The sequence below is a fragment of the Tauraco erythrolophus genome, chromosome 1 (assembly GCF_009769465.1).
Source record: "Tauraco erythrolophus isolate bTauEry1 chromosome 1, bTauEry1.pri, whole genome shotgun sequence".
NCBI lineage: Eukaryota > Metazoa > Chordata > Aves > Musophagiformes > Musophagidae > Tauraco > Tauraco erythrolophus.
Genome location: NC_141465.1, coordinates 78,218,770 through 79,280,555, shown reverse-complemented (window position 1 = coordinate 79,280,555; position 1,061,786 = coordinate 78,218,770). Strand labels below are relative to the sequence as shown.

General features: G+C 38.9%; 4 protein-coding genes and 2 non-coding genes across 7 annotated transcripts; 2 read left to right on the top strand and 4 right to left on the bottom strand.

The window, feature by feature from the left end:
- The first annotated feature begins 137,024 nt into the window (after nucleotides 1-137,024).
- Nucleotides 137,025-937,574, top strand: GPC6 (glypican 6). Of its 2 annotated transcripts, XM_086611383.1 has the most exons (10): nucleotides 137,025-137,379; nucleotides 372,676-372,834; nucleotides 566,291-566,682; nucleotides 713,694-713,859; nucleotides 862,563-862,693; nucleotides 870,576-870,719; nucleotides 875,198-875,227; nucleotides 927,641-927,777; nucleotides 936,779-936,954; nucleotides 937,372-937,574. In XM_086611383.1, the coding sequence occupies exons 1-10, from the start codon at nucleotides 137,025-137,027 to the stop codon at nucleotides 937,572-937,574; spliced, it is 1,893 nt and encodes a 630-aa protein (XP_086467509.1). The 2 variants fall into 2 exon arrangements, with proteins under 2 accessions (XP_086467509.1, XP_086467516.1); XM_086611390.1 differs by lacking the exon at nucleotides 875,198-875,227.
- Nucleotides 700,827-701,015, bottom strand: LOC147529426 (U2 spliceosomal RNA). Its single transcript, XR_015222675.1, has one exon. It is a non-coding gene; the product is annotated as a U2 spliceosomal RNA (small nuclear RNA).
- Nucleotides 937,575-959,874: 22,300 nt separating the features above from the next.
- On the bottom strand, nucleotides 959,875-982,481 carry DCT (dopachrome tautomerase). Its single transcript, XM_086611369.1, has 8 exons — nucleotides 982,085-982,481; nucleotides 968,656-968,955; nucleotides 967,086-967,186; nucleotides 965,828-965,994; nucleotides 964,047-964,226; nucleotides 963,806-963,941; nucleotides 962,239-962,440; nucleotides 959,875-960,056 (listed from the first exon to the last, which is right to left on the bottom strand). The coding sequence occupies exons 1-8, from the start codon at nucleotides 982,479-982,481 to the stop codon at nucleotides 959,875-959,877; spliced, it is 1,665 nt and encodes a 554-aa protein (XP_086467495.1).
- A 12,401-nt stretch (nucleotides 982,482-994,882) lies between these two features.
- TRNAF-GAA (transfer RNA phenylalanine (anticodon GAA)) lies at nucleotides 994,883-994,955 on the bottom strand. Its single transcript has one exon. It is a non-coding gene; the product is annotated as a tRNA-Phe (tRNA).
- Nucleotides 994,956-998,798: 3,843 nt separating this feature from the next.
- On the bottom strand, nucleotides 998,799-1,014,679 carry TGDS (TDP-glucose 4,6-dehydratase). Its single transcript, XM_086620063.1, has 12 exons — nucleotides 1,014,594-1,014,679; nucleotides 1,013,461-1,013,527; nucleotides 1,012,945-1,013,013; nucleotides 1,010,218-1,010,308; nucleotides 1,009,051-1,009,193; nucleotides 1,006,796-1,006,894; nucleotides 1,005,828-1,005,887; nucleotides 1,003,813-1,003,856; nucleotides 1,003,370-1,003,535; nucleotides 1,002,717-1,002,775; nucleotides 1,000,696-1,000,793; nucleotides 998,799-1,000,291 (listed from the first exon to the last, which is right to left on the bottom strand). Exons 1-12 carry the CDS (start codon nucleotides 1,014,668-1,014,670, stop codon nucleotides 1,000,191-1,000,193), a joined length of 1,074 nt encoding a protein of 357 aa, XP_086476189.1. The 5' UTR covers nucleotides 1,014,671-1,014,679; the 3' UTR covers nucleotides 998,799-1,000,190.
- A 504-nt stretch (nucleotides 1,014,680-1,015,183) lies between these two features.
- GPR180 (G protein-coupled receptor 180) lies at nucleotides 1,015,184-1,039,902 on the top strand. Its single transcript, XM_086611356.1, has 9 exons — nucleotides 1,015,184-1,015,319; nucleotides 1,018,031-1,018,189; nucleotides 1,021,402-1,021,596; nucleotides 1,025,068-1,025,248; nucleotides 1,027,405-1,027,454; nucleotides 1,030,983-1,031,140; nucleotides 1,037,414-1,037,605; nucleotides 1,037,965-1,038,042; nucleotides 1,039,715-1,039,902. The coding sequence occupies exons 1-9, from the start codon at nucleotides 1,015,184-1,015,186 to the stop codon at nucleotides 1,039,871-1,039,873; spliced, it is 1,308 nt and encodes a 435-aa protein (XP_086467482.1). The 3' UTR covers nucleotides 1,039,874-1,039,902.
- The last annotated feature ends 21,884 nt before the right edge of the window (nucleotides 1,039,903-1,061,786 follow it).

Here is a 1,061,786-nt window from a genome sequence, read left to right as displayed (position 1 = left end):
AGGCATTATTCTAACGTGTTTTATCCAGTTTCTAAATCTTAATTTAAAATATGCAATCATAATACAAAAGGAATTACCTAATAACGGTAAGCCACAAAACAGACAGATACTGATGTTGTATTATAACCTTAAGGACTCACCTGTTGCACTTCCGTAGGTGCTGCCATCTGTAAGTTCCCACATAGTGGAAATCATTTATTTTCAGTGACATTTCTTTCTGAAGACTATGCAGGAAAAGTAGCATAAAGTGAGATCAAAATATAAATTCTGTCATTAATTCTAGAAGTAACAGCAGTCCCTGCTTCCCTTGCATGGAATTTCTAGTGTAGAGATTCAAGCCTTTGTCATCTGTTTTGTCAAAATCATTTGCAAGAAAACAAACCTGACTAAATTCTATGAGGTTTTCACCAAAAAACCTAAGTAGTATATTGAAATCTATTAGCATCTTGGAAGATGAGTACCATTCCCTGGTTAAAAAACCTTAAGCTATTGAATGAAAACTTGGAGAAACAAATTCTAAAGGAAACATCATAGATGTTTTCCACTTTTCCACCAAATGTCAAAAGAGGTGGTTTGGACTTTTTTTTTTTTAGGATACATGTATGCTTAAAGGAAGTATACCAGTCTATGGAAAACTACCACAATAAAATTTTTATTTTGAAATCTTTGAATGAATACCTAGTCAAAGACCTTGCTGGGAATGTAAAATAAGTTGAGCTTGTAGGCGGAAGAGATAGAACTCATCTGACCTAAGCTCAGTCATCTGAAAGAAAAGTGTTCAGTCCAAAGTTGTCCAGACTCTTAAGTCAGCTGTGAGACATTTGCAGCACATCTCATTTTAATACAAGCTTTCATGACAGAAAAAATGAATTGCCTTCTGGAGATGCTTGCCTTTCTCAATTCTCTGTAAAAAGAGCTTCGATGACTAAATTACATAAGGTACCTAAGCTTTTAGGTAGTAAAACCAAGATTCATTCTCACCTCAAATGTCCAGCAGGAATGAGAGAAGTAACATTGCCTTAATCAATTGTTTCCTTCAACTAAAAGAATTCAAAATACAGTTATGATTATGAAAATATTTATTAGAAGGTTGTTTATTATTATTGTAAGGAAATTAAAAGGGAAATAAACTGATGATAAATACACAGATTAGAAATTTTTATGCCTTTCCAAGTTCTAGAGACTCAATAAAAAATACATAGCCTTAACTGCACCAATACAAGTATTTTTCCAATGTGTTAATTCCAGTCAACTAACACTGCAGCTATATCAGCAGGAATAAACTGGCAATAGGACTTTGGATAGGGCCATGATTAGACCAGGCAAATCAAAAAATTTCTTAGACAGCGGAAAGCATAACCTGGCCTTCCATCTAACAATTAGCATTACTACAAACTCAATTTGGCAGGAGCACACATAAATTCATCTTTCTGCTACTAGCTGTAAACTTCAAAAACAACAAAACCATTTCCAGGGGATATTAATGGAGATGGTCTGGACCTAAAAGAAAAGGTTGGCGCATTTTAGATCTTTGCTAATGAAATTAATGAACAAAGCCATAACATCTAATGGATTAAATATTACATTAGCAGTCCATTTCCAAAGGATTGATGAGTTCCTTGGTTGTTTCAGATGGTATTTTAAAACGACAAGTAAGAATGACTAGCAATCTGAAGATCTGAACATCTCTGATTTTGTTTACCAATAGGCACTATAAAAAACACCAAACCCACCATAACCAACAACAACAACAAAAGAGCAACAAGAAAAGGTTTTTGTTGGTAAAGCTCTGCTTGAAGGCAAGACTACAGAGTAGCGCTGCCTCAGGATATGACTCAGTATCACAGATGCCTTACACAAAGGCTAATGAGCCTGTTGTCAGTGCTGAAAACGCTATTTGCCAGTGGCAAACTAACAGCAAGTCTGTATTACTGCTAATTTGCTGGCTATTTTTCTTCATTCACTAGCTCATAAATTCCAACAGTGTGGCTTCTAGGGAAATATCAATTGCTATGGAAAAGGCATGTACATATGTCATAACTGTGAGTGCTTTTGTGACAGGATTATTAATATTTGCAATTCACTTATATCACTGAAGATATTAAAGTTAAACTTTTCTAAATTACTGAGTCAAGGAAATCTGTTTGCTTGGATTTAGAAATGAACAGTAAAGCGGAGTAAATGGCAATAAAAAATCCGAGATCATTGTAATATCTTCAAGTGATTTCTGGTTTAGTTGCTTGAGAGGAAGAAGAGCTAAAGGCTTGCCAACTTGCAAACACTAGTTTTCCTGAAGATACTGCTATACAAATATCCTCTAATAATGCTCAAAGGGTAAATAAAATATTTATTTCTGTGGGACATATTTTTGACAACTATTATTATCTTTATTGATGGAGAAGCCCTCTTAAAAAAGAACATAAAAGTTTATGACAGGAAGTTTTGACTATATCAAACAATTGTTGTTTTACTATGATGGAGTAGAAGGGAGCAAAGGGAGCTTTGTAGTTATTTTCATTAGCTTGTGCTTCATTTCCAAAAACTTTCCTCTGAAAACATCTAAGATCATCTTGTATAACAAACATGGTGTGAATTTAATGCTACCTAGTCGAGTATAGTTTTTTCTGTCAAAACAGCTTGGTTTAACTCTAAATTTAGATAAACATCTCTGCCAAAGAGTGCACTTGACAATGTGATTTCTTCCTTACCATAAAGGTTACCATATCTCCAGGGAAATATTCTCTGTAACATGTATTAACAGCTGTTGACAAATGTGGGTGGGGAAAGGGGCAATGAGAAAAGAAGAAAGAATGAGATGAGAAGGAAAGGGAGAGATGGGGGGAAGGAAGGAGTGAAGGGAGGAAGAGGAAGGAAAAAGAGAAAAAAACAGAAAGAAAAGAAAGATACAGAAAGAAGAAAGAAAAAGAAAGAAAAAGGAAAAGAAAAAGAGAAAAAAGAAAAAGAAAAAGATAAAAAGAAAGAAAAAGAATAGACGTTTCTTTTCTCTTGACCATGTATTTCAGAAATCTGAATATTGTTTGTATAAAGATCCTACTCTCTGAATTTGCTAAGATTTTGCCTTGGTGGTATTATGGACAATGCATTCCATTGGTTGATAGTGCATTTGACTAAAATTAGTATTTCCTTGCGTTTAAAGGTAATGAAATTTTATAGAGAACAGTAACTTTTCTTTTCTTTACATTTTTGCACTGTCAGAGAAGGGAGATAAACCTCCATTTTCCTTTTGCTGCTGCCTTCACAGGCAGGATAAACCTCTTGATGAGCATGTGCTGGCATCTTTTAAGTATTTCCTTACTGTATCTTCACTGGCTGGCTAATGTTACAAGATGTCAAGTAATATGGCGTTGAGAGAATATGTCATAATAAAAAAGGCATTTAAATAATACAAAATAAGATCTAGCAGTTTAGAGAGAGAAGGTAAGGCTCTTAGAAGAAGAAGGTTTAATATTTTTGAGGATGAATTTGGCATGTGTACTACAGTTCATGTTCCAAACTCCTGTAAAAAACAACTATAAAATCCTATAGTTCTCTAATGAAAGGGAAGCACAAAGCTCTACCAGAAATCACTGCAATAAAAGTATTTATCCCTAGATGACAGAAAAATTTAATAAGCAAAAATCAATTATATTCACTTATTTCCAGGTAAAAGAAAAATTTCTGCTGAGTTGCCCAACACTTTAAACAATGCATGCCTTGCCTGTTTTCCATTTACTTGAATAATAGCTTTAAAAACCTTTGTAAATCCTTTTGTTTGGATTTCCTGCATGAAATATTCTGATACAAGCAAGCTGAGTTAGGTAACACGATGAATCTTATAAATGCCCTCCATTTCTTTTAACCAAGATGTCTAGAGATTCCTCTAAACAGCGGGCTAAATGGAGATCACTGGTTTGATTGAAAGCATACTGGGGCAAAACGGACTACCTGGAAATGCATCACAAGTGACACTAGTGAAAAATACTGCTGAAAGTACTTCTTTCCCCTGGGTGGCATCAATTTTTCCACTACTGCTGGTCAGCACACTTCAGTGCATTCATCCGCAGATCCGTGCTTCTTGGAAGAGCCAAGCCTCCACATGGTATATTAAAGATCTTACTTAATAAATCTAACTAAGGAGACCTTTCCTTCAAGCTGTTTGTTTGTTTGTTTGTTTTATAGTACAGTTTCATGGTTTTGCAAACATCTGTGTCTGACAATGAGGACAACGTACATTTTGCAAAGACATTCTGAATCTCTGTTATCTGCATCATTGACTTTCAGTGTTAGGAACTATATTTTTCTGCTGATACATATCTGTCTTTATGCAATCCTGAAAAAATGAAGCATAAAATAAAATGTGGTATTGGCAAGCAATGAAGATACTTAGTGTTTGCTTGCTTTTCTTCCTTTTTTGTTTTAAATTTTTTCTCTTTCAAGTGTCATTCAGAAGGAAAATTTGCATTCTGATTATAAAGTCAGAAGTTAAAAGCAAGTGGTAAATTAAAAAGAAAAGGATTATTAGACAGGATACACACCAAGTCTTCCATCAAAACTGAACAGATATCATACTTAGGATTTCCAGGACAGCTGCCTTTTCATATAACATCTGAAAAATCCTTTTTTGATATGACTTCCAATTTGTCATATATTCAAATGATGCGCATGCACCTGTTTTGTAAAAACTAAATGGCCTCTAGGCAGTCATATAATGTCCATCTTGTGTGGAAAAACTATAGCTCAACACCTTTGTTGCTACATGTAAATTTGGAATTTAAAAATAAATGCTATCAATACAATATGCAAAATGAACTCGATGTGATTTTATTCTCTAATAAAAGACAAATCAAGCACAATAAATAAAATAAAATTGATCTTCAAATAATAACGAAACACAAGGGTCTCAGGTAGTAAGTGTTCATGGGTCTGATACAAATATTGCCACATACTTGTATATATTCATATTGACAGATTTCCCTGCACTCTGGTTCTGAGTGTCTGCTACACTGTAAAAGAAAATCTCTATTCTCTGCCTTTTCTTTTACTCACTTATCAGAATACAGCAAGGTATATATTTCTGCGGATATTTCTCAATTTCTGATGTACAAACATAAAAACTTCTAGATTTTTTCTCCATGAGGCCTCCTTACTGAAACATTTCAAGCTACGTGACACTGTATTTTGTGTTTACCTTTATTTGCAGCCATACCAGTTGCTCCTGGTAACTATTCACTCATCCTACATGTGATCGCTCGTGTAGTTCTGTTACTCTCCAAAAAAGCATAACACTGTAAGGCCTTTTACATGGTCCCCCATAACATCCCTCTCTCTAAATTGGAGCGATAGAGATTTGATGGGTGGACTGTTTGGTGGATAAGGAATTGGCTGGATGGTCGCATCCAGAGGGTTGTGGTCAAAGGCTCGAGGTCTAGATGGAGATCAGCGATGAGTGGTATCCCTCAGGAGTCCATACTGGGACTGGTATTAATATCTACCTGGACTTGTGCAAAGCTTTTGACACTCTCCCGCATGACATTCTTCTCTCTAAACTAGAGAGGCATGGGTTTGATGGATGGACCACTCGGTGGATAAGGAATTGGCTCAATGGCTGCACTCAGAGAGTGGTGGTCAACGGCTCGATGTCCAAGTGGAGACCGGTCACGAGTGGCGTCCCTCAGGGGTCCGTGTTGGGCCCGGCCCTCTTCAACATCTTTGTCGGTGACGTGGACAGTGGCATGGAGTGCACCCTCAGCAAGTTCGCCGATGACACCAAGCTGTGTGGTGCCGTCGACACGCTGGAAGGGAGGGATGCCATCCAGAGGGACCTCGACAGGCTGGAGAACCTCATGAGGTTCAACAAGGCCAAGTGCAAGGTCCTGCACATGGGTCAGGGCAATCCCAAGCATCAATACAAGATAGGGGATGAAGGGATTGAGAGCAGCCCTGAGGAGAAGGAATTGGGAGTGCTGGTTGATGAGAAGCTCAACATGAGCCATCGATGTGCGCTGGCAGCCCAGAAAGCCAACCGTATCCTGGGCTGCATTAAAAGAAGTGTGGCCAGCAGGTTGAAGAAGGTGATTCTGCCCCTCTACTCTGCTCTCCTGAGACCCCACCTGGAATACTGCATTCAGCTCTGGAGTCCCCAACATGAGAAGGACATGGAGCTGTTGGATCAAGTCCAGAGGAAGGCCAGATAAATGATCAGAGGACTGGAGCATCTCTCCTATGAAGACAGGCTTGGGAGAGTTGGGGTTTTTCAGCCTGGAGAAGAGAATGCTCTAGGGAAACATTCTAACAGCTTTTCAGTACCTAAAGGAGGCATATAAGAAAGATGAGGACAAATATTTTATCAGGGCCAATTGCATTAGGAAGAGAGGTAATGGTTTTAAACTACAAAAGGGTAGATTCATACTAGATATAAGGAAGAAATTTTTTTACTGTGAGGATGGTGATGCATTGGAATGGGTTCCCAGAGAGATGGTAGATGCCCCCTCCCTGGAAATATTCAAGGTTAGGTTGGACAGGGCTTCAAGAAACCTGATCTATTGGAAGGTGTCCCTGCTCATTACAGTGAGGGGTTGGACTAGATGACCTTTAAAGATCTCTTCCAACCCGAACTATTCTATGATTCTATGAAAAAATATTTTTGTTAAATATGTTGCTCAAAATGCACCATCTTCTAGCAATTGCTTTGTTGTTTTATTTCTGGTCTACCTCATTTGTTTTTTTCTCATTTTCTTTCCCTACTTTTCCAGCATGATAAAATGTCATCTGACCTCTCCCTGTGCCCACTGGCAGTGAGGCTTCCTGAGTACCTCAAGCCCATGTGGGACAGTACTATGCTGAAAGTGCCAACCTCCCTCCAGCTCTGTTAACTGCACATTCCTACTGCCTCCTGCATTTCAGCTAACTACGCAATGAGGTAGATCAATTTGTCAATCCTGCTGTAAATTTATCCAGCAAAAATCAACGTTTGTTCAGTCTTGGTGCCACTTGCTCTAGCAGTAACTTCTTGCAGGAGCACCACTTCAGATCAAGAAATGCACAGTATCCCCATCTTGGAAGTGTCTGTATCTTGAAAATTAAGGTGATGAAGACATTCTCCCAGATCTTAAAAGATATAAAATGGAACTCCTTTAGACTGTAAAGGTAGAGATCCTCCATTGATCGATCATTCTACCTGCTTCACTGTCACGTCAGAGTAAAACAGGTCTGCTATCACCACAGGTGGTTTAGCCAGGTGGTGCCCAAAATGTACTTATCATCTATGGCTCATGAAGAGACAAAAACGCACACATACACAAACATGCACACCTACAGCACTCCAGGGTACCTGGATTTCTGATATATCTCTACCGTTATCATTCCTACAAGACAGTCCCCAGTACAGTGTGTGGGATCTGAGGTCTTCATGTATATTGCATGGAGAAATTAGCTACTTAACAAAACCTGCAGTCTTAAATGTCAGGCCTTATAGAGAACTTTTAAATCCTTAATTGAATATTTTACTCCCAGACTCAAGAACTTGAGTGTCGTCTTTGAATAATTTCATTTATTATTCTTCATATCAGTCCCTTAGTAAAATGTGATATAACTTTCTTTTAAAGTTCCTTCAAAACCTGAGGGAGGAAAACACATCACAGCTAATGCTTTCAATGATGCTGTAGCTTTTTTCTATCTTAAGAATTGTGATCTCTTCATCAGCGTCTATCTTGTGAGGTCTGACATGCTGCCACTAAAATTATCTTCTATTCTATCATTCAGAACTTGTTTTCTGCCTTTCTGGAATCTGGCCACTGACTCCTCTAATTTAATTTCACATTCACTCACTTTAAAGCACTCTATAGCTCCACCTTCTCTGCTATCTCTTATTGTGTTTCTTTCTATTAACAGTAGAGAATCTTGCTCCTGACACAATCTGCCATGCGCTTTTTATTAAATAACCCTGTGTTGCAAGAGCAAGCTGATAATCATCTGCTATATGACCTTCTTCTTTGTCAAATCGCTCCCTCAACTCCACTTAAACTGTAAGAACTGTTCTCGCTGCTAAGTACATTGTTACGAGTTTCCATTGTCCATTACTTGCATTCATCGCAATGAATGTACCTTAAGGTTGTATACAGCAGTACTGTAATGACCACATTTTTTTGCGTTCCTTGGCTTTCTCCATGGTCACTGAAATCAGTACATTTTCTTTTTCTTTTTTTTTTTTCCTCCACAGATTTCAGTGTTTCAATGGCCTTTGGATTAGGACCTCATATTCAGTTTTCATGAACATCGACATTGTCTTCTGGATATGACATTTGAACTCAATGTGCTTTTAAACACTGAGTATGTCACCAGGGTAGTAGGGGTAGGTCATCTCAACAGGAGAGAAAGAAAGGGAATTATTCTCTCCACATTTTGAATGAAACCCTGTTAAAGAAATGGCTGAACTTGCAGGAGGTTTGTAAAGGTCTTAAAATATGAAAAAGTGCTGCATGGTTAGAAAGAATGATTGATGATAAAATTTAATATTGGACAAGTTAACAGCAGACACTTTAGAAGAGAATAGTTTCTGTAAAAGTTAAGCAGCTTCTCGATATACCAGCCTGGCACCACTGTGTCTTTTCAGCTGCTCATTGAAGTTATGCTATTATTTTAAGTCTTGGTACTGATGGCATTACTGTAAGTGCTACTGTTTGTAATGTTACACCATGAAAATTAGAGGTGTTCATCAGAAGAAGACTGAAAGGATTAAAAAACAGGAAAGGGAAAGAATAGTTATTTAGTGAAAATGTTAATAAATATTCAATAACTAGATAATCACTTAAATAAGTGATTCGATCATCATCATAATTTTAACTGTAACAATTTCTGCTTAGATCATGTAGAATTGTCTACAAATTACAGAGGAGTTGCACCTAGTATCTATTCCTAGCATAAGCCCATATTTATAAATTTTCTTAAGAACATTTTTAGGAAACCTTTATTTTATATTAGAGTTTTGCTTGTCTTTATACATACATTTTAGCAAGGTTTGGACTGGCATCTGGTAAACTTTCCTTCCCTGAAACCTTTCTTACTAGAAAAAGTGATTTTATCTGATATTTTGTCAGAACACAATTTAAATCTCCAAAGTAAACTGTACTTAAGTTCAGAACAATTTAAGATAAGGCTTAAGCATTAGGTCAATACCATAACAGTTTCTTCCTCATTTACATCAGGAATAATTTATTTAAATTGAGTGTAAAGTAAAATTTCTTGTACCACATGTACCTGTGAGCAATCTCTAGTGAAAATGTTTATCCAAATCACTGTTTTCCTTGTCCATTTTATTTTACATTCTTTTGGAATATTATAGTGGAATAATTTTCCTGAAGAGAGATCTAGTTAACATTTTATGAGACAGACAACTTTCAGAATTCCTTTTGAGCTTTGCTAAATTGAACATGTGCAAATAAAGTTGTCAGATGTGAAAGCAGTGGATCATTTTGCTAGTCTGGTTTGGAGCATGAAATCACGGGTTGCTGTTCTGGGAACACTGATTTTAGTCACTGTGAAGTACATCATTATTATTCACTCTGATTGATCAAGGAAACCATTCACTTCATTTACATCAAGCAAAGCCACCACCAAATGTCACCGCTTGATTATTTTGTACGCAGTCAGGCGCATTCTATCTCTCTCATCTAAACCAATCTAATACACTTTTCCATTTTGTTACTAAAAGTAGACTGGTTCCAGCAACTGAGAAGTAGTAAATAGATGATAAATAATTCAATGATTTTTAGGCTATACAAGCAGAAGAGAATGAAATAATAATAAAAAAAAAAGACAACTTTTAAATCTTGCAAGTTACATGGAAGTAAGGACACATTTCAGTTAATTTTATTTGAAACAGTGTTCATATCAGATAAATTAGATATACCTTCTGCCAAACTGTTCACTCAGTTTTGGAAGAAGATGGAATTTTTTTTGTATTTTCAGGTCAACCAGGTGAGAAATAGTCCAGTCTGGCTATTTGTTAGCAACTCTAATTCATTCCATTATTTTATGAGATAACTGTTAAGAGACTTAACATGTCATGTGATTTGGTTTTGGATGTGAAGAGGAAATTTCTGAGCTCCTGGAATGCTAGAAGTAGAGACAGTTGAATTTACAAATGTGTTTTTACAAATTTTGTTGCATATGTTCTTTAGAGTCATTGTCAAGAAAAATATATGTGTCGGAGTGCAGATCCTTGAAGAGACTGCACGAAGAAAAACCCTGTGTAAATAAGGACTGGAGCTCTAAAGTTAGGCCTCAGGGGCAGAATGCCCTTGAAGTTAAGGATAAGAAAACTATGCAGCATGATAAGGGAGTAGTGTTTGCTTAGAGCAGAGCTTCGCTAGGCGGGTACCTGTTTGAAATAAGCTGTTAAATATGACAAGCATATGTATCATCCAATAATGGTGTAGAAAAGGTGTGGTCTTAGGATTATTGGCAAATACTGCCTATATAAGCAATAAGAACTGCGCAATAAACGAGACTTCCTGCAGCTAACTCATATTGAGTCGTCTCAGTACTTCTCCAAATCCCTTCTCCGCATTATGGCGCCCGAACAGGGACGGGAAAAAAATGAGCTGGACTCACTGTCGTTTCACTCGGGACATTTATTACTTGTTTTGAACGAGTGTTATTTTAGCGGAGAAGGGACGGCGACTTCAGGCGGCCCATCGGGGAAAGCCGGGCGGATCTACCCAGGCGGCCTATACAGGAAAGCCGACGATCCGCAGGATCCATTAAGGCGGCCCATCGGGGAAAGCCGTGCAGATCTACATACAGGCGGCCTATAGGGGAAAGCCGGAAGATCTGTAGGATCCACTGTCGCGCCATACCCGAAAAATGAGCTAACCTCACGTTCGGGATATTCTCGGAGAATGAGCTAACCTCACGTTCGGGACCTTATACTTGTTTTGAACGAGTGTGCTAATTTCGCAGAAGGAAGGACGAGTGACTACAGGCGGCCTATAGAGGAAAGCCGGAGCAGATCTACTGTCACGAATTAGGAACCAAAGGAAAGAAGAAGTAAGCGACTGAAGAAAAAAAAAAAAAATAAGCGACAACTGCCTCAACAGGAGGAGGTAAGCGACTGGGAACGATGGGAAGCACGGCTTTAACATAAGTCTGTAGTTAAAGTGTTGACAAAGTGCTAGAGAAACCAGCACTACTAACAGTTCTGACTTGATAAAACTCCCGGTACTCCTGGTTTGGGTATCAGCCCATGTACCGGAGGCAAGCTCTTCAAATATATACATGACAAGGACTTGGGACACTATAGACGTTAAACTTTGGCGTGCAGCCACCTGTGGGGATGCTGCTGGCCTGGAAAAGTCATCATCGAATCTTTTGATCCAGGGCCCCGAACGAAAGACAGACTTATTTCTTTTCCCTTCTTCCAACGCAGTCGGTACACCGGCACCTCCGCGCCGCACCGCCCACCGCGCCCGGCGGCGCCCCGGGGACGCCGCTGCTGCTGCCGGCCGGGGCCGCGGGAGCGGCGTTGGCCTCGGCGCTGCCGCCCGTGCGCGGAGCGAGCCGCGGCTGGAAGGGACGGAGACGCGCGGCGGGCCCCGCTGCGCCGGTTCGTTCGCAGCTGATGGTCCCTCGGCGGGAGGGGGCGGCGGCGGTTACGGAGCGCGAGCGGCCGGAGCTGCGGCAACAACAACAACAACAACAACAACGACAACAAGGGGGGGCCGGCACAGGGCCGCTGGGTCGTCATCGCCACCCTGCCCCCCCGCCCGGCTGAGGCGAGGGAGGGCTGACCCCCCCCCCCCCCCCCCCCCCGCCGCTGCTGCCCCCCCACCTGCCGGCTGCGCCTGGCGAGCGGCCGCTTGGCCCCGCCCCCCCACCCGGCTGAGGCCCGGGGCCCAGGTTTTACCGAGAGACAGCGCATCTTAACTTGGATCGTCTCGATCGGCATCGCGGAAATAACTAATTCTCTTCTGTTCCAGCAATTTGAGCAGTTAATATCAGTGTTGCAAAACCGTAAACATGCATATTCCATGGTACATCTGCGAGCGCACACCACGCTTCCAAGGCCTATAGCAGAAGGGAGCAGGCGAGCTGAGCCTCTCACGAGTGCAGCTCTGGTACCAAACTCGCTCATGCAGGCAAACATCTTGCATGACTGCTACCATCAGAATGCTAACGCCATTAGGTGACAATTTGGTATAACAAGAGAGTAAGCCCGCTCAATCGTACAATTGTGTAGTACCTGTCAAAATACGATCGTGCCACCAGTGAATGGTGTTAATCCTCGTGGTTTACGCTCGCAGGAACTTTGGCATACACTTCTTATCAGACACATGTATTTTTGTCATCATAAGGTATTGAGCATGTTGCTGGTATTTCTTACAATCCTACTGGGCAACTGATCATAGAATACGCACATGGTACTTTGGAGAATATGCTTTCAAAACAGGAATGATCGGGAAATCTCCCAATGAAACAATAGCTAAAGTGTTATGGGTGTTAAATCTCTTAAATCGAGAGCTAAATATTTTGGGATGAATAAAATGTCACTCATGTCAAAATCAGGCACAGGCAGGGTTACAGCAAATAGCTTTCCAACAACTGACTGAATTGGCTAAGAGAGCATTAAGACGTGTCCCTGATTTTTGGGACAGGGGAGGCTTCCTTTGCTTCCATTCGGCAGGGAGCACAGGAACCTTATGACCATTTCTTTGATCAGCTGCAAATGGCAGTTCAGAGATAAACAGAAAATCTGGCTACTGCAGATGTGTTGGTATTCCAGCTAGCAATTGAAAATGCTAACACAGACTGCCAACAAGCTCTTGATCTTATCGGAAATCGGGCAAAGAACGATTGCAGATTTAGTAAAGGCGTGTCAGAATGTGGGCTCGGAACACTATAAAGCAGAGATATTGGCAGCTAAATGTTTTGGTCAACAGTAATCACTGACACGTTGGTGCATTTAATTCCTACTGGTGTCTTTGGTCTTATATCACAAGGATTATGTGCACTATTGCTGGGACGATCATCCACCACAAAATTAGGATTGTTTGTACTCCCAAGGGTAATTGATTCTGAGGAAAAAGTAGACAAACAAACAAACAAACAAAACACCAAAATGCTAGTAACTGCTTCTGCAGGGCTATAGTAGAGCTTAGGGTATTCCTTTGCATATAAGGGGAGATCCATGTACTATAGGGACTTTAAGAATATATTTCCCTAACACCACCATGAACTTAAGTCATAGATACACCCGGAATAGGTGCAGCGCGCATGCTTATGATAGCTAGTGTGATTCCAGAGCAGAATTTTGGGAACCAGCTAAAATCATTGCAGCTTCAATATTTGCACCAAGAGTTGGAGTGGCACAGGCGTTAACTATACTGAATAAGTTGGGTTGTTGGCTTGCAAAACAAACTAATGCTACAGCTTCTGCTTTATCAATGCTCTTAATTGACAGGATGGTTAAAATCTTTAGTAAAGCAGGCATTATATTGCTAGTAGTTCTTCTATGCATAGCAATAATCACCCCCTGCCTATTGTCATGCTCCCAGCGAACGGTACAGAGTATGGTTCATCAAGTAATGGTCATAGAAAAACAAAAAAGGGGAATTATGGAATCATACACACAGTTACAGTTGCGGTTTGACCTTGATGATTTAAGCCTGTGCTCTTTTCTGAAGTTGGGAAACACCGATAACGAGGGTGAGAAAGAAAAGGGAGTGTGAACAGCTGGTGCAGGGAGTGTGAGAAGCTGACATGGGAGTTTGGGAAGTTGATATAGAGTGTGTGAGAAAATGATGTTTAGCTTAACCAGTAAAAAATAGCTCCTTTTTAGGCATAGCCAATAGTAAAGTTAAAATAGGTGCGTGCACTATTGTTTGTAATCAATCACAGTTGGGTGAGGGCCGCGTGGACACATCGTGGCTAGAGTAATAATCTATAAAAGCTGCCTGTATAACAACAATAAAGGTCACTCTGCTATCACAAAAGAATTTTGGACACAGACAGTCACAGCTGCACAGCCTCCTTTAACAGTAATCATTAATGGGAAGGCTTTTCTGGCCTAGTTTACACAGGGGCTGATGTATCTATAGTGAAAAATCCTGACTGGCCGCCCTCTCGGCCTCTGATACAAGCCCTGGCAGCTGTGGTCGGAGTAGGTGGAACACAGATCCCACAGCAGAGTGTACAGACCTCGTTAGTAGTAGGCCCAGGTAACAAACAAGCTATTTTGAAACCATATGTTTTTGATGTCCCACGTACATTATGAGGTCGGGATTTGTTGAATCACTGGAATGTGATGCTAACCTCAAATTTTTAGCACGTCACTGATGTCCAGCCCTGACTCAAGCTGGCAAGCCGGTCTGGGTCGATCAGTGGCCATTAAAAAGCGAGCGGCTGGAGTGAGCTCAAAAATTAGTCGACGAACAGCTCAAATTAGGACATATAATTCTCTCCACTAGCTCATAGAATACTCCAAAATTTGTTATCTCAAAGAAATCAGGAAAACGGAGATTTATGTTAAAAGATTTAAGAGCTATTAATGCAATCATTTCACCAATGGGTGCATTACAACCGGGTGTATCAAATCCTACTATGATTCCAGAATGTTAGCATTTGATGGTGATTGATTTAAAAGATTGGGTTATTTCACCTTTTTACCTTTTTATTTATTTACACCCTAACGATTGTCCTAGATTTGCCTTTTCAGTTCCAGTGCTTAACAATGAACGACCCACGCAACAATATCATTGGATTGTACTGCTTCGAGGAATGATGAATAATCCTACAGTTTGTCAGTTGGTGGTAGATGATGCTCTCTGTCAGGTCAGACAGCAGATCAGGCTCAGCAGATTGCAGGTGCCTGCCCTGACCGTCAACATATTGTGCCTTCAAATACTCCAGCAGGAGTAAATCTAACAGGTTTATGTGCCAATGAATTATGGCAATCTGATATTACTTATATTCCATCGTTTAATCGATCTAAATATGTGCATGTAACTGTTGATATGTTTTCTGCCTTTGTTGTTGCTACTGCTCACACTGAAGAAAACCATGGGAGTACCAAAGAAAACTGGGACAGACAGTGATCCAGTATGGTACCTTTTTACAGGATCAGGGAGTGACTCACACTACCGGTATCCCTCATTTCACCTACGGGACAAGCTGTTATTGAATGAAGTCATTTAACATTAAAACAAATGCTAAAAAAAAAAAAAAAAAAAAAAAAAAAAAAAAAAAAAAAAAAAAAAAAAAAAAAAAAAAAAAAAGGGGCAGTCTTCCGTATATTTCCCCACAAGAGTTAAATTTATTAGGATAAAATTTGTAGGTAGGGCCAGCAACAACCATGTTACACAAACATGTTGTTTTAATCTAAGTGACCATAGTGAGTCCATCCACAAACAGTTGCAATGGCTTGGAGAGCATTCGGGGAGAATTGTGGTAGAGGATTGTATATTGATATGTAAACTGTCTTTATGTTTCTTATGATTTAGTATATTACGTGTGTGAAAGTTGTTTGTATATATTGCTTGTATATATGCTTTGTGTGTTTTTTCCAATCAGAAGTGAGCTACTGGAAGGAGAAGCATTAACTGGTACCGAATTAACGACAAGAGAATTACAAACTAGACTTAGTTGTGAGCACGTAACTTTGGAAAAGGAAGCTAGGAGAAATATGTTACAACTTAAAAAATCCGCTGTTGGCCAGCAGAGCACATACCTGGCAGCCTTGTTGCACGCACTGGCCACGCGTGCAGCAACGCCGTGTCAGTACCTATTTCATAGACTCTGCTGAGGGTGTAAAAGGGATGGCTCAGAGCGGAGCGGAAAGAGGCTGCAGAGCACACTGTGTGGATAAACAGGGGACGCCCTGAAGGTGCCGTGCCTGCCTCTCTTCTCTGCGATGACCCTGCTGAGTGACACCCTCCTGCTCAGCGGAATCTTGGATATAGCGGAAATAGTAAAGCCCTCAGAAAGGGAAGTAGTATGCTAGAAACTGCTTTGCAAGGCTGTACCAAAACAATATGCTAGTAACTGGGGTGACAGTCTCATGCACGGGGTTTTCTTCGTGCAAGAAAAGAAAGGGGGATTTGTCGGAGTGCAGATCCTTGAAGAGACTGCACGAAGAAAAACCCTGTGTAAATAAGGACTGGAGCTCTAAAGTTAGGCCTCAGGGGCAGAATGCCCTTGAAGTTAAGGATAAGAAAACTATGCAGCATGATAAGGGAGTAGTGTTTGCTTAGAGCAGAGCTTCGCTAGGCGGGTACCTGTTTGAAATAAGCTGTTAAATATGACAAGCATATGTATCATCCAATAATGGTGTAGAAAAGGTGTGGTCTTAGGATTATTGGCAAATACTGCCTATATAAGCAATAAGAACTGCGCAATAAACGAGACTTCCTGCAGCTAACTCATATTGAGTCGTCTCAGTACTTCTCCAAATCCCTTCTCCGCATATATGTATTCAAAGATCTATAATGCTTTCTCTTTCATGTTTCACAACAACATCTAATATTCTTTTACAGTATTTAAAACAAGGTTAAAATGTTTAAAACTCCAGTTTTAAGCTAAAAGGTTAGAATGTAAATAAAACATTATCATTTGTTACGTATTGACTCTGTCCTTAGCTATGTGTGAGAGCACAATTCATGCTCTAAGAAGCTTGCAATCAATGAGCTAAACCAGATAATGACCAGAGCCAGTTTCTGAAGAAAGAGAACACCTCTGTAGATCAATGTGAGATTTGATCCCAGATTTCCATCCACCTTTAGCAAGAACTGCATTTGAACCATTTTATCAGGTTATGCAGCTTTTGCTTTTCTGCATCAGTAACTGATATTGCCACACAGTACAAGAGAGCAGGAACACAATCTCGCTTCTTCTTGCACCTCTTTATGGTTCATCATGGATATTCCACATAAATAGACAATGCTGACCCTCTGCCAGTGCTTTTCAGTTCTGCATTTTAAGACAGAGATTATGATATCCCAACTGACAGACTAATAATGAAACAACCATAGAAATAAATTCTACCTGAAAGTAATTATCCTGTTTTCAGAACAAGGTTTAGATAAGTAGTAAATGGGGTATCGGGCACACCCTGAAGAACGGTGAGAGTAACATATGTTATCAAATGATCATTAAGAGTTCTGTGGAAGGTTTGTTGCTGTTACAGTTATACAATATTATTATGACTATGACAGCTGAGAGGAAGTGTCAAGCATGGTTAAATATTTGTAGGTGCTTGTCCACAGTGCTGGCATAAACATCTTTGTAAAAATTAGCTTCCTAGCCTAACTCATTAATTTTCCCTTAAAATATGGCCAATAAAGAAGGATTAAGGGATGGCAATGAACTTTATAGGATTAGGAAGTTTGAGCAGACTACTCTTTCTCCCAAACTTGAGTTTTATTCCACATCATCCGCCATCTCCACTCCTGAAGTTAAGCCATGGTGGAATTAGGAGTGCAAGATTTATGAGTTCAGAATAAAATCCAGATCCAGAAAGCAACTGATTCTCAGTGAGTATCTTGGACCTCCCCCCAGGGTTGCTGCATATTTTATAGTAGGCAGTCACTGAATGCAATACGGTTATACCTGAGAAGCAAAGACCTTCTTTCTACCTGCCGTGCGTGTTTAAGCCCATAAGTACATTTCTCTGAATAATTTCAGTATCTACTATCTGAACATGAGGATTTGGGGGTTTTTAGTGGGATTTTGGATTGGAATTTAGGCATTAAATTCCACTTTTAATTTCCTATAGTTCACCTTAAGTGTCTATGAGCAGTAAATTTTCAGAATAATGGAAGACTCCTTGTACAATCCAGAAGCTAAAGAATACATTTCATTTTAGGGGACCAAATGATGATCCACAGGCAGCTTTAATTCCAACAATTTGTATCTTCTTGAGTTCTTGGTTTTGTAACTTCAGTATTCTTTTAAAAGAACCATACAAAATATTTAAAATATGTATTTTTGAGTGGCAGATAAAATTACTAGAATTAAAAAAAAAAAAAAAAAATCATTACAGGTACTAAATCCAAGAGGGATTTATTTGATAATCCCATTTTACAAATAAAGAGTGGATCTCTTTTAGTGATCCATCATATTATCAATTCTCTCATTAGACATAAGGAATATAGAATATAAGACAGGGATATTCCAGTCTCTTGCTATTGCAGGCAATTTGCTAGCATGGAGGTTCAAAAGGAAACTTCCTAAATAGGTGATTTCTTCACAAAGATTAAGGAAAGTGTACTCAATGAAGCAGAGAGACACAGAAAACAGTGAGGATGGTGAAAAGAAGGAAAGGATTGAGATCTTTTAAGAGGGCTTAAAGTAAAAATGCCTGGGAGATTTCTGCTGATGGCTATACTTATAGGTGAAATTAGTAACATAACTTACATTTATGCATGCATATAGAAATAAACATATGCTTTCTCATGGATATATCAGGAAAGGAGGGCTTATTTATGCTCCCCTGTTGGGTCTGGAATGTTGAGAAAAGAGTTGTTCTGTCTCCACTGCGAGGAAGATGGTGTGCGCTTGACACGGAATGAATGAGAAGGGACCAGGACCCAACCTTATAGATGCTAGATGACGTAGCTTGGACAATATTAAAAGAAAGTTAACTAATGCCTACAGGAAAGCTGGAGAGGGGCTTTTTACAAGGACAGAGTCCTATCTCTACATTTTTACTATGTAGAGATAGGACAAGGGGCAATGGCTTTAAACTGAAAGAGGGCAGATTTAGATTAGATATAAGGAAGAAATTTTTCACTCAGAGGGTGGTGAGGCACTGGAACAGGTTACCCAGAGAAGTTGTAGATGCCCCATCCCTGGAAGTCTTCAAGGCCAGGTTGAATGAGGCTTTGGGCAACCTGGTGTAGTGGAGGATTTCTCTGGCCATGGCAGGGGGGTTGGAACCTGATGATCTTTGAGGTCCCTTCCAACCCTAACCATTCTATGATTCTATGATTCTATGATTAATCCAAGAATGGACAACCTCACTTATTCCTACCAAAAACATGTGGAAAAACTGAGAAAAACAATGCACAGTACTTTATTCCAAGCAGACAGTAAAACTAAATACTATAAACAAAACGCCTACTTGAACCATTAGTCCATGATTAGTCAAGATTAGTCAAGAATAACTCGGTGACTGAACTTATTTAGTTGTGATATAGATGCTACTTTCTCCTAACATCAACCACTGGTTGTGATCCATACACACAATTAATTTGTTTCATGTAAAGACCTCCTTTAGTATACCTCATCCCCTACGACTTGTCTTAAAACAAGCAAACAAAAAAACTCAAACACAAAAGCAAGTTTTTATAACCTACGCAAAAATACCCTAAAATAAGTAGTTCTACAAAAGCCAACCAAAGACAGACATGGCTTATAACAGGTATTGTCTAAAGATAGACAGTCTTTCCACATTTAACATTTAATTTAATCAAGATGAGTACATAAATGATTTATCGGATTATTTGCATTTTCCTGGTCTTCTGACATGACATAACTATTGTTAGATACAGAGCTTCCATTAAAGAATTTTTTCATCAGGTTTATCATTCTGAACTTGCTGATGCAACTGCTAGCACTACCAGTGAACAGCGAAATTGAGAACGATACAGCTGATAGGTTTTACCCTTTATCAGCTTCATGCTAATTTAATGCAACACAGAATATTATTTGCTTTACTTCAAAAGTAAAAAGATGCTTCCTGTGGGATTACATCACTATGAGACATTTCTTACTCTATTATGTGTGAGTCAACACAGCATTCGAAACAGGGATTGTACAAACTTCATTTGTCATAATAAACTTAATGAGCAGCACTGAGAAATGTCTAAAGAACTGAATTATGATGACATAGCATTTGCTGAATAGAGCTTTGTATTTTTTTGCCTATTGTTTCATTAAAGACACACTAGCTCTTTTGGCACGCAATTGAAAATGAAAATAGTAATGTGCATTTTAAACATCTGCCATGCTGGGCCATCATTGGAAGGGAAACAATCTCCAAAACAGATATAAGATGTAAAATCAGAACACTCAAACTTGTTCCTTATGAAATAAGATGGTTATAGTGTTTTGTTATGTTTTCTGTTGCCGAAGCAGTAGAATTCCCCAGTTTTAGTGTGCATCATTGACAGGGAAAAGGAGGAGGGATCAATATACAAGACCTGTTTCATTAGGAGATGTAATTATGATATCCCAGTTTACTATCAGAAGGAATGATTGAAAATGGTGGTACACCAGTCAAAGTGAATGGCACCTAACTCGATCATTATACGCAACCACAGAAGAAAATTAAGAAAAAGTCTTATAAGGCTTCATGCCTGCTGACTGGGTTTTGCCTGGTACCCAATAACTGCTCTGGGCCCAAATCTGAGGGGGAGATCCTCTTTATTCACTAGCTTCCGTGTCTGAGAAATTTGACATCTTGGAAGACATCATTCTGAAGAGCAACTTCACAAGAAACTTATCCCAGGAAAGAAATACAACACAAACTTAAAAACAAAATCAAAGACTTCCTACATAGGAAGAATAGAAACATACCACCTTTTACCCTAGGGGTATCTGATACTTCTGTATGGATCTAACAGTTATGACAAAAGATGTACAGTAGACTCTTGTCCTTCCAAAGTGGCATTTAAGAGCAGGGAGATACTCCAGAGAATTATGAGAAATTGAACTAAACTCTTAAATACAAAATTATGCAGATAGGGGTAAAAAAAGACACAGGGACAAGCTATATTAATTCTTCTACGGATTACAAGAGTTTCTATAATCTCTCTGGAAAATAATAATGGATGTCAGGAACATGAATAAAAATAGGATATATATGCCTCATACTTTAGAATTCATACTGAAATGATCTCAAATTGAAAATTTCTGAATTTTTTTGCTTCTATTTTTCATAAATGGCAGTATATTTTTCTTTAAAAAAAATCCATTCAACGTTTGATTTGCAGTATACCTTTTTTTTTTTTTGCTTACCATGCCTGACAGTCTTTCGGTCTTTCTTCTGTCATTGTGTTTTCTGTTTTGATATTTATCACCACACTCGCTGTCCTCATCCTTTTGTTCCCATTTCTGTCAGTCTGCTCTCTGTACACATAAGCACATCATCACCTATTTACTCTGAATGAAATAGCCAGCATGGTGGGTTTTGGGCATGTCAATAATTCATATTGCTCAGCAAAGAGGATTTGAGAAATACTTGTGATCTCTGTAAATCACCTTGAAAACTGATTATATCTAGGATGATAGAGATCAAAATGACGTGTGAAACACTGCATTTGGGAACAGAAAGCTGAGAAGACAGTTTTCCTAGTATGAAGGACAAATACATATTTATTTATTCATTTATTTTGTAGAAATAAAGGTGCAACTTTGACTGGTATGGCTTTTTTTTTGGTCACTTCCCAAGACCAATATTGTAGTATTTCTAAAAAAAATTTAAAAAGATAATATGAAGGACAATTTCAGACTACATTTTTCACCTGGAACTTCATGGCTGGATAGGTACATTTTCATTTTTTATATTTATGCAAGCTTTGCTCCACAGAACTTTGACAAGGCTGTGTATGAAGAATCAGTGTCTCCTGTTCGATTCCATATGTTTCTGAAAACTACTTATATGTTTTCCTTAATTTGTTAAATGCTTTAGGCAATTTACTTAAAACGAATTAGTCAGTGTCATGTGCTGAAGTTAAAGAATCCTTATGTGGGATGCACACAAGGTAGTCCTCCTCTACCAAAACATAGCAGAAGGTTGTAGTAGATATTAGATGGGCAAGACTGTGAAGAACTAGAAGTTGTGAGTTAAAGGAGCTGTGATCTGTGCAATATGTAAAGATGTTCTACAAAACCCAGAACGAATATGTGTTATAAAGTAACAATCACAAAACAAAAGCTAAAAAATAAACAGAATGATTAAATAATTTGTTGAATTTGCTTCTCTGATTCGAGGATTAGATCAGTTGGCAAATGTCCCTTGTCATTTGTATTGTAAATATCTCTGCCTGTCTTATAGCAATAAAGGTCTTGAACTATAAATTTTTCATTTATTTCATCACCAAATTCCATCTATGAGGTCATGTCTACATGCTGTACAAGACAGATTGTCTGTGGTTCCTATGTCTTCGTGAATGCCCAAGCCACATGGCAGCCATGTGTTAAGACAAGTTATCAGTATGTAATAGCCCTTTCCTGTACTCTAGTGACACAAGAGTGGACTTTTGGAGCATAGGAGCTACCACTTTTGTCAAATGAGTACAGGTCTGGATGTCTAGGATATGAGGCCCAGGAATGTGTCAGCCAAGGCTAGTGAAAGCCATAGAAAGCTAAAGGCAAGGACCAATGTTGAAAAATATTGTTATGGTTTGAAGTGGGGGGGGAGGTCCGGGTGGCAGAAGCTGCCCATCACACCGGACTCCCATCCCCCTCGGGGCTTGAGCCAATCGGCGCCTCTGCGAATTGCCCTATTTACGTCAGACAAAGGAACCGGAAAGGTGTGCCTTTGCCCAGGAGCAAAGAGACGGGAGGGGGGCACGACCCCCGCTCCCGGCTCCCAGCCGGGCCGGCGGCCCGGGCCCAATGCCCGATGCCCGCCCCGTCGAGGATGGCGGCGGCCGCTTGGGGAACTCGGGGACAGCCCCGCTCCCGGGGCGCCCACCGGGCCGAGTTCACCCAGAAAGGACTGAAATCTAAGAGAAACGGCCACACAGATAAGAGGTCAGTGAAGATGGAACGGAACAACGTGTGCCGCGGCTGAGTCCCTCTTGCGAGCGGCCCCTTGTAACAGTCCTCGGTGGAGCAAGCAGAGACCCACTCGCAACCAGTGGATGACCCACGTCGGGAAGAGATGCCTGAGCCTGAGACTATTGTGAATCATGGGCACAGGTAGAGACACATTTTACGCATTTTACACATTTACGCATTTATGCATTTAAAGTCTGTACGGAGACGCATTTAAGGTCGATATGACGACCCACGCCGGAGCACATTTAAAGTTTGTTGATGACCCACGCCAGAGCGAGTGGCTGCGGCTCCTTAAAAGCCCAGGACTGGTAAAGCCCGCACTTGGGACAAATCCGATGGGGTAAGGATTTGCCCCCCCAGCTTTCGCCGTGAGTAGGGGATCCGCTGGAGCAAGGGACAATGGTGTAAGGACTCCTTTTCCTTTAAGAGAAGCGGCAGTAACAACTTGGAATGAACTGACCTGCACTCCCCCATTCCCTGCCCCCCTGCACCGCTGGGGGGAGGAGGAGGTGGAGCCGGGAAGAAGAGGCATAGCGGGGGGGAGTGGTGTTGTTTTTAAGACCTGGCCTTGTTTTCTTGTTATTCTCTCAAGTAACCATTTTTGTGTGCTTTTCTCTTTTGTAGGTAGCTGTTAATAAATAGTTTTGCTTTAAGAAAACAGCCTCTTTTGCCCGGGACCGTGGTTGGTGGGTGCTCCTCTGTTCCTGTCTCGATCCTCAGCTCTTTTATTACATTTTTCTCTCCTCTCCATTTTACTGGACTGGGAGAGCTGCGTGGGTTTGGTTGCCGGATCAGCCTAACCCACGACAAATATAAAGCTTTCTCTTTTTTCAGGATTTCTACACAGACTCTTTGAGTCTATTGTAAGACAGAGTGAGAGCAGGAGCTCTTCAGAACTGCAGGTTTAATTAGCTTCGGTCTGAAAATAAACAAAGAGCAGATATAGTGTGACAAAGAGCAAAAGTTAATCTATGCTACAATGCAGTCAACAACTGCAACTAGGTTCTCTAGTTAATAAATCGATGATTTAGATCTTGACTGTGTCAAGAATTTTTGTGTTATTTCTGCAGTGCAGATTTCTCTAGTGAAGGTCTCCCAGATGCTTGAAAGTGGAAAATATTCAGATGCTTTTTGTCAAGTAAGAAACCATTTCAAAGAGGACTCGCTTTATGAATGTCATACCTGTTATATCACTAATTTTACTGTAATGTCATTAGCTGAAAAATAATTGTGTCCTAGTCCGAATTTGTCCTATTCTATGAAGTATAGTAGTCATTCTTTTTAACCTCATATTTATCAGCAATTTCACAAACATCAACTGCCAAAACACTGCTGTTACTTTTTCGTTCTCATATTCCTTGGATTTTATAGTATTTATATAGAAAAAAAAATGTAATTTCTCAGCACTGCAGGAATCATGGAAGGAAGTTCCTGCTTGTGCCTAATTTATTCTAGATTATTTTGGGACTCTCTTTTTATTCTTAAAAATAATCATGGTATTCCGAATACTACTTGTTGTGGTTTAGCCCTAATAGGCAGCTAAGCCCCACAAAGCCACTCACCTACAGCAGGATGGGGGAGAGAACTAGAAGGGTAAAAGTGAGAAAAAATGTGAGTTGAGATAAAGACAGTTTAACAAGCAAAGCAAAAGCTGTGTGCATAAGCAATGCAAAATAAAGGATTCATTGACTTCTGTCCATTGAGAGGCAGTTGCTTAGCTATTTCCAGGAAAACAGAGCTCCATCATGCATAACGGTTGCTTCGGAAGACAAACACCATCACTTCAAGCTTCCTCCCTTCCTCCTTCTTCCTCCAACTCTTATTGCTGAGCAGGACATCAAATGGTGTGGGACATCCCTTTGGCCAATTGAGGTCAGCTGTCCCAGTTATGTCCCCTACCAATTTCTTGTGCATCCCCAGCCTCTTCACTGGTGGGGTGAGGAGCAGAAAAGAACTTGACACTGTGCAAACACTGCTCAGGAATAGCTAGAACATTGGTGTGCTGCCATCATTGTTTTCATCACAAATCCAAAACATAGCACTATACAAGCTACTATGAAGAAAATTAACTCTAGCCAAACCCTATCAACCAATACCAGTACACCACTGTATAGTAGTTAATGGTAAGCCCTCACTCTTCAGTAGGGACCATTGCAATGCAGCATCAGCAGGATACAATTTTTGTGATCTACACCATTGCTATAGTCTACCAGGAGATTACATACAATTTATTAACATCTGGGTCCATCTTCAAACCTGGTTTACTAGAGTGTGTTATATTACTCCACTGCAGTCCACAGAGCTGTTTGAAAGAGCTATTGCCTGTTTTGATGCTGCATTGTGCTGCTAGGAAAGGTGAAGAAGGAAAATGAAAACAAACAGGTGGTTATAAATCACTTCTAATTGAGCCTGATCTTTGAAAATGACGTGTAAAAAGGTTGTGAATATACAGAAAGTTTAAATCTTGTTTGAAGAACAAATAGATAATGAAAAATATTTAAAAGGGGGAAGTGATGATCTATTTCAAACTATTTTAAAAGATTATGTCGATAACTTTTGACAAGTTAGTGTTTGAAAGAATCTTACTGAAATGGTACAAGAAACATCATAACAGAAATTTATTTTTCAAATAATCATAATATCGGACTTTTTATAAGGAGAGTCTCCCCAACAATATGTGTAGTCTTATTATCTGCTATGAATAAACTTTATTTTCACTACTACACAACTGATCATCTAAGGGTTTTTTTCATGTCATTAACATACATGTAAGTATTTAGATAATCCTGACATGAATTCTGTAGCCAAAATTAATGAAGCTGATTTTTTTCATTCTTGACTTTTGTTGAAATAATAATAAAAATTTTACCCAGCAATCTTAATACCTTAATTTCTAGATTTTTTCTTTCCAGCACATCAACCCATTTTTGGCCCACATAAGTATATGAAAACTGAGCTACACTGTCTAAGTATAATGCAATTCTGGGAAGTCATCCAAATCTAGGAATGCTGTTTTATGATCAGCACATCAAAAATGGATAGATAACTCATCTCATAGTCAACTAAGAAAAGCATACAACCAAGCAGTTTGAAGCTGAGATTTTGTATTTTATAAAAATAATGCAAGAGACTTTCCAGTTTCCTTACTAAGAGTGTCAGAGTTTGCAGTCTTTGAAAGAAGACATTCCTTTTACAGTTGTTTTATTAACAGGCAATATAGTTCAAACAGTCCTCTATGCAGCCAAGATTTCTTCTGTGCAAATATTAAAGATTTGCAGACAGAACCACAACAGAGTGGTGTTGTTTGCTGTTTAAAATCTGCCATAACAAAGCTGCAATTAAACAATGTCTCATTACTTTCAAAATCTTTCCAGTCTAACAGTCTTTCTGCTTCACTAGTTTACTGGTTTCCTCACCCTGGAATCTGAAGGTTATTTGAAAAGAAACAGACAGACAATTTGTCTTTGCAGGAGGAGTAGATTAGGGAAACAGTTTAGAAAGAATGAACTCTGGAAGTAGCAGAGCTGAGTGTCTAAAATAATATTGGAAATTGCTTTCCAGTGCTGTTTACTTCTCTGGCTTCAAGAACATGCAGTGCAGGATGATGAGTGTCAGCTAATAAACATGACAACTCCAAGAGGGAGTCATGAAATGACAGCAAAAACACCTGGTAAGTACAGCAGTACCCAGAAATCCCAGAACTTCAAAATCACAGATTTGTAATGGCTGTGGAAGGTAGCAAGATATTAAATGTGCAGCCATTCTTTCACAGGTCTGTAGCAGGTTACTTGCCATGGGAAATAACCTGAAAGTCAGGTTTTCTTGCTGTTGGGCTTTCTGCCTTTTTCATGTGGGGGCTTCTAGGATATCCAGAACACAGTCCCACATTTCAGGTTACATTACCATTTATAGAGCCTGTATCGATGAATCACCTTAAATAACACACTTAGTTGTAGGTACAATGCGCACTGATTGGCAATGGTTCTCTTAAAATCTTCTCTTTAAGCTATTTCTTGCAACTGAATGGGTCATTTCAAGAGCAAAGTTCATTATTATATCAGGTGGAAGAAAATGCTCATTTAATCTTTTCAAGTACAATTCGCTCCATGCAGATCACCCCAAATGCTGCCAAAAGCTGAAATGAGCCACATAATTTAAATTGTTTTTGCTAGAGATTGATTGACAAAGTCAAGTCTTAATTATGGAGAATAAAGTCCTCCAGAACTGTAAAGGAATAAAAGTCATAGGTCATCTATACTCAAATATTTTGGAACAATAGGTTGAGTATCATAAGCACACACACAAATAATCCAAACAACAATAACCTCCAATAAAGATAAAATCTGAAGTCTCTCTTTGGAGAAGTTTAATAAACTAGAAAAGATCAAACCAGTTGGATGAACTTGATTCAAAACATCCTTCACTCCTTATCATGGAGTTTAAATTAAATTCAAATCAATTTCTGATCTCATCTGTCCATCACATTCTGTGCAGACATTTCTAACCTGAGGCTAAAATTGATGAAACCAATAATTTGTAGAACAACTTGCCTTACATTTAACAAGGCTCATGCATATCAAAACAATAAAAAGAAATAGGGCTAAGGCCAGAAGCAGACAGGAGAAAAGAGGCAGCATTCCCAGCAATGTACTTTGCCGTTCTTCAGGAATGTTGTTTTTATTTCATCCCCCATAAATAAATGTCATTCAAAATATTGAAATTATAGACACGTAATGAGAAACTGTGCCAGCTGAAAGGGCAAATACGACTAAAGTGAAAGAGGTGAGGTGGGGCAAGGCAGGGAAAGGGAAAGGGAAAGGGAAAGGGAAAGGGAAAGGGAAAGGGAAAGGGAAAGGGAAAGGGAAAGGGAAAGGGAAAGGGAAAGGGAAAGGGAAAGGGAAAGGGAAAGAAGGCAAGGCAAGGCGAAGCAAGGTGAGGTGAGGCAAGGCAAGGAGTCTTCTAAGTGAGAACATCTACTGCTTTCTAAATCTCATCTAATGAAGTCATTTCACGTGCTATTTGAGACTACACAAGACACTCTGACCTCATTAGAGAGGAAAAATCATGAATTAGACATCCATATGGTGAATTACAAGGTTGAAGAAAACTGTGGCATATGCTATACAACATAAGACGGATGTGATACCATTTTAGCAATATAATTAAAACTGCAAATATTATAGCCAAATGGAAAGTTAAGTATGCCAGTTACAATTTGAAAGGTATAGAAAGAAGCTGAACCTCAAGAATTTGTTTGCACATTAATTTCTGAGTAGTTACCTATACAGTGCAGGGGATGTACATAAGTACAGGATTCTGAATTCAGTGTTATGCATCATTGCATGTCTTGATAAGTAAGGTAGAGATGGTGACTATTATATATAAATACTATATCTTTTTTAGTAATGACAGAAGTAAAAAAAATTCATATCTTAGTGAAAACATAGGTTGTCATGAGGAAGATACATATATCACTAGAGATAAATGGCAATGAAATTTACAGTACAGAAGGAAAACATGACAAGGTATGTGTATCTCAAAAATACACGGCATAATGAAATAAGCAAGATAATAAGTGAACTGAATATGTTAATGGTAAAGAATACAAGTGACATCCCAGCTGCTATTTCCATAGAATCATAGAATCATAGAATCGGTTAGGTTGGAAAGGACCTTAAAGATCATCGAGTCCAACTGTTAACCTAACACTGCCAAGTCCACCACTAAACCACGTCCCTAAGCACCGCATCTACATGACTTTTAAATACCTTCAGAGAGGAAGACTCAACCACTTCTCTGGGCAGCCTGTTCCAATGCTTGACAACCCTTTCAGTGAAGAAATTATTCTTCATAGCCAATCTAAACCTTCCCTGGTGCAACTTGAGGTCATTCCCTCTTGTCTTATTGCTTGTTACTTGGGAGAAGAGACCGACATCCACCTCGCTACAACATCCTTTCCCTTTATGTCAAAAATTCTTCTCTCCCTGTCTCTTCCAAACCTGTCTTTAACACTCATATATGCAGTTTCAAGACGCTGAAAAAGGAGTTTCAAACTTTCCTTCTGGAAAGAACTTCAGGATGTGACTACAGTACTCCAGACTACCAATTTGTGTACATTTGTCAATGTTCCTGAAAAACCAAATCAATTTGATTGTATATTTTGTACTTTGCTGTTCTTCAGGGATGCTGTTTTTATATTAAGTTTTATCTCTCAGAAATAAATGTCATTCAAAATATTGAAACGATGGACAGGTAATGAGAAACTGTTCCATTTTAAAGGGCAATATGACTAAAGCAAAAGAGATAAGGTGTCTTTTGGCAATTTTGTTGATTTATAGTACCTGAGAATCTGACCCACTATCCAAATTTTTGTTTCGTTTTGTTTACATTTACTTGTGCTCTGAAAAAGAATTCATGGCAAGCATACAGGAAAAAAATAATTAAAAGTCATCCAGACTCCTGTTTTCTCCAGATGTTGCTCAGGAATGCAAAAGAAGAAAAAGAGAAAGAAATGGATTGTTAGCAATGAGGAAATAATTTACAAACAATAGAGGCAAAACTGCCATTCGTGTGCAATCCTGTTGCAGAAGTTTGGCCTGGATACAAACTTCTGGGTAATCTGAGATTGAACAGTAATTTAGGAAGTACAGAAATAAACATCAAAGTATACTTGATGCCACAGCGTTAGTCATGCTACCAATCCCATTTATATTTATCTGGTGAAAAGCTTTAATGGGACTGAAGTTGTTATACTCTACAAGGCATGTTTTAGGGAGTAGACTCAAAAGCAGCTGAGCTTGCTAAAAATCACTACAAAAATGTTTTCTTTTTCTGAAAGCAGTCGGATTCAACGAGTATACTGTTCCCATGCCTTGCAAAGCGTTACAATAGCTAGTGCTAGCAGACAGAAGGAAATGTGGCTACAGGCAGAAAAGAAGGCTGAATCACTTCTCTCAGTAGGAACACTTTCTTAGTTCAGCATAAACTAAGTATGAAACCAAATTCTAGGACAAGTGGGGATAACTATCTTCTGAAAGTGTTTAAATCGGTCTATCAACTATGGAAGGTATGTAAATGTCTAGGCCAAAATGATCTAATTGAGGTTTCACACAAGATTACCTGAGCAAAATTTGGTTTTCAATCTCAAAATCAAGGCTTAAATGGTTCACAACTGAATTGCATTTTTCCCCTTTCTGTCCTGTTTGCCTTGTCCTCCATGCCATGGTAACAGCTCAGAGGGCATTCACAGCCCTGAAAAGAGAAGGGATTAAGATATATTCTTCTCATCAATATTTCCTATTAATTAGTTTGGGCTATACATTTAACACTCTGGCTGCTGTAAATTTCAATGCAGGTCATTGGTAAAAATGGTCCGCATTTAAAAGCTTGCTTTCTGCTTATAAGAATGGTCTAAGGTAACAAAAACTTAGTTTTATGTTCCTAAGTTAGGTATTACCGTACTTGAAAAATAGATGTTAGGGTGAGCCATGGTGATTCTGAAAATCTAATTCTGCTGTCTAGGTTCCCCACAGAGTCAAAAATTCAGAAAATATAGCTTTTATCATTGATTGTTTCAGGAGCCTAAGCACCTAAGTTAGATTGCTCAAGTGGAATGACGTGGGTAAACACTTTGAATAAATTACAATTCAGAAATCATAAAGGTTATTAAAATCACAAACCGAAGTAATGTGTTTTAGTAAAAATGGTTTGCTCACCTCTTTATGGTTGAAAAAAATATTCTTTCCTATTACTCAGTAGTTAAAACATCAGTGAGGGACGTGATATTCCTTCGTCAAAGGACTGAATCTTGCTCTTTTCCTGATACTGAAGGTTTTATATTTTGAGATTTACAGTTAGGCTGCTTCAATGTAAGGGATATGCTATTGATTCTGTTGCTCTACAGATTGCTAGTCATGTCATCACCTGAGAAAATTTACACTGCAGTTGACTTGAGCATTTCTTAAAATGCCCCACAGCAACGAGAATTTTAAGGCAGACCAGGCTATGTCTGAAGAGGAGACAGTCTGTGTTGTTACTCAGGGCTTAACCTTCTACATTTGACCTCAGTGCAGTCAGAATTAAATTGCCTGGACCTGGTCTACTGGAATTAATCTATTTGATGCTGAAATAATTGACAATTCGCAATTCTTCTGCTAATCTGGTGTTGCTCTGAACCTTTATTGAGATCTCCACAAATTTACAGGCAATCTGATTTGTATTATTTATCTTTTGAGAAACTGGAAGGATGGTCAAAAGAGTAGTCAATGCCTCATTTTTGGCCTGATATTTCTACAATGCATTGTTTTCCTTACTTACCCGAGGCAACAGGAAAGGAAATAAAATTAAAATTTCTCATCTCTCTGAAGGATTCTCCTTATACTGAAGATAGAATCACAGGCTCATATAGGTCAGAGAAGACTTCCAGAGGTCATCTAGTCCAACCTCCTGCTCCAAGCACATCCAGCAGGTTGCTCAAGGCCATGTCCAGTTGATTTTTAAGTATCTTTGAAGATGCATGTTCCATAGCCTCTCTGGGCAGACTGTTACAGTGTTTGACCACCTTTATGTCTTTTTTTTTTCCTTAAATAAAAGGATTTTATTTCATTTCCTTATCATGTGTTCCAACTTATACCTGTTACCTCTCGCTTTCCACTCTGCAAGTCTGAGAAGTTTGGCTCTGTCTTCTCTACTTTCTTGCATTAAATGCTTGTAGGTAGCAATAAGATCCCCCTTAGCCTCTCTTTTCCAGGCTAAACACATCCCATTCTTTCAACATTTCCTCACAGGGCATATGGATCAGCCTCCTCAACGATCTTGGTATCCCCCTGCTGATCTCGGTCCAAAACATCTTTCCTTAGGCCAGCTCTATGAAAAGAAGTTGGTATGTACCATTGGCCCATTCTATGTATGCATCTGCAGTTTGCTTGTCTTAATTCAAGTAGAAAGAAAATATTCATTCTTTTAATTGCATCCTGGATTGTTTACCAGAAAGATACTCCGCTCACCACTCCCTCTAACAGACCAGAGGTCACATATGTTTGATTATTATACAATCAACAAATGTCACAGAAAACTCTTGGAACAATTGCCCCACAAAGTATTTTGAACAAATTATGATGAATTAGTAACTTCTCTTAGTATTCTATACTTTTAATCCTCCAGTTACTAGGTATATAGAGCAGAATATATTATTTCCTACATACATGCATACAGAGACAACTTTAATTTTCATTTTCCTTTATTTCCAGTGCAAGTAAGCTAGAATAGCTCAGACTCCTTGGAGCCAGAGTTTAATGAAGGGCTATAGCTTAGACTACTTTTTTCATTAATTCTAAATTTAGCCCTGGTATTAAACTAAACACTGAAGCAATGGGGGTTTTTTATAATATCACATCTTAACTCTTACAAAATAAACTATTTGTACCAATCTACTCAGAATTCAAAACAGAGAACGACTAAAAAAGGCTCCTTTTTACAAGTTAGAATCTATTTTAATTACCTTTACATCAATACACTATTCCCATTTTTTTAGATTTATGTATTGCAAATATTTGGCATATTTAATGATTTGTGAGACATCATAAATTATAGAATGGAATCATACAATCATAGAATGGTTTGGGTTGGAAGGGACCTTAAAGATCATCTAGTCCAACCTCCCCTTCCATGGGCAAGGACATCTTTCACTAGATCATGTTGGTCAAAGCCTCATCCAACCTGACCTAGAACACTTCCAGGGATTGGGCATCTACAACTTCTCCAGGCAATCAGTTCCAGTGTCTCACCACCCTCATTGTAAAAAATTTCCTCCTCATACCCAATCTAAATCTACCTTCTTTCGTTTTAAAACTATTGCCCCTTGTCCTGTCACTACAGATCCTGGTAAAAAGTCTCTCTCTGTCTTTCTTATAAGCCCTCTTTTTATATTGAAAGGCCACAATAAGGTATCCCCTGAGCCTGCTGCAGCAGATCCATGTCTGTCTTGTACTGCGAGACCCAGAACTATATGCAGTTCTGTGCTGGTTTTGGCTCAGAGACAGTTAATTTTCTTCATAGTAGCTAGTATGGGGCTGTGTTTTGGATTTGTGCTGAAAATAGTGCTGATAATGCAGGGGTGTTTTTGTCATTGCAGAGCAGGGATTTTTCAGCTTCTCATACTGCCCCACCAGCAAGGAGACTCGAGGTGCACAAGAAGTTGGGAAGGCATCCAGTTAGGACAGCTGACTCCAACTGACCAAAGAGATATTCCATACCATATGATGTCACACTCAGCATATAAAGCTGAGGGAAGAAAAAGGAAGAAGGAGACATTTGGAGTGATGCTGTTTGTCTTCCCGAGTAATTGTTATGTGTGATAGAGCCCTGCTTTCCCAGAGAATGATGAACACTTGCCTGACAATGGGAAGTAGTGGATGAATCTCTTGTTTTGCTTTGCTTGCATGTGTGGCTTTTGCTTCATCTATTAAACTGTCTTTGTCTCAACCCATGAGTTTTCTCGCTTTTACCAGGCCAATTCTCTCCCTCATCCCAGAAAGAAGGAGTGAGTGAGTGGCTGCGTGGGACTTAGTTGCTGGTTGGGATTATACTACAACAGGTACTCCAGGTGGGGTCTCAAAAGAGCAGTTAGTTAGAAGGCAAAACTCACCTGCTGGCCATGCTTCTTTTTATGTAGCCCAGGATACAATTGGCTTTTTGGGCTGCATGTTCACATTGCTGGCTCATATCCAATTTTTTGTTCACCACCACCCCTAAGTCCTTCTCTGCAGAGTTACTCTCAATCAGCCAGTTCCCCAGTCTTTACCGATATTGGGGATTGCCCGGACTCAGGTGCAGGACTTTGTACTTGGCCTTGTTGAGCTTCATGAGGTTCACATGGGCCCATTCCTCAAACCTTCCAAGGTCCCTCTGGATGGCCTCCTTACCCTCAAGCATATCAGCTGCACCACTCAGCTTGGTGACATCTGCAAACTTGCTGAGGGTGCACTCAATCCCATTATCTATGCCATTGTTGAAGATATTAAATAGTACTTGTCCCAGTATGGACCCTTGAGGGACACCATTTGTTTCTGGTTTCCACTTGGACATTGAGCCATTGACTATAACTCTTTGGGTATGGCCACTCAGCTAATTCTTTATTCATCTAACAGTCCATCCATAACTCTCCAATTTAGCAGCAAGAATGTTGTGTGAGAAAGTATCAAAGGCCTTACAGAGTCCACATAGATGACATCTGTAGCTCCTCCTTTGTCCGCTGATGCAGTCCCTCCATTGTAGAAGGCTACTAGATTAGTCAGACAACATGGGCTATTTCTAATCAAATCCCCGTGTTCCATATGTTTCAATATGTCTTCCAGGAGGATCTGCTCCATGATCTTACTGGGCACAGTGGTGAGTCTGTCTGGTTGGTAGTTCCCAGGTCCTCTTTTTTACTCTTTAAAAAAATGGATGCGATATTCCCTTTTGTCCAGTCACTGGGGACTTCTTCTGACTGCCATGACTTTTGAAATATGGCAGTGAGTTGCTCGGCAACTACGTCAGCCAATTCACTCAGGACCCCGAAATCTATCTTGTTGGGTCTCATGGACCTGTGTACATTCAGATTCTTGAACTGATGGGAAGGACTTAATTCCCCTAGTCCCTACCTCGAGGTTCAGGGACTTAAGAGATGTGGGAAGAGTGATTACCAGCAAAAACTGAGGCAAAATGTGTTAAGTACCTCAGCGGCCTTCACGTTGGTTGTCACTAGTTTTCCTGTCTAATTTATTGGGGGAGGCGTGTATATTTTCTTTAATCTTTCTTTTCTGAGCAATATACTTGGAGAAGTCCTTATTATTATATTTCACATTCTCTCCAAATTCAGCTCCGGCTGTACATTAGCTTTTCTGATCCCATCCCTACACATCTAGGCAGCAACCCTGTATTCTTCCCAGGATACATGTCCCTGGTTAAACTGCCTGTCTAAACTATGCTTTAGTTTGACCAGGAGGTCCTTACTCAGCCACGCTCGTCTTCTGCCTTTCTTACCTAATGATAAACATATGTGTTATTTTACAAGAAAGCAGCCAGACATTATTCAAAGGAAGAAAGCTCATAGGAAAAGAACTTCAACAAAAAAAGATTCACCAATACAGTTAATAGTGATCTGTGGGACTGCGATTCCGAATATCAAAACAGAGTATACCTAAAATGCTCTTATGTTTTAAATGGCAGATTATTAATGGAAGGAAAAAGATTGCATGAAGTTCAGAAGATTATGCTTAAATATATTCTATTTCAATATGTTTATAGCAATAATAAACTGATTTGTTAGGAACTGAGAGGAATTTTTTTATCATTCTTATAAAAATCTCTTTAGGTATTCATAAGATTTATTTAAAGAAAAGAAGTGTCATAAACTCATGTTAAAATGTAATTTTTATTTCGACAACTAAGGACTTGATTTGCACAGAACATTGTATTTCTACCCTGGCTGTCCTGGTTTGGGTTCAGTTGCTTAAACATAAGCACCTAATGACATCTGAGGTCCCACAGGTATCCAAGTTGTGTGAGTAGGACTGGCAGCCTGGTTCCTGGAATTCCGAGAGATCTATGCCTTACTGGAAGAGATGATGGAGAACAGGTGGGGTGCCTTGCAGTCCCTAAAGCAACAGGAGACACCTAGATGACTAAAGCTCATCTCTAGGCTTGTTTTCTACTTACTCTCTCTTAAATATTTTATATTTTCTTTGAATACATGAAATAAATGAAATTTATTAGCGTAATGCATGCCAGCTTAAGTCATAATGTAAATTGCACTAAAAGTCACTTGAAGCTTTTATGTACTTTCTGTTGTGATCAATGTGTTACTGTCTCTAATTTGTTATGAGTTTGCAAGTCTGGCTGTTTATGTCTTTTTATTAACTGCCTTTACTTCTGTAATTGTTACCTGCATTAATGTTTAAAAAAAGGAAAAGAAATTTTAGTTAAAATCTCTTAGCTTTCTTTCAATGTATTAGACACTGTGTCAGACAACGAAGTAGTATCATCACCACATGAGACTTTCATTGCAGTTCTGTGTCACAGATGATACTCCAGTTTGATCACTGATTACAATGTAAACCTCTAAGTCTTGACTATGAATGAAATATTGTATTGATAATACTAAATGTATCATCTATCATAACAGAAGATCTTCAAAGAGTTCAGACAGTCATAGAAAATCCAAAATTTGATTTAGATCTTAATATTATTTGAGGACAGGTATAAGGTTTTACTCCTCAGTAATAGGGAACACAATTCATCAGCAAAACAAAATATTAAAAAAAGTTAACAATGGTGAAAACATTATTTACAGACTACAAAAAAGTTGTATCTTTCTACTTGATAAAGTTTAGAACAATCTATAAGGACAACATCTCTTTTTTTCTAAGCTATATTCTTAATCGGACACAAACTTGAAGCACTGCCAAGTGATAACTTCATCATTTTGTGCAAATGAAATATCTATCCAGTCATTCCAGATGGTTAGGCTGGGATATATCCCATCTAATTTTAGGCAGATAATCAAGGCACTATCTCTTTAGTTGATAGCGTTTCTTTTCAACCATACATGAAGGGAGCATAGACTTTATGCTAGCAGAAAGTATGAATTACCTTTGGCTCTTTTTCAGTTGTCTGGACAAAGAGATGGAGCCCAGAACACTAAACCCACAACAGTATGATTTGTAGACAAGACTTGGCCAAGAGAGCTCAAGAGAGTTCCGTTTTAAGGAAATTAATTTAAGAAAACAATATGAAAAGCAAAAATAACTGTAATAGAAGTTTAGGGACCTGGCACAAGAGTCTGATGGTCTTGAATATCAAAGGACATGTTAACTCAACCTTTCTTTAAAAAATTGTTTCAAGGGTATAGTTCATATAATAAATGCATGCATCTTAGAATCATAGAATCATAGAATCATTTAGGTTAGAAGAGACCTTTAAGATCAAGTCCAACCATTAACCTTACACTGCCAAGTCCACCACTAAACCATGTTCCTAAGCACCACATCTACACATCTTTTAAGTATGTCCAGGGATGGTGACTCAATCAGTTTCCCTGGACATCTTTTAAGTATGTCCAGGGATGGTGACTCAATCAGTTTCCTGGGCAGCTGGTTCCAATGTTCGACAACCCTTTCAACGAAGAAATTTTTTCTCATAGCCAATCAAAACCTCCCCTGGTGCAACTTGAGACCGTTTCCTCTTGTACTATCACTTGTTACTTGGGAGAAGAGACTGACACCTGCCTTGCTACAACCCCCTTTCAGGTTCACTTTTCTTCAAATGTTCTACTTGCTCTTAAGGTCAAAAAGAAAAATCTCTAAATCAAAGAAAAACACTGTATTTTATGAGATCAAGAAATGAAAGAAGGCATGGTAATAAATAACGGAATCATTTGGATACACAGCAGTTTCCAAGCAGTAATTCTCAGACATGAATCAGAAATCCCTTTGAGAGAAGCAAACCTTTCATTCTTTTACTACCTGTTTCTTCATCTCAGGTTTAGAAAGGACAGATCATTAAGCACAGACGGAAGACATTATATTGCAGCTACTCTATAGAGATTATATTGCAGCTACTCCCACTACAAAAGTATCTAAAGCTAGTTGCACAGCACTAAAGCGCAATACTTAATCTTTGAAGACCTTAGTTAATTGAAGTTAATGAGGAAGCCGAATGCTTGATATAGCTAAATATTAGGTTACTAAGTCATGGTTGAGAATATATATTTAATTAAATAAATATTGTGCACTATATATTATATCTATTAAAACTATGACAACTGGTGCTATGAAGTGGTTTAAATAATTAACATTCATACTGAAATGATCATTTATATATCTAATTGCTAATAAAGGATGGCAAAAAGAAATCTAAATTAGTTAGACTGCTTTATTTATGAATAAACTCTTTGTGCCATTTCCACTATGGTTCTAGTTTATGGAATGTTAATTTGATTTTAATATAATTACATGAATTTTATTTAATAAAAAAATTCTTTGTCTATGTTAGATCATTTTTTTATTTGTCAGAAATTGTCATCTTATAATTTTGAGGGAAAACATAAGTAGAGATTAGCACTAAGTAAATTTGTAAAAAGTGATTAAACAAATGAAGTAGCTGTTGGTTTTTTATTCCCATTTGTATTTCAAGAAATATGTATATTTTTCAGAGCATTCTATCTCAGTACAATACCTGCTTGCTCTTATTTTACTCAGTCTTGCAGTGAAGTAATCATACAGGACTGAAATTCTATATATAAAGCTGGCTGTCATGGGACTTATCATAGACTGCAAATAACACTGGTTAAAATCAGTTTCGTGGGATGAACAAGAAGGCAGCATCCTTAAGTATCATATAAACACATCATTTTCCTGTTTTCAGAATCTGTGTGAGACTCCCTAAGCAAATAATTGTTTCCTACTTGAATACTGGAAACTTGCAAAATAAATCTCTCTGTAACTTAACATGGTATCAATTAAAGGTTTGTAATTTCAAATTAAATTAATTCAAATTGCTTCTAGGCTAATTCATGTAAGTAAGGATTAGTCTGTAGATTCCATTTGAATCGGCCTTTTTAAGAATTTGAGCCTCGTTGACTACAATTTGACAGGAGAGAGTCACTAAGAGAATTTTTTTTCCCTGCATATGAATGCAAGTAATTCATATGATATTGCTTCCTTTCATCCATTGTAAGACCCATACTAATCTCAGTTTTATGATTATTTACTGTTGACCCTGCTTGGCGCAGGAGGTTGGACCAGATGACCTCCTGAGGCCGCTTCCAACCTGAATTGTTCTATCATTATTATTCTATGATTATGTAAAGCTGTACTTGCTGAGATTAATCCTATTGATTGCAGCTTGTTCTATTTACAGCATGTGACTTAAGTATGAATAAACATATGCAGTAACATTTTTTTTTACATATAAATTTAGTTGCAAATTTAATTCACAAGTTTTCTTCCGTAAAATCTTCCTACATACAGCTGTTTACAGGAAAAAAATATGAAGATAACTGGGATGTAGCTGATAAGGAGACAAGAGGTCAATAAAGACGAGGAAAATTGATTAAATTATTAAAAAAATTATGTGTACACTATGTGTTCCTCATGCATTTTCCCAGCCTTTAAACTATAAGCATCCAAAAAAACTCATAATTCGATCCAATATTTTAAAATATTATTGTTATAATTACCTTTCTTGTTGTGTGCTTCTGTCTCTTCAATTATTGGCAGCTCTTCAATTATTATGGACAGTGTTTGTTTAAATGAGTGATCATAGCTCTGATTACTCTTCTTACACGATATTGTTATTGCATCTATAGTAAGAGACAGTTTCATGCAAGAGGTGCCTAAGACACTGGTGTATTGTTTAAAAGAGCAAAGCTTTGAAAATCTAGGACATTGTGATGATGTGCTCCCTATCCCATCCCCCAGCGTGGGTCGTGACTACCAGTGGGGGTTGTCATGCCTGCCTCCCACTTGTGTCAAACTTTTGGGATGGATGGCAATGTGGTAGCCAAGGGTTGTCTGGACTGGTGAATCTGACATTTTGCTAGTATGTAAATATAAGTGAGTTATCTTACTCTATAAAAGGTGGACAGCCCAGGGCCCATTGAGCTCTCCTGCATGGCAGAATATCCCCTTGAGTAGGGACACCTTTCGATGTTACTCCTCGAGATTGAGAGAATCCTTGCTGAAACAGTTTCTCAGTGAGTGACTAACAGCATGCTAAACTTTGAAATCTTAGCAAAGTGATGTAAAGGATTGATTGCTCACATATAATCCTTTACACGTATACCATTGACCGAGTCTGGAACTAGGACTGGATCCACTCACACCTACACTCCTCTCTGAGAAAGAGTTTAGAAAGCAAGAGGGTCCCTTCTGAACCTCGAGACTCCACAGGAGGGTCTCCCTGACAGTTTTGTCTGACCCTGTCTTCTATGAAGTAAATAATCCAATGTAACTTGCCATCTCATTTTGTTAAACCACTGTCACATTTACCACTTGGTCAACTGTTTTATATCAACAAAGTATATTGTTGCTTCTCTCTTATGAGTGAAGTGCATCACTCTATCTGCAACAGGCACTCTGGTCACACTCAAAGAGTTTTGCTAAATGGTTCAATGTCCAAGTGGAGACCAGTGACGAATGGTGTTCCTCAGGGGTCAGTACTGGGGCCAGTGCTATTTAACATCTTTGACAGTGACACGGACAGTGTTGCACCCTCAGAAAGTTTGCAGATGACATCTGCATCTGTGTCATGCAGATGTGTAGTGCTGTGGACATGCTGGAGTGAAGGGGTGCCATCCAGAGGGATGTTGACAGGATGGGGAGGTGGGCCTGTGAGAACCTCATGAAGTTCAACAAGGCCAAGTGCAAGGTCCTGCACGTGGGTCGGGGCAATCCCAAGCGTAAGTACAGGCTGGACGGAGAATGGATTGAGAGCAGCCCTGAGTGCTTCCTGGACTTGGGAGTGCTGGTGGATGGGAAGCTCAACATGAACCAGCAATGTGCACTGGCAGCCCAGAAAACCAACTGTATCCTGGGCTGCATCAAAAGGAGCGTGGCCAGCAGGTCGAGGGAGGGGATTCTGCCCCTCTACTCAGCTCTCATGACACCCCACCTGGAATACTGCATTCAGCTCTGGAGTCCCTAACACGAGAAGGACAGGTAGCTGCTGGAGCGTGTCCTGAGGAGGGCCATGAAGATGATCTGAGGGCTGGAGCACCTCTGCAATGAAAACAGGCTGAGAGGCTGTGAATATAAAAGGCAGAATAGGGACAACAAATACTTCTGACTGAGTAAGCAAGTCTAGTCACTCAAGCAGCTTATACTGAAGTGAAAAAGAGAAAATAGAAATTTTATTTCCAAGCTTATATTTCTGGTTTACAAGACCCAGTAATCACAGAGGTCATATTTGAGCTATCTAGGAGTGTGTACTGAAAGACCCCAATGACCCATATTGATCACTGCTCTAACGTTATAAAATTCTCCTTTATTAAAACTTTCTAAAAGTTCAGAAGCCATTTCAGGTTCTGCAAGAACAAAACCCTATCAAAAATTGTTTCCAAGTTAAAAAATTGTAAAAAAAAAAAAAAAGCTTGATTTCCCTCTCTTTTTTCCTGCAGTAGATAATAAAGGTGAAAGAAAAACCTCTCTTTTGTCTGCCTGATGTTACAAAGTCTCCTACAGTATGCTAGTCTTGATGAAACCCTTTTATGCAGAAACATTTTGTGGAGAAGTGCAAAAGAAAATCCCTTTCATCATCTTTCAAGATTAAACATGGATTTGAACTAGAATTAAAAATGGAGTTTCTTCTTAGCAATGAACATCATTAAATTCTTGATTTCATTATTAGAGCCTGTGCTTTATAGGTTTCAATGCAACATGAGTTCCTGACAGATTTTGTCTGATCTTCGTAGCTACCACAAAAGCAAAACTGGTGTTACAGAAAGTTCCACTTTGTTCTGCGAATGAGCTCTTTCTGGTAACTTAGGAATAAGTGAACAGAACACAACACAATTAAATTCTGTCCATTATATGCCATAGTTAATAATAATAATGATAACAATGATGATGATAACAATAATAATAATATGGAAAAAAGAAATATTGTTCAGGAAATATAGTCTTGTCCTACAAGTTATTTTTCTAATAGACTTTTGGAATAAAAGTATCAGTAAAAATTTAGACATCTGCAGGTACATTAGTACATCAGCTCATTTCAAGGACCTCCTCACCTCCAGAATGATGCAATCTAGGAGAAATGTCTAGTCTACATTTTTACTTTTTAAGGAGCTGCACTAAAACATATGTACTCCTGTAATAATTTATTTTATTTTATATAAAATTTGCATAATGTATTAAAGCACATTGAATGCTTTTAAATCTTATATAACTCAACTGCATTCATTTATAGACCTTATTTTTAAGAAAGTAGCATTACAAACATACTCTTGTCTTTTAGCTATATACTTGATTTTTAAAGCATTTATTCATTTAAGTGCCAAGAATATTTAGCTGATTGTACACCTAGTTTTTTTCAGGAATCAAAAATGTTATGTCTCATAGTAACTCCACGGGTAGGTTTTTTGTTCTGCACATTTGTTAGGTTAGAAAATAGTTGTTTACTTCAGACAGATCGTCTCAAACTAGACTTGGAAGGCAAATTAGTAACTAAAGGTTTCATGCATCTCATAGCTGTCTACAGGATATTTCCTGGCTTTAAACTCTTCTCTGTACACAGTCCTCTTCACATCTGACACATCCTCCTCTGATACTTCTTGATGAAGTCCGACTTCAGCAGCACGCTCTTATGAGAACTGCAGGTACTCTCATCAACTTTACAGATAAGCCTGCATTTACTCTCCCGTCTGTGGTAATGGGGTGTTACGTCTAGTCATTCTTCCAAAAGGCTTGATTCAACAAAATCTTGAATCACCTGCATAACTGCAAAAATTCATTCATTCCAATTCTGGAGCTTGTTTTTTTAAGTTTTCCAAACTTCTTTTTTTTTCTTGCCATCCAACTATCAATAAGTTTACAGCACTCACACTGTGCAGAAATAGGCTGTATTTATAGAAGCCCATTTGCAAAAGAGAGTAAAATAAAAGTTAGAGTTCCCTGAAAAGAAGATCATGTAGAACATATTGTTATTTTTGGCTACAGACCAAACTGCTATTGCTCAGCTTCTTTTTTCTTTTGCTTGATTTTATTCCATTTATGAGCTACGGTTGCAGAAGAAGAAAATGTGGACAATGGAGATAAGAAGATAAGGAGGAAGCAAGTTCTCGGGCAGCCCTGGGACACGTAGAGTCTTCTTGCTCTTATAGAGTTAGTGGAGTCCTTGGTCTGTTGTTGTTCCTCTGCTCCTCACCAGGCCTTAGTGGCTGTGGTGATATAACAATCTAACATTCTCGAAGTAGTATCCAAAATGCCAAAAATTGAAAGATTATTTGGTCACATTGGAAGCATGGGCACTCAGAGTGTGAGCAACACACTTGGAAGGCTTGGGAGCAGGAAGGTCAGGAAGGGTCAGTGTTTTAGCTGTGAGCTAGGAGCAATTCCCATGAAGAAATGGTTAGCTCATTTTAAAAAGGTCCTAAGAGGAAAAGAGCTGAAGCAAGGCACTCCGAACCAAATGGCTCAGGGAATGAGGATGGCTCCCTGGCACACGTGATGAAGGAGGCAGAGGTTCTCACAGCTGGTACAACTGTCTGGAAGGAGCCATTTACCTCCCCTTGCCCCAGTCCTCCATCTGAAAAATGGGAATAATAATATTGCCAGATTTAGAGCTTGGAAAAATGCATAATATCTGACAGATACTCAGAAGGTATGACACTACTGTAAAAAAGGGGAAAACGTTTCTAATGGTGAATAGTATTTCCTTACCCAGGCTGTTAAAGGCTATTTAAGTGTTGTACACCAAGTTATTAGAAGTCCTGCCTCCTTTTCCTTTTCCCTTCCTGTCACAGAGAGGATTGAACTAGATGATCTTTAAGGTCCCATCCAACCCAAATCATTCTATGATTCCATTCTACGATTCTCTGTCCATGTGTTTGGTTTCCATCTGAAGAAGAGCATGGGACAGTGCACTTTCTCCATTGTTATTTAAATGTACAGTTAGTATATATATGACTACTACCAACAACAAAGGATTTGGAACTGGGAAGCATTCCCCTGCTCTGAGAACGTATGATGTACTCTTCAGGAACTTAAAACTCTCTTGTACATCTAATAAGTAATCACATGGCTCAGCCTCAAGATATTTTTGAGAGAAAGTGACAGCCATAATAAGGTTAGGCTCCACTAATTTTTTTTCCCCTTCTAGTGAAAGAAGAAATGATAGAAGACACGACAATCTTTCTTTCTTTTCTCAGTCACAAGCTTGAGACACCAAGACTTTCAAAGGAATGCTGACAATTGTGATGTGTACTGTGAACGCATAGACTTGTTTAAATTACTCACTATCTTGCATGTTGAAAAAATTATTTCCTGTCAAGAAAGATCAAATAACTTGTTATAGAGAACTACAGAAGACAAATATAACAAATTGCCTTGCAAATAGGCATATCAGGGAATTTCTCTGCCTGCAGTGGTTATAAAAGTACACCAGGAAGCCAGGAAGCAAGCACCTGTTTTTAAGACAAAACCCATTTTCTTTGGATAACTAAATAATTAAATTAGCGAATAATAATTATGTCATTAGAAAAATATCATGTTAGTAGCATACCAGCAGGAGCTGGTATGTTAGTTAGTTACCAGCAGGAGCAGGGAAGTGATCCTGCCCCTGTACTCGGCACTGGTGAGGCCGCACCTGGAATATTGTGTCCAGTTTTGGGCCTTTCGCTTTAAGAGAGATATTGAGCTCCTGGAGCGAGTCCAAAGAAGGGCAACTAAACTGGTCAAGGGGCTGGAAAATAAAACTTATGAGGAGCGGCTGAGGGAGTTGGGGCTGTTTAGCCTGGAGAAGAGGAGGCTGAGGGGAGACCTGATTACGGCCTATAAATACTTGAGAAAAGATGGGGGAGTTAGGGGAAGGGCTCTTTACATTAGTGATGGGTGATAGAACAAGAGGAAATGGGCATAAGCTTAGTCAGGGGAGATTCAGGTTGGATGTTAGGAAGTATTTCTTCTCTGAAAGGGTTGTCAGCCACTGGAATAAGCTGCCCAGGGAGGTGGTTGAGTCCCCATCCCTGGATGTGTTTAAGAATAGGGTGGATGAGCTACTTGAGGATATGGTTTAATGGGGATTAGGGATGGTTGGACTCGATGATCTCTAAGGTCTTTTCCAACCTAGAAATCTATGAATGAATATATTTCACACATACTACACTGAGATTTATGAGAAGTAGATGATGTCCAGGTTCATGGACATGCAGCATATGTCAACACAATGAGGTAAAACTTCCTTCTTTGCATCTGATGGAAGTACAGTGTATTGTAACATCTGAAAGAAATATCATAAATGGAAATAGTCACAAATTTTCATATGGAATTTTTCCATTTAAAAAGCCATGATTTATTGAAACAATCTCTTAGTAAGAGAGTGTCATTGAATTTTCTGGGTAAAAATAAATTTATGACTGTCAAAGCTTTTATAGCTTTTTAAAATCTATTTTCTGTTCATCAGAATAAAAAGACTTTTAATATTAAAATATAAATACAGTTATAAAGTGAAAAATAAAAGCCAAAACTGAGATGAAATGTTTTAAAAATTACTGCAGCAGAATGTTTTGATTAATCTTTACAGACGTTTTTCTTTCTTGTATTTTTGTCAAGCTACATTTCTCATATACTCAGTGGTTCTTTCCAACTCAAAAAGAAGCAAATTAGTTGTTCAAAAATGGGCAACAAATGCCATTATAGATGCCATAATTTGTAATTTTTTCATATAGTTGCATGGAGCTAGCACATCTGACCAAGGATCATGGCAGGAGAGAGGCAGCTGTTGGCTACATCAAAGAGCCCTGCACATCCACATTTAGGCAACTGAATCCTGCATTTTGTGACCTTGACAGTCAAAATTATTTGGTGAACATATGTAAACATGTTTTCACGTTTAACTGTGCCACTTCTTTTGAATTTTGTTTGGTTATGCCAGAAACCAAGTGAAAAACTCCAGTCTCCTTAAGTCTAATGCAAAATAAACAAGGGAATTTACAAAAAAAGATTACCTACTTTTACTTTGATTACAAGAATATTTCAGCGGTTTGTTTGGTTTTAGTAAGTTCATGTTATTGATTCCAGGTTTTGATGGGAAGAACTTGAAAATGGAAGCTTTGATATGTCACAGTACTGTTCTTTAAAAAAAGTAAAGTAAGAGTGCAAACAGGAATTAAGGAGAAAAAAGAAGCTAAACTCTTCTGAAGAGTGTTGCTCTGATTTTACATTTCATATCTATCCATAATTTGATATTATTAAGTACAAAATTTGAATGCACGAGGAAATCGGCTTTTAGACCTTTCTTTGGTGTGCATAGGTAGAAATATTTTTACTAAATCAAGTAAAAAAAAAAAACAAAACCAAAAATAATTGTCATTTTTGTGTTAGTGGTTAGTGTTCTGATCCTTCGTTCATAAACCATATTTTCCTCATGAGTATCTGAAACTAAAATTGGGATATTTAAAAAATTTTGATTCTATGCTTAGTTTCATGCTTGCTACAAATCAAGATTGTCTGAGATCAATACTCATATTTCAGCCATAACAAAGTAGAACACAACACAAATACAACATAAAATGTAGAATCTTGTTTTCATTTTTATCCTTAAAGCAGCTTATCTCTTTAAGATTTTATCTAAACCTAATTCTAAACACACTCTTTCTTTCTTCTTGACTATACATGTGTCTCAAATACAGACATGAACACACATAGACTGCCTCAGTAAAACATTTACAGCCAGTGTAATTAGAAAGAGTTACAACAGTATCCTCAGAGTATCTGGATCACTCAGGAGAATGATGTAGTTGCAGAACCAGCATTATAGTGCCTTAGAGTTAGAGAAAGTATGAAAACAACGGACAAAATGTGAAGAATTTGTTAATTTTTTTCTTCTCACTCCTTGGAAAAAAAATACTATTTTTTTAACATTTATTCATATTTTGTCCTGAACAGTTCAAGGAGATCCAGTGAATTATGCACTAAAAAATTAAGTACTTCCTCTAGATTTGTTTCATTCAAATTAATAATTGCTCTGAAACAATATCTCAGATCTTAATATATATATTTGCTTTCATTTTACATAGATTTGCAACTTGACAACATCATTTTTAATACCCATCATAGTCCATCCCACAGTTCTGTATCTCAGCTCTTACCAGCTTTGGACAAATGAGAACACAGCACTACTTTGCAGATCTAAATCCCTTTGGAAACTTTACAGTAGTGATATATTCAGACATATTCACTCTTTTTGAACTCAAACCAAAAAAAAACATGTATTTTCCAAGCAAATATTTTTTTTTTTTTTGCAACTATAGCCCCTGACTAGAGTCAGAAGAACATAGTTTCAACTCTACTAGCATTTGTGACAGATTTTACGTATTAATGAAAATAATTGAAAATCTTGACTGTGAACAATAAAAGGGTAAATGCTTTACAATATGCAGTTATGTCTGTAATGACAAACAAATGCTCCTAAAAATGTACTGTAGCTGAACTAACTTGTTGAAGGACCTGAAGGTCAGTTTGAGACAAAGGACTTGGTAAATGGAAGAAGTCACATTGCCCACAGAGTTGCCCTGTCATATGGGTATTTGATTCCAGAACTGACTCAAGACACTTCCTTTCCAACACAATGCATTCTTGATTTGTCAGGAATGTGACACACTCTATTAAAAGTGGATACTGGTAAGTGTCTTCACACAGCAAGTTCTGCTGAGCAGCCTGCAGAAGTGTCACATTTTGTTAGAGCTGCTACCCTGTCCTCATGTCTCATTACGTGTGGACAACTATACTGGAGGGTATCCGTTAATGAAATTAATGCTGAAAATGAAATAAAACCTCAGATGATCGCATGGCAATGCCACAACACATCTGCCTACTTTAGAACATGTTACAAAATAAAGGTACAGCTCTCACTACTTCAACAAGCTTCATTATATTGTAATCGTTTTTGATGTACTTGCAAATCACTTTAAATGACTGTGGAAGGAACGTATTACTTCTGTTGTTTAATTTATGGAAACATACCTGAATTTGCTATTCTCCTTTCCCTCTCCCTTATATCACTCTGCCTTTTTAACCTCCTGTTATGACCTGTTAGACAACGATTTCTTCCAGTGTTTGCCTTCCTTAACTTGTCTATGCTGGCTTGAATAGTCTGAGTCTAAGATGCATTGAAATCTACAGGCACTATTCACAATATATGTACTAGATAACAACACATAGCAATTGAGAAAATAACGCAAAATGTAGGAATTAGGGATCCATCGAACAGTTCTAAGTGACACTAACGTTGCTTTACCTGAATATTCTCCATGGCTGTTACGGAGTTTTTCATTTTGGAAGGAAGTATCTGTCACTGATGAAGGCGTCTGTTAGATCATATCTAAGGCAACATCCATGGTGTCTTTCGTAAGTGACGCCAGAGTGTTACTAGAGTTCCTGAACAAGGTGACATTAATCAGCAATTGCTACTTTTTGGAGCACTTAAGCAAGGATGTGTCCTCCGGTATCTTTAATACAACAATGGGATCCTGGAGGAGTATAACGGGTCCACTGCTTGCACAAAATGGGTTGGTTTGTATGGTCTTCCTAACTGGCAATTCGTACTGCTCTTGGAGAAAAACACTGGGCAAGATGAACCATTGATTTGACTTGGAGGGGCATTTCTTGTGTTCAAACCCAAATAGGGTTTGATAGGGTCAAACCCAAATCGCTCCAAATAACTTCCTCTTTCTTCTACCCCATCCTCCATTTGGAAGGTTATAAGGGAAAGACAAGCATACAGAAGAGTTTGCTGTTGAAAACTCAGCACTCAACTATGAAGTAGATGAGTTTTACAAGATAAGAGGGATCTTGACTTCACAGTTTAGTACTTAAAGCACTCCATCAGGCTGTGGAGTCCTGGATTATGCTCTCTGTTCTGTGTTTTACATTTAAGAGTCATTGATTTTAAAACACCTGGAGTAGTATAAAGGACTGATTCTCGTCTGGGCTTCCTAGTCACTAAAGTAGTTAATAATGCTTCAGGTCTTTAGCTCTGAAAAGAGTCAATGAAGTATTCTGGGACTGTTATTAAATAACAATATATATTCTTTAAGTTCTAAACTTAGATCCTATATGACTCAGTTCTACAGAGATAATAATTTATGATAGTCATAATCTTTGTTATCATCATGCAATTCATTTCATTTTCCCCTTAGCTCAGCACTCATGATTGTAACTTTTGTAAAGTAATTTCAGTCAATATTGTCCAGGACATTGATTCACAAGGGCATACAGGGATGGGGAAGAGGATGTAATATATCACATAAAAAACTCCAGATTTTTTTTATTGGTATTGTTTAACTAACTTCCTTTTCTACTCAGTCAAGATATGTATTCTTCTGGATTTTTTTTCTCTCTTTGTATCAGGTAAAATGGAATGGAGATCATTTCACAGTGTACAACATATTTTCACCTATTGCTTCTCAGGTAATGAATAAAGTTATGCATATTTGACATTTATTTAGCTTGCTCATGTGTTAGATTGTACTTTCTTGAATAATTCATTATGCTCCTTACACTGATGTAGACAAATTAGGATAGGTAAGAGAGTCTGAGAGAGAGACATGGAACTGTCTAAGAATTGTTATCAACTTAGCAGAGGTTATGAAACAAATCTAAACTTCTAATAAATTAAATAGGTAAAAATAGTGCAGAAATGCAAGATCTTTCCTATAAAAGCTATACATTGAGGAATTCACAATATAAAATTTTCAGGATGCAATTCTGTTAAGAGAAAAGTAGTAAGCTATTAAAAGATGGCACTACAAAAGCACTACACTATAACTGTTAGACCGCTTCCTCACAACCACTGCCTTTTTTAATCAGAAAGCAATCTACTCTTCCAGAAATACAAAGGTTATCTTGTGCAGTGTTGGCAGAATGGTTTTAATGTACATCATATTAAAAACCTAAACTAAGCATGGAATGTTCAGTTATTATTTTTGTGCTTTTCTATTTAGATTGTTTCCTTCCCTATATGTGAGCCGGTATAATTTCCTGAACCACTTGCTCTACAGATCACTGATAATCCAGAGATCATGCGTTGGGAAAAAGCCATAGATTTGGCTGCTCCAAGAGCTTCTTTGATTAGTCCTTCTACTCAGACGAAATGTCACAAGTAACATTGTCTGCTATAAATATTTAGGAGTTAATTTGTTTTTTGCTAGAAGCTGTTTGATAAAGCAAGGGACCAAGATCAGCATTCTATTACATCGCTAATGTATACTGTCCATCTTCATACACATACACACATGGTTTTGTGTGTATCTTTTACAATGTTTTCTCTTGAAGTTTGATGGAAGTTGGTTAATTAAAAAGATGTTCTCTGCGGCTTGATCCTAAGACATTAATGGTCTCTCTGAAGGTACTAAAGGCTTGAAAGTTGTAAAGCATATTCTGACACTTCTGAACTTGTGTCTAGAAATGTATTTCTGCAGCCATGGAATCTGTGGGGTTTCCTACTGACATCATCGGAAACTGAATTGTACCTTTATATTGAAGTAAACAGGGTTAGCAGAAAGACTGACATTCATCTGAATTCATAGAGGACTAGAAACTAATAATTATTTCATTCCATACTCAATATATTATGAGATGAGGTTTTGTACTGTTTTAACTAGTATGAAAGAAATAGTATGAGATGAGAGAAACATTCCCTGTTAAAATCCCCATGGAACTCATTATCAAGATGAATTGATTACAATACTGAAAAAAGAATGAAAAATTAGACTGAAAAAAAAAGTGAATATAACATCCATTTTGGCCTTATGTTTTAGGGCTTTTTTTAATATGCTCTTGTTTCATTGCATTTTGACATTTTTGTTCCTTGGCCATCATTGAAAATTTATTCGTGGTACCAGAGAAGATTCAGAAAACAGCAGAAAGGCTGAAAGAAGTGTAATAGAATTCAACAAGTCGAACTGATATTTTGGGGAAAAAAATAGATTTTCTTGTTTCTCCTCAGCAAAACTCTCATTTGGTAATTCTACAACATATGATCCTTATTGCAGCCACAATGTCAAGATATGCGGAAAAAAAAATGCAAAAAATAAGATAAGGGTCCTACAGAATTTTCCAAGAACAAAATTAACTCTCAGGTGATAAGGATGAAGTATTTATAAGCTTTTTTCTGTGTGTGACTTTGGTTACAAAGTCTTGGGCAACTGGCTCTAGGTGACCCTGCTTGAGCAGAGGGGTTTGACTGGATGACCTTCAGAGGTCCCTTCCCACCTCGACTATTTTGTGATTCTGTGGTTAAAAACTTTACCATCTGTGTTTGACATAAGTCAATGAACTGTAGTTTGTTTTTTTTTTTTTTCTCTTTAAGTTAACTGTAAGGAGAGCTCAGAGGGAAATCAGATTTGTGTCATTCACTTTGTTTCTGCAGAAAGAAATGAATACCTAGGCAGTGTAGCTGAACTTATTTTGAAAATGTCTGTCAACTCCGTAAGAGATGGAGTTTGGTAGGGTACAAGCATAGTATTTTCACTCTGGTGGAGTAGTGAAGCATTGTTCAGCAAAGTGAAATGGTTTATGAATGCCACAGTGTCCCTGTCCCATTCCCTTGCCATAAACCCTTGTAATGAATTTATATAAAGAGATTCCTGAATTGCAGCAATGTAGGAGAGATGAAGATCAATCTAACAATGCATCTACATGATATTTGGAAGGCAAGTTGTTCCAGTTTTAGCTGGGACAGTGTTAGCTCTTCTTTTTTTTTTAACAGCTAGAAGAGCTCCGTGTTTTGGTTTTACTCAGAGGCTCGCTCTGAGAAGAATGCTGATAGCAAGTTGATGTTTGTGGTTGGATGTGAAACTCCAAGGACTTTTCAGTGTGCTGGAGTGCAGAAGCACGGCGGGATAAGGGGGGAGCATAGCTGGGACAAGGGGGACACCATTCCCCTTGTGATTTGTGGCAAACTTAAGATTGAGGGCCAAACTGGCCAATTAGTATTCCATATCATGCAGCGTCATGCCCAGTATAAAAGTGAGGGTCAGCCGGGAAGAAGGGCTTTTGTGCTTTGGCTTTTGCGCTTTTGCGCTTGCTGTGTTTTTCGCTCTATTGCTTTTCTTTCTTTTTTTTTTCTTTCCTCTCTCTCTCCCAGTACTCCCACTCTCGGAGTACTATCTCTCTCCCTCTCTGCCCCTCTCTATTTCGGGGCCTCGCGTTCGTCCGGGATTGCAGTTTCGGGACGAGATGGGCTTCGCATACGAGGGGGTGGTGAGCACCTACATTGTATTAAATCATCTGTATTAAATCACTCTTATCTCAACCCACGGGTTTCACGTTTATCCTTTAATTCTCTCCCTCATTCCTGGGGGTGGGGGAGGGGGAGTGACCGGCTGTGTGTGTGGGGGGCGGTTCAACCTAACCCACGACACAAGTATAATCTTCATCTGCTATCCTCTACATTGGTGTCAACTTTTGTAGACTCAACCAATCCCCACACTGTGTTGCTGTTGTTAGCATGACGATTTCTCAAGCTAATGTGATAGTGAGTATTGATATTCTATATATATAAAAAAAAGAATTTAATCAACACGTGAAAAAAAGTAAAAATGTTTTGACTGAAATGATGGCTTTTCTTCTTATGAAGATTACTTTTTCAAATCAGCTATGGGAATGTTTTGCTTAATTTTAAATTATTTATTCATTAGATATAAAATTGTATTTATTACATTGCATTAGTTACCTGGTTATGAATGAAGATTTCAATATGCTTATCTATATCTAAGTGTACTTTTTCCTTTTTATTTCCTATAAAAATTAATTCCCTATAGTCAGTAAGGGAACCAATGATAAATAAAATCAGTTCATACTAACATACTAAGAATGTATTCTGTTTAATATAGTAGAATATTAACTCTTTTTCTATATCCAGGTACTGAAAGAATTTCTGCAAGTGCAAAATGCTAACTTTTAGGGTGAGATCCTGTTGACCAAACATAGATTTCAAGTGCCATTTGAGCTGCTTTGAGATATTCTTCCTGGTCTACAGACACTTCTTTAAAAGTGCACATACTATCCATAGATATCAGCTAGCCCAGTGTAGATAGCTGAAATGTCCATGAGTATTCAAAATGGTACTTGGCACCTGCATACAGGCACTCAAATCTTACTCCAAAGTTATTATTCACCTAAGTGCCTACCTTTCCATTACAGCCAAACGAGAGCTCGTATCATCTAATCAGTTGCATCATTCTGCAGACTATTGACTACAAAACAGTTGGTAAGACATTGGTGACTGGCACCATTTGAAATACCGTATGTTATTCTGTTCAGCCCAATCTCTTCCAGAAGGACATGGGACTTCAATAGATCCTGTGTACGATCTGCCAGTGTGTGACATTACAAAAGACACCAGAAGCCTTTGAGTAGGCACCTGAATCAAGTCTAAAATCTGTCACAAATACAGTGGCATCTTGAATACTAGCTTACAAGTGGACACCTAAATGTAGGTATGTAAATCTGCTTTGCAGCTTGTCCACATTAGCAATTTTCTTGCTTTCACTATAAAGGACAACACATACAACAGCTGTTTAAAATTGAGGATATTACATTTAGTTTCCCTACAATGCGTGATGTTTGTGTTATGTTCATGCAGTCACTGGCTAGCAGGACCCTATGAATTCAAAACAGATCATCAGCTGACATTGTACAAAATTATCTAAAGATCAAAAATTATAGTAGGATCAAAAATAAAAGATAATAACTGCTAATAAAAGTATATCTTTTGCAGAAGAAAGCTTCCTTGTAATGCAATCTAAATTGAGTTACTGTTGATTACAGATCCAAGATTACAAGAAGCATTAAACGTAGGCACCTTCTCAATTACTTTACATTAAACTCCTCAGTTACTTTGCCCTGAAGTCTGTATTTGTAGGTCATGGCATTTGTGCTTATCTATAGCTTTTATCTGTTGGAATAAAAGCAAAAATACTTATTTCCTTTTTTATTTGAAATAATTAAAATATAAAATTAATAAATTTACATTTTAAATTTCTTGTGTAGTTGGAAGCAGATAGGAATCTGAATTCTTTTATTCATTATGCTAGATAGTCATCACTTTATATGCACCACAAAAGCTTAAGTATAGTAAGTACCTGCAGCTGTTTTGTAGCAGATGGCTATAGTCAGGGTCTGATTTTTTTTTTTTACTGCTATCAAGTGCATAGCACTTGATTCAATGGCACAATCAAAAAAAAAAAAAAAGACAAAAAAAAACCCACAAAAAATACACACACACACAAAAAAAACCAAAACAAAACTGAAAATCCACTGACTGTTTTAGAAGACAGAATTTGTCTTTTCTCTCCTTTTGCCTTATAACTGCTATATAGCTTCATAACACGATTTCCTCAGCTTGGTTAAGATTTTTTGGGTTTGGTATTTTTCAATACTCCTGCTTGACAATTTCTGAATTAGCATTGTATGTATACCATGAAGACATTCTCGCCTCTGATGGAAACTTATGCCGGTAGTCATAAGACTTCATTTCACAGCTTCAAAAAACTTACAAATACTTCAGTCTTGTATGGAAAAGAGCTGGGAATCAGGAAGATAATGATCAGTTGAGATTTTTCCAAGCACACTATAAACCTAAAAATTTCAGACCACTTGGTCTGAAATGCCAGAAAATGAAACAAATTAGTCCAAGCTACCTTAGACAATTTCTAGCCCATTCCTCTTGGAAGGGAGGAGGGAGCCAGAGATTAAGAGATGTTGCTCTAGCAGTTTCTTCAGCTATAGTCTCTAGTCCAGTGCTGATCAGTAATGACATTTAAAGCAGATCAGAACAATATTTTCCTCATAAATGCTTTTTTTTTCCACAAGGAAATTCAATGCACAACTGTGTATAAATGTGTATATATGTATGCACACCTATGCAAGTCTTAACTGGGCAAAAAATAACCCCGTTAGACTGTACTTAATAATTTCGAGATTCATTATGACTCTGATTTTTTATGCTAAAGCTATAGAGAAATATCTTTTTGCTGAAGTTCCTTCACTGTGCTTCATACAGGTTTAGATTCATAGATTCATAGATTTCTAGGTTGGAAAAGACCTTATAGATCATCGAGTCCAACCATCCCTAATCCCCATTAAACCATATCCTCAAGTAGATCATCCACCCTATTCTTAAACACATCCAGGGATGGGGGCTCAACCACCTCCCTGGGCAGCCTATTCCAGTGGCTGACAACCCTTTCAGAGAAGAAATACTTCCTAACATCCAACCTGAATCTCCCCTGACTAAGCTTATGCCCATTTCCTCTTGTCCTATCACCCATCACTAATGTAAAGAGTCCTTCCCCCACCTCCCCACCATCTTTTCTCAAGTATTTATAGGCCGTAATCAGGTCTCCCCTCAGCCTCCTCTTCTCCAGGCTAAACAGCCCCAACTCCCTCAGCTGCTCCTCATAAGTTTTATTTTCCAGCCCCTTGACCAGTTTAGTCGCCCTTCTTTGGACTCGCTCCAGGAGCTCAATATCTCTCTTAAAGCGAGGGGCCCAAAACTGGACACAATATTCCAGGTGCGGCCTCACCAGTGCCGAGTACAGGGGCAGGATCACTTCCTTGCTCCTGCTGGTCACACTATTCTTGATACACGCTAGTATCCCATTGGCCTTTTTGGCCACCTGGGCACACTGCTGGCTCATATCAAGCCGGTAGTCAACCAAGACCCCCAGGTCCTTCTCCGCCAGGCAGCTCTCCAGCCACTCTTCCCCGAGCCTATAGCGATGCTTGGGGTTTTTATACCCCAAGTGAAGGACTCTGCACTTGGCCTTATTAAGGCTCATGCCATTGGCCTCAGCCCAACAATCCAGTCTGTTCAAATCCCTCTGAAGGGCCTCCCTACCCTCAAGCAGATCGACACAGCCTCCCAGCTTGGTGTCGTCCGCAAATTTACTGAGGGTACATTCAATCACTTCATCCAGGTCATTGATAAAGATGTTAAACAGAACTGGACCCAGCACTGAGCCCTGGGGAACCCCACCGGTGACCAGCCTCCAGCCGGATTTAGCCCCATTTACCACCACTCTTTGGGCCCGGCCATCCAGCCAGTTTTTAACCCAAAGGAGGGTGTGCCTATCCAGGCCAGCAGTTATCAGTTTCTCAACCAGAACACTATGAGAAACTGTATCAAAGGCTTTACTGAGGTCAAAGGCTTTACTGACGTTTTAGTAGGCTCTTCATGGAGAAAACTGCTCAGATACGGAACTTTGAATTTCTAAAGCTTTGCTGAAGGCCAGTAATTTCTGCACTGCACTGAAGAAGGAACGATTGGAGGCTTTGCAGTCAGGAGACATATCAAGTACAAGAAGATGACTACTTCTAAAATGCTACGTTCTGCCTCTGTAAATTTTAGGACCTTCATAACAGCAAAGTTAGTGTATCCCAAGGGAATATATTAGTGAAGTCTTCATGGATCTCTGATTAACATATAGTTTCTGTTCATCAGAGATTAGTTAATCAGCTGTCCACTTCATTCTAGAATAATTCATTCTAGGATAAATTGAGAATTATCTAAGAAATGTCTTAGAAACCACTCCTACTTTGCAGGCTGGTTGGCATTAGGCAGCCTTAGGCTTGCTATTGCCATCCTTGCAAACAGTATTTTCCCTTTCTCATTTATACTTTACAACTTGTTCTAGTGCAGTCTAAGCTAGTGCGAGTGTCATGAGAAAGAACAACAAAGGGAAAAACTCCAAATGAAAATTCTGCAGCTGTTTTATTCTAGTCCGTAGCACACAGACGTAGAGGGTCTGATGAACACAGAATTAAAAGCGGAAGAAATCATAGAAGAGACAAAGTCATAAGATCTATAAACCATACCAGGTGAAGTGCTTGCTTTAATACCAGTCTGCCATGCAAACTATTAAGTAGAACAATATCTTGCTAGCTGGAACCCAAGGTATCTTAATTCTACCTCTCTAGTTTCAACAACATCTTTTATAGTAATTTTAAAGTTATTTGAAGAATTGAATTATTCCTCCCCCGTCCCACCCAGCAGGTGAACTAACTTAACATATGGAGAAATCAAGATCAGAACTCCATTAGGAAAGTGGCTGTAACATAATTTGGGAAGAACTACTTTAAAAGACAGTTGTCATACTATCACTTGCAAAAACTTAGCCCTGCTTTGAGTGGGGTTTTGGAGATGACCTCCAGAGGCCCCTTCCAAGTAAATAATCCTATGTATTTGTGATTCTAAAGACTGTTTTGTCTTTCAGGGAATTTGTAGCTTAATTGAAGATAGATCACAAGGGCCCATCCTGGAAACAAAGTAAGGATCAGAGCAAAACAAGAGAAACTACCATAGTACTATATCATACAACGGTCCTCAGATGAAAACCAGAAGAAATGATTACCAGGAGAGTGAGCTGTAAGACTAATTTTTCCAACTGGAAAATTATGTCAGTAACTGTTATCTATTTAATTTAGGGCTTATGCATAGTCGAAAGAAAGGCAGACTTCAGTGCAACATCTTGTGACAGGACTTCTGAGAGCTGTCAGGCTTGTTACTTCACTGATAAATCCACCCAAACACAAGACTACTGCTTCCAAATATGTAAGTCCCCTGGTAGACATCACTGCATTGGCTGTCCTTGGTATAGGTTTTAGTGCTTTCTTTAATGTTGTGTGGGTTAGAAACTGAGCATGGTAAAGGGAGATTTTCCTTTCTGTTCGTACCTTCCTTTTGTCTTCTTTAATCAAATGTAGACGGTTCAAAAATCATTCAGACCCAGAAAGTAAGACCTAAGCTTAGGTTTTAATCTGCCCTTGGAATCTCAAAACATGATGAATGTAATAGAAATATTTTTTTCTTTGAAGTATCTATTGTAGTTATGCCATTCTAATTTAAAGGATATAGTTAACTATCTTATATAACAGCACTAAACCACATTGATCTTCTTGCAAGGTATCTCCCAATCAGTCTAGTTAAGAGTACACCAAATAACTTCATTCTGTAGGAACAGACTGTTATTTGAACATGCTTCTCTGAAATGGTTATGGGTTCTTGAGTGATAACTGATTGGATGACCTACCTACACTCTAATAATGAACAGAATATAGAAAGTAATGCAGCATGTTAAATTGAGGATATAAATCTCTTTCTATTACTACTGTCTTCCACAACACTAATGGAAAGTTCAGCTTTTTATGGCAGCTTAAATAAGAACTGGAAAATGATGAAGCAGGCAGGATTAATTGCATGCCCAGGAGACATCACTGTTGCTGGTCTGCCTGCTCTCTGTTGGTCTCCTGCACTCACTCTACAGTACATCTGTGTATTCACCCTCCATTTAAATTGCATATTTGTTGCAGATTGGGTTTCAAGTTTTTTTGCTTGAATTGTGTTTGATTATTTGATTATTTGTTTGATTATTAATGATTTTTTTTTTTTCAAACTACAGGGGCAATTCTTGTGTTGATATTACATGTTTGTGCATAAAACTTAAAATTTCCAGTTAGGATACTTGCCCACTCTGTAACCACGACAAATCAGCAGTGTCAAACTGAAAGCCTTGTTGCTAAAACCAAAAAGATTATGCTGGTTCTGTGTCCGGTACAAAAGTGTGTCTCAATCATTTCCCTTAACCTTAGATGCATAAACTGTCTTTGAAACTTAATGTTCTTGAGTTCACCCTGCATAATATCCCACCTGATGTGCATATAAATTAAATTAACTTTGTGAAGAAAAACTCAACTTATAAAGTTTAAAAGAAATAACTATATCTGATGTTGACAGTGTACTATTTTATAGAAGTTTTGCAGACCTTGTATTTTTTACAGAGTGAATTTGGCTTTGGTAATTAGAGAGATTTTTGTTGGCTTATTAAACTCTTTTGTTGAGGTATATTGACTTAGGGTTTAACACTAACAGTCAAGATAGGAGTTAATTACTATTCAGTACCTTTAATTGCAAGCTACAGTTCAAATACTTCAGGACAAGGCAAAGCAAATAACACTTGTCACCAGTAATTACAGCCAGTTTTCACCACCCTGCCTTGAAGGCACTGAGGTGCTGCTTTCTTAAGACATCACAAAAGATAAATGAGTAGAAAGGAGATTGCACGTCTAAAACATCCAAATAACACTTCACTTTGAGAATCCTGTTCTTTATCCTCAAATATTGCTTGTCTTTCTTCTTTAACACTGTTTAGACCCCAAAAATGCATTCAATTTCTATTCCTTTGTTAGGCATTCCAGGAAGTCTCCATATCATCTACTTTTGCTTACTGTGTAATACTCACAAGGTCTGAGGTTAGGAATGGTTGTGGCTGTGCTTTTTTTTTTTTTTAACAAACTCCCAGAAAGACCTAGTAGGCAAAGTACACCCTTATAAGCAAAACGTGCAAGAGAAAAATAAACAGAAAGCTCTATAAAAAGGAAATGGTCAAAGGGAGGCTGTGATTGCTTCTGAAATTCACAGATCTCTCTTTTTCTCCTGTGCAGCATGTGCAGAAAACATAAACAAGTAAATGGAAGAAGAAAATTTACATCAAGCTGTTTCTTAATTGAGCTCTAATGGTTCCCCTTTGAGACCCATCATAACAGAGAAATTCATATATAGTCTGATTTGCATCTGCGCATTGAGCTGGCTCACAGGTGTTTACCTTCACTGTCTAGCAGTGACAGCCAGTCTTTAGGGCTGGCATGTGATCTAAATCCTCCTCTCATCTCTTTCAAGCAACTTGGCCCAGAGCCTCAAAAATAAGTGTTCTAATAACTGTCTGTGAAACTGTGTTTCCCTTAAATATCTGCACCTAAGAAGCACTATTTTTAGCCTTTCCTCGCAGTTTCTACAATGTATACACAAGTTGGATAGTTAAGAGTAGAAGACAGAAAGCGTAAATTCAAAAAATGTCTCTGTTATACTGCCCGTACCATCACTACCAGCTGTAGCTGCTTTCTAGTGATTATAAATTGTCACTAACAGAAGTAAGGTGAATGTGTGGTTTCAAGCCACTGTCTAGTGAATTAGCAAATATATCACAAAAATCCCATTCACAATATATTTGTAATTTTCCTGCATATGACGGTGTGCGTTCATTACATACACAGTAATGTAAACAGTTCTCGGAAATGGATTGATCTGGAAAATGTTCAGCCTGTTGAGAGGTGAAGTACTGCAAAGAGTTAAGTAGAGGTTATATTTCCATTGAAACTACTCTATACCTAAAGAGAAGGCTTTTGTTTCAGGTGCTGAGCTCACTCACTTAGTGACCACAAATAATGTGAACTGACTCGAATTATTGGCACCTTCCTATGAGCTTCTTCACTGACTTTATTCAGATCACTCGGGTAAGTTATGGTCTGCTAGGATAGACTCTAAACTGCAGCTATATATAAGAGTATCCTAGCTTTTGGACTGGTTAACGCTCATTCTCCTTGGTCATTTTTCCCTCAAACTTTCATTGGCATCTCTAGTCAGAGGAGTTAGTTGCAAGCCAGTTCAATGGACTGTTGATTTCTTCCTGACTGCTCTCCAGAGGGAACTGTTCATGAAACCCGCGTATGCTAACATGTATGAATTTAAGAGGACATATTGACAACTTTAGAATCAAAACAGTCTCTTCTTATATGGAATCTTTTGTGTGCCTTCCTTCAAAGTTCATTATCCAACTTTGTTTTGAAATAATTTAAGTACTTAAGATGTTCAAATGCGCAGTTAATACTTTGTTAGAAAGGAACTCATTTTAGTCAGTTAAATAATCCCTATGAAAGTCTTTTTGACACAAATGTAGATTGAATGTTCAGAAGAATCATTATCCTCAAATTAATTTCATAAATATAGGACTAGACTTACAGTGATTTAGAGTTGTGGAGCTCATCAGATTAATAAATAAATATACATATGTACATATGTATGTATATAATCTTTTATATGTCATATATGTATATTCTTCTGATTTTACCAAAGTTTCCCATCAAAAAATAAAAATGATAGAGGATTGTCTGGGAACAAATGACCAGGGAATAGCACACATGAAAATCTGGGGAGAAAGAGAATGTCTATTTACCTTAATAGGCATTTCAGTTGTGCCATTTTGGGAAAGGTGCAGCTGATCAGACGCTTACATGTCAAGCATGAACAATTCAAATGAAACAGTTTATTAAAACAGGGGTCTTCAAATGAATTGTCAAAGCCAAAAAAAACAATGTGCTTTAACTTCAGTGGCAATCATAGTTTCCTGATATGTCTGAAGAGCCCGAGTGTTGAATCCCATGAATCATTTTCATTTAAGTAAAAAAAATGATCACAGAAATTGAGATACAAGCCAGAAGTTCACAAAATAAATAAGGTGTCTGCAAGAATTTTGAGGGCATATTTTCATCATAAATAAATGAATGTGCTGAAGGTACTAACCCAAAATCCTGCCAGTAATCAAAGTAGAACTTGTTTTAGATACTGTTTAAGATGTATTATAGTGCCTCTGGCAATTCACTGTTTAAATAAAGGCTATCAGATCCATTATTTTCTCAGTGAGTAAATGATTTATATATCAAAAAAAAAAAGATTTGCCTTCAATAATGTATATCATGAACATGTTTTAGAGACCTAAAGGTACCTTGTGTCCCTTCCATTTTCCTGACTTGTTATACAATCAAACATAAATTGTTAAGATCTGGACAAATATCAGACTAAGAGAATGAAGAAATCCTTGAAAAATAAAGGGATTTAAAATAGCAAGCTAGTCCAGGACTACATCTTACTTTTCTCATATCAATTTTTACACTCTAAGTTTCTGTGAATCACCTTACTGTGTGAGACTCCTCAGCACCCACAGCAGGGTAAAAACTTGTGGTGACGGTGGCAGTGCATCAAATATGAGCAGATGACAGACATCAACAAATCTGAGCTGATGTCTTCATCACTGATTTGGTTACGCCAAGTGCTTTGTCAGCAGAGCCCCTAGCGTATCTGCAGAGCACGGCAGCAGAAAGCGTTTTTCCACCATCATACTCTCACTAATCCTCTGAATGACATAAACTAAGTCTGACAAAGACTGTCCTATATCAGCATAAATGTCTCTGCATAAGGCATTTTTCTGACATAACAATTTCAGTAAGGGGTGAGATTTTTTCCACACCCTCAGCTATGAAAGCTCTACTGATACAAATTTTGAGTATAATTCAGACTAAGACTGCAAGACTAAGAAATCAACATTAAAATCCCTAAGAATCCTCTCTCCTTTGTGTCTGTGTTGAGGGAAAGCTGAGATGGCAAAAGCAGGATTTGTGAGCCACAGAAGGATAACTTCAGGATGAGTTTGATGTGGGGCTGTAAAATTAAGTGTTCATGTCACACTCATTCAAAGATGATGTCAAGGGGTTTGGGGACAGCTAAGTAGTGTTTGGGGACTGTAGTGATGTTAATCTGTGATGTGGTTATCAAGATGCCACATTCTGTACAGTGATATACTGGAAAGTTGTTTCTAGGAAATAGTCCATATAATGGAGGCTATTTTCCTTTACTTTCTACCGGATGCTTCTGGGCCTGTTGCCATTGCTCTTAGTCCAATGTCAGAGACAATTCTCTGTAACAAATACTGAATTATTATGAATAATGTCAGAAATTGTAGTATTTCATACTTTTCCCTTCTCAGTTACAAAGAATGTGCTATTCTAACCGATACATAAATTATAGGCAAATAATGTGCATTATATACCTCGCATACAGGTACGTACATGACTAGATACAGCATATACCATTATATTATGTATAGTATATGTAAACATATACATATATATATTGATATTGTATCTAACCCATGCCTTGAGATGCTAAGTTTTACCTGATTGTTTAGACTTATTTAATGAAGCATAAAATGCAATTTTACTGGGAAAGCTCTGATATTCCACTCCCTTCAGTGACAGATTCTGACACCATTAGAGATACTCTAAGGTCTGAACCACAAAATTTGTGCATGTCAGTTAGTGAAATGTTTGTTTATCATTACCATTATACTCATACATACAGTATTGTTCCAGTATATTCAAGACAGTACAATTTCTTTATGAAGGCAAGACCTAAGTTCAGGACAGCTTCTTCTCTATTACATTTAATTTTAAACCTCTAAAGTAACCCTGGAATAATTCTAGCAAAGTTCAAGCATTTTACCCTCATTATTTGCAATTATAGTTCATAACTAATGGTACTATTACGAGGCGTTGCTTTATTCACGGCATTTATTTCAAATTTCAGTTCTCTCCAGTGTTTGCTTTTGACTTCAGATGCATCCAATTAATGATCTGTATTTATTTAATTTGGCATGGCTGCTTATCTGCAATTCGTATACACTTTATTACCGCAACTAGGTAACTGAATTTACGAACCTGAACTCACCACATGAACAAAAGCAGAGATTTTTTGGCTTAAATGTTTTTTACTTGTTTTCTTCTGGAGTGCATATTTATTGCCTGAGTATTAATCTTCATTGCTATTCTCTTAAGAGTCTTCTGACACTACTGGCAAATGTTCACTCACATGCAGATCTGGCTTCTGATTCCTGTTCACTGAGCACTCTTCACTTCAGACAGTGCCTAGTTGTATAGAAGTCATTTTTATTAGTTCTGTTTGAATATCCCAGTCAGACCATATAACCAGCACTTCTTGCTGTCTGTCCCTCTGGCTCAATGTCTTTTGTATAGCTGATTACATAGAGAAACACGTTTTCAAAAGTGGAAAAGGAAAGTTCTTTCTCCAAAATACTCTCATACTTAGAGTACTACCTTAGGAGGTGAAAGAAGAGACTGAAACTCCTCTAGGGAAAGCTGTTATTCCAAAGGTGGGAACTTACAATCTTTGTGAGAGCTATTTCAGACACTTACTCTTATGGGCAGGCTTAATTCTCTGGAGCATGAATGGTGCTTAATAGACAACTCTGACTTGGGATACTGAATCTGGGTCACGCCTGTGCTCTGCCAGTTCTGTCTGTTGGATGTGAGAGGTCCTTCCTCAGCTGCAGGAGTTCCAGCATCCTCCAAGGGAGGCTCCCTGGTCTCTCTCTGGCCTGTAGATGAGAGCCTAAATATTGAACCTCTGAGGTCTGAACCATCACCTAGTGACAGGTTCTTCATGCCTGTGTCTGGTTAGATAAATGAATCTCATCTTTGGCTGATAGAATATACTATGTAGGGTCATATAATGAGACTTAGCTGGAGTATTCATCCAATTAAATGAATACATTGTCATTAAGAAATTACTGCCTTTCAGGAAAAATGGAAGGTGTTGAATACAATACCTAGAAGTCTCAGGTAAAATTTTATTTTACTGTAGCAACTATTTAATCTGTAACTTTCCTTAATTTTTTTTTTTTGTCTTGTATTCCTAGGTTAAAAGACATAACTTTTTTTTTTTAGTTGCCATCTATAATTAATTAGTACAGTAGTTTAGATAATACTGCTTTTATTTTTAATATATAACTATTTTAATGAAATGCTAATCAAAACTAATTATATTAGCAAAGACTCAGCACTTGCACAGATCAGATCTTCTTCAGGGATGTATTGATGTTTTATTTTTATTAGGTTTATCAATGATTTCAACATCAATAAAATCTCAAGTGCACCAAGACGAAGTTGCTGTGGCCTGCATTTCAAGTCCAGTTTTGAAGTTACAGAAAAAGAAGGGTTGAGCTAGTCTTTTCAGAACCTGGGGACAGAAATAATAGGGAAGGGTTTTCCTTAGAAAAGGTGCTCCTGGTGTTTGAAGACTGTGGACACTGCTGCTACAGCTTTTAAGCACATTAGCACAAAGGGCATGTGTTATACATTACTCGTGCCCTGAAACACAGCTGAACAGGAGGGCTCTGCTGAAGAGCCCCTCTCATATAAGAATTTATAGTTTGTGTTTGGACAGCACAGCATAGTGCAATGCCAGGCAGAGGCTGCGGCCCAGCTAGTTCTGAAACTGGAGGCACCCTCATGCTGTGCCTGTACCTGCCAGGGTTTACTTTAGTGTCCTTATGTTGCTTCCAAGGTCTAATGGAGCATAAATCTGAAACTGTGGTATGGTACTGCACTGTGCAACCACATTGCGTCTTTTAGAGCTAGCTGAGGTGTTTCTAACAGGTTGTGGTATTACTTCTTTTACGTATGTCCTTCAAGTCCTAAGACCTTGAACTGAAATCCATTACTCTCAGATACTTGACGACTCCATTGTCTACAATGTCAGTATTATGCTATAGTGGTTATGGTATTGCTGAATGCATTTTCTTCCTAGAAAGCAGAAACGGCAGTTCTGTGGATGGAGATTGCTCTTTGGTTCCTAAAAGAATATGTGCCACGTTAAGATGAATCTTCAAAATTAAGGACTGTCAGTGCAAGAGTGGTTTCTAGACTGTGCAACAAGGATTTGAAAATCAGAACTCAGCTAATAGCTTCCTTATGACTAAGATCAGGCACATGTTTAAATCCATTTCAGTAATTTCTCAAGAATGAGTAGATTGTCTCCCCTTTTTCATGTGCCTGAAGCTCTGAGATGTCCATTCTATCAACATCTTTTCTGTTTCTTAAATATAAGAAATATATTATTATATATAACATTATTAGACTCAGTTATCTCTCTGTTATGGCCAGTTACAATCTCAGTGTTGCAAGAGTATTTTGATTTGTTTCTTCTAATCACAGTTTTCTAGATGATATCCTTGTTATTGTCTCTGTATATGAGACAGTCAGTATTGTTTTGAATTGCAACAATAAAATTTCAGATAGTTGACTTTCAATACTCTCTCTCAGGCGTTGTTTCTTATAACAGTTACTTTAACAAATATAATATTCAGTTTCTAGAGTTATACATGGTTTTTGTTTATTTTCACCCTGATGGACCATTGTTCTTGTTCCACTGGTATTGGAAACATCTTTTATATCTTTTAGCTTCAGCAGCTTGAATTTCTACATATAATCTAAGAATGTGATACCAATGACTTTTAGAATTTTGTATGCATAATTTCAGACAATAAATAGCTTAGCAGCTACAAAACCTTTATAAAAGTTTCCCAATTGTTTCTTAGAATGCCATACAGTCTCATTTTCAAATTACTGTTTTTCAGAAAGCTGAATCTCTTTCAATATGCCTAAACATCAACAACTACTACCGTTTAAGACTAGGTGAAACATTTGCACAGAGTTGGTAGACAGAAGAATGGGAAGGTAGAGGACATGTAGCATAATTGTGCCCTTCTGGAGTGGCAACAACAGGCTGGGCAGCATGCTCTAGAATTATAAAAAGGGCTGCAGACACCTATCTTTAAGCACCTGAAATAGTCTCTAATTGAAATTTTGTCATGCATGTAAAATATTTGAATAACTGTAGTTTCAAAACAAGATATAAAAGTGTAAATCTCTCACAATCTCATACATTTAAAAACATTACTACAGAAGAAATTTCACGGGCAATTTTTATGCATTTAACACTTATTTTTCCTTCAGATTTTGTTCAAATATGTGGGGCAATGTGTAGTAGGGTCTTGTGTAAATGTATGTGTTAGACACTTAATGAAAAACAGGTACAAACTATTTCTGCAGAAAAAAAAAAACACATCTGAAAGGATACAGAACTGAGATCTCCTTGAAAATTAGAGATAAAAATAATGTATCAGACTTAGTAACCATTTAGATCTGTGAAATTGCAATTGTACAGGAACAACTGAGAATAAAGTCTTTCCTGTGAACATTAGTCGGAAGGTGATGAGGTGCATTATGGTTTTAATAATAATAATTATTTTTTTCCATCAACTAGAAAAAAGTCTCAAAAAAAAAAGAAAAAAAAGGAAAGAAAAAAATCTGGCATCTTTTGTCTTTGCTGCCATAAAAGTACAGCTCTCAGCTCCAACAAGAAGAATTTCCTTGCAGCAATAAATTCAATATTTGATCTTGCTGTCCAAATTCTACACAATTAAGCTTATGACTCACTTAGCACTTCTGAAACGAACACCATTTATACCTGGAACAATGGTCTGTAATTAAACTATTCCACAATCTCTATTATGCACCTTACAGAAAAGTTCAGAAGAGTAATCAACACTTTTCGTTACAGCAAAAAGAGTTATTAACCAACACTAAAACAAACACATGGAAACAATTGTAAATTAGTGGGTTTGTAAATTAAAAGGTTTGTAACGTGAAGATCTGTAAAGTTTAGCAGCCATTTGAGAACTTATTGTAAAAACATTGCAGTATTTTTCACCTAACAGCAAAGGTGAACTCTGTCTATCTTGTCTTAGGTAGACAGATAAACCCTTATGACGTAAAAATTTCAACACAGTGATGAACATTGGTTTGAATTTGCCATCTGATTTGATAGCCTTATTTCAGCTGTTTTATTTGCTAATACGGAGGACAAATTTTGAATGGTTCTTAAACTTCTCAGTAGTTATATGGGATTTATAATAATTTTCAACCAATCTGTAAGTATAACTAAGTATAATGAATGTATCAGAGAGTTCAGCTTCTGACTTGATGTGTCTAATTTCTAGTATAAAGTTTGATTTTTAAAGATTTTTTTATAAAATCATCGCACTTTTAATCTACAGATTTTTCCTGAGATTTTTGCTTGGCTTTTCTTGGAGATTTCGTAGAACAAGAGCAGAAGGTACCTACTGGCTACTTACTTGTGTTAAGTGCCCTTCCTGTGCTTTAATGCTACATTGAGTCCATTGCCCCTTACAGGTATATGTCCCATCGTTTCATTAATGGCGTTACTGGAGAAAGCCCAAGTCTGGCATCGTGGGCCTGAATTTGCACAGGGGGTCTACAGCCCTTGTCCATCCTGGAGGTCAGGCTGCCTGTGCTCAAAGCCAGTGTTGATGTGGTGCAGCCACCTAACCTTGCAACAAACCACTGGGAGAACAGCTTGGGTGACAGAAGGACCTCATGGAGGCCTTGCTGGAGGCCTCTACCCTATTACTCCAAAGCCGTGCTTATGCTCAGACCCGCATCCCTGTCCCTTGCCTGAGCTATGCTGTAGGTATGACCATGCCCAACCTGATCCTAACCTGCTGACTCAACTTATTGACTCCTCCTCAGACTTGAGCGGCTACTGCAGGCTTGCCCAGTGATTGCAGGACTGAACGTGGTGACCATCCCTGGTCCTGTTCTGCTCTTCTTGTTCTCATACTGCAGGGTGGTGCCCTTCCCAGCAAGAGCCCACTGCTCTGTCCACCTCATTGTCTCCTTCAGCACCAGTGGGGGGAGTGGAGAGAGTAACGTTCAGAGAGAGTCAACACAGCTGCTGAGCTTCCTCAGGCAGGGCAGCATGCACTGGATCAGGACTCTTCTCCTGGAGCAAAGGAGCTCCTCAGGTGAAGGTTGGGTACAGGCACAATAGCAATCTTGCACAGGTGAAGAAGAAGGATGAGAGCTTAAATGCAGCTCCTGAGCAACGAAATAGGGAGTCCCTCACGGGCTACCTGGCAGGTAGCTTATTCACTAGGCAAAACTGGGGACCACCTTCTCTCTCCACAATGATTTAACAGAGCTACTACTTTTTATGTTAACCCTTTATTGAAGATATGTTCTTGTTTTCTCAGGTCGGGCGGAAAGAATCAGATATTGGTTTTGATGCAGGGTCCAATGGCACTCAAAAACCATTCTGAATCATAAGTTAAGTTTGGAACCAGCTCTGTTAGTTCTCCTTTTGTCTTCAGTCTTCTTGATTTACAGATTTACATATTCAAGCTTTTCTATCTAATACTTTTCTGATTTCATGTTTCTTTACCTCTTTTTAATTAAAAGCTCACATTCTCAGATAATGATACAGAAGACGGGATATATGAAAAGAAAATAATGGATTTTGTGAAATCTAGTGACTGTGAGCAATGGTTTAATGGACTGTCATCTGAATCAAAGTTTTTGGTATAGTGAGTTCAGAAGAATCTTTTACCTGCAGTTATAAAATGCTGCCCCATCATCTTTACATCATATTGTTAACACTATGAATGAAAATCTGAGAAAACTTCCAAAATTTGCTTCGAAGTACTTGACTATCCTGTACACTGGCATGCCGCTCGCACAACAGTTGTTACTGCAAATGATTCCTTATGTGTCTGCAATTCAGTTTGAAGCCAAATCAGTTGAGTTGACCACATTCACATAGACTAGCTGAAGATGTTGGTACAAGGGAACTTATTTTTGCTTTCAGTCTCACCTCATACATGAGGTAGCAGCAGCTCTGCCAGTCAATACAAATGACTTGGAAAGGAGTATAAAACTAGCAGTTTTTACAACAAAAGTTGCCTTAAAAATGTCCTTCTATAAGGAAGAAATGATACACAGAAATGAGATACTAAATAGCTTCCATTACATTTCTTTGAGCATACAATGTATCAGTTTTATCTCCCTGGAGCAGTATAAAAAGAACACATAAAATGGTTTTAAAACTCAGATAAACACTGTAGATATAATTACTCGACCTTGCAAACACTATTATTATCCATTATGAACATGTCATCCTGAACAAAACGTTCACTCCTCTTTTTTGCTTTTTACAATAAAGGCATGCATACAACACAGATTCACGTTTTCCTAATTGTGTTTTTATGAGCAAATAAATAATTAAACTTTTACTTGATCATGAAGAACTAGGAAAATTAGTAGGGAGAACAGCATGTCTCCCACAACATCTAGAAACTTCTTTCCTATCCTAACAATACCTGGCAAAAACAACAGCAACTTTGCTCACTTGTGTTTTATTTTTACCAGTAACAGCAATCCAGCATCCTGGAAGGCTTTGGGAGAGCTGTGTTCAAATGTTCAAGGCACATAGAGGACTTGGAGGTCCACACCAAGTCCACATTGATCAGAGACTGGACTGAGGGGAGAACAAACGAGCTTCCCGTTATGATCCACTGGTGCATCAGTTTTCTGCAATGTCATTATGGCCTATGGTTGCATGATATTCTCCCATTTTCTTACCCCTCTATCTTTCTATGTACTATCAAATACCAGAATTGGAAGCCATACAGCAAGTTCCAAAGGACCTATCACCGAGATTCTCTGCTGGAAGGACATAAATGCATGCAGAAAACAAAAAAAGAGTCAGTAATGTAATCCTAAAGAATAAAGCTGTTGTCGTTACCAATGCCCATCCCATCCCGGCAAACAATCCTGAAACAGTTAAGTCCTAACACTGCAATCTTGGACAAGAGAAAGACCTGAAAAGAGAGAGAGAGAGAGAGAGAGAGAGAGAGATAACTCCAAGGGACCCAGAGTCTGAGAGAGAGCCCGTCGAGAGCAAGAGCGCCCAGAAGAGCTTCTGCCCGATCAACCCTCATCTCTATACTGGGCCTGACTTTGCATGATATGGAATACTCCATTGGTCAATTTGGACCTCAATCCTAAGTCTAAATTCAAATCCTAAGGGGAGTTGCGGGCCCTTTGTCCCACCTGTGGTCCCCCCCAGCCTATTGTGCTCCTGCACGCTGGCAAAAACACAGGAAGCTGAAAGGTCCTTGATGTCTCAGCACCAGCTACAATAACCAGTGCGCTATCAACATTCTTATAACAAATTCCAGACTAAATCCAAAACACAGAGCTCTTCTACCTGCTAAAAATAAAAACTAACTCTGTCTCAGGCAAAACCAGGGCAAAAGCCATACATATTCATCTGTGCATATTATAAGGATGAAAACAATGTGCCATGATTTAAAATATTTAGATGGCTGCTTATTCTTTCCATGATTTTTCATCACTGCAATACCATCACTGCAACCCTCTCCCGGCAATACCAAATTTCTACACGCTGTTCCAGATTGTTAAATTTCCTGACCAGGGTGTTTTGGTTTTGTTTTTTTTAAATGAGAAATATGAATCTCCCAGCTGGCTGCCTATATACCATTTTCTGAGGTTCAAAAGGCACTCCAGCAAAAGCTTGCATCTGTCTAAGCTGCGTTATTTTCATTTTTTAAAAAAACTATATGGAGTTATTTGATTGGGGGGGAATATGTTGTTATTTTTTTGTGTGTTGAATGATTCAAAATAGATGAATATCAGGGTTACTTGTTAAATACTAACTTTTTTTTTTACTTTACAAGAGAATTTCTCATTTTCTACAGGACTGTAGAAAATTTCATACTGTATTTTAAACTTTATTTCTTTTTCTATAGAAATGAAAGCAACATGATACTAACATGGAAGTACAATTGAGAAAGGATTGGAATATTTATTTCATATGATTAATGCTTGGACTCTTTTTTCCTTAATACAAGTAAAGCCAATAGTAAGACTCCTAATGAATTTAAATCTCATTTAAATATGAACCAGAAACTTTCTGACTTTTAAAAACATAATCTGTATGACAATTATTCCTAGTTATCTTTGATGTCTTAGATTTATTTTTATTACCTTAGAGGTTGCTTTGATACAGTAAAATCTTTAGGGATAATTCAAACTTTTATTTTACCTGGAAAATTTGTAACAATTTACTTCCTTACAAATCAGTCGATGACAGTAGATACAAATTAAAATCGTTAATCTCTGTATAATGCATACTAAGTTTGGACTGTATCCAAGAAGTATGTTATTTAAATATACCGGTCAAGCCAAAAATCTTGAAAATTATTCTGACTGCGGTTTGGATACAATAAAATAAGAAGCAGCTGTCCCATTTCTGCAAGTTAACAGTGAAGATGTGTCTTTCCAAAATCTTCATGTCTAAATTCAGATATAAGCTTTATATAATTTCAAAGTATTTCTGTTTCACCCTAAAAATTCTGCTATTATATAAAACAGATGGGTAAAACAGTTAAAATCAGTAGCTACATAGATCAAAATGTGCATAGCAGATGCAATAATGTTCATTGTTGCAAACAATCGTCATCTAGACAACTGTGTTCATACTTATCTATTTCCTGCCATGTTACTTAAGTCAGTTGAATAGCCAACACTTGAATAGGAGTATTTTTAGGGAAATGTTCTTCTTTTTGAGATTTTTTAAAATGTTTTTCTTCGGGAATTCCTCTCCTAACTCTGTAGATCCATGTAAGATACCTGTTTCCAGATTTGGGGTTGCCCGGGTCCTGTGACAGAAATGATCAAGTATTTCTGACTTCAGACATTGCATCTTTGAATTTTACTTTCCCTTTGCATATGGACATGCTCACATTTCAGCATACTGTTCCTCACATCTTTTATATCATCTTCCTGAGAGCAAATGAGGAGGACAGTATATCGGCTTTGGTAGAGTGCAGTGCTAAAGCAGTTGGACTGCTTCTGGTTTATAACGTAGCTCTTTCAAGCTATGTTTTTTTCTTGATTCACAGAGATTTATAAAGCTAAAATGGCTTCTGGAGTTTGTTCTTATTTCACTTGCAGCAGTCTAACTCAGACTTACTTCAGGAAATTTATACCTGCACTTACAACTTTTCTTTCCTAACTAATATTTTCTTTCTTCCTCCCTCCAGGTTTACTCTTGATAACCTTACAGTTGATTTTTCAGTCAGGAAAGGCCATGACAGTTTTCCACAAGATTTTTCAGGGATACTGATCATTGTTTGAATGCGAAGGAGTCCTGGAATTTCTGTGAATCAATACCTTTAGCTCCTTTGTGCAGCATTACTAGTTCCCTAAATTCATTGATATTTGACCTCCTAAACCCAAGAACATTTGTTACAGTACTCAGTTGGTTTTTTTAGATAATTATTTTAAATTGAATGATTTAAGGTTATTTGCTATTAAATCCTTACAAGGATATCCAGATCAATATAAGCTTAGCACCACTTCTTGTTGATTCATAATGACTTAGCAAAGAAATCTGCCAGCTGTCACAAATCTGAATAGCCAAGGCTATTCAGTACTAATACCATTATTAGTCGCATTTGTTCTCCAACACCGTATTTGAGAAGATAAATACTTCCATAATGAAACCGTTCCCAATTCGCCATCTGTTGAATGATGATTGGTCTTTATACAACACTTACAGCAAATTAATATTGAAGCCCTCTATGGTGATTAAAAAATAACTGTTTCTTGAGATATCAGCTATACAGTTTCACAAATGTGTCTTCAGAAAGATAAGAGAGAGAAAACAGCCTAAAACCTTTAAGAAGATGGTGAACAAAGAGTACAGCAGAAAACGTAAATTGGGAAACGCTGATGAAAAAGCTAAAAGACCCAGCCTAAAAAAAACAAGAAACCAAGCAGGATTATCCGAAAGTCCAATCACAGAGAACTAGGAATCACATTTGAACAACAGCTAGTTGAAGACTTTAGCTTAAATATGTTAGAAAGAAAAGGAGATACAGCCAGCTTCCTAAACTAGCTAAGAAACACTGAGGCATTTCAGAAAGTACTTTAAGGATGACCTGCATTTGTATTTTCTTGCCCTAAAATTTCTTTCCTAATGTTTTCCTTAACATAATGATATTTTTTTAGTTTCAATTCCTGTCAGGCAGAGAGTTATTTTTAGGAGGTCTGGTAATGATAACCGGGTAAATGAAGAATAGTGGCTGGATAAGTAGTGAACCCATTCTCCAGTAGAGGACTGACATAGTGCTCAAGAGTTTTTTCCCAATTAATTTCTTCGTGTGCTTGCAGGCTTACATAAGAAAAGGATGTTCTAGAGACCTGGCACATCTGCATACATCTGCAAAAGCTCATTTTGGGGTGAGACCTCCCAAACGTCTAAGTTGTGGCAGGTTTTTACTGCTGTTGCGACAGACAAAAAGGGTGTCAAAATGACTGTGGTGTGCATAATTGTCATGTTGGTCATCATATCCAGATCTGGTTTAAGGGATAAAAGAAGACTCCCAGAACAAATCAGTAAAACCTTCATTACTTTTTTCTGTTTTGTCCCCAAGAGATCGTCCACTATCCACACGTTCTGTGTGCTGATGATTCGACAGCTAGTAGGATTCCTACAAGAGAGTTTCTTATAAAAGGAAAAGAAGTATCTCACAAAGCATCAATTGGAATGGGTGATATAGGAACATCCATATTTTCCAGAGCTTAATCTTTCAAGATCAAAATTCCTGAAACAAGCCAATTTGTCTTCAAAAGATGCATAAAACATAAGCCTGTACTATTTTCAGGGCTCAACCTCTGTGTCAGACATAGATTTTCTAACCTGCTGTGATAAAGCAATTACCTCAAGCTTTGAAGTCAGCTATAAGAGAAAATATTTAAGGATTCCATAGTCTAGTGGAGACATCTGGCTGGAAGACAGAAATTAGTACAAATTTATTGCGCTAAGTTAAGATACATTCCAGCCAACAGCCTCAAGAAGGCACTTGATACTTTAAGGCTGAAAATATATTTTAGAAAATAGAATGTCTGTAAATATAGAGGATGTTTAGGCCCTAAAAATAAATGAAACTATCCACTTTTTTGAATTTTCTAAGCCACCTTACCTTAGGCAACAAAGCCACTGGGATGAACTGTTTAGTGGAATGTAAATTTAATTTTTCATTTTATCTTTTACCTGCAATTATTTTGTCCTTCATATTTCTTGAAAGTAGATCAGATTCCATTCACAACACAGGTGAAAATCCTCATGAAGTGTTCAATCATTTTCAGATCCCATAGGTGGGATACATCATTCTGGATGACCTCTCTCGTTGCATCACTTATGTAGGTAAGCCTTCCTATTTAAGGTTAAAATAAATGCATCATTTTCAGGGAGTTGAAAATGAGTGAGATGGATTGCACCTTTACTGATTAATTTGATATTTGTAAATTTTGCTAGCTTTCCTTTTATATTTCCATTAACATTTTTCAAGATGCTTGAAACAGTGTATCTTGATTTCTTCCTTTCAAAGAAAATTAAGAATCAAATGATGCCATCTGTAAAAGGTAATTTTCAATTTAACCTGTAACTCCCTTACTTATTAAACATAAATTTCAAACTCTGCAGAGGCACTAAAAAACCCAAATAAACACAAAACAAAAAAAGCCCAAAATTATCTTTAACCTGCAAATACACTCATATGGGAAACTGAATGGTTTTCCTGTCTTCATGAGCAGAGACATGAAGCCTTTTATTGGAGCAAATGTATGGAAATAATGAGATTAGTAGATGTAACCTGCTAGATTTCCTCTTTACTTCTGTATTTTAAATCATCTTCAATCTTTACCATAATCCTAAAATTACATGCTGTTAACATTTACTTTCCAGGTATTTTTAACTTGACCCTTTTTTTTTTAATCATGAATGACGCATAAAATAAATGTTACTACTTTTAACATTAAATTATCTAACTCGTTTTCCTTCTAAAGCTTCTGCTGACACTCACTGATTGTGACAGGACTGTACTAGAGCCTTCAAAGAGATTTTTTCCTTTGGGTGGTTACCTCTTCAGAAGTAGAATACCTAAATCTTTACTTTTTAATTTAGTGATTAACCTTAAGGTTTTAGATAGCAGTTTTTTAAAAGCTTAATTCAGAGTCCTGGAGTTTGTTTCATTTCCAATGGACAATGAATTATTCAATCACGCAGTTCTGATAAGGTTGATGGAAATTATTTTTTCTTAAGGCAAAAAGCTATTAACTAAACATAATATAAGTGCTTGTTTATAGACTATATTTGGTATAATATGCCAGTATTGTGGTTTAACCCCACTCTTAACTCTTAAACAACAGAATAATAAAAACTGTCAGTTTTTCCATGCTGTTCACAACACTGGTAGTAACAAGACAGGTGCACAGATTGACAACTGTGAAAGAATCCCTGTTTTCAGAAATGACTGTTTGCATGAACGTTGAATCATGACAAATAGGCTCGATTTCTAAAAAGTATTATGGACATTTAAAAGAAATGTTAATCACCTGTGAAAATCTATGCTTTATTATGAAAAGTTTAATGTGCTTTCTTGAAATCTAAACTTTTAGTTCTCTATTCCTTTAATTTTCAGCTGTGTATGTATACTGTGACCTCTATTACTCCCACTGATTCAGATGCTAGTGCCAGGCTGAAAAATACAAATAATCTGATATAATTTGACCTTTTAAAAACAACATTCATTTTTAGATTAAGAAGAGTTAGGTATTTTCATCAATTGTAGAGGCAGCATGTTATAAACTGCTGACCTTTTGTAACAAGATTGTATTCCTCTGTTTATTGGGGGACCAGAAATAAAGAACAGTTGTAAGGTACTTGGGGGCTAGCAAATTGATACCTGGTTTAAACTAAAACTAAAGGTTTTGACTCCCCAGTAATTTCTACTGAGAAACTATTTCTAAATACTCTGTATCGACATTGTGGTTTAGCATCTATATTTTCACTTCACCTGGCATCTAAGATCTGCGTACCTGCTTTGACAATGTAAGATGTGTATTTGCATTTCTGTAAAGCATGGAACCAGTAAAAAGATAAACATCTTCCCTCAGGTAACTTTTAAATGTGACAAAATAAGAAAACAGATAAAGAAGATGGACAAGGAGATGAAACTAAGATGGTTTAGCGTATTGAGTTTTTGTGGGAGGGGTTACATGGGCGGCTCCTGTGAGAAGCTGCTGGAAGCTTCCCCGGCCCCAAGCTGGACCGGCCTCTGCCAAAGCTGTGCCAATCCGTCATGATGGTAGCGCCTCTGTGATAATAAATTTAAGAAAGGGAAAGAAAAAAAAAATCAACACACCAAAAAGCCTGCTGCGGAATCTGCAGCAGAGAGATGGGTGGGGGAGGCGTGAACCTTGCTCCCTACTGAGAACCTCCATTCCGCCAAAATCAAGACTTAGGGAGCGCTCTGAAGCTCCCCACTCCCAGAGTGCCTGCTGGGCAGAGCTCGTCCTGTCGAGACAGCCAGGGTTCAGGAGGGAGGGACCCACGCTGGAGCAGTTTGTGAAGAACTGCAGTCCCTGGGAGGGACCCACGCTGAAGGAGTTTGTGAAGAGCTCCAGCCCATGGGAACGATTCATGTCGCAGAAGTTTGCAGTGGACTGTCTCCCATGAGAGGGACCTCGTGCTGGAGCAGGGGAAGACTGTAATTAGTCCTCCCCCTGTAAGGAAGGAGTGACAGAAACAGCATGTGATGAACTGACCACAACTCCCATTCCCTGTCCCCCAGTGCTGATGATGGGGAGGAGGTAGAGAATTCAGGAGTAAGGTTCAGCCCGGGAGGAAGGGAGGGCTGGGGGGAAGGTATTTTTAAGATTTGGTTTTATTTCTCATTATCCTACTCTGATTTGATTGGTAATAAATTAAATCGATTTTTTTCCCCAAGTCAACTCTGTTTTGCCCATGACCATAATTGGTGAGTGATCCCTCCCTGTCCTTGTCCCAACCCACAAGCCTTTCATTATATTCTCCTGCCCATCCCACTGAGGAGAGGAGTGAGCAAGTGGCCACATGGTGCTTAGTTGCTGGCTGATCCTAAACCATGACATTTAGTAATATAAGCTTGCTAACTTAATTAGCTGATCCTACTGTATGAAAATCCTTTTGCCAATACAAGTTAGAAGAGGTTGTGAGGTCTAAGACTGCTGCCTGAAAATTCCCAGTACACACTGATTCATTTTTCCTTTAAATGTTTTTTTCTCCCCTTGACTTCCATAACTTCAAGGGTACTCTCCAATCAAGAGTAGGCGCCTTCTTGTACCGAAAGAATGAGTATATACAGTGATGATACAAGCGACTGTTACTGTCTATGTGGAGGTAATATCTCATAGAATAAGAGCTGAAAAAAAAAGCTTTAAGTATACATAAAGACTGGAATCAAGGGAAAGTTTTGGACAAGCCTCTTACATATTTTACTGTGTGTTCTCTTTTATTAAAAGACAAGTCTTCAGGGAGTACCTCTATAGTGTTAACAAAGTCCAGTCCCCTGTATAATTGATTGAGAAAAAGTCAGGATCCTGCTTTGAATCATCCTCTGGAAGAACCTATCTTTATAGACTAAATTAGCAGCTGACAAGCCTTTGTCTCTCTCCATTGACTATTAAAGAAGAAATGAAGATCCGTCTCTCTAAGCACAAATTAATCCTTAAGAAGACCTTTCACTTAATTGAATCATGCCTCTAGATGATGTCACATCACAGGATGGTTCTTCAATGGAAGCCATCCCTGTGTAATAGCTGGCTCTAAGGACAGAGCTGCAAAGGCAGGGGATAAAGGGAATAATTTGCAAGCTGCATCATGGATAGAAAGAAAAGGAAAAACCCAGGATATTTCCGAGTGAGGAGAACAAGAGTTCTTTGGAACACAGGACTGATTTAGAAACACGAGATTTTTCTTACTCCAAATCGCAAAGCCTTTCTACAGTTTTATTCCAGCTGTGCACAGAGAAGCAGGACTGTGAAAATATTTTTTCTAAATAACCAGTACTGTACTGAAGAAATACAGATTTTCGATTTCCAATGGATCCAATCAAATATGAATTAACTGCACAGTCTTATGGCCAATATTTTCAAGATAGTTGACAATCTTAAATTTCCGTTCAATAAGATTTTATGAACTTGGAGCTGTGTGGAGGTAGGTTTTGTTTTCCTACATGTTTGAAGAGTTTAAGAAGCTCTGCTTTGGAGATCATTTTCTTCTGAAACAGATGGAATCAAAGGCATTTCCAGTCAGTAATACAGGTATTTGGAAATGAACTGAACATGCACTCCATTGCACAGAGAGGTGAAAGCTTTTTCAGATGGAAGCAATTTTTCTCCAGTGACACTCGATTTTGCATTCATATGAAAATACAGCAATAAATGCTTGATGTCCATAACCAGTCTCCTTAATCATGTGTCTCTAAGATAGATAAAAAACTTTGTAGACGTATTTTTCTCTGTTAGTATATCCCATCAAGACACTCACTGATTACTTACTTTCAGAAAATAAGCATTTCACTAATAGCAATTTTCACTTGCATAGAATTGTCATATTTGGTTAATCAATGCTACTGTAGGCAAGCTTTAAAGTAAAATTCACCAGATCATTGTATCCATGATTCATCATGCAAAATGTTCTTGGAACTGTGTAATTTCTGGCAAAATTTGGAAAGTTTTGCTTCCCAAACAGACACCCAAACCAGCCAGGCTGTAGCCACCCACTGTGAGAATCAGAAGCAAAATGTCACGTCTGCAGCACTCGAGGATCCTGTTATAGACCCATGGTTCTGCATCATCTGGGACTCCTCACTGCCCAGAAGTGAGCTTCTCTTTCTGACTGGGAACAGGGTTGCATTCTGATGTCCTGAAGTGCTCTTATTGCTCTTTTCTGCTTAGCGTTATTAGCGAGGTAATCTTGTGCCAAGAGAATAAGCTCTTGCAATATAAGTTGCATTCACAGTTATTTAGAACACATTTATACTTATTTAAACTCTTAATTGTACAGGAGCTATATACACTACAAAAGGATGATTTATACACTTCTGATATTAATTATCTAACAAAAGACCAAGTAAATCACACTTCAGTCTTAAAACGTGTAAAGGGTATAACTAACAGTGCTGAAACTTAATTACAATTATTTAATTGATATGGGACTTTTAGTATTGTGCAGATCTTTATGTTCCTCAATGTATCCCTAATTTGCTAAAATAGGATGTTTGCACCTTCACCAGTATGAAGAACATTGTAGCAAACTAGAAAAGTATAATTTTAAAATAAAAATTGTAGCTGGAATTCAAAACCAGACATTGTTCTCTTCTAAAACTGTTCTTTAAATGTTGTGTGTGTGTATTTAGCTCAACAATAAACATACTCCTACAACAAATCTCAAGTGAAAATTTCAATTATTAATAATGCTTATACTTATGGTAGTATTGTGAACTTTCACTGTTCATGTCTCAATTTGAAGTTGATTGAACCCCAATCAACTGGGGTTGAGCAGTTGATCCAAATATGCAACCATGGATAAAACTGGGAAGCTTTGCACATCAAAAAATAGTCCTTCTTTAAAGAGATAATGCTCATGATTAACTGATTAACTAAGATCAATTAATTGAAATTTAGCACAATGACATTTTCTGAGTTTATTTAGTGACAGTAATTTATCTATTTCAAACATCTGATGACCACCCAGTTTTTAAGTAATTAAACAGCATTTGAATAAAGGAAGTAATTTTTAGACTATGAAAAGGAAAACAGTGAGCTAAATTCCCATTTCCCTGACACAGAAGATACTAATTGAAATCTGGATATGTTTGTATGTGTTTAACCGGGGAAAAAAAAAAAAAAAAAAAAGACAAGTTAGAAATAATGTGTGGAGAAAGGAGGAATATAATACAATCTTTGATTCTTGGCTATTTTATCAGATATATCCCTAAGCCAAAACAAGAGCTGTGACAATGACCATGATAAAAGTAGCAGTCCATTTCATTTGTAAAATCATATGTTAATGTTTGTATTACAGATAATCACTTTATTTCTAAATATTAAATATTTTACAGTATATCTTTACCAAACTTTAAAAATGTCCATCTTGGACTTAGACATCCAAAATTAGAAAAGATATTTCTCATCCTATGCGATTTTGAAACAAGTTCTGTTTAGGCTGCTCCTGTTGCTAGGTATCTACCAAGAAGGAAGCTTTCTTCAGCCGTGAAACATTTTGTCCTCATGGGTAGGATACATCTCACTTAACTTTAGACAACTACAATTGAACTAGTTTGCAATGCGCCCTTTAGGAGTTAATAGAGATAAACAGGCATCTTGAATCAGACTCATTGTCTATGAAGACAGTCTGGACAACTAATCAAATGTAGACATCCTAATTCACTTATTTGAATCCTAAAATACATTGATAATTGTAGATATAATGTTTTCAGTGACAACCAAAGACATCTCTCTTTTCCCTTTTCTTTCTCCTCACAATTCTTATTCCTCACTATTTTATGAGGATACTTTGCAGTCCTATTAAGAGTGATTAAATACTAGTTTAAGTAGATAATCAATGTCTGCTAAGACAGATCACCTTATTAAGGAGAAATTTAATTTTAGCCATCTCCAAAACTGGGACATAGTATAGAATAAAAACTCAGGGCAGTTCATCAAAGTCAGGTTCAGAAATAAATTTATCCGATCAAGCAAGAGTGGAAATAACTACACACAAATAGTCCAAGTAAAAGTAAAAATCACAGACATGAGGGTAATTTATGTCTCGACATAGGCAGAGCACGACTATGTTTTATGATTCTCTTGCTTAACCTTAAATGACCTTCTGACTCTGCCCTTAAATTATCCCGAAAGAAAGAACATTTACTTCATTATAAGAGGAATTTTTTTGGTGGGGCTTATGTTAATGATAAGGTCTGCACTGAGAAATAATCAGTTATTTAAGTTGTCTGCTTGAATTCCAAGTATTTTCTTCCTTTCTGACTGAGGAAGTCTCCACTTTTCTTGCTTTTTTATGACTTCATGTGACAAAAAGAGACTCGACTACAAGGTCCAAGCAAACGGTCTATTCGGACTGCACTTACAGGTTTAACTGTAAGGTCCAAGATAACAGTTTACTTGAACTGTACTTGCAGATTCCATATGCCACTATTACAGGATCTTATAGATACAGTGGAGGAATGCACTAGTGCAATTTAAACCCAAAATATACACTGTTACAATACACTGTCACAGCACACAAGAGGGTCACGGCATGTGCTATTACAGCACAACAGAGTCACAGAATGCACTATTACACACACAGGAGCAAGAGAACACACAAGCACACTAGACTTAAAGCAGGCTAAAAAAAAAAATCACTTACCCCCTCAGGTAAGGGCTCTCAATCCCAGGGAAGTTACCTTGGCCGGCGTCCCGATCAAGGTGGGAAAGAATCTCCTCACAGACCAGCTGTGTAGTTGGAGAAGCAGCTCCCGATTCCCAACCCAAATCGTAAGGCTTTTATCCCCTGATGTACGTGACTGTGTAGGTACCATGCCCGAGGAGGGTCTTCAAGGGTGTGACAGGGAGTTTCCTCTTATCGATTGTACCGGGGCGGGGCGGGGCGGGGGAGGGGGGAGGGGGGTGTATTCTTTAAGGGTCTTCAAGGGTCTTTAAGGGTCTTTAAAGGTCTTTAGGGTCTTCAAGGTTGTGATAGGAAGTTTCTCCTCATCGATTGTGCCTGAATACCTTATCTCAGGCAACTGGACAATGTTTGGATTGAGACTCAGGGCATACTCTTAGTTGAGGGATTTCAAGGCTCAAATCAAGTTTTGGTTCTTTATATAACGCAGCACTGACCCATCAGACAACTCAGGGCTGAGCGATCTACACAGCTCCCCGTGGGTCATCTCTGCCTCACTGCAATACAAAGCCGGGTTGCTTCTACAACCCCCCTGTGTGCTGGGCATTGCCGAGAAACTTGATTTGGATTTATGAGCCGGATGATCCATACACTTCATATATCATCTGATCTATTACTTCAATGATGCCAAATTGATAGGACATTTTGCCACCTCTGATGTAAAGGTGGCTCCAGAGAAAACTTTCTAATGATCCCTCATCTATATTTAAAAAGCACACACTAAATGATGGGTAAGAATTGGTGCACCGTGAAACTGGACAAAACCTGAAATTCTCTTTGCTTATAGTCCTTGTGGGCATTAATAACATTACCAAAGGAGACCTTGAGCAGTTAAAGGGTGGTTCTAGTGTCTAACGTGAGAGGTACAGCTGCCCAGACAGTAACCTCCTTGATTCTAATGGTCAAAAGGAAAGGATAGGATCACAGAGGATGTGCCAGAAAGTCAATCCCCAGCTGCTCAGATGGGGGTGACTGGCAGATCTTTGTCTGCTCTGACCATTGAACTGTCTTCAAGGAATGAGAAATTCTGCAGAGAGAAGGTAGAAGATCATAGAATCATTAGGTTGGAAAAGACCCTGAAGATTGAGTCCAGCTGTTAACTTAATATTGCCAGGTCCACCACTAAACCGTTACCCAACAATAAAGGGGTTAAAGTTTTTGTGTAAAAGTTTCATGAAGGGTTTAGTCGGCAGTAGGTTATTTACGCATACCTAAAGAAACTAACAAGATGACCATCCTTGAAGCTGTCAGGAGTGATTAAAACAGAGACTCTTTATCAAGAACTGTCTGTCCCTGGAGGGAACATCCCAGAAACTGCATAAACTCTGTTCTCATGTTTTTCTGAACCTTGAACATGCAGTGACTTGGGGGAAAAGGTAATTCCCGCAGGGGGAGATCGCGACCACCGACTCACGGACCACCTACCCGAAATACACCCCGGACCCAAAAGAAAGGGGCAGAGGAGGAAAACTGAGCATGCGAAGTAATTTGCATGTAAAGCAAGAGAAAATTAACCAATTGTTTCAGAATATGTAAACATGTTATGAATTATGCATTATTGTAGTGTATAACTAATTTTCTGTCCAGAAGCCGGTGTGCACGCTAGGAGGAGAAATCCGCCGTGCACCCTGCGCTGCAATAAAGAATACCTGCTTTCTAGAACTCCAAAATGAGTCTTGGAAAGTTCAGTTTCCTTTTCAGGTATCAAAACCATGTCCTTACGTGCCACATCTACAAGCCTTTTTAATACCTCCACGATACTCAACTGCTTCTCTGGATAGCCTGTTCCAGTGCTTGATAATCCTTTTGGTGAAGAAAATTTTTCCTCATATCTAATCTAAACCTCCCCTGGCGTAAATTGAGGCCATTTCCTCTCATCATGTCACTTGCTACTTGAGAAAAGAGGACGACATCCACCTTGCGACAACCCCCTTTCACGTAGTTGTGGAGTGCAATAAGGTTTCTCCTCAGTCTCCTTTTCTCCAGACTGAACAACTCCAGTTCCCTCAGCTGTTCCTCATAAGACACATGCTCTAGACCCTTCACCAGCTTCATTGCGCTTCTTTGCACACTCTCCAGCACCACAATGTCTTTCTTGTAGTGAGGGACCCAAAACTGAACACGGTATTGAAGGTGCAGCCTCACCAGTGCTGAGTAGAGGGGAACAATCCCTTCCCTTGTCCTGCTGGCCACACCATTTCTGATGCAAGCCAGGATGCTATTGGCCTTTTGGCCACCTGGGCACACTGCTGGCTCATATTCTGCTGACTGTCGACTTGCACCCCCAGGTCCTTTTCTGCTGGGCAGCTTTCCAGCCACTCTTCCCCAAGTCTGTAGCATTGCATGGGATTGTTATGATCCAAGTGCAGGACCTGAGATTTAACCTTGTTGAACCTCATGCATTTGACCTCGGCCCATCCATCCAGCCTGTCCGGATCCCTCTGTAGAGCCTTTCTACCCTCAAGCAGATCCACCCAATAAAGGCAGGAAGAAAGATTATTTTTACCAGCAGGATTGCTGACCTAGTGAAAAGGAATTTAAACTAGGCTCAGTGGGGATGGAAGCAAAAAAAAACCCCAGAGAAATGGGGTAACAGGGATGAGGTTCCCCTCATCCCACTGCGGGGGTTCCCCTCAGCCCACTCAGGACAGAATGATAGAAAAGGGTCTCAGCCTCCCCTTGAGAGGGCAAGGTGGTTGTGAACTCATCTCAAGTGTCAGTAGCTTATGAAGTAAATAAAAGAAATTAGAAGCTTGCTCACAGCCATCGAGGGCCTATATCACTGGGATGAGAGAGATGTGGCAGGACAGCTCCATCACCAGGAGCATGGCTCCATCACCAGGAGCATGGCAATACATGGACATGGACAGGCTCTTACAGGAACACAGGTGGAAAAGACACACAGTTTGGATACTCCAGATACAAAGGAGCAACTGTGGAGCATGGGCCTCTACTACAGAGCAGCCTGTTGAAAGCTTATGGTTCAGGATCAGAGAAGGGCTTATTGTGTTTGGCTGGGAATAAGTTAACTTTTCCCATAGCTGCCCGCAGCTTTGTATTTGTAGCCAGAATAGTGTTGATAACACACAAACGTTTTGGCTACTGCTGAGCAGTGCAGCATAGCATCAAGGCCGTCTCTCCAACAGACCCACTCCAAAGGTCAGTTGGCTGGGAGTGGGCAAGAGGCTGGGAGGGGACAGAGCCAGGACAGCTGACCCAAACTGACCAAAGAGATATTCCATATCATATGAAGTCACACTCAACAATAAAAGCTAAAAGGAAGCGAGAGGAGGAGGGTGCAATCATTATTAAGGTTTTTGTCTTCCAGAGCAACCATTACAAGTACTGAGGCCCTGCTTCCCATGAAGGGCTGGACATCGCCTGCTGATGGAAAGTAGAGAATAAATCTTTTTTCTTTCTTTACTTCCCTGTGAGGCTTTTCTTTTCTTTATTAAGCTGTCTTCATCTTGACTTGTGAGTTTTTCATGTTATTTTCTCTCTCGATCTGGCAGAGAAGGGATAGTGACAGAGTGGCTTGGTGGGCACCTGCCACCCAACCAAGGTTAACTCACCACAGAGCCAAAAGGCAAGACACTGTGGTGCGTATCTCATGTAGTCTAAGCAAATCAACAAGAAAAAGTGAATAATGTCTTCTTAAACCAGAAAAAAAGTGTCCCATCACAGGCCCTGGTTCTCATAAGTAATGAAGAGTTGTCTGGGTGTGTAGTAGTCACTGGAAGCCTTGGCTGTGGTCACTATGAAACAGAGGAGTTTAAAATCCTAAGAAGAGTAAGGAAACCAAGTAGCTGACTAAAAGATTGAACTTTGGGTGAGCTGACTTCTTCAGTTAACTGGTGGGCAGTGGTAGCAATTGGAGGATATCTTAAAGGGCAAAGGAGTCCCAGAGAGTTGTTTAGTCATCAAGGACAGCTTCCCCAAGGCACAAGAATGGTTCACCTGCATTTGTAAGCAGAAAAGAAGACAGAGCAGGGAGCCAGCTTGGCTGACTGGGGAGTTCCTGGCTAAGACCAAATCAAAGAGAATCCTAGAGGAGGGATGAGCTTCACAGGTGGAGGGTGAAAGCATCACTTCTATTTTCTAGGATTAATGATGACATTTATGCACAGAATTGAGAATGCAAGTGAATGTAGATGAAAAAATACAGTACTTCTCATGTGTTCTTCTTGTGTCTACACTGTTGAGATGCACCTACCTTAGAGATTTATCTCACAGTACGAGTCTCTTTTGATGAAAACACCCTTGTGGCCTTTCTCGCTTCATGTTTCTTGCTGCACGAGTTTATACTTACAGGCACCTCAATGTGCAGATGATAATTTCCTTTGTGTGTAACAAAGTCAGAATATGTGCATTTCAGTGCCATATAGCTAGACGTACTGCTGACAGAGACACAAGGTACAGAAACATGATATGGATCATATCAGTATTGAGGTCTGCCAGCACTGTCTGATGGCATGCGATTTTGCTGCTGTTCCATAGGACTTGAGATTTTCAAAAGACTAGAAAGGAGATTCATCTTTTGCTATTGTTTTGGCACTTTGTGTGAGACAAAGCATTATATACATCTATCCCAGACACTTTCTCTCATATTTTGGGGATTTGTTATTACTCTGCATTCAGTACTGCCAAATTTCATTTCCCCAAATTCTCATCTCCTGTGTACCTCAAAGCCTTGCAACTTCTACATCTGCAATTAGATGTGGCAGCAAATGAAGAAATGAAAATGAAGAGAGGTACCTCTGTGGTGCCACGCAGACATCATGTGAGATTCTCATGCCTGTAAATCTTTTCAAAGAGAGAGTGTTCAGGAGTAACAGGAGAAGGAAGCACAGCTCACAGCACAGGATGCCAAAAATGCTAAACAACTGACTGCCATAGGCTACCTGGAGATGGATACTGCATAAAATTTAGAAATAAGAAGGCTGTTTTTCTAAAGAGAAGAGATGGCATACATGACCAAAAATTTTAGTCCGTAACTTCCCCACATGTTTTGGCATAGGTCACCACAGCCTCTGAGACTTTTAAATTAACTAAGGTAAAGTTAGAAAAAAAATAATCTTTTTGTCTCTGACCTTTGTATAATCAATGTTATCCTAGAACATGAGTAGAAACTTTTAAAGGGTGAGAGGCGGAAGAGAAACGATTTTTTTTTTTTTATCATGACTACTTTTCCCACAGCTTATTTCTACAGGGAGATACATACTACCTGCAGAACTATCACCTCTACACAGGTGTCCATGATGTAGAGCTGTGTTAACTGGTGGTCCCATTTTCTTTCAATCTCATGTACAGCTGGGACAGAAATTTTTCTTTTGTAAGTTTAATACCTGGAATAACAATATCTTATTTGAATCATAACAGAGTTGCAGAATAATGTGGCGATATATGCTCTAGAATATTGGCATCTCCTTCTTCTCCCTGCCCCCCGCCCCCAGCATTTCCTTAATTTATACTTTTTTTTTGTATACTTTAGTGATGTTGTTACCAAGAAGTAGACTGTGTCTACTTTTAGTAAATAGAGGATGGGAGAAGCAGAACAGACTCAATTTCTACAACACTCAGGCACACAGAACGATTTTTAGTAAAGTTACCAAAAGGAAATATTTGAACACATTTTAGTTCATTTATGAGTAAAAGCGTGTTGAGCAATAGACAACTATGGTCTGTTGTCCAACAAGTGAATAAAATAGAGGCAGATGGCGATTACATTAACTCTAACATGCTTATTCCAAGGCACCCAGCGCCAGCTGCGCTCACCAGAACTTCCCAATATTAACTTCCTTCTCCTTCATTGCCACGTGCCACCTAGTGACTTAACGCTGAATCGCAGTTTAAAAGCTATTGAGACTGACTGGGAATTAACAGCGTATTAAAAGGACAATCTTGTTTCTGAATGCTTAAGGACGTAAAACTGGCCATGGAAACAGCTAAAGGCAGAGCATGAAGCATAGCTTTACTTCTGAGTGCAATTTCTCTGACAGACCTCCAAGGACAAAGCAGCAAATCAAAAAAAATTAAATCAGATGTATCTGAATGATCCAAATTTTGTCTTTGATTATTTGTGCCCATGAAACTGAAGTACAAAACAGAGATCAGGTCATTCAGACGTTAAAATAAAATTGTAAGACAGCATGTTTGCTAAAAGATCAAGCAATAAATGCAGTTAATGTATAAAAATAAGAAACATTCCCTTCTTCTGACTTAGACTTCTTAAATATTTTACTTAACTTTCTTATTTATCTCCATATATTTTCAGCTTTTTAAAAGCCCTGGTTTTATTCATATGAGTTCTAGGTTTTATACTTTTATTTTCTAAGAGAACATAGTGGAAGAGAGCACCTCTTTCTGACTGTGATCTAAGGCCATGTTACAGAGATGTTTTGATTTCTGAACACATCATCACACTTCTTACATAGAACAGTGAAGAGTGTGGTCTTTGTCTCAGAAATTAGATATCTGTAAGACATTATTTTAACTGCTTTACCAGTAACAGCAGCCCTAGAAACTCACTAAATGATGTAACCATAATAGCTTCAAAATCAAAAGTTTTGTGCTTGAGCAGACACTATTAAGAAGAGATGTAGTGAGATGTGATCTCTGAGGATTCTTCCTGCTTAGGAAACAAAAAAACAAACCAAACAAAACTATGGGGTACTCATGATGCTTATCAAAATACTATGCCTGCTTTCTCTCAAGTGTCTTTTGATTGAACACTGTCTGAGAGGTTCTTCATTACACAGGCAGTCCAGACATTAGAGATTCAGCATGACTTTATGTAATGCAGATCAGAAAGCATTTGATGGCAACTTAATATTTGAAATGCAATGAATAATTCACCATGTGGATCCTGAACATCATTCTCAAACTTGCTATGTTAATAAAATTAAACTGCAAAGAAGTATCATCTCAAAACAAAACAGTATACCAGACCAAATCAAAATGACATTTATCATACAAGACTGTTAAAAGAGCTTGTAAATGAATACTGCACTATATTCTCCTTTGAGGGAGGGTTACCATGTGACTGCTAACATAAAAATTATGCCATGTTTGTCTATAGTGGTTTTTTCATCTTATAACTCTTGACCTGTTTCCCCAGAAGGAACTTCCCTTAATCTGCATCAGGGAAGCTGAAGTCAAAAGAAACAAAGAATTTGTTAACCATTTATCCGTTGCTTTATTCACCTGCAACTGTATAGTGTTCAGCACATTCTGTCTTTCAACAAGATTTAGGAATTCAAACCTGAAATATATTTCCTGCTCTACGGATTTTTTTTAAGGTTCATACATCACGTAAGTCCACAGTTTTAATGGCACAAAGTACTCCCTTGCCCAGCAGCTGAATGCTTACAGAGATTTCAGGCTGCATTCAATTGGCAGCAGTATCTATAATCCTATCCCATGTCACGATCAAGTGTAACTGCATTTGAGAATTTGATCACTTGGTCTGTTTGCACTGGATAGGACCAACAAACATTTCTTCTGTTATAGTGTTTAAGCTCTAGTCTTCCTCACTTATAAAGTCTAAGATTTACAGATAGTAATTCCAACATGTAATTCTGACATTAACTGAAAAAGTCTCAAATGTCTAAACAGAGCATGTTTGTAATGCTGACATTACATGAAAACAAAGCTGCACAGGTGCTACAGACCTAGGTTGGTGCTTCATCAGTGTTTGACAAAAGACAGAGCAGGGGAAAGGCAATTTTGGGTAGGCTTAGGCGTTGATAGCAAACATTCAAAATGCTCTTAATTCAGAGGCTAACTATGCCTCTACGACTGTTGGTTCTCCTTCAGCCTGTCACGGATATCAGCTTTGATAAATGGGAGGATGGGAGTGATTCATCCTTCCTAATGCTGTGCACTACAGCTGACCTCAGTCTCTCCTGAGAGTTCCCAGAGTCTGCTGAATTTATTGGTATCATCTATGTCTCATAACTAAAATTTTGAAATAATTTTTTACTGCAATTTAAATGTATTATATATATGTATCTTAGTGAAGCGATACCAGAGAGGGTAATGAGGGCAACATACACTGCGTTGCAAAGGGAATCTGCCTTTGAAAGATTAGGTGTACATCTTCTATTTAAAAACCATGTTTTACAGAGGAAGAAGGGAGATCACAGTGTAATACACCATAAGCTGCCAATGCTGTATTTACTAAACAAGGACAATGACAGTGAAATTTTCATGATAACCTATTCTCGTTGAAGCTAGACAGAACAGCATCCTCCAGCTTTTTTGCAGGTGTGGTAGCTTGGAGAAAATCTCTCAGGGTTTGACAAAATAGCTGAGTTGTTAATAATACCTTCTAGAAACCTCATGGAAGAAAAGAGAAAGAGAAAGAAAGAGAGAAGAGGGAGGACACTAAAGAGGAAGAGATACAGATTTTGTATTTTAATGACCAACTGTGGCAGGAGAATAAGATCCTGAGCTCCTTGAAGGATATTTTCCTAAACATTGAAGTTTTTCCAAATGGTAAAGAAACTGGCAACTGTCGCTTGGGATAGGTTAACTTTTTTGTTCATGACAGTAGCAGTTTGCTGCACTGAATTCACTGAGTGTTCCCTGTACATCATGTCTCACTTATGCCCTCTGAGGGATGAATGAGAGTAATCCCTGTGGTATTGTGAAAGTGTATGTTAATGCTGTCAAGTAATCACTGTGCTGGCCTAAAGGGGTTGCAGACCTTTTTACAAATGGGTAGTAGGCTAACAGCACGATTTAGGCCGCCTATATTCACCTGAGTCTTATAGAAAAATAGCATATTGTCTATATGGCAAAGCAAAAGAGGCTAGGGAGCAAACTCAAGCACTGGCCCCTGATTATCACATCACATAATTGTAACTCCCCCACTAGCTCACTATTCAACTGTCCCACTAGCTTTTTCCAATTTTAAACCCAAGCTGCATGAGGGATATAGTCAATTCCCAAAAGCATAAGAAGACTATACCAGGATTGTTTCCTACACTCTCCACATCCTCCAACACAATACAAGGACATCTTGCAGTCTCAAATGTGCCTGAAGACTCTTATCCCTTCTGCAAGGCATGCAGCTAACACTCTTAATTTCACACTAAGACACCATTCTGGTGAGCTGCATCATGGCCCTACATTGTTTCAGAGGCTCCTAATGGCAAGAGAATTGAGGGCAGTGCAGACTGTATGTGCAGACTGTAGGACCATATCTCATAGCACAGCCCAGTCTTCCCTTTCATAACACTACCAGTCTCCAGAGCAGTTAAAACAAATTAACATGCCATCATGCTGCACTTCAGGAAAATGCGCTTGCTTGAGCTATGTTGCAGTTCAGTGGTGGAAGTGGAGGAGCCTAAACTGCTCTTTAGTCTCTGGTAGGATAAAACTGGCACGCACAAAACATGTTCACTCAAAGTCCAACACAGCCAGGCAGCAGAAAAGGCTCAAGTGACTCTGCCAGTCACTGAGTAAAGAAGGTCAGAGCAGTGTAAGAAAGGCACATCCTAAAGATTTAAACTTTGTTCAGGCAGAAAGCTTGGAGTTAAGGAATAATTTATTCTACCACTAGTGGTACTTACGACTTGTACATGGGACATTACCATGCTGTGCACTAAAGAAAGAATAAATTGAAAACGCAAGTTGTGTATGATCTAAAGAGTATTAAATTAACTTCTTCTAACCTGACTCATTATTAATAATTAATGTTATATCACTACTATGCATCATTCTACATACACATTAGTAATCTAATACTAAACAAAATCAATAATATAAATCAGTTAAGAACTTTAAGTGAAATCAACATAACTCAATCATGAGTGTGTTTTTTTAAAAAAATGCAGTAGTTTAATGCATTTCAGCCAGAGGAAATTGAACAGTAAAAAGTAAGCAGAGAAACAGTCTATTAACTATGCATTTACAAACTTATGATGCTTACTATATCAAAACACAGTAGATTTGAAAGTGCAGTCAAGGGCTCACACAAATGAACAAGTCATTGTGGTGCAAGAACTTCACACATCTCAGCTGATTTGTGGCAGCTGCCTGTATACAGGCTCTTAGCTTGTGGTAAACTAATTTGAGCTAGCTTAGCCTTCTTTCATTAACTTCTTACCCTGTGGGAACCTTTTCATGTATTTAAACTTTCTGGCTGACACCTAACTTTCAGACTAATACACAACACTGAAACATCACAGCCAGACTGCTACGAAAGCCTATCAAGATTTGAAAATCTGCACATTGTCTTAGCTGACTGTCGTGATCTTTTTTGGACTGAGGGTCGAGACAAGAACAGAGAGGGAGCACCCACCAAACATGGTCCCGGGCAAAACATGACTCAGGCTTTCTTCTTAAACAAAACAATTTATTAACAGTTACTAAACAAGAGACACAAGGGAACGAAACCGATTACTTGAGAGGAGAAAGGAGAAAAACAAGGCCAGATCTTAAAACAACACCTCCCCACCCCTTTTCCTTTCGTTCCTGGCTCAACCTCCCCCCCGGCGGCGCAAGGGGACAAGGAATGGGGAGTGCAGGTCAGTTCATGCATGTTGTTAACTGCTGCTCCTTTCTTAAAGGAGGAGGAGCCTTTACACCATTTTCCCTTGCTTCGGTGGATCCCCTACTCACGAAGAAAAAAGTCCCCAAACTTTTCCAACGTGAGTCCTGCCCGCAGGATTGCAATCCTTCCCCATGGATTGTACCAGTTCTGGCTTTACCAGTCTCGGCCTCTTAGGGAGCTGCTGCCACTTGCGTCAGCGTGGGTCGTCCCACGGATTTCAGATGCCTCCACGACCTCGTCGTGCATTTCCATGCCCATTATTCACAGTACCTCGTCGTGCATCTCCTGCTCCACGACCTCTCCTGGGCTCAGGCATCTCTTCCCCGACGTGGGTTTCTCCATGGGCCACGAGTGGGTCTCTGCTCCGTCGAGTGCACCCTGGCTGCAGGCGGGCTGCCTGCCATCTCACACCGATTTGCAAGGGAAGCCTCAGCTCCAGCACACCTCCTCCTGCTCCATCCTTAACTGACCTGGTCGTTGTGGTTGTTTTCTCTTAGATCTTAATCTCCTCTAGAGGAGCTCGGCCCGGCGGGCACCCCGGGAGTGAGGCGCTTCCCGAGCCCCCCCCCATGCGGCTCCCCCGGCGCCATCTTGAGCACATGGCGCCGGCCCGGGCCCGGGCAGTCGCCTGGCCGGGAGCCGGGAGCGAGGGCAGCGCCCTCCTGCTCTCTCCTCGCTCCTGAGCAAAAAAGCCCTTTCCCGCCCCTTTGTCCCAACTTAAATAGGGCAATTCGCAGAGGCGCCAATTTGGCTCAACCTCCCCTGGGGGGGATGGGACTCAGATCTGGTGGCACAGGGAGCAAATCCCCTCCCCTGCCACCAGAACACCCCCCCCAATCAAACTATCACACTGACGCTGATGGAAAGAAGACTTCATGGGATCACATGATTTTCTTTGTATCTGAAGAATACAATCAAGTCTTACGACAAAGTGAAACATCTGAAAGTGAAAAAAATCCAGATGCAAATACTACACATATTTTACCAAACCAAGGGATAGCTTAGTAAAGGCAGTGTTCTCTAACACCGTTAAAACTCCTTCACCTTATGAAGCTGTCTTCAAGGATATATCAACTGATACAATTCATAGAATCATAGAACGGCATAGGCTGGAAGGGACCTCAGAGATCATCTAATCCAACCTCCCTGTCACGGGCAGGGACACCTCTCAACTAGATCAGGACACTCAAGGCTCCGTCCAGCTTGGCCTTGAACACCTCCAGAGAGGGGGCATCCGCAACTTCTCTGGGAAATTTATTCCAAAGTCTTACCACCCTCGTACTGAAGAATTTCTTCCTAAGATCTAATCTAAATCTGTTCTCCTTCAACTTAAACCCATTTCCCCTTGTCCTATCAGTGGACACACTTGTAAAAAGTCCCTCCCCAGCCTTCCTGTAGGTTCCCTTCAGGTATTGGAAGGCAGCTATTAGGTCCCCCTGAAGTCTTCTCTTTTCAAGGCTGAACAATCCCAGCTCCCACAACCTGTCCTCATAGCAGAGGTGCTCCAGCCCCTGGATCATCTTTGTGGCCCTGCTCTGAACATGCTCCAACAAATTTGTGTCTCTCTTATGGTGAGGACACCAGAACTGGATGCAGTATTCGAGGTGGGGTCTCACAAGAGCAGTGTAAAGGGGAAGAATCACCTCTCTCGACCTGCTGACCACGCTTCTCTTGATACATCCCAGGATGCGGTTGGCCTTCTGGGAATTGATAATTGTCTGACTGGCTGATCTATTGAGAAACCTTTCCTTCTGATGCTTCCACAGCCTTTTGTCAAAAATGACTGAAAACAATAAGTTAAACAAAATAATTACACAAAAAATATTCTTAACCTCAAGAGAGAGGGGAAAAAAACCCTTTTTTCCAAACAATCCCAATACTTCTAGTTTTACTTTTATGAAATATTTTATAAATATTTCTATTTTTTTTGTATTCCCTCAAAATAACAGTTATTTCCTGCTTAGCTTATCCCATTTTCACAGATGACTTATCTGTTTTTTCAAGTTCCACTGATTTTATCTTGTTCATGGAAGAACTAGAAAATGTCTCTTCTGAGTCCTGTTAAAACTCTTTATTCACAGTTCTGTTCCTCTGTGCCTCAAGGAGCAACCAGCTTTAGAAGGGTTGAAAACAGAAATGTGCTTGATGACCTAAGATATCCCACTTTGAAGAATGAGACAGGTGTGCATACAGGTCTTTATTTTATGAATATGGGTGGGACATGTGGAGGGAGGAGTATTATTCTCACCTGACTATAGACATAAAAATGTTATTTAGGTCTGTCATCATCAATTTTTATTGATGGCAGAGAGAAACAGAGCTCCAAAGCACAATTTAGCTCTCTTATGATGTCCAACTTAGACACCTAAGAGGCAAATGTTGGCTTAAAAATTATTCAGCCTTACTGAACTGATTAATTTCATGCTGCTGAGGGTAACATGCAACTAAATAAAAGCCATTACCTTCTGTAAATATTCTATAACGCATGTGTTCCCATTATTTTAACTAGTCTATTGTTTTCATAATTTATTTAGACAACTCGCCCAGCTACTTTTTGGACTGGTTTATATAGCTTCCCTTTCTTGCCTCATAAATGTAGTGTCTTTTTTTCTACCAGACTGTTCCATCTGGAATACTTTTCGACATGTAGCACCCTCTTCTTAGCATCCCTCAATTGAAATATGATATGTCTTCATATCGTATTTGAAAAGGGCATTATCTCTCTCTGCAATAATCTTAAACTAATATCTCTCAACTATCCAAAGAAGTTTGGAATTTTCCCATCGTAGCCAAACTATTGAAAGATGTCAATTAGTGCTGAGTAAACTATATTTTATATCTATATTACTTTAACTACTTCCTCTTATGATATCAAGAACAATTTTTTAAAGAAACAGTGCTTTAGTGTTACCTCTATAGAACATTTCTGTAGCTATTCCTTTAAGCAAAATGGACACTGACCAAATGAAAATATTTATGTGTGAGCAGGACCTCACAAAAAATATGTTATATATGACTTGGAAAGGAAAAATGAGCAGGGCTTGGAAGAATAACAGCAACAAGAGATATCACTATCAGAAATAAAATTAAGTGTAGACAGGAACATCAAACAAGAATGTTGTATTATAAATAACCATGTCCCTAACTGAAACCATAAATCAGACTTTACTTATCTTTAATCTCTCTCCTGAGCATTGTAGATGTAGCTTCAGCTGCCTAACTATAGCCCTGACTGGCATTTGATCCCTGTGACAGTCCAGCCAGCCTTGAAGCAAGGCATTCCGCCCCACATTAATCCATGCCCTGGACCAGATTTAGGCTTCATTTCTACTCTAAGCCATATCTCTTCCCAGGCTGCTTTTAAATGACTTCCCTAGTTCACCTCGAGGAAAATTTTGAGAATATGCATTCTGTACGACTCCTCCGCAATTGTCATGCAGCCAGCATACGGCACCCTGGCACCGGCCCATTAAGGCTCCAGTCCTGCCTCCAAGGTCTGTCCCTGCCTGCATTTCATCTTCGGCTCCCACTTCAGCCCAACGGCCTCTGCCAGTTCCATGAGCCTTGAAGGTCACCTGGTCAATAAAAAGATCAAAAGTGAATATTTTAAGACAGGTGAAAATCGCAAGGTCTAAACGTACAAAAAGGCAGCAGAGGCAAGCAATACAGTCGTACTACTGGAAATAACTGACAAGTTTTGCAAGAGAAGTGGATACAATGTCAGCTATAGGTAGTAAATACATGACTGCCTTTATGACTTACAGATTTCTTATGCATAACGTTTCTAAGTTAAAGCCTTTCTATCCATCCATAAAAGAAAACAAACAAAAAAATTTGGTTTTTCTCATCTCTCACTTTGATTAATTTAATTAAATTTTTGCCTTGAAAATTGCAATATCAGCCAAAAATATCCACTCAAAATGCTCTTGCAAAGACCATTCTTCTTGTGCTCAGCTTGATCATATTGCTTGCTTCTCTGAGTTCCTTACCTGACTGCCCATTCTTAGCTCAACTATAAGCTATTTGTCTTTCAAAAGGTTATATATGCACACTCAACTGCATATTGTGCTTTCCTGAATACCTACCCATTAATGCATTTGGGTGACTCAAATTAAACTTTTTAAGAGATTTCTGTTTGTTTCTCAGCATAGTCTAGCTTTCAAATCTTAATTTGAATCTTTTAATTGCTGTTCAAATACAACCCATTAAAAATATATAACACCAATAAAGTAAAATAGGGAGGGTTTAGAAGGAGGAGGAGTTTATAAATAGGAGGAGTTTAGAAGACAATAGAGCTGAGGAAAATAAAATCCAAAGATTTTAGCTCCTGTGGTGCGCTGCCTACTGTAAAAACAAAAATTGACATACTCTTTTTATTTGAAAAAATAATTGAATGCTGCACAATCTTTGGTACAAAATTATTTGCACTAATTGCACCACAATTTTAATAGCAACAAACCTATAAATAACCACATTGAAATTATATGAAAATAAATTAAATACGAAAAAATCATTTCAATTTATAAAATCTTTAACCAGTGAACTGCTATCAAGTCATAGAACGGAAATGGTGATAAACCTAATAAATAAGAATGACATATGTTAAAATTTAAGAGAGGAAATGAAGATGAAAAAAGGGTTAGATATACTACCCTTAGGATCATCAGTTTTTGATTTAAATTGATAAATATAAGATGCATGATTTTAAAACAACAGTTTTCCTCATGAAAAACAAAAAATAATCAGCAAAATCTGAGTACAAAAAGTATGTACCTCTGTCCTTTTTCAATGACTTTTCTCTACTGTCCCGACTAATCTGCAACATCATTGTGATGAATGAGTCAACAGAGGATAATATAAAATCAAAGTATTAGTTTTTGAGGAGTGTTGTTAGCAGCAGTCATATGAAGAGTGTGACGTGTTGATGGAAGAATTTGAAAAATAAATGTAAAGAAGAGTGGCAGTACTCAGAATCTTCAAAGCTTATAATGTTAGGGGATTGAAGAAAACAGAATGTACAACACCACTCAAAATCATTTAGTCTTGTCAAGTCAAGTGCTAATGAGAAAAATGCAAACCATGATAGATGCGTACTTCAGCTTTATGTATCAGCAAAGAAATCTAGCAGCAGGATTACCCTGTGGTTTAGCATGTGCTATGACCTCCAGGGATTCTATTAAATTTCATTCCAAACGCAAGGTAGCCATTTGCTTTCCTAAATAAAGTTGTACCTGTCTTAGAATCATAGAATCACAGAATCATTTAAGTTGGAAAAGACCTTGAAGATCACCAAATCCAACCATTAACCTAACATTGCCAAGTCCAGCACTAAACTATGGCCCTAAGCACCACATCTACACGTTTTTTAAATATCTCCAGGGATGGTGACTCAATCACTTCCCTGGGAAGTCTGTTCCAAAGTTTGACAACACTTTCAGGGAAGAGATTCTTTCTAATAGCCAATCTAAACCTCCCCTGCCGCAACTTGAGGCCATTAGCTGTTATCATATCACTTGGGAGAAGAGACTGGCACCCACCTCACTACAACTCCCTTTCCAATAGTTGTAGAGAGTGATAAGGTCTCTCCTCACACTCCTTTTCCCCAGACTGAACAACCCCAGTTTCCTCAGTCTCTCCTCATAAGACATATGCTCTAGACCCTTCACCAGCTTTATTGCCCTTCTTTGCACACTCTCCAGCACCTCAATGTCTTTCTTGTAGTGAGGGACCCAAAACTGAACACTACATTCAAGGTGCCACCTCATCAGCGCCGAGTACAGGGGGACAATCCCTTCCCTAGTCCTACTGGCCACACCATTTCTGACACAAGCCAGGATGCTATTGGCCTTTTTGGCCACCTGGGCACACTGCTGGTTCATATTCAGCAGACTGTCAACTTACACACCCAGGTCCTTTTCTGCCAGGCAGCTTTCCAGCCACCCTTCCCCAAGCCTGTAGCATTGAATGAAGTTCTTGTCACTCAAGTACAGAATCCAACACTTAGTCTTATTGAACCTCATACAATTGGCCTCAGCTCATCGATGCAGCCTGTCCAGATCCCTCTCTACAGAGCCCTCTTTTTCTCAAGCAGACCAACACTCCTGCCCAACTTGATGTTGTCTGCAAACTTACTGAGGGTGCATTCAATCCCCTTATCAGATCATTGATAAAGGTATGAAACAGAACTGGCAACAATACTGAGACCTGGGGAACACCACTTGTGACTGACCACCAAGTGGATTTAACTCCATTCACCACAACTCTTCGGGCCAGGCCATGCAGCTAGTTTCTTACCCAGTGAAGCATATGCCCATCCAAGCCATGAGCAGCCAGTTTCTCCAGGAGAATACTGTGAGAAATCATGTTAAAGGCTTTACTAAAGTCTAAGTAGACAACATCCACAGCCTTCCCCTCATCCACTGAGTGGGTCATCTTGTTATAGAAGGAAATCAGGTTAGTCAAGAAGGACCTGCCTTTCCTAAATCCATACTGACTGGGCCTGATCACCTGGTTGTCTTGTAGGTGCTGTGTGATTGCACTTAAGATGATCTGCTCCATAACCTTCCCCAGCACTGAGGTCAAACTGACAGGCCTGTAGTTCTCTGGATCCTCCTTCCAGCCCTTCTTTTAGATGCTAATTAACACTTGCTAACTTCCAGTCAACTGGGACCTCCCTGGTTAGCCAGGACTGCTGATAAATGATTGAAAGTGGCTTGGTGAGCACTTCCACCAGCTCCTTCAGGACCCTTAGGTGTATTTCTAAGTGGTGTAGCAGGTCACTAACCATTCCCCCTCAGATCTTGTGCATATCTTCCACACAACAGAAAACAAAGATACACTTTCCCAGTGAGTTTGATTATTATTAATAACAAATGTTTATTCAATGATGTTTTATGTAATTGTCACTAAAGTGACATAGTGAGAAACGCTGCCAGCAATTAAGATGTTTCATCATTAATTGGTTGAAATAAATAAACACAGGAATAAGGCTTCCAGAACTGAAGCTGTTAAAGCAACTGAATGCCCAGGATTGGGCATTAGCTAAAAGTTAACTGGAAGAACTATTTCAGGAAACTAAGTGTCCATTAATGACACTTTGATATAGACACTTGCTAAATATATAGTTAAAATGAATCATCTTCACTTGTTGCATATGCTATGGAGCTTATGACTTTGTGCTGAAAGACTGGAGATTACGGTAGTGAAAATAAAATTACTGACCATCTGCCAGCTATATTCCTGTCTTTTGCCAAATATTTTTTTTGCATAAAACACAAGCAGAAAAATATAACCTTTTTTTTTTTTTTTTTTTTCTTTATTAGTGCAACGTCTTGCATTGGTATTTGAGGTAACAGACATAAAGAACCTTTGAGCCAAACAAGTTGCCACAGCAAAGAACTGCAAGAGAGTTTAATCCCTTCATGGAAAAGTGTACAATGAATTAAAGAACGATTTGCACCAAGTTATTTGACAAGTGAACAGCAGTCAACTCCTGAACTTGGAACTCGAGCATTGTAGTTGCTGTCTGGGCCTTAACATCCATGACTGCTGAGTGCTCATTCAGTTCATTTCAGAAAATTCAGGACAAAGACTAATTCAGTTCTCTTACAAGCACTTTTGACAGTTGAATAGGTTTTATTCTAACACAGACATTAAAATCAACTTCGAAAACTGAAAAAAAAAGAATGCTTTTGACTGTCACAGTGGCAGTTGCTCTCTGATGGCTCCAATTCTAATTTGTGAACATCCTTATTGCAGACATTCGGTTTCTTTGCCATTTTATTTCTAAGATTAATTAACAAACACATATAACAAATACATAATTAACAAATGCATTTGCTTTTCTGTGACTGTAGGTACAAAACTTGAGGACAAAACCATAAGTTTATTGTAAATGTTATGGAACAAAAGGGTAAGTACATACTTAAATGTCAAAAATGATTCTTAGTGTGTCTCAAGGCAGTTTTAAATGCTCGTTTTTTGTTAATGTGATTAATGTGTTACCTTTGAAAAGATATTCACAGAAGAAAAGTGTGGCAATAAATTTAGTTACAAATAATAAGAAATATTTCAGGTTTTATTCCTGATTTTCATTAAAGTAAATGTTAGTTTCTATAAACTCTACCTATAATTCCCAATCAACATATATCCTTTGAAATTTCCAGAATAGAGATTCTTCAGTCTCCTCAATGTTTAAATTTACACGTTTTCATAATATATAAAATAAATCTTCTCTTTCAGAAATTAAACTTCACATATTCTGTCTAGAGAAAACACGGAAAAAATCTTTTTATTCACATCTAGCATTCACAATTTTATCTTACAATATTTTCATTGCATAACAGCAGCAATTACAGTTACAGGAACATTACAACTGCAGCCCTCTAGACACTCTCTACCTGGTGTTTATCTACCCTATGTTGCAGGCGAAAGCAGTTGAGCCAAGACCATATAAGAAGGAACTCAATCAAAAAAAGCAGAAAAAGGTGCATCCTTTACATAGGATTGCATATTGCATCCTATACATAGGAGATAGTGTTCCTATTTATATATCTGGATAACTACATTTTTTTCAATTGCATGACATTAATTGCTGTTGTTTAGCTTTGATCCTGATCCTTTTTTGCACAATGCTACCAAGCCTGTGATTGTTATCTTTGTGAAGTAATGCAGAACTTTGCATTCGTATTTGGAGAATTGCATCCTCTTCAGGTTGTGGATCTCTTTTTCCAGATTATTTATCTAGTTTATTAAGACAATTTTGAATTTTAATCTTGTCCAACAGTGTGCTTGCAGTACTTCCTAGGTGATAAAGATATATTCTCTTCTATCATGAAGTGTTTCAAAGCGTTCAAATTTAAACACTCAGGATCGAGAATTTATTTTTCTAAAATGAAATATTCAGAGAAGATTCTCAGTAACAGAGGTAAAAATGAATTAAAAATAACTTTGTTCACCTAATGGATTATTGTGTTGAATATGATCATTGTCAGTGCTAGATGACATTTTTTTAAAAAATACTTATTTCAGCAAGAAGTGACATTTTGGAATAATCAAAATAAAGTGCAAATTTCATGAAGAGTTTAAATAAAAATATTAAAAGATATATTTTGAGAATGAGTTATTCTCTCTTCAAAATAAAAAAAAAATATCTCCTTGATAGTTTTAAATTAAACATTTTAATACATTGTGGTTTTTGGATTTTTATCTCCATTAAAACCAGAAAGGGTTCAATAACTTGAAAAAATCAGTATTTTCATACGACGAAAAGAAAGTGTTTGATATCAGTCAGATTGGCAGATTTTTCATGTTTCAAAAAGAAATGAGAGGACGTGTGGTACTTTGACTCACAAGAAGTGTATTTCTCACAGCTATTTGGGGAAATATTTAGTATTAAATAAAAAAAAAATTCCTATCTAATTCACATTAGATATTCTACATTCACTGTCAGGTCATAGCGTTGAAATCAGAATATTTCCTTTCACATTTTTAAAATACTGGTAATTATAAAATTGATCTTTTAATAGTTATTTATAGACTTATTTTAAAAATCGTGGCAGATACTTTAAATAATATTTTAAATAAGACAGTTCAATTCTAGAATCAAAGATTAAACCAGACACAACTAAGATAGTCCTTCATACCCTTCTCCTCAGCTCTCCCAATAAATATTCTACCACTGCTACTCCAGGATAAATGTCATTGTTAATCAAAAAAATGTATAAGCAATTGTATTGGAATAAATTGAAAAAATATAATAAAATCGGCCTAGTGTGTAAACACTGCTGCACCTTTTCTGGCAAGTCTTATTTAATTATGGGCTGACCATTCAACTCTGGACAGTGATAAACAACAACCAATTCACCACAGCAGTAGTTAATTCCTCCTCGTTAGTTCCTTTCATTCCATTTCCTCCAATCTGAGAACTTAACTGCCTGAACACCCAAGCAACTACCTCTCCTTCCACTATTACCGCTAGAGCAGCGAGGGCTCTTTCAGCTGACAAATGACAACAGTCATCTTCTCTTACTCAAGTGCAGTGACACCGGTGACCCAGTCATGTAGGCTACGATCCCGCTGTGAGACCCAGGAGTCCAGCATCTTCCAATTGCATGTCTGGGCAAGTTAGGCACGTTCATAGTCCCTGATCTCTACGATTGCTATTGGAGGACCATCTTTTGCAACCACAGGTGCAAAAAAGAGACTTCAGTGTGCTCTAACAGTTCTTTTGGAGAGAAACCAGGGCTGCAAAATGAACTGGGGAGCTACACTACCAAACAGCTCAAAAGCAATCGCAGACTTTGGAGTTGGTCAATGCATTCATTTATGTATTTTAGTTTTATAATTTCAAGACACCATTTCAAAATTCCAGCCAAGTTTGTCTGCATGTAATAGGTTTCAGATGTTTGCGAGATGACTGTAGTGTTTCTCTCTGGTGACAGTGAAGAGAGGAAGGCTGTAGGAGCACTAGCCAGTATTATCACAATCGTCTAGAACTCAAAAATTTACCACAATTTGCTTACAAGAGCAGATGTTTACCAAGACTTTAGGGGACAAGTCCTCACATAAAAGCTTGAGCAAAGGCCTTCACTGCAACAACACAGGCTGAGACTTGACCTGGGACTGTACAGTTACTGTATTATAGATACTAATATATGGTTATTCCCAAGAGGAGCAGTCAGGGAGCTTGGAGACACACTGTACCACTGTGTGATAATAATTTATTCGGCTAGTGTCTTGTCTGAATTGATGCCCTGTTCTTTTTTGATTACTGCCAATACTGGCTGCTTTGGGTTGTTGTCAGGAAAAAGACAAAGGACTATTTATAGTTAACCAGTTATGGAAATAAGCATTGCTGAACTATGAAATTAATTGCTGAATTCACTTCTCAGATTTCAACAGCACCCTCTTTTGAAGCTACCATGAGCTATGTAAGGATTTGTAGCTATCATCAACAGATCTTATTCCCATATAAAAGGCAGAACTATCTCCCATTATGATTTCCTCCTGGAAATACTCCCTGCAGGCAGATAAACATATGGTAAATGTGAAAAAGTTAATTGGCTATATATTGGCTGTAAAAGTTAATTAGCTGCATAGTGTTCCGTATATTGATATTTTTAACAATTTACCTTCAGATGTCAAAACTGGTCCTTTCATTTTCCTAGGTCTGTTACCTCAAAATTAGCTTTCAAAAAAGTTTGAAGCAATAAACAGATCTTTCTGTCCAGAGACTGCGTGCACCTTACTGAGAAGCGTTATACCCTTTTGTTAGTCATCACAGTGAAAGAAGTGCATTCTTGAGATTCTTGCCATATGAATTCGCGAATGGCCAGTAAAAAGCTAACCTGGGAAAAACGTAAGTTTTAAGCCAAATCAGCTCCCTGAATCAGTCCATTGTCTTGCTACACAAGCGCAGGGACTCAAGAAAAAGGGTAGGAAGAGAGTGCCAGACATGATTTGAGTGACCTTAACATGCCAAGAAACCATGGTTTAATTCTTCTCATATTCTGCCACTATGACTGCTCTGCTTTTTAGCCTCCTGTGCTCAAGCTTAAATTTGTCTTGTATTTAGGATTTGAGCAAGCTTCAAAACATGATTTGTGGGGGAGAGAAAGGAGTTTTTACTCCAAAGATCCCTTATGACAGTACATCAAGGACTTGAGATGTACAGACACCTGGTAATGGTCATGGCCACACTCTTTCTATTTCTACATTTCTCATACTGCCAACAGATGCAACACATGACTAAAGTCAGGTAGATAAATCAGTAAGACTTCTTCATTAAAAGCTTAGTAAGACAAACCAGAATTTTTAATTTCTGGCTAGTTGAACAAAATCTGCTGGTATTACCATGCCCTGTCATAGCCCCGATTTTATGCTCCTGTGAAGAGCTGCTTATATAGAAAGCTGTGGATTCTACTGAAGATGTCAGATACTTGAAAGTCAGGTGTCAAATTACCTAACACTAGATCTTTTATTTGGTTTAGGTCTTACCGTACTCCAGAGTCTGAATTTTGCTACAAGGTCAACACTTCAAAATTTGGTATCATGCTGAACACTGCAGTGGTCAAAACTCGGGGTATTGCTAACACTGTCAAGACAGAACTCAAGACCTGAACCCCTGACCATTCGCAGTGCTTATATTTTAACTTATTTTAACTTATATTTTAACTTCGTGTCTGTTATGAACTGCTCCAGCAAGCTGTTTCCAAGGTAAAGTTGCTGTAGAGACAGATAGAACCAAGCAGTCTGGAGTCAAGATGGTCTACGTCACTTGGCTTTGAGGGCCTCTTCAATTATGACAATAACTTATTATAATAGACTAAGAATAACCTGTTTCTCTTTTACTTACTAGAGACTCTGGACCTGACAGTGAGACCAAGGAAATCTTCAGTCAGCAAGAACTGTAAAGCCCTGGGGAAGCCTGGTAAAATTAGATCTATGGGAAGGTTTATTTCTATCTCTTTTAGGCAAAAGAAAGGTAGAAAGGGGACTGCCACAACAAATGAAAGTATTTTTGCTTTTATAGATTTTTTTTTAATGCAAGAACCTTAAAGTATTTATGAATTTCATGTACTCATGCAACTTGCTCATCAAGGTTCACTTTTCCAGGAAGCTAAGGGTTCAGTAGACAACTAGCTTGTCAGTGGCAGAATACATACTAGATCGCCCAAGACACTCCTCCTGAAGCCAATTAAACAAATTATTTCAGGAAGAATAAAACACTGGAAGGTACATGTTCTTAATTTAGACTGTGATCTCAACTTTCATCAAAGCTGGAGCTACATTTGTAATAAAATTTGAAATATTCATTAGAAATTCCCCTTATTATATCTTCTTGAACTCTTCTTCAACTTCATGTGTGTGATTTCTTATACTATTGATAGATGTATCTGCAATTACTTTTCAAATAAAAACATCCTTTCATCAGAATCTAGACACTCAAAGATTGAGAATGTTTTCCTTTTCATTAGATGTCTTAGTGTTCATGAAAATGAGAAAAGCCTTAGAATCATAGAATCACTTAGGTTGGAAAAGACCTTTAAGATCATTGAGTCCTACCATTAACATAACACTGCCAAGTCCACCACTAAACCATGTCCCAGGCCTGTAGTGTTACATGGAGTTGTTGTGATGGCAATGCAGGACGCAGCAGGCCAAGTGCGGAACTCGGCAAAAATTAAATTACTATCGGTAGATGACTACCAAAATCTACCCATCTCTTCTCACCACTGCTTCTAGTCTTACTTAATTGGCTAGTATTTCCATGATGAATTTTTTTTTCAGATTTTAATTCCTTCTTTCTATGCAGATTATTCCCAAAGAAACAGTAGAATTTTCTAAAGCATGTTAACTCTGTTTATTTCTGCATATTTGAAACAATTCTCGTTGGATTTTATATACAATTGCAGTAAGCTTTTAAATCAGAATTTACATAGCCCAGAAAATCTGCCTTTTTACTGCCCCGTTGGCAAAACTGGAGCAGTGTAAAATGATCCTTCGATGGTCAACCAAAGCATTGACCTGTTTGTTTAATCCGTATTTGTCTTTGATAAAAATCGAGGTGTTAGACTAGAAATAGTTGAATAAAACGATAAATATGGACCAGCTTCAAGGCCAGGTTGGATGAGGCTTTGGGCAACCTGGTGTAGTGGAGGATTTCCCTGCCCCCATGGCAGGGGAGTTGGAACTAGATGATCTTTGAGGTCCCTTCCAACCCTAACCATTCTATGATTCTATGATTCTATGATTCTTAAGTCAGTATAACGCAAATTTTAAACGCACAGGTGCAAAAGTAACAGATGGCCATCTCTACAAGCATTTACAGCTGGGCACTTCTCTATGTCAGATGGTTTCATATCAAGTTTGCTTTGCAGCAGAAGCACTTTAGATCCCTGCAAGCCTGATGAAGTAGGTGTGCTTTAAACACATGTAGTACACAGGCCTTACTGAAGGCAAAGTACTGCTTAAAATACTGAGGATGAATATGTCCAGTATCTTATCAAATAGATGTAGATGGTCTAGATTCCTGTCCCTTCTCAGACTAAGGAGCCATAAATCCACATCCTAAGGCTGCTACTAGAGCATCAAGATAGAAACTAGTTTCCTTTTTATTCAATGAGGCTGTGCTGGCATGTGTTGAAGAATATAAAGTTCCAGGGGCTAGAAAACAAGCAAATCAATGTGTCCACTGGGAGATGAGGCTCCAATTTCATTCTAGCTGAGCAGGGAATAGAATTCAGGCTTTTTATTTTGTGGTTGAATGCCTTACTAATTTTGTAAACAAGTCTTGAAAAGTGGAAAGTGTGTTGCTGCCATGTTCCCCTCATCCTTCATCAGCTTACTTGAGTCTCTCAGTTCACAGTCATATTTGTGTGGTTTCCAGGATCTGGATCCTAAGGGGTGAAGGTGTTGGTGGTTTTCTTCTCTTAACTTTGGTTACCTAAGAAACCGGTAATTCTAAAAGAATTGGCATTTCAGACATGGGTAGCTATTGGCTACCTTTAAGCATGTGTCATGGTTTGATGGGGGGGGGGAGGTTCTGGTGGCAGGAGCTGCCCACCAGATCGGACTCCCATCCGCCTCGGGGCTTGAGCCAATCTGCACCTCTGCGAATTGCCCTATTTACGTCGGGACAAAGGAACCGGAAAGGTGTGCCTTTGCCCAGGAGTGAGGAGAGAGGAGGGGGATGGTGCCCCCACTCCCCAGCTCCCGGCTGGGCGGCGGCCTGTGCCGGGCCGGTGCCACCCGCTGAGAATGGTGGTGGCAGAGCCGCTTGGGGAACTTGGGGGGAGCCCTGCTCCCGGGGTGCCCACTGGGCTGAGTTCACCCAGACAGGACTGAGATCTGAGAAAAATGGCCACACAGACATGAGGTCAGTGAAGATGGAACGGGACAAGGTGTGCCAGAGCTGAGTTTCCCCTGCAACCGGTGTCGAGATGGCAGGCGGACCCCTTGCAGCTAAAGGCGGTCCCGGGGGAGCAGAGACCCACTCGCAACCCGTGGCAACCCACGTTGAGAAGAGATGCCAGAGCCTGAGCACGGTACGCATCTAGAGTCCGTGGGATGACCCCCGTCGATGGGGAGATGTTTTGTTTAAAGGAGATGCCTGAGCCTGAGACTATTGTGAATCCTGGGCACAGGTCGAGGCGCATTTACGAATTTATGCATTTAAAGTCGATATGACGACCCACGCTGGAGCGAGCGGCAACAACTCCCTAAGAATCCAAGACTGTGGTAAGGCCCGCACCAGAGCAATCTGTTGGGGAAGGATTGCATCCTGTGGGTAGGACTCACGCTGGAGAAGTTTGTGGATTTTCCTCGTGAGTAGGGGGATCCACTGGAGCATGAGAAAATGACGTAAGGACCCCTTCTCCTTTAAAAGAGGTGCGGCAGTGACAACATGGAATGAACTGACCTGCACTCCCCCATTCCCTGTCCCCCTGTGCCACTGGGGGGAGGAGGTAGAGCTGGGAAGAAAAGGAAAGGGGGGCGGAGAGGTGTTGTTTTAAGATCTGGCCTTGTTTTCTTCTTATCCTTTTGAGTAACTGGTTTTGCTTGTCTTTATTCTTTTAAGTAGTTGTTAATAAATTGTTTTGCTTTAAGAAAGCCGAGTCACTTTTGCCCGGGACCGTGGTTGGTGGGTGCTCCCTCTGTTCTTGTCTCAACCCTCAGTCCTTTTATTATGTTTTTCTCCTCTCCACTTTGCTGTAGAAGGAGCGTCTGTGTGGAGTTTAGTTGCCGGATCAGCCTAACTCACAACAGCTTGCCACTGCTTTAAACATTGAGATTTTTATTCTTTTTTTTTTTTGTGGAGTGGACTTTTTCCTCTCAGCTGTATTAAGATTCCCCTTCTGAGTTTCTCTCCAGCACAAAGCAGAGAACAGTTCTTCATGGGGTTTGGCCTCCATCTCTGGGAATGATGAGTTCAAGTTCAGTTGTAATATGGTACATGAAACTATGACTGACAGTCTTTCTGAATGAAAAGGAACTTCTCTTTAGCCTGTCTCTGTAACCTATATACATGTTAAAATCACCAGGCCACTTCATGCACATCTGTCCCAGTCTGTGAGATTTGGAACTCCCTCCTAGTCCTTCTCAGCTAAACCCTGAGCTCACTTCAAATATACATGCCATCTCCCTTCTCCACAGCCCATTTTTAATTTTTTTTTTATGGGAAGAAGGGGTTGCACTGCATTCAGGTGAGTCCCTTGGTCTGGACAAAAAGACCAAAACTGTAAAGTGCTCAGGGAGGGCATCTGCCTCACCTTCCTGGCATAGGGACAAAGTCTGCCAACAAGGAGTCTGGTTAGGACCTTTACAGAATACTGGTTACAAAAAAACCCAAATGACCGAAATGCAAGCTCCTATACCCTGAGAATGTATACAATGCGGTATGCAAACAGAAGCCCTCTGAGTACAAGCTACCTACCCTATAAATGGACTGAGAGATCTTTACAACACGTTTTTGTGAATTGCTCCTCACAAACCTATTTGGAAGAACTTCCAAAACGCTAAAAGCTGCCCACAACGTTTAGACATCCTACATTGCTATGTGTTAATGTTCTCCTGAAGAATGAGGGGTGGGTTCTATACTTCTAGTGAGCGATGTGAAAGGTCTTGCGGGTTTGCTAAATTAATCTGGGTATCTTCGACACAAAGAAAAGCTCTCCTTTTTCAGCCTGAATGAAGTCCTCAGATATGACTGTACGGATTTGTGTCAGATGCCAGGGTCTAGAGAGAAGTTTTTTGACACCTCACATGTCCACATGGAGGCCTGTGACGAGTGGTGTTCCTCAGGGGTCAGTACTGGGACCAGTGCTATTTAACATCTTTGCTGGAGACATGGACAGTGGGATCGAGTGCACCGTCAGCAAGTTTGCAGATGACACCAAGTTGTGTGGTGTTGTGGACACGCTGGAGGGAAGGGATGCCATCCAGAGGGACCTTGACAGGCTGGAGAGGTGGGCCTGTGAGAACCTCATGAAGTTCAACAAGGCCAAGTGCAAGGCCCTGCACGTGGGTCGGGGCAATCCCAAGCACAAATACAGGTTGGGCGGAGAATGGATCGAGAGCAGCCCTGAGGGAAAGAACTTGGGAGTGCTGGTCGATGAGAAGCTCAACATGAGCCGGCAATGTGCACTGACAGCCCAGAAAGCCAACTGTATCCTGGGCTGTATCAAAAGAAGTGTGTCCAGCAGGTCGAGGGAGGTGCTTCTGCCCCTCTACTCAGCTCTCGTGAGACCCCACCTAGAGTACTGTGTTCAGCTCTGGAGTCCCCAACACAAGAAGGACATGGAGCTACTGGAACGAGTCCAGAGGAGGGTCACGAAGATGATTCGAGGGCTGGAACACCTCTCCTGTGAAGACAGGCTGAGAGAATTGGGGCTGATCAGCCTGGAGAAGAGAAGGCTCCGGGGTGATCTTATAGCAGATTTCCAGTACTTGAAGGGGGCCTACAGGAAAGCTGGAGAGGGACTTTTTACAAGGGCATGTAGTGATAGGACAAGGGGCAACGGATTTAAACTGAAAGAGGGGAGATTTAGATTAGATATAAGGAAGAAATTTTTTACATTGAGGGTGGTGAGGTACTGGAACAGGTTGCCCAGAGAAGTTGTGGATGCCCCATCCCTGGAAGTGTTCAAGGCCAGGTTAGATGAGGTTTTGGGCAACCTGGTGTAGTGGAGGATTTCTCTGCCCATGGCAGGGGGATTGGAACTAGACGGTCTTTGAGGTCCCTTCCAACCCTAACCATTCCATGATTCTATGATTCTATGATTCTATGATTCTATGTGTTCTTAGATTTTATCAATCTCTCCGCAGCTGGAATAAATTTACAGAGGGCAACTGAGCCTCATTACCAACTCAGGCAGGCAGGCATGGCAGGTAGCCTGAAGCCTAGCTATAAGCCCACTAGCAAAAATGGCAAAGGATATTAGACTGGGCAGTAAGAGACAGAGATGCAGATCGGAAATATTACCTGAAGAGGCCAGAAGCTGTGTCATAAGGGAGTTATTAGTAGACATTTGTACACAGTTTGTTTTCCTGGAACATAGCTGAAGTTAGTAACATTAGATGCAGTAGGAATACTGCTTGGAGACTTTGATACTGTGAACTTCAGAAAGCTGCCAGAGGACTCTGGGTCTGCTGTCTCTTTCCTTGCTCGTCTGAGTATAATGTGGCTATTGATCCTTGCTGGTTTTGCTTATTACGGATAAACATGATCTTATTATAAACTGCAGTATATTTGGCTTCGCTGTCTTTCCAGAGTGGAAGCTGATTTTTGCTGTTTAATATCCTTTTGCTGTTTATACTTTTATATGCTCTACGCGTTGGGCAATACAACCACGTAGTACTTGAGTTATAGAAAAGTAGTCAAATAGACTTGTCCCAAGTCATCTAGCTGTAAATCAGAAAATAGCATTTGTATTTATGCTGAGAAACACTTGCATATTCTTACATCTGAGAACATTAATTTCTGAAGTATCATTACTTTCCACATTGTCTTTTTAACTCCTATTTTGTCATTTTATTGGTAGACAGTAGTGAAATGGTTAGCAGCATTAAACCTCTGTTCCTAACACTTACATCCCATAATCACTCAAATAAATGTATTTAGATCTAATTCTCTTCTTTACTACCTTTTTGCCTATCATCTCCTTCAAAGCAGACACATTTTCCAAAGACATATGTAAACATAATGGCACTCATATTGATCCTCTGTTCCAAATGTTTAAATCCTGTAATCATTCTAAGAAACAGCTTTAGATAAGAAAACATCTCTGCCACCCCCTGATATGATTTGGGGGCAGGTAGCCTGAGATTTTTTCCCAGTTCAAGATGAAAAAAAATCTGAAATATCAACATTTCATGGATGTCTAAATAAAACACTCTCATTCTAAAAAAAGAGTATGCATATGCACACTGCACAAAAATGAAAGAAAAACAGGATTTCAATTCTTATTAGCTTGACTAACCAAAAATAAGTCACTCTCAAGCTAAAATCGTTTATGTATTAGTTAGGGGTAAAATCAATGCAGAACTGTGAGTAGAAAAAAAACTCCAGAAGCTCAGAACCAATTTATTTTCCAGAGTTGAGGAAAATGGAAAACTGAAATAAGGAGTAGCTTATCATAGGCACAAACTTGGTTTTAATTTTTTTTTTTTAATTTTTCTTTTATTACACAACTTTTCCACTCTATTTTAAACCTGCTGACCTCATAAACTCTCAGAATTACTGACCTCATAAACTCTCAGAATTACTACAGCAGACTACTTTTTTAATGCATGCTTTTTGAAACAAATTTCTGGACAAGAAAGTGTTATCCACTCAACCTAGGTCTGTATTTGGAAATATAAAGCTGTCAAACATAGGACGGAACAACTTCATTGTTATATACTGGTTTATCATTCCTTCTGTTCATAGCTAAGTGAAAAACTCTATCTGCTCCTACGAAAATTAAAATAAAATTCCTTGGGCACATCTGTGACACTATACATCTGAGATGAAGGGGATCAAGCTGTGTCTTGTACTTTTCTTGTTTAAGGGTTTTGGAAGTTCTTAGAGTTGGGATCAACATTTTTTCCAAAAATACAGAACTGATACTGGAACTCAAACAGAATTTCGCAAGTAATTGTGGCACACTGCTGATGCAAATTTGTGTAGCACGTTGATTTTTTTTTCATGCTGTGTCTTTTTTTTTCTGCCTCTTTCAAATCATGATGTGACATATTTAATCCTGTATATTTCTTTTGATCCAAATCTTCAAATGAATGACACTTTCAAAATACTGATTTTGTACTTTCTGAAGGGCGGACTGCTTTTTAAAAGTTCAAAATTCAGCAACCAAAATTACTACTCTTTACAAAATCTAACACATATGCATAAAAATTCATATTTGAGTAAAACACTATCTTCTAGGCTTTTTGCACTTCCAGCTAAAGGCAATGCATGAGTAAACAAGCCTGACAAACTTCTGTGAATATTCCCTGATAATAAGTTCGTTCTGCTAAGCCAAGGAATTAATTCAATATAGCTATAGTTTTCATATTTTTCTTCAGGAAGGAGGATATTGCTACATACTGAAGTCAGAATTCTGATGAGTTCTAGCTTCTGCAAAGATTGGGTTTATTTTATTTAAACAATAAACTGTGCTCATCCCTTCAGAAGACAGATTCTGTCAAGGAACATGCATGGATTCAAAATCAGTTCCAAATGGGAGAAAAATGGAGATTTAAGGTGACATTAAGATTCATTTTCTGTAAATACTATTCCTGGACATTATAGAAGAAAATTAGAGAGTTTTCTCTGTTCTTTTTTAAAGTAGAGTCAATGCTTTTAATGAGGTTTTCTGCTTTCTAGAGATAGACTCAGGCAAATCATTTAGCTGAAGTTTAATTTATGATCTGGTTATGTCCATTTTGCATATTTGGATACTATTTGCATAAACAATGCAGCTACTATTATCAGCTTTTCCCAAAAGATTACAAAAATACCAATTAATCTAATTTACACGAGGATAAAGATAGTTACCTTAGCTCATTTTCTATTATTCTCTCCTTTTTTTTTTACCATAGTAAAATGCCATTTTTTGTTAAGATTCACAATGTACCCTTACAGACTGTGTTCCTATAAATATTGTTGTTTGAAGTTTTTGAAGACAGGGCTCAGTTCCCTTGAAATGGATTATTCTGTGATTATATTCCCTGGATATTAACTGATACCATGCACCCATTCAGCTCAAAATGAAATCTTGGAGCCCTGAGCACTCTCAGCACTATAAATAGCCTCCTCTTTAGTCTTATATTCTCACATGCTTGCTCATAAATGAGAAGTTTCTGGAGCAGGTTAACCCCACTGCTATGTTTGCCTTTGAACACTGAATTCCTCTTTTTTTTTTTTTTTTTTAACTTTATGCATCTGGATATTTTTATATGCGTGTTTTCTTCTCCAAAAAGGAGATGCAAGTCTATTTTAAAATTTGTGTGAGTGAAAAAACATTTACTTAGTTGAGTGGCTAGCAGAGTTCGATAGATTTAAACCCCTCGATGACTGACAGGTCCATTCTTCGCACTCAGCATCATTGTAGTCAGTGAGCTAAAGGGTTTCTGAGAGAGTAAAAACAAAGATCATGCCCAAAGGATTGTTTCAGCTGGTACCAGCAATAATAACCCTGAGTTTTATCCTTAGGCAACACACATGAAGAAAAGGAGTACATAAATAATTTACAACTATTAAACATTAAACCAGAAAAGATTTTTTCTTTTTGGAGGGTATGATGTGTCAATAAAATAATACAAAAGGGAATAGCAGCATACTTTGCTGTACTGTCTTACTGGCATCCAAACTAAAGGGAGGGTAGCAAGGACAGAATTTCCAAAAGTTAGCTATAAGTAGTTGACTGAGTTATAAGTGTGGGCATAAATTAATATAAATTAATTCTTCTGTAATTTATGGTACAACTTTTTTCCACGTGGTACACAGGTCACATTGTCTTGTGAGTTTATGGCATCTCTCATCACTTTCCTGGTACAATACAATAACTATGGCTGAATAAGTAAATTCTCCTGATTTTTTTGCCGTTGTTTAGTGTCATAGATATGAAGCAATCAACGTGTTTTATCATGAATTACAAGCGGAATATTTGCACAGGCCTAGCTGCATACTGTTCTATTTGTGGTGGCACCAGCTACACTTCCATTGGTGTCAGTTTTCCTTCTTTTGCCTAGCAAGGCAAAATCTCCCAATTCCCGTACTTTTGGGTCAGACCTCGTGTACCATCTCTTGCACTGTCCATCCCCATGGTTACCATGATGGTCCAAGTCTCGCACCTGGGATTCTGCAAGGATGCTGGAGCAGACTGATGAGGCAGCTGTCCTAATGCCAATAGGAACAAAGTTTCCTAAGGACATAGAAACAAGTAAAAAGCTTAAAATGTCAAAGCACATGGCTATATTGTCTTTCCTTAAAGCTGAACATATTTCTTTAGACAGCAATCTTGTTTGCTCAAACTAATTCATTTGGCTTTCTGGGCAATTAAGTGTGAATCTCTTCAGTCTTTGGCTTTTCTTTTGCCATTAAATACATCAAATGTGTTTCTTGTATGACTTTCTGCAAGCTGCAGCTTAAATTCCTGCTGTTTTCCTGAACTTTCTTTGGATTTGCTCCAATACCATGTGCAGTACCATGGCATTTCTATTGTGGTCCTTTAGAGACGCTGTGCTCTTCTATCTGTACCCTCTCCCTCCTGCCTCAAATCACCCCCAGACCCCTTCCTTTTGCTGACATTTTTTGAGAAGGAAGGTGAGGAAATTAGTTTTCAGTGGGAACAGGTCCCTGAATAAACAAACATGCTGCATTATTTTTGATGGACTAATGCACAAAGAGGTACGAGGTGATGGAAGAATGATCAGGCTTTGGCAATCATGTTGCAAACAAACATTTTCTAGTTAATAATTTTTCCATACTGCGTTGTGGAGTAGCTCCATGTTTATCAAAAACTATTCTGTTGTCTTCTCAGTAAAAATTACTAATGATTTTTCATTTAGTTTAATGTTGAATGAAAACAGCTAAAATTACTTTGGTTTAGAATAAATATAGACTATTTTACTAGAATAAAAATGCAGTAAGAATTTTGAGATTTTTAAAGATTGACTTTATTTATAAACAATGCATTTTCATGCAGTAGATATATTTTAAGTTTTATGTGCTGTATAAAGACTTATCTCTGAAATATTACCTCAGCATGCTTATTGGTCTGCCATTTCTGCTTCTTGCTTTAAACGCCTCTGTGAAGTTTCAGCCTGCACTACCTGAAAAAGCCATAGCATTTGAAGCCAAAACTTTCATAAAATATGAAGATGAATAATATATTGTACTAACAGGTGAGAATAAGATTCAGTTTCAGTAAGATTTATTTTCTCCTGTTCTTTTTAACCATAATTTCAGTCATGCTTTAATCGATTAGAAGTTCTAATTTTTGGTCTTCGTCTTCAATATATGCTAAAATGAAAGAGCCAATAGAAAGAACCCTAAATTTATCACAATTTTCAAATGGTATTATTTGAAAAAACAAACAAATAAATAAAAAAAAAACCTACCACAGCTCCATCACTCCTTGAAGGAACTACGAATGTTGTAGTCATGGAGTTTTGGGGGTTTTTTAATGCTAAATTATAATGCTTTCAGAGTTTTTTCTTAGTTTGAGCCTTAAAGTTGCTCTAGGATAGTACAGAGCAGCACAGTAACCAAGGAGGGCCAGATCTTCAGTCTCTTATCTGAAACTCTCTCTGACAATCCTGATGTTGTCAGACATTCCAGGGAACTTGCCATTATCGATGTCAGTTGGGCTACAAGTGCTTTCAAGAACGCATATATGTTATGGTAGCAAATAACGCTCTGCCTTCGAACGTGGACAGTACAGACCCGACTGCTCCTGAGCTGCAGCTGCAAGGAGAATGACTAGAAGGCTTCGAGATACTGAAATTCCTAGGCATGGAACAGGAACTATGTGGTCTGAAAGCCAGCACAAATGCTTACAGCCCTTGAACGAGAAGCATGGTCAAAACTAATGAAGCAATAATGACAAGACAATAATGGTAAGACTTTGGAATAAATTGCCCAGAGAAGTTGTGGATGACCCCTCCCTGGAGGTGTTCAAGGCCAGGTTGGATGGAGCCTTGAGCAGCCTGATCTAGTTGCGAGGCGTCCCTGCCCACAACAGGGAGGTTGGATTAGATGATCTCTAAGGTCCCTTCCAGCCTATGCCATTCTATGATTCTATGATGCTATGACAATGTTAATGTTACATTTTTTACTGCCTTAATTTCCATTCCATTTATTTATAAGAAGAAAAAAAAAGCAAGTGAGAAAATGTCTGAAAACTTTAGATTCAAATTAATTACATAAAACTTGAAGGCTACTTAGACCATGAGAAATATGTAACTTTTTCAAATGTATCTATTAAATACTCTTTTGAGAGAGAAAGACAAAAGAAATACTGGTTATTTCATGAATATCTTCTAGTCTTGAAAACCTGAGGCACTCATTAGTGCCTCATTTACTGATTTCACTATGATGATTTTATGCATGCAATGTGTGACTTGTACACAAATATTTGCTTGAAAATTAGACAGAAACCAAGTTGTCAACTGTTGTTGATGGGTTATTCTTACAACTTGATATACGCTAAGGTGGCTGCAAGTTTGGCAGCCAGAGTGAACCTTGAGCTTTAGAACAAAAACATCGGGGTGTTTGATTTGCAAAGTTTGAAAAGCTTTACTTGGTATAATGAGATGATTTAATAATGATTTAATAATGTATGTTTGCAATTATAAGCATGAAAAACATAGCTCTGTGTTCCCAGATCTCCTACCTGTCCCTATGAAAAATCAAGTCCTTAGTGTTACTCACTACAGATCCTGTGTATTTCTACAGAATTTGCATTATGCAAGTAGGTCATCAACAACCTCAAAGTTTCTGTGTTGTTTGAATGCTGTTGTGTGAATGTACAATTGAATTTAATTTGAAGATATGCAAAAAGATATTTACTAAAGAAATTATGCTAAACTATTGTGCTGTACTGCATCCTTTTTTTTTATGCTCCCTCTCCATTAGTGAAATAAGCTTGAACAGTCAGCATGGTAAATTATCTGAATCAGCTAATATTACATTTCTGTTAATTAAACTAATTTATAATTTCATCTACTTATTTTTATTAAGGTCAGTTCATATTTTTAGTGTTGTTTGATTAATATTCTATCTCTCCAATTATTAAATCAACTCTAAACTGTTAGTAAAAGGATATATTTCAAAGTATTCTGGTTATATCTTTTAAATCTCCCTCGTCTGTTTAACTGAATCCACAATGTATTTTATGTCAAGAAGTGACAGTCTTTACAACTTCACAATACAGTCAAGGATAACAAGTTACATGGATATAAAGTAAATTGATTTGAAATATTGTACTGTTATGGCAAGAATGAGTTACTGGTGTTTCTCTCAAGGGTCTGCTTCTGTACGTTGTCACACGCTACTGATGTATTTTTACATTACATACTGCCCAGTGAGTTAGAATCATAGAATCATAGAATCATGGAATGGTTAGGGTTGGAAGGGACCTCAAAGATCATCTAGTTCCAATCCCCCTGCCATGGGCAGGGAAATCCTCCACTACACCAGATTGCCCAAAGCCTCATCCAACCTGGCCTTGAACACCTCCAGGGATGGGGCATCCACAACTTCTCTGGGCAACCTGTTCCAGTACCTCACCACCCTCAATGTAAAGAATTTCTTTCTTATATCTAATCTAAATCTAAATAAATCTAAAGTTGTTTTCTTTTCTGTTGTCTTTTCATTACTGACTGAAACATAGCAAGGGCTGTGTTAAAATTTTATAATTTCAGACTGGATCAGGTGACTGAATAGTCTCTTTGTTGTTTTTGTTGTACTGGCCACATATTTGAGCCCAAAATGGTAAGAAACAGAATAAAGAAATCCCGGTCTCAAAGAGTATTGAATAAAGTCTGAAAAATAAAGAGTAGAGAATCAAAAAGCAGAGAATCTGAGGCTGACCAGGTGCTTTGAATCTGTCTCTTCTCTGCAGACAAAAGAGAAGCAGTACTGTTTAGGATAATGAGGAGTAGGTGTGGAAAAAGTTTTCTAATTTAGGATTATTTGTCATTCTAAAAAATCTTTCCTATAAATTTTCAATACACTGATTATCACACTTGTGTTCAGCTACTGGATCTCTGTAAGACTATATTCCATGAGCTGATTAATCTGATAAAATCTCTTTTGTAAAGGATAAGTACTCGCTCTTTAACTTATTATCTTTAACCCTGTAGTGGTTAGTCCATTAATATGTGACACATTAATACAATCTGATAGTGCAAGCTGCAGCCACTGAGGTTACAGCAGGGACAGATGCTGCCCTGTGGGGAAAGGGTTAGGGAGGTCAGGCATCTGTGCCAGGAGCACGCTCCATTCGCCGGACCACCCAGGGCCGGAGAGGGTAACGTGTGCTACAGAGCTTTGGGTGGCAAGAGGAATTAGGAATTATCCCTTCTCCCGCTAAAATGGCGACTGTCTATCATGTTTTCTTTCTGCTTGGCATTTGGTGACAAAAGAGGACCTGGGACCATCTGACGGCTACGTGTGAAAATCCAGCCTATGCAAATTATGATGTATCCGCTGCAGTGGGGCACATGCACACCCCCATATTTTCATCTAACGTTTCCTGGGTAAAATAATGGGATGCAGCCCCACCCTCTGCTATCTTAATAGTCTTTTTTCTTGCTCCTGTGTTGTTGAGTTGCCATCACTTCTCTTCCCATGGTCAAAGTTTGGGTCATTTTACATTTGATTTGTGATATTATGGAACTGGAGAAGGACATTAGTGGGCAGAGTGAGTTATGTTGGTGACCCACAATGTGGAAAAAGCATGAGAGTAAATGGGATGGAAGTAACGAAAATTCCCTCTGTTAATCGTCACCTTGAGGTAGAGCAAACTATAAAATTACGTCATCAGGAAGGATGAAAAAGAGACACTTCAGAAAGATTTAAATATCTAAAAAGTCATATCTAATAGAGTCTGTCGAAGTTCTTTAAAGCGTACACAATATGACAAAAATAAAAACCACATCTTCTAAAAGACACTAAAAAGTGGGACATCTCCCGGAATAAATCAGGCAAAAGTATGAGAAAGGACATTGATTTTTTTTGCCTTTTTTTTTTCATAACAATCACTTTGCATCATGCTGGATTGAATAGGTAAAAAAAAAAATTAATGTTGAGAGCCTTCTGCTGATGGCAGTACGTTTCCAGTCACTGATGGTCCCATCTGCACACTTTGAGCACACCAGAAGACCTCACTGCCAGGTGATAAACGCATCAGGGTGAAAGAATGGATTTACATTCTACCTGATAAATCACAGAATCATTTAGGTTGGAAGAGACCTTTAAGGTCATAGAGTTCAACCGTTAACCTAACGCTGCCAAGTCCACCACTAAACCATGTCCCTAAGCGTCACATCTACATATCTTTTAAATACCTTACTTCAGGGATGGTGACGCAACCACTTCCCTGGGCAGCCTGTTCCAATGCTTGACAACCCTTTTGGTGAAGAAATTTTTCCTCATATCCAATCTAAACCTCCCCTGGTGCAACTTGAGGCCGTTTCCATGTGTGTATGATGAATTATGCTTTCTGCATGTAAAAAGGACTACTAGGTTCACTGACAGTTTCTGCCCTAGCTCAGTTACATGCAAATGAATTCTTAAAAATAGAATATGCATTTAAATATCAACATTCTGATGCTGGCTTAACCTCATAACAGCATGAGATCCCACTTAATAATCTCTGTATCCAGTTTATAACTTTCATCATATTTTTAAACGTATACAACTGATTTAAAGATTTTCAAGTGATAAGGAATTGACCATCTCACAGTGTAAGCTTCTGAGAATTAAATAACCTTATCATAAAAGAAAAACTTATACCCTCTGTTTTAGATCTGTCCAACTTTGATTGCCTAGCATTGTACCTTGTAAAGTCTTTGTCTGAGCAATTGATCTGAAATATTTTCTTATATGGGTGTAGGTAGACTGTAATCCAACACTTTCTTAACTTAGATAAACTGAAGAAATGGAGCTTCTTAGATCTCTTACTATGAAAGATTTTTTTTTATGTTATGTTCCCCCCAATCCTTTAATGGTTCCACAGGTATCCTGATGGGTGAATACCAGAATTGCAGATGGTGCTTGAGCCAGAGTAATTTATTCCCAATACTAACTTAATGGCATAAGATATGTTTGCAAATAACTGGATCAAGCATTGTAATAAATTACCTTCCATGGTTAGAAAACACAAAAGTTGTTACCGATGTTTAAAAACCACAGTCTTGCAGTTCTGCTAAAGTATATTCATTTTATGAAAAGGAACCTTAAAACTTACGTTAACATACTTTGAGTATATTTCGATTTCCTTTATACATAATGTCTTAGGGTTGAGGGTTTTTTCAGTCTAATAAAAGTAAGTAGGTACAGGAAAGGGCATAGTGTGTTTTTTGTTTAAATGAAGGATAAGGAATATTTTCCTCAAAAAAGGAATGTTATTTTATGCTTTTTGAATCTTCTCCTTTTCCCATGCTCTGCTGTTTTCAGGAATGACTTAGAAGACCTTTGAATAATGGTGAAAGCAGGAAGAGTGATGCCACTGTAACATTTACATACTGTATCTTCTGTATCACAGAGATAGGATGTAATCTTTAAGACTTGTTCCTACATTGGAATTCTAAATGCCTTGTAAGCTGGGATCAGTACATTAAACCATCTCAGGTAAGTAATAAAATTGAGATGATTAAATAGTATGTACTTTTGTTGGTTTCTTTAAAAAGGTAAATATTTGTCAGTAAAACTCTGTCCTTTTCCAGCATCTGGAGAATTATGCTGTGACTCAAATGGCAGTATTCTACCACCCACAGAATGTTTTTGCTCAGAGTTCACTGAGAGATTGAGATGATAAAAACATATTCTAACAATGAATGTGTTAGAAGAACATTTCTGTTGCAACGATGGTAAAAGTTGAATCAAAAGAACATCTTCTTTAAGCATTTTTTTCAAAGAAGGTTATTTCCTTCTTTGTTTTCTATAAATCTCTAGTAAAAAGAAGGATCTATTCATCCTGTATGGTATTATTGTTGTGGAATAAATATTCTTTTTCCCATTTTCCTCCCATTATCCAAGGTTTTGATCACTTGCTGTGAATATTCATTCTATGCATTTTCAATTGTAATAATAAGATGAGTATTGTTATTCCTCTGTCAACATTTCATTCCATCAGCATACTCCTTAGTGAGAAACAGTGTCTTGGGTGAATTCAAACCTGTTAGTTTTATAAGGGTTTTTCTTCCTAAAAAAGAGCAGCTAGCTATGTTGTTTTTTTTTTAAGTTGATGTGGATGAAATTTGGATAGGTGTGCTCTGTACCTTATGGGTTGTGGCATTCACAGAATATCGTATGTAGGAAAATCAGAAAGAAGAAATCACTAATATGATGAGAAGTGGCCCCAAGAGGAATATTAATTCCAAGCACATTACATGCAGTCTTTTCCTTCTCAAAGTAGCAGCTGAGATAACTGATACTGGGAGCTTCGTAGGTCGAAATAGTATTCAATTTTATATTTTGTGGGATCTTCTAGCTGAAAATGTCTGGCTTCACTCGTCAACTACAAACACTAACATTCTGGATTTGCCCTTTTGGAGATTAAGATGCATTTAGTGGCAAAACAGATAAGGTAGAGCAGAAATATATGGAGTCACTGAATAGGTCACTAACGTTTTGTTAACAATTGTTTAAGCTGAGGTCATCCTTTTTCTATTTAGAGACTTCTATAAATATCACCCTCCCCTGCTGAGCTTAAATTTTGTATTTTCTTTGGAAAGTAACTAACTTGCATAATTCTGAGGTGCTAATACTTTGGCCAAGATTTGCTAGGTTCAGAATATCTCGTCTACTGCTAAAATAATAACTCTGTAAATAAGTCCCTGATACAGATCTGATGGTTATTTTACACTGAGAATATTTTTGCAGTGATCACTGTCGGGAGAGATAGGGTCTGATTAACACTGGTCACCTTTGTTAGTGGTATCTCTAATCACAGAGTCTGCAATAAACAAAGAAACGTAATCAATAGAGTTGCAGATACAATGAAGAAATAGAGATGGAGACTAAAAGTCTATTGATACAATCTGGTGATTATTTCCCATCAAGACTTCAGGCTGTTATCTTCTTTACCTGTAACACAACCCAGCAAAGTGAGTGGCCAATTATTAATAAACATTGCCAAGAAAAAAAACACTGAAGAAGTTCCTCTCAGGTAAGTTTCTTAAACCTTACTTTTATTTACTTGACCTATTTTTTACTTTAAGTATTTCTTATGTTCCTTACTATGTGATTATTTGGTAGACAAATCATTTATGCACAGTAATTTGAAGTTTCCATTATTCCTCATCATAATTTAATTGTAACTTAACCTTTCAGGTAACCAAATAACTTAAAGCATTTCTAGAAAGCAATCAAATATTTTCATTTAACAAAAGGATCGCATCTTCATTTTGCTTTCCAATACACAGATAAAATTATTGTTATTCTGAATGTTACAGTATATAACCTTTTTATAAAACCACAATCCAATTCCTTTATGTTAAGTAAAGTCTTAAGCCTTAATTTTCTCTTTTCCCCCTCAATTTTTGTAAATCTTAGAGGAAAAAAACACAACAAAACCAAACAACAACAACAAAAATCAAACAAACCCCCCAAGTATTAAATGTGATAAATGAGATTTTGAGTTACAACTCTTTTATTTCTTTTTGTAGAAGTTGCATGCAACTGTCAAGGATCTTCACAGAAAGAAAAAGGGTATTTGTCTTAAGTTTGACTTCTTTATTAGCCATAAATTTAGTAATAAATCTCTCTATGTAACAAATGTCTAAACTCAGGTCATAATCCAAAGTATATGTGCATCATATATACAACATGTTTGAAAACTCTAAACCTAAAGTATCGTTTTAAAGAAATAAGTTTATCATTCAAATCTCCTTTCAAAGCAAGGAATGGCACCATTGCTCTTGATGGTCAGGGAACAGATCAAGCATTTTCTTTATTTTTTGATCAAATAGGATAAAAGTATGATAAATATGTCTGCTATCCCATAAATTCATGATAAACTGCCATTCTTTTCCAAAAACAATTTATCATTGACAAATTTAAGCTAGCTACTTGAGCAAAAACTTCTTGGGGATAAGCATAGCTTCTATAAAGACACATATGCCTATTTGAAGTATTCAGTAACTTGTCATTAATTATCTTTAAAACAATATCCTATTTTTCTGTTCAAAGACCCTACACTATCTCTGCAAGTGCAAAGCAGATTTCTTTCTCATGTTATTAGTGCTTACTTCCTTACATACACTTTGAAAAATATGAAGTAAGCTGTGATTTTCAAATTCAGATGATCTGCCACTTTTACGAGAGCACATAAACATATTTCTAGAAGCTTTGCAAAGGTATTTCAGGGCTGAATTCAAGATGACAATGGAGCTAGTGAGTGAAATCTTTTTTACCCACCACAGCAGAAAATGTACATTGCACGGTATTCATTCTGCTCTCTTTCACTCCAGTAATCACACTGTATTTCAAAATGTCAGTGTAACTTTATTACAAACTGACAAAAAAGGGAAGATCATGTGATGCACAGATTGTGTACGGAGTATGGAAATGTACTCTTCAGCTAAATATTTGCATATGCCTTACATGTCCCCTGCGTTAAGACTTAAATTACTGAGGGTCCTGTTTAATCCTTGCATGTTTGCAAGATGTGTGTGGTTTAGCATTCCAGTGATTTTCAGACTTGTAGTTTACAGATACGATGCAGCAAAGCTCTGCCCCAAACTTCTCTGACAAGACCGTATGAAGTTTTTAGCTTGCATGCAGATTAAGCCCTTGGGTAGACGCACAGAGAGGAATCATTAGGATGTGGACGAACACAACTTCAGGGGCACCTTGAAGGTCTTGAGCTGTAGCACAGGGTACTCAGGGCATGACTCCTCTTCCCCACCAGAAACAAAGGCCACCTTTCATACTGGTTTGCAACACTAATTTTAAATAATCTGAAAGAGTGCATAGATTTATTAGTAAGAGGAATGTGCAAATTCTAGCAATAGCAAGGAATCTTTTTGGCTTTTCCTTCACTTTTTTTCTTCACATATTTTATTCTATGGCCTGGTTAGATATCTAAAGTGCATTAGTCCACTGTGTATCTGTCAATTGTTCTAGTCGTTACTATCTATTTTTTGGCAATATGTTTTGGCGTGTTATCTGTGACCTGAGTTGATTCTCCTGGCTATTGATCTGGAATTTTTCAGCAACTAGAGTCATGAGACTCCAGTAAATCTAAATCAAAATCCAGACAAAAGAACTTTGCACGTGGATAGACTATGCATGTCTAAATGCAGTCTACTGCACATGGCTCGACTGGCTGTACAACATTTAGCATACCCATTCAAACATATGCAATCTGCATACATATAGAAAGCTTCAAGCGGGGACAATATGTATGAAGAAATCAATTGCAATAGTTCTACTGATATCGGAGTAATTTAATACCTTTTTTTAAAAAAAAAATCATGGGTTTTGGAAGTGCTTAGCTTTTTGAGCTGTGGATTTAAAAATAAGCACATGATGTAGGAAAAGCATCAAGCGACTGTTTTTTAGCTCTTCCCTGGAAAAGAGAGAAATCAGATTTACAAAAGGATCTGCACAGCGCATGTGCCAAGATACCAGGGCTCTCTTATATTGACATTAAGATATCTGTGGTTTCTGAGAAGATCTCCAAAAGCACTCTAAGAATTGTGAGTTTTGTCAGATGTGTATTTTGTAAATATTTATTGTGATAGGATTAATACATGTTTTAGCTTGAAAACAAGCAGCAGGAAGCAATTTTAGTGAGACAGAAGAACATACTAATTAAAGAAACATAGAAAGGGTATGAGCTAATGCCTATTGTTAAGCTGAGATGTGTCCAGCCACTACACATGCACTGAAAGACAACAGGAGCCAATTACAATGTCTAGGAAGAAAAGAATATAGAAGATTGTGATCTAGGCATAGACATCGCAGAGTTGCTGCTCTGCTCAGCCTCAAAGAAGTACGTCCAAGTTTCAGTCCTCCCAAGCCAGCTTCATTGTTCCATTTTGACAAGCAGCAAGAAAGGAGTCATTGCTGTCAGTAGTCATGCTCGTGACTCCTATAGCTGAGATCTGTCCTATGGAACCACGAAGAAAGAGTCTGGCACCAAGTACTATTCGGAAATCTTTTTTTTGTTTTTTCTTTGTATAGCTATTTCTTACCCCAAAATCAGCATATCACGTTGAGTCATAGAATAATTTATGCTAGAAGGGACCTCAGAAAGTCATCTGGTCCCACTACTACTGAAAATAGTGACACTAATGTGCAAGAATTCCAAGTTTTTTTCTAGTAATCACAGAGAATAGTACAAAGAGCCTTATAAATGACCTTCTGCATATTCAGCAATCTTGGTATACAAAACTCCCACTGGAATCACAGATAACACAGAAAAATGCCTTTTAGATTTCTTCTGTTTATTCTAAATGAATTCATATCTGACTTGATATTTTGATTCTGCAGAGCAACTTATCTTCAAAGATTTGAGGCTGAAAGTGCCTTCCCAGCCATTGATTTCCAGGCTTTCTCTTACCTCAGCACCTTCTCTCTTCTAGAGAAGGCAGGGCACAAGGCTGTTGTCTTCACAAAGACACCACCCTAAGACTTTATCAGATAACAGAAATGTTTTAATCAATTATCTGCAGCTTGTCACGTTAGGAAAATGATCTTTCAAATGCTATCTGGGGGCAGCTGGCCACCTGCCATGCTGTGGTTACATGCCCACGGGGTCATAAGCTCCTAAGATATCTGTGGGGAACAAGCCATGCATAAGGAGCAGGTAGACTGCTGAATCCTACACAAATATGCACACCTTCATCTGCTGGCTTCCCACAGTGTCTCTACTGCGTTTTATCTGGTTTGGAACTGATTTGGTTTTAAGGGTCACAATTTTGTAGTTGCTGCTGAGGAAAGTGCGAAGAAGGACTTACAATGGGAAAACAAAGACTTCCGCTTATTTTTTTTTTGTCACTTTCTGCAAATAAACTCCTGCCCTTCCGACTCCTAGCACTTTTCTGAAATTGAGACTCTGAGCTTTGGAAAAAAAATAAAGATGGTGATATGATTATACTAATGATAATTTTGCTGACAGAGGCAAAATGTATCAAAGGAAGATACACTGGGGCATCTTGATGAAGGGTTCACGTAGGGGTAATAAAAACAACCTCCAGAGCAAGAGGCATTCTCCTAAAACCTAAGCCTGGAAATAAAAATAAAGCAACTGAGCTACTTAACAAATGCACATTTTATAATTAAAGACAGTTACTGTCTGAAGATTGGAGGCAGGCTGAATACAATATCTAACTTTCACAGAAGAGTTAAAGTTAACGCTGGGAACTACAAAGAAGTAGTGAAGCAGTACAGGAAAAGCTAGCTGCCACTAAATTAACCAACAAAGAATTGAATAAGGACAGATCAATACCCGTATCTGATTTTTCTGTATCAAAATTGTAAATCAAGAGAACTCCCTGAACATGAGCATTGTTAAAAGAATACTGTCCTTTCTTTTGTAATATCTTCGAAAAGTGTCCTGAAGGAAGTGGGGTAAACTTCTCAGGATTGTATGCTTGGATTTGTGTCTTGCTGAACATGAACATAAGGCTGTAGCAGACAGGTATTTATCTGAACAGTAGGTATGTAAATATAGAAGAAAGGTTCTGTGAGCTTTGCTCTCCCTAGGAGGAGTGATCCTTTTATTCAATTAAATGTGTGGAATTCGGTGTCCTGAAGATAAAAACCCCTAAGACTTTTACACTGATATTAATAAAATCTTAGCAGTTTTGCCATTTAAAGGTCAAATGGACATGAGCTGTGTTGAATCAAACTAGAAACTACCGCTGGGACTGAAAAAAAATTCCCTCCTATGGAATACCACTCTGTAGCAAGTCAGAGGGACTTACTGGAAGGGAGGATGGGAGGGAGGGAGGGAGACAGGGAGGGCCTGTGCTTTCCTATGAAGCAAATCATACTTTCAGAAGGAAGATACTGTATTTGTCCAGCCTGTGGTCTTGTAGAAGATGGCAATTCCTGTGAATTACCCCGACTGTGGGGAGTGGGAAAAAAGTCAGGTTTTGACAATCTCTATAACACTCGCAGGGTGCGGTTGGTAAACTGGAAGCCTATGAGGGATTTAGAAGGTTTGCACCTTCACAGGGGATCTGCACTGCTGCCTGCTGGAGTTCCGAGTTCACCGAAGGCACTTTAGAAACTAGTATGTTTTTCCAGACTCAAAGAGATAAACATTTACTTTATATTTAGGTTATCTTCTGTTCTAGGTACGTAAGATGAAAGAATATAACACACAAACGGCCATGCCAGCTTTGACAAAAGGGTGGACCTAGCAGGCTGTTCCTTCTCCGACAGTGGCCCAAAGCACGCGTCGATGGAAAGTAGAGAAAAGGGCAAATTTACAGAGATAATCTGTCGTCTTGAGCAACTGGTTGCTCAAGTTACTCTCGAGCCAGAAGTCGTCTCTGTGTATTTAGCAATTCTCAGCTAATTTCTTTTCTATTAGCTTGCCTAGTCTCTCCATGAACCCTGTAAATCTGTATTAAACACCCATGGGAAAGAGATCAAATTATCCATTCTTTTACATTCTACACAATACCCTATTTGGATTATCAAGCATGCCATGCCCACCCCATGGCGATGACATCATTCTATCAAAAGTGCCAAGAAAAATTAAATTATATAACTGTGCCTGAGGTGTATTTTCCTTTAATGCTCACAAGAGGTTTCCTGCTTATCTTTACCAAAGAACATGGCCTTTCCTTTCTCACAGGCTTCCCATACATGTGCATGTGCACAGGAATGGATGCACCATTGCAACCTCCTCCTGCATTTTGTTCGCTGATATTCCTAAAAGATATTTTGGTTTAGAAAACTAAAACGCTCAAGAAAGCTGACAAGGTGAGCATGCCAAGAAATGAAAAGAAAATTTATTCTCCAATAAAATCTCAACTATTATCATAATGCACATTTCAATTCAAGTCTAAGATGTCCTGTATTTTTGCCGAATGTATAAGCTTGTGTGATTCGTTAGGCTCCCATTCATTATGAAAATAGACTAGTAAATTACATCTTCTGCAAATGGAATCATTATAGCCGTAATTTACAAAATATATTAAGCCCTTTGATCTTTGTCAGAGAACATATAATAATACTTTTAAACACATTGCTCGGAAATTGTAATTTAAAAACTATAAACCTTACATTCACAGCTTTAATGCGTATATTAAACTCTACTTTTGTACCAAAAAAAATTTCCATGTTCTGTCTATTGCATAACATTGCCTCAACTTTCAGCTGAACAAAAAAAATATGATACTGCAAATTGATAAGATATGAATGAAAATTGTCACCAATGGACACCTGTTGGCTTTTGCTTTACTCAGGCATATAATCTAAATAAAGCTATATTTTCAACTCTGTAATATTGTTACAATATCCTCTGTAGGTTGGTATCTGATACACGCATGTTTAAAAAGAAGCAAAGTTTCTCAAAAATATCAATCTACTGTCGAATTGCTGTTTGGAAATTGTCATTTTTCTTTGACTTTCTATATAACTGCTTTTTTTATTTTAATTCTTACTTTGTAATGATAGTAAGTAAGATGGTGCAGGGAAACTAGGATAAAAAGATGCTTAGCCATTTTTGGGAATCTTTAGGTAGTCTTGTGCAGTTAAGAATGGAAACAGATGTTGCATCTTATCCATGGCTTAGCTAGAGAGGAGTGGATTCATAAAAGTATATATCTGAAAATGAACTTGATTTTGCATATATTTCTTCTTATGAAAAATGGCATTGAAAGATCTAGTACAATGTCAAAATCCTGCCTGAGCTGGAGACCAGTCACTTAGAAGGAAAGCATCGTAACAGCACAAAAGAAGCTGTACATAATATTTAAAATGCTAGTCCTTGGTCAGTGTAAGATCTGCACAAATATATAAATAGTTGGATTTTGGAACTTTGCCAACATTTATTCAAGCTTTAAAAATGTTTTGGACTTGAGTGAAATTGAGCATAAGAACAGAATTCATTTATATACGTGCCCTTCACTCTGATGGTTTCACTGTTTATTGTGATGAAAAGTTATGGTCTTAAAAGCCATTTCATTTTCCCCCTTTTTTGAGAACTGGCCTTTTCTAAGGAGATACAAACTGTAGACATTTTATTTAAGAGACAGTGCCACTGTGGTTCATTGTTTTTATTAAAAATGGGCAGAATAAATGACACTACTTTAAATAAATTGATAGAAAAATACAATTAAAAAAAATATTATTATGAACAACTACCCTGGATTGTTTACTGTAATCCTCACCTAAAAGGCACAGTGGTTCTGTCCAGCCTTCACACACTGTTGCTGCAAAACCCAGTCATTTCGACTTCCCCATTCAGTTGCTATGCATAAACATCTAACATTTGTTCACAAAAGGTTTCATAAAATGAACAGCTAAAATAAAATGCTGCTATTTGCCCAAAATAGCATAGCCTGCAGATTTCAAGAGCAACCACTACTGCTTATAATTAATATGATATCACTGATTACCACTTATAAACCTTTTTTATGACAGCCTAAGCCTCCTATATTATGCGTAACTGAGCATATGGAATCTTAGATCATTTTTTTACCTTCTGTCTCTGAAAATTTTCAGAGGAAAGAAAGCTAGTTGTATTTCATTATTCTGTATATTTAGCAGGTCTGTTTTCTTGGCCATGAGTCTGAAAACCTTTTCTAAGAGGACTTATCTAGCAGCTGTGTTGACAATTCTATTTTTGAGTGCAACTTCAAGAGCAGGATGAGTTCTTCACACCTGGGCCTCTAGAGCTTATTTTTTGGAAAGCACTGGGCTTTGCATTAATTTTGCAGCAAATACTATACAGTGCAAAGAAAAAAAAAGTTTCCCCTTCTAGAATAGAGTGATAAGGAAGAGCCGTTTGTGCTGTCTTCAGAAAGCTTTTCTATGAAGGCTCTGGACACAACATGAAAAACCATTTTAAATGGAAATTCTGATACTGCAATGTATGCCTTCATTGAATTGGTCTTTGGAAAGGTTTATTGGGACAAATTCATAGCTCAATTTCATTCACAGAGTGTTACTTCAGCACCATACAACTAATGTTTTCTGGGCTTTTAAAGAACCATGTCATGTCCACCTGGAGTAGTGTTGTGGTTTAACCCAGGTGGCAACCAAACACCGCACAGCCACCGGCTCATCCTCCAACCTCCCTGGGAAATGGGAGAGAGAATCAAAGGGGTAAAGGGAAGGAGGGTGGGTTGAGATAAGAACAACTTAATAATTGAAATAAAATAAATGTAATAAAGATGATAACAATAATAAAAATAATAACAGAGTATACAAATGAGTGTTGCACAGTGCAATTGCCTACCACCTGCTGTCCAACACCCAGCCCAGCCCCAGCTAGAAATCCCAGAGGAGAGTATTCCCGAGCGAGTTTCCCAGCCAACCCTCATCTATATACTAAGCACAGCGTTGCATGATAGAGAATATTCCATTGGACAATTTGGACCTAAGCCCACATACTAAACCAGGGATTGTGGATGCATTTCTCCCACCGTGCTCCTTCCCAGCTTATTGTGCACCTGCACACTGGCAAAGCATGGGAGGTTGAAAAGTCCTTGGTTTCTTAGCCACAACTATAAACATCAGTGTGTTATCAACATTCTTTTCATACCAAATTCCATACAAAATCCAAAACACAGCACTATCCTAGCTACTAAGAAGAAAACTAACTCTATCCCAGCCAAAACCAGAACAAGTAGTCACTGTAAACCTAGAATATAAAGATTTTCATCACGTGATTTCTTCATATGTGTCCACACAGTTTTATAGAAAAAGAAGCATGTTCAGATTTCCCCATTGGGCTGTACAGCCTGGAGCGTGGGTGACTTGGTCCTCAATATCCAGGATGTGTTCTGTACTCTAAAAAAATGCATTGGAAACCTGTGCAGGAATGGATTTCCCCCTAAAATGAAGCCAGAGTCCTGCCAGCCACCCCCCCCCAGAGCTACAACTTCTGTGATGCATCAGGGCCTGTTAGTGCTGACAGGGGCTAATTGTACAGAAGTAGTCCTCCTCCCCCAGAAATCAACGGAAATGTCAGAGCTGCTTCACCCACAGTGATTCTATTGGACATCCGAGAATCTCAGTGATTATTGCTTCAACCCGTGAAACCTTTGTGCTAGAAATCCATTATGTGAAAGCTGCAAATCTGCGGAGCGCATAGATTTAACGGTGAATCTAGAAGTCAACTGCTTTATTTTTTTTTTTGTGAAGTTGAGTTATAGAGCGTTTTGACATTCACCAAAGCTTTATTGTCAAGTCAGGTGAAAGATGCTTTTGTCTACGCAGTCCCCTTAATATCCATGACATCAATGAGAGTTTTTTGATAACACCTGATAATAAATCGGCATATCTTTCAGCGTAACATCATTTATCCTGTTTCTAAAGTGAAATAACTCAAAAATATGAAAAAAAAAGAGCAGAACTTCCTTGTGCAATCTCAATCTCACTCCTATGCACTACACGCTATAATGTTTAAAGTCCATAATCGTATATTTTTCCACTGCGTCCTTGAGTCATTCAGAGCTGAAGATGATGGTTGCTTGGCAAATGATGCAGCAATTCAATATTTATTTTTGTCCTTATTGTTTTGAGATTCCATAGCTGCTTTACTGTACACCATAAAACTGCCTCAGCCATGTGGGGCAGAGTGTTCCAGTGGTTGAAGGAATTAATGCTGGCTGCTGCTCCACTTTGCATTGATGTTTTTATTACGATGGAGTGTGAATGATTACTTTTAATCCTTTTTTTATAGAAGTATTTGGAAACAAAGGTTAAAAATCATTTGTCTTCCATATTTTTGGCACAACTTCAAGAAAAAGTTTGCAAAAAAATCAATCAGTAGAACTTGATACAAATGAACACCTTCTATTTGGAATAACTTGAAAAAAAAAAGCTTGCTTGTGGTAAACTTGGCCAGTAGATGCATTGCAAAATCTTCACTCTAAGCAATCATCTATGTTACTACATTGCAGATGCTTGGTGGAGGGAACTCTCCAAGAGGGTAAATGATTGATTTCCAACCCGACTGCCAAGCAAGCAAAAATACAAAAAATATATATTTTTTTAAGTGCTATTATTTCTTTCCACAGAAATGCAAAACAAGCAAAAACATTCCCCAGTGATTAAAATGTTCCATTTAACTAAAATAAAATGTTTCATTTTGGTGCTATGCAAATGAATCGAATTTGTAGCTTCCCAAAATTAATATAGAAAAAGCCAGCATTTTACCCAACAACTTAGAAGTTTGAGCACTCACTGGTATGCAGCAACTCAAAATCAAGTCTATTTCTGGAAGACACTAACCACCGTGTCAAGGAAGCGGATGGAGGACTTTATTCGCCATCACATACACATTAAATTGTTTCTAATTCAGCAACCAGTGGTTGCTTGTGCCTACTTCTGAAAGCACAAGTTAAAGAAGTGTTTTCAATAGTTGTCAGTTTTTATGAGGTAGGAAGGCTGAAAAAGGATGGGTAAGGTGTGACCACCTCAAACAGCCTAATTGGTGTGGGTCCTGAAATAGGAGACCTTTTAGCTCCTGCCTGTTATGCGCCTGGCAGAAGGTGTTACGTTTCTAAGGGACTGCCAAGGCCACTGGCTTAGAGCTCGTTCTGACTTGGGCTTTCTTTGGAGCTCTTCCACTTTGCACAAAATTAATTACATATATACTGAGAACACACCACAATTCTCCCCCGTGATGAGTAGGAGATTTGTTGAAGCGGTAGAAATATTTGTGTTTAAATGTGAGCTCTTGGGAGAGTAAGGTGTTCCTTCAACACGTGGGACTACGACGCAACGGACTGTCTAGGCCGTATACATCAGTGGCAGGATTCAAGGGTGGGAATGAGCCTTATTTTCCCATAGTAGGTTTCCTATGTTATATAAAGGTTATATCATGCTGTCATCACCTTGTATGAAAGTGCTATTGTATTACCAGTGGTATGAATTCAACTGGTATTTGCAAAAAAATGCAGGAGTGAATAAGCCCCATTTTTCCCTAGCAAATTTACAAATTTCTTTAAAAAAAAAATATTACGTAGTGGCACTTCTCAGTTAATCAGAGAATCTCCTTTGTTATTTCACGATGATTTGTGCACTTCAAACTAGGTTGCTGATTTTCTCATTTGCATATTTGAATTTGTGCCAGATAACTTTCCTGTGGGTTGAAGAAACGTTGAAAAAGATTGGATTGTGGGGGAGTCTGTCATCCTTGATATGTTGTAAGTTAATTGTCTGCCTTGACCATAATGTAGAGGAAAGTTGGAGCAAGCCAGAAGAATAAGAAGAATAATAATTTCTAACACCCTCCTGTACGTGTATTTAAACATCATAAATACACGTATCTCGCCTAACTTTTCATTAATATGGGGTCACTAACATGTACTAACGGCTTATTATTTGTAGCGGTCTGGTAACACATGGAGTTCTCTATTTGTGGGTTGCTAGAGCACTGACTTCCATCCTGTTCTCCAGGAGATGAGGCTGGGTGATAGCACTTGACACTGCTACAATACCTACCCATCAACCCCCTACTCCCCCAAAACTAGTGCTAGCAAGGATTGTGGTGTATAATCAAACCTTTGAAGCTAGCAAGTCCATGGAACTTTAAATGGCTTGTGGACGAGAGGAAATGGCCTTAGGACAAGAGGAAATGGTCTCAAGTTGCACCAGGGGAAGTTTAGATCAGGTATTATTTAATAATAAGGTTAGTAGTTCCCAGGTGAGCTGGCCTTCGGTGTCTGAGAGCAGGGAGGGAGAGCAAATCGAAGCTCCTGTGATCCCAGATGAACGGGTCAAGGAACCGCTCCTCCGGCTGGATGCCCACAAGTCTATGGGGCCTGATGGTATCCACCCGAGAGTCCTGAGAGAGCTAGCGGATGTCATTGCCAAACCCCTGTCCATTATCTTTGGGCAGTCTTGGCTCACTGGGGAAGTTCCGCTGGACTGGAGGCTGGCGGATGTTACCCCCATTTACAAAAAAGGGCGGAAGGAGGATCCAAGGAACTACAGGCCTGTCAGTTTGACCTCGGTGACGGGCAAAGTCATGGAACAGGTTATCTTGAGTGCTATTAATGAGCACATACAGGTTAACCGGGTGATCAGGCCCAGTCAACATGGGTTTATGAAAGGCAGGTCTTGCCAATCAAACCTGATCACCTTCTATGACAGGGTGACCCACCTAGTTGACGAGGGAAGGGCTGTGGATGTAGTTTTCCTAGACCTCAGTAAAGCCTTTGATACAGTTTCTCATAGTGTTCTGGTTGAGAAACTGATAACTGCTGGCCTGGATAGGCACACCCTCCTTTGGGTTAAAAACTGGCTGGACGGCCGGGCCCAAAGAGTGGTGGTAAATGGGGCTAAATCCGGCTGGAGGCCGGTCACCAGTGGGGTTCCCCAGGGCTCAGTGCTGGGTCCAGTTCTGTTTAACATCTTTATCAATGACCTGGATGAGGGGATTGAATGTACCCTCAGTAAATTTGCGGACGACACCAAGCTGGGAGGCTGTGTCGATCTGCTCGAGGGTAGGGAGGCCCTTCAGAGGGATTTGAACAGATTGGATCGTTGGGCTGAGGCCAATGGCATGAGCTTTAATAAGGCCAAGTGCAGAGTCCTTCACTTGGGGTATAAAAACCCCAAGCATCACTATAGGCTCGGGGAAGAGTGGCTGGAGAGCTGCCTGGTGGAGAAGGACCTGGGGGTCTTGGTTGACTACCGGCTTGATATGAGCCAGCAGTGTGCCCAGGTGGCCAAAAAGGCCAATGGGATACTGGCGTGTATCAAGAATAGTGTGACCAGCAGGAGCAGGGAAGTGATCCTGCCCCTGTACTCGGCACTGGTGAGGCCGCACCTGGAATATTGTGTCCAGTTTTGGGCCCCTTGCTTTAAGAGAGATATTGAGCTCCTGGAGCGAGTCCAAAGAAGGGCGACTAAACTGGTCAAGGGGCTGGAAAATAAAACTTATGAAGAGAGGCTGAGGGAGTTGGGGCTGTTTAGCCTGGAGAAGAGGAGGCTGAGGGGAGACCTGATTACGGCCTATAAATACTTGAGAAAAGATGGTGGGGAGGTAGGGGAAGGGCTCTTTACATTAGTGATGGGTGATAGAACAAGAGGAAATGGGCATAAGCGTAGTCAGGGGAGATTCAGGTTGGATGTTAGGAAGTATTTCTTCTCTGAAAGGGTTGTCAGCCACTGGAATAGGCTGCCCAGGGAGGTGGTTGAGTCCCCATCCCTGGATGTGTTTAAGAATAGGGTGGATGAGCTACTTGAGGATATGGTTTAATGGGGATTAGGGATGGTTGGACTCGATGATCTCTAAGGTCTTTTCCAACCTAGAAATCTATGAATCTATTAGGAAAAGTTTCTTTACTGAAAGTATGGTCAAACATTGAAACAGGTTGCCCAGGGAAGTGGGGGAGTCACCATGCCTGGAAGCGTTCAAAAAATGTGTAGATGTAGCAATTCAGGACATGGGTTAGCGGGCATGGTGATATTGGGTTGACAGTTGGACTTGATGATCTTAGAGGCCCTTTCCAACCTTAACGATTCTGTGATTTTATGATTTCTTCAATGAAAGGAAGAAAATCCCTCAATTTCACTAATCTACCTCCCAGTCTGATCTCACTGGGATTTGGCACCTGTCCCCTAGAGACATCTCACCTTAGTGGGAGGTTGTAGGGACAAGTGCTAACCCCATCTTTCTGACCAGATTGCAGGACTCTGATAAAATCCACTGCTCACCCACCCCTTCCCTCCCCGGCCCCAGCCCTGCACACTCAGGAACTTTGCTAGCAAGAGGGTGCACAAGGGCTGCACACACAACTGCTGCTTCTCTGCTGTGCACACAAGCAGTGTCAGGGTATCCCCACTCAGTTGGTGGGGAAAAGGGGAGGGAAGAAGAAGGAATGACAACGTGGGAGAGGGAGAATGGTAAGGGAGGCTAGGGGAACGCATATGAAGTGGGACCAGGCTGTGTACTCTGGCCCAGACCCAAGACTAACACTGCAGTTAACGTGACGCTGCAGCAGTATTGATGTCTAATAATTTTGGTCTAATCTGAATGCCTGTTGAATTATGATAGTGTCACGATATTGCTCTATGGCTCCTCACTGATAGGTGAGCCTCCAAGTTCACAGTCTTCTACCTCTTCTGTTGGCCTTCTTCACTTCATCCTGGGCCTGACATCTCTGTCTGTATACTTTTGGCAAAACATCACACTTCTCTACTGTGCTCATAAAAAAAAGCACTGCAATAAATCCTTTAAAACTGTAACTTTGGATTTTACTGTCAAATACTTCAGAATATTTTTCTCTCTCTCTAAGCAGAGACTGAATTCACCTTGCAGGAATTTTCTTCACTTCCCTTATTCAGTTCTTTGCAGATGCTCATTTGCGGGAGAGAATTTATGGTTTTGTCCCCTGCTCTCCTTTCCGAGGGTGGCACGAATTACCCGGGTCAAGGACTGCCTTTCTTATTTCCACCTCATTCTTCTCTGTCTGATGTATAGAAACATCCTTCCTTCTCTCTCCTTTAGACGATGGACTCATCCTCATTCTAACGCTTCAGCGTGGGTATTTATATGTGCAACAAATTATAATTCATTAAAAAAAAAAAAGTATTTACCAGCCCCAGTCCAAACCTAGCAATGCAGAGAGCAATACCACCGAAGAGTATCTTTTTTGACTTCTCGCTAGCAGGCGACTTGTAATTTTGGGGCTAGGAGCGGCTGGATCCGCGGTGAGGAGGAAGTTTTCGGGGCTGTGGGTGCTTTTCCTTCCTTCTGCCAGCAAACAGCGATCCACGCCAGGATTTGCTTTCTGCTCCTGTATTTCGGCGATGCACTGTGTAGCGCGTTTCTCTCCGTGTGTGTGTGTGTGTGTCTGTGTGTGTGTGTGTCTGTGTGTCTGTGTCTGCGCGCGCGTGTGCGTGTGTGTGTGTGTGTGCGTGTGTGTGTGCACGTGTGTCTCCCTGCTTCGCCGTGCCCGTCTCCAGGATTTCTCCCTGCCTGGCTCAAGAGGCTGCTCCAGCGCTGCGCGGAGCAGAGGTTTCCCCGGATCCCGTAAATACAGGCACACGCATCCAGTGCACCACACGCATGCACACACACACACACACGCACACACAGACAGACACACGGGCACGCACAGAGCCGCTGTCCAGTCCATCCCCACGCCGGCTGCTTTTCCCACCACCTCCAGCCTCGCAGAGGCGGCAGGCGCAGCAGCTCCGCGGCCGATCGCGCTGCCGCTGGCCCGGGACTCCGCTCGCAGCAACGCGCCCGCGGTTTCAGTCTTCACAACCTACAGCCAGATTTTTTACTTTTTTTTAAATTTTATTTTCCTTTTTTTTTTTTTTTTTTTTTTTTTTTTAACGGGGGGCGAGAGCGCCGTGCAGTTGGAGAAGGAGCCGGGGGGGACGAGGCTGCCGCTCTCCTGCCCCCGCCGTGCGCGCATGTGTGTGTGTGCGCGCCCACCTCCCCCCCGCCTCGCAAAAGTTTGCCTCGGTGGCCGGGGGACTCCCGGGCCGCCGCCCCCGCAGCCGGGGGGCGCGGCGGCGGCGCAACGGTGCGGCGGCGGCGCGGGACTTGCGCGCCGCGCGGGACTTGCGCGCCGCGCCATGCCGGCGGCGCAGGGGGCTGCGCGGCGCTGCGCCCTGACGGGGCTGCTGCTGCCGCTGCTGCTGCCGCTGCTGCTGCCGCCCGCGGCCGCGGGGGCCGAGGGCAAGGCGCGGAGCTGCGGCGAGGTGCGGCAGGCGTACAGCGCCAAGGGCTTCAGCCTGGCCAGCGTGCCCTACCAGGAGATCGCAGGTAAGGGGCCGGGCGGAGCGGGGCGGGGGGCCGCGGAGCCCGGGGAGCGCCGGCGGGAGGCTGCGCGCACTCCCCGCGGGAGCGGGGCTATGGATTGCCGCGTTGTCTGCGCGGCGTGGAGCAGCGCTGCCGGTTCGGGTGGTACCCGGGGGGTTCCCGGTGAGGCGTGTGTGTGTGTGTAAATAATTGAATAAGTAAACATAAAAACTAAGGGGGATATTAAAACAAAAAGAGAAGGGGAAAAAAAAAAGAAGAAAGAAAAAAGGGGGGCGCGGGCGAGCCTCAGCCGCGGTTCTGTTCGCCGGCAGCAGAAACTTCTTAAGAGTTGCAGCCGGGCTGCGAGAGGCAGAAAGCGGTTCCGCAGTGGCTGCTGCCCCCGCTGCCGCCGTGTGCGGGGGAATAACTTTCTCCTCTGCCGGCGGTGACAGGGCACGAGGGAGGCGGAGGAGGAGGAGGAGGAGGAGGAGTGGGGGGGAGGAAGGCAGTCCTGCCTCCCCCCCGTACCCCCGGACCCTGCTGCCACCGCCGCGGCCCCGGGGACCGGCGCGCCCCTCCGAGGGGGCCAGCCCGGCCGGGCAGCTCAGCTCGCCCCTCGGAGGCGCAGCCGGGCGCCTCCGCTGCAGCCCAAATCGAGCAAAGGCACCGGCTGCTGGGGAGAGACACCCACCCGCTGCCCCCGCGTACACACCCGGCTTCGCCGCCGGAGACACCAGGCAGCCTGTTACTTCGCTCTTCCTTCTGCTGAAACATGCCTACAACAGGTTATATCTCAATCTGCCGACGAAGATCTTGGGGTGTTTTTTTTTGTTGTTGTTGTGGTTGTGTTTTCCTGCGTTTCCCTACGAGCTTATCCATATTGCGTCTTTGGGACTGAATGAATAAAAATATGTCCGGGGCAGGTAATCCTTTAGCGATCGGAGAGCACGACAAAAAGAGAGAAATTATATGGGAAGGCATGAGCTTGGGCTGCTTAAATTGCACTGCTCGAGCCCTCAAGAAAAATTTCTGCTTTGCCACTGGCACTTTGCTGTTAGGTCCTGCTGTTTGTAGAGTGAATTAGATCCCCCTCGGTTTGCTTGCTCCTTTTTAAAGTTGGAAGCAGCAGATTTATCCTCCTTCAGGTGAAATAAAGCCACAGTTATTCACTGTGCAGTATTTAGCACTTTACATGAGGAATGATAAGTGTGGAAAATCTTAGGATGGCGAGGACGTAGTTCACGAAAATACAGGGAAGGTTGTTCCATGCTGCCAAGGCAGAACAGACCAGATCTCTGCAGAGCCACGTTGTTTCCTTCGGACACATAGGTCTGACCCACTGCCATGCTTTAGGTCTAGGCAGGAGAGTAAAGAACCTATGTGTATAACCATTCCACAGACATCGTTGTCCCTTGGGCTCACTGATTCTCTGGTCTTTCTCTGCTCTTTTTTTAAAATTTCTCTTCAGGTTGCTCATCACTTATATTAAATAATGAAATCTCTCCTGTGAGCCACAGACCCTTTGAATATGCAGTCATGCTTTCCCTTTGCATACTGTTACTCCATCTGCTTTGAAATGGAGTGGTAGGACATGCCCTGTCCCATTAAAAAAAAAAAAAAAAAAAATTTGTAGTGAATTTCAGACTTCTGGTAACTTTGGGTAAACACTTGTTGCTTTCAGCTCACAGAGTTTTATTGTCTCATTTTCTGAATGTGCAATGCAAAACTGCCATGCATTTTTTAAGGAATCCCAACATTTGCAAGTTTCTGCTAACGTGTATCGGTACTGAAAGACTCATGATAGCTAACTCATTACTTTCCTGCTAAGCTTCATAAGTAACGTTTACTTTTATGGTTAAGAAGTACATGATTTATACAGAGAGGAGTTATTTTTTTCTGAGCTTCCTGCTACAAGTTGTTTGTTTTGTGGTTTATCTGCCTTGTTACTACTTGGTGTATCAACTTTTGAGCAGTTCTGCGTAGCTATTGCAGCTACTCAGCTGTCGGAAGACTGGCATCGCTTTAGGTTGTGTTTTTGGGTACGCTCCTCTCGTACGGGGCTGAGAGGTTCTGTAATAACTGTTCGTGCAGCATGTGCTCTTGTTAAGGTGAAAGCTACCTATTGGTAACCCGGTGCAATGTCGGAAGTTTAATTAAAGCAATCAACATACAGGTTTCAGAAGATTTTTTTTTTTTTCATTCTGTCTTTTTCCACCATACGGACTTGGTTAAGGGAGCAATTTGTTACTGTCGTGAAAGAAGTGTAGTCTGTCAAATGCCTCATGTTTTAAACAGTTCAAAGAACTTCAATTGCAGTCGTATTTTTGAACAAACATTGTGTTTTCAAAAGATTTTGCAACAATGGTTTAATACTATGATGGAAAATAGTAATGCACAGTATGGTTTATGTGTTTTGATTTAACAGTAGTCGTATGTTTTCGTTTGTTGTATGTTGAAAAGCTACTTTCTAGCTGGGGGTGTGGAAACTTGATAAACTGAAGAGGCAGTGTGTATGTATTGACACAAAGCGTCTACGCACTGACGCAAAGAGTTGAAGAATCTGTAAATTAGAGAGGCTACAGACCCAGAAGTACCCCTCTGTTGAAGGGAACTGCAAAGCCAAACTTGTTAGATCTAAGTTTTGTAAAATTGTGTATACTGACACTCACTTTTGAATGGAGAAGGTAGAAGTTGCGGATTTTAAAAGCTGTTTCTCAGTGCAAGGCAAGGTTTTCCTACAGTATTTTGTAGCCAGTGAAATGTGTTGAAGTTGGTAATAAGGGATTACGGTTGTCTGCTATGCTTTTACAACAGTGCTACATTGTTAAATGTAATTATACAGTATTTGTTTGTAATCAACCTGCTGTGCCTGATGTCCTCTCTGATCACCAAATGCTAGTGCTGTAACCTATGCCGGAGTACAGAGTATAAAGTTGGTTTCCAACATAGGTTGTCAAAGTCAGTCCTTGATAAAGGAACTTTGCCTAGGAATGGAGGGAGGAAGAAAATTTGAAGTATACGTAATATGCTGCTGTGGGCTTGATTCTATGCATCAGTCACATGCAGGGTGGGTAGCAGTAGGTTGTGGTGTGTGCTGGGCTATCCTCTTCAAATCTGTCCTCTCGTAGAACTGCTGTGCAGTATCCTGCATGTGAAGAAGAGCTGAACTGTCAGACTCATGCTGCTGTGACCCAGCGTTCATGACCACTGAGTGGAGCTCCTAAGGACTTTACAGGAAATAATTTGCTGTAGGAAAATCTGTTGCTTGAAAGTCAGTTCAAAAGGGAAAAGTCACAGCACGTATCTGTTAGCATTACTTGTTTAACTCTAACTGTGATTTCAATAACTTACAGCATCTTAGGGGAAGCTATGAAAATGAAACATCAGAATTAAAGGTGGTGTGTGTCCGTGTCTTAAAGTTTTCTGAATGGAAGTGAACGTCTGTCTCTTTCACAGTAATGAATGTGTCTGATTTATGCCTTTCCAATTCCATTTGATCTACAGATTTTGAAAGGTGAAGGGTATGGGTTTTTGGCAGGTTGTGGTTTTGTTTGGGTTTGGCTTTTGGTTTTCTTTTTTTTTTTTTTTTTCCCTTCTCACTAGATGCTGAATAATAATGTATTTAGAGAAAGACTACAAGTGTTCTGGTAAAGCGTCCAACCGTAAAGGTGTTAAATTCTAAATACTGCATAAGAAGTTAGTGAGCTTTGTTCTCCTGTGCAGATAGTGAATGACGTGAGATTCTGGCAACACAGAGACACCGTAGTGAAAGTAACTGAAATGAAAGCAGAAGCAAACCCTTCATTTTGAAGGTCGGGAGTCACTTGAAATTGTGCTTTGATGAATGGGCTTCATACTGACATAACACAGAGACGTTGACTGAAGAAAGCTAGCAAACATAGTGCAGTTGCTTGTAGCTCTAAAGTGATAATAATAATAATAACAATAATAATAATAATAAAAATGAACTCAGTAGTCATTCATGCAATTGAGCTATTAGTCCATGTCAGATGTTCCCAACATACTCTTTCTGAATGTTTTCCCTTCCTTTAAGCAGCTCTAAAATGTAATGAAGGATTGACAGGAGAACAGCGGAAAATCCTCTTGACTGCGTCTATATCAAAGCGCTTCTTAATTAATGTCTTCTTTTTCTGTTTCTCTGCTGCTGTCCCTGGGAGTTGTGTGAAGAAAGCGCCTGTAGAGCAGGAGGCAAATGAGGGTTCACGGACACCTTGTGTGGTCATTTCAGGAGTGTAAAGTAGGAATAGCCTTACTGAAATCAATAATGTAATCGATGCAAATTTGTGAAATCTGAATTGGGCCATTAGAGATCAATTCACTCCTGATCTCAGTGACGACAATGAAGACGGATGCGGAATCGCACATAAATTTTGCACTTTTCCTGGTTTAGCGCTGCAGTAGCAGTGTCCTCCACACTGTGTGTGACTGCTCCTCACCTCTGCTTGGAATTTCAGTAACTGCAGCATCGAGAGACTCTCTGGTCACCCTCCCTTACGGCCTCCCTTATTTTCCTGTTGTGAGTGCATGGTGCACACTAATAAACCTGCCTGTGCATTTAGCTAGGAGGAAGTACAGCTTTTCTAAGACCTGGCTTTGCTGTCACTTTTGTACATATTTATTGGTTTGTATTTGACTGATGCCTTTAAAGGGAACACAGCTTACATATGCACATCTAAACCTAGAGGTGCTGTTTGTAAGATCAGGGCCTTTGAGGGGAAATAGCATGTTTTTAATGCTTATAAATAATTCATTTTTGACTGAGAATTTTAAATCTCAGCATCTGGAGTTTCCCCATGTGACTTTATGGTAGAGTATCTTGGAAAGAGGGACTTTAAAATAGAAAAGACCATGCTTTAATAATTAGCGTAATGATGAACTTCAGTGTACCGTACTCTAATCATCTTTTTTCTTTCTGTTGTTAGTCTGATTTATAATCAAAAAGCATACCTAAAGCTATAATATTTTCTACGCTTCTAAGCGCTAATGTATTAAACTGTTCTAATACTGTATTAGTACTTACTTCATCATATGCTGTTGTGAAATACTCCTGAGATTAGGTGGTGTTCAGACACCAGAGAGGTCAAGCACTATGTTAAAAGCTCAGGCCATTCTTTTTATATTACTGCAATAAAGAATATATTCATTTCATTTATATTACCACTTGGCTCTCATAAAAGGTCAGTTTCAGCTGAATGTACAATTACTTGCAAATGGCAAATCTTATAACAAGTGATCAACAATAAAAGCTTTTCTGGGTAATTTGTCTTTAAAATTACCACCTGCCATTTCTTTTGAATGACTTGAGCATCTTGCAGTATCACTCTGAGATCTCTGTCTTATTCCCCACGATACATGTAAGAAAACTATGCATACTAATCTTCCTTTCTGCTTAGTAAAGTAAAAATGCATAATTACATTAAAGTTTCTAGTTGAAATAACAAGCATGGTGCTTAAAACTCCATTACAGTATCAAAGTATCAGCACTCCCATTACTAGCAAAATGAAATTACATTTTCAATGAACTATGACTGTATGCTCCCCTTCGTACCTAGTTAATGGGTGCTATCTCCCTGGGAAGGGAACCTTCATTCTGTGGTTTTGACTGTTCATACTACCAAGCGTAATTATTTTAGCAGCTTAAATATGTGTAAAAGAATTAACACTTCTCCACAAATTCCTAAGAACACCATATAAAGGTTGGTGTTTAAAGGCAGAATAGTTATTATGCTAAACAGAGAGAGCACATTACAAGATGCAAAAGGAATTTAAAATGTGTTGCAGATGGCAGGAAAACATATGCCTGGTAAAATCCTTAGCACTTGATTCCTCTGTATGTAAAACCAGCCTAAAACCTACTGAAACCAGGGTGCGCGTTCGTCACTACTTACAGCTACAGAGCTCCTGCACGCATCCAAAAAACACGCTTCCCTACTAAGAAGTGCTGTAGCTCTCGTTACAGGAGGCTGGCACAAAGACCGCCAGCTCTCTCCAGTGAGCTTGTTTCGGCTAACATGACCTTTTCCTTCCAGCGAAGTGAAGCAGCGGTACTTTATTCCGTTGGCAAAACAACGGAGGGCACGGAGCGTTCGAAGGCGGGTGCCGCGGAAGAGGTTCCCGCGCTCCTGCTGGCTACGAGGGACCTTCTGCCACGCCCAGTGGAGCGAGTCTCCGGTCGGCAAAGTCGGGGGTTATTAATAGCCCCTGGGTACGGAGGGTTTGGCATCCCGCCAGCCCGCTGTAGGAGCCTGCATGCCTGGGAGGAGGCTGTACGTCGCAGCGCTGGCCCCGCGATGGAGACCTGCCGGCCGCCCCTCCTGGAGTCGATGTATCTGGGACAGGAGCTGCTTTGGGTCCGTGGAAAAGAAGCGGCGAGGGCTGATACTCCTAATGCAAACAGCAGATTGCTTCCGGCTCGCCTCGCCTGCGAGGTCTGTCACCTTGCGCATCTAATGGCCTTTTAACCATGTCTCCAGCAGAGCTGCAGGTGAAACGGGTGTCCAGCATCCCGAGCTGAGGGGTTTTGTGTTTTTTTTTTTTTCCTCCTGAAAGAAGCATTTCTACAGACACTCGACTAAGAATGGAGCCTCAGTCCTGCTCGCTGACCTGTTGGGTTTAAAACAGCAGGGCAAATCTCCCAAAATAAGTGGAAGTCTCAGCTGCTTTTAACAGGTGCCTTGTAGGGCTGTTACATTAAATCAGATACGCTCCCAGACTGACGCAGTCGTGTCTGTGCGTGTGTGTGCGCGCAGGGGTGAAATCACGGCTTTTACCTGGAGTGGCCTCAGAGTCGCATTTAAGCACTGAAAGGGCTAGAGAAGCTGCACGTTGCCAGGACGGGTATTTGCAAACCGGGTTGAAACTTTGTTTTATGGACTCTGTCTGAAAAACACGTGTGCAAACGCACATGAACGCAAACATATGCGCAATAAAAAACTACACAGGGCTCAGTTCATATATGTCAGAAAGATCAAAGGCTAAGTCAGCTGCGCTAATCCTGCTGTTTGAGGAGTCTAATTAGTTCAAGCCTGATGCTTGTCTAAGCAGTAGGTAATATAACCTGCCCTCTGCATCAAAAGCTAGACCTCTCTGTTCCCAGAAACAGATTGTCAGTCTCCGTAGCTGTAGCTCTTGCCACATCTATGATGGTAGCCACACATTTCTCTGATATTTTTGGCCACATCCATCTGACTTGTATGTTGAATTTTTAACATACTAAAGGCGATGGGGACACTCGTCTGGCTTTTGTCTGAGTTTGTTTTGGATGGAAGTCAATGCATGGAATGAAGCTGTTGCACATCTGGATATCAGAGTGTAGTACGGTGTAGTGTGAGAACGTGCGTGGATACTGCCATGGTTGTGAGAACTATGGAGGTTTGTAGAAGTACTCCAGATCTGGCAAAATACAGTCTGTGAAGGCCTCACTACAGTTCTCATGTCATACATCTGCGATATCCCTTATGACCCTGGAGTTTTGCTTTGAGAGCCCATAAGCAATAATTAATATAGGAAACTGAAGTTACTTTCTTAAACAGAATTATTTTTTAAAAAGTGAAGTCTTTCTGTTAGGAAAAGATCTCTATGCACTGTTATCCTACCAAGAGTCCGATGGTGCTGATTGATGGTCACAGCCAGGGAGGCTCCCATCAGGTCCTCTGCACATCTCCTATAGGTTCTTTTCAGTTCAGTATTTGGTTTCCTGTCTTCAGGAAATGTTTATCTTTGAGCTGCCCTTGTCTAGTTTTTGTTTTTCTGGTGATATCAGTCAAGTAGTAGAAGTAACATTTTGGGCAAAGCATTGATATTTATGATTGCAGCATTGGAATCTGGAACAACCATTTCTCTTGCCCAGAAGATGCCATATTGATCTGTGTTTTGGTTTTGGATAGCCTTTTCTGAAAGTAGCAATCCGTGGCTTCGAAGTCCAAATGTGCAGCTCTAGATAGAGGTAGTGAGGCTGGCAAAAACCCGACTCAGAGAACGGGGGAGAGAATATAGAGTGAGATGAATTGTTGGAGAAAGGACTGTTACTGGAAGATGAATGAAACGTGAATGGGAGTAATTCTTCCTCTCATTGCTTGAGTCACTTTGCATTCATTGTGTTAGGTATTAAGACCTTTCACGCAGTTAAAGCCCTGTCTAGGAGAAGGGAAAAAGACTGGAAGAGTGCTTTCATGCAAGGATTTGGATGAATAGAGTGCAAAGAAGGAGGGAGGGAGCAGACATGCTCCCTTTCTTTTTCTTTTTTTTTTTTTTATGTCCCACTTGGTCTTGGTCCCTACAGTCTGTCGATTTCTCCTTTTTCTCACCATTTAAGTGGTAAAACATCTCATCTCAAACAGATTGTGACGGCCTGACTGATCATGCTCCAGAACGGAAAAAGTTCTGATCAAGATCTATTGACGTTTCTATTGTTGAACGGTTCCTTCAGAGCTTGTTGCTCTGCTAAGTGGGCCGTTCTCAATAATCCAAGCTCAGTATCTAATATGTAATTGCCTCGTTGCAGAGAGAACAACACAGCTTTCACACGGTTCTGTCTCTCATCATAACTTTATGTGCTCCATAACCTGAGAGAGCAGGCTATGAGTTCCTGGCTTACACCTCCTTTAAATCTAAAACAAAATGTTGTAAAGGCTTGGGTCCAGACTATCAAAGTATGCTTTTATTTACACCTCACTCTGTTGCATGGGAGTTGGCTGCCACAAAAACTGTGTGTTCCCTGTTCCTGTCTCTGGCCGCTTCTCTTGTATCAGGACTAGCCGTCTGACACGCTGACCTGGACCAGCAAGTTGATCGGATAGCTAACCCACCAAAAAAGATCTGGAAGTTATACAAAAGAATATGTGGGAACTTGTGCCTGAAGTCATGATGAGAAAGGGGCTCACCATTGAGTGGTGGCTTCCAGGTAGATGGCTTACAATTATCATGAAACTGGAAGAGGAAGGTCGTCTGTCTTTTCTCACATGGCAGCAAAATGCAATGCGCCAGTAGTAGAGTACTCTTATAACTGAGAAGAAACTACCAGCAGCTGAGCATTCTTGGCTGTTATCCCCACTTTTGCACTTGACTTTCTAACCGTGTAACCAGAGTTTGAAAAGCTGTACCAGCAAAGTCATCTGTTCCCCAAAACTGAAGGAGCTGAACATCTGCCTGGGCTGAGAGATCACCCTGAGAGTGCTCCACTACCTTAGGGAAGCTCTCTGCTTGTTATCATGTTGATGTGTGGTAGTTAATGGGGTCCGTTTAGTGGGTGTCTGCTGATTTTATGGCACATAGAAATTTGAGGTTTATGAGGCAAATGGATCGGATTATTAGACTGCAGGTTTATATACTGCTATTTATTGTTGTTTTCATGTTTTAAATCTTTTCTGACCTGAGGATACCCATTCCCAGCTATACACAGCTTTGACATATAAAATAAAATTGCACTCATAGTAGTGCTGAGATATAAATTGTTAAAATCAGTAGCAGGACACTTCTTTGCATGTCAAAAGTATCCAGCCATCAGTCAGCAGACTTCAGAAACTGTTGAACAGTCTTTGAATGTCTTTTAATTTCTGAGAACCCTTGCTTTTAAGTGTGTGCTAGTCCCTAAAAAGCTTGATCGATGCAGTGACAAATCAAAGGCAAGAGATGATGAGCATCCAGTGTCCAGTGGCTAAACCTGAGTGGTTTTCCATCTTTTCTCTTAAACTGACCTAATGTTTCACAGAGAAAGGAGCTGTAAGTACAAACAGTGACTGCATCTTATTTAGTTACATGAAATTGATTCACAGTATAAACACATAATATAAATATTTATTTCTCTGATACTAGCTTTTGGCTTTACAACTTTAACATAGAAGATAATACTGCATATGAGCCATTTAGATTCCTTGGATGAAAATAGCTATATGTCATTTTGTCTGACAGTATTGTCTGTGTTGTAAAGAAATATGGAAAATACCTCTTGAACTGTTTCAGACTCAGACCACATTCTCTTTAACCAGTTAGAGTCATTGCAATTTATAGTGTTCATATCTGGTCTAAACTTTGCATTTCATGACTGTATTTAAAGCAGTTTCAAACATGTAAAAGGGAATGCCAAAGCTGGCCCACAGTAAAAATTTCCTTAATAATTTTTTAATTTTATTTTGTAAAGTAGTCTATCCTCTGCTAGCAGTCCAGCTGCAAAAAAAAAAAAAAAAAAGCAGGTCAGACAGATCATGCTAATCAAGGTTGCAAAATAGGTTTTGTTGGCTCAACAGAGATTTAGGTGTTTCTGAGCAGAGAAACAAAATCTAATTTAAAAATGAAAGTATTTAAAAGAACCACGCAGGGGAGCTTTATTTATTGAATTGGTGAAAAGCCAGGAACAATATTCCTTGGCCACTGCTGTTCCAAGATGGTCCATCATGCTAGCTATGGGCTGGCAATGAGTACTGTTAATTGAATACCTGGAATGTAACTAAAATGAATTGATTAAATACAAACACCTGTCTTTGCAATGTAGCACAGCTGATGAAGTGAAAGAACTCCCAGAAATGGCTTCCTGAGATTGAATGCTGAAACAGTGATTAGCTTGTTCTTAAAGCTGATCTTCAGAAGTCCCGTACCATTCTTTGAATGAGAACTCCAAAGCCTCTTTCTTCTTTAATTACTGAGACAGCATGCTAAAAGCCATGCATAAATTGAATGTAATCAGATTGGTTGTGGGGCATGTGCACGTTTCTGTTACTAGTTTTTTGAGTTAAAGACCCCCAAATCTGATTTCTGCCTGTTTCCATTGAATGCAGCTGAGAGCAGAATTTGATTGAGATTTAATTACAGGTTTTTTTTTTTACAAAAGAAAGTAAAGCAGTAAATGATCAAAATTCAAAATTAGAATTTAATTATGTTAAGCACTGAAGAAAAGAAGGGACAGTCTTGTCTGTAGCGAGCTTCCATTTTATATTTGTGCCAATATTTCTTCATGAGACTTAGATAATCATAATTTCAGTCATGTACGTATTGTTTAAAGCTTTTTCTGTTATGTAAATAACAAATGTAGTACAAATAAATATGAAAATTTTAATTTTTTAATTGTCCTTTTAAAGGACACCAGCTTCATATCCTGCTGCGATTACTAAAATAATTGATGGATCTTTTGTGGAAGCATCTTGGTACCTTGTTAATTAGTAATTTAGAGTGTGAGTTTGCTTTTTAAAGCAACTCCAGCTGGACACTGTAAATCATTGTCTAGAGCGCAGTCTCTGCTCAGTACAGAAACTGGCCAAACCACAAGCTCTTTGCACCTTGTAGACCAAAATCTGGTTGCTAGTGAATACCTGAACACTTACATACAGATTATTGCTCAAGTGGAGCTTTTCCATATCTGATGAATGGGTTTTAATTGCTCTTTTCTCACGATTTGCCCAAGAGACTAATACCTTCTCTTCAGTTGAGAAGAATGCACAGAAGTATTATGTCTGCAGTGTGTGAACATATGTACATACGTTCATATAACCATGTACCCAAACTGCCCCTAACGTTCAACAAAACTGCTGAAATTGTGTCATATACCAGACAGCTTTTTTCTAAGGTGCATTGTAACACTGTAGATGACTTTTGAATTATAAGTGAAGGTCCGATTTTCCTTTTAATATTTTCATAGTTTTCCTTTCATTGTTAGTTTTTGCCTCTTCAAGTATTCTAGAGTAACTTCCATTTTTCTGATGGCAGGATGGTCATTGCCATTATCTTCACGCCCAATGGACCTCTCAAGCTAAATCTGCTTTTGACAGAAGACAAAACTCTACAGAATTTCCCTGTCCTTTTTAGCTGAAATGCCATCAAAAATCAAACTCAAGATGAAGAAAATTATATAGTTAAGAGCAGTTTCATCCAGATTCTAGTCTGTAATGCTGAATAAATCCAATGCAGGTCATAAATCCAGTTGGGCTAAAGAATCACACACGTAACTTTGCTATTGATTTGTATACTCTAAGGTTATTTTTTATGGTCCTTTCAACATCATTATTACAGTTATTGTACAGCACAGACAATAAATCTTTTTAGAAGGACTGATGGAGTTGGCGAATTAGCATCATCATCATCATTTTAATGGCTGATAAGTAAGTGCTAATCTTTTTGTTCCGTTCTGTGTCTTGCCTGATATTGGGAGCTGATCAAACTGTTGCACCTAACGACTGTTCAGATGAGTCGTGTGGAAAGGACTGATGTAGGAGAATGAAACTTCTCAAAACGCTACATAGAGTTCCTATACCTTTGTGTTAATTCAATATAGAGATACAGAGATACAATCTTAATTAGCTTAAATTGGCAAAAATGAGATGAGTTATTCACAATTTTCAACAATAAGCATCTTGGGGAGGTGATAGAAACAGCTAGCAGCCACATTTTCTGGTTAATAGATATTTGTCATATGAAAGGCAAATTTGTAAACATTACTAATATTTATTTCACAAATATTTGTCTCTTTCTTTTTTTTTTTTCCCGGCTGTGATCTGCAAGTGTTAATCATCTGGGCCCCTTTGGAGCAAAGGTACTTACCAGGATGTGTTAGATATAGCAGGAACTCAATAGTCAAACAATTTTTTGTTGAAAAAACATCTTGGTCTCTCTGATTTTGCAAAAGAGCTGCATGCATGCCTTTCAACAGAGAGGAGTTAATTTGCAAAGGCAAGCTAAAGAATATATTCACAATATTTTCTCAGTTGCATATGGAGGACTCCTCTTCTTCCTTTTCTTTCTAAATCATTCTTTTCTATTCTGCAGGGATTATTTCATATTTATGCTACAGAGACACGTACACACCTCCGTATTTCAAAGGAAGAAGAAAATAACAGATAATTCATTTTTTAACATTACTTGCATTTGCTGGGACACCTATTGCTTCCACAAAGAGTTAGGCCACTGCTGTATTTACTGATACAGCCTCTTATTTTTAAGCAGCTTCCTGCCTTACAGGATAACATTTTCATATAGGTGCTTCAGGCTCCAGGATATGATGCCCGAGGAGAGGTGGTCACAACAACTGAGCAATCAGTCAGCGAATCTAACCTCGGAGGAAGTTCCTGCAAGTGATACTGTTGAGTGAGAGATCTGAATCCTCACTCCTCACCTTTTGGGAGAACATCTCCGAGGTCCTTTCTGGAGGGATGCATGCAATCTTTCCTTCTGATGCGATTCCTCTGTGCATAAATAATAGCATCTTCACTAAGGCAGAGAGGGTGTTTGGTTTTGCTCCTGTTTGTCCACACATCCGAGGACACTGTTTTGAAAGAGCTGAAACATTCTCTCCGGCTCTGGTCCAACAAATGCATAAATATTTTTGTGTAAGGTAGCTACTGGAAAAGAAACTGAAACTGGCATCCTGAATCTGGAACCCTTCTGTGAGTTGAGGCCGGCTGCACTCAGCTAGCTAGTTTCTTCACTCTGTTTCTGCCTAAGAAATAATTATTGCATGCAAAGCGAGAGCATTTTAGTAGAAAAGACGGAGAGCAGGTTGTCAAAGTTATTTTTCTTTGCGAAGGAGAACGCTGTCTATAGTAAATCTGTTTAAACATAAGGTAGCTTTGAAGTAGACTGACATTGCTATTTGATCTTGAAGCTTTTCTTAAAAAAAGGCTCAAACAAAGTTTTGATTGGTCAAAAAAAATTGGTCAGCGTAGAAGAACTTTTTCCCCCTTATTTTTTCCCTCTTGAGGAATATTTAAACAATTCCAACTTTCTTCCTGTGCTGATAATGTTATCTAAATTACTAGTAATCAAATACTAGATTGCAAGCAGTCAGCAATAATCTAAAAGATGTTTGACAAGTGCTTTCACTTCTGGCATAATCTTCCAAGTGTTTTGATGGCAAGCTTATTGCTTGGGCCATTTTATCCTAAATTAGACAAACTAAAATGAATTACGTTTTGCTGTCACCTTGTTATGATTTGTCCGTAGTGGTAACAGGCCTTTTTTCTTCAAGTATGGATTAACATGGTTCTCAGTGTTGGTGGCTGCCGACCCTTTGGTGCGTGGTTCCCAGGAGACCCAGTCCCTTTTTGATATATCGGTTTTGCGTCAGGCAAGCTTATGGCTTCACAAGGTACATATTGCCCACTCCCGTTGGGCAAGATCCTCAAAAAGTGGTGCCAAGTCGACGTGAAAGCCTATGCAGAAGTACTTCTGTTCTCTGCAAGAGTGAGGGTTTTGTGAAAAAGCAGTAGGGTGTAACTATTGGGAATGCACATGAATAATGTTAAAGGTAAGTTTTGGGTAGGCTGTAGTTCCAGAAATGATTTATTCTTCCTCAAACATGAGCATGAAACAGAAGGCATTCCTGGAAGGTGTTATTATTCTCTTATTAGCAGGAGTGGATGATGGTGCAGAGTGGTTCCTCATAGACCCCTGCTGAAGGGTTTAGCGTTTTGTATCCTATAAATATGTTGTTTAAAGAAAAATACTATAAAACAAACAAACTAACAAAAATACTCCATGGAGAATCAGCAGCAGCAATCTTAATGTTCTCTGCTGACGATGAAGCTATTCTTCTCTTAAGGTGTTCCACTGAGGTTAAGGTAAAAGAGAGAAAAGTCTCAAACATCCCATGGGTTCTGTCTATTTCCACTGTAAGTTTTATTTGCTTTCTGAGCCTAGAAACAAACTCGGCGCTGGGAATAACAGCAGCTTTAAAATTTTTCTCCTGGGGAAATTGCTTGACTTCAGAAGCACCTTAGAAGGTTGCAAAGGTATTGCTGGCCAACAGGCACAAAATAATTTGATATAACACTGAGCTCTAAGTTGCTGTTGGAAACCACCAGGATAATGAGTCCGTTTCAGAAAAAAATAGCTTCATTATTTTTTAATTGGGCTCCTTTTCAAGAAATCCAGGGGCTGCTCATCAAAATGCAAGAGGTGTTCCAAATATCATGAAGTTTAAGGAAATTATGTTCTGATGAATTCTATATACCTGACATGATGATTCTATTGATTGTACGCTGGTGACCTTCACTAGTGAGTTTTCCTACATCTTGACGTCTTCTCGTGAAAACCACACAAACATCAATTTAAGCAGTATGTAAATATGAATCGAAGTAAGTATTTAAAATGAAACTTTAACAAGACCAAAAGCATTTTGGCAAGATTATTTCAGGGAACAGTTAAAATAAATGAGAACAGATTCCCTTTGTGATTAACACCATTATATTCTCATTCATTCAGGACATTATATTCATTTAGGACTTGCACAGCAATTTTCAGAGGAGCTTTGTAACAACAAAATGAGAAAAGCAATAAAAGACATAGAACTAATAATGTATTTGGTTTTCAGAGAAAGCAGGATGCAGAGTGCGCTGGGAGGACCGGGATATGTCTACATTCGACTTACTGCAGAACTGTGATATAGGCAGATGTGGGAAATAAAGAATCGTTTCTCATGCAGTGACATAGATGTAACTGTGACTGAGGAGGTGGATACTCGGTGAAAAGCTGATGGGTGGACTTAGGAGGCTTTCTGAGATGATTGTTTTTTTGCTTTCACTTTTAAGTATGAATTCCCTCCTTATTGCCATCTATCCCCAATTGGCCAATTTGGGCCTCAATCCTAAATCAAATTTGTCCTGGCTGTGCTCCCTCCAGGTTGTTGTGCACCTGCACGCTGGCAAAACATGGGAAGCTGAAAAGTCCTTGTTTTAGCAACAGCTATAAACATCAGTGTGTTACCAGCATATCAACAAGAAAAACTAACTTTGTCCCAGCTGAAACTAGGACAGGAGAATTTAGTTATTTGCTCAGTAGTTAAACTGATATGTTAGAAAACTTTTACCCTTGGAGATATGGAGAAGAGTCCATTTAGTCTTTGTGAAGGAATAAAGTGTTGAGGAGCAAAAGCATGAGGCAAACAAGTTTGCTTCTGCAGAGCTATGTGAAAGCAGAGGAACACAGTCCAATTCCACCAATATCTGCAGGAGCAAAAGAAGCAATAATTAAAGTAAACTTTTATAACTTTGGCATATGTGTTGCTGTAGTAGTTTTGCTTAAATTCTTACAGTAGCAGAATCTTGTTTCCAAATTCTGATTTTATGACCCCACTATACTTAGTCCCTGTAGTTAATCTTAGACTGTGACACTTAAAACCAGTAAGTTCCCATCCTTTGTTGAGAGGGATCTGAAAAGCCGTGCAGCCCACTTGCAAATGATTTGACGTGGCCCAGGTAGGGATTTCCCACCTGACCTGCAGCTCAGGACGCCAGACCAGCCGACCTGTCATACCTACCTACCTACCTACCTACCTACCTACCTACCTACCTACCTACCTACCTACTTGTGTTTCTGAACTTCATAGAATGTCAGGAATGTAACCTTAAGAACACCCTTAACCACTCCTGTGCAGAATATGTTTACTTGTATTGAGGACAGCACCTCTCGCCTTACTCAGGAGTTTGATACTGTGTGGAGAATAATGCTCTGCGGAGTAGAAGAGGATGGTAAGATCACTATGAATTTGGATAGAACATCACATGAGGATGTTAGAAATGAGAGGTTTATTACCTTTTTTTCTTCATGTTTGAAGGATAAAAAATTATTAATAGCAAATAAGAGTACAGATGTATTTTTCCTTCTCCAGTATTAGCACGTTCGGAAGAATATAGACAAAGGACAAAACAAGGCAAAAGCAGCAGCAAGACAGAAGTGGTGGGATTTGTTGAAAAGGCACTGTCTTTGCCGTTCTGCTGTAGTCAGAAATGTCAAAATCCACTTGAGAATACAGGAATAAAAAATGACATTCTGCTAGACTGAAACCTGACAAAATTGCAGTGAAAATAAGCTAGCTCCAAGCAATCCACCATTTACCATGATGTTGACTTTTAAGATAAAAAGGATGATACTGTATTTGGGGAGTGGCAAGTTACTTTTTTCATTATCATGGCAGTTTTTAATGCTATTATTTCATAATTACTCCACCAAGTTTGGAGCAGAGACATCTGGCATTGCCAACAACTTTTTCAACCTGTTGAATAACACTGAAAAATAACCAACCTAATCAAATCCAAATGTGAAATTAATATGATATTGCCAAAGCTTTGCCTTTTTTTTTGTTTTAAACAGACGTGTGAGCTTTGGAAAAAACTTACTTTATTAAAAAAAAAAAAAAAGTACAAGTTCTCTCTTTTTATTACCAAAAGGAAAAAGTGGTAAGGATGCAGTTTCAGAATAATGCATGAAATAAATAAGCCATTGCTACCTAAACGTGTAGAACACCAGAGGCAGATGCAATCTCAGTCTAAATCAAGACTGTGCAGGCACATAATGTGTGGCACCACAGGGCTAACTGATCTACTTTCAGCTACTTTAATCTCCCCTCCTGGCCTGCACATGGCCAACAGGTGTGGACTTTGTTGACATTTTTTATGTTAACTGTGTTTTTAGTAACAGATTTTAAGAAATTTAGTAACAAATTTTAAGAAAGAAGCATCAAACCAGTTTTTTAATGTGTAAAAAAATATAATTTAACATGGTAGCATATTGTGGTTATGATCTGAACCCGTGTGATGTGAAAACTACTGCATCAGCAAAATTATTCTTACTTTATATTCTGGGTTTAACATTAAATAGTGGTGGTATTCCGCACCACCTTGTTTACCTGTGACTAATTTGCCTTTATAATCATGATATAAACCACACTTGGGCAAGGTACAACTATTTTGCTAACTTAGGTAGGCAAAACAGTCTGGAGTTCTGCTTTTTGGCATCATGCTGTATATCTGTAGAGCCAGGAAACAGTTTATTTAAAAATTAAAAATCCACTTCCACATTCCTTGCAGAAAGTTGGTAGCTATTACTGATTCAGATTCTGGGCACAAGCGATACAAATACACGTACTGAAGCAGGTACTGTGACCACTGTTGTTTAAAACTATTTCTTACACTACAATTCATGAGCAGATATTGGTAGAAGAAGAAACAGAAACAGGACTGGGAAGAAAAAAATTAGGAGAAAGAAGTTTGTAAAGTGGACTGAGGTGATGGTTGAATTTGTATTTCCGTATGATGCTAGGGGACAAGTAAAAGAGGCGGATCCGAAATGAAATATACTTGGAAGCCTGTTGGCGATAGGATCAAAAGGAAAGCAAATGGGAAATAAAAAGGACGGGGAAGGAGGAGAGGTGCATTGTAACAACACACAGCAGCATGGGGAGGGATGGGGAGGAAGTGACATGTAGCACCTTCCCTTCAGATGTGAGGCTTTTATTTGTTTTTTGCATGTTTTGCACATGAATTCTGTAGAACTGTATTTACTTTAAGAAATCTCATCAGGCACAAGTGCTTGTTGGAGTATTTCTGACAGTATTCTTAGTCTTTGAACTTCAGAGTTGCGATTAGACCCTTCAACAAATCTTCCATGCAGTTGCTTTGATTCTCATAATTAATCACTCTCACTCAATTGAGTACATTTTTCAAAGACTGAAATTGTTAAATATAAATTGTTCATGATGCCATGAAGAAAAAGCAATTTTAAAGGTTTTGATTCTCAGTATACGTTCCTGCTATGAAGAGAAGATGACTATCTGGAAAAGAATAAAGAGCCGTGTTCCAAGATGTTTTCCATTTAAGCATAGATTAAGGGATTTATTTTTTTTTAATACATTCTTAATGTGTTAAGATGCCAGTCAGTTTCCAAATACTTGTAAAATCCTGGAAGAGATTTATTAAAGATGGAATTCTGTATCATATTTGTGAAGTGCATATGTGTATGTGTACAGCTCTGTATATACAGTTGGTTAAAGCAGAGCTATTCATTTCTTGACGTTTATGAAACAACATTTTTTTACTATGTATGTGAGATTGGAGAGTCTCAGTGTATGAAATGATGTGTGATACTAGCAGACAGAAAAGCAAGAAAAATGAAAGGTGTTGTTCCACCTGGAAATGAAGCCTGGAGTGGAGGCTGTATTACACGTGTTTTATTGCAAATCCTGTAGTCTGCTTATGCAGGACCTATGCATATGTTCCTAAATTGGAACTTAAAAGGACTTTATGTAGAATTTAGATACTACAACCTTAGAGAGTGATTGAGACAGCTTATTCTCAAGAACCCCATAAGCTCTGTAAAAACAAAAAATCAGCCCCCTTTGCCTCCAACAATTGCTTTGTCTGTTTTGGGGTAGAAACTTCAACTTGCTAGCCATTAAGCTGCTGAGACAGAAGAGTGCTAGTCTCCTGTGTGTGTTTGTCGCCCAAAAAGAAGTGTTCAGCACTTTGAATCCCAGCTGTATGTAGGCATCTGCTTAATCAGGTTTATAAGCACTTCCGTGCCTGGTGTTTTGGTGTATGGGTGTATGGATACCCTGCAGTTTCCCTTGGAAGTATATAGGTTTCTATAGTCTGTATGTCTTCTTTTTTCTTCTTATAGTACATGAAAATAAAATACAAAATATATGTCTTTTTTATTTTTTTCCCATTGTAGCTATTTGTAGTCAGTGGAGAAGGGAAGACTTCTAATTAAGATGTTCTGCATCATTCTCTGGAAGCATTCAGAGAATGTACCTGCATGAGCATTTCAGTATGAATTAGGAACGTGCTTTTGAAGTAAAACTCCCCATTGTCTCTACTTGGTGTGCTTGGATTCACATCACAGAGCGGTCTTGGAGAACACAAGATGGACTCTTTTTTTGGGTAACCAGAAGATGTGCTCCAACTGTTACTAGATATTCAGATCCACGGGCCCAGATCAGAATAGGTCCAAAGCCTTTAATATGTATAGTGTAGATGTCGGGTTCTCATCACCAGTGTTTTACCCTGAGGATTTGCTCCTACTGCACTGCACGGCTTGCTGATGTAGATAAAAGCACAGATTTCTTCAAAGCTTTCTCTCTTTTAGCTGCAGGGTGAAGCTGGGTCCTCAGCACGGGCGGTCTGAATCACTCTGCTTCAGTGAGGTGCCTAAATTTGAGGCACTGAAACGTTCACAATAGTGTTCATATGATAAAATAGAGCAAGGCAGTGCAGGCAGCAGCAGTGTGTCACTTCTTACTTCAGTACCTTTCAGTGAGTTATTCTCCCTGGGGGAGAATGTGGTGGGGATAGCACCCCATCTGTGCTAATCCAGCTCTTGACTGTTGTTTTAGAGAGACATGATAATATTACATAAAATATGAACTAATAGAAAATAGGCAAAAAAACTTTTTTTTTTTTTCCTGAGACACGCCCTTCTCTCAGCTGCCCACTGTCGCTTGGCTAGTGCAAAAAAAATAGTTGATCTCTACTAGGAGTATTAAGTAAGCCATCTAAATTGTTGCTAGCATTAACTCCTGTTTCCTAGCTTGTTCTCTTGAAAGGTATTTGGTAAATCTTGTTTCACTGTCAATTTAGATATTGTTCCTCCTTCCCAGAAAACACAGACCTCTCAATTCATTCAGAGAATAGTTTACCATTGCAACATTTCTCATGTCAAGGCCATAATAAATCAAGTACGGAACAGTGCAGGCTTTAGCAATGTACTTTTCTATAACTTACTGATTCTCATATAATTTGTACCATATATTTCTACTTAAAACACTTAAAAAACTACAGTAGCTCATATGTAGGACCAAAAAAAAAAAACCCCACCAAAACCAAAAGGCAATGTACTAGCATATTATTAGAAATTTAGAATTGTAACATCAAGCATTAAAATTTAAATAATTAAAATTGTTGCAGGAGCTTCCATTTAGCTCCCTTGTATGTATGAGTAAAGATAGTTCTAGCAGTATAATCATGCACAAATCCTCATACGCGATCAATGGTACGTATGCAATTAATTACTTTCTTTGTCTTATATTAGATTTTATTCAAATTTTCTTCTGAAGACATGACTATAAATATTCTCATGGCCTCTTCTCTTATAACTACGATATCAGAAAACTTAAGTAAACCCCTTTATTTTTACAATACTTTCTGAGATGTTATTTCCTTTTACATATGAGAAAGAAACATATTTTTAAAGTTTCAGATGCTCAGCTTGTGCTGTGAGAGTACTCGGCACTTTTTGGTTTTAGGGCATTGCTAACACTGGTTTCAGCTGCAGTCTCTGAGTAGATCTTCTGTGTATCAGGCTCTATTGTGTCTGGTTTTGGACACCAGAAAGTGATTAATGTAAATGGAGAATAATTTCTGAAAATTTGGCTGAGATGCAGGAGACTATAGCAAGAAGAATGGTACAATGCAGTTCTCGATGGAAATGCTCTTGCCATCATACTCAGGAGATTATCCTTTCTCTAGCTGTAACTCTCGTCGCCATTCACTAAACACTTTCCAAGTTCGGCAAAAAAAAATGCCTTTTATCCTACAGACTGAATAATACCCAATCTTGCTCATTCTAAAACCAGTTTAGTCCTATACTGTTCACCATTGTGATGCATATGCATGCAGGACAGAAGACACAGTTTTATCTTATGAATGTTTCATTTCCTAACTTTCATAATGATCTTTAGACAGGACTCCTTAGATGCATATAAAAGTTACAGTGAAGGTGCTTGATTTAGACTTTCTTATTGCTATGTAATCTTTCTGTACAAAATTCACTCCACATCTGTCTCCCTGTAGTCTTTGTTCTGCCCAAATCACATCTTGGTTCATTAAAAGAAAAGTCCTTTATGGGCCCTTTGTATTGTGATAAATTTCCCTGATATTCATATAGTAGTAGCTTAGCGAGAACTGTATTAAAATGGACAGGGAATATGACATTCATTGAAAAATATGAGATCAACTGCACATTCTGTGACTTTGACCGGTTGATAAGATTGGGAGAGTTGTTTCAAATGATACCCAAAACAGCACCACTGGATGTACTATGTCACTCTTGCCTTAGCAGGGTAGGACGAACCTTAGAAGGACATTTAGAAGGGAAAAAAAATAAACAGATGGTGTACAATTTGATTCGTTTGAGCATCTGAGTGGAATTCAGGTCCATACATGCATGAAGAGGGTGGTTTGGGATTTGACTCACAGGTCCTCTTCGTGAAGCCTGTTCTGCTTCAAGACTGTTTGTCACTGGGGGACTGAGAGACAACTAATGAGAAAATAGATTTTGCAAGTGGAGCGGACTTGTCAGCAGAAAGGCTGGGGAAGGCACAGTTGAAGAACGAATGTTTGGTTTCTGCCCAAGCTCTTCCAGAGAGGGGGAGACACAGTTTGTTCGGATCAAGTGGCAGCTGCTGAAGTACTGCTGTAAGCGTATCTGAGTGCCAGGTTCATATGGGACACAGACTTATTTTAAACACTTTGCGAAAATGAGAACAATTCTTCAAAGTTGAAAGCTAAAGCATTCATTTATTTCAAATGTTCCTCTTAGAATGATTTAGATTTAGTAGACTAGACTCTTCGTTTACTATTGAGTAGTTTATTATTGTTTCTGTTTCCTTTTGAGAGTTACTTCGGATATTGTATTGAAGTTCAGAACCTCCCTGAAAAGTCCACGAGAAGAGAGAAGCCTGACTTACTTCCTTCTCCTCTCTGGTTAGTGAGGTTATGTGAAGATTTTGTTTTCATAAGTCTTGGGAACGTTTTTCATTATGCTGAAATTTGCAGCACGTAACGCAGCTTCTATGTGCAGCTCCGTGACCTTGTACCAGCCAGCAGTACCGCATCAGTAAGAGATGTCACTCACTGGCAACAAACGCTCCTCCTTCTCTGTACTTCTACCTGTCTCCACAGCAACTGACAGCTCAGATGGATTTCCCAGAAGCAGATCTTTCGTGTTGAAGGCTTAATTTCAAGGCTTAATTTTAAATTCTAATTCTAAAGTGTGTGCTCTGCCCACATCTAATTCCATTTGTGCCTTCCCTGCGTGCTGCAAAAATTTCATCTTCTCTCTTCTCCCTCTCTTGTTTTCTGACGTAATTGTAGTAGCTAGTGCCCCAGTAGATTTCAAGGAGCATACTACAGGCAAAACCTCAAACAAACAAAGCAAAACAAAATAAAAAACCACCCTAATACATTTTTCTCCAATTTAACCTCCATCCTCAATCTCTACAATAACATATAACTGAATGTAAAGCAGAGTCTGCATCGTCATCTTGAAAAGGCAGGAGTAAATCAGACAGAACTACATGGTCTACTACTTCAAGACACACATACAGCAGATAGTATTCCTAAAATAAAATCTAAATCTATCTGCTTTTTCAAATTAAAGTTTCTTAATCTTTTTAATCTTTTCAGAGATTAAGTACAGAAGCTTTTCCTTATGTTGATTCATTGTTGTCTTCCTTTTCTATACCTTTGCTAAGTATACTGTCCTGTTGAAATTGTTGTGCAGATGTTGTTCATCATAAAGTTACACAGTAAATAATTTCCTGTTTTGGTCTTATTTCCTGTTACTTAAAAATTCCTAAAATGGCATTTTGTTTATAACTGCTACTGGGCATGAAGAACGATAATCAAAGGGTTTAAACTGACTATTAATACTAATGAAAGTTATAGGAGTCCATGACTTTTTATCTGCAGTTAGGGCTGCCCCTTCTTGCCTTGCCTGTGCAGTACTTTGCAAACAACTACTTTGAATTTCATCTGTCATTTTTCTGCCAAGTGATTCAGTATTGTGAGATCCTTGTACAGCTCTTCAAAGGCAAGTTTAATTCTTCCTGTTGTGGTTAATTTTTTATCATCATACTTTCTTTTCACACATCATCCTATTTTTCTCAAATGCTAAAAAAGGAAGTTCAGTGGCACGAGAACCTGAGAGAGATTCTTGGGAACTCTTCTGTCTCTGTTGTGGATACTGATAATTTGTTTCTAAAATGCTCTCTATCTGCTAGTCAGTTATTAAGCCAGAAGAGACTCTTCCCTCTCCTCCCGTGATAATCGGGTCTAATGCCCTTTGAAGGATGTTACCAGAAAGAAAGCTTTCAGAAAAATGCAACTACTCTTTGGAAATCAGTTGCATCTTATACACACTTTGTTTATTCTTTTAGAGAACTAATAAGTGGTGAGACATGACCTTTTTTGTTACAATTTGTTCAACGATTTTCTATTCATTTGATTCGTTAGACAAACTTCTGTTAATGCATGTGATACAGAGGTTGGGATTCTTCTTTTGGTGTTTCTTAAATCCTGAGGGAGATAAAAACTCCCCTCTCTTCCAATTGCAGCCTTCCTCTGGCATAGAGCTTGATTTAACTGACAAAACTGGGTGTGTAATGTGCTTTCCCGTGCTCTGGACTAGTTTGAAGTGCTATGCAAGTCATAGGAAAGAGACAGCCAGAGATGCTTGGAAGAGTTATGAAACCGCTGTTTTGTAGACGGAGCATTACCAGAGGTCTCACGCTGCAAAGAGAAATCCTTCATTCAGAGCCATCTTAGTTCAAAGAGGAAACGGAACTCATCCTTACTGGGAGTCCTAGAAAGGCATAAGTAATGCAACTCTTTATAGAAAACCTAGAACTGTGCACTGATGGCCAGGATAAATAAGCAGAAACCTGTTTTTTTAGAAGACAGGTAAGAAGGACGTGTTGTGGTTACCTGAGTTAGCATGAAAGCAGTAAGTGAAGTTGCTATAGTGTGTTATCAGTATATTCACAGAAAAGCCTATTTCCTAGAAATGCCAATATCAAGTTCTTTCTTAGGGTTACTTCTTTCATTTCAGACCAGAAAAGTTAAGATCTTGGAGCATTATTCTGACAGACTCGTGGAGATCAGAGAGAGAAACCTTTTCAGAGATACCACTGTAAGGAGGTCTGTTTGACTAGAGAAGTATAACCACAATCTTCAAGCAAACATCAATTTTGAAGCTAGAAGCACTTACTGATAAGATACGGGATCGCACTATTAATTCAGACGAGTACTTGTTGTAACTCTCATTGCATTAATTTTCAAAGTAAATCCAAATAACATTCTTCCTTTCAGGTAAGCATCAGACCTTTTATAACGGCACTATCAATCTGAGGTGGAGAAGTCATAACTTCTATTTTGAGATCTGTGAATGCATGGCTATCAGTACATAAATTTATCATTTCTGCTATTGGTCATACAAAGTAGAGGAAAATAGAAATTATATATAATATATAAGGTTTGTTTTGAATTTCCATATTTAGAGTGTGATCTTGCTTTCCAAGCAAGATAGATCTTTCCAAGCTCATAACTGTGAAAAATTGCACGGTAGTTGATTTATGGACCTTAGTGTGATAGAAGGTAGAAAAGCGTAAACGTGCTTACTTGGAGATTTCCTTTCTTCAGCGATAAAAGTCCTCAGATCAGAATATTCTAGAAATGCTGTGTAGAAATATGGAGATTTATGTCATTATGGTGAATTCTTATGCTCTGCAGTACTAGAAATCTTTTTTCTTTTTTCTCAGTTCGTTTATTTGGAACAGTCTGTTATGTAGGAATGTAACACGAAATTAACTTATTTCTGAAAGTTTGCTGATATGGATTGAAACTTCAGGGAATGAAATGGAGTATCACTTGTTTGATTTTGCCTTCTTGTCTCAGGGACAAATCTGTGCCAGTCTTAACAGACTTGTGATCTTAATAAGGAAGGGAAATTTCAGCAGTTTACTTTGACTTAAAGTCACAAGGATGGGGATTCCTATTCTTTAACCCGTTCATTGAGAAAAACCTCGGGTTTATATGAGGCCCATTAAATAGCCCTAGAATATTCTGATTTTACTTTTTTTTTTTTTAAGTGACTGAAATGTTGGCACTAGGAGACATATGAAAGTTTCAAACATGCTTAGATCTGCTTTCTCTGTTCGCATTTCCCCTAATCCTGCGCCTGCGACTCAGCAGAGCCATTTTATTACAATATCCAATTATGGTATGTTTGAGTTGTTGAAATTTTTACGATAACGTTTGCATATATGGTATTTTTTCCCCTGGACTTTCCCCTTCTATCCTCACCCCATAAGGCAATATGTTAAGCTGTAGGTTTTGTTAGCCAACATTAATAGTAGCCTGCTTTCAGTGTGTTTTTTGTGACCACATCTGAAGTGCCAATAAAAAGTTATGAGTCCCACAAGATAAGGACATAAAAGATGCAAAATTCAATCCTCTACCTCATAGTCTTTTAACCACAATATTATTTGAATCAAGGACACTATCATTATGTGCCATATAAACCCCAGTATTTTTAAAGAGTGTTTCCCAAAGTAATTCTGACAGATGGGACAGACAAAATGTTTTCACTTGGTCATCACCTACCAGGGGCTTTTTAATACCTATATATGTTGTAAGAAAACAGTAAAAACAAGACTTACCACTGTAGATACTACAACAACTAACATGGTGATCTAGGCTCTAGATGACCCTTCCTCAAGACTATTTCAGCACAAACCAGTTGAAAAACTAATGTGCTTACCAGAGATTGCTGAAAAGCTATAGCCATGCCTTGCCTACATCCTAGTATAACAGTCAGGAATGGGTCTTAGGCTAACCCACAAAGATTCATCTTGAAGGAGTCTAGTTGAGACAGTTTAAAATAGTCTTGGAGTAAGATGCTAATTAAGCACTGTAGAATTGGTGCTTGAGCTCATTACATAGCCCTCTGTTTTTTTTTTTTTCCGATATATGTTAAATCCCAAATATTTAGAGAAGAACACTTCTAGGTGATTTAGTGGCCCTGATGTCCTTTCCCAAAGTACTAGCACTGAAAAATATCCTCCTTGCTCAACATTGTGATAACACTCCCCCTCTCCTCCCTGTGACAGTCAGCTGAGCACTCCCTCCAGAAGGGGAAATCAGTCGATGGGCTTGTTTTCTGTGGATATCAATATTAACTCTTCCCTTGCAATCTCTTCGTTATCAGGTTTATTTTCTGCTTGCAAGTAAGTAAAACCTTGATCAGCATCCGCCCAGCCCATTTCCACCAAGACCTCTCAGCTTAGTCCTTAGCAACTTCTTTAACATTAGTTTCTGATGACAGCTCATTGTGCCTTTTTATAGTCTAAAATCACTCTCCATGCACATAAAGTCACACTCCAGAGTTACCCTTCCACAATAAGAGCGTAAAAGGGATCTTGGGGTGGGACCAGATATTCCTAGTGGATAGAAACTGCACACTCACTCCTAACTTACAGGGTCTTGGAACGACAAGACTGCCCTTATATAAACACTTGTCCTGAAGCAAAATAGCCTAGTCCTAGTCCTAGCCAGCAGGACCACGTAACTTTAGAGTTAACATGCTCCCAATCAGTCTCTGAGCCTTAGGAATAGGTATGTATGTGTTTGCATATAAATAGATAGATAGATAGAGCTGTATCTACACCTATATGTCTAAGTATGTACACATACTATAGGTATATACTCCATCAAAGGATGACATTTGCACCAGGGATGCCTCTGGTCACAAATGAAACGCATTAGGAAGATCCCTCTCACCGGGCTGTGAAAATAAATGGCTACAACCCCTTTTTTTTAAGGTAGGAAAAAGCCCAAGAAATTCTTTACTCTTTCTTGGACCCTCTTTTCCCTAACTTAACTTTCTTACATAGGGGACTGGTCTACCTCTTCCACTGATGCAGGACCCTTGCCGCTCCTGTAGCTGGCAGTCACAGTTCCTCACTGATTCCCTAAACCCACAGAAGGTTTACTGTCAGATCAATGTTGATTGTTTCCCAGACTTCTTTGAGGGACTCATGTGCATCACTGCACTGGCCATTGCTGAAGGCAAGTTAACTGAGAGGACTGCGACTTCTTCAGTAATGAAATTACTAGTTTTCGAGTATGTAAATTCTTTGAGAAAAAGTGGTTTTTAAGCAGCAGTGTTTTTGTGAGCGACCTAATGCATGCACGTGATAGGGACTGTGCAGGCAGAGTAAATATAGCTGATGCGTTGTGCTCTCAGTGGAGCAGCGTGGATGCTACAGCTTGGGACTACAGAAAAGCGTGAGATCGAGTAAATAATTTGAGGTCCGGTAAAACGGCTGAGGTCAGAAAAGTTTTATCTAGTTAGACCACTTACTATGTTGTTTGCTAAAAGGCTGGACAGAATTTAATTCTTGGGGCGGGGAGATGTGCACATCTCAGAATTTGATTAGTTTGTTTTGTTTTAATCCTTCTGTCATGCACTACCTTAGTTTCTGAGTACGCTCTCTACTGCTATGCAATGTGACGGAGAGTTTTTCCTCTATTGCCAGCAAACTATTGGAAAATGCTTCTTCCTTTCCTTTTGTTTATTGTGCTCATTCTTAAAATACCCCATTTCAAAGAAGTATATTTGTTATTCGCTGAGTGCCCTAGAAATAGTCTGTTAGGGGGCTGTTTCAGTACCTATGTTTAAAGATTTGCCATGTACTTTCATCAGGAATGTCTTCTTGTATGTCGAGTCATCCAGGCAGCGTTCCCTATTTAAGGGCTAAATAGCATGTCTTTAAAATACAGATTTGCAGTAATGGAACCTAAATAACAATACAACAGAATTAAGATTTTGCTTAATAAGAGCAGTCTTCCTTGGCTTCTCCAGCCTCTCTGAAAGATTTAATCTCTCTTGCTTTTCTGTCAAGACGGAGTCTGCCTATATTAATTGAAGCTTATCTGCAGACCGTTTTTAGTTTGCTTACGCTGAAGAAAATGTCTCAAAATAAAAGCTAGTGCTTTCCTCCGCTGCCATCCTGGAGCTAGAATGCTTCCGTCTGTTTACTCGTTGTGTAAGAAAGGCTCTTTCTTTTTTCCTCTTTACTGAGCTCTCCTGGTGATGATGCCAGCTAACCGTTGCACTGAGGAAGAGGTGGAGGGATTGCTTTACTTCCTCCCCAAGGTTCTCAGACTAATGCTTCAGTGGCTGTTTACTTCAAAGTGGCAAACAGAGCAATGCCTGCTCGAGACTTGTGTGCTTAATTCCTGTGAGAACCATTCCTAAGAAGACTTACAAGGATTTGTCTAGGATCAACGGACTTTATAATATGCCTCTCATTTACAGAAAAGTGCATTTTGTGCCTTTTATTTTGTGTTAGAAATGTAATGACTCAACAGGTGTTTCGAGCTTTGGGCATAATACGTGATTTTTTTTTTAGGACACTCAATATATAGCTTTAGCTTTTATTGTATATTAGACAACAAAAGGTTAAAGCGAGTGCAAACTCTCAGACTGGAAAAATAAAACAGTAATATAACATCAAAAAAAATTCTGAAGCACAAAAGGTGTAAAAATTTTTGCAATGTACATAAATGCAGAAACAATTCTTAATCTTGATAAACTATCAGTGATGCAGGTGTTGTAATTGCTGTTTTCCATATCTTATTCCTAATATCAATAAATCATTTTAGTAATTGGGAGCTATCACCTTCAGCCACTGTTTTCTTCCTGTGTATTGCTTGAGAGAGACTCAGTAAATGAGGTCATAAAAATTCATCCATATTGCTTCAGAAACGGCAAGTCCACAATCACAAGAATATGTGAGGGAGTCCCTGATCATTGATCCCGCCAGTTTAATTCGTATCATAATAAGCCATTTGGGAAACCCACCTTGCATCCCCTGTGTATTTATTTAGGTTAGGCAGATGCTGGTACAGTTCAGCTTATCACACTAGATTCAGAAGAATTGCATGACTGCTGCAGAGGTTTTGATTTCAGCCAGTGGGTCTCTAAATGGGAACGTCACCAGACAAGCAATATTAAAACAAGACAAAACAAATCAAACTTCCTTCTCCACCAGCAAAAAAAACCATCTAGGAACATAGATTTCTCACAAAATGGGAGTGATGATCTAATGGTAGTTTTTACAACAAGGTGGGATAAAACATACCCTAGAGGTACGTTTAGATCCCTTTCAAAACCACTAGAGAATGTATGTAATTTCAAAAGTATTTTCTGATATCCCTTGCTGTGAGTAGACTGTACTCCCTCTTCTAAATGGGAACAAACTCTGTCCCTTCATATACATGTGTAGTTCCCAAAGAAAGTGATGACTTTATATAAGGTGGTTTCTTGAAAAGGTTTTCAGCTGCTGAGAAGCTTAGAAAAAAATGGTTGATGTACCCCCGCTGATGACCTAAAAGCTATACTTTCAGGATGACGTGTTCAAAAGCTCTTATCGAGGACCTCTGTAAAACTCATGGGAGCAACCAAAGATAGTTCTGTACTGTTTTGAAAATCTGCCCTAAACACGTGAGCTCTCCCAGTGCTTCATGAGAATGTGACTTGGGCTGTCCTGTCCCCAAGAAAACCCCCTGTGACCGCTACTGATATGCCTTTAGTCTGTCATGGGGGCATTTCTGTGTTCTTCAGGCAGTGCAGAAATGGGAGTTGCCATAGCATCCAAGGACTGTCATAAAATCAAAACCTAGCAATTGAATTCAAATGGCATCAACTCCATTTTCCTTTATTTAGTTCAGTTGTCTGCTTCTGTCTAACAATAAAACGTGTTATTCCTTCATGAGATTGTATTTCTACTGTAATTCCTTTAATTAAATGATACTAGATAGGTACCGATATAGGATAAAAACACTGCTAAATTAGACATTCAGGGGCACGCAGACATTCAAAGAGCTCCGGGCAAAAGTTGAAATTGTGGTCTTTTCTAAATTGGGATTTATTATTAGTGTCATCACACAAAGCTCACTGTACCTACTCAAAATATTGCATACTGTCTTTCCTGCTTCCTCAGCCTCGTCTCCTGGGCAGCCCTGGGCTGTATTTATGAGATACTTTTTTTTCTTTTTTCCTGTTTTAAACTTCTCAGTATCCTTTTTCAAAAAGTGTGGTCATTGCTATAGAGACAGTGGAGTACATAGTGGAATGGTCACTTGTGGTTGGATTTAATAATAACAGGAGGACAATGTGAGGTCCATTTATAAATTATTACAGCTTGAAATGCATTGTAGATAGTAGCTTGGGAAATACAGCAGATGTATTGCCCAAGTTCAAGAGCAATTGATTAAAATACTATCAAGAGAGACATACTTACGAGAGTGCAGTAACTCCAAGTCAGTGCTTAAATTCTGTTTTTCTGACTGCTGGATTCAACTTTTGTCTCTCATTTTCTATACACATCATAAAAGCTACATGAACATGTTGCTGTTTCTCTCGGCCTGATTGGTGACACTGTGTTTTATCAAGATACAGACAATAAATGTATTGCAAGTGAAAGAAGTAGTCGGTAACTGCTGCATAGATTTCACAGAGGTGGCATCACTTTCGGTCACGGTCAGCTCATTCATTTCATTGCTAGACTGTGCTTCCTGCTCATCTTCTAATTCCTCCTCATGCTACCTGAAGTCTTTTATCCTCTTGCATTATATATGGGGTTTAAAATACTATATTAATAAGTATTTGAATATTTTATAAAAATACGAGCTTTACAGTTAATATTGTTCCTGCTGCTTCTGTTAGTTGACATGTATTGCTCATTTGTTTTAGATCTGAGGACAGTTTTAGTATTAGACACGTGGGCTCCAGTGCTCAAATGGGGTCCACAAAACAGAGAGGAGGATCCCTGGAGTTTAGTACATGTGTTGCTTAATCACAAGGAAAACGTACTGGCTGTGGACTGCCCATCAGTACCCAGCTCTCACCTATCCTTCCTTTCTAAGTCAGGTCAAATTGAGCGTGCAGTGAGTTAAGGACAGTATCGTACAGACCTCAGTGTCTGTAAAAACCCTGCCTGCAGATTCCTTTTTTGGATGCCATTGTCAATGTCACAGCTTTTATATCCTAACCACCCCTGCAAGTATGTATTTCATTCCAAGCCTTCTGTACTTTTCACGACTGCTAATTTTGTCTCTTTTATAATGTTGTTATGTCATCTGTTTCTTTGGATGGCCTTTTTAAAGAGGTTGGAAATAAAGTTGTCTTTGCAGTCATGAGAAGAATTTTAAAAAAACCCGACAAACAAACGCTAATAAAAATAAGATGTAACTACTGAGTGCTGAGTGTAGCCACTGACTAATCTTTAAATGCCAAGATTGGAAATTATGTGAGGCGTTTCAGCTCTTTATCTCATGCATGAGAGTAGCATAGGCTGCAATGGTGGGCACGGGGTGCGAGACAGCGGAACTGCTGCCAGGCAGACAGGGAGTCGAGGGTTTCAAACCTGCCTCCAGCGTGGTGTAGTTGCCTACGCTAACCGATTGCTGAACCAATTTCACAAATAGTTATCACAGAAGAACTGGAGCGTGCTGCTCTCTCACCTGGCTGCCCTGCCCTCAAAGCTACGGAATCATGCTCTTTGCTTTTTCTTTCTCCTCTTGACTAAGGAAAAGGCTGGAGGGGACTTTTTCACAGCCAGAATCATACATAACCCTCTTGTGAAGACATTTTCCAGGGAACCTGGATGTTGGGGATAAAGCTTCAGCTCTCCCACCTCAAACAAGCACTGAATCCATCAGACAGGTGTATATAGGGGAACTGGATACATCAGATGGATTTTTACGGGTGCTGCCTGAAGGAAAAGAGTGTACATTTTTGAAAGAAAGAGTTTCTTCTTCTTAGGAAAGATTTTTACCTTGATCTGCAGAGATCTGGAAAGGGATAGCACCTAAGGTTTATATGGGTCCATTTTGCTAATTGCTGGCCACTTTCGGGTTAGTTTCAGCACTATACTCTGAGGTTAATTGGATTCTTCATCAGCCTGGATGGAGCATCTCACTCCTGTGATAATACTGTGCAGCGTAAGGAGCTCTGCTGCTGATACCCGATTTCTTACTCAAGGCACACAGGCTGAGGCTTTGCATAACCTGCAGGGCAGTGGGAGACAGGGGCTTGAATTGCAGTAGACGAAGAAAGAGGGTGAACCGTCATCTCTTGAAAACATCTTGAGCATATCCTTGACCCACTGACTCAAGAGTTAAAAAATTATTATTTCTTTTAATACTATTCTAGCTGAGATGTGTATCCATAGCAAACTTAAGTCTATTGATGACAGGTGTGCTGCCCTTAGTTATTTTTTATGAATTACACTGAGATAGTCTGTTCTTCTCTAATGTCTGCAGACTACAAATTGAAAATAGGTTAAGCTACATTCAGCTACTGAAAAACAGGGAAAACAAGCACTTTGTGTTAGATTTTAAAAGTGCTGGTTAACACTCTACTTCAGAGGTGCTTGATCCTGGTCCAGTGTGTCATAAGAACATCCAATGAATTCAGTTCTTCATGAAAGGCAGGCAGGAGATTATCGACCTGATTTTTATGTTTGGATTTAACTTAATGCTGACTTCTCAGTATTCCCAAACCCGGACAAAATCGCTGTATGTGCTGAAAAAAACTATTAGGCACCTGGGAACTTTTCAAATTGTAGAAGTAGATTCCTTGAGGAAACCTGAGTTCAGGTCTTCAGGATTATATTCTTGAGTATAGGCATCTCTGTTCTTACTGAGCCTGCTTTAAGTGCCCCATTTCCTTCTTTACGTCTTTTAGTTTTTTCCATCTGGCCCAACATGAATTGACCTTACAGCATGCCTACAAACGAGTGAGTTAATACCCAGTCTGCACTGCTAAGGGTGTTGCATTTACTGCTGAACTAGGAAGCAGAACAGCTACCTTAGCGTCTGACTGTCTGTGATCTGGCACCAAGTTTAATTGGACAGCAGCGGCTCCTTGAATTAAGAGGTCCTACCTGCAGCATGCACCTGATTCCCAGGATGAGCAGAGGGGATGCAAGGATAAAGAAATCTGACACTATGGAGAGAAGAGAAAAAAAAAAAGAGAGAGATGTTACCACAAAAATGAGTGAAAGTAAAGCTCATCTTTTTACTTTTTTTGCCTTTTTTTTTTTTTTTTTTTTTTTTTTTTTTTGAGAATTAACAGGTAGGAATCAAACATCAGTTATATTTCAGGAACTGCTAGCTGACAAATACTTTCTAGATTCTGAATTTTTTTGGCTGAGCACTTGGAATTTGTATCTTTTGTCTTGAGAAATCTTGAAACAGAGCAGTCTTATTTATAGTAAATACTGGCAGAATATTGGACATATAATGAAGAATTATGCCACTTCTTTGCATAACAAATAACTTGTCATACCACTTCCCCTAGTCAATGCATGCATTTCAGCATGGTATTTTTTCAAGTATTTTTGAACCAAGCCAGGAGAAATGACGGCACAGCTAATTATGGCAGACCATCTCAAACTAAACACTAAAGAGCTGTAAAAATGGGTTTGGTTGAGGAATCCCTGTTTTTTAACCATTATGTTGCTGCTTGGCTGTTGGATAGAGGAAACAAAAATTATTTTCAGCCTTAGCTCATGTATCTGCGTGAAAAAGTTGGGTCATTCAACACATTTAGTTGGTCACAGTTAAAAAGTGAAACTCGCAATCTCCTGTGTGCGTGTTTGTGTGTGCATGTATGTGTGTTTATGTATAGGAGTTCTGAACCTGGAATAATCGGAAAGGGATTTAAATGTACCTCAGTACGTAACCTTAGAAGCTATCCATCCTTGTACTGTAGTAGGTGATCAACTCCTTATTCCACCTATTCACTCGTCTCTGTTGGTATAATTTGGATTTTGTATGATTTTAGTTTTCAATTTGAACTATTCCTCCTTTTTATTTTTTATTTTTTTCCTTCATCAGCCTAGTATCTTGGCTATCTGGATAAAGAAGAGAAGTGCTAAAAGAACCAGAACTGAAGAGGACCAGTTTCTTATGGATTTATGTCTCTTGGTTAATAATTGAGTTATAGAGGGCTTCTTTTATCTCTGAATATGCATATATTCTGGTAATGGTATGCAGGCTGCCACACTTGACAGCAGAAATGGGCTGATAAGATTGTTAGCACCCTGTATGTTAATGCTAGGATCCTGGTCTCTCTTCTATCCAGCAGCTGCTGCTTTCAAAATTTATAAGAGCTTAACTATCTTTGAGATTTTTATCTTCTCAGTCACATTTGGTGGAAATTGGGCTGCTTAGTTCAAAAATTACAAGGAGAGGACACACGGACTGTACTATATTACTGTGCAGCCTTGTTTCCATAGGAAACCAGGCTAAAAACAGCCTGATAAAAGTCAACTTTATCTTCTGCAAAAAAAATCCACCTCCCAATTTATAAGTTATAGATTCATGACATAGTTGAGGATACTCTGAAGCAATTGCTTTTAAGGAAGACAGTATGCCTGAGCACACATCTGGGAATGCCAAATACCTTCTGTTAGAAAGTAGCTTTTCACTTGAGTAGTTGTAGATAGGAGTTATCCAGCTACGGAGAGCCTTCCCTGCCCAAACCTTTCCGTGCCGTCTCCTATGGGTGAAGGTTGACAGCTTGTTCCATGCATCTGTGCGGAGAAAAAGTAGATGAAGGAAGGGAGAAGAGGACTACAGAAAGGTAAAAAGTTGTTTCTTCCCTGCCGGCTGTTGAAGATCCAGATAAGTCTTTTCTTCTGCCTGCGCTCTGCCTCTCTGTTCAAAGCTTCATTTCTCTACAGGTGTGCAGGGAACGTTATAAACTAATTGGAAGTATATTATGAAAGAAATTGGAGGTATGATCTTCCAGTTGTACATAGCAGCAAGAAGAAGCCTTGCTTGTAGAATTTAACTGATATGTGACAAAGTGAAAGAAAGAGTATTTGGCTAAGTCGTAAAAGAACTATCAAAGTCCAGCATCCAGTAGAAATACATGATTCAGAAAGCAGGAACTTTTAAGAATAGTTTCACTTGAAAATAACATTATTTGCAAACCACTATTGAATCGTTTAATAACATGACTTCACACATCTCAGAAAAAAACAAATTGTTAGGGGAAAAAAACCCACCATTTTTCATAAAAATGAAACTGGATTACAAAGCAGTCAGAGTCTATTTACCAAATACAACTAAATTGAATAAATAAGAACAGCTTTACTTGAACAGTGCAAAATTTGAAGAATTTTGGCTTGGCAGACTTGTCAGAAGCTTGACTAAGTGTTTGCTAATTTGTTCTGTGTGCTAAAATAGTAACACATATGACAAGGGAAAATATATCAGCTCTGGACTATTACTGAATTACAGAGCCTTTGGGGTAAGTCCTGGTCACTTAAGTCTCTCAAAAATAATATACATCATATGTCCAGTACATGTAACAGGCAAGGTATATATATACCAGCTTACTACCTTCACATATATGTGCAAGCTAAAGGTTTAGTCACTAGAAGGCATCTGTATATATTTAGAAATCCAAATAATGTTTTTTTATATAGTAATACATTCAGAAGTGTAAAATTCTGGAAATGACCTAGTACATGTAACTGAAATCTGTTGCAAATTGAATGCTGGCATAGATGATCCATCTCATTTGTACTAGATGTGCAGAACGCAGCAGTCGTTTAAGGGTTAAGCATCAAGCCTTAAGTTAGTTGCCTCAGCTCTCTCTGTGGTCAGTGGAGAGAAAGGGGCATTTCCAGAGACTGGTTCCTCCCATGCCAAGTGTATGACTGGCATAAAAGTGGGCAAAAATGAAGAAAAGAGATACTCTCATTCTGAAGATAAGGAGCGTTTGAAAAAACTGTCATTGAACTTAAAGCATGTCTTTCACCTTCAGAGTGGCACATCAGACACATGCTGATTTTTGTTGAGACATACAAGCATGTTAAGACATGTTTAGGCAGTGGCATAGGAACTGTGCCAGGCGAGGATTTTTTTTGCTACAGCATTTTGCAGATGGACCAAGGTTATGACAAGATGCAGGCAGGATCTATCTTTCCCTCCAGTTTGTTCAGAGATACTTTGATTGGCTTCTTCTGAGTTCTAAAAATCCTTTTTTATTATTATTTAATCAGGCTTAGTACTAGCAAATATATTCAATAGCAGTTTTACCATCTGAGGAGCAGACTCTGATTGCAGATTCCTAGAGTAATGTATCCAAGATATGATGTTATGACAACCGCCATTTTTATTTCATTGATTGAGGACAATAATGAGGTCAAAATCGTACCTCTAAAACTGGTTCATTTAAGCCTCTAATGAGCTGTGTGATATGAAAGCTTTTTTCATGTCTTGTAATAGAGACACATACTGTGCAGTAGGAAAAATACAGAAAAGCGAAATGTCTGAAAGAAGTACATAATTTTTAAAGGCTGCAGAAATAGCAAGGTCGTAGTAATGTGTTTCAGATTTGTTAGTAATTCTCATAACATAAAGGAAATTTGTGGTTGATTAAGGAGCTGCGGGCCAGTAAATTGAGGCTGCAATGCCACGTTGGCTTGCAGCAAGACATTACTCGCCGTCATCACTGGAGGAAGGTGCGCACACTGAAATGCATGTTTATGGAGTTTGTTGCCGCCCACAGGTTGCGCTGCGTACGGTCAGGGGTCCGCTGTGTGGAGATCCGTGGAGATGCGGATCAGGAGAGCGATGCTGATTAGAGTCGCAGTCTGATTTCAGATGCAGTTGAAGAGGTAGGAAATACTTCTAGGGGGACGATTAAGAGCAGGAGACTTCCAGTACCGAGGCAGCAAAGCCGTGGAAACTAGCTCTGTGCAACAGTCACATATACGTGTTTTTATTTGGATATTTATCAGTGTTCTTATGCCATTTGTAATTATTTTTCAAAGTTTACTGTAAAATCATAGGTGCTTGCTTGTTTGTATCCATTAAGGGACAAGCGTGTTCACCTACCAATTCCATAAGTATATGACTTTTCAGGTATATTACTCGTCTTTTAAAGGACTGCATTCCTTTGGTTTGCAGCTTCTAATGGGCTGGCACACCAGCTATTGATATGGTCATACATACACTTCAGACTGTAGTATTTTGCAGTAGAACCACAGATATATGTTACTGTCTCAAGAGCTTATCTTAAAACAACCCTTCTTGTGGTACCTTGCTTCAAACCAGTGAATCGATCGGGTGGAAAACAGTCAGTGAAATTAATCACAGCTAAAAGAGCTGCAATTCAACTTTATCGTGTAGGTTAAAACCAGAAAATATTATTTTAAAGACAAAGATAAAAATTATTATTTTTATTCTTTTTTCATTTCGCATTTATTCATGCAATATAGTGGCTACGCAAGAAGTCTGGTCTACTAGTCCCAACATACCAATGATTTCATTCACATCTCCCAAATCCCATGAACAAGACCAGAAATTAATTTTATTTGGTTGACAGTACTTTCTCTTTATCTTAAAAGTAATTACTGAACTTCCAGTCTTAATACTTATAATAGGAATGATTAAAGAAACCCAATACAACCTAAAACCCTCAGGCTTGAGATTTGTCTAAGTCATAACACTATTAATGTCACATCCACCCACATTTTTCTGTAATTAAAATTATTTCATATGTTTTTAAACACAGTATGTTATTCTTTATTACCTTCTGTTCCTCCTATTGTTTCTCTCTGTCTTTTATGGAGATCACAGTCTCCTCATCCATTTTTTCCATCAAGTGGACCTGACATTTTTCTTTCTCAGTAGCTCATCTTTATCCTTTTTTTTTAAATGTATTTCAGGTAGATATTTTTAACATTGTTTTCCTCTTAAATGCTAGTTGTAGCATGGAGATCAAACTAAAAATCATTTAAATTAATTCATGTTGATTAATGAACGACAACAACTGTTGCACTCACCTATTTTCTTCAGATGATATACTGTAATGCAGAATATGTTGATTGTTTCAGTGCTGTGATTCAAAACAGTTGCATTACATTCCCATCCTGAAACTCATTTTTTACATTTAAAAAAATTCCCGTTAAGTCAACGCCATATTTACTGGATTTAAGTCTTCAAAGATGTCTCCTGAAAGACTGTCTTCCAGTGTAGAGACAGACTGCCACTATTGTTTCTGTTATATTTGCCTCCCACTGATATTTGTGGGACCACAAGTAATAAGGCACTGGAAATTTTCTGTGCTTAGAGAGGATATCGGCCATTATTATGGGATCATTCCATATATTTCAGCCTCCTCTAGTGGTTCCTTCTCTGAGTCAAAGTTAACCAGCTTGATCTGCCACAGTGGCCAAGCAGCAGTCATGGCTCTTTCTTAGGAGGCGCTGGATACCGGGTGAAGGAAAAGGACACAGCCAGTACTGATGCGACAGAAAGCTGCAAGACCAGAAAATGCCTTGCAATTTTGGTGGTGCCTCTCTTTTCCCATTGCCCTTTTCTTTTTTATTTTTGAAAACTTGTTCATATTTTAAGTTCATTCTCATCTCTATCCTTGGTTCTCCATGCCTGAAAAAGGAGAGGGAAAATTAAGACCCTTTTGAGTCACCTTCCCTCCAGGCCTGAGAAGAGGCTCAGAATGGGGATGGATGAAGATGGATGTGTTGGGTAAGGATGCAGATGGATGTGCTGAAGGAGCAGAGCTACTCTGGAGGCTCCCATACATCAGCTACCCGCTTTCTTCTCCTTACTTACCTGATAGAAGGCTCTCTGTCCCTGCCCAACATGTTTAGTGCTCCTCCTCATCTTCCACTTCCCTTACCCAGTCTTCCCACTCTTTTTTCCGCCTTTTTTTTCATGTGTGGTTTCCATTAATAAGCTATCTGTGTTGGCCTTGCACACCTTTCTTCCCTCCTACACCTCTCTCCAGTTAACCAGGTCTGTGCCAGCTTTCCTGTAGACTTTCCACCCTAATATATGTTTCATTCCAAGCTGAAAGCAGGGCCCAACAACAGATACTTGGGTTTCTCTGAAAGTGTCAGGCATCGCTCACATTTCTGAGAGGCTGATCGATGAAAAGACGTATCCCAGGGGATCATAGAATCATAGAATAGTTTGAGCTGGAAGGGACCTTTAGAGGTGTTCTAGTCCAACCCCCCTGTAATGAGCAGATGTACGTTCAACTAGATCAAGTTGCTCAGAGCTCCATCCAACCTGGCCGTGAATATTTCCAGGGATGGGCCATCTACCATCCCTCTGGGAAACCCGTTCCAGTGTTTCACCACCCTCATTGTAAAAAAGTTCTTCCTTGTATCTAGTCTGAATCTGCCCTCTTTTTGTTTAAAACCATTACCCTTTGTGCTACTGCTGCAGTTCCTACTAATGCCTTGCTTAACCACGGTAGTGTTGAACCGGGGCGCATTCAGGCACTGAGGGATTTCTTGGAGCATCTAGTCGCCAAATGCATTTCCACAGTGTATGTCAGGATATAAGTCCTTTAGAAGAGTTTGTATTTTGTTCAGAGTCAGTACTTTTTTCCTAGGAACCACATAAAAGCAGTTTTGTTTATACATTTCAGTTTGCTGCTTCAGAGTGTGAAGTGACAAGTTATCTGATGAGACAGGAGAAGGAATTCATAAAGCTTTGGCAAAGCAAATCTTTTCCTGCTTTTCAATCTGGAATGGAATATCTGAACAATTTTTGCACACTTAAACAACAAATCTCAACTAGATAAACAGGTAAAAGATTTTTTTTTGTTGAAAAATTATTGTCAAAATTGGAAATTCCTGGAAGTAGAGGAATGTCATAGAAATTTTTGAGCAATACAAGTGCTGAAACTTCCCATCTCCTGTAAATAGCTTCAAGGTTTTGCTTTTAACAGTGTCTAGAAATAATGAGAAATAGTGTAGAAGATTAAGCAGCTATTATCATAATGCTGATTATAATTAGATACACATTAAAATAGCTTCACATTGTGATTAGCTGTTCAGATTAGGATTATTGTAGGTTTAGAGTTTTTGAATTTACAAAGGTTTACTGTGGTAGTTGGTTGCTTTCTGTGGCAGATTTTTTTTACAGCTTTACCAAGATTTAACAGGAGTGAAACAAAAAATGTTCTTCTTTTATGCAGACTGCTGTTATTTGATATTCTGTTTCTACACTTATTATAGTGTCAGAGTAGTAGATCAAGAAAAAAAATCTTTTCTATCTTACATTTTAAAGACATTTGTAAAATTGCTGCATGCCAATTCCCTCTTAATAACACTATGGGCAAGGTGTAACAAGACTATTACAAGGCTACTGTTAATGAATAGTCCACCCTCCAGCTCTTTTGAACTTGCTTTTAACATGTGGATATGTATATAAATTGATACTAGAAAAATCTTTCCTAAGAATTGCTGGAGAGAGGGAGGGAATGAGAGAGACAGACAAGCGAACAGACAGGTGGCTCTAATATTGCACAGTTTGTGTTTGAGAGTCACATACCCTCCAGAACAGATCTGAGATATAATTTTTTAATGTATTCTGCATAATGCAGAATAGATGCTGTTTAATGCACATGAAAATGCTTTTTGTGTCCTGTCCTCAATGTTTTCATGCGGACTTATAATTTAGTTATTCATAATCCCCTGAGTTCTTTAGAAACCAGTGTATTTTTGGCTACCATTAATCTCTATCACTCTGTCTTCGGATTCCTGTGTTTTTCAATGGAAGTCCAAAAACCCAGCATGAAGTTTAACAGCCTCATTGAAGAACTAGTACTGTGCAATACAATTAATATTTACATAGAGACATCTCCACCAAATTGATACTTCATATGAAAAAGTACAATAAACTGGTAATTCTTTAGTGAGAAGACACCATGTTTTTCATGCAAAACCACTTTTAAATGAAAATACAGTCCTTCACAGAGTTTTTGTTGTTAATAGTTTATTTTAATTTAGAGGAATATAGGGAATGCATACGAGGAGCAAAGAGAATTTTAATCATTTGGTAAAAACACTGTATTACCAGATTATACCTCCTGAATAATCATGTCCAGTATCTGCTACAATCAGAACATCTTGCTGTCCCTTTTGTAAATATACTCAATCATATTTTAAAAATAATGAGCACGTTTTGCCTGCCTACGGTTTTTATCCTTCTTGCTTACTCTATTCACCCACACAGTGTTCCATTTTCACTTCATCTCGCACGGATATTGGGCAAAAGTATTTCAGATAAGGTGCATTATGAAATAGCACAGGCTTTTTTCTCTGTCTTCTCTGGATTTCTGCTCCATATACTCCTAGGGTAGTACTGTACTCCTTTTTTTTTCTTTTGGCTTCATCATCTTGTTGGCACCGCCTAATCTTCTGGGCTGGCTTTCAGTGTGTCTAATCTGAGTCACCTAAAAGGTGAGCATCCACTTTAAAATAGTTGTTGAGGTGGAGAGAAAAAGACGGGCAGGCATCTAGTGTATGTGATTCATCCCACCTAAGATAATCAATTTTAGTTCAATATGAATTGTGAGCTAAAGATACTCTCTGCTAACCACAGAGAAATCCTCAATGACCAGCTTAGACTAGACATCTTTTAGATGTCTGAACTGAGCAAGTTGAATGGGACAGACTGTGATCACTTGTACACAAAGGCTTTTTCTTGCTTCTCCCAGTAACAAAGAGAGTTCCCTTGTGCAAGAAGGCAATAAATACGCTTGTGGAAAGTATACTGCCAAGGAGGAAGCTACGCAAGAGCCAGAAGGTCATTGCCTTTATTCTTACATCTCTCTTCCCTTTTCACAAGGCCGTGCAACACCAGCTATGCTTGAATTCAGCGTCAGTCCACTGAAAACATGATTACTGTCAGATTTTGAAGTAGCACACTACTGCTCTAATAAAATGAATTCTTCTGTCTATAGATTTTCGCTCCAAAACGAGTCTTGGGATAAAGTGGTGGATTTAACCTAAAAATGGACAGCCTGCAAAGAGCTACATGGGAGGATTGAATACTGATATCTCGGCAAAACTGAGATAGCAGACTTCTATGAGAGCTGTGAAAAAATATCAGAACTAAGTTGTATCAGTAAAGCGGAAAGTGCAGTTAAAACACTTCTTGGTATGCACATTCTGAATAACTGAATTTATTAAAAAGAATCTACATCTAGAACTCTCTAATGATTTTCACATTTTTCAACATTTTCAGTCAGTGATACCTCATGTTGCAGAAATATTGGTGAAGTAAAAGCTAAATTTTTCCTAATGCTTTGTATAGTATTACCAACCTCAAATATAGTCTTTTAAACGTAAATGATCGTTAGAGTGTTTAAAATGAAGTTTTAAGATCAGTAACCATCAAATAAGTTACTGACAATTTTTATTTTTTTTTTTACTCTTGGAGAGCTCATTCTTGTCTTTATGAGCCTGGCAGCTTGCTTAAACATTGCCAGATGATTAACTAACTTCCCAACTTAAATCAGCATTTGATAGTTAAATACTGATACTACATTGATAATCAGTTATAACCAGTAATAATGTATAACCAGTAATAATGACCTTGTAGTTTTTACATATAAAACACCCTTCTTTGTGCCTGATGATGGCATTATAAAGTAGTGCTATTAAAAGCTGCAATAATTTAGAATTTGGAGGGAAGTAAGAGTTACTATCTTAATATCTGAAACATTCATTAGTAGCAAGAATTTCTTGTTGAATAACCCCCAACCCTAAACGTTCTTTGTAATATTAAAGATGTCAAGACTTCACAGACTTTATGATACACACCAACAGGAATTATAGAGGGCAAAGTTGAAGTCATTGCCTATTTTCGTATTGTGGGATGGATTATTACAGGTAAAAAACTGTAAGTACTGTGACATTCGAATATAGAATATCATTCTTTTTGGCAATAGGATATATAGATTATTTAAAAGTCGAACACTTACAAATGACTACATCTTAAATATCAGTTAGCCTTAGAGAAGCTTGTGATAAGGTAACTAGGAAAGAAATCAGTAGAATTCTAATTTTTCGCTAGTCTCACGTGCCGGCTTCTACTGCCAGACTTTTTTATGAGGTTTCTTCTGCTGTTCACTTGAACAGTGAAAAGGGTCATGCAAACCGTAATCTTACTAGAATAGGTAAAATGTGATGGCATGAGTTTCAGTGTGTTCTGTGTGAGGCCAGAGGGATTTCTACCTGCTGGGCTTCCCTTCCAGTGCTCATGGTTACCATTTCTTCTCTGCTATTGCTATAGGGTCACCTGGATTAAAGCTAATGTGAGCACTCCTGTCCCGATTGTCAGTACAGCAGTGTACACTGTTGCGAGTGCTCTGTTCCTGGTCCTGGGTCATCAGCTTGTCTTTCATAGTACTGTGGTGGGGAGAATCGCATTAGTATGAGGATAGTTGGTATTCATAGGATGTGATCATCAGCTGTTCTCCAGTTTCAGCATCAGAAATGATTTATTTAACTTTTATGTCAGTTCAGAATTTTTCTGCTTTAACTGAACTTTGCCACGTGCAATTAAAAAGCTGTGCCTGTACCTGGGTTTTGTTTTGTTTTTTTTAAATTTCTTTTCAAAGTTCCTAATTCTTTTTGTACTTAGAAAAAAGAACTGGTGTGTTTTATGTGCTAGTAATCTTTTTTATTCTTGTTATTTTTGGTTTAGACCATGTCTTTAACATTTATTATGCAATATTGCTGTTTCACAGAAATGTGAGAGCACTTGTACTTTGAATAATCAGCTACTCAGTAATTGCTCATGTTACAAACAGTAAAATAACTTGACTCATTTGACTCTACTTTTTTTGTTCTTAATCCATTTGAGCCCTTGGGTGAAGCTAGAACCTCCATAAAGATATGTTGTGTGTCTTCTTAGAAAGAAGAATATTTACGGGTTTTTTTAGACTCCCTTTTTTAAAAAGAAAAATGTAAATAAAACCGTGCAAATAGAACTAGAAAATTGTTTGGTTAAAAGATCAAAGTGTTGGGTGTTGTGGATCATCTAGAGTGTCTGCCCAGGTGCCCAGGAGACCTGTTTGAGACAGCTTTAAAACTAAAAAAGATGAAGATGAATATTGTACTGATACAGAAAAATACAGAAACAAACCTATAAAGGAAAGTTCTGAACACTGACATTGATGTAGATGCACATAGTATTTGTTTGTGCTTTGCTGCCAGTGGACAAGCAGGGAAATTGCTGGTAAGCGTGAATCGGAACTGAGGGACTCATCGAGAAATATAAAATAGTGGAGATCATTCACCATGACTTTTGTGGAAGAAGGTTACGTCACTGTCTGCTAAAAGTCATCTGAAGCAAGTAAAGGAGCGAGTGGACCACAGCACATCTAGTGAACGTAGTTAGCCTGAATTTACAAAAATCTTTCAGCAAAATTCCTTACCAAGTCTTTAATAAGAAATTAACCTTCTGTGGAATAAGAGGAAAGATCTTCCCATAGTACTATGTTTAAGGATAGGAAGGAAAGAATAATTATGAGATTAAAGAATAAAAATTATCAATATTTGCAATAGTGGGATAGTGGAATTCCACAGCTATTTATCCCAATATAAATAGATGATAAAGTTTTCTAGTGATACTGAACTATTCAGGGTAGTACTCTCGGAAGTGAACTCAGGTTTTAAGACACTGAGTAAGTAGGTGATAAAATAGCAGATGAAATTCAGTAATGATAAATCCAGAGATAGGCGTGCTGGGGAAAACCAGCCTTACATATTCATATATAGGAATTGTCTCTGAACTGGCTGCTAAAACTGTGAAAATGGCATTTTCAAGCTTGATATTTCTATAAAACATTGGAGAGGGATGACAGGCTTGATCATAGTTATGGAGCAATGTCTGCGCAAGGAGATCTACCTAGACTAAGGCTTCAGTAAGAAAAAAGTGACTAAAGATGGATAAGGTAAAAGTGTATGAAATCATGCTGGAGTTAAGTAGAAAAATGATTATTCACTTTTTCTCGTAAGCATCATGGATCATTAAAACAAATTATCAGGTAGCTGGTGTAAAATGAAGAAAAGGAAATATTTTTCATACAGTGCATAATGAATTAATGGATTTAGTTTCCATTGGAAGTCCTTGAGTCCAAAAGTACACAGAGGATCAAAGAGTAACTGAATTAATGGAAGAAGATTCCCACAAAGAGTGTCAGACCCTAAGGTACAAAGTGTACAAAGTCCTGTAATCACACATTTCTAGGAAGTGGGAGCAGATGTGGAAGTCTTGCTGTGGGACTGTTCTGCATTTGGTAGATTTGTAATGATGGTTATATTCATTATACTCTTTCAAACACAGGATACCTTGAAGGATCTTTGTTCTAGCCCAATGCTGCTGCTCATACAATCTTACAACCTCATCTAGCTGCTTGTATTCCATGATTTTAAAACGTGCGATAACCCTGGGGTACCGGATTAGACCCAGTGTCCACCTTCCCCAATCTCTTGTGTCAAACAAAGCCCAGCTGGGAATGCTTAGAAAAAGGTTTAAGATTTGCACCAGCACATAGTTGTGCTATTACTCTTAAACTCTCTATTGCCTGCAAACTGTGCTTTGGAGATTTTCTAAACAGGAGCTTTTATAGTATTTTTTTTTTTTTAATACTACTTGTGGATTTTCTTAATCTAAATGCATCTAATTTTTTTTTTGAATGTACACTTCTGGCATCTATAACCTACTGCAGTGAAGTTCAACATTACCCAGATGTGAGAAGTATCTTCGTTTCCTTGTTTTGGGTGAACGACCTGATAATTCCATTTGCTATTCCAGGCACAGTGTTTCTTATTCACCATCTCTATAATGGTACTGATTTTACTTTTTTTTTCTGGTGTCTTTATTTATCTAATGTCAGACAGACGCTGATCCATATGTTTGCTTATCTTTGCCATCTCCATCTTCTGTCCCTGCAGAGGCACTTCAGACAGATCTTACAATGGGCTAGTATTAGACAAGTTTTTGCAGCGCTACAGAGGAACAAAGAGAAGTCTCGCAATGCATCTTGTATCACTTGCAGGCAGGCCCCTGGACTTCACTAGGAGCTCTTCCAGAGCAAAGTAACCAAGTGATGTAAATTAACAAACGTAGAAATACAGAGATGTCTCTCACTACTCTGAGCAGAGATAAACTGATACATATACAATACTGTCATCATGCCGAGCTTTGCATCAACAATAACAGAGAGGAATGCAGGAGCAGAATACAAATAGCTTAACTGTCTTCATGAGAACAAGAATTTGGAAATGCTTCTTGTTTCAATTTTTGCAGTTACTTCTGGTAGCTGAAATGTACATTTCTGGTAAATTGGAATTTAAAATACACAGGTTGGTGGAGGTAAGGGTCCAAGAAGTGTTGTCTTCCTTCTTCATATGACAGTGTACTGGCCAGCCCTGGTTTCAGATTTTAGCAAGGTACAGGTATTAGCTGGCTTTTTTGGTTGCATAGGAAAAAAGGCAATGGCTTACAGTACAGCTGAAGAAAAGACTGAGGAAGGAGATCTCGGAGGTCTAAGGGCAGAGGTCTTCTGCCCTTCTTGTACCTGCATATGGGTGTCATGAGGAAAGTTACTGAGGGCCTTTCTTCTCCAGTCCACAGCAGAGAAGCTCTTACTTGTTGAAGCACATTGTAGCAGATCTGAGACCATAATTTCGGTTTCTCAGTCTTAATGCTATACTCTGTGTTAGGTCTTATATCATTCCTGAGCTGGGATTAATCTTGGCCAACCTGAAGGATCATGATGTTCTTATGTTTCCAGTGTTCATCTATATTGTTAGCTGTACTTATCTTTATGCAAAAGTAGTATTTTTTCCTCATGTTTTTGCGCTTTCAGAACAGTATCTATCAGGAAAAAGATTTCTCCTCCTTTACACTGTGTAGCATCCTTTGCACTATAAATTATCTTCTTCAAGTCCGTTACAAGATTCGTAAAATCCTTCATTGCAACATTTATCCTGTCAGGACTTCTTTTTTCTGATTTATTCATCTTTTCATTTTTGTATTTTCTTAGATCGTAGGATTTGAGATCAAATAATATACTCAAAAGTTATAAATCAGAATCCGCTGATTATGAAATTGTACTGAAAACAACTTTAATGTTTGTAGTAGGTCTTTTTTTTCATACATGCTTCTTAGCATTTTTTTTTCCTTATAATAAGAGTGGTTCTTTTTTCAGATGAAAGTTCAGTCTTGAGTAATTATGTTTAAATGGATATCTAAGGAAAATACTAAATAATGTAAGACTTCTGATGACATTGCATAAGCTTAAACCACTGATGATATTTCATGATCTGTTTGAAGTATATTTTACATTTGCACTCTGCAAATTTTCTGTATTTACGTAACAATGAAAATAATGGATATGACTGGAAGTTTAAGGTTTGCAGACAAGACTCTTCTCTTAATCAAGATCTTTTTAATTTGGATATTCGTAAGAATTATGAATAGATGATAGAAAGATATTCAGTCAATGAAAAAGAGTAAGACTGGACTTCCTCTGTTAGACCATTGGCTCCAGAGCAGATTTCCTGACTGATGTAAAATACTGCTTGTGCGTTTTGTCCCTCGAATGCTGGAATGTCTTTTTTTTTGTTTGTTTTTATCCTTTGAGGAGGAACAGCATTTATGATATTTATGGCATAGTGGAAAATGTAGACATTTTGATCTGTTAAGGAAAGGGTTAAAGATCTGTTGGCACCAAAGGCCAGTGTTTTCTTAAAGGCTCCTTTGTTCCGTATGTGCATTTCTACAGTAATAAATAAACTCATTTTTGATATTACAAAGGGAAGAAGCCAAGATAAGATTTAAAATTTTAAATTGGTTATTTCATGGTATACAATCATCAATTTAGTTTCAACAAATTGCTGTGAGTATTTTTATGTAGCATAGCATACTTGCTAAATATGTACTCTAATTATATGCTAGGCTAAACTTTGGGTTTTCTTTTTTGCATAAATAATAGTACTTAATAGAAGTTGTATTACTATATTAATGTAAAATTAAACTTTTTTCTTTTACATTTGATTTACTGTATTTACTCAAACTGACTAGATACTTTAAATATGTAATTATACAGTATTTTTTAGTGTGTGCAATTTAAAGCACACTAAAAAAATAATAATAAAAAGCTGGAATGATTCCCAATCTTCTTTGGCAAATGTGTACAAATACTATTTTTTAAAGCACAAATTACAACTCTGCAAAAATAATTTTTCAAAATATTTAAAACCCGATATTATATAGGTGTTACTGCTTTAAATATTGGTATTTGTGAAAGGTGAAGAAGTAAAATTCAGGAAATCTGGTGTCAAGACTGAGACCCTATATTTATATTTTTGTGATATTTTCTATTCAATTATATGAAAGTAAATTTTTCTTGAGATTGTACTGATTTTTGAGGAATTTAGACTACATTCTTTAAGAATCAGTTACTCTGAAAGTATCAACCCATTGCACAGGTCCATCCCTTGCTGACATTTTTACTTATTTTTACGTCAAACCCAATTTGACCTGAACAACACAAAACAGATTTTATAACGTGATTAAGAGAAAATTACATTGGGGGAGGGGAAAGATTACATTACCTGGAGTGGTACCAAGGTAAATAAAGACACTTCTGATATTTTTTCCTTTTTTCTCCCCTTAGCTTTCACTGCTTCATGATTTGTGTCTTAGATTTAAAAACAAACAAACAAACAAAAACCAAAAAACTGCACCAATAAGAAACCTAACAAGAAACAAAAAAGCCTATAACTGCAGGTTCAATTACTTTTATTGTGTACTATGATAACAATAGTTACGGTTATGGTTAATGCTCTTAGGCAGTAGACGGTGATCTGCCCACATCTCCATTGGTTTGACGTAAGACTGGGAACACAACTGTTACTTCAAGTAAGTGGAGGGAAATTAAAAACTTCTCTTTCATATTTCCAATTGCTGTGAACTCTACGGAAGGAATTTAACCTCTAAAAAACCTTTGTTTGAATTGGTTATATAAAAATTAATTAAATATCAGTTTTCTTGAGTTGCTTAAAGTTGTTGCAGCTTTTCTTTTTTCCCAACCGCAAGGAAGCTCACTTGTTGAAATGGACATTGGACTTTGCATGTAGGATTTCAAGCCATCATGCTTAGCAAAATGTTGCACCAAAATGCACGGCCAAGATGTTGTGTGGATGGCTGATCTGATAAGGTTGGGATGACTTTGGTGTATAGAAGATACTGAAGCCTGCTAGAGGGCTCACAAAATATTTGAAGACACTGAGATTTCCTATACTGCTTATTCTTGCCTGCAGGACCTCACAGTGGGCCTGGAAAGCGCCTGCTAGCATCTGGAATGCAAGTGTAGTGAGTATAAGTAGTGAGCTCTTAAATTGTTTTGAGGATTACTGTCGTCTACAAATTCCCAATATTTTAGTTCATGTACCAAGCCTCAGTAGTACCTTCGTACAAATGGCATTTCCTAAGAACCAGATTCTGCACATACTTGTGCATATGCACATTTTCTTTTGCCAGGAGCAGTTCAGTTTTCTACTCTGCCTCCTACCACATGATTGAAAATTTCATAAAGATCAGATTCAGCTTCAGAATAAACATTGAAGAGTGAGCTAGGGATCCAGGCTCCCCATATAGACGACATAATTTTAGGCATATCAGTCAATGTGGCCAGGAGTATTATTCAGCTCACATTAAAGTTAACACATTGAATATGATTCAGTTGGCTGTAATGGTCCCATTTGAGATGCCCTGCTAGTTTACAGATGCTGCTTCAGAAGGTTGCAGGTGTCCTATCTGCCAGCCCCATTTGAGTAATTTGGACATGCTGTAAAACCTCAGATGGCACAAGGCTCCTGTGCAGGCAGCTAAATTAATCACCTTTGATCAGCTGAGTAACTCGCATCCTAGAGTAAGTTACATATTTCTAGATCATTACAATTAGCAGAATATCTGTCTCAGTATGCATACAGTTTTTTAACTAAAGCTACAGTAATTTCTGAAAATTGATTTCTGCCCCGCTATTACTTTCCACAGAGAATAAATGATACACGTGCTTAATTTCTAAGCATGTTTAGTATAATTCAGTCTCCGTCTATTATTAAAGCAAAAATTATTGCTGGTAGGATGAGTGGACTGGAGTTCCTTATCCCACCTATGCTGGGCAGTCTTCCCCACAGGACCAGGACGAAAATCAGCAGTTCTTTGGAGAAGAATTTCATTGACAAAGGGAGAGCTTCTTTTGTAACCAGGAAAGCCCTGTATATCATTTGAATAACATTTTAAAACCAGTATAAGTCAAGGTCATCAATAATCCTCTGCTTCTATCTGAAAAATTAAATATGAGTATTTGGAAAAGATATAAATGTTGATAAGCATCTAAACCTTGCTATATATAGCATCTCATACGGAAAGGTACTACAATACAAGTATCGAAGTGAGACATAATGAGCCATTATTAGTTTGTTCTGACTGATGCTAATGATACTATTTTCATTTTTAAAGCTTTTTTTTACCAGTGGCTGCTGTGTACTTTGGAGGAAACACAGCCTGTCTTCTTAAATATCTTCTCGATAATTTCCACTTCAGGAAGAAAATGATTTCCAAGTCCTGAAAAAGCATTTTGGAGGCACATAGCTCAAACTAGAATGAACTCAGGGTAATCCTCTGTCCTTTATTATGCAGCAGGTCAGATTAGAGGATCACAGAGATCTTTGTGGCTTTATAATCTATGATTAACATATTAATTTTTAACTGTGTGCTTTGATCCTGTTCTTTGCAACAATGCATATAAGCATGTGTTTGTTTTGAGCAGGTGGAGACAAAGCAAGGGGTTAAAATTAAGCGATGTTGAAGTGCTTTGCAGGCTGAAGTTTGAATCTTGACATCCTGAGTTCTCTTTGTCTTTCAGAGTGTTTGCAGTGAAATGTCTTTTTTTGACATAGTGTTTTTCATGCCTTCCATTTTATTTAAAAAAACCCCACAAACGTACAAGTATTAAGGTTATAGTACTTTTTTTTTGCCTAAAGAAACAATGTTATTAATTAAGAAATGCATTAAAGTAAGTTTTATTTAGATGGAATAATCTGCTTTTCCCTAGGTTTGATTTTTTAAAATTTTACATTTTCATAGAATCATAGAATACCAGGTTGGAAGGGATCTCAAGAATCATCTGGTCCAACCTTTCTTGGCAAAAGCACAGTCTAGACAAGATGGCCCAGCACCCTGTCCAGCCAAATCTTTAAAGTGTCCAATGTTAAGGAATCAACCACTTCTCTGGAGAGATTATTCCAATGGCTGATTGTTCTCATTATGAAAAATTTTTCTCTTGTGTCCAATCAGAATCTCCTCAGGAGTAACTTGTACCCATTACCCTTTGTCTTTTCCATGTGACTCCTTGTGAAAAAAGGAGACTCTATCTTCTTTGTAGCCACTCTAAATATTAGAACATAGCAATAAGGTCTCCTTGAATCCTTCTTTTCTCAAGGCTGAACAAAGCCAGTTCTCTCAGCCTTTCCTCATATGTCAGGCTTCCCGGTCCTTTGCTCATCTTTGTGGCCCTTCTCTGGACTTTCTCCAGCCTGTCCACATCTTTTTTTTTGTAGCAGGGACCAAAACTGGACACAGGTATCATTCCAGGTATGGCCTGACAAGTGCTGAGTAGAGTGTGGTAATGACTTTATCTCTGCTGGTGATGCCCTTGCTGATGCAACCCAGCATTGTGTTGGCTTTCTTTGCCACAACAGCAGCACACGATTCACTCGTGTTGAGCTTGTTGTCCACCAGGACTCCCAGGTCCCTTTCCACAAAGCTGCTCCTCAGCTGGGTAGATCCCAGCCTGTGCTTCATTCCGGGATTGTTTTCCCATGTGCTAGACCTTACACTTGTCCTTGCTGAACTTCAGAAGGTTCTTGTTAGCCTACTCTTTCAGTCTATCCTGGTCTTCCTGCGGGGTGGCTCTCCCTTCTGAGGCGTTCATGTCCTTGCTTGGTTTGGTATCATTGGCAAACTTCATCAGGGTACATTTCATCCCATTATCCAGATCAGTTATGAAGATATTAAACAGGATAGGGCCCAATATGGATCCCTGAGGGACCCCACTCGTGGAAGATTTCCAGTTTGAAAAGGAGCTTTTTACTACCACCCTCTGTGCAGACCACTTGTCTAGACCATAACGCATCAGTTTCTCTAGGAGGAAGCTGTGGGAAACTGTATCGAAAGCCTTGGACAAATCCAGGTAGACAATGTCACTGCTCACCTCACATCAACTGAGCAGGTTGCTTTGTCGTAGAAGGCAATCAGGTTTGTTAAGCACGATTTGCCCTTCGTGAATTCATGCTGGCTTTTCCCGATCAAATGCTTCGTTTGACTTGTGATAGCCCCCAAGAAGATTTGTTCCGTAACTTTCCCAGGGAAGTAAGACTGATGAGCCTATAATTTCCTGGGTCCTCCTTTAAGCCCTTCTTGCAGATAGGGGTGACATTAACCTTCTTCCGGTCTTCTCGGACATCCCCCGATCTCCACAACTTCTCAAAGATTTTGAAGAGCAGCCTCACAACAATGTCAGCCAGCTCTCTTAACACCCTTGGGTGGATATTGTTGGAACTGTCAATTTGTAGGAGTCAAGCTCCTGCAATAGTTCACATACCAACTCTTCCTTCACTGGTTGTGGGTCTGTGTTTGCATCAGCCTGGGATTTTGTTCTCAAGGCCTGGAGCCAATGGTGCTGGTAAAGATAGACGGGAAGAAAGTGTGGATAACCTCTGCCTTTTCAGTGTTGGTTCACTTCTCCTGTTTAACAGTGGACCAATATTTTTCTTTTTTTCTTTCATTTTCAGTCAAAATAGACATATCACCTGTAGAAATATTTTGAAAGTTCAGTTTTTCTTGTCGAGATACATTAAGATAGTGTAAATGATGGAAAATTAACATTATTAACCTGAATTCTGTACTTCTGGATCTAAATTAAATCTATGAACAGTTAGAACACAACTAAATAATATATCTTACAATTCTAATAACCTATTAAAGATTTGAAAAGTAATATAACTGAGGATATTAGTCAGATTGATATCATTCTTAGTTAATTAGTTAAACATCAGCAGTAACATTGAATTTAAATATACTGACTCCTGAAGAAGGTATCTTTGACAGTAGTAACGTGAAGTAGCAGGCTTACAAGATGCAACTAATTCACCAAATATGTATCGGGGTTATTATTTCCATTACAAAGTGCCTATGCCAGCTAAAATCAATACATTCATAGCAGTGTGGTACAACTTGAAAAGTATCGAGGAGAGAAATAATAAATACATATGTCTATAATAAAAGGGACCAACATCTTTCTGTAAGAAGGATTCATCTTTCCATCTCTCATCCTTGCTCTCTTTGGTACCGTAGTTTACATGTCTCCAAATGCTTCTATTACAGGTAGAGTTGCAAATGTAACTCATAGGCATGGATATGATCAACAAATTTATTTCCATTTGCAAATTTCTGTCAAGTTTTCTTGAATTGATTTGTTATTCATACATCCAGTACTTCCAATAATGTTTTTGCATGCTGTTGTCATCAGTCTTCAAGAATCTCAGATGTGTTTGGTTTACTGGTTCTCAGGCAGTTTTCAGCTGCTGTTGTAGGTGCTGCCAGTTTTTCAGACACCCAGATGCTGTGAGTTTTGCTGGTGGGACAGCTGCATCTATTCTGTTTCACCAGTGAGATACAGCCTTTCTGCCTGACTTTGTAGTTTCTGCCATCCTAGAATTCCCTCACAATTCTTTCTTTCTTCTCCATCAGTCTCCCTTCCTGCCATGCCTTTTCTTTCTCCCATACTCATTCCACTGCGTCCTTTCTGTCTGCACTTCCACTTGCCACTGCCTCTTTCCTGAAATCTTATTTTCCTCCTTGCTTGTCGCATCGTTTCTCTTGTGTGTACCATTTTGCTCTCTGCATAATTATGAAGGTTTAAAGTGTTTTGCCACAACGCTAACTGTTGACCAAAAACCTGTTGACGAAAAACTAAACCAGCAGATGCCCAGCAAGAGAATGACCAAAATTTACATAGAAGTGTGGGTGATTCCAGATGGCTGGCTGATTTGGAAAACCACCCCGTGACAGTCTTAAGACATTATGGTAATGAATAGTTTTTAATGTCCTGTTTCTCCTTGTAGGAGCAAGTTCTGGATTTTGAGCTGGTGAGCTATAGTTGTCAACTGAGATGTTATTTGGGACCATGTGCAGGCAGCGATGGGGAAAAAGAAAGCATAGAAGCAGCAAGAGAGTTTGTCCTGGTCTTTGCATGCCTCTGCATTTTGGCAAAGTTGCACTTTTACAGCCTGGTGATAATGTTGATTTGCAATTCTTAGCAAGTGTACATTAGCTGTCCAAAAGTCTACGTCAGAGCTAGGGTTGCCAAGGGCACTTTCAGCTCTTGAGTTTGTACACTTTAAATTCTCATGCAATATAGTAATGCAGTTTATAACACCAGAAAGTGATGAATTAAAGTAATGCTGATTTTATTATGAAAAACACTTGCAGCTATGCCACAAAATATTCTAATACTGCCCACCTGAATCAACCAGTAGTTACTGGGCACAGTAATAATTGCGCAATAGTACACCTAAGTAGCAATGGATTTACTTGTGTTGTATGCCAACAGTTTGCAGCGTATGCCTTGTTGGTTCTCCATCTTCCATTTACAATATTAAGTGCAAATGTACTGAGTAGTGGGGGATTGGTTGAAGGAGGTTTTCAGTGTCATGAATGATGTATTAAGACCATAGTGGAAGCCTTAGGTTTCCAGTTATTGTCATCTAAATATAGGTGTTTGCAAGTGAACTTTGTGAGTAAGGGTGGAATTGGACTCAGTTACCTCCACTTAGGTGTCTAAGGCTATTTGAGATGTCCTTGCATATCTGAGGCAGGCACATGTGTGTGACGAAGGCCCAAATGGAGATTGGAGCAGTGGAGCTGGATTCTCCCCTGTGTCTTCAAGAACATTGGGGGCATAATTTGTTTCCTGAGTGCCATTTGAAGTGGCCTAGTACATCCCACTGATGGGAGAGTAGTAAAAACTAATGAAGATTTAGAGGTCTTCCATCGAGCCTGTGTTGTGTCTGTGTTGTATCATCTCCATGCATGTGTTATGGGTATCTCACCTCTTCTCAAATGACTTTATGTACCTCCACCTGTATTGAAGTGATCAATTCTATATGTAACTCTGTGTTTACAATGGTGGGGAACTTACTCATATTTAGACACCTAAGTGCATGTCAATGAAGAACTGAACATATCTTACTTTCAGTACTAAGATCTTTTATCATTGAGAAAAACAGTGGCATTTTGTCATCGTGATGGATAACAAAATAGTAATATGGATGATATAGATCAATGCAATAACAACATGTAAATAAAAGCAATTTGGGAAAAATGTTCTTGTACAAGGGAGAAATGATTAAGTTTGCAAGGGCTGTTTGATGAGTAGTAGGTTCAGAGATAGAGTGGAAACCGTGCTGAGGTTGTTTCCTTTTAGCTAGGCACATTAGCTTGTGCCTAATGCATTCGTCTTGCTTTCATGTAATGCTTTCTTTTCCCATAATGCTTCTATACTTTTATGTAACATCTCTAGTGGAAATGTTCTGACCTCATTATTAAAGAGGTTACATTGTTAAATCTTCTTTCTCTGATTTTTTAGAGACTTGGGGATATTTTAGTTTCAGATTGTGACACTAACAAGTGACCCTGACTATGCATGAACTGGTGGGTTAACCTTGGCCAGCAGCCAGATGCCCACCTTGGCCTCTTGCCACAGAGACCACCCCTGCAGTCCTCTGCATCTACCAAAACCTTGCCACCTACACCTGATACAGTCAGAACCGGTAATTTCCTTTTTTTGGCCAATGAAGGAAATATCCGTTCTTCCCTTTTACTGCCTGTAGTGGTTTGAAAATAGTTCTGCTGGCCAGAATTAACCCTTTTCCTACTCTTTCTTTTATCTCTACTTACTGTTTGACCTTCCTCTTTGGAGGTGAGGAAGTGGTGTGAATAAGTAGGGTTTGATGAGCTAAACAAAAGTGACAGGGAAATTAGAGAGACTAAATGAGATCAGTGGTGACTTACTGTTTGCAAGAATGGAAGGGAAAAGGAGATCATTGTGACATGTACATCAAACACGTGCAGACTTACTCTCCTCTTTATACTGTCTTGCGTTGTGCTGGCAGTACCCTTATCCCTAGAAGTACGTTCACTAGCAATTATGAACAAAAAGGGAAATTTGGGATTCTTTTTTCTAATCAGAGAGCAACAAAGGATCCTCACATGAGATACTGAAGCAGTTGCTGAAACAAAAAAAGCAATTATGGAAAAATAGAGTTTGTAAAGGTGTTAATGGATGAAAGTCTTTTGTTTCTTTCTTAGTATTTATAGTTCTCCTCTGCCAGAATTCCCAGAAAGCAAAGGCCATTTCAGACTTTTGTTCATTGATGAGTCTTAGAAATACAGTATTTTTGAAAATCTACTTCTTAATTAAAGCCATAATTACCGTTTTGAATTCTCAAGAGCATAACAAGGAATATCCTTAATGCAAGTACTCTTGAGCCTTGCCTTACAGCATCAGTGTGAGTTGTAAATCAGGTTCACATTGAGAGAAGAGTACGTTGTTGCTCTATCAGTATTGTTATCCACGTGGCACTAGAAAATTACTATAAATGATATCTTTTGAAAGAGCTTTAAACTTTTGAACTTAAAGTCTTGAACTTTAATCTTTTGAATTAAAAACATCCCAACAAATTTTGTGCTACTTTCCAAAATGTGAACATCAAAATCAAGGTAACATTTAGTAATGTTGTAAATATGTCTTAATACATCTGAAAGTAGTGTTTACTGCCTTAGCTGCAGCACCACGTGTAAAGTGCATGTTTAGTTGGTCATTTACACTTAATTTTTAAGTCCTTCTCAACTTCACTGAATTCCATTGAAATTCCTCTGGCGTGAGTATAATCTGCATTATCTGTTTTGAGATGCAGCCTTAAATTTAAGCCTCTGAAATTCATATTGGTCTAGATATTCCACATTACCAAGGAATCTAGGTTTTCTTTATAGTTGACCTATTCTTCATTGATTTATGTCTCCAACGACTTTGGATTATCTACAAATGTTTTCTCTACTGATTTTTTAACTAGCAAACACTTTTTCTTATCTGGGAACTACTGGGATAATTTCTGATACTGCACTGACATGAATGCCTAGAGAAACACTCAAGTTGAGGAAAACTGAAATAAAATATAGTGAAGTAGATTTTTTTTCCCCCAAACAAATAGATTTTCTCTATTTTTGGTGTGTCATTTAGGTGTATTTCTTTTAAAATGTTTCTATAATTATGCAGTTTGGCTGTGAAAGTACTTTGTATTTATGTAGAAAATAATTTATGAGAAAACAATTACAATTCATAAGACAAATTCAGATTTTTTTTAATCAGCTGTTTAAAATCTGAAATTTCAGATACTTGACCAGGTATGTAACATTGAGTACTAGAATAGTTTGCATGTTTAATCAAACTTAATCTTCATTGCATTAAGTTATCTTGCTGAGAACAACAGTATGTTTGTATACATGTGGGAAAGGGATAAAAACCTTCAGTTTCAATCTAGAGAAAAAAAAACAACACATGACTGCAGCTATTACATTTTTGCCGGTTGTGCCATAAAATATATATTTTCGATTACGTCTTTCACTCAAATATTTCAGCATCAGTACTTTAGTCATTTATTCCAGCTGAGGATATCACCCATGGTCTCAGGTGATAGCTGGCATTTTCTCCGTACTCTCCGAGATAATACAGGGAACTTCAGTCATTTACTTTTCACACAAGCAGGATTTTCCCATCAGTAGCTTTACAAGGTTATCCGTTTATAATCCTTCCTCACTTCTTGAACATAATTTTGCTCTTAACATTAATGTTGAATCTTCTTGTAAGAATTGTCTTCATCTTTTGTTACAGAGGTTTTAAGTAGGGTAATAAAATCTAGTGATGTGGTCATTGTCATATACTAAAAGCCTATAGTCAGGCAACTTCTGCCAGAAGCGAAATTGGAAGCATTATCAATGATGATGTTTTGTAAGATAAGATGGGTTTAATTATGTTTTATAAGCACTGATGAGGAAGAAGTGTACTTGTTAACTACCATTTCAAACCATTTATTCACTATGCCTCCTCCAATGTACTGTATACGTTTCACAGGAAGCTCTCCAAAGACAATATTTTGAAATTAATTATTGTTATGACTTAAATCTTTTTGCTTTTAAAGAAATAGCACTGCAAAGGATCCCTGGACGTCCCAAGGGTGCAGTACTGGGAGGTCTTTTGATGCAAGGAGGGTCGCAGGACACTAAGAATAGTACTTGCTCTTTTCCCTGTTTACAAATCCTACAGGAAGAAGAGGATTAGTGAAACTATTGCTTAATCTGCTTGCTGGTCCCTCTGAATTGTGTTCCACTGAGGCTAATTCCTATGACTCCTTGTCCACAAAGAAAAACTGATTTTTTCAATTTGATTTTTGTGAATTGATGATGCACTTCTTGGTTTGTTTTTGTTTGTTTGTTTGTTTGTTTTCCTTTTACCCGTGAAAATGCTAGGTACATTAACTGTTGTTTGGTGAATACTCTTGTTACTCTCTTTATGTTCTACATTGTAAAGCTTGCAACATAAGGTCTAAAATCCTCAGATAATGTAAAATTTATTAGTGGGGATAAAAATCCACTGGGGACTAGCAGTAAATTGAAGCCCTGATTTTTCTTTTTATAGCTTGATAAGTGGGTTAAATTTTTAATTCTATCTTGCCAAAACATTCCCGATTTGTTAGTGTTTATACAATGCTCTTCAGAAGTACACTGTCTTTGCCAGAAGCTCACCTTGTGTTGGCTAAGTTGTAATGGTGATAAAGTAGCAGGGACACAAAAAGAGCTCCTCTGAACCTAACTTTAGATGTCAGCATCATAGATGAACAGGGCAGTAACTGTAAATGCCATTTAATGGAAAGAAATAAACACTTTTCAAACACTGTTAAGCTGGTCAGCATTAGAATGAGAGGCCTTCTTCTCTCCAATGACTAGAAAAAGGGCCTACGATAGATTCCTTAGAGGTAGATGTTTATGGTATAAACATCAGGACAGATAAATTCCCATTCAGAACATCTGTCATTTTACACTGATGAAAACACAACACTTCATTAATGCTAACTCATATTTTGCATAAATATAGGCAAATATACATACATAACCTACATTTTTTTGTATCGTTTAAGGAGATATTTTTATTCCAACTAAAAATTCTATTTAAAGATGAGTGCTTCTGAAAATCAGGTTTGAGCTTGTTTATGGGAGGATTGATTGAGTTGAGCAGATTCTGCATTTAATGACAAAATAGCGTGAAGTTGTAATATTTTAATTCCAATGTAAGTCTACTTGGTAAAATATTTTAAATATGATTGGAATGCAGAGGAAGATATTACTAAATGAAATGGAAATGTTTTAGTGACACAGAAGCACCAGTTACGAAGTGAATGAGTGTGTTTAGGGAACTAAACCAAGATCCAAACTGTTTTTCAGGATATATAAAATGTTAAAAGCTCCTCATTTTCAAACATTTATATATTGAGTTAAATGCGGTATGTATGTAAACAAATCAGCAAAGTTTATGTGACTTGCATCTTCTCAAAGCTTAAGGCCATGTGTCAAGTGTATGCCAAGAAAACAACATATCTAACTTTGAATTTGAAAAGGTATGTCAGCAGATTGTGATTTTTTTAAAATAATTTTTTTCTTTTTCAATACTTTTTTTGAGAAAAAGTGGTTTTGATATGGAATAATTTTAAATTAGAATGTTTGAATCAAGTAGCATGAATTTAATTCCACAATGCTATCTGATACTTACAGAAGGTAGCAATAATACTCTTCAAACAGGGATTATGAACTGAAAAAAATATGTTTTAGTAAAGCTATTACTGGAATTGGTAAGGGCATTCATATGTAGATAATAGATACCAAAGAGATCACGTTTTTAAAGTAAGTTTAGTTTAACAGATATCTCCAACAATTTGCAATTTCTTCAACAAATTGTTCAATTTAATTTTGTGTTCTGAGTCAACAATTTCCAGGAACAGCAATTTTCAAAATGTCTTCTGGGTAAGCATGAAGTTACAGTAAATCCTATTATATATAAATAATCATATGCTGTTTATACAATATTTCTGTTCTATCAAGAATAATCAGAACCTCTACTTGCAGGAATAAAAAAGACATAGCTTCTTCCAGGCCTTCCTGGGTGTCCAGCATAAACAGGGTATGAACCAAAGACCATGGACATTATCAGAAGGATTCTCCTATACCTCAGGACCTTGGATTTGGCTTGCTGTCCCATGACTCTTACAAACTAACTGCATCTTTTAATTATAGTTTTTTCAACTGCAAGAAGTGTTTCTCTGTGATGAAGAAGAGAAAGGAGTGGCATTATTTCTGTGGCAGGGCTTGCTTTGCTGTCTGAATCATACTGAGCTGTTCATCTTTCAGGGGCTATTTCCAAGCCAAGCAAAACGGTTGTAGTGCTGACAGAGGCGTTTTTTTTTTTTGTCAGACTGTGACATGCATCAGCTTTTGGAAAAAGGGGATAATAGATGAATGTGACATCTTCCTTCCCTACTTCCTTTGGACCTTTCTTGGCCACCTGACAGCTGACTAGCTCCTGGGTTGGGAAGGAGCATAGGTATCTAGTTCAAACCTGACATTGATGGTTCATGTTTGACTTTGTCTTTTTAGAATCACGGAATCATACAACAGCCTAGGTTGGAAGGGACCCCAGAAGACCATCTGGTCCAACATTTTTAGCAGAACCCTAGGTTGCTCCACTTGGTTTCTCTAGGCCTGCAATACTGATCCTTATCAAAAACACTGCTACTGACTGATATTCTCCTACACTTCTTGAAAAGACCAAGTCTGCTTTGTAGGGTGCTATGTTTACGGGAGGGGTTGTGGAAATGGCCCTGTAAGTAGCTGCTAGAAGCTTCCCAGGCTCCAAAAGCTCTTTGGACCGGCCTCCGGCCAGGTCAGAACCCCCATCCCCTCAGGCCGGGGCCAAGCCATCAGCGCCTCTGGGAATACTGTATTTAAGACAAAGGAGCCTGAAGGGAGGCTGGACCAACACTGAAGAGAGAGAGGAGGCGGGGGCTGGTCCCACGGCCTCCGGGCCAGCGGCTGCCCACGCTGGGCTGCCCCTCCCCAACTGGAGGTGGCCACGGCAGCGCGGCTTGGAGGGGCATCTGAAGCCCGTGGAGAGCCCCACGCTGGAGCGGGTGACAGCTCCCTAAGAAGCCGTGATTCTGTGGGGAAGAAGCCCGCGCTGGAGCAATCTGATGGGTAAGGATTGCATCCTGTGGGAAGGACTCTTATTGGAGAAGTCTGTGGACTGTCCTGTGAGTAGGGGATCCATTGAATCAGGGAAGGAGTGTAAGGAGTCCTTCTCCTTTAAGAAAGGACCAGCAGAAACAACATGTGATGAACTGATCTTCAACCTCCTATTCCCCATTTTCCTGCACTGCCGAGGGAGGAGGTAGAGTCGGGAAGAAGGGAGAGGTGGGAGAAGATTTATTAAGAGCTGGCTTTGTTTCTTGTTATCCTCTCTGAATGAACCTCTAATGAATTAAATTGATTTGTTCCCAAGCCGAGTCTGTTTTGCCCAGGGCCATGGTCGGTGGGTGATCCCTCCCTGTTCTTGTCTCGACCGCTCATGCCTTTTATTCCGTTTTTCTCCTCTCCACCTCACGGAGGGGAGGAGTGAGCGAGCAGCTTTGTGGTGGCTGAGCCACTGGCTGGGACAAATCATGACATAGGGCAACATCAGGAGTCTTTTCAGCGAGACACAGAATCACAGAATGGTGCTTTTCCACACCTGAATATGGAATCACGGCCCCTCTGAAGCCCATGGTACAGAAGCTGGCCCAGTACAAGTTGGCAGCATCATACAAGATTGTGTAACAGCACGTGACCATATTAGCTTGTATCTGAAGCCTTCATTGGGTCAGTTTTGTGCCCCGGCTGATAAGCATTAGTTCTTCATTGTCAGTCTCACCAGGCAGATTGCTACGGTTGCAGCACTGCAGTAGTAAAACAATGTGACTTCTGGCTTTGCACCACGCGTAACTACCGTGGCCGTCGGCTTGTGCTGGCCATCACTTTTTCCTTGATAGTGGTACCTTTAGCTCATGTATGTCTACAGCTCTTAGAGATCTCCCCATTTGTGGTATCCTCAAGCAACTATTTATTTAATTATTTAATTAATTAATTTTGCATTTTCCCTTTACTGCTGGTGAATGTGTCATCTTCTAAGCCATGGTTACGTTCATTAACAGTTATGTACAGTAAACTGGCAATTACATAAATTGTAAGAAAATAATTAGTTGCAATATGTAACTACACATTTCGACTTCCTTTAAACTGCACTAGTGGATAGAAATGCTGTTGTCTAATTTTAAATAAAATGACTGAAAGTACAGAAAGATTAAGTGCTTTGTCAAGGTGACATGACACTGCAAGTCTTTGGTTAGACCTATATCTTGGATCCAGTTAAACCAGGAAACAGTTATAGTGCTTCCCAGGTACGTTTTATGCTCAGCTGAAAGACCAGAGAAAAGCTAAGAGATTTGAATTCCATTACAATATATATATATTTTCCATAGACATAAAACTAAATTGTAGCTAACTATTCCTTTACAACATAGGAACTTAGAAATAGGCATTAAGATAATAGTTAAAATCAGAAAGCTGCACAAAAGAAAACATTATAAAGCTTATGTTTACAATAGAAGTGCAGGATTATGATACAGTAAGAGAAAGCCTATAGGGTAAATAATGGTCGCTAATAGTGTGGCTTCATATGATTAATGTGGCATTCTGTTGGCTGTAATAACTGTATTATGCTCTGTACATTGTTTTGGGGCATATCTGTGAAGAATACATAAAACGCAAAACAATATCATGTGAAAGTGGCTTTCAGATAATATTCAGGTCCTCTTACGTATTTTATTGATTTTTGTGTGCTTTTATATATTACATAAGGTTAAAGTTGCTTGCTTTTGAGAATATAGTTTAACATACAATCCAAATATTTCTGTAAAATGGATTGTAGAATACTAACCAAAAGATTAAAAACTTTTTTTTGTGGTAACTAAACTATGAATAAGATAAATTCTAGGAAGTGGAAGTTCTAAGAAAGGTGCATTTACTGCATTGATTAAGTTGGAGATTGAACAATTATTTTAGATTATGAAAAATACCAGGTTTTAGCAGTATTGTTTACCTAGAAATCACTGTGGAACACTTATGCCTGCTAAACAGGAAGTTCCCTAAGTCCTTAGTACAAATGAATAAATTGGTTTAGGGAAGGAAAGGGGCATCTGATCTCATTGATAAAAGCTTGTTGGTTTTATTAACAGTTGAATACTTCAGCTACTTCAGATGAATGCTGCCTTAATTCTCAGACCATTTTTCTGAAATGAGTGGGCTTTCCTCCTGAAAGAAGATGACAAATATGTTATAAGGTAGACCTTAATTTTGCCTGATAAGATGAAAATATATCATTTGTTTTATACTTATTACTCTAATTCTCCAAATGTTTTGTGAAATAGCAATAAACCATCCATCTTTTAACGGATTTCTGGTGCGTATATATGCTTTGCATGTACATTTGTGCAATTAGGTGCTGGCGGTGGGCAGTAAAATGGCTATTACATACTCTCCTTTCCATATGGGAATGAATTTCAGAATTAAATTTAGCTTATTGCGGAGGAAATGTGCTCATTCACCGGCAGAAGAGTGTCATTTGTAGCAATGACTGCCTGCTCCTTGGGAGAACCGGGGCACTGGAAGTGCTGGCTCTGGTGCCCAGCAGGTGCTGACACAGCAGCCAGCAGCAACACCTGGGGAGTGCAGGAACACTGACGGGAGGAAAAGGGTGATCCAGGCAATGCTGAAGCAGTATTTATGTTGCCTTCAAAGGCAGGAGGGGGGAGCAGAGAGAGAGGTGGGTTTTTTAATTATTTCTCTTCTGAGATCTCACATTAGAAGAAGAGTTAAAACATACTTGACCTCAAGGAGAAAGGAGAAGAGAGTCCATTTAGTTGACACTGATCTACAAATGGACTAGAAAACGGACTTTAAGGACAGGCAGCAGAACCTGCTGGCACATCTGCATCCAGCCTCTGGTATTATACAGGTCTCCAGTTCAGCGGCATTTATGAAAACCCATTCACTTATTTTATTATTGAGTTGGCCTATACTGTGTAAGTCTTGGCCTTCAAAAGGTTCTTTGCCTTTCTCTGAAGCTACTCTGCTCTGGTTTGTCAAAAACAGAGTGCCCCTAATTTATGGCAGTAACTCCTAAAAGACTTTCCTCCATCAGGAGTCCTCAACCCACTAACCTTAACTGCCGCTCATACTGAATTCAAGGAACTGCATTGCTGCAAATCAACCATCTTTTTCTAAGAGGAATGCATTTGGAATAGGAAAATTCATAATTTTCATTTGATACCATTCTAATGTTTAAGCTGCTTCTGCAGAAATTTTGCATTGAAAAAAACCATATCACGGTAATGAACAGATGAGATGAAGCACATCAGAAATTATGTGCAGCTCCAATGATGGAGTAACCATCATTTATTAGCTTTGCATAGTAAACATTGTAGTGGTGTTATTTTTTTAAATTATGAGTTGAGCATTTGTGATGACAGTACTAACAATGTTTGTCAACAGAAATCCGGCTTTGATACATCCAGCCATACATAAGGCTGAATGGTTGACAGGATTAGAAGTGGGATAAAGAACAGTAAGCTTTGCATTCCTAATTCAGGAAGATTGCATTATTAGTACCTATTAATTGGAATCCTGGAATTTGGTCTTCTGGCTAATTTGCAGTGGAAGCTATTTTTTATAACCAAATATTCATATCGCAACTCATGAGTTTCTCAGACAGCTGAGATCATTAAATCATGGAAATGAAAAGCTTGGACTGACTTGAAGAGATCATCTAATTCATCACCTACACTGAAAGCAGGATCAAGTACATCCATATGTGACAGATGCTGGTGTATATTCTGTTCTTAAAGTGAGAAAGCTTTTCCTGAGATCAGACATAAATCTTCTTTGCTGCAAATTAAGGTAATCTCTTCTTATCCGCCATGGCCTCAAGGAACAATTGATTGTCGTGTTTTCTACATCAACTTCTGCATACTTTAGTCAAAAGATTGTCCCCTTGCCCCTTCCTGCTGCCACTTCCTCTCGGCTATACCTCGTGGGCTCCTTTCAGTTCTCCTTCATTAAAATTATATGTTTTGGTCTTTTAGTATCTTCTTGTTTTCATTTGAGCTCTCCAGTTTGTCTAGACTAACTTGCTCCAAAATGCTGACGATTCTCTGGAAAAAGTCCACTAGTGCAAAGTAGAAGAAAGTAAATACTTCCAGTAAATATTTCCAAATAAAATATTTGTTTGTTAACAAATCCAAAGCGATACTGCTTTTTTCCTCCTGCGATGTCATGTGCAGTTAGTGATGAGTCACATATATTGAGGGATCAGTTGTAAACCCCCAAACCCTTTCTATGGTACTGCTGAGTTTCCAGGCTGTTGTCGTTTTGGTATTATATTTGAACCCCCTTTATAAGTATCACACTTAGGACTATGTCAGTAGATTTCTTTGGCTTGCCAGGTTCATGTGGCATTCTGGTTGTCTGCACAATTACTTAGAAGCTTTCCCAGAGGGATACTGTGCCCTGCGAATGGTGTAAGCAAAGTCTCTTCTGTACCACACCACAAATGCTGGATGAAGCTGGTTCTAGGACAAACTTCGGTAGAGTTATGGCTGTCTGTTGTCTCACAGTTCATTAATGAAGCATCAGCAGCATTTTGTGTGTTGTTTCAACTCATTTTGCACCATCTAGGGCTTAGCTTGCATGTCCTGTGTAGACGTTAGATCTCTTTGAGACATCCTGTGTTCTCTACCTGGCTTCTAGCTGCCAGGTCTCATGGTCCAGCAGGGTGGAGCACTCCCAAAAGACCTATATCATATCTATGAACCTTGTGTCAGGAGACTTATGTGTGCCTGGATACCTCTCTCTCTTATTCCTCATGGCTTTTCAGATGTTACCATAGACTATTGCCTCATTCTTCCTTTTGATTCTCCCCCTATTTCAAAAGCAAATCTTTGTTATGACCAGACGTTTGATTTCTCACAGTGTCAAAATAAGCATAAATATGAAAAATTATCCTGTAGGCTCTTCTTATCAGTTTTCTTCAGACCTAGTTGTAGTCTTCTTTATGGATTTTGGGAGATTTGGCATGTTTTTGTATTTCCCTCAGTAGTGGACAGAGAAAGAATCCTCTGCTCCAGGTTTCCTTTCTTGTGCCTTTTGTTAAGATATATTAGTAAAGATTTTCTGAAGATGTTACTCCACTAATTTGTTAGAGTCACATGAATTCAAAATTAAAACAATTTAGTCTATCAATTAGAAATACACTTTTTATCTCCTCAGCTGTAAATGGAAATGATCCTGTCCGAAACATGGCAGTAACCTAAGTGGAATACTGTTAGACTGTAATGTCAGTGTGTACAGAGATGTCATACATAAGTAAAAGATTGGAATCATTGATATTATGTGAGTTTCTATTCTTCTGATATTAGTTTTTCTTTACCTTTACAAAGGATCAAGTGCTTTCAGAAGAGATTCTTTCAGACTACGTATAAGCCCTGTGTAAAGACAGCAAAGTTGATAATTTTAGAAATGAAGCTGCATGACTCAGTTTTTGCTATGAAAGAGATGTGTAACTTCAATAAATGAGAACATTTATATTTGGCTTGCGGGAAGAATCGTTTGATTTAGTTGAGGCAGTTGTTGCTGATCTTACAGTTTCATTTTTTAATATAAATTGAAACATTTCCAGTAATGACATGTATGTTGATATTAAACCTTTCACTGAAGATAGTAATCATATTGATATAAACACATTGCACAAGGATAGTAACTCTTAGAAGTAGAGCATTTTATGTTAATCCAAAATGGGTAGCTAGAAATAAGTTGAAAACCCTTCTTGGGTATCATTTTTCAACATTATTTGAAATAATGGGGATTGTTTGAACCCTTTTTTATCAGCATGACTCCAGAATATATGCATTCATTTTAGTTCCCTTTGAAGATGATTGCCACAGGAAATTAGTCTTTATTATTGCATTGGCCTTATGCAGCAGAATAAGGCTTAAAAAAACAAAGTTCAAAAAAGAAAAAAAGTACTTTGCTTACTATGTCTTCATTTTTTTCTCCTTCATTTTTTTCAATGGAAATCATTGGTTAACTTCTGTTTAAATTACTTGTTTTTCGCTTGACAATGTTTCTAAATTATGTTTGGGATTAAATGAACTAGCTATAGATTGGGTAGATACTGCTGAGATTTAGAAATTGGATATGGATTCTTTTAAACATTTAGTGAACTCCTATTATCAAACCTCTGAAATCTTTGTCAAACACTAGGATTTGCCATCTGCATAAAGAAATTTTAACCTTCCCAAAACATTTTCTTTTGCATTCAAGAGTTAAACCTGTGTCTAAACTAAGAAAAAAAATCACAGGAACATCTGCAGCAAAAAGCACGTTTGCTCCTTGATATGTTTCAAGTGATGGCTGAATTTTGTTTCTGGTATCTTTATCATTTCTGCTGAAAAAATAAATGTTAGAGGCGTTTTAAAGCCTCTGTACGACAGACACAAACCAACACATCTAGATTGTTGTAAATTAGCAAATTCTAAGGACGTCTCCACAGTGTGCCAGAGAAACCTTCATGAAAAAGAGAGGGAGACCAGATGTAGTTCAAAGGACAACTTCTGGCTGCCTTGTCAGGCTCCAGTCCTGTTTTGAACTCTGAGCTGCAGTGGAAAAGTGTGATTTATGACTGATGAAAATGGATTAATACTGTGATACCCAGGGGTATCCAACAATCATTTTGTCTGTGGAGATACTGGACCGCACAGTCACAGTTGCTGTCAGTGGCAGGATAGAGAGCTGCTGGGATGCACGTTGTCCTGATGGAGAATTACACAGCTTCACAGGCTTCAAGTCTTCAAGTTGCTTGGTTCACCCTCACCCCCTCTGTCATTTACTTTGACTTCAGTTCTTTATTCATTTATTTCCAGTGCTTGGCAAAATCCATGTAAAATATCTAAAGCTGTATATGCATGAGGAAAAAAGTAAGTTCACATGATGTTTCCTAAAAACCCCACTGTATCAAGGCTTTATAGACCCTTTATTCTGGTTCTAATGCAGAAGTGAATATTCAGTTTTACAAAGAAAATAAAACATGTTTTTATAGCAAAACTAATTATGCATTTTAGGTATGGATACCTCAGCTATACATCCTTCATGTTATATTATGCCATAGACATTATGTTTTAACAAAGATATTTCAATAGTAAAGTCATCTTTCTGATGTTTTACTATTGGCTTAGGTTTCAGATGAAAGTTAGAAAATTAAGTTTCTTTTTGGCATAATAGGAACATTTTTGTGATGAATCTTTAACATACTAGCCTCTGGCAGGTAATGCAGTTGCCTGGAGGAAATGTTAAAAGCTTTTTAAAGTGCAGTGTTATCAGTAGATGGTTTGCAGTATCCCAGTTTCCCTTTTAAGACTAACTCAAAAATGTACGATGTTCAGTCATTATGCACAAAAATATATGCTAGTTTATGTCTAAAGCAAATGAGGTTATATAGAACGAGTTAAGCAAAAAATTCAAACAGACAACTAGGAACTTTGTAGAAGTGCTTGAAACAGAGAGGGAAAACGAGAAGAATAAAGAAAAGAGTGTTCTTCTCGTAATAGAAACAAACTCAATTAGTCTGAAACTAAGTTTTGTACAGTGAATTGCAAATAATAGTGCAAAAATTTCATTAGGCTTACAATTTTAATAGTTACCTGTACATTGAAAATTAGAAGTTGATGGATGTGACCTCCCTGTCCGTGGGGATGAGGATGTTTCATGAACAACTGTTTGAATTATCCAAAGCGTAAATTCTCGGCTAATGGTAAACTCCAGTCATCTGCTACGAGAGCAGCACAGCAAGATGTGGAAGTGTTTGCAGCATAACGAGTTAGGGAACATCGTGATGCAGGGCAGGGAGGAGACTGCAGTATCCATTTCCTGCTTTGTGCTGGGTCTGTGCTGGCAAGGCTTATCTCAGGTCTATCAGGTGTAGGAGCAAAGTTTTTGGAGAAAGATGCTGTCCACTGTAGATGAGGATGAAGGTAAGGACTATTCAGGTAAGCTAGAAAATCCATGGTGGGCAGTTGGCTGATGTTATTGCAAGGTTGCTGTATTTTTGAAAGGTTATAGCAACTAGAGGACATCCTCATGAGACAAAGGAAAATGTTACATCCATTAAAAAATAAAGGAAAATAGGGGAGAGTATCTGAGTAGCTATACACCAATAAGTTTCACCTCAGTCCCTGGGGAAAATATGGAGCAGCCATTGTAGAAACCATTTACAGATGTATGAATGCAAGAAGATGATTGGGAGCAGCCAACATTTTGCCAAGCAAAAATCACATTGAATCGGCCTGATTGCCTTGTATGATGAAACAGCTGTCTCTGTGTACAAGAGAGCAATGGTTGCCCTTTACCTTAACTTTAGCAAGGCTGTCTATGCTGCATCCCGTTAGCCAAATCAGGGCATTGTGGACTGGAGGAGTAGACTTCAAGGTGAGGGGAAAATCACCTGAACCATCAGGCTGTGAGAGCTGCAATTAGCAGTACCAAGTCTTTAGCACCGCTTGCCATTATGCATTATTCTCCTCTCTGCTGCCAGAGGGGTGTTTCTTGGGCCTGGGACTGGGGATGATACTTTTTAACATCCTCATTGGCAGCAGTAGGAGGTGCATTGCCTGCTGGTGACAGGGACTGATCAATCCCTGTGCTTCACACTGGTCATAGAGTCATAGAATCATAGAATGGTTTGGATTGGAAAGGACCTTAAAGATCATCTAGTTCCAACCCCTCTGCCATGGGCAGGGGCGCCTTCTACTAGATGAGGCTGCTCCAAGCTCAAAGACTCAAACCACCTCTGGGAAATTGTGTCCAATTTTGGACTTCACTGTAAGAAACACTGGCAAACTGGACAGTGTCCAGTGGAGGTCCATCGAGGCTGTCGGTAGGCTGGGGAATGATGTGCAAGGAGAAGCAGAGAGAAATGGTGTGTTCGGCCTGGATAAAAAAGTGCCAGGGGCGGTCCAACTGCAGTTTGTCACTACCTGTAGGACGTTATAGAGAAAACAAAGACTGTTTCGGAAGTGCATAATGGAAGGACAATAAGCAACTGTCACAAACTGCAATACAAACTATTTCAATTGAATACAAGGAAAAACAATAATTTAGAGCAAAGGTCGTTTGACAAAAGAAAAAGCTGCCCACATTGGTGGCAGAATCAACGTCAGTCTTTTCCTTGGAGATGTTCAGAAGTCTGCGAACTTGAAGCCCTGAGCAATCTGATCCAGCTTTGCAATTAGCCTTGCCTTGAGGAGAAGCACGGATTAATCGCCTCCAGAGGTCCCTCCTAACCTCAGTTGCTCTGTGGTTCTATGAAGGCAGCTAGCAGAAAGCCCCTAGAAGAAATGTAGTTGAAAATACAATGAGTATTTTCTTTAACCTGCTTAGTGAAGGCATAAAATGATTTATTACATGAAGGAACAGAAAGTGCAGATCATAATAAAACCAATAAATTACAAGAGAACAAACTAGGAGGGCTGATGAGTCAGATCTCATTGCAAATAAATCTAAGGCAAAAACATTTACAAGCACTGGCATTTCCCCCAAGAAATTATCTGTAAGGGAGAAGCACAAACCATCTCAATACTAGTGAAGCCTAGGAAGCAGGTTCCTTAAGTAAGCCCTGATTTCATTGTCCTAAGGCCCAGGAAGAAAAAAAGTCCCTCAGAAAGTGGAAACAAGATCAAATTACCAAATCACTGTAAATGAAGTAGCACTGATATGAAGAGTGACGAAACTGGGAAGGCCAAGACACAGAATTATGCATGGCATAAAAACAGACGTAAAAGGGAACTAAAAGTCGTTTTATAAACACATTAATAACAAAAGCAAGTACAAAAAAGATTGATATGCTATCGAACACGGAAAGAAAGAAAATGAAAAATTATATTAAACCTGCAAAAATGTTTAATATCTTTTTCACTTTTCCTTAACTGGACCTACTGTGCTCAGTTAACACAACTACTAAGCCTAAGATAGGGCTAAGATGTCAGACTGGAATGATAGAATTGCTTCTCAAAAAGTACATAGAAAAAGCAGATATTTTTAAGTGAGCTGGGTTTAATGAATTTTATTGTATAGCATTTAAGTAACTAGATGAAGCATTCTCAAGATCCATTAGCAAAATGAAGAAAATTTCAGAAAACTCAAAAAAAGTTGAATCAGTGCCTGCCTTTATGATGGGGAGGAAGGAAGAACTGCGAATTACAGACCCATCAGCATCATTTAAATTTTGTAAAAAAAAATACTGAAACAAATAACCAGATCAGATAAACTGTAAACACCTGCAGAATACAGGGAGATGAGTAAAAGCCAAAATTAATTTATCAAAGAGAAATTGTGTAATACCAGTCTAGTGTTCTTTTGTGTCAGGGTAACAGTTCTGGAGAAGAGGAGGAACCAGGACATGTCATCTGTCTTGACAAATAAAAGCTGCTGACATTATCTCACATGACATTTTCATAAGAAAGCATTAGGAAGAAAAAAAAGAAATTACACTACTATTATGTGAGTGTGTAATTAGTTGGGAAACTATGCAGAGTGCTTTGTTCCCTGTCAAGCTGACGTTTGTTCTGCAGGAATCTATCCTCGATCTTGTAGTGTCGCACATTTTTAGTAATGACATGGACAATGGAATAAAGACTAGTCTAATTCAATTTCCACCAAGATGAATGGGAGGGAAGGACAAGTTGAATCAGCAAGCGGGATGAGAACTTAAAAATTGATAAGTTAAAAAAAAACCACTCAACAACACAGTTCTTTGATGACAAAGGCAAATTCTTATTTTGGGTGAAAAAAATTCCTTATACAAATACAAGGAGAACAATGTTTAGAATTGAACCTTAGAAGACTTGAGTTTGTCTTTTACAGTCATTGACGTTATTTCCCTGATTGTAATAATAATTCTTGGTCTCATTTTTTAAAAAAAGTTTCAAAAAATGTGGATGAGATACTTTTACCATACATAGTTTGTTATGAAGGTAAATATGTGCAAATTTCATATAGATACTTCCATATCTTTGACCTCTTCATAAGGTTGTTACTAGTAAGAAAGATAAAGCATACACTTTTGAATTTTAGGAAAACATATTTTACCTCTTTCCAAAACTTAGAATCCAGTACATTTTCATTCTGCCCTCTTAACTTCTTGATTTCTAGGTAATAATTATAATTTTTCACATGCTCCTCTGTTATAGTCATGCCTGGTTTATAGTCATGAATTTAGACTGCAGTATCATCATAATCATTTTGGTAACTAATCAAAAAAATCATACAGCTTTTATAGTGTTTTCAGTCAAGAATTTTCTAGAATATATTCCTGAGAAATGTTAAGGGCTCAGTATTTTTATCAAATCCTCACAGATGCTTTAGAAACTCTCTCTAGTGGATGCGAGCCCAAATTTTAGGGTACAGATTTTCATCATTGGTGAAAGACTATAATGATCTTCGGTGTGAGTTGCAAACCTATTAGAAAGAAATCAGTGTTAATGTTGTAAAAATGATGTTTTTATAAGTGTGGTTATTATAGACTATTTATTATTGACATTTTTATTAGCATTGCCTAAATTTTTCCATTTCTACAGAGGTAATTTTTTTGTATTTGTTTTTTCTAAAATTTTCATACTATAGCCATCTTCACTATAGGTTAACAAAGTGTATTTCCAAGAGGCATCTCATGTAAAATACAAAAAGGAGAGTAAAAATTTCTTGCTAATTTTATCTAGGCTGAGAAAGATACATCAAATAAAATTATATACAATTTATTGGTGCTCTTAAATTTTATTGAAGCTAAGCTAACCTTATTCTAAGATGAGTAAAGTAAGAAAACTTTCAAACTAAGAATTCTGCAATCTCTGCTTGAAATGCAAAGGAGCTAATGATAAATTTAGAAAAGAGGCATTATCTCTGGTTCATATTTTGCAGTTAAATACCGCTGTGTTCTTTAAAAGGAGTGCAAAGACATTGAAGTTCCGAATGCTTTATTTCAGGCACAGCATTTGGCTCTAAATTCTCCAGATTCAAAGCTGCAGGCAGGGAAAAAAGCAAGCTGAGTAAAGATGTTTGCCTCTTGCTTTCTTATTCCAGAACATTTGTATGCACAGATAGTTTAACATTTTTAAACCTTTGAGCAGGATATGCAGAGGACCAGGAAGGGAAACAAGAAGCTCACCACTGAAGTCAAGAAGAACTTTGCCAGATTAGTGACATTGAGGTTAGACTCTGAGGCCTGGATTTACCTCGGTAATTTTAGACATCTAGATATCACACCTCATTTAGGTCAAGATGGATCACTGTCACTGGAAAATAATTAAAGCACTGGACCTCAGTTACTTCACCTAGATAAGATCTTACTTTTAATCCAGCAGGTCTTCAGTCAGCAGTAATCTTATATCTTGTATTGCATACTTTATACTGCAGATTATTTGTTTTACTACATCACCTTGGGTACAAAGTCATGTGATTTCAAAGATACAGCATAGAAAGCAGTCCAAAAAAGTACAAATGCATAAAAATAATAGTAATGCTCTACAATAACAACATAATCATTACCAATTCCTTTGGAATTTGTTTTAATAACATTAATCGAGAAGTACTCATTTGGGATTAATCTGGATGAAGTACTTAAAGGATTTTGGTGTTAAATTGACCATTATTTTGGAAAGTTCCGACATGAATTTTGAACTCAGGGGCACCACACACTGAAGATGACTTGGTAGTAAGACCAGATGACTTCTGCAGAGCTACAGAAGTATGTTCTGTTTGAGTGTATGATTTAGGTCTGTGGCTGGTTCTGCATCCATATTGCACAAACTGAAAACTGCATGTAGTGTCTTTTGTGATTTGCTTTAAGACTTCATTGAAGTTGCTGAGTCAAGTAGTGTGGACCTATTTAAATCAGTTAGTACCTATGCATAAAAGGACTAAAAGTTAACCAGCAGGAATGAAGCATTTACAGCTATATTGCCTACATTTTAGGTAAATTATCAACCATTGACTTTTAAATGTTGCTTTGTTTTTAATAACTTCATCTTGAAACTAAGCTTTATAACTTCAATACAGATTTTTGAACTGTTAAACTTATTGTTTTGGTTCAGGACCAATTTCTTTCGTACTGAGCACTTGTCAATGGGCAGTAGATTCAAATAACCTGAAATCGAATGGAACAATCGTGGTAGTAGCTGCAAGTGGTTATCTTTATGCTTGAAGACTGGTTTTCTGTCTTCATGTTTTTATTATGTCTCTCTTACGACTTTCTGAAATTGTCATCTTTTGGACTGCCAAAATTTAGTTCTTCCTGAAAATATGTTTACCGTTTCTGTTTTGGAAAATCTTCAGTGAAGTTTGAGGTCTTCCTGTGGAGTAACACCTTTGACTCCAAGGTTATCATTCATCTTGTGTCTTTTACAATCTCTACTGAATTGGAAAATGTATGCTTTTGTCTGAATTTGGTCCATTTTTTTAAAAATAGCTAAAAGTAGATATACACTATGCAGCAGAATGCCGAATCAAGGTTGCTAACCTTAGTCTGGCTTGCATCTACCGTGTGTCACAGTGCAGTACTCTACAGAGGCACTAGCTGGTGTCCTGAAATGCATATTAACTGAAACAGTTAAAATAGCTACCCTTTCTAACAGAGATATTGAAAGAGAGATGAGTTTTCAAGAACTAATGTCGATAAAGGGGAGAAAAAAATTAATCCCCAAAAATCATGCCTGGCAAGTGATTAAGGAGATTGCTGGAGGGTGCTAGAGAAGCAAACAGAAGAGGTTATCAATCATATAACCCAGAGGCCAGAAAGGTTATGTGTTATCTCTCTCCATTGCCTGAAAGGAGGTCTACTGTTTGTGTGTGAGCGAGAACATGTATTGTATTCCATGTTTTTGTGCCGAAGTAACAGAATCCTGCTTTTGTAAGCGAGAAAGTCAGAAAGTAGACTAAAACCATAAAGCATTGTCATTGTTTTGTTTAAAATCTCTTGGTTTTAATCATATCCTTTGTGATTGACAACTGAGAAGAAACTTGAGCAAAATTCAGCACTTGCAATGTTGTAATTAAAAACAAAATCAGAACCTGAAGATGACAGTTGCTTAGGTTTTTCTCAGTTGTCACAGTCCACAGGCAAACTAAGCTGTCCGTTTTATCAACAGTCAAAACAAAAAGTATAAATCTAGTCTAGGGTGACTAACTAAAGTTTAGAAATTTTAGTTAAAGAATTCAGGTCAGGTATGGCATTAAAAAGAAAATTTATTGCGTTATTTCACTAGAGTATGAAATATTATTTAGGAAAGCAGAGAGCATTATTTATCGTTTTGCATACCCTCTACTTTACTCATTTTGCTAAACTCGTTCTGTAACATAACATGTAGTAAATGTTTCTGGGTAGACTTTATGAAGAAATGAAGCGGTAAATTGCATTATGTTTTGTATTATCTCTGTCTGCCACTAAACAATGCAACATCCAATTGAGCTCATATGTACAACAGCTTTTACTAGAAAAAACATCAGTTCTGATAAACTCATCCTGTAAATAGCAGGTTTTGTCCCTCATGCAATCTCAAGTTGTTTCTCTCTGCACTCTTTGAGTGTATTGCACACGATTGTGAGCCCAAGTGCATCAGGCTTTGAGGTCTGCAAAGGTATTTTATTTAGACCATCAAGCCAATCATGTCCAATTCCTGGGTGCTGCCTGAGATGGGGAGGGAGTATGTTGCGTTCCAGCTGAATCATACTGGCTGTGGCACCCCAATGAATGCCCTTTTACAAATGGGTCCCTTAGCAGCCCATATAAGCTGTGGGTAGCACACGCTCAGCATAGGCATCAGTGCTAAATGCTCCGGTACTGCACATACACTGCAGCCTTCGTCATGCGTCAGGAAAGGGTCTGTAACCCACCATCCTCAGCTGCTGCTAAGAGGCTCTCAAAGTCAAATCACTTGGACCGAGAGTAAGAATTTAAAACGCATTAGCTGGAGAATGTTAAGTCGCTATCTGGATATTTTGGTAAATTAAGTGGTCTTTCTTCACAAGAAATTGGTCTACATCTGCATGCAACATGTTTTTTATAAGTATTAAAGATACACCCGTGGTCAATTTGCTTCACGTCCTATCTAGAAAAAATTTATTTGTTGTGGAAAAGAAACGGTGTAGGATATCAGACTAGTGAATGATTTCTCTAAGTCCCTGCAAAGGTCAGAGCAATCGTAAAGCAATTGTTTGGAGTTACTCCTTTATCTGTCTCCGAGCAAGTCGGTCTCTTCTGGAGTTAAACTGTCATGGTCATACTGATGGCAGTAAAAATTGGAAGACGATCAGGACATGCTCTAGGCAAATAAATAAATAAAAGGAGCTGGAATTAAATTCCTGACTGTGATATACTTTAATACACACTGTTCATGGCAAGTCACAAGTTAAGAGTTGACCAATTCCAGTCATCACAGAGTTCATTATTCTTCATTACCACCCATTTAAAGATCATAACTGTAAATAAAAAGCACTTTTAGAAACAAAGAGGGATGAGTGAGACTTAAAATGATAAGCACCCAGGAGATTTTATGTTTCCCTGTTGTGTGCCACTTTTTAGTGGCCCTTGTGGCACTTACTCTGCCATTAAACAAATCACTTCTAAAAATTTGCTACATCTTTCACCTTTAAAAATGAAGATGCAGTGCTCTGTATCCCTTAGTTCACACAAAAGTACCTTGAAAGCTTTTCCTTTACAATATCTGTTTCAGCCTGTGGGATAGGAAGAGTAGGAGACGAAAATCTCTGTGTCATTGGTCTTCTAAGAATTTGAAGGAAGCCTTTCTTCTTGGTTGCCTTTTTGCTGTGCACTTCATTTCCATGACTTCTTTATGCATGTTTCAGAAACTTCTCTGCTTTAACTGTAAGGACTTTGAAGCTGATTTACTTCTTTTATTATTTACAGATAGTTCAAAAATTCTGAGTAAAGAGGCCTATCAGAGCAAAGAGATTGGCCAGATACTGCAATACTACTATACTATTGTACAGATACTATTATTAAATATAATTAAATAATTAACGATGTATAAATAAATATAAATAGAATTAAATAATTGAAAATCGTTGTTGTATTATAAATAATATAAATAATATAAATAAATAAAATTACATACAAGATTTGAGAATTAAAAACCTTGTAGCAAAATCATTCTCTGAAAGCTGCAGTACTTCTGTAAAAAAACTACCGATGTGAAACAATTTAACTATAAACCAGCTGTGTGGTCTGATGGCTGAAGAAATTCCCATTTTAGTGTAATGGCTTATATTGTTGAAAAACTCCTCTAAAGATGATGGGAAAAAAAAGAACAGTAAATGTTTTTTATTATAAAATATGATTAACTTTTCACATGATTGGGCCATATGAAGGAGATGGAAGAGGAAAAGGCAATTTAAAAAATAATTAAAATTGATATTTGCAAAAGGTTTATTACCTTGATTTTTATTAAGGTTTTCTGCTAGCTGCTCTACTCCCTGCTGCTCCAGATCTTTCTGCTAGAAATCAATCATAGATTTTAAAAGTAATTCACCTGTCACCAGGAATTTTAATTGTCAGTGTGATCATTTATTAAAATACAGAGGTTGATCTGCCCTCTGCTATGCAGCATGTATTTCCATGGATTCAAATTAAAGCAATTGTGCAAGCATGTGGCATACAATAGAAATAACACCACAGGAAGAAAAGCTGCTATGTATAGGCAATTTTCTAGTACTAATAATGCTGACGGTCTACTTACTAGAGGATACCACCAAGGGGTTTGCTTCTAGGGGCTACAGTATATGCTAACCTGGAGGAACTTCTTTTGTATCACTAGGGATATTTGAAAAGTCGTTTCACCAAAGGAGTCTGTGCACTAAGAAAAAGGGACTTTTGGAGAGACTGCCCTTCAGCCCAGCTCTGCTCCAGGCAGCAGTGGAGCAGGGGATGGGTGGGGACAACTCTCCTGGAGTAATAGGTGCTTGGGGTTGGAAATGAAAACATACGATCTTGTCTAAGAGGCCCCATGGTTAAACTTACATAGATCCTCATTGATAAAGGCTGAAACTAAGTTATTTTTGCAGCGAGGAAAAAAAGGAAGACCCATAATGAATGGTAAATTGAGATCGATCTTTCAGGAATTATGACTTCTAGTCTTGTTATTTAACCATGGGAAAATGCTGTTCCTCCTTTGTGTATATGAATTAATATTAAAAAATCTAATTTTGCTACGAAACCTATATGCATAAAGAAAAATGAGCTCTTAATTGTTGGCAACTGTTCTGGTTTCAACTGGGATGGAGTTTTCTTCTAGTAGCTAGAATAGCGCTGTGTTTCAGATTTAGTATGGAATTTTTCATGAGAAGAATGTTGATAACGCACTGATGTTTATAGCTTTTGCTGAGACATCAAGGACTTTTCAACTTCCCATGTTTTGTCAGTGTGCAGGCGCACAACAGGCTGGGGGAGGAGCATGGCTAGGACAAATGGCCCACAACTCCTGTTTTAGGATTTGAGCTTTGATTTAGGATTGAAGCCCAAATTGGCCAATGAAGTATTCCTTATTATGCAACATCATGCCCAGTATGTAGATGAGGGTTGGCCAGGAAATTTCTGTCTTAGGATCTCTCTTTGAGGCTCTCATTCTTCCATGATTGTGATTTCAGGACTTCTCTGTTTCGGGATCGCTTGCCAGTAAGGCGTGTTAGTCAGGGAGTGGTGAGCAATTGCACTGTGCATTGCTTGTTTGTATATATTATTTTTCTAGATATTCTCATATATTATTATAAATTTTTAAATTATTTTTATCATTATTACTTTTACTTATTACTATTAAATTGTTCTTATCTCAACCCATGAGTCTCCTTCCCCTTTCCCCTTTAGTTCTCTTCCCCATACCCCAGGGGTGGGGAAGAGTGAGTGAGCAGCTGCATGGTGTTTAGTGGCTGACTGGGTTAAGCCATGAACTCAACACAGGCCAGACTCATCCTTAACTTTACTTTAGGCACCTTCCAGCACTGGAGCTGGAAGGGTAGTTGCTAAGGGTAGTTGCTGGAAGGGTAGAAGGCTAAGAGCCCGCTACCATCAGAGGAGTGTTGAGACCTGAACTGCTCCGAGGAAGAGCATGTATACCCTTCTTTGGCTCTAGAGGGAACTTCAGGTCCTTAAGCTTCAAGTGTAGATATTTCATAAATGTTTCATAAATGTTTTCATTCATTTTCATAAATGTTGGACATTGTAGCCACATTTGGGGCACCAGACTCTATGACTCTGTATTGAAATCTAGTCTCCTCTGACTTTATTTACTTCTTTTCCTGAAGATTTCCTATATAGTAATAGGTAACATTCAAGGAACAAGGAAGAGAGAATACAAGGATATATATGTGGAGAGAAATCTTGTTTACTGATCTCAAGACTACATATTTATACACCTTGATGGCTTAATGAAAACTGTGCAAGTAGTTCTGAGTACAAAATGTCGCCTGGCTCCCATATGAATGGAGAATCCAGCATGTACATCCAGCCGAGTAAAGACTGAGATTGACTATGATACTTTTTAGTCTATGTAGATTGACTTTCACGTTCTCCTTACAACAGTCCTGTACTGATCTGATTCTGTTAAATCAAATGGAATTTGACTGAAGTGAAACTGCAGCAGCACTCATACAATCCAACATAGTCCTTCGAAATCACACAAAGGTGCTTATTCAAACAGGTCACTTTTTACTAAACATGCAAATAAACAGGCATCGTGATTTAGTGGCCTAGAATGGAACTTTTAGGGTAGTTCTCTGCACCTGCGGATGTTGTAGCTTTCTCTGGAAAAAGATTTCCTTTCATTGTGGTCTTCATGGAGTCCTTCCTATAAGCCAGAAATCTGTGCTGTGATAGAAGGAGGATACTGGATGTAAAGTATGAAAACACTCCTGACAAGTTCTCAGAAGTGTGTATGCCAAGGACAAAACACCTAGACCAGAAATCAATGCATGCCTGCTTTGTAATATCTGGAAGTAGCAAACTACAGGGACGATGCAATGTCAAAGCAGAGATCTCTTTCAGATCTTCTAAGTACGGGAGAGGGCAAAGCTGCACCACCCATGCTATCAGCTAGAACAGCCAGGATTCGAGGTCTTTTAAAAGACTCATTATGAAGGAGTTCCACCAGGAACTTCTTTCAGAGGTTTGGTTTCATCAGAGATCTCCCTCCTCTACCCAGGACAATTATCTAGGCACTAAAATATATCTACCGTATGAAATAAAATAAAACTTGTTCCCATGTCCTACATTTACCAGGTTTGGGCTAGCAGGATATTTAAACTGGGGAGTTTGAAACATCCCTCCAACAGAGATTTATGTTAGACTGGCAACACTGATGCTCAAATAAAAAATACTACTGTGCAGCGTGATGTCTGGAGTCTGCAGAATGCAAAATGAGTTCAAAGAGCTGAGGCTGTAATTTTATCTTCTCCTCTGGACACTAACCAGGTTTGCATTTCCCTCTCTGTTGGTAGACACTCTTTTCTGTTGTTGTTTTTTATTCTTTTATGCCTCATTAAGGTTTTCGTGCAGTATGTACTGAGGGCAGGTTCCCATGCACTTGGGTGACTGCCAAGAATTCAGAATTTCACTTAGCACCAAAAAATTAATCTAGTTGTGATCAGGAAAAACACTTTATTGATGGAAGTGATAGTTGGGTAAATTCTAAAAGGTAGCGTTTATTAAACCCTCTCCTTTTCAAAGACTGGTTTCAAATTAAAACCAAAGGATTATGCAATCTATTTTATTATTTGTATGGAACATCACTTCAGTTAAAATTAAAAGGAAATGCTATTAAACTAAGCAGTAGTCATTTTTATATGACTCTTAGCTCTTAATAAAAAGATAGCTGTTCGCGTAACTCAGTATAACGCTGGATAGCAATAAAATGTCTTCCTCATTACAATCAATACCTATGAATAGCAAAGACCTGCAGCGTGCCACGGCCTTTCTCAACAGGCAGCCTTACTTGGTGGTAGGGAAAATAGCTTCGTCTTGTATGAAACCATTTTAGCATCACCCTGAGCTTAATAGAGCGTTTTTTCATTGTCTGTTAACAAGCTGAGCTATTGCTGGAAAGTGTTTAAACTGACAAATGTCGTCAACAGTCTTTCCTTGCAAAGATGGTGTGTGTGTGTGTGTGTTTTGGTGTGTTAACATTGGTTTGAATTCTGTCAAACCATATGTTGATGATTGTTTTCTTAACAAACCAATCAGTCCATTGGTTCAGGGTACAGAAAGCCTCTGAATAACAACAGCCAGGTATCAGCATACCGGTGGTAAGTCGGAGCCTGTGTGCTTGCAGTTAATGTCATCATGGTTTTAGCTGCATTAAAATGCGAAGCAGATACGAACGTTAAGGGCTGTGTTGTGTTGCCCAACCTTTTGCTCAGTAGTCCGTCGTCATTCCTATGCGATGTACGAGATGTTGCTGTTACAGCGACATCCCACATGCATCAAATGTGATGGAATGATGAATGTCTCGTAAAGGCCAGACGTGCTGGCATTCTACAGACGTTTATAATCATGTATGTACTTGCAGCTGCATATGATGCACACTGCTAATAGCATGCAAAAATTGGGGCAAATGAAGGTACATGGTGTTTAAAGGTTTTGTGTAAGGCGAACGGTCTCATGAAGAAATTCAAGGAAAGGATCGTTCCCTTGCTCTATACTCTGGGAAGGAAAAGCTGAAACCTGAAACTGTCCAAATTTGTTAACAGGAAAAAAATGAAACATGAAGGCTTTTGGGAACATACATCAATTTTATGGTATCAGCAGTTGGGAGTGTAATAAAGATGCATTATTTGTGCTGCAGTGACTTTCAGATTACACAAATGGTCAACCTGGCTTTGACCACTTGCCCTTCATTTTTGTAAAGCTTTCACGGGCAGTTAGAGACAGGAAGAGGCAAGAGGACGCACTGAAGAAGGAGATAGGCTGGTGTATGCTGCTGTAGACAGCTTCCTTCCTTCTTTATTTTATTGCGACCTCAATTCCACAATTTACCACAAGGTAAGCCCCTTCATCTCTCATGGCACAAAGCTATACTGTAGTGTCATGCTTACCCAGCTGCCTACTTTGCTGAGTACACTTTAGGTAGATGTGGTGGATGATATGTATTCTTTTTTGAGCGTCGTAGAACTAGTAGTGGTTTTGCTTGTACACCTTACAGTTAGGATTTTACTTTTCAGTAAGCCTGACAAAAGGAAGTAAGAGTTTTTGCTTTATATAGGAAATTTTCTCATTTTATTCTCTGCGCCCTCCCTGGATCCTGTAGCTTCATCAGATTTCCTAGATTGTAAAATGGAGTCAGATGTGAAGGAGAAGGAAGATGTAATTGTTAGTCTGGACCCTCTAATTTTAACTGGTTTTCAGGAAATAATTATCAAATTTATTATATCTCTTGATTTGAGCTGGAACAAACAGTTACTAGGCTCTTTGGAGAGAATCTTCTATTGTCATGCAGTCGGGAAGTGACCAAAAAGACCCTTGAAATAAATTAAGGATCTTTCACTGAGAGTTACTTTTTCTTTCCCCTTTCTAATATAAGCTAAATTGTAGTCTTTCTGTGGCATGTGGTTAATGTGTGGGGAAAAGTACTTCTTTAAAGATAATTGTTTTTCTTTATGCTCTAAGGAATAACTGGAATACTGTAGTGATTAAAAAGGAGGAAAAAGAACTAATTAAATACCTTTCTTATGCCAGCTCTGGGTTCAAATCCATACTTCTTGCTACTTTTCTCAAGATACGTAGACCTAGAAATAAGGCTTCAGAGCAAGAAAAAAAGCTGAAATATGAAGAGATACAGAATCACACAAAGGAGGGAATTGTCTTCCTTTCATACTTGAAAAATCACACGGAGTCAAAAGGAGGACAGAGCGGTGCTATACAGTCCCCTGAGAAACAGTCCTCTTCTATATCCCGGGGAAGGAGGATTGTGCATCGAAATCAGGCTCGCACTACAGCGAGCTTCAATACAAGCACTGTATTAGTTGAGACATGGGGAAAATGAGAGGAGGGAGCAATCAAAAGGGAGAAGATACAGGAAACTCCCACTTCATTTAAAACACTTCCAAATTGCTAAGTTCCTGAAATAATGTTTGAGACAACTGTGAAATTTCATGCATTAGTATTACATACAGCAAAGTAAGACATAAGTTTTTCAAGAATCTGATCTCTGTTTTTCCTTTCCACGTCTGTGAAATGCCAGTGGTGGTTGAATGTACAGTCCTCTAGATCAGCGGATCGAGTTAAATTGAGTCCTGTTACTGCATAATAACTATGTTTTTCTTCATAAAAGATTCGTTATATTATGGGCCAAGGGTTTCCTGTTTCCCTGGGATTCAGCTATGTTGTGTTAGTGCTGAGAATTTTATGCAAAACCCAGTAATTTCCAGTAGCTATGCTTCTGGTGTCATAGAGATAGCAAAAATTTTAACTAGCTACAATTTGTGCAGCTTCTGAGAAAAATTTGGGCACGCATAATTTAAATTCTACTTCTCCTTCCCAAGCAGTGTTTGTAAGGCACTTTCTAAAATGCCAAACTGATTTGTTTTTTGGAAATAAAATTTGGTTTTGTTGATTTATTTATAACCTTTTACCTGAGATATCTCATTTTGAATGTGTAAATGAAAAATGGCCCAAACCAAATGATCAAATATAGTGCCTATGGGTACATCAGGCAGCTAGAATATAAAAGGTTAGTATATTGTAATAAGTTTGCATACCACTGGGGATAAGACCAATGTTTTTGACATCTGGTCCTCATGACTATTTAAAAAAAGTGCAGAAAACATTTATATACAATGTATCATAAAACAGTTTGGAAGCAGAAATCTTTTTCTTCATAATCACGTAATTGTACTTCTGTTCCAAAATATGTTTATCCATACTCGAAAGTTTTTGAGTCTGGTTTTTTGTAAGTTCTGAATTGGACTTACAAACATTTACACTTAGTTAGAGCAGATTTTAATTTTTGGAGAAGATTCTCAGTGCTAAACAGAAGCATTGTCATTGAACATTGCATCTGCTTAAAGGAACAGCAAATGGATGTTAATATCAGTGAACATATTTGTGGGTGGGGGTATTTCTTTTTTTTTTTGTGAAGTTTGCATAAAGTGTCTGGAACATTTCTCACCTTATCTTCCTGCACCAATACAGTAAAGCTTTTCCAGAACAGCAGGGACGCTTTCTTAGAGTTTGCATTGTGTTCATAAAATTACCATCAGATTCCTTTTGTTCAAGTAGATCTCACATGATCTTTCTGAATAGCTGCAGAAATAAAACCAAACAACTTGCTGGCCACAAAAGGAAAGGATTTGCTGGAAATCTGAGGGTGACCCTGGCAGAAGAGTCCCTAGAGGGAGTCTGAATCAAGATCAAATAACAATCTCAAAAGTGGAAGTAACAGGGACAAACACAGGAGCTCTGTCTTCTGAAAACTGGACTCAATCTCTTTATTAAAGACTGCCATGCTAATTGTTAGATTGCTTTTGACTGCACGCTGAAGAAACATCATCATTTAAAAAGCAAACAAAAAAAGTCTGCTGCAATTTCAGGTACTTTGTGGTCAGTCTGTGGTTTCTGCTATTTTATGCATTAAACTGTAAGCAGTATAGTTGGCTGAAGAGAGGCACATGCAAATAATCCTATGGTTTGAAGCATATAACTGAAATCTGCAGTACATGTTTATTTTCCTGCTTCAGTCATTCAGTCTTTTTTTGAGAGATAATTTAACAGTGCTATTACAAGAAAATGTATACACAATTTCATGTTAACCAAAGTAATGCTGAGGTCTGCTAGGAAGGAAGAGGATTTATCTTGGAATCTGTTTATAAAAATGTGTCCTAATTAATATCTCAGGACTGTCTGGAATTCAGTTTCCTGTTTTGACTTCCAGTTTCACAGGATCTGCCTGTGTGAGAGCTGCATCTCTCAGAAATGCTGACATTAATTTTCAGGCTTTAAACCCAATTTTGAGGGAAACTTTTACTGTGGGGAGTTGAATTAGAGTCTATAACCTGTATAGTCTGTGATGACACACCAAAAAGATGTAGCAGCTTTTCCTAATAAGGGCTTGTGTTTTCAAATACCTGACACTTATTGAAGCTTTATGAATGCAATCTCTGTTTTTAATTGCCCTCTGAATTCTTGTTACCTGATGCAAACCTTGCCTGGACAAAATAAAATTCTGATCCTCTCTTTATCTGGAAATATTGAATGGAAACAGAAGCCCATGCTACTCAGGTGAATGTCCAGGCTTTTGACCAGGTTGTGAGGAGGAGCTTTAGCTGACAAACACGCCGTCTTGTTGCATTACATCTAGAAATGGGGTTGCCCTAATAAGCTGCAAAACCTCTGCTACTTTTCTGTTCATTTTTATGTAAAGGTTGCATTTCATTGCTATCTCAAAATCTGTAGCTTTTGGTAGCTCTTCATATAGGCTGCAGTTTAGCTGTGATAATAGATGTGTAACTTATTAATATGAATATGATTTTGAGCAATGATCATACTGGAAATCCTTGGTGAAACTGTGCAACTACTGGGCTTCTGAATTTCCTTTCTAAAAACAGAAATTCAGAAGCCCAGTATCTTCAAGGTCAGACGTTTGAAGCAGTTGCAGCTTTTTTGTTGATGAAATGCTGCAACAGTAGTATATAAATGACGGTTAAGTGTTATTGACAGACATTGGTAAATTATTGGCTTGCTTTTGCTGCTACTGCTAGAAAACTTCAATTTCTGCAGTCTTCTTACAGCTCCGGTAAACAATTGTACATAAAAATGCAGTGATCACATAGGGAGCTGCTTACAAATATGTTAATAAGGGTTAAATTGTGTCTCATTTATCAAATACGAAGAGGTGGCTTTTGTGTTGCAAGATTCATCCATGTTTCTAGGGATTTGCGGTTATGAATTCACGATACTATCAGATAGTTCACTAAACATGCCAACACATATTTAATCTTATTTCAAGCACAAAAATAATTCATCTTTTGTCTTGGAAAACTGCTTAATCCAAAGCCTGTTGAACTCAATGGGAGTTATTTTACTGACTCTTTTAACAAAATGAACTTTTGCTCCATACCTACCATAAATGCATTATGTCTCCCATGATTATGAACAGATTCACATACTGCATAATATAACAAAATATTCTTCATGGCTCTTCTGACTGTCATCCACCTTTCTTTTACTTGTGCAGCCTCCCAAAATTGTCATTTTCTGGTGTTTTCTACATAGATCACATTTGTTCTGACAGATGTGCTACATCTATAGTAAAAGTTGGTGTGTTGAAGCCCTTCCATGATTCACTATGTTTCTTAAATGTAGATGATGTCAGGAGAATTAACCCATCCGAACTACTAGAAATGTTCATTAAATCCATGATCATAGAAGTGCTGTGAACAGATCTTTATCCATCTGTCGAGAAAGAGATCTAAAACCAGCACCTTGGGAATGCTTTGGATTTCCCAGTGCAAAGCTGTGTTTTATAATCACTGAAAGACATGTTTTCATCCCTCAACCCTATCATTGCAAGCTCTGAAGCTGATCCAGATATTTTCTAAGGAAAGAAAGGTTTGTTGCACTTTGGATATTCTGGAAATTGCGCAGAGGAGATAAAGCACTTGTTAGCACGTTGCGATATCCACTTACAAATCTGCTAAGCAATCCTAGATGAAAAATCCTATTAATCACCTCTAGCTCAAATCTGTTGAAAATAAAAATGGGAAAAAAAAACCAAACAACCATGGTTTGTTACCATGCCGTCTATTTTGCATGTTGTAAGTTTTTCTAAAAACTGATCAATAAGTGAAAGAAAAAAATGCTTGATTTTCTGCCATCACGATTAAAACTGAAAAGTGTCTCTATGTCTGTACGCATTACATACAAGATTGTATTTTCTACGTGCCATTCACGTTCGTTTTGAGAGAGAACTGCTTCTTGGTGGGAGTGTTAGCTTTATAGCTATCTTGAATGTCAGTCGGACTTCGGATAGATTTACTTGTTCTCCTTCAGTTCTTTCTGCCTTATTAACTTCCACTTTTTTTTGGGACTTAGTTTTGCTGTTCTTCCAACTAAAATAGACATTTCCTTAAGGGAGCAAACATAACTTTGATGAGTCAGGTATCAATTCCTGCATTTGACGGTCACCTCTGAGTGAATGAGGTGGGGTGTAACACTGCCCTTCTGTCTGGTGACTTGCTGAGAAGTGTCTCCATCCAAGAAACATCCACTTAAGTCTTGTATCAGTATATACTGTGAATACCTTTGATGCAAACATGTATAGGGAATAATATATGTAATCTTTACTAAGTCATGACTGTTCCTAGACACAGTGGTAACTAACCACTTTGAGAGGACAAGGAATTTACGTCCTTGACAATCTCCACCATATTTTTTCTAAATATACCCCTTCTGAATCCAATAAACTAGTAATGGATCTAAAACCTATGAGAAACTTACAAGGTTCGTAACACCAAGGTGTGGGTCAGCACAACATACTGTGCTTTCCATACTGCTAATGTGAATAACCATAATTCATTCCAAAGGTGTCACAAATGTTTAGACATGAAACAAAGCTGTAGTTTCACTTAAGCAATAAAAGCAAGGAAAAGAAGGTCTCAACAAGACAAATGAGGTAGAGTAATGCTGAATGACAGCACTAAATACAGTAAGATTCAGCTGGAGAGTGGAAGACATTATAGCGTCTTTTGTTTCTACTGTCCCTTCTTTCCTTTTTGCCTTTTTCTCTGCCAGCCGGGTAAAACAGGAGCATCCATGCTGCTGTGCAGCCCTGTATTTTTCCCACCAGCCAGCACTGTAGCTGGGTTAATTCTGCCATCTGTAATTATTCCTTCATGATCTGTTGTATGGGAATCGCTCCATTCCAGCCAGTAAGGCGTAAGATTCTAATTAATGACTTCACTGTTTGTGTTGACAGAATTACCCACAGATTAATATTCTTTTCAGTAGGATAAAAGTTTTACTAAGGCAAAATGAGATTTTGTATGCCCTCAGACTCTGAAAATGTCGGCTACTTTTACACAGAGTTTTTGAGAAGGTGACCCTTAAATTTATTAGGGGTGAAATTTTCTCAAATTTTCCATCTGGTTCCTATAATTTAAAAAAATTTTGTTGGTCAAGAGATTCTAATTAATGACCTTAGATATGATTGTGAATCTTTGTAATGGGCAGATGGTAACTGATACTTATATCTGGTAGTAAGTCAAGAAGTTTATATTATGCTATTTAAATATATCAGAGAGAAAGGTTTTGGAACCGAAGTCTCTTTTAAACTGGTTTTCATTGTTTCTCTGTGTGATGGATCTATACCTTGGAATCTTGTGATGGAAAAAAATTTAAAAGTTACATTTTAACTATGTTGCTGGAATTAATTCTTCTGTAAATGGTATGAGAGTGTTAGATCCAGTATTAATTGCATAGTGATTATTTTTGTGTGTGTGTGTGTTTGTTTATTTGCTTTTAATCATTATTATTTTCTCCAGACTTCTAATAAGCATGGTGGGGTAGATCTCATTTTATTTCATTATTGTTCCATGTATAAGACACAGTATAAATATGTGCATTGATATAAGGAAGGTAGATGGCTTCAAATATGTTGAATAGTAGATGCAGGAATGCTATATCATAAAAATATATAAAAAAGTATAATTTTAATTAATAAAGAGGTTAAGAGTTAAGTGACAATAGTTAGTCTGAATTTTTTGGATCAATCTAATGTTGCAATTTAACATGGCTCAGTTGGTAAAATAGGTGTGATAACACGGTTCTGTAAAAATACTCTCCCAATCAACTATACAGCATGATTTTCCATATGCCATAGTAACATAACTGTATTTCTAAGGACACAAGTGACCAAAGAATGCCTGAGAAAGAAGCTCCAATGACTTTGAAAAAGAGATGGTGTGTCAGCAAGGTGATTGAAGAAAGATGAGGCTTCCTCAGTCATCTGGAGAATGGAAACATCATACAGAAGCACAGGAGCTAGACATGTATAGATTTTTTTAAAGTATATCTATCTTATTTGAAAAGTTAGGTTATAAATGAAACTACAGTTTTTTCAAGGAATGCAATCAGGTACCTGTTCCTAAGTAGCAGATGTAAATTTGATTTGTATTTGCTGAGGATAATTTGGTTATTACCTATGGGGACTGCAGTCAAAGATCATGTCTGACTACAAATTTGGGAAGATACTCTTTGGCCTCTGCTATGCCTATATAACCTGGGAAGCTGGAAATTGACTGAACTATTCCAGGACTAGTTGGAAACATGATTGCTTCAAATTTATACATGAAAAGAGCAAGGAAGGAATAACACTTCTGGTGATCTGAAGGGAAAAAGTTCCCTAAATTCTTAAAGTTAGTTTGAATTCTCATGAATGCCATCAGGTGCCCAGGTGCTTAAATTGCGTACTTTAGGAAGCCAGTCAATCATATTCCAGCAGTGCTTTCAATCTGTACTTTTCACTTTATGCTCCAAGTAGAGGAATGAAGTTGTACTTAAAGGAAGACTATAAACATTCAGATTGCCTGTAACAGGAGTGATAGATTTTATATTGTACATCTTTTCAGAGAGTTTTCTCAGGGACCCTTCCCCTTCATAGTATTTTAGGATTTTATGGATTGATAAATCCATACTAAACTAAAGCTAAAAAATCTGTTTCAGGACCGTTTTTGCTGCATCTTGCTCTTCTGTCAAATTGATACATGGACTTTAGTACAAGGAACTTTTGAGCTGTGTGAAAACTCTTCCTTTCCTAGTATAAAGTGCATACAATTATTTCAATATCTCTTTGCTTATTATAGAGAAGAGTGTTTTATTATAGAGAAGTAAATAAGCAGATGAAACAGCATTTATAAAAGATGGAGAACAGGATGTTGCACCTATGAAGATCCAAGTTCAGAATCTGGGGAAGGCGCAGGCTGTGTCTTTGGATATGGAAGGCTATGTCTCTTAAACGGCTTACTGAAAAAGTCTGCAAGGTGGAGATATATCCTGAATATAAGGAACTAGAGCTATCACTTGTGATAATTGCTAGGTTTTGTATCTCAGGAGGAGGATGGAATTATTCACAGACATATAGAAAAGGAAGAGTAAAGAGTTCTCAGGCTGAACAGTAGAATTCAGAGTTCTCTTTGAACCATTTTTATCTCAAACCAGTAGTTAAGCCTTCTTGAAACACGTCAGAGTGTTACGTTAAAGCAAAATTATAGAAGTGGGAATAAAAGCAGAAAGGAGTGATCTCAGAATCTGAAAGATGACTGTATTTCAAGAAAAATCTTGTGTCAGAAATATTTGAAAAATAAGAGGGTGAAAATTCGGTCTTGAGTCTGCTTTTGGCTAAGAAAAAGCATAGGGAACATTTCTGGGAAAGATGCGTCCATGGAATGCAAGAGCAGAAGTCATGCTAAAGCAGAGGAACTGCAGACACAAAGTATAATTAGAGAAAAATATGAACTCAGACATAACTATAAGAGAATATTTAAGATGCTGGTGTCAGGGAATGTAGCTGATTGATTATGACTTGTTTCTATTGTGTTTTTTTATAAAACAGAAAAGACTTAGAGTTTGGACAGATAAGCTCTGCCTCAAGAAACTACCATATCTATCTTTTGTTTCACTTCCATTCTAATGCGATATTAAGGACTAGAAAACAGCTTATGCAAGTCTTAGTTTTCATTATATTAATATTGTAGCTCCAGGGTAGAGAGCACTATTAAATACATTAAGATTTTTTAAAAATAAAATATATCCTTATTATAATTTAATAATTATCGAATATTAATTATACTTATTGTGTATATTATTAAATTTATTAATAATTATATATTCAACAATTCAAATAATTTATATTTATGATTATAATTTTATTTATTCTTATAAATAAAATATATATTTTTATGTGCAATAAGAACATAGGCGTGATAGTGCTGGATCATTCCAAAGAGAAATGTAGTATAATACTACACCACCATCAGATGCTGAAGGAAGAGTATGAGATCAAGGGAGCATGCAATGATGTCCCCGAGTACTTGCCCCGGCTCCAGCAATTTATAAGTCTTGAGTCTTTTTTTTTAATAGTTCTTCACTTAATTTCCTTCCACGATTTAGACAACATTGCGTACCACATTACAGTAAATTTGATGATGAGGTATAGCCTGACATAATCCTTTCAGTCCTTTCTGTGTGGAAAACATAGCTATAGGTAGAAGCTGACATCTGCCTCAGTTGTGATCCTGCCTAACCTCTTGTTGGAACACAGAGCTTTCTCTTAGAGATGTTTGACTTGTGCATTTCTCTTTGCGTGATTTCCTTGAATAAAGTACTGTTCTTTTTTACTTACTATGATTTGTCATGATCAAAAAAGACAGGAGAGATGACAAGGTTTCAAAGGGTGACAAAGGATTAGGATTTTGTGCCTTTGTTTTGTGAGAGGTGAGAAATTAAGGGATAGGTCTTTTTGAAAATGATTCTTTCACCACATGTTCTTTTTTTTTATAGCTTTGAACTTTAATAACTGTGTGGTTACACAGCTAAATGCTTCTCAGATTCAAGGATTTGGTCTGAGAATCAATATTTTAGTGTCGGACTTTCAAACCTATTTCTCAAATCCCAGGTCTTAGAATAAAACCCCTAAACAGCTGCATGACATAATGCACATCATATTGCTCCTGTCTTGAAATGTTATGAATCTTTTTTTTTTTTTTTTTAAAAAAAAGGGATTTTGAATGTGTCATAGTAACTTTTTTAGGGTTTTTCTTTAGTTAGTTTTGTTTTTGAAAAGTCTGTTAAAACTTTATCTGTGGCGTTTCTCACGAGTGACTTTCTGAGTGTCTTTTGGAAAAGCAAATCCAGTGTTTTTTCTTCAACCAACTGACTTTCCAAGAAATGGTATTCTACTATATAATATTCTACTATATAATGCATATATAGTGTGCCTTCTGAGCACATGATGCTTTAATATCATGTAACAGAAAATTCTTCCTTCTATCTTTTTTGGTGTAGTTATCTCTTCTGTTTTTTTGACAGGGAGATTCGATGTAGTTCATTGAAAGTATTATATGGTAAAGACTAGGAGGGTTGAAGAGCAATGTCTGCTTTTGGAAGTCTGTCATGTCATCTTTGCTTAATCGTAAAAAATATGTGTCCGTTTCCCCCAAAGTCAGCATTTACTGACAGTCCGACTTAGTATCTTAAAGATTGCTTAGAATCTTCTGCATTTTGTCAGTGAAGATTGTAGTGGGCTAAATTTAAAAAAGCTAAGTCCATAAAACTGCTCAATCCCTTTTGAGCAAGATGTGACAGAAACAGCACTAATCCGTGTCATTGATAGCAGATATGCCTGTACTTGAGTGAAGTTCAGACATTGATTTTAGTATTGATAAACCTAATCACATTGATTATGAAATGTTTTTGAAGCCATATACTTGCAGTTTTGACTTTGCTCCCACTACTTCAAAGAAGCAATATGGCTAACGCAGTCAGAAGATTGCCTTGTTTTGGTTTGGTTTAGTTTGAATCCCTGAAATACTAATTTGGCCATGGAATAAGAGGGCTGACTTTAGCTGAGTTATATCTACATTTACACTATTTGACCCAAGTTAGATGATGCAGAGAAACACCATGTTGAACAGTAAATCTGTTTGAAAAATATACCTCTCAACATGCCAAGGACCAAAATGCCAGCTATAATGTGGAACAGGGAATCAGAATGAAAGACACAAATATTACTAAGGCAGAAAATTTTAAAATGCTCTGGGATTCATTCTTTCTTAAAAAGCCCCAAACCTTCTTTCTGTAACTTCAGTTTAAGAATCTTTGTTTCTAATACAAACAGTTCTTATCAGTAGAAGTAAGGAGAAAGCAAATGTAGTGGAGCATGCAGATACCTTAGGGACTAAAGATTACTATATAACTAACATGACCTTCTTTAAGTGAGCATGAAAAATGTGACTCTCAATTTTGCACTCACTAGAATGCAAAACAGGCTATGTAGCTGGAAAAATACACTACCAATAACAGAAGTAAAAAACAGTACCACAATCCAATGTAACAGTCATTGCAAAATAAATCTTGAAGCTGTCACAAACAAAGGAAGGATAATTTCTAACATGTGCATAAGTTATTTGAAGTGCCTTTAGTAAATGTTTGTACTTACAAGAAAAATGGAATTCAAGCCCATTTATTTCCATATATCTTAAGTTCATTCTTTGTTGATACTGAATCATTTTGTAGTTTCACTATGTTCAGCCTGTTTTAAGGAATTTTTATGTTGGCTGCCAGACACCACTTTAAATTAGTTTATGCAAGTTCATAATATTTGGTTGTATTTTATTTACAGAATATGTTTGATTTATAAATAACTTTGTTACGAACACCGTGGCAGACATAACCTGCATTTATGATAATTTTTTTTAGTTATATAAACCAGTTGTTTTACTGTACTATGTACGGAATCTATAAACCCACTAACCTACAATTTGATGAAATTCTGAAATCATTAGGAAATTCCTTACAGGCATCAGAGAACCTGCCAAAGCCAGTGAAGAGTCTTAACCGCACATGGAAATTATTCCCTCAAGGCAGGCATCTTTTCAGTTTGGTGAAATTTATCTGAAACTGTAATTGTGATTTCATCGTTGCTGATGCCCCTTTTGCATTATTTTATAATCTGTGGAAGCTGAAATGGTGGACTGTAGAAGGATACTAAGGCCCCTGGCTCATGTTTGCAGACATTTTGCTGGATGACTAAAAAAGATCTTTTTCTCCTTTGCTGCCATACCTAACACTCGACTTTACTAATGTAAAGTGCTGTTGTTTTCAGTTTAGAAAATGCACGAGGTTGTGAACAGCAGTGGGGTAGGAAGGCTTCTCTTTCTGCTTTTCCTTGTGTAACTTCCAGCAGGGAGAGGAGCGTCCAGCCGGGACGGTCACCTCTTCAGTGGTTTCAACACATCTCATTTGCAAGCATTCACCATGCAAGCCTGAATCCTAGTTTTTAATTCCTTGAAATACTCCTATGGTTTTGAAGGCTGTTGAATTCTCAGGCTCTCTCTACTCCAGTAAACGTACATTGAGGGTCATTCTGTGGCACTGAGGCCACTGGGAGAGGAAGACCACGTCCAGGCCATCACAGCCTGTCTCTGCGGTCATGCGTGCTCCCAGGGAAGTAGTTGGAAGAATGCCAGCCGGCACAGGTGAAAGCCGTGAGAGCAGCCATCCTAACCATTTCACAGTGCAGACAGTCAAATGATCAGTTGTTTGATAATTTCGGAACCTGAGTCTCAGCTAATCATCAGACATCATCCATCTGGACTTGTACAAAGCATTTGACATTGTCCCACATGACATCCTTCTCTCTAAATTGGAGAGATACGGATTTGACGGATGGACCACTCGGTGGATAAGGAATTGACTGGATGGTCACACTCAAAGAGTTGCGGTCAATGGCTCGATGTCCAAGTGGAGACCAGTGAGGAGTGGCGCTCCTCAGGGATCAGTACTGGTGCTGGTGCTGTTTAACATCTTTGTTGGTCACATGGACAGTGGGATCAAGTGTACCCTCAGCAAGTTTGCAGATGACACCAAGCTGTGTGGTGTTGTGGACACGCTGGAGGGAAGGGATGCCATCCAGAGGGACCTTGACAGGCTGGAGAGGTGGGCCTGTGAGAACCTCATGAAGTTCAACAAGGCCAAGTGCAAGGTCCTGCACGTGGGTTGGGACAATCCCAAGCACAAGTACAGGCTGGGCGGAGAATGGATTGAGAGCAGCCCTGAGGAAAAGGACTTGGGAGTGCTGGTGGATGAGAAGCTCAACGTGAGCCAGCAATGTGCACTGGCAGCCCAGAAGGCCAACCACATCCTGGGCTGCATCCAAAGAAGCGTGGCCAGTAGGTGGAGGGAGATGATTCTGCCCCTCTACTCTGCTCTTGTGAGACCTCACCTGGAGTACTGCGTTCAGCTCTGGAGTCCTCAACACAAGAAGGACGTGGAGCTGCTGGAGTGAGTCCAGAGGAGTGATGATCTGAGGGCTGGAGCACCTCTCCTATGAAGACAAGCTGAGAGAAATTTGGTGTTGTTCAGCCTGGAGAAGAGGAGGCTCCGGGGTGATCTTATAGCAGTCTTCCAGTACCTAAGGGGGGCCTACAGGGAAGCTGGAGAGGGACTTTTTACAAGAATATGTAGTGATAAGACAAGGGGAAATGGCTTTAAACTGAAAGAGGGTAGATTTAGACTGGATATAAGGAAGAAATTCTTCACTCTGAGGGTGGTGAGGCACTGCAACAAGTTGCCCAGAGAAGCTGTGGATGTCCCATCCCTAGAAGTGTTTAAGCCAGGTTGGATGAGGCTTTGAGCAACCTGGTGTAGTGGAGGGTTTCCCTGCCCGTGGCAGGGGGGTTGGAATTAGATGATCTTTGAGGTCTTTTCCAACTCAAATCATTCTATGATTCTAGAATAGTTATTAGCAATAATTTGTAAATGTTAGCTTTGCTTTATATATTACAGGAGTGTACTAGTAGAGTAGAAGACGTGTACCCTATCACATACTGCATACCTCAAAAATAATGTATAGGGCACTGAGAGCTGACTTACAAGTTGGGAAGCCTGTAAGGGTGAAGTGTTGTTGTCTATCACATTGTTCAGTCACCAGGAATTACAGGAATTATTACTTTGCCCTTTTTTTTTTTTTTCCTCTCTTTCACTAACAGCCTCTAGGGAAAATGTGTTTGTTTAAAAAGATATTTGGAGGAACTATTCAAGGTTAAAAAAACAACAAAACAAACAAGCAACACCCAAAAGACGTAACAATGAAGTCTTTTTGGTTATTTCAGTGTCCTAGCAGGTAACAGAATAGAAAATGCTCTGCTTTCTGCTCTGGAGTCCATAGCTTGAGAGTTTTTAAGAGACATTTTATCTCTTTCAGGTGCTAAAAATTGTCCTTGAGATGCTAAGAGTGGGTGCTCTAGTGACTAGGTCTCTCTCTCTTTCTCTTTTCCTAAGAGCATTTCCTTCCTTCCTTCCTTCCTTCCTTCCTTCCTTCCTTCCTTCCTTCCTTCCTTCCTTCCTTCCTTCCTTCCTTCCTTCCTTCCTTCCTTCCTTCCTTCCTTCCTTCCTTCCTTCCTTCCTTCCTTCCTTCCTTCCTTCCTTCCTTCCTCCCTCCTTCTGTCCCTCCCTCTTCTCTTGTCCCTTCATTTCCTATGAGAGACAGGGAACACTGTTAGTGACTAACTCATTTTCTTCTCTGTTAGTCTTTCTCAATAAATATTTTAATATATATGTATATGTATATTTTAGAGAAATGCAAGTATATGTGTGACATTTCATATGTTTATTTATATAAACATATATATAAAACCGAGAAGTGTAAAAACACATATATTAAAAAAAAAACATTATATATATAAAATGATAAATATATATATACACAAAAAAAGTCTTGACTTCAGGCTTCTTTCCCCTTTAATTCATCTTCTAAAAATGAAATCGACAACATTTTGTGTACTGTATCATGAGAAACATTAAACATTGGAGCTAATTCCTTTGGCTTTCTGCCATGTTTTGTCTGTACACAGGAGCCGGGACAGGTAGGAATGAGCAGTTAGGTGTGCAGTAAGAAGACACGTTCATCCACCCATATCTGCTGTTAGTTTAGAAGCTCTTTTTGCGGACTGTCTAGGAACTGGACCAAACAGACAGACTGCATAAAGTCTGTGCTGATTATAAATCAATGAATAAGATGTTACTGCCCAAGCTGTGGTAAGAACTAGCAGGGACTGTGAGGATGAACCACCGCCCACTGTACTTGAAGAGCAGGTTCGGGAACATCTGAGGAACTTGAAGGTGCACAAGTCCATGGGACCTGATGAGATCCATCCGCGGGTCCTGAAGGAACTGGCGGATGAAGTTGCCAAGCCACTGGCCATTGTATTTGAGAAGTCGTGGCGGTCTGGCGAGGTCCCTGATGACTGGAAGAGAGGGAACATAACCCCCATTTTTAAAAAGGGGAACAAGGAGGACCCGGGCAACTACAGGCCGGTCAGCCTCACCTCTGTGCCTGGCAAGGTCATGGAGCAGATTCTCCTGGGAACCATGCTAAGGCACATGGAGAGCAAGGAGGTGGTGGGTGACAGCCAACATGGCTTCACCAAAGGCAGATCGTGCCTGACCAACTTGGTGGCCTTTTATGATGGGGTGACAGCATCGGTGGACAAGGGTCGACCAATGGATATCATCTACCTGGACTTGTGCAAAGCTTTTGACACTGTCCCGCACGACATTCTTCTCTCTAAACTAGAGAGGCATGGGTTTGATGGATGGACCACTCGGTGGATAAGGAATTGGCTCAATGGCCGCACTCAGAGAGTAGTGGTCAACGGCTCGATGTCCAAGTGGAGACCGGTCACGAGTGGCGTCCCTCAGGGGTCCGTGTTGGGCCCGGCCCTCTTCAACATCTTTGTCGGTGACGTGGACAGTGGCATGGAGTGCACCCTCAGCAAGTTCGCCGATGACACCAAGCTGTGTGGTGCCGTCGACACGCTGGAAGGGAGGGATGCCATCCAGAGGGACCTCGACAGGCTGGAGAGGTGGGCCCGTACCAACCTCATGAAGTTTAACCAGGCCAAATGCAAGGTCCTACATCTGGGTCGTGGCAATCCCAGGCACAAATACAGACTGGGCGGAGAATGGATCGAGAGCAGCCCTGAGAAGGACTTGGGAGTACTGGTGGACGAGAAGCTCAATATGAGCCGGCAATGTGCTCTTGCGGCCCAGAAGGCCAACCGCGTCCTGGGCTGCATCAAGAGGAACGTGGCCAGCAGGTCGAGAGAGGTGATTCTTCCCCTCTACTCTGCCCTCGTGAGACCTCACCTGGAGTACTGCGTCCAGTTCTGGAGCCCCCAACATAAGAAGGACATGGACCAGTTGGAGAGGGTCCAGAGGAGGGCCACAAAGATGATAAGAGGGCTGGAGCACCTTTCCTATGAGGACAGGCTGAAAGAGTTGGGGCTGTTCAGCCTGGAGAAGAGGAGGCTCCGGGGTGACCTTATAGCGGTCTTCCAGTACCTCAAGAGGGCCTACAGGAAAGATGGGGAGAGGCTATTCAGGAGGGCCTGTTGTGATAGGACAAGGGGTAATGGTTTTTAATAGAGGGAGGTAGATTCAGATTGGATATTAGGAAAAAATTTTTTACTATGAGAGTTGTAGAACACTGGAACAGGTTGCCCAGAGAGGTGGTGGATGCTCCATCCCTGGAGACGTTCAAGGCCAGGTGGGACGAGGCCCTGAGCAACCTGATCTAGTTGGAGATATCCCTGTTCCTTGCAGGGGGGTTGGACTAGATGACCTTTGAAGGTCCCTTCCAGCCCTAACCATTCTATGATTCTATGATTCTATGATTCTATGTAGGACTGGGTGGAATCTCCTTCTGTACCGTATGTTCGGACTAGTATCATACAAAGTTTTAAGATATCAGGAGTTCCTCTCCATTTTCTGTAATTCTTGGAAAACTCACCCCATATCCTCTCTCTCAAGGAAAAGTACTTAATGTAAACTTTTTAGAGTTCATGCCACCATAATCATGGATACCATAAGCAGTGCTCTGTTTCTTTTGAATTCATTAATGAATTCTAGCTTTTGGAGTACAAAAAAAATCTTCCAAGAAGTGGTGAGTTTAGTTGCTTCTGCAGATTTCCTGAAAAGTGCAAAATCACATTATTAAAGAATGACTGAAGCGTTGAAGTGTTAGAAATTACTTGCATTTCTACATCTCCATCTTAAAACAGAAGATACAGTTAAAGAGAATTGTCTGCCATCTTATTGTTTCTGTTTGAAATTATAAGGTGTGGCATAAATATGTGGCCATAACAAAGGTGAAGCGTTTAAAGCACTGAAAATCTTTCAGTAGGGGTCTAGACAAGCTGAATTCATTTGTCTTGTAGTCATAAAAACTATTGAGTGCTATTAAAACAAATGATCTGAAAAAAATGAGAAAGTATAGATATGGGGCAGGAGAGAAGGCACTGAAATTGTCTTGTGAGGTAACTTACTTGAGTTCTAATTTCCATTAAGAAAACGGAATGATTACTACATTTCTACATATTCGAATTTTGGTAAATATGTTGACATATTTTTCCCAGTGCCATGAAATAATATCTATTTGAAAAACATTTTATGCATACCACACCCTCTTTTATGATTTTTTAAGATTTAATTTCATTTTCTGCATTGATATCTTTAAGTTGAATTAATCAGAACTTAGAATGAAAATTAGAATAGTTCTGCACTGGATTGTATGGTTTAATAACAAGAATAGAAAAAGAAATGAGTTTATTCCACTCTAGCTGTGCTGAAATAAATGTCCAGTTTTACAGTATCTGCATATATTCAGATTTTCTGAATATTAAAAAAATATTTATTGGAATTGCTATAAAGTTTAATTCATTACAAGGAGACGTTTCAAAATGCAAAGTATTGATGTAAAAGTATTTGCATCGGAGACGAGGAAAAGCAAGCCTCTAACATGGCCTCAAAACGTTACAGCGCCTACAATTTATGTTCATTTTTGTAGTGCTTTTAAGATTACTTTAGGGACATTGTTAGATATGTACTTAAATTTTTTTTTCTAGTAATGCTACTTTCTGATCTGACATGTACAACACAATCTTAAAACCACTATGAAGATACATGTCTACATGAGAGTGCAGTTAATATTATTATGCATACATTGTGAAGCAGAGGGTGTTTTCAGTAAGGTATTTGTGAAGGACATGCTTTGCATCACCACTTGGAAGAATTGAGTATCTTGTTTGCTAGTCATATCCTGTTAAAATCTTTTTTCACCCTTTTGTTATTGGTATAAGTGTCCAATGGGATAAAATTAATCCCTTCAACCGTATGTGTTATACAGCACAGAGATCATGATTTTTTTACTTTTTCAAGGTAACTTTTATGATTTTTTTCTGTGTATAATCCATGATTTAGTAAGCATATGGTAGTTGAAGTCCTATAACTTTTCTTTTGACTAGTTTTAAAAATAATGTCATCCTTTTGATCGTCAAAAATACAAGAGATTCTGAGACATGTTTGGAAATGCCATGTTCCCTAGCAGTGTTTCCAAAAAAATGCTATAAATTAATTTCACATCTTCTAACCACATTGTTCAAGTGGGTAATATGATAAAGTGAGCTTTATTGCTAACCTCGATGTGCAAATTTTAGCAGAAAGAGCAACAATCTGTCTAATGTGGACAGCTAAAATAGTAAAGGCTATGTAACAGGGCGATTTGAGACAGGGGCACGATTTGGGAGGTTTAGCTAAATAAGATCTTATTTCTGTGCTTGAAAGAAAGTCTTAGAAAACTTAGGTTAGTGCCTTGGCCAGGTTGTCCTCTGGTTGTGAAGTCTATTTGGTTTTCTCCCACTGCGTGAATGAACCCAGGAACCAGAGCTGTTTGCTATCTACAGATCTCTGCCGAAAGTGGATCTCAACCTGCAGGACCTTTTACCTGCAGCAATAACCTAACATAGTTGTTATCATTTCCAAGCAGAAATAACGTGCCCTTTCCAGCTGTTTTATTTGGAATGACAGCTTTCAAGCTCAGTGCCATCCTCCCTAATTAGGAGGCCTTGAAGATCTTAGCCTGGGGGTTGTTCAAGCAAAAGGTATTCTCCAGCACAAACATATTTTATCTCCAATAGGAGTATACTTTTGTGGTCTAACTGCAGTTCGTTATTATAGAGACATACACATTTAGCTTTGGGCAAGCACCGTGACCAGCATTTGTATTCAAGACAATAGGCACTCATCAGTGTAAGTTCCTGTCTACTATGCAAGGTGCATCTTTTGATCTTTTAGAAAGAGCTGGAAAATTGGATGGTATTTGCAAAAGTCTTTCAGCTGAGAAATGTCAATAAAATAATCATGTTGAGACCAGTACATGGAATTGACTTCTTGGAGGGGCCACAGGGATGGTTACAGGTGCAGGAATGAATTATGTAGCTCTTGATTACATAGACCCAAGTTCACAGATGAGAAACTGTGCACAGGCTCAGCATCTCCAGTCTCTCATTCCACGTGACAAATTGGGAGTGGAAATACTGGGATACCATTTTTCACACTTTTTTATGCAGTGTGTATGGAAATGTTTTGTAAATACTTTGCCTTTGTAAATACTAGCACGCTAGTAAATACACAAGGCAGCAATGAAGTGTGATTGCACTGTTGTGGTTGGCACATGTTAACGAATGGGAGTAAATGCATAACGTAATATCTTTCTGAAATGTTCTTTCACAGTCTGGCTCCCCACAAACTTTCTTCCTCTGCAGACTTTTGCAAATTCTGCGATACATTTTGCAAATCTGCAGAGTTTAATGTGTCTCTCTGCAGGTCACTGCTCCCTATCCACACTTTGGGCAACCTGGTGTAGTGGAGGGTTTCCCTGCCCATGGCAGGGGGGTTGGAAATAGATGATCTTTGAGGTCCCTTCCAACCCAAACCGTTGTGTGATTCTATGATTCTGTACTTCCATAAATAAATAGAAGTAATTGCCAGTGATTTAAGATTATTATCATTCATCTGTTGCATGTGTTTGTTGTTAATCCATTAACTTGAAAATATCACTGTTGATCTATTTTTACTTTTTTTAAAATACATCTGGATGTATTTAAAATCTAATGAGCATACGTAAGTCTTTTCTCCTCCTTAGACATGCTACCTTGAATGCAACATTCTTCAAAGTTTATTCTTTTAATAATCCTATAGAAACAACAGGATGTTTGTGAAGTACAAATGCAAGTGCTGTACTCAGTGCAATACTGCGGGATTGCCAGGGTAAGGTGATGGTTCATTAAAAGGCTGGTTTTAATATAGGAGAGAAGTAATCAAGAAGTGGAAATGAGAAAATAATCCAAATGGAAATACAAGGGAAGGGAAAAAAAATCAGGTTTAAGGGAACTGATAACTACTGATGTAGTATCAGTGCTTCTTTGCTAAGAAGGTGAGCGTATCATATGTAAAAAGCAGAAACTGGTAGATTGGCGACTCCATTGCTAGAAATACAACGTGCAGATTTTCCTGATATCAAATTCAGATCTACAATTTTGCTGATGGATATGTATCTTCTTTGCTGTTCCTGAAGTAGCCAGCAGCATGTAGGAATTTAGCAGTGCTTACCTGAGCTGCAGAGGAGCACTTCAAAATAATCTCTCTGTTGTTTGTAGGTTAATATCTTCCAATAATTTTCAGTACGTTATTTCTCAGGAAAGGTTCCTTATTCAGTGGCCACAAAGGAAAGAAGTTGATGATGCTACAATAGCTGTTGAAGGTACACATATCTAAAGATGACATCTAATGCTCGAGACTGATTTCCATTTTTTAATTTTTTTTTTTTCAATACAGGGGATCTTTTTAGCTATAGGATGTACTCACTTGCTCTTTGAGATTTTCACATGTGAGTTCTGGAATAGAAATATTTTATATTTTTATTTTGATTTCTGTAAGTATTAAGTAAAGATAATGGTTAAAGAATGGCAAAACACCCCCCACCCCGACCCCCCCTAGAAAATAGACATTGTTTTACAATACTTGGAGATTTCAAAGCATAAGACAATGACATAAGAATATATGTAGGGGCTTATCAGATTAGACCAAGTGTTCAGCCAGTTCATCTTGACTAAAACAGATTAATGATAGAGTATTGACAGCCTAGGGAAGAGTCTAAGCTGAAAACAACATTGCACAGAAATTTTCCCAGGACTTCCTGAGCCATAATGATAGGTTTGTATTTAATGATTCCCAAATGTGTATTTTTTCCATGAATTTATCCAGTCAGTTTTGAAACCTTTGTGAAAAATTTGCAGAGTTCCTTACCTTAATTTCATGTTATGCAAGACAAGTTATGTCTCCTTTCCTTCCTTCCTTTTTTTTTTTTTGTGTGTGTTTTGTTGTTGTTGTTGTTGCTGTTTGTTTTGATAGCAAGTCATTCCTTTACTCCCTGTATCAGAAGAGGGTCTATATGCACCTTCTCCAGACCACAGAGAATTTAATAGATCTCTATTGTATCTCTCTCCTCTGTTTCTTTCTTATCCAGGCTGAAGCACTGTTTTGTAGTTCCAGGTACAGATAACCTGTAAAGAAACCTAATATATTTCATGCAGTTTAATAATCCAAAAAGGCAAAACTGCATATTTTAAGCAGCTGAATAGAAAGAAGTCTCTGTGGACTTCTAGAGTTCTCCCTAGCATTAGCTGATTTTGCTCATTTGAGGTTTATTCAATACTTCGTTGCTCATTTAGGAAGTGTATACATCTTTGAGTCTGTCCTCTGTAATTCTTACAGGAAATACAGATTTGCTAATAAGAAACAGTGAATCTAGATGATTTAAATGTGTTCCTTGTGGTGATTTGAAATTCAAAAAAATCAAAGTCCCTTAACTGTGCTCTTTGACACGCACATATCCAAATAGGGTAAGATCACCTTACATACACTGAAGTTCATTAATTGTCACGGTATGCTGTTAACAATGACACTTCCAAACTTCATGTTACTGACAGGAGCTTTATTACTTAATTGAATTGTTCAGACTTGATTTTTGGAAGCTTTTGTTTGAGTTTATGTGAAAACGGAGATGGAAATTAATGATGAGACCAGGAGTGGAAAAATGAACTTCGTCTACTTTTAAAGTTTGAGGTTTTTTTACAAGACAGTAAAGCAGAATTAGGGAGATTACATTTGTTGGCAGATGTCACACAACAGGATTTGCCATTTCCCAACTCCTAGTTTCCTGTTGAATCTTGTTAAACAAATACTACTTAGCTCTCAGTTTGCAATTTGAGCTGGATTTTAAATACATTGTTGCCAACTCTTTTTATATATAAACTTACAGTTTTATGGATTCTGTGGAAACCCAAACTATGGGAAGGTGAGAAAGAGAGTTAGTCATTCTGCTGTTCATGTCTTGTTGTGATTCCTTACCACAACACATCTTTCCTGGGTGTGCAATGGAAGAAATAGCATTAACACCCTCCTCTAGCTGTTTGGAGAGCTTAGCCAGATCCACACCTTCTCTGAATAATGCTTCTTTGATGCTAAGTAATTGTTGCATGGACAATTATGGACAGAGTACTTGTTTGAAAAAAGCATACTTTGGACTTGGTGTACAGTAATACTTGTGTTGGGAATGAAATCAGCCAGAGAGTTGATAAATGTCTGGGTGGAAATGGGAGTCTTCATTGCAAGGGTCTTTACAATGTTATTGTTAGATTGGACAAGACTCCTTGAACTGCTCTTCTACTGGCTTGTGGTGCTCCTGGACCATTCCAGTGCACGCATGGTCCATTTTCAGGAACTATATTAAATGACATAGAAAACATCTCCTAACCATCTTAAAAGATTGTGTGAAAGACTTCCCTACATGAACATTTCTGCATCTGTGGGAAGTTTCTGTAGGCTATTTTCAAGTGGCTTACCTATGTAAGATTTGATCAATTCACCAGTAGGAGCTGACTAGGACACTCTACTCGGGATGTTAATCAAGACATTTAAGCTCACCAATTGAACAAGGCGTGACACGAGCTGCCTGGGGGAATCTCTGCAACTCTCTGAAATTCACACCTGGAGAGCTCCTGTAACTGCAGCTCCTCCATCAACTAATTAATCATGACGGACAGTGACTCTAAGTTCAGTCAGTCACTTAGCTTCAAGTCAGTTCCTGGTCTCCAGCCAGTTCATTAGCTCATCTGTGCGGAAGACTGGCCTAGGAAGTCCTGGACCACTCAGAATATTCATTACTGGGTGTGCACACAGGCACCGCTGTGATGCCCAGCTGCACCACCGTTGCAACCGCGGACCAACTTCGGCTTCATACTTGGAGTTTACCTTCCATAACCCGTGACACAGAACAACAACAGGGGAGGTGCCTCAGATGGAAGGGACATGGAAAGACAGCAATCACAGGCTTTTCTGCTCCCCTAAACCTCCTTGTCACGTTATGACACAAGGTCATGTCAACAGAGATCAGGGAGCAACTTGACCAGTTTACCAGCTTCCCAAAAAAGATGAGACCCTTGTACCTGACTCTCCTGCCCTCCCTGGGCAGCCCGCTAAGTTGGAGGGTGTTCGCCTAACCTATTCAGGGACCCCACGGGCAGCGCAATGGGCCAAACCCCTTGTATTCTCTGTATCAATTATGAAGTTTCTGGAAACTTATATTTGTATATATATGACAAATTTTATTACATATGCTTGTGACAGAACGCAGATTCAAAGATAGCCGGTGATAGTACTGACTGTGAAAACACAACTTATCAATAATAATACCAAGTAGCTAGCAAAATGTTAGTAATGAAGCGTGCGTAACACACAGCTCTTACCCAATAGGTGTCCCTATCGGGGGGAGAAGAGGGGTCCAGCCTGTCGACTGATCCCAGACGTTCCAATGGAGGTCTTCTCCAACACCCCCTTTCTCTTAAATAATTTTTTATATTTTTGATGAGGCTTGAGTGACTCTAGTCAAGCGTATCTTTTGTCAGGATTGGTCCAAATTTTTCTCGCTTTGATTTAAAGGTATAGACAAGAAGAAATTCGAGACGCATGCTCAATGAGGGGTGGTCGCTACCTGGAGGCGGGTAGTTTTTGGGATGGAGGTGTGCTTTGGTATTATAATAATTTTATAATGAGCAAAGTTTACCCCAAGGCCAGCCGTCTGGCAACTTGTTAAATATTGACATGCCCAAATGGCCTAGGTGAATGCTTGGCTAGGTTCACCATTGTTGAGGCCAGGGCCACGATCTGTCTTTCTTGACAGTTATGCGGTTCCCTTCGCCAGCCATTCTTCCATCCCTGAGAACAGGGATGAGCCTTCGTACCACTCTGCTCCCCATTTCAAGGACATTGTATGTTCTGTTTGGCCAGGGCAGGCCTTGGCCATGCCAACCGCATTGTGTTCCTGGGAGCAGCAGCTGCGCCTTACCAGAGAGCGATCTTTAATATTGCAGCTTTTGAGCTGAACTGTGCGAAGCAGTGTTTTTCCATTTCCCCAATTTGGGTTATTTTCCCACACTTCTGAAAACCATTACTTAATATCTGCAACCAAATTGCCCCTCCACCAGCAAAAAGAAAATGTTTTCCCTTCTTCCACTTACTAATGTGACAGTGTTTCTATTCCTGGCTGTAAAAATTGGGCTGTATCCCACTGAATTCTTGCTTTAGGACCCTGTGGCATAATGCAAAATTCTGGATTCCTGATATTTGCATTGGCATTACTGGAGGTCTGTCTTCAGATTTAGGGGATTAGATATTGGCCCTCAGTTCTTTTTACTAAATTATGCGAGTTTTGCCAGTTATCAGTAGTAGGACTGGGCCTAGCTGGTTACAGAGAATTGTGAGTATGAGACACAGTGGTGAAGTCTTTTACTATTATTATGTCATTAACAGTATACCTCCTGGTTTGTCTTTAAACTAAAATTTGGATTAAAATATCCACACAACATCACTCAGAACACCTCATAGTATATGTCTCTTACTAGTGAGAGCTGACAGCGACACAGTTCTCCAGTCAATTACCAGTCTGTCTGGTTTGCTTTCATAGATTCAAAATACCCCCAAAGAGCCCTGCAACAGTTAGACCTACTCTCTGTGTCCTCTTGTGTTAGTGAGGATACTTCAGCCATCGAATGAAGCTTCATTTGGAATCATCTGCCTGGACTGACAGCTTGACATCTAAAATGAAATGTGGTCCTTTCAGAATAAATATTTTAAAATATATCCTTTGCTTTGCTAATGTCATGATCTTAAAATTAAAGTATAGGTTCATCACTGTTTCTGAGAGCTCTTTTTTTTTTCTTTGACTTTTATTAGCCTGGATAGGTTGACACATTGTTATTATTATTATACTTTAGCAATACTACTAGATGTTTCTTTCCCACTTCTACCATTCCTGCAACTAAAAATAGATAAATAAATAAAAATTCTGTTATTGAGGTATTACACATTATTTTGTCCTTGCTTGACAATCTTTCAGTAGTGCACAAAATGTCAGTGTGGCTCCTTTAAGGTTCTTGCAGAGGTGGTGCACTTCGAAATACATTCTTCCAGACAATTGTCTCCCTACTGAAATTTGAACCCTGTTTTGTCTGGGATTTTGTTAAAACCTCCAAATTCCCATTTCCTTGAGGATGCTACTTAAAATGACAGTTCTTTAACTGTTAGATTGGTGACAAGATGCCACAGATGGAATATTTGGTATCTCAAAAAATATTTTGCAAACCTTTTACTCCTCTGGGAATGTTAGCTCCTGTTTGCTACGCTGAGCTTCAGAAACAGCTAGTAACATGCCACAGCTGAATTATCCTCAGACATGAATTCTGGTTAAGTGCATGCCTTGCTGTCAACCATGTTAGTTGACACAGTAACTTTTTTTTTAATCTGAGCAAAATTTAAGTTTAACATAACCTGGAAAGTTGACCCCTTCCTAATTGGCAGATACGTCTGGGAAATACTGTAGCTTTTATGCCAGAGAAAGAACACGAAGACTGTAAATGAATATGAATATAAATTGATATGAACTACCACACGTTTGCCTAGATTAAGAGTATGTCTGTGATATATTGAAGCAATTAACTATGTCTCTCAGTTTCTGGTCCAAAGACCTTTATAGATTTGTCTTTTTTGTTTGCTTTGTGTTGTTTTGTCTGACTGGTCCCTTTCGATTTTTTTAAAAAGAGATGATTCCAGTCTTGCTGCTGTGTCACTAATTGGTTTTGTTGCTGAAGTAGCACAATCTAAAAGTAAAACATTCTGTACTTGAAACAAGGACCTCTCACATATGCTTCACTATTGCTGGAGACATACTCCCTTACATTTTTTTAAATCTGTACAAACTTTTACTTTAATTGCCAAGATCTTTTAAATTAGTGCAAAATATATTCACTGGTCTGTAGGGTTTTTTCGTGATTGATTTTTGCGTATGTGCTTCTAATGACTTGTAGTGTAGAGATATTAAATCTTGATGGCCCAGTTATATAACATTTTACACAAAATGTTTCTAGTGTGTCCCACATTTTATAACTTGGCTCATAACTTTTCATAAGCAGGTTCAAGCTCACTGCCTGCAGCCAGAACGTCTTGCATTCATTTGCTCCCCTCCTCCTCCCCTGCTCCATATCATTGAAGCCCTCATACTCCATCCTTCCAACTCATCAGTTTTTATCCTTCAGAAGGGCAGCATATCCTCTTTTCCCACCTCTCCCTCCTGCATTGATGCTGTTTGTTCCTTCACCAAGCAGAGCAGCTTCATGTATGCATCCATCCCCACAGTGCTATTTAAATTCCTTCCCTTCGATTTTTACCCTCCCTGCCTCTTTTCAGGGGTCTTCCGTGCTTCCATATTGGAATGTCCACAAAACTCCAATGTGTTTCCTGATGGCAGTTTTCCCTGGCACAGATTCCTGAGTCTCCCTCACCCAGGACATCTGGAAATCTCCTATTCCCCACCTCCCTAGTGATGGTGGCCATGCAGTGTAGGTTTTCAGTGTTCGTTTGACAAAAATAAAAAGGATTTTCTTCAGAAAACTCCTTCTTTTCTGTCACTCTTCCCCTCCTTTGTCCATTGGGAAGGGGAGACCAAAGCCTGTGTTAATGCCTTCTACTTTTGATTAAGACACAGTTTTCCTTACTGAATGGAACTTTTTTCTCTAAGCAAAAAGTGTTTACAAGACTCACATTATAGGTAGAAAATTTAGGATTTAACTGATTAATCTATACAGTAACTTCTTAAAAGTCGTGGAAATATCGGAGATGTGAGCAAAAATGGGGGCTTTATTTTCTTGCTATGCATATTTTGGTTAAGCTGTTTTCACTGTCTAAAATCATGTGAGTAATAATATTTGAATGTAATTGCAGTTGTTTTTCATAAAGAAATGGAGGAAGTCTGGTCTGAATTGAACAGTCAGAAGAAGAGATAGAGTAGATTAAAACTGTATGAAGCAGAAATCCATATAGAGTGATAGGAATTGATCAGACCCTTATTGCCAGAAACGTAAACATGAAAGTGCCTCCCACAAACACATCTATACTTGCAAATACACCAAAGCAAATATGTCAGCATATAGTACAGAACAAACTTTTTTTTTTTTTTTTTAATTGGTGGAAGGGCAGTTGCTCAAAATACAGATTATCTGAAAGTGCAATAAAGACATTTTGCCAAGGCTAATCTAATCTTGCATTGACAGCACTGTACAGCTATACTGCATAATGGTAGCCACTGCAGAAACGCTGAATCTGGCAACATCTCACACCGAATCTGGAATCATGGAGTATAACTTACAATTAATTTAAAAGCAATGCAACTGCATTTGTATGATGCCATATCCAAACTGTATTCCTGCTGAGAAATGTTCTGTCTTAGGTGTAAGGTTGCAGTTTTGTTAGGACGTGCGTCATGCTGAGCTGCCTTGTGCAGACACAGGAGCTTGGTCAGCATTAGCTTCAGGACCTCAGTGATCTGCAGCATGGTGGAAGGATGCCCTGTGGAGTCCCTTGCTTACACATAAGAAGAGTACTTTCTCTGTCTCTTTAAAAAAGATGTGTTTATCGAGTGTGCCACTGAGAAGTCTGTGTGATAATGACTTCCCTTTACTTTCATGTTTTTGATGAATTACAAGTTATCAATATTCTCAACAATTTACTGAGTCTGTTTACATTTCTGTGCTCCAGCAGAACATTCATCTTTGGTCAGCTACATCTGGGCAAGACCTCTTGAAGCTGAAAACTGCAGTACTTTTCACTTACAGGACAATGTCCCACTGGGAGACATCAGCAACATAAACACTGTACTGGGAAAAAATTAAAACATAATTATCACTCCTCGTGTTGACATTAAGCTTTGCATTTGTCTTCTCCCCTCTAATTCTCTAATTCGAATTTCTGTGCATCAGCACAGCATCAAGCATACAATGTACAGAATCTTGTAACATAACAAACTGGCATGTGAATCGAGTTGTGCAGAGAGCCAGGCTGCTGTGCTGGGAGAGCTGTTCCTGAAGGACATACCAATTTGTGCATTGTGCTCGTATGTAATTCTGCCGTGACTAGACAGATGGGTGGCTATAAATGAAGTATCTTCCTATTCCCTCTGAGACGTATGCGGTAATGTCCTTCTTTAGATGTTCTGTCATGGCAGTGCACACAATTAGCTACAGAATATTAGTTACTCTGCAGGATGCAAATCAACATCTTTCTGTAAGTGTAGTAAAGGCACAAACCTATCAAATGATATCAAGATACTAGATTTTCACATATACCCAGCTTGCATTAGTGATTTGGTTGTTCACCAGCTGAGTCAGGGGGAGAGAGTATAATGAATGGACAGTCTTATGTTTATTTGTAATGAACCACAATTTAATGTTTTCATCTCCTTGCCCATTTAAATGCAAAAGAGCACATTTCACTTTGTAATGAACCACATACACTGATGTACAACTTCACTGAAATATCAATTTCTTCCAAAGCTTCTCATTGAGATGTAATAGCTTCACAGTGGAGACTGACATTGTGGTTAAACATCAGTAAGGATCTAAGTCAGAAGTAGACTCTTCTTTAATGTCCTTTATATAGGAAAGAGAAATACATCCTGCTGTTAAATTTAATATTTTTTTCAACCTGGAGGATTTCCCTGAAACTATTTCTGACCTTAGCTACACCAATAGGTGTCTGGCTATCTGTTACGAGCTTGCTGGGTAGATTGCTTTCGTTGAACAATAGATGGGTTTGATTAAACACCTTAATCTGATACGTGCATATAAAGAAAGATCTGATCTCTGTCAAGGAGCATCAACAGACTGAGGATCTGTAATTTTATTCTTGGACATGAAGTCTAACTCATTTCTCTTGCAAAATCCTGCTTTGAATTGGAATGCCCAGTGGGTGCCTTGCACCCCAGAGAATCAGGCTCTAAACTGGGACCTGAAAACCCAGGAGATGACATAATTTTGCAAGCACAGAAGGCCTTTGATAGCTGTAAAAATGGCTACCTTCCTCAGGCTCAGTGCAAATGTAGCAGTTCTGTTCACATCTGTTTTATTGTGAGCCATGTTGTGGAAAGATCTAGATCACTCTTCTTGCATCAGTTCTGTCCTGAGCAGTTAGTCATCTCACATTTCTCAGACAGAAGAAAGTTAATCACCCTCTAGAGGACCTAATTTCTCCCTTATTGATTATAAGGTAGCATAGGGATGACCGGCTAGATGAAAGTGTCTGAAAGCCTGTTCTGTAAATTTGTGTTTGATAACCATACCCTTAAATATAGCAGCCTTTTAATGATTACAGTCTGTGTCTTCATAATCTACTTTCTGTTAGCATTTCACGCAACAGAAAAAATACATTAATTCTAAAGCTTGGCTATGGCTTTTGGAAGGACTAAGTCATCAGCAATTTTTAAGTCATTATACAAGTTTATAACTTTCTTTATTCACATACACTTTTTTCACTGCATTCAAGCAGTACCCATACCCATAAACAGAGCTTCCTCTCACCTACTCCTAGATAACAGTTCTGCGTGTTCAGATCTGTTTTATTTTAAGCTTTCTCTTGATATGTGATGAAGCACCACAAATTTGCATCCAAATCCTAAAATTTATCACATGTTAAGACAGACAATATTATGTTGTTAACAATCCACTTCTTTCCTATTTCCACAAGAACTTGCCAATGAGCCTTGATGATACTGTAAAAGTAGGAGAGAGAAAATATATCCATAGCATTTAAAATGAGAAAGCCTTTAAGAGAATGAGTCTTCATCATGATATGCCAGGAATGATCTTGAACGTTGGGTCCATATTTCTGGAAAGCCAGAAAACTCATCTCTATATCAAAGTCAGATATAGACCCTTTACAGCCGCGTAAACCAAATTTTAAGACACTTCAGGGAGTCTGAGAGTAGACTAAGCAATTCGTGTAGATATTCCTGCTATACTCTCCTGTCGCAGTTAGAAATGTTTGATTGTATTACTCATGGTAGATTCCAAAGCGACTGTGTTTTCCAAGAGTTTCTTCAGTCAGTTACTAACAAGTCTACTAGAGTTGTGGTGTTTGTTTATTCGTTTGTTTGTTTCGTACCTACTTTGCAGCAAACTTGCATCTGTTTTGGAAGAATTTTTTGTTCTGTGATTGTTGAGACAAGTAGCCATGTCTTCTGGAGCACAAGTGTTCCTTTCAACGATGAATTATTTGTTCTTCTACTTAGGGCAGTATTTATGGTTGTCCAGTGGGAGAACTATTGAAGGGTTAAGGCTTCAGCATTACCCCACTTGAACTCAAGCCTGTTATATTACTGCAACACTGCAAAATCTCAAACCATCTGTTAAGTTCCTTCTGAGATTCCTGACTCAAGAGAGTTTGTGAAAGAGAATAAAGCTCACCCTGGCCTCAAGCTTCTTCCAACATAGATAACACTGAAAGCAGTTTAATAACTTAAGTATTACCATCATCTTGTGTTGGGTTTTCTTCTCTAAAAAAGAAAAAAAAACCACAAACACCCTCAAATCCATATTTTTATTGTAAAGAACCTTGTAAATTGCCTTCTCATGCTCTTTTTCATTCTTGTGCTGTGTTCTCTGCTACATTTGTTCAGCTCTACAAAGGTCTCTAAAGCAGCAATGCTAAAACAGAAGCACCTGCAGGAGTTATTTTCAGGAATTAACTTTCTCTGCTGATAACAGAAGTGGTTTCTGACTCAGTTTGTGCAGAAATTGATGTAAGAATGGCAACCCCACGTATGCACTAGTAAGGTTAGAATCATATAAAGCTCTTCATTTCTGCAAGGATCCACTGGGTCTGGTCATTTTGTACCATCTCAGTGTTCATTTTGTAAGCATAAAAGCCATGTGAACTACTACTTTGAAACAAATTTTGTTTATTTCCATTCAGTTTGAAGACAGGTAAATAGACTAACACAGTTTTTTACATATATTGCTTTCAGTATAGCTAGAGTACATTAGCTATGTCTAGGTGTAATAACCAGGCTAAAAAAAAAAAAAAAGCAAGTCATCCAGTAATTCTTTGTTTTATGCACATAGGCTGGTAGTGGGTGTATCACGCTGAATTTGTCAGTACAGCCTTTGCATTCATTTCTCTTGCCTGACAGCAGCTTCATTCTCTTGTTTGGGCTTTGGCCAACTGAAATTAACTACTTAAACTGAAGCATGTATTACAAAGATTGTGCCAGATCTGCATGGTATTGGCAAGTTTTTGGAGAAAGCCTTGTGCCCCAGAGGTCTAACATGTCTAGCCAATTTCGAGTAACTGTTAGGAATCCCATTCCTGTTCTCTACAACCATTCGTTCTGGCTGTAATTCAAAGAAAGACCTTCCTCTGGCAAAGAGAGAAAAAAAAAAAGATTTTTTGAGTTGGAACAACCTCATGTCTGGTTGAGTGTCAGTATGTTATGAATAGATGTCTTAAAAAATAAAATCTGTTGCAGTATTCTGGCAAGCTCAATTTTGTATCCAGATGACTGACTTAAACTGTATTTATGAAACATGATTTCTGAGCTTTTAAGTTCAAGTTACAGGTCACTTTTATTAGCAAATTCAGAACAAAAGTTTGACTAGCATTGGTTATTTCATGGAAAACTTTTTCAATTATGACAGGCAGGCTGCTGGTCAGTTCATCGGTTCCTCTGATGGTTTTCTACCAAAGCCTTTGATAACTGCGAATCCAACAAAGGTTTAAAGTTGTTTTTAATGTCAGCTTCTCATTTTCTCAGAAACCACCAGATGCTGCTTTGATCCCCTTTTCCAATTCTTGTCTTTTAGTCTTATTTAAAATTACTTTTTCTGTTTTGGAGTTTTTCAAACATACTCACATCTCTTTTGTGGTTCATCAGAAAAACCTGCTCATGATTTTATCTTCTTAAAATAAATTCCATGTCTCCTACTAGCATTTCCCTTTCTTGATGTGAGAAGTTAACTAGTAATTAGAGTCCCGAGGATCTTTTATGTTAGAGTAGAAAATGACAACGAGGTTGAATTCCTCTTTGTACTTCCTTTGTGAAATAAATAGAGTTGTGTCAAAGTACTGTTCCTGAGGCACAGTATGGTAAGGAGATGTACTTTTATTCGCAGATTCAGTTCTTCCACCTGACTGCTTTGTTGCCTGCTGCCTCTGCTTCTCTCTGCGTTTTTTTTGTCACCCTGCCTGAGGGATAGGCAGGCCTTTGTACAATCCAGCAGAGCTGTTGAAACACTGTGCCCACGTCTGCCTGGTGTCTGCCTGTGGGCAAGGAAGTGGCCCGTGTTCAGACCTGTTTCAGCAGTCTCTTTCAGTGGAGCTGCTCAGGGGCTGTCTCAGCCATTTGGGAAATAGTGTTGGCAACAGCTGCCCCCATTTCTAAGTCATTTAACTAAAGCAAAACCTATCTGAGAAACTATGTATGAAAAGCAGTTGGGGTTGGGCAAGATGACCTGAAGAGGTTCCTTCCAACCTCAACCAATCTGTGACTGGTTCTGTGATTGTGAACAAACTCTGTGCAGAAATTCGTGGATGGGAAATGTGGTGGTCTTCAGCTATCCACATAAAAAGTGGAAGCAGATACTCATCTCCAGACAATGACCAACTGAAGATCTAATTGCTGTCTGCAAAACACCGCCTTCCTCCTTGTTGACAATAGTGGAAATGTCCCAACTATTTCTCTGTTAACACTTCATTTTTAGATTGTATGACTCTCCCTTGATCTCTGGTATAGATGTAGGTATTAGAGTAGAATTGTTTTCATGAATTTTAAGGGTTGTCCAATTTTAAAAGATGTGTTTGAAGGATTCCAATTACACTCTGGAACGAAGGACCTAGAAGCCATCTGTATTAATTCATCTTCTTATTTGATCTGATGACTAAATAAACATCTCCATCCCCTCCTTCATAACTGAACTTTTTTCTGCTAGAGCATTTGTTTTCTTTTTGTGGCATTCTACACATCTTTTTCTATTAAGAGGTTGTCTTAATCAGTTTGAGTATTGGAACAAAATAAAAGGCAATTACTGAAACCTGAACTGTAGAATAAAGATATATTCTATCTTTAATAGACCATTTAGAGTAAAAATTTATATAGTTAAGATGAACATTTGTAGCATGAATTTCTTTTTCATAATACCCCTATCTGAATAATTTGGGAATAGAAAGCAGATTGTAAGTCATATAAATTCTTCTGTATCTGTAGGCAATTTTAGGTCTTGAAAGCAAAGCAAGAAAGGAAACAATTTTTTTCACTCTTAAAACATCTAGTATTTCCGAGCTTTTCGCAGTACTGTACTGGAGTAAACCCAGTATCTTTTGAAATGAAAACAAGAGTATAAAGATGAAGTTATACATCTGAATCAGGGAGAAGAGCAGTGTGAACCTGTCTGTCAAACATCACATATGAGCTTTGTGACCACCTGCCTATTGGATATAGGTGTGTATGTGCTCCCTTTCACAGATGATGACCACTAAGTCCATCTTTGCTAAAAGCAACATCACATTTCTCTGGAAAGCTTCAGTTCTTCAAGTCAAATGAGAAATTACTTTTGTCCAAAAATTCCAACCACCTTTATCTGCAATATTTTCCTTTGAGATAGACTAATATGTCATAGCAAAGTGGAGATCCATGCTTTTATCTTTTGCTGCTTTTAAATACATTTTAAGTATCAGTTTCACATGTTATTACCTGAAGGAAATACAAAAACAAAAGCTTCTTCTTCAAATTCCCTTTTGTAACTGCTCCTCAGTCTTTCTCTATGTTTTTAGTCAGTTGTTCTGTTTCCATGGAGCTGTAAGAATTAGTAGACATCTGGGTAAGCAAACAAGAAAAAAAAGCACAAAAGTAGAGTGTGTATCTTATCTGACATTTTCAGAAGAAAAACACTGCATTTTCTTTCACTATCAGGAATGTAAAAATGAGCACACTTTGGCGTTTTGAAAGTTTCAGTTACTCTTCAGGCAGAAGTATCACTATTGGAGCACTTCAGCAGAGCTCTTTTCTCTCCATTGAATTGTAAACATTCAGTAGATTATGGCAGCTACAACAGGGTTTAGATTTCATCCCTTTTTTCCTTGAAAGCAAAATAATTCCCTTACAGTGAAAACAGCACTAACAATACTTCTCTATATTTGTGGGGCTTTTATCATCTTTTTGTGGTTGAGGACACTGCTCGTAACACAAGCTTTCCCTTGTTCAGTTACGCTGTGCCACGATCACAGTGAAAAGTTTCATCGATTAATCAATCAATCAGTCAATCCATCTCTGTATGCCTATACAATGATTCATCACTTAATCAGTGTGCTAATTTAATTGCTACTTGCCCCTTGCCAGGTTGGTAAAGATGCCATTCTGGTCCCCATAAATTAAAAATAGTATTGTGCTAATGTAATTGCAGTTGCAATTAATTATTCATAAATTCTTATTTATGTGATTATTCTTTTGACTGTGATGTGAATTATATTTAAACCCTAGGCTCTATTTTTGGAAAACTTAATGGCAAAGAAAGAACTGCCATTTAATCTGAGGTAAATTGAATCTCTAAAGAATAAAGGGAGGAAATAAAAGAAACTGTGATCCACATCCTATTCTTTTCTTCAGATCCATGGACCATTACATAGTGAAAAGGTTAACAATTTGCTTCTAGAATAACAAGCTTAAGATTGTTCCACTTTAAAAATGCATTTATCTTATCGAGTGCTCGAAGCTACCTAGACTTTTATGTCCTTATAGCCTTCAAATAATACTGAGACATACACAAAAAGCAAAAAGGTGGGAGTAGTACCCATTAAAAATAATTCAGGACAGAAATAACTAACTAGAGGTGGCAAGGTAAGACTTTCTGTCTGTGGACTTTTGTACTTTGCAGTGATTTTCTGCTGATTCTAGTATTAATATCTCTTGTAGCAAGGTAGGGCTCTCCCTGCTACCCCCACGCTTCCATCCACAGAGGATGCAAAGAGACCTTGTGGTATTTCATTATTAACATATATATATAAAGGAGGGACACATAATCTTTGTGTAGTTCTGGGGTTTTGGGTAACACTAGAAGGGCTCTGTGTAATTCTGGAGTGTGGGGTAATGCATCTGTCATGCTAGAAGGTGCTGGAGTTATTCAGGGTGAAAACTGATCAGGATCCTTAATTAGCATGGACAATGTGGATTGTTTCTTGAGCAGTGTTAAGATTTACTGTAGAATAGATCCCTTGACCCTGAATCTCAAGCTGTAGTATAGCTCTGCCTTCCAATTTCCTTCTCCTTTTGCATTATATTCCTCAAAATGCCCAAATTTTTACCTAAAACGTTGAAGTGTCAACCACTCAAAGGGGTGCATTGCAACTGCACTCACTTCTTTGCTCTCTCTAGTTTCCAGAGAATTGTATCAGAAATCCAGGTTGACAGAAAGCTTGAGGCGCTTCAGCAGAAGTGTTGACATGATATTGGTAATACACAAAAGTGGCCACTAGATACAGTAGTCCAAAAAGAGCTAAACAAAGGAAGATGGCAGAAGATTTCCAGTGCTGCTGAAATTTAGTTTTGCTAACTCTCTTAAGGTGATTATCTATAGCATTCTCACAACATGAAGATCAATGAAGACTGCATAGTCTGAACCCAAGGAATATACTTTTTTTTAAGAGCTGGCAAATATTCTAATCAATATAATAAAATTGAATCTCTTCTGGGGGAATTACCAGACATAGAATGGATAAATTATTTTTGTGAAGAATCTGCAAAATCGTATTCATTTCTGCTGCTTTGAGTTGCTATCATAAATACATGCACTTTTTTTTGAAATAAAATGAGTAATAATGTTATAGAAAAAAAAAAACGTAATAATGTTATAGGAAAAAAGAAGTTTTCTCTTTTTGATTAAAACCAATACCTCACATTTGTCTTGCACTGCCCCAAAGTGCAATTGCAGGCACTTCACAAAGTCTTTTTTGGATTCGAAACACTACATCCCTTCCCAATAGCAACACGGGAACAGTGGGATTTGGGTTTTTCTCCTTATAACTGTTAAAAAGGAGATGAACTCTTTTCCCTAGCTGCAATTTAAGGGGAGAAAATGAGGGATATAATGTAATTACCAGCACTGGAATCTCGCCAGGATGCTGGACTTTATTTCCCTGAATTCCTCAGAAAAAGTGCCGTGGGACCCTCTAATTATAAGCAATCAGGACCACAGTTGCATATCTGACATGAAAGACTCTGCCTCCAGCAACATAAGAGCATCAGTCTGGGCATTTGCTCAGTACTGACTCAAAAATGCCATCTAATGACTCATAGTCATATTTTCTGTTGTGTTTGGGTTTTTTTGTTGTTGGGGTTTTTTTTGAATTTGCTAGGTACCTGGAGCTTGTCACAATATCTTAATAATCCACACATGGACATTTTACAACAACGTTCTACAGTCAGTAAAACAAGATCAGCCAGTACATATAATCCAGTCTATACTCCTTAACACCATGTTGTAACAGAAGTGTGTGGAAAAATGTAGGGCAATATTTTTATCTTTGTTCATGTGGTTTCATGTGATGGAAGGTAGGATGGTGTATTGAGTTTGCGTGGCAAGATTTCGGCAGTGGAGGTACTACAGGGATGGTTTCTGTGAGAAGCTGCTAGAAGCTTCCCTGTGTCTGATAGAGCCAATGACAGCCGGCTCCAGGGTCTGGCCAAGGCCAAACCCATCAGTGATGGCGGTAGTGCCTCTGTGGTAACGTATTTAAGAAGGGGAAAAAGTTGCTGCACAGCAGGAACTGCAGCCAGAGAGAGGAGTGAGAATATGTGAGAGCAACAACTCTGCAGACACCAAGGTCAGTGAACAAGGAGACGGAGGAGGTGCTCCAGGTGCCGGAGCAGAGATTCCCCTGCAGCCTGTGGTGAAGAACATGGTGAGGCAGGCTGTCCTCCTGCAGCCCATGGAGGTTAATGATGAAGCGGAGATCCACCTGCAGCCCGTGGAGGACGCCACAATGGAGCAGGTGGATGTGCCCAAAGGAGGTTGTTACCCTGTGGGAATCCTGTGCTGGAGCAGGCTCCTGGCAGGACCTGTGGACCCACAGAGAGAGGAGCCCACACTGGAGCAGGTTTGCTGGCAGGGCTCGTGACCCCGTGGGGGACCCACACTAAAGCAATCTGTTCCTGAAGGACTGCACCCCATGGAAGGGACCCACGCTGGAGCAGTTTGTGAAGAGCTGCAGCCTGTGGGAGGGACTTACTTGAAGAAGTTCGTGGAGGACAGTCTTCCATGGGATGGACCTGATAGTGGAGTAGGAGAAGAGTGTGAGGAGTCCTCCTCCTGAGGAGAAAGGAGCAGCAGAGACAATGTGTGATGAACTGACTGCAGTTCCCATTCTCTGTCCCCCTGTGCTGCTGTGAGGGAGGAGGCAGAGAATCAGGAGTAAAGTTAAACCCAGGAAGAAGGGAGGGGTGGGAGGAAGGTGTTTTTAAGATTTGGTTTTATTTCTCATTCTCCTACTCTGATATGATTGGCAATAAATTAAATTAATTTCCCTGAGTTGAGATTGGTTTTGCTCATGACGATAATTGCTGAGTGATCTCTCCCTGTCCTTGTCGCGACCCACGAGCCTTTCATTATATTTCCTCTCCCCTGCCCAGCTGAGGAGTGGGGTGATAGAGAGGCTTTGGTGGGCACTTGGCATCCAGCCAGAGTCAACCTACCACAGATGGAAATGGTATTTTAATTGCAAGGAGTTTTAAAAACATTCATGTATGATAAACAGTTACAAATTCAGCAGAAAAGAACTTTAAATTATAAAGCAATGTTCCATCATACTATCCTGGCTATAAAATGTGTCAGAGACTCTGTTTTACAACTGACTGGGAAAAGATATATCCACACTCTGGTGATGAAGCTAATCAACATCTACCAATGAAAAAAATTACTTCTCGTGAAATTTGAGTTTCCTCAGAATCTTGATAAAACAAACCCTGTTACTCTTGTGTAAAAAGAAGTCACTGGAATTTTCAAAGAGGAGGATGATAAACTAAAAAAAAAAAAAAAAAGTGAAAAAGGACATTTAATGGACTTGCTCTCATAGGATTATTTTTACAACATGCAACAAATAGTTGATGAAGATAGAATATATGGATCATGGCTCCTGTGCCAGTTTAATGAAAGAACTGTAATTTCCTTGAGTTGTGGTGTCTAGGTGGAAGGAAATGTGTATGTGTGAAAATCTTCCCATCCCAAACTATGAATAGCTGTAGTTTTTATTTTCAAAACGGAGAATTGGTAACAGAATATCAATTGTAGAAAGCATAGAAAATATCTTTATTCACATACTAACTAAGTAGAAAAAACCACAGAAGTTATAAGGTAGATTGTATATTTACTTTTTAATTTATCTCATTCCCATTTATATTCAGAGGATGTGGTAAAATCAATGATCTGCATGGGTAAATGAAATCAACATCAACATGTTGACTTCATCAACATGAAAACAAAATCATTAGCTCTGCCTAGTGAAATAGTTTTGGAAATTACTTTAATATCTCAGGTTGTTTTTCCATTTTAGAAATCATCCTATTTGGTCTTTCCTTTTCTAAAACCCCTGTTAAGCTGTTGACTGTATAAACTAGAAAAATCTCAGCTAGTGGATGCTTGGAGAGAAGGGGGTGGGCATCTCCATTATTCTGCTGTCTCAAGGAAGAGTGTGCATAAGGAGATTCCTTTCTTCATATGAGGAATCTACATCAATTTTAAACCTCTGTGTTTCTACCTTACTACTGACTTCAGCTTAAGCCTTTGGTTTAGAGTAAGTCAGCTCCTATGCACTGTAAGGCAATAACAACATAAAGTTGTATAATAATCATTTTAAACAAGAGTTGCAATACTTTTGGAAAACTGATTTGACGGCTGAGGTAAGAATATTGTTGTGTCCAGCCTTGAATAACTCCTGTTTTTCTGTCTGGTGATCAGTGCAGTAAGAGCCTTTTTGAAGTCGTGTTGAAGCATGGTAGACATCAGTACCCTTAAAAACCTGATCTTTGACTTCAGAATTTAGGAGATTCAGGCCCCTAGCTTTGTTACACACAAAGTCTTATAAAGACACTTGCGTTTGTGAAAATAGGACAGAATAAGATAGGCTTTCATCTGAATTTAATACTTATTTTTGGCAGAAATTCACCTGTAGCAACATGGTTATCCAGGCAAATTCTTGTCTGTTTGTATCAACTAAATTTAGATTATATTCCTCTTTGTGGGGATGTCAAGCTGAAAGCAGGTCACGACAGACGTATTCACAGATGTAATTCTCAAATTTTCAGGGTATATGTAGGTGGCCTCCTAGGAGGGAGATCAAAATTTAACAAGCTAATAACAGATGAATAGAAAAAGTGGCATTCAACAGAAATGCAATTAAGTGTTCTGCAAAAATGTTAATAATCTGGAGAAAGAAACCTGACAGCGTGATGTTATAGAGAGAGTAATACCAAGTGCCTTGGTATGCTTACTTGAAGCAAGGGTTGTTGTTTTTACTACATTGCTAACTTTTAAACGAACAAACTATAACCCAGCTCTGGAGCATTACCACAGTGATGCTCCAGGGAATTATTTAAATGGATTAAAGATATATTAGTCTGTTAATTGTTAGTGATGTAGTTGTAGTTGTGAAATATTACTTCGCTGGAAGAGCAAAAGAAAAGGGCAAGTAATGAAAGACATGCTTTTACTGGGAGGACCCACCTCCTCATTTAGTCAGTCAAGGGTTGTTATCCCTTTATTACCCTGTAATTTGAGGGCAAGTTCAGTGAACAACTGTGGAGGCCATTAGGAGCTGTCATGGAGAATTTATTTGCCATTGAATGGAAGGTGGAAGCAGTACAGCAGAGGCTGTGTTGCTTCAAAGTGGATAATTCTCCTTTTGCAAGCTTTTTAATACTATGTTTATTGTTTCCTAGTATGTCTCCCTAGACTGTTCTTTGTTGCCTTTGCTGCTCTTGTCAGGAATAAAATTTATACAAGTGTGGCCCAGGAGAAACAATCTTATTTTGCGTAGTGACTATGCTAGCAGCCCACAGCGTGTCTTACTGGAAACTTGCAGAAAAGAGTAAAATCCATGCCTCTTCAGAAACTAAAGGTCTGATGACATTTTTTTTCTTCACTGCTGTAAAATAAAGGTAGTTGTGGTAAAATAGACTCTTTTTTACACCGTGTTAACTCCAGAGAAAGTCTCATCAAAGTTTGTACAAGCAAATTAAGTCAGTTAAGTTGTTACATCCTAGTTTAACAGTGTAAGCATCTGACTTGCTAGGAAAGCAGTTGTTGCTCTTGCGTTCCCTGAAGTGCAATAGACGTCTTGAATACAAGAGAAAAATCCAGTCCTTGCTTTAAATAATGCATATAGGAACTTAAAAGGCATAAGAAGACATGTTAATTTAGAGAACAGACTGACAGCAATAAGTTCTTCCAGTTGCAAAGGTAGGGGACATTTGTCCTGGAAGAACTGATTCTACTCAAGAAGTGGAACCAATAATTTTGCTCCAACTCTGTTTTGAGGGTAAAAATGGAAGAGAGGGAGATCCTTTTCTAACGGACATGGTATATTAAATGTGAAAGGTATCTGTAAGTAAAGATACAATTTCCAAAGCTCATGTCACCAGTACTTTATGCAATTCACATACCCTGTGGATGTGCTGTGCTAGAGGAATATTTGAGGAATGTATTTTATTTATTTGAAGTGAAAACAGTCTTTGGGTTTTGAGCCACTTTGTAGGTATGCAGTTTCCTTATGAGGGTTCCTTTTAAATGTTTCTCTTTGAGAAAGAAAATTTTAAAACTGTAAATGAATAAGAAAGTATCTGAAAAAAAACCACTTTTCAGATACAAACTCAGCCAGTGAGTTCAAAGACCGTAAGTTCATGGTCATCTAGGGCTAAGTTTGAGTCTTGTGTATTTCTCTTTGCTAGTTACTGCTGCTCTGGTTACCACTCAGTATTAAAAATTTATGGGATCTTATTGTGCATTGATACTGTTTATTCAAGTAAATCGAAATTGACAGCTGCGGTGTGTCTGTGTGGATTTATACCGACTAATTTACTCATTCTTCGTAATACTTTATCAAAACGGGGATTTTTAAATGAATGTCTGTGCATTCACTAACAGGCTTACTCTCTGATTTTAAACACAGTGCAGTGTTGTTGAAATATTGCCGAATGAATCTAAATTATCTAAAAACTAGCTAGACTAAGTCTTTGCTGTCATTCATCTGGAAAAAAAGATGTTTGCAGACACACAAAATAATTCCTGTTCATAGATGTATTTCCTGCCCAGTAATGCTCCATAATTATAGCATGAACTTTTAATAATGTTGATACACTGAATCTTCTGGTCCAGACAGAAGAACAGAATCACAAGTACTTTGTTAACTGATCAGCTGCATCCAATCCATTACAAAGATTCTTGCACTAATTATTTTTTCCTCTTAGTTTCTTTATTAAGAAAAAATAATGAACATGAACTTTTCAGTTGGATATTTCCTCAAGTCATGGACTGATTCCTTTTATAAATACCTAGACATCATTTAAAGCATTTATTTCAACCACTGGCTTTTAAGGCATACATTTCCATTTTGCTTTTCTTCTGCTTTTCCTTCCTTCTTTCATCTTCAGGGTTTTAAACAATTTCTAGAGAAACTAGCAGAGGCTTCTTGTGATGTTATTGACAGCCTAAAGGGCAGTTTATGGAAAAGCAATAGTAGGTACAGCCTTGGGCAGAAAAAAGGTTGGAACAAAGTTGAAGATGATAAATATTTTAAAATTGAAATTACATCATCTTCCGAAGGACAAGCAGCAGTCATTTGCTAACCATCAGTTATTAGTGGAAAGGTTGTTTGGGTTTTTTTTTAAATTTTATCCCAAACTCTCTGTAGCAAACAGCTGCAAAAATGTAGCTATGTAGCTGTTATCCTCTGTGTTTAGTACTGGTGAACAGCAATTCCTAAGTGAGCAACCCACTTGCATAGTGGTAAACAATTAACTCAGTAATGAGAGAAGAAAAAAGAAATCACTAAACATATGAACAAGCATTATCTGTCACTCCCAAGTCATCACGAGTCTAGGCTGACCTTTCGTGTACTCGTTTTTGCAGCTGTTGTCATTTGCAGGCTACATCTCCAAGGCTAAAAGCATGGATTCCCGAAGCATTCCCTGGCTTCCCAGCGGAGTGATGCGGGATGGTCTGGCCCACACTGGTCACGGACAGCCTCCACCCAGGGGGGGCGACTGCACGGCGTGATGCAGCGCTTGGCTGTGGGGTTCCTCAGAGCCCCGCGTAGTGCCCATGCCATCCTGATACGTTACTCTTACTCATGTGTGTACAGACGTGTGCACGTGAGCGGTTGTGAGAGGCCAAAGCTCTTCTCAGTTCAAAGTATTTGAAATTACACAATGGTTAGTTTGCATTCCAGTATTTTTATAGCATGTGATGGCAGGTACACCATGCTCAAAGCCTGGCAACCCTCTCAGTCTGTATGTTGAGAGTAGACTACAGTTGCTCATGTGTTATTGACCATTGTGCAAGAGCTGGGAGTACGCTATATCCCTGTTAGGGGCACAGAGTTGCCTTCATGGTCTTTATGTTTTTAAATAAACAGTACTGGACCTTCACTACTGGTATTCATGCTCATATTCCCAGATAGGCTGCTACCCCGAGGGGAGCAGTACTTTACATCAACTCGCTCCCATCTGGCGCGGTTAAGAGCGACAGGAGATGGCACTTCCACAGTACTAGTGTGAGCAGTGTTAGAGCTGCCAGGTGAAGCTCATTTCCGTCATTGCCAACCACCACAATCTTAACTGTCGTGGCACCATTCCCCCCTCACCGGCCATGTCCTTAGCTGTGCAACCCTCTGCTCCTGCCTTCCTGTTTTACAGAACTGCTGGCACGCCAGATGTTTACTTAGACAACTGGTTCCTGCAGCTTAGGTCGAAAAGGACAATTTGGATGTGTTGGCAACGTCAAATAAATCAGCTGCTTCTTTGTGAAGTGGTAGATGCATTACTTAATTCCCAGGCTCTCCAGTGAAGCAAATGGAAGTGTTTCTTCCCTCGAAGGTGAACCCAGCTGCAGTTCAGGAGATGCTTCACTCTGAGGACAAATCGTTCCTTGGCCAGGACCATACCAGGTTTGGTTTCTTCTGCCCTACACAGTCCTCTACGCTGTCCCAGTGGGCCATGTACTTTCAAACACACCATATGTTCTGATGCCATATCCTTCATTCCCTTAGCAGCGTGCTGTGTACACACGCTCTACGCTGACAGATTGCTCAACAGACTTCCTGTTATTTCAGGTATTCGAACTGAAACAACTTAAAAAAATGTCAAACGATTATGACTAAGGGCCACAAAGATGCTGCATGAGGGAGCGAGGCTGGACTGCAAGCCACTACAATGCCAGCCCAACTGAGAGGGAGGTTATTCCTTGCGTGGCCTGGTGCCCAGGGACGATCAGCAGTATAGGCGTAGTTTTGTCCTTAACTGGCAGATGCAATTAATCTATCTGCTGCAGGATATTTACTTGCAGAGTGTAGCTACGTTAGCAGAATGATGAGAAAAAGCATATCGTGTATCAGAGGAGGAATAGCAACCTTACAGTGTCTCCTTTTTGTCAGCTGTCCACATTCTGTTGTAGGTGGCCAGTATCAGGTCTCCTTAGATCTCCTCACCTCCCTTATATCAGTGTGCAGAAGTAGGATTGCAATCAAAACGTGAAAGAATAGCTACTTGGAAGTCATGCTCACACGTTACGCCTTTTAATTGCCTGATTTTCACAGAATGAGTTGCTCTTGCATGTCCACGGGGCATACCAGTGTCGCTTTATGGTGCATCATAGCTTCCTAGTGCACTCAGAGGGAAAACCACTCATTAAAAAGATGAACAGTGCCTGCTTTTCAGCGCCTATTACTATCAAGACGTGTCTGAAATATGCAGTGCACATTCTTAATGGATACTGACAAAGTACTTTTAAGCACGTTGATGTTTTAAATGTATATTTAGACTAATGAACAAGATGTAGCTGAAGATTAACCTTTTGAGTCTATCAAATCAGTGGAATAGCCTCCCTCACTCCTGAATCCCACTGTTTTCTTTCTTAATGTTTTACCCATACCGTGATACATTAGGGAGATGGCGAGGCTCCAGCTTTCCTTGAAGCATCTCAGATCATAGGGAGAAAGAGTGGTAATTCACCAGGGTAAAAAAGAACTGCATAGTAATGATATAAAGGACAGAACACAGTCAAGATTATTGAAAGCAGGATTTCGACCTCGACAGTGACTTTGCAAAAATGGCACAGTACACCTCCATATTTAATATGTGTCTCAGTTTTTTCAGCTAAAACTTGCGTAGATGGAAATCAGTGTTGCTCTTTGAGACTTGTTCTCCCTACTGACCCTGCCTCAGCTCTACCGTCCCAGCTGAGCGCTGTCCGGCATAAGCCACTTTAGGAGCAAGGGTGCTTCAGCTAATCGCCACTCACCCGTGTGTAACCTTCGTCTAAGAGATGATTTTCTGCAGTTCCTCTGAAAGTCCACCAGAAGACTATGACCATGTTTTTGCTGCGTTCGCTGGATGGGCCTGAGCGCAACAGGTTTTAGTCATGCTATGAGTAGCACTAGCAGTCTCTGGGAGCGTATAGATTGAAGGACAGCCTTAAGGTGATATTGATGGCAAGGCATGATGTGAGCAATCTGTCTGGGATTCTTTCCTTCTGTGCAGGCTAGACTGAGGGCACAATTTGGTCTGTCCTGGCTTGCAACCCTTATGCATCCATTTAATTAGGAAAGAAAACAGAGCTTTGATTACTTGACAGTAAAAATAGGAAGGGATGTATGTATTCCTATTCAGTCTGAAGTACTGGTGGCTGTAGCAGTCATTGTAAGAGCTGAGTGTCAGAGTAATTTTTTCTAAGCCCTGGTTTGGGGAAGAATATTCTAGCTCCCTAATTTCTTTCCCCTGTTGTGGAATGCTCAATTGTTTCTGCTAGTTTCTAGATCCCACTTTCTGATACAGTTTACACTTTTCTTTACTGCTATGTGCAGACGATGTTTGTAAAACATATCATGATGGGACTTCTAGGCAACCGGTTCTGAGTCCTTGGATCACTTGTCATAAATGCAGATCATCTACCAAGATAAAACAATGTGGGAGAGTCCCTAGATCATAAGTGGTATTGGAGTTCAGAATACCTAGAGATAAGCCTTGAAAATAGGTGACTTGGTTTACTTACCTTTCTCCTCTATTTTTTGTCTTAGTAGCAATTTTCATCACACCTAACTTTAGGAATATTATTGATGTTCCTAAATTAGCAGGTCATTTGCCCTAGGCTTCCTTAATAATAGCTGAGGGATACAGGCATTTCTAACGGACAGGTCAGACATCTAAGATCTTCATGCTTAAATGTAAACATTAAATCTTATCTTTTCTTTATCACTGCAGAGAAAGAATAAAAGTAAGTTTAGACTAAGTATCTATTAAAATGTGTGCCTCAGAGACTCTAATGGTAAGACTCGCTGTGCTGCATCATCTTTGTGTTTGAATTCTCAAATATACAGAAATATGAGTCTTCTGACCTAGCTAGATCCCTCTGAATATTAGTAAAATAACTCATGATATATGAATATTAGTAAAATAACTCATGATATATGAATAGCTGTTTTTTACATTTGCTGAGATAATAAAAAAAGGTCATTGTAACTAAATACCTAAACTCACATATATCTATACATGTGACATTCTCATCCATTCTTTTTTTAAAAGTATGGGATCAGAAGAGGCTCCAGTAGCGTTGTATACACTGGATGTTTGGAACTTTCGTTTGCAGTGTTGGTGTTTATTTCCAAAAAAGCCTCCCAATCCAATGACTTAATGAAGAGATTTCCTTTATGTAAATTTGGTGAGAAGAAAATGTTTATGTCTGATGGTAATCTCTGTGTTTGTAAGTTTACCAGATTTTATCAGAATGTTTTGTATGCGACAGCTTGATCTCCTAATAAGTGGGCCATTCAGCCCAGATTATTTCTTTCTACCTGAAACTATCTTTTCTTTCTTGTACTGATTTTCTACTTAGTTGCCTATTGCTTTTCCAGATACATGTAGTTCCTCAAGAGTGTGGAATCCAGAAGACTAGAAGTAGTCGTAAAGGTCTGCCTTTTGGTTGATGCAGAGTTGGTAGCTTCTATGACTGGCATGTCCTTCTGGGACATTCAGTGCTTCAGGTTAACCCAGTATAAGTGTTTGACAAAACCTTCTTAAAAGGACTTCAGAAAAAAATTATAATTTTCCTAATAAAGTACGGAAGATATAAGAGTTTGATTCCAACTCCATTTGCCTCATCTTACATTGTTTAGATGAATAAGAACCAAAACAAGTTACAGAGAAAATGATCCGAGTGAGTGTGCAAATTTCATTGCAATAAAATCCTATTGCAAACAATCATAGTGAAAGACTTGTTAGTTAAAAATTGAAAGACAAATCAATATGAAATTCGAACCTCTCAGATTCTTCTCTATTGTATTTTTGAAAAATTGTTAAAATCTGAAGTTCCACTGAAGAGTTTTGTATAACAAATAATCGTATTAGATAATGCTATTTTTTAATCCCACAAAATACCCCTTTCTTTTAAATTTACACATATTGTTTACTGATAAGCTTAATGTAAACTCTAGATAAATGTCCTATTTCAAACTAGAAGTCTTAGGCATTTTGTTCCTGATACCAATTATCATTTACTTTACCAGAAATTGATGTTTCTCATTCAGTCTCCTAACTTGTGCAAGTCTATGTGAAGTTATTTAAATCTTCCATACCTCATTAGCTGAAATGATCACCTGAAGGCTTCAACTATTTAGTCAACTTTCTCTTCCAGTACACTAATGAATAGATCTGCTTAGCATATTGACGTTAACTGTCTCTCAGAAGAGCAGTCTTTTATAGAGTGTCTTGAGTTAACACACCACAGGATTTTCATTTATTTATTTGATAAGTGACCATCTCACAAATTAGTGATTTTTAATATTCTTTTGCATGCTGGACCATATTATGTTTGCATCCCTTTCTAAAAAGAAGCAGACGTTCTACTATTGACTATGTAGTCTACAGTACTCTATATGCTAACTGCTTTGGAAAAAAGGAATTTTTCCTGGTGCTGAATATATAGGGAAAAAACATTTTCATTTAAATAGGGCCATGGTATTTGGCAAGTTAAGAAATGTGGTTTCGGGTTGGTTTGGTTTTTTAGCAACTCTAAGTGCAAGGACTGCTCTATTTTGGCCCAATGTACTGTCTTGGGAAATATGGGCATCTGGTTTTGAAGGCATCAGTTGATTTGGGGAATAATTGCCTCTTATTAGAATGGTACTTTCTCAAACAATGGCAAAAACACTGAATGTGTACACATTTTGCGATTATTAACTTCCTAATGATCACTCGAAACCAGACATCATCAGAAATCTTTAAAGGGAAGTTGTAAGTCCATTGCACAAATGTTATGAAACAAATTAGTATATGCTTTATTTTATTCGCTTCTCCATTTTTTAGTTTTTATTTTCTATTTAATGTGTCCTAGCTGGGATGGATGAAGGAGGGGAACTGTATGAAAAATACTGGACAGTTTAATGTCTTGAGCAGTTATTTCTTTCTCTGCCTCAACCCATTACATTGATGATCTGATCTGAGACATGGCATTTGCATTTATCAAGTTGATGGAAATATTGTAGGTTGCTCTAATGATTCCCACAAGGAAAGCAGCCTTAAAACCCACCTGGGATTACACAGCGATCTCACTTAGACATGTAGAGAAGAGGCAGCAGGTTGAACCTTTTCTGCCAACTCTGTTTCAGTCTCTTTTTGGGCTTGAACAAGTCACTAATGGGGCTCATGCGCCTACGCCTTGCGCTCGCTCTCTCTCAGAACTTTTGGCAGAGTTCCTGCTGCCAGAGGCCTTTGTTCTGCTGTCACAGAGATTGAAATCTGCCTATAAAAGTGACAAATGTCTCCCAGGCGTAATTCCCCTGGCTTCAATAGAGTTACACAAGGGATGATTTTGGACATTTTCAGCAGTGCTTTGTGATTTTAGTACCTGTATGCATACAGTTTGGAGCACGTATTTAATCTGCACAAGCAATTTGATAGCTGTCCCAGAAAGATAAGTCACCTTTTGTCAGAATTATTGCTCTGTATATTCCACAGTTAAGAGACTATTAAATCATTTACTCTAAAAGCTTAACATTCTTGAACTTTGAGACTTTGCTTTCTTCAGGGAAATATAATGTCTAGTCCAGCATAATGTAAATTTTTTCCTGTTGTTTATTAATAAATCCTTGAAGAACTAATTAATTAATAATACTGCGGTTGGTTTAAGACCTAAGGCAAATACAGTTTATCAGGCCAAAAAACAGGGACGGGAAAGCTCTTTTTCTCTTGGAGTGCTGCATTTCCAGGATATTTTTCAGACTGTGGCCTGACATCCACCAGTCTTGTGACTGAAACCAATTGCTGTATCGAGTCCTCTGTATGTGACTGGAGCCAGGAATGAACTAACAATTAAGCAATTAAGTGGGTGATGAGAGATCCCATGCTTGAGCTTTATCCTTGCCCTCTTTTAGTTTGCAGTATGGATATACTCAATTATTCAATCACAGAAGCTTTTAAGCTAATTGTAACTGGATGCAGTCTGCATTTTTAGGTCTATGAGGCCAAATTTCAGGTTCAGAAATCCTTTTGGAGGCTCTTTCTAATTATCATTGAGTAGCATTTCCTCAGCTCTGAAAAATAATGTCTGATGCATCTTGGTACTCTTCGGGGTTGTAGCCAGGCTTTTGGCACTCTGCAAAGCCAGTCTGGTTTATGCATTTAAAGATGTTAGGCAGTAAAACAAGGCTCAGCAAAGGCCGACTCACCGATGTCTTCAGGGTGGTGCAGGCCTGTAGCGTCACAGTGCCCCAACATTTTTAAACTCAGACCCAAAAGAGACTGTAAGTCGATTGAGAAGATCTATTCTGTAACAGCTGTTTCTCTTCATATTGGTGTTACAGCCTCTAAAGCACTGTGAGCTGTTTGAAAAGTGAAGATGCTTCATCCAGATATGGGTTTTGACAATCGGAAAACAATTTTCAGTTTGATTTGAGTGATTTTTTTTTATTAGAAAACCACAAAGAAATGGTCCTAGAAACATAAGAAAATACTTAATGCACTAGGTGCTTACAAGAAGGCAAAGCTGCCTGAGCAGAAGTAAAGATTTCATTGCCATTAGCAGCAGCAGTGCTAACTATTCATTAGGATTCTCCATCACACTGGCACACTGTATGAGAACAGTTTATTTTGTATTCTGGGTTTAATTACCGCATTAGACCTTAGACCTCTCAGTGAACGAAAGCTTCCTGCCATTCTGACAGCTTATTTGATAGCAGCGATTGTTAACCTTGAAGGCACCTCAAATGACATTTGAATAGTGTTATGGATTTATACCGCACATCGCGCTGTTTTGCTCTCTCTCCATTAAACCAAACAAGACACCTCCAGAAGGCTGTATTGATTCTCGACCACAGATCCTGGCTCTGCAGGATACTAGTCTATTCTTCAGAAAGGTCGTGCTCTCTCAGAAATCTTTTTTGCAGAAAATACACATTGCATTGCAGCCAAGAGCTGTGCAGATGACCGCATAACCTAGTTTTAATGAAGGTTACTGTCCTTCTGCTCCTGCTACATCAATAGTGCAATACCTTTTGCGAAATATATGTATACATGATTTTTCAAAGTCAGCTTTATTAGTCTAACAAGTAGCAGTAACATTAAACCCGTTGCTGTTTCGTATATGCTTCAGTGAGCTCTACCTGAATTTTAGAAATAGAAACATCTCATTTGCTTTTAATGTATTTTCTTCTGGTGCCCTTTACCTCTGCCAGGTAACACCTCCTCCTTATGTCTGTTATCTTTTCCTGTTTATGTTCTGTTTCTTTGCTCTTGAGAAAACACCGCTGGGAGAAGTCACTACTCTGTTCACTTTTGACTCACCTTACAAAGGAGAGGAGCCCTAGGTGTACCTTTATATCTTCTTTTGTACTTTGGAGAGGTTTGAAGACTTTTCTGCTGTAAATGGTGCCCTATAGGCATTTGCATCTAGCTTCCTTTAGACTTTTTTTTTTTTTTTAAATTAGTGAGAAGTCCATGTTCAAATAAATGCCTTGTGGAACATGTTTTACTGTACAGCAACCTGTAAAAGCAGACAAGGCAAAAGAAAACAGAGAATCATATTAGTGATAAATATCTTCCTGGGTTTTTTGTTTTTCTGTATTCGAACTACACGCATTTCAGCCTTGCAGTCTCAGTTTTTGTTTCCCGTAAGAAGTGCTGCATCACCTGCTCAGACAGCTCCTGATGTGTCATATTCTTTATAAAGCTAATCCCTCATTCCCACAAAAAGATGCAACTTTGAATTTCAGTGTAAATTGTCCATACACTTCTGATGGACATTTCAAAAGATAGGTTCATTTTTGGCTTTCTAGGCAATACTTCCCAGTCAAGAAAATGATTTCTTGACTTGCACAGTATGGATTCTGATGCAGGTATCCATTTGCTTTTATAACCCCATTGCAATAAACCAACATAACATTTCAACCTTCTGTCAAAGCCAAATGAATATAATTTTCAAAAGAACATACTAGTCCTTGAATGATTTGTCCAGGTTGAATATTCAAGTTGGTGGTGCCAGTTCATTTGTATATATAGTTCTAAATCTGATTTGCAGTTGCTGGAATATTATCTAGAGGATTGGAATTAGTAATAGCTACAGGAACATGGTAGTCTGATAACCTCCAAAGACTGGTGAGAAAGAGATTGACTTTTGGAGAAAAAAGTCAACTGACTTTTTACAAGTTTTTTTTACAACTCCAAGGAGAAAAAAGCCACTGACTCTGCACTGCTGCTTAAAATAGGATCAGAGAATTAGTGGCAGTACCCAGAATGTTAAAGATTGATCTTCAGAATGACTGCTAGCTCTTGACTTGTGTCAGTGCTTTTGACCAGACATTATCAGTTTTTTTAGTTATGATGTTAATTATTATACTAAGCTAATGATTTGTGAAACACTTTATTTTCTTTAGTGATGTGCCAGCAGTTTTTCAACTACTAGGCAGCAGTGGACTACAAGCCTGTCTGCTACATTTTTCTGAAAACTGTGGGTGGTCCTTTGCTAAAGCAATGTCTTGAAAAAACTCTTCTATGGATGGTGAGGCTTGTTTAATGTGACATTTTAGAGCCACTGAGGGCATATGCATTTACAATTCTTTTCTAGTAATCAATAATGACCTCTGGGACTTTTTAGTTGTGTTTATCAAGCTAAGTCCTGAAGTTTTAGTGTAAAGCACCTATTAAGAATGAAAGCATTGAACAGAAGTGTGTGGCTATTGATGCATAGAAAAAAAAAAATTGTGTACTACGCAAAAAAGAAACAGAAAAATATTTTCCAGAACTTGTTCAGGTTAGTTTTCTTATTTTTATGTTATAGTCAACAGAAAAACTTAAAAAAAAGAAAAAAAAGATGCTTCAACTCTGAATACACAAGTTCAGGAAGCTTGATGGAACACAAAGCAAGAAACTAGAAAACTTCTAAGGTTATTTCTTCTTTAAAAAGATATTCCAAAGCGAATTATTTTTGGACTGCAGTCCTTATCTTTTGCATCTGCTATCTACTTAAATATGTGTTCATTTGCTTTGATGCTAATGACATCATTTCCCTATTTATAATAATCTAATGTGATAAGGCTAGTGAATCATGGACTTTATTTCCCCAAGCTCTGGAGTCTTTTGTATGTAAACCGAAGCAGTTGCTGATACAAACAGAATAATCAAAGCTACTAATCTGAACATCAGGCCTGAATTAAGGCCATTAAGTAAAACAATGACATTAGAGAGCTGAACTATAATTTATTTTAAATTAAATTAAATTGAAAACGTTAGCATTATCATACTGTGAGAAATTAAATACTTCTACCTTCTAGACATGCACAAATACTGCTGAATTTTCCTAATTGGTTTTTATTGTTATCATTTTAGCAAAAATGCAGTGCAACATGCATTTTTTGGCTCACTGAGTATAAAGGTTTGAAAAAGCAAACATTAGAAGTGACTATCAATTGAATAATGATATTATAAAAAGATGTAAAAAAATGGAGAATAGTAATAGATAACAAATTATTTAAATAAAATCTTCTTAGAGGGAAATATAATTGACTGTGATCTTTGTCTGCATAGTGCTACTAATTACTGCGTAAAGTTAACCAGAGATAATTAGAAAATCCACTTACTTTTTTTTTTCTTTTTAAAATTGAGATTATTGGGCAATTTTGAAATTACCCATGGAAGAAAATGGAGAGCTATAAAAAGTAAATTGGTCATTCTCTTATTTTTTTTTAAATTAGAATCTTGTCTTCAACTTATAAAAAATTTGCACTTTTAAAATGTAGAAATATGAAATTAAGTTATTAATTATGAAATCTAGGAACATGTTCATATTTACTCCAGCAGTTATTTTTCTAACCAAGATTCACAAATATTTCGTGAACATATTTCTCAATTTTTAAGAAAGTTTTAAAAATTTTTCAAATTTCTCAGGTATTTGTTTTGAGGGTTTTATACTTTGGGGTAAAACATCAAATTTTAATGTTATTAGCTGGCTATTTGGAAGAGAAAAATTTTTCCACGCAGAATTCAGAACCAGCTGTTTACTGCTAGTCTTCCCAGGTCCTTGCTAGTGATAGTGCCAGGGTAGTCAGCCTTTTCCCCCATCACTTCTGTGCTAAGAAAAATCAGTGTAACCGCTGTGTCAAGAGAATTGATCCTTCAGCCTCAGAATTTGGCCATGCTGCAGACAAACTGTTTATGTGAGCTGGGGACAAAAATCTGTGGATATTGTGTTGAGACAAAGGGACTATTCAGCTGCTATCACAGCCTGCTTCTTATCACAGCAAACTCCCACTGCTTTTCCTGCTGACATGTTTAGTTGTTTGAGGCGTCCAGTGTTTTATAAAATTCCTCTGGTCTCTCCTTGACTCTTCACAGCTCTTTCCAAATACGCATGCAGACTCTTTTACACACTGAAGGGATGTCTGAGAATTACGAAGTGATATTCATCCAAAATAATCCATATTCAGAAAAAAATCACCTCTGTTCATGGAGTCTGTGGTAGCTCACAGGGAGAGAGCTTACACATCGCTTTGTTGAATAGTAAGTGAGATTGAAGACATGTGTACAGATATTTCTTCTGTTGCTGTCTCTATTGCAGTTTACACAGTGAGTCTGCTTCCCATGTTGCAGATACTGCTAACATCACCGTATTAAAAGGTACAGGTAATACTCATCTGGAAACACCGCATATATATCATAAATGCAGATAAAGACAAATTTGCTGATCTGACACAGTAGTTCACTGTTAATAAATGCTTTATTGAGTTGAATTTAAGTAAGCATATTTGCTCCTTTGTGTGAGGAAGGTGATTATAATGAGTAAAGGAAGTATCAACTTGCAATATTGAAGCTTTCATGCATTGGATGTAACAAGTAACAGATGTAACAGTTAAAATGATATGCATAAGGAATGGAATAAGTGATGACAATAGTTAATAGAAGTATCCTAATATTTAGGCAGCCAGGTATTGATTAGTAGAGTATATTATGTATTTCTCAGAAGAAATGGAATCATTCTGGCCAATTAGAGATCAGTATTCTGGGAAAAAAAAAAACCCACATAACAAAATCACCTTGTCTCAAAGAATATTTCATTATTTATTTATTCATTGGGCTGTTATTACTCTTTCAAAGGAGGGAGGCAGGCGTCTCTTCCATTGTACATGCTGGCTGAGCACTCACTCCGTGTAGGATCATGATGCTCCATGCATGTCCTTCTTGCACATGCCTTGCACACCAAGCAGGTCTTACTCAAAGGCATTGGACGCCACACACAACACTTTGTAGTTCTGATGACATTTAGGAGACACAGCTCTTCTGGGATTAGAAGCTGGAGGTCATGAGAGGTTGGTTCTCTGGGGTATGTTAGATGGCACCAGACACATATGTGCAAGCACGTAAATTGAACACTTGATTAATACTGAGGAAAAAGAAAGACCAGTGAGGCTTGGGAGTGCTCACCTTGTGGCTGACACTGCTTTGGTCGGGAGGTTGGACTGGAGACCTCTGATATCCATTCCAAACTGAATTATCATGGGACCCTATGAAAGAAGTTAAATTTTGCTTTTGCACTGGTTTCTGATTACAAAATGTCTCCAGAGTTGAGATGCTCCTGAGAGTTGGGTATTAGTTCTGAGTTCAGATTCCTAGAGAAGACTGTCCTTCCGCCTGACTGTCTTATTTTAGTACTCATATTTATGCACAAGTGAAATCAGAGATTCTGAGATTCTGCACGGATTCTACATCGCTTGTATCCCCTCTGCTGGGAAACTGAAATGAAGGGTTTGTGCTTTTCCGCTGAGATCAGAATCGTATGTTACGGTGCTTCCTGTCACTGTCGGAAAGTCTACCCAGGCACCATAGAAAACGCAAGACCTGCTAGTCAGCCGTTAGGTTTTCCTCCCACAGCTACAGAAAGTTATCTCAGATAAGCAGCTTGCTAACTCAATTTCTTTTAAGTATCTAGAGGAAGATTGCCGTCATACAGCTGAAAAGCTAGGAATGAAATCACAATAAACTGAATTGAACTGTGTTCCTATCATGAAAAAACAGCCAATATGAGCAGTCAAAAATACTTGGATAATTAATCATCACTTGATGAATGGCATCCTCCTATTAATTTCGTTTTAGCTAAGCTGTAACTTGGTCAATAGAGAATTGATATTTTCAAAACCACACACCTGAATTTTGTAATGCCTGTAATTGACGTGTGGATAAAGTGTAAACTTATTTCTATGAAAAAATTTATCTCATATCACTACGAATAATTGAGCCAATAAAAGCAGTAAGAATGCTGCAACCGTAAAAATTGTTACACGGAGTAGTACATTGTGCAAGAAGGCAGTAAAAAGTCAGCAGAAACAAAGAGCGCATACTTAAGTATTTACAGAGTAGAGATATTTCACTCGCCTGGTCATTTCTGATGTCAGCAGTTCAGCCAAGACGTGCACAGAAAGGTCATGTAGGAATCACCATGCAAAGATCTCAGGAGGCTGAGAAGATGAGCCAGGGTCATATTAATGTCATGGCTATTGACTTCAGAGATTCCTTCTCATCGGTGGGAAATGATGAGTTATGAAAGAAATAATTGCCATCACCATTTAAAGCAAATTTTAAAACAGTGTTAATGGAAATCTGTGATTAGATGTGGATTATTTGTATAGGGGAGTGTCAAGAAAAAAACCACTCTCTAAACCACTGGTTGTTATATTTGAGATTACAGACCTTGATGAAAACATTCTCGTATCACAAGAAACAAAATAAAAATAGTCATTTAATTAAATAGACCATTTACATTCTCGACTTTCAAATAATTTAGAGCTGAATATTCCTTTTTATTGACAATTTTTAAAGGAAATGCTTAAAGAATTTGCATTTTCATAGTGATGCCAGAACTGCCTGTGCAGAATCATACAGCTTTACTACTGTGTGGCAAAAGTTAAAGATAAGAGTGCAATATGATCCTTGTATAATTTATTATTCTAGGAAATTTGATTCAGTAGTGTAAGACAGATACATTGACGGAAGACACTCCTGTTTGAACACTTAAAAAACTACAGAAAGTAACATAACCATTCTAGCAAATGTTAACAATTCTTATTAATAACTTATTATTTATCAGACACTTATTTTGAGATAATTTTTTTGTTTGTTCTTACAAGCAAGCTTTCTTATTACATTAGTGATAAGGATATATCTTTTTTTAATTTGAAATAACTAATTGTTGCTGTAAACCTGTTCTCATGTGCTTCTGGGTTTTGTTTTACCATAAAAACCTACTGAAATAGAAAACTATTTTAGTGAAGGTAAATAATTAAATCTGTAGGTAAGCCAAACTTTTTGGGATGGTGAAATATTTTTTTTTGCAGTATGCAATTTTGAGCTCAGTGAAAGAATTCATGAATTTGGGCCAAAACTGGTGAACAGGTTTCTCCAAAACATTAATAAAATCATAAAACAAAATTTAAAAAAATCTTACTTTCTAAAGACACTTTGAATTTCCCTATAAAATATTTTGAGCCACTAACTAGGTAGTTTATTTCATTAAAAAATCTTTACAAAAAGCTTTACAGCAGATATCGATTGGAAATGAAACGTGAAACTGCAGAAAAAAACTATTCCCATGCTGCAATGAAAATTAAACAATGCTTGTTTATTTTTTTGCTAGTTTATAGAAACAAAATACTTAATAACACTGAGCTCTTACCCAGAATGTTCAATTAACAGATCTCAAAACATCTAAAGAGGCTTTAATTGCAGTTATATTCATTCCACCCAAGACCTTTGAAAATAATCAAGTATTAAAAATCTGAAAACACAAAAGAAATCAAGGAAATGTCTAACGAGACATTAGGTGTACCTCCTGAGGGAAATTTCTCTCTGTGACAAGTTTTGTGCAGAGTTTTTTCAGAACACGGAGAAGCAAAAAAAAAAAAAAAAAAAACCCCAGTATTTTGTCTTGTAAAATGTATTTTATTGGTGTCTTCAGGCAAAAACATGTACATCAGAAGATCTGTGACCAGATGTCTAGTCTTTAAGGCACTGATCATAAGTTACATATGTAAAGGCAACTGACTGCCTACGTTGCAATGCTGAACATTCTCAGTTCTTCTCTGCTGGAGATACTCCACTGTTTATTTGCCATATTTCTTATTCATCCTATTTACCAATTACCCTTGATGCTTGTAAATAAAAACTATAGTTTATCTTACCACTGATACAGGCGCTCTGCTTAACGGTGTGGTCTGTTGGCGCACCATGTTGGCAAAGGCCATAGAACAAATTGACTCCAAGAGTATAACACATACAATGTATTGCTGCAGGGTTGAAGAAATGTGCAAATTCTGTTCTGCTGCAAGAATTGTTTGGTTAAGCAACCCATATTTCTGGCAGTAAATGTTGTTTCTAGACATCTTTCATCCAACTGTCCTATAAGGGACAAAACAATTAAGTCATCTCCTCTGCCGTCATATTCTGGATTTCGGTAGTGTGTGAAGACTAGGGCAAATAAAGGTAATGGGAAACGTTCAGTTTACGGTTAATATTTCTTTTGCATTTGGGCCTCTCAAAGGCTAACTTACATTTATCCCTAAAGTTTTTTCTTACCCACATCTTTGAGAAATGCTCACAGTGCACTATGTAGCCATTCAGGATAACTGATGTAATTGCACCTCAGTTAACTAATTTGTTCCTTTGTTTCACTACAAATAACAAAAAATTGCAAATCAATATCTAGACAGAGATTCTTTCACAATATTCTTAGGATATTAGTACCAACAGTGTATTTGGTGTATATTAGAAGCCTCAGTTAACCACCTTCAAAAAATCTAACTTAGTGATACATTTGTTGCTTCTTTGTAGCAAATTCATGGTGGTTTTGTTTTAAGACAACCTGATTTTAGAGAACTCTGAAAGGAGGTTTCTGCAGTCACCCAGTCTTCCCACTGGTGTCTGTTGGGAGCCCACCGGCTAATTTTCACCTGAGCTTAAAGGACAGTAGAAATCTGGGGTGCAGAACTTGGGGTAAAAGCAGTGGTAGATAATAGGAGAGAAATTAAAATTTATTTTCTTGATGCAATATTCAAGAGAATTGAGCTCGGCAGTGTCTGAGTGTAATTTTGTGATCACTGCAGCACTGGTCTTCTCTGCCAGTGGACATAGAGGAGGAGGTGAAGGTTACTGTGGTGGAGGATAAAAGGACAAAAATTCTTTAGTTCTTGGTGCTTGCAAACAGCGTGTTGCTCTTCTACTGCTCTTTTTCAGGTGTATCACAGAGGTCCAGGTGGCACCTGTCTCTAATATTTATATGTAGTGTATCCATTGGAGTGTTAACTATATGATGGACATACAACAGTCCCATTGAAGAATGCAGTCAGTAGAAGTTTATTAATTCAGGAGTGGGCAATTCAGGAAGATCAATAGGTTCCTGACCATGTAATTGATTGTGGGAGTACCAAAACACTATGCTCAAATACTATTTTTGTTATTATCTGCCAATTTTAACAGCATCTCTGGGCAGCGGACTGAAGTCCTCTTTAAAAATAATGTATAGGTTACATTTCGCAGGTCTTCCACAGGTGAGCACCCGTTGAAATCAATAGTGAGGACAGAGATACATTTCCTCCAAGGAAGAAAGACTAATGAAGAAATGAGCAAGGAAATAAACATTTTTGTTTCACAATGATATTTTACATTCAATAAAAACTGTGACATGGTTGAGGCTGGAACAACCTTCATACAGAAATATATCTGCTATTGTTCTGATGGCTAGTTCATGTTATGTAATGTGCCAGAGAGGTAAGAAAACAATGACAACGTACCTGTTCCTCTGTCAATTAGTGGAGATACACCTATTGCGCTATTCATAAAGCAAGCATTATTGGTGAAAGACGTCGTTATATATTAGGGAGCTCATAGCCTGAAGACCTGGTGTAGAACTGTCATTAAAGTGAATACTAAATGAAGTTCATTCAGCCTAGTTCGTACATGATGCCGATGATTGATTTTCACAGTCAGGCTAATAGAACAATTTTATTCAGTCCTGCAATTACATTACTGCTAGAACATTCTTAGGTTTTGTTTTCTCTGGTATTATGTTTTTAATAGAATTTTTGAGTCTCTTTTGTTGCTTGTAAATTTAGATTTAATTGAATCTTGAAATCTCAATATTGACAATTTCACCTTTTATTCTTCGAAAGAAAAACTGCTTTTTGTATTCACACCCCCTCAACTGACTGACCTCTAAAAGATAATCGATGCTTTCATGGTGGCAGATATTTCAAAAAGAAAATGCCTGTGTAGCTTAAACTCAGTCATATAATTTATCAAAGGAAACACTTTATGAAAAAAAGTAAGATAATATCTTTCTATCATTTTTACTAGTATTAGGAGTCTGCAAGTTTATATCACAATTTGCAATGAGAACATATTTTGTCTTAGTATTTAAGTGAACCACAGACATTGAACAAATAGCATTTGTTTTAACAGTTCTCCTGAAAAAGCTTTTTTTTTTTTTTTCAAATAGAACAGACCAGACTGGTCCCTAACAGAAAGATACAAGAGTCCAAACAAAACCAAACAAAACAAAAAAATTTCAGACTCATCAAAAAATTAGCGATGATGCATGTGATGTTCTTAGCTCTGAAAAATCAGACAGGTGCAAATGAGAAGAAAAGAGAGCAAGGCTGACTGGTCAATCATACTGTGTCATCAGGTGCATGCAGCTGGTCAAGTACTTGCATATTTGTGCACTGAAAAAGTGGCAGAAAAAATTCTGTTGTTACATCGCTGTTTCATATATTGTATTCTTATTAAGAGTCAGTCAATGCTGACATCTTTTAATAGAAAGTGTTAAGAGCAAGAGTTTGCAAAGCAATGCATAGTAATCAATTCACTGAAATAACATTAAAATAGTATTTTGATTTTTTTTTTCCTACTTCTACTTGAAGAATACTTCTAAACGAAGTTAGAGGCCCATGAGTGAATGCACGGGCATCATAAAGCAAAGCAAAGCCAGATCTAAAGGCACTATCTGTAATGTCATCACAATCCAAAGTACAATTGGTACACCCTGCATGGTGAAAGAACAGAGTGTCACCTTTGGAGTCACTTGAACTCTGTGGTTTATAACCAGTGAAAGCCAAGACAGTGCTGAATGAGAGAGGAATGTGAGTATGCATTGAAAATAAACTCTTCAAAGTGAATACAGATTATGGTTTCGTTTGTGCAAGAGGTACAAATGATCACTGAAGAAAAGATTTGCATATACTAAAGCAAAAGTCTTCTGTGCTTCACACTATTGAACCTGACACAATAAGAAGGTAAAAATGAAACAACAACAACAAAAAAGAACGTGTTTTACATGGTAATTTTTACAACAACTGGAAGTAGCTCCTATTTTCTCCTTAGGTGTTTGAACAGAAATGGATCCCAGGACGATTTTAAGAAGAAGCCATGTAAATACACTGGGGGATGGTTTGTATCATGTAAGTTATGTGCCTGGTGCAAGTGACTAATAATCAGCTGTACATTTGCCAGAAGAAGCAGTGTGACCTTTTGAAAAAGTATTTGGGTCTTCTCCTCAGCTGCTAAATCTCACAAGACCGCTTCATGTGCATTTACACACTGTATTTGAAGATGTTTAAAATTACAAGAAGGTCATTGGTTTGAAAAATAATTAAGGCAAAAGAATTTAATCTTTTAATGCATCTGCACCACGCAATTTCAGAAGGCTTGATGTGGATAAAAATATAAAAAGCAAAAAAAGTCAATACATTTCTTTAGCGATTGTGTGCCAGTCAAACCTAGAAATTATTGGGGTTCCTTGTCCAAAAATATCTGTATAATGATGAGAGAGGGCACAGAAGTTCAACATTATAGGTAAAAAAGAAAGCCCTCATTAGACTGTATTTTCTGAGTTCCCTTATAGCCGTCCCTCCATTTCTATAAGTGTCTGCCCCAGGAAGAGTTCTCCATTTTCAAGTTAAGGGATACAGGGAACCTTCGTGTGGGCACTGAGCGTGACCAGGAGGATTGTGTTACTGCTACAGGAGAAGGAGCTGCACACCGAGACCTGTGCCCTTAGGTCTTGCAACTGTCACACGGGTGTTTCTTCAAGTCCCTGAAATAAAGTGAGGGCCAAATTGCAGCCCAGCAAAGTGATATTTTCATAGCAGGATGGTCAGTGTTGCCTTGCATACCTTGAGATGTGGCCTGAGAAGGGCAGAGGTTCAAGGGCTGATGATACAATGTCAAAGTGCAGTGTACAGAACAAGGAAGCTGGTTGTGTATACTTCCAATAGGAAGCTCTTGGTCTAAGTGACATATACCAAGGATGTTGTCTGGGTTTTGGTCTCAGAGGGAGTTTGTTGGTTCACTACAAAAAATAGATAACACGTCTAGACTGCTAATTACCATGTGAGAAGAATCCAAAAGTGAGTTGAGGAGTGAAGTTACTTGAGCCAGTGGATCCTTACAATGTTCATGACATTGAGATCACCATTGGTACTAAGTCATAGCTTTGTGAAGGGCTCTAGCACCTGAATCTCTATCTCCTCTCTCTTTCTATCTTTCTTATCAGATCTGGAAAATTTCCTTGCACCCCAGAAGAGATAAATCTAAGATTTTTCTTTATGATCACTTGTTGCTGCAAACTGATAAATACTTTAGGGGATCCAGCAAAAGTTCAAATAATATTTTTAACATTAAATGCATGACATGGCATTACAGATTATGCTAATCCCTAAAATAGATTCAGATTCAACTGTAGACCATTAGTACAAGATGTTATTGTGAGACTCAGGCCAGTGATTTATTATAAAACAAATATAAAAATTATTTTGGCGGGTCTGATTTCATGGAGTGTATGTATCTGACATTTATGACCAATAAACTTGAAACAACAAAATGGAAATGTGTTTTATAGTGCAAATTCAGGTTTTTGTATTACAGGACCATGCAAAATCAGAAGATAGTCTGAATTTTTTTTGAGGACTTTAATAAATTTATAGTCAGCAATGACATCTGAAATCACTCCAATTCCTGAAAGATTAATAAAAGTTTAATTTGATGCATAGGAGGGAAGGTCCACATAAAACTAGTTTAGAACATTGGCAATATGCATCCCTGGTTTTGTCGTTATATTGAGCTGTTAGACCCAGTGATGCTAGGATGCTGTCGCTTGACAATGTACAGGTCAGATTCACTTGAGCGAAATACTGTTATCATATTTTAGTTTGCAGCAGTAACAGGGGACTTGAGCTCGACACACCGATCCAAGTCAATAGCCTGTGGAATAAAGAGGAGCCGCCTGCTTCCCTCCCTTCTTACCTATATCTCTCTTCAGGAATGATGCCTGTTTAGTTATTTTTTATGAGACTCGATGTCACTGTTACTTCCAAGGACAGTTGATGGGTGATGGGGGATGAGCTGCTTTGCACTGGTGAGAAATGTTTCTGTGCTGTGGCACCGTTGGTGTTTCTGAGCACACTGGACCAGTCGTGGGGTCCAGCTCTGCTCTGATGCTGATGAAAGACAAGAATAACTTCACCAGTTCATATAACCGCATTAACTTTAAATTTGGGCAAGTACGTCATAGGCAGGCTTCTGAGTTTTCTCTGATGCTCGACAATTTTCTTGATGTGCTAGATATGGACATTTGTGATTGTAACATCTGAATATTCTAAAATGAGGGAGTATTTTTATATGCAAGGAAAAAATAGCACTGCAAGAGTTGTAAGAGTTTTCGAGCAATCAGGTATTATTTTTCATAGCATGAGACGCATCACTCATTGATTTGCTGTCACATACTTTATTATTCTTATGTCTACGTACTGCTATACTATCATTCTCTCCCTTTTAGGATAAATATTCAATACAACAGTAAACCAACATTGGAAGAATCAAGTGAATTTTTGAAAACTCAGTGAGTAAAATGATCAGACAGTCTTTCAACATCCTCCTGACTTCACTAGGAGTGGACATCATAAATAACTCAGTGTGAGATTCTAGTCTATTCTTTAGGAAACCTTTTTAAAATAAATGGGCATGCATCACATTTTGCTGAAGAACCTCGTCAGTGTGTTCAAATTATGCAAGCGATTGCAAGAAGCAAAACCAATCATGAAGTCAGACCAGGGCTACAAAGAAAATTCACATTTTAATTAAAAATGATCCAAACACCCACTGTTAAGAGCTTTTCTCAAAGGGAGCTCAGTGGGAGTTAAAGTCCTCAACATACAAGTTATCTCCCCTTAACTAGAATGAAGAACTGTTGGTCATTTTTCACTTGTCAGTACTTTTTCTCTTTTGAGTTTTTAAGGGTCTGATAACTATGAGTATTAACATAAGAATTTTTGAGATCAAATTTTATTTCCATTACTGAATCTTTCCATGACCCAGTCTGTCTGTAAAATGGATTTGAGATTTACCAAACAAGGATAATTAATAGAAACAAATTTACTTTCTTAAACCCAGTAAAATAAAATTCATTAGCATATGTAATCAGTGTTTTGAACACTTTTTTACATTGCACTAATATGCTTATTTCCTCTGAAAAACTCCTTCAATATAATTTGAATATCCTATGGGTAATTTTGGGTAATCCGGGACCTTTAAACACTGATTACACCTAAACTCTTTTACATAAATGATTTCGCATCGGTAAATGCCAGCAAGATGGGTATCACAGGGTATGTGGTCTTCAGTGGGTTCATCTTCAAAAAATAAAAAGAAAGAAAGGGAAAAAGAAAGACAATGTCTGTGCTTCAACAGTGAGCCCAAAGTCTTGTTTTCTTGATATGTGACAGCCTTGAACTCCAGCTGTTCTTCATGACGAGACCGAAGTATTCACTGTCTCCGAACATATCCTGATTTTCTTCAGAGGTTTGTGCTGCGTGGGCAGCGAGGGAGCCAGGACACGACCCACTAAATGGTGGGTGGATGTGTTGCAGAGTTCCCGTGGTCCCTCACAAGGTGAGAGCGTGCGGCACGGGAACTCGTGGCACAGGCAGCCTCTCAAGATGCACACAGGGCGTGCATCTGATGTGAATTCTTCATGAAGACAAAGCAGACTGTAATTGCTGTGTCAGCTGGCTAATGAAGTTAAGCCCTTGGCTTCTGTTGCTCCTTTCTTGTGTCAGAAGTTTCTGGCAGAGCTGAACATGCTCTTCTTGAAACATTACTGTGCCTTGGTCGCTGTGGACCTTACGCTCAGTTCTTGGGTGAATCCTCATCATCCTTCTTCCAGGACTGGGGGAAAGGAGATCCCAGTCACTTCACTGGTAATAGGGGCCTCAGTGAAACGTAAAAATTAAAAAAAAAACCACATTAAAAAATAAAAGATCAATATAGAAAAAAATCAAATAAAACATCAATATAAAAAAAAAAAGAACGAAGTAGTTCTTTGTGCAGTCCATTGTAGCCTGTAAAACTGTTTGTCATAGGACATTGTGGATACTAAAACTGTACAGGAGTGCAAAGGGCAATCCCAAAAGTTAATGAAATCAGTGCCATCAAGAGTTCCTAAGTGCAGAGCTGTCATCCCTGGATCGGGAAATCCGCATGCTGCAGATGCGCAAGGACTGACTATTACAGTCTCTCACTGTGTGCTTACCTTATTCATGTACTTTGATTTTGGCCATTGCTGGAAACGGGTTGTAGGGCTGAACAGAGCAGTTTATGTCGTTATTGTGCTCAGCAGAGCCAAGGTTTCCTCCTGGGTCTTTTGGTTCTCTGTGTGGAGGTGCCCTGCGTTACCTGTGTTGATTTTTTGCTGGTTTTAAGAGGCAGTTGCTTATCTAAATCATTAAGAGAAAGATGTCATAATTAATATTTAGGAACAAGGGCAAGCCTGAGGGCTGCACTAAAGAGGCTGCAGAATCCTGAAACTGTATTTCTCAATTTTCTTTGGGAACAGAGGAGTGTTTAAATTAGTCAAAACATGTCTCTGTGGGGAGTTAAGTGAGGAGCAGAAACTAAGAAAGCAACGATTGGTCAGCAACGACTCTCCTAAGCTTTTGGGGCAACATTAGCGAAAATCTACTTTCATGCAAGATAGAAAGCAAGTGTTAAGGAGAAGTGAGTGAATGCAACAAGAATTTTACAGGAAGTGGAACAAGTAGCAATTGTATTTATGCTATTGAAATTCAAGAAAAGATGTCTCTATATGCCTGTGGCTTTAAATCAAGTGTTTCGATTACAATGTGAGAAGTACAGGACATTAACTGTACAGGATTTTAGCTCAAAATATTTACTAACAAACATGCTTTATATACCTTCATTATGGTAGTAGTTGTAGATTTAAATAGTACTTGCAGTTTTACATAATGATCAATACTGATTAAAATGCAAAAATGAAGTAAGTTCACAGTAGAGGCAAATTTACAACAATAGACATTTGGAAGGAGTTTTTGAAGGTATTTTTGAAGCTAACCAAAAAGAAAGTTAAGATTAAAAAAAATATGGCAAAGTGCCTTATATCCCTGAATTCTCAAATATCCTAAGTAATTATAATTTTCCATAACACTGTGGGGATATTATAGGGTGCACAGCACATCTGAAAATCGAGTGTCTTATTGAAGACATAATTCTTTTGGATTTTTTCAGCAAGGGACATGAACAGATGATTTATTTTTTTTTAGTTTTTTTTTTTTTTTTTAATGTGACAGAGGTCATCTCAGGAAGATTGCTGAAATATTTTGTTTTCTGTACTAATTATGCATTTAGATACGTTTTTATAGCTGCAATTGGCCACTACAGCATCAATAAAATAATCATAACGGTCTTCCTACGTACAGTACTTTGAAGTACTCTTAAGAGTTAAAGAAATCATAATGTAAGTGTAAAATAATCTATATGGTCATGATACAAACATTTTCAACAAATGGTGATAACAATTGACATTTCATGTGTCTACAATGAAAATGTATGGTCTTTTGGAAGGCCTGCTCAAACATGGTAGTTGTTGGAGCTGTGAAAAAAATGGAGGAAAAAGAGAGAAAAATTATAATTCCAAGAACATGCTTCATGCAATGAAGATTTCTGAGAAAGTTGCTTCACTAGAAACCAGAAGGAAGAAGATGATGGCAACAGACAACAAGATGAATAGATACAATCAACCACAGATCTGGGGGAAAGTAAAGCCAAGGTGTATGTGCACTTTCTGGAGCATAACAGTAAACAGAGTAGACTGTCAGGAGGAGTACATGCTCTGAAAAACGTGAACTGAGAATGACTGGAACTAACTTTAATTTACTGCCTCATAAATGAGGGGCTGCTTTGCTTTTAATATTAAGAGGATATAGTTATAGCTCACTTTACGTAATGTAGATGTTCAGATAAGTTAATATAATTTTATTGATGATAAACTATAGTGCTTTTAAAGTAGCCATTTATTTGTGTATTTAAAAGAAAAAAGTATGTATAAAGGGAAACAGATAATTGTGAATTTAAATATAATAGCACGTATTTATTTGGGAGGACTTTTTTTAGAAAAAAAAATTAAAAGTGGCTTCTGAGAACATAGTTATAGGTCAGGAAAGCTCTTTGCAAACAACTCTGCCTATCCTTTTAATCCAGTTCCAGTCCTCAACTCTTTTCTAGGAGAGGCTTTTTTTTTTTTTCTTTTCCTGTACATTTTTCAAATATACATATCAAAAATGTACATTTGAAAATTAGAAGACAGAGCGTGCAAGAAAGATGCTCTGAAACAGTGGGAGAGAGAACCAAAACTGGCTGTAAACTATTTCCTATGCTGTCAAGTTTAGCTGGCCATTGAAACAATTTATCTAAGCTTGTTTTCATGCTTCCATTTCACTTTATTTTGGGTAATATAATTTAAAATCCATCCAGATAGCTCTTCTCTGACATCAGAGGAGGAAAGGCTAGGTTATCATTTCATATAGCAGAGACTGATATCATAAATTACTGGCTTTAGTAAGGTCAAATAAAACCCCTCATATTCAGACTCAGGTTCTGCATCTTTCTTCCAGCACTGCAATGCAGGCAAGTGCTTGCTTGAAAAATACCTCAAAGTTAGTGTTTATGAAGTGTCCACTTGTCCTCACATCATTTTAAACCTGCTGATGGTGTCTCCTCAAACTGGGATGTTCCCACACCACCTTTTGGTGGTTCCGAAGGAGAAAGATCTCTGTTGGGATGCAAAAGATCTCACAGTGCCAACACATTAAAGTGTAAGCTTTACCTTTTCCCTTCTGTCTTTGCTTTGGAGGAGTCATCTCTGCCCTTAAATCCTGGCATTTTGGATACTCTAGGTGAAATTGCTACTCATTCAGTGTTTAAAGGTAGGTAGGGAGGTTTCTTTGCTCATTCAGCAAGTGTTCAGAGCTGTTTTTTACTGGGAGATACTAGAAATGCTAGAAGCAGGCAGCACTGCAGGATACAATATCAGGCTATTAGAAATTGTGTTGGGTTGGCAGAGATATATTTAAGACTATCCAAATTTTGTAATCTAGGAGAACATTTTATAAAATCCATATGAATTTTGACAGTTTTGAAGTGTTCTAAACTGTTTAAAATATCTGGCTTTTCTAAACCAGCAGTCTTTAAATGCTGGTTAACAGAGTTTGCGTCTTTGCATTGCAAATCGATGACAATTTTTACAAATTGGCACTCATGATAACTAACAATATTTATTTTTCTCTGAAAAATCAGTAACTTTTCAAGGTGATCATACAATCAGAAGGGATTAGCTCCAGCAACGGGCTGTGAATGTGCTAGTTCAGCAGTTTGACCTGAAACCTCTGCAGAAAGCATGAAAACAAACAAGTCTTGTGAATCCTTGCAATTTGGAGCTTCACTTTTTGATTCAATAACACGTGAACATTTGTAAGCTTGGGGAAAAAAAAATTTATAAAAGGGATGAACAGTTGTTTTCTGGAAATTTTTATTCACAGAAGTCCAAGAAATCTTTTTTCCTTCCTGAAAACCTATTGGGAAGCTCGACCTTCTTCTCTAAGACTGTTTAATATAGTAGATTTGTTATCTGTGTTTTCATAGTGTTTAATAGCATGAACTGAGCATCATAATCCAATTTTAATTGGTGCTGTACAAACACAGATGGAAAAAAGAAGGAACCCAAAATATGCAGAAGATAAGAACTACCAGATGGACAAATTTCGGTTGAGAAATACAAGGAAAGAATTAGCCAATGCGAGTACATATTGCTGGCAGTGGTTTCAGTGCACTCTGGGATTAGACAGTGATTTCAGATGAAAGTTTGTTTCTAATCTCGAAGTGCAGTTGATTGGGTTTTGGTGAGTCTGAGGATTAGGCCAGTGAATGTGGATGCAATTTTACTATTCAAAGATTATGTAAATGCACTGTTTTAAAATTTCTGCTTTCTAAGTTCCTGTGGTCTTTCTAATTATTTAAGTGGTTCCCTTGCTGAAGTTTTGTGTTTAGTTTATCACATGGCAAGAATTAGTAGTAAACAGAAGAAAGGTGCAGGTAGCCTGAGTATTTTGAAGTCAAAATGAAGTAGAAAATTAAAGATATTTATCTCCATTATTCTTTTTTAAACTCATTATTAACAAATCCAAAATACAGAGAAAATTATAAATTATTATTCAGACTCTGAGAGCAATATATATTTTAATGGGAGGAGAAATAGCCTGATGCTTGCACATTGTGCTCCCTTCATTCTTTTCTGTAATAAATGAGGTTGCAACTGTTGTGTGGACATGCCTTTCTATTCCAAGCAGTCGTTACATTATGGGATGTACTCTCATGGCAGACAGTACCAACTGGTGCCAACAGAGAGGTCAGTAATAACCAAAGCACATTACTGGTGACAAGAAAACATTAATTGCCTCTCAGGCTCAAACTATTAATGTCATTAAATTAACTCACTGATTTTTAAACAATTAGGAAATAAATGTTAGATAAATTTTAAAGGAAAGAGTCAGAAATACCTTAAAAATTACATTCCTGAATATGTGGTTGGATGATGTGCTTTTAGCTTGCATTCAAGGCTGCTTGCCTCATAAGCTTCGCTCAGTGAAGGGATTTTTATCATTTGGTTGCCAGCTTTTTGTCTGTCTCAGAAGAAGTTGCAGACTGCTTCTCTGATATTCGTATCTTTAAGTCGTGTTTGATGGACACGTTTACAAACACATGTTGTGGCAGCAAGACTGTCTCCATAAATTGGTGCCCGTGCTGTCCTGGCAGGCCCCCCCAAGCCCTGGCGATGCCTTTGGTCTGGCAGGGAGGTTGGAGGGAGTTGGGTGTTATGGCGGGGTCTCCAGGACACGAAAACAGACCTCAAATCTCCTTTCTTTCACTTGCTGATGCCTGTTATTAACTGCTGCAGGGTGCAATACGTGGGCGAGTATTTGGTTCTCCAGTTATCCCTGGAGAAACATTTTCCCTGAAGGGTGGTAGTCACATGGATTAGAAACGTTTTGAGCCTCCCAGGGCCAGGTGGCCACTCAACTCTTCTGTCTCCCTCGGCTTCAAGCTACTCAAATACAGAAGCTTGGACCACTGATTTAAATAACTGGAAAGTAGTGCCATAATTTACCAGCAGCAATAGTAGTCCTTTCTCTGAACAAGAGAATTGTTAGTAGCCGTGCTTAAAATCAACCTGTTTGTTGCCAGTTCAGCTGGCTCAGCTGGCATATTTTTTATCAGTGATTAGTGTACATCAACTGCTCAGCTGCAATTATTTTTTTTTTTTATCAAAACAGCTATAGCAGTAACCCCTAAAAATTGTTTCAGCTCATGTTGTACTGATTAGATTACTCCATGTTGTATTTTTAAACATTCTTTGTTAACCTCGGTTGTAACACCCCATATTAATACTTTAAAAATAATCTAAGTAAATTGTCAGTCGTCCAGGAACATTGGACTATCAGGTAATCCTGGTGGATTAATGTGTTTGCTATAAGTGTAATGAAGTGTATTTTACCTGAAAAGGTTTTAATTAGGAAAGCATCAGAGATTTGTATAACACCAACCCATTAATCTGAAAATGAAATTACAGCAAAACCAGATGAACACACCTCATCAACTAAAAACAAATTTTCTATAATTATAGAAAATGACATAGTCTCTTTAATACATAAATTGCAAGATAATAAAATTAGAGGTCATCTACTTGAATAATAGTGATTGTTTTTGGAAAAAAACACACTACTGCACATAATGGAGTGGAAAAGGGGTTACGGTAAAAGCTTTTCAGTCTCTGCTGATGATCATAAGCTGAAAAAGACAAACACGATTTTTAAGAATATTTCTAGAAAGACAGACTTTGATCATTACTATTGCATAATATACTGTTGTGCTCACAATATGATAGATTTAAGAAGTTTTGGTAATTCTAACAGAAAGAGGTACTAAAAAAGGTTTTGAAGTTCATATTCTGTGCATTGGTTTGTATTCTTCTCTAACTTCTTTCAGTCATAAAATGTACAATAAAAGGGCAAAAATTTCCCTAAAGGAAGGAGTGACTTAGTGGCAAAAGTAGCTCTGAAAGTAGCTGACTTAAAATGAGAAAAGCTAAATGTGTTAATGATAACACTTAAAAGTCTGTCTGTTCTATGTACTCAGTATTGTTTACTTATTTAATGAAAACCGTGTCTGTGAATATCCAAGTGGATCACAAAATAGTTACCATTATGTGTAACCAAGAAAGTTCAGAAGACCTGAGATGATTTTTAACTTCATATTATCAGGGCTTAATTGTTCATTAACTTTGTGTTGTAGTTTTCATACGTCTTGTAGTGATTTCAGAAAACTTGGATTTTTTTCCTCTAGCATAGATGTTTGAAAAGTAGTAAGACATTTTATCACTTTTGCTTAAGTACAATGTCCTAGGTAAGATGAAAGATTCAGCTGGTGACCTCATACAAGATTTTGGGACTTTCAGTGATTCTGATGCAAACCCAGACTCTGAACTACCATTTCCTTTTTGCACTATCTTAATGGTCAGTAACCAAATCCAGAGACACTGGAACAGATTGCCCAGAGAAGTTGTGGATGCCCCATCCCTGAAAGTGCTCAAGGCCAGGTTGAATGAGGCTTTGAGCAACCTCGTGTAGTGGAGGGTGTCCCTGCCCATGGCAGGGGGTTTGGAATTAGATGATCTTTGAGGTCCCTTCCAATTCAAATCATTCTACGATTCTATATGTATGTATAAAATATATAATGTGTATGTGTATGTAAGATAGTTTGAATACTTTGGTAAATATCTCACAACATGCCAGAGTTAAAAATGTTTGGGTTTTGTTTTTCAAAAAGGAAATCTTATAAGTAAAACCTGTGCGCACTGGAAACTGACAGATGTTTCATGTCTTTGACTTTATTAGGGCCTAAATATTATTCCGGAGTTCTCTAAACTGAAAACAGGCAGTAATCAAGAACTAAGTACTTTTTCTATTACAGACAGGAAACATAAACCTGTTTTGTTATGTACATCTTTTTAAAGTGCTGTCTAGTGGTTTTTTTTTTTTTGGTTTACTGAAATATTTAGAATGAAATTTACTTCTGTCACAATTAACCAATAAAATCAACAGAAAATCGGTTCCAAATTTAATCCCCTCATTGTAGAAATAAGATGAGCGTGTTATTGTGGTTTGACCCTGGTAGACAGCTGAGCCCCACAGAGCTACTTTCGTTCTGCCCCCACTGTGAAAATGGGGGAGAAAATGGGAATGATAACAGTGAGAAAACTCATGATTTGAAATAAAGGTAGTTTAATATGTAAAGCAAAAGCCACATGTGCAAGCAAATAAACCAAGGAATTCATTCACTACTTCCCATCAGCATGCAGGTGTTCAGCCATCTCCAGAAAGTAGGTCTCCATCTCATCTAGCAATTACTTGGGAAGACAAACGTCATCACTCCAAATGTCCCCCCCTTCCTTCTTCTTCCCCTAGCTTTATATACTGAGTGTGATATCACATGGCATGGAATATGCCTTTGGTCAGTTGGAGTCAGCTGTCCGAACTGTGTCCCCTGTCCGAACTGTGTCCCTTCCCAACTTCTTGTGCACCCCCAGCCTCCTCTCTGGTGGTGCTATGTGAGGAGCAGAAAAGGTCTTGACACTGTGCAAGCACTACTCAGCAATAGCTAAAACATTGGTTTGCTATCAATCAACACTGTTTTAGTCACAAATCCAAAACATAGCTCCATACAAGCTACTATGAAGAAAATTAACTTTATCCCAGTGCAGTTATGTAACTTAAATAGTGACATAAGTGCTATGAAATTAAGTATGTGTCACTAACGTCTCATTGCCATTTCTTTCACGATGGCCCAAAGTTGTCTAGATAACATTAGAAAATTGTATGTCTTAATATTTTTCAAGTTTGATGTGTTAGAAATGTTCATCACATGGTTACAAAGCTTAAGTTGCTTTTTTATTTCCAAATATTTTATTAGTCATAGATATCAACAGTAGAGATCGGTACGAAAAAAACGTGTTTTCCAGATACATAAGTGGAGACATGAGTCTCGGGTGTAACAATATTAATTCATAAGCCTTTATCAGTTTTAACATAGTTGTCTTTCCATGTCACACTAATACCATCAGCCGAAACCAATATCCAGTTCAAACTACTAAGATCTACTGTTCTTATAATTGGCCTTGGTATTGATATATCCATGATACTTATCATGTACGTATCTAAACTTTAGCAGATACATAGGATTACTTCCAGAAGCTGTGCCAAAACATTATTTTCGTGTGCTGTATTGATAAAATATTTACCACTGAGCAGCATTATGTGTTCATATAAAAGCAGAAAAGATATAATGCCCGTAAAGAATTTTAGCTTTCTCTTCAAGCGTGTTATTTTCCTGTATTAGAAATGGATTTTGGAGACAAATCACAGCTGTCTGTGTAGAGTTGTCTACTTAGGAGTAAACTTAATAGGTCTCTGAATATGTTGATCAGTCAGTGAACTAAGCAGAAAGTAATCTTATGCCATTTTAATTTCCTGGGGCGTCACAGCTGGCCTCCAGCTGCCAGTTCAGAAAGTCTTGGTGCTCACATTGCACCTCTGTCATATCTGTGGCTGGCTCAGGTACTCTGAGGTCTCTCAAATGACACTACATGCGTATATTTGGGTAGATGAGTCAAGCACTAGGGTTTGTAAGCTGGAGCTGAATTGCAGCCGAGATGGCATTGATTTGACACACATTGCATTAGCCTTTACCAGGAGCAGATTTGTGGTCAGGCTTTCTGCCTCAGCCAGAGATACAGTTTTTTTCTGCATTGTTGCTATTGTTTTTTATATAACATGACTTTTCCCACAGTAATATGCATGGTGTAAGAACTTAAGCGGATAAGGAAAGGGAATACAGTTATATCATACTTGAGAAAACTAATAAGAAAATTGTAAGGCAGCTAATATACAGAAATACTGAACAGACGCAGCTGCTTTGAAAAGGACAGGATTTCTTGTTACTGGACACAGAAGGCAGTTGGGTTCGTTAAGATTGCCTATTTTAGGCCTATAGTGATTCTAACAGTTTACTTCATCCTGATGTGCTTTGGCTTTAAACATGAGCAGTAATACTGTTTCTGTTCAGGCATTACGAACTGCAGCATCTGAGAGACGGAGATGTTTAGCCTCAACATTGTGATTTTGGAGGAATTTTGATTCCTCCAGTCATTCACGGAAATATCAAGGAACTCCAAAGGTCACTGAAAACTGATCTGGAATATCCAGTTGCTGTCTCTTTTTTTTGTCTATTTAAGGAAATCAGGCACCTTTACATAGTGATTCATTTCTCCTGAGTACCAAAAAATGGGCCAGCTAAGGTCATACAGCGAAATGTTCAAACATACATTGGTGAGGAAAAGAGATAGAAGCAGTATTTAAATTATATGAATTATTATGTGGATTTAAATTATTAAATTTTCTAAGAATATTTTTTCTTCCTTGTAATAAATGTTATAAATATTATAAGAACTCTTAAATGTAGAGAGCTGCTTCAGAACTTCATTGTGTGTGTTTGTCCCTAATGCCTTCTGGCCACGGTGTTAATCAAATGAACTAATGTTTATTGCGGCTTTAGTTTTTTCTCATCTCATTTATGAAACGAGATGTCTGCTGCTCACTTACACAGTCTAGCACCTCTAGGCTAGTGACATGTTAGAGTGACTACACAAGTGTAGTAGAACATATGGGTCCACAGCAGCTGTGTACTCTAGACAGTATTAAACAAATTGATTGTGTACTTTTTTTTTTTCCAAATCAGCCAGAGGATATTTATTTCATTGTCTTTTGTTGAAAGTTACATAAATAGAGAGATTCTCAGTTCCCAAAAATGGTCTGTCCTTTTATTTTTCTTTATTTTGTTTTATTCCAGACTGTAATAGAAAAAGATTATTTTAAAAGAATCTGTCTTGCTAGATAGCAATGCTGTGCCTCTCATCTTAGAAAAAAAGTTTATTTTTTATTCCTGTGTATTTCCAATGTTACTTTTTTTTTTTTTTATTAGAAGCAGGATTTTAGGTTAACATTAAAGAAAACTATGCATCATGAACTATTCTAAAACTACTGGGTCATCTTAATCTTGTCCTTGGCAATGAAGAGCTTAGCACAGATTGCAAAAATTGACTAAGAAGCAGGTAGACTCTTTATAATGCACTGTGCATAATCTTGTGTCATCACGGCTAGATCTGAATGGAAATGTGAGCTACATCTTGGACTGCAAAACGTACGGTTATATTTCTTTACCGCTTCATTCAATTCACTTTCAACCATCTGGAACTGTGTGCAAATTCATATCCATTATGAGCTAAGATTTGACAGAAAACATTAACTCTGTTATGAGAAAAGTTTTGTGTACTATGAGCTGTTCCTCAATTAGCCTTCTGTACACCAGTTTCCTCCACTAATTTGTTAGAGGTTTGCATATGTAAATGCCAGCCTTCAGTAAGGTCTACAGAAACACTCTGCACAGGTCAAACAGATATGCACGCTCAGCCTTTCCTGTCAATCAAATCTGGGATAATTGAAACCTCCAAATTCATGAGTGAGTGCTTCATGGAGACCAGTATTTGCTTATATCCTTTCTACCATGAAGTCAGTTTGTCCTCACAACAGTAATTGAAAACATGTCCCAGGAATAGCAGCTAAAAAGAACATATAATCAAATAGCAACATTTTAGAATTTTCTCTCAAACCAAAATATTCTCATGTCTTTAATCTTCTCCAAATGCCCTCTCCACTTTTTCCCTTCATGACAGTTTATAACAGAGAATAAAATTTAAAAAAGAGAGAGGAATCAGATAAAGTTTACATTCAAGGTCTTCAAATAGAAACCATTTGTGAATCTACATGAAGAATAGCAAATGCAAAGGGTATAAGATGCAGAACTGGATAATAATTAATATAACTGTTTACAGATATTACAGAAGGTCAGGAATTTATGGTCCGTTTCAGGTCATTTTAGAACACACCCTAATTACAGAGTAGCTATTAATCAAGAAAAACAGATGAAACAGCATGATTCTTTAAGCAGTCTAAAATTACACAGTATACATCCAAATGGGATATTCACCATTATTCAAATTGTGGTGTGTGGATGTGAGAAAAGAAAAGAAAAGAATTTTTGTTTATACGTAATATAGACTGATTTTATACTAAATACAGTAACACTAAGCTATCACTATTAGAGGAATGTAATGTGAGGGAAAATTTCACAGGATGGTTCTGCATAATATTAATAGTGAAATAAAATTATTCAGAATGACAGGATGAGGCTGCAAGGTATGAAAACTGTGTGCAGAGTTGTACATGAAAATGTGTCCACAAATTTGTTTTTATTTTTTCTGCTGATGTTTTTCATTGAAGAACAGTTCTAAGATGCCTGAAGTGTTGTCAAATGTAACTCAGAAGATTTGAAAGGATCACCACATGGTATTTTTTTCACTTTATTTCTTGAAGCTTCAGAAAACGCTATGGATGCCTGTAGACAGACACTGTGTAACCATCCTGGAAGAGTATAAAAGTATAGTTAGTAACAAGAGTAGACCACATATAGTAATGATGATGCCTTTCTGGCAAAGGAAAGTGTAAAGGCAAAGGGAGCTGTTGGGATACAGACTTGGCAGTCTCCTGGATGTCAACAGTAAAAATACCTTTCGTGATATATGTCAGGCCTTTCAGACTACCCTGAATATTCCAGATGAACTGAGAAGACATTTGGATTTCATACTTTAACTGAGAGAGGTATTTTTAATGGGTTTTTTTACTGGCATCTTATTGAGGCTATTTGTCTACTCACCTGAGCCTGGAGAAGTTCTCAAACCTGTCATTCACGAGACTCTGCTGTGAAGGCATGATTAGATAGCTCCTAGAAATGAAAGATGTAAGCAGTGTCATTAATGACTACTGTCTCCCAAGACATCCTCATTTTGCCAGAGGAGCAGAATATTGCAACTGGACAAATGCAGTCTCATTCTTGATTTCAGTTGAGATGATTTACGAATACAGGGAATAGGTAAACATGCTGTGTCTGGGGGGCACATAAATATGACCTAGTAATAATAAGCAGCAAATCTCCTTCACTATACCTCAGAAATACAGTTTTTCTTTATAAAAATTCATGATGAGATAACAAGTGGTAAAATGCCTATAGCATGCTTAAGGATGGTAGAGTATTTTCTGTTTTTCCATTTGCTGGGTGTGCTAACATAGACTTCTAAATTTACGGATTTGCTGTGTACTTGTACAAAACTAGAGATTATATGGCTTGTAAACTCTGATAACCATTCTTTTTTTTCTTTCTTTCTTTCTTCATTTCTCAAAATTATCACTTAAGTGATATTGTACCTTTTCTTTTCCAAAGTAAATGTTAATTGTTAGAGATTAAGGATAAAGTGCTGGCCAACACAAAATTGTCAGTGACTTCAGTGTGCTTAGGATTTATATCAAGTTATTGAGGCTTCCTTTCTATCAGGACATGAGGGAAGATTCTGAAGCAATACAGTACTACTAGTTATTCTGAATTGTTATTTATTGTTGATAACAAAACCAAACCCTATTGAATGCACCAAAGAGAAAAAAAAAAATCCAAACATTACATTTTCTTGGCTTTATCACCCTAGGTAACTTAAAGTATGGAGTTCTTTCTATCTTAGAGGAGGGTTTTTTGTTTACTTTTCAGTCTTTTATCTGAATGTATTCAGCATATTTTCAAAATTTCAGGGTTTACATTTAGGCCAAAGATCATGATTAGGGTGTCTGTTGCATTTAGCAAGTGTTTTTAGTGTCATTCAGACAGAATGGGAACCAAAGCAAAGTAATCATTCTGTAATAATATTCCTAGAAAATCTGTGACCTATCAGAAATACTGACATTGCACTCACCATAGCAAACAGATTCTGAAAACCAGCAGGAAAGATCGTTTAACAGATAGTTTTAAGAAAATGTTTTCTGATGAAATACGAGTAAGAACCAACTCAGCCTTAAACAATGCTAATTTAATTCTAGAAAAAAGTTATTTTTACAGTTGATATTATACTTTAATGGTTCACTTAAAAATCTCAATTTAGTTTCCTGTAGAAATATACCTGAAAACATTAATAACAGAATTGCAGTTTTTTAATATTTTTATAGTCTTTGTTGGCTTCATAATATGAGAGAAGTGTATGAGATATAACACTGGTATCAGGAAGCATTGTATTTTATAGGTTTATTTTAAAAATTGTAGCTGAATTTAACACTTCTGAACTTGATTAAAAAAATATTAAAGAATAGCACTGCCTTGAAAAGGTCCTTACAGATCTTCCAATCAGTGTTACCAGTGTTCCCATTACTACTATTCTCAGCTGCTTTAGTACAAAGACTGGTTATGGGAGTGGTAGTTCGTAATCTGTGAAACTTGAAGCAATTAGAGCACCATCAAATGCACTTTTCCCTTTTTCCTCTTCGAGGACTAGACTTCTCATCCAGAAGCACAAATCTAGTATTCTCGCTCTGCAGGTCTCAATTACAATGTCAGGAGACCATTTAGTGGTGGAGACTCCTCTTCCTAACATCTTGGTCCTCTGGTGGAATTTGAGGCTTTATACTGCTTTTTACTCAGTCACAGAAGTAAATGATCAAACTGGTTTTCTGTGCTGAAGGATGGGTAGAATAAGATCTAGTAAGAACTCACATACTGTCCATGTAAGTGCCCTGACATGGCAGTTACAGATACTGAAAGGTTCTCAGAGTTATTATTTTAGTTGGAAAAAAAAAAAAAAATCACTGTAAATCCCATACGGATGAAAAGATGCCAAATGAGAGAAGCTGGTCAATACATACAAGAGAAAAATTATTCAGGACTCTATCAGCTCACAAACATGAGATAGACTTGGCTATTTTACACTCTGCAGTCAAGTGTAAGTTTCTTAGCCAGTAGCCTCCAACCCATCTCTTGAACGGAATCACTCAGCAATATTTTGCGCTGGTTATTCTGTCTTCCCTGCTTGTCTTATATTATTCTATACTGAGAATGGAAAAGAACTATGGAACAGTTACTTTCCATGACACTGAATAGTTGATTTTTGGTCCATTTTCTACTATATTCTCCTTTTTCTACTCTATTGACCACTATAGGGATACATAAATAAAAATACTCTCTTCTAGCAAAGTCAGAATTTAAGAAAACAGTAAAGGAACTTTGCTCAAATGAATGATGAAAATGTCCTTTTTCTCTGTAGATTTTAATGCTAAATCTTCTTTCTCTTCTTCTTTCTCTGTTCTTTGACATTTAGCTGTAACATTCAATAGCTATCATTAGGACAAAGGTACTATTTCTGAAGAAGAATGTGACTCTTACTTTCCTTTTGCCTTAAGATTTGGCACTAGCATTATTTATACTTTTGTCCAATAAAGCAAAGCTTTCTAGAAAGTGATTCATGTTCTATCTGTTTAAAGAATGCAGAGGCATATACTCCATTCAAAGGAAAAAAAAAAAAGATTTTTAGGCCTTTTTTTGTGTCACGTCTATCCTCTTTATATCATTTTAATGGTTCCTTCAGTTTTTATGGAATGGAGGCTTTATTGACTAGTCAGCCTAAAATACAGTGGTAAATATTATATATGAGCTAAATAAGTTGATTGTTATTTTGCCAACTAGATGTCTGAAAAATCTGAAACTCCCCATTGTGATCATCTAAAGAGAAAGCTCATTTAATTTCTGAAGAAACTACAGCAATGTTACTTTTTAGTTTTCTTTGCACTTATTGCCAGAAGCAAACTGAAGAAGTATAAAAAAAATCACATCTGGGGAGAAAAATCAATGTTTTAGGTGACATATTTGTTACTTTGATTAAGTAATAGTTAATTCCTTCCATTTTGTAAGCAGTTATTTAGATGACCCTTCCTCCAGTAATCTGAAAAAGGCACTTGGCTGTAGAAGGGAAATCCATTATATATATCCTCATGGTATAGCAAGAATTAATATTGACTGTTTGTATGTTGTTTTCCTTCTCCAAAAGCACCCCTTAAACTGGCTAGTTACTTGCAAATGCGAAGGAAATAAAAGCAGCCTCCAAATGCCCAGCATCCTAAGCCTATTCCAACCCTTGAACTACCATCTTTCTAGAGTTATAACAACTGTAGTTGCCCTTAGGACAGCAAAGTGAGGAAAAGATTAAGGAGAAGGAGCGCATGCTAAAGGCTACTGTAGATAAGTTTATTTGCGGATGGAAGTTAGGTGTTCCTTATGTGATGGATATGTATTTTGAAGTCTTTGAAGGTCTCTCTAGAAGAGTTTACAGCTGCAGTGTTCCAATGTTGGTGAAACTGGACGCTTGGCTTCTGTCTCTGGAGTCAGGATACCAGGCAACCAGTAAAATTTAAAAAAAAAAAAAATTGCCAATTGAGAAAGTTTTCAGGTTTAGGCATTTAAGATTCACATTATCAATTTTTATATACAGTTGGGTTGACTGGTCTTTTTTTCAAGGAAAGCTGTAGTGGTTATGGAATCATCTGACTGCAGGTGTCTGTGGGTCTAAGGAAAACATTAAATACTATAAAACTCCAGATAAACCCACAGCAGTGACTGCCCTACAGCTGAGACTGTGAGGCTTAAGTTACATTTCTTCAAATAAGGGTTATCTATCAAAATATCCTGAGCCAGATGCTTCAGTCCCTTCATCACTTTGTAGCCCTTTTCTGGCCTTGCAACTTTCAAACTGTTCTTCTTTTCAAGGTTGTATGTACAAATAAGAGTCAAAGCCAGTCTATAAAGCTGACCGTAAGAGGAATTAGACAAATTACAAATGCTCCTTTAGGAATCAAATGATATCTTCAGTAAACATGTATGGATAGACTTTGGGTGCTCTTAACCAGTCTCTTGTCACTTGAAAGGCCAAAAGAATGATGGGGAGAAATTGGTCTGAGGATCTTCCGTGGCTGGGAAAGCGAAAATTATTAACTCATGTGATTGCTTAACCACAAAAGAAAGTGGGGCCTAGCTAGTGCTTTTGAAGCTATTTCAATCTATTCCTTCTTTCCATTTTGAGCAGTACTGTTTTGGAATGAGTTGTGAAAGATGCATGGGTGGAAGTGTGTAAGACATATTAACTGAAGAGTTCATAGCTTCTTGCATCTTCCAAGGGACTTGAGAGAGGTCAAGTTAAAGAATGACTGCATATGATCTCTTGACAAGAGACATATCTATATTAGCATTTTATTTAGGATGAAAAGTATTATTTTGAAGCAGATGTGCTGACCATCCCACCTTTCAATGTTTTCATGACTATCTTGAAAACAGTGCTGGAGCGTAAGAAGTGAAGGCTTTTTGGATGAAACTTAACCAGATGTTTTTCTGCAAATCTCATGTGCACCACAAGAATGAACTAGAATGAATATGTAGTAAAAGCTCCCAAAAACTCTGTAGAAAGTTCTTTGATCTACAGAACCCTCTGTTGCAGTGCACTGCTTACTAATGTAAAGGTAACTCACAAGGCAAGCACAGATACAAGTCCAGGAACGGATTTTCTGTGTTGTTCACAGACAGCTAGACCATTTTAAGGTGGGAAGCCCCACTTTTTTAAGAGACAAATTAACAACATGGTGGATTATTTGTAGTAACAGCTTCTTTGTATTTGAACCCGTACAAAGCGTTCAGATGAAGTTTGCAAGCTGGAGTTCAGCCAGCACAGGAGCTAACTTCACAAGCATCTGGGCAGATGTTTGATTTCCTTCAATGCTAGGGTTGTATGTATGGGAATATGATTTGTTTGCTTTGCAAATGTTGACACTGTTAAACTAATGACCTTAGCAAACTTATCATAACATATTTATGTGTATACACACATACACACACAAACATATACACATGCACACCAAGTGCATTGTAGTGTTTGTAACGCCCTGTACTCTTAACTGCCTTCCTTCAAGTTGTTTCTCACAGAAATCTTGCTGAAGGAACTTCTGCTGGTACACATGAAAAAAATGTGTCCTCAAACAGATGTTTCTATGTAAAACACATTAATGTAGTTAATTACTATTGACCTTTTAGAATATTCATCATGCCATTGCTTTATTATCCTGAAAGTTCACTTTAAAGGAGGTATAGCTGGTCCTGCAGGGAGAGGTTAAAAGAAATCTCAGTTGGGTTTTATTTTTATGCTAATGTTAGGAAAAATAAATGATGTCTGCTGGGTACCCCTAATTTGCAACATCATTACACATACCATATGTATTTTGTCCTATTGTAAACTTTCTTAGATTATATTACTCATCAGATGATTGCTTGTGTAGAATATGAAAATTATTTGTACTGAAATTGCTTAATAGTAATGCTTTAGCATATTTTCTTGCAGAAAAAAAAAGGGTCTTTATCCAAATAAGCAACGCTCTAATGTTCCCTCAAATACCATTGAAAGTCCATTGAGAATTAATAGTCAGGAGTAGCATTAGGGGTCTTTTAATACAGTATATGAATGATTTCTTATAAATCTTCAGTCAGTTTGTGTAAAGATACTTGTGATTGTTGTTGTTGTTTACTTGAGTTTCCATGTTTTCCGTTAATATTTTTCTGGAGCTCTGCCGTGCAGATTTCATCTGCTGTTTTATGAAGAAACTCAAACCTGATGAACATTTATAACTCAAATGTGATTTTTCATAGAAAACCTATCAAAAAAAGAGTCAGTGCAGGTCACAGCCATGGCTGGTCATTTTTGTACTCCCCCATGAAAAAGAAACAGTATTCCACATGAAAAAGAAAAGCAATCTCTTGAGATGTAGTTTCTGTATCTGCTTTATCCAAGTTACAGACATAGGTGCCAAGAAATAAACTTAAAATCTGCATGGCTTCTTATACATATATTATTTTTTTCAGAATTTTCAGAGTGCTAAGATATGCTTCCCACTGCATTTGAGGCTTGCACCTTGCAAAACTGTAGTCTGGATTTCTACAGTTCAGAACTTCTTTCAAATTCCTCTTGCTACATTGGGGTTATTACAGTGTTTCTTACTTAACTAGATGCTGTCACTACTGGATTCCCCAGTTTACAAGTTACTACGGTGCCTACCAAAGACAGCTTTAGAGGACAGGCACCCCAGAACAGCTGCCATCTCAGCAGAGTTAATGCAAGTGTTCGATATTCGTCTATGAGGTCATGTAATAAGCTAAACACATTTATCCCGTTTTTGTATTAGTATCAAGTATATTTGATAATCTCCAAGTTACCACAAAAAATGCATCTGATATTCTAAATGTAAATGGAGTCACTGAAATTTCTGCTCTGACATCTTTACACAGGCTGGAAAAGGAATTATTCCTAAATCAAAGATACTGTAGTTGATCGGTCAAGTGCAGGAAGCAACGTTGTTCTGCCACATCAGTGCTTGCATCTCTACAGCAGCAGCAGCAGGACAGCCTTCTTTTGGTTGGGAAGGCTGTCTAAATCATCTTCCCAATAAGCCAAAGAGGTAAATAAATTTGAGAATTGGGAAGAACTGAATGTGTGTGTAACTCCCAGAGAGCACCTAGAGAAACAGTCTATAAAACCTAGTATGTTTCAGTAGGAACAGATGCTCATTAAAGACGTGCAACAGGAATGCAGGACAGTAGGACTCCTGAGGGTGTCTCCAGGAGCTGGATATATAGAGAAATCTTGTAGGTTTGATGTTCATACATCTAGTTTAAGTATAGATTACTATAAACATTTGCAAATGTTTTCTATTTTACATTTGGTTTTAAGGGCTTTTATTCTACCCTAAGTGAATTAAAGGAAATGTTGAGGTACATCAAAACGCTCCTCACTCATTTAGGGCAGAAAGAAGACTTGAATACAAAACCTGGACTGCTGGAGACACTTTTACAGTACTCTAGCATTGCAGCAAGTTGTTTTCAGGCTTGATGCATAGGAGGAACTTGGCCCAGTCTGAAATTTGGCCCCATAGAAGCCAGGAAAGGGACTTTTCCACTCAGAGATGAGTGACATTTAGGAAGGTTCTTTAGTGTGAAAGTACCAAAGGTGCTCACAGTTCTACATACTCGAAAACAGAAGCACAGCCCTTTACTAAGTGTATTTTCAAAACTTACCACAGAGGGGCCACACTTTGTCTGCAGTCTGTGTACTGCTGTTCTGCTGAATAAAACCATTTCTGCTGAATCACATGAGAGTCAAAGTGGGCAGTTTGGGCAGAGCCAGGCAGATAAATTCATTGTTGTATGGAGATACGTGTGTTCCCTTGAACTAGTTTGTTCTTTGGTGTCTGGTTTCGGTTCCAGGAGCAGGCAACCAATACAGCATAATTAAAACTCCTAATCTGATTTTGCCACTGCTGTTGTTGCTGCTGCTGCCATTCATACTGTCAAAGGACAATTACTCTCATTAACCAAACGAAAGTACTGTTTAGGGGAATGTAAATTCAACGAATCTTACTCAGCGCTTGGCCTGTCATAAAGGTAAGCAATCTCTGACTGTCTGCTAAAACTTTACGCTTCCCATGGGCAGTGGAGTGGTGAATTTTCAATCAGTGTCATGCTTCTTTCTATACCTGGTGATTAATGTGCTGGTAAAAACTTTATGCACACTTAATCATTCATAACCAAACATATCTGATTCTGTGCTGCTAAAAGCTTCAGCATTTATAATTAAATGACATCAGCAGAAAGAAACCAGCTATATCTGGAACTAGACAGTTTGAAAGCTTAATGATGATGTTTAAATCTTCCTCCATATTGCACTGTGGCATTTAAGGGGGATTCTTGGTGGTTTTTATCATGAGGGAGGGAAGAGATGATAGCAGCTCCTTCACAGTGTTTTTATGGGTGCACTGTGTTTTCTTGGCTAGGGAGAAAAAAATTGATGCAGCGCAAGAGCAGCCTGAACATTTTTACAGGAATATATGTTTGAAGCCATGAGCATGAATTTTCAGTGCTTAAGTTTGAAGAAAATACTCAAGAAGACAACTGTTGGCTGTGAAGATTGTAAAGAGAATGCGAGGGACAGTCTTCAGATTCTACTTTATCATCTAGGGACTGTCTTTTACGAAATTAGGGTGTTAATCAGAAATAAATTAATGTCAAAATTACAAGACAGTCCCATCTGCTATTCCTTAACATGGCTTCCCTTAGAAGAGAAGGAAATTGAACTTTAATCTCCCAGCCTGTGAGAGGGGGCTTGAACCTCTGATGGGCTGGGTGAGAGTTGAGACACTTGTGCTTCCTTGTCAGGCTCTACTTTTAATGGCAAACAGGGACTGCACAGCCAGAGGGTATGTGTGATCTAAGGTCACAGCCTGAATATGAGCTCAGTCTAGAAATAACACAGTTCATGAATTTTGGCTAGATTTTGATTCAACTGTCGTTTGTCATAGAGTAAATTCAAGAATGCAGCCTCATAATTTCTTGTATTGTTTTTTCCTATAACTTTTATGATTGATTATAACTCATCAAATTTAGCACATATTAAATTTAAAAAAACATATTATATAAAACACATATGTATATTTATGACAAATTACCTATGGATATAAGGTGTTATTTGTGAATGTTTGGAAGTAGATTTTTGTATTTTCATGTAATCCACTAAATAAGTAAAAAAAACCTCCACTTTTAAATCCAGGGTTTTTAATCAGATTTTTCACTGTTTTTTTCAGCTGAGAAAACGTTAAGCTACAGTAACGGAGAATAAATTACAAGATGAAATGTTTCCACCTTGATATTTTTTTCCTTTTTTTGTGATCCCCCAAAGCAGGTGTAATAGTCAGATCAGTGGTCTGATTTATTAATTCCCTGAAGCTTGAAAGAGATATCTTAGGGCAAAAGAACGTAGAAGCTATCTGAAGCAATGCAGTATTCAATTATTTATTTGTCTCTCTCCTTAAAGACTGCTTCAGTTCCAGATCTTCCCATTTCTCCTATATAATTAATGGGAAGTATAAAACACAGCTCAGAAAAACTTGGCTGTGTTTGAAAGCATGTATGCACGTCATTTCTTTCATTCATCATAGAGAGTACATAGGCATACCCATACCAGTTTCTGCTTATTTGTTTAGTGAATACATAATGTGTTTCACTATGTGCTGAAAGTGAAGATAACTGTTTTGCCAGACAGGTCAGTTGTAAGTAAAATTTGCAGGAAGATATCTCCACAGACATATAAAATGGTTTTACCAATTTGTAAGTGGATATATTTAATATTTTTAGGCCTAAACCATTATTTTCACTTAGTAGTACTAAGACGGATAGACCTCAGAAAACTACATCTTCGTATTTGTTTACTCACTATAGACAATGCTTTACAAGAGGAGCAGAAGTCTTCACACTAAATTACAGAAGGGGTGTTCTTGGAACATAAAAGGTTTAAGTATATTATCCTGGCTGAGGAGAATATTGAACCCAGATCTTCCAATTAAAGGGTAGGGTCTAAGGTGAGAAATACCATTGCATTCTGCAGCTGCTTCTTTGCTTCTGTTTCTTGAAAGACAATGAAGAAAACAACTGATTGCCTCAAATGTGATGTGTAAAATCATTGCTGTGTCATTGAGAAGATTCCAAGTGGTTCATCCTAGTCCTTCATAAATCTCAAAATAGATTCCAGATCATGTTCTGCTTTTGTTTTTTTGTTAGCTTGGCATCATCAACCAGTCAACAGATGCTTCATTCCTAGACACTCTCTTTTCCCCACCAAGGGAAATGCCCAGATGGGAATATATAGCTTCAAGCTCCCACTGCCCATGCCCTGAATCAACTTGGCATCAAACTCGTGAAAGTAAAACTTTCAAAACTCGGGGGCTAGACTTTTAAAGTTGTGTATGTGCCAAAGAGTATTTTAAATATCAGACTTTGCACAGCTGAGGATCTGAAACTCTACTGTTTCATGCCTGTGGAACTTTGGCTCCTAAATACACAGAGGTTACTGAAAACCATTGACTTGTGTGTCCATTTATTGCAGTAATTTGTAGATAGTTGTTAGATCATAACAAAAATAAGCCTGGGAGTCACACAAGATTTTAATAATAATATAAAAAATGCTGAGGGTTTTTTTTAAACTAATTTTTGAGACAGATACATGTGATAAAGTATATTTAAAACATTATAATTAGATTCCTTACTCCTGGTGTCATGTGTATTGACATGCCATATTGAGGAAAAGTGTGTGTGTGTGTATGAAATTTATAAGCTGATTTGTAGACTAAGAATTCTGCAAGAAATACAGAAACTAAGTTTTATGGTTGAACACAGGATATGCTTTATATTTGGATTCCCTATGTAGTTTCTAGATAAATAAAATCCAGTAAACACAGGATTTCATTACTGATGAAGTCTTCAGCTTCTAGAAATCACCCATTTCCAGTAACTGAAGACTGGCCAGTCTTGTTGGTAACACTTGTTTTCCACAACAAATATTCAGTGTATATGTTTTGCTTCTATCTCAAAACCTATGATACAAAAAAAAAAGTGTTTATGGATAAATGTGTTCTCTGTCAGTGCAGCCCTCTCCCAGGTCTGTTAGACTGATCTGCGTAACTCACAAGATTCTCTGTAAGGAGACAAATGCTCTATTGAGGTCACAAGCACTACTGTTTTCTTAAAATTCAGACCCTGTTTTACATCTGATGTACTAATCCGAGCCTTTCAACAGGAGCAAACAGATGCAAAAATCTTACTATTAAGTGTGGTAAATATAGTGATTTATAGAAATTCAGTCCTTGCAAGCTTTTTGTACAGAGGTTAATAGAATTATTTATTTTTCTATGTCTGAAGCTTATTTAGCACTAACAAACCTCAAAGTAAATACAGTTTGCCCTTGAACAGTAGTATAGTTTAAGAATGTAAGGCAGTTTCTTTATTTTGAAAACTGCATGAGCTATATGGATAACAGGTTTCTTAATTTGCACACATTAAGTAGATCTTTCATGTTGTTTTTAATATTTAGTGTACAGCATCCCAGCTCATGATGTGTGATGCTGGAAGCAGGGTGAATGAAAGCACAACCTTTCCCTCCCATTTATGAGAAAGGAAAGAGTGGGGAGGAGAAGTGTCTTAACAGCTGTTATTACCAAAGATTATTTAAAAGCTGTAAAAGCCTTCATTTGCCTTCAGGAGTTGTGACATATGGTCAGAAATGGTTTGAAGATTTATTGTCATCTTCGTTGGATGAGATTCAAAGTGTTCTTTAACAAGGATCTTGTCCGTCATCATCCTTGGAAAAATCCTTCAGAAGTTGTAAAGCATACAGAAAGCAGACAGAGAATAACGAGCCTTAGATTTTTTTTGTTTGTTTCTTTCTTTTTTTTTTTTTTTTAAGGAAGGCAGTAAGCAGATTTTCCAGGTAAAATAAAAGAAATATCCATGGTAAAAGTGAACCTTATTTTTCACTTGCGATCCAGTTTTTTACATGGCACCATTTTGTCATATGCATCAATGACAGATTGTTCCTTACCCGGTTAATTGAAATTTCAGGTGCAAACTGTGCACACTACACATCACAGGGTCATTCAGTTGTGATTTGGAGGCATAAAGCTTCTCCATGCAATTAACGGCTATCCATTTTGCCTGGCTCTCCCTCCCCCCATGTTTAGCAGATGTGGATTTCACATTTTGAAGGCATGAGACCTTATCACCCGTAAAAGCCCATCAAAACTTGTGAGGCTAAGAAAGCGACAGGAAGATACCAAATGACAGGACACCTGATCCAGCCAAGCAAAGGCTAATGGCAAAGGGAAGACAATTGCCTGAGAGTAGAAATGCTTAGAACCAAAAATAGCTCCAGTTGTGTGTCTTAAAATGGTAATGGACAAATCTTCTCTAACTTTATTTTCCAAGCTGAAGCTACGTGGAACAATACTTCAGTGGGGCTCCTGCTCCCACTGACTGCTGCACCTGTGGGAATTTAGCATAAAGCCCATCGCAATGAATATTGAAAGGCACATTGATCTCGAGGTATATGAGGTACCAGTGAGATATGGCAAAGGGCACCTTTCTTATCCCTCTTAAATTTTGCATAAGTCAGACTGATTTAAGCTTAGCTGAATAAAATCCTCCAGTTTTAGCAGGCTTGACAAGAATTTATTGGGTTCCAGTAAGAAAATAACACAGAAACATAATACTCCAATCATATTTTCAAAGGTAGCTTCACAGTATAAAGTTATGGCACTTGCACGGTAGAATTATAGTTACTTTCAGATTCAATGTCCTTGGTTGTTTCCTGAATAACAATAATGTATCACATAAGTGGGAGATGAATCGTCTTCATATGTAAAACTTCTCGCTGTCTCCTAGCTGGGGTTAGAGCAGAGCCATGGCAAGCAGGATGGGGATGGGAGATGGTCGCCACATTAGTGCTTCGCTGGCTCATGGTGGGAGGAGGCAAAAGGCGCTGTGCAAGCGTCCCGCGTGAGGAAGGTCATCCAGCAGTAGTGACAGGTGGAGAACCTGAGTAAATGCATTTTCGCTGGGGCTTCTTGGAGCACAGGGAATCTAGTGAAGAGCATTAAGGGGAAGACAGACTTGGCCAGGGAGTTTTATCACTCCCTTGACTTTGTTGTTGTTGTCACTGGAATTTTCTGCTCCTTTTGAGAGGAGGAAGAGTATCCAAACAACTGTCTGTTTCCAGGCTGGATGAAATATCAGCATTCCAGCATCTGTTTACCATGTGAGACAAAACAGAAACTACTACATCAAATGTGCTGGAAAGTGCTGGCTACACAAGTGGTAGCAAACTAGACCTGTCCAGAGATGTCCTTCAGCAGTGGAGCTGACGGACCTGTCTGTTCAGCTATCTTTACCTCCAGTTGTTGCTCCGTGCAACATGCACAGTGGCTGCTGTGTGCCACTCTTTACTCATGTTTTCCATACCTTCCACTGCAGGAAGGAAAACCGGCCATAACCCCTCTTCTTCAGGGTTCTTCTTCTGATAATGTTTTTACCTGGTTTATTCTTTCTTCAAATGCCCAAAACTTTCTACAGAGCTTCATTTGTCCTGGCAGTAGCTCTGTTCTCCTGGTAGCAAGACCTTCCTAACCCTCAGGCTGTATTTTTAACTTTTGATTTGCATGAATTTGCATAAACCCACCAATACAGGGCCTCCCATCTGCTTGCACTATTATCGTTGCGTGGTAGGAACAACACAAATGTTCGAAATGGAGCTGCCAAACCTGCCTGAGATGCTCTCCTCTCTCACACAGAGGCTGCTGCGGTGCAGCAACTGGAAACCAAACTTTCAGACATGAACACCACACACCATGGTGAAAAATGCCCCATTCCAATCTATCCAAGGGGTTCAGACCAGCAAATGTCATTGCTAGAGGAGCACAGAGGCAGTGGGAATGTCACCAGCAAGGAGAAGCCAAGCAGTACATATAGGTCCTCATGGACTGCCCTGGTACTCTTGATTGTGCCGGCAGAGAATCTCCTGCTGTCAGAGAGGCACAGCTGTGTCAAACACCTGATCAGCAAGGCAGCCACCACTTCTGTGCCCCTGGAGAGGGCTGTCTTCCTAGTGACCATCTCCAAGTTAGGACTATGAGGTGGAAATAAGGAAGGAGTGTATAAAAACAGTGATGTCTGCTGCAGAGTGGAAGGACAACCAGCCTTGGTAAGGAGGAGAAAAAATCCTTTTCTCTCCACACCTACATCCTGAATAACCAAGATGGGCTGTGCAAGATGACAGTGAAGCAGTCTTGGCCTTTTGTGAGAATCAACACAGGCCTGTGTATGGTGCCTCAGAAATTGCTCCAACAAGATACGCTTCACAGTATTATTCACGGTTTCTGAGACGCAGAACTAAGCCCTAACAGTTTTCTGAAACACGTGAGATTTGCTCCTTATTAATGATAATTTAAATCTTCTTGAGGGAGTTGGTAGCAAATCCGCCACAGGCAGAAAATCTCCCTTTTTATTTTTATTTTTTTAAGAAAAGAAAGATTATACTTGGAAGCGAATCTTGGTAATTTTCGTTTTATTTTTATGTGAATCACTGAGGTACCACTCCATGACTTAAATTAGCCTTGTTGATACAGTTATATAGAAACTCCTATTCTCCAGTGGCCTTTAATTCCTACCCTTTCTTCAAACACCTGTTTTTGAACACATAGCCAAAGCATATATATGAGATATAATGGCACAAATATATTACTAGGAACTTCAAATATCCTGTCCCATGGATACTTATTGTCTCATTAAATAACTCGTGAAAAGGAGTTTGAATTATCCACGTTAAATGATAGCTAGGAGACATGCATAATGAATTTATAAGTTTACCTAATCAAATGCTGTTTTCAAGATATAATTTCTTGACTGAGCCCTGGGCTAAGGACAGCTCAGTAGGGGGCTAATTATAGTGGTGCCACTAGTATGAAAAATAGTTGCTTTCCCTTATGGGAAAGTTTCTGTAGACTACTAGGTCAAGATAATGAAGCACTGTTTGGCAGTCTGGAAAAATGCAAATAACAGTTGCTTTTATTAGAAGTTGATGGAGATGATTTTAATGAAATTTGTGAAATTCTGTGAAACACTTGCCATTGCTTTCGGAGAGTAATTCCAGCGAGCAGGACAAATAGGCTATTGTACGTTATTTAAGATATTGCATTACATATGTCAGCATGCATGAGAATAACATATAATGTGGGTGAAGGAACCATTGCTTCTAAAAGGAAATCAATATATAATAACCGCTAATATCAAACCTCTATTCAGTGTAATGGAGGACAACAAAGAGCCTGTCTGCAAGGAACATTCACTTAGCACTCCAAGAATAGGTGCTATAACTGATCTTGCCATTCATGTATCATAATACCCAATTTATCCCTTACATTTTGGGGTTTACACAGTGAGCTGTAACTCTGTAGATACAGAGGAAAGCGGAACTTTTTTGCAGCTGTTCAAAAATAGACACTAATTTTACTTTTGTGCATATATTGTAAGAAGGGAGCAGAATAACAGTTACAATCTCTGGATCTAGGATAATAAGCATGTTGGAGAAACCTGAATTATATGGATTACAGAATATTAGGACAATCAGGCTTTTGGCTTAGGCCTTAACTGCTACATAGTTATTAGTGTGTCGCATACCAAGGTTAGGGAAGATTTTATCTTACTTTTTCTGGAGTGAATACGTATATTTATGTGGTCTCTGAGCAGGAAAAGGCAAGCAGATCTGTGTTTGAATTCTTCAGTATTGGTTAAAGTCTCTGAGGCTGAGTTCTGAAATTATTTTGCATGTTTTTTGTTGCCACTGCGTCTAGACTGTTTTAGTTTTGGTTTAGGGAATAGCTTAATATAGTGCTGTCAGTGAAGCATTTGTTTCCTGTTAAACATTGCCAAAATTTGAAGTACAGAGTGTAAAGTTAATGAAAAAAATACTGGTATGTGGTTTTCTAACATCAGCTGCAGTTCATTGTAGTTCTACAACTACGGTGTCTACATGGTGGATGAATGAATGTGCAGGGTTTATAATGAGATTAGGTCATATGAATCTTTCTAACATCTTTTATGTCAAAGCTCTACCCTTATCTCTAAGGAATTTTAGTGAGTCAAAAATTGTAGAAAAAGAGCATGATATTCCCAATATGCAGAAAGTGTCAGGGAATATCTTTCTTACGATTGGTTTGGTTTTGATAGACTCATCCCTATTTTTCTCTCTTATTATTTTATTACATCTTTTGTCTTTAGGAACTATTTCTTAGAACAAGTTCTATGATTTAACCTTTCTAATTGTTATAGATGGTTGGAGAAGTTTTGACTTTCTTTCGTCTAATGAAATCTTGCAAAATTGGACCTTTGAGATATATGTAATTCTGTCTCTTCTTGTCGGAGGGTATAAAGAGAAAAAGGCTGATAAAATATAATGGCATTCACAAATTGGAATGAAGGGCTGTTTTTCAAATGCAATATGTAGCCTGAAGTGAATATGAAGAGAAAAAATGCACAAAAATGGAAAACCACAGAAATACAGTGCATGATTCTTGATTATAATCCCAGAATTCCTGTTTTACCTTAGGAATGTTATGAATAGTCGTTTTTACTTCTGTTTTATAATTAGTAAAACATTTTCAATCCTTACTAGGGGCAGACAAAAGCCTCAGAAAAAAACCCAAACTTATCCAAGTATGCATACATAAATACATATTTTCTACTGTGATGGAAACACGGACAATGAAGTATCTTAAATTAGAGGTGAGGATAAAATAAAGGGGTTTGTCTTTCATTTAGTGTTGTTGAAAGTCTTCCTAAGACTTCATCACACAGCTCTGAGGATTACTTTTCTGCAAATTTTAGACCAAATGCAATTTCGAAGAATTGGTACGACTCCCTCATCACTGGATTTAAATGCCAGTAGGACCAGAGGTGACTGAGCATTTGACAGTCTAGTTGAAAGAAATTTGAAGGTAACAAGTGTATGTTTTTCTCTTTGTTGCCTAGGCATAACTGTAATGAGCTTTGGAGATAGTGAGTTTTGAAGCAAACCTATTTGCTTTCAAAAGTATGAAAAACAAACTGATGTGCAGGTCTCTACAGTATATGCAAGGTATGAGTAACCCTGTCAGATTTACTCTTTCAGCATTCAGCAGACTACTTAAGGAAAGAGATATTAATTCATTTTTAATGTTAGGAAAATACAGTCATTAAAAAGCAGATAACATAAAATGCCAGAAATGCTTTTAACATTACACGAAGTGCACTACTTGCCTAAATAGCTTGCTACTTTTGGAGATCTAGATATGCTGAGGTATTAAATATTAAAATAGAGGTTGCTTTTTAAAATGCAGTGTTTCTTATCAGAAAAACAGTTTGAACAAGCAGTGCTGTTGTATAATGCATGATGTTGCTAATAAGAGAGTCTTGGAAAATCATTTTTCACGCTGTAAGAGTGACTAGTGTTTTGAATAAGAAAGATTCTTTCTCTCTTCATGTTCTTTCAACATATGTATAACAGTGCTGTCAAGCTGCATGCGATTATAAATTTGCAATACATTCTGAGTCACGAGGTCCATTTTGGGCTTTTATCCTATTTTTGTATATTTACTGGTTATCAACTCTGTTAGCAGGCTATGCATAACCTTGATTGGAAAGTCATTCTCAAAGAGTGGTTATCAGTGCTTCACTGTTGGTTTAGATGAATGTGTTGGAAGGGTTCTGCAGGGTCTGTTCTATGTCTAGCGTTATTTAATATTCATGGTATTGATTTGGATGAGACAATAGGAACAATGCTTATTCAATTTTCCAATGACGCTGACCTGTTTGCAGTTGAACCTGCAGCATTAAAGAAAAAGATTCTGATATGTTGGAGAAACCATTGGGAAGAAAATAGGGTGAATTTTAATGAAAAAAAAATCTAGGAGAAATAGCAGTTTAAGTACAGGCTAGGGAATGGTTGATTAAGTAGTATTTTAAGGAAAAGGTATTACAAACTGAGCAGAAGTCAGAAAAGGCATGACACTGCCAAAAAAATCCCAACAAATCTCTGAATTATGCAGTGCAATGGATGGGCAGGAGCATTTTCAGAATATACTCTGTGCTGTGAAGCAGGAGCATTTTTTGTCCAACATTTTTTGTCCATTTTTTGACACAATTGAGAAAGATGAAGTCAGATAGTCCAAACAGAGTAATAAGAATTATGAGACAATATAACCTCTGAGAACAGGTGGAGGAAACGTAAGTTTTTCAGTTAAGAAAAAGTCTTGAAGAATAACATATCATGAACTGATATGTTGAACTTATGTATTTGATAGTAGTTATATATATATAACCCATACCGTGAACTGATATAACTGAAAACCTGGAGATTTTCAGTTAAGAAAAGGTCTTGAAACATGAAAAAATTAACCATTAAAAAAAGAAAATTAAATTATAAGTTCTCTAGATTTATGAAATAAATAAATAAAAAAGGTATTTGACATCATAAATTTTCTAACACTAAGGCCATTAAAGCACTGGAATGAGAATTCAAGAGCAGATTAGACAAAAATCTTCCAACTATGGCAGAATCATTGATAAGTGGGAGTCAATGAGAGCTGTGTATTTGGTTCCGAGAGAGATTTCCTAGGCACAAAGAACAGTTCTTGTCCAGCCTGAATGTCATTCTTCATCCTGCAGAAGACAGTAAACCACGATCTCACTTCAAGATGGATTTGGGATTGATAGAGCACCCAAACCTTTGACCGTATAAATCAGTGATATTTAAACTTTGCTATGATTTTTTCATGGTAGAAGTTATATGCTAGCAAGAATTAAGTAGTGTAGCTGGGGGAAGGTGGGGGGGGGGGGGCAGGGGGCTTTTGGGGCGTGACTTTGAATTTGTATTCAAATAACTGACTAACACACTTTTTGCCTATGCATGTATTTCTTTTAAGCTAACTCCCAAGGCATTGGAAAATTGTCAGACCAAATAATTAGGATGTGAAGCAGATGGGAATACTGCATTTGTTACTGTCTGTTTAAGACTATGTATGAAAGTCTATTTTCTGTTTGGTTGGTTTGGTTTGTCTTAGTGATAGCATGCAATGATATGGCTTAAGAGCAAGTACAATAACATTTTCACTCAACATTAAATAATAAATGATCACTATTATGGGAAAGTAAGAGACTTCAGATAAGGCCATAGGATAACAGGGAGCTAAATGACTTGAGAGCAAGGGACATCAGACTGAAAGGACCTGGATTCAGGTTTTGCCCTTGACTTGCCACTGACTTTGAGCAAATCACTTTGCCTCTTCCTTCCTTTCCCCTTGGCCTCACTAGCCTTATGGAAGCTAATTCTTTGGAAAGCAGGACGAAATGTGCCTCTCTCTGTGTGTTTAACAACATGGCCACCCTTGTTCCATTGGGTTTAGGGAACTATTATTATTTAATAGCAACAACACTGTAAGACAGAAAAGGAAAGGTTGTAAGTAAGGTTCATATTCACAGTACATATCTACTCTGGTTAGACACACGAGGCCTTGCAGTGAGAGATTAGTACTATTCAGCCAGAATTTGCTTTGCTGCTTATTCCCTTTGAAATATTAATATTCAACACTTAATGTGTTATTCACAGCAAAAACAATAAAAGGAACTGAGTAAAATATTTTCATAATAGTCATTCTAGTAATCTGCATATATTCCTTCTGTAATCCTGATCCTGTTGTCTTTCATTTCTTCTAGTATGAGAAAACTCTTTTTCAATAAGTACTTTAATTAAGAGATAGACTTAATGTTATAAATAGTAATCTTGGACACTGTGTGGGATAGCTCGAAGAAGGTAGACATTATCCCCAGACCATTTTATGCATACAGGTTTATATTTACATCTTCCCTGCATTTTTGTTCTGAGTCAGTAGTGTTGATGTGGTAATTTTATAATCCATTGATTTTAAAGTCTACAATTCATAATAAATGTAAACTTTCCAGTAATACATTATTTGCAAGCACTGTAAGTGAAATTTTTGGCTGCCCATGAAAGGGATTACGTCCCTTGAGGCATTTTTTGGGTAACAGAGTTACCTCAGTGTCAGGTAAAATAGCTTTTCTGAATTATTTCAATAGACTAAGGCCTCCAACCTAATCAGTTTTGCTGATTTAAGTGGTCCACTCCGGAACTTATTGTGAGTCACAGCCAGGATTTTCAGATTCAATAACACTTATGACTTTACAGGAGTCAAAATATTGTGGATTCTGGTGCATTCTTGACCAGTAGCTTAACTGAAAGTTTAGGATGAACTACTCAAGAAGAAAATTAGAGCTTATGAGACTGTATTAACCTTTTAAGAAAAAAGGTCTAATTGGATCTGAACTATAGTGAAAAAAAGCAAATAAATCTGTTAGCTTTTATAGCATGTAGCATTTGGGGGAGAGGGGCTTGGAAGAGAGAACACCAAAAGTATAAATTGCAACTTTGAGTACTTTCTTGTAAATTTTTCAGTCTGTTTTCACTTGTTTCTGTCCAAAATTTAGTAATATGATAACATATACATAATAACATAACATAATAACATAATAACATAACATAATAGTTAACTAGATGATCTTTAAGGTCTCTTCCAACCCTAACCATTCTATGATTAATATTCATACATGGAATGATGATGATGAATAGAAAGCCTGAAATCTTTACTGACGATTCATTGAACGTTTACTACGTTCAAATAATAAACTGCCCTGCTGTGTTGTCCCTCCAACAGATATCGGGGCAATTGAAGTCCCCCATGAGAACCAGGGCTTGTGAACATGAGGCTGCTCCTATCTGTCTGTAGAGGGACTCATCCACTTGGTCTTCCTGGTCAGGTGGCCTGTAGCAGACCCCAACTGTAATAGGACTATATCATATATGTCATATATTTTATATTTTTGTATTACATTATATATTATACATATTACATATTAAATACTCTTACAATAGGGCTATATCAATGTGATAATGAAGCAATGTGGCTTGCAGATCATGCTTAGACTAAAGAATTCAAAAACTGGCAGATTTCTTAGAGGGAAATATATTTTAGAACATTTTGATACTGCTTTTAAGACTTGGGTGCTACTGATAAGAGGTTTTTGTAGAACAGGCTCACAAAATTTTTTAGATATTTATAATTTTAATTATTCTCAAACATTTTAGTAGATTTTTCCTTTTCAGAAAGATTTCTCAGCTACATTTCTCAAGATTAATGTTTATTTTCTGTGATAGCCATGCACTATAGACTGTTTCAACTTGGTGCTTTTATACTCACATCAAGTGTCTGTTGTTTGAACAGTCTTTTGTATCTTGTGGTCACCATGGATAGCTTTCAGCCATAATTTAAGTAACTGAAACTTCAGTGTCCAAGCTTGAACTCCCAGCTTCCCTTTACAGTCAAGGAAGAAGTATTTCCAGAGAGCAATTCATCTCATTAGGATATAGGTATATACATAGGTCAAACAAATTTCCTTCTAAGGAAGTCTGTTTTTCTCCATCATCCATCATTGTATGTATTATAACACTCAAATTTAGACATTTAATTTTTGGATGTCTGAAATTAAGAGATCAATCATATCCCATGAGAAAATCAGTAATGCACATAGAAAAATATTTATTTAACAGAAAATTGTTACCTGGAATTTCAAATGTTGTACTTGATAAGTTTTTCTAACTCATTGGTTGAATTTCCAGTGAGATCTGTTTATATTTGTCACATACCTGGTACTGAGAGCAGCCTGCAGTATTCAACAGCTGAGAAACATTTTCATTTCCTGCTTTGAAGTATCTGAAGTCACTTATTGCCAAGATGTTCTTGTATGCCTGAGTTGGTGAAAATTATACAGACATTTTTTGTGGCCAATTTCAGAAGATGAGAAAGTTACACTTTTGTTTCGTATCAACAAAGGAAGTAAGATTTGATTTTGTACTGTCTTTCAATTGGTAATCATTTACACATGTGCCAAGAACAAAACTTTAGCAAGTCAAAATAGTTGGCTCGGTGTAATTCAGATCTGTCAAATCTCACACGCTGAACGTGAGATAGCTGCCTTTCTCCTCTTTTGATTCCTGTCTCATGCGTGCTTACCACTGCACCTGTCTATTTGCCATGCAGTGCCATGGTCTCTCTCCGCTGGTGTCAGGGCACTGGGCGCACTGGGATCACTCGTGTCAGGGCACTGAGAGCGCTGGATCTCCTTGCTCTGAATTCCCGTGCAAGAAGTGCTGCACCACCTGGTCTGACATCTGCTGACCAGCTGCGTATGCGATACGAAATCAAGAAATAAATACGATATCAAGAGCGCTGTACTGCTGCCAGGGCACTTCTTGTAGGCTGCTTTTGCTTCAAAGGATCCATAAGAAGGCATTTTGCCTTTTTGCAGCCCCGTGTGCAGTCATGTAGCAGTCGTGATAACGTACAGAACATGTAATCAGACGTTTTCTATAATAGCATAGAAGAAAGCTAAGAAACATGTACATTTGTCTTTACTGCAGAGATGAAAATGGCATCTAAAGCTGTAAGACTCTCATGACTCAGATCCAGTTTTCTGAGGTTTTATGGCAATACAGATGTAAAGCAAATCTGAAACAAAATTCTTTGATCCTCTAGGAAATAGCACATTCGATACATTTTGTCACATGTGAGTAGCAGTACATGGCTAAAAGAGGCAATGTGATGTATGACAACATAACAAAAAGAATTTAGTAAAGGAAAGAAATTATTACCTCTTAATCCAAAGCAAAACTACTGCGTAATCACCCAAGACCCGAAAGCAAAACTGTAACAAAAACAAATCATTGAAGCCACTGCCTATCCCTTTCAGTGAGTGAAATCTACCCACAAGAAGGATTTCTTTTCCTGTATGCATGAAAAAGAAATAAATGAGACGTTGGAAGAATGGAAAAATCTGCATATTCATCACTTACACGGAAATGAAATTTGCTATGCAGACATGATAAAAGTTGCGTTTCAGTAGCGTTGATAAGTGAATGTCAAAGCATACATTTTTAGGAAACAATCTGGTTACTTTGGCAACTCAAGCATTATTAGTCACTTCTGATAAGGCATCCTTCTTTCATTACTGCCTGTGGCCTTTGTTGCTCGGTTTCCTAGTAACATCAAATTGTTTTGATAAAAAGTAATTAACATATTCAGTTGTAACAAGACTATACATACATTTGATCGCTCTTTATTGTGTCTTCGTGAGACAGCGTAACAAAATTTAAAAGTAAGCATTGTTTCCTTTTCTTTTTTTTGTATTCCTAACCAAGCCTGAAAGAATTACTCTAAATTGCTGAAGCATCTATATATCCAAGCCCATTAAAATAATACAATTAGGTTTAAAAATGCCAGTTTGGATTGCTGCTTTAGATCAGGAGATATTTGATTAACAAGGAGAAAAAATAGCCTGGAGTTATAATAAAATATAAAATTATTACTGTGAGAGCTTTGAGAAAATTGTAACGATTCAGAGATATAGAAAATAGTTAAAACTCTTTTCAAAATATAGTTGTGAATGATTTCTGTTATGAATTACCTTGATTTACTTAACCATGTTTTAAAGTCCTTATAATCCTAAGTCAGAAAAAACACTAACTTTTATTTTGTACAAGGAATGTTATTAGGTTTTATTCATATAAATACTTGTGTTAAAATATAGAAAAAATACATGTTCATATGTATGAATATATGTGCTAGGGATTCTGTTTTTCAAGATGTAAGTTTCTTTTCTTGCTGATGCACTTAATATGGCAAAGAAGTCAAGGCAGGGAAACTATACTGCTGGTGGCAGCAGCAATTCCCTGAATTAAATTATTGATTAATATATTACAGACTTGCAGAGTGGTTGAGGTTAGAAGGAGTCTCTGAAGACCATCTAGTCCAACTCCTCTGCTCAAAGCAGTCAACTACAGCAAGTTGCCAAGGATGGAGTCCAGCTGGGTTTTGAATAACTCTGAGGCTGGAGTTTCCACAACCTCTCTGGGCAACCTCTGAGGCTCTAGTCTGTACTGGTGCATGGAATTATTTCTCCCCAAATGCATGGCATCCCATTTCCCTTTGCTGAACTTCATGAGAGTCCTTTCAGTCCATTTCCTCATCCTGTTGAAGTCCTCTGGATGGTATGACAATCCTCTGGTTTATCAGCCACTCCTCTTTGTTTTGTATAATCTGAAAATTTGCTGAGGGTGCAGTCTCCCATCATCACGTCATGTCCTTATTGAAGTCAAGATAAAATGCATCCATTGTTCTTTCTTTCATCCACTAAGTGAGTCATTTCACTGTAGAACGCTATTGGTTTGGTCAAGCATGATTTCCCCTCCATAAATCCATGCTGACTACACCCAGTCGCCTTCTTGCCCTTCACAGTTTTAGAAATGGCTTTCAGGATTATTTCCTTCATCACTTTCCCAGGGTCTGAGGTGAGCCTGACTGGCCTGTAGTTCCCAGGGTCTTTCTTCTTGCCCTTTTTGAAGGCAGAAGTCACATTTACTTTCTTCTAGGTCTCAGAAACCTCCCTGGCTTGCCATGACCTTTCAAAGATATTCAAGAGTGGTGTTGCAATGATGGCAGCCAGCTCCCTCAGCATCAATGGGTGCATCCCATCCAAGTCTAGATTGTGTATGTCCATTTAGTTTGCATGGTCCCTAACCTGATCCTCCTCCACTGAGGTTAAGTCTTCCTTGTTCCAGGTGGTCTCACAGGTCTCAGGACAGGGATTGCTGAAGGCTGGTTTTGCTACTAAAGACCAAGGCAAGGAAGGTGTTGAGCAGCTCCCCCTTTTCCATGTCTTGTGTCACCAAGTCCCTCTTTCCATTCAGCAGTGGGCCCACACTTTCCATAGTTTTCCATTTGCTGTTGATATACCTGTAGAAGTCCTTGTTGTCTTTCCTGCCATGGCGAGATTCAGCCTCGGGTAGGCTTTGGCTTTCCCTGCCAAACATGCTTTAATTTTAGATCAGCTAAAATTTTTAGGGGAAAAAAATTATGCAAAATATGTTAGTGTATGTGTGGGTGTGTATTTATGTATGTGTATTAGTGTGTATATACATATGTGCCTGTATATATTTCATATGACTGAGTAAACATAAATACATTTTGTTGGCAAATTCTATTGACCATTCAAACAGACTGAAAAATAAATGATCCTATTCCATATATTTCACAGATTTCAGGGGCCTGAAAGAAAATAAACCCTAAAAACTAGTGCAGAAAGCAGAACTGAACATTTCACTGCCTGCCAGATTGCTGGTGTAGCAAGAAGTAACCATTCCTTGTCCTCGAAATGTGACCTCCCTGCTCTTGAAAAATGGGTGTCATGGAGGGAGTTCCTTATTTAGACTAATGTTGGTGGAAACTTAGTGGTTTAGGAGCCTATTCTATAAAATATTTTCCCAGTACAGGAGCAGATGCATATAATGACAGAAATGTTAAGTATCTACCAATATCATATATATCCCGAAAGTTTGTATGTAAGTCATGAAATTAATTTTAAATTTAAATAGGTGTAATTCAATTTGTAATGTGGAAACAGCAACTCAACAACTGATCAGTCAACACCTCATACAACATTATATACTATGCTCATGAAACACATAAAATAGAAAATTTGTCTCTATGTGAATATGAGTTGGCACTCTGGAGTGATGTATATTAGAGTGTTGGCAGTATCAATCCTATTGATTACAATCCAATGGCAAAAGTGAATAGCACTTTACAGAAAGATGAGAGGAATACTTTTTCAATAGCTCTAATTGAAGGAAGAGAAATTAGAAAATATTTTTTTCTGTTGCAATTCAGACAGATATATTAAATATTTTCAGTTTGTGGGGCTTTTTGGTTTTGTGAAAAGTGAGAAATTCTGAATATGTTCATTCACAAAACAAAGCACTCTATTAAAACATTGTCAAAATATTTACCATTTTATGATGTCGCATAAAGCTTTTTGTTAGCAGTCGTTCACATTTGCTTTTCTTTTTTTTTGTGTAGATCTGTATAGTTGCGAGAAAGTCCTGCCCATTGTGATCATGGCATTTTCTGATTGATTCTCTTTTTTTTATTAACACACTCTGATTTTATTTGCGTCCAGAAATGCATCAGTAAGTTCCTGCTGAGAATCAGCACTTGCTGATTGCCCTGGCATTTTTTGGTATGTAATCTAGTTCTCAAAGATTACAAAAGATTAGAAACCAATTTGGGGGACTCTTGTGAATGTTCTATGTGAAGTTTAGTCCTCTGGGCAGTTCTCTGTAAGACGATGGCATAGGGTAAAGTAAGAGTTGTTATGGAAATTGCCATTGAGCAATATTCTTTGTTAAGTACCATTTATTGTTTAACTTCCATGATGAAATAGTTTTCAGAAGCTTGATTAGCAATTTCCACAACTTTGTATTATTTTTTTCTGATTAGCTTTGCAAACAAAACTCTCCATATTCTTTGGAAGGAATGAAAGGAAACAGCTCATTTTATGTTATAATGTAGGAATGAGATGATTGCTTGCCATCATCAGCTTTATTTCGTATTAATAATAACTGGGAATATATTGCAATCATATTTAAAATATTTTTTCAGGTTTTTTCTAACAAAACAAAGAACATTTTCTCTAACTAGATATTTCTCATATTGGACTATGCTGCAACTGAACTGTAAAGAAGCTTGATGTAACTTGTGAATTGTGTACAAATGCTACATAGTATTTGCAGAAAACAAAACATTGCGATTTTGATTTTTTCACAAATGATTCCCTTTGCTCATAAAATATAATGTAAAATTCTAGTCAAAACTTGTTCGAACCAGAAATACTAAAATATCAAATAAGTCACAATTTTTTCAGAGTGCAAAGAAACATGTATTATGAATTTTCTGTTGCTCAGGCTTGACTGTTACCTTCGAGAAGAGTATGAAGTCTTCATGACCGGAGAAAAGGACAAAATTCATCCAATAAATTATTCATTAAAAATGATTGCCCATCTATAGTGATATCATGGAGAGTAATGGTCTCTTTTTACATTATACTGTTCAGGCCAAACTTAATCCACAAGTGCATTAATATTTGAATTTGATATTTGGAACTAATTGAGTCAGCATTAGGAAGTTTAATGGAAACAACAATTTAAGACGTTGATCTTGCTATCTTGTTCTTAGAAATAGGCTTTTACACTCCTCATAATGGATTCTTCCCAGTCTAAGTCACTACAGGAAAGACTGGCGAAAATTCAGAGTAATGTTGAAGCTGTGATAAACAGGGGAACTTCTACACAACGATTGACTCCAAAATTATTATGTCATTTTACTGAGTACCTTGGTTCAAATTAGTGAGATCAGCAGAGGTCTTTACTGTTTGTCGCAGTGTTGAATTTGTGCCTGGAGCTGTTGGGAATGATTCAAACACACACTAGCATATGTTCAAAAAGACATTTTCTTCTCAGCTTAGCTAGAAGTGAGCACTATGATTTATCTCCTCTAATTTCTAAGCCATTTAAATTAGTCATTTTATCTAAATTGTCAGCTAGGATGCATTTGTAGGAGAAGGTCAAGAATTTCTGGAAGGCAGCTACATTATCCCCATTCACTACAGAGAAATGACAGTGGTGAATGCACATACATGTACATCTGGTAGACGAGAAACAAGAGATGCTATCACATGTGACTTGGAAGATTGGCAACATTTCTTTCAATAATGTTGTGATCAAACTCATTTTACCAGATGTAGTCTTCTCTACATCAGATTAACACACACACACCTCCTCCCCAATATCACTTATTATCTTCTCTGACTTTGAAAAGTTCTGTAGCTTAGGTGTAAATGTGGCTAGGCCCAGTGTAGACACCTACAACATAGAGAGATACATAGCTGGAGTAAATAAACCCTACCTTTTTTGTCTGTGAAGTTAAATTATGTTTATAAGAAGGGCCACTGATTATGTTATGGTAGAGCGAATCGAAAGTTTGGTACCGAGTTCCTTGACTGCCTGGTAGAAGGCACTTGATGTGAAATCTCTGTGACTGTCAGCAGCTGGTTTTTCGGTCTCTGTAAATGGCAAGGGATATTTTACTGTGACTTGGACTTTAAAAGGATATCTGTGATTATATTCTAGAGAAATACCTGCTACTTTGGGGACAAAAAAAGCCAAAAACTGAGTAAATTTTAGCTTAGTTCCTGATCCTTTTGCAGCTCTTTCAGTTTTGAACCGTGTGGGAAATGAATTTACCCAGTATCTGCTAAAACACTGCAGCTATGTGGAATGAAAAAAAGAACTAAAAACTTACGTGTGAATTTGCATCTATATTTCTATCAGAATCTTGATCTGAAAATCACATATCCAGAGCCAAATCCTAAATACAAATTATATATACTCTTAACTGTGCTCCCATATGAGATGTGTTGAAATTAAAGGGCTGTAGGCATAGTGTAATTTTAGAGATATAATTATGGATCAGGACTTATAATTGGAAGCAAAAATAAAACAAACTTGTCAAGCTCAAGCCAATCAATCTCAGCATTCAAAAGATGCTGCACAAGGAATTCCATCCCTTTAGACTGAGAGCTGTCTGAAAAATCTGTCTCCAACTAACACAGTTTTGTGGCAATAAATTCAAGTACACTTTTAATCCAGAAAAGAAGTTACTTGGATAAAGGAGTAACTGAACTGCAGTGCATCTCTTTCCAAGGTGTAAAGGGATAGAATTGAATATTTATATATGTGAAGGGGAGTGTTACATTAATATTCCATAATTTGATTTTGTTCTCTGTAACCGGAAACCTGATTTTGGAGTTATGTCAATGTTAATAATTCCTCTGTTTATTCATTTGAAAATAATAATTTCTCTACATTTTTCTACAGAAAGCTGATTAACTTACCTTGTATGTTTGCAAGTCTTATTTCTTTAAAGGGAGTCCATTCAAATGACACTGCGTTGAAGTGGAAATTTTATTTAAATGTTACATCTACAACAGTATTCAAGTTTTCAGCACTAAAAATGTGTTGTCAGAAAGACTATTTATACTTTGAATTTTTTTTCTTTGTAACTACAGTATTTTTCAGTTTTATTTGAAGCTTGTTTAAATAAATAGTATTTCACAGACAGTATTTCCACAAAAAGAGCTGAAGACAGTGATGATATCAACATCACAAGAAAACAGTTGCAATATACTTAATGCAGCAATATCACCTTGAGATATGGAAGCTGTATTCAGGGGACAGCAGGATATTAGGAAACCTGAGCTATGACTATAAGCAGTTGTTTAGAACGAATGAGGACTATGGTAGGAAAACAGATATTCAGCTTTATCCTTCTGTGTGCCTGGGAGTTGATGCAGTGGAACAGAGTACTCTGCTGGGATCAAGGAGAGATGGCATGACCATCATCAGTAAGATGAGATGCAGCTGACTCAAGAAATTCCCTTTGCAAATAAATCAGACTTCCAGGTTAAGAATAGGAAAACAACTTTGCTAATAGTATAGTACCCCAAGAACACAATGCTCCTGCCTCATCTGTGGGTATGGTCACACTCTTTGGTGGGCTGATGGGCAGTAAGTTTGTTTAGCTCTACTGACTATTAAGTAGGTGGTAGCAGCTCCAGATAGAGGCCCAATAGATGAAAAAGAGCAAGGAAACACAAAGTAGAAGGTGAATAAAATTTATGTTTGGAATTGGATGTATTATGATTTTACTAATTTCTGTTTAGGTTCTGCTTTGGAGTATTCCTCTACATAGTTTTGAAAAACACTCCAGAGGGAAATACAACCAAAAACGTGAGAATATGAGTTGAAATTGAGTGAAATTGAGTGATGACTTATTAAAAAAAAAAAAGAAAGAAAGAAAGAAAATAAACAGAATGCACGTAAAATAGAACACAGGCAGAAGACCAGCACAGGACTAAATGACTCTCCATTTTATTTAAATTTACTGCTTTCTTTCCGGGGATGGACTTGGAAGGAACTGCTTCAAATTTACATACCAGCAAAAAGTACTGTTAAAAACTAACAGTAATTGTATCAGATAGCACCTTACTTGCCATATATGCTGTTTGCCAGTATTTATACATGGTTTACCATCTCTAGGTGTTGGATTAGGATTACAGATATCATTTTGCTGTGTTGTACTGTGTGGTACTGATAAAATCATGGGTAGCAGGACTGATTTTGTATCTGTATTCAGCGGTGCAAAAGGGAGCAGTGGTGCAGGCTTAATTTCTGTACTTTAGGCACTGTCAACATTCTTCTTATACCAAATCCCATACTAAATCCAAAATGCAGTGCTATTTTACCTACTACGAAGAAAACTAACTCTATCTCAGCTGAAACCAGAACAACCCTGTTGCTTAAATTTCCTCAGTTTCAGAGCAATGGGAGATTACAACTGCAAAATAACTGTTTAAAGGTGACGTTAAAAGATTGAGGGGAATACAGTCCTGTTAGTTTTACTTCTCTACTGGAAAAGAAGTTGTAAACATATAATTATGACAGAGAGAGAATTATTCATCTTTTGTTTACAGAAGATCACAGAGAATTGATTTATAAAGGTGTTAAATATACTTGATTTTCAAGAATAAACTTTACTCAGTCCTTCTCAAGTTTTCTAGGGGAGTAATAACTGTTTAAAGGATAGGAGACTAAAGTTAGGAATAAATGGTCCATTTCTCCAAAGGATAAGGGTTCTGCTTAAGTGTGAGATGAAACTTGTGCCCTTTAACCTCTTTATGAATGACCTAAAGAAAAAAAATGAGGTAGCAGAGTGGAGATAAAAATGAAGTGATTAAGTTGTTGATCCTATCAAATTATTAAGGGCGATGAAATTAAAATAAACCTAACTAATCTATATTACATTTATAGCTGTATGTAATAATAAGTATGTGGGTACACAATGATGATCTATAGAGTCGATACTACTTTTCAGGAAAGAGTTCTTAGAGGAAAATTATTAAATCTCACTTCTCAACACTGTAAAAAAGAAAAATAAAACTTTGGGAATTTCTAAGAATGGCCAGTGAAAGAGAAGCATCATTATACTAATGTCCAAATAAATGTTTTGCCCTCATCTTGAACATTCTGTTCAATTCTGTTCTCCTTTAATAAAAAAGATTAGAAAAGCTTGAAAATGTGCAAAGGTAGTTAGGAAAAGATCATTAGCAATACAGACTTCCATACAACCGTAGGAAGGATTATTAAATAGACTAAGAGTCTTCAACATTGAAAGGAGATGCTGGAGATCTCTGTAACATATAGAGAAAATGGCCAGGTCATAATGGGTCACCATGTTTTAATGTACAAGGAAAACTTATTGGCCTTCAATTAAATTGTCAGACAGTAAGTTTAAGAGAAAGATATGTAAGCACTTTTCTCACATGACTCACAATTGTGGAACAAGTGTGGAACTCACAGGATGTTGCTGTGGCCAGATGTATAAAAGCATTCAAAGAGCAATTGCCCAAGTTACCAGCACAAAGTCTGTTAAAACTGTAGTGAAGCTGTTAAATGCAGTTATATACAGGGGATCAGATTGTTCTTAAACCACAGGCTGCTGGCAGTTGGAAACATGTCAAAGGGAAGTATCACTGTACTGTTGCCCTGTTCTTATACTTCTGTAGGCATCTGCTATTTAATCATTCTATCTGTGACGCTGAATGAAAGAGGTCTAGGGCCCTTAGGGTCTGGTGGTTAAGTCGCTCACAGACTGGGCTCCTGTCCCTTTTTGCATTAGCCCTTCCAAAGCAGATTGGTTAAATTTGGCTACATAATGCTGAGTCTTTTCTCAGCCCTACGTAGTGCTCCTGTGGCCCTAGCAGACAATTCTTATTTTATGTGTGTGTGATTTTTCAGTAAGTGTGCCTGAAATAACGTGAAGACTGTGTTGCAGCCTACCAGGACAGGCTCTTCTGGTACGCTGTGGAGGGTATGGTTTGCATGCCAGCAGGTATGGGGAACTCAGTAACCATGAGGCCACATCTGGAATATTGCATCCACTTTTAGGATACCCGGTTTAGAATAGACATCTACCAAGACCCTGAAACCATCTTCCGAACTGCTGCAATTGCATGTTGTTGTTCCATCTGAGATGAAGGACTTGGTATTTGTCTTTGTCGAGTTTCATGGGGTTTATGATGGCCCATTTCTCCACCTCTCAAAGTCTTTCTGAATAGTAGGTCTGACCTCAAGCACACCAGATGTTCCCTCATGTGTCATTTGTTAACTTACTGGAGGTCCATTCTGAACTATCATTAACATCACTGACAAAGATTCATTGATTCAATCAGTTGATTCATTAGCCCCAGAACTGACTCTTTGGTACTTCAAATTGGTTGCCACTTAGACTTCGAACCATTACCTTTGATTTTAATTTGCACAGCCAGTTTTTCATCCACCCTGTAATTCACACATCCAGTCCATCTTTCTACAGTTTGGCTACAAGGATGCTATAGGAGACTTTGTCAAAAGCTCTACTAAAATCAAAATAAATGTCTTCCAATGCTTCCTCCTCACCACCTCCACCATCCACAGAGGCTTTTAACTCCTCATAGAAAGCAATCAGGTAGGTCAAGTACAGTTTGCCCTTGGTAAATCTGTGATGGCTGTTCACAGTCACCTCTTGTCCTTAATGTGCTTGGAAATGGCTCCATGGGGACTTGCTCCATAAGCTTCACAAGGCTTTCATATTTTCAGGTTAAACAAACTGAAATATAAACCAGAGTAAAAGTTCTCTTCTGAACATTCTTCTTTCATTCCAGTAGGAATGTATCCTAAAGGATATGTACATTTTCAGAAATCTTGTCCTCTCTCAAAGGTTTTACATTTGCTAATGTCTAGTCGTATGAAACACTGTGCAAAATGCTGATGTTTCTTGCTAGACAAGTGAGAGTATCACAAAAACCTAGATAGAGAATTACCAAGTCTTCTTTATTTTCCTATAAAAAAATGAGATTGGGCAGGAAGAAATACAAGGTGGGGCACCTTGTACCAGACAACATCAACAGAAGGAGACAAGTCTGCTCTCAGTTAACAAGACATGTCAGATATCTGTTGAGGATACTTGGCTTGTTTTCACTTGCCCTGAAAGGCTGAGAACTATCCTGCCTTCTTTGCATCTGCGTGATGGATGTGCCTATTTGCCAGACCCCAGAACAGATTTAGGGGAAGGGCAGAGTGTGAAGGAAGGTCTAGCTTTTCCTGTTGATGCCTCCAAATATAGCACAATAGTGTGTTGCGGTTGTAGCTACACAGCTGCAGGGTACAAACTGTGACTGTACCCAGCACAAAGAGATTACAAGTACAACTGTAATTGTACTTGTTGGGGTTGGACTAGATGACCTTTGAAGGTCCCTTCCAGCCCTAACGATTCTATGATTCTATGATTCTAACTGCCCTCACAGGGCAGGTAGAAGAAGAGAGGGGAAGAGAGGTGCTGTATTGCAAATTTGTGGTCTGTAGAGATGCCTGGGATATCCCGCTCAGGCTCAACACCTGCAACTTAAAAGGATCGTGATCCACACTTAGTCAAACCAACTACATTATTTGGCATCCCATATATAACATGGCTGTAGCAGCAAGAATCATGGTGCAGGTGCAGGTACACCAGCGGCAGCATTTCGTCCTTCATTAAATCAGTGAGTTTTAACATAGAATTCAGCAGGTAAAACACGGCATGATTTTGAAAAACTCACCTGGCATTCAAATACTAACACTTTCTTTTACTGGAATTATTAATCAAGAATCATTAAAAGTTGATAATAAATAGAAAATGTATGAGAGAATTGCCTTGACTACCCTTCCCAGATGTCTTTATTCATTTCACTTACAGAGAAAGCCAGAAAAAATATCTAAACGCTTCCTTGTGGCTAAAAGAGTGTTATCTTGCTTTCCTTTCAGACAAAATACTGGCTTCTGACATTTACATTCAAACAGTGTTCGGATCAGTGAAGTGGAAGTAAAAGTAACAGGGTTGTTGGGTTCTTTTATAATTGTGTGAAAGGAGCAATCACGTCACTTTATGAACAGCAAGTTCTTAGGTCAGGGAGCATTCAGAGCCAAGCCATAAAATAAAGAATAATACAGTGAGGATATCAGTAAAATAGTAGAATCAGCACTTCTTACTCTATTTAACTGGAAAAGGATGAGGCCTGCCTTGGGAACTAATGCTTCTTAACAGTATTTGGGCAGAGAGCCAAAAGGAAAATGTATTTCGGAAAGAGAAAGACAGGATGATAGTCGGCAGGATAGGTAATCACGGCAAGCCACCCTAAAGCAGCTAAATCCAGGATTTTAAATTGAGCATGAATAAGACTTTCAAGTCCTTGTGGATGAAACTAGAAATCAGGGGTGTATTTATCAGATTACTAGTGAAACAGAAGCTTGAAGTTTAGACATTGGCCTACTGTCCAATCCAAAATTGAATTTATGTAAGTAAACTAACTAGTTACATATAAATATTTTTATAAAAATACTGACTTTGATAATCAGTTAGGTCTACATGGGCTTTGCAAGGTGCAACTGAAAGATGTATATTACCTTAAGGATGTGTCCGTCCTTGAATAGTCCGTGCAGAATTCACAAAATCCAGTTTTTCAGTTTGTTACTGCTTCATTTCATTGTGAAATTAGTTTATTTGAAATTTATTATAAACAGCAATCAATTCAAATAGTCTAAGTGTAAATGCAGATTACTATCCCTTCATCCTTTTCTTCCTCAAGTTGTTTTCAACTTTAATGCAAGATTGTAAGCTCCTTCAGAACAAACAGCAGGCATAACTCTTTAGGTATATACTAGTTTGTTTGTTTTTTTTTTTTCTCAGAATTAACCACATTCTCAAGTTCAAACACATACAAAGAGCTGTTGGAACAGAAATTGTGTTCATACTGATGAAAATTTTACTATAGTAGCAGTAAGTGCTCTTATGTTATGTAAATAGCAAAGGTAAGACCTGAAAACTGCTAATATTAGAAAGAGTGATAAGTAAGGTGCAGATGATATTAGAAAATTTATTTCTTTTTAAGAAATATTTGACATAGCTTTTCGTTTGACTCCTGAATAGTGTTAGGCATTAAGCAACTTTGGAATCAAGACTAATTTTGGTTCTCACGTGTTAGTCTTTTTAAATAGAATATGTCTTTTATGTCTTCATGTTTATTCATATATCTATTAGCAGCATACAAAAGAAGAAATCTAAGGGTGTCAAGTCTAAATCCATCCTAATATTATATAAAGGTTAGCAACCTGCCAAACATGCTAACTTTCATACCTTTCCATCCAGTAACAAGCCCCCCCCTAATCTGTTGCCCGTTTCTCTTCAAAACAGAGTTTAAACAGAGTTTAGAAGTATATGCTTTTGCTATTTTGATCCAAAAGATCTCTCCCACCATTGAAAAACTACGCATGTTTTACGATAGGTTTTTTTTAGACACTCTGTTTGTACTTATTTGTCTTAAAAACATATAATTATCTTTTTGTTCTGTAGCAGTCGTAACAGTCCTTCCGTCTACTGCCAACAGTTCTCTTGTCAGAGAGAAAGAGAACTGATTCTCAGAAAAGAATGCTGCATATTTCCCACAGCACCCTGATATCTCCTTAAAACCCAAAACTGCATTGTATCTTGTGACCTAATGTGTTACCAGACCATGATGGAATTTCTCATTTTGAAAACAGAAAAAAAAAACCCCTAACAGTCAACACTGAAAATTTCACAGCATCTGTAATTTTTCTTCAGCAAGAAGGTGCAGTTTTCCTTGTCACTGAAAGTGATCTTGTAACCATAGATTTCACAAATAAATAGATATAAATAGGCATATCTGTCATCAGTTGGTCTTTAGAGTTGAAAGATTCATAATACTGTGAATTACTAGGGATGTTTTTAAATATAATAATCATTGAGTTTTGATTTTGGAACTTGTCCTCTGTTCATTTAATTTGGCATCTATAGATATAGCAAAAATATATGCAAGCAAACATTCTTTTTTGAATAAGTTCTTGAGTTCGTTTTGTTCTTTTGTAATAGTAATTTTCGTAGTAAATTATAGCATCGATTTTAATCTTTCTGCAACTTAACATCCATCTTATCCAAGTCTAAACGCTGTTCCTTTGATCTCACTCTCGTGTGTAATTCTGCACAAGCTCAGGGGGAAGCCAACACACAGCTGTGTCAAATACATGGGGTACATAATGGGCAAACTTACGGCTCGCTCTTATGCATGCTTGAGGCGTTGCACACTGAAGTTTTTCTGCAAGTCACCAAACAAAAAGACTGAGCAAATACCTGGAAATTTTCAAGTCAGGCACTGTCTCTTTTATGAAGATCAAATGTGGCAGTAGAGAATTATTACAGAATCTTTGTCGCTCCTCGCTAAAAGGATACTGGATATTTTCTAGAGAAATATTCTGAAGAATTGAAATAATTTTTAAGCATGTTATCCTCATATTTACTTTTATTTGTCTTATGGCTTATAAAGATTAACAAGACATGAACTGTGCTTTGTTTTGGTAAAAGAATCAAAAAAGCTGCTAATCCAGATCTTAAGTAAAGGTCTTAAGGGATAAATGTACTGAGGTCTCCTGATTGTAAGCATGCTGTAACCTTTCTGCTGAGATATCTTCCACAGCTTCATTTTTCATTATCTTCCTAAGTAAAGCAGCAATTAAGTAATTGATTATAAGAGAGTGTATAAACATAGTTAAATCTTAAACTTTTTACCATCACTTCAGATAAGCTGTGTATATTATGCTGCTAGAACGAGACTGAAAAAGAATAGGGTTTAACAACCCTTTTCCTGTTTTATTTAAAAGCAATATCAAAATGAGTAATGTGGCTTATTTGTCAATGTTTCTTTTGCTTTTAAATTATTGTAAAGGATTTTCAGTAGGCACAGCAATAGCGTGCAAAAATACAGTTATGTGTAAAAGGCAGAAATGGATTTCATGGTAGTTTTTTGTACACACCTGTAGAAGAAATAACGCTTTCAGCATGAGAGAAAACGCGAAGTACTGCCCATAAACACTTACTTAAACAAAAGTTCTAATCTAAAATTATCTAAATATTTTCATGTAATTTTTCCCATAGCATTGTGTGTGTATTATAAATGTGCAGTTGCAGCACAAATGCCTGCATGCTGATTTTCTAATCTATAGAATCATGCTGTTAGTATCCATCTTACATAAGATATTTAGCATATCTTACCTGTCTTACATATGTTAAGCTATTACACAGAAAATTGAATAGTTTCAGGAGGGGAAACTGAGAGAATCAACATTTGGCATTAAATACCCTGGCTGGAATTCATCTTATGAAACTGTAGGTGTTGAAGAACTACTAAAGAGTTTAGTCTGAAGCAGGATCTTGATTAACAGAAAGAATTAGATGACAGTGAAAAAATAGAAATAGCCATAAGTTAAATGGTTCCATCCTAAACTGGTCTTCAAGAATAGATTGCTGATGTAGGTACTGACATTGACAGCTAATGACATTTATACAGCTAAATATAGATGAGATGTATCCAGCCAGTTTAGAATGGGTAATTTGAGTGCCAGAAAAATTTGGATCAGGTTCCTTCAGGCAGAGGTAGAGAACTGAACTTGGTTCTCTTTCATCTGGAGTATAGTCTCTATCCACTGAAATACTGACAGAGAAGCATCCCCAGCACCACAGCTCTTGCTCTTCCAAATTGTCTCTGCACCACATAAACCCCAATGCCTCTTAAAACACCTACTTGCTCTGTCACTTACGGAAGACAAATGGAGGGATACTCCGTTTGTGAGCCCGACAGTAGTTAGATATGTGCCAGAAACCTGCCTGCTTACTTCGATCAGTAAACATGCAGTCTGAGTCTGCTCAAAAGGGGAGACTTTGGTGCTGGAAACACACCTGTAGTAGTTTAGGTACTTGAGGAAGTCATGTACTGCCAGGATTAGGCAACAGTGTTGTGTGGGTTTTGAGGAGCTTAATTTTAGATTTAGGCGTCTGAAAATGGCAACTGAATGCTTATGTCCCATTTGGGAATTTAGTGTAAATGAAATAAATCTGTTCTAGCTCATTCCTAAGTCAGGTGAGAATACAAAGCTGTTGTTTTGCATATTATTTCTGATATATTTGGGGAGGATTTTTGCTGTACCTTATGGCATTCCCAAAGGATGATGATAAGAAACTACGTGCTTTAGTCCCTAGAAGAAAAGCTGCTGTTTTTTGTTTTTTTTTTTTTTTTTTTTGTTGGTTTGTTTGTTTGTTTGTTTGTTTGTTTTGGTTTTTTGTTTGTTTTTTTTTTTTTTTAAGGAAGTATATCCAGAGACTGTGAGTATATTTAAGTACGTCCTTAAAAAAGAAACACACAACAGGACAGCTCTTTGCTTTGGCCACTAAAAGCAACAATTGTGTTTTAGTCACTGAAATTGTGTTAATGTAATTCACGTACTGTAAACTTCTGTGTAGTTTATGCAGTTACTGTTATGCTTTTAGATATATAAGTGTCTTTGCATGGTACAGCAAACCTAAGAAGCTAATTTTGTATGGTGCATTTGAATTAGTCACCTAAAAATTGGAACACATCAGATTAACACTATTGCATCTCTTATTCTTTAGTTCTCAGTGATGGTTTTGGAGAAGGGAGGCGGGGAACACTCATTTAACATAGATTCTCTATCCTCAAATTTACAGAATGTCTTAACAGCCTCAGTAATGATCCATATCTTTTCTTCTCCCCTCAAATCACTTCATACTCAGTATTCAGAAATACAGCAATTCCCCAGCTGATTCTGATCTCTGACATTAATTTTGGTGTCTGTTGCCAAGCCAAGGACTATATTCTGTGGCTACACTTTAGTCCTAGAACCTCGTAGCCAATAATAATCAAAAAAGTATGTATGGGAGGGTGAAGATAAAGAACAAAAATAGCATATAGAAAACTAATATCTAGTGGAGCAGTTCAGATGTCAATATTTGATGCCATTATCTTCTCTCTCAGATCATTAAACAGCTGATGATACTGAAATGCAGCAAAGAACTGCTTTGGCAGTATTTGTGTGTAACTATTATGCTTCCCTTCCTAGACTATCTTATCTATTTGTGGAAGCATTGGGTGGAGTTCTTACTTGCCCCAAGGAAAACTTCCTTTACAGTTCATAAATAGTTGCTGAATTAAATGCCTAATAATTTTCAAACTTTCTGGATATTTATTGACTGAGTCATTTTATTCAAAGCTTTAGAAATGTACAGACATTTGAGTAAAATACAGCTATTCCCCTGTTTTTTCCATCTTTTCTTCTGGAGGAGAGATTATATGGGAAGCAACAAATAAACACTCGATAAAGCGTGTGTATTCTAACATTAAACTGGAAAATGTGAAAACACTAAAATAAAATGGTACCGAAGTAACAAGAAATGTAACACCATGGCCAATAACTCTAATTGTACAATAACAAATAGAAACTTAATTTGTAAAACTGTAATCTAATAAATAGGGCTGAAAATATTTTTAAAATGGGCTTTCAAAAGAGATATGAGATATACAATATAAAGATATTTAGCCACCTCTATTTTCCATAAGGAGACAGTGCCTGGAAAGCCGAATTAAGGCAGGAATTTAAACAAAATGCCATTGCATTTTAGGATTGGATTTAAAACTATGGCATTGTCATATAAATTTCTCGAACTGTCAGTATGACTGCAATGTTTGTATTCTCGTGTGTCCTTCTCATTTTCAGCGAATGAGATCAATTCCGTTCATGTCTTTCTCTGTCCCGTGAGATGCTTCAGAAAATATCAGCTGCTTTGTTTCTAAGAGGCCTTTGATCCCAATGCAAGCCACAGGTGATGCACTAAACATTCTTCGAAGGCCATGCTTACAGCCTTATGACTGTACCAAACTGATGCTATAAGCAAGCAAGAACATAATAATAAACCAAACTACCAGATAAAATTTGGAGTAGGAAAAAAAAATCTTTTCGAAATAGGGAACCAACATTATAAAAATGCAGGTCCTTACTTTACAGCTGTTGAGCTGAAGAGATAAAGATCAAAAGAATCAGGAAAAAAAAAAAACAAACTAGAAGGAACTTCAAAGGTTCATGTTCCCAATTTTGATCCAAGACAGAATCCTATACCTACAACATTGCAGATTTAACCTTTTATTGAGGATGACTATTTCATAATTTCCACAGACAATCTGTTCCTATATTCAATTAGCTTTACTATTAGAGAATGTTCGTTATTTCTTAACCAAATTTTCCTTGTTGAAATGTAATGCCATGTTTTCTTTTCTTATACACTGAGGGCATGGAAAGTGGCGTATTTCCTTTCTCTTTACAATTACTTCTTAATGTTGGAGACTGTTCTTATATTCCAGCTTCATTCATTTTTCTTCTATGAACAATAATCTGGCTGTTTCTGTAGGTTATGATTATTAGACATCTGGTTGCTCCCCTGTAAGATCTCTTTAATTGACCATTTTTTCTTTGAAATGCAATGCCCAGAACTAGACTCAGTAGACAGAGAAGGCTTTGCCAACACCAAAGAATTATTCCATGTGGCTTGCAAAAGTTATTTCCCTTTATAAATCTTAGTGTTATAGCCTTTTTCCAGTCACCTCGCATTGGCAGCTTACTATCAGCTGAGAATTCAATATATGGCTTAAACTTCTCCCTTCATAGCTGCCACTCTGCCAGTTGTTTTCCATCTAGTATTTTTGCAGCTGATTATTCTACCTCTCTGAAGAACATTGTGGGTTGCTTTTTTTTTTTTTTTGTTTGTTTGTTTTTATAATGAATCCCATTCTGTTCCTTTCAGACCACTTTGTCAATTTGTTGGTCCTGTTTTCGAAACCATTTTTTTAATTTTGTTGTCTGTGAATTAAATAGATATATTGTCTATTCTGTCACTCAGGCTGTCAATGAAGTATGAAGACTATTGATGTATTACTGTTTCTGCATCTGTTGGTCATCATGTATCCATTCAGTCTTACAATGAACTATTGATAACTACTCCCTGAGTGCAGTTCTTAAACCAGTATTGCACATGTCTTAGAATTAGTTTTGTCTGTAACACTGCTTGCTTTTAAAAATGTCTTCTGAGGCAGTGTCAGAAGTATTTTTTAAGTTAGTATATCTTCTGTTACTCTGTTTTTCATAAGGCCTTATTCTTAGAAGGAAATTGAATTGGATTTGTTCTTGACAAATATATGTTGGCTGCTATTCATCTTTGTGTTATCTTTCAAGTTTCCAAAATTCTTAATTTCTTCCAGTATTGTTTCAGGAACTGAACATAAGCTGAGTAGTTTATAATTCCTTGTCTCTTCCTTTTCCCACTTTCTAGAGATAAAGGTTGTGTTTGACCTTTTTAAGTCTTCTGAAATGTCATCGTCCTCTTCAAATTCTGAAAGATAACCACAAATGCTTCTGACATTGTTGTAGTCAGTGTTTCATGTACTCTAAGGCAAATTTCCCGAGATGCAGTTGATTTGACAGCATCTAATTAAGCCAGATATTCCCTCCTCAGTTCTTTCTCTGTTCTCACCTGATTTCTTGCCTCTCTGTTAAAAATGGTAGCTGCCTGATACCTACCTAGTAAATGCAGTAACCACCCTCTGATTTCTCCAGTACTGGTATGATGGGCTTGAGCGTAGGAAATCAATACAGACTGGTCTTCAATGTTTTTGTATCTTCTTAAAGCAAATTTGAACCTCTGCTTACAGTTACTTTTCATGCTTAGACAGAACTAATTTCTCTCCGGGTAGCCATCGCAAAATTTTCTAGAGACAGGCAGAAACTTACTTATGGTCCTTGGTATGAAGTGGTGTTGATTTTGTCAGGATTTTGTTGGTTTTTTTTTTCTCGTCTTTTTTAACTGAAATTCCAACACAGAAATAAAACTTCAGTCTCTGAATTGTTACTAAAGGTAGGATTCGAACTGTGATTCAGACACCTCGTTTTAGGGGCTAAACGCACCTGCCTAAACATAACTGCGCAGATCTTTCTGCTACATGCTACGATATCCAGAACGTCCTTATAAGACAGGACGGGCACAACAGGGCCTTCACATGTCAGTTTAGGTCAGGTGTCTGGTACCATCTGAAATGTCCTACAACATCCTGCTTGGCCTTCAACTGCAAATTCAGATTCACACATCTCCCACGTCTTCTGTCTTTTCTGGTAGGTCGTGCAGATATCCCAGGTATACCAGAGTATCTGAAATGAAGCTTGGCACCTATGTTTAGGCAACTGATTCCCCCATACCATTACATATATAGAGACGCCTATACCCTGTAAATTAAATGTCTTATTTACAACTTAAATCTCATCCCAGATTTCAGAATAATAGAATTAATACTGGTCAGAAATAATCCTACTTATCATGAAACGTGCTTACATGTCCTTTTCTTCAGAAACAGTTCCATGCTTGTATATATTTGATTCTTTTTCTGTACTTTTTAGTACTAGGGAAATTCAATAAGAACACCCCTCCTCTAGGCTATTTCTAAGAGTTAATCTTCTTGCAGCTCTTTTGTATACTGGAGTCATAATCCTCTATTTCTGACACTAAAACTGGTTGCTGTGGAAATAATTGCAATGTTACCAAACCTGATTAAGAGTTCAGGTGGGGAAGCAGCTGGAGAAACAAACAAATCCTTAGAAATAAAGATTCTACTTTAACATTAATATCCTAGGTAATTAATACAGTATTAAAACAAAATTGTTTCTAAATAGAATTATTTTTTTCCAAAGTTCTCCAAGGTGTATGACTATTTTTTAGCCATCGTCAAAATTCTATTTTTCCCCATATTCCTATGTAAATATCTTTAATAAGAGAAAAAGAAACAAAACAGAGAATACATAAAATACAGTGAACAAAAGTGTTTCTGATATGTGTTCTGAAGTGGTAAAAAAATATCCCTGAGCTACAGTTGCTGCTGGCATGCATTATTCCTGCTCCTCATTCTGCAGATTAAAACATTCAAAAGTACTTTTCTCTTAATCCCTTTTTTCAGGTTAGTGACTTTTTTTTTTTTTTTTGAAAAAGCATATGGTTTTTATTAATGTATGATAAGCCTAAAATTAATCTGGGGGAAAAAATGAAACAAAGTAAACCCGATCACTTTAATACAAAACTGCAATAAATAAAAAGATTTCTTAAATTGCATCCCAAAAGAACTGCTTACCTTAGGGTGAAGTGAGTAATGTTACATATTTATCATCATATGTAAATAATATTGGCAAGCTTATCTCTTGCACGCTGAGAGCACCACTAAACATTCAGTCACAGAGGTTTACGCTAAAACCCTTGGACAGCTTGCAGACATTTTAACCCAGAGACAAGTATCTCTGTGTGACCACTAATGATTCTGATGCATGAAAACCAGCGACCAAGCTGAAACACTAAGAGAGGTAGACAAAGCTGCCAAATTAAACGTAGCTATCAGATACTTGAAAGCATAGCTGATAGTTTCTGCAGTAGATGTGCACCCTAACTATGAAGCCTGAGATCCAGACTAAGTGCGTATGATTTATTTGTACTTAAAAAGTAAATCATGTTGGTGTTCTGTGCATTACTTTGGCTAAAGTAAAGTCAAGAGGAGGTAAAAAGTCTGAGGTTTTGTTCGATCAGATGTGCTTAGCATACAAATGTTAGAGAATTCAAGCTGGCAGTAGCAATCTTCAACACTTAGCTGAACTGACTGATCAAGTGTAATTAATGTATCTTGTGTCGTAGGTGGAATACAGGTTTAAATATACTGCATCCGCTAGCTGTAAAGCAATATCATATTTGTTATTTGAGAGGGAACTATATTCAGCACTCAGCTGAGCAGTGAAAGGAGTCAGTTCCCAACACGGAGGAATTTACATTGCAGTCAGGTTAACTTGTTCCCGTTTCTTTGTTCCTTTCAGTTGTCGGTATCTTTGCTCCTCTGTACCGCTGTTGCTGTCTCCCGCTTCTGCGTCAGTACCGCTCCAGCTGCAGGAGATGTTCTGCAGACATGCACAAAGAACGAGTCCCAGGGATCCAAGAATACAAAGAAAAAGCAAAACGTGAAGGCAGGGAAAGGAGACAGAACCTAAAAAGTGTGGAAGAAAGGGCTGTTATGTTTGTGTTTCATCTGTGCAAATTCATATTCTGGACAAGGCGTTAAAGACAAACTTTCCCAAAATCATAGTGACTCTTAAGCCATGCTAGACTCCCTCCCCTGTTGCTGACTGCATCATGAGCACCAGGCTGTGTTTCTAGAATCTACCTGAAATAAAGAGTTTGTGTAGCAGCACCTGATTACTATACATCCGCACGCTTAAGCCTGAGTTATCTTAAACTGTCTCTCCAAGTTCCAGTATAAATCACAGGATTTTTAGATTTGCTCAAGTGAAATGAACCTCAGCATTTCTACCAGTACACACAGGCAATGCAAAATTTCTGACGGTCATGAAGCAATAGTGACCAATCTCCCATCCTTAAACTTTGTAGCAGTACCATAAAAATGTCTCTAATGGTAGCATGGAAAAATTCAAGTTTTAACAGATTTCTTTTATGAAATCTGTGTGCAACTGAGTAAGGAAGTTAAAATGGGAAACAAATTTCAGCCTATTGACTGCAATTAATTGCTGATTAATTGTCAGTCAATTAATCTTGTCGCTCCTTTATTAGGAGCATGTTTTAGCTGTGGAATACTTAAGAAAAGTAATAATCTGAACTCATTTTGATCTGAGAAGTGTAAAATCCTGAGTCTGTAGTAGATCTTGATTTCTCGCTTTGTGGTATAATAACATGAAATTATTAGGTCAAACCTTACCACATCTTAAATTGAATTAAATTGAATTTGTACAGATGAAACAAAATGTTTTCTTTTTAAAGTTCTACTCCATACTTTATTTCAAGCTTAAGAAATGCTTGGTTGTTGCAGCCAGCTTGTTCACACATATTTCCATTGCTCCCTTGGGATGTTGTAGTATATTTAATTTACAATTGCCGACCCTGACAGTCAATGGTGCCTTTTAAATTTGTGACTTCTAGCACTGCCAAGAGAACATTTGTCATAACTTTCCTATCACCACTTTAATTTTGAGCCTTCTGTTAGTTTCTGTTTTTTTTTAGTTTAATTTTATTAAAGTCAAACTGAAACAAAACAGCTCATTAGTGGTTACAAAATAAGGGTTGTGACTATGTCAGCAAGTAGTGCAGTCCAGTAAGAGTAGATCTGTAGAGTGAAATAGCTGCTGCTGAGGACATGATGTCTATATTATATGCATTTCAGGGTGTTTATTTCATTCTAGCTGTAATGGTTCTGTAGACTCTATTTCTGTTAGATGCTGGAATATCTTAGGTAAAGTCCTGGAGTGCATCTTTTCACTTGCTGCAGTTTAATTGGGAAGCAATGCAGTTTGTGCCTGCTGTCTGAGACATGACATGATCCAAAGCACCGCAGGTGCAGGCACTGCAAGACTCACTTCAAAAATCTCACTCCTGATCCAAACCAAAGTAGCACACTCAAGGATTAAATGCATATAGGACCACTATGAGGCAAAAATACCTGGGGAAAAATGTTCTTTTTTTCAGAAGACAAAGTGTCCCATGATTCTTGATCAAACAGTAGCAACTCTAGAATATCCAGCCTGTGTTCAAGGCATTATTCAGCTGTCTGTAGAGGCACACAACAGTACTGGGAAGCTTGCTTAACTCGGTATTTGGTGGATTGTGTTTCGCTCTGCTTTGAGGATACTAGTGGATGTTTGCTAGGCACCGCCAGAAAGCCGTCCTGAAAGATACAGTTATTAAGCAAACTGAGCAGCTAGGGAACTCTGAATCTCCAGGATCTGTTGAAACTGAATTCAGGGTACTCAGCTTGAAATAGAAAATGACTTTGTGTTATGCTTGACAAAAAAGTTACGATAATGTGACAAGCATGGAATGACCTGTCTACCAGTAAGATTTTCTGATAATCTGCGGTCTGGGTACTTTCTGAGCAGGAAATTGCATCTGTGTCAATATGTTCTGTAGACATCTTATTTGTCCAGTAACTCCTGAACCCATTTAGAACTTTACCACCCAAACAGAATATGTGGCAGTGAGTCAGATACCGAACATCCACTTTTCAAAGTCACTACTTGATTTGATGCCTTCTGGTTTTTGCACCGTAGGATATACCTACTTTAGCAAGTAATACAGTGCAATGGAAGTGAATATGTAGAATGAAATGATTTGTGCTGATGACCTGATACCCTACGATACGCATTTGAAGGGATTTTACTTCAAACTAAATGTAGTCTGGTTCCGTGAACACCTGTTAGTGGCTGAATCATTTTAGGTGAGTACCTAGAGTGCATTTTTCAGTATATTTTCCTTTTAAAGGAATTTATTCCATGTACACTGAAGCTGCTTTATAGCGTGAACCAAAGTGGGTATTTGCGACAAGTGTTCTCCAGATAGAAACAAAACACTAATGTGGATTCACGTTGCCAGCAAGACTTCCCTACTCTTCTTTCTGATATTCATCGTTTTACAGATCTCCTTCACATATCCTCAGTAATCTCTTTTCCTAGCTGAAGAGCCCTTATTTGTCTATTTCCTCCTTGTACGAAAGTATTCCATACTTTTTATTATTCATCTTGCCTTCTTAAGTTTATTATCTCCTTGGGAACTGAACTGCAAAATTCAAATTCTTCACTGCTAAGGGAGCTCTCTGACTGTGCTGTAGCAGGGCCAAATGAGGCAATTGCTCTGCCTCACTCATGGGACCCCAGCATCAGTCCCTGGAACTGTAGGCTTATCATGGTCTTGTTCCTTAGGTTGGCACACGGTCACTGTGGAGGAGAAGCCTCCTTCAAATATGGGGACGAAGTGGAGGAGAAGTGGAAGGAGACAGTCAGGAAACTGGCAATTTGCAGAACTAAAGGAATAAAAAAAAAAAAGCTAGGTTTTCAAGTAAATTAAAGATAAGGGAAATGGGAAAGACAGAGCAGGGAGGTCCAAAGTCACAAATTTTTTTCAGAGTTTTGAAGAAAAGTCAGTATTCCTCTGCAAATATCTGTCAAATAGACTGGCAAAATATCACCCTGCTTGCCCAACTGGTTCCGTTAGGTTGTGTCTACATTCGTTGTTTTTTGAGGCAGAGCTGAAGTTCAGGGCAGAGCTCCCAGGCCATCCCCACTTGCTGCACATCAGAGAGTTGGGTCAGAGAGCTGTTTGCATTTTCACAGAAAATCAATAAAATCTTCAAAATGTTCCCTCTCCAAAAAAGGTCCACTCCAGATGGTGGTGCAAGCCAGATACACTCCGACCCTTCTTGGAGAGTTAAGGGTCCTTACCAACAACCAGTCCTTTGGATCAATCAGTTCCCACAGGTCTGGTGGGAATGCTGAGTCCAAGGGACTAGATTAAATCTCATCTGACGTAAAACTCCTGTACTAGATATATCATTGCAGAGGCCACAGTGCCATCTGTTTTGATCTGCTGATCATCTTCTGTTGCTCCAAATTACTTGCTAACGTATACATAGTCTGCAGAACTGATAATTAGCTTGAACATCCAAATGTTAGTGTCTAACATTTAGTACAGCACTCATTATAGTTTCACAAAGCATTTGTGACATTTACTTTTCTTTGTTTATATACAGAAAAAAAGAGTGGCTTTTAAAAGAGGGATAGACCCCTGTAAAGAGGGGCTGGAAAGGCTGAAAAGCCACATGCTCAGATGTTTGGAAATGGCAATGTTACGGTTGCAGAGGTTCCCACCAGGCACAAGTGCAAGTCAAGTCAATCATAGTGATACGACATAGGTTAAGTGTTAATGCTATTAAAAGTCAGGTTCTATGTGACTTTAAGAAAAATGTAGGATATACTTTGGATGGCTTTATTTTAACAAAGTTCTTATTATTGTTAGTTCTCTAGCACTTTTGGAGCAACTCTGCTGTCAGGGATGCGTGCATATATTGTGGCATAGACACATATGTATAGCTCTGTGAGTTTTACCATCTTAGTCACTGGCAATCTATACCAAATTGCAATCAGAGCATTTTTGAATTACAGCCAAGCAATTGCAGGACTGAGAACAGCCCTGAATAGAAACCAAGCTGTGCTGGCTGTCCTGCTGCGATGGTGTCTGCCCTCCAAACAGAGCGGTGCGCCGACACTGGCAACACGTTGCTGCCGGGTCACGGTTTTGCTGTTCCTCTGCAGCACGGGATGCAGGCGTCACTGGCACTTCCCATGCCGAGTCTGTCATTTCTGTTTCAATAAAAACACACCTTTTAGAGGTACTCTCAAAATTTGTCCGTTGTGGCCATGCTTAAAACATCTATTCTTTCTTTCACATGAATTTGTCTAATTTCTTATTCTAGCTGAGATGAGAGGGAGAGGAGAGAGAAATGGACACGGATCTGTTCTCAGATCATATATTCATAGATTCATAGATTCATAGATTTCTAGGTTGGAAAAGACGTTAGAGATCATCAAGTCCAACCGTCCCTAATCCCCATTAAACCATATCCCTAAGTAGATCATCCACCCTATTCTTAAACACATCCAGGGATGGGGACTCAACCACCTCCCTGGGCAGCCTATTCCAGTGGCTGACAACCCTTTCAGAGAAGAAATAATAATCATGTTCATAATTCTCAGATTCGATGATCTTTAAGGTCCCTTCCAACCCAAACCATTTTATAATTCTATGATTCTATGATTCTCTTTTATGTCCTGATTTTTTTTTTTTTCCCGGCAGTAATATTAGCTGAACTGATGGTATCATCATGTCAAGTTTTCAGTATGTGTTTATAGACATAGTGTGGAAGTGAGTCCAGTGTATTTGCTTGCAATTCTTCTGTTGTCTGCAATTTGCTATTTCCTCTAATGTTCCCGTAATTGACTGTGCTATAGTGGACACAAATTTAAAATATACACCCCCAGATTTAACTAAGTACTTATTTGGCTCTAATGTTCGGGTTTTGGGGGGTAATAAAATACAATGTAAGTCAGGTTATGAAAGGTCTTTTAAGGAGAATTTTTAAAAGTAGGGAAAGATAATGTGCTTTTTCAGAGGCACTTCTAAAAAGATGTTTAAATAAATCTCCTTTTGTGTAGGTTTTATGTGTTTGTGTAGTTTTGGAACAGAAATATAAATCAAATACCTTTGTAAGTCAAGTAAAAGACATAAATACTTTTTATATGGAGGACATGCTTTCAAATATCCCCAAAATATCTGCTATCCTATTTTAATTTGCCCTAGTAAATTGACTCTTTTGTTATTTGCTTCTGGTTTGCGTAATGGTTACTTCTGCTCAAACTGTTATTCTTCTAAGGAGAGTTTGCAGATTTTATAAGCATGTTGATTTTTTGATGACATATAAACTGAATTCCTTTCATAAAAAGATAAAGATTACTTTGTGGTAAACACAGTCATGCTGAAATATCAGGTTTCTTTGGAAGATATGACAATCTTAATTGCCCGGTCATTGTGAATGTTCAGCTATAATAATGAAAAAAGCATATTCGAATTTTGAGGGTTTCTTCCCATTTTAATTCACTATGCAAATGAATTCAGCAATCCGAGATGAAAGGATATATATATGGTGTGTCAAGAATTATACAAATTTTCTTGAACAACTTTCTATCTTTTATTTTATTTGACATATTTCTTTAATCGTTGCAAAAAAAAATCTGATTAAAAATCTTCTATGACATGAAATTGCCACCTAAGTCTGCTTTGTTAAAGCACATGCTTTTTTTTTTTATTATATGCCTGTTTGACTTTCTCATAAAGCTTAAGCCATGCCACCCCAGTTTCATCAGTGATGCCAATCCTAAAGCCCAGCTGCTCTTCTGTCACTTTTGTCGTGTCTTTGCATGCCTCTGCAATGCACTGAATATGTTGCCAATGAAACACATCAAGTACAGCCATCTGCTTGTGCTAACACAACAGGAAAACCTCCACTGGTTTATTGTCACTTGAAGCAAATCTCCTACCAGATCAGCGCTTCCTTGTTTGTCACTAGGTCTTTGTCTGCCTTTGAAATCCATGTCTCAAGGGGGCTTGTGTGTAACAGCTGTCTTTGGTCCCTACTCTTGTAACGGGAAAAATCTGCTTGTAATAGGCTAACATCTTAGATGGATAGCTGAAGTATTTTGAGAGCTAAGGCGTGGCAAAAGAGAATCTCATAGAATCACAGAATGGTTAGGGTTGGAAGGGACCTTAAAGATCATCTAGTTCCAACCCCCCTGCCATGGGCAGAGAAATCCTCCACTACACCAGGTTGCCTAAAGCCTCATCCAACCTGGCCTTGAACACTTCCAGGGATGGGGCAGCCACAACTTCTCTGGGCAACCTGTTCCAGTGCTTCACCACCCTCAGTGTAAAAAAATTCTTCCTTATATCTAATCGAAATCTGCCCTCTTTCAGTTTAAATCCATTGCCCCTTGTCCTATCACTACATGCCCTTGTAAAAAGTCCCTCTCCAGCTTTCTTGTAGGTCCCCTTTAGGTCCTGGAAAGCTGCTATAAGATCACCACAGAGCCTTCTCTTCTCCAGGCTGAACAGCCCCAACTCTTTCAGACTGTCTTCAGAGCAGAGATGCTCCAGCCCTCTGATCATCTTCGTGGCCCTCCTCTGGACTTGCTCCAGTAGCTCCATGTCCTTCTTGTGCTGGGGACTCCAGAGCTGAACACAGTATTCTGGGTGGGATCTCACGAGAGCTGAGTAGAAAAAGGGGTCAGTGAGGGGATAGCCTGACTTCATCTGATCCAAAGAAGAAAAGTTCATACTATGATGAAGAAATTACATCACTATACAAAAAAAACATTAAATACATGCTTCAGCATACATCCTATGTAAATCTTAGAGTAACCACTGAAACAATTATTTTTCAAAAAGCAGTGAAGTTTCAAATAAGTATTTTAATATATCTATTTTATCCACTTTTCAACATTAATCTATTCATTTTTTTCAGTTTCTGATATTTTATATAATCAATTATATTACATCTAATTAGGTGTTAAGTGCAAGTAATCAGAGGAGTCGACCTTTTAATTACAAAGTTATTGTGTTGTGCAATCACGTATTCATCCTCATTAAAACTAGCACATGGTGTATGCATAAGCAAAATTTCTTTCAAAGTTCGGTATTCTCACAATTTCAAAAAGTCAAGAATAGTTAGTCTAAATTATAGTTTTAATTGCCTTAGAAATACAAAATACTTACAAATTCTGGATATGAAACTGTATAGATGAGCTTTGTAATGATTTCCGACTGATTCTGTAAGCAGAAAGACAGTTGACACAGCTTCAGGTTTTTTGTCTTTTTAAATTTTTGAGTTTATATACTTATTTAAAAAAAATCTCTTTCAGGACAGTCAAGTTTGCAGCAAAACTTGAAGCACTGCCAGCACTCAAAACCATGAAATAGTTTCCTGTTATTATAGAATTTTATTTAGAAAACAAGCTGCATCGAGCTGCAGGACAAAGTGGAGTGATACGTATCTGGTCATTCACTACTGCTTTGGAAGTGCAGCAGTGCAGTGCAATTCTCAGAGTAGGTATAACCAGTGATGCTCCACAGCAGCTTTCAAGAGCAGTTCCAAACCAATCCGCTAGCAGATGGGCTTGCTGGCTTGATCAGCAGACAAGCTCCAAATCCCTGCAGTCACATCCTCTTTTTGTTCCTCCTGACTACTATATTTCATACCATGCTCACAGCTGACAAAAATTTACAGCAAGTGATTAGTGTTGATGAATGCTTCTTATTCCAAATACTTTGCTGCACAGACTTGTAACATCTTCATTGTGGTGATTAAAGCAAACTTTTTAATTAAAGATTGGAAAGGAAATCATGATTTGGATTGAAATCTCCATTTTATAATACGTTTGAGATGTGAAGCATGCTGGGTTGTAGCTTTGTCTAAACGTGGGAGCAGCAGGAAGTTGAAAGCTTGACACTTGGTGACTCAAAAATCTAAGATCTAAGCAATAACTAAAAGGATTTCTCAAACTGTAATCCAAATGGCCAAAAAATAGTTGTAATAAGTAGTATTTTTAATTGTCTCTGTGATTCACCTGTGATGACTATCTCAGTTTTTTTCTGCTTGCTTTATTGATGGCAATTTTCAGAAGAGTAGCCTTCAGGTATCATTTTGAAAGAGCATTTCAGTACAAACCTCAGGGAATAGTCTCATTCTTTGACTGTTTCAGAGAGAGCTATCTTGCTTGACATATTGTGCAAAGAGATAAATCCCCTCATGAAGGAAAACAAGCCAAATCATGATATTCCTACTTCTCCATATACCAATGCAAACTTCTCATATGGGACCTGTGTTAGGAACCTTATCATTTACAGATATCTGGAGAAGAGTTAGTGATGAGTTGTTGATCACTGGAAATGAAGAAATTTTTTAAGTGTGTGTTCATATGAATGAGATAGACACCTAAAAATGATCACAGTATTAATGTGACTTAAATTGACTTTTGACAGTATCAGTATGGAAAAATAATTAGTAATGTGTTTGAATCTTTTATGGAATTGTATTTTATTCTTCTAGTAGCATGTAAAAAACATAATAAGCAAGTATTTTTCAGTGTGCTTATTATTGCTCTAATTAGACCAAAATTCTAATGGTGGAAATGAGAAATTGATGCTACGGTGAACTGATTATCCTCTGGAAATAGTGTTTAATGGGCCAGTTTTGCTTCAGTTTTCTGCTTCCTTCTACGAGAAAACTTACTCGTTTCAGGCTGCCTTAAAAACCATAATGATAGAATTCCCAGAAACCTATGTATGAACTTGTGCTGGGTCAAAGAGGAAAAACATCAAGAATTCAGATTACATCTATGATATCGTCATCAACTGAAGCTGGAGGTTTAAGGAAATAGTGCTTGTAGTATATAAACTGGTTTAGATATTGATGAGAGCAAAATTCCCATTGTTCAGAAAAGCACTTCTTATTGATGGGTAGAGTTAAATGACTGTGCCAATGCATTGTTCAGCATCCTTAAAGCAACAAGATGTATATAAGAAAACTCTCATGGAAAATTTATAAACAAAGGCAAACCAATTAGCTCACAATCTCCTAAATCCCTGAATTCTGTATGAGGCACCCAGAATTGAGATTTACTGTATAGTTCAAAGGTACCATAAAATTTAAACACCATTAGCTCAACCTCAGCCGAACTCCTCAAAAACTTAAGGTTCCTTCTCTGCTTGTAAATATCAGTGTGGCAGATAATGATATTCCATAAATAAAAACTGGTGTTTTGCATTGGGGAATAAATTTCACAGAAAAGTAGTATTATTGTCTGATTTTTTAAAAGCTTAAAACACTGTGCAAGCTCTGTTTGTAGACCAGGCCACAGTATGTGTCGTGCTCAGGTTAAGAACTAGATGAGAATTTCCTGGCTATGAATCAGAACAATAAATCAAGTTGAAGTCCACTGAATTTGTGTCAGTGGAGAATATACACATCAGAGGTAGTGAGCAATCCGTGGAAAAATGCCTTTGAGCCTGTCTGCACATTTCTTGTGGCTCCTCCTTGACCTCTCCAGCCCACAAGTGATATGTGTTTTAAAAACAACATTAACAACAGCAGATCCAAACGCTTGCAACTCCATGGATTTCTGAAGAACACAGATCAGAGTTAAAGGTTTGCAACTAAACTTTGATTGTCTTGTTCCTGAAGAAATCCCACGAAAGAGGCATATTGGAGAAGTACTAGCTGTTCATGGGTCTGACTAATAAATAGGGAATGGTCTCTTTCAAAGATGGACAGTGATTCTTCAATACCATTTTAAGGACATCAGCACAGATAGTGATATTTTTGACAATGCTACTGCTTCTCTGTTTTATCTGCTGCTGGCTGCTTCCCTGCCATTCATAAAAGGCTATGTTTATTTTCTTCATTTGTAACTATTACTGTGCCCTGTACAATTAAAATTTTCTCTGAGTTGGTAACTTGTATCCTTCAGTGTAATGAAAAGAAGAAAGGGAAACCTGCACATACCTGCTACTTGCAGGATTAGCTTTCTCTTGGGGTTAGGGAGGTTATTCAAGTATGTCTATTGGTAAAAACTGAGCACTTCAGCGCACTAACCTCAGCTGGGATGGCAATTTTGATGTTCTGAGGTAGAGTCTATATACATCTAATTGTTCTCAGAAAAATATATTTAATGAGTCACAATGAAAGAGGAAATAACATGAAGAATCTGCTAAAGTGTAAATGAGGCTTAATACAATAATCATACATATGTATTCTGTACCCTTATCACAGACCATGGAGGAAAGCATTGCTCAGGTGTAGTTCTGAGAAGAGAATTTTTAATTTGTCTTTTTTTCAACATGTACTTAGAATTGGGTCAGGAAAAGAAAAAGGTATTTTGTAATTTTTTGGTTTTGTTCTAGTGCCCCTACATGAAACTAATGACACTGTTTACTGGCAAGTTCTATTTACAATACAAAATTTGGCAAATATGAAATAGAGCGTTCAGTTCTGAAGCATGTAGAATGTTCTTTTTTATCTGAAAAAGTGCAAACTTGATAAATGTAAAAATGTGCATAAAAGACACTTTTTTTCTTAGTTAATTTTTTTTAAAGACAGTATAGATGCATGCTTCATAAAGAAATATCATATTGTGAAGATAGTATTAAATATGCAGTTTCCCAGAGACTGTTTCTGGGATAAGATAAATATTTTATTCCCCAAAGTAATAAGCAGTGCCTTGTGCTGACATATGAAGTAAAAGGTGTACAATGTCAGTTTTTTATATTGTCCAAGATACTTTTTTCCTCACCCAATGGAAATTGGAATTTTATCTTATATTTGAAACAGACACATTTGGGAGTCTTTTTTATTTTCTTTTTCTGCTCTTAAATCTCACAATCTGTTTTTTTAAACTTTTATTAGATATTGCATTTCATGATTTACTTGTAACTAATAGTCAACAATCAGGAACAACACTGTTACATGATACTTTTGACTAACGTAGATGGTATTTTATTACTTGACAGGCAGAGGAGAAGGAGGTTTTAGAAGATAACTGACAGCCATACAAAAGTAGTTTCAGAATGTGTGCATGGTTTTTAATTTTAAAATATTATTGCGATAACCTGGATATTTGACAACAAATTGTCACAGTTTAACCCCAGCCGGCAACTAAGCCCCACAGAGCCACTCACTCACTCCCTCCACAGTGGGATGGGGGAGAGAATGAGAATGGTAAAAGTGAGAAAACTCGTTGGTTGAGATAAAGATAGTTTAATAAATAAAGCAAAAACAGCAGGTGTAAGCAAAGAAAAGCAAGGAATTCATTCACTACTTCCCGTCGGCAGGCAGGTGTTCAGCCATCTCCAGGAAAGTAGGGCTCCATCACGCGTAACAGTTACTTGAGAAGACAAATGCTGTCACTCTGAATGTCTCCCCTTCCTCCTGCTTCCTTTGGCTTTATATGTTGAGTATAAGATCATATGGTATGGAATATCCCTTGGGTCAGTTGGGATCAGCTGTCCCAGCTGTGTCCCTTCCCAACTTCTTGTGCACCCCCAGCCTCCTTGCTGGTGGGGTGGAGTGAGAAGTAGAAAAACTCTTGACTCTGTGTAAGCACTGCTCAGCGATAACGAAAACATCTCTGCGTCATCAACACTGTTTTCAGCACAGATCCACAATATAGCCCTATACTAGCTACTATGAAGAAAATTAACTCTATTCCAGCCAAAACCAGCACGCAAGTCCTCTAAATATTCAGAATTCAAATATACAATAAGTCATGAATTTTCAAAACATTCTATCAAAAAAAAAAATTCTTCCAGCATTTTGCAGAAAGTGTGTCTATGAAGCTCCATCATCAAGACTCAAATCGAAGTCCTAATCTATAACACTAGAGATCTGTTGGCCTATGTTAGGATAGGACAAATTGGTAGATTAGAACATTTAATTTTCAATCAGCTACTGAGTACAGACTGCTCTGCACTGATCTAGCATAAAGAAGTCTGATTATATATAAGGAAATACAGTTTTATTTATATATTTAAACAGTATTGACAGTGACACGTACTAACAAGCTGTGAGTTCAAGTTTTAACAACATGTATACTTCTTTAAGTCAGCTGAAAAAAAAAATTTACAAGGGACTACCTTTTCTCTCTATAATACTGTGAGTACACATTTACAAGTTACAAATTCTTACAAAAATTAAGATGAAGTTGCTAAGCTTTGAAAAAGCAATGTTATCTCATGGGGAAAAAATGACCATGTACCAAGAAATTACAAAATACAAATAATTTCAAATTGTTGACAGTTGCTTTAAGTTACAATATAAGTCTTAATATTGATGTTGGATTCTGTGGCAAAATACCATTGACTTTAACCGAAGCAAACTTGGCTTCACATCTGTAAAGGAAATGCAAGTTAATAAGTCAAACTATCAATAAGAGATCTGCTTTTGGAGTCATGTTGTACCAAGCAGAACTTTTACTATAAAAAATATACAAAGCAAATACAGAGTTTTTTGGGTTTGGTTTTTTTTTTTATGTAAAATCAGTGGTAGCCTGTGAAAACAGAGGATGAAATGTGCTCAGAATATAAGGGCAACCCAAAGAGAAAGTTGCAGCACCTTTCAAACAAAGAGAAAGCTGTCATTCACAGGTCTGATTTTAATAGGTTCCTTTAAAAACAGCTGGGACAGATAATAGTACTGCTCTTTGCATAGATTCATGGTAAGAAACTTGTCTTTCCCTTCAAGCAATCTAAATTGTGAAGTGTTAGATTAAAATTGAAAATGGCAATAAGTATTTTGAACCATACATTCTTTAAGAGTGATCGCACAACATGTATATTTAAGGCTGGTGGCAACTGGCAGGAACTATTTCACAATTTGGCATTATCTGTAATTTCTACTTGGAGTTACTATTGCAGATACGTAGTGCGATAGACTCCGGTTACTGACCTGGGAGAGAGTATTGTACAGCTATCAAATAGGAGCATTATAGTCTTAATTAAACATATATATTTGAACAGTGTATGAGAGTTCGGTATATCGTCACAATTAAAGCTTTCCTTCTGCTTTGCAATAAGAGTTAAAACAGATACAATTACAGATGTAGACATACTATAGAATAAATGTAAGAAGTACCGTTTAATGCTGATTTTTACTATTTTAACTGACTTACTTAACTAGCTTAACTAACTTAACAAAATAAATAAAAAGATTTAAAATTATTTATAGTGAAGCTTATAGCAGATGAGTGAAAGCAAAATATTATTCTTGATTTTTTATGTCTGTCTAAATACAATTTCACACAAATCTCAAGAGGATTTGTTTATGTTTCCATTGGATTAGCGCACAGTAACTGGCATCTGCCTTAAAATTATTTCTTTGGGAGGAATGATTTCTTAGCATTTTCCCCACGTGTCTTAATTTCCTTTCAGCTTTTTCATTTATACAATTTATCCTACATTGTCAAAACAGTAAGTACATCCTCCAGGATCAAAATATAAACATATCAATACAGTGCTATTTATTGCCACAAATGTATTGGTTTATGGTGTCTCTTTTCTTTTTTATTATCTGAATAAATGGATAAATAGATCTTTGGCCTTCATTGTTTCTTTCTATACTCTTAGATGATGAGTCAGCTATGCACCACTGTGCCTAGGAAATGTCAACAGTTTACCACTGATAGAACTTTCTGTTCTTCGGAGAATATCCAAGTTTACATGTAAACACTTATGAACGGAAAGAAGAGCATATGTAGGTTTCTCCCAGCTGCCAATTCTTTGCATTCGTAGTGCCAATTTACTCACATTAAATTTATACGTTTGTAATGCTGTATTCTTACAGTGCCAATATAAATAAATTCATGAACCATCATTTAATTTTTGAAAAAGAGCTGCATCTCAGAAAAAATAATTTCTTATTTCTATGTGACTCTAACTGCAAGTCTCTACTTTTCTGCTAAGCTTTATATCAAGATGAACACATTTAATTTACAGGGAGAAACAAATGAAAAGAAACATGTTGCCTAACTTTGAGCTTTGTTATGGAACTGGTTGTCAAAATGACAACACAAATGTATTTTTTCTCTGTAGTCACTGAGACAAAATTTAGTAGTTAGACAGTAACTGGCAATCTAGCAAGATTCCCAAGCCAGGAAGGGAATGTCAAGGATGCCTTGGGAACTTCCTAAATTGTAGGGGGTTCCCGAAATTGTTCTTGCAGTTATACTCAGGGAGATGTTCTTGCTCATCTTGTAATTAGCAGAAGTTGCATCTGTTTGAGTGCGTGTTGAGAGTGTTCATAGAGAAAAATTGTAATCAAGCATGTCCCAGATTGCATAAGCTCCCAAACCATAGTGAAAGGAATTCATGCCCTTCTAAAGTGGTGTATATTCAAGCTGGGCAGTATATGTTTCTTCTGAAATGTGTTTTAAGTGAAGTAGAATGAAGAGTCTCCCATTAGCTTCCTTGTTGATAGCATGTTTTGCATTTTTAAAACTGAAATTTGAGTATATTTAGCAGCATTTTTTCCCTACCTTCCTTCCTTCTTGTTTATGCAACTCCTCCTGTCAATAAAGAAATTCGCAGTAAATACGCAGTAAATAAACTTTATAATAATGCATTTAGGTGCATAAAGGAAATTATATTGAAAAAGTGTGCAATTTTTGTTTTTATTTTACAAAAAAAAGATCATCTAAATACTAATTTTATATACTGTGAATGGGAAATATCTTAGACTTTCTAAGTTTTTTTGAAAATTAAGTTTGGATCAGTATTAGCCTCTACTTTCTTGCATTTCTGTCCTTGACATAAATGCTTTGATATGAATCTTTGCACTTTGCTCTGCAGAGATGTAAGTCCTCACAGAGGTAAGTTTATAGTTTCAGTCTCTGATTCCAGCAAAATGACTAATCTTTTGTCTGCACACTTGTGAAGATTTTCTGTACAATAAATTGAAATCAAACAGATCTTCTACTGTGTAGTAAATATGATACTTCATGTAGATAATATGTGAGAACTTCTTTCCAAGTACTGTGTGCTCTTTTTTTGTTTTCAAGGACAGTGAGATAACACAAAAAGAATAAAATAATTTTCAATATCAAAACAAATTTCTGAATATTTATAAGAGATGTAACATGGGGAGAGATGAACCCAGTAGCCTGTCACTTTAGCAGACATCTTATTTTAGTCAGTTGTAAAAAAGTTGAAAAAGAGTTGAAAATGGTTAGATCTTCCTATTATTTAAATGCGTTACTTAGACTGAATTAAAGAGTGATCCCAAGTGAATATACAAACTGTTGGCTGTTGTCTGAAAGAAAAAGGGAAACAGAGCACTAGGAGTCAGAAAGGTAACTTTTCTAAAGTCTCAAAAGAAGCAGAATGCATATGGAAAGTATTTGTGCAGATGAGGTTTTATAAAGTTATAGATCTTGAAAACTGGTAAGAGAAAAAAATTTTCAGTCTGGTGAGTCATGTCGATCACCATATCTGTAGTCTGCTTTAGAGAACTGAACTGAACAAAAGATACAGACCAGGAAACTCTTTTCTTTCTGTTTGCATTAAATATTACTTAGTTAAAAAGTCAGTGTACTGAGAAGAAAAATAAATTTTTATTTTCTCTCATCGATCCTTGATGAGAAAGGATGATGAAACTGAAAAGCATCTTAATTTATTTTGCGACTGAAGCATCCTAGGTAAATTTATCCCCTGAAGGCATCTACAACAACATAAAACACTCAGCATGTAAATCTTTGCATCTTGGGAAGACCTTAGCATGGTTTGACAATGACGACTCTTGTCTTCATTTTAATTTCTTAGAAATATAAGAATATGATAATGGAAAAACATTTTTAGCTTGCAGCAGTATTTAAGTGTATTATTTCAAAACACTGTATGATGAACTGCAGTGTTTTTACCCACAGCTTTTGCAAAGCCCCAGTTGCCTGAGCTGTAGTCGACAACTGAGTTGCTTGGTTTCAGCCTGCTGCTGTTAGATAATTTATAATTTTAAAAAACTGATTGTCCTTGAACCTAGCCCATGTAGTAGATTTCAGTTAGACCGAATAGTCAGTTCTGAAGGCATGTATATGTAGGACCATGTGAATAAGTAAGTCTGTATATATGAAGACCTTATATGTATCATATATCTAAAGTTGCATGTTTTCGGTTTCGTTATTGTAATACACTGGCAAATAGCAATATAGTTATAAATGCAACTTTAAGGCAGAAACATCAGTCAGAAAAGTAGAAAGATCTGAATGAGATTGTTTAAACAAATTCCAGAAGTCTGGAATGCTACAAATTGCATCTAGAAAAATAGCACCACATTTTTTACTTCTCAGTGTTTCAAAAAAAGGCTAAACTTCATATGAAGAGTTATCTGCTAGCTCTTCTTCAATGATTTCACTCTTCTTTTTCACACTCCATATGCTTGATTTGTCACCCGTATGCAGTAATACGAGCTCCTTGCTGTTATCCTCTTTTGGATGCGTTTTGGCATGAAAAAATATGCTAATCAACACAACCTTCTCAAAGTTACTGTGGAAACAAGGGTTCTGTGAAAAAACATCAAGGTATTGCATTCACAGCAAAGCTATACAACATTGGGCAAAATTTTGGAAGCAGAACAGAATTACCAGCTGCAGTCTGTGTGTTGCAGAGTGGACGCTAAGGAAGGACGACTGACACTTCCTGAAGATCAGAAACTGTAAAGCTTCTTCTAGATTCAAACCATTCAGTCTTACATTGGATCTTGCTTTCTTAAGAACCATGTATGAATTAGGAAGATGTAGAAGACCTGGAGATGTTTTCTGCTTGCAAGCCTGACTTAACTAGAGAACTGCTAATAAAAGGGGCTGATTTTTAGCTCCAAAGTATGTGGCACAGTCAAGCTTATACGAACAATACTCCACCTCTTCTGGAGAAGCAGCTGCCTACCTGATCCCACACTTCATATTCCTGAACCTTGATTCTCCTGTGGTCCCATAACAGGGTAATGCTGTGGCATTATCGGTGTGTTTATTTAAGCGGCATTTTTGGTGCGTTTATGCGGTTCAAAGTATCTGAAAGAATGTGAGGTTTTGTCCTCTCTAAAGAATTAGTGTGATTTGCTTTTATATTCTACTTTAGTTGAGAGCTTATGAAAATTAAAATAGCAATGACATGTTTTTTTCTGGACAAACGTTACATTATTTATACCCTTTATTATTAATATTTTTTGTCTGTCTCTCTTTGTTTCCCTTTCTTTCAGTCCCTCTTTCCTTCTCATATTTCATAAGCATTAGGCCATTGACAATTTATTACACTATCTAAAGTCAAACTGAGACTATGTGTTGTGATCCAATCCTGGGTCACAACTGAGCCTCAGAGTTATGCAAACTTAAGCATCGAGTAAGCAGCCAAATAAGGAAAATACAAGAAGTTTGACTGAATTTTCTTTTTGAGGTTTGTGGTTTCTTTTAGACTTAGAAAAGGGCAACTTAGGCAGATCAGAACTGAAGATGATATTAGTTTGACTCCATGAAATGAAATAGGTGGACTTTGTTCAGTTCTGAGTAGTAGAAATGATCATGCGATTCTATGGGAGCATAATAAAGTAAGATGTAGTCACTCAGAGACAATGTGATTCCATCGTATTTCTCTGATCAATCACACTTTCACCAGTGTGGACATCACTCATTGTATTACTTCCACCTTTCATCTAATTAATCTGTTCTGATGATACAGTCCCTTGTAGAGTAAATTCTGCAACATTCAGAAATCTGATTTGCTCATAAAATAAGTGACACAATTTCAGTTTGATCATTTTATACTTTGAATGTGTTTTGTCAAACAAGTCTTAGTGTCTTGACTCTGAATGATGCATCAAATTAGCATTAAATCACTGCTTGCTGCTTCTCTTTTCAAAGTCTGTATTCACAGATCTGCAGCTTGACATTAAGTATTTAGTATGTGCCTTTAAAAATGCAGGAAGCTCAGTTGATATCTTTACTCTAGAATTCATTCCTGAAGGAGACAGATTAGCTAAAGCTTTGCATCTCTTTCTGTGTTACTAATTTCATCTTCATAGCTATAGTAAACTGCAAATCAACTTAGAATTATCGTTGTGGGACCTTACAAGATTCTGTCACTAGCACACGTGCCTAAGTCTTATTATTATATGATTACCAATATTTTGAACTTTTTAACATAGCTTTATGTTAAAAGTAATAGTAATAATAGTTTTGGATTATTATAGGAACTTAAACTCTTTATTGCACAGTATTTCCAGTTTCTTGCACCGGAAGCTTGCCTTAAGTACCACTTGAAAGAAGAGGACAGTGCAGGTGCTTAATTTTATATTTTCTTAGATATCTTAGATATCAGTACGTTAAGGTTGTCTCAGTTGAATTTATCACGAGGTTATGTATAAGTAGTCATTTAAGTGTGACCACACATTTATAGGTTATAATAAGGAAAGGCTGAAGCAAGGATTTTGATAATGTGATACGTGAATCATGCTAGTTAGTTGTATCCCAAACAAAGCTTTACCTAAAAGCCAGTAGGTTTGATTTATTTTAGAACCTCTTTAACCAAAGTGAAGGAGAACAGAGTCTCAGTTTCTTGCGTGGAGCTCATGATCATCCCTGGAGCTTCCAGTATATGAGAGTGCTATAAAAAAGGAAAATCAATAATTCAATAATCAATAAATGATCAATAATAATTCAATTATAATTTTAAAACCCAGACATTAATAAAACTTATGTACTCCAGGAGCTTGTGCTGCTGAATTTTATTTCTGGCAGTATTTGTGGATGAGCAGCTTCAGGTGTGTAAGTCATCTGATAGTGCTTAGTGGAATTTTCAGGCACAGAAATTATTGCAGAAGTATTATTATTGTCATCATCATCATCATCAACGTTTCAGAAGTTTATTTTGAATGTTGTAGGTAGCTTTTCATATTTTAGGAAGCAATGCTAACCTGAAGTAGTTACTTTACGAATTGTCAGATAACTGTGATTAAATGACAGGAAGGAGTAGCCTAGATGGCTGTTTTATGACTTGATTTTAGTAATTTTTACGTAAAGTTTTAGAACTTTGTCATGGGACTATGCAGTACTAATTTTGGATGATAACTCCATTAAGATAGAGTTTTAGCTTTAGATACTTTGTAACTGTATTGTGAGAAGGCTAAACCTACTCAACCATGCTATGTTGTTTTTAAAAAGCATGCTGTGAAAGTGGAAGGGGATTGAGAGTATTCCTAAAGAGATGTTAAAAGAATGCAAGTAGTAATCTGATTCTCCCTTTAGGACATTAATCTTTTAACAGTAGTATCAGCTAAAATTGGCATTGATAATTCAATCACTCAAGAAGTGAATTTGCATTTGGTGAAAAACGGTTGGAAACATCTGCAACAAATGCTTAAAACTGCTCTTGCTGAATGGATGTAGGAAATAGCCATAAAGTTTCAGAGAATATTCATTAAACACAGTACTCATTAAGCAATTCGTAAACACCACCAAATTAATTATACTACTTAGAAGACACCTGGAAACACAGACTTTTTTTCTTAGAAAACAGTACACGATGAATAACCTTAACAAAATGCTTTTGTATTTTCTGTTTAAGAGTTTGCTTTTCCTTTTTAATGCATAGCTTTTAGTGAAGTTAATAGCACCTGCACTATAATGTTCCTCATTATAAACCTATAAATCTCTTTCAAAAACATAAAATGCTGTGAGAGCTATTAACTAGTAGTATATTGTTTTTATTAGGATCATGAATCCCTAATTTGTAATTTAGAAAACCGCCAACTCAGTGAAGAGCTTATTTACTGGCAGATGTGTATATTTTTGTATATGTCTTTTTAATAAACCGCTCTGACTTGTTTTGTTCATGAATGAGTCTTAGCTTTTACAGAACATGACTTTTTGCTTTATCTCATAACTACATTATAAGCCGACCAATCTTGGTATTTTTTGTCACAGAAGCAGCCAAACTTGACTCCAAATTTTCTGAGAGTGGCTTTCAACAGTTTCACAAGGAGAAAGTATATTTTTTTCATGCTCTGCATTTAATTACATGTGTAGTTTTGTGCAAATGTTCATCATTTGTACATGCTGTTTCCAGCCTGATGGTTTAAATTGCCATCCCAGAGTGATGTTCCATCTCCTGGTACCTCCTTATTGCCCATAAATCAAACCAGGAAAGAAAGACTACAGAGGCTGACATTAAAGAAAAGTGACGTGGTTGTGCAGTAACTTAAAGTCATATATAAATAGAAGGGCCATTCCTGTGACAGTCAGTGGAGACCTTCTTTTAGGTGCTTTACACAGTTTACCAGACAACTTAAGCTTTTTTCCTAGTTGTTTTTGGTTTTTTTTTTTTTCCCCTCTGTAATTACAGACATTGTCTTTACTTACTGAGGAGACAGATTCCCTGGAAAGACTCGAAAAGACAGTTTAATGTTGTTCACACATATAGTTTACTAGATATATTCCTTAACTGAAACTTGTCAGTCATCTTTAACTGTACTTGTGGTATACAAAGAAAATAAAATATATGTGCCCTCTTTTTGATAGTCAGTAAAGACAGTGATAAGAAAAAGCATAATGTGAGTTTTATTAGGACATTTTCTATTAAAAATAATTTTAATGACAGTTAAAGTCAATACTGTGGATGGAAAATATCAACATTACTAGAATTTAGCAATTACTAGTAACTTGTATTTGAAGAAAAAAATCAGAGGTATTGCCTAGTACTCTTTTTCCCTCTTTTCAAGCTTTTTGTCAAGGTGACCAAAGAAAAATATTTCAGGCAAAAGATTTTAGGCATGCATTAGTCCAATGCAGCACCAGAAAGTACTGTAATATATTTACTATTGCTGCTGTTGAGCTCAGAGTAGAACTATGTAACTCATCCAGAAAATAAAAATAAAAATCAAAAAATATTACTCTTTCCTAAATATAAATGATTTATTTGGAATTATGTGCATTTTAACCTAGCCCTTACTTTACTGATTTATTCTTGCTCTTTGCAGAGACTTCTATAGGTAACCATAGTCATTCCCTGTTATGGGTATAAGTGATCAACACTTCAGTTCAGAAAGCACTGCAACTTTGAGAAAGGGACAGTAGCATGCTGCACAGCCCCTCCTTGATAGTGAGGGCCACAGGGCAGTGATAGTGAGGGCATGAGGACAGCCTTGCAGGAGGAGAGGGGAAGGAGGGCAGGAAAGCAAGGCAAATTCAGCTCGTTTAACCCAAGGCACCCAAGGAAGGCAATAGACACTTCCACAGAGAATGAAAAATCCTTACATTTGGTCCTCCAGAGTTGCTAGTAAGAACAGCTGCATCTGCAATGCAGACTTGCATGTTTTTATGAGTTTTACAGTTGTTTTTTCACAGTTTTTGGAATAAGGTGGGCAAAGTCATTTGAGGTTTGCACAGACATGCCCGGAGATTTCATTAAATTTCCACCTGTCATTAATGCAATACATCTTACTGTGGCTCCATTCATGCAGCAGAGGCTAGGGAATGCCTTATTTTGAGCAGTTTCTGAGAGAAGGAACCAAGAGAGAAATGTTTTCAAGGGGCTCTGAATTTAGACAGATGCCTTAGAGTCTTCCTTCTACTAAAAAGAATAAGCACAAACAACTATGACATAGTCTTTGCCTACTTTCTTCCCAGCTCCATCTGCTGTAGGTCTGCAGAGAGTTTCCTCCATCAGAAAAGTATTCTCTTTGGATGATATCTGTACATATTATGTCAGCTGAAGTGCACAGAGTAAATAGGACTAAAGAGAGCCTTGTCATCTTTATAGGAAAGAGCTCATTTAGTCATAATGAAGAAGGATTATCAAGCGTCTTCAAGGAAAATAAAGTGCCCATCAGACCCAGAATATAATGTTCTTTCTGTAAATAAATAAAGGAAAAGGTTGGTTGTTGTTTTGTTGTGGTTTGGTTTTTTTTTCCAAAAGTCTGGCATGCAAGGTAATCACAAGTTAACCAGAGGTCACTGCTATCAGCAGCCAGTCAAAAGCTGTGATTGTACTGGACAAATGTGCCAAAATGGCCTATTAATAAGATAACAGTAATTCTCTAAGGAACTGATAGAACCTGTCTAGCTTATTACTGTATCCTTTTATATTTAAATGCTTTGATTAAATCTATAAAAGTGCACAGAAGCCTTTTGTTTTTGCAGTGAAAAATGTCTATTCAAAAATACAGTTACATAAGAGAAAACTTCAGATATAGATAGGGATTTCCTTTCAAGCTGATCTTTAATCATAAAGGTCAAACCTTTAACATTGAAACACTTGAAGGGCAAGAAACTCTGTTACATTCAGTTACTGATTTTGAAGACCCTGACCCTTGCCAAGTATCACAGGCCATAGAGGGCCTTGACAGAGGGCAAGTACAATAATAAGAAGAGCTTAAAAATTTGTTCAGTCTTTTTTTGTGTCTAAATCCAATAAAAAAAAAAATAGAAAAAAAAAACCACAAATGAAAATCCCTGCTGTGTAGGACTAAAAATAGATTCAGATTTCAAGCACTACTGAGAATAGTGGAAATCTGCAATTGTTGCGGCTAAGCTACTATCCTCTTCTCTAAAAAGCTTTCATTTTCCTTTTGGCAGCCATTACTGTGGCTGGTTGATATTATGGAAACATAGTTTCTGTTAATTAGAGTGAGCTAAGATTTTTCTGTCAGAAAATATTGACTTAAAGAAATATCAGCAGGTTTTTTGTTAGACTGCATGACTGCCCACACTCTCAAGCTTGCAGCATCAGCAGTGCAGGGCACACCTGCCCTGTGTCCTCCTTCAGGCCAGGAGACCTCTTAAAGTCAAGGACAATGTCATGCCTGCTTTGCCAGGCTCCCTGAATGCAGAGTCCTTTGACCTCTGAAGGACCTTACTCTAATTGACTGTTAGAATCATAGAATCATATAATTATTTAGGTTGGAAAAGACCCTTAAGATCACCAAGTTGAACCACTAACCTAACACTGCCAAGTCGACCACTAAACCATGTCGCTAAGCACCACATCTAGACGTCTTTTACATATCTTCAGAGATGGTGACTCAAACACTGCCCTGGGCAGCCTGTTCCAGTGCTTGATAACCCTTTCGGTGAAGAAATTTTTCCTAATAGCCAATGTAAACTTCCTCTGGTGCAACTTGAGATCATTTACTCTTATCCTATCGCTTGTTACTTGGAAGAAGAGACCAACATCCACCTTGCTACAACCTTCTGTCAGGTAGTTGTAGAGAGTGATCAGATCTCCCCTCAGCCTCCTTTTCTCCAAGCTAAACAACTCAATTTCTCTCAGCTGCTCCTCACAGGACTTGTTCTCTAGACCCTTCACCAGCTTTGTTGCTCTTTTCTGGACGCACTCCAGCACCTCAATGTCTTTCTTGTAGTGAGGGGCCCAAAGGTTTGGCCTTACCAGTGCCGAGTACAGGGGGATGATCACTTCCCCAGTCCTGCTGGCCACACTATTTCTGATACAAACCAGGTTGCTGTTGGTCTTCTTGGCCACCTGGCCACGCTGCTGGCTCATATTCAGCCAGCTGTTGACATTCCCAGATCCTTTTCCGTCTGGAAGCTTTCCAGCCACTCTTCCCCAAGCCTGTGGCATTGCATGGGGTTGTTGTGACCCACGTGCAGGACTCGGCACTTAGCCTTGTTGAACCTCATATATTGAACCCTTGACCCATTGACCTAGACTGTCCAGATTCCTCTTTAGAGATTCTCTATCCTCAAGCAGATTAACAATCCCTCCTGTCAGGATCTTTGTTTGAAGTAGGGCTAAGAAATGAACTCGGTCACTGGACTCAAAATCTCTAGGTCCCACCCTGGCTTTTTTTGACTGGTTCAACTACTTCGCTCCCAGATTCATTGCATAAAGAGAGAATTTGCCCTAAGAAACAGGTGTGAGCTCCTCTGACCACATAGATCATTTGCTGGCCCTTTTTATCTAAGGGTATAGGTATAGCCTTTGGTTCACATGGAAGGGTACAGAAACCTGATAATTTGACCTGAACCAGAAGCTGAGAGGATTTCTATCTCCTGTCAGAAAATGTGGAAGCCTCAGAGGTTTTCAAAACTAGCAAGCTCTGAGAAAGCCTTGGGATTGTAACAGGAAAGAAACCACATAGTACAGACTCAGGAAGCCTTCAGGAGTTCTCAACTTCTGCTGAAGAGTGACGCTGATGTTGCCTGAACCATCGTCAGTCCAAACACCTCCAGGCTTCTAGGGACTGATACCAGTTGCTTCCCTGTTCAGAGGAATGCCCATGAGTCCAGCTTGCCTGAAAGGTGGAAGGACCTGGACATGCCAGCCCAGGCTCTAGGAGATCTGACAGCTGATTATTGAGATTGAGAATCTGATAGCAGCAATGAACAAAGGATTTCAAGAATGTCAGTCTGCATTGCTGAACTCTGAGATTCCTAAGAAAATATCATTTATTGAATTTTTTTCAGAATTTCCTGCTTATTCACCAAAAGTTTCCATATCCATGGTGTTAATTATAGACTGTCTAGTCTCAAGCTATAGTTGACAATATCCACGGAGAAGATTTAGATGCATATTGATAATTAGAAGCCTTGTAATTCAGAATATTTTTATTCATATGTATGAGTTTTTTTCTGTTCAGTGAATCAAAACAGTCTAAAAATAGTCAAAGTCAATAGAAAATATCTTGCATATGAAAATTTTCCACTGACACATTCTGAGTGGAAATCTGTACCCGTACTTTTTCCTCCTGTGTCAGCTGTTATCCCCTGTCACTGAAAGAAGCTCATTTCGGCAGCATGAATTTTGGTAGGATTGGGCAGAAAAAGGTCTGAGTTCCTTAACTGCACAAAATTTACTGTGGGAAGTCACAGAACATTCTCTTATCCACCTTTACAAAAGAACTCAATACTTACTTCTGTAGTTCTGAGTCCCTCTCACCTGAAGGAGTTGCCACTGGTAATGAGCAACTTGCAGAAGAAAAGCACTCCCCTACTGTGGTATCTTCTCCCACTTGGCCCATCAGGAGGATCAGCTGGAGAAGTTTTTCACTTAACCCCTGGCAGTCAACGCTCTCTCAGTCACTGCAGAATTTGCCCACCTGCAGAATATGTACAAGAGTACAAACAAAGCAATCATTTTCTCGTTATTACACGTGATAGATAACTAGAACTAATGAGCCATGGGTCTGAGTAATAGTATGATTGCCACCAATGATAAGACACCCAATAATTCTCAGGTGGTCATGCAGTCATCAGTCAGGTGGGGAATGGGTTGATCTTCCTTGTTGCTGGGTTGCTACCCTCCAGTTTGTCACATTTTTTTCCATGGGGTTTTATACCTTCCCATGTCGGTAGTTTTCCTCTTGAATCCTTTAACTCCCACAATCCTGTCTGTGGTTTTGCGTCCAGTACCTCACTTGGCTTTAGCATAGACTTTCTTACTCTGTAACAGCAATTGGATCTGTAAAACTGAGCTAAGAACACGCAAACTTGCACCAAACTTGGCTCACAGACCATGGAACTCCTGCATGGGGGTTACAGGACATTATTTTTTGCATGTTTTCGTCTTTCTTGCGTGAAATGATTTCACTGTGCATTCCACTTGTGACTAGATTCTTAGCATGCTTCTGTGGAGTCAAAGACACAAACTTGGAGAAAGTGATTTGCCTTTTGCCTTACGACTTGTGACACGGCAAGGTTAATACTTAGGAGCTGGTAGAGGCAGTTTGTTCTTTAGAGTGGTTGATTCGAAATAGAAATGAAAGGACAAACGCCAGCCTTTCTGTCCCTGAAGTTTCATGGGTAGACCTTGAGTCAGTGCCGTAACAGGACTCTCAGCTACAAAATTGTAGCCTCCCTTTTTGTGCCCTCTTTTCCTTAAGCGACTAGGAAGGAGATTAGGCTGAAGAGTATCTCAATAAAGAGCTCATGGCAGAAGCACCAAAATCTTACCACCGACGTGCCCATTACAGCCTCTGACTTAAGACCAACACGACGTATATCGTGGTTGTCTTTGTAAACTGTTTCTGTGACTGGCATTGCAGAAAAGCGTCTCACTGTCAATCAGAAGACAGAAAGGCAGATTCATCTGGTTAATGGTAGCATGAAAAGGTTTCCTTGGACTGACTGAAGCCATATGAATAAGAGCAGAGCACAGTGATTAAGGACTTTTGAACAGATGTTGCTAAGTTCAGTATTTTAGAAGCATGGATTTTATATGTGATGATACAGTGATCAGCAAGGGATCTGCATGGCTTTAGAATATACTTGACAGTGCAATCAAATGGCATGACTGTAGCTCATGCAGCTTTAACTTTTGCTGCATGTATATTGGTAATGGTGTAACTGTCTTAAGGACTTGTTTTGGCAGTACAGCATACCTAGTTAGCCTCAGGCAGCTAACTCCACTCTGCCCTACTGTGATTGTGTTTCTGTGGGTACGTGAACTAAATTGTGCTAATCTGGCTCTGATACATCATGTGCTGCAATCGTATCTTTGGATTTCAGTTTTATGGGATGAATGTTGATTAAAATCTTTATAAATGCGTGAATGTGTACGATCTCATCCAGTTATCTTAATAATAAAATTATTCTGAGAGCAGCTGAAATACAAAACCTGCTTGCAGTGTGTTTTATGGTCATGGTAAAGTGATGTGCTGCTTGTATTCTACTTCTCACTATAATGCTATATAAGGTATTTCTACTATTACAGTAGGGGACATAATAAACAGCAAAAATCAATTGGGAGGGAGGGGAAGTTGGCTGCCGTTCCCAGGTGGAAGCATGCTTTGAAATCAGAAAATTGCAGCCATGTAGCCAGCAAGATGATGAAACTATACAGTGCTGAATCACAGCTTTACTATTTGCTTTCCACAAGGCACTGAGCGCAACGCCGGTAATATACACCCCAAGAGGTAACTAAAGAGTCTTCTCACAAACTGTGCTATCAAAAACCAATTGTCTGGCTGTGTATGCCTGGAAAATAAAATGAACCTGAGTGTTGGAGTAGTGGTACTGCTTCTAGTAGTTTAGTTAGGAAGACTCTAGGGACTTCAGCTCTTTCTTTAGCATCTGTATAGTCCTAGTCTGAACAGGTTTGCCTTGGCCTCTGCTTCTGTAACTTATTACTGAGGGCTTCCCAAGGACAACAGGGTCAGGGCTTCTTGTAAATGAATGTTCCCTGTGGGACCCGTAATGAAGAGACTGTTAACTAATTATCAGTCTGTTTGGAAGGCATTCATTTTTTAATTGACCTCAAAGCACTCAAGGAACAAAAGGATTCTGAGCAAAGATGATTTGGGTCCAAGGCAAACAAATGAGTCATTTTCTTTCATGGGGGTAGTTGCATGGGTTTATTGGAGTCCACTGGACATACAGATTCTTCAAGTTCAATATGATTAAAATTAGGAGAGTTGTGTGTGACAACATGATCTGTATGTTACAGACAGCTTTCCCTCCCTTCCTTCAGCTGTCGTTTTCTGTGCAAACATTGCTCCTGTCATCACTTGTCAGGCCAATATTACAATGGAATTAATTTAAATCATAATCTGTTTCTTCTTAGTTTGAGTAGGAAAGTTCAATTCAGCGACTTGAATGTCAGGTGCAATTTAACAGAGGCTGCTTGCAGGGCTGTTATATCCCACAGAGAAGATAATTACAAAGTCAGAAGGAGTCTTGGGATTTTTTTGGCTAGGGAACAGGTTTTGTCCAAGAAAATGATATTTTAATTTTCGCTATTAGAATATAGGCTGAAACGATTGTCATGGTTTAGGCTCAGTAGCTGGCAACTAAGCACCACGTGGCCACTCAGTCACTCCTCCCCCCGGTAGAATGGGGAAGAGAAAATATAATGAAAGGCTCGTGAATTGAGACAAGGACAAAGAGGGATCACTCACCAATTATGGTCACGGGCAAAAGAGACTCAACTTGGGGAAAAAAATCGATATAATTTGTTACCAATCAAATCAGAGTAGTATAATGAGAAATGAAACCAAATCTTAAAAACACCTTCCCTCACCCCTGTCTTCTTCCCAGGCTCAACATCACAGCCGGACAAGCACTGAGTTGAGTGGGATGATCATGTCTCTGTCTCTATTAATAATGCCCCTGCGGATACAGCCCAATATCTGATTTGCCTTTGCTGCTGCAGCAGTGCACTGCTGACTTATGTTCAGGTTGTTGCCCACCAGGAGCCCAGGTCCTTTTCAGCAAGTCTGCTCCCCAGCCGCACAGATCCTGTCCTGTACTGGACTCTTTGGTTATTCTGTCTCAGGTGCAGGACTTGCACTTGTCTTTGTTGAACTTCTTACTGATAATAAATTACACTTCCTTCTCTATAAATGGCTGAATATGAGCAGGTCTGAAGCAGGTCTTTCTAATTTTAAAGAACATGGTTAATGAGAAAGCCCAATCACATTGATCTAAGCTGCAGAAAGAAGGATGCAGAGCTATCTTCTCTTCCTTTAGGCACTGTGGATGCATACAGAGTGACCAAGTGTGAAAGCACACATTAAATTTACCCTTTCTATTTATAAACTTTTATTCATCGCTGGATTTATGATACAGTGTGGTAACTGTATGCTTCTGTTCTCAGTAGTCATACAGTTAGTTCTACCATTCTGTCAACATAACAATATCAAGTTTTTTAATTTATGATTAGAATAGAAACTATAAAACATCGACTGCCTCAGAAAGATTTTTTTCTGAAATTGTTAAACTTGCAACATGACCCATAAAAAATTCTGGCTGATGTAAAATATTCAATGTGATCATGCTTCCAGTTCTGATAATATAACCAATGCTTGCATCACATATTCAGGAAATCTGGCAGTGGAATTGTTAAGGATAATGTTATACTCCATAGGGTTTACTGCTCCTTCAGATTGTATCTTCTGCAAGGAGCTACCACGCTCAAGTCAATTCTGGCATTTCGATACACAGTAAAAGCATTTTTTCAGCTTGATGGTTGTAAGTTTCAAATTTTTAAAGACTCTTGTGAGGTTTGTAGCATGTTGTGGGGACACCAAACTGCAATATATCTGAATTTAAAACAAGTGCTTTATAAATTATCACACTTCAAAGCAACACGCTAGCAGGATTGCCAAACTCAACTGCAAAACTTGCCAATTTGGATCCTATGAAGGCAGGTGTGAGATTACAGCTGTAATAAAACTGAAACTGAATACTGGTGGCTGAATTTGTAGTAGGCAATTGATTTGATTTATATAACATAAGCCACATGAGGAGAGATATGTAGGTCAGCATCCTCAGCTGGAAACGGTGGTTAGAAGAGTTGTGGTAGGTCGCTGGGAATTGCTGAGTTAATACTTGTTTAGTCTGGCAAAATGCTGGTGCAGCATAACTACTTTTGGTCAAACTTGTCTGGGGAGACAGCATTTGCAACAAGGAAAAAGTAGTCAGTTATATCCAATGCCACTTGTGCCATAAAAGCATTTGCTAAAATTAGCATAAGAACGTAGACCATATGGAGTTTCCCAGGGCAAGAATTGGTACATTAGCTGTGAGCCCATTTTCAGCCTGCAAAATACTTAAGGTGTGTAAATACACAAATCAGTGATTAAACTCCTTTTAGAGTAACAGAACAATATATTAAAAAATGGAAACGGTAAATGTTCCTGTTCAGGGAAATAAAGTACAATCAAATATAGCCTGCAAAGTTATTTCCAATTCAAGCAGTCTGTTATATCACAGATTTACACAAAAGAAGCAAAAAAATCCAAAATAAAGCACACAGCCCTTAATCAAAAGAAAAAACAAACTCAAAAAACCCCACACCAAAAAACCTACTTCTGTTTTGATAAAATCCTGTCCTCTTTTTTATGTCCAAGGAGTGAACTAATGACCTGGGGACTCTAATATGAGTTCGAGGTTTAGTAAGAACAAATGCAAAACGATAATCACTACTTTCAAAAAAGAAACTAAGATTAAGCATACAGAAACATACAGAAATGACTGTTTGTCAGAGAGCTTCCAATCGCCATTCCCTGGAAAGGGCCCAAGTTTTTTTCCAAGTTGTGAGCCTTTGGAGGCTGCAGCCAGTCATGATCAGTACAAACATGCTAGGGCTAATGAGCCGCAGTTTCTGAACACTTCATCTTTGCAAAGTATACTTGAACCCCTTAGGCCTACAGATGCTCCATTGGCATGGAGCAAAGGAAAATGCTTTTGCTTTATCTATAACCTGACCTGAGCCCCCAGTGCATGAAACAAGAGGAGGGAAAAAATCTTGAAGCAGAATATGAAGAATATTTATATTATTTACATTATTTACATATTTTACATTTACATGTTTATGTTATTTCTTTATACCAAAATGCAGGGAGTATATGGCAGGGGAGGAGAGAAGAACAAGAAATGTTGTTTTAAAAAGGCTGATCATAGTTCAGCAAGGTTTTTGTGATGAAGGCATGTGCTTAGCATAGACGATATAGAAAGATGCATCGCTAGGAGAGGAAAGCAATGAGGTGGTGTAGAAATGAGCATTTCTGATAAATGTGAGTTTCATATTTCATCAGTCAAGAGCCTCATGAATGAAGATCCAGTGAATTAAAAAGAAGAAACTTAATGAAAATACATGTATAAGAAATAAGTATAGTAGGAGTCTGACTGAGTTTGTAGCAGCCGAGATGGGAAGTCGTAAGAGAAAGTAAGACCATAACTAAATGAGAGAAAAATTAATATTGCTACAAAAATGACTGCTATACTGAGTTCAGTATGCTTTTTTTTTTTTGTCATAAAATAACCTAATGTCTTAAAAATCTAGACCCATGGCTGCTACTGAGCACAGTGCCTTGATGATTAGCATTAATTCAGTTGATAGTCTGGCAATTCTGAAGAAAACAAAGGCAGACAGAAGAGAAAAAGATAAACTTGAAATGAACAGAGGAAATAAAATTTAATTTTATAAAATTTTTGACTGCACCAGCACTAGAGAATATTATCATTATAGAAAGCATAAACTAGCACTATGGCTGGAGCTGGGATAGTAGGTCTATCCAGTGCTTTCCAAGGAGCAAAAACCCTTGGGTTTATTAAGGAAGCAGGATACAGACACTATGGATGGGGTGTATTTTTTTTTATGCAATCAAACACATGAAACTGCTTCTAATGACACGATATTTCAGCTTTCCTTGTCTTTCTGACATCTAATAAAAACTCAGAACATTACTGCTACTAAAAGAATTCTTATTGTGTCTTACTGTGGTACCTCCGCAGTCCCACGTTACCTGTTGAATAGTTTCAGTTTAATGTGACAGCGATGTAGAGGGTAAGGCAACCATTATTTTGCAACTATCATTTATGTTTGACAGCAGCTGGCTCACCAGTCCCTGTATGTGTTGTTTATGGCTTAGATGCGTGATTTTGAGAATGGAGAGGAATTAATATATTGTGTTGGGAGGGTGTAGGAGACACGGGAAACAATCCTTACAATGTTTTGATGGTCATGGAGTATCTCTTTTTCCAGGTCTATACAGTGTTTTATATCGTTGTGCCTTTGGACACAACTGGGACTTGTAGGTAATACTGTCGAACAGTAGCTGATAATAATGAAATGATCCTTCCTGAAGATGTATAGCTGTGAGCTTTTAAAAAGTCGTGAGACTGCTAAAAGAAATCTCATGGCATTATAGTACATATATTATGAACTCTTGCAGAAAAGACAAATTAAGACAGGGGTGGCGGGTCAGGGTTGAGGAATGACTAAATTTCAGATTAGAAGACTTCATTCACAAACTGAAACAAAAATTGTAATAAGGTGAGGGCAAACTCAAGACAATGTTTATTCTAAGCATGTGCAAACGTCTTCGATGCTGTTTTCAAAATGATGCAGCAGCTAAATGTATTATACCCCTGGGAAACATAAACCTTAGGGCCTGATTCTCCTCACTACATCGTAAGAACGGTGAAAAGTAACCTTAAAGTAGGTATAAATTGCATTTAAATCTTCTTTACGGCTCAGCAGTGGTAGAAAGGAGCCTCAATATAAGTGAGAATCAGGTCCCCAGAATTTATTTAACCCTTGGGCTTTGTATATCATTTGATTTGCACCTTTAAGAGATTTGCAGAGGGATTTTTAATCAGGATTCGGTGTACAGCAAGCTAAATGTTTTCATTGCTTTACAAGTAACTTTAATCATAGAGGCAGATCATCCTTTTTATTTCTCAAGAGGGAATGGTAGAATTTCCTACCTTTGTACAAACTGAGCTAAATGTTTCTGACACCCATAGTACAGTGTCAATTGGAAATTCACATTTCATGTAATAACAGACCATTTTAATTTCATGAGCTAAAGAATTGGTTTCCACTTGCAAATTGTACCGAAGAAAGCAATATTGTCAGAAGAACTGGCACAGTGCTTCAAGAGATAAATCTATTGAATTAAATAAGAAGCTTTCATTACCTTTTACATTGCATTTCCGTATAACATAAGCATTAATTAAACTCTTCATTGCTTTCTCCTATTCAGCAGAGCACTTGCTCAGTCTGACAAGAAATGCTGCCCAAGAAAACGTGGCACCCAAACACAGTCATTAAAATACACTTACTCAAGCAGGAGAGAAGGAAGGGTAGAAGGAGAGAATGTTTTGGTGCATTTGGGCAAGTGGGACCTATATACAGAAATATGTAATTTCTCCAGGCATTTTGAATACAAACAGAAAGCAAGCAATTGTCCTTGAATTTTAAAGTATATGACTGTTTACGAGGAAGGCTTCTTTGGCGTGATGAATCGCTTTTTGCGTGAGACAGTTCTACCTTTTGATGATGCAAAACAACTCTGCAAAGTGTGTCTCACTTCCTGTGCGTGCAATGCCCAACTATGGCAAAGTCGTTGATACGCACTCAAAGTGTTCCTAATCAAGCAGTCAAGCCTTAAAGAGCTCTTTGGGTAGCCTTAACTGAAGAGACGTCATGTATTTTTGGTTCTGATGTATTTCTATCTGTGTTCAAATATTTCTAATTCCTTTTTCCTTGTGATTCTAGGGGAACATTTGAGAATCTGCCCTCAGGAATACACATGTTGCACCTCAGAAATGGAGGACAAATTAAGCCAACAGAGCAAACTGGAGTTCGAAAACTTAGTGGAAGAGACAAGTCACTTTGTACGCACCACTTTTGTATCCCGGCACAAGAAGTTTGATGGTAGGCTGGATATAATTTACTTATTTTCAAGGTTATGGGATTTAAAAGTTAGTTCTCCAGAATGAATTCCAATGTTCTTTTCTTTGCAATTAGATATCACATTTGCAGTTGTCAGTTTGGCTAAGATAAGGGTTAACTTACAGCTGATAGGCTTATCAGCCTTGTGAGTATTGCCTTTAATTACAATAACATCAAGAATCGGACTGTTAAGCGCCTGCAGGCTTGGCTAATGTTGAAAAAAGAGATTAGATATGCATAGAGGTTTATAATTTTTGTCTCCTAGTTTCAAATGCAAAATTTAGGTTTGCAATTATGTTCACTGTTGCAAGATGAACTGTGGCTCTCCCATGATTTTTGTTATTGCAAAGCATTTTTTTTGTAGTCTGCCTTTTTGTAGCCTTAAGGCTGTAGTTTTTTCCCACATGATTTTCTTGTGATGTACGGAGTCTCTTAGAGGGCTTCTGGCTTCCAAACACTCAGGCCTCAGCTGCATTTGAGAGGGATTGTCATGCAAGCTACTTAAGCAGTATCGAACACATCTTTTATACTTACAAAGAATTGACAAGGACAGTTTGGGGTTTTTGTTTGTTTCTAATCAGTACTCCAATCTCTTCTGGTCCTCAGCCTTTGTAAAATCTTTGTAAGATCAAGGGTTCAGTGTCGCAATTTGCAAAATGGTTGTCTTTAATAATGAACATTAAGCAGTTTTTATGGTTGTGTCTGTATTTACAAGTCACACTGTACAGAGCTTTTCTTATAAACTGCAGATTAGCAAAGAGTAAAAGAGCTTCAGAATATTCAGTCATGGCGTTATCCAAATATGAAATCTGTATTTGTGTTGAACATGTCCCTCTGAGCATTTCTGTATATGTGTAAGTTGGAAAGGATCCGGCATTGAGAGGTGTAAATGGACATTGCAAAGAGAATTGCAGAGCTGCGTCTTTGCATGTAGGTAGAAAGCCTGCAAACAGGTGCAGTAAAGCTGGCACACATGTAGGAGAATGGTGGAAAGGTTATCCGTGAAGTTGGAAGCTTAGTTAGAAACTCTGAGGTCACATTCAGAAAAAAGTGAAGACGACCCTAACATCTTAGAGTAATTCTGTATCATTCTCTTTATCCAATTAAAGATCTTTTTTTTCCTCTGTATTTATTATTGATTCTCTCAATATGGCACAGAGGGGAAGAAGAATTATAAAAGGAGAAAATGGGAAATATATAATATGAGGATGACCTGCAGAAAAGTCTCCAGCAGCAGATCAGATGCTAATATAATTTAGGAAGTGTCCTTAGTCCTTGGAAAGACTGCGGTATGGATGACTGTGCAGTGCTCTGCATTGTGATGGCTTTCCTTTTTAATGTGACGTTGGAACTTTTTGTGTAGCAGATTTTTAAAATTTTACTTGGCTTCGAAGGACCTAAAAAACATCCAGGAGTTGTGCGCAGTATTGCAAGATGGGTATGCAATCAGAATAGACATTTTAAACCATCTATGGCACATACAGGGCTTTTCTCTTTTTATGGAAGGAAAACAGGATGATCACTGGTGTTCAGCGAGCAGTGAGGTTTACTGAAAACACTGGGCTCGTTTACCACAGAGCTCAGATGGTACATTACTAATTTTTTGGCAACTTGAGACCTTTTTATATTGCAATGAACTTAAGCACATTATGGCTTTTTCAGTAACCTAAATTTCTGTATCTTAATACCGATGGTAAGGGATATAGCTGAAAGTTACTGACCTGATGCATTCTGGGATTCTTATGGACGGGCTCTGAAGGAAGTTGGATTAAAAGACTAAGTGGTTTCTTCTGGCTTATCACTGATGTTTTAAAGGAAATTTGCAATGTGAAGTCTTATCAAAGAGCAATTGAAATTTGTGTATACTTTCAGTGTTTTGATACTATTCTAAAACATTCAAACTATTCCATTTCACTTATGTGGAAAAACTACGTAGTCTTTCTAGAAGGGTAAATACATTACTGGAAAAAAATAGATTCACCCAATAGGTTGTCTTTCAATGTAAAATCAGCCAGATTTGTTGCAGTTTGAAATAGGATGACGCTTTTCAGTGTAAAGCAAATATTGGATTGTTAGATAACGTCAATGTTTTAACTCTTCAAGAGTAATCCTTGTTTTGTTTTAATCTGGTACTTGGATTGCACAAGGGAGTTCTGATACATGACTGCCATTTGATGCTAGTACACCAGAAATAACAAAACAAATACAGCCAATTGTGATGATTTTATGGAAGTTGTGTACAGGACCTGTGTTTAACAAGACCAGTGTATCTAAGCAATAACAGAATATATAAACATAGAAGTAATGTTGATGGAGAGAGTATATTAGTATTGCTCCCATGAGGAGTTAATTTGAACAAGTTTTGCTGCCAGCCTCTTTGTTTCTGCAGACATTTATATCATTTTGCAAACTCTTGAAAGGGGCATGGAAGGTCTTGTAGATTTTTTGCAAATTTTTTTCTGCTGTACAAGGCATGTCTTGGGATAATGCTAATCTTCACAACCTAAGACTTTCTAGGGGTATGTGCACTCTGTTGAATTATGATCTGATCTTCGTATACCTTGCTTTTCTCATCTTATTTGCTTTCTGTCCCACAACCATACATTTAAGCATAGATGGAATGATTTTATGATTTCCATTTTGAGAGGTAATTTGAGGTCTGTTTTCCTTTTCAGGATTTTGCCTCAGATTCTTATTCATGATCTAATCTTCAAAGAACCTCAATCTGCTGTAACTTAAACATTGTCTCTTTAGCCTCTGATCAGACACATTCTTACACAGAATCACAGAACCAGAGCATGGCTGAGATGTGAAGGCACCTTTGGAGATGGCGTCGTCAGCACCTCCCTGCTCAAAGCAGGGTCAGCTACCATAGGTCACCCAGGACCATGTGCAGCCAAGTTTTGGATATCTCCAAGGATGGAGACTCCACAGCATTTTTGGGCAACTCGTGTCAATGTTTGATCATCCTCACATTAAAAAAGTGTGTTCTTGTGTTTAGATGAAATTTTCTTTTCTTTTTTTTTTATTTTATTTGTGTCTGTTGCTTCTTGTCCTGTTACTAGGCTCTATTGTAAAGAGTCTGGCTTCACATTCTTTACTTCTCCCATCAGACATTTGTACACGTCGTTCAGCTCCCAGGCTGAACAGTCATGGCTCTTTCAGTCTCTGCTCATATAAGAGATAGTCCAGTCCCTTCATCATCTTACTGCCTTTGCTGAAATTCCACCGGTGTGTAGATCTCTCTCTTGTACTAGGGAGCCCGGACTTGGACCCTGCACTCCAAATGTGGCCTTACAAGTGCTGAGCTAAGAGGAAAGTTCACCTCCCTGAGCCTACTGGCAACGTTCTTATTTCATTTCTGTGTTAGTTTTATATTTCATTTCACATGAAGTTCAGTACTTTCCAAATCTACAAGAGCTAATTTCTGCAAAAATATAAGCAGGAGAAGCTAAATATGAAATTAGTAACAGAGAACTTAAGAAACTATTAAATGTTTTGGAACCAGCTATGATCAGAAGAAACCATGTCTTTTTTTTTAACTGGCAGTCAGTTCTTCCATCCTAAACCCTTGTACAATCTTACTCATTTCTTATTTGTTTGTCCTCCACGTTTCTAAGGAGCTGTCACTGTGTTGGGACTTTTAACTGCTCCAGTCTTCTAGAATCATTTTTGACTAAGTGTTTTATTCCTTATAATACGTGAGGTTTGAAGATGCCTCAGAGCCAAAGGTCTGACAACAGTATTTTTAATTTAGTTTCCATATTTTAGACAATCGGTGTGAATTAATACGAGTCACTACACACTGTAATAGCAGCTGCCAGTTGTTTCTTGGCTGAGCATTATGTGCAGATGTTTACATCTGTATTGCCCACATCTGTGTATTTGCCATTGCATTGCCATACTTGATGGTCATTTCAAAAAAGTCAATATGTGCAATTTCAGTAATGGGTGCAGGAAGATCCAGGGAATCTTCTCCTGAGAATCAGGCCTAAGAAAGAAAGCCTTGAAATGAGAAAAATTCTTTTGAAGCTGTAGGTGTTTTATGTTTCTAGCAAAAAATGCAGTATCTGTTTCAGCAATGGGACTCACAAAACCTTCCAGAAACTAGGAAAAGGAACAAAAAAACCCTTCCAGCAAACAGGAAACATGCAGGAAGTGAAGAGTTCCAGCAGATAAGGATTTTTCTTTTACCTCAAGGCTTTTGGTAGGACTAATCCAAATAAGTAGCCATGTAATGATCAGCTGTTTCCTGTTCCTAGCAACAGGTAAGCAATCATGCCCCTATTCTTAGACCCCCACTGCATACCTCAAAGTGGCTTCAAATATATTATGCTCCCAGTGTAGCTGCAATAGTATCATCTTATTATCACTGATTCCCTTGCATAGTGGCATTGCTGAGCAGCTGTTCCACAGACAAGCCAATTTCTTTTAAGCATTGCTTCATCAGCAGCTGAAACCAGCCTTACCGGAAAGTTTTGTCATGAATGTTAATGAGGACACAAGTAGCTGTTCAGTGACATTTTCTCACTCATCCTTTAAATAACTATAGGAAAACTATAGCAAATAATTTTAATTTAAGCTAAATAGATCTGAACCTGATAAAAGAAACAGTCTCCTCATTCTCATTGAAAAAGTACAATAGTAGTCTTGGTAATGATGTTAAAAATGAAAGAATGTCTAAGAATGGCTGTCATGAACTTGAATGGATATGGATAGCCTTCAGCAGAATGTGTAAGGCATGATGCCATTTAAGGAAAATAACCTGAATAGTGCAAGAACCAATCTGCAGCTGCATTGATCTATCTTACAGGGTCATCGTTCCCCATGCTCCTTTTTTTACAGTCTAGGAGAGCAGTGATCCATACCCATTAGTGCTGCTTATATTTCTTATAGTCATTACCAGCAGTAACCATGTAAATTATAGGGCAGGAAAGAAAGTTTCAAAGATAATCCCCTAAAACAATACCTGCAAGAGTATCTAGCATCCCTGAAACCCTGTATCCCCTTTTCATGTCTTGCACAATTTATGAGACAACTTGGAGAAAAAACACTGTTTATGAATCTTTCCTGATATTGGAGCTGGCAAAAATGTGTTTTATGAAGCTGCTTTCCAACAAAGTAAGAACTCTTCAATGAAATGAACTCTTGTAGCCAGGTATAAGTATCTCATTAAACTTGGCCAAAAAAAAGTGTGGAAAGTAACCGTGAGTAAAAATAAGGGAGGTACTGGAAGTCAGAATACACTGAGTTTCAGTTGCATGGCCAATGCAAGTCTTCTGCCGTCCGCTCCTCCTTCCTCCCACCCTTGCTGCCCAGCCCGCCAGCTCAGCTTGAGCCCCAGCTCACGCCTGGAGCTGCACTGACCTCCATGGTGTTCTGCAGAGGAGGGCGAGTGCAGCAGCACAGAAGCCCACTTGCACACGAGTGATGTCATGGCTAGCGGGTGAAGGATGGACTTCCAGCAGGATAGTTTTCTCATGCTTTGCTTATCCTGAATGTGAAAGGGCATGGTTTTCAGAGGAAGACTTTTGGTTCGTTTCTTTGTTTTCTGGAAGCAGGGAATCAGAAAGGTCTGCCTTTTCCACAGACCTGTTCGGCAGGCGGGAGGTTTCTAAGGAGTGTGAAAAAGTCAAAAAGACATAGCATAATCTGTGTACTTTATGCAACTACTCGTATTATTCTAGTGCTACCATGTCTGTGACAGAGCATAGGCTCCAGCATATGAAAGCTGGGATACCAGATACTTTGGGATTTAGTTCCCGGCAAGGTGGTGGTGCTTTGTTTTCTTTCTTCGTGTTACAAGATTGCAGTGTCGCTTTGCAATGTGTTTCCCATCAAATGCAAAATCCATTGCAGGACAGGTGGACTTTTAAAACTCCCCAACTGTTCGTCTGTGACGGTGCTAGCAGGGCCACAGTTTCCATATAATTCATCTACTGTTTTAACACACTGCATAACTTCTGCACTTGCCAAAATACAGGCCTTGGAGCAGTTAGAAGCTTTAAAAAAAGGTAACATCTGCTTGCTTGTCAGACATAACTGCTTGCAAGACTTCGTTGGACATCTGGCGGAAGTTTCTAAACTTTACAGGGATTCTTGATAAAAGATCCCTTACCTTGTATTTGACAGCAAACACCAATTTGAACAGAAAATATTCTACACCTTATCCAAATCCTATCAGAGCTGATAGTAGCCTAAGAGGAATATCTAGGCCTACAAATGATTTTAGGGTCTAATTCTGTAAGATTTGTACTGAAATTACTGTTTATCTGTTTCACATATTCTGTCCAAAATTTGTGAATTAAATTAGATTAAAATAAACTTTTTTTTTTTTTTTAAATGAACCAAAAGAGGAGAGGTGGCAAGTCTACAAAACTTGGAAAGGAAGGATTGGTCTAGTAGTAAGGACAGTTTCCAGCCAGGGGTACAAATTCCTGTAACCTGGTCAAGTCCCACACTGAAATCAGCGCTGTGGGAACTAGTGTTTTCTGCACACTCCCTGCAGCTGGAAATGCACTTTGTGCACTTGGATGGCTTGTTCTCTCTACTCTTCTGCAGCTTCGTTTTCTGAGTGCAGATGGTCAGTGGAGTGTATAATCTTCTAACTAGCTGCATCAGGTTTATGAAGCTGCAAAGCAAAGGACAAGCTGCTACCCTGTGCTGGAACAGGCGGACATGACCCCCTCTCAAATGAATCTCGTTAAAGACCATGTTGTCCAGATATAGTCAAATTCAAACAGGCTTTGAGAGGGCAGGGGTCCAGTGTTTTTCCTGTGAAACAGAAAGCAGAATTTGCCTTGCTGAATATTAGATGTCCACGGTGTAGGATACTCCTGTGGGTTCCCTTGGTAGTCGATAGGGAATGATGGGTGCAAGTCATGCTGGTCTAAAGTTTACACCTCAAATAGGTCAGGAAAAATCTCTCCCTGAAGTGCTTATTTCTCTGTATTGATTAGAGAGGGTAATTAGTTCAGATGTAGATGCCTATACTGTGGACTTTCACGTTTGTTCAGGTAAATTCCACCCCGAGGGACATAATATGAGTGAAACATCTGAAACACTCTTGAAGCTGCTGTTGTGCTTTATCCACCTCTTTTACAAAAGTCATCCCATGTTTATTTCTGCACTATTTTGTGAGGAAAAAGACTTTAAAAAAATTGAGGCAAGTAAGCAATATGGTGGTGAATTATTATCTTATACTGGCTGGAAAAAAGCGCTGTCCCATTGAATTCAAATGACATTTAATCTGCGCTGAAGCTCTGAATAGTGTATGTTTTTCATATTTTACAATGGAAATTGTTTTCTGAACTTAGTGTCCAAGCCTTAGAAATACTAACCCATAAGTAAAATTACTGATTTACAAATATTAAAATCCTGCAATTAAAGATGCTTCATATGCATATAGACAAGAAAAGGATTAATAAAGGACTTACCCTCAAGTCCATGACACTGATGAATGGCATTAGCCACCTGACAATCAGCTGTCACTGGCTCTGTTACTCACATCTGATTCTTATTGTGATGGTAGGTGCTCACCTGACACACAGCAAGGGCAAACCATGCTGTAAGAATGAAAAATAGGGACTGTATATAAAAAGCAAGCTACAAAACAAGGGTATTCATACATAGTGTCAGCATCCCAGATAATAGGAATTGTAGCATTATCATTTCTCAATTGTTGTCCTCAACCCTCAATAAATGCAGAAATACTATTTTTTAGATGAATCTCTTGACTGTAATATGCAGGCATTGTTGTCTTTTTGCTGCTCTTCTTTTCTCAAATCTTTTGCCTGTGTGTCCAAACAACTGGGAAATTAAAAGCAAACTTAAAATAATATATCATTAAAAGGATCCTGGAATATTTGAAAAATTATTTACTGAATCTCTGTCCCTGTATCTCTGTTTATTTAAAAGACTTAGAGTTTATTTTAAATTAAAGTTCTTTTTTCTTCTTTTAAATTAAAGTTTGGGTTTTTTTGTCCTTTTACCTCAGCTCTGTGGTTTACCATAAAAACAAGGAAATGGCTCTTTTTTTCTGTGAGGAGTGTAATAGGAATGTCACTTTTAGCAGTAAGATAGATCCTTTAGGGAGAGAAGGGAACTGTATGCCTATGTGCCATAAGAATACTTTTAGAGATCGTTTTAAACCAGGCATATTAAGGTCTACTTGTGCTATACTTAGTGGTAAGTATGAAAATTCCAGATATAAATCAGAGCTGCCGGATCTTCAGGGAGAAGATAGGAAAGATGTGGCACAGGGGTATTGCTTCTGAAGTCTTCCCCGCTTGCTATATGTTCGCTCTCATTCTATACTCATAGCTGAGAGATGAAAATAAGCATATGCTGCCTGCACGCCCGTAGTGCAATCTAGCTGCTTGTCTATGTAGGTGCTGGTAGAAAGGAGTAGCAGTCCCGTCTCTGCGTGGGCAGCCCCCCTCGGTGCTGGGGAGGGCTGACAAGTGCTGTGCGGGCAAGCTGGGTAGCGTAACAGCACGCTTGAGCGCAACTGTCATTAGATGTGACACCGTCATAACTGGAGCAGTTGCTGCTGCAGACTGCTACAGACAAAATAAGAGGAGACCACTAAGGTATAGACTCTGCTAGGTTATCCGTAGTGCAGTATTTCTTGCTTGTTGGCACTGTGCACGAACATTCAGGTATCATTTCTGAAACCTTGGGGCTTAAAAAAATGCGTGGCTCGGTAGATAGAGGCGCCTAGATTACTGAAATGTTCTGGTTTTCCTGAACATAGCTGATTCAACATAGCTGTTGAACATAGCTTTCACTGATTGTTCATAAATTTTTAAATGGATTCTTTTTCTGAATATTAGTGATGTACTTCCCACTCTTTCACTTCTTGGGATATTTACATAAATTAAGATCTTTATTTCCAACTTTCCTATCTTTTCCAAGGTATACTGAAATGATTTTGCTTAATGTATTAATTGTACATGCATCACATGCTCACTTTACTCTGGGATATGTATAGATTCATTTATAAGCTGTCTCAGAAATAAACTCTTTAATTTCCTTCTAGTTATAACCCGTGTTCTTCATGCATTCAGAATGATATGTCACTGAAACATCAGCTGAATGTTTCAGCAACATATAGGTCAGTTACCTATCATTGACAGCAGTGATATTGTAAGGGTAATGCACAGAGCAGGAGATTAGTCAGGAAAGGGGAAGAGGGAGAGAGAGAGAGAGGTAAGACCAAAAATACTGTTCCATGAGCTATCTTTTATGACTATAATCACGGAAAGGACAGTATATATCTTACAGGCGCAATCTTAGATGGGTAACTTGATGCAGTCTTTGTGGAGGATAGTCTTCATATTAATGGAGAGACACATGGTGGACACCATTGCTACTTGAAGTGTGCTTTGAAGCTGTACCAAGAATTTTAATAAAACAAACAGCGAACCTTAAGGCCTGAAATATGTCTTCTTTAATATATAGCAGGTTATTAATTTAACATTCTTAGGTGAAATTGTTTACTGTGAATTGATACTTTTTTTTGTGGTTTCAAAGGAGCATCTAGAAGCCATTTACTGTTTCTGAGTTAGAAAATTCAGCAACACACAGCTGAAAGTCTGTCCTTGCTCCTAAAGATTTACACTTGTAATGAAAACATTAGACATATGTAAAGCAGGAAGGAGGTGAAACCAGCTCATTTCAGTAACGTAGGACATTTTCAGTCAATGAAATCTCAGCAAGATTATGGCCAAAAAAAAAGCCAACAGGAGGTAGTTGTTGAGTACTAACTTCAGTGAGTGGGTACAATGTATGTGATTTAATTTTTACTCCGATGAGAGCAATTTGACTACTCAAGCACTAAAACTGCACTGAGGAAATAAATTCTGTTGTTATCTGCTTTTGCCTTCTTCTCAAATTGAAGCATTTTCATGAGGGTATGCATCTTAAGGAAGACATCAGTTTATACATACTTGTTATATAAAACTTGAATCAAAGTTTGGTAACACCAAGGAGTAACTGCTAGAAGATAAGGTGATCTCTGCTTGATGTGAATTAGTTTTTGGAGCATGTGAAATCTCTAGAGGGGAAAAATATGACAAGCTTTCAAATCATAACGAGAAATGGATGCATGTGAAGGAAATTTACTATTTTCTAACAGCAATTAACTGTGAAGACTAAGCAAATAATGACTGTTTGGGGTTTTTAATTTTCAAAAGCTGGAAGCAATTGCTTGAAGAAAACACTTTGTTTCAATCACCACCCAAAGCAAGAAGCAAGATTTGAAGTTGAAATGTCAACAAAATGCTATACAGATTTAGTTTTGAATTTCAATATTTCCTGTATTTTAAAGGATTTCAAATGAATGCTAAAGGTTATTTTCAACTGAAAAATCGAACATTTGCACTTAAAAATGAGGAAAGAAATTATTATAAACTTTTTTCAGTAGTATATTTTATGACAGAGTGAAGTTCTATGAATTTGTGAAAAGCATCAGCACTGCATTTTTAATTTTTACAAGTTTCTGATGTTAACACTTTGATCAGCTTTAGAAGCAAATCTCAAACACTCCCAGGAAAGTAGTGTTTTTTCAGTGTCTACTGTTGTATGTATCTCCGTAACTTTCCTGACACCCCTACAAGTAAATAACATATTAGTTAAGTTCTCATTAAATAACTTGCAGGGGGAACCTGTCTCACATTCTCTGGTGCCTCATGAAGTTTCAATACTGGCCATGAGCTGAAGATGCTTCTAGGCTATGAGGAGCGGATCCCAAAGTCTCAAACATCTCAGGATCATTTTTGGACTCTACCCAAACCCAGCTAGCTGGGATCTGCTCCCTAGTGAAGAGAGCTACAGCTGTGAAATCAGTCTGGTTTTTTAGTGTGATGCCCAGAAGCCATCTTTTCTCTATATTTAGTATATATTTGAGATTGAGTTTCCTGTTTTGATATCAAAACGTATATCATATGATATTTCAAAAGGCCACTGTGTACTTGTAAGCATGTTGGTATTCAGCCCCTAAAAGCGATGTTTTATTTATTCATGCATTAGATTTTAAGACTGAGTAAAGGTATACAGGCTTAATCATTCTAATCTAATTGTATATCAATAGGGGAGGAGACTTTTTTCTTTGTTTTTATTAGCCAGAAACTTGAACCAGTGAAAATCCAATATTTAGTGAGGTTCATTACATTGCACATGCCACTTGGTCCAGTTTTGCCACATTAACTCAGAATCCAATCATTCTTGGAGTTTTACTTCTTTAGACTCTTCTTCTAGCAATGCAATCATTGGGAATGGCGACGTTTCAGACAGAGGCAAAATGCTGCTAAATCAAACAACCTTCTTAACTACTCTCCAGTTGTATAGTGCACCCTGTACCACGTGTGGCATTCTTCTGTGCCAATGTGGAGCTTGAAGTGCCATGTCTGAAAAATCACAGTGGCATGAGAGCAGTTTGGAGATAGGGCAGAAGAAATGGAGAGCTGAGTGGTGATAGTAATGGTTTTCCAAATAGGCTAATGAGAGATCCCCACTATCACACATTCCTGTCTCTAGGATGCTTCCTGGGATTTGCTCTTAAAATTTTATCAATACCAATTATTAAGACATTGTAAAGATTCGATTCATTCTGTTCATTTGGTTGACTTAAAGATATTATTTAGTGGATACACAGTATTTAAATATCAATCAATCCATGTCTATGTCACATTCTTTACACTGAGCATAGATACAGCTCCAAATGCCAATAAGTGGACTGAAACAAATAAATTAGTATTCTGTGGAAGCTCATGTCCAAGCTGAAGTTATTTTTTTCAACAGTCCACTGCCAGAGTCTGGCTTCTCAAACAAGTTATACAGTGACATAATTAAAGATAGGGATAAAATAAAATGCCTTGCAGAATATGCATCCCTATGTGACAGTTTCTCTGTTAAATAAAAATAAGATGTTAAATATCAAGTGATCATTAAAGAAATATAAACTAAGAATTTATACAGCGCAGAGACTGGAAATTACCCTACAACGGACTTTTCTTTCCCCCATATTTTACAGTCACAGTATCACACTCCTTGAATAGCTATGGACATATCTTTAGCATTTTTGGCAGTTTCAGTATCATGGAAGCTCTGTATATATATGATCATTGGATCAGGACCTGCCTTATTAAATCTGTATACCTTGTATAAGTACTTCTTTTCATGTCAAACAAAATATAGTGAAAATAGTAGAGGCTTTGGAAAGTGAAAGAGAAACGGGAAAAATAGCCCTTCAATAATGTTCCTTGTGGAAGGAAGGTACTGCTGCTCTGAGGAATCTGAGTGTACCTGAATTGTGTTTTTCTCTGATTTTACAAAGTTCTTGAAAAGGAAAAAAAATATTACTCTTAGTTCAAAGTAATAATTGACCAGTTCTAACAACAGAGCCAGAGAGATAATATTATTCTTGCCAGGACAATATCATGCTTAACTGTTCGCAGGGAAGCCTAAAAGCATGGGGATTTATTTAGATTTTCTGGCATCTTACATTCCTGCATTCTCTTCCTTAACGTGACTGGGTTTTTTAACTGCTTTCTTTCATATGCACTGAAACCCATGACAGTACATAAAACTAGAAAAATCCCAGTTTAGTTCTTAACCCAAGGATAAGTCTGTGTTGGACCTAAGTATACGCAGGCTTAATGCCAGGCCTTTGCGTGGGGATCAATTGCATTTCAGCTAATGCATAAAATAAAATGCAGCAAGCCAAAGCAGTGTTGTGCCCACCATTTAAAAAAAAAAAAAGCATTTTGAAATAAAACTCCTTATCCTCACCTTCACCTGAGCTATGCTCGTGATTTATGTAGCTACATTGCTGAGAGATGTGTTTCTCTAGCAGGATCTGGTTTTCTACTTACGCATCAGTAGGTTGCTCGCTAAAACTTTATCGCTGTTGTAGCGGTGTGCCTGGGAGGAAATGGTTTTGTTCATCTGTTTCTAAAGAGGTGCATGGAAGAAGAGCAGTGCAGAGGAGGAAGGGAAGATTAGAGGTGAGAGAAGGACAGATGAAAACTGACTATACTTTTACGGTGGCCTTAATCCCATGAAATGATGGTTAAGCGTTGAAACCTGGTGGCCCAAGGAAGGCCACCTCAGCAAGGGTACCTCACTGGGCAACGCATCGGGCTTTATTGCCATTGCAGTCAGTGGGTTTATTTGTCAAAGGTTACAGGATCTGATAAATCATCTAAAGGTATGAGCAGGAGAAGGCGGCTGTTACCTGAGGATTGTTTACCAGCAGGAAGTTTTTGTTGTTGTTGAGTGTTATGTGGTATGTAAATCTACCCTCCTCCCGGCACCTGCTTTTCCTCTTCATCTCGAAAGAGGCTTCAGAATGCAAGGAGTATCTGTAATTAGGCCTTCAAATGCACAGCTTGAAAGGAAACAATCTTAGCACAGCATAAAAACAATAGCGATTTCCTGGTTTGACTAACGTTTCTAAATGTCTTAGTATCTTCAATTTTCTTCTCTAATGCTGCTTTTTACAAATTCCCTGAATAGAAAATATGTAACTATGCAGACTGGCAATGCCCTTATTGATAATCTGTATTGTGTTTATTTATTTTTACTACTTTAAGCATACCCGGGAAGCTATAATCCATATTTAAGTTAGGAGTAGCAGTGATGTGAGAGGCTTTTTATGTAAACTCTGGAATAAAAACAAATACAGCTTTAGGGGGAATAAGCATAGGTCCATTGACCATTTACAGGGATGATTCGTGCATCCCCAATGCAAAGTTATAGGTTTTCAAAAGAAGGTATCCCTGGACATTCTATCAGTAGGTCTCAAACTGAGACTCAGGTGATAATATTGTTTGTGAGTTTGTGCAGTGCTGTTCATGCCCATGTGAAATTAAAAAGTTAGTACTGCAGTTATTTCTTTTTTGTTGTTTGCTCAGTGTTTTTGCTTGTGGCTTACAGAATCTATTTATTTATTTATTTGTTTGTTTGTTTGCTTATTTATTTATTTATTTATTTATTTATTTATTTATTTATTTAAGATAAGGAAATGAATATTGATCTTGCATTTTAAGTGTTGTACCATTACTAGACATACTGGTAGCAAGATAATTTTCTGAATGGCTATGGGGTGCATACATAAAAGGGCTAAACAAGGCATCTTTGTAACAAGTACATTTTTTTCAGATCAAAATATTAAAAATAATTTAAAAGAATGATTTTCCAATGAAAAAATAAAAAAATAAATTACTTCTGCTTGCAAAGATTTAAAAGTTACTCTTGTTTGAATGAGTGTCGTGGGTTAGGTTGAACCGCCCCCCCCCACACACAGCCGGTCACTCCCCCTCCCCCAGCCCCAGGAATGAGGGAGAGAATTAAAGGATAAACGGGAAACCCGTGGGTTGAGATAAGAGTGATTTAATACAGATGATTTAATACAATGTAGGTGCTCACCACCCCTCGTATGCGAAGCCCGTCTCGTCCCGAAAACTGCAAATCCCGGACGAACGCGAGGCCCGAAATAGAGAGGGGCAGAGAGGGAGAGATAGTACTCTGAGAGTGGGAGTACTGGGAGAGAGAGAGGAAAGAAAAAAAAGAAAAGCAATAGAGTGAAAAACACAGCAAGCGCAAAAGAGCAAAAGCGGCAAAAGCCCAAAGCGCAAAAGCCAAAGCGCAAAAGCCCTTCTTCCCGGCTGACCCTCGCTTTTATACTGGGCATGACGCTGCATGATATGGAATACTAATTGGCCAGTTTGGCCCTCAGTCTTAAGTTCCACACAAATCACAAGGGGAATCGTGTCCCCCTTGTCCCATCTGTGCTCCCCCCTTATCCCGCCGTGCTTCTGCACTCCGGCACACTGAAAAGTCCTTGGCAGCTTGTTATCAGCGTTCTTCTCAGAGTGAGCCTCTGAGTAAAACCAAAACATGGAGCTTTTCTAGCTGTTAAAAAAAAACCTCTGTCCCAGCTAAAACTAGGACAATGAGTGACCTTTGTTTTCCTTTCATACAACTTGTATACAGGACCTTAATGTTCCTAAGTGTGGGTTCTTTCCTTCTGTCTTTTTTTTAAATCTCCTTTTGCTTACTCAGACCTTACATATCCTTCTCACTTGAAATTTCCTTCATTAATATGGTGAACATGTTTAGGCTGGTTACAGTTAAACTCATATTGTTCAAGAATTTTAGATGTCAAAGTTTAGGATCAATGACAAGGTCACTTTGACGATCATGCAGACCATCAGTCAACTTTAAACCAACTAAACTGATCTGGCTTGTCGAATTGGCAAAAATGTGCTGTGGTTTCTTCAGATGAAAGAAAGTGGAGGAAAGGATAGAAAGAGAGAGAGGTGAAAATTCAGTGGTCTGACCATGTGGTGTGGCAAATAATTCTTGGAGATAAGAACAAAATACTGCCAAGAATGTAACAAAATTAGGAGATGAGAAATTTGAGAAGGAGGAACTCGATAACTTTGTGTTTGGCTGTCTGCTTATGTTTGGCCGTGACATAAAAATATCAAAGTACAAATGCAGATTTCAGACTCCTAGGAAAGGGCCAGACTCAGCTCCCACTAGTGTCTCACCACTTAGTCTATTTAAGAGACTTTATTAGACTACTCAGCGAAACAGCACACTATCAAATTCACTAATAGACCATCTACAAACAATGCAGCAAGTTCTGCAACAGCTAAAAGGTTTCTTCTCAGCTTCTGTTTGCAAAACATGTGTGAGTTAATGGAGTATCACATTTATATAGTGCTGGGGCATTGACCTGAAGTCTCTTCAGGAAATAGATCTAGATTTTACCTAGATATACTGTGCTTTACAATGGAAACAGCACACATTCTCTAATAACACGATAGTGTTATTTGTTCATTAAATAATAAAGGTGGATGACAACTTTTCTATGCCTGAATCTCTACCATCTATACATTACTATGCTGTTCCTTCTTGAAGAGAAGTTATCTTCCAAATAAGTCTCATTTCTCCGTGTTTACCAAATTAATTATTGAGTAAACTAGAGCAGCTAAAAGTTTACAGTAACAATCCCAGTTTGTATGACTAGGGGAAAGAAAATAATCTGGTTTTGTTTCCAAAGAGTTCAGAGGCATTTGGGAAGGAATTTGGGGAATGATTTAGAAATATCTGGAGAGTAGAGCACTTCTAAGGCCACATTCCTTGTGAAAGCATGATTTTGATATTAGTCGCACAGACAATTAACATACAGAAGTTTTTCTGATGCTGGTGTCAATCTATCTGTCATATTTTAACTGCTGAAAATAGAACATGCTTATGGATTGTCAGGCTTCCCTGTTAATGTGACATCTCTTCTTAGGCAAGATATGAGACAGGCTGAAAACAGGTTAGCAATTAGAATTGAGTAGATAAATTAACATGGTCTGAAAAATACTATTCCCAGTTTTCAAATCTACATCTGCTTCAAACATTTCTGAAATTAGACTCAAGACACTTCGCTGAAAAGAAAATTTGTAGTCAGATTTTTCAGAGTTGTCCTGCATTGTCACATTTTAACCAAATATATAATTCGCTCTAGCCTCAAAGAAATACTTCACGCATACTATTCACAGGGGAATGAATATGAAAAGGTTCATTGTCCTAGAATGGTAGAGATGGAAATCATAGGTGTTAAATGAGAATGTAAATCACATATCCCTAAACCTTTGAACAACAAGGATGTTAACACTTTCTTTTAAGCAGTTTAATCTATCCAGATCTCTCTACAGTTCTTCTGCATCTGAAAATATCTCAGACGTATTTTTTCACCTCATGTATTTTCATTCTACTGTTCGTATTTATATTCTATTTATATATTCACTTAAATGTTTTTAATAATTTAAACCAAGATTCTTTAATTAAAGTCTTGCAACTTCATTGAATCATAGAATCATAGAATCATAGAATCATAGAATCATAGAATGGTTAGGGCTGGAAGGGACCTTCAAAGGTCATCTAGTCCAACCCCCCTGCAAGGAACAGGGATATCTCCAACTAGATCAGGTTGCTCAGGGCCTCGTCCAACCTGGCCTTGAACGTCTCCAGGGATGGAGCATCCACCACCTCTCTGGGCAACCTGTTCCAGCGTTCTACAACTCTCATGGTAAAAAATTTTTTCCTAATATCCAACCTGAATCTACCTCCCTCTATTTTAAAACCATTACCCCTTGTCCTATCACAACTGGCCCTCCTGAACAGCCTCTCCCCATCTTCTTGTAGGCCCCCTTGAGGTACTGGAAGACCGCTATAAGGTCACCCCGGAGCCTCCTCTTCTCCAGGCTGAACAGCCCCAACTCTTTCAGCCTGTCCCCATAGGAAAGGTGCTCCAGCCCTCTTATCATCTTCATGGCCCTCCTCTGGACCCTCTCCAACTGGTCCATGTCCTTCTTATGTTGGGGACTCCAGAACTGGACGCAATACTCCAAGTGAGGTCTCACAAGGGCAGAGTAGAGGGGAGAATCACCTCTCTCGACCTACTGGCCACGCTCCTCTTGATGCAGCCCAGGATGCGGTTGGCCTTCTGGCCGCAAGAACACATTGCCGGCTCATATTGAGCTTCTCGTCCACCAGTACTCCCAAGTCCTTCTCCTCAGGGCTGCTCTCGATCCATTCTCCGCCCAGTCTGTGTTTGTGCCTGGGATTGCCACGACCCAGATGTAGGACCTTGCACTTGGCCTGGTTGAACTTCATGAGGTTGGCACGGGCCCACCTCTCCAACCTGTCGAGGTCCCTCTGGATGGCATCCCTCCCTTCCAGCGTGTCGACGGCACCACACAGCTTGGTGTCATCGGCGAACTTGCTGAGGGTGCACTCCATGCCACTGTCCACGTCACCGACAAAGATGTTGAAGAGGGCCGGGCCCAACACGGACCCCTGAGGGACGCCACTCGTGACCGGTCTCCACTTGGACATCGAGCCGTTGACCACTACTCTCTGAGTGCGGCCATTGAGCCAATTCCTTATCCACTGAGTGGTCCATCCATCAAACCCATGCCTCTCTAGAGAGAAGAATGTTGTGCGGGACAGTGTCAAAAGCTTTGCACAAGTCCAGGTAGATGATATCCGTTGGTCGACCCTTGTCCACCAATGCTGTCACCCCATCATAAAAGGCCACCAAGTTGGTCAGGCACGATCTGCCTTTGGTGAAGCCATGTTGGCTGTCACCCACCACCTCACTGCTCTCCATGTGCCTTAGCATGGTTCCCAGGAGAATCTGCTCCATGACCTTGCCAGGCACAGAGGTGAGGCTGACCGGCCTGTAGTTGCCCGGGTCCTCCTTGTTCCCCTTTTTAAAAATGGGGGTTATGTTCCCTCTCTTCCAGTCATTAGGGACCTCGCCAGACCGCCATGACTTCTGAAATAGAATGGCCAGTGTCTTGGCAACTTCATCCGCCAGTTCCTTCAGGACCCGCGGATGGATCTCATGAGGTCCCATGGACTTGTGCACCTTCAAGTTCCTCAGATGTTCCCGAACCTGCTCTTCAAGTACAGTGGGCGGTGGTTCATCCTCACAGTCCCTGCTAGTTCTTTCCACAGCTTGGGTGGTAAGACAAGAGGCTTTATCAGTGAAGACTGAGGCAAAAAAGTCATTGAGTAACTCAGCCTTCTCTATGTCCCGGGTAACCAGAGCACCAGTATCCTTCCGGAGGGGGCCTACATTCTCCTTGGACTTCCTTTTGTCCCCTACATACCTATAGAAGCATTTCTTATTGCTTTTTATATCCCTTGCCAAATTCAATTCCTTCAGGGCTTTAGCCTTCCTCACCTGGTCCCTGGTCACTCGTACAGCTTCTCTGTATTCCTCCCAGGCTATCTGTCTCCTCTTCCACTCTCTATAGTCTATCCTCTTCATTTTCAGTTGGTCCAGGAGCTCCTTGCTCGTCCACGCAGGCTTCCTGGTCTTTTTGCCCGACTTGTTCTTCATCGAGATGCACCTCTGCTGAGCTTGGAGGAGGTGCTCCTTGAATGTGGACCAACTTTCCTGGGCCCCTCGTCCCTCCAGGGCCGCCTCCCATGGCACTTTGCCCAATCATAGAACGGTTTGAGTTGGAAGGGACCTCAAAGATCATCTAGTTCCAACTCCCCTGCCACGGGCAGGGACACCTTCCACTAGATCAGGTTGATCAAAGCATCACCCAACCTGCTCTTGAACAATTCCAGGGATGGGGCAGCCACAGCTTCTCTGGGCAACCTGTTCAAGTGCCTCACCACTCTCGTTGTAAAAAATTTCTTCCTTATATCTAATCTAAATCTCCCCTCCTTCAGTCTAAAGCCCTTGTCCTATCACTACATGCCCTTGTCAAAAGTCCCTCTCCAGCTTTCCTGCAGGCCCCCTTCAGGTACTGGAAGGCTGCTAGAAAATCACTCCGGAGCCTTCTCTTGTCCAGGCTGAACAGCCCCAGCTCTCTCAGCCTGTCTTCAGAGGAGAGGTGCTCCAGCCCTCAGATCATATTCGTGGCCCTCTCTGGACTTGAGGTCCATGTCCTTCATATGTTGGGGTCTTCAGAGCTGAATGCAGTATTCCAGGTGGGGTGTCATGAGAGCAGAGGGGCAGAATCACTTCCCTTGACCTGCTGGCCACATTTCTTTTCTTTCAGTTCAAGTTTTTAGTGTAGAAGCATCCAGACCTATATACAACATTCAAAGAGTCCACCGTGTTGCCATAGAAGGGGTTTCTGGTTTACAATGTCCTTTGCCTTATGAAATGAAACTGATTTTTTTTCCTGCTGCAACACGGTGTTGCACATTCACATTGCATTTATTACCCTCAGGTCATCTTTCCCCAGGTATTCCTGTTGAAGTCTTTCCTATTTGTCTTACATGCATTCACTTGCATTTTTCTAGATAGACCCTACTTCACTACTCACTGCCAGTTTTTATTTTCAGTCACTAGAGGTTTTTTGTCTTGCCTCTATATTAGTTGTTGCAGCACCTCCCATTTTGTAATCATCTACAAATTTAATTAATGTGCTGTTTACTCCTTCTTCCAGGTGATTAACAGATGATTCATTGGAAAAGAACACCCATTCTTTATCTGACACAAGCTCTTTGGAATATACTACTAATGTAAATAATTAAGCTGCTGAAATTCTGCCGTAACTCTCTCTCATCATTGATCTTTCAAAACAACAGTGCTCTCATTGTATCAAATTTCTGCTGTGCAAATTCATGCCAGTTTCCCACAGCTAGAGTGGATGATTGTACACCGGCTATTTATCAGAAAAGGCAATCCTTTTTCTTCAGATCTGTTACCAACTTGCAGTAGACTTGCAACCTTCTTATATTCATTGTTCATAAAAACATTTAAGGTTGGCTGGCACTAAAATTGTTTCTGTAACTATCATTACTGCATTGACCACTCCATTTTCTGTATATCACTGAGTATTAAGGCTCCTTGTATATCTCTGAAACATTAAATAACTACTCATCCTTGATTTCCTCAAATTTTCTCCAAAATGAATGACAAATAAATACGTTACTTCACTAAGCCTGGCTGAATTTTGATTTTAGCCAGTAAATTCTGTCTGAGGCACCAAGGCATCATTTTCTAGTGAGCTAACAATAAATCATGAATATTAAATTCCAGCATATTTTGCAGCACTTTTTAGCTGTTAAGCAGAACCTCCTGACTGAAGGCTCTGTACGTAAGGACTTCAAATACAGTATCTCTATTAGAAGTTTTGTTTCAGGTGCCAAATACTTTAGATATACCATACTTCTATACAGAATTGGAAAAGCAACGTTATTCTCATGTCATACGTAACAGTGAACAACTGTTCAGCTCAGTGATACGTACTTATTCCTCCTCTTAAAACTATGTCTTCTTCATAAAGGCAGGAAAACACTGCCTTTTAGGCTGGAGAGAGATTTTGTGTTGCTTTCTTCTGGCGTGTGCATGAGTTCCAAGACCCAGCTTCGCTCATAACTTTCAGAAGAGGCAGATTATTGCTTAAAAACACGTGCACTTAGTAAAGTACAAATTCATTTTGTGGCAGCTTCTGTCTTTTACTCTTTCTTCTTCCTCTCTGGGTATGCCAGGGAGGACATTACTTGTCCTCCAGGAACAGGTTACGATATCACAGGTACTGGAAAGCGGCAGGTGTTGCTAAATAATGGTGTTTAAATGATATCGATACTCTCTGATAAAATTAAGTACTACAATCACTGTTTACTTGATGTGATATAAATAGTTGTGACTACACACCCAGAATGTCAGCATATCTTTATAAAAACAGACAATCAAGTAAACAAAAATATTTACAGGCAAAAACAATAGAGAAGAAGAAACTAACTATTGCATCTCCTCAGGACCAGAAGTGAGTCCAGAGGTGAAAGCACAGGTGTACCTAGCGTAGTCCTGTGGTCAGAAATATTTAGGAAGAAAAAATATAAACAACCAGAAAGCTGGAAAAAAGAGATGTATTCTATATTTTCAACAGATGACAAGATGATAACAAATTTGTTTGCAAATGCTACAAATACTTTTAAACATCCATTCCTTCTACTGACAGCATACAATACATGTAATTAGTTTGCTGACTGGCCTAGCACCTGCCTGTTACAGCACTTAGCTCTGAGCTAACCAGCATCTTAAAGCTCTGTTCTCAGAGGACTGATGGGAATCAGGATAGTATCCTGAGCCTTTTCTCTTGAAATATCTGTGCAGAGAATACCAAGCTAAATGTTCTTCTATTCCTTGTACAGCTATTGCTTGAAGATAGCTTATTAGTGAAATGATTGATTTATGCTTTGACCTTTAGCGTTCAGTAAGTGATCTGTTTGTCTTTGCCTCTGAAAGACAGAAATGCATGTCTTATAAGGTAGCCCTGCCACGATTTCAAAACATGCTGTTTTAAATGGAAACAATGAAACCTGGTATTTGTAGATGCTGCATGTGGAATATTTTTATAGAGATGATGGTATTGACAAAAATACTAACAGCAATTCCAGTTAATGTACCTTTATGTGACATGAAAACCTGTCTAAGATGTGTGTGTATCATGTATAGCTGTATACTCTTGCAAACATGAATAGATGTTGTCATTTATTCACAGAAGATTGCGGTAAGGAATGCTTTCAATCGGATGTCTCATAACTAATGTTTAGAACATCTGAATGACTGAAAACACTTTCTCTGTTTATTACTCAGCAGTTTCAAGTTAATTTGATTTAGCTTTAAGGCTTGATTTGGGAAATAAAAGACACCTCCAAAGAATGAGATGTGGAGGTATTTAGTAATTTAATATTTCTATTATTGCTTGCTAATTTGCAAGTATGATCTTACAGAGTCTATTGCCATCCCTAGAAACAGCGCTCTGAAAAAATGAATACAAAGCTATGATGTCCTGAAGTGCAGCAGGTGCTGGCTGTGTCATTTCAACATCAGTTTGGGGTTCAACAGCCTTGTAGGACTGAGATTGTCAGTTTGCAGGTGTTAAAATGAAAAGACTGTGAGGCCAGCTGCATTCAGGCACCGCGAGCGTTCGCGGCAGGCATTCAAGGGCAAATCATGCTTGAACAACCTGATTGCCTCTCCGACAAAATGACTGGCTCTGCGGATGAGAGAAGAGCCGTGGAGGTAATATACCTTGACTTTGGTAAGGCTTTTGACACCGTCTCCCACTGTGTTCTCATTTGGTAGCTGAGGACACCCTGGCTGCCTAATCTGCCTGCTATGTGGGTAGGAAATTGTCTGAGCTGTCAGGCTCAAAGGGCACTGATCGGTGGCTAGATGCCCAGCGGGCAGCTGCTGAAGAGAGGGTAGCCAGCACGCTAGGGGACTAGTGCTGGGGCCCATAGTGTTCAGCATCATCATCTGTGACCTCAATGGTGACACAGAACAAACTTTTTACATGGCACAAAGTTAGGAGGAATGGCTGAAGTGAGGAATCTGGACTTTGGTCCAGAGGCTTATCAAAGTAAACCTGGATTAATTTGAGGAATGAGTCAACAGGAAGCTGATGAAGTTCAATGAGGAGAAGGCAAAAGCTCTGCACCTAGGGATGACAAGCCAATGTGCAGGCTGGAAAGCAATTGCCTGAGAAGTAGCCATACTGAAGGCACATAGAGGTCAATGTGGATGCCAGGCTGGATATGAACAGTTTGCTTTTTGCCTTACTGCAACAAACGTGTACTGGGATATATAAAGAGAAGCATAGCCAGTGGAGGGAAATTAGAACACCCCTTTACTTGGTTCTGCTGAGGCCACATCTACAATACCTCATCCATTTTAGGCTCTCACTTCAAAAGAAGCGTGGAGATACAGAAGAGGGTCCAGGAATGGGTTACAGAATGGTTAGAAACTTATAGTATGTGTTGTACAAAGAAAATAAGAGAGAATTTGGTTTGTTTAGTCTGACAAAGAGGACAAAAAGGAGAGTTGGAATAGCTGCTTATAATTCCTTAAAGGATATCTAATGTCAAACATAATAGAACCAAACTCTGTGCAGAAGTACCAGACGATATAACAAAGGACAATGGCCACCAATTGCAGCTAGGCACCTTCAAGTAAAAAAAATCTCCAGGAGGCAGCACGCTCTGTCTCTCTTCTTTTTGAATGGAGATGTCAGCCAGCGTGTGGATGACTTCATCTGAGTAAATTGCCTCAACTCCCTTGATAGTCAGTGGAAAGAAATAGGAAATCTCAGGGCACACTGTATTTCCTACTTTAGAATAAGTTAGATGAATACATCTTATATGAGACTTCTTTTCTCTATTGACTACACAAGAAATGAAGACTAACCCTCTCAGATGCATGTTACAGGTATCTAAAGTTAGGTAAGATGATATCACAATAAATCAGAGTGATCAGAGCCAGAAAGAACAATGCTGCCACTATCCCACAGTAATAGGAGCTATTCCTTCTTTGTGTCGTAAGGACTTGTCATTCCTTCCATTTTCAGTTTCTTCTACCTAAATTTCTGTGCTGGCTTTTGTGTTTCCCCATATTTTTAAGGTTTTTATTTACAGACACAGTGTATGGAGAAATTACTCCCTTCCTTTTTGTGCAGCATCTTGTGTGTGCATGTATCAGAAGGTTTCAGGCACTTAAATAGCTTGTCACACAAAAATGATAGAAGGATCACAGTACTGGGTACCTCACTGTTGGGTCTGTAGATGCAGATTTCACCCAACAGAAAAAGAAGAGATCAAATACTTTTATTTTTTTTTTGTTATGTCCTCTCCATCTTTTGTAGTTCAGTTAACTTATTGGCCTCTGTTATGTTGAATACCATCAATGTTCCCCAATCCGAGAAATATTATGATGTTACTGGCTGGTACAAAATGTTTCTGCTGTGTTTTAAGTATAGCAATATATGGCCAATGAGATTTTAATGGCTCTTTATCACAGCTGGACTATAGTAATAAAAGCATCAAGACTTCAAACACTTACATTCTCCTTATATGTGGCTGATGACATTGAGAAATGCAAATACATGGGAAATATAATTAGAGTATTTTGATTTACAATAAAGTAACCTGTGTTGTAGCACTATTTTCAGTCTCCTCAGATTTCAACTTGGCTTACTTCAGATTTTAATGCACCAGAAAATCAATATTAGGCTAATTTTATAGGCATAGCAGCAAACCTCCAAATTTTTTATTTCCAGATATTCATGAAATCTCTGGTGACTCTTACAAGATGAGCTTTTCCAATCATATGCAATAATGAAATCATCTGCTTTAGAGGTATAAGACCATCAGGAATCAAGTTTCCTACTCTTCCAGATTTCATTAAAACTAGGATTTAAAAGAGGAAAATTTGACCTAAAAGTTGTTTATTGATTTGGTGACTGACTTTTTTTCCATTTTCTTATTACAGACATGTTTTCATCCTTTGGTAATCATTCTTGTAGAAAAAAACAAAGCCAAAATAACTGACATACATATGTGGGCATATTATATATATTATTAAGTAATATTGCACAAATGTGAACACATTTGTCATTCATTCGTGTTGAAAAGTATAGAATTGAAAAAGTAAACTTGAAACAATTCTTGGCCTGCAAGTTATTTGAAGTTTCAGATCACTGAAATTAAAGTCACTTTCAGTGACAGTGTAAACAAAGTTAAATGTTAAGTTAAATGTGAAAGAGCAACTTTTAGCTGTCTTCACACTGCATTTTACAAAACAACCTGATAAAAGCAGATTTTTGCTGCCTTTTATGAATTTCATGTGAGCAGCACCGCCAGAGACAATTGCAAGTTGCGGAAAATACAAGACGATCTCCCATAATGGAAATTTCTCATCTTGTTTAGTAAATGGTAATAACTTTACCTCTGAGATGACACCATTCTCAATATCCCATTACTGTTTATCTCACCGAGACCTTTGGACTATATGGGCTCAGAAGAGGGTCTGATGTTACTAATCCTGCCACAAGCCTTATTTTGCATTCGGTTACTTGATCAAAATGTTTGAGTGTGACAGTAGAAAGAATGTAATGCTGCCCTAGCATAATGCTGAATGAGCCATACTGGAGATATTTGATCTGTATCCTCAGGAACAAACATGCAGTGGTATCTTTGGGTTAGCCCCATATTTTGTGTTTGGTTTTGGATACTCAGGAAGTGTCTACATTTGTGTTGTCTTTGATTTTCACTGCAAAGAAACATCCTTCTTCACTGAATCCCTATCTGCAGCATGCAGACATGAATCCATGTCCATCTCTCTTAGGTTAATAGATTTGCATTTTTTTTTGTCATGTACAACTGGTTCTGAAATCCAAAGAATAAGCCTACTCTATGGTATTTTAACTTTTCTAATTCCAGTCAAATATGATATCCCCAAGCAGCGATGGTGGCAAGTGTTGCAGAGTTTAAATGTTATTGTTGTGATTTCTCCAGCCCATTCTATCTAGGAGGGCTTCCTTGTTCATTGTAAGGGTGGTCTGCATTGTGGAAATGGCAGGACAATGCTGCACAAGCTTTGTGCTCCAGAAAAAACACTGATTATTTTGAAGTTCATGCTATAATAGACAACCTGATAAGTGAGTATTTTATAACAGGCAAGGTGATAAGTCAGTATTTCCCGATCACAAGTACAGGCTGGGCAGAGCATGGATTGAGAGCAGACCTAAGGAAAAGGACTTGGGAGTGCTAGTGGATGAGAAGCTCAACATGAGCCGACAACGTGCACTTGCAGCCCAGAAAGCCAACCGTATCCTGGGCTGCATCCAAAGAAGCGTGGCCAGCAGGTCAAGGGAGGTGATTCTGCTACTGGAACGAGTCCAGAGGAGGGCCACGAAGATGATCAGAGGGCTGGAGCACCTCTGCTATGAAGATAGGCTGAGAGAGTTGGGGCTGTTCAGCCTGGACAAGAGAAGGCTCCGGGGTGATTTTATAGCAGCTTTCCAGTACCTAAAGGGGGCCTAAAGGAAAGCTGGAGAGGGACTTTTTACAAGGGCACGAAGTGATAGGACAAGGGGCAACGGATTTAAATTGAAAGAAGGCAGATTTAGGTTAGATATAAGAAAGAAATTCTTTACATTGAGAGTGGTGAGGTACTGGAACAGGTTGCCCAGAGAAGTTCTGGATGCCCCATCCCTGGAGGTGTTCAAGGCCAGGTTGGATGAGGCTTTGGGCAACCTGGTGTAGTGGAGGATTCCTGCCATGGCAGGGGGGAGTTGGAACTAGATGATCTTGAGGTCCCTTCCAACCCTAACCATTCTATGATTCTATGATTCTATGATTCTATGATTCAGTTCTGGGGCCCTCAACATAAGAAGGACACGAAGCTGCTGGAGCAGGTTCAGAGGAGGGCCACGAAGATGATGAAAGGGTTGGAGCACCTCTCCTATGAAGACAGGATGAGAGAGTTGAGGTTGTTCAGCCCAGAGAAGATAAGGCTTCGGGGAGATCTTATAGCAGCCTTCCAGTACCTGAAGGGGACCTACAAGAAAGCTGGAGAGGGACTTTTTACCAAGGCCTCTAGTGATAGGACATGATGCAATGGCTTTTAAACTGAAAAAGGGTAGATTTAGATTGGATATAAGAAAGAAATTTTTCACATCTGAGGGTGGTGAGGCACTGGAACAGGTTACCCAGAGGAGTTGTGACTGCCTCATCCCTGGAGGTGTTCAAGGCCAGGTTGGATGAGGCTTTGAGCAACCTGGTGTAGTGGAAGATGTCCCTGCCCATGGCAGGGGGTTTGGAACTAGATGATCTTTGAGGTCTCTTCCAACCCAAACTATTCTATCATTCTATGATTCTATGATTTATAACAAAGATGTTACAACTTGAGTTAACCGAGGATGCTGTTTTCCTTACCACTTCTTAAATAGCTGAGGTGCTTTAAGTGTCTGACACCTGAGTTTGAAGCCCTTTTTTCCCTTCCTTTTCTGACTATTACATACTGTTGCAGGTAGTTTTCCTAGAAGTTATTGCTTAACCGCAGACAGATGTTTCTTTGCAGTACACACAAGTGGGAGTTTTGGCCTATTTTTGAAATTTGTACTTTTGTATCTTTCCCTTTGAAAAGCGAAATGAAACTTTCTTGGCACTGGTTCTCTTATCCCTCACTTTTTTCTTTTCAATATCTAAAAACATAATTAAAACAAATACTAATGATTTTTGCTTTCCAGCACATTCACCCAGGGTAAAGTGTTTGGTCTTTTAAAATCTAAGTACTTGCATGCCAAATGTCAACTATTAGATAGAGTAGACTTTGTTGTGAACATATCCCAGTTACATCTCACTAGGTCAGTCTTAAGCTGCTTTACATGGCTCATTGTGGCATCACATGTGATTTTTCTCCTTCGAGAAGAATAATATGTTGATGAAGAATGAATTAAATTTGTAAGGAAGCAGAGTTTGCTAAGGTTTGCTTAAGGGCAGAGGTGATGTGTTTGTCTATAATTATATTCACCATTTGTTCCTTGTCTTTATGGAGTTAGAGGAGTTTATTGATTACCTCTCTTCCCTAAAATTAACATAACAAGTTTTTGTCATAATAAAATTGAAAGAAAGAGTATGCTATTTTAACTCATTTGAGCCTCAATATTTTTTTTTTTCTAAAAATTGTGATGAATACATTGGAACTTTAAGTTATTTGGCCTTAAACCAAAATTCTTGGGGTTTTTTTTAATGAAAATGCGGATCTAGGAAAATACTATTGCAATTGCATTGTCTTGTATGTGCTGGTTTATGCTGTTCTAAATAGTTATCAAAGTTAATCAAATATGTTGAAACCGTTTTGTTGAGAGAACTGTGCCTGTGATTAGCTTTTGTTCTTTCAGACTCTCGGATTGCACACATGGAATTACAAGGAGAGGATTTCACTCACCTAAAAATCGATGTATTTGTCATGTTTCAGGGCTCCCAAGACACATGCAGAGATTGGCAAATATGATACAGTATGTGTGGGAGACCTGGAGGGGCAGCTGAATGCCAGAAGGACCCATCTCCCAGTGTTCAAAATAATACCATACTCATATATAATTCGGCAACTGATTCACATGCTGAATGTCTGCTTATGAGCAATATTTCCTCCTAAATACACCTAATACCCTATGAAATGCCCCCATTTGTCCTGCCTGGCCTTCAGCTGCCTCTTCAAAAGGGCCAGAGGTCATATGCCAGCCTTGTTACCTCTGTGAGAACATCTTGCGTACCCTAAAACACCTCGAATGACATCAGACCCGTCTACATGGATAACTCAAGCGAGCCGTCAGCTTTTTCAAGTGCAAAATAAGACTTATGGCAAGGAGATATGGACTGGAAACCTAGGAACGGTGGTTTTCTTTAAGAGAAACAGAAAAGGCAGTGTTTCTGTGATCAAACAACAAAAGAAAACACACAGCAGCTCAAAACACAGTAGAAAGAGTTTGTGAGTTGTCTGTGGAGCAGTCAGGTGTGTCAGGTCCTTTACCAGCGCATGGCAGACATAGCACAGTAGAAGTTGATCAGCATTTATATTTTTAATTGGTGAGTACAAAAGGTGTGATAGTTCCAGCTGATGTCTGCAGAATAATTATGTGAATACCAAGGAGTCCTGTGAAGAGGATGTTACAGTGATTCAAAGCTGGAGTTGTGTAGGCTACGGTCAAGAGCTAGAGCGGCCAGGGACATTTTGCCTTCTGATACGTTGTGGAGGATGTTGAGGGGAAATTAGGTATCACTTTTAGATATAGAGAGAGGTAAAACATTATCTCAAAGTCAGAAGCCTTGGAGGTCAGAAGGATATTTCGCTTAGAGCAATAAGCAATAGGGAAAAGGCCTGAGGGAAAGTAATCAGAAGAAGACAATTGGGATGTTTTTGAGACATTTTTGCCTGTCGGTAAAAAAATAGCAACAAAGGAAATCCTCTTGGGAAGGTGGAGTTGCCTATCAGTAGGAAGCTAATTCATGCTTGATTAGAGCTGACGGTTTTTCTTCCTAAGATTTCTTTTTTGAAGCAATGTTTGTTTTCCTACTCTTATTTCAAAGAATGCATTTTCACTGAGGTAAAAGTCAGAATCTGCATATAAATGGAAATCCTTCAACATCATCAAAGGAAAATTTTCATTTTCTTGTGCAAGGTTAATATTATTATAAACACTTCTCAATACTGAATGAAGTATATACCAGAATATTTTATTTAAATGTAAATTTTGAAAAATGAATGCAAGGGTATCTCTAAGTTCATTCAGCATCAAAATGCTGTTACTGGGTAAAATGAATAAACACTTAAAAACCTTATACTTCAGCTTCTCTCTATATATCTTTTAATATAAAATTTTTGAACAAGTCTAAAAGCAATGCTACTCAAGACATTTTTATTTATGGAAAGCGATTTTTGACAGGTGGGATAAAAGTCTTTAGTTTGCTTCTGGTTTGTGTTTGAAAATAAAAAGAAAGAACTTTCGTTGTCCTTCTCACATAAGATATTTATCAAGGACATTACTATTGGTGTGGCTGCCAGTATGGTGCAAGGACTGTGCTTGTCTTAATCCCAATTTCCCTCCAATTAAGTATTACTACTTACTTTCCCTGTTCTAGACATCTGCTATTATATACTTACTGTTGGAGACAATGCATAGAACTAGATAAACCTTTTCTGTTGAGTTGTTTTGTGGGTTTTTTTCTTACATTTTTATTTATAGAAAGAACTGCTCTGGATTGTTGAATCCAGATGAGGATTCACCCAAGAGCAATAAAATGGTAGTGCCCGACACTCTTTCTCTTTTCCTTTTGCCACAAAAAAAGCTGATTGAATAATAGTTTCTGGTATATTCAAATTAAAGTAAGGTACTATTTTCAAGTCTCTCTCTTCTTGCATTCAAAGAAGAGGAATGAAGCTGGAAAAGGGTCTAGAGAACAAGTTTTATGAGGAGCAGCTGAGGGAACTGGCATTGTTCAGTCTGGAGAAAAGGAGGCTGAGGGGAGACCTTATTGCTCTCTACAACTACCTGAAAGGAGGTTGTAGCGAAGTGAGTGTTGGTCTCTTCTAGTGATAGGATGAGAGGAAATGGCCTCAAGTTGCACCAAGGGAGGTTTATATTGGCTATTAGGAAAGATTTATTTAGAGAAAGGGTTGTCAAGCATAGGAACAGGCTGCCCAGGGAAGTGGTTGAGTCACCATCCCTGAAGGTACTTAAAAGCAATGTAGACATGGCACTTAAGGACAAGGTTTAGTGGTAGACTTTGCAGTGTTAGGTTAACGGTTGGACTTGATCTTAAGGGTCTTTTCCAATGTAAATGATTCTGTGATTCTGTTTGTAGTTATGATGCACACTCAGTGTGGTGTTCAGAGTCATACTTGGCAGTTTCAATTTGACACTTTTAAATTGGGGTAGTATTTAGAAACCTGGTTAAGCTCATGACACACCTTGGCTGAAAGAATCATAGAATAGAATCATGGGATCATAGAATGGTTTGGGTTGGAAGGGACCTTAAAATCATCTAGTTCCAACTGCCATGCAGTGGGCAGGGACACCTTCAACCAGATCAGGTTGCTCAAAGCCTCATCCAACCTGGCCTTGAACACTTCCAGGCATGGGACATCCATAACTTCTCTGGGCAAGAAAAGTTGTGGATGAAACAGGAAAGAGACTGCTAGGTATTGCTGATATCTTTTTCCTGGCTTTAGGAATTGAAAAAACCACACTTTTTAGTCACTACTGAGAACTGAGTTGCTAAATGTGATGTTTTACATCTGTAAACAGTAATTAAACATCTGTGAATAATTGTACATTAACAGACTAGCATTGAAATCTAAAAAAATAGAAAAGTGTCATTAAAACACAAACTGTAGCAATACACAATTATAAAATTCATCACTGCTGTAAAATAACACTAACAAAAAGCAGCTGCCATTCAGAGGGTTTAGTGTTGATCCATTAAAGCTTTCTCACCTTCTGTATTTTGCAGGGATGTATGATGGTCCACTCTAACTCTTCATCTATCTGCAGTACTGAAATCTATCACCAAACCTGACTAGTGCTTTTAATGTAAAATCAGTAGATCACCAGGTCAACTACCTGTTCCTGCAAGTAGAGACACATTTTGTTTAGAAAACAGAGCCTTCAATAGAAGGCTTTGAGAGCCTCAGAGTCTGCTTCTGGAGTTCTTCTCTATACTGTCATATACTGCCTTACTTCTGGTGCTGCTCCAGTTCTTCTATATACTTCAAGGGTATGAGGATCAGCGTGTGGCTCCATTAGATATCTGAGAAGGTCCATTCTGTAGGGAGTGCTTATGCAAGAAAGAGAAATAAATGTCTCATTGGACCATGGAGGGAGATTTCACAAAACCATTGTGAAAAAAACAAAGTTACACAAACATAATACCTGACATGAATATTCTATGACAAATATTCATCTTCTTACTAGCAATCATACTAGTAATCTGTAGTATCATATGGTTCTCTCCTTTTTTTTTTTTTTTTCTTTCCCCACTCCCCTCCCCTTTCCTTTTCTTCCTTTTCAAAATTGAAACTAGTGTTTGAACCACAAAACAAACGAATATTTTTGAGTAGCAGTATTTACCTGGCTACAGTTTTTAAGTATCAGGTAGTCTTGACATGTTACGTTTCTTAAAAGCCTATTATAAATCAAGGAGTAAGTGGAAGTTAACAGAAATAACAACTATGCAGTGAAAAATGATATAAATTGACCTTAATGGATCTCTTTGGGTTTAGAGAGGCTTTTTGTTGAGAATTCAAGTCCAATTTTTTTATAGTCAACAGGAGCCTTTCCACAGACCGCAGTGAGCTTTGATTTATTTCTTGCTACACAGATATGACGAGACAACGTTAAGGATACCTGTGCTTTCAAATCCACAGGTTTTGCTTTCAGGTTATTAGGATAACACAGATATTAATATTTTAGCCAATTGTAAGCTGGTAAGAGCATCCATATTATAAAAAGTTCTGGAACTTATTATTGAAAAACACCAAGCTTTATAAGCTCTACTTAGTGAGCTCCTGTTCTCCTGTTATAAATTACCAACTCCAGTATTATTGCAAATCCACATAAACTCCCTGGTGATTACAGATTACAGTCACAAATCCAACAGGTACAACACAATATACTTTTCTTAGCTAAATTAATTATTTCAGTTCTGGGTAACTCAATAGTAAGAATTGAACCACCAGCTGGCTAATATGTACAGTCAAAACATTTAGCAGCAGGTTTTTACATTAGTAACAGCAAGAATCCATTTCACGGAAGACAACAGAGAATAAATGATTCTCATTTTAAGAGTCCTTAAGGCTAAAGTGCTTTATCCTCCTTAAATGTTCTGACTAACTAGCTCTACATGATGTCATCAAGATTAATTTTATGTAGGTAGTTTCTACTGCAGAAGTAGAGTAGAAATGTGTACAAGGCTATGGGAAGTAGGGGAGATAGAGCAGAAAAAATCATGTAAAACAAAATTGTCCAGTTTCATAACCAAGCCTTACAAGTCTTGATTCTCTTTTAGAGTGTGAGGGAATCTCGTTTTTCCAATTGCTGATGTTGTGATTGTAAGCTCAAAGATGGAATGTAGTGAACTCCTCCCTACTCTTAGAAGTTTTCTTTTCCATGAGTCAATGTGTAGGCTGGGCTTTTTTTAGAGACTAGTTTGCAAAGAAGTGATGCCAACATTCTTCTGGAAAGCATGCAAAAGACAATACATCCAGGAATGTGCAATGTTAGTTTGCTACTCAACTGGGCCAGCAAAGCTATATGGTAGGTTGGGTTTTGGAAGGGCTTTTTGGTGTCCCATCTTCACCCCACCGCCCTCAAAAACACCTTTTGTCATGTAGCTTGAGGAAACTATGCTAGTTGTTAAAAAACATCTTATTCAACAACACAAACAGCTTTAGCTATCTGAACTTCCATTAAAGTCCAAGGAAGCACAAATCAGTTAGGTAAGCATCAGTGTCCAGTTTCATTGCAGAAAATCCAGAATAGCCAAAATGTATGCACGAGAGTAGCAGGTATGACACAAGACTTCTTAGAGACGTTGATGGGTCTGCTTTGTTTTATGTTGGTCTTTTTGATGAGAACTCTGATCCAGGCTTGTTGCAATCGACAGGTATTTGTCTGTTAATTGCAATGGGAAGATAAGACACAGGAAATTTTGGAGACCCACATTCTTCCGGTGTGACAGTTTGAGGCTAGGGAGATTACAGTAATGCGTTTCAAATGACATTAGATGCCTATGACAAAGTTGAACTGAGTGCTTGCAATCTAGCCAAATCATCAATGGATGCTGGCATTTCTTCAGCTATCCAATGAGATAAACCGAGTAGCTCTCCAGATACACTGATTCATTTGCCTGAACATAGTTATCTAAATACACATACGAACATTAGATAATTATCTAGTTGCCTGTGTCAAATTCTATGTGATATGTCCTGTATGGTCCAAGATACATCCTGGGTTATCTCAATGACATTAGTTTTTAGCAACTGGTTTTCAGCAATTACACCGAGACCCATCAGCTTCTGAGAGTTACAGAATTTAGCACAAGGTCTCCAGAAGACTTGCATTCTTCTAGGGAGGTAGCTGGAGGCCAGGACCACTGTCTGAAATACTGTTGGGTTGGGCAACTAAGTCCCTCCACAGGTTAATATCCTCCATATGCTAGCTCCTCAATAAGTAAATGCAGTCCTAGTGAAGTCACTAGAATTTTATCCAACCTAAAATTGAAATTCTGTCAAACTGTGTCTAGAAATCCTAACCTTACAAGACATCAATAAATTAATTGTGAAATTGTGCTTAATGAAAAAAGTTGCAAGAAAGATTTTTTTTTTTTAATGAAGAACATTATGTATATTTTAAATTCCAGACATATCACAGTGAGAAACAGTGACAGGGAAGAAAGTGGAAATATTTCTGTGGTGCACAAATGCATAGACATCTGGAAGAATATGTTAGAAACACTGTTTTTTAACATGTAACTCATGTTTTATATAACCCACATTCCTCTAACTATCCATGAAATATCTCTAAATTTTTTCCAGACGGGAGGATTTTGCTTTGTCTTTTGAAAGAAAAGGCTGGGAAGGTTGCACCAAATGCCAGCATATAAGATTACATTATTGTAAGGAATAGCAAGAACTGATGTATTATCTGTTCATTTTTTACAAACTTGCCTTTGCATTACCTACATATAAGCATATTAAAACATTGCCAAATTAAAAGTTTTCCCAAAAGTAACCCACTGGCTCTGAAATTATGATGAATCAAATAACTAAATAATTGTCTTACAGAAAATTAGAAGACTTTCAGAATGTGATGGAAGCAATTTATTACAATATTTTTCTGGCCTACTTCTTTAACTTCTTGATGGCCTTTTTTTTTCTTTCATCACTGGGAGAGGACATTCTTCCACTCCATGAAGAATGGAATGAAAATGAATAGAAAGTTCATATTTTAATGTGGTGGAAATTATTTGTAATATTGTCATAATGATGATGATAATATTATGATCTTTTCCTTTCCTTTCCTTTCCTTTCCTTTCCTTTCCTTTCCTTTCCTTTCCTTTCCTTTCCTTTCCTTTCCTTTCCTTTCCTTTCCTTTCCTTTCCTTTCCTTTCCTTTCCTTTCCTTTCCCGTCCTTTGTCCTGTCCTTTCTCCTTTCCTTTCCTTTTTTCTTTCCTTCCATTTTTCCTTTCCTTCCCTTTTTCCTTCCCTTTCCTTTCTCCTTTCCTTTCCATCAATAGATTTAGAATATTTTATATAGATATCCAGTTAATAAGACAAATCAGAATAGATGAGGGGAGGAAGTATCAATAAATATACAATATATTTTCTGCAAATTTTTAGTGAATCTGAGAATTGATAGCTTCAGCATGAAAATTTCAATTAATATTAAACATTTTGTGGAGAATTTAGGCATTTTAGTATGTTTCAAATAGCATTTTAGAGAAATGACAAAGCACAAAATAATCTCAACTTCAAAAAAATAATATCACACTTTATTTGATTTTTTTTTCTGAGTCCACTCAGTTAAATTGCCTGAAATTCACAACATGTTTTATTTTAGATAAACCTTATATTTTTCACAAAAAAAAGTTGAATCCAATGTTTGTATTTTGCTGCTTTTAGACAGGGATATCAAGTAAGCACATGCTGAACTAGTTTGCTGACTTGAGGGGTCAATGTTTCAAATATCTCAGGTATTGAATCCCGAAGTCAATTTTCCAGATATTTGGGCAATAAGACATCATGAAGAAAATTCAGAGTTTCACTGGGAAAGAAAAAAGTTAAAGTAGTGTCATTGCATGTAAAATATTTCCAAAAGTTGAAATAGAAGACAGATGAGCACCAAAACAAGTTGGTGCAGAAAATCCTAGTAGAAAGAGACTTTAAGCAAGAGAATAGCAGTAATTGTATAGTCAATTTGTCCAATCATATATGGTTTATTTGATATGATTTCTCATTTGCAGATAAATGAGCCATCAGAAACCCCAACTAGAAAGAAAGACATAAAACAGTGAAGTATGATTTTAATAGCCAAAATGCTAGTGGCGAATATAAGGAAATCTAGCTATTTATATGGAAATTAATGTGAATGTTGAAATAATGTAATATAAATTCATCTTTGGAATATAGCATTAGGAATAATTTGTGAATTCTATGATCCTATATAAAAATAATTAAAGTTAATCACTTCTTCCAAAAAAGATCATAGTTTGGAATTTGGTTTTAGTTTGGTTTGGTAGGGAAACATCTTACTGGGGGGTTGAAAAAACATATGGAAGGACACCCTGCCTACTCCAAACCCTATGTGAAAAACAGTGCTCTTCAAAAATGAACTTACAGCCTTCTACAGAATGTTAGCTCAGGGCTGTTTTGCCTTTAAACATGTACAGTGTTGCACACAAAATTTTTTTATGGTCAAAAAATAAATAAACCTTTTATACAGAGCCACCAATATATTGTGAGTCTAGTACAAATCTTACCAGTCTGAAGCTAGTCCAGGTCTAATTACAGAAAAGAACAAAGTCATAGAAAAATGTCCCAATAATAATACAATCAAAACGTTACACTCACTCTCCCACTATGTGTACATGTGTAACTGCTTCTTCCCTGGGGTTATGCTCAGCCTTCCTCTGTTCCTCTGAGTGTTATGGCCATTAATACTCATATTCCTCAAGAGGGAGGTGGTGGAGGGAGTGTGGTGGTCAGATCTCAGCATCCCAGCTCTGTGCTATCAGAAGGCCACTGCTGATGCTGGGCAATTCTTCTTCCCTGCTCCTGGGTTTCCTTTGGAGGATTTGCTGCAAATCTTCCTAAAACTTCTGTTGAGTCTGTTTGCTTGTTCTTCCTTCATTAGTTCTAAAGCACAGCTGTATATGAGGTTCTGCATAGGTATGCTTGATCTTTGCTTTGTGTTGTCCTTGAACTAAACTCAGCTTTGCTCAGCTCCCAAGACTATATCCCTGTAGTGACCAGGAGTTGATCATTGGTGATTTATTCTTAGTGTTAGGGCCTCCATTACCATCCTATGTCAGCACTTCCGTGATCATCCTGTGCTTGCACTGCTCTACAGAACATTTTTATTCTAGAGCCAGAGATACTTCATTCTCTGCCATTTTTGTTTTAAAGCCATGGAAAATGTTAATTCCATACAGAATTACTGCTGGCTCTTACTATTACTACTACTAATTACATATGTATATACAAAAGTATATGTATATGTACAAATCAAAATTACTATAACTATTTGTGTGCCACCGTAGAATTGCACAAAGCTAAAGCTAGAAAAAGTTTAGTTACAACAACCTGCTTGTTAGACCACTGCTGTTAGAGATAAACCAAAAGTCTGACCAAAGTCCAGGCCAGAACGACAATGCCATATCAAATGAAATACACAACACAATCACTTTGCTAAATGAAGAAGCTTAGTTTGTAATCTAGTCCTTGGTTTTCAAATAAAAACTTTAACAGACTGTTGTCTAGTTTTGGCTCCTCTGAAGAAGAATTTATCTTATTTTTGCATTCTTTGTGTCAGTAGAAAGGAAAAATAAGAAAAAATCCCAGTAATGAATGTCAGATTAGCAGATGCTCAAGAGAGATCTAAGAGCAGATGTTGGAAAAAATGCTTTGAGAGATAGAGAGAGGTGGGTTTTCAGAATTGGTCTTTTCAAGATCAAGGTGGTAAAGTGCGAGCATAGAGTAGTTGTTTTAAGGAAGACTTGAAGGAGTATGACAATTTTGCCCACAACTTATCTTACATAAATACTGAAGATTTGTAGTATAGCTTCTCTCTCCTTTGTGTCATTTGTTGCAAGTCTGTTACGTGATGAATATGACTTTGTTTCTTACTGTCATGTGGCAATATATGACACAATAATGTGATGATCACATGGCTTCATATGGAAAGTAAAAAGGAAAATGGAAAATTTTGAGGTAAGGGAAAAAATATTTAAGTGTATGGAGTGACTTTTAAAAATGTCATATGGACTTGTAGAGAAAAGTTTTTTCTTGAAAAAAGAGGTTTAAGACAAAATTGAAAAGACGAAGAATTGCGCTATTTCAGATACTGGATTTTGACTCTTTTCCCATTGCTTAACTCAAGTTTTTCATTATTTAGGCTGACATTTAAACAGTCTCACTTTTGGATAAGAGGAGGAGGAGGGAGGCATGGATTTAATACCGAAGAAAGAAATTTCACAAACATACAAAGTTTACAATGTAAAATCCCTTGAACTCTTTCAAAGGGCTGTGGTACTTTAAACTCTGAGAAGTTTAAGCTTTCTGATAGTTTTGACCTTTCGGTTGTAGTTTTCCAGAGTGTTATCTCAATGTAATTTGTTTTAAGAATAAAAGAAAACAGGAGCCTGATGCAGTTCAACAAATGGAAGTGCAAAGTCCAGGCATCCGCACTGACTGGGGGCCGACTGTCTGGAAAGCAGCTTTGCAGAAAAGCACCTGCAGGTATAAAACATGGGCATGCTGGAGCAAGTCCAGTGAGGAGTCACTAAGATGACCAAAGGACTGGAGCATTGGACATACAGGAGGAAGCTTAGAGAGCTGGCAGTGTTTGGCCTGGAGCAGGGAAGGCTGGAAGGGGGGAATCTTATCAATGTGTACGAATACCTGAAGGGAAGGTACGAAAAGGATGGAGGCAGGCTCTGCTCAGGGACAGGACAAGAGGCAATGGGCATAAACTGAAGCATGGGAGGTTCTCTCTGAACATCAGGAAAGACTTTCTGATTGTGAGAGTAACCAAGCACTGGCACAGGTTGCCCAGAGAGGTTATGGAGTCTCCGTCCTTGGAGGAATTCAAAAGCTGTCTGAACATGGTCATGGGTAACCTTCTAGGTGGCCCTGCTTGAGCAGTGGAGTTAGACCAATTGACCTGCAGAGGTCCCTTCCAACCTCAGCCATTCTCTGATCTTTTTTGCCTCTTGTTTACAGAAGTGTTTTGTGATTGTGAAAGTAAGAAAAAAAAGTTGCTGTAAGAGATCAGGAATTTCAAATATGGATTAAAAAATAAATATGCTCTGCATAAATGGGAGTGTGCAATCATCTAACGATTTTTCAGTGCTTAGAAGACCAAGTTTTGAGTTTCATCAGCATTTTCAATTTAGACAAGCAACTTAAGAAAATGCAGTTGTACAGATAGCAATTAAAATTGCTTGGCATTATTTTGTAATACAATTGTAATTTTGTACTGTTTTTTTATACAGCTGAGATTTTTGTCTGTTTAATTTGAATGAAATAGCTGTTACAGGATCAGAACAAGCAAAGTCAGAAACTGAAACAGGTCCCTTCCATCACACTTCGAAGTACAAGTATTCTCTTTCATCTTACAATTTAAATTCTTGTGAGAAAAGTTCCAGGGAAGTAAGAAATATATGTACTTCTATAGAAGTACAAAACAGGTACATTTAACTTTGAATGGCATGAGCAAAAATGCTTTTCAGTGTGTCTTTCAATTCGTGCCAATTTGCATTAGAAAAGTGTCTAAGTATTTAACATATTTAAATAAGAGCTTTGAAGAGAAGCTTTATATTCTGCATAAAAGATAGGTATTCAGCAGTGTTTGCCGAATTTTTTAAAGCTTTGAGTGTAACAGAGTATCTTTCAAGAAGAAAAACTATTTCTTCACATACATGCATGAAGGTTTTTTATGGAGACACTATGCTAAATGCTCAAGTTTGAATTGATAATTTATAGAGACAATCAAACAGTATAAAAGTAATTTTTTTGAAAGTCTGTGTAATTAAGCTTGTCAAATGCAACCTCAGTAGTATTTGGGGTTATATTTGTAGTTGTATTTATTCATGGAAATGTTACTGAGAAACCACAAGTATTATAGATTCTTAAATTAAATTATTATTAATCTGAACAGTTGAAAGACAAGTGGTCTCTCTCTGAGACACCAACTTGAATTTCAAAAAGATAATTAGCAGCACCTCACTGATGTATACCAAATATCTGTTACAGCATCCACTTCAAATCTAAATACTATTTTGAGGAAAAGCTTGCACACTGTGGGTAGATGATATACACATATTTGATTGTATCCTGTTGACCCCATTTTGACGGGACATTAACTTCCATTATGCAGTTCACTTGTGTTTCACCTGATATGTCAGCCACAGTCTATAGTAAAGACTCAAGGCTTCGCGGAGCATTCAGATAATATAGCCAAGATTTGCTGGGAGATCAAGACCAAGTATTTGCTCTGAAGCATAGAGCAGAATGGTTTTAGTGTAAATAAAGTTGTGCAAGGAAGCATGAAATTGAGAGAGTTCTTGAAGCCTCTGGGAATGGAGGGAGCTAGTGCTTCTGCCACATTTGACACTCTTGGTTGGGTGATTTGTCTTCAAAATGGGGTGAAATGGGGTAAGAAATCAAGAAGTGTCCATTATGCAGACCCTTTAACTTCTTAGAAGGTTATAATGTTGGGAGCCAGTAAAATGCATGGCCAAGGGAGAAACTATTCTATCAGTAAAAGCTTATGGAGATATGAAGTGAGTGTATAAAAAACTTTACTGCAATTTAGTTTTAGCTGGTGGTTTTTCGTTGTTTGGTGTTTTTTTTTAATCTAGATTAACTTTTATTACTAGCAGAATTCTTCACTATTATTAGTGCTGCCTTGCTTTACTTCTTTAAGGCAGTTCAAAAGTGGTACTTATAAATTGTTTCACAGAACTTTGAACAAGTTCCTTGCCTACTAGGCATATCACTGCAGCTCAGCTAGAGCATGCAAGAAAATTAATTAACTCGTGTTTTCTGAAAGAAGCAATTTTAGAGTGTATGAACAAAATGCATCTGTGTGAAGTGATACAAGGGAGGAAATGGGCAGGGTGATGGTTGGAGAGAGCTCATCCAACTGTAGATTTAATCTCAATAGATGTTTACATTGAGGTCCTAACATTTAATTCAGAATGGATAACCAATGATTATAGGTCAATTAATTCATCATAAAGGGGAATTTTCAAGGCTCTATTTCTTGTGTTTTAATAAACTGAGCTTATAGTCTTAAAGTGGTTTTGTTTGAAAGTACAATATAGAGAAATATATATTTCTTTGCTCACCTACTCTATGGGCTTTCTCTCTTCAGTTTGGCTTCTCAGCATTTAGCCATGCATGATTTTTGGGGAGGGAGGAGGGGTTAAAATAAAACATCTGTGATCACACTGGAAAAGAAATTGTCGATGGCTTAATTAAAGTGCCTTTTTATAGTCATCCAGTGCCATTTGAAATGCCATGGGATACTGGTTTTGACCTCCAGCTGTCACTTCAGAAAACCACAGGCCTCGGTATATTCCATGGCATAATGCCTCATGTCTTGATTATCCTAGAACAAATAGCACTAGACATCTTTGTTTAGGTGCCTGAATTGACACCAAAGTTGTATTACACTCTTGGAGAAGAATACAGCTGCTTAAACAGAGATGTGTGATGTCATTCAAGGTGCATGGTACTATACTTACAAGGTCACTAGAAACTTATGTTTAGGGAACAGTATTCTTAGGATGGGACTCAATTTCAAACTGGAATTTATTTGAATACTATACAGGTGTTTATAAGTGAGTCAAGCGTCTAAATTCCTGTCATCGCCAATGGACATCTAGTAAATACAGACAATGGAATCTGACAACCTGTTTATGGTCTCAATTCAATGTCCATGCTTGACATCTCAGAAGCAAGTAGATACTGTTTAGGTATTTGAAACAAGATTGGGGATTAGCTCTCAAGGCCCTGACTGAATTGGTCAAGGACACCTTCAAGTTCCTGAATATAGGTGCTTAGTGCTCTTGAACCACTGAGGGACTTCTGGGACATTTTTCCAGGGCTGGTGGATATGAGACAGCACCTATGTCACTTCTGGAGTAGCAGCTGAAGGGCAGACAGAATACCCTAGAGAATTTCAAATGGTGCTAGATGCTTATGCTCAGGCAAATTAATTAAAATTTTCATTCCTGCTGATGATAATGGAGGCTGGGACATGTTAATAAACGTAGATATCTTTACCTGAGAATTGAATCTCATCCTTCATATCTGGTACTTTTTGCCCTAATGTGGTTGTCTGTGCCATTTGAGATGCCTGTGGTATTCTGCCTGTCCTCTAGCTGCAAGCCCAGAAGGGCATGGATGTCTCATAGGTCTTGCATTGCTTCGACCAGGATCATGACAATATCTCTAATAAAATAGGGCATGTTGAAAGGCCTAGACACTTTGGGTTAGGCAACTGCGGGAAATCCTTAATATGTATGTCAATGAAGTGATAACACTTCAAGAGCTTCAGAATCTGAAAGTGACCCTAAATTGAAGTATAATGGTAAGTAGTTTGTAAGTTTAAGTTTGTTAAGACCTCAGAGCATTCGGAAACAGGTGGGGAAAAAAAGTAAAATCAGTCTTACTTATCTGTACGTTATAAATTATAATTACAATTTTTTGTAATTCCGATAAATTAGATAAGTCAGATATCCCTTAAGTAATATTTATTAAGGTTTTCAAAGTGGAAATGGGCATATCATTTAATATGTGTACAATACACAGTTGTTTACTATGCAAACAACCCAAGATTTTATGTGATCTGGGAAACAATCAAATCAAAACACTAAGGGCTCAGAAGGAAAGAAACTTGTATTCATCACAGAAATCATAGAATGTTGCTATTTTAAAAGTTGAGTGATAATCCAAAATACTTAAAGAGGGTACTTCTCACCTCAAGGTGAGGAGTGAAAGGACAGGTAGTTGTTTTCCCACCAACTGAGGTGTCCATGCTGCCAGCTTTGTTCTCGGATGTATTTTCTGTAGCATTCTCCATCGAAGTACTTGAGCAAAGACCTGAATCTCATCTGGGAGCATATAAGAAATGAACTGTGACTTTCTTAGTAGGTATTGAAAATAAAGAGCATTGATACTAGTAAGTTTTACAGAGAAAAGAAAAATTTGTGTTTGCACTGCACATTGACACCCATGTATATTTGTTAGTGCACATGCTGTTTTTTCATGTGTTTCCTGCGTTTTTCATCTGTGGCCTTTATAGTAGCGTTAACAGTGGTATGGTGTCAACTAACGAAGAAGAGCTCTTTTGCTAGTCAGAGAGGATAAACAAACTGACAAAGAGGTATTTTTGGCTTTAAAAGTTGAAGCCTAGGTAGAGCCTTTGTGAAAGGAGAAAAAAAAATCAGATGTTGATATGCGTAAAAGTAGATTAGAGTGTAAGGACGTTGCTCTGTTATGGTTCAGAGGTCTATGTCTTTTACTTTGTGAATACTTACTGCCATCACAAACTATCAAGACATCAAGCAGCATGAATTCTAACCTCAGATGCTCTTTTCCTTTTCTTCTTTGTGAAGTTCTTGAGCACAATCTATTACCCCCAGTAAGTCAGACGGTCCTGTCCTATCTCTAGTCTTCGCTGCTGCTTGGAAGAGTCTAGGGTTTCATTATATTCCAGCATAGAGCTACTGGAATTCTTTTATAACCCGTCCATTACTCATCATTTCAAGTTGCTGTCTGTTTCATTGCAATTAACCTGGCACTAATTGCCTTAGGTTCTCAACAGTCTCTTGCCTTTGCCATATTTGTTGGCTTTGATTTGCTAAGTGTTTTCCTTAATCCTTTGTCCCTGTAGGTTTTGTTTCTTTAAGCCTGCCGTGTTCTTACAGACTGACTCTGGAGCAACGATTTGGACGTGTTATCTTTACGATCTGTCCTTAGTTTTCTTGCACTCGGCCTTTACCTTGGTGCGAAAGCTTGGTTCCTATCTGCGGCTTCTTCCATTGTATATGTCCGGTACAGTTATACAGAGCTGCTTATCTGTAGGCGACTTTAGGCTCTGACTGACTGACATTCATAATCAACCATAAACTGGAACCGAAAATTGCCTGGTTTACAAACTGTACGTCTGTCTTTAGACAGAAGTATCATTTTTATAATTAGACTCATATTGTACTAGTAGCAAAGTTTTGGTTCTACAAGCAAGAAAAAATAAATGTTTTATTTGACTACAGAGAGACTAAAATAAATCCACAGTGTTTGGCTCTGATCTGATAATTTTCTGCATTTTTCGTTTTGTTTTGTTTTCATTTCCCTAAACTGGCTCCATTTAATACTGAATTAATGTATTGTCTCTCCCTTGGTCCTAATTTCTGCATCAGAAATTCTGCTTCTAATGCCACACGTTATTGTATTTCCAAACTGCTGCTGTTCTGGGCAATGTGGTTTGATGCCATGTGTGAAGGACTTGGATCAAAGTAGACAAGGCGGGGAGACTATATCCAGTGAGACTCAGAGGCTTATCCTTATTCATTTATTTTTAGTTAAATAATTATGCTTTGATACACACTCTTTGAGACCCTTTGTTCTTTAGTGGGAATTTAGAAAACCACGCCTCAGCAACTTTGCGTTATGTACATTTTCTGCCTTTTCTTTACCTACACTGCTTAGGAACAACGTATAGCCCGGTTACCTATGGCTATAGTCTCATTGTTTGGCGACTTCTGCTACATTGCTATGGAAAGGCTGATTCCAGTGTCTACTAGCTTTCCATTACATGGATTCTCAGAAGGTATAAGCTGTGATTATACTCAACCTTCTCAATCTCTTTCCTAGCACAGGATGGCTAGAGAAAAGAGTATGTGAGGACTATGAGACATCAAAAACTTGTAACCCCTTCCAGTAGGTTTAACTCTGTGGTAACACCATAGAGCTGCTGCTGAAGAGGGACTGGTGGTCCTCTGCAAGCTTTGTGTCATTTCAGAACTCACCTACACTTGAATGCATGGGTCTTGCAATTATAAGTACATAGAGATATCTATTATAAGCTGTAATAAACTTCAAAATGTCATCTCTAATCTTTTGCCATTGTTTTGTTTTGCTGTGCTTTATTTTGCTTTGTTTTGAATGGTATTTTTTAAAGCGATGCAACCTGAATTGCTTGCAAGGTAGAGAGACACAGATGGCTATGAACTGATCTTGTTAGAGTTTGTTAAAATAAAATGACAGATGTACCTTAGAAATTGAATACAGGTGCTACAGAGAGAAAGTTATTACTTTGTATCTGACTTTGTCTGGAGACAGCTGGTGCTGCATCTTTTTTTCATTTTTTTTGATAATGGGGATTTGGGCATTTTATTTGTTCTCATCTGATATGTCACTTTCAAAACATAGTTAAATGGTTCTAAAGATTACTACCAACTGTAGTAAATAAAGAAGAACTTGATTTTCAGAGTTGCCAAGTACCCACAACTCCCACAACAATTTCAGTATGTTTTTTTCAAATTGAGGCCCTTATTAAAAAAAGTAAAATGGAAGCCGTTTGTTTCAAATATGTTTCTGTATTTGCACCTGAGTCCAGGCTAATCAATATAAACACAGTCAGGCATAATGCCTATATGTTTTGCAAAGGGGATGATTTTTGAAACGCCAAAATACTGAAAATTAAATAGTTCTGTGCTTCCTGCACAGTACTTAACCATGTCATGTCTTCAACTCCCATTTCCTCTGAACAGAGCTAACTGTAGAGTCATACCTTATATTATTAAATCAAGAAGATTCTGTGGGACTCTGTGTCCATATGTCATGACAATTTATGAATCAGGGAAAAAAAAAAAAGAAAGAAAATTAGTGTCTTTTGTTATATTTACTGACTACGTTGAAGAGAAACAGGGCACTAAAACACATTGTTTAGATGTGAACCAGAAAGTGAAAAGTGAAAAATTAGCTACTGGTTAGAAACATTCTGCTAATCAGTAAAGCAATTTGAGAGAAAAAGGTGGGTGGCAGTTGGTGAAAGAAGGGGATGTTAATAAAGCAGAGGTGGGAAGATCATTATTCTTCATGGAGCTGACAGAAGCGGGTGGTGAATGCCTATGAAATGTTCAGAGGTAGTTGGCAGAGTGTCACAGGGAAAAATGGAATGTGCAATATCTTTATTCAGTCCATAACTTTTACTGTCCGGTGTAATAATGTGTTTTAGTTCCCATGCTCATCTGTTGAAGGTATTTTATAGGTCTCACTTGAGGCTCAGGACAGAGGGAACAGTGATAGAGAGACTGTTCTGTGAAAAATGGTTTCCTCTAACGACTGGACATTTCTGTCCTCTGCCAATTGGCTTTTCCTTTTGAGATGCAGCATTCATTTGGTTTCAACTATGTGGCTTCTACAAGGACATTCTGTGCATTGACTGAAATGTATTACAGCCTGGGATGAACAGGTTATGGAGGTGTAGCTTTTGATAACTCAGATGTCCAACTAATTAACTGTGGTAGCCTAGGAGATAAGTTGAGAAGTTTTACACTCATTGGTCTCATGTCACTGCTGTTTGTTAATTTTGCTGAATTCTCCCTCTAACAGTGTTGGGTGAAGTTAAAAGACGCTTTCTAGGCTAGGCAAAAGCAGAGTGCCAGGAAATTTTCTTCCGATACATGATCTTCTTTTCTGTATAGATTGCAACAGGTTAATTACTTTTTTTAAAAAAGAGGTTTCAGAATAGAATGATATGTAACACTAAAAATGCTCAGTTAAGCAAGATTGGAAGGTTCTTTTTGTGGCAGGGGTCGGTAGTGTAATAAGGATACGTAAAATTCATATATAATTCATCTCTGTTCTAAGAAACGATCCTGTTTGCCAGAGGAGTACTGAGGTCATCTTCTGGTTATTAAGGTACTGTCCTCCTCAAATCAAATGCTCTTGTGTTTGAGAACCTAATTGTATGACACTTTTTCTTTGATTTGTCTGGGTGGTTATGCTCCAAGAGAATGCTTACAGGCATTCAGTAGGCATTGAACTAAAGAAACTTTCAAACATTCTACCAATGCTGAAGAAAGACCTCATGACACGTACTTAACTTGGAGCTCCTCAAAATGAAGGCATCTAAAATCATCAGTCCTCTTTGAAACATAACAGCTTGGTCATCATTAATTTACCCAAGCATCTTTTGAAATTAATATATAGAAATGCAATGTGAAATTCTTTTTTCATGTTCTGAATTTGCCTATATTTTATCCTTTGGTAGAAATCAACATCACACTAAAAAATGAAATATCCTTTGTGTGAAATAATAAAATATTTTAAATAAGTAGAAAAAATACATTCTGGCGTATCGACATATCTCTGATAATGATGCTGGCAGGTCTAAGCAAAATCATACTTTGTGAATAGTACTGTGAATCACTGGGTATTTTGATTAACCACTGGATTAAGAAGAGCTCTTTGAAGTGCCGGCAATACAATGCCTATATTCATATAGCCCAATAGATACAAAGGCCCCAGAAATTAATTTCCATTTTCTACCTAGATTTTGGGTAAGTGGTACAGAGAAAGAAATATTAGGATGGGAGCAAGCTTATCAGATGGTTATTTTTTTTTAAATTCACAGTGATGCATTGAGAGTATCCAAAATCTGTAAATTTTAGGCATAAATACATGGCTTGTGACTTATTATTTAATTCAACTGTATTTTTCCATCCTAATTCATATTTTCTTATGATGGGAATAATATTTCCTACTGAAACTATAGACAAAAGTTTGCTTTTAATCCTATTACATTAGTCGCTCTGAATATTGTTGATTAGTTCTGCTTTTTCAAGTCACAGAATCACAGAATCACAGAATGTTAGGGATTGGAAGGGACCTCAAAGGATCATCTAGTCCAATCCCCTGCCAGAGCAGGACCACCTAGATCAGATCACACAAGAACGCGTCCAGGCGGGTTTTGAACATCTCCAGAGAAGGAGACTACACAACCTCTCTGGGCAGCCTGTTCCAGTGCTCTGTTACCCTTACTGGGAAGAAGTGATAGCATACAGTCTGTTTCCTGTAAGGATTGTAAGTAAAAAGAGTGAAACTGATTTTTCAGTAGTCTCACGCTGTACTTAGTGTGTATCTGAATTACACTATATCAGCAGCTGAAGACTTGCTATTCTTCACACTGGCTGTCATGTTTCCAATTGGCTGCAATTGTTTTAAAGGATTTAAGAGAATGAGTGAGTATATTAGTACCAAAAGCATGAGAAGTAGTTTAATTATTAAAAAAATAATTAAAAACCCCACCATACAATCAAACCCTAACATGACCAGAATTAATATTTCAATATGACAAATCTACTGTGGTAAAGGTGCTGGAAATTAAAAGAACCAGTGCAAATGTTCAAAAGTAGCTGAATGAATGAGAAGCTGCAGGGTGAGCTCTGGGAGGTTACAGCGGGATGCGCACTTAGTAACTCGCAACCAGGGTACTTCAGGCACTGGATCTCTGTAGGCAATTAACGTGGTGATAAAGGTCTGATATAGGTCTTTGAAATGATAATGATAATGATAATAATCCTTTAAATGTGATAGAAAAATGGCTAGGGGAAAGGCAGGACTGCATAAAAAAAGTACCTTGCATTTTTGAGTTTGTTTGCTGCATTCATATATATATATCTCTGATGGCTGGGTAGAATTTTCAGCAGTTGAACTGAAGGTCAACAGCACCAATTTAGTCATTCTTATCCCAGGAAAGCTAAGCTAATTGGACAGGTATCACACCTTCCCTTCCTCTATGTTCTAGTAACATTGCATTCTTGCCTCATGAACTGCATTAAAAAAAAAAAAAAAGAGATTCCTATACTGGAATAGAGTTATCCATAGCATTAAGATTATGACGATATCATTGTGACAGTTTATATGCATATCTTGGTTTATATGCATGCAACTTTTCTAGCCAGGAAAGTCTCTCAAGTTCCTTAATAACTGAAGCACTCCTAAGACTGTGGCTTCAGGACTACCAAGGATGCTAGTTCATATGACTTGATCTGAAGTCCTTTGGAGTTACGGGAAGCCCGTTGACTTCACTGTAATTTCTATCTGACTCATATGCAATTATGAGCCTCTGTGTAATAAAAATTAGAACAATCAGTTATCTATCATTTTTGCAAGTCTAGTAACTGTTGACATACTTGGCCTCATAAAGGAAGACTGGTAGAGAGATTTGAGAAAGCCGGATGGACTTGCTCAGGTGTTGACAGGGAGAAGTGGCCTTGAATGCAATTCTTTTCCTTCTTTAACTCAGCAAGAATCATTTATCAGCTATTGCTCTGCCTTCCTAGAATATTATACCATGACCGCAATGCTGAATAGCTGTTTGCGTACTGTTCCAGACCATGACTGTTGGCAAATCTGTCTTGCTTCTGTGGAATTTGAAGATTATTTTGGAGGCAAATATGTCTTTGCTCATACTGTTCAAAGTGGTTTCTTCTTTTTTTTTTTTTTCCCTTTTACCTTTTTTCTTCTGCTCTATTATGCAGAGCCAGAAACTTTTTTTTTGGTCCCTTCGTATTTCATTATTTGTGACAGAGTGTGCCTCAGGAGACTCTGCATCACTCCAGGTAATTTCATCAGTGTCGAAACGGATGTTAGCCAGTGGCCTTGACACTGCAAGTTAGTCTTTTATGAAAGATTTAAAGAGACAACAATAAGGCGTAGAGTGGTATCTTTAGACTTAGACCATGAAGAACTCAAATGTCAAAAGCATACAGCATTCTCTTTAGTGGTTTTCAAATTTTCTTGAAGGTTTTACATTTGCAACAAGACTGATACTTTGAAAAAATCAAAGCAGCAGTGGTAATTTCCAACGAGTTGTCAAATTTACATTTCAGAATCTCTCTTCCTCTCCTCTTGCTTGGATGTAATAAAACGCCATAAAGTCTAACAGTCACCCACACATACTAATACATTAAGTCCCTGTGAAATAAAACCACAAACTTTAAAGTGCTGACTTTTAGCTCCTGCAAGTGCTGTGCAGTAATCACACAAACGCAGTATTTTATTTGTACAGTAAAAAAGTTAACTTAGTATATGGAATATGGCAATACTGAAAGTAATTCTGAATCTTTAAAATATTTAAACTGAAATGTTGTTAAATATTACTCAGTTTGTGTCATTAATACACAGGATAAACAGACTTCTACAACTGAGAAGCTTGTGATGTGTGTTGTTGGAATTTTCTATCTTGTATTTCCCTTTTTGTAATAAAAATGAGTCTAAAATGTGGCTTATTACATAATGTTTTGGGACATATTAAATAATAATCTGATTTTTTTGCATATACTGATAATTCTTTGGACAAACAAACAAGTGATTTCAAGGTGTATAAAAATATCAGAAAATTTCTTCTACACTTGAGTAATTCTGTTCCATTTATAAAGTTGTTTTTCCATCATAATTTCTACAAAGACAGAACACACTTCTACACTTGAGTAATTCTGTTCCATATTATTTGTCATAAATAATCTGAGTGCATGAATAGGGAGTTATGCAAGTTGATCTGTCACGTCAGTATTTTTTCTAAAGAAACTCACTGTAATAGGTTAGTTTGCCTCTTTTTAGGGATCAGTAAATAAAAATGATGCCGCCCTAGCTGATTAGGGCTGCAGATGCAGAAAAAATAAGTTCAGATAGGCTCAGGATAAGATTTTGTTTAAGGAACAGATGCAGATTTTTGGTCTCCAGACTAAGTTCTGTTTCCATAACTTAACATTATATCAGGGACTGTCTAAGATTTAAAATAGTAATTATACAATAACAAACAATAGAAAAGCAGTCCAGAAAAACAGAATCTATGTCACTTACACAATTGACTTCCAGGGAGACCTCAGGAGATGAGACAGAATGGTGGTGGCTGAAGGGACACTTCTTCCAAAATATCACTGTTTATATCTGCTCTCTTACTTTAGGTTTTACCAACTTGATTTACTTACTTTAAAAGAATTTTCTTTTTATCAGTTTTGATTATGAGATTAACTTTTTAGGGTCCTTATTTCTGACAAGTTAATAATCTTCCATCTGTTAGAACTATTAATGTTACATTAGTTGGTTACCATGGAAAAATTGTCTACAGTCTGTCTACTCTTTGTCTGAACAGATCCCTTCTTTATATTCATTACCCACAGCACTCTATAGCACTTCTGGAAGAATGCTGAGAGCTTGTATTTGAATCTTGGTTTTGGTTATTTATCCAATAATTCCATAGTCCTCTGGTACACATTCATGCACAGTTATGCTATACTTACATTATTACTATTCTTACTGTAACATAAACTTTAGGTGAAGTGCATCAATGCTCAGTGATGATGATCTCTTGTAAAAGTTTTTTTTTGTTGTTTTGATGGTCAGAGAAGCAGTAAGAGACCTTTAAATTGTGCCATACCTATATCAAAAAGCAAAACATACTTGTAGTTAGTCCTTCCAACAACGTGACTCATACCAGAAGTGAGCAAGGATACAAAACCTAACAAGGCACACTGAAACCCATATCAAACTCATCCATTCAGCAATGGAGCCTTTTGACTGACAGACGAGTGACAGCAGTGATCAGAGAGGTTTTGTGTAATCAAGCCGTTGCTGGGGCAATCTCTTCCTTTGTGACTTTGTTTTGTTATTAGATTTGCAAAAAACTAGACCAATCAAGATGCTATCGCAAATCTTTCTTCCTTGGAATTATTTAGTTTCTAATGTAGGCAGAGGCACATTACTTGTTGATATGTAATATGCATGCATTTGCAGGCTGGTTGGTGGTTTTCTGGGTGAAAGACATCCCAGTTAAATTCATCTCGGTATAAGTTAGTATAACAGTATAAAGCATATATTAAAAATAATTAACAAATAATTAAAAATAAGAAAGAGAGAAGAAGAAAAATGAATCATTTCAAACTGTGTGGAGTTATCTGGAGATTTCCCTCAATATGAAGTTTTCAATTCGGGTATGGCTGACACCATGTAAACCAGAAATTATTCTGCCTTCCCATAAAGAGTTCCAGGCTCATCAAGAGACAGCTGTCAAAAAAAGATTTCTCTCTCAAACCCTCTTCTTTTTTGCATTTCTTATATTGAGCTCTTAACTTTTCCTTGTGGTTTATCCTTTCGGCATATTTATTTGTGACAGTAGTACTCTCCTCTCTCAACTACTGGAATTATGTAATATATTTACAATTTTTATATATTGTAAAGATGAAAAAAAGGTACAGCAAAACAGTGTATTTAAAAAGAGCAGGAAACATGAATGGATGTTTCGCTATTTTTAACTTCTCTAAGGATATATAGGATTCAGTAGCAAAAATGGAAACACTTCCTTATGTTTTTAAACAGAAACTCAGAGAGGAAAAAAAAACAAACCAAACTTGAAAAGAGAGATTAATCTGCCCAGCCTTGACACATCCGAAGCATGGATGTGTAAATCTCAGCCACTTCCCTAGGCTTCTTTTAAAGTCAGCAGAGATAAGCATTCCAGAGGGTAATTCATCTTACTCTTCTTAGATGCCTTTCTTAGCATGAGATTAATTTCCCTTCGTGGATTGTAAAGGGAGCCTAGGACGACTAGTTGAGACATAAATGCGCAATCTGGAGATGTCTAAACTGGGGCTAACTAATCTGTCCCATCAATTAAAGCAGAAGGCACTGTTAGACCATTTAGTCTGAATTTCTGTATATCACATTTCACTCAGTGGCTGAATCCAGCAGCTTCAGCTGAAGTTGACGTGAAGCTGGGTGGATATTAAGGTCAGTTTTAGCTCATCTATCGCAGAGGCTCTTATCATCACACACCAATCTGAATTCCATAACCTATATTGGAACACACAATTCCGCAAGAAAGTGGATGATGGTTGAACTCACAGCCTTCTATTTTTCTGTCTCTGATGCTGAGCTACAACAAAATCTGTCTCCTATGCAAGTAAGCTGGGTTTTCTGATTGTAAATGATGAATATAGAGAATTATTCTATTCCAGTGACTAAGACCCTGTTTCATCCTATTTGATTGTCTGGCCTACCTGTGGCCTGGTTCCAGACAAGAAATAATTGTTGCAAATCATTGCTCTACTTCAAATAGCTTTTTGTTCATTTCGCATGCAGTAACTTTGTTCCCTCCCAGGCAATAACTTTCAATATCCTCTCAAAACACCATTTCCATGTATTAGGTGTGAAAAAGTCCCTCTGAATGCTATGGTTTCCAGTCTATTTTTGAGAATCTGGTGTTTGCTGTATCTTAGGTTTCATTTCCCACCTTCAAAATATTGCCATATTGAGTCTCAGTTAATATCAAATGCAGCAGCTTAAATCTTGTCTAATTCTAGTCTGTCTCATTACATTACACCTGTTCAAAAAAAATCTCTTTACTAGCTTGCTATAAAATTGCTTATAGACTTAAAAAGTGGCTTTTCTTTCCTCTTACAAATGCTTCCACAAGAGTGGTCCAGTGTGCTGTGGCTCTCTGACCACCTTTTATCACACGTCACTAGTTCTCCATCTAGGCATGTATGCATCAGGCTGTTATTTGAAATGTCCTCATTATCAGCTGGAGTTAGATTTCAGCAGCTATAGCTCTGACTGTAGAGTTACTCTATGATCCAAATTCAGCAAACTGACACCATCCTGTCTTTCAAGTCCACATTTAAGGAACACAGGTATGCTGGAGATTTTTAATGAGTTTTTAGCCTGTCAAGCACACAGTGTCTACTGTGAAGAAAGCCCTTGATGTCTGTGTTTTTAGTACTGAGAACATCTAGGATTTAATTTATGATGTAATAGCATTCGTCAGAGGAAATCACATGCCATGTTTTGAGTTGGTTCTTAAAATATGTTCAGTTTCACTAAATCACCAACTTTGTCTGGTTTCTGAGATGAGGGAAATTCAAAAGATTAACCGGTCATATGGTATCATTGTCTCAAAATATAGGATAATATAAAATATGCAACAGTTGCAATACATCTGGGAGTATTTCTCAGCTTGATAGTTGACAAGCTTCCTATTCCTGAAGATTGTCCTTTTTTTTTCCCCCTTGTTGTTTGTCATGTTTTCATACTGATCTGCAAGTATGGCAACAAGTTTTTTTCCTATCGTACTAATTTCAGTCAACTTTTGACTCCTCAAACCAGAGTTTCCCCACCAGAATGCCTAAGAAACAGCTGCTTGCAGATATTTTTTGTATAACTGGGATTTATGTGGTCTTGTTTAGCTCCCCTCACCTTTCACAAAGCAGCTTAATCTTTCTCAGCCTCATCAACCATCACTATCATATGCATACAGAGTAACGCAGGGGTGTTTACAGCCCTTTCACCCCTGGATGCTATCCTAGTTGCATCCTGGATGCTATCCTACAGCAACTAAACACACTTGGAGTCATGGGGTTAATCAGGGCTCAGATTTCTGCCAAACTTAAGCACTGCAGATGATACTTGAGTATTGCAGGACACAAGAGGGAAACATTTAATGAAGAAAATCCTCTCCTCTTCAACCTTTACCGTATCTTAATGTTAGTTATTGTTTTTATCTCTTTCCCTCTTACTCAAGCCCAGGTCTATTTATTCTGACATAAAATAAGGATTGCATCAGTCAATCAGCAATCACATTAGCAGCCTGTGCTGTGGTGAGAGAGGGGATGTCCCGTGGCACCTGGGAGTAGGAGGCTCTCGGCTTGGGCAGCAGCTTATCCTTCCCACCAGCGATGGCTGAGGTGCCAGTGGGAAAAGTAGATGCATGCTTATGGAAAAGAAACAAGGAACTACATAAGACTAAATGAGAAATACAGAAGTTTGAATCTACCAGGCTTGCGTACCTTCAGAAGTCTAAGAAGTCCAAACGGCTACATATACAGCAGAATCACAAGTATGTGGAGGAAGGCAGAAATGGGGGAGCAAATAACATAAATTCAGGTGAGAGTTAGCAGGAGGCTGGCCGTCACCTGATCTAGTTAGTTCGTATTTAGCAGGAATACAAGTACCTGGTACAAGTAGGAAGTTTGGTTATTTTCTTGGACACATCAGTTCCCTGTTTCTACCAATCAGTGTGTTTTGGCTTACTTTCTACCTTCATCCATTTGCTGTTTATGTAGTAATGTTCATTCAAAAGACAATGTGCTTCATACTAAGCAATGGGAGTGACAGTACTAAAATGTCTTTTTAAATGTGCTTCCAGACGATTCAGTGAGATTTGCTTATGTTCATAGCTAGCCAATATAAACATACAAATGAGAGTATAGGTCTATATATACTTTGAGATATATATGTAGTTTACATGTAAATATGCAAACACCTAAAAAAGCTATAGTAGGGGACATTGCTGAATTTTTGCTTAGAATTAGAACTTAGAATACTTAGCATTAGGGAATGCTAAAATTAGGGTCTGCACACATGAGTCTTTTCTTTTGTGATCATGTACATTTTTAACAGAAGGCTTAACCCAATGCCTTGTTCTCTCAGGAACCTATGCCCTTGTTCCATTCTTAGATTGAAGCAGCAGATTTTAAAGTTGGATACTCCTATTGAGAACAATTGCTCAGATATCTATCAGTTAGACCATCTCTGGTAGAAAGATGTAGCCTATGGAGCACAGAGCCACAAGAGGAGAAAGTGAGAGGTGATAGACTAGTTATCTCCTAGGGGAAAGAGAGAGACAAAGCTGTAAAGCATGGCAGAGTCTGGAGGGAAGGAAAAGGAAATTCCTGGAACCCACACCTGAATTTCAAAAATACATTTTTCCTTTAGTGCATGAATGTTTCGTAATTTCTGGGTACACCATGAAAAATGTGAGGTCAGATTTGCAGAGCTGTTGTGTTTCCAATTGTAAATATAATCACTTAAGACTGCTCTGAATGAGGACAATATTATAAATTAGCGTATGAAGAAATCGGGTCTCAAGTGATCAAAACTGCATACCCCAAACTAGTGAGCATGTTCGTACAACTGTGATCAATTTTCAAGCTGAAAAATGGCTGTAATAAATTGAATTTTAGGAATTTGTATTTATGAAGCATTCATTCACTATAGCAAAAACACCAATGAAGTAGTGATGAAGAAAATAATTTTATTTTCTATACAAGGTTTGAATAATGTGTGCTAAATAAAGTATGGGGTCAAATGCTGAATAAGGAAAACAACAAAAATTGCCACCTTGAATAACAATAAACGCAACCAGAAGCTTTGAGAAAGAAATATAATGAGTCATGTAACTAAAATATTATGACGGATGTGTCAAAGAGGCTATAAAGTTGCATATGCATAGGCAATTTTTCTGACAAACCTCTGAGTGTTTGAATACATAACCATGACATTCTGCTCACAAATGGGTGTGCGTACTCCAGATTAATAGAATTTTGCGTATTTCTAACTTCTTAGAAAACAATCTGCCATCTGATTAGCTATAACTGTGTTGGTAATAAATTAGGATCATCAGCATTTTTCCAATCAGTGCCACAAACTGCTTCTGCTTCAGGCAGTGGAGTAACAAGTAACAGTAGTAGACTATGCATCATCTATGTACCAGCTGCTGTGGATAATGCGACATAAGGAATCCAAAGTATAAAAATATTAAGGACCTTTGAAGTTCAATTACAATTTCTTTAAGGAAATGTACCTTACCGATTAGAGGCACTTCTGCCCATATAACACCAGCTAATCTGGTCCTCTATTGCTATATACCCGCATATCGTTTTTTCTTTATCACAATTCCTATTTCTCATGCTTCTGCAGAGTATTCCGGCAATTGCCTCTACTCTCCTTTTACATTTATGCCAGGGAGTTATAATAAATAATTTTAGATTAATAGCTGAGTTCCCAGTCATAGACAGTCCTCTCATCGTGGAACACTGTCAGGCTGGTCAGGCACAACTCACCCTCTGTGATCCCAAGCTGACTGTTCCCAGACTCCTTTTTGTCCTTCATGTGCTTGGAAATGGATTCTAGGAGAATTTGTTCCATAACCTTCTCAAATACTGAATGATGCTGACCAGACTGTAGTTTCCCTGATCCTCATTGCTCTTTCAGAAACTAGGTGTGACACTTTCTGCCCTGTGGGTACTGCTTCACTCCCACAGACTGGGACACCTGAGAGCACACCTGGCCAATGGAGACCGAGAAAAGTAGGTCGTTGAGTACCTTGACCTTTTCCATGTCTTTTCTCACTAGTTTTCCTGCTTCACTGAGCTGCAGACCTCTACTTCCTTTAGCTGCCAATATACATACAGAACCTCTTCTTGTCACCCTTGACCTCTCTAGCTTGTTTCAACTGCAGCTGAGCTCTGCCTTTCCTAACAGCATCCTTTCATGCTTGGGCAGTGCCCTTGTATTCTTCCTGGGTAGTCGATCCCCACTTCTACCTTCTCTGTACTTATTTTTTTTCTTTTGAACATAATGAGGTGTCTGCTGTAGATCCATACTGGCTTTCTGCCCTGCTTGCTTGACTTTCTTCACATTGAAATGGACCATTCTTGTGCTCTGAGGAGATTGTCTTCAAAGATGAATCAACTGTCCTGAGCCCTTGCTCAGATCTCTGAGCAAGACAAATTCCTTTGAAGTTCAGTATTGTAGCTATTTGTCTTGGTCACTCCTGTGAGCATTTTAAGCTCCACAATCTTATGGTTACTGCAATCAAGGCTCCCCTCATCTCCAAACATTGAGACCACCTCATCTCCAAACATTTCTTGCTTGCTTTTGAGTAGCAATTCCAGGAGAACATCTTCCCTCGTCAGATTGCTCATCACCTGTGTTAGAAAATTGTCTTCAGTACACTTCAGGAGTCTCAAGGGTTTACTTAATGTGCACAACTATTCTTTTCTGTTCTGTCCTATTCTATTCTATGCTATTCTGTTCTGTTCTGTTCTCAGCTATTTGCCCTTACAGCAGATATCAGAGTTTTATGTACCATAAGTAACAGGACCTGTTATTGTGAGGCTTCATCCAGCTTTCTAAAGAAAGCTTCATCTGTTTCCTCTACTCAGTTGGGTGGGCTGTAGCAGAAGCATACCATGGTGTCAGCTGTGTCAGTCTGTTCTCTAATCCTTACCTGTAAGCTCTGAACTGGCTCATTACCAGTCCCAAGGCCAAGCTCTAGGCATTCATTGCACTCCTTTGGACTGAGCTCTCCTCCTCGCTTTCCCAGCTGATCTTTCCTCAACAGCCTGTGCCCACCCCTCACGGCTCCCATCCACTGGTGCAAGCTCTCCTGCTGCATCTCCTCACTGAACATGGGATCATTTCAATGGTAATTCCAAGAAGTAACACAGCCTTTTTTAGATTACTTTTGCAACTCAGCAGTGGTTACGGTAGCCACCAGATGCAATGATTCCTGTTACGAAATCCTGTAATGAAAAGGTAACAGTACTCTAGGGAGTCAGCAGCTGTTTTGGAAAGCCACAGAGTGATGAGGACCTCAGTCAGTCCGTAAGTTTTCAGCTGGTCAACTGTATAAGCTTAAAGATTTGAGCTTTCTTAAGAGTGAGAATGCACTTAATGGTAATTGAAAGCCTCTTTCTAAATAAGTAAAAACTTGGTGTTTAGAATCATAGAATCATAGAATGGTTAGGGCTGGAAGGGACCTTCAAAGGTCATCCAGTCCAACCCTCCTGCAAGGAACAGGGATATCTCCAACTAGATATTTATAACTAGTTTACATTTAATTAAAAAAAAATCTCTAATGAATTAGCATATCACTAGGGAGGGAGAGACTAGCTATAAATATAGGACCTCTGAGGTGTCATAAACCCCCCCCAACAAGGAAATTCACAGATATGATTTAAGCTGTTGAATTATTACTGTTAGTAGTATTATTACTAGTATTAGTAGTATTATTACTACTAGTAGTAGCTACTTTGTATGCAGCTTGAATGTATATATTCATTCGTTTTACTTCAAAATAGAGGATCCGTCAGTTAAATCACAGACTATATTGTAACATGTTGTGAAGGCTGATAATGTATACAATATGAGAACTTGCCATTAAAACTTTCTTAATATTATCACATAATATCATACAAATCTGTGGACTGAGGAAAATCAGAGGAGGTAAGATCAAGGATAAATTTGTCTCATCTGATAACTTAAGGGTATTCTGGGGATGTACCATATAGATTTGGCATATTTTGTATGAATATATTATGAACATTATGAAAAATAGCTATGTAAGGTTTCCAGCCTCCATCATAGTGAACACAGGAAACAGAGGTGGTACAGAAGAAAAAAAAATATGGAATTTTATATGTTTGTGTAATCACAAATTATGAGATAAAAAGATAATAATACCAACATTTTCATGACATTCTGTTACCTTAGGCTTAGCAATATGGTGGTTGATTAAAGCATATAAGAAAGTGTGGGGAGAGAAAATTAAGATATGTTGAAATCTATGTTCTGAATTCCATGTCATCATGGCAATGTCATCCTGTTTTGTTAAGAAGAATAGTGTGTATCTGGGACAGAGTGTAAAAGTATCCTTAAGAATGTAATGGCATACAGCTGCTCAGTCATCATATATGACAGTATTCTTTTATGACCATCACAATTAAAGTCCATTCATCTTGGACAGCCAATGAAGATACATTGAATTAGAATGCAATTTAGATCTCTGAAGCACCATAATTTTTATTATAGTTTTAACACTGTTCGAAATGTCACCAGTTCTCAGATGCAGCAGAATATCAATGTAATGACTGGCTCACTGTCAATATATGATCTAGTATACCATGTAGAAAATAAACATTTTTCCTTTAGCTCAATGTGACACTCTTAAAAGAAGCAGTTGAAAGGTGATGCATTGTTTAGAAATAATCTGTTGTTTTCCCATTCTTTCATACTTCCCCTTTTAAATAGTTTACAAGTGCGCAAAGTAGTGTTATAAATTCCTAAGTAATTTTAAAACTACTGATGATCCTATAGGTTGTCTTGTCCCCATGTATTTCACACCTTGTCAACCAAAATCAGATACTTCATTATGTTAATCCTGCTCAAACATCTGGCAGACTAAATTCTCATTCTGAGCCCCTGATCTTCTGATTATGGGATATATTAGAATGTTTCTGTTACTATTTATAAGTCTTGGAACACTGCACATTTAATTTTACATAATATTTGGTACTATGCAATCATTCTAGGAAATATTTTTTTTCCAATTTTAATCATAGAAACCATCTCTTTCTCTCTCCTTAATGCAGGAGATAAATATAGATTCATATGCATTTTGGTTTGGTTGTTTTAGGGGAGGAGGAAGTTGTACTCCATTAAGTTTCTTCCCACTCCCTTTAAATCCAATTTGTATTTGTTTTACTATGTGTAAGCAAGGAATTTGTTAATGCTTTTTTTTTTTTTTTACTATGTGTGCTGAGATGTATCCCCTATATGTTGGAATGTAAGTCACAGTACGATCAGAGACATAATTTATTTCAGAGAATTATTAAATATATCAAATTGCCTAAAGTAGTTTTCAAATATTTGTCATATTTGAATTACATCTTCTGCAGTGATATACACTTGATTCAGGGAATATTGGAAAGAAGGAAAGTAACCAACAGGACTAAGATATCTGGAGGAAATATCACACCAAAATGAAAATAAATAAATAAATAAATAACTAGTATGTTACAAATCCACTTTTAAATCAACTGTTATGTCTTTCATTAACAACGTAACGTGAACATTATTTAAGGGCTGCTTATCTGACTCCTATAATAGGTCTGTTTTCATCAGCTTAGCAAATTGTCACAAATCCCCAAAGTCACTGCATCTTTGAGGCAAGAGGATTGTCTCCAGTATGGAGTGGAGATATGCTGCTAACAGCAGGCATGTAGATTTGAGTAAAAAGAGACGTGGTAACTATTACTATTTACAACACAGTTTATTTACTAAAGTGTCATAGAGCTTAAACCCAAACACAATAAAATATCCAATCTGGCTTTTAGGTCTTTGTCTTGGCAATATCTGATCCTTGATTAGATCTCAAGACCTTGAATGCGATGCAGATATTCATCTATAAAGCTATATATGACAATATAATACCTATGCAAGGCATTAGTTAGATAAAGCCACTCAAACCTAGGAGACTAGGCAGTGTGCCAGAGGGAGAAAACAGCAGGCAATCAGAAGTGCAGCAAAAGAAGATTATTTAATGAGATGTGCAAGATTTGAGTGTGGCAAATCTTGCCTTTTGGAAGAAATGAGAAAAAAAAATCTGAAATCTTTGCCTAAAGAGGGGAAGAAATTCCTTCCAGATCTCAAATTAGCATTCAGTATGATGTTGATTTTTTGAGATATTTATATGAAATGTCAAGCATCCTAGTTATGATAACGCAGCAATACTGTATTGAAAAATTATTTTGCCAATTGCTGATAACAGCCACACAATATTTCCCAGAAGAACCTGCAGCAGCCTCACGATTCCCTCTGTGTATCTAGCACGAGGAGTAGGTGGTATCAGATGCTCCTGAATGCTGTACTGGAATGTAATTTGTAAACACGCGTTAGATCTGCATGCCTATTCCTGACATCCCATGCTGCATTCATTTTAGTGTATCAGTATGTTCTACTGGATGAAATTAATTGTACTGGGGACCATAGTTATGCAATAAAAGAGGGAATTTTAAAAATGTAGGAATTGCTGCTGCAAATTTGAAAGTAACTGTTCAGGGAACTTGTGTGTGTGTGTGTAGAATTAAACAAAGAATGTTACAAATGTGATTTAACACAGCTAGCTCGTCAGTACCTTTATGAACCTTTCATGTGTTCATTTCATTTCAGAACTGTAAAGTTGGGTAAGTCTGATGAGGTTTCAGGAAGGTTTCCAAACCTTTGACGTTTACTGCTACGGTCTCTGAATCCAGGTGTAAATGTGCTAGTATATGTTGGCTCATCTGGACTTTTGGCAATGCCTGGGACTAATTCAGCGCCTCCTCCTATGTGTATTCTGGCAATGCCAGGGGGCTGGGCAGCCATATGCTTCTATATTAATTTTGGCAAGGCTAGCATTGCTTCAGAGCACGTTCCACAACACATTCATAATGTAGAACCTACTGTTGTCCCAGTGGTGCTGCTGGTGACATTACTTTGAAATCCTACAGGTAAGGTAACAGGGTTTTTTTGTTGTTGGAAGGAGGGATATGATTTTTATTTTTAGTTTTAGTTTTTAGTTTTAAATGTTAAAAGTAAGCAAAGGAAAGATGTCATTTGTAAAATACTCAATGTTTCTGTAGGACATGAGAATTCAAAGTCTTAGTTTTGCCTGTGGAATCAGTGCAGCTGAAGTTAGACCTTGACTATCCGAGTCAGTTTAAAATAACATTAGTAAATATCCTGGCTGTTAAGGTAAAAATGGCATAAAGTTTTAGTGTTCATTCTTGTTCCTAATAAAGATGAAACTGTTATTTTGCCTAAACACCCTTCAACACAAAGTAGGCTTCTGTCTATGTACTTTTGGTAACTGAATTGAGTCAACTGTTGTTCACATTAAATAATAAAAAAGATATATTTTTGATTTTTCATTATTTTACAATTAAAAAACGGTATCTGAACAGGTCAAATCAAAATAAATTTTTGATTGATGAAAATCTGATATATATATATTGATTCTTTTGGTAAAATAATAATTTATGAAAGCAAACTATATAGCAGAGAGGGGATAAACATAATGGACTTGAAAGTTCTTGCAGATTTCTACTTTTACTGAACAATGCATCATAAAAACAAATTCAGATTGACTGTGGGAACTGTGGTTTATGGCTTCTTGGTCTCTAGGTGTTAATAAAATGTGTTTTAAGAGAGCACTTTATTTTAAAGGCGTTTCATTCTTAGCATGTCTCCTTGCAAGGTAGTTTTTATTTAAATAAGAACTGTCCATTTTATTTTATTGCACATGCAGTTAAGAAAAAGGTAGCATTTTAATGCTGTATGACAAATAATGCTACTGAGAAGCTGAACATATACTTGAAAAAAACTACAAAAATCTAGTTACTGAAGCATAATCATTTTACCTATTGTCTTGGCTTTTACTGGTATGTGAAGAAACCAGCAATTTACCTTAAAACACTGTGGAGCAGTAAGGGACATTTTAGAAGTTATACTTCTCTACATATTCCTACTCTTTGCCACTAATTATATAACATTAATGTAAGCATTTTCATGGCTACCCTACTCACTTCCTTCTCACTAATTCAAGTTACAGACTGTAGCAATCAGCTTGGTCAGTAGTGTGGTCACTGCGGTAAAAAGTAGACCATAGAGAAGGAGGAACATACTCTTTCTGTTGAAGCAAGATATTGAATTACGTGGTTTAGTATCCATAGCAGTCAATATTTAAAGAATCTTTCTGAAGTTTCAGAAAAACAAAAAATCTACATTATACTTTTTCAATATTCTTTATTTCTTGAACCCAATCATTTGCTTTTAATTTATGCATAATACCATGAAGAAAATTCACTCATCAATCCTGTATTGAAGTTCATCCAAATCGTTTGATTCAAGGAATGACTTGGAGAGGAAAATCTACCTGACATTTCTCTCTGCAAATTAATGCAAGTTTCAGTGTAGTCAGATAAAATCCAGTTTCCATATATGCCTCATTAAACCAAGAGGAACGGTAGAACTGTATTTTCAAAAATGTAAAATTGTCAAAGCAAAAGTGTGCAGTTGTTCAGTGGAGAAGAATGTATAGGATCATCATTCATGGGAAATATCTGGGGTAATAATATTATATTAATTTTCCCTCTCCTTCAGAATTTTGCACTGCAGACTTCCAGCTGAAATTTCCTTGTATTTCTTGTATTTTAAGTTCTTGCTGTTAAATATAGATTGGCTTGAGATCTCTAAGGAGTGAGGCTGAGAGGGTCATTGGGTCTTTTATTTTGGGCACAACAGCTAGGCATGTATGGTTAGTCTTTTTATATTTCTTCCGTTGTATAAACACACATCTTTTAGCTGATCGCTTTTGTTTTTCAACAAGTAGCAATCACAAAGACTAATGGGAAATTCATTCAGAGATGTGTGCTGGGCTGAGTGAATATTTACAAGAAAGGCTTTGGAACCACAGCTGAACCAGTACTTTCCTATCATACTTGAATTTTGATTTGTATTACGAAGTAAATCTTGCCACTGAGCATTGAAAATGAGTTGCACAGGAAAATATTTGCTAAGAAATATGTCTATTTCCACTGTATCACTGAGAGCAAAATCAAGGTAAAACCTCTTCTCCATTGCTGGGTAGCTCTGACCAATCTAAATGAGTTTCCCATTTTCAAAGACAATCATGACACTGAGGAATGAAGAAGTATAAAACGTATTATCACAAACCAAAGGGAGCTCACTGAAGGAAGGACAGACCACAGAATTGCATGACTTTACAGGGTGTAAAGGCAATGTCTAGGTGACAGTTGCTTGTTTGTAACATTACAGTAATCTAAATCAGAACTGTACTCTGTAAATTGTGCTGAATGTATATCTAGTGTGTAGCTTATGAAGAGTAAAATGCCCCACAGTCAGATTTCTTGCAAATAATTTAAGGTTGTTGCTGAATTGCCTAGTTTCTAGACATGAAGCATTTTAAAAGGGAATATATTGAGTGAAACATTCCCTTGACATTTTATTTCTCCTTGATTCTGTCCTTATAATGCTACTGTTGACATTCCTTCTTTGTTATTTATTTTACTCCCTTCAGTAGTTTTGTAATTCTCTGAGAAATTAACAGATTAACAGATTTCCCCTCTTAGTTTCATTCAGTATTATGTTTTTATTGGCAATACTGCTTATTATTTAGGTGAAAGAAGTTTATCTTGTTTCCTGCTCAGAAATAAGTGTTAGTTAAATGATGGAAACCCAGTGGGATAAGCTGGTCTAATTCTCAAATGTTTGTACTAATCCAAACAGGTAAATTTGCTTAACCGCAGTGATGCATCCAAAGTCTTAAGTTAGGAAGAGTTTGGACCTTTCTCTAATTAACAATGACCTTAAAAGTCTTTATGTTTAAAAACGGATTAAATATAATGCACCACTACACTAAGACAGATTCTGTTCATGATAACTCAGAATAAAAATGGGAGTGATATGTAATACATTTTTCTTTAGTTGGTTTAATAACTTTGAACATACAGCTTTCACAAGTTAATTAGCAGATCTGGAGTAGCACAGGGCTGTTTTTATTTCCAGAGGTTAGACTGAACTGGATTACCATTTTTGTGCTTTAAATTATGTGATTATATATGGACTGCCCTGTGGATTTGTTGGTTTTGGGTGTTTTTTTTTTTAATATTTGGTTTTCTCTATTTAATTTTTCTATGGTTTCTTCTTAACACTGGTTTTTGGAAGTCATAATTTTGACTTCCAAACCTCAGCAGACATTGTTTGTTAAACTGTTGTTTTTCCCTAGAGATCATATGTAGTTTGATTTTTCAAAGCTTTTTTAGCCCTAAGAGCTTTTGGCCTTGTGATGGCAGTGACATACCTGTTTTCTTACAGAGACAACAAGGGATAGGAAGGAAGGGAAGAGAAGGGAAAGGAAGGGAAAGGGGAAGGGGAAGGAAAGAATTTTCAAAGAAAATAATCACAATTTTATGTGCTTGGCATCTCATTTCTTTACACAAATATTATATAATATTTGGAAGCTCTCATCATTTCTTTCAGAAAAACTACATTACTTGTTAGATGTACCTCTGTGTATTATATTTTACAATGAAGTGCCATCTTAACTCAAAGATAATGATTCTGAATGTAGTTTTGAGAAATGTATGTTGGTCAGTATCTGCATCCTCCCTCTCTCTAAATATTTTTTTCCTATTTAAAAGAATAGGCATTAGCAGTATGTTTATTAATGATTTTATTTTCTTGAACCCTTTCCTCAGCTTTCCCAACTGCCTCATAAAATGTTGTGTTTGAAATTAGGTTCTGAAATGAACTACCAGTCTTATGGGCTGTAACTTACAGATATTCTACTATTTGAAACACAGTTCAATGAAATATTTTTTATTTATCTTCAGTTTTCTTTATTTCTTAATAAATAAATACATCAATGAAAAGATATGTTTTTCTCCAGTCACCCCAAAAAATGCAGAAAATTATGCTCCTTTAGGGTAATTTCAAAGGAAGATGAGTTATTGGAAGATTTATTCAATATCTTTCTGAGAGCTGCCTTCCTGAAAGGTTCTGATGTTGTTGGTGTTATAGACACACGGGAGAACTACCGACCAAATACAGCGAGTTGAAGGTAACTCAGTGATCAGAAAGGCTTCTTCCAACTGCCTCCCTAGTCTGAAACTATTTAATCTCCTTAAATTTCTCACAATCTGGGTAGAGGTAGAACTTTATAGGCACAAATCTCCTCCATATCTATCTAGATCTGCTCCATAAATGCTGTCCACCTCTATGTGAGATGGAGAAACAAAATGTTTTCCAGAGACTCTGTACTCCTTCTACCCTTAGAAATTCTCAGAATGTTTCAAACACAGATGGGTATGATTGGTGATGTATAATGTGTGGCAGCACCTTTTATATAACATAGTGAAGCTTATCCAGGAATGAGAGTGTCAGAGGGTGTACTCAGGAGGGAACAAGAGCTGGCTGGGATGCAGGCTGGGCGTGGAAACTTTCCACTGCTTGTCATGAAGTACTTCCATTGTTTAAAAAAATTCTTCAAGTGTTGTTAAGCTAAAGAAAGATTATAAAAGCAAACATAAACCTGTGACCCAGTAATTAAGGAATGCAGCTGTAAGAAGGGACCTTTAGTGGTGCCTGATGCAAGGATTAACTTTTGTACTTTACATAAAACAGTCACAGGAGATAGTATAAACAGGAATAACCTTTTCTGACACATTTAAAAGAAAAATAATTTCTCTGAAAGATTTGCCAAAGATATATTTCTAGACTGGTGGTAGCAAATGAACAAACAGTTTTGCCTAAAGCTCAGAGCATGATATCTGACTCCCATACAGGAAAGGACAAGAAAGGTTTGTAGAGGTGCCCACTGCATAGTGTTTCCTACAACCTGGCTCAGGTTGAGCTTCAGAATGCTGGTTCATTGGGTCTCCTTGGCTCTTAATACTCTAGTATCATGAATTAAAGCTCTTAAAATTCTCCTTTGGAAATAAGACATAATGGCAGCTGATATATAGGTAACACAATCTACTAGACTGTCATCATTGTTGGATACCTAATGTTTCCGAGAGCAGGCCACATATGTAAAAAGTTATGCCTACAGACAGAAGGATTACCTCCTTAATTTCCCGTTGTGGAAGGGTCTCCAAAAATCTGGAGATCAGAGGTTTACAAAACAAAAACCCTAAAAAATACAAAAAAATAAGAAATAAATAGTGGAATTGGACTATAAGCCTGCAGTCAGGTTTTCATGGTTACATAGACTCCCCTCTTCAGATGCTGCTGTACAAACAGTGATTTGGCATGGTACAACTGTAAAAGGTGTCAACATGTTTTTTAAAGAAACAAAGTTTCTACTTAATTAGACAAAGTGATCAAATGTAACAAAAGAGATCTTACTGCTGTTGAAATTGATCAATATCAAAATCAAACAAAAATCATAAATGAAGATTGTTATAAAGAGCCTGGAATGTTGCCCAGTTCTTTAAAAAACACAAGTCAGATAGACTGTCTATGGGGCATAGGCTCAGTTCTCATAAGAAGAAATTAGTGGTATTTCAAGCAGATTAATTTCAGACTAATATACTTAGCTATTTCCATTCATTTTGAATCTGATTGTCCTCTATATCCAGTCTCTCAAGTACTGCTCAATCCATTATATCTTCTTTCCGTGAACTTGGGGGTGGGGGATTATGGCATCCGGTCATTATTACCCAGCTGGACTGAGTTGAGATAATGAACTAATTACTAATCAACTCAAGGTACCGACCCTGCCTACAAGAGGCAGGCCATTTCCTCCTGGCTGTGGAAGATGCAACAGTGTCCTTGGTGCCGCAGCCCAGGCTGGTGAGCAACAGGGGATGTGCTTTTAAACTTGTCTTGCTCTGACAGGTTTTGTGTGTGGAATTGGTGAGGATGAAGAATGCTTCAAGCACTCTTTGCTGTTGAGATGCCATTCCCATGTTTATCAGGGATTGAGATCACTGTGGCTTGTGGCTTCCTCCATGGTAGGAGAAGGTACTGTAGTAGCAGGAGGGTTTTCAGGGTGAAGATTGCTTTGACAAAGGAAAAGCATGGATGGAGAGTTCTGTCAAGTTACTGCTGAGAAATGGACAAGTAGGAGGGCTGTAGCACTCCTCCTAAAAAGGCAGTTTATTTTAAAAAGCAACAACATTTTTTTTATTAACAAACGGTTGATTAGAAGTTGAATGACTGAGAGGTTACAATAGTGGTGTATTATAAAACAAGACATGTGTGCCTCTGCATTATTCAATACCTTTTACTAACCCAAAAGAAAATGAAACAGAAAGAAAAAAAAAAAAAGATAAAATACCAAAAAAAAAAAAAAAAGAGAGAGAAAATAACCATGGAATGGTCAGTTATCTGTGATCACTTAAAACTGCAGTTTCATCTGAGCAGTATCTGCTGTAGTACATTTAAATATGAAAAACCACTTGAAATTGACACTGAATGTTGTACCTGCTTGGTGCATCCTCAAGTGCAATGACATGGAAAAAGATCTTGAGGTCAGGGTTGAACATGAGCTACCAGTGCAGGACTACAGATAAGACTGTAACTACTGGGAGAGATGTCCAGTAACCAGGACAATAAATGGAAGTAGAGAAGAAGTATTGCTTAGTATGCAACATCGGTGATGCTGTTACTAAAGTACTATGTTCAGCTCTGGTGATGATGCTTTAAAAGCCGTTGATGGAGATGAATTACTAGAGGATTAAAAGAATGCTTAAATTCAGATTTATCTCTCATATTATGAATTTAAAGTAGTTCTCTAGTTTAACAAGTAAAAAGCGGAGGGTAGCTCATTCTAAAGCTCCAAGTGAATAAATGATTTCTGGTAATAAACAGCTCTATAATGTAGCAGAAGTAAAAATAACTTGTACATGGAAATTGAAACTAGATAAAAGATCAGTCTAGATGAAGGCACTATACTTTCACACGTAGTCATTGGGAAAATGTGTTCAGTGATATGTTGCTCTGTGACTTTAAATTCAAGCCCCTGCATTTCTCTCAGACACATATGATAACCCTAAAAGAAATTAAGGGCTTAATTCCTGAATTATTGCATGACTTTTTTATAGCCTGTGTTATGAAAAGACCAGATGACTACAAGACTTCATTCTGGCCTTTAAATCTAAACCTCTGCAAAGAGGCTGCTGAAAAAAGAGCTCACTGAAATTGGAGCTGACACTGGAATCTAAACCCCATGAAACAAAGTGAATGAAATATTGGTCCACTGGAAAAGACAAACATTCCCTTTTATTCACTAATTTCATCCCACATACCTAAGCTTTTTAAATTATTGTCCAAATACATACAGAAACTGATTTTTGCTGATTGTCAGAGCATACAGGTATATAATATTGTCATCTAATTAAATCAGTTTCTAGGTCTGCCTTTATTACAAAAAAATATTGGATTCATACTTGTAAGAAAATACTATACCCAAAATTATCAGATGTTAGGTGTGTTTCATTAAATTGAATTCAGTCATTTTGTATTGAAAATTTCATAGGAAGATGAGCTGGGATGTTTGAAGGTTTCATCAGGAAGCCGTAGCTGTCTGGTCAAACTTGCACTTTTCAGATGGTTTTGATACTATGTCTAACCATGGTTTGTCTAGGAACAATAGGTAGATGATTTAGAATTGTGTTGTTCATGATCCATCCAAGCTGAAGTGAGGTGCTGTGAATTGGTAGTATTAGCTCTTATGTAAAACCAGACAAGTGCTGTAGTATTTATTTTGCTAATTTATATATATGACTGAGCTACATAAATACATAAAGCATTAAGTAAGCCTTATGAAGATGAGCTATAGCTCCTCCAGTAACACCGTAAGTACTGATGGAAACTGGGAAAGAGACTCCCTTTTTATGTTAATTAAAAATCACCTTGACAACTGAAGAAATCCCTTTACAGACTTCTTAGAATTCATTTGCATGCGATTAATCAAGGTGTTATTTGAGAAGACTTAAATTCATTTCAAGGAAACATGCAAGTATTATTTCCTGTTTTAAAAATATGTTTGAAACATTGTATGAAATGCAATTTTTTTGCTAGTGACGCAGGTTTCCAAAATTTCTTTGCTGTCAGCAAATGAACAAACAGTGGGACATTTTCGTCAATGATCTTGTAAAAATCTTGTTGATGAATAGCTATTTTCTCTTTTATGGAGAACTTTTAGCATATTTAAGGACAGAACCAGATACACAGGACCATCCTGAAGATCATCCTCTTTGGATGACCACAGTTTAAAAGAACAATTAAAACTATTATTTGTTTCCTACAACAGGAATTACGTTCTGTGCCATTTGTTCACTTTCCACAAGCCCACAATCCACAAGATTGAAAAATCTATTAAGAGTCACATGTGAGTGAACCCACTAGCCTTTAATGTGCAAGAATAGTCATCAGTCATTTCTCTATCCCTTCTTTGTTCTAGTTTTACCCATCGACTAGGAGTGAGTGCTGCATGAGTAGTATTATGCATAGGATTACCTGTTTCAGTACTTAAAGTTAATACTGATGTGTGAAAGCTGTGCAACGCAAGCTCTTTTGCAGTTTTGCAGCTTTGCATGTTCAAAGTAATGTGTGTTTATCCCAGCTTAATTATTTGTGTGATAATCCAAGAAATTTTCATAAAGCCTAATTAATTTTATGGTTGAGTATAGAATTAGTCTTTTGTGGTTCTGTAGATGCAGTGCACACATCTCTTTGTAAGCAAGGCAGGCATCACTGTCGTAAACAGTTTGCAAGTCTAAAACATAAAGGTGTAATATAGACAAATAAGATGAGTCAAGAAAGCAGAACTAAAGCTTGTTGGAGAGAATATGATTTCACGTTCTCTTTAATGTGTCGAAAGCTTTAGTGAGTTAAAACAAAGATCTACCTAGCAGTGGTCAATTGGATGTTCAGGGAAGAACGTAAGTAGTCTTAAACTCTTTTAGATCAAGCTTTTCCAATACTTCACGTTGTATTCCAATAATCCTATGATCCATAATCAGGTACTTAATGAGACCGGGGTATTGTCTTTGCATTAAGTCGTGCGATGGATTTTTCATCGATAGGGCCCTTTTTGGCCCTATGCATATGCCATTCACAGCTTTCAGATGATAGAGAGGTAAAAAGAGGAAAATGGTTATTAAAGGAGCTAATGAACATCAATTAGTGCAAATGACGGAGCGGGACCTCCCAAGTGTAGGAAGCAGAATTTAGGAAAAATATATTAACACTGCTTTGTATGTGTAGCTCTTCAGTTTATACAAAATATTAATGAGCTTTCAAAATAAACTAAACACTTAAATATGAAAACTAAATATAGCCATCTATCGTACCTTTACTGAAAGGTGGCTATTCCAGCAGCTCACATCATCAGTACAAAAGGTTTGACAGGAACTCAGCTGAATTAACATAACCAGCTGCAATCAAGTGTGTTTTCAGTTAGCAAAGAGTAAATTATCGTATTTGCCTATGATACAAGAATTGATGCCTTTAAATGAAAACACGTAGTGTAGTTTTACTAACCAAGCTTGGCCAGGACTGGGATTGTATTTCAAACCTGAAATATGATGTCCCCTACATCACCGTCCTGATGCCACTTTCTGTATCTGACAGGTGTTTTATCAAAACTGAGGAGCAGCTGCACTCCCTGAGCATAGAGGTCTGTCTAGCCCAGAATTTGTCTCTGACAGTTACCAGTAATGGATGATTATAAGAGCGGGGCAAATAGTGATCAGTCACTACCTTGTTTAGGTTTTAGCCTACCGCAGAAAATAGCAGTACTGCAGACTAACGTGCTGCATTTTGATATATTTTAGAGCTAGTGCTTTCTGATATTAGAAACCACACGTATCACTTCAGCTGTTTTCTTGAGCAGTAGGAATGCTGACAGCAGCTGTACAATGAAACCTGATATAACCATTGTGCGTTCCCTGCATTTGTTGAAGTGCTAGCTGCTGGTATTTAGGGACTCCTCATTTCTATTTATTTTTTATTTGAACTGCTTTTGCAAGTGGGCGAGGCCGTAGACTGAGTAATTTTCCCCCCACAGCTTCTGATGATAAACACCAGCTGTCAACAGCGAATGCAGTGAAATGAGAAGCATACAATGATTTTCAAGACAAGGTCAAATGACAGGTAGTTAAATAATGTAGAAAGGATAATCTTCTGAACAAGCAAAAATCTGAGGTTGGCGCAATGTTTTTCATAAAATTTACAATCAGCAGATGGCAATGCAGAGGTCAAGCTCCCAGACAAAATATATCATGTACCTGAATAAATAATTTGTGTATAAATGATACTCTATGAAAACTAATTTTTGCTTTTGCGATACCTGCCTGACCTTGTGATGTTACTGTTAACACTCCTTAAATTGTTATCTGAATTGCATTATGAGGTAGTACTTGAAATCATATGTTGCTACTGTAGTCACATATCTATTGTTATACACATGTGTTTAAAGGTCTAATAATTTTGAAAGCATGAAGTTTAGCTTTTCTGTGCTTCATAAGCTGCTGTGTATCCCTAAAAGTGTCTTATGATGGGAACATGACAGAAATCATATTCTTCAGAATTTAAGCTAAATTTAACTGGTTCTGGGGTTTTGTCTAGTCGATCTAGTGTCTTTCCTTGCATGTTCCTTTTTCAATTATGTCTGGCTTCCTGTGTTTCGTAGTGTCTCTTGAGAGGTGTTCCTTTACTTTGTCCAAAAACCTACATTTAACTGACATTAAATTATCAAAGTGTTTTCTACTATGTCCAGAGCTTAATTTCAATTCTTTATTAAGCAAGAGGTTCTTTAGATTTCTTTTAATTAAGAGCATCACATACACTTACTATGCAAAAGTTTAATTGAACTCAGTAAATATCTTCTTACTACCCTTTTAGAACAAAAACAAATTAATGTTTTTCTAAAGTGGACCTCTTGTGTACATTGAAAAAAATGCTGTAAAGTGATAATGTAAAATCAGTATGTAACCATAGAACTCACAGCGAGCTGTCACAGACATAATAATATAGCACTAGTGGAAGATTTTTTTAATGGAAATGTCAAATACAATTGTATTAATAGGAAGTTAGCTCCCTATGACAATGTAAGTACTGTTTCATTGTCAGCTGGGAGCTTAAAAGATTCCTTTCCTTTTATATACTATATTTTAATAAAGGAAATTAAAATATCAATCAAAATCTATGCTAAAATCATGTTAAGGGTTTTAAGTAATAGGCAATGTAGGAAAATTCACAGATAAGGCTGCCACAATATCCAGAGATTAAAAGTGGTGAAAAAAAACCCAGGAATTGCTTGCCTTCCATGAATTGTCACTTGATGTGCTGATAGCAAAGTGAAATATTTCTTCAGTGAACTGAAGGTGGGACACTGAATTTTGAAGGTGCAAATATTACTTGATTACGCTGAATTTATTCTGAATTTGATTTCTAGTTTTAAAGAGACAATATCTCTTTGACTTAATGGAATATTAGTAAGCAAAACCTCATACATTATATTGTTTTTAACACCCAGGACATTCTCCAAAAGAAAAGAAGCATTTATGAATTAGTGCAACTAGATTGGTTTTAAAGATCACAAAATCTGCTTTGACTATCGTGACAAAGAGGCAGTTTTGAAGATGGTGTTTACAGCTACCCCGCTTACTGTTCCAAAAATAATCTTATGACCTTGGTTTTGAAAAGGAAGTTAATACAGATTATGAAGAAGTGGCGGAATTTTTCTCAGTAACCAAAATAAACGATACTGCATTCTTTCTCTCTGCAGTCACTTTGTGCTAGTTGCACTCCTTCACTGAGCTAGAAAGTTTAAATAAACTGTAGGGTACATATCCAGCAAAACAACAAAAAATGTTATTGACAGCTTGAAGATTATAAAAATTTCTGGCTTTGAAAGTCAAGTGTTCATGTAAGTCAGAGGAAACGTTGCTAAAATGGCATTATACTCCAGTTCTACAAAACTTATTTGCAATGCCACTGTCAGCAGCTACAACTTGTTCAAATACAATTAATTATTCTCCTTTTTATATCATTCAAATAAGATGAACAAGATCCATCTTACTGAAATAATAAAGAATGAATCATCTTGTAATATCACATGCATCAAGAGAAGCAGAGAGGATATCATCAGGTTCTCATATTGCTGTTTCTGGCATTTAAAGATGACCTCCAATGGTTTTGCATATGATATTTTTATGAGCCTCTCTAGCTGGAAGTAGAGAAATTTTTTTTAATATATGCCTTTCTCTGGCTTAGCTTAGAAGGTTTGGGACTTAGATTAAGTTTTTTGCTTTTTAATCCAAACTTTTATTGTCTTTTAAGTTGTTGCAAAATACTTGGAAGCTGACATTTCAGATAACCCAACAACAGTATAATAATCATTTGGTACTGGACACGCATTTCCATTGCTACTATCGGTGCTTCTGAAGTATCTGTTTATTAACATAGGTTGGAAAGTATTGAAAAGATTGGAAATCGTAGTTGTTGCAGTGAGAAGAGAGTCTTGTCTGCAACCAAGAGGGTTACATGTAAACATTATTTCTCTTGACATATGTTACCTTTTGTGGCGCAAAGTTGCCAGCTGACTCAACTTGTGTGCCAATGACAAACCTGAGCTGGTAAAAAGCAGTTGAGAAGTCAGCAAAGGGGTTCGAGTTGTGTGTTCTGCATCTTGACTTTCTGAATGCAAGGCAGTTTTTAACAACCATATTTCCTCCACTGTTACACAAAATATGTACAGATCACATTTTAAGTTCTAATAGAAGTAAGGAATCGTTATCTTCATTTTTTTTTCTGAATCCTATGTCTTCGTATCTATTCTCCAACTCAATTTAGCAATGATTATTGAAACAAAAGACCAGAGATGAGGACGTAGTTGTGGCTACATCAGAAGTGAAATTCACAATGAATTCAATTGCTGTGTGACTATTTTCTCCCCATTTACTGATGTTGGTGAACTTGGTGCTCCTGAGACCTTAAGTGATAGTCTTAGAGAATGAAGTCTTCTATTTAACTGCAAAATAGTTATAACACAGAAGCAACAAAACATGTGACACATAGTGACTGAAAATATCTTTAAATAATGGAAGCAGAAATTTCTCTTCATTGCAGTACCTGCTAAGAGCAGTAAGAGAAAACAGTAAGAAGGAACATTTAACACAACAGCATATCATGCTTAGTGTTGCTGAGCATAATTAGCATCTGCTGCGATCCATGTTTTTAAGAGTTGTTAGCTTTTGTAAACCTTTCTTGTATAGAAACGTGACTATGAGGATATTTAACAGTAATTTTGCATATTATGTTTTATATAAGGAACATTTCGGCATCAGATTGTCATAGACATTTCATCAAGTAAGTCTGTGGGGAAAGATCAAGAAGATATTGGTCTGAGATGTGAGGGAACTCTTCCATCCCACTGTCTTAAAAATAAATACTAAATATTGTTAAAGGCTTTCTGCTGCTACAAAGCAGATTCTCTAACGCTGCCAATAGTGTAAAATGTAGTGCAGGTGGGGGGCTGTTACAGGGAACCATAGTTCTCTTGTCACCCAACTTATCCTTATTTTTCACCTATTCCACCAGAATTATGTCTTGGCTGATAGTCATTTTATATGATTCCACACAATATTTTTGTAATATTTTCTGATCATCATTCTTATGCATATACATTACAATTTGCAGTTGTACTGATTTGTCTTCTAATCAAGGTTAATCTAGTGTAAAAATAGTAATATATATGTTTTATGATGAAAGCATTCTAGAGATGTCAGTCCTTCTCTGTTGGCTGGAAATGAAGCCTACGTGATCAGTTTTGGTTGTCTACCACCAGTTATAGAACAATTACAATTTGCAAAGGTTAATCCATACCCATGGTGATAATCTATGTACAACAATATGTTTCCTTTGAAACCTGAATATCGCATAGAAATTAGATTTTGAAAAGAATGATTCATATTGGCAAAAACATATCCATGTATGAGATCTTCTGTTAACATAGAATATTTTACAGCTCTGTTTGTAAGGGTAATTTAATTATAGAGAAGATTTATCTCCTATCATTTATGATAATGTTCATACTTGAGTTTCACTGAGATCTTTTAGGGTGTTTTTTCTGGGGATTTTTAAAATTTATTTCATAGAACTACACATTTAATTATGACATAATGATTCAATATCGTGCTGTACAATGAAGAAATAGCCTTCTACAACTGTTTAAGCATTCTGAGGTTTTACATCTTGAAAAAAAAAGGTGAGTGCAAGAAAAATATTTTGCTATTGCATGATGAGTTTAATAGCTGTGTGAGTTCCTGAATGTTTGAAGAATGCAAAAATATAAGTTCCAACCTGTTATACAAAAGATGAATGTACAAAGAGGTAGGTAGCATCCTGTTTCAGAAACAGATGACAAAGAGCTGTGAGATCAGACTGATTAACAAGGCTAAGGGTAACCAAAATAATAGTTTCATGTGAGAAATGTAACATAATCATGAGTAGGTAGGCAAAAGTGATGTATTTCTGGATGTGCTTTTTGGAAAAAATGCTTTGCAAAATTAAATTTAAAAAAAAGAAAATATTTTTTATGGATTTTTTTTGTTTCTTATTACTACCATATGTTCAAATAAAAGTGAATATAAATTAACTTGAAAAGTGAAAAACAACAACAAAAACTGCATAAAAAAGCATACCCCAGAATCAGTTTGGAAACAAAATCACAACACCTTTCTGTAATGCAGTAGTGCAGCAAAGGTGAATGAACCCAGTCCATCATACTGAAGTTCCAGGGGAATGCTCAGTTCAAACTAGAGCTGATATGCTGGAGATTATCAGAAAAAGCCATTCACCCTCCATTAAGTGTTCTTTTCTTTTGGTGTTTTTAGAATATGGCTCATGCATGCACAGTTTATGCTGATTTACAGAACAGGGTTTTTCAGGAATAGCAGTCCTGCCACAGTGGTGATTCAACTGTCAGAAATGTTTGCACTATGTGGTGGAAGGGATGTGGTCAAGGCTCCATTGAAAAGCAGTGATTAGGATCACAATTTTTGTATTTTCCACAGAAGGAGCAACTGTACAGTCAAGCTACAGTTTCCATCTTCATGTTCTTATGTGGCAAAATCCTGAAGAAAACATGACTAGTATTTTACTTTATCTTTCACTCTAGAACTACTATCTGATACATAGGAGATAGCATGGGAGGAGATGTACATAATTCGTGCTGGATATGATTCTGTATTTCGAGATAGTCTATAAAGAGGCACGAAAGTATGCAAAGAGGAAGTCTTAACTCATTTCCTATACAAAGCTCCGTCTTCACATTTCTTATTCAGAATAAAAAAAGGTTTTTATCAGCTTATCTACCTTTAGCACCAATTGGTGGTTAAACATGCTAAAATTATAACACATGCATGAGCTCATCTCCGACTGAATGCATTCTGTTCAGCAAGCTGCCTTCATATCCTTTGCAGTCACATTTTTTCTATGCTTTAAGTGTTTTTACTTTTGCATGGAGAACATTTATGTACAAAGATATCCTTGTAAAACGGATAGTGCTCTCTTCTATTTTTATTCCTTTAAAACACTCTAAATATAAACATGTAAAAAATAGAAGTAAAAAGGCACAAGGAGAAGAGAAACTGAGTTAAAAATACTTCAGCAGCAAAGAAGATATTCTGTCAGCAAAGCGGAAGTTATACTTCTTGTCGTATGTCACTTTGAATCTTTGGAGAATACTCAAATACCATCATGATGGGCATTAGCGTAAGAATACGAATATAATTGCTGTTAAAATGCATCAGTGTGGGCAGGACTCCATTTCACTTATGCAAGGAACTATGAAATAGCCTATGAGCAGTTTCTGGGGTGATAAGGAGTTAAGAGAAAAGGTAAAACCCTATTTCTGTCAGTCAGGATTGTAGTTGTTCTAGGAAACTGGGCAAAAGATGTGCATTTTGTTCTCATTGCCGTTTGTAAATATGTAATAACATATTCTTCATATTGCAGTTGTTGGTGATATCCAAGTAATTACATAGAGTAAGCATCTAGAAAATCAGATCATCCAAAAGCATACTGGTTAAACAGTTAGAAGCAGCTCTTAGGGCGCAAATCTAGGCTGTAATATGGGTAAAATGTATAAAGAAAGCATATAATCATATGCTATGAATCCAAACCAAAGTAATTACCATCACATATGTAAATCACAGCTTTCTTCGTGTAATTTTTATATGTTCACATGGACTGCATGCAATTAGTGAAAACCATGTATTTTACATGTATTAATCAGAAATAGAGTCACTGCACCTGGTGCATTTACACTTCACAAAGCAGCATTTACAGGAAAAACTACAAACTTTATCTAGGCCACTGTCAGGAAGTGATGAATGAGGTCAGTGGCGGTGTAACCCCATTTCTTTTCCCATGGGTGCTATTGGCTCCCTTGGAAACATTTGCTGGCTGGTTTCAGAATGTGCAAGGTTTTCTGCTGGATATCTGTGGACTCATAGCTTTTACATGGCTTTTGAAGTGTTTTCTTGGCAATCAGGAGAGAACAGTGTGTGCAGTAGAGTACTACTTTCAAAAAGCTGTGTAGCAGTATATGTCATTAATAGAGGTTGGATAGAGTTGTTTGTTGATGTATGAACACATACAGATTCACAGCCTCGCCTATCAATTTTAAAAACTAGCTTTTGCATTACACTAAACCAGAAAGTTAACATTTGAATAATTTTTAAGCAGTCTGCTATACTACCTCTCATGACTTTTTGAAATACCAACTTTATGCTAGAATCAATGGAGATATGCTAAAAATCACAGAGAGTAACTGATATAGCAAATTTGCTCTAATGTTACTCGATGTACACTTTTCTCAGCTGTCCTGTTTTCTATTTGATTTGTGAGTTGCGTTTTGATACCAAACTGCTATATTTATGCAGTAGTGTAAATGGACTACAGAGTAATACGAAACTAAAGTTTAGTTTGCAATTTGCCAATAGTCAGATCAGAGTTTAAAAGAACAAATAGGTAAGGATTTAGGACCTTAGGACCTTTGACAAATGGTCTTTTGATATGTTGATTTCAGATCAGTGTAATTCTCTCAGGGAAATTGACACCTATCTATCTCCAGAAAAGGTAAGGAGATAAAAGATTGACCTATGCTGGACTAGTTTATTTCATGTACATAGAAATTACTTCCACATAATGTGTTTAAAAGGCATCACTAGTATATGTGAATATAAGGAAAACATGTGATGTAGATCTATGTTTGCATATAGCAAATATATTTAAATTCTTGTGATACTCAAGTTTGTATTTACCAATGAATACAAATGCTCACTAACTGTGCTCTACGGCTAGGAATGTGTTATCATTGCCAAAGCCATAGTTTTACAGAAAAGAAAACAAATCAGATGATAAAAAATTAAAGCATTCATTATAGTTGTCTTTTTTTCTCCCTACTGGAGAAATCCAGCACCTGTTAATAGTACTTAGACAAAGAGGAAGAGGGAGAGAAAATGTAATTTCACTGCACTATCCATTAGCAGTAGTTTTTAAATCATCAGCAGAAAGATGATGGTATCCTTTGATTTCCTACATGCCTATGGAGGAAACAAAAGAAGTTTACAGTGAAATCAATATCTCTGATTATATGGTGATAATCTAGTTTGAAAAACAGAGCTACCCTTATCTTGTTCATTCCAAATAAGAAAAAAACAAATCAACACCCCACAGTCCAATCAAAACACAATTGAACAAAATATGGAAGTCAAAACAACAACAAGATAACCACACAAGGACTGATTTTTAACAAGCTGGACAAGGGTAAAAGTAAATTGCTCTAAAGTTGTGTCAAAAGGCACCTAGTATTTTAGCTCCTGCCTCCTTATTTTGTAAAAATTTTGCCTTGTAGAAAATGAATCGTAAGAAAGAGGAGAAAGGAGATAGAGGCCTCGACTAAGTACTGTGTTTCTGAAGCCCTTCTGGCTTATTGTGCCCATTAATGACATACCCTGTCTATCCGTGTCACAGCTGATCTTCAGCAGCTAACAAAATTGCACACTCTGCTAGTCTCATACCCTGTAGTGCATGAGGCGAAGCGTGATCACGCTGTTATCAGAATCAGCAGATTTAGATGTCAAGTGTAAGAAGTACACTGAAGTCTTTTACTTTCCATAGCAGAGTAACAAAAGGTAGAAGCATGCTTTAGTGATGCTCAAAACCACGTCTTCCCACCAACCTCTAGTAAATTCTGCTCTGCTAAGAAGGGCATATTCAAAATCATTAAGAGCATTTTTCCCCAACTCCCTTTCTGTCAGTCTAATTTTCTTTTGTGAAAATGTGCCCTACAGTTTGTTTACAGGGAGTTTTTATGTCTTGGCAACACCAAGACACATTGTCTTATTTCCTTCCCAGGTAGCATAGGGCTTTGCTTCATCATCCAGTCTCTTCAAAATCTATCACAGGGAAACATTTGTCTTTGGTTTCAGCATCCTCACTTTTTATGCAGTTCTGAGAACACTTATTAATGCTAAATGTTGATGGAAAATAGATTCCCTTTTCCCTCTGTCAAGAACAAGATGCTTGTGTTCTCAGCTCATGTGCTCTTATTCCTAGGAGCGTGCCCACACATTCGTGCTGTCTCTTTTTGTATAGGTGTGTGCATATATACAATGTGCAGTCAGAAAGCACAGAACTAAAAGACCTTGCTCAATCAAATTGGTGCTGAAGATTAATGAAGAACCAAAAGGTCATGTTGTTTGTGTTGTGAGAGATCTTAAAATGAAATGTTCTGAAATACTTTCTTCCATTTTTTATTGCAGATGTGGCCTGATAATTTGAAATCCCTCGTCCTATTTTTTTCTTCTATCTCTCTTCCAGTACTCAGCCCTTTTGTACCAATAGTCCCCTGAGTCAGAAAGAACCAACATGACCTTGAGCACAGATCAACGCAGATGTAGTAAATTTACATAGTATCATGCAGTTTTTCTTGAAAATATATCACCTAGTGGAAAATGGGGACATGTATATGCCTAGACAACATGAAATGAAGGATAGCTTTGACCAAAGGCTTGTGACATATTAAACTGTTCTTTATGAGAAATTACAAACTCGTTGCACCTTTTTTTCCCCTCTGAAACTCTGAAATTAAAGGAAATAAGTCAGTATACTGGAAAAGTGATGCTGAGTGAGTCTTGTTCATGCAAGGAGGAACCACAGGGTTTTTGTTCTTCTATGAGGTATTTGGCCTCAAAGATTTAAAAATCAAGTGACTTAACACAGTCTCTTCTTCCACTTCCTGCCCGTTTGCCCTTAGTCCAACATACACACGCCAACATCCAAAATGTTTTTCACATTTATTTTCATGTTCTTTTTAATTAAATGTGACTGTGAGCCTGTATTTTTTCCTGCTGACCAAGAACAGCATCAGCAGACTGACAGCGTGAAATGTGATGGTGCATACCAGCTGGGTGATAAGAGTCCTTGTGAAACAAGTTGGCAAAAACTACCTATTTTTTATGTTAACCTCACTACAGCACTTGACTTATACAGTAGTCAGTAGCAGGAATCTTTCAGGTGGCGGAGAAATAGGAAGAAAGCAAATCTCTTGTGGCTACACATGATATCCCGGAAGTACCTCTGAAATCCACTTATGTTTTGAAGGTTCAGATTGGCCAAACTGGCTGAAGTTTAGCTGCTATTAATATTATTAGTAGCAAGTGGCAGGCAATGGAGGTTTCCTGCATGGGTTGGTCCACATAGTTCATCAGATAATTGGAGAGAAGAAGAAAACCTGAAGATGTGTATTGGAAAATCTTACAGGTGGACAAACAGGGTTAGGTGTGGGTGAGTCAATTAAATGAGGAATACTAGTTTTGACACAGTGCCGTTGTGTATTAAATCAGTGCAATGAATCAGTCAGTCAAAAGTATAGTTTGCAGAAGATAAAAAAATCACGTGTCTATTTTTTTTTATTCATGTGCTTTGACTATAATTGTAAGAAAATAGGAATAGGCAACTGTTCAGTAGCTGAACTGCTTGCATGCAAAACGACAGAGTTAAGCACTGACCTTCATTTTGGATAAACATCATTTTTCCCCATGTGGGCTGACTAGAGTCTGCCATTTTGCAAAATGGAGTTTGGAAACTGTTCTTTACATTTCAAATCTTAAGAAAGGAAAAGCTGGTATGTCAATGCTACAGGTCAGTGGATACTGTCAAGAATTGTAAAAGCCAGTACTATTTACAAAATTTACAAATGCCTTGCTTCTGTCTTTGCGTTGCTCTTCACTATTGCTTCATACCATAGACCTGAAATACCAGGCAACAAAGCATAGTAGAGAGCTCAGACTTTTGGCCAGCTGAGTTATATTTGCCTAGCAAGCACATTGAGCTCTAGCAGGGTATTTCTGCAGGATGCAAGGAAGATAAAAATTAATGTTCCTCTTGAAATAGAGTGGTACAGGTGTTTCCATGTTACAGCTACCTTCAAACACCAAATGCCAAACTCCTCTGAAACCAAAAAAAGATCCCGTGAAAGTTGAAATATAATCTCCTCATGGAATACTCTAGATTACTAAATGTTTCCTGAAACTTTTACAATGCTTGTGTTGAAATTATGCACCAAGCAAGTTGTATACTAATGGAAGTAACGTGACAAGAGTCAGAGGAATATTAGCATACATGAACAAATCATCTGATATTCCAACATATTTGACTATTATATGGTATTGTGCTGGGCAGTTTCTGGAGTAGATTAACTTGACACAGAAATGCTGGGTTTTCTGAAAGTATCCTTCATACTCTGCTTATCTTTAACATTTGGAAACACAGATAGGGGCTGAAAAATTAATTTAAAATGTTATGTAGGTTAGCATTGAAAGGCTATTTATTTGAAACAGAGAATAAGTTGGTGCTAACTAATCAGGTATGACCTATATATCTGGCATATGTTTATTTTAAACATGTAATCCTGTATTATTTTATAATCTGGTACTTTAAAAATGATTTATTCTGGTGGCTGTATTGGATTAGTCTTTATTCTTTAAACATCTGATCCAATGCCCATTAAAGAGTAGAATCAGGTACTAACAGAAAACTAGTTAGCTCCCCCAGGACTCAATTTATGTAAGCAGCTGAAAAAATGAACCTGGGTTTGTGTTCATTGTTTTGAGGGGAAAAAAAAAAAAGTGCTTGGAAATTAAAAGGAAGAAAAAAAGAAAGATTTAATTTGTGTCTTATTTGAACTCTGTTACAGAAGGAACTTAAAAATCTCTAACAATTCAAAGATTTCTTAACTTTATACAGAGATATTGGCAATTGCTACTTATTAGCAGTTTCATTAATTTTTCAATTTAATTAGTCTATGTCATAGGTTCCTTTTCTATTACTCTTTTTATAACTATTTCTCTGGTTTATTTATCTGCCAGCTGTTCTTTTTCATGGTCGTAGGCTTTCGAGGAGCTGAACTTCTATGGTAAACTAAGCCGTCGTAGAGGCAATATACTATTATATTTGTATTTTTTTCTTCCTGCCTAATGCAACTCTCACTCAGCATAAGGATTCTCCACGTTTAACTGGAGAAACCTTTAAAATAGATTGTACTGGCCAAAGAGTTGGGGGCGGGGGGGTGTTTCACTTAAAAGAAGAGTGGTCATTTAGACAAAGATTATCTTCATCTTTAGGCAGGGTGTGAAGACAGAGCCAATAGATTTCTTATAGCAGGGAATGATGTGAAGAACTCTCAGCTTCATTGCTGCTAGTAATGGAGGAGAGTAGGAGGAAGAATTCCAGCAGCTTTATTCATTGATTTCCATCAGTGAATCATATGTTCCCTCTTTGGAAACATAAGTAGTCCTGTACTGATGTCGTCTTAAAGGTGTAAAATGAAAACCAAATGAGAAGTTGGTCAACTTTCAGTCAAAGTCACACTGAGATCCTTCTTCATCAGGTTTATGGCCATAACAGCATGCCTGAGAGCAAGAGCATGACGAGTAGCACACTGGTGAGAAATGACAGGTATGGGCCATCCTGTATCACCCCGTCCTGGGGAAGAGCTAGTTTAGGCCTTACGGACAGGCTAATATTGCTAAATCAAAGAGGACCACTTCTTGCCCCTGAGAGCAAGCGACATGGGCTGCCTCACAGCTACACTACCTATGACCTCTCACATCATTCCTCTCTTGAAAAAATCTGTTTGGAACAGTTCAAAATGGAATCAGAAAGTAGACTAATGACAAGACAATTTGGTGTCTGATGATATGACTTGCTTGACCCTTATTTATGCCCTTAAACCCACTTTCAGAGGGCCATTGATGTCCGCATCAGCAGCTGCAGCTGGCTTATCTTCCCAGGCCCACCCAGAACCTCCTTTTCCTTCCAGCTAGTCTCTTTGCCAGTGACATCGTTCCTCAGCACACATCCTACCTCAAGTACTTGGACACATTTCAGCAGGTGAAGTTTGGTTGTTCCAGTACAATGGCTTGATTCCACAACAGCAGCAACTTCAGTTTATGAGGCTCCGTAGTACATATATGTATTTCACCTTGTGTGCTTCCTATACATACATGTGCTTGTGTGCAATTATATCTTATGTGCACGTTTTGTGGCTATGACATCTTAAGGACTAATAATACAGATCTCTCTATAAAACCTAGAGACTTCATCAGATTCAAAAAAGTAGCTGGATTTGGTAACCTATTAAGCTTTTCCTATCTCTGAGTTTGTAGTTAAAGGTCCTGGTAGATAGTACTTGTTTCCAATAGACTCATATGTATTAAAACAAACATAGAGCAGGCAGTATCCATTCTGCTGTTACTGAAAAGTTTGGAAATATTAGTTCTTCATTTTCCAAAGCTTTCATTTTCCCATATCTTGGAATGAAAATAAGGAGACCACTCAATGAAAGAATGAACCAGTGAAGCAGACCTGCTAATTTGGTTTAAGAGAAAGAGAAAAGAAATCTGATTATTAAAAGGCAAAGTGAAATCTTCACCATTTCCTGCAGCTACAAGTTTATGTTCTTCTTCTCTAAATTGGAAAGGCGTGGATTTGGTGGATCAATCACTCGGTGGATAAGGAATTGGCTAGATGGTTACACTCAAACTCTTGTGGTCAATGGCTCAATGTCCAAGTGGAGACTAGTGATGAGTGATGTTCCTAAGAGGTCAATATTGGGATCGGCGCTGTTTAACATCTTTGTCGGGGACATGGACAGTGAGACTGAGTGCACCCTCAGCAAGTTTACTGATGACATCAAGCTGTGTGGTGCAATTGACACGCTGGAGATAAGGGATGCCATCCAGAGGGACCTTGACAGGCTTGAGAGGTGGGCCTGTGAGAACCTCATGAAGTTCAACAAGGCCAAGTGCAAGGTCCTGCATGTAGGTTGGGGCAATCCCAAGCACAAGTACAAGCTGGATAGAGAATGGATTGAGAGCAGCCCTGAGGAGAAGGGCTTGCAGGTGTTGGTTGATGAGAAGCTCAACATGAGCCAGCAATGTGCACTTGCAGCCCAGAAAGCCAACTGTATCCTGGGCTGCATCCAAAACAGCGTGGCCAGCAGGTCAAGGGAGGTGATTCTGCCCCTCTACTCTGCTCTTGTGAGACCCCACCTAGAGTACTGTGTTCAGGTCTGGAGTCCCCAACTTAAGAAGGACATGGACCTGTTGGAGAGTGGCCAGAGGAGATCCACAAAAATGATCCAAGGGCTAGAGCACCTCTCCTGTGAAGACAGGCTGAGAGAATTGAGGTTGTTTATCATAAAGAAGAGAAGGCTCCAGGGAGACCTTCTAGCAGCCTTCCAGTACCCAAAGGGGACCTACAAGAAAAGTGGAGAGGCACTTTTTACAAGTGTGTGTAGTGATAGGACAAGGGGTAATGGCTTTAAAGTGAAAGAAAGTAGATTTAGATTGGATATAAGTAAGAAATTCTTCACTCTTCACTGGAAGAAGTTTCCCGGAGAAGTTGTGAATTCCCTATCCCTGGAAGTGTTCAAGATTGGGTTGGATGAGGCTTTGAGCAACCTAATCTAGTGGAAAGTGTTCCTGCCCATGGCAAGGGTGTTCGAATTAGATGATCTTTAAGGTCCCTTCCAACCCAAACCATTCTATGACTCTATGATCCTTAGTTGAGAATGGGGACCTGTAGGAGCACTCTGCTTTGCCTCACAAAAGTTTCTCAATCATCAATGACAGAAGTATTTTAATAAAGTGTCAGGGCAGAATCGAGTGTTTCTCCATCTGGAAGTAGTCTTGTTAGGTAGGTCTGTTTGCAAAAGGATCTTCTACAACGTAAGTAAAGAAAAAAATCTTTTCCTTTGGTACAGGAGATGAACTCTTAAACTTTAAACATTGACATTCGCCTTCACTCTTTTGGGCTGCTCACATACACTCATCACAGCAGTGAATGCACTGTGCTTGGAACTGCGCGTGCCCTAGGAGATTTTCTTGCAGACAGCATTGCTGTTCCTGATCTCTCCTTTGTAATCTGGGACACAAAAGTGATGGTGCAGTTGATTAACCTGCAGGGTTTAGAGCCTTTCTTATGCACAGCTTTGGAGTCCAGAATGACACCAAAAGACACCAGATCTGGCCAAGGCAGACCTTTTCGGGGAAATCACAGCTGTGCACTCAGAAAACTGGCCAGAACTCTTCCTGCCTGTGTGGTAATGGTGACATGTAGAGCACTTTGTATGACCAAAGACAGCCAAGTTTCAGAGCCTTCATCTAAAGAGTCTTCAGTTTCATTAGGATTTTCGCAACTTTAGGGTTTAGGGAACACTATATTTCTTTTATTGGTACTGTAGACAATTTGTGTTGGCCACTAAATCAAGAAACTTCCAACAGTTTTCTCTTATTTCCACCCATTTTATTTTCCAGCACTGAGCTCATGTCCCAGTAAAACCTCTCACCCACTAAATCTGAACAAGTATAGTTGTTTGCTTGTCATTTTTTTTTTGGGGGGGAGAACTCCGTGAAAACATACTGAATGTTTTTAGACATACATAATAATGAGTATACGTAGAAATTAATTAAATGATCTTTCTGAATAGGATACTAGCAAATTAAAACATAATTATGAAGTCAAATACAATTTTCAGTATATAGATCAAGTTTTAATTGCTAAACTAATTACAGAAAGACAGGAGACCTTTGAAATTATTTGACTGAACAATTTATCAAATGTAGGGTTTGTATTTTTCCCTCTCCTCTCCCTGTTTCTTTGCCAGTACTATCAGTCTTCACATAGTCATGTAATAAAAGCTTTTTATTTAGTCATTTAGAAGTTTAACTTCTTGGATAAGACCAATGAACCACTGCATTAATATGCTAATTGGTACTTTAAAGGGTCTTCAAATTATTAAAGTCTTTAAATATTTATTGCTGTTTTGCTTTCAGACAATGTAGGAAGTGAGCACAGTCTAAAGATTTGTTTGTGAAAAGATTCTAAAATGGAAATAACTTTTAATTGTATTACAAAAAATATTTCTGATTTGGACATTTCAGCCCCTGGAATATTTTTGACTGAAAGAAGAAATTTCCTGTTGGGTATAATTTCATTCTTTTGGGATGTTTTTACTAATTAAGCCAGCTCAGAAGTGAGACAGTGTCATTCAACAGCTCAGACTTTTTCTCTGACTATGAAAAATAATACATAATCTTAAGGAATGACCAGATCTATTCTAATGAGAGACTTTTCCAGTAGTCCAGGAATGAGTCTATGGGAGCTCTGCTACAACTCATGATCATAGAGCGTCAACATGAAACATTATACAGAAGGGTTTATAATTAAATTACAGAGGTAAGTTGGAACATAAAATGTTTTACAGCTACAGGAACAGTAGCTGCCTTTTGAAAATCAGGATTAAACTGAGTTTTCAATTTCTTTCAAAAGTTAAATCATAATTTAAATTCTGATATTATATTTTCAATAATCTGTGACAACAGTATGTTCTCTAAAATAGGAAATACGTATTTGAAGTAGGCACTGTAGGATTCATTTTTATTAAAAGGTACAGTATAAGGTCCACTAATCTGGTTACATAAAGCCATCCCTATGGAACCTTTCTGAACCTGTTTGAAATAGTACACATAATATACAAGGAGCATGCTGCAGCTCTTTGTGAAGGTGGCTTGTGGAAGGAGGTGCCTTTTTTCTCTTTCGGAGGGAGAAACAGGTGTGGTGATTTTCAGATTACAAAGAGGGAAATACAAGAGACAGATGTTGACTACGATAAGGAGATGATGATGTATATATGATTAATATATCACTAAGTATGTTTTGAGACAGTGCTGTATGACCTCTTTATTCAGATTAAAAGCGTGTGCTCTAAATAACAGTAGGCTTTTAATTTAATCAGCATTTGCCTTTGTACTGCCAGGACACAAATGGAAATGTCATGGGCATTTAGGTTGACAAGACCTTGCAGCTACTATATCATTCTTGTTAAAGACAGTGAACGACTACATATCTGACCTTTCTTGTTATATCCAGTTACACTGTAGATTGAAAAATTATAGGAGCTGTAAATGTTGTCATCGTGTGCTTAGCTAATACAGGTCAAATCCTATTTTGTGAATATCCGCTTCGTTGTCTTTCTTGAATACTATCATCTGTCGTTCACATGGAATCGTAGCCCACCCTGCTTTCATAAGACTAAGATTAAACGTATGTGAAATACATTGTTTAACATAAATGCTGCATACCGATTCTGAATGAAGCCATATATTAGAAGTTTGATAACACAATACCAGATTGTTCATAAACCCAGCAGAAATTCCATGGCTTGGAAATTAGATTCCATGCCTGCATATTAAAGCCCTGAGTTTTATTAAAACACAACATAAAAAAAAATCCAAAATATATGTTTTCCATCAGACTTCACCTTACCTCAAAACGCATATAAGGGCATGTTGTATATAACTACATTTTGGGATTTATCTTTTTTCTTATTCAAGATTCATTCAAAATCTGTCTTGGTACATAAGAAAAGTCCAGTCAGCATTGTTATATGTTCTGTGAGTTGTATCATGTGATATTGATGCCAGAAAGAAAACCACATTTTAGAAGCAAAACATACTGATAGAGCTTTCATGCTACGTATGCACCTCTGTGACAATGCAGCCAGCTTTTAAAAACCTGAATAGTGGCTTCTGGAGTCTTGCAATGAATCACTACGCTGGGCCAGATAGAGATATCTAAAGGTAAATGCAAACATTTGAATTAAGTGTCTAAATTATGTCGTAATTAATGAAAATCTAGAGTCACTTCAGATGCCTAACCACGAGATCCAATGCCACACGATCTGTCTTCTGATACCCACTCTCACACCAGATGTCTCTCTGTGGTGCTTTTATAGATCTTGCATCTTATCTGCTAGTCCCATGTGACTATTCTGGATACGGCACGGCTTCTCATAGGGCGTTGGAAGCCTGTGTACTGCCTTTATAATCAAGAGAGTGACTCATCTACTTAAAAATGGGAGAAATTATCTCTGGAAACACTTCTAAAATCAATGGCAAGATGGGTAACATACATGACAAACTTACACGTGGGCCTACATCTTAGACGGATAAAAATTTGAGGAAGTGTAGCCTATCCTTTTTGCTTTTTTCTTTACCTCAAACATTTTCATAACAGTAGACAACATGCCACTGACCTAATCATTTGTTTTCCACCTCACGTTATAGAAAATATTATGATTCTTGAAAGAATTGAATTCATATCAAATGAAATTTTTGTACAACGCATTTTTTAATCACTATCAAATTCCTTTGATTTTAAAAAAAATGCTTATGCAAATCACTTTTACGTTATACCTGCTTTCATTACTGTGGCTTTCATTTGTAACCCTAATACAGATAAATAAATATTTCAATCATGAGGCACTGATGTGAAATTCCAATAAGACAAAAAAGTCAAAGGGAATTTAAAGTTGGACAATCAATCATAAGACATTTAGCTACTGAGAATACAAACAGAATGATCACAAAGAGAAAGAAGGGGACAAATGGCTGTTCTGAGCTAAGAGTTTCCATTTTTCTGATCTAAGAGTTCTCAGAGGTAAGAAAAGAGGGGAGGTTTTCCCTGGCCTTTCTGCAAATAACGATATTATTTTATTTGATAAAACATGCCATTTTAGCACTCAGTCTGTTTTTCCAGAATAGAGTCTCCTGGAGCTCTTCTGGGCTTCTTTTTCTCTGGAGATAATGTACAAAGCCACTGTGGGTAAAGAAACTGTCAAGTGACTGTATATCCAATAAATTGAAGAATAGGGAAAAAAAACTTACTCTTGAAATATCTGAATCCACTTAATAAAAGTTTTCAAAATAAACCAGAAAATATACTAGAAGTAATTGAAGCCTTTAAACAGCCTTATAATGAAGTTCATGCAGACCTTAATTATGCAATGCTTCTGTGAGTATTTCCAGGCTAAATACCCATTACAGTAGGGTTGGGTTTTTTTAATGTAATGACATAGCTAAGAAAAATCTTTTTAATAAAATACAAAAACATGAGTTTATGGATTTCAATTCATTTCTACTTGTCAAAATTATTTCATGTTATTTATTCTGAGTAAACAGTCTTCCTAATTGTTCTGACGTATAGACTTTACAGTGGGTTTTAAGAGCACAGACCTCTCTGTAAATCTGCTTATACAGACTGCTCATTTCAAATTAAATTTGGAATTGTGTAATACAAAGAAAACTTCACTGGTTTTGTCAAAATACAATAGAAGAGATGCAAGTTAGATATAGACCTACTGTAAATCATGAAAATATTATCTAAAAAGACAAAGAATACTATATAAGTCTGTATCAGCAGTTTGAACTGAAGCTATTCCTTTTAAAAGATCTCATTATAACAATATGTCTTTTGTTTTATTGCTTCTTACAAGGTTTAACTTTTCTTTTACTGAGGGGAATCTCATCATTTCTTTCCTCTCATGCTTTGGAGTTTTGATAGACACAAGCATGAGCATGTGCCCTAGTGAGAAAAAGTGATTATCTGCATGAATAAGAGATAGGTCGGGCTTAGCATAATAATGGCTGGTTTTGTGTATGTTGTAGCCGTATAGATGCAGAGGGCATGCATACCACTATAATAATAAATTGAAGAGCAAAGTACTCTGGACCCAGAACAGACCCCTGAGGGACACTGCTTGACACTGGTCTCCATGTAGACATTGCACCATTGACCACAACTCTTTGAGTGCTATCATCCAGCCAGTTCTTTATTCACCGAGTGGCCCATCTGTCAAACCCGTGTCTCTCCATTTTAGAGACAAGGATGTCATGTGGGACAGTGTCAAACGCCTTGCACAAGTCCAGAAAAACAACATCCGTTGCTTTACCCACGTCAACCAGCACTGTAGCTTTGTCGTAGAAGGCCACTAAATTAGTCAGGCACAACTTGCCCCTAGTAAAGCCATGTTGGCTGTCACCAACCACTTGGTTATTTTTTATGTGCCTTAGTACAGGTACCAGGAGAATTTGTTCCATGATTTTACCTGGCACAGAGGTAAGGCTGACTGATCTGTAGTTTCCCGGGTTGTCCTTGGTCCCTTTTTTAAACATGAGGGTTATGTTCGCCATTTTCCAATCTGTAGGAACCTCACCAGACTTCCAGGACCTCTCAAATATGATGGCTAGTGGCCTAGCAACTTCAGCCGCCAGTTCCTTCAGGACCCATGAATGTATCTCATCAGGTCCCATGGACTTGTGCACCTTCAGGTTCTCTAGGTGTTCCTGGGGAACATGTGGGTGGATTCATGAAGCTGAACACAAATATCTAAAATATAGATGTCTTCATATGGGTTAATCATACTTACTTCCACTTATCATCAGTGGAGAACTTTTAGAGTGTGATTCCCTGCGTACTAAACTAGACTTCTGAATCTGACTCTAAGATTACAGTGCCTCTTTGACTATACAAGGTTCCTGTGGTGACTAGCACAGATACAAACTATGTTGCAGATATCTTGGGTCAGAAATCCCATGCTAAATGACCAAAATAAATTCTCTCTTAGCACGTATGAAAAGGATCTGAGTTTCCCTGGAAATACCACAATAATGAATAATCAGTGTAGGCATTAAAATACCTAATTAACTCTATAATGGTAACATTCCTACTATATGTTTGTCAAAGTGCTTATGAAAATGAGAAATACTTTGAACATTTTCTTAAAATATATGGTAGGTTTTCTTCAAATTATATTAAGAATTTTCAAAGCAGAATGGCTGTACCAAATAGTGTCAACGTGATATTGTGTTCAAACAGTCCCAGTGGGTCAGCTCAAGTGAAACCGAGTGCCTATGACAATAATATTAATAATAGTATAAAAATAATACATAAGAAAATTAGAGGAATTGTTATACAAATGAGTGGCCATGGACTGTGAAATTTTTCTATTTATCTACTAAGTGTCTGGACGAAAGGATGACTTCTCTGTTAGCAAGAGAGATTTCTGGCTATACTAAAGCAGTCTAGCAGTAGGCCATTGCCTATTATTTTTTCATTTTTCTTGTCTCTCACATACCTTTCTGGTGTTGAAGTGCTTGATGCAAGGGATCATATTTATAAATAACAGCACGTTTTTATCAGAAGAGTCCAAGGAAGACTCTTCTCAAATTACCTAATAGTGTTTATGAATGTACTGATCATTTTTCCGGTATGCAGAATGATCTGACTTAAAACCTGAGACCTACAGTCTCAATGCCAAGCACCTGTTTCTGGTCCTAATATCATGGGACAGTATGTGTAAACATCTCAGTATACATAAATATAAACTGTCCTGTGAAAAATATGCTGCATGAGGGTAGTAGAGGGCAAGGTAGCCACTGTGTGGGGAACATTTAAGGGTATTGCTTAGACCTAATAGCAGCAGTCACCAGCCCTAACAGATGCCTAAAAGTTCCATGTCTGAACTTCAGCTAATGCCTGTAAGTTTTAAGGTAGGCATCTCTAAAAGCCTTCCACCTTTTGGGCCCTCATTTTAGAATAAATTAATTTCTTTTTAGATCAATCTATTTGTGTTCAGAGACTATGAGGAGAGTTTAGGTTACTAGTTCAGTTTTAAGTAGTTAACTTACATGTCCCCGTATGTTGGAAGTAGGATGCCCAGAGTAGAATTCAGGTGCCTAAAGGCCACTCAAATCAGTAGGAGTCAGGTTCAGACTCATTTGCAGATGTATTATTACTTTCCATGCCAAAACTGAGCTGGGCTGCTGCAAAAATTATGTCAAAAGCAAAGTGATCAGACCCATAGCAGTCAGGGTTATAAATTAGCCAGAACAGGGCATGGACTATCCCTTGAAGCTATTGTTGATATTAGAGTTTCTTCTGCTCCTCTATCTTAGCATGGAGGCCTTATTCTTTCTTTCTCCTATTCTGTGCCCTTTTAAAGCTTTGAATTATCTACCTACATCTTGCTGTGAGCTACTTTTCTTTTGTTGTGCTGAGTGTAGTTATCATCATTTCCTGGTATCCATTTCTATGAAGAAAAACTACATTGCTATTCAATATACAGTCCAGCAGTGATTTTGTACTCTTGAATTTGTGTATCTCAACATCTTGTATAACTCTCTGTCATGAGAATTTTTTGGTAGACAAAGCATAAATGGGAGTTTTAAACATTGCTCAACGTACTAGTGAAATCATTGATACTGAAAATATAAACAAGCTGTCTTTGTGGTGAATGTAAATCTCAGGGGTCTGAACTAAAACTATGACATGTTATCATAATCATTCCATAAAAGGGAAGGATGGTAATAATGATGATAAAAGAAGCCTCTAATAAATGACAGCTGAAATGATTTTCATCTCTGATGTTAAATATTCTTTCAAACCCCCTTTTTAGCACTCTTTTTCATAAATCCTATACACCGGAGTGGTGCAGTGAGGCAAGAGCATTTTTAAAAAGAAAGAAACCCTTCCATTGTAATTTGTAATGTAATAAACAGTGGCAGAGATTGTCTCTTACTCTTACTCAATCTCAAGATATAATATTTATATTGCTTAGTGCCCAAGCAATGGGCATGTCAGTTCAGTGAATCTTCAGCAGAAATCAATAGCTGCTTATGTACACAGAGGTAAATATAAAGAGGTTACATATAAATAAACTGAGTACTGGAATTATTTGGTTACTGGCTGCTTTTATTGTAGACAGAGCTAACAATGATGCTAAAGCATCACATTGCAATCAGTGTTTTCAGTGGGTTGAGTAGCTGTGAGACATGAACCATTTGGTTTCTGCTAAAGGTAGATATTAGTCTTTTAAAAGTTTTATTCAGCTTGCTTTATGGCACTTTCTAAGCCTTGCATTCTTGAATTTGAAGTATTACTCTCCTTATAAGAAGGTTGGAGGTTTTCTCATTGTATATAGCAGCGTAATTCAATAAGCAGGAAAATACCTTGTTAGAGGTAGCTATCAAAACGCGTGCAGTGTTTACTATGCACTTTGCTACTGCAATATCTAGAAAACTTGCACACTTGATTTCAAAAGAAAAAAAAAAAAGTAAAAATGTTGTTATATAGAAATTTGTTGTGTTAGAATATTTTACTATTTTTTTTTGATTCTTTCATGAAAATTTATTTAGTAGCATTATTAAGACATTGAATCAAATGGAAAAAATTCACTTTTCTTACTAAAACCATTTGCCATACTTTGCCCCTCTCTTGCACTCTCTCTTTAAATGCTTATCTTCAGTATACAGATTCTATAGACTTATTTAGATTGTCCCTGTTTTATCAGGGTCTATCTTTGCAGGAAGGATGACTTTGCAAGTGCTATTCTGTATTGCTTTGGAAACTTCCTTCTCTAATATAGGGGTTTCTTTATTTATTGTGTCTGATATATCACTGCATAATGATACAGTAATAGAAATGCATAAGTAGGAAGATCTTTCTGCCTGGCAAGAGATGGAAGTATTGAAAGAGGTAAAACTTGCCTTTTGTGTTGGAATAAAATACCTTACCACTTCACAAAAACTCCTGTAATTGTCATATGTGGTAGCATTTGAGAGGTAAGAAGACATTTCATCCGGATATGTTATCAAAGGGACTTTGCTGATACTGTAAGTGAAAAGGAAGGGGAAATTACAGTGAAATATTAGAAATGCTAAATATCTTCTGAGAAATAGAAAATCAGCTCATCTAATGATACTTGTGGTTAACCTTGGAAAGAGAAATAAATTAACAAATACCAAATATTTCTGAAATGCTAGAAATAAATACTTTCTTGTGGATAGATCTCATTCCTTCAATAGGAAGGGGGAAATAGCTAATTCTGTGGTATAGAGATGCCTTTTTTGCCTAAGTGGCCAGAGTATTGTGTTCTTCGTGTTAACTCTTACCACTGTTCAGACATACTGCTTGCACAAGGCGTAGAACATCAGGCAACCTATTTTCTAAATGTTATTTGTTCTTTTATCATTGTTGTGATATCCTGCCTGCTTTCAATGGTCATAGTAAATAGATTGTTTTTAGGGAATGAAGGAGAAATCTAACAAACAGGTTATCTTCTTATACCAACTACAGGCAAGCCAGACTAAAATATGAAGTGGTTTATGGAGCACTAAATTGAAACTGTCTTGGTTAAAATACAATCAAATGACAGTGCAAAGGCATGCTTTATTTTAGTTCATTTCCAGCCTGCCTGGAAAAATTGGGGATATCAGTCCTCCTCTCTGTTTGATTATTCTGTTATCGAAAGAATGGGGAGTGCCAGAAACATACATGTTGATTTAGTGTTGCGCTGATGAAACCATTCTGTTTGTGTGATGTGTCATTTTTCATTGCTTTCTTATCAAGGTGTTTCAGCTGCACCCAACCCAGGTCTTGTAATTGCTTCAGTTGCTTGTGGCAAAGTTATGTCAATGTCAATCGCTAAATAACTTTTGACTGCTTCATGTTGGATCAGTTAGAAAAGAAAGACAGTGCAGAATGGACTTTTACATACTGATGGTGTGTCACTCCGGGTTGTTAAAGAAAACTATGTACCAAAGAATGTGGCTGCTGGTAAATATATTCAATATAAAGTATGAAACATTAAACCCTGATATAGGGTTTAGAGGAAGGAAAGAATACATTTATATTAAAAAGAACTATAAAGCCATGAGGAGATCAGAGAACACACTCAGAAAATATCAAGTAGAAATCTAAAGGCAAACCCAGTTATCCATACTAGGTAAAAGTCTTGAATTTCAGCAAAAGATATGCCCCTGGTTGAGGCTTAGTGGACGTGCAATACTCACCTAAAGGCAGAGTTAACACGCATTTGGGTACTGCCTGCAGCCATTCCCACATTTCGTTGAAATGAAGTGGTGGTGAGGCAGGGAAGGGCTGTGCGTCATTGGTAATTAGTAGTTACTGGAATGTGGAAGCTTGTTCCTCCTGCTGAGTAGACAGCTGCTGAAGCAGATTCAGGAAGACACCATGATTTTTCCTGATGCCCATTAGGTACAGGCCGTGAGAATTTCAGATTCTCATATCAGCCCTACATTATTTTAGTATCATATATCAAAATGAAAATGGAGTAAGTCCAAAAACCAAATGCGCCATGTGTCAGACAAATCAATGCAATATAGTATTTCACTCTTGAAATAGTCATGTTAGCTACTTAACTTACTACAACACAGGGTTGTATGTAAAATATAAGAGGCAGACAGGCACAAGTAGCTGTTTTGCTGTTACAAGTTTGGAACAAAATGTTGACCATCAATTCTCAAATTACATTTTTCAGTGACTGTATGTCAGAAAACTAACTGGAACAGATTTGTAAAAATAATATCCCTTTTTTACCACTCTGAATTTTTCATGTCTATGACATTCACAAACTGCTATAGCTCAGGTAAGAACATGCTCAGCTTGAAGTGATTATATTTAGGAGCCAAGAAGCTCTGACGTGCCAGGAACTGGGATCTCAGGCTGTCGTGAAGACATGCAGTATAAGCAGATACAGGAAATCTGGGGGAAAAATATAGGAAAAAAAAAAAGAAAGAAGGGTCAATGGCAGACTGGTTTTCAATATCTGTCTTTGCTTTGAAGATATGCTTTGAAAGTACCTCAGGTGGTCTGAAGTTAGAATAGAGTTCAAGCCAGAAAGAGAAACAGATTTATTGACATGACCACCATTGGTGTGACCATCTAGCACCAGTCAGTGACCTTTGCCTGTAATCATCCAGACTTTCTCTGCATCCTAGTTTTGGCATGCCTTAGGAATGAAAGCTACTCAATCTTTGTTTCAGACAACGTGAGAACCATGAATTATGAATCACTGAGTTTCTAGACCGATCACACAATAAAAATAGTAAACACATACTGCCATAGGTGGCTTTGCACCCTTGCTTGAAGAGGAGTGAGCTCTTACTGACGGAACTTACAGGGCTTCCTGAATACTACTCATCTGTGTTTTCTTCTTGTCGACTGGGAGACATTTACAAAATAGCTCTTGTGTCCTTGTATTTACTATGAACTTTGGAATCGATTAAAGCAACATGACTCATGAGTACATGAAGGTGAGATCACAGCTAATATTCAAAGAGGAATAGAAAATGGTTTCCATTACACAGACTGGACAACACATTCTGGTAGAGGCAGTATTTCTTGGCTCTGTTGCATTCTCTGAGGCTGAAATCACTACAGATGTTGAGTTTTGCAGAATCTGATCTTTAATTCAAAAATGATGTGTTTCCTACACACACACAGACACGCACGCACACAAACACACACAGGGCACTAGAACAGAGTTTGCCTCCTACTGCTTGCCTATCTTCTGAGGGAGGCAATTATGAATGTGTTGTACCTACTCGAACAGGCTCTGTGATCCATGCTTTGATGGCAAGTGCAAGAGCTAACTAGTAGTACTGCCTGGGGGAGAATACTCCCTATTACACATGCTTTCTTTCAGTCAGGTAAGGAACAGTAAAGATACAGAAGACAAATTCTTCTGAATTCATCTGTATGAAGATGTCAGTCTCCCAGGCCATCCAGGTCCTCTGTCAATATGACATCATTGCCTTCTGTATCTCTACTTAGCAGCCCAGCTCTGCACCATAGAGCAGGACAAATGATCTGATTTCAATTTCCTGACCCTGCCAGACACACATTCATCCTGATTTCCCCAAATCAAGTTAAGCATCTTCCAGAATCCATTAGCTTTTCTCTAACCCCACCCACCCAGCTGAGTTGCTACTGTTGTCATAAATTATTATTGCATATATATTATACCATCCCCTAAAGTAAAATCAGTAGAGTAACTGAAGATACTAACATAAATATTTTGATGGTAAGGTCCTTCGGTAAGGATCCATATTTGTGCTCTTTTGAAACAAAAAAGAACCGTTCCATCTTCTCCACATTGGAACAACATTAGAGATCCAGTTGCTGTACAAAATAGTGATGTTTACTACTTAGATGATTTGTATTTCCAAATTAACACAAAAAAGGTCTCAGAGTTTCTATTGTGAACTCATCAGAAAGTTAATTTAAGCTTTAATCATAGGAAGACATTTAAAAATTCTTTAAAATCTTATTTAAAGTGTTCCGAATGATTGTTTTGTTATTTCATTCCAGAGATGTGGTTTTAGAAAGGATATTCTTCAGGTTTTAACTGAACGGGAAATAAGTATTTCAGGCTGCCTCCTTTGGCAGGATTTCATTTCTCTTTGTTCATTTAGGATTTCTTCTTAAGTCTTCAAAAGTCTGTCATTTCTGATCCATGAGATGCATACAGAAACAAAGCAAGTTGTGTCTCAGTTGGATCAAAGCAATACAATATTTCTTTCTTCATTTTCAATGTTTTTATTAAATAACTCTATTCTTGTAGTCCCAGAGTTTCAGGATAACCCTACTTTTCAGGTTTTAGAGCATTTAACTTACCCATACATTGATAATCTTTATATGTTTCAGTGACTTCCAGACATTTTTTGTGTGCTCTATTTTCTTATGTTTGCTTTTGATACTTTTATATTCACTGAAGTCCAGTTAATTGCATTGATTCTTTGAGTTAATAATTTTAGAACAGGTTTTCAGTTCTTTGCCTGAATAATTTAATTTTTTTTTTTCCCGGTGATTTTTAAATACTACCTTTACTTTGATATGTGAAAATTTGTGCATGCTCCAAGATGTTTATAAAGCCGTTTGAGACCAAGAGAAAATGGGAGATTTAAACATCTCTTTCTAATCTGTATCTGCTTCTAAGCTAAAGAAGCTGTCAGGACAATTTAATTAAGCCTATCTTTTGTTTCTTAGACACATTTTGCTGTGCAGTATCAGTAGTTTACACACAGGCAGTGAAAACACTTCAACATTTCAAAAATGTTGAAAATACTTTATTTTAGTTGCCTATCTTTTACTTAATGTGCACTTCTCAGCTGCTCAGAGTGGTTGCTGTGTATTTCTAGAGCAGATGCCTGAATTCCTCTTTCCTTTTCACGGTAACTCCACAGTTCCGGTTCGTCATTATCCTGCTTCTGAGAAGGAGGCGTTTAAAAAGGTGTAAAATGCTGAGTGTTGTGGACTGTGATGTACTTTGAATAACCATAACTGAAAGAATAAAACTTTTTTTAGAAATTAGATATTAACCCTCATTTATAAGATGGATAAATGTCAACTGTTGCCATAACTGTAAGACAATATTTTTAAAATAGAGCGAGGTAATTTTCAGACATTAAGTCTATCACTGTAGATCGTACAAGAGAAGATCTTGTGATTGTTGCAAACAGCAAGACAATGATAGCTAAATATATATTTGTAATGCATATTCTAGTGAAGTCTTGAGGAGAACTTGACACCATTTCAATCCTGACTGGAGTCACACGTTATAGCCTTCCATCAAGCTCAGACAGGAGTGATGTGTGATGAAGGGAGTCTGTTATGCCAGTGCTATGGATTTATGCTGCTCTCACAAAGGCTGCACCTACACTGTCAGTTTGAATCGTTCAATTTTTCAGTCCACAAACCTGTTCTTCCTGATTGTTCACACTTCATGCATGCAGAATCACTCCTGGAATCCCTTTTGGAGTGGACCAACTGTGTCTGTCTGCAGATAAGAGTCAGGAGGGGCTCTGTGCAGACTGGTCCAAGGATTGCTCCAACAGGCAGGAAGGTTGCCATGCCTTTTGGCACACACAGCACATGCTTTCAACTTCCTGCCATCAAATCAAATACTTGACAGGCATCAAGGAAGCCATTTAGCTTCTCCATTTCATATAGATATATCAATTTTTAATAATTGCAAAAATACCACTACAATGTTTTATACTCTAAAATTAAAGTGACCTCTGTTAAGCCCTCGATGACAACTGGTGTCACACAGCCAGAGAAATGCTATATATGGTGTGCTGGGTATCTGGGAAAGATTTGTGAAACACCTATTATATCCAAAATATATATTGCCTGAAGGTGCATCCAAGCTAATTTAAAAAGAGCAGGATGGGCTTGAATCATTCAGGACTCATTTAATTAAGGGAAGGGTCACTCCCTGGAGCGTATCACAAAGATCGCATGACCCAAGTGTGTACATATAACTATCTATCTATATATATGTATACACATATAAACAGAAAGGCAAAGTTTGGTTTTGAAAATCTAAAAATGTGGGCTAGTTGCAGGCATGAGGAAGTGAATGGTTCTTTTTTCTTTCAGTAGGACTGAGGTATCAGTTTTAAAGACACTTATAAAAGTCATAATAATGTAAATGTGAATTACTTTCTTAGAGAAGATATTTTAGATATTTTCCCTTTCACCTGTGACTTTGCTGTTAATAGTGTTCATTTGCTTATCCAAGGTAATAGTGGAAGTTACGCCAGATTAATTAGTGTAATTTATGATTATATACTCATTCTATCTATGTCAGCTGGACCAGAACCAGCCCACAGATATCTAGAGAGAAAATAGACTCTCTGGGAATGACAACATAGGACTTATGATTGGATGTGAAATGGTGGGGTTTTGGTCAAAGCTTCAAAATTCATGTAACAATACACACTTCTTTTTAACTACGTAAAGCTAACATTAGAGCTTCAGTGCATCTTAGGAGACTATTAGTTTTGCTCTTTAAAACACAGTTCTAAGCAGCAGCACTATATATCACTTCTGAATAACACAAAACTGTTTTAACATTCAGTACTAACAATTAAAAAACACTGTATAGAAAATATTTTTTAAATTTGGAGGAAAACAATGAGGGGAAGGTTGCATAGACTTTCCTTAAAACATGCCTAGGACAGTAGCTGCCTAGCTCTGATTGCTGAAGTAATATTATTTTCAAGTGTCACTCTTTTGCTTTATATTCTTTTGTTACTGCATATGTACTCATGTGTAGCTTAGTGCCCTGACTGAAATGACTTATTTATTGCCATTCTTTAAATTTCATTAGACAAAGTGTGAGCTCACAAAATAAACATCTTCCTGAGTTGACCATAACCCATTATATTCTTTTTCCTGTTTTATATGTATGTAGGTCTTTTCTATGTAAAAAAAAAAAAAATTATTTAATAAAATTTGATATAATGCCCTTGTATTTTTTTTTTTCTGGGAACAGATTAGTGGATCTTAATTAAGCACCAGTTAAAGAGTTGAAATGCTAATGGAGAGTGAAATTATGAAAAAGATTAACGTTATATTACGGAGTGCTATCAGTAGTGTCTGGAGAAAAACAAGACCAAACATTCTCTCATTTCTGGTTTAAAGACCTTTACTAGATTAAAGTGGTGGATGAAGAGAAACGTGATGGCATAATCCATTTTCACTTTGAAAGAGACTCCAATGAAGTCCTTCAGAAGTGGCTGTTAGCAGTAGGGTGTCAAGGACAAGATTCAGAAGTAAGCTCAGTCATGTCTGACTAGTAATGCAGAAGAAAAAATTCCTTATTTGAAGGTGATACAAAATTATTCAGGTTATTCAAGAAAAAAAAAGAAATTAGTAGAATCTCAAAGAAAGCTAGACAGATTAACAAAGTAGGATCATGGTTTCAGATAAGTTCACTGTTGAGAAATGCTAGGAAATCTATACAAAGAATATGTAAGGTGTTTAACTAGCTCAAACTTAATTGCACAGATTCCGGACAAAGAGAAGACCAAAAAGACTTAATAACTTCTGTGAAGAAATCAGAGACAATAAAAGGAAAGGGAGAGAAATGATACAGACAAGTAGAATACAAAAAGTTAATGGGACACTGTGGACAAGGTAGAATGATCTGTCCTATACTTTAGAAGTTGCGAGCAACAAACTAGCAATGTTTGTACACGAAAAAGTAAATATTGTATCAACCTATGAACTATATAACAACGTTTTCTTTCAAGTTCTTCCAAGGAAGTTGAATTTACAACTGCAAAAAATGAGTGCAAATACTTGCAGAAATCATCACACCAGAAGTGGTTTACCTAAATTCTTTTCTTTGCCTCTTTTGCTAGCCAGCCTGGGAACTGTAGCCATCTCTTGTGATGTTCGTGACCAAATAAGTAGAAAGAACAACGGACTTTTGTTACATGCCACAGAGAAAAGCTCAGAATCTAATTGGCAGAGATACTCTTTTTTCCATGAGTATCCAAGGACATGATACATACATATATGCCAGCTTAACAAGATAAACTTTATTTGCAGATAAATGTAAAGTGAAAGAGAAGTTACATTTATTAAATAACTTTTTCATTTTAAATGGGAATTTTTTAACAGTAAATAACTTTCCTAATATGCATTCACTGGAATTGCACATGAGCTGAAAGTATTTTTGTATGTGTGGGAAATTGAGAAATTTTCCTGCTTCACAATTATGGTTTTTATGTCTGTGCATTTACCATATTACTTTCCCTTTCTTCTGTTTAATAACTCTCAAGAAAAAAGTTGGTTGGTTGTTGGTTCTTTGAATAATTCCTGGCTTTTTTTATAACTTAAAATCTTAAAGAATACGCAAGAGTACAAGTAGATGTATAAATATCTAAAATCATATCAAAGGTGTTTGCATAAATCTGTGTATCAGTTTATACTCATTGATTTCCTTTCAGTTTTCCTTAGGGACTTTAACAATAGTGAGAATAATAAAGATAGCTGAGATCCCACCTTTGCTTTTTACCCCCTACTTTGGTCATGCCTGAGTTGAATTGAGTCTGTCAACAGTAGACAGAAGGGAAATTTTTATCAGAAAGAAACCCTTTGTGTGCTTTCTTTGTTAACCCTAAAAATGCAATTCTGGGAGCAGACTTCAGCTATGAACTGTAGTGTAATGGGTAATAATAGTCTACCAGTGGAATTATTAAGTTTAATATATATAATATATATATATATACTTTCTATGTACATGTGCATGGTGCCCATCACTGTGTTGGGAATTTTTTGTTAATACTCTACTAATATGAAGAGTTATACAAAAGAAATAAATGTTTCCTACAGAAATAGTCATTTTTATTAAAGATTACAGTATTCTGTTATTATCATGTCTCTCCAGCTAGACTGAAGTTTTATTTAGGAACGTTAATTTTGCACTGTTTCATAGTGGTTTAGGAACTGTGAAACCGGGTACAGACTAAAGTGGATTGTTGGTGTTTTTTTCAGGAAAGTCTGAAAGATATTTGCATTCTATTAATTTTAATGGCAGATGTGTTTAATTTTATGAGGGCTGGATTTGTTTAAAATAAGACTTTATAGATATGAGCAATGAAAATGGATGTGATATCTGGAGATTTACATGCATTGTTCTCTACATTCATTTTGTAGAAATAACAGAAGTCTTCATGTCTCATTGCTTTATATTCTGCAAATTTACATAACACATACTCTCCAAGCCTTCAATTTGCTCTTCACTGTAAGGCACAAAGTGGAGAAAAAGTCAGAAGAAAGTGATAGAAGGATCACTACAAGCATCAAAAAGTTAGAGGTGTCAAATACCAGGTCCTCATAAGGAGTAAAAGTGTTTATGGAGAGAGAGAGAGAGAGAAAAAAAAAAATTAGGGGAAAAAAAGTAATATTTATGACTTGGGAAAAATATTTTTGAGAACTGATAGTTACACCTTCATATAATTGCTTTTGTTACCATGGACTTTTCTGAACCCAACTTGTGAGAGGTCTAACTCAAAATAACAGGGGTTTTTGTTGATAGAAGTGGAACATTTCAGGTAAATGTTGATTAACAGAATAATTTCTCACATAATACTAGTAAAAAATTCTAGTAAAAATACTAGTAAATACTAGTAAAAAATTCTTCAGTGTTTACCTCCTCTTTAGACATCGGAAAAGCTAAGCATAATCAGGGTGGTTCACCAAATATAGGACAATGAGCTTTCATGATTGTTGTCTGTTATGTTTGTCTTCAAAACTGGACTATGTTTATTTTTTAAAAAAGACAGGTCATCTATGCCTAGGAAACCCTCTTTATTTTTAATGTTTCTTTTAAATATTCTGAGTGGTTCAACATCTAACAATCTTTTTAAAAATCTAACTATCTTTTTAAAATATTTTTTAAAATATTTTAAAAATATTTTCATTCCTACTATATTTTTCAGGCTTTAAATACAATACAGACTCATTTATGAATAACACCATCAGCATTGTATCTCATCAACAATTAAAAAAACACACACCTATTTTTCAAGAGTTTATTTATTAGGTAAATATTAATTTATGGAGTCCATCAGCTATATGCACAGTACAACACAATTAAAATTCTTTCTAGATTCATTGCACAATTATTCTTCTTTATGCTGTAGATATTAATCTTTTTGTGAACTGTTTTATTAATATAGGGCGAGTTTAGGAAAAAAGTTTCTTATTATTAAAATTTATATTCAAAAATGTTAATCTTATGCTGTTAATATTCTAATAACCGAGGCTGAGGTATTTTTGTCTGTGAAAATGTATTCAAAAGCATGCAGTGGTTTGCTGCTAGGCTTAAGGTAAAGGAGTTTCTGAACATTCTGTAATGAGAATGTAATCCAGGAAAATTATTCATTCTTAAGCATAGGTTCTTTAATACAGTTTTGTAACCTTCTGAATATGGTGAGTGTACTTGAAAGGACAGAAATCATTATTTGCCAGAGATATAAATGTTTCTCTCGCTGAGACTGAGAAAACTTTGAGTAATTGGGGATTAATAGAATAGATGGGAAAGTCATAAACTCATCTTTTACACACAGTTTAACTTGCAAAATGTATTTAATAACTGCCTGGAATAACTTTGTGGAAAGGACACATTTTAAGAAGTTAGAAGTTTATATTAGCAGATGACCATTTAACATATGAGCTTGAAATGCAGTATTTATAAATATCTTAAGAAAAATATTTCTGCTCAAGAAAGCATACACAAGGGTGCTTAAAGTAAAGCTGACCGAAGTTCAATTAGAAGTAATTTAAATGGAAGGATGTCAGTAAATTCTTCTCTGTTTTAGGGAAACACATACACTTCTGCTTTGCACTCGAATATGCAATGAAGTTTTTTTCCCAAATAGGATATATGAGCCATCATATGTCTCAACCAGGGACTTCTGTCCATACACACATTATTGTGTATGGCGTTATACAAATAAATTAACTAAATTTATTTTACCGCTGTTTTTAAGGAATGAAACCATGCATGAAAATGGACTTCCCGAAAAGTGTAAAGCTCTCAGGTGTGAGTTGCAACAGGGTAGCACTAAACTAAGTTCCAAACCACATTATGCCATCAGAGGCCATAGCATGATTTAAGGAACGTTTCCTTTTTCCTTGACAAAACTTGTTCCATTTCCCTTTCCAGTCCTGACACTTGCCAAATGCTTCATATTCAATTAGGTAATCCTACAAAAAAAGGAATTGCTACATTATGAGTTTTGGAAGGTCATTTGACTTTCATAAGTTTTTGTTCTTGCAAATATTGGTCCCAAAAGAGTACTCCCAAATATACTCCCAAATCAGTAGCTGTCCTGACAGTCATAAAAAAATTTTAATACAGATGATGGAACAAGTAATCCTTAATTAGAGAGTAGATTTTTTTTTCTTAGATTAGATTTCTAAATTACTAAATTATTACTAAACAACCAAATTGTTGAAAGATGAAAGGTGTACTTATCGAACTTGCATGCTCAGAATGTGACGTTTTATGTAGCTAATATGCCCACTGCCTTTGATTGTGCACATCAGATGGGTTACCCCTTTGCTAGCTGAGTCAATATGAAGTGGCATTTGGAAGGCTTATAGATTCGTTTCTACTTTGTCATTTCAACCTTGATTTGAATTTAATTGTCCATTGTTTTGAAACTAGCAATCAAGACTTCAAGTATGAGGACATAGTAAAAGATAATTGATCAAAAGAAACCAAAATCAAACCAAATTTAAAAAAAAAAAAAAAAGATGTTCCATCTACTAGGATTACCGTTTCACCAAAAAGGGACAACAGTCTGTAATCTCACATCTGTTTTCAGATTTTTCAGGATGCAGAGCAGGAAAAGCATTGAGATCAGACACTGACTTAACTAGCCTCTTCAAACAATAAAGTCTGAGGATAGGACAGTCACAGTGTGTATAAAAAATAATAAGGTCCGATCCAAACCATTGTCTGCATTTCAAAACATTACAAATGCTAGTGATGGTGCACATGCGGACCTTGTGTCATTTTCAAGTAAATGGCTTAGTTGCACCAATCTTTATTGTGTATTCCACGTGTGAGACTCTCATAGAAGAGATAAATTGATTTGGAGAGTCTGATTAATGTTGTGAGTTGATTTATTGGCTTTGCATATGCTTTCCTAAATATCCCTGCCTTCTTGTTTCACTCTTTGTCTTCATGCATCCTATACCTACTTCTTTCTTAGAGAAGTTCTAACTTCTTCCTACTTTTTTTTATTGAGCCATCAGATTTAGCCAAGTATCTACTTTTGACTGTCACTGGCTATGTCTCTACTGCTTAATAAAGCATGGCCATAGGGTGGGTGTGAGAACCGGAGTGCTGCTTATCTTTACTGCACATTCCTGGCATGGTTTTGGCCTATGCCACCTGGTTCTTACTTTGCAAGACAGTGCCCAAGAGTTGTTTGTGGAGAACATCTGAGGGGCCATTCCCAATATGGGATATGAAAAGGACTGCACCAGGCCTGGCTCTCCATAGCCTACACAGTACCTGAGCCACATGGCAATGCCAGTGATGTCCCGTCTGCCCTTATGTTGCCTTCTGGCACTTGTTTCATGCTATGAAAACATCATTCTAGTGAGTTGCACCTCAGAGATACATCATCCCTTTGAAATTAAAAAAACACATCCTACAAATAGCAGTAACATATAAGGACCAGTAAGATAAGGGATTCAAAGGAAACCAGTAGCTAGGGCCATGCAGTGTGCCAACCTATGCCACTTGGCCTGAAGGCTGGAGGGCTCTCCATGACCTGGTTTCTTTCAGCAGTGCAGGTATTGTCTCTTTACGCTGAAAGAGAAAAACAGGCACTCCCTAAGTGGAATTAGTCTTGTTCTACTGTAAAAGTTTAATTTGGATTAGCTGAATTCTGCTGTAGGAGAGACTATGAGTAAGGTTTAGGTGAAATCAATTGCACTCCAGGTGCTGCAGTTCTGTTGCTATTCACTCTTTTGTGTGGTTTTTTTTTGGTGCGAGGTGGGATTTCTAGGGGCTTTTACACATAGCCTTTTACAATGGCTAGCTGGATTTCCCCTATTGGCAAAATTGTGCTGGTTTGGGGGAGTTCCTTCAGAAAATACATTATATGCTGAGAGTCTGCTCGTAACTACTATATTTTTGTATTTGTGCAGCAGAAGAGAGCTTGCCCTTGCTTGAGAAAGGGAAATTCAAAAAACAAATTTCAAATTGTGCTGTCACAGGTGTTGAATCTTATCTTATTGGAACAAATGTACAGATAAATCCCTACGGTGTGATCTCAGGTTCAATAAACAGCTTACTTATTAAGGTTAAACAGTGCTCCTGATAGATATGCTAATGTCCACCTTATATTTAGCATACATAGTTTGAACAATTTTGCAGTCTGAAGGGACACTGGGTTGGAATGGCTCACATAGGGACAGTTAACGATTGGATCTAGCACTGGAAAGCAAAAGAAATTATTACTATTATTGAGAAATTATTTGTAAAAAAGGTTTATGTAGCAAATATCCTTTAAGCAGATTGCTAAAAATCAATTGCATTTTACTTAGTAATCGAAATGTCTTGTATTTTTTTTCTTAGTCCAAATAAATACTGAAAAGTGTACACCTTCATTAGAAGTGATTCTCTGCAAGGACTACGTTTTCAACCAAAGAAAAGTCATTTTTCCTCTAGTATTGAGAATGTAATACGGTTAAATACTGTCATGAGTTCAAGGTGTGAATTGAATTAACATTAATGTGGTTTAAATAATGCATTGATTTAAAATTGAAAATATTTAAATACTGAATCTGTTGTAAAAAGTAGAAGGTTTCCTAATACCTCTGCTATGTCAGTGGTGGTATATAAACGCAGAGCAAAGATATTGCAGGAGGTAAAATACAAGTATTTAAAAGCTTTTAACATAATATTATGGTGTACCTTAGAATAGAAAACATAGCTGCATTGTAACAAATATTCATAACTCCAATACTTTAATAACATTCTATTGAGTAGCAAATCTTTCTTTAAAATATTCTTAACTAAAGGGATTTATGTGGCAAATTCTTAACATCTAATGAAGCAAGTCATTCTTTTGGTGTGGAGAAATGACAGTATAAATCACTGAAGAGCAACTAAATCTTCAATTGTGTAAAGACTGCATATAGGTTTAAAAGTAGTTTGCAAAATCAACATGAGGGAGTTCAGCGATATTCATGTCTTACTATTTTTCTAGACAAATTGGTCTTTTTGCATTTTAAAAAAAAAAAAAAAAAAAAGAGGTGGTTTTGTAATTGTCAGAGCTCCAGAATAACTCCAGACTCTGGTCGTCAAGGTGAACTATCTTCTGCCATGCACCTGCTTCCAGAAGGCAGCAGAGCAGTTGCACAAGTTTCACCAGGGACATATGTTGAAGACAAGTGTTGCTTAGCTGTAGGTCAGGCATCATGTAACCAGATTGCTGCCTACTGGGAAGGTGGATGGGACGAAAAATACCAGTTTTGGTTCTCAGATCACATGGGAACATATGTAATCAAGTCCTATGCTGCATTTTCATTTGCAAACTGTGCAATTTTTGTGCAAGATGAGAACCCCCAATGTCCAGAAAGCAAGAAAAGTTCATTTTCAGGTCCAAAACTCTGTTTAAGATTTGTGTCCTCAGAAACTGTCTTAAAATCTCAGTGCTTAGACTTGGGAAATATAGCGAAACTGGTTCTCTCTTGATGTAAATCAAAGTGACAATATCGAAGTCAATAAAGACAGAAGCATAAACATAAGATTATGCTGTCTTATTTGAATTCATGATCAACCTCAGGTATTCACTCTTGCAAAGTGTATTTTGACCTAAATGATCAGGTCTTTAAGCAGAGATATTAATTTATTTGTTCTCATGACTTTATCATCAGATAGAGGATGCTAGTGAATGAACTGTAGCAGCCCTGTTTCCGAATCTGTAAGTGATGCTAGCATCACTCTTAGGAGAGCAAGCATCCACCACATGCTATGCAAAATACCATGGCTTTGGAACTGTCACAGCAATACAGCCATAAATACTATAAATCAGAGTTATTTAAGGCTGTAATTCCACAGAAAAAGACAAAACTAACAAAAAAAATTGGTCAGATAACTTCAATATCCTGATGTTCTGTCTTTCTACATGTAAATTCTCTTACTGTGCATACTGGTACTGTATACAGACGGATACAATCATAGAATCGTAAAATCATAGAATGGTTAGAGTTGGAAGGGACCTTAAAGATCATCTAGTTCCAACCCCCCTGCCATGGGCAGGGAAACCCTCCACTACACCAGGTTGCCCAAAGCCTCATCCAGTCTGGCCTTGAACACGTGCAGGGATGGGGCAGCCACAATTTTTCTAGGCAATCTGTTGCAGTGCCTCACCACTCTCAGAGTGAAGAATTTCTTCCTTAGATCCAATCTAAATCTACCCTCTTTCAGATTAAATCCATTGCCCCTTGTCCTATCACTACACGCCCTTGTAAAAAGTCCCTCTCCAGCTTTCCTGTAGGCCCCCTTAAGGTACTGGAAAGCCGCTATAAGATCACTCCGGAGCCTTCTCTTCTCCAGGCTGACCAGCCCCAACTCTCTCAGCCTGTCTTCAGAGCAGAGGTGCTCCAGCCCTCGGAACATCTTCATGGCCCTTCTCTGGACTCACTCCAGCAGCAACATGTCATTCTTGTGTTGGGGACTCCAGAGCTGAATGCATTATTCCAGGTGGGGTCTCACGAGAGCAGAGTAGAGGGGCAGAATCACCTTCCTTAGCCTGCTGGCCATGCTTCTTTGGATGCAGCCCAGGATACAGTTGGCTTTCTGGGGTGCAAGCGCACATTGCCGGCTCATGTTGAGCTTCTCATCCACCAGCACTCCCAAGTCCTTTTCCTCAGGGCTGCTCTCAATCCATTCTCTGCCCAGCCTGTGCTTGTGCTTGGGATTGCCCCGACCCACGTGCAGGATCTTGCACTTGGCCTTGTTGAACTTCATGAGGTTCTCACATGCCCACTTCTCCAGCCTGTCAAGGTCCCTCTGGATGGCATCCCTTCCCTCCAGTGTGTCCACAACACCACACAACTTGGTGTTGTCAGTAAACTTGCGGAGGGTGCACTCAATCACACTGTCCATGTCGCCAACAAAGATGTTAAACAGCACCAGCCCCAGTACTGACCCCTGAGGAACACCACTCGTCACCAGCCTCCACCTGGACATTGAACTGTTGACCACAACTCTTTGAGTGCGACCATCCAGCCAATTCCTTATCCACCGAGTGGTCCATCCATCAAATCCATGTCTCTCCAGTTTAGAGACAAGGTTGTCATGTGGGACAGTATCAAATGCTTTAGACAAGTCCAGGTAGATGATGTCAGTTGCTCTTCCCTTATCTATCAATGTTGTAACCTCATCATAGAAGGCCACCAAATTAGTCAGCCAGGATTTTCAGGCAGTATATTTCATATGGTTCAACATATGAAAGTTAGTTACTTAGATAATCTCACCATCTCATTCATTCTGTGAAAGTGTGACATTGCAGTTGTGGAAATAAGAAGATTGTTGCTAGTACTAGAGTTTTACTATTCTGATTGTCAGTGTGAAATTTACAGCATGTATTTGTTTCCAAAGCACTTGAATACTTTATGAATGTAACTAAGTAAATTAAAAGATATATTGAAGCAGCCTCCTTATAAATGTTGTTTAACACAAGTAATCAATGCAAAGTAAGTAAAGTGAGAATAATCCCGGTACAGATTTATACTTTGCTTATCAGAAGTTTCTTCATAAACCTGTCAAAGTAATTTCTTTCTCCTCCCAGTGGAATGAGAACAGTAGATACATCTTTTCTCTTTATTTCAAACAGTCATCATTTCAGAGCAGATTAATTTTATCTTTCTTTTTCGTAACAATCCAAAAAAAAGATAAAGCTTTGCGTATAAGGATGTATATTTATGCAAATATGTGTAAGAATAGGGATTATCTATGTGAATATAGCTTCTTTTTTAACATTAGAGTCACTGTGAATAGGCAGAAAACACATTAGACAGAAAATGCATTAGAAGATAGAATGGGCAGTGTTACATAATTTATATATGAGGGAAAAAGAAACTATGAATCCTTCCCTTAAATTTAAAAAAGCCTGACTTCTTTTGTACAATGCCATAATCATACAAAAACGTAGAGAATTCTAACTTCCTGCACCTGGATGGAAAATCTTCATTGCTTTCACAATGAAGTCAACTGCTTTAATTGGGATTTTTTTACAAGAAAATTAGTAAATATTATTCTGTAGCAATGTATATAGACTTCCAGTTAATGACCACTAGAAGATACAAGAATCCTCAACAATTAGAGTTTCCATTAAGCAGAACATTGAAGAAATTGGGGAAAGGAGGAATGAAAAAGGCTTTTTTGCTACATTCCTTTTCTTACTCTGTAGACTCACCATTCAGGAATTCAAAAGGTTCCTCACTATTATCTGATAGTCTATTTAATGAATGAGATTTAATTTTTTTAATTAAAAAATTACGCACATATAACCCTGATGTAAAAGAAGTAAAAAGTAAAAGAAGCTCATAACTAAAACAACTGCATACATGTTGGTTCTAATCACAGTTCGTGTCCTGGTTGTGTTAGCAAACTCCAAGTTTGTCTAATTATCGTTGATAACTATCAGTTATCTTCTTTAGGAGGGTATGTGATAATCCTTAGATCCTCTAGCATTTCACTTCAGAGTCTGACTAATCCTTGAGAAACCCTTCTTAGCTTCCCAGATTATCCTTATGCTTGTCTCCGACAGTTCTAGAGGAATCAAGGTTTGACCACAGACTTTTTCTAAGAGTTTGAAGTGATATACTTACGATTACTCAGACCATTTGGTATTCTGAAGTCAGGAACTGAGGCTTTGAACTTTATAGATGAAATGCGGAAGGTATGAGAGATCTGTTTTATAGTTGTTGAGTAAAGGACTGTACTGGAGGCGTGACCTGCCACTTTTTTGTTCTTGATGGATTTGCTTTAGTGATGGAAGTTTCCTGTGTAAATAATTTGTGTTGATGTAGTACAGTTGGGAGATAATTTCAAAACAATCAGATTATGTCAGGTCATCATCTACCAAGAACAGAATAGATTCTTCTCATCAGTGAAGAGGGCATTCTTCATTCATTTATGAAATCTTCTTACCGATGAGTAGTCTAAGAGTTTTCCTAAACTGTGGATCAAGCTGTGGACATGTGCTTTAAAAGAAAGATAATGATTCTACAGCTTTTTTTTTTTCCCCCTATATCTTTCCTTGGCATATTACTCACAGTATGCATACCATTCTTTCCCTGATAATGTGATCTTTTCCTGGGAGCTTTTGTTAATTTATTTCAGTCTCATAAGAAATGGGACACAGTGGTGTGGAGAAAGGCTTTAAACGAAAAGTACAGTTGAAGGTATACGACTCCTTAATTTCATAAATTATTTGTTTATGGTGCTTAGCTGTGCACTGGAACAAACCATCCATTTTGTTGATACACCTTTAAAGAATGCTTAGGAACAGCTACAAAATATTTGCAGAAGGAGTACACAGGTTTCAAAACAGTATCTTAATATTGTGTGCCTTGGGATGCTGAAAAGGACAAATGAGCAGGAAGGGCAGTTAGCTACTTCAGGGTAGAAGCCATATTTCCTCCAGGTTTATTCTATCAAAGGAGAACACTCATGCAGGCAAAGCTTAGAAGAAACACTTGTAGGAGAGATTAATGAAATAAATCAGTCAATAGCACTAATTGGAATTTGAAAGAATGAACAGATGGTCTTTATGTGACTGGAAGTATCAGGATAAAAATCAGCACATGTGTTTGCTAACACAGCTCTGCTCCAAGAAAACACACCTGTTTACTTTTCTGATGACAAAAATATTGTTAATACAATTTTTATTTAGTTATCTTTGCAGTTAAATTACTCTGCAGAGTTCTAGTCCCTTTTGTAATCAGACAGATAATCAGCTTTAAACTACTTAATATTATTCATATAAGTGTTTTTCCCCATGGGTCCAATAATATTAATCATAACATCAAAATAGCAAGGTGATATTTCCAGTTTCCTTAATCCTATTTACAGCATATGGCAAACACAGTTCAACTAGAAATAGAACAAATGTTGTATCCTCACAACTATGAAGTAGAGCTTTTTCCAAGCAATAACAAATGAAATTCCAGTTTTCGCTGGAATGTATTGATAGCAGATCTCCATATCATTTATCTTGCCAACTGCAATGGAATCAAAATGTGCTGCAACAAACTTTTCCTACATTACCTGAAAAAGGAATGGGCACTAAATATTTTTCTTTGACTTAACCAAGACACAAGTGGTGCTGTAACAAAAGGGTTCACCCTATATCCCCTCTGACTCCTTCCTAAAAACTGTCTATCATCAAAAGGTTTGCTACGGCAAGACCTCAAACCAGTTCTTGGAGTTTAATAGGAAACAAGACCCAGTTCCAGTGATTCTCAAGCTCATTTTGATTTTCAGAAACACAAGAGGTGTGGCTGCAACATGGCTTTATTTGGAATCTGAGAAAACAGATGGCCTTGTGTCTTCAGATGGCCTTGTGTGCTCATTGACAAGTCTACTAAAGTGAAAACACACTTGACTATAAAATAAATATCTAAGTGTTTAACTGCTAAGTTAGAAATGCACTTGTTAGAAAACAAAATAAAATAACGTGAATCTCTGCGTGTTCTCACTGAACTCACTGAAGATCTTCCTTTATTGCTTTCATGTTCCTGGTAACTTTGAGAGAACTGTCACCTACGGTTTTCTGAAATTGCATTTTCTTACCAGAATTGTTCAGGATATAAATGTCCTCTCCTATCTTACTCATACCTTTTAAGAAATTTCTATTTCATCTTTATTCTATAATTCAATTAGAATTTAACATGAATAGACCGGATCTCTTAAATAAGTATAATTCAAAGTTAACCCCAACTCTGGATTCTTTTGTCACTGGTCTTTAAAAGGGAAAATGCAAATGCATTCTGACTAGGCAACTTCCTTGAATGTACCTTTATCATATATCTTTATTAGCCTTTTCATGCTAAGCTGTGTTCATACTATTCAATACACTGTCAGATGTAATAAACAGTAAAGAAGTAATAATAAAAAATAAATAAATTGTATATTTTCATGAGAGTTGCCTGTACACATTTCATAATAAAATAAAGTTCTAGTCATTAGTGACTGGAATTAGATGAAGACAATACCTGCTAGCCATAGAATTAACCAATTAGGAGTGAGAGGATGCTTTCCCTTTCCCTGCCTTCTTCTATCCCTTTACCAGTTTTAAAGCTCCTGATGTCACAAGAAAAACATATTGTGTCTTTTAGTCCAGCTCACATAAATTCAGGGGAACTGTAGATACTTGCCAAATGGATATACATGATAGCATGCTTTCTTAAGATAGCCAGCTCTGCAGCTCTACTCTTAGCCTTGATAGTGATGAAAAGTCTAATCATTTGTAAACTCAATTTTATATGTCGTAATTAAAAAAATACACTTCATTAAGCACAATACTTTTTAAAGAAAAAAAAGATGGTGATGTAGAGCTTCAGCTTTTAAATTTGCAACAGAGTGGCTGCTACAGAAAGAACAACTGGTACAAGTTCTACATTCATAAAGATTCTCTGATTCAGGACCAATCAGAGACCTAACTCAGACCGAAACCAAAAATGCTGTGCTTTGATCCAGAACTCAGTAGGTAGCTCAAGTGATAGAGCTTGGTTTTACATTTTACATTTAAAACAATAGCCTTTGCAGGCACGGTGGCTGGCAATGATGGAAGGGAACGGCACTGAAGGAAAACAATACCTGTGAAGCATAAGTAGCCTGTGAAACAAAAGGAATCATAGAATCATTTAGGTTGAAAAAGACCGTTAAGGTCATCGAGTCCAATCATAAACTTAACACTGCCAAGTCCACCAAAATGTTGTGTAATATTGTTTCTAGGCCTGACTTCTACTCAAAGATCCTAAAGAATCTCCAGGTCTCTAAGGTATTTTTATACTGGGTTTATCAATATTGTATTGAAACTCAGTAATTCAATTGATAAAATTTGATAAATAGTGATATTAAAACCTTTCCATGCAGACTAGCTTTTACTACAAAGAATTTGTCCATGCACCTATAGTTGTTTTGTTTATGATTGCATATGAAACCTGTGAAAATCAAAATTAATGGTTATATGCACGAGTAGTATGAAAATGGCATTTAATATATTTTAATAAGATAAATGAAAGAATAAAACGACTAGACAGGGTTTTGAGAATTGGCAATCCCCACAACTAGGATGAATTCTTGGTCCAGATCTGAGCTCTTCTTATACATGACAATGAATGGAAGAAACTTGAATCCTAATAGCAATATTTTTTCTAAGTTGGTGTATATTTTTTGAAGAAATTATGAATATATAGTACTTTCCAGCTGCTAGAAATTCTTCAGCAAGAAAACAGTTAAAGCTAATTTGTAATTAGATCAGTAGCAGTTAACACAGCAAAACTTCATGGTTCATTGGGTAGTTGGTCCCATTTCAAGTAAACAGTTCAGAAATCAGGTCAGAAGCAAATCAAAAATACACGTCATGCCCTCAAGCCAAAGAACCTGTTCGCTATACCATTTACCTCATTAAGTTACTTACAAACCATGGGTAGCAAGTTATAGCAAAAAAAGTTAGAATAGAACAAAAGTAATTAGAAGATAATTTAGCCCCACATATGCCCCACAGAGCTTAGCAGTTGGAGAGCAGCCCACACTGTGAGTGAATTTCATTTAAGCTTGCTTGTCTTGCTTTGGAAATTAGAGAGTGACAAAAATATACCTTGTTAATAGACATCAAATTACATTTCACCCAACTGAAAATTTTCCTTATCCTGTGCTAAATCTTGTTATCCATATGGTTGTCATTTAGGCCACAGCTACCCCATTTGTCTTTTATTGTTCTTTAATTTTTAGCCATAAATAACAGAATTTCAGAAAACTTCATTCTTGTTATCTATCACTATATGTAACGAGCATAGAATTAACTAAAGAAAACCATAGCTTTGCACAGATGGCCAAGGGCTGTCTGATAATGGTTCACATGATTTCTTTCATCACCACCTGGATATATATTGCTGCTTAAGTAAAATTACATACATATAGCCCTTCTCGTTGAAATGCTCTCGTCTGCCTGGCATGAAACCTGATTCTAATAACCAAATCAGCTTCTTTGTATTCCCTACCACAGCCCCAGTTCTACAAGGCACTTAAGCCAGGGATAAAATTAAGAACACGAGCATCATTTGACTCTATGGGATTACATACAGGCTGGAGGCAAAATATATTAAAAATTAGAAGCTTTCTTTTGAAAGGGTTTGGATGTTAATGTTAAAAATGCCCTAAGTGTTTGGCTGAATCAGAGCTGCTAGGGAGAGTTTCAAAGGGTGAAGAAGTGATTGCTTCCATCTTCTAAATTTGATACCGTACCATTCTCTTCTACACAGCAACCGTTGTGATGGCTTGCAGGAATTCTTGATAGATACATAACCCATTCAATCAATTAAGTAGTTATCACCTCATCACTCTTTTTTTCACTTATGGCTCATTTTAGAAAAGCAGTTTGTGTTTTCAGTCTCTTTAAATGCTTTTAGAAGTGCTCAGAAGATGTTCTTTAGCAATTTCCCATGGGGGTAATCTGTACTTTATGTATTATTTCCATGGTAACTTCAGAGAACAGGAACAGTGCTGTATGCTATGTTACATCCATCTTAATTTAGCTTAGGACATGTTGGGTTTTTTTCCCAGGGTCAGTTTTCATTTAACAAAATATTAAACGGTCTGTAAAATGAAGATTGAAAAGGCAAATGTCCTTTAATATAATACTATAGTGAAGTTCTTTTTCACAGTACATTAGTTTTCATCTTTGAATAAAATACCAGGGATCTTTTTATTATTATTATTTTTAGCAAAGCAGCAACCGAAATCTGTTGTAACTTTTCTGTGACAGAACTAGAATACAATGCTGTGGAATTTATCCTGAATCACTTGGAAACTTGCTCCCTGACCTTTTTGCTGTGCTATTCCTAGTTAATGAAAGTACTAGTCATGGACAGAGGCAACTTTTTTCAAGTGAATCCCAGCAGCTGTTTGGTTTGATACAGCCTCAGGAGACATCCTCAGGTGCTTCTGTCTTTGCTTCTTTTTAAATTACAACGTTGAAGCACTTTTCTCCATTCCTACTTATCTCTGCAGCCCACACATTCTGTCAGTATAATTAACAATTTTTGCTCTCTGTATCCTCTTTAATCCAGCCAAACATGCTTTGATGGACCACAATATTTTTATAACCTTTCGGTTCCCAATTCTGTAATTAATTCATTAAAAATAGATACATACTTAAATAAATAAAGGGGACTACCTATTCCTAACCAGTGTTGTTACTTAGCATTGTTGCTGTATTGAGTTTGCATGGCAAGGTTTTGTTATACAGGGATGGTTTCTGTGAGAAGCTGCTAGAAGCAGCCATGTCCAATAGAGCCAATGCCAGCAGGCTCCAGGATGGACCCACTGCTGGCCAAGGCTAAGCCCATCAGTGATGGCGGTAGTGCCTCTGTGGTAACATATTTAAGAAGGGGAAAAAGTTGCTGTGCAACAGGAAACCGCAGCCGGAGAGAGGAGTGAGAATATGTGAGAGCAACAACTCTGCAGACACCAAGGTCAGTGAAGAAGGAGGGGGAGGAGATGCTCCAGGTGCCAGAGTAGAGATTCCCCTGCAGCCCGTGATGAAGACCATGGTGAGGCAGGCTGTCCCCTGCAGCCCATGGAGGTTAATAGAGGAGCAGAAATCCACCTGCAGCCCATGGAGGACCCTGCATGAGAGCAGGTGGATGCCTGAAGGAAGCTATGACCCTATGGGAAGCCTGTGCTGGAGCAGGCTCCTGGCAGGACCTGTGGACCTGCAGAGAGAGGAGCCCACACTGGAGCAGGTTTGATGGCAGGGCTTGTGACCCCGTAGGGGACCCACGCTGGAGCAGTCTGTTCCTGAAGGACTGTACCCTGTGGAAGGAACACATGCTGGAGTAGTTTGTGAAGAGCTGCAGCCTGTGGGAAGGACTCACATTGGAGAAGTTTATGGAGGACTGTCTCCCATGGGAAGGATCCTGTGCTGGAGCAGGGGAAGAATGTGAGGAGTCTTTCCCCTGAGGAAGAAGGAGTGGTAGAAACAACGTGTGATGAACTGACTGCAACTCCTATTCCCCATCCCCCTGTCCTGCTCTGAGGGAGAAGGTAGAGAAATCGGGAGTAAAGTTAATCCTGGGAAGAGAGAGGGATGAGAGGAAGGTGTTTTAAGATTTAGGGTTTTCTCTTATTATCCTCCTCTGATTTGATTGATAATAAGTTAAATCAATTTTTCCCCGAGTTGACTCTATTTTGCCCATGACAGTAATTGGTAAGTGATCTCTCCCTGTCCTTATCTTGGCCCATGAGCCTTTTGTTATGTTTTCTCTCCCCTGCACAGCTGAGGAGAGGAGTGACAGAGCAGCTCTGGTGGACACCTGGTGTCCAACCAGGGTCAGCCCACCACAGCTGTATAAGTATATGTAATTCTCTCCAGAGTCAGACTTTTTATTGGTTGTCTTCATATTTATATCCTTTGGCGAATATGTATTCATTTCTAAGTAGATTACATAAGAAGTATTGAGATAATGAAGGACCTGTATTGAATCATGCTACAAGAAATTAAAGGAGCAGATACTACTGTTGGGGATAGTGGCATGCTAGCAAGAGATGTTTATTAAAAGATTAAGTTTCATGTCTCTCTTTGCATGTGTGTCCTCCTAAACATTACGAAATACTATGTAGGACACTGTACAACTTCATCATGAGGTTGTCAGGGTGCAAAAGCACGCTTTGCAGACCCTGAAATATACTGGATGGAGGCATTTTTACAAAATATCAATAGAAAATACACTTCAGGGAACAGTTGTGCTGTGTAGAGACAGAATTACATTATAGTCGTCTCCATTAAGATGTCAGCAGTCACCGATTGATTCCATGAAGTCATATCCTGTTTGCAGTGGGGGGAATAGCCATCAGCTGTATGATGGAAACAATTGCATTTAATTATACATAATGTTAACTTATCAGCGGTTTAATGACAATCACTGTATTTCAAGTACAACGTCAGAATATTTGCATGTTTACTTCACAGTGGGGCCATTTTTCCACTGGAAAGCCTTGGGGTTTTTAGTATAAAACAACTCTTCATTTTGAAATTCTGAGTGATTTAGAACAGACATTTTCAGAAGGGTAAACATGAAAAATGAAACACATTTCAAGAAAACTTTTCAAAATGGAATGTTTCTGTTAGACTCCTCTTAGTTTTATAATTTCTCTAGGGAGACTGACTTGAATTTCCTGATTTGTTAATTCTTTTTTTCCATCTTTGAAATGTTACTACATGTTTCTCACTCACTTCTGTTTTAGAATGCATTGATTTGGGCACAGGTTTCAAGTCCATGAAAGAAATTGTGTGCATGAAACTTCTGTCTGAAGCAGAGAAACGTGGAGATAGGATTTTGTGGGAAGTGTTTTCTGTAACAAGTGAAATCTACATCTGTAAAGATGCTTTTAGCTCTCCTCACCTCCCTTCTCCTACTCCTTGCAGCCTTTTCTCACTTCTTAGAGTTGCTCCCGCTGTTTGCTCAACTTGGTGCCTAGAATGGGGCAATGGAAGGCTTGTGCATACTTTTGCTCATTACGTGCCATTTATTGTGTGTTTCCTTCTCATACTGTATTTAAGATTAAAAAAAGGATAGAAAACCGCAGCTGACACCCAGGCTTACTTTCCTATTGAAAAATGACCCCTCATGAGTAGCTTTGAGAGAGGACATTGAAAGCAGGATCATTGCATCTCTACAACTGCAATTTCAAAAAAGGAGAGGAGAGAATCGAGATAGTTGGTTATCAGTGGAGGGACCAAGTTCGTATATTGTGAATATATTGCAAATCCCACAGAACCTACAAGGTTTTGATATTGTGATAAAACAAGAATATTAATAGCAAGCACTGTAGCAAAATATCAAGGGGTTTTGTATCTTTTTCTGAGTCCTTGTGAATAATTTTGCTGCCTATCCAGAAATAATGTCTTCATTAATTAAAAGAAAACCTCAACATAAGACTGAAATTAACAGAAAGGTAACGTTTTTCCTTTTAAGTATAACGTTTGATTTAGCTATTTCTTTGAAATCCATGTTTTGTTGTTAAAGTGCAGGCAGACCACGAATCTAAGTTAACTTTCCTAAGTTTTGTGAAACAATTTTTGTCTTGAGTTTTTTATGAAATCAGATAATAATTATTAAATGTTAACCAGGGTGGCATTAAAGCAAAATGTAGGATCACATTTTGTTTGAAGTAAATGCAAGCTGACTACAGATATCTCCCAAAGATCACCTTCTTGAAATCATTTAACTTTACATAATCTTTGGCTTTCAAAATGACTGCTTTACTCTCTCCTTTCAAAAAGCTGTTATATCAGAGGAGGCGTCCGATGTCTTTTATCATAGAATCATTGGATCATTTAGATTGGAAAAGACCTTTAAGATCATCGAGTCCAATAATGTAGCATTTAGGATACGTGCCAAAAAGTAGCAGACCTGGATTTTCTTACCTGCTTATTCTATAGGTATTTAATTTCATGTTTCTCAGGTCTGCAGTAAATTCTTCTTAAAACTGGGTCTTTATATTACCAGAAATGTAAGGCACATGGGGCCATGAAGTGCAATCTCAGAAAGCCTGACTTGGTAACGCTGTATGCAGGTACCAAGATTGCCTTTCAGTCTGTGAACCTTCACAGAACAGAATAAGGGATTCCTGCAGTGTGGATCATAATGTAGCATGGCATTTCTCCATGGGAACCTTTCATTCTCATAGCTTATCCTTTCTGGTACATGAGTTCTGTGAAAAATGACGTGTTTGCACATTTAATGATTGATGTAACACATAAAGAGACAAACCTTAACTAGCATGTTACCGCACATTTCAGAAGAGTAGACAGAGGAGACCTCTAAAGTCAACCTGACCTACCCACATCAATCTGAACTTCAGCTGAAGAAAAAGCCCGAAGGAACTCTGCATTGTGCCATAAAACCTTCTGAGAATTTAGAAGTCAAAATCTAAGCACCTGCTGAATGTACAAGAAATGTAATTTTTCAAAACTCTGTAATTTTGACGGAATGTGAGCATATCTATGTTAGGAGTGACAGGCAGAGAGGCTATGCAGATGTCACTGTATTCTGTTTGCATTAGATTGTGGAAGTGGGGTCAGCATCTCAAGTTTCAACTTTTTCTTTTAACTTTTAAAATTATCTCTGCTCTTGAACATTTTGTGTTCTAAATCAGCTTTTGGGGCCGTTCTCACCTGCAGCGCAGTGACTGTCTGCCAACTCTCATTAAGGTGTATTTACTATCATTTGCCAGAGTAAAACTAGGCCATTAATCCTCCCTTATAGCATGACCTCATTGTATATTGAGATGGTGCTGCTGCTATTGCCAGTATCAGTGTTTTCCCCCTGAAGGTGACAAAATGCCTTGAAGATGCTAATGAAGTAGGAGTCCCAACACCCCTGCAAGATAATTAGGTAACTGTATTCTGCCTTATAGGTGGAAGAAACTCAGGTGCACAGAGGACTGATGATTTTCTTCAACACGCATAATATTTTGAGACATAACAATTTATAGGGCCAGGGTTGAACGAAGGCTGCTGTATGGCACCATTCACTCCTATCATAGAAAGATGTTACAGTGCCATATTTTCGGTGCAAAAATGTTTGCTTTCTGCTTTTCCAATCATCCCTTGCAAATTCAAATGTGTTTCAAGATGGGGTTTTGAATTGTCAAAAAATTAGACCCAAAAGAGTTATGGCAGTAGGTTTAACTTAAACAAAATTAAATAAATGTAGGTAGCATCTCCATCTGTGGAGATTTTCAAAACCAGACAAGGTAAAACCCAGAGCATAGAACCTCATCTGACCTCATGGCTGACCCTGCCTTGAGCAGGAGATTGAACTAGAGATATCCTCCATTTTCCTATGTACCGATGTCTTTTTTCTGTTTACTGCTAGAAACTGCATGCCTGTGACAATTACATGCATGTATCATTAGCATAATATTGTGTGTAGGAACTGAATATTCAAAATGAGATTAATGGAGAATGCATTCTTTTTATTGTAATATAATACCATAACACTTGAACTTTTTAGCGTTAAAGGAATGATAGCATCTTGTAGAACCTCTCCTGCATTAAATAAGCAAATGACTTAATTATAACTAAAATGCTTGCTAATAGAAACAAATAATAGTCATGGAAGTTGGAACTAGAGGATGCAAAATGTCAATGGCTTAGAAACTATTCTGGGTACCTGTAGTGCACATTCTCAAGTTGATTTTAAAGATATTAAAAATCTGAAATCAAATTATGATTTATCTATTGCTTCCATAATAATTGTAAAATACGTTTTGTCTGTGAGGTTACAAAAAGTTATACGTAACATTTATACAATGAGTGTAAATGAGTTTACATTGAGTATAAATTTATCATTAGCTTGCACCGTCCAAACCCTAGAAACCTAGGGATCGCATCTTAAATACCATGTCCTTTCTGCAGATTAATGCATTAATTGGCACACAGTGTACTTAAGCTTGTTTATTTAATGAAGTTCATGATGGTCTCTGTGGGTGAATGCACACGTTAAAATACTACAAAGCATGCCTGACGCTTTTTCTTCCTTTAATTCCTGGAACATTTTTGTGTTAATTCTTGGTTATTTTCTAGATTCTTCAAGCTTAAAACAGAGGTAATCCACAATTAGGCAAATCTAGGGAACCTCTGAAATCAGGGTTGTGCTCTCTGTCTCTCAGCCTGACTTGCACTGTGTCAATAGGGAACTGAGAAGAAACTATCATGACACTGTGGAGCTTTGACAGACGAGAATGCTGCCCTTCGTATTTGAAAGATTATTTCACCTCCTGCCTGTGTAGGCAAGCTATCTTAAAAGTCCACTGTCTGAGGGTGAATAACTAGATCCAGGCTCTTTTGCAAGGTCTTTTCACAGACAGGAAGACAAAGAAAAAGACCTAATGCCCCCATTTGAATGTGCAGTTCACAGTGCAAATACTGCAGCCTGTCAATCTAGGGAGAAAATTCTGCCAGTGAAGGTTGCTACGGAAATCGGTACAAAGAGACGGCCAGAAAAGTAAATTACTTCAGAAAGCAAGAATAAAGGAAAAGTTGAAGAAACAAAAATGTTGTACCAGGATAAGCATTTGTTGCCAGCTGCTGTAGCATGTTACTTGTAAAACTTGATTCAGAGGTCGAACCCATTTAGTGGTGACAGCCTGTAGGTAGTGTCAGGATCTCTTCTTCAGTGAGCGACTGTAAAACGCAGCGTCTAAGAAGGCATTAAGGGAGAAATTAGTCTGACTCTGATATATCTGAACTGTGTCTATCCTCAGTTGTCCAAGTAAAACCAAAGAGCGTGATCTAATTTTGTTTCCACCAAAGAGTGGTAAAAGAGAATAACAGAATGCAAATCAATTGCCTCCTTTGATTTTACTTACATGAAATATTTATAACTTGCATTCACTTTCTGTTTTCCACTCATGTTGAAAGCATAAAGCTTAATACTCATGTGGAAAGCATGCACCTCACTATTTGTCATCTTGTGAATGGACCACAGTAGCAGTCTGAAATCTGACCTCCTGTCTGTTGTCTGGCTACTTAATTGGAGCTGTTGTGGGACAACTCTACATACAGAAAAACGTTTGAAGTGCTCTGTTGGTTTTCATGTATTATGTATATTTGATTATCATAATATTGGCGAGATTGTAAATGCAGTGGATAAGCGCAGTCCATATAGCTATGGCCAACTGGAAGCTTCTTTTTCCTAAAGGGAGACATTTGGGTGCTGCCTGTCCTCTGATAAGAGCATGCTCTGTGACGGAAGGGCACACAGTGCTCAGGCAATATGTTGACTGCTCAGCTTGGGTATCCTAGCCTGTTCATTAGCTATTCTCTGAGTACATCTGGACAATATGAATATTAGTCGTGCAAATAACGCGTACATGTTTAACACTTTGCAGACTTCCAGGGTCAGGTCCAATTAACTTAAACCCATGGCAACAGCTAGCAAGAAACCTTTGCTGGAGCATTGACTTCCAGCACTGAAGACATCAGTGGACCAGAATCAAAATCAGCAAGGAAGGCTAATTTTAAAGAAATGGTCCATAAACATGACCTTGAAGAGGTTTAGTACACAGCAAGACTTACTAATTTTTTTTAAATTTTTTTTCTCAAAGCAGAGCAAGATAACAGGAGGTGACTACAATTAATTACAAAATTAATCTGCAGCACAGATTCTCTGTCACGTTTCTCCTGACACAGCTGCACCAGCCCAAAAAACCTTTTCTCCTGCCACCACTACTCTTCCCCAGCTCCCAGGCACAGCTCTGGCCGCCATGTTCTTCTGCCTTCCCCAATTTACCTCTTTCACCTTCCCCTGTGCATGGGGAGCACGCATAGCGAGTTGGGTCAGCCTGATTGTCCCTTATTCCTAATTCCTTCAGAAGTGGAACCCTTGAAAGAAATCATATAGTGGGTTTTTCTTTCCTCTGCATGATAATGGGGAGCCCTCTGGGTTTGGGATATGCAGCCTGAGCAGCCTCCTCAGTCCTGGTTGTTTGCTCGGTCTTCAGAGAGCAGACCAAGAGGGAACAACAGGCAGCAGAAAGCTCCAGCCCTCGTACTCTCTTCTTGCAAGGTGTTTGGTCACCACCTCAGTTTTGGGGATTAGAGGATTTTGTCAGGATAGCCGTGACTTAGAAAGTCCCTTCACGGATCTGATGCGAAGGCTTTGCAAGCCACACATACGGATTCCATGGTAGTGAGTGAATCTTTCTTTCTTGTTTTCTTTCTGTAGCAGCCAGCACTCTCAACACAGATCAATAAATTTCAATTAGCTACAGAGGCTTAAAATAACCAGGCTTAAAATCTGTAGAGCAGCTTTTAGCACTTTGCTTTGTCATTTTTTATCTCAAAAAAACTTAGTGAAAGTGGGGTAGAGAATATTAGTATCACACAGTTAGATAAAAAAATTCTTCATTTGAGTTCTTTTGGACTTCTTAACTGTTATGCTTTTGATTTAACAAGACACCACTGAGTTTCTGTAGAAAAAACAGCATGCAACAAGCAAGCTGTTCTTTGCAAGGTATTGGGCTTGATGGGTGCCTTTCTGTTCTCTATTGGGATTTAAATTGAGGTTAGACTTTATATGGGCTAAGCTGATGCTTCATATACGATACTGTTGGATTTTTTGCTATATCAAATAGAGTTGATAGGCAAGGTTTAGCGTGAAAATTGTGTATGTGTTTCTGCAAAACCAGATATTTGGAGAAAGAGAAAACAAGAAATAACCAAAGTCCAGCATTTACTGAGACAGCAGGCGATGTAAATTCAAATCTCTTATTTTTTGACTATTGGGAGCTTACATTTGTGTTTCCCTATATCCTGATCATAACCCTGGCTTTATGGACATTCTTACAAAAGTCTCTTTCATTCTTTGTTTTGAAAAATCTGTATTAATTATGAACTATTTCTTAAAGTGCCAACTTTGTAGCTGGGCCTCCTACTTTTCATAAGATTTCCCTAGCTGCATGGATCTGTCTATCTAGAAGCTTTTGAATGACATAGGTTTCAGCACAATGGAGAAGAAGAACCTGAGACAGGAGGGCAGGTGTTCTTTCTTTTCTGTAGGATAGGAAACTTTTCCTTTTCAGGTTTTATCTTCAGTGGATCTTTCTTCATTTCTGGATATCCCACTTGAATTAGACAGGCAGAAGCTTAAATAACCTGTAGTGGCAACACTATACTACTTAATGTTTCCATTCCTACTTTTTCCTCTTGAATACATTTCAAAGTTCATATAAGATTATCATATGTCTAAGTAAATTTTGCTATATAGAACATTGCATCAGATCCTATGCCTTGCAAGTTCTCATTGTAAATTCACAGGGATCCTTTGTGCTTAGTGGTTTTTGGAATACGTAAAAAAAAAAAGGAACAATTTGTCAACATGGAAGTGCATTATACTGGTGAAACTTCCCATATTAGCTGGCATAATGGACAATAGCAAGTCACATATCCATTCTGATCTCAGATGGATGCGGGAATAAGGGTGACGTGATGTCCTTTTCTATCCCCAACTGAAATCCATACATCACATATTTTCAATGGCCATGTCTATTGATATTCAATGTTGATGCACAGTTTCCATAACATTGGTTTCAGTTTTTAATAACCCACAGTTAGCTGAATCTCTAATCTGTCTTCTAATGCTCTCTTATCTTTGTTAAAAAACATGCACGCTGATGTATTCTTTCTAGTATACATTAATATGCTGTTTCCAAGATACTTCGATTTGCCATGCTGGGTGAAGCGCCAATTGTTTAGAAAACAATCTCTGCCTCTCATTGCAAAGAAACACACATAAAGAGCTGCCTGCAATGTGTGGATAGATGGGCAGTGACCAAGCCAGACTATGCATCAAATTTATGTCTCAGGAACTTTACTATTAATAATTTTTACTATCAACTTTTAATATCAAAGAAGAAAGTACAGCACAGTGTTTTAACACACTCCAGAACACTTTATTAAATAGCATAGCGGTATGCTGTTGTAAATTGAGGTCAGGAGGAAGGGTAGCAGTACTTTACAGGCTTAGGAACTCGATACTCTGGTATACCACTGGGATAAGAGTCTCTCTTCCAAGACTGTGTGCAGCTGACAGTGCTATCAACAACTGCAGCTCATTAAGACAACAATAACAATAACAGGATGGGGGGGGGGGAAAAAAAAGGGAAAAAAAAAAAGAAGTATCAGAGATATAGGTAAAAACAATGATTTCGTTTGTCTCGAGCAAAAAAGGCAACCAAAGGGACCCCTGGGACACCTGAGGGAAGAAACTGTAATGCTAATTGACATGATTTAAAAAGATGACTCTATTATTGCCAACAGTCTAATTTAGTCATTAGCTTCCCAATGTTGAGGCATTCAAACCAGTTGTTACAATTTTAGTAGATGGATAACAAGGTATGCCTCAGTGTACAGATGTATATGCTAGAAGGCAGGCTAAAGAATGTGAAAAGTGCTTTCTAATAAATACGTTTTGTATACCTCCTTATGAAACACCACTCGGTAACGTTACTTGTCTGCTGCATGAGCTTCATTATATTTTGTGCAAATATGCAGTAGTAATTTGTCATGAGGCCATAGAAAAACAGCAAAGCCAAACAAAACTATCTACATTGCCTTAATTTCACCATTTCTCAAATTAAAAAGTTTACATTTTTACATGAAAATAAACATTTGTTAGAGGGAAAATGTTTTGTCGTTTTTTACCTCCCTGAACTATATGCTTGCTTTGCAGCAAATGCCCCTGTCAGAAAGAACTCTAGTGCTCGCATGAAAGTTGTCAAGGATATAAGAATTAAAAAGCACTTGTACTTACTTCCATGGCAGATGTTACCGGCTATCCGAGCTCAAAAGTTTGCTGCAATACTGTTCTCACATCTATTCCCTGAGTACACTTCCCACTCTGGAAGTGTCCTATCAGTATCATGCATTTTTACTAAATGATGTAACAATGTCCTGTAACAGGTTATACCTGCTCTAAGCAGCCTCTTTGCTAAATTGTACGTAGTTCAAATGAAGAGTGAAAGGGGGGAGGGGGTAAAAAGGATATCTCTCTCTCTCTCTCTCTTTTCAGACCTCTCTGCTGCCTGGAAAAGCTCTTAGTGCCTCTCATATAAAGCCATTGTCCTCTCTTGACTTTTCTCTTTAAACTTACTGTAAATTTTTACCTTTTTCCGTAAGTTTGCTGCAACAAAAAATGTCTGTCATCATAAGAATAAGCTTCGAGAGAGGATGCTGGTGCTTTGAAATCAAGACTGTCTCAGTAACAGGATTGGGTCAGTCAAGGAATGAATGTCTGCGTCAGAAGGGGAGTAGCCAAAAGATCCAAAGATAAGATGTTCTTTTGCCTTATGGAGACCAGAGATTCAGTCTTTGAGTCAAGCATATGTACTTGACAAACATATATACAAATGTCCCTGTTTCCAGGTTCTTTAATTATAAAATTGCGAAACGTCTATTTCAAAAGTTCTAAACAGTCTTTTTAAATTAAAGGAAAAAAAAAAAGTGCAACCATCAAAAATGTTGCAGTTTGAAATTAAATGTTTAACACTAATAAAATGTTAATTTTGCTTACACTCTGTTTTGGGCAAAGCAACATAAAAATATTAAACATGAGCTTTTGAAAAAAAATCTCTTGTTTGCTTAGCTGGTATCTGCCAAGAATTCTAGCAAATTCGATACAATTAATGCCCTTTTTATGACATTACTGCACTTTATCCCTGGATGGTGTAAATGGGCCTTAGAAAAGAACACTACCAGGAATGGATTAAGAGAATTAACTTGCATAAGGAGTCAAATCTCTGACCTCTGCTTTGATTCACCTCTCATGAGTGCCACAATCCACTGGGAGAAAGATGGAAGTGATAGCCTTTAGAGAGCAGAGCAGATGAGTGCTCTCGTACACAGAAGGGCTTTTGAGGAGCTAGATTGCATGTGGGTCAGTCCAGTCACAATTTACTGCTGTCTACTGCTAGGGCAATTTGCATAGGGGAGATTTTTATATAGCTTGTTAAAACAAGTGTAAGGGAATCATTGTCAGACAGGAGACTACACAATGGGAATATTAACAAGCCAGCAATCTGTCATTTGCTGTCTGATTTTTTTTTCCTGATAATATCTTAGAGTATAAACTAGTCATAAACTACAGTGTACAGTATGGGCAAGCGCCCTGTGATCCCTCCTTCCACACAAATACCTCCAGCTCTGTTTGGGAAAAGACTAGCCTCACAGTAAAAAGGAGCCAGTATGGCAGAAACCATGTCCAAATGACAGTTCTCCACTTCACTAAAATTTTTGCCAGTGTGCTTTGCTGGTGCCTCCAAAAAGAAAAGGAGAAGAAGGACAGGAGGAAGGTTCTGCGATTGTGAGCACAGTCATGAGTCAGGGTTGAATTTCTGTGAGATTCACAGTTCTGGAAGTGTAAGAACATGCACAATGTGGATGAGATACAGTCATTTTAGCACGAGTTAAAAACAACCATAATTCACACCTGGATGCCAGCAAAGCCTTTTTATCCCTTGATATGAATATATTTTCTGTAGATGGCGTATGTGCAACAGAGGGCTGCAAGCAATTAAGCATATGCTTTCTGACATTTGAACCATGTACACTGTGCCTGATAAGGGAAGCGTGCCTGTACCTCAGGTAGAAGGAGATTTGTAAAGATTTCCCTACTGGCTCTTGTGTAGAACTGTAATGGATTACAATTTGTTCAGTATCAAGAGGGGATTGAGCTAGGACTTGGATCTAACGGTTCTGGTACTTGTAGTTGTACATCACAACCACAGCTGAATTTTGACTCCAGGAAGCAGTTCCTCAATTTACTGAGAACAGACATCTGTGCTGCGGAGAGGAAATGTGCATTCCCCTGGGCAAGGGAAACCCTTGGTGGTGCTGCAAGTTACCTGCCAAGTGGACCCTTGATGTCTCTAGAGCATACCTACCCTGCTATGGTTTTGATTATACAACTCCTGCGAAGGAAAATGCTACTGCTTTGGGGAGCTTGTTACTGTATTTCTCTACTCAGAGCAGTGCAATTCTCGCGTGTCAGTGCCGTCAGTGCTCACTCGTCCCATAACTGGTGTTCCCAGCCCTAACCTCCGACTGAGGCAACGCACACCTTGCACTATGTAAGTGGCTGCGCAAACTTCTAAACCCGTCAGTTAGCCTGTACTATGAATGGCCACAGGACAGAAATAAAATACTTCTCACCACCAAAGAAATTTCTAAACTTGTCGTTCAAAGCTAAACCCTGTTTGCACATAAACTATGTCTACTAGTAGCTTTCTTTCACTTGTTTTATATTGAGTCCCATAGATCAAAATGCTTGGGCTTGCTGCTAAAGGAAGGATGTGAGACAACATTTACTTGTAACCGCAAACTCTTTGCTACAGCTTTCAGCTTTCTGGTATGGGCTGCACCCTTCCTGTACCCCGTAGAGTATCACACATCTCACCAAGCTCCTAGATAACCAACACAGTTCTGCACTGCTTAGCAGCTTTGTCTTTTCCTAATTGCACTTTGGGATTTATATATGAAGTGCTAACACGGAGAATGGGTCACTCATTCGCTTTTCAAAAGTGCCCTCATCCAATATAGTCACCTTAATGAAATGCCAGGTACACCAGTCTCATCATTGTCATAGAGAGTTAGGTGATTGTATGAAAATATGACCTTCTATAAAAACCTGTCTAAATTATCTTCCTGGAGCTTTTATGGTATTACTGATGACGAAAAAGGTAAAGGACTGTTTTTAAGGCTTATTTTTTTCAAAGTGCTTAATCAGGAAAGAATTAGAGCTCATGATTTTGTTATTCTTTATTCAGTAAAGCCCGTAGGAAGACACTCATATCCTAGATCATAATTTTGAAGGAGAAAATTTCCTTAAAATAGGACTTTAGAAAACAGTTTTTCTGGGATTGCCATTAAACAGTAGAAATGCATACATCTTGCCTGTTTTTGATAAGGAGACATATATTAGCCACTATCAAGAAAACATTAGTGTTTAGTGTAATTTAGTCCTCAAAGTCTCCAGTAACTTGCATTTTAACACTAACATTTATATAATGCCTTGAAAGTACATGAGGGGCTATATAGACATGCAGTAATGATTCTGCCTTGGAAAGTTAAAAATCTGTCTGGGTGCCAACAAGTAAGGGACAGAACAATACACTGCGCTCAAGGATGTATGTATTTATATATGTTTTTACACTTTAAAGCTACACAAATTTTAATACACTTCAAAGATCTGTAGTATACCTCTAAATTGATATTTTTAGAGTACATAAAAGAGTATAATTTAAGTCTTACAGCTAAAATACAGGGCTCCTTCTGAAAGAAGTCTAGTTATGACAATGACCAACCCCTTAAATTAGGTTTTTTTCAACTACTGACATTCCAACTGTCACCATTTGTACAGTGTCTAGAACAGTCGGGGCTCCTACTCCACAGGTCTTTAAGCATCGCAAGAATTAACATAATTAATCACGGTACTTATAGAAGGTGTATGCTTCTTAAGCACGGTGCAACAATTGCACAACGTATGACAAGGGGACTGCCAGTGGTAAAGCAGTAAGCAAACAAACGGGGCAACAGCTTTGTTTTAATGTACTACATTACGAGATGAGAAAGATAAGCCTGAGTGCAAGTAGATAAACAATCCAATACTCCAGTGGGATGTTGTGCATCGGAGACAGAATACAGTGCAGATCCTTTGAGATAACAAGTGATCTGATCGTATTTCTTGACTCTCAGCAGAAAACAAAGAGCAGTATATTTAAGCATGCAGATTGATATACTGTATTTAGGAACTGGTTGAATGTCAGCAAGAAATGGGCAAGGCAGAAATATGAAAGCAGGGAGAACATGACACTCTCGTTCTCCAACCCACATGCATTAAGGTGGAAGAAAGTCAGACCCTATGGCCGTTTTCATCTGAGAAATATATTTATTAAGATAAAATGCAGTCTTCTGTAAATATGAAAATCTGCAAATAATCAGAGACCAACTGCACCATTTTAGTGTGCAGCAGATTAAACCATATCTTTCAATCATTACAATTTTCAAACATTTTATTTAAACAATGAATTGCAATGCTATTTATGAAATATAATTGGAAAAAAACCTCACTGGTTATACCTTGGTAGGCCTTTGAATTTTTAGCTGAAATTTGTGCTAATCCAATACAACTACAGAATATTTTTATGGTTTGATGAAGTGCAGGGCAAAATGACAAAAGAAAGTAATGATATTTCTTCACATTTTCCTTGTCATCTCCTCCATAAGAGAAAATTTGTGACCATTAGCTGTTAAAGTGACCTGCATATCTTTTTAGAACATCATCATATCCACAGGATCTGATACTTATTGCCAGTAAGACACTACAGATTATTCTCACATAAAAGGTTAATCATGTGCATAAGTGTTTGCAGGAAGAAGCTATTAAAACGTGCACTGTACGTGCCCCAGTAGCAAGGCAAACCTTGAAGAAAAATGAGGCAGAAGAATTCCATTCTTTAGACCTTACTGCTTATCTCACAATTTTTAGCCTTCAGCTCACACAGCCTCGTTCTGGAGGAACATCAAAGGGAGAGAAATCAGCATTACAATTATTTGGAATATTTCATGTCAAAGCTTATAAAACGACTAAGAAGCAATCAGGACCAACGTCTCACTGCTAATACAGGAGTTGGCTCTTCAAGGTTGAACGCCCTTTACCCTCAGTGATATCAGAAACAGGATACTAAATTACGTGCCTTTTGCCATAGGTTTGGAGAAAAGTTGCTGTGCATCAGCTAATACACTGTTTACATTCTTGCATGCTAAAACCTTCAGACACTGTTTTTAACCCACTGCTCAATAGAAGTGGCCACACAGGCCATTCTCACCTTCAACTAGCAGTTCCCTCACCTTAATTTCCCTCCTAAAATGTTTTTAGAATCCCCAAATCCCCCAAGGAAATTATCTTTCATTTTCTCTTTTGAAATTAAATAGAGAAATTCAAAACCTCATGTAGAAGCATGAGCCACAAAAGCTAGGCAGAGATTGCCTTTATTTCTAGTAGATATGACAGTATTTTATGTCATTATAAATATTTTCATTGCTGCTTTTCTTATAATCAGACATTAAGTGGAGGCTGAATCCTACATCCTACATTTCTACCCTTGTGAGTTCTCATCTGAGGAGTGTCACGATAGCAGAACACAATAGCGTATGCCAGGTTAAAATGCTTGATTTCTTAATGGCTATGAAAGATCTATTGTACACAAAGCGTTCCAGCCTTCAGGTATTTTCCTAGTATCTCTGTGCCTTAGTTTTATTGGTTTGTTTGGTCTGGTTTGGGTTTGAAACCAGTCTTATGTATTTTCCAAATTAAACTACAACTTTCTCTCTCCACATCCATACTTGATGGAAGAAATTGAGCACATTACTTGATATATATTGTGAAATATCTAAGTAACACTGTGCAAATCTTTCAAAACACTTCTTGTGAATCTGCATTTGCCAGACCAGGTTTGCTTTCCCTTCAGGTGCACTGCCTGAGCCACCACAAATGCAGGGACATAACTTGACTGTCCAGTCCAGGCAGAAACTAGTCTGGGTAAGGCTGCAGGGTCTTAACATAAAAAGCCTAAGCCCAGTGGGGATTTTCCTAAGGCATTTACAGCCCTGATCATGCTCATGTGTTCCAGGATGCTGAACAGCATTAGAAGCAGCACACTTGTCGTTACACAGAGAGCAGAAGTCCCCTGTGCAAGAGAAGATGCCATATACTTTCTGAAAGCAGGAACGGGCTCAGCAACAAACGTTTTCACACAGCTGTGCCCACACAACTGAACAGATACACGCACTTCAGATTCAAATATCAAGACCTGAGTCTGTGCAATAAGCTGCCACCATGGAAACCACCTTTTCCCTCTTATTAAACATGCAAAAAAAGGAAAGGAAGAAAAATCTCAAGTGCCTGAAAATGCACGATATTCAGTAGGTCTTGCAATTCTAATGACCTCAAGAGTTTCTAGAAAAAAAAAATCCTTTCTGCTCCACAGTTTTTAGATAGTAATTCTGATAGTCATTACTGGAAAAGGTTAGCTGAGAAGGACTGCAACTTGCACTGCTCCGTTCTGTCTCATTCCCCTGAAGACAAAATAAATCAAACACATGCAGAAGTGAGAGGAACAGATAGCCAGAGCAGAAAATACAGCATCAGTGATGAGGGCTGAACTGCACACCATTGCTTTGAATAAAAGACTGGTGTTACACACAATCTCGACAGTTAGTCTGACACCTAGCAAACTTGTGGCAGTGTCAAGCTGTTTGAGATATTATCATTAGCTGCCTTTCTAGTGATAAGCTTGTTGCAATCGAACAAAAATAGAACATTTTGAGCAGCCGAGGCTAGCAGACTTGCAATGAAATGGATTAGAAGTCGTAATCTGCTAAACACATCTGTTTTGACATTCCCTGTCAACAAAGTGTGACCACTCATCGTGTCGCTGTGGTAGCTGTAAAAGGTATTTCAGCCATTAGCAAAACCCAAAACCTAATATGTGGAGTGTTTCTATCCTTCAAGTCTATGAAGTAGAGTCCTACTCTGGGGTGGAGTTCATCACACCAATAAGTCACTGAGTTGGTGGATGCAGTTTTGCAAATACAGTTCAGGTCATCTCTCTCTGCCTTCCTGTTTTACTCACACCTAATTTTAGGTCTGTTTTCTACTGCAGTGTTTTTCATGTTGATGGAAAACATGCTAGGGGTTGCTGGTGTGGCTCTGCAATTGGAAAGGTTTGAAGAGAAGAAATATGAGGTGAAGATGAAAAGGATACATGAAAGCCAGTGATATTAGGAACATGTGTCACATTTCAAATAAAGCTTGACGTCTGACTGAGGCCAGGGAAAGTGATGATGTCCTCTTTATGCCTTTTCACCTGGTTAGGTCATTTCTGAGGTTCAGGATGAGGAAGAGTGGTGTTAGGTTGCAGAGGGGAAAGAGAACAAACTCCAGGAGGCGGCATGATCTGTGGGTAATTCTCATTCTATTACTGACAGACTACAGATCCTGATGACTGGGACACTCTGACATTGTTTTTATTTTGTTCACTAGTTAGGTCCCATATTTTATATCAATTTAAAGTAAATAACTTCTGATCCATAGTACATAGTTATTAGGTGATAGATGTAGAAAATTTAGCTTTGAAATATTCTGGTTTCATATTGTAATAGCTGACTGACTTTATAAATCACTTTATGCGAGTAGATGAGATTTTTTTTTGTTACCTTGGACAACTAAAATAATAATTTTACAAAAATATGGTGTCCATTAGTTCTCCACTGTGAATTTGTCTACAACTTCATTGGAATAAAGTTAGATTAGGCACCATTTCCTCTGTAGTCTCTCTGAAGAGACTCTGGGAAAGAATCCAGCCGAATTCGAGATACAGCTACTGAGCAAAAAATAAGCCGAAGTTTAGCATTAATTAGGTTAATGTAAAATTGAAACAAACCTAGCATAACAGCAGCCCCTAGGTATTGAGTTCAAAGTGGAGAAGTAGGCCAAGAGGACAATGTTTGGTAAAGCTTTGAGAAAAAGGAGAAGGCACCTAGAAGAATATCCTTATTATATGCCAAAACACCTGGCCACCAAGTCTTGCAGAAGGGCTTGTTGCCTTGAGAGATGAAAAGGCCAGGAAAAAATATTGCCATTATAATTCCCCTGCTGAAGACAGCAGGGAATTCTCAAGGAATGTGAGAGAAGATCCCATTCAACTGGAGACAGAGGTAGACTGATAAGAAAGTTTTTATTTACTTTACTTTATTTACGATATACCTCATCCAACCTAGCCTTGTACACCTCCAGGGATGGTGCAGCCACAGCTTCTCGGGGCAATGTGTTCCAGTGCCTCACCCCCTTCAGAGGGAAGAATTTCTTCCTTAAATTGAAGAGAAATCTCCCCTCTTTCAGTTTAAAGCCATTGCCCCTTGTCCTATCACTACATGCCCTTGTAAAAAGTCCCTCTCCAGCTTTCTTGTAGGCCGCCTTTAAGTACTGGAAAGGTGCTATAAGATCACCCCAGAGCCTTCTCTTCTCCAGTCTGAACAGCCCCAACTCTCTCAGCCTGTCTTCACAGGAGAGGTGTTCCAGTCCTCAGATCATCTTTGTGGCCCTCCTCTGGACTCGCTTCAGCAGCTCCATGTCCTTCTTGCGTTGGGGACTCCAGAGCTGAACGCACTATTCCAGGTGGGGTCTCACAAGAGCAGAGGAGAGGGGCAGAATCACCTCCCTCGACCTGCTGACCACACTTCTTTGGATGCAGCCCAGGATACAGTTGGCTTTCTGGGGTGCAAGCGCACATTGCCGGCTCATGTTGATTGTCTCATCAACCAGCACTCCCAAGTCCTTCTCCTCAGGGCTGCTCTCAATCCATTCTCCGCCCAGCCTGTACTTGTGCTTGGGATTGCCCCGACCCACGTGCAGGACCTTGCACTTGGCCTTGTTGAACTTCATGAGGTTCTCACAGGCCCACCTCTCCAGCCTGTCAAGGTCCCTCTGGATGGCATCCCTTCCCTCCAGCATGTCCACAACACCACACAACTTGGTGTCATCTGCAAACTTGCTGAGGGTGCACTCGATCCCACTCTCCATGCCGCCAACAAAGATGTTAAATAGCACCAGCCCCAGTATTGACCTCTTAGGAACACCACGCGTCACTGGTCCCCACTTGGACATTGAGCTGTTGACCACAACTCTTTGAGTTTGACCATCCAGCCAATTCTTTGTCCACCAAGTGATCCATCTGTCAAATCCATGTCTCGCCAGTTTAGAGACAAGGATGTTGTGTGAGACAGTGTCAAATGCTTTGGACAAGTCCAGGTAGACTATGTCAGTTGCTCTTCCCTTACCTAACAACACTGTAACCTCGTTGTAGAAGGCCACCAAATTTGCCAGGCACGATTTGCCCTTAATGAAGCCAAATTATCTGTCATGAATCTCCTCCTTTTTTTTCATATGCCTTAGCAGCCTTAGCATAGTCACCAGGAGGATCTGCTCCATGATCTTGCCGGGCACAGAGGTGAGACTGACTGGCCTGTAGTTCCCTGGGTCTTCTTTTTTCCCCTTTTTAAAGATGGGGGCTATGTTTCGCCTTTTCCAATCATTGGGAATTTCACCAGACTGCCACGACTTCTGAAATATGATGGATAGCAGCTTAGCAACTTCATCTGCCAGTTCCTTCAGGACCTGCGGATGCACCTCATCAGGTCCCATGGACTTGTGCACCTTCAGGTTCCTTAGGAGGTCTCGAACCTGATCCTCTCCTACAGTGGGCAGTTCTTCATTCCTCTAGTCCCTGCCTTTGCCTTCTGTGACTCAGGCAGTTCAGCTGGAGTGCTTGCCAGTGAAGACTGAGGCATGTCCTGGGTAGCCAGGTCTCCTGTTTCCTTCTGGAGAGGGCTCACATTTTCCTTATTCCTCCTTTTATCCCTGACGTATCTTTAGAAGCTTTTCTTATTGCCCTTGAAATCTCTGGCCAGATTTAACTCTATCAGGGCTTTAGCTTTCCTAACCTGACTCCTGGCGGCTCGGACAATTTCTATGTATTCCTCCCAGGCTACCTGTCCTTGCTTCCACCCTCTGTAGGCTTCCTTTCTGTGTTTGAGTTTGTCCAGGAGCTACTTGTTCATTCATGCAGGCCTCTGGTGTTCTTACCTGACTTCCTCTTTGCTGGGATGCATCACTCCTGAGCTTGGAGGAGGTGATCCTTGAATATTATCCAGCTTTCTTGGGCTTCTCTTCCCTTCAGGGCTTTCTCCAATGGTACTCTACCAAGGAGATCCCTGAAGAGGCTGAAGTCTGCTCTCCTGAAACCCAGCGCAGGGAGCTTGCTGTGTGCCCTCCTTACCGCCCTAAGGACCTTGAGCTGCACCATTTCATGGTCACTATAGCCAAGGCTGCCCTTGATCTTCACATTCCCCACCAGCCCCTCGTTGTTGGTGAGAACAAGGTCCAGCATAGCGTCTCTCCTCGTTGGTTCCTCCGTCACTTGGAGAAGGAAGTTATTGTCAATGCATTCTAGGAATCTCCTGGATTGCTGATGCCTTGCTATGTTGTCCCTCCAACAGGTATCGGGGTGGTTGAAGTCCCCCGTGAGGACCCGGGCTTGTGAACGTGAGGATGTTTCTATCTATCTGTAGAGGGCCTCATCCACTCTGTCCTCCTGGTCAGGTGGCAAGTCCAAACAGAGGACTTGCTAAAATGTAGAGAAAGGATAGAGTACTATATCCAGAGAAGAAAAAAGGTAATAGAAACCTGGAAGAGTTACGAAGAAACTATCAGATGGAGAATTGTAACTGTAGTGTAGAAGCAGCAGGTTAATTGCCATTCCTCTCCAACTAATAGGTGATGAGAGAGACTGAAACTGAGCATCAACGTGCTTAATTTATTTTTTTAAATTATTATGGCATTTTGAATTTATGTTTCTATTCCTTGTAAACATTTTATAAAGTTGGTCTTGGGTATATATTATGCTCCTAGTCATTATGTTAGTACATTTAATATTGAAAAAAGAAAAGAAAAGAAAAGAAAAAAGTCAGTTATTTCTGGACAGAATGTTTCATGACCTGTTTAAGATCCTCTTAAGACTAAGAGACTGCTAGAATTAAATGTGACTTTTACCTCTTCCCCAAACAGACCTTAGGCCTCTTCTGTTTCAAACCCCAGTTGATCAAATTCCTCTCTAGGCAAGCTCAAGACTTGCTGAGGAATACACTTGATCTTTCTGCTCTCCTTGATATTATGTCTCCAGCTGTATTAAATTCCCTTTTAAAAATCAATAATGATAAAGGAAGAATGCAAAACTGTATCATCCAAGTTTCACTCCACTGAAGCACCCTGTCCTTCTATTTTCCCGTGCATTGCTGCCTTAAATCACAACAACTTGAAGTGCCTTGTCATTAAAGTAGCTGACTCCTTCCTTTTTCTGAAGACATGTAAGATCTGTGAACAAAGAGGTAGACTTTATAAGAAGAGATTTCTTCATGGCAAAATCCAAGAAATCTTTCTGCTAACAGTGATGAATAGGGATTCCTAACTGTTTAAAAAAGGAAATGAATTAATGGGATTTTGAAAGAGAAAATGGTCTCTATTAAAAAAAAAAAGAAAAAAAGCTTGAGAATCTTCTAGGTTGAAAATTAAAGAGAGAGAACTCGGGTTATAGAGAAAAGGGTCATTAAAGTAAATAGTAATTCCAAATTTTCTGGTTACTGCGAAGTGAATGAGATAATCGAATCCCTGGCTCACTACAAGTTTTATTACCCCAGTAAACAGACAAATGCAGATTTTTGGGGAAAAAAAAGTAAAAATCATTAATAGCTTGTTCCTATTTCTAGAAGAGCCACTAGAAAACCTGTCAATTCTATGTCCACTAGTGAATGGAATGTATAATTAATTTGCTCTTTTTACTTGGAAGCTATCATCTTTTTCCGTGACAGTTTTGATCAGAACAAACCATCAGACCCCTCAAGCACCTCCTGCTGTGAATGATTAACACTCAGCATTATAATCAAGCCAAAAAAAATTATTCAGCATATGTTTTTCATAGCTTTAGCTTAGCATACCAGCCTCAACTTACGTCGTCTGTCACATTAAGGGCTATATTTTTACACTTACAAATGTCTCACAATTTCAACAGAATCATAACAAGCATAATGCATAATTTACTTTTCATTGTCAATTTTAAGCCTTTGTAAAGGTGTCAAAGGCTTATACTGGATACTTGCTTGGTGTTATAAATAGATGGAAAACAAATCTAAACATTTTAATATTTCTGTTATTTCTTTTAAACAATTGTATTGTGCATAATTGGTGTAGAGCAGTATCTTTCCACACATTTCAGTATAAATTCATACTTAGTTGTATAAATGCTCCTTGTGGCTAATATTATGGCTCTTTGTTGGGGTTTTTGTGGGGGATTTTTGAAGGGTAGTATCTTGGTGTTGACTTCATATCATGAATACTACAACCTGGTCCCAGATGGAAGTAATATAAAAAAAGTCCAATATAAAAATATTGTCTCTGTACAACCACATTATTTTTTAAAAAATCTTCCAAATTTTTACTACAGTTTACTAGTATTGTATAGTTAGCGTATTATGTGTTGGTAATTTATAAACACTCATGTATTTGTGAATATAAAATTATTCTCAGCTGGGAGTTCAAATCATCAGAACTATGTTATTCTGCTTCACTTTGACATCTGGACCAGTATTAGCTCCTTTAAAATTCAATTAAATGTTTCAGGGCTTTAGAAATTACACATATTTTGTCATTGAGATAAACCAAGGCAAACAAATGTGTATTAATGGAAACTGACTGCCAATAGAATCAATCCATATTGCTTCATTAGTTGAATAAAGTATTAAGCATTACAAATTGTGATGGATTTTTGAAACTACCTTAAAATAGAAGCAAATGGTGACATCCGTCGTTCGAACTTTATCTAATGTATCATCTCTAATGTCCAAAAATATTTAACTGCATTCAGCTCAGCGACCCACACATACAAATTCTGTATTGGCTGACATGCTTGCTGGATCAAACCATTGTTTGGATTGAATTACATATCCAAATATTTGTCATTTTGTTACCAATTTGTTTTCCCCAGTTCCTACCAAAATATACCTCTGAAATACTGGCTTTATTTACAGGTCTCTTGCCATTTTATCTATTTCATATAAAATAAAGTGTTATTTACAGAAGTTTAAAGTATTTACACTCCTTGAAATTGAATTTTACCATACAATGTGACTTTCTAGAACTACATGCAGTGAATAAAACTCTAATGCTCAAAGTTAAGATATCTTACATGAGTGTGCCCATAGCATCCGGCTTGGTGTTCGTTCTTGTAGATGAATAACAGTAATTCTGTTTTCTAACTTGTGTTTGAGTCACTGCTGTGACTATCAATAGGGAGCTTGTCTAATTATTCTCTGAATTGATGTGAGGCTTGGATTTCCATTATACAGCTGATAGAAATTCAGCATGCTAGCATTGTGAAATAGAGATGCTATTTCTAGTAATTAGGTCTAATCAGATGTTTTTTCCCTAAACCACATATACCTGCTTCTTACAATATAACATTCCAGTTGCTGAAAGACAGAATTCTGTTTGTTTTTCACTTGTTTACCCGGTCTCATCATTCTGATTTTTGTAAGTATTTGTGAATCAATGGATTCCTCGTTTGCAGGGTCTCCTACAGAGCTTGAGTATAAATCTTCTTATGTGATTCAGATCTTCTGTAAATTATCACACATTATGATAAGCATGAAGAATTGACTAATGTTCATTTACACTGTAGTCATCTTACATTCTATTAGACATATTATAAAAATCTCACTTGGGCGCTCTTTGAAAAAGTCGAGGCTATAAGGTCACAGATTTCATGTTAAACAAACCTCGTATTAGTCACAAAAGAGACAGCCTGTAGCTGTGCAAGATCTTGTGGGTTTTTTTTTCGAGGAGACCAACCACTAACATACAGTATATGCATCTTGAAACTTCATTCTTGCAATGATATCTTAAGGTTAATCTGTACTGAAACTGAGTTTTCTTCAACTAATTGATATTCAGTGAATGGCCTGACCTGCACTGCTGAAGAATCCTTAATCAAGTAGTTTTTTCATTCCAAGTCTTCATGTTGTGAAAAAGAACCCATCGGTTTTGAAAAGGAATTTTAGATTATTTTCTCTCTCTTCTCAGAACCCAGAACAGAAACTCAGGTTATTCCCAATCCCATCAAAGACCATGACTGTTACTGGCTAGATACATACTTACAGTGACACAGTTATTGGATAATGTCACAGCATGACCAAGCAACGTACCTGTCAAATTGAAGTTTGTGAATTAATGCTCGAATCAATTCAGCAAACTGTAATACATTAACTTGTAACTGATCTTAATGTTAGAGATGGAATTGGTCCAGGAGTTGTTTTGTGTGTATTAGAAGTGGCCAAGAACTTCCTGACAATGTTTTGTTTGCTTTATTTCAGTTGGAAAATTCAATTAATTGAAACAGGAGCTCATTATTGGTTTGTGTCTGTGTAAGAAGGCTTTTGCTGCCAGAGTCTTCTCAGCTCCCTAATGGAGTTCCTGGTCAACACCAGTAGTGAGAGAGAAACTGGATTTAATGTGTAGGGTTATGGTCTCCAGCATGAGAGGAGAGTGACATGATGAAGAGGTTCTTCATTATTCTGGATTAGTTTTTTTCAGATTTTCCTGTTGAAGCTGTTCCACTTTGTGTGACTAATCATGTATTAATTGATGAATCAGCGTTAGCAATGTCCCAAGTAACTCCCCTGCCTCCTGAATTTACTCTTAATAATTTTATTCAAGGTAGAAGTTCTTCAAAAAGGGACAGGCATACCCAATAAGATGCAAATCCAGTAACTTCATCGAATGGAGCATCTGTGAATGGGGAAACAAAAATGGACATGAGTCAGCCAGAGCCAACAGGAAATGTTGGTACAATTCAGAGCGTGCTGAAGGCCAGACATTGCACGTCCTCCAGTCATCAAAGCAGTGATGGCAGTAGCACTGATGCACAAAAGTTAACTTGTGTGGAGATAATACTGTATGACACCTGAGACAGCAGAGAGTTAAACTCAGCTCTGTTTGACATTCTTCAAAATTAGTCCATTGAGTAAGGATCCCTAGGCGCTACTCTGCTAGCCTTCAGCAATCTCTCCTCAACTGAGGATTGCTGGTGCATATTATGCCCCCAACTTTATTTCTCTTCCTTCCTTTCTCAACATTTTGGGGCGTTTCTGCTGCCACTCACCAATCGACATTTTTCACTCTACTCTCACGCAACCAAATAGAAGAGAACTTGAATTTCTGGGAACTACAGCTCGAGCTAATCCACTAAGTGGGTTTAGCAGAATGACTGCAGGATCCTGGCTTAGCTGCTTCCCCGAATAATGACTATAGATTAGATGTCATAATAACAGCTGTCAACAAGCAGTGTGCAAAAGAGTTTTCTGAAGTCACATTTACTCGACAACCTCTGTTCCCCTCAGGTAGCAGAAGCACGTTTGATGTGCCGCCTGTTGCCCTCCCACCTAGCATTACCACTGCTTTGGGCACCGTACATGCCTGCTGCTGCCTGCGAGATGAGTCACGCAGCTCAGCAAAGCATATACTTCAGCTGTGGAAAATGAATAAAAGTGATACCAGCTTGCTGGCTACATGAGATGTACTTAAACTAGTGCCTTTCAGTTCAGCAGGAAACTGTTTTCCTTTGCATGTGGGATTGGTGTTGGCAGGAGGTTGGAAGTGACCGCTCCATGATAGCTTTTGTCTGTAATTGGCCTTTGCGATCCTGACATAGTTGATCTCAGTGGGAATAATTAATCTTTCACCCACTCAGGATATTGACTGGGTAGTCAGAGCTTAGAGAGATCAGCTAGAATTGTTCTGAGTCACCAAAAAATTGGCACAGGGAGCGGCAGGATGATAAAGGATAGAGGTCCTCTACAGTCATGAATGTAAGACCATGCAGGGAAAGAAAATAGTGCATTCCTTTGCTTTCCTTACAGAGTAGCTGATCAAAGTGTTTTCTAAATAACCATCTAAAACATTGGACTGATTAAGATCTGCCATATGGAGAAGAATACTGTTTGCTCTTGTGTAGAAGGCAGATATCTAATACGGAAAGGAGAAACATGATTTCCTGCCTTAATATTGATAAGATAGTTACCTAAAAATAGATTCTCTGTAAGATGATGTGTAAAGAAAAATACACACATTTTGACTGTGCAGTAAGCAATATTGATTCAGCCAATTCTTCACAAAAAAAAGCAAGTGCAGGAGGAAAAGTCTCTGAGGTGTTGTTTCTTGTGCTCCCCATGTTCCAGTCTTAAGTTGAGGAAAGCTGTTTGTGGGTGTGGGAAGTACTGGTTTGGGCCCCTGTTACAGCTTCCCACATGCTGTAAGCAGCCATAGATGACTAAGAAGAGAGAAGATGGTGGTTTTTTAACCTTTAGCTAATGGTGTATCCCAAGGATGACGTTACCTATCACTTCAAGTACACTCACAGGAAGCATCAGATCTTTTACCCTGTCCGAAAGTCTTAGGGGGATTTTGGAAGTCAAAGCCTGAGTGGATCAGGACACACTGTACTGACCATCTTATCTTAAAACTCTGTTTAACTCTTCCATACAGATTTAAATGCACGAGGTAAAACTCAGGTCAAGTCAGGGAAAAGTTAACCACCTTCCTGTCTTCCAGGCTTTGAATGCATCCAGAAGTCCTCCTTGTGACTATGGGAGTTTGGACATGAATGTGGTGTTTTCTAAACCAACTCACTTGTCTGGGTAAAGAGGATTTTCCATACAGAGTTTCAAGACTAGTATCATTACCAAAAAAAAAAAAAAAAAAAATTTCACTTAGGCATACATGGCAGAAAAGGAATTGATTTAGTTTCCTTCTCTGTAGATAGTACAACATTAAGTTTGACTTAGAAGCTGGGGCTGGTCCTAAACTGTGAATTTTTGTTGGGAATTGTTTTCAATTTCCAGATCATTCTTTATTTAAAATTTATTTTATCTTTATTAAATGAAACATTTGTAAACGTTTTCTTTGCAAATGAGATTTTGCTTTCAACATGAAATATCTTTATTTTTTTTACTTGATTAAAAATTAATAAAATATTTAGCCCAAATTGACTTTTAATTTTTTTCCCATGATTCACCAGCAAAGCACAAAACCATTGTTTGCCAAGCTCCAGTCACGAATTATATAGTACATCATACAGAAATAATACGATGTGATTTTTACTTTTTAATGAATTTGGTTCTGAATGCATTAATCTTTATATTTCAAGGCAAGTAGCTCCAACAGCTTAAGTGCATGTAAAATACCGTTACAAGGAACAGATATTTTTGTCTTTTGTTTCCCTCATTCAAATTTCATGATCTTGCTAGCTGGACTAATGCTAACAAATTACCAGTCACTGGTAGGTTTGTGTTGGGTTGGAGAGGGAGGAAAGGTTTGATTCTCAGACCTTAGACACTTACACATTTTTTTTTTAATGTATTTTATATGATTAAAATAATATTTCTAGTGGAATGATCAAATGCTTAAACCTTCTGGATTAACTCTTTCAACTAGACAGGTATGGATAACTTATAGGGGTAGTTACATAGTGGATTTATGTATTTTCTATATGAAAGCCTTACAGTCTTCATAAAGTAATAGATAATCATAAAATAGTAGATAACAATGCATAATTGAAAAAAATCAACTAAAGTAATGATAAAATAAAATACAGTGGTATACAGAATTCAATTATTTCCATTTATAGCATGTCCTTCTGTTCTACTTTTCTAAGTTCTGATTAATACAGCTTCTAAAAAACATGATATATTTTAAGACTGTCTTTCAACTAAAAAAAAAAAGATGTTTTGTTAAGAACTCAGAGTTTGACCAGGTTATCCAAGGTTCAGATGAAGGTCATGAAAGTGAAACTTTACCTCAGCTATTTTATTTCTTTTTAATTTTAAGTTTTAGCAACATCATTTCTTCACTTTTTTGTTTAAGCTTCCTTGGAGACCTTGTTAAAGTTTCACAACTTGCTCCTTCAGCCCTGCTGAGGTTTATTGTTTCTCTATGCATTTAACAAATAAGGGTTTAAAACTTTAGGGTTTGGGATTTCTCTCATGTATGAACCAAAAAATCACATTTCTTTCCAAAGTCTTCTCCACAGACTTCCAGCAACTTGTTGCTATTACAGCTTCACATATTCCTTTATTTTAAATAACTAAAATTTGAGTTTTATATCTGCACACAATTAAGGTAAAGAAAAGAACATGCTAAACATGAAAGTTAGAGACAAGATATACCCTATAGCCATGTCAAAACTATTAAATCTCCATCATAAAGCTTACCTTTCACTATTTTTCCCCTGAAACAATGAACTGTGATCTTATTGTGCTTTATAAGCTAAGAAAGGTCAGACCAGCCTCCTCAATCTTTAGATGAATGAAATACTAAGAACCCCTCTATACTTAGGATGATGCTGATTAAGTTAGCACAGAGACTCACAAGATCTAGCTAGAACAATTTGAATTTACTTTTCACAGCTATTTATTTATTATTCTCTAGGTAATAATTACAGCCCACGCAGCTGAAGCCCCATAACAGCTTGTGGGAATCCTCCCACTCTGTTTCAGTGCAAACCAGCTGTATTAACTTAAGTCACCATGGAAGATGGGTCAGGCTAACCCAAATGGTGACTTATTAGTGCAGCTCGATATGAGGATGATAAGGAACAGCTGTTAATACTGAGATCTAAAGCTAGTATTGCTACCTTCAAAGTGAGTATGTTATGGTTCTCTAAGCTACTTTGCAATGGAAGGGTAATAGCAGGGGGAAGTCCTATAGCATTGTGGGTTGTTTGGGGAGACACAGTTCTTATTTTTAGGAGCTTTAGCCCATTAAAACACCACACTGAAGACTTTCTGTGTAGTTAACAGTGTTAAGTGCCAAAGAAGTTCAAATAGTTTCATGTTCTGCTTTGTGTTATAAAAATGGGTCCTCTCTTTTTCTTAAAAAAAAAACAAGTGAAAAAAAACATTTTTCAAGTGAAATTAAAACTTAATTCATGTTACATTGGATTGATTTTTTTTTTGTCCATGCAAATATAAAGCAATGCTTTTTGATAAAAGAATAAACAGAGCTCATTTCTTTAAAAATCATTTAAATTTCTCTTACATATTTTTTGTCCATGATTAATACTAATGCTAAATTTCTGATCAAATATGGACTACAATACAGTTTGGTGGGAGTTTTTTGGTTTCGGAAGTATCAACTTTATATAAATGGGAAATATTATTTCATGTTTCCTTTCCACGTTACTGCATGCAGTTGATAAATGCTGTCAGACATAGCCCTCATGATCAAAGATAGCAATGTTACTAAATAAAAGAGACCCAGGAAATCAGCTTAGCATTCAACCTCTGTTCATCCACACCATTTATTTTCTGGGTCAGTCTTTTGATCTGTTTTGAACTTCTCTAGCTAGCTCTCTTTGAGAGCCCTAAACATTGTGGACACAAGCCTCATCAGTAAGAACTTTTTTTCTTTTCTTTTTCAACACGGATATTTTAGGATAAGTTAACTTACAGAAGTTTGTAATCAGTTTATTAGGCTATTTGTGCATCTGTTTACTAAATTTCAGCTATGTCTTATGATTTCTAATCATCTTTTTTTCCTGAAGTTTCCTGAAAATAATCTCTTTCCTGTGACGCCCCTTGCCTCTACATACAAAATTATTACTTTCAGAGAACAAAAGGAAGAGGTAAAGCTATTGCTTAGATAAGTTTTGCAGAATCAGGAACAGATGATAGCTTTTTTTGACTCTTGCAGATGACTAAGTATATGCAATCTTTGCAGTAATATAACTACTTATTATTTATTATCTGAGAGAGACACCAAGCCTCTGGCAAATGAGGAATGGAGTTGCTGCCAGTACCATCTTTCCACTGGCCATCATTGAGGGACAGAAAATATTTCTCCCCAGGCTATTTTTGTCACTGATTCCTATGCAAGGAAACAAGAAAAAAAGATATCTGATGTGTTTCTCCCATATGATCTCAAAGAACTCTACGAGACTCTTGGAGAGATTCTTAATTCTGTTTATAATGACTGAATTGCAGTTTCTGAATTACTAAATAGTGCTTATATATACATTCCTGTGCGTGTATATATATAGGTATACACATATATATACCTGCGCGCATATATATATGTATACACATATACATATCCGTGCATATATCAGACAAGCTGCACTGATATCAGGGAAATAAATTTTGTGCTAGGCACTATCCCTTTTCTCCTAAATGAGTTTTAAAATAACTATCAATAGTAGGCTATTATTAAAGCAGCCATTTGATTAATGCTGTATTTTGGAGATGGGTTTCAACTAAAATTGCTTTAATTTTTTCTTATTTCTCTCAGACTGGAGAGAGGGCCTGCAACGCTCTGTGAATCATTCTCTTAGTTCAGTTTGGGGCACTGATGAACAGCAGCTCCATGATCCACCTGTGCAGAAAAGACCATACTAATTGTGATTCATAAATATTATCCCCCGTTGTGCTATTTTAGAGCAACACTCAATCCAGGTAATTATGGTCTGTTGCCTCCACGGCAAGCAGACACTGTATAAATCCTTCAGCCGAGGTGGGCTTGTCAGGCTGAGAATAATGTGCAGATCCTCAGAAAGGATTTATATTCAAGGTCCGTTCAGGAGGTGTGTTTTCCAGTTTTTCATTTCTCAGAACTGACAACAAACTGAACTAGTTGGCTATTCCCCACCGATGCTGTTCTAGTGATAGGATGATCGATAATCTGTGATTAATTTAGAGTCACTCATATGTTAGTACTAGGCAGTTTCGACAGCCTTACTTTAAGTATTGATTTCTTGTGTAATTTACAAAAGAGAGGCATACCAGATATGATGATGTTTTAGAAGGTGTTGTTTGCACCCTTCTTGTAGACATGCCCCTCCCCAGTCAGAAGAAGCCTTGTGGTAAAGTTCATTTGAACCAAATAGTCTTACCCCTGCTCGGGAATGGACTTATTTTGTTTCCTCTGTCTTTCATTAATGATGGATTTAAATTCAGTTTATAAATAAATAAGTCTTTCAGCAATGTATTAACAAGAGTCTGTCCCAGCAATATAATGTACTAGTCCCTTGTTACTGCATGTTTTCTAGTTTTACAAGGCCTCACTGTCTCAAGGGCTGAGAGATCAAGGCATGTTTTCCTTTGTTATCCATTCAAACAAAAGCCCTTTTTGGTTAGTGTAACTGAGGAAATATATAAGGCCATTCAAAAAACCAAATGCACGTTATGGTCATATTTTAGAAAGTAATGTTTTCTTTTGCTGGGGAAACATACAGTGCTAAATTCAGTTTTCTTTTTTAAAAAGTGCAATTTCCTTTCAATTCAATACCTTTATTATGACTGAAGAAAAGTATATTAGTAGTATATCAGATTGTATGGTTGGAAGACATGGAAGCTCATCTGATGGGAATGAAGGATAACAGAAATTGTCATGGAGAATCCAGGATTTTTGCCCAGAAAAACATCGTTTTGGATAATACCTTATATTTGGAAACATCAGACAAACAGTGTGGAAGGTTTAATGAGGCCTAAGGATAATAGCCTTTAGTACATGGAAAAAAATAGTGAGTCAGTTATAGCAAGAGAATGTTCCTCTCTATTAATTATGATAAATGACTGTTTTAATAGCGGGTTAATCTTCCCTGACATCTTCAAAACTGTGAAGATTTTTTAAGCAAATAGTAAAGATTTGTGGTGAAAAAGAAACTAATTCACTTCCCTTTCTTACTACCAAAATCATCAAATTGCAAGATATGTTAATCATTTTGCAAAAAGATATCCCCCTTGGGAAATTTGCTAAAATGTATTTATTTAATTATTCAGTTTCATTTCAATAATGAAATTATTTATATGAAGCCGAATCATAACAAAACAAAAAACCCTCTAACATTACATGAAAAACAATGGACACGAGTTTAACCAAACATCGAACAAATATGCTTCTGATAATATTAAAAACAGACCTCATTTTCTGGAGGTTTTTTGGATTGGCAAACTGCCCTGTGGGACACAAAAAGAATATAGGCATAAACTAGTTTAGGGTTGGTTTGATTGATTGTTTCTTTGTTTGGGTTTTTTTATCATCAGATATCAAGCTGAATGCATTAGTACTGTATCCTGCTGTTTTGCTAATATCTGTCAAACTACTTATATTCCGTATAGCACAATACATAATATCACACAATCAGCAGGTAAATATGCAGCCGTATATACAAGATGAAATCAGAACACAGTATGCAAAGCAGCCATCCAAACCCATCGAGAATAGAGATGCATTTAATGTGATCCATAGAGCTGACATTTTCAGCAGGAAGAGTGATACATTTTCAGCAAAGATGCAGTATACACAAAAAATACCCAGCTCACATTGGCCATATCTTGTGACCTTTTTTGATTAAGTTTTCTTTTGCTTCCTCTTGACCAAACTGAAGGCATCAACCACTCAGCCTTGGTGAGAAGAACTGCTGTCTAGTAGAAAGGCTGCTGTATGTTGCTGCAGAAATAGAAAGGTCCCCTCATCAGCAGCCAGTGGCAGGAGGGTGATAAAAGAGTTTATAATATAGTTTTGTGATTATGGCTCTCTCATGAGTACAGTGGTTTTAGTTCTTTCCTAGATGAGAATTTACCCTCTACTTTGACAGCCATGCACAACTCAGGTGATTAAGGCTGTGCCTTCTTTCTCTGTGGTGCTGCAATTTATTTACTCACTGTATTTAAAAATATTGCGACACAAATTCCTGTGTTATAAAGGTAAGTAAGGGCATACTTTATCCACATTTTGCTGTTCGTTATGTGTTTCTTCACTATGAAGGTGGTGAAGCACTGGAACAGGTTGCCCAGAGAAGTTGTGGATGCCCCATCCCTGGAAGTGTTCAAGGCCAGGTTGGATGGGGCTTTGAGCAGCCTGATCTCGTGGAAGGTGTCTCTGCACGTGGCAGGGGGATTGGAACTAGATGGTCTTTAAGATCCCTTTCAACCCAAACCATTCTATGATGTCAACTCTAAGGCTCTGATCCCACCACCATTTGCTGTCTAACATAGTGATAATGTAAAGCAGCACTGCAGGACGTTACAAACAATATGGAAATTTTCAAAGTGCTTGACTTAGGCCATATTTATTTTAGGGCTTTACTAATAGGAAACTTTATTGTCTTCATTGATGCACTGAATACTAGGTTTATTCCATATAATTCAGGCATCTGATCAAAATATTTAAATTAGAAAACATTTTCCCTTTAATCCTACAAAGTCATTGAGGAGAAAGAGATGCAATTACAGAGATTTAAATCTTAAATTTCAACCGATTCCAGAAAACTCCATATTGTACAAGAAGCCTATAGAAGTTATGCTCTTCATTTACACTCCTAAAAGGAAGGTATGTGAATCTGATACCAGTGTACCTTGATCTATTTTGAAGACCTGTACTTATATCAGTTGCAATAACTGAAATAATTCGTAGGGATTAACCAAAGGAATTGTTATCTCGAATCACATTGAACATAATATTTGTGTCAAAATTCTGAAGAAGCAGGCATATTTCTATGCCCCACAAATTATCATGCAGAAAGATCAAACTCTCTTACTAATTTACATGTGCACTCAGTCGAACAATGTATGGTGGCCTTGAAAGTATTCGCTAGTGAGTGAGTCACTAGCAGAAACTTCTGCAAAAAAGCTGTATGTCACATTTTGCAGAACAAATGGATTAAACTGTCAATTAAGTTGTACTTTATGTTATAGGGGGGTTCATGGAATTCATGAAGAAATGAGGAACCTGGTGGTTGGTTTCCATCACAGACTTGATATTTTTCTAGTTAGTATCTGTTACATTGGCAGCTGGCTTTGGCTTCCTCCACAGCCTGCTTCTGGGGGTTGGGCAGCTGGGTAAGGGATTTACACAGGCATTGGAGAGGAAGCTAAGGGTTATGAGAGTGATGACCACAACAGCATGAAAATCCCAGGCAGGGATTTTCGTTATCATGTTAGCTCATATTTAGTGCTGTTCCAGAATGTTTTTATCTTAGTTATTCCGTCTCTTTTTCATCCTAAAGAAAAGGAAAGCATGGTATTCTGCATTTTGTTTGTTTAGTCTGCAGAAAATACAGTTAATGAAAGGGAGATGACAACATTTAAAAGGAAGATGAGACTAACAGGAAGGTTAAGGAGGCTTTTATCTTCAACATGGGTCCAGCAGCCAAGGTACTCATGGGTTAACACATTTACCAGGGTATGCAAGCAGAAGTCCATCTGATGTCCCAGTAATGAAATGACATGCAATATTCTATGATTGCCCTCAATTACCCTATGCAAAGCAAGAATTAATTACTAGCATTGAAAAAGTTCACCTTTGTCCCTCATTTCAGGCTCTCATTTATACTGAGTGTTTCTCAGGCAATATTAATAGAGGTTTAAGTACTCAATAGCTGGGTTTTTTCGTATTTTTCCTTGTAATGGGAGTGATCCTTTTACATGATAACTAAAGTCTAATCAATCAATGACTGGAGTAAGCATTAAGACATATACAGAGCATTTTAAAAGTGCTGAACCCACCCATGTACTGTTTGGCACTTTGTTATCCAGAATCGTAGTACACAGGATGGTTAATTTGATCCATTTGCTTTGCAACAAAGACTGCCACCACCAAGTTATTTTAATGTAATGCTATAAATCAACTTGAAGGCCGCATAAAAAAAAATAAATAAGCCAAATAAAAGAGACCTAGAGATTCATCACATTTTGTCTGTTTTTCCTTATGGAATCAAGAGAGACGTTTCTAAAATAAAACAATGCTAAATGATCGTTACCTTAGGCTCCCTTCTATTCCCAAGTTGCCGATATAGTGTTATATTGGTGGAATGAACTGGCTGCTTGCTTGTGATTTTAAAATATATTCTGTCTGTGCATATTTAGTACAAGTCTAGGCATAAATGCAAAGCCACAACCAGAAACTTAAAAAGAAATTACTCAAAAAAAATTTAAGTTATGAGAATGATCATCTTCCCCTATGTCATATTTATTTCACATTGAGGTTGACCCTTTATTCAGGTCTAATTTAACAGGTAGAAGTGACGCTGTAGGAATAAAAAAAGAGTGCAATGACATAGGAGAATATACACTAACATCTTTATTTGGTTCTAGACATTTTCTTGAAAAAAAAAAAAAGGCTTAGGGAGGTGTGTATCCAGATGGTTATGGATGATACTGAAGTGCACTGAGATTTTTTGTGCACTCTGCTATAACATTTAGGTGCATACTAAGGCTGAAGACGTAAACATGACGGAGGAGAAATCAATTCCAGAGTCTCAGTAACTTTGAAAATTTCCACTCCCCGATGTCAGCTGAGGAGAGCTGGTAGTGAACTGCTAGTGAAGCGAGTGCAGCTTCCGAAATCAGTTGTTCAAATTAGCCTGCTTGACTCTGCTGTGAAAGGTACTGTAAATACTCATTCACTCAGGAAAGAGTGGGAGGAAATTTCAAAAGCCCTCTGTATTCTTTCAGCAAAAATCCATGGAAGGAGGCCTCTCGTCTATGTTGACATCTGTAATATGCTGGCAGTGTCTGAAGTGGTTGTTCAAGCTTCCTCTATAGAAAAAAAATAGGCAATTCATAGAGTGCCGTTTCCCTCATTTCTTAGGTAGAGATCTGATACAGACCACTTTAATTGCTCTTTAAAACTTACTGCTTCTCACTACCACTAAAAAAGGAGCTCTTGAAAACTAAATCTGTTGTAGGAGTCTACTAAATCTGTTGTAGGCATCTACAGAGATCTACAGGAGGGTGAGAGAAACCCCATCTCCAGTAAGTGACTTACGAGTGCTTCAATCCCATTTGGTGCTAAGTCAAACTGGTTATTTAGAGTGGTAACTGAAGATTTAGGAAGCTGATCCTAGCCATTTCCAATAGTTAGAAGATTCCAAGGAAAACCATTTAAAATAAGCTGTTCACCTTTATATAGATGGTCTATGAAAAGATGATGATCTATGAAATCTATGATGATCATCTTTAACTAGATGATCTTTGAGATCCCTTCCAACCCAACCCGTTCTACATTGAAGGGGACAAGAATATAGCACACACCAGTTACAATCAAGAAATACTTCAGAAAACATCTCCCATCAAGAAAGCAGTATTTGACTGTAACAGACTGGGTAGGCATCCATGTCAGTTTGGCGTATTAACCAGAATATTGTGAATGAGTTCAGGATAGACAGCCAAGTCACCTAATCATGTAAATATATTCTTAATTGCTTTCTAAATAAACAGTAGCAACAGAGGTGCTCAGACAGCACAGAAACATGATCAGGCACTAGTCACAATAAAGACTCACTGAAGACTAGCTTTATTTTATATATATACTGCATTTTGGCTCTTTTTTGACAGTTTTTAGTTTGTTGTTAGCAAAAGATACCATAAAAATTTGGAGATTTTCTTTTTTCCAATAACTCAATATTTTATTCAAACTCTATCTTCTTTCCGCTTTCTTATGTTCCAACTTAAAGGACTTTTTTCAGGATTCTTTTTTGCTGAAAATGAATATTTTTTATTTTTTTAGAAAAGGTGATGTATGTAAAACCAAAGGATTATAGAAGTTAGGCCACAACTCTGGAGTTGAGGTTGCATTTTCACAGGAAGGAGGATTAAAATCCTGCTCTTTCACACAATACAAATCGAAGTCAGTTTTTAACCTAAACTGCAGCCTTCACAGAAACATGATACAGCTGAAGAAGAAGGCAAGCTCAGAAGTTGTGCATGTTTTCTTATTATTGCTTTCTACCTATATTATTATGAAGCTAAATGGAGAAAATATACACCTTAGACTGTGTTAGTTGTTTTATTGAGCTGTGATCTCTGCAGTAACTGCACTGACCACCCTCACAGATAGGCATACTAGAAGTTTGCTGATCTGCAGAATTTTTAATGGAAGCACAGGCATCAGAAAAATAAAAAAAAAAGATTAACAGAAAGAACTTAAATCCTTGGATGTTGTATGCCTGTGACTGAACATCCTCAACACAGTAAATTTGTTTCTATACAAGAAAATCATGGGTTTATGTTTTGTTCCTGACTTTACGTAACAGAGAAAAGTTGTAGCAGGACAGCACTGGACTTGGTGAGAGAACCAGGCTGGCACACTGGTTGACCTAAGGATATGTGTAAGAGTAGTGCTAGCAGAGCAACTTCTAACAAAGGAGCTAACAGCAGGTATCAGCAGAACATCATGTAAGAACACTGATGCTGAATGAGTCAAAACTACAGTGCTTTTTCCCTGGGCAATACACGGCGTTAAAAGCTTCTTGGTTAATCCTTAGAGTCGGAAGAGAGAAAAGAGTGAAAGGAGAGCGACTGTGTATATTCACAAAAGCAGGTGGCTTGGTGTGGTAGGGCAGTGGAAACCTTTCAGTTATTCTCATCCTGCTTAGGAATCCAGCAGTGCTGAGGCCAGCAGAGACTTGTACAAAAAATCTGATGTTAATTTCTGAATTATTCCTTTTTTAAAGACTGTATACTCTGGTGCGATGGTAGGAGACGCTGTAGGATTCAAATGGGAAATAAGTGTTTGCAGATTTTTGGTTATGATATCATTATGGTTTAAGGGATAAGGAACAAATTTAAAGTCTAATCCTGAAACTGTAAGCAATAAATGCTTCTCTGCCCTTCAGGATGAGAATAAGATGAAAGTTTAGAGAGAAATTAAATGTGTCATTAGAACATTGGTAATGTCTGGCTGTATTCCACGTGTAAATGAGTATCTTTCTACATAAACAAATGGTAAAAGTAGGAGTTGCTGAAAGAATAGATTTGTTTTCCATAGGTTTCCAGGAATCTTTATATGCAGTGAGACATCCTTAATGAATGTCCAATCTCAACACAAAACAGTTAAATGAGTAAAGCTCAGAGCAGTAAATTGTGGGCTACATTGATTTTCTGACCTGCATACACAGTAAATTTTTCACATTGAGGCTTCCCACAGTGTCTTTGTTTTCCACTTCTCAGATTTCAGTTTGAAATAATTGAGAGGAAGCTTTCAGAATCTCCTTTCTGAGACATCTTTTGGAGGTGACCTTTGACTTGGAAGGGACAGTTAAAGCAGTTCTTCGAATATTGCAAAATTACATTATTTTCAGGTAACTTTCACTGTTTGACCTAGTAGCTAAGATGGTGAAAATATAGTATTAAAATTGAAATTATCCAGAAAATCAGTAATTCTTTTTTTTTTTTTTTTTTTTTTCATTTCCCTGGATGACAATTGAGGAAGGAATTAAAAATGCATCTCACTGGAAAGTCAGATTCCTTCCATTTAATATGCCTGCATAATCTCTTTGTAATTGACACAAGAGTTCTGTCCGTAAAGGTATAAAGGTTTTGGTCAGGACACAGAGAAGACTGAAACAAAGGAAAAAGAACTGATATCAAGGCAGAAAGCAAAATTTTGTATGAATGCTTAATTTTTCAAGAGAGATAGTTACATTCCTTCCAAGATAGCAGTAGCCCTTTTGTGAGTTTTGGCTTTTTTCAGGGAAGGGAGGGAATAATGTGAATAGTTTGATTTTAAAGGGATTCCATCTCATTAAAGCTGATAGGAAGACAGGAAGCTTTGTGTTTAATTTTCGTACTACAAATAACCAATTTGGATCTAGCTGCTCAGAGCCAGTTCTTTCCCTATGTCTGTTTAACTTTTGGGAAAATAGTCTGCCGTTTGCATCACTGACTTAAGATGCATGTTTTGACAAAATTACATGTTTTCAGTATTTTCCAGTCTTCACTTGTCATTGTAGGAAACTAGACTTTAGGAATTTCTAAGGAAGGTGAGAGAAGGAAAAAATAAAACTAAAATTGAGCACTGAATGCCTTATATCCATGAGAAGACTCTTTTCTTTTCTGAAAAAAGCAATGATTCTTGAGACTTACTGCACATTGTCCATGCATTCACACTCTGATTTGGTGGGAGAGGACATTTAGGGCTAATCTGATAGTCAGATCCTTTTTCACAGAGATTGTAAACATAGTTTAGGGCTTCGCTCCCATGGAGAAATATCAAATGTGAAGTATAATATTGAGGTAAAGACAAGCCAGTGTTATTTTATTCGGAACTAAATTGAGAGCTCTAAATGCCAAATAATTAAAAAGAAGAGTAGCTCTACCAGGAATTCAAAATCAGTTAGTGAGCAATTGTATGTGAGTATTGCCATGGTAAGGAAAAAAAAGCCCTACCCTTCTTCTCTCTAGAAGACAGGACTAGACCACGATGGAAATTATTTTATTGCTGCTTTTTTCCTTTAGTTAGGCTGAGCCTACACTGATGCTGATAGTAAAGAGCTGCAAGTTTTGATTAATACTTCTTAATATTTTCCACTGCGAGAGTAAAATTTTCCACTCAATTAAAATTAAAAATACTTCTTGTAGCTATACAAACATTTACTAAAGGAATTCATCTTGTCTTCTCATGGCCGCATCCTAAAACAGACAAAAGTTTGAGGCCCAAGGCTTGAAATGCAGTCTGCAGCCTCTAGCAAACAGAAATTTCAGCAGCTGGTAGCAGGATGTCCCCTTCCGTTTACCACTCCCAGTTCTGATGGACGATTCTTACGGATCATCACTCCTTGGTTGCATTTATTATAAACTGCATTTTTGTTTCCAGATCAATTTACGTCCAGTTGATACTCACCTGATTTTGCGCCAATATGGAATTTAAGCTTAAGTTCTTTTCCATCCCTCTCTGAAAAGTTATAGAGCTGTAAAACTGTAAATATGTTACTTTCTACATATATATGTATATATATTGTACTTACGTGTAATGTAAAGCACAAACATGTATTAAAAAATTTTAAAATTTAAGGTAGCAAACTGTTTTGCCATTTGAGAAATCAGGCATTTAAAACCTGTGCAGTATTTACATTTTTGGATCAGAATCACAGCTATAAATTAGTCTGCAGCTAGCAATTAACTGTTAGCTGATGAAACAGCTTATGCAGAAGGGAATCTTACCTTTACTTGGTGTTCATGGGTGGCACTTCAAAATTACTTATTGTGCAGAAACACAGAATTGCTTTCATCCTGGTTAACTTCTGAAATGTGTATCTTCTCAGGCTCTGATATGCCTCTGAGACATTTGGACTAAGTCCAGGTAAAATATTTTCAGTTCAGCAATTCAACTTCCTGCTGTGGTACATTGTTAGGGAGTACTGAAAGGTGCTTTCAGATTTGTAAATAGCAACAGATCATATGAAAATGATTCTTTTATTATAGAAGTCTTTATGTAAACCAAAAGTATTCTGATTGTATGAATGAATGGATGAATACTTGGTTATGTAAACCAAGTATTCATTTCAATCTTTGGATAGGTATGGTGATGTGGGAGAGTGCAAGCATCTGGACAGCCTTGTTAATAGAGGAAAGAAATCCTACAGATTATATTGTTAAATGTAAAAGTCACTAGATTTTTATTTTTCATTAAAAATGGCCTCAACTCCTACGCTGAAAGTGATGTTTCAGGAATACAGATGAGCAGACAAAATATGCCTGTTAAAGCCATTCCAAAAGAGAACAAAGAAAAGATACTGGATTTTGGCAGCAGACTTTTGAAATACAAAACTGCACTTAGTCCCTGTGATGAAATTTCCACTGACTGTGCTACTTGTCAAGAAGGTCTCAAAGGCCTAAGGAGCTCCGTAAGTTTGCTAAAAATGATTACACCCATGAAGAACAGCTATGCCTTTTGAACATGTTCATAGTACTGTTTTGCACTAGTCCTTTTTTAAATTGATGGTGTCATAAAAATAAGGAGAGCAAATGAAAATTATTTTCTCTTGAGGACAATAACCCACTGGGGAAAGTATATTAGCCCATGATCCTATGCTTATTTATAAAAGATATGAATTGTCACAGCCCTCAGATACAAACTTTTGATGTTGTTATTTCAAGCTGCTTTCTTATTTTTATTTTTTTTTAGAAAGATCCAATAAAAGATCTAAGTAGGATTTAGACAGTATTTAAGCACATGCATGCAAAATTGTAATTCTGAAGTTTTGCCTTATTTTCCTGCTCTGTACTTGGAGAAATGGAGCTCCCGTTACATGCATCTTACTTTCTGGCCTTATATTTTTCCACTTCCACACACTCTGAATAGTGCAGTGTCCCAGACCAAGTCAAAATTTCAAAACATAGGTCCTTAACTGTCCAAAGCCACAGAAGCTGCAGCTAAAGGTTTGTCCTAGAGCATCCCTAACACAACCTGTAGGATGGGCTTCTCCATAAAATATAATGGTAATTTCTGCTCTCTTTCTTCATATAGAAGGCAGAAGCAGCAGTAGTTGCCATAGCAGTGCTCTCTGCTGTAGATGTTTGTAGCTATAGCACTCTCTTCCAAGGACCTAGGTTCTGTTATCTGCTTTGGTATACATGGACACGGCTCTGCATTACTCAGGTCCCAAGGACATTGATGTTTCAATGTCACAATATTGATGTGTTTCGCCTGGTAGCTGTGTGGCTGCAGAGTCAGAGGGGGAACCTATGTATAGAGGGCCTAAGCCCAAGAAAGGACTGAAATTTCAACTTCCCTTGATTAACCCAATAATCAGTAAAGTAACTCAGACCCTTGCTTATACAGTGTTTTGCATATCATTTTCCAAAAGTATAACTTCTCCTACTGTGGGTAGCTGGATTTTGGATCTCTCTACAGACTTTCCCAGGACCTGGCTCTTGGAAATCCTCTATTCATTCAGTCTATATTCCATAGAGCAAAAGAACAGAAGTGGTCATGATCAGTTTGCCTACATTTGGGATTTTATTAAAGATTATTTGTTTTTTCTTTTGAGAAAGAGTAGTTGCTCCTATTTGATAAGTATATTTTAAAGCTAACTACACTTAAGCTTGAATAATTGTCATCCTTTTTCAAATAAAACACTAGAAATAAACTTGCTTTGTATTGAGAGGAACCTGAGAGTAACCAAAAGTAGTAATTAGCACCCTTTCTTATCTCTCAAAAATACTTTGCCATGATAAACATACGAGAATTACTCTTTAATTTGGACACTATTCCTGAATATCTCAATCTGTTGTGGTTTTACATCATATATTTATTAAAAAGTGAAAAGATGTTACTAAAATTAATTTCTTCCTTTCCTGTCTGCTCTACTGATCAGAATATGAAAATCTCTGTTGTCTTGGAGACATTCTGCTGATTGCTTAGATTTTTCAAGGTAGAGGTCACTCAGTGTTACTTTCGGACATAGATCAAAGTAGCTTTGGTGCTAAAAATTTTTTGTATGTCGACAGTGAAGAACCACTTATAGGGAAGACAGTACAAGGAAATGCTTCCAGGTAAAACAACTTCCTTTTGTTTCTAAGTAGGTTACCTCTTCAAAGCTCATTTCACTGTGCTTCTCACCCCCTTAAATGTATTTTTAAGGAGATGAACATAAAATGAAGATGCAGACTGAAAAAGGCCACTGCTGGGAACTTTCTGTTATCATGCCATCTATTAGAACAGTTATTTTGTATCTCGAAAAGAAGAAATATTGTCCTATGTCTCTACCTTTTGACACTATAAATATTTTCTAATGTTGCCAAGCATATTTCAAGAAGGAATATTTAATAACTGTTTGAATAATCTATGACAGACAAACACAACGACATCCAAGAATGAATCCATTAAATTAATGTACTTTCCATGTGATATCATATAACATTAACACTAATGTAATAGAAGTGGATGTTGCTCTTGCAGCTAGTATCAGTTCTTGTCTCTACAAAGCATCTTGCATCTACGAACTCCTTTCTGCTGAGACGATTCACAGCGTAAGGGAAACATTCAAATTAATGAGTATCTCCTTAAAACATCAGCTTGTAGCCATAAACATTTCTTGGTGACAGGTGAAATGCTTTTGCCAACTCAGAAATATCAATGATATGGCTTAAGAGACAATATTTTCATTAAAGAAGAAAATTCTAATGAGATCGATATAAAGGGTAACAAAGGTTATCTCTTAAAACAGAATTGTGACAGTTTTTCAGTCCTTCCCTCTGAGCTAGGTGGCTACCTTCCTTTTCCAGAGGAGGGCCACAAAGATGATCCGAGGGCTGGAGCACCTCTGCTATGATGACAGGCTGAGAGAGTTGGGGCTGTTCAGCCTGGAGAAGAGAAGGCTCCGGGGTGATCTTATCCCAGCCTTCCAGTACTTAAAGGGGGCCTACAGAAAAGCTGGAGAGGGACTTTTTACAAGGGCATGTAGATCACAACGACAAGGGGCAATGGCTTTAAACTGAAAGAGGGGAGATCTAGATTAGATATAAGGAAGAAATTTTTCACTCAGAGGGTGATGAGGCAGTGGAACAGGTTGCCCAGAGAAGTTGTAGATGCCCCATCCCTGGAAGTGTTCAAGGCCAGGTTGCATGAGGCTTTGGGCAACCAGGTGTAGTGGAGGGTTTCCCTGCCCATGGCAGGGGGTTGGAACTAGATGATCCTGGAGATTCCTTCCAACCCAAACTATTCTACGATTCTACGATTCTACGATTCTATGATTCTATGATTCTTGTTGCAACCTTCACTCACAGTTTAAGATTTTTGAGTTTTGCTGGTTAGCGAAGCACGGTTGACACTGAATAGACCTCTTGGTGTGATCAGGTTTTGCTAGCCCTTCCCATCTCTTCACTGGTGGCTTCCACTTGCCATGCCTTGCACTGCTCATCCCTCCATGAGTTGTCCCTGTTGGTGCCTTATGCTGTCCCACGCTCCTTTTCTCACTGTGCCATCCATGCCTTGCTCTGCTTCTCTTTTTCTTCTACCTGGACCAGCAAACCCTGGCAGCTGGGCTAACACTCTGTTACGACAGCTCTTTTAAGAGCATATATAGAGTGGAAAATCACAGTTTTTCATGTTACAGGAACATCTTTAGCAACTTCTGTCTCACTCCTATTTCCCTCTATACTTTGCACTCTAGTGTCGAAAACTGTCTTAGAGTAGGTCAACCACTCACTCCCAGCTAACGAAGACCATGTGTTGGTAACTGCAAATTTTCCTCCTTTGTAGTAGTCATCTTTTCACAAGACAAGAGCAACAATATATGTTTCATCTCCCTTTTAACAAATGTGTTTTTCTGACTTTGTAAAGGGGGTATACAAAATGACAACACCCTAGGGTTTTTTTACTCATCTCCTTTCTCTCCACCAGAAGCCAAAGGAGAGTCCTTCTGCTGAGGCTCTTTCACTCAGGGCACTACTGAGGCAGGGAATGTAGAGATGGGTCTGTGCGGAGAGGAGTTTGTCTCAAGCCCTGACCACCCAGCTTATACACACTTCAGATAGCTTGCTGCTCCAGTATTGAGGGTTTGTAATTTGTGCAATATTATTGCTACTGGTCCAGACCTTCTATAAATGTCTTTAAAAGAAGAGAGGATACCTGAGGTTGATGCATTTTGGAGGCCTATATCAAAAGCGAGATCATCTTAAGCACCATGCAAATTAGGTCTGTTTCCAAGTAGAAAATCCTCAAGTAAGAAATCCATAGAATATAGATTTTTAATTTTTTATATAACTACTATAGTGTCTTTAGTAAAGGACCACAGAGCACTTGAAAAATAATACATTATTCACTGCAAAATTCCTTTAACGTTAATGGTACTGCTGTCCATGGCTATTGCATTGGAATCATCATGACTGAGGGAAACATAGGTTGGGAAAAGAAAGGAAAGGAACATAGTCTTAAACACATTTTATAATACACATCATCACTGATTTTTTTTCACATAATAATGATAGCTTTGTATTTTTTTTGACGTGCAGCCCAGGTTTATAGAGATGATTCAGATAACTAAGGTATAACTGATAGAGGGGCTTACTTCGGCTTAATTGATTACATTAATAATATACTAATACCAGAGGCCACTTCAGGGTCTTAATGGATCTCACACCTCTGACCATCATCTGCTGCTTGAGCTGTAGCACAGTCTTTAGATGAGTTAGGAAGGACCTTCCCTAGGCTAGAGCAATTTGAGACCATTTCAGTATGTTCTTGTGACAGTTTTCAATCCCAGACTTAGGTGTCCACATTCAGATATCTAAAAGTAGATGTCTATATGTGATATTGTGTCTATGGTGCCATTTTAGTTAGGAGAGACCTTGGCCTTGATTTAGTTGCCCCTCTTGGCCATTTATGCCCATTTGAGTTGCCTTAGGGTACCCACAAGTTTGGCAAATGTTACAGAATATCTAGAGCTATGTATAGCACAGTAGCTGTGACCTATAATTCACATCCAGAATTGTAATAGAGAGCACATAATCTGAGATACTATGTGATTCAGCTACAGTCATTCATTCTTAAAAAAGGGGCAGATAAATAGGACCAGAAAAAATGAAATGATTCCTGATAGAAATAGTGATTGTCTATGAGTGACTGTGTCTCCAACAGAGCCATAGGAGCAGCACATTTATGCTTCAAGAGTTCTGCAAAAGATGAGATAACGAAACACATGGAATGAAAATTAGTCAGTGTCAGAGGCTACCTGAAGTGTAGGAGAACTAAAGAAAATCTGTACTACTGCATTCCTTGTAATTCACTTTGTTATTTTGTATTTTTGTAAATGTTGTACTCTTATAGCAGGTTATATTTTTAAGAAAACACATCATTCTAACCTTATGTCTTATCTCGAAGTGCCGCAACTCAGCATTCTATTGCTGCAAGTTTTCAAATCCTTAGAAACCAGAGTCAGATACAATCAAATGAATCAACGCTTTTACTCAGAGTAAAAGAAGCGAACGTCTCTGAATACACTGCCACAGAAGCTCATTTCAGGGTAACTTGGTTAGATGGTATGCGATAAAGTGTGACTGTCATTCAGCATTTGATACGGGATATGATGTGCAACTGGGGATCCTTTTGTGCTGCCTATTTCATAGGATCCTAGTATTAATAGCTAGTAAGGTAGGGCTTAGCATCAATTTCACTTCTTTGCGTACATGCATTTCAGCAGTATTTACATTAAAGAAAAAACGTTGAGATTTTTTTTGCCTTGGTAACTTTACTGGTTTCCCTCACTCAGGAAGTCTTGCAATTGGTGAAAGGAATAAAATAGGAATTATCAACAACAATGCATGCTGAGTGGATTTGAGTACACTGAGGATCTGTGCTGAAAAGATTTGCATGGAAAAATATTTAGGGCTATAGAAAGATATGTGATAATTTACATATAAATTGATTTTTTTAAAGAAAAAGGTTAGCTTTCAGGAATTTGAGGGAAGAGGCATAATGCAAATTGCATTTTGTTGACTGCTGAACAAACTCAAAAATTAAATTATAAAAAATGAAAATTAAAAACAAAAAGACATTTTGAAAAACCTGTTTCCATAAAAGACATGGAAATAAGTTGTTAAAACAATGGGCCTCAAGTTTCAGAACTTTGACAAAAGTGAAAGTTCAGAGGCTTTCTTTCCTGTGAGTTTTCAGGAACTGGGAGTAAGATATTTTAATACTGGTGAAATTTGCAGTGAATATAATTTTATTTTCTGTAAAGATTTAGGATCGTTCTTTCTTTTTATATTATATGATAATGTTTAATACTTGTGTTATGGTTATTGTGCCAACTCAAAAACAAAGCTCTCAAACTCTTTTTTTTGTTGGTGTTTTCCAAAACATTTCTGTATTTAGGAATGTCTATTGTGTCTCTGTATAAAAACATCTTGTGAAGTACAGAAGATGTTTCAGAGGGTATGGTACAGAAAAACTGATATCCCAGCACCAGTCTTCTATTCTTTGAGAAATAGAGAAGCAATATCCAACAGACTAGCAACCCCTTTTTTTCCTTACTGGAGGACATGATCTTTCCCTAGTTTCTCTTTAAGAACATGCACCAAATCATGTTACCTCTTCCTGTACCGTGCTGTAGGTTTATTATGTTAAAAAGAGCTAAGAAATTTTATATAACTAAAAAAAAATAATTTTTAAAAAAAGATCTCTCAGTGCACAGCTGACATTTCTCAGGCTTAACCAGTAGGAAAAGTCTTTTCTCCCCTCCTGTCTCTCCTTAGAGCAATCGTCTTGTTTCAAAAAGGCAGCGATTGAGGATTTAGTGAATGCTTCATCACTTTTTGGCCTGGCCAGAAGTTCAGTTTTTAGTGAAGTGCTAAGCACCTTCAAATGGGCCATGAGCGAATTTTGCTGCTTGACGATTGCTGAGAGCAAATGATGGCTTTCCTCAAGGATCTTCTCTCCTGCCAAGGAGGAAACTAGAACTCAACTCCAGCAAGTGAGGAGCAGCTGAGCAGCCTCGCCGCAGGAGGCTTGGAGAAGATTAACTGTTAGCTGTTGTCTTGAGTGAAATGCACCAGCAAAGCTGCTTCATTTGGGCCATTTTCTGTTAATGTGAAAGGAGTGAGACAGCCTTGAAGTGTCCCATGCGAGTGTCACGGTGCTGAGTAGCCAGCAACTACATGCCAGGCAGCCACTCTCTCACCCTATCCCAGCCACTGGGGAATAGGGAAAGGAATTAAAGGAGAAAGGGAAGGAGACTCATGGATTGAGATAAGAAAAATTTCGTATGATTATAATTATTAATATAAAATTAAAATTAATAGTGTTAGTAATAATGATAATATATGAAAGTATATATATTGCTAAGAATATATACAAGCAAGTGGTGCACAGTGTAATTGCTCAGCATCCAGTGACCAACGCCTGTCCCGTCCTGGCGAGCGATCCCAAAAGAGATAAGTCCCGACACCACAATACCAGATGAGTGAAATGCCTGAAAAGAGAGTGAGAGAGAGCTAGAGCTCCGGGAGTCCGAGAGGGTCCCCAGAAGAGAATTCCCAAGCTTCCTGGGTTTCGGTTCTTCACATCAATTTCTGGCTGGCAAAATCTCAGAGAAGCACTTATCTTTTCCAAGACTAATCTGATCCTTCACTGAAAGTGACGAGATTCTTGCTAAGGATTGATAGTAATCGGTTTGGGTGATCCTTGCGATGGGTCTGCAGTTACACTCCCTAGCTCACCCCTTCAAACTTTACAGATTCTTTCAGCTTCACAGTGACATTATAAGAATTTGTTACTGAAAATGTAGGGCAGAACCTTATCCAGGTTTCTACTCCTAAATCAGAAGGTGGGATTAATATTCTGCATATTTAAGAGCGAAGAGTTAGTGTTGGACTCGTACTTAGCAGGGAATGCACCTGGGATTAGTTACCAATTCAAACTTTGAAGTGGAAATAGGAAAGCCCATTTTACACCGATCATGAGCTGCTTGAAACATGGTGCTGTTCAGAGGGATTGGAAAATCCTTATGGTGATATTAACTTGGAAATATGACCTATTTTAAAACAGATTCACTCAGGGAAGATAGTACTAGGAGTTGCCGAGCAGCATGTTTAACACAGTCCGAAGAAAAAACTGAGAAAGAGGTTTTCAGGTGGAGATAGTGACCAGATAAAGACATCTAGCTCTGTAAGCAAAGTGATTTTCTGTGCTTTTTGAGCCCTGTGGTACTTCCAGAAGCTCCTGCATTTTTGATAAATAAACAGGACTCTTGAAAGTAGCACTAGTCATTATGTCTTTCTTTTGCTAATGCAAAAAATTCCCCCCACCTCTGAGTATCAGTTAACGCCTTTATTAAGAACAAAAGTCTTAAATAACTGCTTTCAGCTTCTGATTTCTGAGTAGGAGTAAAATGAAAAAATAAATTTCCTACCAAGACAGGGTTGTTATTTCCCCACAGTAATTTCAGCTAGCATTTCAGAAAATATTGGGCTAAGTATTCTATCTTTTTCTCTCTGTTATGGAACCTGAACTTTGAGATCTGTCTGTTATTATTGTTATACACATCTAATCCCGAGTTGGACAGCTTAAATTCCTAATTACCTGTTCAATTGTCAGTTTTCAATTGCACAAATAGCATGTAATGTTTCCCAGTGTGTAGCCATGTAGGTCTTTCTGAACATGACAGGAATGAATGTTTACTGAGACCGCTAATCTCAATGACTATGCAGCAGGTCTTATTTCCTCTCCCTCCTTCAAAGCTGTGAAGTTTAGTATCACTATTAAGGATAAGAGGTTTGAGTTTTAAATCCTTTAAAATCAGGTCAAGCAACCAACACCTTGTAAAACCAAGATTAAACAGCAAGTGATAATGTTTAATCCAATTCTGTTAGGTTTTACATCAGAAGAAACACATAAGCAATATAAATCTTGTGCTGCATTTTACTGCGAGATCCAAATTTGTTTGCTGTTCCTTCCCCAAGCTATATTAAAAATGTTAAAGCTCGGCTAAATTAAATGTTTGTACAGTGCTTAACGTTTAGCTTCCTGAAGTATACTTTATGACTGCTGTCATTATAATATATAAGTACTTCAGAGATTGGTTGGGTATGTTGGTAAGGCTTTCAAATCCTCTGTGAGGCATGCAAAGTCTGATTGGCTCCATTTTTGTGATGAGCAACTAAAGCATAAAGTTATGTATGGATGTTTTGCAAGCAGATACCTCACTCTGCTGGACCTAAAAATAGCCTCCTCAGTAGGATCTTTAGGTAAAGTTAATGTACTTTGCTTCAGCATCTGCCGAATCAGAATACAGACAGACGTCAATTGACTGCTTGCAGGAAGTTGTGTGAACAACTGCAATGAAAATCAGGGTAAGAGCTAGGATTTCAGTCTTGAGCACCTACATTTGAGGCTACATGAACACTTGACATTGTTTTTCTCTGGCGATGTTTAAAATGAGACAGAGGTACTTACTGCTGCACGTGCTCTAGTAGCAATAATCGTTTAGTCCTGAGGGGCAGTGACACGAAATGCTGCGTATAGTTGGATTCCCATACCCACATGTGTCAAGGGGATGAGTCGTGACTTTTCATGGTCAATACCTGCTCTGAAAGTGTACAGAAACAGTCTTTTCTATCTGGTTACTGTGATTTCACTCACCCTTGTTATGTGTGGTATCAAGTTCCTATCTTCTTAGAAGACAGTGACCCAATAGTAATTGAAATAACGTATGGAATTCCAGCATAAAAGGCCTTTCCATAGTTACAGCTTATTTCTCAGACAAAATTACTACTCATCACCATTTCCTTAAATTTTAAACCACTATTGCTTACATGGGCTGCTTAAGTGCTTCTGGATTTAACCACACAGTCAGAGAGCCAGGCTTTTTGGCTTCTCATGATAGTACGTCAGAGACGCTTAGTAAGGATAAATAGATAACTGCAACATGCATCACAAAGCTTAAAAACTATTAAAAAAGAGAGAAAATTTGCATAGTGTTAGACATTTCTTGTGCTAAGCTTTGACTTTGTGCTATAGAAGAAAAAAACAAACCTCAAAAAAAAAAAGTAAAATTCAGGAACTAATCCATGTCTCTTTTCCTTCTTGTTCATTGCTATTCTGTCTACATTTTGGTTCTTAGTAGCTTTTGTTTTGGGATGTATGTCTTTGGAAGAACCAGATGTTGCATCAATTGCTGTTGATTTCTCATAGGGTGTCACGTTGTTGTAAAATCCTAATTACACGTTTTTAACAATTGCTGAAGCTAAATGATGATTTTTCCTTCTGCAACGTCTTTGTATCTTTCTTCCTTGCATACTGTAGTAACTTAACATCTTCCAGCAAAAATGTAGTTGAAATATACAAATTTAGTTCCATAGCTAAAAAAATGTAAAAGGCTGTTTTCTTGGCTGAGGTCCCATTACCAGTTGGAGCATGTTAGCTGTGCTCAGAGAGAACATCTTCTGGTTTGGTTTCATTTCAAAGGAATCTAGTCACACAGTCCAAGACCATCCTGCCATATGAAAGAAAGCATGGTTAAGTAAGGACATGGAGCTACCGGAGCAGGTCCAGAGGAGGGCCATGAAGATGATCGAAGGGCTGGAGCACCTCTGCTCTGAAGACAGGCTGAGAGAGTTGGGGCTCTTCAGCCTGGAGAAGAGAAGGCTCCGGAGTGATCTTATAGCGGCTTTCCAGTACCTAAAGGGGGCCTACAGGAAAGCTGGAGAGGGACTTTTGACAAGGGCATGTAGTGATAGGACAAGGGGCAATGGCTTTAAACTGAAAGAGGGGAGATTTTGATTAGATATAAGGAAGAAATTTTTTACATTGAGGGTGGTGAGGCAGTGGAACAGGTTGCCCAGAGAAGTTGTAGATGCCCCATCCCTGGAAGTGTTCAAGGCCAGGTTGGATGAGGCTTTGGGCAACCTGGTGTAGTGGAGGATTCCTCTGCCCATGGCAGGCAGGTTGGAACTAGATGATCTTTAAGGTCCCTTCCAACCCTAACCATTCTATGATTCTATGATTCTAAGTGCATCGAAAGTACATGCCTGATCCAAACTAAAACTTCTGATGTAGATTCACCCCTGAAATGTAAAGAATAGTGTCCCCAGACAAGCACAAATTTCCTCCTTGTGAAATCTGCTGACTTATCACAAGTCTTAACTCTTACAATAATGATGGGTTTGGATGGATGGAAAAGTAACTGAGATCCTTAGGTTGCCTACCAGATATGGATGAGATCACCTGAGCATACTATCAATATACTCGATGTTATGTCAGAAGGTGGCTTAAGTAAGTGCTGTAGGGAAGAAAAGGAATTCACCTGCAAAAGAGATTACAAGGAAGACATTTTTTACACTGAGGGTGGTGAGGCACTGGAAGAGGTTGCCCGGAGAAGTTGTGGATGCCCCATCCCTGGAAATGTTCAAGGCCAGGTTGGATGAGGCTTTGGGCAATCTGGTGTAGTGGAGCGTCTCCGTGCCCATGGCAGGGGGGTTGGACCTAGATGATCTTTGAGATCCGTTCCAATCCTAACCATTCTATGATTCTATGATAAAAAAGTGGTGATGCTACCTTACTGAAAAACTAATTGGTACTTACACGGAATATTTTATGAAATGGAAAATTTTCTAAAATATCTTTTTCCTCACTTATATCTACAAAAATGTGGGGGTTTTTCTTGTAAATTTCTGTGAACCAAATATGTGAAATATGTTTTGTAAAGTAAGGACAATTATCAGTTCAAATAAAATCAGTTGACACCATAAGTGACGAGTTAGAAAACTGGCTCCATTTTGCTCTATTTCTTGTTGTCATAGGCAAATAATTAATTTTTTAAATTGTTATACGTATTCATAGAAGTAGAAAAAATATTTTAGTGTTATCCATTACAATTTAATGAGTAGTAAAAAAATCTGCTATCTGTTTTGGTCTGCTAAGGGATCACTGTTTTCCACTAACTCAAGGGAAGGTAACTAGAGTGAAAAATAGTCTTTCATTTGTGTGCGTAATCTTTTAGTGTTGCCAGTATTTTCAAATCATCACTGTATTTAATGGTCGAGGATAATTTTTTTTAATCATGTGTGATGCAATATTTTGTATAGATAGTATAGATCAGTTTTCAGTGTAAATCAAAAGAGCGTTGGTCTTCCATGTGTATAGCACAAACTTCTCTTCTTAAAAGCCTTCCTCAGCTTTATTGCCCAGTTACTTTTATTGGAAATTTGTTGCAGACACTCTCTATTCTGTTTAATAGAAGTCTTCTAATTCCTAGACAAGCTATACTAATGGCCTTTTGTTCTTGTACGTGTTTTATTCGTCATCTTAAACAGCTCTTTTTTCTCCCTGCTGTTTAACACTCATATGTACTAGAGAATAATCATATCTGGCCCCGACCCAGCCTTCATAATGTTAGTTAAGCATGACATGCTCTTTTAGTGTCCTGTGGTATGATGGGTTCTTTGTTCTTTTGGTTATCCTAACAGTCACATTAAAATGACCAATAAGTCCCTTGATGATATGTTTAATTTGTTATTATATTTCTTTTCAAAGTGCTAAGACAACTGTAAATAAATGAAATCCATTTATTGCACGTTCCTTCCAGTGGTCCTTCCTGCCTGACCTTATTTTAATAGAAAACCAGATTCCCTAACTAGCAAATAACCCCTAAACACAATTATGGCATTTGTAAGTTGTGGTTATAATCAAATGAACATCAGGAGGCAGCTATGATTCACCAGCTTGTTGCTGCCTGCTGGGACTCTTCACTCTTTATCAGCCGTCAAATCAGCAACTACTAGAGCAGTTCACACAAATGTAACTCTGATACACTACGTTCCACCTTATTTTAAGCTGGCCCTGGCATAACACTTGCTTAACAGTTTGTTTCCCAAATTGCTATCACCCACTGCGCGTTTCCAGCTACAGGTTGACAAGGTCTGTCCCATGGAAAATCCCAAATCTAATAGTTACCCTGAAGTTAGAAGTAATGTTTCTGTTCCCTGAAGGGAATGGCTCGTGTCATAGAAGCAGACTTGCTGGTCCATCAAACCAATTAGCACATGCCTATTTGCCTTTCTCATCTCCCAGGGCTTGTAATGTTTCCTGTCGCCTTTGGACATATTTACCAGGAATGTGATTGCCAGAATCAAACTCCAATGGTAATGGCATAAAAACAACATACAGAACTGCCAAAGCTACAGTCTTGGTTTAGGGGAGCTTTTTTTGTTTATAGAAATGTCTCAGAAGCTCCCATAGTTGAAAACAGCTTATAAAGTGCTTTAAGATCTTTGGATGAAGAACAGTAAATAAATGCAAACTATTAGTTGCTTTTCTTTGGGCTACAATCATGCATGACAATATTATGCTTATTTTAGAAGGTGGAAGAAGAATTTCAGTACAATATACAAACTAAATACCTTATAAATACTATGGGAGTGATATAGATAATAAGAAATGACAATGTATGCACAAAAATACAGTTTTAGTACCGTAATATTTCTTTTCTGTTCTAATTTATGTAAATGAAGCTCCTCCAGAACTCTCTTGAAGGGGAAAGTTTGGGAACACTTGGTCCCAACTGTTAACATTAGCCTAAGTTTTATCTGAGCAATCTAGGTAGATCAAGCAATTGAAAGACCTGAAGAATCTAACTGGCAGATAATCACAAGCTTAGCTTTTCAAACAGGGAGAGCAAACATGCTAGGGCGATTCACGGCACCATGTACATTGTAGACATCTTCATCTGCCCTGGTCGTTTTTGGAATTTTTATAGTCAATTAAGAGAAATAAGCACTTTAGGGTGCAGTTTATATGTCCTTAATATGCACTCCACCTCTGTGTTCTAAGAAGCACTAATCCTGTTAACTAAATAAAAAGGGACCCTATTGTGACCAATTTGCATACAGATATCAGCATCCCAAGTGAGATGATGTGAATCCAAACTTTTACATGATTAAGTCACAAATCAAACCTTTTCCCAAACTCACTCTTTACCTTGTGGTATAAACAGAGACTTGTGAAAGTGAATACTGTATTACCTGTGCTTCTGTGTCAGCAAGTGTGACAAAATAGTGAAAATTGCATTTCCAGACCAGTCAGACAGCAACCATGTCTTTAATGAGCTGTGCATAATTAGCACAAGCTTCCCCCACCTTAATACCTTCTCAGTGAAGGGGTTCACACATGCACATCTGTGCACACTTCTCTCCCATGCAGCACAGTTTACACTAGCTGAACATGTCTCACCATGGGTAAATTCTACTATGAAAGAAAAAAGGTGGTTGTTTTTTGGTGGTTGTTTTTTTTTTTGTGGAGGTTTTTTTTGTGCTAGTTTCATCAGGAAAAAAAAAATAGTTTTTTACTAGTTTTCACCCGTACTAGTTTTATCAGGATTTTATTCTTCTTTACAAGCTGGTCATTGTAACTTGAACGCTTTGTAACTATAATAGCTAGCAGCTTAGGGAAATGCTCCTCTCTATCACACTTATAAGGTATTTCTCCAGAGACAATTTAGAAGTGCTATATTAGGGAAATAAACATTTAGACTCTCTTTTCCTTCAAAAAAAAGGAAAAGAGAGTCATAAGTGGTTAAGAACTCAATAAAAATGTAACATTCAGTCATTGACTTTAAGTATTTAAAGTGCTATTGACGATGATAAATGAAGAAAAATGGCTATCAAGAAATAATGTATCAGTCAGAAATTCTGATTATGTATTTGTAGAAATAAACATTTTCTTGCCAACTAGGCACTTTTCTAGAAAGGAATTAATTTTTTAATTTTTTAGTCTATATAGTTAGAAGAGGCCCACAATGCCTGTTAATGCAGGGCAGTGAGTTTACATCAAGATTTTTACCATTATTTTTATTGTAGCATGAATAGATATGCACTTAAAGTTTACAAGTGCGGATCTAAGTAATGGTAGTCTTAAAAGATGGCAATGAATCAGTAATCATGTCTATTTTTAACAGTCATAGATTTATTACTTTCTGAGGTTTTATGAGAAAGATCTAGAAATACTCTGATTGATGAACGGTTCTGTATTTCATGCACACTTGCTGAAGATTGCTGTGGCTAAGTATATTAGTGTGCATAAAAATGTATAATACTGACTTTAAAAGTTACATCTCTAGCACGTGCACAAACATGCATACATGAGAGACAGCATAACATGGAAGACGTCATAATGTCAGGGTCATCAGTAGCTTATTATATGTTTTCCTCAAAATTTTAGAACCACACAATCTTACACCACTGGCTTCTTTAATGGTGTAAGTGGTATGTCAGAAGTCATGCCGAGAGGGAAATTAGAAAGAATCAACTACTTTGATTTCTACGACTCGCTCTGCACAGTTGGGTTGATTTGGACCTCCTCCTCAGCTCCTGGGTTTTGTTTGTTTGTTTGAGGAATGGGGTTTTGGTGGGGGTTATTTTTTGTGGGGGGAAAGGGTCAGCCATGTGCTTGATGGGTGTAATCTTTCTTTCAAGGTTCGACACCTCCAGCTCCAAAAGGACTGTGTGGATTATCTTCTCTCTGTAATTTGATATAAACATTTGCATTTTAAGTTCTTTATACTTTTCTTTTTTCTTCTGTCTATGCACATCTTGAATTGTGAACATTTTTAGCAAAATTTTCATGGAGAAGAAAACTGTGCTCTACTCAAAATTAAGGGAATTTGATTTTTATATTACATTTGAAAGTGATCATGCTAGCAATACAAGCAGTTAAGCATGTTTGACAACAATTGTCTACTGAAGTATGTGTTTGTTCTCAACATTCAGACACTGCCTTTAGAGCTTGCTGGAGGAAAGTTATAATACATAGGAACAGAGAAGAGAATTTTATTAGTTCTCTGGCCAGCCACAAGTTGCTGACACAATCCAACTTTTTCAAAAGCTTGTCCAATGTGTGTATTTTTATGGATATTTCATTAATGGCCAAATGTGAAAAACTAATAAAACTGCTAAGAAAACTTGAGATTGTAGATGAGTATATCCAAGTGTTGTTTTTTGGTGCTTTTTTAAATCTGATACATGACAGTCTTTTTCAACCATAGGCACAGTAAAAGTTCATTCTTCCCACATTTGTGTTGACCTATGTCTTCAGTGTAGAGCCTATTAGAGAACAAGATGGCCAGCCTTCGGTATCAACAGCTACATCCCCAACCCATACCTGATCAACCATGCTTGTTGCTATACAATATACCATATTGTACTATATGCCTATCTGAATTAGTACTGTGGTGTAGCCCTCAGTCCGAAAAACTGGTGTAATCATTCAGTTGTTTCTAATGAAGAAGCATGAGGAACTGAAACTCTGTCTTGGTTGGTACATGGAGAATAAATCTTAGCAGAGGTCTATAATGGTTGCTTTGTGTCCACGTGGCAAAGTGAAGAGACCACTGAGGTTTTAGATTGTATTGCTGACCTTGTAGCATGCCTGTTAAAGATAACCAACTCAGGCCACAGGACTTCATGTGCAAATGAGAAGTAGAATGAGACAGCAGATGAGTAAAAGATAACTTTGAAGGGTAGGAAAAATTTCTGGCACTTCAGAGGACCAGCAGCTTCGCTTTTTCCTCCTCTGATCCTTCAGAGCCTCTGTCCTCCCCAAGCTAATCCTCAAGGTGCATCAGAGACAGTCTCCCACATCGCATCATTAAGACTCACCTCAGGAATTTAAAAGCATGTCATTAGCAGTTTCCTGAAATAGTGGTTAAAAAATAAAATAAAAATCAATTCAAGGTCAATGCCTTCTTGGACAAGGTAGGGAAGAAAAGGAAATAGTTTTCTGGATGCTTTTTGTCTTCTTTCAGAGAACGACACAACAGTTTACAACAGTGAAAAGTTATTTTCTGAACTTTTTAAACCTATGTGTAAAATTCTCTTTAATATCAGCTGCTACAATTACTTGTTACCGTAACGAATTTTTGTCATTTTGTCATTTCGTAGTTCAACCTAGGACAGACATATCATTTGAGGGCAGCAATTTGTCATCAAGTCCATGTCTGTTCATTTAGATTTTTTATTTTCTCAAATTATGGGTTTAGTAGCTTAAGAAATCTGTATTCGTTTTTTGTTGCGGATGTTGTTTGAGCAGCCAAAGTTTTATCAGACGTGTAAGCCTAAGGTGATATGTTCCTTCAGCACAAGTTTACCAACAATGTGCATTTTGGTTCTGCAGAACTTTTTCCAGCATTTGCTCAAATGCCTGTGGCCAAAAAAAAATTGATGTCAGAATATTGTGCTAACAAGAAGCATTGCCAAATGATAAAATATTAATTCTTTTATTTTATTTGCAGATACGAGAGAAGAAGCAATTACCCCTACTTTAATTGTTTCATAGATGAGTACAATTATGATTTTATTCATTCTGTTAGCAGACTGAATGTAAAAAATATCATCCACATCATACAGTCAGAGATTTCATTTTAAAGTAAACTTTACCAATGTTAGATATATTAAAGCAATAAACCAAGAGATTAAACTTTCATAAACAGTAAGAGCTCATTGTTTTGTAAATGGATGTATAATAACGTCTTTGTAGCTCAAATGAAACCATAAAACTGACTGCGCGCTTTAGTCTTTCTGCGAACTTTTGATTTATCTTTTTAATCACTTGTTAGCTTTTTTTTATGGCAATTAAACATTGAAAATGGGCTCCAGTCTTCTTGCCGCATTACTCTTCTCTTATTGAACTGCTGTCATTTCTTTATGATGGCAAGCAATTTAGAGGTGGAAAAAAACAATTAAAGTGTATGTGGATCCCGCTGCTACAGGTGTTTGTTACTAATGAATGAAGTGATGGCTGTTGTTGGAATGTGAGATTTATCTTTCTTTGTGACTCGTGCAGCAGAGAGTGGATGGGACACCTTTGAAAAGCTGGTATAAACAGTGTGCAGTCACAGACAGTCTGTAGCTAGAGCTTATATCCGTAATACCAGAGTTAATGCTAGGAAAAGGTTACCTAGATTGGTTAACTAGATGGTGATTTTGAAGGTTGCTGTAGCTACAAATTAAAAAAAGGTATTACAACAGGTGTTATGGTACATCCATTACAGATACAGTTTGTTTAAAAAAAACTCACCTAGTACTTAGGTATGCCTCATTAAGAAAATGCAGCATAATGAATGATAAATACCACTACTGCTCTAAAAAAATTAAACACTCTATAAAACTGCTCACACATGTGCTGTAACAGCCATTGATAGCAGTGGCTATACTTAAGATTGGGAAGCAGTTTCTGCAAATCCCCCCCTTATCTCCCAGTTCTCCAGCTGTGTCTTATGATCAGCCATCTTCTTTTTTTTTTTTTTAGAGAGAGACTGTTCATGCCTAACGAAAGTTCCTAGGACCCTCTCTGCCCCCCTCTGTCATGTTATGGCTTCAGGGCTAACAGAACTAAAGAGTGCTAAGAACATATTTTGTCATTGAACAAATCTGTCGACTCAAACTACCATTTTTTATGTGATGACTTCTGAGAGTCGAACAGCACCCTAGAGAAAACTGCTCTCTGGAAGAAGAAAAGTAAGAACAACAGCAGAATTTCACTTCTCATTTCCCATTGCAGTCCAGCTGCTTGGAAATATTGTCCATCTCTGTACATAGTCCACAACAAGGAGGGAATTGAAACCTGGGAAAGTTTCAGTGCTTATAGGATTGAGTCTTTCATGTTTTTAAGTGCTAAATGCCCTCAGTGACTTTTTGTTTCTTCCTTTGCTTTTAATTTCCAACATCCCGTCTTCCTATTTTTTATTAAAGTATTTATTGAATTTCACATTCATGTATTTTAAATGCATGATTTTAGTCTATATCACATCAATTACTATCTGCATTCATTAATGATTTTTTCTGCCAAATATAATCAGCATAGCTCTGCAAATAGGCCTGGCCTAAAAATAAACCGGAGAATTAACCTCTAGATATCATGGAAGAAGGCAGTAACTCCTGAAATAGCGTCAGCTTCGAATTCTGCCTTTTTAGATGATTTTCCATCCACAACTTGCATCACTCAGTCTGTGTGTTGCTAGGGTATCCCTACTGTATGGTATTCATTTAAATGCTTTTAGTTGTGTGTTGTTTATGTAAAATGGAATGAACAAAGGAGAATTTCAGGGCCGAGTGTGAGATTTTTGCTTTCATTTGTTTAAGCTACAGACACTATTTGCATGTAGCTTTTGTGGTATAATTGTTTGTTTTTTTCGTTCTGCTGACATTGTGGTGGGTTAGCAGTGCAGATAATAACAGATGACAGTTCCTTTTGTGGAAGTTAAGAACTAGCTGATTAATTGTTATTATGTTACACTCGAGAGGAAACCTTGTAATTAAACCACAAAAAGCTACATTAACATAATGTTAAGGGTCTGACTTAATCCCACGAAAGCAAGAAAATTCAAAGTTAACGATGAAGAGCATGATGTTGCGTGTTTTAGGCCAAGTGCTGTTGTTTGGAAAAGAGCTTAGTCTGACTATTGCGGTTGGTTGCGTGTGCGATTAGGGCAGCAGCATTTAAATCAAATTAAGTCCTTTGACTTTTCTTTGTATGTGCTTGCAGATTCAGGCTTTGTGAAAGAGATTATTGAGCACTCAGCTCAGCAGTTATATTTGGGCGTAGGTCTGATGCTAGGTCTCATGCTTCCACGTACCTAGTCCTGTCTTTAAACTGGAGGATGAGCTCCTCAGTAACTCTTTAATTCACAAGTTTATTTCCTGAAAGCCTATCAGACTAGCATAAGTACCTTTGTGTGGCATATTTTGATTTGCAGTAAAATGCTACTTCTTTACTTATATAATTTGGAAGAAGAGGTACTTGGTTTATTTGAAGGAATGCTTTTCTAAAAGCTAAAATCTTCTGAGTTTTAATACTCACGCTGTTCTGGAGATCATTTTAAATTATTTCTGCGGCCACAATTCCCTGTCTTGCTTCATGTGTCTTCAGCTTTTTTTATCTCACCCATATATACTGACCGAAAATTTCAAACCCTGTAGAGAAGTCTGTGCAGACACACTACTGGGATGAAACGTACCACTAAAATTTGTGCAGTTAAGTGTTTGAGGTAGAGTTGGTGGTTAGTATGACAGGCTGATCACAGTGACCGCTTCCCCATCTCTCCTTCTTCCATCCCAGCCCTTGACTCTTGGAGAGTTGCAGCACCTACCTGCAGCCCGGGTTGTTAGTTGTCATACTCTTCTCTACGGCAACTGATTGGGAGCTTTAGTATTCCTGAAAGGTCTTGATTTGATGTAGTCCCCTTTTATGTGAACAATTTAGGTAGTACAGACCTTAATCCTCTCTTCTCTAGCCTGTATGATCCCGTGGCAATTTCGTAGCCCTTTTTGCATCTATCAGGGACAGAAAATTACACATAGGTTGATAGAGTGAAGTGGCAAAGATAGATGATTATCTGAAAAATTCACATCCTCTAACAAAAGACTTAATTCCTGAGGCATGGGCATCCTTCCGTCTTGTATGATTAAAGATTACTTTCACATATATTTACAGAAAATTGATGTGCAATGCTTAGTGTCGAAACCAGAGAAAGGAACACGTGAGTTCACAAGTTCCTGCATCGATTGCAAGATTCATGTGCAGTGACTTACTTCTTGGCATTTTTAAAAACATGTACCATAAAATTAGTTTCAAGAGCTTCTTACTATAAAAGACAATAATGACAAGTGAACTGTGTATATTAAAACTTTATGAAAACAGAAACAGTTTTTGAAATATGAAGAACTCACTCAATTATGAAATTTAAACAGTGTAAATGGACTCCAGAGATATGATTGCAATTCTAGGAATAGACTATTTTGTGAGCTGTAACAGCTAAAATATTCAAAATGAGAATATATTTTTCATGTAGCTCTAAGGCTTTAAAAACAGTAAAAAACCAAAACTTTAACTTTATTTTTTGGTTTCCAGATTTCAGACTTAGTCCAGTACACATTTTAGATGCATATTCCATCAAATCTGCCCTACTTAGTTATCATGCGAACTCATCAACCACTGAATTTTAAATATGATGTAGTTGCCCTTGTTTTGGGAAGCTAAAAGAATGCAATCTTCCTTCCAAAGGGTTTATTATTCTAAACTCTTTCCCTTATAAATATGCAAAAAAACAAGTTCTGTAGAAGAAAGACAGGGTTTAATATTTTTGAGGAAAAAAATATAACATTTTCATTTCTAAAGCATACTGGTTTTCAGTGTGGTCCTGGATCTGGGCGTACAGCTCTGACTTTCTCTGAGCTTTCCGGACTCCTTTTATGTGCACTTCCGAAATGCTTCATTTGCTTTTCATCCCCTCTGTCACTCTCTCTGCTGGAGAGGACTCCAGCTGCTCTCATCCACCCACACAAGCCAGCCCCCAGCCTCCAGCCTCCTCGCTAATTCATGGAAGTGCTGTAGTTCACATGCAATTGATTTACCTGCAGCTTTCACTGTCTGGTTGATGTGGACCTTTTAATTATTTTTATCCTTCTCCTAAGCGAAGGCCAGACATTAAACTCACTAGCTTCAATAATATTTGTTCTCTAAGCAGACTAGTTATAATCATTTAATTTGCTTTATAAAACCACAGAGCTAGATCGATTGGTGTTTTTGAATAGGTGCAAGCTACAGCTTCACAGATTGCAGGAGATTTTACCTGTTTTATCTGCATAGGAGCCTAATTGATGTGTGTAACACCAAACACCGAAACTGTCATCTAGAGGAATCCTCTTTCAGCACCTGTGAGAGCCTTATCTCCATGTTTGCAGATACCCGACTTAAATATTTGATTTGTAAGCACTTTTGCATAGTTGCGCTTGACAAGCACATTAAAAACGGTCACTCATGAGCTACAAATCTCTTACCTCACAGCTACTGCATATATGGCGCAGCTGGCTGTCGTGATGCTAGCAAGATTTTTGCTCCGTGATAGAACAGGAGTTTAAAATTCAAAGCTTTCAAGATTCTTGTCGTTATTGTCATCTTTATGCCTTCCTGAAAATGTGAAGAAAAACTTTTCCACCATCCAGCACCACCCACCTAAGATGCACTTTTAGCAAAGTTGCCGGCTCCATACGGAATGAGTATCTTGCTATTTTCACTGAAGCCAGACCCTTGCCGAACTCTGCCTGTTGGGGCCCACTTAATTTGAAATAGTTGGAGCACTGCACAGAAACCAGACGCAGAAGGACACAAAAACTACATTGGCAAATGATCTGTCAAGTGACCCATGAACAAAATCGAGATTGAATTGCCCTTTGAAATAAACCTATTTGAATTTTATTATCTCTAGAGCACCTCGTGTCTCTAATCTTGTGAAAGGTTAGTATTCCATCCATCAGAGCAAGATTAGAGCCTTAGTTGATGCCTGTGCTTGATGATAACTGAATGCAGCAGTTGGGGTTGGAGGAAGGAGATTCATTACCATCAACAGTTCAAAGAAAGACTGGGTAAACAGACCCTCAGGGAAGCAGGTTCGCAAGATAGACCACATATATTCCAGGTCAGGATTGCAGAAACCAAAGGAGCAGAATGTCAGCGAAGATTTAAACCTTTTAACGATAATCCAAGCAAAGCAATGTTACCTTATTCCCATCCTTTTATTTTGTGTCGCAGATTAGCAGACCCAAATGGCTGCTGCCTACTAGACTGAAATGCTAATTGCTTCCCTGGCATATGTATCAAGAAAAAGCTAAGACTGAAGGAATACATGAGAAAATAATAAAACAAAAAAAATCCAGGACTCATGACCTGGTTAATGTTCACCTGATTTGCATAGACAGAAGCAAAGAACGCATATTCTGTGATGTTAAAAAAATGCTCTATTTTTATTAATTCAGAAGTTCTCCCTCTCCTTCCTCAGGTAAAAATAATTTCTTAAGTGTTATGTCTTTTTAAAGCTTATCTGACATCTTGAAAAAAGCTTTAGTGAACAGGCGTTGGTTTTGCATGTCCTTGTTTGCCTGAACTTTCTAAATTTTACATTATGCTCTGAATTATATATATGATTAAGTTAATAACAGTGATGACTTTACTTCTTGTCTTAAAAACAGAAATACGATTCAATTCTTCATTGTTCTGCTACAATGTCAGCTCCAGCCCTATTCATTGCTTCAAGAATAAAGGAGTAATCCAAAGGATTAAAATGTGTATATTTTTCTAATCCTTTAGTTCCTCCTGGTGGGTCTGGATTTGTGCCTCTGGCTTTTCTATCCGTCCAGAGCAGACCATGTATTTATGATCTCACATTTGGCTTTGAAGAATAATAAGAGGCCCTTCGGACCTGATGCCAATGTATCAGCCAGCAGCAAAATAACATGAGACTGAATTTTTTATTTGCTGTCAAACTTCATAACATCACAAAGGAAGAAGAAACAGAGTATAGGAGTGAGATTTTCCAGAGGCAGGGGTATGTTAAAGCACTAAAAATGGTTGTATGCAAAGTAGGAACCTGTTTAGTTCTTAAGTAGTACGCACATTGTAGTTCACAGAATCAAAAAAAAAAAAAAGAAAACAAAACCAAAATCCAACAACAAAGTAAAACTATGACCAAATAAATTTCCATTTTTCATAGATTATACTGATGCTCATAGTATAAGAAATCATGACTTTCAGCTAAATCAGATTAAATCAGAGACTGTGACAGAATGTACAAACTTTGATGCCTTCTCAGAATAAGTAAAAATATTTAGAGAGGCCAATTTTAAAGCAAAACCAGTTAGTAACAACAACAAAGTCCAGGGTATTAGTGGTGTATGAAATACTTCTGTACAACTCAATTCCAGAGACAAAAGCTGCTGTTCCTGTGTAATCAACAAAAAAAAAGGTTTTTCAGTCTACAGTCACATTTTCAGCTACTTACCTAATTTTTGCTGTATTGTGGATCTAACACTATAAACTATACATGGATGTGTAGTACTAGTTAAAAGACTTAATGACTAAATACGTATTAGGAAGGTTGTATGGTACCTATTGCAATTATTGTGACATTAAACATAAAAATTTCGACTGAAACGTATTATATATATGTACACATTATGGGCAAGTCTGAGTGAACATGTGGTCTTTACAAGTGAGGAACATGTGACTAATAAAATAACGCTTCTTCAGTAAAATTGGAAAATATTTTCTAGATAATGGGTTGAATGAGCAATATAATTTAATGCTGAACCCTAATATAAAAGTCACCTATTGGGAACACATTTTTAATTAATTATATGGTTTGTGAATGTGAAAGCACTTAAAGTATAAGACCATCTAGGCCACATAAAATTATAATGTACTTATGAGGTTTCTTATTATGCAAAAGGAGCAGTGCAATTAGTGTCACCTAATATGTAACATACCTACTGTTTGTGTTTTTCAGGAGTTATCACTGGTTTAGTGTGGGTTCGAAAGTCTTCTCACATTTATTTAGGCCTTCATTCAAGGAAGTATGTTGTCTCAATTAAAAACCAGAAGGTGTGTTCTCTCTTGTGTCCTTTTCAAAAAAATCCCTATTTTTTCTCGCTGTACTGAGGTATCTGCCCCTTATTGTGTCATATGTCTGAATGTTTCTCTCAAATGACTAAGCGTATATACATTTGGAAAATATAAATAAAGAAGTTATTAGATTAAAAGGTTTACAATAATCTCTTATAATAAGTATTCGTTTTACTTCCTTATCTCACCAGACTGCTAAAAACTTTAGTGTTTCAGATAATGCTGCAGTGGAAGCCGTAAAATCACCTCATCATGCAATCATGCATATTCTCCTATGTGTATTAAATAAAAATACTAGCACTGATCTAGTGGGGTCAATACGAAGAGACAGGCTCCTGTGGGGTGTGAAGGGGAGCCCCCAGTTAGAGCCCAAGCCAGATTTCTGATCTAAAGCCTTTGTTCTCTCCCCACGGAGAATATAGAGGCAAAGCTGGAGCAGGGCTTCATGCCAAGGTTCCTCAGTTGAGTACTTGGAGTGAAGCAGTGTGTAGCCTGGACTACAGGTCCTCTTGTGCTTGACAAGGTATAGTTTTCATGACCTATGTTCTGCCCTGTGTTCACAAGGGGTGATTTTAGTGGTATTGAGAGACTGTGTCTGAGGAACCTCTGGAAAACTGAAGTTTTTACTTCTCTTCTTACTGCTTTCTCCCTTTTATTCATTTGCTGTTTCCCTGTTTTTCTATCTTCTCTGACTATTTTTGTCCTCTCTAGCTCTTGCTTTCCTGTTTCATCTGTACTGCCTCATTTGCAATGTTTATCCTTCCGTATTTTAATGTTTCTGCAGGAAAACAAATACAAGGCCTCTAGTCAACATGGGTCACACCTTCACCACCTGCTGCTCTGTAGCACAGGTCACCTTTTTGACTTGTTCCTCAAACCCCATCTCAGAGGGCTGCCAGTCTCAGCTGGCAAGATTTATATGAGAAGAACAGTTAGTGGAAGTTTCAGCTCAAACATGACACAGTGTTAATGTTATGGCCAAAAAGATGGAGAAGTAACAGAATATGATACAAGGACATAGTATCTAGCACTAATTCTAGGCAGTGAATGGAAAGACTTTGCCAGAATCTCCACTCCACTAGGCTCAGGGGGAAACACTGGATACCAATGAGGAAAACATGGCCTATGCCTACATTCCTCCATCAGGCTGTCAGATAAAAACCATATAATGTGAGGACTTACATCTGTCTGAGAGAGAGAAATGAAGATTGTGTATTAGGGAAGGCAGGCAATTTGGTCTCAAGGCTGCAGAGAAGATGAAAGAAGCTGTAAATGGCAGAAGTCCTGGAAGTCCAGTGACTTCTGTGGAAAAAAAAACAACAAACAAACAAACAAACAACAAAAACCTCCATACAAAAATCCAGAGACAGGCTCTAGATCTCCTAGCTCCTGCTGAGTCACACCATTTAACCTCAGGACCATAGAAAGAAGTCAAAGCTATTGTTTCTTTGCTTAAAGAGTCAACAGCTTGTGGGTTCATCAAAATATTCTTGTCAATATGTTCAATAGATTCAGCAGCTAGTCAGCAGACCAGCATAGAAGCACAAAACTTTGGTATCATTACATGACATATCCATTTATATGGAAACATCATATGCAATACTGCAGCTAATAAATGGGAACAATTCTGAAATAAACTTGTCCTAGGAGGTTAAGGTCACTCGTGTGTAGTTTGATCAAAGAAAAAGTAGCTTATACAGGTTGAAATCTAACATAGCCTTAAATATATACCAATCTTGCAAAGATAATTTTTTCAGTTCATTGTATCATATCTTATATCTAAGTTTTCTTCTGACTGGAAAACTTTCCCAGTAGACATACTCTTAGGAGAAAAAACAAGGTTTCTGTTGAGAAGATAGGTCAGATAAAAATCAATCGTGCAGCATCTTGATCCAGTGTGTTGGTGTCTGCAGATGAAGATTTGTGTTGACTTTAAAGCTATTCAAACACAAAATTTCCTTTTTAATCCCTGATCTTTGAAACACCCAGGTAGGAAAGTTTATTGACTTCACAAAGCCCTGTAGGGGACCCAAGGTCTTTCTACTAGCACATGAATGCAGATCCAGGATCTGAAAGACAGTTTTCTTCAAAAGTAATAGATCTTTTCCTACATTTGTAGTTTCTTTGAAGCCAACTGTATTATCCTTAACCCTAATCCTTAACTTTATCCTTTATCTATGATTTTATGCATTGCCTTGTTTTAAGTCACTGATTGCCCAAATCTGATCTCTGGGACCATTGTTGTTGCGCCTTAACTTTCCTAGTATTACCTTAGAAAATAAAAAATCATCCCTCTAACAAACAACATTTAATTTGATTTTCTGACATTTAAAGTTTGCCATTTCAGTAAAGTTTGACTGCGTAGTCCAATTCCAAGCAAGAAATTCAATCATACCTCTGTGTTATTACAGTAACAAATAGTACTTTGCTCAGTGTCCAAATAGTCAAGAAACAACTGGGAAACCAGCCTGGGTTTAATACTGCTTGGCCTTAATGGTGCATGGGATTCCTCTGAGTGTGGATGTAGGGAAATTGGATAAGCTCAAAAATAAGTAAATTATCTTGGAGGTAGTTTTTATCTTTTTTGTTAGCGGTGTTAAACCGTAAAAGAAGTTATTAGCTGCATTCAGAGGTGTCTGGAAAAACCATCAACATTACTTCATTACCTCTTAAACTGCGGACTTATGTACAGAATTGTTTTTATGTGTATAATAATTTCAATAGGAAGTCAAACTTCAAACTGCTCTTACAGCAGGCTTCTGCCGGTTAGCTCAAATAGGAGTCTTTTCAGTTATTGCAGTGTTATATGTCTCAGGTCTCACATCTTAGAGGGGTTTTTGATGTAATATACTGATTTCTTTATAAATACTAAAATGAGCTTTTTCAAAGAGAGAGAAAGGTGAAATGAGATGGAAAGGAAAACTGCAATGGATTTACAGCAGTTACATTATATAAATACAACTGTGCAAATATGTCTTAGCTCTCTGCACTTGCAAGTGTAATGTGAAAGTAGCTGCAGTTCTAATTTTAAACATGTTATGGTGCACCCAGTCCCAGTCTGAACTGTTTGATACCTGTCTTTCCACACTGTGATTCAGGAACTGCACTTCCTACTGGGTACTTCACTGAATGGATGTGACCCAGCAGATGCTTCAGAAAACACCCCCTTCTTGAAGCTGAATAGGGCCCAAGAACTGGTTTTCAAACTCCTCAATGACAGCTCTTCACAATAGTCTATTTTGTTTAGAATGGGAGGAAGAAACAAAAAAAGACACTATTCTAGAAGAGATGAAGAAGCCCTCCTCAATCCCATAGATGCCTAAATCCAGGTTGAGATTTCTGCCTCTGAAGCCCAGTTCCAAAGTGCCGCTGCTGTCAGGTTGTAGTTAATCACCGTGTTGTAAACAAAAGTCAATGAAGATTTCAGTGTTTTCCTCTGGCCAGTCAGAGCCTCCTTCCAGATGAATGACTCCAGCCCTTAGTCAATTCAAGCTGTCTGCTGCGAGAACAGGCATGAAAGCGTGCAGTGACTTCAGTGCCACATTCCTCCCCAGCACAACATCTGACCTCTGAACACTGCAGGACTGCATCTAATGATAGCAAATACCACCTCTGGTTTGGGACCTGCTTGTCAAATAATTATCTTTTCTTTCTTTTTTTTTTCTTCTAGCAAGGCAATTTATTGTTAATTTTCCTTTGTGTCTTCTGATTCACCTTACTCTTCCCTGTATTAAAAGACAGCAAACTTTTAATGCATTTAAAGGATTATTCTATATTATAGGCATGGCAAAGAATTTTCATACAAAATGTTAGATGGTAAATCTCCTTAACTATTGAACTGGATATTTAATAGCCTCTAGTGGTGCATAGGGAAAAACAGAACAGTCTCTATATTTTAAAACAATTGTTGCGCTGAGTCCCATAGTTTATATATTGTTAATATCATTTTCATGAAAGCTTTAAATGTTTTTCTGAAGAAACTATGGTGACTCATGAATTTTTCATGAGGCGTTGTGCATTTTTATGAACATATGATGTAAAATTCATCATTCTGAAATTCACAGATATCGATGAAATGCTGCATGTCTCTCTTTGGTCTTGGATATTCATGACAGTACTACTGCTGTAAGCATTTAAATGCCCATTCATAAATATTCTAGAACGTTGCCTTCTGATGCCATGTAACATTTTGCTTACGTTTTATGAGTACTTCACTTGGGCATTTTCCACTTGATAATGAAAGTAGAACCTTCAGGGACGGTTATTAGTGTATATATAAATTATGTGTAAAGCTATCTCATTGCTTTGTTTTTATTCCTAGCGTTTTCTTTCCTGGTTATTGCTACAAGTTCAATGAATTCTTTGAGAGGATCTCGGGAATTTCAGGTTTTATATTTATAATCAAGGATACATCATCAATATAAGATACCAGACGCAACAGAATATGAATTGAGATTCTAGAGAGCACTAAGGATTTCAAAAAGTATGTGTTAATATCTAATTTAATAGTTCTCAGTTGAAAGTGATGTATTTCGCCTGGTTGCAGGATTGTCGGTATAGAATCAATGGCAGGATCCAGTCTCCCTTTTAGACATACTCAAGGGTTAGTAAATGACGTTTTGCAGTGTAGAAACAGTAAGTTTAGCATTTAAACATTCCTCGAAGTTGTTGATGATGTTCTCATTGATTTCAGTGTTGCAGAATAAAGTCTTATAGACTTTTATCAATGCATATAATCAGCTTTGAGTAGATGACAGATCCTTTAACTGTGTATTAGCATTCATTTGTACAATAACTTCTTTGTACATTGGCATTAAATAATGCCTTAATTCTTTGTCGGATTAGGTTCCCATTGTGATAATGGTATTTGATGTAGAAATGTCAGCCTAGCTTTTTTTCCGTCTGCCTGCACCTGATCTAACGTGTCCAATCTAGCCCATGATAGATGTGTTTGTTTCCTCCCCGTCTTCTTGTCCCTCATTTTAGCACAGGACAGTGCCATTTGCATTGTCTCCATGCTCCATAGTGGGGAGTGGGTGAGGACGGAGCCTTGGTGGTCTCCCCTTCCCCTGAGTCTCCTTACTTCCTTGCAACAGCCTGACCCATAAGGGGGAAGAAGCCACGGACTCTGGACGGGAGGCAGGGAAGAAGACTGCGGTGAATTATCTTCTATTATCAAGTCTTAAGTAGCTGGAGAAATGGAGACATAAAATAGGGGAGAGAGACCCTCATCTTTACTCACAACATTTGAGACTGCACTGGCTTCCAAAAAATTTAGTAGAATCCAAAAAATTTGTCATGATATTTACAGGTATAGGACATCCTAGAAAGGTATCGATATCCATTAACAGCTAATTCATTTTACCCATAGGTGATTTTACCCAGGACATAAGTAGAGCAATTTTCAACAGACCTCATCCCACTGCAGCTTTAGTTGTTCCTAATGGGAGCTGATATTTGTTTCCTCGTTGTGACTGTTGAGTGTTTCTAAAGGTCAAAACAATAAGGGAATTTTAAAATTAGTTAGTCAGACTCACTAAAAAGGAATACCAATGCACTGGTAGCCTTATGCATATGATTTGTTCACACTTGAAAATACATACAAATTGAATGTCAAAGATAGGAAAAAATAGGAAAAAAAAACATCTCTGGTACGTGATCTCTTTACAGCAATTTTTTCTCTATCAAAAAGTTGAATTGAATTTTTTTTCGTTTTGTAAGGTTAGTTATTGTTAGAAGAAAGTCTCTGGAAATCTAAAAAAATGATTTGAAAATGAAAAAGTATAGAAGGCACAAAAGTCAATTTCACTTGAATTTCCTTGAGATAAATCACAACTTTCACAAATTCATACCATTGTGGAATATCTTTTTTAAAAAACAGAAAGAAAAAAAAAGCCTTTGCAAGAATCCTGTGAAAAGATGAAGAGTTCACCAAAACATGTTTTTTCATGAATGATTTCATGAACAAAGAAAGAAAGACAGAAATAAGGCAGTGACAAAAATAAAAGGCTGCCTTTGATGTATATCATGAATGTAAGTATCTGTACCTAAAGAACTCCCACAGAACCTTTCTGTCCAAAAAGGTGGTCAGTTTACATGAATTCTAGTATCCTTCTTACCATCACCCTTATCGGGACTGGGAAGTTCAAAGATGTGAACTGAAGTTAGATATCTAAAGGCCACATAGGGTGTAAACACGTGTATCTTCACAGTAAATGGTAGATCACTAGAATTTGCATGTCTAAATCGCCATAGATCTTTGAAAATCAATGCCCACAAGCAAGAGAACAAGGCTATAATGGTGAACTGCCTGTATGTTTTGGGTGGCGTTAGTTGATGATGGATGAAATCAGTATGCCACCCTGAGCAATGTTTTCCACAAAGGCTGATGTAAAATCAGACATATATCCCTGTCCAGAACCTCTGAAGAGCTCTGTGCAGCTGTGCTGTTTTTTCTCAGGTAGCAGTGAGATTGTATGTACAGTACATCAGGTGCCCCACAGTACAACATTAAGATCTCAAGTTCTGCTAAAAAGGAAAGCTAAGCAGAATATAGGGTAGTTAAATGAAATTTCCTTTTGGTCTTTTTGGTCTTAAAGCTCGTACATGTCTCTTTAGTTTTAGGAATTGGACAACAAACTGTTTCTAGCTTTGTATGTTGTCCTACAGTCAGATGTTGGTTTTGCTTAAATGACAGATGGAAAAAGAAAATAAAAAGGAATTTATGAGGCTGGGAATGATCATAGAACATCAGCTTCAAAATAATACAACTTTATTTATCTAATAATTGCCTTTGAATGGTTGTGATTGTATTTTGTTGAACATACTTATTACATCATGTCATGCTGCAATATTATTCCCACTCCTGATCCACTGACATACAGTGAAAACTAGTCATCACTTTGGAATTAGGGTAGCTCCCAGGTTGAATTACGTTATGACACTAGATTACCTATGTCAAAATAGAGTGAGAGGGTCAGCTTTCAGTTGACAAGGTATTGTGAGAGCTAACAAGACCCTGTTTTTAATCTGAGAGCAGTATTTAACCATTCATTCAGTAAGAGACTCTAGCAGTGCATTTTGTCCTTTCACTTTGTAACTGAATTGTCTTGTCATAAACAAGATGTTTAATAACAATTCAGGCTTCATTTGCAGAGACTGTTATTATCAGTCTTGCATCTTAAATTTACAAATACTGTTTAAAAATAAAAACTAGCTAAAGTTTTGTCCATTGACTGGAAACTCACCATTTAAGCCTATATAGAGCGTGTAATGGTTTCAAATAGCAATCTTCTCTCTCTTTTCAGTAGCTCAGTGTGCCTTAGATCTTATCCTTTCCAGCTACCTCATAAGCAGAACTGAACAGGCTTCCTGAGACTCGCAGGCTAATAAAGGAAAGCTGTATAAAAACGTGCTTGCAACATAAGACATACCCAGGACATATTCTGTCATATAAATGAATCACCACTTAAAATTAGGAAAAAATATTTCCAGCGTTAACGCTGCTCATGACAGCCTATTTTGGCAGCAAAAAATTTCGCAAGATACATATTTTAAAACACTGTGCAGCTCTGTCTTATATAGATTCTCCTCTCCCACCCTAGTACTTGAGTTCCTTCCAGAAGCACATTAAGCAATGTGACTAATATCTGTCTCATCTTCATTCTTTTACTTCAAGCTGAAATGTTATTTTTCAAAAAATACCTCCAAGTTGATGAAATACTATCTTTGCAATCAACATAAAATCTTTAAATTACTGTGAAGACCATTGAAAAATTCAACCTTTGTGGAAGCAAGTACAGCTTCTCCTGATGTAACTGGACAAGTGCCTAGTTATGCCAGGACATGGTTTCTGTATATAAGTAGTGCAAAGTAGACTGCCTTCTTGATGTATGGAAGACCAAAAAATCAAGTGATCCTTCACAGCAGCATTCATTTTGCTGGACAGGAGTTGATCAAGAATTTTTCTAATTAGTGCAACAAGGGGCAACTCTTTCTCTCTAAAACAAAAAAAGGTATCCAATTTTGTAGTTGTTGCTGCTTTATTATCCTGATCTTGCATAGGTTTACTGATGCAGATAACTCTCTTAAACTAACAGGCTTTTGTATCAAAGCATACAGAAGACTAACAGTCTAACTTTTTAATGGCGTAATAACTTACTCTAAGCAACAGCTCTCAAAGACTAGAGAGCTATGAGAAGACTAAAACTTAAATAAATGTACTATTGTTTAGAGGACATTAGCTTTCCTACAGAATGCGTATGTAGGGCATCACATTTGGACTAGCATGAAATTTAAACTTGTGGACTTACTAATAATGTTTGTACCGCAGTATAAATAAAGCCTGTGACCAGCATAGACCACATTGTGCTAGATACTGTGCAAGCACAGAGTAAATGTCTGCCCCTCCCTGAAAAGTTAGTTTGGCTTCCAACAAACTAACTGAGATTGCTAAATAATAACCCCCCCAAAAAAAAAATAGTAGGCTGACATTCTCAGACAAGAGGAGCTGTCAGCAAACTCAGTTATGCTTTGCTGCGACACATTATGCAATGACATAATCTTTTAAGATAACTAGTGGGATTCCTGGTATAGCTATGGATTGGGAGGAGCCAGCATGTGAATTGCTTACAGCAGCCCCCCAGCATACAGAGCCTCATGGGAGAGAAGTCGAGGGGCCTGGGTTCACTGCTTTTGTGATTGTCTTCCCCAGTTGCCATTCAGTTGCACTGATCTGAAAGCCTGGCTTCAACCTTAAAACAAATTTTGGGTTCAGCCCCAAGTTCTCTGCCATCTTTTTGCCTTCCAGATTGTGTGACTAGAGAGCTAAATGTATTCAGCAGTACAGCCAGTATGTATTAGTTCTTAGAAGAAGAAATGCTGAATGTATAAAATAGTAAGCAACATGATTCAGACATCAAGGATACCACCCAGTCAGGGTTAGGGGTGAAAAACAGCTTTGTTTTGCTTTTCATAGAATCATAGAATCATAGAATCGTTAGGGCTGGAAGGGACCTTCAAAGGTCATCTAGTCCAACCCCCCTGCAAGGAGGGGTTGGAAAGGGAGCCTTTTCTTTAAAATGGCTTTGTCAGAATTAGTGGATAATTTGGAAAAAACAACAGAGAAGACTGTATGTTGCAGACCTCAAGTTATTCTATTTGGCAACAAAGAATAACAAGGATTTCTTTTTGGTTGTGAGTGTTGTGGGTTATTTTTTGCTTTTCCCTATGTAAACTATATGGTAAAGACATATTCTTTTCCAGATGGAATTTATTCCGTATGAAGAGCTGTGGTTTAAATGACAGTTCAGACATTGATACATTTATTAGAATATATTTTCTTTTTAATAAATGCTTTGATGTGGCGAGTATGTTATCAATGTTCAGTGTATACGTTTTCATGATAACTCCTTTGCAGTTACCTGGGAGATCAAAGACTGCATCTCTGCACAATTTCTGCCGAAAAGAAGAGACTCTTTTCTTACTTAGTCCTTGTAGACTAGTCCACAATGTTCAGTAGATTCTACTTGCAGCTGATCACATTTGCAAATCCTCCAATTTAGTGTAGATTTTTTCTTACGTAGTCTTAATTGCCATCCTGTCTTTGATATTGCAGTAATTCTACATTTTTATGAGTCACTGTAGCCACAGCAGGGCCCTATGTTAAAAGAGTATTCACATTATAGCATTAGCCAAGACTATAAGAAGTCAGCACGTCTCTGCAGTTAGCACATGCAGATGTGTCTACAGGCAATGACCACATATTTAGAATCTGGTATTGCAGAGTTGGCTGTGTGATGACTCCTGCATCAGCTCAAATCATTTAATCACAGAAAATATACCAGTTTGCCAAAGACATAGCCATCTCTGCCTTGCTGACTGCAATGCCCCATTTACAGGCCGCAGCAGTAATGGAACGCTTTTCCAAAGGAGGTTTAAGAACGTTGACAAGTGAACCCTGTAGGAAGATGAGATCGTCTAAAGACCAGGAGAAGCTATGCCTGCTTTTGTCAGATGTTTTTAAAGAACTACTGTACATGCTTAGTGAATTTCTTAGGAAAACCTTAGCATCACATGACAGTTAAAGGATCTTAACAGAAGAGATGATTACATTTTTCCACTCTATCCCATGGGCTTGGTTTCCAGTAAGAACAAAGTCCACAGGCCAAAATTTAGAAATAGGTTATGATTTGGGCCTGAGTAAATAAAAGGCACAGAAGTCTGAAATGCTTTTTTTTTTAAAAAAAGTGATTTCTGCTGTTTTAAAACCAACAACTAGCACAAACTGGAATTAGCAGGCTGGCTGTCACATGACTGGTGGAGGGTTCTAGTACTGTTCTTCAGTAGAGTAGCAAAATACTGAAAATGCTAACGTTTTCTTAACGTTACCTAGACATAATACTTTTAAGAGGGGTTCTGCTCATTTCCACTCAGGTCTCTTTCAAGTTGTCTTCAAGAACTTTTGCAAATAAGTTTTCAGATTTATTTCTGTGGTGTTCTTCTACATTGTAAGAACTTCAGAAAAATTGAACTTACCATGATCTAGCTATTCTAAAATCGTTACATTTTCCATTAAATCATCATATTAATGACTTTACATTTAGCATAGAACATTTAGTATGCTGGCTGTGGAGGATATCACAAGGGACTGGGATCACTATGTTCAAATAGTACATGAAGTAGTGGAACTACCCTCACTGAAGTTCTTTCGAATGGGTTTTTCATGTTCAGTATTATGGGTTCTACATCTTTCTATCTTGTTGGGGAATTCAGGTTATACTCTATTTTTCTTTGCCTCTAAATAAAACTATTTATTTCCTATCCAAAGAGATGAATTTCACTAGAAAAGAACTATGGTAACGTGTTAAGACAAACTTTACTAACGGTAATATAGGAATGCAACCAGAAGATCCTTGGTGCCTTACTAATATATACGTTAACACTTGCTTGTTTTCCCTGCAGAATTTTTCCGAGAACTTCTGGAGAACGCAGAGAGATCCTTAAACGACATGTTTGTCCGGACATACGGCATGCTGTACATGCAGAACTCGGAGGTGTTCCAGGACCTCTTCACAGAGCTGAAGCGGTATTACACAGGAGGCAACGTGAACTTGGAGGAAATGCTGAACGATTTCTGGGCTCGGCTGCTGGAGCGGATGTTCCAGCTCATAAACCCCCAGTACCATTTCACTGAGGACTACTTGGAGTGTGTAAGCAAGTACACAGACCAGCTGAAGCCATTTGGAGATGTACCCAGGAAGCTGAAGGTTCAAGTGACTAGAGCGTTCATTGCTGCACGGACCTTTGTTCAGGGGCTGACAGTAGGCAGAGAGGTTGCAAACAGAGTATCCAAGGTAACCTAAAATCAGGATTTCTAAAACTTGAATCTGTTTCAAACTTACTAGACAATTGAAAACTGATTGTGCACTTCTTTTTAATGCAGGGGGGGTTATTTGTTTTGTTGTTTTTTATGTCTACTTATATACCCATCCTAAGTTTATAAATAGGGGAAACAGTTGTTTTTCATTCCTTCTGGAGATATTAAGGCAGTACTGAATGGAAAGTGTTTCTCTATGCTTAGGACACAATGAAGTACCACTATACATCAATGTTATAGCATGGTAGTGATTGTCATTACTAGTTCAAAACTGGCCACATATATAGATGATGATGATTATGATCAGAATTTAAATGTTTCAAGCAAATTTATGCTGCTGCTCATTAGGGCAGTACAGCCCTCACCGCATTCATTCATCACGCAACTGGGTGATGGATTTTGTTAGAAATTTTTAGTCGTGTTTTTGATGAGAAAATAGACTAATAGTGACACCTCTGGAGCTTGAGCTTTCCCAAAGGATGGTTTGACTCATATTTATTTTAGTTTCAATTATTTATCTATGCAAATATTTATGACGATTATAATCCTTGAGGGCTTCACATAATTAAAGCTATGTAAGAAAAAAACATACACAAAAATAACCCATCTGGGTACCAGAAATGTGCCTGAATGGCTTTCCCTTACGCAGTGTTTCAAACTCAGGTATATTTTTCCAAATTGCTGGTCCAAGTAGATGCTTGTTCTGTGGTCTGACTATTTCACAGTCCTGGTCTGCAGTATATTTGGACCCTAACTATATTATGAATTCTGAAGTGATCTAGTGAGATCCACTATGAAATGTCCAAATACTCACTTCTGGACAATAAACGCACACATGATTTTGATGCTTACCCCTTCCAATACTTCCTGCATTTACAAGCTTAAGCCATTCCTCTTCATTAAAAGGACTGGCTCTCCTGCAGTTGAGACATTGTACAGTAGACTGGAATTCAAGCACTCAACAAGATGAGGCTTCTTAACTTTTCTTATCCTGTATGATGTGATATTTTGCAATTACAAATTCAGAAGCCATGAAGCCAGAGATGTAGTCAACAAGTGAGAGTCTCATTTCATGCCTAGGAGACTGCATGGGTAGAAGGGGTCATTTTGCACTTAAAAGTCAGTGAATGAAATACATGATCCTGGTTACCCAGCTAGAACCAAGGTCTCTTCCTCCCAAGTGCCTTCCTGGTCTACAGGGTTGCCTTCCCTTTTTTGCTGGCACTCTCAGTTCTTGCAGTCCTTTCTGAGCAATGACAGGGCATCAGCATGATGTCCCTGCCTGCCTAGTCTGGTTGGGGGCAGATACAGCTGTTTAGCCTCCGAGTGTGTAGAATGCATATATCTGCAGACCCAGATATCCTCTGAAAAACAGTGATGTCTCCATGAGTCAGCTTTTAAGTGAAAGTCCTGAGATCTGATGTCATTGTTATCAGTAGACATTAGATCTTGCTGCATCGACTGAACCAGATTGTAGGGAGTAACTATGTAGTTCTTGTCATAGATGTGTAATTTGTGGATCCTGAACAGATTAAGGTATGAATTGTCTGCTGAGAGGTCACTTTCCCTCTGTATGTACATGAATGTACAGAATGTGCAGGTGTCTCCCCTCTCACGTGCCCAGGAAATGTTTTCATCTCACCTCTTTGGTTTTGGGCACATAAGCCATTTCAAGAATAGGGCTTATCACAAGATTGCTAAATGATCCTATGATCCTATAATGAGAACTACTAGCTCTGTAACCATGAAGTGAGCTTTTTGTAGTGTCACTTGAAGATGATAAAAATAACTCAATAATGTTTCTGGATTCTTCTTTTAAAAGGAAAGCAACACTTTAAAATCTTTAAAAGTGCTTGGTGGTTGGTGCATGATACAGAATAGGTTCTTTGTTTTATATATCATAAATAGTGATACTCTATTAGACTACATCTAGAATACCACGTTCAGTTTTTGGCCCTCTCCATACAAGAAAGACATTGACAAACTGAACTGAGTTCGGTGGAGGCCACCAGCATGATCAGGACTGGATTAGTTGCCCTGTGAGGCGAGGCCAATGGACTGGGGCTTGTTCAGCCTCAAGAAGAGGTGACTTCAGGGGCACGTACCAGCAGCTCCAAGTGCCTGTAGGGAGGTCATGAAGGAGATGCATCAAAGCTCTTTACAGTGGGATGTGCTGGAATATGAAGGGCATGAGTTAAAACAATGGGCAGTTCAGACTGGATATAAGGAGAAGCTTAACCACAAGGATGTTCGAGTGGTGGATCAGTTGCCCAGAGAACCTGCACAGGCTCCATCCATGGAGGTCCCAGTTGTACAAAACCCCTTGAGATGTACAAAACCCCAGGTCATGCTAGTCTGAGTTCAGAGCTTACTCTGCTTTGAGAAGCAGATTGGACTGTTATCTGAGCACCCTTCCAACTTGAATTATCATGGAATAGTTTGGGTTGGAAGAGACCTTCAAAGGTCATCTAGTCCCACCCCCCTGCACTGAGTAGGGACATCTTCAAATAGATCAGGTTGCTCAGAGTCCCATCCAACCTGACCTTGAATGTTTCCAGGGATGGGGCACCTGCCACCTCTCTGGGCAACCTTTTCCATTGTTTCACCACCTGCATTGTAAAAACTTTCTTGCTTATATCTAGTCTAAATCTACCTTCTTTTAGTTTAAAACTGTTATCCCTATTGTTACCCCTGCTATAACTATTGTTACCCCTGCTAAGAAGTTTATCCCCATCTTTCTTATAAGCCCCCTTAAAGTACTGGAAGGCTGCAATAAGATGTCCTCACAGCCTTCTCCAGGCTGAACCACCTCAACTCTCTCAGCCTTTCCTCATAGAAGCGGTGTTCCATCCTTCTGATCATTTTTGTGACCCTCTTCTGGACTCACTCCAACAGGTCCATGTCTTTCTTACACTGGGGGCCCCAGCACTGGACCCAGTACTCCAGGTGGAGTCTCACAAGAGCAGAGCAGAGGGACAGAATCATCTCTCTCATGCTGCTAGCCAAGCTTCTTCAGGATCATTATCCTATGATCCTATTAAAAGATTAATAAAATGAACATTTTTGCTTAAATAAAGAATATGCTTTGATTGCAAGACTGACTGTGATATTAAGATCTCAGTGGCTATATTCATACCCACAGGAAACTGTAAATGATTGCTGGTTTTAGGGACTTTGTGTCATACGCAGCCTGGTGAGGTGGATGTGAGGAACCCCAGGTGACACCAAATATTCAAGATTATTAAATATCCTGTGGAAAGGCCGTGATTACTCTGAGATCCAAGCTTTCGTGATCATATCATAACTGTGGATTTTTATGCTGGTCTGTCTACTGTAGAAAATGACAAATCCTTTTCTTTAAACATCATTTTAAAAGACTGCCACCGTTCCTTAGATTTAGCATGAGTTTGCAACCAAAAAAGAGGCAGGTAAATATTTTTTGTTGTTGTTTTGGAAGTCATCCAGATTCAGCAGGGATTCTGTTTTCATTGTACTCTAATATTGAGAGATTTTGTGATAAGAACGCCACACCTGGGTAAGTCAAGAGAAACGAAAAAAAGATACAATGAAAAGAAGAACTGTTGCGGTTCTTTTATATAAATATTTGTCCATTGTCTGCACTGGCTGGGAACAGGGGAGATTTCCTAGCTGCAACATCACAAGCTAAAAAGATTTTTGCTTTCTATTGTGGACCCATTATCTCACTGAACTGCCACTGTCCAAGGCCACTTGCATAGAAAAAAGTGAACCTATACCATAAACGCTGTGAGAAAGAGATTTATTAAAGAGAAAGTTGGTAATGACATCTCCTTTGGACCTTTACTTTCTCAGCCTCTTCTGGCCCGTTTCTGAAAAGGAGATGGTGGGTTACACACTCAGAAGGATTTGTTCCCTATCAAATGTCAGGGACACATCCTTTCTGAGGATTTCTCTTCAGAGAGGGTGTAGTGTTGTTACTGACTGAAAACGATACAGTCAGCATATTCCTGGCAAAGGAGCTATACTCCTCTCTTTTTCCAATGAAGTGTGTGCTCAAGCGTACTCAAAATAGGCAACACATGTTGCAAACATTTTCCTCTTACAATAGTATTTTGCAATTTGCTTATGTCAGTGAGATTATAATTCGGATAAGTCCCATCTAGATAAATGGGGAAGGAGGGTGGTTAGGACATGTCATTTTTTTAATTTTTTCTAATATTATATTTCAATTGTAAGCAGACATAGTTGCGTTCCATCTATCTGAAGCTGTGCAGTTTTAGTTGAACAGTATTTTCATCTCAAAGTCCAATTGCACTTTTTAATTTTCAGCGATTTTTAAATCTTTTTATTTCTCATACTAATTAAAAATTTGTCAGTCTATATTTGCTAAGGGCTTGTTGAATCTCCACTCAGTGCAGTATATTTCTACTGGCTTGAGTAGACTTCAACTCACTAAATTCTGTATATACTTTGTAAAGCTGCATATGCATATGAGTAAAAAATAATTACAGTATTTCTTAAAGTGAGAGAAATGAAACCTATTTATTCATAAATACAGAAGAATCATAGAATATCTTAAATTGGAAGTGACCTGTAAGGATCATCACGTCCAGTGCCCTGGTCATGAAAGTTAAAACTAAACCATATGACCAAGAGCATCATCTAGACACTCCTTGAACTCTGTCAGGCTTGGCGTCATGACCACTTCCCTGGGGAGCCTGTTCCAGGGTCCGACCACCCTCTTGGTGACGAATCTTTTCCTAATGTCCAATCTGAATTTGCCCTGACACAATTTCAATATGTAATGTTCAATATATAACAAGAACTACCATTTTGGTCACACCAAAGGTCTGTTTAATTGATTTTTATCTCAATGCCCAGTAGTTTAGAGGTCAGTAGAGGAGAAAAGCTTCTCGCCTGGTATACTTTCTTAAGCTATAGCTAGTAGATGTTTATGGACTTTCTGAGCTACAGGCTCAGAAATAACTGTTAAAATTTTCTACCACCTGTTTTTCCATTAGTTTGTCAGATCAAAAAAACCCTGTAGAATAGGCTTTTCTGCTTTGTTACCATTTGGTGTAAAAAAAAAATGCTATTCTTTTCTCCCATAAAAATACAGCATATTCAAATGTCAATGTTTTTCAATGTATTTTGTTTTTCTCAAGTTTTTCCTGGAGAAAAAAAAAACAAACCTTCCTGTCCAGCTGTGATTTAGTATTTAATGTTAAACTGAAGAAACTACTGCAAATATTTCTGAAGTTGCTGCCAGCTGTGATTTCCAATAATGTGTTAAAAAAGACGTATGCTTATTTTTCATGTTCATCTTTTACTGTGTCTGAGCTCTGGATGCTTTACAAGTAAATAATGCAAAGTTATTCTCTCTGACTCAAAACATTCTCAGTGATCATAATACTCTCTTTGAACTGTTACTGAGTGGTGGAAAATGTAAGCAGAAAAAAATGGGGAGGATAAAGCAATTAAAATTAAAAAAACTGAGGGTATTTATAATTTTCCAGGAGCTTAGGATTCCTGACATACTTTTCCCAAATATATTCGCAACTGAATTACAACAATTATAAAGCTTGTTGCACTGGAGAATTTTTTCTTTTTTTTAAATAAGGAAGAATTCTGGACCAAACACAGCATGCAGAAGATAGAATTCACTCCCAAGAAAAGATTAAGACTGAAACTAAGGGTCTTTCAAAAGATAGTGTACATCTCTAACTGGATGCAATTTTGCTAGAAAAGAGGTACTAGTTGTACAGCTATCTTGCTTCCCTCACAGAGTGTTAGTCGATCAGGATAGCATTCCACCCAAAGAAAATTTTTCCTGGAAGCATTTTATTTTCAATATACTTTTCATTAAAAGCTGTAGAAATCAGGAGACAAGCACGTAATTTTTATGTTTCACGATCATGACTTCTCAAGCCTGACTTGTGCCAATGTCATGTTTTAACCTGGATAAATTCACACCGAGAATACAAGAATTTAGTAGAAAACAGCAAATAATGAAGTATGACTGGTCAGTCCTATCCAAAAGCACAGTTGTTAGCCAGCTGTCATTACCCTACTGCTGCTCAGAGCTCTAATTTAATCCCAGGCAGACAGTTACGTCTTCATTGGCTCTTGCACTGAATCTGGCTCACCAGGGACAGCAAGTGAGTGCACAGTATTTTTATTTACGTAGATCTAGAGTTTTAGTTACTGTTTGCTAGTTTCGCTTTTCTCGAAGTTTGGCTGGTTTGTGGTTTGTTGGGTTTTTTTTCTGAATTTGACCGCTCTCTTCACATTATATTCTGGGATAAGGACAAGAAAAATTGTTCTTAGTTTAACTTTCCCTTTTACACTTGCAAATTCATGCTACTGGCAACAAAAGCAGTTTCTATACCGGGAGTAAAGTGAAGCTTAGCTCAGGGGCATCATTAGGAGCAGTTAGTGATTTTGTTAGCGGCATAAACATTGAAGATTTGTGACCCAGCCACTAAGAACTTATTTCATTAATGCATTTAAATATTAATTATCATTTATTGCAAAATAAAAAAGGCTATTACAATACTTTTCTCATTGTGTGGCATAAGCTATATGTCTCCCTTTTTTTAAACCAATTAAAACCATTCTTTCCCTGAATATTATTAAATTATGTTAATATCAGGCTTCTTATTAGGAACCTGGTGATATATGGGCAAAGTGAAACAAGTTCAGTAATACAATTATAAGGTTAAACCCAAGATTAGTAGTGAAAAGCAGTCTCTAGTAATTGCCTGTGATTACTTCTACTTGTAGAATGCCAGGCCACTGCTTTTCTAATATGCTGAATCAATACTCTTACAAACTGTGCTTTTCATGGTTTATAAATAAACATTCGACACTTTGTGAGAGCTATAAATAAAGGTCAATATTGAATGTCACACTGATTCAGAATGTAATTATTGCGGGGGGGTGGTGTGGAAATATGACATGCTGATAAGTCAGGTAATTAAAAGCCAAAACGAATAGTACTTTAATGCTGGAAAATGTGATTTGTGGGGTATGACAGATAAAGAGCTACGTGTCCTGTATATTTTAACTTCATTGGCTGTAGAGATTTGGCTTGTTAAAGTCACAGAGGGAAAGGAGATGTAAAAAGGACTGTGGTTTTCACTAGACTTTAATCATTAGTTCAAATTGATAGTTTAGGAACAACCCAACTGAGCAAGCATAGCTTTTATGATTGTTTCTGTGTCTATTGTGTTAAGGTTTTTTCAGTCATTTGTTCTTTGTGTTTTAATTGAATTAATATATCTTTCCAAGAACTGGATCATACCGTGCCATGAATGGGCCACGTTCTGTTTTCCTCTTCCTGTCCCTTGATGGCAGGGAGTCCAGGGACTATCTATCCAGGGGGATTTCAGGGCTCAGAGATGTCTGTTGAATAGAAGCAACAGTAGATGGTGTCGAGACTAGAGTGCTTTTCGGGAAGTATCCTTTCAATTGAGGTTCTCCAGCTATGCAGAAAATCTTTCCTCCTTTCTTGGAAAGGAAAGGGATATAAACCAATCATCTAGTTAATTTGCAGACATTTCATGGGAAAATAAACCAGATACCTTCCAGATGTCCCAGACTTACTGCAGGTGCACTGATCTATTTTCCACTTTGCATGCGCTGGAACATCAGATATCCCAGAGAACAGCTCAGGAGAAAAGGTGTAAAATGAAACAGTGACTCCAACAAAATGAAAACGGAGGTAGGAGGTCTGCAAAAGCTGTGTTCCATGTCCGATCTATTAGAATTGTCAGATGTAATTCAGCCTGGCCTCTCCATTTCTTAGGTCCTTAAATTTCATTCAGCTAACTCTGTATTGACCTTAATAACCTGAGTTTAACTGAGTCATACTGCTCAGTAAGACACTCAGTCTTGCTCAGCATCCCTTAAGTAGGTCTACCAACCTGGTTTATTCCTACTATGCACCACTTCACATCTCAAAATTTGCAATAGTCTTGTCTTCCTGGATTATTTGTATCATTCATGAGCAAAAATCTTCCAATTACAGTGCTTTTGCTCAGTTTGTGCTTTTTTTTTAAGTGCCCGTGGCACAGAATATACCCTTTAGTTCAGCTTTACATGAAACTTCTACCTATATATTAAGAAACAAAATGAGTATTTTAGTTTAACAATGTCATTAAACACTGTCATGACACATTAGAAAAATAAGTTTTCATACCAGTTGTATTTCCCACCTATAAAAGATGTTGGTATGTCACCTGCAGAAGGTATGTAAAGAGAAAATGTGTAACTTTTTCAGAGGAATTCCTAGAACAAAGGATGTATCCTAATGCATGTCATGATACACAGCCAAGTCATGATAAAAATAATGGTAAAGAAGAAAAACTCACCTAGGAGCTTGCTGACCCTGCAAGATTTAGATCTTCTCTACAATTAATCTTACTGCAGGTTTTACGTTTTTGCTGTTTTAGCACAGAATTCAGAAGAATCAAATGGAAATAAGGAGGAGATTAAAAAGTCTGAAGGTTAAGCAACGCAAGGAGATCTGTATCATCTTGCAACATGCTGACTTTTTAGAATTACTCTTTTTACAGATTGTCTTCGTCCTGTTTCTAAGGCAGCCTATGGAAGTGCTGTTTTCCAATCACAATTTGATAAAAGCAATTTGTTTTATTTCTCGTGTGAGCCAGAAGCACAAAAACTAATAGGTTCTTCTGCCTTCAGGTTTCTACAGAAAACATTAGTCAACAAAATATCTGATTTACCTAAAACTCTTCAGGAATACTAACTGGAATTTAAATGCATATCTGCTTAAGTGCTATAGTCAACAAAGTCATCAGTAACACATTGAAAATGCCAGATTTCTTTGAGACTTTAAAATAATGAAGTCTGAAATCAACTATTTGGATCTAAGTTCAATTCTTAGTTATTCAGAAGTGAGTGATAGCTGGCTTCATTGTCTCCTTAAGCCTTGCATCTCAAAATGTATCTCAAACAAGAGAAAGATAGTATGAATATAGAAATATAAGAAGCAACATTTCGTTGTCAGGAAAATAACAGTTCTGGTCATCTGTAAAATTTTAAACTTATCCCATCCTCCAGTATCTGCTTCTTATGGGAGTTTTTAATGCCACAACCTCGCCAAGCTTTTTCTATAATCTTTTCTGAAGAGAAAACATCACTTTTGTTCAGTCTACATGTCTAAGGCTATCATTGCTCTTTCTTCTTCTTCTCTTTTCCTCCTTCGCCTTTTTTCTTTTTTTTTAAGCCCTTAGGAAGAATTCATTTCTTGAGTAAAAACTAAATGTACCAGACAGAACGGTGGAAAAGTAGAGGTTTAAATAAGGTTAGGAGGATTTAGTTGACCTCATCTATACACATCTGTCACAGTTACATGGCCAAGAGCAGAAACTAAGTTTATAGAGGATTTTAATACAAGAAATGCCCACTTGTCCTTGATAATGGTTTGCCATCCTTTGGCAGCTGACGTAAAAGGCTTTGCCTTTCCCTAACACCTCAGTGCAGTTTTAGCCTGCAAACAACTTCCTCATTCTTGGTTTTGCTTTTAAAACTGCCAGAGGTGTTTTAATGTTCAGGTCTGTCTTGGTACTGTGCAAGTTTGACTTCTGGTCTTTGGTTTCAGAAGGTTTATCAATTTTGCATGAATGCACCACTGGAAAAATTACTGGATTTATTCAGTAGACATGTACAGACTCTTCGCTTCACCCCTGCTTACATGGTTTTCAGTATCACCAGGCAACAGACTTCCATCTACACTTACCTTTTGTACTTTTGGTCCCATGATTCTTTCATTCACATCCATATGTTGGCATTATCCATGGATCCAAAAGTAAGCGTGCATGAGGCAATATCTGGCAAGCTGACAAAGCTAAGCAGGGCTAATACACTTAATTCGCATTTCCTGAGCAAGTGCTCTGCATGCTGAGTTGTTATGCCAAAGCATCAGTGGTTCTCTCCACAACAGAAGACACCGATCTAATTGTTCTGTTTCAAATGGAGATTTTATGCATCTGGTTGGTATGAGCCACCAAAGATAGACCTGAATTTCATAAAAGTAGCCTTCATTGTTGAAGTACAGGAAAAAGAGACATTAAAAATGGAAATAACAAATTTCTTCTCTTTGACAATTTGCAGGCTCAACAATACCACCACGCACTGTAATGTTATGGCACACTGCGGTGGCTGTTCCGAGCCCTGTTTTTCAGACATGACCCAAAACGAATGCATATGGATCTAAGCACTTGGTCTTCTCTGTTTGAGGAATGCAATAGGTGAAAAACTTTGATCTGTGGCATCTAAGCTGTATGAACTCAAACCAGCTCAGGGCTAGGAGTCATGGAAACATGAAAGGAAAAACTTTTCAGCTCAAGCACCATCTTCTTTTAGCTTTATTGTCTTCAGTGTTGATGGAACAGGAAATTAGGTTGGAGCAAGTCTGACTTAATTCTCACTCATATAGATGTGACCATCAGCGCCCACCTCTCCCCTTTCACTATGCCGGAAACCAAACCCGTGCTAGATGACAAACTCCTCTTTGTGGATTCCACACCCAAAACTGATAGCTTCTTGCCGCATCTGCAATTTTCCCTATAAGATTGTCATGTTATTTTCAGATCTGGCCACAACACCTTTTATACTTGCCTGTTTCCCAGTGGAAGAGGGAACTATTAGAGGTGTTTATGCATCTAGTTTCTTCAGGCTAAATCTAATATTTTGTTATTGTCAGCTTTATCTTATTATGTTAATATTAGACTGCCAGCCAATTCATTGTTTATTCGAAACAACAATTTAATTTTGTACATTACTGTGCCTGAACCAAAAAAAAAAAATCTGTTTTCTTCCAATCTGAGTGTTAGTTTTGAATTTACACTGACATTTTCTTTGCATAATTGGTGGCTATTTGAACAGTTAGTTTGAAATCCAGCACAGAAACAGCTCACAGAGACACACTGCAGCCTTTAGTCCTGGAGATCTTAAGGTAAACTTCAAGGGAGTAATCTGCTACCACACAGGGTATAGGAAGGCAGAACTGAAAGATGTTCAGATAGCTCCTGGCAGCCTATCCGTCCTGCCAACCTATCCATCATGCCTAAGATGTTTTGTAGGAAAGATAAGCACCTGTGTATCTTTCATCATCACACATTTGCTTGTAAAGAGCAATGCACATCTGCTTTTTAAGACAAACATATAGAAACCAAACCACAGGACAAACTGCTGTCAGAAACTTCCACACTGATCTTCAAAACTGAAGTTCTTTTGGAATACCTCAGGATGTTTCCTGGCTATAAGTATGAGGCTAAAGAAATCTCTTAATTCAATACAACTTTTTTATTGCTACATAATTCATTGTGTGTAGCATTCAGCATTTAAACGTAAGACATAATGTACCAACTGGAAATGAATGCAATTCAGGTTTTTACTTAAATCAAACCTAAAATTTTGCATGAAGAGTGTTTGCAGATTAATTTATGCTCTGGAGTCTCCAAAGCTAACAGAGAAATCTGGCAGCCAATTCCTACTGCTATATATTTACTTTTTTTCTTCCATTTTATTTTACAGTCTTCTATATATAGTTACAGGGACACCAAAAAAGCATCCAAAATGTAAAAAAAAAAAACCCAAACAATAAAGTTTATTAAAAATTAGATAAATAAATAGGAGAAGAGCAGCAGAGGTAAATGTTAAACCCAAAATGATTCAGCTGTCTTATTTTTACCCTGACCAATGGCCATATCTTATTTTCAATCTGATTCCCCGAAACTGCTTCTGAGAGAAGTGTCTTCCAGATTTATCCTGGTACTGAAGCACTATGAATGTACTATCAGTACAGTGCATATTTTTATATGTAAAGATCAATTCTCTATCAGGGAGTCAGTCAGTGCCTCCCTCTCCTTCCTCCAACTTTCCCTTCTGAATCAGTAAAAAGCCCTTTAGCCATTGACTTCAATCAGAACTTGATTAGGGTCTGATTGTTCAGATCTATATAAAAACAGATAGAAAACAAGGTTTACTAAGGCAAAGGCCTTTACAGGGAGACTGAAGAACTTACTGATGGAAACTTATTGCTGAGGAAATTTGGGTGGAATAACAGATTTTCAGTCAAGAAATGACTATTTAAAGGCATAAGAACAGCACTATGAGTTAACGTAGGTAAAATGTTTATAGACTACCAATATATGTAGTTAAATTCACATAAAATCATCATCAGTGAAATTTCACCCATGCGATTTAAACATACTGTAGAAGTTTAATACATTTCTGAAGTGTATAGCAACACCTCCCACCAGAGACATGTTCCAAACTGGGGAGCACAGTTTTCGCAGTCCCCTAAGGGTAATTCCTGTGCCCTGTGGCGATTAATTACAAATAGAAAAGCAGAAGAGATTACATAAATGAAGAAGAACATGAACAAAATTCACTTCTCCAACTGATTTGGTACATTATTGCAGTGTTACAGTCATAAATCGAGCCTATTCTCAAAGCTGGATCTATCATTCACATTATAAACATCGAAGCCAATGCTATAGGCACAAAACCTGGAGCTCTTTAAATGAAACATTACTGAGCGTATTAAGCCTATTGCAGCAGCCCAAGTTAATGCATAACTGAGCAGATCCAGGAGTAGAGGATTCAGGATCACAAATATTCCCACGATTCTGAAGACTTTCTTCAACAAATTTATATAATGATGAAAAAAAAAAAAAATCAAGGCCAGGTTAGATGAGGCTTTGGGCAACCTGGTGTAGTGGAGGATTTCTCTGCCCATGGCAGGGGGGATTGGAACTAGATGATCTTTGAGGTCCCTTCCAACCCTAGCCATTCTATGATTCTATGATTCTATGATTCTTGTTCACTCTAGTGAGTGAACTGACTGCCAGGTTGGTTTGGTACTTAAGGATTGGTACAGGCACAAACTGTGTACAAAGCACTGAAAAGGGTATATCTATGAAAACGAGTCTCTTCATTGTCTGCTTTTTATCCATCAGTTATTTATTTGTAAGAAAGTTTTTTTCTCTGGAAGTTAAAATAACTTACAATGGTTCTGTAAGCCACTTTTTCGAATAATAGCTATACAGTGACAATACAAAACACTATTCAAAAGAGGAGTTGGAAGAGAAACTCTGCTAGAGACTGAACTTTAAAGTTTTGAACATTTCTCTTTTATCATCCCATCTGCAGAGATTCAGTGCTACAAGGACGTTCCCTTAGGCAATATCAATACAGTGTGGAGGTTTATGAGCCAAGATACACATCAAAAAGAATTTTAATAAGCCTTGACAGATATATTGCATTAATAGTGCTGATGTAGTGAGGTAGGACCTACGCAGCAGGGTGTGCAAAGCACTAGGTATTCTTACTGCTGGCTAAGATATGACATAGAACAGACTGTCACTTGGTGGAAGAAAGAAATGTGGTAACTAACTGTATTGAATGGTTTTCTTTTTTCATGATCAAAATTCTTTTCCTGGTGACTATGTATTGCTCCTTAGTAGGAGGAGTAAGTACTTATCAAGGAAAGATTAGATCTCCGTGAAGTGAATGAACTTACTGCTTAATCAAGTGATGATCCATTTCAACACTTTTTTCTCTTGTCCTCTCTTCACACTCATGCATGCACGCACTCACACTCACACACATACAGATTCACAGGGTGCCATGTTGGCAACTAAAATAGTGGGAGAACTCATTGTGTTATATGAGAGGTGAATTGGACTATCTTCCTTTACGCAAATTAAGAGTAGTTGAGGTCCATTCACCTGTGTTTATGCTCAAATATATCTCAGCATACAAAACGAAAGAGAGGACTAGAGTGTGCATACACATATGGGCACACAATTTAACTGCAGGTAATAGCATGCAAATTTTGCTATTTGAGCTTGTAATGACTGCGTTTTGTTACCATCCAATTGATATTTATTTCACTACGTGAAATGTTGATATGTATGTACATAGATCATAGAAAGCACTTGTTGGTCCGCTGTCTTTGAAGGCAATCTTAATATAGAGGAAAACATTCAGTCGACAAGTACAGAAATTTACTTTAGGTTTTCCATACCACGCAGATTTAACTTTTATAGCTTTAGTTTTGTCTTTCTGGGTCAAAGCTGAAGCACTGCTGAGTTATGTTTTCTCACTCATTTTTATCAGTGAGTAAGAATTTGCTATGCTGTCGAGCTGACATCCTTCAAAAACAGTGAGAATACAAAAATGCAATCTAAAGGAGTGATTTTTCACTATTATGCTTTTTCCTATGTGTATTTGTAGCACGATCCAAAAAGCCTCAGAAGTAAAATGTTTCCTAAATGCTCTAAGATACTCAAATATAATGCTATGTTTAACATGAAAGTGGCAAATGGACAGGCATGAGAAGAGGAATGGAAGTTTTGGCAGATGAAAATGCTTAGAAATGTGTTTATTAGCAAGAAAAGTTAAGGGCTTACAGTGCAGAGAATATTAAATGAGTTGAGAATCTAGAAAGAAGCAGAATGCTTGATGTGGAAAAAGTAGAGGAAAGGTGTTCTTGGAAGCTAAGATCAAGAGTGATATTTAATAACAAGAAATTTATATTGCCTAGGATAGGCACTTATCTGATGCAATTAAGCTAAAAATGGAGTGAGATGATGCTGTTTCTACAATCCCTGGAGAAAAACAGGCTCTTCCAGGGGGAATTCGCATCTTGTGCAGGTTGAATCCTGTTCTACAGCTGACAGTCTCTCTCCAGTGAAGGAGAGGGAACAGAGAGAACCACTAAGTGGCCATCCAGTTCATGGACCAGCCTATAACTACTCCAAGGTAAAACTGCCTGATAATGTGGACATCTCACAAACTTAATGAAACTTCCTCTACACTCAAAGATGGGAGTTACTTAAGGTGTTCTTGCCAACGTTTGCAACAGAAGTCTTATATTCTATTCTTTCTTTTCTCTCAACTGCAGAAAACTTATCTATGCATTTTGCTTGTATTTTTTTTTTAAATGAAATTCTAGTTCATATTTTTAAATGACTCTTTTAAGTCATTTAAATGACTTAAATGACTTTAATTTGTTTATCAGGGTTAGGATTTCATTAGAAAATTCAAGAATAGTTATGTACTCCCTAAGAGCCCAGAAGGTTACTCTTTGCCTCCTACATAGATCTGTAGTAGTTATTTCTTACGGAAAAAAAAAAAAAAATCTGATTAAACTACAAGTACAGTTTCTTCTTGTATAACCTGTATTCATCCAAGTATACAAAATCTCAGTGATCAGAAGCTAATTTTGCAGGTGATAGATAGAGATTAAAATAAGACAGAATCAACCTTAATTTCCTTTATATGTAAAATGTGGTGCTTCATAATTCATTTTCCTGAAGTCGGACTATAAAAAGTGAGATTGCTGTTGAATTGAAATGGAAAATGTCCTCTTTAATCTGTTGCTCCAGGTGTATGTAGATTATTCATTATTAGAATAAGGAGACCTTGTAAATTAAAGAACAAGTGACATGACAAAAGAGGAGAGGAAGTCTATGGTTTATAGAGTTCAGGTGCTCTGCATACTTATAACGGAATTGCAATTTGATTTTCTTAGCAATCATTAGGGAAAAGAACCTTTAAATTAGTGACATTACAATATTGAAAGAAGAAGTAAGAAACTTGCAGCTGTTGGTCAGTACCTTCTAAGACAGGAAATGCCTGATTATAGAAATTTCAGTCTGCCTGTTTAGATTTTTGTCAGCATTAATATTATTGACTTACTCTTATCCCAAGGTAGGAATATATATCTCAATGCAGCTAATTTTGTTCTAATTGCTGTCAAAGGTATTCACTGATTTTTTGGCACAAGGTAAAGGTGTGGATTTTTGAGCAGTTGCCTCGAATGAAATGGTGGTCAGACAAAAATAAAGGGAGAGCAAAAGTGAAAATTTCTCTTCCCTGTGCCCTTACTGTGAGTGAAGCGGGTCAGAAATAGACATTGGCAACTCTCAGGCATAAAGCATCCAAGAACTGCTCCTGTCAGTATTCAAATGGTAGAGTCTGCTGCTGGTAGGATCTGAAAACGGGTGTAATTTCAGGAGAATAAAGCTGAGCTATTTGTAAAAGAAGGGTTTTTTCCAAGTGTCAGATTTTTTTAAAGCAAATATCCTCACTAAAAAAATGCGAGATAAATGTGTTACTTGAATATCAATACAGTTCTGCCTTGGTATTTTTAGTTGCCAAATAGTTATGTTCCATTTAGCCAGGTAGATTTGCCTTTGAGTATTATTAATTTGTAGAAATGGAGTGGTTGTTTTTTGTCCTGGGACTGTAATTTTCATTAGTTGTGGTTTTTTCTTTTTTCTTTTTTTTAAGTGTTGATAGATTGCTGGGTTTTCTGTTTTTTACAGAGCATGAAATGAACGTAGCAGAGGAGTTACTGCCTCAGTAAATACGAATAGCCGTTTTCAGGATGTGTATTTTAATGGGTCTCATCTCGAAGCATGTGGTTTAGCTAATGAGAGAATTGACTTCAGATTGTTCCATAAATTGTATTCTGGTGTAGTCAGAAAAGTGTAAACTGGTTTACTGTGAGAGAAATCTCTTCTGCCTCAGGAAGCTGTGGAGATGGTAGGCTGTGTAATTCCAGCCTCCTTTTCGTGAGGTTCAAAGGGGAGCTGTAGTTGGAAGTAACAGCCTACACTAGCCTGGTCATACTGCGAGGGGGAAAGAGCTGTTTGATCATATAGTCTCTTCTCTGCCCCCTTATCAGTCACCCTTCTTCATGATGTGGTGGATTTAAGAGTACTTAAAAACGTTTTTATCCGTCTGATATTATACGTATGTCTGGTAATAGAGCTTCAACCAGGTACTCAAGAGACTAAGACTTTACATTTTGTCAAAACTTACCTTCTGAGCCGGAGATTAATTACACAAATTGAAAGATTTCTTACCTCTTTGTTTCCATAACAGGAAAAAAAATGCTTTCCTGTTTCTCTTATAGAAGTTTTGTACCCTTTACACAAGCTTTAGTGTATATTTCTCATCAGAGGAAAAAAACATCTCAGAAGCCTTGCTAAACTAAGAAGTTAAGAACTGTAGATGAAAGCTGACCTTTACTGACTTATTTATTTTTCTAGGGATTTATTCGGAATCACATTTCTCCAAACATGGAGCCCCCTTGGGTTAGCTCAGCTAGTCTGGTTCATTAAGCAGAAGAGTGTTACTTTCTTCAACAGAATTTCAGATGATCCTAGCTTTAAGTTAATCAAGATATGTAGGTTTGGAATGTATTTGCTATAGGCTTCTTCAGTAAGCAATGAAAAGAGATAAGCATCTCTAGAAAACAGTTCCCATCTCCAGTCACACGAATTGACCTCAGGATGTTGCTATCTTTCTTTACCAACTGTAGAGGAGAAAATAACTCTTAGAAGTACTATTTTCTTCATTTAGATTTTTTGGTTACGTGCACAGCATTAGGTGCGAAAAAAATCCAGCCTGTCAATATTAATATGCAATATAGTATTTTGTAACTATTAAGTTAGAGATTGTTAGGATTTAGCATGGATTCTTATGTTTAGCTAGTCTCTCTTAATTAAATAACTTAAATACATCCATGAGTGACATTTTATTCCATATTTATTAGTTAGTCATTGTGGAAATTATTTCTCAAAGGAGAACAGACCAAGATAATGATTTTCTGTAGAAATCAGCTGGTTTAAAGGAAGCAAATATACAATTTTAATGCAATTCAGTGTTCTGATGTATTAGCAGAGTGGACTGAATAGTAAAAAATAGATTGTTGAATATGTTTGAGTAAAAGTAGACCAATTTTACTTTATTGGAAGAAGTGTTTCTGAAAATGCTTTGAAATCCTCAGTTTTGTAAATTGCAGATGAATTAATCATAGCATTTATGTGAGGAACCTGCTGTTAGTTGGTCAGCAGCTGAAGAATTTTGGTTTTCAATGAAGGATCTAAATACATGGCTAACTAGTCAGTCTAGTCAATGGTAAACATAATTTTTTAAATTCTAGTGTGCAAATACTATTGAATAATGAAGACATTAACAGAAATAGAAATTGATCAGCATTAGAAAAAACATCCTGAGCCTCATAACCTAACGACTAGTAACAATTCCCAATGATATTTTATCAGGTATACTGATTAGGGTTATGACATAGAGTGCCTATGTGGTTCTAGCTGTGTAACTTGTCGAGTAACATATTTTCTGGTTTTATCATGCTCTATATCTCACATTCTTCTTTTTGCTTCCCCACATCCAGATAAATCAAACATTAATTCATGAATTAAGCTGGGTTGGTTTGGTTTTGTTTTGTTTTGTTTTTAAGAGAAGACTTATTGACTTAACCAAATTTGGATGGCTTATTGACTAGGAGCTCAGTTACTTCCAATCAGCAGTATAGATATAAACAGCTGCAAATCATTAAATGAATCAAGCTCCAGACATGGGTTCATGCAATACTGCAATACCCTACTTGTTGATCATATTGGAAGTGCTTAGATTTTATTCATCTTTTTACTGACTTTTGGCGTGTTCGTGTTTAACATTCTACAATTAGCACAGAGGTCTCTGTAGCACTTACATTAAAAGCATAAAATTAGCATGAGTGTTAAATATCCTGGGAATACCGTTCGTGTCTGTACAACTTAAGAATTTATATTGCTAGAAAGGTTTTTAAAACACAACTTTAAAGAGTTATATAAAAAGTTATGTAAGTACATAAAAGGATACATGACTTTGGTTGGCAGAAAAAGTCATGACCAACAGGAACTGAAAACATGACTAAGGTGTGAATAATGTACCTATTGAAGTTACTTTTTTTGATATCTGGTATGGCATAATCAGCCACAGCACGTGCTTGGACTACTCAGTTTTCTCAATGCAAATGTAATATGTGAATCCTGGGATCTGCCACTCCAGCTTGTCAGTGCTTGAGACAGCTTTCTCCCATAAATGTGTATGTATGAGCACTTGAAGATTGTACCCTTTGCTGCATATGCTGGACATCTGTGTTCTTCATGGGCTGCCCAGGGCACCTACAGCAGCTCAGCCTTTATCTGGCAGAGTCAAATGCCTGAAACCACCACGTCATCCTCTCCTCTATTGTTCGTGTATCTCATTTTGGCTTGGGCATTTGGCACTGGCATGCCACTCTCTCAAAAAACAAAGCTCTTCATGCAGATGGGATGGTCTTGGCAGTGCGATATACTCTCTCCACCTCAACCCACAGTTGACTGGCAGCTGTGTCCTGGAAAACTGGCATATTACCTTGCAAGGGGCATATTGCCATCCGTAGACAATCAGGAACCTCAGCAGCAAAATGATCACAAATGTATATCAGCTGTTAACGTTCAAGAACTGATTCCAAGTCATTGGGGTTGGCTAGAAACATGAAGTCTTTATTTTTTTTATTGCTAAATGCAGAAGTCCCTGTTGCACACAGCCTGCTGTCTTCCGCACAAATAAGTCTAGATTGAAGACTAAGTCTCCATGCAATATTTACAGCACAGATATCTGTGCTTTTTCATGAATAGATGAAGATATGCAGTTTTCAGGAATATTTTGAATTGAAAAATCAGAAAATATGTTAAATGTGCTTGGCTTTGATGTCTTATCTTACCCATGCTTCTGAGAAGCCGTTTGTGATCAGTAGTGAATTAGGCTGTTATCAAGGTTAATAAATGAATGTTTCATACCACTGTCTTTTCAGAACAAAAGATAAGAAAGAAATGAATGACCTGAGTCTTGCCCACAGTCATGGGTGGAGACCGTATCTTCTTAATCAAGAAATCAGATAACGCAATAAAATCATGCAATAAAAAGCGTATGTCAGGCAAACTTAGCTACCATTTAACAATGTGATTTTGATCAGAAAAATATGTCTGGAGCTATTTTAAGTTCATTTTTCTCCACAGATTTATTTATCATATTTAGTCAATTTCAACGGATTTCTCAAAAAAAAAAAAAAAAAAAAAAATTTGAATTAGTAAACCTGAACATTAAAATAGGCTCAGTTTGGCTTTTATGAAAATTTACTGAGCCAGGGTCCCTACATAGCTCTGTATTGTCTCCAGCTGGGTGGAACATTTGTAATGAGGAGCAGGATGCTGCACTCATCAGTGGTGGAGACCTAGAAGCAAGAACAAAATTCAGCTCACTCTTCCACAGTTCTGTGCAGCTTGTAGTGCTAAGAAGAGTGAAAAATACTGGTCTTTGGTTTTTCTTACCCGGCAAACGTGACACTCAATGCATGTAGCTGGCTGGAATGTTAATAATGTGATGACATTTTTGCATACTGTATTCTCAGACTGGAAATGGATTTTGATTTATCACACAGTTTTTAGGGCAATTTTATTTGACCTTTTCTAAATACTACCTCCATTTATCCCTGGGCAGCTGACAAAGTCTCTTTTCCCTGTGACATGGTATTTGTTAGAAAATATGAAAGTCACGTTTGGTTTTAAATTACTGGCTTCACACACCTAGTTATATTATGAAAAATTCGGGTCAGCCTTAGCCTATTTAAGCAGGCTAACGAACCACCCCCCGAAATTTGTTCTAATATTGTTGGAACATTTTAATTGCCTCTCTAGCACTTTTCCTGGGTACTTTTAACCAGTCAGCCCCAGCTACCTGAATAAAACAGAAGGGGTAGGGGACTGAATCCTGGCTTCAAAGTTAAGTGGCACAGATTAACTCGCATTTGCATGTCTCTGTCACTATGTAAAGTGAACCGTGCCTTCCACATTCCTGCACAAACTAAATTTCTTTTTTTCTGACAGGGATGATTAAGCTTGCATGGTGGAAAAACAAAAAAAAAAAAAAAAGAGAATGTTATGTGCTGGTTTTCAGCACCTCTCCCTCCTTTCACAGGAAAGAGTGTTATCATGATCATCCTGCCGAGTTTCGGCTGGGCTTTGTGTTGTAATCGCCAGCAGAGTAGTGATACATAATAAGCTGGCTGCCAACTGGGCTGAGAAAGCTCGCAGCAGGGTGGGCAAGCGCACAAGAAGCCCACGTGGAAGGAGGCATCTGAAATACAGCTCTGGTCCAGCCGCTCGGAGGGTCTCCGGGGCGCAGTCTCTCCAGCTGCAGGTTTCTCACCAACACAGCGCAAACAGTACGAAATCTGCGGGCGTTCCAGCAAGTGACGAATTTACAACGGGGAAAGAATACGCTGTCAGCACGCTGCTCGCAGCCCAGTATAAGGTTATGAGAATTCAGCCTTAAAAAACATAGAACTGGCTTTTTTTCAAAATAACAGGAATGTCAGTACGTGGAGGCATCCGAGTTTATGCCCTTTTGTTTTTATAAAGTCAGCCCGTATTACCAAGCCGACAAGGTGAGCTCATCATGAGAATTAACATTCACTGTTTGCCAGGTTTTCCAGGCCTTTATTTGAGGGAGTGGAGATGGTGCTAATCGCTGGGAGGGGGACGTGCACCCAAGATGATGTGGGAGTGATATTGTGCGTGGGTACCTATTCCACACACTAATGGGAAGGTTAAACTTTCCCTGTGCCCGTCGTGATAAATCCACATCCGTCTAGGCCACTGAGCCGCTCTTACAAGAGAGACACCAAGCCTATGAATAGTTCTGGCGATGTTTTAAAGTGAATTACAGTTTGGCTTTATGGCGTTTTCCACACTGTCCTCACACAGAAAGGATTATAGATGTCAATTATTTTACCTTTTAAAGAGAGAGGTGAGATTTTCCATACATTTCTTGATCCACTGCATAGATGGGAATGCTGTTACCATGAGTTTACAAGACCTCTAAAGATGATTAACTGCACATAAAATAGTAATATATGAGAGCATCCTGTTAAGAACAAAGAAACTATAAAATGATCCAGATGCAGCTGCATCTCAGAATTACTCTGTATGCTGGCTGTTAAACATCTTGCAAATGCTGTTGACTCCTCTTGAATGCAGTTCTTTTTAACTGTACACTAATCCTATTTGTATGCAGTGGCTATGTAAATTTCTTTTTATAAGGGTTTCTTTTCCCTGGCAAATTGGACTTGTATACAAGAGATCTTGATGATGTTATGATTCATAGGAGGAACCAATATATTACAAACAGAGAGGCATGACTATCAATGCAAAACAGTGTTATGAATCTCAGGTGGATTTCTCAGAGACTCTTTAGCTTAAAAGAAACAGAAAAATTTCATAATAAACTTTTTATCTGAATATGAAATTCATCTTTTACTGCTCTCTCCAATGAGCATTCCATGTTTTCTGTACTTGCTGTTGTTACTGTTTGGAACATATCTCAGAATATTGACTTTGTACATTAGTTCTAACCTGACAAAAGACCTAAAAACATATTCAGCTTTAACTTTGAGATACTAATTCAAAACTAAGAAGGTCACTTAAATAGTTTTCTCAATCAGGGCCATGGGCTTCACAAATGGAATGTTATATATATATTGAATTTGCTGAAATATCTTTTTCTCTTTTTAAAGTGAGTAAGTTTTGTTAATGCATTCACACAGCGGTTTTGGAGTGTTAAGCTACTATTCAGCAGAAAACTCATAGAAAGAATATGTGTTTTTTCTACAACCAGTGATTCATGGCTTCTATCACACCAGTGCAAGATGACATCCTTATCAGAATTAATGTTAAATGATTACTGCCCAGAGTATACTGTCATGTTCATTGTTATGGCAGCATTAGTAGGGATTAAAGATAAAATTTATTTTATTTATTTTTTTATAAAATAAAAAGAAAAAAAAAGATTGCTAAGCCTAAATCTTTCCTATTTGAAATAAAAGCAGTGGTTCTTTTTGAGGCTAATATGCTCAAGAACTGGGACTAATAGGATATTTACAATAAACTGATTGAAAAAAAAAAAGATGATTGAATTATGTAGAATGATTTTTTCTAGAAATAAATTTATTCTAAATTTTGAGAGAAGCCTGAATCTCTCTAATGCAATTTGTTAGTCTTTCAGTGCAATCACTAAATTAAGGTTCACTTTTTCATATTACGTAGATGCCATTAAGGCTAAGAGTTTTAAAAGCAGCTAGAGATTTGTGCAGTTCAGTCTGAGACACCACAGAAGTGGAATTCCCTGAATTCTGAAACTACACAGCAGTTTCTAAAAATTTAGACTCTGAAATGTTCGTTGTCTGGGCATCTGGGTCCTCTAATTACTTTTCATAATCTTGGCATATTCTTTAATAGAAACCAGACACCTCAGAAATCGCTCTAAATCACTAGCTTGAGACAGAGGTGGGTTTTTTTTCTAGAATATGTAAATCTTACATCAGGAAACTGCAGGCTATCTAGAGTACAGGCATGCCTAGAATTCTGATCTATATCTGTTTCACTAGGCTTTGCAAGCTGACATGATAGTTTTGGGCAGTTCTCTTTCTCCTTGTTTTGAAAGCATTTGCATGTTTACACAGAACAGTCGCAGAGCTTTTTTTTTTTCCAGAAGAGTTTGGTAGCATGAGCACCAAATTGGGGTGTTTTGAGAACCAGCAGCTGGGTGATTAGAGGAGGGGATCTTAGAATAAAGCTTGATTCTACTGATTTTTCCTTTCTGGCTTATTCTTCTTCTTTATTTGTTGTTTTGTGTTTTGTTTTTTTTTCTTCTACATCGACCCAAACTGAAAACATTGATTTATTATTGATTAATTATGAATCATCCTATCTGTAAAAATTGGGCTAGTGGCCTTAGAAGAACAGAGTCAGATCTCTGTACAATAGGAAGTTTACGACAGCAGAGATATGGTGCTAGAAACACAACTTTTCAAATGGTTTTCTGTAAAATGTAGGGAAAATAAAGGAGCATAGGAGACTCCTTTGAAATACATGAAAAGTGCAGAAATAAGTATTTTGTTTCTAAAAAACAGCAGATAGCAACTACCTGACTCAAAAAGGTTGCACTGGATGAAAAAGGATTGCGTATTGACAAATCAACATGAATTGATCATAAAATGAAAGGATAAAATTGCTCAGATTCAAGTGAGTGTAACTGGATTGTATTTAGTTCAATCTGAAAAAGATATGGCCACAGCCTATCTTGAATTGAAAAAGCGTTACCAGTGTCCATGTGTCAACAGTCCAAGAAAGATGTTGAAACAGTGATGAAGACTCAGAGGAATGTCATAATATATTTAGAAGTAATTAAATTATACCCTGTTGGAAGAAACTGAAGGGGTTAAGGCTATATCTTTAAGAAAAAAACTGTGTAAAAGGTGATTTAATGGTGGCTTTTACACATATATGTGTGGAACAGCAGTTTGATGATCAAAGAGGCTTGCTTTTAATTGACTAAGATACATGAATTTCCCCTGGCTGGAAGCTGAAACTAGGCAAATTCAGGCTCTATTCACTACACACATTTTTAATTGCGAGGGTAATTATCCATAGAAACAGCTATTCAAAGGTTATGATGGCCTCCTTAGCATTTGAAATTTTGCATATTAAATTAGATATTTTTTAAAATAGATTTTTCAAAAAGCTCTGCTGTGTTTTTAACCTAGTTATTTGACTTGAAGTAGGCATTCATTCCAAGAAGACTTATTGGCTGTATTTTGCTAGTCTTTAAAACAGACGACTGTGATGGCCCTTTCTGGGTTTAAAATGCTATCAATAAAAAGGGAAAGGACTGAACAGAACTACTTTAGTAAGCTTATAAACTTAGCCCAATCACACTCATTTACTAAATAATGTCACCTCACTTTGAGCACCCAGGTAAGACAGCACAGAATAGGTTCAGTGAGGGAAACTTGTCTTGAAATAATTTTTGTAGTATTTTGATCCTATGCTCAAGGGAGTTGAAAGACCCTCACAGAACAATTTAGCAGTCTGTAATTCAGTACAAAGTATGTGACCTATGTGGACTACCTGCTATTATTCTGAATGCTGATAACAATAATCTGTAATTTTATAATATATAAGCACTCAGTCCTAGACTACAGACCCCATGTGCTGGTTGCTCTACAAAGCAGATTTTCCTTTCACAAACTGTGTGTGTGAAGGGACAAATCTCCATCTTGCTTTGTCCACATAACTGTACCAGGACAAAGCAAGTTTCTGCAAAGCCTAGCCTATGACTCATATTGTTTCTAATTTAGGGATATTATTTCCCATCCAGGGTAAGTGGATTTTATCAGATGTGTCCAGGGCCCACGAAAAAGAAAATCCCTTCCTACTGCTTTTAATTTCGTAATGTAAAATAGATTTTTAAATCATGGAGGGCATGATCTCCAGGACCTCATCTCCAGGGTAAGCCTGGTGATAAGATGTAGGGCCTTTGTGTTTACCAGCCAGGAGCTGTGGAGCTGTATTGCAGAGTATACTGCTGGGATTTCAAAGCATACGCAAGTTTGGAAGTGAGATTTGGGAAAGTGTATCATCTAGAATGTGAGGCATGCGAGGTACGCCTCTGTATTCACAAAGAAAGCATTCGAAAAATAAACACTTTTTGACTTTGATATGACCTTTGCTTGAATGAAAATGTAGAACAGCTTCTCTTCTTTCAGTTCAGCTAAACCTTTTCAAGAGTTTAGTCAAATGAGAAATGTCTTTATTCAAATTCCTCCTGCACTTCATGGGGGCTAATTAATAACTTTTCTTTGGGGGAAAAAAAAAAAATCACCTTGCTACTTTAAAAAACCCTGTTTTGTCTAGTGAGGTACACATATTTCTTGTTCGGTGAGTCAGTTCTTGCAATGTTAGGTACACAAACTGCATGTCAGACTTACACAGGTAAAATGATTATGGAGTGAACTAGGCTAGAAAGATGTTTCCATGCAGTCCAGATTAGTTTAAAAAATATTATAAATATATGTTTAGCATTGGTTACTGGGCAAACATGGATATTTGAATCAGAGGAACAATTTGTTATTTATGAATGTCAGATTACATAAATAATTTGAATATCATTTGTCACGCTAAGGTTTAAACAAACATCAACCTAAATGTATGCCGAAAAGTCCTTATGAGCATTTAAATAAATGACATCATCCTCGGTACTTCAAAAAATCAGGTCACTTATTTCAGGACCAATAATCATATAGGAGATTTGAATGAGGCATTTGTTATTAAAAACCTTGCATAGGATATTAAAATTACTTATGTAAATGGCATTTGCAAATACATCTGGATATTAAAGCAATGTAATCCATACAGTAATGTGTGATCTTGTATCATGTTGAACATCTTGCCTCTGAGTGGGAAGCAAAAGGTATATCATAATAAACGATGATTGTATTTGGATTGTTTGCTGAGAAGCAGCAGGATTTTTTTTGTGTTGAAAGCAAGAGCAAGACAGAGACAAGGCTCTGCGGGAGACTTGTAGACACTGAATTATCATTTATTTGGAAATACTCAATAATCACTTGCGTGCAGGCTTCTGTAAAGCTTTTGTAAGTGCTCTAGGTACAATGCAAAACAGCATTTTCAGCCCTCTGCTCATTATAAAAAGGAATAAAAGGTTGAAATTGTTGAAAAATATGCAGTTGGCTTTATAACAGTTACTCTTCAATGCACTTAAAAGACAAATGTTTGAAATGTCATTAAATATTAGCTAAGTAAAAATCCAGCTTTTTCTTACAGAGCCTTTGTTAAGTAATCCAAAGAGAAACAAGATGAGAAAAAAAGGCAAATAGGTAACTATGTTTAAGTAATCAGATAACATAATTTCAGAAACACTCATTTTTATATATTTATTTATTCCCTTCTGCATTTGTAAGTTTGAAAAATAGAGCTACTGAAATAAATGCTGAGTGCAGGTTACATTACTAAGGGAAGAGACACTGGCTAATTTGATGTAAATTCGTTCGAGCATCCTGCTCTTTGCAATAAAGGTTACAATTTTGACCTGTACTATTCACAGAGCCTGTGCTATTTGCAAGCTATGGAGGCTCATGCTCAACACTAGCACCTTAAAAGGCAGAATTACAATGTGCTGTCTCTTGTCCACCACAGGAAAAGGAAATGATATCAGATGACCTTTAATACTGCAAGATGTGATTGCACTGGTCCTTACCAAGGTGCAGGCTAAACTTCGTTTACATCCTTGGGACCCTTCAATCCCAAGCTGTCTCTGGACAGGAGCACCAATTTTGTTTCATTATCCTAACATGTGGCCCTGTTTACATCATGCTTTCAAGCAAAGGTTCAGTTGTGGGCTGTGATGCTTCCAGGTAGAAACGCATCCAAAGTCAGCAGGAAGGCAGATGGCAGCAGATTCTCCAGGTTGTGGCAACCATTAGTAACTGTCGCTTTTCAGCTCAGCCCTGCATAGTTTTCTGGTTCCAGATGGCTTCATTTAAGCTTTTGGGTTTAGCCCTTATTCTTGATGGCCAAGGTTGCTGGTTAGTTCTCAGGAGTGGTGTGGGAACCAAACCTTTGCACGACAGGGCTCACATGTCAGCCCAGACGCTGTAAACTAGTTCCCAGACGGGACAGGAACCTGATGGTGCTTGTCCTCTTCCTCTGCTCAGTGCCTGGAAGGTCTTTCTGTTTCAGCAATGATGTCAGGTTAGAGAAGAGGCAGTTAGCAATTGTCTCCCATGAATGGAAAGGACGGAAAGTGCTCCTGTAGCCATGTCCTCTTCTCTGTTGGGAAAGGACAGATGACAGCTGAGACTTTCCATCCACTGTGTGCATCAGAGCTAGACATGGATGGCAGGTTTGCCTTGATGATTCAAGGGATTTCAAAATAGGTACTTAAGAGCTTAGCAATGAAATTGTGTGCACACTTAACAAATTAGGATTTAAACCCAAGCTGTGGCCCACTGTAAATATATTATATTGTGGCAAATATTGTAAGACTATACATATATATTAATCTAAATTATAACACTGCCACAGTCAGATAGCCTTTATTTCTCAAACAGGGCTTTTCTCCCTCCTAAAATTATTTTCTCTTTTTCTTGTTACTCTCCTATCCTTCATGTTTTCTTTCTCTTGTGTGAGTTTTATCGGACATTGAATCCTCTAAGTATTCCCTTTCCCTTACCTATTTCATCAACTACATCTCCAGCCTTATCTCCATCTCTATTTTTTTAACAGCTTTGTTCATCTGTTATTTTCTCTGCCACTGTATTCTCTCTTGACCTTGACTGCAAACCTTCTGTTTGCAACTGAAGAGTGTTTTGGAAAGTAGCTTTCACGCTGTGAATAAGCTGTTTTACAAGAATTATTTTTCCAATGTAACATACTTTGACACTGGGATTATTTTATATTCCTGGAGTACTTCCTTGCCCCCTCCTCTGGTTCCTTTCTGCTATGATACCATCCCTCTTTAATTAAGATTTTATGCCGTCTATCTGTTTGTTTGTTTCCATTTGGTAATTGATCATTATTGCATTAATCCAAAAATATCAGTGTGACGTGTGTGACAAGTAGGACATCCTAAAGTCAGTAACATTCTCTGATTTCTGTTCTTCCACTGTCTATATCATTGGCATCATCCTTCAATTGTCATTTCCCCGTTCACTTTGCAAGCTGTCTACATATACTTTCACTTTGAGAAGTCTGACTATTTTAATTCCTTTCTTGTGGACTTATCAAGATTTACCTTAATCTCAAGTGCTAGATTGTGCTCTTAGTTTCAAACACCAGAAATAACTACAGAGTTCAAATCAGTATCACTTTTCTGCGCTCCAGATGCATTCTCCTCATGCTGTATAGACTGTCAAGGAGTTGGTAAATAAAGCAGAAGACGTTGCTGTTATTCATAGATAAACTGCACACTTTGCTTCTTTGAATTTCGTCTGGTCAATTGGCAATAGAACCTCTTTCCAGAAAACTAGCCTTACTGTCCTCACTGACCATTTTGTACAAGTGTTTTGAGAGGGTCTACTCTTCACATTTGTCCTGTATTGAAAACCACTGTGCTTTTTACAGGTTCCTGTCTAGTGATTTTTTTGAGGTTAACAAAACTGGAGCTACTATGTTTCAGTCAGAAGAATAGTAAAGATAAATTTTCTCAACTTCAAGATCAAACTATTTTTACAGTATCAGTGCGAAACACTTCTGATCTCACTTTATCATTTTCTGCCTTTCTTCACTGGGATAAAAGGCTGGTAACATAGCATTGCCATCCTGTTATTCCTTCCTCCTACGAAACACCTATTTCTACTGTAGGTGGCAGTTAACATTGTTTGTCCCACTTTATCTCGATTAAAGTAGTGGGAGGAAATCATGTGTCCTGGGGAGCTGCTGTGTATATAGCCTCTTTCTCTATTAGCCTAGTGAGTGGGTTGCACTTGAAGTTATAACATGCTTGCTTTCCTCCACTTGAAGGTCAATGGGACTCCCTGATTGTGAGATAATGTCTTTGTCCGCTACCCTCATGCAGTTCAAAATCCCACTTCTCAGAAGGGAAGAAAATCAGGAGCGAATTGAGTCTGCTTGTCTTTTTTTTCCCCAGTCTATCTTTTTGATGAAGAATAGTAAATTATTATAATAAAATGCTACTGCTCTTAGTTAAATTATTAGTGCTACTTGCAAGACAAATTGCCTGAACAGGGACAGCAGAATGTGAAATGTTATCTGCAGAATGGGAAGTATATCATGGTCATCATGACTTTTAAAATAAACCTTCTAGTAAGTAATAAGAGATACACAATGAAATCATGAAAGGAACTTACTCAAATAAGTGATGTGAGGGCTGGAGCACCTCTCCTATAAGGAAAGGCTGAGAGAGTTGGTGTTGTTCAGCCTGGAGAAGAGAAGGCTCTGGGAAGATCTTATAGCAGCCTTTCCATACTTAAAGGTGGCTGATAAGAAAGGTGGGGATAGACATTTTAGCAGGGCCTGTAGCAATAGGATAAGGGGTAATGGTTTTAAACTAAAGGAGGTAGATTCAGACTACATATAAGGAAGAAATTTTTTATGAGGATGGTGAAACACTGGAACAGGTTTCCCAGAGAAGTGGTAGATGCCCCATCCCTGGAAAAATTCAAGGTCAGGTTGAATGGGACTCTGAGCAACCTGATCTGGTTGAAGATGTCACTACTCGTTGCAGAGGGGTTGGACTAGATGACCTTTAAAGGTCCATTCCAACCCAAACTATTCTATGATTCTGTGATATAAGGCCAGGTTGGATGAGGCATTGAACAACCTGGTGTAGCAGAGGTTGTCCCTGCCCATGGCAGAGGGGTTAGAAATACATGATCTTTGAAGTCCCTTCCAACCCTAACCATGATTCTATGATTCTATAATAAAACTAGAATCCAAACCAGTCATTTCCTAACATTTCTAAACAGATCAAAACCTGACTTGCTAGAAATTATTAATATTATCTGCTCTTCAAATTTTCTAAGTCACTTAAATATGAGAACAAACATGTTTTTCTGTTCAGTAAAGGGTAAGGAAGCAAAATATACTTTCTCCTCCTCTATTTGGAGTGGATATTTAGATTTGAAAGTCTGCTTTGTATATTTTATTAATGTAACTACTGAAATATTTATATCAGATGGCACTGAAGATATCCTCACAAAGGTAAACTGTTCATTTCTTGCTACCTACAGATTGTAGGTATGTTAAGAAAATATATATAAAAATCTTCGAATTCATACTTCAATCTTCTGATGTTTATGTAAAATTATCACAGTCCATTAAAATAAGAGTTTCACATATTAACTTTTCTAAATTAAGCAATTTTTATTTCATATTCTGTATTGGTGAATTATATATTTAAAAACAGATATACAGTAAGGTTAGGAAAGGAAGAAATTACCTGTGAAAATAATATAACTAAACTACAAATAACAGGTAAGGCACCACTTTTCCAACTTTGGTGTCTAATGTTAGGAGGAAAATAAAAGCAGTCTTATAAGACAAAGTAAATGTGACTTGTTTTTCAGAGGAATTGAAAAGTTGTCACATCTGATGATCATAGAAGCTGGCAGGACTCAGCATTTTTGAAAAGTGGGACATACTTATTTAGGAGTAGAAGTACAAATTTAATGTCTGCCTTTCTTCACCTAAGCAAATGGTGGAGCCAAAGAGTGGCAGAATACCTTTAAAGTTTCTTATTTGATTTTATGCATTTGTTGCTGTACCATTCCTCCTCCTGTAGAAAACTAACTTTCACATTAGGGTTCAGATCCTGGGAATGGAACAGCAGGTCTTTGTATCTTGAGCTCAGTGGTTATTTTATATGGCTAGGTCTATATTCAACAGGCAGATAAACTTGCCTACCATGGTACCTGGGACGTGGTGAGTGGTCGTCAGGATTGGTCACCAGATGGAGCATGAAGTGAAATCTCACTGAGGCACTCTCTGCCTCTCTCTCTTTCTTTGGAGAGGAATGGAGGGAGGGGAGCAGAAAGGGAGAGGGAGAGCGGTGCACACCTGGATCTTCCCTCCCTGGCTTCACATTCAGACATGGTAATTTCAGCTCCTGTGGTGCAGAGGTAGCCTAGATGTCACAGAATCATTGAATGGTTCGGGTTGGAAGGGATCTTAAAGATCATTTAGTTCCAACTCCCCTGCCATGGGCAGGGACATCTTCCACTAGACAGGGTTGCTCAAAGCCTTATCCAACTGTTCTTGGACGTTTCCTCTGCGCAACCTGTTCCAGTGCCTCACCACACTCACCGTAAAGAATTTCTTCCTGATATCTAATCTAAATCGACCCTCTATCAGTTTAAAACTGTTAGTCCTTGACCTGTCACTACACTTCCTCATAAAAAGTCCCTCCCTATCTTTCCTGTAGGCCCCCTTTAAGTACTGGAAGGCTGCTATAAGGTCTCCCCAGAGCTTTCTCTTCTCCAGGCTAAGCAATCCCAATGCTGTAACACTGTCATAAGCCGCCAAATTTGTCAGGCACCGTCTGTCCTTAGTGAAACCACATTGGCTATCACCAGTCACCTACTCTTTTTTTTCATATGCCTTAGCATAGTTGCCAGGAGGACCATGATCTTGCCGGGCACAGAGGTGAGACTGGCTGACCTATAGTTCCCTGGATCTCCCTTTTTTCCCTTTTTAAAAATGAGGGTTATGTTTCCCGTTTTCCAGTTGGTGGGAACTTCACCCAGACTGCCATGACTGCTCTAATATGATGGATAGTGGCTTAACAACTTCATCCGCCAGTTCCCTCAGGATCCTCAGATGCATCTCATCAGGTTCCATGGACTTGTGCACCTTCAGTTTCCTTAGGTGATCTTCAACCTGATGTTCTCCTACAGTGGGCAGTTCCTCATTCTCCCAGTTCCTGCCTTTGGATTTTTTGAATGGGGTGGCATAGCTAGAGCACTTGCCAGTGAAGACCAAGGCAAAAAAAATTGTTGAGTCCATGTTGTTAACGTCTACAATGGACATTAAACAACTCTAGGGACTCTCTTTTGACATGTGTGTATTGTCACTCGTGTTTCTACTTGCTGAACGTTAAACTTCTGCAATCTGGAGGAGGATATCACTCACCAACTTCTAAAGCATTTTTTGTAAATTTTATCTAAAATAATATGTTGATTGGATCCTGTGTTATGACATCTGGAACACTAACCCCAGCTGCCTTTGGAACCAGTTCTCGTATGGCATCAAAATTAAGCAAAGCAAGCTTACTCATTTACATATTTTGCATATTTATAAACCAACCATTTTCCTGTATCAGTAAAAATCTGGGTGCAGAGACAAATCAGCCCAGCTCCATTGATTTTAAAGGACCTGATATGGTTGACACCAGCTGAGATTTTGGCCTGCTGTGTTTAGCTGTGGTTTACATTGAATCACATAAAGGCAGAAATGTGATGTGCCAAATACGTAGAAGTGTTTTAACTCTTCTCTTGAGAAGTTTCTACACAACAGTACTAATTTCAAATCCATGAAACTTTACAAGAAAAAGAGCTGGGATAAAGCAAAAGCAGAACTCGACCCGTGAAATAAGCCTGAAAATTATTTCTAGCAAGAGTATTGAGACATAACGAGTAAAAGCTGCCACAGTATCTGAAGTTACACTGCTGTGGCCACTGCATAGGTGGAATGGTACCTCCAAGATATATTTCTGTTGGAATATTATTTCTCGATTTACTTTTCAGCTTCCCCTGCAGCTGGTGACTCTCCCTCAGTTTTAATGAAAATAAAAACACAGCTGGGTAGAAACATCATCTCCTGGAAAACAATGAATTCTTCACACTTCATGGAATAACATAAATAAAGAAAAACCACAGTAGGGTATCAAAGATTACACACAGGAGTCAGTGACTGACAGAACTAAAGGAAGGCGCTCCAGCTAAAAACACAAGCTTGGGGAAACACGGTTCTCAGGGGAGTTTTTTTCTGAGGAATAACGGGGGTGGCTCCAAGCAAGGTTTCCTGGCGTGGGGATGAAGTGTATAACCGCAGCTGCATTGATGTGCAGGCTCCCATTGTTCTGGTCACCTGCAAAAGTCAGGACACACCTGCAGCATTTGAGAAGTGATTCAGGAGTGGTAGTTGTTCGTAACCATATAACTACTCCTAATGGACTTTACTGCAGATGTTTTCTTATACATGTGTGTATGTATGTGCATGCATGTATTGTATAGAAACATGGACACATGTCCATTAAGATTGTTTATATGGTTACCAAAAGTTTAACAGCATTATGTTAAATAGGGGGAAGTACTGTGTTACTGGCATGACTGCTTGATACGTTAATAGATTTAAATATTGTTTTTATAAGAGGACATCATCAACTTGAAACCTCACTTGCATCTGAAAGTACTTTTGCTGTTTCAAGGCATACATAAAGATATGATAACTGTAAGGTAATAGAGGTTGAAATATTTCACCTGTTGTTCTATTGTGTGTGGACAGCATTTCACATATGGTGGGTTTCTGCAGCTATTCAGTGTCACCTTTAGTTGTAGAGATCTTGCTGAAAACAAAGAGAAAAGTCATTCTCACAGGGAGGATTTTTCTGCTTTTCTCTCTTCACTACCTGTCCCCAATCCAGCAATATTTTTAAACATGATTCTAAATGTAAGCATGAAAACAGTTGAGGAAAATTATACTATTTGTATACTTTAAAAATAACATTTCTGTAAAGTTCTCTGCTAGATCAGGCCCATTGCCAGGGTAATTAATGGGCAGATGTAGTCCTTGAAACTACTTTTAACTCATCTCATGAAACTGATTCCATTTTAATTTTATAATCTCCCTTTAATGGGGCTTATTGTGCAGTCAGTGCTAGTTAACAGGAATATTCACTTCTTTGCCAGGAAGCGGTTTCATGTAAGGTATTTAATGGATATTTCAGACCTCATGCCAGATATTATGGATACCTGAGAATTTATTATTACCCTCATATATGCAATAGTCCCTTGAATAATATCTTTGAAATTTTTAAAAATGTTGCATTATTTTCAAAGATGTGGAAATACCACGGAAGGAAATAGTGCTATCATTACAGATTTAACAATGCAGCTTATATTTCTTCCGTTTTTACAGCTGAAAATGAGCCGTGTTCTACAATTATATCTTCTGATCCTTTTTATGTGACAGAAGGGCATATTTACATTTTATCCATCATGATGAACTAAAAGTAAGACTCAGAAAATGCTTGCAATTGCTAGAGTTGACCTTTGGTTCACATTAGAAAGAAACTGAGGCTTCGGTGCTCCGACGATGGATTGCCTTTTATAAGCGGAGCTGTCTCCGTACAGCTGTGTTTGAGATCTGGTTTGAGCATGGTAATGATTAAAAAATGTAGAGGAAAGGAGGCAAGTGATTTTGAGAAGGAAATGGACTAAAGTTTATTTTTTCTTGAAACAGTGTGAGATTTGGCTCTGTTCTGAACCTCCACAACAGAACCTTTATTACACTCTCAGGAATGGCATTTTTACCATCAGCTTCCCACACTCAGTTTGTCAGCAACATCTCTTGTTAATTTTCTTCTTCTTTCTCATTTTTAATTGGCCTTTAAAAGAAGACTGCCAACACTTTCTAACCATATTTAAAATTAGCAAGTTAAGGAAGTAGAAGAAATAACTTATTTTTCCCCTAATTTTCTCTCTTGCATTGAATTTTTGGTTCATTTTAGGCAAAGTCTTCCCCAAATGATGGAATATTACACTCTTACTTGTAAATGGAGCAATTGCAGTTTGTCAGCCAATTAGTTGTAAGTAATTTTTTCAGTAAGATTGTGGGAGGAATGACCCTGGAGTGAATGAGCTGCATGGAAGAGGGCAGTGGCTGTAATGGGAATGGGCTATGAATTACTTTGTTGTGAACAGAAAGGCTTCTGTTAATCTGTTCAGAAAAAAAGAGCAAAGCAGTCTGTTTGCAACTTCCTATATGGTTTATTTCCATTTTCTTTTTGTTTTGAGAGACTTAGTTCAGATCTCGGAGACTATTTGTCCTCTTGGCTTTACTTAATGTCTCTATTTTATCTTCATTATTTAAATAACTGACAAGTCTTCAGAGTTCAGGATAGCAAGACCCTTGAATTGCTTCTTGGTTTCAGTTTGGCTTCCAAATAATAATAAAAATGTGCAGTGCTTGATTAGTTACATAGCAGTCGAAGTATTGTCAGACAAAATAAGAACTTAGTGTTCCAGGATCAACTTACATAATAAAAAAAAAAAAAAAAGAGAAAATAGGAAATACATATTTTATTAATTTGTTATTTAAATGGCACATCTTAAAAGCCTGTTTGCTTCAGCAAGCCCAAAATATAATTTATACGTTATGTTCGCTTTATAGCATTAGGCTGCCTAAAGCAATAACACCCAACAGCTGAAGTAAAATGTGTTGTCAAGCAAATAGTGAAAGAGGGAATTAAAGGGAACACCTGTGTCTTGTTATTAGAAATCATATCCATGCTGGACTTGTAATAGCCTAAATAATACAAATTTAGCTAGAAGTAACAAAGCAGATGGAAACATCTGTATATTGTATGCGGTGACAGTTATTGGATGGTAGAGTATCTGGCCCTGGTTTTCATCTCAGTAAACATAATTTGCATAGTAGTTTTCATCCTTCGCGTCTTTAACCCTTGAAAAACTTTGATGTCTGATGAAGATAGCGTAGTTTATATTAGGAGATTAGTACAGGAAGACAATCTGGTCCTGATATACATGCACAGGTACAGATGTAAGTCATGTAACTGTCCACTACGGAAGTATAATGAACATACTGATTGGCATAAGTGGAAAATCAAACATTAGAAGTTCCTCGAATGTAACATTTTCTCACTAAGTGAAAAACTCGGAGGAAAAGGTGTTGCAACCCCAGGTATGGCAGAGATAACAAATAGAACATCAAAGGCAGCCAGATTGCCCCATCATCATAAGTCAAAGCTTAAGTCAAAGGAATTTAGCTCTCTCAAACATCAGGTGTCTACACTGGAGGTACAGAGCCTGCAGGCAAGCTGTCCCGTTCTAGTCAGTGCAGTCCGAGGAATGGGGAAACCATTCAGCTGGGCAGGTGTCAGTATCTGTTTTAGTGTGGGCTGAATATCTCTGCAGCTTCCATCAGCTGTATCGACTAGGTGGCTGTCATGGGAGCTTGGACGTTGACCTTGCTTACAGACACTTAGGCTGTAAGACTTCTTAAGCTGAGTGTCTGAAACCCAAAGCTGAATCCCACTTCTCTAGTTCCCTTACACACAGATTCAGTTCCTACCATCAAAGCATCTGCAGTACATCAGTCACTCTAATTCTATCTTAACTTTTAAGAGAAGTCTGTTAGACACTGCCTGACCATGGTGGGAAAAGATATTTTTTCTGCCAGAGTCACACTTTTTTGCACCTAATGTTTTCTCCAGCCAAGAGTTCCTTGTAGAATGGAAAGAAATCCAAAAGCAACAACAAAAACAGATCATATGTAAAATATGAAGCATACAGGACCTTAAAATGAAATATATGACTCTGTAAGATGAATTTGAGTGAAAATTCTGCAAAGGAGAATTCTTAAAAAGTGTTCCCTCTTTATAAAATACTTAAGTGAAATCAGTGCAATAAATCTCTTGGATCCAGATTTTCTTTTTCATCCTTCTAAGATGTAGCATTAAATACTATTTCTTTTTTTCAGCTGGAAAGTGTTCTGTACTTTGTGATCAGGCTGAGATGATTGCACACAGGGCACATTGGGCCAGGATATCTTTAAGATGCCACAATGGCAGATGCTAAGCTAAACCTTGAGGTAGACTGAGTTAACAATACATGGGATGATGACAAAATACTTTTCTGGAAGTGCTGAATGACATGTATTATGCTATTTGAGACAAAGTCTTCCAAGAGGATGTATTTGTAATGGGACTAAGAACTGACTTCTTGCCTATGTGAACAAATGAAGTTTCATGAAGTTTCTAAAGAGATGATCTGCTTCACTCTGTGGTTTATATCTAATGCTTCCAAAGATAAAGTTGCCTAACGCACCTATCCGATTGTGGAACTTCCTTCTGACAAAAGAATTTCTTCCTCAGATCGTGATTGCATTCATGTTTCTGAATTCATTTTTGTGACTCTTTTACATAGGTATAACAGCTTTAGATGTTACTGTTGATTGTATAAATACAGAATCCTTTTTAAATTTTCCCCGTGTAGTTGTCTCAATGATTTCTTACAGATGACCTACAGAGGTTTTGCTTAACTTGATGGCTTTGAGTTGCTTTCTGGGGATAGCTACAGCTAAGCACACTCGCTGTTAAGAGATTCTTTTGATGCAGGAAGAAGTCATTGTAATTGCAGAAACAGTAATTTATTTTACTCTAGCTTTTCCCTTCATTCCCCTGACTTTATTAGCAAGGAAGTAAGTCACGCACTCTTCTATTCTTCATCCAGCTATTAAGCATGTTATATAATAAAAAAGGAAACATACTACTAATGAAATTACATTTCTTAATGTATTATTCACCAATCTCCAGGGTTTCAATGCTATTTTGTATTGCTAAACACTTACTATATTCATTATTTAGCATGCAACAAAAATGCAGATAAACCAGGCCATTTGGGTGGTAGATCAGAAGACAGAGAACATGAATTAGCCAGGAATGTTTTTTCATGTCAAAACTTATTATGCTCTACCACCAAATTTTCAGAAACACTGCCAAGAGCAAATCTCTATTTTTAAAAACGCCTTGCATCTGTTGTATTCTCACCTATTTACCTTCTTCCTTATTTGGAAGGTAGCCATGTCTCTGTCCCATCTTTAGCCTCAGAGACCACTTCCCTGTTTTCTGACCTTCTTTACACTGCATTTCCAAGATGCTAAACATCTTCCTAGATCTCTGAGTCTTGGCTTATGTGTCACCCATACATATCAATGACAGTTGTCCTCTTGTTCTGTGGGATAATGCTGTCTGGTGTACTTTTTTGACAAGATTCTGTTTGTGAGTCTTTGTGTACTGTTCTTTAAGTCCTTGGTGGCAACCAACCTGGTAAAGCTGATGAAGACAGGAAAACTATAGAAAAGGAAAAGGAATGAAGAGAAAAAATAGTAGTGCTTTTTTTAATCCAGTGAAGTTTACTGTTGAAAAAGGGAAATTTAATGTCTTCTGTGGTTTGTATCACTTGTGTATGGCAGAATCCAAGATTCATACCTCACATACTGCCTAAATGTGTCCAGTAATGACAGTGTCCAGTTACACTTTTTACAGAAACTCGGGTTTTTGTCTAGATCCTGTGCCATTGGTTATGTATGGGCTATGCTCACTTACGGCTTTAATAACCAACCTTTTGTTTCAGTCAGGGTGTAACACTCCTTTAAGGACTTCAGTCTTCGAAAAGCTTCATGGTATGTTGAGATGCCCATGGCGGCTCTTGTCCTAGACACTGGTATCACAGTTTTTATTCAGTCAAGAACCAAAGCTACAAGATATTTCTTTATGAAGTCACTATAAAACCTAAAATTCTTTCCTCTTGAAAGCTGTTTCTGCATCAGATGATCTGGTTGAGGCTATCATGTTCCTTTATCTTCAGAAAACCTTGGGGCAGAGTTCCATGCCACTCCTGTGTCCACGTTCTTTCTGCCTCAGCTTCCCCCACCATTATTTGTTCATGTTCTGGTTCCTACAGTGCTCTGAATTATATTTTACTCCTCTGTGTGCCCTTTCCTGATCTTGGTGTGTTTTCTAAAAGTCCAGTGTTTGTCGACCTGTGTGTCAGAGTATTAGCTTTCATCTAAAAATAACATATTTTTAACCTTCATAGTTAATGGGTGCAGGAGGGAGGAAACAACCCCAAACCACAAATTATGGCCCACCTATGCCCCAGAGATTCCAAACTGTGACGAGAAAGACCTCCAAAGCCACCAGTGTATTACCCAAATCTGAAATTTAAAAAGCTGTTGAATAAATATGAGCCTGATTTTGGAGGAACTGACTCACGATTGCTGAAGGCTTCTGGCTGGCAAAGCAGCAGTGGGAGCACCTGCAGTGGAGCCCCCGCTGTGAATTTAGCCTCCTTCCAGCTTCTCCCTGTGCAGAGGGTAGCAGCAGAACCTGCAAATGCTCCACTGGGACTCCTGCTAGTAAGTGTCAATGTATTTCATTTTGCAGGTGAGCCCCAGAGCAAATTATACTAATAAGGATTCCCAAAATGGGTATTTGGGAAGGACAGCATTAGAGCATAATGATGGATCTTGCAATGGATATGTTAATACTTAATTAGATAACCTACTTATAGACATCTCTATAGCACTCATTACCAGAGCAGCTGTGATCTGATTATATCAGCGATCTGGACTTTATCAAATCATTAACTTATGGCATTAACAGTTTGGGAAGAGAATCACAACATAAAATGGCTGGCATTGCTGTTATTGTAATACATGACATAGCACAGTTGCAACTGGTAATTAACCATGTGATCAATCCTTATTAATGTTAATACCTGTGTGTTTGTCAACCATGGAGCATTATAGTTTCAAATAACGTGCTGCTTAGGATGTGATACTCTGGCTGAAATATAATCTCTTGGGAAGAAGCTTTGAAACTGTGAGTAGTTGTCGTGGTTTAGGCGGCCAGCAGCTAAACTCCACACAGCCACTCCCTCACCCTCCTCCACCCCCCAGGGATGAGGAAGGGAATTAAAGGAGAAAAGGGAAAGAGACCAGTGGGTTGAGATAAGAACAATTTAATACTACTACTAATAATATATGAATACATACATATATGTACAATGATGAACATATACAAACGAGTGATGTACGGTGTAATTGCTCACCACCCCTTGACGGAGGCCCATCTCGTCCTGAACTAATGATCCCAAAACAGATAAGTCCCGACACCACAATCCTGGACAAGTGAGAGGCCCAAAAATAGGGAGCAAGACGGATAGCACTCTGAGAGTCCCAAGGTGAGAGTCCCAGAAGAGCAAAGGCCCTTCTTTCCAGCTCACTTTTGTACTGGGCATGATGCTGCATGATATGGAATACTAATCGGCCAGTTTGGCCTCAATTCTAATTCTAAGTACAAATCATAAGGAGAGTCGTGGACCCTCTGTCACGGCCATGCTCCCCCCTATCCTGTTGTGCTCCTGCACACTGGCAAGAACATGGCAGCTGGAAAGTCCTTGAGACCTCAGTGCCAACTATAAACATCAGTGCACTGTCAGCATTCTGCTCAGAGCAAGCCTCAGACTAAAACCAAAACACAGAGCTCTTTTGGCTGCTAAAGAGAAGAGCTGACTCTGCCCCAGCTGAAACCAGGACAGCAGTCTTACACTCTTTAGGAAACAAAAGACCATATCTTGTGACATAGTACATGAAATAACAGGTGCCTCGTTTGACAGTGTCACCTGGAATAGGTGCCAGAACACAAGTGCTTAGCAGTCTGTGAAAGAAATCATGCAAAGAAGCTGAGACTCATGTCTTCCTGAAAACAACTAGAACATGTCCGACATTACTATAATTTAGGAAGTCTGGAATGTGGATTGAAAAATACACTTCTTTCACCCTTTCTCAGTGTGATAGTTCGATGTGGGGAGGGGGTTCTGGTGGTAGGAGAGGGGGTTTGCTCCCTGTGCCACCAGATCGGATTCCCATCCCCCTGGGGGTTGAGCCAATCATCGGCGCCTCTGCGAATTGCCCTGTTTAAGTTGGGACAAAGGAACAGAAAAGGTGCTTTGCCCAGGAGTGAGGAGAAGGGAGGAGGGTGCTGCCCTCGCTCCCTGGCCCTGGCCGGGCGGCTGCCCACGCCGGGTCGGTGCCATGTGCTCAAGATGGCGGCGACGGAGCCACTTGGGGAACTCGGGGAGCACCCCGCTCCTGGGGTGCCCGCTGGGCCGAGTTCACCCAGAGAGGACTAAGACCTGAGAGAAACGGCCACACAGACACCAGATCAGTGAAGATGGAGTGGGAGAAGGTGCTGGAGCTGAGTTTCCCTTCCAACCGGTGGTGAGACGGCAGGTGGCCCCCCTGCAGCCAAGATGGGCTTGGCGGAGCAGAGACCCACTCGTGGGCTGTGGAGAAGCCCATGTCGGGGAAGAGATGCCTGAGCCTTAGAGAGGTCGTGGAGCATGGGATGCACAACGAGTAACTGTTAATAATGAAGCTTGGGATGCACAACGAGGTTGTGAGGCATCTAGAGTCCCTGTGATGACCCACGCCGAAGCGAGTGGCTACAACTCCCTGAGAATCCGAGACTGTGGTAAAGCCCACACTGGAGCAATCCGATGGGGAAGGATTGCCCTGCGGGTAGGACTCACGCTGGAGAAGTTTGTGGAGTTTTCCTCGTGAGTAGGGGATCCATTTGGAGCAAGGGACAATGGTGTAAGGACTCCTTCTCCTTTAAGAAAGGAGCGGCAGTAACAACATGGATGAACTGACCTGCACTCCCCCATTCCCTGTCCCCCTGCGCCGCTGGGGGGAAGGTAGAGCTGGGAACAAAAGGAAAGGGGAATGGGGAGGTGTTGTTTTTAAGATCTGGCCTTGTTTTCTCTTTATCCTCTCAAGTAACCGGTTTTGTTTCCTCTTTAAGTAACTGTTAATTAATTGTTTTGTTTTGAGAAAACTGAGTCTGTTTTGCCTGGGACCGTGGTTGGTGGGTGCTCCCTCTGTTCTTGTCTCGACCCTCAGTCCTGTTATTATAAAACCACGACACTCAGCTGCTGTGAAGAACTTGTCTTTTGCCATACTGATGGACTGATGCATTAGAAATTCTGATTAGTGCCTACCGGCTTTGGGTCTGGAGGGCAGAACTCACCTTAGGTGGGGCTGAAATCTAGATTTTGTTTATTTTTCAAAATCAGTTGTGTAATTATTCAAGAACATTTTTTTCTCACTCACTAGAATTGAATGGCCTCATTTAGGGTTACCGATTGAGTCAGCTTTCTGCTGACATCCCATGAGTGAAATGTACTGCTTCTGAAAGGGAGTTAGACTGACAGCAGTAGAAGCTGAAGTCGTTTGCTTATCCACAAAAGAGGTTTTGTGGAATTAGTGTAACAACACATTTGCTAACACATATATCTAGTCTTGACTTTGTGTTTTCACACTTGGAAAGCACGATGTCTAAAGTAAATGGAGTTTTTCAGCCTCATGACCCATAACCTGCTGGTCATTCGACTTTGAATCTGCAGCAATCTGCACCTGTGGTTTTTTGTGTGTGAAAGAAAAGAAGCTGATTCATTGAACTGAGACCATCAACTCATTTTATGCATGCTCTTAAAAAAGCCTTGTTCACAAATATCATGAGAACTAACATTGTGAAGGCTATGTCACAACATCATTTATCACTATCCTTCAGCAGATCCAATATTTTTTTATGTTATCCTGTTTGTAATCTTTCTAAAAGAAGATCTGAAAAGGACAGCATGATTGTTAGCATATTCTCAAACTGCATCCCAATTCAGTGCTTTTTCATTTGATCTTTAATATATATTGTTTTAATTCAGAAAGAGATTGTCTTTCCTGTCTGTACCGCCCAGAAGATATTGGTTCTAAATCACGTTAAGGCAAAGACTTTATGTCATTCAACAGGAATAAAGGTATAAAATCCCAGTAATTACATTCGCTCTTCCCAGCACTGGTGTCCCTCAGTGAAACAGAAAGTGTAGGACATCCCACTGGGTACCTTATAAAACCACGCTAACATTACAGAATGCCAAAGGCACAGGAAAATGTGATCAAACTGTTAAGATAAAACCTATGTTTTATTTGTTCATGAGAAACGTGTAGGTACATGTGACACTCAGGTTTTTATCTCACACTCCAAAATACTTCTCTTCTTGGAATCTAGCAGAACATTTCTGATGATCATTTGGACACCTTGGCATCCAACTGAAAAGATGACTTCCTTACATAGCTCAGACTGGCAGAGCTTGTTTTGTGGATGACTGTGCAAAACCAATGCCATTTGTTATTTTCCTATCTGTTTTTTTTGTTGTTGTTTGGTAACATTTCAGTGTTTTGCAACTCTCTTATTTTGGGTGAGTATTTTGTGAATGAGCTTCAGTTTAAATGAACCAAAGGCACTCACCATTCAGCGGATGTTGTGGTGCTTGCAATGATGCTGGCAAGTTTTTGCGATTGGGTGGCATATGCATGCATATTAAAGAAAATCTGAATGGCCCCGGTCCAATAAAATGTTAATAGGAGTCTAACTGTAAGAGTCAACACTATCTTACTGATTTCAGTAAGATAATACAAAGATTAATTGTTTTCTGGATTGAGAGTAGAGTTGATTGCTGCATTTGGTGTATAGATGAGATTGAGATACATTCTCCATACTTATTATTTTTTTTAAAAAGAGTATTTTGTTTTTGTATACATTTCTGAGGAGTGAAGAACATTTCTAGGTGCCTATGCAAACATTTTGGTTTGCCTAAGATATTTTCTAAGAAAGGAAAAAAGATTCAAACTACCACATCCTAAATTAAATTTTAAGTTTTCATTCAAAAGATGCAAAGATAGGATTTTGGTTCTGTTACTACTAAACCAGGAAAAAATAGGAAAGAAAGTCTTGTGGGAGCCTTGCCTTCCATACCTGTTCATCAAAAGATGGCTCTGAGATCATTAAGGGACACTGTAGAACTAAGCATCCTAGGTATGTTTGAGCATTGATGTGAGAGGCGTGCATGGATACTCAACACCCTTCACACCAATCAGCTTCAAATTCACTGTACTTTACAGCTATAATAGGAAGAACATTCACCTCGTACAACCACAGAAACTGAGGAGCTTAGTTTGTAGTCTTTACTCCGAAGAAGAAAGGAGATGAATCATCTTGGAGTAAAATTGACAGTTGAGGGGGTGGGTTTTCTTTAAAGATGTTAAGAGAGAAGGAACACTGTGCACCCTTACATTGCAACACGCTTTATGGGTTTGTTTTCCTTCAAGCACTTGCATTTGTGGTGTTAGTTTGCCATCCATCCCAGGTTTTGCTGCGGAAATGAGCAGTTTGTGAGTGAAGAAAAAAGAAAAGTTATCATTGGGGAGATGGCACAGAAATTAAAAATATGGAATGAAATAAATGGCAAAATCTTCTCTTTGTTTACATGCCAAATTCTAGCTAAAGAAATCAACTGCAGCTTGAAAAAGGTCCTGCCAGAATTTCTCTGCAATCGAATCAAAATTCAAACTTTTTCTTGGAGACCCTATGATTTTAACTGCCACTCATGTGGATCCCAAGTAAGCCACCAGTGTCTAAACATTTCATACACTGGGAAATTTGTCAGATTCTGAAGATGACATCATAATTCTCATAGCATATTTTTGTACTGAGTAATGTTTTCTGCACCTTATTCAGTACTGCATGTTCTGCATACAAACAAGCTCCAACATTAAATGCTTTGGTGAAGAGATTTTCACTCTATTTGTAAAAAACTTCAGAATAGGGACAGGTGGAGGTGAGTAAGGGAAAGAGCTTCTGTTTTCAATAACTAACATGAAATATGCAATAATCTCCTGAGCTTCTGCAGATTTCCTTTCATGTTCACTGAATACCAACTTTGAACACTACTGGCATTGGGACATTTTGCAAAGGCAGACCAGAAGAACACAAATAGTAGATAGGAGGTGACAGCCCCTCAAAACTCAATGGGAAATGTTTTTCCATACAGAGGAGGGATGGATGCGTCTTAAACATCATAGCACTGCTGTGTACTCATTGCTTTGATTGATTCTCAAGCTTTCATTCAGTTGAAATACGGGTTTAAAAAGAACGCAGCGTTCATGTGAGCAGAATACAATTAGAGGACGTTTCAGAGTCTGTTGCAGACATCTTTGGTTTTGGTGGAGTTTTTTTATTTCTCAAATCAGGAACTAAGTTTTAGAAATACAAAGAGAGTTTCATGAGCATGTCTGATTTTATAATGACTTTCTCAAACATCCCTTTCAAAGGATGTCATAACTCTATGTTATCTCTGTTAAAATGAAATTATTTAGCTTCACAGCTGATCCACAAGATGTGTCTTTGTGTTTTATTATGTTTCCATCAATATGCCCTTCCACCTCACCGTGTAGCAGTTGCAGGACTCACACACACCTACTTGCTTCTTCCTTTAAGTAGAGTAAAAGTTGCAATTTTTTCGGGCCATAGAAGTAAATTGAAAAATTATTATTCTTTCAGTTGTGGAAATGCTTACCTGCAAGACTATAATAAAACTGTAGGAAGGAATGTAGTCTTCTGAAGTTTACAAAAATACTTATTGGAATTGAATGAATTCAAATTTTCCTAAGCAAAATTGTTTTCCTATATTCTACTGTCAGAAACTGCAAGGAGTTCTAGTTGCTAGGAACATACATACCTACATATAGTATTCCAGTGTTATTTTGTGGCTTTAAAAAATGGAACATCTAAATATGGTTAAGTATTTGGTATGAAACAGCTGGCAGCCATCTTAAAACCCTCAAAAAGTTATGGTAGGTTTTGAAACAACTCTGCTCAAAATTTTGCACATGTGAGTAGAAATTGAAAACAGATGCTTACAGAAAAACACACAGTGCAAAACTGAAAAATAAAAGGTTAACCTTGTTTCCATATGAAAGGGTTAAAAAATACCGAAGTTCAGTTAAGTGAAAATGTTCCATTTATGTTAACTTGTATATTTTAAGAAAAAAACCCCACTCCTCTAAGGACTGCAGTTTCATAAATTGAAAGTAAAACTATTCACAATAAGAATTATTGTAGTATATGTTACTATGGAGTTCACTTGAGAAAGGAGGTATAAAATTATAGCTTGCTTGCTTTTAGGAATTGAAAAAATAGTTCTGAAAACCTTTAAACGAATTTGTTCAATTGCAATATTTAAAAGAATAAAGTAATGGAAAACATGTATCTACTTATTCACAGAATGTCACAAAGTGAGGAGATCTTGATGACAGAGTTATGTTTTTGGTGATGGGAAAAATAGGCATCTTTTATTTTTCTAGTTAAAACTGATGGAAGATGTTGTTAGTCAACAGCACTGGAGTATTCAAAAACAATTCATAGGGAGAGGTTTGCCAATCCAAATAATGCTTACAGGAAATTGTATCTGAGGCTATTTACAAAGCTCATTTATTTTCTGGATATTTATGACTGCTATATGTACTCTGAGAAATTATTCTAAGTGGAAAATCCCAGTTCAAAGAGGGCAGAAGTAGATGAGTATTTTTTTTAAAGGGTGTTCTAAGTAAATAATTTCTAGGCTTAGCCTGTCTGTATTCAGTGACATAAGAGGCTGCAAGTAGCATAAAGTTTTATGTTTTATCTTTCTCTTTAGGTTTATTAGAGAAATATCTCACTGTTCACTGGGAATAGAGTGTGGGAACCAGTGAGTTCCGAAGGGATACACATCTGAAATTACCACATACTGTTATGAAATGCAAAGGTGCAAGAAGAGAATTTGGAGCAAAAATAAAAGTAAAAAAGAAGAGTGAGAAGAAATTTGTTAAAAGATGGAGAAGTGAAAGTAAAAGAAAGCAAAGGAAAAGGAAAATAAAACATAAAGTTTTACTGAAAGCTATTTCAAGTCTTCACTTCAGCAGTGGTTGTTTCTAGTCTTCATTTGGCTTGGTGCTTTTTTCGATGGACTTTGTGACAGTTCTCTTTCTTGGCTATTCAAATACATCAGAGATGTTTCTCTCCATTTGTCTTTCTTCTTCTTTTTTCTTCACATTTATCATCTATTTTCTGAAGAAAAAATGTGTCTCCTCAGGGTATTTCTTCACTTCTTTTTCAGGATTCTGCTAATGAAAGGGTGGTTTCTTAGAAGCTCTGATAAACAAACCCAATTGTTCCTGTGCCTAGTTTTCTATCCGATTTCCAACATTCTTTCATTCTGGATGTTTTCTGAGGCCTCAGTTTCTGTTATTGCCAGTATGGCACCATGTTTTGTGTTCAGGCTAGTTTAAGGTTATGGTCTGACCAGTACTGCTGGTCTTCTTAGTAATTTTGAAGAGGATTTAGGATAAGAGTACTAACCTTCCTTCTCTGGAAGCCACATAATGAAAAAGCTGAAGCTTGTCTTCTGATTCAGGCATAGTTAAAGACCATGGGCACAGCCTGCATGGCACAGTTAGACAGGGAAAAGAGAGCTCCAGAAGCATTTCTAATCCAAAGAGGACAGTCATTCTCATGTCATCATGGTGCTGAAACGGGGCCTGAGAGCTGGGTGGGGACTATTTGATTCCCAGGATGACCAACCCCTAACACCATCATCAGAAGCCCTCACTGTCTTGTGTCTTCCCACAGGTGTGAACGACTTTACCCAGTAGCACATGGTATAATGAGAGCTTGGGAGCTACACTTGAACATCTTTGTGAGAAGGAAAGAAGAGCATATACAAAAAAGCTTTATATTTTGGCCAAAGTTTCGGTAGTTTGAGATACTTCATGCTCACTTGGTAGTTAAACTGAGATGAATTAACCTTCAGCCAAACCAAGTCATATAGCTTTGTATTTACTAGGGATCAAAAGCATACACACACGGAGTTGACAGTGACTCAGCTGAAACTGCAGTCTAATTTTCCTTATTTTGCAAGTAATTTATTTTGCACTAAGTTCAACTTTTCCCTTCTCATAAATGGAAATAAATTCAGTTTAAGCCAAAAGATGTCCATTTAATGACTTTGGTCACTAAATTTATCCCCATAGCTTCTTTGTTTATAATCTTAAATTGAGGTAGCTCAGCTTTCTTTTGAGAGCAAAATGGTAGTCAAGGAGAGAATGGATTCTGAGGCACTTGAGAGGGAAATAACTGAAACGAGGTATTTAAAACATAGAAAAGGAAATACAGTGCAGATAAGTGTGAGGTACTTTACATTCAAAGCAGAGATGAAAGCATTGTGAATTTAAATTAGTATAATGACCTACAGAAACTATGGCAAGGTCTCTGGAATATTCAGCCCTGGCAACCAGAAGGTGTTCAGATTCTGTTTTATTTACAGTTCAACTTAAGCACAATCACTGCTAGCAGTCATTTCACCCTTCGCATGGCGGAAGCACTGTGGAGAACTTTGTTTTTCTGAGCAGTGCCTGTTGCAGTTCTCCACATTGTGGTGTTGGAAAATAGCATTGCTCTATTTTTTCCTCTTTTTTCCTATTTTCTTTTCTCCTCTTTATTTTTTCCTTTTTCCTCTCCCTTTCCTCTTTCCTCAAGTTATAGAATAAATCACAGAAAAACTCAGGTTGAAAGGAACCCCAACAGATCATCTAGTCCAGGGAGCCTAGATGAGATTATCTACCGCCCTGACCAATTGCATCTTGAAATGAAAAGATCTAACTCCTTCAGTCTTTCCTCATAGGGCAAGTTCTCCAGCCCTTTGATCATTTTTCCAAAAGCACAACTTGAGGCCATTTCCTCTTGTCCTATTGCTTGTTACTTGGGAGAAGAGACTGACACCCATCTCTCTACAATCTCCTTTCAGGTAGTTGTAGAAACCGATAAGGTCTCCCATCAGCCTCCTTTTCTCCACACTAAATACACCCAGTTCACTCAGCCGCTCCTCGTAAGACTTGTGCAAAGTAAAATGAATCAGATTGCTATGATAAAAATAATTACACTTGCTTTCTTTTAAATATAAAAGGTGCCAATACTTTTTGCATTGAAATCGAAAGACATCGCGGCTGGCAAAAAGTTTAGAACTTATATTTGCTTCTTTCCCAAGAAGATTGTAACCCTGGATAACCAACCTGTAATTAGCAGCATTAAGGGGCACAATACCCAAATCAGTACATAAAAGCTGTTTGGGTATGACATCTACACTATTTGTACATGTGATTAAGTTCTGAATTAGCTGTAATCTCTCAGGGAAAGAAAAAAAAGATTTAAATGTCACTGTGGACAGTTCAATGAAGACATCTGTTCAGTGCACACCTGCAGCCAAGGGGAAAATGTTATGTGCCTTTTATTTCAGTGGAAGTTTCACACAAGAGAGATGACAGAGATGTCTTGTCTTTGGCCCCAGTAAGAGAGATAGAGAATATGAGACTAGGTGACCCATTGTTTTGTCCCAGCATGACAATTTCTATGTTTCCATAATGCAAGGAACAAAATTGTATGTGCAAGAAAGAACAAAGAGATCTGCAGATAATAGCCAATTAGTGGATCAAAGGCTAATTAGGTAAGTTCTAGAATAAAGTTTTGAAGGTGATACAGGCAGCTAAGCAGGGAATTGCCATAGGAGAGGATAATGATGCTCTCTGTACAGCTCGGGAAAGGACAACCAAAGAGCTCAGTGATGCTTGAAATAGTAAGGAAAAGAAATATGCTTAAAAAAATGTACCAAAAAAGAAATTCCTTAAATGAATGGTTCTGGAAGTCACTGCTGGAATTTAAACCAAATGAATGATTAGACTGATGTATTCTATTTTAAAATAACTCATGTTCTATTGTTTATTTCTTAGATTGGAGAATAATCAACACACAGTAGAACATGAGTTATTTTATAAATATGCAGAGATAGATATGCGTGCACAGATATGCACACACCCCCACATACACACCTTGCCTGTAATTATTCTGAAGTATATTATTTGAGACTGAAGGCATAAGGCTGAGTTCACTCCTGAATTAATAGTTAAGAGATTTTATAACATTTAGAGAAATACTCAAACAGGAAGGTAACTTGTAGAATGATTTATTCAACTTTTACAGAATCTTAACGATTTAAGGATAATTTATCTACTGGAGGGTAGGAATTTTGAAAGAAAGGAAGGAAAGAGGGATGATTATGCCGTGTGCAACTGCAAGCATTAGACATCCAGGCAGGTATAAAAGTTGTTAGAGGCAAGTAGTGCCTAAATCAATAACGAAGCTACAGAAAGGACTCCAGACTCTCAGTCTGGAGAAGAGAACGCTCCAGGGTGATCTTATAGCAGTCTTCCAGTGTCTGAAGGAGGCCTACAGGAAAGCTGAGGAGGGACTTTTTACAAGGGTATATAGTGATAAGACGAGGGTCAATGGCTTTAAACTGAAAGAGGGTAGACTTAGATTAAATATAAGGAAGAAATTCTTCACTCTGCAGGTGGTGAGGCACTGGAATAGGTTGCCCAGAGAAGTTGTGGATGCCCCATTCCTGGAAGTGTTCAAGGCCAGGTTAGATGAGGCTTTGGGCAACCTGGTGTAGTGGAGGGTTTCCCTGCCCATGGCAGGGGGGTTGGATCTAGATGATCTTCGAGGTCCCTTCCAATCCTAACCATTCTATGATTCTATGATTCTGTATGTATGCATTGCCATTCTTCATTTACATAAGCACACCTCCTGCCAGCAAACACTGGCACCAGTCCTCAGCAGTCCCCTGCTCAGATCCTGCCGCATGCGTCTTAGCGCTTGCGAGGCTGCACTGCCTGCCAGAGCATGGAGCAGACCCACTTGAAAACCCAGCTTTTCTGAGCTTTTCTGCAGGATTGCTTTTCAGATGGAGTATCTCTGTGGTCATGCAGGCACATCAGCTATGGTGCCAGCTCAAAGTGAATGACAGGAATTGGCCACCGAGGTAGGGCTGTAGCTTTCTGCCTGCGTATGAATTGTCTTCAGCAAATGGTGAAATGTCACCTTTATGTGTTCTTCCTTCTTTAGTCTCCCAAATTTACAAACTAGTTTCATTTGCGTACTCTGATATCTTTTTTTCTACATGCAGCCAATATTTGGCTTTTCATATGGTAATCCCCTTTATAAGAAGCAAATAATGGAATATATAATATTTATGAGTTATTATAGTCTGGCTCCAAAAGTCACCATGTGAATTAATGTCCTTCCTGGTTCAGTGCTACAGCATAAACTACCAGACAGCTTAGATGCTAATATAAATCAGCTTTTCATCAAACTGATAGCCAGAGATACCAAGCCAACTGAATTACATTCGAAGATGCTGAAAAGTTTCCCTCACTGGATTTTGTCTTGTAAAAAATTTGGGTGTTCTAAAACTTTGAAAAATTGGATTTGTGAATTTTATTTTTGTAGCTGTGCTTTGTGATTCAAACCAATAATAAGTTCATTCCTTATTAAAGAGTGTATTACATTGCAGAGTGTGTGCGATCACTCTTCTTTCTAGGTAAGAGAAAGACTTAGTAATGTGGTCCTGGGGCCACCAAGGACAGACAGTGCTTTTGAGAAGTGGCCCCCTGCATCTTGCCTAAAGGTCCCTGTGACTTTCAAAAAGAGCTGCTAAAATATACTGTATAAATGGAGTATTTCTAGGATATTCCTTTTCACATTCAAACATAAGAAAATATTCACCATTAGGGAAAATGTACTGTCTGAGCTCGATGTGTGGCAAACTTGACACTCTAAGAAATATATCAATCACCAACACTATGTTTATTTTTATTTAAAATATGCAACTTCTAGCACAAAGGTCAAGCTTCTTCTCACTTAACTGTAATAATCTGGAAATTAGACATTTAGTAATTTACGCTAGTTATCCATGCTTGCTGCTTCAGTGATCAGAGCGAGATGGCACCTCCAAAAGCAATTTGGTTAATCCCAGTATAGGTGTCTAACAGAGGTAGAAAGAGTTTCCCTCTGGGACTGTGTCTTTCATAGAGAGCTTAAATTAAGTGAGATGAAGCACACCGCTCACAGTTAACTGTCTTTTCTTATAAAATGTTCTACTGTTAAGGGGAAATAGTAAAAATAGGGTTTATATGGAAAAACTATACCTTTGACAATGATTAAGATATATTACACAGCAATAGGACAATATCAATAATGCTGTATGTCCTTTTTTTTTTTTTAATATGTTGCCAGATTACTTTTTTTACACTTTAATTGCAATCTGTGTGTATTTATTTTATATATATCTTTATCGTTAATTTTTGCAGACCACTACACAGGTTCTTTTGTATTCTTTTAAGGGAGACAGATGATGCATAGTATCTAATTAACTAACAACTCCATCTTTTTTTTTTTTTTTTGCAAAGTATCCTGAGCTGATGTCTAGAAAGCAAATAGGTACTACCAGTAGTTGAAAATAGATGGGGCTTTGCTTTGGTTAAAATTTGTGCAGTTTCTGCTTTTTAAGTTGGAAAGCTCTAGTTTATACTTCATATATGTCATTTAGACAACAATCATGATCATGACTATGCATCTTTTTCTCTGTCCGTTTCATCTTTCATTACATTTTACATAGTGTGTCTGTTTTGGAGTTACTTTCTTGAAATCCAGATCTCCAAAATGCAGTTTAGGAGAACTTACGTGTTGAGTGTCATACCAGTGTGGGGATTCTTTTCATAATTTTTTATCCTATATATTTCTTATGTACATTGTAACTGCATATTAAAGTCTACATTCAGGTGACATATTCCAATGTATATGAGCAAAGTTATTCATGTAAGGTGAAATCTGAAGTTGTTTAATGCTTTGCATTCTGTATATGCTGAGAAACAGCCTCTAACATCTGTTTCAGGCTTTTTAATGCTTAATATAACTCCTCCATAGTAAGTTCAGACAGTTCTAGACTCATCTAGTAATGCTACAAATTATTTGCTAGCCCCTCTCAGAGTGACAACAGCTGCGCCGAATGTGTTATTGGTTTTTCAAGGCCCTGGACACTGTACAAACTTTTGAAAGTGAATTTGTGCACTTTTGAAGGTGATGGAACAGTATGCACCAAGGATGTATCATAAAAGATCCATTATCCTGCAAAGTATGTTAGATGTATTTTCTTGTCATAAGAAAAAGAGATACAGGGCATTCTTAACGTGTTGCTCAATTCCAGTGATTTTATGGAGCATTGCAACTGTTTCAGTGTAGTGCTTTTTCATTCTGAAATATTATTTTCTTCTTTATAAATATGCCATTGATGGACTTTCCACTGCCACTCTCTTTTCTGGACTAGCCATAATTACACCTCTCTTTTATGAAATGATTACAACTATTATTGAGATGCTTTCATCTTTAAAAGCTGTTTCTCATTTTCTTAACCAAATGTGTAAACCTCCTACCTTTGTATGTGCTATTCGTGAAAAAATAGCTCTTATTTTATAAGCAGAGTTCTTTTTCACTGTTTTGGGTTAAGCGGCTTCGCCAGAAAAAAGAGCAGAAACACAAACCTTGAAACCAAACTCAACATTTAAGAAGCTCAGGAAATAAGGAAAAACTGAAGAATAAAAGACATTGCTTCTCTTTTGATCATTGGATACTAACTGAAATTATAGAGATATAGTATAATACTATGCTAAGTTTATGTAGCAAAAAATAGCTTTTACATTGGTTAAAGGGGTCATGATTTTCCTCAGTCTTCTACTTTAAAGAAAAAGTAAAGGTGAATTCAAAAATATAATTACGTGGTTTTTTGGTTTTTTTTTTTTAAATAAGACCATGAAGCCTGTTGTAGAACACTGTTGACGGGGGGGGGGAGAAAAGGACAATAAATTAGTTTTTAAGACAGAAGACTATTTAACTGAAAAAGAGGAGAACTTTGAGTCTTAATCTTGGAGAAAAATCGACAACGTAGCTGAGGTCAGTGCTGAGTAACATATAGGCTAATGATCTGGATGAGAAAGTAGGCAATGAGTCGGATGTTTATTAATAACAGTGCTGTAAGTTGTTTTACTTAATTAACATGACTGGGCAATTAAAAAATAAAGCTATACAAATGTAGACAACTCTGTCCCTGATGTCCCCTATGAAATTCAACCAAGCTGAGTATAATGCTCATAGGTGAAAATAACTGCAATAACTGATTTTTTAATTATTTCTTTAGTCTGAAAGACGAGAAGTTGTAAGAGGAGAATGGAGAGAATAGCGCTTCTAAAGAAAAAGTTTTCTTGTGAGAGTTTTGTGTTTGACATTATTTGTGCTGTTTGTGACAGTTTAGCTAAAAAATAACCCACAAAGGATCTTCTCAAATAAGAAAATAAAAAAAGCCGGAAAGCAATAAAGTCATAATGATGACGTTGTGAACCAAATAATGTTACTCTCTTGCTTCATTATGTCTTATATCTTTGATCCTATGACTTTAGAGCAAACATTGCTGTGACTGAAACAGCCATCTCACAAAGATGTATATAAAATATATAGCATCACACAGGAATGTCCTAGTCTAATGAGGAGCTATTATATAGCTCTAAAAATAAAAAAAAAAAAAAAAAAAAAGGAAAAACAAAAGAAACAAACCAAAATCAAAACCCCAAACCAACCAACCAAAAAAACCCTCACATCATAAAAGCAGAGATATGGAAAACAGGAGAAGTTGAGGGGGGTGGGGAATGAATCTTATTTGTATTATTGAGTGGGGTGTTAGTCTACTGAAAGAACAAGAAACCTTTTGGTAAACTTGGATGGGAAGACTAGGACACGCTGAAGGCTACAGAAGAAGACACAGTGACGATTTGCCCCAGACTGTCCTCATATTCTGCATTCATTGATAGGAGCTGTTTTGATTTCTGTGAAATCAAGCATTTATGCATGAGCTACTTCAAGATACTTGTTTCTTTGGTGGGAAAGAAGAATCAAGTTGAATAATGAGCACGTGTCTGGTTTTACGTACAAGTAATCCTGACTTGATATCCATTACCTCTCTAGTTAAAGAATCAAAAGCAAAGTCATAATAAAATCTTTAGCTTCAGGGAGATAATCCATCACCTATGGAGGTCAGGAAGGCATTTTCTCTCCCCTATGAAGAATATTGCCTTGGGTGCACTAGGCATATTTTGTCTTGCTCAAGAGCATGAAGTGTTTGATCATTGCCAGTGGCAGGCAGGGCACTGTTACAGACTGGTTGTCTGATCCAGTCTGACAAATGCTGTGTTTCTAGGTTTAATTTATTCAGGTTTAAAGTTTGCTTATGAAGTTGATAGGGGCATAGCAACTAGCGACACAGTATCATTTCACTTGTCCTGGAGAAACAGTTACAGCTTTAGAACACACAGCCTCTAATTAGAGTAAATTACTCCTGATGGAATAAGCAATCTCAGAAAAGGGAGAAGAAAAAGTGAGTTTAATTTCTATGCCACAGGGAGGTCTTGACTGTTCAAAAACTGTCTTTAAATCTTAGGAGCTTTACTTTGAAGTGATAGCTAATAGCACTGGGCAAGAAATAAGGCTGATTAACATTTTGCTAGTAACTTTGAGCACAGAAGATGTACTTACAACAATAGCCAAGACTTATCATCTTCAACTGAACTTGACATTTGTTTAAGAAAAAAAAAGTAAATTGAAGCCATTAAAATGACATTAAATAAATTAGGATATTCATTTTGTACATTGCTTATTATTTTCTCATTTAAAAAAATGTGTTTGGAGATCTCCAGATCTAACTAAGGAGAAAGGGTTACCATTGATTTAAATGGGTTATGACGCATTTATATACGTTATTTACCAGTTAATATTAATTCATATCACAACAATCTCTGCCGCACTTTAATACAGCAAATCAATCAGCAATATCTAAAATAAAAAGACTAGGAGAGATGTATTAGGTTTATTGCAAGCAATTTACATCTGTAACCTTAAGGTCTTATTCCACAGGATTGATTTTAATTCTTTTCAATGCATGAGGCAGTAGTTACAATTTTTTTTGCCCTACAGAATAATTCAATGTAAAGCTGGGACAGGCCACATCTTTTTCTCTTTGGATTCTCGTGGTATCACTACAGTGAGTAACTGTAAATGGATTTGGGAAGGAAACGAGGTTTTCTTGTTGCTGTTGATTTGACTTTTGGTTTTCATATTTTTAATGAAAGTATTTCAGAACAATTGCTCTTCTGCTTGTCTTTTTTTGTTGTTGTTGCTGTTCAATATCTGTTAGCTCAATTTTGTGTTGAACACAGACGGCAATAGGGAAAGCTCACAATAGTGAAGAGAAACTACTTGCCCCTGCATACAGAACAGAATAATCCCTTCAAAACCTATAATCAGTATATCCAAAAGGCATAAACTTTTTGTGAGCACATCGCTTAGTTGTAGACACGGACTTTCAGAACATTTGGGAAAAAAGAGAGAGGGGTACGGAGCCAAACATTACTTTAAAAATATATTTTGTAGACTTTTGTAGACAACACACTTTCCTGTAAAGAAAAAAAAATAAAAAGAAAAAGAGGAGTTTGAGAAATAGATGGAAAGGAATGTAAGTAAAAACCGTGGAGGTAGATGAACACTAAGGTATTCATCAATGTGAGGTTTTCTTTCTGGGTTTTTTTTTTCCTTACTGCTTTACGGTTTCCCTGGTAGTTTTGCTGTCATGTGGAGGTTGCTCTCAGTTGTCTTCAGTGGGCTGAACACGATTAGCTGGATTCCCTCAGTGTCCCCAGTTCCCCTGGCTGCCTGTGGACCATTCATTTCTGTCTGAAGGAGGCTTCTGAAGGCTGAGCAGGAGGAGCGAGAAGTCTGTTGTTGCACTCAGTAACAGGCAGCTATGTACTGATAATAGATACATATTCCTCTTTAATGTGGATTTTATAAGTTTTATATTTTATTTTCAGCTTTACACCTTTGTATTAGCATCTGAATTTCTCCAGGAATTTCTTTCCTTAGACTTGTTGTGGCTCAGGTGTGCAATATGCTGACTCCGTTCAAGTCCTCCATATTCCAGAGAGAGATTTGTTTAACCTAATCCTCCCATGGTCAAACATGAACTTTCCTAGCCAGATGTTCAAATCATTGGCTTGAAACACTTAGAGGACCTTAGAAACTCTTTTTTTTTCCTCCAAGTATTAGCATTCCTTTTATTTAACGTGAGGGCCAGGTGGTTTGTAAGAACACTGACTCCTTTTGTTTCAAGTCATTAATTATTCAAGTTTCATCCATTTACTTTAAATTTCAGTCTAAAGGAGTTCTGATTCCTCAATGAGGAGAGGGACCACAGAAAAACAGAACCGTTGGTACAAACCTAGTACTTTTTAGTACTCAGTATTGCAATCTGTTCAGAGAAGTGAGTATAACTGTGCAACCTTCTTCTTCCTAAAAGAATACAAAAAACATGCAGCGAGTTGAAGTGCTGAAATTTAACTTTTTGTGATCCAGTGTTTTTCAGCTCTGAAGAAATGATGTTCAGAAAGCACATATCTGGGAATATAATCAATAACTTGTATGTGTACAGTATATGTGTGGTGCCTTGGGTCCAGTGAAAGTTTGGTCTGCGTCCGACAAGGATGCTTTTAAGAAAACCTTCCAACTCTTCTCTAGCCTCAGTCAATGTCAGTTTTGCTCTTTTGCTAAGAATTACCAGTACAAATAAGGATTTGCTCTACTTTCATATATCCTTATTTAAAAGATCAATATAGAACTGGAAAGCCAATAAAATTGAGTCATTTTGACGTGGTCATGCACTAGAAGATTATACCTCCAGACATAGACTAGAGACTGTTTTCTCAGATGCCTAGCTTTAGGTATAACCTGACATATTGCTGTCTTGCCAAAAATAGCATGCTCATTTGCCACTATGTGACCAGTTTCACAGTGCTATATGCAAGGGTGTCTATATGCAGACTCTACAAGTTCAAGGTTACATTAATTTCTTAAGGGGAAATGAATCTTAAATTGTTCTAATGGATATCATCAAATCATGTGGTTTTTATTGTGAAGCAAAACAATAATCCTGTGTTCTGTCCCTGCCTATCTCAGCTGCACTGAGATACTTGAAGGGGATGAAATTTCTCCTTCTGACACCTCTTATCTCCAGGTTTTGAGAAAATATTTTTCCTCAGAATATTTTGCCTTTTGCTTCCAGCTTAGTAATAAGAAGAAAGTCAGACCATGGCTGCAAACAGACAAAGCTGACCCAAAATCTTCAAGAATACTGGAAGTGTTATATTGTAGGATAACTGTAGCCTAACTTGAGGCTGGATGAGAACCTGCCCTGGATGAGATGATAGGCACTAGCTGTGCCAGGCGAGAAGCGAGGATATAGTCTCTGCAGACTTTGGCCCCTGCATTAACATTGCTTATTGCAAAGATTCTTTCTTTCTACCCCTACTCTAAAAGAATGTACCATAGCCCTCAGGGCAGGCTAATTCACAGGTTTCCTTCCTGGTTCTCTGTACCCTAGGGCATGAAAATACATATCCATTGCAGGCAAAATGTATACTCTATTTTCTATTTTCAGAAGATATCTGTTATACCGTCCTACCCATTAAGGAAGAAACATCCCTCAAAAAAGAAAGCATGCAGATGCAAGTTCAGCTTTAAACTGTGGCATTTAAATTCATACCTGGTGACATCATTGAATCAGCGAGTCTCTCAATAATTTTTAATGCTCAAACAAGAAGATTCCTATATGGGGCTATTTGTAGACCCTTTGTATCCAGAATGATGAAAGTCTCTCACACTGGTCCCAACTTGCAGTTATTTTCTCCAGACCAGACATGCCCTGGGGTCAGAGTAGAGTGAAGGGAATGTTTTTTTCTAGTGCTTTAGAAAACTAGGAGTTGGATTTGTTTCTCAGCTTGACCTTTCAGAAAAAGGAGTTGGCTGTCCTCGTTACTGACTGTGGGATTTCCTTAACAGACATGGATCAGTCAGGTCAAAAAGCAAGAGATACTGAGGCATATAGAACATGAATGAGAATCGACTATCATCATTGGCTGCTTTTCTCCATTCTTTTGCCTTGAATAAAGAAATCTGTCAGCAAAGTCTCTGCAGTGCACAGAGCTGCCAAATTCTGGGCTATGCCCTTTTTATTAAATCAGCCATGGGAAATATGAGAGAACAGGGAATCCAGAATCACTTTAGTTGCTGTCTTGTTTTTCCATCTCAGATGTGGGAGTGTCACCTAATATATGCCTTAAATACTTTAACCATTCTATTCTATTGTATCTGCTTCGATAGTCCATCATGTTCCAGATAAGTGAATTGTGATTACATTTCCTGTATGTCAAAGTCAAAATATCTTTTCTCATGTATTGTAAATACACTCTAGGATTGTGACTACCCTGTAAATTGTCTGGATTGACTCTTTGGGTAAGGCAAGAAAGAGTAAAAGCAGGTGTTAAGTCTGTATGGCACAATGAAGCCTAGAGCAAAGACCCGCAAGCTGGCCACATGCGAGTCACCTCCAGAGCCAGGAGCAGCACAGATGCAGCTGCGCCCTGTTCTGAGACAATTAACCCATGGAAAGCAGAGCTCATTTGAGAGGAAGGCACAGCATCAATTAGGGAAAAACTGCTAGGTTTTCTTGTTTCAGTGTCTCATACAGATATCATTTTCTATATGTATAAAATATTGAAAGGGTATCTTTTTTTAACTTAGGCAGACACTACTTTGTGCTTATATATGCACTTCCACACGAGCTGAAGTTGATTCCCCATTGTATTCTCTATATCATAGCTCCGATAAAAGGTTTGGGAAAGCTTTTCTGCTCTGTTTGCTTCTCTTGGTGTTAATAAGATTGATCTTTTCCTTGCTTCTATTGCATCTCAGACATTCAGTGAGCAGCAGTAAGGGCAGGGAGAGAAAGAGGACGGCCTTAAAGACATGCGTCGTTTACTTCACAGACGACTATGGACAGACAAACTTTCTCTTGATGACCTGGAAGGTCTAATTACACCAAAGTGCAGTGAAAAAATGCAGAGGACGCTAGTCCACCTTGGAAAAAAAATAATAATTAAAGAATTATCCTGGACATCCTCACACACACACAAAATTATCTTGTAATTCAAAACCAGTAGGAGACTCCATACTAAAAAGTCACTTCACTCTTCAATTATAAGTTAATAACTGGTACACCTTTCAGTGGAAGAGGAGGGTTGACAAATCCAACCTATGGAAGTGAGAAGCAGATTTCAAAGAAACGCAGCAGGAAGACTGCTGTCGATAAACTGTAACATTACTTTTGTAAGAATCTGTTTATGAAATAATTTATTCTTATAAATGTTTGCACAAGCTTGTGTGGCAGTGAATAAGTGGCATACATAAATAGTAAAACAATACAAAGATATATAATAATAATATTGTATGAGTGGAGATTGAGAAGCCTTCCTCAAAGGCTCCTGTTATTTGCAAGCCTTAACTCATAGATAGCAAAATAAAGTATGCAATACTTAATGAGATTTAAAATTTTTGGTTCTGAATATTCCATTTAAATTTCCTGAAGAAATTGTCTTTTCTTTTCTAGATTCACATTTTTCCTGTGTTTACCTCTATGTGCTTCCCAGTCCATAAGACATTTATACTTCTATCTTAGTAGTGTTTTCTATAATATCTGTATTTTTTTTTTATTCCTTATTGATCATCCCAAAAAAAAATCTTTGCACTGCAGTGGAGTTTGGTTGAGTAGTTATTTCCCTGCTCTTGTTGACACACATCTATTGACGGGCTGCTACTTTTGCTAGAGGTATAAAAGCCAGATCATTTAACCCCTGGACAACTGTAACACAAATCCAAGAGAAGCACAAATGTTTGCTTTCCTTCTTGAAGAAGCACATTGCAGGGATGCCAGAATTCTTTCCGGTATTGGTCTTAGCCTGTATACAGTGGTCATATTGGAATCTTCTAACTGGTCATTGATCCATCTATTGAACCACTTGATCGTGTCAGTTTTGACTTATGTGTCCAGTAAATGTTACATTGCTCTGGCTGCAATAAGGAAAAAAAAGATGAATCTTTCATTTCCTCCCTTTCAGGTCAGCACTGATATGATCAGTGGCTAAACCAAGGAGATAAAAATAAAGTGGTTACAATGCCTTTAAACTGCTCGTAAATGTTTCAGAGTGGCAATTAAAAAAAAAAATAGATTTTTTTTTTTTTTTTTTACTGTTGCAATTTATCCTCAAACAAAGCAAAACCTATGAGAAGGAGTAAAATGACTGGATGTACAAGCAGTATTGGGTCTACAGGATTAGTAGACAGCAAAGAATTTCCATTTATTTTTGCAGATTTTCTTCTTCATAACTAAAAATTGAAATGTATTTCACTTATGAGATGAATTTGATTCTGAAAATGCTCATGGTCATATAAAGAAGAGTAGTTTTCCAGCTGGTCCCTTTTTTAATCTATGAGTGCATAACAATAAATAAATATTTTATTCACTTTTTTATTTGCCTGTTTCACCCAGCTATATTCGTTGATATGATGCAGGAGAGGCTGAGAGAACAGCTTTTGTTCATTCTTGAGAAGAGAGAACTTTGTAGGGATCCTATTGCTGTCTATAAATACCCAATGGGAGCTTGCAACAGCAAGCCAAACTCTTCTTAAAGGTACACAGTAGGATAAGAGGCAACAAACTGCAGTTGCAACACTGGAAATTTTAATTAGATATTAGGATTTAATTTTTTTTTTTCCCATGAGAGAGGTCAGGCACCGGAACAGGTTGCCCAGGGAGGCTGTGGAATCTCCATCCTTAGAAATATTCAAAATAAAATAAATATAAAAATAACTTACCTCTATTGAGTAGTAATACCGTTAGCAACATAACAGCTGTATCTTCAGTTCTCTGGGCAATATTTTATTGTATTTTTGGCACAGTTTGTCCTACATATGATAGTTAAAGCAGATGGATTTCAAAATTATCATTAGTTGAGGAGATGTGGAGCTGAGATAACTCAGGTTTTATTTAGAGATACTCTGGAAATAAAGTAGTTTACTGATTGCTGCTCAGTGTTTATCTTCAGGTCACTGTAAATAAACAGTAAATTGTGATGAAATTATACTTTTTATGCATTATCTCCTTTAAACTTTTGCTTCAGTACTTAGTTTACAGAAACGGTGAGAGTCTGTAGCTTGCCAGCAAAATCAGGAATCACTGAGCATGCTGAGCACCATTGCACATCAGTAACAGAAGACCCAGTGCAATAAAAGGCAGACACTGTTAGTGGGATTTCTCTAGAGGCATAACCGCAATTTTAAGGAGTCCTCATAACTTGATACACAAGAGGCAGAGAGTGCCGATGGCAACGCTGCTCTTCATGTGAAAGCGAACCAAGCTTAAGAACTGGGATTATGTTTTGTGTCTCTGACTACTGCGTACTTCAAACCGCCTGAAGTAACCAAGAAGTTTTTTCTTGTAATATCAGTAGTACTGGTCTCAAGTGCTTTGCTGAAGTCTGTCTCTGAGATCTGCTTGCAGTTGCCAAGCCTTGGCGTGAGCTGGTCCCAGTGTTACGTTTGCCCCTGTGCAGCTTGCGCTGATTCTGCATCAGTACTGAGCACAGCAAGGTCGGTAGTGAAGCCTTGCAAATACTTCCTCCTCTTCTCCTATGCCATCCGTCTCATCCTGAAGTAGGTGGTTCAAGCAGAAAAGCAAACAGTGTCACAGAGGTGCCTTGGACTTTCCATTGGGCTAGTCCAGATACTGGCTCCTACACTCGAGACATCAGAAATGAGGAGAGATCGTCTGGCACTCAAATGAAATAAATAAATGCCTAATCAACTCTAGAACCATCAGTCAGATATTATTGTGTGAAGCAGCCTGTTTTGATCCATAAAGCAAACCAAAAAAGGGTTGGAGGGAGAGGATAGGGGTAGGGGAGAATGGAATTAAAACTACAGGAGCAAACAGTAAATAGTGATATAAATCACAAGCTCCACAGGACACATACTTGGACAGGAATAAAAAAAAAAAAGGTATAAGAGGACTCAACTTAGATTTATATTTTACAATGCAAAGAAATACAAGCAGTCTGTAGAGCTGTTCTGTACAAATCTTCATAGCTGTCTCATATGTTTTAATCTTATCTCATCTTAGAAAATGTTATGTCTTACATCCAAATAAAACCAACATGTTTTTTTAATTAGCTGCAATGACTTTAATTAAATGAGAACAGTAAGAAGACAAGATGACTGCTGAAATGAATCAATCCAGCCAAACTTCACCAGTAAGTTGCTGCTGGTGCGCTTCAATCCGAAGGCAGTCTGCAACGATGCAGAGGCTGCCCCTAATGACGTGGGTTTCATCTCCACTACAGAAAGCCCTGTAATAATCACCTCATTTCAGGCAGTTGTTGAGGATAAAGAGCATCAGAAGAATCGGTGAAAATTGTTGTTAGTTTCATGTGAAGCAGGTAGAAGCAAAAGTGGCTCTTTCACTTTCAGCGGCGCTTTGGTTGTGGTTCTGGGAACGTGGGCTCCTGACTGCCTGTGCCCTGAACTGAAACCGTAAAAGGCACTCCATGAACACTTAGTCCTTAAGTATCCTTTCATTTCAGTAAGACTTCTTTTCTCCAAATGTTCTTTATGCATTATACATCATCAGTACTATTTTTGTTTAGGCACATCAGGAATCATCCCACAGCGATTAAAAATCATTATTCCATTAACTTTCATGCCTAAAAAGAATTAATGACTCCATGAATCATAATTAAGGCTTCTACTTCTTTTGGCAAGCTGAAAGCCAGACATTGAACAGACCTTCTTGTTGTCTGTTCTGACTGTTCTAATGCTTCATTTTTCATCTTGCTTTCATGCTAACTGAGATCTCCATGATTTCCCTTCATATTTCCTTTACAGCCTGTGCTTGGCTATAAAGTTGTTGAGCAGCAGAGCAAAACCAATGAAGGAAAAGCTGGCTGTATGGATAGGCAAGGTCCTTTGGGTGTTTTTCTAGTATTCTACTGGAAAGCTTAGAATCAAAAAGTGGTGTGTTGTATTTTTTAACTTTTATCTTTAATTGTAAGGTTGGAAAATGTTCACTGTATTTTCCCAAATGATCAAGCTGATTATTTTTCTTACTGTTGTCCTGCAGATTTTCCCCAGCAATCAATGTTTTATCAAATACATTTCTTAGCAAGGTCATAGTTATACTCATTGAAAGGATGTGCTACCACTCATATGTAAGCAGGTAAGCAGTAGTCTTGAAGCAATCTTCAAGTTTATTGACTTAAAACATTTACAAGTATTTATACATTCATTTAAATTAATTAGATGAATCAACAACTAAATATTAATCAAAAACTTTCTTGAAAGTATTTTCAGGAAAATCACCTATGGCCCAATGCAGTGACATGTTTTGAAGTTCAGAGGGAAAAGCATGTATGTTCTATTAAAAAAAAAAAAAAGTAAAGCGATGTTTGTTTTTATCACAACAATCCAGGGGAAAGCGTAATAAATGCTAACGTGTATAAACACTTAATTTGCCACAAATCAGATAGTTTTCATAGAATCATAGAATGGTTAGGGCTGGAAGGGACCTTCAAAGGTCATCTAGTCCAACCCCCCTGCAAGGAACAGGGATATCTCCAACTAGATCAGGTTGCTCAGGGCCTCGTCCAACCTGGCCTTGAACGTCTCCAGGGATGGAGCATCCACCACCTCTCTGGGCAACCTGTTCCAGTGTTCTACAACTCTCATGGTAAAAAATTTTTTCCTAATATCCAATCTGAATCTACCTCCCTCTATTTTAAAACCATTACCCCTTGTCCTATCACAACAGGCCCTCCTGAACAGCCTCTCCCCATCTTTCCTGTAGGCCCCCTTGAGGTACTGGAAGACCGCTATAAGGTCACCTCGGAGCCTCCTCTTCTCCAGGCTGAACAGCCCCAACTCTTTCAGCCTGTCCTCATAGGAAAGGTGCTCCAGCCCTCTTATCATCTTCGTGGCCCTCCTCTGGACCCTCTCCAACTGGTCCATGTCCTTCTTATGTTGGGGGCTCCAGAACTGGACGCAGTACTCCAGGTGAGGTCTCACGAGGGCAGAGTAGAGGGGAAGAATCACCTCTCTCGACCTACTGGCCACGCTCCTCTTGATGCAGCCAGGACACGGTTGGCCTTCTGGGCCGCAAGAGCACATTGCCGGCTCATATTGAGCTTCTCGTCCACCAGTACTCCCAAGTCCTTCTCCTCAGGGCTGCTCTCGATCCATTCTCCGCCCAGTCTGTATTTGTGCCTGGGATTGCCACGACCCAGATGTAGGACCTTGCATTTGGCCTGGTTGAACTTCATGAGGTTGGTACGGGCCCACCTCTCCAGCCTGTCGAGGTCCCTCTGGATGGCATCCCTCCCTTCCAGCGTGTCGACAGCACCACACAGCTTGGTGTCATCGGCGAACTTGCTGAGGATGCACTCCATGCCACTGTCCACGTCACCGACAAAGATGTTGAAGAGGGCCGGGCCCAACACGGACTCCTGAGGGACGCCACTCGTGACCGGTCTCCACTTGGACATTGAGCCGTTGACCACTACTCTCTGAGTGCGGCCATTGAGCCAATTCCTTATCCACCGAGTGGTCCATCCATCAAACCCATGCCTCTCTAGTTTAGAGAGAAGAATGTCGTGCGGGACAGTGTCAAAACCTTTGCACAAGTCCAGGTAGATGATATCCATTGGTCGACCCTTGTCCACCGATGCTGTCACCCCATCATAAAAGGCCACCAAGTTGGTCAGGCACGATCTGCCTTTGGTGAAGCCATGTTGGCTGTTACCCACCACCTCCTTGCTCTCCATGTGCCTTAGCATGGTTCCCAGGAGAATCTGCTCCATGACCTTGCCAGGCACAGAGGTGAGGCTGACCGGCCTGTAGTTGCCCGGGTCCTCCTTGTTCCCCTTTTTAAAAATGGGGGTTATGTTCCCTCTCTTCCAGTCATCGGGGACCTCGCCAGACCCGCCACGACTTCTCAAATACAATAGCCAGTGGCTTGGCAACTTCATCCGCCAGTTCCTTCAGGACCCGCGGATGGATCTCATCAGGTCCCATGGACTTGTGCACCTTCAAGTTCCTCAGATGTTCCCGAACCTGCTCTTCAAGTACAGTGGGCGGTGGTTCATCCTCACAGTCCCTGCTAGTTCTTTCCACAGCTTGGGTGGTAAGACAAGAGGCTTTATCAGTGAAAGATAAAGTTTGTTATAAAGTTTGTTTGTTTCGAGAAACAAACTAACAGAACTTGTTGGCTTTCACATAGCTAACCGGTGCAATGATCCTTTCCTCTTGAAATCTGGCCTTTCTTTCCTGTTTGCTTACCACTCTGTTTACGTTCTGCATCTTTCCCTATTTTCTGGTAGTCCTGTGAGCCCAGCCACGTCAGGCTCCTTTTGGATAATCCCTAGTGAAAGTCAAGCACTGATAACACAACACCTAACACAATGGAGGTCAAGATTGGTAGTTGCTTTTAAATAGCAGTGCTGTGTGCCTGAAATAATGGTAATAACCACAGTGCCTGAAATGGAAAGCGCTTCCTGCAGAGGAGACATAGGTTGTTATCTGATAAAGATCAACTTGCAGTTGGAATTCTTGCATTTTTCAGTTGCAGCGTAGGGCTTTTTTTTTTTTTTTCCTAAAGCAGTTACTAATTATAATGCACATGTATATATAATTAAAATTATGATTATGTCGTATTTATACAAAATATATAGTTAGAATACGACACTGGTGATACTGGCAGACACGAAGTTTCTTCCCTGAAGCCTTTTTCCTTGTGGGTAGCAGGAATCACTCATTTATCTCAAATACCATCTTCTTACTACACTTTTTACCCAGCATAGCTGATCAAACCTTGCAGCATGGCAGAGGTGTGACACTGCCCTCTGTTTCCCAATTGTCTACTTCTTTCTCTTTTTATCTCTTTTCTTTCGATATTGGAAGGTAGTCCTGTCTCCCTTGATTCATTAGTCAGCTCTGTCTCTCTGCTAGCAAATAATACCCACCGTGTCACAGATCTTCATAGCTGAGACTTTTTTTTTTCCAACTAGCAACAAAAAGCATCCTGTGAAGATACTTCCTTGTGCTGAAGAAGGAATTGCAGGTTAGCAGGACCTCCTCTGCTCTACTGTTACAAATTCTGTTTCCACATTAATTCCAAAGAAGGAGACTGCTGAAAGAACTGTTTGTTAAAGAGTGGTTCTTTTCATTGTTGTTTTAGTGGATGGTGATGCAGGCTTTTTTCCCGCAGTGCTCTAAGATGTGAATACAAATGATTTGTCTTCTTTTTCCCAGATGCCCAGTGAATTCACAGTGACAAACTCACTTTGTCTGGTCAACCAGGAATTTACAAACGTACCTTTGTAGCACCATAGTGAGAGCTGTCTGTGTCCTGGGTGATGTTCAAAGATGTCCATAATTCTTAAACTCCAGATGAGGGTTTTTACAGGGTTTTTGCATTCCACACCTCGTCCTTGAGTCTTAGCTCCTGAGTGACAAAATACATAAAAGACTTTGATTCACTTACCATCTGACAATACTTTTTTTTGGCAAGATAAACAAGCATTGCCAAAACGTAGAAGAGATCAAGCACTCCCTTGTCTGAGTGGAGGTACAGTCTGGTCACAATATGGTTTCCCAGGATGTTTGCATTTTGTCCTGTGCCCATTTATCATTGACATTTATTACCGTTTTGGTGGGAAGGTGCTACAAGGTTTGCATCTTCATCCTCTTCTTATTCTTCTCAAACTTATAAAACATTTTTATCATAGAATCATAAAATGGTTTGAGTTGGAACGGACCTTAAAGATCACCGAGTTCCAACCCTCCTGCCGTGGACAGGGTCGCCTTCCACTAGACCATCTTGCTTAAAGCCCCATCCAACCTGGCCTTGAACATTTCCATGGATGGGGCATCCACAACCTCGCTGGGCAACCTGTTCCAGTCTCTCAGCATCCTCAGAGGAAAGAATTTCTTCCTTATATCTGATTTAAATCTCCCCTCTTCAGTTTAAAGCCATTGCCGCTCATCCTATCACTACATGCCCTTGTGAAAAGTCCCTCTCCAGATTTCTTGTAGGCCCCCTTTAAGTACTGGAAGGCTGCTAGAAGGTCTCCCTGAAGCCTTTTCTTCTCCAGGCTGAACAGCCCCAACTCTCGCAACCTGTCTTCAGAGGAGAGGTGCTCCAGCTCTGGATCATCTTCATGACCCTCCTCTGGACCCGCTCCAACAGCTTCATGTCCTTCTTGTGTTGGGGACTCCAGAGCTGAATGTGGTATTCCAGGAGGGCTCTCACAAGAACAGAGTAGAGGGGCAGAATCACCTCCCTCGACCTGCTGGCTACACTTCTTCAGATGTAGCCCAGGATGAATACAGTGATGTTCAGTGAAATCTAGTGCCAGAATTTCCTGTAGATTTAACAAGAGAAATCTAAATTTACACAGAGATAAGAAGCAATAATTTACTATGTCAAGTGTGGAAGTTAGTTGTTATCATAGTTGATTTTTTTTTTTATCATCTAGTGTTGCCACTCAGAGAACTTTTTTGAGCAGTAACTTGAATAAATATTATGAGCAGCAAGTCCCCTTTCCCTTGGGGACAGAAAATCTTGTAAAGAACTTATCATATGTATTCCGATAAGTTCCTATTCAGAAGGGAACAATACACCCTAAATTCTTTGGAAGATATAACAATGCCACAAAATAAAAATGAATAGTAGGACATTGAAAGATCCCCCACCTCTTGCCTTTTCTCCCTCCCCCAGTAAAGCAGAACATTTTCTAAGTTTCATCACAGCAGCTTTCAGCAGAGATGATTTCTTGCCCAAAGGCACAGGAAGATTAACCAAGTATATCCAACTGCTCAACCAATAACTCATCTGAAAAAGAGTCTAAAGAGCAATTGTAAGCTTCACAAATGCAATCAGTTTATCAAGGTCAGATAAGGACAAGAGCCTGAATAGATGTGATTCAGGATAAAAATTGAATAGATACTGATACTGTATGATTAGAACGAAAATGAGGCCACCTGCTGAATCGCAGGGGTGAACTATCACATTCTGCAAAAATGCACTATCACTAGAGCATACACAGGCTGAAATCCCTGCTGATGATGAGAAATTAGCTTTGTAGTCAACAAATACATTGATGCTTTCCTTTTGCAAATCTACAGTGGAATTACTGGTGAGATTAGAAGGAAATTCGTAATGCATAAATGAAGAGCTTTTACGAGCATTTTCCATTGTGTCAGTGAAATGGCAGTAAGCCTCCGACAATGACCTCTGGTATAATCATCATTAGGGATGGGGCAAGATGGCATCTGCTGAGAGGCTGGCACCTGACAGGTGAAATATGGATGTCTTTTATGTAATTGAGGGCAACATTTTAATGGAAAAATGCTGCATAAATAAAATAAAGTCAGCAACCAAATCGCTGTACAATCTTGAATGTGTAAAACTGGGAAAGAAGTGGCCTATCCTCCAGATGATGCGAGGGAAGAAAGAAAGTCAAAGGGAAAAGGGTCATCCCAGCATGAAACCTGAGAAGAAGGAATGTGTCATGGCAAATGTGCCATTCAGCGATAGTAGAAAACAACAAACAGGCTAAGGCCAGTTAAAAATATTTCTGATCTTTGCAAATCTATCAGTAGAAATCAACTGCTTCATTTTTGTTGTCTTTTTAATTGATAATTCACTAGAAAGTATGGCCTGGTAATTTCCTGAATAAAGTCCAATAAAATATACTTAGATAATATTTTTGCTGTAAAGCTGATTGTCCCTCGGGATAGTTGCAAATGAGCACTTAGGCTGTCAATTTGGTGTAGTGCTGTGCTCATCTACATGAGTCACTAGGACTTCAGGGTTCAACTGCACATTTCTTACCATCCCCCAAAAATAAAATACCCCTAGGAATCTTTTTCTGAGAGATTTTGTCTTCCTGAACATGTGGATGGACCGTCAAAATGCATGAGAAAAGATGATTCAACACTTGTGTCAACATTGTCTTTCTTCTACCCTGCTGCCTGGGTGGGTAACCACCTGTATTCCCCAAACTGTTTCACGTTTTGGTGGGAGAACATAGCTGAAGTCACCTTTATGTGGTGGCATAAGGTCTCTTCTCTAGAGATGTGAGACTTTGACACTACTGAGATTACTGTGAAAGAAACCTGTCTTCAGGCTAGTGTTTTGGTTAAAGCTTACAGGGTTTTAGAAAGTAGAGTTGAGGTAACTGCTAACCAGTGCCTCTTGCTCCTTTCATATTAGCAATGCCCACTGATATATGGACATAAAATTACCATTTTAAGACTGTTTTAAAATAATGGAATATGTTCTTAGTACTTAATCTTGCAAGGCAGCAGTCACTTTAGATGCCTCTGTAAACAGATAGACATTGAGTATGATCAACATCTTTTTTATGGCTTACCTACTAAGTTTCCGTAGTTTTCTGGAAGCACTGGTAGTAACCCTACGGTTAAGTTTTCTGTTACAAGTTTGACCTTTTCTTATGATGTGCTCTCAGTCTCTCAAAAAGAAACTTGCTACATGAAGCTGTTCTTGAATGCTCTTCAGCCAGAAAGGTTTGTGTGTACGTACACGTTGTACATCCAGTACAAAGAGGCTGAGTTTAGTCAGACATTAGTTTGACAAGAGGTTGTACAAATCAGAGGCATAAAAGGCAAATGTTTTCTTTCAACTATCATTTGGTTCACATGCTTTATTTCCTTTTCCCTGTCAGTAAAAGCTAGGCCATTACAATATTTTGGAAAACATTCCTTTTTCATTTACATATCAGCTGCAGAAGATTCGATAGTTCTTCATTCACAATGAAGCATACCAATCTTACAAATACAACATAAAACCATGTGAAATATGTTTTTATTCTGTCCCTCTTACATAAGAAAAATGACAGCTTGCCTTGTGTAAATGCACAGTTCACTGCAGTTCTAGCAATGGTTTCTCCAACTATACCCTAGAAAAATAATCCTACCGTATCCTTTTTACTATATTTGTACACAAAATGGTCACTCGAGGGAAAAAACATATTTAACAAATATGGAAAGCATTTGTTTAGGTGAAGCTTCTGTTGCTCTTATTCTACTAATGGATAAAATACTACCCACTGCCACAAGTGAAGAGTACACTTAATATGAGCGAAGGAACAAAGTTAGTTTTTACCTATTTAATTTTACCTATTTAATTTTACAAATAAGTTTCAAATGGCTTTGTGCTTTTAGTGTACCCAAACACTTTCACAATTTTTGCTTTGTCTTTAAGAAGAATTAAAGGATGATATATGTCCATCAGTTAGCTTTCTATTAATAAAACATAACAAGGACTGGAGCATATAGAAAGTATATTTGTAGACACAAAAGACAAAATCTCAAGCTTGGATTATATTACTGGAAGAAAAAAATAAATTAAACTGAGCTTAAAATGTCCAGAAATAGAATTAGATATCTGAATTCTGAGAAGCTAGAAACAGTGAAAATTCAAATGGCATGATTTAAAAGTGTTTTTTTTTCCCTGGAAGTCCTGAAATAGTGCTGGCAAATTATTTTTTATCAGCCAAACGTGGAATATGGAAGAAATCTCAAAATTACCTTAGGAGATCACTAGGAAAAAGAACCATATAGGGAGTTTAAAATCCCAAAATTGAAATTCTCTTTACCAAAAGATATAGTCATAACAAGAAGAAACTCTTAACATTAAAGACTACGTAGTTCGGTCAGAGGTTTGCAGTTATATCTCTGCTACATTTGGATAGCCCTCAACACTTCAAAGTACTGGTGCTCTGAAAACTTCCTTAGAAGCAAGGTTGTTTCAAACACTGATACAGAAAGTGATATCCTCGAGCAGTTGCATTGATGTAACCTACCACTGCTGTTAAGGTTCTATAGATTGACATGATTCACCTTCTAACTAAACTGATGTTTTTTTGGAAAAATGCAAGGGCAATGGTGTCTTGCTCATTGGAGTCAAATGGTTTCAACCATGTATGGAAACTCTCATATCCGTAAGTAAATTAATTTTTTGTTTAATTTAGTTTTGAAATTTCTAGATTGACTAACCAAGCAAGAGAAAGGTTTGATTGGATGAAGATCTGGTCCTATGAACAAAATAATCAGAATGTATTATACCTTAAGATAAAAAAAGTTAGAATAGAAACATACTACTTCAAAAAAACCTACTTTTTAAAAAGCTGCAAATCTTTGAATGTTTTCTCATTCATGTGGACCTATCCCTTCACAGAACCAGGAATAGGAACACTGAGGCTTAGCCCTTGTTGCAACAGGGGCAATGGTTGTACCTTTTTTGTCTTTTTTTTTTGTTGTCTTTCTTTTTTTTTTTTTTTTTTTTGTACAGGTGCTTTTTGTGTATCAGGCAGAAATAAAAGCAGAACAGATACCACGGTTTCAATTAAGAATAGAAGTTGATGCTTTGCACAGTGGACCAATGCTGATATGGTGGTAATCAAGTGTCAGACTTGTGCTGTGCTAGTAAAATAATTGCAGTTCTGTACAAAAATGGTATATAATGAAAAAATAACATACAAAACAGACCCTAAGTGCATATGAAATTTTCAGGCACTGCAACAGCTACCATTCAGCGTGCTGTGCACAGCAAGGGTGTACAAAACAGATCAGATCAGTGCACCCAAAGCAGACTTGGGTGAATTTTGTAGCAACAAGTGATCAGATAGTTTTTAAAATAAAATATAGAATAATATTAGCTTAACATAGATTTGTTATTAATTCTCTTTTTTTTTGTTATTATTTTTCAGGATTTAAACTTTTTCTTGGTCACAACAGATACTTCATCCCTCTGCGCTATAGTCTCAGATGTAATATCCTTATATGAAGGAGAGAGGCAGGTAAAAATATTAGGAAAAGTCTGTGGAGAGGGACCAAGGGTATAGAAAAAAATAGTGTAGCTATAAAGACCTGTGCTTAAGCTGGTGAAAAAAAAAATTCTAATACTGAAAAGAAATTAAAGAGTCTTTGACCCTCTTCCCATAGACAGTGTAGTCAAAGCCAACTCATGGAAGAGCATAAAAAAGAAGAGAACAATGACCTGAAGCCAGATTTACACAGATCTTTGTGATAGGTTTTCTGCCTTAATTTGTGCATATAATTGCTCTGTGTCTATGTCCCACTTCAAGTCTATTGAAGCTCCTTCCAGAGTTTGATTCATCATCTCTTAAAATTGATTAGATAAATTAGCTAGAAAGAGAGCCTAAGGTAACTTGCTCACACTTAGATGTCTAATCTTTGAGCAGCTGAATCTCACTTCACGCTGCCAGTAAAGTAAGATCACAGTGCATATGCTTTGCAATTGCCATGCTGAGCTGTTTGCCAGTTCTTTCTTGTAACCTTAATCCCACTCTAATGAAGCAGCCCTGATGAGAATGATTTTTCAGAGCTGACTTACACTATAAGGACTTTTTTACCTCCTATTTTTCCTTCACTTTCAGCACCTCTGTCTTCTTCTTGAAATCTTTTCAATCTCTGCTGCCAGGCCTCTGTTCTTTTCTGATTCTCTGCTTCTTTATTTCCCTTCCAATATCCTAGTTTTAGCTGAAGGCCCTCTAGGGTCTGTCCTGGTCCATTCCCTCCTTCCACTATGCCATACCTTAGGGTAATCTCATCTAACAGCAATCTAATTTACTATTTTTTCTACTGGGAAGGTATGTAATTTGCTATCAATAACAATCCTATTTCCTTCCACTCAAGATAAAACCTGTTTCTCTGATATCTCCACATTACCTGTTCTTAAATTTACCTGCAAAATCTTTCTCTATTACCTTTCTCTGTAGCATTTTGAACCGCAGCACCATCATTCTTATCAGAAGGTCTTGTATGAACTGCAGGTATTAGTCTCCATTTGGAATTTCCTCCAGGTTACATCCAAGTATTGTAGATTAATTGTACATTATATCAATTATACACCCTTTTCCTGCGTTCACATGCTTTTAGCCAGGCTCCCAGCATCATGCGTCATCCTTTTCTGGATTTGACCGATACAATCTTGCTTTGTTCAGCAATCTTTCTGATGTTTCCAGAATGCTGTAAAGGTTTTTCTTCCAACCTGCTGTTTTGGGATTTTTATAATTTCCTTTTGCAGTCCTTCATTGGATCCCATTTTTTATTAAATTAAAGATAAGCTTTCTGTTACCTTCACAGCTTATCACCTGCTCTCATCAGGTCACTTTAAACATGCAGCTGGCTCACAACCAGCCTCCATCATTGGTCTGCCCCTGGCTCTTATTAGGAGTATCCTGGAATAAAACTCTTTCAAATCTGCTCGAATGATGCCATAAAGTAACAGCAAAATTGGTATAATTTGTGCTATTCAAGTGCAATGTATTTCTTTTGCCTATTACACTTATCAATTCTTGGTTCAGTCCTTGTGAACAACTGCTTCTCTCCAGTCTCCTGTTACGCCCAGTCTTTCTTTTGTTCTGTTTTTTTTTTTTTTCACAGTCTTTCTTTACAACAGGGTCTCGATTTATGGCTAGTAAATTTAAAAAAGAAAAATAAGGGACAACTGCAGGATTTGATGTAATATAAAGCAATGCACTGTTAACAGGGAGGGACTTTCAGCAGGAAATACTAGAAACTAATTTGTATTTATTTAATGTAACATCTTACAATGCTGTTCTTTGGCCAAGGAATATTTAATTGATATTGCAATATCGTAGTTTAATTTTATTCTCAATGAAACATCTGATGAAAAATTTTACTGCCATGAAAATAAAATAATGCAAAAAAATCCATAATAATAGCAAAAAATTTCCATAATCTTGAAAATGAGCATACAAGTTTAGAAGTGATCATATGTTCCTTTGAACATGGCATTTTGATGAATGTCACAAATTTATCATGTCCCTCATAGCTCCTGAAGGGACACTATCCACTCAGGCTGGTTGACAGTGGATTCACAGTTTTATTCTATATATATCTCAGCTGTATTGTATTATATTATTAGTAACTTTAAACTTATAAGAGGTTTCTATGTGCGTTAATATATAGTGCAGCAAGAACTCCTTCAGTCAAGAAAAGTATTATTTCTGAATTACCATTCTCCAATAACAAAATTCAGCAACCATGCTTATTAAATCAAAACTTTAGAAAAGAAAGCATAAAACCAATAGTCCATATAGATGAGAAATATGTTTCTCACGATTTGAATTGCTCAGATGTGAAATCGGTGCAAGTTAGACAATCGCTCTTATACTGTGCTTGTAAAGGGATTTTCATAACAATATGATCTTACCAATTGATGTTTTATTGCTTCAGGGTAACAGTACTGGCTAATTTCAAATCATTTGTAGAAGGTGAAGATATAAATCCGAAAATGTTACATTTTGTGATGCATAGTGAAGGATTGCATAACTGAACCTGCTTTACAAAGATGGGTTACTACATCAAATTAGGGAGGTTTTTTTTTTTCATCCCTCAAAATTTAGGCAAGAAAATGTCAAACTAATGTGAAGTTTTAACACATAATCATGTGGGACTTAGATACCCAGATCATAGTTTGATCTTCTTTTGGAATGGACCCACAGGTTTTGTCTGCATCGGACTTAAAAACATGATTCAACTTCCAACTTTTTTTCTAGTTTGAAACAGTTAGATTCCTACAGATTATGTCTCCTTGCTGTATAAGCTTTTCATTAGAATTCCTTCTTTCCCACTACTTTTTTCCACAGGCGTTTTTAATACCCATGAAAAGCCACTTTGCATTGGAGTCTAGTTGTCAAACAACAGAATTCAGATGGCCTTGAAAGAAGGCAAAACAAGATAATTCATTTATTTTACAAACTGCCTAATAACAATAATTCCAGCAGATGCAAACTGAGAAATCTAATGGGCTATGAAAGCAGGCAATTCTTCAAACCTAGGAAACGAGTAACTGATTTAGTCATGCTCTAAATAAAATCTTGCAAGGTATTCTAAGCATTTGTTTTATTAAGTCTCTTTTATATATTATATTTATGCAATAGGCTTGTTTACAAAAAGTCTTATTTCACAGTTAGAATGTTGTAATGTATCATTCAATATGTTAGAAAAAAAGAGATATCCATGAAAAAATGCTTGTCATCTCCGTAGTGCACTGTGTGTTAACTACAGCTAAATTCTCTGCTACAATCATTTTGCTTGCCCATCTGAAGATTTCTTTGCACTTACCCCTCTCTGATATCTGAGGATTCTTTAAAAAAACATGCACAGCTGCATTCTCTATGGGAAAAAATTTCTTTTAAAATTCATCTGCTAAAAATTAAAGGTCCTCATTGGTAGCACATGTCCCATGTATGACTCTAGATTACCATTTTCTAAGGTATCTTATCACAAGCACTTTATAACAATTGTAGTTAATCACCCATCTAAACATTCATAATGAGCTAGCAACAAAATACAAGGAAACAGCATGTTCTACAAAGGCCGTTCTTGCAGACACCCTATTCCAGCGTGCCCATTTCCTTCCTGCCACCCCCAGCTCCATGCCTTCAGTCTCCCTAGCTGCAGGCTGGTCTGTAAAAGATGCTTCTCCTGAGAGAGAAGTCAGGGAGTTGGGAAGATCACTGGAGCCACTGGCCTTGTGGAAGATCAATCTCTAGCCCTCTTTATTCTGCAAACCAGAGAGCTCAGGTGGCTGCCCTTCTGCTCTTGTAACACAGCTGATCAGCTTTGCAGGGGCAAGGAACATTTTCAGTAATCGTGTTGTGGGGTCAGGTGGAAATGGGGAGAGCAGATGAAGTGCTGAGGACTGCAGAGGTAGCAGTTTTGCCCTGTTGATGTATAAACAATTTAAGAGGTTTCACATCGACTCCGTATTTTTCTACTGCTGTGGCCTGTGAAACAGCAGGAGTATGAGCTGTCCCTCACTGATACGTTAGCCCATTGCAAATAGTAACGAGTAAGCGTGTTGGGAGGAATATTCCAAGCAAATATAAAAATAGAGATCTTACATTTGGGGTAGGATGTTTGCTTTAGAGAAGCTTCAGATTTAATTAATTCCAATACCCTGAAAGCAGGCAGGAAATCACAAAACATCGACTTTGGTATGTTTTGTGTGTTTAGTTTGCCTGAGGCTAATGCCTGAGGTTTTTAAAGATGCATGGAAATATTGAACCGCAAACCAACAAAAGCAGTGAAAAATTAATTCTAAAGAACGTATGTGCTCTGTCTTTTTCTTTCCCAGTGAGAGAGGTGTTTTAAATTGAACTGTCTGTACTTGAGGTCTGCAATTCTTACCATAACAGCTAACCACTACTAGTGACAGTGAATACTCAAGGACGTTCCTCTACTTTGAGAACTGGGTTGGGTAGTTTTAAGCTTAGATTGTCCATATTTTATAGCACAAATGTTATCAGAACAAAAATGAAGTAATCAAACCAAAGAATCATAGAATCATTTGGTTGGAAGAGACCCTCAAGATCATCGAGTCCAGCCATTCACCCTGCATTGTCAGGGTCCCTAAACCATGTTCCTCAACACCAAATCCACAGGGTTTTTAAACACCTCCAGGGATGGGGACTCTACCACCTCCCTGGGCAGCCTGTTCCAATACTTCACAACCCTCTCTGTAAAGAACAAACGCTCAGTCTTAATTCAAACTGATTCTTCTCACAAATCCCTTTTAGAGTTATAATTTTTCTTCTTTATAAGGAAAACTTTTTAATCCAAAATGTTTATTTTTTTTCAGTTAATTTAAAATGAGTTTGTAAAAAAAACAAATGAACAAACCCCCACAAACAACCCTATGCTAAGATGAAGAAGAGAACCCCAAAATTCAGAATTTTCTAAAATCTTTCCATATTGAACTATTGATATTATTTACTAAATTGCATGCATAGAAATCAAGAACCTATTGAAAATATTTGCAGACTTATCTCCTAATGAAAAAGTAGTTTTTTGAATTTTGTACAGGGATATAAATAAAAGGAGGCTAATATAATATTTCTATCAGCTATCTTGCACAGAGATCAAGCAATCGTGGGAAGTGAAACCATTTTAAGGAGGAATTATTACAGTTTCGTATATGTTCCATAAGAATAAGGACAACTGTCCCTTTTGACACTGCTCTGCTGGGTGACAGAATATTACGCAATCCTGACATGCTGTGACTATTAATCTCTACAATCCTGTTCTTACAGGCACTTAAAACCTTTTGAGATGTTTTGTTATATTTCAGCCACAGATAAATGAAGCATAAAATGTCTGTGTTAGAGACTTGTCAATTAAAGAAGGAAAAAAATCTTCTTTGCCTTTTCTGCCCTTATTTTAACAGATTTATTTTTGTTTCTCTAATAAAGGATATTTTTTATCCAGAATTTAAAAGACTGAGTAAAAAGCCTATATGTGGAAATGAAACTCAGTTTTGAACAAGGGAATAGAATTTCTGCTTAGTACAAGCATGTGGGATTTGTTAAAATATTTTTTCAGTCCTCTCAGTGGTAGTGTTTTACCTCTAAATTGTGTTGTCTAACGCATTAAGGAGTGAGGTACATGTGCTCTGTGCAGTTGCTTTGAATCTTTGACGTACAAGTAAGCATTTTAAAAAATGTACCTTGGGCCAATATCTATCCACTGCTTATCTTACCAGGATATGCACAGCACAAAAGCTACAATCGACACATGAACTGCAAACAAAAAATACTTGTATAGATGGAGAAAGATCCTCTCTCTTCCCCTCCTCTCCCCTCCCCTCCTCTCCCTGATGTAGCAACCTGATGTAGTGGAGGGTGTCCCTGTCCATGGCAGGGGGGTTGGAACTAGATGATCTTTGAGGTCCCTTCCAACCCTAACCATTCTATGATTCTATGATTCCCCTCCCCTCCCCTCTCCTCTCCTCTCCTCTCTCAAATTTTTGGAGTCATTAATTTATAACACATTATAAGCTATTTTTAGTAAAAAAACCCATCAAAACAGATATTGCTAGTGTAACCCATCCCCATGAACTGCACAAGTAGTTGACAGTTCATTATTAGTGGTTTATTGTTAATATGGAAAACCCATAAGCTTTCCAGCTTTCCAGATTGGGTGCATAGACTTGGGATTTAGGATCTAATGATTGAGGTTAAGGTACAGCTTCCTTTCTGATTTTGGGCATGGAATGAAGATGGTCTGTATGGTATGATCTTTACACTGCTAAGTGCCATGAGATTGACTGGCTTACTGGTAGCCTTTAGAGTGAAGAGGATTTTTGGCCCCAGGTTCACTGTTACTTGCCATGTCTAAAGAAGAACATTCCTGGATGTACTTCTTTTAAGTCATCTTCTTTCTAGATAACACTGCAGTCACATGTCCATGTGCAAGAAATTTCTTTTCTCACAAAGTAAGGCTTAGAAGATACTAAAACCAGCTACTGCAAGGTCAAGTTTCCATAGTTTACTACTTGCTCTCCCCTCTACAGTGTGTACCATGCACCACTGCACCAAAAATCTGTCTAACAGGAGACAGTAAGATTCATCAAGAGGAAAAAACATTCCTTTCCATGTCTGATCACGTGTATTTTCTCATATATGTTTGAAGATACTGTTACACTTTGCAGGATTCAAAGGTGAAAGTCTCACTAGAGAAGTTCCACTGTAAACATGATGTACAAGTGATAGATTTTAGTCTGTTTCAAGAAACAGAAACTAACTGTAAGTGAGAACTACATACAGTTTTCTCTGTTTTCTTTCAAAACCAGAATGGCAGAAAGAAACTAAGTTTCTTGCAACAGGCAACTATCTGTTTCTCCTCACTTCAGCCCATTTCTATCCCTAAGGTTATGTGGGTCCATTATCTATACATTTTCTGTATTAAGATAGCTGTGTTCTGCATGTTTTTCTATCAGAGTGAGGAAAACATTTAATAATACTGCCTAGAGCTTTCCATTTCAATTTTCATTGCACCTGGGAAAGCTGCTAAGTGAACGAACATTGACTTTGTGAGATAAAAATAAACCTATAGTGCTTTAATTTTTTTGGCAAAGAACCAGCATTTCATAATTTTATCCTTTTGATTTGTTATGGGCTATAACTCAACTTTAATGATCTGATTCAATGAAATGATAAAATCCCAGCTTCGCTCCAGCTTTTTTGCTTTTTAATAGCCAGATTTATTGGTTCATACACAGGTTTTCCCATCTGCAAGTCAGACACTATCAAATTGCTTAGACCAGGGTATGTGTTTGTTACTTGGGCACTAGTGAACAGATAGATTTCTGTATTTGAATTATCAAAAAACCAATGATTGTATCACTAGTGACATAGCAAGGCTCATGATTTTGTAATTTGCAAAAGATGACCATATGGTCATCTGCCAGGTTTTTTATTTGCTTACTTCTTAGGTACTGTCACCTGTATGTTTAGCGCAGAAGAAAGCAGTTTTATCAGAAGCAAAATGGACAGTCTGGGAGTGGTGTTTGAGGAATTGATGAATATTTATACAAATGTGAGGAAGGTGAAGGAGATAATTAATTGAATATTATAGTTTCAATTATGCTTGTTTAGCAGATGTGCCAGAAATAATGGAAATGCCTAATATTTCAGTCAGATAGAAAAAACAGTTAAGAGGAAGGCATGGAATAAAGCTGTTTTGAACTCAAAATTGAAAGAGAAATTGTAGTTGTCAAAATTTACATCCCTTTTGACACATTTTTTTTCTTTTCATCAAATTAGGAATAGAGGGGAAGGGTAAGAGTAGAAGGGAAGGATCACCTCCCTCATCCTGCTAGCAACAATCTTCCTAATGAAGTCCAGAAGTCAGTTGACCATCTTTTCCACAGGGGCACATTACAATCTCATGACCAATTTGGTGTCCACAGGATGCCCGAAGTCTTTGCAAAGCTACTCTCCACCTGTCAGTCCCCAGTGTGTCCTGGTGCATGAGGTTATTCCTCCTCACAGGCAGGACTTACCATTTGCAGATAAGGTGCCTGAACACTGCAACAGGCTTCCTAGAGTGGTGGTCAAAGCCTGTCAGTGTTTAAGAGGCATTTGGACAATGCCTTTAGTAATATGCTTTAACTTTTGATAAGCCCTGAGTGGTCAAACAGTTGGACTAGATGATCATGTCTGCCAACTGAACTAGTCTAATCTAGTCTAGTCTGCTCTATTCCATTTCATTTCCCTTTGTTGAACTTCATGAGGTTCCTGTTAGCCCATTTCTCCAGCCTGCTGAGGTCCCTCTGAACAGTAACACAAACAACTGATTTATCAGCCACACCTCCCAGTTTTGTATCACCTGCAAACTTGCGGAGGGTGCACTCTGTCCCGTCATTCAGGACATTAATGAAGAGGTTAAGTGTATCACGCAGTATCAACTCATGGGGTACATCACTGTCAGCTTACCTCCACCTCAACTTTGTGCCACCACTTGCAACCCTTTGATCCCAGCCATTCAGCCAGTTTTTGATCTCAGCCACTCACCTAGTCTGTACCTCTAATGTGACCTTTCAAAGGTAATCAAGACTAGCCTCACAAAAACATCAGCCAGCTTCATCAGCACCCATGGGTGCAACCCATCAGGTCTTATGGACTTGACATGTGTGTCAAGTTTGTTTAAATGTACTCTAACCTGATCCTCCTTTACCGAGGTTAAGTTCTTCCTTGCTCCAGACTTTCCCACAGGTCTCAAAGGCCCGAGATTCCTGAAGGCTGCTCTTACCAGTAAAAAACAAGGCAAAGAAGGCCTTGACTACCTCAGCCTTTTCCAGGACTTCTGTCTCCAGGTCCCATTCCCATTCAGCAGTGGTCACTCAGATTTCCTTTAGTTGCTGCAGAGATCCTTTCTGTTGCCCTTCTCATCCCTTGCCATGTTCATCTTCAGATGGGCTCTGTCTTTGCTAACCCCATCGCTGCCTGTTTAGAGACATATGCCTCCATGTGCCTCCTAGGTCATCTGTCCCTGCTTCCACTTTTTGAATGCTTCCTTTGGGGATATGAGTATAGTCAGAAGCAACTTCTTCAGCTATGCAGGCCCCCTGCCACATTTGCTTGGCTTCCTGCACATGGGGATGGACTGTTCCTGAGGTCAGGGAAGATGATACTTGAAAATTAACCAGTGATCCAGAATCCATTCCCTTTCCAAGCCTACATCCCCTAGGATTCTTCCAAGCAGGTCTTGAACAGGCCAAAGTCTGCTCCTCTTCTGATTGGAATTTCCTTTCTTACAACTTGCATACATTTTTTGCTGTCTGACCGTTATCCATCTCCAGAGTCTGGTCAATCTTCTCTACAATTCCCAACAAGCAGATGTTGACAGCTTTTTCTTCTCCAGGCTGAACAAACACAGTTCCCTCAACTTAACCCTTCCTCATACATCATATTCTTCAGTCCCCCTTACCCTCTTGGTAGCCCACCCCTGGGCTCACTCCAGTATGTCAATGTCTTCCTTGGAGTAGGGAACTCTGAACTGGACACAGCAGTCCAGATGTGGACAAGCGTCAAATAGAGAAGGGAAATCATCTATCTCAACCTGCAGGCTACACAGCCCAGTATGTGCTTACCATTCCTTGCTGCAAAGCAAAGCGTGTAGGAAAGTGAAGAGTTACTGGTCCGTTTAGCAATATCCTTCCTCAGTAACTGCTGTTATTAACGGTGAATTAGATAAAATACTCAGGCTCCAAGCAGAGAAAACTACCCATTCTCTTTATTACTTTTAAACTAAGAGAGATCTAGACCACAGTTCCAGGAGGGCAACATCAGACAGGCCAAATATTAAAATCAGGGTGGCATAACTATAGCTAATGTGTCAAAATGGGCTCTGGATCAAGAGCTGCTCATAGGTCTCTGATCAGGAAAGATTTGTGTAAAACAAGAGCACGGCATCCTGTACTCTGCCAGATCAGCTAAGACTGTCATGAGGAAGAGGTTTATGGTGATCTCCAATGGCCTGCAGCATGACAATGTTTTGCCTCTCTGGGTGGAGCATTCCTCAGTTTACCTTTCTGAATGTGTTCCCACATTAAGGCAACTGCTAACAAGAAGTGTGATTTGCCAACTTTTAGAGGCGATCAGATTCAGTGGACATCAGGATGCAAAGGATTTCTCCAACATTGATCAGTTGGAATTGACTTTGGTGATCTCTAAGGCACAGGACAGCTGGAGATATTTCAGATTAATTAGGCAAAAATGTGGTTGGTTAGTTGGTTCATGCGTGGTCCGGACCTACTTTGTACTGCCCTATTTTGTACTAGTGGTTCAGCAGTGCTCAGACTTGGTATTAATGTGCATGGATCCATAATCTTAGCCTCATTAGTGCTGTCCCTCTCCAGTGGGAAAACCAGCTTTCCTGGAGCTCTAGGGGCTAAAAAAGTTGCTTCTAATAGATATGCCTCTTTAGGCTCCTAATAGATACTCCTCTTTAGGTTCATAACCTTGTTTCACTTACGCTTTAGTCATATGAAGAAGCTCTTTTGTACTATGCTGAAGACTAATTCATCATATGTCAAGAGATTAGATCATACTTGCACTCACAAAGAAAAAAAGCTACAAAAGAAAAAGCTTAATGCAACACTTTGTAATCATATAGTCAATACAGAGAGGGGCTATGTTGCTTTTGTTCTTTCAGTGAAGCACTCCACTCCCCTGTAATTTCTGCTTCACAGTATCCTGTTACTAAAAATTACATAAACAAGGGCTGGAGGCTTTTCCCCTTGATTTGTAAGTAACCTTTCACCAGCAAGGTTGTCTGCAGGAGCAAGGACTGTGCACCATTGAGTGTGATTAATCTTCAGATGATAGAGTTAAATCCTAATATTTTTTTCTGCAGCCAGTGGAAATTATGCATTCAGCCCTTGCAGTCAGCACCTGCATTTTCAAAATTAGCAAACGTGTTGAGATGACTACACAGAAATCAACATCTTGTGTGGCTAATATCTGTCTTTCATTGAGAGGTATTTTATTTTTAGCAGGCTGTTCTTTTCGCTTTTCAGAAATAGGCTTTCAAACAGAAGTCATAAAGACTTCCCATCTGACAGGTGCAGACACCTGTGCACTTATGCATGCATGCATACATGAGCTTAACACCGCATATAAATTTTTGTCATTCCAATATGAAACAGAAAAGAACATCAGCAGGGCTGTCTCTCAATGATTAGTTATTATTGAGCACAGCATTAGGCTTTCCCAGATCTTGCTCATGGATAATTCTCATCTATTTTGCAAGTGTGTGAGTTCTCCAGTAATTTCTCTCTATGTTTTTGTGCACAACCGTTCTTTAAAAGAGGGCGAAAACCAGGCTTTTGGGGGCCCGTTTAACAGATTCATATTTGAGGAATCAAGTGTTTGCAAATCAGAACAGTTAACAGGTTCAATTTTCATTTCAAATTCAAAGTCAGCTTCATTCTTATTAAATAGGTATTGACTTTCTGCAGAGAAAATTCTAATCAGAATGTTCCTGAAAAAGGAAAGGAAATTCAATGTAGAAGACAGAGTATGTGAAAGAAGATAGGATATTTAATGCCTCCTGTTTTTCTGAAGAGGAATATGCTTTTTGAAGATTTGAGCTTGATGTCCAAGACTCTCTTCAAAGCAAAGTCTGTGAAGATGAAATTTTGGACACTTTTCTAGCTATCTAGGTTTTGTAGTAGTGACATACTTCAAACTACAGTGACTATTATAACTGTTGGAGTCATGAATACTTCTGTGAGATTTAAGGCCAATCCTTAAATTTAATCTCCTTTTTGCAGGAGATTTGCAAAGACCTGGAAGATTCTGGGAATGCTTGTTTAATACTGGCAGGAGATTGCCATTCACAGAGGTCAGAGTGAGAAAGGAATACTAAGATCGATCAGATTTGGTCATGGAGTCAAGCTGCTGTAGATCTTGGACCTTGTGATGGACAGAGTCCTGATCAGTCTCACCTATCAGCTTAGAGCAGGGTGTTATTTCACACAACTTCCAGAGGTCCTTCCAAACCTAATTTTTTCCCTGGCACTATGATAATCAGAGAAAATAAACCCAGTACAGAACCCAGCAACTTCCAGCTCTCCAATCTGGTCTGTATCCTGGCTCCATATCAAGGCAAATTTTAGACATGCTTTACTCCTTCCTCCATCTCCTCCCTTTCCAGTTTCCATTTGTAAAGACCTGGTGAAAGCAGCAGTGTGATCCAACAAGTCCCAGCTTGTCAGGAGCACAGAACTAAAAGGTTTGTTTAGTACAACCGGATTTGTCTGCTGACTGTTGCCTTAATGTGATGTATTTCAATCTTTCTACCTAAAAAATATGACAAATCACCTTCCCAGTGGCCATGGCTACGTGGTATTTGCAATCATGGTCAGCAGCAAAGAAGTTAAAAGACCAGAAAAATGCAAACTGTCACCCCGCCTCCCCTGCCACCCAAGGGCTTTATGAATGGACTTTTATGAATGTTGTTAGCTTTCCAGCTACATGACATTTTAAATGATGGATGAACAAAAGCATCATCTGTGCAAACACTGGGATATTTGAACCCAGAGGAAGGTTCAATAATTAGTCATGCAGAATATTAGTAACGCCCTTTGGTCATATTCCAAGTTCCTCCTGGATTACAACGCAATGTCACAAATCATCAGCTGCTGCCACTGGTATTTTCACAGAGGAAAATCTTCCTGGTGGTAGTACTGAACCTTGGAACAATATTTAACTCTGCTTCTTACCTAAAAACTGAGAGTATACAGTGAGCATTTGATTCAGCAAGCAGATTTTTCTGCTTGAACTTCTGGAAAATTAACTAGGTTTTTTTTCCACTTTCCCTTCTAATTCCATCGTCCTTGCGGAACTGACTGTGTTCAGCAATTGAAAGCGGGGTAGTTTTCTACTGTTTGTGTTATCAGCATAACTATGAACAGTTAAATATGCAGAGTCCTTTCTGTTATAGCTTCAAATGAGTACTAAGATGCACCTTTCCACCCTCACTGTGGGCCCTAGGCTACATGGAGGGAGGTAAATGAGGACAGGATTTGAAAGCAAGGCTTTTGTCTTTCCCAGTAGTACCTGGAGGAAGCATTTGCCCAGTGGAAAGGATTTGAGATGATATTGTGCATGGAAGAGAAACAGCATAGTTTAGTTTCCAGACTCCAGGAAGGTTTGTAGAACAGATGCATAGATAAAAACGACCTTTCATTCGGCAGCTAAGAAAATTTGATCTGGAAATCATTGAGATATAACAAATGTGGAATTTTATGCTATCACTTTTTGCAAAAGCACTTTCAAAGTAGGACTGCAATTTAAGTCATTCAGTCTCAAATAGAATTGGGCTGTAGGGGCAGTATGGAGATAGGCATGTAAAAAGCAGTAGAAAAAATAAAATGTCTTTCTCTTTAGCTTTAAGGTTCTCCAGCAACTAGCAGATTTCACAGTTATTGTTATTGACAGCAAAGGCCCATATGGCGTTAAAGATACCGACACAGTGCTGCACATTACTGAAAAAAAAATGTTATTCACCTAACATTCTACCTTTAAACTGGCTCATTGTGCTCTTAGTATCACTTCAAGATAAAAAAAAAAAAAAGCAGTTTAGGCAGACAGGTTGAAAATGGAACTCAGTCAAGCACGCTTCCCTGGATAAATCAGGCTAACTCCAATGCACACATAGCTGAAACCTCCTGTGATTAAATATTGGCTCTGTATGGCAAGGCATTCTGGCTGTGACTTCAATTGTCTATTTTAAAACACAAGCCTCCTGCAGAAAAAAGATTATTTAGTTAGCTAAATAAAGTGCTTGTTGAAAATCCAAAGAAATCATTTGTGTTATAAATAAGGTTGCTTATTACCAAGCTAGGATGATTATAGCTATTTTATGAAATTTTAATTACATTATGTGGCTGCTCAAATATTGGTTTTGAACATTAATCAAGTTACTTGGGAAGCATTTCACGGAAGGGAAAATAAAAATGAAATGGCTTATTTACTTATCCCAATGTATTAAAAACAAAATTCAGTGGGGAAATCATGAAAAAGCCATCAGGGAGAAAGTACTGCCTAAGAGTGTTCACAGTCAATAGAAGTCTGAAACACATTTTCATTTGAATGATTCACCAGCACTGACTCGGTAGTATCTCCATGCTCCAGACAACACAGTGTACTTAAAAAGCCATGTGTATAATTTTATAGGTAAATTTATAGCCTGAAACATTTAGATATTTTACATGTTTAGGAAACCATAAGATATTCTCATGTTAATAGATAAACAAGATGTCGACCAATCTCGTTCTTCAAAATATAAAGCTATTTATGGGTTCTGAAAAGTCAATAAAAATTCTTGGTCAGAAAGAGAGTTTGAAGTGGGAAAGGTGAATATAAGTCTGAATTAACTAGACAGATACAGATTGATGCTGAACTGATGTGACAAGTCCCATATTTTGTCACTGCATATGTTTCCCGTCTCAGTGATTTATTTCTTGTGGTAAATTATGCAGGACAGAAACGTCCCCAGAAGTCTGCTGCATTATTTCATTTTATGTTTTTATTAGCTTTCAGAAACATTCCAGATTTGTATTGCTGTGTGGAATAGCAATTCCAGAGCATTACTGTGCATACAGTTTTATTTTGTACAGATCAGCACTGATGGTGGCAAAAGTCTCCTCATGGTGCTTCATCATATACATCCATGAACTCAGAGCTGTACTCAACAGAGCCTGTTAAAAGAGATGTAGGCAAGCATCTCGTCTGTACTGCATGATGGAAGAGACCACTAAATGTGACCTAGCTCTGCTTTTCCCTTATCCACAAATGGGGTGATGTGGAAGAAAAGAAGCCTTTTCCCTTCCTTTTTCCCCTTGCAGAAGCTGAATGAAGGCCCAGCGGACTTCTGCCCAGTTAGCCCAGGAGATGCAGCTTATTGGTTTCCTCAGGCCCAGAAGGAAGAGGGAAAGGACAAAAACAAGACAGCAGATGCTGTTTTGCATTTCTGTCCAGCTGTATGAATAAAACATGTCTTACATCCATGGTACACATGCTATTCACTCATCAGGAGCCCCAAAAGCCAGTGCTTCACTCAGTTACCCTCACGCCACGCTCTTGGACATCCTTTCTAGCCAAGTGCTCCGTTTAGAAACTCTACCGCATGATATTGTTTATACTAAAGAGACGGGATAATATGAAGTACAGTCAGAAATACAGCTAGTCACTTCACAGTACTTTGATTTTAATTTAAAGGAACAATGTTTAGCTTTCCTGTGTAACTAGCTATGCGAAGGTGATTGTGGGTCACCAAAGGTGATGAGAAAAATAATAAAAAGGAAAGTATCATAAGTTTTCTTACACGATAAAATGTAAACTTCAAGTATATCAAAGTTATTTCTTAAGACATGTCCGCAGTTTTATTTCAAAGCAAATACAATGTTTTGATTAAGAAATTGTAGCACTACATCAGGCCATTTGACAATGAGAATTGCCCATTATTACAAACATTGTTGTCGAGCCCTTTAAATGTAAGTCAATGTTCTTCCTGAAAGCATTTTACTTGTGTTGTACAATATATACCCTATCAAGATAAAATATTTCAATTTATTGATAACAATTTCAATATTAATATCTGATATGATTTGTGTTATTTCTTTTCTCTCCTGACAAGAAAAAAACATCTGAGAAGATAAAAAAACAAGTAGAGAAATCTGGAGTTCGGATAATCAGATAAAATTTTGAATCTGAATATTTTAATTGCAATGAAGGATAAGATGGTGTGAAAAACTAAGGGAGAACCTAGGTACTCTAAACATGCTTTACACAACCATTAAACTCAGAAAACCCTGACTATTTAATTGCTTTTCAAAGACTGACTGTCAGCTGTCTATTTATGTAGATCAGAATATTATTTTGATCACTTCAAAACTGCTGCCCAAGATTGTATTATCATTAAATATCGGCTCAGATCTTCTCTACTGGTGGAGAGAGAGAGTGGCATTCAGGATTAGACGTTTGTATCACCAAAGCATGAATATGATCTAAACGTACAGCGGCAATAGTGTATATATGAATTTCCAAATACATAAATTCATTTAGCATGAGATTTATACAAATTGCCTTAAACTGAACTTGTAATTACAAATATTCATCCTTCTTAAGAAGCCTTAGCTAGCTTTAGTGACAAAGAAAAACTATTTTGTACCAATCTGCGTAAATTTGTCTCCTTAGTGGAATTTTAACTTCCAAATGAAAGTTTTGATTCAGTGAGATCCAATAAAAATGTTCTTGCTTTTGTCGGCTTATTTTTAGGCTGAATTGTTTACTTGGGTACATCAAGCAAACTGCCAATTCTTGCCTGAATTATTAGCATCCAAAATTTTGATTCCAAGAGGAGAAAATGTTTTGAGCTCTTATGCATATGTGTGTTTCAGCTTTTCAGATACCTATTTAGCCAAATCAAAACATGGTAAATCTTACAAGGAACACAGTAAAATAGCTTTGCTGAAGACTGTTGAGGGCTATGCACATTTCATATCTTCTGAAGACACTGTTAGAGATAGTACTTGTTCCATTGCATTTCACCTGGGTATGTCTTAAATTGAACTTTGAATAGTGGGAGATTGAGGGAAAAAAGAGAAACTTTCAAACAAAACTAATTTTCAATGCAAGGATCATCCAGGTCCAAGGACATCCACATTTCTGTCTTTTGCACTTTTTGAAGTTCAACTGAAAAGAATTGAGTAAGAATATTTTATGTCCCTATAATTATGTAATTATTTTGGTTTATAATACCTTTTATTCTAAACAATCCCATGAAACTTCAATATCCCTATGAAGGAACTGAGAGACATTTTGCTGAAGGGTACCAGTGAAAGCTGGAGAGCAAATAGCTTTTTGTTAAGTCAGAGTTTTGGGATTTAAAAAACTTTCTCCAGTCTTTTCCTTCTTCATCCCAAACCAAATGCTTATTTACTACTCTGAGAGGAAAGGAAAGGAATTTGCAGCATCTCCTGTTGGAACTATTCCATCTTTGATAAGTAATTAACCTTTCCCTTGAAAAGGCACCTGAGCCTTTGCTTCCACTGGTACCTCAGGACAAGACTGAAGCTGCTGAGAGTTAGAATTAATATATCTTACATTTTCTCTGCACTATTGAGTGTTTAACTGTACATATTAACTAGAAAAAATCAACAAGAGAGATTGTCAGAACTGATTGGAAAAGGAGGAATCTCTTGCTCCCTTCTCTTGCTCTTATTTTGATGTAAAACCTAATCTTTGACATTAAAATGTTCTTACTATAACTGGTTTATCAGTGTGGTGGGTTGACCCTGACCAGCAACTAACCACCCACCCAGTCACTCATCCACTTGTCCTCCACCAGGGTGGGGGAGACAGTTCGAAGAGCAAAAGTGAGAAAACTTCTGGGTCAAGATAACAACAATTTAATAAGTGAAGGAAACAGAAAAAAAAACACGCAGGTTGAAATGGCAATCACTCCCCATGCCCACAAGCAGACTGATGCCCAGCCAGTCTCCAAATATCTCTAGGGTCAGCTGTCCTGGCTGGGTCCCCTTCCCAGTCTCTTGCGCACTCCCAGCCTACTCACTGGGGAAGCAGCACGAGAAACAGAGAAAGTCTCAATGCTGTGCAAGCACTGTTCAGCAATAGCTGAAACTGGTGTGCTATCAACACTGTTTTAGTCTTGAATCCAAAATATAGCACAATACAGACCTCTGTGAAGAATGTTAACTCCATTCCAGCCAGACCCAGTATAATCAGTTAAAGCAAGAAATCTCAATTTTGATTATTCAGCATTTCCCAATGGAAAAGCTAGTTTACTGGAAAAAAATCCCAAATTCCCTACCAGCTGTATACTAATACATCTGTTCTAAAAAGTTCCATGTACATGAGAACGAACTTTGATTTTCTTCTGAGGAAACCACATAAAGTGTGTGGAATTTATTTACTTTGAAGTGACAAAATTGCTCAGTTGAGTTCCTCCCTAGATTGAAAATCGTCATTCCTTAGAATCTAGGTTTCCAAAATTTGTAGACTATGCTACTAAATTATGTCCTTCAGGATGTTTCTCATAGTGTTGTATTCTCAATAAATGGACACAAAAAATAAGGAAGAAATAAGGAAAATATAAAACCATACGATTGTATATTTAGAAGAAATACTTTTAAATTAGTAAGTTGCTCAGCTTGCCAGGGTATTTTGATTATTTCCTATGCTTCTGTTATTTGTTGCTATATTCTTCACTACATAACTCAGTGTTCTGCAAACTCAGTATGATCAGCATGTTCTTTTAGTAGATATATTACAGAAGGTAATTTTTTAAAGAAAACAAAAAAGCAAAAAAAAAAATCCCTCATGCTCAAAGAGCTCTGAGAGGTTACAAAGGGTGTATATTATAAATAAGAAGTAAGCACCAGATGTAGAAATGAAGTTTGAAACAGCATTTTCAAATAAGTGATTTGGACCTATCTAAGGAGAAATAATGTGCCACAATACCTGAGATGAAATTAAAATTGAAGGAGCTGGAGTAACATTGAGATCCAGAAATGGTCAAATTTGTGGCTACTCTTTGGGCTGTGCTTAGAGGTTTGGAAACCAGTAGTTACACTCTTGTAAAATCAATGTGAAAGGGAATCACATTACAGAGTATAGTAAGTAATGCAACATAAATAACAAAACAGAGCAGGACCCCTGTCCATCTTTGTCTAAAAGCTGATCTTTCTTCTTCTTCACAAACAGTTTCACTGTGCATCTACCTTCTCCTTCTCTTCGATTCACCTGAGACGTTCCCTATGTTTCTTTTGCCTTTCACAAGAGCCTTATGCTCTGCACATTCGCTCTGTACGTTTGCTGAAAGACACAACCTGGTTTAGTTGTTCAGATATTTGAATCACAGAGGACCTTTCTATGTCACCTTCAAATCCTACTCTTCATACAAGAGAAACTTATCTCTGATATCCTTCCTTGTAACATTTGCCTTTTTATCCCCAATACTCCCCTCCCCACCACCCCCCCCCACGCCCCCTACCCCCACCCCCCACCCCCACTTCATGTCTAATACTCTGTTTACTTTGCCTCCCTCTGGATTTTGAGTAAGATCTCCAAACATTCCCAAACAACTTGGTAAGGCCTCAGTCCCATTAAAATTCAGTAGAATGTAAGCTAAAATATCTAAAGATGTTTTGTAAGTGGTATTCCTTTCTAAAGCTATTTTCAAAAATAGTGAGGCTTCTGAGATGGGAGAGCTGTGAGCCATGGTGACTTACTTCTTAGGCTAGATTTTTATTACTAGGCTAATGAAATACACTAATGCAACAATACAAGCCAGGATAAGTCTTCAAATATTTTGAAGTCGTATATAATAGAGCCAAATAAATTGCTAATCTGAAATAGTTCTTAGCCTGGAGAAGATCCTTCTCTGAGAATTTTTCTCAGTTGGTTTAGACATCCTAGCATCCCAGTGATATGACAAACCTGGACATCTCCGTCTCTCCCGTTTCACGTTTAGAGGGTTGCAGGTGCCTAAATCAACATTTTGAATTCTGCCCCAGAATCAGCACATTGGTTTTGCCAAGTGACATTCAAATCAATTCCACTCTCCTGTGGAGTAGCTTCATTTCCATCTTTAAGTTGTCTACTGTTAAGTATCTATTATACATTTTAACATCTGCTTCAAGCTGCTTTCAAAGTAGAAGAGTCATTGTATTTCTTTGAACCAATTTTTCAACAGAAATCTCTTTTAAATTATTCTTCATTATTCTGTGGAAGTTTGTTGACAAAAAGAAACATTGATGCAGTGTGCCTAAAACATTTGGCTTTGAGAATATTTTAGCTGAAAATTAACAAATTCAAAGAGTGAAAGGAGTAGCATCTAGAAAAGGGAGATATGCAAGAACAGAGAGGATTAATCAAGATTCACATAAAAATGAGTGTTGTCCTATTTACTAATTCCATTCCAAATTGTGTTTCTTGAAGACTGTCATTAGTTTTCATCTGTCATTGTATTTGCTCCGTTTTTCTAACTAAGAAGTCAGAAGGAAATGAAAATAAGATTGTGGCTTATGATAAAGAGGAAAAAAATCCAAGACCATTGTGCGTGGTCACATGTTAAAGATTCATATTTGATCCTGTGAGTTAGGTGGAGTGTTGACAGCTGTTAGAAAACCTTATTTCAAGAAAATGGGCAAAAAAGTTGAACAAAATGGTCTTAATAGCTTTTGATGTTACCCTAAGCTTCCAAACACCTTCCAAATGTTCAATCATGGTGAGTTCTTATGGCTTCAAATTTGAAGGGGCTACAGTTGCTGCCTTTGAAATTTCCTTGCATGACCTAGTGAAAGATGAGGCAGCTACTATCTCAATACATTGTATTTATTGGAGTAGTGGACATTTTTCTAACAGCATTACTTTATTGGGTTTCCAGTGTAGTAGTCATTCTCCTTGTGCAAAAAAAAAGAGAAAATATTCTGCTCACTCACTCACTCAAATGGAACCTTCTTCATTTAAGTTCTTTAGGTAGCATGGGATGGATACATTCATTGTAACTTAATCAGAAAGTGTGAACAGCACCGGTGATTAAGTGTATGGTTCTTAATCATGCAACTTATCGCTCTTGTAGTGGTTAGATTTTAAACCAGCATCACTTCCTGATCCTCAAGGACAACGTGAAGGCTTATCCCTTTAGATGTATCTCATATTACATTACGTTGTTGAAAGGACACATATTTTCTATATAAGAATGATGGGATTTTTTAGAAATCGTGGTTGTTTTTAAGTTGAGCTCCTTTATTACACATGCGTTTGCTTTTGATATAGTCATTCACTGTATCCCTTCTGAGAGCAGTTGATTTAATAAACTGATTTTTATTTTCTGAAGAAAACATCTTACCAAACCAGAGAAAGGAAAGCCCTTGAAAGAGTTGCTTAGTTTTCTGCAGCATGTCATGGAAGGAAAATACCAGGCCATCTATCACTCCTGTCAGCTCTACTGGATCAAACCATTGTGGGCAAGCATTCAAGCCTTAGCAGAATCCCTTTGGCAGGTACTGAATGAAGCTGTTGATACTACTTTTGCTGGGAAATTCAGTCTGATCATCATAGGGAGGTAGAAGGTCAGATTGCATGTGGCTATCTCTAGCATTTCAGTTCCTTTTATTGTGATTCAGTTTAAATCCATGCTTAAATCCTTGCTATTGCTTGTTATTTCAGTTTTCGATGGTCTTTTGTGTTGTAACTTTTAGGGTCTTTTACTGATAAGAACCTATTCTGTGTAGGTTTAATACAAGAGTCAGTTCAATATTAGTCAATTATCAATGAAACAATAATTAAGAGGATCTTGGCTTATACAATAACAACTTGCTTATATCTTCTTCCAAAATAAGATTTACCGTGAAGATAAAAGCACAGAATTTTATTACACTAGAATTTCTATGGAAAACTTAGTATTTCAGCAGATTTTCCACATAGTAAGGATTTCCTTTGTTTCCCTACCTTCCTTTTTTTTCTGTTACAGACTCTTTAATTTTTCTTCCATCATAACTTCACTCATTCTTATAGCTCAGTTCAGGGATATGTTCGGTATTTATAGCTGTATTTCTTATTATGTGTTAAATTTAAATGTATTTTCTATACATTCCCAAACTCTGTACGAGTTTGTCTAGATTATTTACATTCTTGTCTGTACAGTCATGTTACTTTTTGCAGGGCTTATATTTAAATAGATACTACAGAGATAAAAATATATGAACAGACTTTCAAAGATGCTGAGCAGCCAAAGTTTCTATTGCCTTCAATATGACCTTTGTGCAGGATCTTCAAAAAACACGTCAATAGAGTCCTAGCTGAAGTATTTAGTACAAGTTATCTAAAATTTCAGGACTATACAGGTGTAGTATCTGAATGTTAAGGTATTCAGATAAATGACTTCTGTAGTTTAAGAAGGTGGGTGAAGCAGTAGATGTCTTCTGCAACTATGGTAACCACTAGGAGTGGAATGGTATTTTATTTATGTGAAGTTGGAAGCTGGATGGGTTTTTACTGTGTATGTGTAAAATAAGTTAGTGTTATTGATAGACCTATTCTTGACATCTTTTTGTTGTTCATGTTGTTTCTCTCCATTTTGTGGCAGCCCTTGACAACCAAAATTGGTTTTACTTCATCCATCCTTCATATCAGAGAAATAAAATAGCAAGTACTGACATGTCCAAGACAAGTTTATCTATGTGATATCACTTCTCTTTCATTTTGATCTGTCACTTTGTTTTCATTCCACACTCATCTTCACTCCCAATGAAGAGATACACATAATGCAATAGTTCTGCTGACTGAATGCAGAAAACCAAGTTTTGTCGTCAGTTATGCCCCATCTAGCTCGAATGATGAGACATACTTGAAAACATGATTTGAGTTCCATTTTAAAATATGTTTTTTCTAAATGTGTTTCATTTCCAGAGTGCTTACTTAAAGACTACCCGTTTTCATGGGATTTTGGCTTTGATGTCGTTCTATTTATGTCAGGTGAATTGTTAAAGATGTTGCCTATTGTTGAAGTCATTGTTATATATATGAAGGAATTGTTATATATTTCACCATATCTATGGCTATTTCTTTTTTATACCTACACTCTGTAAGGCTGAATTTTCAGAACGGAACAATGACTAGCTGCACGTTGGTGTGAGTGTGTGTGGCAGAGCAAGAGATAGAAACCTGACCTACCACGCACTATTCCTGACATCATAAGTTAACCATTCCAACTAAATTTCTCATCAGTGAAGATCTTATTCTTTTATGACACTAACATCATCGTGATCATCAGTATTGTTCGTAGTAAGCTTTGCAGAGAATTCAGCAAGAACTAGTGAGACTTTGATACCATTTAGAAACAGGCTTAAATTTTGCCATTTGTTCCTATTACATTTATTCACAGAGTCGGATTCAAAATGATTGTTTCATCTTTTTTGTTTATTAACGTGGCAACATACAAAATTAAATTGGTCATCACAAAATCATCAGGTATATTCTCAAAATTTAGATTGCATTAGTATTAGTCATTAATAATCAATCTCTGTACTAGTGAAAATCATACTAGATGTAAAATGACTAGTTTATAGCATTGTATTGTATTATATTAGTAATTCATAGAACAGTGTAGTGTTATAATATCAGCTAGGGTATACACCCAGGATAAAATTAAAATGTTCCATCAGAAGTGGCTTAAAGAGAAGTTGACAAAGTTACAATATTAAGGATGGAAAATGACATACAGTAGGAAGGTTCCTTTGCAAAAAGTTAAATTTTGTTGATTTTTTCAATAAAGTTGAACTTTCTGCTATAATCTCATATAGGCATGTATGTTTACATTTCACTTTATATTCTAGTGAAGGCAAGTATAGTTTTTTTCACTTTTGTGCCACAGACCACTTGTATTCTAGAAGGAAGACAGAAAAGCAGACAGATGTTTTAGGCAATTTAAAAAGAAAACAGTAGCAATTATTTCCTGCTTTATGAGAACATAATCAGGGAAACACAGTAAATGTTTACATGGAACTTTGTTGTCCATAGTCTTGCTCATATTTAATACTTTCATTTAAATATAAGCACAGGGGTTACATAAAATATTGATGTATATTTTGTCATCATTAGACCACTCCTCTTGGGATTTTTGTTGTTGGATGAACTCCTTTTGGTTCCACAGGTGCGTTACAGGTGCGTTACAGGTGCGTTAAGTCATTTACACTACATTTTACCTTCTAAAGGAAGGCAAAAGCATGGATACATGAGCTAAACATTAGTCAAGCAGAGAAGGTAGCAGTTGTCCACTGTGGTAACCTACAATGGGTAGTAAATTGTGTATGTGTAACGATCAAGTGACCTTTTTTCATTATGTTTTGTTTTAAAACGTCTGGATGGTATAAATGAAAGAAAAATAAGATTAAGTCTCTATCTGAACACTACATTGTATTGCTGTTCATTTATTGCATCAATTAACTTGAAGTTTTAAACAAGAGTGAGGGAGGTATGTTGTCAATCAGTTCTCCCTTTTTACCTCTTTAATAATAGTCTTTTCATCGTCAATATTTTCATGAATTGCAATGCAAATGCTTTCTAGAGCTTTATTTTGCATGTTTGGAAAATATTGTTGACTTTTTTTTCCAAATTTATTCATTGTCATGTTTGCTTTAGAAAATGCGTCAGAGATGTTTTTCTAAAAACTTCTTCACACAAGAACTATACTGATCAAAATTTTACTTTTGTGCATGTTGTGGGTTAGGCCGCTCCGGCAACTAAACCCTACACAGTCCCTCTCTCACCCTCCCCCACCCCCAGGGATGAGGGAGAGAATCAAAGAGGAAAAAGAAAAGAGCCCCATGGGCTGAGATAAGAACAATTTACTACTACCACTACCAATATATATATGTACAGATATGTACAAGTATAAACATATACAAACGAGTGACGTACAGTGTAATTGCTCACCACCGCTTGACTGAGGCCCATCTCGTTCCAAAGCTGCAATCCTGAAACGGATAAAACTTGATACCACAATCCTGGATGAGCAGGAGGCCCCAAGACAGAGAGCGAGAGAGAGAGAAAGCACTCTGAGAGTCCAAAAGTGAGAGTCCCGGAAGGGCAAAAGCCCTTCTTTCCAGCTGACCCTCACTTTTATACTGGGCATGACGCTGCATGATATGGAATACTAATTGGCCAGTTTGGCCCTCAGTCTTAAGTCCAAGTACAAATCGTAAGGAGAGTCGTGGACCCCTTGTCCCGGCCATGCTCCCCCCTATCGTGTTGTGCTCCTGCACACAGGCAAGAACCCGGCAGCTGAAAAGTCCTTGAGACCTCAGTGCCAACTACAAACATCAGTGTGCTGTCAGTGTTCTTCTCAGAGCAAGCCTCTGAGTAAAACCAAAACATGGAGCTCTTCTGGCTGCTAAAAAGAAGAGCTTACGCTGTCCTAGCTGAAACCAGGACAGTGCACATTTATTATTGCTGCCAGGATTGGCAAGGAGAACTAGTTTTTTTAAACAGTTTTGCTTCAAACGGAACAAGGCCTTCCACATGCATAGTGTTAGAAAAGGAAGAAAAAAAAATTGTCATATCGATCAGTTCTATTGCAGTAGTCATTCTATAGTCTTGTAGTTTGCTGGAGGTGTGCTTGGCAATGCAGAGCTATGCATCGTGCCTGTGTTAAAAATACTTTGAAAGAAATGGAAGCACTCTAATCATTAAAGCCTAATTCCTGTGAGCACCAGGTGTGAGAGTCACCATGTGATGAAAAACATATTCCATATTTCCAAATGTCATGGACTCCCAAGATACAAAGTTCAAGTAATATAATCTGTGGCTTCAGCTGATGATAGAAATCCATACAGGATATTTCATAGTTGCTGCTCTCTGGGTGTTTCGATAACGTGTCAGGAATTACAGAAACTATATATATGAATACAAACTCACACATTTGTGTGTGTGTGTATGTGTAGTTTTTTGTGCTGATGAATTTTATGTTTAGAAAGATACATGTTTGCTTTTGGATCATCTCCCTTAAACAGATGGTATCTTTGTGATTGTTGTGACACTTCATTGTTGCTGCCGGCTGATGACTCACCGAAGGAAAATCCCAACACACTCAGTAGGAGAAAATAAGGCTGTTTGGTGTTCTTTGCTACCTCTAATTTTCTAGCAGAATTTCAACAGATGTGACAGTTTTGCTGAAATGTTGTCAAAATAATAGCAACAAGTTGACAAATCAAATCTGGCTCATATTCAGTCCCCTGGTAATATACTGGTTCATCTGCAATAACAAGGGAGTTTGTATCAGTGTCATCCTTGACAACTTGATCATTTTAGATGGCACATTATCAATTTTTTGTCCTTCCCCATTCTTTGCTTTTTTGGTGTATGCTATTCTCTCTGGTATTTTTTACAAACAAATATTACCAAAGGTAAAATAGTGTTCCCTGGTCCCCAAATGGCAAGAAAAAATAAGGAAAGCATAAGCACAGGAACTTAAAATCTGAAGTCAAGATATCAAGGAAAATAAGCTTCAGTAGAGAATTTTCTTATTTTATGCTATTTGCCAAAGTAAAACTGGGAATCACAAGACCAAAAATACTCAACACCTGTAGCACTGGAGTCCCACACTTAAAAAGTGCCAAACAGTCATCTTTGGGAATGCAGTCTGGCTATTGCATCTAATGAAATATGGTAAATATGCTTTGTGAAAGAAGTAATTTTGCTCACTCCACCAAGCATTCCTGTGTAAAGATATTCTTGTGGCTCCATGATGAGAATATTTTTATTAATCTTTTTCCTCTCTTCCCTGAATAGAACTGATTTTGACAAAGATTTTGCTGAAATGATGTAAGAGAAAAGATAGAAACCAAAAGGATGCATGGCTTCTTTGGAAAATAAGTATAAAGATCCCTGCTGTGTCTGAATCTGAACACAGAAATACCAAAATCTCGCTGCCTACAGCCTGAATAAGAGATTTGCAATACAGTCATTGCTTATATATTCTACTTCTCAGCTTTGTCGCTGTTCTATTTTACATGGGAGACTAAACAGTCATCAGGCTGAGGCAAAAAAAAAACCTTACTTCATAAAATTGGTGGTCATGTAGAAGAGGGATTTGAACCTTAGCCTTTCAGGCTCTGCCTCTCTGCCTCTCAGGGGAGGGGTGGGGATCTTCAGTTTCTTACAGGCTCAGTTACACTGTGTTGTTTTCTACAACTGCTGAATTCTCTAGATCATTGTCAGTGTGAATTCAAGAATCATCAATGCACCTAGTGCATGTGCAGGTTCACAACTGATAGCATGTTTAAATGACTAAAGGGTTATAAATCAACCAAAACTCCCCACATGAAGCACTGTTAATTAATCCATAAGGTGTTTCAAAGTCTGAAGCTTGGTCTTTGTTTTGGAATGAGAACAGAGCTTTTCTTGATTTCTTTTTTTCTCTGAGCATGTTGTTTTAAGATTTCAGTGTGAAATTTGTTATTTGTAGGTAAAGTAATCCAAACACAAGCCTGATGTGTTGTCTGGATTCTTTGCCCAACGCAATTTACTTTTTGAAAGAGACTACTGCATTTACAACAGTATTTTGCAGTTTAGTAAACACAGTATGTATTTATACGAATTCATTCTGGTAGGCTATAACTATTCTGCTGTCAGTTCAGGTCTCAGGGTATAAACATCAAGATCAGAAATGACATTAATTGATACATTTGTTGTCACGCTCTGTAGAAAGGTTAAAGGCTAAATAGTCATTCTTACCTCAAAACCATAGCAGTGGCCTGATTATCAGGGTATTTTGACTGATTCATCCTTTTGCAGCGGTGAAAACTGAAAGCACAATGTTAGAGAAAACAGAAAGTAATGTTGACATCTGAATGAAGAAAAAGTATGCTATGTCATGTGAATTTTAGTGTCACTGTTCTGCACTCAGATGATGTAAGAAGAGAACATGAAAACAACATAGGCAGATAGAGAAATTGACCATTCACATCAGGAGTGAAAAGGAGTGTGAAGTTGTTTAATATGTGGCATACTTTATGTAAACAAATAAAAAAAACTAGTCCTCACAGCTGACAATTTATTGCTCTGTAAAATAACTGTTTTGTATATAAAATACTAATGAAGATTTAAAACGGATCTGATGCTTGCCTTTCTAAAGCACACTGGGTAATGTCAAAAATATCATTTACAATGGTCTGGCACCTCTAAATGTCATGATAGTGTACCATTTTCTGTACCATATCTTCTGACCAACTGGAGTGAATGTGATCATAACTCTGTCATGTGATGACAATCAGCTAGGGGTAGAGTACTAACAAAAATAATGAGGAAAAGAAAGGATTAAATTAGAAAAATTAGTCTTCTGAAATAATCATCCTGATCCAAAATAAGGATTTTAACTCTTTACATATCCGACTCCCTTTCCTCCTTTTTTAGTACAAATTTGAAAACGTAAATTGAAATATACCAGATATGCTGATTAAATTATTTATAAATGAAATATTTTTTATTTAAAAAAAAATAGAAGAAGAACAAGTTTGGGTTAAAATCAGATCTCAAATTCAAGTTAGATTATCATAGTCACAGTCTGCAGCATTCTTACCCCTGTCTCCAAGTGCTTCCAAAAGCTGAAGAGAAGAGCATGCCCAGCACTGGAGTTTCGTGCTATTTGTGCTGTCTTTCAGCAGCAACTTTATGGAGAATCTAGAAATAGCCTGATGCTAGTGAGGATGCTCCGACATGGTCTGGGCCTTGAATAAAATTTCCAAAAGTTTTCTGGTGACTTGAACTTTAATTTATCAAAATTCAATGGTCTTCAGATTTCTAAATTACTTTGAGCCAGAACAGTTAAGCTCCTGAATGGCTTTGTAGATTTTCTCATTGGACACTTTTGAACATTTTCTCTTTTTTTTCTTTAATTGCTTATCATCCCGTTTCTCCATGTAGCCAGAGAGAACACAGACAAGCTATTAACAGCAACTTAGAAGCAATTGCAGTGAAGGAGCACCTTCGAAGGAGTTCAAGGACTAGAACCTCAGCCTTTGCAAAGAAACATTTTGTTCCTTCCAATCATCTAAGAATACTGCTGCATTAGTTCTGCAAAATGCCTGAAAAATGCTAAACTAGAAGAATTACATGTGCAGAGCCTATAGATTGTTACAGAGTTTATAAGAAAACCACTTTGTTTGGGTGCAATCGCGTTTATATTCTTTAGAGGAGAATAAAGATATGTAGAAACAAAGGCACTTCCTCCCAGCAGGATAAAGTCCCTTTTATTTACTTCTGAATTTGGTATGGGTTAGAGACGAATTCCTTCTCCCCTTCTTCTCCTGGTGCAGATTATCACTGTTTAGATCCCTAAACCCTTCCTTCAATGCAGAAGAGGAGAGGTTTTCCTGTAAATGCAGATTATCTGATTAGTGGTGATTGGAAATAGTGGGGGGTTTCTTCTGTTACGAGGCGTCTGAAGAACTAAGTATATTTGTGCAATACAGTACAAGGATTTATTTTCCTTCTCTGTTTTCAAATGACTTTTTTACAAATAATTTCCAAAATCCAGTAATTTGAAGATGGCCTACCAGTTACATAGTATAACAGTGATTTGCACTGTGTGTAGTTTTATGGTACTTTACATGAAAGAAATCTTATTAAAAAAATAGTTTAGCATTTTATCAGATAGGTGCATTCTGACTCGGAATAGTTAGTATAAAGATGCATACATTTGCAGGGTTGAAATCTGTAATATACATTTTATTGTGCTCCAGTATAGCTGATGCAGTGATAAAATGCAGTGGATTGTGGCATTTTGAAATCTTTAATCATTATTAAAAAGGGAGAAAGACTTGTGTGAATCACTTTGACTCACAGAACCTGCTGTTCTGTTCTCATGAAGCACAGAGGAACTTATGTGCTGTTTTTCCTCTCAGAAGAAAGAAATGTTTTATTTTTAACAGCATTCTTTAAAGATCTGTAGGAAACCATCAGGCTTCATGTATCAGTTTTCCTTTTCCTTTTCCTTTTCCTTTTCCTTTTCCTTTTCCTTTTCCTTTTCCTTTTCCTTTTCCTTTTCCTTTTCCTTTTCCTCTTTTTTCTTCAGAAAACAACAGTTGCTGTCTATATTTATATTCAGGGCTTTTTGAATGACTTTTTAAACTCCATCTCATATCTTTCTCATGAGTATGATCATTTAATTGCAAGGTGATGCAATATGGCAGAAGATAATGTTTAAATAGAGAGCCAAGGCAAACATCATGCATGGTCTCTTGAATTTCATTTATGTCAGAAGGAAAAACTTCATAATAGAGATGATGTTCTGAGACCAGCTGAGGATACTCTTTCTCTACATGATAGTAGAGCTGGGAGGAGGGAGGAGGAAACTGGCTGGATCATGACCTCTCCTCCTTGGGGTGCTGACTGTGTGAAATTAGAAGTCTTCCCTTGTTGACTAATCCTTGAAGTGACTATGATTGCTCAGAAGAAAGTGAAATAGGTCAGAGCATTGGTGACATTGAGAGAGGAACTTTGACTGACTCCTGATTGACCTTTGAGCCCCACCACAGACCAGGGCTCAAGTCTGACCTTGAGTAGTTCTGTCTTTCGCTGTATACCTAAAACACGAGGTTGCTCTGCAAAGTTAACATTTACATTAATAGACATACCAAAGGGACATATTTGCCAAAGCCAGGGGCAGTGAACTTACCTACCTTTTTCTAGTTCTTTACTTATCTATATTTATGTAGTCACTGCAGGCAAATCTTTTGAGACATGCGGGTTCATTTGCAGGAAAACCATGCTGGCAGCACTGTGTGATTAGTAACCTTCCATCTCAAATCAGAAAATGTAAAAGATATACAGATTGAGGTGTATTAAAAGCAAATATACAAAATGCAGTTTTGCAATGACTGAGAGCTTGAAATAAAGCAGGATTTCAACACAGAATTCTAGTTATTGCAGTTATTGTTATTTTTACAGTACTTGTGGTATGCTAGACACCTTACTGTCCTCAAAATAAATCGTAATCCCTGGTCCTGTAAAACTTTAAAACAAATTTCAGCTATTACTCAGTGAAAAGATGGAAGGAATGAAGTAGAGACAGTAGGACAGTAAAGACAGTAAAGGAAAGCAGGATGCATATCTGTATTTTTTCCAAACCCTTAACTTCATATCAGAAGTCCTAAAAAAAACAGGATTGATTTAAGAATAGTTGCCTTTAGTGACTCAATATTTCTGTGCGCAGAGTCACTCAGAAAATTGAGGACCTAAAAATAGATGCATCCCAGTTCTGCACTGCTTATTTTGTAAATATATGTAAATAAGCTGCAGGGATATCCTTGGCGACATTATAAGTGTACAATATCTTTCAGAAGACTCATTAGCTTAGATGATAGTACTACACTGCTACCAGTTCCAGAGTTTAATTATCTTCCAGCTCGAGTCTCCATGCTATGCTTTACTATTTACTTCAAGCATATACCTAAGCAATCAGCATGTGTTAACAAAACTCAAATTGCAATTTCAGTGGACTGCAAAGTCATAGGAGAAGATGCAGCCCTTTGGAGTATACTATTCATAAAAATCTATCCAGGAAATACTAAAATTAAATTGCTTTAAAGCCAGCTACTAAATTCTGCTCTCCATGAGAAAGCTTAGCTTGTTTATTACCAGTTATGAGTTTTAGATCCAGTGAAGATGAAGTGGACAATTCCTGATATATATCCCTAGATTGATTTCACTAAACATCATGAACCTTTACAATGGTCTGCATGTTATCCTGAACATGCTGGGAATTTCATCATGTGTTACATCGTCTCTCTCCTCTTCTGATATTTCTTTCACCACCAAAACATCTGTTTACTCTTCCGCTCTGTATTAAGCTGGCTTGTGCTCTATCTTAAAATGTAATAGAAGCTTTCTTATTCCTTGATCTTAAAATACAAAGAAGGAAGCAGTAATTTAAAAACATGTGAGAAATTAGTCTAACTGGGAAATAAGGTAGAATCAAGTACACCAATATTATGATTTGGTTTATTCTATGTGTGTCTGGAAAGAGAAAGAATGATCGTTTTCAGTCAATAATGACCTTGTTTGAATGACCTGTAAGACAAACTGATGGGTTATTCAGAACATCATTTCCATCTCTTTGTCTCTTCTTCCCCTCCCCCCTGCCCTTTTTTTCTTTTTTTATTAATTGACATTTCATAGCAAAAAGTAACTAAAAGCTGTTCGTGAACATCCCAGTGCAACAGATCCATAAAATCAGGGCACCTTCAGGTGACACCAAATCAGAGAAAACAGCTCATGCAGCACTCCCCTGGTAGCACCTACATTTCCACTTGAGAACAAACACCAAGCAGAATGTGATATGTTCCTGAAATCCCAGAAATGGTACAAGACACGTAAAACCAGACACTGTTGGCGGTTGCCTGCTAGTGCCTGGAGTCAGGAGCTGTCACAGACATCCCTCTTCCCCTTTCCCTGCATGAGGGTCACTGCAGGGATGCAAACTGGCTACCAGGAGCTGCTACAGGTGGTTTCAGTCTGCTCCCTACAGGCAGGGCCAAGTTTTGCAAAGAAGCGGCTGTTTCGCTTCCCATGCTTGAGGTTGGCCCAGGAGGTAGAGTGAAATTGCTTGATTTAAATGTGCACTGCTGCAGAATTTTCTTCTTTTACTGGAGGTCAAACCATTCAAGTGATTTGCAAAGGTCTAGAAATGGTCTTTTTTGACGTGTACTTTGGGGAGGTTATAAACTGAGGAAACAGAACAGTTGATGATTCTGCCCCTCTACTCAGCTCTCGTGAGACCCCACCTGGAATACTGTGTTCAGCTCTGGAGTCCCCAACACAAGAAGGACATGGAGCTACTGGAACGAGTCCAGAGGAGGGCCACGAAGATGATCAGAGGGCTGGAGCACCTCTGCTATCAAGATAGGCTGAGAGAGTTGGGGCTGTTCAGCCTGGAGAAGAGAAGGCTCCGGGATGATCTTATAGCAGCTTTCCAGTACCTAAAGGGGGCCTACAGGAAAGCTGGAGAGGGACTTTTTACAAGGGTGTGTAGTGATAAGACAAAGGGCAATGGATTTAAACTGAAAGAGGGCAGATTTAGGTTAGATGTAAGAAAGAAATTATTTACATTGAGGGTGGTGAGGTACTGGAACAGGTTGCCCAGAGAAGTTGTGGATGCCCCATCCCTGGCAGTGTTCAAGGCCAGGTTGGATGAGGCTTTGGGCAACCTGGTGTAGTGGAGGATTTCCCTGCCCATGGCAGGGGGTTGGAACTAGATGATCTTTGAGGTCCCTTCCAACCCAAACCATTCTATGATTCTATGATTCTATGATGAGAAAATATGGTTTCAGTGAGACTGACTGCACAAGTACGCTCAGAGTAAGGGAGCCAGGATCTGGCCATCTGTTGTTATGACTGGTGAAATGTGTGCATGCTGTTGGAGGGGCGTAAGCAGCTTGTGCAAGTGGTGTGTAGTGAAAACGACATTTCAAAAGGGGTAAGAAGTAGAGGGAACAAATTTGGTTTTCATTTGACATTAATATAAATATAAGAAAAAAATGGAAAAAGAATAAACTGCATACTCCAAGATAAAAATTCTGACCTTTCACATCTGGAAGGTCTTTTAAGGGACACGATCTGGTGTCATACTGAGTTAGGTAAGATAATTGGTAAAAATGCTTTGGAAGTTTTTCATCAAAATGCCTCATCCGTATACAAGTAATATGCTCTGTTAGACAGTGTCACCTGACCTTGTTATGTCTTATTCATTCCTAATTAGAAACCAGGCACTCAGATGTGAAAGGTCATTACACTAGTTTCTATGACACCTATCATGGTGTATTTGTGTCACCTAGGTTTTTATTAGAAACGCTCTGAACAAGCCCAACTCTCTCTGCCATATGTTTATTGCCATGTTTAAGGACCCACAGGTAAAAAGAATATTTTGTCTACCCAGATGGTTATTGCCACATTTGGTTTTTAACTTCCACAGCATCTCATAGTGCTAATTGATTCACACTCTGATGTTTACAGAGATGTTATTTTTGGTAATAACAGCATTGATAGCAATTCCTCTATAAGGAACATCTCTGTACGGAATGAAAGAAAAAATTTAGGGACATTCCCAGGCAAAACCAAAGGCCTTTTTTTTTTAATACTAATTCATATGAAGTATATTTTGAGTGTGCCATTACTTAAGCACAAAAGAGCATAAGTTGTAGGGATTTCTTTTCCTTTTTTCCTGTTGTAGCTTTTTGAAAGGTCATTTCATACATGTTTATTGAAATACTCAGAAGAAAAAGCCATAAAATGACCAAAAGGCTCCTTTTAAAACAAAAAAAAAAACAATTTGTCTTTACATAAGAGCATTTATATTTAAAAAAAACCCTTCATCTTGTATTTCAGCATACATGAAATGTCTAGCAGTCATCATATTTTTCGTTTTCAGTTATGGAAGGTGACTTCTGATATCCTATTTAGGATAGTAATTTCTTATTTGGCAACTGACACCATTAAAATCAATTGTGCCACTTGCTAAAAAAGGTACCATTCCACCTGAATCCAGGATAACAGAATCTGGCTCAGAACTGATACTGTCAGAATTGATTGATTATACCTTTGTCTCAAACTCACTTGAATACCAAAAAAATCTGGGCCTTTTCAAAGTTCTGGAAAATATGCGTATAATGGCTTCATCACTCTCCAGTAATGACATGTATAAGGGCTATTGTTTGTCAGTTTGGAAGGAAAGAGCTATGATCCAAAACATACACTATTGCATGAGCACCAATACACATCAGCAAGTCAGCAAATTACTTATCCAATGTTAATAGAAGGGCATTTTATTGCCTACATACTAGAATTAAGTTCTCCCTTTTCCTTGAAAACAAAGATGGACTCTGTAAGGATTGCCATGTGTCCATCTATTTTTCCCAAAGTCGTAGAATGTGATTTGTGACGGAATTTTCAGGCAATTTTCAAATACATCTGTTGCATTTTCTTAGGGTTTCAACATGCAATGAAATGACAGTACACGTTAATCTTTATTACAGTTCAGCAGAGAATTTCAGTTAAGACATCCAGGCTCTTGCTGTAATAAAGTTTATGTGTTATGTACCCTATGTATGTATGGCAACAGAAGTGTCGATGGGACTGAACATGTCTCACTCAGCATTTTCACAGTGTCTATACCCAGTAGTTTAGCAAGCTCTACTGAGGATACAACAAATGATAACATTGCCCTGTTCGTAGCTCAGTCGAATCTGAGCAGATTTTCCCAAGGACAGTCACAGACATTTTTCTAATCTCTTCCAAATTTCAGATCCTATCCACGAATGACAGAAGTCTGCTAAAGACTGCTTTGAGGATTTTTAAAAGCCAGAAATATGTTTACGATGTCAAGGGTTGGGTAACCTCAGCAGGAGGTCATTTGACTGTTAAAAAGATTAGTCTGTAAACCAATGTCATTTCCCATCAGACCATATATGATGAAGTGGTCAACAGATGTAGAGTAGACGACACATACACCAGGGAACAGGTTCAGGGACTATTCTCTAGCTCGTAGACGGTGGTGGCGTAGCATAGTTCATGACATAAAGGTTAAACTCTTTTGCACTCCAAAAACAACCTGGCCTTTTCAAAGGTGCCTTTTGTAAATAGATATTGTCTGGTAAAGCTTCAGGCAATACAAGCCATTCTTACGTTTGCCACATGGCAACTGCGTCAATAGTTGGGCATATTGACACTTGTGCCAGCCCTCAGCCTGACCAGGCTCAGGCTGCAGTACAGGCTGTGACACTCTGCCAGAGTCCTCCTTGGGATGTGCCAAGGTAATGTGCTCAGGAGACCTCATCTCCCAGGAGTCCAGATCCCCTTCCTATCCTCATGCCTGAGATTCTTTAGAATCTGGAATTGCTCCTGGAATCAGTAATACAGATGCTAAATAACAAGAGACATTTGTGATATTAATGATCAAAGACTGCATCAAAGAAAAAGTTGTTCTAGATTTTTTTCAAATCAATGTACAGTACAATAAATTGAGAGCACTTTTATGTGTCAGTAACTAAATGAACCCATGTACATTAAAATTGAGGGGGAAAGATGGTATAAATCTTAAGGTTATCGTTTAAAAATAAAACTCGATGTGACGGTAAGGCAGAGACTCTCCAGCATTACAAATGCCTTCCTCACTCAACCTTAGTTTAGAATCATAGAATGGTTTGAGTTGAAAGGGACCTTAAAGATCACCTAGTTCCAACCCCCCTGCCGTGGGCAGGGACACCTTCCACTAGATCAGGTTGCTCAAAGCCTCATCCAACCTGGCCTTGAACGCTTCCAGGGAGCGCTTCCATGCACAGCTTCTCTGGGCAATCTGTTCCAGTGCCTCACCACTCTCAGAGGGAAGAATTTCTTCCTTACATCTAGTCTAAATCTGCCCTCTTCCAGTTTAAAGTCATTGCCCCTTGTCCTATCACTACACGCCCTTGTAAAAAGTCCCTCTCCAGCTTTCCTATAGGCCCCCTTTAAGCACTGGAAGGCTGCTAGAAGGTCTCCCTGAAGCCTTCTCTTCTCCAGGCTGAACAACTCTCCCAACCTGTCTTCATAGAGAGATGCTCCAGCCCTCGGATCTCTTCATGGCCCTCCTCCGTCCACACTCCAACAAGTCCATGTCTTGATGACTGTTATATGAAAGTTCAATAGTTTCTTACCCATACAGAGTGAAATTTTGTAATATAAAATCTTCAGCCATATATTTTATTGTTAGCAACAGGAATCGCTCACCCAAATCCTTTATCTCTGATATCAAATATCTCAGTAGTAGACAACTCCTTGTGGTTGTTCAATATCTGCTGTCTCTAGGCCCACCTTTCAAGAAAAACTGGACACAAAACTTAAAAGCAATTTAGCCCAGATGAAGCTTGGGCTTCAATGAGTGATTTAAATGAATAGAAGTTACATTAGCTCTTTAAAAAATGAAAATTTTCAGGATCATTGTGCTATGTAGTTAGTCTGTGAGAAATTACATTTTACTACAAATGTGAAAGGTAGATCTTTCTCTGAGCACACACTATTTACATTAGTCTAATTTCTGAGTTTGAGGATTTTTCACATTTCTTAGTGTTTATTTTAAACTACTCATTTATTTTTAACAAAACCTGTTTAAGAAATCTCTCAGATGTTTGAAGAACTTCTGTACAAATTTTAAGTTATTGACTACAGTTGCTTCAAGGGTTCTTTTAATTCATTTTCAAACATCAGTTGGGTTTTCTAAGGACGTCAAAATGTTGATCATTCTGACTGAAGTTTTCCTTCGCGTTTCCTATTCCCCTGGGTTTTGAAGGAAAAAAAAAAAAAAAAGAAACATGACTTGAATTTTTATATTATATAGTAGGGTCAGAAGTACCATTATTTGTCAAAATTGCCATAGCTCTTCTGGGTTGCTGATGTGTTAGAAGTTTCTTGTTTAAGTACAGTATCAAAAATGAGAAAGGAACATGAATTACTATCTGATTCATTTGCTTGGAGATTGTGAGACAAATGATGATCTCAAAAAAAACATATTTTTTTTTTTGCTACCACTAAGTTTATCAGCTATATAGCAGGTTTTTCCTGTAGTGTGGATCAGTTTGGTCTAAAGCAAATCCTGAGAGAGGGTGGAAGATGAGAGGGGCAAGACAGAATGAAGTCAGTATTGTTCCAAGATGTACGTCAGATTGGATTTGTTTAAAAAGGGAAAATACAGTTCCCTTTCTCTTCTAGCTCCATTCACCTTCACTTAAAAGAAAGTTGCGTTAGTATTGGAACTGGAACATAGGCAAAATACTGGCTCCAGAAGCAAGCAGGAACACTAGATCTCTGTGTTGGCCAATATGTGACTTGAGCTAGAGGAAATTATGTCCTTTAAAAGAAGTTTAACAGTGTCTAAATTATGGTGTTTTGTATAAAATGTACATTTGTACATTTGTACATTTTATCCTAGATTTGGAGGCTGAGACTTAAGCACTCACTTGCTGGTTTTCCCACCATCCACCTCATCAATAGCATTATGACAACAATCAGGGAGAGATTGGTCCTGTCAAATGGCACAAGCTTTACTGCCCCTAACTTTGCATAGAGCAAAATTTTTTATGTTGTATATGGACACCTCAAGGTTTCCAGAAATCAGCACTGTAATCTGTACTCCTTTTTTCAGGCTCCTCACTCTTAGGAAATAATTATAAGAGTGAGTAGTCCTCATTGCCCAAGGAAAATGGGAGGATGTAGAGCACGAGGCAAGATTTTCTTTCTCAGTCCTGGTTAATTAATCTTTTATTTCCATCGATTTTGCTTAGAGATTCTTAAAGTAACCCTTGGAAAGCTCCGTCCAGAATTTATTTGAAATCCAGTTCCCCATTTTTGTGAGTTTCTTCCAGTAGCAAGTTCTACAGTGGCAGAAATGCTAACGTTGAAGATTATTACAATACTTGCAGTTTGCCATAGATGGGATTGGTGCTACAAAATATTTGGTAAGAGTGGAAAAGAAGGCATTTAATGTTATGAGATACATCAGCCTCTGTGGGCTTTTTATTATTAATCATTAGATTTTTTTTTTTATAAACTGTCATATTTTAACTCGAAGTCTAAAAGGAGATGGCTTTCACAATTTGCTCTGTAATTCCTAGTCAAGTAACCTGAAAGTAATGTTTTAGTCCTTCTTAATCCTTTCCCATCAAATCTCTACCAACTTGAAATAAAAAATTATTTATTGAAATGCATTATAGGAGACTTAGTATGTTCAGCTGCTCTGCAAACTAACTTTGAAAACATTAGCATATGACATAGTGCACCTTCTGTAATTCAAGATTTAGCCAAGTTCCTGTTTATCTACACGAGGTGGCTCTGATACGTGGCATAACTGCAGATGGACAACAATAGATTCTTCTTGGCAGACAGATGAGCAAACTAAATATAGAAATTATTAGAGTGTTGACTGGAGGAAACATATGTTGTAAGGACTTGGAAAGGATTTTATCTTATTTTCTTTTCTGTTTGCGAGCCATCCAGTAGTTACAGCAACCATAGTTTTTTGTCCAAGTTTAAATGCGAAAAGATAAGATGGGTGGGAAGAAAAAGGGGAAAGGGTATTTCTCCCATCATTGCACAAATGCTATTTCAGTTCTCTTTTTAAATCAAGTTATAGGGTATATAAGATAGTTTTAGGATATGTAGGTCACTGGCATTCAGTGGCATTTCTGTTTTCTGTTCCATGAGAACTTTATTATTACTGACTGGAAGTCAGATGAAGAAATTGTATTTTGATGGCAATCACACATGTTGGATCCATGTTTGCTCAGAAAGAGTGAGCTACATGAAATTTACCTGCTGATTCACAAAGACTTTACCAGTGTATGTTCATTTTCCTCTGCTCCCAAGTATAACCACTCTGTTACCATGTTGGCAGCTGGAGATGCTTGGGAAAGCAAGCAACAGACTCAGTTTTAACGGTAGACCAAAGCTTCCTGTTATCCATCTGCACAGAATAGAAAGAAACACCATGTCACTATGCCCAAGCATTAGAACAGTAAAATATATACATAAAGAATTAAAATATAGTTAATGTTTAGCAGTTTTCCTACGGTATCATCCTTCCCCTTTTTATGTGCATCAGTATACACTGCTTGATGAAATTGTCCGCTATTACCAGAATTTGAAATTACGAGCTTTTGAGCTGACACTCTGCAAACATAAAGATTTACAGTATTTATTTAGCACTTCGCCTTCCTAACTTCTCGGACTTCGCTTCAGATATTTGGCAAGAATTTCTGTGCAATGGTAGATGCTATGGAATTGGGGCCAAGATGTTAAGGAACAACGATCACTGACATGCTACATGGGTGATTATTCCTAGTTATATTCACATCACATCAGTTTTGATTTAGGACCTCGTTAAATATTAATCTGAATGAATTTGGTCTTAAGTTTCTACCGACTTTAGGTAATAAGTGGACCTCATTTTTCTTTATGTGTTTAAATTAGCTGATATACATTTATCTATGCAAATAAACTTCATTGCAAATGGATGTTTTGTGAAATCCTATGAGCAAGTATTAAAAGCAGCATTAGGATCCTAAAGAGGCTGTGGCAATCTTAATTAGTTTTATAGACTGAATCCAATTATTCTTTATTGGAAGCCATGCTGTGTAATTCCAGTGCTTGCTCTTGGTAAAAAGTCTACTTCACTACTGTAAAAAAGAAAACATTTTTAAGAGATTATCAAAATATTCTTTACAGAACTGGAGAACTGTTTGCATGAATGCGATGCCTGTCATTTTGACAAAATGCCAGGGACCACCGGGACTGAAAAACATAAACTGTTGCAGTTTGAAAAGAAGAGCCAGGACCGTAACACCAAGGGCAGTCATGCCTTGTATCCCATGCAGATCAACCCACAGCAGCAGTGCACAATTTCCAGTGGGTCATGTTTTTGGCTGCACAGGCAGTGTTTTCTCAGCACTTGAGACCTACCACTCACCTAATCCCAGGTGATCTCCCAGTCAGGAGACTCCCTGATGGCCAGCACTAGGGTCTGAAGCACAGATCTCCAAAGCTAGCAGCACGAGTCACTACTCTTGGGTGTAAAATCAGCAGAGGGTAGGAAGGGGTGAGGATTAGTATCAACTCCTGTTGCCTGTTGAGGAGGAAAACCAGTGGTTTAAATAAATGTTTGCAATTCTAATGAAGAAGGTACGATTGCATGTAAATTAAGAGAGACCAGATCAGCCTTGTTGTCCCTGGATAGTGAGAATTCAATCTTTTGCTATTCAAATACTAATTAAAAAAAGTCTTCCACTGATTTTAGTGATAATAATTTCACTATATCTCTTTTCTTTACAGGGCTGAATGTCTTAACATTTAATTACTGTTAACAAGACCTTTATGGGCGGAATAGAAAATTTCTTGTACTGTAATAGCATTAGCATATTAAATGTAATTGTCAGGTGGCCCTCTTAGGATTACTGCTCCTGATTGAAGCCTATTCAGCTTTTTCTTTATTGCCATTCAATGAGTATAAAAATTCATTCCTTTTGCTCCTTTCCATGGCAGACTTGCAATTGAAGTTGTGTGAGCAGATAATTCATTTTGTTTGGTCAATAGAAATTTGATCTGATTGCATTCTGATTTGGAATGGTCTGAAAGACAAGTTAGATTTTCCAAAGGGAAAATAACCATAGAAATAGTTGTTCTATGTAGAAGTAAATAAATTAGAAACTATTATGTCTTTTTTTTCTTTTCTCTCCTTTCAAGGTGTTCATATTTATAGAAATTTGCCCTTACGTACTGGAGTTCAATATTGCTTCAAATTTCTAATAATCTATTTCTGTTTTGGAAGGACAACTCTGATTAGTATAAAGAAGCAAATTTTTTAAAAGTCATTCTTAAGGTCATAAAGCGTGACTGAAGTAGATGTTCTACAGCATCAAGGCTCCTGTAACTAAGCGAACACAGTTCAGCTTTCCGTAAGTAGTGTAGTAGTGAATTTCACTGTTCTCTGGTTAAAATAGCAAAAACAGTATGAGAAGTTGTTTTCTTTAAAAAAGCATGTAATATGCCCCATGCTGCAGTATTGTCAAAAAGCTTCTGACACTTGGAAGAAGAGAACAAAACATTGATAGCACTGACCTTTATAAGATGTTTATAACAACTTTTTAGTTGTTCTGCCACTAATTACGGTTAACATCTAAACATTATTTTGCATTGTTTTAGTTGGCAGTTCTGCTAAGATTAGGACAAAAAGCAGGTGAGGTTGCCATGCATAGCTGCTTTTCTATTATTTTTCCCAGTCTCATTTGCTTTGTCAAACAATAATGTCTAGGTTCCCTTGGCCTTGTGATACAACCATAGCAACTCACATTTTCAGGTGGCACAACACATGCTGGTTTAGAGCAATGAAACAGACACATCTTTTTTTCATCTGATTTGATTTGCACAGTTCATGATGATCCTTAAGGAAGCAGTGAATGCTTTGCTTTCAGGAGATGGCAGCTTTGGAGCACAAGGTCATGTTTGTATCAGGAAAGCATTCATACGGGACAGTGATGATGTACCAGCCTGCAAAAGCATTGCGTGCACAGACAAAAGGTCTTGGCTTTGGTGTCACAAAAAGAAAGCCCAAATTGATGCAACACATGCTATGACTTGATAAAAATAAAGCTCCCTTTTTCCACCTGAGTCTTAAGGATTTGTTATTTAAGATTATTTTAGTTAGTCATTTTTGTAAAGAAGCCTTCTCCTTCTGCAATTTGATTTGACTCTGTCATTTTTATCTTTGCACTGTGGAGAGGAAACATTTTTTAATCAAAATGTATACATTTGGTTCTACAAAGGGCACCAGCTCATTATTTTTTCCCCTCTTTCTTATTTAAACTTTTTGAGGTGTGTCAGTTTGAGTAAACATGACAAAGACATTGATGGATAAAGCAAGTTATCTTAACTGTATAGCAAATGTCCTATTCTGAGACAGTACCGTTGAATAATAAGGAGACGAAGATTGCCATGAAAACATTAATTTTTTTTTATATGGAGATGATAGAGCTTATTATTATCTAGTTATTTTACTTGACATGCCATCAAGACATCCCAGAGCTGTTTCTCTCTGTATGCGCTGGTGGTTGCGGCTCAGCCGGGCACTCGTGAACACTAGACAGACAAGCCACAGTTGACACCTCAGCCTTGGCATGGACACTGCGTTGAATGTGGCGTGTCACGTTTTCATCATCTTCACTAGACCTGATGACAGTGGACAAAGAAATTAATCACCTGAAGCTAACAATTTGGATTCACTCTGCTCTTTTCACCTGAGCTAAGGGCACAAATCATGGAAGTGGTATGGTCCACTGGACCATGGTCCAACAGCCTTCGTCTTGGAAATATTCAAAGCCTTTTGGGGATTCACTTTGTGTCTTCTTCCTGCTTAGTAAGTGAGTAAAACTCAGCAAGATGCTTTTGTCTACAGACAAAATGCACACAACTGCCCTTACCATGATAGCAAAGAAAAAATGTCCCAAAATTCCCATGTCTTCTTGGCAAAACAATCAAATTTACTTCACCTGTTACACTGTAGCAGGAAAGGGGGAGTTTGCCTATAGGGATCATTCTGGAAACTTCCTCATCTCTGAGTTCCTAAAATGAGGCTACTAAGAAATTTTGTTACGAGGAGATATAAATGGTTGATGGTTAAAAGCGCAAGGGACCTGAAAACCACTAGTGTAATGTAGTGATCTCCTAAATGAGCACAGGAAAAGGAGCAGCAAATCCATGTGTGATCAGTAATGCTTCAGATCAGTATCTTGTATTGTAAACAGGTAGGGAGAAGCACAGACAACTGGCTCTGTTTTGAATATGGGCTATGGTTACCAAAAAAAGCTAAAACTGTCCAAGCCCAATACAATATTGAAGATTAAAAGATTTGATTTATTAGCTCAAAGACATAGTATTTGTGATCAGTTCAGAGATCAGAGGTGAAGAAGGATGGACCAGAAGACACTCTTATGATAAGAAAGTCAATTTTATTACAAAAATATTTTTCTAAATTATCTCAGAGACAGAGTTAACACTGTGTTAGTGAAATCTGTAAGTGTCATAGACTGGGACAAAGGCTAAGAAATAATTACAGGGAACAGAAAAAGATTGGAAACATGGGCAAAAAGTCCTTTCCCGAGGCTTCATAAGGAAAATGAACAATCACACACTCAAAGAAAACAAAGAAATTAAATTCCCAGGCAAAACTGTTGAAATTAGAGTTCTTTAGAATCATAGAATCATAGAATGGTTAGGATTGGAAGGGACCTTAAAGATCACCTAGTTCCAACACTCTTGCCATGGGCAGGGACACTTGCCGCCAGACCAGGTTGCTCAAAGCCTCTTCCAGCCTGACTGTGAATACTTTCAGGGACAGGGCATCCACAACTTTTTGGGGCAACTTGTTCCAGTGCCTCACCACCCTCAGAGGGAAGAATTTCTTCCTTAGATCTAATTGAAATCTACGCTTTCAGTTTAAAGCCGTTGCCACTTGTCTTATCAATACACACCCTTGTAAAAAGTCCCTCTCCAGCCTTCCTGCAGGACCCCTTTAAATAGTGGAAGGCTGCAAGAAGATCACCCCGGAGCCTTCTCTTCCCCAGGCTGAACAACCTCAACTTTTTCAGCCTGTCTTCATAGGAGAGGTGCTCCGGCCCTCTCATCATCTTTGTGGCCCTCCTCTGAACTCACTCCAAGAGCACCATGTCCTTGTTATGTTGGGGACCCCAGAGTTATTATGCAGTACAGCAGGTGGGGTCTCACAAGAGCAGAGGAGAGGGGCAGAATCACCTCCCTCGACCGGCTGGCCACACTTCTTTGGATGCAGCCCAGGATATGGTTGGCTTTCTGGGCTGCAAGCGCATGTGGCTGGCTCATTTTGAACTTCTCATCAACCAATACTTCCAAGCCCTTCTCCTCAGAGCTGCTCTCTGTTGAACATCATTACGTTCTCACAGGGCCACTTCTCCAGCCTGTCAAGGTTCCTCTGGATGGCATCCCTTCCCTCCAGCATGTCGACCACATAGCTTGGTATTGTTGGCAAACTTGTTGAGGGTGCTCTCGATCCCACTGTCCATGTCTTTAACAAAGATGCTAAATAGCACTGGCCCCAGTACTGACTCCTGAGGAACACTCTCGTCACTGGCCACCACTTGGACATTGACCCATTGACCGCAACTCTTTGAGTGCGACCCTCCAGCCAATCTCTTATCCACCAAGTAGTCCATCTGTCAAATCCAAGTCCCTCCAATTTAGAGACAAGGATGTCGTGTGGGACAGTATCAAATGCTTTGGACAAGTCCAGGTAGATGATGTCAGTTGCTCTTCCTCTATCCATCAATGCTGTAACCTTATCATAGAAGGCCACCAAATTAGTCAGGCAGGATTTGCCCTTAGTGAAGCCATGTTGGCTGTCACCAATCACCTCCTTATTTTCCATGTGCCTTAGCATAGTCACCAGGAGGATCTGCTCCATGATCTTGCTGGGCACAGAGGTGAGACTGACTGGCCTGTAGTTCCCTGGGTCTTCCTATTTTCCCTTTTTAAAAATGGGGTTGTGTTTCCCCTTTTCCAGTCATTGGGAACTTCACCAGACTGCCACGACTTCTGAAATATGATGGATAGTGGCTTAGCAACTTCATCTGCCAGTTCCCTCAGGAACCACAGATGCACCTCATCTGGTCCCATGGACTTGTGCATCTTCAGGTTCTTCATTCTTCCAGTCCCTGCCTTTGCCTTCTGTGACTTGGGCTGTGCATCTGGAGCTCTTGCCAGTGAAGACTGAGGCAAAGAAGTCATTGAGAACCTCAGCCTTCTCCATATCCCGGGTAGCCAGGCTCCCTGTTTCCTTCTGGAGAGGGCCTACATTTTCCCTAGTCCTCTTTTTATCACTGACATATCTATAGAAGTTTTTCTTGTTGCTTTTGATGTCCCTGGCCAGATTTAACTCTATCAGGGCTTTAGCTTTCCTAATCTGATCTCTGGTTACTCGGACAATTTCTCTGTATTCTTCCCAGGCTACCTTTCCTTGCTTCCACCCTCTGTAGGCTTCCTTTTTGTGCTTGAGTTGGTCCAGGAGCTACTTTTTCATCCATGCTGGCCTCCTGGTGTTTTTACCCGACTTCCTCTTTGTTGGGATGCACTGCTTCTGAGCTTGGAGGAGGTGATCCTTGAATATTAACTAGCTTTTTTGTGCCCCTCTTCCCTTCAGGGCTTATTTAATGAACAGTAAAACAATATAAACCAAAATTTATTAAAGGAAAAAGAATAAGCTAAATTAGCATGAGTTTACTAGCTATATTAGACAGAAACATCTGATGTGAAGAGCTAAATTTCAAACAGAAAGAGGACATATTTCGTAATTGTCAAAAGGGTATAAAAACTAGGTAGAAAAATACACTTCAGAAAAGGAAACTAGCCTACCAAACATGACGAGGAAATAAATTCTTCCTGCAAGAGAGGGATGGAAGGGATTTGCACTGAGAAGAAAAATCTAGATTTTCAAGAACATGCATTAGATGGCCAAAGTTTTTTGTCTTTAGCTTTAGTAGTTTTCACGCAAAAAATATCTTTTCAATGAAGTATGTATTCAGTAAGTTATAATTTGGAAAGAATAGAAAACAACCATCTATCAATAAATTTCTAATTTACAGAGATTAATCTGTAGTTTCTTTTAAAATTATTGTAAAAAGCTATCCAGAAACTTCAAAGCAGGAGAGATTCATTTCACCATGCCAGAATTCTTTGATATTTTTTTCCCAACGAATTGAGATGTAAGTCATTTTCAGGTGGTTTCTCCGATAAGCTTAGGCAGGTGTAATTTCATGCAGTGCAATTCAGACTTACATTCCCACTGTGAAAGAGAGCTCATCAGTCTGTCTTCTGGACAGAAACGCAGAACCCTTCAGAATTACTTAGTGTCAGTTATATTTTCTTTGCAGTGCAACATAACTCTTTCCTGGGAATGGAATGTACCTTGTGCTTGTTTATGGTCAAGAATAACCAATATAATTTTAACAAAGCTTTTATAATTATTTAAAGAACTACGTACTTACGAATAGTGCCATATTAATTTCACAGAGAATTAAATGCTCTGTTTAGCCAAAGAATGAAGATTTCAGTGAAAGTTTATATCCTTTTTTTCTGGAGGTTAGAATAGGCAACAGACTGATTCAGTATCTATAATGTAGCTTTTCATTTGAGTTTGCCAGGAAGAACACCACTTAATGCAAAATATGATGGCGGTGGTGGGATGGAGGGAGCTCACTAACTTGTCTCCTGGTCTCACGCTGACCACTAAACAGTCATAGAATCATAGAATGGTTAAGGTTGGAAGGGACCTCAAAGATCATCTAGTTCCAACCCCCCTGCCATGGGGGCAGGAAAACCCTCCACTACACCAGGTTGCCCAAAGCCTCATCCAACCTGGTTTTGAACACTGCCAGGGATGGGGCATCTACAACTTCTCTGGGCAACCTGTTCCTGTGCCTCACCACCCTCTGAGTGAAAAATTTCTTCCTTATATCCAATCTAAATCTCCCCTCTTTCAGTTTAAATCCATTGCCCCTTGTCCTATCACTACACACCCTTATAAAAAGTCCCTCTCCAGCTTTCCTGTAGGCCCCCTTTAGGTACTGGAAAGCTGCTATAAGATCACCCTGGAGCCTTCTCTTCTCCAGGCTGAACAGCCCCAACTCTCTCAACCTGTCTTCATAGCAGAGGTGCTCCAGCCCTCGAATCATCTTCGTGGCCCTCCTCTGGACCCGCTCCAGTAGCTCCATGTCCTTCTTGTGTTGGGGACTCCAACACAAGAAGGACATGGAGCTACTGGAGCGGGTATCAGATGGTATAAATAGAAAGCAGGATCCTGCAGTGATCTCTACATGGAGAGAATATTTTGCAGGACTGGGGCCGTAATATAGCCATTATAAGTCTGCCTTCAGACTGGAGACTGAAAATTAAATAGTCTTTATTTTCTTATCTAAGCCTAAGATGATAGGGCTGCTTGAGGGAAGATTTTATTTGTTTCTTGTAAATCATACAAGAATGAGGAAAAAAAAAGTTGATCACTTGATTAGTCTTTTAAATGGTCAATATTTGGCAAATTTTGTCAAGCTGATATTCCTATTTTGTTATTGACTAAGAAGTATCAATCTTTTGTAACTCTTAAAAAGGGTAAAGAGAGAGTTCATTCCACATTATTTTCATATTACTATCTTATTTTTAATTATTTTAATAATCTTCATTTCATTACTTTATCTTTTATTCTAAAATCTCCACTTTTAGAGGAACGGCCTTAATATCATAGAACTTCAAGGTAGAAGAAAAGAATAAAAAATGGTGGCAGAGGCTTTTCATTTTATGTTTCAGTATTATTTTGATTTCCACGATATATATAAAGCAATAAACATGTATTTGAAGATTCATTGCCTTTCAGCCAATAGCCTTATAAAGACACAAAACTGCCAAAATTTTGAGAGGAAAAGATTGTTGTCATGAATCAATCATCCTGATTTATTCTCAAACTATTAATAACATCAGAGTGTGTGTTGAGTGAGTTATCATAGATTGTTTCAGTATTGAATTGTGAAATTAAATTTCAGTTTATGAAAACTACATTTATATAAGAGAATTACCTGTTAAAAAATTGAATACTTCGAAGTTAAGAAAGTTGATTAAGTGGTTTATTTGCATGAGACATTGGCAGGAATGAGGAAGTCCCACAAAGGGTAGGAACAATCGTCCAACAAAAGTGAAGAGACAAGGCAAACACAGATAAGAGATTATTTTAGGAGATACTGTGGCACCACAGGATGGATTCAAAATATGAAGACTACTATTTGAAATAATTTTGCCATTTGAGTTTAATTTCTGTGTGCTCAGGAAAACATTTTTGTACAGTTGTTGAGCTGTTTGAAAGTAATTCTAAAAGTGCTTGTAGTTCAAGGAGAGTTCTATATGTTTGATTGTTCCCTAGTCCATTTCCTAGTGCCTAATGGGCCTACTGTTACCTTAAAACATAATGAACACCAACTTCCCCATCCCCCACCCCAAAACCACCTTATGTATGTACAACATGTGTGAAAACAGCAAGGAAAGAGTTGTCAAAAGAGCATTCAGAATTTCAGTCCTACTGCTGGACTTGAAGAGGGCTTTTCACAGGACATCTTCTTGGCTTAAGGGACTGGGATGGGCAAGAGGGGTGGGATTATTTAATTTGGACAAAGATAGATGAAAGAGGTTCTAGACAAAAACAGCTTACTGTGTAAGTCTGCACACACTGCAGCCAAACTACTCACCTCTACAACTGTATAATGGCTTCACTTCTTGACGAGCTATTTTTCACTTCTTGTTGCACACTATTGTCATTGATCGCTTACCTTCTATATACACAATCACTTCTTCTACTGCTTTATTTCTCTCCTTTTTCAGGGAATTTTTATGAAATTTGTGGCATCACAAATGGTTATATCACTCAAAAACACTTTGCCTGTGTGCATTATAGTAGCCTCTATTATATTACAGTTCATTGCACTCTAAAAGCATAAAAGCTTTCAAGGCAGTTGACTCTGTTAAGGTTGCATTTGCCTATTCCACTGGACATTGTACACTTACAGGATAAAGCAGCAGATAAGTATTTAGCCTGAAGTAGTCTTCCTGTTTCTCTAACTTTATGGGATACTTGTACTGAATGTTTTCTCAGTTGTCTACAGGAGTTTCTATGTGTTGTTCTTTGTTGTGATTTTCTGGTACCTTTAAATAACAGTCCTGTTTTGAAATGATATAAAGCATTACATTTCTTTTTCAATGGATAAAAATTACATACTGGAAAATGTTTTTTTATGCTCTAGTTTGTTTGTTTGTTTGTTTTATTACAGGAACCTGATGATAAGGTCTTAATTTCATATTTAGATTCTAAAGTTTAATCATCTAGTTTTCAGAAGGCCTGAGCAGACATGCAAGTTAATAGGATTTGTTAGATGCCTGGTCATTTTGAATTTACCCAAAGACTCATCTTTGTTACAGCTTCGTAGTTGTTTGGGTTTTTTTAAACCTTGGCCCACATACCTGGCTGAATTTTTCACATAAATTATCGAGTTTAAATTTATGGATAGCTTGTAATTTATCATCTGTTTCTCTTAACGCCCACCTTGTGCTCATAATTTACAAATAATAATCAAAAGGCACAAAACTTGGCATCAAGTATAAAGAAAATCAAATTTAAATTAAATAACACTAGAGGGAAACTGTTATCGTGCCAGAGAATTCAAATAAATTGGGCCTGTTAAATGAGATGAACTAAATATATACAGTAGCACTCTCCAGACAAAGCTCAAAATTTGCAAATCCTTCTTCTCTTCTTTGAAATATAAGTGTACTTTACTTCAACAAAGAGATAGGCCTTTTTATCTTCTTTATGAGGTGTCATATGCATTGTCTAATGTAAATGAAAAATTGTACCATGTGGATTCAAAATTCCTTTTCCTTTCCTGCACATGATTTCCTCGCTTCTGAAATCTAATGCAAATAAATCATGATATCAATGAAAAACAACGAGCAGAAAAAAAAAAAGAGAGGAAGGAGGTAGATTTTTAGAATGTGTATGAGAAAAGGCATCTTCATGACTTCAAGAAATAAAAGATAGCTTTGTCTGATACTGAGGATCTCCTCCCCTTTGACTCAGGAGGGACTTCTGCTTTGATTATGTACTTTCAGAGGTCTTTTTTAGCAGCTTAGGTGAATTTCCAAATGAAGGCAGCAGTCTGGCCCTTGAAGCCAGGTAATGTCTTCCAATCAAATTCACACAGGTCAAGATTTCATTCCTAGAAGCTGTTTGTGGCTTCTGGTGGTTTTCATCTTCTGTGAGTATGAGGACTCCTTGTTACACCTGTAGCAGGCAAATACTACCATTAGGGTTGTGATTGTCTTTCAAAACCTGTGTCCTCTTTTGTTACAGCTGTTTCTGTTCTATATGGGATGCTTATGAGAGATGAGCATTGGTGTGTATAATATAGCTGTTAGTTTAATGACTGGGAAGGTATTGTCACTTGGGAATCTAATACTTCTAACCCGTAAAAGGGCTGGATGGATCAACTATTAGGTGTTTTTCTAATATTTCTCTTAGCATTTCTCAATTATTTTTGCAACTGCTTCCAGGTTAATTGTCTCTGAATCAAGAAATACTACTGGATGTAAAAGATGTGATTTCAGTCACAGCTTTTTCAGCTTCCAGACCCAATGAAGACTTCTGTTGCTTCACCACTCTTGACACTAACTGTTATGTATGCTCAACCTCAGGCTCTTGTGCCAATCCTAGCAAAAGGGCTCACTGAAAACAGTGGTTCATTTCGACCAAAGCAGACTGTCTGATGACTCTGCCACAGGGAAACCTCAATCACACTGAGCACGACTGGTTCAGTCTCAGTGATCTCCCTAAGTGCAAATGAAGTATTGACTTGTATTAAGAACTAGCCTCATTTTTCACTACAGGTGTGAAAAGTCCAGCCTTATTGCTAATCTTCTTGTTTGAGCGTAACTGTCAAATTCATGTCATAAACCTAGAGCAAATCAGACACTGGCAGCTGTGTACAAAGTAAGACGGCTGTGCATTTGGGGCACGTCAATGTCTGGCAGAGTTTGCCCTCGGTATTGTCATAGGCTTGCAGCTTTTTAAAATCTGCTGTTGTCATGGGTTAACCTACTTCCACAGCCACAGCGTTTTCTTCAGAGGGAAACCTCTCATTAAATAGCTTCCAGGCACTGTAACTGCACATTAGCTTGCAGAAGAGCTCTAGCTCTCATAAGGGAACCCAGAGGAACGTAAGCCCTGTGAAGAGAGTAGTACCTTCATTTCAGTGAACCTGATCTTCAGGCCACACGCAAAAAGGTGTTGCAGGAAGGGGAGCTTTTCGATCACTGGAAATTAAACCCTCCCTTAACGCTTCATAAAAAATGACAGGCTTACACTGTATTGTCTTCAGTGAGCAGTTCAGTTTTGTATCGGCAGAATTAGGATAATGGAGATAACAATGTGAATTTTAGTTTAGAGTTTGTAGGGCAGAAGCTATAGTACTCAATCACAGATAAATGCTTAGATGAAAAAGAAAAGCATATAGGGAAGACAGAATTTATATTTCCATCTATGATAATCAGAAAGTTTTGTAGTCAGGTTTTCCGCTGTTCATCTTTTTAAAAATATTTTGCTAGCTGAAAGTTTATAGCAGAAGAATTACTATATGTTTAGAAAAGCTTGTTTGACATAAAATCTCATTTGGGAGAATAAATCTTTTCTATAAAATTAAAGTTGAATGTCCTGTCAGTTTCATAGATTTTTCTGTTATGATTATCTTCATTTACTTTTCACGAAGTTAGTGTATACATCACAATGGGAAAATAGACTCTGGCACCTATCAGTGGTAGAAGAAATGCACTTACGAGAGACAATAATGAAGATTCATAAGGACCTGCAGTAACACGTTTTATACAAATGGTCTTTCTGTAAGTTTGTTGCTTCTTGCTGAATACCAGTCACTAGCTGCAAGACATGGCTGACTTCATGAAGAGTTCTAGAAAGGCTTGATTCATCGTCGTGATTTATTAATATGAAATTGTGAACCTGAATTAACCAACCAATTTAGATAAGACCATCTGTTGTCTAATAAGATATGACTGTAAATTGAATAGTGGTTTTGTAATAAGTGTATTATGGGATGAAGGACAAGCAGATATTAGCTTTGTCTCATTAGCTTCCATGAAAAAAATGTAGTTAGTTTGCCAGTATGGAACATGGAACATTTTTTTCTTTAACCTTTAGCTCATCCTGTGTACAAGTAGACCTCCCTGCCTGTATCTTCTCTACCATATAATGATGTCAAAAAACAAAAAGACAATGAGGTATAATGCACCGTTTGGAACACTCTTGTGGTCATTTATTAGCGGCAATAAATCTCTTTTGTTCTGGCTTGATTCTCCCTGGTGCTACTGGATACTGACTGCTGTGAAGATGAAATGGCAGGCACTAGCTTATCAACATTGCGTCAACATTCCTTGGTTTTGCTTTGTTTAGTTGCCCTCTCTGGGCTAGTACAAGAAGCTAATGTCAGCTAAGTACTGAGAGTGCTAGAAAATGGTCCTTTTATGCTTGAATGTTTGGCAATAAGAAATTGGACAAAGCTCATGTAATGCTGACTTGTCAGCTCAAACTCTCCCAACGGTTTTTTATATGGATGTTAAATAATACTGTAGAGTAGATTAAGCTTTACTACTCACTATCATGCTTTTATTAAAACTCTAAAACTGAATTTTATAGAAGCATTGTCCAGTTAAGTAACAAAGATAAATTTTTTCGTTGGCCATACAAAACCAGACATTAATCCATATGCATCAAGATTAAGACAGAAATAAGTGTAGATCTGTGTGGCAGTGACTTTTCTAAAAACACATTTAGAAGAAAAATGTTGTGTATTTTGTACTAGTTTCTTGTTGAGCTGTTGCCTTATCTTATGTCTGAGTGTCCTTGAATACAGGAAAGCAAAACAAATGGTTAACAAGGAATATAGTACTACTGATTGGAAGATTGGATTAAAAATGTGAATTATGCTGGATGAAACATAGCCTTTCAAAAACTTGTTCATATGCCCTTAGGACTGTGTCATTTGGAGTATTCCGTAGATCCTGGCCAGCTGAGTTCCTATTTGCTTAGTTTTGCAAGTTTAAATTTAGAAAACAGATGAGTAATGAGTATTGGGAAAAAACACAAAACAGACTGGACTTTTATGGTTAGCGTGACATTGGCTTGTGTGTCATACTGTGGGTGTTGGATATCAACAGCCGTGCACCCTGGAATGGTCATGGCTACTAATACCTGAGAATCACCGAGTTCTTGAGTCTCTTAACAACAGGTTGCCCAGAGAATTTGTGGACACCTCATCCCTGGAGGTGTTCAAGGCCAGGTTGGATGAGGCATTGAGCAACCTGGTGTAGTGGAGGGTATCCCTGCCCACGGCAGGGGGGGTTGGAACTAGATGATCTTTGAGGTCCCTTCCAACCCAAACCATTCTATGATTCTATGTTCCGACATTTATTTATACAGGTATTTCTACTTCTAAACTACCTGAAACCACACATAATACGTTACAAGATAAAACTGCTGCGAAAGAAAATCATGAAGGAAGCCTAAACATGCAACATACTAAACCTCCTTTCACTTCTCATGACTGAATTCCTTGTTATGGATACTATGATGTGAAAAAACAACATCAACACGTTTTGCACTTCCATGTATCACTACATGTAGATATAGGAATATAAACCAGCAAATGATACCAAGTGCTTCAATCTCCCTTTCTCTCTGCTGTGTTGGTGTTGTCTTTACAGTCTAAATGTGGAGCTTCAGGGACCAGTGCGGACTCTGAAAACTAAGGTACCTTTCGGGTAAACAGGTGGCTACCCCATTTCCTAGCCGAAGGCAGAAAACAATCCAGTATCTTGCTGAAAGCAACCTGGCCAGGTCTGGCACTGCAATCATGGTGGGCTGTAATATGTAGGACAGGGCCCTCCATGGACCTCAGACCGAGAAGAAAGTGAGGGCACACTGAGCTCTGAAGGCCAGGGCGCTTCTGAATCTCTAGGAAAGCAAAGAATCTGAAACCGATTCTTTTAATAAAAAGATACAATTATTGTATTGACTTTTTCAGAGTGGGAGGATAATGAGATTTCTGTGCAACTTAATGAAGTATAGCCAGAGAAGAAATTATATAATATGAAATCTTTAGACAGGATTGAAAGAGCACGTTTTGTATTTCCAGAACAGTAAAGATTCATTGCAGCTTCTCATTTCCTAACAAACCCTGAAGTGAAAATGCTGTCTCTCCATAAATCCCACTCTATCAGTCTGGACAGGGAGCTGCTTTATGTTTGCATTCATATGGCTTTAAAGCTGTGAAATAGTATCCACAAAATTTTCTGAAGCAATTCATTTTTTAGTAAATCTGCAAAGAGATGTAAGGAGCAGGAAGCCTTCTCTATTTGCAGGAGCACAAAGTCTCAGACAGCAAATACAATCCAGGCAAAATGAAAATATATCGCAGGTGCTGATCACCGACTTGTAGAAAATCAGAAGGTTCTTTGCACATGAGAAAAAAAAGATACACATCAATAGTAGGCCCCAAAAAAACTTACAAAAATAATATTGCAACATTTTATTCATGTTCAGTTTGTTTTCTTTTTATCTTTGTATATTTTTTTTTCTAACACATTTTTGAATTTACGACTGAGATCAAAATGCAGTATTTACTTCTAAGGAATATGCAAGGCTTAAAGTAAAAGGAAATTGTTTTTCAGCAAAGGATCAAATAAGTTAAATACGTAACAGTTTTCATTATGTTGTGGAAGACGTTTTGGGGCAAGCATTGTTACATCTGTTACATCTTTTAGAACTGAAGACCATGACTTGTATATGTGAATTCTGCTGAATATGATTAGTCCCAGAAAGCAGCCATTGAAGGCTTTGGAGAGGGGAAGGAAAAAAAAAAAAGCTTCTCTTTTAAAGCCGAGGTTATGGTCAAGGTTAATTCAGTGTGTCATGAAAGTGTAACTGTGACAAGATTTAGTGACGATGTAAGGGCAAATTAATGCAAGATCAGTGGCCTGACTATTGATTCTTATCATGGGATCCTGCTGAAATTAAGTCATTATTTAATTACACTTTTACTTACACTATAAATGGTTCCCAGAATAGACTGCACTCGATTTTGATGTCTGCAGCTCCATCTTCACTTTTCTTTTGTGTTCATAAGTGAGTAGTAAATGGGAATAAGCACTCCAGAAAATTTTCATTTATTAAATTGCATCATGCTGTCATTTTCTCACAAAAAGCAAGCAATCACATGTTTTCATTCCTTCATTCAGAATACTCTGTGATCTCAAATAATTCTGAGTACAGGAAATACATCTTGAAAACTCTGAAGATATTCAGATCAAAATTTCTCTAAATTTAGTTCAAACAAATCTATGTTCAAATGGTTTTCTGGCTCTTCTTGAGTGGTTTAAAAAGTTTTTTTTCACTGTCTCTAGAAGTAGACTCTAAAGTCGCTGTTCATACTAAAGCAAGTAACTTAATCAGGACCTATAAGAAGTTAGTAAGTACTTTATTAGGACTTAGGATACAACACCAAGGGCTTTGCTATAGTAATCTATTAGGAAAGCCGAAGCATCTATGAAATGACACCAACATTCACATTCACTGAAAAATCAAAATTTCATGGTTTCCCTATTGTATCCTTGATTCTCTTGATTGTGAATCAGATCTGTTTGTCAAATTTGTGACCAATAAAAAGCTGTCATTAATTCAGGTTTAATTTGTCTTGTGGACCAAGTCCCACACATATTTGAAGACTCAACAATTAAGAAAATGTAACTGGTTATCATTATAATGCTATTGTCTAAAAAATAATATGTAAAAATGGGCAGAATTCACATTTTAAATGCAGGATTATGTTTGTCGGTTTAGAACATGGAAGCATCTAATTCTGTGCTTGTATAATACACAGTACAGTGCAAACAGTCTTGCTTAGGAAAAGAATCTTAAATAAATAATGATTGTATTGAGGGAAAAATCACAACTCAGTGGAACTCAAGTTTCATTAAAAGTTGATGAGAGACTTAGATTCCAATTAATCAAATAAAGGGAGTAGAATTAAATTTTTGTTTTGGATCGGAGTAATAAGTAAAAGCAATCTGCAGAGTTTAATCTGATCCTCATTGTATCCCGCCATGTTTATGAAAGCTTCATCTCCTCAGACTCTTTTTTGTATTGCATTCTGTATTACATTACTTTTACATTATTTTTAAAGAAAAGAAAAATAAAACCATATAATTCACAGAACATAAAAGATAATACATGTAAAGCATGAAACAAACATAGCCTTCTGCAAGACAGTGTACTGTACTCTTAGCAAGATAGTCAAGGGTTATTTAGTCCATGGTGTGGACTTTTCTCCTGCAAATCTTACTCTCATTTTAAAACTTTTCTAAGAGAGAGAGAGACATAAAAAGTCAGCATATTAGATGAATAAATAACGTAATAGCTTCTTGCAATAACCACCTCTAGTTGCTGCTTACTAATCAGACATTCAAAAAATAAACAAATATAATGCAGTGAGTAAGAGATTTGCTTGCAAGTGGAGAATCATATGATTAGCCATTCTATGATAATATAACAAGGTCATTGTGTTAAAAAACAGAAGATTAAAGAAATTTCTTTTCTGTCTTGTGCATCTATGTCCATAAGTAATAATATCAAAGTTTTCACATTTATTTTTAACTGCTACAGAGGGAACATATACATCTAAATTGGAGAGATAATATATAACGGGTTTTGTTAATGCTTTTTCTCTGAATGAAAAAATCCAGCTATAGTGAAATTATTTCTCGTTCAGGTCGTCTTTCAGTGCCCTTGACTATTGTAGGGTTTAAGAGAGAGGGAGAGAGAGAGAGAGGCTGCTTTCTGTGCTTGCAGATTTCGGTCTTGGCTCAATATGTTTCTCTTTGTCAAGTCATATCTTTTTTTAATTTCTTTAACTTTTCCTCATCATAATAGGTCCCCAACAGTTCTTTTCATCCAATCTCTAGCAGCAGCAATGTCACTGATCTTACTATTTTGCAAGAGTGTTCATGCAGCCAGTCAGCAGTGTGGTGGGTAGAAGGCGAAATGGGAAAATGAGTTGTAAAGGGTTGGTTACAGTAGGAACCCACTTCCAGGAGTCATTTTGTACAAGGAAATATTTCTGCAGCATGATTTTGTAATTTGTTATTCCAACGGTATTTGCCAAAACCATCTTTGAGTTTTACACATGCAGTTGTAGCCAATGGACAGAAGAACACCACGATCAACTCTGCTCTTTTGGCACATAGCGAAGGGCAGGTCTGGCCCACCTGACATATCCTAGTCTTGTTACTAAAAACTGACTTTTCTATATAAGAAAAACATTGGCCACCCTCACAGCTCCATTTTCTATTCTCCTTGAAAGCCCAGATGTTCTCTTACACAAGGAGAAAATGAACAAAGTGTTTCTGACGTTGGAGGATAGTCAGCAACCCACTGATCAAGACAGCAAAGAATAATACAGGAAAAGCGTAGGCAAATATATGTAGTGTTTGGTGTCGACATTAAAAGAACTCCAAGCTTTTTAATTTGCATGTTTTAGAATAATTTCTTGATTGTTCTAATTAAAATTTGAGACACAAATACCTACTTAAATCTGAGATTGACTAAGCCCTGTGTTTGTTTCTCTCCATTATCTCTAGAAGGGTTCCAAATAATTATGTCAGATGTTGATGCCTAAATTGTAGATGTAACATCTTTGTCAGTGACATGGACAGTGGGATCGAGCGCACCCTCAGCAAGTTTACAGACAGCACCAGGCTGTGTGGTGTTGTGGACATGCTGGAGGGAAGGGATGCCATCCAGAGAGACCTTGACAGGCTGGAGAGGTGGGCCTGTGAGAACCTCATGAAGTTCAACAAGGCCAAGTGCAAAGTCCTGCATGTGGGTCGGGGCAATCCCAAGCATAAGTACAGGCTGGGTGGAGAATGGATTGAGAGCAGCCCTGAGGAAAAGGACTTGGGAGTGCTGGTGGATGAGAAGCTCAACAAGAGCCGGCAATGTGCGTTTGCAGCCCAGAAAGCCAACCATATCCTGCGCTGTATCAAAAGAAGCGTGGCCAGCAGGTCGAGGGAAGTGATTCTGCCCCTCTCCTCTGCTCTTGTGAGACCCCACCTGCAGTACCGCATAATAAGTCTGGGGTCCCCAACATAACAAGGACATGGTTCTCTTGGAGTGAGTTCAGAGGAGGGCCACAAAGATGGTCTGAGGGCTGGAGCACCTCTCCTATGAAGACAGGCTGAGAGAGTTGGGGCTGTTCAGCCTGGAGAAGAGAAGGCTCCGGGGTGATCTTTTTGCAGCCTTCCACTATTTAAAGGGGTCCTGCAGGAAAGCTGGAGAGGGACTTTTTACAAGGGCATGTAGTGATACGACAAGGGACAATGGATTTAAACTGAAAGAGGGGAGATTTAGATTGGATATAAGAAAGAAATTTTTTACTCTGAGGGTAGTGAGGCACTAAAACAGGTTGCCCAGAGAAGTTGTAGATGCCCCATCCCTGGAAGTGTTCAAGGCCAGGTTGGATGAGGCTTTGGGCAACCTGGTGTAGTGGAGGATTTCCCTGCCCCCATGGCAGGGGGGATGGAACTAAATGATCTTTGAGGTCCCTTCCAACCCTAACCATTCTATGATTCTATGATTCTATTTATACACTTGAGATTAATCCCATATCTATCTATCTATCTCATAACTGACAGCAGGAATGATCCATTCTCTTGCTGTGAACCACAGGACCATATCTACAGTGAATGAAGCATTCTGGGACATGGCCCAACAGAGCCACTATTCAGACCATCCCACTTATGAAAGGTGTTTTAAGCGTCGAACATTTTCAGGTTATTTTTATGACCTAAGGACCAGGCCCCATGATGTGCACATGTAAAGTTCTGTGGCAAATAACACAGTGTCTTTTCCTTTTGACTTTTTATTCGACATTGTATGTTGTGTTCCTCTGTTCTGGCTGCTCCAGAATGCACAAAAGCATCTGAGCATGCTGTGGCCAAAAGGCTTCTGGCACTGCAGGAACAGAGAGATGGAAGACACTCAGCAAGACAGGGAGGGATACTGCAAAAACCAAATGGATGCAATAAGGGAGAGTTTTCCCATAGACTTAGGAGGGACCTTATTCCTCTCTACAACTACCTGAAAGGAAGTTGTAGTGAGGTGGCTGTTGGTCTCTTCTCCCAAGTAACAAGTGATAGGATGAGAGGAAATGGCCTCAAGTTGCACCAAGGGAGGTTTAGATTGGATATGAGGAAAAATCTCTTCACTAAAAGGGTTATCAAGCATTGGAACAGGCTGCTCAGGGAAGTGGTGGAGTCACCTCCCCTGGAGGTATTTAAAAGATGTGTAGATGTGATGCTTAGGAACATGGTTTAGTGGTGGGCTTGGCAGTGTTAGGTTTGAGGTTGGTCTCGATGATCTAAAGGGTCTTTTCCAACCTAAACGATTTTATGATTCTATGACTAGTTGCAACTAGAAACCAATTTTACACTTGCTAGACTAAGTTAGAAAGAAAGTTTAGCCTTTCAACTGATAGCAACCATTCCTTACCTGTGCTCCTTATTCTGGAAGGTTTGCTAGCATTAGACATATGGTTTTACAAGCTCTAAAATCTGTTGAAGTTCACATCTCTTTTCCTTTAGCCTTTTTCTTTTTAAATTTTGCTTATTTAAGGTCCATCGAGATGATAGAACAGTGTCCACCAAACAAAACTTTTGACAAATACCAGCTTATTTTATCTGATTGTCTGTGTGCTGTTCGTGGTATGGGTCTGTGGGACTGTGGCTTGAGGTGCAGAGTGGTGGTGGAAAAATTAGCTGTAAAATAAGCAATGGCAGTGTAAAAGGACTACTTTTATACCATGATTTTTCTTTGTGAATTGGAAAACCATCCTTTGATGAGAGAGGAGAAAACTGGATGTACCCAGTTGAAACTGATCTCAGTAATTAATTTTGAGGCCATCTATCAAATGGCATTTTACTGACATGAAGAATCAGCAGGTAATCCCAGAAATACTCGTGCTGCAGAATCCAGTTACTGTTGGCTTTAATTGGCTATTATGTTTAAAGTGCCTTATATAGGGATTCTGAAAATCAAGTAAGCTTAAGCAAATTTACACTTTCTCTTGTTCTGGAAGCCATCCTTTTAATCCAGGCAGTGGATGAGATGTTCAGGAGACCTTGCACAGCTTTGAATCTCACTGCACTTGCCCATGTAAATAAAAACTTGGTAGTTGTCAGTGCAGCATCTTTTCCATTCATTCCACTGATGTTTAAGAAAGAAAGCCGATTATCTTCTACCCTCTAATTTTACATTAAAAATGTTTCAGCATCCTTATAAGACATAGATCTTTAGAAACTAGTATTCTACTTAAGACATTTATTTCTAGAGATACTGTCAAAAACAATATACTCTCTGCTGAATAGACAGGCACAGTGAAATTGTACTTTTTAGGATGGTTTGTGGTACCTGGACCAAAGTTGTCAGGTATAGAATCTGTTCCAACATCCATCTTTAGATACAGAGGACACTGTCAAGTTTGTGGAATTTCTGATATCCACTGGAAAATTTGGCCTCTCTGACTGTGCTGATATTGGCTGGGATAGAGTTATTTTTTTTCATAGTAGCTAGCATGGGGTTAAAGGTTTAAAGTAGTAATAACTTCACAGTGATATCCCTGTTGTCTTCTCCACTGAAGGTGAATGACATTACTGCACTGATGAGGACATCTCTCCCAACTTGTGAAAAACCTTTGTGTTTTGGACGTGACTGAAACATTCCTTACTTTTAAAAGGCTTGGAAAGCAATTGTGGTAGTGTAGCTGACAGCTGATCCATACCGGAGATGGTAATGATGAGACATCTTTCAGCAGGCATTATAAATGGATATCTGGCATTGAGAGTGCCTTTATGGTTTGAACATGTTTATCCTTGTGGTTCTGGAAACCAGACCACTAGGTGGATTATATGGCTGTATATAAATTGTATTCCAGCATGTTTTATAAATCAGGTGGCTTAATCAGATAAAGACAAATGGCAATGAAATAGCTTAAATACAAATTTACTGCCAGGTAGCCATTATGCAGTGCTGTATTTTACTTTTACTGGATTTTCTGACTTAGCTGGCAGTAAATTCCATCATTTGACACTTAACTTAGAGGCATGGGTCAAATTGTCATTCAGTCCAATCTGTGTGGTCCTTTCAGGTTCAACATGAATGGAGGTTTTGCCATCTGGCAAGAACCGACATCTTATTTAAGAAGCTATAGAACATCTTTCACTTTGTTAAAGAAGAACTTGGCATGCGGGGGGAGAAATGCAAAAATCCTTCTCCTAGTCTGCCTGCAGATGTATTCAGGACCAGTTCAGTCCACAGCACAATTAAGTCTTCTTATTCTTCTAACTTATTTTGGAAAGTCTGCTGGGAAGAGTGACAGCACCAGGGACAAGGCGGTCACAGTTACAAGCCTTCCCCACATATGCTGTGTCTCTGACTCAAGATTTCAGGAGTCCATGAAAAGCATAGCTGCAGTGGCAGCATCAGCCCCATGGAGTACATAGGCTCAGTGGAGTGGGTAGTGTTGTGGCCGTTGATTGCAACACCAGAAGATCTGTGAAGTACCACGGATCTGGATTCCACCTACAAAAAGATCAAAGCACACAGGGTGGCTTTATGCGCAGATACTGCATCCTGTCACGTGGTCACAGTGTGGCCGTGGTACCTGGAAGCACTGCAGTTTCACGTTGATGCATGGAGTGGATGGAGGAAGCTGTTACTCCTTCCCTTGCCCTCCAAATCCATTTAATATAAAATCTTGAAGCTGAGGATGTATCAGATATTAAAGTGATAAGAAAAGATGATGCAGTTGATCTTGGCCAACAGCTGGGAAGTGTGCATCAGGGACAGGGGCTTCAGTGTGTACTGCAGAGCACTTCTATCCCACTGAGGATGATATAGGATCAGTGCTTTCAAAGGCTGTCAACGGATCTAAACCATAACACATAAATGAGTGATTTCTGCACTTGAGAAAGTGAGAACTGTAAATCAAGGCAATTACAGAAGTTTGCAGTCATAACTGAAATTGTTGGGGTTTAAATTACTATAGCAAAATGTCCAAGCAAAAGAAATTAATCTTGGGCTATATTTTTCCCCAGTTTAATATCTTCTTTTGATTTTCACGTTTATAGATCTGCTACCCTTTAGGTCCTAGTTAGTCCAACACAATGCATTTTCTTGCTCGGTTTTGCGTAAAGAAAAAAAAGTTAAACAAGAGCTTACCTTCTGAGAATTTATGAGAAATGAAGTATTAAAAGGAGTGCTTTCATATGCTTGTAGACTACTTCTGTTTTGTACATCAACCTAAAATTCATAGTAGATTAAATGAAGATTTAATAGTAAATTTCACATTTAGTCTTTGTCTACATAAAAGGAAAAAGCACATCTGATTGTCAGATATATTTTTATAGTGTAGGTTTTGATCTACTTCCTGCAAGTGTGAACAAATAACCAGTTTAAACTCAACAAATTTTCTTTCATTGGGGACTTGCTTATTTTAAACCAATGCTACAATGTCCTTACTTTCCATTAGAATACCTTCCAAAAAATTGTAGTACCTAAACTATAATTCTATAACACTAGGTATAATAGAGGCATTTTGCTTCTGAAGTTCATCCTTCCATTAACTATCAGGGAACACGACAATGCGTCTAATTTTACATTACATGTACACGATTTTAGTTTTTGTATGTTTATATGGACATAGATGTGAAGGAAGAAGAAAGCTGCATCTTTTACACAGGACTAACTTGTTTTAATACAATCCAATAAGACATTCTCAGGAAAATTATATACTTGACTTCATATCATACACTCATGCAGTGCTAGCGCTTTGGACCGTGTTTTTCTTTAGTGCACAACTTAGAGAAAAAACACTGAGAAGAATCACTGTTCTTACTGTAGAGACACTAATTCCCCTAGTTATTCTCAATTGAATCACCTTCCTGTGTTTGTCTTATAGTGACTTGGAAGTAGGACACACAGACACTAGTGAGGACCCCTCTGTTACCCTTTTTACCTTTTGTGTTTATAGGGAAGGAGTTATCAGGAAGGGATTTAAAAGACAATAAAAGAAAATAAAATAATGCTTAGAAGATGGGATGAAGATGCAAATTTACTTTCTGCTATGCAGTTCCAAAAGCTACAAGTGCAATACTCAGCAGAAACGTGGGCACACATCCCATAAACAGGTCATTCTAGACCATAGTCATCATCCCAAGGTGCACTTGAGCATCTGTTAAATATTTTATATATGGTATTTATGTTTACAAGTAGCTTTGTGAAAATCTAACAAGAGCATTTGAAAGACCATAAAAGAGGAAATGTTAACATGGAGCTATAAGATGATCTCACATGATTTGGGCCCACATAATGCAGTGGCCATTTATTAATCCCATAAATAGATGGTGAACTATTTATAAAGTATCCCTCTGCTTCCGTGCTACCCTGAATATATTACCGAGATATAGTGTATTGTATTGAGGAGCCTGTGGTTGATTATTAGAACACAACAATATATCTGACTAGATTCTTGCAGGGATACCTTTAAAATCTGGCACCTTTCTTCACTTTAAAAGTCAAGAAAATAGTTTAAGATGTTCCCTGTCAATCCCCGAACTTGCATATTATCCACACAGACTTTGTTTTACTGTCCTGTCTATTGTGCTCCATCTTGTCCTTCATTCATATCGTGAAATGAAACAGGAACAGAAGCAAAGCATTATATTCTTTTATGTCTTAGATAACCAACATCTTGCTTTCTGCCAGGCTGGAGAGTCGTCAGCAAATGGTCAGTCTTTAAAGCAGGCTTTGCATTCCTTGCTGAAGTGGTGACTGTATTTTTGTGTCCATCTTGTCCCTGACAAGGTGTGACCAGCTTATTGCTAACAGTCAGATTTAATGCTTCATTTCAAAACTCAGCACTCTTTGTTATTTGGCCTTTCGAATTTCATGGAGAAGGACCAAGAATACAGGCGATTTGAAAAATCATGTTTTGTTTCTATGGAGATTCCTTTGCTTTTTTTTCCAAATAGCCCAGGGCTACTTATGGGATTTTACCCTTTGAACTCGCTTGAAAAATGTTCAGTGTAGGAATATGATGAAGCTTACCAAGTACAAAAAGCTATCAACCTTGAACTTGCCTGATTCACTATCCCTAAAATTTTATTTCTCTGTCTAGTAGAATACCCTCCTTTTAGTACTAGTCCACCCAGTCCCTACCCTTCAGTTGCTGCTGATACGCAGACCAGACAATTCATCAATCACGTGGGAAGGCACCTGTAAGGAATCTGCATATCCTTACTTGCTGTATCTACAAGATTGCCATTGTTTACAGATTCAGATAGTGATCATCTTGCTATAAACTTTGAAGTGTCTTTTGCATCATGACTTCTTCCGTATTTCTTAGAGCAGGAAGGAGCTGGAACACGTTGGGTCAATCTGTTGTCGCTTGTCACCTCAAATTATTGCATAACTTGTCATTGACCAAGACTGTCAATATTATGTATGCATTTACTTCATTCTCATCAGGGCTAGTGTGTTCTTGCTGACACCACACAATTCAGACATCCCACAGTCCTCTGCACCAGTCTGAGCTTCATGCCCTTTTTAAGTCAGTAAAACAATTCACAGGTCAGTGAACAGCAAACAAGACTTACTTTTGAGTACTTGTGAGTATTTATGAGTGATCAGAACAGTTTTACTGCTCTCTCTCTATTTGAGAAAACTGATTTTCTTCTCGGGTGCTTTTCTGTTTTGCACTGTGAATCATAGATAGGCAGTCAGACAGACTGCTCTTGGGTATGTAGTGCCTATTTCAAGCTGCTTGGGTGTTGTAAGTAGGACTGACTTTGACCCTTCTTCACATCATTTTCTTATCCAGATACTGCTGCACAACATGTTTAACTGCTTGATTTGAACATTATCTCCTGCTGTGGCAGTTCTTCTCTTTTTATATCTCAACCTTTCTCAGAGTTTTCCCTCCTGCTTATCTGGAGGTTTGATTTTCAGGTTATCAAGGACCTCCTCTTCTATTTTAGATTTGTACGTGGGCAATTCTTAACCTACTTCTTTGCAACAATTTTTTTCCTCCCAGTAAGTACAAAGCCACTTTTTCTTGATGATGCAGAGCCTAGTCCAGCATCTTTTCCTCACCATTCTTTCTTAATACCTCTTTCAACTTGGCTCTTCTTCTGACTATTCTGCAAGGCAACTGAACATCGTTGCTCAGTAACATCTTCCTGCTTTTCTAGTTGGAAAAAAAATGTGGATTCTTCTTGCTTAACTTTAAACATACACATAAAGATATTTGACATGGATTAATCATTATAGTACCACGAGAGTATAATAAGCACCTGTTTTTAGGTGGAATTGAATTTGTTTTGTAAGGGAGCATAGGTCATTTTGGTATGTATCTAGTCAAGTAAATCATATTAAAGACATTTTCTAAAATGCTGGACTTTATGGATTTTCTTTTTGCTCTCCTAATTATTTGAAGTAGCCAGTTTCAGGGGATTTTCTGACACTGTTTCTTACAGTCATGTCCTATTCTATTATCAGCCCTGGAAAATTTAGCACATGCTTTCCTCTGAAACCAAGGCTCTCTTATCTGGCGGAGGCCATAGACGTTTCTACACGAAGCTGGAAGAAGTAAGCACACTCCCTTTTAAGTAAGATGCAGTGTTGGTTGTTTTTTCTCGGGGAAGAAAGCAGAGGAACTACTTTTTATTAAGAGAGTATCTTAAAGTTTATGTTCCAGAAGAGATGGTGGGATTTGAAATGCCTAACAGCTGTGAGATTCTTTCCTTATTTCTGTGTAACAGAAAACTTCTCATCTTATGGGAGTGGAAGGAAGAAATTACTTCAAAGATTTTTCACCTTAGCTTTGCCCTTGAAATGCTGGGAATAGCAAATGCAATCCTTAGCTCAAATTCTATTTAATGGGGGATTACTCTAACAACAGATGAGAAAGATAAATATTTTTCCAGAAAATTTGCATGGCAAATTTTTCAGCTCAATAATATCTCATGGGATGTAAACCCCCATATCCTGGAGTATTTTCTCAGCTTGCACTATTTTCAGTCTAAGAAATTCTAGTTTAAATCAAAGTTATAATCAAACAGCATTTTTCCACCCAGTTTGTTTGAAATTCATTATGTGTCTCACAGGTAAAATGGGATTTAAGAAGAACATTTTAATATTTACATCTGAGTATTCAAACATTTTATTTTGAAAAACCTTAAATCGTAAAAAGAAAAAATTGCTTTAAAACATTACTCAGAAGTGATTAAAGAGATTAAAAAAATAGCTTTACATAAAATATCCTTCTGACTGCAGCTTTTTGAGTGTATTTTTAAATTTAGATTTTTTGTATCAGATAATCTAATAAGTAATTTTCAGAGTTTTCTAAAAATAGGAGAAGCCATTCTTTTCCTCTGTAACTAGAAGTCTAGCCTCACCCAAATAAACATCTGAAGATTTTGTCCTTGTGGTTTTTTGCCCTTGACTTTTGTGGGAAAATTGTGAAATTCCACAATTAATCTCTCCAACAATGATTTATTATTTGATGTACAACCTCCTGATATAATCACTTAGAGATTTGTGGTCCTTATTTTCCTGTAGCCAGTTTCAGAATTATATGTTATGATAACTTAGGCAAATCACAGAGGAGAGAGATATTTATGAGCAGTGTTGAAAAATTCTAGTGCATAACTTTTAGGGTTTTATCCATCTAAATACCATTAAAAATAGCTTGTGATGTTTCCTTTTTCCATCTGTAAAATGGAGAAGCAATGTTTGTCTACATTCCAGAATTATACACGTACTGGAACACAACTATAGACATACTGAAATGAACGATTAAGTGCGAAAAATGCCTCAAATTTTAATAGGTGTTGGAAAAACATCCAGTCGCCGTATTTCTCATGATTTCAAAATCACAGATAATGGAAAAGGACATCTCCATTGGAAAAGAACAATGGCTAAATCTTTCTCTTTTTTTAGAAAAAAATAAGGTGGTTCCTCTGAGTTGGAGTGGAGTAAGTGCTTAATGCTGCACAGTTTGTATCAGATAATAAATGTGTAATTTCTTTTTTACATTATGAATCTTTTCTAGGGTTCACCTCTATTTCCCTAAAATTGTTTCTAATAGTTTAATGAGCATATTGAACTATAAAATGTGTGTTTTCTAGAAAAATATTTATTGGCTATGAAAATATTACAATTAAATTTACCATGTTTTATCTCATCATATTCTCAAGATATGCTATCCCAGAATTGTGAAAATCTGTTTAACTAATTGTAGTGTTTTACTTTTATTTTAGTGTAATTCAAACACAAAGTCAAAGACACTAGTACAAAGCTGTAGTACTCAAACCAGGTTTTCTACCTTTCAGTCATCTGGGATGCTATGAATTGTTAAAAAGATAGCTATTTTTGTCTTTAGGAGGTTAGTATCAGACTAGACTTTTGGTTGATATGAGCAAGTATTCTCAAATTGACCTTCTACAACATAAATTCCCAATTGAGTATGGCTGATGCAGTATTTCCATTTTTATAGTAGACTGTGCTATAAAAGCAGTGAACTGAGATCTTAGCATCTAAGAGCCAGACTGAAACAATGAAAAATACTTCAATAAAGTGTTCAAATATCTTATGAATATTTCTATGTAGTTCTAATTAGATACACACAGATGTATTTTCAGCTGATATCCAGATTATTAAGCGAAATCAACAGTTACACAGTGCTCATGAAAACAGCCAAAATACAGAAAAGGAGAAAAATACATCAGTTGGATCCAGCAGTGGCCAAATCTTGTTTGAAGAAAAGAAAGAGCAAAAGGAAGAAAAGTTTCATTGCCAGCAAAGCTTTACCCGCTTTCCCCAGTATTAAAAACAAACAACAACAAAAAACAATAGGGAGTAATTGTAACATGTTGAGAATATAGTGTCAAAGATATTTGACAAAAAGAAGTGAGTGATGGGACTGAAGTTTAGTCTTCCTACTGAAGTTAATTCAAGATGTCAGGAAATAAAAAAGGACTTGTAGCTCTTAGGGTGGGTGATCCAAAGTTTTGCGGTAATCCTGGATACCCTATAAAGTGTGTACTTCGTGATACGTCTCAGTCCGATCCCAGTTACATCACTGTTACAATGGGTTTACACGCATTTCATGAGATCAGAAATGATGTTTTTGTGCCTAGGAAAAATTTCCTCAGTTCTGGCAGTTTGAATGCAACAATCAGTTATTTTTAATTAAAGGTTTATTTTCTTCCTTCTCTTCTGAAATCACAAACATTAACTTGTAATCCTTATATCCCGTTTGATTTGGAATACAATTTTGGATGTACTGTGGGTGGTTTTGGACAGGAAGTGCTAGAATTGGACTATTGAGTTGTCCACAGATAAATTAACCTTTTGGTGGAAGGGGGGGGGACACTGTTACTCTTAGTGGAGTTTGCATTTCTCTTGGAGTTGGTTGAGACATGCCAATGTGTATTCAAGATCAAACTCTGACCTGGCCGCATATGTAAACATTTTATTGGTTTTGCCCCAGTCCTATTTGAAACTCTTGAGATAATTAGGCTATGAACAAAATTATACTTGGGAGACATATCTCATTCTTCCATCATTAAGTTGTAGATGGACTACACAGAGATCCAAAAACTGATTTAAAAATGTCGGTGCCCCAGTTTCTCAGACAGTCCACCATGACTGTACAGAACACACACCAGCTTGCTGAGTGGGGAACTGGATGATTTAACCAAGATGCAAGTGCTAAAGACAGAGATTCATTTAAAAAATCTTTACAGTTATGGGCCATTTATATGAGATTGTAGGAATATGCCTCACCCTCTTGTATAAAGCAAAGCATTTGGTACCTCATCTTGAACACCAAATGGGAAGGAAGTACAAGTTTCCACTTTTTATCTAGCAGCCTGGTTGTCAATGCATTCATAAAGCTTGTGAGAAATAAAAGACAATCCTCTTCTTCTCAGACTGTGGGTTGTTTTAGTGTAGAGGCTTTTAAAAAGAGTACCTACTTCCTGGGCCAGTTGGCTAGAAATCAGCTGGGTTTTCCCAGCAGTTTTCCCCCAATGTCTTCAAGCTAAGGAGTGACTCCATGTGATTCCAAATGAGATCAGTTTCTTAGGGTGCATAGGAAATGTAGGAAGCAGTTGTGTCCCCTGTTTTGGTCTCTGGAGTGGCACTCAGTTTTTAATTTTGCTCATATTCGACAGATTTTATTTTATGCCAAGAAATGACAGGATCTGGACCTAAATATGGCTTTATGCTGTGAGTTTAAGTACATTCAATATTACTTTGGCAGAACACCCTTGCTTTATTACCAGACAACATATAACAGCTACTTCATTAAGAAATCTCCTATAAATACGAGTAGGGGAAACTGCATGTCAGTGTGTTTGATCCTTCTAAAGGTGACCAGTTGTTTAATCAGTTTGTCTGATTTTTTGTATCAGAAAAAAAGATTTATGTTTGTGTACTGACAGAGCAAAGGCTTTTGATCATAAAAACAGGTCATGTACATAAGAAAGCAGTCTTTGCAAATGTGGTGTTACAACAGAGTACAATTTCATGGCTTTTACCCAAAGAATTTCTCTCCTCAATTATTTATATTTGCAAGTTCACCATTGCAAAAGCTGTCTTCCAGATGAAATAATATTCCTCCTAGATTTTCTGAAAGGGGAAAATAAGTGTTCAGTAATGAAGCCCTTAAGAATCTTGCTTTTTGGGGGTTTTTTGCATGTATGCAAAACCATATGTTTAGATAAAGCTGAAGCTGTCAGAAAATGTTACAAAATGCAGTAATGTAACATGTCCTGCAGCTAATAGGCTCAATCAAAGCCCAGAAAGGCACTTTTCTGATGTGCTGCATTGCACGTATGCCTATACTACAATGAAGATGTCCTAGGCAGTCATAGAGACAGCATGATATAATTAATGACTCCTCTATAGCAGTTTCTCCAGTTGTGTCATTCAGTAGATTCTGATTGATTTATAATATATGATTTACATAAGGAATAGTTACTTCTAAACTTTGAAGTCTATGCAGGTTTCTCTGCTGCGATTACTGTGGAGCCAATTGCAATGTATTTTAAAATACACACACACAAAAAAAAAAAAAAACAAAACAAAACAGAAAAAAACTATATCCATCTACAAATGTAACAGAAAAACCATTGAAATTCCTGAGCTGAGGAACAGCTGTCCTCAGCAAACACAGGTTTTGAGTACTTCTGAATGAAATGAATATCTGCCTTTTTAATGGTCTACAGGAAAGTATTATTAGGTGTGAGAGATTCTGAATTTTTTTTTTTCAGATGGGAATGAGAAATGGACTTTGAAAGCACATTTCATAGAATTTGCCAGCAGAAAGAAGTAGCAAGCCAAGTACAGGTGGTTGAAAAATCAACTTTCTGTGATAATCTCTAGGTTTTATGTGTTCATAACTTTCTGAAATACACACTCTGTAAGCTGAATATTTTTTATGTTTGTATTTTTACCAAGATTTCAGAATGTTAAAGCAGAATTTGATTATTTTTGGCATGAAAGATACTTCAGCTGTTGTTGAGAGAGGAAAAAGATCTGACTGTATTCTCTGAAAATAAAGCTACAGAAAAAACAGCTGAAGCTGAAAACTGAAACTTGGCTGCTTACTGAAGGCTAGATTCACAAAGGCACTTAACTACTGTAACACAGCATTTAACTTTTAGCCTTCAAACTTCCAAAGTAGCTGAATTATTTTAATGTTTCCCTATGCTAAAAGCGGGAAGGTTCAGTCACCTAAAGGTACATGAGTACTGCTAAGTGACAGAGGAATATGGAGCAAGCTTGAGAAGGGGACTTATCATGTGCTCAGGTCAACAGCTTAATTGCTAGCCCTCCTCCTGGATGTGTTTTGGACCTCTCCATCTGACTCTGTGCGGTGCCTCTGCACTGTTTGGAGGACGGAGACTGCCTCCAGAAAGCTGTATGAAGATGCTTGTCTTGTTTTGTTCCCCTCTCTTCTTTCCATCACTAACCCAAGTCTAGTCTAAGCACTATCAAACTTAACCTCCTATCTTCACTTCAAAACATGCAACATTATATTTAGCTGCTTTTTACTCCCATTGCCTGCAGTATAGCTTTCTATTATTCCAAAGGCTTTGAGCTGAAAAGTAACCACACAAAATAATCATTATGTATTTTAGTCACTCACGCACCAGGTGGGACCCAGAGGAGATGTAGTGCCAAATACTATATAGCAGTATGGGATGTAGCCAGCTTGGAGTAGAAGGTGCTAGCAGTAAGCAATGTGAACGTGAGCCAGTCCCTGCCAATCGGCCTCAGAGACAGCAATTGATCTGTGCTTGTATTTTGTTTCACCAGCATAGCGTCTTCTGAAACAGAGGTCTGCAACATCCAGCTTGATCAGCAAGGAGATGCTTGTGTTGATCTTTGTCAAAGGCTGGTACAGATATGTCAGAGGTTTCTGTAGAAACTTTCTCAATCTGCTTTCTGCTTGGTGTCTTATCTTAAAGACTTCTCTCTAAACAAAAGCAGGGCACCTTCCTTTCTTGTAAAATGCTGTTGATGATGCCACCATTTTTTACAGGGAATATGAGACACCTGGGTCCTGCTTATTCTTTTTGAGTGGTAAGAATTTATCCTATATATAGTTCACGGTCGACTGTGTCTGGGAGTATTCTGGTTAAAGATGTTCTGTAATGCAACAAGAATTCAAGATTAACTGTAAATAGATATTCTAAGGGGCCTATAGGGTCCTGTCTTAGCAGATCAGGGATGTGATCTGGACCTCTGGCAGAGAAAGACATCATAGCTAGTTACCTCTTAGACTTCACTTGTGATAAAATAAGGCTCATATAAATATTTATATAAATATAATATAAAGACAGAGACTGTTTTCTCTCCTCTAGCTATACTTTTCAAGAACAAAATTGCCAGAAAGTTTTTGTGCAAGGTCAAGATCCTATAGGCATATGTGCTGTCAACACAAGTACCAAAGTGGGCTTGGGAAGGTGTGGATGGGAAAACGTGGATTCTGGCTGAGCTTAGGAGTCAACCAGGTGCTGACAACTTTGCATTAACAAGATTTCTGGGCATGGGAAGAAGCATAATTTTGAGCATGAAAGGAACTTTGCTGATAAAACTCTCAGTGCCCACAGATAGAAATATCTCTGGCTTTAAGCAGCGATTCAAAGTAATTTTGAAGATTCCATTGTTGCCACAAGTGTATGTGTTCTGCTTACATCTCGCTTTTGGTGCTAATCTTTTTGTAAAACTGGGTGTGTTCTAGGTTTGGATGTATAAAGATAAAACAGTTGGATAAATGACTCTAAAAAGTATTTCTGATCAGTGGAAATAATGAAGTCCAGCTTTCCTTGTGTTTGGATTTTCTGTTGGTTAATAAGGTGAAAGCTCCCTCTGGTGCTTTTTAACCGTGGGTCACTCATACCATCATTCCTCCACATAGATTCTTTGATATATGTGAGGAACTGACCTCATGCTTCAGCCTTTCCTTGATAAAGGTAGTAATAAAGCCTCTGTCCTTTTCTTCTCCAAACTGTCAATTTTCAAAAAACTTGTAGGGTCTTAATGTACTGAGACATAGAGTCCTCAGTCAAATTTGAGTGAAATTGGCTGATAGTTCAAAAACTGTTGGAAAAGGATGGGTAAATATACCTTCACATGCACCGTCAGTGTGTTGTGCTAGTAAACTGCATTTCCCTGGGAAACCAAGGCAAAAAACACTTTTGAGCATACTCAGAAATATCTGCTATAACTCTTAACAGAGCCATTTTCATGTAAAAATGTCCAGTGTAAAGAGTATGTACTGCATAGTTCTCTAAAAATCAGTGATTTAACATAAAAAAGGGAGAAAGAAGTTCCAGAGAAAAAGAAAAGAAGTGCCATTTTAGTACAATCCTGACAATACAAACCACATCAGTCAGTTTAGTATGTACTGTTATAGTGCAAAGTCAGATTCATGCTTTCAGTACAAATTACCAGGAACACAGAAAAACAGTTTAATCCCTTCAAACTCATATTAGAAGTGTTGCATTTATTCATAAACTGACAGATTGAGTGAAAGGAGTGCCATTGCTTTGCACTCTCCTGTCCAGGAATTTTGAAATCACTGAGGAACTTGTAGCCCTTTGTTATCACTCGAGATTGTCACTCCAGCACAAGAAACTTATGCTCCACTGCTCCATGACAAGATGCTATAGCAAGTAGTACCTAATATGCATTTTTAATCCAAGATAGAATTTCTGGCCTGAAAATGTACATTGTAATAGTACATACAATTTTAAAAGTCTGAGATGAAACAATTAAATACCAAAACAAGAGGGTGAGGGAAACAATGTTTACACAGGGAACTTCTCATGATTGTCAAATGTGGCCAATTTGTGTAGTTTAAAATTAGATATGGAGAATTCTGTGGATGTCCTCCAGAAGATGATTTATCCTACTGTTCATGAGGTGGGACAAGAAGCGACCCAAAAAATACCTGTTTCTCTGCATTGGACATGGAAGGCACATTGCTGAATAGATGCCCAGCATTTTGGTGACTAAAAAAGATGAGGTGAAGGATCATTAGAAACAATGGAGAAGCCTTATGTAAAAACCTTTTACTAAACTCCATGCTCTCTCTCCAGGAAACTCATACCCTTCTAGTGCAAATTCTAACACATATCACTAAAAATTTATATCTACACACTACTTCCTTCTGTCAGCCATGCCCAGTGTTAATGACTTTGACTGGAAATCCTAAACTCATTGAGTGTATTTCCATTGACTCTGGTGGCTGTTTTAAGTTCACCATGTGCAGCCCTCTTGTGCCATGCTGATATATAAATAGAAATGCATTAGAATGTTGTCTATAATGATTTTTGTGTCTCGAGATGTTGAAAGTATAGAAAAAAACCCCTGTTTGATCTCTTTATGAAACTGTCTGAGAAGACAGATGGGTATTTTTGTCTGAAGACAGAATGATATTCCTTTGTGATGGTGCAGTTCTGAATAATTTCAGAGAAATCGTCATGATTATTTTGGACTTACTGTGCTTTAATAAGGAGGAAACTCTGATCCAGTGACGATGTGACTGACAGTTCTAGCTTGAGTAAGAAGAGTGTGGGGTCTTGTCAGGATCCTCCATGTTAGGATCAGTCAGTTACTGTCCAGCTGATTCCTTGGATGTTTTTCCTTTGCTTTCCAGTAGACTTTGTGTGGGAGGGCTGGGAAGGAAAGCACTGCCATCAGTGAGGGAGTGTTGATTTTTGCATTCCTGAAAATCGCTGCTGGCTGAGCTAAATGAAGATAATTGGCAGGAATCGATTAGTCTCCTAGGAGGGTGTTATTAAGGGTTGAGCTCTTTTCACAAATTGCCCCTTCTGCATTTACTGCTTGAGAGGCATAATCTCAGTGATCCCAAAATTCACAGAACAGGAGATTGATTTCCTCCTTTTTCTTTTTCTTTCCCCCCCTTAAACTCTGCAGGTCAGTCCCACCCCAGGGTGCATCCGGGCGTTAATGAAGATGTTGTACTGCCCTTACTGCAGAGGACTTCCCACTGTGAAACCTTGCAACAACTATTGCCTCAATGTAATGAAGGGCTGCCTAGCAAATCAGGCTGATTTGGATACTGAGTGGAATCTGTTCATAGGTAAGAAGAGTTTCAATATTAGTGGAAGGAAATGCTGGTGATAGCAAACATCTGCAGAGTTTGGTGAGGTTAGAAGACACTCTTGGTCAATACTCACAATGAAGCAACTGCAGATGCATCTCACTTTCTAATTCACCTTCTCGGCTTGCAGTAAGAAATGACTCTTTCCCCCAACTCCTGAACCACTCACGTCTTGCATTTCTTATTTCAAAAGGAATGGTGTGGTGTTACTGCTTCTGAGCTGAATTATTACCTGATATGTGAAATGTTGAGAAAGCTTTGGTTGAGGATTTGATAACAAGCTTAACATGGCAGAAATAGTGTGTATTACAACTGAAAAATAGACTCTTGCAAGCTGAGAAGGTAATAACATTGCATAGCATCCAGTCAACATAAATCACAACAGCTGCTGTCCTTAATTCTGGTAGTATATAGGCAAAAAAACTTAAAAGGTTGCATACATGAGAAATTATTAACTCCTTGTTCTTGATTAAAATATGTTAACGTCCCCCTTTAAGTGTGCTGAATACAAAGTATCAAACATGCAATCAAAATGTTGGAATGTAGTATAGAATATGTATTTAAAGAAAACTGCTATTACAATTTTATTCACATAATTCTTCACTCAAGTAAAGTAAGAAAAAACAAGAAAGAAATCTCCTTTAAACAGCCATTCAGATAATCCTGTAGAAAAAAAAAAAAATCCCAGGAGGCTAACATTTAACAAGAAATAAGAGCTTCAAGATTCTTTTGATGATACACAGGATTGGATGAGGAACTAGACAAGGCTAATGATAATATGGGAAGAACAGAAACAGCTAGTTACACCAGTCACTAATGAGCATCATAGCCTAGACAGGATTTCAGGAAAATAAAATCAGCTGGAAAACATAGGATAAAGCTCTCTTGATTGTAACCAAGAAAGGAAATGTTATTTTCTACTTTTGGAAAGACAAAATATGAGCAATCTCATTTTGCTTAATTTCAAACCCCACTGACCAATGTGACTTTGAAAATTTGACTCTGATTCATTAATGGATTTCCACTTTACTCAGCACAGAGATGACGCAAGATGGATAGGGAGAAGAAAACAGGGTGAAAGATGAATCAGAGTATAAAAAGTGAAAAACAGCATAAGCCAAAAATTCAAACAGCAATAATAAACAAATGATGCAAATAAATATGCCTTCTCAGTCTGTTGCACTGGTTAAAGGAGCAGACATCGAAAGCGGCGCTGTATGGAGGGTTATCTGTGGGATTACCGGTGTGAAAAGAAGAGTCAGTTCATCATCAGAAAGCTAAGCAGGAGCTGATGAGAAAATAATGCTAACTTATTAAAGGCATTGCATAAGCTACTTTCCCTTTGTCGTTAAAGAGTAAGTCAGAACTGAATTGTCACTAATTCTGATCAAAGAAAATAACACAGGCTTTTAAAAGCAAAAAAAATACCCACTTTAACTAAAATAAACAACAGTTTCTATTAAGGCAAGCACCTGTTCAAATCAAAAGCTGAAAGGTAAGATTTCAGGTCTTAGGAGAAGATTTCCCTTTCTGGTGCTTTAAATTCAGTAAGCATGCTGGGCAGGGTGAGGTATGTGCTGGAAAGTGTGGAGACGCTTACAGATTCAGAGTTTCAGAGTCTTTGATGCAAAGCCCTTGTCTTCATCAGTGACTTTCAGATTTCGATTGTTTCTGCCCTCAGAAAAGAAAAACTGCATGAAAGCTTGTACATTATATTAAAATATAGAGCTAATTTATTAAATACTGTGTAACACAGTGTGCTTCCTTAAAGGAAAGCAGGCTGCTGTGCAATTATCCCTTCAGGTCAGTGATGACAAGGTGGTATAAAGTACAAATACATCAAGACATATTTTCTCTTTCTTCTACCTATACAACTTCCTCACTAAAACTTGATGGGTGAGGGAATAGAGAAGGAGAGACAGAGATTTTCCTGTGTTTGCAAAAGGTATTCTGTTTTATCCCATTTTTGAGGCCTCTGACAGCTTTGCTGAAGATGAGGGTCCTTAGTCCTTCCATTGTGAAAGATTGAAATGGAGCAAGTTGTCTCTGTCTGTGACAGCTGTCAGAGGCTTTCTACTAACACACGCAATTCCCTTAGTACTAAACAAAACTTCTACTCACTGAATTAAAACAAACAGCAGCACTTTACAGCACCGCTGAGCTATGAAAGATTGGAAATTATGCATGAGCAGTTTTTATCCCTGTTCCGATACTAGGAACCATGCATAAGGGGAAAAAAAAAAAAAAAAAAAAGGTTATTTTGTGCACTAACAGTCTCTGCGTAGGCAGGAATCCCAAATGTTAGTGCATATTCATACACAACGAGATAGTTTTGCTTAGCTCATAATCTGTGTGTTGTAAAGTTGTTTTGGCAAAATTTAGTACTAGGAGAAAACTGTCAGCTGTATTTGTCAGTAACTAAGCAAATACTGTAGTTTGGACTGCATGTTCTGGTATTGTACTGTAGTTACTGTAATTGTCCAGCAACACCCAAGATCTACAAGTGAGGAGGAGCAGAGGAAAGTAAATGTGCTCTCTGACAACAGGATGTGTTACATGTTCCACCTAGTTTATAAATATGAAAGTCAGGACTGAAATCACATTTATATAGCAGTAATAAATCTTGCATCTACTTTCAAAGCTAGGGAGAGTGGGACAGCTTCCCCTAAACATCTGGTGCTTTCCAAGATTTTATAGACTGTGAAAATTGGTAAGAGGTGAAACAGCTGCAGCAGCATGACACATGGTTTATTATATTTTTCCTGTTTGTGCCACCTTAAGGTCTGTGTCCTTTTTGTGTAACGTTTCATTATAGGCTTTTTGTATTTTGTTGCCTTCATTATTGCACAATAAAAGCCAAATGTAGCACATCTCATTCTAGCAGAATTCCTCTGAAACTCAGGATTTTGCCTGAGAAAAGAAGACAGTCTTTAATAATTATATTATAATTATAAACTATAATGAACAAATGCTTTTTCCAGGTATCTATATAAAGTATTTAAGAGATATTTAAAAGTAAACCAGCCACACTGACTTTGAAAATGTGTATTTTGACAAAGCTTGCTTCTGATGTTTTGCCTGTTAGTTACCCCTCATAATCTCCTTTGTACCAGTCTCAAGCAAAGTTAGCAAATGAAAGATAAAAAGAATGACTAGAGGAACGGTACTGCTGAGGAAGGAGATGGCCTCAGGGGAGGAGCTGACTGATTCTGTGGAACAGGGAAAAGGGGGTTTTCTCTGTCTCATGGCCCAACAGATATAGTCAAAATTATGCTTGTCTCCATGGAGCTATACCAATTAACAGCGATAAGGATCAGGCATCCCACTGTTAATTCTGTCACAGAAATACAGAAGAGACCGAGAAAGCTATTCCCACTTACAAAGATTCAAATCCCATCCATCTTAGGGAATTACATTCAATTTTAGCAATACTGTTACTCCTCTTGTTCTAGCTACCCTCTATTTCAGTCCCTGTTTCTATCTTGAGATTCTTTGACTTTCCCTAACATTAGCTTTCTCTACAATTGATCATTTATTTCCCTTTAACTGGTCTTTTTCTCAAGCAGGAATGCCAGTCGAGGAGTGAGCTCCCCTTAGTGGGCACCATGGTTTCCCTTGGTGCCCTCATTCAGCTTCAGAATCAACAGCTGCAAAAAGATGATTTCCATGAAATCAAGTGCTTCTCATTCTGAGTACTGCCTTATCCACAGGTTCAGGATGACAAAGTGGCCATAACCCATTTGTTTTTTGCAGGATTTCTTTAACACAATTAGCAGTAGAATCATAGAATCATAGAATGGCTAGGGCTAGAAGGGACCTTCAAAAGTCATCTAGTCCAACCCCCCTGCAAGGAACAGGGATATCTCCAACTAGATCAGGTTGCTCAGGGCCTCGTCCCACCTGGCCTTGAACATCTCCAGGGATGGAGCATCCACCACCTCTCTGGGCAACCTGTTCCAGTGTTCTACAAATCTCATGGTAAAAAATTTTTTCCTAATATCCAATCTGAATCTACCTCCCTCTATTTTAAAACCATTACCCCTTGTCCTATCACAACAGGCCCTCCTGAACAGCCTCTCCCCATCTTTCTTGTAGGCCCCCTTGAGGTACTGGAAGACCGCTATAAGGTCACCCCGGAGCCTCCTCTTCTCCAGGCTGAACAGCCCCAACTCTTTCAGCCTGTCCTCATAGGAAAGGTGCTCCAGCCCTCTTATCATCTTCATGGCCCTCCTCTGGACCCTCTCCAACTGGTCCATGTCCTTCTTATGTTGGGGACTCCAGAGCTGAACACAGTATTCCAGGTGGGGTCTCACGAGGGCAGAGTAGAGGGGCAGAATCACCTCCCTCGACCTGCTGGCCATGCTCCTCTTGATGCAGCCCAAGATGCGGTTTAACTTTCCTCTGTTTTGAGACAAAAACATAGATGATACGAAATCTGAATGTCAAGCAAGATTGTGAGCCAAATATGATAGTCCTTACTTAAATAATTCAGAACAACAGAAGAGTAAAAATCCAGATAGTTGCTTTAATCACAGAAATGACTATATGTGGGCTTTTTTTTGTGGACATTTAAAGTAAATCTTAAATGCTGTGTTGCTGTGTTTAGTGATAAAGTGTACACTAGTGTAGTGCCTGTGTAGTAGTGTAGTCCATGGATTGCTTTGCTGCAATCCATGGAGGTTTGCAACTGCATAGCAGCAGAAACTACAAGTAATTTTTTTTTTCCTAGTAATTATTCAATGGTAAATCAGATACATCTTGACCTTACTCCCATGTTTTAATAGGTGGGAGATTGCGGAAAACACTTCAGAAGTTGTGCAGTAACAGAGATGTGCAAATTGTGATTCTGACAGCTTGGGATCGCATCCCTGCCTGTGAAAAGGAGCCAACGGGCTCCTGCACTAGCTCATGTCCACAGTCGTCCCTCTGTTTAGGGCAGAGAGCAAGTGGCTCTGCTAGCCGTGTATTCAGTATTTGACAAGTTCTGTAGTGTAGCAAGGCAGATCAGCATGTGTTGTGTTCACACTGTAGTATTCAAGGCCAGTGAAGCTGGCATCTAGGCTCAGAGAGCCAGAGACACCTCTTACTGCCACCACCCTGCTAGACTTCAGCCACAGGAGAAAAACATATCTGCAAGATTTCAGCAAAAGCTTCTCGTTCCAATCTTGAAGTTATTTCACTTACTGTCATTAAGCGATTCTGCGCTACTAATAAACTTTCTCATTATTGTGCTTTAAGAATCCCTCTTTTTTCTTCCCATCAGTATGACTCACACTTACCTTAGGAGACCTCTTGAGGTAGAGCGTACCATGCAGTCTCACTTATAGCAACTCGATCATTTTAAGTAAAACTCCCCGTCAAAACCTTAACTACTTACTCCTAATGACGGCTTTAGAGTGATGAAAATATGCAATCGGTTTTATTTACTGCTTACAAAAGCCCTCAGGACTCTGTGTTTTCTCTGTTCCGTGTGCAAGCACAAAGATAAACACTTTCCTTTTAATGCTTCAAGGGATGACCTAGATTTGTCTGTTTTTAATGGCTTATTACAAGAATAACTGTGCTCTTCTCTTCAAGACTCACTTTGGTTCATGGAAAAATCAGTCTCTAATTGTGATAGTAATCTTTTACAATTTTCTTGTTCCTATGTGTATAGCTTCTGTAAATAAGCACAGCCATAACTGTGTAGGCAACCACATGTTAGGTTCATGAAAATAGGGAACCTCTGAAGTGTATTGAGATAACATTCAAAACACATTAGGATTTTTGCCCCCTCTTTCTCTGAAGTGTACAGCATCTGTCACTTCTATGTATCTTTACACACTACAGACCAAAGGCTAGCAATCTGAGGCAAAATCTCAGGAGGCAAAGGTCTTGCTCCTGCTTGATCATGGTAAGTAAGAGCTTACCTGGCTTATCTGGCACTTGAATTTCCTCCCTCTGCCACCTTCCTCTATAATCATTGTATGAAATTATGCTGTGATATTTATTATATGTTAGCCTCCTGTAAAGACTGTGAGGGAAAAAATAACTTATATTATTCCCTCCATTGAGAGGCACTGCAGAAGGTTCCTGCAGTCCTGGGCTGACATTACTCCAAATTCAGAGTTTCTGGTAGAAATTCATGAATTTTAGTTTGACGAGCTTAGAAGGAGTACTTCAATGCAAGCACTAAAATTTCATAATGTGCATCTTGTGCTCGTGTGAAAACTGATAGCATTCATAGTTAAGGCAGCCTAAAAATCAAAATCTGTATATAAAGCTTTATTTTCAGTTAGTGTCAACTTAACAAACTTTGAATTGTTCAGACTAAAATAATCCTTTCTTGCTTTCTTCCTGAGTGAAATGCATCATGACATCTCTAGTGAAACCATCTTTGCCACCCATCAAAATGAGAATAGGGAAAATTATCTTAATCTAATATTTTCCATCTTTTCTACCCATTTCTTATTGGAGAAGTAATAATTTCTTCAAGTCTCTTGTCTGTACAAACTATAGTAGCTATTATTATACACCAATGTCTGTTCCCTTAGTTAAAGTTGCAGGGTTTGGTGAAGGGCTCTAAGGGTTGTGGAGCCCCATCCTGATTATATATGAAGAAATGAAATCTTTAGTTTAGAATTATTTTTTCTCACTTTAGTTTATGTTTCCCAAAAGCAAAAGAAAATAAGTGGAGCACTCGTGTGATACAACTGCCAATTCAGTTGCTCAAAAGTTGAGAACAACTTGATTTGTATCTGCAGATCTAATGTCGTTTATGAAAAAAACCTTTAGTGTGCTTCAGGCCCATCAATCTCCACAATGCATAGGTAGCCCATATGAAAGAATTTTCAGTGCTGTTAAAAAAACAGACTTAGCGTCATAAAACAATCATGTTAGTTCAGGATAAAAATATGTAGTTGCACGAATTAAAAGTGAACTCAATGTCTAATTAAAAGTCTACAGTACTACCATTTTTTAATTCTCTAACAAGCAGTAGCCTCCATGATCCCATATTTTCCCTTTGTTTTCCAGAAATAGTAGAATCACTGCCTAAAATTTAAATACAATACCAGGACCTGACGGCTTAGTAAGAGTATATAGGAGCAACCCTGAAATAAAGGAAACATCGTGATTCACTGTAGAAGGGAACTGTATTTGCTCATTCCCTGCTGCTTCTCTTCCCTCAGAAGTACAAAAGATACACAACCTGGGCATGTAGTTCCTCAGATGGTAATGAATTCAGCCTGAAAGAAAAGAAGCTTTCTGAAGTTTTGGGACTGCCAGCAGCATGCAAATAGCACCAGCGCTTGCCTGCTGCTGAAACTCTACTTACCCTGCTAAACCTCTGTGCCTCCCCCTGGGGCAATACAGCTTCTTGCAAGCTGCTCACAGCATCCATTGCCCTGTGTATTTGCTTGAGGATGTGTCACTGAAGAAAGAGGTTCCTTTCTGTGGGACTACGGGGACCTTGTGCTCCAGTTACTGGCTCAAGAGTGCTGGGACTCATTGGCCTCATCTTGCTGTTCGCTGACACCATTGGCAGCTTGTTACCAGGAGAATGCTTCCTAGAAGGATGCTAATGGCTTCACTCAGGGTGACTTTTGAAAACTGCAGCTCCTGTGGATTTCTGAAGAAGCAGATGCTTAGCTGAATGATAGCAGCAAACTTCTTGGGCTCCTGAGCTTTGACATGACTTCTAGAAACGGAGTATGATGATTAACTATGGCATTTTTGTTAAGGATAGAAAGATATTAGTGCATGCAAGAAAGATATTAGTGCGTGTGAGACACATCACCCATCATGTCATGTGATAGTTACAAGATCGAATTCAGCAAATCTAGATTCTGCCTTTGCCATCCGTACACGATACGCTTGAACTGTATGATTTCTGCATTTGCAGGAAAAAGCTTCTCAAAGCTTGAAGTGGGATGAGAGCCACATACTCAGCATTTTCTCCAGGCACAACAGAGCCCTAAGTTGACTGTAGCATTTAGATGCTACAGCATCTTTTGAAAATAACAAGGCTGATCAGCATTGTCAAAAAGGTTTAAAAGATTTTATAATGAAGCCATCCCAAGTGATCAAGTGATGACTTTTTAGTTTCATTTTCATTCCTCGTTTCCAACTCCTTCGCATCGTTTTACATCAAAGTGAAATGACTGGCTTGTAGACAGGAGCGCAGTTTGGAAGTTGCATAGAATAGCAAATTTCTCTGTGTTTACATTCAGGGGAAGTGCTGGGGAAGCTGTTTTACCACTGCCCTTCAAAATGCTATGAATGAACACAGGGATGTTACATGAGACAGCTCTAGAAACAGGAGAATATGTTAATTATTTATTGCTTGAATACTGCACGAATCAAGCATTATTATTTTGTACTTCCAAGTCCATAGCCATGCTCTCTCAAGGGACATCTTCCTTGCAGGAGTACAGTAAACAGTACTGCTCTTTCTGTCCTAGGTTACCATGTATATTAACACCTCAAAAGAGTTTTCTCTTCAGTGAAGGAATTGATCTCTCCATTAATTATGCTTATGTAGGGCTGAATCTCTCTTTACCTGTAGGCGCATCCCTCAGGCACTTCACTGTGCTGATCTCCCTGTTTCGGAGGCCAGGGATTAGCTGGAAATACTGTGCCTCTTACCTGACATGGTTTCCCTTCTGGTTTGGGCGGTTTGGGGCACCCAATCTCTCTGGCACGTGAAATAAGGGTGTGAATGGAGCACACATCCAGACTCCAGAACTTGCCATGCTTTTACAGTTCAGTTACCTGAAAGAGCTACTTCGAGGCAATTGTTTTTTCAAGGAGCACAAATCCAAATGAAGAATATGTGACTTTTTTCATTTTTCCCCAAGCAGAAATAAAAATAAGTCCACTTTAAGAAAAGTTTGGTTAACTTCTAATGTGCATTATTTTCAACAATATAAAGAGATTTCTTTCAAATGTTGAGAGCAGGAGGGATTAAATATCAAGTTAATTGACTTGAGCTTGCTACTTTGGCTGTACATAATTGAGGTAATGTATTACACTAGGAAGCGTGAAAATTATGTTATCTCTATAAACATATCTTCAGTTACATCATCATTTGGCTTGGTCAGAATTGATAAACTTCAGATTATCTGCATTTTATGTTTTGCAGATACTCCTATTTTTAATGGAAAACATAATGATGCAATAATTTGAATTTTGCCCAGAGGAATACTGAACGTTGTATTTTAACTTTTGTCTCTGTGTCCATTTTTCTGCATTTTATTTCTGCTTCTATTCAGTTGTATTTAAGACCATATATCTGAGAAAAGTATTTTTTTTGCATTGTGACATCATTTTATACTTTTAAAATATTTTGTCTTGGAATCTACATCTATCTAAGAAAACTACATAAATAAGAACCAGTTTTTATACACTGAAAATAGAACTTGAAAATATGTGATCTTTTAAATGGTCTGTTCTTTCTGATAGATTGATTTACCAACTATTTCAGATTCTCTAAACTTCATATTAGAAACAAAAGTCAAATTATGTTCTCCATTATTCAGATAAATGTAACGGAGAGATGCGTGTAACTCAGAGCAAATTTGTTCTACAGCAAGAAACCTCCCTACCTTGCTATTATCAAAACACTTGGTTATATCTGAAAATACTTTACTGAGGTTATTACACAATATCAATAAAAGGTGATAGGTGCAATTGCCTTACCACAATGATGTCAAAGCAAAATTGACATTACTTTGTATTGTAATTTTGAGCTATTGCCTGACGAAGGCTAATCTGTTTATGATAATGTCTTAGGTAGTATATCATCTTTTTCCAATCATGTCCTATGACCTTAAAAGGAAACAGCACATATTTCTTTTTGAGATACAGAAACTAACCTTAATTTCTCCTTACAAATAAATCCTAATGCTGTACTTGAGCAATACGCAAAAAAAAAAAAGAGATTGTAAATAATTGGCGAAATTCCATTAATGAGACATTTGGGGGTTTCTTAGTATCATTTCCTTATGCATCTTTCATCCTTGAATTTCAGAATGAGTTTCAATTTGATGTTTCTTGAAGAATAAAAGCTCAACTCAAAACTGTAAAAAAATTCAAAGTGTAGACAATCTCACTCTAAATCACTAAATATTCTTTACTTTTTAAGTGCTTATGCAGGTCCTTTTTGAACCATATATAAATGACCTCATATTGCCAAAAAATCCAAACCTTATTAGCAATATGGCAAAACCTGCTCAAATATATAATTTTGTATGGATATTATGTTAGGTACATATGTTCCTTAATGTAAATTAAATGTTCTTTTTTTCTAATGAAGCCACATAGATATACAAGGGCACAGATTACACTCAGTTAACGTTCTTATTTCAGAAAGACTTTTTAAGGATAAACTGATAGAAAAGGGTGAATAGTCATTGACGGAGCTATAAATTTCTCATAACTTGGCAGAAAGACTATGATAAAGATCCCTATACAGTACCCCATATCAATGCCAGATTTAGTGGAGCAAAGACTTAAAACCATTAGAGAGATCAGAATTTTAGTAAAACAAAAGATTCAGAAAATAATTATTTCTTTCTGATAAGGGTCTTATGGATTCCCTTCTTGCAATATGTCAACCCTCCATCTCTTCTTGTAAAGAAGTATGTTTTCAGATGCAGGAGCTATTGAGAAAAACATAGACTTTTTTCCTCCTTTCTTTCTTCCTTACTAACAGAAAGTCTTACCATTTCTATAGTCAAGAGAACTAGTCTGGCCCAGAGTGCTATGACAGAGCTTTTACGGCCAAAATTCCTTTAACATTTTTGCAACAGTGAAATCTAAAAGTGTTCTGATGCATTCAGAAGATTCCGATGTGTTTAGAAGGTAATATGAAGGTAATGTGAAAAACTCAGCTCTTATATTTCATATTTCTCTGTGTTACTCAGTGTCATGTGCCCTGTAATATAACATTCAACATCCCTTAATGTCACTTATATTGCAAGTTAACCTATGGGAATTTAAACTCCCATGACGTGTCTTTTTCATTTAGCCACCAGAAGCATATACTGAACTTTCCATGTCAGTAGGAACTCACCTTCATAATATCACACTTCAATTTGCAGCAGCAGTAAAGAGCCTTTCTATCTGTCTTGTCTCATTAACTCTTAAAATACAGATAACTACATAGGAAAAAATATTCAGCTTGAAAAATTAAGAATGCAATTTTGGTTCTACTGAATATTTGTTGCTCGTCTCAAAAGAGAATCAAATTTTTTCAACCAAAGTTTATGTCTCACTGTGATTTTGTGAAATGGGATGAATGTCAATCTTCGCCTTCAGTGTGCAGGTTACAACAGCATTTTGCACTTAGTTCAACTGTAGGATGAGAGGAAACCATCAGTAATCCGAATGGTGTACTGTAGTAAAAGGGCAGTGCCAAAAATGCAAGAAGTTATCCTGAGCATAAGCCCGGATAGAGAACTCACGAGTTGCTAACTTGAATTTCATAGATGAAATGATACAGAAAGTCTTCCAGTAGATTTCACTCTTCTAATAAAACATGTAGGATCATACCCACTGGCATTTAGTTATACTTCAGCATCCGTATTTTAATACACTGGTTAAAGGAAGCTGATAAACAGGATGTCTCTACTATGGGAACATAAGAGTGACAGTTCTGGCACACATAGCTACAGTTTGTGATTTGTGTTTCATTTATACACTCAAAAGAAGGGGTTTATGTGTTTCTTATGACAAACTAAAAATGAATCCATTAATATTTTGTTAGTTGAAACTTTGCTGATATCTGCAGTGCGAGAAACATACTTTAAATTAGATTCTTCTCTTTGTACTACACTTACTCTTTGGTTAGCTTTTCATATCAATTAGGAAATGAAATGGTTGTATTTCCTTTCTACTTTATCCTCAGAGATTTTCTGTCAGGAAGACCTTTCTGTGGGAGACTTGAGAGATGGGTGCTCCAAGCTACTCTGATGACTAAAAACACGTTTTAGCAATACAGAAATCTTCTATTCCAAGTATTAATGACTGACATTCTCATTTTAGCATGTTGACTGCACTCAGATAAATAATTTCTAAATTATTAGACAGTTTTGAGTCCTTTCATAATATTTAGTTTGACTGCCTTCTCCATATACAGTTAATATATTCTTACAGTATCTTTCAATCTTTTATTGATATAAGTGCATATTGTATTTGAGTTGTTCAAATGCAACTGCCAGAAAAATGCATATAGAACCAAATTGTCTGACTGATGTGTGTCTTGAAGAATGTATATATAAATTAATATTTAAAAAATTACAAGGAATCAAAACTATGGTAATAATATGTTAGCGTCTTTTTCAGAAGAGTCTGACATTTTAGTTGTGATCAAACTTTTCCATAAAAGTTTAATAAAAGTATAATTTTTGGAACAGGTTGCCCAGAGAGGTGGTGGATGCTCCTCCATCCCTGGAGACGTTCAAGGCCAGGTTGGACGAGGCCCTGAGCAACCTGATCTAGTTGGAGATGTCCCTGTTCCTTGCAGGGGGGTTGGACTAGATGACACTTGAAGGTCCCTTCCAGCCCTAACCATTCTATGATTCTATGATTCTATAATAAATTACTCAGGTTGAAATCAGGAGGGACAGCATGGCAGAACTTTAGCTGATGCAAATCATTTACTAATGGAAATACGGCAGTGAACAATACACGAGGATCTAATTCCACTGATATTGAATGTATCTCTAAAAAAAATAATTCCCAAATAAATTCATTTTGTCAAGTTATTTGTTACTGACTGATGAGGAAAGCAAGTACTTATTTTTCTTTCTGTGAAAGCACCTTCAAGCTCCCCAGCCCCCAATCAGTTCAGGAAGAGGAAAGTCTCTTGATTCTGAAATGTGGGGAGATTTCTCTCCCCTTACAAAAAGGAATTCGATAGTTTGAATTTCTAGTTGTATAGGCCATAAAGTCAAAAGCAGACCTGTTGCATAAAGTCCGATGGGTAGAATAAGGGTAGTCTTGTAAAATATTTCAAGTCAGATTCACATTTGTTTAAAATCTGGCAATATTAAACCCAGGCATAAGCCCAGATAGAGCTTTCATGAAGATACTTCTGTTCCAATTTGTGTTGTTGCTATTGTCCAAGCAGAACAGGCTACAAGATGTAACCTCTAGACAGCTACTCTTTACAGGGAAAGAAACCATCGAGTAAATATAACTTGCACGTTTTGAAGAATAAACCACCTCAGAGGGAAATAATAGGTTACAAATAGCTTTTTCCAAAGGACATGATGCTGAATTATAATTTTCATTTTCTCCTCATTTCACATCTATCTCATTTGGCCCAACTGATGATACAGGTCCAAGTTGTGTAGTCTTGTGACATTATAGTACTCTGCAAATGAGAAGAAAGCAGTCCTTTTCAGCTGATGCCAGTATATGTAGTTTCATTACGGTTTTTTGTGGAGATTTTCCTGATTGTGCTCACCTCTTAGTTTTTTAGTGTTCCATATAAATATGCAAAGCATGGTATACACAGGAGTCTTGTACTATAGCTTAATTAGTGTTGTAGGGAGTGTGTTTCTACTCACCACAATTCTTCACTTATTTTTCTAAAAGCATTCTAATATTTTGTAGCTTTCACCTCTGTGGACTTCTGAAACAAATGTTTAAACTGGAGAACATTGCATTTGCTACGGATGAGAACAATAAGCATTTATGAAAAATGATAATAGCTCTTTTCATTTTTAACTCGGTCACAAAATCTCTGCATTGTCAGAAGTCGTTTTTGTTCAAATTGTTGAATGCTTATCCATAAACCTACAAGAAGTTTGAGAGATCTGGGAATATCATACAAAGTAAATAGTTTTGCCTAAACTCAGTCTTCGTTTATCTCATGCTGTGTTTTAGTATTCCAGCTCAGTTTATTTGCAGATGTTACCATAACATCCTTTCCTTGGAAAATGTGCCTCTCAATATATCCTACACATATGTGCTAAGCTGTTGTAAAACAGATGAAAGACGCTTAGATCTTTGATTTACTGTATTTCAGGAGAGGATTTTTTGAGGAGAAGAGGGCAGATTTTCTGAATTTTTCCTTCCAGTTCAGAGTAGAGCTCAGGATAGACTGCAAGACCTTCAGGCATAAAAGTATTATTCCAAGCATTGAAGATCCCTAATGCGAACATGAAAAAAATACTTAGCTTTACCTGTAGACCAAATTGCTTTTCAATACTCGTAAAAATATACTCTTTAAAATAAAAAGTAAAATGGTATTGAATTAGTAGTTACTGGATGTGCACTCTCTGCATTTCATTACTTTTTACTGAAATTCTATTGAAATTAATAGAATAAATAGCTATTATATTGCCATAGAACTCCTTGCAGAAGAGTTAGAATTCAGGGCAAATGGGTTAGGTATGAAATACCATTATTTTCAATGGAAACTGGGTAGCTATTGAATTTCCTTCATTGCAGTCTGAATTCCATAGCTATTCATCCATGAAGAGCTCTGGTTATCTATCAGATTCCTTTAATTTAAACAGATACAGATAAGGTAGAAAAGTCCTTTTGTTTGATGTCTATTTGATTAGTGGATGTTTTGCTGAAGCATATAAAACAAGTTCACCAAATTCAAACTATCGTAGGTGACCTCATTAAAGACAAAATCGGAGAAGTTAGGTAATGCATGTGAAAGATAAGACAAAGGGTGAAGAGTTGTGCTATTCCATGTTACATACATGGATGCTTTTTATTTAGTGTTCTTATTTAGAGAATGAAAGGATATGGGAGCTGAGTGAGTTCCCAGGAGTAAGTTACAAGACCTTTTAATAAACAAAATTAAAATTAAAATTTAAGAATATTAAAACGTTCTTACATTAAAAAGGTGTATCTAAGCAGAGGCAACAAGCTGCTACTTGAAGAGTAGCAGCTGTGGTTTGTTTATTTGGGGGAAATGGAGCAAATGCCTTCATAAGCTTTAGAGAAGTGCCAAGAATATGAATGGGCACCATCCCAACTGAAATATCTTTTCACAATGCTGCTGTTTGAAAGAAATAACGATTCAACAGTGCAAATGTACGTGTCACCTTTCAGTGAGTTAAAGAAACAGAAAGAGGTAAAAAACAGACCTTTGGGAATCACAGTTTCTTCTTTACTTGACCATAGGCCAGCAGAACAACAGCTTTCCTGCTGTTTTCCTAATATTTAAACTAGAAAATGTTCACAGCATTCACAGAGTTGAGTGATCAGTAACCCAGACGAAGCACCTGGATTAACACAAACTATTTTCTAATAATTGCAGTAAATTGTGGGATGAATTGCTGTCATTTGGGGCACTTGGGAGCACGGTGATGACCTAGGCATGCCTTTCCATTATTTGAACAATTAAGCTTAAGTATCGTCATTAAATGGACGATTGTCTGCCTAGTGGGAGCAGCACCTTTTTTTATCAACACATGTCTATACCCACAACAGCTTGCTAGAGCAGGGGAGTTTCTATGGGTTGGAAATTCAGGTCACACCAAAAAAGCGTTATTTCTAAATGAGCGATAAACTGCAGATATCGATAAGATGCTGTGCCACATGTTTTTACTGTAGTTAAAGTGCAACCCGAGCTTTATTTAGTTTATGTACTAATATCTGGTTTACATACTAATTAATTACAATATAAAAATCACAGCACAGAATTGAGTCTAGGCTTGCTGTCTGTATTTCCCTGAGCTCCCAACTGAGTCTTGTGACCTGTATCGAGGTTGGTGATGGCCCAGCCATGTCTATTGGTACCTGTGAGGTACCACAGGTGGATATTGTCAAGTAGAATACCATCTTCCCTCTTTCTACAGAGATTGAAGGAATGGGTTAAGCCATTTTTTAAGGAAAGAAATGCACAGGCAAGAAGAGATGTTGAATAACAGTCTCAATCTCTTTGATTTCCAATATGTACAATTCCTGCAGGTATAAACCTGAAAAGAGATTAATTATCACAGTTTAGGGCTTATGTACTCATAAACTGCTACTGAGGTATCTCAAAACTCCCAGAATGATTCAGACTCTGTCTCTACATCACTGGCTTTCAATCTGAAAAGGCTTATTCAATTCCCAGTTTTTAAGGCCATAATTTTTAGATTTCAATGTACATTCAGATAAGTTATCACGACTATCTGAAATTTCACATAAATGTGGAGAATTGTGCCTTTAGGAAGCTCTAACCTAAGACAGCTGAAATTATTTGTTTCTCTGCAGAGACTCCCTGTGTATATAATATATGTAGCAATGAGCATAGGAAGTAAACAATACGGTTCTCATGGGCTCTGAGCAGCTGCTGACCAATGCAGATTGCATCCAGGAGTTTGAGTAGATCTGTATTTTACATGCTTTTTATGCAGAATTCTGAGCGTTGCCTGAAGGGGCGGCTTCATTATTAGCTGACCTAAGTTGATCTAAGCCAATGCTGCTTCAGAAAGGAGTGATGATGCCAGACGCACATCCTTGCATTTTCCTGTGTTCCAGTCCCAGCACGGGAGGCCAGAGAGCTGATCTCTGTGAAAACCACTTCTGCATTCTTTTCTTTTTTTTTAAAAAAAATAATAATAATAATTCAGTGAGTGTGTTTAGCTGAGTTTTTTCTCTGATTTGTCTCTCCCTGTGACCCAGTGAGTTTTGGCACCATGGCAAGGGAAGGTATGTGCCATGAGCTAGGAGACCTCAATAAACAATGAAACAATACCCCAAGATGTGTTCTAATTTCTTTGTGCTAGTTATCCTAGTTTATAACAAAAAAATCCTCTAGATTTTTTGTTTAAAACCTTTTAATCCTTTTTCCTGACAATAGCAAAAACTCTAGTCAGACTCTCCTCAAGGATTCACTAGGGCGAGGTGTAGTCATAGCCCAGTCACCTTTTGACATTCCGGAGTCAATACAATACCTGAAAACTAACAGCTGATCTCTCTCCTCTTCCTCAGAGGAGACAAGAAGAGCCTGAAAGCCTCCTGCTGTGAGTCCTTCTGTGTGAAGGAGCAAGGATCTGCCACTGCTGTTACTATTGTCTCATTTGGGAGGGGGGATTGGGGTCAGTGTTGTGTTTTCTCCTAAGCATGTGGTCTGGCACAGAGTGGGAAGGTGTGACAGAAAACACTTCTAGTCCTATGAAGGCCGCATTTGAGGAAGCTACATTTGGGAACCTCTGTCTGGCCATGATTTCGCATTTGGCACCCGTCCTGCTTAAGCCGGTTAAGGCAGTGCCTGCATGGCAGCCAGCCGTGTGCTCGTACCGCTGTACCATCAGCCATCCCCTGATCTTGTCATCCTGCACACAAACAGCACTGCCAACACAAGGCAAGGACAGGCAGCATGGTGGGAATGAATCGGTGGGAGAAGAGCAGGGCAGAGAGAGATAAACTGCTCCCTAGGCCAGCGGTGTCGGTAGAAATACCAGCCAGGTTGCGATTTAAGAGATTAGTTTGATGCCACAGAGAGACGAGGTTATGGGCAATTGCCATCAACTGGTCAGTCGCGTTTCTGTCCTCACCACATGTCTCTCCGTGTCTTTCCCAGCAGCAGTGGAGCACTCAGCTGACTGGCATCAGAACCAGCAGGAAGCTAATCCAATCACAAAACTGGGATAGGCTTTCTGCTGCCTCAGATACCTGAATTAATGCATTTGCCACAATGTCACTTTATGGCAGAAGGAAATAATTCAGGACAAGAAGTGGGATGCCAATTTCATCTTCATCAGTAGATCTTTAGGTGAATTTAGCAGTAACATCCCTAAGGTGAAGCATCCTGAGAAGGTTGAGCCAGTCTGAGAGCTGGAAGCTACTGAAAGCAGAGAACCCATTCCCAGCCATGTGCTCCCTCTGCTTCTCTTCTCCTGACCTTCTTTCTAAGCTTCTTCCAGTCTACTAACCTGGCAGAAAATGAAGCATGAGGGGAAAAACTGTTTGAAATTCTTAGCAAGATTAGTGAGCAGCATCAACTCAAAGAGCAGCCATCTCAAATAGAAATGTAAATCGTTAATTTTACATGAGATGGCTGAGGTCACCATTGCTGAAAAGGTGTCTTGTCACGTATTTCTTGTCCATCTCTGTGACCTCATATGACTGCATATTTGCACTGATTTCTTTGCACTCACTTGAATGCTGATAGGAGATTTTTGTGAACAAGACCATTGCTCAAGCATGAAATAATCCCTCCACCTAATTATTTTTTTTAACCAGCTTAGTTTTCTGGTTGATTACTAAATTGTTTTGGCTTATTGCCCAATTGGATCATCATCCAATGCATGCCAGAGCTGTTGCAAAATAAGCTGTGGGTGCCCATAACAAGGAGCACAGATAAGATGTGGGATGAGAGGGTGAGATCTCTCACTATCCTTTTAACACTACTAGATTGGTAAAAGCTTTTACCTGTAGCTCAACTTTAAGGATCTGTTTTCAATTCTTCACTAGAATTATACGCAGCACAATGCTGAAAAACATGCATCTCCTTAAAGGAAATAAACCCTCAATTACTTTATATCTTGCCATATATATCAGTTTATTATTCTAGTTTTAATGATTGTTAAATAACTCCTGGACCGTAAGCTTCTTTTTACAAAGGAGAAAATTAATTGCGTATGATTTCTTACTTTTGCATTTGTGCCCTTTGTTCTGTTTCATGCTCTATTATGAAGAAATTGTGACTTTGCTTTATTTTATTTTTTAACTGATCTTATAAAAGTCATCTCACAGTATCATACTTAGGGATGGAAGTATGATGTATATTGCATCCTCCTGTATGCAATGGACCAAAATGTTTTAGAGACTTAAATACATTTATGAACCAAAAATAATGAAGAAATAGGTGAGGGAAAGAACAATTAAAGTTGTGGAAAAGGATAAAGAAGATGTTTTCTGATGTGATTTTGAATAGTAGGCTGCTAAGCTGAGATGTTTAGGAAAGCTGATAGAGATAGCAAAAATCTCCTTTTAAGAAGGCTCCTGCATGACTAATGGTAACAAAATGAAAAATGACAGAGAAGAAGATGGTATTAGACAAAAGGAGTGGTGAAATATGAAGCACAAACGAAGTCTGGGTGGTACCTTGCAGTAAATGTGTCAGAGTATTACGAGAGGTCAGCTTTAATCTGGATTCTGAAATTAATGGCATTTTTAATATATTTGTGTTTCATTGTATCTATGAGAAAACAGCAAAGTAGTTGTGAATACAGGCCAACAGTGCAGAAAGCTCTGAGAAAGACTGATTCAGCCCATCTCAGAATTGTGTTGACAATTCTCCTCTTTCCTTGTGTTTTTGAGGTATTTTAATGAGGAAATTAGAACTGCAAAAGCAGGTTTAGATAATCAGCACTGACAGTAAAACTAGGGGAAGGCATTTCTAAAGGAGCTTAAGATGAAAACTTCACCAAAAACTTCACCAAAAGAAGTTATTATTTAGGAAGAAGTAGTCCTCTTTATCTTCCTGATGATCAGTATTTTAGGTAATGAAATGTCATTTCCTCATAGCTGTGCTTTAAATAATTGATATTAGCAGGAACTGGAACCCAATGAGAAGAGTTTGCACACATGAGGAAACATCACTTTTCATGAAACTTACTCAAGAACTGTGAAATAGAATTTCTTGTCAAAATACACAATGTTCAGTCCTGAGTCGTTATGATAACTGTCTCTTCAGAGATGGTTAAGCAGTGATTTTCTATGTTCTGTAGGAATGATATAGACTATATTGGTGTTTGTGGGGTTTTTTTCTTACTATTAGCATATTTTCCCTTTACATAATAAAGCCATGGTTTCAGCCTGATTTTTAATAGGAAAATTTTGAACATTTCAAGATTTCATTGAGCTATACATTGTCTTTAAAAGCTTTTTGTATGGCTGGTATGTTGTTACAGCCTTTTAAATCACAGCAATATCACATTATGTTAACTACAGAGAGCATGCCAAATAGATATTTTAGTTAACAGAGTGTTCTATGTTATCTCCTAAATAAACATGAGGTTTTCTGTTACCAGAATGTTCAACAGTAGCACAGTTCTGAGATAAGAGTAAGCACATGAGGAGGACTGTAATTACAGCAATTATGGAAAAGTAATTTACTGGTTGTATAAACTGAACAGCTTTGAAAGAGAGTGGATCAACCATAAAAAGAAGTTCAATATTGAAAATAAATATTTTGAGATCTGCAAAATGGTTGTTATGTGGATAAGCAAACTGTCAACATTTTGCCTAAAGTGCATGTATTTTCACTTTGGAAGCCCTTATAAATATAAGTTTGTGTTTTTATAAAAAGATTTAGAGATGTCAGAATTATACAGAGATATGCAGATCTGTCATTTCCCATCTGGTATATACCCAGGGCTTACCAAAGAAACAAATAAATACAGCTGAATGCACATGTCTTTGGGGAAAAAGAACAAAATCCAAACTTTTACATTTTGAAACAAGTAAAACAATCATTTATTCAAAAGGAAATTAATAGGTTAATGTGAAAACATGCAATAAAGAATAGAGTTATCTAGAGAGAAATTTGATCCAAGTATTTCTCCCAAAACATAAATGCAGACTTACCCTATATTTAGATGGCTCGGAAGTCAAACCTACATGCAGTTATGTTCTGGCCCATTGAAACCTTGAGTTTTCAATGCTTGGGCAACGGAACGCCGGGGGTTTGTCAGCTCTTTCTGAAGACTCCATAAAATGGGACTGGAAAGCAAGTCTATATATGTCCTGATGTTTCTAAAGAGGTTTGCATCTTCACCAACGGAGTACACAGATTTTAAAGAATACCTAAATAGAAGAATGAAAACAATGTCCTAGCTAAGATTTTGGTCAATTCAGGCCCGTTTTTGCAGTGGCTACCTTTGAAGGAAGGACCAAGCTGCGGATAGCTGTGCTCTGCAGCACACCCAAGCATCCTGCCCTCCTGACTAGAGCCCACTGTACATCTTTGTGCCTCCGTGCTTGCCGTGACAAACAGAAATTAGGACAGAGAGCTTTACACCTCAACTTCATCCCAGATGGATGCGGGACGTGGCCTGGATGCACGTGTGGGACCTGAGGGACCCTTCAGTATCTCATGTTTAAACAAAGCTCAAATGGTTTACTTGTGGTGAGAATGGCAGCATTTAGATCTTGCTTACCTGTCAAGCCAGAGCAGCTCAAAACCTAACGTAATTGATTGGATAATGATCATAATCTTTCTTTGATCTGATGCCTGAAAATGGATGGTCTGATTATCAGTTGCCTATCACCTGCACATTGCGATTTCACGTTCACGTTTGCCTCTGATTAATAGCATCCATTATGAGCACTGGCCATATTCCGCCGTCGAACTAAACCACACGGCAGTTGTATGCTCCATGGCTTTGTAGCAAGTCACAGCATTTAATTGCATTATCACAATACTAAGCCATTACAAGCAAGTCAGAAGCAAATAACAAGGCCTGAATATTTACAGTCATTCAAGCTTTGAGGACTGTTACATAAGAAGCTGTCACTTATGCTTTGCAGGGAGAAAATTAAGATTTCTGTCTGTGAGTTAAATGCTATTGAAAACTAAAGGGCTGGGCCAAAACCATTATAGAAAATATACTGCTTCAAAAACAACCCTGCTGCTGTAAATGCTTCTTTTTATATGAAGCATTTTACTTAAATGGATTGCAGTTACTCTTGACTGTATAAAGGAAGGAAGGTACCCTGAAATGTTTTTAAAAGCTCTTGTATTCCACCTTTAAAGCTTTGGTATATTAACTTGGCAGAAAATGGCATATAAGAAAACCTTACTTACATGAATGACAAAGCTGAAGAGGTCTGTATACTAGAGGAAGAATACATCACTTTGTCAGTGGGAAAGAACAGAGGTACAAGTGAGGGCTCATAAAGCAAAGAAAGAGTTTGCAAAAGGATGAAATACTGTAACCTTTGGCCTTGTATTTTGTAGCATGTCCGGAATTTCTCACTCCTGTTTATAACCCATGTTTTTAAAATCAGTGAAGCTGAGCAAAAGGGAAAAAAGAAAAAAAGGAAACCTATTTGTACCTTGCTAACAATTCTCATTCAATATATCTGAATTCTTAATTGTATCTTTCTGAAGTAGCCCTGAAGAACTGAGTAGGTGTGGAAGTACCAGGGCTCTGCAGAAATTCTGCAGAAATCCAGCAGATATTTGTACATAATACTGCAAGATCCTAGTTAATGAAATCAGCAATATAATGTTGCTGGCTTTAACTATCTAGCTTTAACTAGAATTAAATTCTGTACTGTGGAAGGTATCAATGAGGTTTTAAAATGTACAGGATGGCTCAAAACATTTATAATTATTCCAGAATGAGGATTCTTATACTGTCTTTAACACAGATTTGTCTTCTTTAGGTCATTTTCTTTGAAGTAACTTTATTCAGATAAAAACTACTTTCCTACAAAAATAGTCTTCTAATTAAACAAAATATAACTCAAATGAAGTATGCACAGGGAAGATAAACCCAACTCTATAGTAGAAATGATCATATGCTTTCAGAAAAAACACAAAAGCATAAAAAAATCTCCTTTCATATTCCATATTCATATTTTATTATTCTTTTCAGAATACCCTCCCCAAGTATTATCAAAAAAACACTGAACTTTTTCCAGATCCCTAGGACTCAGCAGGCCAAAGGTATCCATAATAAAATAGAGATTGAATTCCGTTTGAGGAAGCTTAAAAACAATTTCATTATCAGCAGCCTCTTCTAATGTTTTTTATTAATAGATTTCTGTGATGGAAGCAAATGAAAAGGATTGCTATGTGTTGCTTTTGAAAACTAAGTTCTTGCATAAAATCCCGATGTATTTTAAGTCAACTGAAAAATAAGACACAAGTTCTTGCAGTGGAGAATTAGAAAATATGTTATTTCAATTTTCTGTTTCTTCTCTGAGCAGGAAGCTCATTCCGTAAAATCTTATTAAAGGAACCATTAAAATAAAGATAATTTTCATGTTTGATTTGTTGTGAAAAAAGTGAAGAGTGAGTAATATGGCTTTGTATCATTTTAAATTCAACTTTATTAAAAAAAAATATTTTCTTAACAATACAAAAAATTATGTATCAAAAACTGCAGGAAGCTGTTGCAATGTTAGTTTGGGGTGAGTAAACAAACATTCATTTGTAGGATAAATTACAAGGAATAAATCAAGTCAGGATATTAGGAGGCATATATGAAGGGGAAAAATTTCTGTTGAGGTTTAGAAAGGAATGAAGTTGATGAGATGGAAAAATGCAGAGTGCTGCGGTAAATGCTAGCAGGTATAGATAGGGCATGCTCTGAATGCATGGTGGAAAGCGAGAGAAATACAGTCTGATTTGGATAATGGAAGAAAAACAACAGAAACTGAAAGCAAGCATTTTAGCTCAGTGTTGAATAACTTATCACCATGCTGAACAAATCTTTGAAAGAGTAGCTATGATCCTTAAGGCCACAGTTCATGTGGGATAAAGGAACTCACTGTGTTGTTGGGAACTAACTTCACTCATTTCCAACTTTTGTAGACAGGACAGGTTACTTCTACTCTTTCTCCCAGACAGAAATGTTAAGAGCAAAAAGTCTGCTACTTTCTTTTCACATGAGAAAGACTACCAAACGATCTTCCCTTGTCTCTGTGGCACAAACAAACAACAGTGCATCAACCGAGCAGCCTAGTGGGGTGTCTTTTTTTACCTTCGTGTACCTCTATTGTCTTGGATGCAATATGGCCCTGAGACAGCCAACTAGGCAAAGCAGAGCAAGTCCATAAAGAGCAACCTTGCCTTGAGGTTGAAACACCTTCAAGGATGGGATCCTTGTTTGGTGACAGTGATAGTCTTTGCTTTCTTTGTGCCTCTTAAGATGAGTAATGCCCTTGTCTGGCACATGGGAAAAGAAGAGAGGAGGTGAGTCAGGTGATCAAGTCTACATCTATACTGTGGGGAGGACGAACACACACGTGTCCTGCAGCCTGGGGGGGCCCCCGAAGCGCCTGGTAGAGGCAGGTCAGAGCACACAGCTCTGAGAGTGAGGAGGGACACTGCTGCAAGCCCAGGTTGCATCCCATCACAGTATTAGCAACTAAGTCACACACCTGGAGATGGAAAGCATTTCCAGTCCAACAATATAGACACTGACAGAATGAACATACAGGGTAAGACATGAAAATCTGAAAATGTGGGTGAGATCAAGGCTTATACAGAATGTGTAGATGGACCTCAGAAAGTCCCTCTGCATACTGAGAACAAGAGCAGAATAAGTAGCACGAGGAGGATGACACTCAGGTGATGCAGTAAAGAGGCAAATTAGAGGGAGAATATTATTTCTAAACTATTTAGACGGTAAGCACATTGGGGAAAAGATTGTGCCCTCTAATGGATTTATGAATTATCTTCCCTATCATCAAATTACCTGCTTGTGGAATAAATTTTTTACAAAAAATGTATAATAAGAACATCAACAGTTACGAAATTATTAAAACACTCCATTAGCATATCAATAACCAACCAAAAGCCTTCCTTTCTAAAGTGTCAATGTAGCAAACTTGAATATAGGTAACTTACGGTGAGAGAAAAGGGATTTCTTATACATTTCGGAATCGGTCAAGCTCATAAGAGTCACGAGCAATTTTCTCAAGGGCTTATATCTCTCTAATGGAATTTTACTGAAGATTGATTACACTACCTTAATAATTAGAAGGTCTTAATAAGCGGTTTACCTTTGATAGATAGTATTGTTAGAAACTACCATACTCTTGTTGTAAGGTAATAAGGTTGAAGTGTCAAGTTTTAGAATGCATTTTAATCTTAGTGTTACATGGTAATTAAAAGTATTAATAATCCAGAAATAACCACCAACAAAAAATTCCAATCTTTTCTCCTTGCATAAGAAATTCTATACAGAGTATAGATGAGGTATTCACATAACAGAAAAGTTCACAAAAGGGAAAAGACAGTTTCCCTCATTTTGCATCAGAGTAGGGAAAAAACTGAACAATAGGACCAGAAGCTGCAACCAAGAGCTTGACACAGAAAACTCTCCAGAGGAGCAGGGTCTGCAGTGAGATCCAGAGGTAGTAGGGCCATGGGCTGAATTGGCACAGTCACACATCTTAGGGCCATGGTTTCATGAACTACCTCCACATCTGCGATATAGCTGAGCTGCTGACTCCTGGGCAGGAAGGACTGCAGACCACCTTTTCTGCGCAGCATTGATCGTGTAAGATCGCTGCAAAAGGGAACAGGCAGATGCTGCCCAGCGCTCTGGGATCACCCGTGCGCTTACTGAGCATGGGGTTTAAGGGATGTACGTACTCTTTTGCAAGAACTATCCCAGTTATGCCAAAAGCAGCCCTGAAGACACTCCCGCAGCACACAATGTGGAGTGGAGGTGAATTTGTCTGGGTCTTGGTCTTGGGTTTGCTTCCGTACACCTCCATAGGTGCATACAGAGAGGCATTACTGCAACAGTTGCAACTATACCAAAAGTCTAAATGAGAGTTGGATTTGGGGAGGGAGGATAAAATTGGAAACCTGGAACTGGGTTCTTAAGAGTGTGTCTATTCCTTATTCAACCTTACACCTCATTACCTGCTAGTGACAATGTATTTTTGGACTTGTTTCCACTTGAATTGCATACTCTAGGTATCAAAAGTTTTTGAACAGGCATAAGAAAATATTTCTCATCCTGTAGCAGTGTGAAGAGAGGGTCCAGAGGAGGGCCACGAAGATGATAAGAGGGCTGGAGCACCTTTCCTATGAGGACAGGCTGAAAGAGTTGGGGCTGTTCAGCCTGGAGAAGAGGAGGCTCCGGGGTGACCATATAGCGGTCTTCCAGTACCTCAAGGGGGCCTACAAGAAAGATGGGGAGAGGCTGTTCAGGAGGGCCTGTTGTGATAGGACAAGGGGTAATGGTTTTAAAATAGAGGGAGGTAGATTCAGGTTGGATATTAGGAAAAAATTTTTTACCATGAGATTTGTAGAACACTTGAACAGGTTGCCCAGAGAGGTGGTGGATGCTCCATCCCTGGAGACGTTCAAGGCCAGGTTGGACGAGGCCCTGAGCAACCTGATCTAGCTGGAGATATCCCTGTTCCTTGCAGGGGGGTTGGACTAGATGACTTTTGAAGGTCCCTTCCAGCCCTAACCATTCTATGATTCTATGATGATTCTATGAAGTAAAAGTAGTCCCCCTCCTCACAGGAATACCAGGATTCTTGTGCAGTTCATAAAGCAGGTAGTCACATTTTGCAGTAATACAATGTATCTTAAACATTAAATAAGTGAAAAAAGCATCCATCACAGGGTAATTAAATATGTTAATTCCCCTCACTGTCCCAAAGGGATTGATCGTGACTCTTAATTGGGCAAATTTCTTTTTTTTTTTTTTTAAAGGAGATGCAGTATAATCAATGTTAAATTTCCTGATTAACCATAAAAGCCCTGTTTGAATAAGTGATCCTTGGCATTTTAATAGGTTTTGATATAACTACAGTGTGCAAGCAGGATTTATTAATACCATAGGACTGGAAGCATAGTGTGATATGGATAGAATTGGTTCCTGTTTTGTATAAATGTTAATATCCTGTGTAGATGACCTTGCACCTCCTTTCACATGTATTTTAGCTCAAGGCAGCAAGTGAAATTTAAAGCCTAGCTACAAATAGCAGTGTGGCAGAAAAAGTAATTTTTGATTCGTGAGGAATCAAAGTAGAATTTTATCTTATTAAGAATATGGATAAATAATTACACATCTTAACAGCTAAACTGTGTAACAAAGAGAAGGTAGTGAAAATAAAAAGAAGCAGACAGCATTATAGTTTCACTAAATGTGTGCACTAAATATGTGCATAGTGTAACCAAGGCGAAGAGTTCCCTAAATCTTTGGGATTTATGGGCAACCAAGGCAACTCACTTTGCAGGTGGAAGGTCACATAAAAGCTGTTTCAATAACATTTTACTTTAAAGGCTTGCTAAATTTTTTTCTTTAATGCTGTTGCCGTGATATACTCTGCGTGGCATGACTGAAATATAATAGTGCACGTTGCTGTAAAAGTTGTTTTGCCACTTGTTTGGGATGACCTGCATAACTCACAAGCAGCATACTGGCAATAAAACCTTTATAGCCCTCTACACGATTACTGATTCTAACCGTATGTTGATACATACACTTACGTATATCATAAAGCACAGGCTGTGCTTTAGCATAGCGTTTAATAAGACGAATGTCAACGTAACTTAACAATAGCGACAAACTTCACCAACACAAAATCCGTAAACTTCAGTTTAACAGTATAAAGGCAACTGGAAACCTGGCTGAGAATAAATAGCTAAGATCAGTCTGGAGCTTGCATGGATTTAGGTAGACTATCTTAAGAAAGATTTTATCTGCACTAACTTGTCTTACAAACCCTTATGCCATTGCAGATAGATTACTTATTTTGAAATAAAAAAAAATCAAATGTTAGCAGTCCTGTTTCCATTGTCATGGCAAAACTGATTCCAGGAAGATCAGGCATTAGAAGTGCTGACCTAAAGCTAGGCTTGTGGAAATACTGAAGAGCAAGGATCTTTGATTCTCCATTCCTGTCATAGAAGGGATCCCAGGAAGAAGACTCGACTTCCCCAGAAAGTGAATCTGTGGTGGGGCAGAACGCATGCAACCTCATCTTGTCCATCATAGCACTCCACAGCCTTATTTTTCACTACACACAATTGAGAATTGGGTGGAAAAGTCATATAGCTTGAACATAATTTATATTTTTTATAATCAAGGTATGTTTGTTCATCACAACTGAAATCTTTTGTGGGAAGAAGCAAGCTTCCATGAAACTACTGATATCTATCCCAATAAGGGTACTCACATCCGATGCAAGGGACTGAACTTAAGTCCATCATTTGTAAAGGCACTTAATAACACGATAGGTTTGTTCTTTTGCTTTGTTGGTGAAAAGTGACATGAAGTTTCAGGGCGATCTCAATATGAAGTGATGAAATTTTTGAAATCATTAACATTTGAAATCATTAACATTTACACCTGATGAGGAATTAATTTTCTATCTGTTTCTAGTAATCTCTCCTCAAATTTTCCCAAGAGGAACTGATTAGTGACAGTCTCACAATCCCTCTCACAGTGAGGGATTTCCTTGCCAATAGCATGATGATCACAATGATAAATGTCCTTATAAGTGGACGCATCTTTAATTTAAAGTAAATACGTGAAGGAAATAACTGTTTCTGGAGCATTTAGAATGGCTTGTTTCAATGCTCAAGTGTTTACACCATAAAGCATATCTTAGGTAGCACAGTGCTGTCACTTGTTATTCAGTACATACTGAATGAGACAGACAATCAGAGGAACGTAGCACAGACAATATGTTTTGTCAAGGTTATCAAGAGAAGTTAAGGAACGGAAACATGACTAGATTAATTGTGCATCTGTTAACACACTGCTGTTCCAAAGACACTATGCCTTTTATCTTGTATAAATATTGGTAGAAGAGCATATATCATTACGAAAGGGAAAACAGAGACAGTTAATTTGGAAACCTGGAGAGCAACAGTGACCTAGACTACAGCTAGGGTCTTGTTTTGGTATTCCAGTCTTCTTGATTTAAGCCTGCGGTTATGTTAGTGATCTTTTCTGTCCTGCTGGTTCCAACTTAGTTACTTAGACTGTAAAATTTCAAGGCCAGCATGTATTCTAAGTAGAATGTGCCCAACCACGCCACAAACTCATTTTTGGCTTCTTCTGCTAATATGCTATAAATAATGTTTATGTACTAGTAGTCAGAATCATGTTTTTAAAGAAAATTCAAACACTAAGGAACTGACAAAGTCAATCTTCTACCTTTATGATTTCGTGCAAACCTGTGTTGCAGCTCTGGTCTGTGGCATATCTGATGTTCAGCGGGATGTCACAAGAAGGGGTTTAGTGGAAAATATAGACGTCTTATGAGAAATAAAGGATTGCTGTATTTCCTAATTACAGTTGAATCAGAAACGATAGTAAGATGATGCAGTGCATGCCTTAGTCTTAGGCACAGAGTTTTTCTTTTCGGAGCAATAATGCAAATTATTATTAAATATTTTTAATAAATCAGATTGCTGGCATGTATCGTTTTCCCCATTTCCAGCTTTATATCATTCCTTCTAAGTTTAGGTACTGTGGTGGGTTAACTTTGGCCAGTAACCAGACCTTCACCCAGCCACTCACTCATTCCTCCTCAGCAGGAAGGGGGAGAAAATAGGATGAGAAAGCTCATGAGCCAAGATAAGGATGGGGAGATCACTTACCAATTACCTTTTGTTGGCAAAACAAACTAAACTTGGGGAAAATGAATTTAATTTAATTAAAAATTAAAATAGATTTGAGTAATGAGAAACAAAGACAAACATTAAAACAACACATTTTTTTCCCTCTCTGCCATGTTTAGCTTCACTCCAGACTCCAAACTCCTCTATTCCCCACTGAGCAGCACAGGAGGAGTGGGGAGGAGGCATGGTCTGTTCAAAACCATTTATCTCTGCCTGTACTTCCCTCTCGTGTTTCCCCTGCTCGGGTGTGAGGTCTCCATGGGCTGCAGTCCTTCAAGAAAAAGCCTGCTCCAATGTAGTCTCCCCACGTGCTGCAGGGGACTCTCTGCTTTGGCACTTGGAACAGTTCCTCCCCATCCTTCTTCTCTGGCCTTGGCATCTGCAGGACTGTTTCTCATTCTGTTTTTCCCTCCTTCTTTCCTTGTCTGGCATTTTTACCCTTTCTTAAATACACTTTCCTCAAGGTGTCACCATGGTGGCTGAGAGGTTCAGCTGTGCCCTGCAGTGGGTCAGTTGGAGACGGCTCTATCTGGCACGGGGCAGCCCCTGGCCACTTCCCGCAGAGGCCACCCCTGCCACCCGCCCCCATCACCGATACCTTGATGTCTACACCCATTGTAGGTACAAAGCTGATGAGCTTTTAGCACATAGTCTTCCTAGATGTTCTGTATAATCAATGGAGACAGACGGGCATCTCTATGGGGTAATTCAAGACTTGGGGAATCACCCAGTGGAGGTGTTCACGTCTCTTCAGTTTTTCTATAATATTGCAATAATTTATGTAAATTGAACAACATAGAACTCCAGAATAGAGCACACAGCACCTTCTGAGATCTATATATCCCTTGTACATACTTCACTGAAACTGAAAAAAATTTGTAGACACTGAACTGGATGACACAAATATACCACCGAGCTACCTTAATCAAACATAATTATATCTTTTTATTTGCTTTATATTTGCCTACAGGTGCAGTAAAATAAAAGCATGTATGCAATGGAGGACATTTGTAATACTAGCAGGGATGGCAAGTGGGCTGTAAAAAGCATATAATAGTTTTCAAAGCACTGAACCAGATTAGCATGTATTAACACATTTGTTTGAAAACCCGTGGCAGAAAGTATTATAAGTGCTTGACACATCATCCCTTATTACATTGCTTATTTTTTCAGCAGTACAAAATAAGTACTGCATGAAAATAAAAACATTTTGTTGCATGTTTCAATTTCTCACAAAATGAAACCGATAAACAAGATGAGGAGATCATTGTCTGCAATACTGAAAATACAGTAGTGATAGGTCCATGGTTTACATGGACCAGTAAGTCCAAAGACTTTTTAACTGCTACGCAGTGGAATGCTGTTGTGGTTGAACATAAGAGAGTTTGCATTCACCTTCATTCTTTTTACTTGAAAATTAAGTGGTGAAGTATAAAAAACATAAGAGACATTTTGCAAGTTGTGAAATGAGAAGTATCAGGCGGCAGTTGCCAGAATATAAATTATTCATACCGTCTGAATTTTCTCATCTTTTTTCACTACATATTTTTTCTCCAACAAGCGTCTCTTGCCATTCAGAGGATGGGTGGTGCTCCAGAAAGAAGGAGATTCTGGGAGTCAATATGACCAGTGACAGTCTAGCAGCCCTGCTTCACTTGCTTTAGCAGCTGGGAAAGATTCGATACAAAACTCAGTAAGTAATTTAGAGGAAAGAAACTCTTAGAGCAGTGTGGTAAATGTAGTAGTGTTGCAATAGCTGCACTAACTCGCAGATTTTGGTTCATCAGAGCTATTCTGACAGGATTTAGCCAGCTGAATACGGAAAGGTATTATCATTTGGGTTGAGTTATTAAGCACTGGAACAGGCTGCCCCAGGGAAGTGATTGAGCCACCATCCCTGGAGGTATTTAAAAGATGTGTAGATGCGGTGCTTAGGACCATGGTTTAGTGGTCGATTTGGCAGTGTTAGGTTTACAGTTGGAGTCGATGATCTTAAAGGCCTGTTCCAACCTAAATGATTCTATGATTCTGTGCATTCATGTGATGGAAGTGATTTGCATTCAATAAAGTTATGACCCAGCTAATAATCCCCAACCAAAAGCATGACTTGATGCTGAATGAATGTTGATATCTAATGTCCAGAGTCAAACTGATCTCATGGTCCCAGTTAAAAAGGCACCAAACGACAGACAGCAGTCTTAAGTATAGGTTCTAGGTTGGTCCCTTTTTAAGTGTTTATTTTTATCTGAGTAACTTTAACTTGATGTTCCCTGGGCAAGGTGCCAGAACATTGGATCAAGTCTATAATTTAAAAAAGAATCAGCACGCATGCTTTTGTGTGTAGATTTGTGATATAGATTTTGATCTCAGGTTCACCAATGTCTTTCTTTCCAGTCAGATCTGGAAACTAGCTGAAAATTTTCATTTCTCTGCAGGTGACAATTTCCCCGTCATCCTGCCCTGAAATTATGTAAACCAGCAATTTTACAGGTTGTCACATTGTGTCCTAAGATCTCAGGTACTTATTTTGATATCCAGGGTTTTACGAAAGAAATAAAGAGCACGAAAAAATTCAGCTCACCTTACTAGAGCCTAAGATATTGCATGTTATCAAAAAGCAGCAGGATCAATTCACAGAAGAAAATTGATGGCTATTAAGTAAAAAATCCCATCACTTATAGATCAGGAAGTCGCAGAGTCGTATGTCAGTCAAGGCTTAAAATTATACAGAAAATATTACAATACTTACAAATATGACGTGTTTATATCACTACAGGCTTGTTCTGTCTTCAGACTTTCTTGTTGGCTCTCCAAGGTCAGAGACAGGATGCTGGATTACAGTCTGACCTGGTTAGAACATCCTTATGTTCATCACATTTAAAATAAATGTTTCATGTGTGAACACATGCCTGGCAGTCAAGTGATCCTAAATTTAACCCTTTATTTACTGCTGAGCCCATATGTTGCCCTCAAAAGACTGTGTCTGTTTCTGCAGCTGTGAAATACATAATAGAGTATTGGAGATGAAATGATCAGTTTCAGGCTCCCAGGTTCTTGAGTAATGTACTGAAAAGCTTGTAAAAGACTGAACTATAATTTCCCAAAAATATGAAACCACTTCCTGGGGGAATATCTTGAACATTACTCATTGTGCACATTAGATGAAACAAGCCTCCTTTGGGAAAAATAGTATGTGGGCATGGCATTAAAAGCAGTCATATCACAAGTGCACAGGGGGCAGAAGTAGATTTAAAATTTTATTGAAACCTAAATTATGAAATTTCCTGATTTTCAGGTTCTTGCCTTCGCAGCTTTAAAACTAATGTAGTTCTACATAAGCAGAAAATGAACAGACAGAACCATGTCTTTTGACAGCTTAGAGAGATTTTAGAATCAATGCACATAGATGTGAATACTCTGCAGGAAGGAGAACCTCTTTTTTTTTCAGCTAGGTAGTGCAGGTCGGTACATCACGACTTGAGTTGATGGTATACTTCCCTTTATCCTTTTCAGCCATTTGTGTGAAAGCTACAAATATACCTTATATCCTGCAGATGCTTGTTACTAACTGAGGAATAAATAAGGAAAAGCAAAATTAAATGATGGTATAAGCGAAACTCACACCAGGCTGTTTTCTCTGGTGCTGTTGATAAATGACAGACAGTAAAGTGGGAAGAAGGGGTGATAATCATAAAGGGGAAGCTCTGAGAAGTGATAGACGCAAGTGCGGGTGGAAGGGCTGAAAGAGAGAGAGGCAAAGGGATTTTGTTACTTGAGGCTACATTGCTCTTTCATACAGCTTGAGAGGGACTGGATCCTTCACAGGCTACCACTTCCCTAGGTCCAGCACAGACCTGAGCAGTAAACATAAATGTCCTCCTAGCAAGGTCACAAAGCTGGCCTTTATGTTTAAACCTAAGCAAATGGTTTGTTAGATCAAGCTTCTCTTTTCTTGGAATGGAGCCTCTGTGACTCATTTGTCTTCATTCCTTTGGAAAGTTGTAAACCCCACTCTCCAGTATGGCTGGTGTTGCATACCTCCTTTGTATCACTACTAGTTCTTTACTTACTGTCTTTTCCAGAATGGTTGCTTTCTCTCTTTTTTTTTTTCATTTTCACTTTGCTTGCAGATGTTCTATGACTGTCTGCACTTGTCCCTTTCATATCTGTAAAACGGATAAAATTAATTTTGAATACATTTGTGGAAGGAACCGCTGAGTTATGGAACCGCTCTCCTGCAATCACTGGCAAACATAGCTCATATTTCCTTTCATGGTCACAGAAATTAACAGCATTGTCCAAGCTAAGTTATTGGACTGTCTTGGTATGGAAAAACTGAAGAAAGCAAAGCTTTTTGGTGGAAAATTCCTCCTATTCTTTCTCTGGCTGTAAAACACTCATGGGCTCTAGGTGACAAACTTGGAATAAGTTTCTAATATTTAATTGCTTAAAGACAATCATTGGAATAGACTCTGTATCTTAATCAAGGTGGGTCTGAAGAATACTTGCTTCAGTTGCAAACATCTGTATAATGGCTTCACAGATTAAAATATATGTTTGTTAATGTGGCTTAATCAACTTCACTTCAAACTGGAAACAAAGTTTTACTCTTGGAGGAGGGAGGCCTAATGCTTCTAGGCTTTCTGAAAGCAAACAGTGTTTCTTAACTTAGACAAGTGTCCAGTGTGCCAACCAGTGCTTTCCTCAAACCAAATTGTAGCCATGACTGTGCATATTATTTTGAAGTGCCAGTAGTCGTAAATGTTTTTGAACTGCTGGAAAAAGCAGGAGTACTGGCAACATCAAAAGTGTATGTTGACAAACTGTTGAAACCGAAATCAAAGCTCTAGTAACATCTGGTGCTTCCTGACTGTCAGCTAATACTTGCTAGGGATCTCTGACCAACAGGGAGAAGTTTGTTTAAAAGTACAGTCCAAAATGAAATAAAGTGCTGTAATGTTTATAAAGTTCTTAGTAACGGGACACCACCTTATAACACTAGAAACTGTAATACTTATTTTTCCAGTAGGAATAAACTACCTTTAGCACAGAAAGTTGGACTAAAAGGAATAGAGCTGTTAGGTTACTATAATTGCAACGCAATATAGCCTTGGCAACACTTCTTTTTCCATCCCTGACTCTCTTTCTTTAGTTCTAATACATATTTATCCTTTCACTTGTAAATTAATCCATTTCAAAGGTATACTGTCAGCACTCCATGAACTCTTCCCAGTAGAGCTTTTATTTAATATTGAAATGCTGATTTTAATTAAAAAGAAGTGGGTTCACAGATCCAGTATTGCAAATTGTAAATGGTATGTCAAACTGAACCTGAACTTTTAATTTCCTTTACTGTTCTCAAGATGCAGGAGTTTTAACTGTATTTATTTTACGTTTAGAATCCTAAAAATTATAGGTCAAATGTGTTTGAAAAAAGACCTGTCCCTCAAGAAATTTTGCGATTCCATTACAAAATGTGATTTTCATTTATTTGATCTCTTGTTTAATATTAATTTGTGTTGTGGGTTGACCCCGGCCAACAGCTAAGCACCCATACAGCAGCTCATTCACTCCCCCTGCAGCAGGACGGGGCTCAGAATCAGAAGAGCACAAGCGAGAAAATCTTTGGATCAAGTTAAAGACAGTGAAGGAAAGAGAGAATAAATCCACAGTTGTTGCAAATGGCAATCACTCAACATCCCCCACAGGCAGACTGGTGCCGGCTAGTCTCCTAGCAATGGCCACCTTGAAAGACAAAATCCCCCAGTTTTATCTCTGAGCACAATGATGTCATATGGTATGGAATATCCCTTTGGTCAGCTCAGATCAGCTGTCCTGGGTGTGTCTCTTCCTAACTTCTTGCGCACCTCCAGCCTACTCACTGAAGGGCAGACTGAGCAACGGAGAAAGCCTCAACAGTGTGCAGGCGCTGTTCAACAATAGCCAAAACTCTGGTGTGTTATCTATCAACACTGGTTTAATCTCGAATCCAAAATGCAGCATTATACAGGGTGCTACTGAGAAAGTTAGCTTCGTTCCAGCCAGACTCAGTACAATTAGCTATGTAAATAAATATGAAATAAGTATATTTATTATCATTTCCTGATGGTCCTTGGGTACTTTCGCTCCTGCATTTCTTTTTTTCCTTTTAAAAGCTGTCCTATTCTAAGACAAATTGGTACCAGACTAGTTTATTAATTTGCTTAAGCAGTCACGACAGTGTACCTGCAGTCCAATCTACAGCCAATCTACAAAGGCAAGAAATCTGTACACCACAATATAAATTTTATATATACACACTGATTGTATACCATTTCATGTCCATGCATTAGACACAGATGTAAAAGATATATCTTTAACAAATTTGGAAGATGATACAATGTTTTAAAGAAATGAAACAGCAAAATATTTGGAGATTTTTTTTTTCTATCGAATGCACTATTTACACTTCCATATGCTTTGCATTAGTTGAGGGAAATTACTGGAGCTGTAATTTTAAACTGCAACTTCATAATGTCTTTGATGCTGTTTTGGTATGGCTGGTGGAAGTAAAAAGAGAACTCAACACTACAATAAGAAAAGACCAAATGCTCAGACTATGCCCAACAACATGAAAGCACATGAGGCTTTTTTAAATAACAGAGTGATCCCATCCTGATTTAGTATTAAGATTTTGCAGATGCATTACTGGAGACAAAGTTCCATCACAAAGATTGTTTCTATTACTAGTTGTGATCATCTGCCTCTTTTTCATTTTTTCTTCTAAATTGTGGCAATATTCTCAATAATAGTAAAGAATTCAAAAGGACAAATAGCACTGAATAGTAGAAAAGTCGAACCAGTTCATATACAATAAGCTATCCTAATTGTTTGCCAGAATAAGCATTTGAATGGATTTTTCTTCATTTGAGAGGGCCCTATAAAGCTGAGAAAACTAACTGAGGCACTCATCCTCTAGGAACTCTTTTAGAAATCAGGATATCTAGCATAATTTGCTTGCTTCAGGGTTAGTGAAATCATCTAAATCCATCCTTCATAATGATTTCAACAGTACTGTAGTGATTGCCACTGGTCCTCCTTTGCAATTAAAGCAAACGTCCATCACATCCATTTGCAATGAATCCTAGAAGATCTCTCGATGGGAATGGGGATATTGCCTCTCAGCCCATGAAATATGTTTGCTTGGGCACAAAAGTGATGGACAGCTGTGTTGACTGTGACCTAGTTACCCAGTCCTCCCAGGTTTTACTTGTGTCAGACTGGCAGATTGTTTTTCTTCTCCACGTTCTGAATTATCTACCAATTTTCACGAGTCTTAACCCTTTAGAAGTTATGTAGAATGAACAGAACAAAGGCCAGGCATACCTCGAAAAAGAATTAGAAAAGTGTCTAATCTTAAGTATAGTGATAAAATATTGGACACTTGTCCATGTTTTTCTTCTCTGAGGCAACCTTTTCTTGCAGGTAAAAAAAAAAAATATGAAAGGAAAGGCTGAGGAAAATTTCAGTGCACATAAAAGTACCTCTGAATGACAGGCAATAAGAAAATAAGACCTTTCCATGCAGAACTCCACAAATATTGTCTGGACTAATGGTGTTTAAAATTACTTTGCATACATTGTAACTTTTAATTCATTTTTAAATCACAGTCACTGTAAAAACTTCTTGGACCGTGCAAACTATCCTAAAATGTACACTTTTTCTCTGGTATTTTCCCAGAGAGATTTTGTCATGAAGCAACCCAGAGGTGTTATAAATTCTTGCAAGCTCCCTGTTGTCAATGGCATTTTAAGATTTGTATAACATGACAGTTGGATTCACAAGATAAAGAGGTATTTAGAAGAGTCCTGGTCTTGTTAAAGTATCCAAGTAAGTGGCCAGATTTTCAAAAGTACTCTGCACGCGGTTCTTAATAGTCTCTTTAGCACTTGCTGAGTGCTGGACGCGTGAGTTGAAACGATCACGATTCTAAAGGCGATGAGTTCATGTGGATGGGAGAGCCGGGCAAATTTTAGTGCCTGCTTAGCTACCAAGACATGCATCCAGTACCTGCATCAGCAGCCTGATTTTTCAGTAAAATACAACATTCACAGCCTGTGTCAGGTCTGTCTGACAGCTTTCAGACAGCTTGCCGCTTCCGTGCATCACAGCTGTGGCAGCTGGTCAGAGGTGTCCTTCTCTTTTTAATGTCTCTAAGTGGCATATGTTTAACTGTTCAAGCTTTTGCTTTTTCCTCCCCTCTCTGAATCAAACAATCATTTTTAACTTGGGCTAATAAGGCTGTATGTGAGATACAGTGCTTAATCAATGGAGGGATTCTGTTTCTCCCACCGGATGACAAAGGAGGTACCCGCCTGTTCTTAATCCAAACTCCAGTGTGACGAATGAATATTAGTGCGTATTATTCTTCTCATTACAAAGTATCAGTGCAGTGCAATCTTTGTGTAATAGAAGAACAGGAGGAACAAAAGGATGTGCCCATTGAAAATAAGTTGTTTCAGAACCAAAATTTTTAAACTGTGACACGTTTTTACTATAAAAATGCTGGATACCATTTCTCCTCTTGGATAATTGTAGATGAATCAGAATCTGTACGAGTTTGTTCTTAAAAATAAAATCAAAAAGTAAATACATTGTTTTCATGCCAGCGGCTGCTTCTGTAAAGGGAGGTGCATCACATTGGTACATAAACACTATTGCTAAACTGTCTTGAAGATTCAAGAAGAGGGCTCCGCATGCAAGCCTAATTATACAAAAAAAAGTGTCAATGACACCAGAGTAATCTTGAACAGAACACTTAGAAAAAAGGGAGGTGTTCTTCTGGGACCTTCGATGGTATTAATAAGGGTTTCATCAAATCAAGAGATCTTATTAAAGAGATGTGCTGTATATATCTTAATGACAGACTATTTAAGAGCTTATCAGGATCCCAAATGAGAACAGTAATTACCTTAATGGGATGCTGATTCTTTCCAGACATAGGACACTAGCTGTTGGAAACAATGTCTTTGTCTCCTGATTTTTTGACTTACTGTAATAAAATAAGAAATACAATTGCTGCTACTATAAAAACAAAAATAATCACTCCTTTAAAGTTTAATCACTGTAGAGCTCCATTAAAATATCTGAACTAAACTACTATTTACCTTTTTTATTAAGTCTGGGTTGAATTTAAATAGAATTTATTGGATGGGATATACAGCTAAATTGGTAGGGATCAAGGCTATTGCTTCTGTGCCTGCTGTTTAAATCTTCTTGATTCTCTCAGAAGGGCCTTCTGTTGCACTCAAGAAAATTCCATTTTTATCCCAGGAGTCTATTTTTTCCCAATCATTTGTAATGTATCTAGTAAAATTTAGGTTATTTGTGGAAACGGCAACTAAATCTGTGCTAGAAAAAGACTAGAAGGTTATTTGCAGAAAAGGATCTGAAAAGAAAAATGGGGAATATGACTGTCTTTCTGTGCAGATATCTGTGTTTAAACAGCCCTTACAAGCTATCATGCTTCTCGATTCATCAGGTAACAGTTGCTGCGATCAAATTGTTTGTTTCATTGGTAAGACCCAGTCATGAGAATTAGGGGAAAAAGCAAGAATAACAGCAAGCTTCTTCCTTTTTTTTCCACTCTGAATCGGGCAGAGCTGCATCTGACCTCCACATCAAGAAACCCCCAGAAGAGGAAAGCTACGTAATTAAACCACTGAACTAGACCTGTCCTGGCTGTAGATGGTTAGGTCTGCTGTTTCAAATAGAAGTACTTGCAAAGCGCTCCTAAGAAAATACCTTTAAAAATGAAAACAGGAGAGGTCGAGTTGATCAGCTGTTCCTTGTGGTTTCGACTGGGGCTGTGTTGCTGCTTATTAAGCAACCTCTATTAAAATAGGGGCAGAGCCATCTCAGGCCCTAGCATCATTGTCAAGGAAAAGAAGGCCAAGTGGCATGGGTTGGCTTGGAATTCCCCTGCTTAAGATTTGCTGTAATCATAGAAGACAGACCTTGTCTGCAGGACATGCTATTAGGCTCTGGACTCCATTTGATGCTCCTCTGACCTTAGGGTACAAATTGTGTGTGTGTGTCTCAATTCAAAGTGTCTGATATGATTTGAGGACTCTATACATTTTGATATTTCTATAGCATGAAAAATGCTTGGTTTGCATGACCAGTGGCATAGCAGCTGGCACGTGGGCATGTTTGAGGGCATAAAGCTTGCTGGAGGAGTGCTGTATGGAGGAAATCAAACCTGGTGCAGTTTTGTCCCAAAAAGTATTGACTTTCAGAAGGAATAGCAGAATGAAATGTCCTTCGAGCAGCGCGCCAGCAGTGCCTTAGGGACAACTTGTTGCCATAATCCAGATCATGGACAGGAAAATGAACTATCAGTTAACGAGTATAGCTGAACAAATGGTTCAGATGTCCTTGCTGTATGTGTTGTTCTTAACAAAAGACTTATTAAGCTCTTAGTAAATTAAAAGCAGTGTGTAGCTACACCAGAAATGCCATGGCTGCTGCCGCACAGGAGGACAGGAAGAGAATGCTTTTTGAAATCCAGTTCACTAGTGCAGGCCCTTCTTCTGATTTATCATTTGTTGAAGTTGTTACAGTCTTCCCAACATTTAAGCAGCTTTAAAAAAGTTCTTTGCAATACCATGAATGTGCTTGAGATGAATGAGTAGAGCATAAAAAATTCTGTTGTGATAGTAAACACACAGTAACCTTGTTAAGACCATGTTTATCCAAAATTTCTTCACATTTGAACTTTAATACAGAAAAGGTACTGATTTTTCTGTTCTTCCTCTGTTATTTCTGAAGGCCTGAAAATTAGGGGAATGGAGACTAGTGGATGAGAACTTGCATTGTAAAGCTGTGCTTTGCACTACATTATCTTCAGCAGCTGGTGACAGATGAGAAGACCAAAAAGAGCTGGAAATTACCTCTGTACAGAAGACTAGTTTCCTTTACATAACCCTGCATAACAGTACAGTATCTGAGAATGGCAAAAAAGCTGCTTTTAAAATACTTATGCTAAGGCTATGTAACTACTAATTCAAGAATGTGTAAGGTGAAGATGCAGCAACATTATAACTGACCTTAGAAATGCCCTCATTTAGTTCAAACCAAACATTAGCAGTCAAGCAACTCACAATTTTTTTTCCTATGTCCAGGAAGCTATTGACCTGTGACACGTTTTTTATTAGAATATCATTTACATTTCATCCTCAAAATTTCATATATTCTCATTACTCATTAAAATACGAAAGCAAAGATGATGATCACAAGGAAGAGCTGCCTGTGTGCATGTGTTTCTGATCTAGGTATTGACCAGCTGAAGTGGACTGAAGACCTTTCCTCCTAATCCCAGTTTCTATGAGGACTCACTGAATTTCTGAGATGAGAAATGAAACATAATTCCTTTAAAAAGTGTCTTTAGCAGAGGAATGTTCAAAGTTGCAAAGAGAAGTGCCACTTCTTGTGGGACATACTAAGGCTTGCTTCTCACTGCAAGTTGTCACAGCCCCAGGAAGCACAGACTGGGACGATAAAAGTGTGTGTGGTCCCCAGCTTCTTCAGCCTCCTCCTTTACACTGCTAGAGCTCTGCTTCCCTCTTCCCTCAACCTTTTTCTCAGGATGTTTTATGAATCATGTACTTTTTTATCAGCTTCTTATTTGACTTTACCAGCTCTACTGTTTTGTTTTGTTTTTTTTTTCTTGAGTTTTTTGTTTTTTTTTTCTTGTAGTCACTATGCATTTATTCTAAAGTAATGGAGAAAATTTGATGTGACCGATTTTCTTTCACTCTCTTCTCATTTAAGGCATGCGTATGTTGATAATGAGAGAAAAAAATTATTCTTATCGGAGTTAGGGGTTGGTTGGTTGGTCCATGTATTTGTTTTTCTGATGCAACAGGCATCTTTGTATGGATGTATTCACAGCCCTGCTCAAGCCTTGTGCAGTCAGTAGTGCAAGCAAGATTACAGGACAGATATTTGCATTCAGATAACCTACTGAGCTAAACACCTATTACTTATCTGCAGGCTAAGAGTATTTCAGAAGTGCCGACTTGTTTATACTAAAAGCTATATTGGAAGTTTTGTGCTCCTTTATTTACTGCACACTCACTGACTGACAGAACGACTATTTACACGTATCTAACCGGCACTCCTAACCTCATCCTATAAACCTCGTGCACCCTTTTGTGATCTTCACGCATCATGCCTACTTACAACCTCTTGTTACAGACAGAAGTTTCAAATATACACAGGTTTAGATCATTCTCTTTCATGACCATCAGATGGGAATGACATTCTTCTAGAAGCTACTATTTTTTTTCAGTGTTGTAACATTTTCTAAATGGGCAGAAATAATTGGATGAATGGGTAATTATCAGTAAAATAACTTGTTCATACTCTTTGAGTTGGTAACTAAACCGGTGCAATAAAAAAACCATGAAGGGTCTTTCAAGTCTCCCAAAAAGCATACAATAATCATTCTGATGCTGAGCTATGATTAGTCAAGTCAAAAGAAGAATTAACCACAAACAAGACATGATAAAAATCTAGCTGGACTATGTTATTCTTGTTCTGAAAGTAGTTACTGTTGTTCTGAAAGCATTAGGAGAGGTCTATGTTCAGATTTTGTTTAGGTGGATTTGCTCAGTTTCTGGACAAAATGGCTTTTTCTCTGTCTTCAGGAGGTCAGGGGGTTTTTGCATTATTTTTAAGCATAGCTGTATGTGGGTGATATTTTTGTTTGGTGAAGGCCACCTCGATCTCACACAGATCATAATGATATCAACAATCATGTCATTTTTCTCAGCAAAACAGCTACCATTAAAAGATTCTGAAAGACGGAAACAAAAACTTGGTCATACTGACTCATAAGGTGTTTGATTATTCATCTTTATTTTCACTCATCTTAGGAGCTGCTACAGCTTTCCTGGAGCACATTTTTTGCTTTTGCAGTGGAGGATACAGTTACAGAGCAACTTTGTTCTCAGGCAGTAGAAAGATGTTGTGTAAGCAGAAGGCGATGACAGCTGAAGGTTTTTTATGTGGTTCCGTAATTCGCTAATTAAAAAAGATGATCCCAGCAAACAGAACTGCCTCTTGAGATAATGCTTAATGAACATTTCAGTGACTGGATACCTTTAAACTCTGGTCAAGATTGCTACAGTGCATAAGATTGCATTCAACAAGACTGTGTGTTATAGCACACAAATTAATTTTAGCTTTCATCAAAGAGTTTTGAACTGATTAGCATATTTATATCTGTTGTATTTACATTTGCTGAAATAATTGAATTTGTAACAATTATAAGCGTGCACAGGTCTCTCTAACTGTGTGTATTGATTGTTACACGACATCAGTTTTACCTCATTTATAGCAGAGTCTTTTGACACAACGCCTCGATACAGACGCTGTTATCATTCTTTCGGGAATCGTCTGGTTTGGGAGATATATACCCAGGACTCCTTACAGTGTGACATGTACAATGCTGACTGACTGAATCTTAATAAAACCAGCTTTCTGTGAGCACAGCCTGTGGCTTTGAGAAGACTCCTTGCAGAAAACTCCTGGTAGGGTTTGATGAGGTTAAAAAAAAACCTCCTCAAGAGCACTCGTGAAGATGACTAAACTTTCTTGATGATTTTCATATATTCTTTTGTCTCTTGAAGGGGAATTAAGAACAATACGCTGCCTGAATTAAAAACATAATGATATCAAGCCAGTGGCCATTAATAAGCCAAAGCAGCTGTTCTTCTCATCTGTTGGGATGCAGTCTGGGGCTCAGTAGCTAATTGCTGATATTGCACCACTACCAGAAAGAGCAGGGGATTTCTTTTTATTCAGATTATAGAATCCCTATTTAGGGCACAATGATCTTTATCATCGAGGAGCTGCAGATTTTAACATATCATGGGCTGGTAGTTGTTGCCATGGTGGAACTCTGTCTTAGCGACAGGCTCTGTAGGATGGTGCATATAGCAAGCCTCCAGTGAAACAATTGTGGGGTGATTTACACTTCATCAAGGGGACTGGAAAAAAAAAAAACACAAAACAAGCTTATTAGGTGCAATATATGTAGAAATTTGTCAGAACAGAAGTGACTGAGAATAACTGTTATGGAAATAATATGATACTAATGTAGCTGTTCTTTCTTTTATTGTCAGGATAATTGAAATACTTTAAAGAAAAAAGCAATCTCATGAGTATGGAAGCAATGCTCCAATTTTGACACTCTATTATGTTTCATCTCTTTTTCTTTTTTTTTCCCTTTTTCTTTTACCAGAGCTCCTTATGTCTGTGCCTGGAAGGGTTGATACAAACTTGGTATTCAATCAGGAAAGTAGCACATTTGAGATAATTTCCTCTCTAATTCATTTTTTATTAATTTTCATCATCAAGATTACTATATTCCTGCAGTTCTTTTGTGATGGTTCTTTCCATTCACAGAAGTTTCGTAATAGAGAACCATATTCACAATGTTTTGGGAACTTAACAGTGAGTCCCACTAAAGCACACAGACATCAGTTAGTTAGGATTCTCAGTACTTTCCACTTGAGCATACGGAATTTAAGATGCACAAATAACTTCAATGCAGTGAGTATCATTAGACCTGATTTTCAGGTGTCTTGCTCCCAGGGTACCATTATCTATACAAAGTATACAGAAAAACATATTTTTATATATATAGTATAGGAAATGTATTACTCATCAGCCAACATGTCATTAACTAGATGTCTGAATTGCTTGAGGGACATTTCTCTCTTTATGGATAGTGCTCCAAGCCTCAACATTGCATCAGATTTGAGATTTCTCCTCCCTTTGATTTAGATAGACCATTAATTTCAATTGAATATGGGCATCTCAGTATCTTTTTTTTTATTTAGGCCTCAGCACAAGACTGTTGTTTTGTACTGCATGTTTTGCTAGATGTAAAGTGATGGCAGTATGAAAATTATTTGCCTTTGCAGTTTGGCTCTGACGGTAGCATGGATCTCACATTTGGTTTTGGGGCCCCCATTTGTGCTGGTGGTTTTGTTCTATTTTGTTTTCCTGTCATATCATATCAAATCACACTCTCTTAGCTTGTCCTACTTTTCTTTTTTTCTTTATCCACGTACTCTCTACCTTAATCCTGCGGGCTTAATATTTACAAAAAAAATTGCTCATTCTAGTTTTGAAAAAAACCCACGAATTTATGGTAAAGCTTCACGTTTTCTTCAGTTTCACATATGTTTTTAATTAATAACTGGTTTAACATGAATAATTTCACCAGAGCTGGAGATTAAATAGAAAAAGTATTAATTAAAATGGTATCAAGTATAAATGTACAATGTTCCCTCATAAAATAAAAAAGCTGAAATAGTAAGGAAAGATAATCAATGGAAATTATTCTAGTGTCTGCCATATGAAATTATGTCCATTTTAATAAAATCTGCATGAAAACATCAGGAAACTATGTGAAGCAGTGAGCAGCACTGACTAAGGAGTTCCTCAAATATATTTGCACTGTCAAAGTCAGGTGCTGCCTTTTGTTTCTGGCCTTGCAGATTGCATGTTATCTGAGGCAGTGATTTCTTAACTGGGTGGAATATTCTGCTTTTCACTCAAGGATGAAGCTGACTTATTTGAATTGGAGGCTGAAGTGAAAAGGGACAGGAACTGCCCTTATGACTGCACTTTAGGAGCATGCCTAGCCCGATTTTCAGCCTTCCTTCTCAGGCTGATGCTTGACACGTGGGCAAAGCAGGTTGAAATCCAATGTTCATCACTTTGCAGTCTTTCATGCTTGCTTTATATAGCTGTCCACGCATAGATCAGTGGACACTCAGTCCCGTTCTTCACATGACAGGGTGAGTGATAAAAGAGTCTGGATGAAGTAAGAAACCTTGCTTGCGTTTTGCTGGCTGGACTAAGGTCTATGTCCCCTGTGATGCCTCAGAGCATCTCTCCCAGAGCCTCTCCAGGCCAGAAGCTTTCCATGGCTGCGGCTGGTAGCAAATGAGCCACACGTGCTCCTCTTTTGCCAGAAGCCTACGTATGGCACTTTTTATTCCTTCCGTGATTTATTTTTAGTTCCCTGCTCTGTCACTTTATCTCGCTGCCCCAAATGGAAAGTTTGCATTTTTTCCTTTTTCTCCCTTTTACAGAGAAGGAGGAGGAAAAAAAATTATTTTCTACCTTTAACTGGCCTCCTGAGCACACCTCCTGTGTAGGCAGGGTGGTCATTAAGGTTAATGACTCTTGATTGTGCCTAATCCAGTGAGTGGTACAGGGCTTTTCAGAAAATGACAAAATTCCCCATCCATAGATTGAAATAAAAAACCACAGACTTTTCACAATAATTTTACACAGTTGAATAGATCTCATAAATTGTACATTGGTAGAATTCCAAATCATCAAAGCACAGAAATATGAAAGTATTTCTCTGAGATAAAAGTGCTTTCTGCACTTCAGTTCTCCTGGAGATTTTGGGTCATCTGCCATTTCCAGTGTTTCCTGCTGTTTCTAAACTTTGCATCTGTAAAATTCCACAAAACATATTTTGGGTGCTGAGCACAAAAAGATGAAGTTAACAGAGTATGGCTAGATTGATTCTCTTTTGTGACAGGGCGCTGAATATAATTATGTACAGCGAACTTGAACTCAGCATATATGAAGTAGGAGATAGAAAATTATCTTTGAGATTCAGTGTAAACTTAAAGGGTCTTCAGAGAATATACTGAGAAGCACTTGTCAATCTCACAACATCTGCAGCAAAGATGCCTGAACGGAAGAGCAAATTACCATACCTTCTGAGAGGGCGAGTGTATCTCAGAGTAGCTGAAGACATATAGTGTTAAGAAATGCCTAATAAAATTCAATCTAAATTTGTGTAATCCATTGATCATTGCAATTTGAGTTACTTAGGTCAGGATGAGCCTTCAATGAGCTGAAGAAGAGTTTAGTGTCTTTGACTTGAAATTAAGATTACGTGCAAGTGATCTAAGTCAAACAAACAAACAAAAAAAGTCCTTAGCGGTGTCTGAAGACAAGTAGTTTGGATTCTGCTTGGAATTTGTCAGCTTTGAAAGTTCAGATCCTTCACTATTTGCAACCATGTAAAAGAGCTGCCATTTGTGCTCAAAAATGTCTCACGAGAGAGAATGGCAGGCACTGCGAGACAGTCAGATGGATTGCCTACACTCATCAGAGGCATAGAGTGGAGGATCCTTGCCCTGACTGCTGCTCTGGGGAAATAAGACAGGAGAAGGGATGGGTCTAACCTCTCTCCCCAGGGTGTTAGTGAGGCAGCTCCTGGGGGGTCTGTGCTGGCCCATGTGTCGGTTGGCCCCGCTCGGTGCTCCCATGCGCTGGGACTGCAACACAGAGCGCAGGAGAGACACGGACATACTGGAGTGAGTCCAGCAAAGGGCCACTGCTGAGATGGTTAAGGGACTGGAGCATCTCTCATAAGAGGAGAGGCTGAGAGAACTGGGACTGTTCAGCCTGGAGAAGGGAAGGCTCAGGGGGAATCTCATCAATATATATAAACATCAGATGAGAGAGACTAAGGAAGACAGAGCCAGGCTTTTCCCACTGGTGCTTAGTGAGACAATGAGAGGAAGAGGCACAAACTGAAATACAACAAGGTCACTCAAGAAAAACAACTAATTTACTGTGAGGATGGTCAAATACTGGTACGGGTTGCACAGGGAGGTTGTGGAGTCTCCATCCTTGGAGATGTATTCAAAACCCAACTGGGCAAGGCGTTGGGCAGCTTGCTACAGCTGCCCTTACTCTGAGCAGAGGGTTGGACGAGGGGGATCTCCACGGGCGCCTGCCCACCTGAGCGATCCTCTGTGATTCAGTGCACCAGGGAGCACCCGCTGCTTCAAACATAGATCCTCTGCGGGACAGCAGCCGGCCTCACCCCTCTGCTGTGTTACAGACAGGCTTTCCGTCAGAGGACGGAATAAGGATGTAGCAGCAAGGAAGGAAAGGTGGTGGGTACACGGGCACATGTCCCAGGTGCTGCAAGTGGAGTGTTTTGAACTAAAGATCAAGACCTGCAGACAGAGTCCAAGAAAGCACCAATCTGCCATTTCCCAGGGAAGGCTCTTGCTCTTCGCAGAGCCAGTCTGTAAATATTCCATGCTAGAAAGAAAGCAGTGACATGGGATACCCTATATCCTCTTTCTACTCTAAATCATAGAATCATAGAATCATAGAATCATAGAATCGTTAGGGCTGGAAGGGACCTTCAAAGGTCATCTAGTCCAACCCCCCTGCAAGGAACAGGGATATCTCCAACTAGATCAGGTTGCTCAAGGCCTCATCCAACCGGGCCTTGAACGTCTCCAGGGATGGAGCATCCACCACCTCTCTGGGCAACCTGTTCCAGTGTTCTACAACTCTCATGGTAAAAAATTTTTTCCTAATATCCAACCTGAATCTACCTCCCTCTATTTTAAAACCATTACCCCTTGTCCTATCACAACTGGCCCTCCTGAACAGCCTCTCCCCATCTTTCTTGTAGGCCCCCTTGAGGTACTGGAAGACCGCTATAAGGTCACCCCGGAGCCTCCTCTTCTCCAGGCTGAACAGCCCCAACTCTCTCAGCCTATCTTGATAGCAGAGGTGCTCCAGCCCTCTTATCATCTTCGTGGCCCTCCTCTGGACCCTCTCCAACTGGTCCATGTCCTTCTTATGTTGGAGACTCCAGAACTGGACGCAATACTCCAAGTGAGGTCTCACGAGGGCAGAGTAGAGGGGGAGAATCACCTCCCTTGACCTGCTGGCCACGCTCCTCTTGATGCAGCCCAGGATGCGGTTGGCCTTCTGGGCCGCAAGAGCACATTGCCGGCTCATATTGAGCTTCTCGTCCACCAGTACTCCCAAGTCCTTCTCCTCAGGGCTGCTCACGAAATCTCTGCCCCAGAAGAAAAACACTACATGCGTAGATGTTGTGCACGTACGTATATATTTCAAGTTGTAAAAAGCAAACACATTTTTGTTATGGCAAGCAGGTAATGGCAAAATCTTTAAGAAATTGCTTCTTAGAGAGATAAATGGCACAGTAGGATCCAGCAAAATCCTAAAAGGATAAATCAGCAATAAACATTCTGGGACATGAGAGTTGTTTAATTTTTAAATTGCTATCACAACTTTTTCTAATGAAAAAAAGCTTTCAGATTTTCAAGCCTGTTAAATAAATCTTTCCTGAGTCTCAGCTATATGTGTCAGAAGTGCTTGAGAGATTTTTCTAATATTCCTTACAGATTTACCTGTTCCCTGATAGAAATCTCAGTGATGGGACGCCGAAACCTTTGCTCACACAAGCTGTCATACTGCTACCAGCAGAGCTATCTGTGTGTCAAAGGCATTGCGCTGGGGTAAAGGTTTTCAGAACAGGGCCTCCTGAGACCCGTGAAATGCAATCCTTTCAAAAAACTTCTCGATAATCTTTGTTTTATTGAAGTATTTCCGATTTGACATAGCCAGAGTAATGTCACCTTCTGAAACAAAATCACTGACAAAATTTTATATGTCACAGGGAAACTGCTTTAGCAATGAATAGTTCAGTGCTGTTGCAGGTACGTATGAGGGAAGGGGTGTGACATTTTCTAGTTTGTGCCACTGTTTACAAAGATATCTTCAGTTACAAGGATCCAATGTTATTACTGAGCACTGATTATTATTTACAAAGTAATTGGCTTGTGGCAAATTGTTTATATAATGAGCAAACTGAGAAAGGAGAAGCATTTAATCCACCCAGTTTGCGACCTCGTCCTGACTTTCCAGGCCACTTTTTGACCTATGCTGTTAGGTCCTCTCATTCACGCGCCAACAGTATGAGCCTTCTTCATTCGCCTCTCCTGCATCTACCTTCTTTGTGATTTATCCCTTGCTTCTTGCTGCAAAGGAAATGCTACCCTCACTGCTCTTTATACCCCAGGGCAGAATCACATAAAACAGCACATAAAAAAGTAACATACATAGATATTTGCTAGTGTCATGAAATAATCTGATCATCATTTTGCCTACAAATCAGGAGTAAAATCCTAGCACTACTGAATCAAAGGAATTTTTCCCGTTGACTTCAGATGAGCTTAGACTGTAACCCAGGTACTCCCATATCCATTGGTTAGATTTATTACTCCCAGAGAGTCACAACTATTTAAATCCATTAAAAAAATGGGGCATTGACTATTTTTCCAAATAAAAATATGAAATAAATAGCAATGACATCATAGAAAATGTCGATGGAATACTAGACTGTAAGTTCACAACTGTGTTTTTAGACCATTTTCTTATTTTGTTTGGGGTTTTGTTTGTTATGTTTGGAAGGGAGGTGTTAAAATAGTCTGGCTTCTGCTACTCTGATTTCTTTATGCATTTGATTATGCAGGTCTAACTACAGAATGCTCTTTGACAATAGGTCTCAAGGCGCCATAAAACAAAAACAGTACCTCTTTTACATGAGATAGTTTTGTATAAAAGAATGCGTCTTTGCAAAGACAAAGCAAAAAGATACAATTTTTTATACAATATATCAAATCAGTATAATTTTCTTATAATTAATCATATTTCAATTTGGTCTATGGATTCTGAATATCATTACTGAATACAGAAAACCTGTTTTTTTATGATTAATGCTGACTAATGAAAGCAAAAACAGTTCTGCTCAGAATTAACCCAAAGTTGACAAGCAGAAGTTTCTCCCCTGTACTGCCCGGCAGCAGGGGATGTATACTTTTAAGAGAGCACTATAATCTAATTTTAGTATAAATCATAGTGAAATCACTTAGGAAATTAATCACTGTTCTCAATCTTCTTTTAAATAGCTGCCTCTCCCCTGCCCCAATATACTGTGCTCAATTGCCTTTTGGCTTTGAAGGGTTTTTTTCCTATCAGCTTGTGTATCCAGCTGAAGAAGCTTAACTGTCTCTGTACTCAGAAAGGATGTTACATATATTGCATTTTTACTCACCGTAAGTAGACCGTTACAGTGATCTGGCATTTGAATTTCAACAAATTATGCTGAATAACAAATATAGCAATTAATCAGAAGCTTCCTTAGGAAGCAAAAAAAGAGGATAATCAATCTTCAAACGTTCTACCTTACCTTGCATTTTTGCACTTTTGATTAACAAATGCACTGCAAGCCCCTGTTGTGCCTAACAAATCTGTATTTCCAAAGCTATCCAGCAGAAATGGGAGAAAATCTCAAAGATCTAGATTTATTTATGCAGAATTCAACATCTGTTGAGGCTCTTGAATTGAGAGTCAAGAGTCTTTTTAAAATATGAGTCACCTCTAGAGATAGCTGTGTTTCCAGGCCAACTATGGAAGGTAATTGTGTTCCTAAATTCACTAGGTTCTACAGACTGGCTATAATTCACTCCATAAATTTAGTTGCAATGAATTCGAGACCAACTACCTTGAATTAAATTTGCAAATCCTAGATAGTCAGTGAGTTTCAGAAAGTAATTTTAAAATTCAAAAACCTGGAGACGGATCACTGTTGTGATCAATATTGCAATTGCATTCCTTCTCCTCCAACTCAGGAGAGATACCTTATTAAAATTTGGCGTAGCTTTCTTAATTCGGACTTATGCATCTAAAATTGCTGCATCTAGAAATTCGGTTCTGCATTGTAGTTTTTACTTGGAAATTATGTAAAGCGAAGCAGCATATTTAGGAAAAAATTTTGTCATGATGTGAAAATTCATCCAAAAAGTGACTTGTGAGACAGAAACTTACAAACCAATGATGTTTCTGTTTTAACTTAATCCTAGCCTTCTCTGAACTTCAAACATATACTTTAAATTTCATCTTGCATTTAATTTATTAATTCAAATTACACTAGATTTTTTATTTATCTCTGCCAATAAAATGTTTATGAAATAAGTAATTTTTATACATCCAGTTACTCAGATATGATTCATCCTTTACATTTCCTAATTTGCAAATCATCCTTTTTCAAACCAGATTTCCACCTAACAATTGAGTCAAATTCCAAACAAAAATTCAGATTACCTACTTAAGATTTAGCAACCTTATCATTCTTTCCTTTAATTAAAGTACCAAGATAATAATGATTCTCTTGTCAGGCAGCTGTGACCTCAGGTTTTGTTAGCACAATGTGGTTTGGCTGAAATTGGATTGAATCTTTGACAGTAAATAATGACCTTCACTCAAGAACTTTCCAAGGTCTTTGTTAATGAGGATTTGCAATTTATTCCTCGTGTTAATTGTGCAATTTTATGCCTTTGTTTTACATGCCCCACAGTTTTCTTTCTTGGCATGTGAGCTATTGTGCTTTCTTCGTATAAAACTTTTGGGGTTGATTTCTATCACTAAACTTTGCTCTAATATCCATGAGATGTAGTTTATGAAGACATGTTTGAAGTAAAAGAAAGACATAAAGCAACAGCACTTCTATTTTATTAGCTTGGAAAACAATGCATCCACTTTTTATGATTATTTCCTCTATTTTCGGAGTTAGAATTATAGAATGGTAGAATCATAGAATGGTTAAGGTTAGAAGGGACCTTAAAGATCATCTAGCTCCAACCCCCGTGCCACGGGCAGGGACACCCTCCACTACACCAGGTTGCTCAAAGCCTCATCCAACCTGGCCTTGGACACTTCCAGGGATGGGGCCTCCACAGCTTCTTGGGGTAATCTGTACCAGTGTCTCAATACCCTCAGAGGAAAGAATTTCTTCCTTATGTCTAATTGAAATCTCCTCTCTTCCAGTTTAAAGCCAATGCCCCTTGTCCTACCACTACATGCCCTTGTAAAAAGTCCCTCTCCAGCTTTCTTGTAGGCCCTTTTTAGATACTGGAAGACTGCTAGAAGGTCTCCCCATAGCGTTTTCTTCTCCAGGCTTACCAGCCCCAACTTTTTCAGCCTGTCTTCATAGGAGAGGTGCTCCAGCCCTCGGGTCATCTTTGTGGCCCTCCTCCGGACTCGGTCCAACAGCTCCATGTCCTTCTTATGTTGGGGACTCCAGAGCTGAATGCAGTATTCGAGGTGGGGTCTCACAAGAGCTGAGTAGAGGGGCAGAATTATCTCCCTTGACCTGCTGGCCACGATTCTTTGGGTGCAGCCCAGGATACTGTTGGCTTTCTGAGCTGCAAGTGCACATTGTCGGCTCATGTTGAGCTTCTCATCAACCATCACCTCCAAGTCCTTCTCCTCCATGCTGCTCTCAATCCAGCACCGGGGGTGGGATCACCCCGACCCAGGTGCAGGGTCTTACACTTGGCCTTGTTGAACTTCATGAGTTTCACATGGACTCAGTCCTCAAGCCTGTCGAAGTCCTCTGGATGGCATCCTGTCCCTCAAGTACATTAACTACACCATTCAGCTTGGTATCATCTGCAAAGTTCCTGAGGGTGCACTCAGTCCCACTGTCTATGCCATCGATGAAGATATTTAATAATATTGGTCCCAATACAGACCCTTGAGGGTCACCACTCATTACCAGTTTGCATTTGGACACTAAGCCATTGACTGCAACTCTTTGGACACAGCCATCGGGTCAGTTCATTAGCCACCTAACAGTTCATCCCTCAAACCCATATGTCTCCAATTTAAAGGTAAGAAGGTAGTGGGGGACCATATCAAAGACCCTGCAGAACTTCAGATAGATGACATCCGTAGCTCTTCCCTTGTCCACTGATGCAGTTACACCATTGTAGAAGGCCACTACATTACTCAGGCATGATTTGCCCTTGGTGAAGCCCTGTTTGCTGTCTCTGATCACTTCCCTGTCTTCCATATTTCGATGTATCTTCCAGGAGGATCTGCTCCATGATCTTACCAGGCACAGAGGTGAGGCTGACAGATCATTAGTTCCCAGGGTCCACCTTTTTACCCTTTTTAAAAAAAGGATGTGATATTTCCCTTTTTCCAGTCACTGGGGACTTCTCTTAATTGCCACAGCTTTTCGAATATGACAGAGAGTGTCTTGGCAATTACATCAGCCAATCCCCTCAGGACCTTGGGATGTATCTCATCTGGTCCCGTGGACTATATGTGTTCAAGTTCCTCAGATGTCTTTGAACCTAATCTTCATTTCCCCAGTACCTGCCTTGAGGTTCAGGGACTTGAGAGATGTGGGAAGAGAGAATACTATTGAAAATTGAGGCCAAAAATTTTTTTTTAGTATTTCAGTCTTCTCCACATTGATTGTCACTAGTTCTTATTTATTGCAGGGGGAATAGTTATTTAATCTTCCTTTTCTGCCCAATGTACCTGTAGAAGCCCTTATTATTCTTCACATTTCTTGCCAGATTCAGCTCCAACTGTGCCTTATCTTTCCTGATCCCATCCCTACACATCCTACATTCTTTCCAGGACACATGTCCCTGGTTCCACTGCCTATGCATTTCCTTCTTACACTTTAGTTTGACCAGGAGGTCCTTACTCAGCCATGCTGATCTCTGGTTTCTGGTTTCCTACATATGGGAATAGAGAACTCTTATGCTGTAAGAAAAATATCCCTCATGAGCTGTCAAGTCTGTTCAGCTCCTGTATTCCTGAGGGCGGGTTCCTGCAGAGGGGCATCCACTAATTCCTTAAACAAGTGAAAGTTCGGTCTCCTAAAATTCAGAGTCCTTACTCTACTCTTCACCTGGCCCTTATCCCTCAAGATTGTGAATTCCACCAGGACAAGATCACTGCAGCCCAGGCTGCCACCAATCTTGACACCTTTAATTAGTTCAGCCATGTTGGTAAGCAACATGTTGACTCTCCAGTGGTAGGCAACTGGTGGCCTCTCTAGTGAAGATTTCATGGGGCAAAGACAGATTGAGCACTGAACCCAGGGAAGCATATCAAGGCATCTGAAAATAATTTCTTGTTTGCATCTTGTACATCTGCCCTGGCTACGTTGTAAATCCACACCAGGGAAGCCTGGTCTCAGAGATGTGCTGCCTTACCCACCACCAGTGACAGAAGATGAGACCTATTTCACATACTAGGCATAGAAAACTGGCACTTGAAATTTATGAATGTGTCCTTGGATTTTTTCTCCTGCAAATTGTTTTTTAATCAGCCCCTTGCACTATGTGTTTACCTCAATTTCTCCTCAGACTTTTCTCATTGGACTCTTACTCACTTCTCTCTGTCACCTCACACCCTCTCTGCATCTGAAATCCACTTGTGTATACTCTCCTCACACAGGAATGTTTTAGAAAGAAATTAGTAACATCATTTTTCCTTTCCAAATACAACATTCTGCTGGTGGACTGTATGATTTATCCCTTCCTGCCTTCACCAATGTTTTCTTTATCAAATCTCTTTAGAGAGTAGGAACGAAGAAGCCTGGATTGTCATTTTTATCTATGCTTTCCTTGAACAGTGTAGTGTTGAAGCCCACTGTGGTTCAAATGACTGCCATGATAAAGTTATTAATAATAAAAGATGTTTAAGCTTTTCATTAGAATTTCATTCTCTTTCCTGTCTTCTTATTACTCATAGTCGCCAAATTTTTCCTTCTGTTTCCATTCAGCTGTGGTTTTGGTTTCTGTTATTCAGTTGGCAAATCAAGTGATGTTTGTGTAAGGACTGAATGGTCAGAAGTCTGATACTTGGACAGGTTCAAAACTGGCAGGACTTGTTCATAGTCCTGTATCACTGAACATAAATACAAGAGGCCTGCTGACTTCAAAAAAAGGATAAATTAAAGAATATTTGGGGATATCTTGAAAATAATGAGATAGTCAAATAAAATTGATCTTCAAAATAAAAGACATATTAAAATGAGGAACTGATATGTCATCCTATACATCAACATCTGTGTAAGACAAGAGGTAACAGACATGGAAAAAATAGACAGGTTTGTTACATAAGGAATTAAAGGACTCTCATGTTTCAGTGACCCGGAGCATTGTACTCAAATCTCCAAGAAACCACTGAAAATCAGGATATAGCATCTGTATCTCACTTAGATAAATGTCTGTCAAAACTCTGATCCAAGGGGAGCTTTCCCTTCAAGTTGCAAAAAAAATATTAAAAATTATGCAATAAATTAATGATAATTAATGATAGGTTAAAACATTTTTAAAAAACTAAATCTAAATCTTCACTTCAAAGAGGACGGAGGCTCTCTTTTCACAAGAAGCCACATACAGAGGATGAGGGGCGGTAGGTACAAGTTACACTGGGAGAGGTTTTATGCTCATATAAGAAGTAAATTTTTTTCACTGTGAACAATCAATCATTGGAACAACCTCACCAGGGATGTAGTAGACTCCCCATCACTGGAGGTTTTCAGGATGCTTTTGGAGATGGTGCCTGATAATCTCATCTAGGCTTCCTTTGCAACAAAATGTTGGATGAGATGATTATTCAAGGTCCCTATCAACCTAGGCTATTCTATGGTTCTGACATTCTGTGATTTGATTCTGACTTTCTACATTATTTTTTCGCTTATATTATTAAAATTTTTTTTAAAACCACAAGCGGTGGCTTAACTTAGTAATGCCTTATTCCCTTGAGGGTTCTTACTGAGGTTTCTTAGCAAGGTATTATCAGATGAGAGTCAGCCCTCAGTGGTACTTGGATGGAAAATCCATTGACCAATTTCAACTAAATTCAGCAGACAGGTAGTGGTGGGAAAAGAGAGACAGAGATTGAGGATGTGGAAGGAGCACAGCAGCAAGACTCACTGGTGTATAGAGAAATGCCAGAAAGTAACTGATAGACACACTGGACCTCATTAGTTCCGCTACTCATGAAACAACTGTTGATAGCTAATATTTTACAGTAATGTATTGCATTGAGTTAAATAGCTACACAAGAAACTCCTTGTTTATTTGGAATTATATACTGAATTAATGAGTTGCAAATTGTAAACCAATCCAGCTTCAATAAATATCATTATGAGCAGCACTAGGTTTACCTACACAAATGTTCAAAGCAAAATTATTCTGTGACTACAATAAGATTTAGAGCGCAGTTATGCCTCCTAAAATACAAGTACTTAAGGAGAAGCTTACCATATGTTTAAAATTATCTGTAGTTGCATTTATGATCTGTGATAACAGTGCATATATTTTCTGGATTGCAGCACTTTAGAGGTTTTCCATTTTATTTTATAGTGTTAGTGTACAATTCACCTCTAGCAATTTATAGTAAGGCTTTAAAAATTCAAATAATAAAGAGTTTCTTTCTATGGCTGTGAGTAGTAATTTAACTTTACATTACAATATTCACTACAGAGAAGCCAAAAATAGCTATTGCTGATGAGTTTAATAAACTGTATTTGCACTTCAGTGCAATGCCAAATTCCAAGTAGTGAATCCTGTTATAGGATTATCATTGATGTTATTTAAAAAAAGGGAATTTATGGTAACATATTTTCTTATGTACAGTATGGGACTTATTTTCTTATCTGAAATCAACAGAGAAATAAAAAGCACTGATAATCTGCAGTTTCTAAAAGTGTGTTCCCCTAACCACCTGGGCCTTTGCACAGTCTGGTATGATTCTTCTTCTCCTTTCTCTGGTAGTTCTGTGCAGAAGTAAGAGGTCCAGGAATGTTTCCACATGAATGAGACTGCACAGAAAGGCAGCTATTGCCAGAGAGAAAAATCATCTGTCCACGTAGATTTAGCAAGGCTGTGGCTATATGGAGACTATCCATCAAACCAGAGTGAGACTCCCCAACCCAGTCTGCAAGCTGTCCATCTCATAACATTTACGGACAGGCAGGCAGTTTCATGCCAAAGGGTCTCCTTGGCCAGCCTCCATCAGCGTTTGCCATGCTCACTCAGCTGTTCACTGCAACACAGTAGCTGACCGGTGAAGTTAGAGAAGCTTCTCTGTGAGAGAACACAACTCACAAAAGTAAGCTATGCAGTACAAACCCAATCACTTATTCAAAACTGAGGTGCAAAATTACTTTAAGAGATTTGAAAAAAAATATTGCGAGTGTCAGTCAGGGCAATGCTCTTTCTCTGGGAATCCAGTACAAAATATTGGATTATTGAGATGACTGTATTGCTAATTAGCTACTTCACAGCAGTTGGTATCTGTGGATGTTTTGGGGACTGGTCTCAAAGAATGGAAGGAAGCCCTGCAGGCACTGCTGGAGATCTTTAGTACCAACTGGTTGTTATAACAGAAAGGAATCATCCTTTATAACGTATTGGTCTCAAAGGCAGATTATTATGTTCAAAGCAGTCATTTGTCTTTCCTGTCAATGGAGATAAACAGATAGCTTCAGAGGGTTGTTAAATTCTTCTTGAGATAGGTCAGGTGAATCCCTTTTAGGAAGCATTTATTTCTTTCTGTCATCAATCATGAAAGAAATCGGAGTTGTGTAACTCACACTTGATACTCAACACTTAAAGATCTAGAAGGAAGAAGAGCTGAATCCCATCTGAGATCTCTGTTGAAGGCAGCAGAAATTTAGTCACAGTCACTAATCCGTATTAACACATCTACATTGTGTACATTGTAGATGTGTGCATATATATAAGTTCCACCTAAGGCATTCAAGAGTGTGCCTCAATGGTGCAGACTAACAAAGTAAGGAAAGATATCTTTACTCTTCAAAAGTTGTTTCAGTGAAATTAAGTATTTTTAAGTATCTGTTGTCAGCCTGGATTCCATACTACCTCATTCATATCTGCTGGATTTGTAACCATTCAAGAAAGGTTCTGATTACTGAAAAATATATATATGCGATATTTGGGAATTATAAAACCATTAGATTCTAGATTTGCTATATATTTGCTTACAGAAAAATACCACTTTAGTTTGTATTGATAAGAGCTGGATTTTTGAATAATGTGTTCTTTTCTGCCTTTGACTCATATGCTGCTAGCTTGGAAATGGCACTCTAGCTTCTGACCGAAAAGAGAGAAAAAATATTTCTGATAAAATATGAAGTTTTGCTAAAATATTCTTTTTTTTTTTCTGTAAAGTATCCATCTGATAAAGAAGATATGATGAGTTGATGTGCAAATAAACTTTTATACTTACTTGTTTGAGGTGTTTACAATGTGCTCCTGAATTCCTCCACAGGAACTATGCACCCACTGATAATTGATGATAAATGAACAGATTATGCCTATATTATATGCTCTATCATGTAAGTATGGACATTGAGCACAAATATATGCAGATTAGATATGTATTGATGGGCACACCTTAATGTTCACGGGAAAATATCTTGTGCAGACAGCCAGGGTTTTTTTTGTCTCTAAAGTTAAATAACTTTGTAGAAAATAAGAGAGAATTATTTCGTCATTACCAATGAATAAGATAAAAAGACATCACTGTCCACCCATAGAGCAGTCTGTCTTCTCTACTTTTTACCCCCATTGAAATTCAGTTCAGCATCCAGCTAGAAACTTCCCCCCAGAGTCTGTGATTAGAAAAGACGATATTCTGCCAAAGTGTTATTTAAATTCTCTGTTTCAGCTTTATTATGTGAAATCAGACAACTTCAGAAATCTTTAACACTCAGTTTAACACTTCGTAATTGTTCTCTGTGAGTTTGAGCATTTTCGTCGTTCTCTCCACAGGAATTCCTCAGACATCCCAATGGCCAGATTAACACATGTATTGATGGAAGTCTTCACCTGCCATTGTGTTTAATAGTGCCCCATCAAAATCAGAATGTGTAGTGGGATATTTAGGAGACTATAAATCTTTATGCCCTTAGGATACAATACTCACTTAATGTCTCTGTGACTATAACTGTTATGTCCCTTCTTCATTTCAACTATCTAATTGCTTCCTGTGAGCAATGATTTTTTTTGCTGGTTTTGTTGGAACTACACAAACTACAGAATCTTGATGATTTGGATTTGCAAAACTTTTTTATTATACTTCAATTCTAACATTTGCATTAGTCTTTTTTGTCTTTACTTTCACCTTTATTTTATTCTTCATTTTGGAGATTGTCACACATAAGAAATTCTACTGGCACCTAAAAGGCTGGACAACTTTGATGAAATGAATGTCATGAGAGTGCTTGTGCCTTCCAGCCCCTATGATAAATCCAAAGTACAGAGAGGTATGTTAGTTTTCTGATGAACAAATACTATTTTATATAAATAAAAATCACAGACTGCTGGGAAGAAAAAAAAAAAGTAAGCTTCATTCTCAATTCTTTGTGAATTAGAGTAGGTATAACTGTTTAACCATTGTGAAAAGAGGGTCTTGATCTTAAGTCACATTAAATTCCTGTCGCTTCAGTGGATTAAGATCTCTGTTAAGGCAGATATTCACACAGGCGTAGTTCCATCGGTGTGTATAACCTCTCCATGAACCAGGGTGCTCAGCTGGCTGACTAAATAAAGCTAATACTTTCAAAATCAGGTCCAAAGTGACCAAAATAAGTGGTAAAATAGGAAGGAGGTCCCAGGAGTCCTGCCTTAATACATTCTGTAAAGTTGCTGCTGTTGTTTTCCAGAATCTAAATAGTAGACTTGATTTGTTGGTCACCTTTTCTACCCCTCTGCACTCTTCTTCCCCAGAGAATATGAAAACTCAGATATACTTCCACATTCCTTCCCCACTGAAATTAACAGAAGGTTTGCTGTTACTTTCAGTGGGACCTGGCCTTTGCTTTGTGGCATCCGGGTTTAGGTATGCTGTCAGTCTTTGAAACATGACTCTGTTTTTCTGCATTGATGATCTCTTTTTTCCCCAGTGCTGATTGCAGGCTGGTTTAGTGGCATTTCATTACAGAGTCAGAAGGACATCTCCTCAGAGAGGCTTTTTTTTTTCCTTCTGTTTATGTTCCAGAGTAGACAGTGTAAAGATGAAGCAGCAGAATTTAACTGAAGGCTAGCTTGAACTGGATATTCCTGAAAGTCGCATCCCTCCTTGTCCGAGCTGACACAAGCATCATTTTTTTTCAAGTAAAAGAAAGTTCTTAAAACTTTAGGCTGGCATTGATAATGAAAAAAAAAAAAAAAAAAAAAAAAGATTTCCAAAAAGAAAATGTGAATGCATTAGCATGAAAATGTATAAAGGAATGCTGCAAACAGGAGCTGCCTGTCTGCTTTCAAAAGCAGGTTTAAGTGTTTGAACAGTTATACCAGGTAAGGAGTCTGCTGCAGCAACTGCTTTTATAGCTTCTACTACTGCTCCTTTGAGAAGCCATTATGTAAAACTTGCTTCACACTCTTTTTCTACTCCTTTTTCAGCCAAAACGTAGTGCTGACATCTTTTCTATTTATACTTTATTTCTACTAAGACAATCAGCTCTTCTGGTTTCCTTGAATTTGTTGTCCCAGGCACATGAGTACCTAGACAGAATGCAAGGGACAACTTTTAACTGGATCGCAACATTGATATTTAATTAATTTGCAGTCCATCAAGCAATAAATTTTCCAGTGCGGTTGCTTTCTGACTGACTTCCAGCTAGTAGAGCTCAGCTGTCTGCTCACCGTCCACTGCACTGTGTCCTCTCACAGCCAGCCTGTTCTGAAGCCACCTTGCCTTATTTCCAATTTTAAGGTTAACAGACTGAGGAAAGAAGATTATATCAGACAAAGAGAGATCATCTCCTTTCTTGCCTTCTCTAGGGGATGCATTCTCCCAAATCCACTTCTGTCAGCTAACAAAGTCTCTCATATTGAAGGACTCTCAGACATGGGTGGTGACCTTGAGTTCCCCTATGCCTCATTATAGCTTGTGGCTTCTGCTCTCTCCTACTGTACAGATTTATAGATTTATAACAGAGTGTTTGGAAGGATTGTGAGGTTGCGGTTTGAAAGGTAAATGGAGTTGATGTTATATTACAGCGTTGTCTTAATCAGGGCTGGAGGGGGCACAGGACAACAGGAAAGGATTCAGTGGCCCGAGAAATGCCTTTCCAGCTGAACACACCTCTGTCAGATAACTGCCTATCAAGAGCAATAAAACAGCCAGGACAACAGGGATCTCTATTTAAGTTACCACAGTTTAGCTGCTCTTCAGTGCTTGTTACAGAGTGATATAATGGAAAAATCTATTCTTTATTATCAGGAAAACCTGTTGTGACCAAGAAAACATTACTTTGACCAGTCATGTTGCTTAGGATAATAAATACTTCAGTGTACAAAATAACGTGAGACTTTAGTTAGAGTTTTGCTTCTGCCTTAGCATTCCAATGCCTATTTAAGTGTGCTTTATCAAACACTTTCAAAGAGGTTTTTATAAAGAAGGTCCTATCACTCAAGGTGATATCTTAGTGTCTTAAATCAATCAAATGTCTCTGTATCAGCTCACGGCTTCTTATCTTCTTCTACAGATAGAATCACAAGAACGCAGAATCATAAAATAATATCCGTACACAAATTGTTACAAATAGTAGTTTCAATAGCAGGACTGTTTTCTACCAGCTTTGATAATTATCTCAGATGTTCCAATAATCGACCATTTCACTTAATGATTAGTGAACACTTAATATCGTTCCTAGTTTTTGCCTTTGTAAAGCAGAAATTATTCACTTAGTCAGATACAAAAGTATAATCTCTCAGAAATCCCCTGGTTGATATGTTCCTAGCAAAAGCTGCTTTATTCCAGATGTTACAGAACATATGTGTATATGCACAGCACAGCAGAGAAGATTTGTACAATATGTCACAAATTACCAGGGAAGACTTAAAATGTCATTGCAGGATATCCTTCGACCTTTCTGATTTCATCATTAAACTGTCTTTTTCAGAAGGCTTTCGATGCAAAGTCAGCCCAGATAGTTTATTTTGGCTTTATGTATATACCTCAATATTTGCCAAAAACCTCTTTTTTTTTTTTAGATTTATAAATTCTACTAGAAATATTAATACTCATTAGCTTCGTGGCATCTAGGCACAGTAGGAAATTCACCACACACACTTCAAAAAAGAGACAACTGCCTGAGGACTGGAGGAAAGCAAATGTCACTCCAGTCTTCAAAAAGGGCAAGAAGGAAGACCCAGGTAACTATAGACCGGTCAGCCTCACCTCCATCCCTGGAAAGATGATGGAACAACTTATCCTTGGTGCTGTCTATAGGCATATCAAGGACAAGAGGGTCATTAGGGACAGTCAACATGGCTTCACTAAGGGGAAGTCGTGCTTGACAAACCTGATAGCCTTTTATGAGGACACCACCCAGTGGGTGGATGATGGTAGAGCAGTGGATGTGGTCTATCTTGACTTCAGTAAAGCATTTAACACAGTCTCCCACGGCATCCTCACAGCTAAACTGAGGAAGTGTGGCCTGGATGATTGGATAGTGAGGTGGATTGTGAACTGGCTGAAGGATAGAAGCCAGAGAGTAGTGGTCAATGGGACATAGTCCAGTTGGAGGCCTGTATCCAATGGAGTCCCTCAAGGGTCGGTACTGGGACCTGTATTGTTCAACATATTCATCAATGATTTGGATGAGGGAATAGAGTGCACAGTCAGCAAGTTTGCTGATGACACTGTCGAGGTTTTTTTTGGACTGAGGGTCGAGACAAGAACCGAAAGGGAGCACCCACCAACCATGGTCTCGGGCAAAACATGACTCAGGCTTTCTTAATAAACCAAAACAATTTATTAACAGTTACTTAACAGGAGACAAGGGAACGAAACCGGTTACTTGAGAGGAGAAAAGAGAAAACAAGGCCCGATCTTAAAACAACACCTCCCCACCCCCTATTTTCCTTTCGTTCCTGGCTCTGCCTTCCCCCCAGCGGCGCAGGGAGACAGGGAATGGGGGAGTACAGATCAGTTCATCCATGTTGTTCACTGCCGCTCCTTTCTTAAAGGAGGAGGAGTCTTTACACCATTTTTCCCTTGCTTCGGTGGATCCCCTACTCACAAAGAAAAAGTCCCCAAACTTTTCCAAAGTCCTGCCCGCAGGATTGCAATCCTTCCCCATGGATCGCACCAGTTCGGGCTTTACCAGTCTCGGCCTCTTAGGGAGCTGCTGCCACTCGCGTCGGCGTGGGTCGTCCCACGGTCTCCAGATGCCTCCACGACCTCGTCGTGCATTCCATGCCCCATTATCAACAGTACCTGGTCGCGCATCCCCTGCTCCACGACCTCTCCTGGGTTCAGGCATCTCCTTCCCGACGTGGGTTTCTCCACGGGCCACGAGTGGGTCGCTGCTCCGCCGAGTACACCCTGGCTGCAGGGGGGCCGCCTGCCATCTCACACCGATTTGCAAGGGAAGCCTCAGCTCCAGTACACCTCCTCCTGCTCCATCTTTGCTGACCCGGTCGTTGTGGTTGTCTTCTCTTAGATATTAATCCTCTCTAGGGGAGCTCGGCCCGGCGGGCACCCCGGGAGTGGGGCGCTTACCGAGTCCCCCATGCGGCTCCCCCGGCGCCATCTTGAGCACATGGCGCCGGCCCGGGCCCGGGCAGCCGCCCGGCCGGGAGCCGGGAGCGAGGGCCGCGCCCTCCTGCTCTCTCCTCGCTCCTAAGCAAAAAGCCCCTTCCCGCCCCTTTGTCCCAACTTAAATAGGGCAATTCGCAGAGGCGCCAATTTGGCTCAGCCTCCCCCGGGGGGGATGGGACTCAGATCTGGTGGCACAGGGAGCAAATCCCCTCCCCTGCCACCAGAACACCCCCCCACACATCAAACTATCACAGACACTAAACTGGGAGGAGTGGCTGACACACCTGAAGGCTGTGCTGCCAGAGAGACCTGGATAGGCTGGAGAGTTGGGTGGGGAGAAATTTAATGAAATACAACAAGGGCAAGTGTAGAGTCTTGCATTTGGGTAAGAACAACCCCATGTACCAGTACAAGTTGGGGACTGAACTGTTGGGGAACAGCACAGGGGAAAGGGACCCGGGGGTCCTGGTGGACAGCAGGATGACCATGAGCCAGCAATGTGCCCTTGTGGCCAAGAAGGCCAATGGCATCCTGGGGTGTATTAGAAGGAGTGTGGTTAGTAGGTTGAGAGAGGTTCTCCTTCTCCTCTACTCTGCCCTGGTGAGGCCGCATCTGGAATATTGTGTCCAGTTCTGGGCCCCTCCATTCAAGAAGGACAGGGAACTGCTTGAGAGAGTCCAGCGTAGGGACACAAAGATCATTAAGGGAGTGGAGCTTCTCCCTTATGAGAAAAGGCTGAGGGAGCTGGGTCTCTTTAGCTTGGAGAAGAGGAGACTAGGGGAGACCTCATTAATGTTTATAAATATGTAAAGGGTGACTGTCATGAGGATGGAGCCAGGCTCTTCTCACTGGCATCCAATGATAGGACAAGGGGAAATGGATATAAGCTGGAACATAGGAGGTTCTGCTTAAACATGAGGAAGAACTTCTTCCCAGTAAGGGTAACAGAACACTGGAACAGGCTGCCCAGAGAGGTTGTGGAGTCTCCTTCTCTGGAGATGTTCAAAACCCAGCTGGACGCGTTCTTGTGTGATCTGATCTAGGTGGTCCTGCTCTGGCAGGGGATTGGACTAGATGATCCTTTGAGGTCCCTTCCAATCCCTAATATTCTGTGATTCTGTGATATACTTGCCAATTATTCTGTCACACCATTTTCTAAGGGCATGTATATCACAGGCTTTGATCATCACAGAAGTAAAAAAAAAAAAAAAATCTGTTACTTTTTAGGCACACTTGACTTAATTTACATCTCATGGTATCATGACACCCTAAAATACCAAAAGCAGCAGTGTCATTGAGTTGACCACCAAACCAGCAAGTAAATCTAACCCTGTTTTGATTATTCACCAGTTACAAATGCCTAGGACATCAGCAATGCTTTGCAACATGATGGAAGGTCAGTCTATCAGCATGTGACACCAAGCAGCAGGTGCTGTAGCTAGTATGTATAATCCAGCATTTTGGTATGTAAAAGGCAAGAAAGATTTAGCTGAGCTTTCACCTAGTAACTAAAACTAACTGACCTATTTTCTGACATATTTGCAACATTATGAGAAACAGAAATTGTCTTAAACCACCAGGTCAAAATGGGAACTGCATCCATCTCATTAAGACCCTGTATTGCGATCTCCCATGTGTATGCATCATCTTCCAAGCAAATGTAATCAGTAACATGATCCATACATCCTGATCTAAACATGAGGTTACAAAGCGTAACGAGGTACACTTGTGGACAGGGAATGTAGTGTGTGCTATTTTAAAATACTCAGCTAATTCAATTTGTAAACAACGACAACAAAAGTTTGGAAATAGTAATGAGTTAAATCTATTTTTACTTTTTTTTGCTTTGCATTTTTGTTTGTTTGGGTTTTTTTCTAAGAAAAAGCTAACAACATGAACCTAACTATTGTTACAGGCTTCACTCATATGTTAGGGCTCTGTTTGCAGTCTTTCTGTGTTCATGGCAGCACCTGGACAGATTTAACCGTTTCAGATCCGGTGATCTGGCCCAACAATTAAGGGGATGTTTGATTACCTACAAGCCTGCATATGTATCTGTGCAGTCCTAACACTTTGGGCTAGATTTCCAATTCCATTTAATGTCTGTGTTAAGTAGCCCAAATGTGCAGATACCTATAAACCGTTTCCCCTAGGGATCAACAGCTAATTAAAATAGTGACTGAAAACTGCATCTTCAAACAAAGTGGTATGTGATTTTGAAAGGCAATTTTTCATACACAGTCACCCTTTCCCCACCCTTGACTGTAATAGGTGTAATTCTAATACAGAAAAGCCCAGCTTCCTCCAGCACCTTCTGGCTTTGTCATTGTCAATCAACTCCCAGTGACAGCAATTGCCTTGTTCCCCAGTCGCTATAGTAAGTTTAGGTTTAGCATCTCCTAATTGCTCCTACGAGTGAACTGTTTTTGACCAGTCTATAAATATAGAGTTTTCCCAATTAACAGCAAAAGCTTTATATGGTTACTTCAAAAAGAATTCCATTGTTTTTATTTTCTTACTTCTTTCAGTAAACACTATGATCTAAGTATAGGCATTTGTAGCATAGATAAACTGGAATATTTATGGCATCTATTTTAAAAAAAATACATCCTTATTCTATATATTTTTAGCAATTAGAAAAAAGGAAATCCAGACATCTAAGACTGGATATTTTATAGTTTTTTTTTTATTATGGAAATGAGTTTAATAGTTCGTGAACCTATTCCCTGAATATTAGCAAATAAAATATATACTGTATTTCTGGGTCTGATTTTGATCCCATTTTGTCGTGGGTTATGTTGAACCGCCCCACACACAGCCGGTCACTCCCCCTCCCCCACCCCCAGGAATGAGGGAGAGAATTAAAGGATAAACGTGAAACCCGTGGGTTGAGATAAGAGTGATTTAATACAGATGATTTAATACAATGTAGGTGCTCACCACCCCTCGTATGCGAAGCCCGTCTCGTCCCGAAAACTGCAAATCCCGGACGAACGCGAGGCCCCGAAATAGAGAGGGGCAGAGAGGGAGAGAGAGAGAGAGAGAGAGGGAAAGAAAAAAAAAACAGCAGAGCAACAGCGCAGCAAGCGCAAAAGAGCAAAAGTGCAAAAAGAGCAAAAGCGCAAAAGCCCCTCTTCCCGGCTGACCCTCGCTTTTATACTGGGCATGACGCTGCATGATATGGAATACTAATTGGCCAGTTTGGCCCTCAGTCTTAAGTTCCACACAAATGACAAGGGGAATCGTGTCCCCCTTGTCCCAGCTATGCTCCCCCCTTATCCTGCCGTGTTTCTGTACTCCGCACACTGAAAAGTCCTTGGAGTTTCACTTCCAACCACAAACATCAGCTTGCTATCAACATTCTTCTCAGAGTGAGCCTCTGAGTGAAACCAAAACAGGGAGCTCTTCTGGCTGTTAAAAAAAAACTCTGTCCCAGCTAAAACTGGGACAGTATCCACCCCTTATTCCATACCATGCATGTCATGCTCAAACCTTACATATATACTATTCCCTTAGCCATGGGTCATCCCTCCAAAATGTGTCTTCATCTGTTACAGCAGTCTCTCAGGGCAGGAAAGATGACGTGGAATTCGCTCAGTCGGTAGAACGGATGACATGTAGTCTTTGTTGCGTGTGGCGCCTGGAGCTCGTAGTTGGTGTATCCGGCCGCTGTCTGCAGGTTGAAGATGTTGATCTTGAAGAAGTTGCTGGTTGTTTGGAATCAGTTCTGATTCTGACGAAGTTCATTCTTCATTAACCTGGATGATTCTTAATATAATGACATTAGTACAATGTGACAACCATAGTGATGATGGTATGCAGGGACAGGGTTATTCAGCAATTAATATCACACAATTCAATTCATTTTATCATCTATTTTCACCCAACATCAAATCCCCTTGAGGTACACATCGGACTTCCCCGTCCTTCTGCATCACCCACCAAGTACACCCAGGTCCCTGAGCAAAAGCAATCCCACGAATGGGTTTACCTTTACCCGAAGCAGGAATAACCCAAACTGTCTTCCCGAGTATATTCCTCATGTGCACTACAGGGACTTTGTCTCCTTCTACAGTACGTAGAAGTTCTGATTGCGCAGGACCAGCTCGATTGGCAGATCCTCTAGTGTTAACTAACCAGGTGGCTTTTGCTAAATGCGTATCCCAATGTTTGAAGGTTCCACCACCCATTGCTTTCAGTGTGGTTTTTAGCAATCCATTATATCGTTCAATCTTCCCAGAAGCTGGTGCATGATAAGGGATGTGATATACCCACTCGATGCCATGCTCTTTGGCCCAGGTGTCTATAAGATTGTTACGGAAATGAGTCCCGTTGTCCGACTCAATTCTTTCTGGGGTGCCATGCCGCCACAAGACTTGCTTTTCAAGGCCCAAGATCGTGTTCCGGGCGGTGGCATGGGGCACAGCATAGGTTTCCAGCCATCCAGTGGTCGCTTCCACCATTGTAAGCACATAACGCTTGCCACTGCGAGTTTGTGGAAGTGTGACATAGTCAATTTGCCAAGCCTCTCCATATTGATATTTCGACCAACGCCCTCCATACCAAAGAGGTTTCAACCGCTTGGCTTGCTTGATTGCAGCACACGTTTCACATTCATGGATCACCTCTGCAATGGTGTCCATAGTTAGGTCCACCCCTCGATCACGAGCCCATTTGTATGTGGCGTCCCTTCCTTGATGGCCTGAGGCATCATGGGCCCAACGAGCTAGAAATTTTTCACCTTTATGTTGCCAGTCCAGATCCACCTGAGCCACTTTAATCTTGGCGGCCTGATCCACCTGTTGATTGTTTTCATGTTCTTCTGTGGCCCGACTCTTGGGTACATGGGCATCTACATGTCGTACTTTCACAATCAGCTTCTCTACTCGAGCAGCAATGTCTTTCCACAACGGGGCAGCCCAGATGGGTTTACCTCTGCGTTGCCAGCTGCTCTGCTTCCATTGCCGTAGCCATCCCCACAGGGCATTTGCTACCATCCAAGAGTCGGTATAGAGATAGAGCATTGGCCACTTTTCTCGTTCAGCGATGTCTAAAGCCAGTTGGATGGCTTTCACCTCTGCGAACTGGCTTGATTCGCCTTCTCCTTCGGTAGCTTCTGCGACCTGTCGAGTAGGACTCCATACAGCAGCTTTCCATTTTCGATGTTTTCCTACAAGGCGACAGGACCCGTCGGTAAACAGAGCGTATTTCTTCTCATTGTCTGATAGTTCATTATAAGGTGGAGCCTCCTCAGCACGTGTCACCTCCTCCTCCTCTGGTGACATTCCAAAGTCTTTACCTTCAGCCCAGTTAGTGATCACTTCCAAAATTCCTGGGCGATTGAGGTTTCCTATCCGAGCTCTTTGTGTGATCAGCGCGATCCACTTGCTCCATGTGGCATCAGTTGCGTGGTGTGTAGACGGGACGCTCCCTTTGAACATCCAGCCGAGCACTGGCAATCGGGGTGCCAGGAGCAACTGTGCTTCTGTACCAATCACTTCAGAAGCAGCTCGGACTCCTTCATATGCTGCCAGTATCTCTTTTTCAGTTGGAGTATAGTTGGTTTCGGATCCTTTGTATCCTCGACTCCAAAACCCAAGAGGTCGACCTCGCGTCTCCCCTGGCGCTTTTTGCCAGAGACTCCAGGTGGGACCATTCTCCCCGGCTGCGGTGTAGAGCACGTTTTTTACATCTTGTCCTGTCCGGACTGGTCCCAGGGCTACCGCATGGACTATTTCTTGTTTGATTTGTTCAAAGGCTTGTTTTTGCTCTGGGCCCCATTCAAAATTATTCCTCTTTCGGGTTATTTGGTAGAGGGGTTTTACAATCTGGCTGTAGTCAGGAATATGCATTCGCCAGAAACCCACAATGCCTAAGAAAGCTTGTGCTTCCTTTTTGTTGGTTGGTGGGGACATAGCTGTTATTTTATTAATCACGTCCATCGGAATCTGACGACGCCCATCTTGCCATTTTATTCCCAAAAACTGAATCTCCTGGGCAGGTCCCTTGACTTTACTCTGTTTTATGGCAAAGCCTGCTTTCAGAAGGATTTGGATTATCTTTTCACCTTTCTCAAAAACTTCTTCTGCTGTGTTGCCCCATACAATGATGTCATCAATGTATTGCAGATGTTCTGGGGCATCACCCTGTTCCAGTGTGGTCTGGATCAGTCCATGGCAAATAGTGGGGCTGTGTTTCCACCCCTGGGGCAGTCGATTCCAGGTATACTGGATGCCCCTCCAAGTGAAAGCAAACTGTGGCCTGCATTCCGGTGCCAAAGGAATTGAGAAAAACGCATTAGCGATATCAATTGTAGCGTACCACCTGGCTGCCTTTGACTCCAGTTCATACTGAAGTTCCAGCATATCTGGCACGGCAGCACTCAATGGTGGTGTAACTTCATTCAAGCCACGATAGTCTACCGTCAGCCTCCACTCGCCATTGGACTTACGCACAGGCCATATAGGGCTGTTAAAAGGGGAGCGGGTCTTTGTGATGACTCCTTGACTCTCCAGTTGACGAATCAACTTATGGATAGGAATTAGAGAGTCTCGGTTGGTACGATATTGCCGTCGGTGCACTGTTGTATTAGCAATTGGCACCTGCTGTTCTTCGACCCTCAGTAACCCCACAGCAGAAGGGTCCGTTGAGAGACCAGGCAAAGTAGACAGCTGCCTGCCTTCTTCTGTCTCTACTGCAGCTATGCCAAAAGCCCACCGATACCCTTTTGGGTCTTTGAAATACCCTCTCTTAAGATAATCTATGCCAAGGATGCACGGGGCTTCTGGGCCAGTTACAATAGGGTGTTTTTGCCACTGCTGTCCAGTTAGGCTCACTTCAGCCTCTAACACAGTCAGTTGTTGAGACCCCCCTGTCACTCCAGAAATAGAGATGGATTCTGCCCCTCTGAAGTTCGATGGTATCAAAGTGCATTGGGCACCAGTATCCACTAAAGCCTTATACTTTCTAGGGTATGATGTGCCAGGCCACCGAATCCACACAGTCCAGTACACTCGATTATCCCTCTCCTCCACCTGGCTGGAGGCAGGGCCCCTCTAATGCCTGTTATCATATTCATCAGAGGAATCAGCAGGATTGGAGTCAGGATGGCTAGGAGGATCAGCCCTCCCATTTTGACTAGTGGACTGCTCACTGTAGACTGGGGCAACAGCTGTCCTGGAGGAATTGGAGAAAGTTCTATTCCTGTTGGTTCTTCCTCCCAACTGGCGTACCCTGGCCTCTAAAGCGGAGGTGGGTTTTCCATCCCACCTTCTCATGTCTTCTCCATGATCACGGAGGTAGAACCATAGCTCACCCCGTGATCTGTACCGTCTCTCTTGTCTCTCTCGAGGAGGGTAACGCCTGGTTCTGACAGCTGAAATTCTAGAACGTTCGGGTGGTGGGAAATCTACTTTTTCTCTTAATTCTCGGACCTCTTCAGACAGCTTTTCCACAGCCGCAACACAGGTTCGTATAGAAGTGTCATCATCATATCGTCGGAGGTAGGTGACCAGATTACCTACGGATAGTGGTGCTTCATCGTCCCCGAAGTCCATTATTGCCAATGAGGTGGAATATGCGGCTGGCGCACTCCGTATAATCTTCTGCCACATTGGTCGTGTGCACCGGACGTCATCTGGATCTTCGAGTCTTGGTCCGCTTCTCGAGTCAAGATAAATCAACTCTCGCACAGCCAGTTCTCTCAGATACTGAATAGCTTTTTCTATGTTGGTCCACCTGCTTACATTACATGGCACCTCGTCCTTGTAGGGGTACCTTTCCTTTATGGCTGCCAGGAGTCGTCTCCAGAGGCTGCGGACTTGTGTCTGCCTTCCAATTGCTTTATCAATGCCTCCATCCATGGCAAGGGCTCCCAGCTGCCTAGCTTCACTACCATCTAACTCCAGACTATTGGCTCCCATGTCCCAGCATCTGAGCAACCAAGAGACAATGGGCTCACCTTTAAGGTGGCCATAATCTTTTCGAATATCTCGCAGCTCGCTCATTTTTAGAGACCTGGTGGTTATCCTCTCATCTATGATGTCACTCCTCCTCCATTGAGATTTCCTCTGGGGCGAAACAGAACGCTCCCGCTTCATTTCTCGTGATGGCCCTGGTCGCTCTTCATCATCATCATCATCCTCTCCTCTGCGTTCTGACTTTCGCAGACATTTCCTTGGTTTCTCTTCCTCCAATCGTTGTGATGGCCCCGGTTGTTCTTCTTTGTCTGGTTGCTTTGATGGTCCTGGTTGCTCTTCCTCATTTGGTTGTTGTGATGGCCCTGATTCCTCTTCTTCGTCGTCTAACTTTTGTATACATTTTCTTTTCCTTACGGGGGCAACTGATACCGTTGTAGTCTGAGTAGCTATAGTGCTTGTCATGGGAGTTGAGATGGCAAGCACAATAACCCGAGAAATAAATTGATATACACCCCTAAATGGCCGATTGATTTTGAATATATAGATAATTAAACATATATTCAGGAGACCTTGCAGGACAATCAAACCGGTTAAATTATTCCAATGATGTTCGGCATTATCAAAATCAACGTAAGCTTTTGTGAATGAAAAGTCACCGGTATAATTGGCGATGATATCCGCCAGGTGACGCTCAAAATTAATAAACGAGTTCCACATCACCATCCCCCTCTGCACCGCCGAATACAAAGACTGAGCCGGACCCAGCACCGATGATCTTATCAGAGTTACACCGTACAGTATAGCAAAACCCTTAATTACCGATAACATACTTTTCATGCCGGTCCAACACCCAGAGCCAGAAAACCGCATAAACATTCCGCCTAACATCATATAAGGTAGATAAGACAATAAATTATGAATGTCCGGTAACATGTACGCAAGCATAACAAACAGCATTCCGGCCAGCCACATCGTTATCTCAACCCCTTCGTGCCCCACGTTGGGCGCCAATTAAGACTGTCGTGGGTTATGTTGAACCGCCCCACACACAGCCGGTCACTCCCCCTCCCCCACCCCCAGGAATGAGGGAGAGAATTAAAGGATAAACGTGAAACCCGTGGGTTGAGATAAGAGTGATTTAATACAGATGATTTAATACAATGTAGGTGCTCACCACCCCTCGTATGCGAAGCCCGTCTCGTCCCGAAAACTGCAAATCCCGGACGAACGCGAGGCCCCGAAATAGAGAGGGGCAGAGAGGGAGAGAGAGAGAGAGAGAGAGGGAAAGAAAAAAAAACAGCAGAGCAACAGCGCAGCAAGCGCAAAAGAGCAAAAGTGCAAAAAGAGCAAAAGCGCAAAAGCCCCTCTTCCCGGCTGACCCTCGCTTTTATACTGGGCATGACGCTGCATGATATGGAATACTAATTGGCCAGTTTGGCCCTCAGTCTTAAGTTCCACACAAATGACAAGGGGAATCGTGTCCCCCTTGTCCCAGCTATGCTCCCCCCTTATCCTGCCGTGTTTCTGTACTCCGCACACTGAAAAGTCCTTGGAGTTTCACTTCCAACCACAAACATCAGCTTGCTATCAACATTCTTCTCAGAGTGAGCCTCTGAGTGAAACCAAAACAGGGAGCTCTTCTGGCTGTTAAAAAAAAACTCTGTCCCAGCTAAAACTGGGACACATTTTTACGGGCAGAAGTCAGTGAAGCATCACAAAAGGAAAGCTAGTGCAGATTAAAACAGTTTAATTTTGCTCACCAGTTCTCCACATTCACTTTAGAATCAGTTCATGCTAAATTGCATCAGTAAACTCCACAAGATAAAACTTTAAATTTAAGAAAAGGAAGCTTCACATGAATAACGTCTGGAAATGTTTAATGAATCCTTGAATCTGGATGAAAAAATACAAAGCATTTTAGCTCAACTGAGTTGACTTGCTGCTTAAGCTCCCTGAGTGAAACATTATTCTACATTATCAACTTGAAAGTGTTTTCCCTAACCATGGCCTATAGTGACAGCTACTGTGCTTGGCCACTGTTCAAACATCTTAATATTTACATTTAAGGCTTTTTCCTTTGTCATGGTGTAGAAATTACTGTAAATTAACTTTTATGGACCAGGCTCTAAATTGTATACACACAGAACCTGACTTTCTTGGAGCAACTACCTTTACTGACATATGGAAGAAGTTGGCTTAATTTTGGCAATTAAACCAGTCATATTTCAAATATGGTTGCTGGCCATTAGCACAAATTACCTTGGACTGGGTACATTTACATAATACATTTTTTGCCAGGAAAATCCATTAGAAGAAACATCTTGTTTACTAGGTTATTTAGGGTACGAAAAGCAGCATCAAGATGTTACTTTACATTAAAGAAATGAAATTTAGTTAAAATAACTGTGATGACTGTTCTGTGATGACCAGTAAAGCAATAGACTAGTAATGTGCAGATGAGTCACAATTCCAGTCTGAACCCAGTTGTTGCAGCAAGTTGAGCAATTACTCTGTAAACATAAGATGATTTGAAAATTGTCCATTGAAGCTGAAGAGGTCAATAAGAAAGAGCGTGCTCTGAAATTTTAGTTGTTACCAGACTGTTCTAGGTTTATATCTGCAGTGCAAGTATCTTTTAAAGACTATCATATTATGAAGCTTCAAGTAATGCTAAGTTTCTACAGGTATTTAATAAAGCTTTCTAGTAATGACAGAATTTTGGAAAGCAAACCTAATGCAGATAAAACGGTGTGAGTCCTTCCAAAGGGCTTCTCAAATCATGCCAAACAAAATGCCCTAATAAATGACACAAACAGTGGAACTGCTCCAGTATCAGTCAGAGCCACTGGGAACATTTCCATTCTATTTAGTGGGTGTTGGATCAAGCTCATTTGCAATTTGGGAGAAATGTTAGGCAGTAGTAGTGTCAAATCAGTCAAGGCAGTTAAATTTTAGCTAAGCTGGTCAGGCCCCTGGGATGATCGGAAAAATTTCAAAAACAAACAAGCAAAGAAACCGTTGAACATAGATCTGATTGCTGATCTTAATGTGCCTCTATTTTCACATGAGAATTTTATTTAATTCGCTTCTTAAAATATTTATAAATTCACACTCTATTCAGGAAACTAAATGGACTAGTTGCTGCTTTCTACAGAGACATTTCAGGGTTTCATTCACTTTTTAGTTCTGATGCAACATATAGTATGAAATTCTTGACCTGACCCTTTTGCTCTTCTCCTGTCTAGAATATTGTATGTTCTATAGCATCAAGTTGTCTTTGTTCCTGCATGATTAAGTAACATAATTTGAGATACTTAGAGGTCACGTCACATTAATGGAAAGATTAAGATATAGTGTTATAAATGAATAATAGAACTATAAAAATATCTTAGTCCAAACTAAGTAGTCCAAACCACTTTTTGGACTAAAACTATAAATCATAATATTTTGGCAGAACTAGCATAGCTATACTAATTTAATTAGTAATCACTGTATTTCAATTATCTTTGTGAAGAGAAATACGTAACAAAATTAGAAGTGTTTCCCTTCCATGAAAGGCAGAACAGTATTAGAGCATAACAGCTTCTTTCTTGTAACTAATCAATTCTATGAAAATTTATGGACCTAATGTAATAAAAGGCCAAAGGTAAGAATAAAAGATCACAAACTAATGAAACTAATAATATTAACAAAGTATTAAAGCAATTAATTATTAAAGAGACATAAAGGTTAACTGCCTATGAAATGAACATACTAATTCAATGTTATTTTATGCTGTACTCACAATTTGTTTCTAAATTTACTTGAGTGGCTCAAGAGAAAATCTACTTACTTTTACTTGTGTTACACTAAAAAATACCTACCTACGGGTCAGATTTGGGGTAAGCGTATATGCTGGTGATTCTGACAGCACTCTCCATTTGTCATGGTAGAAGCATATCCATATTACTACCTCAAGATCTGAGCTGCTTTTCTCTCCTTTTGATATCCAGGCAGCCCAAGTCAATTTTGCTCTTAATTAATTGCTTAAATAGGTACCTTGCTTTGTGTGAGGTGGATCCAGGCCCAAGCTCTAAAAGCTTCAAACATCTCCACTTAAGAACTGTGCTTGTGGAGAATTGGTCACCTTCGTCGCAGCAATGAACAGACTGAGATACTTGTAAATATAACAAAAAAGTCCTTAAGTAAACTTACTCTCCAGGGTGAAAGCTGAAGTTACTTACAAAACTATTCACCCAGGTTAATACTATCTGTCTGGGACAAGCATGCCAACATACTTGATTGTCTGATTGTGGTTTGGTTCGTTTTCACTTTAGATGCTGTTATCTCAACTTTGTGAAGATTGATTCAAAGAGAGGCAATGATAATAAATACTAAATTTGAAAAGCAGAAATTATAGAATCATAGAATAGAATATGAAATATCCTTGCCAAATTAATGAGGTACTGAAAGATATGAACAACTCTGCTATGTTTTATCTGGTTTCACAGGATCACCCAGACAGGGAAGTACCTCAGAGGTCCAGTCCAGCAAAGCATGGTCAGCTGTGAGACTACGCCAGATTGATTAGGGCTTTATAGGGCTCCCTTATATGTGTGCAATATATCAAACATATTTCTCTCTCAGAAACACACTTCAGCTGTGAATTAGCTTGTTTAAAATAAACGATGTGTTATAAAATAAGAGTTTTATGTTTTAATGAAAAAAAATAAGGAGGTGTGCATTTTTATGTAATTAGCATGCATGTAGTAGATGGATAAATATATACATGTATGCTAAACCAATGCAGTAGCAGTTGTGGTTTTGATTTTGATCAGTAGTCAACTGGCCTCATCCTGGAGCTGGCCTTGCACATCAAGTTTTTCCACTGAGGACAAACTATGGCTGAGAGTGTATGGCTGAAGGAAAAGAGTGTGTAGGGGGGCGGTGGGTACACATCTAATGAATCATGGCATGTGAAAGGATGCAGAAAGGCAGGAACAGTTGCTAAGTTCATTGTGAAAGGTAAGACCATCATCCCTGACCCAAGGGCAATGTTTACCTGCTGTGCCTTCTCTGTTATCTGTGGTTGTTTAGCTGGGCACTTAAGGAAATTAAGGCTTCCTACATCTGTTTTCCCCAAAGATCTATAGTGCTACATTTTTTGATAGCTTGCATCCAATCTTTTCTGTCTCAAAAATGAGATAAGTACAGCCAAGGTTGGTGCTTAGAGAGGGCCCAAGTGACGAGTGTACCTTTGCCATATAATAAACTAAATTATTGCTTTGGCTTGCCTGTGGTTTTTTAGGTACTTGAGAGGTAGAAAAGCAATGAACGCTTGTGTCTTGGGGCTGAGTGGAGAGAAAATAGTACAGATTAGTGACAACTCTGAGAGGCTCATAATTGCAAGTGGACTTAGTTTTTTAGTATCGTCCATTAACAGCAACGCACACAGACACTGCTGGTTTTGTTTGCTATTTCATTACAGGCGGTGATGAAGAGGTGCACCCTCCCAGTGGCCGTGGGCCTGGCAGCATAACTGTTTTGATTGTTTTTGTTTCACTCTGGATCTCACAAAATGGTACAAATTTTCAGCTTGTACCAGCTCTCCTGTTTCTACTCTTCCTCTGATTCCTCTCTCTCCACGGCAGAGGGAGATGCTGCCGTCTCCCTCAGGAGATGTCCAGGCAGCATTTCTTTTTTAACTTCTCTCTCCCTTCTTAGTGAGAGGAATTAGACTTGGAAACTTATCTCGTGTCCTCACTCGTTCACTTTTGTGCTTCCTGATTTGTGATCTTTTTCTCACTCAGGTCTGACACTAAGACATTTGTTCAGCCAGGGGGAGAGGCACAGCACTGCACTGCTCCCAGAGTGTAATGGTAGGGCATTCCCCCCAGAGAGAAGTTCGCCGCAGCTCTCTGCTGTGAGAAAGCACTCGATCGGTATCCCATCATGGGATAACTCCACTACTATAAGCTATTTGTCACGCCTTCAGTATCATTTTGTTTCCTGAAGGGATTATCACAGAAGGTGCTTCTGTCTTCACCTCTCTCCCTGCCCATCTCTCATCATTCATTTGGTCCAAATCACATCCCTGAGTTGCACTTCTTGACCAGGGGAACAACACCAAAAAAAAAAGACAAAAAGATGAGTTACTTATGTGAAATAAGGATAATCTAGTTTCTGGCAAGAGCTAGCATCTTTTCAACCTGACTCCCTCACACTGCTGTCTGAGCTGCAGGCAGCCTGCACTGATGCCTGCATAATTCGCTTCCTACTGAGTAGAAACCACTACATCTTTGAAAGCTTATATAGTACAATTTGCAAGTTTTCATATTCAGCCAGTTGCCTCCCTATTGGTAATTATTTGCAAATAGATTTACAAATCTGATGATACCCTTTCTAATTTTACAATAGAGGGAGACCAGCACTGGATCTTTGCTCTAAAACTTTTAGATCCTTACCTATAGCAGAACTTGCAGGTTCTCTCTTGCAAGCACACAGAGAACAACAGTGAGTACTCCTCTTCCTTGCAAGGTCTTGCAACCTTACTTTCTCATGACTGAACTATTTAAGATTTTTTAGCGTACCAGTAGGCCTGCCAGAGCTAGAGGAAAAGTCAACTCTATTAGTTCTTTTCATCAAAGGTTGCATTTCCAACGCAAAAGCTTCTAGGTCTGGTATTTCCCATTATCCTTGTTTCTGCAGCAGAGACAGGTGCATTGCACAGGCACAGATGTCTGGCATCTGGCTTCAAATGTGCTCATCTATTCACATCTGAGTGAGTAGTGCATCCCAATGAATTGGACTCAAAAAGAGCAACTCTAAACAGAAAGATTTAAATTTTTTTCTCATTTCATACTGCTACTGCCTATTGTGGAGATCACTGATTTGTGCCTAACACCAAGGGGGTGGCACAGGCAGGTTCTGGATGGCGGAGTTTGGAGCTACAGCCTCCTAAGAAAGACTCTGGGAGAGAAAAGGAATGAGTCTTTTCAAGTTCCTAAATTCAGCAAAAACAGAACAAGAAATTAATGCCAAGAGAATGGATCCTTTGAAAGGTAGCATCTCTTAGCCCCCACCTCACAAATCTCTAATATGATCTGGCATATGATCTCTGAAAGACTGTCAGCCATCAGTCTTCTTGGGTTAGCTGTGAAAACTGCATACTTTTTCCAATAGTTTGAGAGTTGGTTCTTTTGGGCTTTTTTATGAACTAAGGAAGGCCTTTTCACTTGAAGTTAGAGGATTCTATAAAAAGTCTGAAATTCATTTCTTCTTAACAGGTTTTTGACCTGTTCAATCAAAAAGCCCTTGAATGACAACTAAAAGCTTGATCAAAATGAAGGCATTTCTACTGTCATTGAAATGTCTTAGAGGGAGAAAAATAAAACTTCCTCACATATCTTCTGTTTGTTTGCTCCACACAGAATGTTTAAACATTCCCATGGGATTCTTCTTAAGAAACTATGGCATGGGCCTTTTGTAGACATTTCAGATATAAATGCATAACGTTGTCTACTTAATTTCCAGCTGATAAGAAGGTATACTTGCTGTTACAGTGGAGAATGACTGCAAAACCTGAAGTGAAAGCTGTTTCATGATGGTCAGCAAATATGAGTTTATACTTCTTGGCAGGTTTTTTTTAAATCAAATAAACAAGTGAGGAATATGTCTAATGTAGTTTCCTCTGCCGATCAAATTTAGTACAAGCTGGAAGTTTTCATGTATCACAGGCAAAGTTGCTTAACTTCACAGATCAGTCACAGTGTATTTCCCAGATCCCTCATAAGGAGGGACTCCTCAGACTAATTCTGTGAAAAAGCACACAGGCACAGGCACTGCAGATACACAATGTTTACGAAAGAGAACGTTGGCTTTGAAATGATGCATAGCATCTTTTGACAGCAACTGCATAGCCATCCCAATCATCTAACTTCTGCTCCTGGGACTTCTTCTAACTGGGACAATAAATATCCCAAGAGGAGGAGCTCTGCCCTTTATCTCACCCACTGTTTGAGTGACAGATTCTAGTTCTCCATCCTTTGCCTCAGACCTGAACAAAGGCTAGCACTACCTAGAGAAGGATTCATCTCCTTAAACATATTCAGTCATCTAAAATCTGGATATCTATTCTAAGGTGGCCACCTGGGATGCCTTCATAGTAAATGGAGATAGATGAGTGTGTAAGACTGTTGAGATGAATCATCCTCCGGGAGTGCCTGCTCTTCTGCTTCTTCATTGTCTGCAGAGAGAGAGCTTAAATTATCCTTTAATCTAGACACAACTTTTAGAAAATTAAATTAAAAATATTCTTACCAGAAAGAGTAAGCAGTTAATATGCACAGCACCAAATAGGCAGTTGTTATAACCATGATTCTTTTTTAGTATTGCAATATAAGATTGCCTAAAAAATCTTCCTTAGTATCCTTTGCAGCTGGAGCCAGGAGGGGTTTACATGACAGTATGTTCTGTATTTTCCCATCAGAAGAGTTTATACCTGCCAATATTCTAATGAAGAAAATGGTAGAAATCCAAAGTGTCCATAAAACCATCTGTACGTGTGCTGCCAGCCTGGTCTATACCGTATGTGCACAGATCAGCTCAGCTCTTCCCTGTAATTCCCAAACGAGGCGAGTCTTCACGTGAGTTGGTGTCATATCTGCACTGAATTCAAAACATCCAGGTTGTGTTGGATTTGCTGCACACAGAACATGGAGTTACTTTGGGTACAGATAGTGACTGCTTGTTTTACATTCCTGGATGATCAGAAACCCAGTGCGTTGCACCGTCAGAAATCTGGTAGGTTGTTGCTGAAAGTCATCAGATGGTACATTATTGCTAAGTGTAATAAAAATGACAGTATATGTAGAAGATAAATTTCTATCATCAAATAAGAGAACCACGTGGGTAAAAAAACTGTGAAGAGCAACAATTCTACAGTGGTAGGGTGCTGTAAAAAATGTTCAGCTGTGAACTGAACAAGTATACAGTTTGGGAAGAGCTGCAAGGAGTGCCATCCACCTGAGATGCATGAAGAACAGGGACACTGAAACTTGATGGAGTGTTATGAATCTAAGTGGAATAAATACACAACATGAGCCAGGAGGTAATAAAAAACTCATAGCAAAATCTGAGCAGAGTTTAGATGCCAACTAGGTATCAGAAGATAAAATCTACATGTATTCTGTCATTTTGCAAAAGAATTACTTCCTGTTAAGACAGTGCATGTCCAGCATATCAAAACCAAATTAAGGTCAGTCGCTAACGCTGCATGAAATGCACAATGCCTAAGTCACAACATGGTCTCCTCTCTTAAATACACCAATTTCAGTAGCTAACACCAATTCAATACATAGCAAATCCCAGGAGTCATGACTTGTCCTAAAACAATTACTCTAAATTGCTTGGTGGTCACTGCTGGGATTCACCAGCTGACTGCAGCCATCTGACGCAATTCATACTACTGAGAAGGGAAAGCATACTGAATGAGGAGGCAAAGTACTCATGCAGTGCAGTTCAGTGTGCTAGCCTGCTATCTGCCCGCCCAGTGTGTTTCATGAAGCAGGTTAGAAGTGCAAAGCAGATGGCACGGGAAGCTACAATGCAGTGGACCTCTGCACTCAACAGATGGCATCAACAGGATGCAAGAAAATCATCACTGTCCTTGTGGATTCAGGAGCACAACAGGAAGGTTTCCAGAGATATCTACTGAGGGTCGTGTCACCATATTAATAGCCAACACATGTCATGGCAATTCAGTACCAGCTGAATGACTTCCAGAAATGAGTTCTGTATACATTCCTCCTTTATTTGATCTAAATCTTTAAGGAGAAATGTCCCTGTTCTTTCAGAAATTTGGATCCAGATCCAAATCTACAGCTTGAGATGATCTTCACAAGCTGTTCCCTTGTCTTTTGCAGCTTACTACAAGTGATATGTCAGTATTTCTAGCCGTAGAATAATCTTTTTTTCCATGTAATTCCTATTCACTTCTTGGTAAGATCTTAATTTGTTCCTGTTTACCTACAGTTATCCTTAAGTCTATCTGCAATAGTAGCTTTTTTATTTGTAAAAGCTAATTTTTGTCATATCCTGACAAAAAGAAAAGCAATGGAGTGTCACACTGTTAATGAGTGAGTTTGGTATGTTTTCACTAATGTTATATTCACATAGAGACATACCCAAGATGTTCTGGATGGTTTATAGGCCAATGATTCTTAGCCTGGTTCAAGTGAAGGGCCAGTTAATCTTTTCTGAAAACACATTCTGAGACCATCTCACTGAGATTCATGGGAGGGAGTGAAAGGAGAGATAATAAATAAAATAATGAGAAATTAACTAAATGCAAATTATTTTGTAAAAACATGGTATTCTAATTACAAGGATTTTAATTGCAAGTATTGATAATAAGAAAAATAATTAGCGATGGAATTATGCCTGAGGATAGACATCAACAGCAGTCAAAAGTTATCTCATGATGCTATCAGTTCACAAGATAAGACTTAGGATAAAAGTTGGATGTTCAGCAGTTATTACAGTTTCTCCCTTTTTCCTTTCCCTGCTTGTGAGGTGTTAAAGTACCTATATTTGCAGTCAAACCATATAACATCTACTGATGCAATTTGATATGCAGATTGAGAGGATAAAGATACAATCCCTGCCTCAATAAATATAAGATCTATATTCCAGTCATGTAGCAAGTAGAAGGGTATGAGGCTTTGTGTGCTTATATTGTATTATTCAAATACCTTGAAATTACCTTTTGGACACACTTACCTGCATAAAAAATTTCTGAAATGATTTTTCACAGATACATGCTCACAGCTCCTCCCATCTAAAACTAGTTCAGTAGGACATGTGAGTGTTCTCAATGTATGAAGTTTGGATGTTTGCATTGTAAATACTGCACAGATAGATTTTACTTAGATTTTTAGGTTCCTATGACAAAAGGTTTTTATTGCTATGTGCTCAGAAGTCACTTAGCAAAGTGGCGCTCCAGTCTCACGTTGAATCAATATCTACAAGTATAAGATCAGGAATAATTTATGCAGATAGTCAAATATGCATGATTTACTGAAAATTTTACGAGGTTGATCCACACTTCTAGATTTGAAATTTGTTTCTCATAGTTGGTTGTATTTGTGTACTTCACCATATACTTGGTTGGACCAGACTTTGGACCGGTATCTTTGCCTCTTCCCATGGTGAGGGAATTAGGCAATCTGCAAACTGAAACGTTATTGTAAGATTATATTTTACTAAATTTATGCTAATCCATAGCTGGATTAGAACCACTGAGGCTAAAATTATGACGTTTTCAGAAACATAGCATCTTAAAAATTACAATGATTTCATCAGTCTTTAAAATTACCATATAAAATGTTTTCACCAAGTCAGATCGCTGAAGTGTTAGAGCCTCAGTGTGTATTTTTGCCAAATACACCGAAGGTCAGATTTGTCTTACCTAATTACGGGCTCCTGAGCCAAGACCATAAATGCCTTTGGTTCTTACTATAGCAAACCCAGGGAGAGTAGTCTTTTGGGAATGAGTCTTCTGGGAAGTCTAGGAGTCATGACTCTACTCTTGGAAGTCTCTGTCTTTCTCTCACTCATGGACCACTTTCAGGTGGATAACGTCAGTGTGGGATGAACCTAGGCTTTTCTATGTTCCTTGTGTCTCTTCACTACTAACCTTCATGCTACTACTCTTTTTGGTTAGCAGTTTGATGGGTTTTTTTAATAAATAGTAATAAGTAAGTAATAAAAGTAAGAGTAAAAACAAAGTTGTCTTTAACACAGCCTGAAAAAATTTTGAAGTACCTTAATCAAAGATCCAAAAGAAGAAAGAATACAAGGTTTCATGGTTGATGCAGACATCTGTGAATATGGAGTGTCCTCAGTCTTTCCGTGGCATTAGAAGGTAACCACACCAGTCACTGTAATAACCCTTTTAACACTAAGGCACTTGAGATCTGCAAGTAAGGTTGTTAGTAATGGTCCAGCATTCGCAGGGGAAGGCAGAGTGGTCATTTGCCATTTTTAGTAACCCATGCATGGGTCTTGAGTTCATTCTAAAATGCAAGCTGTATCATCAGGTTTATGATTTTTACAACATCTGCCTTGACAAAAATATGGCTGAAATGAGAATAATATGGTCATGGTGCCAGAACAGTGAGAACAGTAATAATGATAGCCTCTCTGTTTATTATGATCATCATTTTATTCTCACTATTACACCAAACAGTATAATTTATTGCAGTAATATGACCTGGCTATGAGTGATTATACAAATACGTATTTTATATAGTTCAGGGGTTTTACATATTCATGCTTTACTGATGAAAATATATTATGTACCAACAAGAAGAAGGTCGTAGATGATAAAGAAAGAAAATTTCTTCTACTTGGCAGCTATCCATTTGAGATCCAAGCAGGGTGTCAGAAATGCATGCAAATGTGACACCTGCCTGTTGATACTAGGATTTCTATGGATCATCTATTAAAGCAACACTTTGTTATTGTCTTCTGCATCCCAATCGTGAACTATGCAAATTTAACTTAATAACAGATGAATCTAACTTTAAAATATATCCAGCTGCTAAAGATAGAAAATAATCTCTCAGTTAATGCATCTCAAATAATCTCTGATTTCAGAGTAAAAGAACCTGTGTTCATTTGCCATCTAAATAGGCTTTAAAGCACTGAGCCTTAACAGTATTTCTTAGAGCTTTGGAACTTCCTTTCTAATATGAAAAATAGAAATAAAATTAAAATAAATTAAATCAAATCAAGTTAAATTAGATTAAATTAAATTTTACAAATCTTAAATTTGTAGCTGAAAAATATCTTCACACAGCAATCTCTGCTTGGTCACCATTTCACAGAAGATGGACCTAATCTTGGGAATATTTGAGCATACAAGTAATTCTATTCATATTAAAACTGTCTGCAGTACTCAGCAACACTACGCATATAAGCCAGAAGCGAGCTTTTTCACTTGATCAAGCACTTACAAGATCAAAGTGTCTAAATTGCAAAATACCTTAATATAGTATAGATATTCATTTTATCTTTTGGAAGAAGTCAATTCTGATATGGTTTCGTAGATCACATTTTTACAAATTCATTTTCCATCTAAGAAAACAAATTTAAAGAGAGCTAATAAACCTCGCAGAGGCTTCATAGCAATATACTGTGCAATCATTTTTTATAAGCAAGAATGAGGTACATGGTGACCTCAGTCATAATTCATGTTAATGCAGTATATATTCTAAGCTCCTCAAAGACACAAAACATTAAATCGCTTAGACCAAAAGGGTCTGGCATCCAAAGGGCAAATTTTAAATATTTTTGAAAGCTATTTATAATCTAGTTTTATCTGACACAAATGTATCAATGTATTGTAAGTAATGTTTGGAAGGCTGCTGTAACACACTTATAAATTAAAAGTTAACTACCAAAGTTAAACATGATGAGCAGGCTTCTAAGTAAATATTAAGCTTAAACCAGAGCTAGTGTTTTATATATATGTGACTGCTGAATTTTACTTGATGAATTTCACACTTAGATCTGTCACTCTAGCAAAGCAGTTGTATGTCTTTCCTAAGAGAAAATTGTTAGTTGGTTTTTGGGGGCCTTGTGGGTTTTTTTTTTAAATCCTAATAATAAAATGATGAGCTTCTTACAAATAATACAGCTTTGCTGCAGGCATAATTTTCAGGCATACTCAGCCAGCTTTAACCTGACCGTGCTCTCATTGTTGGCAATTGTAAAGCTTTCACTGCAGCAGCACTGTGCTAATCCTGAGAACATTTGAAATATCACCTGAGAGCTGTTTTCTGCTGAAAAAGACCAGACTCTAAGTAATGAAAGAAAAAGAAACCAATTGTTTCACAGGTCATAGGTTTCAGGTTCATAGTTCACCTGAAATCCTTCATGAGGCTCTGGTAATAAGAGAAGGAAGAGATGTGTCCCATATGTTAATTAGTTAATACCTTTCTCTCCATTACACTGATTTCCTACATGCTTCTGGACTGACACGTGCAAATTATATCAGTTTGCTGGTAGCACTGGTTTTGTTGTCCGTTTTGACTGAAACTGAAGACGCACCTTTTCCACCAGGCTGATATACATCATGTGTTAGCTGGCGGTGCGTGGTCCCCGACTCGGCTCTGACAGGCATCCTGGGAGCAGTGACGGTGCCCAAAATCACAGTGATGTGAGAGCAGTGCTGCTCCCAGCACATCATTCCGCAGAGGGACACGGCAGGGCTGGGCCACGCCGTTTGGTTTTCCAGAGGTCAAAATCTTTCTTTGCCTCCATAGACAATGCAGAATGGTTTAACACATCTTTTATTATATTGTAAAGTCAAACTGAAGTGTTTACAGTAACAATCATGTTTGCAATAGCGGTTCTCTGCAACGTTTTCTGTCACAACTCTCTTTCTTACAACATTCCTGACAAAATGTTTCTTATTGGTGCGCATGTTCCCTGACAACTTCCTGAACACGGAAAAGGAAATAATGACAGCAGCAATTTAGAAATAAAAGAATGACAGTCACATTAATTGATACCTCTTTGGCTTTGAACACTCAGATACACTTCCAACTGCAATTTGCATCAGGCCTCCTTTTGGTCTTTAACTTTCAGTAATTTATTGACTTAGTTTAAAATAATAGCAAAAGTATTGAGATGTAGAGCATTATTGGTTATGTTGAGAATAAAGGAAAATGGGCAAATACAAGTATCTGAAAAAAATGGCATTCCACAAGGCTTTCTCTTTAAAGATGCTGGTGTTTTTTTTTTTTAATATAAGATTAACTTTTGAGGAACTGTGCATACAGCTAAGAAAACAAACTACCACATGCTTAACACGTTGGACTTAAATGCCAATATTCACATAAGTTGAACTTTGCTGATTTAGACTCCTAGTCCTTATTTTTGTATTAATTACATAATTGCAAATATCAGAAAACCAAGAAACACAGGCATAATGTTCTGTCGTAAACCCTTCTACGTGTCCGTTACGCTCTTTAGAAAATGTCTCCATTCAGAACTGAGAAGACTGTTCCCATAGAGAAGAACTATACATCCTTTCCCTTCTTTTTTAGGCCAGCACTACAGTAACAAAGCGTTCATTCCAAATACTCTTCTTTAGCGGACAGGAGTCACAAGAGGAATAAAATACGTGTCAGCCTCCAAAGAGATGTAGAGATGTACACCAGTATCTTTCCAGGAATCAAACCTCTCCAAGTCTGTTTCTCTTCTGCAAAATGGTGACAACAATATTTTTGTCACAAGCAAAATTCAACAATGAAACGGATCGTTTAAGATGCTTACAGTCCCACGTTTCTAACAAACAAGGAAGACAAGCAGATGGCTTGAAATGCTTCATGGCCTGACAAGATTACCATAGGACTGGGACCCTGGAGGATGTACCACAGACGGGTACAGATCAGATTGTGATTCAAAGACCAAATAAAAGCTCAAAGGACTATCTTTGAACTAAATCAAATTGTTTTTCAACAAACAGAGCTTGAGTTTTTCACTCTAATTCAACTTTTCTTGTGGCTTTCTGGGACATTCCCATTTTATCCTTCCTACTGAATTTCAGGCAAAAAAAATTTACGAAGTATCTCAATACCAAACACGCTAATAACAAATGTGAAGGCAAATGACTTTCATACACTTCAGTATTCTTTTCATATATCTGTCCCATGGGCTGGACAGAGGATCTATCTGTCTTGCAGATGGCAAATTTTTTTGTCTTTGAGTCACTGATGCCTGCAGTCCGGATCAGGTATAGGATTTTCTAAGTGAAAATTGTGAAACACAAACACATTCAATTTAAACCAGGGCTTTTATGACCCTTTCCCTGTTTCTAGCTGTAGAAACACCCTAGCTCTGCAGGTCAGGAGGAAAAATCGTTTTCCCTTTCCGCTGCTTGGCTCTCAGTGAAACAAAAGGCTCTTGGGATGACAGAGCAGGTCCCTTGGCCTTGGGGGTCCAAGACACCGGGAGTGCCAGAGCACATCCTGCCCTGCGGCTGTTGCTTGCTGGAGTGACAAGTCCCAGATTGCTGCATCCAGGGGTTAGCCTCTTCCCTTTTTATCACTCACCCTGTCCTTGGGTCTTCCTCAAATAATACCAGTAATAATTTTACCACTTCTTGTAGATCTTGGATAAATACACAATGTATCCGAGTGCCAAGAACCAGTCCCTGAGGGAGTTCGCTGAAAAGATTTGATGATGAACAACAATGATTTCAATTTACGATGACATTTTGAGACCTATCAGTTAGCTATCTTTAATCACTTTAAAATATCACTTGCAGAACTTTAAAATAATTTTAATTTGTTAATTAAAGTGCCATGTAACATCAAGTCAAATGCCTTCTGTAAGTTTAATTCAACACTTTTACCATCTTCACTGATCTTATGACTCATAAAGAAACTATTTAAATTTTATCTCCATAAACTTGCACTGACTGAACAATTACAGTTCCATCTTTTAGCTTTTTACTTGCTAGGTTTGTAGCACCCAGATCATTATTTTTCCTAATTTATCAAACTAACTTTCTTCATGTATTTACTCTAACTTTAAAAGTGCTCACATTTAAATAGAAGTGTCAATTACTGCACTACTTCTCTACTTCTTTGCCTCTTTCTTTTTATCCTCTTTTACAGCCTTATTTGTTTTACATTCCTAGTGTAAATGTTCTTAATTTCTTAATAAAAATTTCATTTAAAGTATCTATAAAATTAGGAAAAACACATTATAGTATTATAATTATTAAATGCCACTTGTGAAGACTATGTTTTCTACTTAGAAATGGGAAAAGCAAAGTTTTACAATTTTTCAGATCAGTTGTGATTCTTAAATAAATGTACACAAGCAGGTGCTCTTTTTAAAAAAAGTAACTGATCTGAAAAATCTTCAAACAAGTCTTTATGGTAAAGAATGTATGTCTGCACTGGATAAATTTTTTGGGCAGGGCACGTTGAATAATACGGACTGTTAATAGTGCAACAAAGCCTATTCATTACCAACAAACCACAGTTTTGAAAGAGTCATCTGGATTTACCTTTGGCATCAAGTCTTGTGTCTTTATTTTATTTTTAAAAAGTTGCAATTCTTCAGATAAATTATCTCCAATTTTTAAATCTAATTTACTGTGTGCTGTCATTTCCTTCCTTGGACAGAGATCATAACTGAACTTTTGTCTTGGAGCACTCGCATTTTAAATTTGGAGATCAATATAGTTCAGGAAGAATTAAAAAAAAAAAATAGGGGTGTGTATTCCCAATCTATGTTTAATTTATTGCTATTGTTAGCAGTAATAAGAGCTTGATTTTCACACTGGAAGTAGAACAAACCATGTGCTTTCAGTTCTGACTGGTGTGTAAATAGAAAATAAGAAACTACCCTAACATAGTAGATGATGAGTATCATTAAGAATGAAAAAAGAAACCAACCACAAAACAAGAACAAACAAAAAACCCCGCGTGTCTCTCTTACATCTTAGTTAATTTTACACTTAAACCAGCATAGTGATTGCTCTACTGTTTTGGTGTTTAATTTTCATGTTGTCGTGGTTTTAGGCTGATCCAGCAACTAAAACTCACACAGTCGCTCCTTCTCCAGTAAAGTAGAGAGGAGAGAAAAAAAAAAAACAAAAACAAAAGGACTGAGGGTTGAGGCAAGAACAGAGGGAGCACCCACCAACCATGGTCCTGGGCAAAACAGGCAGAGCTTTTCTCAAAGCAAAACAGTTTATTAATGATTACTTAGAAGGACAAAGGGAAACAAAAACCCATTACTTGAGAGGACAGAAAGAAACAAAACCAGATCTTAAAACCGACACCTTCCCCCCCCCCCCTTCCTTTTCCTCCCGGCTCTACCTCCTCCCCCCAGCAGCACAGGGGGCAGGGACTGGGGGAGTGCAGGTCAGTTCATTCCGTGCTGTTACTGCTGCTTCTTTCTTAAAGGAGAAGGAGTCCTTACACCCCTTTTCCCCTGCTCCAATGGATCCCCTACCCACGAGGAAAAATCCACAAACTTCTCCAGCGTGAGTCCAGCCCACTGGAAACAATCCTTCCCCACAGATTGCTCCGGTGTGGGCTTTACCACAGTCTCGGGTACTTAGGGAGCTGTAGCCACTCGCTCCGGCGTGGGTCGTCACGCAGATTCCAGATGCCTCTCTGCCTTGCCGTGCACCCCAACACGACCATCCTCAGGCTCAGGCATCTTCTCCCCACGGGCTGCGAGTGGGTCTCTGCTCCACCAAGGCCGTCCTGGTTGCAGGGGAGCCGCCTGCTGTCTCACCACCAGCCGCAGGGGAAACTCGGCTCCGGCACACCTCCTCCCGCTCCATCCTCACTGACCTGCTGTCGATGCAGCTGTTTCTCTCAGATCTCAGTCCTCTCCAGGTGAACTCAGCCCAGTGGGCACCCCGGGAGTGGGGTGCCCCCGAGTTCCCCAGCTGGCTCCGCCGCTGCCATTCTCCGTGGGCAGCGCCGGCCCGATGCAGGCAGCTGCCCGGCCGGGAGCCAGGGAGCGGGGGCAGTGCCCTCCTCCCTTCTCTGCTCGATCCTGGGCAAAGCACCTTTTCCGGTCCCTTTGTCCTGACTTAAATAGGGCAATTCGCAGAGGCGCCCTATTGGCTCAATCCCGAGGGGGATGGCAGTCTGATCTGGTGGCCAGAACTAAGCCTAACCCGGTTCCAAAACCGGGGAGGTCACAGGGACCAAAACCCCTCTCCTGCCACCAGAACCAGCCCTGCCTCCACATCAAACCATGACACATGTTATCAAATCTAGACTTTTTTAAGACCTGTTGTGCAGTAATATAGACCTTTCAGCTTTAGAACAGCCTGTGGATATACTGAAATGACAGAAGATACTGTACTATCCAATGACCTAAACACCGTCAACTATATGAAAGTTTCGTAGCAGGACTAAGTTTCAGCATTTCATAAAAAGATTTCTCTATCACTGTCATCCCCAGATGACTTACATGCACCAACTTTGACATTACATGTTTTGAAAAAATGTCAGGTCAGTATTTGTTATAGCACTTCCAAGGAAGAAAAAAATATTTGAGAAGCGGCATATGAAATTTCAGGGGATGTTACAATGGAATGCACAAAAAAATATCAACTTATATTAGAAAAGTAGTTCTATTATTATTTGCAAAATGATTGCCTGTCTTTCTGTAGCTGAATGGCATTAGAAAGTGAGTCAGTTTTCAGAAGGTATCTCAGAAGATAGCAGTACAGACAGAGTGCAGAAATGTTGTTTCAAATCAGCTATTTAAACTGTATTTGAAAGATCATTTGTTGGTGTCAGCTTGACAAAAGTCTTAACATATTCTTAGATATTCTATTAATAATAAGAGGAAAATTTTGTGGATTGTGTTCTCTTCTAGTAAAGCATAAGCAAATTACCTTTTAGGACATGAAACATACAAAAATAAAAAGTGTTAAGGGAAATAGAATTAATCTTAATCATAGACTTAACAATATGTTTCTTAACATACCAAGGCTAGGCAAATCAATTTCTCTCCCTTTCACATAAAGGATTATAGTAATTTACTTTACTTAAGTCTTTAAAGGCATGTTAATTGAAAGACATCACCTTGAATGCCTATATTCTGAAACTGATTTGTCCCACCTAAATTTAGACCCTGAAGTGGAGAGCCTAACCACTCAAGGCATACCACAGGTACTTCCAATGGGCTGTTCAGACCTTGGCTCTGCTAAATCATCTTCTGGAGAACCTGTTTCTCTGCACTCATAGCTTCTGTTGCCTCCATGGACTAACCCTTAAATGAATCCAGGTCTAAACCCCAACCTTACAAAACTGACAGAAAGACAGACGTGAGCTTGTGTCTCTGAAAATTTTTATCTACACGTAATTTCCCAATAGGTCATCCTGGTCAGATGGGGAATGAGTGGGTGATGGCAGACTGCTGAGGAGCTCCTAGTAGTGCCCGGACACCCTGGGGCTGCAGCAGCACACTGCTCCCTAAGGACAAGGTCTGAATGACACACCGGTGTTGGAAAAGGAATTAAAAAGACGGTTTGGAGGGGAGAAGAGAGGATACAAGCTAAGGAAAAGGTGAACATGAGAATATTGATAATTTCACTGCACAGTCTTGGTCTCAGTTGCATAACTATTCATGCTCAGAGTGGGCTGATTGCTTTAGCTAAATTTGTGTGGCTTGGCTTATATACGGCTACTTTAGTTGCATATTGCATAGACGTAACTTTGGTGATGTCTGAAGACTTTTGTAAAACAGGGAGCTTTGGAGGCACAGTCCTAATAGCATTGAGCAAATGAGAGTTCTTTGGCTAATCAGCAGATATCCTCTTGTGGACACCTTGCTACCATTGGGTTAATTAGAAAATAGCTGGCACTGACTGAGGGAAGAGGAAGGTGTAGGGAGATGGAGTTTGTCAAATCCCTGTGATGTTTTGTTATCTTTCCCTAACCTTTTAGCCTTAATTGCCATTTTAGGAAGTCTAACATGACTTAATGAGATGCATGTTTTCAGAGCTATATCCCTCAAGTGGTAGGAAGTGGGCTTGCTTGGGTAAGTGTGTTTAATCCTCTGGGTTTTCCTGCGAACTGTTCAATTTAATTGGATTACACCGGGGGTCTGACTGGGTGTGATGAGGGCCCTCTCCACAGGCCCTTGATGGCTTCATATCGTGTTCATCCTCTTTTACTTCAACCTGGTGGGCTGTAAAATGTGACAGTCTGTATATCTTAAGACTTAGTAAAACACAAAGTTTGCAACTAGGACAGGATATGCTGATTTCTGAAGGAAGACAGTCAAGGAGAAATGCGGATACATACGGTATCTACAACATTAACTGAAGTATCTGACAGCAGTATATTTTTTTGAGCTTGTGATCTGAGTTACCACATTGCCTGGTGTTTAGAACGAGTATTTCATAGCAACTATATCTGGAAAAAATGAGAACAGCAAGAATAAGATCAAGAACACGTGGGTTTAGAGTAAGTAGAGTAGTAAGACAGAGTAAGAGAAAAAAAGAGAAGATGCTGAGGAAAGAAGAGCTTAATAGATGCCAAGCCACACACAGAAACTTTCAACCACCTGTCAATTTGGCGGTGGAAGAGGAGCTCCTTGGGGAAAGAAACCTGAAGAGGTAAAATATTAAAGCCTTCTAGAAACAACCACAAGTGAATATCAGAAGAAACATTATGTGGATCATGAAGTGGAGCAAAAAATGTATGCCAGGTTGGTGGTTTTTAGTCTAACTCATGTAATTGTAAGAGATTTAAATGTTTTAGAACATGGTGCAGAAACAGCTACACTGAGGCACTGGGAACATGGATGGAGAGAGCTGCCTCGTGCTTTGGTGTGGGCAGATGATATCTCCCAATTTTTGGAGCAGAATTTCAAGGAGAAAGTCACACATGCATCGTATTCCTTTCTTCCCTTCCTACCTCCACCTTCCTGCAGAGAGTCACTGCACAAACAGCCATAGTCATACACCACACACAGACCTCAGTGCCATGGCAGCAGCTGCTGAAGAGAAATAAAGACAATAAGGCTGTCACTGGATTTTGAAATGAAGAGGCTACAAGATTTCAAACCATTTCCAGTGTTTTCTGGGAATGCAATGAAGTTTCAGGTGAACTACACCATTACTTGTAAGGTTAAAGGTGATGTCCATCGGATGAAGGCAATCTGACTTTTTATCTCAGGATCTGTAGGTCTTAGTGGCTAGAAAGTAATTTGAAGAAAAATGCCATAGGATAATTTTCTAAGAAATAGAATAATTTTCTGAACATACAGTCATAAATATGATGGAGACACGAAATCATAAAATCTTGTCTCTTTAAATGCTTTCTGGTCCTTAAAAATATTATAGGTGAAAGAACTGACAACTCAGTTGGCTAAATGCATTAGCCAGAGATAACAGTAGGAAGGAGCTGAACAGCAAGAAGGAGAGTATGCTTGTGGAAGCCATCTACTGTAGAGCAAGGGAAAGTTGCTTAAATGGAGAGGCAGAAACAAATACAAAGACAAAACAATGTGGGAGAGTTTTTGCTGTTGCCATGCATAAGCTGTCATAGAAGCATCAAGTATTTGGATCTACCTGCTCCCACTGTACAAGTGACTACGACTTGAATATTCATTACCCTAAAGATGTAGAATGGCCTTGTACATTCCTAAACAATTTTAATTTTGTCCTGTACACGACAATTATAGTGACATTGTCACCATGGTCAAGACTGTTGGGCACATAGAAATGAAAAAGACGTGATACACTTAATTCAAGATTGATCAGATGAATGCTGTGAAAATCTACAAAGAATTGATATGAAAACCTGAGATAAATTAGAAAGTCAAAGGAGGAGGACAGGAGAAAAATTTCACGCAGGTCTCATTTGGAACAAAGAAAATTTTGAACAATTTAAGACAAATTAAAAAAAATAAAAGGAAGATAGGATTGTAACCTTTTTCTTAAGAAAAGTGTAAATGTAGTTTATATTTGAAAATGTGACAGTAGAGGTCGTTTATCATGTTTTGAAATAAGACCAGAGAAAAGAAAAAAAAGGAAAAATAAACAAATAGACAGCTTCTGGTTGAAAAAACATATAGCAACTAGCAACGTATAGGAGTTCTGAACACAAAATTATAAGAGAAGAGATGAGTAATATAAAGCAATTTGTTATAAGTTCTGAATTAGTAGATTTAGGCACATTACATAAGAGAAACAAATCAAGAGATTTAGTAGTTCTGTGGTTAAGGCACAGCATTATTCTATATATCCAGTAGGGGAAAAGGCAGAATTTAGAGGAAAAAAAAAATCAATCTTTGGCTAGGACTGTGTGTGGTAAATACAACAGTGAGTAGGGCTCTTTGCAATTGTGTTCATAACCTAATTAGGGTGGTAATTAGGACACAGGTAAAACCACAAAAGGAAAAAAAAAAGGATGTTAAATTTCAAAGAGTGAGTTTTAGAAGAATGTAAAAGCACAGGATGAAATCAAGTAGGATAAATCAATAGAGATAAAGGACACAGAGGGAAATGGAAAACATTCAAAGATAAATTAATGTATGCCCAAGGGTTATGCATGTAATCTAGCTAAAAATACACCAGAAATAAAAAAGGCTAATGTTGATGAACAAAGAAGCACAAAACTGAAAATACACGTTCTAGCTATATCCAAGGGACTGCATAAAATGAATATAGCTGAAAAGCAAAGGGGCAGGCATGAAGCTAATAGTACATTTAACAAATAGCAAGAATACATTTTCAATTAAAAATATGTATATATATTTCTGAAGTAGAAAATAAAATATTCTTGGATGTGGAAATAATTAGAAGATGCAGATCAAAACAATTACAGGGGGTGGGATATTAAGCATAAGATGCTGAAAGAAATAACAAAAATTGTAAAAGATATTTTAGTCTCAGAGCAGAAACTGTTGTGCTAGAGGACTGCAACACTGATATTTATTTCTTAAAATATCTCATTAGCATACTCCAAGGGACTATACGAAAATCCTAAAATTATTTCTAAATGCCTTTTGTCTAATTCAGCCATTTAAACAGTCAATTTAGGGATGCTTTTATAGCTAGTGGGTACATTATTAGGAGATTGACCTCTTGTTGTCATTGATTTCTATACTGGTTTTGGATCCAAAACCTGCTTAGAAAAATAGCAAAAGAAAATTACAAATAGCCCAAATCCTCAGAGGTGCACAGTGTACCTGCTGTGTACATAACTCTGACTAATACCAGGAGAAATTATGAAAGCTCAAAGTCTTCCAAAGTTTCAAGTTAGCAGATTGAGAAAAATTTAAACTACATTTCAAGCAACTCTGTTACAGGAAAACAGTATCAGATTTGCCAGAACCATACTGGAGTTCAAAACAGCAAATCAGTTACCTTTCTGTGTGGTAACAAGCACGGCCAGAACCCAGACTGCCTTGTTCAAGTTTTTCGATGAGGCCACTTATGAACTAAATTTCCCCAAGAGCCCCTTTCTCCTTCCACCAAATCCACATGGAGAATCTGTACCATGAAGGCTAAAAAGGATCACAACTTACATACTGAACTGAGGTGCCTAAAGTTGTGGGAGGGTAAATCAAGTCCAAATATAGTTTATAAGCATAATTACAAAAACAATTGCTCTCTATACATAATAATGAAATAAGAAAACTGAATGACTAAATGCCTGAATTAAGTTGATAAATGCACTACAATATAGTAGGTAGAATGGATCCAGTGAGATAGCTGGTTGAAATGAGCAATTGATAATCATTTTACACCAGTAGTTCTTACTTCCTACAGCACATAAGCTGTCTTTCTGTAATTTTCCCAAGTATACGACCCTCTTTTTTTATAACCAAGTCAGAAAATATCTTGGCTTGACAGAAATTCTGTTCATTCTTGATAAAAAATAATTAAAAAGCTAAAATATAGGGCAAGAAAACTTTATGTGCCAGGAAGCAAGTGTTCAGAAATCTCTTTAGCTGGAGGAAGAAGGAGAGGGAATTAAGTTTGTGTTTCCATTTTGAGTCTGATTCTCTTGGTCTTTGCACTTTTCCTGCAGTTTCTTGTTAATGCATAAAAAAAAAAAAAACAAACTCACAGATATCTCTTCAGAGATGAAAAGAAACTGAATTAAGCTTATAAAATTATCTAAGGAAACTCAGAAAAAAAAAAGTAAGGTGGATGTAGAGGGTATTTAGGAAACCCTTCCCAGACGACAAAAAAAAATGCAAAACAAGTATTCATAGCGCCTAACATTGAGAGTGCCTAACATTAGGGTGAGATGAACTCTGCCTCAGCAGTGCCTGTTTCCTTCTATAGACTAATGAGGGAAAGGGTGACAAAATAAATGTGTTTTATCAGAGGTATCTCAATTGTAACTTTTTGTGAGATAATGTACCCAAGCCAACTTCTTCTGAGCACACCAAGTGTTCAGATCCGCTGCCTGGGCAACCATGTTTCATCTTATCCATAACAGCCACGTGACGCTTTTCCCTTTATTGTAAGATTTGTATTATCCACTCTAACCTCGACACTTTTCTCAAAATTTGACATAGTTGAAGCACACAGTTTAATAGTTCGCACTTTCCTCTCCCTAAAGTACTGCCGATGTTTTGTAGATATGAATCCTGACCTTACTGCACAGGTCTTTAAAAAACTGTGAGCAAGTGCAAATGTTTTCCTTGAATTATGTATGCCATTATAATATGTAATAATAGTAAATTATTATTTGACTCTTCTAGTAGTGTGAACACACCTCTGATGACATAGACAATCATCATTTTCCTTTTCTTTGAGCTGTGCTGGTCACAGAATAAATGATTAGTGAGTACTATTCACAGTCACAGGATGAAACCATCAGAAATTTAGTGTACCTAAGTGTGATCCATTAGTGCAATGAAAAAGAAAACTACATTCTGGGATGCACCAGTAGAAATATTTTCATTAGGGTGCGTGGAGGGGGAAATAACCAAACCAATAAAAGGCAGTTTGTAGTCAGGAAAAAGAGTTTAAAATGGAACTGGAAGGGAAAGGTTGTGAGGAGGCTCCAGCTCTAAGAAGAGCTACAAAAATGAAGAATGGAAGAGAGTAAGAAAACGCAATTGTTGTCTGTATCTGTGGCAGATTGACCCTGGCCAGAAGCTAAATACCCACCCAGTCGCTCGCTTACTCTCTCCCAGCAGGATGAGGGAGAATATTGGAAGAGCAAAAGCTCAAAACCTGTGAGTGGAGATAAAAGTAGTTTAATAGATGAAGTAAGGCTGCATGTGAAGCGAAGCAAAATAAGATTTCATTCACTACTTCCCATCTGTAGGCAGAGAGTTAGCCATTTCCAGGACAGCAGAGCCTCAGCATGTGTAATGGTTACTTGTGAAGACAAACACCATAACCATGAATGTCAATGCCTTCTTCCTTCTCCTTTCCTTGAGCTGTTATTGTTGAGCATTACAATATATGACCCAGAATATCCCTCTGGTCAGTTTGGGTCAGCTGTCCCAGCTCTTGCCCACCTCCAGTCTGCTCACTGGAGGAACAGAGTGACAAATAGAGAAAGCCTCGATGCTGTGCAGGCAATGTAGCCAAAACACTGGTGTGATATCAACACTGTTTTAGTCTCAAATCCAAAACACAGCACCCCATGGGGCACTGTGAAGAAAATTAACTCTGTCCCAGCCAATCCCAGTACAGTATCTGAGAAACAAGCATAAGGAAAGGAAAGAGAATTTTAAGCTATGTTAAAGGATGATGGCATAAGAATATCTTTTTTTCTGAGAGTTAAAGAAAGGTTTGCCAAAATTTGCAGTGAGATCCTGGAATTGCTTTTCATTCAAGTAGAAGGGCAAAATTAATTGCTTTTAAGGTGCAGCTTGATGATTTTATGAAAAGCATTGTATCATAAGTCTTGAAATACTGAATCTCAGTGACCCACATCTCTTCCAGTCCTTTGTTGTTTGTTGTTTGGAGAAGATTTTCAAGAAGAAGTATATTTCATCCAAAAATTGAGTTTACTCCCTTTTCTCTTCAAGAACGATCAATGAACAGTAAATCTGAAGCACATCTGCAGGTAATTTGGAATTAACTAAGCTACTTTACATGTGTTATCTCAAACCTTGTAGCTGCTTACCTGAGGTAGCAGAGTTCAGAATGGTACGTGAAAAGCCACCCATCAAGAAAAGAAAAATATTCAGTTAGCATGCACTGGTCTCCCTGCTGCTGCAATCTGCCAATAATTTAAAAGGTGTTTAGGTGAATCTGCAAGGACTGCAGGTCAGATATCACCTAAAGGCAAAAGAGCAAAGAAACTTCCTTCCCAGCCAGTGCATGAGCAAAGTGCACTTCCAGACAGCTGAGACAGAAATAGCATGGAGCAAGATGGTCCTTGAGATAGTCTGCCAAGTCACATCTCCTCATTGATTCCCAGCTCAAAGAAGGAGTGGAAACCAGCTTCTTTTATCTTCTGAAGTGTGCAAATTGTCTCTAGTGGTTCTAGGCAACTGCATTCTGTGCACTCAAATCTATTTACTGTAGTTGCAATAGGCTAAAGCAATTTAGAGTTTCTTCTATGGAAGATGGAAATACCTTCTCCTCACAGCAAGGAGAGACACTTCTAAACTGCTCCCTAGGATCTCTGACAGTGTCCTTGCTCCTCAGTGACTCTTCTCCATCTTTTCAAAGGGAAGTGGTGACACATATCGTTTATAAGCTGTTCTAATGGGGTATCGCACTGGTTTTAAGAGGACATTTGCAGGAAGAGAAATCATTAGGGCTGTTTTGTGAGCAAAACCCGACAGTCAAACAAATGGGGGGTGGGGGGTGGTGTTCCATGTTTTCCATGTTTTTTATATTGTAGAAAGCAAAATTTAAAAAAATACTTTGTAAAGTTAAGAAAGTCTGTATAGCTCTTCATCCCCTTGTTTTTGAGAGTTGTATTAAAGTGGAGTGGGAATTTCCTATGAAGTCTGGCTTCTTTTGAAGGACGTCATGAATATGCCTCAGATAAAATTTACTGCTGCTTCCTTAGAAAAGGGCATTGTAATACCATGAGAAAATGCATTCCTACTATTTTCAAAAACAGGACAGTAAGATCTTCACTCTGATTGAAACTGAATACAACAGTCTTTGCTCTGGGACTCTCTTCTCCCTAATAAGCACTCACAAGAAATATTTGTGAAAAAAAAGCTACATAAAACGTCTCTGAATTAGATTCTCCTAGTAGCTTGCTCCAGATTTATTCTTCTCTCTGCTCTGAGGTGCTACACATCTTCACAGCTTTGGAAAATCTGTGCTGGAAGGAATGAGAGATACTGGAATTTGCACCTTGGCACTCTTCCAGAGATGTTGGTGCCCCACTTTGCACAGCACAAAGACTGGTTGAAGCTTCAGACAAAAGAATCAATCCATCCTTCTCTTCATTGAAAGTACCTTAAGCAGGCGTTCCCTTTGATTTTGCTATTTCTTCACAGTCAACACAAAGATTACATGTTAAGAGGGGATCACTCCTTTGTGACTGCAAGACAAAAAAGGCTGAAAAATCAGTCACAAAGGTACTCCTTAATTTTAGGTTTTCCCTGAATCTCTTTTTCTCTAAACCAAATAATTCCAGAAACCTGAAATCATCAGCAGTGGATAATGCTTCTAGAAGTCTATTCTGTGCACTATGATGCAACAGTTTCAAGGAGTATAAGTTTTACCCCAAAGAAAAGTTAAGATACACCAACAACAAAGGAAGAAGTCTGCTATACATATCATGAATGACTGCAACAGAAACTTTTCTCAAAAAAATTAGAAAAATAAGATAGTCTCTTAAAGAAAGATATTTTCTAAAGTCACATATATGTGGTATAAAGAGAAATAATGTCATGTAGCACATTTTAGATCTCAGATCTCTCAACAAATCTATAGAGAGATCAGTATTGCATATAGAAATACGTAAAAATCTTCATTATAGGATTAGATTCCCAAAGCTTTATGTTCCCTTGGATATGCATGTGATAGATATACCAGCTTCTATTATAGTAAAAAAACATTTAAATTCAGAGTAGGCTTTGTTTCCTGTAAAGTTTTTCCTTCAAGCATGTCATTTAGCTTTCTTGACATCTCATGTAGGACCTCTCATTCACTGACTGCACCTTTGGAAACCTAGTTTTGAATAAATGCTCTCTCAACATTTCAGTACTCAGAAGAATCTATCAGAAACCAGACAGTATTAGAAAAAATGAGCCACAAGAACAAGTTTCCCAAAGCAAAAGCTCAAGAAGTCCACTCAGGAGTGAAGCCAGATCCATGGCACAACTAAATGCTGTTTCAAATTCAGAATTAACATACTTACGGCTGTTGATGTGTAGTTTGATAAAAGGCTTTCATACAATAAGTTGTAATCTTTAAGATTCTTTTCAAGTACATGCAGTAAATAATTTAGTTTATCTTTGCTTTGTGTATTCCTAAAAGGGCAGTAATGCTCATTAGTAGTCGGAGAGCATCAGGTTATAGTCTTTCTCTGGATCTGCTCTGATATGACCTTTTCATCTCTAGAAACAGTATAAAGTAAGGAACCTTTTGTCATATGTTCCTCACCAAAACCATTTTAAGTTCATTCTCGAAAAAGAACAGTACAATTTAGAGATGTTTTAATGGCTCTCAAGCAGCCTTGCTGTACAGCATATTCAGGATGGAGGACTGCAGACTGCCCACTACGAAGCTGGGGATCAGGAGGCTCCCTTTGTAGAGACTCCAGCCCAGTAAGGACTAGCTCCCTTGGAAGCCAGATATTTTATGTAATACTTCTTAGGTTACCCCTACACTAGGCAAATATTCCCAGGTAAGAAACATCACTGTCTATAACAGTAAGTCTGAATCCTATTGATCTGTTCTAACAAGCACTCTCCCATTCAATTCCCTAGCACAATTTGGCTGATAAGCTCTAGAAACTTTTCCCAGTTCGCATGCAACCACAGAGGAAAGCCTTGGTGCAGCCGTACTGTGCTGGCTGGTCCTACTGTCCAGTTATATATAGATGCTGTTTCAATGTCCTTATACCTGAACCTTTATCAAGGATCTGGCATTCTCAGCACCTCCTGTCTCCCATATATTAAGTCAGATGTCCTAGCAGTTTGGGGAAAATCAAACTCTTAGGTGCTTCTAGCTGAGGTACCAGCCTCCTTAATCCTTTAGGTGAGCACCTCCCGTGGGGATGACTGCTGCAGTGCCCAGCTCCAGAGGGACAGGCATAGTTCTGAGCAGTGCCTGCAAGCAAGCACTCACTCTAATTCATTTAGGAGGAAAATCAAAGTCTCTCCACAACAATTTCTTTTTCAAAATGTTGTTTCTTTAGGAAATTTCCACAGTTGAAATCAGAAGGAGGGCTAAAACATTCCTGTGTGGCAAGCTTGTCAGTGTTTAAGAGATGTTTGGACAAGGTCCTTAATAATATGCTTTAACTTTTGGTCAGCCCTGAGTTGGTCAGGTAGTTGGACTAGATGATCATTGTAGGTCCTTCCAACTGAACTAGTCTAGTTTAGTCTAGTCTACATCAGATGAAGTGGAAATTTTTAACATGATTAAAAGTACTTTAAGAAAAACTAAATGCTCTTGTTATTCTTATACCAGAAGAATACTTTCTTTGAGCAAACATACATATTTTAACCAGAAATTAGGTTTTTCACTGAGACAAAGCATTTCTTTCCCGAATATTAGTCAATAAGCATCCCCAAAACCCAGCCTTGTTTCAGAAAGAAATTTAGCATCAGCTGGCCACAGGTAAGGAGGACAGGGATACCTGAGATATCTGAAAGAATTGAATGGGAATGAGACAAAGACAGATCTCTGGCAGATCAAACAAGGCAGGTAGATTCCAGCTGACTTTAGCAGAACTGTTCAGTTGTCTCTGTCCCAGACTATTGCTCTAGCAGTGTGTGTCAGCTCGGGCACGGCACCAGATCCATGCTGGCTCTCTAAATTAGTTCCATCCCAACTCTTAGCAATAATCCCTTGGACCAGGAGTGCTGCTGGAAAACAATGCAGAGACATGGAGAAAGAAAGCTCTATGAGCTATCACACTGTGCCAGTCAAGCTTCATACTTCCTCTCCAGGCCAGCTGTGCCAGACGTGGACTAGCTTCATGCAGAGCCATTTGGTTGACTGCGTGGTGCAGGGAGACCAAGTGATATTAGTTTAGGGTCTGTAAAGTGTCTGAACTGCTTCTGGACCAACTTGACCCTGGAAACAATAGAGTCACCTTCTCACAGCACTGTATATTAGCACACAAGTCCTGCCAGACTAGACCTGGCTCTGCAAGGAGCTGGCTCAGTGTCCCTGCATCTGCAGTTCAGCTAACCCACAACTTGTAAACCACCCACAAATAATTGAGAGTTGACAGGGTAGAATTCATTTCATCCATGCAAATTCTCATTAATCTGCAATTTCTAAGCAGGAAACTTGGAGGAGGGAGGGAGGGTAAAGGCCATTTTACTGAAGTGAATCCAAGTGAAACATTAAGAAAGCCATTACATTAAATTGAAGGAATAATACATGAAGCAGGATGGTTTTGGAAATTAAACAAGCCTCTGTTCTCATAGGCTGTGGTATGAATTATATCCGGTCATTTTCTGTGTGGCTTCTTTCGTTGGGATAAGTGGAGAAAACTTCCTACAAGAATTGGAACAAAGTGAATTCCTTATCACAACTGTCAAACCAAAAATAATCTGGCCAAATGCTGCCACTCATTTAACAACAGAAGTTCTGAAAATAATTCTTGAATTTATTATTGAACAGCCTTCTCTGCTCAACAGAGCTGCTTTACACAATCACTCAGTTATGTCATTTTTGCATATATATGAAAATAACTATTCAGTCTTCAGTGGTCTTATTATTCATTCTCAACAGTGTATTTAAGTGCTTTGCAGTGTCTTTCATCTTAGAATAGGGAACATACGTACTTTTCATAGTCCCCACTGGCAAGCCCTACTTGGTGTGGCATAACTAGCCAACTGATTTTTAAGAGTTGGTGTTTGGGCAACTGTTCGCAAAAACACTTAGTAAATGGCAGTGTAATTCCTGTTTCCACGGGGATATGGCACTGAAATAAAAACATTATCTTACATGTGTCAGGCAACAGACCTCAAAGGGAACAAAAGAGAACTTCTGGGATGTTAAGATGTAGAAAAGGATTGATTGGAAAGGCAAAGCTGCTAATTATAAATAAGAAAAAGATGCTTAGGTTTGCTGATCCTTTATGATAAATAGCTCAGTTGCTAAGAATATTCCTGACATTTCACAGGGACTTGCTCTGTCTATTCAGCATAAAAGGGAACAAATTTGTTGTTTATATTTTAAAGCATCCAAATGGCAACACCTTTGCACCCTAAAGCAATTCTGGAGAAAGATAAAGTAAACAAATATATTCTTTTTCTCATTTTGCCATGGTACTTAAAACATTTGTCCTGAAAAGAAGTGATAAAGTTGCAAGAAGCCTTCAGTTGCATGAAATTCCTGGACAGTATCCATCCTAAAAACAAGCCACTGTTATCAGGGGGGAAGGGAATTGGATGTATTCTTATGCCAGCAAGGTGTTGTCCTATGCAGGTGCCAATAAAAAAGGAGAAAAAAAAAAGTAAGTAAAGCTTTGCCAGTACATATGGTATAACTTTGAAAAGCAGCCTCCAAAGTTTATTTTAGAAGTATCTACAGCACATGGATTGCTTATGTTAGAGTAAATCCAATCCATAAGTGGTCACCTAAAAATAAATTACTGGCTTTTGTTCCAGTATTTCTATTACCAGTGAAGTCAGTGGCCAGACTCATTCATTGGCAGGAGATAATATAAGCTTATTTATGAAGAAAAAGTAGGTATTTTAGAAATATCTATAGAAATAGCTACAGAACTAGAGATACCTGTCTTGATGTCTCTGAATAGATGAAACCTCCTGCTGTGGATTATTTGTGGGGCACTCATTTTCCTCTCTTTCCCAAAGGAAGTCTGCTGACATAGGGCTTGAGTGCTAATGAGTTCCTGTAATTCCCATAACTGATATAACAGATGCAAAACCCCATCCGAATTAAACATTTGGCTATAGGAGGAGCAGGAAGAAGCATCTGTTTTTTGGCAAATGAAGCACTGCTCAGCAGTTTAGTGCAGGAGGGGAAAAAACCACAGTGAAACCCAGAATTAATGTACAAAAGATGTAGTTATTTTAAAGCAAAAATGAACAAGCAAAGCCATATCTCTTAAGAAATACAACTCAAAGCAACTGTGAAAATCCTCTTTCTCACACATGTTGACACTAAAAGAAAAACCTTTGGAGTCGGTGTACAAGACAGCAGCATTATGCAGCTTTCTGTTTAGACAATGCTGCTGCTGGCTGGGAACATTTCTGTGAAAACACACAAAATTAGATGGAGAGATAATCAGAAAAAAAAAACCATTTTGCCTCACTGGACAATTATTTTTCAGTTTGAATACGACAACCAGGAAAGGGCCATTTTTTAACCTAGCAGTTCCTCTAGCAAAGGTGTCATGACTTTCACATGAGCTCTGGGAAACACATCATTTATGTATAGCTCTTTGCACTTTTTCATTCGCTGGCAATACTGTTTCTGATATCCTGGTCAGCTGGAAGAACAGAACACCACGCAACCCTGAATTGCTATAAATTCAGTTCTGATGAGTTGCTTTACTAACTTATAACACTTTACAACGTGATCCTTGCAATTGTGAGCTTTACTTGATCAGAAAAAATGTCAGTGCTTGAAAGAAGGCATATGAAGTAAGGCGAGTGTCTTAAAGAGCTCTTTGGTTTGCATTAGGAGAAAGAATTTGAAAAAGCAAGCTGTATTTTCAGCCTTAATATTTGATTTGTAAGAACTTTTACCTACTTCTTGAATAGTTTTCCTAAACCCTTATTAAGTTCAGTTGCTGTTATTTTTTCCGAACTCCTTTGGGCTCTTGAATTCCTACTGCTTCAAACAGGAACTTGAATTATTCTCAGTTCAGACTGGATATTAATTTTGCCATTTATAATCCATTTCTAAAGATGTTGCTTTTAATGGGTCATCCTTTGTAATTTATTTTCTAAAGGAGGTGATTTAATTTAATCTTCTGTGAATTCTTGATACTGGTTTGAATTGCACAGAAACTATAACAGAAGGCAATAGAAACAGGGTGGGAAGAATGGGAAAGGGGGGAAGGGACAAACGCAGGGGATGTATTTTCTGCCTTGGTTCTAAACCATCTCTTATTCTCTATAAATTATCTTCTGTTTCTGTTTAATTTTCATCTTTTATTTTTCTGTATTTACATTTGCCTGTACTTCAGGATCATTATTCAGGAATTTATCACTCAGCTCTTCTACAGGGATGTCATCACAGGATCAGCTGATTACTCCAGCTCACAGCATGACAGAAGCCTGGTCTCACATCATAGCCTCACAGGACAGAAAAAAAAAAATGCTCTTGAATACAGTCTGAAATAATGTGGAGGTGAGAGAAAAGTTTAGAGAGGTCCCACGTTTTTTAAACACAGCATAATTAGCTGCCTCCCCACCATCTTGACAGGTTGCCCAAAGCCCTTCTTCAACCTGACAGCTCCATGATCCTTGCCCTTCTCAGCAGCTCAACCCAGGACCTCACATCCACACACTTCCTTCATTTTTCCTCACCTTCTCCAGACCAGGAAACCAACTTTGTTTCTGTTTTCCCCTCTGCTTCCACCTCCGTTCCCTCCCTGTGCTCCAAATGCGATTCCCACGCTCCCAGCATTGCACCATGCACTCGCCAGGGAGTGAGACAGTTGTGCCCCAATCCCAGAGCTGCTGACTCCTCGACGGCCACTGATAACTGCCGTCTGCAGATTCTGTTCATGACACTGTCGCTGGAAATACACCATTTCCAGCCTCAAAAATGCCTTTTCTCAAGCAGGTCCCTTCACTGCCTGGCCAAGATTTGCTTCACCTCCTGTTACTCCGGGTGTCTCCTGTGCAAACAGCAGTGCTATTTTCCCTGTGCTGTCTCTATGTTCATGGAAGAGAAATATACACTTCAGGGGTGTGATGCACCATATCCTGACATCGATATCTAAAATAAATGAGCTGCTGGTCTTGTGCAACCAGTATGCCTTAATCTTCACAGCATGCCCCTTCCTATGTAATGGGGATCACTGGCTCTAGCATAGGACTGTGCTGGTCTACCTACAGCAACTAACCACCTTAAAGCTATAACTGCTTAAACGACTTCTTATGAGCTAAAAGGAGAGGGGAAATGATGCAGACGGACATCTACCGCTATTTTGTGTCTTTATTTTACTCTTCTGAAAGGGGCAGTTACAAGGTTCAGTTGTCTTAATGAAGGCCAAATCCTTTGGCGTGATTTGTTTCCTGGCAATATTACTTGCCCTAGTAAACCCATGCCTAACTGCTCTAATTCTCACTTCAGAATATATAGTGGAAAGCAAGAGCTGCACTGGACCATTCTACCGTATAGAATAAAGATATGACTGTATCTATCTCCGCTAGCTTGGCTATAGTTTTGATGATACTGCAAAAACATTTCCTGCTCCTGAATAATGTAAATCATGCTGCTTTTGCAGCATTTTTGCAACTCTATTCTATTTGGCATAATTTGGAATTGTCCATAACATACGTAATAGAAAGTACATGTTCATATGTCTCATTCATTTTTTTTCCAACAATAAAGACTTGTGAGTGAGCATAGGCAGCAGTTCAAGGGCACAGTGTTACAATGCAGAAGAAGGGAACTGAGAAATGACATTTCATTAGTTAATTAATTCAGTCAGTGATTTTATGCTTACAATGTCTATAATTTCTTTGAGGCTGTTCCAGGCATGCAGCTAAGCCTCGATTCCTCATTCTTTCCTGTTCTCTCACTTGCAATGCAGTCATCTTCTATGAAATAAAGATCAAATATAGCTATAGTAGTCAGGCTGGTTTAAAACTGAGCTTTGAACATCCAGAACTAAGAGTATATCTGTCTATAACCTGAGCTGTTATCTGTCTCTTGCTACTGGTTGTCAATTAGACATAATTGAGCACCTATAACAACTGCTCTGTAGATTATTTTAGCAAAATGATTAAAAAAAAAAAAAGACAGTAACCTCTCTTGTCCTCAAATTTCTTTAAAGAAGAAATATCCTTTTTTTGTCTCTCTTCTTTAAAGAGTAAATATATTATCACGTTGAATCAAACTAAGTAGTTTACTAAACTATGCCAAGGAAATAATTAACAGGTTGTTCAGTTATTGTGTTTCTTTCTAGGTACTGTACATACATGTTTCCACTCTTCCTTTCTCATAATGAATGCTACCTATTAAATGAAGGACTGCAGAATATTGTTGCTAACAACAACGTTATTTCTTTTTCACCGCATTTTGTAATGTTTGCAGATGCAAGGGATCTTTTACATTTTTAGGAGAAAAAATTTACAAAGAGAATGGTCAAACACTGGAACAGGTGGCCCAGAGAGGCTGTGGATTCTCTGTTCTTGGAGATATTCAGAACTCAGTTGGGCTTGGCCTTAAGTAACGTGAGCTACCATTGAAGTTGAATCTATCCTCAAAGTTAGCCCTAATGACCTCCAGACATCCTTTCAAACCTAATTATCGTTAGGACTAATAGGTGATAGTCTTAATCCAATATTTGTAGCTTGTGCTTTAAGCAATTTCTTCTGGAGGGTTGGTTCACTAAAACTCTCAAACTTGAGGGAGAGTCAAGCTATTCAGGATGCTTCTTGAACATACTGTGCTTGGGTGTGGTTTTGTTTTATGTGTTTTTTTAAAAAAGATCTGTGGGCTGTAACTCAGTGTAATTAGTGGTGAGATGCTGCTGAAAGAGACTTGAAAAGTTCTTGATCTTCTCTGTTCCTTTGTGTAGTTCCTTCAAACTAAATATGGCTTACTATGTGTCTAAGCTGGGCATTTTAGGCATACTTTTAATATTTATATTGCAATGTAGATCACCTCATTCTGGTAGAGATGGCTAAAATAAGTCAAATCAATTGTGCTTTCGAAGTGTCTGTTTCTGTCAAATGACAACAGAAGTTGCCTAGATGAGTTGGTTAGCCCAGCTCTAAACATCTGCAGTACAGATGCCTGAAGTTAGGTGAGACATATTCCATCTAAGATTTTTGGTGATGTTTAGAATCACATGGCTTGAGGAAAATATGTATTCTGTGGACATTTCTAAGCCTCTATTGCTTAGTTTTCTGTAACTGCCAGGGTGATTCATTCTCAGTCCAGGAAGTTTTTGGTCAGAGGCCATAGCAAATCATGTCCAGGAGCAATTTTGCTGAAAAATTCTATTTCTTATTCTCTCTCCTGGGGCATAAGGACTGTTGTGTGTTTTAGGAAAAGGTCTTGATTTAGAAGTGCTAAAGACTGAATAGGCTACTGAAGGATAGAGTTAGAGATTATTTTTATTTTTTTTTATTTAAAGGAAAAATATTCTGCACTCTGTATTCCAGGCTTCTGATAAAGCTTTTCAGCAGGAATTTAGAAAAGGACTCCGCTTTTGACCCACTTTATTGGTTGTATCTGCTATCTGCTTGAAAAGTAAGATGTTCAGGTATGGATTGCTTGGTCATCATGCACGTAGTTGTGAGAGTCCTTAGACAATCCTAATGTGGCAGAGAAATGCTTAGAAACTGGCTGTCTTCCAAAATTATACTGTCCCTGGCTTGTCTTTGATTGCACCATCAGTTACATCCACTGTCTTTTACACTATCAGTCTTAAATAGTTGTTGTTATTTCTGTAAAAGTGACTACGGTCAAACCCCTGAATGCAGGAAAGTTGGGAGTGTAGCTCAAGGTCTTGCTGGTTTTTGGGGAGATGTAAAGTTACTTGTTTCATCTGTAGAGAGTTGTTCCTTCATTTTAGCTTTGCTTCCCTTTTAGAACAGTTCATTATGTCCCTCTTTGATTTCTTAGCTTTTTCCACGCTGCCAGGACTGAAGCTGTGCAAATTCCTCATTGTAAAATGAAGAAATAAATGAAATTTTCCTCCCTTCACATTTCCATACATAACTAAAAATTCAACTCAGATAAATAAAAAGGAATGAATCTCCCTTCTCAGTAAGGAGTTAGGTTGAAAATCACATGGAGAACAATGGTACAGAAAAGAAATCAAACTTGTTCCCTTCACTCAGCTCAATATTAAAAGAGAAATTTTTGGGATGCCTCTGTTCAGGAACACAGAATAAAACAAAATAACTGTCTAATTTACTGGAAACTGAATCCGTTGAGTGCTAGAAAACTCTAATAGTCATCCCTCTTCCTTTCAACTGCTCACCAATTTTATGTTTTTATGTTTTAGAATTTTCAATGCTAAATAAATTTGCATTTACTTCACTTCTTAACTTTTTGTCTCACTTCAAATATCTCTCTGTTGTGACAGTAACAGCAGTAACATTAATACATAATTAGATGGGTAGGAATGTGCTCGGAGTCAATAGCTTGTAATAGCTCCTTTGGAGCCGTAGTAAAGTATCTCCTATAGCAAATACATGGTTATGGACTTGTTAAAACAGACATTAGTTACCCAGTAGTCCATTATGGCTCCTTATAGTCTACCATTTGAGTAGATCTATATTTAGAGTCATATTGATCAGTAATTAAGAGATAGCATGATGGCAAAATGGAGATATATCATAAACAATCTTAAAGAAGTAATTTATAGAAATGGTAAAAACATCAGGAACTGGCAAATGTCTTTTCCACTGTTTTTGCTTTCATGCAGAAACCAATAAACTCAATAAAATTATAACTGATATAATGAGATTCCCTTGTGCAGGCTGAGAAGCTTACTTCATCCAGAATTAATTTTTAAAACAGAGCTATTAAAACTAGGAAGGAGTCAGGCAAGTCACCACCATATATGAAGTCTTCATCTACTCATTGTAAAAATTATATCAGTGGGGAAAGTAAGCACTGGTAAGTGGAATTCAGCCGCTCTTAATTTGAGCCATCTGGAGCTTTCCCAACTCTCATTAGTCTATAATACCATCCAGGTGAGTTTATCCACTTTTCTATTTTACAACTATATTCACTGAAATACAATTATAATAATCAATTAATTACAAATAGTTTAAAGTCTGTATTAGAATATACCTAGAAAAGACATTCAGGCATGATAATCTCTTATGCTATTCAAAGTGCCACAGTAGTACTAATCCCTTATGATTTTCACATGGTACTCGAGATATTGGGACATGATTAAATGTAAACCCAGAAAGAACAACTATTCCTCACTTGGTTTACATTTCCCTCCACAAGGGAACTGCAATGTTATTACTTGTGTTGTGTGTAATGGAATTGTTTAATTCACAATAGCCCTTGCAAATGTAAAGATTTAGTTACCATGCTTGTACTCACTGAGTAAAAGAGGGATGTTCTGCTGTGAGCCTATTCTTCTAATTGTTCCAATCTCTGCATTAACATTAATTAGTAAATTCGTCTTTCAGTCTGTCCCACATGGGGCTTGTTCAGTCAGGGTTGGGTCAGTAGGGAATTCAATTAATTTATCAGCAAATTAGATTTTTCATTAGGTGTCCTTGCTTTGTTTTTTCTTTTTTCTTTTTTTTCCCCCAGAATTTTTTGATGTTTTTATATAACTATAGGGTTTTTTTCATCTACAGTTTTCTAACGCAGAGGTTGTTAATGGACTGAAATACTTCATTTACAAAGGATATCAAAAGAGAAGTTCTGTCTGTCTCATTGGTCATTTTTAAGCAGGTACTTCTGTTAGTGGGAACTTTTTCCTGTGTAGGCTTGCGGTCTAGTGGGAATATTACTTTACAGTAAACCTGCCAATAGCTGGATGTATAAATGCCTAATATTTATGGCTTAAGTACAAAGGGTATCAGTGTGTGAGAATTCAATTCAACGAGGCTAATCTCAAATGCAATTAATGTTCACATTCTTTATGTGCCCCTATGGTAGCCTGTTTGCCCAAGAAATTTATTGGAAGTGATACATTTAATTAAACTTCTCGAAACACTTGGGCAATGATATCATTTAGGCGATAAGGCATCACTTTTGGAAAGTGCAAAGAGGAACAGCACGACTGTTGTATTCATTCAATACCGCTTTACATTTAACGAAGGGTACGTGTGGTTCCATGGAGGGTGTATGTCGAGTGCCGCTCAGAAAAGGTGATTTCCTCAGGTTCTACCAAGCTGCTAAATAAAAGTCAGAAATGTTTTGATCTTGCGTCAGTTCTGATTTAGCTTCAGTAAAGTAGTCGCTATATGTACTGTGTGAACAAATGTGAATAAGCAAGGAAATTTGCAAAACGGCTCATAGGAAAAAAATGTGGCTTGCTATATTTCAGTGGGGATTATTACTCTGCTAACAGAAATCATTTTTTCTGCCTATTTAGGATCCACTCTATAACTTGTTAACCATAACCAGTTATAACCATAACATAACCAGTGCCAGGGAAGGTTATGGAGCGGATCATCTTGAGTGCTGTCACGTGGCACACACAGGACAACCAAGTGATCAGGCTCAGTCAGCATGGGTTTAGAAAAGGCAGGTCCTGCTTGCTTGACTAACCTGATATACTTCTATGACAAGGTGTCCCACTTAGTGGATGAAGGAAAGGCTGTGGATGTTGTTTACCTGGACTTTAGTCAAGCCTTTGACACTGTTTCCCACAGCACTCCCCTGAAGCAACTGGCTGCTCATGGCTTGGACATGTGTCCTCTTTGCTGGTAAAACACTGGCTGCATGGCTGGGAGCAAAGAATTGTGGTGAATAGAGTTCAGTCCAGCTGGTGGCCGGTCACAGGTGGTGTTCCCCAGGGCTCAGTATTGGGGCCAGTTCTGTTTAACATCTTTATCAACAATCTCGATGAGGGGATCAAGTGCACCCTCAGTAAGTGTGCAGACAACAACAAGATGGGCGGGAGTGTTGATCTGCTGAAGGGTAGAAAGTCTCCACAGAGGGATCTGGACAGACTGGATTGATGGGCCGAGGTCAAATGCATGAGGTTCAACAAGACTGAGTGTCGGGTCCTGCACTTGGGTCACCACAACTCCATGCAATGCTACAGGCTTGGGGAAGAGTGGCTGGAAAGCTGCCCGACAGAGAAGGACCTGGGGATGTTGGTCAACAGCCAGCTGAATATGAGCTGACAGTGTGCCCAGGTGGCCAAGAAGGCCAACAGCATCCTGACTTGTATCAGAAATAGCATGGCCAGCAGGACTGGGGAAGTGATCGACCCCCTGTACTCAGCACTGCTGAGGCTGCACCTCAAATGCTGTGTTCAGTTTTGGGTCCCTCACTGCAAGAAAGACATTGAGGTACTAGAGCATGTCCAAAGAAGGGCTACAAAACTGGTGAAGGGTCTAGAGCACGTGTCTTATGAAAAGTGGCTGAGGGAACTGAGGTTGTTTAGCCTGGAGAAAAGGAGGCTGAGGGGAGACCTTATCGCTCTCTACAACTACCTGAAAGGAGGTTGTAGTGAGGTGGGTGTCAGTCTCTTCTTCAAATTAACAAGCTATAGGATGAGAGGGAATGGCCTCAAGTTGCTCCAGGGGAGGTTTAGATTGGATATTAGGAAAAATTTCTTCATCAAAAGGGTTGTCAAGCATTGGAATAGGCTTCACAGGGAGAGACTGAGTCACCATCCCTGGAGGTATTTAAAAGATGTATAGATGTGGCACTCAGGACAAAGTTTAGTGGTGGACTTGACAATGTTAGGTTACTGATTGGAACTGATGATCTTCAAGATCTCTTCCAATCTAAATGATTTTATGAGCCTATATAACTTTAATTAAAGAGGGTTCTCATCCCTTGCTACCAAGGCATCTTTCATTTGGTGTTAAAATGCGTGTTGTTACAGAAAAATGACAAAATGAATTCCCATAGAAATTTTATTTTTACATTTTTCTTGTGCTTTTTTTGGTAAAGCTAGACTGTGCTACCCTCACTCTGTGCTGTTTCTGCTCAAGACTGATATTCTAAGATAAGTTATACAATGCATGAAATTATTGTTAATGTTTGTCTTTAACAGCCCTGTTTTCACAGTGTTCTTCAAACAGCTCATCACTACAAGTGAAATCAGTGAAGGCTGGCTGTGCGGGTAACAATTTCCTTTGTGTATTGTATGTCTAAATGGAAATTCAGGAGAGTTTAAATCCCCATAGCCTGAGTTTTGTCTCCCACTCTTTAAAAATGACTCTTTGCAGGAGAAAGTGAAGATAAAAAAATACATGTGTAGGTGGATCTCAGTAGGGCAAGAAAGGCAACAGGAATTTTTGTTAATTGTTTGCATGAACCTCATAGGTTCTGAATTCTTTCAGAAATTTTCTTACAACTACCCAAATATATGAGAAATATCTGGTGAGATGACTAAGGAAGCTTACTCTGAGCCTATAACCCCTAATACAAATTCAATTCATATTTCAAGGTTACCTTTACAATGAAAATTCCTCCTGAAGTCTCTTAAATAAAAAATAAATAAAAAAAGACAAAACATTAATGATGAGATTCATGAGCACAGTTCCAATACAGGCAGTAAATTCTGCAGTGACACTAGTGTCTCAGACGTGTTCTTTCAGAGAATGGAAGCATGAGAGTTGTGATACGTTGGTTCCATTTTTGTTGTAGAAGCATTTAGATTACACTTTTCAAATACAGATAAAGACACAGTCCCAAAATATGAACCATTCAATGTGCTTCAGTAAGAATCATGAAAAAGCTTAAGCTCCTGAGTAAATGTAATCATTCTCCACCATCTTGTCTGTATGTCTTTGTGTCTCATTCAAAGAAATACGAAAAACATTAAATATATGTAATGAAAAAATCTGTTGGTTTTTTATATCTATTTATATGCATATATATGAGGAAAAATCAAAGTAAGATTTTTTTCTAGGGTGCTCTAGAGTGAACTTTTGCAATAAGCATGGGAATCCCTTCAAATGGCAAATGGGATAAACAGTACCGAAGTAGTGCTGAGCATGCGGTGCTTTCATGTTTCTTCAAATCTGTTCATTCTCAGTTGGAGGAGAAGGTAGATGCTTCTTGAATAATATAAATGCTTTCTTTTCTTTTGCTTATGTACTGACACTGTTTCCACGATACAGAATACCATGGAGAGCTTATTTGTGTTTTAGAAATGCCATATTTCTCCTGAATTTAAACACAGGATACTGTTGGAGGCTTATTTTTATCTGTAGGGAAATAAACAGAGAAAAATTTCGTCTTTGAGAAAGTCTCCTAATACTTTATTAAAAAAAAAAATAAGGAAAGGGGATTAAAGAGACAATAACGAATGAGAATGTATGTGCTAATTGCATCCCAGCATGAGTCCATGCATCTTACCAGGTGTGAGTGTGCCAGTCTTCAATCAATCCACAGAGCTTCACTGACAGTAAGGTTATAAGGTATCCTTCAGTCTCATTAGTTAGATTGTTCGTCACACAGAGATGTTGAATGCTGAATTCGAATGAAAGATCCCAGTAGGGATCTGCTGAAATTACTTTGACAGCATTTTTGTCTTAAGTATTATTTTCATCTACGCAAAATCTTGAAAATTTGCAAAATGTAACATGCAGTCAGTCAGACTTACCATTTCTTCTTTTTCAAGGAGCCAGAGCACAGGTAGCATCTGTGCTCAGACCACTCTTGGACCTTCTTAGTTGCACTTCTAGCCCAAGTGCAATTCAGAGCTATTTCAGACTCCTAAACTCTTAACAAATTCTGTGTGATTTCTGCAGGCATAGGACAGAAAAATTATTTCTCACTGACTTGATGAGGACTTTTCGTTTAATGTAGGGTCTTTGGAGGAACAGGGATAATAACATTATCTTCTACTATAGTGCTCTGGGAGAGCTGTTTAAAGCCACTTGCTCAACCTGCGCAGTCACTGGAATGTTAAAAGAGGGCTATATTACACAAAAGAGCCAAGTCTGAAAAGTTTTATTGTTCTTTTTTCTTAAATAAATACAGTTACATCTCACTGCCTCTTAGAAATTCATGAAAAAACAATATCACTTACTTATTGCAGACTGGTAATGAAGCTTAGCATTTGCTTCTATGGTGGAATGTAGAAGCATAATTATACTGCCTTTGTAGAAAGAGCATAACTCACCAAGCGGGAGAAATTCAGATATTACTCAGAAATAAGAGCATTCATGCAAAGAAATGTATTGGTAAAATTATCCTAGTAAATATCATCAGAATGACAAGTCATCCTGTCATGGAGGCATGAATCTCAGTTGCAGGAAAGTATCCTGATAATTTGAAGATAAGTGTGAATCAAGCCCTAGAATTCAAGTACTCCTGAACACAGTCCAACTGAGACCGGCATCTCAATATGGCACTTCATGATGGCCTCTGCTTGAAGGGTGGAACATCGTATGTAAAAGTAATAACTAGCTCTTAAAAAGAGAGTGAGAAACAGCTATTATAAGAGTTAAATTATACTGGTAGATAAACTAGAGGAACATGAGTTTATAGTCTGACTTTTCTATAGCTGTATGTTAAGAACAAGTAGATAAATGATCAATTTAAATAAATAAATATGGTAATGTGACACATTTGAATCTGAGTAACTTGGGCGTAAATCAGTCTCAGTTAATCATAATAGTGTCTGATACCACTGAGCATCATTTAATGGTATTTTAATGTTCATTTTATATGAATAATAAATAGGATAGTAAGACGCATATGCATATTGAAATAATTTTACTTTAAAAATTCAATGCCACTTTTTTATTATCTGACAATTTTGGAGTAGAACCTCTAATCCAGACCTCCACTTCTTTTTGTTGTTTGTGTGGTTTTTTTCAACAGGTATGAGTATCAAAGCTATTCATCATCGCTATTGTTAGTCTAACACCAGTTACAGCCGTGGTAATAAAAATGGTTGTTACCTGCTTCTTTGATTGGTCAGTTCAAAGCCTGGGACATCGGTCACCTGGGCTGTGGCACACATCCTCCCAGTTCCTTCTCCCCATGCAAGCAAGCTGACCCTCCTCTGTTGCTGCACTCTCCATATTCTCAGATCAGCTGAAAGAAATAGGGATGTTTCCTGAGCACTGATACCAGTCCCTGGTGCTTAAATTGAGGGTCTTTCAGTCCGAATAATCTAGCTGTCCTCACGGCTGTACTAGTCCCAAGGAGACAGAGGGCATACAATGTGTTGACAGGCATACAAGGCGTTGAAACATGTATAAATCAAAATCAGTTTGTACAGAAACCCCCTGTAACCGTCAAGTAAATGGTGTAATTCACACCTGGTGAGTATCACTCAGGAAGGTCATTTAAATTTACATGGAAGAGGTGAACCTGCATATGCTTTTTTATTAGACACGGATAATTTTGTGGTTTGTTTTTCTGAGTGAGATCTCAAGTTGAGGAGCTGCAGGTGAGATGAGACAATCTCTCTTAACAAAAGAAAGCTTGCGGTGAAACACAAAGTAGCATATCAGTTGCAAAACAATCCCTCAGCATCCGATTGGAGAAAATTAGGTTGTCATATGCCACAAGAAGTTATTGCTCAAATTGTCTGTATTCTTGTTGTCTCTGTAGTAGTACAATCACTGAGATCCTTCAGAGCACTCAGGCTAACTGTCTCTAGATTTAAACAGACAGAATCAAATATAGTTGTGTTTTCATCACACCTATTACCCTTTCACGTTCAAGGATGACCCAAAAAAAAAGAGATTTATGTTTTCCAATGTCACATGAGTGATTTTCTGAAAATACCTGAGTAATGGCCGTACATTTCCTGAACAAGTCTGTCATCTTCCTCTTATCAACCCGGATAACAGAACACCTTCTCAGAGAATAAACAGCCAGTGTTAAGAATTCTTCCATACAGGAGAAAATCTTTTGGATAGTATGTAGTTAAATAAAACATCGACGGTGTAAAATATGAAACCACACTTAAGGTGGGATGTGCTTTATGAAACCCATAATTCGCCACACAGGCAGCAAAAAGCTTTAGAGGCAAACTGCAGCTACTCACATGAATTGGCCCTAAGGCCTATAATGCTACCAAAATACAAAAAATAGTTGTGCTATGCCTCTACAGGCACTATGCTAAACCAGATTGTTGATCAGAAGCCCATATGTTATCACTCAGCTCTACATCTAAACTGTAATATTAGCTGATGTTAAATACCCTGTAAAGCTTTGGCTCCTCCATCTTGAAAAAGCTTGAGTAAAACTAGATGTGACACAGAACAGAGCAAAGAGGATGAACAAAGAAATAGAAAAGAAACTAGGAATGGCTCTGTGGACCAGCTTAGAATAGAGACACCTCCAGGGAGACATTGCAGTGACCTATAAAACCTCGAGAAGCAAGGGGAATGTGCACAGACAATTTGTTCCCTGTCTCTCCTAGTACAAGAGGTGAGAAATATCTGATTAAATCAATAGATAGCAGATTGCAAATCAGCAGAAGGAAATGCTTTTCCACACATGGCACGGTTAAGCCTCAGACTTAGTGCCAGATGGTGGTGTGGTTGTCCGGGAAGTTTACATGGGTTTAGAAAAGGGGTTAAGTGAACACATTAAAGAAAAATCAGGTAAGAGCTTTCAAATACAAAGATGCTCCTCTGGCAGTATGGCGCTTCAGGGGCATTTCGGTATGTACCTCATCTGCTCTTCCATGCAAACCAGCCATCTTCAACCCAAACCGTTCTATGATTCTATGATTTATTTAATGCTACATAAATCAGTGTAGCAATTGTATATGTGTTGTGTATAGCGATAAACAATATTTCTGTATCAGCTTTCACTTGCATGAAACTTAGTAACTCTCTTCCATTGCATCCCATCCTGTTTTCTATTCCTATGTTATTTGAATAGAAGTGGGTGCTTCCATTAATAATAGTGGGAAACAACCATGTGAATCCTTATGTACATGTACAGAAGAATAGGCCCCGCAGCCTATTATTGTGAAGAACAATATGGCATTACTGAACTGTGAAGTAAACCTATAAAATATTAATTATGGATTGATTTAGTCTGGCTGGAATTTAGCATTAATGGTTTCACTTAGTGTTATCTAGTTTTTGAAAATTATGGCAGAAGGAGAGGGTAGGGGAAGTCACAAATGAAGCTGTGGAATGTGCTTTAACTCTTCACCTCTAGAAACCTGGGTTCAAATTCCAGTTGTCCCATGCAGACATGACTTAGCAGTGTCAACGTGTGCACTAGTGAATGTTGATGTGGATCATAAAACTACTACACAAGCATAGATGTGAAGAGTGTGAAGGCAAGAGTGAAGTCTGCTGCAGATCGAGAGTGCAATGCACAAAGGAGAGCTTTTAAATTCTCTATTTTAACAGTGGTTCTCAAATTAGTCTGAAAACTGAGAAGTTCTCAAAGTGACATAAGCGAGGTGAAACACAGCCAACTTCATCAGCATCCCATGTTGCTCTGCTAGAGAATTACCAAAGGAAGTAAGCAATACAGAACTTCGTATACGTTTATTTCTTATTTCTTTCTGGACTATATTACAACATAGTAGTTCTATTAGCCACCATTGAAATAAATTAGACCCTCAAGTTCTATTTTCTACGTATTTGGCTGAAATACTTTTTGTAAAATGGCTGTTCCACCTTGTTCTCTCTAACGGCATTCTTGGTAGTTTCAGTGGCATGTAGACACACTGGGCAGCTGCACAGGAACTTCGCATTGTGGATCAGTCCTTGAACAAATCCATACCATACCAGTGCAAGTAGATGTCTCAGATCTTTTGTCATCCGGATTGGGGACCTGTGGAAACGCACCGCGGCTTTCATTTGACTGCATCTTTGATTTCCTTTCCATGTAAACTAGGGAATAGAGGAGAGCCAAATGCTAGTCTGAGGATTGTCCTGGTGTACAGACGTGGGATTCAGTCCCAAAATTACAGAAGCAAGATACAGAACCTGAGAAACATTTTGATTTCAGGCCAGGCTTACTTTTCAATCATAAGAACTAGAGGTATTTTTAAAAATTGTATGTATGTCTCTGGCAAGGAGCAAGGAGGCACAAGCATACACCCCAATGAGGGAGCACTACAAATGCTTTGGCTGAGCGGAACCTATGCAACAAGAGGCCTCCTATAGGCATGCCTACCCTGATGGGTCTAGACGGACCAGAGCGCTTGCCCACTCAGGAGCTGCATGCCTATATTACCATGGCACTGCATGGAGCTGGTGTACCCCATCTTTGTTTTGTAGTTCTGGCAGAACAAGCTTGGGTGTGCCCACATCAGACCTGTGAAGAGTACCCTAGGTCTCCCTCTAAGCAAAACTACATGACTTTCATTTTCATGGGCACCAGAAATTAAAGACTTTTTATTTTTTCATATTCCTATGTAAGCTAATGTAGGTTAAGAAGGATTTTTTTTCTTTTTTTGCTGATTTGGCAATGTCTTTATACACATGTAAGGACCACACTGTGATTGTCAGTATAAATTTAAACACATTAGACAGGATCTGGGCTAAGAAGTGAGGAAAGACACTAAATAGTTATAAATCCCACATTATTAAATTCATATGTCAGTTCCTTTTACAGACCTTTTTCTTTATTATTTCGGTTCATCATTTTTTCTATATATCTAAAGTGTTTGGTTTTCTTTCTAATATTGGCAACATTATTTCTTTTTTTTTTTTTTGATGCAGAAGTAAAATGCTCTAAGAAAACACATCTGATTTACAGCCAATGGAAGAAAGATTAGTGCTTTTGTCCATTCCCCAACTGAAGTCAATTTATTGTTTCTAAAGCCTTGCCAAAGTCAAACAGACTGGCTTTACAATAAAGTTAAAAGCATTTACATAGAAGGAAAACTTGATGAGGAGTTTGTGGATCCAAATTATTTCAAGTGTTCCTGCAGGAAAGCAAACTGTGTAATAACAAGGAAAGAATCTGAGAACATTTTTAAAGATGCTTATATTTCATCTGCCATTTAACATGACATCTGCAAGGAAAAATTGAAAAAGGAGGTATCTCAGGTAGCCAAGCACACTGACATTAAAATGTGAGTGGTTTCCTCAAAGAAAATATACCTTTACCTTACAGAAAGGTTTAGTATAGTCAGTCCATATATGACTTTTATTATACGTTGAACTTTCAATTACCCAGATGCTATTAAAATAAAATTTGTTATCTTCTCCTATAATTAGCATCAGTCTCCTCTGAATGTAGCAGTTATCTTCCAGTCAAACATGAAGTAGCTAATCATTTAGGCAGATAGCTTCAACATTAATTGAGTGGGTAGACTGAGACTTTCAAAATGTGTGTTTTACTTGATAATTTAAAAGACAGGGAAAAAAGATTTTCAAAAAATAATTTTATAAGTAGTAAAGTAGAAATTCTGTGTTTCAATTTTGCCATTGAAAAAGAATATTTTCAAAAAGTTTTTAAGCTCATGTCTGGAAAGCAATATAGGAAAGTATAATTATTTTAATATATATGAGTCCATAGAGTGTTCATCCTTTTTCCTAAAATGTCTGGTTTTTTTTTTTTTTTTTGAATCATAGAAAAAGTACTGTGGAAGGAAATGATAGCAGTAATACCTTTTAGATGTATGAAATGGAATACATTTTTTAATCTTACTTTTTGATTTGTTTTTATTATAAACTTTCTATTAAAAGAAACAAAGGATAGCTTAAAAGACATTTGGTAATTAAAAAATTGTTGTCGGTGTCATTATTTATCTCTGGTTTTTGCTTATCTTGCTCTTAGAAAATGCATACTGTTACATTACTTAACATTTGTAGTGAAAGGATTTTTAAATGGCTTGTAATTATTAAACTGCAAGATAAACAAAATACATGATTTCATTATTTTAACTAGTAGTTTTTCATCTCATAAAACAAGCAGGGGCTACAGGATAAAGAACATTTTGGTTTACTGAGTTTCTATATATATGTTTTACAAGCTATCTTAGATTACCTGGCATACAACCCAGGATCACTTCTGTATAAATAAAAACAGTCCCGTGTGGTTAATTGTGATACACGGGTAACAATCTCTTACTTTTATTACACTCGTATATTATCCAGAATTGAAACATTAACTTTCTTTAAATCAGCAGGAGTTTAGCTATTTGTTTCAGCAGAGGCAGATTCCATTCTGAGAGTATCTCTGAAGTTGCAGCTGCTTTTTTTTGTGATGTAAACCTACAGCAGGTTAGAGCTCTCAGCCCGGAAACCCATTTTTCTGTTCTTGCTTTACTACTTCTCACAGTCAAAAGTATCTCCCATCAAATCACTCTTCAGAACTGTTGGCCTTGTTTTCAGACCTTAGCAAATCCTATCCAAGCTAGCTTAAGTGCTCACTTGCTCCATATCCCGTATTAATAATCTCTTTTCACATAATGTTCCCGGAACTGCTACAAGAACTTTCTCCTTTTCCTCTCCAGCCATGCAGAACAGCCCTTTGCTTCACCTCCTTTATAGCTTGTTTCTGATATTAGTTCAAAACTTGTCTCTTCTCCTGTATTCTTGGTGTTCTCTCATCATGCCACTTGTCATTTTGACACTTTATAAGAAATCCTCCATGCCAAAGTGACGCTGTTTATTATTATTAATTCACTATTACTTTTTCAAGTAAAGTTGACCTGTCCTTTTCGTAAAGTGCTGGTTCTAATAAGAAGTCCTTGATAGCTCCTTTTCATTAAAAAGAACTCTTTGAAGTGTTTCTCAAAGGGAAAGAGTCAAAACCATTTGCATGCAAGTATTTCAGTAGAAAAACATTATTACATGCTTATACAAATCACTATTTTTGCTTATGAGTGAGTACACAAAGAGGAAGTAGAGCCAAGCAGTTCAAATAAGCATATGCAGAAGAATTTCAAACAGCATAATTTTAGAGATAGAAAAATATCTTTAATACAGGCAGATTCCTTTGGTTGAATAGACCAGGGTTTTTTTTCAAATTAGCCTATTTTTTATAGGGGACTGACTACTCCATTCATCTTTCAAAAACCTCTTTCATAAGACAATGTTTAGTTTAGACCTCAATTTAAATTGTAACAGGAACCAGCAGAATTTCTCCCTATTTATTTTCCTGCATTCCAACTAAAATAAGTTTCCAACCCCAGTGTTGTACATGCACACGCACGTCACCAATTCCCATCACATCATCCAATATATATCGGCATTTACAATCTCCCTCCCAGAAGTCAGTGTTGTGAGTCTCTAAATACGTTGGCATTGGCACTAAGATTAACAACAGGACTTTTTTCCAGCAGTGGTGGCCTGAGAGAGCTTGTAAAGCATTTTTTAATGACACAAAAATCCATATTTTGCAGAGAAATTGCCCTGTCTTTAAAAGTTTTATGCACTTCTAGCCTGTAAAAGTCCGAGGAACGCTAGTGCAATGCATTCAAATAATCAGTGTGTAATGAATCATAGATTCAAAACATTGCAAGCACTACTTTTTTTTTTAATTTAAAAAGCAAATTTAAATTGCTTTCAGGTTATTTTTTTATCAGAAACACTTTGTCTTAATTATGAAATAGCATATGAACGCAATAACGTATAACCATCTATTTTAAAGGTTAGAATCTTAACTTTGAAAAATGCTTCTGCCTAAGACTGTAAAAGGTGACTTGCAGTCAGTTTAAACTGTAGTCTCAGCTGTTTAATATGTGTATGATCAGTAGTGTTGTAAATTGTCAACAGCTTATCTGAATCAAAATCTAACATAGCTACCCTATATACTTTCAAAATTTGAACTGGGTTTGGTACGTACTGAACAATCAATCAAAGAGTTTGGGCAATGTACGCTTTTCCAGCTCAACAGATAGCTCAGAAAACATACATATAACATTAGTTCCCCTATTTTAGGAGGAGTTACAATAGTAGCAGCTCATTCATTTTTTCCCCATTAAAAGAGAAAACCAACTTCAGTATAAAAAGCCCACAAGAGTTAAAAAAACTTGTTTCACTCAAAAGTTTAAAAGAGTTAAAAAGGAGTTTGTTCAGCTTCTAATGTTATAGTAAAATACTCAAAATACTCCATTTGAAAATACTGTTTCCATTTGTATGGTGAGAAGCTTTTTTGTTTGAAAGAACAATATTCACCCTTTCCCTGAATCAGCTCATGTTTCTGATGGATTTCTGTGGAGTCAGTTGATGGAAAATTCAAATTTAAATAACATTTGAGTTGACTCTGGAATAAATATTGACAATTTATTACAGTGATCATTTCTTGTTATATGCCCTACTTTCAGAGGCACTTCTCTGAGCGTGAATTGTCAAACTTCTACAGGTCTTCAGGGGAACCAGTTGGTACTGCACAGGGAAAAGAGAAACTGAATTAGCCTCAGGGTATCTCCTCAGATTAGAACCAACAGAGAGATACACTTACTGTTTATAAAGAAAAGAAACAGGTGTTTGATCATTTGTTACCTTAGACCATTTTTTATGGAAATGCCAGTGCTTAGAATTTGACTTGCAAGCCCCCATCATTCTCTGATAGAAGTAGGAGCAACGTACCATCTAACTATCTACACTCGTAAGATGCATCGACTTGAAAGGCCTTTTAATATGCAGAACGAAAGGTCATCATCTCTTGATGAGCAAACTGAGGAAGATAACGTCCCTTTCAATAGATATTTCTTCTGTTTAATCATATATAAACACCATTTGGCTGCACACTGTTTTCTTCTTGCAAGGCTTCTGTTGTGGTTTAGGCCGATCCGGCAGCTTCCCCGGTTAATACAGTTATCATCCTAGAACAATAATTATGTTTTGGGCTGCATGTAGGTAATTCACTTCAATACGTAGAGGTAAGTCCTACAGCTTTGAATGCCCACTTTGATGTTAATAGAATTATTTTATGAGCATAAGTTAGGGAATAATATGATCCATTCTGTTTCATCTGCCTTTTTAGGGGATAGCAACTCTACCAAACCATCTGTTTTCTATAAAATATTTATATGTACATATAAAAAAGAGAGAGACCTAGAGAGAGAGAAGTAGGACGCTACAGAAATAGAAAGAGAGTATCTGAGGATAACTTTAAAAATGCAACATATTTAAAACTTTTTGGATAAAACATAAGTATAAATCAAAAGTCAGATCTGAAACCCTTTGAAAAGGATTTTATGAGCATCGATACATGCTAAGGGAAGTTCTAGTTCATGACTTTTTTCTTTAGAAAGGAGAAGAATCTTGGTAGTAATATTGATCTGTTGTAAAAGAAAAGTTAGGGGGCAAATCAACATATTAATATTTTTAAGAAAACGATCAATCTACATGTCTGCTCAAAATAATTAATTGATTAAAGAGAGTTCGAAAGCAGGGCTGCCAGCACTCAGTCAGTAAGGAAGCCAACTCTACTTCATTACAACTTGCACCCAAACTTTAGGCATTGATTTAGCTCCTGGCATAAACAATTACATTCCTTATCTAGACAGTGAAGAAAGTGGCTCTGAAAACCTCCCAGGAGAAATCTCGTTATGCTGCCTCGGCTTAGGCAGACAGAGATCTCCTTCTGGAGGCCTCTGCTGCCACCTCTCCCCATTGACTAATGAAGGAATTATGTGTACCTTAGCCAGGAGTGTGGACCCATAGGGGAAGATTTGCAAAGCACACCAGTTGGTGCTGAGGACCTGACGTACACAGCACAGGGATTTCAGAGCTCTCCTCTGGTCCTGAGCACCAATGCCCAGTGATGCAGCGAATGGAATGGATGTGATCCTGAAGTACATCTTCCTATGCAACTTCCAAGGGAACTTCAGGGGGATCCAGTTTGTGTGCCCTGAGCCCACACTGCAAATGAACCACAAAGTGTGGGCAGGCAAGGAATGCAATTAAAAGAGTCATCTTGAGCTGAACTAAAATCCTAATGTAAGTGCACTCACTGTAGTTGAACTGTTTCCTTGTACAACTAAACTTTCTGTGTGAGCTGGATATCTAACTTAGGATGGCATTTCATTTATGTGTTCAAAACTACACTTCTTGTGGTTGAAATTTCAAATCTTAAAAAGAGCTAAAGAGATTGGGCTTCTCCTTCTCCTTAATCTTTTTTTTTTTCCTAGAATATAATCTTATGTCTTTTTGTATCATTTTTCAGATGGCTTTATTTTGTTGTCTAAAGAAAGGAGTATCGAAGTTGGTTGTAGTGTCTGATCAAACAAAATTACCTTCAGTCAGCAATGGAACAATTTCCATGTTCATTTTATGGCAGCTAAAATTAATAATAAAGTTTGCTTTTGTATGGATACACATTCTAGAGCTCTGTTCTTGAGTGCCTTGGATAAAGCCCTTACAGCCCTGACTATTGCTCTCCTCTATGTTTCAGTGTGGAGTAAATTTAACAAATACTTTTCAAAGGGCTAGTGAGTGGTTTCATGTATTTTTTTACAAATTATCTCCTACATTTTGCAGTACGTCCACTTTGAAATGAAACATCTTTGTATTATAATATCTGTACATTTTCTCCATTTCTAGTCAAAGCCTCTGTTCCTTATATTCTCCTTCAGAAACATTCTAATAATATGTCCAAGAAAGGCTAATTTTCTCTTTTAAAAATAATTATATACGATGTTTGTCCTCTTACTGGGGACAGCACCAAAAATAACCAGAAGGTTTATCTCTTTCAAGGAGTTTCAGGAGGCAGGTGAATCTACAGCAGAAAGGCAAGGTGGTTTGTGACAAATTACTTTGCAACACTTTTTCTTTCTGTATTCTCTACCTAGCCTCTGTTTAATTAACATATCATACGAGGAGAGAAAATGGAAAGAAAGAGAGTTAAATCAGAAATTAGCAGAAACCCAGAGGCTGCAGCTCTATGATAGAAGCAGCTGTTTCTTCTGAAAAAAAAAAAAAATCTAGTTTTTTTGAAGAGGCTGCTAACCTAATGAAAGAAGGAGGGCACATACTATTTTCAAACCAAGGTCTCACTTGACAATTTGCAGAACAGATTAGGCTATGAGTAAAGAAGTGATTTAACAGGCAAAATCCAAGAAGGCAGCTGACTTTCTGCTTGCCACGGCTTTGCTGAGCGACCCGCTCTCGCAGCACTCTTGCTATATTTCCCTCTAGCTAACTTAGCTCAAACAGGCATAGCGCTCGGTTTATTTGTGCAGTCAGGCATGAGTGCTAAATGATGGCCACTAAAATAAAAGGCAAATAGCTCCATACACTCATTGGTGTCAGTGATTTTCTAATGCACGCGTTGATTTAATCTAACTTCAAAGCCGGGTACTTCAGTTCAGTGCCTAAATTTAAGCAGGATAAATCAAAGCGGAACAGAAAGCCAGAGATGAGATGAGGAGGAGGAGGAAGAGGTGTAATGGTTCTGGACTCAGCAGAGGTTTTTGGGGAGGCATCACATCTCAGTTATCGGTACAGGACTCGCGGAGGCTCCCCCTGACCTCTCAGCACACGGTGGGTGGGCAAAGCCACAGCGCTGCCGAGCTTGGAGTCACAGCCTCGCACGGAGAAGGGCTGCTCCAGCGACATGCGGAGGTGTGCTTGAGCTGCTGGGGCCTCAGAGGGCCACCAGCCAAGCGTGGGAAACGCCAAGCGGTTCCTGTGCACCCACCAGGGAATGGCCGGGGGTATAACTGCATCCAACGCAGCAGAAGAGCCGCAGTGGCCAGGCACTGCTCATAGCCCCAACGTGTGTAGAAGGCCAGCGAGGGAGAGGAGAATGCCCAGCGTTGTGTACAATATTTCCCACTGGCAGCAGAAAGCTACTTGCTTTTCAGGTCAGTGGGCAGCATTAGTCAGAGGTAGCTAATGTCCTGGCTTTTGGATGCTCCTCTGGAGCTGGGCTTCTAGGGTGGTGCATCAAAGAGAAATCCAGCAGCAGCTTGTAGTGGCCCAACATACTAATTCTCATTTCTTTGCTAAAGAAATCTACTTCCTCTGCGCCTACACGATCATAGCACTAGAAGAAAATACATATTTATTTAATATTAGTGACTTTAAAGAGCAAATAGAAGAAATCCCATATTACTGACAAATCAGTTTGACATTTGTGTTGGTGACACTGATCTTCTTTTGACTTCACAGAATCATAGAGCCATTTAGGCTGGAAAAGATCCTTAAGATCATCAAGTTTGACTCTTCCTTCCCATTGTACATAGGTCAAAATTTCAGCTCCTGCTCACATCGTCTTCTGCCTGCAGCTGGAAAAGTGTTGTGGAGTGGTCATTTAATTAATTTTGATCAAAGTCTGCACCTTGTATCTTCAATCAGAGTGAAAGTACTTATCCAGATGCAGTGTTCAGTAATCAGTAGGGATAATGCCCAAGCAATCCATCAGTGCTTGAAGCTATTCTGTATGAGCCCTTTCAGGGCCCTAAATTGCTTATCATGGGCAGAATTGATGCATTACATTTTATCCGCAACCTTTCTAAGAAATTATGGAGTCATTTCTGGAATTATTCCAATATACCAGACCTGCAACCGGTTTTGAATCAAGGTCATATTGTATAGTTAGGGTTCTGATATTTTGCTATCACACAAAACAACCACTGCATTTGCTTTGCAGCCTTGGTTGGAGACAAATGCACACCCGTCTGTCCAAGGTTCTACATGCTCTGGTACGCATCAGAGCTCAGCTGCAAAAGCTATCATTGCTCAACTCACCACTTACATTGCATTATTTTTTCTCATTTAAAACCCACTGAAGGGGAAAAAATGCAGAACTCTGCATCCTGAAAACCTTTGTGAGCAGGAGAAGTTAGATGAGGGCTTCTTCTCGCTTCCCTGCCAGTGTGCCTGCTGATTAACATCCATGAGGACTAAATGAGTGGCTTAGTTTTTATGCACATTTGGATATGGTCTTTTGAGAGCTGTACGTTGGGCAGCAAAGTGTTGATCAGCTCCCAAGTAGACTGAATCACAAGAGTGCTGACAAAAAGGACTTCTGTGGAAAACACTATTTTTTAAAAAAAAAACAAACACCTTTAATAAGATGTTTCACATCATTTCATCTCCATTTTAAAGTTTTACTCATTTGGATGTAGATGCACTTGTATTTCATTCTGAGGGACTCTGCTTTATGTGTGCAGGACTGTATTCATACACACAAACATATACGCACCCATACACATATGCACATTTGCCAGCCTGCACATAAATCTCATATGGCTTATTTGGCTCAGCCCTGCCATGCAGACTGCCCACATGGAGATCTCCACGCTCCTGCACCTCTTGCTGCACACTCAGGACCAGACACCTCAGGATCTCCCAGCCCTAAGCAGGTGGTTGACAAGATATTACAACTTTTCCATCATGAGGCAGGGGATGTTCTGTCACCTGGCTGGAGAGATTTCCCACTGCCCAGTTCTGTAACGTGGAATCCCCAGGAACTGGAGCAGATAATTGCTCCATTTTACAAATCATGAAGCTGAAACCATTAAATAATTTATCTCGTTATTTTCTGGAGCGTTTTCCCCTTTCCATGGGTAGTAGTTGTAAATCATAAGAATGTATAAGCCAAAAATGCGTTGCAAAATGCTTGAATTTTCCAGGAAGCGAAACACTGTCTTTTGCCCAGCTCTCTGCCCGGTTTCTTTGCTGGACTCATGTGCTGATCAGTTTTAAGCAGTGTAAATAATGAGGACCTCCAAATGCACAGAATATGCCAATAACACTTCATATGAATAAAACTGTCTTGTCTTATCCTTCATCCCTGAAGCCTTCCAGTCTCTATTATAAGTTTAGCAAAAGAATGGAAGAATAATTTTCATTAGATTTCCTTTGTTAAACAGATCCAAACCAAACTCTGAACAACAACAAAAACTCACCAAGTGGCTTTTTGGGGCTGTATTTTTACAGGACTGGAAGTTTCTGCTAAAATTCATAAATGTACTGCAGCTTTAAAGTTAATTTGCCATAACTTGGTACTAGCAACTAGCAAACAGATACTGGTGTTTGCAGCCAGATATGCATCTGTGAATCTAAAGGGTTTATTTATTTGCATTTTCAATTATGGAATTTGTACATGTGCTGGCAGATGTACATGTGTGTGTGTGTGTGTGCGCACGCACACCTGTATGTACACAGTCATGCACACATAAAGCACAGCTTTGCCAAATACAAATGCATCTACATCCAAATGGGTAGAACTCCAATCTTCTATATAGAAATAGTATAAATAGCCAAATCCTCAGTAATCTAAATTTTCAAAATAGGTCTCACCAAAGTTGATATAAAGAAGGAATTATTTTACCACCCTTTGCTGTGCATTTTAAAATCAAGTAATAGATGAATCAGAGTGGACTTTGCAATTAAAATTCTTTGATCTTTTTGTTTAAAACAAATAATGACAGCTGAAGGAAGGATCTCATGACATGTGCCGTTAATGGTGCATTAGAGACAGCATGAAAAGCGAAATAAGAAAAGCATTCAAACAAAGGCGTTAAGTTTTTTAAAACTGCTACAGGATGGATAGTTGCTTGGGCAAAGCCCTCTGCTCTGCAGCTCTGTGCTGCAGGATTCATCAGCTCTGGCTAGAGAGATGCTTTACGTAACGGTTGCAAGGCATTTATCCCCATAACAAAGCCCTACTCCATGTTCTCATTCCTAGTCTGATGTGTGCAGTCTGCTCCGTGTTCCAGCAGGGTCCTGGCTCCTCTGCTGGCAATACTAACAACAGTGGAATGACTCTTTTCTGGGAGATGAAGCTGATGTGAGGCACTTTGGGTGGCCCTCCCTCTCTTGGATGTACTTTTCTTCTGGTTTAGCTGCAATAGAGAAAGATTTGTCATCTGCATGCCATGGAGTGCACGGTAGACAGGCCTTATATAGAAAGCTTGAGGGGTGGAAGACACCTGTCTCTTCTGATAATTTGGCATGAAAATAGACACATTAACCTAGAAACTCAGTAGCTTTGGATGTGTGGTCTCTTATACTTCTCCACTATCTGGAATAAAATGTCTATTTATTTTCTTGCTTCAAACTCAGTTAAACTCCTGGTAAACAAAATGTCTTTCTGGTGACTGCATCCAATTTGTGCATAATAATTGGGGGAAAATGGGACATGAAGGAAATTGCTGTAAATTTTCTAACAAAATTAAATGCATTGTAGACCTTCCAGTGATATCTGGGAATTTTTTCAATGTGTGATCCAAGAGGAAAAAATGCAATTGCTATCAGAGAATTTTTTTCTTTCCCCTAAAGTATGCTTGCACAATCTGCTACTTACTGTAAGAAACTGGTAGGAACAGAAAAAGTGCTGTACATTTCAGATTGGGCTGTCATTATTGCCCATGCCATCAAGCAGTGTTTTGGGTAAGATGAGATTGGAGATATTCATACACAATACTGTCCACTTTTGAGAGAAAGGAAAGAAATGCAAAGCATACAAAGACACATCTTTTTTTTTATTAATGACTCATCTAAGAGTTCAGGGAGAATGTGAGCAAGTGATTGATATAAACTGGCTGGATAAATGTGAAATAACTAAGCTGAACGTGACCAAGGGTATTTTATCTGATTGTCAAGAATGTGAACAACACAATGTAATCTCTTTTGCAAGCAAATCCGTAAAACTACTAACCAAAGAGGATGCCCCAATGGTAAAAGGATAAATAAGTGCATAAAGACAGTATTTGTGTGAGAAATTAGGTATATCAAACAACATGAAGCTCTACAAAGCAACCACGCTGAGGAAACTCTTAGGTGTGTCATAAATGACAATAAAAATAAAAATCCATCTTTAAATGAATAAAACAAAAGTTCAAAGTAAATATGTCTTTAGAGGCCTCTGTCCCCATGAATAGTTGTTTTGTTCTTCAGTGTGGAAAGGATTGAGATTCCCCCATTCTTCCCCTGTATTGGAGACTTTTTTTTTTTTCTAATCAGTCAGAAGAACCAATCAATCTGTCACCACAACCTGCTCACCATTTTCTCAGGCGCTCATAGTCAGGGAGCTGGAATGAACACAAGCTGGTACATAACTCGTTACACCCTTCCTGATCAGCATTTATTGTTACACCTTCCTGCTTCTCCACAAAATACAAAGGACTAAAAAGTATTTATTGTTTAAAATGAAATTGATTTATGGGCACCTTATTGTTTTAGGAACAATTGATTTTTACACCAGGCATTCACTGAAAGGCATATATGTCTTGGCATATCAAGATGTCATTTTACTGTTGATGTTTTCTTTTTAATTTATTCTGCGGAGGCATTCAAAACTTCCTAAGCACTTTCCAAGCACACAGTGGTTACTGTAGAATAACAAAGGTCTAAGAACAACCACAGATGCAGGAAAGGAGTCCAACCAAGAAGCAGAAATTAAGCAGAACTTCGTTCTTGGTGCTGTTTTCACAGTGCCCTGGTGCCATTCTGCCAAACCTTTGCTACAGCCCGCCGCTACCGGTTCACATCACTGTCACAGTTTCGGCTTTGGCTAGCACCATGGCAGTCCTCTATTTCAACTTCAGCAAAGCAGCCTCTCTCCAACATGCTGTTCCCACTCCATCCTTCCAGAAATATTTTTCCCTGGAGTTTGCACATCCTGTTCTGCAGCTGCTCTTGCTGTTAGAGAGGAGATTTGGTACCTCCTCGCCATGGTCACAACCTTCCAACGCACACGGGGTGCTTCTGGGTGCATCCATTGTCTAGCCCCGCAAACACCTGGGATAGTGGGCACCACTTGAGATTCTGAAGCAGATGGTAGGATCAGTTTGAGTACTTGTAAAAGCCACCCTAATGCAAGTTGCTTTTTGAAAGGTAACATCTCTCCCATTCCCATCATCTTTTTGGCTGCTTTGCAGTAAGTCACACCCTGCTGAAAATGAACCCACTTGAAAAAAGGGATTCCACTTCCAGCTAGCTCCATCCCTCCTACATCTGTCTGTGCACTCCCTGAGCACCCGTGCTGGCATGGAGCAGGATGAAATTTTGTCCTCAGTGACATGGAGAGAAGTCACTTTTTCAGTTGACTTAGGTTGTGTGACTGCACTCTGAGCTGGGCAGGCACAGCTGGCCAGTCTTCTGCCACAGCTTTCTCATTTCTAGACTGTCTCTTGGAAGATAATTCCTCCATGCATAACATCCAAGTCCTCATTTTCACTGCTCTATGTAGCTTTCCAGGCTGTATCATGTATCCAGGATAGCAGAAGGGCAGGAGAAAGTACCTGAGGAGACACATGAACACTGTTGTGATCCTCGTTGTTCCTTCAGGGAGCTATCCAGAAACACGCAATCACGCCATGACTGCAGTCCTTACTCACTACATTTCAAAGAACAGATTTTATAAACATAAGCAGATTTTCAGTGCTACTGAACCATTTGTACTAAAGGAAAACATAAGTATGAATTATAGCCAGTCTGGCATGTGGTTTTTTTGTAAATGGCCATTGAGTTCACACTAAATGGATTTCCAGTCCTTGATTAGGTATTCTAGCTTTCCCATAGAAAAGAAGGAAGGAAAAGCTTTGTAGAAACAGCATAATAGGTATGGAAATATGTCATATTCTTTCCTTGCCAAAGCCTCTTTCATTTTAAATTGGTGAAATTCCTTCTTATTAAAGAGAAAAACAAGAACTGTCTTTTCACATACTGTCTTTTTACATTGTAGTGGCTGGTATTTTAGTGAAACTTTTCTGTGTCATATTTCTGTCCAGCAATTGTGGGCTGGGACATGTGACAAAGCTGAACAAACTTGTTTGAAGCACAGACACAATAATTTGTTCATGAATAAAAACTCCTCCACAGATATTTGTGTAAACTAGCACCAAGCATACAAATATTTGCAGAAAAAATAAACAAATAAAAAATGTCAAGCAATATGCTCAGTGCAAGAGGCGAGTTGAATGTAATGGTTGTAATGTTTCCTCATATATAGGGAAAGAAATGTTTGAAATAATCAGAATAAATATTTCTATTCCATGGTTTGAGTGAATATTACCAAAAGGACAGACTTGTTCCATTTCCCTTTGTGCAACACATCTTTGAAAAAGCAAGTTGTCTAACTTGCTTTTCTAAAATGAAATATAGGTGGTTTCTGTCTGCTTTAGGAGAAAAGATGTTGCTAGGCTCATATAAGTATACTATCAAAGCATTTTTGTACTCTTTTCTGGTTGGGAGAGGAACATAATGTTACCGAGTTAATCATTATTATTTATATTATTCACTGCTATCTTTCTGTATAGAATTTGTGGGAAACAGTGAGGACAAAAAATGTGTCTTAAATTTTCCTTTTACTAAAGTGGAACCCAGTTGACACATCTTTGGAGGCCTTTTTTAGTTACTGAATATTGGCAATGTTAAGTGCCTGTGAAAAGAGAGAGAATTCTCAGAGAGAATCCAGTATCCAGTGAAGCATAACAGTATCAGATGATGTCATTTTCCTACTTTTTTCCTTGAAAAAATATATGACATCTGTAAGTGCTTTTGAGAAAAGGAGACATTCCTGTATCAATTTTTAGAGTAGACTTTCCTTTTATTTTTCTGGCTCCTCACTTTTTCTCTCTTTTGAAAACATGAAAAACAATTTCCCCCATAGATGTTGTCCTATTCCATTTGACAAACATTTATTTTTCTCTCCTGTGTTTTGAGTGGAGGCAAAACTGGCATGGCTTATTTTTTTTAATAGGAACAAAAATATCAATTTAACTACCACCTAGTCCTGTCATGCCAAAACATGTTTATTTCTGTATAGCACTGTCCACAGATATCAATACAGCATCGGGAATAATAGTTGTTCATTTGCTGCCATGCGTTCAGCCAAGGAGAAAGAAAATAGGATCTTTTCTGCAAAACCTGAGAATAGGAATGAACAGCCTCCTCCAAACCAAATTGTTGAAAAGATGCTTCATGACTTTATTAGGCCTTGAATCATGCCCCATTTGCTTGGCAGATATAAGTATTAATAATAATCCTTACGTCTTCATTAAAAGGTATAAGATTATGTCTTTGGGTTTACACTTCTGCATTCAGAAAATTTGGTGTTATTTTTGATAGCAATAAACTGTGGATACAACAGCATAGGATAGAGCCTAACACTTTTTCCATATTCTTGCTTGTGCCTGTATGGATCCGGAAGAACTGCAGTGAAACCAGTGTTAGCATCCCAGAGCCATAGCTAGATCAGTGACGGCAGAATTTCACCCACATTTGTTATCCTGGTAAACAGAGGAGCTGGACTTAGTAGATGTGCATAAAGTTTAGGAATTGCATGGCAACTGGCCTTGAGCACAGGTCAGTGGCAGAGGAGGAGCTCAGGAGGGTGAGGAGGGTGGCACAGAGCTGTGCAGAGGCTTGAATGCAGAGGCACGAACCTGATGCTCTTGAGACAACCACTAAAGAGGGGATTGAATGTGAATGAATTCACAAGGAACTTAATCCCTAAATAAACCGAGTGGATGGAATCTCCCTCCAGAGGTCTCCAGAGCTGACTACATCTCTTCGTTTAGTGTACAGTGGATCAGGGAGGATTGTTCCACTAAATGCTTAGAATTGTAGGAGCAGCTTAAATCCCAAAGTTAGAGAGAATTGATCCCAAAGCATCCCCATGCCTCCCTAGATTCTGACATTCAGCAGTCTTATGGGGAAATACAGTTAATTCATATTCATAAATCTCTCTTGGATGTAACTGAAGCTGATTGGATGAATTTTTTTCTGTTGGAAAATGCTCACTTTAGAAAATGAAAAAATTTTGAGTGAGAATTAGTACGATGGTTCTCTGGCCACCGGCCTGGAAGCCTCGCCAATGTGCAGCCAACCAGCAATCTTTCTGTGAAAAATGTTCCATTTTTAAATTTTTTGCCCTCAGTTAAAACAACTTTTTTCCTGCTGTGAAAGTTTTAGTGGGAACAGATCTTTTATTTTCTGGCCAACACTGTCTGTGTATTGTTATTAATATTTATGATGATTACAACATAGCAGGCAAGTGGCCTTGTGTGAAGAACATTAGCTTTTTATATTACTTTGACCTTCTCTAGACTGGACAAACATTTTTACTCTTGATCTCTCAATCATTTAAAAGATCAAGACAGATAATTTAGAAGAATTAAAGAGCTCAAGTGTAGGATTTTACAATGTTGCCCCTATCCTATTGATTAGTTTTGTTTCATTCCCATAATATAGTTAGTGCAGCTAGGCAAACATGCAGAAATTGCTCTTTCCTTTCAAGAGGAATGTCGAAATAATAAATAGATTATTCATACCAACTGTATTGATTTGTGACAACCTTGATGTATGCAATTGTTTGGGATGCAAATATTTATCTGGGGGGAAAAAAAACACCTTTTTTTTTTTTTCCTGCGTTGAAACTCACTGGGAGAAAATGCTGTTAGGCATCTCAAAATTCTCTGCATAGTGGCAGGCTTTTAAACGCAATGAGATATCCGCAGTACATTTCCATAATAATCAATAAGATGAAAGGTAAAAATCAATTTTGTCTGTGCAACTGTGTGTGACACTTCCCTAAGAGCTGTACCATTGGGATGGAGTCATTCCAGCAAAGCTGGCCATAGGTTGACTGTTTATTTATGGTAAGGAAAGGTATAAAGTCAGCTTAGTGACAAAGTAGCAGGAAAGATGTTACTCATAGGATATCTATTCAAAAATCTGGCATTGGTACCTGGGAAATATGTATTTCAGATCTTAGTAGCGTTTGTGGTTTCCCACATAAAACAAGGGCAAAAATTTTCTTTGATTCAGAAGAAAAAAAGGCTGCATTTATCATAGAAACTGAGGAGCATCCAAATGTTCTCTAATAGTCATGGCAACACTAAGGAATTTGCCATATAGTCTTGGAATTAGCAAGGTATCATTATTGTAACAGCAAGATGTTAATAAAATGTGATCTTCTAGTTTCAGTCTACATGCCTTTTCCTGTACTGGAATAGACAATGAACCTTAACACGTTCCCATGCCACCTGCAGTTTGACTGGCCTCTATTACATCCTCCAGTAATTCTTCTAATTCAAGATTGTAGAATGTTAGATTATGAGTTGTGTCATATTTGAAAGCTTCCATTTATAACTTCTTCCACAGTGGTATTCAATACAGTGTGGTATTCAAGATGTTATTTTACTGTAGATTTCTTCATAAATATAAACATGCTTTCTTTAGTCCTCTGTTCCTTCCCTAGTTATTCCCAATATTCAGTGTGGGGTTTTTTTGGCGATTGCTAAATCGATGTTACAGTAGTATGAACTGAGAAGCTTGGTTTTGAGCAACAATAGTCATCTCAGAACCCTTCATTGCCTAAAAAATGTTAGAATTTACTTCTTTTTTCTTATACTCATCCCTTGATTCCATTTTACTGCTTAGTCATTAAGTATCATGAGGTCTTTCTCAAATTTTCTGGGACAGTCTCCATCTTTACTCTCCTGGACAGTAACACCAGTGTGCTTTTTCACCTCACTATTTACCTGCATTCCCAGATCCTATATGAAAAAGTTACAACAGCAAAGTCTTAAGCGTAGAGTCCTGTGGAGTCTGTTAAAAATGTCTTTGGAGGAAAAGTTATCCCAACCTAAGCTTTCTACAACTGACTCAGATAGTAAGCCTAACTTCTAGATAGGTGAAATGAATTAAAGCCCAAACACTGCATCACAGGAAAAGTCTGAGTTAGGAAGGGACCTGTGGAGAGCCAGTAATGTTCAGCCTTCAGCTGAAGGCAGGGCCTTAGATTAGGTTTTTCAGGACTCTGCCAGACCAAGTCTGAATATTTTCAGGGAAAGAGGTTCCACCACATTCCTGGCCGATCTATTCCAGGGTTTAGTTTTTTACCATGGGGATTTTTTTGTTATGGCCAAATGGAAACCTTTGTATCCTGTCCTGTCACTCCACATCCACGCGAAGCCGGTTTCCCCACCTTCTCTGTATCTACCCCTTAGGCACTGAAGACTGATGAGATGTCCCTTGAGCATGCTCTTTATAGGCCGAACAAACCCAGTTCATTCAGCCTTTCTTTATTCATCAAGTTATCCAACCTTCTCATCATCTAGGTGGCCATCCACCAGACCCTTCTGACCCAAAGAATGCCTAAAAATGCACTGATAATCTTAATGCAGCACTGAAGATGCACTACATCCACCAGTAGCAAGAGACTATGGAACAGAAAAAAAATATTCAACAAAAAGAAAAAATAGAATGAGGACCAATGTCCTTCCGTAAGTAATTCCCAGTAAACTGCCAATAAGAATGGCAAGTCTGTTAGGTTTAAACTGGGTTTTTACAGAAGACATTATAGTCATGGATGCCACCACCCTTATTAGTAGAATGATTACGTGTATATTAGGTACTAGTAAAGAGTGGAGTTACTCTTGAAATAACCAAACAATTTCTTGAAATAAACTGCTTGTAAAAGTAAAATACATATCACTTCTCAATAAAAGATAATGGACAGCTCATTAATTATGTTTTCAAAAGTGTACTATAAATTCTGTCACGGTTGGAAAAAGTTCTACTGCACAAAATTTAGTAATATAAGTAGGGAACGAAATAAAAACTAATGCAGAAAGTATGATCACTGTAGATTCTGAATATGAGGAGACACTTCAAAAAATATGTCAGGACTGACATGGGAAATAAGAATTATAAATCAGTTGTGATGAAGAGGATAAGGAAATCAGATGCATCAAGGGAATAGAGGCAGTTTTCTAAGTCAGATATATGGGCCAAAAAGGGCCTCTGCAAAACAACACTGATGAGATTCAACTTTAAAAGTTTAGTTAGTTTAAGACACCACAATACCAGAGACCTCTTTCAAAGGAAATAAAGAAAACAGCAAAAGACCTGAGGATATTACTTATGAAAACAGAGTAAAAACATTAGCATGGAAAGTATGACTGAGCACATATTAAAGGAGGTTAAGATAGATGTCTACGAATATCTGAGGGATATAAAAACTAAGAAAAGAATAGGACTGTTTAAGATGATATGAGGTAGCTTATTAGAAATAGTTGAGTGAAATTAAATAGCAGTAAAAATGCATAAAATAACTGGATGAATATTCTAATAGTGATATATAGTAGACAGTGAAATAGCTTTCTTAGAAAAAGTGGGAAGAACGCAACTAAGCTATTTTAAAATTGGTCTGGACAGATCACTAGGGAGTGCATACCATGGGTAGTAAGTCTCTATGGGCAGTGGAATGACTGGAAACATCTCTGAGGTTCTAACGTCTGTGACTGTACCAATATAACGGGAGCTATAGACTCAGGAGATTTTTGTTGAAGGAAGGATACATTAAATATGCAATTTCAGGCTATGATTTGCTGTCTTCAACCATTTGAGTGTATTTCCTCAAAGAAGAGTCAAAAAGATGGACTTTTTTCAGTGTTCCAAAGTCCACGTCTTGAAAGAACTATGCACACTAGTCTATGTTAACATAAATTTAAAGAATGAACTATAGACAGAACAGACATGCGTTAACAAGGGTTATTTTATTTACTAACAACGTTTTCTGTGACTGATGATGAGACTATTTAAACATCTCTTGCCATAAGGAAAAAGCAACAAGACAAAGATTTTATAAATTTATTGCATTTTATTAATTGATTCATGTCAAACATTCAAATAGAATCCCCAACAACACTCGGCAATAACATTTTCTAAAAGTCCAGTTCAGAAGGACATCTTGCATTCAGGTCCCATAGTGTAGTGGAAGAATAACAATAGTAGACGAAGATTACCATTTTGCCTAGTCTTTGCTACTTTCTTTTTGCATATGTGAACAAAAATAAGACATAACAGTGCACTAAAATATTTAGAATTGCTCAAAGTTATAGAAAGACAAAGAAGAAAAATCATTTTAATATGGTCATTTTTTTCAATACATGGAAGAAAAAGTATGCTATGTGAAATGTTAAAAAAAATGTAGTGAATCCGCAGCACACCCTACAAAGTTCATTTTGTTTCTATCCGCTGCAATAAGATGACAATTGTGTGTCAGAAACTTTTTCAAACATATATTGTACACAATATGAAACTGATTTATTGAGCTATTCTACATAAAAGAGATGGTTAGAGACAAACCCAGCAGGAGTGATAAAAAATTCTCCATTATTACAGAATTGGGTATGGAAAAGTTCAGCTTATTCATACTCTTGACAATTCTATTTTTTCTTTTTTGAGGGAATAGTAAATGATATTGTCATCAATAAACTTGGCTACATAGCTGATAGAAACATCAAAAAACATTTTAATTCTTAAATCTACAAACTCTTGTAACTGAAATTAAACATAGATAATAGCTAACTAGATCTGATTCTCTACATGCATTTTTAAAGTTTGCTTTTTTGATTAATTGGTAATTAACCTGGCAGGGGTAATTCTGGATTCCAGTCCCTCCTGCAAGAACTTAGGATGTACTTTTCATTACATCACCCTTCGGACATCAACCATACAAGCATAAGCCAGAAAACTGCTTTCACCCCTTCATAACTGTGTGCCTTAAATACTAAGATAGAGACCAATCTTTCTGTGCAGATGAGTAGCTAAATATTCCATAGAAACAGCTTTGAAAGGAACACTATCAGGCATATACAGAATAGCAGAGGTAGTTAGGATGTTTTTCCAGGAGGTAAAATTTTGAGCCTCCTCACAGTAGGCAAAAAAAAAAAACTCTCCCACATCTTGGTTGTACTGTGAAAAGGTAGACACCTTCAGGACATCATTCTTCTTCACTGTTCCTTTGAAGAACTCCTTTGAGTCCCCATCCCTGATGTGTTTAAGAATAGGGTGGATGATCTACTTAGCGATATGGTTTAATGGGGACTAGGGACGGTTGGACTCGATGATCTCTAAGGTCTTTTCCAACTTAGAAATCTATGAATCTATGAATCTATGAATCTATGAACTCCATGCTCTAGGAAGAGCTACAGAAATAATCGGCTCAGAAAGGCTGAGAGCATGAATGGATCCCCGTCAGACTGCCATGACGTGTTGTTAAGCTTTTAAAAGCATTTAAGAGTGACCTGAAGTTTGTACAGGGTCCAACTTCTGCTTTACCCATTGCCAATGTTTTCTCAGAAAACAACTCCATCACACAGATCAGGATGAGATTCGGCCATTGTGGCGTTTCACTATGGGAATGAATGCAGATCCCTTTATTCACACAGGCACATACACATCTTGAACCAGCTCCCTTGAATCATAACCTGGATCTCAAGACCATCCAGACTCTGCGCGCAGACCTGGACCCTTCACCGAGCGTCCACCTTAGACCTTGGGTCTTTCCAGCTGCAGGTCTCCTCCTACTCGCCAGGCAGTCCAGCTTGAAGTTTGCTAGCAGGACTTTATACGCACGCACACACAGAGAATACGCTGCATACCTAACGCTGTTATTCTCAACCAGAAAATGGTTAGGAATAGAGTTTAATAAGAACATAGAGCAGACCGCAGTGACCAGGCAGCCAACAAGTTTGCTGACAACAGTGTTTCCACCTGGATGGCCTCTTTCATATGCTCTCTTCTCCCAGTTTTCCCATACTTGTTCCTCAGCTCACCTTAATCCATCTCATTCTTTGCCCTTGTTTTCTCCCATGTAAACAACCCACCCCAGGTACTTTTTGCTCATTGCTTCCTGTTTTGCTAACCATCTGTGAAATCCCGGCCTTCTTCATGGCACTAACTGTGACTTTTGATCAGCTGCCTACTCTGTTATTTGTTACCCTCAGGAAAATCTCACGCCATGTCCAGTAGTTTCTCATCTTTTGCTCACTTACCTAAACCTCAGGCAAGGACTAGTCGTTTGCCTATATACCTTAACAGATAAGCTTAACTGGATATTGATAACTGAATATCCAAATGAGGAATATTGAGATCCCCTTTACAGAGGTGCAGACATGAATTTTAAGAAAAGTACCCTCCTCCAACAAAAAAAAGAGCAGGATGTAGAGAATTATGTTATTATGTGAATACATATGTGGAGCTTAAAGATAGTCAGAGAGGAAATCTGTCAATTAAGCCTCATCAGAATGGAACCGTACAGTGTTCTCATATGAATAATAATGTGAAAAGAGGATTGTGGACCCTGAGAAAAACAGCAGTTTTGGCATCACTGCCATGCCTTACTCTGATTTCCTGAGAAAATAGTTCTTAGCACCTCATTAAATGTAAGGTGGAGTTTTACTTTCCTCTTGAATTTTTTTAGTAAATCATAATCTAGCAGTGAAAGTTTTGGCAGAGTGATACAGGGATGTATTTCCACTGTTATTATATTTCTAAAAAGTCAATACGTACCCATATTTCACTTTTCAATTTTTTTTTTTTATTTTGTTTCATTAATTTACCATCTAACGCTCTAAAGATTTTATGACCACTATTTGTATTTAGTGTCATGATGGAAAATTCACTGAGTTTTGCCTACATGACGTAGTAAATACAACCCATGCTCCTGCCTCCCCTTGCCCTTGGTCAGAAGATTGGGAAGGTACCAAGTGAGCACCGCTTTGCAGCCTAGCATATTAATAGTTATATCCTTTTCCAAAACAGTCATTGCCACTCTCAAGGTCATAGTCAACTACGATAAGTTGCTCAGTCTGTTTACAACTGATTCATCTCTCTGCTTCTGCAATCCATGGACTTGTCCGTAGACTAATCCTTTGAAGCTTCTCAAATTATAATTTATCCTTGCATTCTTTCACAAGCAACTATGTGAACAAGCACTTCACAGTTCTTCATAAGTAAGTGTTAGACCACATATATGGGACTAGAAAAAATAGGAACATCCTGACAGGAAATTTAAGTTAAGATCTACCTCCCTTTTTTCCCAAAACAAATATACCTTAAGATTTTGTGAAGGACACGCAATTTAGTATTTTACCATTCTTTGTCTGCCTGAAGAAACATTTTTAGAGACTTCATCCATAGATACTTTTCCTCATTTCCCTGGGGAAGGCTTGGCCACTGCTGGAATCTCACTGATAATTTAAAAGTAGAACAACAACAGTGTGCATGAAAGGAAAATCTGTTACAGACAAACTAACACAGACCCAAAAAATACCTTCCCTTATCAGTTCCCTGAGTCTTCCCTATCAGCAATCTGAGTCTTCCCTATCAGACCCTCCTTGAATTTTCTTGATGATATAAAGGTGGGGAGAAAAATGAGACACTGATTGTTTTTAAAAGAACTTTGTATTTCAGTCTAGTTTGGGTTTTTTTTTTTTCACTTGTCAGATGTGTCATAAATCAGTGCCCCTGTTGCTGCTCCTTTTGTTTCAATTTGGGATTTACTAGGAAGCTTTCTGGAAACCTGCCCTGAAGGAAAGGTAACATAAACAGGAAGACATCACTTTTAGTATCAAGATAAGTCAAAAAGACAGTCGCTTGATGCAGCTCCTAAGAAACAGAGGCAGATTCTTGTCTATTTATATTATTAGTCTATCCATTATTTTGCTTGGAGATGCTCAGGGTTCATAAAACATCATCTTATCTTGAAATTCTCACATGGCCTTCTAAATTTTTAAGTTATACAATAAATCACTTACTTACCATGGTGATCAGATTTGTCCTGTTCTTCTCATTAAAATGGCACCTCTAAAACTTAAAAAAAAAAAAAAAATCTGTGAAATAAACCGAATATTTCTACAGAATCTTTTTCTTCTATATTGCTTAAAATTAAACAATATCCTTCTAAAAGCCACTATCAAATATCTATGGTATTTCTTGGTGTGGGCAAGGGAATACAAAGCAGTTAAAGAGAGCTGCTGTGCTCAGCCAGCAGAGACATTTTGGGGGCCTGGGACCACACCCTTCAAATCCAGTAAACTCGTGGGTTTTACTGCATCAGGAAGGTCTCCACTCCTGTTTTGAGGAACATGCATCTAGCAGGAGAGGTCGAGAGCAGTGGCACTGACAGTGAATCCAGTGTGCCATATGCTCTGCTCTTTCTCAGGACTGTTTTGCAAGCCTGAGTCCTCAAGTGAGCAATTAGTCATGTTTATTGTTTCCGAGTCACTAACAAACCTGCAACGCAAGAATGACTTACCTAAACTGAGTTCCTGATCCACTCGCCCAGCAGCTAGATGCCAGCTTTTTGTCAAGTGCTGTAGTATATGGAGAGGGAAGACATGCACTTAGCCTAAGCAAAGGAGATTTTGAAAAATGGAAAAGAGGTAAAAATAAAGGACTATCGTGGTTTAGCCCAGCTGGCAACTAAGCCACTACGAGGTCACTCACTCCCTCCTTGCCCTCAGTGGGGTGAAGAGGAGAAAAATATAACAAAAGGACTGAGGCTCGAGATAAGAACAGGGAAGGATCACCCACCAACCACGGATCCGGGCAAAACAGACTTGAGGACAATTCAATTTAATTTGTTAACAGTTACTTGAGAGGATAACAGGAAACAAAGCCAGATCTTAAAAACACCTTCCCCCACTCCTCCCTTCTTCCCAGCTCTACCTCTTCCTCCAGTGGCGCAGGGGGATGGGGAATGGGGGCTGCAGGTCAGTTCATCACACATTGTTTCTGTAGCTCCTTTGTTAAAGGAGGATGACTCCTTACACTCTTTTCCTCAGCTCCAGTGGATCTCCTCCTCATGGGACAGTCCACAGACTTCTCCAACATAAGTCGTTCCCACAGGATGCAATCCTTAACCATTAGATTTCTCCAACCCTTACCCATTAGATTGCTTCAGCGTGGGCTTCTTCCCCACAGAGTCACGGCTTCTTAGGAAGCTGCCACTTACTCCAGTGTGGAGCTCTCTACAGGCTTCAGATGCCTCTCCGCCTCGTCGTCAGTCTCCAGCAGCAAACGAAGACCATTCTCTACAATCTCCTTCAGGCACAGGCATCTCTGCTCCAGCGTGGGGTTCTCCACAGGCTGCGAGTGGGTCTCTGCTCCGCTGTTAACCCCGACAGGCTGCAGGGGGGCTGCTGCCATCTCACCACAGGCTGCAGGGGAATATCAGCTCCATCACAGCTCCTCCTGCTCCATCTGCACTGACCTGGTGTCTGTGTGGCCATTTCCCTCAGGTCTCGCTCCTCTCTCCTCTGCAGCCACACCAGGCTCAACAAGCCCCGGCAGTACTGGCAGGACGAACTCCACCCAGCGACACCCCGGCAGCACGGCGCTTCAGAGCGCTTCAAGCTGCACGGTTGCAGCCATCTCCAGTCAGGTGGCGGTGGTCCAGCGTGGGCAGTCACCCTCCCGGGAGGCCTTGGGTCCAGCCCCCCACCTCCCCTCTCTTCAATGTCAGTCCAGCCTAAGTTTGAGCTCCTTTGTCCCCGTCTTAAATAGGACATTCGCAGAGGCAGTGGCTGGCTCAGCCCTGGCCTGAGAGGATGGAGGGTCTGACCTGGCCGGAGACCGGCTCCACTGGTTTTGAAGCCGGGGAAGCTTCTAGCAGCTCTTTACAGGGTCCATCTCTGCAGCCCCTCCCCTGCTGCCCAAACTCCACCACATAAATCTAGCACAAGGACATATGTAATTGAAATTACAGTCCAAGTGTATTAACGACATAAAAAACAGATGGTCAATTAATCAATCAGTTTTCAGCTTTTTATAGCACAAACAATAATTAAGCTCCCAATATCTACTATTTGGGCTGATTAAGAAGTTATTAAACCCACACAGAGTCCCACTGAACTGAATTAGGCTTTATTTCAGTTCAAGGGTGTGTTCCTGAGAATTAAGATTTCAAGACTGAGGCATACAGATTTTCTTAACTTTCCAGCTTCTCCTGTAATAATATTCATAACATTTTTAGGAGAAAAAAGAGACTTGCCCGGGACAACAGTGTTGTATTTGTTGTTACATGATCATAGATTTGAAGAGCTACAGTCTGGAAAGGACTATTACAATATTTTGACAGTCCTGTTATAAATCTCAGATCATTAAATTTCACTTGATTTTGACTATATTCAGCCTAACAGCTTTTATTTCATTCAATCGCATAGGATACCTGGTCTGCATATATTGTATGTGTTCATATAGAACTGCAAGTGAATAATTAGGTTTGGCACTGGAGTGAAGGTTAGGGTTGGCAAACAAGAGGATGAAACCTAATGAGCTGAGGAAATATTTTCCAATGGACAAATTCACCTTAAGACAACACACTGTGGTTTGTTTTTTTCCTAGAGACCAACGTTAAGGATAGGAAGCTCCATCTGAATGTTACTCTGAGGGCTAACTCAAAAAATCATAGATAGAAGCTAGTTAACTACAGTAGTAATTATGTTCCCTAGAGGCCTGCACACTCACAATAATATGACTGCTGTGCTCTTCAAGGCTTCTCTAAGTCTAGGGCTGTCAGGTAAATTTGGATAGGTTTGACATAATATTAGGAACAACATGATGGTTAGATAAAGGATAGAAGGAAGAGCTCAGTCAGATGGAGGCTGAGAAAATCATTTTGGAGTTCATAGAAGTGTCACTTGCTCATCCTCTTTTGCTCAACTGAGCTTGTAGTACTCCTACTAGAAGGAAACAGGAGTAACTCGGCACACCAGTCACTGCTAAATCAGCCATGGCCCCACAAAACTCCTGAAACTGAAGAAGATAAAATGAGTCCTCAAACATTAGTTTTCCATTTGTACAAGAGCTCATCTGAACTGTGCAATTGCCCAAGACTTCTAGTTTGATCTAAGCCCTAAAATGGGTCTTAACTGGAAGCACAGCTTGTGTCAGCGTCAGAAATAATGTTGCAGGAGGAACCTATTTTACCTTAGCCCTTCAAGCATCTCTCATCCCAGCATTTAATCCTTTTCTCACTCTCTGCCTCTTCAAATATGTCCCTGTATAGACCTCTAGTTTAACACTAGTCCTGTCCCACATTCTAACTCCAAAACAAAAATACAGACTGCTAATATAAGGATGTACTTGTTGTAAAAATAAAGTTGTGGATATTTCAAATTAAAATTTTCCCTTAACCCGTTGGTCCCTAGCCATATCCCTGTAGTGCTAACTAAATAAAAGATTGCAGGGCTCCAATGTCAAAGTGATACAGTTGGCTCACAGCCTCACTGCTTCAGGCTAGCTTCTCCACAGATAGTGTTGTGAATAGCTGTCTGGAGTGATCCAAAGTCATTCCAAGCCAAAGAAGGAGATAGCAATTAAAGAATATGGACAACCTGGGATCTACTGCTGGATTTTGCTCTCTATTCTTTTTTTTTTCCTTTTCTTTTCTTTGCTTTTTTTTTTTATCGTAAAGCTATAGCCCATGTGTTTGAAACATAAACTTGACTCTAACCTTAATGTGAACCCAAGCTCTTGAACCTGCCACCAGACCTATACCGTAATATATCAAATAAGGAAGCTCAACACAGCAAAAAGCTCACAGAAACCTTTGTCAGCCAGGAATTACTCACATTTCTCAGCCTCTGCCCACTTCCAGTACAAAGAAAGACTAAAGAAAGACTAAGTCTATGGATAGGATTAAAGTTCAGAAAATAGAAGCTGATGAAGTAAGGGATGTTTTTTCTAAAGATACAAACTGTCTAAGCCAGGAATAGATCTTTAATTTGCGTGTCCTAAAACTATTAATTTTGAAGTTGAAGGCACTTTTCTTGAGGAAAGTTTTTCTTACACTTAAAGTTATGGTTCTTTTTCAGTTAAGGATGATGCACTTTTCTGCCACATGGCTGAGATTCCACTTCAAGATTTGATTCAGAACTAGTGCCTCCTGCCATCAGAAGAAGCAGCAAGTAGATTCAAGCCACCACCCATTCTCATGAAGGGTCTCCAGCAATTACCTATTTACTGAGTTCTACTTCAACACAGTCCCTTATCCAAAACATGTATTTGAGCTTAGCATTAGACTTATCCAACCTGCTAGTTCCTAAACTGAAGTGTGCTCATACAAAGAGACACCTGTCCTTAACTTGAGATGTAGGCTACTCCTATAAAAAAAAAACAAACAACAAATCCAACCTTGTGACTGTTTTATCCATTATCGCTAATCTTAACCCTAATCCTGAAATAAACCACCAAAATCCAGTCACCAAGACCTGTGCCCTAGCAATGCCTAGTACTGGTTGTGGCAGGTAGGATTTAGGCTGATCACATTGCTTATGAAGTGCTAAGGCATAAATGTTTTATTTAAGTCATTGCCAACGTGCGAGGAAGAAAATCCTTTATACTAGTCCATACTTAAAAATTCTTTTTGCGTGTGGAAAAATCGCTAACTTATTGCAGGAACCTTTAAGTATGTATGTGTGCATGTGCACGCGTGTGTCTTTGTGTGCATGCAAACTTTTGTTTCTTCTGTCAGAGCCAGGTGCTGTTTTCACCAAGTTTCCCACTGGAAAGGGTTTAAACCAAAGAATTTTAAAATAATGTACAGCCAAAATAACATCTCGTTTTGAAACCAAATTCCTATCATCTCACCGTTTCTCAGTTAGCAACAAGTGCTATATGCCCCACTCCAAATAACTGGTTTTACACTCTTTCTAGTCTAAAAGTGCTGTGAAATATTAGACCGGAATTTGCAAAAGTCCTTAGATACTACACACCAGGTGATTTCTGTTTCAGTGGGATTTTTAGGCATGCATTGACTGTGTATGAACAACACACTGTAGCCCTCAGGTCAGGCTGTGCACGGGAGTCTGTGTTGCAACTGCAAGGATGAGACGCCAGCCTCTTCTTCCCATGCATCCAGGCACATGGGCTTCCGTGGGGAGGGAGACGATGGTCATGCAGGCTGGAAAGAAACCCCATGACCCCACAGCCAAGCGTGGAGCAAACAATCACTGCCATCAACGCTACGGGGTGCTCCCATATCCACATAGCTGCCATGAGACCAGTTGCTGTGCTTAGAACAGCAAAGCACATGTGGGATCTATTTTGGAAGGATGTCTGGTTAGTACCTTTTGGAGCCTAAATCTGAGGGATAAAGAAGTGAGCATGTGAAGATTTTTGTTTATCATGTTAAAATTGCAAGTGGCATCTGTTTAAAGTGAATTAGATGCTGCAAATTTTAAATGCTAACGTATGAGACAAGGATCAAATATGGTGTTCAAAGGTATAGTATAAATCCAGTTTATCGCATGGCTATTGTCACAGAAATTGTGATGAACCTATGTCTGTGCATAGACAAACATATGTCAAAACCTTTTTTACTGTTGTTAATTTCTGTTCAGTTACTTGTTTTTTAGTTAATGAACACAGAAAAAAAAAATTATTTTGGAGAGGGCCTCTAAGGTAAATTAAGCAAACGATTGTTTTAAAATCCAAAACATACAAAGAATATATGTTTCTGCACACAACTTTCAACCATGTTTTGAAAATGCAGCAAGGCAAACATGTTTTATACCTATACGCTATGGCAGAAATCCAATATTCATCTGCTGTTCATATTGCAAGAAAATGAGATCATTAAGGTCAGAAAGAACAGCTGCTTTAATTATAACACCCTGGTATATCATATCAAAGTTTTCATCATCTCGCACAAATTCTAAGAACATACCCCAGGGATTCATATCTATCATCCTGCTTTTTCTCGGGAAGGAGACTACATAAGTACACTCCAGAGCACCGGCTGCTTCGAGTGGTGCGATACTGTGTAAAATAATTTTACCCCAAGCTCGATAATGCTATGGCAACTATTATTAACCTAACTTTTACAGTCTTTATTCCTCTTTGTGTGGTGGCAGCAGTAGGGGAAGATATTTCTGACAGCTGGGAAGCTGCCCTGCAGGCTTCATGGTCCCGCTGCCTCATGTCCCCATGGGTTCCTCCTCGGGAGCTCTCGGTACCAACGGCTCTGGCTGGGAACACTGCTCTGCCTGAGGCACCCCAAGGTATCCCTTCTTTAAGGGAATGGCTGCTTTGTGTTTTAACAGATGCTATGCTTCTGGTAGCGGAGAGATTAGAGGGACCGTTCAACATTGAATCAGTCATGGATCCCATTGATGTCAAGATTTCTGAAGCCATCATGAACATGCAAGAAAACAGCATGCAGGTGTCGGCAAAGGTACTGTGTGAGTTGCGCCTTCTCTGTTGCTGAATGTCACAAGCAGGGGGAAAAATATCTCCACCATTTTTCTGTCCAGACTTTAGAAAAGGTTGTCCAAAGCACCAGAAATTGCTTTTACTCGTTCAACAGTTCACCAGATTGCCTTTGAATCCTTCATCTATTTAAACAAGACCAAATATTTCAAAAGGGAGTGACAAGTAGAAAAGTACCATTTAGTAAACTCCAAAATTAATATCTATAAGAGATTTAAGGAAACCAGAGAGTGCTGAAAATTGATGGTAACTCCATAAGCAATATCCTGTGGAGTGCGCTTGGTAACTTCTGCTGGTGTCTCATCCGTGATTCTCCATATTAACTTCCAAACACATTTTGATCTGTCTAGGTCAGACTGAAGTACAATGTGTTTGAGGTGAATACACAAAATGTTCCATTTAACCTCCTTTAATAGCCACCCAAGGGAAATATCATTACATTGGACAGTCTCTGATTACCAGACCACAGTTTGATAGAGTTTTGTCTGCATTCTGACACAAAGATAAACAGAGTTAATGATACCAGCTTCCTCCTTTCCATTTTTAGTGTGTGCGTGTATGCACAGATCACCACCACCTCTGAACCTCATGTTAATAAGATCCTTCAAATTCAGTGGCAGGTGCTCTTGAGCCAACAGTCAACAATTAATGGCTTTTCCTTAATATTCATGAGTGCACTGCAGCTCAAAATCTAAAGTCAACAGTTTGCCACGTTCTCTGCATTAGGAGTTTCTTCCTCCTGTTGATGTCTCTGTGATGAGTTAGATGCTGGCTAGACTGCCATCCGAGCCAGTGAATTTCCATTGCTTGGAAGGAAGCTGCCGTAGCTGGGAAAAATGTGGGGACAAAAGCCAGGAGGCTGAGGTTAATATTCTTCCTGCCAAGCCAAAATTAGATGCTTTTTATGGCCCCAGTGCTGCAGGTCGCTAAGGATTTCCTTCAAGATGCTTTTTACTTTCAACCTACATGAAGTTACTTGGATTTTAAAAGCAGTCTACATCCTGCGCGATGAGACTTTGTTCTGGCAGCAGCGATCAAGGTATTTAACAGCCAAATTCTCTCAAATATTTTGGGAATTAAATGCTAGCTTCAGCAAACTCAGCCCTTACCTCAAAAAAAAAAAGAAACAAAAAGTATTTTCACTGAAAACTCGCTCAAAGCTCAGGTGTATTTCATTTTCCTTTTTACTTACTCAGTTCTCACAGTATTTCCATCAGTCGGGAAGCTGCATCCCCTGCCAGAGTCCAATGACATCTTGGCACAAGGTCATCTCGCTACTCGTTTGTAGCAGAGCATACTGTTTCTCCTTTTCCTCAGAAGTATTTTATTTGCTGTAAAGACTAACAAATGACAGAAATTCCATTTGCAATGTAAAGATTTTCTTCTAGTCTTAGCCTATATTTTTTAAAATCTTGAGAAACAGAAACCAAATGATATCACTGAAATTTATTTTGTTATGTATAAATAGATAGACAGAGCTGTCTATCCTTGAGGGGCCCTTGTATATTTCTGTGTAGACTGTTATTGTCCTGAACTCTGATTTCTTTGTTTTCCTAGGTTATATCCATCTTTTTTTCAGGTCCTAAAACATGGAAACGCTTTATTCTTAAAGAAAAGTATAAGAAGGCCAAGACTTTGGGTTTAGTGCTGTGTTCTCCTATGTCATGTCAGATCTGTAGAGATGATATATAAGCAGACTTCACATCAGTCATCTGTCGTCTAATTTTTCCCTCTTATACATACTGACCACTTAGAGCTTCAGTGAAAATGACAGATACCTTGCCAGATGTAATGAGGTGCATGGAATGCAATTGCAGACCTAACGTAGGAGAAAAGCCACACTTGTCAATTATTCTGAGACACCACTCAGAAAGCTTCAGGCAGAGTGTTGAAATCACGCTGTTTTCTCTTTCTTCAAACAACTTTGTATCTTGTATTTGACTGTACTCACTGGAAATGTGGTGACTAGGAATCACAGCTATTTTTCCACAAGTCAGTCACCGCGTTTTTACAACAGGAAAATGATGATGCACTAATAATGTTATGCCTGCAACATCCACATACACATAGAATATTCTTCACCACTGACATACAGCTTTTTTTACCTAAAAATCTGGCTGATGTCTGGGAGGAGGCTCTATGCTGTATTCAGTAGAATTTTGGGCCGGTTAATATGATGTTGTTCCTCTTTTGAAAGGAATGGAACAAGTGAAAACAGATAGTTTCTTCCTCTAGGACCTCTCAGTAATCTCGTCTTCTGAGGCAGAAGACTCAGAGTCCCTTTAATCCAAAATCCATCCCTCTCCTGTTTCAAATATTTATATAAAATTGCCCTATTCGAAAGACATTCACATTAAATTGCATTATCATTTTTTCTTTGTATCACAAAATTATATTTTGTATTATACCAGCTGCAATTATATATTGGAATTTATTTGAGAAAAATAGAAGTATGTTTGATATAATATGTTGACTGTACATTACTGTGCATGTGGAGGCAAAATTAAGTGAGCAACAATATACACTTTCCAACATAAAAAGTATATAAAAATAAGTAAGAATGCATCCTCTTGTGTGAATGATGAAGTCTTCAATTTTAGACATCGAGGAAAAATATATCATGAGCTTCCTAAGTCTCCATTATTATGGTTTGTCCCTCCATTCTTCACTTGATGTAGTACCGAAGGTTTTGCCCAATATTTTTTTCCTATAAATATGCACCTCCTATTCAGCACTATTCTTATGAGAAATAGTCTTCATGGTTACAGTTATACTAATAAATAAAAGGGGGACAAGGACCAGTGCCTGATCTTGAGGCCAAAGTGTCGCAGCCTGATTCATTTCTATACTGCTGAGAGCTACCTTCTCTGGAGCTGTTTCGTTCTACCAAGAGCAAGTTGAAGCAGTCCAAGAAAAAGCCAATGAGTTAACAATTAATCAGTGCAGACAGTCAGGGCTTATTGCTTGAGTTCACGCCTTGTTTTTCACTTCCTTAGAAGACACAAACCCTCTGTCTTCCACTCTTGATGGGTGCACATCAATATCAAGACAGAGAATTGTAGAGGTGCCACATGTACCTCTTCTATCTTTGTACTTCCGACCAAGGACATACAAACTCAGCCTCATCCCAGTACCTGTCACTGCATAAAATGGAGCATCTCTGTTCCCAGGCCATTAACTTTTCTTCTTGTTGTGCTGATTGTGGTTGATTCTTTTAGCACAGTTCACATTAACCAAGTGCTGCTATGTTAAGATTCTCCAGTTCGTCCAGAGCCTGGAATCTTTCTCTGTTTTCTTGATATTTCTCTGCAGTCTATATTCAGCACTGGCTCTCTAGACGTCTGACCACAAATCTCTAGGCTTCACAGGCCACTCACCTTGTGTGGCTGTCATGTCCCTGAACGACAGCCACGTGAGGTCCTTATTTTGCCTCAGGGAAAGTCCCATTCCTGACAGCTGCAATATCTGGAGATGCTTTTCAAAAAGGAGCAATAGTCTAGAAAGTCAGACTCCAAGGGCTTTCTGCTAGAGGAATCTACATGCTCTGAATCAGATCCAAGTTTCCCTTCTCCAAAAAAGGCAAGGACTGAAGATCATCGAAATCACTTTCCATAGCTTCATCATCTAACACCTGCGGCCATTCTGACAGAGTACCTTCTGCAAACGAAGCCACACAGTGCAAAAATGATCAGTCTGGGCTGCCTGCGATGCCTTCCAAGACATCGTCACTTTTTAAGAACATACTTTGCAATCTGTGTCTACCAAGACTTCAGTGGCGTTCCCTGAAGGTTGCCTCTGCTAGAAGTCATGTTACAATGGATTTACCTTGGGTTTGTCCTGATAATATCTGAGACGCGTTATCTTCATTATTGATATCTCTTTGTTATTCATCAGTAACACTTCTTTGGTATTTGAACCAAATTATTATAGTATTATAATTATAGTATAGGTATTATAGTGCCAAACTCAGTGCTCAGCAACAGCTTGATTATTTCTCTGGTAAAAGTTTCATATTCTGTATATTGTTTCCTGTGGCTCAGTTCATATCCAAGACTTAGTCATAGAATACATTTACCTTATTCTTATTCTCTTTCTCTCTCAGGTAATTCAAGGAGTCATGTTCAGAGAGTTGTAACATATAAATGCTCAGTTCAATGTTAGCCAAAACAAACATGTTTTGGGGGCCTTCGCTATCTTTCCGTAAGACTTTCAGCACCATTACCTTTGATTCCTGCTTCAAGTCAAAGGGTAAATCCCACAACTGTTCCATTTTAACAAAATGAATCTTTACTAGTTGACATCTGCAGAGATTGCTCGTTCACAAGAAGTGGAGAAAAACTCAAAAAACTGCAGAAAAGATGTTACAACATCCATTTTTCTTCAAAATGGAGAAAATTCCTAATCTGGCTACATCAGCATAATAGTGTCTTCATTGCTACTCAAAACACAACATACCAGACTATTTTCTGCATTTTAAACATTCTGGTTCTTTACAGATATGTTTGGCTGCTGTAAGTGTCATTTGGCTGCCATGCCAAGATTTTTCCACTTTCATAAAGGCTATCCTATAACTGAGTTTCCCCTTAGTAAGTCTTAAATCTACTTTTATCTGAGCTGATGGATGTGCCATTTTAACCTATAGATATATGTTCCTTTTAGGCAATTACTTCAGCTAAAAGGATGAATGAGCTCCATGACATAGCAGACTACTTATGCATTATTTATAAGGAGGAAATCTTCATGAAACTACAGCCAAGGTTCTTCTTAAAATAGCCCCCAAGTTTCATATTAACAAAACCTTTTCATTTATCTGTGTTCTTTCCAGAGCTCTGTGCAGGAAAAATATAATGGCATTTCAGGAAAAAAATCAATGCTATTCTACCTGAAGATGAGAGTCAATGGAGCAGAGTCATACAGAGACACTCAATAAGAAACACTGAGCACTAGCACATGTCTAAATAAGTGTATGACTCAAGGCTTTATAGAGAAAAAACTGTCTGCTGGGATTCAAAACTCCAAATTCTCCTGGGAAAAGGACTCTTTTTTCATAATATCTGCATCCTAGCCCTGAAGTAGATACCTCCATTTGGTTAGCTCGATAGAAGTAGTTCTTCACTGGTTCTGTTGACTTTGATCTTATGGTTTGGTTCATATCCCTGACCATAGAGGTCTGGTGATCTTTGTGACACCCTAGGATATCCCATTTGAGATTCATCTGCAGTTCTGGGGAATGGTCTTTTGTTAAGACAGTCTTAACAGATGTCTTGAATATCCCAGGACATCACAAACTATTATAGATGCTCATGTGAGAGCAACCAAAAGGATCTCTTGATCTCTACTGTCTAAAATGGAAGCTTAGATGTTTAGCTTAAATATACACACCTACACGTACACACCTAAATGTAGGTTTCTCAATTTCAAATGGAATCCCTTGTCTACATTCAGATGAAATGGACTGCATCAATTTATATATATGCAATTTTTTAAAGAGAGTGGATTTATGCTGCCAATTCACAGCATGCGTAATGAAACACCTGAATATTTTTCCAGAAATTGCTCAGTATCTCTGAGTAGCATTGTGAAGAAAATAATTCATGTGCTTCTTCTTAGGAAGCATTTGTTAATTTCAGGTATCAGCTTTACATTTTCTGTTCTGCCAGTTAATACCTGGACGCAAATCAGAAAATGTCTCTTCTGCACTCAAAATTTAATTACTGAATATTGTATCCTTACTGCATTTCTGCCAGGTCATTTAAAAAGTAAATTAAACGTTCTTTGCGTGATGTGATTGTGATCTAATTTCCATCTCTGTTATTGTCTGCCTGTCTGTAAATTTGTTCATATAAAACTATTTGCTATAACTATTTGTATGAAGCTAAATGCCACAAAGCCTATGTTGGTTTTTTTTTTTTTTCAGTATGTCATAAGAACAATGAAATATAAGTTAAGTAGACTCACAGTTACTCCACATGGTCATACCAGTAGCCTAACAGTCACACACCATGAAACTGAAGATTCAGTGCCCTCACTTTCCTTTCCCCTGAAAGCCAAGTTGCATGTTTTGGATCATTGTTACTTGTATTTGTAAGGAAATACCTGACTCCTTAATTGACTAAATGGGATTTCATAGGTATATAAAGTTATGTTTTTCTGTACATAACTTATGTTCAGTCGGAAGAAATATGAGTAAATTTTGGTAAGCATAAGTGATGCCCCCAACATATATAGTTGGCCCTTTAAAATGTGCAGTATCATATACAATTATGTATAAATCCTGAACATTAATCTTAGTTGAATTTTCTTCACAGAGGAAAAATAAGATTCTTTCCTGTTGAAAAATTCAGAACTTTACAAGCTAAAATCATTTTTCCTGGCTGACTAAATGAATTTATTGGACAATAGTCCTCATGAACAGGGAGGCCAGAAACTCTTAACAAAATCTTACAGATATTCTGAAGCGAGACCAAACAGCGTTTTGCTCATAAATTAAAAATCCCAATGGTCATAAAACAGCTGACTTACTGGACTTTGAGCCAAACAGACCTGATGATTTGACATAATTTTAGTATGAATCAGTTTCTTTCAGCAAATTTTTAATCATTTGGGGCCTCTAAATTAACATCAGGAAACCTAACTAAGCCAGTTCTAATGTATCCTGAAAGTAACAAGTCATGCCGTCCATGGCTACTTCAAGAGAGAAGCACTCAATGCAGAAAATCTAGTAGTCTAAAAGTAAAACATGAGGTTTTTTGATCACTGGCTTACAACATAGCTTGTGAGCTTGTTATCGTATTTGCCACACAAAAAGGAGTAGTCTGGTCCTACAAACAAAACACAGCATCTGCATAGGAGCTTTCACCTCCACAAAGCTCATTCAGACAGATAGTGTGTGTCTGGCATTAGGCTTTTGTAAAATATATCTTGCAAGAAATTCTGTTATTTAATTTTTTTTCTTCTGAATGGAGGCAAAATGTTGAAACAGCCAAAATCCAATGATCACAAAAACAAGAAAGATTAGTCCAGAACTGAAAAAGCTGGTATGAAGGCAAAGACTAGGATCCTACTTCATGAGAGCACTTGCAAAATTTAACTCTGTGAATAGTCTACCTTCTTTCAGCCAAGCAACTTCTGTGGGAGTTCCTCTGGGATATATACTGGATATTCAATAGTCAAAAGTGTCCTCTGTGTCCTTTAGTATCTACCAGATATATGTTACTGAAACTTTTTTGCAAATGGAAGTATATGAAAAATTTCATAGCGTTGAACATTATTTTTCATACTTAGAAAGCAGAAAATAATTCTCACTATTGCTCACTCAGTATGTCTCACCCCTCTTCTAAGGAGAGGTTGGTAGCAAATAAGAAAGTTATCTAGTTATAAGACTATTTCATCCTTGACCTTCTCTCTGAGACTACAGACAAAATTACAAGGTAGGAAGAGCTGTGGGTAGGGTATGAGTGATCTGTGAATCTAGGTAAATACCACATTTTAACAAAAACTAAAACAATCATCAACTAAGTCCTGCCACAAAGGACTACCTTTTGCTCATTTCTCTTCCTGGAAAGACAGCAATTAAAATGCTTTCAGATGTTAACTTCTTAGAATAATCACCTTCCTAAATTAAGGGGGTTTTAAGGTCCCTATATGTTTTTATACCTTCACCAAGTAATTAATAGTGCTTAATTATTAACCTGGGTTTTAATGCAGGGCAAGTGCTCCATTTACTATTATCAAAATGTCAGTCAAAGCTGGTTTCAAATATATGAAAGAGAGAATAAAGAGTCTATAAACTACCAGCTTCCCTTTTTTTATGATCTTCATATAACCTACAATGTCTTTTTTTTCAGGTTTTCCAAGGATGTGGCCAACCTAAACCAGCACCTGCCCTGAGATCTTCTCGTTCTGTCCCTGAAAACTTCAATACTCGGTTTAGACCATATAATCCAGAGGAGCGACCTACAACTGCTGCTGGCACAAGTTTGGATAGGCTGGTAAGGCAAAATATATTCCATTTTTGAATTAGTAGAAATGGTTTGGAAGTAAAGTAGAAGAGCGGTAATGTCATGACAATTATTTTTTAATAATTTCATAATCACTCTACATTGTTTTTATGCCAGCTGTTCCAGCATTCAGTAAATCTTTTTTCCTCTATTAGAAATGGTACAGAACTGCATTGTAGGAAAACAATATGACTCAGTTTTTACATATTAGAAATATCAGAAGAGAATAAGCTCTTTCCTGGAGGCCAAAAAATGAGTAAGCCACAGCAGGTACTTTGCAGTATAAATTCTCTTTGAAAACTGATATTTTATATTTTTTATTTTATTAAAAATATTTTTATATATTAAAGCAATTTTTAGCAGGTAGTTCTTTAACATGTATGCTTACAAATGCACATTGATTAGGGCCACTTCTTTACTTAATTATAAAATTACCACTGCTTTATTTCCATCCATCTCGAAAATTGACTTTTATCAGGTAAAACTTCAGTGATCATTAATCTTGCTTTATTTATTCGATCATTTTGAAAACAAGACTTTAACATAAAATTACTTGTTTGCTACCAGTCATTGGATTCACATTTCAGACTTCAATGTTCCTGCTATTTATACATGCATAGATTTTTAGCAGGCTAATTATTATAGCTGTTAATACTGTCTCAGCAATCATCTCGAGGTAAAGCCAATGAGCAAAATTAAAGACTTGTAAAGCATCTGAATCAAAACACACTGTATCACATACCCTCCACTTGCCGAGCTTGTTGCTGAACACTTGCACAGCATTGGTCTGTTTTGCTGAAGACAGTCGTGCTCAGGGCTGTAGCAAGAGTGAGGGGAGAGAAGCGCCCGGATGGAAACAGCCACCGTTATTTGGAGGTATGAGGTTTTGGTGAGCTGCACTTCTGCTGGGTGGCTGCAGCGGGGCATCAAAATGTCTTGCTATGGTTCTGATAACAAGCCCAAAATGTCCAGAGATTTCTCCGATACGCAGCTTAAATCACTGAGCAGGAACTCAAATATGCTAATTCAGATAAGGACCTGGGTATCTTCTTGACACCATCATTCAGCAAATTCCTTTGATGATCACAGTAGTATTTCACAGTGCCAAGTCTTTCCAATCACCTCTATCTATGCTATATTCTATCTATCTATTGTATTCTGTTAATCTTTATGGTAATTTAGCTGGAAAATAAAATGGCATTTCTAGTCAAGACACGGGATTGCCCTGCAGCAAAAAGCAATGTTTGTTAGTTCTCTGCTCTTCTGGAAATAGTGTAGCCTGGTTATCCTAAAAGAAGTAGAAGAGAAGATGTTTGCTTCCACTGTAGACTTAGGTTTTTCCACCACAGCAGGATCATAACTTAGCATAGCATCTTAGGCTAAAAATCTGGCTGGCAATACTCAATTCATATTTGACAGGATCTTAATTTTACTCCTTCACGTTAGATTCAGAGAACCAGCCCTTGTGTATTGCTCAGTGCAGAGGCCTGGATCTTAATCTAGAATTGGCCAAGGTGAAGTGAAAGCCACCAAAGCCTGTAGCTTTCAATCATGCTCCATCAAAGCTAAAGGTTGCAAAGAGAGGAAATGAGAGAAAGATCATAAAAAAGAAGGCTGGTAGCACAGTTCAGCTTGGATTACTCTTATGTTGGAAGAGCAGTTCAAGCATTTTTGCGATGAAAAAGACAGATTTAAGAGACGTTCCATATTGACATAAGGAGAATACTTCTAAACACATTCATATCCTTTCTAAACTACAAGCTTCCAAAATACTGAGCACATCCTGAATAAAGCAGAGATGTGTCATATGCTGCCAGCCTTTAAAGGCTGTAACTAATGAAAATCATCAATGCAGATAATCCTTTATAGCTCCTCATAACTTGTAGGCTTTCAAAGGGGAACTTGTCTCCGGATGATTTAGCTAGGTTTGTTCATTCATTATTTCAGAAAAAACAAAGAGCTCAGCATCGCTTCTATTGCTTTAAAAGGTGTTCACGCCAACTACCTGTTTATTTTTATTGCTGGTGATATTATGGTCTGTTAGTGATGAGTATTGGTATCAAATCCATTTCCAAACAGCAGTGATGCATGTGTTATCTCCTTTAGGGCTGAGACCAACAATCCCTCAAGTTAGAGATAGCCACTGACCTCAGCTGGAACGAGAAAAGACTGTTTATGTGGATTAGAGCAGAAGGCCTTGTTTCAGAGCTGTAATCCCTTAGCAGCACTTGGGAAAGGTCACTGCCTGCATCTCACACCAACATGAGTAATTTTATCCAGGAGGATATAAACGCTGCACTCCTGCCTCGTAGGAACACCATTCAACCTGCCTACTTAGATCCTTAGTATTTAATGTGCTGAATCATTCCCTGAATCACGTATCTCTCTTCATTAACTACAGACAGAGCCTGGAGGACCAGCTTCATTTAGATCCTCCTAACCCTAGCATTGCTAACAGGATGTAAGGAGAATCCCACTTACAGCAGTTTTCCAGTCTGCACACTGATCATCGTCTATTACTTTCCTAATACAAATGTACAGCAATATTAGCATTTTGATAGTACTGTCAAACAGTTAAAATCCCTTTTGATTATTATAGATATAAGAAACAAATCTTGTGAGTCAGCTGACTGTTCAGTGTTACATTAATGCTTTTAGAAGCCTATTCTGGAGCTTGTATTCATAAAACAGTCAGACCATTTAACTTTAAACTGTCATTGCAAAGTCCAGACATTTAGCTATGTAAACCTCAAAAGAAGTGACAAACAATTCTGCTTTCATCTGTCTTTGACAATATGTCCTCAGGAGATACCATGTTTAGAAAACATTTCCTCTGCATCTCAATCTTATACAAACATGTAGCATATCTGAACCAATTATTTTTAATCCTGCTCATATCCTCATTTATAAACTTAATTCAGTTGAGCATATTTTATCAGGTATGTTGCACAAAGTAGCCCTCATAAAAAGCCTATGTTGATATCACTGGGTACTGAACCCATCTGAGAAAGTGCTCCTTCATCCTTACCCAAACTTGTGCAATTAATCCAGCTATTCCCTTCTAAGAGGAGGGAAAGTGTTTTCCCTGTGTTATCATCATGGTTGTAACCAGTAAGGCTTAACAAAAAAAAGATGTAGATGAAAATAAATTGTGAGAAATGTGAAAAAAAAAATAATTCCCAAAACCAAGGGTATAATTGGTTTAAAATGCATCTGATGTATTTAGAAAGATATGTAGAGCTTGAGAGAGTTGTCTAAGCACGGATGTAAAGCATCATCTGAGACATCCCCAAGTATCTGAAACATGGGACCAGCAGATATGGCACAGGACTAGAGGAAACCAATATACTTCTGGAGAATACACTGCAACATCTCAAGCAATTCAAGATACCTATGCTCAGGCAATTCAACATCTTCACAGCACAGGGCCTAAAAGTCAGGCTTTTTCTGAAGTCAATGGAGAGAGACATACAGCTCTGGAGAGTGATTCACCCCATCTGTCACAGACACCTCTCACCAATTAGGAAATGAACGGCTCAACTGAGATATCCATATGTAGACATGCAACACTGAGATGCCTCAGAGTATCTAAGGCATCTAATTGAGCTGGCAGATAGAACAATAATTTGAGATACTCGTGTCCTCCTGGACTGGCAGTTGAAGACCAGGTAGAACACCCTAGAGGATGCCTACTATGTGGCATTCAATTTGGAGAACAAAACTGAGCCCCAGCTGTTATCTGCAGGTCCCTCTGGGTGGAATTCAGCTGCCTAAACATAGTCACCTAATGCTATTTGAGATGCTTATGGCCATCAAGACGTCCAAATGTGAAAGCAAATTTACAGAAGACGTGGCTGGAAGCAAGATGAAATACCTCAGAGCTACTAAATTCAGTTGCTATGCCTATATTTCGGTAACTGGATTCCACCGTATTTCTCTACTAACTGTAACAGAACCAAAAGTGAGGACTTTCCTGATTCAATATAGAGATCTACAATGTAGACACCTATAACCAGTTATCCAGATTTGAAATCTAGATTACTAGTTTTTACTGTTAACAGAGAGAAATAAAGGTCTTTATTCTGTTGTCTAAACATAGGCAACTGAATTGAGATCAAACATTTTAAAGCACGATTCAACTCATCCTAAAGTATGCATTTAAACAGTTCAGAGAAATCATTCCATGTCCCTCTACTACAAAGTGCCAACAAGTGATGACCTTAGTCTAGGGATCTAGCAATTACACCTAAAGTTCAGTAAGACAAATACTGTCAGAAATTGAATAATTTTAACCACTGAGCTCAGCTGCTTCTGTAGAGCATGGTCTAAAATTTCTCATTTAAAATTAACTGCTTATAAAGACTCATTATCTTCTCTGTGGTTGCCTGTTTGGTATAACCTATGGTTTATTTTGTTTTGTTTTGTTTTGTTTTTCTGTTCCCTGAATCTGTTTCCCTCTTGCTTCCCAGAGGACTATCTGGAGGACAATGCAACATGGTGTAAGCTTTGGTATTCTTATTCTTCATCTTCATTCCCATTTGTCTTTGTACAATGCTGGGCAAAACACTTCTTTAAGTTTCATCTTCACCATCTTTACCTTGTGTGTGTCTTATAGGCTAAAATGCTAGCAGTTCTTTCTGTAGTTTTGTGTTCTGGCTGATTTTATTGTGCTCAGTGCCCAGAGCTTCTGGTTCCTTCTGGTATTTTTCTCCCATTCAAGGATGATGCCTCACCCCTAGAAAGGATCATATGTATTCCCTCAGTGAGCTAAAAGCTGGCGTAAGCATCCCCATGGTCTCCGACCCCAGGTGTGCATGTGCAGCAATGTAGACATTCAGCTCTGAGTCCCATGCCTTGAGATAGCAGTGGAGCAATGGAAAGAAGCTCCCAGGCCTTCCTGGGCTCTCTCTCCGGAATTGATCTGGCCTCACTGTCCCATATTGGACAAATCATTGAGCTTCTCTGTGGGAGTTTGATAAAGTAGATTCCTTTATAATTTCCAGTTTCATAAGTTTTTGTGAATGTTAGAGGTCCCTGGTTTCAGACAGAAGGTCTCCTCCGCAGGGTTCAGCATAGCCCCAGGGGCAGGCAGGAACACAGCACCAAGCAGGCATGCATCGCCTTACTTGTGAAGTGCCTCAAAGCATTTAGCTTGGACTATTATATCCTGCTTCTTAGCAGGACTAATTAGTCTACAGAGAGCACCATGCTGTTATAGCCATACTACTCTCTGCGTTTGAGCTGCCTCAAGTACCTCTGTATCCACCGCATCCCCGTACAGCACAGCGCTGCCTTAATTCAGCTGGAGTTTCTCCCGAGAACACACTACAGCCTGACCTGGCTGGACGTGTATAAAATAATTCCACATTTTCTTTCAGGAAGACATGGAAGCTTTCTTGATTTTCCACAAGGGAGCTGATGCACTATTAACCATATAATACATAATGCACATGCATACTATGGAGACAGGCAACTGAGAAATTGGCCGTGGCGTTTTGCGAGTGATTTACATCCAAGTACAGCATAGTGGCTGCATAGATAAGTGGATGAACATGCACCCAGTCTGCAAAAGAAAACCTTATGTGCTCTTTACCCTGGGGAGGGGAATATATTGTGTCACACTTTATGGGAAATTTTATCTTCCCTCCTGCTTTCCTTAAAATAAAAGTAAATAAAGTCTCAATTTCCATAAGCAAAAGACCTTGAAACATTTTTTTAGGAATGGAGTGGGATGTATTTTAAGCATCCATTCAGTCACATTTTTAAATTTTTTTTTATTCCATTGTGTAATGATTTTTGTTACAATAAAAAAATGCAATAGTAATCGAACAAATCTGTTGTGAACAATTCCTTCCCAGTACTCCAAAACTACATGAAGCAGAAAATACGATTTTTAAAAAATGAATCTGCTTTGCATATTAGCTATAGAAGACTAAAATGAACAGGACAGTATACTATGAAGACACTGACCTGTATTGCCCAGGGAATCCTCTGGGGCACTCCTGAAAGTGGAGTTTATGTTTCAGTTTTGTTAAAATCCATTTAGTCCAGAGTCTGGAAATGTTAAATATATGCAGTGATAGCACAATCTTCCTGAGACAGGATGTTTATTCTCAACGTTTTATTTCTCAGAGGCCCTAGAATAAAATCCAGTAGCTATAAATCTTAGAGAGTTTAAAATACTGAGATTAATTTTTTTAACACCTTCTGAGTACAGAGGCCGTAGGGAAAGGTACAAACAGTGAGCCTGTAAAAGACTTCACAGCTCAGGAGGTTTTTGGTCACACGCTTAAGAGTGAAGATGACAGGCTCACGCAGGTGTTTTAGAAGCCTTCTGACTTCCCACAGGCTACTCCCCCTGCAATCCTTAGATGCTGTGCTGTTGGACCTGCCTTTTATCACCTGTGTGATGATAATCAGTAGATAACTCCTCTAAAACATAAGGTGTACTGCTCCTCCAGTTTTAGGGTTTGTGTGTTTAAACAGAGTCTTGTTTCTTCTTAGCTGTCTACAGGATACAATACGCGCAATGAATAAATGTGTTTTACAACATTTGTCGTGGTCATTTGGTGTCAGGTTTAGGATTGGCTTGGTTCTCCAAAAATAGGTGTTTGTTTAGTGTCAGGTTTTGTTTATGCTCAGTTTCTATGTCACAATATCTAAGTAAGTTTAAGTCTGTGCGATCACTTTTCCCCTCATGGTTAATACCAGTTTCAGGTGGCAAAGGCAGATGAATGATGGTGGCTGTCAGAACCCTCCTGGGAGACCTGCCAGAGTCCTGTTTTTAAAAACAGCTGTATTATTCCGTCCCCCTGCCAAACGGTTCTGCATGCTGCTGTATCTGATGCATTGCATTCCTAATGCACGTGAAGCAGTTACTAAGAGCTTTGTTACAGTGGTTGCCTCTGTCTTCAGGTGGAATGGGTCTGCCTGCTGTTCGAACTCTGCTTAGTACGAGCAAGGAAAAACCGTCTTCCAAGAATAACAGGAAAGACAGTTCTCTGCCTTAATTAGTTGTCAAAAAAAAATGCACAGTCTTGATTACCATGCAGTGTCTGCCTTGCCTAAAGAGTGATGTGTTACCTGTCTCATTGAACACAGTGCCTGCTTGAACATCTTCTGAAAATGTACTTGTTAGTACTAGTTGAACTTCTTTTACCTGATGGGTGTGAAGACCCACTGAGAGTCATCATTTCATTTCCAGGAAAGTCTTAGGGGAATGAATGGTGTTATGTATCCCTGTTACAGAGATGGGGAATACAAAACCTGTAGGCAAAATCCACTCCTGATTCCTAGACTTGTCTGCAAACAGTAAAAAGAGGAAATGGCATGCTGGTAGATCTTCAGATGTGATTCCTGGGCTTGTCTATTAGAGCAAAGAAAAGCAAGATATATAGGCTAAAGTTTGCACATCCGTGCCGTATCAAACCAGACTAATATGAAGTGGGATTTATTTGCCTTAGATTTTCATGTTTCTAATGTTGCTATCAAAGTCAGAGCTATCACCTCATTCCTTTACTAATCAATGGAGAGAATTAAGCATCTCCAGACCTTGTTTAAGATATTCATTTGGAGATTACAAGAATCTGAATTACCTTCTGACTTGCCCATTTCTCCTCACTGAGAATGAAGAGAATCTGGATGATTAGCTCAGATATCCAATTTGTAGATGTCTAAATGTAACCGTAATGCTGGGCTTCGGAGTTAGGCTCTATGAATCAAACGCACACAAAGAAGATTTTGGTCTATAAAATATATTGATAGATAGTTCCAATCATACTTTTAGTCATACTCATCGTCATGGTATCATCAGGTACCTAGAAAGATGGCTACTGTGCAAAAAAAACAGTTCATTCAGAGGCTGCACAAGTTTTATTCAATGGCAATTCCCCCTTATAAATCTAGATTAAAATCCACTTCCTTCCGTTTGATGTTTTAGCCTCTACTCAATAAAGACTAGGGTTTGTTTTTTTTCCAATATACAGAAAGTTTGTATTATCAGCCTCTGGAAAATGAATCTAAGCAGGAAACACTGCTCTTTCAGCTGAAAGATAGATCACATTTCATTTCGCTTCATGTGTCTGTGCATGAATCTGTGCAGAAGGAAAAGTGAATTCTTAATGTTCTTGTTACTGTTAAAGAAAGATAGTGACTATATAAACATCCTCTGCACTTTAGCACTTTGACATGGTATTAAAAGAAAAAATACGATTTAAAAATCGGTAGCAGGGCTTGTGTCCTCACTTGTAATGCATAAACCATCCTCATTTAGATGCTTCCAAGTAACATGACAGTAACAATGATGACCAACTACCTGCCTGAAAGGTGTTATACTGTGATGAATTCTTGCATTGTTAATATGAGTACAACCAACAAGTTCTAAGTTTCCGTAAAAAATGGATTTTGTAATATATCATCAGTTCATTTACAACTTCAGAATTAGAGGGTCCTTTTGTGCAAATGAGCATAAAATGCCTTTTCAGCAACAAAGTTGGTTGTGCACAAGTGTGGATACCAACAGAGAAATTAAAGATTTGGTAATTACTGAATTAATTGCAAATAGTGATTCTCACTCTCCAAATAAAAATGTGTCTTATATTTTACTAGCAGTTAGTTTCCTCCAGCCTTTTGCAGCTGTTTTTATTTCACTAGACTGCAGCACACAGAAATATTGTGAACTCATAACAGGAGTGTGCAACGCCCTACTCCACTTATAACAAATAGTAGGTTACAGCAGTCTGAAAACTGATTTCCCAAGCCAAAGATCTCATATGTTTTTCTTTGGTTGTAATAGACAGAAATTGACACTTTATGGAATTTTATGTGTATTACTAGCGGTTAGAGAGGAGGTAAAATACAAGGATTAAAAAGGTTTACCTTCATACAAATAGTGACCCTTTTGTGAACTTTCTTTAGTCAAAACCAAACACTTTACATTAGGAATGTTTTCTTACATTTTCCTCCTGCTTTTATCTCCCATCTCCCAATCATATCAATGTATCAGTCTAGATTGTTGGGATAGCAAGATGGGATGCTTCTATAATGCATCTGCCTGTAAACAGCAAAGCTCGAGTGGCTAGTTACAGATATTCATTGACGGGAAAGCCAAGACGTTTAATAATACTAGGGAAGAGGGAAGGAAAGTGTTCATTATATCTAATTTTATGCATCATCAACTAAGGACAAGTCTAAGGTTTTGTATCTGTCAGCAGAACCAGCAACACTTTTCAGATCCTAGGTCTGGATGTGGGCCCTAGCAGCATCACAGTTTCACATTAGGATAAAATGCATAGCTCCCATATTACCACTCCAGATACTTAGTCACCATGGAAAATAGGAGAATACCTGCAAGATGCTTCAGCAGATCCCACTCTGGACACTAGCATGTACTGTGGTACAGTAATAGAGAACTCCGACTACAGGATTAGGACTTAGTAGTATGGAATTATTGCATAGCTGGTTAAGGAAACAGGCATTTTCAGAGCAAAATGCCCAGTCTAATGTAGACATCTGCCAGAGATTGCATGAATAGCTCCCTGGAATTGCCAGTGTTTCTTTGTCAGCTATGAAGAACTTTAGGCTTGACAAGATATTTAGCTAACAGAGGGCTGGAGCTGAGTTAGGTTAACCCCTGCTGAGCAGTCAATACCTGACTTCTCCACAAATAGCCTTACCGAAGTGAACATGACTGAGGCTATTAGAATTTACGACTTAGATGTACTCACTGGGCACTGAGTAGATGCTCACAAGTTCACCATGTTCTAGTGGCTTTGCAGTCTGGTGGCAGCAATCATAAATGACTACCGTGTATATGTCTTTGTTGGTTTTCTTGGGTTTTGCTGCTTCTGCACTGAATGTATGTCATATACCTGTAATTTCTGGTACATGAGAAATGGAATTCACTGTGTCTTATTCAATGTCTATAATACAGGTGCTCTGTGGAGCTGAGTTTGTTAATCTCCCATGGTAGCAATGGAAAGCTAGTCAAGGTGATCAATAATAGGCAGAATTCACTTGCTGAAGCACAAATGTCTCATGCTAAGTGAGATGCTCTGAAATATATAGGCATCTGCAAGGAGCTAATAGATATGATAAGGGCCTTACAGAAGCTCCTCAGTCTTCTGGATGCTCCAGAGGACTCCAAAATGGCATTTGATTCATTTATTTCTATATTGCATAAGGGATATAGGAGCTACTCATAAGTTCCTAAACTAGACCAAAATGAGGCAGCTGGCCACCTGAGTCCACTGACTTAGAGGACATATCCTGTACAGAGAGAGGCATCTAGGGCCTTCACAGGAGGATCTCAGGTATGGTGCAGGACCTACTGGAGACCTGTACTGGCATGTAGAAGAGAGGGAAAGCCTCCAAAGGCAGTGGATACCTATGTGCAGGCAGCTGAATCCCACTCCAGGTCTCCACTGTCTGTAATGGGGTTCTTTGACACCTAGCTCACATGTCAACATCTGCACTGAGAACTTTTAAATTCAGGCAAGACTAACTCCCTGCCAGAGCCTGATGGACAACTGACATCATTGCTATTGAATTGTGTGGAAGCAAACCACATTGCTGATACAAAACCAGCTCTTAACAGTCCCTAGAATAATTGCCTTTGCTTTAAAGTGCTAGGAATTTTGCTTTCCCATTGTATATTTGGACAGCATAAGTACTATATAGGAACCCAAATGAAAATAGACTGGAATTAAAGTTGTTTTTCTCCTTAAACATTTAAGTCCATAAAAATTTCCAGTACATAATAATAACTGTTACCTAAGTAACTGCTACAGCGACTGAAGTAAAAAGCTAATTGCTTGAAGTGCATTGCCTTTTTTAATATAATGTACCTACAATGCTCATATATTAGAAGTGTGATATATATGCAGAAATAACAGGAATTTGAGAAACACATTTCTTTTGCTGAAAAAAGCAGCAATCACTTATAGAAAAAAGATCACTGTATAATAACTGAACCTGAAAGAAAATTCCTTTTCCATGATCTCACAATGAATGTTAATGGGCTTAAAAATCAGAGAATGTTTACAATCTTAGGAATAATATATATGTAAAAATCCTTTCAGCTGTTATTCATTCATTCAGAAGACATCCAGTTGACCAGATGGAGTTATAACCCTTGAGCTAGCCAAATAATGTATCCTTTACTGTCAGTTGAGAGAAATATGCGCTTTCAGGGCACGTTTGTTCTGAACTACTTTAAAAATCTCTTGGATTAAGGTGCACTCCCACTCTTCAGTTCCTGTTTCTCACCATTGACTGCAGAAGAAGACTTCACAGCTCGGAACACGGACACTGACATCCTGTGAGATGAATTTCTTTCTCAGACTCTGTCTCATGTAGCTCACAGTCTACAAACCTGGATAGACTGTGAAATTACTATCATATACCTTCATGGTATTTCTACTTCATTTGTTTTGGCAACAAGAGGTCACCCTGTGCTAGGCATTGAACATGTATTAAAAATATGTTCCTGTCTTGAACACCTTAATGAGATCTTGCTTTCAGGTGTTCTTTTCTTCTGAAGTAAAAGATGCAGGGTTCCCAGTCATTGCTCATTGTCTCTATATGATTTTCTAACCATCCATTTGCGCTATGGGAACAGAGTGATCCAGAAGAATTAATCAACCATTTCTGTAAAGCGTGATCTTCATAATACCCAAGTTAACAAAGTCTGAATTGGTAACCTGTTTGCCTTACAAGAGAAAGAGGAGAAAGTTGACATAGTCTTCTGCTTGTCACTTACGCTCGGGCAATTCAGTCCAGATTACACCTCCAAGTGCAGAGTATCATCGAATCACAGAATCATAGAATCATAGAATGGTTTGAGTTGGAAGAGACCTTAAAGATCATCTAGTTCCAATCCTCCTGCCATAGGCAGGGACATCTTCCTCTAGATCAGGTTTCTCAAAGCTCCATCCAACCTGGCCTTGAACATCTCCAGGGATGTGGCATCCACAGCTTCTCTAGGCAACCTGTTCCAGCGCTTTACCACCCTCAGAAGGAAGAATTTATTCCTTATATCTAATCTAAATCTGCCCTCTTTCAGTTTAAATCCATTGCAGTAGAGAAGCAATGCTGTCCAGGGTACAGAACTCCCAGAGACTCTCAATACCCTCCTCTTCATGAGGTACAGAGCACTTTCACAAGTAGTGGTGGGACTGGAAAACCATGGCTGTTTTTATCTGAAACCCATTTCTCCCAGATTACAATGCCCACATTGTTGGGAAAGAAAAGAGGACAGCTCCTCTCTCAATCCCACCCAGCTCCTTATTCCCAGGCCAGCTAGATTTCACCCAGGTAAAGACCTTTGTGATTAGATGGAAAACAGTGAACTCAGCTCCTCTCTGCCTGCAGAGAGAGGCCAAGCTTCATCACATTTTTCACCAAGTCACCCTGTGCTTGACAAAAATCAGTGTGGCAAAACTGAGTCCCTTAAAAATCTCTTTTATCGTGAAATCAGCTGGATATAGAATGATAGGAGAGGGATGGATTGGAGGAAAAAATACTGCCTGTGAAATGTGCAGCAGCTCACTCAGGAACGTGACCTGCTTCAAATTGACTTGGTAATGTCCTGGGACAAAACCCCTGGAATTCTCAAGCTAGTTGTGGAAGCACTTTTAAAAAATCCTATTTCCCACAGGTTGTAGCGCTGATTTATTTCTGTGCTAAAATGTGAAATAACATGGCTGGCAAACACTCTTTCAGAAATCTAGAAAATAGTTAATGATATATAGGGACATATTCTTCAATGTCATTTGTTCCTTAATGTCTCCCCATGGCAAAGGCACCATAATCACTTCAAGGCCACTCATGCCCATGCTAAAACATTCTCTTGCCTCTCTCAACCATTCACTTTATCAGAGAGAAAATAGAGATTAGAAGGGCGTTGTTGTAAGAAAGAAGATGTGACCAAGATGTTTCTGTGTCTTATAACCACCTAAAGATTTAACTCTGATCTCCTGGGCCAAATGACCAAGGCTGCCCTCTCACTCTGGGATATGAGCTATACTCTGCACTCTGGAAGCTCTCCAGTAAATGCAAGCGAACTTACTGGGCTTACAGGAAGGGCTCAGCTGCTGCATGTTGACCACACAGCTCGGTTTAGACCCACATCTACCTATTTTTTCCCTATTTGGAGCACTGGAGTGTCTGACTTTAGAAAATCAGAATTTGCTTTGCCCTTTTTCAGGTAGCCATGCCCTAAACCACCCAGGCATGTTTAGTCATTTTTCACTATTAATAGTGACAAATAACAGGATTAACAACATTAAGGTTCTCTTTAGGATTTATTGCACTTCTGAATGCAATGTTATCTGGTTTTGAGACCTTACTCCGCTAGCTGTCAGCTCGCTGAATTGTTTTCTAAAAAGGAAAGCAATACTCATGCTATAATCCAGGCTAATGTCAAACTTCCAGCAAGGAGTCCAAGGCTCAGCCTTCATTTGCAGAATTCACCATTTAATTTTAATGGATTAAATAGTACAGTCAGGGGAAATGGGTACTGATAAGAACATACCGGTGAATGCTTCATTCTCGCTGCACTGGTGGAAGTTGCCATAGTAACTTATCAGGATAAGTTAATCAAGCTTTGCCTGTTATCAGAAACCAGACGGAGCAAAGAATCCCAACTATGGATCTTTAGGCAGCTGTTAAAAGTCAGATTGAAGTTCAGCTAGAGGTAAATAGGGAAAGGGTCTGTCAGCCAGAAACCATAGGCATAATATGTTGGTATAAAAGAATTACAGAGGCAAATGGGGAGATGAGGCAGAGTAAGGAGTGTTTTAAATTTTTATTGCTAAAATTTAAATGTTATTCTGCTTTAGACAGTATGTTTATTTAAATAAGATTCTGATATTCCATATGGTTTGCTCCATTCCTTATGTGACTACCATATCATATTTGCTTAGTCAAAGCAATTTTTCTTCTCCACTCAGTCCTATGGGGGTCAGCCCAGTGTAAGAAAATCGAATTGTCCTAATTCTCTTTCGTATGCCATCATTTATAATCTCCAGGAACCTACATTCATTTTCTTTTACAGTACCTGTCTATGGCTGGGTGGTGATTTGTGGAGAAAGGCAACATGAATTTCATGGGCCAATGTGGGGATCCATGCTAGACTAGCAAAAAGCATATTTCATGGAGTATGACGGCCGCCAAGAAAGTGGTACAGAGAAAAACACTGGATTTTCCACCGAGGGTGACCTGGAACACAGGGAGGAGGGGAACAGTACAGAGATGCCTGAACCGGTTTCCCCATGTAGTGAATATGCAGGCAGCGCGGTTCAACATGGTCAGGCATTTCGGTTCTGGGAATTGGCTATATTTCGGGAACATCAAATCTCTGGAGGCCTTTGCTTGGGAACACAAAGCGCGTTCTTGTCTCCTTCTATCCCCAGCAGCCAAAGAGGCAAAGTAGTAAAGTTTTTACTTTTTCCTCTATGAACAGATTTTAGTTTACCTGTAGGCTTTGGGTGTGAAAGGCCATGACGATACGGCCAGTGTGAGCAGGCACCTAGTGCCCTATGCCTACTGGCGTATGTGGTAAGGGACAGTAGCGTAGCGTTGCGGCCAGGTAAAGATATCCTTCAGATTTGAGCGTGGAGCACACTGTTCTGGCTGCCAGCATGGAGGCAAGCTGCTACTCTGTGCTGCAAATTCAGGAGATGGAGGCCAAAATCATGAACCTTGGGTAGTCCACTTCTGAATACAGAAAGCCAAGAGGTCATTTTCGTCGACAACATCACCAGCTTTTAGCCTTTGGGGTGCATCATACAAGACACCTTGAGCTAACTTTGCTCTTCATCAGAAGAGGTACTAATCCTGAAAGGATCCACGGGCATCAAATGAATTTGAATTTCAACAAACTAATCAGAAAGCCCAAGGTTAGCCTGGCTTGGGAAGGTACCAAGCATCCCTCCAGTTTCCATGAAGAGCACTCATCTGCACATTTTTCTTTTGATATTTTGCGAGGTTTTCCTAAGTAGGAAAATAAAATTAGATAAAATTGCTAAAACCACCTTGAAAGGAAGTGTAAACATAGCAGAGATTTGGCTTGCATAGTACATTTCTTAAAAGGCTGGAAGCCATCTGTGGGATAATATGAGGCAAGTTATATCTTCTGAAAATAATTGAACCCAAGCAGCATGTCAACATAAAAGGAGGATGGGTAAGCCAGTTCAGATAAAATAAAAAGTGGCTCTATCTTTTCTCCCACACCTGATTGAAATCTAACATTTTGTGTGTTGAAAAAACCATAGGAGTTTTTCTTACTTATTTTTATAGATACAGTCCTTTTTAGGGTTCCTGACAAGATGAAGGATTTATTAATCTAAGAACTGTACAAACACGTAGCTTTTGCACCAAGAACTTGAGTCAGAAATTAATTCAGATCCTGACCACCTCAACCCTTGGCCATCATATCATATTTCCTTTGAAAAGCAGGCAGGATATATAAATAATGCAGATGATTGTTGTATGTTTCTTCTTTATCTGGTTTTGGTCAGGACTAGAAACAGAAATAAGCAAATAAATGAAGTACAGTAAGTTTCTGACCTAGTCTACTATCTCAGGTCGAAGCAGAATTGCAGCTGTATTTTACAGATTTTGACGGTTCAGAAAAATGAAGTACTCCAGTTCTGGGGCGGTTCTGAACTGCATTCTGAAGTGCAGCTTTAAAAAAAAAAAAAAAAAATCATGGCTGGGTATCTCCTTGCTTTGATGCATAACACTGCAGAAGCTGGGACACATCTGTAGGTCTGCATAGTCCAGGCAAGAGTCCTGGGGAGTGTCACTCCCAGTTAAGAGACAAACTTGCAGAAGGATTGCTCTGAGAGCAGTCTACTGATTGCTGTGGAGCTTTTCACCTTTCCAGTTCTTCTGTTTGAATAACAGCTGTCACCTTGTCTGCTTGCATATTGCAAGCCAAATCTTAAAGAAATTAAAGTCACAATGGTAAAGTTCTCCTGGATTTTAATGATGTAATCTGTGGTCTCCTCTTTTTTTTTTTTTTTTTTTTTTTGTCGTTTTGTAACACTTTTGACATAGCTTCGCCTTCCTTTTGAACTTGCAGTGGAGTTCTAACCCTTTGCTTTTTCCATCACAGGCTGTAGCTATGCATACGGTGGCTGAGTTATAAATTCAGCTTCACCAGCAGTTGCACTGCAGAATAAAATAAGACAAGCAAAGCATCTGTAAGAAACGAAACTTGTTTAGATGTAAGTGCCTTTCATCAGCGAATGTGGCAAGGGTATGGGGAAAATAAATAGGCTTATCTTAAAACAAGACACAGTTTAAAGTCATTCCCGGTGTGAAAGTGTTCTCTTTGGACAGTTGAAACATAAATGATGTAGGATTGATGTTAGATGTTGGCTAGGCTATTCTAAAGAGGAGTCTGTAGAGACTGTGCTAACTGATCACCACCAATGGGTTTACTTGCTGCATGCCTCAAGACAGAGAAACTGAAAGAGCATGTAAAAACTAGGAGCAAGTCGATGAAGAAATTAAACTACAAAATGACAGGAAGAAGACAGGAAATGTAATGACCAGTATAGCTCGTTCAACTGGTTGTTTGAGTTAAAATGATTATATATGCAGCCTCAGGAAACAAAAGCTCCCATTCTCTTCAACACAGTTTATAAAGTTTTGCTCCAGTAATGAAAAATGGAAATGAGCCTCTCTAATGAATTATAGCAATTATCTCTCTGCTGGGGCAAGGCAGCTCTGAATCTTGTCGTATTCCCGCATGAAAAGAAGCACCGTGTGCTATTATTCACCACACACCTCGAGAAATTCAACAATATTTTCTTATTATTGTTTCTCTGAAGCATGAGGGTGCTCAGCTGCCAGCCCACAACACTTCTGGATTTCACGCTGCGAGTAGCCTCTGACTTCACTGGGGTGTGTTTGCACAGGGAGCTCTCTGTGTATGAGCAGCTGGTTGATACAGAATTAGATTGATTTCTTACACTGGTTACAAAGCAGTAATTTATTCAAGGATTATGAATCTGGTTAAAATAAAATCCAAGTTTTTTTTCACTTAGGGAACTTAGCCGATTTGTGTGAAAGGAAACTGCTGCAAATAGTATTTTAAATGAAAACATTTCTTTTCTACACCACCTGTCATGAAATGTGAGAAAAGTAATGCTAATGTTTCTTTGTTAGTAGGACTTTATCTAGATTTCCTGGCTGTTGTTATACAGATGGCATAAGTGATGTGTCAAGGTGAAAGGACTAGTACTAAGATTAAGCCATCTGTACTCATTCCTCTACAGATAGAAAAGCTGTGAGTGCTTCATTTTACCATACGAGTACATTTTTTCACACACAAAACATTTACCTTCAAACTGGCTTAAACGCATTTTCGTTCAAAACCATTATCTAAAAATTGAGTAATTTGCCCGTTAAACTGAGTAAAAAGTGAACTAGTGTGGGTAAATAGCCTTCATCGCAGGTCAAAAAGTCTGTTATCTCTTGGAATTCTTTCCAAAGAAAAAACATATTTAGTGTCTGCCCCCTCTGCAAAATTAAGTTGATGTCTACCTATATTAATAAAAACTGAAATAAGTTGTCTGGGAGATCACTGTTGAGGGATTAGTATGAGCTTTTCATTTGTGGTGCACCACAGCTATGCTGGAGCATTATTTTTATGCAAGATGTCGTGTTAAACCAAAGACGTTTGGAGCATCTGAGATGTCTTTATCTGAATGTTTCCATGTGATAAAAGTATACATTCATTTGTATATTTGTGTCATATAGGTATATCACATATACATATAGCTGAGTTTTTTGGACTTGCAGACTTGAAACTTCGCAGTCGAAACGGAGATATTTTGAGCACCCAGGAAAGAAAATTTTGATCATCCCATGTCAGTACCACCATTCAATAGAGAACAACCTCTACAATTAACTGTTTAAAATGAACACATCCTGTTTTCTCTCTTTCTTGTGACAGTGATAAACTCTTTGCATCATGAACAGCCCTAGCCATAAATCTCACTTAAGGCCAAAGCCATGTATCATCTCATTGTCAGTATTCAGCCACACCACCCTGTGCTCGCAGGCTCTGAGCACGAATCCCAGGATTTACTCACTCATAAAAATTGCATCAGGAGTTTTTGTCTTGACACACCAGCATGACCCTGGTTTCTGAAGGCGAGGCAGGCTCCATCCTTCAGGGTGCATGTTAGCAAACGGTGGCTGTTGGGAGCTGCCCTCCGGGAACCGCGGCATGCCTGTGGCCACCAGCTAATCAAGAGGTTTATGACTGCCAGGCAGCAAAGAACAACAAGCAGGAGAGTTGTCTGCCGTGGGAGTTTGCGCAGTTCATTGTACTGTGAAATGGGGAGAGGTGAGAAGAATGAATGATACTGGCTAATTTCCACTTCATTTCCATGACACCTTATCAAAATGAAAATATGCCTAAAAGCTGCACAGTGTAGAAGAGGGGCAGACTCCTAAGGATTTCATGTGAGGAAGGCAGAGTCTTTGGAGGACAAGACTTCATCCTGCAGCCACTGTTACATACCTGTGGGTCTACTTGTTATTACTGCCCACGAGTAACCTAGTGGCAAGTTGCCAGCAATTTCAGGTCTCTCTTATTTTTCCTCTCCCTTTATGAAAAGTCTAATGGTTTCTGATCGGTCAGGGAGATACCACTGTTCTTTTCCCTCCAGTTTTGAACTTCATAAATAAAACATGTCGTGGGTCAGCTCTGTGCTCTGCAGTAACACAGACTGAAAACTCAGAAGCCCGCTCTGAGTGAGATGGTGCACCTCTGCCACCCAGCATTGCGCTGCACCCTGGGAAGCTGCCAGCTCGGGTCCTAGAAGTAATAAAGATATTTTAGCACTGTTTTGGACCTCTCGACCTGCCTCTCCACAGGACTAACTGGTTCAACATGGCACTGCCATCCAGGCCCTAAATCTGTAACAAGCTTGGCTGGGGTTAGCTCGAGAGTCTCTGACTGCCATGATGTACGTCCTGGTTTCAGCTGGGACAGAGTTAGTTTTTATTTTTAGCAGCTAGAAGAGCTCCGTGTTTTGGTTTTAGTCTGGGGTTCGTTATGAGAAGAACGCTGACAGCGCACTGATGTTTATAGTTGGCACTGAGGTCTCAAGGACTTTTCAGCTGCCGTGTTCTTGCCAGTGTGCAGGAGTACAACAGGATAGGGGGGAGCATAACTGGGACAGAGGGTCCACGACTCCCCTTAAGATTTCAACTTAGACCTAGGATTGAGGGCCAAACTGACCAATGAAGTATTCCATATCATGCAGTGTCATGCCCAGTATATAGATGAGAGCTGAAGAGGAAGTGCTCTTGCTCTTCTGGGGCTCTCACTCTTGGATTCTCAGAGTGTTCTCTCTGGCTCATTCATTTTTTGGGCTAAACCTCTTATCTTCCCAAGCTTAGTGGCCTCATGAAAACTGGTTTTGGACATGGAGCCCAGCCTATAATAATTCCTGAACCATGCCAGAAAATTGGTCTGTGGAGCTGGCCCATGCCAAAACTGTTCCGGGGACTGATCTCACAGTTTAGCAGTATGGATAATCAATTTACAGTGAGTTCAGGAGTGTTACTGGTACTCTTAACTTACTGAAGAAAAATCTAATAGGCTAGGTCAAAGAATATAGGTGTGGAGAAGTGCTCTGTTGGATCTCTCATGCTTCAATGACACTTTTTCTGTCCCGTGTCTTCTTCTTAAAAAAAAAAAAAGACCAAACAAGTAAGCAAAACAACTCAACAAAACAGCCATCTGTAGATGAAGGCAGTATCCAGGGATCTTAGTCCATGGATGTAGTGAAATGGGGAGAAGGCAGCAATGATGTCTCTAGTGTGAATAGTGTAGGAGTCACTAGAAAAATAAAATTGCAGAGGGACAGATATCTGGTGGGACCTGATGAGATCCATCCGCGGGTCCTGAAGGAACTGGCGGATGAAGTTGCCAAGCCACTGGCTATTGTATTCGAGAAGTCGTGGCGGTCTGGCGAGGTCCCCGATGACTGGAAGAGAGGGAACATAACCCCCATTTTTAAAAAGGGGAACAAGGAGGACCCGGGCAACTACAGACCGGTCAGCCTCACCTCTGTGCCTGGCAAGGTCATGGAGCAGATTCTCCTGGGAACCATGCTAAGGCACATGGAGAGCAAGGAGGTGGTGGGTGACAGCCAACATGGCTTCACCAAAGGCAGATCGTGCCTGACCAACTTGGTGGCCTTTTACGATGGGGTGACAACATCGGTGGACAAGGGTCGACCAATGGATGTCATCTACTTGGACTTGTGCAAAGCTTTTGACACTGTCCCGCACGACATTCTTCTCTCTAAACTAGAGAGTCATGGGTTTGATGGATGGACCACTCGGTGGATAAGGAATTGGCTCAATGGCCGCACTCAGAGAGTAGTGGTCAACGGCTCAATGTCCAAGTGGAGACCGGTCACGAGTGGCGTCCCTCAGGGGTCCGTGTTGGGCCCGGCCCTCTTCAACATCTTTGTCGGTGACGTGGACAGTGGCATGGAGTGCACCCTCAGCAAGTTCGCCGATGACACCAAGCTGTGTGGTGCCGTCGACACGCTGGAAGGGAGGGATGCCATCCAGAGGGACCTCGACAGGCTGGAGAGGTGGGCCCGTACCAACCTCATGAAGTTTAACCAGGCCAAATGCAAGGTCCTACATCTGGGTCGTGGCAATCCCAGGCATAAATACAGACTGGGTGGTGAATGGATCGACAGCAGCCCTGAGGAGAAGGACTTGGGAGTACTGGTGGACGAGAAGCTCAATATGAGCCGGCAATGTGCTCTTGCGGCCCAGAAGGCCAACCGCGTCCTGGGCTGCATCAAGAGGAGCGTGGCCAGCAGGTCGAGGGAGGTGATTCTCCCCCTCTACTCTGCCCTCGTGAGACCTCACTTGGAGTACTGCGTCCAGTTCTGGAGTCCCCAACATAAGAAGGACATGGACCAGTTGGAGAGGGTCCAGAGGAGGGCCACGAAGATGATAAGAGGGCTGGAGCACCTTTCCTATGAGGACAGGCTGAAAGAGTTGGGGCTGTTCAGCCTGGAGAAGAGGAGGCTCCGGGGTGACCTTATAGCGGTCTTCCAGTACCTCAAGGGGGCCTACAGGAAAGATGGGGAGAGGCTGTTCAGGAGGGCCAGTTATGATAGGACAAGGGGTAACGGTTTTAAAATAGAGGGAGGTAGGTTCAGGTTGGATATTAGGAAAAAATTTTTTACCATGAGAGTGGTAGAACACTGGAACAGGTTGCCCAGAGAGGTGGTGGATGCTCCATCCCTGGAGACGTTCAAGGCCAGGTTGGACGAGGCCCTGAGCAACCTGATCTAGTTGGAGATATCCCTGTTCCTTGCAGGGGGGTTGGACTAGATGACCTTTGAAGGTCCCTTCCAGCCCTAACCATTCTATGATTCTATGATTCTATGATTTTGAAAAAATAGATTTAGCCCAGTTATATCAAAGTACTGAAGAGCATATCATGGGTCATCAGATAAAGAGTGAGGAAAATAAATGTACTGGGAGCTTGTGAAAAGCTTACAGAATTTTCTCCCAAGCTAAGGTAGACAATTGATGACTGCCAAAATCAAAAATAAAATGAAATTATTTCTGAATATACTGCTTGATTATGTAAAACAAAATGGTGTTGACACGGATAAGAAACCAAAATCACAACATTAAGCATATGAAATGAAGCAACCCAAAATAGTTATTGACAGAGGCTGATTTGACATTAAAAGATATGTTCACTAGAAGCCATTTCTAAAAATAAGTACAGCAACAGTGTGATGCCTTTTAAGCAATAGAGTTACTTCCATGGTCACAATCCTTATACAGAACTTATGGTTCAAGGACAACCTTGTAGAAAATGCAAAAATCTTGTGCAGACCACTTCAAAAAAGCCCACAAGAATGATGCCGTGAAGGCAACAGTTTGCAGGTGACAACACAGAACATCTCTCCCTGCTATGGTTTTTCACAGAGGTAATCAGTCAGTTTAGTAATATAGCTTAGTAACACATCCCTGTTATTTGAAGTGACAATACTCAATGTTCTGCTTTAAAATATTGCTCTGTAAAATGTGGAGGAAACCTATATTAAAAAAATCAAGAATGGAGATAGATTTTTAAATATATATAGGCACTTGTTGTCTTCCAAAAGAAGTATCTGGCCTACTAGCTGGCTGACTCATCTCAGCAAACAGAAGGAGTCACCACCAAAACGTTATGTTTCCGCACAACTGTGGTCCTTTACATAACCATATCTTCCTGTAGGACTCTGTATGCCAGGGATAGGTCTTGCAACATTCAGTGGTTTTATTGGTAGAATTCAGTATGAGTTTTGCAGGTAGCACAGACTGGTCGCATACTAAATATTTTATAGAATAGGACAGCCCAAGAGAGTGATCTAAGTCACTTCTGATTTTAGTCCATTTAGATAGAACACGTTCTGATAGAACCAGATACAAGGTCATGTATCTGAGATCAGTGACTACCTGCCACACCCAAAACATATGAGACTACCCTGCGGAAAGACTCAAGAGAACTCAGGACACAGCAAGAAAAGGCAAGGTAGAGAATTCCAGCTGTTGTGGCAAAAAAGGCTAGCCATCACACATGCAATGGTGAGGACTACTAAGGATTTGTGTCATTGTCTGAATATGGAACTGATGGGTCCACTTACATCACTGAATAAGAAAGGACTGGAGTGTGATCAAGGGCGAGACCATTGATTCCCCATACTGCTTACTCATTAATTCATTCCCTATCACCGTTTTGGCTCACATCAATAAATACTCTCCAAGACATAGACACAGTTTGAAGGATGTCAGGAACCATTCCCAAAAGCCAGCAGCTGGGGCACAAAGTCGACTGACTTTTGAACTCTTCAATCCTCCAACACTATCTTAGTATCTGCTGTCCCAATATCACCAACAGAATACTTTGCCCAGATACCTGGCACACCTCAGGGCATGTAACACATTGGCTATAAGAAACCATGGGCCAAGGGTTGTGTAGAACAGATGCAGGGAGTTTCTGCCACTTGGTGTCAGAGCCAAACTCTTCAGATCATTTCTAGAAAGACGGATGTATTTTTTAAATGCAGATTTTAACAAGGGTGGTGAAAAGTCTGAACAGTACGAACCATACGTAAAGGCTAGAAAAATGCTTTACAATGAAAGACTTAAAACTTCCCCTCCTAGGTTATGAGAAAAGATCAAGAAGTGACTTGGTGGTTGTGTGTATGTGCCTCCAAATGGAAAAAGTCCAAATACTAAAAAACTTAACCTAAACAAGAAATAGTAAGTGCCTATGGTTGGATAGTGAAGTCAGAAAAATGTACCTTTGAAATAAGGCATTTGGTTTAACAGTGAGGATGACTAACCACATGAGCAGACTCCAACAGGGAATAGTGTGTTCTCCATCTGTCATTTTCTGATCATTTTCCACCTTTAGGAAAATTCAGGGGCAATGAATGAAAGTCCTTTTGCAAGAAGTTAAGACTGTGTTCTATCTGTCTGCAACATCAACAAATCCAGGGCTGCTAATTCAGAAGATAAAAAGTTAACTGGGAATACTCTTTCCAGCAGAATGGATACAATTTAAAATAGATCTTGATAAAAGTTTCACTGCTTATATACTAGTATAGCAGATTCTAAAGTGTTCTTATAGCAATGTGTAATGTGTTCTTGGTGTAGCGTACAGCTCAGTAAGCAATGAAGCAGTGGCCATATCCCATGCTTGCTCCATTTTCCAAGTGAATTCAGTAGGTCACTCCAGACAGAGTGCATTGGAGTAATCCAGTCCTGAGTTGACAAAGGTATGTTGCAAGGTTTTACTGGAGTGAAGAGGTTGTGTTTGCTTTTTCAGGCATAGGTGGAAATATTATTTGGGGCTATAATTGCAAGCTAGGTATGCAGGAGACTCTTTAGATCTTATAACGTGCTGGAATGGCCACCTGCCACCTCCCAGAGAGCAGTTGCGCTCTTTCAATTTTGATGCTGATACAATATTTGATAGCATTCACATCTGCTCTTCCCAGTTCACCCAAGTTGTCTCAGGTGATCTGTAACACATCTGCAGACAGCTAATCATCTTCCAGCTCTCTCACTCATGGGGGTACTCAGTTAGTTGGCTCAGTGCACCAACTGGAACCAACGGGACAGATATGTAAAGTTTCATCAACATTCTGTGTGCAAGCCTCCCCATGCCATCTACTGACTCCCCCAGTTCCATTTTGAGCTAGCTCAGTTGTTTCTTTATTGTGCCTGTAACCCAATTCATTTGGAGCTGGAAATAATCCCCAAGCTAGAAATAAAGAGCTTGACTTTCATATTTCAAGGGAGGGCTGCTAATTAGGTACAAATCTCACATCATTTTATTTATATGGAAAGCAAATTTGATTTCGAAACCACTGAGAAGCAATAAGCACAGAACTTTATGATGTCACTGATAAAGAGATGTTTTTCAGGCTTTATTTATGGTCTAATTTTATACAAACCACCTGCAATGTTGTGGGCATATAGGAATACCAACTAAGTGCAGGGAAATCAGATGCCATCTGAAAAAGTCATCCACTCTGTGGTCAACGAGGGCTGGCTCCGATAGAGAACTCGGGTGCTTGCAAGTTATGTCACACAACACCAAACTTTCAAGCAGCTGGATCCCAGTGTAGAGTCCAAAAAAAGGAAACAAATGAGTCAGCACAGGAAGCCACAGAAGCTCAGAAGTATGATTTAAACTATGTGTACTGAGTAGGTGGCGAAAGTCCTATTGACAGCTAATAGAAAATTTAAGGACTGGAATATACCCAAGCCTACCTTACTTTTGGAGCCAAGCTGTCTTCTGAGGGCAGAAATATACATTAGACCTTACTGTTTCTGCTTCAAATACAAGTGCCACCTTGCCATAGCGACCACATACCTCAACATATAAAAATATACTAACAACAGCTCAAGAACTGTTCTTGCAGAGTGAGGACATACCCACTGTGCCCACATTTCTAGTTGGCTAAGCTTAGATGGCTCCAGCTTCCATGGATGGGATTTTAGGGTAGCCTTTGAGGCACGCCTGACTTTCCTTGCGGATTTGTGCCCTGCAATCACAGCACCTCAGTCCAACTCTCACTCACCTTCTGGGGCCAGGCAGCTACCAGGGTTTGCAATGTTACACTGGAAACAGCAAAGCAGCCACAGCGATTCTCAAGCAAGAAGCCCGTAAAAGTTCCTTCTGGCGTGACTGTGCCTCTTTTTAAGCCAGCCTTGACTTATTTCTGAATAGCGGTACCAAACAACAGAAGAGAGATTAGTCTCTTGATGAAGATCATTCTCCCACATGCCCCAACTCCAGACGCAGAACCCACTTTCCATTCACCCATTTGCAGCAGAAGGATGTAAGTGCAGGACATACAGCTCTGTAGGGTGGTTGTACTATATCTCACAGCTTATTTTGGCCACCAGTAGCCTCCTGCCACACACACCCCACGCAAGTCAGCTTTCCTCCATGTAAGGTCTCAAACAGTCTGGGCAATGAAGTAAATTTCTCCTAGTTACAGCATGCTGTAACACCTTGGAACCATCCAAAGCCTTCTTTTGATTTTTAAGGGCTTTACTTCTGAAGCTATTTATGTTATTTGGAGCCTGAAAGGTAGACACTGTCTCCAGACACTTCTCTTCTGGCAATGCTTCAAATCCTTTGTCCCAGGAGGGAGAACAAGCCATCCCTCCCATCCCCACTCAGGGCAATGTTCAAAAGTTTTATTTATGTATACATCAGCTTAAATCTCAGTTTCAAGTGGTATGACCTCGCTGCAAAACGCGCCAGCTCCCAGATGTTCATTGTCTCCTGCTATATACTTATCTCTCGGATGACTACCCTGGGTCAGGGAATGCCAGCGATTACCCATATTTCTTTCCTACGTTCAAAGCAATCATTTTAAAGCTGCATGGTCTTTCTCACAAGCCCTTGTCTGGGCCTTGTCTAGGTCATATATTACTACTCAGTATGAAAACTGCAGAGTCTTGCTAGATTGACTATAAAATACCCTCAGGTTGCTGCAGGTTTTTGATTTGTTGCACAGTACTAGATGAAAATCCTTTCAGCTAAATATGAATGAAGGCTCAGGGTTTATACAGCAGCCATCAAAGAAGAGAAGGCCATCATAACTCTACCGTCTGAAAGAAAATGAGGGCTAAAGGAGTTTAATTAAGAATTTCTTCTGTAAGTAGCAGGACAGCATTTAGTAAGCTCCATATTTGAACAGTTTAGGGCAGTGATGGCAACCACTGACACTGTACTGGTTTTGTGTGGCAAGGTTTTGGTAGCGAAGGGGCTACAGGAGTGCCTTCTGTGAGAAGCTGCTAGAAGCTTTCCCCATGTCCCATAGAGCCAATGCCAGCTGGCTCCAAGATGGACCCACCACTAGCCGAGGCCAAGCCCATCAGTGACAGTGGTAGTGCCTCTGGGTTAACATGTTTAAGAAGGGGAAAAACACCTGCATAACAGCAACTTCAGCCAGAGAGATGAGTGAGAATATGAGAAACAACCCTGCAGACACCAAGGTCAGTGAAGAAGGAGGGGAGGAGGTGCTCCAGGCGCCAGAGAAGAGATTCCCCTGCAGCCTCTGATAAAGACCATGGTGAGGCAGGCTGTACCCCAGCAACACACGGAGGTTAACAGTGGGGCAGACATCCACCTGCAGACCATGGAGGACCCCACGCTGGAGCAGGTGAATGCCTGAAGAAGGCTGTGGCCCCATGGGAAGCCCATGCTGGAGCAGACTCCTGGTAGGACCTGTGGAGCTGTAGAGAGAGGAGCCCACACTGAAACAGGTTTGCTGGCAGGACTTGTGACCCCGTGGGAGACCCACGCTGGAGCAGTCTGTTCTTGAAGGACTGCACCCTATGGAAAGGACCCATGCTGGAGCAGTTCATGAAGAGCTGCAGCCCATGGGAAGAACTCATGTTGGAGCAGAGGTAGAGTGTGAGAAGTCCTCCTGCTGAGGACAATGAAGAGGCATAAACAACATATGAGGAACTGACCACAACCCCCATTCCTCATTGCCCTGCACCGCTGAAGAGGAAGAGGTAGAGAAAATTGGGACTAAACTTAAGCCGAGGAAGAAGGGAGAAGTAGGGGGAAGGTGTTTTAAGATTTGATTTGAGCTCTCATCCTACTCTGACTTGATTGGTAATAAATTAAATTAATTTTCCCCAAGTCGAGCCTGTTTTGCCTGTGATAGTAGTTGGTGAGTGAACTCCCTGTCCTTATCTCAACCCACGAACCTTTTGTTATGTTTTCTCTCCCCTGTCCAGCCGAGGAGGGGAGTGATAGAACAGCTTTGGTGGCCACCTGTCATACAGGCAGGGTTGACCCACTACAGACACTTATGCCATATTTGCTGCTGATATCTATTTGGGCTGGTCACAGCAGTAATCGGTCCTGCTGCTTTTTGCAAATAAATTTGTTACTCACTGACAAAAAAGATGCAGTCTCAGTGCTTTAGGGGAAAAGGAACGGGTTACAAATCCCTGTCTTCGTAAACCTGAGAGACACTCTGTGCTCTTCTTTTCGAGGATTTATCATCAGAACCAAAAATAATGCTTAATGACTATATTGTGAAAAACACCAAGCAGCATATGAAGATCCATCATCACACTGGTAACACACACAGGTAACAGAGGCAAAGCTACTCCTTCCCGGTTCAACTGGCAGCAAGCTTCAGAAGAAGCAGGAGGACTCCTGTCCATTTGTAGCTTCACTGCCTCCATACCGAGAGAGCGGAGGATTTCTGGAGGCTCCTGTCTGAGCAGCTTCTCAGGACCCATGCCACCAAGACTTCTGCATGGGCACACGGACTTCTTCTACCAGAGATTTTTTTTTCTTTTTCCCCAGTTCTTTACTCCTCACCTTCTCCCAACACTCTTCTTACGCATCCAGACAATCTCGGATACATCACAGAAGAATGAATATTGCAGATCTGGGCTGGATTTATTTTTTATAGCTGATGCCACCAGCTGTGTTTGCTGTACAATCTGATGGCCACAGTCACCACCCTGCTGAGCTACCTCTACCCAGCAACTCCCCCGCAGACCTTCAGTTCTCTCAGAACAGGATCATTAACAACTGGATTTCCGTACAAGCTTCACAACAGAAGAGAAATTTCCTTTGCCCTTCTTAACAAAAATAAAATAGCTACAAACTCTGAACCTTTCTAACAATGACTGTCTTGTCCTATCAATTAATGCAGGATAGGGAAGATACTAACTTGCGTTTGCCTCGGTTTGGCTGCCAATATTTTTCTAAATGCATGGGCTGCAGCTCTGTTTCTGCCCCTAAATACCCCGACGGCCACTAAGGCATTAACACACCTTGTCTAGCCAAGTCAGAAGCCTACAGACCCACTAACAGTCCTCAGGGAGCAGAAGTGCTGCCACCCAGCCTCTTCGCTCTTCCAAGGCTCCCAAAAAATAGCTTACACAGAAAGTAGAAAATAGGCAACTTCTCATGTTTGTATTCTCCAGTGCATTCTGTTCACTTCAGAACGAGTGGTGTTTCTCTGGGGTCATGACTGGGGCTATGCTATTTAACATCTTTGTTGGTGACATGGACAGTGGGATCTAGTGCACCCTCAGCAAGTTTACAGATGACACCAAGCTGTGTGGTGTTGTGGACACGCTGGAGGGAAGGGATGCCATCCAGAGGGACCTTGACAGGCTTGAGAGGTGGGCCTGTGAGAACCTCATGAAGTTCAACAAGGCCAAGTGCAAGGTCCTGCACGTGGGTCGGGGCAATCCCAAGCACAAGTACAGGCTGAGCGGAGAATGGATTGAGAGCCACCCTGAGGAAAAGGACTTGGGAGTGCTGGTGGAGGAGAAGCTCAACATGAGCCGGCAATGTGCACTGGCAGCCCTGTCGTGGGTTAGGTTGAAAACTCCCCCCCCACACACAGCCCGTCACTCCCCCTCCCCCACCCCCAGGAATGAGGGAGAGAATTAAAGGATAAACGGGAAACCCGTGGGTTGAGATAACAATGATTTAATACAGATGATTTAATACAATGTAGGTGCTCACCACCCCCTCGTATGCGAAGCCCGTCTCGTCCCAAAGCTGCAATCCCGGACGAACGCGAGGCCCCGAAATAGAGAGGGGCAGAGAGGGAGAGAGAGAGAGAGAGAGAGAAAGAAAAACAGCAGAGCAACAGCGCAGCAAGCGCAAACGTGCAAAAGAGCCAAAGCGCAAAAGCCCTTCTTCCCAGCTGACCCTCACTTTTATACTGGGCATGACGCTGCATGATATGGAATACTAATTGGCCAGTTTGGCCCTCAGTCTTAAGTTCCACACAAATCACAAGGGGAATCGTGTCCCCCTTGTCCCAGCTATGCTCCCCCCTTATCCTGCCGTGTTTCTGCACTCCGGCACACTGAAAAGTCCTTGGCAGCTTGTTATCAGCGTTCTTCTCAGAGTGAGCCTCTGAGTAAAACCAAAACACGGAGCTCTTCCAGCTGTTAAAAAAAAACTGTCCTAGCTAAAACTAGGACAAGCCCAGAAAGCAAATCGTATCCTGGGCTGTATCAAAAGAAGTGTGGCCAGCAGGTCAAGGGAGGTAACTCTGCCCCTCTACTCTGCTCTCGTGAGACCCCACCTGGAACACTGAGTTCAGCTCTGGAGTCCCCAACACAAAAAGGACATGGAGCTGCTGGAGTGGGTCCAGAGGAGGACCACGAAGATGATCCGAGGGCTGGAGCACCTCTGCTATGGAGACAGGCTGAGAGAGTTGGGGCTGTTCAGCCTGGAGAAGAGAAGGCTCTGGGGTGATCTTATTGCAGCTTCCAGTACTTAAAGGGGGCCTACAGGAAAGCTGGAGAGGGACTTTTTACAAGGGCATGTAGTGATAGGACAAGGGGCAATGGATTTAAACTTGAAAGAGGGGAGATTTAGATTAGATATAAGGAAGAAATTTTTCACTCTGAGGGTGGTGAGGTACTGGAACAGGTTGCTCAGAGAAGTTGTGGATGCCCCATCCCTGAAGTGTTCAATGCCAGGTTGGATGAAGCTTTGGGCAACCTGATGTAGTGCAGGGTTTTCCTGCCCATGGCAGGGGGGTTGGAACTAGATGATCTTTGAGGTCCCTTCCAACCCTAACCATTCTATGATTCTATGATTCTATGATTCTATGATTCTATGATTCTATGATTCATGAATCTAGTTGAAAAATAGAAAACAAGTTAGATTTTTTTTCTTTTCAGATTTAATTTCTAGGGGGGTAAAAGACAAGATGATGATTACTACTGTGTTATTATTTTTCCCACATCAATGAAAACTAAGACATGTTATAATTCCATGTAAGCACATAAAGCCTCTACGCACTCCTACCACACCATATATTTTATCACCACCAGTGGCTACACACAGATATAGGAAGTTTAAAAGTACCACACAAATATGATAATCTTCTAGAAAGCAAGCAAATAATTGGACTGCTTGGAAACAAATATGACTTGTTAGTGCATTTTCAATTTTCTGTTTCAAATTACCAATTGCTTGTGGCCAAATGTAAATTCATTAAGTATGACAAATTAACAGAGTTCAGTGATAAATATCCCTAGGAGATCAGTGAACAAAATCATCACAATCACACAGAAAGTTATTCGTCAGAGCTTCATGCTATGTCTTCAATACTAATTTGTACCTACATAGACTACGTAACAGTGACAATATCTTCCTGGCTACAGTATCCAGACATCATCAGAAGTGTAGGTGACAACAAAGAGACGCCCCTGCCAACAGCAAGTCTTTTCAGAGAGAAATCAGACAATTCTTATTGCACATTAAAAACTCCACTTCATTTTCAGGAGGATTCTATGTCTATGAGAAAAATTAAGTGAGGTAGTGTATGATCATGCTGGTGACAGAAAACTCTTCACTCTGTGATTTCCCTTTGACTCTCATGCATTAACATGAAAATGTCAGGAAATACAAGAAACAGATGGTCTTCAGTGGTTATCCAGCTTTTCTGGCATTGCAGACTCAGGTACTGGACCTCCTTTCATCAGACTCTCTCAAGAATTTTGTCAGAAAAATTTGTCAAAAAATCTGTCAAAAAATTTCTGAGATACAGCTTCCATTCCCAACATTTCACTCCGTAGTAGCTATGCTTGCATCAAATTTTAGCAAGCGATATCAAGTAATATCTATTCCTTCAATTTTCCTATGCCCTTTTTAGGTTTTTCACATGGAGAGTGTGATCTTTTCTCTAAAAGGATATAACTGAACTATATCCTTCTCATATGTCCCTGTTACCCATCCTGTTCAATTTCGTTCTCAGGAAGAAAGAAGAGTGAAAGCCATTTTACATTTCACGCATAAAGTGCTCTGATTTACTGCTTGAGATTCAGCAAGGAGTTTGGTTTGGAGCTCTTTACCTCAAAGGTGCATGTTTTCAGATGCATATAAACACTTTTGGTATTATTTGTGTGGACATCTGTACTCGTGCCTGCTGGTGGTTGTGGCTCACCTGTATTTCATAAGACCTGAAATTGTTTTAGCATTTAAAAGGGTCCATATAAGGAGCATTAGCAATCAATAAACAGACTCTTTCAAACTTCCTCTCCTGATAAATGAAAAGTATGTAAAACCCTAAAAGGCACTGGAGCAAAGCTTAATCCTTGGACACTATGCATACATTAACCTCTACAAAGACTTTGATCAAATCCTTAAATGTCATCAGCCTCTTTTCTGTTTCTTCTGGGTCATATAACATCACACACAACATGAGAATTGACCTTTACTGTTTGCAGGCATGCCTGAGGATATTTACATCATCCAGACACAGCCCAGAGATGCCAGTCTCTGTTCCTTAAAAGATCTAAATAACTCACAGTGGATGGAAAGCAGAATTGCATACTCATGAATAATTTAGATTAGAAGGAACTTCTGAAGGTCATCTGGTCCACCCCCTACCTCCCCTTCATATCTCCGTTCAGTTCAAAGCAGGGATGACTTCAAAGATAGGTCTATCTTCAAGTTAGATCAGGTTGCTCAGGGCCTCCTCTCAGTCAAGTTTTTAATACCTCCAAAGATGGAGATACCACAAACTGTCTTAACAGTCTATTCTGATATTCAGCCACCATCATTGTGCAAAAGTTTCCTAACATCAAATTGGATTTTCCCATATTGCTACTTGTGTCCACAGACTCTCATTCTTAGCCTGTGGACCTTCAATAGTCTGGCTTCATCTTCTTTGTAACCTCCCATTAGGCAGTTGAAGGCAGCAATAAGGTCCTGCTTTCTCTTCTTCAGTGAGAACAACGCAGCTCTCCTGTCCTTGTACATCGTGTACTCCAACCCCCGACTATCTTGTAGTTAGAGGCTTGTATAGGAACTTCCTTCTTCCTTCCCATGCCAGTGAAAACAGCAGGCAATGAATGGATTGCTACTAAGATAGAGAACCCATGTGAAAGAGAGCACGAACTCCCCAAGAGTCATTGTCCCACAGCAGCATTTCAGTAGTTGGGGCAAGCACCTTTCCATCCTCATCCATCAAAATCAGCCCTTATCTTAACACTGGACAGCATGGGAATAGCATATTCATAGACAAAAGCAAAAGCAAAAAACAATCTCCTTAGTTTTACACCAAAGCCAATGCTTTGGAAACAGCATATGCACTGTAAGAGCACTCTAGCAGTGGTGCACATGCTGCCCACAGAGAATACCAGCTGAAAATCTCTACAAGCATTTTCTCCACAGATCTTGAATGAGAGCTCTGAAGTTTGATTATTCTGTTCATTTTTCAGAAATGGGGCTGTCTAGCTGTGAACCCCTCAGCAGGCAGCACAAGCAAGATGTGTCCAATTTTGCTCAAGGGACATCAGAGCCAGAACATCTTTCTAATGCGCTGTAAGGTCAATTAATGTCTGCATCCCCAGTGGTTTCCACACCACTGAGAGCTCTGAGGAAAATCAAATGGGACAGAACAACTAGTTCCTCCAGCATGGAACTCAAAACCATCTTGTCCACAAAGTGCTTGATCCCTCAGTGGGTCCTGTGGGACTCCAAAACATGCCTTCTCTGCTTCCGAATGGACATGTAGGGGAGCCAACTCCCATTCTAATTGTTTCTCATTTAAAACAAGAGGAACGTGAAATCCACTTCACTTACTGCTATTCATACATCACTACTGCTGTTGCTCCCCCTTGCCAAGCAGGCTCTGCTGGAAGAGTCTCCAGTGAATAAGTGCACGCACACTCCCACATGCAGAGCAAAATGCCTACAGAGATAACGCATGTCAAAGACCTCCAATTACTGAACAGGTAAGTAACTTTCCTCTTAGCACACAGCATGATTGAGTCCTAATTGAGCATCACATTCCTCCTGGATGCAAACGCAAACCATTATGGACAAATGAGTCAAAAAGCCAAAATAAAAATCAGTCAGATAGCTCAAGCACGCCTGACAGAGCTATTTAAAGGATTCTGACCATTAGCTATCACTTCAATGATATCACTTTTCATACTGACATGAAAGGTGGCAGAGGAGCTATTTTCTCAGTCTCCTGCTTCTTCACAAAAGGAGACAAACATCAGGCACAAAATATTCAGAAAACCGTTAGCTGTCTGTCGCCATCACATCTTCATCTGTCTCTAACTTTAGTGTTGAGTTTGAGCGTGAGGAGGGTATATGTCTGAACAGCCAAATATCATTTTAAGACTTTCAAATAATAGTCTGTATATGGAAAAGATGTGTCTACATATGGATGGTTACACTGATTTTTAATGTGTGGGCCCATACAGATTTTGCTGATGCAATAAAAAGACTTAGATCCAGGTATTTAAATGTATATATTGCATCTTTTCATGTTTGGAGTTTATGATACTGTTGCCAGTAAGATTGTGATCAGCATAGGTTTTATCAAAAAAAGGGCTTTTTCCTCAAACCAATGGTGACCAGTGTAGTTTGACATCTGGCTTTGCAAAAAGGTAGAGAACACAATTTGAGGCTGGTTATGTTTAAAATTAAGCCATTCCTCAGTGTATCTTGTTATCTGAGTCTTCCTTTTCACACACACAAAAAAAGTCTTCACAGTAATGCCTTTCATTTTAACTAAAAAGAGGGCAAATACAAATAGCAAGTCTTAAAAACAAATCACTTCTCTGATTTGACTCTTGGCTGAAACTCCTGCTTTATTGAGGTCATGTCCTCTCTCCCATTTTGTATTCTTTCTTTTCCTCTCAAACAATGAGGTATTGAAGTCTTCTCTTATGAAAAGTAAATGTTTATCCTTTTTGTAATTCAGCTCATCGTTACTGTTCAATGGAAACACCAGTGATACAAATTTGAATGACAGTTTTGGGCTATGTGTATCTATCTCTTCATTAGGACATGGCCCAGTGTCAACAGCAATCTTCCCACTGCTGTCAGTGAATTTCAGATCAGGTCTTCTAGGGCTAGATGCAAAAAGAATGGATGCATTGAGTGAGACAGGAGCTGGATCCAAATCTTTGAGTCAGCCACTTAGCGTTACTTGTATCATATCTGGGGACAGTTTTGTGCCTTATTGTAAGATGAAAAACAAATTCCAGAACTTAAAATGGTCTTGGAAGTATATAGAACAGTATATTTATAGTGTTTTCAGTAAAGTGTTTCTAAGGAAGAAAAGTTACCCAGGGGAAAGTTTAAAAGTTAGCAGTGATTTGTTGACCAAAAAGGTTTGGGAGCCACTACTCTAGAGATGACCAGTCAATGCTTAGGGCAGGCTAACATTTTAGCGCCTGATTTTCTTGACATACTCGGTAATTTACTCATTGGTACCAGGAAGCACTTCCACATATAGCCTGGACCATACATCTATGCATGTTCGGCTTAGCCGTCGCCTTGAACCACCAAGCAGAGGTTGTCTTCCAAAATGGACATCAAGCATTACAGAGCTCATTATCACAGCATTCAGTGGCACATAGAAAGTCTGGGTTTAATTCCTTCCTCTGGTTGAAGAGACTCCAATCTCCCGCCTTTGTAGAAAGGACCTTATCCATCACCTGTTGTCCATCCTGGCACAAGAACATCCTCCTGGCTGAATTTGGTAGTATGCAGGAAAGGCGTCGGGATGTCATAGGGCATTTCAAGTGTGGGAGTGTGACTGAGCCTGGCTGTGAAGCGCAGTGATTAGAAATCTCACAACTCTCCCAGTGCCCGTTAATGTGTCCTTGAGGTGACTCTTCAGTTCAGTTTACCACTGTAAATCGGTTGATGGTCACTGCGGGCAAAGAGCTTTGTTTGCATGTGAATTAAGAACTGATGGCCCTTAGGAGCAGATTACACATACTTTACTGCCACTTCTTTTAGATGCAGTATGGAAAAATACAGTACAGCAAGAGAGACAACTCTGAATGCTGAGTTTTACTGAAGTGTCTCAGAGGCAACACAAACCCTGAAAAAGAGATTGTTCCTCTCTTCGAACCAGTGCCTCTTTCCTAGTGAGTCTCGACTCGGGGTATTCAGGCAGCTGTTCTTCTTCCTCTCCACTGAAGTTTTACTTCTGTTTTTTTCTTCTACATCGCTGGGTAAAGAACTTTTCCATCTCACATGGCAAGTCCTCCTTTGATTGTCAACATGGCAATCTTTTACTTTTCATCAGTGGAACATCGATTGTTTCAGTGTTGTAATTAAAGGATTTTAAATTTTGCCTATAAAGTTTCTTACTTGTTTGGGCTTGGAGGGAAGCTGAAACATGTTACTAAATGGTGAATGCATCATCAGTGTTGCCTATTCTATTAGAACTAATGATAGGTAGAAAAGATGCAGAAGTGTAGCATAAAAATTATATCATCCGTTTTGACGAAATGTAATTTTACGGTCCCTGTCATTCTGGAATGCCTTCGGTTTTGAGGAACACTAAGATGAGGTCATTTAGACTATTATTGATTCTGCCATTATGGCATCATTCATAAGTATTTAAAGCATTTAACCCTCCGTGAGGAGCTCTGAACTATAAATGGTTTTCTGTAATAAGGACAGCCTGCTGTTTTATAGTGGTGACACCAGATGTGTGGTCTCTTTCATGGCTGCCTCTAATGACGCAGCAAGTTCTCCGATTCTCATGTTGCTTGGAACAGTAGTTTCACTGAAGACAATGAAACTACACTCATGTTAGAGATATAGCAAGCATCTCTTTTCATCTGGATACTTGGAATCTTTTCAGCTAGATTGGACTGTCTTTTCTGGTGTGATGTTTAGCTGAGTTTGGAATCACAGTGAGCAAACTAACAAACCCTTGTCCTAGGTAAACAGGAGATACAGAATAAGCATTAATACAAGACACCGTGTTCCTTTACTAGAGCCCACAATTAGGCTAATAACACCATACTGAGTTTTTTCAGCACATGGCCTTGTTTTTCAGCAGGTCTGGGCACCGAGACTGTTCCAGTGATTTTGCAGGAAGCATCTGCTCATTCCTCCGAATAAGTGTGGACATAACAGACTCAGATACCTTCTTAAAACAAACCTGAACATAAGGTTCGCAAATCAAACCATATAGAGAAAATAAAATCTAGAGCCTAATATTAAATGCAGTGAAGTCCATGAGAAAATTTCTGTTCACTTTGTTAGAGTCACAAGGCAGATTCTGTAGGTGTTCAGAGGATAAAGTCACAGCTTAGAACTAGTTTTGGTCTAAATGTGAACCCCCAAAGCAAAAGCAAAAATAATAAATGCATTCAGTTCACCGATACTTTTTTCCCTACCACTAGCCCTTTCAATTTAAAATATACCAGTAATTAAATTTTCATCCAATTTTGCCTTAAGTATGATTTTTGTACCATTTACAATTTCCAGCTCTCTGTGAACTTCATGGCTGCCTGGGGATACAGCTCTAAGTATGCTCATCTGTAGTCTGTGTCTAGCCTGTAGACCGTCTCTACAGTTACTGGAAGAGAAGCACCTCCTAGATGCTGTTCATCAATATCAGATAAGCATGAGACACAGCAATTCTTCTTTGAAGTACACAGGGATGTTCTAGCGTTTAGTATGCATATAATTTTTTAGCTGTCAGAGCTCAATACATTTACTTAGATATGGTACCTACTGCCATTTGAAACGACGTACATTATGTGAGGCATTTGCATGAGGCTATCGTGTGACCCAAGATATGTGTCACAGCAGTATTTCAGCATAATAGCAGACATGCACCCTTCTGAAATGACAGCTGAAAGCCAGGTAGCATTCTCCAGGGCACCTCCAACATCAATGGCAGCCTACGTTTTGGCAGCTGGACCATGTCCATCAAGTTAGGCAAAGGAGTTTCCATATGTGTTGGAAATGCCAACCTGGTCTATAAGGGTACATTAATACCATTAAATAAGATGGCTAGGACATGATCCTGACATCTTGAGGCTATATAATGTAAGCTGTGCCTTGTTCACATTGCTAAGGACCATTTTCCACAGACACAAACTGCCTGCATCCACAGACCACACTATTCGGTCTTGAATCTCCTAGGGTCTCCTATTGTATTGCTGTAGACTTAGAAAATAGTTTCTCTCTATGTGTGTGTGTTTCCAGTTCAAACAATCTGAAATAATGAGAGAGTTGTGCTGCAGCCCATCAGTGTGGTAGCATGAAACTGAGCGTATATGTCATGCACCCTTGAACACGGCATGCAGATATATGGTTGTGCAAGAGAAGGCAAAGCCTGCCAGGATGGCTTTAGAGAGCTGCGCAGGGCAGAGGGTATCACAAATATGCAGTCTCATGTGCACTGCTTGTTGGGAGCAGCCCCTGGCATAAACTCTCCTCCAAGTTGCACCAGGATGTTGTGATGGAGAAAGCACTTGGAGTGATCCAACACAGTGCCAGGGAACAAGTTAGCAATTCGGCACCATGAACCATTCAAGGATCCATGCTTGTACCTTCTCCTGCTTTTATTTAGCGATGTAGATCTACCTTCAGTGTCTAGTGGTTAGTATTATTGATGCTAGGGTTAAAAATGCATGCCTTTTCAAATATACTTACATTTATAACTTTTCAAATATAGGAGGAATATAAATTAGAGTGTGCTTGAAAATTTGATATTATTTTATGCTAGAATGATGGTGTCCAGCTTGGACAAAAGGACTTGGATGAGCAATTCTGCTCGGTCTTCCTGGAACTTTGCATGCCAGCTCCCTTAGCACACCATACAAAGCACCATGTTCAATAGCATTCCTGCCTGAGACATGTGAGACCAGTATATTCATTGATGTAACCTACAGCCTACGGAGAGCAGATAGTCTGTGGATATTGTGCATGCCCCAAAAAACAAAAGTCAATGAGAATTAAGCACTTAATACTGGCTAAAATCTACTCCTGGCTGCAATAAAGCTAATCCAAATCAGTACTGTGATGCACTACTACTTTAATTTTCAGTGGCTTTCCTGTTGTGGGGAGTGAGGGCTCTGGGGAAGCAAATGATCAGGACATTGATTTAATATCAGTTCTGATTTAAGTTTCTTGCAACAAAGTGGGTTATGCTGACTGTGTGTGTTGTTATTTGGATTCTAGATAAACAAAACAATGGCTCCTCAGAAATACATTAGCACTTTTGTTTTGACATCTGGAGGCAGGAGGAGGGGGCAATATGCCGCACATTTGCTGTTATTTTTAAAATTTTAAATGTTGAAAATCATAGGTAATTTACATATGATGTATTTCCATATCGGCTCAAAATAAACTTCATGAATATTGTTGCTGATAGAGGAGCCATGCTTTCGTATGGCTTTGCAGTTCATAAACAAGTTTTCTTTTTACAAGTGGACACATGGATCATTTTGTGACTACTGGACTGCAAGGTCCCGTCAGCAAACCTGAGTATTTGTGGCTTTCACAGTATCTTTACTTTTGCATGTGAAGCATGTCATACACAAATGTCCACATGACTTCAGTCTGCATTGTGAGTTTTTGCACATGTTATGAGCAGCTATCTCCTGGATTTTCTGGGATGCTTCAGTTCCCACATATGGATTATTATTTTTTTCAGTAGTTCTTTTTCTTTTCATGTAGAAATCATCCGTCTGTTGAGAGAAAGTGGGTTAGCTTGTCTTCCCCAAGGGTGACAACCAGAGCTATCCACTCCTGGTACTGAAGTGGCAAAATTCTGTTTGTGATTGTCCTGTTTTCAGAAAATAACGTTGGTCAGAGCTGCAATGCAGGCTACCACTCACCGTATTTGAGCAAGACCAGCTTTTGGTGTTTGGAGTCAAATTCACTTGAGAAGGAGTCATTTCAGCACGCTGTGAACTTAGTCTGCACAAAATCATTTTGTTATTCATTGCATAGGAATACATGTATCCATTGTATATTCATCAAAAGGAAATTTCAGTTTTTTTCCTAGAGTTATCAGGCATGTCTGTCTACAATTGAATTAATTATCAATTTGCCTATTGGGCTCACTTGACTTGTCCCCATGCGTTGTTTGCCCCCTCCTCATTATTATAACCTCTTGTTTCTCTTTCTGATAAGAATAATTTGTAGATTTTTCATAAATCTGTGCTATCCTTAGGGATTTTTTGTTCAGTCTATTTTTCTGGGATTTTTTTTTGGTACTTTCGACCTACTGAACTCCTTTTGAATTTCAGAGAAAAATAAGATCCTCACACTGCTATCTGCTGTTGTCTGATTTTGAAGGAAAAAATATTAAATCATGTACAAACTATTCCTAGGATCTGAATCCAGCCTAGGCAGCATCGTCAAATCTAACCTGTCAGGCCTTTTAAAAAAATGAAATTATAGAGGTTTCATTTGGCTTTGTTCTGCAATGAAGATATTTTTCAGAAAGTTATTACACAGCAGCAGCTCTGACAACCATGGTGTTTTGGAAAACCAGTTAACAGAAATACCACCAAGATTACATTGCTCTGAATTTCTTGTTCCACTGACTTTTTATGAATACAGCACGATCATCCAATGGACTGACATGAGAAGAGACACTTAAAAAATGTATTTTGTTCACAAAGGTTTGTGCTGCTCCTGGAACAGTTAAAAAGTAGGATTTTCAGTGCCTATATCTTCAAGCCGTATTCAAGGGCACCTTGATTTAAACTGTAACCAGTGCCCCAGTGTATAGTCACAGGGTTATTTCCTTTCTTCGGGGAGAAAATCAGACTGCTAGTGCACATGTCCTTCATGGCAGAATATCTGTCTAGAGAGAGGGAAGCAGATGTATGTATAAGGCTAAAACTCCCAAATATAGCCTCTAATAGGTGCGATAATTATTTTCAGGAAAAAGTGGTAAGATGCTGCTTAAATCCATGGGGCACATTGTTCCAGTGACTGTGTAATGTATTTATTAGGGTACTCACAGGATTTATAGCTTCTCCAAAGAAGTACATCTGCTCTATGACTACAGGCAACATTAGTTTCTAGGGAAAGTTTCCTGAAACTTTTTTTAATATGCTTTAACCTCTTGCATGCTGATTTGATATATCTAAAAGTGAGTGCTCCACTTAGTCTTTGCCAGCAAAAGCTAGATGCCGGCTTCCAGCTGCTCTGGATGCTCAGGCTAGGGTAACTTGTCTGGCTTGAGTCCCAGCTCCAGACAGTCAATACTCAAGTACGCACCACCCAAAACCTGTGTAATTCCTGGTTTCTGGGAAAGGAAATCCAGATATAAAGACTGGACAGGAATCATAGGTCTCCAGTAGTACCTGATTAGACGACCAGGGGTTGCAGGACACATCATGGCATGCAGCAGACGTTAAGTGTAGGGTTATATATGTCTATGCACATACATAGAATGACCTGCTGGTCCTAAGAAAAGGATGTGCTAAAAAAAATAGCCCAACAAAAACCCATGTCCACATCCCATACCTGGCTTAGCCCTATATGCACTCAGTGCTTTGACCCAACAAATCTCCTGCCCCACGACTGTGCTCATGCTGGCAGGCTCACGGCCTGGAGATGCCAAGGAAGAGTCTCTCAAACCACTTCCCATCTTTGCGTGCCTGCATGAGCTCACTGACGATCAGGTATTGATCCAACCTGTCCAGTGTCTCACTGGGACAGGGCAAGTACATGCAGGTGGCTGGGTACAAGTAGGAGGCAGTGGGTACCTGGTGGAAGTTGTTGCCCATCTCTCATGGCCAGCTGCAGCACAAGGCATCGTCCTCCAGACCCACAGAGTGTGGGAGGCTGTTACGTCTCAGCCAGTGGAGTCGGCTCCCCGGCAAGTGTTTACAGACTGAAGCTGGAGATACCATAACCCTGGGAGATAGTTAGCAAGCTGGACCATAAACTCAGCATAACCCGACCATGCAGGACAGACAGAGCCAACTCTGAGACAGCTGAAGAGGGAGATAATATTCCTCACAAAGGAAGGAGGAAAGGGAGAGAGACGATAAAGAAGAAAAAAAAAAAAAAAAAGAAAAGAAAAGAACCCAACCAAATGAGAAGGAATTAATTTTTCATTGTATTTCTTGGCAATTTCTGCAATCACCCCTCCCTGCAGCTGCTGAATTCACATGACCAATGCTGCACGACCGTTCCTCCTCCTCTGTGCCCATTTGTGGCTGAAGATATGAACTAGAGAGCATGTAACTACCTGCTTGATATTTAAGGCAGAGTAGTTAACAACTGTTAGTTCTGCTGGCAAACGACCCGTTGGTGGGCCCCCTTTACTCAGAAATCTGGCAGGATGATGTTGCCACTCGGAGTGCTGGCAAAGGGAGGGGAGGAATGCCAAACGCATGAGTAACCATCACGGTGTTTTGGTTAGGATGGGAATCACAATTAGAATTCTACACTTCTCCTGCTTCTTGTTCTTCCTTGTGGCAATCTTTTTACACAACAGCAAGATGTTAAGAGTGCAGAATAAAAGGCATGCTAATAAGCATAATTTCCCTTTTTTTTTCCCCCTTGAATGTTGTATTTGCTTTATGTCTTTTCTTCCATTGTATATAGGAATTAAATAAAGAAAAAATGGTGCTGGTTGTTTCTTTCCACAGGGCTTTTAGGTTTTTTTCAAGCCACCTCTCTCTGAACATTTGTACATTTGAGAGCAATGGTACATTTGCTTTTTCCTCCACAAACACCAGGTCCTCTCTAGGAACCTGCTGTTCTTGTATGCAAAGATTTAAGAGCAGCGGACAGCAGCAGAACAGCTTGTCTGAAACTCATTCTCATCTTTTTTTTCCTATCCCAAGCGTTACCTCACTCATTATAAAAGACTTCTGTTCCTCTACTTCATTTTTTTTTTTACTCTCCTTTTTTTCCCCAAAACTCCCTGTGTCTACAGTTATTGGCTTTGATGGACAGATGAAGTATGATAGCCTGAGACACATTTGACAGAATATGACTATGGCCTGCATGAATTACTGTCAGGGAATTTTCAGGGAATTACTGAAGTAAATTTGCACTGACTAAAAAATGAGTTATAAATTATAGCATAATCACTGCTGCTGAACAATTTGATGGCTAAAACAATTAACTGAGTTTATACTTTAAGTGAGTCCTCATAATTTTTCCTTATAGTTTAACTTCTCAAACTGCTCTGAGCCCTTTGGAGGAAAATATTTTTGAAGGGGCATTTTCCCACTCCCTTGCCAAAAATCACATTTCTTTTCTGTCGACATTGTGTCTTTCCTCTCACAGGTAACTCAGAGATGGCAGGTTTTGGTCTCTCCTCGCATACCCATATAGACTCCTAGGTGGGGGTAGCTAGGACCCTTCCGCCCTGTGCCAGTACCTTCCTGATCCTTTTCTGCACCATGTCACCAAATCCCAGACTTTTCAAACAACATTCTTGAAATACTCCAATTAAAAACATAAGAAATGAAAGAGTTTGTGAAGCTCAGGATCCTTATGGGATGCTCCTGAAAATATACTTCAGGCAGTGGCCTATATTTTATGCATTCGGTATCAGCACTAGCATTGACTCAGTGAGAGTAATCTCTTCTGTCTGGTGAAGAGTTCCTGACTGGAAAATATCACTCTTTTTATAGCTAAAACAGACAGAAAATGTGAATGTTTCTATTATTACCTTTATCTCATCTGTGACACTACCCTTTGTGAGGCTGTATTTTTTCCATTTTGAGTTTTTCTACCCTGTAAAGAACTTTGGGGTTAGTTTTTAAGGACAAAACTGCAAATTTTCTAGATTTTTCACACCATGTCTTGGGAAACTGCTTTTCTTAAAATCTGCAGTCTTCACTATTATGGTAAAATAAAAAAAAAAAATCCCAGCCTTTGTGACTATTACTAAATCCCACAAAACACAAATTCTAAAGCTTCTAGATTTTAGAGGCAAATAAACTGCAGCACTTGTGACTTTTATAATGTCATTATTTTCATGTAGACCCACGACCATGGGAACGTATCCTGTGATCACAGAACGCCTGGCGTGGCCTTGAGTGGATTCTTGCTGAAATGCAGCAGCGGGCCACGGTGGGGAAGGCACTTTGAAAAAGAGACAAATAAATAACCAGTTTGCAGCTACCTAAGTCCTGAGGGTGCTGGCACAGAGGCTAGGCTGCTTTTAAGCTGCCTATGCGCAAGGAGCAAGCATCGATCTCCTGTCCAGCTGCTCGCTTCCATCAAGAGGGGTAGCCAGCGGGATGCTGCCTGCCAGCTATGGGCAGCTCTGCAGCAGGTAACGCTCAGTTATGCCTGTTTGTGCTCACAGACAGCTGTGAAGAGCAGGCAGGGGATTGCCCAGGCTTTCAGAGATGAATGAGACAAGAATATTTTACTGTTCTATTTGAAGGGACTCCTTAGCTATCCACTGCAACTCGATTGCTTGGGGTCCTGTAGCTTTGCTTTCACCATCCACCCTGCCCTCACCAGTCCACAGCAGAAGATGCAGAGCACCTTCTTCCCACATCCCATCTGGGTCCCGCTTATTCCAGTGACAGCGTCCTTGTCACTGCAGAGCCACGCAGCCTGCCCTCCCTCCATAGCCTCTGTGATGCAAGGGTCTCTTGCCTTAGCACTAAGGGTAAAGGGAAGGAGCAGGCACAGCAAGATGGTTGGTGCCTGTTGCCGTTTGTGCTGGTAGCAGAAGGCAGGCTTGACGTCGCTGCCGTCACCACCCAGCACACACGAGAGCCATAGCATCCTCCCCTTTCCCACACCATCAAGAGCAGCTGCCACAGCTTCACCCCCTCCAGCTTTGTCTCACTTGCCTTCCCATCCAGCCCTGGGTTGGTGCTTGCCCTTCTCAAGAGACAAAATCAACTTCACATACACAGCTGCCTGACTCAGGCCCTTCACATAGCAGCATCCAGAAAGTGGTGTGTTCCCCTCAGCGATGTGGTGACATAGCATGTCCAGATGTCAGCAACACACTTGCAGTGTCAGGGAGATGGACAGCAACCTACAAAGCCTGCCCAAGAGCCCACAGTAAATACTCGGGCAGTAACACTAAGCCTAGTTGTGTGCTGTATTTACCTGCTTGATTTAAACATAGCTGAGCTGTGCTATATTGTCATGACTGTTAGGTGGACGTACCCTTGGAGGAGTGGGGAGGCTTATTACCTAAAACAATACCCAAGAAAGGAAAATAGACTTTAGATTTTAAAGAAGGTACTAGAAATGCAGGAGTAATTCTTTGCTTGTCCAGTGATTCCCTGTTCGATTTCAAGTCATTTTCTTTATATATAATTATTCTTTCATATATGTATATATGTATATATATATAAAAAAATAAGGGTATTTGTTTCTCTTCTCCCTTTTTCTATTTGGAATGAATACTCTTTGGGACAGATACCTTCTCATTCAGATTCACACAGTATGCCTCAAGTGCTTGCTACTATGTCCATTCTTATCCACACAAAATTTCTCCATCGGTGTTTGCTCTTTAAATTGTCCAGGTTAGATTCCACAAATGATCTTGCAGAGTGTATTGAATTTATGTCGGAGATGAGCGGTGCACCTTGAATTCGTACTGCTCCCTGAGTCACAAGGCTCAGACTCCAGAGTCCTGACATAAGCGTGTCCTAGCTCTTTTAGCTTCAAAGTGAACCAAAAACTAGAAAAGGTTCATTTCCTGATTCAGGATTAGATTGAACACCAGTCTCGCAATATCTAAATTCATGGCTTTCCACCTGGCCATGGCAGAAAACAGGAAATCGATTAGTCTCATTAGATTTTTGCTGCTTTAGGATAAAATCTTATGAGAACACCTCATTACTTTGCTGTACTTCAAACTGGACTTAAATTTTCTCCTTCTTTCAGAGTGAACCTTAAGCACTAGAGGTAGCTGGACCCATAGGCAGCCTCTGTGTCTCCTGCCTACATCCCTGGCAGCCCTGAGGAAGCTGTGTGCAATCGTTCTGTTAGGATCCAGTAATTGGAGTACTTAACCCTATCATGAAAGGACAAGAGAGTGCAACTCCACATCAGCAGAGGATAACCCACCCTCTCCTCAGTAGGAAAGCAATGAAAGTCATTAGTATATTGACACAGTAGATTTACAGTACAAGGCTCTCTCCGACTCAGATTGTTTTCCTGATAAGTGCTTTTCCTGCTGAGCCTACTTGCCTTGCCAGAAACATCCTTCAATAAACCTTTCTGTCCCTGAAAATGTCATTGTTTTCATTCTAAAGCTTTTGTGATTTTCATTTTGGACTTAGGTGTTTTAACAAGTTACATTTGCATGTGGTATAACATCAGTTTGCGGAATCCTCTTGCATCTCCGAAGCAACTCTGAAAATGAAATTGTGCATCTTCCTCCAAGAGCTTGGAAAGAAAATCTGGCAAAAAAAAATAAATACAGAACTCCACATCCTCACAATCAGCACATGCAATGCCACAAAGCCTCTACGATGATTTTTAATTCTTTCCCACCACTTGTAATAACGCAGATTTGTATATTTGGATTAAAATAATGCAGGATGCAAACACCCAGGCCGTTGAAACCAAGCTCCGGTTTCAGCTAAGCTGAATGACTGGCAACCAGAACCACCAGAGGACGGAAACCCGCACATATAAAATAAGAACATAACGTCGGCGGCAGTGGCCATTCGCGTGCTGCGGCCACAAGTTTGGGATGTTCTGGTAAAACCTGGCAACAGGTTACGACACGGAGAAACGCATTTTGCCATCTCTTAAATTTTCTTACTTCTCACAACCTCTGGGCTGAGGGGAGGCAAGGGTCTGCACCCCCAGCAGCACAAGCCGTGCTCTGAGGGAAGGTTTGTATAAGGTCCTCTCGTAGGAGCGCACATGGAAGAGGAGAGAACAGACTTCCAATAACCTTAAAATTAGGGTTTAATGGGCTGAGAAAGGTGCTGTAGTCTGATTAACTCATTAATTAATCACTTTGCAGCATAAGAAAGCCAGTCATGGAAGAGGAGGTGATTTGACACCTAAACTCTCTCAAAAAAAGAGGTAGTTGGCCTCTGAAAAATGGACAGCACCACAAGATCCCTCAAATCCGTAGGGAAAACTGTATTGGCTTTTACATTGTACAGAAAGCATCTCAAATATTTTGTGACAGTGCACAGCAATTTCAAAATCCTAAGGTGGCTCCTTCATCAAAACTCTTACTTGCGTACTCGGGCTTTACACATTTCTTTGCTTTCTGTATTTTCAGCCACCTCAGCACAGCCTTTTCTCCATGGCTCTGTCTGCTCTGGGTAATGGGCTGGATGTGCCACTTGTGGTTGAGAGGAAGGTCAGAAGCCTAGAAGTTGCTGCCAGGGTAGCTGTCATCTTATTGCTGAATCTGGAGCTATTTCCAGGCATTGAGTGTCCACTGAGAGCTTCTTCAGCTTGGAAGGCAATGGAGCTATGTCAAGAAGTAACCACTAGAAGAAATGAAGTTAAATATAAGGCTACTTCAAGTATGAAGTACAATTATTCTTCTTGTTCTGTTATGAAAGGATGTATCCCAGCTCTTGCTGCCCTTGGAAGTCATATGCTTCTCACAGCTGTTGGGATGCTTGAACTACTTGTCTATTATAATATGCACAATTCCCTGTAAACCCTCGATTTTTAAGAGGAGAAAAAGCCACTTCACTACTGCTACCAGATGAGCATTTCCAGGACAAATGAAAGTCTATATAAGCTTGAAATACTCTATCAGTAATTGTTTACGTTAGCTATTAACATTTTTACTTGGAAAGATGAAGGACTGTTCACAAAGAATCAGTGCTTAACGGCTAAGCCTTGCCACAGAGAAGCCTCTGGCATTTTATCTTTAAGATTCCAGCATATTTCTGGTGCTACTTTTATACTTATCTGCAATAAAAAGCTGATTCCTCCGAGTGCTTTGGATTTGCTTGAATCAGATTTGTAGACCAGCTTTTTAGCACTGCTCCCAGGTATTACAGGAAGGGGGAAAGCTGCTTCAAGTTCCTACAGATTTCCTTTTCAGGGCGCTGATGTTTCCAGGAGCTTCCATTTTCCAAAAGCAATGTTTTTATTTAATGGGGAGCCCACTGCAGTGAACTCAGCCAACATACCTACTTAAGGAGGTGGACTGGTTGTGCAACTCAAGCCAAGAGCAAGGGCAAGGGTAAATGGGCTTGTTTATGGAAAGGAGTAAAAGTTTGGCCCAGGTTGCTCCACCACTCGATAGACGACTCCACTTCCCTTCTCCTCAGCCAAAGCAAATGTTGAATGTGAGAAGAGTTTGTTGTCAGGCTCTACCTGCCTGTAAGCAATAATGTCGCTGTTTTTATTTTTAAAAAGTATCCAATTGATGATGTGAGGCAGTGTTAAACTCTCTGCAGAGCTGTGGAGACTGCTGGAGGTAGGGTCTCCAGGTGAGGCTTAAGAGACAAAAAGATGGCAGTGCCACAAGGCACATGCTTACTTTGCTTGTTTTATTTTTGAGGACGGGGCTGTCAGCTCTGAGCAGTGACAGTCTAGCCCCTGACACAGGCAACGGCACCTGCCCCTGGAGCCAGCTAACATGCGATGTGGCACAAGCATTGCCAGGCCACGGATGGCAAGGAGACTTCTGCAAGCTCGTGTCAGCATTCACACAGACCTGTAAATTACTTTTCTTAGAAGACACGCTAAAGGCAGCCTGGATTGTTTCAAAATGTGTGGTTTAGATCAAAGCTGAATGAAACAAAGTACAACTAGATCATCCAAGACAGTACACTGAGTGGTCACACATAACTCACAACGTGCAGGAGACTTGCTCAGGTCGCTACAGGCTTCACAAATGGCAGTAGAAACTTCAGTGAGTCAATGCTGGGCTGCTGTGGACTGTACTGTGAATGTAGATACGTAGGTGTAGGAGTATTAGCATGGGAGCTGAATCCAGCCTAACTCTCTAAAGTTATATATCTGTTAGTCTGAGAATTCAGTCGGGCTGATAGTCATTCTGTACTATTATTAAAGGCCTTAACTTTTTTCTTGTCAAAGAAGTGGATGGCCCTTAGAGACACGGAGAGCAAAAAATCCTTTCATTTCACTTTAAAATACTCTGGTGAGAAAAGTCTTGCTTTGGAAAGTCGCCTAGCTCATTTGTTTTATTTCACAAATTACCCAAGCGCCCATTTGTGCTTTATAACTGGGATTTGGCGTTAGTTCTTGATTAGAAGAGCTGTCATCTGCTTTTCTGTGCAGAAACATGAATCATGAGCAGGCAGTTATCGGTAGAGCTCCGGACCATTTAAAGTCACAAAGTCAAATTAAAAACAAAACAAACAAAAAAAAGAGGCGGAAAACCAAAAAGCATTTTTTGCACAAGAAGGTCCGGGCAAAATTCTCAGAACTTATCTACGCTGAGAAAGTATCAATAACCGTAAAATTTCACAGCCCCTTTTTCAGAACCGCAGCCTTAACGTTTTGTAGGGGAAATAAAGCTTTGGTTAACCTTGGCACTGGCAGACCTCATTAAAATAACAGCCTGTCACTTTCGAGTTTAAAATAACAGGGTTGTCAGTTTTATATTCAGCGGAACAATCTACGGTCTTACTCCCTGGGAAGCGCTGCTATGCGTGCATCGGGGGGGGGGGGGGGGGGGGGGGGGGCGGGAGGGGCTGCGCTGGCAGCGACGCAAAGCCTGGGCAACACTGCCATCTCGAGGACCCCCCCCAGATCCCAGCTGCTCCCCGGTAGCCGGGGCGACACGACGCTCGAACCCTGCCAGATCCGTGCCCTGTGCTCTTCACTTTTTTAACAGGCTGAAAAGTAACCCCTGGTAAAGCACGTGGTGGTTCGGCGACTGCTTGGCGTTCAAATTTATTTCGTGAGAAGGTGTGGAAACGTACAATGGGTGAAAAAATAATCTCCGAATAGAGCAAATGTTTTGCTCTGCTTGTTCCAAATCAAAGCAGGTCGTCCTCACTGAGGTACCTAATGTGCATTGAAATTTTGGGCACCTAATGAGCTGTTGTAAACAAAATATGCACCTAAGCTCCCCGTATCTAATCAGTGGAGAAACAATGATGCCTTAAAAAAAAAACCTCTGAGACAGAAATCCTCTTTAGCTAAATTCAAACACCTGGCTGAGATAGAGAAAGCCCAGTTCAGTTGCTTATACATAAGTGCCTAGTGCCTCCGAGACATCTATATGAAGCTGGCAGATGTAGCAAAGGACATACAAGAGACAAGTCTTTGTCGAGGGGCAGCCCCTGAAACTTAGGGGTCTGAGTTAACCACTTTTCATTAAGCCCAGTTTACAAGGAAAACTGTGTGTCAATTAAAATACCCAGCTGTGTGACATAAGATTGTACGAAATACCTGCTTGTGGCATATGATTCTTGCCCTGACTGTGACACCCACCTGTAGGAGAGGCATAAACACAGCGAGCAGTTAGAATGCACATGATATGTGCTTGCCGACCTAGTCCTTTTAACCAAATTGTTGGCCATTAGTCTTAGAAAGCTTTCAGATTAAATCCCTAATGGACATAAATACTGATCGATGTATGGAAGTCCGGCACAGTTTTCTGTTATGCTGGTATGGCATAACAGATCAGACCGTTCTCCCTGCCTGGCCATGCCCACGACGAAGGGCACGCTCTTCACGATCCCACGCACGGCTCAGGTGGTCAAGCGCCATATCCGTAAATCTATTATCAAGCTCTACATCATTTTTAATAAAGACTGCAAGGGTGCTGGGTGCGTGGCTGGGTGCGTTAGACACGTCTACGGTAAAGCAAGCAGCAGGCAGTAGAAAACTTGTCTGGTTTTTCACCTGGAAATAATGTAGCATGGAGAAGTGGCGTTAAATGTTGCTTGTGAATTAAAGGGCAAAGGAGTATGTAACTGAAGAAACTACACAGAAACGAACGTGGCTTGTGATGGCTCTTTTTATGTCTTTTCTCTAAGACAAAACCCCAAGCCTCTTTCTACTCGCTATCTGTAGCTGTTCTGTTAGTGCAACACACCAGTAAGACACACTTTACATACCCAGCCTGAAGTCCCTGAATATACAGTGCCTTGTCATGAGCACCTACTTGAAACATCTTCCAAGTGGTGACACCACCACGTACCAACCCGTGGTACGACATCCCCAGTGGCACCCTGGTACACCAGAGAAGCAACGTCCAGTCAGCAGCCAGAAACTTTTGTATGTTTTTCCAGGGCGTAAAGGCCTAACTCTTGAGGATACTTTGCATTGGGATGTTTCTGAGCACCCTCAGGGAGAAGGCATTGACAGAAAGGCAAGCTGAAGGCTCTGCTTGCATTTCAAAAGGAAAATCTCCCCAAATTGCAGAATGAACATGAAAAAAAATGCAGTGCAAAAACATCAGGAAGAATAAAAGAAGGTTAATGAGAACCATTTCTTCTTAACACAGCAAGACTTTGTATTATTTTATTTAATTTATTGCATCGAACCTGGGTCAGTTTTGGACACTTTCCACCATCTGTGCACACTATTTTAGCATCTTCTGATATTCCTCTATCTGCAAGAGTAGGGATTATATTGGTGGGGGTGATAAATCTGGAAGGGCTACAAGATGGACTTGGCAGGGGAGGAGGAGGTAAAAAGGGAATTTACTTTTTAAAATTATTTTAGGGCCTCCACCTTTAAAATTTGCTTTTTGGCCCCCATTGCTTCTAAGCGCACATCATTCCCCTGCCAAAGAAGCGTGTTTCCATCAGAAGTTAAACCAAAGTGGATTCCATGGGCAAGTGGCTGCCCACTTCACATGCAAGTGTCTTCATGGGATCTTTCATGCCTTATAAAATGTAATCATCTCACTTTTAGTTTTGCATGGTGTTTTCAATGCTTTTTTGAGTTACCCTAGTGAGTCTTTTGATTTATCCAGATGTCCTGAATTAAAACAAGGAATGCTAAGGCCTGATTCCTGCTAAAATGATGGGCTTGCTTTTTAGCTTGCTTCATTACTTCGGAGTGCAAGGTGAGTAAAGAAGACAGAAATGTTGGTCAGCTTTGTTTACCTGCTTCTAACTGAGCCCATGCTGGTAGGACTGGAGCTAAGCTCATGGGTGCTGTCCCAAGTTCTGCTGAGGAATTGCATGACAGTAGTGACAGAAATAGGAAATGAGCTGTATTTGCCAATGTAGGGCATGCAACTATACAATTTCCATAACTCTGGATATGAATTTCTCTTTGGAAATGATGCAAATATTTAACTTTTCTGACCTACACAGTAATGCCTTTCTTCTGTTAGCAATTATAGATGAAGGCCAGGCTATTTTAATATCAATTTCTATATATCTCCCAATGAATTAAAAATTTAACTTTTTGTGTGGCTTTTGCTATATCTTTTTTCTTATGAGAGAGGAAGTATTGCAATTCAGAACAAATTTAGTACCTTCAAAGCAGCTAAAAAAAGGCAGTTCAATATAATATATCAGGGCTACATCAGGAAGATAGTTAGGGAAAGTCAGGCTCACTGCAGCCAAAGAGATCTGGCTTTCTTAATCCAAATAAATCTCTGCTAGAGAAAGTGGAAAGGAAGTATGCAAAATATCAAAATTGCATACGTCTCATGTTTAAATGTTTCCACAAAAGTCTAACCAAGCTTGAAAGTTAATCTTTAATTCAAAGGATAGGAAATGTCGAAGAATCATTTACAAGGCCACAGGTCACTAGAGGGATGCAGTAGTCTGACTTCGTAAATCACAAGCAAGCAACGTTAACTGAATCCTTAGTGGCTTTTATCTCATTTTCAAGGGACTGTACATCTGTTACATATTTTTTAAATGCTGGCAGTGACCAAAACAATGTACAGAGGAACATGTGTAACCATGGGGACTAATAAGAGACTTTCTGTGGACATGCTTGAGGAGATCTGACAACTGAAGCCACTGAAACCCACAGGCAAAAGTTTTACATGTCATGGCAGGTATTACACCATCTAATTCTGTTCTGCATTTAAAGTTACACTAAAAGTACTCCAAAGTCGTTGCCTGCCCGAACGTTCATCGTGCAGAAGCAAACGTGGCCATCAGGCTACTCCCTGAAAGAGGAGGTGAGTCAATCGGTCTTCCTAATTCCTCTTTCAAGGCCGTCAGAAACCACACAGCACTTCCAGAAAACGAGTTTCAGGGTGAGGTTCAGGGAACTGTTTAGGTAGGCGTGTAAACTCCACTGCCAAAAGCTGAAAGGGTTAACAGGGATCAGGTCACACAGCAGGAAAGAGCAAAACTTCGAAGGCTGAATCTGAGTCTACAAGTTGTTTAAAACTCATGAAAACATGCAATGAGGAGGGGGGGATAGCTATGAAGGGAAATATCTGCGAAGGATAAAAAGTGTTAAAATGCACCTGAATTGGAGGCACCTAGAGAGCACTGCAAATGGTACCTTTTCCCTAAACTGCAGTCATTTCTGCTTTTTGTGAGTCATGTAAATGTCTCCTTTCCCTCCAGGCTCTAAAATAAGAATGACACTTCAGGGGGATGTCTGTGAGATTTAATTAGCTGTCATTTACCAACAATCCTGGATAAACTAAGGCCATCTTACTTTGCCAGGTGCACTTCTGAAATGCAAAAAATATATATATATATATATATTTATTGTTAGGAAATTTAATGATTTGTTGTTGATATGCAGTACACATGTAGAGTATGTAAACATCATTTAACATCTTCAGACATGGGGAATGGGAGTCCTCATTTTGATTTTCAGGGAGTATGTGCAGTGTGTGGGCTGTGAGAACCTCTCTCCATTGTTTTGCTGACTTCTATGAAAATACAAGATTTGCACTCCAAATTACAGCCCTTACAAGAGCCACAGGGGGAAATCACTTTCCAATGAGTGTTGACTCACTCGTGGTTCAAAACAGAAGTCTGCAGTCCTAGAGCACCATCTCTAATTCGATTATGGTAGAAACTTGAATATGACTCTAAACATAGAATCATAGAATAATAGAATGGCATAGGCTGGAAGGCACCTTAGAGATTATCTAATCCAGCCTCCCTGTCATGGGCAGGGATGCCTCTCAACTAGATCAGGCTACTCAAGGCTCTGTCCAACTTGGCCTTGAACACCTCCAGAGAGGGGGCATCCACAACTTCTCTGGGCAATTTATTCCAAAGTCTCACCACCCTCATACTGAAGAATTTCTTCCTAAAATCTAATCTAAATCTGTTCTCCTTCAATTTAAACCCATTTCCCCTTGTCCTATCAGTGGACACTTGCAAAAAGTCCCTCCCCAGCCTTCCTGTAGGTTCCCTTCAGGTATTGGAAGGCAGCTATTAGGTCCCCCCGAAGTCTTCTCTTTTCAAGGCTGAACAATCCCAGCTCCCGCAACCTGTCCTCATAGCAGAGGTGCTCCAGCCCCTGGATCATCTTTGTGGCCCTCCTCTGAACACGCTCCAACAGATCTATGTCTCTCTTATGGTGGGGACACCAGAACTGGATGCAGTATTCAAGGTGGGGTCTCACAAGAGCAGAGTAAAGGGGGAGAATTACGTCTCTCAACCTGCTGACCACGCTTCTCTTGATACATCCCAGGATGCGGTTGGCCTTCTGGGCCGCATGAGCGCACTGCCAGCTCATGTTGAGCTTCTCATCTATAAACACCCCCAAATCCTTCTCTTCAGGGCTACTCTCAACCCACTCTTTGCCCAGTTTGTATTTGTGCCTAGGATTGGCCCGACCCAGGTGAAGGAGCTTGCATTTTGACTTTTTGAAGCTCATGCAGTTTGCACTGGCCCATTTCTCAAGCCTATCAAGGTCCTTCTGGATGGCATCTCTTCCCTCAAGTGAGTCCACGGCACCACACAACTTGGTGTCATCAGCAAACTTACTGAGGGTGCACTCAGTGCCGTCATCCATGTCACTGACAAAGATGTTGAACAGCACTGGACCCAGAACAGACCCCTGAGGGACACCGCTTGACACTGGTCTCCATGTAGACATTGCGCCATTGACCACAACTCTTTGATTGCGATCATCCAGCCAGTTCTTTATCCACCGAGTAGTCCATCTGTCAAACCCGTGTCTCTCTGTTTTAGAGACAAGGATGTCATGTGGGACAGTGTCAAACGCCTTGCACAAGTCCAGGAAAACAACATCCGTTGCTTTACCCACGTCAACCAGCGCTGTAGCTTTGTCGTAGAAGGCCACTAAATTAGTCAGGCACAACTTGCCCCTAGTGAAGCCATGTTGACTGTCACCAACCACTTGGTTATTTTTTATGTGCCTTAGTACAGCTACCAGGAGAATCTGTTCCATAATTTTACCTGGCACAGAGGTAAGGATGACTGGTCTGTAGTTTCTTGGGTTGTCCTTGGTCCCTTTTTTAAAGATGGGGGTTATGTTTGCCCTCTTCCAATCTGTAGGAACTTCACCAGACTGCCAGGACCTCTCAAATATGATGGCTAGTGGCCTAGCAACTTCAGCCGCCAGTTCCTTCAGGACCTGTGGATGTATCTCATCAGGTCCCATGGACTTGTGCACCTTCAGGTTCTCTAGGTGTTCCTGGACCTGATCTTCTCCTACCCTGGGTGGTTCTTCACTCTCCCAGACCCAGCTAACATCCTCTGTGATTTGGGTGATGTGGTTCGAGTGGTTGCCAGTGAAGACTGAGGCAAAAAAGTTGTTGAATATTTCAGCCTTCTCCACGTCCTCAGTAACCAGGTCACCCATATCCTTCCGGAGAGGCCCCACATTCTCTCTCGTTTTTCTTTTTTCTCTCACATACATATAAAATCTGAGTTTTGAATAGCTTAAAATACCTTCCAGATAGTGACAAAGTTGCTGCTCTGAAAACTAATTACTCACCACTGGTATCAATCATATTGCTTGTGTAGTTACGCAGGCACAGGCAATAAATGAGAAAATCTGTCCCCTTGGCTCTCGTGTTCCCCAGGTTTATAAAAATGGACCCTCCTCCCTGCATTTTAGATAGAATTTCTCTATCTGATTTACTGCCCTGTGGCCTAACAGGAGTTTACACACCTCTTTGTGAACACCGGGCAGTGTAACCGAGTTTCTCATGCTGGTTAGCTGTACCAGTAAGTACCCTGGGGTTTTCACTTCCAGCATGGGTGGAAGGGGAAGAGGGGAGGCTGCTGACTGCCCAAAGACCCTGGCCCAATGGACCAAAGACATCAGAAAGACCAGGCATCCTGAGACCACCCCGCTTCTGCTGAAGGCTTGTCTGCAGTCTGTAAACTGGAATTTAATTTTTGGCTTGACAGGGTTCTCCTATAGAGACTTCAAAGGCTTGCAAATGCTGCTAGTATCTCATATGAAAACAAGGCAACTAGGGCTCGGCAAGGAGCACGAAGGAGGTTTATAAGGTGTCTGTCACAGCAAGAACACCGTCAACAGCTCATGCAGCCAAATATTGTCCTACTTATTTCTTATGGATGAAAACGTGGACAGTGCTTCTGAAATAACATCCTTGGCTGTTTCTATCTCCTGGCTTATGAAGTGACATTCTGCAGAGTTTAAGCACAGCAAAGCAGCGTGGGCCATTTGCTCGAAGAGCTATCATGTCTTCAGAACAAAAGATAAAAGAGATAAATAGCCAAGTACAATATTGTACCTCAACAACCTAAAAGCCAATCTCAAAGCTGAATGGAAGAATGGAGAGCTTTTATTTTGTGGTTTTTTAAAGGATAAAGCTCAGCGATTTCCTTTGAAAGCTATTCAACGAGCTCTCCTAAATCCTATTACAATTTAATGTGAAATGCATCTGTTTCCATAAGAACAACAGTGGCATCATTCATCCTTTGTAGTCTGTCCTTTGTTGTGTTTTCTATCTATTCTTGTAGATTTTTCCACTCTAGTAAACCAAAAGCAAAACAAGAACTGATAACATTTTAGCCATTTATTTATTAAGTTGATGCTGGAAATTCAGTTTGTTCCTGCTTGCTGCCTGAATCATGCCAAATCAAATTATTGTTCAAGAAGTTTATAATGTAAAGAAACTGTTTTGATACTGTCCCAACATTTCTTGAACATGAAGTCTGTATCCAGCTACAGATATTTATTTACACCTAACAGCAAAGATGAGTATAGTCTCTGTGTGTATGTATATACACAGACTTCTCACTGTTACTGAGATCCAAATGTACCGCGAGGTATTCAGTCTTTTCATCATAAACTAGTTCAACATCACCTTAGCACTGCATAATTTTTCTAAAACCTCTGAATATAATATTTATCTGAGGCATGACAAAGTTGGTGGGTGAGACATTTTATCTGATGTACACTGTTTAACTGAATTTAAATTCAGCAGACTGAGACATTAATTCTTAGAAAGATGTATATTCAGAAAACTTTAGACAAATGGAGACTAGAAAGAGCAAGACGTAGCACACTTTTTATTAATGTCTTGCCTGTGGAAAAGGGTGACTTTGATTACTTGTACTCTCCGGACGCAAATGCTGAGTGCATTACTCGTAAATACAAGAATTTAAGTTTTAGCACCTTCAGCTCTTTTAACCTTCACCATCATCACCATTACAGAATTAAACAACCTATTATTTAACCCAATAGCACGACTGATGTTTTTAACCTGTTTTCCCTCTCCCTGTTGTCTCTTAATCAGGTAACAGACATTAAAGAAAAGCTAAAGCTCTCTAAAAAGTTCTGGTCAACATTACCCTACACAATCTGCAAGGATGAGCGAGTGACAGCTGGTCCATCGATTGAGGAGGACTGCTGGAACGGCCACACCAAGGCGAGGTGAGGTGGACCCCTCTCCACCACGCTCGGTCCAAATCCCCATCCGGCCTGAAGCAATCACGAAACCGAGGGCATCTCACAGCACTGTTTGTAAGAGTGAAACGGAAATGGGGAGAACAAGTAATTGCCCACATGCAGCTTGTAGCCGAGATGATTACTTACTGTCGAGGAACCGTTAAAGCCCAAGCGTGAGCCAGGGTAAATGTGCACAGCGTGTCAGCATGTGGACACAGAAAATGTTCGTTGGTTCAGCTCCAGAAGGATAATTTATACCGAGATTTCAAAGAGCTCTTTAGCTCCATTTAGCATCCCTGTGTTGGGACTGACAGCTTGTGAAGCAATTGCACTCTCGGGATACCATACCAGGATGAAATAGAAATTGGAATTTTGGCTCCATTTACTATTGGCTGGCAAAGCTCAGGGCTGTTTGCTGGGGGACAATGGGGAATGAAAAATAGCCAGCAGCGAACAAATGTAATACTCCTACTTATCTCATGTAGAAGGCTTGACCTTATGTTACTTCATCAGAGGTACTGTGGTCATCTGCCTGTGTTGGTGATGAGTTTTCTGTAAGTTTTAATTTTGAAGTTTGCTTGGCGCTGGCTGTGGCAGGGCTAGTGCTGGCAGATGAGCAGGTGTCTCCAAAGGTCCCAGTGTGGCTTCACCAGCTGATAGAGGAGAGGATCGATTATCGCTGCTGAGAAGGAGAGAGGAATTGGCTCAAGGACACACCAGGGGCAGTCAGGTTTCAAGTCTGCAGCGGTAGCCTGGTCTTTTGGGGAGACAGGAGGAGAGGAGAGGAGAGATTGGAGTGTCTCGTGAGTGCTGAATCTGGAGAGCAGTGATACTTTCTGGCACTCAGGGACTGGAATCTTTATTTTCCTTTTACCTGATGATACAAATGAAGCCAGAATAAAAAAATGAACTGGTAACAAAAAAAAAAACCCACAAACAAACATACAAAAAAACCCAACAAAACCAAAAACAAGTGAATAAAAAGAATCTAAAAAAGTGAGACAAGCGCATAGAATATAAAAACTCAGTGAAAGTAAGACAACAGGGGAAAAAACTCAAAAACCTATTAAATGTCATTTTTTATGGATGGATGGACAGACAGATAAATAGATTACACCCACCCCATCACCTCAGCATTTTTATAAGGCACACACTTTACAGGGGGTGGTTTCGCACTGAATGCATGCCCTTTCTCCCAGCCTTACTACATAATGCTCAAAAGAATTCATTTCACAGATGAGACCAGAGGGCCCTTTGGGATGCTGCTAGCCCACCAAACCCACTTTGAGACGCATATGAACAAATCTGTCTAAAAGCATGGGTCACTGCTCAGTTCCTAAGTCCCAGATCCAGAGAAAGCCTTTGGAGACTCTGAGAAAGACAGTTAGGAGGAGTGTCCGGCTGCTACAGGACTCATCAAAAGGGAATAGTGTGCAGAGAGAAATGAAAACGTGGTTTTATCTTCCTTTATAATATCTTTTCTTGTCGGTGGGTTTTGTAAGATATGACCCAGCTGGATGCCATGCGTCACATAAGGGTGCACGCATCAATAAGAGATATATGCTACCCTTTCTACAAAAGAGCAGTTGAACAAAACTGCTAATATCCCTTCTGGTTTCCATGACCAACTCTAGTGTTTGTAACACGTCTGGTCAATACTTTTCAGCTGTCTTCTGCTCCTGCACTGAAGGGTCTCGCAAAACTTCCACATTTGTTGGGAGTTATGCAGGTGCATTTTATGCAGGTAGTTTCTTCATCCTTCTTTTGCCACCAGAACCACCCCCCCCACACACATCAAACCATGACAAGTATTTATCTTATGAGAAGCCTGGTTATTTTCATGATGCCTTCTGAGATTAATGTTCTGGAGCCATTGAGAAAAGCTATCTTCTGCTGATAAATCTCCTTGATTAATTTAACACAGATATTTCACTGGATGTGGAATCACAGCTTCAAAGCATCACCTGAAAATACAGTCTCAGCAGGCCCAACCACTGCTCCTCTGTCCAGTTTCTATTTCATATCCCTTCACAAAGCAAATGTATAGTCATAGTCTTAATAACAGAATTCAATAAATGCTTCAGGTGGAGAGAAGAGTAATAAATCAGAGAGATACCATAGAAAGCCACGGCCTATATATGAAATAATATTGAAAATATTATTGGAAATTACTATCTTTAGATGGAAAATCACCTCTTGGCTGGTGAACAAGGACATCCACTGCAGCATAAAGAAAAACCATAAATGTTTCCTTGATCACACTGATTAGTATCTGATATAAATGCTAATTCAGCATTGGCAAAATCCAGCCAATATGCATATATGTATTTGTGTTCACTGTGTCACTCATCATAAGCACCCCTGTGCTATATGAAAAGTTGCAGTTTGAATTCCAGATAATATTACAACAGTTCATGATAGGAAAAAAGGAAACGTAGCCACCTTCTGTTTTCCTAGACATTAATACTATAAATAAGAAGACATCATGGTGTTGGCCGCTGTTGGGAAAGGATATTGTTGCTGGGTTTTGATCAGATCCTGTGGTAGTATAAAGACTTAGAAACTTTGGACTGCCAGATAGACATTGCACCTCATGTTTCATTTTATGCATCACCTTCCAATGCTGTTTTTACAGGGCAAAAGAGTTACAAATCTGAGATAACAGAAAATGAAAGGTAGGCTTTCTCCTGAGAGAGGCATTACACCAAGGTCGCTGGTGGTTATTGCACTCCCCAGATATCACTTTGCTACCATGATTAATTTACAGTGACACCAGGTCGCCAAATGAAGGTCGCCAATTCGCGGATAATCATGGAGTAACAGAGTCATCCTTTTGGCGTTCTGGAAGGGTGCACTTGGCTCGTTGCTGATCCTGTACAAAGAATGTTTTTAATCAGGCCACATCAGGTAGAAACCAAGTGCTGTGGGAATGGTAAAACATTTATTAGGTGGGTGAATCTCTTTTTAAAAAAAAAAAAAAAACACATATTAAAAATAAGAGTAATAGCTAGTTCAGACAAAGTGCTTGTTAGAGAGATGCCCAACAGGACTTCCTCATCATATCTGTATTCACAAAAGAACTTGAAGATAATTTTGTGTTTAAAGAATTAATGTCTTCTGCCAGATGCACAGAGGTAGATTTTTTAAAGATGTTTAGGATCTAAAAAATCTCATGAAGACTAAACTTCAGAAATTTAGCTCCTTCTCTATATGCAGATAAATTCTTAACAACGGTTAATAACCTTTTCACTGTGCTCCAGAAATTAAGGGATTTTCCCAGGAATGATGGAATTCAGGCTTTAGGAGTTAAAAAAATGAATCCAAGGTATTAGCCCTTGAATAAGTGACTTCTACTGAGTGAGAACAGTAACCAAATCTACAGCCTCTCTGGTGATCAGAAGAACCTTGAAATGCTCCAACCAACTGAGCCAATTTGTTTCAACCAACCCATGTGAGACATTGTGCTCATGCACTATCATCCTGGTGCTCCTGCTCACCAGCACTACAGACCTACTAATATGTCTGAGCGCCAGAAGGCTGTGATCTATGGAAGAGATGAGACATGCGTGGCTTTTCATGAGGAACCTGTCACTCCTCCGAGTACAATAAAGAAGAAATAGAATTATATATGAGACAGACAGTAATGATAAAGAGGGGAAAAAAAAGGGAAAAAATAAAAGGGAAAATGAACACTAATTTTCAATGTCCATCTCAAAACTACAAGGTGTTTCACCAAAACAAACACAGGATAGAGTCTCAGCTGGCCTGAAATTTTCTTCTTCTCCTGCCATAGGCAGGTGAGTGCCTACTTCCCCAGCAGAGAGCCTTTAATTCCTGATGAAATTCAGGTGGGAAGAAAGACTTACCAGAGCAGTGCCTTTCCTGGGAAAGCTGCTCATAGCTGCCCAGAAAGGCTTGCAATGAGAATGAGTTGAATGTCCTTTACCTGGAGGACAAAGGCAAAGATTATCTTTACCTGGAGGCAAAGATAACCATTCAGCACCACTACTGAAAGCGTGGATAAACCACTTCTTGAAAAGTGCAAAAAGTGCTTATACTTAATTGATGGCTTTGATTTATTTTTTCAACTTCGTTCTTCCAACCAACTGGCAGATGAGCTGTTTTCTCCCTCTCCTTCTGTCTCCTCAAGCTTTTCTCCAAGATGGAAGGGAAAAAAAAATAAAAAAGCAAACTGAAAATATCCTGTAGGGATTACCTCCTGAGCAAACAGCATCAGATGAGGTGATCTAGTTAGCCAAACAAGCCAATTTTCCACTGCACTTATCTTTGTGGACCAGATGTGGCTGCCTAGCCCCAGCCCAGCCTGAATAAGCCTGTGCTGTATTTTGTACTCTATTGCCTACAATTCTGTGCACCTGGAAAAACTCCAGTACTGCCTAGGTGGGATGCTCCAATCGTACTATAAGCAGCTGCTGCGGCAGCAAAATATGGAGAACACTGCCCTTTATGGCAAATGTCTTTTAAAAAAACAGAAGATTTCTCCTTTTGAGCTGTTTTTTCATAGCCACAGCCTTTACATAAATGACCTGAAAGATTTATCAGTCATTTTTAGACTTGAAAAGGAAGCAGACACTCTGGAACGTTAACTGGATATTTAAAAAAAAAAAAAAAAAGTGGTTTTAAATAGGCTGTGTGGTGCTTGACTATGATGTGCCAAAAGACATCTTTGTTATTGTCTGCTGAGACAAGCAAGAACCGTGGAAAGGCTAAGAGGAACAGAAAGCATTAATATTTTAAAAAACAATGTAAATTACACTAAAATCCTGACATAGCTGAGCAAGGAGCAAACAGCAGAAAACAAACAGTATTGTTCATCTTCTCTATACTCAGAGGGCTAAGAAAGCTTTTTTTTTTTTCTCGCTATGAGGATACAAAGAACAGACACTGATTCAGGTTGGCACTTCTTTTCGCTTATAATGGGCATACAGTTCTTGTAACGGCCAGGCGTACAAAGAGATCATTAACGAAAGTAGAAGCAGCAGCAAAGCTTAAAATTCACAGGGGTGTCTCTACTTACAGAACTGCAGCAAAAGCAGCTGTGTTCAACAACTTTGCCCAGCCAGCAACAAATCTTCTGTCAAAAGCGGTCCCAAGACATGGCTTCCTATTTGGTGTGACTTAACCCTACCCCACACACATCAAAATGCTTTTGTCAGAGCATGCGCCGGGCTGCCTCTCAGAGGCTGTCACTCACAAAGCACCTTGGGCTTCATGTTCCCACATCTATACCAATCCTTTCAGGAAAGGAAAACAACTCAAAGATATCTACTTCAATATACGCTTTTCTGCCTGTTTGTTTTGTTGGTTTTTTTTTTCCTGAGGAAGCAGGTGAACTTGTTCAGTAATGAAGGCAGAATCCAGCTTCACATTTGGACATGGAAATTCATGCATTTAAGTATAGATGCCTACAAGTGAGACAAAACAGAGTCATTTGTGTTGCTTGAGTGAGAGTAGTGTCATTTGAGACTCTTCGGCATGTCTGATGGGACACTAAGTCCCATCTGGACCAGAGCATGGGCAAGAACTAGAACATTTTAAAAATCACTGATGTTAAAACAGCCCCAGTATCCTGTCAGTGTACTCAATGGGGCAGTTTTCAGAAGTCTAAACATGCTTATCTACTGATATGTGAGATGATCTGCATAGTCAATACACCTTCATGGAGCTGGCAAATAAGACACTGCACCTACAGAATGTTCAAACCCTACTGAAGTGGCAGCAGGACACTGAGCAGTATGTCCCCCGGTGGCTAAAGTGGCACTCAAGATTCTATTCAGCTGCCTAAAGAAAGACACCTAATATAATTTTAGATGCCCAAGATCTCCCCGTCAAGCCTGTAGAGATGATGCAGGACTTAGAGGATGGGAAAGCCGCACCTTTCAGGGCTAGTAACAAGAAGACGAGGAATAACCAAGAGCATTCAAATGGCACCAGATGTCTATGTTTGTGCAAACTAAATCCCAGCAGATGAAATCTAATGAACTAGTCATCTGGCCAAAGGCAAGCAGGTCTCCAGCAGCTGTCCCCGCTCCATTAACAAATAAATTTCTGACTAGTTTTGACTAGATCTTGTGTTGACTAGATCAGGTGAGAGTGGAACTCTGCTCATATGCAGCCACTTGCATTTAGATATACAAGTTTTGGTTTTATATACTGTATAAACCTAAAATCCTCAGCCTCTCTAATTCTTTTGCTCTTATGCCCTATATGCCAAGAGGCTTATTAGCCTGGGAATTTAAGCATCCACCTAATCTTTAGGCAATCGTAAGGTAATGGATTTCTTGTGACCCAGTATGGCTTCCTTACACATCTAGGTGAAATGAGACAAGTAAGAACGGTGAGGACCGTTCTCCTGAGACGTCAACTCCTCCATGTCAGGAATCCTTTGGAGATCAACAGATACTAGGCAGGGTGAGACAGCTTGACTAAATCACTTCCTACAACTAAACAAACTGGCTCATTTAAAGTTAGGTGGTCTTCAGAAGAACACCAGATCCACGCTGATAGCAGGGCAGAATATGAACCTCAGTAAACAGCACACTCCAGAGCACTCTCTATCTTATTTAAATCTCCAAACTAACTCATAATCTCTCCGTATGAAAAGCTTACTAAGAAGTCAGTACATTCTTCTTTTATTATTGACGATAAGACAAGAGGAAATCAAACATAAATCGGCCAAAGAAAGGCTGTGAACTGCTGTTCAGAGCTAGCCACAGCTTCTCATGGATGGCTTGCAATAAAGAGCAGCTAACCCTTCATAAACGAGGAAAGCAATCCACAGGAACGCTCAGCGACTTCAAATCACTTCTAACTGCTAACAGATATGGCCATTGTCGCGGACAAGATACCAGGCAAGATGGACATCCTCTCTGAGCCAGTAGAGCAATTCTTGCATTCCCACTTTTTTTAATCAACTGCACCTTGAAATCGCTGATTTACTTCTAGGCTGAGTAATTTATCTACAGCAGCCATTTCATTTGTAGAGACGTGTGACAGATGGAGGTGCTGTTCCCTTACAGCCCAAAGCTTCCCTGCACGCCAAGGTCTCTGTCCTGCTGCCTCCAGGCAGCTCTGCAGAATTATTTCCAATTTCTATCTTTGGTGATTCATGACACTGTGGTCTGCAGTCCTCTGTACTAGGGGAGGTGGATCTGTATTCTCACTGTAGTTAAGCCTGTACCACAGGAGCCTGGATGGGGTCCCTACAGTATTGTTATTTCTTGTTATGGTACTAGTGAAACAACAGGACTTTCAGTTTGAGGCTGGATATTTTTGGCACCCATGTTTTGTTCTTATGTGTTCACACTCCCCCAGGATTATTCTCATGTAATCTTTCAAAGGCCACTGATGACAAATGAGTCTCATCTTGCAAAGCAAGTACCTGTTACAATGAGCCTAAACTCTTCCCTGTTGCAGCAAAGCAGTCATCATTTTGTGAACTTCCAGAAGCAATACAAAACTTGTCTTTCCTTAACCATGACTTCAGCAGAGAAAGTCCTTTCTTCTCCCTTGCTTTCATGTTTATTCTTAAGGGATATATTTATTTTCTAGACCAATATGAACATAACACTGGCACCAGCGCCAAATGTGAATGTTGATCGAGAATCAGGCTGGCACAAGTGAGAGTGAAGTAAAATACTCTTAAACTATATTTGGTACCAGGCACCATTAGTAAGCTAGACTGTGCTGTCATTACTGCCTGAGCACATACCCACACGAGGAGTTCCACAAACATCAGTAGGATAGCCTGGTATGCAAACTAATTACGAAATAGATCACATCCTGACAAAGAACATGAACAAAGGGTAGATCTCCCCAGATCCCCTGCAGTCTAAATATGAGAAAAAGACAGTAGGTAAATACAGATGAGGGAGAACAGGGAAGCAGTGATACACTATTTTCTGGGGATACCGTGCCAGCACAGAGAAATAATGTCAGCCCTTTATCAGACTAGCAGCTGTAAAATGCATAGATAATTTTTAACAGAAATTCAAAGCAGGAAAAAAGGTAGTTTTGCAGAGGTACATAGGAGAGTTTCCTAAGAACAAGGAGCAGCAGGGGACAAAGTGTGTATTTATCAAAAGGTGGTGAAGACTTTTACCACAGGATGATCGGAGGCATGGGCTGATTTTTGTAGGGGAGAGATACCCGCGAAAGCACGCTTGCTGCCTGTGAGTAGCCTCCTTTGCCAAGGTCAGAGAAGGTAATGCTGCAGTAATGAAGAAATTATAAGCTAAGAGCCTGAATGAAAAAAATCAGACGTATGGATGGATAGGAAATGTCGTACCTTAAATATGTTATGCACAAAGCACATGGGAGATGCAAGTATAGCCTGTTTGTAAGGAATAAGGACCAAATCAAAGAGAACACTGGAGTCTGGTAAACTCACAACGCTGTTTATGGGCCTGGATGTCAGATGGGCTGGAGATGTTGTTCACAGTGGCCAAAAAAGGGATGCAAGGAAGAACTGGAGAAGAAAATTAAATAAGTGCTTCCTTTAAACAAGGAGAGTCATAATGCCTCAAGATAGCCTTCTAAACTAACTATAACAAAAGAGTCCATAATTTTTAAAGAGAAATAAATAAAAACAGAGGAATGCACTGTTAGATGTTTAATTTAGTGTGCAATCATTCCTATTAGTAGAGGATCTGAACATGCAGTGACTTACTGCTGGCTAGTGAACCTCTTCCATGGTTCATAGAGCCAGTGCACTTGCTGGGGCGTATGTAGAGAGTTAGGAGGTTGAAGAGCTTAAATCCTTTCTGCTCTCCATGCAGCTAAGCTACTGAAAAGACCCTTTTGTGTTTGTAAAATTAAAAACCATATTTTTAAAATGGTTTCACTGGAGCTGTTTAAGAACTGTGTAATTGTTATCAGTGTAAAATTGCTTAGCGTGGCATTTACTGTAGTCTTTTATTTCTGAAACTTATTACATTTTAAACTAATCATTCATCCTGCTATATAGATATTTGCCTGAGATTATGAACGATGGCTTGACCAACCAGATCAACAATCCGGAAGTAGATGTGGACATCACAAGGCCAGACACCTTCATTCGACAACAAATTATGGCTTTACGTGTCATGACTAACAAACTGAAGAACGCATATAATGGAAATGATGTCAACTTCCAGGATACAAGTAAGAAGTCATTAAATAAGTATATTTTTGAAACACATTTATAAACCTCTTCCCTTAGAATAGCTTTCTTTGGTCTCTGTGCTCTGTGCTGCTGGCAACATAAAAAAAGTCTTTTTCTGTCCCATGAAATTCCAGTTTTGCTTCTCTTGCTTGTGTTCATGTCAAATGCATCAAGACACTGAGAGCTTTCTGTAATGTCAGCAGACCACTCCTTTTTCAGAAGGGCATTTGAGCACCTAATAGAATCATGGTGGTTTTCCTTTGGATGCTTTACTGAATGAAAAATAGCACCACCGCCACTCTCCTGTTCCCAAGGTGTCATCCCCACCACGGTGCCAGGTGGAAGGGGAATGGAGAAAAGGGACGAACACTGTCACCCGTGGCCCTCGTGTTGTTACTCTCTCTCCTTTGTGCCAGGTGATGAAACCAGCGGCTCGGGCAGCGGAAGCGGCTGTACGGACGACATCTGTCCCACTGAGTTCGATTTCATCACCACTGAAGCTCCGCCAGTCGATTCTGACAGAAGAGAGGTGGAGGCTTCAGCCGCGCAGCCTGGCCAGTCACTGCAGACGTTGCTCATCGTCTTCATCAGTCTCGTCCTGCAGAGACAGTGGAGATAATCCTGGATCTCATCAGAGAAACTGTGTTTTAGCTACAGAAACAGCCAACTTTCTTCTTTTCTTATACTCTTGGACAATGGACCATGCCACAAACACTTGCAGTTTTCTACGAGAAGAGAGCAGTACTGCAACCTGCTTCCCTTTTTTGTTTTCCCAAAGAGTACCAGGTGCCAGACTGAACTGCTTCCTGCTTCTTTCAGATATCTCTGAAGACGATATCCACTCTTGAGAGAGTTCTTTCTCAAACCTTTATTATGGGAGACTTTCTGAGCTTCGTTTCCTTTTATGCTGCAAAAGTAAAAAAGGATCTTACAGTGTGTGTTTTTCCCTAACAAGAAAAAAGAGGGGGGAAGAAACCAAGAAAACAGTTTTCTTTCTGAATCAGGCCTGACTCAAGGCTGCTGCATTTCAACAGAATATCAATGAAACAAAAAAGACAAGAAAGGAACAAAAAAAGAATGCATCCGTTCTTCACTAACAGCCAGGTTTCCTTTAGGAACTTCCATAGGATGATTCAGGTCATCAGAATGATCATTGCTCTAAGGAGGAAATCTGGATTTCTTTTCCAACACAAACATATGTCTCAAAGGTGAATGTCTTGCGCTCCATCTGCCAACCACATCAGATTGGTATGAAGGTAGAGCAGCTGAAAAATAAGTTTATCTTTTAGTATGATAGTAACTCCACTAGCTTCAGAATATCATGTTACGGTTGTTTAGGATTTAAATCTTAATGCCCAGTAAAAAATTGAGTAGTAGCACGATTTCACCTAGCTTCTTTTAGTATTTATCCATGTTATACAATTGGCACAGATTTCCACTTAGCTCACCATCAGCCGTGGCGGTAACGCGAAACAACGGTCCTGACAAATCTCCCCTCAAGGGTTCGGACAGAAAATAATCTCTTGTGACATAATCTCTTTCCTTTTGTCACTGTTCTGACATCGATTAGGACTTTCTGCTACTATGTTCATTATCCTACCAAGATGGAAATTCTCTAATGGACTAACAGCGACCGGATCGATAGTGTGTTTCATATCTAACTACATCTTTCGTGTCAATTAATTTCAGTATTACAAGGATTTCTTCCGCAAAATTTCAGAACAAACAAATATATAGTACTGACATGGAGATTTCTTTCACTTTTTTAGTCTTAGTATGATCATCTATTTTTATATATATAAATATATATAAATCACAGATTTTAACTTCTTAATTACAAGCTCAGGGTTGACACTTCTTTGTAAGAAAAAAAAAATGTTTGGTCAACCAGCTCTTCTTTTTTTGTGCTGCTCTGAAAAGTAACCCTTTAATGACTGGTTAGCACGAAAATCAAAGAAGATAATTTTTTACATATCCAGTTGTCCATTTCTTAACTGATTTGCAGGGTGGGGAGAAAACCTCTCTCATATGTGTTTGTGGGGAGCATGTAAGTTTGTGTGATAGGCCTAGAGAGGACATGGATGTTATTTGTGATGGCAGTTGCACTCTCAGATTATTTAAGGATACATTGCTTTAATAGTCATTGCCTAAAATGACCATGGTCCTGGAGAAAGTTTTCCTAATCTGCATCTAGTTGTAAGACTGGAGGTGGAAGCTGTTCAAATCCTGGACAAATGAGTGTCAACAATTAGACATCAAAACCTTTCCTCTTCCATCAGCCACAGACGAAGAGCTTCTGTAACAATTCTGCATGGTGTTGAAATGATTGGCCAGAAATTTATTTCCTGATTCTTACAGTGACTCTGGAAATGGTGTAGACAAACTATAGAAACACTGTAAAGCCAGCCAACCACATTACAATTTAGCAACAGAGCAGGTAGATCATACCCATTGAAATTGTTTTTTCTTGTCAAATTATAATTACCTATCGATTTAGGCATGAAATTGAAGTAGAAAACACACAGTACATTAGGATAAAATATACTTAAGCACTTTTACCAAAAAGTTTTTACAATCTATATAGTATGTCTAATAGCAAAAAGCGTAGGTTTTGAGCCACTTGTATTCCATTCTTTTTTTCCCGTTTGTTTACTTCAAACTATAATGATCTATTCTTCTTGGCCCAGCCTAGTGTGCAGGAGGCCCTGGCTAGGTGTTCAGATCATACATGTCTTACACTGGCCGCAGCAGTGCTTCCTGCTGCTCTGATGGTTCACTCTAGAGCAGATCTGATGATTCAGCATTTAATGCCTTCAGGAAGTTAAACAGCAGAGTTTAAGCCAATTTTCACAGGTTTTTTCATGGGCCCTGATACATCTGAACTTGCATATGCAGCTTTCTACAAGGAGACCTCTTTAAAACTCTCCCATGATCCACCTCTTTCTACCCATCTACATACCCTTTCTAGACTTCTCCTCCTCAGCAACCTCATTTCAGGACAAGTTGAGTGTCATTTTGATCTTTCCCCTTGTGTGTTTATTCAGTAGTAACTGATGCTATTTCCATCTGATTATTCTGGGTCTGGAAGCCTATTGACAGGAAACAAAGTCCTCTGAGGCAGGTCCTCTGTTGTACCCGCTCCACACCACTGGCTGAGGAGCTGATGGACTCCTAGGGTCTTTGTGTTAACCTCAATCCACATTTAGGTGATCTGATGACTGTTTTCAGCTGGTGCAGCCAAACTGGGTGTCCAGGATGCTCTCTCAGCTAGTTGCAGGCTTCCGTGGACTCGTAGGCAAGGAATAAGAGAGATCCCTGAGAGCTAGGGAGTTTGCTGAAGGCTGTTCTCACTTGGGGACCATGCAGGAGAGGCCCTGCTCTGCTTGGACTGGATCTTACAAACTGCTGTTGAAACAACAAACCAGACTAATTGTTGCCAAAACGCAATCGTCTTGTGCGAGTTCTGCCAGAAACTTATGTCTTCCATATTATTTCTCCTCTTATTTTCCTACTATGCATGGTGATGTTTCGTCAGGAGACGGAGACGCCTTTGCGTGAGGTATTAGGCATACATTTCTTTAATAGTCCCTAAAGGTTAAAATAAGCTCGTCATACATTGCATTTTTCTGAGATTAAAAGAGCTATTAAATCTACAGAGCAAATGAAATTGGGAATGAAGGAAAGAAAAGGAAGAGCATTCGTGCTTATAAATGTGAGAGTAGAAGCATTTCCAATGCTTCTATTTGCACATCCTTTACATCCATTAACTCTTCTTCTGAGGTAATTTTTTTGTGTGCCATAATTTAAATATTTCTCTTCTGTTAGCAGCTGTTAAAGTAAGAAATGATAAAGAAGACAATTGCCCGTTCAAGAAAAAGGACCTAAGTCGTCCTAAGGAAAAAATCCTTTGATTGTGTAAACACTTTATGCTCTGCAATCCAGAAGTTCTTGACATTTTATGTCCTTTCACTGTGGAGGCCCTTAAAAAATTAGATGCAATGAATGACACAACCACTGTTGTAGACTTCTGTGAGGTTTTCCATTTTAATATTATTTACACTGATTTTACATGGTCCCCAAATTTTTAGCATTCACTATACTGAGGATTTTTCTGCTGATGACTCCATACACACTACTGTAGCTGCAGTGCAGACTACTTGAACTCTGGCTAAACTTAGGCATTTCAGAAAAAAAAACAGTTGGAAAGAAGGAAAAAGAGAGGGTAAAGATTTCCTACTAAAGAAGAACAGAGGAACCTGTGCCTCAGGGTTCTGATAAGGGCTAATCTATCCTAAGAGGTATCGCAGAGCTCTGTCCATGGAAAGCTCCCAAAATTTGAGTCTCACTCATACAAGTTATCCCAGTTCTGCGGGATTTTTTAGGAAGGTCGATTCCCACAGCTGTGTGAACCAGTTTGAGCTGCTTCCATGCAAAATGGCTGTGAGCTAGAGCTGTTCTTGGGAGGTGGACGGTGCATGCAGTGTCTCAGCAGGCAACAGTTGTCTTCAGTTTACTAATCAACCCTGAATCATTATCAAATGTAACTATACTTATTCACTGAGACTTTTTTATTACTTCAACATGAAAAAATAAATGACGGCACTGATGCAAGTTGTGGTTTTTGTTTTTAATTTACTTCCAAAGATAATCCATTGAAACTGAATACAGAAAATTTTTGAATGATTCTGCTGGAAAAATCAGATTTCTGCAGATTTGATTATGTAAACAAATGTCTGAGCAAACTTCAGGTATTAAGAAATCCATATGTCAAAGACTACAAAGTTATATTTATTATATTAACCCACAAATTTTCAGACCTGCTGGATGAGAATAAATAGAGTTAACAACAGTGGAACATCACATAGAACTGCAAAAACGCTAATTTCAAAAGGAAATTCAACAGTCAAAGGCTAAGATTTAGCTATAGGGCTGAGAATATGTTGTCAAAACAGAATAGACACAGAAATGCATACTTCTAAGAAAATTACGGCAGGTGATGCACTAACAGGGCAATATTTCCATTACAGCTACTCATACAGACTGTGAAGATCATATTAACATGTGTAATTATGACCCTTTTTTGATAAAACCATGACAAAGACCAGATTACCATGGCAGTAGGGGACATGAAAGATAAACAATATGATATTAACAATTTTATCATCTGTTAAAAAGCATAGGAGACCTAATGGAGAACCAATAACTTTGAAACTGTTTTTTAAACAAACTTCTAGCACCAGGCAAGAGAAATGGTCTCAGATTAATTGTCAGAACATTTTCCAACAGTCTGTCCTGTTCAAATCTGCTGACCAGTACAATCACTTGAGAGCAATTTGCCAACATAACATGAAGTGTTCCCTTGCAGTACTCACTGCTTTTTCTACTAAACTGACTACCTAGTTTACAATTCTGATTATGTGTCACATGTTCGTATAACAAACTTGTGCATTGCACCTGTGTGACATCCCATGACAAAACAAATGAGAGCTTTGTGATTAACAAGGGGTTTGACTATAATCAGGGATAAAAAAGTAAGTCCTTTGTTCTGGAAGCTGTTCATATTTGACTGCTTTCTGACTCTCAATAAAACAGCAACGTTGTCCATAAAAGAGGTGATGTTAGCATCCTCACCTATAAGTTTCCAGACTTTACTCCAAAGCAGTCACAGTCTTTATGCCTGGCTTCCCCACAGCCAAGGTCTCTGGACTGTCCAAAAGTTGAAGAAAGTCACATAGGTTTGTCCATAGCTTAAAGTCTACACAGTTTTAAAGTCAAACTATTTCAAGAAAATGGGTCAGTATTTCAATCAGCTCTCATTTCACCTTTATGTTTAATGATGTAGCGTTGACACTTGACAGTGTAACTTGAGTGAAAGGCTTTTGTCTCATGGTGCACTGGAAAAAAAAATTTCTTCTTGCTTTTCCTCCTTTTTTCTGGCACCAGGAAATCTGTGAGGCTTAATACTTTAAGGACTAGCCAGGATCCAATGGTGTGGTTTGTTTAGCAAATTAAGAACAGCTGCATTACCAAAAGAAGTTGTCCTTTTTCTTGAGATGGATTAGGGAAAAGGAGTATCCATTCATCATTAGCAAAAAAGAGGTACTGAATGGCAACTATTTACTTTAGATATAGTGGAGTACCATCTGTCAGTATCTCTGAAGACTCTTCAAAGCCGTATTTCCAGGGAAGACAAACCTACTTCCTCTAAAACATAAATCAATATTATTTTCTTCCTTGAAAAAAATACAAAGTGTACGGCTTTCAGCTCCAAGTGTTGGGGAAATTGGAAAGAAATTTACCTTCTTCGAGGTGAGAGGCTAGCCATTTAGACAGTTCTGCTGCCCTCAGCTCCTGGAGCTGCTTTTATCCCTCTCCGGAGCTTTGCGAAGCTCCCACACAGATCAACTGAAGCAAGGAGCCTCCTGGGCATGCAAGTTGTCCCTGCCAATGGTGGAGTTTGTAATTCCAAGATGGTTAGAGAGACAACTGAGGAATGAGCAAGAGGAGCAGCGACTTCACCATGAGACCCAGCAGATACATGACCATGGGGGATTAACAGTAAAACCACACAAGGGACAGCTGGTGCTCCGTGCTGCCAGCCAGCTCTTCCTTTCCACCTGCTGTCTATGAATTTTCTGCATAATCTAATTATAACCATACACTTGTGTATATAGCAAAAGCCCAAATATCACTTCACAAGTCAGTGGTGTTTCTGTAGTCTGCTGCAAGGTTTTTCTCTCTCTTTCTTCTTAGTTACCAGGTACATTGGCTAATTCTGTATCTTTCAGTGTATGAGGAGGAGCTTACTACCTAAAACAGACTTCTGAGTGCCAGTATTCCTTTTTCCTAAAAACATACATTGTTTAGGCATGAAAGTCTTTCATATGTCTCACAGAAATGACTTGATTCCACTGTACATCTAGGGAGCTTTCTTCTCAAGTCTGAAGATAAAACTCACGGGGGCTTTGGAGGAAGCCCAAACTCTAGTCATTCAGCCAAGGCTTCACAGAGGACTCCCATGTTCCACCAAGTACCCCAAATGCCAGGTTACAGGTGGGCTGTGCTCTTTCTCCCCCCTCCTCTCCTCACTTCTCACCTCTAAGCATCATCCTGGGCCTGAAAAATCTTCAAAAATTAAAGTTTCATCAAAGCAAATTTTTGGCAAATCTGTATTTCCTGATGATAAACATTTCCAACTAAAGCTTCCGTCTGGCTCTTTTCCTCCTGTGTGCTACATGTCCCGTCTGTCTTCGAGCCACCAGTGTCTCTGTGACCATTTTCTTCTCTGGGCTGAACTATCTTTTCAGTCATTTTTAGTTCACTGGATTTTCTGTCTCCCTTCCCCAGATCTCTGCGCCTTTAGTAGCACTTAATGCGTCTGTTTCCAGACAGAGGATGTAGCAACAAAGAGATTCAGTCCACTTATTTTGTGGGGTTTTTTTCAGTCTTTGTCAGAACGCCCCTTTCAGCTTTTATTCTCTATTCGAAACATGCTCTGCTGGATGTATGCTCTTGATAACCTGACATAAGTCCTGAGGACTCTTTTTTCAATCTAATGTATTATTAGAGTTTATAGAATACATTTTGACTCATTCATTCCGTTGTGGCAAAATTCTGTTTCTTCCTTTTAACTACAGCATACAGTTTGGTTTTTTGTTATCATCTGCCATGCTGATGAGCCAGCAAGGCCAACAGCAAAGAATTTGTGGATTGTCTATAGTAAGAGAAACCAAACAGGTACCAACATCAGGAAACAATTCATATCAGTTCTGTAGTTGATAGTTTTGAGGTTTGGTGTTGGATCTTTTTTTTCCCTTTTATTTTATTTTAACATTCTGGGCTTCGTTTGATTATTGGCTACGTGCATATTACATTCTATGCATGTAACATAACTACAGATTAACTGTTTCAGTCTTTAGATAACACAGACTAATTTTAAGTAGTCAGTCCATCTTAGTCTGCTTGTAAGAGCTACAGAGCGATGATCACTCTTAAAAATCTGCCTGAAGAGAAGTTGGGGAAATTCAAACTTTGGTTTTGCGCTATTAGTTGAGTTTGAGGCTGCAATAATTTTTTGTAAATAATTTGTGGTATGTGTGTGTACTTGAGAGGGGAGAAGGGAGCACTTAAATCTCCAAAATATTCTGAAGCTTCTTTTCAACACCTCCTAATCTGAGTACAAACTTGCAAATGAAGAATTTGTATTCAGATGTTCAGGGATGTCAAACTACATAAAATGATGAACATTTATATACCAGTTCCTCATAGGTTACTTTGTTTTGTTGGTGAGCAATATAATTTAATTTCCACTAGCAATTTTGTTACATTTAGCAAATTCAAAGAAAGGGTGTTGTTTAAGTAGGTCAGGTGTCTTGATTTGGGTATCAATTGACATTTATACCTGCTTGTTAAGCTTTTACGACTCCAGACGTAGGAACATCACTTGAAAGCATGCAAATTTTTAGCTCTGGTTTTGATGCTGTATTTCTAGATTAGTATTTAATATAGTTGAATGTGAATTCATAGGAGTGATATTTGAATGCAAGTCAAGTTTAGAATAAAATTGGGTTTAGACAGAAACAGGGCTGGGTTGAGAAAAAGCTCATTAAACATTAAACCTGCTTTTCCACAGATTCAATTTTAACATTTCAGCCTAATCTGACACTATAAAAACCCTGCAGATCCTGTTCATATATCATACCTGAAACTAAATGGTACAGCTTCAGTTTTGGGAGAGTTCCAAACATAATGAAAGTTAAAGAAAAATCCAAAGTTCGCCCATCTCCACACCCTACTTACAAAGATACAGTATTTAGCAGCATATGGGAGTGTGTGTGTGTGTGTGTGTGTGTGTGTGTGTGTAGCAAGGCAAAGTTTGAACTTTTAAGGAAAAGATTCTTTATGGCCTTGTAACTTCAGAGAAGTAATGTACCATGGACAGAAATAGAAAAAGATATATAATCGTTTTGATACATTTGTGAATTAGGTTTCACAGAGCCCAGTAGTTTTTGTGTAAAATGCCTTAAATCACTTTCTGTAGGGCTAATGCAATTGAATTTGTTTCTGTATATAGCCTCTTATAATAATTACTTCGGATGCAACACTAGACTTTTCTTTCCGCTACAATCATATGCAGCCTTATGATTACTAACTACAATAGACAGACTATGAAAGCTCTGCTTTATTAGTTGTAAATGCACTTTTGGTCCACTTGTAAACTTAGAGCTTGGAAGCAAGAAGAGGCGACAGTGCCAAGAGCACCAAGACCTTCCTCATGAGCAACCCCTACATTCTCTCAGGCTTGAAATCCTTTCCCAACTGACTCCTTTTCCTCTCACCTCATCTGTCTTCATGAAAACCGGCTGTGTCTTAGGGCCTTGGGTCATCCCACCTAGCACTATGTGCTTCAGGGAGCACATTGCTCAGCAGAGTTGTCTTTCTAGGTCTCTGCATTCAGACAAAAGAGACAGGCATCTCCGTATATGGGAGGGAGCTTACCTCTGTTCCCTGCACAGGCAGCCTGGGATGACAAGGCTTGTCATTTAGGCACCTCAATTAAGTGCCTGGAGGTAGATGCCACTGGTGAGACTAGGGGGATCAAGGCTTCACCCAGATTCTCTGCTGTCCTTCTCCTTGTCGGCACAATGATGCCTCTTCTTCTTGCCAGTGCTGGCGTGAGGAGCCTGGAGAGGGAACTCATTTGGGGAAGTCATAGTATAACGACTTCATTTCTGGGCCAAACCAACCCTGATGTAACTAGGCGTACAACCAACGTGCGTTCGTTGTTCTGAATGATGCCCAATGCTGTTATGTTTATATTCTACCTTATAAGATGTTTGAACCTGTCAACTACTGTAGCTACGAATACACGATGTGACTGCCTTGGATGCACATATGTGCAAGGCATGGAGCTCAACAGATCTCTCCTGAAATCCCAGATGCCTTTTCAAGGCTGGTGAAAGCAGCACACAGGGCTCAAGCCAGCTCGGGAAGTTTGGGAGGAGTAAAATGTGCATCGCCGAAGGGCGGAAAGTAGATTAATACAGTGCCTCCAGAGTGAGAACTGCGATAAAGATACCCTTCGGGTTTAATCATTAATGCACTTAGTCGTTTGTCAGTCTCAGCCCTTGCTGCATCAATGAAAGGATAATACACATTTTGCAAGAGGTCAGCAGAGAAAGCAAGGTTAATACACACAGGATAATGTTGACAAACCGCTAACACACCTCTTGCAGAATAGCTGATTGTTACGACAGAAAACAACCTTTTAAAGGCTGAAAACAATTAAGTGCAGCTTCCTTTATATCCCCCAACACCTCTTGGGACTCCATAATGAGGAAATCTTCTTTCTTTCCCCAATTTACTTTTTGGGGGTTGGTACTTGAAATGTGGCAGAAACCAAAAGCCCTAGCTGTACAGCCCCCGTTCAGTGTCTGATTTTCTAGGTCTTCTGCTCTTCCACTTTGTTTTCCTTTTTGCACTTCTGAGAATGACACACTCACATAGTATATGCGAGCATGCATCTCTCTCCTTGTATACACATTTATTTACATATATGCACACATATATTTCTCTATAAATACAGCCACAAGCCAGTAAATTTCAAGTGCTTATGCTGTAAAAGAGTATTGGAAGGACTCCATTTACCACAATAGTTGACACAGACCTAACAAGGAGAGTCCTAGGCAGGGACTTCTGCTTTAGAGATGATTATAGCTTGTGTCTCTATAAATGTTGTTGCAATTTTCTGAAATAACTGTGGAAAAGGGTGGATCTGCAGATATTATTTGGCAACATCTGCTGGTGCTACTAAGAAAAATGTAAAAACTATCCAGATAAACACAGTAACCTAGATGGTATCTCATTCACAGTATTTTGGGGCTTTATTGTTATGAATATCATTGCTTCTTGGTTTTCATTTGAACACAAAAAAACTTGCAAAAGCTCACTGAGCTTTTCAGAAGCCCTACCTCCTTCATTTCAGGCTACAATAATTTTTAAACGATGACTTTTCTGTATTTTTTTTCCTATGAAAATGTGTTCCTCATAAATGAATTGGGTAAAATACTGATCATGAAAACTCTCATCTTATTTGGTGTTTTTTTTTTTTAATGAAATTCACAGTCCACAGAAAGTGCTTCTTACTTCTAATAGTATCATCTGACACCCACCCTCCCTTAACTGAATTACAGATTTATAATCATACCACCACTGTCCACCACCGAAGCATGGCATGACACAATACCCAATGGATTATCCTAGCAGCCGCTGGGTCTTTTTCATCACATCTTTCCCTTCCACACACTTTCCTCCAGAAAGTTTTGATTAGTAGAAATGCATTCACATATCCCTATGGATAAAAAGAAGGGAAATGCTTGACATTTTCAAGACAATCTCAGACAGTACTGTTTGGCCCATTGTTTTTCCATTTCCCCTTGAGTCTTTACTAAGTCCAGTGCAGAACAGTTAATGTGGTTTTCACAAAGCAGTGATCAGTAATGTAAATGCCATTTTTTCCCTCAAGACTTATAATGAATTCTGTGTTTCTTAAGCTTGTTTCTTTCACAATTTGTCTTATCGAGGATGTTAAAGATGGTATTTGGAAATCACAGAACAGTTAAACCACAAACTGCTGTGTTCCTGTCCATTAGTAAGAAAAGTTTGACTGCAGGGATATTTTGTTGGAAGGGTTGTATTAACAGTCATTTACACACATATATATATTTATAGTGCATCTGCCTCTTTCATGTACCTTAAAATTACTACCAGATAATGAATGACCTCCTATTAAACTCATTTTTTGTAATGCATCTTCCTGAAATATAGGCATTAGAAGACCTTGCTGCTCAGCCAAGGCAATTTTGCCTGGTGCAATATTATGTTACTAGACAAAGGCATTTGAAAAAGGCCATACATTTTATTTCCTAAATCAATACTTTCTTTTGCTACCTACTGAAAAATCCTTTTTTTAGTGCTTACAACACATTTGAGAGTTAGGATAGGATTGTAATATTCAGTAACAGACAGAGACAATAACTAGCATTCTTAAAGATTAATTTTATTTGCCCTGTCTTTTGCCTGCAAATGTTATCCACATAATGCTTTTCAGATAGATTGTACCTTGTTAGTTTCCCTGCTTCATAGTATACATATATTAATGGATACGTATTTTCATTGACGACAGTGTAAGGCAAGTTATTTCTCTCATAGTGTTATTCTACTGTTTACTCATGTGCATATTTTAAATTTGCAATGGCTTGTTGGAAAGTCTAATTGATCGTCACTGATTGCTAGCCAAAGTTTTGCTTTTGTTAAGACACCATTACATAAAATTCTGATCATTACATGAAAGTTGAATTCTGATTATCAGATCTTAAGGATATTCTTTTCAAAATCACAGCAAACTCTTTATCAGTGAATCTCTTAAAAAAGTTAGAAAACAAGTTTTTCCAGTTGTCTTTATAATCAGAAATAAATATACATTTCTTAGTTAAACAAACAGATATATTGACCTTTATATTAATATTGCTGTAATTGGACTGGTAGAGCATTAGAATATAGAACCCACAATTAACTAACTCTCCATGCAGAGAGCTATCTCATTATCTCAATATCTCAGCTAAAAGAGATCAGATTGCTTGTCAGGAAAGTCTTCCTGATGCAACACACAAAGTCATATAGACCATCTACTATAGGTATCCAGCTGTAGTGACTACAGTGGCATGAAACGTCAAGAAAGCAATGAGAGAATCAAACTACCTGCCACCCATTGCCATGAGATCTCAACTGTCTATACTATCAACTGACAGAAATAGGGAAACATATTCTTTCCACCTGCTATAGCTGCATATATTATACGTTGCTCCTACTTCTCTCTGTTGACAGTACAGAGGATCCTTGGTCTGGCATCATGGTATAATAAGCTGTGTGAGTGATTCGTGACCATCTTCAGCTTAGAAACTGTTATAGACATGCACAGTGCCATAGTAGGTGGTTTGCACACAGCCCATTGATCCAAGTATTAAAGACAGGTGATCAGAAGTAGCCATTTTTGGTGAGGTAACTATTCCCAAGGTGTATGGATAAGGACTCCCCAATGTAACTTCTTTCAATCCAAAGTTTAAAAGAGTTACAGCAATCTGGACAATGTAATTTATGCTGTGTGAGGACTATGCAATGGAGGACCAGAAGTGCCTTCCCCAGCCTCTCTGGTCCTCCTTCCACTGAAGCTAGTGAGAGTTTGCCGTCAGCTCCAGCACCAGGAGAAGCATATCTAACCAGTTTGACACTAACCATTTAAATTTGTGCGTATAACCTCGGGGTCTGTCTCTCAAACAACACTGATGACGCTTACTTTATGAGTCCATGATTACAACAGTAATGAAGTGTGGGGCGATCTTTTACACTGTTGCTTAATATTCAGTACTGTATGTATATATATACTTGACACCTCAGTGAAGACTCTGACATGCCTTATTCATTCTAGTTATTTTTATGGTATTGATTTTGTTAGATTGCTTTACCATATAAAGAATAAAACTATAACTGCTCTGACTTAAAATTGTCCAATTCATTTTTATCCAAGATGTGTTAAACAAATCTGAATCATGTTCATCAGTTCTTCTCATTCTCATCACCCTTCACTCACACCATGAAGGTAATGTATATTGGTGGTTTGAAAACAGGGATTTGATATTCTCTGATGGACTACAATAAATATCTGAAGTAAATACCTGTCTCGTGTCTTGTGGTTTCTTGGCTGCAAAATGAATAGTGCTCTCTACAGGCCAGCAAGGCTAATCCCATGATTGTCAGCTACTGGAGAATCAGGAGGTAAAATGAATCTTTAAATTAATTTATGAGGAGTTCATTCTGCATCATTCTTTTGCCAGCTATATTTATGTGCCAGCAACGTTCCCCTAAAATGTGTCAGAGAAGTGAACATCATTGTGGAAGTGTCAAAAGTCATGACATCTAAGAATGACATTTCAGGTAGCAGTTATTTATTTATTCTCTTGCAAAAGGTTAGAGCTTTCTGTGACTACATCTAAGAGTTTAAAAATTATGCTCAATTGTTATTTTGACTTACTTATGAGTTCTGAGTTAATCAGATTGAGAGCTAATTTAATGGTAGCATTTTATTGCAACTGTTGAACACCTTTTTTTTACATAAAACTGCCCATGATATAAAAGTCTTAAAACGCAAATCAATGTTATTCTTTAAGAAATGTGGGACCTACTGAATGAGAAGGGTCTGTTTCTTCATTTTAATTTGACTTATTCTAATTCCTACAGTGAAGTCTAAGATTTCATACTAGGTCTTTAAACTGTCAGTACAGCCTCCTTAAAATTCTGTTGATTTGGTTCTAAGTTTAAGGCATTTGTTCAGCTGCCTACATATTGCTCCCTGCTGTCACTTGAAATGGCTTAGGCTAGTCCAGAGCTAGCAGACGTGGCACAGGACCTGCAGAGACCCTGCACCCTTCCAGACTGGCAGCTGATGGGATGGTCTCAAGAACCTCAAATGAAGCTAAAGGCTTAAGTTTAGGCAACAGAGTCAATCTCCTAAAATTGCATGAGCTGAATCCCACCCTAAACTGGTACAAAACTAGATTTGGGCAAATTGAATCTCACCGTGAGGCAGGGTTTGTTGTCTAAATAGAGGCATCGTTGCTTTTCTGGGTATTGCAGGGTTCAGTTCAGCTGCTCACTGGATCTTTTATATATCCCATGTCTACATCTTCTAGTCCTGCTCATTATGCCTTGGATTTTTCTCTGATGCCTCAAAAGGCACTGGATGCTTTTGTGGACCTCATTGAATCACAGCTTGTATTGCATCCAAGACATCGGTGTGTAGCTGGCAGATATGCAGAGCAGCAAGAAATCCATGCCTTTCTGAGGCAGGGGCTGGAGCCAATGCACGACACCTCTGAGCATCTCCAATAGCACTGTATTACCTACCTCTGGGTACCCATGCAAGGTGTCTAAGATAGATGAAGCCTGCTATGTTCTAGGGGTGTCTGCTGCTGAATCAGGAGATACCAGCTCATTTTATATCAGTATTTGTGAACACATTGTTTGAGCAGGGTTGGGAAGGCACTCACATGTTTAGAGCAGACTCCTGTGTTTTCCATTCTAGATCAAAACATTGAGTTTACTTTCTTAGCACAAGGGCAACCCTTGCTGTGCATGTTTCATGCTCTACAAGGAGGAAGAAACAATTGCCTATGATAGAAGAGCTTAGTGGAAGCATCACTTTAAAATTCCACTACTTGCCTGAAGAGACATTACCTGCAGTGGTGCATAGAGCCTTCTGTGAATCACGGAAAATCTAACAATTAATAACACCTTTAATTATTATTCTTTTCTCAGGCACTTACCACAAGGTTCTATTAATTAATAATGCCTTGCTTTAAATCCTGCTGGAACAGAATGAAAATGTGAATTGCTAGAGATTTGATTTAGTTAAGTGTCCAAACTCTAGCTTCCTATTCAAACACCACTGAATCCTTTCAGTCTAGAAGTACTGACAACCATTTTCTCTGCCAGATTTCTGATATTTGTTTCATGACTATATGAAACATTGAAAGTCTATTATGATTTTTGTCTCATCAGAATGCAAATAAAATTAAAGGAGAAGGAAGTGTGAGAAAGTATTTTAAAAAGTGAAAATATAACTAGCTAACTGTTCGAAAACAAAAAGTGCTTTTATCTGAATGGCAAATAAAAGCTCTGGTCTGTTCTTTTACCAATTAGAGATGATATTTGAAAACCACCCCTTAGCACTGAAATGATATTGATATACTAAATTCTGGGGCTTTACTAAATTTATTAGTACGCTCTTGTTTTGATATGCTATTGAACATAATATCATATTTGCATCTATGAAATGCATATCCATTCACATCAATGTTGGGGCAGTATAGACAGCAAATATTAACAGCTGGCACCTCCCAGCAGAAAACATAGAGCTAGGACAATCCTGTACTGCAATGAAAAAAAAACATGAGAAATTCAGATAGGCTTTTTTTTCTTTTCCCAGCTGTTATGAAGCTTGGTAACTCTTGCTGTATGTGCAGTTACGGTGCCCTGAAATGTTGAAATATTTGGGGGACCCCTCCCTAAAACAATTTCAAAGTTCCTTGACCATGCCACAGCCACAACTGAAAACTAAAGGATTTCTTTTCTAGACAAAGCTGCTCCACTACACACTCCGTGAAATGTGGAAGCAAAAAAGTCTGGCATCCCCTGGCTGCAAAATGAATTTACTGGAACTTGTCAGGCAAAGGCAATATTCCAAGTAGTCATTTTGTTGTTCAATAAATTTCCATTCCTGTTCACCTTGCTCTGTAAAACCTGCCCTTACTTTGCTTCCAAATGAAATAAATCGTGGAATATTAGAGAGAAGTAGAGGGAGCAATTTTGTACAGAGCTACTAGAGATGCGCTTTGCAGATAGCAACTATACTGATATTGAATGACTGACAGCAACTAAGGCGAAAATGAACATGAGACAGGCTGTTGTGATGAGCTGACACAAATTTATCTGTCTGAATAACGCAATTAGGGATACATCAGAAAAACATGACTAGGCAATTCTCAGACCAAGCTAAAAAAATGTAGATACAGGCAGGACTGAAATGAAAAATACCGCTCTTTTTCCTCCCTTTTCAGTATTAAGCAGAAATATACCTTTTATCTTTCTGTTCGTCTCTCCTAGCAGAGCCACCAGGGTGGACGTTTTTCTTACCAGCAGATAGACATCGTGTAAATGAGCACTGAGCTCTGTCATCTCTCTCTCCATATGTCATGTCCCTGACCAGATTTTTTAGTTGGCAGGTTGTATTTAAAAACAACAAATTCTGCATTAAAAACATGCCTTTGTTGCTTTTGCAAAATCCTAAAGTCTTATCCTAAGATTACACATGGAAAGAGTTGGAGGGAAAAGAAAAGGAGGTAGGAAGGAATGTATTTGACCTGAATAAAAGGATGCTTTTTCCTTCTGTTAAAAATCCAGCTTTTTCTTTTCTTAGGAAGGATTGTGCTTTGCCTTCACAAGTGGTATTCTTCAAAGCTCTGAGCTGAATTCTAAATCCATAGGGTTTGGCACGCCAAGTGGTTGTACACATCTGCAGAAGAAGCAGGCTTTCTACACCTCATCGAATCTCCCTTCTCCAGGCACAAGGAGGAGACGCAGCCGCCTTGGGATGTGACACGAATCTGAACGTTCTTAGAGCTGCTCTAAATTAAGCCATTTGTTCACATCTCTGCCAGACAGTTATGCCAAGGGGACCTGCAAGAGCGTGGCATGCCAAGCAAGAGCGCACCTGCTAAACACAAAGCCGGTTGCAGATGTAGGTCCTAAGGACTGTAAGAAGATTTGATGTGCATCTGCAAGAGTTGAGCACATGGGCCCTCCTCACCATGCTCTCGCCGTGAGCAGCCAACTGGAGCAACATAGAAAGAAGCAGCTCTTTGGCAAGGTCTCCTCACTCTGAGCAGCCACTGACCATGGGATGGTAGGACACAGCAGCATAAAAGAAGGTGGAAGAATTCATGGATGAAAGCCAGACTGGAGTTTGAAAGTCTCCGGTTAAAATGAAAAGGAAACCCAATGAAGAAGGTTTAATAAGTACTTCAGGCTCTAGCTGAAATGGGTGGCAATCAGCACAAAACAAGCCAGTCATCAGCCTTATTCCCAACAATAACAGCTTCTGAGCATTTAACATGTTTAGTAGCTTTTCAGTTAACTCAATCAGAGGAGGCAACTGCAAAACTCTTATAGATATTTGAGCTATAACACCTCCACGTAAAAACCGAAGCTGCTGAAGATGTTTTCAAGCAAAAGGCACCAAAAAAAATCCAGTGAAACTTCAGGAGACCTTCTAAGGCAGAAATTAAAAAATCTGCTAAGACACCAGATGGACCAAACCTTCAGAGATGGATGGCAGGGAAACAGGCCTGGAGGCAGCCTGGGATGCAGCAATGAAATCACCAAATGTAGGAAGCCACAAGAGGGGACTTTGTGGCCACACCACTGAGCATTTAAGCTCCTGTCTCCCAGACATCAATCCACGTAATATACTTCACCATATCCAAAACAGATAGCCGAGCTCCCTGCTGCATGACCACAGAAAATCAGGAACCACAGAAGGAAACCCACTCTAGGCAGAACCACAGTACTGGAAAAGGAGCCTTTTAATCAAGGCTATGAGAAAGCCAGAGGGCAGAGCTAAGGGCTGAAAAGACTTCATCTGAGCTGGAGGTCAAGTGACTACCTCCTTTATCCAGGCACTTGCTGACAAGGGCAATGGTTGGAGTCAGCCCGTATTTTCTTTCCATCCTGCCTCTTGAAGTTGCTCCAGGGTTCACGGGTTTGTCAACAGGCCAAAGACAGTAAGGTGTGAAGGGAGGAGAGACAAACAGGGAGGGATCATATGCAGTGGAAGAGACCTGACCGCTTATTCCCTCTCTGCTGAATAGCTTGATATGTGCTCACTGTTAGCTGTTCTTCAAGCTGATTCTCAGATCCAGGTCTCTCAGTCTCATGGTGACGTTTACTAGCTTAGTTGCCATCTGCAGATCTCATTTGTCATGGCACAAGGGTGGTCTCAGGACCCTTTGAAGGGGGAACACATTAATATAGTAACATCACCATGAGTGCAGACAGGATCAGTGAAGAAGAGGATGATTTTGAATCTATACAATGCAATGGCTTATACATTTGCTTAATCTGAAACCCAGTGCAGAGGTAACTTTTGATGTCCATGGCTTTTCAGTCTTTAGGAGAGGAGGTGGATGTCGCCTCACAGGAAGAGAAAGCTAGTGTGTAGAAAGATGGCCAGCATTTGTACCGTTTCTTCTGGCCACCCAGGTCTTGGAAAGCCTAGTTTTAGCAAAGAGCTTTGGATAATGAATATCTGCTGTGTCTTAGCTGCAGGAGCACTGAAGTAGAGCTGCATTCAGAAGATGTAGCCTTGTTTGTAATCTGACTTTCTGCAGGCAGCTGTGTGCAGGGCACCAAACTGGCTGCGTACACTGCATAAAGGGACAAAGAGGTTACTTTAGAAAATGAAGTTTCCTTTTAGGTTGCCATCAGCCTACATGCCTGGTTCTGTAAGTGTGCATCCTCGCTACAAAATTTAGCCAATAGTCTTTGAATCTGCTTCTCTTCTTTCTCTTTTCTTCCCATCACAAGCACAGGCTTGCAACATCTCTCCCAAAAGCAGTGTAAAGCAAGCAGTTAATAGAAGCAGAAGGTCAGTAATGGCATTGAAGCTTCCAATTTTCTCACAGCCATGAGATGTGGTTGCGTTACATTGCTTCTTTCCCAAATCAGGGACAGAATCGGAACAGATTCCTTTTCAAGCATTCAGCTAAACAACCAGCAATGAGATTTAATTTAATTCAGAAAACAGGTTCTCACTAATTCCTTCAGAGAATTTTCATTATAATCATTTGCACAAAGGCACAAGCACAAGACTGACAGAGATGATGCGGCTGCCACCAGCTTACTACAGAGTCAAAGAATTAGGCACCTGATCCACTGGATGACTCAGAAAGTGGCATGAGCTGCCCACGGACCCAGTGTAGCCAATCGAGAGAGCAATTAACTAGTGACTAGAGAGAATTAAACTCCTCAGAAAGATAATCTGCACAAAAGTCCTACACGCAGAGCTGGAAGGTACAGCTAATAAAAAGGCCGAGAAAGAGATGGTTTTGCGCATGTCTCCCTCCCCAGAGCTTAAGCATCTCCTTTACAGCTACGTGTTACATGTTCCTGTGTGATTCAGTGCCTTTTGTCAGAAGCAAGCACCAATTCAGCAGGAATTATTTAAAAGGGGAGGGGGTGATAGTGATGATTACATCCATCTCAGCTTGAGATCATTCAGGAGTGCACCTCTCTGGGCCAGCAAAGCGTCTTGAGTAAAAGGCAACCACAGAGATGCATGTGCTTGTCCCTCATCCTTCCTCCCTGGGCTGGCCTGTCTGTCTGCTCAGTTATGAACATGAGAGGAAAAAGGGATGGGCAGAGGTGGTCCATGGGCACCAGTGACACCTGTCCCGGGCTATTGCCATGTGGGTGCCCATGCCCTGTGCCCGGCAGTGCAAGGGCAGCACACACCAGCAGGAATCGCTCCATGCCCCCACCGCACGCGGACTCCAGGAGCTGAGATCACACTTTGCACTGATTTGCAGGACCAAAATCCCAGGGTATCCTGGGCTTTCTGGAGGTCGGGGATGGTGTGTTTTCAGCATTCTTTCTCTCAGCTTAGGGGTCTATGGAAGTCTTTGCCTCCAGTTACGGGGCAAAAGAGTCCCTTTTCGTCTCACCCTGGCAGCAACAGCTTCAGTACAATTTATGCAGCAATAGGTTGCAGGTATTTACTAACATTTGCATAAACCAGCAACAAGAAAAAAAAATGCCTTTTCTGTAGTTTGGGGTGAGTGGAACATTAAAACATGTAAAACCAACCTTTACAATCAGACTTGCTAGAGGATTTCCTCCAACCGTTTTGTAATGTGCCTAATGCTCAACTTTCTTCCTTTTTAAGCATTTCATATAACGTTCACCTGTACTTCTTCCTTTCACCAAGGACACAACTTTCCTTGGTCGCTATATCAAGACCGTACTTTTTTAAAAAGAGAGAAAAACAGCTTTCTGGTGCCAGCAGGTAATTTTTCAGGAAGCCGCGAGAGGGCAGGTTGTGTTCTCTGTACAGCTCCCTCCAGCCAGGTTCTTACAAGCAACTGTGAAGATCAGTCGCAGTTTCAAAGCCCGATTATTTAAACTAAGGCCCAGCGAGTGGAAAGGGTAATGCACAGATCTTTGACTCTAGCATTTCTTATGTCCATAGTATCAACCTAATGCCATCATTGTTTCTCTTCTGGAAAGGAAAAGCCCTTTCTACTCAACCTACAAGTGAGCACCGAGCAACTCTCCCTTGTTTTACCCACCCGCTCTTAGGCAAAATCAGTTCTAAGAAGTTAGCTGCTATGCTGCATTTCTTGCATTTCTCCCCTGGTTCTCTCCTTCCTCTTCCTCACTGTCACTAGCCCATCACCGGGGCAGCTTGCAAAATAAACGCTTGGGACAGCAGTATCCAAACCTCCAAGTCAGTAAAGCTGGTTAGGCACACACTGTGCCCTGTGAGCCCGAGGAAAGATCCAGTTCACCCTTGGGAGTAGCAGCCTAGCCTGTCTCCTAAACTTTGGCATTCACATCACGTGAAGGGCAATAAGGTGTCACTCTCCATCCAGCAGCATCTCTCTAAATCTGTATTTAGCAGGATCTGGTGCATGTGAAGACTCATAGTCTTGTGCTGGAAAGCAGCTGACATCTCCCCCTTGAGAAGGGCATGTGGAGACCTCAGACATAGCTACAAACTGACACTGATCAGGGTCCGAGTTATATGACACATATCCAAGCCAGGTCTCGACATCAAGTAACAGTGGTCCCTATGTGATAAAAACCCCCGAAAGGCAACCCGAATTGGGAGTTAGGATACTGGGCTGAGCTGCCGTACAAAAAGTGTTCCAATCATTGACATCTTGGGCATAAGCCAGGAACAGGCGTGCTGGAACCCCCCAGGTACACCTCAGAACAGCAGAAACAGCAGGAGATTGTTATCGACCCGATGCAGCAAGGACTACCTGAGGATGTGGTGAGCAAACCATAACTTTTCTTTGCCCCAAAAAGTCCGCGTTTTACACGTAGCTTTTGTCAGTTACACATATTCAAAGCTAAGTATATGTGAAGACCTACTGAGATCTTCTTTCTAGTCTGCACAGCTAGTATTGAGCAGGCCTAGAAAAAAATATTAGAAAGCATTACTAACCAGAATTTTTTATTCACGACTACAAAAGTAATTTTTCCAAGACTCAGGACCTTCAAAATGCAAATCTGACCACTCCATTAATGTAACATATTATGCACCAAAACTGACACCATCCGTTCAGGACTTCCTTCGCTGTGTAAAAATCCCTCTCAAGATAACATAAGAAAGCCACCCAAATATGGTTCAAATCTACATCTAAAAAAATATGTAGGGAATGTATAAAGGAATGTTTAAGATGATGTCTGGGGAGTACCACATCCAAACCTGATTCCCCTACCTGCAAACCTGGGTAATGAGAGCTATCTTGGTCTTGAGTCCTGGGTCTCAGACTTTGAAAATTTAGGTCTAAATTCATTAAACAGTCCAGCAAAGCTAAAATAGAGAAGGATAAGCACCATTTTCAACCTCTGTCACAGGTACTTAACATAGAGGTAAAACACAAGTGTATATCTAGCTGTCAGGGAACTCCTGCTCTTGAATTTCAGGAGAATTGGAATTTGGAGGTTTATCTACTGCTAACATCCGTTTAACTGGAACTAACATATCGAATTGATCATGCTTCTAAAATAAATTGTAATCAGGGGGTTCCTGCAGTACTTTGTCAAACAGCGTGAAACATTTTGAACTTTAAAAAAAAGACTACATTATTCAGAATATTTATTGATTACTGTAAAATAATATGTTATTCAAGTATTATGTAGAGTTAATAACTTTCAGCACATCTCTGAGCTGCTAAGTGAAATCAAAACCACATCGAGGTAAAAAATTATGTTGGCTATTCAAGCTGGTTTTCTTCTGTTTAGATTCTCAGCTGTCTTGATCTAAGTCTATAGAGGATGACTTACAAGTGTCACATATGCCAGACAACGTTTGGCAATGAGAAAAGTCTGGCCTGCCTTGGGCCTTGCACATTTGTACTCAGAGACTTCATACATTACAATTCACAAGATAACAGGAAAACCTAAATGAGAACAATGTAGTAAGCTGCTGAAGGAGCGTGTGATAAATTCTCAGCTAAGATCTCAATAAGGCAATCAAGGTCACTTCCTACAAGAATGAGCAAAGAAACAAAGTGAGGGCACTAGGCCTCTTCCATGTACTTTTTGGGGCTGAAGCTCACATTCATCAGTGGTTCAAAACCTCTTCTCTGCCTTCGGTGCTGGAAAAGTACAAGCAGCAGAACGAGCGTGGCCAGAGCTAGAAGTGCTCCTCCAACTGTGGATCCAACCATGACAGCCCACGCTTGAGTTTCTTCAAGTGAACCTGGGAATACAAAATGTCTGAAGTGAGGACAGCCCATAATTTCATTTCTCAAATCACATGGAAGAAAAGAAAGTATCCCAAAGCCTGATAATTATGATTACTTATGTGGCTCAGAGACCCACTGGCCGCAGGGGAAGCTGGTAATGCACCGTGTAACCAACACACATACCAGAGCCAGAGATGTTTCCTGCCAGAGAATTCTACAGCTGAATTCAAACTTCAACCTTTCATACAAATTAAAGTGTTGAGAACAGGAAAGATTAACAGAAACAAGACAAAAAGACCATTCTCTTATCTAATTTGGCCAAAATTAGGAATGATTTAAGCAATTCTTTCTATAATGACATTTCAGCACAACTGTTTCCAAGTTACTTTGGTCAACAGAAAACCCTCAAATTTTCCTATAGACCACAAAGCAGCCTATTGTCAAACTTTTAACTGAAAATACTACTTAGTGTGGTTCTCCCGACCAAACCCTCCAGATCAAACCCTCTGATTTTGAACCACTTCTGCGGAACCACTGTCTTCTAAGATAATATTGCCCATTCTTAAAATAACCCTGCTTCACTTGGCTAAATAACTTCATTTTGTGTTTTCATTTGTGCTTTCAGAAGCAACAACTGTCTGCTGTCCTGAAAAACACTATACATACCAAGATGAAAATTACATTTGACTAAATATTCACAAAAAAAAACCTCTCAAAAAGATTTAAGGTATTTAAAAGGCACTTTGACATATGGACTTAAATCCACTCACGCCAGCTATAAAAGCAACTAAAAGTTGTGTGCCCCAATTCGCAGTTTCTGTCAACAAAAGAGTTGAGGGCAATCATGCTCAAATTCAGTAAGATCCCAAAATGAATTGTTTACCACTTTACCATCTCTCAAGTAAGACCAGCAATGTATTACCTATGCTGGTTTCTAATGTGGTTACATGAAGTAGAATTAGCAAGTTATATATTTAGACAAAAGAGAAGGGTTTTAATGAAAAACTTTATTCTCTGAACACTGACCACACAGACAGGGAAAGATACACTGCTTCACAGTGAGATAACGATTTATTTAGGTGGGAGTTGAGACGCAGTACAATCATAAGCTGCCTTTGTTCCTCTCTGAGTAACTCATGCCCAAGGGGCAGCAGCATTTCCAAAGCAGGAATGGGGACAGTGGTCCAGGGGGAGGAAAACTAAAACTCCATAAAAGGAGAAGTTTAATTTCTCAGAGGATATTCAGGGGACACCCCTGAGAAAAGCACTGCAGAAGCAGCTAGCGTGTCTCCTCAAGTCAGGGCTCCCCTGCATAAATGCAGCCTGAGAACAAGGGTTTCGATCTTTTGCAGTCTATAGATCTTTAAACAGTCTCCACAGATTAAAACCACCGATACACGGTAAGCATTTAGAAGAAATTTCTGGCCACATAGGTTAGATAAGCACCTACTGCCTCTCAAAGGAATACCGAGGTGGAGAAAGAAACTACTCAGATTTAATCTTTGGTAAAGCAGTTGAAGCATGGTTTTCATGCATTTCTTACACTTGTGCCTTTTACAAATTTTTGAAACTCGTGTTGCAAATTTTGGATTTTGTGCATAAACACTTTGTTTTCTTGTTTTTTGTCTTTATCTGATTTGTGTCAAAGGGAATTTCAAACGAACAGACAAACCCTAAGGCACATCACACCTATGGGCATAGAAAATCTTTAAAACTAGGGGTTTGGGTATCTAAAGATTAATGGAGTTCATCTCTAATGAGATTCATGGTACAGTATCATTTAAGGCCTTGTGCAAAACAAGTATTTTTTAACGACCAGCGTTAGCCAGACGAGCTCCCTGGCAGAGTGCCTCACCTCTGACAGGGTAAAGGATCCTGTAAAAGGCATAAGCAGTGCTGGGGCAGGAGCCAAAATCAAAGACTCCTCAACCCCAAAGGAGCACCATTGTCAACACCGGAGTGGTTCAAGTTGATGCGTTTTGCAGCAGAGCAAACTAAGGATGTGCAGCACTGGTAGTTACCATGGCTGATCTGGTGAGTTGTAGCTACCTGTGCTACTGTCTGTGGTTTCTAGCGAGCAGGTGAACAGACCCAAGTGTTTTGTGAAAAGTGCCTTATTTTCCATATGCCTGTGTTGTTGAAAACGTGAGCTCTCATCTCTTGGCCTGGAACAGCCTCCACACCTCTGCAACGTACCTGGCAGGTCAATGGCATAGGTGTAGCCAAGCTGCTCCGCGGTTTGGAAGAGCTCGTCATTGGTCACAGGAGGGAAAAAAGGGACCATGTTATACAGTCTGTTGTGACCGATAGGGGCCAGCTCCTCCGGCCAGGCGTTGTCAGGGGGGTTAAAGCGCTTCATCCACTCGTCAAAGATGGCATCAGTGAAGGAGTGAAGAACCTGCAAATCCAGACATGGGCACGCACACTTATTAAGCTCTTTCTGAACTCAACAGCACTTAAAACACTCTCGCCTAAGGTGGCAGCAGTTTTTGAGAGAGAAGACGGTGATTTAATTTAGGTGGGATTTACAGAATGGAAAACCAGGAAAGCTCATGAGAACGGAGTAAATTGATCTCCTGCACAGGACATTTTTCTGTATGCGTCCTTGTTGCTCCTTGTTCATAATAAGCTCTTTCTCCAGACAGCTTAATATCAGCTGGTGGTGAATGGGCAGGTCTGTCCTCTTAGGTGAGGCCCACTGACCCCATTCAGCTGAATGTACCTCTGGAACATATTTTACTCTCTCATGTTTGAAGAGGTACAAAAAATTGCTGGAAATTTGATTCCTTCATGCTCATTTGATAGCATGCCACCAGTTCAACAGCTCCAAGTACCCACAAATTTGATCGGGTCTTGCCCAGCGAGTCATAGGTCTATAAAGCACTAATACAGGGAAGTTGTTTCCAAGTTGAGTTCAGACAACTGTTACAAATATCTGGGGCAGTTCATATTAATTTCTGACGCACTTCTGTGTTTTAATCACCACACTGGAGAAAACTTAGGAAATACCTCATGGAAAATAATCTTGCATATAAAATTACAGCATAGTGAAATGAAGATTTCATTGTGTTAGAAAGGAATTTATGTAGGAACTCAAGAATTATTAAGGAAATAAGCTGGAGAACCAGTAGGTAAGTATCTGGGCTAATTTTTCTAACAAAAGATTGGAAACCTAAAATAAAGGTACAAAAGAAATTAATTGTATTAGAATTTCTCTATGTAATCACTGCGGTTTAATCTAACAAAGAGGAAAAGAAATTGGCATGAATTTATTAGAAGAGAAAGATGTGTAAGCAGAATCAACTCTTGGCTTTTTATTTGCACATCCTGTTTGCAGGATGTTAGATGTGCTTCCTTTTAGCCTGTGAAGTTTTAAACAAAGAAACAAACTACTCAGTCTATTGCTCTAAAAATAACTAACCCCACTCTCAGTTTATCTTGTTGCTGTAAGATTGCCTGGTATAAGTTATTAAATTTATATACCACCTAATGGAAGGATTCAGGGCAACATGACTTGGAATAGTAGCTCTTCTCCCTAGAAACTTTTTTATATTTCATAAATCACCCTGAGATTTCTTTGGTCTTTTTTTGACCATTATGCAGGTGCAGCAATGTTCAAGAAAGAGAAAAAAACCTCTCCTTTTCTATTTAAAGGACTTATTTTTAGGGAATTCACTTTACTTCTGTTTTGCAAATCTCTGGTGAGACAGCTGCCTTTGAGCCACAGCCACTGCCACTCACGCTGGGGGAAAAAAAAACATACCACAAAGATGGGATCGTTGGCGGCTGCGTGAGGAAGAACGCTGGTCCCGTTTAGGAAAGAGTGAGCCAAATTATGAAGGCTCAGCATTGGCGAGTTAAGGGCTCCACCTGGTTTATCAAAGCCCTCCAGCGCATTCCTGTGGATGGGTAAAAGCAGCATCAAGTAACAATATTTCTCTGACAACTGTGCACAAAAAGAAAACCCGTGACCCAGTTGGCTCTGGAGGAGCAGAAGGACAAACCTGAAACTGAAACTGGAATTGCGGAAAAAGGGGGGGCTGTCGAACTCCTGCAGGGAAAGGCACCTCCTGACGTCCTCCGTGGTGGGCAGCTGCTCACTGGAGCCCTCGGGTAGCCTCCGCCGCAGCGGCCCTTCGTCACTGCCATTGCAGAGCGTGACCAGGCGGTTGTAGTCATCCAAGCTGAGCATGAGACAGAAAGAGGTACAAGTTAGAAGAAGGTGATGACGTCTGGCTTGTCGGCATTTTCTCCTCTAGCATAAAAGAGGCCTCGGCTGTACATGTGAGAGAGCAGGGGTTAGGGACTGACACCTCCTGAGGTATCTCAGTGCACCTCCCGTGGCCTGGGAGCCAAAGTTCTCGCAGAACTGCCTCTGTGCCATGGCTTCTCATGGCTCTGCAGCCTCTGTGGACGATCAGTCATTTGGACTAAGACTCACCAGGCTCGTCCTCCACAGAGAGAGGATGGTTTAGAAAAGGTGAGCGCAACTCCCTTCACACCTACTCCCCTCCCGAGGGCTTTGGAAGAACAGTTTTTGCCAGACAATCTAAAAGAGTCTTTTGAATTTTGAACTGAAAAAATTTCAGTCCTGGGTAAGGATTAGTTTTTTAACTCTTAACAAAAAGGAAAATCCCACTGTGGGGCGGGCTAGCAAAATGCAAAGAATGACAGAAAACAAGATTTCACTTTCCATCCCTCATCCCCTTTAGAAGAAAAGCAACTGCAATGCATTACATCCTCTTTTTCACGGTCTGGAGTACATCCTGCTGTTGCAGGGTTTGCCTCCTAGCTAATGTAGTAATGGAGAACCAGTTCTTTATATCAGCAAGAGAAAGAGGGAAGAAGGAGGAGAAAAATAGTGTAACTCTTGCGAAAAAAATTCTGTGCTATACAGTATAAAATGAGATGGCATTTTCAGAAACTCCTGAAGTAAGCAAAAGCCCTTCTTTGCTTAACCTTGGCAAGGCAAAAGTTTAGTCACTTCAGTTTTCAAGAAAAAACAAACCCCTATTTATCTCAGAGAAAAAGTTGTGGCAAGATTTAAAGCCAACTGTTGCCTAAAGCTAGAATTTCTGAGAAAGAGACTCTTCTGAAAGCCCTGAGCTCTCGATACCTCTGTCTGACTGACTGCACGCTGCCCCGGAGCTGACAGAAAAATGTTTTATGAGTGTTGTAACCAGCAGCATCTTATGTCGTAACACCCCAGTCCTGCATGTCAAAGCCCTGAGTCAGTATACGCCTACAGAGAGCTGGCAGCGAGCTCCTGGCTGTCTCTGCATTGCTTTCCACGCGAAATCTCAGCCACTTCGAAGTCAATCCCCAAACTGCACTAAATATATCAAGGTTAAGATCTCACCCAATACAAGAGGACAGATTTTTTCAGCCTATCTGTAGCTTGCTATATGCCAAAACAGTTTTATGTTTCTGCTGCCAAAATCAGTCGGGTATTTGATACAGAGAACCGACATGGAGGCATTTCTTTTTTAAAAAGATACTTGCCAATGTGCAAACTCTTCAGGCTTTTGGCAGCCTCAAATTGGCTGAATCGACTAAAATCCCGTACCAAAAGAATCACCTTAAAAAAATAGACTTCCATAACGCCAGGGGGAGAAGTTTACACAGCACCATCTACCCACAAACCGACAGTGATTCCCAGTTTTACAAAAGACGTCTTGGCTCTACGGCCGCCGCTCACTCACACTGAGGGAGCAGCCTGTGCTGTCAATACTGAACAAAAGCAAGGTTTGGTTGGTGGGCAAGCTTGCCCTAGGTATTCTCGCACCTGTTACAAACTATTTGCCACCGGGAGAACCTGGAGCTCAGGCTGATCAGCCCCGGGTCATCCGGCCGCGATGCTCCAAAGAGCTGATCCGTGCAGACGTCGCATTCGTTTCTACCCGTGGCGAAGTTCCAGTAGGGCAGCGCGAAGGAGTCGTTGCCCATCAGTCGCTGCAATGGACAGAAACACGTTAGCAGGGAATTACCTTCAAACAAAAGGGAAAGGAAGGGACTCCAGCAAGTTGTTTCACTGGGTATTCTGCTTTTCACTCTGCATTTCAACCACACGCGCTTCACAGTGCTGCTCCAACCCCTTTCAAAAGACTAGGGCGTTAAGTCAGCCCAAGCGAAGACATTGTCACTACCTTCTCTACTGTTGGACTGCACTTCTTTTGGCCATGTTAGGCTTTCTACCAACTCAGAGACCGGGCAGGAGAGCAGGAGCAGAGATGACTCCAAGCCTTAAGCAACTGAGAGGCTTTCTTTCTGAGCGATGTGAGTAATGGGTAAAATTGTGCATGTGGTTTGCTTTCGCTCTAGAAAGGCTAGCCCTGGGGAAGAATCTGAACTTGTATTAATAGAGGAATACAGTGCATTTACTTGTGCTTGCTTGTTAGATACAATTTCATGCAAGCAAGATCCTACAGCTATTTTGATACCAACCATTTTCATTAGAGATCTGCAAGGCTGAAACACAGTAACATTGCCAACGTGGAAGTAATGCAAATGAGTCAATGCTTCAGCAACTGTCTGTCAGGCACGTTAACACACATTTCTTTAAAAGATTGCTAACTATATATATATTGCTAAATATATAGAACCATAGAATGGTTGGGATTGCACATATTAAACGTATAGCATGGCACATTTAAAGGGGGTAATATTTAGAGTTGCTTTCGTTAAGAGGGCAACTGCAACATCAGCAGACACTATCTGTTATCAAGTTTTATGTGTAGGTGTTGCTTTGATTTTTATTAATAAATACTGGCAATTCACATCTTCGGTCCTCTGTTGTGGAGATGAATAAAAAAAAAATCTCCATGATAACCTTCACATCATTGTTCACAGTGAGAAACTGTTCAGTCCTCAGTATCTTGAAAGCACTAATTTCACTTTAAACAGAAAAGGATCAATGAGCAAACACTCCTGGGAGTTTGTGTAAGAATCTATCCTAGGAAACAGCTTACCCTTGGCTGGCTCGACAAAGTCACATAGCAATAGAGAGAAGCGGCATGAGCAAAGGGAAAGGCTTTTCAGCTAACCTGCAGGTCTCTCTCCAGCAACAGCAAATGGTACCTGTGCCAAGTAACAAAGGCAGGTCCTTGATGGGAGAAATCAATACCTGTGAAGGGGCGGCCAGGTCCTACAAAGAGAAGATAAAATAAGCACTTGGGCATCATATGAAACTCAAGAGAAAGACAGCACCTTCTTCTATTGCCTGGAGTGGAGTTAAACAAAAACCTGCAGCTCTGCACCTTTGGAAAGAGCATGCACATCAGAAGCTACAGCACTTACATGGGATAAGTGAAGCAAACTCCTCTGTGGATATCCACTTCAGTGCTTCTCAAATCTTCACATTCCCTCAAAAGTTGAGTGTTGTGAAGATTCGTCATTACTTCAGTAGATTTTGGGTTTAAGTAGCAGTGTTATTGTCTAAAGTCTTAGCTCCTTGCTAACATGTACCACATTATCTCATTCTCTTGCTCAGCAGCAGGACTTATACCATGTATCTTTCAAGAGAACCTCAGCATTTTCCAGAACCTGCTAACAGTAATTCAACGTCCTTTGCTAATTTTCTTCAAATTGTGCTTGCTATTTCTTGTATTATGCTCCCGTTATTACATGAAAACCAAGACACTCAAAGGCTAGAGGCTTCAAACCACATATGGATTTGTTTACCACTGCAGCAAGCTTCAACCCACATATGAATTTATTTATCGTTGCAGCAGCACTAGAAGTTGCCTCTCCCTTTCCACGTGACTATCCTGTCCCCTGAAGGACCTTTGCTCTTGCTAGGCCAGAGACTGCTTCCTTCAGCCCTATGAACAGAACAGTGTCAGAAGGACACACTGAAGAAAACCCACAGCAGGGTGGCTGATACCCTCTAGCAAGGAGGTAGGTATGGGCTATTCAGCTTGCACATAGGACTGCTGGGTAGAAAAGCCATACTGCTGCCTCCTCCTCCTGCAAGAGCTTTGCGAAATGAAGTTGGCATAGGTACTTCTGTCTAGAAGAGCAATGAGGACTAGGAATTCTGATTTGGGAGAAAGCATGGAGTTAGATATCCAAACCTCTAACCTGGTTTGGTTTTAAAAGCTGGCTGTGGTTAGTCAGGCAAATCCCATCCTTACCGACTTGTTGAAGGCCACAGAAAGCAGTAGCACTCTGGTCCCCAACAACTCTGCATGGTCTTTACCTTTACCACTGCAGAGTCCCTTTCCCACTGCTGCTGCATCTACCCTGTCTTGTGGACTAGGAACATCTTTCGGAAGTCAGTCACTGTCTGACCACACTTCCACCCAACGGTGGAGCCTGTGAACTGCCTCCCTGTCAGACAGAAGATGCATCAGGAGTGCAGCTGGTGTGCTCCAGCTGCCGCAGTGTTCAGTCACAGGGACCAGACCACAGCAGGTCTGAAGCATACCTCCCTCAACTGCAGATGGCCACCAGCTTCTCACCAGCAGCTGTTTCACTCCACAGATCTGCTCCTACTGGGACTCGCTGCTCAATGAAGCAGCACAGCTGTGTTAAGCATACTCACCTTTGTTCAGCAATGATACTTTTCACCCTTTCCTTTACCTGCAGAGCCCCTCAGATAAGAAAAGCACTAACCTAATAGTGTGTCTCTGACTGAGTAGTAATGAAGCCAAACAAAGTAGTTATAAATACTACAGTTGGCAATTTGGGGTTCTTCTCCGGTGGGGCCAAGCAGACTCATCCAGTGCTGAGTTGCAATCACATAGTCTGGGTGAATGGTTGTCTTTGCACGGTCCAGAGCATCGAAGAACTGCTCCCTCTCCTCTGCTGTCAGGGAGTGGACATCCTTCCTCACAACTGGTGGCTTCCTCACATTGCAGTCGGGGCCGGTCCAGCCAAACTTGCAGTCACCACAGTTATAGCCAGCAAAGTTTCCTGGATCGAGAGGAAAAGAGCAGTCATGACATTACGAATCAGAGAAAACTAACACTGAAATGCAGAAGTAAGAATTAGTGCTCTTTTTCCTCAGATTCCAGCTCCTGGAAGGGACAGCTGCTGAGCAGATTGGCAGTTTTGCCAACTGCCTAGCTAGAAGGATGGCTCACTTCCCAGAGCCACAGCAGGGCCAAGAATCACGCTCAATTGGTGAGGAAGGTGAAGCTCTGGGTAAGGAGCTCAGTGCCCCAAGGTGCTAAGAGCTCCGCAAAGCCCTCAGGCATGCAAAGAGTCTCACCGAACAGGGGGCTGAGTGCTTCAGGTTAAGCACGTGATGAAGTGCTTTGTTCAATTGGCTCTCAATTCTCAAGAAGTCTCCAGACTTCCAGGATCAAACTCAAAAAAAGGGTCGGCTCACATGGATCCTTCAACCCAGGAAAAAATCCCCAAACAAAACAGTTCTTTTAAGGACAAAACCTAGGAAAAACTAATGTCTGTTAACAGTGCATCTGGGACCCGACGCAATCCAGGACAAGCACCAGGGGTGCTGCCAATCACACTTTAAGCATTATTAAATGGTGCTGCAATAAGAGCCTGAGAAACTCCGCAGTACTGTTGTTCTCCGCTCTCGTTGTTCTTAAAGCAAGTAGCAGGGTTCGCTCTAGGCTGTTGTCTCAGACCCTCTAACATGGTGGAAGAGCCCAGGGAAGCCAAGCTTGCTTTAAGCACAGCCTCTCGCCCACTGCAGCAGACCACCGGCAGCAGCAGGAAGGCCCAGCTATAGCTCCCTTTGCCTTTGCCGGGAAGAGATGGGGAAGGACCCTGGCTGCTGCAGACATCTGCCTCCTGCCCACTGCAGACATCTGCCTCCTGCCCACACGCAGGCAGTAGCAGGGGTGTAAGACAGCGAGCACTGCTGCCAGGGGATGGAGGAAGTGGAGAGGCAACCAGGGCTCCTCTGGGATCTCCTCTCAGTTCTCCAAAATCTGCACCGAGACTCTGTCAGCCCACCCTTCCTCCAAGCCCAGGTACACGCTCACTCTACAACAACCATGCCAATCATCTTCCAAAATGCTATAAAACCTCACTGCTTTGTGCACATATCAGCACTGCTAGACCCAGGACAGGCTTCAGGCTAACGTGGAGATGGGGAAGTGGATTATGAAGAGCTCCTGGATGGGCAGACATCCCTATACTGTAGGGTTGAGTCTATAAGCAAAACAACAGTTAACACTAAAGTATGATTTCAGATTGTCAGGCACTATAGGGCTCATTACCAATTTCAAAGACCCCCAATGTTAAAAGGGCTGTTACCAAGAAGGTTGTGTAGCTTACGGCTAGCTCTGGGATAAGAGCTGCTGAGCTCTGAACATTTGTGATAGACTCCTCTGATGTCTACCAAGAGGACATGAGGACTCTTTAACTGTAGGTTTGGAGAGCTTATGGTTACTTTGGAGGCTGAGAGCTATAGGTTTACACACTATTGTGAAACTTAGGACCAGTGCTAAGGTTAGGGACCACAGGGTTGAAGACTTCAACTAGGTTTTGGATCATGCACAACCTGATGGCATACCATAAGGACAGTTTCCAGGTGTACAGCTTACATTTCCAGGTGTACAGGTCACGAAGATGATTAGAGGGCTCTGAGAGAGTTGGGTTTGTTCAGCCTGGAGAAGAGAAGGCTCTGGGGAGACCTTCTAGCAGCCTTCCAGCACCTAAACGAGGCCTACAGAAAGCTGGATAGGGACTTTTTACAAGGGTTTGTAGTGACAGGACAAGGGGCAATGACTCATAAACTGAAAGAGGGTAAATTTAGATTAGATATAAGGAAGAAATTCTTCCCTCTGAGGGTGGTGAAGCACTGGAACAGGTTGCCCAGAGATGGTGTGGATGCCCCATCCTTGGAAGTGTTCCAGGCCAGGTTGGATGAGGCTTTGAGCAACCTGGTCTAGTGGAAGGTGTCCCTGTCCATGGCAGGGGGGTTGGAACTAGATGATCTTTAAGGTCCCTTCTTACTCAAGCTATTGTGTGATTCTGTGGTCCTACCCAATGGAGGTAGGAGCAGCTGGGCTCAGCTGCCATGCTCCAGCTAGGACAGAAGGCATTCAAAGCTAGGGCTCTGCATTGATTTAGGAGAACAAAGACTTACGCCAGAAAAAGCAAGCAGTTTATAGTTTTATGAAAGAAAAAAGATTGCATAGATATGTTCTTATGATGAAAGCAGAGATTAAGATGGGGGGAAGCAACATGGAACGTTGATTTTATCACGATATCCTGAGAGTCCCATCAGAAGAGAACGACTGCTGTTGTGAATTTGGTGTGCTCCACTACCTGTATACTTGCTCATTCTTGACAACTCAGCCTAGCATTTAGGGCCAATCACATACTCTGGCCTGTACTGACCAGATGATAAATATCAGGAATATTTTGCAACACTGCCTAATTAGGCCATGTGTATTGCACAAGTTTCAGTACGTGGTTCATGAACATCTGGAAAGCAGCTATTGTCCCCTCATGCTCAAAAGTATAATTCGATCCTTTTTAAGAGAAGAAGGGCAAAGCAGGAATTAACCATGAAGAGATCTGTCAACAATCTTTTTTTGAGATTGGCAGTCACCCTTCCAATAATTCAAACAACCCATACACTCACAGCAGTGGATAAGCATCACATTGAAATATAGCACTAAAAGAACCAGTTAGTGTAGGACCAGGTTTGTCCTGCCCGGTCTTGGTACCAGAACAAGACTCCACCAGTCACTTGTTGAGGCTCTGACAGTGCCTATTCCTCTCTCAGAGAGGGCTCTTTGAATCTACGCAGCTCTCGATGCCCAAGATCATTTTATCAGACAATATCCATATTGTAGGTCGCCACGGTTTAGTCCAGCCAGCAGCTAAGCTACCACAAGGCCACTGACTCATTCACTCTTCCCCCACCCCCACCACTCAGAGGGGTGGAGAGGAGAAAAATGTAACAAAAGGTCTGAGGGTCGAGGTAAGAACAGGAGGGATCACCCACACACCATGGCCCAGGCCAAAACAGACTTGACTTGAAGTAATAAAACTTCCGCCCCTAGGGGTGCAGTGGGGTCAAAAGCCCAACTTACGTGCTTCTATACGAACGCACGCAGTATGGGCAATAAACAAGAGGAACTGGAAGCTCTTGTTATCCGGGGAAACTATGATATAGTTGCCATCACTGAAACATGGTGGGATGACTCGTATAACTGGAATGCTACCATGGATGGCTACAAACTCTTCAGGAGGGATAGGAGAGGTAGAAGGGGTGGTGGGGTTGCCCTGTATGTAAGGGAAGGTCTAAACTGTTTAGAGTTAAATGTTGGGGATGACCTAGTAGAATGTCTGTGGGTGAAAATCAAAGAGGGGCCTATGAAGGCGGATATTGTAGTGGGAATCTGCTACAGGCCACCCTGTCAGGACAGTGAGACTGATGAGCTATTCTTTAAACAACTGGGGGAAGTCTCGCGCTCACTAGCCCTTGTCCTTATGGGTGACTTTAACCTGCCTGATGTCTGTTGGAAGTATAACATGGCAGTCAGGAAACAGTCTAGGCGGTTCCTGCAGAGTGTGGAGGACAACTTCCTATCGCAACTGGTCAGTGAACCAACTAGAGAAGGTGCTCCCCTAGACCTGCTGTTTGTGAACAGAGAAGGTCTTGTGGGAGATGTGAAGGTTGGAGGACGCCTGGGGCATAGTGACCACGAGATAATAGAATTTTCAATTCTAGGGGAAGTTAGAAGGGGGAACACTAAAACGGCCAAGCTGGACTTTGGGAGAGCTGACTTTGGGCTGTTTAGAAGTCTGATTAACAAAGTCCAATGGGAGATAGCTCTCAAGGGTAAGGGGGCGCAGGAGGGTTGGTTACTATTCAAAAAGGAAATTCTGGAGGCACAGGAGCGAGCTGTCCCTGTGTGCTGGAAGTCGAGCCGCCGGGGTAGAAAACCAGCTTGGATGACAAAGGAGATTTGGGAACATCTCAAAAGAAAAAGGGATGTCTATAAGTCTTGGAAAAATGGGCAGGCATCCAGGAATCAATACAGGGAGGAAGTTAGGACATGTAGGGAGATAATCAGGGGGGCAAAAGCCCAATTGGAACTTAGACTAGCCAGCTCCGTAAGGGACAACAAAAAGTCTTTCTATAAATATATTAATAACAAAAGGAGGGCTAAAGATTACCTCCAGCCCCTACTGGACTCAGGGGGTGCGTTAGTCACTAGGGATGAGGACAAGGCTGAGGTCCTTAATGCCTTCTTTGCCTCAGTCTTTAATAATAAGGTTAGTAGTTCCCAGGTGAGCTGGCCTTCGGTGTCTGAGAGCAGGGAGGGAAAGCAAATCGAAGCTCTTGTGATCCCAGAGGAACGGGTCAAGGAACTGCTCCTCCGGCTGGATGCCCACAAGTCTATGGGGCCTGATGGTATCCACCCGAGAGTCCTGAGAGAGCTGGCGGATGTCATTGCCAAACCCCTGTCCATTATCTTTGGGCAGTCTTGGCTCACTGGGGAAGTTCCGCTGGACTGGAGGCTGGCGGATGTTACCCCCATTTACAAAAAAGGGCGGAAGGAGGATCCAAGGAACTACAGGCCTGTCAGTTTGACCTCGGTGACGGGCAAAGTCGTGGAACAGGTTATCTTGAGTGCTATTAATGAGCACATACAGGTTAACCGGGTGATCAGGCCCAGTCAACATGGGTTTATGAAAGGCAGGTCTTGCCAATCAAACCTGATCACCTTCTATGACAGGGTGACCTGCCTAGTTGACGAGGGAAGGGCTGTGGATGTAGTTTTCCTAGACCTCAGTAAAGCCTTTGATACAGTTTCTCATAGTGTTCTGGTTGAGAAACTGATAACTGCTGGCCTGGATAGGCACACCCTCCTTTGGGTTAAAAACTGGCTGGACGGCCAGGCCCAAAGAGTGGTGGTAAATGGGGCTAAATCCGGCTGGAGGCCGGTCACCAGTGGGGTTCCCCAGGGCTCAGTGCTGGGTCCAGTTCTGTTTAACATCTTTATCAATGACCTGGATGAAGGAATTGAATGTACCCTCAGTAAATTTGCGGACGACACCAAGCTGGGAGGCTGTGTCGATCTGCTCGAGGGTAGGGAGGCCCTTCAGAGGGATTTGAACAGACTGGATCGTTGGGCTGAGGCCAATGGCATGAGCTTTAATAAGGCCAAGTGCAGAGTCCTTCACTTGGGGTATAAAAACCCCAAGCATCACTATAGGCTCGGGGAGGAGTGGCTGGAGAGCTGCCTGGCGGAGAAGGACCTGGGGGTGTTGGTTGACTACCGGCTTGATATGAGCCAGCAGTGTGCCCAGGTGGCCAAAAAGGCCAATGGGATACTGGCGTGTATCAAGAATAGTGTGACCAGCAGGAGCAAGGAAGTGATCCTGCCCCTGTACTCGGCACTGGTGAGGCCGCACCTGGAATATTGTGTCCAGTTTTGGGCCCCTCGCTTTAAGAGAGATATTGAGCTCCTGGAGCGAGTCCAAAGAAGGGCGACTAAACTGGTCAAGGGGCTGGAAAATAAAACTTATGAAGAGAGGCTGAGGGAGTTGGGGCTGTTTAGCCTGGAGAAGAGGAGGCTGAGGGGAGACCTGATTACGGCCTATAATACTTGAGAAAAGATGGTGGGGAGGTAGGGGAAGGGCTCTTTACATTAGTGATGGGTGATAGAACAAGAGGAAATGGGCATAAGCTTAGTCAGGGGAGATTCAGGTTGGATGTTAGGAAGTATTTCTTCTCTGAAAGGGTTGTCAGCCACTGGAATAGGCTGCCCAGGGAGGTGGTTGAGTCCCCATCCCTGGATGTGTTTAAGAATAGGGTGGATGATCTACTTGAGGATATGGTTTAATGGGGATTAGAGATGGTTGGACTCGATGATCTCTAAGGTCTTTTCCAACCTAGAAATCTATGAATCTATGAATCTATGACTTGGGGACAAATAGATTTAATTTGTTACCAGTTCATTCAGAGAGGATAATGAAAAGCAAGACCAGATCTTAAAAACACCTTCCCCTCCGTCCCTCCCTTCTTCCCGGCTCTACCTCCTCCTCCACAGCAGCACAGGGAATGGAGGGGTTGCAAGTCAGTTCGTCACACCTTGTTTCTGCCACTCCTTCCTTAAAGGGTGAGGACTCCTCACACTCTTCCCCTGCTCCAACATGGGACTCCTCCTCATGGGAAATAGTCCACAAACTTCTCCAACATGAGTCCTTTCCACAGGATGCAATCCTTACCCATCGGGCTGCTCCAGCAAGGGCTCTTCCCACAGAGTCACAGCTTCTTAGGGTGCAGCCACCTGCTCCAGCATGTGGTCCCTTCCCATGGACTGAACATGTTTCTGCTCCACCATCAGCCTCCAGCAGCGTGGGGGGTCCTTCCCATGGAGACAGTCCTTTAAGAACTCCTTTGGGCACAGCCCTCCCCACCTCCTCTCTCTCTTCACTGCAGATTCCACCTCGCTCAGGTTCCTTTATTCGTTTTCCTAAATATGGCATTTGAAGAGGCATTGATTGTCTCGGCCCTGGCCAGAGGCAGGTCCGACCTGGCCAGAGACTGTTCCAACCAATTTTGGAGCCAGGGAAGCTCCTCGCATTTCCTTACAGGGGCTATCTCTGCAGTTCCTCCCCTGCTACTGAAACTCCATCACACAAACCCAGCACATAGGTATGCTCTCTGCACCTCAGGCTATGAAAACAGATTTGCAAAAGCCTGAAATGATGAGTCATCTTTAGGAGAAAAAAGCTTCTCTCCACCTGCGTGGCACCTGGAGCCAGGTGGACAATGACTCCTCACCTGTTTCCCTTGGGCAGGTGCTAATTATATCCAACTGATGCTCTGCAGAATTTTCTCCCTTAACCACCTAATCTATGAAGTAATGATGTAGTTGCCAAGCCAGTCTCCATGACATTTGAAGTCATGGCAGTCAGGTGAAGTCCTTAATTACTAGAAAAAGCAAATATTGCACCCATTTTTAAAGAGTAGAAAAGAGGACCCTGGGAACTACCAACCTGTCAGCCTCACTTCTGTGCTTGGGAAGATCATGGAACATGATCCTCTTAGAAGCTATGCTAAGGCACATGGAAGACAGGGCAGTGACTCAAGACAGCCAGCATGGCTTCACCGAGGGCAGGTCGTGCCTGATCAACCTAGTGGCCTTCTATAATGGAGAGACTACATCAGTGGACAAGGGAAGAGCTACAGATGTCATCTATCTGGACTTCTGTAAGGCCTTTGACAGGGTCTCCCACACCACCTTCTCTCTAAATTGGATGCATATGGATTTGATGCATGGACTGTTCAGTGGATGAGGAATTGGTTGAATGGTTGCACTCCAAGAGTTGTGGTCAATGGCTCAATGTCTACAGAGAGATCAGGGATTAGTGATGTCCCTCAGGGGTCCATACTGGGACCAGTACTGTTTAATATCTTCAATAATGACACAGACAGTGGGATCGAGTGCACCCTCAGCAAGTTTGCAGATGACACCAAGCTGAGTGGTGTGGTTAACACACCTGAGGGATGGGATGCCATCTAGAGGGACTTGGACAAGCTCAAGAAGTGGGTCCATGTGAACCTCATGAAGTTCAACAACAAGGCCAAGTGCAAAGTCCTGCACATGAGTCAGGTCAACTCCAGGTATCAATACAGGCTGGAGGATGAAGGGATTGAGGGCAGCCCTGCAGAGAACTTGGGGGCACTTGTGGATAAAAACCTGAACACCACGTGTACTTGCAGCCCAGAAAGCCAACCATATCCTGGGCTGCATCACAAGAAGTGTGGCTAGCAGGTCAAGGGAGGTAATTCTGCCCCTCTACTCTCATGAGACCCCACCTAGAATACTGCATTCAGCTCTGGGTTGCCAACAGAAGAGGGACATAGACCTGTTGGAGAGGGTCCAGAGGAGGGCAACAAAAATGATCCGAGGGCTGGAGCACCTCTCCTATAGGGTCAGGCTGAGAAAGTTGGAGTTGTTCAGCCTGGAGAAGAGAAGGCTCCAGGGACACCTTATTGTGGCCTTTCAATACTTAAAGGGGGCTGATAAGAAAGCTGGGGACAAAGTTTTTAGCAGGGTCTGTTGCAATAGGACAGGTAGTAACGGTTTTAAACTAAAAAGAGTATAGATTCAGACTAGATAAAAGGATTAAATTTTTTACATTGAGAGTGGTGAAAACACTGGAACAGGTTGCCCAGAGAGGTGTTAGATGCCCCATCCCTGGAAACATTCAAGGTCAGGTTGCCTGGGGCTCTGAGCAACCTCATCTGGTTGAAGATGTCCCTGCTCATTGCAGGAGTGATGGACTAGACAATCTTTAGTGGTCTCTTCCAACCTAAACTGTTTTATGATTCTATGATATTATTAGGATATAGCACACAGTAGACATTTTCAGCAAGACGGAGAGACTCTTTCAAGATCCTTTTGAACACTGGGACTATAGGAACATACAAGGATTTATGCCTTAGCATTTTTTTGCCTTTGGCGACCAACACATAGCAACTCAGTGTACTATCTCTCTGAGGCTACGCCAGGCATGACTGAGGTTATTCTCATCTCTTGTAGTTCCTAGAAAATATAGCGTGGAAGGTTTTTCTGGTACACAGCCAGGAGATCACGTCATAGTCAGGGTCCAGATTCTCCCTGCTTGTTCCACTGCTTCCAGGAATGACCATCATACCGCCACTGGGCAAAAAAAAAAAATCATCTGGGATGTCTTCTCCACTAACCTTTTTGTTTGCAGATGGGATCACATGCCTCGGGAGCTGCCTTCTTCCGTGCTTTATCTCACCATCATTAGTGGTGGTCTTTCCTGGTCAAGTTGGGTGAATTTGGCTGTTTCTGCAGGCACTATGGCCATGCTACTTTTCCCATTGGGCCATTCCATGAGCAAGACACTGAGAAAATTATATTTCTTATGACATGACATTTGGTATGTACTCATAGACATCACTGGTACCTGCTAACACATACCACTGTAACTCCTTCTCAAGCCCAGCGATTGCTGAGCTCACAGACAGGGAGTTTCTATCTCTGAGAAGAGTCACAGCATGTGGTTGGCCTTCAGACACTGAGCATAACATAAATTAGTAATTCCATCAACTCAGTGTCTTTTCTTCAGTAAAAAGGAACCCATCCAACACTCACCACCTTCTGCCTTGTTTTGTTGTACCAAGATGAAATTTGAGCAGCTGTCATGCCTCTTCCTTTCACACAGACCAGCTTAACGCACATTATTTATTGGATGGGGAGAAAGGGATCCTTTTCAGACTTCTTTAGCCAGTGCATTAGAACAGGAGCTACAATAGATTTGAAACACCAGCATACTGAAGTATCCCAAGGGTAGAATCAAGATTGCTACTATATGAGACAAATGGCTACCTCTTCTGCCTCTTCTAGCTCTTCATTTGGACATACTGTTAGGCTGTAGGATGTGGAAGATCTGTACATAGCACAGGTTCTAACAGGGTCATCAAGGTATAGGATTATACTAAATTATAACCATAGCCACGTTGCCCTACTATAAGTAAATGAAGTGCATTTTATAACTACTTCAAAAGCTCATTTTTACCTAATGGGAGGGCCATCATATCAGCTACATGGCTTAACTGGCAATTTGCTTATAACTAAACAGTAGAATTTAAACCTTCTGTCCCCAGCATGATTATACATTTCACAAGAATGTGAAAAGATTTAATTTTTTTTTTCCTCAGAAAACTTCTATGGAAAAAAAAATGGAGTAATGTTTAGCACATGCCCACATGTGAACCTTGGAAAATGAAAGACAAAAATGAATTATAATGATGTTTAACTCCTCAGTGAACTCAAACTACGTCACTGTTTAATCATTGTCACAATCTGTGCTAGCAACCCCATGACTGACTGGAGTGGTTTTTTCACAATAATCTTCTGTACTAAGTTTTTTAAATGGTATACCAGATCTGTATCCTATTAGTATAATTTTATCCTTTAGAACTCAAAATAGCATTTAGCTCATAAATCTTCTAAACCAGTATTCTTCTAAACTAAATTTAACTATCCCACTGAAATATTGTTCTGTTGTGTAATTAGCTACAAGCATCAATTTTCAGGGTCTACCAGACTGCTGCATCCAGCATTTTATCCAGTTCAACACATACAGCTTATTGAAACACAAATGACCGCATTTTCCTTTACATAGTACTGCATGCTGTCAGGAACTGTCATCAGGTCGTTTCACTTTCAGAATTTATTTAAATTAAATTAATATTAAGTGCACCTAAACCAATTGTAGAACACATACAATGGATTCAAAACTGAAAATAGACAGGAAATAAAAATTCTGTGCAACTTCCCAGCTAAATTCATGCCATAACTACGTATTTTTTCTAGAAATTCTATTATTGCTGCCACCAACACATTGAGTGAAACATGCAGCAAGCAGCATCCTGACAACAGACTTGTAATTGTCTTTTTCACCATGGCTCTCTGCACAAAAAGTGGGATGTAAAGTTGGATCTTTCTGTTTGGTTGTTTTGGTTTTGTTTTTTTTTTTTTCTTTTCAGAAATGTTCAGCGCCCAGACCTGGATGGATACTATTTTAAGATATTTTTACCTCATTGAACAGGTATAACAGACAGCCAAATTTTCAGTGTTCCTTTCATCCTTGGCTATTGAGTTTTTAGCAGAAAGCTCAAACGGAGTCATTTATTGTGAGAACTCTAGACTCCCCTCATTTGGAAAATCCCAGTCCCTGTTCCTCACAGCTCCTCCTGGTTTCCTACCGTACCGGCATCAGCTCTGTGACACGCTTAAATGGCACTGTCTAACCAGATATAATCAGCTACACGGCAGTTGGAGTTCCCACAGCTTATCCTTTACGCTATGTCTAAACTATAAATTAAATAGTGCCAAGATGGCACCGGAATGCAACCAAACATTTATATCGTTCAAATGCTAGAAAGAGCCTTGGCATGGGTTGGAGTTTGCACAAGCCAGGAAGCATTTCAAATAGGCAGTTTGCACATAATCCATTTGGAAAATAAGACACCTTAATAATAGAGATGTGCACTGCTCCGTGTCCCTTTGAATACGCATACTTAATTTACTACCATAGGTACCACAGCCCTAGATGCCTAATAAAGGCCACATGTCACACCACTTAAATCTCTGGTGTGCCCACAGTCAACCAGTGCATAAAACAATGTAAAAAAACACAACAAAATACTAATACACACAGTCACGCAACCACCAGCATTGTAAAAGCATCAAATCTAATTCAAATCCCAAGCAGTCGTGAACTTCTTAGTGTTCTCCTAGAAAGGCCTTTGCATGCAGCATCAAGCTGGCCACAGCAGAGTAGAGCTCAGGAAACCTTTCTGAAAATCATTCTTAAGGACGCCTGCCACCTTAATGTTTTATCACTGGTATATTTAGATAAAAAAGACTGCAAGGAGAAAGAAGAATATAACAAGTGAAATAAAAACAAGAGTAGACATGCAGAGAAATCAGAGTTGAAGAGCCAAGGAGATTGGACTGCTCAGGAGAAGGAAGGCTGCATGAAACGACACTGGGTTCTGGTCATTTAACTTGGGACCCAGCCCTGCAAATACCAAATACTAGTGCTTACCTCTACTTGGACAAGCAAACTAACATCTGCCTATGCAGACCACATTTGTCTACACTGCTCTTCAATTCACTCCCAGGTTTTGATGCCCTAATTACTCAGGCTGTGTAACTATTGGTGTATGCCCATGTGCACCAGTGATCTTCTGACTCAGGGTCTGTGCCTGTATGTGATACCTGCCTTTAGTTTTGCAGGTATATAAGAACCTTTAAAATGAAAAAAAAAAAAAAATAATCAAAATCTACATCCATTTTTTGTTAAGTGTCTGAAAAAGTACTTTCACACAAGCATTTGAAATCTAGTCAAAGAAAGAGATAAAAACCAATTTATACTCTAAAGTCTGTTGTTATTATTTTGAGGAGCTTCAGTAACACTTTCTATCCATTTAAGGCATCTGCCACTACCTCTCTGCTTTCAGCTGATAACAGCATTGCAAAACTTAACCTTGTGGGCTGTAATCTTCTGCAATGCTTCTTTCTCAGATTGATCTGGGCTTTTTTGATATCAAGAGCTGCAGTATATTTTAGACGAAACAGTTCAGTTTGTAAGAACCAGGCTAAAGGAAAGCAGGCTATTCTTCCCATGTTAGAAAATTCAAGCAACTCTATGTTTCCAACAAAAAATCCCAGGCTGCGATTGAAACCTCCCCAGCAGGTGACTTCTGTTCTTGAGACATGCCTTTTACCTGACTGCTGGTACCATCTCCTGCCAGCCCTGCAAAGGAACCCCAGGCTGAGGCTGTGGTTCCTGCCCATTTTAACCCTCTTTCAACCAGGGCTGCTGCTGAAAAAGGGTCTGTCACCTTATCCTGCGCCAACCTCACCTTCTCACTCCCTCCCTCCTGCCAGCACTAGTGAGCTGGTCTTATTAAAACCTGATCTTTTTGTCCCAGTTAGCCTTCCAGCACATCAGCTCCTTGATCCATTTAACCTCCAGCATGTGAACATGGAAGCCCATGTAAAGTCACAGGTGGGAAGGAGAGGCTGGAGACGGGGAGGAAAAAGACAGGATGGCCTCTTTGGTGGTTGTACAGACCTATTTCAGGTTAAAGTGACTTGTAGACTTAGTTAATGACTCTGGGAAAGACCGCAGCCAGACACGCACCTGTTTTCGGTGCACAGGGATATATCGTGCTGCAAAGCACTACTCCAAGGGGACTAAATCTCTGATCAGTGCGCACTGATCCAGGTTCACTGAGCCATTATCAGCAGCAACAGAGGTTTGAACACAGCATTGAAACATCCAAATCTCCACAGAGAAAGGTGATGGGTGGTACAGGGACAACTCCAGCGGGAGAGAGGAAAACCCAGAAGTTGGCATGAGAGAAAACGCTTTTTCAACTCTGTTGCTCTGAACAAGTGCTGATAGCATCATCAACATGACAGTATTTTTAGGAGACTGATAGCATTTGAAGCCTTCTTGACACCTTATGCCACCAGGAATGTTTCTGGCCTTGGGAGTGAGGTTAGCAGACCCATCCATCCCCATCCCCTCATCCTGGCACCCCTCTCACCTGTGCACCGACAGCTCTGGTTGAAGAACTTGAGGGGCCACCGTTCCCGGTCATCCACATTTCGAAGGGTGTAGGGGCCACTCCAGGGCTGAGAGTCTGCCTGCACCTCCTGACACTGTCCCCTGCCCTGCAGGGACCCACAGACATCACCTGGCTCCGTCCCCAAGGCCGGGCAGCAGCGCTTCAAGCGGAGGGCGTCCACCGTCATGCAGGCGCGGGGGAACTGCGCCTGGGCACCGGGGGGACAGCAGCAGCTCAGGTAGCCCAGCCCAGCCCAGCAGAGCCACCTCAGGGCTCCCATTACAGCTGGCTGGAGGCTCTGCCTCTCCACTGCGCGTGAGCTAGCAGAGCAGGGAGATCGCCGCCGTGGGAGAACCTGGCCTCGCCACCACGCCATGCCCCAGCCAAGCGGGATAATCCTTCTCACCGCTGAGGATGCCGGTGTCGGGTGTTTGTTTAATCCCGGTCTCTAATTGCCTTAAATGCGGTTCAAAAGACTGGAGCTTTGGCTCCGTGGTGCCTGCCCAGCAGCCACAGCTTTGAGCAGGGTTTATATAGAGGTCGGGAGAAGCCCTCGTTAGAGGGATTAGCACGGCACAAATCCTCGTGTTTTGCACATGACATCAAGGGCAGAAAAGACGCCAGCGTGAGAGCAAGTCCTGCAGGCTCTGGCAGCTTGTCAGGAGAATGAATGCCTCAGATTTATTTATCCAGGTCTTTCCTGAGCTTTGAGAAATTGATGGTCTTCTTTTAGCTGAGGTGGCTGGAGAAACAGGTTTATTCTTTTAATCGAAACCCTGTAAACAGATGATAAATAGAAGAGAAAACCCCTTCTCTTTTCAGTTCGTTCACTGCAGGATAATACTTGCCGCTAAAGCAGCAGCAGTAGAAAAATGAAGTGGAAGCACAGAGGGTATAGGAGTATCATTAAGGAAAATTAATAAACCTGGGAGTAACAGCTTGGGATAGAGACTCCACCTGCTGACTGTAGAGTTCCAGTACTTGTACTTTAAATATCTGAGTGGCAAGTGGAGAAGAGTTCCCTTCTTAATGGCCATTTTGCATGAAAATAAATTATTTAATTGTTTTTAAAGGGTGAGAGGTCCTTGTTTGCTCTCTAATCCTTTCTCCATCATTACAGCAGAGGTTGTTTTGGGGCTGGTCTGGCTGCTAGGCTTTCAGAACTGTCACAGCTGAGCATTTATTACCCACCTGGCAGGAGACAGTCTGTAAGATCAATACACACACCAGACATGCAGACAAGTGGTTTTGCTAAGGACATCGACAAAAATTACTTTAAAAAGCTGCCAGCGTGCAGCAGTTCTTCTCCACAATGCAACTCCTATGTGCTAGAGGAATAAAATTAATAAATCAAAATAAAGTCGTGGTAAGTCATGAGAGGAGTCTGAAGCAATAGCTATTAGTTCAGCTCCACCATACTGAAAAAAAACCTGGCAACTCCCTTTGCTTCGCTGAAAGCTTTCTCTACCTCCCCCCTCCACACTAAAATTGTTTAGATGTATAATGAAAACAGCTGTGGTTGTGTCTGTACTATTCAATATTTCCATGGATGTTCAACCACATCACTCTGGCATAAGAAGTCTATTATCTATGCAGCAAACTTATCATGCAGCTAAGGAGCTCATCCAGACTGCAGACACTGTCATCAGCACTTTCGGGTTCTCCAATCTTTATATAAAAAAATTTATTACTTGCCAGATAAACTAAAATATGATTCTCCTTCATTTTTGGAAGTACAAAGCCAATTAGCAATACCACATAGTCTGAAACGGGTTTCAACTCATCTCCCTTAAGATTCAATTTACTTGCAACTGGCTTTCGCCTGCTGCTCTCAACACAACATGTGAAAAAGACAGAAAGTAAGACTAGTTGCTAGAAAAATATGTTGAAGAAGCTCAGGAGTTACGAATGGAGGTGCTAACTCAAAAACACTCTGAAGATCGCACCTCCCTGTACTACTCAACACCTGAACACGCTTCTGTGTGGGAAAGATCAGTCCTTGAATCTAAGTTAGACAATGTCTTGAACCAAAGTTATCAACATACCATCTGAGAGCAATTAAGGTGAACACACATTTTATTAGCATCACCAAAGAAAATATAAAAAAAATATGGACAGGATTCAGCTAGCTGACTAAACCCCTAATCTGAAGTGCCTATACATAAAATACGAGTCTGCAAACAAAGCTGGCTCAGTTCACAGAATCATAGAAAAGTGCTTACTGCCATTTGAGAGCCTATGTGAGGCAGAAAGAGTAAGCACAGAGAAACGTGAGATACTGAGGCAGACAAGGCGAGGAAAAGTGCTTCTAATGTCATACACGAGGAAGAAGAAATGGGTAATTTTCGTAGAATCATAGAATGACAGAATGGTATGGGTTGGAAGGGATCTTGAAGATTATCGAGTTCCAACCCCCTGCCATGGGCAGGGACACCTTCCACTAGACCAGGTTGCCCAAAGCCTCATCCAACCTGGCCTTGAACACCTCCAGGGATGGGGCATCCACAACTTCTCTGGGCAACCTGTTCCAGTGCTTCACCACCCTCATTGTAAAAAATTTCTTCCTTAGATCTAATCGAAATCTCCCCTCTTTCAGTTTAAAGTCATTGCCCCTTGTCCTATCACTACATACCGTTGTAAAATGTCCCTCTTTTCACAGGAGTGTGGAGAAAAGGAATAGCCAATAGACGATAATATAGAGACTACTTCGTGAGCAGGGAAAAAAAACTGGGAGTAGGAGAGTGGCATGTATGTAGGTTTTCTTACGAGTACATCCAGCTACACAATTTTACAAAACTGGGAGCATACTACAGCATGCAGCACTAGTATAGATGTGGTGCTGGTCCTCGGTAATGCATCAACATTTTAGGAGTGCCCTCTCTGGCCAGGCAGGGAGCATCCGGATGGACAGAAAAAGGACGGACAGAGATGGGACGGACAGATCCCGCATCCTGGCGTCACCGCGTCGGTGCCCGTTGCAGGCCTGCCAGCATCGGCAGCCGCACGCCGCAGCATGACACACTGTGCGGAATCCACCGAGCAAAATTACAAAAAGACGGTTGTCTTTCAATTAGTCATCAGGAAAACGGCAGGCACTGCCCGTTCCTTAGCGCCTCGCTGTTCAGAAGTTCGTGCAGCTCCCCCTCCCTCGGCTAGTGCGCTTAAAGAAAGGAGCCGTTGTCAGGGCCACACAATGTCAGCCCTATACCGGTTTACAAAACAGTGTGCTGAATGATTTTTTATTTACTATGGGGTTTTACTATCTCTTGAAAATGAGTAGCGCTGTGTGTTGGCGCTGCCGCTCAGAACTGCTTGTCTGCAGCTATCACAGGACTTCTCTGGCTGTGAATCTGAGCACATGAGCAGTGTCCAAAACCCCCTTGATCCAAACTGTGACTCCGCTGCCTTGTCCACACTTCTGAGCTACCGGCTCAGACTACCACAGCTGAAACTGTGTCAAATTTATTAATTGAAGTATTTAGGCTTTACTCTGAAAGTAGAAGAACATAGTATTTCAGCTACCTTGTAGTATGGATTCGTGCCCAGGTTCACCCCTAATATCAAACCTCCCCATCTAGCATCAAAGGGCAGCAAACAAATATACCCACACAGATGCCAACTCATACTTGGGATTAATCCGTTCACATATTTTTTTTGCAAGAGAGGGAATAAAAAAAAGAATACTCAAAGGTACCAGCAAAGAAATCACTAAACACCACTCACCCGAGTAACACAGAATTCCTGAGCAGTAAGTAGGCAGTGGGTTCACATTTTTTTCTCAATAACAGTATTGTTTCTCAGGCTCCTTCTACTGTACTCAAGCACAGATTAGCATCAAGCCAGAAAAGTATTTAGCCTTTGGACTTTTTCCTTTGGGAAAAAAATTTGGCCAAAATACAACATTCTACATATAAATTTATGTGGAAATCAATGTATCTATAGAAAGAATAAATCACATGAGAATTCATAACGGCAGATGATAATTCTGGACATAACAAGAAGAAAGATGCTTATACAAGAAAACTAGAGACAAGTAAAAGATCTAGGTCAAGGTGGGAAGAAAAGAGACAGGATGAGTAACACCCAAGCATCTGATCCACAGAAAAAAGAATTTTCAAAATAAAAAAAAATACAACCCTACCATATGATAAGTAAATCAGTCAAGTGAATCCATGGTATCTCAAGCTGAGCACCCAAAAGTGATGAGCACTTCTGGAAATTTCGGCCATTATGAATATTTTTATTTTTATTTTCTTTAAAGAAAATATTACACCTCTGATTCCTTGTTCTGCCAAACCACCTTTACATTAGCATAGAGGTATTTACGTTGTCACAAACATCATGTGAGAAAGAATAGATTCTACTTCTGTCGAGCAAAACTTCAAGGCTGGACAAAACGGACTTGGCAAGAAACTTAAATTATAATACCTTAGTATATTTTTCATTGCTCCAAAGATCATGTAACATACCTTTATGTTACACATGACGTGAAACTGGTCATAATAAGAATATTTTGAATGGAAATGAACTCGTGCTAATCTTTACCCAAAGCTTACATCAAATCCACCTTTTTGTTCTTATTTTAAGTGACAGACGAATATTTTGGCTGCCGATTTTAACTGTTGTGAATTTATGTACTCCAGATTTCACAGAGTAAGAAGCATGATCTAAGGCATGTTTTTCCAACACTGCCACCAGGAATGTATTACTTGAACATTCACGAAAGTCTCTCAATGGAAAATGCATGAAGCAAAGCTATTCATTATACAAGGTGGAAGTCAATTCAAGACTAAGGTATGTTCATTATGCACTTACCATGTATGCATCTATCTTGGAGCTCTGTGTCTTTAAATTCTCATTATTTCAAACAGACATCTGAATCGTCATAGTTGATCAAGTGTAAAGAGTAAGTCACCCAGAAGAAAGAGATCTCAAAGACATAAATTTCCTAGGAGATTCAGGAAACCTTGAACACACTAGATGGCAAGTAGAAGAGAGACCTGTTAAGTACCCCAGTAGAAGTAAAGACTTCAGTGTGAGATTATGTATTACTAGACACCAGAGACTGCACAAGTGAGCCATCTGGCTCCACGATGAGGCATTTCAAGAGACCTGACAAAAGAAAAAGCTTGCACCTGAAAAAAAAAAGCTCTTCCTAAATACTAGTAAGTGTGATGATAATTTTTTAAACTTTGGCATCCTTTTACTTAGGTCTTTTGATTCCTACCTCTACGCTGGAGTTTTCTTCCTTTTCACATTGCTACTTGCCTGCTCATCTCTGTTCTCTCCCACCCTCCTGAAGAGTAGACACCCTTGAATCTTTTCTCCCTTCTTTCTCCTCCCATCCCATTCTGCTTTTTCCTTCTTACACAGGCTTTTATTCATTCATGTCTTCTCTCTTCCTTCCTCCAATGCAGACCACTGCCCTTCCATGACCTTGCCCTTTGTCTCCCTGTCCTGTAGCTGGGAGAATGAGGCCAAACTTTGGGCATGCAGAGGAGCTCTAGAGATCTCATTACCCTGTCCTTGCGCAAAATCCCTCTTCATATGAACAGTTTCATTAGCTCCTGCCTTCTCATATTTACATTATTTATCGGTTCCTTTCTAATTTGTGAACTTCTTTTCCTGAAAAAACAATTTACATGCTACAACATATTCACACTGTTAGAATAGAAGAGCAACTCAGAGAAAAGTAGTCTGGTCAGATCTCACAGAAAATACACAACAAGACTGCCGCCAGGAGTTCAACCTGAGTTAAAGACAGTTTCATGGTCTTTGGTGAATTTCCTTTCCTCAACAGCCACAAAGTTGCTGTGCTCGTACCCCATCAATCTGGACGTTGGATTACTTGAGCCTTCTTTGTGTCGCGAATTCCACTCATCAATCTTTCCATCACTTTACCAGCAGGCTTCCTCGTGAGAGAGGATTAAATTTATCTCATCTGATGTTAGACATCTATCGATTACAGATCTGGACACTGAACTGGTCACCCAGGGCTTCCTTTACAGGATCCTCTCTCAATGGTGAGAAATAGATGAGTTTAGGGTGTAATTAATTTGACCTCTTTCCTATACTCACATTAGGAGGGGATGAATTGCATCACACAAAGGCCTAACCTTCTCCATTTATTTACTGTAACGGAAGCCTAGGGATCGGTGGTACTCAATACAGACGAGAAGTTTACATTTAGACAGATGAACCCCACCTGGATTCCTCATTGAATAAGCCTTGTGATCCAGCTGAACTTACCTCCCACAAATCTGGAGCTGACTGCAATGGGAAATCCTCATTACTTAAAGACATCTACTTCCAAATTTGATGGCACTTGGCTCCTCATTTCTCCAAGGACATGTGCTAGCTGAAGCATGTACTATATCAAACTTGCTTAGAAAGGTCCTAAAATCATACTCTGCTTTAGTACAGCAGACACCTGTGTCAACTCTGCTAGATCTTTCCACAGACACATTTTTACACTTTCAAGTCAGATATTGCCTTAGTTTTACTCATTTCTGTCAGAGATGATGAACGAGCACTTCTGTTTCCTTTAAGATGTTTCTTCTGTCCTGTTCCCTCATTTAACATGTCTGAGAAACCTCAATAGATATCATGAAGCAGTACCATCATTTGGTTAATGAGACTAAGTACCATGTTGCTTTATACCTGAACAAGTATACTTTTTCCAGTGCCCATCATATGTAGGAACCCAGATGAAAGCTTAAGCTACTTCTAGTTTACATAAATACAGTGCTGACTGACAGACGAAAACATCCTGAGTAAGCAACACCATCACACATCTCAGCATCTTCAGCTGGCAAAGGATGTGTAAATAATGTCAAAGAGATCTGCCACTCGAGAGCCTCTTTATATCTGCCAGTGCACCAATGCTGCGGTGACCATCTGTCCAAAGGCTGTCCAAAGACAACTTCATCTCCAAAGTTATTTCATCAGCTTCTATATGGGCTAAATATAAAGGCAGTCATAGAATATAAAGTACTATTCACTTAAGGAACCTAGGCATCTGGAAGGTAAGAGAGCTAAATCTCTGTTATCCTGTGGTTGCCCAATAGTCTATGAAGGGAAAGACGCACCTCAATGGGACAACTCATCCCGTTCTCAGATGGGCATCTGAGGGTGACTAGTTCACACTTAGACAGACACTGAACTTTTAAATGTCTAAAGTGAAGTGAGATGAATCCCACTCCAAATGGCTGTGGTAGGAGAGGACTTGATTTACATAGAGTAGATTTATGCTGGTTGACAAAAAAGTGAAGTAAGATGTAAACTGGTTTAATATCCTAGTTTTGGCACACTTGGAGCTTTACAGATGTTGTGCAAAACCTATAAGGATTCTGCAGCCCAGCTGCCTTTGTGGCTCATCATTCTGCAGCCAGTCAGGAAGGCATGAGCCAAAGACCTCGTGTGCAGCATGAAAGGACATGAGGCTCTCACCTCAACAATTCAGCAACACAACAAGTTGTCCCAATCACAGGGAAAGAAATACAATGAAGGAAATCCAGATTAGGCTCTGTATCACATTGACAGAAAAAAAATCTGAAAGACAGTACAAACACAGTATTTGAAATAGTATCAGAAATCTCCAGTCTTGACTTTACATTAGTCCTTCAAGAGCCAGTTCCAGAAGATAACACTTCTCTCACAGTTTTTATTCAAAATACTAAAGCTACTACTTAACCCCGATGGAAAACATAAAATGGAACAAAAGATAATCATCCCTCATGTCATGTGGGCTAAATCCCAAGAACATTGTTGGGCAATGTAATGAATGCTCGCTTGCTTTAAGCAAGTAGATTTATGTACATCCAAACAAAAATATAATGTTTCCCCCAAGGTTCACTGAGGAATAAAGACAGCATTGATAACTATAGCAAGACTGAAGGTTAAGATTTCACTTATCTGCCACAAATCTGTCTTGTTAACTATACCATAAATTTTATATTTCTACATTACTATGGAATATGAGTTCTATACTCCTACAGAAGCACAAAGCAGGAACCCTGAGATATATTGCTGGGTAAAAAAACAAACAAACAAACAAACAAAAAAAAAAAACCCAAACAACAAAAACTCCAGAACTCCCAAGGAACTGAATCAGAAAAAGCCTCTTTACACAGGGTTCCTGGGCTGAACTCAAACAGGATAAAGCTGCTCCTAACTTGCTCATTCACAGCAGGAAAAAAAAAAAAAAAAAAAAGACTCGAATGCAGAGTGCTAGATTCCAGAAATGCATCATCAGCCAAAATTTTCTTCTTTTTAAATGCAGTTATTTCCCAGAAAATTGAAAAACACAACTCTAGTTCTTCTACAGGACCAGAAATCAGATAGACAATAACTAAGATTTATTATTAAAAATACACATAAGTCATAAAACCTAAATAGGAGTTCTGACTTAGGTTTTCTAAATCCCTTGTATTGATCATTTTACACATCTAAATGAAGTTTAGTGCACATTTACTGGATGGGCAGGAGACAAAGTCAGAAATCTTTTAGTCAAGAGACAGAAAACAAATCTTTTCTCTCAGTAAACCAAATTTTCAATCCAAAGAGAAGCATATTTTACTATGTGCAAGATTTAGTAACATTTACTCACTGCTGAGAGGCAGTAACAAACATCAGGTGCAGAAACTGCCTGGAGGGGCAAGGAAGGGACTTCTGGAGACATGAAGGAGGAGAAGGAGCATCTCATCTGAGGAACACCTGAACTTGTTAAAACCCTCAGAAAGCCTATGGAAGACACCAAGCAGAGCAAGTTAGTCACGCTGCAGTCAGAAATACCAAACAGAAGTATTTCGAAGTAAAGCTTTAAGCATCTTCATTATTTGTCATGTTCTGTGGCTGCAAGTTGTTGCAACTTGCAGCAGCGCTAGGATGTACGGTACACCTCTCACTGAGCTGCTCCTTCTGCTCCAGTTTTTATTCACTTAAAACAGTGACTCCATAGCCAAGGATGGTCAGGAAAAAAGCACGTGAACCAAATCCACCAGATTTTGAATATTCAAGTAAGGCTGAAACAACATTGTAGAATGTGATTTTTCCTCTGAATCTCTGTGAGGTATCAACTTCAGTATGTCAAGGTCATTCAAAAAAACATATGTAACTACATCTGTAGTGGCCGAGAAGTTTCTCAGTTGCAGAGAAGGAGCTTTGTGACTGAAACATAAAGGCTTAGTTAGACACGAAAGTAGCCTGGATCTGCTTCCTAGCAGGGTGTTCTTCTTGAGGGAGCCAGCTGACAGAAAAATAAATGGAAATAGAAACGCTTGCTGGCAAGTAGAAACCTAGAAAGCAGCAATGCTAACAAAAAGATGGTGTAAAGAAGATAAAGCTGAATAAAAAATGCCTGCGTATTGCGTGACATAAAAGCAATAAAGCAACAACACTCCGGGTTATTTTCCCAGAACCTGCCAAATCACATTAGAAACCGGCATCGAGCTTGCAAAATCAATCAGACAGAAGTTAAAAAATACCGGAATTAAGGTTATCTCTTAATTTTATCCTCTTCTTCCGCATAAGACCCGAGGCCTTATTCAGTGTGTGCTATCCAAATCCCATATCGAACAAAAATGAGATTTTCTTCTCAATGTTCCCATGGCTATCACCCTTAGTATTTCAGTCCTCCACAAAATTCCTGTTTAACATCACAAAACCTCTGAGAAGGGAATTGCTATTACAGGTAATATTAACCTTAGCTTAAAAATAGAAATTTCAGACACTACCACAGTACACAACCATCACACATCCGTGCTCCCGGGTACTCCTACTGAAAATCAGACACTTTGAGAGGGCAAGAGTGACTCACACCTTTCCTGGCCCTCGGGGAACTCAACGGCAGAGGGGATCCAACCTCCAGTGCAGCACTGAGAGGGTACAGCCAGATCACTGCCTAAAAGCAGTCTTGGGGCCACATCCTGGCCCCCCAGCTGAGAGGCCCTGGCTGGCTGGTGTTTGAACTGCACGGGGCTGGTCCCTCCATAGCAAATCTTGGGAAGTGCTGGGTATTGGGGCACTAATGCACAAGCCAAGCAGATAGTCAGAGGTCCAACATCCAAGCTTCCTCCATGACTCTCTTTTATTCCACAGTATGGAAATAGCCAAAAAGTAAACAGTCTTTCTTTTGCCTCTTTGATTACATGTCTGCAGGAAATGAATACCTTCCTAATTCATTCCCAAAGCACCATTAAAGTCTTTGACAAATGAAAAGGTTTTTTTTGAAAAAAGTACTTATTTCTGATATCACATGCACAAAAGTACAGATCAGAAGTCAAAAGTAATCTTCATTTTAACATTTCCTTCTATCCCTGAGTAATTGAGTGTGAAAAATTAATATTCTTTCAAAAGCTTAAAAAATCTTTAGGAAAAACAGTAATATAAGAAGTTATACTATCCCTTACCTTTCTTAATAGTAGAGGTCTAAGTAACATTTCTCCGCTTTGTACTAATAGGATATTCAGCAGCAGCGAGTGCTCCTTGTGTCAGACAAGCAATTCAACAGCGATGCTTTGATGTGATGCTGTGATTAAAAAAGGACCAGTGACACCTTTTCATGAATAGATGAAAGATTGCTGAAGAGAGATAAGCAGCTGGTTTACTGCTGTGCTTTGCACTGGTGACACCAATACTGAAAGACCTTTTTCTGTGTGTTGTTCTAGTGTCAGTATACTGAAAAGGTTACAAAAAAACTACCTGAAAGGAGGAGAAAGTGCCTTAAAATGAGAGACTCAAACAGTTTGATTTCTTCAGTTTATCAAAACAAAGCTGAGTGTTGACTTGACTGCTTCATGACGACCAAATGCCAGCTACTGAGATCATCTTTGGTCTAACAGCTTAACAGCAATAATTGCTAGTATTTAGCAGAGAACAGATCCAAACTAAAATAAGGGATATCTTTGGAACAGTCGCAACAAATCACCAAGAGAACTAATGAATTTTCTGCCTCTTCATGTTTTCAAACCAAAACCAGATGCCCTCCTCAAAATATGCTTCAGAAAAATCCAAGTGATTTTTCCCAATTTAAAAGTAAAGAAAGGATCAGGGAGAAACATACGAATGGTAAAAACCAGATGACATTAACTACCAGAGTTTCAGACCTTGAAGCTATTCCTTAGCCTTTCTGGGAATCAGAAGTAGTTTCAGCTATCTGTTGACAGCAGAGGAATAGTGAGGTCCCGGAATTTTGACCTTCACTTCAGACTCTGGCGAGAAGCAATCTCTAATTCTCTGTCTGCCTCTGTCCCCGTCCTCCTGAGAGCCTCTCCCACTCCCTGCCCCTGCCCTCCCGCATCATCCTGCTCCTCTTCACACAGCTTCGCTTTCTCTTCCAGCATCCCTCCCTTCATCTATAGCAGGAGGTGGTGGAGGGCAGAGTGATACTGAGAAGAGGAAATAGTCCATCTATATTCTTGTTGTATATATCCATCTGTATTCCTTTGTATAATTGTTTGTAGCCTTCCTGTTATCAAACAGAAAACAAATTTGTTGTAGGGATGGAGATCTAAAAAATAGACTATTCAAGAACATTAACGAATGAAAAACCAATCACTTTGAACTCAGAAAAATAACCACTTTGAATTAAGTATAGACTAAATCAACCTTAGGTGGTAGCCAGAACTAGTTAACCATTCATCTCAAGATAAAAGACACATAGACTCTTCCTCAGGGTGCATGGTCAAAAAAAAAAGTTCAACCAAAGGACATTTAAAGAACAACCACCAGAGGGTACCAAAGACCCCAAAAGACCCTCACAACCTAAAAGACTCCGGATGCGTGCATAATTAGAATGCAAATATTATAATTACTTCTCAATAAAGAGATAAATATGTAGGATTATTCTTAAAAATCTAATACATATATATACAACTGACTTACATAAACTTCACTAACTTCAACCAAAGGTAGACAGGTTCGGAGGAATTATCCCCCGTGTCTCCAGTGCAGAAATAAGGAATGCCTGCCCTCTGAAACTCCAAAACAAGTCTTAGAGGGTTTATCTCTGCCAACTTTTACGGTACCAAGAGAAGGGTCTGGGAATTAAGCTTTTGGGTTTCAGGAGCTAAAAAAGGGAACTGGAAGGCAAAGTCTCCCAAACGCTGCCAGGGAGGACGGCAGGCACACGCAGCGCTGAGTAGGCATGAGCTGCACGGCATTTCTGCAATTTCAGGTCTTGCTTCGCAGCGTGTCGCCCGCTCTTCTGCAGCATGGAGCACTGGAAGAGAGGACGGGGAGGTTGGGTGGCTCATTCCCCACCGCCTCCCTGGCAGATTGTCTCACACACCACACGTACAACCGGCGGGAATGCCAATGGTTGCCGCTGGTGAAGCAGAGGGTTTGTGCGTACCGGGGTCCGCAGAGTGGCACCCGTTCATCCCTGCCATCACCTGGCCGGTGTCAACATGCACACTTTTAAAGGAGGTAAAACGCCATCATTTCTCTGAAACTCGCCATTGGGCACAATCCCATCAGCCAAGTGAGGAAGACAACAGAAAATTTCAAGGCCAGCAGCCGCGAGCCCTGGCAGAGTGAGCCCGGTGGAGCAGTGAACAGCGACCAGCTGCACACGAAGGGTCAGAGCGACACGAACGGTCACAAACGTCGCGTCACGGGCAACACCGCCGCTACCGGCTCGACAACGCAGCAGCACAGCCGGGCCTTGGGCCGCTCCGAACCGGCACAGCGGCGGGCGTCAGACGGCGCCCGGAGCTCGCGGCAGCAGCGGCCGCCGCCATCCGCCTCCTCCTCCGAAAAAAGGGCGGAAAACGTTTCTGCCGAAACCCGGGATCGAACCAGGGACCTTTAGATCTTCAGTCTAACGCTCTCCCAACTGAGCTATTTCGGCTGCTGTTTTCTGCCCCCTGACGCGACGCCAGTAAGCCATTCTTCGCTTCCCAACACGTGGCCGGTATCTGCGCGTGACGATTTTAATAAGGACAAATGTTATTATTCGTCCTACATTGCTGGATACCAGGAATGCCACAAAGGTGTTTCAGCTGTGGCTACCCGGATTATTTGGAGGGGATAACAAGAACTAGAATATTCTGTGAGACTGAACGACGTAAAATTGGCACTATGTTTGCTTCAGTTTTCAGGGAATTTATTTTGAAGTACGGCAAATTCTGTACAGAGTTGATGTACCATGAACAGACAAAAATAGAAAGGGCACCTCCATCCTCATTTTTTCATGGTCTTGCCTAGAGGTGCACATTCCATAGGAGAAGCTCTGTGTGTCTGTGCAAATCGCAAATCCTGACTAAGCACAGTTGTAAGAAAAAATAGTTTATTCTCACACCGTCAGCCAGGCATTTATTTCGACAGGCGACTGTAATCACGCTCCCGTGGCTACAGGCAGAAGGTGGCCGGTGCACCCGAGTGCACCCGTTCGCACACGTGGCACTAGCAGTGGACACTCACGTCTCAGGTTTGCGTTTCTTTGCACATCCCACGGCTTCAGAAAAAGCTGCCTGTGAGGGCATACCTCATGCATGTTCCCTATATGCTGCGTAGGGAGAAACATTGCTTTGCAAGGTTGTTCACTGTTAGTCAAAAAAAGCCAAACCAACCTCTCTCTTCCACAGTAACAGAGGAGTTGTAACAAACACTTCCATTTTCCAGGGTGTTCCCAGACTAGCCCTGTGAATGCTCAGTGACATACATCCCCGTATTTCCTTTTACTTTCAGAGTATGTTTTTCCTCAAGTTGTCCCACTTTTGGAAAGTCTATTGTGGGCCACCACTGTTCTTCAGGAGCTGACATCTTTGCAGAAGTCAAAGACATCTTCAGAAATCAAAAAGCTGAGGGCTGGGCCAGCAGTTTAGTTACTGAAAACAAAAACTCTTTACTAAAATATTCCAGCTAGGGAGAGGTTAAAAAATACCCCCATGCCATTGAACTAAAGAGGTGTGCTAACAACATCCTGATACAAAATCTCATATTCTCACGATTTTCCATTGCCACTGGCAATGATTGTTTTGATGAGAAATGATGAATGCAACCACTTAATGAGCGTGTCTCCTACTGATGTAGCTAACATAATCTTGTGATCTTTGGCGCCGATAAACTCAAAATGTGTGATGGCACGCATAGAAGTCAAAGCACTATTGACTTTAGAGTTTTCACACATTACCACAAAAATCAGAGCTACTACAGACCAACAGGTTATTCTCATTTTTATTATTTTCAGAAACTTTTGTTTTGCCAGGTGAAATGGAAATGGCAATGGAAATAAAAACTAAAAATTATGCAAAACAAAATGAAACAAAACCAAAAGGACAATTCGGTCTCAGATAGAGCATATTTAATAAAACAGCCACTTTTTCCCCCAACAAAATTTAGTTTTCTGCATGAGAGTTCCTCTTACTGAGAAGTAGAAACATATTAGCATTTCTTGGCTATTTAAAGAGCCTGAAAACACAGTTTTAGCAAAATGGAGCATTTTGAGTCCAGCCAAAGCTACTCGCAGCTTTCTCCTAATGGGAAACCAAATTTGTGTTATTTTCTACTCCTCCAGAATGGGGGGGGGGAAGGGGGGGAACAACAAACAAACAAAAACAACAACAAAAAAAACCACACAACTTACAACACTTTTTTCTCCCACAACCTCCTCCTATATCTACTAAAGGACAGAGTGGACAAAAAAAAAAAAGCTATTTTCTAATCTGTCACGAAAACGTAAACCAGCCTTAACTGGGGCTGGCACCCCTTCATGCCAAGCAGAGATGCCAAGGTCAAACCAGAGGAAGCCTTGGGGAAGGCAAGGACTACCTCCATGCCACAAAGCAGCACCGATACACACCCCCAAAGGCCCCACAGGCCACGACTCTCAGGGCAGGGGGGCTGCGGACCGCCCTGCCACAGCTGCTGGCTTCACCCCCATCCAAATTCTTTCACTTGCTGCTTGCGAGGGATGTGCTGGAGGGCAGTCCTGGTACACCAGGCAAAGAGGGGTTGCAGCATTGGTTTTCTCCTATGCGTGAGGGATTTCAGGATCTGCTTCCTGAAGATCTGATCCAACTCACAACAGTAAACCCCAAAAAGAGATACACAGAACAGTCATTCCCAAGTAATTTCCCAAGCGTGAGCCTCTTGTCAGTGACAGAAGCCAGATAGAAACCTTTCGCCGAAGGCCAGCCTTTCTCCCTTGGAAAACTTTAGCGAGTTCAGTGACATATACGTTCACTCCGTTTATTTTCCTACTGGTGTAACCTCAATTTGTTGCAGGTGACGCAAACCTGGAGAAAAGTGGACTGAAAGATTGCAGTGTTCACAGTATTTTACATCACTCACTACCTTTGCCTTCTGCAGAAACACTGCTTATCTCACAAGTGAAAACAATAACAAAAACTAAAAGCATTACACTTCTCCACATTAACAGTTCACTAGTTGATCCTTTGTCCTTTTCTTCCCATAGAAGCCAGAAAGTTAATGGCAAAATAAGCTGTTTTCTTTAACAGTAAAAAGACTTTTCCCTGTGAAAGGAATGCTCCTACCAGAGCACTCACTTGCTAAGGCAACCTGATCTGCAAAATAGCTCAAGGCAAAAGCCTCTTAATTTTTCAAAAATATTTTTATATTTTAAAATTTTGCATATATGTATTCAATTTGTTATATATATAAAAATAAAAGCAGGAACATCGAGCCAACAATGTCAAACATTCAGAAGGTTAAATCTTAAAAAACATTTCAATAAACTAGAACAGCTTCCACTAAAAATTAATAGATCCTTTCGAAAAATCCACTCCCAGTAATATCACTCGTTTAGACAGTCACATAAACGTCAGAAGCTTGCATCTACAGCATCTAAACATTCAAAACAACTTTCAAAAGATCTGTTCAATAAATCAGTCACACACTACTACTTTCTTCTCTGTATTTCTGATCCAATAACACTATCACAAGCTAATTGATTTTTAATGTTCCAAAGATACTGGGCCTGTTTGTAATGTTTAGAATAATAATCTACAATGCCTGTTCCTGAAATTAAAGACACATCACGTAACCAGTATTCCAGCAGAACCAGATGTGAAAGATACATACTTTCATGAAGCTCACCAAGAGCAGCTGCCCCAGTAAGCTTAAATACAGCTAAACAGAACTTTGCAGTACTTCAACTGTTTCTGGTATTGACTTTTGTAAAATACAAAACAGTAAGATGGATAAGTAACTCTCTGCATGTTGTAAGGAAGCTCTATCTCCAGAAAATATAAAAATTAAGAAAATATTTGAATGTTACCAGCAATGCGTGTCTGACAATAAAATTTAAGTGATTCATCAGCAGAAGCTTAACCTTAAGTATCTGGCAAGCCAAGTATTCCAATAGAGTAGCATGTATTAAGTCTTGTTAACTTCTGTCCTTCCCAAATGGAGGTTTTGACTACCAAACCAAGTATCAGACATCCAAAAATACCAGTGCAAGGCAATTCTGGTATTTACCCATTTAGTCACAGAAAATACACCTTCAGTAACACATTCCTAGTCTTTAGAACATACACTTGGTACAAAGGTAAATCTAGAAGCTTACTTTTAAGGTGACTCTTACCCACCAAAAGTGGCATTTTATCAACAGCACCACATCACACACAAGAGGTCTATGAAGTGGGGAGTACTGTGGGCCCAAAGGCACCACTACCTGTAGGCTATCTGGGGCAGCAGGACCAAGTTTTATGTTCAGTTACTACCAAAACTCTTAGCAGGAGCAAAGCTAAGGCAAAAGCCCAAGCTCCATTCTCCCTGCGTCCAAGGCGATGAGGAAAGGACTTCTGCACATACTTGTGTTTTGACAATTAACTCCCAATTTCTGAGAGACTTAAGAAGTTGCAGCAATTTCTGTGTACAGCAGAGCATCCTAGCCCTACACTTCTGCAGCTATATCCAGGGGCAACAGAAGGCTCTGGGACTGCACCAAGTACAGAAGCTAAAATGATAAAGCCAAGGAGAGTTTTCCCTTCTACATCTGCCACCTCAAAGCCAAAAAAAAAATGAAGACAGTTCTTCCTGTATCCTGAAAAAAATAACAAATATAAAAAAACCCAGCATCTTCTTTCTCAATATGTTTACTTAATAAAGAGAAACCACTTACACCGTAACTTTTATTACTAAATCAACTCTGAAAAAGATTGACATATTTCTAGAATTGAAGTTTCCTTCCAAACTTTACATTAAAACTCAAATATTTTTTCATCTTCAAAATGCTTGTCACCAAAATAGAAAAAAAAATGTGATACATAGCATTGAATAAGGTGTGCCTACCCACAATTCACAGGAAAAGAAATGCTTAAAATTTTTCTCCATAAATAACCTTCATATCACAGGAAATAATATCACTGGAATGTTGAATGTGTTACAGTATTTCAAGTTTGTTACAATTCAGAAAAGGAAATTAACATGTAAAAGACAGTAATAGAGTAAAAAGACGACATCTAAACCAAAGCAAAGTTTATGAAAATGCTTCTGGAAATCTCAGCAAGAACACTTGCTACTTCTTGACATCTCCCCCCCTCCAAAAAACAAGTTGAATCAGTCATCTACCAAAGGCAATACTGCATCAACAGAGAAAAAGACTGAACCATACAGGTGTCATATCCAGCTTTTATCAACTGATTTATACTCTCCAGAAAATAAAGCATTTTTCCCCTTGATTAAAAATAAACCACAACTCTTTAAAGTGACAAAAATAATACATTATACTGTAAAAATAGACTAATACAGACGAATGATCGCAGAACTAGAACAAGTTTCATCAAAAGTCCCAAAAGCTGTAATCGCAATTAATTGTTCTAAATTAATAAGGCAGATTGGACATCAGTTACACTAATTTATAGCACTATATTCTTCACCCTGTACTGTTTTTCAAAAATGAATGCCTAGTGAGAATATAGTATTGCACCAAAAGCTGAAATTAACAGGTTCCACTTATAAAGTGCTGAAACCCATCCGAAGTTGTGCCGTCCTGTAGTTCTGCATTCATCATGGTTCACGTATCTTGAATACATTAAGAGTTCAGCGTGACCACTTGACGGCAGGCTTCGAAGAAAAGAAGGTATGAGGTAGAATAAACTCCTCCAGGCTCTCCGCCACCCTATGGACCACCGAGCTGTGCAAATGGCTCCGTCACAGGAAAGGGCTCCAAGGCTTTCTCTGAGTTTTTCCAGTTGTGAAAGTTTTCTTTGTACCATTCAACTAGTAGGGAGAGAATGTTGTTCAGTCAAGTTGACCAGAGATAACAGGGAAATTCAAATAATCCACAGATACCATAAATATTAACAACATACTAATAGTTCATTATGCAAAATTTTAACCTATAACATTAAAAAATCCAGTTCAGATTTTATAAATTCTTTATGCAAGACTTATTCTAGTATTAAAAAGTAATTCATTCTAGTACCTGATGCTACTTTATTGTGATCAACTTTTTTAAAAAAATCAGGTAACTTCACTATTTAGAAAGCAGTCCATTTTCTGTACAATTGAGGCATTAAATTCATTCTCTTTAGCTTCTCATTAGTCAACCTATATACCCATGTTCCCCCTTTCCCTCCTCTCATCACTTGCAAATTAATTAGCATAAAAGGCATCAGTCCTACTTGTTTTCTTTATTCCTTCTTTCCATGGCACTTTAGGTCTCCATCCTAAGTTGTGCATTTTTTCTGAATTCATTGGATATCTCAGGTCATTGGTAGGTCTGATGAAGTATAAAATGCACATGAAAATAAATTTGATTAGACTTTATCATTAATTAGAGATGCAGTACCTCATATTGTCTTCAAACCAACGTTAGGGATGCTTCAATTTTGAAAATTTCTGTCAACATGAACAGATTATATTGTCTTCAAAAAAATACACACCAGTTGAGTGCAGCTACAACACAATTCAGTTTCTACAGTCAACTACTTGGAATTGACTGGAATAAATATGAATTAATATCTTATTGGCACAAAAAGGAACGCAAAACTCAAATCACTGCCAATGCAATTGCGCAAACCAGTGCATTTGCAACTCTAAGACAGTCACTACACAAGTCAGCGTTTTCCAATATCAGCATTCACATTTTTCATCCGAAAGCCCACAAATTTTCACGTACTTCAGATCTGAAATACACAGACTTCCAAAGCATTGTCATGACAGTGCTTCATTAGCTACACAAACTTAGTAATACTTAACACGTAGAATCCCAGGCTGCAAGTTTCAACACAAGAAGATATTCCCTACATTTAAGCACAGCACAAATTTTCAATTCCGCAATCTGGCAGTTAGTCTAGTCTAGCATTCCTGCATTACTAGCACCAGCATACTGAATAGTTAAGCTGCGCATGCAGACAGAAACCAGCTACTTACCACCATTATTAACACATGCTAATCTCAAGTAGAAGCAGAACTAATTTTTCCATGGCAAGTAACTCCCATGACCTTTAAGTCACTCATCATAGAATTAAATAATCATTAATTAGGTATCTTAAGAATCTTTTATAAGGCCTCAATATTCTTTGAGACACATATTCCCAAGTGGTTAGTTTTCCCAGGCCCATTTATTTTTAAACATTAGTGGACAGGGCCCAACACACATGAAGAAACATCTCAGTCGGATGTTTCATCTCGGTCTCACTGAGACCTCCTGATCACTCACATCATGCGAGCCAAAGGCAATTTGCTCAAAGTCCTGCAACACACTCAGATAGGATGCTAAAGGACATTTCCTTTTAAAAACAAAAATCAGTACATTTAAAGACACTTCAGTTGCCATGATAACAATCCAAACATGAACAGAAAGTGAGAATTCTAAAGGCCATAACAATACTTAACTGCTATCAGCAGATACGTCATTTCTAATCACTCTGGAGAAAGAGTGATGTCTAAAGTAAGCAGAGACTCATTGCTGCTGCAGAAAAGAAATGGAGATAAAAGAACAGAGCCAAACCAAGCCTGAAATTAAGGACAGAAACACACAGCAAAAAGCATATTTATAAAAGCTAACCATTTTTGCTGCCGCCCTAACTTTGGCACCTCAGAGTTTTACATCTACTTTTAAGACAGCAGTTTCAGCTAAAGATAGGAATCTAAAATTAACTACACTCCGCAGGTGCATATTTCTGCCTGTGGAGAGTGAGTCTTACCTATAAAGCACGTCTGTGTTTGAACTAGTCACGTTAGTATCAAAATACTAAAGTTAAATGAGAGATGATGGCATTCATCTCACTCAAGTGATGCTGAATATAAAGTACTGAAGAAACCATCTAAACTACCCTTAAGAAAAGATTTAGCCACTGTGCAAAACCTGTCCTTTTCCCAGAGCAGGCTTCAGAAGTGAGAAATTTGAGGAAAGTTTGAAGACAGACACATTACACATTCCCCGTCAAGACATATACTCTGATGATCCAAATAATAACTGGAAATCCTGTTTTTCTATACATCGTTCAATCATGTACAGATCATAGATGTCAAATCCACTAGCAAAAAAAAAAAAATTAATAAAGCAAAACAGCTCTTACTCCCTCAAAAGTTTCCCCTCCTGCAGAGCAGAAACACTTTCACAAAAAAAAGTATTTGGCAAAAGACCCAGAAACTTTCAGGATAAAGCTATCCTGCATGCGCTTTGCTATTTTCTTACCTGTCTTTGACATAATCCATCCAGCGCTCCATTTCAGATTCTGAACTGGTCTTCTTTATCTGTCAAGAAGAGAAAACAAAAAAAATCAACCCCACGCATCTTGTACTGTCTTAACATACATTTAAAAATAGATTTTTTAACAAGATTTAAGTCTGGTAAAAAAAAAAAAAAAAAACAACCAACAACACCCCACAAACCACAGAAACAGAAACAGTCTTTTGTCTAAACTGAGTTTTTAAACTACGGAAATTGTCAAAACTATCTAAAACAATTCCAATACTTCTCCTTCACCCGAGCACTGCCTAACCACTCATAATCAAATTGTTAGATTTTAACAGTGCCACATTCTCAGAAAAAAAATGATGCAGCCAGCATGAAAGGAAAAAAAAAAAAAAAAAATCCACCAAATGGCATTTAATCATTATGCCAGTTATGTCCCAGTTGGGAAAACTGATGCAGCAGTGCAACGCACAGCAGCCTGTACTGCAAACTTACCTAATACAGCTGCCACAGACATCACCCTGCTACAACTATCCTCTAAGACCCCCCGCAAGCCTAAGCTCTCTCAGAGGTTTATAGTTTTATAGGTTTATAGTAGAATTGTTCATATGTGCAATGACTGGTAAAGAAAAGTATTGTAACTGTTTACTCACTAAATGGATTAACTCCTTAGCAAGCTGGGCAATGGACATCTCAAAGTTAGTTCCGATGTTATAAATTTCACCTGGCTTCCCCTCCTTCAGGACAGTAAGGAATGCTTCTACTACATCAGCTGCATAAAGGAAATTCCTTCTTTGAAGTCCAGAACCATGAATACAGCTTAAAACGACGAAAAGGCAAGAATTTTTTGTTAATTCTTAAATAGATGCATTCAATTTATTGGACTGCTAACGGTTACCTGAAGATACCTTAAAAGTAGCTGACATGCAAACAATCCTTTAGTTTCCTTTAGTTTTTTAAAAGAAATCCTATTATTGAAATAAGCAATTAACAACTTAGTTACAAAATTATCATTTTACAAACTATACCATGTATTTATAACTGTAATTACAGTTTTATAGCAAAAATACCACATGCAAAAAAGCAAATTACATACCATTTTCTGTTCTGTTGCAACAAAGATATAAACTTTGGAATAACCTAAGAAATTGGACAAAAAAAAAATATTACTCTGCTATTTTAGAAGCTGTTATTCTGCAAAGAACATAGGGCTTCACCAGTAAGTATCATTAAGTATTTTAATAAGACTCTTTAAATACTTTTAAGTTTTCTTAAGTCTAATCAAAGAACTCATCAAGCCTAGAAACTGCAAGGATTCTTTTATCCTGGTGTAAGCAGAATATCTTTTATACCATACTGTCTTTCCTGAAGTTCACAGGAAATCAAGGTGTTTGTGTGGGGCTGGGCTTTTTTTGGAGGGTGATGCTTCTATCGTGTTGTAAAGCTTATATTTCTAGTCAACCATTACAAATCAGTAGTTACAACTGTAACATTTTCACAAAAGAAAACGGTTCCATTACTTTTCACACACTGCAGTCTGACTAGGGATGACTATTGCAAACAGTTTAGAACACAGTTTAAACATCCAGCAAGCTGCAGTAAATCTATAGCCAAAGAGTAAGAGTCATTCAAATAGTTAAATTTGGAAGAGAATTGATAGAGAATTTCAAGATAAGTAAACATGGACCAAGCAATAACTACTAGCTTGCAGCATAAAGATTTATACTATTATGTTCAGCTACAAGCTTAGATCCATTCATAATGCCCCAGAAACTTCAGAACACTCAGTCCCACTATTAAAGTTTTTAAACTCAAGCCATTAGAAAGCTTTTTCAATTCTTTTAATTTTGTTAACTTCACTATTCTAAGCACAGGAGCAGACATACTAGGTAAAACTAAAGATTCATCTACCCTAGTATTGTGTTTTTAGCAGTAACTAAAAGTGGATACTTGAGGAAGAACATATATAAGGTAAAAGCAAGAATAGTGATACATAGAATCATAGAATGGTTAGGTTGGAAAGGACCTCAAAGATCATCTAGTTCCAACCCCCTGCCATGGGCAGGGAAACCCTCCACTACACCAGGTTGCCCAAAGCCTCATCCAGCCTGGCCTTGAACACCTCCAGGGATGCGGCACCTACAACTTCTCTGGGCAACCTGTTCCAGTGCCTCACCACCCTCTGAGTGAAAAATTTCTTCCTTATATCTAATCTAAATCTCCCCTCTTTCAGTTTAAACCCCAACATCATGCAATCTGTAGCCACACATTTCCCAAGCCACAGATCATCAAAAACATCATTTAAAACCCATTGTTTATCCATCTGCAACAACGGGGGGGGAGGGGGATTTATTTGCAAAAAAATCTGCAACATATAAAAAGTAATTGAAATGAAAAAAATATCTCACTAGAACTGCAAAACACAGCTACATTTCACACAAGCCCCAAACTCAAAAGAGCATGTATGATAATCACTATCATTCCATCAGTGTATTTCTATTCACTAACACAGCAGGTCTTGGTACTGCCTACACTCCCTCTCACTAATAACCATTTAAAATAGCTAACTCACAAGGTATGGACACACACAAAGAACAAGTCACTTTGCACTACTTCTCACCATATATCTGATTGCTATAGCTTCATCTTATCTATTTTCTGTACAGGTTGGAACATCTCTTTACATAACAGACACATTGCACTGTCACCATTTACTTTTTGAAATATTTACCTTAGTTATTAAACTTTCTTAATTACAGCACGACACGTGAGGTAATGTAATTTGTAGGGGAACCCTGCCAGACATAAGGCAGTTAAATATCCTTTGAAAAATACAAAAATCACAAAACAAAGTAATTGTAGTAAAATTCATGTAAAAAACCAGAAATCTCTAATTGATGCTTTTCTGACAACCAAAAAACATGTGTGTTGTGTTGATGGTAAGACATGTTAGTGTGAGATCAAATTATATAATCATGAGTAAGCATGGACAAATACACTTGCATGGCAGTGCCTTCTTCAGAAGTCAGCCCATTCTTATCAAAAGAACAGTAACATCACAGCAACCCTGAATTATGGTATACTGAAGCTTAAAGCATAGGTTTAACTCACTTTTTCCGGATACTGGTGTGGTCCGTAAACATTACTGCTCCGTGTGATCACAACTGGGAACTTAAGAGCATTAAACATGCACGTGATTACATACGAAAATATAGACCACTAAAAACCCACAGGCTTCTTCCTGATCAATATATAATGAACTGACACACCCACAGTGCTTATACAAAAATCTGCAAGTCCTTACAAACATTAATTAAACAATTAATTAATCTATCCACACTTCTGCCGAATAGACAAGGGCCTCCAGTCTCCTCAGTTTGCTGGAAGCACCACAAGTGACAAACGTTTGTACTCTCCCAGGCTTGCTAATGGAACAACCATAGGACATTACACACAGGTATCTGGTTGACTGAAGACTGGCTTACTACTTATTCCAAGAAAACATTTCAGTCATTAACATCTCATTCAAGTCAACTTCATGTCAAAAAAAGTTGCAGAAGGACATGTCAAGAACAAAAGACTAAAAAGTATTCAAAATTCTATATATTTTTGCTTAAACAAATCTGAGTAATAGAAGGCGGTTTTTTTGTTTGGTTGTTCTTTTGGGTTTTTTTTTTTTTGCTTTCACTGTAATCCTAGTCCTAACACAATTTGAATTTTGCATATTCTAGTTCTGTATAAAAAGATTTCCTTCAAGTTTAACACCTTTTTTTTTAAATTGCTAACATTCTCTTTGACCATTTTATGAAAGAACGTTTTCAGACATTACAGTTGAGATTTAAAAAAAAAAAAAAAAGAACAAGACCAAAACCAAAAACATTTAATCCCTCCCCACTGTCTTGCAGTGTATCTCTATCAGAGAGTGGTGGACATCCTGTGTCACATCCAAACTACAAAACTAGCAATCAGGAAAGAGGAGGCACTGTGTGGACTAGTACTGATTTTTCTTTTTTTTTTCCACATAATATAGACACTAAAGTGCGGACTTCAGAGTTTTTGAAGCTTGCTCATCAACTTACTTGGTACCTTTCCCAGTAAGATTGAACAAAACACTCTGCAGCTGCCTTAGAGGAGGCATAGGGATTCGTTGGACGTTTTGGGGAGGACTCATCAAATTCCTAAAATGAAAAGAAAAATTTGCATTACTCAATTAGTTTTGCCCAAATGAGTCTTGAAGTTGCAAAAGCTGCAGCTGCAACCAAAATAAAAATCCCTAAATATCCAAGCACACCAGCCTGAGAAAGTCACCCTTCCACTTACAGCAGAAGACCAATAACAAAGATACTCTATTTATCAAACACAAGAGGCAGTCAGAATACCAGCAGTAATATTTTTATACTTCTAGCAGAGTACCTCACAGTAGCAGGTCCTTAGACTTTTATCTTGTAAAATAATCACTGGTCTCTTCCAACCAGACGATTCTATAAGAAAAGTAGAATTTCAACCCAAAGCTCTCCAAAGCAAAGTTTTAACAATTTGGACCTGTTCAGAACAGGTAGCTTCATGGCTACCCTGCCACTTCTATATATTCCTAACCTGAGGAAGGAAACAAAAAAAATACACAAATGAACCAAAGAAAGAAGGGATTCTACACTGCCTGAGGTGCAATGAAATGATACTGATTTACTTTTTGTCCTTCCTCCCCTCAAAAAAACTCTCTTCAAGAACTTCTACTATGATTCACAAAGAGAATAAAAAAAAACAGATTAAATCAAAGTAAGCTTTTCAAGACCCAGAGGCAGAAAAAGTTCACTTGAAGTTGTCTCAGCCAAACCACTGGCCTACATGCAGGAAAGCAACATCCTTGGGTATCATAAAAGTCTATAGATTGAACTTACATTGAAGGAACTGATAAGGACATTGCAATAATAAGAAAGTGAACATGACTTTTCTGAAATACATTAATATACAGGCTGGGCGGAGAACAGATTGCGAGCAGCCTTGAGGAGAAGGACTTGGGAGTGCTGGTTGACGAGAAGCTCAACATGAGGCGGCAATGTGCACTGGCAGCCCAGAAAGTCAACCGTGTCCTGAGCTGCATCAAAAGAAGTGTGGCCAGCAGGTCGAGGGAGATGATTTTGCCCTTCTATTCTGCTCTTGTGAAACCCCACCTGGAGTACTGCATTCAGCTCTGGGACACCAACATAAGAAGGACATGGAGCTGTTCAAGCAGATGATCAGAGTACTTCTCCTCTGAAGACAGGCTGAGAGAGTTGGGGCTGTTCAGCCTGGAGAAGAGAAGGCTCTGGGGTGGTCTTACTGCAGCCTTCCAGTACCTGAAGGGAACCCACAAGAAAGCTGGAGAGGGACTTTTTACAAGGGTGTGTAGTGATAGGACAAGGGGCAATGGATTTAAACTGAAAGAGGGCAGATTTAGATTAGATCTAAGGAAGAAATTCTTCACTCTGAGGGTGATGAGGCACTGGAACAAGTTGCCTAGAGAAGCTGTGGATGCACCATCCCTGGAAGTGTTCAAGGCCAGGCTGGATGAGGCTTTGGGCAATCTGGTGTAGTGGAAGGTGTCCCTGTCCATAGCAAGGGGGTTGGAACTAGATGATCTTTAAGGTCCCTTCCAACCCAAACCATTCTATGATTTTCAAGGATTATAGCACAACACTCTTTGGCCATCATTTATGCCTTTAGAAAGACAAGTATGCATAATTTGTCCTTTTACTGAGCTAAATTACATTTCCTGAATTAAAGTCAGGCATAAACTGGCAAAGATCAAAAAGATTTCCATAGACCAATAAACATCTGTGCATTTCTTCCAGTAGTACTGGAATGGTTTCCTGTTTGAATTGTCAGTACCTACAGTTCTGTTAGTATTTTAGCTAAGGTATAAAACTAGTTCCTTGACTGTCAAGTTCATAGTCAAGGCAGAGCCGGAAAAAATGAAAAAAGTAATAAAAAGAGGAAAAAAAAAGAGAACATACTGTGAGCATTACTGATGTCTCATGAATGCTCCAAAGCAAAATTTATATAATACATTCCTTTCATAGTATCTCTGAGGAGTATTCACATGTCATGAACAACCCCAATCTCACTGTTTTAGGTAATACACATTCAATATAAAACATGTTAGAAAAAAATAATTCAGGACAATTTTGATACTTAGCTTTCTAGAAACAAACAGTGCTTGTTTACAAGTTCCAGTATTGTCAGAAACAGCTCAAAAGTCATACATTTATAGAGGCGAAGGAAAGCTAGACTCATTTTGTTTTCACTATTAAAAGCAAGTAGAGCTAGAAAAACCCTCACGCACTTTCAAACTCACCTCATCAGTGCTACCTCCATATACTTCATCTGTACTGACATAGACAAACTTCTCCACATTGGCTTCATGTGCAGCAGCAACCAGGACATTAGTACCATAAACATTCACATAGGTGAATTCCAGGGCATGCCAAAACGAAAGATCTACATAAAAAAATCCAGACAATTCTGATTAAATTTAGGCAAAATGTGGCTTTCTATCGAACCATAATATTAGAGGCTGCAATATAGACTGGGACTTTATCACTAGGTCTTTGACTGTTGGATAGCAAAGCCATTACTAAACGAAGTCACTTTCTACACTTACCTGAAGACAAAATCCTTGCTCTCAAGAGAGGCTGCAATCAGGAGTGAAAGCTTGTTGGCTATGGACGGTTCCCTTTGAAATAGCATTACATAACTTTATTTAAGTGGCAGTATAACTACCTGCCCTCTCCACTAGGAAGGAGCAAGCTCAATAAGAAAAGTATCATTCAAAGCCAGTTGTAAGATGCAGTAAAATATACCTATTATTATTAATTAACTAGCACCTGGTTTAATTCTTAAAATTGTCCCACTGACCTAACGACTTTGCGCATATCAAATCTGACAATTTTGAGAAGCATTTTCCTGGAGAATTCTTTGAGGATTTCTTCTCACGATGAAAGGAATATAGCAGGGATAGTTCTCATTAACAGTGTTACTGAAGAGCGGTAATCCAAAATAGGCACTTTTAAGTGTAATTCATTCTCTTTCTTTCTACAATCGAGATGAGGTAAGGGAGCCAAGCCTAATCCTTTAGTTTCCACACTGTGTTTTTTCCTGTAAGGTTGGAGCCAATCAAGTAAAAATTTAAGACTACATACAAACTCTTTTTCCATTGTCTGCACGACTCCACCAGTACATTGTCAGTTACATGTGTGTCTAGATGGAATTTTAAAATGTCACGAAAAAAGGGCATTATCATTTACATACAATCAAATAACAATCAGATGAAGCACTTTTTAAATTAAGGCTGCGAACACCTTTAAGTTAAAAAGGCCACCAGATCTTGAATCACGTAGTTTGTAGAGACAAACTGTATCCTCGTTTTATATGAAAGAAAACAAAACCAAAAAAAAAACCCAGCATATATTTCAAATACATATATTCATGGAAAAATAATACCAAAACATGCAACAGTGCTCACCTACATGAGTTTGGGCTGCAAAATGAAGGACTATATCTATTTTCTCAGTTTCAAAGAGCTGTTTTATAAAATCGGGTTCACAAATATCCCCCTAAACAGGAAAAAAATCATTAACAAATTATTTTTGATAGAAAACATGAAGTTTTCATTTGTACCAAGCATCACATAAACCATTACAAAGGAAGCAGAGGATACAAATAGCACTACCATCTGAGTTTCGGGCAATTTATAAATGCCATTATCTAATGTAAAACCAGATTTAAATTTCACACATTTTGAGTAACAGCCTCAACTTATTTCAGTATTTATATTACTATTTAACATTAGAAAAAGCATCGCCCCCAAAACAGACACAACAGAAGCACAGCGTGTAGCTTGAAGGTTGAGGTTGAAATGACAAGTTCCTACAGCAAACTCCGAGAGTTGCTGGCGGGCAGTGACACCTACTGGCATTACAACCGCTGAAGGGGATTTCCACTTCCACCAAAACAGACGGCTGGATGTCTCGCAAGGATTGTGGGTTTTGTTGTTTGCTCTGGTAGGTTTTTTTTGTTTTTTAATTGATATATTTAGAAAAGAGTCAGGCACCAACACACAAGGCATTCTTTAGTTTGGCACAGAAGCAACAGCAGCTTTTGAAGGTAAATACAAGCGGAGAAAAAGCTTTTGATATTTATCTGTTGGCTCAACTTTTAACAAGATAGTACCCAAGAAGAAAGGGTGTCCTGGGGAGGAAGACTTTTGTATTGTCAATAATAAGGCAATTAACTAAAAACAGTTCAAATGCACCTACGTTTTGAGAAGTTCTCAAGCAACAATTCTGAACGACAGCCTAAAGAACTACTGTATGTCAGAAATGGGAGGAAGATGAACTGATTTTTCTATTTCTCATCCCTGAACAGAACTGAAACACTCCAGTAAATACTTCAGGCTCATACATTACTTTGTACTAAATGGTTACAATTATTGATTACTTTTTTTTGGTCTAAACTGAAATTCTAACTCAATACATCTGGGCTCAGCAATCGAAACCGTGATAAAACTGTATCTTTCATACAGCCCTTATGCAAGTTTTCTAAACTTTTACTGCGCTACCTTCCAAACCAGGCTGCTTTTCTACAGCACCACTACAGCATTTATCCTTCCTGCTCTCTCCTAAGGCCAGCAATAGTGTCTCAGTTCTAATCATAGGGCTTGTCCATCAGAAAGCATTTTTTCCAGTGCATTTTTTCCTATCAGTGTAAACTGTTTGCTGCATACAAGCTCTGATCAACCTTCCTTCCCGCCTCCTCAAAAGAAAAAAAAAACACTAAAAAAAGGAAAAACAACCAACAACAACAAAAACAACCACCAAACTGAAAAGCCAGAATGAATTATACTGCTGTAAATTTTGTGAGAATATCTCTCTACTCTATTTCAGAAGCAGTATAGCTACAACGTTTTTCATCACTACCCACCCTGCTTCACACAGGAATCTGGCTGTCTACAGGATCCCTTCTAGAACTCCATGCTATGCCCAGCAATTAAAACATTAATATATATATAAATATATATATACACACACACACACAGGTAACAAGGCTTCTCTACAGCATTCATACATTTCATATCACATACTGAAAACTGTCAAAAACATTAGGAAAAATAACAAAAAATCCAGTTTGGGCATGCTGAAACTGCGTATGTTTGCTTAGTACACATCCCCTTTCCCCTCATGCCACTTTTATCCCAACAGCTCGGAGATAATCACTTACTGAAATATAGGTAGGTTCACAAAAACATGGAACACCCATGGGGGTCAACAAACTGGTGAGGACAAGTCCAATTGGCAACCTTGCCCGAATCCAAGAGATATGTTTAACTTACATCTACCACCTCTGACAAAGTTGCCACTTCAGAAAATTGAATTATATGCATTTCTCTGATGTCCTGCAACCTTGGGCAGCCCGGCTAGACCCAGCAGCCAGAATGTTTAGCCAAAAAATAAATCTAAATCCACCTTCTACCTGAAGATAAAGTTGTGGAAACAGTAAACTAATTTAATTGACAAGATTTTGAAAATGAAATGGCATACCTTGTTTTGGAACAGGGTCTCATGGGAACATTCAACTATGAACTACATAGCATCAACAGCAGCAAAAGCAAAAATGTAGCCTGATGTCTAGTGCTAACAGCACAAGAATGGGTGTGTTGCACAACACAGAACATGACAAGTAGCCGTGTTTGAAGGTGCAAAATCTAAGATAGCATCAGGGAAGCATGGAGGAGACGAATCCAAGTCTATCTAGCCCATATCACCTATCAAAAGTGAAACAATCAGCCCTAAAACCACTCATCTCCATAACCAGGCTTTACCAATTCTGCACCTTTATTATACAGTAAAATATATCAACTTTCAAAAGGCTACTATATGTAAGAGATAGAACATATTGCGTATAGTCACATACTTCTGTGGGTGAAATACAAAGCCTATTAATAAGGTAAACAGATGAAGTAAATGCTGTTATGTCCATTTGATTGTCACTTACTGCCTGTTACATACACATGATATGCATATTACATACACTGACTTATTCTTGACAATGAATTAGTAGCAGTTATTTCAACTCCACCATAAATGAAAGCGGTGGCTTCTAGTTTGGGGAGCTCTGGAGACCACATTACCTTGACACGAAGGCATAAAAATCAGTAAAAAGTCAAGTTTCCTACAAGAGAAGGCTTTATCACCTGGATAAACTTGTAGTTTTCCTTCTCAGAGACAGTTTCCACATTCTTCAAGCTTGCACAGTAGTCCAGCTAAAGAGAAATATCCACACAATATCATTAAGTGGGCTTCACGAACGTAAATAAGATAACTCAGATCCAACCTAATCACTAGAAAGTTTGAGAACAAAGTAAAAACTTCTTCCAAAAGAAAAGCTTTAAAACCACAAAACTCTGAAAAATATTCTAACTGCAAAAATTCTTAAGTAGAAGTCTAGAACTTCAAAAGCTTCAAATTTCCTTTGGGTTTTTCTTTTGCAAATAATTATTTATTATTTGTGGTGGGCACAGGACTGTGAGCATGAACAGCAGTTTTGGGGTTTTTTTTCCTACCCCGCATCAGAACAAATGGATAGTCAAATAAAAATTTAACAAATACAACAATCATGTTGTTGTACAACAAACTTCAACATGCTCTAGATTGCATTAAAGATCATTCAGAACAGGTTTCCATATCAAGAAAGAAAACAAGCCACTTACCTTATCTAGATTTATAATCAGATAGTTTGGATAGTTTTTCACTAGAGAGACGACTACATGTGAAGCACTGTAGGACAGAAGAAAAACATATTATACAGTTATATAGGTAGATTTAATGTAACAATGATGACAAATCACAAATAAGTTTAGCAACATCCAAAGGCTTTGGAGGAAGAAGAGGCTGTACTCAAGACAGAAGGAAAATAAATTCACAAATATATCTTAAGATATGTCAACATTATTCTACTGATAATGCCTATAATTGCATACTGTTAAGAAACTAAAAGTCAGATTAAAAGTTCATGTTATAACAAAAGAAAGCAGCACTGCTCACAGCCACTTAAAAAAAAAAAACTGTTGTATGTTACATTCAATTGCCATTCTAAAATACTTTTATACTCGTAAGTTTATACATTGGGTATTAGGGAGAACTAAACAGTCAACTCTCCTAATCCACAATACTGACTCTCGACACGACTGCCCGACACTGCTGCAAGGAGTAAGAAGAAACGACGGCCTGACTACCAGGCGGCATTTCTCCTTCGTACAGTCTTGTGCACAAGAAGCTCACTGTCAGAATTTGGCAGGGCTCATTCACATCTCCAGCCCCCCAGGCTGGGAGGCACCCACAAAAATCCAGTCCTCTCACAGCTTCAGACTCCGAGCACGCTGGCAGGCTCAAGCTAAAGATGAACCTGGACCTTCTCTGCCTCGAGAGAGAGGGAAGAAACAGCCGCCGGCTCAAAGCCCTGCCCCCGCCCTGCCGCACTCCGATTCAGGCTGAGCACCGGCTCCCACCACCAGCGCCGGGGGGTGCCTTTGCCGAGCAGCTTCTCGCCGGCCGCAGGCAGAGGACAACCGGGCGGCGGCCCCGCCCGCTCCCCAGAGCACAGCACCCCAACGCCACGGGCGGCCTCCGACGCGATCCGGTCCTGCCGAAACTGCTGCGCCCGCTGCAGCCTGAGCCGGGCCGAACGCGGCCCGAGCCGACAAGCGAGGCGGCACCGCGGGGCCCCCCACCAGCCGCACCGCTCACCGCGTCCCACCCGCGCCCCCAGGGAGGAGGCCCCCGGCCCCCGCCCGGCCCAGCAGAGAAGCGAGGCCGCGCTCGGGGCGCCACGGCCGCCACTCACATGAACCCCGCACCACCCGTTACCAGCAGCCGCTTCTCGAAGACCGGCAGCTCCGCGGGACCCGGCAGCCCCGACATCGTCCGCGCTTTACGGCGGCAGCCCTCACGCCCGCCGCCACTCCAGACCGCGCAAGCGCATCACAGGGCGGAACCCGTAGTTCTCCCACGGGCTTCACGGGCGAGGCCACAGCCGCCACTAGAGCCTGCGTGAAAAAACGCCTTCCGCGCTCGCCGCCTCCGTAGCGAGCGGCAGACACGCCGTGCGAACGGACCAAATTCCTGCCTCCGCCTTCAAGGGAGACCGTCGCCTTTTACGATGGTGGATCTCAACTTACGGCCGAACCCAGCAACGGACACGTCGCAGCGGTGGCGGTGCAGCCCAGCGGGGCACGGTGGCGGAGGAGGGGCCGGCCGTTTCAGTCCCGCCCCCGGGGCGGCCGTGCGCCGCTCCCACTGGCTCCCTTTCCGCTCTTGCCCTCCCGCTCGCTTGTCCCGCGCCCGCTTGTAACCCGGAGGGGCGGGGGTCACGTGACGCGGCGGCGTGAGCCGGAGCGGGGGGAGGGCGGCGGTCGCCGCCGGCGGGGCCCGGGGATGAGGTGGCGGCTGCTGTGGCTCCTGTGCGCCGCCGGCTGGTGGGGCGCCGGGGGCAAGACGCTGCGGGGCGGCTTCGCCAGCGCCGCCGCCTGGCTGGAGCCGTGGCGGCCCGTGGCGCGATTCCAGTTCCACGGTGGGTGCCCGAGGGAGGGGAGAAGCGGGGGAGCGGGGCAGCGGGCGAGCGGCCGCGCCGTCGCGAAACGGAGAGGGAGGGAGGGGCGTAGCGGCGCCCGGGGGGAGCCGTTCGGGCGTCGGCTTGAGGGGTGCGCTGAGCGGCGGCGGGGTCCGGCCGGCAGCCCCCTCCCTCCGCCGGGACGGCCAGCGGGTCTGATCCGCTCCGCTCCGCGGGCGGCGGGAGCCGGGGGCAGCGCCCGAGGGGTGATGGAAAGCTCGGCCAGAAGCGGGACCCCGCTGGATCGGGGCGAGGCCGCACCAAGTCAGTGGGAACAGGAGTTGGTGGTAGCCCGTCGTGCTGCGGGAACGGCGTCGGTGTCGGTCGGAGAACGGCTGAAGTGCTGCTGGGGGTGCTCGGCGCTGCGCTTGGTGTGCCACAGCCTGACGTGGCGGGAGAGCCGTCTGGGAGAGCGGAGGCGTTTTAACTGTCACGTGCATCTCTCCTTCCCTCCTGGAACTTCACTGATTGAGAACGATGCTTAACGTTGCACGGGTCTTTCACATCACTGGAGTTCTTTTGTATCACTGTGCGTCAGAATGTAAATTTTCACCTGGTTATTCCCAGTGGCTTTTCTTTCCTGTGTTATGAACTCCTTGTTAGTAATAATTCCTGACTGTTAGTTAAGAGGCCTAGCAACAGGCTAGAATGCTGTTAGAATGGCCCCTGCAAAAATACAGGTTGGAAATTACTCTGCTTGCTACAGAAGTTTTACTTTGCAAAAAGAGATACATGCAAGCGTGGTGACTTGGTATTAAAGAATCATAGAATGGTTCGGGTTGGAAGGGACCTTAAAGATCATCTAGTTCCAGCCCCCCCTGCCATGGGCAGGAACACCCTCCACTACACCAGATTGCTCAAAGCCTCATCCAGCCTGGCCTTTAAAACTTCCAGTGATGGGGCACCCGCACCTTCTCTGAGCAACCTGTTCCAGTGCCTCACTACACTCAGAGTGAAGAAATTCTTCCTTAGATCTAATGGAAACCTCCCCTCTTTCAGTTTAAAGCCATTGCCCCTTGTCCTATCACTACATGCCCTTGTCAAAAGTCCCTCTCCAGCTTTCCATGAAGATGCTTCACTTTAATTCGCATATTTACACAGGCTTCTTCTCAGACTGGAGTGTTAGTTTGAGAGGAAAACAAAAATGTTTGCAGAAAAAAATCTAATGGGATGAAGGAAAATGTGGCATAAGCCAAGAAGAGTTGGAATGTGACCTTCCAGTGCTGAATGAGAGATGATAGATAGGGTGGGAACAGCTTGTGGAGTGACTTGAAAGCAGTTAATTATCACTGTCCTGGAAAATAATTGTAGAAATGCTCTGAATAGATGTAAAGGAAAAAAAAAAAAAAGTGTACTGCTTAAATCTGAGAAAAGAATGTTAAGATTCAAGATGAGTGGTTTAGGTGTTCAGATATAATTTATTCTACAAGTAGATGATGCATGTTTTCTTAGAAACATTCCTGTTTCTGCATGAATATCACAACTATATGTATTTTGGGTCTTAGTGAAGCCATATGGGCTTTTTTTAGAACCTTTTGTTAATTTTTCAAAATCTTTTATTAGTGACTTAGGTAAACTGTAGTCCATATAACATTTTACAGATCCCAGGAGATCACCTCTTTTGAGGTTTTATTGCAGGACCACTATCTTGCAGCTGGCTCGATGATCTCTAAGGTCTTTTCCAACCTAGAAATCTATGAACAGGCAAACCTTTCTCACAAAGCCTTGTTTGAAGCTAGTAGTAGTCTGTTGACTCACATCCAGCTGGTGCGTAGGTTAGATGGGAAAGGAGATTGCTCTGACAGTTTAAAAAACATACAAAGCTTGCTTAAATTTGAATGGATTTGTACTCTTGCAGTACCGATTGATTGTTTTCTTCTCTGTTAGATCCTATCTTTTAATTTAGGATACTGTTACATTAAAGAAGCCTGTGGCAATGAAAAAAATTATCAAAATAAGTTTGAGAATTGTAGAATTACCTAGACAAGATAAATTGCGTCAAATAAGCTGGTTCTAAAACTGCTAAACTATTTCATAATGTCAATATGCAGCCTATAGATAGACTGACACGTTAGAGAACACTCTCAAAGTTTGATTTTCTTTGTATCTATTTGATGTGTGTCATCTGTAAGTAAGTAGTTTATCTCTAATCAGTCCATAACGTGAAGGTCTGTTGACATAAATCCTTCTGGTATTAGACTTAAGAGCTACCCTATGATGCTCATAATCGTGCTACAAAGATCATAAAGTACTAGACTTTGAACCAGTTATTGAGACTGATTGAGGCACTGTCTTTACTTGAACTTGAAAAAGTAAAATTTGGGCTAGGAGGAAGGGAAAAAAAAAAAGCTTATCTGGAAGTCTGTTTTTTGTTTTAAAAAGAGGAGGGAGGGAAGACTTTTTGTAGTAGAGAAGGTTAATGACATTTCAGTTATGGTGAAGGTTTGTTTAAGTACCATCATAGAGAATCGTGCGTGCAGTATTATGTTAATGAGATATAGAGAAATTGTTTCTGAGTGAGTGTGAAGACTTTTATGGGAAGTAGTGGTAAAAGTTTAAGAAATAAAGTGAAGCTTCAGTGCTACTACTTCTAAAAAATCTATGCCACACTGACTTGTTGTTTGTAACTGATCTCAAGGCAGAGTAGTTGATTTTATTTTTTAAATATCAAGGTGATCATGCTGTTCTGTGTGTCAGAATCAAGAACGTAGCAGTAGCTGTGACAAAAGCAGCTAGACTTCACCTGTTTCAAGCACAGGAATGGCAGAAGCTGCAGAATGGTATCCAAGATCACAGCTGTACAGAGAAGTTCTCTAAAGCTCAGCTGACAAGTGAGTTACTACTTTTTTCTTTTACAAATTACAAAGACAAATATCTATGTATTTAGAACCATGTTAAGTTATCTGTATATTTAGAATATTTATTACAGTGAATTTGGACTTTGCATCAGCTTAACTAAAAGTAAGACTTTGGCCTTCTGTAATTAAAAATGATTACAAGGAAATGTAATTGCTTTGTTTGCATCACTTCAGAAGGCTTTGTTTGCAAGTTGTGATTTACTATATTGCTGGAAAATGAACAATCCTTGCAAATAACGAGTTTAATGCAAACAGCCAAACTTTATGACTAGTTCTGTTCTCATGCTTTCACTTGTACACAACTCAAAGGATACACATTTGGCTGAAGTTTTCACTTATTCAGTAGAGATATTTTCTTTAACTCTACTTGGAGTAAAAGCCTCATTTTTGTTTTAATCTCAGACTTTCCTATAAAAAAAGGTTTTGTTGAGTATGTGAAAGAATTTACAAAGAATACCATTGTAAGATGAAACTGAAGAACTTAGAGAATGTTTGAGACAGTCAAATGCAGTTTGAATTGTGACTTTATTGCAGTAGAATGAAAAAAATTAGGCAAACTGATGCAGCCTGCTGTAGTTACCTCTACACTTCTGAAGTGAATGCTTCTAAGGTGGGAGTACGTAGCCCAAGTACACAGTAAAAGGGTAATTTTGTACCTGAAAACCTTTTGTCTCTGTTGGATTTTTTTTTTTTTCTTTCACAACCTCATAATCATTAGCATTCCCCTGCCCCGTCTGTAAGGTGATCTGCAAAAATTAATCTGGGTTATGCTGCTTTACTTTATAACTTGCTTGCATTATCATTTGGTGTTCTTTCACCCTTTAATTTTGTAATTTGGTATTCATCACTGCATCTCCTATTCAAATGTTTTTAATATTTGAGCTGATAATTATACTGGTACAGAATATGCAGGTTATCTTGTTGTTGTTTGTTTATGGAGGAACATTTCTCATTTGTCAGGCTGTTCTCCAATTCCATGGAACTGACATTGTTCAAAGATGAGAAAACAAAAATAAAAGAGTATTTTAATTTTCATGGTCACACAAACCTGTCACACTTTGATGTACAAAACATGCTAGAAAATTTTTAATGCAGTATCAAAGATGAGCTAATCAGGATAAAGCTTAACTTGAGGATCCATCTAAATTTAACAGAACGGTAAAACATGGAAGTATTTAGTTATGTAACTGGAAGACAAAACATACTGAAACAATAATTTTCGCACTATATATTGATCATAATATTACAAAACAAACTTAAAGCATGAATTTTCCTGTAAGAAATTAAATTAATATTAGAAGCTTCATTCAAATGTATCTGAAGTGAATACAGCTTCTTTTTTAAATACGTTTCCTCTGTGCGGCCAGAATCCCTAGCGTAACAAATTGATCTCCTGGAACATTGTCATAACGAAATCTTACACAGATGTCACTTCTAAAGATGTAGTTGCCCTACACTTGATCTGAGCTGAACATGAAGTGCTGCTGAAATGACTGGCAGTTGATCTATCACTCCTGTCTGTCCCAGCAATGTACTCCCTGTTTTCTACTGTGTTCAGGAATCATATGACCACAGGGCGAGTTGGATCTGTTTGCTGATCTTGGGCAAAATCAATTACATTTCTTTTATCTCACTTCATTTCCTCTAAGTTATCTTGAAGGTTTGATGGAAAACTGATTCTAAGTGATGCAAATAACAGTCAGAACTCAGCTGAGAGTACGCATGGAGAGCAAAGCCACCCCTGGCAGCTGCAATTTGCCTTTTGTTTGGATTAAGCACCATATGAAATCCTAAAACTGTGTTTTTAAAAATCTCGTGTTTTTGAAGGGGCTTGTTTCCCTCTGTATATTTGATTGATAAGATGTGTAGCTCCGGAGTGGAATGTATACTTACCGTTAGCTACACAAGACAAATTGCCTGTGATGGAATACTTTCTTTTTCTGGTTTGTGTGTTGCCTGAGTTTGTACTTCATCACAATTGCTGCAAAGAGACGTGTCATACATTTCTTCCTGGATCTTGATGTTGATCAGTTCATGCCTTCAGTGAATGGAAAATAACTTGTTGAAGTTGAAACAAGTGTATTTAAATTACATAAATGTTTTTCACAGGCAAGCTTCAAGTTAGAAATTAGTTCTAAATTTTGTCTACAAAATACTTAGGGATAATGAGTTTGCTAAGGGTTGTTTTGTAGGTATGTTTGCACCTTTTTGCATAAAAAACTTAAATAGTTTGTTTTATGGAGTTTCAATGAAATTTTTCTCTTTCTTCATCCTTAGCCATTGTCATCTTAAACCATCAAGGTGAATTAATCTATGGTCCGGTCATTATATTGTTATTTCTTCTACAGAGGTGACTTTCATTTATGGTTGAGCTGATTAGCACTCAAGTTCAGTAATTAGTGGAACAGCATTTACTGTTCTTACAGTTTTACCCAAACATACAGAGCCACAGATTTCATTTTCAGCAAGTGTTTATTTTTGAAAGATTGTGCATTCATTAGTAATTGCTTTTAGGAAAAATAGTGGTAAGATCAATGAGCAGATGAAACTTCGGTCTCTTACATAGTTGGTTTTAAATGTAAACTGATTTGAAATACGCAATGTTATTAGACAGTGGTCTTTGCCTTTAGCTGTCTGTTACGGTTTGGGGAAGATGCTGTAAAATATGCTAAGTTGCACCTTGAAAGCGTGCACACTATTGTTTATCAGTCTCACATGTGGCTGTTACTGTTCAGTGCTCTAAATGTCTTTGAAAATAGAGTAGAATAAATTTCACAGAGGAATTTTTTCATACTGCAGAGGTACCTGTTGGCTAATAGAAAATAGCTAGTCCCATCAGTACAGTACTGGAGGACAGAAAAGTGCTAAGCATAGGAGACACGTTTTTCAGTTAGTGGCTTCTGGGAGAAGGGAGCCTTCCCAGCGAACCCAAAAGCTGGGAGATGGAATGTGGTGTGTATCCTCACCAACCCTTGCCTGCACCTATTCAAAACAAAAGACGAGGATGGAAGTTTGGCCTCTGGTGTTACAGCTGGCTTTCAAAATAAAGACTGTTTTGTACTGTATATCATTTATAACCTGGATATGATGTTGTGGATTTAAATTTTATCTTCAGTCAGAGATGAGTTTTCCAAAAACCAACTAATTGAGTATTTACTCCTTTGTTTGTTTGTTTTCTTTCAAAGTGACTGTGAACCACACAGAGCAAAATCTGACAGTGTCCCAGATTCCTTATCCAGAAACATGGTATGTGTTTTATGTAGACAAGTTTACCTGCGAGGAGAATTATTCTGAATCCGAGGATATTCAGTTTGAAATGGTCTTACTAAACCCAGATGCAGAAGGGAATCCATTAGATCACTTTAGCGCAGGGGAATCTGGTAAGATTTTTTTTTTTTCTTAAAATTAGATTTGTAAGTTAAGGATCTGATCACCCAAACAAATCAGTACGTTTTGTGCTTGGAAAAGTGTGGCAGTGGGGAGTGGATAGCAGAGTCTCTTATATTTCAGATTCTACTTTCTCACAGAGAGTAAACTTTTAATTAATTTTCCAGCATTACAGAAAAATCCTTCCCTTTCTCTAGACTGACTTTCCAAAACTTGTCTAACTGGAAGCTTAGATGTACAAGGAAAGATAGTGTCGACATCGTTGCTAATAGGTATTTTCCCCTGTTGAAATTGTAAGCTTCTGTTTGAATATGAATTTAATCCTTGATTTTAAAGAATTTGCTTATGTAATTTGTGAAATTCCTTAGCTCTGTAAAGTTTGATTCTATGCAATCGGAGTACATGCATGATATAACATTTCACCAACAGAATTTCAGTCTAGGTCTTTCTGAGTATCTTAGTCACAGGCCACGAATTAGATGAGATATTTGTCAGTCCTGATTTGATTTGATTTGATTTTGGTTTATTTTATTTAAGGAAAGCAATTTTAAATCTTTAAACCTGCAAAGAAAAACTTCTAGAAGAGACTCAAGACAGCAGCTGAAGAAATGCCCACATAAAATTTTATGCTTTGGGCAATCCAAACCGATCTATGTGTGCTTCACCGCAGTGCTTAGCTTCCCTGCTCTGGGAGGCTCATCAAGATGTCACTAACCTGGGTCTGTTGTGAGGGAAGAGCCCAATAGGCTTAGTCTGCTATCAGATACAGATTTAACCTGAGTGCCCAGAATGAACCTAATGGCTATGCTAAGAATCGTGTGCCCCGCTGTCATTCTTGGTCTCAAGAGGATATAGAGGGGACAAAGGCAGCTCCCTTTTTGAAGGGAAGCGAATAATCACTGAAACATTTAGCAGAATCTGTAAGAAAGTAGCCCTGTTAATCATCCATTTTTCAATGTTTATAAGGTGACCTACCTGTCTCTCTAACTTCTTAATTGTGCTACAGAGTTAGTTGGCAGTTTTTATTTGGTGAAATCTGTATCCAGAAGTGAATTCTGTGTTACTTATTCTCAAAAAGCAGTAGTGTCATTCTTTTACTGAATCAAGGGGTAAAGCAACTATAAGATATCATGTGGCCCTTAAAAGTGGTGTACAGACCTGCTGGAGAGGCATCTCAGCTCTATATTAGTTTTGTAGGAAGACTTTGAGCACTTGGCAGCAGAACTCTGAACAGCTTGTGTGCTGAACAAGATGATGTATAAATGTGTTGGATGCATATATTTAGATCTAACAAGTAGGAAACAAGATGAGCTTTACATGCCATGTCTTCCATGGTTGCAGAGGAACACCTCTGTTTATTCAGAATTGAAACCTGCAATACTGCCGTATGTGCCTGTGTCTGCTTTCAAAGAACTGATGAAGGTTTCTTCTCTCCCCCTATTTTTGTGTGGGTTTTTTTTAAATGCATCTTTGAGGAATGTTTTTTGTCCTTTTTCCATAGAGATGTGCAGCATAGAACATTAGGGCATCAAAGAAAAGATCGAGCTTAATTTCTTGGTTTTCTCACTGGGGCAACTGAAATATACATAGTTCCAGATGGCTCTAGTTAGGTCACCCTTCACTTTAGTTACTAAAGTTGTGGCTTGACACAGGAGATCTCAAAATTAAGTGGACTATAAGGGAAGTATAGGAAAGAACTTGAGACTGTAACCTTGTGACTAAGACGTTTGCCTTGAGAGAGGAGGAGGCCTGTCTTCTGATCCCTAGCAAGTAATCTTTTATCATTTTATATGGTAGGTTTTTTTACGGAAGACGTGGTACCAGTGGAATGTAGGATTTCTAAGGGCAACTGACCAGATAGACAGCATTTTGAAGATCTTTGAAGTTAGGTGTTTCAAATTAAGGTACATACGTTTTATTTTCTGTGTCAACTGTAGGTTTCTTGAAAGTCAGGAAACTTAAAAAGACGGGTTGAAAGCTACCCTTCTGGGTTTTTTGTAGTTGTATTTCAGTGCAACTTTCTCTTAAATCCTTTTGGTCTCAAGCCAATCATCTACAATCTGTCTCTGATTGGAAGGGGCTTTCTATCCTAAATGTTTAGTGTTTATTAAAAGCTAGTTAATTTACCTAAAGAGTTTTCTGTGTGTACCCATTCGTGGTGAGAAATAATTTATCTACAAAATCCTTGCTGACTTCAGTGGGTGTCTTTTGAAGCAGAAAAATAAAGAGTGAAAGAAAGAGTGAGAGACTTGGTCTAAAATGCATATTTTTGTCAGTCATAAGTCATGCTTTTGTACAGGTATACAAGCAAAGCAGAGTGGCCCTGAAATTTTTGGTTTATGAGTCTTTATTGCCTTATGCTGTTTTTCTCCTATTTCACTGTATGTATGTCCAAGCCAATTAATTTTAGCCATAGAATTTATCGCACAACCAACTTCAGAACTCATCCAGTTCTAATGTTTTTCCACGTAGGTATTGAAATGTGTGTAATTGCTCTGTTTCTAATCTCTGGGTGGAGCTGGTTGAAGTTTTTAGCCAAATCGTTTTGCTGCTGGAGGAAAAACGTTGTTCAGAATCTGATTCTGTGGACACCGCTTGGTTTCAAGGAGGGTTGGAGAAGAAAAACAGAAGTTTTCTCTGAGAAATATCTGTTTACTCATTTTTGCTTATAGCTTACTGGCTTTGACCCTTTGGGAGCTCGTATGATGGCTTCCAAAGCTTCCAGACAATAGATTTCCAGGATCCAGGTCTTCAGGGAAGCATTTTAGCAGACCACTGCCAAACTGAAAATTAGAGGACTTCTGTTTTGTAAATAATATAAAAAATTTTCGACATTTTTTCAGATTGATGCAAAAGAAAAAAATCCACTCTATGAACTTATTATTATTCTTTTTGCTATTTTTTTTTCCATTTCTCTTTATCTAAAAGTTTTCTGTCTTGGTCAGCTGTGCTTCTTGGACTTTGTGTGGAGGAAGTGTGACACCCAGTGGTTAAATAGAGTCAACAGAAGTCTGTTCTGGGTTTCTCTCATCTCAGATTGTGCCTTTAAAAATTGAAGGGGGGAAAAAAAAAAAAAGAGAGCTAAAAATGTGAATAAATATGTTTCTGACTGATCAAATGGGCTACAATTATTTTCTGTTTATCACAAAACTGTATGCCACTTTATACTAATGCAGTAATTGCTACAAAGCTATTCGTATTTAAACAAAACCTCTCCTACACTCAGGAAAGGTATAAAATAATAAATACTTTGTCAGATCAAACAATAATCAGCTCCCCAAGAAAGCTCAGTGACTTATTGGATAAAATAGGCTCTGGTTTACTCATTTTATCGGTACTACCATTTTTGGGTGACAGTTACTAAGTATTTCCCAGTGATTATATAAAAAACATTTTGTTTTAGTTGTTTACTGCTACTAGCAATGTTTCTTTATAAAAACTAAGCTGTATTTCTTTTTTCACAGGATTACATGAATTCTTTTTCCTGCTTGTCCTAGCATACTTCGTAACTGCTTGCATATATGCCCAGTCCCTGTGGCAAACAATTAAGAAGCGTGGACCTATGCACACTGTATTGAAGGTGCTGACAATTGCATTGCTGTTGCAGGCTGGCTCAGCATTTGCCAACTACCTGCATTTCTCAAGGTATCTTTGCTTATCTTTGCTTTCAGTCTTAAGACTTGAAGAGCGTTGTGTTGTAAAGATCAGTACATGATCTTTCTGATGGCGATTGTGACAAAAAAGCACTAAAATGGCCAAGCTGGACTTTGGGAGAGCAGACTTTGGACTGTTTAGAAGTCTGGTTAATAAAGTACAGTGGGAGACAGCTCTCAAGGGTAAGGGAGCGCAGGAAGGCTGGTTACTCCTCAAAAAGGTAATTCTGGAGGCACAGGAGCGAGCTGTCCCTGTGTGCCGGAAATCGAGCCGCCAGGGTAGAAAACCGGCTTGGGTGACCAAGGAGATTTGGGAACACCTCAAAAGAAAAAGGGAAGTCTATAAGTCTTGGAAGAATGGGCAGGTGTCCAGAGAGGACTACAGGGAGGAAGTTAGGGCATGTAGGGAGATAATCAGAGGGGCAAAAGCCCAACTGGAACTTAGACTAGCCTGCTCCGTAAAGGACAACAAAAAGTCCTTCTATAAATACATTAATAACAATAGGAGGTCTAAAGATCACCTCCAGCCCCTACTGGAATCCACCCGAGAGTCCTGAGAGAGCTGGCGGATGTCATTGCCAAACCCCTGTCCATTATCTTTGGGCAGTCTTGGCTCACTGGGGAAGTTCCGCTGGACTGGAGGCTGGCGGATGTTACCCCCATTTACAAAAAAGGGCGGAAAGAGGATCCAAGGAACTACAGGCCTGTCAGTTTGACCTCGGTGACAGGCAAAGTCGTGGAACACGTTATCTTGAGTGCTATTAATGAGCACATACAGATTAACCAGGTGATCAGGCCCAGTCAACATGGGTTTATGAAAGGCAGGTCTTGCCAATCAAACCTGATCACCTTCTATGACAGGGTGACCCGCCTGGTTGACGAGGGAAGGGCTGTGGATGTAGTTTTCCTTGACCTCAGTAAAGCCTTCGATACAGTCTCTCATAGTGTTCTGGTTGCGAAACTGGTTACTGCTGGCCTGGGTAGGCACACCCTCCTTTGGGTTAAAAACTGGCTGGATGGCCGGGCCCAAAGAGTGGTGGTAAATGGGGCTAAATCCGGCTGGAGGCCGGTCACCGGTGCGGTTCCCCAGGGCTCAGTGCTGGGTCCAGTTCTGTTTAACATCTTTATCAATGACCTGGATGAGGGGATTGAATGTACCCTCAGTAAATTTGCGGACGACACCAAGCTGGGAGGCTGTGTCGATCTGCTCGAGGGTAGGGAGGCCCTTCAGAGGGATTTGAACAGACTGGATCGTTGGGCTGAGGCCAATGGCATGAGCTTTAATAAGGCCAAGTGCAGGGTCCTTCACTTGGGGTGTAAAAACCCCTACAGGCTCGGGGAGGAATGGCTAGAGAGCTGCCTGGCGGAGAAGGACCTGGGGGTGTTGGTTGACTGCCAGCTTGATATGAGCCAGCAGTGTGCCCAGGTGGCCAAAAAGTCCAATGGGATACTGGCGTGTATCAAGAATAGTGTGACCAGCAGGAACAGGGAAGTGATCCTGCCCCTGTACTCGGCACTGGTGAGGCCGCACCTGGAATATTGTGTCCAGTTTTGGGCCCCTCGCTTTAACAGAGATATTGAGCTTCTGGAGCGGGTCCAAAGAAGGGCAACTAAACTGGTCAAGGGGCTGGAAAATAAAACTTATGAGGAGCGGCTAAGGGAGTTGGGGCTGTTTAGCCTGGAGAAGAGGAGGCTGAGGGGAGACCTGATTACGGCCTACAAATACTTGAGAAGGGATGGTGGGGAGGTGGGGGAGGGGCTCTTTACATTAGTGATGGGTGATAGGACAAGAGGAAATGGGTATAAGCTTAGTCAGGGGAGATTCAGGTTGGATGTTAGAAAGAATTTCTTCTCTGAAAGGGTTGTCAGCCACTGGAATAGGCTGCCCAGGGAGGTGGTTGAGTCCCCATCCCTGGATGTGTTTAAGAATAGGGTGGATGAACTACTTAGGGATATGGTTTAATGGGAAATTAGGGACGGTTGGACTGGATGATCTCTAAGATCTTTTCCAACCTAGAAAATCTATGAATCTATGAAAACATAGAGCTGACTTTTTAGAACTATGTCATTGCCTAAATGTACTTTTAAGAGAGAACGCATGTTTAAGACTTGCTCACTTAAAAATATCATCTTTTATTCTTTTATCAGTTATTCTAGAGATGGAATAGGAGCACCTTTTATGGGAAGTCTGGCAGAATGTGAGTGTGCTTGTCTATTGTTCCTTACATATTCCCACACATAAATCTGTATAATACATTAGCGAATTATCTTGGACCATACCACTGGATTTTTAATGTAAAATACTAAAAGTCGCACTTCTGAAAAACAGATTCTGAATGTTTACAACTCTATTTGAAGTTATACAATTGTGATATTGTTCAGGATTTTTTAAAAGATTTTCTTGTCCGAAGATTCCACCCTACAAACACTTAAATACATGCCTATCTTGTGAGTAAATGTTTCAATATGTTGAAGGGTTTTGCAGAGTTTGCCTGATCTAGAGTAGTAAAGGTTTTGGGGAAACTTAATCATATTTTATGGAGTGTGTCATTTCACTAGCAAATTTAACCTTGATTATAATGAAGAAGTAAGTGTTTTACAGCACAAGTGATATGATTAGAGTGATGCAAAAAATGCTCATGTAAAGAACTGGTGTTAACAAAGCATTTTTCTCCCCTCCATTTAGACATTCTGAGTTCTTACTGGAACTGAATTCCTATTATGTCCCTTCTCAAAATGCACTAATTTACTCCTGCTGGATTCTTCAGGGTTAAAAGTTGGGATTTTTTCTGTAGTTCACATTTGAAGCATCGGGGGGGGGGGTTCTTTCTAAGCAAATACATTGCCTTTTGTTGGACTCGAAGCACCCCGAGAAAGAAGTGCTGTGGTAGTGAGATAGCGTTGGAGAGTAACAGCCTATATAGAACAATATTTCCCTTCCTAGAGATCATTTAGAAGCTTGCAGTTGGAATTAACTGCCTCTTGATGGCACTTGGCACCACAGTAATTGCTTCTTTCTTGTTTTAACCATTTGAGTTAGCAGCTCCTTGCAGCCTCTTCAGCAAATGTATTATTAAACTTTCCCTCTTGTCTCCTGGAATTAGAGAATATGGAGGTAGTCATAACTCCTCCACAGTGAGAAACCCAGTGTTAACTACACAGCCAGAAATTCAGAGCTGCATGTTAGACTTTCTATGTATGTATTATAGTGAAGAGCCCACTTTTATTTGCTTAAAGCAAAGGTTGTTAAGAATAAAATAATATTTTTGAATCAATAGCAGAACTTAAGAAATTCAGCTAAGAGAGTTTTCCTTTCCTACTGTTTTTAAGATTCGTGGTTCTCAAAACAGTAGAAGAGCAGAAGTTATAGACGTGGAAAGCTTCAGTGTCAATTCTGAAGAATGGCTGTCATTCTGAAGAATGGCTGGTAGCAAGTAGTATAGTTTGAAAATGGAAGATGATACCTACCATTTTTCCTATATCAGAACAGAAATCTGAGTTAAAGGGAAATGGTAGAATTTCTGTTGACTTAAGTGGGGCCAGAATTTCTTTCTAGAAACCTGGTCAGATGCTACCCCAAGCAATTACTCTTTTCCTACCATTATTTAGTCTTTAGGATGTCTAAAGACCTGACCCTCGGTCTAATTTATTGCCTAAGTTAATAGCATAAATCACACAAATAACGCTGGCACTCAAAAGCATCAAAATGATGATCTTTTAACTTTTGATAAGATCAAAATGTGAAAAGTCAAAAACATTATTATGCCTGTTTAACAGCCAAAAAAGATTAATTGAGATGAGATCAGACAAATGCGGTATCAGCTCAGTAGCATGGGACTTTACACTGACCCTGGATATTGTGGGGTTATTGTAATTTTAGAAATTTCTCTCGATGTTCTTACTTTCTGGCAAGGTGTAGGAAATGTCAGAGACTAAAGCTGATACTGAATTTTTGTCTTATACCATTTTGTCTGGGAATCCGCTTGAATTGTTGCCACACTATAGCAAAGCAGTATCTGTATCCAGGATGTGATTGAGAGATGATGTCTGGCTGTAACTTGTAGGGCAGGTTATCTTAAGGAGTGACAGAAAATCAGATGCTCTCTAGAACATCCAGATTTGTTCAGTCGTTTCTCTAGATTGGTTGGCAGGTCTTAAGTTCATGTAACAGTTTTTTCTAGCAAATACTATGTATCCATAGCTAGCATTGTAAAAGAATTCCAATATCATTTTGCCGAAAACCAGTGCCAGTTCGTTTTATTAAAGAACAAGCAAGTTTCTATTTACAAAAAGCTCTTGACATTTCTTAACCAGCAAAGGTGTCTGAATACATTAAGAAGCATTTAAGCATATAAACTGTGAGAATATAAAATAAATCCCAGGAATAGTGTGTTGAAGTCTGTTTAATATCCATATTTTGCTAGTATTGCTGAGTGTCAGGGAAATATTGTAGCTGATCTTCATTTGAGACACTTTCCATGTGTGCATATTAATCTCTATACAGTGGCAACATTTTCTGTGCCAATATTTTTAGTAAAAGTGAAAGTATATTTGTCTTTTATAATACAGTCCAATTGTATAAAAGTAGAAGTTTGCTTTTGTTACATAGAAATATTTCTCTTGTACCTGGTAGTATAAGTGGAAATTACAAATAAGGAACAAATTGAATTGAACTAAAATATTAACCGAGTGAAAAAGAAAGCACTATTGTGTGTAGTGCTCAGACTCGAGTTTCTGAACCAAATTTTCAATTTACATGATATAAAAATCAGTTTTTCATGTACATCTCTGCTATACCAGAACAATGGGCCAGTTTACACCCAAGTCCAAACACCAAGATAAAAATTATTTATAAGTTTTAGTCAAAAACTTATCAGATCTAAAGCTAACAATCACCCAGAAAGAAATCTTCAGTTCTCTTTACTGTCAGTAGAAGGCTACCAAGTAAAGGCTTTAATATATTTTAGCTTGAAGTTTTCTTTATTCAGATACAGCTTCAAATACAGGTTTGAGACGCTGATTAAGAATATAACTTTATGGAGTATGTGTTAATTGTTCCCAAACACAGCAAAAAAATGGACATAGCAAAATGAGGCAAAGGTAGTTTGCATTTAATAAAATGAAATACAGGCAAGTTGTTGCTCCAAATGAAGTCTGTGTTAGGGTTATTCATTATATTTTCCCCTTTAAGTATCTCAGAGTGGAACTTGTCCTAAATATTTGTGCTTTCTGTTGCAAGCTACTGCATCCTTAAGACAAAGTGCAATTAATTTAAAGTACAATGCAACTATCTGATTTTTGAACAAAAGTTTTTCAGAGCAAAGAAAGGAGTTCATTTCATCATGTTTTGTATTTGCAGTGTGATTAACATACATATGATTTTAGTTCTTTAAAATTTAAGTGTATTTATGTAGATGGACTCCTAAGCCCAGACTTCTTTAACACAAGAATGGGATTTGGAAGGATGTGGCACTGTGCCTGTGTTGTTGCAAAGCTGCAGCATAACTAGAGGACAGCTGACAGTGATTTGTTTGATCACTTCTCAAAATATCCACATTTTGTGGCAAAGCAACTTCAGCTAGTCAAATTATTATCAAAATTATGATTAAAGATGATACAGAGGCATAAATGTCCACTCCTCATTTGTAACATATAGAATATTTGTCTTAGCTTTAGAAAAAACTTTTTTTGTGTGATTCTATTTATTTTTCTTTTGTTCTCAATAGTGTGTGACATAGTCTCACAGATACAAATGCTCTATTTATTGTTGAGTCTGTGTATGGGCTGGACCATAGGCAGAATGAAGAAATCTCATGGCAGACCTCTTCAGTGGGATTCCACTCCAGCATCTACTGGCATTGCTGTAGTAGTTGTTGTTACACAGGTTTGTATTTATATTTGTTCTTATACTGAAATATACAGCTGCTATTAAGTATGACAGAACCGTGAACCAATTTCAATATTTTATGAGGGAGGGAGTTTCAAGACTGGAAGAAAAACCTACAGCATAATGTGCACCCAGTATGTCTAATAAGTAACAACACCTTCTCTTTACTTAACAATTTAAGGTGTAGCTCCACAGTGTGTTTTTGTTCAGCAGTAAAACCACTTAAGAAGTTCCCACAGTTTTCCAAACTCCTGGTTGTGCCAATTGTTCATAGATTATACTGTAAACAAGATCAGTGGAATTATCTAGGTTGGGAAAAAAAAAGATTTCAGCATGGTCATTTTAGTGATCTGATTTATAACGTGGTCGTATAAATAGTTGTGATCAGTATAGCTGAGGGGTTGTGAGCTACATTGTGGGGGGTGACAACAAGCAGAACGAGAGGAAAGACAAGAAAAGCTGCTGTGATAAATTTTTTCTGTCACCAAAAGAAATATGAAATCCTCAGTGTCCTCCTCTTAGAACCACTCAAATAGGATGTCTAATGGTGTTTTGATTCAATATAAGGGAATTCTTGAAAGGTTCATGTGCAGGATTGGTCTTGCAAATATACAAATGGTCTGACACATAATTTAATTCAAATATTTTCCATTAGTATAAATTAGAAAGTCAAGTAAACCAGTAACTTAAATTGTAATGGAGATCATCCAACCCTAGTGGTGCCTTTTGTAAACAAATTTTTTTAAATCATGGCATAAAGACAAGAGAATCTGAAAGCCATTGAGAAAGAGAAGAGCAGGGAGAAACTGGAGACAGTAATGAGGAAGAGATTATACTGAAGATTTTGCGCCATTTGGGTAGTATCTGTAATTAGTGCAGCTTCCAAACTAAATAAGTGGACTGCTAAAACATTAAGAGTAGCTGGGAGCTGACATTTCTTGCTAATTAAGAATATAAACCAAGGCTATTAAGGTCAATGAGACTGTTGAAGTTTAAAGATAGGTTCATTCCACCTTACTTTGACACCCATCTAGCACCAGAAATTTTACATACTAGTAGTAAAGAAGACTTCTAAAGTATTTAATTTTATTCATGCCTCTCCACTTGTACATACGTATGGGTGTGTTAGTACTCTGTCACTCGAGACTGGAAAGCCTTTTGTTGTTGTTTCCTTTTAACTGTATATAGAAAGGACACTCAGTATCATCAGATTGATTTTTTTTTTTTTGATTGTTACTTGTGGTAAAAATTGGGGCAGGTATCATACATATATGCTGCTTCCCCCAGGACTGGTCCATTACACATTGGTGTTGGCTGTTTGAGCGCCACTGGAGCATTGGCACAAAGTTGGCTATCTTGCTTTTCACCATGAAGGCACAGCTCTACCCCATCTCTCCTCCTGGTACTGTTGGGAATGTCAGGTTTGACAGGAGTCTAGTAGGAATGGAATATGAGTATTAGAGTATGTCATTGACTGGGTGATTTTGCACCCCCATCTCAGTGTTTGCCGTCTTCAGCAAGAGTTCCCTGACGCCCAGAGTATCCTTGCCCCTTCTGGAGAGGGTGTTTTCCGTCTCATGGTTCAGTACATACAAAATAAACCACCTGCCAGATTTCTTCTCCTTAATGCAGGATGTGGCAGTTGAGCTCAGGGGAGCAGGATCCAGAATCCAGACCGCATTGCCTCTGTCAAAGGTGGTGAGCTCAAGGCTTCATTCTCTGGATTAGTGTGTCGTTCACTGGTCTGTCTAGGTTGACATGGCTGTTAGACCTGCTGTAACAAGGTAGTCAATGAGCACTTTTAGTGATTAAAAACCCAGAATAAGCTCCTTTCTGTCCTCCTCTTGCCCAGAGATTCTTATGGAAGAGCCAGCTTCCTCGCATACCAGAGGTTGGACAGACTTATGCGGATAATCAGAGATGTTCTGAGGACTTGCTGTGAAGGGTGCTGGAAACCACGTGCATTACCCTAACACAGCAGATAGGAGATTAAACCATGATAGTTTTACTGATGTTCTACACTACCTGTCCTCAGCTCATCTTCAGGCAAGTCAAGCAAGTGGACAGCCTGGGAAAACATGTTATTCTTCAACTTAACTGCAGTTTTGACTGGCAAACTATCTGACCCTGTTTGCCTGCTACTAGTTCAAATTACTCAGCAAATTTTCAGGGTTTTTTCCTCCTCTTTGTACTGATGCTATAGATTCTTTCTTTTTGTTCTTTCAGACACACTAGTAGTTTTCCTGGCTGTTTACAGGTTGCCATCAGTGTAGGGTGGACACAGCCTCCTAGTCAGCAAATCTCTTGTGGTCTTTGCGGCTGCAAAGAGGTAGCATCTCAAAGGAGAGACAAGTCTGCCATTCAACATCTCCCTTTGCCTTAACTTGTTCTTTATTTCAGCCTCAGAACAAAAGATTCCCAGGCCACTCTGTATTCATTAAAGATTCCACTCTCTGCTGCTGAGGCACAAACCTTGTTCAAAACGTTATTGATGGCAGGCCTTTCCCATCACATAGACCTGAGCAGTTTCAGCTTTCAGGGATGGTCGGAGCAGAGGCAATGATTCTAGAAAGATAACTGTTCACTTTGAACCTGACTGAAATGACATAGAATCTTACCGCGTTAAACATCACACTTCACAGGGGTTCTTGGGTACACCTCAAAGGTGTGTTCGGAATGAGCTCTGCCTCTGACCTTAGATCTAAACCATTTTTTACTGTAGTGGCATTGCATGACATCAGATACACAAGTACTAGATACAGTTAGAAGCAGCTAGTTAATCCACTTTTTGCCTTAGTGCTACTTTTCATTTCGCTTTTGCTTCTCCCTTCCTTCTCAGAGATGATCTGTCCCATGAGAACCTGCTGTTACTGGAGATTGATATGTTATCTTAGCTTGCCATAAAGTCAATGTTGGCATAGCGAAGGGGTGGAGGGGTTCTACCATAGTCGTTTCCTCATGACAAAAAAGAAGAGTATCTGGTTCTTCATTGTATGGATATGAAGATTCAACTTGTGTATCTGGAACATCAGGATGATGTCCATGGCAAACGTTTTTCTAGCATTTGAAGAGGAAGGCCAGTACTGGACAGTGGTTGCTGTCTACTGTGAACCAGGATAGGTCAGAAGTATGTGCAGGTGAAATCAGGCATTTTGAACAGAGTATTAAACAAGGAGATGGTCATTCTTCTTTACTTTGTGAAGAAGCAGTTGTGACTTTAATGTTGGACATAGCTAGTGTGAGTCAGCTCTTCAGCTACCTAGCTTGTCCAGTTCTTTTTTTTCTACAGCCTAAGCAGAGTTCTTCTGGATAAAAATTAGGATTTCCTCCCTGATTTCTTTTCAGACCTCAAAAATAGTTCTGCCAACAACAACAACAAAAAAGTCTATGATATCCACTTCAGCAGGTTGGTGTCTGGGTGTTTTTTCAGCTTGTTCCTGATACTGGAGCGAAGTGAGCTGACACATGCCTTTCTCTGGTCAAGGTAAAGGGACTTAAGGGCTTGTTCACCTTAAATTCTCAGTCATAGCCAGCCAAAGAGATGTTCACTTCAGATCATGCTTGTCTGTGAGAGCTCTTCCTTCATTGAGAGCAGATTGCTTAATCCATTCTAACCTAGAAACACTCCGTAGCAGAGATTTCTCTTTTATAGGATCCTGCTTTTCTCTGGTGAGTGAAAACAGTCCCAGCTTATAGTAAGAGCAATGACACATATTCACCTTGTCCGAGTTTCCAGTGTGTTGCCCTGATGCTTCCATCTCTGCCTCTAATGCCTCTGCCTTCTGCTTATTTTAAAATAATCTAATGACACTGAAGGAAGCTGGACTTCTGTGATCTTACATTGGTGTCACTACACACAGTCTTTGATCAACTGATTCCTGTGTTGTTTACACTCTTTGAAGGGCTAGTCCAGAGCATAACCTGCTGTCAGACACTATTTTCTCATGAGGATTTGAACTTTGTTCTCATGATTCCTTTACTCCAGCTCTTTGTCATCTTCTCATGAAAGTGGCTTCCTTCATTGCTGTTACTATTGGTGTAAGTTAAGGAAAATGCAAACCCTCATGAGCTCTGTTCTTTAAGGTTAAGCTGTCCCTGGGATCTACCTAAAGTTTCTTCTTAAAGCAGTATCACAGTTCCGTCTCCATCAGCCTATATTTCTTCCCCCCAGATGCATGCTTTTGTCAGGAAAGTTCTATACAGAAGTGGAGGGTTTTTTAAATTTTCTCAGACAGTGTATGTCCAGTCCGGGGAAGTTAAATACATTGTCTATTCCTAAGTGTAAATGTCAAGAAGGAAAATGCTCTGCACAAGGCTACAGTGATTTTGTAACTGGTAGAACCCTTGTTTGTTGCCTGGGCACATTCTACCTGAACTGAAATAACTTCTGTGATAGGAATTTACCAGTTTCATGACGAAACTAGTGCTGTAGGCCCAGCTTTACCAAATGTGTTATTCCAGTCTTACACTTTGACAGAATTCTCAGTCAAGTAATTTGATCATTTGAAGATGTTTGCTTGGAGTAACCCAGGAATGGAGTGTTACGGGGAGAACATTTGAAGCATGTTGGTCAGATTGTTTACTAGTAATCATTGATGTTCAAGATGTGCATGCTTCTCTTCTGTACCTCTTCCATCCTTTCATTTACCATCCAGGTAGTAGAGGAGTGACTGAAATGACAGCAGTCATGTTTGCTGTGTCATGGCCTAGGTAAGGGAGAGGAAAAGCGAGAGAGTACTCTCTAAAGATATTCTAAGCGAAAATGATCCTGTCTCGACTGATGAGACTCAAGGACACTCACCTTTGGAAGGCACAAGTGGATTACACATTTTTTAAAAAAAAAAAAAGTTAATTTTAGTAACCTTTTTGTCTTTATGTCATTATGTAGTGAGAGAGCCTTTGAATGTGTTCAGAAAGGAATCTGACTAATTTAGATTTCTAAATTGAGGCATACAATGTCTGCTTCTGAGAGTCTTCAGAGCTACTTCACTCATATAAATCAAATTTGCCTACCTTTCTTCAGAAAGGTTGCTTCATTAGACACCTGAAACCTAAGTGCAAGTTAGATGTGAACAGTAGGTGGACTGGATTCCAGTGTATATTCAGGTCTTCAAATGCCATTCAGCTGCTACATGATGCTGGTAGAGTCTAAACTCTGAGTATTCTAATTTATAACGTTAACGTTCCCAAAATCTTTAAAAGGTATTCTTCAGCAAGACTCAATTTTTATGCAGCAAGTAGGCACCTGCCTTCTACCCAACTAAGATTCAGAAACTAGGCACTTCTCAGTCCACTTTTCCTTAGAGAATCCCAGTATTCTTTCTCTCAGCACTCCTACAAAATTGGATTCTGCAGCAAATGGGTACAGTGCTGAGAGTTAAGGAGGATTACTGTCTTTTGTGTAGTTACCTGTTGACTAGAGCATTTGTCCAGATGTTGCAACGATATTTGGAACCTGTGTCTCTCCGTTTCCTGGACCCTAGGAGGTTTCCGAGCCGGTTGCTTGCAGAGTCAGGCTCGCTCACAGTTTCTGACCTAGCTGATGCTGAATTTTTTTCTCCACTGTGGCACAGCTTCAATAGAAGGGGTGGAGAGTGGCCCACCCAAGAACAGCCTATAGCCTGGCAGTTGGGGCACTCTCCAAGGAGGTGGGAGATGTGAGCTGGATATCCTTTAGGCAAAGAAGGGAATTGTGGGAGATCCAAGTTCAACCTGGGTGAATGCTTGAGCCTTTAGGCTATTGTATAAAAGGGGCAGCAGCACCACCCTCTTACTTCCCCATCTTTAAAAAGAAAAGTGAATCCTGTTAGGATTTTGAAAGAAAAGGCGTAGTCGCCTGCCTTTGAAACAAGCTTTACAGGTTGTGGATCCCAAGTGGAAGGAGACACCTCCCTGTAGCTCTGTGGAATCATTTCAGTGGGCTTCCTGCTGAGTAGGCCGACTGTTTAACTAGATGGTTGTTTTGGATCTTATGCTAAGGTGCCACATTCCTTCTATCCAAATTAGAGGAAACATTAACTTGTCGAGCTTTCTAAAAGTTACGGAATGCAAGAAGTGAGACTCTGTTCCTGCTAGTTCCACTTGGAGGAATAGGTAGTGCCCGGAAGCATTTGGGACTGGGGGCTTTTTGTGTAACACAGCGGTCTCAAACAAGCAGAGTGGTGCGTGACCAGTTGTGCGGATACCTTAATCTGCAATGGGAAGATTAATTGAGTTTTAACATAACCTTGTTTATTCTAAATGTACTTTGCTGCTGTTGTTCCTTTCCAGAGCTTTTTATTAATTTGGGAGCAGTTTGAAGATACGACTCACCACAGCTACCATTCGCACCATGGCTTAGCCAGCGGACTACTTATTGGCCTCAGAGTTTGCCTAGCTTTGTCACTGGCTGCTGGTCTTTACCAGATCATCACAGTGGAGAGAAGCACCCTGAAAAGAGAATTCTATATCACCTTTGCCAAAGTATGGGTTACCTCAGAGAAACTCATCCCTTCTGCTGTAAATAAAATTGTGGCATACAGTCGACTGAAGCACCAAACTCTTTTCCTCCATAAGAAAGCTAGTGTTTTAAGTGTGTGATATGATTAAATTGCACCCTGTCATCATACTCTGAGTAGTCATTTTAATTTGACAAGGAGTATAGAGTTTTTCTTAAACAGAAATCCCACCTTTCATTGTGTGGTTTTCGTTCTGTTGATTGGAAATTAAACAATGGGTTCATAAAATAGACAGAAATGTAAATGCAGTTCCTGTAACTGTCATCTCTTTCTTCTAAACTGGCATGTAGTCATTTTATAACTTACACTCATCTTCTCTTTCAGGCTTGCATTCTCTGGTTTTTGTGCCACCCATGTCTTGCAACCATTTCTGTAATATTCAGAGAATATCAAAGAGAAAAGGTATGTACAGGCAAGATAAAAGAGATGGAATTTGAATAGTAGTTGTTCTTCATGTTCAGTGTTTGTTAGCAAACTCATGCTCTTAGGCTGTTAATCTTATGACCCCAAAGCAACTTGAAAAGTCTTAGTCACACAGCTCTCATTGATGCTAATGTGAGTCATATTGTACAAAGGCATACAGGGTTTGAATCATCTAAGGGTAATCATTCCTAGGTTAAGGGCGAGGGGCGGGGGATTGTTAAGTCAAAGGAAAATGTGGAGGGGGTGTTTTGTTTTATTGTTTGCTTGTTTGTTTTTTAATTAAAAACACCTTGGGGATTCTTTTAACAAAGCTAGTAGAAAGATAAATCAGTGAATTTTTTTTCGTCGTTGTTTGCTTTTTAGTCTTGATCTTTTAAAAGCTTTATGTGGCTAAATAGGTCAGGGAACCTGTAGCTGAACTGTGTTCTTTAAGAAATCTGTCCAAATATGTAGTTTGGTTTGTAAGCGCTAAATGGTTAAAAACAAAGGAGGATTCACTGGGTTTCTCGGTTGCTTGAACACGTTGGGAACTAGAGAACTAGTGTGCGGAGCCTGCCGTGTTCAGATAAAGTGCGCTACTATTCTCAGGTGATTGACTACCTCATTCCAGGGTAGAGTTTGCTTCTCTTCTTTTTCATTATAACCATCTGTGCATTCTCAGAAACTGAGCTTTTACTTGTGTAGAGGATATGTAAGGGAAAGAAAAAGGTTCCACTAAAAATATATAGTAAATGAAACACATCTGAGTTTGGAAGGGGGGAAAAAAAAGGAAATCTAGGAGAGGAAAAAGACCTCTTTAGAGCTACTAATGAAGAGACTTTTTGTTGTTGCTTGATGAAAACATCGTCAGGGCAGGGAGACAAGCTCTAGAAGTAGGATCAGTAAAGGAAATTTTTGCAATGTTGTGAGATTTTTAGCTTACTGAAGGAAGATTACAGTTGCTCTACTCTTGCATTTGGGCAAGTTTAAGCATTGTGTGCAGCTGCTGTTCCTACATTATGTTAATTTAGCTGTGTTTCCTTCTTTAAATGCATTTCAATATAATAAAGAAATGCATGATCAATAAATACCATATTCGTTTAAGAAAAAACATCTATTTTAAAAGACTTTCTTGTACATAAACTTAGACTTTTGCTTTCTCGGAAACAATAGCTACCTTCATGCGTTCAGTAAATACGGCCTTACATATCTTTACAGACGAAGAGACTGGCACTGAAAAGAGGTCTGGCTAAGTGATACTGATAAACCACTGTGCTCACAGCTCCAGGATTGTGCTAGTGCAAAGTGTTTTCAGGCTTTTTTTTTTTTCCCTGCTCTGTTTGTTGTAAGAATAGAATATCTAAACATCACCTCTGCTTGTAAAACTGCATGGGTGGTGAATTGCAAGTCTGAAATTCCCCAGAACAGAGACCGCCAGAAGGGTTATGTGACTTGCCCAGGGCTATCTGCTGATTTAAAAACACCCAGGTGTGAGAGTCTGAATCCTGGTCTTGAGATTCATGTTCAAATCTTTTGTAGCTGCAGCATTCTTATAAGGTTTAAGGTTAAACCTCGAACGCTTATGCAGTATGCTGATAGACGTTTATTTTAGGTTGTTTGGTGTTGGTTTTTTTTCACTTACTTCTTCCTTTTCTCTCTTTTTTGTCTCTAGATTATTACCATAGGTGTTATCCTCTGTCAGTGCATCTCCATGGTTATCCTCTACAGACTTTTTCTATCTCATAGTCTATATTGGGAAGTATCTTCACTGTCATCAGTGACATTGCCACTAACAGTATCCTCTGGACATAAAAATCGACATCACTTCTGAGATGTTTAGGAAGAATACATTATGTAATAAATGTGCAATAATGACCTAAATATACAGGTATTTTTATCGCAGGTGTGTGATACATTGGTTTCACTGGAAAACTGAATGATAATATCAGAGCACTTCACAGACCTTTAATCTGTTAAAAGTATTGTTAAGTGGAAAAATCCATAATTTGAATAATTTTATAAATACTGTTTATGTGTAGCGTGTGATGCTGAGCTATATCACAGAAAGTACAATGAATCTTTTCTCTCCCATTCACAGCCACAAAAAATGTCCTTACTTTATATCAATACTAGGTTTGAAGGTCTTATAAAATGCAGTTCTTAAAACATCTGCAAGCTCAAACAAGTCTGAAACAGGCCAGTTGTGCAATTGGTGTGATGTGTAACGATGAGTACAAGTTCTTTTTATTTTTGTGCTTTAGAGAAAATGCATTTTATATATAAGTGTAATAGAAGGGGAAACAAAAGAGGGAGGGTCCTCTAGAAAACACACGTAAAATGTTCACAACTCACTGCGAGAAACTTTATTATTGGTGTAAAACAAAAGTCTTTCTAGCAACTAATGTTCATACTGGTTAAAATTCTAATGGGAATGAAAATAGGGTTTATATCTGCCATTTTTTTTTTTGAAATGTGACTAAAAATTTCATCCAGTAATGAAGGTCTAAACAGTATTTGAGGCTTAGAAGACATAGCAACATAAAGGTAATTAAAACAGCAGGCTTGCATCTTTTAAAGGGGAAAAAAAAAAAAAAAGGCAAAGAAAATGGAATGGGTGATGTGGTACTAGAATTTTAATCCTGATATAATTCATTTCTGTTACATTGAGGATTCAATCATAATTAAGCCATATACACAGATTAAATTAACAGAAGCATTTCAAATAAATGTTGGTTTCAGTCATCAACTACCCATGAATTCCTGCCCAAGGATACTTAATCAGGATTAAATTTTCTATGAATAATTGAAAAACAAAATACTCACTGGATTTGTTATAATCCATGTTGGCACTGGGTTCTAAGTAGTTGCCATCTTCCATCCATTGTAATAAAGCCATACTACTTTGTGATGCCCTAGCATTCAGAAAGCAGTGTAAATATATACTTTATTGAAGTGCCTATTTAGTGAGTATGATTAAATCATGCTGACTTTTTTTTTCCCCTTCATAATAAGAACGTACCTATTGCCATTGTGACTGAAATCTTTCTTTTTGGATTTAGTTTAGTATTTGTCAAATTTTCGATTTCTTTTCATACATGTGTCTTTCTTCACAACACGGGTTTTATTTTCTAGTAAACGAATGTTTGTTTCTTCTTAACAGTGTGTGTTTAATTATGTCTCTGTGGAAATGTGAAGGCACTGGGGTTCTAGCCTTAAAATAGCCGTAACTTTTCCGTTCACATTTGCCTCAGTTGCGAGCATAATTGAAACATAAGTCTATTCCATTTTAGTTTAGAGGAAAACTAGACATTTGCCTTTGACTAAGGCAAAATGGCAACATGACAAAGTTACTCATTAAATCATCTCCTTTCTTATTGTTTGTAATTCAGATCAAGAATGGCAGGTTGAGGCTGGAAAAGATGAGATATTATGATTTCACACAATCTTCAGAATGATTAAAAGATTAATTATTACATTCCTCTGATAACCACACAAAAATATTATTGGTTAAAACTTCAGTCTTTATTTCCCTGCTTATCTCTGTACTTTTCATCTTCTCAAGAAAAAAGCATCCTGTTTTTGATAAGTCTCCAATAATGCAGTAGAAGAGTTCTATCTGTCCTCATGTATAAGACATGAAATTCACGCATAAAATAGAATTTTCTGATAGACACAAGAACTACTTTACAGTTTATGATCCATCATGATAAAAGTTTTAATCTATGCAGAAAAAACTATGTGACTTTCAGAAGAGGCACTGTATTTGTTTTATTCTCCAGAAGTATTTTCTTACTTCCTGTAGTCCCTCTGACTTCAATCTGTCGATATTAAGGCAAACGGTATCTTAATTTCACTTTACAAGTACACCCTACAACAATTCGTAAAATGAATTCGTAGTTAATCTGAGTGTAACTGTGGAGCATAAGATGTTGTCTCTTAACCTTTTCCAAATTGCCCCATAAGTCAACAGTTAACATTATCCTTTCTTAGTTTGGCACTGAATCCAACGATTTGAAAAGAAAATTTTAATTTTGCTATTGATGTAACTGTAGCGATTAAGTATCATTTTGTCGTGATAAGCAGTACAAAGAACATGCATTTCTGCCCAGGTTTATCAGCATTCTTTCCTCACCAACACTGACCAATTTTCTGTTATTAAATCATTAATGTGTACTGTAGCAGTAGGTCAGTATGACTGCAATAATATTCAAGATGTCACTTAATTGGGTACAGGATATCTTTGGGGGGAATCTTCTAGAATGACTAATCTAAAAAGCTTCATACTTACCTGTACTCTAGCTTGAAGCCTACTGCCTCTGGATCATGCCCGAAGAGTGATTTGAGTATGTGAAAGCCTCTTCTTCCTCACCTACATCTTCTGTGAGACCAGCTGATAAGACCTTGCTTTTTTCATGATCGCTCACACAGTTACCCATTTCATCAATTTGGCTTTCTAACCTCATTTTGAAAGAATAGCTTCCAGCCTTCTTTGAGTTGTCTTTGATCAATGCATCCTGCCGGGAAAACTTTTTCTAAAATGCGCTTCCTGTCACAAAAAAAAAAAAAGTTTTGTGTCAGGAACTGAGACTCTTGCGTAGATCAGAGGAACTGACCATGCGCCCTACGTCAGCCACGCGTTAGGTGACAGCAGTGGGCACAAGCGCTCCTTCGGTATGCCCCTCGCCCCAGTGTGCAAGTGGTGGGGGTTTGTGCCCGCTGAAAGCTGCTGCGTACCCCGGGGATTCCCGGGGAGAGCTACGGCAGCTCCAGGCTCCCTCGCTGCTGCGAGGGGCTGAAGCGTGTCCCCCTGAAGGCAGCGGGGCTGCTGCTGGCCATGGTGAACAGCGCTGTGTGGTTGAGGTCAAATGGTGACATCTCACTTGGCGTTTCTGTGCATTACACAGTTCTGTCTTAAATAAAGCTGCAGTTTCAGAGTATGCCGATTCTATTGCCCGTGTGTTTTGGGCTCAGAAAAGTGTATATTGACACAACCGCAAACTGAAGTCAGTTGGGCTCTGAAGAAATCTATTTCTATGTGTGAGAGGGCATCTCCTTGCCAGCCATCGCCTTTTCTACTGGCACAGATGCCAGTTTGCGTCAGTTATGATTTATTGGGTTGGGGGGGGGGAGGATCTCAGTTCAGGAGAAACAAGGGTGAGATCACCAGCTTGGTCTACGAGACCCCCCACAAGCTGTCAGGAGGGATTGTCTTAACATTGCTCCTGACCAGCCGTGTGGAGGCTGGTACACAGGTCCCCCCGAGTTATTTGCTCCCCTTCTTTGTAGAATGTGTTTATTGTACATTTATTTAAAGTGCTTCAGGTAGGAAAATGAGTATTTACAATTAAATATATGTAAATAGAAGTGGAAAGGCTTGATTGGAAAAATATCAAGTTTCTAATACATATTACTATACTAAGACCTCCCACACAAGACAAACATTTATAGTCAGATCTAATGAATATTCCTTTCTGGTTCCTGTGCCAATGGGGAGCCATGGAAGTATCTCGATCTCTACAGAGCTGGAAAAATATTTTATTCGATCTGGCTCTAGTTTATTCTGTGCAATGTTACACCCCTAGTTGATGCTTTTTAGAGAGCACAATAAATGTTTATAGGGCTGGCCAAAGCTGCTCTTACGCGGTACCTTTTAACTCTTTGTGTGACCGTGCAGTGTACAAAGGGCAGGTGATCTTCGCTAGTGTCAAACGTTAAAGGAGAAAGTCTTGAGCTGTGTTTCAAAGGATTGTTCTTTTCTAACCACACTGACGCAACTGGACTGTGGTTTTTCCTGTGAGCAGTAAGTTCCGATTCCAGTTTTTCTTAAAAACATTATTTTCTGCAAATCTTTTTCCTGTCTTGCCAATTCCCGCTCTCCCATCGCACTCCGTCTCTCCTCTCCCCCTCTCTTGCACATATGATTTTGAGTGTAATGGGTGTCATTTCTCTCTGTATCTCTCCATCTGTTCCCACGATCAACGCTCACAGTCCAGCCCCTACTTTGCATGTAGTATGCGTATTCTCTTTATCCTTGGTCTGTTTTGATTTCACGCTTTTCCTGTCTCTCCTTTGCCCTCTCTACCACGTCTTTAGTCTCCATAGCCATCAGAGACCTGAGGGTGTGGTTTGACATTGCAGCTCATTTGGGCTAACTGTTAGCTGCCAAAAAAAGAGTGACCCTCTTCCCCTGGTTGCGTGCTGCTCTTGCTTCCCTTGAACCGATGCTGTCACCTAGCAGTTTAAGTGAGGTGGAGTTGAGGAGTTGAACTGGTAGAAAAATCAGCCTTTAGCAGCAGCAGAAGAAAAAACAAATTACTTCTCAGTGGTTTTCGCTCACCGAACCAGGTCATCAGGGTTTGATGAGTACCAATGGCACTGCTCGGGATGGGGCAGAAAAGGTGTGTTGAGGAGGGACGAGATCCCCTTTAGAAGGGCAGCTGCAAGATTGATCGCTCTTCTGCAAACTATCAGTCTTGTAATTCCTCCTTCTCTCTCTTTTGGATGTCTTCGGCTGCATTTTGCGTGCTAAGAATCGGTGTGACCCTTCCCTTTACAGCTCCCTTTCAATGGTAGTGTCGAGGGGTTTTCCAGCAAAAGAAAAACTGTTCAACTGCTTTAAGGTATTTTAAAATAACAACAGGGTCAGTGTTGCCTTTGCAGCCTTACAAAAGGGACTGGGAGGCATCACGAGCAGCCCCCAGTTTGAGAAAGGAGTTTTGAAGGGAGAAAAGACAAGAGCCGTGAAAACAGCCGTGAGTTGAGCGGGTGCCGGTTTTTGCAAAAAATGGCAGCATGGTGGTAGAAGGCGACCAACGAGATTGCACAGCTTTTCGTAAGGTCTGCCTGTGGGTCGGGGGAGACTTAATGTGGGCAGCGGCAGCCCGGAGAGCGAAGGTTTCCCTTTGCAGCGGGTGCTCTGGAAGGCTGCTCTGGCCTGTCAGTTGGTTAATCTGCAGGGACGTGCGACTTCACAAGGCCGTGGCACGATGGCGAGGATCCGTCTCGCCTTGTGGTCAAGTGCTGACGAGTTTGCCCAGGCTGGCAAGTGAGTTTGGCTTTTAATGCCGCTGCAGCAACACCCCCAAAAAATGGAGTGATGGAAACTGCAGACAAGCAATCTGAGGAATCTCTCCTTTTTTGATACAGTCGTTGGAGCCGAAATACTGTGTGTGCGCCTCGTTAGAGTGGATACTTTTTTTGCCTAGTTTCTGGCACTTTGAGCCTCTTTTAAAACAATGGCATTATTTTCAAATCAAATGTTAGAAAATGAACATTGGAATTGTTAAGAGGAGATCAAAATTTACTTCTATTTAACTTCTATTTAACCTATTACCTATGAAAATTTACTTCAGGCTGAAACTTGTTTTCCAAAGTTTACAGCATACAAAAGAAATGGTTTTTAAAATTTCCTTACTTATGAGTACCTTAAATTGTGTTTTCTAAAAGGGAAAAAAAAAAAAAATCTTGGAACTTTACCAGTTTAATTTGCATTTTGGCTCTCATGTAACTCAAAATAGATTAGATTAAAAAAGGAAATTTGGCAAGTGATTACTCAATTACATGATTTTACTACTTTGGTATTTTGAAAATAAAAATGAACAGATCTGTTTTACTTTGAAAAATGCCTGGTGCACGTGTGCTGTAACCACTTTTCAGAAACCATATGGAAGGTTCCCTGCGCCGCATATGGCAACGCTACCCAGAGCTCAGCTATGTATTCCTGCGATAGACTATGCTAGTTACACAGGATCCAGTCGGGTCGGAGGTCTGAATGTATACATTCGGATAATCCCGTATCAAAGCAACGCAAGATAATGAGTTTGGTGCATAAAACACGGGAAGTTCGCAGTGACAGGGCTCCATTGCTCCTTTTTCCTAGAAAGGAAATAAAACTGCTTGGAGCTAGTGCTGGGCCAGGAAGTTAGGAGGAATTTGGGGAAGGGATACAATTTATATGGGACCTATATTGTGCAAGACCATAGAATCACAGAATGGTTAGAGTTGAAAGGGACCTCAAAGATCATCTAGTTCCAACCCCCCTGCCACGGGCAGGGACACCTTCCACTACATCAGGCTGCTCAAAGCCTCGTCCAACCTGGCCTTGAACACTTCCAGGGACGGGGCATCCACAGCTTCTCTGGGCAACCTGTTCCAGTGCCTCACCACCCTCAGAGGGAAGAATTTCTTCCTTAGATCTAATCAAAATCTCCCCTCTTTCAGTTTATGAGCCATTGGCCCTTGTCCTATCACTACACTCCCTTGTAAAAAGTCCCTCTCCAGCTTTCTCGTAGGCCTCCTTTAGGTACTGGAAGGCTGTTAGAAGGTCTCCCCAGAGCCCTCTCTTCTCCAGGCTGAACAACTCCAGCTCTCTCAGCCTATCTTTATAGGAGAGGTGTTCCATCGTCTTCGTGGCCCTCCTCTGGACCCAGTCCAGCAGCTCCATGTCCTCCTTATATTGGAGGCCCCAGAGCTGAACGAAGTACTCCAGGTGGGGTCTCACGAGAGCAGAGTAGAGGGGAGGATGACCTCCCTCAACCTGTTGGCCACGCTTCTTCTGATGCAGCCCAGGACACGGCTGGCTTTCTGGGCTGCAAGCACAAATTGCTGGCTCATGTTTAAAATATTTCATTATCTAGAGCTATGGATATTTGATCTTCTGTGCCTTCCTCATTACACTTGATTCCCATGCAGTCATATCTCCTGTGCTTCCCTGGTGGCTGCTCATCTCTAGCCTTCATGCCAAGGGAAGGAAGCCTCTGCAGTCTCCTGGAAGACCAAGCAAGTGGTGACAAACTCCCTAGAGTAAGTTAGCATTGATCCTCCACGTGGTGAGGGATGGGTTAGGACTGTGCCTTAAAATGAGAATCATCAGGGTCATCTGTTATTTCTGTCACCTTGTTTTCATTAGCGATGTGATAGGGGGAGAGAGAGCCGCTGTCCCTGGTACATCCCCTTGGAGAGCCTGGGGCTGTATTTGTGGTTTTCAGGTCTCTGGTAAACGCTACAGTTTTGCAAATGTATGTTCAGTGCCATGACCTGGTCACTCGCCTGTCCTTTCCTACAGAGCCCCTGTGGTTCTTGAAAGTTACTCCACGTGCATGTGTGCAGCAGTCCCTTCAGTGCAAAGCACCACGATCTGCGTCTGTTCCTCCAGCGCAAAGCCAGCTTGTCTGGTGGTGAACTCAATCGAGGTAACAGCAACTTCAATCGACAGAAACCTTACTTAGTGCCATCCCTGCTCTGACAAACTCTTCCAGTTGGTTTTAGTGGGGATTAAGACTCTCAGAACATTAATCTTGGTGCAGACCCAAAGTCCTGACGCATGAAGAGCAGAAAATGCCAAGGAGTTGTTAGAAATTAATAAATGCCTTTTGAAACAGTGGCGTGGAGGTGGTGGATTACAGGATTTCACTTGGCTATTGAGCCTGTTGAGCTTCAGACAGACTGGCCCTGTCTGAAGAGGGGTCACTGCCTAGGTGTCCCTCACACGATGCTTGTTGCAGAGGGCGAGCATTCTGCTGTCACAGCAGGGAGACCCTGCTTCTACCCCCTCCAACTATTTTAAGAGTTACACGGCAAATGAGACTTGGTTGCCCTCTGTACATCTTGGTTTCATCCTGCTGCCTCTTACAAGTAACTGGTTTTGGCTACTACATACCTGATAGCTGGCAGCCCTGTTTCTCAGAAGTCTCTGAGATGAACCTTTGCTGTCCAAAATAAAGCTCTTCTCAAGACCATTTTAATTTCCCTCATGTCTTCACTTTTCTCCTGTTTAAATGTGAAGTGATGACCTTTCAGGAATCTCCACTGCCATGCCGTTGTCATTGATGTCATCGGCTCATGGGGATCATTGCTGCCTCTTCTCCAGAAGAATTGAGTGAGTTTGATTTTTCCCTCCTTCCTACCTTTGTGGGGACAAGGGACAAGCTCAGACCCTGGTCTCTGTCCCTGCAGGGCAGCAAGCTGTGCTGGCATGCTGTCGATGGCCCGAGTCACCCTGAGACTGACAAGTGGACAAAGCACGAAGCCTTTATCCATGACAGGGGAGGAGCTGAGAGCCACCATCAGCCCAACGTATTTCTGCATGGGGGGGTCATGCAGTTACCAGAAGAGTTGACCACCTTCAAAGACAAAAAAAAAAACCAAAAACAGGAGCGTTTTCTACCACTGAGTGTGTGATGCGTAGACCGTGAGTTTCAATTTCGTATCTCTGAGGTCTGTTACCAGGTACCAAGACGTGCAGCGGTGTGCGTATACACAGATCGTGCCGTCGTGAGTGACTTTGTCACGTCACACGACAACACGTTTCTTTGTTGGGGATAGCAGCGAATCTGAGGTTCCTGTTCTGGAGATGAAAATAGGATGATAGGACTGCAGCAGGGGGAAAAAACCGCTTCCTGGGCACTGTATCCTGGTGGAATCGTTGCGATTCATGCATAATTCAAAGTCTAGATTTTGCGGCTAAGTCTTGAATTAACCTCGAAGTTATCAGAAAAGTCTCTTCTTCCCTGTCGAGTGTGTGGTTATCCCAAGCAAGTGCCCTCACTGCTCGCACACCTCACCCCCGTCACGGCTGTTACTGCGCAGTGCCTCGCGAGGTGGTCTCGAAGTTTATTCGGGTTAATTCCATGAAGCAGGACTGTGACAGTGTGGGGCTGGTGAGGAGCTACACCCCTCCTCGGCCTTTGGGGTGACAACTGACGGTTTCTCTCTGAGGAGAGACGGGGGCCGTGCCCCACTGGCGCCGGGCGCCGCAGGCCCGCGCCGACCCCCACCGCGCCGGGAGGGCTTCTTTTCCAGAGGGTGGAAGTTTCTCCGCTGAGGAAGGCGGCCGGCGGCCGAGGCACCTCGATGGCCGGGGCTGCTGCGGTTCGGTTCCCCCTGGGCGGGCAGGCCGCGCGGGACGCGGAGAAGCTGCCGAGCCCGGGCGCGGCGGGCCGGCGCCGCCAGGGGGGGCCCTCGGGCCGCTCTGCGCCGCCCCGGGAGCGCGGCTGCGGGCTGTCCCGGCTCCAGCGGCCGCGGGGCGAGGGGCCGCGCTTGGGCGGGCCGCAGCCCGGCCAGCGAGCTGCCGGCCCGGCCCGGCCCGGTCCGCGCTGCCCCTGCTCGAAGTCGCCTCAGAAAGTGGCGTCTCTGCCCGGCACCTGCCCGCCAAAGCGGTCCCTCCGGGAGCGGCGGGCAGGGAGCGAGGCCGGTCCCTCGGCACAGCCCGCGTCCCGCTGCCGTGGCGGTGCCTCCCGGCCCTCCTGCCCGCCTGCAGACAGCCGCGGGGTCGGCGAGGGGGACATTTTCCTTCGCGTTCCTTAACGTGGCGAGAAGGAGAGGGGCCGAAGCCGCGGCGCGGCGCCTCAGGCAGCGGCGCTGGGCGGGGGACGAGCCCCCCCGCAAGGCGATGCCGCCGCTGCCACCGCGCCCGGGCCGGAGCGGGCTGAGCCTCCGCCGGCGGCGGGACGCGGGCACGGCCGGGCCGGGCCAACAGGAGCCTCTTCGAGCTCCTTCTCCTTTGCTTTCGTTTTGGTTTTGGGGTTTTTTTTTCAGTTTTTTTTGTTTGTTTGTTTGGTTGGTTGGTTGGTTTTTTGTTGTTGTTGTTGTTTGATTTTGTTTGTGGGTCTTTTTTTTCCCTCAGCCTACAATTGTTTCAGTACACCTGAGCCGCTGTTTCACACGCTCGGGAGAACCCAGAGCGCGGCTGATCCCCAGTCCCAGCGAACGAGACGAGGGAGAGGAAGGGAGTCGGAGAAGTTTAAGAAGAAAAGTGTGAAATAAAAATAAAGAATTAAATAAATAATGAAAGGGGGAAAAAAAAAAAGAAACCACACCGAGACTTTAGAAAAATCCTGAATGTCCGAACGTGTGTGTGTGTGTATGTGTTTTCCTTCCTGCTAAAGCAGGCTGTCAAATACTGTCCTTTTCCCCTCTTTTTTAAAGCAGGCTAAAAGGAAAATTCTTCACAGAATCTTAAAGAACTTTTTGACACAACAGCTGCAAAATCTATTTTCTAAACAAAGATTTATACATATTTATATGAGCTTAATCCAGATTTTTTTTTTAATAAATCATTCTCAGAACTGCAGAGGTAAACTATATGTAAATACCTCAAGTAATAGGCTTGTAGTGCAAATCACATCATTTTATCTTCAATTTTGCATTCGTTTTTCTGGCTTAAAGGTGCATCAGAGATATGCATTTTAGCATATTCAGAACACGGGGCGTGAAATTAAATGTTTGACAGAGTGAGAAAAATATACAGACTTTGGAGATGCCTTAAAAATAGTAATTTATGCAGATCTAGAGGAGTGAAATCATTTGCAATGGAGTGACCCTCTCTCCAGGAATTTTTTGCTCAGTGTTCTTCTCTAATCTCCTGCTGTATCTTCATTTTTCATTGAACTAGCCAGTTTTCTGCGAAGCAGTCTTGTAGATAAGGGAAGTGCTAAAAGAAGAAGAAAGAAGAAGCTCAGTGGGTCCGTTTCCATTGCACTTTTACCCAAGGCAATGGGCAGAATTTAACGGATTCCTTCCAACATATGTTTTTGCCAGATAAGTAAACAGTGTGTGTCGGAAATGAAAAAGCATTTGCAATTTAATGACATTACAGCTCTCAGCTTAGGCTGGCGTGCTGCGAGGCGAAAAGCAGAAAGAGAGAGGAGAGTAGAAAGAGAAAAAGAACAAAGTTCATCTTCCCTTTTGTGCATTTTTATCAAGGAAAATATTACTTCTTTCCCCCTCTTGTTCTCTTTTCTTTTTCTCTTTGCTTTTTTGTCTCACTCATTTACATTTTTTTCTTTTCTCTCCTTTTCTCTCCTCTGTTCACTTTTACCTTTTGCTTCCACTGCCACCGACTCGTTTCCTTTCACCATCCCCCCCCTCCCATTGTGTCGCCTTAGTCATCTATTTGGCCCATTCAGTTTTTACCTATAAGGAGCTGTTTATCCAATAATGTATCTTTTTTTCCCCCCTTTTTTTTTTTTTTTTCCTTTTTCCCTCGTGTTGTACTCCCGGCGCTAGAGCTCACAGTCAACAGGATTGTTGGAGGGATTATAACGTTTCATTTCAAAGCGCGACAAATCTGCTCGCCTTCCCTCCGTCCCCGCTTTCCCCAGTCTCGCCGGTCCCTCGCAGATGCGCCGCACCCTCGGGGCCGGGATCCCCCCTCCCCACTTCCCGGACCGCCTCCCTCCCCCCCCCCCTCCCGCCCCCCCAGCAGCGGAGCAGGGGGAGCCCCCGGGGCGGGGGCAGGGGGTGCCGGGCTGGGGACCCTCCGCTCCCGCCGTCGGATGCGCCTTCATCTCCTCGTCTCCCGTCGTTCCCCGCCCCCCCCCCCGGATATCCCCAGTCGTTAGGTGCCGAGGAGAGCGCAGCGGGGTCCCTGGCTCCCACCCCAGGGTTACCCTGAGGGTTGGGTGTAATTGAAAAATACCTCCAGTCAGTGGCAAGTCCCATCGTATAGGTACATATCTTAAAAAAAAAAAAAGACGTTTAAAGAAAGAAAAATGTACTTGTCTACAGACCATGCGTGGGTTGGTTTTGGTTTGGGATTTTTTTTTTTGGTTGTGGGTTTTTTTGGTGGTGGTGGTTGGTTGTTTTGGTTGGGTTTTGGTTTTTTGGGTTTTTTTTACCATGAAATTACATCTTGCACATCTCCCAGATCCGGTACTTGGTAAGTAAAAAGGGAAATCTGTTTGGACATAAGGAGGTAAAGTAGCTAGAGGTGGTAATTTAATCAACCGAGGATATATTTCAATGTTTTTTCTGGTCTTCTAGGCATTAGCACTTTAAATTCATTATGTCTGTTTGACAGATATATGCAGCCTTAAGGATCTAAAAATGAAATCCAAGAAGTATAGCCTGCTAGAGGACATATATTGAAGTTAAGAGATTAAAACGGTCTAACCATTGCGAACAGAATGGAACATCTCGCATTTCTCATTCCTTATAAGCATGACTATTTTGCAGATGTTAAATACGGTCTGCTCTAATTATGAACGAGGGGAGGGGGGGGGACCCGCTCAAGAGCTGAGGCTTTCTAACTTTTACATTGATGAAGTGGATATTAGAAAGACAATATTAGCTCCTGTGCCGTCTCGGGCTCGGGAAGTTTTACATGGGGGATTTTCTCTATCCATAATTTAATAAGGAGGGTGCAGCAGCAGCAGCAGCCTCTCCTACATGCTTTAAAGACTCAAGGATCGTGCATGAATTTCCTATAAGGCAAATAACAAAAGAGCCAAATGAGAAGAGCGGGTCTTTTTTTTTCTGTCTAACTGGGACACTGAGGACTCTGTGTCATTACAGTAATTTAGCAGTGTTAATGATCTGTAATATTAATACATCATACTTGAAAATGGGGAAGAGTTGTCATAATTAAATGCATTAAGCCACAATTAAAAAGTCATCTAAGCAGTTGTAAAGATACCAGCGACGATAAGGCTGCTCATTACACTGCAAACCTCTCTGCCCGTGGAAGTCCCTCCCTGGCAAGGGCTGGTTGCAGCAGCCCTGGCCCCGGCGCAGCCGCGCCAGCGCAGCAGCCGCGCAGGGAGGCAGGGGCGGGCGCGCACCCTGCGCGGCCTTACCAGCCCGTCGCCAGCTGCGCTGCGCGGCGGCGCTTCCTAATCGGGGCGAGGGGGTGTGTTGGGGGGCGGGGGAGGGGGGTGGATGCTGTGTCACCGAGCCCTCTGGCGGATCTCCTCGCGAGATGGGGGGGAAAGACAGTCTGGTCCCGGACACTCGTGTCCGCACGCTCGGGTCGTGTTCCCAAATCACGGCTCCAGCCGCACCGAAACGCACCTTTGGATATTTCATCCCATCGCGGAGCCAGTGCAACGTTTAAGCATAAACAGGGACACCGGTTGCCCCGCACCCGGCGGCTGAGAGCCGCTTCCCGCCACCTCCCTGCCTGCCACGGACACGCAGGGCCGGGGTCGGAGCCGGGCGCGAACCGCCGGGCCCATCGGCCCCGGGGGTGGCTGGTACCCTCCGTCCGGGCACCCTCGGTATCTTCCCGGTGCTGCCGAGGGGGTGAATCCCTGAGCCGTGGGACTGAGCCCTGAGCGGTGGGACCGAGTCCTCGAACCACAGGGCTGTCCCTGCCCACGCTCTGCCGTGCACGGGCTGCTTCCCTGGAAGCCGACACGACCCCGGTAGCATTTCTGTGAAACCATGTGAACATCTGGGTTTGGGGTGCAGGATGCAGGGCCCGGCCCTCACGCTGCCCTGATGCTGCCAAGCATCCCACAGAGGCAACAGCCCCACGCGTTTCCTAGTGTTACTCGTGAAAACCTCATCCCTAGCCTACTTCTGTTCAAAATGATCCAGCTTTAAAACAATCTAGTATAAATAAAATGTTCACGCTCAAACAGATCTCTGCGAATAGCCAGTGTTTCTCCTTCCACCCCTGACAGATTTTTCATCCCGTGGACACGCACAGTGATTTTCAGGCTGGTTTCCTAATGGAGAAGAGGTTGCACTACCAGGCAGCGTGCTTATGTAGGGCTCTCCGGTGGTTCCCTCCCGAAAAGTGCTTATCTCTTTGGCCAAATTCAGGCAAATCTGGCTGAGGGAAGATGGTCTCACAGCCTTTTATTATGGAAATGGACAGCTGGGTACAGGAGGAAAACCCAGTCCTGTGATTCCAGAAGGAAAGACTCCAACACAAGCTCAATCGTATGAATCAGACATAGAGATGATGAGTGTCCCAACCCAAGGAACAGTTTCAGACATATCTTAAACATAGTTTCAAAAATAGGCCTATTTCCAGCCATAATCCACAACTCCATGCAAATGTAAACTTGCTTAGCCTGGAGCTGCTTGGGGAGCTACAGCATGTGGACATTGTCACCTATATGGGGTCCCGAGAGAAGCTCTGTGCATTTCAGCTGCTTCTACCTTTCCTGCTGATGTCAATGATGATTGTGATTGCTAAAAATAATAGCAGTGCAAATAAGGAGGATAGAAGTAATGGCAAATAAACGGATGGGAGTAAAGAATACGAAGTGAAAGTAACACAATTTGCTCAATCTTCAGATACGATATTTAGGTAATGTCAATGCTTTTGTATTTTGTTTTATATTGCTGTTATAGTCAAACATACCCTAGGAATAGCCATGAGATTAATATCCTCATTGGATATTGCTATTTGCACGAACATATTAATGAAAATCATTTACATATGTAACTATTTACATAGGTAAGTCCAGCTTTCATATACAGTGTGTCCGTATTTCCTCAGAGGTCTCTGCCTTCCATGGGAACATTGCTCCTTTGAGCAACAGCGTGACAGTGAGAGCTCACTACAGTGACCTTTACTGTTGAGAGATCTTCATCTGGATTTGTTAAAAATCTACATGTAGAAAATGGATGTACCCTGCAGAACTACCGAGGTGTAAGTTGTGATAAACCAGGGGGAACAAGTAAAACGACAATGTCAAAGTGATGGAGTATTAGCTTATGAGTGCGGATTTCTTACAGGGCTGAAGGGAGCTTTATCGCCCCTTCCTCTCCAGCGTCCATCGATGATGTACATATTCCCAAACCATGTGATAGGATCACAGTTGTGTGACTACATGGCCTCCTGTTCACATCACAGCTGGATCTATTTCTCTTGTGTATTGGTCCATCAGAAGAATGTCACATATCCTCAGCTTTCTGACTCACTGCTTTCTTGAGTTTGCCTAAAGCCCGTACTTGATCCCAGCATTTATATCCAAACAGCTGGATGCAAAATAGCCTTGAACTTGAGCTGGTACTTAGGTCCATGTCAGATTTCCTTGAAACCACTCAAAATAATCTTGACTTCAGTTGGGAAGAAGCTGTTCCCTGTTACCCTTGGTGGTGGGAATGGACCTTTTGTAGTCTGTGGCCAACACTGCATCTCAGAAACTGATTTGTGTCCCACTTGTCCAAACATGCTCAAGCATGTTTCCTACTGTATCTTCATACAGAAGATGAATGTTTGCCTCACAGAGCTTACGAGGTGTCATGGAGACGACCTGTCCCCAGTGAAAATCCTGGAAGATATCCCTGGAATTCAGTCCTGAAAACACTGACCTGAACCCAGGCTCTCTATGAGCTTCCCTACTGCCTGCTGCAGGACTGGAGTTCAAAGCCAAAGCCCTAGGGTGATGTCTTGGGGTCCATAGGCCTGGGCCGATTTGGGTGCTGGAAATGTCTTACAGCCACGTGTTCTCGGAGCTTCCACAGATGCCTGGTGACAGTGCCTTGAAGAAGAGCCATGAAAGAGCAGCTGTTACCTCGTCAACTGCAAGACGCAAGGTATATATGTTATTTGGGAATGTTACATTTTGATGTTCTAAAAGGAACTTATTTCTCTAATTCTAATGTCCAGGCCGTGGAAAAGCATTTTTTACTGAAATGAAAGGTATATATAAATACACATAAAATAAATTGTGATGTGTGAGCCTATGTGTATTTTAAGTCTCGACAAATGAAAACCATGCTCTTCAGCCAGCTCTGCTGTGCATGCAGCCTGAGATGCATTCCCGGGACTGGAGAGTGAACAAGCTGTTTGTGTGGTACAAGACAACAGGTAATCCAACATGCAAACAGAATGAGGAAAGGGTAGAATCATCACTTGTATTAGAATAAGCAGCCACCCAGCCCACCAACTGCCTTGATTTTGTTAAGTGTTTTGCTGGTGCAATTGGAGAAGTCGACTGTAAGGAGAAATTAGAAGGAGTACACGATACACTGACCCCACAGGAAGATTTTTAGACACAGAACTGGGCAAAGCTGGAGTAGGAAGCTGAATCAATGGACCATGAAGACTGTATCAAAAGCACAAGAAAGGCAGAAGCACATATAGCAACCCCATAGTTAAGGAACAAGATAGAGTAAGACATGCAGTTGCCAATGCTAGCACAACGGTTGTGTTGAAACTGTTGAAAGCTGTGTGGAGGAAAGGGGCACAGCATAGGAAAGCACAGCAGGAGGTGATCACGTGGGTGAAGGAGACCCATACACTCATGTAAAAGGGTAGAGGGATGACCTGGTTTCGGCTGGGATAGAGTTAGTTTTCTTCTTAGTAACTAGAATAGTACTGTGTCTTGGATTTAGATTGGGATTTGGTGTGAGAAGAATCTTGATAATACGCTGTTGGTTTTAGTTGTTGCTAAGAAATCAAGGACTTTTCAACTTCCCATGTTTTACTAGTTTGCTAGAAGCTGGGAGGGAGCATAGCCAAAGCAACTGACACCCAAATGAGCAAGTGAGGTATTCCATATGATGCAACATCATGCTCAGCATACAGGCGAGGGTTGGCTAGACTCTTTCTCTCTTCTGGAACTGCAGTTTTGGAATTCTCCTGCTCCAGGACCGCTAGCGAGGAAGGGGCTGGGCATTGGTCAGCAGGCGGTGAGCAATTGCACTGTGCTTCCCTCATTTGTAAATTCTATTACTATTCTTGTTGTTGTTATTATTATTACTAATTTTCTTTTATTTCAATTATTAAATTGATCTTATCTCAAACCATCAGCCTCTTTACCTTTACCCCTTCAATTGTCTCACCCATCCCCAGGGTGGGGAGGGTGAGGCAGCAGCTGCATGGTGTTTGGTTGCCAACTGGGTTAAAACCACGACAAGGAAAGATGGACAAACCATGTTTGTCAAAGGAATTTACATTAATCTAAATTATGTAAGACTTGACCGAGGTGTGGTTTGAAGGGCAGTAGGGGAATGTCAAGGCTCAGAGATCTTGGTAGGAATATTAAGCAAAGGACGAGAGTGGAAGAAAATACTCAAAGCCTGAGAAACTAGGGACGCTCTCTGAGCTATACTGGATTTGTGATGGTGTGTTAAAAACCTTGAAGATAAGACATTTTTAAAACAACTGTGAAGACAGAACCTGAGCGAAGGGGGATATTCTCTGCTGTCACAGTGAAGGTGATAGATGAAAGACACCGTATAGGTGGGGTGAGGGAGACCTTCTAGCAGCTTTCCAGCACCACAAGGAGGCCTATGAGAAAGCTGGAGAGGGACTTTTTACAAGGGCAGGTAGTGACAGGACAAGGAGCAATGGCTTTAAACTGAAAGTGAGTACATTTAGATTAGACCTAAGGAAGAAATTCTTCCCTCTGAGGGTGGTGAGGCACTGGAACAGGTTGCCCAGAGAAGTTCTGGATGCCCCATCCCTAGAAGCGTTCAAGGCCAGGTTGGATGAGGCTTTGAGGAACCTGGTGTAGTGGAAAGTGTCCCTGCCTGTGGCAGGGGGTTTGGAATTAAATGATCTTTAAGGTCCCTTCCAACCCACACCATTCTATGATTCTGTGATTCTATGAAGCCTTCTTCTTCTGTAGAGTCAGTAGGGAAGGGAGAGGTAAGGGAAAGAGAGGGTGAAAGAGGCAAGTCTTTGGGACTTAGCTAAAAGATAGCTCTCTCATGAGTAGCATGAGAGAGTTATCACATCCTGAGCTAGAAGAAATAGATCTGGAAAAAATGGCCTCAAAAAATGCCCAAAATAAATGAACACTGAACAGCATAGCTGCAGATGCCAGAGACAGCTGAGAGTTTGAAGAGGATGAGAACAAACTATGGGCCAGAACTTGAAAGAGCTGGATGGAAAACCTTGAGAAAGCAAGTACAGATGACATGTCCAAGGGAGTAGTTTGGTTGTAATATCTTCTGCCATCAATCAACAGGAGGTGTTTATCAAGGTGGGGTATTGACTCATCTTTCAGCTGCAAATAGCATTAGTTTGTTACTAGATGTTCAGCTGTATCAGAGCTTTGTGGTGTGCTCCCAAGTGACAGGCGTATTTGTCAGAAGTATTGTAATACCTGGCTAAAGCAAACTTGCTCTGAGGTTATCATTACTTCTCTGCAGCTGATCATAAATAAATACTTTAGTAGATGACTTAACTCCCCTCCTTTCAATTTATAAAATCACAGAATCATAAAATCATAGCATCATAGAATCATAGAATGGTTTGGATTGGAAGGGACCTTAAAGATCATTTAGTTTCAACCCCCCTGACATGGGCAGGGACCTCTTCCCCTACACCAGGTTGCTCAAAGCCTCATCCAGCCTGGCCTTGAACACTGCCAGGGATGGGGCATCCACAACTTCTCTGGGCAACCTGTTCCAGTGCCTCACCACTCTCAGAGTAAAAAATTTCTTCCTTAGATCCAACCTAAATCTACGCTCTTTAGTTTAAAGACATTGCCTCTTATCCTATCACTACATTGTAAAAAGTCCCTCTCCAGCTTTCTCGTAGGCTCCCTTCAGGTACTGGAAGGCTGCTAGAAGGTCTCCCTGGAGCCTTCTCTTCTCCAGGCTGAACAACCTCAACTCTCTCAGCCTGTCTTCATAGGAGTGGTGCTCCAGCCCTTGGATCATCTTTATGGCCCTCCTCCGGACCCACTCCAACAGGTCCATGTCCTTCCTATGTTGGGGGCCCCAGAACTGAACACAGTATTCCAGTTGGGTCTCACAAGAGTAGAGTAGAGGTGGAGGATCACCTCCCTTGACCTGCTGGTCATGCTTCTTTGGATGCAGCCCAGGATATGGTTGGCTTTCTGGGCTGCAAGCGCATATTGCCGGCTCATGTTGAGCTTCTCATCAACCAACACCCCCAAGTTCATTTCCTCAGGGCTGCTCTCAATCCATTCTCCTCCCACCCTGTACTTGTGCTTGGGATTGCCTCGACCCATGTGCAGGACCTTGCACTTGGCCTTGTTGAACTTCATGAGGTTCTCACAGGCCCATCTCTCAAGCCTGTCAGAGTCCCTCTGGATGGCATCTCTTCCCTCCAGTGTGTCGACCACACCACACAACTTGGTGTTGTCAGCAAACTTGCTGAGGGTGCAAGCAATTCTACCTTATAGAAAGGTAGCACAAGAGAGAATTAATGTTTTCTTTTAAATGTGGGTTTTGGAGACTGACAAAAACTTCATCAGTCATATGGAAGTAATACCTACAAAACCAGTGCCTCATAAAGAGTACCCTATCCCTGAAACCTTACAATCTTATACCTGAATCCCTCATAAGTGAGAGACATCTTTCTTCATTACAAGATAGAGGTTAAATATTGTGCTAATTTAGAGGAAACTTACCCTAGGTACATCTTGTTTGCTGTAATAAAAATTGCTATTTAGGATTTCAGAGCAAATAAAACAGAAAAAAAAAAAAGAGTAAACTGTAAATATTTCTTCAGCAATTGTTTTTATTAGTAATCTTTATATAATGTGTCCTAGTCGGTCATCTAGGAGCTAAGTGTTATTAGCTCATGTCAGAAAAAGAGCATTCTTAAGAATACTTATGAGATGTAAATGAAAGACTAAATTTTCATGTAACCCGCTATCCTCTTCAACTTTTCACTTTATTAAGCAGAAGGGAACTTTTACATTAATTTTAAAAAATGTTCCTGTAAGTGATCCAGGTGCAACTTCAAGAGGAAGCATGTTTTCATCAGGATTTATGGCCCTCTGAAGAGTTTGGAGCCCAGAAATGAATTAATTTATTGCAAAGCATCAACGAAAAAAAATGTTGAGTGGAAGCCTGGTCCTAGTAAAATCTGTGGTAGAGATGTCATTCTCCTTAGTATGGTCTGGATTTTTCCCGATGTCTTTTATCTATGACCAATATAAACCTCTTGCATTTTCTTTCTGATTACTTTTACGCTTGAGACTTTTTCTATTTAAATTGCTGAGATTATGTTCAAAATGCAGTAAAATATCAATATTAGTATCACTGATTTTTAATAAAAGAATCTGGATGTGACAATATAATTTGATTTGTGCAGATACGTATGGATGGACGTTGTTTATACAAAATGTTGTGGTAAATCCTGGCCAGCAATACTGGTTCCTGGACTATTTGAATGTTCGCTTGCTAATTGTTAAATTTAGCTGATGAGATGCAGGAGCAAGTGTTATTTATCCTGTATGCAGAGTATTCAGGCCATAAAAACAAGTTGCAAACATACCTTTATTCTTCAGTAATTGCAGTAACAAGGTCAAGAAAGGCTGGTCAAAAAATGACGATAGCCCAACCACCAGCCGGACTTGGGCAATTACAGCAGGTATTAATGAAGTGTCATTGCCCAGTGACACCTGAGAACATGCATTCAAGGAATTGTCTCAGTCCTACATGAAAGTCAGGGGCCAAAGCTGGCGATAGAGCCCCACGGGGCTGACCACGCACTTGCACAAACCACACTGGATGCCCACATCGGGATTTGCGAAGAAGGCTCCCAAGAAGATGTGTCTAATGTCCACGTCCCGTAGTTGTCCCTGGGCTGTAGCTCAGCATCTTTTGAAGCTGAGCCGTCAGACCCTGAAATCACTTGCTTTGCCCAGATCTTGGGTTTCCTATGGAGTTCTGCATGCTAAACAACATCTGCCTTTTACCCCAGAAATATTTAATGCGAGAGATTTAAGGCACCTACGAAGCCAAATCCCAGGACATCCCTCCAACTCCTCCAAACTTTTCTAGGGATCTCACCCTCCAGCCCACAGAGCGCCCCGGCCAGAGCAGAGCCCTCACCTCCACTGCCTCATGGTCAGGCAGGTCAGACCGGGAGCAGGAGGTGGAAATCTTTTCTAGAAGTGGCACGGCCAGGAGCTGGAGCCCCATCTCCTGGGCAGGGGCTACTCTGCGAGGCAGGGGCAAAGCACACCGGCTGAGCATAAGCCTCGGGGCTGCCTGATTTGGGGTCCCAGGTGCCTGTAGGCAGGTGAGAGGCTGGCGGGGCGGGTGTCAGGTCTGCGAGGAGCCACAGCAGGTCCGAGAAGCCGCGGCCAGGCTGCCGCAGCGGCGTTTTCCTTAACCCGCTCCCCGGGTTTTAGGCTGCCAAGTTGACTTTAGCCATTAAAATCGTCAACAGATCCCGAGGGGCAACGAGCCCACAGGTGCATGTCCCCCCTTCAAGGGTTGGGGTTTTTTTTTGTTTTGTTTATTTGGTTTGTTTGTTTTTTTATTGGTTTGGGTTTTTTTTCCCCCAGGAAATAAATCAGACGCATCCTGGTTGGAGCCTCCGAAGAGGAAGGGATCCGTGGGTTTGGGTTCGAGGTGGGGGCTCAGCACCCCGGCACGGCGCCGGGAAGGTGGAACCCCGCGGTGCTGAATGCACCCCCGACACCCCCAGCGGTCCCCACAGCGGGTGGAGAGAGGCAAAGACCCACGGAGCTCTGTTCTCTGCTCCCCTCGATGCCTCCCTAATTCCCGGGCCCGCACGGTCTGCCTTCGGAGATGCCCTTGGCGGCGCCGGGGCTGGCACGGAAGCACCGGGGAGACACGGAGGAAACACGGGGGAGGCAGAGGGTCGCGCCGGGGCAGTGGCGCAGCATCGGGCCGCGTCGGGGGTGATGGGCGGCCGGCGGCGCTACCTGCAGCCGCTGCGGGAGGCCGGGGGCGGGGGGGGGGGTGGGGGGCGGCGGGTCGTGCGAGAGTGGGCAGCAGCGAGGCGGGGGACACGCACGTACCCAGGGAAGTGCGGAAAGAAGCGGTCGGCCGGTCCCCGAACCCGTGCCCGGTACCAGCGTGGCGGGCAGCCGGCAGTCGCGGGCATGGGTGGGATGCGGAGGAGTATGTACCCCATCCCAACTCTGCTCCTCGCCCCAAGCTGTGGCGTGGGATTGGGTGGGATTTCCTCAGCAGGTGTGAAACGGGCGGCCAAGGAGCGGTAACTCCTTCCCGGCGATGGGGACTTTGTTTGACCAGAGGAAGGAATAGGGTCGGCGCTACCGATTAACGCCCGAAGTATGTTGAAAATGCGGTGTCACTTGTCTTAA

What these genes read in the sequence shown, in the direction of transcription:
- DCT (XM_086611369.1), bottom strand. Translation starts at nt 982,481, where the DNA reads ATGGCGTGGTGGCGAGGCCAGGTTCTCCCACGGCGGCGATCTCCCTGC. An exon ending in CCAGAGCTGTCGGTGCACAG is followed by an intron (nt 968,956 to 982,084) that starts GTGAGAGGGGTG and finishes CTCTCGATCCAG; the next exon opens with GAAACTTTGCTGGCTATAAC. An exon ending in TGGCAAATAGTTTGTAACAG is followed by an intron (nt 964,227 to 965,827) that starts GTGCGAGAATAC and finishes TCTCATGCTCAG; the next exon opens with CTTGGATGACTACAACCGCC.
- TGDS (XM_086620063.1), bottom strand. Translation starts at nt 1,014,670, where the DNA reads ATGTCGGGGCTGCCGGGTCCCGCGGAGCTGCCGGTCTTCGAGAAGCGG. An exon ending in ATGGAGGTAGCACTGATGAG is followed by an intron (nt 1,006,895 to 1,009,050) that starts GTGAGTTTGAAA and finishes TTTTCATTTTAG; the next exon opens with GAATTTGATGAGTCCTCCCC. An exon ending in CTTACTGGGAAAGGTACCAA is followed by an intron (nt 1,005,888 to 1,006,795) that starts GTAAGTTGATGA and finishes AATGCTCTTAAG; the next exon opens with TTCCCAGTTGTGATCACACG.
- GPR180 (XM_086611356.1), top strand. Translation starts at nt 1,015,184, where the DNA reads ATGAGGTGGCGGCTGCTGTGGCTCCTGTGCGCCGCCGGCTGGTGGGGC. An exon ending in CTCTAAAGCTCAGCTGACAA is followed by an intron (nt 1,018,190 to 1,021,401) that starts GTGAGTTACTAC and finishes TTTCTTTCAAAG; the next exon opens with TGACTGTGAACCACACAGAG. An exon ending in TATGGGAAGTCTGGCAGAAT is followed by an intron (nt 1,027,455 to 1,030,982) that starts GTGAGTGTGCTT and finishes TGTTCTCAATAG; the next exon opens with TGTGTGACATAGTCTCACAG.
- GPC6 (XM_086611383.1), top strand. Translation starts at nt 137,025, where the DNA reads ATGTGTGTGTGTGCGCGCCCACCTCCCCCCCGCCTCGCAAAAGTTTGC. An exon ending in CCGGCACAAGAAGTTTGATG is followed by an intron (nt 372,835 to 566,290) that starts GTAGGCTGGATA and finishes TTTTCCCTGCAG; the next exon opens with AATTTTTCCGAGAACTTCTG. An exon ending in GGAGGACAATGCAACATGGT is followed by an intron (nt 875,228 to 927,640) that starts GTAAGCTTTGGT and finishes TCTCTTAATCAG; the next exon opens with GTAACAGACATTAAAGAAAA.